The 1,073,688-nt window shown below is 45.7% G+C and overlaps 47 protein-coding genes, 5 long non-coding RNA genes and 4 other non-coding genes across 136 annotated transcripts; 23 read left to right on the top strand and 33 right to left on the bottom strand.

Moving 5' to 3' along the window:
• Positions 1 to 4,716: 4,716 nt before the first annotated feature.
• Positions 4,717 to 23,011, top strand: ADORA2B (adenosine A2b receptor). The gene is made up of 2 exons (XM_065694734.1): positions 4,717 to 5,275; positions 19,379 to 23,011. Exons 1-2 carry the CDS (start codon positions 4,911 to 4,913, stop codon positions 20,070 to 20,072), a joined length of 1,059 nt encoding a protein of 352 aa, XP_065550806.1. The 5' UTR covers positions 4,717 to 4,910; the 3' UTR covers positions 20,073 to 23,011.
• A 541-nt stretch (positions 23,012 to 23,552) lies between these two features.
• On the bottom strand, positions 23,553 to 35,888 carry ZSWIM7 (zinc finger SWIM-type containing 7). Of its 3 annotated transcripts, none has more exons than XM_065694736.1 (6): positions 35,791 to 35,886; positions 35,224 to 35,321; positions 33,427 to 33,448; positions 29,781 to 29,883; positions 24,495 to 24,599; positions 23,553 to 23,854 (listed from the first exon to the last, which is right to left on the bottom strand). In XM_065694736.1, exons 1-6 carry the CDS (start codon positions 35,865 to 35,867, stop codon positions 23,738 to 23,740), a joined length of 522 nt encoding a protein of 173 aa, XP_065550808.1. In that variant the 5' UTR covers positions 35,868 to 35,886; the 3' UTR covers positions 23,553 to 23,737. The 3 variants fall into 3 exon arrangements, with proteins under 3 accessions (XP_065550808.1, XP_065550809.1, XP_065550807.1); XM_065694737.1 differs by lacking the exons at positions 23,553 to 23,854; positions 35,791 to 35,886 and adding exons at positions 23,886 to 24,074; positions 35,467 to 35,589; XM_065694735.1 differs by lacking the exon at positions 23,553 to 23,854 and adding an exon at positions 23,887 to 24,074 and having other exon boundaries at positions 35,791 to 35,888.
• Positions 35,871 to 39,794, top strand: TTC19 (tetratricopeptide repeat domain 19). 2 transcript variants are annotated; one of them, XM_065694731.1, is made up of 10 exons: positions 35,871 to 36,092; positions 36,161 to 36,234; positions 36,337 to 36,447; positions 36,646 to 36,684; positions 37,191 to 37,247; positions 37,518 to 37,579; positions 38,109 to 38,203; positions 38,396 to 38,550; positions 38,848 to 39,010; positions 39,491 to 39,794. In XM_065694731.1, the coding sequence occupies exons 1-10, from the start codon at positions 35,909 to 35,911 to the stop codon at positions 39,622 to 39,624; spliced, it is 1,074 nt and encodes a 357-aa protein (XP_065550803.1). In that variant the 5' UTR covers positions 35,871 to 35,908; the 3' UTR covers positions 39,625 to 39,794. The 2 variants fall into 2 exon arrangements, with proteins under 2 accessions (XP_065550803.1, XP_065550804.1); XM_065694732.1 differs by lacking the exon at positions 36,337 to 36,447.
• A 1,181-nt stretch (positions 39,795 to 40,975) lies between these two features.
• On the bottom strand, positions 40,976 to 108,169 carry NCOR1 (nuclear receptor corepressor 1). Of its 6 annotated transcripts, none has more exons than XM_065694705.1 (47): positions 108,063 to 108,169; positions 93,542 to 93,719; positions 91,687 to 91,826; positions 89,344 to 89,539; positions 87,469 to 87,651; positions 85,597 to 85,710; positions 83,253 to 83,309; positions 82,741 to 82,793; positions 82,217 to 82,283; positions 81,049 to 81,221; positions 78,992 to 79,082; positions 78,275 to 78,453; positions 77,753 to 77,807; positions 76,852 to 76,953; positions 72,063 to 72,193; positions 71,354 to 71,571; positions 69,967 to 70,029; positions 69,166 to 69,305; positions 68,383 to 68,509; positions 67,100 to 67,655; positions 65,676 to 65,805; positions 65,201 to 65,396; positions 62,496 to 62,669; positions 61,435 to 61,595; positions 60,950 to 61,070; positions 60,739 to 60,840; positions 60,140 to 60,237; positions 59,567 to 59,735; positions 58,846 to 58,986; positions 57,473 to 57,556; positions 56,716 to 56,972; positions 56,001 to 56,361; positions 55,272 to 55,496; positions 54,372 to 54,581; positions 53,477 to 53,626; positions 52,781 to 52,954; positions 52,307 to 52,472; positions 51,555 to 52,048; positions 50,972 to 51,100; positions 50,242 to 50,399; positions 49,772 to 49,995; positions 49,193 to 49,330; positions 47,213 to 47,355; positions 45,967 to 46,020; positions 44,653 to 44,874; positions 43,947 to 44,123; positions 40,976 to 43,778 (listed from the first exon to the last, which is right to left on the bottom strand). In XM_065694705.1, the coding sequence occupies exons 2-47, from the start codon at positions 93,647 to 93,649 to the stop codon at positions 43,591 to 43,593; spliced, it is 7,599 nt and encodes a 2,532-aa protein (XP_065550777.1). In that variant the 5' UTR covers positions 93,650 to 93,719; positions 108,063 to 108,169; the 3' UTR covers positions 40,976 to 43,590. The 6 variants fall into 6 exon arrangements, with proteins under 6 accessions (XP_065550777.1, XP_065550781.1, XP_065550783.1 ...); XM_065694709.1 differs by having other exon boundaries at positions 44,653 to 44,841; XM_065694711.1 differs by having other exon boundaries at positions 49,772 to 49,917.
• A 284-nt stretch (positions 108,170 to 108,453) lies between these two features.
• On the top strand, positions 108,454 to 168,203 carry PIGL (phosphatidylinositol glycan anchor biosynthesis class L). Of its 4 annotated transcripts, none has more exons than XR_010615951.1 (9): positions 108,454 to 108,745; positions 113,933 to 114,032; positions 146,365 to 146,455; positions 152,848 to 152,915; positions 161,190 to 161,221; positions 165,296 to 165,429; positions 166,118 to 166,575; positions 166,765 to 166,995; positions 167,965 to 168,203. XR_010615951.1 is itself a non-coding variant. In XM_065694730.1 (7 exons), exons 1-7 carry the CDS (start codon positions 109,966 to 109,968, stop codon positions 166,214 to 166,216), a joined length of 780 nt encoding a protein of 259 aa, XP_065550802.1. In that variant the 5' UTR covers positions 109,929 to 109,965; the 3' UTR covers positions 166,217 to 166,757. The 4 variants fall into 4 exon arrangements, 1 of the variants encoding a protein (XP_065550802.1); XR_010615950.1 differs by lacking the exon at positions 108,454 to 108,745 and adding an exon at positions 109,929 to 110,221 and having other exon boundaries at positions 166,118 to 166,359; XR_010615949.1 differs by lacking the exon at positions 108,454 to 108,745 and adding an exon at positions 109,929 to 110,221.
• On the bottom strand, positions 167,781 to 171,228 carry CENPV (centromere protein V). Its single transcript, XM_065694729.1, is given in 5 exon segments — positions 167,781 to 168,045; positions 168,382 to 168,496; positions 168,882 to 168,951; positions 169,741 to 169,839; positions 170,774 to 171,228. Coding segments are annotated over 5 exon segments (849 nt in total). The 5' UTR covers positions 171,214 to 171,228; the 3' UTR covers positions 167,781 to 167,920.
• Positions 168,881 to 198,142, top strand: TRPV2 (transient receptor potential cation channel subfamily V member 2). Of its 6 annotated transcripts, XM_065694715.1 has the most exons (20): positions 168,881 to 169,080; positions 173,730 to 173,904; positions 175,718 to 175,888; positions 186,288 to 186,549; positions 187,215 to 187,331; positions 188,258 to 188,550; positions 189,182 to 189,315; positions 189,628 to 189,780; positions 190,471 to 190,611; positions 191,090 to 191,388; positions 191,830 to 192,006; positions 192,442 to 192,600; positions 192,721 to 192,816; positions 193,343 to 193,413; positions 194,124 to 194,289; positions 194,999 to 195,065; positions 195,153 to 195,460; positions 195,813 to 195,931; positions 196,702 to 196,796; positions 197,570 to 198,142. In XM_065694715.1, exons 6-20 carry the CDS (start codon positions 188,315 to 188,317, stop codon positions 197,698 to 197,700), a joined length of 2,352 nt encoding a protein of 783 aa, XP_065550787.1. In that variant the 5' UTR covers positions 168,881 to 169,080; positions 173,730 to 173,904; positions 175,718 to 175,888; positions 186,288 to 186,549; positions 187,215 to 187,331; positions 188,258 to 188,314; the 3' UTR covers positions 197,701 to 198,142. The 6 variants fall into 6 exon arrangements, with proteins under 6 accessions (XP_065550787.1, XP_065550789.1, XP_065550788.1 ...); XM_065694716.1 differs by lacking the exons at positions 168,881 to 169,080; positions 173,730 to 173,904; positions 175,718 to 175,888 and adding an exon at positions 184,051 to 184,135 and having other exon boundaries at positions 186,288 to 186,404; XM_065694714.1 differs by lacking the exons at positions 168,881 to 169,080; positions 173,730 to 173,904; positions 175,718 to 175,888 and adding an exon at positions 184,051 to 184,135.
• Positions 177,562 to 179,839, top strand: UBC (ubiquitin C). Of its 2 annotated transcripts, none has more exons than XM_065694728.1 (2): positions 177,562 to 177,580; positions 178,305 to 179,839. In XM_065694728.1, exon 2 carries the CDS (start codon positions 178,311 to 178,313, stop codon positions 179,682 to 179,684), a length of 1,374 nt encoding a protein of 457 aa, XP_065550800.1. In that variant the 5' UTR covers positions 177,562 to 177,580; positions 178,305 to 178,310; the 3' UTR covers positions 179,685 to 179,839. The 2 variants fall into 2 exon arrangements, with proteins under 2 accessions (XP_065550800.1, XP_065550799.1); XM_065694727.1 differs by lacking the exon at positions 177,562 to 177,580 and adding an exon at positions 177,666 to 177,773.
• Positions 198,143 to 201,959: 3,817 nt separating the features above from the next.
• On the top strand, positions 201,960 to 232,318 carry ITGAE (integrin subunit alpha E). 2 transcript variants are annotated; one of them, XM_065694712.1, is made up of 36 exons: positions 201,960 to 202,345; positions 205,218 to 205,332; positions 206,208 to 206,305; positions 206,654 to 206,724; positions 207,263 to 207,380; positions 208,007 to 208,147; positions 208,502 to 208,623; positions 209,282 to 209,433; positions 210,033 to 210,183; positions 210,647 to 210,782; positions 211,369 to 211,482; positions 211,737 to 211,858; positions 212,814 to 212,965; positions 213,359 to 213,512; positions 214,009 to 214,159; positions 214,243 to 214,310; positions 214,758 to 214,893; positions 215,909 to 216,039; positions 216,532 to 216,672; positions 217,615 to 217,836; positions 218,249 to 218,379; positions 219,426 to 219,559; positions 219,674 to 219,822; positions 220,296 to 220,424; positions 221,634 to 221,701; positions 222,373 to 222,508; positions 222,794 to 222,895; positions 223,215 to 223,291; positions 224,113 to 224,190; positions 224,645 to 224,711; positions 224,799 to 224,906; positions 228,411 to 228,479; positions 228,579 to 228,680; positions 229,748 to 229,843; positions 230,457 to 230,567; positions 230,995 to 232,318. In XM_065694712.1, the coding sequence occupies exons 1-36, from the start codon at positions 202,228 to 202,230 to the stop codon at positions 231,049 to 231,051; spliced, it is 4,227 nt and encodes a 1,408-aa protein (XP_065550784.1). In that variant the 5' UTR covers positions 201,960 to 202,227; the 3' UTR covers positions 231,052 to 232,318. The 2 variants fall into 2 exon arrangements, with proteins under 2 accessions (XP_065550784.1, XP_065550785.1); XM_065694713.1 differs by lacking the exons at positions 201,960 to 202,345; positions 205,218 to 205,332 and adding an exon at positions 205,628 to 205,696.
• HASPIN (histone H3 associated protein kinase) lies at positions 224,196 to 228,186 on the bottom strand. Of its 4 annotated transcripts, XM_065694724.1 has the most exons (3): positions 227,920 to 228,161; positions 225,142 to 225,220; positions 224,196 to 224,359 (listed from the first exon to the last, which is right to left on the bottom strand). In XM_065694724.1, the coding sequence occupies exons 1-2, from the start codon at positions 228,143 to 228,145 to the stop codon at positions 225,150 to 225,152; spliced, it is 297 nt and encodes a 98-aa protein (XP_065550796.1). In that variant the 5' UTR covers positions 228,146 to 228,161; the 3' UTR covers positions 224,196 to 224,359; positions 225,142 to 225,149. The 4 variants fall into 4 exon arrangements, with proteins under 4 accessions (XP_065550796.1, XP_065550795.1, XP_065550797.1 ...); XM_065694723.1 differs by having other exon boundaries at positions 224,196 to 225,220; XM_065694725.1 differs by lacking the exon at positions 225,142 to 225,220.
• A 1,857-nt stretch (positions 232,319 to 234,175) lies between the features above and the next one.
• Positions 234,176 to 241,413, bottom strand: LOC136022132 (maestro heat-like repeat-containing protein family member 7). The gene is made up of 16 exons (XM_065695067.1): positions 241,338 to 241,413; positions 241,004 to 241,129; positions 240,641 to 240,720; positions 240,107 to 240,227; positions 239,707 to 239,787; positions 238,856 to 238,960; positions 238,283 to 238,460; positions 237,871 to 237,977; positions 237,306 to 237,455; positions 236,946 to 237,100; positions 236,427 to 236,574; positions 235,881 to 236,018; positions 235,407 to 235,577; positions 234,970 to 235,125; positions 234,602 to 234,703; positions 234,176 to 234,310 (listed from the first exon to the last, which is right to left on the bottom strand). Exons 1-16 carry the CDS (start codon positions 241,398 to 241,400, stop codon positions 234,176 to 234,178), a joined length of 2,016 nt encoding a protein of 671 aa, XP_065551139.1. The 5' UTR covers positions 241,401 to 241,413.
• A 1,693-nt stretch (positions 241,414 to 243,106) lies between these two features.
• LOC136022131 (maestro heat-like repeat-containing protein family member 7) lies at positions 243,107 to 251,313 on the bottom strand. Its single transcript, XM_065695066.1, has 18 exons — positions 251,041 to 251,313; positions 250,707 to 250,832; positions 250,344 to 250,423; positions 249,810 to 249,930; positions 249,410 to 249,490; positions 248,558 to 248,662; positions 247,985 to 248,162; positions 247,573 to 247,679; positions 247,009 to 247,158; positions 246,649 to 246,803; positions 246,130 to 246,277; positions 245,584 to 245,721; positions 245,110 to 245,280; positions 244,673 to 244,828; positions 244,307 to 244,408; positions 243,913 to 244,015; positions 243,521 to 243,580; positions 243,107 to 243,255 (listed from the first exon to the last, which is right to left on the bottom strand). Exons 1-18 carry the CDS (start codon positions 251,101 to 251,103, stop codon positions 243,122 to 243,124), a joined length of 2,178 nt encoding a protein of 725 aa, XP_065551138.1. The 5' UTR covers positions 251,104 to 251,313; the 3' UTR covers positions 243,107 to 243,121.
• Positions 251,314 to 256,229: 4,916 nt separating this feature from the next.
• Positions 256,230 to 257,114, bottom strand: LOC136021949 (uncharacterized). The gene is made up of 3 exons (XR_010615947.1): positions 257,015 to 257,114; positions 256,583 to 256,738; positions 256,230 to 256,317 (listed from the first exon to the last, which is right to left on the bottom strand). It is a non-coding gene; the product is annotated as an uncharacterized LOC136021949 (long non-coding RNA).
• A 1,432-nt stretch (positions 257,115 to 258,546) lies between these two features.
• LOC136022130 (maestro heat-like repeat-containing protein family member 7) lies at positions 258,547 to 263,218 on the bottom strand. The gene is made up of 10 exons (XM_065695064.1): positions 262,946 to 263,218; positions 262,612 to 262,737; positions 262,249 to 262,328; positions 261,715 to 261,835; positions 261,315 to 261,395; positions 260,463 to 260,567; positions 259,890 to 260,067; positions 259,478 to 259,584; positions 258,914 to 259,063; positions 258,547 to 258,708 (listed from the first exon to the last, which is right to left on the bottom strand). Exons 1-10 carry the CDS (start codon positions 263,006 to 263,008, stop codon positions 258,547 to 258,549), a joined length of 1,173 nt encoding a protein of 390 aa, XP_065551136.1. The 5' UTR covers positions 263,009 to 263,218.
• A 4,483-nt stretch (positions 263,219 to 267,701) lies between these two features.
• LOC136022129 (maestro heat-like repeat-containing protein family member 7) lies at positions 267,702 to 275,123 on the bottom strand. Its single transcript, XM_065695063.1, has 17 exons — positions 274,851 to 275,123; positions 274,517 to 274,642; positions 274,154 to 274,233; positions 273,620 to 273,740; positions 273,220 to 273,300; positions 272,368 to 272,472; positions 271,795 to 271,972; positions 271,383 to 271,489; positions 270,819 to 270,968; positions 270,459 to 270,613; positions 269,940 to 270,087; positions 269,394 to 269,531; positions 268,920 to 269,090; positions 268,488 to 268,643; positions 268,121 to 268,222; positions 267,886 to 268,065; positions 267,702 to 267,836 (listed from the first exon to the last, which is right to left on the bottom strand). The coding sequence occupies exons 1-17, from the start codon at positions 274,911 to 274,913 to the stop codon at positions 267,702 to 267,704; spliced, it is 2,196 nt and encodes a 731-aa protein (XP_065551135.1). The 5' UTR covers positions 274,914 to 275,123.
• Positions 275,124 to 279,962: 4,839 nt separating this feature from the next.
• On the bottom strand, positions 279,963 to 287,018 carry LOC136022128 (maestro heat-like repeat-containing protein family member 7). The gene is made up of 15 exons (XM_065695062.1): positions 286,756 to 287,018; positions 286,422 to 286,547; positions 286,059 to 286,138; positions 285,525 to 285,645; positions 285,125 to 285,205; positions 284,273 to 284,377; positions 283,700 to 283,877; positions 283,288 to 283,394; positions 282,724 to 282,873; positions 282,364 to 282,518; positions 281,845 to 281,992; positions 281,299 to 281,436; positions 280,825 to 280,995; positions 280,393 to 280,548; positions 279,963 to 280,127 (listed from the first exon to the last, which is right to left on the bottom strand). The coding sequence occupies exons 1-15, from the start codon at positions 286,816 to 286,818 to the stop codon at positions 279,963 to 279,965; spliced, it is 1,944 nt and encodes a 647-aa protein (XP_065551134.1). The 5' UTR covers positions 286,819 to 287,018.
• Positions 287,019 to 288,045: 1,027 nt separating this feature from the next.
• Positions 288,046 to 316,996, top strand: TRIM37 (tripartite motif containing 37). 12 transcript variants are annotated; one of them, XM_065694377.1, is made up of 25 exons: positions 288,046 to 288,258; positions 289,861 to 289,962; positions 291,234 to 291,274; positions 292,197 to 292,313; positions 293,380 to 293,467; positions 294,292 to 294,414; positions 295,482 to 295,605; positions 297,289 to 297,356; positions 298,990 to 299,114; positions 300,457 to 300,507; positions 300,938 to 301,019; positions 302,512 to 302,588; positions 303,092 to 303,271; positions 303,977 to 304,091; positions 304,323 to 304,535; positions 304,891 to 305,027; positions 305,717 to 305,814; positions 306,835 to 307,035; positions 309,127 to 309,417; positions 311,111 to 311,239; positions 312,181 to 312,367; positions 313,055 to 313,173; positions 314,940 to 315,092; positions 315,833 to 315,959; positions 316,309 to 316,996. In XM_065694377.1, exons 1-25 carry the CDS (start codon positions 288,238 to 288,240, stop codon positions 316,313 to 316,315), a joined length of 2,976 nt encoding a protein of 991 aa, XP_065550449.1. In that variant the 5' UTR covers positions 288,046 to 288,237; the 3' UTR covers positions 316,316 to 316,996. The 12 variants fall into 12 exon arrangements, 10 of the variants coding, with proteins under 10 accessions (XP_065550449.1, XP_065550450.1, XP_065550447.1 ...); XM_065694378.1 differs by having other exon boundaries at positions 309,106 to 309,417; positions 314,979 to 315,092; XM_065694375.1 differs by having other exon boundaries at positions 309,106 to 309,417.
• Positions 316,997 to 317,845: 849 nt separating this feature from the next.
• Positions 317,846 to 384,994, bottom strand: PPM1E (protein phosphatase, Mg2+/Mn2+ dependent 1E). 3 transcript variants are annotated; one of them, XM_065695123.1, is made up of 7 exons: positions 383,984 to 384,994; positions 331,425 to 331,543; positions 326,188 to 326,387; positions 324,269 to 324,457; positions 323,521 to 323,664; positions 323,126 to 323,219; positions 317,846 to 322,855 (listed from the first exon to the last, which is right to left on the bottom strand). In XM_065695123.1, exons 1-7 carry the CDS (start codon positions 384,391 to 384,393, stop codon positions 321,786 to 321,788), a joined length of 2,226 nt encoding a protein of 741 aa, XP_065551195.1. In that variant the 5' UTR covers positions 384,394 to 384,994; the 3' UTR covers positions 317,846 to 321,785. The 3 variants fall into 3 exon arrangements, with proteins under 3 accessions (XP_065551195.1, XP_065551196.1, XP_065551197.1); XM_065695124.1 differs by having other exon boundaries at positions 331,425 to 331,511; positions 383,984 to 384,276; XM_065695125.1 differs by lacking the exon at positions 331,425 to 331,543 and having other exon boundaries at positions 383,984 to 384,276.
• On the top strand, positions 384,654 to 410,977 carry LOC136022163 (uncharacterized). 2 transcript variants are annotated; one of them, XR_010616021.1, is made up of 5 exons: positions 384,654 to 384,926; positions 386,232 to 386,284; positions 393,456 to 394,196; positions 396,701 to 396,827; positions 405,866 to 410,977. It is a non-coding gene; the product is annotated as an uncharacterized LOC136022163 (long non-coding RNA). The 2 variants fall into 2 exon arrangements; XR_010616022.1 differs by lacking the exon at positions 393,456 to 394,196 and having other exon boundaries at positions 384,699 to 384,926.
• Positions 393,819 to 411,766, bottom strand: RAD51C (RAD51 paralog C). Its single transcript, XM_065695131.1, has 9 exons — positions 411,592 to 411,766; positions 410,087 to 410,345; positions 409,701 to 409,867; positions 408,591 to 408,724; positions 405,872 to 406,003; positions 403,544 to 403,610; positions 400,232 to 400,292; positions 397,675 to 397,735; positions 393,819 to 394,113 (listed from the first exon to the last, which is right to left on the bottom strand). The coding sequence occupies exons 1-9, from the start codon at positions 411,707 to 411,709 to the stop codon at positions 394,012 to 394,014; spliced, it is 1,101 nt and encodes a 366-aa protein (XP_065551203.1). The 5' UTR covers positions 411,710 to 411,766; the 3' UTR covers positions 393,819 to 394,011.
• Positions 411,540 to 443,656, top strand: TEX14 (testis expressed 14, intercellular bridge forming factor). Its single transcript, XM_065695122.1, has 31 exons — positions 411,540 to 411,910; positions 412,092 to 412,149; positions 412,553 to 412,706; positions 419,532 to 419,646; positions 419,940 to 420,105; positions 420,816 to 420,952; positions 421,587 to 421,668; positions 422,110 to 422,240; positions 423,074 to 423,187; positions 423,634 to 423,757; positions 424,207 to 424,385; positions 425,552 to 425,703; positions 426,023 to 426,213; positions 426,299 to 426,355; positions 426,417 to 426,567; positions 426,930 to 427,387; positions 428,648 to 428,754; positions 429,899 to 429,978; positions 431,304 to 431,404; positions 431,717 to 431,812; positions 432,440 to 432,533; positions 433,243 to 433,333; positions 434,588 to 434,638; positions 435,716 to 435,843; positions 436,626 to 436,813; positions 438,398 to 438,464; positions 438,924 to 438,995; positions 439,786 to 439,863; positions 441,392 to 441,506; positions 441,700 to 441,795; positions 442,756 to 443,656. Exons 3-31 carry the CDS (start codon positions 412,571 to 412,573, stop codon positions 442,865 to 442,867), a joined length of 3,669 nt encoding a protein of 1,222 aa, XP_065551194.1. The 5' UTR covers positions 411,540 to 411,910; positions 412,092 to 412,149; positions 412,553 to 412,570; the 3' UTR covers positions 442,868 to 443,656.
• Positions 413,555 to 413,766, top strand: LOC136022210 (small nucleolar RNA U3). Its single transcript, XR_010616072.1, has one exon. It is a non-coding gene; the product is annotated as a small nucleolar RNA U3 (small nucleolar RNA).
• On the top strand, positions 414,598 to 414,808 carry LOC136022211 (small nucleolar RNA U3). The gene has a single exon (XR_010616073.1). It is a non-coding gene; the product is annotated as a small nucleolar RNA U3 (small nucleolar RNA).
• LOC136022212 (small nucleolar RNA U3) lies at positions 416,187 to 416,396 on the top strand. Its single transcript, XR_010616074.1, has one exon. It is a non-coding gene; the product is annotated as a small nucleolar RNA U3 (small nucleolar RNA).
• LOC136022213 (small nucleolar RNA U3) lies at positions 418,280 to 418,490 on the top strand. Its single transcript, XR_010616076.1, has one exon. It is a non-coding gene; the product is annotated as a small nucleolar RNA U3 (small nucleolar RNA).
• A 2,904-nt stretch (positions 443,657 to 446,560) lies between the features above and the next one.
• Positions 446,561 to 449,376, bottom strand: LOC136022162 (pinopsin). Its single transcript, XM_065695140.1, has 5 exons — positions 449,031 to 449,376; positions 448,275 to 448,457; positions 447,622 to 447,767; positions 447,164 to 447,403; positions 446,561 to 446,702 (listed from the first exon to the last, which is right to left on the bottom strand). The coding sequence occupies exons 1-5, from the start codon at positions 449,374 to 449,376 to the stop codon at positions 446,562 to 446,564; spliced, it is 1,056 nt and encodes a 351-aa protein (XP_065551212.1). The 3' UTR covers position 446,561.
• Positions 449,377 to 453,561: 4,185 nt separating this feature from the next.
• On the bottom strand, positions 453,562 to 500,384 carry DOC2B (double C2 domain beta). Of its 5 annotated transcripts, none has more exons than XM_065695129.1 (13): positions 498,893 to 499,287; positions 490,406 to 490,501; positions 488,003 to 488,916; positions 486,410 to 486,967; positions 476,300 to 476,379; positions 474,909 to 474,932; positions 470,118 to 470,192; positions 466,996 to 467,105; positions 458,557 to 458,683; positions 458,215 to 458,372; positions 456,126 to 456,207; positions 455,909 to 456,005; positions 453,562 to 454,424 (listed from the first exon to the last, which is right to left on the bottom strand). In XM_065695129.1, the coding sequence occupies exons 4-13, from the start codon at positions 486,738 to 486,740 to the stop codon at positions 454,288 to 454,290; spliced, it is 1,221 nt and encodes a 406-aa protein (XP_065551201.1). In that variant the 5' UTR covers positions 486,741 to 486,967; positions 488,003 to 488,916; positions 490,406 to 490,501; positions 498,893 to 499,287; the 3' UTR covers positions 453,562 to 454,287. The 5 variants fall into 5 exon arrangements, with proteins under 5 accessions (XP_065551201.1, XP_065551200.1, XP_065551199.1 ...); XM_065695128.1 differs by having other exon boundaries at positions 488,694 to 488,916; XM_065695127.1 differs by lacking the exon at positions 498,893 to 499,287 and adding an exon at positions 500,314 to 500,384 and having other exon boundaries at positions 486,410 to 488,916.
• Positions 500,385 to 501,505: 1,121 nt separating this feature from the next.
• On the bottom strand, positions 501,506 to 543,981 carry RPH3AL (rabphilin 3A like (without C2 domains)). 7 transcript variants are annotated; one of them, XM_065695139.1, is made up of 9 exons: positions 543,967 to 543,981; positions 535,587 to 535,697; positions 534,083 to 534,226; positions 532,090 to 532,219; positions 528,152 to 528,238; positions 518,949 to 519,123; positions 512,574 to 512,687; positions 511,947 to 512,123; positions 501,506 to 504,343 (listed from the first exon to the last, which is right to left on the bottom strand). In XM_065695139.1, the coding sequence occupies exons 2-9, from the start codon at positions 535,661 to 535,663 to the stop codon at positions 504,309 to 504,311; spliced, it is 939 nt and encodes a 312-aa protein (XP_065551211.1). In that variant the 5' UTR covers positions 535,664 to 535,697; positions 543,967 to 543,981; the 3' UTR covers positions 501,506 to 504,308. The 7 variants fall into 7 exon arrangements, with proteins under 7 accessions (XP_065551211.1, XP_065551206.1, XP_065551205.1 ...); XM_065695134.1 differs by lacking the exon at positions 543,967 to 543,981 and adding an exon at positions 543,149 to 543,183; XM_065695133.1 differs by lacking the exon at positions 543,967 to 543,981 and adding an exon at positions 543,044 to 543,122.
• A 3,590-nt stretch (positions 543,982 to 547,571) lies between these two features.
• Positions 547,572 to 549,670, top strand: LIAT1 (ligand of ATE1). The gene is made up of 3 exons (XM_065694704.1): positions 547,572 to 547,614; positions 547,825 to 548,019; positions 549,315 to 549,670. Exons 1-3 carry the CDS (start codon positions 547,572 to 547,574, stop codon positions 549,668 to 549,670), a joined length of 594 nt encoding a protein of 197 aa, XP_065550776.1.
• A 1,875-nt stretch (positions 549,671 to 551,545) lies between these two features.
• Positions 551,546 to 557,561, bottom strand: RFLNB (refilin B). The gene is made up of 3 exons (XM_065694907.1): positions 557,284 to 557,561; positions 555,652 to 555,761; positions 551,546 to 554,359 (listed from the first exon to the last, which is right to left on the bottom strand). The coding sequence occupies exons 1-3, from the start codon at positions 557,485 to 557,487 to the stop codon at positions 554,029 to 554,031; spliced, it is 645 nt and encodes a 214-aa protein (XP_065550979.1). The 5' UTR covers positions 557,488 to 557,561; the 3' UTR covers positions 551,546 to 554,028.
• Positions 557,562 to 561,872: 4,311 nt separating this feature from the next.
• VPS53 (VPS53 subunit of GARP complex) lies at positions 561,873 to 629,220 on the bottom strand. 2 transcript variants are annotated; one of them, XM_065694622.1, is made up of 22 exons: positions 629,086 to 629,220; positions 626,302 to 626,382; positions 625,153 to 625,202; positions 624,329 to 624,395; positions 609,677 to 609,763; positions 609,285 to 609,400; positions 608,038 to 608,157; positions 602,346 to 602,424; positions 600,968 to 601,111; positions 599,469 to 599,611; positions 598,547 to 598,688; positions 597,166 to 597,267; positions 593,697 to 593,791; positions 588,364 to 588,606; positions 587,090 to 587,237; positions 586,096 to 586,178; positions 582,493 to 582,571; positions 577,459 to 577,607; positions 572,200 to 572,269; positions 568,300 to 568,437; positions 565,140 to 565,244; positions 561,873 to 564,797 (listed from the first exon to the last, which is right to left on the bottom strand). In XM_065694622.1, the coding sequence occupies exons 1-22, from the start codon at positions 629,197 to 629,199 to the stop codon at positions 564,627 to 564,629; spliced, it is 2,526 nt and encodes an 841-aa protein (XP_065550694.1). In that variant the 5' UTR covers positions 629,200 to 629,220; the 3' UTR covers positions 561,873 to 564,626. The 2 variants fall into 2 exon arrangements, with proteins under 2 accessions (XP_065550694.1, XP_065550695.1); XM_065694623.1 differs by having other exon boundaries at positions 597,166 to 597,264.
• An 81-nt stretch (positions 629,221 to 629,301) lies between these two features.
• TLCD3A (TLC domain containing 3A) lies at positions 629,302 to 635,015 on the top strand. The gene is made up of 5 exons (XM_065694627.1): positions 629,302 to 629,587; positions 630,079 to 630,162; positions 632,196 to 632,409; positions 632,581 to 632,676; positions 633,109 to 635,015. The coding sequence occupies exons 1-5, from the start codon at positions 629,466 to 629,468 to the stop codon at positions 633,376 to 633,378; spliced, it is 786 nt and encodes a 261-aa protein (XP_065550699.1). The 5' UTR covers positions 629,302 to 629,465; the 3' UTR covers positions 633,379 to 635,015.
• Positions 635,016 to 635,429: 414 nt separating this feature from the next.
• GEMIN4 (gem nuclear organelle associated protein 4) lies at positions 635,430 to 639,037 on the bottom strand. The gene is made up of 2 exons (XM_065694621.1): positions 638,896 to 639,037; positions 635,430 to 638,721 (listed from the first exon to the last, which is right to left on the bottom strand). The coding sequence occupies exons 1-2, from the start codon at positions 639,035 to 639,037 to the stop codon at positions 635,519 to 635,521; spliced, it is 3,345 nt and encodes a 1,114-aa protein (XP_065550693.1). The 3' UTR covers positions 635,430 to 635,518.
• A 15-nt stretch (positions 639,038 to 639,052) lies between these two features.
• GLOD4 (glyoxalase domain containing 4) lies at positions 639,053 to 644,474 on the bottom strand. Its single transcript, XM_065694626.1, has 9 exons — positions 644,352 to 644,474; positions 643,939 to 643,988; positions 643,000 to 643,120; positions 642,123 to 642,267; positions 641,786 to 641,922; positions 641,384 to 641,470; positions 641,033 to 641,146; positions 640,859 to 640,945; positions 639,053 to 640,347 (listed from the first exon to the last, which is right to left on the bottom strand). Exons 1-9 carry the CDS (start codon positions 644,439 to 644,441, stop codon positions 640,282 to 640,284), a joined length of 897 nt encoding a protein of 298 aa, XP_065550698.1. The 5' UTR covers positions 644,442 to 644,474; the 3' UTR covers positions 639,053 to 640,281.
• On the top strand, positions 644,467 to 646,482 carry MRM3 (mitochondrial rRNA methyltransferase 3). Its single transcript, XM_065694625.1, has 4 exons — positions 644,467 to 644,764; positions 644,882 to 645,126; positions 645,495 to 645,662; positions 645,858 to 646,482. The coding sequence occupies exons 1-4, from the start codon at positions 644,493 to 644,495 to the stop codon at positions 646,388 to 646,390; spliced, it is 1,218 nt and encodes a 405-aa protein (XP_065550697.1). The 5' UTR covers positions 644,467 to 644,492; the 3' UTR covers positions 646,391 to 646,482.
• A 1,353-nt stretch (positions 646,483 to 647,835) lies between these two features.
• NXN (nucleoredoxin) lies at positions 647,836 to 698,978 on the bottom strand. The gene is made up of 8 exons (XM_065694624.1): positions 698,620 to 698,978; positions 662,868 to 662,985; positions 661,360 to 661,493; positions 660,858 to 660,958; positions 660,222 to 660,328; positions 654,050 to 654,229; positions 651,451 to 651,575; positions 647,836 to 648,999 (listed from the first exon to the last, which is right to left on the bottom strand). The coding sequence occupies exons 1-8, from the start codon at positions 698,935 to 698,937 to the stop codon at positions 648,817 to 648,819; spliced, it is 1,266 nt and encodes a 421-aa protein (XP_065550696.1). The 5' UTR covers positions 698,938 to 698,978; the 3' UTR covers positions 647,836 to 648,816.
• A 585-nt stretch (positions 698,979 to 699,563) lies between these two features.
• On the bottom strand, positions 699,564 to 701,691 carry LOC136022180 (uncharacterized). The gene is made up of 3 exons (XR_010616034.1): positions 701,582 to 701,691; positions 700,758 to 700,900; positions 699,564 to 699,791 (listed from the first exon to the last, which is right to left on the bottom strand). It is a non-coding gene; the product is annotated as an uncharacterized LOC136022180 (long non-coding RNA).
• A 4,105-nt stretch (positions 701,692 to 705,796) lies between these two features.
• Positions 705,797 to 715,049, top strand: SLC47A1 (solute carrier family 47 member 1). Its single transcript, XM_065695168.1, has 17 exons — positions 705,797 to 705,954; positions 707,695 to 707,796; positions 708,249 to 708,317; positions 708,690 to 708,838; positions 708,997 to 709,039; positions 709,683 to 709,727; positions 710,100 to 710,197; positions 710,314 to 710,411; positions 710,654 to 710,767; positions 710,988 to 711,055; positions 711,324 to 711,432; positions 711,828 to 711,903; positions 712,219 to 712,288; positions 712,924 to 713,056; positions 713,437 to 713,531; positions 713,790 to 713,871; positions 714,209 to 715,049. The coding sequence occupies exons 1-17, from the start codon at positions 705,841 to 705,843 to the stop codon at positions 714,442 to 714,444; spliced, it is 1,701 nt and encodes a 566-aa protein (XP_065551240.1). The 5' UTR covers positions 705,797 to 705,840; the 3' UTR covers positions 714,445 to 715,049.
• An 827-nt stretch (positions 715,050 to 715,876) lies between these two features.
• LOC136022177 (multidrug and toxin extrusion protein 1-like) lies at positions 715,877 to 722,284 on the top strand. 2 transcript variants are annotated; one of them, XM_065695166.1, is made up of 18 exons: positions 715,877 to 715,988; positions 716,222 to 716,444; positions 716,538 to 716,639; positions 716,824 to 716,892; positions 717,170 to 717,318; positions 717,435 to 717,477; positions 717,606 to 717,650; positions 718,011 to 718,108; positions 718,285 to 718,382; positions 718,896 to 719,009; positions 719,125 to 719,192; positions 719,449 to 719,557; positions 719,700 to 719,775; positions 719,854 to 719,923; positions 720,235 to 720,367; positions 720,705 to 720,799; positions 721,249 to 721,396; positions 721,732 to 722,284. In XM_065695166.1, the coding sequence occupies exons 2-18, from the start codon at positions 716,274 to 716,276 to the stop codon at positions 721,950 to 721,952; spliced, it is 1,809 nt and encodes a 602-aa protein (XP_065551238.1). In that variant the 5' UTR covers positions 715,877 to 715,988; positions 716,222 to 716,273; the 3' UTR covers positions 721,953 to 722,284. The 2 variants fall into 2 exon arrangements, with proteins under 2 accessions (XP_065551238.1, XP_065551239.1); XM_065695167.1 differs by lacking the exon at positions 715,877 to 715,988 and having other exon boundaries at positions 716,193 to 716,444; positions 721,768 to 722,284.
• Positions 722,285 to 723,892: 1,608 nt separating this feature from the next.
• On the bottom strand, positions 723,893 to 731,915 carry ALDH3A2 (aldehyde dehydrogenase 3 family member A2). Of its 7 annotated transcripts, none has more exons than XM_065695170.1 (12): positions 730,918 to 731,915; positions 730,413 to 730,586; positions 729,804 to 730,035; positions 729,626 to 729,711; positions 728,617 to 728,825; positions 728,323 to 728,440; positions 728,045 to 728,186; positions 727,682 to 727,848; positions 727,081 to 727,180; positions 726,225 to 726,460; positions 725,078 to 725,201; positions 723,893 to 724,761 (listed from the first exon to the last, which is right to left on the bottom strand). In XM_065695170.1, the coding sequence occupies exons 2-11, from the start codon at positions 730,572 to 730,574 to the stop codon at positions 725,124 to 725,126; spliced, it is 1,530 nt and encodes a 509-aa protein (XP_065551242.1). In that variant the 5' UTR covers positions 730,575 to 730,586; positions 730,918 to 731,915; the 3' UTR covers positions 723,893 to 724,761; positions 725,078 to 725,123. The 7 variants fall into 7 exon arrangements, with proteins under 7 accessions (XP_065551242.1, XP_065551243.1, XP_065551241.1 ...); XM_065695171.1 differs by having other exon boundaries at positions 731,211 to 731,915; XM_065695169.1 differs by having other exon boundaries at positions 731,695 to 731,915.
• Positions 731,916 to 733,978: 2,063 nt separating this feature from the next.
• Positions 733,979 to 736,626, bottom strand: LOC136022176 (uncharacterized). Of its 4 annotated transcripts, none has more exons than XR_010616032.1 (4): positions 736,609 to 736,626; positions 735,887 to 736,016; positions 735,324 to 735,495; positions 733,979 to 735,210 (listed from the first exon to the last, which is right to left on the bottom strand). It is a non-coding gene; the product is annotated as an uncharacterized LOC136022176 (long non-coding RNA). The 4 variants fall into 4 exon arrangements; XR_010616033.1 differs by lacking the exon at positions 736,609 to 736,626 and adding an exon at positions 736,562 to 736,579; XR_010616031.1 differs by lacking the exon at positions 736,609 to 736,626 and adding an exon at positions 736,331 to 736,554.
• Positions 736,627 to 741,210: 4,584 nt separating this feature from the next.
• Positions 741,211 to 781,439, bottom strand: ULK2 (unc-51 like autophagy activating kinase 2). Its single transcript, XM_065695164.1, has 28 exons — positions 780,693 to 781,439; positions 779,373 to 779,465; positions 778,092 to 778,133; positions 768,839 to 768,871; positions 768,438 to 768,474; positions 766,765 to 766,938; positions 765,565 to 765,638; positions 764,509 to 764,610; positions 764,089 to 764,147; positions 763,690 to 763,772; positions 760,325 to 760,375; positions 759,839 to 759,927; positions 758,958 to 759,129; positions 758,115 to 758,175; positions 757,780 to 757,872; positions 754,563 to 754,700; positions 753,369 to 753,514; positions 753,047 to 753,127; positions 749,997 to 750,283; positions 749,682 to 749,875; positions 749,066 to 749,175; positions 748,090 to 748,242; positions 747,145 to 747,353; positions 745,675 to 745,853; positions 744,644 to 744,762; positions 744,146 to 744,303; positions 743,161 to 743,296; positions 741,211 to 743,059 (listed from the first exon to the last, which is right to left on the bottom strand). Exons 1-28 carry the CDS (start codon positions 780,783 to 780,785, stop codon positions 742,992 to 742,994), a joined length of 3,234 nt encoding a protein of 1,077 aa, XP_065551236.1. The 5' UTR covers positions 780,786 to 781,439; the 3' UTR covers positions 741,211 to 742,991.
• Positions 781,440 to 786,983: 5,544 nt separating this feature from the next.
• On the bottom strand, positions 786,984 to 794,874 carry NLE1 (notchless homolog 1). Of its 3 annotated transcripts, none has more exons than XR_010615934.1 (14): positions 794,821 to 794,874; positions 794,448 to 794,591; positions 794,147 to 794,364; positions 793,982 to 794,061; positions 793,642 to 793,718; positions 792,265 to 792,362; positions 790,661 to 790,853; positions 790,093 to 790,228; positions 789,696 to 789,742; positions 789,341 to 789,543; positions 788,779 to 788,938; positions 788,623 to 788,693; positions 788,326 to 788,508; positions 786,984 to 788,124 (listed from the first exon to the last, which is right to left on the bottom strand). XR_010615934.1 is itself a non-coding variant. In XM_065694561.1 (13 exons), the coding sequence occupies exons 1-13, from the start codon at positions 794,827 to 794,829 to the stop codon at positions 788,112 to 788,114; spliced, it is 1,449 nt and encodes a 482-aa protein (XP_065550633.1). In that variant the 5' UTR covers positions 794,830 to 794,874; the 3' UTR covers positions 786,984 to 788,111. The 3 variants fall into 3 exon arrangements, 1 of the variants encoding a protein (XP_065550633.1); XR_010615935.1 differs by lacking the exon at positions 794,821 to 794,874 and adding an exon at positions 794,679 to 794,813; XM_065694561.1 differs by lacking the exon at positions 788,326 to 788,508.
• A 780-nt stretch (positions 794,875 to 795,654) lies between these two features.
• On the bottom strand, positions 795,655 to 815,743 carry AKAP10 (A-kinase anchoring protein 10). 3 transcript variants are annotated; one of them, XM_065694642.1, is made up of 15 exons: positions 815,390 to 815,743; positions 811,853 to 811,900; positions 809,397 to 809,579; positions 808,540 to 809,094; positions 807,018 to 807,116; positions 806,490 to 806,574; positions 805,832 to 805,955; positions 804,833 to 804,969; positions 803,622 to 803,766; positions 802,723 to 802,896; positions 800,513 to 800,622; positions 799,622 to 799,704; positions 798,997 to 799,049; positions 798,282 to 798,377; positions 795,655 to 797,018 (listed from the first exon to the last, which is right to left on the bottom strand). In XM_065694642.1, exons 1-15 carry the CDS (start codon positions 815,565 to 815,567, stop codon positions 797,013 to 797,015), a joined length of 2,076 nt encoding a protein of 691 aa, XP_065550714.1. In that variant the 5' UTR covers positions 815,568 to 815,743; the 3' UTR covers positions 795,655 to 797,012. The 3 variants fall into 3 exon arrangements, with proteins under 3 accessions (XP_065550714.1, XP_065550716.1, XP_065550715.1); XM_065694644.1 differs by having other exon boundaries at positions 815,546 to 815,743; XM_065694643.1 differs by lacking the exon at positions 811,853 to 811,900.
• A 3,128-nt stretch (positions 815,744 to 818,871) lies between these two features.
• LOC136021934 (uncharacterized) lies at positions 818,872 to 819,830 on the bottom strand. Of its 2 annotated transcripts, none has more exons than XR_010615943.1 (2): positions 819,817 to 819,830; positions 818,872 to 819,330 (listed from the first exon to the last, which is right to left on the bottom strand). It is a non-coding gene; the product is annotated as an uncharacterized LOC136021934 (long non-coding RNA). The 2 variants fall into 2 exon arrangements; XR_010615944.1 differs by having other exon boundaries at positions 819,562 to 819,824.
• Positions 819,831 to 821,310: 1,480 nt separating this feature from the next.
• LHFPL7 (LHFPL tetraspan subfamily member 7) lies at positions 821,311 to 883,729 on the top strand. The gene is made up of 3 exons (XM_065694640.1): positions 821,311 to 821,600; positions 832,581 to 832,719; positions 880,476 to 883,729. The coding sequence occupies exons 1-3, from the start codon at positions 821,325 to 821,327 to the stop codon at positions 880,700 to 880,702; spliced, it is 642 nt and encodes a 213-aa protein (XP_065550712.1). The 5' UTR covers positions 821,311 to 821,324; the 3' UTR covers positions 880,703 to 883,729.
• Positions 883,730 to 884,460: 731 nt separating this feature from the next.
• SPATA22 (spermatogenesis associated 22) lies at positions 884,461 to 890,931 on the bottom strand. Its single transcript, XM_065694641.1, has 9 exons — positions 890,811 to 890,931; positions 889,586 to 889,678; positions 889,045 to 889,173; positions 888,249 to 888,303; positions 888,020 to 888,115; positions 886,613 to 886,961; positions 886,179 to 886,308; positions 885,253 to 885,350; positions 884,461 to 884,919 (listed from the first exon to the last, which is right to left on the bottom strand). The coding sequence occupies exons 2-9, from the start codon at positions 889,626 to 889,628 to the stop codon at positions 884,728 to 884,730; spliced, it is 1,092 nt and encodes a 363-aa protein (XP_065550713.1). The 5' UTR covers positions 889,629 to 889,678; positions 890,811 to 890,931; the 3' UTR covers positions 884,461 to 884,727.
• A 1,804-nt stretch (positions 890,932 to 892,735) lies between these two features.
• On the top strand, positions 892,736 to 902,157 carry ASPA (aspartoacylase). Of its 4 annotated transcripts, none has more exons than XM_065694636.1 (7): positions 892,736 to 892,827; positions 894,513 to 894,775; positions 896,754 to 896,949; positions 898,094 to 898,187; positions 898,952 to 899,059; positions 899,964 to 900,073; positions 900,601 to 902,157. In XM_065694636.1, the coding sequence occupies exons 1-7, from the start codon at positions 892,765 to 892,767 to the stop codon at positions 900,811 to 900,813; spliced, it is 1,047 nt and encodes a 348-aa protein (XP_065550708.1). In that variant the 5' UTR covers positions 892,736 to 892,764; the 3' UTR covers positions 900,814 to 902,157. The 4 variants fall into 4 exon arrangements, with proteins under 4 accessions (XP_065550708.1, XP_065550709.1, XP_065550710.1 ...); XM_065694637.1 differs by having other exon boundaries at positions 892,773 to 892,827; positions 896,757 to 896,949; XM_065694638.1 differs by lacking the exon at positions 892,736 to 892,827 and adding an exon at positions 893,170 to 893,296.
• A 1,559-nt stretch (positions 902,158 to 903,716) lies between these two features.
• Positions 903,717 to 929,171, bottom strand: TRPV3 (transient receptor potential cation channel subfamily V member 3). Of its 6 annotated transcripts, none has more exons than XM_065694631.1 (19): positions 928,585 to 929,171; positions 924,019 to 924,273; positions 919,908 to 920,062; positions 916,630 to 916,734; positions 914,924 to 915,010; positions 914,028 to 914,185; positions 913,267 to 913,443; positions 912,921 to 913,061; positions 912,199 to 912,479; positions 911,271 to 911,447; positions 910,361 to 910,519; positions 909,776 to 909,877; positions 909,143 to 909,216; positions 908,040 to 908,205; positions 907,397 to 907,463; positions 906,747 to 907,018; positions 905,849 to 905,961; positions 905,166 to 905,236; positions 903,717 to 904,265 (listed from the first exon to the last, which is right to left on the bottom strand). In XM_065694631.1, the coding sequence occupies exons 3-19, from the start codon at positions 920,024 to 920,026 to the stop codon at positions 904,171 to 904,173; spliced, it is 2,364 nt and encodes a 787-aa protein (XP_065550703.1). In that variant the 5' UTR covers positions 920,027 to 920,062; positions 924,019 to 924,273; positions 928,585 to 929,171; the 3' UTR covers positions 903,717 to 904,170. The 6 variants fall into 6 exon arrangements, with proteins under 6 accessions (XP_065550703.1, XP_065550701.1, XP_065550702.1 ...); XM_065694629.1 differs by having other exon boundaries at positions 919,908 to 920,030; XM_065694630.1 differs by lacking the exon at positions 928,585 to 929,171 and adding an exon at positions 925,014 to 925,097 and having other exon boundaries at positions 919,908 to 920,030.
• A 6,981-nt stretch (positions 929,172 to 936,152) lies between these two features.
• On the bottom strand, positions 936,153 to 948,705 carry TRPV1 (transient receptor potential cation channel subfamily V member 1). Of its 6 annotated transcripts, none has more exons than XM_065694652.1 (17): positions 948,454 to 948,705; positions 946,658 to 946,688; positions 945,053 to 945,368; positions 944,359 to 944,525; positions 943,906 to 944,058; positions 943,367 to 943,513; positions 942,611 to 942,909; positions 941,801 to 941,977; positions 941,433 to 941,597; positions 941,057 to 941,152; positions 940,373 to 940,443; positions 939,576 to 939,741; positions 938,772 to 938,838; positions 938,036 to 938,352; positions 937,427 to 937,554; positions 937,060 to 937,175; positions 936,153 to 936,494 (listed from the first exon to the last, which is right to left on the bottom strand). In XM_065694652.1, exons 3-17 carry the CDS (start codon positions 945,352 to 945,354, stop codon positions 936,328 to 936,330), a joined length of 2,538 nt encoding a protein of 845 aa, XP_065550724.1. In that variant the 5' UTR covers positions 945,355 to 945,368; positions 946,658 to 946,688; positions 948,454 to 948,705; the 3' UTR covers positions 936,153 to 936,327. The 6 variants fall into 6 exon arrangements, 5 of the variants coding, with proteins under 5 accessions (XP_065550724.1, XP_065550727.1, XP_065550725.1 ...); XM_065694655.1 differs by having other exon boundaries at positions 943,373 to 943,513; XM_065694653.1 differs by having other exon boundaries at positions 948,632 to 948,702.
• A 1,571-nt stretch (positions 948,706 to 950,276) lies between these two features.
• Positions 950,277 to 959,263, bottom strand: SHPK (sedoheptulokinase). 3 transcript variants are annotated; one of them, XM_065694659.1, is made up of 8 exons: positions 958,516 to 958,768; positions 957,156 to 957,297; positions 954,559 to 954,742; positions 953,180 to 953,332; positions 951,895 to 952,070; positions 951,607 to 951,807; positions 950,567 to 950,694; positions 950,277 to 950,467 (listed from the first exon to the last, which is right to left on the bottom strand). In XM_065694659.1, exons 1-8 carry the CDS (start codon positions 958,696 to 958,698, stop codon positions 950,300 to 950,302), a joined length of 1,335 nt encoding a protein of 444 aa, XP_065550731.1. In that variant the 5' UTR covers positions 958,699 to 958,768; the 3' UTR covers positions 950,277 to 950,299. The 3 variants fall into 3 exon arrangements, with proteins under 3 accessions (XP_065550731.1, XP_065550732.1, XP_065550730.1); XM_065694660.1 differs by lacking the exon at positions 958,516 to 958,768 and adding an exon at positions 959,107 to 959,263 and having other exon boundaries at positions 950,277 to 950,694; XM_065694658.1 differs by having other exon boundaries at positions 950,277 to 950,694.
• CTNS (cystinosin, lysosomal cystine transporter) lies at positions 958,955 to 968,333 on the top strand. Of its 4 annotated transcripts, none has more exons than XM_065694663.1 (11): positions 958,955 to 959,223; positions 959,668 to 959,741; positions 961,116 to 961,194; positions 961,948 to 962,032; positions 962,125 to 962,228; positions 963,213 to 963,344; positions 964,105 to 964,204; positions 964,299 to 964,418; positions 966,592 to 966,762; positions 966,975 to 967,092; positions 967,469 to 968,333. In XM_065694663.1, the coding sequence occupies exons 2-11, from the start codon at positions 959,678 to 959,680 to the stop codon at positions 967,597 to 967,599; spliced, it is 1,104 nt and encodes a 367-aa protein (XP_065550735.1). In that variant the 5' UTR covers positions 958,955 to 959,223; positions 959,668 to 959,677; the 3' UTR covers positions 967,600 to 968,333. The 4 variants fall into 4 exon arrangements, with proteins under 4 accessions (XP_065550735.1, XP_065550738.1, XP_065550737.1 ...); XM_065694666.1 differs by lacking the exon at positions 958,955 to 959,223 and adding an exon at positions 959,330 to 959,349; XM_065694665.1 differs by lacking the exon at positions 958,955 to 959,223 and adding an exon at positions 959,449 to 959,477.
• Positions 968,334 to 968,664: 331 nt separating this feature from the next.
• Positions 968,665 to 972,434, bottom strand: TAX1BP3 (Tax1 binding protein 3). Its single transcript, XM_065694667.1, has 4 exons — positions 972,274 to 972,434; positions 971,190 to 971,309; positions 970,492 to 970,569; positions 968,665 to 970,268 (listed from the first exon to the last, which is right to left on the bottom strand). Exons 1-4 carry the CDS (start codon positions 972,310 to 972,312, stop codon positions 970,131 to 970,133), a joined length of 375 nt encoding a protein of 124 aa, XP_065550739.1. The 5' UTR covers positions 972,313 to 972,434; the 3' UTR covers positions 968,665 to 970,130.
• EMC6 (ER membrane protein complex subunit 6) lies at positions 971,772 to 973,377 on the top strand. The gene is made up of 3 exons (XM_065694668.1): positions 971,772 to 972,512; positions 972,596 to 972,662; positions 972,818 to 973,377. The coding sequence occupies exon 3, from the start codon at positions 972,848 to 972,850 to the stop codon at positions 973,178 to 973,180; it is 333 nt and encodes a 110-aa protein (XP_065550740.1). The 5' UTR covers positions 971,772 to 972,512; positions 972,596 to 972,662; positions 972,818 to 972,847; the 3' UTR covers positions 973,181 to 973,377.
• A 757-nt stretch (positions 973,378 to 974,134) lies between these two features.
• Positions 974,135 to 983,966, bottom strand: P2RX5 (purinergic receptor P2X 5). Of its 2 annotated transcripts, none has more exons than XM_065694661.1 (12): positions 983,773 to 983,966; positions 981,333 to 981,483; positions 980,828 to 980,899; positions 979,752 to 979,827; positions 979,310 to 979,406; positions 978,846 to 978,926; positions 977,906 to 978,044; positions 976,974 to 977,110; positions 976,597 to 976,690; positions 976,024 to 976,089; positions 975,636 to 975,718; positions 974,135 to 975,196 (listed from the first exon to the last, which is right to left on the bottom strand). In XM_065694661.1, exons 1-12 carry the CDS (start codon positions 983,958 to 983,960, stop codon positions 975,121 to 975,123), a joined length of 1,260 nt encoding a protein of 419 aa, XP_065550733.1. In that variant the 5' UTR covers positions 983,961 to 983,966; the 3' UTR covers positions 974,135 to 975,120. The 2 variants fall into 2 exon arrangements, with proteins under 2 accessions (XP_065550733.1, XP_065550734.1); XM_065694662.1 differs by lacking the exon at positions 983,773 to 983,966 and adding an exon at positions 982,035 to 982,108.
• Positions 983,967 to 991,782: 7,816 nt separating this feature from the next.
• TYW1B (tRNA-yW synthesizing protein 1 homolog B) lies at positions 991,783 to 1,066,144 on the top strand. Its single transcript, XM_065694601.1, is given in 15 exon segments — positions 991,783 to 991,827; positions 992,036 to 992,116; positions 992,597 to 992,721; positions 1,003,471 to 1,003,510; positions 1,005,455 to 1,005,510; positions 1,005,512 to 1,005,533; positions 1,025,648 to 1,025,700; positions 1,025,702 to 1,025,826; positions 1,030,102 to 1,030,237; positions 1,044,948 to 1,045,058; positions 1,055,553 to 1,055,655; positions 1,055,658 to 1,055,716; positions 1,056,724 to 1,056,729; positions 1,065,930 to 1,066,113; positions 1,066,116 to 1,066,144. Coding segments are annotated over 13 exon segments (1,041 nt in total). The 5' UTR covers positions 991,783 to 991,827; positions 992,036 to 992,116; positions 992,597 to 992,604.
• The last annotated feature ends 7,544 nt before the right edge of the window (positions 1,066,145 to 1,073,688 follow it).

Here is a 1,073,688-nt window from a genome sequence, read left to right as displayed (position 1 = left end):
CTCACAACCAGGGCTCAGGGCATCATTCACTCCCAGCTTGAGCTGCAGCTTTCATTTGACATGAGGGCTGGAAGAGGTACTTGGCTGTTCATCAGAGAAGGTGGTTAGTAAATAAAATCAAACCCTGAGATCAATTCAAACTGTCTGCAACCTGGTATCCTCATACCCGGCCTCCACCCAGCCAAAATCCTTCCTTTTGGGTTACACCGCTGTTCAGAGTTCATTTTGCTGGGTCTTGTGGTGACTTTTTTGGTTTTAATGGAAGGTGCAAGATGTAACCCACGGTGCACAAAGAATTCACGCACCTGCACAGTTACAAGTTGAATTCTTGCAGGTTATTTAAGCACCAGGTTTAAATTCCAGGGTAATAGACATGTATTACCCGGCAGTGACCCTGGAGACCAGGAAAACCCAGGATTGTTGATCTGCTGTTTACGGTTTACCTTAATTTTCCTGCTCTGTTTTCCAAGGGTTTTTCAGACTGGCTGAAAGCTCCAGTATGGAAATAGTTTCCTCTGGAATTTCACTCTCTGCTTTCCCAGTCTCTTCCAGGTAAACAGCTACAGCGATAGAGCAGCAAACCTCACCTTTGGCCATTCACCTCCATCACTGTTTACTTCAGAGCTCACCCGGAATCTTTGCCCGGCTGATGCTCAGCACAGCAATGCAGCAATAAACATCCAGGCAGAGCTGAGGGCTTGCTTCACCTGCCTGCATACCACCTTAGCCTCAAAAACACGTTCCCTTCACCAAGCTTGCGTAGACTGTGTGCAGTTCAGCCCATCCTTGGCAGTACCACTTTGAAGAGGGCTTTTGTACCTGCTGTTTGGTTTAGAGGTTATATTGGGTCTTGGGAATCCTTTCTCAGAGTCAGATTCAGGGCAAGCTATGTCTTGTCCTGCCAACAACGCAGAAGTGCTAGTGAAGACTTGAGTGCTAATGGGGATTTGGTTCACGCTGCTCTGCAAGGCTCATGGTTCCTATTGAGCAAGTTGTAGCTGAGCTTTGCTGCCCTGGCGGTTGGGTATGGCCATTTTAGAGACATGAGCTGGTTCTTCATGCCGCTCCTCATGTCCACCTTGCAAATCCCCACCATCACCACTGGCACCAGTCATTCCGTAAGCGGACAGCCCTTGCAGAGGAGATAGGCAGTGAAAAGAGGTTTGAAATGCATCTCCTGGGGAGACGTGTGGGGAGGCTTGTACTGAGGTGTACTGCCAAGGTCTGCAGGAAGAGGGAACCTCTGTGGACACAGAAGGGCACGTGCCATGGCTCGGGACTGTGCCTAAACTCCAGATCAGGGCTTGTGCGGAAAGCTGTGGGGACTGCCTCTGTCTCCCCGTATTTCTCAGTCTCTCCTCTCTATGGGAAGGTTTTGGGATGGAGCAGCCTCTTCATGGAATGGATGGCTAGCAGCTGCTTTGCCTGTGAAGCCTCCAGGTGCTGGGCTGATGCCCCCTACCACCCAAGAGCCAGTTCTACTCAATGCCGCAGCTCTCATGGGTGGATGCAGGGTTGCCAAAGTCAGTACAATGGATGAACTTTGTCTGGCATCCACCTTCCTTTCCCTTCCCTGTTTTTGATACCCAGAAGGTGTCTGTGTCCCTTTGAAGCAGACACGCTCCCACTGCAGCCCTTGTTACTCTTCTCTTTAACTCTGTTGCCTCAGGAGTGTCTGAGATGGCAAACCTGGCTGCAGGACCAGCAAGAACATCTCGGCTGTCACTGGCTCTGGAGCTTTACTTTGTGTTCAGGGACCTGCCCCTGCGGGCTGCCTGGGTGTGCCCTGGGTGTGCATGGAGAGATGTGTGCTGGTGGGGCTCTCGCCCGTTCTTTGTGGCTGGGCCAAGAGAACTGGAGGTGTCAAGCCAGAGGTTGCTAGGGAAGTCCTCGGTGAAGCCCGAGGCTGCGCAGAGGCCTCATACAAAAGAGATCACAGAGGGCTGCAGGAAGCGCACGGCCTCCAAAGCGGCAGCTCTGCTCCCTCGGGACGGCAGCGACAGAAGGAACAGCACGTACGAGGTCGGTGGGCTCCTGCCAAGCCCCGGAGCCGCCACACCAGGGTGCTGATCCTGCCTCCCACTGCATCGCCATTCATAACGTGGGATCTGTTTAAATCAGCTTCCCTCTGAACAAAAGAGCCAGATTAGCTCTTACACTTGAAAGAAGCAGGTTGGGGCTGGTGCCGTTTCCTACATGAGCGCTGAGAGGCAAATCCCCAGAGTAAAATAGAATCCAGGAAAATAATAGTAATGGTGATTCATTTGTGTCTCACATCTTCGCATCCAGCGGTGCGCCAGTGACCTGTTGCCATGTTACTATTGCTCTCTGCTCTTGAATGGATTCCACAAGCTTTGGGCTATATTTACCTTCCCACTCGTGTGACTTCCTTGCTCCTTTACAGACTCCGGTGTATGAATATGGACATTATCACCTACGGACTCCCCATCCTTGGAGCCTCAGGAGCTGCAGAGTTTCGCAACGCCAGCTCAGATGATTACTTTACGAGGCCAGCACATTCGGTTGGTATTTAATGGTAGGGTGCACAATGCCATGTATTTTAAAACAAGGCTCGAAGAATGCAGCTGGAGGGCAGTGTCAGTATCTCCAGATGGGAATGGGCTCATCCTCCTCTTGCTGCCAGCAGGATTTAACCACGTTTGGTACAACAGAGCTGAGCACGCTTGTCCTTGGCTCCACTTGCAGCCAAGTTGTATTCAGAAGTTCAGTTGCATCAGTTAGAGCCAGAATAAACCACTGGACCTTGGCAAAGCCTTTGCTGCTTTGGAGAGCCATGAATCAATGTGTAATGCAAAATCCATAACACCCACAGTGCCTCACTACCTGTCTCACAGAGAGACCTTACCCAGAACAACCCATTCATCAGAATGCGAAATACTGGTTCCTCTACGTCTGACTTGATAAACTGCTCTTTCCCTTTGCTCAGGCTGTAAACCCTACTTTCATGATCACAAAAGCAGATCCGTTTCTTATAAAATGCATCCACTATTTGTATGTATCCACTGAAGTTAATTCCCGCTTCACCCGAGTGCTATAAAGCCGCCGAAGGCTTCTGTTGGCACATGTTTTAGAGCTAGGAAAACAATGTGTGTAAAAACCCTGATGTAAATCCATTGCTTTGGGGGAAAAAGTGCTTTTCCATGCTAGTTTACCATCGTTTACATGATTATAACAGGCTCTGCACAAGGGAAGCTACATTCATCCCGAAAGAATAAATAAACCAAACCAGTGTAGGCAAGTTCAGGACTGAGCCAGTGCTGAGGATGATGGAGCAGCCTCATAGGGGGGCTGTGCACCAGCAGCCCCGAGTCCTCCTCAAAACTCTGTGTTTGAATCACAGGAGTTACGTGCCCATCTGTTAGTGCCGTTGTGAGACTCCGACCTTTCTTTGCGCAGGCAAAGTGCTTGGAGGATGGAAGGGTGAAGGTGTTAGGTGGGAGGGCAAGGGGCAGGAGTGTTCCCTGAGTGCAGATCCTTTTGTCTAAAAGGAACAAAGGGAACCTTGCTCTAAATCCCCATGGAATTAAACACACCACAGCCATGGCTTTCCTTCAGCATCCAAGTCAGCCTTCGGCTTCCTGCTCCAAAATGTTCGACTTCAAAAAGAAAAAGTAGCTCCGTTCCATACAAATGAGGAGTTCCCCTTCATATCCCTCTGATCCAAAGCATTGTCAGTGAGAGTGTCCCCAGTTACACCACCTCCATAGGAATCATTTTGATCCATTTTTCCCATGTGGTTTTGCTCTGCTTTAACTTTAGATCCCCAGAAAGCTTTCCCTGCGGCAGGATTTAATTTCCAACTCAGTTTTGTATTATAAGAAGCCATTTCTTTGACTTTATTTGCTACAGGAAGGTTCGTTTTGCTTTAAATGTTTGGAGGTTTTTCTAGTTTCAGTCCTGCGTTTTCAGTACTGCTGGATGCTATAAAACCAGAATCAGGTTCAGTCTCCGATCTGGTTGCGTTTTGATGGTGAACACAATGCAACGCATGAAACCTGGGCTGGAAAGGTAAGTAGTTGTGAAACTATAACTTCACATCCTTTGCTGCTTCTAAGTGCAGACACCCCCTGTCGCTGGTGATTGCGTTAGGTCTTCGTTTCTTCCAAGCTCCTTAAACCCAAGCTCATCGCCTGTAGCCCTGCGAGCAGCAGCGTTTGCTCATCCGCGGTATTTTGCCATTTCCTTGCATCAGGCGCTGTCACGTTGGTGACAGCCCGGCCGCGGGCACGAGGCTCTTTGCGGGATCTCTTTGCATTTCCCTTGCTCCTGGGGGCTTTTCCCCGTGGGGCACCCCCGGCAACTGAGCCCAGCGCCGTGAGCGGGGGGGCTCGGAGGAGCGTTTGGTCCTCGTTCGGCTGAGCCCAGCGCCCCGGGGCTGGATCCCCGGGGGCCGTGCAGGGGCCGGGGCAGTCCCGGGGCCCGCCGGCTCCCGGCCAATCGGCTCAGCGCCGCGCTCTCCCCGCCCCGCTCGCCCCATGTGCAGAAATAGCCCCGCCGCGGCCGGCAGCGGCTTTCCGCGGGGAGCGGGCGGGAGGGCGGCAGCGAAGCATCCCCGGGCGGAGCAGCCGCGTCCGCCCCGTCCCGTCCCGTCCCGTCCGGTGCCGTCCCGCCCCGAGGTGCCGGCGGATGGCCCCGCGGCGGGCGCAGCGGCCGGGCCCGGCGGAGGGCGGGCGGTGACCGGAGCCCCCGGGGGCGCGGATGCCGGCCGGGGGCCGGGCGGTGCGGGCAGCGGGGGGCAGCGGGCCGGGGCTCGCTGCGCCCCTCGGGCCCCCCAGGGCCGGGCGGGAGGCGGCGGTGAGCCCGGACATGGGTGTTTGCCTCCGGGCAGCGCTGCCCCGTGGCCTGTTGGTACCTGCGGCCGGGAGCCCGGTGGAAAGTACCTTTTTCTCATGAGCGGTTCTAGTTCCTCGCCTTGGGCTCTCGCCATGGACACCATGAAAACCACTTACATCGTGCTGGAGCTGATCATCGCTGTGCTCTCCATCGCTGGCAATGTCCTGGTCTGCTGGGCCGTGGCCATCAACAGCACCTTGAAGAATGCCACCAACTATTTCCTGGTGTCTCTGGCGGTGGCTGACATTGCCGTGGGTTTACTAGCCATCCCTTTCGCCATCACCATCAGCATTGGATTCCAGGTGGATTTTCACAGCTGCCTCTTCTTCGCCTGCTTTGTGCTGGTGCTGACCCAAAGCTCCATTTTCAGCTTGCTGGCGGTGGCCATCGACAGGTACCTGGCTATTAAGATCCCGCTGAGGTAAGAGGCTGGAGTGGATGCAGGTAGCCACATTCTCTGACAGCCCAGGCTGTGATCTTCCTCGTCTTAGCGTGCAGGGACTGCTGGTCTCTAGCGTTGCCCTCGGAGGTTTGAGGGTCATGGTGATGATGAAAAGAACAGGGATTTTGCACTTACTTTGCTGCAGGACTGGGATCGGGGTTCCAGTATCCTGCCTCTCACTTCAAAATGCACCTGATAGCTCAGTTTCTGGAGGATGTCTGCCCTGGGGAGGTCACGAGTTGGTGATTCAGGAGTGTGCTTGGAATAGTTGTAGCTAATCTATGCAGGTATTTATACAGCCCCCATTACTGTGGTGTCCGGGCATCTCCCAGGTAACTAAATATAGCAGCACCCACTGTTCCTCCTATTTTCCAGGCTATTAGAGAAGCGGTGATGTAGGCTGTTCTGTAAAAGTTCTTGTCTCTTCCTCAGCTCAGGTCACAATACATTCAGAAAAGCTGAAAGTTATCTTAAATAGATCTTAATATGACTTAGATAGATCTTAATATGACTTTGTATGCAGTTCACATTTTCAGCCAGGACTAGAGTCTAACCAGGCTGTCTTCCAGTTTTTAGGGGGCTAGAATTGGACTGAAAGAACAATTTGTTGCATCTATAAATGCTGATCCATATTTCCATGCTTGCATATGTATCTTTTCCTTCTGAGTGCTTATCACGAGTCTATAGAGCAGTAAATGTCAGAAGGTGTCAGCTCTGTGTATACACTGTGAAAGGGAAAGAGGGAAAGAGAAAGGTTTCACACATCGGACTGTTTTACTGTTTAGACTTCCATCCAAGTGCAGCATCAAAGACATAAGCTGGTTTCCTTGTAATTTATGGGATGTTGCAACATAATGGGGAGAGCTATCAAATATAATTTACAGGCACTTCCCCAGTGAGTTGCTGCAGCAGCTGCCTTAAGCTTAAATACACCAAAACCCCGGCTTTGCATTACAAATGACCCGAGTCCATTAGTCTCAGTCTCCTTCATGTCTCCGTTGTCCCTCCCTGAGAATAAGACACATCATGGATGGAGCGGGAGTCCAGGACTGCTCCAGGCTTGGTGTAGGGACCTCAGCTGAACTGTGTGAGCTGCAGCTTTCCTCCATTCCGCTCGTCTCTGGTATCTCCCTTGCATGAGTGATGACCTAAAATGACTTTTAAAAACCCCTTTCACCCTGTTCTGGCACCTCGTGCCGGAGAACCCCCATCTGCTGGGCAAGTATGAATCAGCCACCAGGCAGATGACAAAGTCTGGCGGTGGAAATGGTGTGCTGCGTGTGTCACTGGAGCAGCGCGCACGGAAATTCCACGGGCTGTAGGGTAAGCAAGAGCAGATCGGCAGCACCCGTTGATGCGGAGGGAGCGGGCTCAGAGCTGCTCACACCCCTGCCAGCTCCTCTGACACGGCCGCTTGCCTTCACAGCCCCCCGCCGGTACCGGAACACACCGCTCCGGGTAACGCTGGGGTGCCTCTTCCATCCCTTCCTTGGGGCTCTCTCGGGATGGGGGCGAGCGGCAGAGCAGCAGCCACGGGAGCAGGTTGGAGTTCTGGGGTTTCAGTTTAACCACGAGCAGGCTGTTCAAGCACGGCTGTAACGCTCATCCTTTGGACCACAAGGGCCTTTTGCAGGGCTTAACTGAGGAAATTGGATCTTGTGAGGGATTCGAAGTGAGAGCAGCAGCCCCGAAACGCTCTGACGGGACCACGCACGCGGCTGTGGAAGGGAAGTGGTTTTGCTGAGTATTTCTTCCACTCTCTTTTCTTCTTCTTATTTCCCCCCTTGGTCCTGGTCTCTGGCAGCTTTGCTCAGCTCTCCAGGAGCTCAGGTCATACACCTGTGTGGGATGGCATCCCAGGGCAGTTTTGCCTTGCTTCAGGGCTGCTTTTTCACCCCCTCTTAGGCCGAACCTTTTATTCCATTTGCACAAACATCTTTATTCCTGTGAGTGTTTTCTACTCCCTTCAGCTTAAATGGAGATCAAGGAGTCCCATCTTAGGCTGGTCTAAATAATGAAGTTTGGATTAAACTTGGTCTTGGCATTGAGGCTCACTTTATTGCTTTCAGAGGTGTCAAAGAAGTAAAACTCCTTTGTAAGGAGGGAGGTTTCTCCCTGCTAGGAGTGCAGGGCGATGGACAGGGCATTGCTTTGGCAGCAAGAGGTTTAGGGACTGGTACTGAAAGGCTGCTTTTATTTGTACAGCCAAGATCAGGCGAGGATAGAGGAGGTTATAGAACTCCACTGGCAAAACACTTCTCTGCTGCACTAGGGTTAGAGCTGTCTCATCAGCATCGTTGCTCCTGAGATGCTCCATGGTGTTGCCAGCAGCAAGCAGGAAGGAACTTGTCCGTCCACCCGCCCTAGGTAGATGCATGTGGTGTTTCTGGAAGGAGTTTGTGCTGCGGGAAGGGAACGGTGTCCATCAGTTTGTAGGAATGGAAACCTTAGGGAAAGTGTTTCTCACTGAAACCCTGGTTCTGGAGACCAGCGCAGGGGCTGGTAACAGGCTGTGGAGTATCCAGTGTCTCAGAAACTGATTTTGCCCCAGTCCTTTTGAGTAATTCCAGAGCAGTTGTGGCAGAGGGGACAAGTGTCCGTGCTGCATCCACCAGCTCCCTGTGGAAACCTCTGCAGGGACTCTGGGAACTGACTGCCGCATTACTTCATACAATTTCAGGGCTATTTAAGCGCACTGAGAGGCTGGGGGGGGGTGCACAGGAGAAGTTTGCGTTACAGCCAGGCTAATAATGGATTTTTCAGTTCTGAGACTGAACCAAGAAATCTCATGGGAAAGAGGGAAATTATTGCAGTCAAACTGCAGGAGGGTTCGCTGAAACAAAGTGATCCCGAGCACCCCAGCAGACTGTTGTTCGAGCTGCTTGACCCTCCCGATGTCTTTGTGCCGCTTGTTGAAGCGGCGGCATCCTCGCTGGGAAGGAATCACAAATTCTGATCCAGACAATTGCGGAACAACAACAGAAAAATAATAAATCTCAGAGCGTTTAAAAATGGTGGCTTTGAGCCCTCCCTCTTCTGGCTAAAAATATTCCCTGGATTTGACCTGGAGCCACGAATTCTTTCTGTCCCTTGAAACTCTGCTTTTGTTTGTTTGCTTTTGACAATTCACTGTGTGCGGAGGAGCCGGCGCTGCCCACTTCGTGCAGCTGCAGCTCCGAGCCCTTCCCTGGCTCCCTTCCTCCGGCACGCTCTAACCCTGCCTTGCTTTCCACGTACCCCTGGCCCCCCCGTGCTTCTGACCAGGCAGTGCTGCTGCCTGCGCGTGCCCATCCTCGTGCTGCCCCAGGTACGTGGCACCGTCCCTGCTGCCCTCTGCCAAACCGACCCCCCAAAACCTCGCTCCTCCATTGCGCCTTCGCCAAGCACCGCGGCAAATCCCGGCAGTTGGGCACCTTTCGGGAGCAGTAAATCCATCCTGCAGAGTGTCTGGCACAAGAGCGGCGTGAGGCTTTCGCTCTCTGGCTTTCTTCAGGGCTGGATCTCACCCACAGTCCCGTAGCTGTGAGCCAAAGAAGATTTGTAGGTGGAATAAAGTCGTTCCCTTTTATTTGCATTAACCAAAATCCTTTGGCATGGCTAATAATTGTAGGTACGGAGAGATGCCTGAAACAAATGCGTCTGGAATTAGGGAGGGAGAAGAGTATCTGTACTTAGAGAGTAAAAGAAGAACGAAATGCCGTGCAACAGCATGCTGTGCGTGCCCTTGTCTGGCTGGTGATGTCCTGCAGGACAGTGAATGTGTTACTGCTGCTGCCCACCTGGCAAACACCCCAGCAGAGACCTCCAGAGGGAAAATTAGCCGCAGGGCCCTGCGATTTGAGCTGATTTGATGCTTGTTCTTCCTCCCTGCATCTAGGATTTAGTTCTCTTCCATCTTCAGTTTCATCCCTAGCAGAGCTGCAGGACTGAAGTTCCCAGGCAGCTTTGCCATGAACTGGAACTGGGCGCCCATGACCATGGCCTCTCCCTTTCTGCACTGAGCCCTTGCTGTCCTCCTGCAGCCAGAGCATCTGTGCTCGGATCACGAGCTGGTGATGGTGCTGCTCTGCTTCTGGTGCTGCCAGCCTCTCATGTGAGCTGCTGCCCCTCTTGTCTTTGACACGATGAAGGTACCAGGCCAGCTGCTTTCTGCTGTCCTCATGGGGACACGTTTCACTTGGGTCGTTGTTGCTCTCATCTGACCTTTTACCTGAGCGGTGGCCTTTCTACACGCGAGCCGGCTGATGCTCACGGCTGCCCGCCCTCGCTGTGCCCCGCTGCTGCAGGGGAAGTGGTTCCCTCTGTGTTCCCCAGCTAAGAATGGTTCCTGGTTCCTTTCAAATCCCATCTTGCTCCTCAGCAAAGCAAACTGGGGGATATTAATGGCATGCGGGAGGGCTGGAGCCACTGAGGGGAAAATCCCCCTCAGAGCCTCGGTCTTCACTTGCCATTTTCCGTGTGGCACCGGCGGCACGCAGCACTGCGCCTGCTCTTCCTTCTGCCCTTGCTTCATTTCCTCTCTGAAGGGAAACCCTTGCTTTGCCCTCCATCTGAACCCGGCCATGCTCTGCTGTTCACGTGTGGCTCACGCGTGCGGTGCCTGCCCCTGACACCCTGAGCAGCACAGGAGCCTGGGTGGATTTGCTGTTTGTCCCAGACCACAAAACACAGCCTTTTAGGAGTGTTCTGCCCCAGCCTTTGGCTACACCAGGCGGTCGCTGCATGGGGGTGCTGGCCTCCTATTACTGTATTTGATCCACAAGATTCCAGGAATCATTGGCGCCAGCTGTGCCCTACAGATGTGTCAGTGCTCTCCCCTCCCCATCTGCTCTCGCGGCTTTGTGAAGTCCAGCAAGCTCATGGAATCCGTCTGTGCCAAAGAGCGGATTATCTCCTAATCCTATGGATGACAGCAGGCCTGGGCATGAGCCACAAATAACCGGTGAGGACATCGGCGGGGTGTGTCCGTGCCCTTGCGCTCAGCCTTTGGTAGGCGTCAGTGCGAGCACCACCAACGGGGTTGCTGAACCTGGTGGGACACAGCAGTCCCTGTGCCAGGAGATTGGTGCCACTGTGGCTGGGGCTCTGCCTGCAACCCCCTTCACGGTGCACTGTGCCGCAGCACCCATCACCCCGGTGTTCACATCCTCCCTCCCAGCCAAACCACAGTGCCAGGTCCCCAGGATCACGGTGCTGTGGGGTGGCTGTTGGCCACATCCTCCCTTCCCAGTAGGTGGTACAAGGGGCTGGATGCTGTATCACTAACTCAGCCTGGATGCGAGGACAGGATGGGCTCCTGGAGCTGCTGGAGCATGCTGGGATAAGGCACATGTGAGCGACTGGCGCCGGGCTTGGTGCTGGCCACAGGACCCAGCAGTCCTTGGGAAGGTGTTTCTGGCTCTGCAGGGGAGGCAGATGAATAGCAGCTTGCTGGGGCTGGCGGATGGAGAGTGGTTTGGGGCCTTTGGGAAGGGCTTTAGCACCCGTTTCATTACGGAAAGAGTGATCCAGCAGAGATCAGCCATCTCCTCACCTGTACCTGTTATCTTAGTGAGCAGGGCACTGGGGGCCTGGGAGCGGGGTGGCCGCGGCACTGCTCTATGTACGGGATCGCCCCCAAGCAGCTCCCTGGAAGCCGCAGTCCCTATCTCACCTCTACCAGCCGCCTCTAACGCGGCCGCCCGGGTGCTGCGCATCTGAGGTCTGCCCGCGCTGGGAGGTTTGGAATGCCAAAAATGCTCATCCCCAGGCCCTGCGAGGCCGGTAACTGTGGGGTTTGGAGCCCTGGAGGGAGGGTGGTGCTGAGAAGGGGCTCGGGAGGGCTCCGGGCTCCTCTCGGCGCTGCGGTCTCGGGCAGGGCGCCCCAGGCTCTAGGGCTCAGAGAGCCCCCGCGGCACAGGAAGCGCCGCTGTCCCGCACCCCTGAGGCGGCCGCGCTGCTATCGGGTCGTTGGAGGGTGGCGGCCGAGCTCATTTCCTTCCCGTGCCCCGGGCTCTGCGCACCCCTGCCTGTGCCCCCGCATCAGGCACCGGCACGGGGGGGGTGCCCGGCGTGGGCACCGAGCCCGCCCCGCGCCCCGTGTCCCGGTTCAGGTCCCGGGCACCTTTCCCCCCGCAGAGCTGCTGGGGCGGACGGAAACCGGGCACCGAACGCAAGCGCCCGCCCGGCTGCGGGCTGCTGTGCGAGAGGAGCGTTCGCAGAACCGCATCGCAGGTGCTGCGGGTGCTGAGCGAGCGCAGAGGCCCCAGCCTCCCGGCAGGAGCTGTGGTTTCGCTTCTTAACCCTCCGCATTGCCCAAACACATGCCATTTGCAGGGCACTTTGGGCCAAAACTGCGCTCGCTTTTGTTGATCCTTTCCGCATCGCCGGTCATGCGAGCCTGATGCTGTTCACCCATTCCCTTGCCCTGTGCTGGCAGTGGCAGGGCTGAGGTTGCAGCCTGTGTGGAGCAGCGTGCAGGGATAAACTGGGGTGAGGCTGCTGCCCTCAATGGGAGCCTTTCCTCTCCCATCTGCTCTGCCTCCACCCCAGGGAAGGAGTTCTCTGGAGGGATAAGCACATGGGTATGGATATCTCGCACTGGAACCTGCAGGCCCTCGATAATCTGAGCTTGCAGGCTGCAGGGCCCAGGGTGCTCAGGGGTAGGGAATGCTCCCCTCCATACACCCATCCCATCCCAAGGGGCATCGCCATGGCTGAGTGCAAAACACGGGTGGGTTTTGTCTATTTGTCCTTGGAAGAGTAATTTGAAGTCTTCATAACTGGGGAGCAGTAAATGTGGGGCTAAGAATGGGTTTGCTTCCAACTGGCAGACACCTCCCATCCTTCCTCTGGGAGCAGCAAATGGCGATGGTCACCTGAGGGCTCATCCCCAGCCAGGACGGATTCATCCTGCGCCCTGTGCTGCTGCTCCCTGTGCCTTCCTCTGCCTCGCATCTCTGGGACTCTGCTCCCAGGTGGAATCACTTCCCAGAGCACACGCAGGCAGTGTGGCAGGCCTGGGACAGCCCCAGCCCTTGACAGCCTCTGGCCACAAACCGGGCTTGTCTTCTGCTTGTATTAGTTCAGGCTCATCAAGCTTTTATTTCGGACTAAGGCTGAAAATGCCAATGTAAACAAAGCAAGCCCTGGAGAAAGAGAAAGCTTCCAGTTTTTGAATCAGAGAATCATGGAATGGTTTGGGTTGGAAGGGACCTTAAAGCTCCTCCAGTTCCAACCCCTGCCACGGGCAGGGACCCCTTCCACTGGAGCAGCTTGCTCCAAGCCCCTGTGTCCAACCTGGCCTTGAGCACTGCCAGGGATGGGGCAGCCACAGCTTCTCCGGGCACCCTGTGCCAGCGCCTCAGCACCTGCATAGAGAAGAGCTTCCTAATGTCTGATCTAAATCTACCCTTTTTCAGCTTAAACCCATTCCCCCTTGTCCCATCAGAGAGTGCTTTTGGTGAACCTCCAATGTGAAAATGAAACGTTGCAGCCTGTGACCTTGCTGGTTTAGTGCCCCCCCCCCCCCCACGGAGAGGCAAGGAGGTGGATGCTCCTCACTCTGCGAGGCTGGGAGCCAAGGCAAGGCTGGGTTCCCTGTGCTCAGCTCTCAGAGCAGCACCCAAACACCGTGCTCCCCTTCACAGACAAGGCTTGAGCAGCAGCCTGCAGCCGGGCTCTGTGCTGCGAGGGCTGGGTCTCCTCATTTACCTGTTCCTACCCAGGGCTGCAGGAACAAGGGGCCGCTTGCCCAGTGGGTACATGCTCAGGGTACCAGGAACTGGGGATGGCTGTCATCCTGTAAGTGCTTGCTTCTTCCCGGTCAGCTTCTCCTGACAGGTTTAGGATGGAATCCAGCATCTTGCGGCATGTTCAGCGCTGTCTCCATCCCTGGTTTCCCATGAATGCACCAGGCGGGCCGCCAGAAGCGGCTGGTGCTGAGCCAAAGAACCCCGTGTGCTCACCTGGGTGCTGGCATGGGTGCAGTAACCCGGCCAGCGGAAGGCCGGGGGTGCGAGCGGGGGATGCTGCTGCTGTCCCCTGTCACAATAGGGACAGATGTGGGAGGAAGTGATTTGTCTGCAACTGGACGTGGACGGGCGCAGATGTCCTGCTTCCTCTGCTCAGCCTGTAACTGCTAATCAGATTTCTCACTCTCGCTGCCAACTCCTTCCTGGTTAAAAAGCTTTTTCTTTCCTTCTTATTTTTTGATTCCCTCTCTAAGGTGCAATTTGTGCTTCATTTCCAATGTCCCGCAGGATGTTTCAGCTGCTGTGTGATCTCCGTTCCAAGGCTCCGCACGGAGCAAACACAGCGGCAGCAGTGTGTAGCATGCTGCTACAGCTCGAAAAAACACCCCAAAAAGAGCAAGATGCGAAGTCCAGCTGCAAGGAGCTGACAAGGACACAATGCTTGGCAGCCAGACTGCTCTCACCCCTTGTGAATAGAGGTGTCTGTGTATTTTCCTTCACACTTAAAATAGAAACATATAAATTATCACTGCTTGTTTGTATCAGAACACCTGCGTGGTCCGAGTTCTGCAGACTCTCCATCTGCTCACCTCCCTGCATCCGGCAGCCTGGGCACTGGCAGGGAAGCAGGGAGAGCAGCAGGAAGCACCAGTCCCCAGGACAAGGACTGGGACTTTCCTGGGTCTTCCCAGTTAAGGCTGCAGAGATACCCCCATTGAAATGCTTGTTGTGAGCCGGGAGGCTCTGCCAGGAGAGAAGATTCTCCTGCTGGAAAAGTTAACGCTGCAGCTTCAGCACTGTGTTACCTGCACAGGAGAAGCATTTAAACACCCAGTGTAAGGCTTTCACAAGCGGCATTTTGGGGACTGTGGGATGGAGCCTGACCGAGGGGCTGGATTTCTCCAAATGCCTTTGTTGCTAGAAGCTGCATCTCAGCCATTCCCAGGGATTTCATGCAGTGAGGATGTGGGACAGCGCTAGTGCCTGGGTGGGTGGACATTCTATTGCATGTCTGAAGAGTCAGGACTCACAGTGTACTTGCCAGATTCCAGCTGCAGGTCTTCAGGCCATGGCAGAGATGATGGAGCTCATTTTTGTGTCTCCAACAGCAGCCCAGCAGCAGAGGAGGTTGAGAAAGACTTTGGGAACAGGGTGGACAAATGTAAGGGGTCACATCCTGCCTGCCTGTCCCCAGGCAGGACAAGGGCTGTATGGTTGGATGGTGCCCAGTGTAGACCCTGCTGATGAGCACGCACGGGGGCAAGTGCTGACGCAGTTCCTCAGCTTGCAGATCCCCTTCCTTTGGTTCAGCAACGTCTCAGATGTTCAGTAAAACAAACTGTTTGCTATTGGCTTTGCTCTGTGCTAACCTCAGGTTTATTTACTCAGTAACCTATCAGTCAGGGTGCAGCCCATCATCATGGTCAGGGCCACCCTCAGACTGCCCAGCACCAGGAGAGCGGGTTTGTGGCACCACAGTGTTTTGATCTGCTCAGCTTTCAGGGCTGCTTGGGGATGGTGTCGGAATCTTCTCCCCCATTCCTGCTCTCAAGGCCAGGTTGGACACAGGGGCTTGGAGCAAGCTGCTCCAGTGGAAGGGGTCCCTGCCTATGGCAAGGGCTGGAACTGGAGGGGCTTTAAGGTCCCTTCAATCCAAACCAGGCTGGGATTCTCTGAGATAAATAAAGGATTCCCTGAGAGAGATAAAGTGGAAATCATGGTCCCCTTCCAGACTGGTTCCTCCAGGCTGTTGCTCTTTTCCACCCCAAGTCTCATCGCCCCATCTGCTGCATTACACCTTGGTGCTGCTGTACGCTCCTTGTTTGGCAGGCGCTCAGCAGCAGCAGTGCCTCTGCCTGGGTGATCTCCACAGGGTTGACGGGGAGGTGCCAGCTACGTGCAGGACATGACTCAGTTCCTGCCACTCAGGAGCCAAATCCCCTCTCGGGGGAGGCTGGGCTGGCTGTGGGCTGGCAGCGCGTCCCGCTCCGCTCCAGCTGTGCCCAGTGGTGCCTGCCTGGGTGTCTGGGCTGGTGCCCAGCTCTAGGAACCAGCAGGAGAAATGCCATGAGACCTGTTGGAAAAGACACCCCTGCCTACAGAAGCACAGTGCCTGGAGAGAGCAGAGCAACTTCCCTCACCCTGCGCCAATGGGCAGCTTGGTCATTTTGGTGGTTGCCATGATGCTCTTCAAGAGAAGCTTTGGAGCTTGCTGTGCCATCACTGAAACAGAGGGGCCGCATGTGACAAGGGTGTCTGCTGGGTGAAGGGCACCATCTCCAGTCCGTGGGCCAGCTCAGGGGACATCAGTGGCCGGGCAGTTGCTCATTCTATGGCCTGGTGACAGAGCAGAGCTGCGTGGTGCTCTGGGTGAAGGCTCTGCAGGCACATCCCAGCAGTGCTTGACCAGAGGGTCAGAGCCATGGGGTGAAAGCAGCTGAGCTTTCTTTAAAGGGTTTGACTTGGAACCCGGGCTGTGTGACTGTGACAGTGGTGGCCAACATAAGGGTATATACGTGAGAGGAAGAGGTCCTGAATCACTCCGCAGTGGCAGCACACTGAGGGCGGCATCGGGGCTTCTGCAGCACGTCCGCTGCAGAGATAATTACCTGCTTGATGATGATGATGCCAGTCAAGAGGCTGCCCGGCAGTGCAAGCGGACCCGATGCATTGCCAGAGTTATTTCACCTCAATAAATCAGTTTTAAATATTCAGCTGTTATTTACATTGAAGCTACATTTCATGCCTCTGGGCAGGAACACAGAGGAGGCTCAGTAGCTGTTATACAGCTGGTGAGTAAATTTACTTTAATAGTTCTCTGCCTAACAATATTAAGCCGAGAAGAGAATGAAGGAGGGGTTTGCTGGAGCAGTCAGAGCTGTGAAAGCCTGGTTCCTCACTGTCTGGTCATGTTTTATAGTGCTGAGGAATAAGGCTGAGGCCCAGCTCAGCTCTCTCACAGCCCCTGCCTGCTTTAGCTGGTGGTGGCTCATGACAGGAGCTGCTCTGTCATGTAGATGCTGCAACCCTTGCTGCTCCCAGCAAGACTCTTCATACCGTGATTTGGTGACAGCACGCATTTTATCTCTAAGCACGCGCTTACCTTCCCTTAACTTACGGGCAGTACTGGCAGGATCCCACCAAGTCAATGTAATGAGGTAATAACAATTACGTTAGAACATCAGGCTGATCCCAGTTTCACCTTGGCCTCTTCTGGCTGGTAGCTCAGCACCCGGGTGTTTGCACAGGCCCTTTCTGTGGCCACAGCAGCGACCATCACCCTTACTCATGATCATGTGTGATGTATCCCTGTGAAAGCAAAGCTAACCTAAGGAGCGCAGTTGTTCTCTGTGAATAACCATCTCCAATGAAGACCATCTCTTCATTGGCAGGCTGTCAGCCCTCCCCGCTGCTCTGGCTCTTGCACAGCACATTCACCATCTCCTCCTCTCAGTGTTTAAACACGATGCTGGCGGCAGCTCTGCTGTGCGCTGGGGAAGAGCGAGCAGCACTAAACACGGCACCATCACAGCCCCTGGAAAACCAAGGGACTTCTGAACTGCTTTAGTAAACCTTCAGGATGGGCCTTATCTTTGCTGAAGAGTTCAGAAGAGCAGATGGATGGAGCCTCATCTGGGGTCGTGTTCTCAGCAAGAGGCAGTGGTGGACGTGCGGAGCTGTGCTGGCTTTCCCTTGCGTTCCTGTGCACAGCCCGATTCAGGGACACAAACTGCTCGACTCCTTCGGTTTCTGTTTCTGAACAATGGTCCCTTTTGCGTTTTCCAGTGTCAGTACAGCAGCTCTGGGGATGTGGCAGGGGAGGATCAACCGAACACGAACAGCACAAGCCAAGGAGCCACGTTTTGCTCTTCCCACGTGCGGAGCTGCAGGGCAGCAGCAGCTCTCGGTGCTCCTGCAGCACTGACTGAGCTTGGCCAGTGCTGGGGCTCAGGATCCAGACTTTGCCAAGAGACGGATTCCTGGGAACGTGCTCCTAATCAAATCTTCATGTTTTCAGGCCCCGCAACCCCAGACCAGCTCTGGGTGTTTAAAACTTACCGCGGGGTTTTGAAAGCAACGGGCTTGGCCTCACTGCTGCCCTTCTGGTAACTTCTCACCTTTTGGAGCAGCGAGACTTAGTGGGAACGAGAGAAAAGTCCAGGAGAAACCCCTCCGCGGCTGCACCTGCCCTTTAGACACCTGGGCCGTCCGGTGTGCTCATGGACCGCGCTCTCAGGTTGGCAGTGCCTGAATGTGGGTGCTGTCCCCGCATCCTCCTGGCCATGCCCAAAGCAAGCCCTGCTCCCAGTGGGCACGCAGGAGGAGCTGAGGGCTCCCCCCAGCCCCTCGGTGCTGACAGACCCCCCCATTCCCCCTCCTGTCTCTGTGGCTCGCAGGAGGAGCAGGACAGGGCCCGCACGGAGGCGGCCGCAGCGTGATTCAGAGGCACAGCTGCGGGTCGGTGGGAATCGAGCCCTCCCCGGCATCGCGGGCCGGAAGAAAATCCGAACAAACGTCCTTAGGAAAGGAGGAGCGGGGAAGCCGAGCCAGAGTAAACAAGCGCTGGGAGCAGGCTGTGGGAAGGAGGGGACATGCATGTCAGCCGGCAGCACTGACGGGCTGGCGGGAGGACAGCAATGGGTTTCTCATGTTGTCTTTCTGGCAGTCGCTGGCTCTCCGTGTCTCTAAGGAGAGATGGTGGCACCTGCGCTGGGTGCACCCAAACCAGCTTGGCTTTCTGGCTCTGTTCGCGTCTCTGAGAACCCGGGATGTGGAGGGCACCTTGGTTTTTCTTGGCCATGAAGGCACCCAGTGCATGGGGTCGGGAAAGGTGTGGGGCAGCACAGGGCTTTGTGCCCTTCGGCGCTGCATCAGCCTGCCCCTGGGCCACAGTGGAGCTTCTGTGTAGCACACGTAAGAGCAGCAGGTGCCCAGGGACTGCATTAGTTTAAATCTGGATCTTTACAAGCAGTTGTGGTGGGTGAGCAGAGCTCAGGCATTAGGTAACCACAGGCAGCTGTGTGGTTTAACCCCACTGAGGGCTTCAGAAGCTGCAGATGCGTGTGTGGCTTCAGGGCCCCTCCATGGTGCATGTCCTACAGAACTGGCACATCACATACATGGGCAGTGCAGGCTGACACCAGAGCTGGGTGAGGCTGCCCACGTCAGTGCTGTTGGAGGGTGCACAAAGCAGGGGTGTCAAACAGGGGAAGAAGCCCATGACCCTGGCTCCCAGCTCCATTGCCTGGATGCGAGACTGAATGGAGACACAAACCCTCACTTGTAATTCTCCTAAGCAATCCATCATCAGCAGTTGCTTTCAGATGTTGGCTCAGAAAAGTCTTTCAGCGTATTTGCTATCCACCCAGAACAAGCTCGCGTGGGCTGCAGTCTGGCATCTGTAAGCCAGGAATTGCACTGTTTGGGAAACCAGCAGAATCCCTGCTTTCCATACACATGTGTACTTCCCACTTGAGTGTATGAGCTAGCATGGGAAAGGACATCGCATTTCAGGACTGCTGCAATCTCCAGTGAAAGCCAGCATTGCTGCAGGCACATGAGCAGCCGAAGTCAAAGCAAGTTGGCTTTGGTATGAAGGCTGTAAGTGTGTGGTGAGGCTGGTTAAGTCTTTAGCTACCTATTACAGGGGAGAATTGAGAGCCAGCATTGTCTCAGCTGTAACAGATCAGCCCAGAAGTTCATGTAGCCCAGGAGCATGCCCCAGCATGCTCATTAGTGACTGCTTAGAGCAAGAGGGTAAGCTGGTGGTTACAGAGTGAGCCTTCCCCCTGTTCTTGCCTTCCTTGCAGTTGGTGGTTTAGGCTCATGGAATGATAAAGCCCTCTTTAAGACTCCAGTTCATATGTCCCATTGAAGGATGTTTGTGGGCAGGGGCGGCGCTCGGTGCCTCTCAGGAACAGTAGGCAAATCACGTCCCCAGATTGCTGTGTTGGTGCAGAGCACAGGTGAGGTTTTCACCCCTCCGGTGGTGGCAGAGGTGAGGTTCCCACATGGGTGTGGGTGGGGATTTTGTGGCTTCAGCCAAAATGGTGATGACTTTCACTGCAGGGAGGTCACGAGCACTCATTTATATAATGGCTCTATCCTGGTTTTGTTCTGGATGCTGTAGGTATAATAGTCTGGTGACTGGCAAGCGGGCAAGAGGCCTCATCGCTGTGCTGTGGCTCCTGTCCTTTGGAATTGGACTGACTCCACTTATGGGCTGGAATAAAGCCATGAGCGGTTGTCCCAACACCACCAACGAGACAGGGGTTGACACCAGGACAGAGCACCATGGCTGCTTCATCTCATGCCTCTTTGAGAATGTGGTAACGATGAGCTACATGGTGTACTTCAACTTCTTCGGCTGCGTGCTGCTTCCCCTGGTTATCATGCTGGGAATCTACATTAAGATATTCATGGTCGCCTGCAAACAGTTGCATCAGATTGAACTGATGGGCAACTCCAGGACCACGCTGCAGAAGGAGGTCCACGCAGCCAAGTCTCTGGCCATCATTGTGGGACTTTTTGCCTTCTGTTGGCTGCCCCTGCATATCTTGAACTGCATCACACTCTTCCACGAGGAGTTCTCCAAATCCAAGCCTGAGTGGGTGATGTACATGGCCATCATCCTCTCCCATGCCAACTCTGTCATCAACCCCATCATCTATGCCTACCGGATCAGGGAATTCCGCTACACCTTCCGCAAGATCATTTCCAAGATCCTCTGTAAGACTGACGACTTCCCCAAGTGCACCACTGACAACAACCAGCACCTGACTGTCACCAACATTAACTGTCCTGTAGCCTCTGTCACCATATGACCCTGCGTGTCCTGCTCCCGGGATCCTGCAGTGTCCCTGACACTACCCTCCCCTGTGCCCCTGTGCCCAGTTGCAGCTTGCTCCCGGAGGAGCGCTCAGAGATGACCACTATGCAGTTATGCAGCTGTATTTCTTGTTGTTGTTATTATTTTTGTAATTAACACAGTGCCTCCTGGAGGGATAACCTGAGCGGGGAGACTGACTGTAAACCCAGGTTGTGTGAGTGCTGGTGACCGTGTTGTGTTTCCATTCCAGGTCAGACACTGACTGTGGAAGACCCACTTGCTGGGGGTGTTTCCCCCGTTGTGCTGCTCGTGTCAAGTCCTATTTTAACTGTTATTATTAATTTTTTTTAATCTTTTGATTCCTTTAGGAGTAATAATTTTGTGTCTCTTTTTTGAGTTGTTCTTTAAGTCCGTACTTGACAGCACTTTGGTAATACCCGAATTATTCCATCAATTGTTTGATGCAGCTAGTATTCTCCAATGGGAAAAAGTCTTACTTAGCCCAGTTGCTGGTGTGAAACTGAATCTGTGTTCCAGGCTCTGAGGGACGTGACCGTGTTGATGGGAAAACAAGCTCAGAACTGGCCAGCTCTTTCTGGCCCCAGCTTGGAAGCCCTACTTACTGAAAGAGAAGAATTTTAGGAAAGAGTAGACTGAAGTTTAAGCTCAGTGGTTTTATTGCCTTTAAATCCCTTTGGCTTACAGGACTGTGCAGCCCAGTGCTTCAGGTTTGCTTTCAAATCTGTTTCCAGCTCGGAAAATGCAGAAGACAGATGTGCCCTAAGGCTCGGCTAGTCTGCTCCATTCACTGAGGTTACTGCAAACCCTGCTTTGGTGACACGATCTTTACAATGAGGTTTTTTGCTCCCAAGTCAAACCTTGACAGCCTGTCAGTGTTTCCAGAAGTGCTGGGTTTAGCTGTGATAGCTGGATGCTGCAGCTCGCCTGATTCCTGAAGCTTGGTCCTGTTGAGGCTCCTCTGTAGCCCAGTAACCCCCAGAAGCTGTGAGTGCTTTGTTTTCTAATGGTGATTCTTATTTTTGTATTCCATTTTTTAATCCTGACCTTCACTGTTAGCAAAAGAGGCTATAGGGGAGCTAATTCATTTGGGAAGCTAGAATGCCTTGCCTTGTGACTTGATTTTCAGCAAGCTCTTGGGGCTGAAGCTCACCTTGCAGCCTCGGCAGTCAGCCAGGAGTCCTGGCCTGACCTAAGTACAAAGCCCACTCAACAGTGTAAATTGGTACTGCAGGTTCCTAACTCTCTGCAACCACAGCTCAGTGATTACTGCACCTGATTTAATATGTAACTGTGACATGTAAAACTAGACAAAGGTAGAACAGCAAGTTCATTTCTGAATGCTCTGCTTCTCCAGACGCACGGTGGCACGTGCTGTAAATGTTTCTGGCATGGCCTTTGTTTCACAAACAGGACTCTGGCCTGAAGGTCCCTGTGTGGTAAAGTGGACATGTCTGTCTCCAGCAGCTTCACCATGCAACCAGTGAGAAGTGCAAGGGTGTGTATGAGATGGGGTTTTCAGTGGTAACTCATGCGGGGAGACAGAGAGAGTGAGCAGGACTTTCAGAGCAGGGAAGGAAGTTTAAACACAGCCAGCTCCTGAAGAACAAGTCCAGTGGGCAGACTGTGATGCCTGGAGCAGTCTGTCCCTGATAAATTGTACTTGAATCATATAGAAATCGGCTTTCTATTTTTTTTTTTTTTAACTGCATTGCACTAAAAGGGGAGTAATAGAAGACCCCAAGAGTTCCATTTCTCTGGTGTATATAATGACAAATGTGGTGTAAAATCAGCTGAAAAGCTGATGTGAAGAGCTCCTGTTCCGGCAGCATGTGCTGTGCCAGCTGGAGTGACCAGGCAGCGCTGCAGGTGTGGCTTGGGCCCACCATGCAGCCAGGGAACAGCTCACTGGTAGTGATGGATTTTCCTGCTGTGTGTGTCACAGCTCAGCTGTAAGAGCCAGCCTCAAACCTGGGTGAATCACCAGTAGGCTCTGAATGGGTTTGTACATGTTTATGCAATGTCCAAATTTAGCTACAGCTCAGTATCTCGGATACTGGCATTTCCAAGAAGAAGCTGAACAGTTAAAGTTACTGTCCCAAGTGTTTCTCCTTTAACAGCCCCATTCATCTTTGCTGCATCTGTCTTGGTCATAGTCCAGCTAACACATGTAGCCACCTCTTGCCATTTGGGCAGGGTTTGACTCTCTCCTCCTTTCAATCCTTCCCTTCTGTATGATCTTTGGCTGGGTTCCGTTAATCATGGCTGGAAACAAGCAGGGTTTCACCTGCAGGTCTGGCAGTGTTGCAAAGCAGTTGCAAGCCACATTTATCCTTACAACAAAGAATGTGATCTCCCTTCCTGCTGGCTGAAAATGAAGCAAGCTCTGGACAGCATGGACAGACTGAAACACACAGCACTGCAACACGGAGAGAGATGTCCCAGAACACTTCTTGTATGTGACAACTTGCACTGCAGCTCAGCAGCCATCACTGCTACCTTTCCTACACCTCCTATGAGCCAGAATTCCTGCAGACACTTGTGATGCAGCCTTTGTATGAACTTGCCCTTGGGTTGTTAGCCGTTAGCAACTATGGCCTGGGTCACCAAGGGCTTTAGGCACATTAAGTGCCTTTGTGGATCTGAGCCAAAGACAGTTCAAGGCAAAATAAAAACAGAACACCTCCCTTTCCCCTCTCCAAAAAAAAAAAAAAAGCTCTGAAGGTATCTATAAAAATGTGAAGTTAAAATGGCAGAGGAATTTCTGTAGCGAGCGCAGCTGTAGCTATTCAGCTTTCATTCCTTACTGCTCTTATGTACATAGGATGATGTGTTTTCCTCGTGTTGCTCAGATTTTGTATTTGCAGTAACTGTTATTTACATACAGAATGCTTAATTTACCACCTACACAACCTGGCTCAGCCTCTGCCCCATCATTTCTTGCTGTGTTGCGTTCACACGTGTCATATGAGGCCACCCAGTACTCCAAGACAGGCTCAATCTTGGAGCACTGGCAGGGATGCACAGAGGTTGAAGGAGCTGCTTCCCAGAGCACTGGCTGCTGTGCAGAACAGGGGAGCAGAAGTCTCCTTTCCCCCGTGTCTGGTGTGGACAGCCTTGCCTTGCCTGCCAGCATGAGGTGCTCGACTTGTCTGAAATGGGTCTACTGAAAAGCACAGCTACCATGGTGATGCTTCCAAAGATCATGTAGTAGAGTAAGCACAACAGAAACACCAGTCTCAAGATGCTGAGGAATCCTTGCCCTAATTCTTGGTACAGGTTTGACAGTGATGAATCAGAAATTGCAGCTACAGAAATTGTAGCTGTAAAAAAACAGGCTGTTTGTATCCCCACATCACAAGCATATAATATTACAGATTAGTTTAATATTACAGATTAGTTCAGCCATCTTCAAATACCCCAAGAATAGCCTAAAGAAATGAAGCTGAAGTCAACATAGGCTTCTTAACATTTATTAATTAATCTATCAATTCTAATGCTAATTAATGTCACACTTGGCTGCAGCACAGGAAGAAACCTACCAGCCATGATGAATATTTGACAGCCTTGTACATACAAAAATAGCCAGCAATACAGCTGGGAGGGTACACAGAAAGCACATCCACACGTGATACAAATCCTTCATCCTTCATCCTCTTCATCAGCCAGTAAGATGTTTATGAGCTGCTCCTCAGACACTGTTAGCTCCTGGCAGGCTCCCATGGCCTGACTGAGGTAGACAGCAAGTATATGTTTGCACTGCAAATAATAGCAAATAATAGCACAGCCAAGTTAACAGCAGGAGCTACGCAGGAATGTCAATGCCCTATCTGGAAGCTACAAAAATCCATCCTGGGCTAATGAAGTGCTTACCCCTCCCAGGAACGTGGTTCTCTCTTGGCACACCAAGCCCTGGCACAGGCTGGTGCTCCAGTTGGCTCTGGTCAGTTCTGCCATCAGGATAACATAATACAGGAATCTGACACACAACAAAGTGTTACTGGCCTCTGATGTTCTCCCCACAATTGCAGATCAATTGGTTACCCTGAGCTCTTCCTCACTGGCACCAGGTGAACATCAGCCACACCCCATGTGGCAATCCCATTAGTAGCAGTAGCCCTCATTCCAAGAGAGCAGGGATTATTCATCTCTGGAAAGTCAGAACAGTAATGCCTAAGTAAGAACAAAAGCCCTCTCTAGCCCTTGTAAAGCTGAGCTCCACCCAAATACCATGACTCCCAGCGGGCGGATGATGCAGTGGGTCAGGCAGAGCCTGCATGGCCAACTCAACACTCATGCATTTACTCCTTGGAAACTTCAGGCTGCTCAGGTTCAATGAGCAGAGCACAGCTTCTCCTCTGCTCCCTGTCCCAGCCCCAAGTTAAGGCAGACAACTTACCAGAAGGCTCTCACTCTTCTGCAATACAGAGAACCCAAAAGCAGGACATGTGCAGAAGTGGCAGGAACTATAGCAGGTGTAGAGTTTGCCTGAGCTCCCAAGAACCTGAAACAAAGGCAGATGGAGGGGGTGAAGTCAGAGGCAGCATTCACTTTCAATTTCCCTAACTCTTAGCCTGTGTCTGGACTGATGTCCCTTTTACAATGACTCACTGCATGCAGCTGGCAAGTGGGTGTCACAACACAAAAGTTGTCACAACACAATCCATCTAATCTTGAAGCTCCTCAGCTTTCTCTCCGCACCTCTCTCCCTACAGGCGAGGAGTGCTCCCGTATCTGCAGCAGACCTCAGCTCCAGTGACTTCCCTGCTGCTAAGAGATCAGGAAAAGGGCAGTGACACCAAGCACGTAGCCCTCTCCCCTGATCTCCCATAGCACAGCGAGCTGCCAGCCCCTCCAGGATAGATGAACATGATGAAAACTCTCGTCATAGAAAACCCGTTTGTGAATCCACCACAGGTCTGGGAGTGGAAGGAGAGCAGCAGTGAGCATTTGCAGTGAAGCCTTTTCTAACCAGCTCCAGTGCCTGATGGCTGCAAAAGCTCTTGCTGTTCTGCTCCCAGAGCAGCTGCAGCTATTGGAATCTAGTTTTGCCTGAATAAACAAAGTTGAGGTCTCCAGAGAAGAAGCGTGTCTGCTCCATCTCTGGTTTGGGAACAGCACTGCCTCCTTTTCCCACATGCTGTTCCTCTGTGAGGCTGGTACTGAGGCATATTCCCTCTGCACCATGGGCACAGGATGTGGGATATCAGGTGTGGGAAGCATTCACTTCCAGCATGGAGAGGCTGACAGGCAAGCTGTGAGCTGCTGGAGCTGACTGCGTGATACAGGAAAACCAGCCCATGGATTATTTCTCTTTTGGTTTCCTCAAGACTGAGAAATAGCTTTTAGAAAGCTACTTTGAGAGCCAACTGCTCTCCCCACTCCTACTGCAACGGAAGGGTCTGCAGGAGCAGAACACACAGACTTTCAAGCAGAAACTTGACTCAATAGCATAGACTTCACTAATGCTCTGAGGCCTAAACTGAGCGCACTCCATGGCTAAGATACAATTACCACAGGGTATTTGCCACGATGTGTCTCTTATCCTCCACAGCAAGTGCTTTGTGTCCGCTCTGTGGCCCTGACAGCTAGCACTAACTCTTCCTGGATATTCCAGAAAATGATGGGGATTTACATGGGTGTAATCACCAGCAGTGCCCTCCTCTGCAGACAAACCCTGGGCTCTGGTGGCACAAGACACTCCTCTCCCACACCAGGCTCTAGATTCTGATTGGGTTTGTGGTGCAAATACACCTACATCCAAAGATAAACACAAAGAAGTGAAAAGACAGGGGAGCTCTGCAGAATGCTGCTCCCCTCCAGGACACCCCTGGCACTCCTAAGTCCCTGCTGAGTAATGTCATCCATCCTGGTCCAGAGCTGCACTTGCAAAGGGTGCCTTCCCCTGTCCCCAGGAGCTCTCTCTGCCCTTGTTGCCTGACAGGTAACGTTTACAAGTTTAAGCTCTCCCACAGCAGCACCTATGCCTCCTAATCCCCCTTACTCCCAGCAGAATCAGGACACAAGACTCACATTCCCATTTCAGAATAAACCATCTTGTTTTCAGTCTGCCCTTTACTCTGCACCCTCCTTATACTCCAGGCTGAGTTTGTTTCACTTGTGATAAGTTTGTTTTTCTCTAGGCCCTTTGATTGTTTTTTCCAAGATGAAGGATTCCGATGGTGCCTTTCCTTCAGAAGTGTTTTGCTTTGAGGAGGTGGGGCAAGACATAGATACTGCCAGATTTGGCCTGAGTTTAGTGTTCCCCCGTCCTGACCTAGATGGCAAGAATGCATCTTCTGTTTAATAAGGCAGACTAAAATCCAAAGACCATGAGAAAAAGGTGCCTCTCTTTCTGCCAGCTGCAGCCAAGCCAGACACAGGGGTGCTCTCTCGGACCTGAGATGCTGTGAGATTTCCTTTCCCTTCCCTCCTTCCAAGCCTGGCACTTGCTGGCTGCACAGTGAGGAAAGATCACCTTGGTGGTGGTGCCCCTGCCAGTGTGTGGGGATGCAAGAGGCCAGCTGTGACAGCAGTTGCTAGGTGGTACACAGAGCTAGGCAGCACTACAGCCTGTGCCAGGACCTGGTGCTGAAATCTTTCACAGTGGGGCAGGCTGCCATACAGCTCTAGGAAATTAATTTAAAAAGACATAAAACAGCAGAACCCAATAAAAGTGCAGGATGTGAGCAGTGCAAGTGACACTTAGCAGGAGGGCTAAAGCACTGCCTCTCCCCCTGCTAATTGGCTTCCTTCTCACAGTATTTCTGCAGCTCAGGCATAGCTAATAGGTGAGCTGCTGCCTGCTCACCACTTGACACTTGACAGCTCCACCATCAGCCACATCCACCATCTCTGCAGCAGGTAAGAATTATTTATCCCTAACCTGGAGTTACAAGGGTTGGCTTTAGTCTGCAGCATGGGCAGGTGTCATACAACCCCTTCTAGGATGATTAACAACTCTGAGCTAACATCAGCACTTGAATACCCCATCAGTATTCATCGGCGCTACTCTATTACGTAGCAAAGGCATTAATGCCCAAGCATTAAATGACAAATCATAGGTTTCATTTGACTGATAGCTCTTTCTTCTCCCATCTCAGCTCCTGAGGGCAAGAGCTGCTTACACTACAGACTGCAGGCCTAGGGCCTGTCTGAGCAGAGCCATCTTCCCATGAAGCAGTATGTAAGATGTACTGGATGATATGGAACACAAACAGCATTTTAACCTGTGAAGTGTCAACACCTCAGGTTTGGCTATGACAACCCAAAGGGGTTTCACAGTAGGACCAGCCTCATGCCACCAACGAGAAGAGTTCTCCAGATCCAGCTGCAAGTGAGAGCACCACCTCACATTCCAGCTGAACCGCACCTGGGCGCAAACAGCAGATTTGCAAACACTTTCTGGGGAATGAGTGAAAGGGATGACTGTGCGTGTGTCCAGGCAGCTATGGCTGCCCCTCTCTCCCTACTGCACTGGGCATGCTTCCCTGCAGAGGGAGAAGTGCACACAGCTGGGATACATGTCTGCACCACACACACACACATAATGAAGAGCCAGGGACACTACCCAGCTACTCTTCAGTGCAGGATCCCACTCATTGTTTCAGTTTCTAGAGCCCCAGATTGTGTTCCTGTCACTGCTCCAGCCTGTGGCCTCAGGGGAGGCTCTGCTCTTTGTTTCTGCAGCTCAGACAGATGTGCTGAGAAAGAATTTCGCAATGGGACCAGCCTGACATCCCCAGAGAAAATATCTCTTCAGATTCCTCTGTTAATGAACTCAGCAGCAGAGCCTTAATCAGAAATCAAGCTCCACTAAAGAGGAATGCTGCTCGGAAGCACCCATGCACCTGCAGGCAGGGACTGCTTCCTGTAGGCTGCCTGTCATCTGGGAGGACACAGGCACAGACCCTGGGTGATGCAGAGGGGCTGCTCACATCATATCCACCAGCTACCAAGTGGGCTCAAGGCTGACCTTGTCCTATATTAACTCCTGGTGATCAGCCCTGACCTACCTGTCCAGGGGTTCCTTCTCTGCTGTAGCACATGTGTGTTCAGCAACAACCCTGCCCTGCCCAGAACAGGGTGTCAGGGCTGCATCCAGAACATCAAACCCCTTTGCATGCTTCTCTGAACTCCTCCATGTTTCATGAGGCTTCTACATCTAGGAGATGTATATTAAGCCTCTTCAGATGCAGACAACTTTGCCATACTGCAAAATGCTGTAAACATGTGAGCACACATTTAGGCTCCCTGGAAAGATCAGAGGCTCTAAGCAGTCCCTGTCGTCCTTCACACAAAAGGGTGCTAAGTGAAGGCTGTGTATTCCAGCCTGCAATGCTCTGCAAAGAGAATGTGACTATTTTCTGCCCATTGGCATATTGAGCTGAGCAACAGTAAAAAAGGAAAGGCCTTTAAGCACTGAATTATGAGGCAGCTGCTATCTCAGGGTCCTGGCAGCAGAGCTTTACCAAACACCCACAGGCAAGCCCTCAACTAAAATCAAAGGCTGTGTTCTTGGGCCCTGTATGTTTATGAATCATGCCTCTCTGGAGGGGCCAACGTCCTCTCCAAAGCCCCAGAAGTGATAAAGGCTCTATGTACAAATCAAGCAATGCAAGCTCTGATCATGTGAAAAATGTTTGTGTCATTACCCAGGCCTGGCTTTACAGCTCTTCTTTTACCCTAGATGACACCAAAGCATCTCAGCACCTCCAGGGAAGGAGGGAAGGCCCTTTGCAGGGAGGATATTTGGAAATATTCCTCTTCACTGCTACAACACTGAACAAAGAGATCACTGGTGTGTGGAAAAAGCACAGCACCAGGTTCAGTAGTGGAGGGGGTTGTGCTGTCTGAGGGGGTTAGTAGTGCTAAATAGTAGGAATTGGGTGCTTCTTCACCAAAATCTTATAAGCAGAGGATCCCACTGCTTTAGCTAGGGCACAGCACACAGTGTCTCTCTGATTCTGACCTGCTGTGGCTGCTCACTGGTGCTGAGGCATAGTAGAGCAAGAAATTGTGCATACAACAGAAAAGTCAGAAAGAAGTATCAATGGCTTCTCTCCTCACCTAATGAGCCTCAGCTCCATCTCCAGTCCTGTGCTGTAAGAAGTTTGATCTTTAGGGCTAAAGTGAGCTCTTCTCCCTAAAATGCCATTTTATGAAGATGTTTCTGTGATTCACAGACTTGGCAACAGTGAATTAGTATGAAACCCACGGATTTGGCCTACACTGCTTCCTCCAAGGCAGCAAGGATCCTGTTGTCAAGCAGAGGTCAAGAATGTTCAGGACACTGTGGATCTGGAGTGCAACAGGGAAAGAAATGCAGTGATGGCAGATAACACTCCATTGCGTAGTTTGTCAAGAGGAAGGACTGCCTTTGCTGGGTGGGATGGAAGTAATAAAGCAAAATTAGCAATTCCTGGAAAACTTCCTCTGACCATGAAACCCACAAACATGTAAAAAATTATCTTTGACTGGCTGGGAGCCACAAAGAAAATGGTAATGTACAAGGCTGTTCTAATTCATGGCTAATGCTTTCCAGTATCACTTCAGGAGTTTGTAAAACACTGATATTCTCTCTGTGTTTATCCAAGTGCTCTTCCACATACTGCAAGTTAGCAAAATATTGGCTCATATGTCAACTGTAAGCCATCAGAAAGTGAGACTGAAGAGGAGCATGTACCTGGTATGCAGTCCTTCCACTGGGGGATGTGACACGGGTGACAGAACGCTGATCCACCAGATCCAAAGCTGGGACAGCACATGGGCCAAATATGAACTTCAGCCTGCAAGAGAAAGTGTTTCTAGTAGGGTCACACCACAAAAGGAGATCACTTGGCTTAGCCTTATCATAGGATACAGCCCTATGGCGTCCAGAAAGCCTGTAGCCAAAGGTTCCCATCGCCCCCAAAACCCCACCAGTTACAGCTCCATTGATTATGCTACCAAGCAATGAAGAGTATTTGTCATTCTCAGCTCTGCTTCGTTTCACTAAATGACCATTAATCCCTGCCCTGTCCCTCCGAGGACACCCCAGGACTCAGTTCTTAAGGACAGCCTCTATCCTGCAGGCTATTCAGACCTGGGTTTTGATATTCTTAAGATAACTTCCAAATTTCCAAGCTGCTCATAAACAGTCCCACATTTCTTTGCAAAATCCCACTCAGATTTAATTACATGACATTTTAAAGATTTTTCTTATACAGGACATTACATCTTGTGTGTTTCTTCTTCAGTACTATGACCCAAACACTATTCTGGCTGTCTGCTGCACAAACAGGACATGAAGTGGTTCCTGTCCTGAACTAAAATGAGACAAAGTGCATCAGAGACACAGAAGTGAGTCTTTAGTCAGTCTCTATGACTGTGACACAGCGTTAGCCATGTAGGCAAGAAGGTATCTTTGAGCAGCATTTCTGGCTTGACAGTCACTTTAGAGATCACTCATTACTGAAAAGGGAGGGTAGGTGAAATAAGAGCCACAGGTTGTCCTTACAGTGATCTGAGCAGCCTTTTTGTTAGTATTCCCATAGTTCTTCCGATGCAAATTCTGTGCAGACAGAGCACTGGAGATTTACCAATTTATCACACAGTGAATCTAGACTCTAAAACTGGAAACTCTGCTTCTGCCCAGCACTCTAAATACACTAGGTCTTCTTTAAGGGAAACTGTACCTCTGGCAACAAAAGCAAGACATGCTGGAAAAGAGAAGATGCAGGAAGGAAATCCTGGGGGATGCATGGTGCTGCGATTAAAGGCAACAGGCAGTGTCACACACCCAGCCCAGTTATCCCTATTGCAGTAAACTGTCACATGAGGACAATGAGCATAAACAGGGGTTTTAGTGGGGGCAGCATCAGGTAAACGAGCACATGGAGCCAGACTCACTAATTCTAAGGGGGCAAAGGGGCTCGTGCTCTGGGACACCTTAATTGTACACACAGGCTGTCCTGGATGAGTTGCCCTGGATGAGATTATTGATCAGTTGGTCTTGAATCCCACCTCCAGCCATGGCCCACACATCGTGCTTCACAGCAAAGACAGAGCAAGTATGATACGTAGCTCCTTGAGCAACAGGAAATGTAGCAGCAGGGCTCCTTCCTCATCCCAGGGAAACTGGTTTAAACCCCAGGGAACGAATGAATCATTTGCAGTGATTGCATCTCCTCTATCACAACAAAGGTCTAAATTATTCTTTCTCTACCCACCAAACTGCATCAATAGAAAGCTAAAGACTGTCAGGGAAATACTTAAGACACTCCACTGCACATGACGCCACTGGATAGTGGTAGTTTTACATCTGTAATCCAGCTTCCAGCAGGGCTCAGAGACAGCAAATTTATTTCAGATAAAACCCAGGGACAGCACATCCCTTATGTCACTACATCCTCCCAAATCCACTTTCCTTTTCCTTTCTTTCCAAGCAGGCACATCACCATGCAGGGATGCACTACTGCACAGGCTTCATGGATCAGAGAGTGCCTGGGGTGCAGAAAAGACAAGGTTGGCCAGGTTTGCTCAGGTATATGTTTGCTTCCTCCAAAACATTGCCTTTACACAACTATCTCCTCAGCCTTGGTGCTGCACATCCTGGCAAGGAGTTCTTTATATCCTGCTGGTGCTGTTGCAATATATAAGCTCTATGTCAAATATGGACATTGGTACTTGTAAGCCTATTGTCCAGACAGCTCATAGACTTAAAAGTTATTCTAGACTTGTATACCCAGATGGTCTGAATGTGTCCCAAAGAGCTCAGGGGCAACTCAGTTAACTTTACAGACCTTTTATCCGCTGAGAAAAATCTGTGTAGTCGAGATTAGTTACAAGGATAAACAAAAAGAAAATCAGCAGTGATGAAAAGATAGCACAAAACATAAGCAAGAGAACAAAAGAAAGCAGAGGAACATTTCCAACTCCAGTGAAGACACAAAGAGCCAAGGCAGAGCCCTGGCGTCTCAGCAGCATGGCTGACCTATGTGTCTGAGTCAATCTCATTGATAACAAGCCAAGCAGACAGACTTATTCCAGGAAGACCAAACTTCAGTTGCACAAACTCAAGGCAATAAGGATTGGCTTCATCTAAGGACTGAGAGGAGGTGGGTGGGGGAACACTCAACGTAAGACATTCCTTAATGATTAGGTTTGGGACTATAAGGGGGCTGAGTTTAATGAGTTTCAGTAACTCTTTCAAATTTTGGGAATTCTTTTTCCATATACATAATTCTGTCAGTCTAACAGGAAATAAATAAGGGAATGCCCAAAGGAAATTCAAAGACTTCAGAGATTTGGAAAACATTCAGAAATTAAATCAGAATTACTTCTGAGCTGCTGGTCATGGGGGATGAAAATCTGACTGCCAAGAGTTACCACCCAACCACTATTAAATTTAACATGGGAATTTCTTTCCTCCTTTTTTCTTTTATGACAGAAAGGAAACAAAAAGTTAAGAGAGTTGTCAAATATAATCCTACCCTTCAAAGGCCATTGTGGTCCTAGAAGTGGAAGCCAACATGCATACCTTTCACAATTGTTATGTTAGGTAACTTTAGACTCAGATATAGTAAGGCCTGAAGGATTCTTGGTGATCTCTTCTGGCTCAATTACAGGCAGGCAGGAACACAAAGTTAAAGATGAATCTGAAAAGCCTTTCTTACTGTGATAGGGCCTTTTCTCTACCTTCAATAGCAACTAGTGATGGTCTATAGAAGTTGTGAACCTTGGTTCTTTTAGGAGACTGCTTGGAAATGACTGAAATACTCCCAAGCTTCTATCAACACCAGGGTGACGAAGCTGACCTGAAACCTCTTCTAAACAGAAGAAAACTCTCAGGGTAATCTTCAGTTAACAATTCCCTTGTGCAGAGAGATGATTATGTTCACTTCTCCCTTTCTATCACACATGCCCATGACTCAGATGGAAGAAGGGATCTCAGGATGTTGCTGTGCTCACAGTGATATGAACACAGTGGAGACGCAGCACTCCAGCAGCATGAATCACTCTGAAACATAGTCCACTCTCACAAGAAAACTCATCCCAGATGTGAGGGTGGACTCAGAGCTCAGGTTAAACATTCCATGTTTCTGCATGTTTAATCCACCCAAATTAGAGCAAGTCATTACAGGAGATTCAGCAATACAGAGAATTTCATGAATCTCTGGAAAAATCCTTGAAATTGTCTCTTTGGACCTTCATTTCCACTACTGCATAGCAACTCTGCATGAGAAACACGTACTGGTCAACACAGGAAAAAAAGTGGTATTATGAGAGCAGATTATCAACTACCTTTTAGCAGGACACTTGGGACAAGAGCTGAAGCAAAGGATACTCACCCCAGCAGCAGGTCATCAGGGACTGCAACAAAAAGAAAACGGAAGTATGATTTAGCTGAACTTCCCCACTGTGAGAGGCATTGATATCACAGGCAGGCTGGGGTCTCCCTAATGTGCCCCCTGAGGCCACACAGGACTGCGGTACTCTAGCCATCCTCTCCAGCCATCGAAAAACAAGGAGCAGCAAAATGATCAGTTATGGTAGTACTAAAGCATGTACCAATTACAGCAAACAGAACCACACGGATTAATTTTCAAAAGAAATGCAGAATCCCAAATCTCCCTACTTTTGTAATATCCTACTTTTAAAAGTATGCAAGAAAAGGCATAGGGCCTCAACATCTTACTCTGCTGCTTTAAGAAGTTGGTTAAAAATACATATATATTAGTTTCCCTGAAACTGTCTTGGCATGAGTTGAGAACTCTGGCATCAAGTCTTTAAAAATGTTGTTCTTTTCTCAGCACAGTCTTGCAGGGCGCCACTAGTTTATAGCTTTTAATACAGCCACAGAAACACAATGTCTTCGCTTATTGGAACTTCTTGTTAAGATGGAAAGTTACACTTAGGAAAATTTGTTTGTTGCAGTTTAGGCACTGCTCACCCAATCCGATCTTTCTGTTATCACTAATAGGACCCAGTGTACTGTGTCTCTGTATTCCAGTGGAAGACTGGGACTTCTGACTTTAAAATCCTTTGTTCCAACAATTCAAGGTATTATCTATGATTTGAGCTTTTGGTTTGACTTTACCAGCTTTATTCTAGTTTAATACTCCAAAATGACCGATCAGTTTGTTTCTGCAGTTATGTCTCAGTGTATGTCTTAGCACTATTTCGCTTTAAGGAGAAGTGTGCCTTAAAATAATGTTGACCTTTTTTTTTTCCCCTCCTAGTTTACAACAGGATTTATAAGGCTCTTCTAAAAATTTACATGCAGATTTTGGATCTACTCTAACCTGACAGGAGCCATACTGCAAGCATGTCAAAAAGGTGTCAATGTGGTCACTCTGCCAGTTTAGACATTAAATCTCTGCTCATTCCCCACTCACATGTAGTGCTCAGACCTCTCTTAACGTTTATTTGCTTGGTTTTAGTGCATTTAAAAACACTCCCTTCCTTAGGAAGAGCCATTCTGCACTACTTATCATGCAAAGACAAAGAGTAATATTCTTTCAGCACAGATTACAGAACTACTTTAGTAATCCGAAGCGCAATGAAGGTAATTGTTCTTATCTACCTGTCAGAATTGGCCCCTATCTAACTGCTGGTTTCTGCTTGCTTCATTCAAGCATTCTTGTTCTCTGTTCTGGCTCACTAACACCACACCCTCTGCCGGTCAGTCATGAAACATCATCGTTTCTATGAAGGTTTCCCTTTCAACTCTCGTTTTGAAATCAGTGAGTCTATAAAAACAGCAGGACACAGGCACAACAAAATGCCTGCCTAGAAATATGTAAAGCATCATCCCTTGAATGCAACCACTTGCACTACAAACTCGAAGCAAGCAGTATCTTGAATGTAGGTACCACATTTAAAAACGTGTTCAAACTGGTCTGATTTCCAAAAGGGCCTGACTTTGAGAAGGGGGCTACTCCTCATTATCTGTGTTTCAAACCTCTTTGTGCTATCTCCACACAGGGACTACTGGAAACACCCAATATAACCTCCAGCTCCTGAAGGTGAAGGCCACCCAGTAGGCTGGAGATGGGAACCAGGGGATGCCAACAACCCTCACCGCTCACTGAAGGTTATGCCTGGCACACCGCCTGCTGGGATGGTTCTGGTTTTTATTTACGTACCGTGTGAGGTCTCCTTAAAAGCCTTTTTGATCTCTTTCAAAAGCTCTTCTGCTACTGCCGGCAGGGTACTGTCCATCTCATCGGCTCTGGCCTCCTGACTGGAGGGAAGGCAGAAGAGAACAGTGGGAATCATTACACTGCAGATACCATACACCAGGACAGGTTAACTGGGCACCACTACCTCCCAACCCTGCAATGAGGCCAAAAGCATCTCCACCACCATTTGAAAAGTGTTTTTCACACCTTCTCAGAACAAAGGGTTTCTCCACAACACAAGGGTGTTTCTCAGACCCCACCACGAGTGAACACACCCCGTGGAAGCGGCCGGGGGGACAGCTGGCAACAGAGACAAGCTCTGGCTCTGGCTCTGGCTCTGGCCCTGGCCCGGGCCGCTGCCCGCTGATCTTTCACGGAAGGGCCGGCAGCCTCCAGGCGCCAGCAGCGGGAGTCCAGCCGGCACCGCCACTCCCCGCCGCGGTCCCCGGGGGCTCCCTCGTTACGGCGGAGCCGCGTCGGAGCTATTTAGAGCGTCCGGTCCTGGGGCAGCGGCCCTGGGGCCAGGCCTACCTGTACCCGCACCGCCATGAAGCCACGTCTCCATAGCGACAGGCGCCCTTTGCCCCACGTGACGCAGAGCCGCACATCACGTGGCTAGTGCGAGCTCTTAAAGGGCCCGCGGGGCACGATGCTGGCGGCGGCGCTGCCGCGGGCCCTGGGTCGCTTGTCCGCCCTCCGCTACCCGGCGGGGCTCCGGCCGCCCCGGGCCGTCTGGCGCGGCGGGGCCCGCGGGGAAGAGGGCAGCGGCAGGACGGGGTTTGCGCGGCGGCGATGGGCCCGGCCGGTCGGAGGTGCCCTGGGCTTCCTGGGAGGTGAGGCTGGCCTCGGGCTGCGGGCCGCGGCGGTGTGTGGCCGGGTGGCGGTCACCTTCGGCCCGCAGCCTTCTCCCTCTTCCCCAGGGACGCTGAGGAGGACGGCGAGGACGCCATTATCCTCCTGCTGAAGAGAGCCAAGGTGAGGCGCCGTCCCCCGCAGGGCCGCGGGCATGGCGGGTGATAGCTCAGCGGGGGGCCCGGCCCGTGAGCTGTCCCCCGGCTTTGCCCTGTGTCTCCTCAGCTCAGCGTCATGAAGGGTGAGCTGGGGGAGGCCGAGAAGCTTCTGCACGAAGCCCTGCGGCTGTCGCACCAGTCGGATAACAGGAAAGCCATTATCTACACCTACAGCATGGTGAGGCTCGGGGAGCTGGCAGGGACCACCCTGTGTAGTGTCTGGTTCACGTTGGAAGATGCTGTGGGGCTCTGAGTTCCCTTCGGGGTGTAGTTCTGGGGCTGCGGTGGAGCTGTAGGTAGAAGGAAAAGCAGTTGTACTTAGTGAGGCAAGGCTCTGCAGTCTTTGTGGAGCTTCAGCACTATCTGTCTCTTCCAGATGGCAAACGTGGCCTTCATGCAGGGACAGCTGGATAATGTGAGTAACTATGATTTTTACCCTCTGAATTTTGAGGCTGACATCATGTGCAGGGGCTGAGTTGTGAGGCAGGGGCCTCCCTGCAAAAAGCAGTGATCTGCCTTGGAACTGCAGTGCTGTAGAGCATGTTCTGCCAAGAAAAATGCTTTTGCAGATAGTTTCTGAGCTCCAGCATGGTGCTGAAGGAAGGGAATACTTCTTACTGTCAAATGCCACAGTGAAGCACTTAGATGACTGTCCCAAGATAAACCTGGGAAAGCTCTGAAGGCACAAAGATGTGCTGTACTCACGGCTGATGTAGCAATCCTAAAGTAGAAACTGAAGGGACCTGCTAGTTGTTAGTATGTTGGTCTCTGGTTAGCTTTTCACTTCTACCTAATTTTGATGTACAATGTAAATGCCACAAACTGTAAGCCAGGTTTTTCCCAGTAGCCTGCCTTTGTAAAGGTTAGAGATCTTTTAAGTGCCATCATTCCCCAATGTTCTCTTCCAAATTCTCATTTCAGGCAGAAAAGCTCTACAAAGCAAGTATGAGCTATTTGCTCTCAGGGGACACGAAAGAGGTATGTTCTTCTGATAAAGGCTTTCAGCTGGAAGTTTTAACAGTGGTGCGTGTCTCTTTGGTCTATTTCTTGTGCTGTAATACCTCCTACTGGAAACTGGCAATACTAGCTATGAGCTTGCTGGCTTCTCAGGAACTTCCTTTAATGGATGGTAGCTCTGGAGAGAACAGGATGGGGATTTTTAAGGTCTAAACTTGTACTCTGACAAAGTAATGTTTCTACTGGGGAGTGCAAAAAGAATAACAGTTGCATTGTGTCCCCTCCTGGCAGGATGACAATGCAATCCTTGAGATGTCCCTCAAGCTGGCCAGTATCTATGCTGCTCAGAAACAGTGAGTTCCTTGCTAAAGGCATCTTTTGCTTTCATCTAAGCTTCAGAGTGACAGTGGTATCAGAGAATAGAGTGCCTGAGGAAGCTTTGATGTGACAAGATGCCATCAGCATAAAGGTTCCCACAGGCATGGTATTTGCCTACTCACAGTCCTGTAGCTATGTAGCTACATGTAGTCATGTAGCAGGGTTTGCTACAGATTGCTGTTAGGACCTGCCCAGCTTAGGGCAGAAGTAGGCAGAGAAACATCACTTAAAAGACTTCTTTCCTGTGAGGTGTGGATTTGAAGCAGTTGGTGGCTGGTAACTTGTAGTTTGGTTTTTCAGTAGTGCATTGGGCACAGGTTGCCTTAGCTGGCCTTGTCTGGGGGGAAGAGGGGCCCTTTCCACCTCTGCACAGAGGGCAAAAAGGGTCCTGTGAAGAGGAAAAGTTGTCTTGCAGGCCCTGTAGAATGAGGGATTGAAGGTGTTCACCTCCGTCCCTTGAGGGATGGAAGGAACTTTGCTTTGCTCAGTTGCTGCACTTTGCAGGCACAAATTAGCCCTGGCTGGCTATGAGTTCTGCATCCTGACCTTAGAGGAGAAGATTGCCAAGCAGAAGGACTTGCCTGAGGATGTCTTACCAGGTAGGACTGCCTTGTCTGCCAAAGGCTTCTCCTTATCTTTTCTCCATTCCCCATGTTTCTTTCCATATTGCCTAAGCACCATCTTCATGTCAATCCATTGTCTTCACACTGCACGAGTTTCCTGCTCTTGTAGGATGGAGACTCATGCTTGATCTTTTAGAAGTGATCACTTCCACTCCTCTCTATTTGCAGCTGAAGAAAAGGCCAATACCCGTCTCTTGCTTGGGATGAGCCTAGACTCCTATGCTCGCTATCTCCTAAACATTAACCAGCTCCCAGCGGCCCAAAAAATGTATGAGAAGGCTCTGCAGATATCAAAAGATGTTCAGGGAGAGACTCATGCACAGGTGACTTGTATAATGGACTATTAGGGAAAGAAACCTAAGCTCGCAGGGAATGAGGCAGCCTTAAAAGCAGATTTGCTGATATCAACCATACATAGCACTAAATTGGGATCTGCTTTCTTGCCAGGAAGAATGAGCATGCAGCATGTTAATATAGAAATACAAGACATTTTCTTACTGAAAGCTTCTCTGGGAAATACTGCTTTTACTAGTGCGATGCAAGTATGACAGTGGTGCTTGTGATGCCCCAGACCTCTACACAGGTCTTGCTCTGAGGTTTCCTTTTCTGTCCTGATGCAGACTGTGGTCCTGATGAGCGACTTGGCGACTGTACTGGATGCCCAGGGTCACCACGATGAGGCATACTCCTATGTGAAGAGGGCAGCAGAGCTGGCAAAGGAAACTCAACACCCTGAGGAGCACATGGTGCTGAACAATCTGGCAGCAATTCTGATGCACAAAAGTAGGTAGATAAATGTCTGGCTTCTGTCACTGTGCTTGTGCTGACTGCGGACACCTGTATTGTAGGATCAAAGTACAGTGTTATTTTTGTGTTGCTATCTGTAGTTCAAGCAGCAGGTCTGCTGACTTTGTGTAGCAACCTGTGTGGTGGTCAAATGGAATTCAGCTGCTGAAGGATCCTGTCCATGATAAATGCAGTACTGGTGCATCTGACTCAAAAGGTTGCCAAGGGATCTTGTTTCCTGTGTCCTGTATGTGCAGTAACTGGTTCCAGAGGAAGAGAAGACATGCTGGAGACTTGCTTCAGCATTAAAATTTCTTAGAAACAGCACTTTGTTCCATCATCATTGCTGCTGTCTTGCTCTCATAATTGGCACCCAGTGCTGGATGTTTTGTGAACCTCCCTAGTTCTTGATGTGTTCCAGTAGTCTTTGCTTGTCCTTTGGGACTTCGAAAATGCCTCTTTTTCCTCCTGATACAGAGGACTTTCTGCAAGCAAAACAAGTGTACAAAGAAGCTCTCAAGCAGGCACAACAGAAGGGAGATGTTGCTTCTGTTCAGCATATCCAGGAAGAACTAGCTGAGCTGGCTAAGAGGAGAAAGGACTCCAAGTAAGCTTGGCCACAGAGTCCAACCATGAGGTGGCCAACAGCAGCAAGGGCTGGTCAGTACAAGCAGCCTTGGTGCAGTGCTCCAGGGGAACAGCAAGGAGTTTAAGGACTACAGAACAAGAAGGGCTGCTATTACCTAACAACTTAGCCTAAAATAAAGTTGTGAAATCCTAACTGTGTAGATTTGTGGTGTAGTCTATGGTTAGTAAGCTGCTATGCTAGTGATTTGACTTGGTCTGGACTGGGAGCAAAGCACAAGTCCAGCCTGGTATTAATACTGGTACTCCAGACTGTTCACAGAGGTATTCAGTTTCAAAACATAGCTGTACTATGTTTCGTAACTAGCTTAAGTCACAAAAAAGAACAGGCATGAATTGTCTCACTCTGCATGCTGGCTACCACAGCAGGGTGTGCTTGTGTCAGTGCTGCAATTCAGTGTTTATGAATTTCAGTAGAGCATTTCCCAGGCTATACCTGTACTATGACAGAGCTGTACCTTCAGGTCCTTTTCAACCAGGTTGCCTGAAGATCAAATGTTTTTCTTCAAAGCATTTAGCATCCAAAGATAGAACATGTGCTCTGTTAGGAGGGGTCAGACTATGTTATCAGGCAGAGCTGTTGTCAGAAATGAATCACTCTGCCACCTTACACCAGTCCAAGAGCACAGTGAGTGCCAAACCTGGCCTCATCTCCTGGATAGGTCAGTGCTAGAATGGTGAGCCTCCTGGTGGAAAAGGTGGTATGTACAAACCATCAGGTCTGTGAACTACACGTGATTCTAAAATGAACAACCCACTCATACAACAGAATGTTTCAGTTCTGTCCTGCAGGGAAGCCTAATGTTAAAGGAGAATTAAACCAGAAGACAGCAAATCTGTATTTAGCTAGGATGGAACAGAACTAACTAATTTTGTTACTAACCAAGCATTAATTTAACTGCTCATTTGTAAGAACTTCAGCTGGTTGGTACAACCCTTAATGTTAATTGCATTATCATTAGTTTACTTACAGTAGCATTAGTGGCTTCAGCTCTGTTTAACTTTGAGCTAAGAGGCAGCACGCAGATTTTCCAGAGCAGATGTTCATTGAAGCTGGAAGAACTTAAGTCACATGTACAGCTTTGTTCTCAGCAAGCTAGGAAGTAAAAATACAGCTGTTACAGGCATGCTTGTACTAACAGAAAGGCTCTGACACAGTAGTACCAAAGTTCTGGGTTCTGTTTTTGAAGTGGCAGACCTTAGCCACTCCAGCAGTATCAATTGGGAACCCTGCAGCACTCCTTAAGGGAAGTGGTTTTTGCCTGTTCTCATAACTTGATGCTGTAAAACAAGAGGGAGACACAGGAAAGGCAAATGGAGAACTGATCCCCTTTATTGATTGGTCTGAATCCAGAAGTCACTGTCTACTGAAGACATTGTGTGGAAAAAAATAAAGTTGTTTTATGATGCATGGGTTTTTCAAGTCTTAAATGATTTCATATCAGAATCACGAAACATACCAAGATGAAGCATTGTGAAAGCGCTGATCAGAAATCAGTTAAAAATTTGTAGTAAACTACACTTTGTAAACATGACTTACAAACACCTTCCTGTTTGAAACAGGGCAGATGTAATTCCATACTTGAAGATTACTGGAATTGTGGTAAACCCTAACTTAGGCTCTGGAGAGGTTTTTACACTGGAGAAGTTAGAACTTGGATAACAAACAAAAAAGCAGCAACATTTTATGTGCAAATGCCACTCAAGCTGTATCTTAGGAGAAAGTGACTATCCTACTTTGGGAATCTTGCTGCTGCAGCAGCAATAACATGAAGCTTTGCAATGAACATGCTGTACTTACAGTTAGCAAAGACATTTGTCTGTACATGCCTCTTTCACATTGTATTTGTTAACACTAGGAAAGTGACAACGAGTGAGTTTTAGAATGAACTCTCCACTCCAAATTTAGATCTACAAAAAGGGCAGAGCAACTTGTGTTCCAGTATCTGTAGCTGTGGGAACAGAAAAGTTAAAATAAGAGCACAGGTCTACAAACAAGATGAAGACCACTATGTTAAGCCAGAAGGATAAAGGATGAGAGGGTGAGAAAAGTCTTTCTTAGAGAAAGACTGGAAGGAGACTCAAGACTGCCAACTGATCTACTCTGATGCAGTGTTTGTAGCAAAATAATTCTGTATTTGCAAAACAACGTCAAGTTTCCAAATGAGTTCCTTTGGATCATTTTCTTTCCCACACTTGATAAAAAGGCTTTCCTCTCAAGTACTCAAAGTGAATTTGTATCGATAAGCAGTTCTGTACTTGCTGTTTGTAACTAGACCTTACAGTCCTTCTGGAAGATGTAGAACTTCCACAGCTGCATTCACCTTCCATACAACATGTCGCAAATACAGGGTTAAATTAAAAATAATCTGACTGGAAAATAACTTCAAGGCAAAGACTCTGTTCATGGATGAGATGCAAAAGCAGTTTGGAATCTGACAGATGGTGCCACCCCCCAGCTCAGTGCTATCTGTAAATCAGTCCTTCTACCCCGGAAGATTCAAATTCACTTCCTGAGGTCAGTGCAGCAAAAAATAAGATGCTTTTGAAGATGGATGTCAGGACACCCTATGGTATCACTAACCAGATGCATGTATACATGAGCTACAAGCATATAGCAGACATTGATAGATGAGTGATTAAGGAGGCTCTCCTAGTACCATATACAATTTAAAAATCACCCTAACAAGTATTGCACACTTTAGGAGTTAAGCTAAGCATCTGTAAGGACTTCAACCAAAAGCTTGCTTACAGGGCTAGGGATGGGGATGTAGACTTTAAAATAATTATTACATAAAGATTTTAAAATCAGCCTGGAGGAAGGTAAAAATCACAGTACCTATTTCAAACCGGTTGTAACAGAAGCCAAGTAGTTGACTCATGTGTTGCTCACTTATTCTATAAAAGCATTTTGTTTTATTTAAACTTGGGATGTAGAGGTTTTTCTTCTTAAAGGATTTATCAACCCACCCAGAGCCTCTGTTCAGATAAGCCATCTGCTGTGGTTAAATATGACAGTAAAATTTAGTTGCCTGTCTTGACTGCATACAATGCAGAAACAGAAAACACTTAAGATAGGCTTTTGGGGCACAGTTAAAATTCCCAGTGTGCAGAAGTGAGGTATGCCTCCAGAAGCTGTTGGTTTTTTTATATCCTTTTAAAAATGAACCATAACATACCCATGCAATAATAGTTCTGCAGTGTTGCTAAATAAAACCAACTGCACCAAAAATTTACAATGTGGCAGAATTTAAAATTCAAAGAAATATATCATCTTATTCCAGCGAACCGGCCTACGGTAATGTACAGAATTCAGTAAGGGGTCAGTCTTAAAAATCAACATTTTCACAAGAGCTTGATCACCACTGAGAAAGTGTGTCTAGGGAAAAGAAAATGATATAAAAGCACAATGCCTGCAAGAAGTGGCCTGGCATTAACTGGGCAATGATGCTAGGCTGGTTGGGAGGCTAGGTTAGGGTTAGGCTAGGCTGGAAGGGAGGCTAGGGTTATGAAGAGTACTCTACACTGGAGAAAATGCTTAAAAAAACAAAAAAAATTACAAAATGACCCCCAAAGTTTAGGCAATGATTTGAACATAAGTACACCAGATACTATAGCAAGGGAAAAAACACTGCAAAAAGTACTCTCTATTTACAGAAGAATGATTTAAAGACATTAAGGTTTTCTTTACAAATAGATGTAGAACAGGAATAGTCCACATTTTTTAAAAACTCTTTACATATTTATCTTTAGTAAGTCAACCTTCTTGTTAACAATCCTCCAACACATGGCCTGTGCAGAAGGCATTTAACGGACTCTCCAAATTCTTCATTGTGTGGCCCTTGCTCTCTTGGAAAGTCTCTATGGGCACAAGTCAAAAATAGATTTCTTGTTTTGACCCGCAAATAAAAAACAAAAAGAATCTGCATAGTTCAGTCATCACTGTCAGACAGAGTCTCGTATTGTGCTGAAAGCAGTGGTGCAGGCTCTCGCTCCCATATCCTGTTCTGTTGGTGAGTGGTTGCTTGGCTCATGGACGGTGGGGCACACGCAATGGATGTTGGCGGTGTACTGCTGAGCATCCTCATTGTCAATGGGTTGTAAGGAAACTGTGTTGAACCTGAATAAAAGAGAGTTTCTCTGAGTCACAACCATGAGCTGTTCCAAGATACCCGTATCTGAAAGACAGTCTGGGTTTGGTTGTGACAAGTTGCAGCAAATCTGTTATTTCTGAAATTCCTTATACTGTAAGCTCCTGACCAATGGAGGAAAGAAACTCATTTCTCACCTGTTGATGAAGGCCTATCTTCCCAGGCCCATACTGGAGTCTGCCTGTGGTAGTCCCCTTCTGAATGTACAGATGAGACAGAAGAAGGTCTTTCGGTTCCCAAATACCCCTGTCCAGGAATTGGAGATTTTGACTTCCTATTATTTGACTTGTTGATGAGCTTCTGCTTGCCCCCTCCTGGAAACAGAAAGGACAGACTTTACAAAGATGTTACACTGGAATTTAGCCTGTGTTTGTTTCTATAAATTATCATGTACCAAAAACCTGGAGTTAACACTGGTGCCTTCTGGAATGCTGATTTACCTCAATTAGTGACCTAGTCTTCTAACACAGTGTTGCTAGAAAATCCCTATTCTTATCACAACAAAGTTATAGTTCCATGTTTAGGAAGGGAGATGTTTTCAGTTCAAGCTCCTGCTGGCACATGTTCCTTATAGGTGAACATCAAACCACAGACATGCTTCAGGTATCTTATACATCCTGTTATGTCTTCTGTGTTTCATCACTGTAGTCATTCTCCAAGAAATACCGTATAATGCTCCTGAACTCTCCAGCACCATTGTGAAAGCCAGGACCACTAAAGGGAATGGAAACACCACCTCCCCTTTCCAGCGGAAAACCCCTGATTCTCAGCGACACCATGTTTATTCAAACTCTTAATTTTTATTTTAAGTCCATGAAATATTTAGGAGTTGCAATAACCCACCTGAATTTGGTGATGGGTTAGCTTCCTCCCTACGCGTCTCATTACTTGCTGTTACTGCAGCACTGGAACTGCCGGGTACTACCGCAATAGATTGTGTCATTACAACTCCATGCTCCTCGCTCTTGTCATCAAAGTTTCCCATCAGTGCTTTCCTAATAATGTCTTCCAGACCCAGATTACTGGCAGGATCTGCAAAGGAATGACCCCTAGAACTGACTGCACCTGGGAGATAAAAGAAAACATACAGGGAAAGGTGGGAGGGGAGGCAAAAAACGTATCTCGGAGAAATTACAATGGGATTTGGGAAAAGGTTTGAGAGAGGCAGAAAGGTGGGGGGAAAAAAGAATTTTTTAAGCGCAAAGCTACATACACCAAAGCAGCTCACAGTGGCTACAAGTTAGGCATGCCAGTGAACACTGAAGAGCTACGTAAGTAGTACCACTGAATGTCAGAATCCTTGCAAGAGGGTAAATCTTACTGTGTGTTTTGTGGGTTGAGGTTTTTTTATATAGCAAAGGAAGCTGGGCATGCTGATTGTGATAGCATATTAAGTAAAATCCGCAGCTATGATTCAGTTGTAAGACAAAAGACCAGAAGAATGCTTCTCTCATTAATAATCCATACTCATTTGGCTTATGAATTTGTGATACGTGGCAGATTTTTATTGCAGAAGCTTCTCTTCCATCTAAATTAATGCAGATCAGTACTTTTCCATTTAGAAGATAGAAGCACTGTACCAGAAGGGGCAGTGACTGGCCAAAATCACATAAAGTCAATCTGTGTTACTACTCAAGATACAGATACAGTAGCTCTTCTCTCCCACCTTTCCATTCAATTCTCTGCTTCACTTTCCTCTTTAACACAGTAAAAGTATAGGTTATATTTAATTTCCTCATGTCATAAAAAGTTGAGGGTGTTGATTATGTATTCATCACAGGAAAAAACAAAAATCAGGAAGTATTTTAAATACCCCAGTTTATAAAGTAAATTGCATTTGATAAAATAAGCTCAACTATACTATATTTAAATTCTATTTAAGTGAGATGCTAACCAACTTCTCTGTGTCAGATTTGCAGAGCATACATAAATAAATCACTCCTGCTTAAGTTCCCATTTAAATATTTTCCGAAGCTTCCTTTGGTCATTTTGCTTTTCCCTGCAATACAGGAAATAAGTTTTCATGTAGGGTATTACCTTTTACATTTTCATCATCTTCCTCATTTACTGGACTCCCCAAAGCATACAGATGAAAGAAGTGACATGGATTTACCTTTTGTGAACCATATGTGGTTTTTTCTTTACTGAAAGACTTACCTGAGGTAGTGACTGCTGGCAAATTAAATATTTCAGTCCCTGGCTGAGCAGTTGCTGCAATTCAAACACAACATTTCATTGAGTTTCTCAGTACTGGCAATCACGATAAGTAATTGTTTCTAGTCCTAATGCACAAGGTGTAACTACTTTTGAACTATCTTCAATGTTCACTTTTCCTTTCTCAGTCTTCTAGGATGAATGTACACCTATGTCTTCTCAGGAAAATGATCTATACCAGGGTAAAAGTATGATCATGGCTGTTACTTCAGGAAGTAACGTGACTGTGAAATTTCACAATCTAAATGCTTTAAAATGCAAAGCTGCATTTGATTCGCTAAACTTGAATTTGAAACATTACCTGTATGATGACCAATTTGCAAATAAAGTTTTTAAACAGTAACACGGAATTCAATATATAAATGAAAAGACTGCTGGCAGCAATGGAAAGTGTGCTTGTGTGCCAAACATGCACATCAAGCTTTCAACAGAGCAAAATCTATTGTGCACACAATGGGGATCAGTACTGCAACCCTTACTGACATAGCTTGTTTCTCAGAATGAGATTCATTTATCGCTCACCGCAAGAGCATTTACTTTGAAATAAACAGTCTCTATTAGGTACTGGGTTCACAAACAGCTTTAATTCTCACTAATGATAATTTTGATACGAAGTGCTGTTAAGGTTTCTAAGAGAAAAAACAAAACTACAGTTCTAGTATCATATTCCACCATGTCAGAATCCATTACTGAAACTATAGTAAAATAGGTCTTTTTAACAGCCATAATCATAAAGACCAAGGAAACACAAAACATTCTGTTTCAAGACACCTTTCCAAAAAGGAAAATATGTAATAGCAAAGGAAGATAATAAAGCAAACTACAGACACAAAGTTAACTAGAATAATGTCAGGTTTTAACAATTCCTTTGTTAATCATGTGTTTTTTTCCAATTTTTTTTGAGAAACCATTTCCATCTCAAATTTAAGTGTTAAAAAGCTTTAATGCGACAAGTCCTACATCCACCAGAATAAAAAAAAAAAAAAAGTGTGTGTGGGAAATCTAACAATATTCCAATTCTTTGGTCATAAATTATTATATATTTGTTCTTTATTCATAGATTTATACTCATCCATGTGTTATTTGAAACATTTAGGTTGGGACATTGTCGTGGGGACAGACATCTATGGATAGCAGTCACATAAAGCTTAAGCTGGAAAAGTTCAGGGAAAAGGCAAGTCCTGCATACCCATGTCAGAGTCACCTCCACCAGATGAGTTCAGCTTTCGAAATATCTCCTGTTTCTTGGATTTTACCATTGGTGAAGTGTTCTCAAGTTTGGTGAAAAACGAAGGCAGGTAGCTTATACTACCTGGAGAGCGAGAGTCAGTCCTGCCAAGACCAACATGAGTCAACGAGAGAGAACGTTTTCCAAGATGTACATTTCAATCTTTCCAAAAGCAGTCAGGCAGAAACCACCAACATTCACATGAACTTTAAGACTCTTTCCTCAGCCTGTTTTCTGGGGACTAGGCAAGTCTAATGACTCTCCAAGAACATCTGCTTTATCCGGGTAATATCATTCTCTGTGCTTGGAGTGGGGTATTCAGATGATGTTCTTAGAAGTTATCTCTGGGGTGCCTACTTCTGCCTTGCAACGTGCACACTGGCTGCAGTTTGCAGTGTGAATCAATAGGTGAAGAAATGTTTAAGCTAGAAGGCCAAATACTCATCCTAGCTGCTCCTATTTACAATCTTCTCACTCTTGTCCCCAGTATGCCACTAAAAAGACATACTGCTTTTAAAGTCTGCTTGTCCACCCTGTCACAGATGGTCCAAGCGAATAAGCTATTTCAGGCATTCTCAGAAAGCAGGTAAAACAACCTTATGGACTGGAATTTGGCTCAAGAGCTGTCAGTTAGCCACTCTTGCTCTATGGCACAAATTCAGACTGGGATCCACGTTCTGTATTTCATACGTCTTACCAATTTTACATTCACAGTGGCTGGCACACTTTCTGCACATAATTTCTGTCACAGTGTAAAAAAACGGCTGAAGTAAATGTCAAACTGACTTTATCTTCAGATCTTAAAATGTGCAAAGTTTAGGCTGTTTATAGAGATGATAAAAGCAGTAGCATTTCAACTACAGAATTTTAAGGGGAAAAAACCCCCCTAAAAATCCAAGCTAAAGCATGAAGAAATTCAGGTGAAAAACCTAAGCTAATACCAGAGTCCTGAACGACTTACACTGTTTTGAAAAGTGGATAAAAATTATCAACTGTATGTTCACTTGTAACACTTGAGTTTGTTTAAGCAGCAGTAATCCAGCAAATCAGCTTTAATTTAAAACCCCCACCCCATAAAAAAATGCAATCTGCCCTGCCACGTTCTTAAAAATCCTTTTGCATCCAGCTAAACCTGCATCCTGGACTGTAACAACCCTGCCAGCAACTGCAGAGTGAAGAGGGTAGGGGTGAAAGAAGAAAAGAATCAATTTCACCAGCATGAGCTTTAAATAAGTATATGGTGAGCCTGCTGGTTGCTACCCCTTCTTCAGCAGGCAGCAGAGCAAATGACAGAAGCGTCCATGCCAATGTGCAAGACACCAGCCCTGATGCAGTCTGCCAGCGATCCCATGTAGTTTTATGCTGCAGATCTGGAGACTGGCAAATAGCCCTGGAAAACAGGGCTGCCTGACACCCCTGGGCAGGGGCCTCCTGACACCCCACCTTCACACCTCCCCAAAATGAAACTCCTTAGCCTTATGCTATTTCATGAGATAAGCTGCCCTAGAGTCATGAGCGTTGGAAGCCTTGGATTCTGCCACACTTCACCAGGACAGTATCCAGGAAGCCAAGCATGCATAAGAAGCCTGAATTATTTAATAAAAGCTGTAGAAATTGGACCTATCCCCAAACCACTTCAGTTTTACAGAACTGACACCCAACAAGGAGTTTTGTTATAGTGCTTTCTACCAGATATGACAGAGCCCACTGCTTGCACCAAGAAACTGGAGACAGAACCGGTATAGACTGTATTTCCCTCAGGCTTCCCAAAGCATCTCCCAAGTAGGAGGTTGTGAATGCTAGGGGTACAAAGGGGTCAACAGTGATAAACTACTCGCCTGTGGCACCAGAGGAAAATCACTTAAACTGCTCTTTAATAAAGATACTGTATGCAGCTCAAAGATCCACAATTATGTTTTTAAAAGTCAGCTCTACACATACCTCTGTTCAGTAGGCTCAGTTCTTTGGGAAAGCAAAAGAACATTTTCCTGTTTCTCATGTACAACTGGGACCTGAGGTGGCGAGATTGGCTCATAGGGCTCTGAAGAGACATGACTCCTCTCTGGAGATTTTCCAGGTCTACATCCATAATTCAGAGACAGGTAAGTACTCTTAATGCATGTAAAGCAGTAGTCAACACATGTAGTTGCATTCCAGTTGTTACATAACTACTTTTGTCTAGTTATGTATGTTACATGCTTTTTAGTATGTCTGGTGATCTCGAAAAGATGACTTAGAACTTTATCAGAGTCATTATGGACAAATCAAAGTAATTAAACATTTTCATCCCCCTAAAGACTGAAAATTAAGCATAGGAAGTGAAGGTAGAACAGTTATAATCTATGTTACGAAGCCAAGCAATTGTCAAAAACAGTGCAAAAAAGATGTTGCTGAAGAAAAGAACAGAAAGATACCTTTATGTCTGATCTACATCAAGGTTACTGTATTTTATAAGTATCAGATTTTATACATATCAGATCTGGGCATTAAATTTGCAGTAAAACTGAATACATGTGTTACCTTCCCCTGGACTTGTCAGACAGATTTTCAGGTGACACTCTAGCTCCTGGCCGCTGATGGTGGACAGACTGCGACTGGGACTCAGGGCTGTAGCGATTCGATGTCTTTGCCCGGGTAGCAACAGGTGTTGGAACAGGGGTGGAATTCTGGAATGTAGTGGTGGGAGGCTGCAAAGAGGCCTGAGAAGCTGCTTGGTTTCTAGCAAAGTCTTGTGTAATAATTTGCTGATAGTGGCCAAGAAAATAGAAGAGAGATCTCGGTCAGACACTGGCCAAGAGACTATGTATTCATGAACTAGATGAATACGAGACCGATTGCAACAAATGAGATGATTTTAAGTTCAGGCACATTGTATAACAGCCTCAAGTAAAACTAATAATTACAGAATTGGTATTACGTTTCAAAACATGTGTTTTCATCATCAAAATATAACTTTTCACATCTGAAAAGATGCATGCAAATAAACCTACACAGATGTGATCAGCAAGGGTGATAAGTCGATGGGTCCTGGGCACATGTGCCATCCCTTCTGCTTGGGAAGAGGGAGGTGGAGGTTGCTGGGGTGAAGGGGGTTCCTGTTGTGTCCTATAGCGGTGAATCGTCCCCTCGTATTGCCTGTTTGGGTCATCTAGTTGAAGAAGAAAAGGCCAGTCTTAACGGATGGTATTCACATCAAACAAGGTTTGAAACTTCTGTGCTTACAAATTTAATAGAGGAAGTGTTTCTGCATTAGGTTTTTGATATCCTATATGATAATCACCTTTTTCCCCTTCATATATAAGCCCTACAATTTAGAGTAGATAAAATAAAGCTTCATTTCACAATGTAGATTAATTGCAGCTCATTTCTCACCTGCAAACTGTTCTGTAATATTTTGAACTTTACTAATAGATAAAAAATTCTAGGCATCAACACCTGTATGCAGGACTTTGAAAGAATGTATTGGAAATAAATTTCTTATTAAATCAGCTACCCTATAATGCAAAGGAGCTCTGTCTGTCTAATGCCAAATGTCAGTTCCAATACATTTGCTCTAGTTTTTCCAGATCACTGCAACAACATACTTCCAACAAAAGTTTCTGAAAAGTTAAGAATGTGCTAAGAAGCCACTTAAAGACTCCCAAGATATTTATGATGCATGGAGCTGGTAAATATAAGGAAGATAATTGTGAGAATATTTACATATGTAGATAAACTTACTTTCTGCCTGGCTTTGTTTAGGTGTCTCTGGTTGATAGGGCTGTAGCTTTTCTTGAGTAGGTACAGGTGAATTTGCAGGGCTAATCACCTCAATGGCATCTCCAGGAGCTTCATACCGGTGGGAGGATACTGAGTATCAAGCAAAGGTTGTGGAATATGGTGTAAATATCACAGAAAATTTCTCTTGCCTCTACACAGCAACACCAGTGCTTCCATTACAATGACACCAGTGAAATGAAAGTCAAAACACTATCTTTTCCTCATGATAACCATGGTGATACAAATGCTTCCACAACAGTGTTTCAATGTAAACCAAATAATTTTAGGTTTCTTGAGTTCTGATAAGGTTAGTCTTATTATCCTGCATTTCCTGTTGTAGCAGGGAATCTGAATAAAGCAAATGATTCTGATTTTGCAAGAATCTTAAGTAGCTATATGCAAAACCTGTATTTGTCTGTGAAGTGTTTCTATTGGGCAGAGGTGAATATTTTATCACTGAACATCAGAATCATTTCACATCTTATTATTTCCCTAAAAGGCTAAGACAGACAGCAAAGAAGTAGATAGTTGCTAAGATACGTACAACTACTGGAAGAATCTGAACTTTGAGAGCCCCTATCTCGTGCATCCTTGTCTGAAGCAATCTGTCGAGTGATGATCACATCTATGAAGTTAGCAGCAGTAATTGTGGTCTTTCCTCGAGTTCTCAGCTCTTCCTCGTACCTGGATTTAGGAGGAGGTCCTTTCTCTTTACCAGCCTCTGAATAGACTACTGAAGACTGTCCCTGGGACTTGCCACCAGAGAAGTTTGCAGATGTATAGGGGCACTGGACAGGCCTCTTTTCTACCTCCAGTGTCTTCTGTTCCATCTGCTGCTGTTCAGTAACCACAGCTGACCGGCGTCCCATATTCTCTTCTATCCTGGTGCCTTCATGCTTGTTCTCTTTTGCTTTGGCAACTTCCATCTGAGGAGCAGAGGCTGCAGCATCTACGAGTGCTGCAAGGGCATCAGCAGCGGTATTGTAACGGGAAGCTGGCAACCCTTGAGTAATAGAGGGAGCTCCAGGGGTGAGCTGCCTGTTGGCAAACATTGAATATTCTCAATTATATCACATGAAAAAGAGAACCAGAGCCATATCACACATACAACAAAGTGAAGCTTTTTCTATCCAAACTGGACTATTGAAAATGCACTGGATCATTTCCAATAAATCCAAGAGCAATCAGATAGTGATACATCCTCATCTTGCTGTATTTTCCTCAGGCTCATTGCACCTTTTAGTAAGCTCAAATGTTAGAACACATATCTCTGGAATAGTAAGTTATAAATCATACATGATACGTAGCTGAGCAGCAGGATCCAAAGGTGTGATTACACTTGTCCCATTGGTTCCTTGAAAAATACTAGGCCTTTGCTGCAGGATGTTTTCCTGGCTTCTAACTGAAGGGGATGGGGACCGAACATATCCATGACTGCCAGGTCTGCCAGGCTGCTCTGCACCTGCAGAACACAGAGCAGAGGGAAACAAACAATATATATTGATAACTATTATAACAATGCAGTACTACATATCAGTGTTGTCTCCTCCACATCCTTTCCCAGTAGTCTCCACCCCTCCAGCTGTGACAGTATGTATCAAAGGTTTAAGTGGCAACGGTATGTTTACAATGCTCTGAATGATATGGAAGTTGTGCTAGCGGTAACTGGGATTCACACCATTTCCCAGGTGCTACATTGCTATGAGAGAACGATCAGAAGCAGTTACAGTCTACAAGACAACTGATTTAAATGTAGGGATTTGCACTCACCTGGCCGAAGATAAAGTTCAGCAGGGACTGAAGAGATTCTCTCCCTCTCCCGTTCTCGTTCTCTTTCCCGCTCCCGCTCACGTTCCCTCTCCCTTTCCCGTTCCTTCTCCCTCTCCCTTTCCCGTTCCCTTTCAGCATTTGCAGCTGCAGAAGCTGCCAGGTGTGTAGGGTGTCCTGGAAGGTCCACAAAATAAAATGAAGTAGCAAAAAGAGATATTCAAGTTAAGCATAACTGGATGTAAACACTTGCCAGTATATTCTGCTATCCACTTACAGCAAAATTTCCCAAATACAGTTTCATTCCACTCAAAACTATCCACTTCTCTAGGAAGACAAAACCTTAACATACAGTTAACAGTGGAAGGCTCAACAGCTTTTTACTAAAGTGGTTTTTATAGAGTTAGAAACTACACAGCTTATAGACCCAAATTCTACTCTTCAACACATACACTATGAAGTCAGTGAAATCATAATCAAATGACTATAAATAAAGACCTGACAGAATGAGGCAAATTCTGCATTTGTCAGTGCTCCTAATGTAACTACAAAGGATATCCTTAAGAAAACCTTTGCTATCCAAGTAAGAAGCACATGCAAAAAGCACCACCTGAGAAAACACTAAGATGTGACACTAATGAAAGCTAAAGAAAGCATGTCAGACAACTAGAGACATCAGCAAATCACAAGAGCCCTTACCTGGTGACAGAGAAGCAGGATTATAAGGCCTAGGAGGGAACGTAAGTTGGGTACCAGGGATATATGTGATCCTCTCCATGGGTGGTGTGCTTGTTCCTCCAGGATGAGGCACTAAGATAGTGGGAGCCATATTGTTCAGGTCAATAATTCCTGTTAGGAGATGACACATGTAAGAATAGTAACTCAAGGACAGACCAATGGCTCACACATTATATATTCTGTTCATTAATAAAGGTCAGCAGTGAATGCTTAGTGGAAAAACATAGAATAAAGCAAATGCAGAGCTACATTCCTGCTGGTTATAGCTTCTTAGATCTGGCAATCAGCCATTTAACTTGTCGAGATTCCCCTTTTCTCTGTTTGAGGAGTTACACTTTCACAAGATGTCTTTTTGTTTTCAAACGCTCCTTCTTGCTGCTGTTACATATCCAGACTGATTTAGGCTTTTCCCAATCCTGCAACACCTCACACATATTTGCTAACTCAACACCTTTAAACAACCACCCTGTTTTTCACAAACCTCATCCTTTTAGCTGTTGCTTTTGTTTTCATTTTGGAGAAGTTCTCATTTTTATATAATTCTCTTTTCTGAAGTTGAGAATGAGTTAAATATGTTTCTGAGTACCAATTTAAACTATCAAAACCAGTTTAATTTCTTGAATACTAGTAAGTCTTACAGCCTTCTCTTTAACAATATTGTTTACATATATAGTTCTCCTTTAGTCCCACAGAAGCCAGTATAGAAGTATGACAACACATTCGCAAACACATCTCTGCCTATGCACTTGTATGCATACACACTTACAAACACATTTTATAGGCAGCAACAAAACAAACCAACCAACCACATATCCAAAACATACTTTAAAGAACATAAGAAAAACCACAGGCATACCTCTTGCTCCCGCATACGGGAGAGCTAAAGTTTGCTCTCTGGGAGATAATCCTCTCGTTACATCGGGACGTAAATTGACTTGCATCTGCTGTGAGGTAATGTAGTCATTTAGGATTGTCTGTCGTGTGTTCTCCATCGCATAAAGCTGATACTGACTTGGGTAGCCTGGGGTGGGCGAGAGCTGCCTTTGGAACAGGTAAGCAGCAGCAGCTGAGGGTGAAGAAGGAAACAAAACCCAGAAGATTTAAGGTCTGGGTGATATCAAATGGAAGTTTCAGATGTTTATGTAACTTTAACAAGAAGCACTGTCAATTCTCTCTAGCCAGTGCCAGATGAATTACAACAGCATTTTAATACTGGTGGTTTACTGAATTTATGCAGTCTTCAAACAGAAAAAGTGAAATAACCCATATTGGAGATACGCATAAGAGACTTGATTAAAAATATAAATCCTGAAGTTCTAAAGATGTAAAGAGCTGAAATACCTAAAGAAGGTTAAAATATCTCACAGAAGTGGACTGAGGGATAGGTTAAAAGGAAGTCTACTGTATTTAGTATCATCAGGGACAACCTGATAATCCCTCAGTGTGAAGGAATCACAGTCCTGAATAAAAAGGTCCTGGTTAATTTTATAGCACCTTCCACATCCTTCTCTGCATAGCTTTCCTGAAAGCTTTAATATATTTCACGAATACTTATCTAAAAATACTGTCTGAACTTTGTAAGCAAACAGAAGCAGCTGGCAGCTTCTAGAAGAAAGTTACAGCCTTATATAATCATATTTTCTGTAAGTTTCCTGGCCAGATAATAACCCACCCCCCCATTTGAAATTAGGTCACAACAGTTTATAATATATAACCTTTTATGAAATTTAAAAAACCCCAATACAAACAGATTTACCAGGATCCAGAGCCCTGTGAAATGGCATAGCGGGATCTAAATGAGGAGGGAGGTGACTCCTATAGACTTCAGGAGTTGCTCCTCTATGATGAGGGTCAAAAGGACTGTGAGTCACTACAGGATCAACCCCGGGGACTGGAGATTTTGCTGGCACGCTCTCCCTCTGTGTCGGAGTAAGTGTGTTTTTCCTTTCGTGATTTGCTGGCTTCCCAGAAGATATTCCACCTAAAACCAATGAAAACTCCAAATCAATAAAATGCATATTTTTTTCAATAGAAAATTCAGCTGTAAGTATACACTGGCTCTCAAGTAACAGTCTAGAGGATCTTGCAATGTGAGACAATACAACACAGAAAATATTTTATATCACAAACTATTTCTGGTGAAAAATCTAAATCCTAAAGCTGATTGCCTACACTTCACCATAATACCTTCCTCATCTAGATACCTCCATAGGAATAGCTTCTGCCCCTAAAATGTTACACGTATAGGTAACTGTTTCGATACAACCCATAATTAAATGCAAATTGAGAAAGAATTGTCTTCCCACATCCATGTTATAATATGGCAGATTTTAGGCTTAGAGCCTTCTAAAATTCCCTCTAGCCACCCTCCAAATTGAGAGAAACCATCAGAATACAAGAAAGTAGAATGGATTACAGAAAGCAGTTTAAAATAAAGTTTAAAATGAAATCATTAAAACTTCTTGTCTGGATAGGAATAACATACCCTCACTAACTCTATTCAGCATAGGTGAACTCCTGGACATTGGACTCTGATAGTTCACAGGTGTCCTCCGAGCATTGGTATCATCATAAATTCCAGGGCTCAGCTGTGATTTGGGAGTTTCATGAAGAGTTGACCTGAGAACAGAGGGACCAGAGCTCACTACTGACGTGTGACGGGAACGTACTGCATCCCCGGTCTTCACATCTTCGTATTTTCCTCGCTCCACCACCTTCACGTTTTCTGGCACCATTTCCAGCTGAGGCATTCCCCGGGGAAGCTTGCTTGGTCCAGTGATTAAAGATTTTACATTATGTTTGATGGCAGACTGGCCAGAGTTGCTTTCATATTTTATGGGTGTGCCCTGAAAAGGAGAAAAAGACCAGGTAAGCTTATTCTGCCAATGTTTCATGCGTGCTAAAATCCTCACATTGCTGACATTGTAGTTCATTGCTTGCATCACATTAACACAGAATATAATTGGATCTTAGTGACTGCTACTTGTCAGTTCTCTCACATTTGCTTGCAAGTGTGTTCCCTACAGTTGAATCATCAGGATTTATCTAATACGCAGAAAATACTTTTAAGCTTTGCAAGTTGGTGGCTTTCTTAAAAAACAAAACACATCTCTCATTTGTGATTATCCAAATACCCTGAACTGATTCACTCCTGGGTCTGTAATCAACTGTGTGAGTGTAGCAGTGCTTTTTGTATTCACCTGAGATATGGAGCCTTCTATGATTGGCCTGGTCGTTTGCACCATTTCAGGAGTCTTGCGACTCTCCTGGCTTAATAAGTCCTGCCTTGGGATTTCATGGATGGAACGACCCATTTCTTTTATAGTAGTGACTCCATCATATGGTTTCCCCTTAGTAATGGCTCCTTCAAATGTCCTTATGGGAGGTGACTCTCTCTTAATCTGTTTAGGGTATTTCAAGCCGTCTTCAAAGCTTTCAGCTGTTGCTCTTGGTGTACCTTTTATAGAAAGAAAGAGTCACATTACTGGCATTAGTAATTACCAAGTCTCTTTTTTCATAAAAAGAGTAAAATAACTACATGTCATAATGGTGGAACTTTGGTTTGCTATAATCTATGATATACTCTCAAGACTAAGAAAATCACCACAGAAGTAATACTGAACAAATATACAATATATTACTGAAAGCATCCCAAGTTGTTTCAGATGCTGAAATAAAGGAAATAGCACACATCTTCACATTTACAAAAAAGCTAATTGCAAAGTATTTGTATTAAAAAAAGTCTGATTTCCAAGAAGAAATAAAATACTACATTTACACACTAGCTTTGTATACAGCATATCAGAAAACTGCTGATTTATGCTCTGAAAAACACGTTTAATAAAATTAGCTCCACCTTTAACACAGCTACCATTTTTAACATCAGTTCTAAGGTTCAGAAATCCAGATTTTTGAGGCTGTAATTAATGCTTGCCTTCTAAATTCACAATACTTTACCTTGCATTATAGAGCCAGACAACACTGTTCTCTCTTTTAGTTCAGCATGTGGGCTACCCCGAGGCAGTGCACGGCATATTAAACCTAAAATTAAAATGAACATAATTTAGAGAATTAAACAAGTGTTCAAAGAAGCCCAACAAAACCCTCCTCCTTCTTACATACATCACAGATAGTATCTGTATCAGGGTAGTGCCCAGAGGTCCTAGCCTCAGCATGCTAGGCATTGTAGCAACATGTCATAAACACCATCCTGCCCCCAAAAAAATAAGTCTTTCAGTTCAGGCATTCATGCCATTACATTCCTGCAAGTTTTAACATACTTAGAAAACACAAGGTGTTTTTTATAATTAAGCTTCACTCTTGCCCCAAATGCAGTCACTGTTTCTCTTACACTTCACTTTACCTAAATAAAGGCGTTCATGATAGGAAGCTGAGCAAAAAGAAAACAAACCAGCTCAAAATATAGCTCAGCTTCTTCCAAATTAATCAAAGTTCATTCTGAATCATCTGTGAAGAGCTGAGTTTACTGTTCTTAGAGTAGGAATCTGAATCAAAACCCCAAAGAACTCATGGTTTTCCACAGTTTGAGGACAGAAAACGTGTCAAAGCGATGAGATACAGCATAAATGTATCAGACCAGCTTCTTATATCCCAAAAAAGCCCAGAGATGAGGCAAATGCATCAGAAACTTAAAGGCAAGACTGAATTTCTAGATCCTAGGAACTTCTTATTCATATTGCTCCTTCTGCTGAAAGTGTACACAAAATAGCCTTTAAGGGCTAGCCAACCACACTTAAGGAGTAAGACTCCATCGTTTAGGTATGCAACATCTTCTTGCACTTGTATTTTTAAAAAGCAATCAGAAAAGTTATGCAATGGCCTGACTTGACCTTTGCAGCCTTAGTTTCATTGCAGTTTATTAAATCAAAATCATAGTAGGGATGCCCTGAAGCAGGATACAGCAGCTGTGCAATCTTCTTCTTGGCATAATACAAGAGGTTTACTGCAGGAATGCAAAAGGTCACGCCAGTGTGTCCTGGAGTTACTGTGCCACAGCTGAGACCAATATTTAACTAATGGGTGTGCCCATGGAGGCCACACTGGTGTTGTTTGAGCTCTACATGACCTGCTGGGACTGTGATTCAGAGTCAGTCACACATGTTAGATCTACTAAGAGGAGTAAGTGCTAGCTGAACTCCAGCTGTATTTCCAGCATGCTTGTAGTGGTTATTACATAGATTCAGTTAGTAGTGTAAAATTTAAATCTCATTTCTCTTTTCATCTGCTCCATAAAATAACTCTAAATACTCTTACAACAATGCAAAATATTTGGATAAAACACAAAACACCTTGGAAGCAGCTGTTTTTACCTTCCAGTGGTGCAGACACTGGAGACTCACGCATTGACATTCCTTGCTTTATATTCCCTTCCATTGTATCATAGCTTCTCTTTAAACCAATTTCATGAGCTGTTCTTGGACTCCTTGTTCCTTCACGAACATTTTTAATAGCTGGTAAAATTTATAAGAGTGTGGTTAGGAAAATGTGGATGATAAGAAAGAGATACACGAGCATAACATTTAATGAGACCACAGGTCATTAATACTTTAATAAGACAACTTCAGTTGAATATTATAACATTAAATCTCAACCTTCAAAAGATCCTTTATAGTTTGTTTAAAAATTATATTTGTTCAAACAGTTACTCTTTTATCAGTATCTTAACTGAAGTTCAAAGTTAAAGGATACATTTATTCTGATTTTAATATAGATAATTTCAAACATGTTTAACCTTTCAAAATAAAAATATTCCATGACAAATTGGAAATAAATGGCAAAGAAATTAAACAGCTTAACTATTATTTTAAATACATAGTAGAAGAGACTCTTCAGAACATCATCACAATTTCTGAATCACTTTAATTCTTAGACTCTCAAAAACACATGCAGGTCAGTATCTCTCCCAGATGGCACCCCAGTGATTAAAGTTTATATCTACCACTTGGAAACAGATATAATTCAGCTACGGATTATAAAAGCAGAACATGCTGCAGTCTTGCCTTTAATCAGGTATAATATACAAATACCCACCATCATAAGATAAAATATGCCCACTTTTGCCTTCATAAATAACATGGCCTTTGGCTGAAGTTTCCTCTCGGCACTTTTCTGGGCTGCTGTCTTCTGTAGCTAGCCGTGTGATGGTTCCCTTCAATAATGCATCAGCTGCTATGCCAGCCTGGGACAGAGCTGGTGTACCCTGCAATTCAATCAATCAATCAAACGTAACTCAGAACATGGGCACTTATTTAAGATAATAGCAGTAAAGGGAAAAAAAAACCCCAACCTAAACCCACAACATTTTTTAGATGTAGAAAGCCACCTACTTTATCAAGCAGTATGGAAGTTGTTAATAAGCCTTCAGCTAGGTTTACCAAAGGCTCTGGTGGCTTTATTTGAAGACTCATATACATGAAGACAAAAGCATGGTAATGATGACTTCAGCAATAGTAGGATTTGACCATCTGATTGTATTAAAATTTCTTTATTCAAGGCAGTTCCTACTTGTGATAATAATTCACTTTTTCAGTCATGCAAATATATCCACAGTGACAGCTTAAATATGCAGGTTTGCCTCAGCCTTCTCAATAAGCAGAAAAATACCTGAGTTATGGAGCCTCTCAAAGAAGGAATGGTCTCAACAGATACTTTACTGGTTGGAGTTCCTCGTGTTATACTTCCCTCCTGTATCGTTGCTGTACCTGATTTGAAATAAGACATCCTGATACATAAGAGAATAACAAAAAAATAGCTACTCTAGTTGAAACAATTAAAAATTCTAGTGAGAACTGTTAGCTTACAAAAAATCAGTTTAACAGCATGCATTTGAGCAGTCATATAATTTCCTCTTTTACAGACCAAAAGCCTTTTGCAGCATTAATCCATGGAATTTAGTTTCTTTTCTTTTGATGTTTTTGGATATTTGACATGTATTGTTCTGCATATGCTCTAGTGAGCAGCCTCATTTTGAAACTGACATGCCTTGAAACAACTGTTTTGAAATGAGACATGCAGACAGGAGGCGCTAGCTACAAATACACATGCATTGGAAATAGGGAGCAGATTCATCATATAATCTTATGGTACTTATATAATCATATAATACTTAAAAATAACACTTCAGCAGTTTGAGCTCTAGAAGTTAATTCTCTCAGTTTTCTCAGGCTCTGACAAAGTTTCTAAATCTGTGTGATTTTCTTTACCTCGAACCACACTTTCATGTTGTGCCCTGACCAAGAGTCCCTCAGGTTGGGAATTCTGGCTTCTGGGAGAGAATTCCTCTTGTTTGATATAGGGCAGGGAAGCTATTCAGAAGAAGAAAAAAGAAGAAAAGTTTTGGGTTGTTTTTTTTCTTCCTTTAATTACAAGTCATTAAATAGTCTACATAAAACTCATCAGTTTTTCTTTTCTTACCAGATTTGGCTGACTCCTGCTGCCTTGGCAGTCCAAGAGATATAGAACCCACTGATGGCTTTGCAGTTTCTTGGGTGTAGGAAGCTTGACTATGGGATGTTAAGTAAGTGCCAGGTGTTCCCTGAAACAACGAATAGATGTTAATTCTTGTCTGTGGAATGAAGATTCACATCTGTGTTTACAGGAGAATGCTAATACTACTATGATCCTATCTTAAAATGCTAAAGTACACCACTGCAAAGTATCAGAGTTAGTCTGGAGATGCAGTTCAACCAAGCTGGAGATCCTCACCCATGTTCCTAAATGTAAATAACTGCAAGATATTCTATTTTCTAAAGCACCTGTAATTCCTGGACTTCTAGAAATGCCATGTATAGGTCTTAAGTGTTGATGCTGTGAACACACAAGCCAGTACAAGATGTTGAAGGCTGGCAAAAGTGCAAATATTGACGTAAGCAGAGGTTTTCAAATAATAGTTCTCTTACTTGTGAGATTGAGCCTCCCATGATGAAAGAAGGCTTTTCTGATGGCACACTTGTTTTGGAGGATGGAATGAGTGGTGGTGGTGGTCTGGTAGGTCTGGTTGTTGGAAGGCGGACTCCTTCGGGTATATTGGTTATTACTTGGTGAGGTGCTGGCTGGAGAACTTGGGGAGAAAACACTGTACGTTAAAAATAACAGTCTGTTTCAGCTCTACTACTTGTTAGAGAGACAAGAGGAACAAAAATAGCAAGTTTATCTGACAATTTCTGATGGGAACAGAACACCCAAAAGCTATCTGGGCTGTATTTACAGCTCTGAAATTCATTATGTCCAAGTGTATGTTAAGCATAGAAACTGAATGGAAAATATCTAACCTGGCATCGAGGTTCAAAAAGAAATGGCAAAAGCTGCACTGTAGAAGTGCAGACTCTGAAAACAAAACTTTTAAGAACAGCAGCCCAGGGCAAATTCAGTTTGTTTGCTGTTTTCCTGTTTTTAAAGAAAGTTCTTATTCTTTGAACGGAATGCAACTGAGTCAAGTATAACCTAAGCTTCCCTGCTTTTGTCTTTTCTTAGCATGACATGACACTCTGAAGGGAAAAGCAATAACCCAAGTTTCACAATTAAGATTTGTCAGTTATTTCACTATTTTATAAACCACTCAGATTATAATATTAAGCAATTACAGTAAGAAACTAATGCTAAGGATAGTGGCAGCTTTCTATTTTCCTTAACTCCTCCCTTCATAAGAAAGGCCACTCATGAATATGACAGTACTTGTATTAAGCTGAAAAACTCTTGATGACTGTGTCCCAATGCTGTTCTAACACTTTCCAGATTACCTATCTGCTTTAAAATGTGTCATGCAGCTAATGCAGCAACAAATAAAAAAAATACAACCTCAAAGAAGCTTGAAATTTAAATGCACAAGGAAAACAATCTATTTTTTTCTTTTGCTAATTTACAAAGCATTTAGATACTAATTTGATACTATATCAAATTTCAGCAGTCCAGCTTCCAAAGGAAGACTACATGTCCCTATGATACCTAACAAAGTACTTACCTGGTGGGACACTATAGCGAGCTGCATTCATATCAGGCTGGGGAGAGGCTTTATTAACATCTCTTGGAGACAGCCTGTACGGTGATGCTGACCTTGTTGCTGTGTTTTGCGCTTGTGCTTCCTGTTCTATTGCTCGCTTGACCTCAGCATAAGGCATATAGGCCACTGGTTTTCCTGTGAAGGTTAAAATTATCAGAAAGAAAAAAAACTCTGGATTAGAAATTGGAGGTGAAAGGTTCAGTTTACAGCACAATTTTAACACAGGGCCTGCTCAAATGTCAGATGTACTCATCAGGTACAAACGTTACAATTAAATGTAGTATTAAGGTGAAGCTTCATTTAATATGCTCCTGCTTCTATACTTCTATATCCAAAGCTTTGAAAACTTTTCTCATACTTTTTGTATGTGAAAAACAGTGTTTGAATACTTTAGGTCCTTCAAGTGAAAGCTCTACCACTGAAAACAATTTCATTTCAAGAAGACTCCTTTCCAAATCCTGTGCACCACCCAGATTTACATACAAATGCAGCCAGACTTACACACCAATCCCACCAGACAAAAGCCCCCCTTCCTTGTTTGCCCAAAGAAGTTACAAATCAAATTTCAAATACTAATATTGCCCATCAGTGGTGCTTAAAGGGAAAAATACATTTTTCTTTAATTTAGACAATTAAAAATCCAGTACCAGAATTTAAGAAATTCCTTTTCTCTGGCAATGGACAACTTAAGTATCAAAAATTATGAGTCAGAACAAGTCTAGTGCAGCTGTAAAGTTGTATCTTTAATCTCCATAAAGAAAGGATCTTTAGTATTTTATCTCATGGTATTGTGTAGGTTGTCAGGCTCTTTAGTTTGACAAGATGCTCCACAACATCACCACTGTTCTGATGTATGCAATACAAGGTTTCTAAACAAGTCTGTGGGCTCTCTGCTGCATGCAGCAGTTGGTGGACAAGGTTCATATGCACAGTGTATCTTAGGAAGTAGCTGTTGTAATCATCTGATGATAATCTCAGTCCCTTTTGGTTTTCACACTAAGATGTCCAGGCTTGTAGAACCCATTTACATTAACCATGTTATCCCTCCCTCTCTGTTTGCCTCAATAACCACCTTGATTTTTGCTGGCAGAGACTTCACCCCAGAACTTTCCCACACTTCATAATTGCATACTGCCAATGCCAAGAGTTATTCAGGTAGTTTTTCAGTTAAACGGTACTTTTAAGCAACCCCAGACCTTCCACCTAAAGAAGCAACTTCCAAACCCCACAATCTTATCCTCCCTCCCCAGCTCTTCCAGCTCCCTTCTTGCTATTTAAACAGGCAAAAAAAAAAAAAAAAAAAAAAAAAAGTTATGTTACTTTCATTTTATTTTAGTAAAAAAAATAAAGGTGAAGCATTTTTATAACATAATTTAAAAGTTATGCATATTAAATCTACTCGAGTTTCAAAGAACGTGATAGTTTCTGTTGCTAATACTGTGGAGACAACAGAACACATGAGCATATAAGAATCTAAAAATGCAGAATTATGCAACGGTGATAATATCTCTAACATTGTAACATTGTAACATTCAGCACATTAATCTTTATATATATATTAATCACATAAATCTAAGTTTATTTCCATGTTACAATGTACATGTTTGTGGACCTATTCTTTTCTAGTAAGCAAAGGTGAGGTAAAAGTTATACATTTCTGAGGTACAGAACTGGGCATCCCATAGGATATGCTTTTCTTGCACACAGGAAAAACAACGTTCTGCTAAGCTGTTTGTAATTTGCAAGCGGCTGATGAAATAGCTTCAGTTCAAAGAATGAAAACATAACCAACATACAGAGAGAAAACCCATAATATGAATGTCTATAAGGAAAGCTAACAAATGCATCCTATGGCTCTTAAGCAGCAATTTGGACAATGTAACATCTACAGTGTCCATATGAATCATGTTTTGGTGACCAGCAACTGTAACAAATACATCCTCATTTAGTCACCCTGACAGATTCTGTGAGCAGTTTTAGCATTGTTCTCTACTGGAGGTCACACTAAGAGCCAAATTCAGGAAACATAGGTTTAGATTACAGAGTTCAGTTCAAACCCTGCTTTCATGTATCCTCTATACATACAAAAGCAGCCAACCATCATATCCCCAAGAGAAAGAACCTTTCACACAGCCCTTCTGAGGGCAGACAGGCTGGAGTATGACAGTTCTTTTATGCCCTACTCCAGGGCTCAATGTCCATGCATGCACTCCAGTGCAGTAAAACATTCCTTTTAATTGTGCTTGTACTCCTTCAGCAATTCTCTCCCATCTCCACCTGAAGTTTCTGAAAGGTGCTCCCCCAGAACATGCACTTATCTGATTCCTCTCACCTGCACACCTAATCTTTCTCCATCTCTCTTGCTGCCAATGGCAGGGGGGTTGGAACTAGATGATCTTACCTTTCCAACCCTAACTATTCTATGATTCTATGTTTGAATTTCACCTGAATAGAGCCATTTTCTTCTGCCTTATCTAAAGGGGCTACACGGTATTTGTAACCACTGTAACTGCAGCAGGTTCTCTGTAGCAGACAGGAACTTTTAATCAAATGCCATCAGAAAGTACTTAATTATTGCTACACTTCCATTCTTAAATGAGGCAGCATTGTAACACAGAGACATAAAATACAGGGCTGTTTCTGTGACAAGATGTGAAAACGCCTACCTTCCCACTCAACATTAGGGCTCTTGGAAGTACCACAAGGGCTTACAGCACTTCGATACTCCATATCCAGCTGCTCCTGCCTCTGGCGTTGCTCCTCCAGCAGCGCTGACTCATGCATTGCTTTAATGTGCCGTTGATACAGCGCGTAACCACTCACTGGTGTTCCAACAGGAACAGTACAGGGACTGCAAGAAACCTACAAGGGCAGGAAGGTATTAACATCATGTACATTAATACAGGTACTTACTAAAGTAATTATCTTGCTCAATGCCTCCACTGCAGCAGCTGCAGTTTATGTATGAGTGTTTCAAGTGATCCACTTGTTGTGTATTTAATTTCTTTTCCCCCTCAAAAGTATGATAACAAAGCAAATTATGTATTTCTTCATTTGTTCACAATTGCTTGCTGCTGTAGTATTTCAAATAGTTTTAGGGACAACAGATACTCCTTCAAATACAACCTAAAAAGCCCATACCATAGGTGGTATGACGGCAGCTCGGTGGTGAAGCTGTTGCAGGTCCATCTGCCCTTGCTTTATCGTGGATGATACCAGTATTGACCCAGTGGGATTTAATAGTGAGGGCTTTGACTCCCTGCTGAAGATACTGGAAAGGGAGACAGAAGGAAGGGGAAAAAAAAAAAAATCACCACAAAGATTAAACATCTTAATAAATTCACAGGCAAAAGTCTGCCTCTCAACTTATTAAAAACCAACACATTTAGTACACTGGACAGATAGCTGAATGATCAGAATCTTGTCTGTTTTGTCCCACAGCACATCTGGTAGAAGAGGCCACAGATGCTGCTGTATTTCTATAATACACAGAAACACCAAAAGAAGTGTTCAAACTTCCATACCAGAAATTCATGTATGCAGTTTCTATATGCAAAGTACTGCAACAATACAACCTTCTTTATAAAGAATGTTTTTGGGGAAAAAAATAGAAGGAAACACTAAATATAGCACACGAAATAAAAAAGGAGTAGTATACAACAGACTACTTTCACATGGAGGACTAATATATTTGTGAAGTGGAAAGCTGATGTCTGAAATGGAAAGAGTGTAAAAACACCATCAACTGCACTTTTCTACAGACCACATGCAAAACAATGATACTGGATACTTTTGACATTTAACTTGGTACTGCATGTATAGTAAGGCCACTGAGAGGGAGGGGGTACTGGGTCTGGTGCTATGCCACGGTTGAACAGGAATTGTACCACAAGAATACTAAAAAGATTTTAAATATTATCAGTGGTCAGCCATACCCAAAAGATAAACTGTTAGAAAGACATGCAGTGTTGTCCATTTACAGCCCTATATATTCATGTGGATTATTCAGAATGTTTAGGGCCAAGTTTCCAGGAACTAGGAAATTTGCATGAAGACACTGGAGAAAGTGGCCATCCATTTCTCAAGACACTTGCCCATGAATTTAGGGACACTGACTGGTAAGAGTGAGAAATACTTCCACTACTCTACCATTCAGAGCCTTCAACAGATTCAGTTCTACTGATTGATATAGCATGGTTCTATGACAATAACTGGGTACAGGACTCCAGAGGTTATACAAGCAAATAAACATGTCAAAAGGTAACTAAAACGTCAATATTTTATGTCCCTAGATTATTATCTTTTTTAAAGCAATTTTCATCACGTACTAGAAAATATATTCAGGCTGTTTTCCCTGTCAAATTCAAGTAGTTTTGGATGCATTCTACTAAACTGAGTTTGTGAGAGCAAGAATCACTTATAACTTCATCTGCAGATTTCTGGTTCTACATTCAAACAGGTTTTTTACTAAAGGGAATGGAGAGCCCACATACTCTCCCACACTCACCAGTCACACTATAAAAATAATAGATGGCAATATTTGAATGCTAAACAATTAAACTCACCCTTGTCTATCAGGTTCTCCATCAACCTCCTCATCAGCACTACAGGTGGCACTTGAATCATTATCTGAATGGGATTCTTGTCTTGCTGTATTAACTTGTTGTGACAGACTATAGTCCATTTCCTCTGGTTCTGACTTTTCCTTGGGTTTCTCCATTTCTCTCTCTTTGGTATCACTCTCTATTTTTACTTGAATATTCTCTGGTAGCCTCATTTCAGTCTCTACAGGTTCTACTTTGGTATGCACTGGAAGAGTAATCACAGGCTTAGCTTCAACCGGATGGCTTCTACTGTCAACTTCCATAGGCTCTTCTGCCTCATTATTTATTTCTTCCTTAACCTGTGGTTCAGGGTTCTGACTTTCAGCTGCTGATACACTTTGGGTTGTTAAAGAGGGTGATGTGCTGGCTGCAGGCTTAATGGTAGATTCTTGTTCTGTTGTCACCTCAGGGGTTACTTTTGAAGCAGCGCTCTCAGATGGAGTTTCTTCACTTGATTTAGCAGGTTCTGCTGGAGTTGGGGATGGAGCACTTTCTGTATCAGAACTATTTTCAGCACCTGGTGAAAACGAAAGTTTTACAAGAGAATCGGTCATACCTATAGACATGCTGACTTGCAATTCTTGCTCTAAGTTAACAGTTCTAATTTACTTCCTTTGTGAATCACCACTGTTTTATTGAAAATTCCTTCTTTGCACTGTAAAGGTGTAAACAGCATTGACACCTGGATACCGGTTGTATAAGGGTATTGATTTTTGTAGTAAAGAACCTTCCTCCTCTCTTCAGACTAGTTCATGAACTCCATTATATTATAGATAGCTTTTAGAAAAATTGAAACATTTATGAAAAACTATGGCAGCACCTAGAACAAAGATGATATATTCAAGTCTTATCTTCTGATATGATTCTTCATTCCTTAGAATCACATTATAGAATCATAGAATGGTTTGGGTTGGAAAGGACGTTTAGATCATCTAGTTCCAACATCAATATTTTAACATTTGTTAAAGAAAATGGATGCAATAAGGATCCATCAATTTTAACCTATCAACTGTAAAACCAGTAATTAATTTCCACTTGTAGAAATAGACAACTTGCTGAATTGCACACATACACACTGCAGCTTAAAACAATGCCAACAACTAAAACCCAAAATACCCGCATTTAGCTGTATGTATTTGAGCATTACATTATGAAGTGGAACATAGCTTTCTGAGCATATAATTGGCACAAAACTTAGGTCCCTTTCTGTGCATGCACAAGTTGCCTTCCGCGAAAAAAGTTACCTTCACTGTCTTCTGGATTCTCTTCTTCATTAGATGCTTCAATATCTTCATCCTCCTGAGCTGACACAGTTGAAGCTACACTCTCACACTGTGATACATCTCGCTCCTCACGGGGCCTTCGTGAAGACTGGTAAAAACACAGCATTTAAGTTTGCAAATATTATTTCCTTTTACATGCATTCTCATTTATCAATCTGAGGTTGAAATGAAAGACAAACTCTGTTTAGCACAGATTCATTCACAAGAGCACACTCTGAATCTCAGGCCAGCTTTTGCTGATGGGTTTGGCGGACAACAGAAGTACTGCAGCCAACACAGACAATGACACTTTCACTTAAGTGAGAGAAGACTAGAATAACACTGATTTTAAAGGATTTCAACACTCAGAATTCCACTTTAAATGCCCCAAAACTTTCAGTTCCTGGGCTTCTGCCAATTCTCTTGCTCCGTTTTGCAAGGTTAGTGATTACTGTGTTTCAAGGTAACTGCTTTACAGTGATGACCTGAATTTCTATAGTTGCTGATGTACTTATGGGGAATGTGGTTTTCAGAGCACTAAAGAATTCTTCAGGCTTGAGTGTTTTGATAGAAAATTTTCTATTGAGCTTTAAAGCAAGAATTGATTAGTGTCACAGGTCAGTGAGCACCAGCCACCTTTTCTGGGAGATGTCACAACACAGATCCAATTGGTGACTGCAAAACAGTCTTAGTGAAGCATGATGAATGACTTCAGAAAGATGCCAAGTTTTCCCTTGCAAAATACTCAGCACCCATCATCCTTACCTTCTGTTTGTGCTGTTGGAGTAGGCTGTCCAGATTGTGTCTCCTTTTATAGTTGAAGTAAAAGTTCTTACACTGAGCTTCACTTTTTGTCCCAACCATTTTGGCAATTGCTGCCCAGTTTCGTCCATGTTCCACTAGACCTGTTCAAACATATAAGAACCAATATTTACTATGATATATAATTCAGCTCTCTAAACCATAAATAAATGTCTATGGGAAGGTAAGATACAGAAGTACTGCTGTCCTTAAGAGAATTCTCACTATGACAATGTACTTGATAACTACTTACGGAGTGAAAAAAAGCGGTGTCAACCTGAATGTCTGCTTATGAAGCCTTCAAACTTAACTCTTTGCTGCTGCTAATATGTAAAACTTCTCCTAAAATACTGACTTTATGCATAAAATTTACGGGTAACAGTATCTGCCAAATGAATAGACAAGTTACAAACTACATTAGCTTTTCTATGAACAGAGTGTCTTATACAAAAGCACATTACTTTAAGGAGCTACATGACACACACACCTTCACAACATGGACATGTGTGAGTCCATGTTGTATTCCATGGAACAAGTACAACATCAAACATTTCTAAGTAAGCCATATGAAAATAGTCAACATATGTCTCAAAAAACTGATTTTGCCTATTAAAGAAGTCTGCTTTTTTTTTAGCAAATCCTGAATTATTCATTCAGGGTAGTGTTGCAAAATATCACAGCACTCATACTCTGTAATTCAGTAAATTATTGTAATTGTGTAAAAACAAGTGCTCAAAAGTAAGTCAAAAGCTTTACGTGGTTTACCTTTCTTAGCAACTTCCATTTCTTCTTCTGTCCAGCGGGATGTCTCCACAGGCTCTGAAGAAGCTGAAAAAGAAACAAAAACACTGGTCAGAGAAAGGACCAGGATTCACTATTATGGCACCAATCGTGCATCCCCCAGCCAACTAATCTATCTACATTAAGACTTGTTCAAGTAATTTAGGAAAGCTGCTTTGGTCAGTGGGAAGCAGTCTATCTCCATTAAACCAAGTTGCAGATATAGCAGGAACCACCTCAATGAAAAATAAAAGAAAACCAAAAAATAGTAAGTAAAACCAAGCAGGAAATGAAGTAGAATTCAACACAAAACAGTTCTCCTTCACATATCTGGATTTGTATCATTCTGTTTAAATTTCTGAATGGCATTAAGCTGCCACAGCCCCCATTTCCTTTTCATAAGTTGTGCCATCATGCACAGCATGCAACATGGATCCTTCCACAACTTTCACCAAAAAATAATAAAAGGTGGGACACTCTAAAGCATCTGATCCACTGAAAACCTATTTTAGATTTTCCAGAGAACACTGCAAAAATGGTTAAAAAAAGAAAAAGCAAAGCCCACTAGTGCCTTAGTCTAGCTGCTGACAAAATCCCACCACATCAACTGAGCAAGAACGTCTATAACAATCTCTGATGTTTACAGTTAAATAAGAACTGATTTGCCCACTTTGTTCTTTAGGATACTCAGCATATCTGAGCAACAAAAGAGCTGAGGAACCAGGAGCAAACTGCCACAGCAGAGCACTGCAAGAAAAAACAACGCAACCAAACCTGCCCTGCCATCCTGGGTAATTATTTACTAGCCACAGGGTACTCTGTTTGCTGGTATTTCTGCACCACCACAAATTATGCTAGTCTTTTTAGAAATGCAGTCAGACGCAGCATAGTCTTTTTTTTTTAACCACGTGCCAAGAAAGTAACATTTTATTTTAAAGAAGCCTCTTGCCATCCAATGCAGAAACAACAACAAAAAACAACTTGCTAGGACCTATTTCAGCTTATGAAACTCCTGAAAGTACTCAAATATCAGGCCTACTTATTTAACAATATCCTCCGTGAGCTACAACGTCTAAGTCAATCTGTGTCAAAGGCTTTTGGATCTCTACAGATCCATCATTAACTCTGCAAAGAGAGAAAAATGCAGCTATCACAGAAAGGTCGAACTGCCTTTTCCAACCCCCACACAATTCTAACAGTCATCTGATTACATATATACTATTCATGAAGTCACACTTGTGAAGTTTAACAGTACCACACAGCCACAGAATACAAGCAACCCTAAGAAAAAAGATGTACAAAAAAGGGCCTTATGTCAGTGAATAGCCTGATGACCAGATGGGTCCCCAAGTGTCCTATAAATGCTACTCACAAGGTTCCGGTGGGGGTGGAAGAGGTGGAGGTGGTTCTTCAGTGGCTGCAGCTGCAGCAGCATTTGCTTGTGCAGCTTCATTTGTCATTGATCTGGTGATTCTGCCCTTACGACGACCTTGGCTATTGGCAGTTTTTCGGCCCCTAGGAGCAGCCTGCTCCCTTTCCTCCGTTTCCTCTGGTGCAGCTTCAGTTTTGTCCTTTTCTTTGGTATTCTCTCTGGGATTAGTTAAAATAGAATTCAGTCACATTCAGATAGCCATCGTGGACAGATATTCCTGAATATCAATGTAAAAAACTCCCATAAAGCCAAACCAAGCCACAAACAAAACTCCAAAAGATGCTTTTAGTGAAACAGAATTCACTTACTGCCCACAGTTTAGAGTTGCTAGAGAATAACACAGATACATAAAATCAACTCCAAAGAAAACATGAACTGTGATGCGAAAAAAAGCCTAAACCAACAAGTTAAGAATATTATTACATATGCAAAAAAATAATTCCATGGCTTTTTCCACCAGTCTGATTAGTTCAGCAAGACAGAGAAACTGAGACACCTAAAAAAATTGTTTAATGCACAAACCGTAATCTAAATAGGAATAGTTTTCAGTCCAGATTTCACTTCAGGCTAAGGCGAATCCTTCTGATCCTTGCAAAATAAAAAAATGCAATCTAGGCTGAATGAATGCATTTTCAGTCCATATACTTACTTAGATTCCTCCTTCTCGTCCTTTTCCTCCTCATCTTTCTTTTCCTCCTCTTTTTTCTCTGCTTTGTCTGCCTTTTCCTCTTCTACCTTCTCTTCTACCTTCTCTTCTTGAGAAGGACGAGCAATTTGCTGCTGAAATGAAATACGATTTACGTACTATAACAACTTGATCACACAAAGATGCAGCAACTCATACAAGCTTCTTTTGAAAGTGAGCAAAGAGGCTACAACGTACACGTACATGTGTCAACTATTACATGTGCTCTTGTATGCCACACTAAAAATGAGAGGTCTGACCAACATCTTGCATACTAATGCTGTTGCTCCTCTCAAATTTTATTTTTAACGTTGTCCATTTTGAAACAGTGAAACATGATAGCTCACAACTTGGAAGCAGATCTCATAGCACAAAAATTACGACCAACTTTAAGTCACCTTCTCAACACTGTCGTTAGTAATTAAGAAATATAAATGTTCAAAAAACTGGGTCAGGATTTTTAGATTTAGGCTTCCAGTGAATTTGCAAACAGAAAATTATAGCCTAGAATTTTTTTTTTTTTTTTTTTTTAAACTGTGGTCTCTATTGAGATTATAGTTTTAGGAGCACATTAAGCACTGGCAAATGACAAAGTAATTGTCCGTTCTTATCCTAAAGAAAACAACACAAAACGCTATTTACACATTCCTTGTTAAGAGACTCTCACTCTTTGTCTTTCAAAGCAGTCTGGATGACTACCGTGTGCAAGGGTATCTTATTTTAGAAAGCACACAAATTTGATTTAAACTTTCCAGAGTGTGCAAACAGGAATTAATAGAAGAAATTTCTCTTACTGAATGTGATCACACAGAATTACCAACACGGTCCCTTACAGCTGCTAAAAAAATAAGTGAATAAATCTAAAAATAAAAAAAAAAAAAAAAAATTGTACAAAAAGTGTGGCATTGTTTTTGCTATTCCCTATCACACATAAAAAAAGCTTTTGCATTCCCTGACTTCACTGTTAGAGGTGGCCTAGCATTAGGCAAGCCAAGTAATGTTTTAAGAAAACATTAGAAAAAAAGACATTGCTCATACAGGGAAAACCAAACAAAAAGTATCAGGAAAGATCTATCAAACGTGGGTACAGAAAAGATTTCAGTAAGTTTTAGTGTTGTTATCCTCCCTAAAATATATTTAGTAGCCTAAATATTGCTTTTTGCCATCCATAATGATGTATCCGTACACGGCCAAAGCATCTCGCTTTCCAACACTGCTGCATTTCTATGTCAATAGCTCCCTTGCAAATCCCTTCCTCTCCAGACTAAAATCCCAAGGAGTAGCTGGCTACCACTAAACTAACCATGTAGTAGCCTATTCCCCAAATTACCAGAACCCTTATATGAAGCAAACAACACATGAATGAATACTGGTGATGGGCCTCAAAAGCCAGCAACCCATCAAGCATCTGATGTTAAATCCATACTGCACATTCATGCTGAACAGTCTCCGTAACAAGGTGATGACTTGAGTGCCACAAAAAAATCCAACCTTTCTGTACGAGGCACCATACAAAAAGATTGAGAAAAGAAACTGAGGCTGCAGGTGAGGTTTTAGCAGGCAGGCCTCCATTTAAGGGCAAGGGGAGTGGGAGGAGGAAGAAACAGCTCTTCCTCCTCTCTGAAAATATCTAAATTTATTTAAAATGAATGATTACAGCTCAAACTCTGACATATTCTTTAAATATGTTTTCATAAGAAGCTACAGAATACAAGAGAAGGTGGGGAGTTGGATATGGCCACACAGGAGTTTACACTAAAGGGGTTTGTATGGGTTAAAAAAACACTGCCTTTAATGAGTCATCCATTCAGAAGAACTGCAATACCCAGATGGTCGCATTCAAATATGGTATGTGCAGAACCAATCTGTTCCTTACCAGGCATTAGACTCCGCAAATCAACTTCAAAAAGCAAGATACATGTAATATTTATATAAAGCTACATTTCAAATAATTTCCCAAAGTACGCTTGGCAATTCATGGAAAAACAACGACACAGAACTATGAAATTGCTGATCTAGGACTCCATTAACTCAGATTTTATAATCCATTGAAAAATTCCTCAAAATAGGCTTTTCTTTTTCAACAGAAGAACCAGCCTTCCTGTAAGCGTAGCAGCAGGTGTCAGTGTTTCACTAACAAAACCGAGGCTGGAAATAGTCACAAAAAGGTCTTGGTTTTGACATTTTAATCATGTGAACTGGAGCAGAAAGCCCAAACACTAACCACTATCGTCTTCCTGCAAATGATTAGCATTTAAGATGCTGCCATTACTTGATTATGCAAGAACAAGATGTCAGAGACATGCTAAGATAATTTATTTCCATCGTGCTAGATTGGCCTCAAAAGCACAGAGTTAAAAAACGCATTTTCAAGAACAAAAGAAAATATTTTAGAAATAAAATCTGTATTTTACATATAATCTATTTAGAAAAGTTGCTGAAAATCCTCTGTTCTTTTTACCTGAGTAATTTAGCATCACGCTTTGCAAATAACAGGGCTCTCTATTTCACAGTGAATTTATTTAACATGCATATCAACAGGTCAAGTGCAGGTTAAACACAAACCTTAAAACAGTGGAAGCCTCAGTCAGCGACGTACCTGCACATTCATCTGTTGATTACAACTTTTACTATCCAGGCCAGGGGACGGGCTTTAACTCAGGGCTCAATTCAAAAGGACAAAACCCACACCAGCACCGACATCACACAGCTCTTTAGCAGAGGCCGCCTGACCCAGCAACGTGTTTATTCCAGGAAATTGTGTCATTCTGCCACTTAAGCTGCCTACAGCAGAGTTGCCCATCTCACATACAACCTTCTAATCTCACCGGAGTCACCAGAGGTAATCCCCACCGAGCCAGGGTTGATTGGCCGGCACAGACATCCAGCGAATTTCTGTCTCGTCACATCACTGGATGTACCAGCTGCTCTGAAGGCACACGGCTCCATCTGCGGCCATGCACTTGTGCTGAGCAGGCAGCCAGAACACAAGAACACAGCCCTGACCCACCACTGCTTCTCTGAGAGAAACTTTACTCAGAGAGAACCTCAGTTCAAGGAGGTATTTAAGGAATTCTCTATTATCAATGCAAAAGCATCGTATGGCCACGCTTTCTTCTGATAATCCATTAAAAACTTGCCCTTCATTTGAAGGGTCATATTTGGTTTATGACACACTTGTTAGCTGTCTCAGTGAGCATTCTGGAACAGTTTAGTATCATTTTATAAAAAGCCCTTCCTAGACATATTTGAGGACACAAAATAGTATCAGAATTTAATAAGCTTTACATCTCTTGACGGGTTGCAATCTAGCATTTAGCTCCTCCAAAGTAAAGGTGTCCACACTGAAACCTGAGTCAAGTTGTACTCGCTACATTCTCTGAAAGATTTCACCATCATTACCATGATTAATATCTTCTCCACTGCAATACTGCACTTGCTTGCCTTCTGATTTGCAAAAATATATGAACTATTAAGAGTTTAAACTGAAGCACCCATTACTGGCATAAGCCCGTCTTGAAGCAGATCATAAATCTTACATGACTTGCCTTTGCTGATCAGCAAGGAAGTTTCAGGTTGCTACTCAGAGATATGAAAAATATCAGCTTCAAAGCTGGGGCACAGGAGGGAGAAGGGGGATGAATTGCATTCTGCAACCATAAGATAAAAGTTCTGGCAAGCAAAGCAGTTCAACACTCCCAAGTTCTTTTTTTACTAGCTGTTACAGATGTTGGTAATTAATCATTAATGAAATTAAGAAATGCAAGTATGATTTTTGGTACTACGCAATTCCTTACTACAGCATTACCAGACATACTAATGACAATACTTCTGAATTTAAACTTCCAGATACGGTAAAATTTGCCATTTAGAAGGCTTAGAGTATTTCCTTGAGTTTGCAAGTACACATCAACATTCTTCAGACCTATGACACTTATCTGCATCCTTAACAGAGCACACATGAAGCCTGTCTAGCAGTTGCCCAAATTTTAGTCATCTCCTGTAATACTTAATGTGGATCAACAACTAGCAATAAGACCTATAACCCTGGTAAAATTCAAAGAGCAAGTAAATGGAGTTGTACAAACAGCAACTTCAGTGTTCCTACTCACACATTAAGTTATTTACATATAAACTAGCATTCACAGAAGCAGTTACAAAGTCAGGCAGAACACCTTTTGTTTCCCTTTATAGTGAGCTAAATTCACAAGTCTATGACCTTGTGTACATGGGTGTAACCAAAATCTTTCTGGTTTATATGAATTATCCAAGAAAAACAAACAACTTATGGATTGAGAAATCCAGTTGGACTTTGAGCCTGACCACCACATAAACATCACTATTAATTTCTGCCTTTTGACAAACATTGAGATTATGAAGCGATTATATTTTGCCCACTGCAAATCATATGCTAAACCTAATTTCTGTTGGTCACAAAGCAGGACTTAATGACGGATTCAATACAATGTCTATGGCAGGGTCCATAAAATGAACTGTCATATTAAAAAGTCACACGAATGTGCATAGGAAGGAGATATTCCACAGAATTACAAACAAGCCAGTCAAGAACACCCCTGAGGTCATGATTACTGACATTTAAAAAAGTGAAAAAAAGCAGTAAATAAAAAATGATTAGTTTTCCTTCACCTCCCACCCCCTGCATCTAATATACTTGCTGTATCGGACAGTAAGGCAGTTGTAAATATGAAACCATAGAATAACAATACCCAAGTGATGAACAAATTTTAGATACCTGGTTTCTTCCTCTGCGTTTACCATAATTTCTTCGCACAAGGGCCTTATAATTTTCATTTTTCTTGGTCAAATAATAATATAATACACAGTCAGGAACATTCTAAAGTGAAAAAGAATTAAAAAACAAGATTAGGTTTTACTCCTATAAGATACTATAGGCTTGGTATTTAATATCTCTCAACACTTAAAACTATTCAGTCCCTAGACTAAAATAAAATTGTATTAGGTTTGTTTACTCAGCAGGGAAATGAATTCACACACAAATATAACAATATAACTATGCATAAAATTATAGTGGTAAACAAGTCTCATGTCTTCATAATATCCCTTGGCTACTTCAGTCTGCATGATTTAATCTATAGTAGACAACTTGCAAGTTTGAAAGCCCCTATTTATCATGACAGCCGTACATATTCAAGATTCTGTGGTAAGTCTTGGCAAATCCCAATTCTCCACTAATTCTTACACCAGTTCCGCAAAATCAGTTCTAAAGACTAAAACTAGTTCTAAAGACTAACTCAGCCAAGCAGTAGGCTCTCACTGACTTGAAAGGTGGTGGCAAGACTTCTAAAGAGTTAGCACAGTAGCTCAGCAGAGCCAATTATGTCCTTATCTAAGCACAGAGATAGTTAAAGAAGTTTACCTGCTTCAAAAAGAAAGTACAATCAAAACTCAATGAAGTGTCATTCTCTTTTATTGTTGTCAACAGTGTCATTTCACTAACTTTTGTTAGACATTTGCATGCACTGATTGTGTTACTGATCAATTATAAAATCCTGTCAAAGCAGTAACATTTTTTGGACTTAATTTTTTTTCCCAGGAAAACGATGCTGGGATAAATGACCTACATTTGCAAAGTAAAGGAGCCCACCCTAGGCTGTACTTAATAAAGGTCTTACCTTTCGTTCCAGGTAGGAAGCAATTAGACCAAAGTTCTTGGGATGTTGAACAAACCTTTTGTAAATCAGAAATTATTGAAGTTTAACAACATAATTCACGATAAAATAAGCAAAGCAGACTTCCAAACAATCTGTTCCATCAGCAAGCCTTTGATTTACACAACTGAAATTAGTCTAAAAAGCCCAGGTTTTGAACTGTGCAAATTTCAAACTAAGTACTTAAAATTAGCTGATATAATGAGATCATATACCTACTCTTTTCACTTTAATCTCATCACAGAACTCGGTTACTTTTGAGAGAATTTCTTATCTAAGGACTAAACGCATGTGATGAGCTTACTCAGGTGAAAAATAAGTGTCAAAGTCTAAAACTTTTACAATGTTTCATGCATCCAACAAAGAATATTATCAAATATTACTGCACAAAAGCTTCAGCATTCCCGATTCAACTGATGTTAACTGTGGTGTTAGGTATTTGTCATTTGCAATGCAATAAAAATAAAAGATAAGAAAGCCCATTACTTTTCCTTAAAAATCTCTTTCTCATGGTCGGTCCAGACATTCATGAATTGTCTGTCTTTATAGACTTTCATGGGATCCTCCATCAGACCATTCATATTAATAAACTTCACTCGTCTTTGTTCTGCATCAAACATCATGGGAGGAATGACAGAAAGCTGGCGCATTTGTTTTTCATTATTCTGCAGGCAAAGAATAAAAGAAAAAGTAAAGAATACAGAAAGTTGCTTCTAATGTTTACAGTTCTTGAATTACACAACTCTTTAAAGCTCCACCACAGTATACATTCACAAGTTAGTCTGAAGCTTCTTCTTGTCCACTTAACCCTTCTAGAAAAGTTGCCACTACCCCAATGAACATTTACACAGTCAGCTACAGGAAACAGTGTTTCAAACAATGAAAAACTAAACTGGTGTGGGGTTTTAGAAAGGAAGAGTTTCCACATTTGTTAGAGCTGTGAAAAACCAGGCTGTAGCAAGCCTGCAATGAACACAAGACACAGAAGAAAAATCTAGGACAGATACAATTAGGAGGTATAATCCACAAAAGTATTCGTGAAACCTGTTTCAAGCCAAACTTCCCATACATTCTCTCAAACCAGCCCCCAAAGTTTTCTCTTATAAAAAAAATAAACCCTCTGAAAGAGACCTTTCACTGCCAATAAAAGGATATAGAGTTATTTGCTGTGCTGCTACAGCAAAGTACAGACAATAGCCTCACCTCCTGCTCAGAGAGTCCATCAATGATTTCAGAAATCTCATGTTCACTTCTAGCAATAGTTGCTGAAAGTCCAGCTCCTCTTTGACCAACTCTAGAATAAGGGGAAAACAGGAGTAGTGAGGATAAAGTGTAGAAGAGCTGTACTTTCAGATTCGGTACACAACAATGACAACCTTCAGAATTCCTTAAAATCCTGTTACCACTCTCCCAGATCAGTTAGGACTGGTCTTTCATAAGCAGTCTCAGGGTACAACCTCTGTTCATGTACTGCAAATTAAAACAACTGCTCAGTTTTACAGACAAATGTGCAAAGCTCGCAAAAAGGGCATGCTCGAATCAACATCCGAGAAGGAGTGTTACCAGTGGTTCCATTGCAAGCATGTGTTCTAGGACACATTAATATGCTTCTGCTGAGTACGAGAAATGCTCAGTGGCACAGAAATTACCATCTTAATCAATACATCTGAGACACTGAATAACAGCTTATTTTTAAAAAGAAAAACCACAAAATTTCACAGATTTAATCAAGTTAATAACAGTGCTGAGTCTCATCACAATAAAAGGAAGTTTTCAACTTTTGAACTAACAGGGAGAGCTGTAATTTGGAAGAATTTTTCAGCCAGTGATCTTTGCACTTAAGAACATCATAATACATTAGGGCACATGGATCAAAAAGCATTTCAGAGATAAATATCACTGAGAGACATTAACACCCTCATTTGCTCAAAGATTTTACTGAAGTAATCAGTTTGCACGAAATCTGTCAAAAAAAAAAACCAACCAAACCAACCCTTTGTATTTCTACATCAACAGTATTAGGAGCACAGCTATAGACAAAGATGCTATGACATTAGAGAACGTAAATACAGTGTAAAGAGATGGCCCCTTCCCAAGCAGTTTGCAGTTACAAAGATGAGATGTGTTTTTAAAGTAAAAGCTTCTCATAGATAGAAGTGCTGTTTCCATTCTAACAGTTTATTTTTTCCTATTTTCTTGATTCCCCAAAGCCAGATCCTGCAGCCTTCACAATAAATTGCAAACCAGCTGCTTTTCCTATGTTTTATGAATTAAGGTGATTTAGACAGATGGGTAGGATTAAATCTTTATAGGGCTTGAACTCTCAAAGGTGTATTAAAATGATTTCAAACATTGGATAAATACATTTTAACACAACTGAATCAAACCTGACCTAATTTTAATGTACTTCCTACAGCACTGTAGATATAGTGAACTCTCAAATGAATTACACTTCATTCCTTTTAAGACTTTTTGTACAATTTCCATTTAAAAAGTGTCTGATAGATTAAAATTAAGTAATAGGGACTTAATACTTCATAGGCAAAACCACATAATTCAAAAAGCAAATGTGTCTTGAATAAAATTACATGGCAAGTAGAACAAAAGATCACTCAAATGTTAATTAAAGAAGTCAAATGATTTTTTGAGTGTGTAGGCTAATGAATATAGGGATCATGAAACATAAGAGTAACGGAGACACCCAGTGACAGAAAAATAGAAAGATAAAATAGGGCGTAGGCCCAAAATGAACAGGTTCACTTTAAACTGGCGCTCCACAAATCTCTCTGTGCACTTCAGAAGCTTAACTCATAGTCTCACTGAACACCACAACCTATAAGCCTTTGCTAATTGCCCCTTTTCCATATTTCTTTGGGAAAATATGGGGTTTGAGCAGATCTAAGAAAACGGGATAGGAAAGCACCAATTTGGACATCACTAAAGCAGCCCAACAGGACACCAAACTGATGAAGCACAAAGCTGACAGGGACAGACAGTAAAGGCTGAGACATAAAACAGTGGATATACAAGAGCAATCATGAAGATCCTGAGGATGTGAAGTGAGCTGAATGCCATGAAACACAGTGAACAAATGAAAGAACATTTTAATTCATATTGTATGATACGCTGATGCTCCTTTTAAAGTTATAAAGCAACGAGTATAAAACAACCATTAAGCTGAAGCAATTTTCTTGTAAGTAATTCTAAAACTGAAGTTCTGAGATGTATTTTGTAGGAATATTTCAAATCCATGGTAATACCTTTGGAATCGTTCTTGCTGTTCTCTTTGCTTCCGAATTTCTGGAAATTGTTTTTCATAGTATTCTCTTGTTTTGCTCTCCTTTGCTTTCCTGCGTGGATTATTTTCTATCCTGTCAACTTTCTTCTCCCATGCCTCCATCAGCTGATCATAGCGTTGACAGATTTTCTGTTCCTGTTAAATTCCAAAAGTAAACCTTGAACTAAACGGAAATGCACTAAGACATCAGTCCACATAACATGGGTAGGCTCCCAGAATGAGCAATCATATTTTTCCTGCTCTAGTGGCTTCCATTTTGAAGATGACACACACCCAGTTTTCAGGAGAGAAGGTGAGGAAGTGGACATAAAAATGCAGATTCTGAATATTACACACTACTTCTTTGCTTAATACATCACAACAGTATTTGGCAACTGCTATTACTGCCTTCCAGAAATCTCACATCTCCTGGTACCAGGCTTTTCATTAGTGGAATTGGTTTGATTTTTATTTATTTGAAATGTTTAATTAACAGAATGGGGTTGGAATGATCACAGTATATCCTCAATCTCAGCCATATGTAGGGAGCTGCTGCTATTTAAAAAAAAACCTAGAACTGTAAGAATTTAAATACTTCATTACATTTTCATGGTGGGATCTTCCACTTCGATACATAGTCTTCTGCTATTCATAATAACAATAATGATCTTTCAGACACCACCCAAAAAAGCCTTTTGACTTTGTATGACACTTGCTACAACAGCATGCAAGCAAAAGCATTAGATCAATTAATACTGGTAGCTAACATATATGAGTTGGATTAAGAATGCTGTCAGACTTCAAAAAATCAGAAATATGCCCTATTTTCTTTCAGATATTATAGCTAGTATACAAAAAAAAAGTTCAGAGAGAGGCCAGGAATGACAGTTAAAGATTTTCATTGGGTCTCTTTCATCTATACTCTTTAAGAAGAAAAGCTTTTTCCTTATTGTAGTTTAGATGGTTTTCAGTCAAATAATCAACAAACCAGTTGTAAACCTGCAGTTTATTTTCCAACAAATCAACAGAATTTTAGCTTAAGATCTTTTTCTGATCGACAGGATTTACGTGATGTTATGGGATGCAAGTCAAGGATCCAGACAGAAAACCAACTACTATGTGCTCTTTTTACAAAAACATGGGAATATTACCCGTTGTTTTCTTGCATGATTTCTTCTTTTAAAGAACAGTATTAGCTTTTTCCTCATCACTTGGTTTCTGGAAAACAAAATTAGAACAAAGTACATAAGAATTAAGCACTTCAAAACTACTCAATAAAGCGCATTAGATGCTAGATGTCAGATCATTGTTATGAAAAGTATTTATTTTGGGGTATAGAAAGCAGAGGGAAAATTCCTGATGAAACAATCATCTCAGTAATACTGTATTTTATCAGATAGAAGATTCTTGAAGATAGGTAGAACACGCAATTGAGACACAAAAGCTTCCAATTTCAAGCTAGGTGCTCTCTTTCACCACAAGAAAAATAGTTTGCTAAAATGAGTAAATTTGGCTTAAGATGATACACTCTGGGGGAGTGTAATTGTAATTCAGCCCTGAAGCTAAGAGGTTTACAGTATATCGCTAAAAAAAGTAAGTACACAGCTACATTTGAAGAAGTGGAGCAAGTGTAAATCTCTTAAAAAGCACAATAACAAGAGATTAAAGCACTTACGTTTTGATGTTTTCATGGTAGACTTTTGTGTCTGATGGTTGGTTGTAAAGTGGCTGCAATTTTGGATTAGAAAAGGTACACTTAGGATGTCTCAATGTATGTAATTCTAAAAGTACATGCAATGTATTTAACAATATTTTAGCATTCTCCTAACAGTGCACTCAATCTGAGATGCAGCAATCTGAAAGGACTAGAAGATATCCAATACAAAGCACAGCTTACTTAAAATTAGATTATAACTAGTTACGTATATAACAGTATTAATTTTTTTTTTCATATTTCAAACTGTTCTCTCAAGTAGATTCGAACCTGTTTTTAAAATGACACTTATGTGGTCAACCAGTTCACTCAAGCCCAAATTCACCAGTGCATTTAAGCACATGGTTCCTATATACATAAACACAGAACTACATCTGTTCATCACAACAGAATTACAGCAGCTGGCAAGACATAAAGGGAGGCGGGAGGGGGAGACGGGATCAAAACCAAAACCAAATCCAAGCACAACTTACCAATTCAACTTTTGGACCAAGACCTTCAAATATCTTGTGAGCTTCTTCTGCTTTTTTCTGCAAGCAAGATTTTTGTATAGTCTAAGTAAATAATCTGAAATCAGTGTCAGAAGTGTATCTGAACTCTTTCACTTACACTAGGTGCTAAACCCTTCTCTGCCCAAACTATATCCTTCTTAATCTACTTCTACAGTGTTGCCACAGCAAATCAAGAAACCTGTACTTGAATTGTGCAGTTACTACTCTGATCTCTGTGTCTGGAAGCTGACAGAGCACAAAGGCAGAAACTGACTACTGCAGTTCATTTAATAAATAATACAGCAAATAATTGTTAAGAGGAAGAGAGGTGTCCAGTAAAACAAAAATCAGCTAACTTTGAAAAATAGAATTAGAAGACTAAAATCCTCCAATTGCCAAGTCTGAGAGTGTGAATCAATGCGTACATACACAAACATGGAGGTACACTAAAGGTCCTCCTTCCACTGGGTGAAGACCTCAAACTAATTCTGACCCTAAAGGAGGCAGCTCTAGATAAGACAGTTGGCTTTCACAAATTCATTTCAAGCCTGTACAGTCTCCCAAAGCCATTTCTCAGCAGAGAAAGCTATCTGAAATAACCCAATCTAGTTCAAATTTGCTTCTTTCCCCCCAGTAGCTGTTACGTGTTAGCCCTAAGGCATTTGCAAAGAAAAATATAGAATGGACTAATCCATAAAGCAGTTATTATTAGAAAGTGTTCTGCTAAGTTCTAACCTTTTTCCATGCAAATTCAATCTTGAGGAAGTATTTGGAACTCACGGCTGCACAAAATAATGACATATCACGAAAATATTATAGTATTACCCTGGTACATTGTTTTTTCTGGTCTCAAAAGATTTAAAATTTAACTCTAGCCCTATTATCTTAGCCAAATTTTAACCAACAGTAGCTGAATATTAAAAGTAATTATCCTGAACTGCATGGCTTGAAGTTGAAAGCTGCCAAAGGACTGTCCTCTTGTACAACTGCAGAAGAAAAGATACCAAACAAGTGCTACAGACACAAATGACTTAATACATCTTTAATAACCCTTTAAGTAAGTCAGTGAGTATTGGCATGTGCTATTAGTATTAAGCCAATCAATACTGCCATTCTACATGACACAATTTCTGACATAAGAACTCAAAACAAGTGCTAAATGAATCAAGCTTGGTAATTCCCCTTGTATATAGAACACTGTATGAACAGCTACACAAACAGAAGCAGCTAATTCATTACTATTTACTGACACACTACTCCATCTCAGGCAACACAGAAATGGGCTTCCTCATCTCCTAGCACATACACAACATAGGGAGTGCAATAGCAAGTTCAAAATTCTCTTGTAGAATCCACCAGTAACCAGTTAGCAGAGAAAGAATAGCACAGCAGCCCACTAAGATGTACATAGTGCTGTACATTGGTTACATCAGTTTTTATAACACAGTAAGAACCTTAATGTTCTGCATTAACTAAATACATCAAACTTCAGAGAGAGCTGGGCAAAGGGGAAAACAGGCTGAATGGAATGTTTGGGACACAGTTCTGCTCTAGAAAATCTAATATTGTGCTGCAGTTTTTTACCACCTCAAATTTGCAAAAATAGTCTATTGTAACAGAAGTTAGCTGTTCCTCTAAACTACAAAATAGTATTGGGAAATTAAACAAACGTATACCATTCTCACAAAAGAGCACGATACGTTCAAAACCAGCAGATATCCAACTCACTAATCTTAAACTACCAGGGGAAAAAAAAAAGCAGCAAGCACTTTGCTGCTGTTTTGATCAACTGATCTCTTGTACTTTTATCACCACTTATGCAACACAAGCTCACAATTCACCTACATACTGCTTTTTCGTATCTGTTCATTTAACCAAAGTGCCAGAAGTCAGAGTTTAAAGAAAGGCATGGAATCTTACAACATATGCAGCTTTTCCCTTTCAGCCAATTTAAATGTTGGGTCTTCAGCCAAGCTTGTCAGTTTTTATGTGAGGAAAAGAGAATTTAAGACTAATTTCTGAAGCATTTTTTCATATCCATCATGCGTCTGTTCATATATACCAATTTGAACACCAGGGTCTAGGGATGAGACCCACAGATGTGTTTCCCTAGACTGCTTGCAAGATAAAAGAAGGATCCTGTAATCATGAACAGTCATGAAAATGTCATTCATTTAAAGAAGTAAATGAGTATTAAAAGAGGGGTGGGCAAATCAATAAAACAGATGAAGCAAAAACTGCCCCACAGAAGCAAATGAAGACATAATGAATTTTAGTAGCAGGGTCAGATTCACAGCTACGCTATTCAACTAAAAAGCGCTCTTACCCGATTCTCGTCGTAAATGATTTGGACAATACTGCGGTGTTTCTGTTCCACTGGAGGAGGGGAGACAGGCCTCTCTGGCTCTGGAGGCTTAGCAGCTTCTTCTTCAAGTTGTTGCTAAGAGACGAAAGAAAGAAAATCAGCCATCCGTACCATGTTACCCTTACCAGTAATTAGTCACCAGAGATAAAATATGCAGCTGATCAACAGTTAGCACCGCCTGTTATTCCTCTTCTTAACTGACAAGGAGTGAATGAAGTGGTTTTAATGCCAACAAGGAAGATAAGACGACTATTTTTTGTACTATTAGTAAACCAAAGTAAGTGTTTGCAGGACTCACCTGCATTGAATAAGACTTGTTTTAGGCTGACATTTAAAGACATTGTCACATTTATCATCACTATTTAAGTTTAAGCAAAAGTATTAACTTTGGGGAACAGTTACACTAAACCTGCCTTCTCACAGAGGAAATCATCCACAGCACTGACTTTCTACATTATAGATATTCCAGTGTCACTATTACTATTGTCTCATTGTTTAAATAGGCACAAAAAGTCCTAACACTCATCATTCCAAACGTACTTCAGAAATAAATCACTCCGCATGTATTGAAGTTCCAAGACTGTTACAATACCAAACAAGCAAAAAAATACCAACAGCAAAAAAATACCCTGTAATCCTTTCCTAGCTGCTACACTGTTGTGATTTGCTTCCACACCAAATAAATCTGGTTCAGAGACATCTTCACTTTTTAATTATAAATCTCCTTCATCCATGCCTGCCACAAAGATACAACAAAGAACTTCTGACACTAGGGATCCATCCTATCACAAGATTTCCAAATCTTAAAGTTTTGCAGGAAAAATCCAGGCTCAATTACAGCAGGCAACAGAAACTCACAGCCACGTACGTTGTGACATCCTTGGGATTTTTCTGCTGAAAGAAATTTTACAGGTCACTAAAACTAAAAGACACTTTACAGGTTTCTAAAATTCAGACAAAATTTAATGCTTCCATACCATAAAACCACACCAGTCCAGAGTTGTCTATTTGTTTTCCTGGACATACAAGTTAACGAATCCTATTGTGCAACTTATTTCCCACCGAGGTCCCACTGAAAGAATAAAAAGGTAAAGCTGGTACTACATCTATGGATCTCTGAAAGCCTTAAAAGGAGACAAGGACTTTGTTTTTCCCAATGAATCACAGATGCCTAAATTGAAGGGTGGATTTAGTTGGCCGCAACAGCTACTGGGAAAGCAACAGCTACTGCCAGAAAACATTTCCTTTGCCTCCAGTGGCTGAAGTGCAGTTCTCTTATGCAAAACATAGCCAGGACCACCTAAAAAACATGGTATTTCCTCCTGTATTTCTCTGCTGTCTCTGTTTACTCGCATCCTACCTACTACACTTTCCCAAGGCTGACCTTAGCTCCAGATGTTAGGATCTCTTGCCCTTGTGAAAGCAGATGATTCAGGGACTTTTGTACAAGCTCTGGTTTTGGAGATGCATGCAAGGGAAGAACCCCTTGCATAGACTGTGAAAGAAGAAAGGTGATAGTCTCCCCTCACTCAGCAGTCATCTTTAAAGCTGAAATTACAGTCACAGTGCCCTTGTTTCACCAGTCATCTAAAGTTCAATATAAATCCATCTACTGTTGGTGCTCCTCTATGGCTTTCTCCTAGTTTCAAAAATATTTAAAACTACATGATGTCCAACCTATTTAAACATTCTAGCAAAATCATATGCATAATCTTCCCTTTTTAGCTTGCTCACTTGGTTCATGGAACAAAAAAAATTCACCACCACCAAAAATGAAGCTTTTCCACACCTTTTTCACTGGCAGATAACAACAGTAGTGTCTGTTATGCTTACTTGCTTTTTCTTCAGTTTAAGGATTTGCTGTTCAACTTTTGCAATTTCACGATCTACACGGTCCATGCTCTGTATCAATTCTTCCTTTGACAGCTTTGAAGGTGAAGCATTTTGGTCCTCCCCACAAGGCTGACCAGAAATTGGAGAAGATGGTCCCTCATGCTTTCCTCCAAAAGCCGGGTCCTTTCATGGCAACAGCATGGTGGGGAAGATTGAAAGAAATCAGTCAAACTGGTAACATGTGAATGAGTGTTCGGTAATTAAACCGGCACGCATGAATTGAAAAGAATTTCCAGTTATCTCTGTTGAGGAGATGAGTTGAAGTTTAATATTTCAGTTTATTAATGCTCTTAAGTATTTTTTGACAGCCCATTTATGATATCGTAATTTCAAAGTCCACCTTCAAAAGTAACAGGACACTTCAGTGTTTACCTTGAAACTGAAATAAGATCAAACCATCTCCCTTATCTTCCTTAAACGTAAACAGCATCTTTTATCTTTAAAGGAAAGGTTACTTGAGAGCCAACCCTCAATACTCTGCACATACACTGATGAGGATATTCTTGTAACCATGACCAGCCTGATAAAGTACATCTGGAGTTAGTTGTGGTTATAAATGTTACTTTCTCTTAAACTTAACACAACTTAAAAATGATGACTTAAGAGAGGACAGGTCACTATTTATTTGGCCTAGATTTTTTTTGTCTTTCGGGGTTTTTTTTGTCTGTTTTCAAACAACATATTTCAACATGCTTCATGTTCTAACACCAGCAGAGTTGTACCTTTTGTTTGTTCATGTCCTCAGACCACCATGCTCCATGACTACCTAGCTGGCAAATGCTAGCTCAACAATACAGCCCTCATCCAAGCCAATCTGACTGAAAGGTGATATGTTTGAATGCCTCTTCCCCTCAAGGTAATACTAGGCTGTATTGCTAAATTGAGACAGTAAATTTCCACATGTAGCACCTGGATAAAAACTTAAGTTACGTATGAACACGTTCATATTGCTTAGTTTCTCCAGCCCCCTTTGATCTTTGCCATGCAACACAGCAAGTTACTAAAAAATCACACGCTATCATAATTTCACTTTACTTCACAGTTTATTCACATGATAAAAGGAATGGCAGAGAGTAAACAGTTGATTACTTGTCTTAAGTCTGGTGCCTATCAGATTTTGAATCCATACAGTGAAATTTTTCTTTACATGATCTGGGTCTAGAGACTTGAGCACTCACCTTCAGAAGTCACACAGCACCTTTTCGGTGTGTGAGGCTACGTGCTTGTGTGTGCGCATGAGAGAAAGTATTAAATATTAGAGAGACTGGTCTGCTCTATACAAATAGCTTTCATCAATATTCAGTATCTACAATAGAAAATATCTACACCAAATTACACTGTCCTACACTTACCCAAAATGAAGCAGTGAGAATTACTGTTCTGTAAATAAGCAGATTCACTTTAAATGCTTAAGGAAAAGGGGGTGGAGGGGTGTACTTTGACCATTCAGTACAAATATTACAGAAAAAAAGCAGATCTGCATTAATCTGCCAGTAGATTTCAACTGTAAAGCAGAAATATTTAAAGCACTATATCTTAATCATTTTGCAAATGAGTTTTTAATAACTTAAGAGCGTAATGGCAACTCGGAACATCAGTCTCTTTACTGTGTTTAAGGCAGACTTATCTCCTTGTTCTTTTTATAAGAGTAACACTGACTCATGATAAGTTTGTGATAATATGTAACATTAAATTTCTGGGATTGAAAAATGAGCCTAAGCAAATCAGAAAAAAATACCTAACAGCAAAGAATTTATTTGCTCACTACAACATAGTGATTTACACCTTCAGCGTTGCAACCAGAAACAGCTTTACCTTCTTAATATCTGCAGATCTCAACCCTTCCTGCAGAGGATGTACTAAAGGCAAGACAGTAGCTGCACTGACACGCTGAAAATGGGAATCAGAAACTTGCTCAAGACGTGGTCGCTTAGATTCCAGCGAATCATGATCTGTCTGAGATGGACCTGGATGAAATTGCTGTTCATATCCAGTTCTCCTTTCCTGAGGCCTAATACACAGAAGAGAGAAACTATTAAAATATATGCTGTCCATACAAGAAAAATATTTGGTGTTTCTCAACCCTTTTCAAGTATACAGGAGATGCAATAGAGTGAAGCCCCTTCTAAATAGTAAGGCAAAAAAATGTTTCTAAGTATGACCTCCTAAAATACAGGTTAAAATGCATTGAAAAAAACAAAGTTTACTTGAATCTTAAAAGACAGTTTAAATGCACACTCAACATTACAAACACCCGAAGAAACGTAACCACTGCGACAATGATACTGTTCAAATCAAAGCTCTGATTCAAACTGTAAACAAAAAAATCCATGAGATAAACATAGTATTATATTCCACTGAACACAGATGGCCACAACAGCTCCATTATTTCCTTTTTGCAGTCAAATAATTTTTAAAATACACAGAATGCTTGAAATGGGCCACGAGTCTATTTGGAACTTGATCTCTACTAAAACACTACTCTATGACAGAAACAGTCATTGATTCAACCCATGAGTCATCTAAAACCTCCTCCTCCTCCAAAAAATGCAGAACACTATCACTAGCTTCTTTACAGAGCAACGCACAGGATGTCCATAAAAGAACCTCATATGCTTCAACATCTTCCTATGAAGTGCCACTGAAGAGATGACAGTAGTTTCCTGTATTTTGCCAGAACTACTGAATAAGCTTTTACAAATTTACAAAAGGGGGGACAGGATTTATTTCTGCTCTAAACTGACATTTTGAGAACTCTACAAGCTATTATGATTCTCAGCACTAAAACAGAGCCTTACTGGCATTTGGTGACACGAGATGAAGGCAATACACAAGCCTGAGGTTTCACTATCACTAAGTTATTTCTGGGAATATTCTAATGAGATTTTAAGCTATAATAATATTTAAATAAAATTAATCACTGGTATTTTTTCAGAACCAGGTTATCTATCTCAGTTATAACCAAAATAAACTGCTAGCAGGAATCCAGCATATAGTTGTCCCTAGCAGATATACTTACTAAGAGTCCAAGGGAAAATAAGAGCTTGTTATAAGCAATAACACTTGCTTACGACTGCACGTCAGCATGCTAATATGCTAAAGAATTGAGGAGCATAAACCATAGTAACCTCTCCCCTTAACAGAAGTATATTCTTGCTAACTTACTACAATCCAATTCATCGTACCCTGATCTATAGTGCATTTTTAATTTCTAAATTTGATTTTCAGAGTATATAAAATATTCTTCAGGTATACAGTCAAACGAATGCTTAATATAGCCTGAAAACTTTCTTGAACCTATCAACCTTCCAGTAATACTAATGTACATTTGAATATTCATCAATGTCCACCATGAAGTAACCCATTTTACAAAGATACTACTAAGCTGAAACTAAGTTACACCATATGATTCAATATATCTGTGCACTCCACTTGTCCTCAGTTCACCTACTGGACCCAGATCAGTTGCAGCTACTTACAGAGACAGGAGTGGTATATGAGACTGACAAAAAGGATATTTAAAACACATGATATGGAGCTGTCAAGTGTCTTGCCAAAAGTAAAATACATTCTGATTTAGTCCTCTGTGTGCCTAGAAGTCCATTTTCTGCCACATTTCAGCGTTTTACAACTCTTACAACTCAAGTACCCAACTAGCTCTATTGTTTCTTACTTGCCCAGCCACACAGATATCATCTGTTGAATAAACAAGCCTAATCTAGAAAATATGACAGGTAGTATTCACTCTAACAACTCTTACACTTGCTGCTTCTACTCAGCAAGATTAAATTATCCAAAGGTACAAACTCAACACAATTCTGGCCTAAACAGCATGAAAAAACTTCTGCTATGCACTTGGATTCTCAGAAGTTTGCTGTTAGGAGAGATCTGGGAAAAGTGAAGCAGACAGTCACTTCCTGTCTATGAAACAAATGCACTAGTTAAGCCAAAGGGACTGAGGAATTACACAACAGCTACAACACTCAAACACAGGAGACCAACACTACTACAACAATGGAGCAGTGTAACGAAATCCAGTACTTAGATAAAAACTATGAAACACAGAATCCTTTCTGTTCAAAAGTTGAAATTAACTTTACAGAAAGCACAGACTCATGGAAGATTCATGTTCACATACTTCAAAACCAGCATCCTCACCTGTCAGAGCCTGGGTGAAATTCGGAAAGCAAGGAAGGCCTGCGCCGAAGTTGCTGCTGCTGTTGCTGCTGCTGCTGCAGGAGCTGAGTTGCCTGACTGACTTCCAGGTGAGACGAGCGATAATCGGGAACTGCAAATTCCTAAATGAAAGACGCTTCTGATGTTAACAAGAACAAAGGTACAGAAAACAGGATCAAAAGAGTTTGGTGTCCTGGAATGATCATTTCCAAAGATACTAAATACAGACTAAGACCGTACCACTAAAACCATAACCCAGATCAAAAAATAAAAGCTTATAAATGGCAGTTCTAAGTTTTAAATGAACTTTAAAGTGACTAAACACTTATAAGAATTTCACCCAACAATTTCTATCAAAACACAAATGAGTCAGCAGTAGAAAAATATCCATTCAAATCAATTTCACGCATCCAACCACAAAGTGGTAAAATGAGAATATATTTCAGCAACCCTGAAGCCATTTCTTCTGTTATCACCTCAAAATATTTTTACATCAGACACTTAATTAGAACTAAGAGTCAGACAAGACACATTTCATTTATAATCAAAGTGAGGTACAAGACAATTTGTTTGTATATATGAGTCTTCAAAAGCAAAAACTTGCTTAAAAAAATTATATGCAGCTGCCATTAACCAAAGAGAAGCTCTACAAGACACACAATAAGTCATTATCCATAAGATTTTGGTTTTATAAATTATCTGAAAATAAATATGGAGCATGCCAAAAAGCTCCAATTCTTGAATATCTTTTTGCAAACATATAAGTAGAACAAAACATCTAAAGTGTCTGTAGCAGGAGAATTAAATTAAAATGAGAGAAACCTGAACTGTTCTAAAGCTAACAGCTAGCTCTCCACTGCCCACCATGCCACAGAGAGCACAGGATGGCAGAATGAATGCTCAGCAGGAATAACTAAGCAGGAGATTCTTAGAAATCATTACTCCAGTTCTGGCTAGCAGAACACAGCTAGCCAGAAGCACTGGTATAGCTGTTTCAGAAAAAAAAAAACAGCGTAACACAAGTTTTTAACTTCAGATTCACATTCTCCACATTGCACACAGGTTTTGTCAAGCACCACATTTAGCTTACAGAGAATCTAGCCAAATACTCCTTACACAGGATGAAAGATGACTATGGGTGCACTTCTTATGCTCCTGGGCCTAATAGGAGATTAATTCGCCATAAAAATTCAGTATCCACAAAAGCCACAAGAGCCCAGACTCTCAAAGGATTTGTTACAGCCAGAATGCTTCAGTCATATTAGATGTACACTAACTGCAGGCAGATTATTCGCACATTCTTGGAAAATCATTGCTATCAATGAATATGGACTCAGCCACAACAACATTGGACAAATTTAGTATGATGACTAACCATTAATAAATTAAAGCAAAACTACAGCAAAAGTTCAGGAACACAATCCCTAGTGAATTTATTCAAACTAGAAGAAACCAATCATAAAACCAGGAAGTTTATATTAATTCCCTGTGATAAAGGTCTAGAATTATAAAACTCGGATTTCCGACAAAAAAAAAAACCAAAACCCCACTATAAAACTAAACAAGTAAAAAAGCAGATACGTATATAATATTAAAGAAGCAAAATGGAGTGCTTTCAGCAAAAAAAAAGAAGGGCAAACAAAACCAAACCACCCCACAACTATCTACCTAAGCAACACCGGCAGCTCTCAGCAGGGCACGTGGTCTGCAACTCCACTGTTTTCAAATGTGAACGACTTTTATTACATTGGTTTGAAAAGAAATAAAATACATCCCATTTGGCATAGCAAGTACCTGAATTATACTCGTTAGATTTGTAAGGCTCATGTCTCCTTACCTGCTGGTGCCGGGTGCTAGGGAAGGTGTACTGGACAGAGTGAGTAGGATAACGACTCTGTTCTGTGCTGAATGCTCCTTGGTTAGGAGGGTAGCCTGAACTTGACATTATCAGAGAAGAAGTCTTCACAAAGCTGTGAGATCAAGACCAGCAAGCAATCATGTTTCTAGGAAACCGCCTAAAGGAAAAAAGATCACTGATAAGCACCCAAGTACCAGATGTACTCACAATACATTACAGCCATAGTCACCTAAGCAAAACAACCATTACCAGTAAAAGCTTTTCCCTGATGTATTTATTTAATAGGTTACTCTAGTCTGAAACATGCTAACAGGTCTTAAATGAGCTCAAAATGAGACATGTCAGCATTGTCTACTTGAAGATTATATTGTTGGAATACATCATTTACCTTACCAGATGAATTAGGAGGATTTTAAAAGAAAAGCAGGCTACTTAAAATAAATGTTACAGAGGATATAACAGTCTGTAGATGGACTCTTTATTTACAGTAAATTTCTTTAGCACAACATGAAGTTTACTTTCATTTCTTCTACAGAGTGTCTGGATTCTATGAACTGTTTCTTACTTTCGGATTCAGGTAATCTTAGGGCTCCTCTGCTCAATACCACCTACAGTTTATTACGCCACAGTGTATTAGTCAGGCCCTTAAATAGTATTACCATCTAAGAGCACCTTTACAGAAGTAGTTTATATAAAAGGCAGTCACAAAGAAAAAAAAACGAACACTTTCAACTGACACTACATTTGTCTCATATAGGATGCCAGAAACTGAATATACTATGAAGCCTAACAACAATCTTAGTTAACATCTGACGGCTGCTTTGCCTCTATTGTATTCTCCAGCTACAGATTAACAGTGAACACTGTGATGCATACTGATCCGGAGAAGAATTTTAAAGACTGAAAACATCCAGACAAGTTCACTAACTTCAATTATCTATCAAACTGTGCATCTTTTCAGATGCGGAAGACCAGAAGACATTGATTAAACACTGTGCCCATCAGGGCTTTTAGTGGGCAAGTTATGGGTCTAACCAAAAGAGTAGGACATATATATATATGCCCTTGATATTTCTAGGACAATAACACAAGATATTTCTCTGATAGCTCAAAAGATGTAACCCTTAGAAGCCTTGTTCTTAAATACAGAATTCTATCAGACCTGTAGCAAATTCTCAACCTCTGTTTCAGAGCCCACCAGACATATCAGACCTTCACATAAAATAACTGTTGACCCTTGCCTAGATCATTTCATTTCAAAGCGGATTCATCTGCAGCCTTTCACAACCACCACATGAATTTATACTTCTGAACTGCGCTTTCCATTAACAATCAATAGACAAAATCAGCTCAGGAAAGGATCAGATACAACAAGCCATGAAAACAGATTTTAAAATTTATCATTCCTGTTCTGGTTCGGATTTTCCCCCGCCACGTCTCCAACAAACAAAGGAAGCTTTACACATTGGGCTATCAGAATGATGAGAAAAATCTAGATATGCATCTTACACCTAATTCTCAGATATGAAAAAAATCAAAGACAAAACCTGCAGTTTCTCTTTCAAACCAGTACTACAAATCACTAGTTGTGTGCTTTATAGTACTATATATCTAGTATAGTATCTGTAGTTTATATTTAAGTGACAAGTTTTAACATAGAATTCTTCACCATTAATATTTATTATGCTTCATCATTCATACTGCATTCATTAAAGTACATCTTTACCAACTATGTGATGGTCTGAGTCATATGGTTTCCATTTAATCAAGAAAGTGTCAGAAAGCAAGCAGTTTTAGACAATATACATTGTAAGAGTTAGCTGCAAGCTATAGTAACTGAACACTATATATTTCCAAAGTCCAATTTAAAGCAAATGAAAACCTTTGATTTTTCTCTCTTAATTTCTATGAAAGTCAATTTAAAACTATGGCATAGAGCTATCTGCCAGCACAATCAAATATTTACTAATGTGATAACTACTCCCATCATAGCCTGGTGGACATCTATTATTAAATGAAAATTCTGCATGCCATAAGGATGCTCAAACAACTGAAGGTTACAAATGTACAAATCTGAGTTTGATGAACTGCTGATGCCCTAACTTGTGCCGCCTCACCAGCTTCATATGCAGTCTTCATAAATATGTGGAAGATGTCAAACTGGATTTTATATATATGCAGCTGCCATATCTATAGTGTATATATGCCACTATATATAGTGTATATAAGGATATGTGTATAAGGATATGTACATCTCCTACACCTTAAAATTTTCAGTGAGGAATAAAGACAGTAATACTGGATGTGAACAGAGCTCCTTTAGTCCAATAAGCTGTGACTGACAGTAGCCAGCAGCAGGCATTTAAGAAGCATGTACTAGTGTCTTCCCAACAAACTCTCCAGCCTTCCAGTGTCAACACAAGAAGCAGTGTGTGGCTCAGGGATTCCTTGAGTCATAGCCTTTCTGTTTAAGATTTATCAGTGGCTTTCTCTTCCATTGGTTTGTCCAGCTGTTTTCTGAACTAGTATGAACTCTCAACATTCACAACTGCTTGTCGCAAGCACTTCTACAGTTTGGCAGCATTTCACATGAGAATCTATCAGCTCTTGTTTGCTCTGGACCTGCTACCTTCCTTTATTGCAACAGACCAAACATCTATTTCATATTCTTATTTTCCCCCACTGCACACGCAATTTCATAGACTTCTATATTTTTCCTTCAGGCTTATCTTTTCCATGCTAGTCTACTTGGTTATTCTTTGTCAAGCACTTCAAAAGCTTCTCTAGTTCTTTGATACCCATTGTGAGGCACAGGGAGCCAAAAACGTATACCAGATTGTGGGAAAGTGTCAAGAAATACTCCTCCTGTTCTTATACTCTTCCCTTACATGCTGGCCACAGTCAGGTAGATCTGAATAATCTGGGGATGCAGAGAGGATCAAATGAACAACCACTTGAAAATCCCACACAAATATAGGGCAACTGCTGCATGATTCAAAGTCCTTGTTAGTTTCTCTCTGTCAGGTTACATCTCCTTATTTTCTCAATATTCAGTCAAACCCACAAGTTGATCATTAACCCACGTGCTGAAAGTTCAATCCACACTCATTCTGGATGATGCTATAAAGACCATTTCTCCATTCACAAGAACATGAGTGTACAGACTGTTAGGTTTGTATTAGGACTGTTAGTCTTGAAATCTCCACCAATATAAGAAACTTTTGCATGCAAAAGAATGAGAAGTCCTGACCATCTCTCCAGATTCCATGGTAGACATGGAAAGATGAGGGGGAGGAGGGGAACCTGGCAACAAGCATGAGCATCCTTCATCTATCCAATGTCAACTCAAACCACCATCTCAACCTACAAGTTTTACACAACACATATGAAAGCTTTCAGTCCAATGGCCTTTCTGCTGAGTAGGTTCTGCAAGTAGGATCATGGTCATAGCACCATAAAAAAAAAACGTGAAAGAGAGAAAAGCCGCCAACAGAAGGCAACAGAAATAGCATTAGAGGTTATAATTGCAGTCAATAGGAAAGGTGGGAAGTGAAGAGAGAAAACAAAAAAGCAAAAATTAAGTTATCAGTGCTGGGGGTGCATTATTCTTCCTCCCTGTGGGAACACACAACAGCAGGAAGAGATAGAGTAACAGTAAAGGAAAATACATGGCTACATCCTGGCAATTACAAGGTAGGTGGGGACGGAAAGCATGGAGATTCTGCGTAGGATCTCATTTCTTTAAAGACAAAATCAGCACTGTAGTACAACAATGTGTAAGACGACATTAAAGTACAAAATATTTTATCCCTCTAAGCCTCCCTCCTTCTGTCATTCCATTTACATGTATCTGCACCTTTTCCTAATTTGACCACTTTACATGACCTGCAGACCCCATCTTATCTCCCAGTCTCCTATAGTATGAGCCTGTTTACACTCTGCCATATTAGAGGAAACGGGGAGTTTTCGCCAATATTTGCCGAAAGTACCACCAATATTCTGCTAATCTCTCCCTGTCTTGCTACCTCAATTCTGTAATTGTGGATCTAAGTACTTGACTTTAACTCTTATTTCTCTCCAGAAAACCTTATGACCTATCAGCTAAAAGCATCTGCCTGTCTCTTCAGCATTCGCTCACATGCATCCAGCAGACACAGATTATTCTTCATCAGCCTATCTCCTGGTCAGTGAGGGCAATGCCAGCTTCCTGCTGTAATGGCTCCAAGCTCCATACGTTCAGATTAAGTTTAAATACAGCAGTCTTTTTGCATAAAATTGTAAGTGTGTGTGTAGACTGTAAACAACCTCATTGGGGCTTTCCTCGCTGCTGTATCCTTCCATTAGTCATGACAAACCTTGTCTTGCTCTACTCAAATCCATCAGAATCCTCCTTTAAAGCTCCTTGCTATTAACACTCTCTGCCTCTCCAATCCTTCCACTGGTTTCCTCTTCTCTGCTGGAACAGAGGCTGCTCATCTTCGTTTTCAGCACCCTTGACAAAAATCATAATACAAGATATCAGCTTCCAACTCTGCTCAGTCAATGTCAGCAAGATTCTATTTTTCAGACAAGTATTTTCAGCCCTTTTCATTTTATTCTGCAAATTTGAGGGGTTTCTCATATAAACATTTACAAGAGCTGTTACAGACTTTGGAATTTTGCCTTAACTGTCTCACAGAGATAAAGTCAGGGCATGAATACCTTCATACAGCTGCCAACCAGGCTGGCAAATTGTCTTGCTGACAATTAGAAGGGGCAGAAAGAAATATTTCTTGGTTTGGACTTCAGAATCCAGTCCATTCTGCTTTAGTGTCCCATTTCAATGACATTCCCACATTCCCAGACTCTGTGGTAAAACATATAAGGGATGGGGAAATGCAGTAGTATCAAATGGATAATATTAATATATATATATATGAGAAGTATATACACACACACATATATATGATCAAAAAGTCAAAACAGAAACTGTTCTGTTTGAAGATACTTAGCTGAGAAAAAGCAGTAACTAGTACCAGTTCCAGGAACCACAAAGAGATACTCAGCCCTGTATTAATTTGAGCTTCTCGGGCAAGGAAATGATTTAACAACGTTTGTATCTAAAGGTATGGTTACATTTTTCTCTTTGGCCAGCGCAAGCTACTTGAAGAGATCCAATTCAGACTTCCCCTTAAAAGCTACTGTTTGCACTTACATTGGTCACATGTGGAGAATTTTGAGTAAATTACAAATAATTCAGAACTGGATATTACATTCGCAGCAGTCATAGTGTCATTTCGGATCTGATTTCTATAATGCAATACTAATTTGAACAGTATCTCTTGATCTCCAGATCTCAAAATGCTTCAGAAAGAAGCAGAAGTTCATACTAACTTCAGTAGACACATGGGAAAACAAGTCACAGAAAGGTTAAGAAATCTGCCAAAGACAACCAGGAAATAGTCAATGACTGAATCAGAAATAAGCGTCAAGTCTTGCAGCACTTTAAGCAGCACAAGCTAAGCACTGCCTGAGAAAAGCAGTTCTCTTGGGAAAATGCAGCAGGTTAAAACCTGCTATTATTTTTAGCAGGCCAGTTCCCCCAAACCCTTCAATGCATGCCCACACACATGTATATGCCAGCAGAAGGGAAGGAGTCAAGAGGCCAGACAGATTGCAGAGCCACCTACTCGCTGCTTGTGGAACCACGGCCCCACTTGCTGGAATACCCAGTCTCCTCCTCTTCCATTCGCCTTTATGGATAAACAGCCAGTCTCGTGTGTAGGCTCATTTTTAATTCACATTTATGAAACAAGCCAGCACTTTTGCATTTGGAGTAATTTTCATGCCATCTTGAAGTACTTTACCAACATTTGCTAATTAAATTTCACATCCTTTTGGGAATTTTCCTCCTCTTGTTTTTGAGCAAACTGAGTGCAATATAAAGAGTGCAAAGAATTAGATTACAGTCATATAAGGCTTAAACCGAGTTGGGGGATTTTGTTTTTATATCAGTAAACTGAGCTGCGACGTAACTAACCTATGGCAGAAGGAGTAAGGCTCTGCCATATGCAGAGGATCCACAATGTATCACAAAACTAATTCAGGGATATTTATTCAAAATTTACTCTGGTGAGAAAACGAAGAGCGAAGAGACTGTTTCAGCAGTGGGTAGAGAGGCTTTATCCAAAGCCTGATAACAACACTTGTGAATAATTCTTTCCATAGAGTGAAACAATCTCATGGAAAAAAAAAATAATCAAACTAAACCAGGCCTTATTTAAGGCCCAACCTATACAACCACAATGACTAGATTTCATGATTTATAGACCTGTATCTGTACCTTCACAATACGACTTTCCAACTCACATAGAGTAAGACAAAACTACAAGTTGAGAATCACGTAACTAGAAACCTTTCAAGTATATTGCTAGATTTGCAAAACAAATCTTTCTTGTAGCGTTCTTATTTTGTCAGATAATCATAAATCTGTTTGAACACTCCAGCAAAAACATCAAATCTGCATCTTGGGGATACGCCATACACAAGAAAAAAAACAAGTACATGTCTGACCCATTCCTAAAAATACCTTAATGGGTCCAACCTCCATATAAAAAGTTATTTACTCAAACTATTGGACACAGTAAAAGGCTATGTATTACCATCTAAAAACTCCAGTGCTCAGAACATTAACAGCACCATTACAAGCTAGGACTGGCCTAACAGTCTGGAAGTCTTAACTAAAAAACCTTAACTAAAACTAAATCCTTCAGGAGCAGTTATTAGTCCTTCAGTCACTGCCTTAATTATCAGCACAGTCATATGACAGTTATTCATAAAAACAATGAAAAAATTTAGTGACAAAGAAAAGTTTAGGTTCAAACTGATCTATGTTAAACCTTCAAGTCTGATTATTCGAAGTTCTGCAAAGTATTGTGGAATGGGATGGTGAGAAAATTAGCTACAGGATCATTATATAGGACAATGGGTTAAAACTTAAACGGGGGAAGTTTAAATTGGATATAAGGAGGAAATTCTTTCCTGTTGGGGTGGTGAAACACTGGAATTGGTTGCCCAGGGAGGTTGTGAGCGCTCCATCCCTGGCGGTGTTCAAGGCCAGGTTGGATGAAGCCTTGTGTGGGATGGTTTAGCGTGAGGTGTCCCTGTCCATGGCAGGGGGGTTGGAACTAGATGATCTTGAGGTCCTTTCCAACCCTAACTATTCTATGATTCTATGACAATCCTAAAAGATAAAGGGTTTTCATTCAAGAAGCTACCAAGAGGCTGATGCTTGAAGAAATTTAAGATAACTTTGTGCTTTAAAAAAAGAATTGAAGGAAGTGTATTGCAGCTACAATATCCCAGCTTACAGGTGTGCTGTATGAAAATCTGCTGGGCATATCCCCCAAAAGATGAAAGATTCTTTGCATGCTACAACCAAAAAATGCTAATAGGTCAACACTGAAATTAAACAGCTTAAGTAACGGCTATTTAAACATGTTCCAGAATACTGTGCTTCCAGTTTTTGCATCAGCCGCATAGCTCAGGACCTCTTCCACACTTTCTTTAATGTTTTTCAACTCAGTTTTATGTTGCAGAATACTCTGAAGCTCGTAGTCAAAGTACACGGGCATATGCTATTAGAATGAACTGAAACAATTAACATATTTTCTCCAAATTGAGAACTGCTGAATTTTCCATTACAACTCCGCATATGCAAATGCCTTTTCTTCTTCTGTGGCAGACATTCAAAATATACCATAAATTCCTGAGAACTTTAATCTCACTTAGTTGCACCCCCTCTACTCACAAGGTTATTGACGTAAAAATTGCTATTTCTATCCCTTCTAGAAATACAGTTAAGAAAATAACCTCTATAAGGCCGTGTTTTACTAGCAACACTAAATAACATCCTCTCCAATAATTATTAACGTCATACGATTTGAGTCAGGAATACAGCAATGTGGGTATATGAAAAAAAGATGCTAAGAAATGCCGAAACATCTGAATTTGACCCTTCTCACACCCTGAAATTTCCACTAACATACAGTATCATCTTATTTCTGAACATCCAAAGCATTAACTCACAATTATGCTATACAGTGTCTGACATATTCTACATGACATGGAAGCATGGTATACTTTAATTCAGGCAATTACAGACGTGACAGAAGTCAAGGAGCATTACAGCCGTCAATTCAAGATGTCACATTTACTCTACACTAGCAAGACTCTTCCACCTGCATCAAGAGAGATGAAGAATTAACATAAGATTTTATACTTCGAATTTTAATAGAAAAAGATTTTCCATTACAGACTACCAGCTCCTTTGAGGACTTAAGTAATAGCTTTTGGAACATTAAATATTAAGTAAGTTTCAGAAGAGTACTTCAAAACGATTTTTATTGCCATTCCAAAAGGTGAATTTTAGTTTCACACTTGCATATGCAATTTACAACCAAACTGCCACCAGATCTCAGGATCACATTGCTGTACTTCATCTTTAAATAACAGTTTCTCTTTCTCTCCTGCTAGGTAACTACAAATACAAATAGAATTTTTTGCTCCACCAAAATGGGGTCGATCAAATTCAGCTGACAAGATACTCCAGGAAATTCTATTTTAATCTCTCCTGCAATTTCTGAGCTTAAAGAAAAGTTGCTAATACCTGATATCAAGACCCAGGCTATACACAACTTTGCTATATTATATGGTGGATTGTAAGAGGGAGAACTAAGACTACATTAGCGTCTTAGGAAGCTTCTAATCAGCTACCCAGTTTCCTCACAAAAAAGAGGGGTGCTGAGCAGCTACATTTCAAGTAAGAGTACCTATTTTCAGCATCTTCTCACCAGCTAACACATTAACACACCAGATAACACAGAATCCCTGAGTAAACCTCCTCTTCTGAGTTATACTGAAGAATAGCACTTAGTGATGTTGAAGGAGCCTACCCAGCTTTCTTCTGCCAAGGAGGGTCACAGAAACACCAAAACTATCCAAAAGAGGTAGGAGGAAGTTCTCCACTCAGAAATGGAAATTAAGGATGTAGACATTTACTTGACTAAAAGTACCAAGGAGCAATGATTTAAACAAGAGAGTGTATAACCTTTGCAAGGTTTTCTGGTTTTAAAAGCCTATCATAGAAAACTAGATAGATTTATGAAGACATTTTTGTTTTCCCTGCAACACCAGATTCTTGTTTCTGGTTGTCCCAGTACAGCATGCAGGTAACATACACCACAAAAAATTTTCATGATCCAAAGACAAGAAACCAAATCTACAGAACTGAATGTCCAACAAAAAGCCCAAACACTGCACAGACAAGGTCTCTCATTCACAAGGGGATACAGCTTTTTTTTCCCTGAGATAACTGCAAGAGTTCCCAAACCCCAGACATCTATCTTACCCCTTTTGAAGGATCCCATCCCTGCCACAGGGGTACTTCAATTGGTTATGAAACATCAACTGAAGCATTCAAATTCCACCCACAAATCTCTAAGGCGAAAGAGAAACCAATCCAAGAACCATTCAATGCACCAGTTTGTAGCATTCAAGAGGTTCAAGAGATGCTATGCAAACTGGTGGTAAGTATTACAACAACCTTCCTCAGCAAGTCATCTTCTCTCATGAGTCAGTGGCCAGCAACTCACAGGTTTACTCAAATTCTCCAATTCCCTCCCATTTCATTTATGATTTAATGAATCAGAAATAACCATGATGATCTCAGACTTCTTATATATCATATACTACATATAAAATATTCTTTCCAAACAACAATTTTTGCTTCTCCCTCATGGACTGAAAGCACAGGCACTTTAGAAACAGCCACTACATGTGAAATTATTCCTCCACTGTTAATCCATCTACAGATAAAACTGCTTTTGACATCATCTAACATGCAAGAAATTATGTGGTCACAGTTTTAAGTTTCCAGCCTCTTCTTGTAGTTCATTCATAATCAAAAGCATATCTGTAGTGGCAGCTTTTTAAAGCACCTTTGGCGTGGAAAAGTTAACATAACTTGACTAATCCATACTGACAAACTGTAATGTATTATAAGAGAACCCACATACAGGGCTTCAGGACAAACTAAGTATCAGCCTCATCTCTCTTCTGAGTTGACTGGGTGCAGATAAAACCAAGTCTAGATTTCAGATCCCTACAGGAAATGCACCAGAGCCTTCTGGAAACAAAGTTTGTTGTTACTACATTTATGAGTATGTTTGAGATGTTCTATTTCACAAGGAATGCAACAAAATACAACTCCAATTGAGACTCAACAGCTTCTAGGTCACAGAAAAAGGCAAAGAATGGAAGAAATCTTAAACTATAAATGGCCTAAGTAAACCTTTGTATATATTAAAAGAAAACCCCAGAACTTCAAGGTTCAAAATAGCCTAAGTCTGATCTTTGAGACCACAGTGAAAAATCAGCACCTACACCAATAATGGCTATAATGGAACAGGTAACTGACTACATTTATGAAGAAAGGTTTTGGGAATAACATTCCAAGAAAGCTAATCCATGAAATTACACTGGTTATATGGGAGAATTCCCATCTTCCAGATACCCCTTCTCTGTCAATACTGCATTTCAGATAGCATACAAGCAGGAACAAGAGTCAAAGAATATGAATCTGAGACAAAACTCTACACTGGATAACCAAGCACATACATCTTTTTTTAATTTAAATTAATTCCTCTTCTTCCTTCCCCCCCCCAAAAAAAAATCAAAACAATCGACTATTAATGAGGTGAACAGCACAGCTGAACTGTAATAATATACCTCTCTAGTTTGCTGAACAGTACTTGAACTTGTAATGAACTTATATAGCTTAACTTTCTAACATTGACAAACAGGAGAGTAATCAGTAGGTTTCCTAATTGATTGTTAGACACCTTTCTTGAAACATGAATGCATTTTAATCCATTTAGGAAAGAATCTGCTTTTCAAAGCAGCCCCAGGTTCTGCTCAGGAACCCTACCAGACCTTTCACATGGAGCATGTGGCCTGTGCCCAGCAGCCAGGGAACGCTACTGTGGCTGTTTTCAACTGTCCACAGGACAAACCTGCCTCTGACTTCATGAAAAGAATTAGCCAAATGCACTTTCCCTGCAGCACAGCACACAGTGCAAGTGGATGTATGGCACAAGAGGAGGTATTACAAGAAACATCATATTAGTTTAAGTGTATTTTATAGCTTACCTCATCCTTTCTCATGTATAGGTGTTCTTTCTCTCGCCATCTTTGTAAATGTATTTTCATTTTCAGTTTTACCCAACTCATCACCCAACATGCACAGACTTTTAAAGTCCTGGTCAACAGTTAGTCCAGGTAATATGTTGCCTTAAAATTTAATTTCTGATTTTTTATTCTTTTTTATCTCTGTACCAATACGGTATCTTAATCTTGCAATATCCTTTGTAATCGTAAGCAGGTAAAGTCACTCACTTCAAAACCACACAGATCAACATCCTCCTTAAGCCTGAATTAAAAAACTGCACATCAAATTGGTCTGGGAGTGGCAACGTTACAAGAGTGGTTTAAATCTGAATCTATTTAAGTACATAGAAATCTCTCTTAGGATACTGGGAAGAAACATAGCTCCAAGGTAAGACTGAGCTTTCTGTATGCACACCAACTCACTAAACTTAAGCTCCAGTAGGCCCAGACTGCAGTTGTCATTTAACAGATGGATAAACACTGAACTAGAATGGAAGAGGAAGGAAACATCACAAAACATCATTAGAATCGTAGAATAGAATCAACTAGGTTAGAAAATCATTGAAAGAGAGAAAAAACAAAATGGAAGATACATTCAGCATGTTCCTTGCTATTTGTATATTTTAGAAGTCACAGAAAGTAAATATTTACAGACAGCAGTCCTACACAGGTCAGAATTTTTATCTGTAACTTTTACAGTAGAGAGACAAGGTAACGCATTCACTTAATAGCTTGTTATCTGAAACACTGATTCAGATTTGACTTGAGAACACACAAATGACTTGAAGAGCTCAAGACTGGCATCCAGGAAACGCTTGTTTGCATTCTAAAACCACTGTCTGGTTATAAGTCTGTTCTCAAGATTGTCCTGTGTTGCAGTGCACCTGCATGAGGCACAGATCCCCTCCAGCTTAAACTGCTAAAATCTTAAATTTGATTTGAGTAGCTTAGCACACTAGAACTCCAAACAGTACTTTTGACCATGCAAGTAAACCTTCATTAAAACCTTTTTTGGCAAGTATAGAAGAGGAATAAAACATTTCACGAAAACTTTGGCTGAGAGCTCCAAGAGTAAAATGCCAATATTAAGAACATAATAAAGAAAAAAATAAAAAGAAAATACTGTTCTGTAATACAGAAGATTCTTTTTTCATTTACTTTTATGCACTTAGCAGTAGTCTAAGCAGAGTCAGCTTCCCCTCCCCATGAGCATCCCTCCTCACTCATGCTATAACTGAGAAATGAAATAACTTACAAGATGCTCTTAGAGAACCACAAGAATTGTGGAAGGGCACTAGAGGGGGGAAATTGAAAGGAAGCTTTAGAGCCTGCTCCTACTTTTATCAGTTTTTGAAAGAGTTTCCTAGGTCCATTTAGAGCACAACGAAACACATGTATGCCCAGGAAAAACAAGTGAAATGAATGGTTGCAGGAAATAAAGTATATTTAAAATAAATCAGCAGCATTGTAGGAAAGTCAATATATTCTGGTTTTGCGCAGGTAATTTTGACCTGGAGAGTTACTTTTAATTGATTGCTACAATAACTAACAAGCTAGAGAGAAGTACCACTTGTGGAAGCAGACACTTGCAATATCTTCTCCACCCCTTAAAAAACACTCCTAGAAAGAAGGTTCCATGCTCTTTCCTATGTTTCAGTAACAAGTTTAGTTATTTTAGTAACCAATATCAAACAGTACATTTCAAATAGGCAAATTATACTGCATATAAAGCACAGCTGAACTTTTTTCCTTAGCAGCCTATACTGTATCACGAAGAAAAGTGATGTCAATAAATATTAACTATGCTTTTGCAAAAAGGGTTCCTGTAGTTGGCTTATTTCCTCTCAGCAGTCTTTGGGATAAGCACGAAGGTCTTTCATGCCCCAACATAAGACACTACGTTTCAGCTAACTAGAAATCCACTTCAGATATAATATACTTCTTTTCCAAATGTCAAGGTTGTTCAGTTAATCAGGAATAACAAAATTCTGCAGAGTATAACTCCAGTGCAAAACTGCAACAGATCTGCACAGTCCTCATGTGCAGTGAGATAACACTATGCATCCACTTATTCAGGCATTTATGCTCTGCCTATGGTCATCTTACAGTAGTAATGGGTTTTTTTGTAATAGCACTGGGGTTTTTCCCCCCTCAAATCATACTGCCTAGGATAAAAATCCCTACCTGGGCTCTAGCAGTTCATAACTACAGTGCTGTACCTAAAAATACTGCATAATAGAAGAATGCTGCCACAAAAGCAAGTCTTCAGAACGAGACATCCCCTCCTCATTGTAATAAGTTGTCTAAGGTCACATCAATATTTACAGTCATAAAAAGGTAATATGCTTGTTAAGACTATATCTGTAAAACAAGAAGAAACAGGTTTTGGATAATAGATTGTTCAGACTACCTACTTATTTACTTGAGCCTGTCTGACACTAACAGCCCGTACATCCATCTAGAATCTTGTCAAACTGCATTGCACTTGATACCCACAGATTTTTAAGTACAGAAAAATCAGTAAGTACAAAGTTCTTTACCATCAAGTCAGAATAATTCTAGAAAAAGCCACTTCCATTGTGCCCTCCAACAGAGATGACAGAAGCTGGGGATGGTTACAGGTCCTATATAGATAATTCAGCATCTGCATCAGCAACAACTCCTCACTACTGACAACCTCAACGTGGGGCTGGATGGAGAAGGCAGCCGCAACGCACCTCCAATACTGCTCGGACAGCAAGACACCTTCAGGAACTAGCGCACCCCTGGCCGAGCATCGAAGTGGCCGATTTTGAAGAAATGGACCTTTTTTATCATTACTATTATTTTATTTTGTTTTAATTTGCACTTCTCCTACCTACAGGACAGGGATGAATGGCCAACACACCGGCGCCCTGGGATTTCTCCAAAAACTTCCCCTCAAGGGCCACCCCTCACGGCTGCCTCAGGTCCCCTCCGGACCTTCTCGCACACAAACAGCGCAAACGGAGAACAAACCCCGGGGACACCGGGCACCCCCGCCCCAGCCCGCACCTGATCCGCCCACCTCCCCCATCCCCGGCGGCTCCCTCACGGAACCCCCTCCCCGACTCCAGCACCCTCCCCCCGGGGACGAGAGCGGTTCTCTCCCCGGTGAGGGAGGAGGAAGGGATGGCCGGGGCCCCCGCCTCTTCCCCCTCCTCCTCCTCCTCCTCCTCCTCCTCCTCCTCCTCCTCACAGCGGAGGCGCTAGGCCCCGCTGCGCCCCCGAGCCTCGCCGCCCTCCCGTGCCGCCCCTCTGGGCCCTCTGCCCTTACCGACGGCGCGGCGCTGGGGCGGCCCGGGCGGCAGGCTCTGGTGGGGCCGGACGGTCGCGGCGTCTCACCTCAACCTCAGCGCCACCGCCACCGCCATCTTGCCTCCCCTCCCCCGGCTCGGTGCGCTCCGCCCCCTCGCGCCAGGTCCTGGCAGCTACTGAACAAACGGCGGCGCCGCGGCTCGGCGATTGCTACCGACCGCAGGAGCTCGTTCCTTCCTCCCGCCATGCCGGTGTACATTGGTGCCCAGGCAGCGCCAGGCCGCGAGAAGCCGCCTGCGGGCCGCCGATAAGAGGGCGGGCTGGTTTGCTCCTTCCAGGACCCGCTGGCCGGTGCGGCGGCGAAGGGTTCCCTCCCCTTCCCCTCAGAGGGGCGGCGGGGGGGGGGGGTGCTGGAGGCGCCGCCATGAGGCGAGCAGGTCTCGCCACCTTGGGGTCGGGGCAGTCGCTAGGCCGCGGCCATGCGAATGAATGGAGCCTCAGGAGCCGGGGCCAGGAACCCGGACGGGACCCCGAGCGAAGCCTCGGGGGGCGTCCGGCCCCGCTGCGCCCTTCCCGCCCCGCGGTATGAAGCACCTCAGCAGGGCTCCCGCGCGTCCCGGCCGCCGAGCCTGTGCCGCTGGCGACCGGTGACTGCAGGTTTAAAATCGCAATTTCACTTTTATTCCTCCCCACGAATGAGGGGTATGTGAACTGTTCTCTGCTTTTTCAGTGCGTTTCAAGTCTGCATGGCGTTTTACGTGCTAATAGGTAATGTCAGGTGTTCTAAAATCACAAATGCATTTCTTACCAGGTTTACTATGGTGAAAAAGAGCATTAGGCAAGATTAAGTTACCTCATGGGTACAGTTTCCATTAAATATGAGAAGTCATAGCCCACATTTGCAGGATGTGTGCCCACACATTTATTCAGATTAATAAAGCAGGGGCTCGTCCTGTGGCAAATGGGATCACTTATGAAACATACGTTGTATTAAGTATGTAGTTACTACAGCAGCTGAGATCCACTCTCATGTAGTGCTACGTTAAGGCGACGTGACACATCTCCAAAGACTTCACGTTAAAGATTTGCAGTCTTTAATCCCAGCACATGCCGATGGCTGCCTCTCTCCACTTGGAAGTTAAAGGTGTCCAACTAAAAGCCTGTGAAGACAAGTCAGGCATTTCTCTTGTGAGCTCTCAGCTGCTCTTCAGATCCTGAACTTCTCTGCATCGTTTTCACCATTTTATTCTATAAACCCACCTAACTGGCATACGCATTGTCTTCCATATTGACCATTTGTCTAGAAAAGCGAAGTTTCCAAGCCACAGTCTATCCGATTGGCATTTTTTCATGTTTATCTAACTATTTCCTGTCTTGTTTTGCTCTGCAACCTTCTCCCATGGTTGACTTCACTTCCAAGATGTATCCAAACATTTTTTTTCACCCTTACAGCCAGGATTAGCACAGCCAGATCTGCCAATAGCAGAACGTGCCTGAAGATAAGCTCCTCTTGCCCTGCTTTTGAGGCTGCGCCTCTTCCACAGCAGCACAGCGCAGGCATCAGAGGTACCGCACGCTGAAAAGCTCAGCTTTTATCACTACTAGCTATTATTTCTGGGCGGCTGGCGCGCTGCAGGGCCCGCGCAGCGGCAGTTCTCCCCACTGGAACGGGCCCTGCCCTAACCGCGTAGCCAGGCCCGACAAGGGCAGCGCAGCTTGAGACCTCCCAGTTGTGCCCCTCCTCCGGGGCAGCCCTGGAACGGTAGAGCAGGGGCACGTTTCCGCGGTAGCGGCCAAGCGGCCCCGCCCCGAGGCGGGGAGAAGAGGCGGAGTGTGTGTGTGGGGGGGGAGGCCCTTTTGTAGGCCGGAACCTTTCAGTCGCATCTTCCGTTTTTCGCCGGAGCAGCGCGGTGCGGGGCGCGATGGCAGCGGGGCCGTGGGGATGGGGGCCCGCGGTGGCGGTGCTGGTGCTGCTCGCGCTGCTGCTCGGTGGCGCCCGCCGCCTGCGGAGCCTTACCGTGGCCGGCGGGGCTTGCGCCGGCCTGAGGGGAAGGGCGGGTGGCGTCCGCGCTCTGCTAGTGACGGCGCACCCTGATGACGAAGCGATGTTCTTCGCCCCTACGGTGCTCGGCTTGGGCAGGGCCGGTGCCCGCGCCGCGGTGCTGTGCTGCTCCGCAGGTGAGGGGGGGAGCGCGCCGGGAACGGCGGGGCACCGGCCAAGGTGGAGGCCGGGCTTCTCGCCATTACGTCATGAGAAGGCTGCCATGATGTCTTCCCAAGCTGGTCTTGGCACTGTGTGTCGCGGCAAGCGGCTGTACCGTGGGGTCACCCAGCGGCTGGATGCAGGCGTGTGATGCCAGTGCTGTGCTGAACCTCACGGTGCTTTAGTCTGTGCTGCCATCACCGCATGGCAGAAGCTGTGGCTGCCCTATCCCTGGCAGTGTTCCAAGGCCAGGTTGGATGGGGCTTGGAGCAACCTTGTCTAGTGGAAGGTGGCCCTGCCCAAGGCAGGGGGTTGGAACTGTAGGAGTTTTAAGGTCTTTTCTAACCCAAACCACTCTGTAATTCTATGATATCCATAGAATCGTGGTGGAGAAGGTGATGTGTCATCCACCTGTGTTTTGATGTCATGGCTCCAGCTTGTGATGTGTTGTTGTAACATCCCACACTTCCTGGAGAGCTGCCACAGATGGGCAGCTTTAGTCAGAATGTGACTTTCAGAAGCGTATCAGTAGTGACATCTTCCTCTACACCTGAGCCTCATGCAGAGGTTTCACAATTCAAGCCTAGGTACTTTCAAACTGTGCAGAAGGGTCAGTATGTTATACAAAGGTGCCGTTCAGCACAGCTTTTTGCATCTCTAATTCCATCATCTTGCAGAGTACTTTGTTGATCCAATTTTAATATCATAATGATACATTTGCTGGAACTCATCTAAAAATTGCTATGTTGTGTAATGCTCTAATAATGGAAAAATAGCCCCAAAGGCAGCCTGAGGTCATGCTGTCCATCAGTCAATCTGATGCAGCACTGATGTCTCTTCAAATGCTGCAGGCAAGCATCTTGTTTGTTCTTCAGAATTTACAGGGAGGTTCCTTAGCCTGTGCGGGCCGAGTAAGTGAGGCATTAGGTTTTCTTCAAATCAGTTTTCCCTGAATCATTGCTGGAATGTAAGCTCATTTGTTTATTTTTCCTGTCCGCCATGAACATGGAAATCAAAGTATCCCTTTGTAGCAGCCTCTTACCTATTTTAAGATTGTTATTTGCCTCTTCTGTCTTATCTCCCCCAGACTAAACAACCCTATTTCTTGCAATCCTTCCTCATATGTATGGTTTTCTAAGCCTCTCATCATTCTCATTGCTGTCCTTTGGACTCGTATGGTTGGTTCACAGCTTTGAAGTGTTGCAATCAAAAACTAGAAGCAGTACTCCTGCTGAGGCCTTTCTGTGGCTGAATAGAATGGGAAGATTCTTATTTGCCCAGGACAGTTTTTCACTGCATGTAGCAGTCTTATGTTCTTCTTGTGACCTACTAAAGCTCCAGATTATTTTTTTTTCTGCAGAACAGATACTTAATCAGTTATTACGTTGTTCAGCTTTTTATGCCTAAGAAACAATCTCATTTTAATTGATCTTTCACACCATAGTGCTGTACCAGAAATGATGAGCCTGCTATGAAAAGTTAAGGTACTGTTTTGATGCTTGTTGAGAGGACTGTCCTGGGCTTACAAATATTTACGCCTTGCTTTGATAGCAACTGACATTTGGGGAAAGGGCCCTCTGAGGTTTTGAAAACTCCAGCTAGTTCCCTGCCAACTTTCCTGTTCTTTGTTTTCAAAGCTTTCTGTCATAACAAACCATCTAGGTGAGAAGATGGGGATTAAACTATTGTTGAAGTCCTGTGGTGTCATGACTTTACTGTACCTCCCATTCAAGATTTAGTGCAGAGCTTTCAGTTGTCTTTGCTGAGGGACAAAGGTCTGTGGATCCCAATTGGCTGTTTCACGGCTATGGAGAGATTACTGAAGTGCAACTCTGCCATTTCAGTGTGGGGCACTAATACACTGCTGCTATTAGAGAACTTTCCAAAGACATGTTGTGCTTCTGTTTATTTTGTTAAATTTTCTTTTACTCCTGATTCAGCACTGTGAAACTTTTAAGTGTGTTTGACGTTGCCTTCTACGTCCTGTCTTGCGTATCTCTGTAACAAAGCTAGCAGCCCATATAAGAGAGTACATTCATTGAGCTCATAGATTTTTCCATGCCTCTAATTAGTCTTTGGGGTGATTCAGATGGTTCATCCTCTCATTGTTGGTGTGATTGATGATAAGTGCATTGATCAAAGACTGCAAATTGTAACACTGAAATAAAATCATTACTTAGAAACCATCATACTTGCAGTTTTCAGATGTCAATCAAAACTACTTAGAAATGAATTAGAGTTGCAGCACCGTAGGAAAAAAACCCCAGTCTTTTACGTGCTGAATAATCTTCAATTGAAATAATTACTCATTCTAAGTGTGCTTTTCTCTCTGTAGTAACTGGCTATTGTCAGTGCTCCATGGATGAGGTCCAGCAGCATCAGCTGGTTTTGCTCTCATTAGCTTCCCATTTTTTCATGTTAGCATTTGTCTATTCCTGATGTCCTGATACATTTCTCAAACTGTGGAACACAGATATGTTTCCTGAGTTCAGTAGAAGTGAGGGATTTTGAGACCAGGGATACTGTTTGGATAAAACATCACCCACACTCAGCTTTTACACTGCATTGCAGTAAAAGATACGTTATCTTAAATCACTACTATCATTGTAAAAAATCAGTCTAAGGTAAGTCCTGCTGTACGCGGTAATCCATCCAGTGAAGGTGGGCACACTTTAATTTGCTGAAGCTGGAATTTGCAATCTAAGCTGCAGGCTGCGGACCTGGTGTGTTCCTCAGCAAACCCACATATTATTATTGCCATAGTCTTCTAAAACCATTCACTCACAGTCTGCAGGAAGAGGTGGTTGTTTTTTTCTAGTTACTCTCCCTCTTTGAACATTAGGCAAAGCTTGCTAGTGATGGATCAGATTGCAACACTGCTTGAGAGAAATGTTGGATTTGGATGACTCACACCCACAACAATAAAAAGTTACAGTGCAATTCGAGACTTGAATCATACATTAATTCTCAGCTGTATTTTGTTCATTGTATTGCAAGTACTGCCCCGCACAGGGCAGCATTCTGGAAGTGGCCATCACAGCTCTGGCATGTACTTTCCATGGCTGATGCCAAGAAAAAATAAGGGACTGTCAGGGCAAGGTGAGAAGAAAATAATTCAGTAAAGAAGGAGACGATTTATAAAGATCATGAATCCCATTTCCCTGCTAGTTGTTGAGCTCGGTCTGTTATAACATTTCCCAAATGCGTTATCCAAATTAGGTTTCCTGTGTTTTAGTTCTCTAAGTTCTTTGTAATCTTAACCATTTTAGTTTCTTCCTGAATTTCCTCTGTGAATGATGCTGAAAAATCTTTGTCTTAAACCAGAGATTGTTATGATGGAATTCCTCCTTTCCTCAAGTGTTTTTCATTCAATCACTGTATTCTATTGGAGTGTCATAATGTTGTATGACAACTACTGCTCATAAGAAGTGGTCCAGACTATTATAAGCTTCAATCACTTAAAGAACACAATATGGGTCAGGCTTCCCATCTGTTATCTCAGCAGTTAGCCTGAGCTAAGCTGGGTGTTGCTCAGGTGAAAGCGGTGGAGTTTGTTCCCTGCAATTTATCTGTTGCTCTTTTATTTCATGTGTGATGCTCACACCTAAAGCTTTGAGAAAGAAAAGAATTCTTTCCAAGCCAACCTAAACTAAGTTTGACAGCGTTGATGTGTTTTCTACTTTCAGGAAATTACTACAATCAAGGAGAGATTCGTAAGAAAGAACTGGAACAGAGTTGTTTGCTTCTGGGGATTCCTCCTTCCAATGTAACAATCATTGATCACAGGTGACACATTTTCATTTACAATGTAATTTCATTGCAGTTTTAAATGGTGTGTGTGTGTGTGTGTGTGAGGCTCACTTTAATGTTGAGTGAGAGACTGAAAAGTCTTGAGGAATCTTAAAAAAGACCATATTAGATGTTTTTGTTAGCTCTTAACATAAATTAATCAATGCAGAAGACAATTCAAGGGTATAATGATGATCATAATCCCTATATTAAACTCTGTTGACACAGCATGGAGAATAAGGATAACCACACTTGTTGGTGTCTGGCACAGTGTATTTGGGCAGCATGATCACATCCTCTAACACTTGTTGCAGTGTGATAGAGACAATTGTAAATTCTCTGCATTGCCTTTGGCAGGTTTGTCTGTAGGTGAGTCTTTGCAGGGTTGGTGTGGAATTCTGTTATATTTATAATCTGGTTTAGTCCTGGCTAAAGACAAAAGTGAATTGCGTTATTAAAGACAGTCCATAATAACATGTTAGCAAGATTCCTTCAATTTAAGCCATGTTAAAGTTCTGTTTTTTCTAAGGTGTGATGTCGTTTTCTTTAGCTGTGTGTATATACAAAAGTAGGTGATAAAGCTGAGACTTCTTTCTTTTGGGATTAGTGCAGGAACTGTCTTCTGGGAAGGTGATTAAATGCTTTGAATCAGTAAAACTTGGAATTAACATTGTAAAGGCCTCTTCAATTGTCCAGTCACTGTTTATGTAGGGTTCATAGGAGCTGAACTAGATACTGATTGCTAGAAAACACAGTACAAGTGATTGTTTCAATTATAAACAGATATTATACAATCCATACAGAATATTTCTATTTGTGAAGAAATAGCTTTAACAGAAACATACTGATTTAAAGCCACACCAACTAGGAAAGTAGAGTTGAAAAAAATCTGGCTCCAGGCAGGCCCTTTTCCCATGAACATATTTTCCCTTGAGCTAAGGCAACAGAAACCACAGTCCAGAATATGAATCTTTTGGAGTTCTTTGCTTTTTTTAGCTTTAGGTTTCTCTCCAAGTTTTCAGCTCACTTACAAAAACAGCATAGGAGTTGTTTTCCTTTGGAATGAAAAGAGATGTTTCCATTCACTTCTCATGAACTGGTTTTGGATAACTTCAAGTTTTGTGGTACAATCATATGACAACGCCCAAAATATTTGGGGGAGGGATAAGGAAAAAAGCCGCTAAGCTTTGCTAAGCATAAAGACTGCTCAATGCAGCATGCAGAAGTGCACTGGCCTTTCATACGCTAACCTTAGTATGTGATGTGAGGTTCCTGAACTGCTCGATCACCCCCTACTACACACTGCTTTTTGCCAGTAATGCTTTGGTTTGCTCTGTAGGAGGGTGAGGCCATTCAGAGAAATTGCTTGGATCATGCCTCTTTGTTACTTTCATTGCTATTATTACACATATTTATACGTGATTTCCCCTAGTGAATACAGTGCCTGAAAAAACAGATCCATCCCATTGCCCAGAGCTCCAGGGCATGGACCAGAATGTACACCACTGTTCAAAGAAACAGGTTTAGATTTGAGGTCTTTGTCTCTGAGGTTAGAGTGCTATGGGATAAACATCGAATCATCTTTGTTGTGCATTCAGGGAGCAAACCGAAGTGAAGTTCTTGCTGAATTTTGCTCAGAGCTTGTTTGCACAGTGAAGTCAAGTGTGTTTACAGTGCATTATTTACTCTGCAGTAACTCTCCAGCTGGATGCTCTTTAGGAAAAACATCTGTGGATCAGGTGTTAGCAAAATGATAAAGGATCAGGAATTATTTTTAGATGACGCTGACTTTTTAGAGTAGCTAATTTTTAAAGTACTGTTTCCAGCAGTTTAGACAAAGCACTGGGATTCAGGGTTCTTGAAACTTGCTCAGAATCCCTGGATTCCTTAAGGTCAGTAGCTTTCCTATGCCTCTGTTGTGACTTCTCTAATTTATAGATTATAACAAAATGTTTGCCAGTATGGCATGATGTGAAACTTGCTAAATTAATAAGTTACCTGCTGCTAGATTTCAATGTAAATTCATGTCTATGTAATACATTTCAGGAGGTTGTTCCTCTTTAGTATCTCATCTTTTGTAGGCACTGTTTAGGGTCAGAGCCCTTTAGCTTTCTTTGTTCCCTTCCTAATTCATCAAAAGATAATTTTCCACCAATGTAAAGAACTAGTATATTGCTTTAGGACTGCTGCTGGCATGCTGCCCATCTAACATTTCTTCTGCAAACACTGGATGCTTTACATTATCCAAGCTGCAGATTTGTATTTTGGTAAGGAAAGCCCAACGGATTGCTAGGTCTGGATCTGCTCCAGCCATTGTAGTGTGGAGCTGAGTCATGCTGCTTCCTCTTTCTTTGTATAATCTACAAGTGAGGGAGTAGAATTTTCAAGATGTAAAAGGGGAAATGCATGTGAAAAGCCTAGTGATTGACTTGCTCTGTAATGTCACTTGACCAGGCAGGTATAAAATCAACATGACATTTTGAATTGCCTGTGAACTTGTAAGGAGAAAACTTCTGTCAGTCAGCCTATGATGAAATCTGTGTTAAAGATCAAATCCTTATTAAGCAGTCCCCTGCCTTAAACAATGACTCTCTCAAGTACAACCAGGATTTTTAGGGCAGGACTAGCTCAGTCCCTTTCAGACAGCTGCTTTGCACTGATTCTTTAGCAGGTGTTTGATGTTGTCACTGTGTTTGTTACCTCAATTAAAGACAACTAAAATCTTCTGCATAAATAGAGTCACAAACTGCACCTATATTTCAGTCCTAGAGACTTGAATCTCCTGCAGGAAACTTCTTCACTGTAGAAGGCTTGTCCAAGAGTGGAAAGGGACATGCATTGCTGTGCAGCACCCAGTTACTGTAGGTGAGGATATGGGCAGGCAGGCAGCATGCTCCAGACTATTTTAGGGTAGAGCACTTGACTGTTCCTACTTGATACCTGTAGGAATACTTCCTACTGTTCACTTGTACTTGCGAATAGTACAGGGCAGGCACCACATCAGCAGAGGTGTCCCCTGAGCTGGCGTGTAATTATCATAGCTCCAACACTTCACTGACTGAACAGCTGCTTGTAAGGGAGACAAAATTTTACAGGCCACTTGTGTTACCATTCCCACATGAAGCTTAATGCTTAGGGGAACCCAGCTCAGAACTAGGACCTGCATTGTTCAAAGTTAATTTCTGTACTGAAACAGTTATTTCCGCTGCTGGGTGAGGGAGGAGTAGCAAGAGAGTGAGGTCGGAAACTCATGTAAGATAAAAGTCACTTCATCGATTTTATAAATGGTAATGTAAACTTTGTGATTCTGATGCATTTTTTATCATCTTATGTACTGCAGCAATGGGCATCCTTGTAGCTGTAAAAATGGGAGATCATTTGGTTTATCCTACTTACAATATCAGCTTAATTTTCACAAAGTCTGGTATAGTTCTACAAATCTTCAGTGAAGGGAAAATGAACATAGCTAAAATACATGCCTCTAATGCAAACACAGACTAACTCAACTGAAAAATCTGCTACAGTGATATGTCTAAAATAATAGATAAATCAGATGCTGGACACTTCTGTGGTGGCAGAAGGGTCTAATGTATAAAGCATTTGGCTGCACTGCAAACAAAAAGGGACATCCATTTTCACCAAAAGTTCTGTTGTTCTTTGGGCGTGTGTTAGACTTTGCTGCCAGACTTAGCTTGATTGCTAAATTGCTCTGGTACTGTATGAGCAAATGATCCACTTAAAAGACATGAGTACTTGCTGAGCAGGGCAGAGCTCCCTCATCTTGAGAAGAGCAAATCTGAGTAACTGATTTGCACTTAAGATGTGCAGCAAAGACAAGATTCAGCTTAGCAAAAAGAGCTTGTAAACAAGTAAAAAGTGAGTCCTGCATTATCATAAAACATGGAGATGTTTTCAGAATATGCAGAAAAGAATACTTCAGTAACAACGTGAAGAGAAAATATGTTCACCAAAGAGCAGCTTTGTATGCTGTTCTTTGAGGTGCACTGCTGCATGTTTTCTTGGTTGTTGCTCTATCTGGTCTTGAGAACATAGTGAGATGAAGGTGTTCTAGTCTCCAAAGGCAGTTATCATGTCACGAGTTATTGCCATGGTTTTGGACTTGTGAATGTACTTTGCTGGAAATTTACTCATAGTTGGAAAAGCTCTTTGTAAGTAACTAATCTGTGAATACCTGCTCCTGAGCTAGAAAGCACTCTCACAGTGTGTGGAAGACCAGGAATTAATATCTAATTGATCTAATATTAAGAGTTAGTTAAGCTCCCATTAACACTGGGCACACGTGCCAATGCTCTGGCTGTCTACTAGTCTGTAAATTACACATAAACAGGAGATGTTTTCTAAGCTGTTTTCACTTTCTGAAGAGAACAAGCAAAAATAAGCCCAAATTATTCTCTTTTTTTAATATCTGGTTTGGGTTCATAGGAAAATAAATGTCAGGCATTTTACTGCAGCTTGTGAAGCTTTTGTGCATGGTTGTACTGGACAGAAAGTAAAACTGATTATTTGCATCTTTAATATGACAGAAAATACTTGGCCCAAGTTTGCACTGCAAAGAAAATAATAGCTGAGATTTGTGTAAACTGGAAGATTTTCCTTTCACAGTACAAAGGCTCAGTGCAAATAATGTTACATCTGCTTCCAAGTTTCCATGGAAATGGCACTCCATTCGCTTTTGTATTATTATTTCATTTAAGTCCGAAAGGGCTCTGATTAGACAATGCACAGGAGAGGAAGGACATCTGCCCATGCAGAATTACAGGCTCTCTGCAGGGTTTTTATGAGGCTGCAGAAAGGCTCAAATACTCTTTTTTTTTTTTTTTTTTTTTTTTTTCCCCCACATAATAGTTCTTTGCTCTGGGTTTGTTTTTTTTCCCATACAAGGTAAATGGGCTTTATTACGCTTCCTCACGTTTAACTCCTAATGAACTTCCTTCCATGAGCATCTCATGTCAGAGAAGTAAGTCTACAAGGTCATGGGAAAAATACATCCTTAAATAAACAGTGTGTGTGTCTGTGATGATCAAAAAGATACAAAAAACCTCAGCCCCTTCAGAGAACAAATGATGTAACTGGAAATTTAAATCTTTTTATTAAAATTTAGAAACATAGAAACATACAGACAGTTGTTGAGTTTATCCCATTGATCCGGTTAGGTTTTACTGTATTTGGGTGGTTTGTTGATGGCTTTATTGATTTAAATGCAGGGTGCTGAGTATGTGAAAGCTCGAGATGCAGCTGTCTAGTGAGAATACTTACTGCAAGTAAGAAAGGCTCAAAACTGAGGGCACCAGAAGAAGTGCAGAGGTAAAATCCTGGTACTGGATTTTTGCCTCAAAATTTGTCTGGTGGCAGAGCTGTCAGTGATCTTGTAGCAGTTGCTGCCTCCCTCATTTTCAGCCCTGTGTTATCTTGCTGATTGGGAATTTAAAAAAATATATCTATTTATGTGTTTCTAATCAGAAAGGTCTTTCTTCTTTCCCTGTTCTCATATTTCATGCTTTGGGATCAATATTTAAAAGTTTTAATTCTACTGAAATAATTTGTGGTTATTAGTTACATTTTGTCCTAAGTTCCGCATGGTATAATGGTTTGACATTTCATTGATAATTCTAAGAGCAGATGTATGTGTTGATTAAAATTGCTGCCATGCTTTATTCTAGAAGATCTGCATGTTTCAGTGAGTGATGCAATTCTCCTCATCTCAGTTAGCTGGAAATGTCTTTATTTTTTGCAGAATTTTCTTTAATTAAGAATGGCATTTGTGGGACCAGAAAATCTTAGATGCAAATTGGTCCCACATTCAGTGTGTATTACAGGGAAATCAGCCTACATCTTTTGAATCAAACATACTTACAATCATCCTGAATACTAACATGCTTTACCATGACAAGGCAGCATGAAGCCTTCATTAGCAGATGGGTATCTGATGTTTAGGTAATCACTGTAGCCAGATTTCACTGCTGTTTAGTATAATTCTTGAAGTTTAAATTCTTTTCTTTCAGAGAAGACAGTAAGGTATTTGGCCACCTATTTTTATTTACATTTCTAAATAAACAGCTAGTTATTCCCAAATGCTTATCACATGGCAGCTCATGCTGGTATTTTAGGACACCAGAACACTTTATACAAAGGATTATATCAAAGTCTGCCTTCTGGCTTCTGCTTTTGTAAGTGTTGCTCTATGCAGTAATTTAAGAAGAAATTCTCCTGGGGATTGAGATGTCTCTTTGCCCTCCAGGAAAGCTGCTTTCTGAAACAGAGGCTTGTATTGCAGTGGGTTAGGTTTAGCTATTTTGTCCTAAGTTAGATATTTTTCTCAACAAGGAAATATGCCCTTTGCTTCCCTCAGGCATCTGTGAACCAAATCCTTTCTTAGCTTTCTAACATAATTAACTTCCTTGCTATACAAAAAGGGAGAAGGATCGTAGGGAAAGGGAGAATAAGCTTTTCAGTGCTAAAGGGGCATGTCCCCCAGGTTACCTCTGCAGAGCAATGGTCCTTTTCCAAACATTCAAGGATCCTCCTTCAGATGTCAACAGAGACCTGTCAAACCATGTCAGTGAAGTCACAGCAAGGTTTGATTAACGGCAAGAATCTGGCCAGAGAAGCCAAGGGCTCTGAGTAAATGCAAGGGAATGGAAAGAGTAGTGGTAAAGGACATAATGTCTTAGTATTTTGATTTGATTTCTACTAAGCATTGGGATTTATACTTTTAATGCTCAATATTATTTTAGCAGAATAAAAACTATAAAATGCTGATCTCAAAACATGAAAGGTGAGAAGAGGGATCCTAGCCATCCCCTGAAGCTAATGCAAGCTTGATTCAACTTAAAAAACGTCATTGCTGGGAAGCTGATAGTAAGAAAAGCAGTAAGACTGTTTCAGGAGTCTGTGAAACTGACTGAAGAAAGCTGAAGAAAGGATAGGGCACTAGACAGAATGGAGAAGTCCTCTAGAAGTCGTATTTTCTTTGTTCTTTCTTAGTCCATATCTTCAAAAATGTCTTTTATTTCATTAATGGGTTGTAAAAGTTCCACCCATATGTTAAAGGCAGGCATCTTCTCTGGAGCAAAGAAAGCTGCATTGACCCATCCTGAATTCATGGATGGTTCACGTCCCAGCTTTGCTGTCTCCTGGTAATACTAACAGATATGCTGACTGGAGCAATTCTCTAGCATGACCACTTGTGTCCATGCAGAAGGAAGTGTCTTTGGGTTTGCTGGTTTCCAGGATAAAATTCAGGGTTTCACATGGAAATATTTTGAATATACTTTCTTCATGATGCTAGTAAGCTATAGAAAGATACAGTCATTAGATTAAAGCTGTTATCAACAGTTATACCTTAAAGTCCCCTTTTAAACATGACAAACTACAGCAACCCTATTTTACTAGTTCCGCAGTAGAAAAATATGGTGTGTTTTGCCAACAGACACCCTGAGGAGCTAAGGGAGAATGACAGGCATTTCCCTTTTGCCCCTGGAAGGTTCTCTGCTTTGATAGCCCAGCAACAACACTGTTAGTCCCTCTTTTTAACCTGCAGCCGCAAGTGCCTTGCTGTTAATTATAGCCAGACAGATCTTTTATAGAGAATATGATCAACTCTTTTCCTTAAAGAGTAACAGTTATGTCAAATAGTCTCAGTAAGCTAATCAAAGAGGAGGAACAAGCAGAAAACAATCTAGCAGGGATGCAGCTTAAGCTTTTGAATCTCTGCATTCCTCCTAGCTTACTCAGGGAAACTATATTCCTGTTTCTACTGAGAACACTCTTAAAAGCATTCTCACAATAATGGATTGGGCGGTAACGCCTTGTTCACAAAAACTGTGTGGTTTCTTTGTATGTTCTCATAATCTTATTTTAATTGTAGCTACAGTACAGAATGTCGAGTGCCTCAGTTAAAGCTGTGAGATTTGAGTCTATGACATGGTTTGGAAACATCATTCAATTGCGTCTTCTGCATGTCAGATAATTACTGTGCTGGAAAAGAGAGAAAAGGGATTTGCAGCCCCTCTTGGTCAAACTCCTCTTTGGGATTCAGCCTAGAGAAGTGCAATTCCTGGTTTTCCTCCAGGTCCGGATGTTGGATGTGCTGGGTAGCTCCCACAGGCAGTGTGTGCCTGCACTCGTTAGCTGGAGGTAATTGCGCTAACTTCCCCCAGGTTGCCTCCATCTCCTGGAGAAAAGAAGTGTCAATATGTCCAGGGGCCTCATGACATTAAAACTAGTTGTTGGTTTATTCCTCTTCCCTTCATCTAACTGCTAGCTCAGTCACTAAAAAATTCATGGAATAATCAATATTTGAGCCTTCGGATCAAGGCCTTTATTAGGGTCATTAGGACAGAATGTTTCCAATTAAAAAGCATAGCTTCAAAGCTGTCAGACCACTTTAAATGCCACAATATGCTGTCGTGCTGAATGCCACCAATATAATCCTAATTTCTTGAGTTTGTTTTCAAAATTCCCACTGAAGTCAGAAGGCATCTCCTATGCTGTCAGCTAGTATGGGACTATAGGAAACAGTGCATACGGACCGTGAGGTTTGGGTGGGAAGCATCCCCTTCTGTGGCAGACTCAAAGGGTTGAGTTGGTGAGCTGCAGAAGTAGGGTGTCCTCAGGGCCTTTGGGACAGGACCATGGGGTGAAGAAAATTCCTGAGAATTTCACCTCCCCTAAAAATGGTTGCAGGTCATTCAGTGGGGACCTTTCTGTCTCTTTGATAGAAGAATACAGTGTCAGGATAGGGAAAAAAAAATCACTTTGTGGACATTACTCTTGAGTAATGAAAGGAGCTTAGTTACTTTCATGTTGAATGAACTATTTAATTTTTTATAGCAATAGCAATGTTGGGTCTTCAGGCACTATAAGGACTCAGAGGACTTTTTGTGAGGATGTAGACTTAAAATCCTGTGGGGTTTTACAACGTATGTTTTGGGCCTACATCAACCCAATTCTTCCACAAAGGCGGTAGAACTGGAGTTGTAGAACCTTGGACGTCTTTTTCTTTCCTCAGAGCCAACTTCTGGTCCCAACAAAACCACTGGGGGTTGGCCATTGAGTTCAACGGGACCAGAAATGGTCATTGAAGCAGTCAACAAGAGAAGACAAAGTCTTGTTTAAAAAATGTTAGTATGGGGGAAAGTTGGAAAAGCAACTGTACAATGGATGTTGTGTAAAATGTGTTTTCTCTTAATGACCTTTCAGTGCAGATTGGCTCTGTTTACATACAAATCAAAAGCTGGTTTGTCTAACTGCCAGCACAGCAAAACTCAGTCTGGGATCTGAACATCCAGCTGTGTCTTTTGCCTCTGACATCCTCCCAGTAATAAAAGTTGTGTGGCTGGGATTTGGCTAGAGTTACAGATGATGTGTGAGCCAGAATTGAATTCAGCTTGCTCTTCCTCTGCAAGACAATAGAAGTTAGAACTTGTTTGTGTCAATAAAATAAGCATATACAACTCATAACCCCCCAGGGACCAGATATGATGAATAAGATGCTCTTTTTCCATCATCACATTTCTGACCTTGACCAATGTTAGTAATAAGTCTGTGAGAACTTGGACTTTTGCTTTCCTCATTTCAAAGCTGGAGTAGAAGCTTTAATGGAGTTTACCTGTGAAGATGCAGCATCCAGAGAACAGACATAGTTATGACAACCTTTGCAGTGCTGTCTAATCCAAGTTCTTTGTTCTTCACTTCCAAACTCCCTGAAGGGTACACTATGTTAAGTGCTGGCTGTGCTCTCTGGGCTTGTGCTCTCGCAACAGCTTTCTGCAGATAGGCATAGTGACAGGGACAGTGACTTCTTCACAGGTGAAATGGTGCTGCGAGCATGCCTGTTAGTTATCACTTTCCTGTTTCAATCTGTTCTCCAGTGGCATGAGTAGATTAGGCTGCTTTGTGTAGCAGAGGTTCTCAGACTTTGCCATACACAGATTTCTGTCTGTCAGCTTGTGAGGAACTGCACTTTATGAGACAGATGCCAATGGAGCATGTGGCAATGGAGAGGTTTCAGGTCCTGGGGTACTGCCTGGATGAAGGCAAAGCTATCTCAATTCATAACGGAGCAATGGTGATGTAACTGTATTTCTTACGGGCTTTTCTTTCCTAAAAGGATGGTGAGAGCTCTGGCTGCAGTACAGAACTCGGCAATTTCACTTGTATGTTGCACTTTGGCCGCCTTATTGTAAGACTGCTTGTAAAGCTATATAGCAGTTAGGAACAGCATTTGTTATCTCCACTCTTTCCATTAATAAACCCCTATTTGACAGATGACTGAAAGCTCTTCCAGTTGACAGTTTCAGTGTGAACCAGCAAAGGTGTTTTCAGCATGGTAGAAGCTGAGGCTCCCCAAATGCTTTTAGCTGACTGCAGTGGGGTGCTGCTTTGCAGCAGCATGCTTCAGGGGCACCTTTTGAAGCATTCTACAGCAAGAGAACTCCCATTTGTATTTCCTTGGCAGAGTCTGTTGTGACATGCCCTGTTATTTTTGCATTCTGTGTCCATTCCGAAATTCCTCCAGGCATCTCTTCAAATGAAACATTGCATCACTGAGGAAGTGAAGCCATTAAAAGTGAATGCTTTTGCCAAACACTTGGAGCAAATACAATCAGCTCTCATCTACCAGAAATGGACTTGCAAGTTGACATTGCAAAATTTGGGAAGAACAATAGTCCTTTTTTGAGCAGTTTGATGCAGCTTTTTAAAAAGCTGAGCTGTGCTGTTATATTTTATATTTTTTTGCCACATCATGAGTGAAGGTTTTATATTTGCATAGAACAAATGTAGAAGAGTTACCAAATAAAGTGGTTAGAGCAGAGCTTCACGCTTCAAAATCCTTTTGAAAAGAAATTTTAAGTTCTCTGCTGAAATGTGCTAAGGTCTCTGACCTTTTCTGTGTTTCACTTTCATGCTGTAATAATCCTGCCTTTTTGAAGAGCTGTGGGATGGACTAATTATTGTTTACATACTATTGTCATGGTGTGAAGTGCTGTGTGAGTGTTAAGGTTGATTATTAGAGTTTTCCTTGCTAATCAAAGGGTTAATTTCTCTCTTCCCCAGAAGGAGGGCTGATTTAGGTTTGGCACAGGAGGAGGGAAGATAGAGGATTTTGTTCTGCAGGAAACTAGGTCAGCAGGTTTTTATTATCGTGCTCGACAGCCCAATGTGGTTTGCATTTAGGAATGAACTCTGTTGACATTGTGTATGGTTGATTTCCTCTTCCCAGAAAGCAGGCCTCAAACATCGCTCCATATATTATGGCTTTCCCAAATTGAATGCGAGAGAATATATAGATGAAGAAGCTCAGGCAGTTGTATGTTCATTAGGTAGGTTTTTAGAGCTGTCTGTCAGGAGTGCCTCAGGAACACAGAATGAAGTCCAAGACATTTTGGAGAGGAGGAACAATAGGGCTAGAATTTTCTCAGTCACTGAAGTGCATCAGAATCATAGAGATCTCCTTTGGTTTTACACCCCATGATTGATGATTGTTCTATAGCCTGTAGCATTGTTTGTTTTGTTTGGATGTGGTCAGATTCTGATCTTGGTCCTGCTAAAGTACATTTGGAGTAATTCCCTTGCTTTCTCTGGAGCTACTACTGTGTGTGGCTGAGATCACAGTGTTATCTCAGTGTTACCTGGGCAGTGAAAATAGGTGTGTGTCTTCTTTACCTCTGCCTGTTGAAGACCAAATTGTGGCAAACATCATACATGTTGGAGAATTCAGGCTGCCTTTCTTTGCAGATTATTTTGACTTTACTGAATAATGAAAATCCAAGTAGTTATGACTTAAGTAGAAAAAAGAAAATCTGCTGTGTTTTGATTGTAGGGATCAGGTAAGGGTGATGGAGCTTAGAAAGACTATTGATAACATCTAGGAAAATTTCTGAGTAGTAGGATTGAAGGCTGAGCATCTATTACCAGCTTTATGCTCTTGTTGTTTTACAGACTTTAATGTGAGTTAATGGCTTTTCAGCATAATCAAGCCATCTAATTCTGTCCTGTTCTAGTCTTTATTCCCTGTTGGCATCAAGAAACCCAGACATTTTTGTAAACCAAGTTTGGCGTTTAAAGCTGAACAAGAAAAATACAGGCAGTACTGAGAAGAACAGACAGCACTGAGTTGCCAGCAGTTCCTGGAAATAATGGAGTTTCACAACCATTCCCTGCAGATTGAACATTTAGGGAGGAAAAATATCCTTGTGGCTTACATGGGCAGCATAATAAAAATGCAAAATCTGTTGAGAAAGTTTATTATGGTAAAAATTCAAATGCCATTCTTGGGTTTAAACTAAAGAGCAGTATATCAAATGCCTCAAGATGATGACAGCATAGAAATAATACAGGTCAGAAAATTGCATCCAGTCTCTCCTGAACTTGCTTTTAGTGTTGTGGGAAGCTGTACGTTTTAGTTGTCCAGGCCTTTGAATCTTTAAACAGCTTCAGCTGCAATAAACGTGCTCATATAATCATCTTCTGAAATATGAACATTTTAAACAGGGATGAAGGAGGTTGGTAATATGCTTGTGCTCTTACACTGTTGGCATCTGTGACTGAGAGCCAAGAATATGACAGCGCATGTCAGAATCAGAGGGCTTGTAGCAGGCAGACACGTACACACAGCAGACATCCAAGCTGAGGCAGCACTTTGAAATTGCCTTCCACATAATGAAGCAGAAGGTTTTGTAGGAGAATCTCCATCACTTCATGCAGCAGTGACAAATTATATCATCCAAATTCGTAGCAACTCAGAAAATGTCACTTGTGTTGCTGGAAGACTTGGGTTGTATTCCTGGCTCCCTAAGCTGCACTAAGTTTAATTAAACTCTTAGTTCAGGAAAAGGGATATGAAAAAGACTCTTTTTTCCTGTAGTGGCTTTCCAGAATGTATATTATATCTCTTGAGGCTATCAGCTATGTGAAGCTTTTGGGATGTGACTCATAGGATAAATAAGTTTGGTCATTCTTGCTGTGAATAAAAAGGGTGAAATTCTACATTTTTTTATAAAGGCTTTTTCTTCCTTAAAAGAGTTCAGAAAACATCATAAATCAGGAGGATATAGGAGCTGTCACTGAAAATACAGTAGCTTCTGGGTTGAAAAAGCAACTAATAGCACTCAGTAGTGACGTGTATGAAAAATGGCTGCTGTCATATACTTCTGCTCTTTCAAGTGAAAGAGCTCAAGAGTTTCTAGACTGAAAATGAGTTTGGTAATGAGGAAGAGCACTGCATATATGTCAGTGAACTAACAGATGCTTGCAGAACCCTGTGCAATAAACAGATCCTGAGTAATGCTGGTGTATGAAATAAGCCATTTGTGCCCATTTGGGAGCTCCACTGTGTAAAGGATGCAGACTACAGATTTAAGTAGGTTATGATGTTCTTGCCTATGTTTGGGGTTAGAGGCCAGTCCAGCTAAATGCAGAGTAGTCACCTTGTGGAACAAACATGAAGGCACTGAACTAAAATTGTCTTTCAGAGAGCAATGGTTTCATATGGATGCATTCCTTTTTTGTTTTTAAATGTAACCTAATCTGTACCAATTAAAGTGGCTATTTAATGGTTAGAATACGATCTCTTAGCTATGAGCACAAACCCTGTTTATCCCTTTTGTGTAATAAAGTTTATTTAGTCTTGCTTTATTTGTAGTTATTATTCCTTCTCAGTGCTTTAACTGGTAATTAACCCTATCCTTTGATAGCTGTTTACAGCTGGGAACAGGCTAACAAGAATGGTGCCCTTCATTCTGCAGTAGGGAGGGAACCATGCCAGGTAGCTATCCTGTATGTTTCCCAAACTCAAGTAGCCATCTCCTGGAACAATCCCTGTTCCAGCAGAGAGGGAACAGCAATCTCTTAAACATGGCTGCTCACTTCCAATCTTTTCTGAGAATGGAAATTGTTTGGTTGATGATATTTTTATTTTATTTTTTTGCTGTATTTCCTCGTTTCATACTGCATCCCAGTCCTTTATGCATGATGCTCCGAGAGGGAGAATAGAGCGGAGTTGAAGGCATGCTGTCCAGAACCCTCATACAGCTTCTGCTTTGTTTAGTGCCCTCTGTATTTACAAGGAGGTGAGGAAGGACTTTTTGTCTCCATCCTGGTATATCCTCATTCCAGGAGAACAGGTGTGCTCCTGCAAGAGCAAACTGCTGCTGGTTGCCACCATGGGATGTCTTATACACTGCATTCAATATTCCCTTCTCCAGTGACTCATTCTGTTGCAGGATCCTTCTGCAGTACCCTTGCTGGGGCTCCACACAGCTTACCGGTGATTTCTGCTCCACAGCAGCTGTAGTACTGGAGTAATCTCCAGCCAGTCTTGGTGGTTGCACTTCCCCAGTGACCTGTATTAACCAGAAATGTCTTGGGAGGTTTCCCAGTTCCACCATTCTGCTTTTGGTGTTTACAGCTACAGTAACTAACTCCTGACATTTATACACAGCTTGTGCTCTGACTGCTGCAGCTTGGTGCCTGTTTGCACATGAGGCCTTCTGATAAGGCAGGCATTTGACCCTTCTATTCTTAACCCATTAACATTTAGAAGAGCTGCTCTCCTCACCTCCAGAGGTTGTGTTCTTCCCGCCAGTATCCCTGTTCCTGCCAGATAAGATTACGCCTGGATTATATATTGATCTAAAAGCAGAGTGCTGAACACAGCCTCCACCAGTTCAAGGGCAAATACTGAATCCCTATGGGTGAGTCCACAGGCTTTGGTTCAGCAGTGGAAAGGTAATGACCAATGGCTCTTTCTGCCCTCTCAGCAGAACCTGAAGGCAAACAAAGGGAGTCAGTTCATACTGTACCAGTAAAATGAGCATCATGGCTGCAGTCAGTAGCAGTCCTGTTTGCTGATTCTGCATCTTTGTGCTGTTTCTTCTTCATCTGCACTTAATCACTTTAACTCCTTCATCTGTTTATTACACTTGCTTGAGGCAGTGCATTCAGAAACCTGAACACACAAGGAAACTTTGTGTATTCAGGTTTGAAAGCAAGAGCCAGGATTCCTTTGTTCTAAGCCAAGCCTAGCTCAGTGAGTACTGTACTGTCACTGGAACAAATCTCTTCACCTGTGCGTATTTATTTCCCAGTTTCTGAAACTAGCAAGCCATTAGCAACCTAGTGAATTATAAATAGCAACAACTATTACAGGAAAGTGACTGTATCATAATGTATTATAGCCATTTATACTCAAATACAGTCATTCATTCTTTGCTAAAAATTAGTCATTGAAGAATTACCAGATACAGTAAGTGACACAAAGAAGCTCTAAGGGAATAACTGCAGGTAGATGGTGGTATGTCAGCTCCCAGTGCTGTAGCTATCACACAGAATGGAATGGGACTATGTGAGCCAGGGAATAACAGGAGTAAGAAGATGGTATTGCCTCTTGTTCCAGTTCAGTATCTTGGTCTAAAATCTAAATTTCTGAAAGGATATGAATGTTTGGAAAATACTTGGGAAACTGTCACCAGAATGACAAAGGATGTGGAAAACAGACCTAATAGTGGATGTGCTGTTTGCGTCATCCATGAGATGACCTAATAGTGATACAGCAAGATCAGCACTGGGAAGAGATTTTTTGGATGAGGTTTGTGGAGGAGTTATGTAGCATGTTGTATGAGAATGATGACCACAGTGGACACTGTTGGCTTTAAAAACCGTTGGCAATGATAATAACTACAGTTAATCATAAGGATTAGTTAGCTGGCAAGCCTGCAAACCCAAAAGCCACTGGAGCAAGATGGATTAAAATGTATTACAATTATTAATATTTTATAAGGTTAAATTGTTTAAAATAAACCATTGTGATTTAATGTGCATTTGTGACCATCTATACAAAGAACTTCAAGTAGTCTAGTGAGATCACTAACATGAAATTCAAGAGGCAAGCAATATACTTTTTCCTGCCAGTATTTAAGAGAAAGTAAAACCACCGAATTGATGGAGGTCTCTGACTATGCATTAGACTTTTTTAGAGTCCACAACTCCATTTTATTTGTCTTTTCTTACCCAATTCAGAAGTAATTCAGAGTTGAGAAGCTCATTCTAAAGTGAGGGAGGAAAGCTTTCCTTCATCTGTGCTCTGTGAATAGAAATATATGTGAAAGTCTCTTCTGATGTTTTAGAAGCCTGAAAAGCACTTGTGATCCAAACCCAACTGCTTTATCTCCTTAACTACAGTTAATGCTGCCTTTATTACTGGGCCTGTTAGTTCTAATGCTAGGTTTCAATAAGCTTTTCCCTATATTTCTTGAAATCCTAATATAACTTACGCAGTTGTTAGAAAATGATTATAAAACACTGCCCTAATGACTTGGAGCTGCAGCTTCCATCTCAACTCAAAATTGCGCAAACTCTGAATAAAAATCGATTTAGTGGGGAAAAACCCATCACTCCATGCTTGATAACACCATAAACTGTAAAAATTAAATCCTATGCTTCACTACAGAGTTGGTTTAGGAATAACTAGATCACTTATTGAAAATGTATGGGTCGTAATCAACTTGTCCTGCACTCCAGGCAGAGGTGGTGGGGGATTTTGCTGTTCATGTACTATTGGATTGGTGCCAGCAGTTGTGCCTTTCTGTGTTAAGTTAAAAGCAGCTCTGCAAGCCAGGGATCACTGCTGGGTTTGGCCCTTACCCCCCTCCCTGTTTGAGTTTGCCCATGCGGCAGTCACTGTCGCAATGTCAGAAACGATCTCTGACCATTTGAGCAGCCTAATTGGAAGAGACAAGGCACAGGAATGGAAGTAATACTGATTTATGTGGCTGATTTTTCTTTTTTTTTTTTTTTTCCCTCTTCAAGTGTTCCATGAAGTAAATTTTTTTCCTGTGACTCAGAGCAAAAGAATATTTCAGATTTTTGTGATAAGATATTAAATGTCTGGACAAGGCTTCAACTGAAAATGGGGATTTGGGCTTATCCACTGTGCTATATATGCTGAGGTGTGAGTGTATGAGCCTCCACTTATGCTTAAACCAAACGTGTAGATGTAGGAAGCAATAAAGAATTTATTATTATATGCAGAAAATTTATTTATGCACAAAAGTCATCATTTTTGGAACTTTGTTTAAAGATGTGTGAGTAGATACCTACTGAGTCAGTCATTTCCTAAGCTACAGATTACTAGGAAATAAATTAACTTTTTTCTTAAAGAGAGATATTAGAGAGGCAAACCTGTGGAGCTTCATGTTTAAACAATGTATCCTGGACTATTTTGGCCTTAAAAGTGATCTGCATTAACAGTAACTTCTTTGGGAATGTTTAACCCTCAGGATTTAAATCCAGGAGATTGTCTTGTTCAGTGGTTGCAAAGGCAGGGAGAAAAGATTGCTCCCGTTTGCTTCTGCTGCAGTGTGTCAGGAGACAAGTCCCTAAGCAGAGCTCCAGTAGGGAACAGGAGGTTTGCCATTGACTGCAGCAATGCCAGGATTTTCTGTCCTCTCCATGTCACATTATCCCCATACAACTGTGTACGTAATGTTCTGTTATGCCCCAGAGGGAGGACAAGGCTGCTGAGTCGCAGGTTTAGAGAAGACTTGGAGGGATACCTGCATTGCTGTGCAGGGATAACTCCCGAGGGTCCCCAGAGCAGGGCTGCTGTGTCAGCACAGCTGTGTTCCCAGATAAACTGCACCTCAGCTGGATGGGTGAGGGGGAGAGCTGCTCTGTGCTGATGCAGCAAGACTGCTTTTCTTGCAAGAGCTAATTATGCCATTAGCATGCAGATCTCTACACCTCTCTTCTTTGTGGGCTTTTTCCATATTTAATGTGGTCTTGTGTGTCTAAAGCAAGACAGGCTCAGAAGAGAAACTTCTGCTAGCAACAGGTGGAAAGAAAAATAAAATACTTCAGAATCAACTTGCAGAGCAGCACCACGGTCAAGGTACTTTCTAACAGCTCAGTAGAAACTCCAATAATAATACCTTATCAACTCTCCTGGCTGCCTGGCCTATTTACAGTCCTTGTCCTTACCCCTAATCCACTTCAGAAGATGTGTTTCCATTTTGATTCAAGGATTGCCCAGCAGGACATTTGTCTTAGCACACTGGGACAGCTGTGTTGACAGTCTCTACTGCCTCAGGGCGTTACAGGCTCTCTGTAATCAGATGAGACCTGTACATGCTTCAGTGCCTTAGCAGTGAACTGAAACAACCTTTGCCTGTTTGAGATGATAAAGGAAGTGACCATGTTTAGAAGTCTGGCAGTCATTTCGTGAGATCATCTAAAGGATATATAAACTGCAAACCCAAGTGAAGGTCCAGGACTCTGTTTTGCTGTAGCAGTTCATCAGGATAGTCTAGTGCTGGAGAAATACATGCAATAAGTACAGATGATCTGAGTTTACTTGTAAAAATACGTTGGGTCATTTTTATAAAATGACTATCCCCTGGATCCCTGTCCAGTGTTACGGTTTTACAGCTCTACATGGCTATTTTCTGGAATGTTTCTCTTTCTTCCTCTGTGCTGTATGGCAGAGGTAAATACGCAACTCTTTCTATTTGGGGAATCCTAGGAGTTTCTGGTAACAACAGTAGATAAAAGTTAGGCAGAAATAGAATTTTTAAACTGCTAGCACACCATTTAAAATGCAGTTTGCATAGCAATAGCAATGCCCAAATCCTTGTTGAATACTAGCCAAGAGTATCCATTGGTGTGTTTTATTCATGCAGTGTGACAGTGCAGTTAAGTCTATATTGATTCTATTTATTTCAATTTAGAAAACATCTCCACTGAGCATTTGGTGTAATTATTATATGGACAAGGAGCAATGTTTAGGACTGACAGCCATGCATGTAAATACAAATCTTCTGCAAAACATGCTGTCATACTGCTGCTCCAGGAACAAGTCAGGCTTAAACAGAAGCAGATTCTGCTGTCAAGGCTCTTGGTGAAAATGCCCTTCCTCCAGCTCTCTTATGATTACATCAGGGCACTGTTTTTCTAGCATCTCAGATGATCTCCACAGCTGCATTTTTGTAACACAGAGAGACAGATAGGCAAGCTTGAAGGTAAACAGGCTTAAACACACTTAATAGGTAAAACATGCACTTTACATTGTACTTTGTAACTAACAGACTGTCAGTAGAGACCCTGGGGTATTGACACAGTGTAAATAGATGTTTGTAACTTCAATGTTTCTTGTGAACCTCAGGCAGTGCCTAGGTAATAAATATATACAGATCGGTGGTACACAGTATGTAGTAAATGGCTGTAGGTTACTTGGTTGTCACAGGTATCTGCACAGGCAGAATTGTTTGAATGCTTTGGCAGGCCAGAGGTTGTGAAGGTGAGACACAAGTTTGAGGAAGTTCTTTCAGTGTGAGAACCTGCATTAATCAGCTTTGCCACTCATTGCAAGTGTTTCCTTCTGTTTATGGGGATTAGGTCACACTGATCTGGTCAACCCAGGTCAACTGGGACAACTCAGTAAACTAGTCACTGCTCTTGAGTATTGCCTGCCACAACCCAGAGTATTGCCAGCTGAATATGGCAGCATGAAATTCCTCACAATTCCCTACTCCAGCTTAATGTGGATGTTGGAAAGATGATGTGGTAGAACAGAACTTCAGTTCCTTGTACAAACAAGATCTTGTTACAGCTGAAGTGTTGTTTGGTGTTCCTCGTCAGCAGCAACAACCAAGACGATGAGATACTCAAAACCGGACTGAATGGGACCATGTGAAGTTTCCAAACAGCGCAGTATGTGCTTGGCCATAATCTCTCTTCACATGCCAGAAAAAGAAAGCACTTGTAAGGGACTATAGGCACTTACTACTTTAATCAGTTTCAAGAAGATGTCAGGGCTATGGGTAGGTAAAAGAAGGATGGCGGGCCTTGTGAAAAAATCATTAGCACACTCCACCTCATAACAGTGTCCCGTTGAAGGGTGTCTCTGCAACAGTCCCATTTCCTTCTTGCTAAGAATTTCCTCATTATATGTGATTAAACTGGAAGGGGGGAGTGAAGGAGAATGATAGCAATCATTAAAAAGGGAAGGGGAAAAAAAAGACTAATCTTATAAATCCCTGTAGTTCATTTCCTCTTAGAAGATCTGTGCTCTGTAATTATATTGCCAAAGAAGCCTTTCTTCTTTTGAGTTCATGTGAAAGCTAAATGGTTTTATTCCCCTTGGCCTTAGTTCAATCAGTACACATGAAATTACAGAGTCTTTCAGTTCCAGTGTAAGCTTGAATTAGAAAATGGTGGGTGCGGTACTTCAGATTAGAGCAAGCTATTAGCAGGAATAAATTCCTTAAAGGGGAAGCTGCTGGGTTAGGATTATGTTTAATGTAACCCCCACCACCAAATAGGAATTTTGTTTGAGAGAACCCACCCCACCAATAAAGAGTATCAGCAATCCAGAATTCTCAACATAAACCAGCTGTGAACAGAACAAAATACTCTTAGGAGGTAAATGATCCTAACAAATGGTTTAAAAAAAAAAAAAGTCCTTATAATGAGGAAAACAGTGTAAAAAATACTCAATATGACAAAGTAGTGGGATGGGATTCACAGAGTTTGCTCATGGAGTTTTACTGTTGCTCTTGATGAAGATACTGAAGCAAATTTTGAGCACTTAGGTAACTTGTTCTGTAAGAAACATACCGGTTTGACGCAACACCCAACTGCTTTTAAAAAGGAGAAACTAGAACTTGATGAAGCAAATAGGAAGTATATGTTGTCACTTGGCACATGTTCACCTTTTTTCCTAATGTACACTAGATTTTGCAAATGTGGGTGGTGTCTTATGACCCATAATCTCAGTTTAATTGCATGAGAGATCAGGAACAAAATTTAAAAATGAATGCTTTGTTGGGCATCATTGAGCATCTTTTGCCTCCTGTAGCTTCTTCAGTCAGTTTTTGTTAAAAGGAAAAAAATATTTTTACTGCAGTACAGAAAACTGCAATACTTTTTTAGAAACTGAAATGGGATTTGGACTGAATATTTTGTTATGTGATCCTTCTGCAGCAAGTGAAGGGTTAAATGAAAACAGTTTGATTACAGTTCCATGCCAAGTCATGCCCCCTCTTCTAACAAGTCACATATTAACTAGCTCAGCGTACCTGCACGCTCCTCAGACAGTTATAGGAATACATTCTCATTTCAGTGCTGCAGTCTATTTCTCTGCAGCTGCTATTTGCATTGAAATAATTCAATTAATTACATAGCCTTCCTTTCATGCGCTTAAGTTCTACATTCTTTATAGTTTTCCTGACTGTAAGCTTAACAAATCTGATCTATGTGCCATTCTCCCTTCTTTGATATTTAACCGAATTTCATTACGGGCATAAGTGTTGAGTCTGTTTTCACCTGCAGGATGAATGTTTTTCTGTAAATCAATTTTTAAATCTTCTGAGCACAGAAAAGTCTGGCAAACAGTGCTTGAAAGAAGCAAAATTTGTGCTTGTGTTGGGGTACAAAATGGCAGGGGGTAGAAGGGGGTTAATTCACAATTTAAGTTCATTAAGGCCATTCCACTTCATGTCATTACATAGCATTAGCAGGATTTAATCCCTTTGTTTTAGAAGGGTCACACCTGTAAGAAATGATGGTCTCTCTTATTTAAACAGTAGTATTGTTATAAATATTCCTGTATTTCTGTTTCATAAGTCAAATACTCAGCATTTCTCTGTGTCTCGTAAGTATCCACATGGTGGGCTGCCAAGGCTGGTTTATCCTTTGCCTTGGAAAAGACATTGTGTAATATTGCAGAATAAAGCATTGGCAGACAGAGCTTTCATGTGTGAAGAAGAGAGGTGAGGTGTTTGCAGAGTTTGTGCAATAGATTGAGGCTTGAATGTGGAGTAATGTGTGGAGAGCTCATACACTAACATCAGAGAATTCAGCTGGTCTTAGCAGTCAGGGGCAAAGAACAGCCTATTGCAGTGGTCCTCTTTCTGCAAAAATGAGACTGAGTCACTGATTTAACTTGAACTTTTTCAGTGTTTAGATTTTTAGCCAGAAAATTTCCTTTCATAGTTTTTTATGAAACGTTTATATTTGGATGTAGGTATAACTGTGGATGAAGCTGTCAAAGGGAGTTCTGGTATCATAGCATACAGACTTTTCAGTGTTGGATCTTCACGGTCCATTATTGCTGCAATGAACCTATCGTCATAGCAAAGGAAAGAAATCCACACAACCTCTTACTGGGAAGAACAAGGTTTTACAGGAGAACAAATATTTTAGGGCAAGACATGAGTTAATGTAGGCTGCTCCTAAGTGACAACTACATAAGGAAACCCAACCAAGAATATTGATAGAAACAGTCACCCATGGCTGTGTCATACCACTGCAGACCAGAGCAGTTAGGTGGTGTAGAGGTCAACACTTTGGCCATCAACAGGCTTTGGGGGGTACTTTGAAGCAGCTGTGACCTTGGGAGTAATGGTTGATAATTTGCAAATGTTAAAGTGTTTCCTGCTCAATCCAGGTGACCAGGAATATATGAAGCTCTGCAGAGCACCATGAGAGGCCTGTTCAGAACTGGATTGCTATTTGCCCCAGGCAATAAAATGTATTCCTGGGGCGAGTGTGGGTGATGCAGGGAGCTCACACGCTCCATTCCAGGCTCTGCCCCTGACTCAGCTTGGTTGCCTTTGGCTCTCTAGGGAGAGTTGCCTGAGCTCTTAATTCTCTCATTATAAATGTGGAGGTTATTACTTGCTTACTTCCCCGTTCCAGCCTCACAGGGGACTTAGTTAATGAACATCTGTTAATGTGTAGAAATAAATGCTGTAAAAGTGCTGAAGCAGTGGTAGTGCTGCTCAAACAGTGATGGCATGGCTGCAGTTTGGTAATCTGCAGCTTTTTCTCACAGGATTGTGCTGCAAGATTAAATAACCATTTTAGCAAGGTCCTGTAGAGCACAGCTCTACACACAAAGTGCTCCCTGTGCCCCTGGTATTTGTAGGGTGCTCCAGAGAAGAGTTGTGCACCGCCACGTAACCCAGGTACATGCAATTCGTAGCACGCAGCTCTTGACGAGGGTGTTGTGTTCCCAGCTCCAGTTCATTATCCTCACTCCTTGAGAAAAAAAAATGATGCTGTTCCCTAATTTCAAGCTTAGTGATTTCCTTACCCTGCCCTCGCCGAATGCCTGAATCCTGCTGTGTTTCCTGCAGTGGTGTGGGGAGGGCAAAGCACCGCTTGCCCTTTCTCCTGGGCCATTACAGACGGCTGCCTGAACGTGAAGCCCTCACTCGCAAGAGTTAATCATTTCCAGCCTTTGGCAATCTTGGCCTGCTCCTAGAAATCCTGCTGGATGCTGGTGGCTGCCAGGAGCCTCCCTCTCTCCCGTCATGTGAGCAGGGTAAACAGGGGCGAGCGGGAGGCTTCACTAGTGGGCCAAAGTTCAGCGGCTGCCTCGCGGCCCCACGGCAGCGGCGGGGTTACTGCCGAGCAGCCCGGCTGTTGCTATAGCAAACCCATTGCATAACGCTCTGCATTAAATCCGAGCGCAGAGGAGAGGAAGGCCAAATGAGAAAGGTCGCTGTGTTTGTCCTCGTTTTGTTCATTGCTGCTGAGTCCCACTTAGCTGCCGCGGGGTTCCCAGTGTAGTTCCTGGCTGTGGAACCCAGTGTGGGTTTTTACCGGCTGCAGAGAGAGGGCAGGGCCTGGCCTAGAGCTTGCTCATGTAATCATGTAATTGGGGCATTCACATGAATGGGGCTGGCAAGACAGTGCCTGCAAGAAGATTATTTGCATTAGTAGAAACTTTGCATGCCAGTAAAATTTGTGGGATCAAGCTTTACAGCTAAGATAGGTGTTTAACTTCTTGATACAAGCTGACTTATAAAAGGAAGTGATTTCCTGGTAGCAATAAAATTTGCACCCAGCTAGAGAGCTCAGGACAGCAGAACCTCAGGATTACAAAGGGTGGGTACACCATGACTTCAAGAAGTGATGCTCCCTGATGCACTGTTCTTTTATTTCAAAGCATTTTACAAAACAAAAGATATGAGTAAGGGAAGAATGAAGTCCTGTGGTCTGCTCCTCAGAGTCCTGGTTTTGCTGGTGATGTGTATTTCGGTTTCAAAACACAAGTTTTGATTGTGGGATTAGTGGGCATTCTGTTCTCACTTTGGGCTACTTAGGCTGTCAGGCCGCAGGTGAATTCCTAGGCACTATGGCAAAACCGGTAATAATGAGGATGTCAGCACTGCTATGAGCTATTCTGGGAGCTGCCCAACCATTTCATATAGGCATAATTATGCTCATTCCTTATGGTACAGATGGTGCTTTTGGAGAGATGTAGTCTGTGTTCTTCCCCTATTATTGTCAGAAATATCAGAGAGACCAGAGACATCCCAAAGTGGTAATTAATGTGCCCAAGGAGCTCATGGTATTAGTAGAGGTGAGTCTACCTTTTTTGGTATCAGGTCAGTTTATCCCTGCTCTGGGAGCTGACATAGACAAGAGCAGGTTGTTCTAGGAATGAGGGGCAAAATTCCTAAAGGCCACCAAGTGCTATAGTCCTGGTGTGGCGTTCAGGCTTTCCACTCAGCATTTCCCTCATACATCCTCTTGGCAATAGGAAAGCGTTGAAGTGAAGGGCTGCTACATATAGACCTTTGCCCAGCAGTTGTGCTCTAAGATCCCAGACAGTTGCATGTTTGAAGATGTTTCTCTTATTAGAGGTCTACAGATGAGATTGCCTGGTGGTGCTGATAGGTCTGTTATTTGTCAGTCATTTGGGACAAATACCGGAAATGCACTTTGTCAACCGACACTCAGAAAAAGGTTGGTGGATTTTTGTTTTTCTGAACTATGTAGGGACTTTAATGGTCTTATTTTCCTGCATACCTCTCCAAGATGGGAGTGGAATTGACTTCATTTCACACTGCACTATTGTCTGCTGCCCAAACCACATTGCAGAGGGCCAGAGGAGGAACTGCTGACTCATAATTCAGCATGGCAGCCCCAAATCTCATGAGACTACCAAGTCTGGCCTCTACTGATGTTTTCAGTAAACTCTGTTAATGGCCCCCAACAGATCACACAGAAGTCCAGCTTCTATAAAATGAAAGAGAGGTGGCTTGCACAGCACTTGGCAAGTCATTCCTGGCAGTCTATACTGCTGGAAACTGCTGGTTGTGCTAGAAACAGGCTACATAGTGGCTGGCTGGAAATGTGTCACTGATGCGGGATCTGTGGGCCCCACTGAATTGATGCGCACTTAGTATATTCAGGTCACATAATGCTGTCAGGGACAAAATGGTTGTAAGTGGCCTTGGCTTGGCATGCAAAATGTACGTGCAAAATGAATGCAACTCAAACATGAATGAAACTTGGGAATAAAAAGTAACACAAAAAAACTGCAAGCAACTTGAGGGTGAAAGGTAAGGGGGGGGAACTACTTTTAAAGAACTCTCATTAAGGACTTGAACTTAATTGGTTTGTCATTGCCCGTCCCACCAGGAATCCAGATATACTCCATGGCCCTGTGTGGTTCTTGCATGCAACCTGTTGCAGACTTCCGCTTAAATTGAAGTCAGGTTGGACTGAATTAACCAGAGGCCCCTCCTTCCTCTGACAATTGCATTCGAAGATGTGTGTGACCGTGAGGTATTTGGTGCTCACTGCCTTGTGTGATCAGTCAGGGATGATGACAACACAGGTTAGGATGTGCTCTTCACACTAGTTCCTGAGCACATTCCAGCAGCACGGCAATAACATGAGTGTCACAAGTGGAGTGTGGCACTTGCACATGATACTCCCAGGTCTCATTTCTCCTCCTGCAGGTTATGTTTGCAGTACAGTATTCACCATATTCAGCATTTTGGAGCTTTATGCAATCTTTTATATATTCTGGGCCCCACCTTCAAGACAGGACTAAGATGTTGAACTTGATTCAATATTTCATGGGAAGACAGTGCAAAGAGTAAAGCAGAGGTTTGTGGGGTTCCCCATACCCAGGATTGCCAAAGCACGTGTTTTAGATTTCAGTCTAGAAATCAGAGAGCATACATAACACTTTTCTTAGAAGGAGCTCGAACTTCTTTACGTAGGTGTGAACGTGTAATTATTCCCCTTTCACAGTTGTGATGAGCAGAAGATAGGAAAGCTGTGACTAAATCAGACATCAGTTCAGAATTAGTTGAGCTAAATCTTGGTCACTGGCTTACACAAAAGCCCTGATGCCCCTCCAAACTAATTTTTTAAAATTTCTTTTTAAAACTAGTTCTAGCCACCATAGGTTTCTATGCATTTCTGTTCTTGAAATGTCCCATCAATTGTTTTTGTTTCAAGACATTGAATATGAACTTGTTCCTACAGCGCTTTGTGCTGTAATTCATCAACAAGGCACTGAGGCGCAGACGTCAAATGAATACCAGATTTCAAATTATGATAAGCAATTGTGTCATCTCGGTGAATAAGCATCAATCTCTGCTGAGAAATCATCAATAATTCATTAAAAATTATAAATGAGTACAGGGACATTTGGATAGGTCTGTGCAAATAATCAGTGCTGTGTTCTGGAATAATTCCTTTGAATTTAAACCCAAAGGATGCTTATTTCTCAAACAGAAACACATGGTCATGCCCAAGTCAAAAGTTTGTTCCCTGGAGATCTAATTACCATTTACATTTGGGGAGTTACGGAGGAACTTGGAATATTCTCTGTCAGAGGTGTGCTGTGTTTTACATAGCTCAGTGGAGAAGCATTCACAGCTTGCCTGGACTTTTGAGCAAGCTGAAGGGAACGCTGTCTTTCCTTGTGCTCTTTCCCTTCACACATGACTTCTGGCTGGTACAGCCACATCAGTGGCAGCAGCACTTGCCTGGCATCTAAACTTACTTAATTTACCTTTGAAATTTGTATAAAATAAGCCAAATAAAAGTTAAGTATAGAGGAAGAGGATTATGTCAATTCTGCTTTTTTTTTCTTTTGTGAAATATTTGAAGTGTATTATATTTTTAATCTTCCAGTTGTTATTTTCACCACTTCCTTTGCCCTCTACCTACACCAAACCCTAAGATTCTTATATCTTAAAATACAAATCCCAGAATAGCTTGTGTTTCTTTACTATGAGGAGAAGGAGGAAGCTGCTACTGTAAAAATTTCAGCTTGAGCTTCTCTTATCGTAGGTGGCTTTTAACTGACAGTTAGCAGCCTGCTTTGGTCCATTTCTCTCCTAAATTGTAGATTGTTACATTCCAATAAGCACACAGCATCTGTTCTGTGTATAACATGATGTTGCAAGATGCTGATCATGTAAGTGGGCTTTTTCCAATCGAATCAGAGATGTAGATGCAGCCTAACAGCAGTATTTCCCTCCTGTCTGTAACTGGCCATCATAGGAAGAGAAATGTATAAATAGTTATTAATGTAAGGATTTAGAGGCTCTGCTTCAAGATCTAGGGCCAGCCTGCCCGGACTTATCTTACTGTAATCTCAGAAATAAAAATTCTCTGCTCTGCTTTAGGGAGCATGAAATAATTTCTGTTTGCACAGTTCTTTGTTACTTTGATGCTGTGATATAAAGGTCACCGGTTGCCTCTGGTCATCACATGGCTTTTTCACTAATTGTGCACTCACGTCATTTTGTTCTGTGGGATCTTTTGCTTTTTGATCCAGTTTCAATTGCCCAGATGTTCATTTCATACAGTTAACTTTATACAAAGGGCATCCTTTGTTCCAAGAAACATATTGTGGTCATTGTTCTCAGCTGGGAACCCAGTGCACAGCACTTCACCTGTTTCCTATGTAACCCACCATCAATCTGTCGACCTTTGCGCTGGTTTAATGTAAAATCATTCATTGGGAGAGGAGGCATAAGGAGGAGAAATTATGCAGAAGTGTTTCCTGGTCCCTAGCATTGGATTGATTAAGGTCATGCTACAAGATAGAAAGGCAGTAAGAACTGGGAAAGCTTTCATCTTGACCCTTTTGGTGTGTAGTGGAATGGAAAATCACATTAGTACCTTCAAAGTTTTGCTCTGGTGTCTCAGGATATATTAATGGAGACCTGAACATCTTCTAGAAGGAACCATATTGCCACTTCACTCACTTGCTACCTATAAAGGTTTCATGGTAAGGCAGAGAAGGGTGCTTGCCAGTCCATGTCAGGGTGACTCTCACACAATGAGAGGCACTGCTTCATAATCACCCAGGGGACTACGGATTGCCCGATTCAACAGGTTTCAGGAGGGACAGATCTCAAGGTTATTCCAGCTGCAAGTGTCCTATATAGAACAGCCCCTTTGCCATTAAGCCATGTGGACATCACATAGAATTTAATTTAACCTTTAGAGCAATCATGAGAGCTTAGTTCATGAGCCGATAAATTCCATGGAAAGCTTTGAAAGAAGATTGTACATATAAATGCATTTGCTGTTGCTGAAAGATCTGGAAAGTAGTGGAAAATTGGGCAGGGATTAAGCAGTATATCATGTAAGAAGGGTGTAACTTGGCAATATATATCTGTGAAGGCTTTTGAATCTCTGTCGTGGCCAAGAGACCTTCCAAATGACAGGAATGCAGCCATCTTGAGCCCAAACTTTCCTAGAAAGATGACCCTACAAAATTACCCAGGCTATTGGCAGAGATAGAGTTACTGGCAACATGCACAGTGTTTTAATAGCCAAGGCTGAGGCAGAAGAGGAGCTATGCTCCACAGCCCGCAGCAGGCAAGAAGAGGAAGCCTGGAGAGGTGCTGGCACGAGGCAGTGATTTTTGACATTTCTTTCATTCAGGCAGCTGTAAGAGTGCTGGGCAAGATCTGCACAAGATTGAAGTTTGGTTTAACGTGCTGATGTGATTTGCTGTGACCCCTTTGTAGCTCTCTGGTACCTGGTCCAGGATATCCAGGACATCCGCCATATTCTTCTTATGCAAACCTGCAAGTATCTGCTCAGCTTGGCAAACAGAACAGCAAGGAGGTGAGAAGGAGGAAACCAGGGCTCCTGTCTGTTTCTCCCTACACACAGTGGATAGATGACTAGAAAGGTACAGGGTTTTATTTTCAGAAAACAATATTTCCCATTACTGATCCTGCCAAAATAAGTGAGCAGAGACAGGCACTATCCCATGCTGCAGCAGTTGCAGCACCACCATTCTCCATTCCTCTCTCTTCACTCTATAAATCCCTTGACATAGCTGTAAATCCCCTGTACAATGTCCAGCATAGCTATCACTGAAAATAGCTGGGTAAACAACACTTCTGGAGCCTTATTTTGTTAAAAATATTGTTTTTTTCTTCTTCAATGCATCTCCCTATGTTTCCATGGTCAACAATGGCTACATCCAAGCAGACACCTGCATTCAGTATCAGTCACATGTAACGCCCGTAAACATCACTTCCACGATGTAATAGTTTGGAAATAAGGCCAAGTGACCAAACCCCTCTGTCCTTCCCAGCAGCACCCTCAGCAGCATGACTTGGGAGGCTTCTGGTGCAGGACTTAGAGCTTGATCCATCCCTGTGACTGACAGCAGCAGCAAGTAGCTCTCTGGGGCAGAGGACAGGGAGGGCAGGTGGGGAACCCTGTCTCCTGGGACAAGCTCCAGTCTGCTCCGGGGAATGTGCTAATTTTCACTCCTTTATAGTCCTTTATCTCAGCCCTTTGACCTTGAGCTCAGAGGCATTATCAGCCTTAGCCAGAAAGGCAGTGTGGAGTTAACCATTGAAGTGCTAATTGTTTCTGATACAAAGTCCTGAAGGTAAAACCACAATGAATGCAAGCAGCAAGCCAGTGGACTTTTCAGGTTTGGTGAGGACTGATTTATTATATTAGGAAACCTATTTTGTACTGAATAGATAGTTTTGTGAGGTACAGCAGTTTTCAAAGTCTGCATGCCCCACAAAGTTCCTGTAGATGTCTCCTGTAAGAATGTTTCATGTGTGCATTGCTGTACATGTATATAAACTTGTTTTTCTTAGTCACCTCTTCATCCTTACCTGGACTCAATTATTGCTACATAGAGCGGAGGCAGAAAGTTACTGGTCTCATGCTTTCTGTGAAATCCCTGCTATTAGGGTAACACTTAATATTTTGACTTTACAAAGCATTAATCTTGATTAATGTATTGCCAGTTCTGCTACTGACTTATCGGGTGACGTTGAGCATGTTGTTTAACCTGTGTGTCATTTTTCATGTTTACAGAATGGGCTAAGAATACTTCAGTGGGCCATTGTGGCTATTAATGAGTTATGAATGTGCTTATGTATACGTGTGTCTCGTTTGACAAGATCAGCTTTTCTGCCTTTGGTGCCTGACAAATACTATGCAAGAAAAAGAATTCCTTTTCCTTACTGGAGTGAGTGATCTCTCCAGGAGCAGCAGTAAGTAGGCAGAAGCAGAATTAGTTTGCAGAGTCAGGTCAGTGTTCATGGAGTTAATTCTCTCGTGCCTTCAGATTGTTTTGTTTCCAGGGATTCTAAACCGTTGCCTCCAGCTGTTCATTTCCATTGACGAGGGTGATCTTTATCTGTCTAAACTAGTTAAATCCTGCTCCACTACCGGGCAGCTTTTTTTGGAGGCAGCCCAATAAAGCGAGTGCAGTGGCTGTGACACCAAAGCCTCCTGGACATCAGAAATTCCAAGCCCTACTTTTTTTTCCCTGACTCTCAGTGTTGGAGTGCCTCCTGCTTAATGGGACTCTTCACTTCCTCCATTTAACCCTTGTCCAAATAGGGGAATGATAATTTGCATTGTAAGTGGCCAGTGAAAAATCCCTTTTAGACTAATTTACTACTTTAATGTTATCAGATTAAGCCTTGATTTAACCTCAAAGGTACCATTTGAACAACTGAAGCACTGTTAGACTTGCACTTAGGCTCTGCTCCGTGTGCATGTTGCTTGGGATGGTTTAGTTGATGCATATTTTTAAAATGTGCTCCATTGAAAGCTTGCTGTGACGTGCTGGGACTTGTAATACCTTCGAGATCAGCAGTGCCTCTTCCTCTTCAAACATGAGATGTGCAAGTTTCTGTCTTAAGCAGATGAGGTCCAGGTTTGTTGTGTTGATGAGACAGCCACCAGATGTACCAAAGAATCTTTCCCTATGATGGAATTCAAACAAAGATGCTGTCTATACAGTAAGGAACTGAAAACAACAACAAAAATTTCTGTTGTTGGTAACACCCCTACAGGGACCATAGCAGAATGTGTGCACTAACGTGGAAGTGCCTTCTCTTGCTGCCAGGGTTTCTCATAGCACGTTATTTTGGCCTGTGCTGAGCAGGAGCACAAACACTACGAATGAAATGCTGATGGTCAGTTTGTACTTTAAACTCTTCCTTCTGCTACTACTGTTAACAGCAGTGGGAAAATCTGTGGCCAGAAGACCTCTCATAAAGACCCAGGCTGAGCTTTAATTTAGAATGTGCCAAGGAGACATTTTCCTATTGCTGCAGATGTTCTCATCCTTGCTGTCTGGGGAGTCAGACCGTGCTCTCTGCAGCAAACAGCTGGATCAGTTCAGGTCCAAACCCCTGTGTCTGTCTGAAAGGCTGTGTAGTCACTAAACCACCTCACAGCAATTATCAGACTATCAGAGGAGGGAAAAGGTCTGAGGAAAAGACCAGTTTAACATGTCATTATAGGTCTTTAGCAGCTGTGTGTTATCCTATTGTTACTAATAACCTTTTTAACTTTGGAAGCAATGTTTTCTTGGCATCATTCAAGCATAATGACTGGGGGGTCAAATTCAGCTGTCAGTTGTGTAAATATGGGATGATTCTCTTGGCTGTTTGGTGTTATTTTGCATTTGGCTCATGGTTCTTGCCCCTAAAAGCCAGGCAGAGTATTCAGTCACAGTATTTCTTTGCATACCCAGTTGGTATGCAAAGCATAAAGTAAACAGATGAACTACTATCAAATCCATGCAATATAATTATGGCTTTATTGTCCTTTGGTTGAGGTGAATGGGTTAGTCCTTTATAAATGAGAACAGGAGTGTGCTTGTTACTTTTTGTATGTAATGCCACCAGTAGATGATGATTGGAAACTCAGGAAAATGTTTTTTAAAAGGGGTTTTAAATAAAGAGAAAGAAACTCGATTTGGGTTAATAGAGAAAAAGAATCATTGAACAGAATAGTTGTTGCTTGGAGTAAAGCTGTCAGAAAGCCCACCTTAATGGTGAGAAAGGGAGACCTTGGCGAATCTATGAGGGAGTTGGAACTGCTGTTTCCCTTCCAGCCCCCCAAGATACAAGCTGTAAGACTCTTAAGTAAGGTTCAGTAGTTTTATATGGTAAATAAATTTATCTTGATTTCATTATCGCTTTTCTAGCATGGTCTTTGCAAAGTTCTCAGCAATGAAATGACTAACTGCACTTCTTATTTTCAGGGATCTTCCGGATAATCCCGCTGTGGAATGGGACACACAGCTCCTTGCTGCCTTGGTGCTAAAGCATATAGAAGCCAGTAACATCAACCTGGTAATGTGAAACTTTCTACAGCATAGGCAATTTCCACATTACTTTTGAGCTAGTGTTCTAGGTTTTTTATTCCCTCTGAAAGCTTTCTTTGAGAGTGTATTTACTCATTTTGAAATGTGTGCTTTATAATTTTTATCCATTTCTGTAGCTAGATCTTATGAAGCCGCTTTTGGGTCGTAGCATCACCAACCTTCACTGAAGTAAAAGCTTCAAACTGGTTAAAAACTCTGTTGAAACTAAGGTTCACTGTAGTGATCTTGAGGTTTGTTAATTGTAGCAGACCCTCTGAATAAGCCCAACTGAATTTCAGGTCTAAAATGATACTTGAAAGCAAGTTTGCATTTTATAGTCTAAGACTTAGTGTGAGTATTCATACAGCTCCTTTGTCTTGACAAGTAAGACATGGTCATTCTGATCCTCTTCCAAACACTTCAAACAATTGCTACAAGTTCAAAACAAATAGAATTGCTCCACTGGACAATTAGGAAGAGGATGATGGTGTAATTCGGGTGGTTCTTTCCTCTCTGGAGATCTTTCATTGCTTCCAAGTGAGAAATGAACAGTGGAGGAATTTTGCTTTACTAACTCCTCAAATGTTTTCTACATTTTAAAGCAACCATTTTGACCTTGTTGCCAGGTTTCGTTGATGAAGAGAGTCCATCTGGGATTTGGGTTTACATTTAGGCTTAGATTTGAAGTACATTGGCAGGCGTGTGTTACAGATTAACAGGGATATAGGGCAGGACTGAAGAATATTAAACTGGGGAAATTTCCTAGCACTGGTATAGTTGTGGGGTTTTTTTCCCCACAGAATAGGAGTAAGGGCCTGGGCATGGAAAAGGTTGTGTTCTGTTCTCTGTTGAACCTTGCTGTGATCAGGCATGTCACTGTCACACACTGATTAGCAGCAAAATCCCCAAACTCTTAAAGCGTTACAGCAATTCACAAAATGAGAAGCCACATCTCCTGTAGCATGAGAAACCCATAAGCAGAAAAGCCCAGCATGCTGCATCCAAGTTTGTATTGATTCTGAAGCTAATTTTCCATTAAATTCATTGTTGTGCACAGACAGATGCAGTTTTCCTGGACTCCTTTTGTGTCTTTTGGTCCCACAAATAGATAGGTTTTCATCTAATCTAAAGCTCCTAACACAAGAGGATTTGTATTGCATGTTTGTGTTCTCATGGGCGCTAGGACCAGTGCACCAGAATCCCAGTAGAAACTCTGAAAACACTAGAATTCCTCTAGATAGTTTGAAAGCATTAGAATGTGGCCTCAGAGACAGAACATGCACAGTCACTGGTGCTGTCTCTGCTGTGCTGCGGGGTCAATGTAGCTGCAGTAACTGCAGTAGGACCCACTGCTTTGTCCTCAGCACTTCTTTGATGAGCACTGTGGACACGTTACTGTAGCAGAACACAGCAGCGGTGCCAGAAGTGCCTGAAGCAGCTTCTGGGGGCTGGTGGTAATGAACTGCTCTGTGGACTTACATTATCTTAAGTGTCCCAAGTACTCACACAGCTCTTGGATGTTTGCTAAAATACCATCCATTTAGGAGCAGACCTAGTTTGCCAACAACAGCAAGGCAAGTGATTACCTTTGTTGAACATTCTGCATTTTAAAATTTCAGAGCTGGCTATCTCTTAGCCACTCTTGGAGCATCTCTGCTGTCCTAAGACAGTGGCCTTGCCTTGAGAAGTAGACTGAGTCTATTTTTCAGTAACGTTGAAACTGATAGAGTTGGTGTAACTTGTTAGAAGAGTCTTGTCAAAACGTAATCTGACAGGGTTTCAAGCACAACAAGCACTAACACAATGGAGCCAATATAATTGGAAGACATGTATTGTTTCAGCTATCCCGATGGGAAAACTTTTCCTGTTTCTCCCTGTAGTCATAGCATAGACAATGGTATATTTTATTTACAGAACGTATGTTTCATCTGGCAGTGGGGAAGCAGGCTGCAATTCCAACATGTCTGAAAGGGAAGATTGCAAGGCAAGGAGTCACACCGTGTTGTGCATAGTTTCGTTCCATTGCATAGTTACTCATTTCCTCAATTGCCCTGGAAGTCCATGAGTAACTCAATCTTTTTGTGAGCTACAGGGACGTATTTCATCCAAGCTCTACATTAAATAGTGGAGACACAGAAATTAACAGTTGGTGTACTCAAAGCCAAAACTAATTTATAGACTTTGGAAATTATTTCCTGCCTTCTGGATTTATAAGCAAGAGCAGTGTTGCTGGGAGAGGCAGCCAGGGCTAGTCTCTCTCCATCCAGATGAGAAAGTATTCTGTGTGTAAGGCTCTAGATTACAAAATCCTGTTCTTCAGGATCTTGTGTTTTGGTGATAGCAGAGCTTGGATTAGGTGCCATTCAGACTGTGTTTGGGGCAGATATACTGCCAAGACCAGAATTCAGCAATACAATGTTTTTACAAGCTGTTTCCACTATGCATTGATGAAAGCATCATCCATGCAAACTGTTTATGGAAGAGTTCCATTGTCTTGGGTCAGATCAAATCAGCCAGACCTATCTGCAAAAGGCATTCAAGTTGGAGCTTACATTTGAGAGGGTGCATTCAACTTTGTTCTGGATCTTGGTCTCTACACCCCTGAAATTCAAGAGCATTTTAATGTGTGCTGTTTGTAGAGGATTTTATATGCTTTTGAAGAATACAAGATATAGAGTGCAGCATGTGGAGTTTGCTAGAGGAGGCAACAGAGCTGGGTCAGGCTTTGGCATCCCTTTTCCTCCCTTGCTTATGTTACAGTCTCCTCAGGTGTGGTTTGGGGTACATGAGCAGGAGGCTCCCAGAAACTAAGAGTTGGTGCATAACTTACACACCTTTAGCTCAAACCTAGTGGACACTGATGTTGATCATGATTGGATTTTTTCCATTTTCGTCCAGTTCTACTTTCTTTTTAATCTTTAGCTTCTCTTATTTAGTAGCAACAAGAGACATCTCCAAACATACAAGAGGCTCAAAGGGCTTTTGCATGTCTCTGGCCTCTGCATGAAGTGATGCTCAGAGGAAGGCATCACTCGATGAAAATGGAGTTGCTTGCTATGGCAGTTTATGGATGGCCCTTCTTAAAAAGGAAGGAGACCTTTCTATCCCCAGCAGTCTACTCACAAGCAGATGTGTGCTCTGAAACACAGGATGATGCCAGGAAGAGCAAGGGAGACCCACAGCTTTGTGTGCTTTTTTTTATTGATGCACATGGTGTGTAGCAGGAGGATGGACTCCAGACCTCTCAGGAGTTTTCTCTTCTGCTAGTAATTGAGTAAGTTCCTCTGTGCTCTCCCCTCTCCGGAAGGGATTTCTGGACCTGTTTGTCTTGGCTGTTGCTCTGGCTTGCACTAGTGAAAGCTCCATTTCCTGAATACCAAGGTCACCCAGAAGAAAACCCAGCAACAATGACAGCAGTGGCTCCCATTTCGAGCAGGTGTGGGGAGGGAACTCCCTCTTGCCCTAAAGATTTCATTGAGTAATAATTTCCACATCAAGTATATTCACTATCCCAGCCTTTTGCTTCCAAAACTGGCTAAGCCTGTTTTTAACCCAGACAGTTTCAAGATGTTCAGGTTTTCTCATCCTGCCCTGACTGCTTGGTTTCATCATCAGCCTGGTTGAGGTGATGGGTTAAAAGCAAGCACACCAGCTAGCTGCACCATGCTCCCGTGTGAAAGTATCTTCTGCATGTGAGAAAGAAATTCAGATCTGTTATCAATGAAATGAACCCCTGAAGCCAGAGGAATACATTTACATGTGATTGCTGACTGCTTCAAATCATGAGCACCATGGTGATGTTGTCGAGTCAGTGTGTAAGACAGCAGACCTAGAAGCTACATACTGGATAGGTGGCACATCACTGCTGTCTCAGACCCAGCCAGTCAGTGTGTTGAGAAGGATCTCTAAAGATGTAGTGTTTCAGAGATGGTATATTTGCAGATAAAGTGAATGCCACCATGGCCACTATTCAGATACCTTGGGAATTGTATTTCCAAATTTGTGTATTTGAAGAGACAGACAATTCAGCTACAAATGTCCTAACAGTATATTAGACGACAACTCCGTGCGATCTCTTTAGCTACTTCAGATGTTAGGTAAGCCCAGCAGCACTAAGAACAGCAGCTCCTATTTCAAAACAGATGTAGAGAAGGAGAACCTCCAGAGGTGTTTCTGACAGATGATTTCCGTGTCAAGAATGTTTCCTAACCCAGCCCCATGCTCCCACAGTCGGCCTGAGCCAGTTTTGTCAAAACAGTGATTAGCTCATTTAGTCTGCTCACTGTAGTCTCTTATCTTGGTCTTCTGGTTTGTTCTGTTGTACCTCCATAGAAGGAAAAATGTGTGTTTTGGCTTGCCTGGGGTTTTGAGCTTGGTTTCCTAAGGAAACAAGAATAATGTAATTGTATTTATGTGTGTGCACATCATGTTTTGAAATACTTTAGAGCCCATTGGCTAATTTTAACTGCATTTGACAGCAGGGTAGTAGTCTTAAAAATCTTCTGTTTGTACAGATTACATGAAAATAAATGACCAGCAGAAGAGAAAAACCCTCTCTCTGTCCCCGTTTAGTAGAAAGGTTTAGTGCAAGTCCAGCCCTTGGCAGACTTTTGCTATTATTCACCTGCCTAGGAATTTATTCTGCCTGCAGTGAGTGGGGTAATATTGTCATCTTAGTGAAGTACCATTTTAGGTAGAAATTACTGCAGAGCATGTTTTTTCTTATCTGTAAAATACAGGGTGCACTGCTCATTCGTTCGCTGAGCTGAGCAGGATTTAATGGTGTCTTTCCCAGATGAGCTACTCCAGAAGCTAATATCCTTGGGGGGAAGTTAGCACCATGCCAGGCCATGGCTGGCATGCTGTCCCAGCAAAGAGCCTCTCAGGTAGTGCAGTTGTATAGCCGAAGCAGCCAAAGCTGAACACATAGTTTTTCCCCTTATAAAATAGGTGTTGACCAGAAAATGCTTCTTTGTACCTGAACAAAACCAAACTGAGTCCCACTGCTTGTTGCCAGCCATGAATAACCCCACTGCTTGGTGGCAGCATTATTATAGCCACTGGACAAAGCGGAGAGTCTAACTGGACTTGTCCTGGGTGGATGGGTTTATGAGCAGGCTGGGCTGGAGTTGGTGGTTTTGGAAGTATTTTGTTATCGCTTTGTGCTTCCTCTCCCTCTTTACACAATATCCTCTGTGTTTGAGAGGGCCTCTCCTGCTGGAGGGTGGAGTAGCACGTTGCAGGACGGGCAGGGCGGCTTTTGATCTTCCCTTGATCTTTAACCCAGTGCTTCAGGCCCTGCATATAAAACAAGATTTTGAGAATGGAGCTGTGGTGAGTAAGCAAGGCAACAGCATTTCCTTCGCTGAAGAGAGAACAAGCTGGCAAGGAAGCAGACATTGAAATGTGGAGAGGTTATGATTTCTTTCTGGAGAAGGGAGCTGTGGAGAGCTCTGCTGCTTGGCCTCTCCCAGAGCAAACACCTAACTGTCCAAGGACTGTCATTTTTGCCTTCTGGAAAGCCTACCAGCATGTATGTGCTGTCTGTTCTGCACTTTATGCTGCCAGTTAGTCTTCTAGGTTGGAAGTGGGAGCCTTTTAGTACTTGACAGTACTGTGCAGAGGGAGCCCTTGGGGTGGATGGTTCACCCCTGACACATCACTGGTAGGTCTGAGGGCAGGGAGCCAAGGGTATTCTGTGCTTTGGAGGGTGACTTGTTAGTGCTGGGTTCACACATTGCTTCTGCATTATGAAGTTCCCATTTCTCCTACCAGAGAAGCAATAAACAATATGATCTTCTCATGCAGTGAAAAGCCCAGCTTAATGGTACAAAAAGCGCAGTCAGCTGAATCTTTAAAAAAGCTAATTCTTGTATCGGAGTATTTTATCACTGTGTTATCCTGTGAGGAAGCCTCGTTGCAATCAGGACAGTAGATTGTGTTGCTCTTATTCAAGCAGTTCATGGTACAACAAACTATAGTTCCACCCTGTAGTGCTTGGGCATTCTAATATGTTCTCATATCCAGGAGAGAATGATTCAGGGAGCAGGACCTCTTGGGTCAGGAACAAGTTAGTAACAGATTGCTTTGAAAGTAACCTTTTGGCCGGGCAATAAGTACCAAGTGTATCCTGCCAGTGGGAACAGGGTATTTGTCATCTTTCTGTTGTTCAAGCTGGTAGACCATGTAGTCATCTAGGTTGAATCTTGTTTGTTTAGTTGTATTTCTGTAGCATGAGTTCACACACAAGGCCTCGTTGTGCAATACAAAAGCAACTCTCTGGATACAGGGGGCTGGGACAGTGCTGTTTGCGATGTCAAAGTTGGTAACTGCACAGTTTCCTTCTTCAAAATGGTTATTGTTCTGTGGTTTTTATTGCAGGTGGTAACCTTTGATGCAGGAGGAGTGAGTGGTCATGCAAACCACATTTCTCTTTACACTGCTTTAAGGTACAGTGTTCTGCACGCTTCACTGAATGCCTCACTATAGTGTTACAAAGTGAACATGGTGTTTGGGTGTAAGCAGAAAGCTAATAGCTACAGCTGAAAGCAGTATGAAGTTCACTGATATAACTGAGTGACAGGCTAGGGGACATGATACTACTTGGAGAAACTCTCACAGCTCTGCAAATGACCTACAGCATCCTTTATTATTCCATCTGCTGGTGTTTTGCCAGTCTCCCTTTCACTGGGCCCTCTTTGCTCTTCCTGTCCTTGATCCCACTAAAATATGCCACAGATCACATTGCACTTCTGGTTTGAGGAGAGTGTGTGAATATCTGATGCCTGAGCTGGTGGTAGTTGGATTTGGGAAAGTTCTACACCATTGTTCAGAGGATGTTGCTGTCCTGTGCAGGTACCTGAATTTACCTCTCTGACCCAAGGATGTTGATTCTTCACTGAAGCTCTCTCTGTTTACCACTCTTCCTAAGTCAGTTTGTTCCTTCACCACTTGTTTGTTACATTCTGAGAACGTCTGTCCCTGTGCTGTGATCTGGAAGGCTGCTAGACAAAAATACCTTGTATTAAGACCACCCAAATTTTGCAGAAAAGACAGCTACTGTGTTTTATTTTAACCCTGTGCTCATTTAGACCTCATTGTGTCATAGAGCGATCTCCTCCAAAGCTGCTGCTGCCTTTCCCAGGCATGAGAAGAACTCTTTGCAAGTATATCTTGTATTTTTAGCACCCATTTGTTTTCTGAATCATCTGTGCAATTCCAATAATTCTCTGGCTCTCCTTGCTAGCAGCATCACAGAGATTTGCCTTTCCTGCTTGCCTAGAGAAAGCTGCAGTTCCACAGAACCCATACTCTGACCTACAGAGCTGCTCTGGGAAGATGCTGAAAGTCTTTGATGCTATCTGATGGTTGGAATTCAGTGTTAGAGGGGATCATGGCTTTTCCCAGCAACTTCTGAAATAGCCTCACAGAAGGCAAAGGGGTGGAGTGGAGTTAAAGCAAACTGTGCTTGTTTGGGCTAAGCAGGGAGATGCTTTCCAGCACAATGTTGAGGAGTGAGGAACAGAGGTTGATGACCGAGGCTCACCCCACTGGCACAGAGGGACCAGAGAGCTTTCAGATGCCTGGACTTCTGCTCAGTCAATTGCTGTATGCCCTGCAAATAGGAATGGAGGGTGGATTGTTGGGTGTCACTCTGAAGCTCTCTAATACAGGGAAAACAAGCTAGCAGCTGAATTATGTATGAGAAAGTTAAGGAAAACTCTCCATTTTGATCACAGCTCTACTGTTTTCTCACTTCGTGGCTGTGCAGAACTCACTTTCCCACCTCATGCTGTAGGTTGCCCGTGTGTGCTGTAGGATGGTAAACCTCTTCTCAGAGTACATTACTAGGAAGTATTCATTACCTGCAAGCCCCTTGAACTCAGACCTTTGCATTAGTCCTTAGCCTACAGCAGAACATTGTCCTGGGTTGATGAAATACATGCTGATAGGGACACCAAAGTATAAGCAGGGTCTCATTAACTAAGGGCTAGTTTGTGTCTTGTTTCTGTCCCAGTTCTGAATCAGCAGAAATAAGCATGGTGGCCCAGTCATCTGCATGTGGCAGGAGTGATGCTGTGGCCACTGGAAGGTTAAATTTATTTTTAGTGGCTTGCTTGCCCTCATCATTTTTCACTTTGTGCTCTGGGGGAAGTAGAGCGTGACTGCATCACTCCTGATTTTCAGTGCCCTGATGAGTTCTCACATATTGGCCAGTACAGGCAGTGCTGGGAGCGTATGCTGAGGCACCCCACATCCCTCCCTGCCAGCAGGGCTTTGCCAAGCAGTGGTTGCTGCCTCTGGGGCCCCACTGCTACATGGCAAGAAAAAGAAAAATGAACTCTTGCCTCCAGGTATTGTGTGCAATCTATTAGTAACCATCTTTAAACAAGATCTGCAGGGTTCTGCCTCCACTGTGGCTGTAAGTGGAAAGAATGAAGCAGAGGGCTGGTGCAATGATCCTCAGCTTTCTGGATGCTCCTAATCGGTGGGAGATAGACTTGTGCCCACCACCTAAGTGACTGCTGTCTGCAAGAGCAGGGGTAGGACAGGCTTTGTGACCCATCCCACAGCTCCTTGCTTCAGCAGGTTCAAATTACTGAACAGCTTCAAGGAACAGAACAGTTCAGCCAATGGTCATAGCTGAGCAGATGCTCAGTATTATCTGCTAAGGGCATAAGTATTCTTTCTAGTGTCTGGAACAGAGGTTATGTTCAAAGGAGCCCAAACCATTCAGAACAAATGTGCCCTTTCCCTTGCAGCAACCTTCTTCCTGACGGCTTGCAGAGAGTCAAGCTGCTGCTGTGTGTCTGGGCTTCAGATCTGGGAGGAACTGTGAAATTCCAGGGTCTGAGGTTGGTTTTTTCTTCTGCAAGGGACAAATAAGAAAAACACAGGATGGGAGAGGAGCACGAATTGCTGTTTGATTTCAGTCTCTGCTGGGAGTGTTTCAGTTCTGGCTTCCAGATGGGGAAAAAACCCCAAAAGCCCAAACCCAAGAAAATCCCGTTGTAGAAAAAGAGAATTGGAAGCAATCCTCTCTAGCTCTGCTTATTTCCTTGTCACCTTGATTTGGCAGCATCATTCTCTCCTATCCTCCAAAAGGCCAAGAGAGGCTGCATCCTTTACATGTGTCTGCAAGTAAGAGCAGGTCTTGAGTGACATCAAGGTCACTCTGCTCCCCTCTCAGCACTTGGCCAGTCACTGGGCACTACAGCAATAAGCATGGTAAACACTACGTGACAGGAATATCTGAGAACCTCTTTCCTGCACTTCAAAATGACAGTGTTTGCAGAGAGATCACATGTAATATCTAGGTGGTTTAGTTTTGAATGAGTCATTGTGCATTTTGATTTTAAACAAGCCCTCTTGCCCAGTAGCCTGGCAAATGAGGGGCTGGTTTTGTTGTTTGCTTGCTTGCCTAGGGTGGAGAGGAATGGTCTTTGTGAGGGGGAGGAAGGATTGTACCACTTTTCTTCAGTGAGTTATCAAATCCATTTCATCCCAGCTAGGACAGAAAAGAATAGTCCTTGTCTGCTTAGGGCAGAGCAAACTGAGTGGAAAATAGGAGCTGCTATATTTAACCACTGTGCATTATGTTGTTATAGCAACTGCATCCATAAAACTTATATCAATGATGCCATATAAAAAAGCTACATCAGAGGCTCATTAGCTGAGCCTGTTCTCCTCAATTCCATTTGGAAAAACACTTCTCAGTCCTGTAGGATGTTTGTTAACATTCACCAACTCAGTGGCAGGTTGTAAATGAGACACTGCAGAGGTAATATTTGGGAGCTTAGTGCTTTATCACCCTTGAGCTGATTATGATGCAGCTGGAGTGCCACCAATGCCTTGTTGCACTTACCTGTCACAGCCTGACTACTGAATACCCCATTTATGAATGCCGTGGGATGTGGCATGGAGCAGAAGGGTTGTACTGAGGCTCCCTGGAAGGTGAGGATTGATTAAATGCTGTTTTCAAAGACACAATGAACAGCGCATTGTCCAGCCCAATCCCACCGACTCTGTGGGTAGAGTTCTCAAAAGCCACCAGCTGCATTACTCCCCAACAAAGCACAGTTCCAAGGCCAGGTCTTTAACGATGTGTTGAGAAGCTGGTTTTGGGGTGATTAGCAGTGAATGGTGTCCCATCTCCCATTTTTATTTGATGTATTTTTATAGTGTGAGGCTAGAATGGGTCTCTGATCTCTCACTCCAGCAGCTGTAGCCCATGCATTTCAAATGAGTGGTATCTCATTTATGTTTTTAAAGCAGGGTACTGGTTTTATTTCCTTTGCCTTTTCCCAGAATTTTTTTCTCCACCTTGGAAAAGGATTTCCCATGTGACTGATGTGTTTGTTCAGGATTGTTTAGCCCCTGCTGAAGTTCTAGGATCCCTGCAAAGTAGAGAGTTGAAGAAATAACAGGGTCCAGTATCTTATGTTTCAGCCTGTTCTGTCACAGTCCAGCTCACTTCTAGTACTTTGTTTTACTGATCTTAAATGTCCCAGGGGAAACTGAGGAGTGGTGGCTGTGATTGCACCCAAATTACCCCCATAAGGCCAAGACAGAACAGTCCTTCTCCATTTACCCTTTGAGATTCTGTCCCTTCCCCTCAGAGAATTGCCCCATGCCTGGCACACATCCAATAGCTGGGTATGTTGTCTTGGATTTTACTGCATTACTTCACCCCTGCTCTCTCCTTTCCTTAACTTGATGAAGTTCATTCAGTATCCTTCCATCATACTGTAGGGAGCTGTTAGGATAAAGTCGAGCACAGGGTGCCATCATTGGAGGGATTCCCCCCAAAGAATTTTTGTTCCCCAAATGAACAGCCTCAAGGGATGTCCTTCCCATCCTCACTAGGCTACTAGTGGAGCAGTGGCACTGAATCTTCTCCCAGGCATTGCAGGGACCAAAGCAGAGAGCCACAGAGCAGCTCTGTCAACTGGAAGATCTCTGAATCACCACCTTCCTTTGTGACTGGCAGAACCATCTTTAGCCACTGCAATACACGTGAGTACAGGGTGCCTGAATACTGTTTTACAAACTGCATGTTGCTGCATAGTGTAGTTCAGGGTGCATGGAAATGGAGCCAGAAAGTCCGGTTAGGGAGGGAAGAGGTGTTCCAGATAGCAAACATTCAACATCTGGCAAGTATATCCTTCTAATGTCTCTGTGATTCCTGGGAGACTGACTGTTCTTCCTCCTTCACATCTGTTTCATCAGATTAATTGGGCAGATTAGAGGTTAGGATCCTAATGGAGCCCCAATGCATCTTTAAGACATCCGTTCTTTGCCATGCTCTTCAGAATTGTATTTCCCTAGTGCTCTGCAGCAGCCAGCTCAGTCAGTTCAGTGAAGGTTTTTGCCTTTGGCCAGGGGATACTATTTGGAGAGTGAAGTCATTGATTTCAGTGAATAATTTCTCATCAAACAGAACATCACCAAAACTATAATCCACCCACCAGGGTGTCAGTCCTGCTCTTTCTCGTTCCCAGAGGAGTTCTGTGGTCCTCAGGACCAAATTTTCAGCTCCATCTTGACTTGTTCTTTCGTACCATTGTGGGATGGTATCAGTGGTGAGTGCCTTTTAGGAACTTGCCCACTCTGCTGACATCTTCCCTTAAGAGTGACTGAGTAAAGACAGGGAATTTGGGAGCTAGCCCACTTCTGCAGTTTGCAGGATGAGGGCTGTTGGGCTGTTCCAGTTTTTCTCCTGAGCAGATGTAGCCGATGGCTGCAGACAGCAAAAGCTTTTAAAGCAGCTGGTCCTTGAGGGAGGAGCGGGTGCTGAGTCCTTGCAGTACAGAAATAGTGGGTGCCTTCAGACATCTCACAGCCTTTAGAAGCTCTTCATTGCAGAGGGTCTCGCTTTCCTTCAAATGTGGATCTGACCCTACCACAGGCATAATAAAGAGTGTGCAGTGAGAGGTACCCTGTAATAGCTGGGCTCTGGCACTTGGTGGGTAGGTGGGAGCAAGCCACTTGGATCACTTCATGTATAAAAAGAATTTATAAAAAGTCTTCCCAGAAAAAAAAAAAAAAAAAAAACAAAACCAAAAGACAACAAAACCGCATGGAAATAGCTCCTGAAAAAGAGCCTGTTTGTGTTTGACTTTGAGATTTGATGCCAAACTCTTTCATTTCACCCAAACCACAGCAAGTCCAATCTATAAAACAACATTCCCAAAATGGCAACAACAGAGAGCTGCAACCTCTCCCCTACTTGGAAGTGTCCAACAGAGATGGCTCCAGCAGGGTGGAGATGGGAGCTGAAGATTGATTTGGGAGAGCATTAGCCAGTTTTATGAACGTGTGCAGGAGGTAGAGTTTTGTGTTTCTTTCGCTCTCTGCAGCCCCAGTTCATTGCCATCCCTTGCCTGAGCAATACAACAAGCAAGGCTGCAATTCATCTGGAGCATTTCAGCTGGGTGGAGCCCATTCCCATAGCTCTGTGCTCAGCCTTGCCGAGTACTGAAGCACTTGGCTCAGGACAAAAAATCATGAGGAAAGAATCAGTTTCCTTGTGTCTGCTCTTCCAGATCAGTGACAGGTCTGCCTGGTAACAGCCTTGAGCACCTTTCAGTAACCAGAGTACAGTTTGTGCCTCCCTGAACCTTTATACAAGCACAAACTCCTGAATTTGGTCCTGCGTCAAACTTCCCTTCCCTGCTGAAGATGCTCTCTGCTCCTGGTGAAACATTTCCATATGGATCTCTCCTTGCTTCTGGTTCTAGTGTCCAGGAGTGGTTATTATTAGCTCACTCGTGGAGCAGCTCTTCACATCCTCTAACTTGCTGTCAGTGCTTTGAAGGTCCCTCTATGGCAGAGCAGCACGCCCAGCATAGACACTAGGGCTTGGATAGTTGGCCAGATTTCACAACCACTCACTGCTTTATCTCTCCAAGCTTGTTTTAAAAACTTCCCACCCTGCTAGCTGTACCAAGTGCTGAATCACTTCTTTGGGTGGCCAGATTGAAGTTGTGGGGGAAGAAACTTCTGGCAGAAGAGCAGAGCAGACATTAATGGAAACACTTAAACTTTCCTCCCCCCTTCCACCACCCCTGAAAACTTGCTGGTAATGTTTACAAGGCAACATTTAACAGTCTTTGACAGAACAGTAGGACTTGAGTAGTGGGGTAGAAGGTGGCCAAGTCAGTATTATAAGGCCATTGTTTAGTAGAAAAGGGTATTGCTTGCAGATCTTTGGCTCTGGAGAAGAGATCATTGGCAGGAGAAGAATCTATTTAAGGCATATGTCTTCTGATGGCTGTTTGAGTTCAGCCATGACCTGCATTTCTGGCTTGACTTTTGCTTTGAATTGCTTTGGGTATTCATTACTCTGTGCTTCCTGTTTTGTCTACACCTGTGTAGCTAATCCTTTTCCTTGAACTTAACCAATAGCCAGAGATAATCCCAGTTTGAAAGTGACGGAGAAACAACAGTTTACATATAATGTATGTTTTATCCCAGTTGATTTACACATGAACTGTCACATTGCCCCTCGTTAAATACACCACTATGAGATGATAACAATCTCTTTAAATATTACACAGGGTTAAATAACTTTTTTTATTTTCTTTCTCCTTTTGGCAAATGTTCCATTGTTTGGATGTTTTTCTCTATGGAAGAGCTGGCCGGGGTGTGGGACAGCTCTGAGTGCCACCTGCTGGACACCGGCTTCCTCCCATCCCCACCATGGGCCAGATCTGGAGGCGATGCAAATGGTGATGTGAGCTTAAGTGTCCGAAGCCATGAACCACAGTCTAGAGCAGGAAAACCATGAGAATTAAAAAGGAATTGAAGCTAATACCTCTAATGCCTTCACCATATCAGGACCATTTCCTTACACTTCTTGATGGAAGTACCATCACTGCTTGCGTCTCCTGCACTGGTCCTCTCATTTTCTTTCCAAGGGATGCATTTTTGCTACAAAGACTTTATAGAATCATAGAATCATAGCGTGGTTTGAGTTGGAAGGCACCCTAAAGCTCGTCCACTTTCATCCCTCTGCCATGGGCAGGGACACCTTCCACTAGACCAGGTTGCTCCAAGCCCCATCCAGCCTGGCCTCGAACACTGCTAGGGATGGGGCAGCCACAGCTTCTCTGGGCACCCTGTGCCAGCGCCTCAGCATCCTCACAGGGAAGAACTTCTGCCGAAGAGCTCATCTCTGTCTCTCCTCTGTCAGTTTAAAACCATTACCCCTTGTTTGCTCACTACATGCCCTTGTAAAAAAGTCCCTCTCCAGGACAAAGTCATGAAAGGATCAAAGTCTTAGTGAGCTAAAGGTCAGAGCAGCTTCTCCAATGTCCCAGTGCCAGCGAGGGTTAGGAAGAAAGAAGCTGGTCCCCAAACAGGAGCTGCAGCTGAGGCAGTGTCCCTGGTCAGCAGACAAGGCTTTGAAGAGCCTTGCCAAGGTGGCAGCCTCTTGCAGTTTCCCTTAGTGCAACATGAGATGTTTGAGAATGAGTTGGATTTATGGAGCTTGTTTGTGCTCTGTCCCAGCAGCCAGGGTAAGGAAAGTAACGGCAGAATTGTGTGAGGAATGAGGCTTACGTTGCCTGACATGTGCATTCAGTGTCAGCTCCTGAACTTTCCAATAGGATTAGCTGTTGTGTGTGTGTTACTAAGAGAAAAGGGTTGGTTTACCATACAGAGTAAACTCGGGATCTGAATGACCTTACTGAGTGTTTATCCCCATGTATCTTCATTCACAGGTACCTGCATTCAGAGCGGAAGTTACCTGAAGGTATGTGACATTGCTTCATGCCTGCAGGCTCTTGGATGTGTAATCCTTTACATGAATGTTCTGTCCAGGCTTTCATCTGCCTAACTCACATCTATTTGCAATGCAAATGAAACCTTCAGCTGAACTCTCCCTTGCCCTTTTATCTGCCTGCAGTTTTTCCCCAGCTCAGGCTTTTCTGCAGTCACTTTTCCATCCTTTGGGGTTGTCCTGTCCCTGCTTCTTGTTGTCTTGCATGCTCATGAGTGCTGTTTCCAGGTCTCTCAGCTCAGTCCCAGAGGTTTTTCATGGGCACTTTTGTGTGTGCGTGTTACAAGGGCCTCAGAAATATCTACCAGCTCAGCCCCAAATGGTTGCATGTACCAAGCTAAGCTACCATCAAAATGTAGTCAGTATGAGAAAGGTACTTGAAGTCTTCATTGGCACAACAAATTGTTGGAGTGGCTTCTCCCATGTGTAAACCAGCAAGTATCTCTGAGAAACTGCGCAAGTAGCAAAAAGAAAGAAGCAAAGTACAGAAGCAGGTTGCTCTTGTCCCCCTTTTCTAGCTGCTGTCTCTGAGCAGATCTGCAGCCCTTATCTCTAGCAAACAGTGCCTGACTCAGGGACAAATCTGTGGAACTAGTTTAAGCACAAAGCTGGCAGCTGTTTGGACAGCATAGGAAGGTGGCTCAACCAGGCCCAGCCAGTCAACCTCCTGCTCCCTCAGCAGTCATCCAGGCTGTGATTCTTTACTGCTAATTCCTGAATCATTATAGGATTTGAATGTGCCACAGCAAATCAGTTTTAATGCCCTGCTAGCAGCAAATTGCACACTCAGGTTTGATGGAGAGAGTGTAAGCCAAGATGGCAGAATGCCCTTAAACTGGGTTCTGACTCCAGCCTCTTCAGTTCTCCCCATCTATGAAAGAGGAGCATTAATGTCAACTTTCTTCCTAGGACCTTTCCTTTATTCAGCTTTGGGATGCAGGAAAGAGCTCTGTGTGTGCTGTGTGCAGTACAGTGAAAGAACAAGGAACTACAATGGTAGATGACACTGCTAGATGTCGGGCCTTGTCTAGACCGAACCACCTTCATATGCTGTTCATGCAGGTTTGTTAGATAAACTGTGGTCCTGAATATGGGCTGTGCCTCAGATTGGTTTATAGACATTTCCCTTTCTCTAGCAGCATCAAGAGACTCCTGAAGCTATGTGAAGGCTTTGCTGCTCTGATTACATCACATCTGACATGACCTACAAACGCCAAAGGAACGGGGAGCTCCCATGCTGCTGCTTACGCTAAGCCTTTCCAAATATAGTTCCAGTCTCATTGAAATTCCCAGTATTTATAATTCGATCTGGCAGGCATGCAGGGCTGTGCATCTGAGGGGTTTAATGAAACAAGAGTGATGCTGGGACTGAGGCTGCCTGGATAGAGCTGAAAGCCGTGTTTGGGCCATGGAGATGTGCTGCTTTCCTGTTAGGAAGAGGGAATTGTTTGTGGGTGAGCTTGCGTAAGCCCACGTGATCAGGGAATCCACAGAAAATCTCCCTGCAAATGCAAAAGCCAGCTAAGCCTTGCACTGCCTCAGTGATATGCAGATGAGCACCCTAAATGTCCTGCTTTGCTTTCTAATACCTTCAGCCATCATAAACACAACAGGCTTTTTGTAATCTGTAATCAAGTTCTCCAGCCCAGGCACAAGCACAGAGGCTTGTTTTAAGACGCTGGACAGCTGCTGGTGTGCATCCACCCCTACTACTGGCCCCATCCAGCTACAGCCAATGCTCTTCCAAAAGAATAGGTGTGTTAACGTCTGTCAGGAGCAGGGCAAGCTTTTAGCACCCACAGATCTGCTACTGATCTTCTCATTCTAGGCATGCTTGCTGCATAAGTGATTTGGAAGTAGAAACCCAGCTGAACAGGCTGCAGGCTCCATGCTCTTCTATTCTGGGCCTAATCCACCAGCTATATTGATCTTGCCCTTTCTGCCAACCTAGAGAGGTTGTATTACACTGTTAATCCCATCCTGCCCAGGTCACAGTCACAACAGGCTCTGAGAAGCTTCACCTGCTGGTGTCACAGGACTAGACTCATCAATGGCAGCACTTCTCTTATACTGCTTGGCAGGGAGCAGCCTGCTTCTCTGAACCCTTTCCCATCTCTCCCTGGACTGTACATTCCTTCCTTGCTTTATTTCATCTCATGTTCCCATATGGAGCAGCCTTTCTGTCAGCATGTGGAGATCCTTGTCATATCACTGACACAGAACACTCTTATAGTGCCCTTCATTTTGTGATGCTGGAATGCTATTGCTTCACCTGAGCTGACCGATGAAGCCCAGGAGGTCAGCCTGAACAATGAAATCACCTGCAGTTGTTTTGAGCCATTATTGCTGAGCCAGGCTCCATTAACAATTGCCTCATGCTTGATCTAGCTGTGTCCTCTCCAGTAAGCACTAAAATGCAAACAGGTGGGTAGTGGGAATGCTGACTGCAAGAGGAAGGGATCCATATCTATTCTGCTCCTGTGCCATAGTGTAGCACCTTGATAATTATTCTCTCTGAAACTACCCACCAACATATTGGGCCTGCTGAGCAGCCCAGGGGATCTCTGCAGAGCAGGGAAGAGTGGTTCCTCTGCTCCTAGCACATCACAAGCTTGCTTCCGAGTTTCCTACTTGGGAATAAGAAACATCTTCAGTGGGAGTAAAAGAACTGTCCGGGCACTTTGTGTGCAACTGCAGCACTTGTCGCTGCAGAGCATCCTCTGCAATAGCAGAAACCTTAGGGCAGCCAAACAGCAACTGCTCATCTGTCACTTGTCAGGGTGGACCATGGGCGAGATGGGGGCTCAAGCTCACAGTCAGGAAGTGGCACAGGCGATGCTAGTAACACAGCTGCCAGCATTCCCGCACGTCTCCCCAGAGACTCCAGGGAGCTCGGCAGAGCCATCACTCCTTCCAGATGGCACCGCACAGCTGCTGCTCTGCGGGGACGGGCACCATGACCTTGCAAGGGTTGGATGGCTGACCTGCAGTAGGACACGATACTGACATGGATAAGACAAGGAGGGTCTTCAACATAGAGGGGTGCCAAAAGTGATCTCAGCCTGATGCCAGCCTAGGCAAGTGAAGCGGCTGTGGGTCCCGGCTGCCCCGCTGCTGGCGGACACCGCCATCTCCTGGCAGCTCCTGGCAGGCCGGGCCTGCAGCAAGTCTCCCCAAGTTTCAGGAGGGCTTTTCCTCCGCTTCCTGGCACAGCGCAGACTCGTGCCAGAGTTTGGCCGGATGGAAGTGTCAGTGATGTTTGCTCCTGCCCCTGTCCTGGAGACTCTTTTCCCTCAGCAGGACACAAGTCCTGCCTACATATTAGGGCCCAGAGGCGTCTGAGTACCACCAGTTTGCTTTGTGCTCAGGACATAACAGCTTTAGCCGTGTTAAGATGTGAGCACAGCAATTAGCTTGTGAGTTCAAAGGGCTCTTTAAAACAGAAAAGGAAATTCCACCCACTAGAATCTTTATATGTTACCTTCATCTGCTTAATCACAAACATTGAACAGTGAGTTCTGGAGCTCTGCTAAAGTGCAACAGCCTAAGTTAATATTTGATACAGCCATTCCTGAATCTTGTGGGTATTTTTTATGTAGCTAAGAACTGGAGTAAAAAGAGGATTTTTTTCCCCTTTTTTTTTTTTTTTTTTTTTTTGTAGTTGAACCAGAAACTGCTGTTTGAGATTTCCATGATATAAGTGCCAGTACTCAGAGTCGGCTCTGCGTTTCCTTTGAGTCTATAACTACATAGGAATAATGGAAATTATAAGCAAAAAAACCCAAAAAAAACCAACCAAAAGCCCCCCCCCCCAAATCAACCAAAAGCCTCTGGTATTCAAAGCTAGTGTTATTTTCTATAGACCACATACACAGCAAGATCCAGTACAAATGGTCGTAGATGTGCATAGATGTTCCCTTTTGCACAGAAAGATCCCCATGGCCAGCACAGTACAGGGCAGGCTGCAGAGACCCGCTGTGCCTGCAGAGATGGGCATCTTCAAAACAACAGTATTGTTGTAAGTATTTATTCTCTTTTTGTGTCTAGGGTGCCGTGTGCTTGTGCTGGAATCAGTCAGTATCTTCCGGAAGTACATCTCCATCCTGGATGTACCCATTTCCTACCTCCTGCCTAGTGATGCACTCTTCATACTCACAGAGGAGGAGACTGAACAAGCCAAGGTGAGATGTGGTACCTGTTTCACACAGGTATTTCACACATTTAGTGCACAGTCCCATATATCGGAATCTGATTAGCTCCCCTTCCATAGCATTAAAGTATTTGCCCAGCAGACAGTCCTGTTAATCCACAAATGACAGAACTTTCCTGCTTTTGAGGCTGCTAGAAGATAGAGTTACATATGGAAACTGCTCTGATAAAGTCAGCGTTATTCCCTTGTGGTTTCTGACATGTGACCTTTCTAAGCTGTGTGCTATAAATAGATTAAGTTTCAGCTGGCAGTGTATGATCGGAAGCAGCATGCAAAGTGTTCTCAGATGCACACCTATCAGGTTTCTGCCTCCCCAGCATGTGAACACCCAGGCGTGAGATCACATAGGGAGGAGGAGTTATATGTGACAAAGGAACTGTCACAGCACGAACCCGCAGCTGATCATGTCCTTTCTAGCAGGACCCCTCTGAACACTAGGCAGCATCACACCAGCAAACATAGGGGTGGACAGGGCTCTCCCCACTCTTTAGCCCCGTAAAGTAGACAGCCTTCTACCTCCCACTGCTTCTTCCCTACTAGTCACTGAACACAGGCTGTCCTATAAGCTGGCAGTGAACCTCAGAGGAGGCCTAGGAAACTGCATTTGTGTTAGGTCTGGAAGGTTCTTGTAATGCTTTCTCAACTATTCTTCCTTCTAGAGAGCAATGAGGTGTCATCGCAGCCAGCTCCTCTGGTTTCGCCACATCTATATGCTCTTCTCACGTTATATGGTGATCAATTCACTGCGTCTTCTGTAACAGGGACAACTTCCGGAGTAAAAGAATGAGTGAAAAAAAGACCGGGCCAGACCCAGGACTGAATCAAGCTCACCTGTGATGTGCTGAAAGAGGATGGGATTCTCTTTGTGTAACATTCATTCAGACTACAAAAAACAGACTGTGTAAACTTCCTTCTAAATATCTTGCTGCTTGATATATTGAGATGAACAGGGTTTAACAGCTACTCACTGTCGAAGCTTAAATAGAGTAAGAAATTCGGACTAACCTAATACAGGAGTATCCTGTAGAGAAGATATGGCACAAACTATTATTCCCCAGGAGGATACAGCTTTAAGGACTGCTTGGCAACAGTTTCTTCGTGCTTTTGTAAAATGCAGGTATAGGAGTAACTTTTCAAAGGCCATGCTATTTCCAGAGATTAAACTAGAACCACCAGACCTGTCATACTCAGACTGAACTTTAAAAAGCCAAAGTTTATGAATAAAACATCAGAAATCACACAAATTTCTCTGGTTGCACTGATCTTTGCTGCTAATGCTGCTTCTTTTGTACACATTGTGTTGCAGGCTCCACCTTTGCAGCGTCCGTTATGCAACATGAGCATTCTTGCTTCAGAACATGGGGCTTACAGTCAACTCACAAGAGTCTCAATGGACCTAAGAATGAGGTGCAAGAGTAACTGTAACTAGGTCTTTTATAGAACAGAGATAAAAATTGCACGAGATGTTTCAAAAGCTGTTCTACTTATGTAAGAGAGAAGTGCAGGAGTTAAGAGAGCCTCTCCCTTTATGTTAAAGGTAAGTGAAGCAGCTTTCTGTGGTTTTGTTTCTTAGTCTGCTAGTGATTTGGATTTACATGGGGTCATAGTGGAGCAAAGTCAGCACTGCTGAACATTTCTGTAGGCCTTTGCACTCATTCATGTGGGCTCACATCTGCAGGAAGCATCTTTTCTGCATCTACGCACCTTGTCATTGCATAGTCAAGATCACAGCCCAAATGGCCAGATCCTGATCTGCTGCTGTGAGCACATCCTCCTCCTGAGATAACAAATTCTGGGTTTCTGGTTGTACTGAAGTACATGGCCATTGTATGACAGTGTTGAACTGTTCCCTGGCATGAGTCAGTGCCTAAGCATATGCCTAGGCAGCCTTAAGACCATGAGTTAGGCAAAACAGTGCTTAATCACATGAATAACTTCAGTGGCCTTTCTCTTGCATACAGCTAGGTTACCTGTGTAAAGCTTTACTGAACCTGAGCCTGTGCTTTACTGAGCTTGAGCCTGCTAAGTTCTTTCAAATCCCTTTTAGATACATGGTCAATTCATTAAAGTCAAGGGAGAAAAGTCAATGTATGTTAGCATTATGTCCTAAGCAAGAGATTATCTTACATAGGATGTTTTCATCAGGCAGACTTGAAACACAGGAAAGATCCATACAAGCAAAGATTAGATGTTTTTTCATTGTCTTTTTGTACTCTGTTTATTATGCTTTAAACTTCAGCACAGCTAAGGACAAAGTACCAAAATAGCAGCCCTGGGGTTTATGGAAAGGAAACAGTTTGAAAATTGAAAGTCACAACTGAATGGGACAGGCAGCATAGAAAGATTTATTTAAGAAACAGAGAACAGATAACAATAATGCAGAGACTGATTTTGCCTCACCCAGGAAAGCCCAGGCTACAGTTCCACAGCAGTGCCCCAACATCAGGTGGTGGAAGAGTGTGTCAGGGTTTTGACATATCTCTGATGGTCTTGTGTTCCTTCACAGCCTTCTCCCATTCCTTGCCATTGATATCCTCTGTGACAATGGTCTGCACGGTGCCCTCATCCAGACAATGGGGAGCTATTCCTGAAGAAAGACAGAGTACATAGAAACCTGCATCCACATCCTGTGTGGGAGATGCCTGCACTGCTCTGGATGGGGCTTCTCAGAGAATGCTAAATGCTCAGTCCAGCTATTGCTGTACATCTGAGGAGCCTAGATGGGAAGAAGCCCACACAGCAATAGGTAAGACTTATGGAGGAGCTACAGGTTCAGACTGCAGTTCCACATGCTTAGTACTTTAAGAACAAACTCTTAAGACACATGCTGCTCACTGCTGTCATGTTAGCATCCAATGGAGTCTTTACCCAAGGTTTGCTTGATGGTTACCTTTGGTTACCACAGCTTTCTCTTTCTACCTACCATAACCATCTGGATTAGAACGAGGAGTATAAAAGCTCTGTACACCACAGGTCTTGCAGAATGTGTGCTGGGCACTATGGGTGTTGAAGGTGTATGTTGTCAAATTGTCAGCACCCTGAGCAAATGAAAAGCAGTGTAAGTGTTCCAGACAAGCAGAGGTATTAATTTCTTTCTATGGGTCTGTAGCTAAGAAATGTAAAATCTAAAATACCAACTTCATGTCTTTACTTGAGATGAGTTCTGTATTCATGCTTCTTTTCTGAACCCCTGTGTATATACACGTGCCCATAACAGTCAAATCTGAGAACTGCAAGAGCTGTGAAGCCAGCTCACTAAGTAAGATGCACACACCCACACCAGGTAGCATAAAATTCAGCTGTTTCCCCCAGTCAGCCACAGACAAACTTAGGATAGAAAACTGGCTGCCGCTTGCATCTTTGATGACACTGGCTTATCCTGCTCATATTCACAGACATGCTCTTACTGCATTCTTACTCTACCTTCAGCAGCTTGAAACGCGACGCTGGGACAATGAAGTGTCTGTTCTGTTTCTTTGTGCAAATGCTGCAACTGTAAAGGAAAAAAGAGACCTTTCTAGAAGCAGTGGACAAGTTGTGGACTGCAGTCAGATCTATCACGGACCTCTGGACAACAGAAATTCCACTGACAGCTAAAATGGCTCCTGGAAGCATCACAGAGGTAAGCAGTAACAGTGGACTTGTGCTATCAGTAGTGTCTGGCTAAGCGCACCCACTTAGACTGACCCTACATGGGTACACCAACAAGGTGTTCCCTTCCACGAAACATCAGATGCCATTTTTGATTCACATACACAATTTCAACAGCCATAACAAGGCTCTAGGCCTTGTCTCTAGACCTGAGAAACCCCTTTAATCTTTCAAAGCAGACTTGGCCAGTTTTGCCACCATGAATTATCTTGCAGACAAGAAAGGGTCAGAAGTTTACCTGTGTGTTAGAAGCAAACTACCTGCAGGCAAAGGGGGATTACTACTGAAATCTAACTGTGCTGTAGTTTGAGGCACATGTGGTCAGAGATGTCATGTTAATGTTAAAACAGGATTGATGTGTTCTGAGCACACTTGCACTCAGAGGAAACATAAAGCAGGTAGCTGAGTCCCTGTATTTGTAGATCTCTCCTGAGCAGTGAGCAGGGCTGTGAGACCAGAACTGCCCAAAGAAGTAGCACCTGATCCCATATTGGATCAGGACATAATTAGGGGTATACCCTATAGGAGCAGCTCAAAGCAGTTATGTCAACACCTTACAGCTAGAAGATGACTGGAAAAGCACATGAGCTTACATTCATCCATGAGAATAGGGAGCACATAAAACACTCACTTGCAGTTGAAAACATGCAGATCTGCTGAAGCCCAGACCTCAAAGCGGACTGCTCCACAATGACAGCCTCCGGTGTGCTTGACCAAACCCCGGTATTCACTGGAGAGGGAAACAACAGAGATGTTTTCTCAATGTAATTTTTGGGGGTTTTGTCCAAGAAAACAGTAAGGTTTATGCTACATGATTCAATTCAGCTTTGAGCAATTGCAGAACACCAGAAAACATATCCACTCTGATGTGTTTTAATAAAATGTGCCAGAGTGACACAGGCAATGACTTTGGTCCTCTGTGGCAATGGCTCTTCTGGTTTAATTAAAATAGTGCAAAGGAAATAAGAGCAGTAGTTCAACGAAAATGCACTCCCCATGCAATACAACACGTGTGCTGTCCTGCCAGAGACCAGGGCAAAATGCTGACCCAAGAGTCCGTGCAAAACTACCACAAGGAACTGAATCTTCCCACAATTATCCCACAAGTGCTCCAGCACTACTAAAATTCCTCCATTTAAAATCTGGGGAAAACAGAGATTCTACATAGTATCTGAAATGCATTTTGTTGGGTACTGTAATTGCAGAAGAACTTCATGGTCAAGGAATTTCCAAGCCTGTGCTTTCCCCTTTCCTCCAACCGCCTCCCTCGCCCCTGGGCAGCCCTGCCAGCCCAGCTCCAGCGCAAAATGAGAGTGAAAAACCTTTTCCTTTCGGATTTTCACTCCCCCGGCCCGTTACTGATTACAGCCCAGAGGCGCTGGGTTGTGCTCTGGAAGGAGCGAGCACAGAAAGGGGTGGGGATGTAGCAGCTGAACCTCAACATCCCGCGCGGTGCCCGCGAGGGCATTTTTGATGGGAGAGCCCAAAACCACAGGGAGCTTTAGCAGAAAACGCCACTTTCTAAGCGGTGCCTGCGCCCCCCCGCTCCTCACGGACAAACCCCTCCCCCCACTCTGCAGCTCTCCAGATGCCGGGTTTGGTGCTGTGCTGCCGGGAGGTCAGTGATGTGGCGGGGCAGTGATCGCCGGCCGGCCGGTACTCACAAGGCATCCAGCAGCAGCCGCGCAGCCTCCTCGCAGCTCAGCCGGTGCCGCTCCTGGAACGCGGCCCAGCGCCCGCGCTGCTCCCCGAGATCGAAGTCTGCGGGCGCGGGGGGCTGCTCCTGCGCCCCCGGACCGGCCGGGGCACTGACCGCCGCCTTCCCGCGGCCGCTGCGGGCCGAGCCCGCGGAGGGGCTGGCGGCGGCGCTGCCCCGCCGGGACCGCCGAGCGCTGACCGCCCTGAGCCGCCCCATGCGCCGCAGAGACGGGACGCGCCGCGCCCGCCAGGGGGCGCCGCAACGCCGCGCAGCGTGACCGGGAGGGGGACCGGGACTTTGACCTGACAAAGGGTACGGTTAGATTAAACATGAAGCGCAAGTTCTTCCCTGTGAGGGTGCTGAGGCGCTGGCACAGGGTGCCCAGAGAAGCTGTGGCTGCCCCATCCCTGGCAGTGCTCAAGGCCAGGTTGGACACAGGGGCTTGGAGCAAGCTGCTCCAGTGGAAGGGGTCCCTGCCCGTGGCAGGGGTTGGAACTGGGTGAGCTTTAATGTCCCTTCCGGCACAAACCACTCTGTGAATTCTGTGACTGGAGGCGCACTGTTGCAGATCCCTTCTACGTTGCCCACCCTTGGCTAGGAATAAGACTGCTGGTGAACAGTACTGTGGTGCATCAGGATGTGCCTTCAAAAGTGTGGTTAGTCCTTCCTAAAATTGGAAATCATTACTGCAGCTTTGCGGAGAAACAGGTTTTAACATGATTCCTACTAGATGACCTTTCACAAATTCTGTCATCAAAGTCTTAAAAAGGAAAACAATCAAGATCATAGAATCATACAAACAAATAAAAACCACCCCACTTTCCCCAAAAAACAGCTTAGGAAAACATGAAAGCTCTCCTCTAGTGGTAAACATCTCAGAAAAGGTTATTCTTGAACATCTAGAAGACAGTGCTGTTTCTCAAGTAAAATTATTCAATGCAGGGGAAAACCACAAAACTTGTAGTGTCCAAGTTACATTTAGTTGGAGAAAAAAACCCCGTCACTCCAAGGATAAGGCTTTGTGCCCAGCACTGGGAATTTCAACAGAACTGAATGTCTTGGTCTTCTCAGGAAGGGGAACAGGGAAAGCTGTCAACATGTGATCTGACAGCTGGTTGTGGGGTGGAAGAGGCACTGACGGGTCATGTCTCAGCCAGGAATACAGCAAAGCAACTGGACAGCAATGAATGAAGCAGCATCAGGTCTGGATAACAGCTTTAAAAACACACGACTGCAGTGTGTAGGCTGCCTCCTGAGATGGCACATACCAGGACTCACGTAACAACCCTGTCACTCAGCACCTCTCTCCTCTGATGACAGGAAAGGTGCTGAGTTACAATTTCCTGTTATTCCTCATATGAACCTATGTTCTGGTTACTCATCCTTATGGAACCATTTTAATACGCTGTATGTGACAAATCCTGGCCCATGCCAGCATGTTTATCTGTAGTTCCTGAGCTGGTCCACTCCCAGACCTTTAGTCACCCTAAAGTTCATGTTAGTCACCTTATATTTTGGGAAGAAAAGTCACTGAGGTGAAACTGGAGACCATGAGCTGAAACTGAGCCTGTGCAGTTTGCATCCTGGAGTCATGTGCTGTCAGTGCAGGGTATGGCAGTTTCAAGTTTGAGCCTACATGGTCAGTCCTTTTCTAAAAACACTAAACTGCACTGAACTGAAAGAACATATTTTAGGAGTTCATTAGCAATCAGCTCACACAAATTACCTCCTCTCTGCAATACAGGAGATGCTGGCACTTGTATGCTTTCAAAAAGCAGTTCCAGTGGCAAAACTGATGTGCAGGCCATGTCATAGCTGCAAATCTATCCCTCTCTGCTCCTCTGGAATTAGTTCAGCATATTTTAAATGTAGAAAGCATTTTGAGAAGTTGAATTCTGTTCCCACTGTAACATTTCATGATCAAGAACTAGGAGACAAATGGAAGAACAAAATGCAGCTTTGTTTCAGAAGGCTGCAGTAAAGAAATTCTTTCTGCTTTTTTATTTGTATATTTTATTACAAGGGACTCTTAGAGTTCAAAACTGGGTCTCACATAAATAACCAGTTCAAGAGCTTTATAGGGGATCTCTGGCTGATGACACATTTCACTGGTATTTGGATTTACAAGCCCTGCATTTCAGTGGTTGCATATGGTATTGTTGGCATACCTGGGGGGCCGGTGTTACCCGATGCCTGAAGAGTCAACAGCTTTCCTGGTACATTATTTCCAAATCTGATGCAATGTTTGCCAAACTTCAGCACAAGTCAGTAGCTTGATGAAGAATGGTTCTAGAGAAGGAAGCATTCAGAAAGATGAGGACAAGTCCAGTAAATCAGCTTGTTGTCTTTAGTTATCTTGATACTAGAGTTCAACAGCTGACGTGGTTTAATGTTAAAGTACAAAGGTGTTTTTCAGTGCCAGCCCAGCCCTGCTTGTATAACAATGACTCAGCTCTGCAGAGCTGGCTTGCAGCCCGCATTGAGATTCTGTCTGCAAGGGCATTTTCATTGCAAAGGCAGCTACATGTTTGTGGGTTAAAGAGAACTGGTTACTGTGGATGCTTTTCATCTGGTAAGCAGGGAACTAGAAATAGTGTATAGCTCACACCACATTTCATAGAACTGAAGTAGTTAAAACTGCGTAGTTTGTGCAGGGGAGAAAAATGTCAGTGCTTGGATTTTAGTCTTCCTGTTGAGGAGGAAGAATTCTGCACGTTCCCCTCCCCATCAAGGGATCTAGGCTGGATCTGAAAACAGAATACAGGTTATCACCTCTAGGCCACTGAATGCAGGCTATTCAGACTGGCCTTGGCAGTATTGGTTTTTGTTCACTGTCATAGAGGTTCTATTGAAACACTGATAATGATTAACAGTGGATTAAGACTTATTATTCTGTCTTTCTGTTGTTTTTTTTTTTCAAGGTGCTGCTTTGCTATCCTGCTGAAAAACCTCACCCTAGAAACCACATGCTCAGTGGGCTCAGATGCAACAGAGGGAACGTGAACAAAGAAAGCTCCTTCACTGCAGTGCAGCTTGGATCAGATCCAAAAGACTCGCAGGCAGGAGGCAGACTGGGAAAAAAAAAGATGCAGACAAGTAATTTTTAGAATAGACCTTATTACTGATTGTTGCTTTCACTGGTGTGACATGCAGACACAAACCTGTGATGGCATCTTCATAAAATGCCCTTCAGAAGTCTCCTCACATCAACAGCATAGACAATTGCTGCATGTTCCTTGGGGTCATTTAGACCTACAGAGAAAGACGTGCCCAAGCCTATTTATTGTGGCAGCACAGATCATAAAGCTGTGTCCTATGTGTCCTACAAAGTCAAAATATCCTTTAAACAAACAGGGTAACAGAGGAGTATTGCTGATTCTTCTCTTTTTACTACAGATCTGGGTATCTGTTTGTTTTTCTTAAGCTTTCATCTCCTGAAGTTGGTAGCTTATTAAAAACTTTGTTTATTTAAGGTATTTTTAGCATAAGGCTTAAAAACCAAACCTCGGGTAGTTGTCTTTTTTTGGTAATCTCATAATATTACACTCAATCTCACAGTACTTTGGCTCGTGACTCACTATTTTGGTAACCCTTGAGCTTGGCAGGACAAGGACAAGCAGTAACATGCCACAGCCCTGTTTGTCTTGTGGCTGGAACTTCAGCAAAGATCAGGCTTTATTGCAGAGATACAGGTTTGGGAAGAAAATATTTATGTCCACAACTGTAAATAGATAAAAATAATTATCTGGTGTCATACACAGTGAGAGACGCCTGAGGTAGGTAATATTATAAGAATATACATTGTGGGTTTTTTTCCCTGTGGCAAGTAGCCCTATTTTTATCTGAACAAAGGAACAGAACTGAGCTGGCTGCACATACTCGCATTGCCTGACCAGCCAGCTGTCCCAACTTAAAGCCTTGAACGAAAGATAAACAGATTGCTTCATTTGACATTGCTCACTTAGAAATGATATGCGGTTGCTAAGACATTAGTGTACATAAAACCCAGACCCAGCTTGTGTTCTAGAATGTTACAGATTTGTTGGAAGCATTTCTCTGACCTCCACATGCTTCTCTTCTGAAAGTAGGTTGCTTTGTACTAGTGCCCAATGACCTACTTTTGAAACCACTTGGAAAGAAATACGTGTTCCCAACTGCAGGCTGCTGGCACCACCTGTGCAGTCAGGCCAGTCACAAGATAATTTCTGTTTTATTGACCTTTGCATTTATTTATATACAGTTCACAGTGCTTGATGATTCTTATTCACCAAGAGCTCCATAGTGGTGTGTACCTTAAATACATAGACTTTGTATTTATGTTGTATAACCACAACATAAACAGATCTCCTGTGCCTGTATCAAATTCAGGTAATAAAAATACTTTCTAAAGAAATTCTGAGGTAAAGCTGAAATTCAGTAAAACAAAGTCACCAGGGCATCACCTCCAGCCTGGGAGATTGTTCTGTACACATAATGTATGAAAATAAGGCAGAATCTGGCTCACAATATAGAAACACTGCATTCTGACTTTATAAAGAAGTAGCTTTCAACTTGGTAATAATTATCTTTGAAGTAGTGTTAAGGAATCTATGCAGATACTAGATGTGAAACATTCAGGGCATGAATTTACTGCACAGAAAATATCAAGGGACAGGAAAAGAGTCATTTAAGAAACTTTCTGTATTCAGCCCACCCCCTACCCAGAAACAAAAGAGGTGGGCTCCATACAGGCATGTAGATGGCTACTGAAGATTAATAATTAGGAGAATTAAACGAATCCAATCAGTAGAGGCTGCAGAATGGTGGCCTGTGTGGAGTACACTGCCTGCAGGCTATGGAGATTAGTTTAATTCTGCTGGGCCCAGGAGCTGCGTGCACAAAGCCTGACTGTGTTTATCTCTTTTGACAGAGGGATAACTGAGGAAAATAATGAGGCTTTTTGCATGGAACTGATGAATTTAAACCATAATTGTCTAAAAGTACGAGCCTGTGTTCCACGTCAGCATGTTGCTGCCTGTGCTTGCTTGGGATAACGTCATTTTCCTGAAGAATGAATTTTTCAGGAGCCATTATTAAGAAGGTATTTAAACAATGATCCATGGCAGGCCCATCTGGTGGGAGTTTATTCTGATCTGTTGATTTGAATACTTACACAGGCCAGAGCTTTTAGCCTGTTAATCTCCAGTTTAACACATACAAGATGTGGCCTTTCACATTTGTAAGTTTCAGTTACTCTGGCCCTCCTCTTAGGACTCCATGATCTTGTTCAGTGTTGGAATGTGGTTCCTGGAGCAATGCATGGGATATACAGGATATGCAGGCCAGCTGTGGAACAAGCCTGTAGTCACCCTGGCACCAGGCAAACAAAACAAATGTACTGGAAACACTGAGCAAAAATGGCAGCATGAAGAAAACAAATGTGCTATTGCCTTCTGTCCTAAATTTATGTCACTGGATAGTATTCCCAAGGTTGGTTATTGCCATGCAGCTGTCTCTAAACTTTGCAGTTACCATTTTCCCCTCTTCCTGTGAATACATTGTGAATAATTATTGTTGGGATGATTTATTCCTTTTTACTGCAAACCAGGAGGTATTAGCAGGCACAAGCCCTGTGAGGAGAAAGGAAAACAAAAGAGGTTTGTTGTTGTTAAAGGTTTTTTAGTGTCTTTTAGGTTTTATTAAGGGGAAAACAAAGTAGCTGTGTACTCAATATTGCCATTCACACAACGTGCTTATGCTTTGTGAGTGGAGGATTTAAGCAAGTTCATCTGGCTTCACTGACAGAGCTAGCAGCAGATAAAACACTGCCACATAAAAGCCTTTTTGGATTTTGTATACTCCAGATATATATGATGTAAAATGGGCTAGGAGCCAGCCTGAAAGGTATAATGAAGCTTAATTAACACAAAGCACATTCCCACATCAGTTCTCAGAAGGAAGTTGTTCCATAACCAGATCAAAGCTTCCTGTTCTGAAGTAAACAGCCGTTTGCATTTCAGATGTCAGCATTTCATCACAGGGGTTGTTTTGCAACCTCACATTAAAGAATTAAGCTGTCAGCTGCCTGAAACTGGTTCAAAGGGCTTCTCAGGAAACCAGCCGCGTGACAAGCGGCACCGAGCGTGACGCACTGGGAGCTACCAACGCTCATGAATGTCTAAGGAACCTTTTTTCCAGCCTTACTAACTCAGTCCTGCTTTTTTTATCTTTTCCTCACATCTACACATGCCAAGACAAGACCTACAGACTGTTCCAGGCTCTGCCATAAATGCTTCAAACCACCACAGGCAGGGAAGGGAGTTGGTCAGAGGTACTGGTATTAATATAGATCAGCAAAAAGCGGGTGCCAAGGGCAGCCCCTCTTTCCTCGGGACACTCTTCCCGCATCCCGAGCCAGGCTGAACACTGCTCCGGGCTGACAGGGGGATCGAACACGTAACCCATCGCACCCCAATCCCCGCTGAACTCTGCCTCCGCAAGGCGACTCCCCCTAGCAACAGCGCTGACCTCACCGCGCACCAATCAGCTCTGGGCAGCACCCGAATCTTCCAGAGCTTTCCTTACCCTCGCCCTTCTTTATCAACCAATCAACACCCGCTCTTCTCACTGCTGCGCCAATCCATGCCGAGCGTGTCCCTCTGTGCACTTCGGCTGCCCCGCAACTGCAGATCCATCCGCGCCCTGAAATATCGGGATTTCTAAGGATCTGAGACCCTACAGTAGAATTCCAGGACCCTTTTTCCCTCTGGACTAGGGAGTGGAGAGGAGAAAGGTGAGTATTTTTCACAACAGTGCTCTTTTACTTGGGACTACTTCGGGAGGCGGATGGACACGTCAGCGGCTGTGGGCGGAGCCTGCACGCACGACACCATATAAGTAGGGGTGGGTCGCGTTATCTGGTAGAGTACAGCTGCGGCGGAGTGGGTGTTTTACGCTGTTGGAGAGTGACGCGCAGGGCCTAAGACGTGAGTGGGACGGGGGGAAAAGGGAAGGCATTTAGTGGGCTGTAGGGGATAAACTGGGGTGGTGGCTTGTCGGGCAGGGGTTTTTGCTGGGCAAGGGGGAGAACGGTGCAGAGTCTCGCTTTACCGTGACACACTGGGGGGGGGGGGGGGTGGTACGGGAAGATGGCGGAGGCTGTGTTTGTCCTGGAAGTGCGTTGCTGAGTCACTGCCGCGGGGGGAGCAGCGCGGGGCTGCGGGCGGAGGTCTTAGAGCGGCTGTGCGGAGCAGTTGGGGGTTTTGAGAGCCGGCTGGTGAGAGGTGATGGAAGGAGTCTGATATAGGAGTGTGGTGGGCTGGCCTTGGGAAGGAGTTTAGGTCGTTAAGAGTGAAGTCGGGGAATGGTTGTAGACAGTACTAACGGGAAAAAAAGGCAATCGGAAACACCCAAAAAGTCTAACTGATTTTCGTACAGTGTGAAACAGAAATAAACACTTTATTTAGAAATAACTGAAGTCTGTATTTTGATTGCTGAAACTTGTGTATGTTTTGCAGTTCAACATGCAGATCTTTGTGAAGACCCTGACTGGCAAGACCATCACCCTTGAGGTTGAGCCTAGTGACACCATTGAAAATGTGAAGGCAAAAATCCAGGACAAAGAAGGCATTCCCCCTGACCAGCAGAGGCTGATCTTTGCTGGCAAGCAGCTGGAAGACGGACGCACCCTGTCTGACTACAATATCCAGAAGGAATCCACCCTCCATCTTGTGCTGCGTCTCCGAGGTGGCATGCAGATCTTTGTCAAGACCCTGACTGGCAAGACCATCACCCTTGAGGTTGAGCCCAGTGACACCATTGAGAATGTGAAGGCCAAGATCCAGGACAAAGAAGGCATTCCTCCTGACCAGCAGAGGCTGATCTTTGCTGGCAAGCAGCTGGAAGATGGTCGCACCCTCTCCGACTACAATATCCAGAAGGAGTCTACCCTCCATCTTGTGCTTCGCTTGAGAGGTGGCATGCAGATCTTCGTGAAGACCTTGACTGGCAAGACCATCACCCTTGAGGTTGAGCCCAGTGACACCATTGAGAATGTGAAGGCCAAGATCCAGGACAAAGAAGGCATTCCTCCTGACCAGCAGAGGCTGATCTTTGCTGGCAAGCAGCTGGAAGATGGTCGCACCCTCTCCGACTACAACATCCAGAAGGAATCCACCCTCCATCTTGTGCTGCGTCTCCGAGGTGGCATGCAGATCTTCGTGAAGACCCTGACTGGCAAGACCATCACCCTTGAGGTTGAGCCCAGTGACACCATTGAGAATGTGAAGGCCAAGATCCAGGACAAAGAAGGCATTCCTCCTGACCAGCAGAGGCTGATCTTTGCTGGCAAGCAGCTGGAAGACGGACGCACCCTGTCTGACTACAACATCCAGAAGGAATCCACCCTCCATCTTGTGCTGCGTCTCCGAGGTGGCATGCAGATCTTTGTGAAGACCCTGACTGGCAAGACCATCACCCTTGAGGTTGAGCCCAGTGACACCATTGAGAATGTGAAGGCCAAGATCCAGGACAAAGAAGGCATTCCTCCTGACCAGCAGAGGCTGATTTTCGCTGGCAAGCAGCTGGAAGATGGACGCACCCTGTCTGACTACAACATCCAGAAAGAATCTACCCTCCATCTTGTGCTACGCTTGAGAGGTGGCATGCAGATCTTCGTGAAGACCTTGACTGGCAAGACCATCACCCTTGAGGTTGAGCCCAGTGACACCATTGAGAATGTGAAGGCCAAGATCCAGGACAAAGAAGGCATTCCTCCTGACCAGCAGAGGCTGATCTTCGCTGGCAAGCAGCTGGAAGATGGTCGCACCCTGTCTGACTACAACATCCAGAAGGAATCCACCCTCCATCTTGTGCTTCGCCTGAGGGGTGGCTGTTAAGTTATTGTGCACCTTGCTTAACAATGGGATTGCCAATAGCACTTGTGTTTGCACTGTAGTTCTGTAATGTCTTAAGTTAAATGCAGGGTTAAAGCAAGCTGAAATACCTGCTGAACAACTGAAATGCTAATAAAGTTTTCTGTTGCACATTACAACTTGTAGTCTGTCTCAGTTCAAGCTAGCAAAACCGGTATATTTAAGTGACATGCTTACCGTGGCTTTCTTCCATGGCAGTTAAAGCCTCTTTGCATGCTTAATGAGGCTGTTGTGGATGAAACATCTGGATTAAAATCTTAATTCAAGCACTAAAACAATGTTGGTGTTTTTTACTATAGTTAATTTCCAGGAAGGACAATCTGGTAAAAGATTTGGAAAGCCGCCCATGAAATACAGGGGTGAGCTTGTCAGTGCAGTGGGGTGGGCTTTGCTGCAACTTGTTAACTTCAGTGTGTTTAAATGGACTTCAGTAGTGGTGAGTGTGAGCAGCTGCACTGCCTGATGGTGCTATGGAGGGACTTGAGCTTCAGTATGCGTATTGGAGAGGTGGGGTGTACTTGAGCAAATGCAAGTAGTTTTGTATTTCATTTAAGTGGGAAAAGCATGTTGCAGTGGCAGCCTCTGGAAGGTGTAAAACTGGTGTGGGATGGGGGTCTGGCTGTTGTGTGTGGAATGTGTGACTTGGGGAAGTGCCATCTGCAGTGAGAGTGGCTGGTGGGGCAGGAGTGGGCAGGTGGGAGGATGTGTTCATGCACTGGGTCTACTGAACTGCCTGAAATTAATGGGAATACATGACTACTGAGCCAGGGTAACGGCTTTCTGGTTTGGGCTAAGTACAAGCTTTCTACATAGCCATTTAATGCCAAAAGCTGGGAAATTCTCACTGAAGCCTGTATTGTCTTTGTTTTAATGGGGTGGGGTTAAATGGTTTGGTTCAACTGGGTAATGGTGGGTCTGATAACCTATGTGCCTGTTCATGTTAGTGTTACCACGTTGTACACGTGGTGGCTGCCTGTCTTCTGTTGAATTTTGACAGCTGCTTACCTTGCAGTGGGAATCCTGGCACCTGTATGCTGTGTGTGCAGTGTTAGTGTGCTGGCACACTTTGCTTTTCACTGATAACCCTGTATTATGCACTATCTTGGTAGTTTTGGGGTTGGAGGGTTTTTTTGTCCATTGGAGGGTTGCTGTGAAAGTTTGTTCCTCCTGAATGTCAGCTCTCAATGTAACATCACAGTGTCTGTGGTAAGTAAGCCACTCATTAGCAGTGTGTTTTTGGCATGGATTCAATCCTGGCTAAGAAGTTGCACTACTCATTTCCAGAAGGCTGCAATAAAACTGCTTGTTTAGTTGTAACTAAAACTCACTGTGTTTTAATGGTTAGATTTTTTTCTCAATAGTGGGGTTTGCTTCCCTGCCTGGTATACTTGGCTGTGCTAGCATAAACCTGAAGTATTTCTGTAAACAATTGCTCTTTCTACCATAAGAGATACCATCCTTAGATTGAGTTTTCCTGTAATTGCTGTTTTGCCTTTCTTATTTCATACTTTTTGCTGTTCAGGTGCATGTCCAGCTCCTGCTTTTTCCAGTCCAGCTGCCTAGGCAGGCTGCCCAGGGAGGCTGTGGAGACTCATTCGGTGGAGATCCTCACAGGTTGGCTGGACGTGGTTCTGGGCAGCTAGCTCTAGGTGGCCCTGGTCAAGTAGGGGAGCTGGCCGAGGTGGCCTCGAGAGGTCCCTGTGAGCCCTGACTGTTCCCCAATTCGCTCTGGGTGTCTGATAGCCCAGGTCTCCACTCAGCAGTGCATGAACTCCTGTCCAGAGGAGATAGAACACTGAATAAATTTACGTATCTTTTTCTGCTACTGTTATGCTCCATGGTACAGCTAGCTGCTTTATCTTCTCTAGCTTACAAGTAACAGATGTCCTTTCTCAAGTTGTAATGATTAAGCTAATCTGTGTGGTAACAGATGCTGACTGGTTGGTTGGGTAACACAGGCTGCAGGTAGGGTTTGCCCTGTTTCAGATACAGGTCTGTAAGTGGCAGGTTGTCAGCATAGGAGCTTTGGCTGGTTGGGTGAAACTGGATGTGCCCATGTGCTTGTTTCCCCAGCTCTGTAGGAAGATTTCCTTAGGTGAAGCTTGTGCAGAAAGTTAATTAACGTTTGGCTTACTAAAAATGCCACATAGTGGCACATCCATAAAGCTAAAGCACAAGGAATGAAATCCCCAGAGCTGTAGCGTTGCAGCACTACTTGGGTGAAGTGTGGAGCTGGCCTCTTCGTGAGGATGTGGGGGCACTTGGTCTTGAACTCTGCTGCTCCTTGAGTTATCCAGGCTTTCGATCCTGTAGCTAGTAACGGAGGGATGGCTGCAAGGGATTTTGTCATTAATGAAGAAAATTCTTTGCAATTTATCTTAAATGATGTGAGCTAGGGAAATTATGTAAATGACAAGGAAACGTAAATATGAATGTGCATAACATGCATTGTTTGCACTGAAGAAGATAGCAGCAAAAGACACAGGAAGAGGTATCAGGCAATGTAAATGCCCGATGTTAAGATACAACTGTGGTGGTACCTCAGTTCAATCTGCTTAGAGCCAACTATTCATAACTAAAGAACTTGATAGGCTTTAGCCAGGATCTGTATGCTATTTAAATAGAATAATCCTAATGCTCCTACACTGACAACAGGTTCTAATAACATCTTCTAATCCTGCTGCAAGGTGAACTTTGTGACTGGCCTTTGGGGTTTTTTTCTGACAGCTTCAGATAATTTCTAGTCTGTTCTCTCTTAAACCAAAAAAAATCCCAAGATTTCAAGGGGTTTGTCTTCTGTGCTTTTAAAAACATACTTCAAAGAAGACAACTAAGATAACCCCGTGACAGCGGTATTTGGATATGTTTAGTGTTTTGCTGTGTTAGCAACTGCCCTGAAAAGTAATCCTGTAGGAAAAGTGAGGATTAAGGCAGATAAACACTGGGAATACTTCAGTATTTTTGCAGTCTTGTCTGCAGTTCCAAAGGCATTGTGTAGCAGCTGTGTCCAAAGATCCTTGGCTGCACAATTTTGTATTTACGGAATGTTGCTGCATCATCCAAACCAGCTTCATTTGGAACTTGAGGTTTTAAATGAGACGAGTTTCTGTTAACTCGTTTGATACAGAAGTGAATGGCTGTAATTCTCACAAGTATGTGACTGCAGCCCTGCTATTTCTGAAGAATTTCGTACTGAGGCTGTTTTCATAAGCAGCAGGACTTCAGGTTTCCTTGCTGGCCACTGGATGTCACTGTTTCTCCACAAAAGGGTTTTGTAATTACCCTTGGGTTTCCTATTCTGCTGCCCTTTGATTGTCAGTGGAGCATTCCTTCAGGCTATAATCCTACAGAAAGGGATACATCAAGTAGAAAGCTATCTCCATGTAAGGAATAACAGAAGTGGATGTTTCCTTCAAAGATCTGAGAAGTATGTATAGATAGGAACCTTTAAATATTATGATGTAAGACTAGCATTTACAGAAATACTGTCATGTAAATGAATTCAGTCCCCGGGGACATCAGACAGGTTCTGACAAAGAATTATATGTAAGAATATTTGGATTTGATTGGGCATTGGCTGGTGTCTCTAGAGATACACGTTTCCATCAGTGTAACTATAACAAAGAGAGCTGCTAAAATTCATGCCTTCAGTATGGGGTTGCATGAAAAAAGACTCTTTATTTTCCCAGGAGTGAAAGTACAGCTTTAAAACAAACTCTTCTTTTTTAATTAACCATGTGGCTTTCATGAGGTTTGAGTGAAGCACTGCCCTACCTGTTGGTTTGGAGAGAATTTGGTCCACCCTTGTGTGCTGATACTACAGCATGCTTACCTTCCTCCTGTAAAGGTATGTTTGAGCTGCTGCTCCTCAGAGTGGCTACAGATGAATGCTGTAACTAAATTACAGGCACATGTAAGTGACTTTGTTCTTCTATTTACAGCATCCAGAAAGGATATTTATCATAAGATGTTTTTTAGTATTTGGTAAAAATGGGCACTTAGGTGAGCAGAGAATACATATTATAGGAAATATGCTTGTTCAGTCTTTTCACAGCACTATCTTCTTCATGCTTCCTTTTGATTTCTGCTTAAGCAGGTTCTGGTCATCAGTTTTCCTGCCATGAATTACTGTGATTCATCATATACCATCTATAATTTTATCATGAATATATTTTATAGTAGTATGAAATGGAATTTATTGATTTGACTTAAACTCTTAACTACTAAGTGAAACTTTTACTTCTCTCTTCCCGTATTTAAGGTTTCCACATGTCTCCTTGTCAGGAGAAACTTAGTGCCATCAGACACATTTGCATCGGTAAAATAAGTACTGAGCAAGTGCAGGATTCCTTCTTGTTCCCCCAAATTAAAGCCTCAAAAGGCAAGAGGACCACATGGTACTTCCCAAACTTCAGGTTGGCAGATAGGTGAAATGAATTTGCTGCTTTTATTCTCCCTGCATGCTGCTTTGGATGGCTTCCCCCTGAGTCCCAACAGCTTTCAGGACTTCAAGTTTTGGTGGCAAGATGCTTGTTAAGCTTCCCAACCAGCTCAGCTGGCTGGTGTGCAGCAGTGTCGTCATCCCATGACAGACCTCGGAATGCTGTCACTGGCAAGTGCATGTTTGGGCAGATCTTGTATTTTTTTCCCTGCATTGCTCTGAAATGGGAGCACAAGTGTTTTACCCTAGCATACTCTGGCGGGAGCATGTGCGCATGTGTGTGCACATACCAGTCTTTCTGTGTTCCCCAGCAGCTCCATGGTTTTGTTTTGCTGTGGTGACCCCTCAGCTGGCAGTGATTCCTTTCCCAGCAATCTGCACATTCTCCATCCTCTGTGTAAGCTATTAAAACCAGATGCGCAGAAAGAACTCTGTTATGATGAACTTTTGTGAGCTGATTTCATTTCTTGGCTAGAACAGTGGGCTGTCTCCCATGAAAGCTGGGGGGAAAGCCCAAGAGGATTTAAACTCTTTAAGTCTGAGCTAAACTCCTGGGTCTGAATCTGTCTGTTGATATCACAGTAAATTAAGTGTAACGCAACTAAACCAAACTGAACTAAATCAATGCAAAGCTGGAATGAGAGACAGAAGAGATGAGATCTGACCTTGCATTTATCTGCCTATATTTGTTCTTTGTGGGTTATTCTGTGGGTCCTAATATGTCATTAAACCTGGAAAGAGTAAGTAGCTTTGCACTGTTCCTGGATCAGCTTAATTTTAAAGCACAGGAATCTCAGAAATAAGCTTGTGATCTCGTGCAAAACCATGAAAGAGGAAAAGGCACCTTGCCATTTAATGGGTGTATTTATAGGAAGGTCTTCTCACAGCCTGTATCTGACTCAAAGTAGAAGCCATCTGGGAATGTTTCTATGGGTAAGGACCACATTCCAGGAAGTGTCACATCATCCTGCAGTCCTGTCAGACAAGGACTGCTTTAGGCTCTCTTTCGGCTCATGGTAGGTTTGGAAGAAGAAAGCAACAGCCAGAGTTCAGTGTGTCATGATGTGACTCCCCTTCTCAATGTTTTTGGACCAATGGTAGTTAAAGTTCTGAGATTTCTTATGGAATCTGCTCCCACTATCAAGCTGTTGATTAGAAGAGCTCTTTACCATTTTGGCAGTTAATAAGGTTCTCTGGATGACCCCTAGATTCCATTAAATGCCTTTGTAAACCGTCAGTCCTCTACAGTGTACAGATGAGAGCCACTCTGCAGCAGCACTGTGCTGGGGAAGGCTGTTGAGACTGTGGGTGCTGAATGTTGTCCTGCACTGATGCTGAGGTCTCAGTTGTGTTAGGAGTGGAAGAGAAAAAACTGAGACACTTGGTGTGGGCTGATGTCCTCTGTTTCCAGGGGTCCTGTGTTGTGAGTGGTAAGTGAAGTGGTACTAGTATGGTCTCAGCGACAGGCAGTTACAGGAGTGACCAGTCAGTGCTCCTAGAAGTAGCTTCACCAAGATGTTCACTCCTTTGGAGTGCTCATTTCCTTTTGCATAAGGAAATAAGCACTAAGGGCAAATTAAGTAACCAGTGGCCTAAGTGTCTGGAAACTGGGTCTGCTTTGTGCAGTTTCCTGTGCCTGTGATGAGTAGCTGACACTGTACTTTGTACGGTAACGTTCTGGCTAGTTTATTGTCTCATACCATTTGCACTGCCTTGTAGCTGGGCTGTGGGAAGTTGTGAGAGGAGAACTGGCTTCCCACAGAGCAGTTGACCTCAGACGTTTCGCTGCTTACTTTCTTGTCCTGGGGCTAACTGAAGGGGCCTTGTGACACCTCACAACGAAACCATGGGCTCTAGCACTGTCAGGATCAAACCAGCTGCCTTCCTTGAGATCTGAGTGGGCTGTTGTTGAAAGCCCTGAAATGTTGCCTCTATACGTGCAGGCATGGGTTAAGCATTATGAATTTGCAATAGCCAGCCAGCTTTCCCATATAAGAGCACTGCACTCATTGGCTCTCTCTTTTACTGAGAAATCTATCTAGTCATTTCCTGTGCAAGCCCTTCGCTTGGCAGAAAGCTATACAGTTGAGTAAATAACAATAATCTGTGGTTATTCCTTCTCACAGGCAGCTTGGACTCTCTCATGGACCACCACCATCTAGAAGTTCAACACTGCACCGTTAACAGGCTGCTATTATGAGTGTGGTCATCTCTGCAGACGAGGAGGACTCTCACCCATGGATGTAAATAACTTGGGGTCTGCTTTCACACTAATTAACACTTGTTGGTATTTGGCTTGCTTTATACCGAGAGATTATTTACCCTCTGAAGAATCCCTTGGGACTCCTTGTCAGATCAGTTCTTGGGTGGAGCTTGCAGCAACTTGGGGTAAGTGCTGTGCTCTTCCTCTTTTGACAGCAGGGCTTTTCTGTGCTGCGCTACTCAAAATGGCTTGCCAGAGTCACGGAAAGAAACAACTCGGCTCTTGAGTAGAGAAGTGAAAGTTGAGCTGGCAAACAGAGAGTGGTCTCTGTTTCCTAGGGACGGACAAAGTGGATATATATATTATAGGGTCCTTTTTTTATAGGACCGTTTGCTCTCTCTTTTAAACCAGACGGTCTGTCTGTACAAGGCTGACAATAAATAACTCTCTCCAGTGCTGTGGAGAGATGGAAACTGCAGCTGAGAAATGATTTTGGGGAAAGGAAGACAGAAAAGCACAAGCAAACTATTATGGAAGTACAAATAGCTCTCTAAAGGATCAACAAATACACCAGTAAGTGTTTTGGGGGAGGAAACAAGTCTGAAAGGGTGCTATAGGGTGTATGCCTGTGTGTGCAGAGGAATGTTTGTCATTAGAACGCAGACTAAACTGAATGGCTGAATTATCATAATGGTTTGTCTTGAAATCAGCCCTTGGATTTCCTGCTGTGAGCTGCATAAAGATGTTTTGTGGCTGTTTGCTGTCTAGAACTATGTTTCTTCATATCCTAATCAAAGGCGTAATGCCTATGCTTTCTTATGTATGTCAATTTGCCTCTTTGATGGTACAGGCTATGGAGTCTGGCTGTAGTCCCAGCAAAGGAGATTTTGCTTCAGGGAAAACCTGTTAACCATTTGGAGGAGTACATGTGAATAAGACGGAATTATTAAAGGAAGCTTTGCTTCAGGTTGGTAATCGTGGATTACCTTGCTGCCTCACAAACTATGTGAAACTAGAGTCATATGCTGACGACAGACAGCTTGCATTGGGTGTGGATCTGAGATGTATCCAGATGTATATGAGGAGATGTCTCAAAAGAGGAAAAAAGGAGTACAGGACATAATAAAGTGGGCTGGCTGGATGCTCTGATGAATACTGATACTCTCTGTGCAGTAGATCCAGATCCAGCTTTATTGTTGGGAAACCTGTGCTCTGTGCAGGCTCTGAGGGCTCTTGAGTGTTCATCTGGCAGCTGGGCTGTGTGTTCGCCTGTGGTGTGGGGGTCAAGTTCAAACCCTGTGCTCACATGGATAGGCAACAGCTCCAAACACTGGGAAGATCCCACTACTTTTGCCCCAGGATGAAACATAAGAATACCTATGAGGAACGTAATTTGCATGTATGTTTTCCATGTAGAAACAGCGTAATGCATACCAACAAAGAACGTGAACAACCTTCCCACTCTCTTGCAAAGGAGGCCTACAGTTAATCTTATCTTTTTGGCCACTTGGTGACTAGCCTCTGTTGGCTGCACTGAGACAAGAACAATGACTGTAGCCTCCTGAAGATCTACTTTCTTTGCCTTTTAAGTAAGGAACCTGTGCTGCTGCCAACAGGTGAGGTCATCTCACAAAGGGGGTTCAGATGTTCTGCAGACCAGTTGCTTGTATTCCGTGAACTGCTTGTGCACTTCTTTTCCAGTGGTACCCTATCTAAGGCCTTGTATTTATTCAAATACTCCCACTGTGCACAGTTTTACTGAGTCTCTCTCTCAAGGGTCCCATAGTCAACTGTAGGAACTCTGGAACTGGAAGCGTGCTTTTCTCTCTGTGCTGCATAGAACACATTCTAGGTTTGTGAACAAATGATGTCAATTCTCCCTCTCCCTTGCAGGTTTAGTCTTCTAGCACAGAAAATCTTTGGTGATCTGAAAGGCCATCTCTCTTAGAAATGGATAACTTCACAAGTGGGCAGCCAGGCCCAGGCCAGAGGAACAGGCTGATGGGATTGCTAGAAACAGATGACAGTACCCCAGAAGATAAACGTGCACCTAGTAAAAAGGAAGAAAGATCAGGACCTGGAAAGAGAGAGCAACGACCCTTGGAGACGCCGTATCAGGAGGAAAGCAGTAACTTTCCTCCTAAAATCAAGGTTAATCTGCGCTATCGGCCAGGACTTGGTAGCAAGTGAGTAACTGTTGGGTATTTGACAAGGGTGCAGTCCTTCCTTATCTATATTGATCCCTGCTGCTGGGGGCCTATAGGCTTCACAAAGTCTAAACTAAAAGTGGCAGTGTAGAAGTATTACAGGCATCTGGTGGGAGGTAATTAAAAGAAGAAATGGGGCATATTAGCCCTTTCCTTCTGCACTCGGGAGGTAGGGTGTATGTTGTATATTTTGTGTAAATCTGAACTAACACTAAATAAGCCAATTTGGGTGTAAGAGCATCTTAGCATGGAGCCCTATACTTGCTACAGAGGGATGTAAACCAGTTCACAGAGTGTTTTGCACCGTGTGATGGGACTGACTCTGGTCCTGCAGCTATCTTGGGCATCTCTGTCTTTATGCTCTGGGTGTATTCCAGGGTTGCACATCAGAGTGGATCTGGGAAAAGCTCCAGCTGATGGAAAGAGCAGCCACTTAAGAGAATTCTGGGAAAGAACTGTCTCTATTTTTCCCTTGACTTAAAAATAAAATACTTGTTTTTTCTGACAAACTTTTCTGCCTCCATCCTTTCTTACACCATCTCTCTAGACCTTACTGCACACTCTTGTCTTCTGCTCTCCAAAACTTCCTAACACTGCATTTCTTCCACAGCCAAAAGGACCCAAATCGCTTTGACAGAGGCAGGCTCTTCAGCGCAGTCTCAGGGGGCAGCCCCGAGGCACTGGATGGTTTGCTTGAGTACTTAAGGAGTACCTCCAAATTTCTCACCGATTCTGAATACACAGGTAGAGTCCAGCGCAGTAATCCATAACTAGGGTTAGCAGAGGCAGCGCTTCTCAATGCAAGGGGGAAGCAGGGGTTCTTTGGTTTCTTCAGCCCTCTGTCCGTGCTTTTACTTTCCTAACGTCCACCTGAGGATAGAGAATGCCATTAACTATATATATCTTAAGGCTTTTGCCTCTACTCCAGACTAAAGATACTAAGAAAGGCCTTTAGAATAATTATTTGGTCCTACAATGAGAGTTAAGTTCTGAATCAAGTAATAGAGATGTGTGCAAAGCACGCGCACAACCCATTCAATTCTCTTTTTCTACTAGATGCAAATACTGGGAAGACCTGCTTAATGAAAGCCCTGTTGAACTTAAAAAATGGAAAGAATGACACAATCCCACGTTTGCTGGAAATAGACCAAAATACACACAATCCCAGGCCACTTGTCAATGTGGCATGCTCTGACTGTTACTACAGAGGTAAGGGTTCTGTTCTGGTGCCATATCAGAGCACCTTTCTCATTACCTGGGTAAGGGGTGCAGATACAAGTTAAAAGAACCGGAGTTTATGCAGCACTGCAGTTCTAGAATTCTGGTGAAATTACACTAACAGCCCACTCACCAATCATTTCTGATTCTGGTACTGCATCTTCTTCAGCTTTGAATTATATACTTCGGTAACTTCTTTCTTGGTCTATAAAATGAATGATTCATGTATAATAACCAGAGAATATAAGAGGATATGCTTGGGAAAGTTTAAAAAGCATGTCTAAAGGGAAAAAAGAAATAGTACATCACTATTAAAGTATGAGTTCTGCTGTTTGGGTTATTCCTATAATAGCAGACATGCAGCGTAGTTATGTACATGTATGATTGTCTTTATCTTTTCATGGCTGATTGCGATTTTAGTGCCAGGCAGGGGCAGTTGTCTGGTCTTGTGCTGAATTTATGACAGTCTTGAGGGTTGTCTTCTGGCTCAGTGTTTGCAATGTTCTTTTCCAATGAATGCTGTTGAAAGTCATCAATTGCCACCCACCCCCTGCCCAGCACTGAGGCTGTAGGTTTGCTGTGCAGAACACAGTGATTGTTGAAATAGCACTTTGCTGAAGATTCTTTTGCCTGTTCCCTCTGACAGTGGCACTGACTGGTGAGTTTTGCCTGTTTCTTTAGGCCAGACAGCACTCCATATTGCCATAGAGAAAAGGAGCCTAGATTTAGTGAAGCTTCTAGTAGAGAATGGAGCTGATGTCCATGCCAGAGCCCACGGTGAATTCTTCAAGAAAAAGAAGGAAGGAGTTTACTTTTATTTTGGTGAGTCAGTGTGGAACATTTTCCTTTGCTTTTTATATTGCCTTACTGTATGCAATGCCACTAATTCTCAGTTGGCTTTGCCCCTCTGTGCGTGGGTTGGCATCTCCACTGTCCTGTAGCCAAGGTCTTGACTTACTTGAATGGCAGGATCCTTTCACAGGCTCAGGTGTCCAATAAGCATTTGGCATCATCTTTGGTTTTATGTGTTTTAATCCCATCTGAAGAGTCTCAGACAGAAACAAGCTCTTGGTTAGTTTAACCAAATTAGGGGTCTGGGAAAGTGCTTTGGCTGCCCCTAGAAATAAGGAGTCTACTGCAAAACCCTTTCTGAATCTAGAGACACTGAAGAAGAGCTTGTTCTGTGTTCCAGTGGTAAATCTATAGGCTATATATATTTTCCTGGAGTTGCTTTTATTTTTCCTTAATTCTTTTTCACCTGTTTCTGCTTCCCATTCAAATATTGTCCTCATCTCTTCAGGTGAACTTCCCCTGTCCTTGGCTGCTTGTACCAACCAGCCTGAGGTTGTGGAATATCTTCTAAACAATCCCCACCAGAAAGCCAGGCTCCAGGAGCAGGACACTCAGGGCAACACAGTCCTCCATGCCCTGGTGATGATTGCAGATGACACTGAGGAGAACACCAAGTTTGTGAGCACAACATACGTTGAGATCTTGAAGGCAGGTGTGAAGATTGACCCAATGTCGAAGCTGGAGGAGATTGTGAATTATGATGGATTAAATCCTCTGCAGCTTGCTGCCAAGACAGGCAAAGTAGAGGTAAAGACAGAGGGAAACCCTGGGTTGGCTGAGAAACAAGAAAAACTGTAGTATACTTCCTCACCTTAGGGTTTGATGTAGGAGCATCTTGCACTCAACCTGTAGTATGCTGATGACAGTAGCAGTGCCACAGGAGACAATAAAGGAGGCTTCCTCCAGGCTACTGCACTTAATGTCCTACAGAGTCTGAGCTGGTTGCTGCTGCTCTCTGTCCCAGCGAAGATAGCTGGTCTGGATTGAAACTGGTTCTACTTCTGGAGGAGCTGATACAAGATGTAGTTAGACAAATGCCTGCTTTTAGCTAGATAATCTGGTGTTTGGGTATATCAAAGCATACGCTGCAGAAAGCCAGGTGTCATGTATTTTGAAGGTGATTTGGGTATTCTTCTGCCATTCTGCACCTTTACTGTATACACATGTATGCATCTGGTTTCTCTATAGATCTTCAAGCACATTATCCAAAGAGAGATCAAAGACCCAGTGTACAGGCACCTGTCACGCAAGTTCACTGAATGGACCTATGGGCCTATCCATGTGTGTCTCTATGACTTGTCCTCTATAGACAGCTTCGAGGAGAACTCTGTGCTAGAGATTCTGGCATACAGCAGTGACACACCGGTGAGTCCTTCAACTCAAAGGCAGCAAAATCTTTTCTGCCTTTCTATAGTGTTGCTGTTGTATTATGCAAATCATTTCAAGTTAATGTGGTGTTTTACATGATCGTTTTTCTGGAAAAGAAATACATGCTGGAAGTATTGGCACATTTTATTATTTATTGTCTGCTTGGTGTACCTCTGATCATCTATAATATGAGAGAAATTCTTGAGCCTTTGATTGTTGTAAGCCTGAATGTGTCCAAATATCTTGATAAAGCCGAGCAAAAGTAACTTCTTACGGGATGGTTGATTTCTTTCATACTGAAAGGCTTGACAGAATAAACCCTTAGCAATTCCCTAGTTGGACCCACTGACCTCTAACCCAGAAAAAGACAATCCTCTGGTGAATTTGCATTCCTGTTGACACATGAGTACATTTTTGTTTATTTTTCCATAGAATCGGTACAAGATGGTGGTTTTGGAGCCCCTGAACAAACTGCTTCAGCAAAAATGGGAAACATTTGCTTCCAAGAGATTCTACTTCAGTTTTGTCTCATACTTGTCATTCATGATCATCTTTACAGCCATTGCATACTATCAACCCCTTCGGGTAAAGGTAGGTCCAGGCTTCTTTTATCTAGAAAGGCCTGACTGGATGAGTTTAAAAGGTGCTAGGTGGTTATCATCACTACCTCTGCCTTCTTCAGTGGGTTTTTGTTTTGTTTTTATCCCGCAGCCTTCCTTTCCAGTGGAATTCACGGCTGGAGGCTTCCTGTGGGTCTCTGGACTCATCATTATCTTGCTAGGAGGCATTTATCTAATCTTTGCTCAGGTATGGGGGTCTTGTGTTTAGTTCCATTGTAAGAAAGTTAAACAAAGAAACTGTCACTGACATGAAGGCAACAGACTCAGTTCTCCTGATATGAGGATGTGTGTGAGTGGATGGCAGGAGGGAATCCTGCTCCAAGACAGTGTCAGTGCAATCTAATAGTGACAGGGGTGGCACAAGCCAGGTTGCTGGGCAAGAGGAAGAATAAGTTCACAATAGCAAATAATTATGAGAGACTTCTGTGATTTATAGTACTAAAATTCATCCTTGGCATTTAGTGCAGTCTATTAATAAAGACATTGGGCTGAGGCATGATTCAGCCCTTGTTTATCCATGCGCTTTATAAAGAAGGCCTTTCTTTCATCTTGAAAGGATGAATAGCTGAAATTTGGGATTTTGAAAATGAAAGCATGAAGAGGAGCTTATGGAACAAACCTTGCCCCTGAGCAGTAGCTTACGCTGGGCAGGAATCACTCTCTAGAATGCCCTGTTTTTTGATGAATGGCTACCATTGATTTTTCTCTGCTAGAGTCTGTACTTGCGGAGGAGACGCCAGTCCCTGAAGACTATGTGTTCTGACAGCTGCATTGAGATCTTGATGTATGTCTCTTGAGGTTTTTTGCACAGTGAAAGCATGGGTGAAATTGGTGCTCTGCTGTGTGCAGCTAAGTTGCCCTAATGTTTCTAGAGAGATGGTGAGCAGGAAAGATTGATTCTCTGCCACTGTCTCCTTGTTCCATCCCTTCCCTGCTTGCTTCTACTTTCAGCATCTTGTCATAACCTTTTGTTGTAATGGACTTTGCTGGGTATGCTCTGTCCTTAGATTTGTAGTGGAACACAGTGAAGGTCAGACCCTCAATTATTCCACAAATAAGAACATACACTTCTTAGACAAAGAGCTTAAGTTCTCTATCATACTGTCACTGTGGCTCAGAGTTGACTGAAAGGAAAATAACTTCTCAGTTTTCTGAGGAGAAATGTGTGTAGATGCATGTGTGTGCATGTATGTGTGCATGTGTTCGTAAGTGTTTAAATTTTTTCCACTTAATATCAGTTATGTGAGTTACATTAAGCAGTTCAGAGTTTCCATACTGCAAGATTAACCAGTTCATAACAAAACTGCAACAGCTTGTGGGTTGGGTTATAACAGGATTTGCTTATATAAACTGTATGTCTGATTAACTGCCACTTTGTATGTTCCATGTAGCCTTGTAAAATGTGTTTGCTTTTCCTTTCAAAACAGAACAGATCTGCAAATGGGCCTTTTTGTTGAAGTAAGTCACTGTGTCACTCATTCTATTTCTCTCCAGCTTCATCCAAGCTTTCTCGTTGCTGCTGTCAGCAGTCCTGTATGGTGCAAGTTCAGAAAACTATGTGGCAGTGATGGTGTTCTCCCTGCTTCTGGGATGGGTGAACATGCTGTATTATACTCGGGGCTTTCAGCGCACTGGCATCTACAGTGTCATGATCCAGAAGGTCAGTACTCAGTAAAAAGCTTTGTATGAAAAGCTTTTAGGTGTGAGGAACTAATAGAAGTCCTGCAATCACTTTTCTCCTCTCAGGACCATGAAAATCATAAATGGGATTGATATACTGACTGTGGAAGTAAAAATATTGCACAAGGAGATTAGATCAATGTCTTCAAGGAAGTACATTTTCAGCAAACTACTGGTTTGCTATCTTTGAATTTAGGAAGTGGCAGCAGCTGACATTTCCCTGTTTGCCATAAGACAGCTCAAAGCTAGCAGTCAAAACTGGTGCAAGTTCCCTGGAATGGGCTGGGCTGAGAAATGTTTCCAGGTCCATAGAGGAGAATGGGACTAGAAAGACAAGACAAAGCAGAGGTGAAATGTGATACCAGGGAAGAATTCTGATCACCACTTGTGTGAAACACAATAGAGATGGAAAAAGATGTGTGTGTTAAAACAATTCAGAAGCAGCCATACTGGGGAACTGACATACTTGTTGTGTTTGTGTGAGCAGGTTCTTAGAAACAACGAATAAGTTCATGTAGTAGTGTCAGATCAAGCTACCAATGATGTTACTTACCTGAAGAAGTAATACGTATTAGTAGTTTCTTAAACATATTGTTACTGGGGTTGGTTTATGATGTGTGAGAGCAGGAGATCATCCATGTGATTCGTATGAGATAAAGAATGGTGCTTCCTCCTGATTTGTGTTTCAGACTATTCTGAGAGATCTGCTGCGTTTCCTCTTGGTTTATATGATCTTCCTCTTTGGCTTTGCTGCAGGTACGGACTTGCTCAGCGTTATGTTGTAGTCTGGGCTGCAATAAATACATTTTTATAAAGAGGTTTCAAATCCTGTTTTTCTCCTAGCTCTGGTTACACTGATGGGGGATGCTCCTTCGGTCTCTCAGAACAAGTCTCTTGCTCATTTGGAGAGCACTGGGAACCATGCTATGTACGGTGGGCTGCTTAGTGTCTCCCTGGAGCTCTTCAAGATCACCATTGGGATGGGAGACCTGGATTTTCAGGAACATGCCAGATTCAGATACTTTGTCATGCTCCTGCTGCTTCTCTTTGTGATCCTCACTTATGTTCTTCTGCTCAACATGCTGATTGCGCTCATGAGTGAGACTGTCACAGATATTTCTAGTTACAGCAAAAGCGTCTGGAAGCTGCAGGTGAGGCACGGTGCTGCTTACCATTATGCCATGGCCTAGACTCCTACTTGAGTCTCTTAACATAAGAGGTGACAGTGCCTGTCTTTGTCCTAAGCCTCAGCTATAAACTAAATCCTATAGTTTTTAGATGTGTTTAAAACTCTTGCTTTTTGGGTGGCTACCAGCCAGTCCAGATCCACATGCATAAAAAACTTGAGAGAGACTGGCACTATTAATCTAAGGACACTTTGGGATTGGGTTCCAGAGTGATTTTCTGAGTCAAACTAGTTGCTGATTGGGAAAGATTAAATCAAAAAGTGGGGTTGGGCTCTGTATGATCTGTTTTCTCTCTGACATGGACCTCTTTTTTCAGAGGGCTATTGCTATTCTAGAGATAGAGAAGGCCTGGCTGTGGCGCCAAGGTGGGAAAAGGAGATCTGGCTGCTTCATGTCAGTGGGCCTCAATAAGAAAGATGAAAGGTGGTGCTTCAGGTAAGACAGATGACCATTGCAGCCTTGTAACGGGTTCTCATGATTCATAAGCCACGAATAACCCTGAACCACCACAGGGAATTTCAGCACTGATTCAACAGAGTGCCTCAACCATATGTTCCTGGGTACACACAAGTTGGTTGATGGAAGTTTGAGAGCGAGTTGAACCACCAACACATGCTGTCACCCAAAGATGTCTTGTTTAACCCACATCAATGCAAACATTTCTGGTGGCGGAGTGTTTGCAATGGTGCTTTATTGCTGTGAATATAGCTGTAGAAGCAGGGTGTGTTAAGATGGATGCAGGCTGGTTGCCCCTTCATTCAGGAACATGCAATTGGAGTGCAACAGGAGAGGGCAGCACTCTTCATCACATAGAGGGGCTAGGAGAGCAGATGAACTTTCTCCACCCGGTGAAAAGAACTGCAGGCAGCGCTTCAGTAGCTCCAGTGTGTTACAGAGCATGTGTAGAAAGTGGAACCTTGGAGCATCCTTTGTATTAAGCATGTTCCCTGTGAGGAACTGGAGTATTTTAAACCAAACAACATAGACCAGCACACAGTGTGCACGGGGAGAACATATTGACCTCATAGACTTAGACTACAGAAGACCTTTACTCAAAGAAAAGCTCTGTAGGGCATTGTTGTTACAGCTAAACCATTAGGATTGTGTTGCCAGGATGAGCTGGGTTCGGATGCTATGGGACAATGAGATCTGGGTTGAAATGCTGTGTTCCATGTATCAGTTTCTGCTGTGTTTTGTCTCTCCAGAGTAGAGGAAATTAAATGGACTGATTGGGCAAAGGATGTGGGAGTTCTTAAGGAAGACCCTGGCAACACCAATGATTCAGAAATAAACCCAGAAGGTAAAATAAATAATGAAGAAAGATCTTCCGTATCTTTTTAGCTTCCTGTGCTGAGCATGGCATGGCATATTATCAAGTCTTTGGTAACAGAAACTTCAGGCAGTCTGGTTTGCTCATGAAATTGCTTCCACACAGCATCCCTCAGTAGCAGCAGCATCACTTGTGAGCTGAGAAAATAAAGAATTAGAGTAGGTATGGACCTAGTCAGAGTTTGGGAACAAATAATGAGGATGAAGGAGATGCTATTCCTACTTACCTCTGATAGAAATGGGCATGAAATGCTGCTGAGAAAAGCTAGGGTTGTTCTTCCCTTTCACTCAGTAGCCTAAATAGATGGTGCTTTTTCTAAGAAAGGTAAAATTTAGGCCCATTCCTATTGCAAATGTTAAAAACCATAGGGCTTTCAGAGCACAAATCAGGGCATTACTACTGACAACTTTGGCAAATTCTGCCTAAGTTAATTATGTTTGCGTCCTTTGTTACACCTGGGAAGCAGCTCTGTGTGGGAAATGAAGAGCTGTTACTCTCTAGAAATTTTCTTCAGCCTGACAGAGAGCTTGGTCAGAAGCTCCACTGGATTGAAATACAGCCTCCTACTCTTCCAGCATAGGTTCTGCCTAGATGCCAGCTTTCTAGGACTGGGGATGTTGCAACACTTAAAATACTATCTGATGTATGCTGGGATTTCCCTAAACCTCACCCTTCTAAAAACTGGATCCCTTTGTCAGCCTCCTGCTGACAAAGGGCTGCTGTTTTTATGTCTCCTGCTGTAGAGACAAGATCGTGGAAACGGGTGCCACAGAAACAACTGAGACCAGCTGGTTCAGAGGAGCAGTCACTCTTGCAGCCCCAGATGTCAGCAACTGAGATGATGCCTCTAGAGGGACAAACCAGGAATCCTTAGGAGGTTTTCTGGATTGCAACCTTGCTTCCACCTTCAAAGGAGCAGTTCTTCCTCTAGCACCTGGAAAAATTGAAGACATTATCAGTATTAAAGTGCATTTAATTGAAGACTGTGGTTCAGCCTGTGGCTTTAAGTATTTTCATGCACTTTAATCATTAATTTCCTCTGAAGATACTATTTTTATTCAATGTTCTTTGCCCAGCACTTTCTTATTACTATGTCTAAAGGTGCAAGAGCAAGATCACAGGGCAGTGGGAGTGGTCTTTGGAAGGCAGTGCTTTCTGAGCTGTATAGAAATAATGCTACTTGCCATAGAGAAACAGAGGATGAAGTGACTGATCTAAGAACGGGTCAGCTGTTATTCTTTTGTCACAAGAGACTGCCCTGAAGTGCTTTGGAATAAAGACTATTGTAGAGTAATAAAAAGTTGCTAAGGATGGGATTAGCTTCTGTGCAGAAAACTGTCGATATGAGACATGAGTGGACAAATACTCTTCAGTCATCAAAAAGCTCTACTGAGTCTTTGTGTCAGTGCCTGCAGTGCTCAGTGTGTAGCCCATATCAGAACTCCCATTTTACAGTATTATAATGAAGTTGTTTGCACGATGTGCACACTTGCTTAAGAGCACAATAGTGACATGGATTTCCTGGGCCTGTAACTTCACATGGGGAATTTCTGAAACATCTGTCTTTCACAGGTTGCTTTGTGTCTGTAGAAAACAGCAGCAGAATCCTGCACATGGTTTCTGAGAGATAGATAGCCCACAATGCGTCATGTGGTTAACGTTTCCTGTCAGTCTTAGTGAGCATCCTGTCTTGCTGTAAATGATTACAAGGACTTCATTGCTTTTTGTAGTGTGCACGCTGCCTGAGGCAGGATGAACAGTGTACTTTGGACTCTGTGAAAGAGGTAAAAATGAGGAGTCTCACTTTCAGCCTTTATTTAAAAATAATAACATGAGTATTTCTGTAAACTGTCAATATAGCAAGTGTACTTCATTGCAAATGTTCATCTTTGGGCATACTTTCAGAGCTTCAGCCTCTCTCAAAAAGGAAGAGATGTGACTATAAGGCCTTATAAAATTCCTAATGCCATGTCACCCAGCACTGTGCTGAACACACTGCCACACGAGTTAGTGACTTTTTCAGGACTTCATGTCAGTTTACACAGCCACATCTGTAAATGTAACAGCTGATGTTGCATTGGATGCACCTTTCATACAGGTAATGGCTTGTGATAACCCTGGAAAAGCTGCAGGCTACAAATGTTGGCAACGCCTTTCCTTCAGTAAGATAAACTACACAACTGTAGATCTCTTGTCTTTCATTTCTACTCTGAGCAAGTGAAGCTAGGAGGTTTCTCTTTTGGAGGCAATCATCTTAATCCTTTTGCTTACTACTTGCATGTGACTGGCAGCAAAAGTATTGCTTTAAAAACGTATTTACTGTCACTTCAAACGGATTCTTCCCCTGTGCTGGGCAATTCCCTTTGCAGATCCACTGCATTGGGTCTCTGAACTGTAACTAACTTTTCTCGCTCCAGCTTCTGCTGTCTTGCTTTGTGAAGCCTTCAGCAGCTTTTTCCATCTATGGCTTTGTCCTAAATGTGCCCAAGATTTGGCAAGGTGCTCATATTGCACAAAAGGATTATCTGGCATATAGTGATCTATTGCTGTGCTTGATGCTTTGCTGTGCAAGGGACACTTTGAGATTCTCAACGAACGCAGAATCAGATCTGCCATCTCTGCCTGGAGTCTTAATAAAGAGAAATCTTGCTTACTAGTAGTGGTTTTGACAGCTATGAGCTATGACAGCTTGCTTTCAAGATAACCCGCCTCTTCAGCCATTTCTTGATACTGCTTCTCCAAATCCTTTTCTTAAGGGATTTAAAATGTTAGTTTATCTTTAGATCTGCATCAAAAATGTCCTTAAACATCTGGTGTATGCTCTGAAACAGGGCCCTAGCATTCCTTGTGCTTCACAGTCACACCACGGACCACCAGTCTCATCCCTCTCAAGCACATGAATGAAGGATGATGGACACCAGATAGGCACATGCAGCAAACAGATAGATCAGGTTGGTCAGAAGATTTAGCAGTGCCCAGGCTGTGGTACAGTTCTTGATGTGCTATGGAAAAAGAGGAGATTTTTGAGGAGTTATAACCTCTCTGCAGTGGGAAGTGAGTTAGCCTTATTGAGATTAATATTAATAACCTCACAGTTTTCTTTAATGCACAAGGCTCCTCTTTGGTTTCACCTTCTGAGCCACTTCCCATTTTGGTCACGTTGAAAACAGGAAGGCAGTCTGGGGTTATTTTGAGGGATATCTGCAGTTCCATGCAAGAGGAAGGACTTACAAGCTGACTCATAGCTTTGAAGACCCAACAGGATTTTGGGATCCACTCTTAATAAGTCGTAATGTTTTGCAAGAAAACATTTCAGTCATTTACACAAGAAATTATCAAAAGGTGAGCTGTTCCCTCCCTTCTATCTCTTGTGACAGGTAAACCCATCTGCATGTGAACCCATCCCTTTGCAAATGGGGAGGCTCTGCAGGGCTGTCTTCTGAGAAAACAAAAACCTTTCACAAGCATCAGTGAAGGAATAGCTGCAGTTTCTTTTCTCTGACTGCTTAGGATGCATGAGCCATGGAGACCCTGAAGTCCCAGCCATGCCATGAAGAAGACACCAGCAGTTCTCATGACTTTTCATGCAGGGCTATGGATGCTCAAACCCTCCCCTAATTAATTTGGTCAAAGTTGCTTGGCTCCTACCAGGGTTGGGAGATGAATCCAGATCTTGTTGCTTCCAAATTCCTCCTCCTCTACTTGAGCACACTTTGTGTGGTCATTGCTCTCTATGGCCTCACTACTAGGCTCCAAATACTTCCCACTGCAGTGATCTGTCTCGCTGCTTCATGTCTGGTTTGTATGGTTCCCAATTCCCTATAAAGCCATTTTCTTCGGGGCTATAGGTGGAAGCAAGACTTTCTTGTTCCTCAAATGCTTTGCACGTTTTATTTTATGGTTGTTTTTCAAAGCATGCTCTGAAGCTGAAGCCAAAGCCGGTATGGGGAGCTATATCTGTGCCTCAGTTGAATCCCTCTCTTTTCATCTCTTCATGACCCCGCTTGCAAATGAGCATACTTTCCGTTGCCTCTGTAGCTAGCAAAAGGAGTCTTTGAAATGTGACAAGCGAAAAGGCTCAGACAAAGAGCAGATGCTTTATGTAAGTCTGCATAAGCTGCAAAGAGCTATTTCTGAAGCGATGCAGCTGGCACATTTCTCAGCTGGAGTGTTCCTGTGGCTAGCTGTCAGCTTTTTTCTTCTTTGCTCTGTTTAAGAACTTAATTTGTTAAATGGCTAATAAGAAAATAAATTAGGGGACAAAAGAAAAAATGAAAAAATAAAGGGCATTTCAAAAGAAAACTGTTCCACTTCACAACCTCACATCTGCTTCAGCAGCGTGAATAAAAGTAGGGCCAGACGGAACTAGGTAAAGCTTCAGGAAAGCAAGTGCAGGTGCTTCACAGCTGGCACCTAACTGTTACCAAAATCTGAGCGCAAAGAGCATTTGCTTTCAGTTCAGATCCCTGAGATGTGGAGTGCTACAGCATTTATGGACTGTGAGGGTGGTTGTCCAATGTTGCTAAACACAGGGAGTCCTTGGAGGAAGAGAGATGGAGGTAGCTAGAAAGTGTCTGTGTGATTTGTTGCACTCTTTTCTGAGAATGCTTGGGAAATTTACAGTTTCTGGGCAAAGAGAACAGTCTCTGAAATGGCTTTCCCCTTCCCCACCCCAAAGGATCTGCCATGCAGTTAGTTGATTCTTCTGATTCCTCAGCATTCACTACTTCAGCTCATTTAGCACGTGTAATAACAACACACTGCATCTGAGTAATACTTGTTACACAGAATTCTGATAGTAGAAACTATGTGGGAGTAATTCTGTGCGAGTCTGGTCCAGCCGAGGGTGAACAGTACAGAGACCCAAGGGCTCAGCAGAAAACAAAGAGTTGTTGGTAGAGGGGAGAAGAGACGTGCAGAATCTCTTGAAGTACCCTGGGCATCCTGCCATAAAATGTCAAAGCCATAAAATGACACCAACAATGTACAAAATAAAAGGGAAACACCAAGTGCTCTGCGTGTGTGTGCGTGGGGGGATCTCTTGCATTAAAAAATTACTATGCAGGGCATCTGAGAGCTGACCTCTCTCTTAAATCCCTGCTGTGAGTTCACATGAGACAATTTGCACATTGCAATGTGATGTGGCACGTCTGTGTAGCAGGCAACAAAGGACAAGGTGGCCAGTACAACATAGACTCTCACAGCTTTTCCTGACAGATCCTATGTATTCTAGAAGTATTGATGGACAGAAATGGAGCCACTGCTAAAAATGACCTTTCAGGAACATAAGGTTACCTTTCAGCAGGTCTTTGCGTCTGAAGTTTTATTACAGTGTCACTGGTGTACGCCTTGAAACCTCAGTTAGGAAATCCACAATAGAGTCACTTTTTCTCAGTGAGACATGCAGATCTGGAGAAGCATCAGAGGAAGAGAGCAGCTTTTGCCTGGTATCTCCACTCCTTCTTTCACCTTAAAGCTGGGAACAATGAGGTTGCTCCTGTATCTACTCTTCCTAATGAGTAAGTCTTATCTCTGTATTTATTTTATATATTAGAAAATGAAAGTCTTAGTCTGGAAGTAATTTCTGGAGACTCAGATTGGTCCCTTAAAGTGAGCCAATGAAATTATTCTTATGTAGAAAGTTCAGGATGTTTGAACTTGCATGGAAGGTCTTTAGTTTGCAATGTGGTTTTCTACAATTCATACTTTTGAGTGGAGAGTTTTATGGGTCATCTTTAGTGGGAGAAAAGTGGCTGGTAGGTTAGAATAGAATGTAGGTGACATTTCTTAATATTCTTTCCTTTGTAGTATAATTTTAGATACACCCTGGATTAAGCAGATTTTGAGTTGTTGATCTCCTTAACAAGATCTCTAGAACATGTAGGGCTTTCTGAAAGAAGATGTAGAGACTTTTGCTTGGGAATAAGTTTATGTAAAGTAAAGCATAGGTATGAATTAGAAGGAACATTTCCTGAGTCAGAGCCTGTATCCACATCATTGTGTCCTGTAGCCTTGTGGGGACACTTCTGCTGTGGATTAGTCTTTAGTTACTTACCCCAGAAAGGGCAGCACCCTTACACTGCTACTGCATTACCTCAAGCAATGGACAACAGCACTGGGGATGCTGCTAGCCGCTCTTCCAGCCACTCCACAAAGAAATACCGGTTTGATTCTATGATAAAATTTCTGTTTGCCTGTCTCCCTTTTCAGAAGACTCAATACCTACGCTATACCTACTCCACCTGTATGGAAAGCGTATTATCCTTTAAGTATTAATTTTGTGCCCTGACCACCTCACAGGCTTCATGACAAGCTTGACACTTCTAGTTCTGGGAAAAAAATTGTTATTAATTTTATTCTTTTAATGAGATGCCCATCACAGTTCTCTGTAGCTTGCTTTGCTGTGATTTTAGATTTAACATCAAGATTTTTGCTCTACTGTTTTCATTATTTGGGCTTGTCTTCTCAATGTTGTATGATGATGTATTATTTCTGCCAATGTCCTTGTTCTCCTGTTTGTTATTATGGGAAGTAACTCCCAGCTTTGTAAACATATAAATCCTTCATGGATATGCCTGCAGAAGTTATTAATGCTTTTTCAAATCTGGATGTTTCTTGATTTGGTTTTTGCAAAATGAAGTTGGGATCATTGCTGGAGGCTTTTGTCCTTGTGAGCTTCTGCAGATCTTTAATATTGCTCTTCTCTAGCAACCTATTTTGGTTTGGTTTTTTTTTTTTTTTTTTTTTTTGCATTTGTGGGTTTTACCAATGAAAGCAGCAGAGCAGAAAAAGGTAGTTGGTGGGTCTCGGTTATGTTCACAGAATGACTCTAATACATTTGTGCTGAGCATCTAAACTCCATAGATAATTTGTCTGCATAGCTGGCTAACTGGCAGCACGCCTTTTTTTTTTTTTTCTAAGTTTAAGTCCAGTGCACTTAATTTCAATGAGTAAAGTGCTAAAACCCTCTTGGTCATCTTTGTTGGAAACCCCAGTGAGCAGGGAGTTGGAGCGAAAAGTTCAGGTAACTCAGCTTTGCAGGATGGCAGCAGCAGAGCTGATGCAGAGTTGAGCAGCCTCTGGTTTCCAGGACAACCACCGCACAATTCCAATACAGGAATATCCCCAACAGTAAGGTCAGCTCCCTGGCCATCGGTTCTTTTTGTTCCCTGCTTGAGAATTGCACCTTATGTCAAAGACAGTTGAACTTTTCAGGCTGCTTGTTAGTTGTACCCAGAATTCTGGTTTTGTTTTAAAGGAGGTTTGCTGGAAGCCTGTGTAAATGTGTGGTATTGTTGGGATGATTCTCTTCCAGTGGAAACACACACTGGAGAATCTCTGGGTTAATTTAGGCTTTCTGACTGGTGAAGTGGGATTTGCAAAACAAGGTGGGAGTCCAGTATGGTCTGCCTGTGCTCTGAAAGGGATGCCTAAAGTGTGGGACATTTCAGGAAGCAGAAGCAAAGACTTTTAGTTCATACTATTTGCATGTTTAATGTCATTGCTCCAATCATGGTACTTCTTCTTTCACCTGTGCTTTCAGAGCCTACTGGGAAATGACGTGGAATGGATTCCGAGTGAAATTAGAATCAGGAAAGACTGTAGATGGACACAAGGACAGAATGTGACCTCTTGTTAGTACATCAGGGATTATACTCAGAATGCTGGACTGCATGTTTAAATGCAGGCTCAACCTACAGCTTCTGGAGTCAGAGTCCAGGCATCCTGAGCAAGGATTTTAGGCTGGAGTAATCTGTAAAATTCAGATTGTGTACTTTAGTTCTGGCTTCAAACAGGAACAAAGCGTGATTGGAGTCACTTGGGCTTGTTCCTGAGATTAGTGTGAAGGTCTCAAAGTTGTCATGTGATTGACAAGAGGTTTGGTGATACAGCATGGATTAGTGCTTGAATTTACAGAACTCCCCATAGTAGCTTGCTTTCCGTGCGTCCTACTTTGTGACATTTTCAGTCTGTCACCCAGGTTCAAGTATATTTCACTCCCCAGCCTGTGTGTTTACTGGTGTTGACACACTTAGAGAAATCAAGGGCAGAGGTGCAAGCAGCAGTGAACAACTGCAAAGCCCTGGGGTTTTGTTTCCTCACAGGAGGAAAACCCAGGTTTGTGAGCTTCAGCTAGTACGAATGTTCTGTGGTGTCGAAGATGGACTTTCATAACGGAACAACAGGACTTGCATTATCTTATTTTTCAGTAGGCTGGGCAAAAACATGCTTCGTTAATCTAAATCAATTAAATTTCCATAGCTTGGCATCTTCCTCTGCCAACTGCCTCTGCTGCCGTGGTGGGCAGGGCTCAGGGAGAGCTGGCTCAGGAGCCTGTTAACGGTGTCTCTGCAGGTCACAGTATGCGCTCATTTATTTCTCTGTTTTCAGTGGTCAAGTCCTTGAGGAGCTTTAATGTTGACACTGGCAAGACATGGATCACACCACACACAGCCTCTTTGTTGTGGCCCTCTGTTCTTCAGCACTGGGATGGAAACACAGCCATGTAAGGAGCAGAATAAAGAAAAGCACACCCACATTCCCCATGTCTTTATGAATGAGTGTGGCCTCAGGTCACGTAGCTTCTCACTTTCTACAGCTGTTAGCACAGGTTGCTCTGTCTGGGACCCAGAATTGTTCCTTAGTTCTCAGGGGCTGATGAGTGGTGTTAAGAGCTTCATTGGTGTGAAGTGTGCGCCTCTCCCCTCACCCACACCCTCACCTGGCTCTGTTCAGAAAGGATGTCTGCTTATTTAACCAAATGGCAGAAACATGCAGCTGGGTTTTTGCAAGACTTCCTGGCGTGTTGCATCATTGCTGGGACTGCAGCAGCCAGAGCACCCACCAGCTATGAAGAGTCATGTTGCAAGGTTGGTCTAAAGACCATAAAGAATTGGAAACTGGTGTATTTTAAACTATTTGGTCTGTAGAGGAAGCGAAATGCATGACTAGGTCAGTGAGCAGAAGCCAACCACAAGTGGTTCCTGTAGAGATAACCTGTATTATGTGGAGGAGATTGCTCAGGCTGTGTAGCAGACAGCGTATTTTAAATTTCAGAGCAAATAAACTTTTCTACCCCCTAGCAGAAATTGGCTGACTTAAAGAGCAGTCCCCATTTCATACAGCAGTGCTGCCATTTCCTACATGGTGGGTGGACTTTCTTTGCTGCACTTCTGGTCTCCGTTTATCTCCAGTATTCTATGGGCAAGTCACTTCCAGACCTCTTCCTTGATCTGAGATAGCTCTCCTGAATTCAGATAATGTTCAGATAATGGGAAGGATGACGATTTGTAGGAGAAAATAAGTGTTTTCATGTTAATGCCTGATTCAGCTCAAATCTGCTGCCTTCCCTCTTTCCCACCTTTTATTCTCATTCCACAGGATTTTGGCTACTTCCTCAGTAGACAAGGGTCTGGGCAGGCTGAGAAAGTGCACCATTTTGCAGGAGGAGATCCAGTGCCAGGAGATACCTCTGCGAGGTACAGTCCTGCTTCCCCTTCCCAATACTTGCTTTGCCATAGGGATGAGGAGGTGCACAGGCTGGGTGCTCCAGAGAGAACTGGGCACACTGCTAAGTCCCATAGGCTACAGCTTAAATCCTCACCTAAATTCTGTTGAAATACAAGGCAACGTTTCTTGTTTCCAGGACATTCATTACTGTCACAGTTGCTGAAAACATTAACCCTGAGTCCTTCTAGGACAGCAGATACAGCTGATTTTAGTAGTTGTAGCCTTTCTCTGTGTTTATTCTATTTGCCCAAGGCTGACAAGTACGGTACCCATTTCAATTCTGTTCTTTATTCATTCACTCATTCATTCAATTTCAGGAAATATTAAAGGCTCCAAAAACATCCAGGATGGTGGCATAGCTATTGACAGGAATTCAGATTGGATCCTGGTAAGGGAATGAAAATATCCTTGGCTGAGAACAGCTGTATTTTTCCAAAATGCTGTGTATTTTTGCTGGGAAATGCAAATGAACAAAATGAGCAGACATTAACATAAGGACAAAGGCTAAAAGCTCTTGGTTGGATGCTGGCTGGTTAGAAAGCCAGATGGTGCATTGCTAGCCAGGATGGAAAACTGAGAAAGGCCCTTCTCATCAGCTGAGGGCTGCAAAGGACCTTATACTTAACCGCAGCCACCCCCACTCATAGGAAAAGGGAGGATTGGTAGAGGAGGCTTAGGAGAGACACCAGTTTGGAGGCTAACACCTCAGCCTGGTTAGCCCTGAGCCCCAGTCTTTGCCTCAGCTCAGGGCTGGAGTCCTGGGTAACCTCATGTGGCAGGGGTCACTTCAGGGAATGTGCTTTTTTACTCCCACTAGGCTTTCAGTGCTGTGCAGGGGATGCTGAATATTTGCCATATGGCATCTTCAGTCATCCTCTGCCTACATCTTTGCTCCTCATTCATTAGCTTTTCCTGTTGCCCCACAGGCTTGCCTGCAGAAGAAGCACCACCGGGCCTTCACTACTACCGAGGACATGAATGGAGTCTGCACTCTGCTCACCACCGACCTGCACAGCACAGCCTTCCTCAACCTCACCAAGATGGGTATAGGAGCAAAGCCAGTGCTGTGCCTTTGTAGGGGGACAGAAATAACAGCCCGAGGCTCTGCTCTAACAGCAGGGGCCTTCTGAGTTCCTAATGTACTGTCCACTGGGAGAGACCTAGAGCTGGATTTTAACATGTATTGTAGTGACTTCAACAGGGTTACAACGTTCAGCCTTGCAGATTAGCACACGCAGCAGGGAGCTGCTGTTGTGGTGTCCATGCATCCAAAAGATCCAGCTCTTAAGCCAGAATTTAGAAAAGCGTTGACATTCTCAGTGGATGGATATGACAGACATCCACTGGGAATGTTAAAAGTGCCTGAGCATTAAAGATGGTTCATTCCAGCTGAACTGGGCATTTAATCAAGGGAGCAGAGAGCTGGTCTGATTGTCCAGCCTTGCTCTGCTTCTTGCTGTCACTGCAAAGAAGCTGAGAAGTTTCAATTAGGCACCTAGATGGTCTCATTCCATATTCAGTTGCCTAACTGCTGTTAATAGTCTGACTCCTAGGTCTTTTGCAAGTCTGGAACCCTGGGTGGAAATAGCTCTTGAGTTTAAGATGTGTTTATTAGAAGAGAATTTTCAAAAGGTAGAGTGTGTTTTTTTCTTGCTTTTTAAATTCTTTAGTTGAGACCAAATTAAAAGGCATTCAAAGTAAAACCAGCAACAAGAAGATTAGTGACGGGAGCAGCTCTGTCAGCACAGACACCACCAGCAGTGCTTGTGGTGAGCTCTTTGGTAGCACACGAAACAACTCTATGTGCAAAGGTAAGTACTGGACAGGTACAAATATCACTTCCTTCTGTATTAGCTGAGTTTGAAGCATCTTGCATGCATCTGGTGGGAGAGAGATGGGGAGGGAAAAGATTGAGGTTTTGAAGGTCATCTGTAATGGTAAATGTCAATCATTGTTACAATCATCATTAACTGAGATTTTGAAAAATAAAACCTGTCACTACAGTGTAGACCGTATCAGTTCGACCTGCTTTTAAAATGGCTGGATGGTGTAGTAGTCAAATTTTTGGTTATTTAATACTATGTGAATGTTCTTGAACCCTTGTTAAATGTTGGGCTGTTCAGATATCCCTTCAAATGTCCTTTTATATTTAACTGCATTGACAGAACTGGGAACAGAGATTGCTGTCATTCTGGCTGGATCAGAGAACACCAAGCCAGACGATTTCCAAAATGCCAAGACCTCTGTCCTCAATCTGATGAAGTCAATGTGGCAGAAATGCTCAAAGGTGTGTGAACCTCCTCAGGGTTTCATAATCTGATAGACAGGATGGATCAGAGCTCTAATGAAGAATGGGAAGTCTCCTAGTTCATGTAATTATTGCTTTTTAAACTTCACATTGATGCTGGTAATAATTCTACATATTCTAATGCAAGAGTTAAATGCTAGTGAGCCAAGGAGGAGGTGTAGCTAAAGAGGGAAGTGGAAGAGCTAGGAGTGGATTTTCACGCCAGAAGCATGCTTAGATATTTTGCCAGGCAAATCTCTCAGGGCACCTTGAACCACGACATGCAAAAATAAGGAGTATGGTGTATAAGCTATTACTTTAAATGATTTAAATAAATCTGGGGACAAAGTGAGGCTGAGCCATGTGCTCACAAAAGGTCTAGCCAGATAGATAAATACAGGAACTTCAGACAGAGAAATCACTGTGTTGAGCCAAAGGAAATAAAGTCAGCTCCTGGAGCTGATCCAAAAGGGATCACCAGAATACAAATGTGTGATGGAGACAGAGGGGTAAAGACAATATACCTATTACTTGCAATATATGCTTTTTTGTGTTTGTGTCGTAGAGTTTGGGACTAAATTTGACATTCTGAGGGTCCTGGGGGTCCTGCCTTAGATCTTGTCTAACCAGATCTGGCACTGCCATCTGCTTTCTCCAGATCAGGTTTGCTGTGGTGCAGGATGGAGCACAGATCCAAACTGAACTGAGCCTGCAAGAGAGCTGTAACAGACTAACTGCTTTCTTCAAAGTCAGGAACATCAAGCAGCAGAACTCACAGACTGACATCGCAGCCACACTGCAGCATGTGTTGTGAGTTCATGTGTCTCAGGAAACTCCAGGAACACTCAAGTGATTCCTTGTTTCATGTACATCAGTGCAGCCTCCCACATCTCTCTACTCTTCTTTATCTCACACTCTCAACACCTTCACTTTTCCAATGCTTCTCTTAGTGACAGGCTCTGCCAGCTGAGGCCTGTAAATGAGTAATTGCCAAGAGGCAAGGTGTGAAATCCTTTCTGGCTGACACAGGGGCTTCAGAATGAAAATTCAGTCACTTGGGTCTTGCTTTAAGCAGGTGCTTTCCCATCTGCACTGATCTGCTGCATCTCTGGGAGTCATGCTTTCCCTCTTGACTCCATTTTCCTCTCAGTAGCATGACTCTAACAATACTGACCTACACTTTAAAAACACCCCATATGCTATTTGTGAAAGTGCTCGTGAAGTCAGAGCTACCTGTTGTGGACAGCCAATGCCCCTGGAAAGCATAAATCCTGGTGCATGTTTTGCCTTGCACATCTCTGCTCTTGTGAGCTGAGAGCTCAGTGAACATCAGCACCCTGCTATCAACATTTCTAGTTCTGCAGACATGGCTTGTCTCACGAAATACATCTTGGCTTCTTTTTCCACAGGGATAAAGTCTTTGAAAGCCATGACTTCAGCCAGACTGTTAACAAGATAATCATTGTCATGGCATCTGGGCAAGTGCTTCTGGAAAACCATAGGTTGAGAAATGTGATGAACTCCTTGGACATGGCTAGGGTCAAACTCTATGCTCCTGGGGTGAGTGGGAAGCACCATCAAAGTAATACTTTTTTTGCATCAAAGCAATATATAAGGGAGTGATGTTTCCATCCATCCCATGTGTCTGCTTTTATGGTTTAGCAGTGGGTAAAAGAAAAAGTAGACATGCGTTAGACTTGTAGGATGTCCAATCTGGCTCCTCCATTTCACTCAGGCCTCCATCTTCTTGATGTCAGAGAGCTTATTTTGAAGGAGTTAAGGAATATATCCTAGAAACAAAAGTGCTTCAGTTGTGTATGTCTTGTGGCTCTAAAGCTTTTATTATTTTTTTTTTCTTTGCAAATAAGGGCTTTCTGTGCAATCTAGGATCAGGGCTGCTTTACCAAGCTTTCAGAAAACTCCCTCCTGTTAAGAGCTTTGAAGTTTTTAATGGCAGTTTGGGAATTTGCTGGGTTTTTGGTCTGTGTATGAAATGTGTTCAATCTCCCTGTCTTCTCCCTAGATTGCAGAGTTCATAAGCAACCAGTGGCTACCAGAAGAGCTGCAGAAAGTTAGAGGTGACAGGTTCATTCTGTCCACACATGAAGATTTTGACAGTTTTCTTTCAGAGCTGGAGAGAGAGACTCTGAGAGATTCAGGTAGAAGAAATCCCACTCCTGACACATCTATGTTCTCTGTAACTTATAGAGTGGATCTGTAATGGGGGGTAGTTTCATTGCTCAAGGAATGTAAATTCATATACAGATCTTACCTGTTCTGGTAATCACTTGCCCAGCAACAGCAAGTTGCAGCAAGTGATTTCTATTACACTACTAACAGTCCTCTTCAGACAGACAGGACAAGAGGATCATATTTGGCATCTGTGACCTGCAGCCATAACATCAGTACAGAGAGAGGTGCTTTACCATACACTCACTGCAGGCTCAGTGTTTCTGTTAAATTACTGCCCTTCTGGGTGTGCTCAGAGTAGTTTATTTCTGTTGAACTGTAGCTGCAGCTTTAAGATGCAGTCCTGATCCCCACAGTCTTCAAAACTCTCAAGTATTTCCATAGTACCTGTAGTCTTGCACCTGAACACAATATTGACTGCAGGGATGAGGAAGAGTTCAGTTGGCAGGCAGCAAGGAGCAGGAACAACGCATAGGCAGTAATGCAAGGGTTTACTTCACCTTTTGCTTTCTCTCCTGCCCTGTCATCTTTGTTCAAACTCATTTCCTGATTCAGCTGAAAACACTCCAGCTGAAGCACCAGAGCACAGAAAACCTAATAACAGTGGTGACAGCAGGCTCCCTTCCTGGATGGAGGAGGATGAAGAGGAGGAGGACGAAGATGGCTTGCGTACGTGGTGAAGTATCTTCTAACAGAATCATGCCAGCGACTGTCACGGGCTGACAAAGTATGGGGAGTTGCTGTACCATGAGCTGCCAGACCTGAGATGTAGGTCATGCTGGAATGACAGCTGAGCAGTCTTGGTGCAGTTCAGTTGCTTGAGTGAGATGACTTGTGTGTTGATCAATAACACTGCATAAAGAACTTGGCTCTGACCAAGACTGCTGATTGCTGCCTTCTCATTCCTTTACTTTCCTGGGCAGCTTCTGGAACTGAGATTGCTTTTGTCATGGATGGATCAGGGAGCATTGAGCCCGAGGATTTTGAAAGAGCAAAAGGATTCATCCATAAGATGATGAAAACACTGTATGAGAAGTGCTTTCAGGTACTCTCCACTCTCTTTCTTTAGCAGGCTAGAGAATGTGCTGTGCTTTAAGCTGCTCTTCACCAGAATTTGAAACTGCACAGGTTTGTTTCTATTAGGATGGAAAAGCACTTCCGTGACTGGCAGGTATTCTCAATATAATTTTGCTTATATCTCAGCAGTACATTCACAGTCTTGATCCCAATATCATTTTGGGATCAAAGTCTAATTTGTGTGCTCAGAAATCCCTAGCTCTGCTACGCTGCCCCTCTTTGCTTTATTGTAAGGTGACAGTCGTAACTCTCCTCTGGTGTCCTGTCTCTATTCCTATATTGTAACATCTGTACCTGCAATCACAGAAGCACCAGTTAAGACTGCTTCTTCAGCCAGGTACCTTACCAGTCTTGTTTAACTCCAGTTACATATTCTGCATGAAGGTACTCTGCTGCTTCCTCTTGTGAGGCTAAGAAGTGTCATCCACACAACAACTTTAGGAAAGCCTCTATCTCTCAAATGGTTCAAATGACAGCATATTCTAGGGTGCAAATACAAAATGAAGAAATGGTCCCATTCTCCAGACTGTCTTTGTTAATCAGAACATCATGGCATAGGAGTACTCCAAGGAAAGGCAATGTGCAGCAGGAAGCAATGAAGGAACAATTCAGTAATATCACAGATAATCTCATCTGCAGCCTGCACATGGGCCAAACAGAGCAGGAAAATGCAAGGACTTAAATCAGTGTTTCCCAAAACAATTTTTCTCTCTGAACTGATAGTGCTTTGGTTTTCCTCAGCTATAACATACTTAACAACAATCTCTGCACTAGACATACTTAAAAGTCACGTTCTCCCGGAAAAAAAAGTCTTCCTTTCTGCGTAGTCTGGCTAATATTTCTGTTGGGATTTCGGGGCTAGTTACTGCAGAGATGAATCAACAGTAGTCACAAGCAGGTGCTTATCTGCTGCTTCCTTCCAGTGCAATTTTGCAGTGGTGCAGTATGGGTTTGAAATCAGAACTGAGTTTGACCTGCGAGAAAACTGGGATCCTCATGCCACCCTCCAGAAAGTACTTGATATTGTGCAGGTGTGCAATGTGACAAAAACAGCATCTGCCATGCAGCATGTCCTGTAAGTAACAAAAGAGCACAAGAAATTAAGGGGATGAATTTCTGGGGCATTTCGTGAGTAAGGGAGAGGGACGTCTATGGACATTCAGGTCCTGAAAGCAGTGGTCCATCCTGGAAGCATTCAGGTCCATCTGGCAGTGGTTGAATGGCAGGCAGTGGTTCCTATGCCATGTTTTAGAGGGTTATAAAAACGAGCTGTTGGTGCCTAATTCTTGGTGTGAGAGAGGCAACCCCTAGCAGTTTTAAGATGTGTGAGTATGAAGATGTGTGAATCCTCTTGCCTCCTTCCTGTGACTGTTAGTTGCAAGTGCATAATTCAACAGGACTCTTCGTTCTATCCCAAGGAGGGAATCTTCAACTTGCATCCCAAGTTCCTTGTTTTGATGTTTTCCAGGGATTCTATCTTCACTGAAAGTCATGGGTCCCACAAGGATGCAGCCAAGGTCATGATTGTGCTTACAGATGGGGAAATACTCCTGGATGAAATGAACTTGACAACTGTGATAAATTCACCCAAAATGGCAGGAATCAAGCGTTATGCCATTGGGGTAAGCTGGGAATGTACTTGGAGCATATTTGCCTTCTATTTCATGGTAGCACCAGGGGGCAGAGAAAAGGAGAAACCACCAAATTAACCTGTGTGTTTGTTTGTCAACAAGGCTTTGTCCTGAAGTCTGGAGTTTAGTTTCAGACCTGCTCTATGTCTCCTCAAATAATATTCCTGCTATCTCTTATCATTCTTTCAGGACAAGAAAATGTTCAATTTTGTGATGTAATTGGTTGATTTCCAAAATTAATTGTTGGATACAGCAAAAGTATATAACTGAATATAGCACCAGCCAGTTACATGAAGATGTTTGTAATGGTTTGGCTCCAGGAGACACTGAGGCTGTCCAGTTCATTGGTTTCTAAAGCAATTGCTTTTCCTGGGTTTACACATAGTGGCTGAAGCTGAGGTTTTTCCACAAACTGTTGAAGGAATTAGGTGGGGGTAAGAAGCCTCTAAAGGCTGCTTCTTTTGTTTGATTTGCATCTCTTCTGCAGGTGGGAGATGCCTTCAAAAAACCAAAGGCCCTAAATGAATTGCGGCTAATTGCTTCTGATCCGGATGACACTCATGTATTTCAGGTGACCAATTACTCAGCATTAGATGGGCTGATTTCAACCCTGCAGCAGAGTATTATTGGTATAGAAGGTAAATAGCAACCTTTCTATTTCACTAGTACCTTTTGAGAAATAAGGAGAAAGTAGCTTACCCCATTTCTGCTGCATCCTCAGGTACACAGGGCGATGCTCTGGAATATGAACTTGCACAAGCTGGTTTCAATGTGCAGATCTCGGATAAGGTAAGTGTTCTGTGTTTAACCCTGCTAAATGGTTGTATGCTGTGCTGCTGTGATACCTGGAAGGTTTCAGGAGGTCTCCCACAAGAAACTATGGTGATACAGAAGTGTGAGACCCATGTAGTCAAATCTTCGCAAGCCACTGCTTGCTTTGAATGTGTCAGATAAGCAAAAATATCACTTTTATATAGTCTGAGTAAGGATGGGATATATCTTTTGACTCCTATTCTAACCACTGCATCCTTTTTATTCCACTGGGCAAAAGAGCTATCTCCAGTTGATAGCTTTGATTTTGCTAGCAGAAATCAAAGCTACCAACTGGATCTCCAATGCGCAAGTCAGGGAGTTTAGGAGCCAGAAAACATTGCTCCATACTAAATTGCTTTGCAGAGTGCTAGAGACAATTGCTCTGTGTTCATCTCTTCTAATTTGCTAATGTTGCTTCTGCAGCAAGTCTTAATCTTTGGTGCAGTGGGGGCCTTTGACTGGTCTGGTGGAATTCTGCTGTATGATCTGGCAACCAAGACTGCTGTTTTCCTGAATGAGTCTAAAGAAGAAGCCCAACAAGCAAAATACAGTTACCTAGGTAATAGGTTTACCGCTCTCTGAGATCAAGTGACAACCTGACTGTGGTTTTGCTTAGTTTATTGGTGTTTAGTGCAGTGTGGCCATAATGACGATATGTACCTGATGAAGGCCACCTCCTGCTGCATCATACTGGATTTCCAGTGTTTTCTCTAGCAGGGAGATCTATTCTGATGAAAACACTCTCTGTCTCCTTGTTTTGGGGAAGATACAACTTGTTTTCTCCTATGAGTTATGACGCCTTGTGGTATGACTCTGTTAACACATGCCATTTGTTTTCACTGTGCAAGAATACTTGCAATGTGGGGCATTTTTAGAGCTAATAAATATGTCACTTAATGCGAGTGCATGGAGAAGACATAACTCATGAATCCGTACTGTTCTTGTCTTGGTGACAAATAAAGCCTTGCCTATTTACCCCAGTGTTTTGTAGCCTCATGATCCCTGTATCTCCTGACTGTAGCCTTGGCCATAAAGTCTTACCAAGTAATATGAGGTACTGTGGACTTATTTGTGTTGGGATAATCCCTCTCCCATTACCTCCTTGTTACAGAAGCCCCATAAAGATCTCTTTTTGCTTTCTAGACAGAGTACAGTATATTCTTCACTTCTGTGAAGGGTGATAAACCTTCCAGCTTGCAGGCGTAATAACTGAAACCAAAAAAGTGTAGATGATGGATAATCATGCAGGAACTGTGACAAATGCTGAGCAAAGTCATCAAGAGTTCAAGCATATTTTTCAGGACAGTAATTTATTCAATTACCTTAAGAGCTGCTAAGGCAGCTTTGCCGGCTTTGCTGTCAGAAAAGTTGCCTGCTATTTCCTAATCAATATTTTTATGAGATGCTCTGTAATCAAAACTACAGGCTCCAACAGTTAGATTATGGTGTAAATTCTTGGATCTCATTGAATACATAGGTCTACGTCTCAGACCAAACTGTGGGTTTTTTCCTTCAGGCGTACAGTATGGTACTGATAAACGTATGCTATTTTTATTCTTGTGTGAATGTACCAGGGTACAGCGTGGCAGTGGTACACACAGAATATGGACCCTTGTACGTGGCTGGAGCTCCACGGCACAGCATGAGCGGGAAGGTGTTGGTGTTTCAGGATGGCCACTTAAAACAAACCCTGCAAGGAGAACAGGTATTGGGCTTCACTCACCAGGGGCAGGTAGGCTGCACACATCTGTCTGCTCAAACAGAGCTCCATTTCCTCCTCCAGACACACTTGGATTTAGCCAGATGTATATTACAGAGTCTTTGTTCATAATGCTTCGGGAACAGCAGAAGATATCATGAAATTTGGAAAAAGACTGGGGAAAAAATTAGCTAAATGGGGTGCGCTATATTTATGTCCTGCCCTCGCGGTTCATGGGGAAAGAGGTCGTCAGCTGTGGTACTCTTTTTTTCCTCTGTCAAATTGTTGAATAATGATTTTGTTACTGCTAATCTGGTTATAGGGTCTGTCCCTGAGGATGGCTGTAATAAAATAAATAATAGGAAACGATCCACATATAAGTAGATATGTGGTGTTTTGTTCTAAAAATTGCCTTACTGCTGCAAAGGACACTAATTCTACAAAGCTATATATAGAGAATTCCAGTGAAAGAGCTGCTTGTCTTTTTCTGGAGCACAGGTTGGATCTTATTTTGGATCAGAGCTCTGCCCAGTTGATGTGAACCATGATGGGGTGACAGATCTTCTCCTTGTTGGAGCTCCATTTTACCACATTAGAGGGGAAGAAGGAAGGGTTTACGTCTATCGCCTGGAGACAGAGGTAAAAACACTGGTAGCGTAAACACTCCATGTTGGGGATTTTCCAACCATGCCTAAGTAGTGACAAATAAAACATTCTTCCTTTGTGCTCTCACTGAATGTGCTCTCCCTGTATGGTAGAGGACTGCAGGCTGAAGCCAGCAAGCCTGTCTTAATCATTAGAATATAAAAGAGAAGTAATAAGAAATAAAATCAATCTGTGCCTAAGGTATACGCTTATGACAGTGTGATGATATTGTGTCTTTAGCCCTTACAAAGGCAATTTGTTGGTGCAGACCTTGCTCTGCCAAGCAGTGTTCCTTGTGATGCTTGCAATAAACATGTTCATGGGTAGCTTCTAAAACTTTGCTTTCTGGGACTTGTGGAAAACAAAATGTTTTGTGAGCCTTACTACAGGATCTGTTACCTAATATACAGGATATAAGTTAACTGTGTCATTTCGAATGAGATGTGAACTTTAACAGTAGACCAGCAGAAAACTTTGGTGCTGTGCTGAAATTGGCTCAGGGCATGTACGGGAAGCAGAAAAGAACAGTCCGGGCATGACAGAATTCAAATAACGTGCACCCTCTTGTGGCTTATTCCTGTAATAGGGCAGAGGAGATGGGATGCTTTCCGTTATGGAACAAGCCCGGGATCAACTCAATCTGCTACTGATTTAAGAAAAGACAGGGCTTCAGTGTGTCTGCTTGAGTAGGGCTGTCCAGAGACACTGCTTCTGTGTGAGAATCTGTATGCTCTCAAGGCAGAAGGATCAATCTTCTGTGCCAAGAATTAGCTGGTATCTTGAACTTAATACATTGTTTAGGACTTCATTGTTCACCTTTAAGAATTATTAATGTGCAGAAAAATATCAGTGTGCAGTAAGATTATTTCTTTTTTATGTAAGAGCTACTGATGCTACATTTGCTATAAATGGATTTCCTTCTTGGACGTTTTTCAGACTGGATCATTCACTTTGAAAGAACACTTAAATGTGCAGGTGACCTCTCCTTTTGCAAGGTTTGGGTTTACTGTGGCCAGCATTGGAGACATCAATGGGGATGGATATGAGGATATTGCAGTTGGAGCGCCCCTTGAAGATCATCTTTCAAACTCTTCCTCTTTTGGCAGCATTTACATCTTTAATGGGGATAAAGACAAGATCAAGAGCTCTTTTTCTCAAGTATGTGTCTTGTTGGGAATTGGCTCCAGTACAGCTTGAGAGGGAGAAGCTTGTGATTTTGTAGCATGAGGCTAGGAAGATGGACTTCCACATGTCATTTGCATTTATGGGTGAGAAATCTGCAGATGTCAGATGGTTTATGTGACTCAATGGGTTTCTGCAGCAGAGCTGCTCCTTAACTGTAATTACTCACCTGTCTGCTCAGGCACAGGAGCTGGGTTCAGGTGCTGGCTATAGAACAGTAGAACCTTTTGCAAGCCTGCCTGTCCTTTACAGGCCACTCAGAGTCAGTATTTTGCATCTCTAGAATGTTACAAAACCCTCCTCACAGCAGCCTCCTGAAAAGAAGTGCTTTTTCTCAAGGACAGGAGAGAGTTCATGACTTATATTCGTTTATGTTTCCCCCTTTTAGAGAGTAAAAGCCTCTGAAATTTCTTCAGGACTCCAGTATTTTGGACAATCCATTGACGGTGGCTTTGATTTCACTAATGATGGTCTCCAAGATATCACAGTAGGATCACTGGAGAATGTGATTGTGCTACGGTAGGTAGTAAGTTCTATTTTTTAGTGTGCTGAGGAAACGCTTCAAAGACAAATTTAGAGTCTGTGTTCCAAGCAGTGTAATGACTATTTTTAACTCAGTGCCAGAGGGACATAAAAAATATTTCCCAGTCCTAGAAATCATATAAAATGTAAAGCCTTTAGCTCAAGTTGCAAAGGCTTTTCCCTTTGTATGTGTAAAGCTTTGAACAAGGATGAGATAGTGAACATGAAATGATTAACACAGATCTAGGTCTAAGGAGACCTTGATGTCTGCAGTTCAGTACTGATAATGTAAGTCATTTAGACAAAAAAGATCATTTCTTTACATTACATACATTATATTGCATTTACATACCTCATTTTCAATCAGACATCTGGTAACTGGTAACAGGTTAAAACCTAAACAGGGGAAGTTTAGATTGGCTATGAGGAAGTTCTTTACTGTAAGGGTGCCGAAGCACTGAAATGGGTTGCCCAGGGAGGCTGTGAATGCTCCATCCCGGGCTGTGTTCAAGGCCAGGTTGGACAAAGCCTTGGGTGGGATGGTTTAGTGTGGTGTCCCTGCCCACGGCAGGGGTTTGGAACTAGATGATCTTAAAGTCCTTTCCAACCCTAACTATTCTATGATTCTGTGATTCTATGAACTGAGTGACCTGTGCAGTTCACAAAGAGTAAGACATGGCAGACAGATTTGATTTTGTTCTTGCATTTTATGTTTGAAAACAAATTATAGATAGAGGATTTGAACCCCTAGATAATGTGTTTACCTAATGGAAACATAAACAGCACGTTTAGTTCTGAAACTAGCCATACTGGTGTATTTTGGCTGCCTGTTCCTTCAGACTCTTGGGATTTTGTGTGTTCTGAACATTCCCAGCAGAAACTGGAGCTTCTGTAAATAAGCAGCCTGGTCCAGGTGAAATACCATGGAAATACTGAGCAGTTCTTACTCGTGCTGCCAGGCTTTCTTCAAACGTTTTTCCTGTAATGTTTTGGTTCAGAGACTTCTATTTGTTTCTGTTCCTTATGTGTTCTTCACTGACCAGCTCGAGACCAGTTGTCCACTTTCTCACCAGCATGAGATTCAACCCTGACAGAATCCTCATTTTCCAAAATAACAGCCTTGTTACAGCAGAACTATGTTTTGATGCAATCTCAGCTCTACCAATGTCTCAACAAGGTAATGAATGGGAATTGTGATCAGATTGAAATCTACAGTCCTACAACTGTCCTCGGAAACTTGGCACCGAGGACAATTTCTGGTACATCTAACAGGATTTTTAAAATCTTGCAGAGTTTTCGCAGTTGTACATTTTCTACACGGTGGACTTAGATGTGAAAATGGCAAAGAGGAGAGTACAGTTTGAAGACCAGAACACCACAACAAGTGGGAAGCTGTTGGTCAGCGAGCACAGGTGCTCTGAACTGCAGCTTTACCCACTGGTAGGTGATGTTGGTCAGACTTCCTACAGAAAGAAGGGTTGAGAGGGTAGGATTTCATAACAGAATCTGCGTGATGATGAGTCTTGAAATGTAAAAATACACAGTGGGTTGGGTTCTCCCAGTGTTAGACTTGCTGAGCACGTTTTACAGCTGATGATGTAGAATTGTAGGAGAGGCATGGAGCTGTGCAGAATTAAAGCAAACGTAAGGAAACTCTTTTCCACAATGCATAACTGAATCACTGAACACATTATCCAGGGGATGTTATGGGAGCCAAATGTCTAAAGTTATGCAAGAAAACATTTGATAGGCTTATGTTCCACTGATACCTATTAAACACAGGGGCCCAAAGAAAGCGTCTGAGCTAGAAGGTCCCTAAATACAACAGAAGCTGAAACAGAGATGACATGTGAACACTTCTGCATTTTAATACCCAGATATTTTTTCAACTTCTTGTTTTTCCTTTCTTGTAGCCATGTGACTTTGACTGTTTTTCCAGTGTGTTTCTGAGAGTTAAACATGAGGTCTTGAACAAAAATGATCCCATGGAGTTTGCTGTCCCTGTGCTGGATAGATACCAGCCATCAGAAATGCATTTTCAGGTAAAAAACCAAAACAGTAGTAAAGAGCTTTCTGTCTTGCTTTACTTTTGACCACTTTTGACTTTCTCTGTATTTTTGACCACTTGTGCCTCTGTATAAAATGAGATTAGATGCTCCTTGTGAAGGCACGTGGTCTGTGTATTTTGTGAAGTATTTCTCAGATACTGAGCTCTCCATTGAAACTTATATTAAGGCTTGTTATTTGAATGGTGTATTTGGTAGCAAGAACTATACGATTGCCTAATGTACAATTTTAAATTCTACTTAATTCTTAATTAACTTTCTAATTTTAAAACACATTCAAATTGTATTTATAATTTTTAGTTTTAGTTGTTTGTTTCAAATCAATATTTAGGAGGCAGCAAACTTCTAATAACCTGAAAGTTAAGTTTGATATTCTGTCTCCTCTCTTGCCCTTTAGTAGCTGCATTCCTACAAGCAGATCTGGCTCTTTTTCACAGTTTCTCTGAAATCCAAATCACAGCTTGTGAACAAATTGTATAAAGCTCTGTAAAGAGGCAGCTTTTTGCTACATAATAAGCATTTTTACCATTACTCAATATTGTATCAGCTGCCCATAAAGCAGAGGACAGAAATGTTAGGAAAACATTTAGCGCTGAGCAATAATGAACACTACTTACTATAGTTACAGTGCTGTTAGGGATTGTGATGCTGATGGTACATTAATTTCCTAATAATTCGTGAGATTCTGGACTGTTAGTCAGCATTGCTTAGTGCTTATGCACACAGCATCCAATTATTAATTCTCATTGAAATTCTTCAGAAACATCAGCCACAGACAGATTTTTCTTGCTGAATAAAACTATTGCTGAAGAAAGTAAACAGAATAGCGCGGCTGTAAAATGGCACAGCATATGAACATATTTATTCAAGGAAAACATATAATCTCTGGAAAATAGATTAATATTATTGCCCTGTAGCAATCCACAGGTGAACAAGTGGCATTTCTTTAACAAGACCTTGACCCCAGTGAAGACTTTTCATGCTATAGCTAATGAACCTTGTCCTGGGAGCTGAATTACAAAACATCATCAGTGATTTAGTGCTGGAGAGTCTTTTTTTTCCAGCTTCTTGATGGAGGTCATCGGAATTTTGGTTGTCAGAGGATGTACGTTTATATGTAGATATTCTGAATCTGCTACCTTAGAAAAATTAGGGCTGTTTAACTTGCTCTGTGTTTGGTTTCAGTTGCCTTACAAGAAGGACTGCAACAAGACCATCTGTGCTGCTCAGTTAACTTTGACAACTCAGATTCAGTGAGTCATAGTTATTGCATTATCCAGATTTTGCATTTATCATTCATACAAAGTGGCATCGTTGTACTTAAGATGTTTTCCTTAAATTCTCAGGCAAGATCTGCTGTCCTACTTTTTACATTGCTTTCCATTCAGTTCATCCTTTCCCTAGCATCACATTCACAGTGTTGTAACTTCACACCTCCATGGGTGTTGCTGGGCTGTTCTAGGAAATTTTAGAGGACAGACCAAGGTTTCAGCAACTCTGGTCATCATAAAATCACAATTCTGATTTTTAATTGTGAACATGTGACACTGTTGTAGGCTGATGCACAGCACAGCACTACAACAGATAGCTCCTCAGCTCACACAGCCTTAGACAAAATGGTAGCTTTACTGCACTGTAAAAATTTACCCTGGAGATTCACTGAAAAGCCAGTCAAGCAGAACAATGTTTGAAATCTGTCTTGATGTAAAACATATTATAAAATGTTACATAAAGTAACTGCCTTCGAAATTAAGAAGGAAGCATTTTCCTACACACCCTGAAGAATATTGAATAATTAATTAGGCTATTGCATTATCCTGGGTGTGAAAGCAACTGGAGGGAGTAATTATCAGAACAGTCAGGCCTCTTATTAATAACAACCCTTAGAAATTACATGTGATCTCATTTTTCTGTCTGCTTCTAGAAAGCAATTAGTGGTGGGCTACACTAAAGAAGTGAGCATGAAGGTTTCACTAATGAACAGTGGAGATGACTCGTACATGACAACTATGGTCTTGAATTATCCCAGAACGCTGCATTTTAAGAAGGTGACATTTGAGGTAAGATTATAGAACAACTCTTCAGCTAGCAGCAGACTGATTAAAGAAAACTCAGCTTAGACTACTATTAATTTACTACCTAAATAAAACTTTATGTGAGTTACAGGGAAGGCAAGGAGCTTTTCAGCTGTTAGGACTGAGTACTGCATTTATCTGATTTAATACTCCCAAGCTTTTATTGGGCTATTTGTACTTAATTCATTTTATGGGAGCAGGCACAGACTGAGTTGAAATTCCCAGTCTGTTTTTATTCAACATTAAAGAGCATTCCTGTTCTGTTGGCAGCCATCCTCTCCTGCTGTTCACTGTGGCCAACCAGTACCATTAACTTCTGCAGTCTTATCCTGTAGCTGCAGAATTGGGTATCCAGTGTTCGAGAAGACAACTGTAAGTAGAGATCATGATTTCATTCTTTCACTTTTTCCGTACCTCTAAATGATACTTTGAGTAGCTGCTCTTGCATTCTCTATCTCTACAAATAGACTAGAGCTGCCGTTCTTTCTAATTCAGCTTATGGCTGGTATGCATTTTCTGAAGGTAAGAGACAGCCTTCATATTCCTACACTTTATTTAATGTCTGATTTCTCCAGAAGGAAACTGTGAGCAGAAAATACATTAGCCCTCATTTTTTAACAGTACCCTGGAGAGTTAAAGAGTATTTACAGGGTAATTGATATTTCATTGTCTTTCTTTTCCTTCAAAATAGGCAGATTTTTCAGTGATTTGGCAACTAGAGGAAAGCATATTCCAAAATAAGTCTTCAATCACCGTGAATATCACAAAGTGAGTGTTGCTATTTCCACCACACAATACATGATGAACTGGAAAGGGTATATCAGAATTCCTACCTAGTGTCCATACTATTTATCAGTCACAAAACTATACTTTTCAACCTATGTGAAAAATTTTTCCTTCCCTTATGAAAATCTTAACTTTGTTCATACTTCATTATTTCAGTGAAAGATGGAGCACCCTTTAAGGTCCTTAAGCGTAGTATGTATTTAAAAGCTTGTGTGCTCTAGCATCCTCCCACCTTAGCAGAAAGAACAGATAATTAAAATACATAATCCAGCTCTGTTCCAAGAAAAGCTTTCACTCCAAATGATGGGGAAGAAAACACAGGTTTAAGGCATTTTTCTTGATTAGGGGCTATCTAATGGGTGGAAGTTACCATTCAGATTCCTTTCTTGTCACCTCCCTACCTTTAAAATATATGGGGACTGACTGGTACGCAGCATTTTTTAAACAGAGAATCTTTAAAAAGGAAACGAGAACTCATCTCTGGCAGCTGTGCTTCCTTGCAAGCACAGTTGAAGCCAAAGGGTTCTATATTAATTTAATGTCCAGTTTTGTGAGGGGTAGAGGCTTTAAATTTTGATTAATAAAAGCACAGATGAGCATTGGTTTGTGGGGAAACGTTTCAAGGCAATGACAGCTTTCAAAATCTGTAGTAATTATAGTGATAAAGGGCTACTCCAACACTCCTGTACCACATCATCACTGTTTCCATCCCTCTTGTACAGCCAATATTAACAATTCTCAAACCATAGAAATTAAGGACCAAGGCAGGCAGATAATGAAGCGGCTTCATCCCTTTTTTTAAGCATAAATGAAAATAGCACCATTCTGACTGAAGAACACATCCTTGATGTCAGATATGCGTTCACTGCAGTCCTTACCAGGTAAGTTAGTTTTAAGAAGATTCAATTATATTTTATTCCTTTAGTCAATTAAAGGCACAAGGATTTAGAGGATGCCTGGTATGTTTCCAATGCAATTTCCATCTTAATAATTTCAAGCACTGCAGGTTGTCAAGTCACTTTCTGTGGTACTAGACAGCAAAAGTAGAGCCTGGAAGACAAAACAATAAAGCTCTGTCATAGGCAGGGGGTGCCTCAGGTGTCCAACTGCTTAGCTTGTAAAAAGTAGACTTCAAGATGAGTTCAGAGATGCATCTGATTGACAGACTGCATATATACACATACATACAGACAAACTGCATAGACAGCATTCCAGTTACAGCAAATCTGATGATGGTAGCTCTTCATTACACTTAGTGCATATGGGTCATTAGGTGTATTAATTTTTAACACTCTAATTCACTTTCCACTCAGCTTGATTTATCATTCTCTTTAGACCAGTTTCTTCAGTGTATGTGAATGTTAGTGAAGGACTACTTGAAAACAAAGAATTCAGATTTAACGTAAGTATAGCTTCAAATTAAGGTCATCTGATCCACCTCCAGTCAGGACTGAAGAACACTTACTACTTTGTGCATTTTCTTCTGTAGATAAATGGAGAAAATCGCTTTAATGCTACCATCAAGTTACAGATTTGGGTTCCCATAAATATACAAGGTCACAACATAATGACAATCAAAAATGCATCAGGAACACAGGTATCTTCTCCTATATTTTTCATAAGCAAATATCTCTTCATTAGTGCTTAAGGGGGGGATACCCTCCGAGTGTTTTTAAAACCTACGCTACCAAACCTTTACATATTTACATTTTGCAACATCATTCCAGGTACAAACTTTGCCAAACTGAACAAAAGTTCAGTGTTAAAACTAAGTCAAAATGTGGGGTTTCCCCTCTCTGTCCCCAACTGGCCTAACACCATTTACCATTTACCTTTGTCCTCACTGCCCAGAACTGGTTTTGGTTTGGTTTTTTGGTGGGTTTTTTTTTTCCTTTTTTTGTTTGTTTTTTCCTTAAAAAAAAGAAAAAAAAAGTAAGGAAGACAAGAGTAAGGCAAGAACTTTAAAAAATCTAAGACTGAAAAGGTAAGAAAAATATCTGTAGAACTAAAACCATGACTTGAGCCACAAGAAACCTGTCTTGCAATCTCAAACATCACCCCTCAAAAAAAGGACATACGGAAATATGTGAGAGCAGAACAATTTTGGGTGGTTTTTTAGACATTTTTTACAGCATATTGTACACATTGGCAACCCATCATAACACTTCCTTGTGCCCACATTTAAAAAGATCATACATAAAAGCACCAGAAGAGAAAGGCAGCATTAGTAACTCAGTTCTTGGAAACACTGTGCTCCCTTGCTCAGTAGAAGAGGCTGCTGTTTTGTAAAACTTCATTGGCAGACTCAAAGTTCAGTACTTCCCTGTGGAAGTTCTTGAGCTGCTGCTTTATTTTCCTCAGGGCAGAAGTTTTTTCCTTTTTCTTGTAGCACACACCTTGCAAAAGTTTATCTGACAAGTAGTGCAGCCAGAGGACATTGCTGTGTGGATGATAGTCAGACCACCTGTTGGAGTTCTCCACTTTCATTTGCCTGTAGATATCAAACTGGTAGTCCCCTGTGCCTTGAAACAGTTCTTCATCAGTGGAAAGGTCGCAAAACACAGTTAACCCATCCTTCTCCAGCCGAGACAAGGTGTAATCAATGATGTTGACATGAATCCCTGCTGTGGGGATTGTGTGTGTTGTCCCATTCAACACATAACTCAGCTCCTTGACATTAGTTTTCTTTACCAGCACGTTCCCCCAGTGCAAGTCCCTGTGCTCGAAGTACAGTTCCTGTTCTGCCACAGCCAGGGAAGCAGTGACCTGGTGCAAAATGCTTTTCGCTGTTGCCACTGAATTTAACCTGTTTCTCATATTCTCCAAGTCACTGCCCCCAAATTCAAACTCCAGTACCATGAATAGCTGCTTGTCCCCATAAAGGTCTGGCCGATCATTTTCTGATCCTATTACTTCATGGTATTTGTCCCAGGCTTCCAGGAGATACTTAGGATAAGCCCCTTGAACACAGTGCACAGAATACAAGCTGATGAACCCAACAGTTCTATTCACAGACTCTTCAGATAGAAGACTGAGTTCTTTTGATATTATTATCTCAGGCAGAATCTCTCCAAAGCTCTTCTGAGATTCTCCATTTACTCTTTCAGTCCCCTCAATGGGAATTATTTTTAAGGCCACAGGTCCTCTCTCGCTGCCAACCTGGAAGACCTCTCCAAACACCCCTTCTCCAATTTTCTTGCAATCTTTCATCTTATCTAGAGGAATGCATTCCTCAAAAGTAATAGGCCCTTCCTGCTGGCATTCCCCAAACACCTTCTCTGCATCTGTAAGCATTAGTTCCAGAACAGAAGAGGAGTTCATAGGAGCCAGCAGGGCCATGGAGGAAGCAGACCAAATACAGCACTGAGCCTTACCAGCAGATAGCATTGCTTGGTGCTCTGAGAGGTAGGATTTCATGGAAGGGGTGCAAAGGATGCTGTTGCAGGAACTGTCATCCATGGTAACTTTCTTCTTCTTATGGAAGGAGAAAGATGCTTGAACCCTACCCCAGGAATAGGAGCTGTTGAGGAGTGAGTAGTCATTGCCACTTACGTCTAAAGACATCTCTAGCACACCCCTTTTCACTCCTTTTTGCCTCATCTGTGGTCTGGAAAGGGAGTTCTTAGGCTGATGCTGTCTCTTGTTTTTGAGCCTTTTTGGACCAAGCCTTATTGGCATCCCCCAGCGGCTGGCACTAAAGCCACTGATGCAAGCTTTCCTACAGGTACTGGCCTCTCCAGAAACAACTCTGGTGGATTTATGTTTATTCTCTAAGGGTCCTTGAAAGCCCAAAGGAGAGGCTGGCTGCTGCCAGGCAAGCTGAGTATCTCCCTTTTTGTTTTGTTTCACGCTTGCCAGCCACACTGACACTTCTTGCGGGTCCAGAACCACCACTGGCATAAGCTGGTACTTCTCAGCTCTGCTACTCTGACAACTCGAGGTTCCTTTTGTTGAAGCTCTACTTAGGATATCAGATGGCTCATTAGAAGTGGCATCGCCATCATACGGGGTAGAGTGTTGTCGGTGGCTGTTAACAGGAGACAGTGCTGCTGTGGCTGTCTGGGAGGACAAGGGAGACTGCTCCCGGCGGGGATCCTGCACCAACAGCCTCAGAGCCCCGGGGGACCCTTGCGCCGCGGGGCCTGGCTCAGGGCTCCCGCCTGTGCCTCTGGAACGGGACCGTCCGGCTGCGTCCCGCCTGCCGCTGTCAACCCCCGGCAACAGCGAGAGCTGCTCCGAGAGCCCACGAGACAGCTCCGGCGCGCCCGGGGGGCTGCCGGCCCAGGCACCGCGCTGCTCCCGCGGCCCGGAGCAGAGCCGGAGGCCGCCGCACAGCCCCGAGCCGCCCTCCGCGGGGCTGCCCAGCCCGGCCGGAGGGGCCCGGCGGCGGCGAGAGCGCAAGCGCGGCTGCGGCCACTGCGGGGTGCTGCACAGCAGGGGGCGCCTTGCCCCGCAGGGCGGCCCCTGGCGGCGGCGGGAGGCGCCGCGCGGGGACGGGGGCGGTGATGGCGGAGAGGAGGCGATGTCCGGCGGCCCCGGCGCCCGGTTCTCCTTGCTCGCGGCCCCGGTGCGGCGGCTCCGCAAGCGCCAAGGGAAGGCGGGGCGCTTACCCAGCGGCTGCGGGGAGCGCTTGTCGGGCGGCGAGAAGTCGGGGTCGTCCGAATGGGTGGAGAGAGCGCTGGAGCTGGCTGAAGCGGCGCTGGAGCCGGCGGAGGTGGAGCTGAAGAACCGCTTGCGGTCCTGAGGCGGCGAAATCCAGCGGTCGGGCAGCGGCACCGGGCGGAGGCGACCGCCGCGGCGCGAGTAGGTGCGGAGCAGGCGGAACTGCACCGGCATAGCGGCGGCCGGGCCCTGCCGGACACACACCGCGGCACCCGCCCGCCTCCGGTTCAAATGAGATATCGCGAGATCTGGGCGGAAGGGGCGAGAGGACGGGGCGACCCCGCCCCGCCTCGGGGGGAGGAGCCCCCGCCAGGCCCCGCCCCGCCTGGGGGGGAGGAGCCCCCGCCAGGCCCCGCCCCCCTCGGGGGAGGAGCCCCCGCCTCGGGGGGAGGAGCCCCCGCCAGGCCCCGCCCCCTCCGCTGTCAGGGTGTTGTTTCAGGAGGCGACGGTGTGCGCGGTCAGCGGGGAGCCGGGACCGCGGGGGGAGAGCGGCGGCGCGGACCCCCAGGTGAGCCCTGCTGGCCCCGACCCCTGCTCTCCAGGCAGAGCCACGCAGCTGCGGGTCCACCGTGGCAGCCGGGGGCTGAGCCGCTCCGTTGTATTGCAGGGCATTCGGGATGTGCAGTATCAGAGCGTGCACTGCTCTCTCCAAAGTGATGGCGACAACATTACCGTGATAGCAGAACTGTCTTTAAGCCGTGCACACCAGGTATATATGCAAAAGATTGCTTTGCTGCCTTTATTCATGGAATCATGGAATGGTTTGGGTTGGAAGGGACATTAAAGTTCCTCCAGTTCCGACCCCTGCCACAGGCAGGGACCCCTTCCACTGGAGCAGCTTGCTCCAAGCGCCTGTGTCCAACCTGGCCTTGAGCACTGCCAGGGATGGGGCAGCCACAGCTTCTCTGGGCACCCTGTGCTAGCGCCTCAGCACCCTCACAGGGAAAAACTTCTTACTAATACCTAATCTAAGTCTTCCCTCTGTCAGTTCAAAGCTATTCTCTCTTGTCCTATCCCTACATGCCCTTGTCAGAAGTCCCTCTTAAGGTTTATTGTCAGCTTCTTTAGGTACTGGGAGGCTGCTCTGAGGTCAGCCCAGACCTTTATTCACAGAATTGTTTAGGTTGGTGTCGTTTATGTTTAAATATGTTTAAGGTCACCAAGTCCACCCATTAACCAAACACTTTACATCTCAACTTATTATTGATGCAGGGCACATGATCGATAGCAAATTTCAAAAATTCAGTTATGACTAAAATGGAATGGCGGTGAGCAGGGAGCATGCTGCAAGCAGAGGTTTATTACTGAACCCTGAATCAAAGAATAACAAGTCTCATCAAATCCTTAGTAATGCCTTTATTGCTAAAATCTGTTACCTCTCAGAGGTCCAGGGAGCGGGTGTCTTTGTACCACAGTGGTGTTGAATTTCCACCTGAGATGCTGTTTTCTGGCCCTGCAGAGCAAGAGGGGGTGTTTTACTCACGGCGGTGTCTCCCAGGAGGCACTCAGAAGAGGAGCCTGATCCCCTTGCTCCCCTTTAGGAACTGCTCCTTGTGAAATGATTCTTGCAGTGCCGCCTGCCAGCTTCCACGGCTCCAGGCAGCTCCTCATAGGCGAGTTACACGCGAGCTCATACACATAAGAAACAGCTTGGTGGCAGCACTGCACAGGGTGGTTCTTACAGTGTCAAGGAGGGTTTACTATTGCAACCCGTTTTTTTTCTGAAAGGACCAAAAAGCAACTGATATTTTGTTGCCTTTATTTCTTTTTCCATAGTTCTTAAAAAGTGGAAGTGCTTTGCTGGTCCCTGGGAAAATCACCTTCAACAAAGAACTGTATCTGGGCCTGGAAGAAGAGAATCATAATGCTGAGGTATCAGAGCATCATGTCGGCAGCTTGGTCTTTGGAGCACGAGCAAGTGTGAAACAAAGATGTTTTTGCTGAATCTAGAGAACCAATCCAGTTCCCAAAGTTAAATTCAGGACCTTTTGAAGCAAACATCTGTTGTGCCACGGAATTCAGTGAAATCAGGTTTTGACTATAGGATAAAAGCTGAGGGAGAATATTTGCTAGTGCGTATCAGAAGTATTTTTAGGGCTCTGTGTCGAACTTTCTGTATCTGACACTAGTGGCTAAAACAAAAGCCTCCTGTCCTCTCAAGGATTCCAACATCAGTATTCTTTCTCTTCCCCTAGTGAAGACATATTCTTCTTTAATCTGAAAGACTGCCACTGGTGGCTACTGTGATTACTGTAAGCTTATAAAGAAGACTCAGTAAATTTAACTCCCTTGGCTAGGCTTGCAATGAAAAAAACTTCTTTCATAGTGTATCACAAACTACATATGTAGATGGAGAGACGCTCCCTCTAGCATAGCTTAAAGATGAAGCACTAGCTCAAGCTATATAGCTTTCTCAGTTAAAAGCTAACCAAGAAAAAATAACTGGGCTTCAGTGAATGCTAAGTTGGTCTTGATTCTGTTCCAGATTACTCTTATCTTCCTGAAAGACGAAGTGTTTGATCCCTTGCCTATTATTATAAGAAGCTGCTTTGGTGGACTTTTCGTGCTGGTGTTCATTATTCTGCTCCTCTGGAAGGTGGGTATCGTTAATGCATACACAACAAACCAGAAAACTTTTTGTTAGATGTTTTAACTTTTTTAAGACCTATGAAAGCGATATTTTCAACTGTGCGCTGAAGGACATCTGCCTCTTAGTGCTGTGAAACCATTTTGAGCTGCTCTGAGCATTGCAGTAAACCCTCTTGAGTCCCGTTTTGAAGTGCTTTGCAGAATATTTGCACCTTACAAAGGGTTTATTATTGGTGTTCTGAAGAGTTATGAACAATGTAGGCTTCAGGCTTGCAGCTCTGCCAGAAGACATACCTGGGTTGCGTCCTGCATTCACTCATTTCACTTACTGCGACCCTTGCAATTTTTGTTTTACATTGTTTTAAGAAAAAGCAGAAATTATTTCATATACAAAGACTTAATAAGATCTTTTATTTTTTTATTTATTTTTCCAGTGTGGCTTTTTCAAAAGAAAGTATAGAGCTATGATGGAGCAAGAGGGTACCTCCTGAAGACTGAGCTGGCCAAAGCAGACAGCTCTGCATGCTTTCCCCAGCTTTTGGAAAAAAAAAAGACTCTTTGGCAAAGTCAAAGTCTGGCTAAGGTGCAAAGCAATCCGTGTTCCTGGTAGAGCTGTGGCACTCCAGACCTTGGGACTCTCCCATATTGCTGTTCTAACCGTGGGGGGCAGCTCTTTTGGGCAATTCAGTTACCAGCTTAATTTGAGCTATTTATTGGAGAGGTATTGATAAACCAGATTCCCCATGAGAAATTTTGCTTTAATGTAGATACACTAGGAAAAAATCATCTTGGAGCTTGTTAGATTTATGTATTGGATTGCAGTCTTAGTTGCTGTGATGCTGAGTGGCTCTTAACTTGATTTTGGTACTGAGTAGCTTCATAAAATTGAAATGGAAATTGATTAGGGGAAGCTTTCCATCCTGCTATTGCTATTGAAAATGGAGACACAAGCATTTTACATATACATCTATATATATATATACACACATTTGTGCATTTTAATACAGTAAATAATAATACAGTATGTCCCTTGATGTCTGGTTCTTGGAATCAGAAGCATGTGTATGTGGCTATTAGGGGTTTTTGTACCTCACGATCTGATTTCTGATTTCCCATTTTCAGTTGCTTTCAAATCTTCATTTGCTCACCAATAAACCCTTGTGTGGTAGACGTCATTGCCAGTTCAGACAGACTCCTCCTAGATCAGATTCCCCCAAATTGACACTATGCCCACTCCCCCCCCACCCCGCTGCGTTCGGCACGGGTGTTTGCTGTTTCCAAATAATGACAAGTACAGACATTTGGTACTATTCCTCTCTCTGTCTTTCCCTGTCCTGAATTGTGTAGTTGTCTTATTTCTGTCATGTTTGGCTAACCATCACCCCCGCAGAGCTAAACCCCACATGCACAGCAGTAGGTTAAACAAAGATTTTTTTTTATTCAGACCTTCAGTAGGCAAAACGGTTCCCATCTGCTTTGGCTTAACCAGGGGTGCCTGATGGAAAAGTAAAGTTGCACGTACCAGGGACTGAGAAGATGGGTGAGAGCTCCTGGGTGGGAGCTCAGACAGGGAATCGCCTGGAGCAGGGAAGCACCTGTGTCAGGACTTTTGTCATAACAGCTCGGTATTGTTAGGGAAGAAATGCGCGTTCCCTGGTCTGAATGGCTTTGCTGTCTCCCCCCTTTGTGTAAATCCTCTTTTTTGCACTGTATTTAACTGCACCGTGTTTGAAAATAAATCCTTGCACTGGAAGCCTGCCCGAGTGTTGCACTTGCTGGCTGGAGGTGGTTTGAGTGTAGAGTCAATGTTGCTGCTCTGCATCACTCAGCCCAGACTTTGGCAGAGCTCTTACAAAGCCATTCTTCTTCGTATGTCCCTCTGTGGAAGGAATTAAGTGCACAGAAAGCAGAATGTGCTGGGCTGGGAGAAGAGAATCCCTTTGAAGAGCTTCAGGCAAGACAGCTTCTCCTCTGCGGTAGTGACTGTGGTGGTGGCGGCGGCATTATAAGGAAGATGCTTTTTTGAAGGTTCCTTTTGTATTCACTTGTTTCTTTGTAAGTGTGAGGGCATGCTGGCTGTTCTTGGGGGAGGGAGAGGTGGTGTTCCGTTTTCCACTGCTCTACACAGGTCTTGCACTGAGTGACGTGTGCTGCGGAGAGCTGACAGTAGAAGGTCTGCAGCATACCAGCAGCTGTGGTCTTGCTGCCCATCCTTCCTCCCCCTGCATCATCCCCTTTTCCCTATTTTCTTCTCTGAACTAAGTTTCCCTCATTACTTGGATCCCTTTTGTTGTCCCTTATGGCTCTCAAGAGGGTTTGCTCCTGCAGCAGGCAATGCCGTTTTCCCTTTTAGATGTTTTTTCTTAAATGCATTACAGTGGTCTGTGACATGTAATTTCTGATGAGTGCCATTTGACCATGTAATTCTTTGCTATTGCTATAGCAGTTGCCAAACACATGTGCAGTAATTGGATGGCACTTAAGAGGTTAGTCAAGACTGCCAAGACTCGCGGTCCTGCGAACCACAGCTGTGGTGCTCTTTTTCCATGGAAGCCTTGCTGTGCCTGCTTCTAAATTTATTTGCAATCTGTATTTTCAGAAAAATCCCCTGTGCAAAAGCCTTGTCAACACCCGTGGCCTTGCTGCATCACCCTGACTTCTGTGCACGCTGGCGGCGGTGCCCCCAGTGACCGTGGCTGGGCAGGTGCCAGGGACTTGGGCACAGCCACTGCCCGGCAGCTCCTGACCGGCCTTTCTGCTCTGCGTGTGAAGGACACCGTGGCCGTGGAATGGTGGTTGGAGTTTTGATCAAAAAGACACATTTCCTTGGGCAGGGCTTCACTGCTGCCTGGCTTTTCAGAGACAGCAGCACAGCGCCCACAGGGTCCATCTCGGTCTTGGCCGTGTCCACGAAATTCTCAGCATGTCCATGGTCTGAACTGCCAGGGAGGAGACCTCGGATTCCTCATCTTTGCTTGAATTGTAGAGGGCTGCGCCAGAAGGAAAGAGCAGAGCTGAAAGCCCCCGATCTGCAGAGACCCGCAGGCATCCCTTCCGGACCATGCCACCCCAACCATCCCTTTCCCTGGCCAGGAGGTGCAGGCGGACAAATGGATCACCTGGAAGCTGCTGCTCAGGATTGCAGCAAATGCCCCCAAGATGTTCCCCGGAGCAGGACAGGGCATGGCAGCACGCTGCCCAGGCTCTGTCCCCTGCCCCCTCAGCCCCGTCACACACAGCACTGCCCCTGCGCACCTTCGTAGATCTCCTGCAGCGTGTCCTTGCTGCTGTTCTCCAGATGCTTCCCAGCCAGCCCTGTGCAGAGAGCTCCGTCAGACCTGCTGCTGCCCAGCACACTCCTGGTATCGTGGCCCCAGCTCTGCCGGTTTGGCTGCACCCCTTCCTCCCCTCAGCAGGGTGACCCCAGCGAAGGACAGGACGCGAGGGGAGGTGGCACTGAGCAAGGTGCCGCCGAGCCCTGCTGTGTGGGCAGGGGTAGGAGGGGGAAGCACAGAGCCCCTGGCTGCACAGGCCCTGTACGGGGCAGCTGGTGCTCTGGCAGCCACAGGGCTGTTCCTCGCTGCCAGTGCAGCAGATGGGACTGGGGCCAGGCTGTCATAAGAGGGACCCCAGGGGCTGCGGCTCACCGATGAACCTCAGGGCTGCCGTTCGCACGGTGACCTGAGCGTGCTGCAGATAAGGCAGGATTTGAAACACGTATTCTTCAGCCCTGCTCCGGTCGTGTTCCAGCTGGAGAGAGAAAAAGGGCACAGGGCTGACACAGACCCTCCCCAGTCACCCGGGCGTAACCCTCCTCCCGGCACCCCACACCCCTGCCTTGCTCCTCAGTCCGTTTGCGTCTCCCAGCCAGGAGCCCTGTGGGGCTGAGGTTCAGAGGCAGCCGAGGGCAGAGTGGATCAGGAGTTCCTGAGAGCCCTCTGTGCCGTTGCCAGGGCCCAGATGGATCCTCTTCAACATCCTGAGGGCGGGGAGGCGAGAGGGGCACCCGTGTCCAGTGTCCAGCCTGGGACTTGTCCTCACCAAGCACTCCACAGTTCTCTCTCTCTCCAATACCCGCATGCGGTGACTGAGCTGTTTCCATTTGAGCACCTTCGCAGCTACACAGAGGGCTTCATAAGACGCCTGCAGAGAGAAACAAGGACTGGGGAGATTGTGGAGAGGGCTTGGGGCCCAAAGCTAGGGCCCCTGCAGGGGTCAGCTGTGAAGCCTCTGGGGACCTGGTATTCATGGGCTGCTGCTGAGCCCTGCTGGACCATGTAGGGCAGGTGTGGGAAATGTCTCTGCCAGCTTCTCCTGCCCTCCCTGATGCCCAGCCTCCCCCCCCCCCCCCGCCCCCGCAGGCTCAGCACGCCCTTCACTGCACCACTGCTCAGGTCTGCAATCTGTACCTTGGCCACGCTCTCGATCTCATCACTCATGTGCAACACGAGTGGGACCAGGCTCTTGCGCACCTTCTTCCGCATCTGCTGCTTGTGCTTCCAATCCGCCATCTGTACTATTTCTTTGAAGAGGCAGATGGAGAGCTCTCGCACCTGCCTGGACACCTGGTAAGGAGGAGGACAGGAGGACTTCAGTAGCAGCAGCTCCCTGAGCAAGGGCGTCAGCGTGGCTGAGAGGATTGGGCTCAGGTCTCCCAGAGCCATCAGCAAGTCGGGGAGAAGCTGGGCTGGGCTGGGCTGCAGAGCCCAGAAGCCATCCCCAGGAGAGCGCATGGGTATGAGGAGGGGCACAGCCCCAGCCAAGTGCTGCTGCCAGGCTCTGCTGACGGGCACTTGTCCTTGCAAAGGGCCTATCAGTGGGGATCAGGCTTCCATAGCAGCCTTACGTCATCAAACAGTGGCAGGAGCTCCTCGGCCAGCTGCAGAGCGGTGGAACTGGCCTTCTTCAAATGACCAACCACATTTCTGAAAATGAGCAGGGCCTTCATCCTGATGGCTGTGTTTGCACTCCACAGGGCCTCCCTCAGTTCTGGCAGCAGGACCAGTATTTTCCTTGCCTGCACGAAGCGCAGAATTCCTTTTACGTGAACTGGCGAAAGACCACCCAGGCCAAGACGCTCCGGCCATTAAGCACCAGCCTCCCGCCTGGCTGCCTGGGAGGTGGCACGGGAATCCCTGCAGCAGCCTCCTGGCTGCCGTGCCCGTTGTGCACTGAGGGGATCGGGGCCTCTGAGGGGACTTGGAGGGCAATTGGAGCCATCAGCCCAGCTCCCGAGTCCCAGCCCTGGTCAAGCCACCGCGTCACCCACTGCCCAGCCCCAGGATGCCAACTCGGCTTCCCTTGACTATGCCCTACTCACTGTGTCAGGTGACTGTGACAACGTGAAGAGGCCTGTGAGCGTCAGCGAGAACGGCCCCGCACGTTGACACCACGGGAAGCTCCCCGTATTGTACACCCCAGCAAACTCTTCTGGTGTCACATCGCTGGAGGCCAGCAGCTGAAACAAAGACGGCAGTGAGACACTGGCCGAGCCTGCAGGGCTCCCCGCTCTGTGCAGCTCCTGGGTCCCACTGGCAGCTCAGGGCAAGGGCCCTGGGGACAGAGAGCCCGTGCTGGGGGACACCCGCCACACACCACACGCTTGTCTGTGCCAGCTCTGCCTGTGCAAGCAGAGCACTGCCTGGGCAGACGGGGACTTTGTGCACCTGCACCCAAGCGGTGTGGCATGGCCCTGTGTGGCTGGCACAGGGGAGCCTGGTGCTGGGCTGGCCCTAACAGGCTGTGTCCCTGTGTCCCAGAGGAGGTGACTGTTTGGGGGCAGATGGCAGGGGAGAGGGCTGTGCCTGTGTTTGTGGAGAGGCAGGCACAGCCCTGAGCATGAGCAAGGCCTGCTCTGGTTACTCACAATCAAGAGCTGTATGCAGGCCTCCACTGTGTGGGATCTGAATGTCGAAGGTGACTGCTGCTGCTGGAGGTTGCTGCTCAGCTCCCTCAAAACCTTCTCCAGGATGAGGGGCTGGGACAGCAGCTCTTCCCACATGGCCAGAGCAACTCTGCAGACACAGAGCACTCTGTCAGCAGGGCTGCCTTGGCCACCACGCGGTGCCCGGGCCAGTCCTGCAGCAGCCAGGCTGTCCTGCAGGCCTGGCCCTTCCTGACCCCCCAGTGGGCGTGCCCGGGTCCCAGCCTGGGCAGGCAGGAGGGGGCTGAAACTGTTGCCCGTGGGACAGGGAGGAACCTCGTGGCGGGGCTCGGGTCTGGCTTGGCCAGCATTGGCTACTGCAGGGCTGGCCGAGCCAGCAGGGCTGGAGAGAGCGATGGGGTACAGGGCCCAGCTCCTCTGGGGTGTCCTGTAGTTTTCTGTGGGCCCCCAGGTCCCACTCCCCACACGGAACAAAGCCACGAGGGCTGTGGGGCTCAGTACCTATCACATGCTGGAGAGATACCCATAAGGCTCAGGATCATCTCCCTGGGGTTCTGCTCCGCCATGCTTAGAAGCAGCAAGTTCAGGCTGCGCCGGGCTGATGCTCCGCTGATGTCTGGCAGGTACTTCCAGATGGAGCTCGAGACCATCGGCACCTGCAGGGCACACGGGTGAGGGTGGTGCTGCCAGAGGACCGCAGCCATTTCCTCAGCTGCCGCTGAAACACCCGGCATTGCCATCCTACTCCACTGGCATGAAATGGCTTCAAGGTGCCTGAGGCACCTGGGTGAGGGGAGGTGGGATGCAGAGAGGAAGAGTGCCTGGAAGGGCTGGAGGACAGGGCAGCCACAGGCTGCTTACCTCTGTCAGCCAGGAGGCAGGTTCTGTCATGGCCACGTTCAGGATGCTGATCAGCTCCTCCTTGTCACATACGCAGGAGTCTGTCATGGCCCCTATGGCCCTGAGGACGATGACTGTCTTATCCTGAGGGTGGAGGTATTCCCCAAATGCCTTCAGGAGGGAGGAAGGCAGGGAAGACAGTGTGTTACGCTGAGTGCCCTGAGAGTGCTGCTCAGCTGAGCAGTGAGAGCAGCTCTGGCGAGAGTACCCGCAGGAAACCTGGCAGCAGGGGCTGCAGTCGCTGCGGGGCAGAGCATGAGAAGAGCGGGCCCCACGGTGAGGGAGGGTTGGGGTCGTGGGCACGGTGTGCTGGCCCTGCAGAGAAGCAGGGCTTCCTGGTGGCCACGAAGGCTGGAGCTGCTGCTGGGACACTGGAGCGCAGCCCTCTGGAGTCCCTGCTCCAGAACAGCGGCAACCCTCTGACCAGGGACAGTGAGACCATGCCGAGCCCGCTGGTTCCGGATCCCATTGCTTGCACCAGTCTTCTGCTGCCCCAGAGCAAAGGCCCAGCAGGGAAGAAGCTCACCTGTGCAATGCTCCTCGTGCTGGACACAGAAAGAAAGGAGGGTTTCCCAGCTTTCCTTTTCCCTCCACCCTGGGGATGCTCTGCGTCATCCTCTGGTGACGTCGTGCCTAAACAGGAGGGGATCATGGAAGAGTCATTAGGACACAGCACCGATTGCCATCAATGACAGCTTTGGCTATGAGGACCGTGGAACTGCTGGGTTCTGAGAGGTCCTGTGAAGAGTGCAAAGTAGAGCAGCAAAGAGCAGTGCTGGGCTTGTGTTGAGCACTCGGCTTCTGCAGCAAAACGATAGCTGGGGTGCTGTGGAAGCAGCTGTGACGGGCAGAGGAGGTGGGGGAAGATGGCAAGCTGTCATGGACTATGAGCAGATGTCTGTGTGTGGAGGAAGGCAGCCCAACAAAGCTTCTCTTACGTTTTTTCTGCTGGATGAATCCAAAGAGGTGCTGAAGAGCATCCCAAGCCTCCTTCTGGATGTTCCAGATCTTGCTAGTGGAGCAAACAATGAGACATCCCAGCAGCTGTCCCAGGAAGCGGTCACCGATAATGCCGTGATGGGAAGAGCTGTCGTCATGTCCAAGCAAGTTCCAGATCTGGGCAAGGGAGGCAGGACAGGTAGAAGGGCTGAGGGGCAGCAGCTGAACAAAAGCCCTGAACCTGAGACTCTGCCCCAGGGAAGGATCCTGGAGGGTCAGAGTTGTGCAGGGCCCTCCCAGAGCAGCGAGCTGGGCAGCAGCGCAGGGAGAGCTGCCAGGCCTGGCCTCCCGCCGTGCTCCTTGGGCAGTGCTGTCCTGCACAGGACTGGGGGCCAAGGTGGCTCCTGGCAGAAAGGGCACTGGGGAGGGAAAGCCATGGGAGAAAGAGAAGCCGAGACCCTTGCCCAGGGCAGAGCCATGCTGAACGCCTCAGGCATCTCGAGCTGCAGGCTGCTGCCCACGGTGGGCAGGGAATGGGAGACAGCCTGGCTGGAGGGTGCAGGCCTCCTTACCTGCACTGAGGAAGAGCTGGCCATCAGATCGGCCAGCTTGCCGATCCTCGCCACAGCCCGTTCACACACAGTTGCATGCTTGATGTCGGTGAAGGGCAGCAGCATCTGGAAGGAGAGAAATTGCTGCTGTGCCCTGGGCGCTGGTGCCTGTGCCAGCAGCGGCAGCAGCACTGCTCAGGTCCCGGCTGGACTCGGGCAGTCCTTGTGGCCCTGAAGGGAGGCAGATGCCACCCCAAGGTAGAGTCTCCTTCTTTCCGTGCCCTCCCCGGAAACACAGGCCTGTGTTCCCTCTCCATGAAGGCGGGGCTTTTGGGCAGCACCCTGCGGGGGGCGGTGATACTGCAACAGGGGAATGGGCGCAGGGCTCCCTGAGAAGTCAGGAGTGCCGAGCTTCAGGGCTGGGCTCCCTGTGCAGGACAGGCAGGTCCCAGTGGGTCTCTGCCCCGGTCAGACCTGGGCAGAAAAGCAGGAGGGACTGCGAGGCATGGGCAGAAGAGCAGCACCCGCTGCCACTGCTGCGGTGCCTGAGGAGAGGGCTCAGCGCCTCCCGCTGCTTTGGTGCGAGGAAAGCTCTGGGGATGGAGCTGGCCCACAAGTGCCACGGGCCAGGCTTTGCCATGGCGCGGGAGGAGGCTGCAGAGGGGAAGCGACGTTGACTGCAGCCAGGGGACACGAGGCTCCTGGAAGAGCACGGTGGGCCATGTCTGGGTGCCCTGAGGGAGCTGAGCACCCTCCCTGCAGCGTGCTGTGTGCATGGCGTGGGAGGACACCGTCCACTCCAGAGCGGACACTGCCATCCCTCCTGGGTGAGGAACAGCCCCTGCGAACCCTGCTCTCTGCCAGTGCCGCACCTGCAAGATTCTCCACACGGCCCTGGAGCCCGGGGAGCTGAGCACAAAGCTCTCCAGCAGGATGTCCATGGCATCCAGGGTCTGCAAGGAGGAAAAAGGTCACGTCAGTCTTTCTGCAGTCCCTCTCTCCCCGGGGATGGATCTAACCCCCCACGCCACGGGGAGGACACCCCTGCCACCTGTGGGTGGCCAAGGGACACCTTGGAGCAGGCAAGCTGCAGGGGGCAGAGGAGCCAGCCCAGAGGCACTGGACATGGCAAGGCCCACGAGAAGGAGATGAAGGGACAAGGGTGGGAAAGTAAAGCCGAGACCCTGTCGTGCCGTGGATCGCTGGCTGTGGTTCAGCACGTGCCAGCCAGGGAGCAGCTCTGAGTGCCCCTGGCAGCCCAACAGCACTTACCTTCGAGTAGAGAAAGCTGTCTTGGCCCTGCTTGGTAGTGATGGGGGGAAGAAAGAAGACCTTCCTAAAGCAAGAGTTTAAAAGGCTTTCCTTCTCGCTCTTCAATAGCATCTCCACGTTGCTAAAAACAGAGAGAGAGACACCTGTCAGACGTGGGCGCTGGGAGCGCTTCCTTCCTGCCTGGAGCAGCTGGACACAGACCCCTGGAGCAGAGATCCCCAAGAGGGACGGAGCCCTGGTGTGCAGGGAGCCCTGCCAGGAGGTGCCTCCTCCGTCCTTGACGTGGCCCAGGCCAAAGGACGGTCCTGGCAGGCACAGCCTCCCGCCTCCCGCTTTCGGGAGCACGCGAGATGTGGTGGGGACCCGCAGGATCCCTCTGCTCTCCCCTGCGCCTCTCCGCAAGGCACGAGCAGTGCAAAGAGCAGGCCCTCTGAGGGCACCACTGGACTCCGCCTGGATGGGAGATGCCCGTGGGCAGGCCCAGGGCTACGGGCTGTGCAGAAGTGTCTGCCAAACCAGGGGCTGGGCACGCACCTCATCTGGGCGAGGGTCAGCATGGCTTGCTGCCGCACCGCTGTGTCCAGGTGCTCCATGGGCTCATCCTCCACCAGCGCCTGCAAAACACAACCGTGATGGGACCTGGCAGCCGCCAGCACCCAGTGCCGGCAGAGCCGGCCCCAGGCAGCAGGGCTGGCAGACACCCTCTGCCCCCAAGCCCAGCACTGGCCCCCAGCGTGGCCCTGCTGCCAGGGCTGCTCAGCGGCACCCGCGTCCCCTCAGCGTCTGCCTGCGCACGCTGGTCCCTGCCCTCCCCCTGCACGGGCCCTGTGTGTCCTCACAGTGTGCTGGCGCCTGGCAGCTTGCCCCCTTCCCCGGGCCAGCCGCGTGTCCCCTCACCTTGATGTTCTCTACCACCTCGTACTGCTCACAGAACTCCTTTAGTTTCTCTAAGAAGCCCTGGTCCCGGGGAGCTCTGCAGAGGCTGGAGACGGCCCGCAGGAATTCCACCTTCTCAGCCTCCTCCTGGGCAGCCGGGGGGCAGAGACACAAAAAGGCAGCGTGAGAAGGGGGGCACGTGGCCAGCGGGACTGGAGCTCTGGGGCTGCGGTGCTGTGCAGGAGGCCTGGGGGAGCAGCTCTGCCCAGCCAGCAGCCCCCAGCCGCCTGGCAGCAGAGCCACTGGCCCCATCAGGAGACTCGGGCACTGCTGCCCTGGAAACGGCTGCGGTCACCTTCGCTGAGCTCTGCAGGAAGGCCTGGATAGACTTCATGTGTCCAGTGTATTCCTCCTCCATCCTTGGCGGACAAAAGGATAGGCGTGAGGAACGGCTAAGGTTGAGAGAAATGTCTCGGCGCTGCGGAGCTGCTCGGGCAGTGGGGAGCAACGTGGGCTGCGCTCAGGCGTCTGCGCCAGCCTCTCGCTCCCGCTCTGTCCCATCACCGTCGCAACGGGCACGTCACAAAGGGCACCGTGGTGGCTCACGGAGAGCACGTCACAAAGGGCACCGTGTTTGGCTGGCCATCAGCCCCACACATCTAATGGGTGTTCATGCACAGAAGATGTTTTTTATTCAGACCTTCAGTAGGCAAAACGGTTCCCATCTGCTTTGGCTTAACCAGGGGTGCCTGATGGAAAAGTAAAGTTGCACGTACCAGGGACTGAGAAGATGGGTGAGAGCTCCTGGGTGGGAGCTCAGACAGGGAATCGCCTGGAGCAGGGAAGCACCTGTGTCAGGACTTTTGTCATAACAGCTCGGTATTATTTGGGAAGAAATGCGCGTTCCCTGGTCTGAATGGCTTTGCTGTCTCCCCCCTTTGTGTAAATCCTCTTTTTTGCACTGTATTTAACTGCACGGTGTTTGAAAATAAATCCTTGCACTGGAAGCCTGCCCGAGTGTTGCACTTGCTGGCTGGAGGTGGTTTGAGGATTTTGCCATACCCTTCCCCAGGCGGCACAGCAACTCTGTGGTGCTCCTCTGCATCACTCAGCCCAGACTTTGGCAGAGCTCTTACAAAGCCATTCTTCTTCGTATGTCCCTCTGTGGAAGGAATTAAGTGCACAGAAAGCAGAATGTGCTGGGCTGGGAGAAGAGAATCCCTTTGAAGAGCTTCAGGCAAGACAGCTTCTCCTCTGCGGTAGTGACTGTGGTGGTGGCGGCGGCATTATAAGGAAGATGCTTTTTTGAAGGTTCCTTTTGTATTCACTTGTTTCTTTGTAAGTGTGAGGGCATGCTGGCTGTTCTTGGGGGAGGGAGAGGTGGTGTTCCGTTTTCCACTGCTCTACACAGGTCTTGCACTGAGTGACGTGTGCTGCGGAGAGCTGACAGTAGAAGGTCTGCAGCATACCAGCAGCTGTGGTCTTGCTGCCCATCCTTCCTCCCCCTGCATCATCCCCTTTTCCCTATTTTCTTCTCTGAACTAAGTTTCCCTCATTACTTGGATCCCTTTTGTTGTCCCTTATGGCTCTCAAGAGGGTTTGCTCCTGCAGCAGGTAATGCCGTTTTCCCTTTTAGATGTTTTTTCTTAAATGCATTACAGTGGTCTGTGACATGTAATTTCTGATGAGTGCCATTTGACCATGTAATTCTTTGCTATTGCTATAGCAGTTGCCAAACACATGTGCAGTAATTGGATGGCACTTAAGAGGTTAGTCAAGACTGCCAAGACTCGCGGTCCTGCGAACCACAGCTGTGGTGCTCTTTTTCCATGGAAGCCTTGCTGTGCCTGCTTCTAAATTTATTTGCAATCTGTATTTTCAGAAAAATCCCCTGTGCAAAAGCCTTGTCAACACCCGTGGCCTTGCTGCATCACCCTGACTTCTGTGCACGCTGGCGGCGGTGCTCCCAGTGACCGTGGCTGGGCAGGTGCCAGGGACTTGGGCACAGCCACTGCCCGGCAGCTCCTGACCGGCCTTTCTGCTCTGCGTGTGAAGGACACCGTGGCCGTGGAATGGTGGTTGGAGTTTTGATCAAAAAGACACATTTCCTTGGGCAGGGCTTCACTGCTGCCTGGCTTTTCAGAGACAGCAGCACAGCGCCCACAGGGTCCATCTCGGTCTTGGCCGTGTCCACGAAATTCTCAGCATGTCCATGGTCTGAACTGCCAGGGAGGAGACCTCGGATTCCTCATCTTTGCTTGAATTGTAGAGGGCTGCGCCAGAAGGAAAGAGCAGAGCTGAAAGCCCCCGATCTGCAGAGACCCGCAGGCATCCCTTCCAGACCATGCCACCCCAACCTTCCCTTTCCCTGGCCAGGAGGTGCAGGCGGACAAATGGATCACCTGGAAGCTGCTGCTCAGGATTGCAGCAAATGCCCCCAAGATGTTCCCCGGAGCAGGACAGGGCATGGCAGCACGCTGCCCAGGCTCTGTCCCCTGCCCCCTCAGCCCCGTCACACACAGCACTGCCCCTGCGCACCTTCGTAGATCTCCTGCAGCGTGTCCTTGCTGCTGTTCTCCAGGTGCTTCCCGGCCAGCCCTGTGCAGAGAGCTCCGTCAGACCTGCTGCTGCCCAGCACACTCCTGGTATCGTGGCCCCAGCTCTGCCGGTTTGGCTGCACCCCTTCCTCCCCTCAGCAGGGTGACCCCAGCGAAGGACAGGACGCGAGGGGAGGTGGCACTGAGCAAGGTGCCGCCGAGCCCTGCTGTGTGGGCAGGGGTAGGAGGGGGAAGCACAGAGCCCCTGGCTGCACAGGCCCTGTACGGGGCAGCTGGTGCTCTGGCAGCCACAGGGCTGTTCCTCGCTGCCAGTGCAGCAGATGGGACTGGGGCCAGGCTGTCATAAGAGGGACCCCAGGGGCTGCGGCTCACCGATGAACCTCAGGGCTGCCGTTCGCACGGTGACCTGAGCGTGCTGCAGATAAGGCAGGATTTGAAACACGTATTCTTCAGCCCTGCTCCGGTCGTGTTCCAGCTGGAGAGAGAAAAAGGGCACAGGGCTGACACAGACCCTCCCCAGTCACCCGGGCGTAACCCTCCTCCCGGCACCCCACACCCCTGCCTTGCTCCTCAGTCCGTTTGCGTCTCCCAGCCAGGAGCCCTGTGGGGCTGAGGTTCAGAGGCAGCCGAGGGCAGAGTGGATCAGGAGTTCCTGAGAGCCCTCTGTGCCGTTGCCAGGGCCCAGATGGATCCTCTTCAACATCCTGAGGGCGGGGAGGCGAGAGGGGCACCCGTGTCCAGTGTCCAGCCTGGGACTTGTCCTCACCAAGCACTCCACAGTTCTCTCTCTCTCCAATACCCGCATGCGGTGACTGAGCTGTTTCCATTTGAGCACCTTCGCAGCTACACAGAGGGCTTCATAAGACGCCTGCAGAGAGAAACAAGGACTGGGGAGATTGTGGAGAGGGCTTGGGGCCCAAAGCTAGGGCCCCTGCAGGGGTCAGCTGTGAAGCCTCTGGGGACCTGGTATTCATGGGCTGCTGCTGAGCCCCGCTGGACCATGTAGGGCAGGGGTGGGAAATGTCTCTGCCAGCTTCTCCTGCCCTCCCTGATGCCCAGCCTCCCCCCCCCCCCGCCCCCGCAGGCTCAGCACGCCCTTCACTGCACCACTGCTCAGGTCTGCAATCTGTACCTTGGCCACGCTCTCGATCTCATCACTCGTGTGCAACACGAGTGGGACCAGGCTCTTGCGCACCTTCTTCCGCATCTGCTGCTTGTGCTTCCAATCCGCCATCTGTACTATTTCTTTGAAGAGGCAGATGGAGAGCTCTCGCACCTGCCTGGACACCTGGTAAGGAGGAGGACAGGAGGACTTCAGTAGCAGCAGCTCCCTGAGCAAGGGCGTCAGCGTGGCTGAGAGGATTGGGCTCAGGTCTCCCAGAGCCATCAGCAAGTCGGGGAGAAGCTGGGCTGGGCTGGGCTGCAGAGCCCAGAAGCCATCCCCAGGACAGCGCATGGGTATGAGGAGGGGCACAGCCCCAGCCAAGTGCTGCTGCCAGGCTCTGCTGACGGGCACTTGTCCTTGCAAAGGGCCTATCAGTGGGGATCAGGCTTCCATAGCAGCCTTACGTCATCAAACAGTGGCAGGAGCTCCTCGGCCAGCTGCAGAGCGGTGGAACTGGCCTTCTTCAAATGACCAACCACATTTCTGAAAATGAGCAGGGCCTTCATCCTGATGGCTGTGTTTGCACTCCACAGGGCCTCCCTCAGTTCTGGCAGCAGGACCAGTATTTTCCTTGCCTGCACGAAGCGCAGAATTCCTTTTACGTGAACTGGCGAAAGACCACCCAGGCCAAGACGCTCTGGCCATTAAGCACCAGCCTCCCGCCTGGCTGCCTGGGAGGTGGCACGGGAATCCCTGCAGCAGCCTCCTGGCTGCCGTGCCCGTTGTGCACTGAGGGGATCGGGGCCTCTGAGGGGACTTGGAGGGCATTTGGAGCCATCAGCCCAGCTCCCGACTCCCAGCCCTGGTCAAGCCACCGCGTCACCCACTGCCCAGCCCCAGGATGCCAACTCGGCTTCCCTTGACTATGCCCTACTCACTGTGTCAGGTGACTGTGACAACGTGAAGAGGCCTGTGAGCGTCAGCGAGAACGGCCCCGCACGTTGACACCACGGGAAGCTCCCCGTATTGTACACCCCAGCAAACTCTTCTGGTGTCACATCGCTGGAGGCCAGCAGCTGAAACAAAGACGGCAGTGAGACACTGGCCGAGCCTGCAGGGCTCCCCGCTCTGTGCAGCTCCTGGGTCCCACTGGCAGCTCAGGGCAAGGGCCCTGGGGACAGAGAGCCCGTGCTGGGGGACACCCGCCACGCACCACACGCTTGTCTGTGCCAGCTCTGCCTGTGCAAGCAGAGCACTGCCTGGGCAGACGGGGACTTTGTGCACCTGCACCCAAGCGGTGTGGCATGGCCCTGTGTGGCTGGCACAGGGGAGCCTGGTGCTGGGCTGGCCCTAACAGGCTGTGTCCCTGTGTCCCAGAGGAGGTGACTGTTTGGGGGCAGATGGCAGGGGAGAGGGCTGTGCCTGTGTTTGTGGAGAGGCAGGCACAGCCCTGAGCATGAGCAAGGCCTGGTCTGGTTACTCACAGTCAAGAGCTGTATGCAGGCCTCCACTGTGTGGGATCTGAATGTCGAAGGTGACTGCTGCTGCTGGAGGTTGCTGCTCAGCTCCCTCAAAACCTTCTCCAGGATGAGGGGCTGGGACAGCAGCTCTTCCCACATGGCCAGAGCAACTCTGCAGACACAGAGCACTCTGTCAGCGGGGCTGCCTTGGCCACCACGCGGTGCCCGGGCCAGTCCTGCAGCAGCCAGGCTGTCCTGCAGGCCTGGCCCTTCCTGACCCCCCAGTGGGCGTGCCCGGGTCCCAGCCTGGGCAGGCAGGAGGGGGCTGAAACTGTTGCCCGTGGGACAGGGAGGAACCTCGTGGCGAGGCTCGGGTCTGGCTTGGCCAGCATTGGCTACTGCAGGGCTGGCCGAGCCAGCAGGGCTGGAGAGAGCGATGGGGTACAGGGCCCAGCTCCTCTGGGGTGTCCTGTAGTTTTCTGTGGGCCCCCAGGTCCCACTCCCCACACGGAACAAAGCCACGAGGGCTGTGGGGCTCAGTACCTATCACATGCTGGAGAGATAGCCATAAGGCTCAGGATCATCTCCCTGGGGTTCTGCTCCACCATGCTTAGAAGCAGCAAGTTCAGGCTGCGCCGGGCTGATGCTCCGCTGATGTCCGGCAGGTACTTCCAGATGGAGCTCGAGACCATCGGCACCTGCAGGGCACACGGGTGAGGGTGGTGCTGCCAGAGGACCGCAGCCATTTCCTCAGCTGCCGCTGAAACACCCGGCATTGCCATCCTACTCCACTGGCATGAAATGGCTTCAAGGTGCCTGAGGCACCTGGGTGAGGGGAGGTGGGATGCAGAGAGGAAGAGTGCCTGGAAGGGCTGGAGGACAGGGCAGCCACAGGCTGCTTACCTCTGTCAGCCAGGAGGCAGGTTCTGTCATGGCCACGTTCAGGATGCTGATCAGCTCCTCCTTGTCACATACGCAGGAGTCTGTCATGGCCCCTATGGCCCTGAGGACGATGACTGTCTTATCCTGAGGGTGGAGGTATTCCCCAAATGCCTGCAGGAGGGAGGAAGGCAGGGAAGACGTGTGTTACGCTGAGTGCCCTGAGAGTGCTGCTCGGCTGAGCAGTGAGAGCAGCTCTGGCGAGAGTACCCGCAGGAAACCTGGCAGCAGGGGCTGCAGTCGCTGCGGGGCAGAGCATGAGAAGAGCGGGCCCCACGGTGAGGGAGGGTTGGGGTCGTGGGCACGGTGTGCTGGCCCTGCAGAGAAGCAGGGCTTCCTGGTGGCCACGAAGGCTGGAGCTGCTGCTGGGACACTGGAGCGCAGCCCTCTGGAGTCCCTGCTCCAGAACAGCAGCAACCCTCTGACCAGGGACAGTGAGACCATGCCGAGCCCGCTGGTTCCGGATCCCATTGCTTGCACCAGTCTTCTGCTGCCCCAGAGCAAAGGCCCAGCAGGGAAGAAGCTCACCTGTGCAATGCTCCTCGTGCTGGACACAGAAAGAAGGGAGGGTTTCCCAGCTTTCCTTTTCCCTCCACCCTGGGGATGCTCTGCGTCATCCTCTGGTGACGTCGTGCCTAAACAGGAGGGGATCATGGAAGAGTCATTAGGACACAGCACCGATTGCCATCAATGACAGCTTTGGCTATGAGGACCGTGGAACTGCTGGGTTCTGAGAGGTCCTGTGAAGAGTGCAAAGTAGAGCAGCAAAGAGCAGTGCTGGGCTTGTGTTGAGCACTCGGCTTCTGCAGCAAAACGATAGCTGGGGTGCTGTGGAAGCAGCTGTGACGGGCAGAGGAGGTGGGGGAAGATGGCAAGCTGTCATGGACTATGAGCAGATGTCTGTGTGTGGAGGAAGGCAGCCCAGCAAAGCTTCTCTTACGTTTTTTCTGCTGGATGAATCCAAAGAGGTGCTGAAGAGCATCCCAAGCCTCCTTCTGGATGTTCCAGATCTTGCTAGTGGAGCAAACAATGAGACATCCCAGCAGCTGTCCCAGGAAGCGGTCACCGATAATGCCGTGATGGGAAGAGCTGTCGTCATGTCCAAGCAAGTTCCAGATCTGGGCAAGGGAGGCAGGACAGGTAGAAGGGCTGAGGGGCAGCAGCTGAACAAAAGCCCTGAACCTGAGACTCTGCCCCAGGGAAGGATGCTGGAGGGTCGGAGTTGTGCAGGGCCCTCCCAGAGCAGCGAGCTGGGCAGCAGCGCAGGGAGAGCTGCCAGGCCTGGCCTCCCGCCGTGCTCCTTGGGCAGTGCTGTCCTGCACAGGACTGGGGGCCAAGGTGGCTCCTGGCAGAAAGGGCACTGGGGAGGGAAAGCCATGGGAGAAAGAGAAGCCGAGACCCTTGCCCAGGGCAGAGCCATGCTGAGTGCCTCAGGCATCTCGAGCTGCAGGCTGCTGCCCACGGTGGGCAGGGAATGGGAGACAGCCTGGCTGGAGGGTGCGGGCCTCCTTACCTGCACTGAGGAAGAGCTGGCCATCAGATCGGCCAGCTTGCCGATCCTCGCCACAGCCCGTTCACACACAGTCGCGTGCTTGATGTCGGTGAAGGGCAGCAGCATCTGGAAGGAGAGAAATTGCTGCTGTGCCCTGGGTGCTGGTGCCTGTGCCAGCAGCGGCAGCAGCACTGCTCAGGTCCCGGCGGGACTCGGGCAGTCCTTGTGGCCCTGAAGGGAGGCAGATGCCACCCCAAGGTAGAGTCTGCTTCTTTCTGTGCCCTCCCCGGGAACACAGGCCTGTGTTCCCTCTCCATGAAGGCTGGGCTTTTGGGCAGCACCCTGCCGGGGAGCGGTGATGCTGCAACAGGGGAATGGGCGCAGGGCTCCCTGAGAAGTCAGGAGTGCCGAGCTTCAGGGCTGGGCTCCCTGTGCAGGACAGGCAGGTCCCAGTGGGTCTCTGCCCCGGTCAGACCTGGGCAGAAAAGCAGGAGGGACTGCGAGGCATGGGCAGAAGAGCAGCACCCGCTGCCACTGCTGCGGTGCCTGAGGAGAGGGCTCAGCGCCTCCCGCTGCTTTGGTGCGAGGAAAGCTCTGGGGATGGAGCTGGCCCACAAGTGCCACGGGCCAGGCTTTGCCATGGCGCGGGAGGAGGCTGCAGAGGGGAAGCGACGTTGACTGCAGCCAGGGGACACGAGGCTCCTGGAAGAGCACGGTGGGCCATGTCTGGGTGCCCTGAGGGAGCTGAGCACCCTCCCTGCAGCGTGCTGTGTGCATGGCGTGGGAGGACACCGTCCACTCCAGAGCGGACACTGCCATCCCTCCAGGGTGAGGAACAGCCCCTGCGAACCCTGCTCTCTGCCAGTGCCGCACCTGCAAGATTCTCCACACGGCCCTGGAGCCCGGGGAGCTGAGCACAAAGCTCTCCAGCAGGATGTCCATGGCATCCAGGGTCTGCAAGGAGGAAAAAGGTCACGTCAGTCTTTCTGCAGTCCCTCTCTCCCCGGGGATGGATCTAACCCCCCACGCCACGGGGAGGACACCCCTGTCACCTGTGGGTGGCCAAGGGACACCTTGGAGCAGGCAAGCTGCAGGGGGCAGAGGAGCCAGCCCAGAGGCACTGGACATGGCAAGGCCCACGAGAAGGAGATGAAGGGACAAGGGTGGGAAAGTAAAGCCGAGACCCTGTCGTGCCGTGGATCGCTGGCTGTGGTTCAGCACGTGCCAGCCAGGGAGCAGCTCTGAGTGCCCCTGGCAGCCCAACAGCACTTACCTTCGAGTAGAGAAAGCTGTCTTGGCCCTGCCTGGTAGTGATGGGGGGAAGAAAGAAGACCTTCCTAAAGCAAGAGTTTAAAAGGCTTTCCTTCTCGCTCCTCAATAGCATCTCCACGTTGCTAAAAAGAGAGAGAGAGGGACCTGTCAGACGTGGGCGCTGGGAGCGCTTCCTTCCTGCCTGGAGCAGCTGGACACAGACCCCTGGAGCAGAGATCCCCAAGAGGGACGGAGCCCTGGTGTGCAGGGAGCCCTGCCAGGAGGTGCCTCCTCCGTCCTTGACGTGGCCCAGGCCAAAGGACGGTCCTGGCAGGCACAGCCTCCCGCCTCCCGCTTTCGGGAGCCCGCGAGATGTGGTGGGGACCCGCAGGATCCCTCTGCTCTCCCCTGCGCCTCTCCGCAAGGCACGAGCAGTGCAAAGAGCAGGCCCTCTGAGGGCACCACTGGACTCCGCCTGGATGGGAGATGCCCGTGGGCAGGCCCAGGGCTACGGGCTGTGCAGAGGTGTCTGCCAAACCAGGGGCTGGGCACGCACCTCATCTGGGCGAGGGTCAGCATGGCTTGCTGCCGCACCGCTGTGTCCAGGTGCTCCATGGGCTCATCTTCCACCAGCGCCTGCAGAACACAACCGCGATGGGACCTGGCGGCCGCCAGCACCCAGTGCCGGCAGAGCCGGCCCCAGGCAGCAGGGCTGGCAGACACCCTCTGCCCCCAAGCCCAGCACTGGCCCCCAGCGTGGCCCTGCTGCCAGGGCTGCTCAGCGGCACCCGCGTCCCCTCAGCGTCTGCCTGCGCACGCTGGTCCCTGCCCTCCCCCTGCATGGGCCCTGTGTGTCCTCACAGTGTGCTGGCGCCTGGCAGCTTGCCCCCTTCCCCGGGCCAGCCGCGTGTCCCCTCACCTTGATGTTCTCTACCACCTCGTACTGCTCACAGAACTCCTTTAGTTTCTCTAAGAAGCCCTGGTCCCGGGGAGCTCTGCAGAGGCTGGAGACGGCCCGCAGGAATTCCACCTTCTCAGCCTCCTCCTGGGCAGCCGGGGGGCAGAGACACAAAAAGGCAGCGTGAGAAGGGGGGCACGTGGCCAGCGGGACTGGAGCTCTGGGGCTGCGGCGCTGTGCAGGAGGCCTGGGGGAGCAGCTCTGCCCAGCCAGCAGCCCCCAGCCGCCTGGCAGCAGAGCCACTGGCCCCATCAGGAGACTCGGGCACTGCTGCCCTGGAAACGGCTGCGGTCACCTTCGCTGGGCTCTGCAGGAAGGCCTGGATAGACTTCATGTGTCCAGTGTATTCCTCCTCCATCCTTGGCGGACAAAAGGATAGGCGTGAGGAACGGCTAAGGTTGAGAGAAATGTCTCGGCGCTGCGGAGCTGCTCGGGCAGTGGGGAGCAACGTGGGCTGCGCTCAGGCGTCTGCGCCAGCCTCTCGCTCCCGCTCTGTCCCGTCACCGTCACAACGGGCACGTCACAAAGGGCACCGTGGTGGCTCACGGAGAGCACGTCACAAAGGGCACCGTGGTGGCTCACGGAGAGCACGTCACAAAGGGCACCGTGTTTGGCTGACCATCAGCCCCACACATCTAATGGGTGTTCATGCACAGAAGATGTTTTTTATTCAGACCTTCAGGAGGCAAAACGGTTCCCGTCTGCTTTGGCTTAACCAGGGGTGCCTGATGGAAAAGTAAAGTTGCACGTACCAGGGACTGAGGAGATGGGTGAGAGCTCCTGGGTGGGAGCTCAGGCAGGGAATCGCCTGGAGCAGGGAAGCACCTGTGTCAGGACTTTTGTCATAACAGCTCGGTATTGTTAGGGAAGAAATGCGCGTTCCCTGGTCTGAATGGCTTTGCTGTCTCCCCCCTTTGTGTAAATCCTCTTTTTTGCACTGTATTTAACTGCACCGTGTTTGAAAATAAATCCTTGCACTGGAAGCCTGCCCGAGTGTTGCACTTGCTGGCTGGAGGTGGTTTGAGTGTAGAGTCAATGTTGCTGCTCTGCATCACTCAGCCCAGACTTTGGCAGAGCTCTTACAAAGCCATTCTTCTTCGTATGTCCCTCTGTGGAAGGAATTAAGTGCACAGAAAGCAGAATGGGAGAATCCCTTCGAAGGGGAAGGTGGTGTTGCTCTTTCACTGCTCTGCACACTGAGTGACACTGTGCCACTGCCAGGGCCCAAATGGACCCTCTTCAACATCCTGAGGGCAGGGAGGCGAGAGGGGCACCCGTGTCCAGCCTGAGACTTGTCCTCATCAAGCACTCCCGGGGCTCAGCGCGCCCTGTGGTGTGCACAACACAGCCGCCACGGGAGCTGGTGGCCACCAGCGCCCAGGGCCAGCACAGCCAGCAGCAGGCGGCTGGGCTCTGCAGAGCTCCTGAAACCATTTCCTCTGGGCACCAAGCCTGAGGAGAATCCGCGGGAGCCTCGGCGCTCTCGGGTTCCGCTCCGAGCGGCTCCCGAGCGTTGCCGAGCCGACGGCCCCACGAGCGCAACAGCAGCACGGACACTCCGCCTCACGCGTGCGCAGTGCGGGGCTTCGCTGGGCGCCGCCCGTGCAGCGGCGGTTGGAGTGGGAGGAGCGGTTGAGCTGCTCGGGGCTGTGGCACGGCCCGGCCGGGGTCCTGCGCGCAGTCCTTGCCCGGCGGCTCTTGCCCCCCGCTTCGCCGTTCCGGTGCGGGCAGTGTGGTGAGGAGCGTGGCCGGGGAGGATCTTCTTCCCCGGCGGGGCCGCGGCCATGGACGAGCAGAGCGTAGAGGTGAGCGGTCTGGCGGCTGTTGCGCTCCCGCCGCCTCAGGGAGGCGGGCAGGGCGGCTTGGGGGTGGCGTGGTGTCCTCGGTGCGCATCCCCGGGCCCGAGGGGACGGGCCGCTGCGGCCGCGGCACCTTCCCTTCCGTGGGGGACGGCGAGCGGCGGGGACAGGCCTGCTCGGTGTGGTCTGTGCCGTGCGGCCTGAGCTGTTTACGGGCCGGGGAAGGGCTGGCGCGTGGTGCCGCGGCCGCGGAGCCCCTGGCTGGTCCCTCGCCCTTGTGTGAGGGGAGAGAGGCCGAGCGGTTGGGAGCTGTGGGCGGTCCCGGAGGTGGAACGCGGATGGCAGCCCTGCCGCGGGCGGGGATGCGCATCGTGCCGAGTCCTGCTCCGGTGTGCCCGGTGGGCCGGTAGGAAGGAAGCGGGGTGTAAAGTAGGTATGCGTTATTCAGCGCTGAGGTGCATGGGGATCGTTCCTCCAAAGTATGCACACCCAGGGTCGTTTTTCCTTTACATTTATTCCCTTAAGGCATACATATGCATTAGGTTACTGATACGCCTACACATATTTAGTATCTGTCCCCGCTTCGTATTATAATGAGCTAGAAGGTCCTTTGCGCCTGCGCAGTGCCCCCTCTGGTCATGGGCAGGGGTCTCAAGATGAAGTAAATGAGTCTTCCTCTTCTTAAACTTTTCACCTTTTAATCTTCGCGCATGGCTTTAGGGCTTAGTCGGTACCTCATCCATAAATCATCAGCTTCTCCCCCTTATCAACAGACCCAGACATCCGCATTTCCTTGTCAATAGTTGCTTATCAGTAGAATCAGGCCTCTGTCTCCTCCCCTTATCAGTAGTCTGTGCCTTGTTCGCTTGGTAAGCATGATAGGTGTTTACAGCAGACAACACTTTTGTTTAAGCAAGGGATTCTTCTAACTCTCTTATGCAAGCCCCTGTATTTTCTTTTGTACATTTCATTAACCCTGTATCAGATGGACAGCTGGCGCTGATGGAAGCTGCTCTGGCATGCGCGACGGCACAGCACTCAGTGGCGCTTGGCTGTGCCCTGGGCAATTTGTACACGTTGCCGTTGTCCGTATTAATAAGAGCCAAACCGGGGCAGGATTTAAGAAGACCGTGTGTGATAACTTCCTGTAAATACATGTACTGCGTTTTAATGGTTTGCAGCCATTAAAGAAGACACGAATGTGTGGGAGATAGATACTGTGGTGTCTGCAAATTCAAGAAATGCTTCTGTGCTCATATGGGTTCGACTCTGGGGGGAAAAAAGTAGCCCATCAGAAGAATCTCAGAGTTCTGTAGTTAAAGCCAGAAGGGGTCTTACTCCTGTACAATACAGAACATGAAACTTCTTATCAGTGCAAAATCTTATCAGTATGGAAAGTAAGGATAGCTTGGTGGCTGGAGGTGGTTTGAGTGTAGAGTCAATGTTGCTGCTCTGCATCACTCAGCCCAGACTTTGGCAGAGCTCTTACAAAGCCATTCTTCTTCGTATGTCCCTCTGTGGAAGGAATTAAGTGCACAGAAAGCAGAATGTGCTGGGCTGGGAGAAGAGAATCCCTTTGAAGAGCTTCAGGCAAGACAGCTTCTCCTCTGCGGTAGTGACTGTGGTGGTGGCGGCGGCATTATAAGGAAGATGCTTTTTTGAAGGTTCCTTTTGTATTCACTTGTTTCTTTGTAAGTGTGAGGGCATGCTGCCTGTTCTTGGGGGAGGGAGAGGTGGTGTTCCGTTTTCCACTGCTCTACACAGGTCTTGCACTGAGTGACGTGTGCTGTGGAGAGCTGACAGTAGAAGGTCTGCAGCATACCAGCAGCTGTGGTCTTGCTGCCCATCCTTCCTCCCCCTGCATCATCCCCTTTTCCCTATTTTCTTCTCTGAACTAAGTTTCCCTCATTACTTGGATCCCTTTTGTTGTCCCTTATGGCTCTCAAGAGGGTTTGCTCCTGCAGCAGGCAATGCCGTTTTCCCTTTTAGATGTTTTTTCTTAAATGCATTACAGTGGTCTGTGACATGTAATTTCTGATGAGTGCCATTTGACCATGTAATTCTTTGCTATTGCTATAGCAGTTGCCAAACACATGTGCAGTAATTGGATGGCACTTAAGAGGTTAGTCAAGACTGCCAAGACTCGCGGTCCTGCGAACCACAGCTGTGGTGCTCTTTTTCCATGGAAGCCTTGCTGTGCCTGCTTCTAAATTTATTTGCAATCTGTATTTTCAGAACAATCTCCTGTGCAAAAGCCTTGTCAACACCCGTGGCCTTGCTGCATCACCCTGACTTCTGTGCACGCTGGCGGCGGTGCTCCCAGTGACCGTGGCTGGGCAGGTGCCAGGGACTTGGGCACAGCCACTGCCCGGCAGCTCCTGACCGGCCTTTCTGCTCTGCGTGTGAAGGACACCGTGGCCGTGGAATGGTGGTTGGAGTTTTGATCAAAAAGACACATTTCCTTGGGCAGGGCTTCACTGCTGCCTGGCTTTTCAGAGACAGCAGCACAGCGCCCACAGGGTCCATCTCGGTCTTGGCCGTGTCCACGAAATTCTCAGCATGTCCATGGTCTGAACTGCCAGGGAGGAGACCTGGGATTCCTCGTCTTTGCTTGAATTGTAGAGGGCTGCGCCGGAAGGAAAGAGCAGAGCTGAAACCCCGCGATCTGCAGAGACCCGCAGGCATCCCTTCCGGACCATGCCAGCCACAACCATCCCTTTCCCTGGCCAGGAGGTGCAGGCGGACAAATGGATCACCTGGAAGCTGCTGCTCAGGATTGCAGCAAATGCCCCCAAGATGTTCCCCGGAGCAGGACAGGGCATGGCAGCACGCTGCCCAGGCTCTGTCCCCTGCCCCCTCAGCCCCGTCACACACAGCACTGCCCCTGCGCACCTTCGTAGATCTCCTGCAGCGTGTCCTTGCTGCTGTTCTCCAGGTGCTTCCCGGCCAGCCCTGTGCAGAGAGCTCCGTCAGACCTGCTGCTGCCCAGCACACTCCTGGTATCGTGGCCCCAGCTCTGCCGGTTTGGCTGCACCCCTTCCTCCCCTCAGCAGGGTGACCCCAGCGAAGGACAGGACGCGAGGGGAGGTGGCACTGAGCAAGGTGCCGCCGAGCCCTGCTGTGTGGGCAGGGGTAGGAGGGGGAAGCACAGAGCCCCTGGCTGCACAGGCCCTGTACGGGGCAGCTGGGGCTCTGGCAGCCACAGGGCTGCTCCTCGCTGCCAGTGCAGCAGATGGGACTGGGGCCAGGCTGTCATAAGAGGGACCCCAGGGGCTGCGGCTCACCGATGAACCTCAGGGCTGCCGTTCGCACGGTGACCTGAGCGTGCTGCAGATAAGGCAGGGTTTGAAACACGTATTCTTCAGCCCTGCTCCGGTCGTGTTCCAGCTGGAGAGAGAAAAAGGGCACAGGGCTGACACAGACCCTCCCCAGTCACCCGGGCGTAACCCTCCTCCCGGCACCCCACACCCCTGCCTTGCTCCTCAGTCCGTTTGCGTCTCCCAGCCAGGAGCCCTGTGGGGCTGAGGTTCAGAGGCAGCCGAGGGCAGAGTGGATCAGGAGTTCCTGAGAGCCCTCTGTGCCGTTGCCAGGGCCCAGATGGATCCTCTTCAACATCCTGAGGGCGGGGAGGCAAGAGGGGCACCCGTGTCCAGCCTGGGACTTGTCCTCACCAAGCACTCCATAGTTCTCTCTCTCTCCAATACCCGCATGCGGTGACTGAGCTGTTTCCATTTGAGCACCTTCGCAGCTACACAGAGGGCTTCATAAGACGCCTGCAGAGAGAAACAAGGACTGGGGTGATTGTGGAGAGGGCTTGGGGCCCAAAGCTAGGGCCCCTGCAGGGGTCAGCTGTGAAGCCTCTGGGGACCTGGTATTCATGGGCTGCTGCTGAGCCCCGCTGGACCATGTAGGGCAGGTGTGGGAAATGTCTCTGCCAGCTTCTCCTGCCCTCCCTGATGCCCAGCCTCCCCCCCCCCCCCGCCCCCGCAGGCTCAGCACGCCCTTCACTGCACCACTGCTCAGGTCTGCAATCTGTACCTTGGCCACGCTCTCGATCTCATCACTCATGTGCAACACGAGTGGGACCAGGCTCTTGCGCACCTTCTTCCGCATCTGCTGCTTGTGCTTCCAATCCGCCATCTGTACTATTTCTTTGAAGAGGCAGATGGAGAGCTCTCGCACCTGCCTGGACACCTGGTAAGGAGGAGGACAGGAGGACTTCAGTAGCAGCAGCTCCCTGAGCAAGGGCGTCAGCGTGGCTGAGAGGACTGGGCCCAGGTCTCCCAGAGCCATCAGCAAGTCGGGGAGAAGCTGGGCTGGGCTGCAGAGCCCAGAAGCCATCCCCAGGAGAGCGCATGGGTATGAGGAGGGGCACAGCGTCAGCCAAGTGCTGCTGCCAGGCTCTGCTGACGGGCACTTGTCCTTGCAAAGGGCCTATCAGTGGGGATCAGGCTTCCATAGCAGCCTTACGTCATCAAACAGTGGCAGGAGCTCCTCGGCCAGCTGCAGAGCGGTGGAACTGGCCTTCTTCAAATGACCAACCACATTTCTGAAAATGAGCAGGGCCTTCATCCTGATGGCTGCGTTTGCACTCCACAGGGCCTCCCTCAGTTCTGGCAGCAGGACCAGTATTTTCCTTGCCTGCACGAAGCGCAGAATTCCTTTTACGTGAACTGGCGAAAGACCACCCAGGCCAAGACGCTCCGGCCATTAAGCACCAGCCTCCCGCCTGGCTGCCTGGGAGGTGGCACGGGAATCCCTGCAGCAGCCTCCTGGCTGCCGTGCCCGTTGTGCACTGAGGGGATCGGGGCCTCTGAGGGGACTTGGAGGGCATTTGGAGCCATCAGCCCAGCTCCCGACTCCCAGCCCTGGTCAAGCCACCGCGTCGCCCACTGCCCAGCCCCAGGATGCCAACTCGGCTTCCCTTGACTATGCCCTACTCACTGTGTCAGGTGACTGTGACAACGTGAAGAGGCCTGTGAGCGTCAGTGAGAACGGCCCCGCACGTTGACACCACGGGAAGCTCCCCGTATTGTACACCCCAGCAAACTCTTCTGGTGTCACATCGCTGGAGGCCAGCAGCTGAAACAAAGACGGCAGTGAGACACTGGCCGAGCCTGCAGGGCTCCCCGCTCTGTGCAGCTCCTGGGTCCCACTGGCAGCTCAGGGCAAGGGCCCTGGGGACAGAGAGCCCGTGCTGGGGGACACCCGCCACACACCACACGCTTGCCTGTGCCAGCTCTGCCTGTGCAAGCAGAGCACTGCCTGGGCAGACGGGGACTTTGTGCACCTGCACCCAAGCGGTGTGGCATGGCCCTGTGTGGCTGGCACAGGGGAGCCTGGTGCTGGGCTGGCCCTAACAGGCTGTGTCCCTGTGTCCCAGAGGAGGTGACTGTTTGGGGGCAGATGGCAGGGGAGAGGGCTGTGCCTGTGTTTGTGGAGAGGCAGGCACAGCCCTGAGCATGAGCAAGGCCTGGTCTGGTTACTCACAGTCAAGAGCTGTATGCAGGCCTCCACTGTGTGGGATCTGAATGTCGAAGGTGACTGCTGCTGCTGGAGGTTGCTGCTCAGCTCCCTCAAAACCTTCTCCAGGATGAGGGGCTGGGACAGCAGCTCTTCCCACATGGCCAGAGCAACTCTGCAGACACAGAGCACTCTGTCAGCGGGGCTGCCTTGGCCACCACGCGGTGCCCGGGCCAGTCCTGCAGCAGCCAGGCTGTCCTGCAGGCCTGGCCCTTCCTGACCCCCCAGTGGGCGTGCCCGGGTCCCAGCCTGGGCAGGCAGGAGGGGGCTGAAACTGTTGCCCGTGGGACAGGGAGGAACCTCGTGGCGAGGCTCGGGTCTGGCTTGGCCAGCATTGGCTACTGCAGGGCTGGCCGAGCCAGCAGGGCTGGAGAGAGCGATGGGGTACAGGGCCCAGCTCCTCTGGGGTGTCCTGTAGTTTTCTGTGGGCCCCCAGGTCCCACTCCCCACACGGAACAAAGCCACGAGGGCTGTGGGGCTCAGTACCTATCACATGCTGGAGAGATAGCCATAAGGCTCAGGATCATCTCCCTGGGGTTCTGCTCCACCATGCTTAGAAGCAGCAAGTTCAGGCTGCGCCGGGCTGATGCTCCGCTGATGTCCGGCAGGTACTTCCAGATGGAGCTCGAGACCATCGGCACCTGCAGGGCACACGGGTGAGGGTGGTGCTGCCAGAGGACCGCAGCCATTTCCTCAGCTGCCGCTGAAACACCCGGCATTGCCATCCTACTCCACTGGCATGAAATGGCTTCAAGGTGCCTGAGGCACCTGGGTGAGGGGAGGTGGGATGCAGAGAGGAAGAGTGCCTGGAAGGGCTGGAGGACAGGGCAGCCACAGGCTGCTTACCTCTGTCAGCCAGGAGGCAGGTTCTGTCATGGCCACGTTCAGGATGCTGATCAGCTCCTCCTTGTCACATACGCAGGAGTCTGTCATGGCCCCTATGGCCCTGAGGACGATGACTGTCTTATCCTGAGGGTGGAGGTATTCCCCAAATGCCTGCAGGAGGGAGGAAGGCAGGGAAGACGTGTGTTACGCTGAGTGCCCTGAGAGTGCTGCTCGGCTGAGCAGTGAGAGCAGCTCTGGCGAGAGTACCCGCAGGAAACCTGGCAGCAGGGGCTGCAGTCGCTGCGGGGCAGAGCATGAGAAGAGCGGGCCCCACGGTGAGGGAGGGTTGGGGTCGTGGGCACGGTGTGCTGGCCCTGCAGAGAAGCAGGGCTTCCTGGTGGCCACGAAGGCTGGAGCTGCTGCTGGGACACTGGAGCGCAGCCCTCTGGAGTCCCTGCTCCAGAACAGCAGCAACCCTCTGACCAGGGACAGTGAGACCATGCCGAGCCCGCTGGTTCCGGATCCCATTGCTTGCACCAGTCTTCTGCTGCCCCAGAGCAAAGGCCCAGCAGGGAAGAAGCTCACCTGTGCAATGCTCCTCGTGCTGGACACAGAAAGAAGGGAGGGTTTCCCAGCTTTCCTTTTCCCTCCACCCTGGGGATGCTCTGCGTCATCCTCTGGTGACGTCGTGCCTAAACAGGAGGGGATCATGGAAGAGTCATTAGGACACAGCACCGATTGCCATCAATGACAGCTTTGGCTATGAGGACCGTGGAACTGCTGGGTTCTGAGAGGTCCTGTGAAGAGTGCAAAGTAGAGCAGCAAAGAGCAGTGCTGGGCTTGTGTTGAGCACTCGGCTTCTGCAGCAAAACGATAGCTGGGGTGCTGTGGAAGCAGCTGTGACGGGCAGAGGAGGTGGGGGAAGATGGCAAGCTGTCATGGACTATGAGCAGATGTCTGTGTGTGGAGGAAGGCAGCCCAGCAAAGCTTCTCTTACGTTTTTTCTGCTGGATGAATCCAAAGAGGTGCTGAAGAGCATCCCAAGCCTCCTTCTGGATGTTCCAGATCTTGCTAGTGGAGCAAACAATGAGACATCCCAGCAGCTGTCCCAGGAAGCGGTCACCGATAATGCCGTGATGGGAAGAGCTGTCGTCATGTCCAAGCAAGTTCCAGATCTGGGCAAGGGAGGCAGGACAGGTAGAAGGGCTGAGGGGCAGCAGCTGAACAAAAGCCCTGAACCTGAGACTCTGCCCCAGGGAAGGATGCTGGAGGGTCGGAGTTGTGCAGGGCCCTCCCAGAGCAGCGAGCTGGGCAGCAGCGCAGGGAGAGCTGCCAGGCCTGGCCTCCCGCCGTGCTCCTTGGGCAGTGCTGTCCTGCACAGGACTGGGGGCCAAGGTGGCTCCTGGCAGAAAGGGCACTGGGGAGGGAAAGCCATGGGAGAAAGAGAAGCCGAGACCCTTGCCCAGGGCAGAGCCATGCTGAGCGCCTCAGGCATCTCGAGCTGCAGGCTGCTGCCCACGGTGGGCAGGGAATGGGAGACAGCCTGGCTGGAGGGTGCGGGCCTCCTTACCTGCACTGAGGAAGAGCTGGCCATCAGATCGGCCAGCTTGCCGATCCTCGCCACAGCCCGTTCACACACAGTCGCGTGCTTGATGTCGGTGAAGGGCAGCAGCATCTGGAAGGAGAGAAATTGCTGCTGTGCCCTGGGTGCTGGTGCCTGTGCCAGCAGCGGCAGCAGCACTGCTCAGGTCCCGGCGGGACTCGGGCAGTCCTTGTGGCCCTGAAGGGAGGCAGATGCCACCCCAAGGTAGAGTCTGCTTCTTTCTGTGCCCTCCCCGGGAACACAGGCCTGTGTTCCCTCTCCATGAAGGCTGGGCTTTTGGGCAGCACCCTGCCGGGGAGCGGTGATGCTGCAACAGGGGAATGGGCGCAGGGCTCCCTGAGAAGTCAGGAGTGCCGAGCTTCAGGGCTGGGCTCCCTGTGCAGGACAGGCAGGTCCCAGTGGGTCTCTGCCCCGGTCAGACCTGGGCAGAAAAGCAGGAGGGACTGCGAGGCATGGGCAGAAGAGCAGCACCCGCTGCCACTGCTGCGGTGCCTGAGGAGAGGGCTCAGCGCCTCCCGCTGCTTTGGTGCGAGGAAAGCTCTGGGGATGGAGCTGGCCCACAAGTGCCACGGGCCAGGCTTTGCCATGGCGCGGGAGGAGGCTGCAGAGGGGAAGCGACGTTGACTGCAGCCAGGGGACACGAGGCTCCTGGAAGAGCACGGTGGGCCATGTCTGGGTGCCCTGAGGGAGCTGAGCACCCTCCCTGCAGCGTGCTGTGTGCATGGCGTGGGAGGACACCGTCCACTCCAGAGCGGACACTGCCATCCCTCCAGGGTGAGGAACAGCCCCTGCGAACCCTGCTCTCTGCCAGTGCCGCACCTGCAAGATTCTCCACACGGCCCTGGAGCCCGGGGAGCTGAGCACAAAGCTCTCCAGCAGGATGTCCATGGCATCCAGGGTCTGCAAGGAGGAAAAAGGTCACGTCAGTCTTTCTGCAGTCCCTCTCTCCCCGGGGATGGATCTAACCCCCCACGCCACGGGGAGGACACCCCTGTCACCTGTGGGTGGCCAAGGGACACCTTGGAGCAGGCAAGCTGCAGGGGGCAGAGGAGCCAGCCCAGAGGCACTGGACATGGCAAGGCCCACGAGAAGGAGATGAAGGGACAAGGGTGGGAAAGTAAAGCCGAGACCCTGTCGTGCCGTGGATCGCTGGCTGTGGTTCAGCACGTGCCAGCCAGGGAGCAGCTCTGAGTGCCCCTGGCAGCCCAACAGCACTTACCTTCGAGTAGAGAAAGCTGTCTTGGCCCTGCCTGGTAGTGATGGGGGGAAGAAAGAAGACCTTCCTAAAGCAAGAGTTTAAAAGGCTTTCCTTCTCGCTCCTCAATAGCATCTCCACGTTGCTAAAAAGAGAGAGAGAGGGACCTGTCAGACGTGGGCGCTGGGAGCGCTTCCTTCCTGCCTGGAGCAGCTGGACACAGACCCCTGGAGCAGAGATCCCCAAGAGGGACGGAGCCCTGGTGTGCAGGGAGCCCTGCCAGGAGGTGCCTCCTCCGTCCTTGACGTGGCCCAGGCCAAAGGACGGTCCTGGCAGGCACAGCCTCCCGCCTCCCGCTTTCGGGAGCCCGCGAGATGTGGTGGGGACCCGCAGGATCCCTCTGCTCTCCCCTGCGCCTCTCCGCAAGGCACGAGCAGTGCAAAGAGCAGGCCCTCTGAGGGCACCACTGGACTCCGCCTGGATGGGAGATGCCCGTGGGCAGGCCCAGGGCTACGGGCTGTGCAGAGGTGTCTGCCAAACCAGGGGCTGGGCACGCACCTCATCTGGGCGAGGGTCAGCATGGCTTGCTGCCGCACCGCTGTGTCCAGGTGCTCCATGGGCTCATCTTCCACCAGCGCCTGCAGAACACAACCGCGATGGGACCTGGCGGCCGCCAGCACCCAGTGCCGGCAGAGCCGGCCCCAGGCAGCAGGGCTGGCAGACACCCTCTGCCCCCAAGCCCAGCACTGGCCCCCAGCGTGGCCCTGCTGCCAGGGCTGCTCAGCGGCACCCGCGTCCCCTCAGCGTCTGCCTGCGCACGCTGGTCCCTGCCCTCCCCCTGCATGGGCCCTGTGTGTCCTCACAGTGTGCTGGCGCCTGGCAGCTTGCCCCCTTCCCCGGGCCAGCCGCGTGTCCCCTCACCTTGATGTTCTCTACCACCTCGTACTGCTCACAGAACTCCTTTAGTTTCTCTAAGAAGCCCTGGTCCCGGGGAGCTCTGCAGAGGCTGGAGACGGCCCGCAGGAATTCCACCTTCTCAGCCTCCTCCTGGGCAGCCGGGGGGCAGAGACACAAAAAGGCAGCGTGAGAAGGGGGGCACGTGGCCAGCGGGACTGGAGCTCTGGGGCTGCGGCGCTGTGCAGGAGGCCTGGGGGAGCAGCTCTGCCCAGCCAGCAGCCCCCAGCCGCGTGACAGCAGAGCCACTGGCCCCATCAGGAGACTCGGGCACTGCTGCCCTGGAAACGGCTGCGGTCACCTTCGCTGGGCTCTGCAGGAAGGCCTGGATAGACTTCATGTGTCCAGTGTATTCCTCCTCCATCCTTGGCGGACAAAAGGATAGGCGTGAGGAACGGCTAAGGTTGAGAGAAATGTCTCGGCGCTGCGGAGCTGCTCGGGCAGTGGGGAGCAACGTGGGCTGCGCTCAGGCGTCTGCGCCAGCCTCTCGCTCCCGCTCTGTCCCGTCACCGTCACAACGGGCACGTCACAAAGGGCACCGTGGTGGCTCACGGAGAGCACGTCACAAAGGGCACCGTGGTGGCTCACGGAGAGCACGTCACAAAGGGCACCGTGTTTGGCTGACCATCAGCCCCACACATCTAATGGGTGTTCATGCACAGAAGATGTTTTTTATTCAGACCTTCAGGAGGCAAAACGGTTCCCGTCTGCTTTGGCTTAACCAGGGGTGCCTGATGGAAAAGTAAAGTTGCACGTACCAGGGACTGAGGAGATGGGTGAGAGCTCCTGGGTGGGAGCTCAGGCAGGGAATCGCCTGGAGCAGGGAAGCACCTGTGTCAGGACTTTTGTCATAACAGCTCGGTATTGTTAGGGAAGAAATGCGCGTTCCCTGGTCTGAATGGCTTTGCTGTCTCCCCCCTTTGTGTAAATCCTCTTTTTTGCACTGTATTTAACTGCACCGTGTTTGAAAATAAATCCTTGCACTGGAAGCCTGCCCGAGTGTTGCACTTGCTGGCTGGAGGTGGTTTGAGTGTAGAGTCAATGTTGCTGCTCTGCATCACTCAGCCCAGACTTTGGCAGAGCTCTTACAAAGCCATTCTTCTTCGTATGTCCCTCTGTGGAAGGAATTAAGTGCACAGAAAGCAGAATGGGAGAATCCCTTCGAAGGGGAAGGTGGTGTTGCTCTTTCACTGCTCTGCACACTGAGTGACACTGTGCCACTGCCAGGGCCCAAATGGACCCTCTTCAACATCCTGAGGGCAGGGAGGCGAGAGGGGCACCCGTGTCCAGCCTGAGACTTGTCCTCATCAAGCACTCCCGGGGCTCAGCGCGCCCTGTGGTGTGCACAACACAGCCGCCACGGGAGCTGGTGGCCACCAGCGCCCAGGGCCAGCACAGCCAGCAGCAGGCGGCTGGGCTCTGCAGAGCTCCTGAAACCATTTCCTCTGGGCACCAAGCCTGAGGAGAATCCGCGGGAGCCTCGGCGCTCTCGGGTTCCGCTCCGAGCGGCTCCCGAGCGTTGCCGAGCCGACGGCCCCACGAGCGCAACAGCAGCACGGACACTCCGCCTCACGCGTGCGCAGTGCGGGGCTTCGCTGGGCGCCGCCCGTGCAGCGGCGGTTGGAGTGGGAGGAGCGGTTGAGCTGCTCGGGGCTGTGGCACGGCCCGGCCGGGGTCCTGCGCGCAGTCCTTGCCCGGCGGCTCTTGCCCCCCGCTTCGCCGTTCCGGTGCGGGCAGTGTGGTGAGGAGCGTGGCCGGGGAGGATCTTCTTCCCCGGCGGGGCCGCGGCCATGGACGAGCAGAGCGTAGAGGTGAGCGGTCTGGCGGCTGTTGCGCTCCCGCCGCCTCAGGGAGGCGGGCAGGGCGGCTTGGGGGTGGCGTGGTGTCCTCGGTGCGCATCCCCGGGCCCGAGGGGACGGGCCGCTGCGGCCGCGGCACCTTCCCTTCCGTGGGGGACGGCGAGCGGCGGGGACAGGCCTGCTCGGTGTGGTCTGTGCCGTGCGGCCTGAGCTGTTTACGGGCCGGGGAAGGGCTGGCGCGTGGTGCCGCGGCCGCGGAGCCCCTGGCTGGTCCCTCGCCCTTGTGTGAGGGGAGAGAGGCCGAGCGGTTGGGAGCTGTGGGCGGTCCCGGAGGTGGAACGCGGATGGCAGCCCTGCCGCGGGCGGGGATGCGCATCGTGCCGAGTCCTGCTCCGGTGTGCCCGGTGGGCCGGTAGGAAGGAAGCGGGGTGTAAAGTAGGTATGCGTTATTCAGCGCTGAGGTGCATGGGGATCGTTCCTCCAAAGTATGCACACCCAGGGTCGTTTTTCCTTTACATTTATTCCCTTAAGGCATACATATGCATTAGGTTACTGATACGCCTACACATATTTAGTATCTGTCCCCGCTTCGTATTATAATGAGCTAGAAGGTCCTTTGCGCCTGCGCAGTGCCCCCTCTGGTCATGGGCAGGGGTCTCAAGATGAAGTAAATGAGTCTTCCTCTTCTTAAACTTTTCACCTTTTAATCTTCGCGCATGGCTTTAGGGCTTAGTCGGTACCTCATCCATAAATCATCAGCTTCTCCCCCTTATCAACAGACCCAGACATCCGCATTTCCTTGTCAATAGTTGCTTATCAGTAGAATCAGGCCTCTGTCTCCTCCCCTTATCAGTAGTCTGTGCCTTGTTCGCTTGGTAAGCATGATAGGTGTTTACAGCAGACAACACTTTTGTTTAAGCAAGGGATTCTTCTAACTCTCTTATGCAAGCCCCTGTATTTTCTTTTGTACATTTCATTAACCCTGTATCAGATGGACAGCTGGCGCTGATGGAAGCTGCTCTGGCATGCGCGACGGCACAGCACTCAGTGGCGCTTGGCTGTGCCCTGGGCAATTTGTACACGTTGCCGTTGTCCGTATTAATAAGAGCCAAACCGGGGCAGGATTTAAGAAGACCGTGTGTGATAACTTCCTGTAAATACATGTACTGCGTTTTAATGGTTTGCAGCCATTAAAGAAGACACGAATGTGTGGGAGATAGATACTGTGGTGTCTGCAAATTCAAGAAATGCTTCTGTGCTCATATGGGTTCGACTCTGGGGGGAAAAAAGTAGCCCATCAGAAGAATCTCAGAGTTCTGTAGTTAAAGCCAGAAGGGGTCTTACTCCTGTACAATACAGAACATGAAACTTCTTATCAGTGCAAAATCTTATCAGTATGGAAAGTAAGGATAGCTTGGTGGCTGGAGGTGGTTTGAGTGTAGAGTCAATGTTGCTGCTCTGCATCACTCAGCCCAGACTTTGGCAGAGCTCTTACAAAGCCATTCTTCTTCGTATGTCCCTCTGTGGAAGGAATTAAGTGCACAGAAAGCAGAATGTGCTGGGCTGGGAGAAGAGAATCCCTTTGAAGAGCTTCAGGCAAGACAGCTTCTCCTCTGCGGTAGTGACTGTGGTGGTGGCGGCGGCATTATAAGGAAGATGCTTTTTTGAAGGTTCCTTTTGTATTCACTTGTTTCTTTGTAAGTGTGAGGGCATGCTGCCTGTTCTTGGGGGAGGGAGAGGTGGTGTTCCGTTTTCCACTGCTCTACACAGGTCTTGCACTGAGTGACGTGTGCTGTGGAGAGCTGACAGTAGAAGGTCTGCAGCATACCAGCAGCTGTGGTCTTGCTGCCCATCCTTCCTCCCCCTGCATCATCCCCTTTTCCCTATTTTCTTCTCTGAACTAAGTTTCCCTCATTACTTGGATCCCTTTTGTTGTCCCTTATGGCTCTCAAGAGGGTTTGCTCCTGCAGCAGGCAATGCCGTTTTCCCTTTTAGATGTTTTTTCTTAAATGCATTACAGTGGTCTGTGACATGTAATTTCTGATGAGTGCCATTTGACCATGTAATTCTTTGCTATTGCTATAGCAGTTGCCAAACACATGTGCAGTAATTGGATGGCACTTAAGAGGTTAGTCAAGACTGCCAAGACTCGCGGTCCTGCGAACCACAGCTGTGGTGCTCTTTTTCCATGGAAGCCTTGCTGTGCCTGCTTCTAAATTTATTTGCAATCTGTATTTTCAGAACAATCTCCTGTGCAAAAGCCTTGTCAACACCCGTGGCCTTGCTGCATCACCCTGACTTCTGTGCACGCTGGCGGCGGTGCTCCCAGTGACCGTGGCTGGGCAGGTGCCAGGGACTTGGGCACAGCCACTGCCCGGCAGCTCCTGACCGGCCTTTCTGCTCTGCGTGTGAAGGACACCGTGGCCGTGGAATGGTGGTTGGAGTTTTGATCAAAAAGACACATTTCCTTGGGCAGGGCTTCACTGCTGCCTGGCTTTTCAGAGACAGCAGCACAGCGCCCACAGGGTCCATCTCGGTCTTGGCCGTGTCCACGAAATTCTCAGCATGTCCATGGTCTGAACTGCCAGGGAGGAGACCTGGGATTCCTCGTCTTTGCTTGAATTGTAGAGGGCTGCGCCGGAAGGAAAGAGCAGAGCTGAAACCCCGCGATCTGCAGAGACCCGCAGGCATCCCTTCCGGACCATGCCAGCCACAACCATCCCTTTCCCTGGCCAGGAGGTGCAGGCGGACAAATGGATCACCTGGAAGCTGCTGCTCAGGATTGCAGCAAATGCCCCCAAGATGTTCCCCGGAGCAGGACAGGGCATGGCAGCACGCTGCCCAGGCTCTGTCCCCTGCCCCCTCAGCCCCGTCACACACAGCACTGCCCCTGCGCACCTTCGTAGATCTCCTGCAGCGTGTCCTTGCTGCTGTTCTCCAGGTGCTTCCCGGCCAGCCCTGTGCAGAGAGCTCCGTCAGACCTGCTGCTGCCCAGCACACTCCTGGTATCGTGGCCCCAGCTCTGCCGGTTTGGCTGCACCCCTTCCTCCCCTCAGCAGGGTGACCCCAGCGAAGGACAGGACGCGAGGGGAGGTGGCACTGAGCAAGGTGCCGCCGAGCCCTGCTGTGTGGGCAGGGGTAGGAGGGGGAAGCACAGAGCCCCTGGCTGCACAGGCCCTGTACGGGGCAGCTGGGGCTCTGGCAGCCACAGGGCTGCTCCTCGCTGCCAGTGCAGCAGATGGGACTGGGGCCAGGCTGTCATAAGAGGGACCCCAGGGGCTGCGGCTCACCGATGAACCTCAGGGCTGCCGTTCGCACGGTGACCTGAGCGTGCTGCAGATAAGGCAGGGTTTGAAACACGTATTCTTCAGCCCTGCTCCGGTCGTGTTCCAGCTGGAGAGAGAAAAAGGGCACAGGGCTGACACAGACCCTCCCCAGTCACCCGGGCGTAACCCTCCTCCCGGCACCCCACACCCCTGCCTTGCTCCTCAGTCCGTTTGCGTCTCCCAGCCAGGAGCCCTGTGGGGCTGAGGTTCAGAGGCAGCCGAGGGCAGAGTGGATCAGGAGTTCCTGAGAGCCCTCTGTGCCGTTGCCAGGGCCCAGATGGATCCTCTTCAACATCCTGAGGGCGGGGAGGCAAGAGGGGCACCCGTGTCCAGCCTGGGACTTGTCCTCACCAAGCACTCCATAGTTCTCTCTCTCTCCAATACCCGCATGCGGTGACTGAGCTGTTTCCATTTGAGCACCTTCGCAGCTACACAGAGGGCTTCATAAGACGCCTGCAGAGAGAAACAAGGACTGGGGTGATTGTGGAGAGGGCTTGGGGCCCAAAGCTAGGGCCCCTGCAGGGGTCAGCTGTGAAGCCTCTGGGGACCTGGTATTCATGGGCTGCTGCTGAGCCCCGCTGGACCATGTAGGGCAGGTGTGGGAAATGTCTCTGCCAGCTTCTCCTGCCCTCCCTGATGCCCAGCCTCCCCCCCCCCCCCGCCCCCGCAGGCTCAGCACGCCCTTCACTGCACCACTGCTCAGGTCTGCAATCTGTACCTTGGCCACGCTCTCGATCTCATCACTCATGTGCAACACGAGTGGGACCAGGCTCTTGCGCACCTTCTTCCGCATCTGCTGCTTGTGCTTCCAATCCGCCATCTGTACTATTTCTTTGAAGAGGCAGATGGAGAGCTCTCGCACCTGCCTGGACACCTGGTAAGGAGGAGGACAGGAGGACTTCAGTAGCAGCAGCTCCCTGAGCAAGGGCGTCAGCGTGGCTGAGAGGACTGGGCCCAGGTCTCCCAGAGCCATCAGCAAGTCGGGGAGAAGCTGGGCTGGGCTGCAGAGCCCAGAAGCCATCCCCAGGAGAGCGCATGGGTATGAGGAGGGGCACAGCGTCAGCCAAGTGCTGCTGCCAGGCTCTGCTGACGGGCACTTGTCCTTGCAAAGGGCCTATCAGTGGGGATCAGGCTTCCATAGCAGCCTTACGTCATCAAACAGTGGCAGGAGCTCCTCGGCCAGCTGCAGAGCGGTGGAACTGGCCTTCTTCAAATGACCAACCACATTTCTGAAAATGAGCAGGGCCTTCATCCTGATGGCTGCGTTTGCACTCCACAGGGCCTCCCTCAGTTCTGGCAGCAGGACCAGTATTTTCCTTGCCTGCACGAAGCGCAGAATTCCTTTTACGTGAACTGGCGAAAGACCACCCAGGCCAAGACGCTCCGGCCATTAAGCACCAGCCTCCCGCCTGGCTGCCTGGGAGGTGGCACGGGAATCCCTGCAGCAGCCTCCTGGCTGCCGTGCCCGTTGTGCACTGAGGGGATCGGGGCCTCTGAGGGGACTTGGAGGGCATTTGGAGCCATCAGCCCAGCTCCCGACTCCCAGCCCTGGTCAAGCCACCGCGTCGCCCACTGCCCAGCCCCAGGATGCCAACTCGGCTTCCCTTGACTATGCCCTACTCACTGTGTCAGGTGACTGTGACAACGTGAAGAGGCCTGTGAGCGTCAGCGAGAACGGCCCCGCACGTTGACACCACGGGAAGCTCCCCGTATTGTACACCCCAGCAAACTCTTCTGGTGTCACATCGCTGGAGGCCAGCAGCTGAAACAAAGACGGCAGTGAGACACTGGCCGAGCCTGCAGGGCTCCCCGCTCTGTGCAGCTCCTGGGTCCCACTGGCAGCTCAGGGCAAGGGCCCTGGGGACAGAGAGCCCGTGCTGGGGGACACCCGCCACACACCACACGCTTGCCTGTGCCAGCTCTGCCTGTGCAAGCAGAGCACTGCCTGGGCAGACGGGGACTTTGTGCACCTGCACCCAAGCGGTGTGGCATGGCCCTGTGTGGCTGGCACAGGGGAGCCTGGTGCTGGGCTGGCCCTAACAGGCTGTGTCCCTGTGTCCCAGAGGAGGTGACTGTTTGGGGGCAGATGGCAGGGGAGAGGGCTGTGCCTGTGTTTGTGGAGAGGCAGGCACAGCCCTGAGCATGAGCAAGGCCTGGTCTGGTTACTCACAGTCAAGAGCTGTATGCAGGCCTCCACTGTGTGGGATCTGAATGTCGAAGGTGACTGCTGCTGCTGGAGGTTGCTGCTCAGCTCCCTCAAAACCTTCTCCAGGATGAGGGGCTGGGACAGCAGCTCTTCCCACATGGCCAGAGCAACTCTGCAGACACAGAGCACTCTGTCAGCGGGGCTGCCTTGGCCACCACGCGGTGCCCGGGCCAGTCCTGCAGCAGCCAGGCTGTCCTGCAGGCCTGGCCCTTCCTGACCCCCCAGTGGGCGTGCCCGGGTCCCAGCCTGGGCAGGCAGGAGGGGGCTGAAACTGTTGCCCGTGGGACAGGGAGGAACCTCGTGGCGAGGCTCGGGTCTGGCTTGGCCAGCATTGGCTACTGCAGGGCTGGCCGAGCCAGCAGGGCTGGAGAGAGCGATGGGGTACAGGGCCCAGCTCCTCTGGGGTGTCCTGTAGTTTTCTGTGGGCCCCCAGGTCCCACTCCCCACACGGAACAAAGCCACGAGGGCTGTGGGGCTCAGTACCTATCACATGCTGGAGAGATACCCATAAGGCTCAGGATCATCTCCCTGGGGTTCTGCTCCACCATGCTTAGAAGCAGCAAGTTCAGGCTGCGCCGGGCTGATGCTCCGCTGATGTCCGGCAGGTACTTCCAGATGGAGCTCGAGACCATCGGCACCTGCAGGGCACACGGGTGAGGGTGGTGCTGCCAGAGGACCGCAGCCATTTCCTCAGCTGCCGCTGAAACACCCGGCATTGCCATCCTACTCCACTGGCATGAAATGGCTTCAAGGTGCCTGAGGCACCTGGGTGAGGGGAGGTGGGATGCAGAGAGGAAGAGTGCCTGGAAGGGCTGGAGGACAGGGCAGCCACAGGCTGCTTACCTCTGTCAGCCAGGAGGCAGGTTCTGTCATGGCCACGTTCAGGATGCTGATCAGCTCCTCCTTGTCACATACGCAGGAGTCTGTCATGGCCCCTATGGCCCTGAGGACGATGACTGTCTTATCCTGAGGGTGGAGGTATTCCCCAAATGCCTGCAGGAGGGAGGAAGGCAGGGAAGACGTGTGTTACGCTGAGTGCCCTGAGAGTGCTGCTCGGCTGAGCAGTGAGAGCAGCTCTGGCGAGAGTACCCGCAGGAAACCTGGCAGCAGGGGCTGCAGTCGCTGCGGGGCAGAGCATGAGAAGAGCGGGCCCCACGGTGAGGGAGGGTTGGGGTCGTGGGCACGGTGTGCTGGCCCTGCAGAGAAGCAGGGCTTCCTGGTGGCCACGAAGGCTGGAGCTGCTGCTGGGACACTGGAGCGCAGCCCTCTGGAGTCCCTGCTCCAGAACAGCAGCAACCCTCTGACCAGGGACAGTGAGACCATGCCGAGCCCGCTGGTTCCGGATCCCATTGCTTGCACCAGTCTTCTGCTGCCCCAGAGCAAAGGCCCAGCAGGGAAGAAGCTCACCTGTGCAATGCTCCTCGTGCTGGACACAGAAAGAAGGGAGGGTTTCCCAGCTTTCCTTTTCCCTCCACCCTGGGGATGCTCTGCGTCATCCTCTGGTGACGTCGTGCCTAAACAGGAGGGGATCATGGAAGAGTCATTAGGACACAGCACCGATTGCCATCAATGACAGCTTTGGCTATGAGGACCGTGGAACTGCTGGGTTCTGAGAGGTCCTGTGAAGAGTGCAAAGTAGAGCAGCAAAGAGCAGTGCTGGGCTTGTGTTGAGCACTCGGCTTCTGCAGCAAAACGATAGCTGGGGTGCTGTGGAAGCAGCTGTGACGGGCAGAGGAGGTGGGGGAAGATGGCAAGCTGTCATGGACTATGAGCAGATGTCTGTGTGTGGAGGAAGGCAGCCCAGCAAAGCTTCTCTTACGTTTTTTCTGCTGGATGAATCCAAAGAGGTGCTGAAGAGCATCCCAAGCCTCCTTCTGGATGTTCCAGATCTTGCTAGTGGAGCAAACAATGAGACATCCCAGCAGCTGTCCCAGGAAGCGGTCACCGATAATGCCGTGATGGGAAGAGCTGTCGTCATGTCCAAGCAAGTTCCAGATCTGGGCAAGGGAGGCAGGACAGGTAGAAGGGCTGAGGGGCAGCAGCTGAACAAAAGCCCTGAACCTGAGACTCTGCCCCAGGGAAGGATCCTGGAGGGTCGGAGTTGTGCAGGGCCCTCCCAGAGCAGCGAGCTGGGCAGCAGCGCAGGGAGAGCTGCCAGGCCTGGCCTCCCGCCGTGCTCCTTGGGCAGTGCTGTCCTGCACAGGACTGGGGGCCAAGGTGGCTCCTGGCAGAAAGGGCACTGGGGAGGGAAAGCCATGGGAGAAAGAGAAGCCGAGACCCTTGCCCAGGGCAGAGCCATGCTGAGCGCCTCAGGCATCTCGAGCTGCAGGCTGCTGCCCACGGTGGGCAGGGAATGGGAGACAGCCTGGCTGGAGGGTGCGGGCCTCCTTACCTGCACTGAGGAAGAGCTGGCCATCAGATCGGCCAGCTTGCCGATCCTCGCCACAGCCCGTTCACACACAGTCGCGTGCTTGATGTCGGTGAAGGGCAGCAGCATCTGGAAGGAGAGAAATTGCTGCTGTGCCCTGGGTGCTGGTGCCTGTGCCAGCAGCGGCAGCAGCACTGCTCAGGTCCCGGCGGGACTCGGGCAGTCCTTGTGGCCCTGAAGGGAGGCAGATGCCACCCCAAGGTAGAGTCTGCTTCTTTCTGTGCCCTCCCCGGGAACACAGGCCTGTGTTCCCTCTCCATGAAGGCGGGGCTTTTGGGCAGCACCCTGCCGGGGAGCGGTGATGCTGCAACAGGGGAATGGGCGCAGGGCTCCCTGAGAAGTCAGGAGTGCCGAGCTTCAGGGCTGGGCTCCCTGTGCAGGACAGGCAGGTCCCAGTGGGTCTCTGCCCCGGTCAGACCTGGGCAGAAAAGCAGGAGGGACTGCGAGGCATGGGCAGAAGAGCAGCACCCGCTGCCACTGCTGCGGTGCCTGAGGAGAGGGCTCAGCGCCTCCCGCTGCTTTGGTGCGAGGAAAGCTCTGGGGATGGAGCTGGCCCACAAGTGCCACGGGCCAGGCTTTGCCATGGCGCGGGAGGAGGCTGCAGAGGGGAAGCGACGTTGACTGCAGCCAGGGGACACGAGGCTCCTGGAAGAGCACGGTGGGCCATGTCTGGGTGCCCTGAGGGAGCTGAGCACCCTCCCTGCAGCGTGCTGTGTGCATGGCGTGGGAGGACACCGTCCACTCCAGAGCGGACACTGCCATCCCTCCAGGGTGAGGAACAGCCCCTGCGAACCCTGCTCTCTGCCAGTGCCGCACCTGCAAGATTCTCCACACGGCCCTGGAGCCCGGGGAGCTGAGCACAAAGCTCTCCAGCAGGATGTCCATGGCATCCAGGGTCTGCAAGGAGGAAAAAGGTCACGTCAGTCTTTCTGCAGTCCCTCTCTCCCCGGGGATGGATCTAACCCCCCACGCCACGGGGAGGACACCCCTGTCACCTGTGGGTGGCCAAGGGACACCTTGGAGCAGGCAAGCTGCAGGGGGCAGAGGAGCCAGCCCAGAGGCACTGGACATGGCAAGGCCCACGAGAAGGAGATGAAGGGACAAGGGTGGGAAAGTAAAGCTGAGACCCTGTCGTGCCGTGGATCGCTGGCTGTGGTTCAGCACGTGCCAGCCAGGGAGCAGCTCTGAGTGCCCCTGGCAGCCCAACAGCACTTACCTTCGAGTAGAGAAAGCTGTCTTGGCCCTGCCTGGTAGTGATGGGGGGAAGAAAGAAGACCTTCCTAAAGCAAGAGTTTAAAAGGCTTTCCTTCTCGCTCCTCAATAGCATCTCCACGTTGCTAAAAAGAGAGAGAGAGGGACCTGTCAGACGTGGGCGCTGGGAGCGCTTCCTTCCTGCCTGGAGCAGCTGGACACAGACCCCTGGAGCAGAGATCCCCAAGAGGGACGGAGCCCTGGTGTGCAGGGAGCCCTGCCAGGAGGTGCCTCCTCCGTCCTTGACGTGGCCCAGGCCAAAGGACGGTCCTGGCAGGCACAGCCTCCCGCCTCCCGCTTTCGGGAGCCCGCGAGATGTGGTGGGGACCCGCAGGATCCCTCTGCTCTCCCCTGCGCCTCTCCGCAAGGCACGAGCAGTGCAAAGAGCAGGCCCTCTGAGGGCACCACTGGACTCCGCCTGGATGGGAGATGCCCGTGGGCAGGCCCAGGGCTACGGGCTGTGCAGAGGTGTCTGCCAAACCAGGGGCTGGGCACGCACCTCATCTGGGCGAGGGTCAGCATGGCTTGCTGCCGCACCGCTGTGTCCAGGTGCTCCATGGGCTCATCTTCCACCAGCGCCTGCAGAACACAACCGCGATGGGACCTGGCGGCCGCCAGCACCCAGTGCCGGCAGAGCCGGCCCCAGGCAGCAGGGCTGGCAGACACCCTCTGCCCCCAAGCCCAGCACTGGCCCCCAGCGTGGCCCTGCTGCCAGGGCTGCTCAGCGGCACCCGCGTCCCCTCAGCGTCTGCCTGCGCACGCTGGTCCCTGCCCTCCCCCTGCATGGGCCCTGTGTGTCCTCACAGTGTGCTGGCGCCTGGCAGCTTGCCCCCTTCCCCGGGCCAGCCGCGTGTCCCCTCACCTTGATGTTCTCTACCACCTCGTACTGCTCACAGAACTCCTTTAGTTTCTCTAAGAAGCCCTGGTCCCGGGGAGCTCTGCAGAGGCTGGAGACGGCCCGCAGGAATTCCACCTTCTCAGCCTCCTCCTGGGCAGCCGGGGGGCAGAGACACAAAAAGGCAGCGTGAGAAGGGGGGCACGTGGCCAGCGGGACTGGAGCTCTGGGGCTGCGGCGCTGTGCAGGAGGCCTGGGGGAGCAGCTCTGCCCAGCCAGCAGCCCCCAGCCGCGTGACAGCAGAGCCACTGGCCCCATCAGGAGACTCGGGCACTGCTGCCCTGGAAACGGCTGCGGTCACCTTCGCTGGGCTCTGCAGGAAGGCCTGGATAGACTTCATGTGTCCAGTGTATTCCTCCTCCATCCTTGGCGGACAAAAGGATAGGCGTGAGGAACGGCTAAGGTTGAGAGAAATGTCTCGGCGCTGCGGAGCTGCTCGGGCAGTGGGGAGCAACGTGGGCTGCGCTCAGGCGTCTGCGCCAGCCTCTCGCTCCCGCTCTGTCCCGTCACCGTCACAACGGGCACGTCACAAAGGGCACCGTGGTGGCTCACGGAGAGCACGTCACAAAGGGCACCGTGGTGGCTCACGGAGAGCACGTCACAAAGGGCACCGTGTTTGGCTGACCATCAGCCCCACACATCTAATGGGTGTTCATGCACAGAAGATGTTTTTTATTCAGACCTTCAGGAGGCAAAACGGTTCCCGTCTGCTTTGGCTTAACCAGGGGTGCCTGATGGAAAAGTAAAGTTGCACGTACCAGGGACTGAGGAGATGGGTGAGAGCTCCTGGGTGGGAGCTCAGGCAGGGAATCGCCTGGAGCAGGGAAGCACCTGTGTCAGGACTTTTGTCATAACAGCTCGGTATTGTTAGGGAAGAAATGCGCGTTCCCTGGTCTGAATGGCTTTGCTGTCTCCCCCCTTTGTGTAAATCCTCTTTTTTGCACTGTATTTAACTGCACCGTGTTTGAAAATAAATCCTTGCACTGGAAGCCTGCCCGAGTGTTGCACTTGCTGGCTGGAGGTGGTTTGAGTGTAGAGTCAATGTTGCTGCTCTGCATCACTCAGCCCAGACTTTGGCAGAGCTCTTACAAAGCCATTCTTCTTCGTATGTCCCTCTGTGGAAGGAATTAAGTGCACAGAAAGCAGAATGGGAGAATCCCTTCGAAGGGGAAGGTGGTGTTGCTCTTTCACTGCTCTGCACACTGAGTGACACTGTGCCACTGCCAGGGCCCAAATGGACCCTCTTCAACATCCTGAGGGCAGGGAGGCGAGAGGGGCACCCGTGTCCAGCCTGAGACTTGTCCTCATCAAGCACTCCCGGGGCTCAGCGCGCCCTGTGGTGTGCACAACACAGCCGCCACGGGAGCTGGTGGCCACCAGCGCCCAGGGCCAGCACAGCCAGCAGCAGGCGGCTGGGCTCTGCAGAGCTCCTGAAACCATTTCCTCTGGGCACCAAGCCTGAGGAGAATCCGCGGGAGCCTCGGCGCTCTCGGGTTCCGCTCCGAGCGGCTCCCGAGCGTTGCCGAGCCGACGGCCCCACGAGCGCAACAGCAGCACGGACACTCCGCCTCACGCGTGCGCAGTGCGGGGCTTCGCTGGGCGCCGCCCGTGCAGCGGCGGTTGGAGTGGGAGGAGCGGTTGAGCTGCTCGGGGCTGTGGCACGGCCCGGCCGGGGTCCTGCGCGCAGTCCTTGCCCGGCGGCTCTTGCCCCCCGCTTCGCCGTTCCGGTGCGGGCAGTGTGGTGAGGAGCGTGGCCGGGGAGGATCTTCTTCCCCGGCGGGGCCGCGGCCATGGACGAGCAGAGCGTAGAGGTGAGCGGTCTGGCGGCTGTTGCGCTCCCGCCGCCTCAGGGAGGCGGGCAGGGCGGCTTGGGGGTGGCGTGGTGTCCTCGGTGCGCATCCCCGGGCCCGAGGGGACGGGCCGCTGCGGCCGCGGCACCTTCCCTTCCGTGGGGGACGGCGAGCGGCGGGGACAGGCCTGCTCGGTGTGGTCTGTGCCGTGCGGCCTGAGCTGTTTACGGGCCGGGGAAGGGCTGGCGCGTGGTGCCGCGGCCGCGGAGCCCCTGGCTGGTCCCTCGCCCTTGTGTGAGGGGAGAGAGGCCGAGCGGTTGGGAGCTGTGGGCGGTCCCGGAGGTGGAACGCGGATGGCAGCCCTGCCGCGGGCGGGGATGCGCATCGTGCCGAGTCCTGCTCCGGTGTGCCCGGTGGGCCGGTAGGAAGGAAGCGGGGTGTAAAGTAGGTATGCGTTATTCAGCGCTGAGGTGCATGGGGATCGTTCCTCCAAAGTATGCACACCCAGGGTCGTTTTTCCTTTACATTTATTCCCTTAAGGCATACATATGCATTAGGTTACTGATACGCCTACACATATTTAGTATCTGTCCCCGCTTCGTATTATAATGAGCTAGAAGGTCCTTTGCGCCTGCGCAGTGCCCCCTCTGGTCATGGGCAGGGGTCTCAAGATGAAGTAAATGAGTCTTCCTCTTCTTAAACTTTTCACCTTTTAATCTTCGCGCATGGCTTTAGGGCTTAGTCGGTACCTCATCCATAAATCATCAGCTTCTCCCCCTTATCAACAGACCCAGACATCCGCATTTCCTTGTCAATAGTTGCTTATCAGTAGAATCAGGCCTCTGTCTCCTCCCCTTATCAGTAGTCTGTGCCTTGTTCGCTTGGTAAGCATGATAGGTGTTTACAGCAGACAACACTTTTGTTTAAGCAAGGGATTCTTCTAACTCTCTTATGCAAGCCCCTGTATTTTCTTTTGTACATTTCATTAACCCTGTATCAGATGGACAGCTGGCGCTGATGGAAGCTGCTCTGGCATGCGCGACGGCACAGCACTCAGTGGCGCTTGGCTGTGCCCTGGGCAATTTGTACACGTTGCCGTTGTCCGTATTAATAAGAGCCAAACCGGGGCAGGATTTAAGAAGACCGTGTGTGATAACTTCCTGTAAATACATGTACTGCGTTTTAATGGTTTGCAGCCATTAAAGAAGACACGAATGTGTGGGAGATAGATACTGTGGTGTCTGCAAATTCAAGAAATGCTTCTGTGCTCATATGGGTTCGACTCTGGGGGGAAAAAAGTAGCCCATCAGAAGAATCTCAGAGTTCTGTAGTTAAAGCCAGAAGGGGTCTTACTCCTGTACAATACAGAACATGAAACTTCTTATCAGTGCAAAATCTTATCAGTATGGAAAGTAAGGATAGCTTGGTGGCTGGAGGTGGTTTGAGTGTAGAGTCAATGTTGCTGCTCTGCATCACTCAGCCCAGACTTTGGCAGAGCTCTTACAAAGCCATTCTTCTTCGTATGTCCCTCTGTGGAAGGAATTAAGTGCACAGAAAGCAGAATGTGCTGGGCTGGGAGAAGAGAATCCCTTTGAAGAGCTTCAGGCAAGACAGCTTCTCCTCTGCGGTAGTGACTGTGGTGGTGGCGGCGGCATTATAAGGAAGATGCTTTTTTGAAGGTTCCTTTTGTATTCACTTGTTTCTTTGTAAGTGTGAGGGCATGCTGCCTGTTCTTGGGGGAGGGAGAGGTGGTGTTCCGTTTTCCACTGCTCTACACAGGTCTTGCACTGAGTGACGTGTGCTGTGGAGAGCTGACAGTAGAAGGTCTGCAGCATACCAGCAGCTGTGGTCTTGCTGCCCATCCTTCCTCCCCCTGCATCATCCCCTTTTCCCTATTTTCTTCTCTGAACTAAGTTTCCCTCATTACTTGGATCCCTTTTGTTGTCCCTTATGGCTCTCAAGAGGGTTTGCTCCTGCAGCAGGCAATGCCGTTTTCCCTTTTAGATGTTTTTTCTTAAATGCATTACAGTGGTCTGTGACATGTAATTTCTGATGAGTGCCATTTGACCATGTAATTCTTTGCTATTGCTATAGCAGTTGCCAAACACATGTGCAGTAATTGGATGGCACTTAAGAGGTTAGTCAAGACTGCCAAGACTCGCGGTCCTGCGAACCACAGCTGTGGTGCTCTTTTTCCATGGAAGCCTTGCTGTGCCTGCTTCTAAATTTATTTGCAATCTGTATTTTCAGAACAATCTCCTGTGCAAAAGCCTTGTCAACACCCGTGGCCTTGCTGCATCACCCTGACTTCTGTGCACGCTGGCGGCGGTGCTCCCAGTGACCGTGGCTGGGCAGGTGCCAGGGACTTGGGCACAGCCACTGCCCGGCAGCTCCTGACCGGCCTTTCTGCTCTGCGTGTGAAGGACACCGTGGCCGTGGAATGGTGGTTGGAGTTTTGATCAAAAAGACACATTTCCTTGGGCAGGGCTTCACTGCTGCCTGGCTTTTCAGAGACAGCAGCACAGCGCCCACAGGGTCCATCTCGGTCTTGGCCGTGTCCACGAAATTCTCAGCATGTCCATGGTCTGAACTGCCAGGGAGGAGACCTGGGATTCCTCGTCTTTGCTTGAATTGTAGAGGGCTGCGCCGGAAGGAAAGAGCAGAGCTGAAACCCCGCGATCTGCAGAGACCCGCAGGCATCCCTTCCGGACCATGCCAGCCACAACCATCCCTTTCCCTGGCCAGGAGGTGCAGGCGGACAAATGGATCACCTGGAAGCTGCTGCTCAGGATTGCAGCAAATGCCCCCAAGATGTTCCCCGGAGCAGGACCGGGCATGGCAGCACGCTGCCCAGGCTCTGTCCCCTGCCCCCTCAGCCCCGTCACACACAGCACTGCCCCTGCGCACCTTCGTAGATCTCCTGCAGCGTGTCCTTGCTGCTGTTCTCCAGGTGCTTCCCGGCCAGCCCTGTGCAGAGAGCTCCGTCAGACCTGCTGCTGCCCAGCACACTCCTGGTATCGTGGCCCCAGCTCTGCCGGTTTGGCTGCACCCCTTCCTCCCCTCAGCAGGGTGACCCCAGCGAAGGACAGGACGCGAGGGGAGGTGGCACTGAGCAAGGTGCCGCCGAGCCCTGCTGTGTGGGCAGGGGTAGGAGGGGGAAGCACAGAGCCCCTGGCTGCACAGGCCCTGTACGGGGCAGCTGGGGCTCTGGCAGCCACAGGGCTGCTCCTCGCTGCCAGTGCAGCAGATGGGACTGGGGCCAGGCTGTCATAAGAGGGACCCCAGGGGCTGCGGCTCACCGATGAACCTCAGGGCTGCCGTTCGCACGGTGACCTGAGCGTGCTGCAGATAAGGCAGGGTTTGAAACACGTATTCTTCAGCCCTGCTCCGGTCGTGTTCCAGCTGGAGAGAGAAAAAGGGCACAGGGCTGACACAGACCCTCCCCAGTCACCCGGGCGTAACCCTCCTCCCGGCACCCCACACCCCTGCCTTGCTCCTCAGTCCGTTTGCGTCTCCCAGCCAGGAGCCCTGTGGGGCTGAGGTTCAGAGGCAGCCGAGGGCAGAGTGGATCAGGAGTTCCTGAGAGCCCTCTGTGCCGTTGCCAGGGCCCAGATGGATCCTCTTCAACATCCTGAGGGCGGGGAGGCAAGAGGGGCACCCGTGTCCAGCCTGGGACTTGTCCTCACCAAGCACTCCACAGTTCTCTCTCTCTCCAATACCCGCATGCGGTGACTGAGCTGTTTCCATTTGAGCACCTTCGCAGCTACACAGAGGGCTTCATAAGACGCCTGCAGAGAGAAACAAGGACTGGGGAGATTGTGGAGAGGGCTTGGGGCCCAAAGCTAGGGCCCCTGCAGGGGTCAGCTGTGAAGCCTCTGGGGACCTGGTATTCATGGGCTGCTGCTGAGCCCCGCTGGACCATGTAGGGCAGGTGTGGGAAATGTCTCTGCCAGCTTCTCCTGCCCTCCCTGATGCCCAGCCTCCCCCCCCCCCCCGCCCCCGCAGGCTCAGCACGCCCTTCACTGCACCACTGCTCAGGTCTGCAATCTGTACCTTGGCCACGCTCTCGATCTCATCACTCATGTGCAACACGAGTGGGACCAGGCTCTTGCGCACCTTCTTCCGCATCTGCTGCTTGTGCTTCCAATCCGCCATCTGTACTATTTCTTTGAAGAGGCAGATGGAGAGCTCTCGCACCTGCCTGGACACCTGGTAAGGAGGAGGACAGGAGGACTTCAGTAGCAGCAGCTCCCTGAGCAAGGGCGTCAGCGTGGCTGAGAGGACTGGGCCCAGGTCTCCCAGAGCCATCAGCAAGTCGGGGAGAAGCTGGGCTGGGCTGCAGAGCCCAGAAGCCATCCCCAGGAGAGCGCATGGGTATGAGGAGGGGCACAGCGTCAGCCAAGTGCTGCTGCCAGGCTCTGCTGACGGGCACTTGTCCTTGCAAAGGGCCTATCAGTGGGGATCAGGCTTCCATAGCAGCCTTACGTCATCAAACAGTGGCAGGAGCTCCTCGGCCAGCTGCAGAGCGGTGGAACTGGCCTTCTTCAAATGACCAACCACATTTCTGAAAATGAGCAGGGCCTTCATCCTGATGGCTGCGTTTGCACTCCACAGGGCCTCCCTCAGTTCTGGCAGCAGGACCAGTATTTTCCTTGCCTGCACGAAGCGCAGAATTCCTTTTACGTGAACTGGCGAAAGACCACCCAGGCCAAGACGCTCCGGCCATTAAGCACCAGCCTCCCGCCTGGCTGCCTGGGAGGTGGCACGGGAATCCCTGCAGCAGCCTCCTGGCTGCCGTGCCCGTTGTGCACTGAGGGGATCGGGGCCTCTGAGGGGACTTGGAGGGCATTTGGAGCCATCAGCCCAGCTCCCGACTCCCAGCCCTGGTCAAGCCACCGCGTCGCCCACTGCCCAGCCCCAGGATGCCAACTCGGCTTCCCTTGACTATGCCCTACTCACTGTGTCAGGTGACTGTGACAACGTGAAGAGGCCTGTGAGCGTCAGCGAGAACGGCCCCGCACGTTGACACCACGGGAAGCTCCCCGTATTGTACACCCCAGCAAACTCTTCTGGTGTCACATCGCTGGAGGCCAGCAGCTGAAACAAAGACGGCAGTGAGACACTGGCCGAGCCTGCAGGGCTCCCCGCTCTGTGCAGCTCCTGGGTCCCACTGGCAGCTCAGGGCAAGGGCCCTGGGGACAGAGAGCCCGTGCTGGGGGACACCCGCCACACACCACACGCTTGTCTGTGCCAGCTCTGCCTGTGCAAGCAGAGCACTGCCTGGGCAGACGGGGACTTTGTGCACCTGCACCCAAGCGGTGTGGCATGGCCCTGTGTGGCTGGCACAGGGGAGCCTGGTGCTGGGCTGGCCCTAACAGGCTGTGTCCCTGTGTCCCAGAGGAGGTGACTGTTTGGGGGCAGATGGCAGGGGAGAGGGCTGTGCCTGTGTTTGTGGAGAGGCAGGCACAGCCCTGAGCATGAGCAAGGCCTGGTCTGGTTACTCACAGTCAAGAGCTGTATGCAGGCCTCCACTGTGTGGGATCTGAATGTCGAAGGTGACTGCTGCTGCTGGAGGTTGCTGCTCAGCTCCCTCAAAACCTTCTCCAGGATGAGGGGCTGGGACAGCAGCTCTTCCCACATGGCCAGAGCAACTCTGCAGACACAGAGCACTCTGTCAGCGGGGCTGCCTTGGCCACCACGCGGTGCCCGGGCCAGTCCTGCAGCAGCCAGGCTGTCCTGCAGGCCTGGCCCTTCCTGACCCCCCAGTGGGCGTGCCCGGGTCCCAGCCTGGGCAGGCAGGAGGGGGCTGAAACTGTTGCCCGTGGGACAGGGAGGAACCTCGTGGCGAGGCTCGGGTCTGGCTTGGCCAGCATTGGCTACTGCAGGGCTGGCCGAGCCAGCAGGGCTGGAGAGAGCGATGGGGTACAGGGCCCAGCTCCTCTGGGGTGTCCTGTAGTTTTCTGTGGGCCCCCAGGTCCCACTCCCCACACGGAACAAAGCCACGAGGGCTGTGGGGCTCAGTACCTATCACATGCTGGAGAGATAGCCATAAGGCTCAGGATCATCTCCCTGGGGTTCTGCTCCACCATGCTTAGAAGCAGCAAGTTCAGGCTGCGCCGGGCTGATGCTCCGCTGATGTCCGGCAGGTACTTCCAGATGGAGCTCGAGACCATCGGCACCTGCAGGGCACACGGGTGAGGGTGGTGCTGCCAGAGGACCGCAGCCATTTCCTCAGCTGCCGCTGAAACACCCGGCATTGCCATCCTACTCCACTGGCATGAAATGGCTTCAAGGTGCCTGAGGCACCTGGGTGAGGGGAGGTGGGATGCAGAGAGGAAGAGTGCCTGGAAGGGCTGGAGGACAGGGCAGCCACAGGCTGCTTACCTCTGTCAGCCAGGAGGCAGGTTCTGTCATGGCCACGTTCAGGATGCTGATCAGCTCCTCCTTGTCACATACGCAGGAGTCTGTCATGGCCCCTATGGCCCTGAGGACGATGACTGTCTTATCCTGAGGGTGGAGGTATTCCCCAAATGCCTGCAGGAGGGAGGAAGGCAGGGAAGACGTGTGTTACGCTGAGTGCCCTGAGAGTGCTGCTCGGCTGAGCAGTGAGAGCAGCTCTGGCGAGAGTACCCGCAGGAAACCTGGCAGCAGGGGCTGCAGTCGCTGCGGGGCAGAGCATGAGAAGAGCGGGCCCCACGGTGAGGGAGGGTTGGGGTCGTGGGCACGGTGTGCTGGCCCTGCAGAGAAGCAGGGCTTCCTGGTGGCCACGAAGGCTGGAGCTGCTGCTGGGACACTGGAGCGCAGCCCTCTGGAGTCCCTGCTCCAGAACAGCAGCAACCCTCTGACCAGGGACAGTGAGACCATGCCGAGCCCGCTGGTTCCGGATCCCATTGCTTGCACCAGTCTTCTGCTGCCCCAGAGCAAAGGCCCAGCAGGGAAGAAGCTCACCTGTGCAATGCTCCTCGTGCTGGACACAGAAAGAAGGGAGGGTTTCCCAGCTTTCCTTTTCCCTCCACCCTGGGGATGCTCTGCGTCATCCTCTGGTGACGTCGTGCCTAAACAGGAGGGGATCATGGAAGAGTCATTAGGACACAGCACCGATTGCCATCAATGACAGCTTTGGCTATGAGGACCGTGGAACTGCTGGGTTCTGAGAGGTCCTGTGAAGAGTGCAAAGTAGAGCAGCAAAGAGCAGTGCTGGGCTTGTGTTGAGCACTCGGCTTCTGCAGCAAAACGATAGCTGGGGTGCTGTGGAAGCAGCTGTGACGGGCAGAGGAGGTGGGGGAAGATGGCAAGCTGTCATGGACTATGAGCAGATGTCTGTGTGTGGAGGAAGGCAGCCCAGCAAAGCTTCTCTTACGTTTTTTCTGCTGGATGAATCCAAAGAGGTGCTGAAGAGCATCCCAAGCCTCCTTCTGGATGTTCCAGATCTTGCTAGTGGAGCAAACAATGAGACATCCCAGCAGCTGTCCCAGGAAGCGGTCACCGATAATGCCGTGATGGGAAGAGCTGTCGTCATGTCCAAGCAAGTTCCAGATCTGGGCAAGGGAGGCAGGACAGGTAGAAGGGCTGAGGGGCAGCAGCTGAACAAAAGCCCTGAACCTGAGACTCTGCCCCAGGGAAGGATGCTGGAGGGTCGGAGTTGTGCAGGGCCCTCCCAGAGCAGCGAGCTGGGCAGCAGCGCAGGGAGAGCTGCCAGGCCTGGCCTCCCGCCGTGCTCCTTGGGCAGTGCTGTCCTGCACAGGACTGGGGGCCAAGGTGGCTCCTGGCAGAAAGGGCACTGGGGAGGGAAAGCCATGGGAGAAAGAGAAGCCGAGACCCTTGCCCAGGGCAGAGCCATGCTGAGCGCCTCAGGCATCTCGAGCTGCAGGCTGCTGCCCACGGTGGGCAGGGAATGGGAGACAGCCTGGCTGGAGGGTGCGGGCCTCCTTACCTGCACTGAGGAAGAGCTGGCCATCAGATCGGCCAGCTTGCCGATCCTCGCCACAGCCCGTTCACACACAGTCGCGTGCTTGATGTCGGTGAAGGGCAGCAGCATCTGGAAGGAGAGAAATTGCTGCTGTGCCCTGGGTGCTGGTGCCTGTGCCAGCAGCGGCAGCAGCACTGCTCAGGTCCCGGCGGGACTCGGGCAGTCCTTGTGGCCCTGAAGGGAGGCAGATGCCACCCCAAGGTAGAGTCTGCTTCTTTCTGTGCCCTCCCCGGGAACACAGGCCTGTGTTCCCTCTCCATGAAGGCTGGGCTTTTGGGCAGCACCCTGCCGGGGAGCGGTGATGCTGCAACAGGGGAATGGGCGCAGGGCTCCCTGAGAAGTCAGGAGTGCCGAGCTTCAGGGCTGGGCTCCCTGTGCAGGACAGGCAGGTCCCAGTGGGTCTCTGCCCCGGTCAGACCTGGGCAGAAAAGCAGGAGGGACTGCGAGGCATGGGCAGAAGAGCAGCACCCGCTGCCACTGCTGCGGTGCCTGAGGAGAGGGCTCAGCGCCTCCCGCTGCTTTGGTGCGAGGAAAGCTCTGGGGATGGAGCTGGCCCACAAGTGCCACGGGCCAGGCTTTGCCATGGCGCGGGAGGAGGCTGCAGAGGGGAAGCGACGTTGACTGCAGCCAGGGGACACGAGGCTCCTGGAAGAGCACGGTGGGCCATGTCTGGGTGCCCTGAGGGAGCTGAGCACCCTCCCTGCAGCGTGCTGTGTGCATGGCGTGGGAGGACACCGTCCACTCCAGAGCAGACACTGCCATCCCTCCAGGGTGAGGAACAGCCCCTGCGAACCCTGCTCTCTGCCAGTGCCGCACCTGCAAGATTCTCCACACGGCCCTGGAGCCCGGGGAGCTGAGCACAAAGCTCTCCAGCAGGATGTCCATGGCATCCAGGGTCTGCAAGGAGGAAAAAGGTCACGTCAGTCTTTCTGCAGTCCCTCTCTCCCCGGGGATGGATCTAACCCCCCACGCCACGGGGAGGACACCCCTGTCACCTGTGGGTGGCCAAGGGACACCTTGGAGCAGGCAAGCTGCAGGGGGCAGAGGAGCCAGCCCAGAGGCACTGGACATGGCAAGGCCCACGAGAAGGAGATGAAGGGACAAGGGTGGGAAAGTAAAGCCGAGACCCTGTCGTGCCGTGGATCGCTGGCTGTGGTTCAGCACGTGCCAGCCAGGGAGCAGCTCTGAGTGCCCCTGGCAGCCCAACAGCACTTACCTTCGAGTAGAGAAAGCTGTCTTGGCCCTGCCTGGTAGTGATGGGGGGAAGAAAGAAGACCTTCCTAAAGCAAGAGTTTAAAAGGCTTTCCTTCTCGCTCCTCAATAGCATCTCCACGTTGCTAAAAAGAGAGAGAGAGGGACCTGTCAGACGTGGGCGCTGGGAGCGCTTCCTTCCTGCCTGGAGCAGCTGGACACAGACCCCTGGAGCAGAGATCCCCAAGAGGGACGGAGCCCTGGTGTGCAGGGAGCCCTGCCAGGAGGTGCCTCCTCCGTCCTTGACGTGGCCCAGGCCAAAGGACGGTCCTGGCAGGCACAGCCTCCCGCCTCCCGCTTTCGGGAGCCCGCGAGATGTGGTGGGGACCCGCAGGATCCCTCTGCTCTCCCCTGCGCCTCTCCGCAAGGCACGAGCAGTGCAAAGAGCAGGCCCTCTGAGGGCACCACTGGACTCCGCCTGGATGGGAGATGCCCGTGGGCAGGCCCAGGGCTACGGGCTGTGCAGAGGTGTCTGCCAAACCAGGGGCTGGGCACGCACCTCATCTGGGCGAGGGTCAGCATGGCTTGCTGCCGCACCGCTGTGTCCAGGTGCTCCATGGGCTCATCTTCCACCAGCGCCTGCAGAACACAACCGCGATGGGACCTGGCGGCCGCCAGCACCCAGTGCCGGCAGAGCCGGCCCCAGGCAGCAGGGCTGGCAGACACCCTCTGCCCCCAAGCCCAGCACTGGCCCCCAGCGTGGCCCTGCTGCCAGGGCTGCTCAGCGGCACCCGCGTCCCCTCAGCGTCTGCCTGCGCACGCTGGTCCCTGCCCTCCCCCTGCACGGGCCCTGTGTGTCCTCACAGTGTGCTGGCGCCTGGCAGCTTGCCCCCTTCCCCGGGCCAGCCGCGTGTCCCCTCACCTTGATGTTCTCTACCACCTCGTACTGCTCACAGAACTCCTTTAGTTTCTCTAAGAAGCCCTGGTCCCGGGGAGCTCTGCAGAGGCTGGAGACGGCCCGCAGGAATTCCACCTTCTCAGCCTCCTCCTGGGCAGCCGGGGGGCAGAGACACAAAAAGGCAGCGTGAGAAGGGGGGCACGTGGCCAGCGGGACTGGAGCTCTGGGGCTGCGGCGCTGTGCAGGAGGCCTGGGGGAGCAGCTCTGCCCAGCCAGCAGCCCCCAGCCGCCTGGCAGCAGAGCCACTGGCCCCATCAGGAGACTCGGGCACTGCTGCCCTGGAAACGGCTGCGGTCACCTTCGCTGGGCTCTGCAGGAAGGCCTGGATAGACTTCATGTGTCCAGTGTATTCCTCCTCCATCCTTGGCGGACAAAAGGATAGGCGTGAGGAACGGCTAAGGTTGAGAGAAATGTCTCGGCGCTGCGGAGCTGCTCGGGCAGTGGGGAGCAACGTGGGCTGCGCTCAGGCGTCTGCGCCAGCCTCTCGCTCCCGCTCTGTCCCATCACCGTCGCAACGGGCACGTCACAAAGGGCACCGTGGTGGCTCACGGAGAGCACGTCACAAAGGGCACCGTGTTTGGCTGACCATCAGCCCCACACATCTAATGGGTGTTCATGCACAGAAGATGTTTTATATTCAGACCTTCAGTAGGCAAAACGGTTCCCATCTGCTTTGGGTTAACCAGGGGTGCCTGACGGAAAAGTAAAATTGCACGTACCAGGGACTGAGAAGATGGGTGAGAGCTCCTGGGTGGGAGCTCAGGCAGGGAATCGCCTGGAGCAGGGAAGAACCTGTGTCAGGACTTTTGTCATAACAGCTCGGTATTGTTTGGGAAGAAATGCGCGTTCCCTGGTCTGAATGGCTTTGCTGTCTCCCCCCTTTGTGTAAATCCTCTTTTTTGCACTGTATTTAACTGCACCGTGTTTGAAAATAAATCCTTGCACTGGAAGCATGCCCGAGTGTTGCACTTGCTGGCTGGAGGTGGTTTGAGGATTTTGCCGTACCCTTCCCCAGGCGGCACAGCAACTCTGTGGTGCTCCTCTGCATCACTCAGCCCAGACTTTGGCAGAGCTCTTACAAAGCCATTCTTCTTCGTATGTCCCTCTGTGGAAGGAATTAAGTGCACAGAAAGCAGAATGGGAGAATCCCTTCGAAGGGGAAGGTGGTGTTGCTCTTTCACTGCTCTGCACACTGAGTGACACTGTGCCACTGCCAGGGCCCAAATGGACCCTCTTCAACATCCTGAGGGCAGGGAGGCGAGAGGGGCACCCGTGTCCAGCCTGAGACTTGTCCTCATCAAGCACTCCCGGGGCTCAGCGCGCCCTGTGGTGTGCACAACACAGCCGCCACGGGAGCTGGTGGCCACCAGCGCCCAGGGCCAGCACAGCCAGCAGCAGGCGGCTGGGCTCTGCAGAGCTCCTGAAACCATTTCCTCTGGGCACCAAGCCTGAGGAGAATCCGCGGGAGCCTCGGCGCTCTCGGGTTCCGCTCCGAGCGGCTCCCGAGCGTTGCCGAGCCGACGGCCCCACGAGCGCAACAGCAGCACGGACACTCCGCCTCACGCGTGCGCAGTGCGGGGCTTCGCTGGGCGCCGCCCGTGCAGCGGCGGTTGGAGTGGGAGGAGCGGTTGAGCTGCTCGGGGCTGTGGCACGGCCCGGCCGGGGTCCTGCGCGCAGTCCTTGCCCGGCGGCTCTTGCCCCCCGCTTCGCCGTTCCGGTGCGGGCAGTGTGGTGAGGAGCGTGGCCGGGGAGGATCTTCTTCCCCGGCGGGGCCGCGGCCATGGACGAGCAGAGCGTAGAGGTGAGCGGTCTGGCGGCTGTTGCGCTCCCGCCGCCTCAGGGAGGCGGGCAGGGCGGCTTGGGGGTGGCGTGGTGTCCTCGGTGCGCATCCCCGGGCCCGAGGGGACGGGCCGCTGCGGCCGCGGCACCTTCCCTTCCGTGGGGGACGGCGAGCGGCGGGGACAGGCCTGCTCGGTGTGGTCTGTGCCGTGCGGCCTGAGCTGTTTACGGGCCGGGGAAGGGCTGGCGCGTGGTGCCGCGGCCGCGGAGCCCCTGGCTGGTCCCTCGCCCTTGTGTGAGGGGAGAGAGGCCGAGCGGTTGGGAGCTGTGGGCGGTCCCGGAGGTGGAACGCGGATGGCAGCCCTGCCGCGGGCGGGGATGCGCATCGTGCCGAGTCCTGCTCCGGTGTGCCCGGTGGGCCGGTGGGAAGGAAGCGGGGTGTAAAGAGGTGGTATTTCGGAGTGCCACGCGGTTGCTTTACAGAGTCCGGGTTAGAAATAAAGGGGTTGGATGGATACCTGGCGCTGATGGAAGCTGCTCTGGCATGCGCGACGGCACAGCACTCAGGGGTGCTTGGCTATGCCCTGGGCAATTTGTACACGTTGCCGTTGTCCGTATTAATAAGAGCCAAACCGGGGCAGGATTTAAGAAGACCGTGTGTGATAACTTCCTGTAAATACATGTACTGCGTTTTAATGGTTTGCAGCCATTAAAGAAGACACGAATGTGTGGGAGATAGATACTGTAGTGTCTGTAAATTCAAGAAATGCTTCTGCGCTCATATGGGTTCGACTCTGGGGGAAAAAAAGTAGCCCATCAGAAGAATCTCAGAATTCTGTAGTTAAAGCCAGAAGGGGTCTTACTCCTGTACAATACAGAACATGAAACTTATCAGTGCAAAATCTTATCAGTATGGAAAGTAAGGATAGCTTGGTATTTCAAAGCACCTTTCTGATTTTGGGAATGGAAAGAGCTGAGGTGGTGTATGCTAGAACAAAATGCTTCACTCTTCAAATGGGGATAGTAACAGATAATTTGTCAAATTATACTTTTTTTGCTGGAGAATTATGAGATGAGGTGTGAGAGAGCGTAGACATTGTGGAGCTAGTGCTAATGGTAGACCTTAAGAAATGTAAGTGTTATAAAAGTAAAACTGAAAGCCCCAAACAGTTCAACCTATCTCATTAGCATTCTGTGTAACAGCTAGATGCACTTACTATGCTTTTGAATTAGTTTAGTGCCGGTACATTGAAACTCATGTGCTTAGAATCTGCAGGTGCAGCAGTTTATTCTGGCATCTGTTCAATCCCATGTGAACACAAACAGGGATGATATCTTGGCTCTAGAAAGGCCCACGTCAAAAAAGATGAGCCAAGCAAAGAAACTGTGCCTTGAAGGACAGTGTTACAAAATGTGTGCTAAGAGCTGGTGTAGTGTAGGAGGAAGTCGGGGGAGGGGGGAGCCACTGTGTTTGACATGGTGTTTTGACTCTAAGATGAGCTATTGGTAGCTGTTTGGAGTGGGACTGCGTGTATGAAACCTGGCACTCTGCCCGGGAAATAAATGCAACTCTGATATGCTTGAAGTATACGGCTTAACAGTAGCGATAATCTACCCTCTGCAGAGCATTGCTGAAGTATTCCGATGTTTTATTTGTATGGAGAAATTGCGTGATGCACGCCTGTGTCCTCATTGCTCCAAGCTGTGCTGTTTCAGTTGTATTCGGGTGAGTTTCCTCATTATAGTTTATTCTTGCAAATGTATGGACTTAAAACTTAATGATCTTATGAACACGTTCTTGATTCTTTCTTATCCGTTTCCCTGGTGCACCAAGGATTCCTTTTTCCTGCCCTGTGCTCTTCAGTTTCCCTTTCAGGATCCTTTACAACTCCTTAGGGAAAATGAGGCAGGCTGTGCATTGCATTCAGCGGTGCTAATTATAGGGACTATCTGGATAATTGCTTTAAAGAAGCAGACATATAATGGTCCCATCTGTGGCATCTTTTGGGAGTCAGTGGTACCTGTTTGGAAGACACAAAATTGGGACAGGAATGAAATGCTGACTTGGCATCTCAGTATGGAGCACTGGAAGATTGTAACACCACCTCTTGTCACCTCGGAGATGTGGTAGAGTACTTACCAAACTAGTATAGTGTGAGCAGATACAGGCTTAATCTTTCTCAAGAGAGCCTGATACAGCAGGCTGAAGCAGCATCCGAATCCCAATTCTTTGATGAAGTCCTGGTTTCCAGTGTATAACACTTTAGTTCCAAGTCTGGAAGCTGTAGGTGCAGTGGGAGAGGGTTCAGCTGAGGTTTTCAGTTCTCTGGTAATATTTCCAGAAACTGGAACAGGCAGTCGTTTGCTTTGAAAGCTCTGACAAGAACTATAGGTGAAGGCTTCATGTTACACATTAAGAATGTTAGCACATTGTTGCTGGGTGGTGAGAGATTATTCATGAGAATCTTTAAATGTAGTAGTGAGCTGACAGATATAAGCCCATTAACTGCTGTGCTTTTACACTTGTAAGTTGTAGTGGGCAGGTGAAGTTCCTTCCTCAGCTACTTCTCTTTGGAGCTTTCTGGAAGAGAAGGATTTGAAGGGTCTTTGTGGATTTGATCCTTGATCCACAGGTATCTAATATGTGTATAGATAGCCCAAGAGGAAGAAATAAGTTACCCTGAAGAGTATAATTTAGACTGAAATTTAGGCTTGTATCTTTTGCTTTCTTTCGTGGAAACACGCTCTTCAGTCTGTGGCTATGGGAGTCTGCCCCACATGTGTGGTTTCTAATGGAATATTTGGTACCTCAGAATCCTCTGTATATTTTTTACTGGGATGCCTTTGACATCTAAAGAAAAGTGGTTGCTTTGTGACTAAGTGTTGGAACAGCTAAATTATAAATCTTAAAATCCGCCCAGTTAGTGCTAGAATGTATTTGCTTGCAGTTCTTTTTTTACAGTCTCTTTAAAAATGTTTTTCCTTTTTCCTTCGTAGCGTTGGCTGACGGAACAAAGAGCTCAGTGCCCTCATTGTAGGTAAGGTATTTTTAGTATCAGAAAGAAATTACCAGGAATTGGGTGTACTGTCCTGTTATGATCAATCTCTTTTTTTTTTTTTTTTTTTTTTTTTTTTCAGTGCAGGTTGCACTAAGTTTTAAGCTTGATTTGTTTTTATTTTTATCTTTTTTTAAGGACTCTCTGCTGTTACCATAAAAATTTACTCTGTTATAATGCTTACTGTAAAATATGTTCTAGTTTTGCGACCAGCTAAGGAAGATCTTTATTCTTCCCCTGTCACACTGCTGTTTTCGGTGCATGCAGTTGGTGTAATAAGAGTAGATGGTGTTCCCCTCAGAACTCTGTATATTCCTGCAAGAGTCGGAGACCAGAAACTTTAGTTTTCAGACTGAAATGTGCGCTTCTTTTTTTCTTTTTTTTTTTTTTAGCTACAGTGTGATGCTTGTTTGGTTTGGGTGTTCTTTAGTGCAAGCCTTGGCCTCAATTAGCACTTCTGGGCACTTAGCGATACTAGCTCTTGATGGACCAAAAATTGGAAGGTAGCATATTCTTTTCCCCTAAGGAAAGGGAGGTCCTTAAACCCAGTTAATCAAGCATTTCTACGGAACTTCTTAAATATTGAGCTTTTCAAGTATTTGATCTATAGCTCTAAAGTGCTAAAGTGAAGAAGCACTGAGAAACAAAATTATTTGCCCAGCATTATCCAGGAGTCTATGAAGAAATCTGGAAATAGTTCTTGGGTTCCCCATGTTGACTTCAAACATTGCTTTGCTTTTTGTTTTTTTTTTCCCTGGAATAACTAGTAGAGCTTCTACTTTTTTGCCCATGAATTTTTCCCACAGTGTAGAGTCAATGAACTGAATTAAGTCAATTATGCTTCTCTTCTATGTCCTGGAGCTGAGTTCTTCCTCTAACTCTAGCCATGCCATGCTTCTTGCAGAGCCCCCCTGCAGCTGCGAGAGCTTGTAAACTGTCGTTGGGCAGAAGAGGTCACACAGCAGCTTGATACACTTCAACTCTGCAATCTCACAAAGCATGAAGAAAATGAGAAAGACAAGTAAATGGAGCTTTCTTCACGTAAAGCATGTTATATAAGCAGGCTTTTATTTCCCTGATTCTAAGGAGCTGAAGAAACCGATAACTTTGACTTAAAAGCTGAACTGTGCTCATTGTTTGACTAAAAGTTGGAGTTAATTTCTGTCATACTTAATGGAACAAGAAAAACTCTTCAGTGTCTTTGCCTAGAAAACTACTATTTCTTGTTCTGCTCAGTATAGTTAAAATGAGAGCTAGAGGAAATGGGAAGGGTGGTAATACTCCTTCAGGCTATTAGCCCTTCTTAGTGACCATACAGCTGAAATAAAAGTTTCCGCTCAATGGCTTGTTCATTTGGCAGTCCCATTAAGACTGTGGGTGCTCATTTGGTATCTCAGCAACTAAAAGCAGAGAAGCTGTTCTGAGAAGGTGTCTTCTAGTCATGGGTGAAAATGTAATTGGTAAATCCAGATTGAGATCAAAGAAAATATACAAAGTCTCAGAGAAAGCACTTCTATTACTACATTTGCCACGTGACTGCTGTTCACTTTCCTTCCTTGTCTTTGGAGCCTCTTGTGTTTTCTGATATATTTTCTTCCAAGGAGCAACTCTCAGAACTTTATCAGCAGGCTTTTCTCCTGGTTTTATCCCATTAGCAGTCCTATTATGTGTTTTAAGATACATTCTGGAGATTTGGAGGAGAAAAGTGTGAGAAGAAGCATTGATAAATGAACAGGGACCAATTATGTGTTCCTGTGCCTACCTCCTCCTCAAGTTTGTGAATCCTAATGGAGGAGGAAGGGAGAGGCCTGTATTTGAGGTCTGTCCTGGTGTGTGTTTGATCTGTTGGTCGATGCCGTTCCTGAAACGTTAAGAAATGCCAAAGATTGATTTGTCCAAGTAGCTTGTGAGCCATTGCTCTGTGGTTACTTTAGGTAGCATATGATCAGGACTTTAATAATGGGATTGATTCACTGATGGTATCTTTACTCTCAGTGTTGGACAGCAAAGCAAGTGAAAATGTTAAATTGAATTTGCAGAAAATTTGTAGCTATTTTCTGTTGATAATATGAGTGTGTTTTTTTAAGGTGTGAAAGTCATCATGAAAAACTTAGTGTTTTCTGCTGGACCTGTAAGAAGTGTATCTGTCATCAGTGTGCGCTTTGGGGAGGAATGGTAAGAAGAGACTTGCTTGTGTGCACATGGTGTGCTGCAGTAAGAGACTGCAAGCATTCTGTCTGCCAGCATTTTGAAGAAATAGAAATGCTGTGAAACTGTTGTAACGGCAATTGAACTGCCACGCAAATATTGTAGTGGTATGTGTATTTATAATTTAATACGAACGTCACGTTTAAAAAGCATGCCTCCTGTTTATAAGTAGAGAAGCAAATTGAATTTTTGCTGAAATGAGGTCAGAATTACCTTCCTTGTTGTAAGCCTCATGATGTCTTGCATGAACTTGAGAGGGTGGTGGGAACTTTATGGGCAAAGGTAGAAGTCTTTCTCAGAAAATGCAGGTAACTCTTAGATTACTTAAATGTTCTAGCCTGTAATCCTGAGGATCTTCAAAGCTCTATTAGCACAGTTCTTTCCTTTCAGTTGCATATTTCCAGGAGAGACTGCTGTCATTGGCTGGAATGTAAGTGGTTTAAAAATGCGCTGCCTTTGTTTGGGAAGGGTGTTTTAGTAATAATAGAAATAAATAACCTTCTGTTGTTATTTGATTAGAGAAATGCACAGTGAATGAAGCAGTCTATCTTTGGGGGCCTGTTGAGACTCTTGACAGGAAGCTTTGATGCTATAAAAGCCAAATTCATGACTTCTTACAAAGGGAAGCGAAGGACAGACTTCCTACATACAGTCTGCTTTGGGACTTTTCCAAAATGAGTGGTACACTAAGAGATTTTCTTCCCTCTCTTTCAGTACTTTAATAGGAGTGGAATGAAGTTAAAATGAGATGCTCTATTATTCTCCATCTGCTCCCCCTCTTTTTCTAACAGCATGGAGGACATACTTTTAAGCCACTGGCAGAAATCTACGAGCAACATGTCACAAAAGTCAATGAAGAAGTGGTAAAGCTTAGGAGAAGACTCATGGAATTGATCAGTTTGGTTCAAGAAGTGGTAAGAAACCGATCCAAGATAACGTTAAGTTTTCCTGTAGTACACCATTGTCAAGGGGTAACTGTAAAGAGAGGCATGGGAATATTACACCATTGTAGAGGCTCGTGGTGTTGTCAGCACCTGTTCAGAAGCTGTTGCTTCCGGTAGAACTCATTTTCCTTTTCTTAGGAGTATATATTTGAGCTTACAAGATGTCTGTAAAGCGGCTTACCAGTTAAAGATTTGGAGTTTGTGTATCTCCTTTTTCTTCCCCATAGCGGTAAATGTGTTAGATATCCAAACATTGACATGTTCAGCTTTGGCAGTTTTTAGTGGAAATCCCGAGAATTAATTTCTTGTATTCTAGGGAGGATTATTTTTGTGTTCTGCTGAATCCTGGTACATTTATCGTGTATTCTTTGCACAAATCAGTTGGTTTGTTGTTTCTTTTAAACAAGTCTCAGTAGAGTTTTTGTGACTGTTACATCACCATGTGGGCTCTTTGTAAGTATTTGTAGAATCATAGAATGGTTAGGGTTGGAAAGGACCTTAAGATTATCTAGTTCCAACCCCAAATGTTTATAGAGGATTGTTGCTTTCACCTCCCAGGGTGAAGGGCATAATTTTTATCACATTATTCTTGTTACCAAGAAGGTAACTTTACTGTTCAAATTACGGAAGAGAAAATGGCAGTTGTATTTATAAATTCATATTTAAATAAAGTCTTTTATAAAGAATTCCTGTATGATGAATCTGTATGCAATGAGAAAATGTTGCTCAGCTTTACTGTTAACCTTTGGTCACCCACCAGAGGGCACGCTTATGTGTTCCATAAAAGTCAAAGGATATTTTCAGGAACAGCCTGTAATACAATTCATCTAAACCCACATTCCTGTTTTCTTATTCTAAATAAGTGAGCTCCAGTAAGACCTGGATTATTTTCTTTTTTTTTCCCTCATAGAGGAATAGAGCTGGAGGGGACTGTAGGATAGGTTAGGAAAGGATGGAGCCAACACGTAAAAGAGTGAAACATGGAGAAGTGTGAAGCTTTTGATTTTGTGCATGTTTTTTCCTGAACTCTGGTTTAGGAGAGGAATGTAGATGCAGTGCGTAGTGCGAAGGATGAACGAGTTCGGGAAATCAGGAATGCAGTGGAGATGATGATTGCCCGATTAGACACTCAGCTGAAGAATAAGCTTATAACGTTGATGGGTAGGTATTTATGCATGGGAACAACATATCAATTATGTGTAAATCTATTAAGAAACTTTCGTGCCCTGGAAGTGTGACTCCTTACACACATTATGGTGTTTAAGCACATTAAGCACTGTTAGAAGATTTCTGCCTGCAGCAAAGCTTTTAATTAATCACATAGTTACAGTGATACAGTTCTAAGTTGTTAGATGTAACCTGGTTAGTTCTGTTGGAAATTCCAGTATAATAACTTGGAGAACATTTCTGTCTAATTGGAAAATATTTAGTTCCTTTCACCTGGAATATTTCTATACCATCATTTTGGTTAGCCAAGATGTCCATCTTTGTGATTTGACATCTTTGTAATATATATGCTCCTTTTAATGAAATTTTAAAAAATGAATAGTCTGTATGAGCTGTCTGGTGAGCCAGCGCTTCAGTCCATACATACAGGCAGCCTTGTCTGCGAATGAGGAGCGTGGCATCTGGAATCAGAGCTGCTTGTTTGGTTCCTGACACTTTTGCTAGCTGGGACTGGTCACTTCAGCTCTACTTTGGTATTGAGGTGAGAAGACGGGTGGTGCACTACTGAAAATGAAGTGTAGCTTTCAGTGAGAAGGACAGAATATTCTGCAGTTGGCTATAACTGTGCATGCTTTGCTCAGCTAATTTTGCATCTGTGCCTTGATTATTCCACCTGTGCTTTCCTTTCCATGGTGCATTGAAATGAGCACATAGTAATGGTGACATCTTTCTTTGGACCCTCTTGAAATGTTACACTTATGACCTTACTTTTGCAAGGTACACAATGAGTAGGTTAAAGTACACAGAGAAAAGATTCTTGACCTTGTATCTATGTATTTATTTTGGAAATAAAAGTAAGGCAGTAAAATAGTTGTGCTGAAAATGTATTTCTGATGCTTGAAATCTTCACACACATTTGAACACGCCTCCCATCTCCCTGCCACCCACCCAAAGAAAACCTGCAATGTTTGTGCTTGGAAAACGTTCTTAGCTTTGATAATGCTTGTGTTTATTCTCTTAGATCATTTTTATTAAAACCAAAACAATATAACAGATAGATGCTAACGATGTTTCAAGTACGTCTTCAAATACATGTCAGTACCTTAAAATGTTTGCTTTGAATTGAATCCAGGATTCATACCTACTTTGTGCCTCTGTTGAATACAGTAATTGGTCACAAGATTTGAGTTAGTGTGTACTGGTTAAAGATCAGTTTTAAAGCTGTAGTAAATATCATCATTATTTGTATGTACAGGTTAACATTTTGTTCATGTAACACCTTTTTTCTAACAGCTGCCATACTCTTCAGGTGTGTAATGTGTGATGGAAGTGAAGTCAAACCTGTCTTTTTTTATTTTATGTCCAAAAAAGCACCCCAGAACAACAGACTTGCCATTTCTGGGACACAGAATGATTCATTACTGACTTAACCTCAAGTGAGTTCTTTACTACAGCTCTAATTAAAAATGTAGGTTTACTTTTAAAATGCTTTCTCAATCAACCTTGGTATATTTAGAAATTCTTTACCTTACTAGGTTTTGGATCAGCTTCCAGGGGAAAAAAAAGAAAAAAAAAGAGGGGAAAAAAAAAAAAAAGAAAAAGCTCAGTTTCTTAAAATCCAGTGAGTTACGGGGTGGTTTTTTTTTTCTTTAAACATGTTGTCTTCTCTTTAAACAGGTCAAAAGACGTCACTTACTCAAGAAACTGAACTTCTGGAATCCCTGCTTCAAGAAGTAGAACATCAGGTGATTATGAAAAGAGCTGAAATGTTGTGTTACACAGATCCCTCCCTCAGTCAGATTCCTCCTCAGTCAGCCTTCCTTATTTAATTTATTTTTAAGCTGTCAATTGATGTATATTTTTGAGGGTATCTTTTCATTTAAGTGGTCTCAGGTTACACAATTTCTTCTTAAAAAAGTTGCTTGAAAAACTAGTACAGGGATTGATAGCAGTATCCTAGAAAACTACACAGATACATGTTTGGTGAATGTAACATTGCAAATCCTTTCTGTTGTAGTTTGAACTTGAGGCATTTAGGTGGTGTAGGTCTGTTAGTCTGTTAGATTCTGTTAGTTCTGCTGCTGTCAAGTGTGTATGAATAGTGGTGGCTATAAATTGAGAATAAACAGAAGTGTTTTGTTTCTCTGCTTTTGAGGAAAACTGAACTGGTTCTAGCTGTTTATTTCTGTCCATCTGTCTTTCCAAGAAGATATTTTACGTATTTATTTATTTAGTTTTATTTATATACATAATATATATATTTGCTGTCTGTTTGTTGAGAGCTCTCTGTGAAGCTGCATATATTGCATCCCGAATGAGGATGTTTTAAATCCTGAACCACAGTGAGTATGCAGCTCTACAGGTCAGCTTCTCTTTTTCAGAAAAAAGCCCCTTTAAAATATTAATAAATCAGTGTTAGTGAAACATAACCTCTCCTCCCTGCAAATAGGAGGAAAAACATACTAACTGAAAACAAAAAAGTGAGAACATGCAAACATGTGGCAACTGTGTAGGTCTCCACTGCTTATTTAAAGTCATCATACGTGTCTTTGTCAAGAGGGCCTTTGAACTTCATGGTCTTTTTTGTGATAGAATTATTTGAAGAGCTCATAGCAACAATGTGACTTTAAAAAATGTACGTATTAGTCTCGCTTCAGCCTGACAAAGCTTGAAATGTAAATCTGATATGTTTTTCCAACATTTAAAGTATAATTAAGAAGCGGAGTATATTTGTCTCTTTCAGTAAAGAGGTTTAGAAAATCCAGTACTAGTTATTCGTGTAACATTAGAACATTAGAAAGGAATAACTAAAACCTAAAAGAACCATTTAATATCACAGGAGCTTTTATCGCTGTGTTGTGATGCATTTGGCAGATTATCCTAGTGTCTAATTAAGCGTCATTTCCAGATTGATCTGCTTTTTATTGCCCAAACACCGTAACAGATGTGACTTGGTATTAATCAGACATCTTCTATATAAATTAGTTCAACCTAAGTGAAGTACATGGTAGTTGCTGTAACTTTCACTGTGGGATTTTGAAGCCTTAAATATTCAGAACTTCCCAACTGGGTTGCATAGGCCTAGGAGTGACACAGAGTTAGAATATCCATTTCAACTTCCTAACAGAAATTTTAGAACACGTGACCATCGGCTGTTGTAGACAAATTCTTCATCTTAGGAGTTGATAGTTTTAAGGTAAATAAACCCCAAACAAATGAAAAACCCTAAAGAACCAGAACCTTCCAAGCTGCATTTTACATTGCATTGTGGGTAATCTTTCTGAAGCTGTAACAGACAGGCAATTTATTTTTTAAAACCAAAAATGGTCAAAATCTATGGTTTCTACTAACGTTTTTCCTTCTTTTTTTTCCCCCTAGTTACGATCGTGCAGTAAGAGTGAGTTGATCTCCAAAAGTTCGGAGATCCTGATGATGTTCCAGCAGGTTCATCGGAAGCCTATGGCTTCATTTGTCACCACTCCTGTCCCCCCAGACTTCACAAGGTCAGCACTGCAAATACTTTGTTTAAACTTGAAAGTCATCTTGCAAAGGTTTCTTTTGCTAGTTAAAAAATGTGTGGAGTAAATTAGAGGAGAATATCTCTACTCACTTTGCTGTACCGCTGTATGGAGGAGGACATGCCTAATCTGGGAGGTAAGTGTATTATGTACCTCAGCCTTTTGTAAAGTTACGACAGGAGAGTGCCACTGTATTTTAAGAGGAGAATTTGAGAGAGTAAATGATAGGCGGCTGGTGAAGAGGTTGCCTGATACCTTCTCAACAATATGAGCTGTGGCATTGGTAATCTGGGGAGTAAGGTGATTTTGTCCATTTCTGTGTTAAACCTAGTATCTCTGACTGAATTTGGGTCCAGGCTTATACACTGAAAATTTTTAACTGCTTAATTACTCCTGTTAGTAACCTGTGCCGCAAGTAGGCTTTTCTGTTCTGGCAGGGCTTATTTTATGTGTGTAGTCCCTGCTGGGGAGTCACAACAGTGGCTTGCAGCAACAGTTTCTTTTCTCTTTTACACTTAGTTTACTGATTTGTCCTTTTTCTGTTATTATTGGATCCCTGAGTATATAATTGCAAGGTTCTCATGAGATGCCTCTGCACAACACCTTAATTCACAATATATAGCCAAAACCACTTCATAGCACAATTCTTCATAAAGAGAGTGCTGCTGGTGCTGGGTTCTCGGGAATTCTGTTGAGAGTTTAGGCTAGCTGGCTGAAAAATGTCTCAAAAGAATTGAAGGTAGGAGAAGTCTTGAAAGAATTCTTCAAATAATTTTGTCTTCTCTAGCAAAAATTGGTTCAGCTTGCTTTTAAAGTCAATCTCAAAACTCTTTTCCTGGCATGTTTTCTGAAAAGAATAATTAAATGACTCTCTAAAGGGAGTTTAAATCTTCCTGCCATTGGAAAATGAACATTTAGGTATCTCTTGCTCGGAAACACAAACCATTTGAGCCTAGTGCTTTCAGCCATGCAGTAGTTTCATCCTTTCTAGAACTATCAAGGAGTTTTACGTTAAAAATTCACCACATTAAAAGATTATTAGCAATCACATATAAAAGGGCAAATCCTCTTAAATACTTTGGTTGCTTTTCCCTTCATTACATTAAATATTTGGTTTATTGTGAGCTATCACATGGAGAGGTAGTGGAGAGAAGGCTTATAAATGGAATTTTCAGAAGTACTGAACTAACCCATTGTATAGTCCTAGTGAATTTCAGTGGCTCTGGTCACCTAATTCATCTTAAATGCTTCTGGAGATTCCAAAAGTTGGGATTTTTAACATTATGTTATTCAACTCTAATATATTTACATCTCTCCTTCCCCTTAGTGAATTGGTTCCAGCCTATGACTCAACTACATTTATCTTGGAAAACTTCAGGTAAGAATGTATTTTGAATTACTGTGAATATTGAGAAGCTTTTTCTGTTTCTTCTGTACATGAGTAGTAGTCTTCAGAACACAGAATTGTCTCTGCAGAAAACAGTCAGATATGAACTAAGCTATAGGAAAGAATTCAATCAAAAATCTCAGTTACCAGGCAAACAATTAACTCTAGCTAAACTGTTAGCTAAGAGGATTTTCCATAGCAAAGGCAATTTTTTCCCTTTTTAAAAAGGATTGGGTTATTATATAAGTAACACATATACTTGTATGGACACTTAACATTCTGCACGGGCCTTGTGCTGCTACATGCTCTGTGCAGCAAGAAGGATGGTTCTAGTGTGTAAAAGTGTGTGAGTGCAGCTTACTGTTTTATGGAGGGTTTTGCTTTGTCCCAATAGCAAATGTTTTTTCTCCTTTCTCAATAGTACATTGCGCCAGCGAGCAGATCCTGTGTACAGTCCACCTCTGCAAGTGTCAGGACTTTGCTGGAGATTAAAAGTTTATCCAGTGAGTTATGCTTTCAACTAGAGTCATTACCCCACCCAAAACACTTCAGCAGCATTTGTGTGCTTCTCTTGTAAAGAAACATCAGTTAGTATCTTTTCATGTTGTGTATAAAAAGCTGTATCAAAAGAATGTAGTAAGGTTGTAGAGTTGATCACAAACCATAGGAGTATTCCTGCTCTGCTTCCAGATATGCAGCCTGAACATTCTATGTGTAGTTAATCTGGTTAATTTAAAAGCAATTAAAAAAGGTCTTACTAATATGCCATAGGAACTGTAATAGATATTTTTACTATTTTTGGCTGTTTTTTGTAGATGTTCCCTGCAGAACTGAAGTATAGAATAACTTAAAATATTTATGTTTATGAATAGTACTTATTTGGGCAGTTGGGAAGAGAACGAAGTATTAGTTGAAGATGAATCTGTTTTACCGTGCATCCAATTCTCAGATGCTGAGAATACATGCTAAAATGTGTGTGTTGTACTAATGTCCTTCCAGTGAGCTGAATAGTCAGATTTCTGAAGCAGTATCTTTGTCAGGGTTGGAATGTTAACCCACAAGGTGGGATCTTTTTGCAGTCCAATAGCCAGGTCAGTGCTTCAAGGAAGCTCTGGCTGCTACTGCAGCTGTGTTTGGAGAAGTATGTGTTTAGTGGTGGAGTGCAGGTTTTGTTTGTTAGTGGTTGACATGGCATCTTCAGAGAACTGGATTCATCTGTTAAGCCCATGTTTGCATAGAATTTGTATTTCTGGGGTGCAGAGGTGGACCCCTGTGTAATCTTTCAGAGTATTGTAAACTCAGGATTGACAACATAAGGTGTGCTGTCAGAAGGCATTAAATTTCTTTTTTAAATGGTAAGTTAAAATGTTTCTTCAACCTAGAGGATTCAAGTTGAGCCATTCTTCATCCTTGATGAAGGTGAGTGTGATGGAGGTTTTGCCATGTTTTTTCTTGTTTTCTACTTGATTCTAATATTGTTTCTCAGTTAACTGACCTAACTTTTTCACATTGCATGTTTTTTGTAAAGAAATGACTCATTTCAAATACCAAGTAGCTTTGAAATGCAGCTGTATGGAAAATATTTCAGAACTAATGTTTAACCTGAGCTGGTTTAATGTGGAGAATTTGAGAAGAACTGGAATATAATAAACTGCTAAGTAGATTTTATGAGCTTTTTTCTGCCTTTTCTATTTGTTACATAAATTGTCTGTTCAGTCTTCCACTTACTTGAAGCCTTAAAGTGTTAATAGAGTAATTAAAGCTCTGTTTTGAGATTTATATCTGAGATGCAAACACCTTGTTGATTCAGGTTCCAGTAAGACTTCCAGGTCACAGAAGATTAAAATCAAAACTGTATCATACAAAGTAAAGTGCTGTTGCAAATTCTCTATTGACTGAAGCTGCTTTCTCAACTTCAAGGGTATGTCAAGGTGTTTTGCTTTTCTGGTTTTTGCTTTCATATTTTAATCAATTTATCTCTCCATTTATTTCAAGGATGGAAATGGTGTGGTACGGGGCTACTACCTGTCTGTGTTCTTGGAGCTGTCCGCTGGATTGCCAGAGACATCCAAGTAAGTAAACCTCTAGTAAGAGCAGCTGGTTTGATTTCTTTTTCTTTTTTTTTTTTTTTTTCTTTTTAACAGGCAAAACATCTGGAGAGGTTTGCAAAGAATGATCTGAAGTTCTGTAGTGTTGCTGGGGACTGATGCAGAGTCCTCTTGAAAAGAACAGCAGGGCTTCTGTTGTCCAGAAGCTTTGAATCGCACCCAAAGATAATAACTGAAAGTTGTTATTCGGTAGCTTTCTCAAGATAAAAAGCTAGCTGTCAAAACAACAGAGAAGAGCATCTGTCCCCTAGTAGTCAACCCTAAAGTTGGTTTACCATTCTCACTGTTACCACTTTTATCCCCTGCTGTACTGTTTATATAAGTGTTCAGTAAAATTGCCAGACCAAACCACTTCTTCAGCTGGGCCTGTGAGTCTCCCAGGAAGCATGGTTCTGTTAAACTTGGTGCATCCAGCAGTTCCAGTGTCTTTATTTTGGTATTAATACCTGTGATTTTCCCCTGTGTAGGTATGAGTACCGTGTAGAAATGGTTCACCAGTCCACCAACGATCCCACCAAAAACATAATTCGAGAGTTTGCCTCTGATTTTGAAGTTGGAGAATGCTGGGGTTACAACAGGTTCTTTCGTTTGGACTTGCTAGCCAATGAAGGCTATTTAAACAGGCAAAATGACACTGTGATCCTAAGGTAAGGAAGGCAACTTAGCGGGGCTCTTTGCTGCTATCATTTCACAAAGTATCACACCTGCAGCTGAAAGGGGAAATAATTAAGTAATTGAATTTAAAATAATTGTGACATGTTTTGCCATAAATGGGTTTGAGTGTCATAAGCTTTAAAGAGAATGTGCTGAAGGGAGTTGTGTAAACTATATCTCTTTCTTTGAGAAGTAGCTATGTTTGGCACTAAGAAGCCTGGGTTAGGGATCTGTAGCTAATTGATTTAAAGGAAAAGGCTGTTTTCTGCCCCTTTTCAGAAACAGTTGTAGTGATCATAGGAGAACTTTGGGAATAAAGGAAGTCTGTAATTTAAGAGAACTAATTCTGTCAATGGGAGTTGCAGTGTTAAGACAAAATACAGAAGCTTTATCCATCTATTTCAAATACTCTCTGTACAGTCCTACTCTTGCTCCTGCTGAATGCTTTGTAGTGTGTTAATGTTGTTAGTGTTGGTTTGTAAAGATAAATACCTCTTGTATAACTGCCCTTCAGAATACTTCCTGTTGCCCTTCAGTGTGCTCAGGATACTGAGTATGGAAGGACATTGTTAAGTTTATTTTATCACTCTATTTCAGGTTGGGTAATATTTTTATGTAGGGATTTTAGAATTTTGGGGGGGGCACAAAAAAACAAAGAAGAAAATCTTAAAAATCCCTTTCCAAATGTTCCTTTGAAGGTTTCAGGTGCGCTCGCCAACCTTCTTCCAAAAGTGCCGAGATCAACACTGGTACATTGCTCAATTAGAAGCTGCTCAGACAAGTTATATCCAACAAATAAATAACCTTAAAGAAGTAAGTGGGATCTATACTACTCTAAAAATCACCTTTTACTTACAAGTAATTACCTGGTTTAGGTTTCAGTGTTCACATTTGACAGTTGTGTTTATTTGGGTTGCTATTGGTAGTTTGATATTGGGTGTTATTAAAATAATATATATGCAAGTCAACAAACGTACTTGATTTGATGCTTCATTGTTGTCTTCTCTGTATATCCCTCTAATGTGTATCCTGCTAATATTTCAGAGGCTTGCAATTGAACTTTCCCGGACCCAGAAATCACGAGGCATTTCACCTCCAGACACTCATCTGAGTCCCCAGAATGATGATGGTCCAGAATCGAGATCAAAGAAATCTGGACAAAGCACTGAAGCACTGCTTGAGAATGTTGCTGCTCCAGGATTAGTGCGCGATAGCAAGGAAGAGGAGGAAGAGAAGATCCAGCATGAAGACTTTAATGTAGGAATTGTCTTTTTCCTGCCTCTTTGTTTATGTGTAGCTTTTTATGATAGGGTAGCAGTAGAGACATAGGTGAGTTTATGAATTGTGAATTAGATTTATTATCCTCTATGTGGAATTAGGAGACAACACGCTCAACAGCTAGCAGCGAGAGATGACACGAGAGAGATTCCAAAGCAGATCTAATTGATCCCACCACAAAAAAGTTTCCAAGTTTAGTTTTGCAGCTGAAAAATCCAGCTTCCCTGGGTTTTACCAGCTTTTACTGTGCTTTGAGACCCTCCTAATTCCTGCATGATGCTCTGGGGAGAGAGTTCGTTTTAGTAGCTTTTGGTTTGTTCTGTTTTTCCTGTAGCATGAGCTCTCTGATGGTGACTTGGATATAGATCTTGCTGGAGAAGATGAGGTAAACCACCTTGATGGCAGCAGCTCTTCAGCTAGTTCAACAGCAACTAGTAACACTGAAGAAAATGATATTGATGAAGAGACTATGTAAGTAACCTAAAGCCTTTCAAATCACCACCTTGTCTGACAGGTTAATCCTAATTCCAGTGGAAACTGATTGATTTGCTGTAGCAAAGGGTGTGGGTAGACTCCATTGTGATGTGAAGGCTGTTTCCTAATCTGCAAACAACACAAGCTGGTAGAGTTAACATTAAACATTGGAATTTTTGGTCAGTTTGTTACCATCTTTCTGATCTCTTAAAATTTTGTTTAGTGTTGTGTTCTGTCTGACAAGTGATAGTCTGTGAAGGTACTTTCCCAAAACACTATTAAGGAATCTGTTTCTTCACTGTAACGAAAGAGAGGTTTGGTATTAGGAAGTGTTGAAGTAGTAGGAGAGTGATAATGAGGACAGTTAAACTAGAGAATTTAAGGTTCTTAGCTGAGATTATGTCAGATCCTAAACTCTTCATTAAAACACACGAATGTGTTGTTAACACATACAAATATAGAAGTTTGCAGGATCATATTTTACAGTTTAGATACGCATGGCACTTTTGGACTCGGATAGCAAGTCAGTCACCCTTTGTTTTTATTTGTTCAGTTTACGTAGCTTGGGATGCAGAAAATACTATTTACTGTGTTTAATGTTTTCAAGGTATGTGCCATAATGTCTAAGAAGAGCTGAAAAAAGAGAATAATTATATTTCTTTTTTTCCACCCAATCATCTCCTAAGGTCTGGAGAAAATGATGTGGAATATAGCAGTAATATGGAGTTGGAAGAAGGCGATCTGATGGAGGATGCAGCGGCCGCTGCTAGTCCTGGAGCATCAGGTATGAAAAACAGCCTTCAGAATTCCCATATATGCAAAATGCTGCTGGATTCCTCTTCTGTTCTTGGAAGTGACGCCAAGCTGCGTGTTCTGCAGGCATTTCTATTTTTGGAAATGCTGCATCATGTGGTTCATACTGATTATTGCAGTGTAGCAGAAATGTTTCATTGGTTCAATAGAGAAAGGGGGAGAAATCTTCTGAATGTGCTTGTTTAAAAAATTATGTGTAAGTTTAGAGGGAGGTTTTTCTGCCTCTTGAAATGCCTTCCATTCTGATCAAAAGTAGCCTGATGAACAGTTTGTACTGATGCCTGTGTGGCCTCTGAATGTGTGACACGTTCACTTGGGTTTTAGTGCACTGTAAAACCTGGAGGATGTGGAGGGAATTAAGTGAAGAATCCTTACAAGTCAAGCAGAAATACATTGTAAATGCAATAATGGAAAGGTGCTCTAAGATTAATTGAAGCCTAGAGATGATTATAGCCCAAATTAGCCATAGGTTGATAAGATTCTGAAAGAAATAAGTGTATATGGAGTGTATTTGTTTATGGCAAAGATATTGGAAGTGGTGTTCACTGGCAGTGATGTTTGTGCTGCTGTGGGAGTGTTTGAAAGACACAGTTCCTTAACTGTCTTGCTTTTAGCTGCTGTTTCAAAGCTACTTGAAAATATCTTGTGAGCTAGAAAGCTGAGGGACACGCCTATTACCTTCTGAAGGGCTGGCTGTTAGAGAAGGAGCACAGTGGCTGTAGAAACAGCGTTCATTTAGGAGGTTTTAGAAAGTAATTTGTAACAGCATTTGTGACAGCTAGCACAGTCTCTTCACTTGAGCTTCTTGCATTCACCTGCTTATGCTATTTTCCAGTCTGAGTGCTGGTACTGTCAGCAGAATAAATGCTCTTTGTATTGATTTGTTTACCAGTCTATTTATTAAGAGTTGCATAAAAGGTATGAAGTGTGCAGGAAATAATGTCACCTGTGTCCTGTGTATACACACTCTTTCTCTATAACTCTTCCTTAGGTACTAGCCACAGCTACATCAGTGCAAGTGGAAGACCTTCAAGGCGGGGAGGAAGTGCCCTAGGCTCAACAGCCAGTAGCAGTTTACTAGATATAGATCCCTTAATTTTAATCCACTTGCTGGATCTAAAAGATAGAAATGGAATGGAAAACCTCTGGGGCCTTCAGCCACGTCCACCTCCCTCTTTTCTGCAGAATAGAGGTAACTGTACATCTGATACACATTCTAATTTAATTCCAACCTGGAAGTGTCTCTGGGAATGCAGTCCCAGAGTTAGAAGCAGTTTGAGGAGGGAGTAAAAAAAGATGACAGGCAACCCTTTTCATGGAAAGCTACACTTTCATATCCTCATCTGGGCTCATGAGAGTGCTGCATCCTGCTGCCTCCTCACATGTTCTTTGCCTTAATGGTTGACCTCAGCTTGAGAACACAGCGTGACTCAACTGGAAACAGAAGTGTGTATCGGGAAGGGCCTTCTCATGTTTCCTTGGGGGATGTGACTGAACCCTTGGCTGTTTTGTGCAGCAACCTTGTAGAGATGCAGTTCATGCAGCTTCTTTGACTGCAAACGTGGGAGATGAATGAAAGGTATTTTCTAGAAGGGGTTAGCGCTGAGAGACAAAACACAAAATGGCTGTCAGCTTCAGAAGTAGTTACACCTCTCGCCTCACACAGTTTGTACACTTGGTAGCTGAGAGTACCAAGAGCACAATTTATACTGATAAGAAGTAAATCCTGGAATTTGCTTTTGTATGAAAAAGACATTTAAACCCAAACTAGGAAAAATGTGTGTGGTAGTGAAGCTGGAAAAGCACATGTGGAAGAAACATGGATCAAAATATTGAGAGCCAAAAACAGTGATGGTATTTAAATAATTGAAGACTTGGAAGAGAGTCTGTGGTACAGTTAAGACCCTTCAACCAAAAAAAGAGATTAACTTCATGTGCAGCAAAAGCAGTTAGCTGTCAATTGCCAGCACCCCTGGCTGTTGCTGAAGGCTGCTTGTTTCTCTTACTAGTGAAGAATTAAAATTAGATCAAACCTCAGTGATACATTTATCATGATTAACACTTACTTGAAGGTAGCTGGCCCACTACCACAACATCTTATTTCAGGTTATTCTGAAACAACCGTTTGGTGACTTAATAGAACAGAAGAGAAATAATAATGGTCCATTTGCTCCAAACTCTTGCTTTGGCTGCAGTGATGACATTGCTGGTACTGAATCTGAAAGCTGGCTGAAATTATTTGTTCCTTTGTGATTAGCTTTTAAAATGTTGCCGTGTAAACAGTCAGATGAGTTTTCAGCTGACTGTAATCCATGCTTCCAAACATGGAAGTCCCTTCTGTGGGTACAAAAAGGGGAGGCAGCACATGAACTGTAAGTCTCAGTTCTGTTCTGGCTGGAAAAAGGCTGAGATAAAAGGACCTTAGGCATGGGCGTTGCATTTGGTGCTGTCCTGCTTGAGCAAGATAAAGGTCTGTTGTGTTAAATGGCTTCCTTGTCATCTTTAGCTACTCACTGCACAGCTGAAATTGTTGGTTTTGCTGAGGTTCCCTTAAGGTTTGACTGTTCCCAGAGCTTATTCAGGTCAGTCAACTAAGAGAAAGCTGCTACATTTGGATTTTGCCAGACTTCACCTCCTAAGGTGAAGGTTTCCAAGAGCCACTTGGCTTTATGGTTTGAACAGCTGAATTTGCAGTGAAACATTTACAGAATTCATAATGGTTCAAATAAACATCAAATGTGATCTAATTCTGCCTGAGCAGCACACAGCCTTACTTGGGTATTAGCTGCTCAACCTGATCTTCTGGTGTTAGGTACTTAAGGGGATTCCTTCCCCAGTTGCATATTTCTGTGAGTTCTCTGTGTTAATGGGGTGTTGTGTTGGTGGTATGAGAATCTTGGACAGGCACTCAGCAAGTGTTACAGAAATGTGTAACAAATTTGACTGCCATCCAGGCTTGTGAACTGAAGCTGGTCTGGCAACATAGAGGAGCAGCTCAGTTGCCATCAAAATTCATGCATTAGTATTGGGAGCCTTGCTTCTTCCAGCGAGCACATTCTGGGGCCTTCTATGACAGGCAGGGAATGGAAACCTGTCCTGGTAGCTGTGCAGTGCATGCAACCTGAATATGGTTAAAGAATGTCTGTCCCTCGTTTTTATATCAGGGCAAAAGGTAGAATTCTTACAGCTGCTAAAAATAGATGCGTGTGTTTATGTGAAAACAGCGTTACTTACCTGTTGTGTTAACTTTCCTTTGGTAAAGCATCATCCTATTCTCTAAAAGATCGAGACCAGCGGAGGCACCAGGCGATGTGGCGCGTGCCCCCTGACTTGAAGATGCTGAAAAGGCTCAAAACGCAGATGGCTGAAGTTCGAAGCAAAATGTCTGATGTGAAAAACCAGCTGTCAGAAGTGAGAAGCAGCAACCCTGGCTCGTGTGATGGGCAGCCCACCTTCTTCTCCATTGAGCAAGGCGCTTTAGCTGCCTGTGGAACAGAAAGCTGCAGCAAGCTGCAAGAAATAGGAATGGAGCTACTGACAAAGTCTTCAGTTACCAGTTGTTACATAAGGAATTGTAAGTGCATTAAACATCACCCTTTCGATGTCGGTTGTATAGGTGTTTTTATATATCCAGGCATTTGAAGTAGACTTCTTATAGTTACTCATGCTCAAGTTCAGCTATAAGAATACAGAAGCCTAAAACCTGCACTGCCTTACTTTCAGTAAATGTTAGTAATGTAATTTTACTAAACATTTTTAGTAAACATTTCAGTAAATGTTACTGAAGCTGGCTTCAGCCTTTCTTGGTAAAGGCACCAAAACTTTCGCTCCACAGCCAGTAACACACCTAATGCAGTAAACTTCTTAGTAAACTTCAGAGTTCTGCATCGAACTGTTCAAGCATTGAATTGATCCTACCTGGAGGTCATTTCCTGTTGGCTGCTGCTCTGTGTCTGGCCATTCTATGAACTTGAGGATGTTTCCTGATGTTTGCCAGTGAGCAAAATTAAAACATTCCAGATTTGTTATACTTTAATAACTTGAAATCTTGCCAAGGCTCCCCTGGGAGAGGCTTTGCCTTTTGACAGGTGACCTCTTTCAGAGAGGGCCCTGTCTGTTCAGGTTCTGTCACTGGGTCGTAGTGGCAGAGCTGGTAAGCCAGTGTGAAATCTTTTGGATGCCAGCATGAAGGCTATGCAAGTACTCTGCTGCTTATGATCCTGAATAAAAGCACTAGTTGTTAATTCTCTCTCAACTTCCCTGTTGCCTGGGAGAGATGATTTTTGCAGCCTTCTGAGTTTTGATTCAAGTTATTACTTGAATCATTTTGGACCCAAGATGAGTAAGAAATACATTATACACATGAGCAGACTAAAGAACTGGTAGAACAGTTCTATTTCTCTCCATCCCTTTTAATACTGACCTGCAAAGCAGCAGCTCCAGCAAATATCTGTTCTGTGTTTCGTCAGTCCCACAGAGCAGAGAATTTCTTCTCTGAAAGAAAAAGTTAAAGTTTGGAGCCCTGAACTCTGCCATCAGTAAGATGTGGAAGGCCCAGCCCACTTCAGTGGAAGTGCTAGCTTTTGTTTGTTGTGTGGTTTTTAATGCCACCTCTTTCTTTAGTGAATGCCTCATTCCTCAAAAGTTACTAAGGCACCGGGTAGGAGGAGAGGATTAGGCTTGTGGTGCTCTGTAAAACAGGAGCAATCTTCTGGTTTTGAAGCCTGGATCCCTCGCCTCTAAGGGGTGACTGCAAAACTTGGATTTGCTGTTCCAGTTAGCGTTGCTCTGTTCCTCTACCTGGAGGAGTTTCTGTGGCAGGATCCACAGTATCACGTGCTCCAAGAATGGTTCATTTGGGAAGTGGTAAACTCTGAGAGTCCCATAACCTGTCTCTCACTCTTGCTTTCAAGGTCCTTTGTTACACTCGACTTTGAATTTAAGAGCTGAAGGGATGGTTTGGGTTCCCCTTAATCCTTTACACTCTCATCGTGATGGCTGAAGGAATCTGGATAGTGGCTTTCTTAAGGGTATCTTGGGGTAAGACAAGTGAACATTACTTAGTATAGTCTTGGCCACATGTGTAGCTAGCCAAGCTTCCCTCTAGCTCACGTCTTTGACAGGAAGGATGAGGAGTGAGTTTTGTGCAGGACTGGGAGTTAATGAGCGTAGAGACTAAAATGAAGCTTAACTTCACTTTAAGCAGAAAGGCAGAGTGCTGCAGCACTCTGACTGAACACTTCTCACATCTTAAAATATTTTTGCAGCTTCAAGTAAGAAAAGTAACTCACCCAAAACTATTCGCTCTGGAGCAGCAGGCAGCCTGTCTTTACGGAGAGCTATGGACTGTGTGGACAGCAGTCTTCGCTTAAAGGGAGACACTCAAACTTCTGAAGGTAAACATCTTTGTGAGATGGGGTGGCATCTCAGCATCTTATGTACAAAAGCTTTTCAAGAAGTCTTACTTGGCAGCTGATGTTTCCCTGAGATTTGGCTGGATCCTTGTTTGAATATAGTTAATGATGTTGTACCTTTGGTAGCTGATCCGTGAAAGAGAACCTCGCAGACGACTTGCAGAACATAAATATGTGTGTTAACAAGTTCTGATCTCTGAAGATGTTTCAGGAACTAACTTTATAGTGAGAATCATAGATCAAAAAGTACTGACCCATGTTTAAACTGTTACTTGCCTTAAAGGGAATTCAAGAAAACCCCACATACATGTGAGAAGGAGTATTGATACTGTGGCCTCTGAGTTTTAAGGTGCCCTTCCTTGAGTGGTAATGAAACATCTAACACAGGACTTGTGTTTTGTCCCTTTTAAGTGTTCTGAGGAGTGGAGTACCAAAGTTGTTTTCTTACAATGCTAAATGGATACAGAAGGCCTTGGTGGGAAACTGGAAAATGCCAGAGAGTCATTTAGATGGTGTAACTATAACCTCTGCACACAGCTTCACCCTTGTCCAAGGCTTGAAAGGCTGTGGCCAGGCAACTTCACATTGATAGCTGGGGAAAAGGACAGTGAGGAGGGGTGTCTGTTACTGGAAGATAAGTAGAACATAAGTTTTAACTACACAGTGTGGGAGAAGATTTGTCTATAGTCTCCCATCAGAAATGGCAGTTGAAACAAAAGCTCTGTGTGATGAGAGAGTGGATATACCAGATGGTTTGTGTTGCCCGTACGTTCACTTGAAACTGTAAGGTTTTAAGCATGAGGGTGGGGCAGGTGTGCTTGTGCATACATATGTTTGGAACCAAGCTGGTGCTGTGAAACAGCTGGGTGTTCAGCTTCTTGAAATAAGGCTTGACATGCACAGAGTTCTCCCCCTTTTCTCAGGTGGCGTAGGGAGCTCCAAGTTGAGTGGTCGGCACCATTCTGTCAGGGCCCTGCCTAACAGCAGTGTCCCTGAGTCACTGCCAAAGACAGAGGAGAGGCCTTGTGATGGTTCAGATTCTGATATGGGAGTTTCTGGCTTAAATGGCTTAGCTGCTGTAGAGAAGACGAGGAAAGTTGGTGCTCTAGGGTAAGCATTTATTCTCTTTTCTTCTTGTTATCTCCTCACCCACCTTTCCTTGATCTAGGAAGAAAGACACCAGTCAACTAAACCCAGGTGCTTGTAGCATGGAAGAGAAATTCCTTTGAAGTTTATTTGGTTGTTGCTGTTCCCTCTGGATATCAATTTTTAGTTTAATAACTAGGTTACAAGTCATCTTTTCCATTTTGGGTTTTTTTTTGTTGTTTTTTTTATACTTCGATCAGCTGTGGATGCAGTCTGACACTTGGATTGGGAAGGCAGACCCATCCGTATTCCCACTATTCCTTGCAAAATATCCTCTAACTGAAATTTACAACTAAATGGTTTCCTCGGTTAAGACGGTATTTTTCACTTTGACTCTAGTTTTTCAGCAATTTCATAACAACTCCCTGTTGGCTGACAAAGCAAAGTGCCATGGGAGTACTCAGGGCTTTGGTTTTTGTGTTTTTTTGGTTTTTTTTTAAATACCTGGAATCACCATTTTTGGAAAATATTTGTAAACTTTTCCAGGTTTCTTTTGTGAAGATGTTAAATATTTCTGCGTCAATCCAAGCTGGAAGTTTAAGTGGGTATGCAAGAGACTTAAACAATGAGTAAAACTAGAAGTGGGACTAGAAGGATTAAAGCTGAATCTCTAACATGAGTTTTTCTACTTCTCCTCAATTCTCTCTTAAGGTCAACTTCTAAAGGGTGTCGTACAGAAGGAGCCCAGGCAGGTGGTCTGGAGAGCAGCTCTGACACGGGTGACCTACAGGCTGTCCTTTCTGAGGGGGCTTCTGCAGGGCCAGAAGAAGGTAAATTGAATGTTGTAGAGGGCAAATGTAGTTTGACCACGCACCAGTCTGGGATGACCCATTTTTGTAATAGAAATAGTTGGAAAGGGAAAGGAAAAGAGGAGGAAAAAAGCCCTCCATCAAACCCAAAATGTGTTTTCATGGTGGTTGACCTTCGCTGTAACAATTGGCAGCTGTAGTGTGAATCTGAATGAGGAGTGAATGTCTCTGTGTCACCTCTGTCTGGGGAGAAATGGCAATGGGACAGTGCAGCAGGCAAAGACCCGGTGCCATTACCTGGGGCCATCTATTTCTCTGGACTCTTACTTGCTTTTCATACCTCTTAATAGGGCTCCAGGTCTTTGCTTTGGTGTTCAGTTGCATGGCCTTGAAAATAATTTCTTATCTAATTAAAATAGCAGTCAGTGACCTTGGCTTTTAAGCCTGCTGCCGTCAGGGACAACGCGTTGGTAACTACCTCCACGTCCGCACTAGAGTCTCTCCAACACTTCATTCGTGTCGGGTGCTGTGGTACGTAAGCCAGTTTCCTTAGAGACTTGGAGGAAACTTTTCCCCCTCCCTTCCTGCATCCTTTCCATGCTGGAAAAAAATATTATTGCATTTTTTTTTCTTTTTTGAAAGTCCACACAGAAGAGTTTTTCTTATCTTGCTAAAACTCTGCTGCCTTCCACCCCTGCACTAATTTGAATTTCAATGACTGAATTGTAGCGCAAAGCCTATATTAAGGTGCCAGCATCCATCTCTAGCTGCAGTGTGCAATATTGTGTAGGAGTTGGCATTTACAGAAGGTCTCTCAGTGACAAAACTGAATTTCTGCTCTTAGTCACTGCAGTGTGATCGTGATGTGCTCCCGCAGCTCTGCTATTATAGCAGAGAACCTAATAGGAAAATGTTTTAAGAACTGAAATACTTCATTGTTAAAAACCCCAGGAAATAAACTTTACTTTTTTTTTTTCCTTTCCTTTCAGAGGAGAAACTACGGTACAGCTGGTACCTCAACTCACTTTACTTGCTTTTTCTTAGCAATGAGTATCAGCTCTTAAGAAGTGAAAGAGCAGAGCAAACCCCTTCCGTCTCCCACAAAACTGTGCAAAAAGGAGCATGTTCACCTCCGCCGGTGCCTGCTCAATGTTTGGCAAAACAAAAGAAGCCACCTTGTTTATTAACTATTGTGGTTCTTTTTGTAGGAAAAACAGGGGGTTTTGTGCCTGAGACGTGAACAGAGTATTGCTGCTTGGAAGGTGTGGTGGGTGGGTACATCTGTTCCATGGGTCATGCTACCTCTGAACTGTTAAAAACGGGCTCTAGTGGAAGGTGTCCCTGCCCATGGCAGGGGTTGGAACTGGATGAGCTTAAAGGTCCCTTCCAACCCAAACCAGTCTGGGATTCTGGGGGGAAAAAAAGCTCCTTTTATTTTCTGTCCTCATTGCAGAGGTGAGCAGAGCAGCTGGGAGGGGAGCACAGCTCAGGCAGGAAGGGGCTGCTGGCAACCAAGCCTGCCTCAGCTGGTGACATGCTGTAACTCCTCCTCTTGTGCCAAACAGCAGAATGAGGGCATTCCCAAAGGTGGTACCCGCTGTTCTGTTCAGTCCCTTAGTGTTTTGGTAAATGCATCTGGCTCTGAATGTGCTCCTTCTCTTGTTCTCCTGCCAGCTCTTGGGATTTGATATTGGTTGCTCTCACATGTGAAGACATTGAGTGCTTCAGTCACGTAGGTCTTGCTGCCATCATTTTTGGCTTGTGGGTCTTTTTGGTTTTTTTCACAGCTGGGGTATGTCAGAAGCATGTCCTTCATCTCCTACCAGGAATGAGCAGTGACAGCGACATTGAATGTGACACAGAAAACGAAGAGCAGGAAGATGGTGCCTCTGCCTCAGCGGGGTTTAACCAGGCCTTCTCGGTCCAGTCCTCCAGCGAAGGTAGGTGTGACCGGGGGGCCCACCTCCTGCTCCTGCCATGCTGGATGCTGCCAGAGCAGAGATTGCTGAGGGTGCTGTTAGGGTATCAATACTCGAGCAAGTGCCAGTGAGATCTGGAACTCCTCTCTTGGGATCCTAATAGATCAGAGGGGAACTCTTTCTAGCTCTGAGAAGTCAGTTTAGGCAAGTCATCCCAGGGAGGTGCTGGGAACCCAGAGCTCCTGTTCTCCTGGCTTGGAACTCCCTGCACACTAGGACTGGTGCTGTATGCCAGCTCCTTTTCGGGAGGTAACTGCTGCCTTACACGTGGATTTGCATCATCCTTGGCAGGAATGTGCTTTGAGCACTTCAGTGTAGTTTCCAAAACTCATCTCATGCTTCTTTGAAAAGCTTTAACCTTCTGATCAAATTAAAAGCTGTGAGGTGACAGCTGATGCTGGATGAGGTTGGCTTCTGGTTGAATAAGCATCCCACGCTGCAGTAGCAGCATGGCCAAACAACTTGCCTCTGAAACCGGAGTTCGCTGCTTTGCTGGGTGTCTGCAGCAGGCACTAAAACCCCAGCTCATGGGAAGAACCGCAACATTGTTCGTATCTGTGCTTGACTTGGAGATACCTTAAATGTAAGCCCCTGTGGCAGTTTTAACTCGGTGTCAAGCGCGTTGTGTGCCAGTATACTGGGGATGAAGTACCACACAGCGGACTCTGCCAGTAGCAGAACATTCATTTGCTCTGTTCCAGTTGCTCTTCTGGTAATGGATGCTGGGTCTTCTTTGGTTTCAGCCTCGGAGCGGTGCGCAGCATTCCCGGAGGGTGACCAAGCCTGTCCTGATGATCTCAGCTTTGCGACTGGAGAAGACAGCACCAGGTAAGGGCAGCTGCTCAGCCTGCAACGCGGTGGTAGCCCTGGGGATGCTCCTTCCCTGTACCACATCTCGGGTTTGCAGCAATGAGGGGCAGGTTCACCTCACTGGTGATGGACGGGCAGGTGCTGGGGCTCCTTCCTGTCTTCCCCAGGGCCATGTTGCTTTTCAAGGCAGTCTGTAGCCACTGTGCAGTGCCACGGGAGGGCTGGCTGGGTTTGCACTGCAGTCTACTGTCAGTAGAAGACTGACTGGATTTAAGTACCTGGCATGAAGTTTTGATTCATAAGACTGCTTGAAGCCCTAAAACTGTCCTTACATGTCGGTTTCACTGACAGCTGATTTTCTTTGGAGCAGGTAGAGAACACATTCAGGGCCTGAAGACCTGTGGCTCATGTCCTTGGGAAGAGGGGCGTTTATTCGCTGGAGCTTAGCCCAAGGCTGTTACTCGTGGCTGTGAGCATACTACGTTCTGTCCAGCACCCTCATGTGGTTCTTCTACAGTCGTCTTAAGCCAGTTACTGCGGTGAAGTGACCTTTGGAGGTCTTACACTAATGTCTGCATTCCTGCTGGCTCTGTCAGCTCACATGCTCTTAAAAAGTGCCCCAGAGGTGCCGAAGCCCCATTTCAGGCTGCTGCTGTCCTGTTGCATTGCTGGGCCAACCGTGAGTATGTGACTGTCCTCGGTTAAAACGGTGTGAGCGGGTTGTGCAAGGCTGCTGAAGCTGGCAGATGGGATGGATGGAGTTGGGGTGAAGCAGCTGCTGTTTTCCTCAGTCATGACGTGGACCAACTGAACCCACCACCCCCCTCTGCCACTGCGTGTTGCGTTCTGAGCTGCTAAACTACGTGTGACGCTATGGTGAAAGCCGAATGCCTGGTCAGTGACAAAGCACGAGTAACTGTCACCGTTCTTGTCTGTGTGTCCCCTGGCTGTACCAGTGTTCCTGTCTTGAATGTTCCACAGTGTAAGTGCGTGCTGTACAACTCCTAGTTCAAAACTGTTTGCACTTTGTTAATAAAATGAATGTTGAAATCTGATGTGATGTTTGAGGTGTTAGTGTGTAAGTAAGTACTGCGGTCGAGCACGTCAGTGAGTATAGTGCTGCTGCCTTGACCTTCTCCAAGGAGAACACTTGCCTGTCATGTGCTGGTCACCCTTTTCCTGAATTGCTCAATGAAAAGTGCTTAAATCCACCTGAGATTTGTAAGGCTGTTACGTTCTAGAACCTCCTATACTCAAATAGGAACTACAGAGGAGCCATGGCTTTCACACAAATGTGGTTTTGTGTTTCCTAGCTAGAGGGAGGCGCAGCCCTGAGCCACCTCAGGCACCCCTTGCTCTGGTGGCCAAATGCTGAGGGTGGCCTGTGACAGGCTGTGCCCTGTGGTAGTGCATTGGGAGTGTTTGGTGTTGTACAGGGCTGTGTTGTTGATTACACACAGCTCAATTAGCAGTAATCGTCGTGCTCTGCTTTGTCACCACCCACAGGTGCTTTGCTTTAATGAGAGGCCCATGGTGAAGGAAGTGGTTTGATGGGGCATGTGCCCCACTCTGGTGTTGGGGTCCAGGGAAGGAGCTGGAACTGCCCCACTTCGCTTACGTTATGGAAAATAACCTTACACAGCACTGGCTTTTTAACAAGGGGGTGGGGGGAAGAGGTTTGGAGGGCTTAGTTATCTGATCTGCTTCCCTTCAGAACAGCTCACAGCTGGGCTCTGACAGGCCCTGTCTCATAACACCATGGGTACCATGGTACCAGCTGACACAACCACTGTTGTCCAGTTCTGGTACATGCCACACAGAGGTAAGCTGCTTTCACCAAAGATGTTTAAGTCGGAGGGTGGTCGCTGTCTCTGTTAGCTCTTAAATAAACAGACTATCTGAAGTGTGGTTTAAATTACTGTTTTATTAAGATATTGGTAAAACTTGAACAGTTTTTCCTGTATAAACAGCTTCATAAATAAAATATGGATGACTAATACATGGTTGAAACTAATAGGTGGACTGTAGAACAAGACTACGGAGGGAAGTCCCAACACTGGGAAATGGTTTACTTTAGTTTATTCACTGCATCAAGAACACGTTATTGTCATGAACACGGTAACACAAGGAGGTCAACACAAGCTCCCGTGTCACAACCGCCGGCAGGAGCGCTTGGTATATGGTGTGAGCTTGGTCCCGCACCCTGTTCCTGTCCCAGGTGAGGAAACCACAGTGCACATGCGATACAGGAGTTGTATTAGACCCCAAGGGTTGTACTAGACCCTAAGGGAGAGGATTTTAGCTTTACTGCTGGCAAGTACAGTGCGAGTGCCTGATGGGCGAGGGCAAGGAAAGGACGGGAACGTTTTAAGTCAAAGATTGTGTTAATGCTTCGTTATTGCACATGATAGAAGGGTAGAAAGGTTTGTTCCTGTTGCAAAGAGGATATGAATTAAAGAAAGATTGCCCTAAATCATAGGCATGATCAAAGCTGGAGTATCCCCTTCAATGGCTTTGTTTATGTGACTAGTGCCCAGTGCGTAAATTGTGCTAAAACAGTCCCTAATTTAGACCAATCTTTCTCGTTTGCTTTTTCCTGCAGAACACTGCCACAGTGGGGAGGATTTCATGAGGAAGCTGGCTCTGAACTACAGCAGCCGTGTTTATGAACACGGAGCCCATTACACCTCATCTGCCCATAGGACGTGTTTCTCACCGCTGTACCACTATAAATGTGGCGTCGGGTAAAGTCTGCTTTGACGTTGTCCTTGGGTGCTGCAATGCAATCTCAATCCACTACTGAATGGTTTTAACTGGCAAGGACAATCGATGGCACTTCCAGGTAAAGAAAAGTTCTATACATGTGTTTCCACCCACCATCAGTGCAAACTGTGGTGGGTTACGGGCGCCCGTGTCCCTGCAGTACAGACACCCCAGAGCTGCACCTTCCAGAAGCGTGCACAGGGAACAACCAGAGAGGGGACCGTGCGTATCCCACCAGGACTCACAGTGAGGAGCTTATGAGCAAGTTTTGAGCTGCTTCAGACAAACAGCCTGGAGCCTCCTTCTCAAAACCACCACAAGTTCACAAAAACCAACATAAAAAATGATGTTTTCACTCCCTACCTCCTAGTTCTGCACACAGGGTTAACACGTAAACTGAAACTGATGCGGGTTGTCTTAACGTGGAACAGGGATACTTCAGCTCTTTATTGGAAAGATTCGTTATACAAATTTCACCACCACTACAATACACAATAAAAATACAAAACACAGGTCACAGACTGAATCTCAGTAGCAACAGTTAATAAATACAATTAGATGCTTTTATATTAGCCTAGTATCTTTACATTGTCACCAGATAGACAATCAAAGTACGAGATACAGAACACTTAGATACCGTTAGAGAGGGATTATTGCTTACGTTAGCAAGCAGCAAGTAAGGGCACAGGAGTCTGAACTGAAGAGAACTACTTCCTATCACCAGTGGCATTAAGAGAAAACACTGCATTTCACAAAGCACTGCTTTTTGTCTAGTGGGTAGAATCAAGAGCAGCATATATCAGACCAATAACCACTACTTGTAATAGTATAGAACTTTATAGGACTTACCTTACAAATGGTTCCTATCTACTCTATAAATATGCATTTAGTGAAGAAATGAACACTTGCTACCTATACAATGTTTTAACCTGACCACACTGGAACTATGATGGCAGAATTTTTTTCTCCTAGCAAGGTAAATGGTATGAGTGGCAGAATTATCACTTACGAATCCACACCTAAAAAGCTAAATCCTTCCCCAAAACAGCACACATGCAATCGAGCACTCGTCAACCGCTCCTGCAGACTGGGAAGAAGTTTTATCATCTATCACAGCTCTTCATTCTCATTTACTCACACGCAGAATTGCACTTACACCACCTTCCTCTCTGAAACACGACAGTAAGATGGACTTTCAATGCGTCATTATTACTGTGAAGAATTTAAAACAAAGGCACCGCAGAGATGCCCCAGAGTTGCATATTTTATCATCTCATGATTTCTCAAATTTCCTCAGTAAATCCGAATCGGAACATGCGCTGCAGCTAAAGAGAACAGCGACAGCAGCTAAGGCTTAGTAAGATGACGGGTAAGAGCCAATGATCCTCTAAGATTGAAAACAAAAAGCCTGAAAAAGATCAAAGGAATCTAAAGCCACACTCCAACTCCTGGTTATTCACAAAGCCTTTCACTGTTCCTCAGATTGCTTTTAAAATAGTGCGTCAAAGGCAGAAGCAGCAGAAAGTGGCAGAACTCAAACCTTGCCATCTTGTCGTGTTGAATAATCTGACTACTTAATGCTAAAATACTCTGCAAATTCTAGCTAAATACTGTTATTAAATTGTTACTGCTAAAATGATAGGAGTTGTACAATAAGTGCCTATGAAGACTGACTTTATTCATACCCTTCCAAATGTTTTACTGTAACGAAGAACAGCAACAGGAGCTGATGAGAATCGTCTGCTTACATCCCAGTTAACCGCTCCCCCATGGGTTCAGCATCACCTCAACAGTAGGGATAAGCTGGCAGGTACCATGCATTTTCCAGTGTGGTAAGCAACACTGCTCACTTCCCTTTCTGAACCCAGGTTTCACCAAAGCAGAGCTCTGGCTGGGCACTGAGTTTTACTCACTCCACAAAATAGCAAGTGCAACCCCTGCTCTTCTGTACCCACGGCATTTCCACACGTCTGGGATTGCTCTGGCAGACTGGCATCCATGCCTACACACACCAGAGAACACCACACTGCAGCAGCGATGCTGCTCGGAGACAGAACACTACCATCTTTCCTGCTGCAACTTCATATTAAATTACGCCTTTGCCACCTAGGAACCACACAGCTCATCAGATTGCTCGTTAACTCGCGCAAGCAGTTCTCTGGTTTGACTGGTTGAGTGGCAGTAGTATTGTACTGAGCATCTCCACAGATCGGTTTCTTTTAAGACCTGAGATGAAGTTACGGTGGAAAGAGGTTGGCTCAAAGAAATAAGCACAATCAATGTTCAATGAAAACCAGTTGAGAACAGTTTCCTAAACTGACAAACAAGAAAAATGCCACTAAAAGCACCGGAAAGATACGAACCTCTAGCCATAGGAAAGAATTGTTTTTAAGAATTACAAACCCAGTTTTCTTCATATTCCACTCTTTATGTCACATGAACAAAAATAGGTAAATTGTGAGTCTCTACCTCAACTGGAGTCTGAGAACAGAGCAGCAGGAGCTCAGTTTGTCCATTCCTAAGTTACCTGGTAAAACCCTGTATGGCTTTTAGTCATCTACCTGCAAAAGTGGATAGAACTTTCTGATTCATCTTAATGCTTGCCTGAAATAAATAGAAAGCAGAACACAAAAAACCCCACACACCTGGACTTCTACGGAAACTTCCCCCCCACTCCAAAAATAATTTGGCAGTTCTAAACCAGAATCTTGCTTTACATATTGCTCCACGGATGTATCGCAGGCAGGTTCAACCTCTCGCATTTGTAAGGACTGTTCGTTCCCTAACAGTGTCTATGAGGTGAACCAGCTGTTTGGCTTCCACCGGTGAATGTGGTCAGATACTCACGTGTGCGGGTGGTTGGTGGCTGCGGCACTGCTCAGGGTGGCACCACCAGCAAACTTTATTGAGATTGAAACAACTACATTTGTTAATTCCTAGATGTATTTACACATAGTTTGAGCTTTGCAGGGGATGGGAGTACAGTTCGGAAATGCCCACCTTTTTTCGCTTTCTGATGATGCCAGTTTTATTTGGGAATGTCTACTTTGGGAGTCTGATGGGGGAACACGAGGGGGATGGTTACATTTTACAGCATTGATGAAGGTATGACTCTGGTATACAATGACTTTGTCTTCGCATCAAAACCACGCTTTCAGTGTACGCTCTGTGACCAGCCAGCCTCCAGCACGGGGAGTGTCTGCCCCACACCCTTGCGCTCCTGCGGCCCCAGACAGGTAGGGACAGACTTGCTCCATCTGCGTGGGGAGGCTCATGAGCCAAGAGCAGCGTGTGAAACTTTGGTTTGAGCCTGGCTCCTCGTTGCCTCTTCCAGCTGCAGAGCCGGAAGCGAAAGAGCGCGGCTCGTTTTCCCAAGGATTTGAATAGTTCATCTTCCAGCCCAAGGAAAATGGGGGATATACCCTTCGCCCTGTAGATGCTCTGCCCTGTAGCACCCAAACTAAGAGGAGCGTTGTACTCCCTGGGATTGCTCTGTCCACACATTGATGATGTGGTGCACTCTGGTGATTCATTCTTCACTCTTAAGCCATCGATCAAATTTGCACTCTTTGGTATGCCAGGACTAAACACTTGAATTGGTGGCAGACATTTGGCACTCTGAGGTGTACTAGTTTCTGTTTTTGTCAGGTCTAAATAGCTTTGATCGTCAAACAGGTTGATGCTTGACCCTATGCTTAAGCTAGTTCTGTCGGTGAAAGAATCCACCCGTCCCTCATACCCTAGATCTGCAGGTGCCGAGCACTGGTGCTGGGGCCACGGCCGTTTGCAGTCTCCATGGTTTTCTTTATCTTCCCCGTTGTCTTCCTGCCCACCTTGAAAAGAGTTCTCTGTCCAGTCTGACTCCTCGCTAACATTGACTGCTGCGTTCATGTCCCTGAGAAATACCACAATGACAGTAATGTTGTCGCTGGAACCGGCATCTCGAGCAGATGCCACTAATTTATGTGCTACCATGCTGCTGTCGCCATTATTCTCCTTTAGATGGTCAGCCACCACTTTGACTGCCTCATCGGGATTGACTGTGTCATAGAAACCGTCACAGGCTAAAATGAGGTAGTCTTCAGAGCCATCTAGTACAGTGGAGGCAGAGTCTGCATCCCCACAGATGTATGGCTTGTGCTCAGCATCCCCTGTGGAAAAACACACAGATACGTAAGACCGTGGGTTTGCAGCCACTGCATCTGGAAGCCCTTTTATTAACACAGCATGGAGCCAATCACTCTTAACCCAAGTTAAAGCAATTATTTGGAAATTATTCCCTCAAACTGTAGAGGAAGAAAATAGAGGTTATTGCTCACAGGTCTATCTTCAGCTATATTTCCAATTTGATCACTAGAAAATTAAAGTTTTTAATTAAAAAGAAAAGCAAGTCTCAAAAAGGAATTAAAGCCCACTCTTACCAATAGCTCTGGAGACTGACAGGCTCCCATTCACCCTCCAGGCTCCAAACCAGACCACACAGCCACCAAGTGCCTCAATGCGCTTCTTCTCATCCTAAACAGCAAGGCAAGGCAAGAGAGTGTTGTGGACAGAGCCCTTAGTGCTGCCATCACGCTCTGCACACTACAATAAATATTTGGGTGTTTTCACAAACACAGCACAAATGAGAAGAAAGGAGATGCACACACATCCATACCGACTTCTAAACACACCAGGATCACTGGAATATACCCTCCTGCTCCAGGGGACACTGACAAGGCAACACTCAGTGTCGCAGTGCCCCCCATAAAGCTGATACCTGTCAGCTTCAGTGGTAGACACTGCCTGGGGTGCATTTCAAACAGGCTATTCTCACCTCCCGATCTGGTTTGTGGGGTTTCATCAGTTCCACAGCTTGGCCTCTCCTTACGAGCATAACTTGGGAGTCCCCGAGCCAAGCCACATGCAGCATATTTCCTCGGATGAAAGTCACCACCCCAGTGGTTCCACAACGCAGACTCTGGAGAGGGTGAAAAGAAATAGCCCCAGTTTTAAATAAGCAAATAAAGAACCATTTCAAAGCATTTCCTTGCTTAACGACTGAACACGTTGATATTCCAATACACAGCCTGTTCCCAACAGAGGAACAGGCCTTGATTTTTGCCTTGTGCCTCTACTTGCATGGGAATTGCTTTCTGGAAGCTGGGCTCTGCTGTTGACTTCCTGTGCCACTTTCCTACCTGTTGACATGAACATACACCTGCACTTAACTCAGCCCTTGCATGAGTTTAGGAGGCCTAGAAGTCAGTTATCCATTTATGCTGGAGCTAACCAAAATGTATGTTGTAGAGATGAGGAGGAAAAAAACACCCCAAGGACTAAAGCTAGTTAGCATTTGAACATATGAATGCTCAGCAGCACCCTTCTCAATGAACTGGCTGTTGGGAGAAGTGGAGGCTGACATCTTTATGGAACATGAAGAAGCCCACCAGTGGGCACTGGCACTATGGAGTGTGCATGGACAGCTCTGTGCTAAGCGCTGGGCTATGCTCAGCACAGCACTTGGAGCCCACTGCTTACAAGGACGAAATCTATTAATTAATACACTCAGGTAACTCAGTCACCTCTCTGGCTGCCTTCTGGACAAAGCGCTCATCGGTCACCCGAAAAGCTCGGCACAGTGCTTCTGCTGGGTCATGCTGAAACATCTCCTGATGGACCATGTTCACATGGAGATGGATGGAGGCATAGATGGCAGCATCCACTCCCCCGTGACCATCAAACACTGCAAAATAAGCTTGCTCCTCTTGATCCTGTCAATGGAAACACATTGAGAAAACAACTCAGGAAAAAGCAATGCAAACAGTTAATTGGATTGTCTTTAATCTTTTGAACTTGAGATCTGTGGCATCCTTATTTAACTGCACTTAGAGACAAGTGTTTCCACTGGAAAATCAAACTACTCGGACCATCTTCACTTGTATCAATGGGAAATTTCCACCTTATAGGTGATGAATTCTATCTGCAAACTGCAAGAGATGCCCTGCAGGAACCAGCTGTGTAGCACTCTCAGTGCTCCTTATGTCCCATTTGTTACAATTCACTCACTCAACTCAAATAGAAAGTGCCGTTCTCATCAACTTGTGCAGGAGGCTTTGTGACTGCAAAAATCACAGGGAGAGAAGAACATCCACTGCAGTTTGCATGAAGCCTAGGTGAGGACTGGAAACCACCTGGGATAAAATGCCAGTACAGGTAAAATGTGAAGCCAGCCAGCCTCTGCTTTCATTCTTTTTTTAAAATCTCATCCACGTCACTGTAGATGCCTGGGTTTTTCTTTTAAACCCTCCGTGTCCTCTCTCATCAGGTAATTGTGATTACATTCACAAATGGAACACAGCAAAATCACTCATCTTCAAGTCAGTTTTCTCAGCTTCCCCTTATCTGTTCAGAGAAACAATGCTGTACCAAGAGACAGCAACTCCTGTGCCTATTCATACACAGAACACACCAACCCACTCTCAGTGCCAATTCAACCTTGACAGCCATCTCGATGACTAGAATATTTGTATGTTGTAATTTTTAAGTAATATGCTCCAACATAAATTGCAATAAGAAAGCTGACAATTGACAGGCAAAGGAAACATCTGCCGCTGTTTGCATTAATATCGCCTAAGACAAGAATGTGGATGGGGCAGAAGAGGCAGGAGGTAATAAAGAACCAGTTATGCAGCAAGCTGATCCTAAAGGTAAAATTATTGCCATTATCTGCCATCCTTTAGTGTCCAGTTTTATATCTGAAGGAAGAGTGGGCATGAGTGTTTGCCTGATGGTCACATAAAGAAATCAATGGAGGGAAGTCTGGCCCTAGTTCCAGCAAACTGCTCATGTTGCTAAATTCTTGTGTGAATTGCACCCCGTTTTCCTCTAAATTTTGTGCTTTTGTGCTATTTATTTTTTTTTCCTACTTTCTTTCCTTATTCTTGCTCTTAGCTTTTTCCTCCCAAAAGAAAGCAGTACAGATTCCACCCCTGTAGCCAACTGTCTTCAGCGATGAACTGTAAGGTGAACCACTTCCTTGTTTCCATCAGCAGTCCTCTTCTATACCTGGGCATCTTCAGCCACAGAGAGGGTCCTACCTTAATTTATCACTTGGTACTACAATGCATCAGGTGCCACTCACAAAAGCAGGGCTACTTTCTGCACAGTGGCAGGTCAGTCCTTCAGCCACTGCATGAGTGGATCATCAGGATGGCCCAGATAGATACAAACTTTGTTCAGTTAGATAACATTTCACCAGAAGTCTTTGAAAAGTGCTCTTTTATTCTATATACCTTATGTAGATACTGCACATCATATTGCCATTATGGTTACGGATATCAACTGAACTAACTTAAGACCAGGTTTGTCACCTGGCTGTCAACCCTCCTCAGGTCCATCCCAGGTATGGATTTCATTTTCACAGTATATGACGGCCTAGTTTCCCCAAGAAGGCAGACTTCATTTAGCACATGCAGTTGTCTTCTACACGATCTCTTCTTACCTCGAGGTTGAAGAGCATGTTGAAGTCTGGGATGCAGACGTGCTTGTCTTCCATCTTCCTGCGCATATTCTTGATGGCATGGATAGATGTCTCATAGTAGCGGTGGGGCTTTGGCTGGAGTGGGAAGTCTTTCACCCAGTTGCTGCAGATCTCATGCAGCTTGCTGAAAACTAAGCGGGCCAACTTCACTGTCTCGATCTCTAGGGAAGACAAAAACCACAAATGAGAGGCCAAGAGTGTTATTAAGAGATATTTCTTTTCTTGCATACATTACAAAGATGAAACAAAACCGGTTTAGCTAACCATTTGAAATGGATGTCAGCAGGGAAATTCTGGACTCTGGTGCATAAAAAAGGAAGCCAAACTCACCATAATCAGCATTCATTAGTAAGCAACTCACTGTTTGTCTTTTTAACTTAAACATTCCCCTGTGCCTTTGGGGAACTCATTTGCGGCATCAGAAAAAATGAAAAGGAAGAACATTTCCCTCAGCATTCGATCCCCTGTGTCGCTCTGCACAGGGTGGTGCAACTGTGCCACAGCAGCTCTGAGAGGGACTCTGTCATGGCAAACAGCATCACATACGAAAACCACATCCATTACAATGATGTACTGGGTTTAGACCAAACTCTATTCCAAACAACACCTCACTGCAGTGCTGAGGCAATAGAGGGGTAAGTAACCTACAGAAATTAACAGCGTTACTTTAAGACGTTTTGGTGGTTCACACGTTCAGTAGCACACACATTCCGGTACCTTCTTTAGTTTAATAACATTATTTCCAGATTCCTGACTGGCCTTTGTGTCAAAGAAATCTGCATGAGCAAACGGGAAAACCAGAAAAGTCTTAAATTTGAGGAAATGCTGAACTGTCACTCCTGAGAAATAGTAATTTTAAAGTATGTGAAAACTTGGGCACTTGACAATTGTTCTGAAATTCAGGGGAGGAAAACAGGAAGTAAGCATCAAAGCTGAACACATCAACATCTCTGCTCATGAGCATTCACCAAAGCCAGCAATCTTCAAAACTAAACACCTGTAATCCATGAGTGTCAATCATTCCTGGAGAAGGAAGAGCTTAAAAAACAGGAGTAGAGGGGAGACTTAAAACATCTCTCAGTTCACAGAAATTCCCTTAAGAACCTAAAAGCACCATTTATGCATTTCTGCACTAGGTCTACACAAGATGTGGGCTATAATGATCAGGTGCCCAAGATCCTTAGGAGCAAGATATATTCCCAGCTCTGCTGATTATGAGTTTGTTAAAGCTTGATTTGCAGAACAGCCCTTAAGCTGGAAATAAACTATATACAGAATCAAAAGAAGGAGTCAGATTCTTGACTACACAGCTTTAAAAACAAGTGGTGGAAATGAAATGACAAGGTCATCCCACCACTGTCATATTAACGGGTACCAGTTCCCCCACAACACCTATACTGACCTCACCAGTGCCACCAGAAATCTCTCTGCTGTGTAATACATTTAAAGAGGAAACACCTACAGCCTGACATGTCCAAATTTTACTTTCCAGAAGTAAACCCCACAGACTTGCTCTTCCATTTCTTTCTACTGGGCATATATGAAGGGAAACGGTGACATTTCAATGTCACACGGCTGTTACACTTCAGAGTGTCACTGTGAGGAAGGAAGGAAGCAAACCCATTGGCTGTGCTGAGATACTAAACACCCTTCCCCAGCAGGGAGTGTGCGTAGTGTCAGCATCATCAATCATTGCTCTTCAGGTTAAAACAGGAGAAAGGGTCACAACAGCTAAACCACCCCCTCACAGCTGTAAATTACTCATCAATTGTTAATGTCGCGGTGCTGAGCCACAGCTGACTCAGCTGTCACTGTGCTTGTGTCATGGAGAATTTCATTTCCCTCCTGCTGCTCCAAAATCCCCAGCGTTGGAAGTAGCACTTAATTGTACCACAGCTAGTGGGAAATCCAGCTCAGGCATTACTGTTCCCAAAGACGGTTGACCTTTATGGCAAAATCAGGGGAGAAAGAATACCAGTAATCAGAGTCTGCTTTTTAGTACCTACATTTTAAGACTTGACGATGCAGGTAGCGTGACAAAAGGTTTAGCACTCAGGTTTATAGACACCTCATCAAGCCAATGACCAAGGTTTTGCTTAATCTAGGAGCTCCATTTTCTGACTAGTCAATGACCTCCTCAGCTATAGTAATCACATCTCCTAGATCCTGGAAAGACTGGGTAATGGGACTCTGTGAAGTCTGATGGATATTTTAGATACCTTCACTGCATAACGTGGTCCTACTATCCAGGCTCCTTTGGTGGTTCCTTAACAAGGCCAAACCATTACATAAATATCCTCCTCCTCAAAAAAGAAAACTTAAAGGTTCTTACGCTGACCTTAAAAAGAGAAAAGGAAAACAAATGCCTTTAGTCCTCATGGAAGCTCTCTTGCTCCTCTCCAGCCCAACTGCAGAAAAAGAATCTCCCATGGCCTATGACTTTTAGGTTTTGTTCTTGATATCCAAACACACATGGTCACCCCAAATATAAGAGGCCTATATTCTACATTTGTGGACTCAAAACAGATTTCCTTCTTTTAAGATCAGCATTCTTCTTTCAGGAAGCTTCTAATTCCCTTTCCACCAGTGCACCAGTAACTGCTTTTATCACTCCTAAGTATGCAATACGATTTGTCGCACTGCAATCCCCAGAGTGAAATGTGTCACTAAGGAAATTTGGAATGACTTCCTTTTTCTTCTAGCAAATCCAAACTTGAGGCAAATCAGGTAAATGTTTCCTTGTATTACACAGAGTAAAATCCTTGCTGGGTTCATAAGAAAAACATAAATCAAAACCAGGTAGCAAAATTCAGCCTGGTTTCACGTTCTGCAGCAGTCCAAGCGTTATTAGGATAAGCAGTGAACTCTGTTCACTGAGGTACATAGTGAAGCACCTTCATTGTGACAATTCACCTCAACGTACTGCATCTGGAGTGCACTTTTAGCGCCTGCCTGCCTGTACACATACCAATGTACGTTTGCATCCGTGTATTATAAATTTAGACGTATTTGAATGGCAATCCCTGTAGGTGTGACGGGTTTGTCGTGGGTTGGTTTTGGGGGTTTTTTCCTTCTTTTTTCTTTTTCTTTTGTTGAACTCCTTAGATATTCTGTGTGGAGGCTTAGTCAACATTTCCTTGGAGACTGTCAAATATTTATGCAAGTCTCAGAGATCTCAATTTGAATTAATGAAGGCTGCTCAGCCAGAACAATGACAAATCTATTCCATTTACCTGCTCAGCAGGAGGAGGCAGCAATACCTACAAAAAGAGAACCCACGGCATGTTTTTCTGTTCTCAGGTTTCCAAAGGCCTCTGAGAAACACAGAAGAATCTTCCTTTTTGTAGAGCAAGATTTATATATCCTACCTATTCCCAGAACCATTTACTAATTTTTTTTAGTCAAAAAAGGAAGGAATGAACAAATGGTTTGGTGACGGCATATTCCAGATAAAAATTACAGAATGCCTCTCAATACATCTGAGTAACATTGTTCTTCATTGTATTGAGCACCTCAGAAAGTTTTGCAAGGTTATTCAGACCAACAGAATCCTTAAATGCTTTAGGGTGCATGACTGTGAGCTGGATGCTGCAACGGAGAAGAAATGGAGAAAAGGAAATTTTCCTTTTAAGCATGAAGTATCTTTATACTATCCTTTGCTGAAACTATATAAAAAAATAAAAGCCATAGTAAAAACCATGCTGACTGAAATAATTCAGAATTAAATTCTCTCTTCCCTCATACATGTGACTTTGCTCTAAGGATGAAAGAGGACAACTGGCACTTGCCAGGAGGACCACATAATCTAAAGTGCTTATAAAGAAATTCAGGGCCACCAGAGATAAAGGCGTACTTAAAAGACAGGAATGATTTCCACTTGGTCTTAAGGAACAAAAATTTGATAAAAGAATCAAGTACAGTTACAGAAAGACATTTAAAAACAGAGAATTCAAGAGTAAAAGTTGAAACTAGATAATGCTCAAAGATGAGAAAACTCTGACTAAGAAATTAGCCATTAGCTTTATCATTAATGGAGAATCCACCACCACTCATCTTTTTATGGGATTAATCAATATGAGATATTCCTTTACGAGAAATCTAGTCCAACTGCATTTAGCTAGCTGGTAGAAGGAACTAATTTGAGGAAAATGCAGTACCATTCCAGTGGTCAGACCAGACAGATCACTGAATCATAGAATAGTTAGGGTTGGAAAGGAGCTCAAGAGCATCCAGTTCCAACCCCCCTGCCATGGGCAGGACACCTCACACTAAACCATCCCACACAAGGCTTCATCCAGCCTGGCCTTGAACACTGCCAGGGATGGAGCACTCACAACCTCCCTGGGCAACCCATTCCAGTGCCTCACCACCCTAACAGGAAAGAATTTCCTCCTTAGATCCAATCTAAACTTCCCCTGTTTAAGTTTTAACCCATTACCCCTTGTCCTGTCACTACAGTCCCTGATGAAGAGTCCCTCCCCAGCATCCCTATAGGCCTCCTTCAGGTACTGGAAGGCTGCTATGAGGTCTCCACGCAGCCTTCTCTTCTCCAGGCTGAACAGCCCCAGCTTCCTCAGCCTATCTTCATGCGGGAGGTGCTCCAGTCCCCTGATCAACCTCGTGGCCTCCTCTGGACTTGTTCCAGCAGTTCCATGTCCTTTTTATGCTGAGGACACCAGAACTGCACACAATGCTCCAGGTGAGGTCTCACAAGAGCAGAGCAGAGGGGCAGGATCACCTCCTTCGCCCTGCTGGTCACGCTCCTTTTGATGCAGCCCAGGATACGGTTGGCTTTCTGGGCTGCGAGCGCACACTGCAGCCAGCTCATGTTCATTTTCTCATCGACCAGCACCCCCAAGTCCTTCTCTGCAGGGCTGCTCTGAATCTCTTCTTTGCCCAATCTGTAGCTGTGCCTGGGATTGCTCTGACCCAGGTGTAGGACCTTGCACTTGTCGTGGTTGAACTTCATAAGGTTGGCATCAGCCCACCTCACAAACGTGTCAAGGTCCCTCTGGATGGCATCCCTTCCCTTCAGCGTATCAACCGGACCACACAGCTTGGTGTCATCGGCAAAATTGCTGTGGGTAATGCCGACTTTAAGAAGCTATCAATTACCATCTGCAGTGTTCCAGTATACAGTGTAAATGAAAGATCCACACCATGTAAAACTGTACATTATCATGTGCAGATGTACTTACGTATGATTCCATCTGCGTTGTCCACATGCTTTGGTAAATAGTGTGCCGAAAGATCACTCTGAAGGACTTCATCTGAAGTTGCTCTAGCTAAAGCAGCAGCCAAAAATGAAGGGCAATTACTGGAAAAGAAAGAAAGAAAAAAAAGAAAGAAAAAAAAAAAGAAACAAACACAAAAAGAAACCCACAAAAAGATATTTTCATCTGATTAAGCAAGGTAGCTTGCAGTTGGAAATGCATAACAATACTTCTAGTAACTCTGTTTCACTCCTGTGTTCTCTGGTTTTTAAATTTAAACATTCCATTTTGTAACCTCTATTTAAATGCTTTTTAAATCTAGACTCTATCCCCCTGCAGAGTCTGTCACACAACCCTTACTCAGTGTACGTTTCCTACATACGCATTATGCTTATCTTAAGCTCATTCTGTCCAGTTTCTCCTAAGAATTAGAGTCACGATTCCAACGGGTAGGAGAAGTATAGAATAGTTAGGGTTGGAAAGGACCTTAAGATCATCTACTTCCAGCCCCTCTGCCATGAGCAGGGATGCCTCCCACTAGACCATGTTGCCCAAGCCTCTGTCCAACCTGGCCTTGAACACCACCAGAGATGAAGCATTTACCACTTCTTTGGGCAACCTGTTCCAGTGCCTCACCACCCTTACAGTAAAGGAACTTCTTCTTTATATCTAACCTGAACTCCCCTTGTTTCAGTTTAAACCCATTCCCCCTTGTCCTATCACTACAGTCCCTGATAAAAAGTCCCTCTCTGGCAATCTCGTAGGCCTCCTTCAGATAAAGTATCCAAAACCTCGCCAAGGGACACTGAAAGTTAAGGCAAATCCACAGAAGGTTAGAAGTTGATGTGCATAAGGTTAAAAAGTTCCCTCATAAATGATCTCTATCAACAGTAAAATGGCTTAACTCACTGTAGCTTAATTAAGCCTGGTATCTCCCAGGGTTAATTAATCTATAGCAAACCAAGTCACTTTAATGTACACTTTCTCATTCAAGATGGGTTTAATACCTCTTAATTTATGTATGACTTTTTATTTCCCATTGGCCTGCCTTAACTGCCCTAGGTGTTCCCTACTGACACAGCCTGAAACTTCTAGTTTCCATCATTAAAATCAGGGTTAACAATGTCCTCCGTAAGACACGTCTGCTATTGCAGGACCACATCAGAAACCATCCATCAACAACAGAATTCTGCATCAGCTAGTTCAGTGAATATGCAGTAAGCACATATACTTCCTTAGCCTATTTCTTCTGCTTATGCCCAGTAAGTCTGTTCACATGATTTTAGCACGGTTGGAGAGGGGGTGTTAGCATAGAAGAATCAGCCCAACCAGATCCAGAGCATAAAAACTTCTACACACGTAACCGGACTCATAAGCCTTCACGCTGGAGCCTGAGAAGCCCATGGCGACCGTCACTTGCATTCACATAAAGTTCACTGCCCAGGAAAGCCAACTGCCACCCTAAACTGGCCCATATACCATAGCTTCAGCAGGGAGATCCGAGTTCCAGGAAAAAGTCAAGATTTGCCAGACTTGTGTTTTTCGAAAAGCCATTTAACTGTAAAGTTTTGCAGATACTTGATACCAAATGCTGCTACAATCAGTAACATTATGCAACAGATCTATGAAATGCACGCAAAGTCCTCCAACCCTCATTATTTACTATTCAACATCATGAACCATTTAAATATAAGATTAGCAATAAATAGCTTTGCCCAAGTGATATATTGCCAGGAGAGAAGCTCCGACCCTTGAAGTTACTCAGAAAGCCACTCATACCACGGTCCTGCACCATCAGTAAGAGTATTTCCTAGAATTAGCAGGAGAGTATTCTGCTCACGCAGCACCTCCAAGCCTCAGCAACGTGCGCACTAATGAAGCATGACTGCTGGAGGAAATCAGCTGTCTTAGGACTGGCTCTTCCCGGCACAACACAGGAACTCTGATCCTATTTACATACAGCAATGCCCAGTGGTAAGAGTAATCAGCAAGAGGAAAACACACCGGGACCTCCTTTACTTCTAGTGTGTGTAGAAGCCGGTTTTCTATCTTGTCTTGTCTGCCTTTATTTAGCTCACAAAGAGCAGGCTTTTCATTTCTATTATTAGCTCCAATACACCAGAGCAGTGATACTGGTTACTGTTCACGTTATGTGCAATTTCCACATTACCAGAAAAGCCAGAGATTGCAATGGCTGGGACAGAATAATTCTATCAGCAATTACCAACACTGGGAGGACAAGGCTCTGAAAAAAACACAGAGAAAGATGAAGATTCAGCCTCAGTAATGCACAGAAGAACCCAGACAGAGCATTTACAACCACAAGCCGGGCAGAGGTTGCCCCAGGTGCCAAGGCAGCAGGCAATGCTAGCATCTGCAGGAATCCGAGCTCATTCCCCAGCCCAAGGCTTGCCCTCACCAGCTCAGTGCTGAAAATTTTTAGGAAAACCTAACCTGGTTTGGGTCACTTCTAAACAACCCCTCAGGAACATCCACTGATGCACAAAGAGGGAACCTGGTTAACAGCTGAGGCAACAACAGTGGCTAAAATAGAGACTCAGGACCTAAAACAACACCTCCTGACATGAGGAACCTCTGCTCTGCCTGGGGTTGGAAGGTGGGAATGACACATCTATGGTGACCCAGAGTAATAGAAATTAGTATCTGGAATTTTAGGTACTATTTTAACTATAGTGAGAGATTACAAAATTGAAAGGTGCATTTACAGCCTATGTAGCTGGTCAGAGTATTGCCCCAATCAGCTCCAAATGCTACTTCCATGTCCCTACAGCCAATGGTAGCAGTTTAGCACAGGAGCTCTTCAGGTAACCAAAGAGTCCATTTCCATTACAATACTAAACCTACACAAAAAGCTGCTAAAGATGTTACTAGATAAATTAAAGGATTTTAAGTACATCCTTCCTGATTCTCTGGCAGCGTGGGTGTATTTAGAACACCCACAGTTGCATTGCAGCAAACCTGGAATAACTCTACTAAGGTAATAAATCAAGCCCAAAAGTGGGAACATTTCCATCAATTAAGTTTGAGGAAAAACAGTCTGAAGTAGGCTTAACTCAGCCCACATATTTTTCTGTTATCAGCTTAATGCACAACTCTGCTCCTTCCTGAGAGCATTAAAGTGGTGAAGACTTTCCAAACATTTTCTCTGAGCTATCCTCTAAATCTAATGTAAGGTCTTCTACTAAAAAAAGAGATGGCAAGTTTACAATTCTTATTGCATGCAAATTCACCACTGGGGTTTGAGTGACATCAATTTTGATGGAAAATGTAGAGAAAAATAAATCAGCTGAAGGCTTTCCTTCTTTGTCTGGCCACTCTTTGTCCTAATAATAACAGCTGCCTGCCAAAGAATTAATTGCCCTTGACATTTGCCCATCACAAAGCTTCTTATGTAGCTGTTATAGAACTATGCCATGTAAGCAGGGAAGTGACCAGATGCAGACAGATAACTTCCTCTTCCTGATTAGTGCAACTCAAAATTTACTTCTCTTACTTGGCTCCTGAAAGGACTGTAGTTGAATTACTTCTCCCCTTCAAGGAATAGCAGACTGCACCGGAGGTTTTTAACTTCTTTTAAAACAGATTAGATGTAGAAGTCAAACCATTACCTGGACACTTCATTACAGTTACACCAAGACAAATGAAGAATCGGGTCTAGGATCTTTGTTCTTATCACAAAAGTGAACATCCAGGTGAGCACATACATCATCCCACAAAACAGCAAGGACCCACACTTGAATGATCAGACTTTGCCATTCTTATAGTCCCCATGTCTTTTACACAAAACAAGTAGCAGCAGACAGGATTCATGCGGACATCAGAGGTGCACAGCATCCCGCTGCTGGCATAACTAAGGATTATCTGCTGGCTGAAAATAAAACTCTTCTGCCACATTCTAGACGCTCAAAATTTGTTAGTCATTAAGTTATGACGAATTGAAACTGGGAGAGCACGATCTTGTTTAGCGGAGAGCTAGAAATGCCTTCATCTATTCATAGCCATGCCGCTAATTCAGCAGCCCACTTTGGACGAGTCACTTCATCGCTCAGGCCATCAATTCCTCATCTACAAACAAGGGATGATAACGTCACTTCATCAGTGAGAGGAAAAGGAAGCAGGCCACAGAAGGCTTAATTCAATGTTTGTAAAAAAGTCTTCAAGATTTCTAGATGAGGGCACAACTGAAGGGAAAAATATCAATACGATAGTGGAAGATATCTTCAATCTACACAAGATGTATGGAGCTTTCACACTTTCATTCGGTATTCTCTGTTCTCGTACGCCACCAGAAGTGCTAAGTGGAATACCCAGGCAAACAACAACTCTAGACAGGCACGTATAGTCTGATGCAGGCAGTGGACTCAACGGTCATGAACAACTGCATGACAGGAACACATTTTTAGAAAAGTTGATGCATCTCAAAAAAAGGAAAACCATGAAAGACAAACATCAAGTTCTTAAAACTCAGTAATGCTGGTGTTCCTGGAGCATTAGCACTATTGATGGGAGAATGATGCTACAGGCACATTGCTGCCCCGGACCAAAATACACAATCAAGTGCCACCACTGCTTGAAAATACTTAACACTGCAATGGTCTGATGGAAAACTGGTAAGGCTTCACTAACCCAAACAAAGAAAGGAAAATGGACCAAAAAGTACTGGTGCCTTTCAAAGCCCAAAGAGGTCAGTAAATCACAAAACATACAGTGTTCCTATTATGTCAGGAATCCCCTGACACTACAGAACAGCAACTGTTCTAGTTAGAATGAAACATGATTTAAATAGAAATGCTGTTCAATCTGCTGAAACACAAAACAAATCCACAGGCAAACAGTACAAAGCATCGTATATGGTTTCACACAGCAATCCAGTATTCCAAGACCAAGAACACGACCTGAAAAGAAGCAAGTACAGCACATTCCCTTAAGGCCTATAATTTACTGTGTTAGTGAAAGACTTTGTAGGGATGACAAGCTAACTGCACCCTTTCCAAAAAGACATTATACTTGGGATGCAGTTTGGTAAATGCTCCTGTGTTAATGTGGCCTGTTGCAAGTTCCTGTTAGAAAGCAAGTTTTGCAAGATTCAATTTAAGAAAAACCCCATTTGTCCCCAGCTTGTATTTACAAAACACCCTAAAATCTCATGAGAATTCTTCCAGATGGAGCTTCTGATACAGCCTGGAAGCTCTTTGAAGAAGCCTTTTAAGTCTTTATTATTGAATGTTCTCATGCTGTGAACTGCAGCAGTACTGAGCAGAGAAATTCTTTGGGAAGATCCTTCAGCTGTTTCCCCAGCCCTCCCTTCAGCCGCCTCCTGCTCCAGTGGCTGTCCAGAAAGCCAGGGGATCGGCTGAGGAGCTTCCGCTTATCTCCTAACTCTGTAAGAGAGACAAAACCCAGAGAGAAATATTCTGTTAAGCAGTCTTTAAACCCCAAAATGATTATGGATGAATCTTCTAGTTATGCCAAGTGAATGCTATTTCCAGCTCCTGTCTCTGAAGGTTCTCCTCACTCAGAAAGCATTGCTTCCCCTGTGAGCTCACCACTCTGTCTGACCTGAGCTGTTCTGCAGCTTTGCACAGCTGGTGAAAGTTCTGATGCTTATTTAAAGTCTGGTCACGGTGGACAAATGGAGTACGGGTTTTTTTCCTAACACATGGTGAAACCCTGCGCTAGATTTTAGCTGCTGCAGTGAGTTACTAAAAAAAACCCCAGTGCACACACACACACAAAAGAACAAACAAACAGAATAAAAACAATGCACCTTATAGAAGATTGCATAACCAAAACTCCTTGAGAAGTCATTTGAGCTGGCAGTGTTGAGACAGAAAAGATGCTTGCTAAATCTGTTTGAAGGAGCTGAAGATGTGCTACACAAGGAAGCTGCTATCTATAGGCTTCACAGAGACAGCTGCCTGGTCACATTCAAAATTATTCTGTCCTTGTGGTGACAGTTGTAAGCAACAGAAATATAATACACAACCGTTACAAAAATACACTCTTTCTGATGTGTTTACCATGCCCTTATTCGATACAGACACCGCAATGGTACCTCTTTTCTACCAAATACTTAACCTTTTCATTGTGCTCACTGCCATATTCTAGGGGGTACGATCAAGTTTATACAGGTATTTTGCTGCAGCTAAGTCCATCTTAACTAGACATTAAATAAATAAATAAATAAAAACAGAGGGGCACTGCTCATCAGATAACATGCTAACAACTCCACAGATGCATGTACTGAATGAGAATAAAATAACTTTTGTAGAAACAATAATTTCCTTCCATAAATTCTTATTAGGCTTGAAGTTTTTGCTGATGGTGAATAATACAAGTTCTCAACTTAGCTGCAGTCACTGAAAGTCTACGTCATAAACCAAAATAAAACCTTATATGAAGCTCATACTTGACAGCTATGACAAAGGTAAAATACTTCATAGTCTCAATTTTAAATTAATCACCTTAATAAAAAAAAACTAAGAAGAACACAAAAAGAACAACAGTTTGAAAATGCCTTCACAAATAACCTGTTAGCTATTAATTGTAAACCGCTGCAAGTCAAGGACATCGGGTCTTTGCTTACAAATTAAAATCTAACTTGAAATTAAAAAATATTCAAATTCTTTCCTCATTTTTAATGAGATGGCAAGAGTCAACAGAATGCTCTCTTCAGTAAAGGATATGTGAAATAGGTATGAATGGAAACCTCCAGGAAATCACGTTTGGTGATCAGATGGGAAACATTTGCAAAACCACAGAACTCAATTATGAGTGTGCTGGCACTGATCCCATAAACGCGCTTGGGTGCTGCACTCATCTGTCAGGGGGTTTTGATAGGATATTACACACAGGGAACTGAAGGAAGTGCTGCACTGCCTGGCATATCAAACTAGCTAAAAAAATTAGGGCAGAGAGCAAAATTAAAATACTGGCATGATGATGAAAAATATAAAGACAAAGGAATTGCTCATGCAAAAGCATGATTGCAAGAGTGTGGTTCATATATTCTCTGACTATCTGGGAGACCTGGCTGCAAAGGGATATCCTACCTCATTTCTCCAGTCAGAGCACTGCAGGCGAGTGCAGCTCAAATTCCCAGCCTGTGAGGTAGCTGGCACTAGTTTTGGCAGCGGGTACCAAACCTAACATCAGGTGCCCTACCAGCTACATTCACACACACACTCCATCTCTCTCGCACCAATGTATTTCAGAACACGTCTAACACAGACTTTCCAGCACACTACTGCAAGCATCTTTCTCACCAGAAGCTAAATAAAGGCCAAGTAAGAGACACTACACCATGAGCGGCAGGAAGAGCAAGCCCAGGCTGCCTGCAGATGTGCATGCTCTGTCCCTCAACTCCCCTCCCCAGCAAGGCCAGTTTTCCCGGAGCCCACCATGTCACTGTCTGTTCTACAGGACAAACTACTCACACAAGGGTATAGGATGAGGTTCAACAAAGCAAAGTGCCGGGTCCTGCATTTGGGCCACAACAACCCCGTGCAATGCTATGGGCTTTGGGAAGAGTGGCTGGAAAACTGCTCTGCAGAAAAGGTCCTGGAGGTGCTGACTGACGGAGCTAAACATGAGCCTGCAGTGTGCCCAGGCAGCCAAGAGGGCCAAAAGCATCCTGGCTTGCACCAGAAATAGCGTAGCCAGCAGGGCCAGGGAAGTGATCATCCCTGCCCCGTACTCGGCACTGGTGATACACGCCTGGAATCCTGTGTTCAGTTCTGGGCCTCTCACTGCAACAGACACACTGAGTAGCTGCAGCGGGTCCAGAGAGGGGCAACAAAGCTGGTGAAGGGTCTGGAGCACAACTGTGATGAGGAATGGCTGAGGGACTTGAGGGGCTTAGTCTGGAGAAGAGAAGGCTCAGGGGGCACTTTATTGCTCTCTACAACTACCTGATAGGAGCATGAAGTGAGGTGGGGGTCAGTTTCTTCTCCCAAATATATACCATCTTGGAAGCTTAATTCTACAATTTCTCTAACTCATTGTCACAACATGGCAGTTCTGAGGTCACTTATATTTCAATCTCTGTCAAGCTGATACTACCTGCATTAAAGGCTGCTTTTAGAATGACAGAAGTCATCTAGTGTAACAGTAGCAATTCTTAAAAACCCAAGATGAATCTTCCAGGAGCTGAAAGCCAAATTACTGCAAGAATTCCAACTGAATTCCCAGAAGTGACTGTTTGATAGCTTTTTTCATTACATCAGAGAACTGAAGCTATAAGTTTGCTATTGAAAATCATATTCCAGGACTAGAGTCCTCAAAGCCATATCATACACATCTTTTATTAAAAGAAAGGTAAACCTAGACTTTGAAGGAATGAAAAGAGAAATCATTTTATTACAGGAATAGACCTGAATCCATGAAGCTCAGTTACAATACTGAGAGGTCAAGGATGTAGCTTGTCGTGGTTTAAACCCAGCCACACAGCTCGTCCACTCACTCCCCCCACCTTTCTTTCCTTACCCCTGCCTCCCCCCCCCCGGAGGGATGGGGAGGAGAATCGAGAGAATGTAACTCCCATGTTGAGTTAAGAACAGCCCAGTAACTAAGGTACAACACAAATCACTACTGCTACCACCAATGATAATAATGATAAGAGAAAATAACAAGGGAAGAGAATATGATACCACCGCCGAACGAGTTTGACCCCCACAAAGAGAGACCGTGCCCTTCCGGGTAACTCCCAGTCACCTCCCTGGGCATGACGTGCTGTGGTATGGAATACCTCTTTCGCTAGCTTGGGTCAGGTGTCCTGTCTCTGCTTCCTCCTGGCCTCCCCTCGTCCCTGGCAGAGCATGAGACTCACAGAGTCCTTAGTCAGAGTAAACATTACTTAGCAACAACTAAAAACATTGGTGTTATCAGCTCTGTTCCCAGGCTGAAAGTCAAAACACAGCGCTGCACCAGCTACTAAGAAGGAGAAAAACTGACTGCTACTGCTAAACCCAGATAGCTATACAGCAGTCTCCCCCTATCTAAATCAGAACCTTTTCTGAGCAGCATGATTCTGAGGGATTGGATAGCCTGTTTTATACCATTTTATTTACTGCTATAAAATGTATTTCACAAAAGTATAAAAATATTATAGTTTTCTCAAAATACCAGCACGCCACTTGATGGGCATGTGTTACCAAGCTTAGACCTTTAGAATTCAGCTATGTAAATGCAAAACCACTTAAAAAATCATCTGTATTTACTCTACCATTAATTAATAAAGATTATATATTGGAATTACATGTGACTTTCAGGAATTTATACTGAGATAAAAGATCCTTCTGGGGCTTGTTATTGTTTGACATGGATTAGTTTGCACATTTACAGAGTGCATTCTCTGTTCCAACTGAAATGCTTAGCATCTGAGTGACACACATACCTTGTAACCAGAGTCTTTAACTGCCATTCCAAAAATCAGTCACTGCCTACTTAGCACCTCCAAGTCTGGAACAGTAAGGAAAGATGTACCCTTACCTGAAGAAGCACATTTCTTAACTGGAAGACCTATGGCAACAACAGATATCTCACAATGAGTTTCTCTGCTAGAGTGAGGCCTTTTTAAAAGCTCTACAGGACATTAAAAATGTCATTGATTTTTCTCTTGTTGGCTCTCAGTCAATTTGAAAGTCAGCATAATTCAATATCTTTCTACTATCCCCATTAACAAAGAAAGGAATCCATCCTTCAATCTATGCTGCCTTATTGGAAAAGGTAATTTAATTTTATACCTGAAATTGTGCCAACATCAGCATAAAACCGTACACAGTATACCTAAGATTTAATTTATAAATTCTGTATTTTGTCAAGCCAGAATGAGATGCTGTCTGAAATCAGTAAGTGTGTCCAAATTTGTGCTGAAAATACCTGAAATAGAATATATGTATTTTATGTTCTAGTTGGAGTTGTTGATTATTCCTCTCTTTACTATAAAATACTAATGACACATCATCCAGAAAAGCTCATGTTGCAGAAAACTTTCTAATTAAAACTATACAATTTACTTACTACTGAGACATCTCCTAGTTTTTATCTCTGTTAAAAACAACCTTCCATTGATACTTTCCTTAACCTGAAGAGATAAAACTGTACAAATTCAATGTGTCCAGAAGAAAGAACACCCCATGCAGAGCATCTATGTTATTTCAGACCAGATTAACATGCCAAAGTCCTCTGATAACTAGTCAAAAAGAAAAATGGTATGTGCAGTTATAGTTAATGACTTAATTTCAAACAAATGACACCAAATGCAGCACAGCAGTGCACACCACTCTCTTCATTTGTATTCATCTCTACTGCAGACCATCAAGGCAAAAAAAATGCAAAATGACTTCTTTAAAAAAGGCTGAAGACAATGAACTTACAGTGCCCATTCAAATGAACAGCTTTCAGTACCACCACATAGAACTGGCCCCCAAATAATTGTGCTTGCATTACAATATTTGTCGCCTTCTAAACAAGAGAAAAACAAAAGCTGCAGGCCAGGATTTTTGAATGACATTTGATCACTTAACTTCTTCAACCCATTGAACAAATATCAAATGTAAGGCAAAACACACCCCAGAAGATTGATGACCACTGAATCAGCAAAGAATGTTCTCTCCCTCCCTTCTCACCCTGGCGAAATGCAGTTCATCATTCAAATGGTTTAGGTGTTTATGCCAGATGTAAGATAAAATAATTAGTCATCTGAGTCCTGGATGTCAACTTTTTTGTGCTAAAAAATTTATTCCAAATGCACCATTTATGATCAGTTGACTTGCGAAAGCATTCTGGTGTTATACAGTAATACATCTTATGCTATATAGCCAAATATCTGCCACTCTGTAGTAACATATTCTGTTTCTGCTGCAGCAATACCCTGCCTGATCTTAGCCCTTCCAGTGACTTAATTTTTTGCCTGCAAAATAGGGATAATGATATTGACCTCTGAAAAGCAATTTCAACTCTAATGATGAACAGCACCAAGAAGGGCCAGATATTATTAACCACCCTTAAACCAGGAATGGAACAAGAGAACAGCAATTTACTTGCATTCATCACCAGAAAACACTGCTGCTTTTCCATCTACTTTCTCCTGAGCACGACATGCAAGAGAAATCAAACTAAAAGCAAACATTAATAGACTATACAGTATCTTTAAAAATAATTTTATAGATAAACGGTTAAGTACAAGTATATTCAAACATCATATAGTGGGGAAAATTAAAGATTTTATTAGAATCTCAATTTCAACATTAATGCACACAGAACAAGATACCAGAGGGATAAATGAGGCTTTAGGATCAGGGTGCATGCTCTTTTAAAGGAATAAACCTTTATGTACTCCAGAAAGATCCCATTCTAGCTCCCACTGTCATTCACCCTTTACAGAATTGCAAAGAATATTGGCAGGCTTAGGTTTTAGGTTTTTTTCTTTAAAGGATAATCAAAATGTTTTAGCTATTCTGTTTCGTATTAAAGTCCCTAATGCATTCTGTTCTACTGAGCCACATTGCTATTTCAGTCATTCTTAATAAATAACAGTTGCCAGTAGTAGTTAAGCCAACAGATCTGAATTATTTATAGTGTTGAGGAACAGAACAGCAGATAAAATGCATTAGGGCTTCAGTTGTTCTTGCCTGAACAACACAATGGCAGCCTTCAGATGTTTTTTCCACAGGCTGTAAAATACTCTGCTTCCAATCCTGGTTTAAAAGATTTCCTAAAGAGGCAAGAGGCAAACCTACTGCTATTCATCTTCATTAATCCCATTCACAAAGAGCAGGTAGGAGGAGAGAGTTTTCCGAATACAGCACATTATTGAAAGAAAAAAAAGGGGGAAAAAAAGAAAAGAAAAAAAAAAGGCACAGACTGTGATTTGATTGAACGAGTCACATTCAAACTGCTATTCAGTATTATTAACCAGAACTTATCTATTGAGATGTTATTTAGCATGGCTTTATACCTGCCAATTAATTAGCTAAAAGCACCTCACAGTGTTAAACCCAGTGTTTCCTTTGCCTATAATCCCTCCTCCCTTCAGCTAAAAAAATGCACAGGTATTATCCTCATTTTACCATGGGAAATCCAACTTCACATTCATGGGTGGAACATGGAAATCCTAAGTCCTGTCTCTCCTCTATTCCTCTTTTTAAGAGGCCACATCAGAAGACACTAAACACACAAAAAACAACAGGGACAGAAATTATCTTGACAATACTTGATAAATTATGTTAAAGGCAGTAGCTGACTTTATGTTTTTTGTGGCTTAAAAGATGCATTCAAATACCTGTCCTGATTGACCGATGGGATAACATGACTATCTGCTGAGCTGTGTTTGGGCAGAAATTTGAGGGGAAGCTTTTGCTTTCCCACCTTGTACTGACTTCACAGAGGATCACACCAGTGTGAAATTCCCTAATCTTCTAAGGAGAACCATGCCCACAAATGACAAGGAGAGATTTACACTCAAATGCTGGAGAGATAAGAACTGGGGGAGTAGTTGTAGCAACATAAGCTTAAGGCAAATGAGTTTTCCTTTTTTAGTTCACCTTCCTCTTTCTATATGGATGTGTTTACAGCAGGAAATGCTGCAAATTGTAGCATCTCTAAAGAGTACCGGGAAGAGAAAATGAAAACCTGGAGAGGTAAGAAAAACAAACCTCCTCCTACAAAATGTTAAAGAAACAGGTTGAGGCAACCACTTTCAGGCCATGTCATATTATTAAGGCACCTGAAACTGGCTTCATCACATGTTAAATTGCAGGAATGAGCCACAGCATCCAAACCATCAAGCAGGCTCAAGTGACATGGGCCTCTGTCCTTCCTCACTCCCCCTTCCTTGGTTTAGCTTCCCCATTCTCCCAGTTCCGAGGCTTATTTAAAATCTGCGCTCTGATTTTACTGAGACAGTTGTATTCAAGATGCCATACGTCATGGGGGTGACCATGCTCAAGATATGAAGAATATGGCTTTTGCTTTGGGTAAAGCAGGTCCTCAGCCTGCGAAACATACAGCTTGCCTGCAGTATGCGTCTATATATAGCTCTTTTTGCGCACAAAGGCTATATGAATTGATTCTGAACAAGCTGAGGATTTCAAACAAGTCTGCAGTGCTGTAGCCTCTCTTCCACCCTGAAAGGGACAGTGAATTATTTAAAACTTGTAAAACATGTCCTAGAATTATTTCCAGCAGCATTCTAAAAGAGAAATCATAATAAAATCTGTGTACTTATTCCAATCACCGTTGTTAAGGTCAAACAAGAAAATAAGAACTGTCACCTTTTATAGCAATAACATTACAAAGTAAATCTTGAGAAATTATAGACATTGTTTTTCTGCCATGGGCTTCTCAATACAACACAAACGCTACCTGCCAGTTTACCAGAATTTAGGGCTTTGTTTATGCAAAAGGATCAGTCTTTACTTAAAATGTTATTTCTCCCATTTTATTCTGTATGAACAATGTTGGATTAACACATTCAATTCACCTACCTCAGAGGCAATAACACTGCTCTCAATCTCTTGCAGCTCATGTAAGAATAACCCAACAGTTCTTCTTTCCCTCCACACCCCACCCCCCAGATGACTGCCATCTTTTCCTGTAAGTTTATTATTAAATCTGTGATCTCTTCAGAAGACATGAGCCCTAAATATAAGAAGGAATCTGTTAGGTAATACCTCGAGAAAGGAGGTAGCACACAGTAGCCTGTAGACAGCACGAGCCGGATTAAAATAAAAAGTAGAAAGAGGGTGAAAATCTGCATTATTAATGTGCCTGGACCTAGGTCCATCCTGTGTATAGTTAAATATGCAGAATCATGTAATATATGTGTAAATCTTAGATTTTTATTGCTGTGGAAGATAAATGCGAACAAGTTATCTGGAAGTTATTTTGGGATCTAGCAAAAACTTACGGAGATCAAAAGAAGTCTTGCTCAAACACAACAGAACTTGTTTAAAGCTCCATGAACCAGGATTGTAAATAATACACTAGTGAGAACTCACTCACCCTCAGTGATGAGTAGGCTTAAACCTTCTTCAAATGGAACAGTGTCACAGTTATAACCAGCAGTTAAGAGAGTTACTTAGGAGTCACATTATAAATTACAATGGTAATACGTATTCAGGGAACAATATGAAGAGAGAGAGAATATGAAATCGAAACATTAATAAAAATAAGGAACCTTTGGAAGCAAATATTTATCTTCTATACGTACAGTGGTTTATACATTCCCAAATGATTTTGAATCTAGAAATAAATTATTATTTCTACCAGCACTGATATATGAGCTACCTTGGTTGAAAAACAGCAAATTACTAACCATGGATAGAAACATTACACAACTGTTTTCAACAAACAGCAAAAAATGGACCATGCTAGAAAGAACAGCGGGAATACAGGAATTGAAGTTATCCAAGCTAAAATTTAACCAGAATAATGTTGAGATCATCTTGATTTTCTATACCTAGGATGGGATTTTCAATAAAAATGAGATTGGTTAGAAACATTCGGGTTCAAACTTAAACAGGGGAGATGTAGGTTAGATATTAAGAAGAAATTCTTCCCTGTGAGGGTGCTGAGGTGCGGGCACAGGGTGCCCAGAGAAGCTGTGGCTGCCCCATCTCTGGCAGTGTTCAAGGCCAGGCTGGACAAGGCCCTGAACAACCTGGTCTAGAGGAAGGTGTCCCTGCCTGTGGCAGGTGGATTGGAACTAGATGATCTTAAGGTCCTCTTCAAACCAAAAACTTTCTATGAACATGTCTGCCTTGATACCTCATCCCCCAGTCTACATCATCCTTCTCTCACCATTCTTTAACATCATCCTGAGACACTGACTTGAAGAAGAATATTCAACATCTGTAGCTGAAATACATATCTATATATATAAATATATAGAGATACACACACGTATGTATGCTTAAATATGAAAAGTCCCCACAGACTTCTTGGGAAAAGGAAGAGGGGAGAGGCAGAAGATCAAAGGTCACACAAAAACACGTAGCTAACCCAGAAAACACACCATTAAAACACTGTGCCAAGTAGTATTTTGAAAATAAAAAGTTCTATCAATTCTGCCCCAGAAACACAAAACCAGCACCAACTCTACCAATGAGAATGGCCTTGAAAAACTAAAGAAACAAAGAGGGCTCCGAATGGCACAGTTGTGGACTAAGGGTACCAGTAAACTAGAATAGCAATTGTGTAATCACAAAAGAACGAATTCAGAAGGAGGCAATCAAGTAAAGATTAAATTAGTTGGAACAGAAAATTCTGTCAAAGAGTTTAGCCAGACCGTGAGAAGAGCCACGAGAGCAGGAGAAATTTTAACTGTCAAAGCACCAAATGTAAAAAAAAAATAAAAATCAATAAATCTGTATACTAAATCCACACTGAAAAATAGCAATGAATTATCTTTGTTGGATTTAGCTGTAAAAGACTGCTAATAGCATGCAGTTGGATCTATCAGTACAGTCAGGCAGCACAAAGACTGCCTCAAGGGCAGAGGGTTTTCTACTAAAAATACAGGTAGTGCACCTGCATGAGCGAGCTTTTTAATGATGCATGGAGTCAAAAGACACAACTGTGATTGGTTAGATTGAAAATAATATACCGAGGCAAAAAAAGATTAGGAACACCAGCTGAGCTCAGAGATAACACAGGAAAAGTTACTGTTAAAGCAAGATTTAAGTTATAATAACACAGTGGTAGTAAATTGGAAGATATAACGTGATAGGAGACTGAACACTGCTCCCAGTTCTGCATCTGACAAATGACACTTCTGCCAGCAAATCATTTAATCTCTACACATCCATCCATCTAGGTGTCAAATAGGTTTATTGCCTTAAAACTTTAGAAGAGTACTGTGAAATTTAATTTATCAATACCTGAAAAATATGTTTTAATCCTTGGACAGAAAGTGCTGGGAAAGGACACCATGTTACAAAATTAAGACTACCTAATAAAGTATCATAGTATTTACTTCAGTGAACTCATCTGTCTCTCTCCCGTTTTGGTTCCTGGGTTCCACAGAGCGCCATGACTTTATCATTTCTTTGTCTTGGGATAATAGAATGAGAGCTGTGGTAATGAACCAGGAACATTAGTGCCACAGGTGGGACAGACAATTAGCAGTTGCTCCTATAATTTACACAGGATAGAGGAAGAAGCCTGCTTCATCCATGTAGTCACAAATATTATTCTGAATCTTATTCTAAAAAGTACTGTAAAAAGCAGATGAAAAACTACAGGAGGTATGAAAGAGTAATCTAGATCCAAAGCTTTCCTGAAGTTACTAAGAAGGAAAAGTTGGGGGCATGATGTGGCATGAGCTGAAGATGCTAAAAACCTCAAGAAATGCAAATTTAAGCACCTTGCATAATTAAACTCAACTATTCCCTTTAGTAGGAGTAAAAAGATGCCATCCAAAAACCTTTGCAAGTTTAAAGCATTGTAGATTTTTACATGTGCAGAAAAAAAGGCTTGCTGCGTCCACACTATCTTTGTAATTGTTAGAAGTGCATTCACTGGTTTTTTCTTTCTATTTCAAAACTAAAAACCTAATTCAAATTAGATTAATAAGCTGTAGCAAAATCAAATACAGAGGAGTACAAAGGCAGCAACATGAACTCAGGGATCAGAGAAATTAAATACGTATATGTTACAGCTTTGTTAGAAAACAATAATGGGCTAGCGACAAAAACCTCACTTTTATCAAAACTGCGTTTTTCAGTATTCAACCTGCTCTTTTTGATCAGAGCTGGTTATATAATCATCAACCCTGCCACATTTACGCTGAGATCATGCATTTGATTTACAGATTTTTATTAGTACCAAAGACAGCAAAAAAATCAACTCATTCTCAAATAAAGTGTAGCCCGGTTGGAGCCTTAGCACGGGCACACTCTCATATGGGCTAGAGGGCAGCAAAAGAAAATGCTTATGACAATAAAATGGAGACATTAGCTCAAGTAACCACAAAACAAAAAAGGGGAAAACAACGCACACAAGAACGAAAATCCACCTTGCTCTGACGTTCAAAGTCAACACAGTCTATGCTCTCTTACCCGTAAGGACAGCCCATGACAGGAGGTCTGAAAAAATCCATAATGAAAAGTGCCCAGGTCCCCTGTTTATAGCTATATATTAAGTCTTGATATTTAGCATAGCTTGTCAAGAGTAATGCAGTATTGCACAATTCTTCATGAGGCTCTTCTGCCTTCTAGCTATGAGTCACCATTATATTAGGAAAAAGTGAGCTTAATTTAGACAACACAGAAGGGTAAATTACGTATTTTTTTAAGGTCTTTGATCCAGAGGGCTATGTTATTTATTTATTTATTTATTTAATGTCTTCTCTTTCCCCTCTCCCACTTTTTTTTTTAAATAAAACTATGAAAATGTCATTAATTTTCAGTAGGCAGCATCACAGGAAACAATCATAGTCCTGGACATGAGGGAAAGGGGTTTCTACATCTGATGGAAGACTTTATATCTCTGCTACACTCCCTCTGCTGCAGGAATGTCATGAAGGAACAAAGGAGTGTTCCTTCAGTGTTCTTCCTCCTGAAAAATGGATTACCTCAATCTACCTACCAAAAAGGAAAAAGGAAAAAATATTAGTATTTATAGCCATTTCTTAAGTACAGATCTAGTCCTGTTAGAATGAAAATGTCTGTTTTGATAGCGAATGTTATTAAGGCTGGAAAAGGAGGAGTATATGTGCCCTATTTAGTACATGTGTTGAGTTTAATGTGATCCCAACTGAAAACAGTAGCTAATCTTACTGATTTTAACACCTCAGTGATCAAAGCTTTTCTCTGAGGTTTAGCAGCAGTTATGAAAGGTTTGCAAGGAAGAGAACAATAACGTACAATAAGACTTGTCTGAGTAACTCTTCAGGTTTAGATATCTGCAAAGCCTTACCAAAAAGAGAGAAAGAAAAAAAATAATAGAATGATTGAGATTAATTTGCATACTTGCTATAACAATAATTAAAGACATCTTTCTAATAATGTGACTGTCTCAGGCGTTTCATTCATAAGGGAGGCTGACATGCTGATATATTTCACTTCCAAGGTAGAAAGTATTTCTCTTTCACTCCAGCTACTGCCTGGAATTTATTAAAGGAAAATAGCAAGAAAGACTGATTGGAGAAAGAAACAGTGAGTAACATTAAGTCAGGACTGCAAATCCTTCTGTGTCCTATATCCACTACAGCCTTTGATATGGGACCAAGACGGCAGAAATAATCAGCCATTTGCTCCTCCCTATCCTCCCTATCCATCATCTTTTCAATTTCCCACATCCCACTCCCTAGCCCAGGCATGCCCAGTGCAAACCCACACCTCCAGTCACACCTCTGCTTTGTGGAGCCCAAGTCTGACAAGCTGATGATTAACAGAGAAAACCTCCCAACATTCTTTGGACATCCTTCCAGGACAAACCATTTCCTCCACAAAAGATTTCTATGATGTGAAGGTGCATAAAAAGACGAGAAATATGAAATGGCCAGGAAATAGGGGAAATAAGGGGTGGGGGGGGGGAAGGCCTGGCTGTACTACAGGATGTTCCAATAATCAGTCTCTCTATTTCTGTCAGAGTTCCACTGTTGGAAATAAAATGCCTGTTGAAGTGTCATATTTTAAAGAATCTAAAGCAGAAACCAATTAAAAAAAAAAAAGGAAAAAAAAAAGGCAAGCAGATTTCTCACTACATGTATTTAATATTATGCTGTTTCCTGATGAAAGCCTTTAGTAAGTGGGAGTACTCAGGGAGACACTTTGATTTACATAAATTTGAGACAGAAAAATGCTGTTAGATCAAGTCCATTGCATTGCATGGTTGGGATTGAGTCTTCCAGTGGAAGTTACATCCGCCTCCATACAGACTCAGTGCTCTGTTTCAGGCAAAATTCATAACGTAACTTCAAAACAAGCTCTTAAAGCCAGCCTACTGCCCTCTCCTTTATGCCATTAGCACAATATTTCAAGGTTGTTCATGCATAATATGTAAACTCTAGGCTATGATTTTATCTTGTTTTTAAACTAATAAAACATACATAAGTCCATTCTATCATTGTTACATAAATTTTAAACATAAACCATGTCTGAGAACCTGATTTTTTTACCCCTCTTTTAAAAGGAACAGTACACATATCACAGCAACACTCAGCAGTGAATATAATTCATTACAAAACTACACATATAGTGCAATTTATTTAAAAGTTGTTCTGGACTCAACTTGATACAATGCATCATCATACAGTGGAATAGGTAATGAGGACTTTCCCATTATGGACAATAAATTCAAATATTAGAAACCTCATCTGCTACAGACCTAAGTGAGGCCTAAGCCACTCACCATAAGATATCAGGATTCTCAACTTGGCAAATGCAGAAGAGACTTAAAAAAATCATCCATTTGCTTTTTTGGCACAAAATCGCTCAATGCTCCATAAGCAATTTCTGTGCTTAAGAGATCCAAGATAGAAATAGCAAGAGGCTTGCCTACCATGCTTGTTGAAAAGACTTTTAGAAAAGGACAGATAGAAACTGGCAGAATGAAATTCAAACATGCGCCACAATTTTTATATCAAGACAACTCCTTCACAAGGAGTATTCCTTCAGCCATTCGTTTATTTTTACTGGTTACAAGTTCACTTCCCTTGGGGGAGGGGGAATAAAAGCTATTCAGGTTTTAAGAGAAATATGTAAGATCAAATTATGAGAAATTTGAAGACTATAATAAAAAACAACAGATGGCTAAAGAGTGAATGCATGCCCCAGTTCACTTCTGGGCCCTTGGTACCATTCCCAAGCCAGTGACATCAGCAGAGCCCTCCAGTGAATTACAGCCCTGTGAACACTCAAGGGTCATGTATCACCCTACATGTGCTGGAGATGAGATTTATTGCACAGGCAGTGGTTACTCACCAAAAGACCGCTGAAGCTGAAGCCATTCTGTACATTCATACATCCTATAACACCCACTAGATTCAAGGCTGATGCCTGTCTTCTGATTATTTTTCTTTTCCTCCACCCATATAATAGCCAAACTAGTTCAACTGCAATAAAGACCTTAGTTTTAAAAATGCAAACGTCAGAGAGAAGCAGTCAGAGAGCAATGAGAATGAGCAAAAGTTTAGAAGATGTTACCCATGAATAAACGCCACATAAGGAAACACGGTAATTCACATATGAAACAATGAGGCAGATGAAGACATCATACTGTTTTCTGTGTTAATAAGGGAGGGACAAACATTACTGAAAAAAATAACAGGAGAGATTCAGATTAGGCAGCAAGAAAAACTTTCCACCTGTAACTAAAACTACCAAGAGCTGGAAGAGCCTGCATAAGGAGGCTCCTGCATAAGGAAGATGCAGGATCACCACTGCCAGCAATCTAGAGACGAGGTCAGAAAGTACCTCTCAGGATAGGGTTTAGATTTAGCTAGCTCTACCTTGAGGTAGAAAGATGGACTAAATGACCTCCTGAGCTGCTTTTCAGCCCTATTTTCTATGGTTTTTCTAGTCTATTAAAACCATGTGAAATTTCCCTTAGCTCTTTCCCTTAAAAGGAAGGAGGGTAATTCAAGAGGCACAGTATCTCCAGAGCACAGCCCTTATTAATTAACCTCATAACGTAACCTGCAGTAACATTGTGCAATGCTTCGTACCCCCTCCAGTGCCTGGCCTACATAAGAGTGTCTTCTGGCTACGGAATATAGAGCTTGATCACAAAGATACTGGTGTGTCCTAACTCTCCGTGAAATCAACGGGAATTGAGGTAACTAATTAAGAATTGTAATCAGGCCCTCAGTCCAAAGCAATAGAAAGGCATGCTTTTAGAATCAGATTAGTTACTTAATCATTCAAAACAGGCACCAAACAATGTACTGACTGTATAAAAGAAGCATCTTTCTCTCAGGTCCAGCGTATGCTCTGTCTCCCACTTCCATTTAACACCTAAAGCAGGAGAAGTCAACTCTCTAAGTAAAATCTACCAGACATTTACACTGGTGATAACATTTTATGCTTGTTCCTCAGTGTTGCTCATTTATGGCTGTAAAAAGATGCAAGACTGAAGAACTAACCCTTTTACATCTGTTTGTAAAAAATTATTCTGTAATGATTCCAGTTCTTTTAAGCCTTCTCTGCCGTATTAAAAATAGTAATAATAAGATCTTTTTTCCTAGGGAAGTATCTCCATGCAGACAGACCTCTGGGTACACTATACTGCAGCCTCTTGCTGGAGCAGTACTCTATGCTTATTCACTGCTCTCATCCCAGCTGGCAATAATCAGAACTGAGAGACTTAATTACTGTACCTTTCAATAGGCTTTAATTTTATTTTTGTTCTTTCCACTGCAAATGCCCATGAATCAGAGGGTCACTTTAAGCACAGAATTCAATTTAATTACACTCACAGGCATTTGTATCATTAAACAGGTCAACTTATTAAAAAAAAAAAAAAAAAAGAAAGATCTTGATTATGAATAATGGAAAGCTTGGCAGGCAATCCAGAAGAGTTTCACTCTCTCGCATCCATTTGTTTAGATTTGTTTACTGAGCACTGGGCAAGGTCCCATTGAATGAACATGACAGTATTAACTGAAACTGCATCTAACATTAAGTTATAAGTGGATCGTAATGCTGACTTATTGACTGTTTTCATGGGAATATTTACCAGTATTTTTAAACTGGACTACTATCTGCTAATACAAGCAGGGAATGAGAAAGCCAACACAAAAGGTCATTGAGTGAAATATGACTGAACTGAATCTGGCAAAATTTTCCTCAACTTACAGATTTATTCCCTACAATAATTCCATTCTTCAGATAGGACAGCATTCTTTTTCAGATAAGAGACTGTTTTAATTACATGCTAGAGAGGGTGTCTCTGATGGACTACCCTCATGTGAACTAGATCTAAAACCAAAAATCTATGCTGTTCATGAAAGACCTCATATGCAAGGTAGAAAAGGTCTCCTGGAAAGTTATTTTTATGCTTAACTACCACAACTTGGTACTTAGTTTGAGGTTTTTTAAGGCAATCCTTTTGCACATTTTTGCTCTATTCTGTATGCAACTCTGTGTAACATGATTTCTGTATGCTATTTATAAGGCTAAGTAGTTAAATAATTACACATACTGTGCCTTTTATATATACCCTACCTTTACACTAATTTTCATTAACTTTTTGATTTCTAATAATTCAACAGATGTAGAACTTATTTATTTAACTGTATTGTCAATACTAATTTGAAAACTAGCTGTAATTTTTAGTAACTTTATGTATAAAACCTCCATTAACTCACTTATTTAAAGCTGAAGTCTTAAAAAGGTAATTACACAAGGGCGGAATACAAGAAGTTAACTGATTTCAATTACAAAAACTCGTGTTTACTTTCACCTTTATTCCACAATGACACAGGAAGGAAATCAAACTGCACTGATAAAAAGCTATTACAAAGAGTTACCTTAAAGAAGCCTAATTGCCAAAACCAGTTCTTCTCTGTATTTGAAGACTATATGGAACACTTGTCTAAATCATCCAGAATTACTTTACGATACTGATAATAGATAACCACAAACACACAGGTACCTAAAATGGAAAAACTAGAAGCAATTTCTGTTCCTGTAAAAAGCTGCCTTTTCCTGATTCATTAAGGTAGACAGATACGATAAGAACAGTAGCTCTCAGAATCCAGAAGGACAATGTGACATTACCATGACCCTGAATTCTCATGTTTCATTTTCAATTTCCTTTTCTACATGAAAAAGTAAACATCACACAATTACAGCATTACAAAACTGTCAGAACTACAGACACTTCTCCAAACACAGGACCATGTGGATTTGGTCTGACATAAACCATTGCTTATCATTTAAGTCGTAGCCAATTTCAGAGGTTCAAAGGTATTTGGATTTTAGTAGAGAGAACTGATGAAACATACTTTTTCCGTAAGTACATAAGTTTATTCAAACAAGGATACATCCAATCACACAGATGTCCCTTGCAAATCAGTTGTTTATGTTACTTCCTTTGCAACCACTATCTCATGTCTCCTCTGATGTCTCCTCTTGTAGCTGTATAACATCCCTCTTCAGCTGATAGAGTTGATATCCTGTTCAGACTGGAAAGAGCAGTTTTTATCTTTAGGATATGCCACTATCTTTACACAATGCCTTCTAAGTTCTGCATCTGCCCCACGCAACTCTTCTGTTCACGTGCTGTTCCTTCTGCAGCTCCACCTATTAGTTTGCCAAGTGACAGCGACTAGAATCCTAATAGTGTCTTCTTTGTCACTCAGCACTTCCGAGGACAGTATTCCTGTCACCTCCATGCAAGTGAGTGAGCACACAAAATAAACCTGCTTGGAGGTAGAATACGAAGGCTGAATAGCGTAAAGGAGCAGCAAAAGTAAAGCACAAAGAAAGGATGGCAGTAAAAGCAATGTGGTGGCAACTGGAGTTGAAGGACTTATTTAACACACAGCCCTCAATGGCAATGCTTTTACTCTAGTCCCCCAGTACAGAAATATACCGATATGTATTAGAAGTCACAGTATCTGGACTGTCACTTACTGTATTGCAGTGGCATTTCAAGTGATGGCTACTGCACACAGCAGAAAAAGCTCCCTGACCCAAAGAACATACAATATAAAAGCTATAAAGCAGTAGTAGATGTAAGCTGTAAGTTGGAATTAATATATTGTGTAACTTCTATTAAATGTCAGTGCTTCTTAAAAAAGCAAGTTATTTGGGATGCTTTTGAAAATGGAAATGTTGAAGAAATAGACAATAGCTAATCCTAAAGTTCTACTGAATTTCTGTTGCTATAACAACCTGTGAAAACCTTTCTTCTGTTGAGGACATCTGTAGCTATTTTTACATGCAACAGCTGGATTTGTCTGTCTGAAATTCATTCCCAAGTGTTTTTTTATTTGATGTCTTTGAATAAGTTTTTAACATAGTGACAAATGTCAAGAGACCAGCAGGCTCAACAGCTGAATAATCTCTGGTATAAAACACACATTACATGCCAAAACTATAAAATAAGCAACAATTTGATTAAAAGTAGTGAGAGTCTCACATTCCCCCCACGCACACACACCTCCTCCTCCCAGATTTGGCACTGCAACAACAAGGGCACAACAAGCCATTATAAATGAGATCTTTGATCTCTGGAGATACCAACTTCATACTCTGTCTAAAATTTACCAATACAGGAGAGCACCATGAAGCTGACTTGCAATCTCCTGTAGAACAAAGCACATCAGGCTGCTGGAAACAACCAGCATTCAGCTGTGATGACCAGACACATGTAAAGACAGAACAGCCAACCATTCACGGCTTTCTCTACAAAAGTTCCTCATACAGTAAAACAAGCAAATAAACCCAATGATGAATGTGCAGATTTCTCTAAACAACATAAACAGCTGAGCTATCAAAGAACCTTGCAGAATTAGGCCATGGGTAATTCTGCCCCCAAATCATAGATATCTGTAAGACTGTATATAGAAATTGAGAGCTTAGGCAACTAGGCAACGCAAAAATTGACACCTAGAGAAGACAGGTTTTTTTTCAAAACTCCCCTTTATACTATGCAGCAAAGTATTTATTATTATTGCACTGTAATCTAGAATATAATTTCATTCTAATGAATTACTGAACTGAATTAATAAATCCCTGTGAGGATTAGGGTAGAATGAACTATATCCTAATGTTTATTATAAACCACTTTTCCCATACCTGGCACAGCTTTGCAGGGCCTGATGAAACCCATATTCCTCCCTGCCTCACGCAGAGGCAAGTTCCAGTAGCGCAAAGTCTTTCAGAGTACATAAGGAGTCACAAAAGGCTATATATCAGGATTCCTGATATATTCTCTCCTCCTGTTTCCAAAAAGACTTGTTATTTATGAACTGAAGTAGCAAACAAAAAATAGCAAACAGACTCCACTGGGGCGCTGGAAATACGCAATGCATACATTACACAAAGGCAGTAACTGCATTTATGTCTGGTGCATACGGATTAGAACTTTTGCTTAATTTTTCACACAAAACACATAAGAGGAAGGCATGACATTTTGTGAACAGGGTCCTGTATCTTTTTTCTTCCAGTTCTGATTTTAGCTGTAAATACATAATTACTGTAAATGCATCCAACGCCTACATCATTTCTAAAGCAGCACAGAATTGTTCCATTTGCATCTGCTGATCAATAATTACTAATTTCATGCAGAGACAGGTAAATTGCCACTGCTTTAGCCCAGGACATTTCATGTTCACACAGACGCCTACAGTCTAAGGAAACAGTTAGCAACACAAAAGGCAAAACCAGTCTTACTTTTTTCTTAAAAATTTGCTTCCAGCTGATTTCCCAACACATTAAAATGTACTGCTACATACTGAAAAAGCTTATTGAATATGACTTGGATGTCAGTAAGATTTACAGCCCAGCGGTAGACAATAGTTTTGTTCACTTTCTAAACTGAACCTATTAGAGAGCTTCCCAAAGAGAGAAGTATTCAATCACCTGGTAAGTATCAAAGAACATGCTTGGTTTTACTGTTCCTCCCTTGGACAGGAATTCCATATTCTGAAGCCTGCCTTTTTGTGCAGACCTGCTGGAGTCTGTATTTAAGTTGTATGCTGAAGAACTAGACACAATATTGAGCTAAAGAGTGATTTCTATGCTGCTTGATACAGTGCATGAAGCAGCACAGAAAGTATAGACCAAGTGACCCAAGGCAGTATTTTCTCCACACTTCTCTAAAGGAACAAAGCAGACAGAAAAAGACTAAGAGCAGAGATCTGAAACAACTGAAATCCAGCATCTTGAGACGGCACTGAGATGTCTGCCAGGGTGCCCTGGTAGCTAAATAACTCTCTCTGAACTCTGCAAGACTGATGAATATACCTGGATGCCTTGCTGTTATTTGTAAGGAAGTAAAGAAAAATAACAGAGAATAAAACTGTCTTAGAATGCAGCCAGGACAAAGCAGAACACTTCAGCTCCAGGATTCATGATCCACGTGAAGGCTACTCTGAAGGGTCAGTCATAAAACTGGAGACTGCAGTGTACCATGCTGATCTTCAAGATACGATGCCAACATACACAGCAAAGTACACAGAACTCAGAAGCGTGACATAATGGGCAACCTACTTGCACAGGATGGAAAGCAACATATTTGTTAGGCTATGGCAAAAAAAACCAAGTAGTTCAGGCAACTTAAAGAATCTGAGAATGACCTTGTGTTAATCAGGTTAGCATGCCCAAGGGAGTGGGAGGGAAATCTCCTTACTTAATAAGATCAGTCTTGATTTTAGAGATAATAGGGACATAATTACAAGTTGGTGAGGATGATGTGACCTCCAACCCATCTTTTTAAATCCTCATCTGGAGATACTTAATGAAGCTAGTGAAAGTGGAAAATAAATGGAGTAAGGAATAATGATCAGCGAGTCCAGTGCCAAAGTCCAGTGGAGAAGTCTTCTAACAGCTATGCCAAATTTTGTGGAACTGGAAGAAAGGAAACATTCTAGCACCACTTGGAATAAGATCTGCATCCAGTAAAACTTTTCAATTCACTCTGCTAAACCAAGAGACTTTAACACACTTGCAGTTTAAGAGTCTGGTTTACAGCTCTGACACACAAGATGAGAATGAAGCAGCTACAAAACGAACTGGGCTTTCTTTGTACTAACCTCCATACGCAGCATACCTCATCTTCAAAAGTAACGTTCCACAATGACTAGGCCTTTTCTATCTACCATTTCTATTTACTGTGAATATTACAACTATTATTTTTTTTTTTAAGTAAACTCTCAGCAATTGATCTTTAGAAACACAACAGAACTTGGATTTTGCACAAAGGAATACCTACATCTGTAAATCTGCAGGTGCTACCATCTGGTAATGTATTAGAATGTGCACCCACAAAAATCTGTTGGTACAAAACTCTTCCAGCTATTATGAATACCTTTGGTTTGACACTGGTAATTTTATGAGGAATGTTTAAAAAAATAAAAAGCAAGAGCTTTGCACAAACAGCAGGAAAAATACATCCATAGCAACAAAGTCTTCCCAATTGACTTTCCAATGTTTACACTTACTAACTGTTGTTTCATTTTTTCTTACTAAAGATATGGCACAAAACAGACACTTTGGGATAGAAGATAAACATTAATGCTGATTTGAACACTATCAAAAAAATAACTCAGAATTATATGCTGACAACTATTCAGTTTTTCTAATGATTGGTATAAAAAGTGAAGAAATTGCAAAGAGAGTATTGCTGTCAACAGCGACTGACCTTGAATGAGGCCTCTGCATGATAAGAAAACAGTCTTGAATTTTCAGCAGGTACATGCTCATTTAAAGACTAGCAGCATTCAAAATACACGAGTGACACTGATTCCTTATGTGCTGAAATTCTAAAATGTTACCTTTAATAAACAGGAACAGCTCTTTGTGATTAAAATAACACTAAAACTTTACTAAAACCCCTTAATACTATTTTTCCCAGATGAATCATATAATATCACACCCAAAAGAATTATAACCTAGTGACTTCAACATGGTATAACTCTCTGTTCACAATCACTATATGATTCTCAATCTGAAATCAAAACTTGCTACATAAAGTTAATGATACTTAACAAATCTAAGGCTTAAATAAATTTAAAGCAGAAATAGCAATAGAGGATACCTTGAGGGAAAAATCTAAAAAAAAAAATAAATTAAAAAAATCAATGAAAAGCCATGAAATTTCTCTGTGCTCTAGTCTTCATGTCACAAATAATCTCTCTAGAGATACACACACGCATACAAAATTAAATTAGTGCTTTCAAACTGACAAGTGTGGTTAAAAATAATAAAATTAAGCCCGTTTAGTCAGAAAGCACTGCCAAAAGGTGCATCCGCTGAAGCCTGCCACTGATACCAAGGCCTGGCCAATCTGGCTGGTAAGAATATGATTTAACAAGCAGAGAGTGTTCTTAAGCCTACCTTGTCATTCCCAAGCCATCACCTCCTGTCAAAGCTCAGAGAAGTGCTGGCAAGCTCTTCTCAGTGCTCCTTGGCTGGAGACTGAGTTGCTATGATATATTTCTGCAGAATAATAAGGAAAAAAACCCTGTGGAAAATGTGAAGATTGCAGGCATGCTTCCTGGAAAAAATGTATTTGAATTCAGCAAGTCAGAGGCAATCTTGACCTATGAGTACATTACTAAGAGAAAACTGTTCTTCCCACTCTCCGTTCCAATTTGTACTCATTTCAGTATCAATCCAAAAAAAGAGAGAAAAGGGGGAAACATACCAAGTATTTTGATGAAAAAATATTAAGGCACTATAGAAAGAGTTTTTCTGTTGTCATGGAAACACAGAAAGCACAGGCTAGGAAAAAGCAAAGCAAATAAAGCAGCAATTTGAACTGCAAATATAAACATGTTCCGGCTTCCCGGAAAAAGAACTTCCAAAGGATTTTGATGCTGCTGTGGATCTAAGCAACTAAAAACTACAAATTCTTCCCTCACCGAGACACAGAGAAACATTTTAAATCCACTGTAACGAAATTATAAATAGGATAAGGAATAAAAAAAGCAGGTGGAGTTATCAAACTGGTATTTTCACACCCCTAAGAACTAGTTTGCTGAAAAGGCAGTAACTTCAAACGCATACTGCTTCAAGTAATCAACAGAGTGGTGAAAAAAAGACATGATCCTGCATTTACCTTGAGGAAAATAGGGTTTTTTCCTTCCCCATACATTTGTATTTTGTACATGTTGAGCAGGTAGCCAAAGAAATAATTCCATTCTCTGACCATAAATTACTTATTACAAACTGGTTGTTTTATCTACAGCTTACTCTGAACATGCAGAACAGAATGTAAAAAATTATTGTTATCTGTTAGTCTACAATCTTTTGCACATTAAAAAGCCAATTTAAAATATTCTGACATAGTCCTATGATACATCAAGAAATACGGTAAATAACTGTACACATATATATAACTGATAGATCTGATTAGCAAAATTTGGCTTTAAAATACTCATTGCGTTTAGGTGATGCTTAGTGAAATGGTGTAAATCAGTCGTGTAAATGCTGTAATGTTCTTATGTACCTGGATAATCTACATTGGTCAGGTATCATGGAATAGCTTAGTGAAAACGGGGTATGGAATCATGACAGATCCTTCACTGAAAGGCATGGAAAATTGGCACTTTCTCTACAGTAGAACATGTACCTTTGGATCTAACACCCTTTCACCATGTCAGAGTGAATAAAACAGATTCTTTATTTTTTACTTGTAGCTTATGTAAATTAACAAAAGACTATGATAGAGGGTTTGTCATCACTTCTACATATTCAAGAGGGAGGTTGTGAGTGAATCCCCAGTGGTTTTTTGGTCGAATATCCTGACTGCACCTATTGAACAATTACTGTTTCTGATGGAATAACAGGCAGGAAATCAACTGCACATCCAATAAGCACTTTTGCAAATAAGCTTTGAAAACAGTTTCTCTTCCTCACCAAAACAAAACACCAAAAAAAACACCCAAGGGCAACAGACCACAGAGTTCACATTATGGACTCAATAACTTCTAAATTCATTCTGGAAAGAAAACCATTTTTAGTGTAACCATACATCATTCACCCAGCTCAGCAGCTTTTTACTCCCTGCAGGGCAAAGTCTCTTCATCCTTGCTTCTGTCATTTTAAACTACAGAAAAGAACAAATTACACACCTAAGACCACTGCTGGTTTTTCATTCTTTCAGAGACCAAATTTTTAAGTGTTTTTGTGACTGAGAACTCTGAATTCAGACATGAGCTATGCTGACACCAATGGCATCTGTTAAGAAAAAACACTTAACTAGTCACATATATAACATGCACAAACAAAATCAAGAAATATTCAGATAGATGTTACCATTGTGATTACAGAAAGTGACTGAAACACACTAAATTCCTACAATTAACTTCGGCTTGCTGATTCCATGCACTTGCACACACCTTTAGCTCCAAATACCTGCCAAACTCACTAACGCTCTTCAGAGAGAAGTAAAACTTAGAAACACTGATTTTATCACGATCTAATAGGACTTTTCTGTCTTTTTTTTTTTTTTTTGGGGGGGGGGAGGGAGAAAGTGTAATTTTTCAAAATGAAGCATTTTACCTCATTTTGTGAGGTTACCCACAGAAGCCATCCTGTGCTTTTCCGATATTCCTTAGCAACATACCCACACAAAACCAAGTCTCTATGTATTTACGAACATGAAAGTGACACAGTAAAATATCTCTATCTGACCCACTGTATTTCAAGAAATAAAGATCCTAACCTGCAGTGGAAGACCCTGTGGAACGCCCTGGTGAGCTTTACTGCCTGCCTGGGAGCTTTACTGCCTGCCTGGGAGCTTTACTGCCACCTCTTAGCCTGAAGAAGGATAATTGCAACAAAGAACCTGGGGGGAAATGGTCACAGAACAGGTATTCTCCTTCAGGCCAAGTGTGAGCAGGACTCAAGAAGCACAAGGATGACATCCCTACTGACAGCCTGCCTATACTGCACTTTGATCTTTGGTGCACAGAATCAGTTACAATCTCTGCCATAAAAGACAGAATACACTGATTTATTCCTAATTAAGGCTGAAGCACAGAAACAACATTTGATTGTTGTTTACCTTTTGACATCTGTTGGCCTCTTTCAAATACAGTCATTTGAAAAAAGGGAAGAAACCTCACTAATTGCTCTTAGAGCCGTCAGAAGAGTTCAGGCTTTCTGTTTCTGGGCTTTCATAGGGAAGAGCTATCTTTCAGATGTAGTGTGTGTTGCTATGGTAATTACTATTTTACTGAATGATATACATTCAGAACTGATTTCATATTGTCAGCCAGTAATTAAACAGATTAGACTGTGTATACTCACAATTCTGAAATATCTCCAATTGGTTTTAAATTTTGGGGCATGTGAAAAGCACTGGTCTGACAGTCCTGGAAAATAAAACACTAATTCAAAGGGCAGCTCCAGCTGCACAAGTTTCCTCTTACCTCCCCAGTGGTCTATTCACAGGCCAGTGTATCTTAGGAGCAGAGACACTGAAAGACATTTTGGTGCCTGAACTCAGGTACAATCTCTCCACCTCCTCACAGCTACGGCCATCTCCTGATCATTCTTGTGCTGCGGACTTGAAATCTCTCTTTCCAGATGGCTGTAGCAGCAGCTACAGTAACTATCATAAATCAAACCTATTGGATATCTTCCATTACTACAGCAGTGGTCTGAAGGAAGTTTTCAGGTGCTAACCACTGAGAAAGCCTACTAAGTGAAGATAAATTATTTTCCTCATCCTGCAGTTCCTTCTGCCACCATGCAACCTCTGAGGGCAGAACACCACTCTGAAAGCAGGCAGGCATCCTTGCAGCATGAGCTGCAACCCTAAATCCTAATTTTGCTTCCAGAACACCTTATGATAGAACCAAAGCATAAAGTACTCACTCTTATGCACAATTCTATCATCCGTTCCTTTTATCCCAGATCCAAACATGTACCTTTGACAGCAGCACTTTCCAGATTAATCTAGCTCTCTCAAGTATCTAACCGAAGTTACAGAAACACAAAAACAGTTGAGAAAGAAACCAGGAAGCAACATGCTTTCATTTTCCTGAGATATTCTAAGCATATCAGAGTAATTAGACACAATACTCTCAGTACAAAAATGTTGCTAAAAATTTGTGTAACCAAGACCATGAAACCCTTTGGAAGTGTATTTGCTATGCCTTAGCTTAGCAAAGGGAGAAACAATAGCAGCAAAGACAGGGAATCGAGAAAGCCCAGGCTTGTGCCTACCTTTATTACAGGCTTTCTTTGGTAAACCAGTCAACTGCAGAATCCCATTTTTCCCCATGCTAAGAAATAACCCAAGACAAAATTTAATACATGTGAGTAGGAACAGTAAGGGAGATAAATGATGAGCTTGAAAATTCATGGATGAAAAGCACTAGAAAAATGCACAGATCTTCCAGGAAGGAAAGTAGCTGTGCAGCTTCTGAAAAAAGGACAATCATCTCTAAGAGTTCTATAGGCCCATGGCTGGATACATGCAATTACCCAGACAAAAACAGGCTAAATCTTTAAGCTCCAGGGGAGGACACCTGACAGATGTGGAAGAGTAAGGGAAATTATACGATGTTATTTAATTATCTATATATTTTCTTCTATCAAGTAAATTATTTTCGTATTACAGTTTATGGGAACAAGCCAGTGAAAAGATCAGGAATGAGTCAGCATTAGAAGGCTGATGGAAACGTTAATCTTGAAGAAAGAGCTAAAGGACGAGAGGAAAACAGTATTATTCAAGATCAGAGGAAATATAATGGGCACAGAGGGTCTGAAAGGTGACAAGACTGATTGCTGCAAAAGGGAACATCAGACTGTGAGAAGCTGGTAGGGCACGGGTCATAAACAAAGCGGAAATAAACTGACTAAAATAAGATGGAGCCTTGAAATTAAAGTTAAAAATAATTTTATTTCCAAAAGGAGATTGTAATTTACCCAAAGGAGGTCATGTCATGGCAACATGACGGGAGCACTTGTATAGCTTTTGCTGTTTATCTTGGTGATAAGGAATCAACATAATCTAGTCATTTCAGTAGAGGCATTTCAGACAGTTGACAAAGGATCTGGCATTCCTTCAAGGAAGTCTTGACTTATCTTTGTGTCCCAGTTCTCAACCCTGTGAATAATGGGGGCTTTTTATGTCATTGGCATATGAGTAAAACACCTCATTTGTTCACAATAATACTCACCACCTAAAATCACTAAAGCAAGAAAGACTGTTTTACGTCTTTTGGATCAAGCTGTCATGTTGCAAAATATACTTTGCCGGGTATCCCTAACATATGGACAGAATAATTTGGTTTGTTTTCTTGTATACAGTCTTCTCTCAAGGAAAATTTACTATGTGAGAGCCTTGAAGGAAAAAAAGGATGCAAAATGAACCAATATTCAGTTCCAAGGGAATTTATAATAAAAATTTAATTTTAATAGACATTAAAATGTCTGCTGGGCTTAATATTCAGGCTAATTATGACTAAACCAAAATGGTGATTCTCTTTCCTAGGTGTTTTAGGAGAACTGGCTTTGTCTGGAGAGAACAGGGAAATACAAACAAGGTTGTTCACATCCAGACCTGCAACTGCCAAAAAGAGCTTGAAAAAGGAACCTTAACTGTAATTTCTGCATCTGAAAATAGATTAGTTATCTAACGGCAGGATTCCACAATATGAGTTTCGTAAAGCTCATAATCCTCTGCTTTCTAAAAGGGCCATAACATTAAAATTCAGTGGTGGAGGAATAGATCAGTCTTTAAGACAACACTAGCAGCTGAAGTATAAGTGAAATGGCAGTCAGTCATAACCATGTCCCTACCCTTTCTCCTTAAAACAGTTCTAACAATATCCCTCAGCCTTTGCCTAGTTAACTTGCTGTTAGCATGTGTGAGGCTGAACTAAAACTTATTTTAGGAGCCAACTGGAAAGGAGATTCTGCCTTTTTAAAATGGAATTGTTTTCTATGGTTTAAGACTGTTTCCATGGAGAGACCACAGCATATGGACATCTTTAGGCCAAGTGCTTTGCTGCAGGCTTATTGGAATGAAAGCACCACAGCAGGAAGGATAATTGAGGCCAGTTTTTTCAACTTTGTGGGCATTCTCCTAATATCTGATATAGGAGCATTTTCATTATTTTGATCTGTTAAGCATTTAAAAGTTAAACAGTGTTATATACACCAGTCCTGAAATTACATATCTTAATATAATATTTACTCTGGATAAAGTTAGTTGCAACAACGTCATGCTGTTGGTGATGGTGGCAAAGCAGCAGGCAAAATTATACTGTAGATGAATGTAAAGTGATGCATCCATCCTAAATTCACATAGAAAACAGTAGGCTCTGAACTGACTATTGCCACTTGGGAGAAACAGCTTTTAAGTTAAAATAAATAGGTCTATTAAAAAGCCAGCTTACTTTCCACTAAAGGAAAATAAAGCAAACAGAATAGTAGTAATTATTAGAAACAGGAACCTTGTATACTACTTTATAAACCCCAGGTGTGCATGCAACTTGAATACTATCTCTGATTTGGATCTCAGTCGAGGTTTCTTTCCTTACACCTTCTCCCTCCCAGTTCATAAATACACAAACAAGAAAAAGTACAGAAAAGGGCAACAAAAATGTCAAAGGAATGAAACAGCTCCTCTTTGAGGAGCCATTAAGAGCTTATATTGTCTAAACAAGTCACTTGAACACACTTGTGAAAGAACAGCAATCTAGTGGATATGCTGTATGCTCTTGCACACCTTCACAAGGCAAATCTAAAATTCAACTGTTCCTCCAAAAGATTTTACTAGGGAACATCCCCCTACATATTTTTAATGCAATATTGTTCTATATATATAGATATTTGGCCGATTTCTAAATTACTTCGCAGTTCTCCCAACAGGTCATGTTATGTTTTTAAGATCACATTCTTGAGACTCCACAACACACAGCTGATGTATATTGAGTAACACCTCTGAGGTTGCCAAAATTATGCCTATTTTTTACTTAGGAAAATAAAGAAACAAGTAGTAAGTGGCTGAAAAAATGCTAATAGGAATTTTGCAGAAACAAAGTTTAGTATCCAAGAGCTAACGCTTAATCTTGAACTACTGACAGACATTTATGTAAGTCCTGAGAACATTTTCAGAGCTTAACAGATCATAAAAATACCATTAGCACTCCTTGCTTAGTGGTTTCAAAATAAGACCAAAAAGAATCCTGTAGTAATTTACATACACTCCTTTCCACCTGCTATGAAAAAAAAAAATCTGTGTTTTATCTTGCCTTTGGAGGCAAGATAACAAGTGAAAGGGTAACAGACTTTGCAAAAGGTTTTCCAAACCATACTCCTGTACTCTTAAAACATGAGCCCTGAGATGCAGTTTTTCTCCTGTGTGCTCATCCCTTCATGTGAGTTGCTGGTTTAATCTGTGTTTCACCTAATGCAATAATTCATATTGTGTGGGCTGTGGCTGGAGTCAACACAGAGCAGCACTGCAGGGTACCAGGGCCTCCATTCCTGTGCTGTCAGCTCAAAGCTCAGTTCAATGTGTTCTGGCTGCAGCTCACATAAACCTAAGCCATGACACTGAGTCAGATGCTGTAGGCCTTTTACAGTCAGGGTAATGCCACAGACTGCAGCCCATTGATGGTGGCACGGCCAAACTAGTGCAGTCATTGCACTAATAACTTAGCACAGTTACAGAGTAAACGTCACAGTTTCAAAGTCGTATCTCATCCCAGGAAAGCTAAGTTCAAAAATGGATCAACTTAACTACCTCACAAATCCAGTTTAAGTGCCTCCACCTTCTGTTTTAATTTATTGCACTGAATTTTTCATACTATGTCTGGGTTAGAAGGACATCTGCACACTTTTCCCAAGGCAGAATGGTAATTTAAAACCTGAATGGAGCAAGAAGGACAGCAAGAATATTTTCTCTGGCAAGTCAGGATGTTGCCACTTGCACTGGTTTTGCCCCTGGCTCTTGTTCATGATAAATGTGTCAGGTTCTCACAACAGAGTTCCAAATCAGACAAGCTGATACTCAGAGAATAGCTGAGTCTGAGAACATTTACTATAGCTAAAGAAATTCCAAGGCATTTAATACTAGAACCTTTAATACCTTTGACATCAGAACCCTGTATACACAAGAGAAACACTTTATGCTGACATTTTCCACAGCAATGCTCATTTCCATTTATATTTTCTTTCTATTCTTATGCATAAAGAACAATGACCTTAAAAGTAACATTTCAATTTACAGGAAACTTTAACCAGTGTGATCATCATACCCAGAGGAATATGATGTTAAAATACTATTCACTTGAACTTTGCAAAACACAGTAAGATATCAACATGACTAACAAACCTTCCACTGATTTAATACATACGCACTGCAGTGAGGTGTTTTTGCAAGCAAAGGTTAATTTGCTTCTCCCTGCACAAATAATAATGATAATTAGTAGAGAATCCATATTCACTCATTCAACCCAAATCTCCTGGAGGTGAACAACAGAATACAGAAGCAAAACGACCAGATTCTGACCGGGCTCTTTGACCTGCATTTCTCAGACAAATGAGGAGTATCTAGTTAAGATGCAAATGAGATGCCCAGGTGAAAGGAATTCCAGCTATCAACTGCCTTTGTAATCCCTGTATCATGACAAACATTTTCGAACACTGGCAGACATTTTCTAACCACTAACTGCAGACTTGCACTCTATGAGTAGACCAAGATCACTGTTTTATTATCAATATATAGTGTTATATATACAGGTAACCCTTTTTCTTTATAACAAGAGCCAGTTCTGTGGCAAACAAGGGTAAATGATGAGCCACAAGAGCACTCTCAGCCAAGATTCTGTAAACAGAGTATGTCAGCAGAAAAGAAATGGAAATGTTAATTTATTTTACTTCTTGAAATTCTAGATCCAATTCCACCATTTTATTGCATCTCTGGGGATAAACTCAAAAACCAGACAGGCTTGCTTTGTCATGGTTCTTCTCTGGGGAATTTTGAAGAAGAATCTATTTGCAACATTGCAGCTTGAAAAAATCTGTATCAACAGTGATTCGCTCAGCTAGTTCCTGACTCCATGACAAGTGAATCAAGAAGACACTGCATCTTTTATCCAACTGTACAATACCCCCAATGAATTTTACACATTCAGAGATATATTTATAATGCCTCATTAGCTTGGCATGATGAATAAACTCCATCAATCAACATTTATTTTACTACATTTAACTGCTATTACTGCAGGAGTTGAAAAAGAAATGGAGAAAAATGGAGGCTTGTATGAGTTGTTTGCCCAAGAGCTTTGTTAAGGGTGAAGAAAAAAAAACGCCAAGAGTTTTTACTGTCTGTTTTGAGCAGGAGACAAGAATTATTCACCTCCTTTAAATGTTTTTGTTAACAAACATATCTTACAGACAGGTACAGATACAAGGTGCTGCAGTCTTCACAGCAAGAATGTCAACAGTTAATGGCAGCTGCATCAAGACAACTGAAAGTGATGAGAATCTACTCATTTGACAAGGAACTGAGATTACATGAATTGGTTACATTGGTCTGGTTCTTCATACATGACTGTCCCTGCCACATAAATCAGCGGCAGAGCTGCCAACAACATGCAATTTTAGGTAAGTAATGACTGAGAAAGGGGGAGCAGGAACAACCACCAGAAACTGAAAGAATCCTTAAGCTAATGCCTTGTACTCCAGTTGACAGAAATTGTTTTGAGATTTAACACAGCACTTCAGATTTAAGAGAGAAACAACAGTCTCTATTAGCCACAAATTAAAATATATTTCTTTACAGAGCCTGTATATGCATGTGGCTTTATGTGTATGCTTTTAAAGATAAAATAGAGCAGACAGATGTTGATTTATGGAGTTAAAATTAAAACAGGCTACTCGGCAATTATACAATTCAGCACTGGGCTGTTCTGTCCTGTTTGGTGTTATTTTTTTTCGTTGCTGAATGCTGTAACATTGTCTTGTTTCCAATGCATTTTAATACCACGTTTGTAATGCCACAAAGCTACAAACTGGGGAGAAGAGTATATATCTTAAGACTTCTATCATATAAAAAAGAAACAAAAACCCCAAAATGCTAGTTTTGTCTGTGCTATCTATCTGTAGATAGGTAGCTGTCATCCTCGAAGTCTTTATCTGTCTACCGATCTCCAATACAACACTGAAATAGCTCATGTTTCCAAATGAAAAAAAAAAAAAAAAAATCTGGGCTTATGTTATGCCATATTAAAAGCTCAGCATCATTCCATTAGCTAGCTACATTTGCTTTGTTTGATATTACAATCACAGATCTTCCTCTTTCTGACAATAGATAATCCAAGATATTTGGCACTCTATCAACAATTCCAGATTTGGAAGGATTATAGATGTGCTGACAGTTAAACGGAGTTAGAGTTCTCTGCTGAAGACAGATAAGTAGCATGTACTCTTTGATAAGTCCTATCAGAGCCACACTCTGACAGGAATTTCTTTACAATGCTAGTAAATCTTATGCAATGAACCTCATTATGCACACTGCCATTTGCCCCACTATAGGCTGAACTCCCTTGCCACCAATAAATATATTCCATTTCTCTCCCCAATTGCATACATACTGCTTTAAATTCCAGATTTAAAATAACTGATCAAGCTTGATAGGGATGGGAGGGGGAGATGACGGAATGCTTTTGTAATAGCATACAGAGATCGAGCCAGAATGCTTAATCTGGTTAGCTCTAAGACGAAAATCTGCCTGGTGGCTTTGTGACAACGGAATGCGGCTATGTAACACAACACAAACACCTTATTTTAAATGTTTACAAATAGTAATTTCCATCATTTGCACAGTTACGCTGTTGAAAGCACTTTCTGTAGAAACATTACAGTTGGGGGGGAATTAAATCTTAGATCTTTAGTTGCAATGATTCTTCTGCCTGCCAGATTTTTACAATATAATTACCCACATAGGCACACACATGCAGAGCACGAGGATACACGCCAGTACCATTCAATAAAAGCAAATTTAAGTTGACTCAGCTATTTTTCTTGCATAGGAACATAATGATGCTAGGTTCTATAGAATTTGGTCATACTTTTATTCGCTTAACTAGATGTTACATCCTGACGAAATCCATTCTGAAATCTGTTCTTATCTTCAATATAACCTGGGAAAATAACAGAGTTCTAGCAGCAAAAGCATTCCTGTACGTGTAATGAAAATCTTGGATCAAACATCTCAACAGATTCATTAAAATAAGTGTATTATAATTTCCTAGATTATTACCTGCCAGAGCTCAGTGGGTGGTCTCTGAAGACCTACGCCATCAGGAATCCCAGGTTCTTAGAATCCTGTCATATCTGCCTGCATCCACCCCCTCAATGTTTCCAGTTTCCCTTCTTCTGCTTCAGAAAGTAATTCCCTTTGTAGCTGTCACATGAAGACATTGGGATACAGTCCTCCTGCTGCACTTTAGGATTCTAACTGAACCTGGTTGTCAAGTTCACTAACAGAAAGTGATTACAACCTACTGCAGTGCCTAGAGATTAACTTGCCTTGAGCTAATGAAAGTCAATTTCTAATTTCATCTCAGAATTGTGATCGATATGACTTAAATTAAACTTATTCACACAAACAGAGATAACTGATTGGAAGAATTCAGATTCAATGTGGCTATTTAGGATTTTATGCTATCCAGATTTGTTTCTTGAGGTTTAGATATTTTTCAGAAAGAGGGAGACAACAGCTCAGTGTTATCACTGGAGCAAATCTGGCAAAGTTTGAGAGCACAGTAAAAACGAAATGGACTTAAGAGTCATATGTAGTCAAATCAAGCTTTAACTACCTATTATCATTGTATAGCTATGTTTTATATAAACAGGCATTCAATAAGGTGCCTCACATACTTTATTGAGAGAAGTCTGTTCCCTACAGGTGTTAAGGCCTATGTCCCGAGACATCACCTCCGGCTCTTATTCCCTCTCTAATACTCCAGTGATAGAAATCAACTCAGAGATTGTAAAGATTATTTATGTTCATATGGCATTCTCTGATCTAGAGGAAATTTTTATCCTTTGTCAGAATTTTCCATTCAAAACAAAGCAAATCATCACAAGATATCAATTAACTGATTCCACATTTTTTAGTATGCTTACAAGCATGTTATTTTGAACTAAGGAAACTAATTTGATCTTACTGGTAAACATGGGCAAGCTTGTTTGATTTCCTAGCTATAGGTAAAAGCTGTTGTAGACAGGATCTGGGCTGGGTATTTACATGCTGCTTTTTTATTGAATACCATGGCTTGGGCAATAATTTGCAGAGATAAAGTAATCTGAAAGATATTTTCAAGCATGATATCAAGGGTAACGCTTCCTAAAGTGCATTGTTTATGTTGCCATTTTGCAGAAACTTCCCGTTTTGTTGTTCCCACCAGTATTACAATAAGGGTAGCAACCTCACTGTAAAATGTATTTATCAAGTCACTTAACCTTGCACAGAGACTAGCAGCTTTTATTTTCTACTCATACTAACAGTAGTAGTCTCTACTGTTTTCATGGATAGTACCGCAATGGTTTTATAACTATGCACAGAAAGCAACAGCAAAAATTACAGTGAAATTAATCAACTGTGTATGTAGCTACCAGTGCTGGTTTAAAAATATATTGCCTTACCATGTGTGTATTTTTGTTTTACTCAGATTACAAATTAATAATTAACCTTTACAAACAAATACAGAGTAGCATCATCCTCATACAATTAAGTGTATTCACACAACAGACGTATAAACTATGTTTAGATTCAGGAAGTGGAAAAAAACAGATGAATCTGCAGAGCAAAAGAGTACTTGGAAAATGCCTTCTTATGCAGGATATCCAAACATATGGGCTGAAACACGCGATTTGTGGAGTTACAAATAATACAGCTGCAAATTCCTTATTTTGATGTCAAGTCAACATACCACTCCACACTGAAATTCTAATAGCAAGCAGAGTACCAGATCTCTTACAATCAAGACAGAACAAATTTAAAAATTACCAATTCATCTTACATTTCAGGAAGAATAAATCTATTAATTACCAGTGCCATCTAAAATGATGCATTTTGGGGGCTGGAATTAGTAGATTAGTTGCTGTCTTTGACCTTTGAAACTAAGTACATTGTTCTCCTCACAATCTCTAACAAGCAGGAACTAAAGTTCATTAGCACCAGTTTTTTGGGTAGCTTGCTACATCAATATACTTCTGGATTTTATGAGACTTCTAAACTAAGATAAATTCATATTTTCCATTTATAAAACAGTAAAATATCACAAGGAGAAACTGACAGAGAATGACAGATGTATCTTTTCAAAGGGCTCCTAGAAGTATAATAGCATCTATAGCTGGTTTGAACACAGAAACATCAGCTGAACAAAATTTGGAGCATCTATCTACTTTGCCAGGCTTTCTTTGCCATGGAAGAAACACTGATAAAAGAGGATGGTGAAACCTACGAAAGATTACAATTCTGTAAATCCATAGTAGTAACATTAAAGCTGTTGCACTATAGCAACATTTGACAATTAGATTATTAAGTGAACATAGGTACCATTTTCACCAAGGAATCCAAATAGCACATACAGTTCTTCACCTTGGAGAAGGAAAAGGGAGATCAGTCCTTTAGCTTTCATCGATTTCAGCTGTTCAGACTTTAAATGGAACTGATTAGGTTATAAAGTTCAATGAACATTTCACTCAGATGTTTAAATACAGCCCATTAGGTATGAAGTTAGCAGGTAACTGACTCGAGGAGTAAGCATGCTAACATGCACGCTCATAGAAATTCCTTTTAACAGTGCTTCAGCTGAGCTCATGTTTCACACAGTCTAATCACTCTCACAGTACTTTTTTTAATTATTATTTTCATTTAACACTCTGTTTAGTACATTTTCTCATTCTGTCCCTTTATTCTTAAAGTGTTAATTGGTGACTTCTATATATGTTGGAAAAAAAAACACTTAGATTTCCTCTCTTACAGATTCTATCATCTATCTCCCTGAAGAATTGGTTTTCAGGGTTCAAGTGATGAGGAGTACATTACTTAGACTTGGAGGAATTTCTGAAGCTTCAAAGTACCCATCAATGTCAAATGCAAATATTTAAAGGTAAGAATTTGGAAATCACAGTTGAAAAAAAACCACAAAAAACTCTCTCAAGAGCAGTCTAGAAAACCCATTTGTTTACCCACAAAAAAATCTGAAAGGCAAATGATTACTTATAGTGGTGAAATTTCAATAGTCTTTTTTATGGCTTTTTAAAGACATTTCATCTTTTGAAAGATATCACAGGTTTTCATTACATTATGTTTATTTGAAAAAGGTCCACATTTCACCTGACAGGGTAATAGCTCAGAAGCATCCCAGAGGGTGTAACAGCACAGGCTCAATCACTGACTGCAGAGAATCACACCCAACCTTTTCTTACAGATAAAAACCCAACAAAGAAAAAACCCCAACAACCATCCAGTGGATGAAATTGTGGCTCAAGGGAACTACTGGGAATTATGGTTTTGAAGGACAGTTTCATCCCTTGATGCCAACTTGTGCTAGTTGATGGCAAGTTTTATAGTACTTTGTGGTTTACTTCAGAGGGTAGGGAGAAACAGCTAAAAAGAACAAGGATCTTCTTAAGTGGAGAGGAATTTTTCTTCATGTTTACTTTTAATCAACACTGACATGCTCTTTGGTTTCTTTCCTATAAATTTCTTCCAACCTCCTGCTCCTGCCTATGTATTTATCCCTCCTTATTCATAGGAAAGTAAAACATCTTCCTGAAAAAGAGGGATAGAGTAACAAATTAATGCAGTTCTGAAACATAAGGGGTTATGAAACTACAGGATGTGTTAGTTTACTCTTGGAATTAAAAGCAGGAATTCTATGAGGGTTGTATCCTGCACCTTTTTATCTAGCCCAAACTTCCTTGGAAGCTCCTGAAATGCACAAAATGTGAATTAACTTCCATACTCATTGTCTAGAGCTTGGCATTTGCCTGAAACTTTCCACGTTTATAGTTGCTACCAGTATTACTACAAGGGCAGCTATTTTAGAATTCTCACTGTAATAATTTTTATCATGTCACTTAACCTTGCTCTAAGTGAGACTAGCAGCTCCTGTTCCCTACTGCTCCAGTGGGTAACATTGTTTTGTCACCCAAAATGAACAACTAAGAAAAGTAAATACAAGTTCCTGTAGAATATATTTCAAGAGTCTAGACAGACACTTCAGCTAGATACAATTCTGCGGCACTGCTTCTAGTGAAATAGTTCCCTGACTTTCTCTGTTCAATTATCTTGACTGTCTTCACAAGATCAATTTTGCAGCAATCTTTTTTTTCTAGCAAACTCTCTGAATCCTTATTCTCCTGTAAGCACTAACCCAACTCTCTGATGCCCACCGATGCAAAACCCCACAAGATCCCATTACAGAACACACCACAAGGCTACCAGAATAATTTTTTTGCAGTAGTGAGCATATTGGAAAATAAGGAAAACATTCTGCTGGCACATAGTATTTAAAATACTGTACGCTCTTAGGCTACCATTTGCTTGTTAATGTAAACAAACCTTATTTTTTTCCCAGCCTACAGAAATTTGGGGTTTACTCCCACATAGAAACAGGCCCTACAAAAAAAAAAAAAAAACAACAAAAAAACCCCAAGTGTTTTCCTGATTTAACAGCTCTGAATGTTTTCTTTTCTATCTGGTAGATGGCCACAGGCAAAATAGGTGCTGTCCCTTTTTCAACACTAAAAGGAGACAGTTGAATTGTTTTCTCAGTCTTTTCAAAAACCCTTTGAGTGAATCTTGAAAGCAGCTCCCTGAAAAGCATCTCTAACCGGTAACAAGATATTAACGCCAAATCTACATGAAAGCAAAAGCATGAGAAAGTACCAGAGCTTTCTCTAACTTAAAAGTAACAATATAGCCCCTAATATCTTGCAATGATGTCAAAGTAAGTGTAAAAACAGTACATAAGCAGCTTTCAGTTTAGGAAGTTTGACACAATAAAACAGGGTTTATAAAAAAACTTTGATGAGTTTCTCTATTTTGCAGACTCATTTCACAGACAATGATTCTCTAAGAAATGAATGGAAGGAACATGGGTGGGTCATTTAGGTTGTGACATTATTTAATTCTTTCTTCCTCTTTCTGTTTTATTATTTCATGCTACTTGACTAGCTGCTTTTCATACCTTTACAAATACAAAGCAGACCTCCTCAAAGTGCTTTCAACATCTCAAGAGATGTTTTTTGTTATCACTGTTTCAGGTGGCAATTTTCTCAGAACCAAAACCAAAAAATAACCCCCTTTTAAATCTATTTCATATAGAATTACATGACTAGAAACAGAACACCTCTTTTTTAAGGTGTTTTTAAGAACACCTTATTAAAAAAAAAAAAAAATCAAGATATTGAGTGCATTGCTTTCTGACTTCCTCCGGTTTTAAATATGACCCTATAGTATGTCATAAACAGCATCAGCACTTGCAAAGCCAAAGTGAATGTGAATTGCACCAACTAAGTTTTGTGAGGTGCTAAACCCAAACTATCTAAGAAGCAGAACTAAGAACAACCCAATGCATCAATGCTCTGTAAGCAGAAAGCGTATCTGTTCCCCAAACAATAGTGTTCCTCCTAATCTCCAGACATATTTCGCTTCTGACTTCTCATTACCTAACACTTAGGTTTTTACACAGCTTTTCAAAAGAAACAGGTAAGACAGCGGAGAGCATAGACTCTTTAAAGATAGGGAGCCTTATATATACAGATTTGCCTCAAACACAACAACTAGGTGACTTAAACAGAATGACACTACTTATAAGAAAAGGTGTTAAAAAGCTTTATTTTAAAATATATATCACGCTGTATATGTAAGTATGTACCATTAGTTTACATTAGCTTACTTGGTGGGAATTTTTGATAGTTTTCCACTGTCCTTAACCAGACTCCTATGTTCCATTAGGAACTGAATGTTTCCCTTAATTTTCAGGTGATCTTTTATAAACTAATAAACCAAATATCTTATTAAAAAAATAATTGTATTACGAGCTTTATCAATACTATCATATAAATAGCATTGATAAATGCTATTAAAAAGTAATCCAGCCATGTCGAATTGAGAAAAAGCTGTTTACATGCGGCTGTACACTGCATGCAAAGCTGGTATACACAGAACAACAAATGTAGTTGCATTTTCTCTTTTGAGAAACAGAAAAAAATCCCACGTAACTATTTGTTAAATTCTCAACCAGACCATGGGGATTTCAGCCTTCTGTAACTTCAAGGTAGGACTGGAAGTAAAAGAATCATTCTAGAAGCTCATTAATACAACATGCAGAGTACAGTGTTCGTAACACTAATGAGGAATAATTTACCACATTCATTTCAGATTTTTGAACCTCAGTAGGAAGGTCATAGCCTGAGGTGAAAGGAACAGCCCTAGAGACAGTGCCAAGAAGTTAAAATGCCAAGGCCTATTTTTATACACTGCTTCTATTTTCAGTTACATCATGATGGAAGTACAGAGCCCATGGAAAAAAAAAAAAATCTTGTTCTCAAGTGAGAGAAAGTACTCAAATTCTTTCTCGGAAATGAAAAGCAAAAGAAACCAACCTTGAAAAAAACTTTAGGTACAACTTAACAGACTTCACTGGATCATAAAAGGGCAGCAAAAATAGTTTCAAAATCACATCCTCTGAGAAAATTAACTTGAAAGAGCTACCCACAATTTACCCAATTAATCCAATATTCCTTTTATTGTAATTACAGATACAATAAAGTACAAATGTTCCCCAGTTCAGACTTGTCAGCATCCAAGCACATTTCCCCATTATCAAAGTGTACCAGTCAACTTTTTAATCCTGCGCTACCAGCAAAAAATATCAAAACTTTTCAACTGCTTGTAGACTGAGATCAGGACCAGTGAGCAGTACTGCAGCTTAAAATGCTGGTTCAGTTACTTGATCATTGTTGCCTTTAGCTGTTTTCCATCCACTATAAACACAAACTGAGGGAATCCTGCAATCAAGTTAACTCGTTTAACTGCTGTATTAATTATTGAAGTACCCAAGGGCAGCTCTTTCCCATGCAGTTCTGATTTATGACTCTGATTATTGCCTTTTTATAAAATGTCTTATTAAAGGCAGTAACGTTTATTCCTGAAGTACAAAGGCACAGCAGAAATGTTTCTGTAACCCAGGTCCACAATCTGCATCCACAATACATTTTATCTAATCACTAATATGTTATAACAAGAGAAATCTAGAATATTTTTTTAGTGCTTGATTTCAGCTACACCAAAGATAAGAACCTACACTCTAATATGTAGCTATGACCATTTCCAGTTCAGTAACACCTGAGGTTCCTAACACCTCATGGACACATTTTGTCCAGGAAACATTTATTTTAATAACCATTTACATTACGTAATCATGACTGCATTGCATAAGACCGTCTTGCAGCATGGTTCAAAGAACATCTCATGTTCTAAAGCACTAACTCCATTTCATCTCATTTATCACACACCTTTCCTAGTCAGCGAGAATACGTTCTAGAAGAAAACAAAATGGAAAGCTGTATGCGCCAAACAATGTGAAGAAAGAAAATGGTGTAGAACAGACAGAAATTATTTCAGAGTGACATCAAATATAGGAATAAACAGAACTCTCATTATCTGTGTACTACATGTCCTGTTGCTTTTGCTTTTAATGTGATCTTGGAAGCAATTTAGCAAGACAACAAAAAATGCATGAGAGTACACACCAGTGACAAAGCAGTCAAGGCACTGAAACTTCTACTAACACATTGTAAAGCAAACTAAAAGTTTGACCTTAGCATCCATAAAAATGCATTTTTTTAAATATTTTGTGAGAAGAGTAGATACCTTCTGTGACAGAGCAGACTATCTTTTCTTCAAATTACAGGTGGAGAAATACTCTACCATTGTTGAAGGCAATTGCAATGAGGAATTTTAAGGATAAAAATATTCTAGGCAAAGTGTTTTGTGCAAAAAAAGAAGAATCACTACACAAACTCTCTCAAGGAATGGAGGCTAACATGCTCATCACATCCAAAATAGAAAGTCAAAAATAGTTCTACAAGATGGCAAGTAAGATTTCAGCTAATCAAACGGGTTTTAGTATCTTATAAGATACCACAAGTGAAATTTAGTATCCAGATTCACATAGACATCCCTTCGTGGTAACTCAATCTAGTTTCAACAGTGGTTATATAAGGTCCAAAAAAAGAATGTGTTAGCACAGATCTAATTCTTCAATCAATTTGCATGCAAAAGCCAACAGCTTCACTAGGAGTAGTAGAATCTCTCCAAGTTGCTCTTGGGTCAAAAAAATCTCAGTGCAAAAAGCTCCTAACAAAATTAATTCCCTTTAATTTGTTGTACTACTAGCAACATTCATTGGAATAAGAGCACTAGAATGAATATATTTCCATAATCTGTTCACTAAGAATGAGTTTTTAATGCTATATAAAGCAACTTCCCAGCCTAGTCACCACTGCACTTGAAAAATTCAGCATCCTTCTAATCATAAATTAGTAAGTTTTGAAATGTCACCATATATGTTAACCATTACAAAAAGCAAATCTGCAATTTAAATAGCTCGTTTTAGCTGATACTCTTTTTTTAACAGGAGTATCAAAATATTTGATTTGATTCAGTGTTCTTAAAAGCGTGGGAGCATGAACTGAATATGCCTTAAAAGCAACGTAAAGAATCTCTCACTGTGTAGACCATTAGTTGTGTTTTGAAAATGGTTATCATTAAATACCACCTATTTGTAGATTATAATGATCTCCACTCTAATGTGCACAAATGTGCTCATCTCTGTGCTCTGACACCACCATCATCCAACACATACGTTGAATTTCATAGCATGTTCTTTTAAAGAGTAATAAGGCATTACTAACAATCACAGAGATCACAGAATCATAGATTAGTTAGCATTGGAAAGGACCTTAAGATCATCTAGTTCCAGCCACCTTTCCATGGGCAGGGACACCTCGCACTAAACCATGTCACCCAATACTGAAGTTCTCTCAACTTTCTGCATATGCTTCTGTCAGATGATTTAGAAGTTCTTTACAGAGAAGCACTATGATTTCTAGACCCCTGGGTCTGAGGACACCGACATTAGCAGCTGTAACCCCCAGGCTCTACACCTTAGCAGCAGAGCCTGATGCTCACTAATGAGTCGCCACAACTCCAGGCCACTGTTGCTGGCTCAATAACTACCCTCAGGAAGAGGTTCCTAATTTTGGACGGGGCTCCAGTGAGATGTTACAGCTACAACCTGCCCCACTTCCCTTCCCCCTCCTCAGCCATAAAGCTCATGCTGTTTCCCTGGCCCAAGCCAAGGTGTAGAACTAAATCATCAGCAGAGCTGGGGGTGGAAATGTTAATGGTCTTTGTCAAACCTCCTCATTAACCATTAGAAATTCCCAAAACAGGTGCAGCCAATAGCTACTCCAATAGCTCATTTCTTGTGAGCACAGGCCATCATCATCATTTCCATTGTAAAACCTCAAAAAAGATGATGAAACAAGTACCATCTTAAAAACGATGGTATTTCTTTTTTGTTGGTCCTTGTGATTAATATTAGACGTGGCAAGTAGTTAATTATATTTCCTAAAAGGGCTTTGAGATTGCAATCAACAGAATAGGTGATAAAAGACACATTATAAAAAAGTAAAACATCACAGCCTATTTAATATGATGTTGAGAAAGCTAATCTAGCATAATACAGGATTTTCAATTTACAGTGACAACAATGCCAGCTTTCATACAATAGGGGTTAAGAAAGCAAGTTAAAAACTTGCACATCTGCTTTGTAAAGGGAGGATACAGTCTCTTCACTCATCAGTGATGGGGACAGCAGGAGGAACATTCTTTTCAAGTTAAGAGCTTACTTTGTAAAAAAAGATTTCTGCTCACGTAAAAAGACCACTAAAAGTTCTTCCTCTTTGGCTTAAAACTGCAAGTTGAGGGGCTAAAATTCCATTCTTTTTTACTGCCCACATTTTACACAATTTCAGTGTTAAAAGGTTTATTACATTGCTTTATTTTTCATAGAAACACTGGGGGAATACATAAACCTAAACAAAAATATTTCCTCTCTTTAAAACAAAGAAACAATTACAAAAAACTTACTTCAAATATTGCATTTTAAATCTGAAACTTGGGATCTATGATATTCAGTAAATGCTGCAGAGTATTCTGTGAAGTAATGTGGAAGTGCAGTGCTTCAAAGTTTTTCCTTTCATGTTCCAAGTCAAAGCAAGATTTCTGCTGTCCCCAAAATAATAATGTTGTCATCAGCACCTCAGTTAAGCACTTGAGATGACGTAACATTAAATCTTATTTTTATTTTACTTACCATATTTTGCAAATCTCAACACTGGAGCAACAGGCCCACTTTCTAAGCTTGCTAAAGATGTTTCTAAATGAATACTTGAAAGCAAAATATTGTACCAAATATTGTACCACCAAAATCACTGAAAGTAAACCTAAGCCTGCTAATGATACCAACTATATATATATATTCCCATCAAACCCTCGGAAATAAAAAGGAGAGAAAAAGAAAAGCAAGAACAATATACAACTGAATTTCTCAGATTACTTCATTTCTACAGGGAAGAGAAATTTGTGCACTAAGGGTGCACTATTTAACTAAGTCTGGCCCTCTCCTCTCTTAGCAACGACATATTTGTGGATTAGTTTTTCAGATGTCTTGTCAAGAACCAGCTTTTTAAACACATTTGATTTAATAAAAGTATCAGTAGGAAGAGGAGAAGAACAGAGCATGATATATAACTTCACCACATCAAGGTTGTAACTTCTTCCTTCAAACTAAGTCAGAAATGAGGTCTAATCTGAATCAATGGAAACAAGTAATGGGGTCTCATATTTAACAGATTTAGTCTTTAGTATTTATTATTTCTACATAGAAACTAGTTAAATTACATAGCTTTCTCATGAACAACATATTACAGAAGATAACCACAAAATGAACTTTCAAGCTCTCAGCCAATGTTCCAGGGCAATTCATCAAGTGTTATTCTTTTAATTATTTCTTTCCTCTAACCTACATCCCATTGATGAGTTTCAGTCTGTTGAGGATCACCAAGAAAATACACATTACACATTTTGTGGCATTTAGACAGATATAAAGATTACATTAATCTAATTTTCCAAGCATATGCTGTCTCTAGAAAGAAACCAGGAACTCTCGAAGGGGAACATGAGTCTTTCAGAAAACAGCAGGAAAAATCTTGTAAATAGCAGTTCTTTGACACTGACCTACACAGTGGCAGAAAACTATTGTGTTCTTTCATGATTGGCAATATGTTCTCATTTCTGAGATGGTCTTACCTCCCTCAAACAGAATGAAAGCTGGCTGCTTAAAATAGCTGAAAACAGCTGTTGGATTTTTCACAGTAATGGGTTTTATCCTCATGCTACATATAATGCAAACCAGTCATTTGACTAATATATAGTTACAGTTACAGAAAACATGCCTTTACAATATAGTCTTTCTTGCTAATGACATACCAATAAAATATCCCCCTTCACAGGAGCTTTCATGTGTTTTGTTTGGGGTTTTTTTAACTCTATCATAACCATCTGGCTCTAGAGTAGCTTCACTCATATGCATGAAGTTTCCCATCTCCAGAATCATCTGACCAGTGAAGCCCTTAGCTGTAAAGAGGGAAGACATTCCACTTTTGCTTGGTTTATAATCCTGTGACAGTTTAAAGTTTCTCTGGTGACCAGAGAACGTGCTAAAAATACAATACTTTATCTGAAGACCAATTTTGTGTACTTGCACTTACCTCAGATCCCACCATCACTCAAGAAAAGCTATTTCAGTTTAGCTCTCTGTATTAAATGTTACCTGATTTGGCTTATAATACTTTAAAAATATTTTACATTTTGCAATTAGGTAGATGTAAATCAATGTCTATCAATCTTCAGTCAAAAGATTAAATTACTGCTTAAAAATGTATTTTCAATATAAATTCTTACAACAGGATCCCTTCCTCCCTTAATTTTGAGGTAGATATTGCTTTTTGCTTCATAATGCATGTGCCTATAGAAGGAAGTCTGCATTGATTTCACCATAAAGTCAAAGAGATGCTTAATTCAGAAGCCATCAAAAAAATCCATACAAAGGCTGAAAAACAAACAAATAAAACCCCAAACCCCACAATTTATCAAGAGCTACCTCTATATAAAGAACCCTCTCAAAATGTCTTGGGATTTTGTTGGGGGTTCTTTAGTGCTTAATAATTTCATCCATTAATATGGACCTCAGAAACTGTGTAATACAAAGTGCCTGTCCTAGGATATGGGGCCACAGAGAGAGAGAAGGGGACAGGGGAGACATACAAGTTCAAAATAATTTCACTTTTAATAATATTTTAAAGTAATCTGCTCTGTGTCTGAAACTTTGCACTCATCTGACTTTTGATTTCACAAGTCTGTGAAAATAAAAAACACCAACCACCAAACACGTTCTAAATGTGCAGAAGGGACTTGCCTCTCTCCTCTCTACCACATCCTGTGAAATGTGCTGCTGCTGTTTTCCAGAGACTTTCCAAAGGTAGCAGGGTGAGCATGTGTGAATAGGAGAGCTTTGTCCTCTGCAGCTATCATTGTGCTGTCCCTATCGTCCACAAACGCAGAGGGATGATGAGAATTGAATAGAAGCAGACCATGCAGTTGTAAAACCCGGTTCTTTATTTATTTATTTTTGCGACTGAGTAACACCTCTCATTACAATTATCAGCTCAATGGCAGAGAGCTCCCCGGTGTGCTGTGCATATTTTCACAGGTTCATCTGTCTCCTCCTGTGGCATCAGTTCAAAAAGGTTCCTAAAGAAACGCCACTAACAACCATTTCTATTTCAAGCCTTCAAAGCCAAAGCTGAGCACAATACAAGGCACTGGTAACTGATATCTAGGTTTGAGTCCACAGACTTTTCACACAGGGAATAGATCCCATCTGTTTCTTCTTTTTATACACCAGCCTTTAGAAAGCACAGATCTGGAAACTGCCTCCATACAGAACAGAATATAGCTGGCTTTCCCCATCTGACAGTAGAAAAAGCCCTATGATTATGGATAGCTTCCTCTTAAGGCTTTTTCCTAAGGTTTTCCATTCCTTTTTTTCTCCCTAGCCTGTAAAATACACGGTGTGGTTTTCTCCATGTGGTTTTTCTTTCTTTTTAGGGGGAAAATGGGACTGCCTGCCTCTCCTTCCTTGCCTCTTGTTCTCTCCCCTTCCTTCCTTCTTGGCAGAGGTTTCCCCATTTACAAACCCTCACGCAGGGAACATTTCAATTTCAAGCCTCAGTACAATCAACCACAGGCAAACCCCCCTCCTGCTTTGGCACCAGAGCGTGAGACATTCCCCCCACCGCCCTCCCTCCCCAGGCAAGCTGCTCCCCATATGGATGCTCGGGGCTCTCCCTCGTCTATTCCCTTCGCTTCTTCCCTCCCTGTCCTGGTGAGAGGGAAGGACGGGGACAGACAGCAAAGGCGTCTTTTGGGCAGGGAGAAACAGGACAGAGCAGGACGCTCTGATCCCGAGCAGCTCAACTCTGAAGTCCTCAACTCCCTGCCTCAGGCTTCGTCCCTCCCCGAGCACCTTGCCCTCACAGGACAGTCTCCCTCAGCCCCACACCCTCCCCTCACCCCCCACAGGGGTTAGAGATCCCCTCAGCCCCACACCCAGCCCCCGCCTCCCCCCACACGGGGGTGTCCCCCAGCCCCATGCCTGGGGGTCCCCTCAACCCCACTCCCCCCTCATCCCCTCCGCGCAGCGGGAGGCTCCCCAGCCCGGTACTCACTACTTGTAGAGCTGCTGCAGGCAGAGGTCCAGGCACTCTCCCTCCACCTCCTCCTCCGTGATGTACTCCGACAGCGGCCGGGGCAGCGAGGGCAGCGGCGGGGGAGGCGGCGGCGGGGCGGGCGGCTGAGGGTCGCCGGCCTCGCTCTGGCCGCCCTCGTTGTCTTGGCCGCCCTCACCTTCCTCCGTCTCGGCGGCCGTCCCTGCTTCTCCCTCTGCCCCCGGCTCCTCGGCAGCGGCGGCAGCGGCGTCGGCAGCGGAGGGGGGAGCTGGCGCCGGCTCCGGTTCTGGCTCCGGCTCTGGCTCTGGCTCTACCCCGAAGGGCCCGCGGAACTCGCCCAAGAACAGCTCGAGGAAGCGGCGGTAGCTCTTCTCCTCCGCGCTGCCGCTGCCCGGGCCGCCCGCGGCCATTGCTTCGCATTCCCGGCCGCCCGCCGGCGGATCAGCACTGCGCCCGCAGAGAGCTCCCTGCCCGCCGCCAGCCGGCTCCCGCCTGCCCGCCTGCGCGCGCGCACCCGAGCGAACCCGCGAGGACGCGCACGCCGCGGGACGCGAAGGTGGGGGGGGGGGGGGAGGGAGGGGGCGCGCGCAGTTGGGAGGCGCGGCCGGCGCTGAGGGGGCTGAGGGGTCCGGGCTGCGGCCGGACGGGAGTCTGGGCAGCCGAGGGACAGGACGGGACAGGATGGGACAGGACGGCAGCACAGCGGGAGGAGAAGGGGTGGGAGGCGGCTGAGGGGGGAGGCAGGCGCTCTGACAGCCGCGCCGATGTGATGAGTCATGCGAAGGCAGCCAGACGCGTAGGTTCCTCACAGGAACCCGAAGGAAACCTGAGAGCACATTCCCTGTTACCTAATCTCTGCCTCAGGATTTCCCTGCGCTCATCGTTTCCGGCGCCGGTGTCGCCTTCGCGGCCTCCCGCTCGCTGCTCGGGACGGGGCCGGACGGTAAGCGGGGCTGGGGGCGGCCCGACCCGGCCTGGCCTCTCCTCGCTGCCGGGCGGAGTGAAGAGCGGTTGGGAAAACCGACGGGGTTAGCGTGAGGGAAAGCGACAATTAAACATAGGGAATGTCAGCGGAAATGTGCTCTGCGGGAGAGCTGTGGTTGGTGAAGGGTGGGAAGGGAGCTGCGGATCGCATTTTCCAACTTCCAGCACTTAGCAGTAAACCTGACACGTCCTGGGTGCTGAGGCGCTGGCACAGGGTGCCCAGAGAAGCTGTGGCTGCCCCATCCCTGGCAGTGTTAAAGGCCAGGTTGGACACAGGGGCTTGGAGCAACCTGGTCTAATGGAAGGTGTCCCTGCTCATGGCAGGGGTTGGAGCTGGATGAGCTTTAAGGTCCCTTCCAACCCAAACCACTCTGTGATTCTCTGAGATCACCATATGAGTAGTTACATGGTTTCAGAAATGATACACATGATTTTACCTATTCAATGTTCTGGTGAAGGGGATAAGTAGCTGGAGTGTTTTCATAAGTAGCTGGAGATACTACACCAAATGAAACTTAAAAAAAGTTACAGCCAGTCAGTGGGGGACAAACTGTAGTTGATATTCTACTGCTGTTTAATAAATGTCTTTCATTTGTGAAAGGCCTTTTGCCTTGTTTTATTCATTGCTGCTGAAAAGCTATTTTCAGAGCTACCAGGTCCATAAATACCAACAACCAACAGGTATAATTGCCACACGTTTAAAATGGCTTGTACACATGGGAGGCAGTGATATCCTTAATGTCAGCTACACCTTGAAAAATGGCCAAATCGCAGGCAAAAATATTCTCGAGTTTTAACGGATTGTAACCAGGACAGTAGGTTGCTGAAACGTGGTGTTCTCTGCATTATAGTAATTAGCTCTGCATGTCAGGTGCTGCTGTAAATCTATCTTCCGTTTGGTGAATTGTTATTTCGGAGCCAAACTAATTTTAGAATATTTCCGGCAGCAGCATTGACTGATCACATTGCAATCTTGTGAATATGTAAAAGCCCTGAGAGTTAAAAATGTGATTGTCACAGTTAGCCTTAGACTTTCACAGCCAAAACCTATTAGAGCCACGGAAAATTGTGTAGCTTGTCCTGAAAGAATCCAAGTAATTTCTTTCAGTAATATATACAATTTATATTTTTTCAATGTAACATTCATTTCTTCAGGAATGCCAGGTGAGTTTGAGGGGTAGAAAACACTGCAGTTCCTTTTGAAGGTATCACCCACTGTTGCAGCTGATGATGTCATTGCTGGGTTTTGTTTTCATTTTTTTAGGTTTGTGTGTGCATCATCAGTGAGTCACAAGCCTCAAGAGAATGCGTATCAGTGCAAGTATCAAAAAAGCAGCTTTAAGTTAATGATAAGTAGTTTTTCACTAGTAATTCAGAGGCAGTTGGAGTTTCTAAGAAACTATAATCCAGATAGTGTAATATAATCTCAATTCTAAAAATCTCTATTATAAAAATATCTTAGGGAAGTAACAGCTAATTCAACAAGATGTATGATCACGTTAGTGTTGTGTGGCAAACAGCGATTAAGGCTGTCCAAGAAAAGATTCAAAAGCTTTTTGATAGTCTTTTTCTTAAATTGTTGTTAATCATGTTTTATTTTTTTTAGTTGTTTCAAACAGCACATAAGAGCATCTGACATACGTACTCTGTTTCATGTTGAAATGTTAAAGTTACCAGATGTCCTTGATTCATCTTGGCAGTCCCCATGTGCTTTTCATCATTTGTCTAATTGCAAAGGACACTAATTAAAATGAAATAGAGTAGAACTTTATACTCTGGATACTTTGTCAAGTTTTGGCACTGTGGTCAAGTTAGTATTGTTTTGCCTCAATATTAAATAAAGAGCTTATGGCTGTAAGCCATGCTGACATTTGTTTCTGGGAGGGAAAGGTGAAAAACTGTTCTTATTAACCTGCAGTGTGGAACATACGGTGGCTGTGGGTGGTATGGCTAAGTTAGGCAGCCAGGAACCTGCTATCGCTTCACGAAGTGGAGACAGTGGGGTGGGCAATTACCACAGGAGGTAACCCCGCTGTTAGTTACTGCTGTCCAGAAAAGGAAGCTCTAAATACAACGTACTATCAAGTAAATCACTAATCTATGACAGGTGTGTTTGGTGCTATTGTGAAATGTTTTTAGTATTTAATAACTCTGGAAGTTAAATTCAGAATGCCTCAGTGCACTCCGAATTGCTGGGTAGCATTATGAATGGTTTCTGTGAGATGAAGTTAGGTGCATGGAATAAACTCACAATTCATGAAATTTTGACTCTGAAAATTACTGGTTTGCAGTGTATTGTCAAATGGAGGACCTGAGTTGAGAAGGAAACACGTGTCTCCGTCATGTTGCATTTTATTTTTTAAAGAAGGTTTTACAGTGCTGTTTCAAACAAAACCTGTTTTATCTTAGCCTTAAAATGGTGCCTTCCTCTTTTTCATTTTGCTGGTGAGAAATAAGCAGGGTTTGAGCAGGCCTTGGGGAGGTGACCTGAATTGTATGGAGTGCAAAAAGAAGTTCTTTTTAATTTTTTGTAACCTTTGGAAGTGGTTCCTGTACACTGACAAGTAGAAAACGTGTAGGGGCTTTAAGAATGATTTGACAATACTTAAAATACCTATGATATACACTCCAACACCAGACAAAAAAAAATGTAATGGGAAAACCCATTGGCAAATAAATTGCCTTTCAAAAGTGATCTCTTTAAAAAAAGTAGGGCTTTTGCAATAAACCAGAAGTAGTTTTAGAATCTATATTGTTTTCCTGGCCATATGAAACCACCAGATAAGCAAGTATTTCCAAGCCTTTGGCTGTTCTCATTTTGAGGGCACATCTACTGTTGAATGTAGAGTTGTAAATGAGATAATACACAAAATTATGCTTGCAGGATATTCTTGAAAGAGAACACCGTTCATTATACATATGCATATGATTGATATTGGTCACCTCGTGAATGTGACTGTATAGGCCTGTTTTTTTTATGTCTCCTCAGATTCAATGAGACAATTACTGGTCAATTCACTAAAATAATTTCAATTGGTTAAGAGTAAACACAGCAAGAATTTGAAAGGAATGCAGTGAGAAGGCTCCTGTTGACAAGCTGCATCAAGTTCCAGTTAATTTTCTTAGGGGCAGTCTTTGTTCACCTGCAGTTTTAAAAAGCACAGTAACTTCTGTTAGGACAGTTTTACTGGCTCCTTTACCATAAGTACTGTATTAGGATGTTCTTAAATACCAAAGTCCTTCTCTCTGTTTTTTTTCCTTTCACTCTTTGTTTGTTTTGGATTTTTTAAAGTTTTTAAGGTGAGGTCAGCTTTTCCAGTTTAATAATCAAAGATTCTAATGAAATATCCGAAATCTATTGCAGAACACAGGATTTCAGTCCTGTATGCCACTTCCCAGCTGTCATGGAAATTTCCAATCCCATTCCAAAGGAAAATTCCATTTTCAGCCTTCCATTCAGACCTCTGTTTAGGAAAGGTGGTTCTTTGAATAGCAATAGCGAGAGACAGGATATTAGTCCATGTCTGTTTAGTTAGATTTGGAAATCTGTTCAAGAAAAGCATGTGTAAGAAAGAACTAATGAAAAGCTGAGCCCTTCAAAAGGACAAAACAGATCTGGAACACTGTCAAAGCAGATACAGCACAACATGCCTTGTTTCTTATTAAGAAAAACAAAGTTTGTTGCATGATAAACCTTTGATTGACTGACCGAAGTGGGCTTGTAGATTAGTGCCCATGGGACTGCTGCAGCAAAACACAGCTGACCACATAACACTTGGTAATGTGGTCTGGATGTTGTCAAATCGTGAGATCATCCTGCAGGCAGGAGCACACCAGAGTCCAGTATCTTCTCATTAAGGCTGATCCACTTCAGCAATCAGTCACTCTTCATCAGCATAATTTCCTTTTACTGCTAAACAGAGATGAGGGGCACAGACCTCCTGGATATCAGCAAACAACAGAGTGTGCTGGCAGTGCTACTGTGCCAGGGCCTTCCTCTCTACTTTCCACTTTTGCAACATATTTCATCTGAGGCTGAAGTCCCACAGTACCATACTGTCTGAATGTAACTCTACTGGAGTTGCTGAGCCTGCAGATCACTTCTGCTCACAGGAGGCAGTATAAAGGGATGTACTGCTTCAGTCCCATTTATATTCTGTTCTAGGGGTGTAACAGTGAGTGCATATTCTGTGCTTTTGGGGTGGAAGGTGGTGATCATCCTACAATGAGAGCAAAATTTAAGGCAGGTGCCTAATGGGATTGAAAATATATTGGTTCTTCCATGGACTTACTTTGAATGACTTGTTCATCATTTCACTGTAGATTAGATCCCTGATTCTGTGATATTCTACTTCAGTCACAAGACCTTGAATTTTACAGGCACATACTTAGAAATGTCTTTGAAATTATTTCTTTTAAAATCAGTCACAAGAGTGCCAGAAAGCAACCACTGCTGTGTCTATTATTGTTATAATGTATGTGCTGTAAGAGAACAGATAAAATTGAATGGTAGGATTTATAGACTTTATGTATGCAGTGGGTGGGCAGTCTCAAATTCTATGATTTAGCTGCAGAAATTTTTGCTAATTGTAAAAAAAAAAAAAGACTTGAGACACATAGACACATTGGTGTGATGTAGTCCTTAGCATTTACAGTCAAATGTGTAGTAAGTTTATACAGCAAAAAAAGGTGTCACAAATTATGTTACAGTCTCATATTGACATGCTAGACTTCAGAGGCATAACTTTCATGCTGAGGAGACTTGTTCTTGAGTCCAAAACATTTTATTTTATCAACATCTATAATACAAAAAGAGTCACTAATGTAGTTGTAACTGTGTTGCTAAAATTGTAGTGGTTCACACTAAATAAATTAGAGTATTAGAAGTACACGTGTCATAAATTTCAAACTCCAAAATAATGCAGTGTGAGATACCAAATTGAGCAAGTATTCAAACAGCATGTTTGAGAAAAGCATCCAGATGCAATTAGAACCATTTATTGAGGTCTGTAAAGGTTCCTTTTTGCTTTCCCATATACATCACTAGGTGTTTTGTGTTTTAAATATTCCCGCTTCTTATTGTTTGAAACTGAAATGTGTTTTATAATTTTTTTTAGTATTGTGATGCTTCTCTGGCTTTATTTAAATCAATGACAAGTAATTCTTGTAATGAACAATATTAGCTATAATTCTTGAATCAACTAGTAAAATACATACTTTTCTATGAATCCTTTCAGCATATAATCCAACATTTTTACTGGTTGTGCAGTGATTGAACTATTGCTTTTAATACCATTTATTATTTCTACAGGTATAGTTAAAACTGCATAAAGCTTAGACTTCAATAAATAGTGCATATTGCATGAATATTTTTTGCTTGTAGGAAGCAAGACAGTATCTTACAATCTAACAGTGGGTGCATTTATGGGTGAAATTCAGTACTGGGAAGGAGGCCAGTTCCCAGTGATTTCATTCTTCAGTATAGAACATTAATGCAGGATCTTGCAGTAGCCAAGGGAAGAAGCCAACTCTCCTGACCCTAATCATCCAAAATGACACTATGGCTGGAAGCCACAAGACATTGAGAACACAGCCTGGGGAGCCAGGGAGAGGGGAAGCCAAGGAGCAGGTAGCAGCTGGCACTGGTTCCTCGAGTCGAGAGGAAGACTGGTGCGGAGGAGGCCTGGGCAGGCTGCTTGGCGCCCCTAAGGCACTGCCAGCTCCAGCAGCCGGTGCCACATTTCCCTGCAGCCAGACTCCTGTGTGTATACTCTTAGCCAGTGCCCTTGCGTGTCAGCTGGTTTGGGGATTGCAGGTTAACTTCCCTGGTTCTCATCCCATAAAAAGAAGTATTATTTCCGCTATGTATTCTGTTGTAATATTTATGTTACTGCAGTGTAAGTGCTTTATTTATTCCATTTCCCTCAAAGTACTCTGTCTTAGGACAAGAAGGCATCAAACCGTATTTCAAAACTTCATCAAATGTATTTCATATAGAATTAGCATGTGTTAAAACAGTATAATACAGCGTAATGTGCCTTTCTAAATAATTATGATCCCCAGGATGGTAAAGACAAATCTGAGAAGCTGGAACACGACTTCTCTTTCCAACGTATTTATCTTTTGTTCAGAAAAAGGATGGAGTTAAAAAGGCAGGCAGTAAGGATTTCACCTTTGTTGTTAATCCATGAAATAGCTTAATGATTCTAAGTTTAGTGCCCCCAAATAACTAAATTCAATAGAAAAATAAATGTTATGTTTTAAATGTACTTTTCTCAGCACTGTATTCAACATCCAGGTTAGCAGCTGAATTGCCTTCCACATTAGCCAGCAAGTTTGTAATTGACTTCACTACAAGACTGTGATTGCAGAACTTGACCTTGGCTATATCTTCTTACCTTATATTAAGCTATTTCTTCTCCATGTTTTCTTAAATTTATTCTAGTTGGAAGCTATTTGGTTTCTCAGTGTTTCATAATGGAAAAGGGACAGAACACATAAAACCAGGAACAAATAAATTGTTATTTTCCCTGTCCAAACTGAAGAGTTTCAAAGCATGGTTCTGGGTTTGAGAAGCAGTATACTGTGACCGCAGTGTTTTCCTGTTGGCGAGCCCTGTGGTAGATACGGTGTTCTAGTTGTGGTGACAAAGTAGGATCTTACACCACAAGTAAATGTCATCCCTACAAAATGGAATAATTCTAAACTCAGCATGATAGTTAAAGCTTTTGGCTTTCAGAAAACTGGGTCTTAAGCAGCAAATCAAACAACCTGTTTTATTTTTGACTCAGTTCTGTGACATTATCTAGTCAGAATCTTACTTTCTGTGCAGTCATAGAATTCTCTCGTTCTACTCACTGTTGTGCACTGGTGCTGTGAAATGTAAGAGAGTTCCAGGCACACGTAAGAAAATATCAACTTGCCATGGAAGATTTATTGTTGAGGCAACGGTCAGATTCTTTCTTTATACTCATTTCTAAGCCTGGAACAGTTTCCTTGTCTCCAGCAGATGAGAGCAAAATCTGGCTCATTTAATCTAATTTTGTCTCAGCCAACAGATCTTTCTCTCTAGTTCTGGTCTGCAGAGCTGATTTTTATTATAACTTCAATATAAAATAAATAAATAAATCTCAGCATAGAGAGCCTCCCGTGTCTCCTCTGGATGTTTTGTAACTCCCACTGTTCACCAGTAACTATACAATTTTTTTAGTTTGATAACGATGCCTGGAATGCTGGAAGATGTAACATTCACTCAGCCAAAACGATTTATCTTGGTATAACAGGATCAGCATCTCAGCTGGGGCTTCTGGATGCTACTCTACTACAAACAAAATAAGAGAACAACAGTCAGCTGAAATTAATAGTGTATTGGAGGCATGCCCTTACTCTCCTCACACATGGAAGAACGTGTTGAGGATATTTAATCAGAGCACAGTGAATGGAGAGAAATGGATTTTTCCATAAATATCAAACACGGTGGAGAGCAGCTATCACTAGTAACCAGCAGTGCTTCTTAAAATCCTGCTACAACATTCTTAATGGATGGTTGTCCTTGTGGCTACGGAGGCATGTGTACTGTGCTAGCTCCCCCTTCTTGCACTGCAATACGTAGGAAGCTATTATTCCCAAATGGAGCGTTTGCTGACATCACATGCGGTAGGATCCTTTTGTTTGCCTGTGTCTCCTGCATTGAAATGTTTGTCTGAGTCACAAATCCCACTGCCTTTCTTCCTATGTGTCATGCTTGCTTGAGAGCTTCTCCTGACTCACAGGTTTGAAATTTTGACACAGCCTGGGTTGCTGCATGGCAGCTGAATACTTTTCCTTTTAATACTTTATTATGTAATTTATATCTAAACACTATAATGATCCAAAAATCACTGCCACTTTTTTTTTTTTTTTTTGCAGCTTTTTGAATAGACAGGTTTCGTGACTCAGATTCAGCACTGAATTTTGTTTCAAAGCAAAGGCAGCTTAGTGTTTATAAATTAAAGATAGTGACTCCCACAACTTGAATTCTCAATTTAGCTTGCTGGCTGAGTTTCCTCAGCTATAACATTATCGAGCACTGTGCCAGAAAGGGGTCATATGTGTGCATGTGTACAGACAAACACCTCTCATAATTGAAGTAATTACTGTTTCGCACTGCAGTACCTTTCTTTCCCTCCAATAATCTGATCGATTTGTTCTCTCTTACTAGAAAGGCCAAAACTGTGCTGTATTTTCAGTGTACATTCATTCCTTTATTTGGTTTAGATTTGGGAGCTGCTAATCTGTTGCTGGTGTCTAAGCAGCCTGGTTTTCCTCTTTATTAAAGCCATGAACAAAACAGATCCTGATTACAGCAGCTCACTGTGAATGCTTTGGTAAAGAATAAACATGGAAGTTAAGGGCTATGCAGCAGTTTGGTTTGAGCCTGATGGTAAAATATTCTTACTATGATAGAAGCAGAAAATTACCATGCTGGATTAAATCTTTTGTCCTTCAGATCTAGGTTTTCATCTCTATTGTTGCCACTAAAAGATAAACGAGAAGTTCAAAACAGTGCTTTGATTGTCCTTGATCAAGGACTTTGCAGCAGGTAAGGGCTAATGCCCCCATCTGGCACAGCTTTCAAGCATGTATTTATCTTAAAGCATCCATCAGCAGCTCCACTGCCTTTTGCCCTGGTCTGAGGCATGTGAACATGAAACCTTGTTAAAATTCAGATGCACATAAAACCAGATGAGTGGTCAAGACCTATGTCATTAAATGTACTCTACTAGATGCTCACATTTCATTGCTTTTTTAACCCAGAGTAAAAAAACTTATATTCTCCATCTCTCCCCCCCCAAAAAAAAGCTGAAGCCTCTTGTTATAGAAAACAGAATTTTTATTATAAAATGATGCCATACACAAAGGAATTTCCTGCCACACAAATGTTAAAATAACATCCAGAGCAGGAATTTAAGTTAGAGTCTCTCAGGCTACCTTTGGTTGCACGTTGACTATGCAACTGTTCTCCTGTAGCACACATTTTTTAACATTCAACTTTTGAATCTCAATTACTTTTCCTCTTCTCTCCGTGGCCGTTTGCGAGGGTTCATTTCAGCACCTTCTGCATTTTGAGTGACAGCTGGAGGCTGCACGTCTCGGAAGCCATGAGACTGTGAGATATAAGCAAAATCATGTGATAACACTTCTATGGATATAAACCATGAGTAACCAGTTCCCAGAAGATCAGAATAAGGTATGATGTTGTCTTTTATTCTAGATGAGTGGCCACAGACCGTTTTTAGACCAGGCTAAGCTCAGAACAGCAAGTCTTTTAACACATGTGCCAACTAATAACTGAGTCTCGTAATTTTATCATTTTCACCAACCAGGCTATTATTTTCATTTTATCACTGATATCCCCTATGGCTGTGAAGCACTGTTTCTTTGTAAATTAAGTTGCCTATTTAAATAAATTAAAAGCCAAATCCTTCAGCCCTTATTCAAGCTTCCACAGAAGCAAGGAGATGACTGGATTAATTGCCTCAGTCATTTTCAGAAACAGAACTGTGAATTTCTAAAACCTAGGATATTTTTCTTTCGTGTATCTACTTAATGAACTGAAAACATCAATGAGACATTGTAAGAGAACAGCATATTTGAAACAGGCTCTAGACTGCAAAGACTGTCCCAGCATAGTAATTTATGGGACACAGTGGGATGAGAACCTTCAACTGCCAAAACTAAATGTGGAAGTGAAAATGAGATGCTGCTACTCAGGAAAGAGCTTAAAGTGATCTATTTGGCTTAGTACCATTTGTATTTTGTGTTACTGTACCTCACAATTTAATGATTTTTAAAGATTTTAAAATATCTGGAAAAGCAGTTAGTTAATCATGTCACCAATGCAGATGGAAATACTGGGATGGGATGTGAAGCCTGCAACTGTCCATCTTCCCATCTCCCAGCAAATGCTGTGCAGGGAGCACTGCTGACAGCACAATGATGACTCTCAATGCAGTGCAGACTTAAGAGAGGAAAAGGGGTTAATCTGAAAAAGAAATTGCTTTGGGGATCCTAAATAGGTAGAGACAATGTGGGGATGATAGAATTTCATCTAAAGCTGACATTTTGTGTTGGTGCAGCGTGAGAAAGCAGGTAGAGTTACTATCAGATATATGACTTTCTCAAAACACCAGTGTGTCCCACACTGAGATCAATCCAAAACAACACAAGAACCCAATCAAAATGTTTTGCTTAAGTGTCCTACCTCTGTATTTCTATTTCCAAATGCCTCACCTCACGCAGCCTGCTAATTTTTCAAAGGAACAAACAGCAAGAGGTGCCACAAGGGCAGTATTTGTGCAGTCCCTCTGCTATTATAAGCAACTCAAGTGTTATTCTGAATAGCGTAATGGGGAATCTTCAAGTTTAGTGTTTCACTGCTGCTTGCATCTAATCTCTGCCATTTCCCTTAGGCACAAAGGTGGATCTGTAGCCAAGAATCCACTTAATCCAGCATGATAGACTCACAGCAAAAGCATTCCAATGCTTATAAAGGCCATAACATGATACAGTAGACTGCTTAGCATGGATGTTTTGCTTTTAGTTAAAGGCATACACCTTCTGGACAGAGTGCCTCAAAATTACAAGGTTTTTGTGTATATTTTGAAGTGGTTTATCTGTGTATTTGTTAGTGAGTTTTAGATACCAACCACGTGGGTAATGGAACCAAGGACCTACAAAGCTCAGTCTACGGTCATTTTGATTTTTTCTTTAATATTTTCTGGCAGCTACAGACTGCATCAAAGTTGACAAAAGCAGATGGCTTTATTACTTGAGTGGTGTTCTCATTGCTAGTCTGGCAGACCCTCCACAGTTCAGGGAAATACTGGTTATTCCTGCCCAGAATATAGGTCCTAGGGCTCTTATCTTTTATAGTGAAATAATCTGGTCACAGTACCTGGGAAATTCAGGTGGATCAGATGATATAATTACTCCCTTGTGCATAAATCAATTTACATTTCTATAGTCTGCATTTAAGAATTAATCCTTAACAGCCTGTGAAAGAAAATACTTCATCTGATACATGTTCCACAGCTTCCACACTTGCTCAGAGTGAACAGCCGGTTTGTCAATGGTACCACAGTATCTAATTTGTCTAAGTCTAAACATCTTTGAGGAAATAGGCTTGAGGAATTTATTATTTTTTTAATTATCTTTTTTGGTATGCTGGTTAAACATAGATGTGCTAGATCAGATTTGGAAACATGGAACACGTATTTACATTCTTCAGTTTAGCTGCGGAGATGGGAATGAGAAATGCTAACAGCAGACTGTTACCATCAGGCCTGAATTTGAGGAGGAAAAAAAAACTGGGATAATACATTTTTTACTTCCAGAAACCGTCTGCTGAAGCAGCTCAACAGGATTAAGGGAAAAACACAGGGATAACCTTAAATTTTAACTAATCTTTGATTAGGATACACTCTCAACTGTATTTCAAAATTGTGTGCATTCACACTGAAGAAGAGAGCATAGCTCTTTTATAATGCATATAAAACTGAAAGGAAAAGGCTATTAAACTGTCTAAGATAAAATCCATCTGTTCATCAGCTGGAGAGAAAGGGCTGAGCTCACATCGCATGATCCAAACAACTTTGGGATGTGGTCCCACTTATCCTTCCAGTCCTTACAGAACATTTATTTTATTTTTTTTTTTACATATACATATATATTTGCAATATTTCTTCTGTCTAGGTGAATACATTCAGGACTGAAAAAGGAAATACCTATTCAATAGTTTGAAGATCTCATCTTATGGCAGCATTAAAATCTGCAGGAAGTGCTATGGCAACGTGTTTCCATGAGGACACATGGCAAATAGGTATGGCATGTACCAATGTATCTGACATTTTGAGATATAAGAGTCGAGTGGTGGGGCTGGATTTTTTTTTTTAACCTAAATACAGCTTAGACTGTGTGCATTCTCATTAATACGTATCTGAGCACTCCACAAAAGAAAATAATCACAGGATTTAACTAGGGGTGAATAAGAACTCCAGCCATAAGCAGGAAACTCCTCATATGACAGTGGCAGAATAGAAAAATCTGTATATATTGGCTGGTAATAGGGTTACCAGTAGGATGGAGCTATGAAAGAGAAATACAATGTAGGTTATATTAGGCAATGCACTTAAAGCAGAGATGTGGAAATATGTATGGCACAAAGTACTGGTGAAACCTCTGCAATACCATGTGTGATTCAGGTCACCTTTGTCTTAGAAAGAGAAACTCACCGGGAAGATGCAGAGAAGAGCCACTAAGGAATCAATAGTGTACTACGTGACAAGGGAGAACACAGCTTGGCTTGTCCAAGTCTCCCAAAATGAATGCTCAGCAAGTGTGTGGTTGTTCTCTGTAACTGCACTTAGGCCAAAAGTCTTGGGCAGGTAAAATAAGCAGTATTACCAGAAGAACAAATGGCGACAGGCTGCCTATAAATCTGATCTGGAAATCAAACTGTTTTAATTCTAAGAGAACTAACATGCTGGTTCATTTTTCTGAAGAGAAAAGGTGCAAAATATTAATAAACCTGGAGCCATCCCAGTATTACCAGTTACTTTCATAAGGCAACTGAAAAGCAACACTAAGAAAACATCATTCACAGATTTGTCTATGTGTCTGAAAATTCCTTTACAGCTAGCAATTTCCAGCCCAAAAGAAATACTAACTGTGATGTGATACGGTATAGTTGACTCCTTCTGACTCGGTGATTTGTACAATGTTGCCAGCCTGGTTAAACAAAAAACACCAGATAATTATGATTAGTAAATACAATAATAAAAATTCCAAGTAGCCAAATGACTAGACTCAAGTTTCCCCCACAAACACGAGGTACATGACCAGTGGAATTCATATATATATATATTTTCATATAGGTCATTTAAAGTGTGGATGCCAAATTCCCATCCTTACATGACCTGTCAGCTCAAATACAATGCAGACCTACTAAAACAAGTGACTAATCACCCTTGTTTCATCATGGGATTTCATCACAGTTTTTGAAAAATACTCATTATGAAGTAATTCCAAACACTGCTTTCTTAAAATGCAAACAAACAAATAAACAAGGTTTTGAGTACAATTTTTTCCTATTCTGTTAAGCAATCATTCGTTCACTGACATCTTGACATTGGGAGATCCCTCAAGAATTCATATGCTAGGGAGTTTTTTTTCTAGATTTCCCAGGCCTGTCAGTATAACCTAGTCGATGGAGAAGGAGCATAAGATGCTCTGTTTCTAAGCCTGATCTTGCCACTGACATACAGCACAACCTTGAGAAAATAGTCTCCTTGTATTTCTCCTCTTTGATTTTGTGCATTTAGACTCTAAGCAGTGCATCTTGATTTGTGGTAGCACCTAGCCCAATAGATGCCTGCTTTTAAGACCGCACAGCAGCTCAAAAATAAGGGATTTTTCAACCAGTCCCAGGGCTGATGCTAGTCTAAACCATGCCCACCTCCCCAAAACTCACACTTAGGTGAAGCCAGTATGGAAAGTGTTCTGCTCTCTGTATCAAGACACCCTGCCAAAGATCCCGTTAATTATTTTCAGGGGTTTTTTTACCTCCCTGAGGTGCCATTCTATTAGAGAGCACGTAATTACAGCCTGAGGAACACTGCCGCTTCGTATTAGCTACACAGGGAATTCCTCAGAACATTTAAGGGGTGGGTTATACTCTACAAAATAGCCTAAATCTGAAGCTGCAGAAGCCACACTTTCACAAGTGCTCAGCTGGAGCTCTGCTGCATGCGTCTGACTCAACAGGATCTTACCTCACAGCAATGAGACCCCTTATAATTAAGCTCTGCCATTTTCAGTAGTAGAAAGAAAGAGACAGCTATCATATTAGGCCAAAGCACAATTAATAAAGAAGAAGGTGGCAAATGGATACTCAAATATCTTTGTGCCTCAATACCTTAATATAAAAATAACAAGAAGCCCATGATGTATACCATCAGGTATAGGTAGCTTGTGTGAAAAATGCAACAGAATGTACTATTGCTGCTTTTTACAGTTAGGCAGTTTTCACTGGAATTGCTGTGCTTCTGTAGGCCCTGCTCCATATTAGCTATACGTTTAGAACAGTAAATAACACGTTTGTCTATCTTTGGTTCACTTCCTGAAACACGTTATCTACAACCTTCCTAGCTGCTGGAGAAGAAAAAAACTCCTTAGTTTTGATACATAAAATTAACTTTTGTTCACTCTGCAATCATTGTGTTGATTCAACTTCTGTCTTATAAAGGCTGTTAACTGATCAGTGATGTTAATTTAATTCCAACATAAACAGCCTGCTGTAATCATTCTGCATTTCCTTCAAACTTAGACTTTAAAAAACCGAAACTGCACAAGAAAGTGTCACTGCCTGTCTCTTTCAGGTTTAACAAGCCAAACTATGCACAACAACATTCCAGCAGCATTTTTGCTCACTGTTTGCAGAAGATTAGGGAATTGAAGCAAGACTTCATAATCCCAAGCTGCTGCACTGTGATACTACACACAAGACAAATTTAAGTGACCAGGAAAGAGAAGTAAGCTTGCAATATACTGAAGAGGGAAAAAAAGAACCAGGAAACAGAACTTCATATGGTTTTTAGAAGGGTCATCCTCATTCCTTTGGGCTGCTAAAATCATCCTCCATAACTCAGCTCTGAACTGGGAGTAAATGAAGCTCTTTTACTTCCTGCAGGTCATTGTAACTTGGAACCGTCCTGCTACATTCAAAAGCAGAAAGTTTCAGAGGCTGCCACTAAGGCTCAGGGCTCAGCAAGCCTTCTCTGTCCTGAGAATTGCTACCCAGGTGGAAAGCTGCCTTTGGCATCTTTGGCTTTGTGCTGACTGGGACCTAAAAGGCTGAAGCAAAGACATTCTACTCCCTGCTTACAAAATACAGAGAGTAAAAATTTCTACTTAGGCACCAGATCCTCAATTGTGTCTGAGCAGCTGCCATTAGAATGTTGTAGTTTGATGAGACATAGCATCTTGTCAGAAAGAAAGTACAGCACTGCAGCAAGCTGACCATGGTGAGAAGGAGGAGCGTGACAGTTCAGCCCACGCTGTCTTAAGCTGAACTAGAAAGCTCTTCTTGAGCTGCAGTAGCATGGGACATGGCAGAGCAGAGCCAGAAGTCAAGTTCAAATCCCTGCTTGGCCATTCAGAGAAGGATTCTCAAATATCACATTTGTCAGTGGTGTTATGCACTTCACTGCTTACGTTTTCACCTACCTCTGACTGTTGTCCCAGTGAAAGATTAAACGGACAGTAGCAGCATGTCCCCAGCTTTCTCCTGAGTGACACAAAATACAGGCCATTTTATTTATGCTCCTATAACAGCACCATCATCAGTAAATTAGACCAGTCTTCAAAAAAACCTCCATGATTAAACATATATACACCTTTCTTGCAGTAATAAATCACATATTTTGTATCAATGTGCAAGGATTTCACAACTAGTTTACCAAGTACACTGAGACAAGGAATAACCTCTATACTCACAGTGTGTTTTATAGAAAGCTTGGTGCAGTACTTCCATATTTGTAGAAAGATTTTCTATATAACTAATAAAGGACAGGTACTAGACAAGTCTTGAAAACAGACATAGCATTAAGAAAAGATTTTTCTAATTACTACTGAAAGAGCCTAGTTGAGTATGTCTAAATCCTCCTTCAAAATTCTGATACTCTGCCTCTCAGGAATAATTATGAGCAAACATCACTCCCTTTGGGATACAAGCTTTGGGAGAAAAGTCAATGATTATTAAAGTATTAAGGGCCCCTGAAGCAGTCTTCTGCTTCTGACAGCAAAATGCAAAAGAAACACAACCAAATGCAAGACAGAGGGCATGGTGGAAAGCAAGAAGGAAGTCTGGATTGTTATCCTATTTCAGGGGAAATAGTCCTGTTGTTTCGGTTCACACCTGAACCGAATTTATAGTCAATTTATAGACAGTTTTACTGGGTGTTTTCCTCTGTTTATCCCTGGATATAGTCAGTAGTCCAAAGATGGGACTGTATTTCAAACCAGTCATTTTGTTTCAGTGATGCAAGCCTCTCCTCTTCACCTCCATACAGCCCCATTAACTTCTGAATCACTTGTTGGTCATCATGTCACCAACCCCACATGCCCCATGTGCTCTGGTGTTCATTACAGCACAAAGAAGACAAAAAATACGATTCAGCTGTAATGAAGATCTAGACCCTGTAGGTATCTTGCTAGACCTTGCTCCACTGCATGTAAGTTGAGATTAAAGATTCTAGTCATCAGATATGGTTCTGAGTCAGAGATCAAAACACATTTTACAATGGGTACAGATTCCACACTAGAATGTTTCCAACTGTACTGACTGTGAAAGAAAAATGCTACGGTAAAATGGGGTATTTCTGAGTTAAACTGGCTGCAGATTTATATTTGACCTCCTTTCTAAATATATCCAGTAGAAATGTCTAGGAACACCCAGCTTAGCTATTACTAGTGGGAAAGAAAGCTGTCCTCTTCCCAGAGCTCTTGACTTAATACCTTGCAGCAACTGTGCCTTTTTTTCCCCATAATTAAGAAGTTCCCTTCTGCCAAGAAGCTGAATAAGAGTTTAGAGATTAATGCTCTTGTGAAATCTTAGGAAAGGCTGTTTAGCATAGGGGGAATATCTCTTAACCTAAATATTTTAACAACTGGTGCAAAGTTTCGCTTTTGCAGAGTACACACAACTCAACAATACTGTATGTTTACTACACACCCATTCTGGTGAGAATCACAATCAGTTTATGTCGGTGTGAGCTTATGTCAAATTAAATGTTTGTAAAAGAAAATATGCACAAGACAATACATGGTATCTTTGAATTATAACCTACTCTGAATGTCTTCACATTCTTTACTATCCTTATGACTCCATAAACACAATACCTCTCAAACAACACTGGCTACTGAAATAAAAAGACAGAAACTTTGAGTTTGTAGCCAGAAAGGCTGCCAAAAATAATACATCAGAGAGCAAGAGGCAAAAATGACAAGAAGGGTCAGACACTAGAAGCTGGGTCTGTATCTGCATGCACAGCTCAAAATTCCACATTCTTCACATTCTTGATGGAGACAGTCTGTATTTGTTCATTTTATCTTACATCTCTGCCAAATGGTTCAATGCCTGTACAGACACTGAGAATATCTTTGCCTTTGTATGTGTCCCCTTCTCCCTCCGCTCCGGAACAAGGGAACCATTACTTAGTCCACAGAAACTGAAGCTGTGGACAGAGGATTTGTTGCCCTTTAAGTGTACCATAAAATAATACAAAGTTATGACCTGAAAGAAGATTTAAACACTGAGCTTTTTCTTAATGTGTCAAAATCTCTACTTGAGAAGAGCTGTTCTATTTTCCCCTGTGACTGCAGCAAAAGAATCTGTATGAGGTACTCTGCTCATTACAGGACAAAATTGAACAGCCTGTAAAAAACACTTAAACTCACTCTAGACAGGCTGTAGTTGAGAATCCCACACATAACTTCTCTCTATGCCGTAACTGCATGGAGCAATGGGTAGGGAGCTCCAGCTATGCAGCAAATATGAAATGACTTTGCAAATAATTAATGGAACATGCTCAAGTGTAATGGCAAAATAAACAACTTAAACTGTTTTGGAAAAGCAGTGGATGATTCTCAGGGAATTGAAGAAATTGCAGCATAGTTTGAAGTGTGCAACTATTAAGTTGTGTTATTCTATTAGTGCTTTAATCTGTTCATCACCACATTACTGCTAGAGGTTTATTGCTCCCAGGTCCGTCCCTGCATTTTCTGTAAGATATTCACTAGCCAATTTCAGTCTAAATTACTTAATTTATCAGAGGTTTACTTATTATTTAAATGGCTCAAATTTAACTGGGCCACTTTTGGCAGAAATGGCTTAGGAGATAATCAATGAACAGCTCAGCCAGTATATAGGATGCAGCAGTGACCTCAAGCAGGGGTAGTGGCCTCCTTAGTTGACACAGCCACAGCTAGGATAAAGGTAACAGCCTAGATCCTCAGGGGAAGGCAGCAATACATTAGCTGCCCTTCTAAAAACCTACTTACTCAGAGCTCTTAGTACCTAGTGCTTCCCCGTAAAGGGTGATGCAGTCATCTTAAAGGAATGCTGACAGATTTAATAGCAAGTTTAGTATTAACATTCTTGTTTTTTAAAAAGGAAAAAAATATCCAACACCACTCTCAACCTGTGAGTTTCTGCAACCTGAAAATGTCATTACTTTTAAAAACGTTTGTAATCCCTGTTAAAAAATCTAACCAGGATTCTAATCTGCACACCATGTTTGAGTTTAGAATAAAGTTTGATAGCTGCTGATTATACTCACAAAGCTGTCATAGGTAAGCACTACTGCAGAGTTCCAAAATACTAGCCTGAGACCCATTTGGAACAACTTTCACCATGGATTCTGCTACACTGCAGAAATTCAGCAAGCAATTTCATTTTCTTTGCACATGATGCCAGAAGAAACAAAGTCATGTATTTGAAGATTAACTCAGTTTTCAACTCAGAAGCTAAACGCCTACCTAAAGCAGGTACCAATGTGGACTGGCTCTGTCCAATCCTTGTTGTCATTTGGTTTGTCAGAACTACCTAAAAGAGGAAACAGAAGCACACAAACAAGAAAATCTCCAGAAAATAAGCATACTGGTGGGAGGGAAGAGAGGCATTTTTCAAAAAGCTTTTAACAATAAAGTAGTTACTCAGGTGAAGATCCATGTTAGCAAGAAGAAACTGTAAAGGTGCCTCACCTTCTCAATAGGCAAAACAAAATAACAGAACCCTGAAAAATGTATTTTCCATTTGCATGGAAGGTAGATTTCTTTCATTCAAGACTTTAAAGAAAATTTCTCCCTCCCCAAGGGATGCAAACTGTATTTTCCACTGTATTTGTACTAAATAACTGTTTGGATCTGTATTCAGGTGCACATGACTTGCACCAGCCCTCTGTAGAGAGACAGCTTTCAGTCATTGGCATTAATGAATTTGGTGCTGCTGCTCAAAACATGCATAAGCCTAGTGATTAACAGAATTTCTGTGCCTTGTCTTCTAAAAATGCGCAAGTGGGTACAATACAAAGCAGAATGAAAAGTGAACAGACAGAGCGGGGGAGTGTTTTCGCAGCACAAATCAGTTGTAGGAGGTTCACAGACAGTCTAGGTTAGATCCCTGGTAGAAGTGGGGGTGGGTGAGACAGAAGAGAGCCAGGAATATTAATTGCAAAGTTCATTAAAAATGAAAAATAAAAAATTGTACCTATCTTAAACCTATGGGGTTTTCATTGTTTGACATGCTTGTACAATTCTTGCTTGAACAGTTAAAGTGTGCTAGAGGAAGCAACTCCACTGAGCACAGAGGGCACACACCAAAACATTTACATAGCTGACATCCTCAAGGCATGTACTGTGTATTTTAGAAAAGCAACTCATCAGATATGGATGGTAACAACCCCAAACAGGCTCCCTGTTTTACTGGAGCTGGAGAAGGCCTGCTCTGGACATCGCAGCACAACCCACTGAGTTCAGCTTTAGAAACTAAACGAAGTTCCTACCATATTAGAGCATTCAGTCTGCCCAGCTTTGCTGCCCAAGGAGCAATTTCTGGCACGCAGCTGAATTTAGACTGCTTGCAAGCTATATGGAACTAACTCAAAAACTAACAGGAGGGCCACTCAGAGCTAAATCATTTTGGAAGCTCTGTGTTTATTGCTTCTGTAGCAAGTGTTTATTCAGCAAGTGTTTGTACTAAACTGCTCACTTGTTCAATAGAAAGAAATGACATATGTGCCCGTTGACCAAAGAAAAACAGACTGTACAATGACAACTGCTCTTGTTCAAGGTCACCAGGTACCAAATTTATGAGTGAAAGCACTCAGTAAACTGGAGGCTGTGCAAAATCAAGCAGTCATAAAACATTCACTTCCTTTGGTACCCACACCAGCAAGAAGCTTCATATTTCATTTCAGGATGACAGAGAGGGTATGCTTTCAGCAGCAAGCCCAATCGTTTCACCAGGACAGAATGTAGAGCTGTGTTCCTTCCCTTCCTGCAGCTATCAGAGGAAGCACAAGGGGAGGCTTATTTTTAGCAGTGAGGAACAAAACCCATTTGCGCCAGAGTTGTGGGTGACAAGGTTGCAAGTCACCTGGAAAGAATTGCAGGCACAAGTACCATTTTGAGATGGCTTAAGCTCCAGTTCCTGAACAATGCTTTTCTGTACTGTAAGGGACTTGCCAAAACAACTTCTGGAACAGATGTAGCTTCTGAGTGCCATCTGCTGGCTATGGGGCTGCAGATTTGCTGGCCTCCATCTTTGCGTAAATGACGTAGAAACAATGCCCAGGGAGGAAGCTGTGAGTTTCCATGGATGCCAGAAGAGCAAACCAAACCAGCAGATAAAGTGCTTTTCCTCCCTAAGAACAGTTCCTACACTAAGACTGTAGTTTATTTTTAAACAAAGAGTAGACAGCATTTGGAACTGCCAAATATTCTGATGTATTTTATGTGTGTGCTCTGTAGGTAAAAAGTCACCAGTCATTCCTTGTCCTACCAAATCATTAAAAGATTATGTGAAACAGCATGGTAGATTGATATGCTACCATTTAATTAAGATCCACAGGATGCTTTTAATGCAGATTTTACTTATTCTGGCAAGTCTAGGAATTTTCCACCCAAATAGTTTTGCCTGTGGCCCCCCCCCCCCAATATTTACTAGCCAAACTGGCAAACACAGATGTAGAGGGCATTCTTGCAGTTTTGTTTTGCTATTTCCAGCAAATCGCATTTGCTTCATTCTTTGAAATGCATTTATTCTAAAGTAGCATCTTTTCTGATCTAAACCTGCCCTAGACTTACCGCTGACTTATGATCATTTGCTATGATGATCAGCTGCTGCGCCAGACCATTCAGAAGCCTTGTCCGAAGCGAGAGGTCTTCAAAATCATGGCGAAAAGGAAATGCAATTCCATCAATTACCACCAGTCGGACCTAAATGTGGAAGAAAAGGAGAACTTCCATTATTATCCTACAAGCAAATGACAAAAAGCAGCAAGACATCTTTTTAAGTGCACTGGAATGTTTTGTATAAGGTGATGACAATCTTATTTCATACTCAGATGTGCATAACAGCATAACACCTATTGTCTCTAGATATATATTGGGAACAATCAGCACTCCATAAGAGTGCAGGCTAAAGAGCTCCAAGCTTTGAACACACTAGGACACTTGCTAAGTGCAGTACTGCTTTATTCAGAGATATTAGCTCAGACCGTAGCTGCACTAGCTTAAACAAAATGCTGCACTAAGATCTCCCATTAGTTAAGGCAGCACAGAGCTCTTTCCAGTTCCAGAGCTCGCTCACTTAGAGCTGACTTCTGTGGAGCACCCCGTATAGAATACAAAATAATAAACCTGGACCTAAAGCCTTGCAGGAGAGGAGCTGGAGAAAAATAAATTGTTAAACAGCAGGGTTGTACTCTGATCAGCTCTCCATGAACACTAATTTATTCCACCTGTTCCCTCAAAAAATAAATCCTAACAAGATTAGAACACATGCTGTCTGTAGTCACTGTTAAGATAGATCACTGATACAGAATCAGATGAGTTATCTTAGAAACATGGAGTTGAACTGATGCATGAAGACATTCCAGACACTGTGCAATAGACCTGAGTATCTATCTTGCCTGAAGATGTTTGCTTTGCTGAATTATTTCTTTTGTAGCAATCATTAGCTGAAGCTTGAACACAATGCTGCTGCTGCCCCATCACCCTCAAGACACTATATAAACATTAGTCAGGGACTTTGATTTATTCTAACTTCATTTGCTGTGGCTGTTCTGATGACCCAAGTTTGTCTGAAATACAGAAGGGAAATGGATTGTTTTACAGCATCTGCATGTTCAGATGTCACTCAAATCCTGGGTATCTACAAGTCCTTGCATTAATGCACAAGATAACAAATTGGAAACAACACAAGAAAATGGGTTGTCTCTATTATAGATTTAACTCATTACTGGGAAGTTGCTTTGGACTGGAACATGCAAGCCTGCAGCAAACATCACTCTGTGAAATGGCCCTGAACCTCCAAATGAAAAAAAAATGACTTGTGCTAGAATGGAACATATACATACATATAACTTGCCTATCAGATTAATACATCCGGGTAGGATGCAATTTAGTTTATTTTCTTGCAGTGGTACTTCCTATAAAATAGCAAACAAGTAGACTTAAAGTATTCTAACATAGGCTTTATAGAGAAAGCTTGGCACCAAATGCCTTCGCCATGCCAGTGTGTCTCTACTAGACCTTAAAGAACTAGATTTTATTATGACAGGAATATTTTCTAACATAGCCTTTTTCATATTATTGGCTTCTCTCATATTCTTAACAAGATCTCAAACTAATTCCTGTTTCCAAATGACATTCTACAACTAGGTCTCTCTAAAAAATACCTAAAATCTGTAGGTTTCTCTGGTCCCAGTCTCAGCTCCAGGTCTGCACACTGGGATCGGACTAATTTTCATGAGAGCTGGACTGCAATGAGCAATCTGTCAAGTCACTTATAGCCTATCCAAGGAATCATCAGAAGGTCTTATGGTTCTCCTGCAACCTTCAGTAGTATTTCAGGCTCCAGGCCAAGCACAGATAATCAGCACAGATGGTACCAGAGAATTGCAGCCCAATGCAACTGTGCTAATGAAGCCATGTACTTTCCACAAGAGCAAACATAACAGGGCACCGTTAGTACCTGGCAGAGAAAGGGAAATACCAGACTACACTAAGCAAAAGAAAGACTCCCATCTGTGCTTTCAAGAACCTAACAGCTTCCAAAAACTGAAATTACATACAGAAGACAATCTAACTAAACAACACTGATCTGTGCTCCATTAGAATGGGGTACACTTCATCCTTCCCAACTCCTGTTAGTGATCTGCTGTGTAGAACCTAGAAATCTGGAAGAGAGGTGCTGAAAATCTGCCCTACAATAGCATTTCACTAAAACACTAGGAACTAGGAAACTTTTAGGCTGTAGTCCACCCAGGAGTCAAGCTGCAGGCTCTGGCCGCTTGTAGCAACAAAAGTGTGGGAAAGAAGAGTCACTGTGTGTATGTCAGGATGGTACCGAATGCCTCTGGTCCTCAGTGATCTTCTACGACAAAAGTGAGTGGCACTAAGCCTTTCTGGTCCACCTGTATCATGGTCATCACACATACACCTGGCTCAGAGACTCTTCTGTAAAGCAGTTCTATAATGATTCAGAACTCAGTGCTCATAGAAACAAAACAACATGTGGCAACATAGGTCCAGTATCCTCACTTCAAAGTGGAGATTCAGAAAGATGGAAGCAGTGGTAGCAAAAGCAAATTGCTTTCAGAATTAATTGGGATGGGAATGACAAAGCAAACAAGCAGCCAAGCTTACATTTGTACTCCACCATCAGCCAATACATTACTGCCAAGCTGACAAGGTACCAAGGCGTTACTCATGTTACTCTTACTATAACAGCTGAGCAACCTTGAAAATCCTTAGTGTGAAGATGAGTGGTATCTTCCCCTAAGTCTGTGATAATGCTTACCTTTGAGTGCTCCGAAAGAAAGTCTGGGAGGAGGTAGACCTGTGCAAGAAGCTCTATGTAGTCACGGCAACGGAAGTAATATATGTGAGAAAGGATACTTTCAACAGAGAAAGTCTCCAAAGCTTTTAGATGATCTGAGAACAGATAAACAGATGAGTAAATGAGTCAGAAGTCTGTAATAGCATATTGCTACTTTCATCATTCTACCAAATGATGCCCTCCACATATAGCAACAGCAGAACCCCCGGAAACAGAAACAGTCAAGGTACAGAGTGTGGGAAACATACCTTCCATCTGGCTTGAAAGTCAAGAAGGTGATAGCAGATGCTGTCTCAGCATTCACACACAGATACACCGGAGCCTCCAAGGGAGTGCTCCAAAAATGAAAAATCTACTTCTGAAAAAAGAACTTTTCCAGTAAATCATTTTCAAGCCAGATCACCATCAGAGGACAACACTGACTATTAATCATCTGTTGTTTCGTGTACAGGTAGTAGCTCATTTAATATGGTGTCCATTCACCTCAGTTCAAACAGAAGTTTGCTGCATGAAATACTCTTTAAGGGTAACATAAAAGTTGTGTCAGTATCCCCAACACACTGATGAGTTCTAGAATTCTAGCACTACTCTTCATCGAATGCAACTTGGCTATATTGACCTCATGAAGGAGGTGAACTCCAGCTACAGTTTTACAGTATGGGGCTTCAGCAGCAACACTGCCTCTATTGTTCCTCTTCCCTTTCCCCAGCTGCTCTTCGTGTCCCATATTATCCCTCAGTTCTGCTGACAGAATTGTGTTTTGCTGTGAATTCATTCATTAAAGTGCTAAAAAAAAAAAAAAAAAAAAAAAAAAGAGGAGCAAAACCCCCTCCAAACCGTCACATAGAAGAAGAATTATTCTTAAAGTGGATCAGCTCAGTCTGCAGCATGGGCTCCACATGCTGACGCTGTTCAGGGTATGATGCTTTATTTCAGGTAGAAATTAAAGTCTGGCAGCAAGAACTTCTGGAGCCAGCACTGCTTCTGAAATGGTAGAACTGCAGCCCAGGAGACACCCATCTCACTCCAGTCGCAGTCTACGAGGCAGAAAGAAATGACTTAGCAACGTACCTTCTTCTTGATGAGCTTCGGCAATAAGGTGGCAATGCTGCACGCAGGCAGCTGCGATGTCCACTACTCTGTCTACTATAAAACTTCCTTCAGTATCAATGAACACGGCTTCTCCAGCTACACCTCCAAAGCATTCTGGGATCTGTACATCTACCGCCAACTGCATGCTGCCAGGGAAAACAGAAAAACCAGATAAATATCCACATAACAAAGCTCTCCCAACTCCTAAAGTGACATTTCTGTTGAGGAATACATGGAGCAGGAAGCACCACAGCCATTATCATGATTTTATTTATGATGCTGTAGAAGAATCAGAGATTGACAACAAGAAAAATACTCTCTCCTCATAATTAAAGAAACCCAAAAGTAAACTAAAAGTGAAATACCATAGCTGTGTTTTCCCAACACCAGGCGCTCCACAGATCTCGGTGATTTTGGTTAGCTGCACACCACCTCCTAGAATATTGTCTAATGCTGAACAAAAGGTGATGATGAAGCCCTGGGTCTGCTCCTCTTCCAGAAGTTCCAGGGCTGTGCACTTTCTGGAGGCACCTGATCTTGCAGCGGTCCTTGCTGCATCCCCATGACATTCCTGCCTCACAACCTGTAACACTTCCAGGGCCTCTTCCTTGGAGATTCCAATTTCTAGAAAAGTCAAAAGCATGAAACGCTACCTTATTTTTATAAATAGTGATTTATTGAAAGTACAAAGAGATAGTTCAACTTGTTTGACAGAAACTGAACGTTCTGCAGTGTAACACAAAATATTAATCCTTTCAGTACAACGACGCACAGAGCTTGCCAACATCTCTGGAACTAATTACATGATTTTCAGAAGAGCTCAGCAATGATGCCCTGTGTTCAGAATTCAGGTGCCAGTAAGCTGTCTGCAAACAGAAAAAATAATCAAAACTGCTGTTCACAGACATGAATGAGATCTGACAGAGCAATTCACCTATTCTGCATGGAATGTCCCATCATATTCATTTAATTTCAAACAAATAAGGTCCTGGAAAAGAAGTCAGGCTGTAGACTGGTAAGCGACAAGGACAGCTACTGATCGTGCTCTGAATTCTTGGGGTACTGCGGGGCTGAATACCTAATGCATCACTTCTAGATTTGAAACACCCAGTAACAAAGATGAGATACCAGCAGACACCTCTGCATGTCTGCCTTTACACACATGTATCTGTCAGGCTCTAGCTACTTCACTTTGATCTTCAAGGCAAAACTATAACTACATCTTATTATAGATAATAAAAGTATCATTAAATGTTTCTTAGAAATCTTCTTGGAAAAGGTGACTGCAGGGAAGTTTACTTTAAAGAACATACAGATGGGGAAAGAAGAGTAATGAGAATCCTTTGTTTTTTCCCTTTTCTGCATCCCATTGACACCCACCACTCGGTGCAGGAAGAATCTTTTATCATCGGTTTTTGCCTGTTTCTCTGCTCAGGCAAACCTGAAACCCAGGAAAGGTTTAACTCTGGCCATTCGTCCAGGCTCACTGAGGGCTCAGGCTTCTCAGGGGAGCTTTCCAGAGCCGAGCCACGGCCCTTCCATATGGATCAAGCACCTCACCCGCCTGAGCTGCTCGGTGTACACTAACCACATAGGATCACGGAATGGTTTCAGTTGGAAGGGACCTTAAAGCTCATCCAGTCCCAACCCCTGCCACGGGCAGGGACCCCTTCCACTGGAGCAGCTTGCTCCAAGCCCCTGTGTCCAACCTGGCCTTGAGCACTGCCAGGGATGCGGTACACTCCGGTAAGGTTGAATCAGCCGACACCCCACCCGCGCCAGTCAGCCACAGCGGAAAGGGAAGGGCTGCGGGGGACCTCACAGAGGAAGGGCGGGAGGCGGCGGGGGAGCCGGTCCCGCCCGCCGGTACCTTTGCTCAGCCCGCAGGGGCCGGTCTCCAGCAGCTCCTGCACCGTCTGGAAGCCGGCGCTGAGGAGCCGAGCGCGCACCGCGGGGGCCAGCGGAAGGCTCCCGACATCCCGCTGCATGGCGCGGCCCCGCTAGGCCGCCACAGCCCCCGCCCACCGTCCAGGAAGGCCCCGCCCACCGTCCAGACAGGCCCCGCCCACCGTCCAGGCAGGTCCCGCCCACCACCGGCGGCGGGAAGGGAGGTGGAGGCTGCGGTGGCCGCTGCGCATGTGCGGTGCGTGAGGCTGTGAGCGCGTGCCGGGGCCGTCGGGGAGGTATCGGTGAGGCGATGAGGCGGGCTGGGGTCGGGCCGTTAGAAGGGGCTGAAGCAGCCAAAAGGGTGCCGGGTGCGAGCCGACCAGGGAACGGTGCTGGCTTTGTCCTGTCAGAGGGTGACACACCTGACAGGCTTCAGCGGTGTTCGCCACGCCCTGGTTGTCACCTCTCCCTTTTCTTCCTTAGGGCCGTGTTTCCCCATGGCCAGGCTGGTCCCACAGGCAGCCCTTCATCAGCATCACTGGTAAGCCTTACTGCGGAGGGTAAGGGAGGGGAGGTGCTTTCACCTTTCATCTTGGGATTTGGCTGTAGGAAACAGCCGGAACTGTCTTTGTCAGCTCCTAGAATCATAGAATCAATTGGGTTGGAAAAGACCTTGCAGATCAGGAAGTCCAACCGTTACCCCAGGGCTGCCAAGTCCACCACTAAAACATGTCAATAAGGGCCTCGTCCAAATGGCTTCCAGGGGAGGTGGAACAGGGAACATACGCACTTCCAGAACGGTTATTCCACCACTGCCCTAGCAATCCTGTTCCAATGTCTGACCACCCTCTCAGAGAAGACCTGAAAGGTTTTGGGGAAAAAAATAAATATATTTTTGAGCTATGGCACCTTGCAGCTTCATTAATTTTCATACTTTTTCCTAGTTCTGTTGAGGAAGGAAGATGGCTCACACTGTCCATCTGCCCATGCCCTGCCCTACCCAGCTTGGCAGCATCACTGGTGACTCCCTGGAAGCTCAGCTGCACGAGAGTGTCAGGCAAGGAAACTCTGTGAGAGTAAAGAAGCTGCTGAAACAAGGTAAAAGCGAAGTTTAGACAAGCACTGGCAGAAGAGTTTTATTTTGTGCTGTATGCATAGATTTGGGGTGAAAAACAGCACGCTGTACAGTTCAGTTTTCTGGATGGAATCTATTTACCTAATGATACATAGTTGGCCTTTTGGGGAAATTGGCACTAATTACTGAATTTAAAATGTAAATGTATTTAAAATATATTTAAATATTTAAAACATGTATTTTTTAGAACATGTAAATAAGTATGAAAATAACTTGACAAGAAAATTAAGCATTTAGTTGTAAGGTGCTCATAAGGAAATTGACTCCGTATTCTAAAACTAGAACTGTAAGAGTTAACTTTAGGAATAGTCTCTTTAAATAGAATTTTAACTTTAATTCTGATAGAAAAATGCTTCGGATGTGGCTTAGACGTTGGGATTTTTGACACATGGGTTTTTAACTACCTGGAAGTCGGGACTCGTGTAAACGCGGCAGTTCTGTCCGCTTTTCAGTCCCCTGCGGCCGCAGCACCAGCTGCGAGCAAACCCCATCCCGCAGAGGCCGCTGCACACGGCTCCTTCCGCGCTGCGCGGCTGCGCACCTGAAGGCTGCGCCTGCGTGACTGACAGCGCGCGTCTGATTGGTCGTCTCAGGCAGACGATGCAAATGAGGAACCGGGGCACGGTTTCCTCCACGCGCGGCAGCGCCGAGGGTCCCGTTGCGGGCCCGGGGGGCTCGCGGGACGCGGTTCCGGGTGGCGGGGCTCGGCGGGCCGGTGCCGGTGCCGCGGGCGGGCGGTGTCGGTGCCGGTGTCCGTGTGCTGGAGGGCGGTGCTGGGCGGTGGGGCTGCGCGCGCGGCGGCGGTGCGGTTAAGACTATACTTTCAGGGATCATTTCTGCAGTTGGTCACTAGAGGAGAGTGATCGCACCTGAACGGCGTCACAAACCACGAGGAGGAGCGAGGTGCTGTCTCCTGAGCGCGAGGCGGGCGGGCGGCGCTGCTTGAGCAGGGGCCTCCCGCCATCGATGACCGTTCCCGGCCCCTTTGTGGGGCCGGGAGGGAGAGAGCACGGGCTGAGTGGTTTGTGCCCCTTTTTAATGCGGTTCTAAAAGCAGGGGGTGATGACGAAGCGGGCGTGCTTCCTGCCAGGGCTGTGCCATGAGAGCTAACGCGTTCGCAGCTCTGCTGGTCTTCTGTGCACACGCTCCAGCACCTCGCTGTCTTTCGTGCAGTGAGGGCCCAAACCTGAACACGGTGTTCCGAGTGGCAGCCTCACTAGTGCTGAGCAGAGGTGGATGATCTCTCCCAAATCCTGCTGTCCACACTGTTCCTGATACAATCCAGGATGCTCTTGACCTGCTTGGCCACGTGCGCACGCTGCTGTTCCTGTTCAGCTGCCTGTCAGCCAACACCCCCAGGCCCTTTTATGCCAGACATTTTACCAGCCGCTCCTCCCCAAGCCTGCAGTGGTGCATGATGCTGGTGTGACCCATATGTTCATCACAGGGTGACGAGACTAGGGGGAAACCGGGATCATCTGTCATGGTGTGGAAGCCGCGTGTGAGAGGAGCACAAGCTCCGGGCGGTACTGTCGCTAGCGGAAGCCGCTGTACCCGGCTCCCCCTGAGCTGCGCAGCCAGGGGCGGGGCCGCAGCTGCACCTGGCTGAGAGCGCGCGTCTGATTGGTCGTCTCAGGCAGACGATGCAAATGAGGAACCGGGGCGCGGTTTCCTCCACGCGCGGCAGCGCCGAGGGTCCCGTTGCGGGCCCGGGGGGCTCGCGGGGCGCGGTTCCGGGTGGCGGGGCTCGGCGGGGCGGTGCCGGTGCCGCGGGCGGGCGGTGTCGGTGCCGGTGTCCGTGTGCTAGAGGGCGGTGCTGGGCGGTGGGGCTGCGCGCGCGGCGGCGGTGCGGTTAAGACTATACTTTCAGGGATCATTTCTGTAGTTGGTCACTAGAGGAGAGTGATCGCACCTGAACGGCGTCACAAACCACGAGGAGGAGCGAGGTGCTGTCTCCTGAGCGCGAGGCGGGCGGGCGGCGCTGCTTGTGCAGGGGCCTCCCGCCATCGATGACCGTTCCCGGCCCCTTGCGGTGCCGGGAGGGAGAGAGCACGGGCTGAGTGGTTTGTGGCCTGTTTTTTATCGCAGTTCCTAAAAGCAGCTGGGTAAGGAGTGCGGCTGGGAGTTACCGTGCGCGGGGATGAGTGCCCTCCGACGAGCGTACAGACTTCCTGCTGCTGCGGCAAAGTCCGCTGCCTGAACCCTAGGGGTGCTGCGAAGGTGGCCTAGTTCTGTTGAGAGGAGCGCTGGGGCAGCGTGACTCTTCTCCGTTCCCGTCACTTGGCTGTTCCGGAAGGCTGGGTGGTTGTCGTGGTTTAAACCCAACCACAAACCTCGTTCACTCACTCCCCCCCCCTTCTTGCCCTCCCCCTGCTCCTGGAGGGACGGAGAGGAGAATCGAAAAGAATGCAACTGCCACGGGTTGAGATAAGAACAGTTTAGTAACTAAGGTATAACACAAATCACTACTGCTACCACCAATGATAGTAATGATAAAGGAAATAACAAGGGGAGAGAATACAACACCTCAACACCAGCCAACTGATAACTCGCCCCACTCCCCCCAACCAAGCACCAACCGATACCTTGCCCAACCCTGCAGTCCCAGCCCTTCCGGGTCACTTGCGTTACCTCCTGGGCATGCCGTGCTGTGGTATGGAATACCTCTTTGGCTAGTTTGGGTCAGGTGTCCTGTCTCTGCTTCCTCCCAGCCTCCCCTCCTCCCTGGCAGAGCATGAGGCTCACAAAGTCCTTGGCCAGACCAAACGTTTGAGCAGCAACTGAAAACATCGGCGTTATCAGCACTGTTCCCAGGCCAAAAAATCAAAACATAGCACTGCACTAGCTACTAAGAAGGAGAAAACTGACTGCTACTGCTGACCCAGGACAGTGGTTTTGAGCCGTAGATGTCGTTCCTTGGCATGAGAGAGGTATCATGCACGCTCTTGCACAGGAGCAGCGCGGGGCCCGCCCCATCCCCGCTCGGATGTGTGTGCTTGCTGTTGACGTGGCATCACTCGTATCTCCGCGCCGCGGACCTCGCCCGCTGACTGCGGGAACGGCGGGCAGAGAACGGCTTGTGCGGTTCCTTTAAGGGGGGCACCCCGTGCGGCGGCCGAAGCGCCGTCCGAACCCGCTGGAGGCCGGCACCGAGCCTTGGGGCGGAGCCCTGAGACCGCCGGGGGAGGGGTGTGGCTGAGTGCGCGCGTCTGATTGGTCGTCTGAGGCAGACGATGCAAATGAGGAACCGGGGCACGATTCCTCCACGCGCGGCAGCGCCGAGGGTCCCGTTGCGGGCCCGGGGGGCTCGCGGGGCGCGGTTCCGGGTGGCGGGGCTCGGCGGGGCGGTGCCGGTGCCGCGGGCGGGCGGTGTCGGTGCCGGTGTCCGTGTGCTGGAGGGCGGTGCTGGGCGGTGGGGCTGCGCGCGCGGCGGCGGTGCGGTTAAGACTATACTTTCAGGGATCATTTCTGCAGTTGGTCACTAGAGGAGAGTGATCGCACCTGAACGGCGTCACAAACCACGAGGAGGAGCGAGGTGCTGTCTCCTGAGCGCGAGGCGGGCGGGCGGCGCTGCGTGAGCAGGGGCCTCCCGCCATCGATGACCGTTCCCGGCCTTTGTGGGGCCGGGAGGGAGAGAGCACGGGCTGAGTGGTTTGTGCCCCTTTTTAATGCGGTTCTAAAAGCAGGGGGTGATGACGAAGCGGGCGTGCTTCCTGCCAGGGCTGTGCCATGATCCAGCGCGTTCCCCGAGGTTCTTGGCTGCCTTCTATGTCCCCAGCTCCTCCTTGGGTATTCTACAGCGGTGGCCTTGGGGACCTTCCAAAGGCAGTGCCCTGGAGGGGGGGAAGTGGGCAGGCGGGTTTAGGCTTCCAATCTGGTGTGATAGTTCAGTGAAAAGAAACACTTCGAAAGTTTTTTAGCGATAGTGTGTGTGAGTCAGGCGATGGTGTTCTTGAGCCGCCTGTTGGTGTAGGGCAGGGTGAGCTGGTGGTTAGTGTTGAGCGTTTGTCAGAGAGTGGCGAGAGGCTGGGCGCAAACTGTTCGGGATTCATCTTTCCTGGTGTTATAAAAATTCCGTCTTGGCCATGGTCTGATTTAATTATTTTATTACAGTTCATTGATACAGAGAGGCAATAAGCAAGCAGCGCTGGGTGCGTAGGGGAGTCTCTGCTCCACCAAGATGCACACCGGGGTCTTTGGGGTCCAGTCTCTTACACTTCTTGGTCTTGGGTCTCAGCCAGTCCCTTCTTCATCTGTACCCAGATGCTGACACAGCCCCTTTTCATTGTTTTCTTGTTGCCGAGGTCTGCTTTCTGGTGAAGGAACTTCTTGGAAGAGGTACTGAACCCCTTGGTAATTTATTAATAAAGAATCGTTTATCACAAGCTTAATCACTGCCCTAGTTCTATCCTTATATGGTTATTTAGTCAAAGCATAGGTTTCACAAACCCCTTCCTTAAAGCACTGAAGCAGTGAAACAAAACCTTATTAACAGTCAAAAATGATTAAAGACTATTCTATTCCTTTGTTTCTTCTTCTCTCCCTTCATTATATTGACAGCAACATTTATTATAATCAAAGTCGGTTTTATACATCCCATACATGGTACACTGGTCACAGGTGCATTGGTAACAACGATTCCCAAGTTCCTGACACGAATCATTCTCGTATTCTTTACACAGGGAGCTTCTGTCACTCAGGCCAGACCTGGAGCATTTGATCAGAGTCTGATGGGGGTTTGGGAGAAATTGCTTGATTTTGTGCCCGTTATACAATGCAGTGCCATGGAAGGTGGGGCACGTCATGTTGGACCCTGGGGCACCGAGTGTCTGCTGGGGTCTGGGGTTGAGCACTGCCTGGTGATACACCTTTAGCTCCTGTGTGGGAGTCCTTGTGCTCGGGTAGATCTGGGGGATGTCAAGAATCGTGTTTATTAAGGCTGTGTTCTGTGGAGTTGTTGTAGTTGGTACATGAGAGCATGCCTGAAGGTGCTGGGCCACGGTAGACGCCGGAAGCCAGCACAATGCCTTCAGAGAGCCATGCAAGAGACGTGCGGTGCTTCCTGGTCTTAGTGCCTGGGCCTCTGCTCCTACGGCGGTACTGGGCAGTGGACCACGGACCGAAGCGGTGTCGTCTCTTGGATGGTGTAATGAAAACGGCAGCCGCTCGGGCGGACGTAGCCCCAGCGCAGAGCCCGGCCTCCGCGGCCCTACCCCTCTGTGCGTGCGGGGAACGGAGCGCCTGTCGCGGGGGGCTGCCAGGGGCATGTCACGTGTGCGGGAGCGGAGGCGGAGCGGCGCGTCTGATTGGTCGTCTCAGGCAGACGATGCAAATGAGGAACCGGGGCACGGTTTCCTCCACGCGCGGCAGCGCCGAGGGTCCCGTTGCGGGCCCGGGGGCTCGCGGGACGCGGTTCCGGGTGGCGGGGCTCGGCGGGGCGGTGCCGGTGCCGCGGGCGGGCGGTGTCGGTGCCGGTGTCCGTGTGCTAGAGGGCGGTGCTGGGCGGTGGGGCTGCGCGCGCGGCGGCGGTGCGGTTAAGACTATACTTTCAGGGATCATTTCTGCAGTTGGTCACTAGAGGAGAGTGATCGCACCTGAACGGCGTCACAAACCACGAGGAGGAGCGAGGTGCTGTCTCCTGAGCGCGAGGCGGGCGGGCGGCGCTGCTTGAGCAGGGGCCTCCCGCCATCGATGACCGTTCCCGGCCCCTTGCGGTGCCGGGAGGGAGAGAGCACGGGCTGAGTGGTTTGTGCCCCTTTTTAATGCGGTTCTAAAAGCAGGGGATGATGGCGGGGCTTGGAGTGAGCTCGCTGTGGGGTTGTGGTTTGCGATCCGCATCCATCTGGTTACTTGTGTTCTGTTTTAGTGGTGGAGCTTGGTAATCTGAAGAAAGTTGGTCAAAGTAACAAAATATTCATCCAACTCTCAGATACTGCCTTGGAAGGATTGCACAGAATCATAGAATGGTTCGGGTTGGAAAGGACCTCAAGATCATCCAGTTCCAACCCCCCTGCCATGGGCAGGACACCTCACACTAAACCATCCCACCCAAGGCTTCATCCAGCCTGGCCTTGAACACCGCCAGGGATGGAGCACTCACAACCTCCCTGGGCAACCCATTCCAGTGCCTCACCACCCTAACAGGAAAGAATTTCCTCCTTATATCCAATCTAAACTTCCCCTGTTTAAGTTTTAACCCATTACCCCTTGTCCTGTCACTACAGTCCCTGATGAAGAGTCCCTCCCCAGCATCCCTATAGGCCCCCTTCAGGTACTGGAAGGCTGCTCTTAGGTCTCCACGCAGCCTTCTCTTCTCCAGGCTGAACAGCCCCAACTTCCTCAGCCTGTCTTCATACGGGAGGTGCTCCAGTCCCCTGATCATCCTCATGGCCCTCCTCTGGACTTGTTCCAGCAGTTCCACGTCCTTTTATTAATACAGTCCTTCAGTGTTGTCTTTGCTCATCCCAGTTAATGCAGTGTTTCTGCTATTTATACATTCAGTGTTTGAAAGCATTGGAGGAGCAGTGCTTGATATGTATAGAACGTTGCAGGGAACCATCTAGTCCAAACTCCCTGCAATGAGCAGGGATATCTTCACTTAGATCAGGTTGCTCAGAGCCACGTCCAGCCTGGCATTGAATGTGCCATTAATGTTTTCACATTTTCAGTATTTCAGATGGAATATGGCCATTAGTGTCAGTGTTAATGAAACATTTCCAGTTATTTGGGTTGGGGGGGGACGGGGACGGACACAAGCACTTACCTCCTAATCTTTTGTTTCCTTGTAGGTGTTTTTGTTGATGCTGTAAATTCCATGGGCCAGACTTCTCTCTTCACTGCTGCATTGCTAGGTCTTGGTAAAATAGTGGATATACTGCTGGATTATGGCTCTGATGCTAATCAGTTAAGTATATTTTTTTTCTTGAATTTAAATTAATCTTTAATCTTTTAGTGGTTTTAGTAATGTAGTAACCAATATTTACTGTATATAAATGAAGAATTGCTTAAGATGCATGTTGCTGTTTTAGCCAAAGATCCTCAGAGGTATGTAGGTGCATAATTTCGCTCATTTCATCGTGTATCTTATTGTTTGGGAGTACAGAAACATTCCAGGCATGCAGCTGTTTTCCCAAGAAGCACAACTGGCTGAGTGTAGGAGGGGTAGCTTGAAACATTTCTACTTTAATGTTCCCCAGTCGCTGTTACGATGGAAGCACCCCAGTCCATGCAGCTGCATTCTCAGGAAATCAGTGGATTCTTAGCAGGTTATTGGATGAAGGAGGTGATCTGAGAGCGCATGATAAGAATGGGAAAAGACCTCAGTGCTGGGCTATATCAGCTGATAAAGAAACCAGTGCTCAGGTACGTGTGTGTAATATGTTTTGAGTATATGCTAGATATGTGCTCACATCTTTATCTTAAAGTGAAGAAACTCCAGCATTTTATGAAGCAATTCTTTACCTTTACATGTTAGATAATTAAATATTTAAAATTACTTTTCCACATCAGTAATGTTATTTTGATGTCCTTGTGATTCTACTAATCAGATTTAACTAAGGTTTTGCTCAGGTGCAGGGGCATGTCTGCCCGTAACTTGTTAGAACCTTTATGTCTAAGTGTGCAGTGAGGAGAATGACAGGCTCTTATATTGTACCCCTGCTATATGTAGTTTGTTGGCATGTATGTGCAGTTCAGGGGTAAACCTGAAATAATTTTCAAGTGTATCTGAGTTTGTGCATGAGCAGTGTCAGCAAATGTGTCAGTTTTGCAAAGTGTGATATTGAATTAAAACTCACAAGACTCCTCTTAAAAGGAAACCTGATATTACAGATTTCAGTAGGTGGATGTCTTGAAAGTTAATCGTTTAGTGCTGAAGTATTCTTTCTCTTACATTGTCATGTGATCGATTTTCTTCAAGTTTTTCTGTCTGTCCATTTCTTGAAAGGCCTATTTACAATACTGCCACTAACCAGTAAATTTTTCAGCAGTCACAATCTATTATTTTGAAATGGTTTACCTTGCAGTTCTGAAGTAATTTCATGTCGTCGTTTTTCTCTCCCTCTCCTCTCTAGATGCTGAAATTTATACAGCGTTGCACATTGCACATGCAGGCTGCTGTTCAAAATTCTCCCCCTGATCTACTCAGGAAGGTTGGCTCCTCAAAAGCCCTGGCCTACAGTCCATCTCGGTTAGGTAGCCTTGTGCAAGGGTAAGAACATATTCTTGAGTACTGAGGGACTGAGCTACAAGGACTCTTACTTCCATATTCTGTGATGTTAAAATGAACATGTTCATGTTTCTTTTTGACCATATCCAGTTTAAAACCATTGTGTATAAGGAATGATGGTCCTTTTTATTTCTATTGTGAGAGTTCCAAATAGAAACTTGGTAGTTGTAAATATCTGTACGTTAAGGGATACTCTTGAAGTCAGCAATATTGGATTTTAGTAGTATTAAAATGGAGATAACATGAAGTAGTTTGCGTCTTGACCTTTTTAGGTCTTTTGGGTGTGCGCTTCCAACCTTTTCAAGAGCTTTTATGTCATATATGTTATAGGAAAAATACATGTTTGTGAACAAAAAGCCATCCAAGATTCCTATGTGTGTCTTACGGTCTGTCTTGCTTTAAAAAAATACATAGCAGTGTACCTAAAATGTTTTAATGTTTTGCACAATAATTTAGAGTTTCAGCATCTGCATCACACTTTCTGTGTGGACCACTCAAATGAACCATTTGAAATACATGGCTGTTGCAGAATTTCTGCTTTTTTTCTCTTGTATTTTACTCAAAGCCTTGGCATATCAGTTATTCTTTTTGTTTGTTTTTTTTTTTTGATACTTAGAAGTGTTGTCAGCCCTCTGGGCAGATTTCTAAAAGGTGGAGCTAATGCAGCCAAGAACATTTACAGCTTTGGATTTGGGAAGGTAAGATGCTCTGGATAATGGTTTTCTAATGATATTAATGCAGTTTTTCACAGTCACATATTCTTCACAGTAATTACCCCGCCCATGTTATTTTAAATTTTTAGTGAGTTCTTATTTTTACTGAAATGGTGGGGAAAACCTGTGGAGAGTGCAAATATTGAGTCTGTTAGTCATTAGTATCAGAGGAAGCTGTTTCAGAACAGGCAAAAAAACCTCTCCTGTTTAAATGTCACCTGTGGGAGTTCTTAACAATTGTTTCTGCTTTCCTTATTTCAGCTTCGTTAGAAAGTTAGGCTTTTGATATAGATACTTCAACGTTCCATTTTGATGCTTTGGCTGATGCTCCCATTGCACTGGTTACACTTAGGTTTTTAGTGAGCTTGTGGCACATGTGATGGATCTTGGGAAGTTCTTTTTAGTTATGGTCTGGTGGTGTTTCAGTTTTATCTTGCAGGCAATGGGCATCTTGAGTACTTGGCATCTCTCCTTATTATTGGGGAAAAAGACCTGGTTCAGGGAGATGATGAACCAGCATTTTCTTACCATGTTGGTCCATACATGGTCATGACAAAGTAAGTGGAATCAAAAGAGATTTTAGCCCTTCTTAGTGTGTATCTGTATCTATGAAGCAGCAAGTTGTATCACATGCTTTGTTTGGAGAGTTTTCCCGGTCTGTTCTGTATTCATCTACTGCTTTCTGTTTGCAGCTTGGTTTTTTGCAGTGCACAGATTGGTATTTTCTTTAGACTCCCTCAACATCTGTAGGTTGCTCTGGTCCTTTCCAGCCATATTAACCCAATTATCATTACTCACTGATAGCAGTGTTTCAGTACTGATTCCTTTTGTGGTGGGAAATGGGTTGCTGGGGTTGCACAGGTTGTTTTGTTCAGTGTTGAGTCCTTGTAATTGTTGGATCAAACCTTGGACCTCTGCATATGCATGTCTGCAGCATTCTTACTCAAACCTGTGGTGAAATGAGAGTTGAAAGTTCGGACTGAATCTTCTTGTTTTTTAATCTTTTGTATTGTGTAGCAAATAGTTGTGCCTCAGAGACATCCAGAGAACTGATAAATCGGTGATTTAATCTTCCCAAAGCTCTGGCTTGTATCACAGTAGTCTGATGGCCTTTAGAGGGGGGAGTTTTAAAGTGACCTTGTTCTTTACCTTGAGTCATGGAAGGGTAGCGTCTTTGGACAGCAGACCTGGCCCGTTACATCCAGTCCTTAACTGGATGAGAATTTATTGTCAGTTTAAAAAAGTATATGCCATAGCTGGGGTTGTCAGAGTAATGTTACTAACAAAAGGAGGCAGAACCAGAGCATTTCAGAAATATTTGTAAGTAACCCTGTAACTGGGAAAAAATACTGCAGAAAGCGTCTCATAGAAATTCCTTTTCTTCTTGTAGCTTAATGTGGGGAGGCAGCAGAGTTACAGTGAAGGAACTTGGCTTACAGCCCCATCAGAGCTGCAGTAAACTGCGCTTTGCCGATCTTCTTGTTGCAGAGCAGGAACACAGTAGGTAAGAGAGAATGTGCAGTAGCCACAAGTGCTCCTGGGGTTTGGGTGTCTCCAGCGATGTGAGGAAATGTGATTAACCTCAGGAGGACTGTGGTTGTCCTTGCTCTCCAAATGAGAAATACAGGTCTCTTTCTTCTCCTGCCTATTTCCATTCCATTTGCTCCCCAGTGGATAATACAGAGGATGATGATACTCTCTTCTCATATGTCTGGATGAATGCTTTATTGCACTTTGCTTGGATGGCTTGTTTATAGATTCTTCTAATTGTGACAATAAGCATTGTTTCCTAAATGCCTCCTAATCTATGGTTCTTTTAAAACTTGTTGTATTTCAATGAAAAGTTAGAAGCATTCATGTTGTATTGATTAAAAACATCTAGAAAGCCAGGACTTTTTCCCTTTTAATCTCAGATTTGCCTTACTTTTTTTTCCCCCTCTCTCTTTGCAGTAAACTCAGACATCCTCATTTGCTACAGTTGATGGCTGTGTGTCTGTCTAGTGACTTGGAGAAAACCCGTTTGGTATATGAAAGAGTTAACTTTGGTTCTCTGTACAGTATCCTTCATGAAAGGGTAATTGGAATACTTATTTTTTAAACAGTAGTTAATTGAGAGGAAGAAGTTTAGTAACTACATCTGCCAACTTTATTCAAAGAAGAAGACAAAATTACCAGTCTGTGTATCCAGGTTTCTGCTTCTTTGCGCAGTACCAGGTACTCTGTAACCTGGTAAAATTTATAATTGGCAAATAGTTCACTTAGTGTTTAGGTGCGGTTGCACTGATATTCTTGTTTGGTGTCAGTCTTAACATGGCTGAGCTTTTAATTTTCTGCATGTCACTGTAGACTGAAAATGTGGCAAAACCATCTTTTGCCCTTGAATATTTGTGTGTAATACATTGCGAAATAACCTGTGTGTAAAAGCAAAGGTTTGAACTCAGTTGTGCTTTTTTCTTTTTTTCTAATCAACCGGTTTGTGTTTTATTTTTAATATTAATTTGGTACTTTGTGGTTTTATTCCAGCGTACAGAATTCCCAGTACTGCACATGGAGATAATTTTGCATGTGCTGCTTCAAATTATCGATGCTTTGCGTTTTCTACACTCTCGTGGATTTATCCACCGTTCAGTTACGTCATACGCTATTCAGATTGTTTCTTCTGGTGAGGCAAAGCTGTGCAACTTGGAATACATGATAGAGAGGTAAAGAGCATCCTCACTGTTTCTGTGAAAGGAACAAACATGAGTAAATTTAGTATGAAATTCTGCTGAAGTGCCCCTCTTGATGACTAGGGAGTCCTGCCTCTGGGTCAGGCAACGGAGTTACTGGAGTAAATTATTACTGGTCAGGTACATTACCTTTGCCACAGGCAGTACAGCAAGCTTCAGGGGGACTTAGTTTCTGTGTTGTATCTGAAAATAGAAACTAGTAAGAGAAGCAGCTCTTTACTGCAGTATAAAAATACCGTCATAGAGAAATAGAATCTAATCTTACAGACCAGAGATGTAATTCCATTTTGAGTTATTAATTCTGCTTCTGGGCTGAAAATAATTTAAGCATGCTTTTGTTATCCTCAACTTGTGTTTTTGGAGTCTTACCTAAATGGTTGAAAATTCCACACCTCATGGAACTGGTAGTAATTAAATGCCACTGGTGACAAACAAAGTTTCTTTTATGAAGGACACTAGTTCATCTTGGAAGATTATTACTTATATACATTTTTTTTTACTTCTTTCTTGTAGTGCAGTCTGATTAGAAAGGAAGTAAGTGGCTGGTTAGACTGTAAAGAAAGAGTAAAATTGATAATAAACAAAAATTTGCTGATGGTAATGCCATGAAAGGAGCAAAGATACTTCCTAACCTCCTTGTGAACTCAGTTTATTAATAAATCTTGTCCATTTCTTGTCTATTTCAGATACAGCTTACTGTGAAATAAATAACAAAACCCTTATAGTTAAATATGAGGAGGAAGTTACCTTCTAGACATTGCAAAATAAACATTGACAGGCCAGGTGATACCTCCTTATGTTTTGTCCACAGTGGGACAACAGTGGCCAGAGATCAGGGGTTGCTTGTAAAATTCCTATTGGGAAATTTTCGGCTTCCTCTGATGTCTTTTTGAGTGTAAGTTTTTTAAAGCAGGTGTTACTTTCACCAGAAAATCTGCTGCAATGTGCCAGAATACATTTTATTGATGTGAAAATACTACATGTTTTATTTGAGGATACATTCTGGACCTTTTAGGTATTTAAACTAAAAGCAGATACAACAAACTCAGGTGTTTGAATTCCAGAATCCAGAATTCCAATATACCTTCTAGTTGATTGTGTTGTACATCCCAATTTACAACTTTTTTCCCTTTATACAGCAAAGATGGTGGAGAACACAGTGATCTGACACGTATTCCTGTCCCAGTGCAGCTGTATAAGTGGTGCTCTCCTGAAGTAATCCTTGAAAAAGTTGTCACAGTCAAATCGGATATTTATAGCTTCTGTGCAGTAGTGCAGGAGGCCTTGACAGGTATATCTGCAGGTTTAGACTTTTGTCACTTGGGTAACCCACCAAATGTTTTCAGTGCAGACTGTCTGTCCCTAATGTCTGTTTAATTCCTCTGTGTGACCGGATGAAACCTTGCTATGATGTCTTGTACAGAGTTAACTGGAAAAGGAACCCTCCAGGCAAAACCCCAAATGTTAGTGAGACAGTAGTTGTAAATTAGGGAATGTGCAGATAATAATGATTCTGTATCTGATTCTTTTTACCTTTTTTTCTTTTTTCTTTGTTTTCATGAACACTGATATACAGCTTTTGACATGAAGTCTGTATTTATGTCTTGCAGAGATGCCCCCCTGGAAGGGTTGTGAAGACTCAGTTATTAAACAGCTCATAATTTCAGGACAGCAGTTAGAAGCAGATGTTAGACTTCCTGTGCCTTATTATGGTATCGTAAAGTCAGGGCTGGAACCTAAACAGAAGAACCGCTCCATGAATCTTCAGGATATTCAGTATATACTGAAAAATGACTTAAAGGTGACTTTCAGGATTCTAGCCTTTCATGTATTTAAAACAGCAGTTTTGTATCGATTCAGATTCAAGTTGTTCTGCTTAAATCTAGGTGGGAGACAATCCAAACAATCCTTTACTGATTGTGGAGGCAGACCACCTTCAAAGAGTAGGTAGAGACATTGAACTGTCGAATGTAGTTCTCTTTTATTCTGTTTTTTGTATTACAGGATTTACTTAAATCTCAAACTGGTCATGCTGATGAAATGCCAAAAGCACAGAGACCCGCTGGTTTTGCAGATGTGAACGTCTGCTTGGTATCAGCTGTAAGAAGCCAGAAGAAAACACAGGAATTTTGGGGAAAAGAGATAACCAAGGCTGGTGAGTTTCTTTTAGAAGACGTTGTGTGTCCTTCGCGTAGCATGTTCCTTGGTCCATAAAGGTCTTATATAAATAATTAAAATTGGAGCACTTACAGATTTTATGATACAGTTTGGAAATAGAAATCAGTTAGCTTTGTGTTCTGGCTGCCAGCCTTATTGTTAATGTAAACTCAAGACTACATCTGGTTAATGTTTGAAGTTTAGGCATGTTTTCTGCAGAGGTGTTAAATGCTGTTCATGTAATCTACAAAAGACATGAATTCCTGATTGTACAAAAACAGTGTGTTTGGACATCTGGAGAAATGGCTTAACATCTAAAATCTCTCTCCATTTTTTTTTAAATATATTTTTTTTTTCCAGACAGCTCTCCTTTCCCAATATACTCTGTTTTTCCTGAGGAGAAAAGTGCTTTAGTGCCCCAAGAGGCATCAACCAGTCTACAGACAGTTACACAGGATGAAAATCAGGATGTGGCTTCTGAAGCTGAGATGACCCCGAGTCTCAGTGATGTGGATGACAGCCTCTGTAGCTTCGAAATCAATGAAATCTTTGCCAGTTTCCCAGAACTTCACGAAGACTTCCTGGAAGAAGGAGCTGGATTAAGTCAAACTCTAAAGGGCAAAAAACGGCAGCAAAAGGAAGAAAATAAGGCTACCTTCAAAGAAGAAGATAAGGCTAGCTTCAAAGATGTGTCTGCATCCCCTGGAGTGAACTGTGAGGAAAAGCCAGTTTATGAGGAAGACAGCTTTTCAGAATCAGATACAGAGTACTCTACAGAAGCCCAGCAGAGCATGAGTGAGGCCTCTGAACTGGCACAGGTGAGAGATGCTGGGAGACTGGTGAGTAATCTGTCCAGAACTGAGCAGCACATCAGCAAATGTGTCCTTAGTGTAAAGATATCTCAAAGCATGGTGCAGCAAATATCAGATTTCCTGTGCAGGCTAGAGGAGAAACTGGACAAATCAGAGGGCACTAAAAACCAAAACAAGATGCTCCAGGAAGTCAGAATGAATCAGCTTTGTAATCAAAACTTTCAAGGACACTGTAGCAGATCTGATGATACTTCCCAAAATACTGATGACCCTTTTTCCGGAGTTAATACTTTTTCATGGAAGGCTGTAGGTCCACCATCAAGAAACTATGTTCCACCAGTAGTAACATGCCAGGCACAAGGAGCGTTAGGTGGAGGTGGTTTCCAAGCTGTTTCAAAGACAGCAAAAACAATGGAGGCAATTCAAAATGAGAAGTGGAAGTGCTTTCATGAGATGAGTAACAGTAAAAATGAAAACAACCATCATGATACCACCTTTACTGTGATGAAAATACAGGATGATCAAGTGAGCCTGGGCCACAAGGTAAAGGGTTGAGTAGGGTGATTGTCTTCATCAGTCCTTTATTCCTTAGCAGATAAAGAGACATAGTTACGGATGGTGTCAAAGAGGAGGGATGAATCTGTTGTTTACAGTATTGCACCTGCCATATGCATTGTAGGATTGAAAATTGTTAGGTCAGCAGGGCAATAGTATTATTTCTTCTTTCTCCCCACCCCTTATTCCCAGCAAAATACTAATCCAGTGGCTCAGAAGGGGATAGAATCCTGTTCTAAAATAGAGATGGGACTGTTGGGGAAAAGGGCAAGCAGAGATTTTTGTTTGTATACTTAATTATGGATATAATTTATTTACATTTATCTCCATACTTATTATGGAGATCATAAGGTGTCATTAATAAGGGCTTCTAGATCATTTTCATTGTTAAATATAAGTAGCTGCTGTGCTTAGCCCAAAGAGAAAGAGAAAAATGAGTATACTTACCTGCTGTGGGAATAATCTTGAGTCATTTAGGTCCACTCATTCCCCGTGATAGCCTGCCGGTGTACATATGAAACCTGCTACAAATCCAGAATGGAGTTTTTTCTAGGCTGAGGCCCGGAGTTATCCTTTCTCATGAGCAGCGCTACTAACCTAGGGAATAAAATTTGCACAGTCCAATTCTTAGTATATCTCATAGACAGCTCAACTAGTAATTACCAGAATGCCTGGCATGTGCTGAATCAGGGCTTGTTGGACCCATTTCAGAATTTATTCCCACATTTGTCTGTAAGAAGCAAAACAAAGTCCAATTTGCAGTGTCAGAGAGGAGGCGGTTCACATTCTGCGGCAAGTGGAAGTGAAGAAGAGAGGTGGTGAGTTTTGATCATATTCACAGAAAAAATAATTTAGCAGATTTATCTTATTACAGTCGCTGTCCAAAGTAGGCACATCCAGGATCAAGGATGTCATTGAATGTGTTTTCAGTAAGGCAAATCCATCTGTCCAATTAGGACCCTACTGTGAGTCACTGTCAGCTGCAGAGCTGACAGGGTGACTGCTGCAGTATCAGTCCGAGTGGTGTTCAGATTCCAAATGCCTCTCTGATGGAGGTCAGTGGTCCAAAACTGCAACAGTGCCTAAGGAGAGCAATCTAGTAAGTTACTAGTAAGGGTGGTTCTCCTTGCTCTGCACAGCCTCACTCAATGCTCAGTAGAAATACTTTGGTTTTCATAGCTATAGGACTAGGACCTATGTTAGGGGCTGTAGGAGTAAACCAGTCTTCTTAAACCCAGTGACAACAGTGTGCATTACTTCTTTCTGTTTGCTGTGCTTTTTAATGTTGCCTCTGTGTATTCCTACATGTGAGTGGAAAGTACATGTGAAAAGTACCTGGCAAAACTTGTGCAAATTAATATATCTTATCAGTTGGAAAGCTGGGGACAGGCATGTCCTTCGATGTTTGGGTCAAATCAGTCAGGAAAACTGTTGCAATTTTGAAGTTGATTCATGACCCTGTTGGATCAGTAAGACCAACTGAAGGATATACTTGATTAGAACATAAATACTCCAGATATGTGGTTAGCTGAAGTGAAGGAACTCTAGGTTGGGATCAGGTTACTGGTAAGGTTGTTGATAAACAAGTCTGAAGTTCTTAGTATCATCAGTTGTCCCCTGATCACCATACTGACCTGAAAAAAGCACATCTACGTGGCATTTGCTGTCTGTTAATGCTTATACAGATGTAACATCCAGAGGCCATTGACAGCTTTTGAAATCTAGATTTTAATGTACAGGTTGTCTTCTTAACCTATAGTAGATCTAAATAACTGGATGTGCTTTCTAAGCTGCTGATGGCTCAATATGCTCGTTCTAGTGGGTTCTTAGAACACGTGTACTCTCAGCCTTTTAATTAACATTAAACCAACTTCTAGTGTTCTGCTGACTGGGGAATAATTAACGCAGCACACTTGTGCATTAACAGAGTTTGATGCATTTCATAATGATTTATTATTATAGGTGCTATCCAAAATCAAGGTCTGAAATTTACAGTACAGAAATAAGTGAGGAGAGAAGGATGATGCAATCAGAATGGAGGAGTAAGTAAATCAGCATTAGCTTGGCATTAATGTTAGCAAGTCTTACTGCAGTGCATTAAAACTTAACACATTTTGTTACTTAAGAAAGGTCTGTCTGCCTTAATTGCTAAAGCTCTACGAGGCTGTGCTTGGATGAAAACTAAATGAGTAGGATACTGTGTCTTGCGCATTAAGGGCATAAAATAATCACAACCACATTAAGATTGTTTGATTATAATGCACAAGGAATTTCTACCACTGTTTTGGAAGATACAAGGGAGGGACAGTGAATTTAGACAGTGTAGTATAGCCGTGACCAGTGGATGGCGGTACAGGCATGAATAATAGAGAATGGAGACTACCAAAAATTGTTCACGACCATAACAGTGTATGCAGGTTTTAAGCTTGCTTTCAACCGGAAAGAATTTTTTAGCTCTCTCCCTCATGAAGGAGTTTATAGGGTATAACTTCAGCATTTCCGAGTCTGCAGACACGATGAAACACAGGGAATGCTTTGAGGGTCCGGATTCTGTTTTGCAAACTGGTAATTTTGTTGTTGTTCTCTAGCTGAAGTAAAGCAATTGGCCAGAAAAGCAGCCTCAGGAAGGTTAGAATTTTGCTGTCCATATCCAGCCAATGAATGGACATCTGAAAGTGAAGCAGAGAGTACAAATGAAGCCTTTCAACACGTCACTGTTAGAGTCAAAGAAAGTCAAGACCAACAAAGATATAGGTGGCAGTCAGGTGATAATGTTGAGCCTCAGGATGTGGGCAGAGAGAATAGATCTGAATCGGAGGAGAGTGATCTGGAGTCTGCATTCAGGAGTTCTGGAGGTAGTGTTGAAAAATGAAAAATAATTTCTCCTGTTTGTCTCACTTCATCTCCCAGCAGATTTCAGTTTCTGTTATTTTGTTACACTAATTGTCAATTTTGTCTTCCAGAGTCTTGCCCCAAAACCAGGTCGGTAAGTCAGTCATTGGTGAACATAAATAATGGGATAAGATGTTAATAGGTGGAGGTAGTGTCCAGTGAGCTGGGAGACCCAAAGCTTTCAAATCAATGAGTATGCTCTCACACTTTATCTCCTTAAGTTAAATTAGAGAGATGCTTTTTTCTGTGGCAGCATAATGGATAAGTACTTTTGTAATAGTTGCAGATACAGGAACAAGGAAAGCTTCTGATGCCAAGATTAACAATGTAAGCATTTACATGTCATTATTTCACCATGTTCCTGGCAGACAATGTAGTTTTACTGTCTGCTCTCATTAGTATTCCATCAGTGGTTCAGATCACTCACTTCATGTTATTTTTTGCCTAATAATTTTGTTCCATTCTGCCATCCTAGGGAGAAGTTCCCAGTCGCCATCACAAGATGAAAGAGCCGAGTCTGGAATAGCCATTCTTAAGAATTCAGTCCTTCCTCAACAAGTCGAGAATGTCTCTAGAGTATGTACAGCAATGCAGATAGTTATCTGTAAAACAGTTTAGCCTGGTGTCTCTGTGTTGCACACTGAACTGCCATGAGCTGATCTTTTCAGTTAAAATCTGACCTACAATCTTCCCTCCTCCCCTCTCTTTTTGTTTGGTTCTATAAACCATCAAGGTGGTGTAAGGAGCAGGAGGTAGGTTGAGACTCAGAGTGATCAAATGAAATACAATTTCGATTTGATGCAGTATTGTTTATTATTACTGACTAAAATGTATGGTTTCTTTAGCAGAGAGTGGAGAAAGCATCTCAAATGATGATGTCTTTCACAGGGGCATTCAAGAGAATTACCTAGTTCCTTTAATTCATGTTCTGATGTGTCTGAAGAATTCTTCACTCCTGATTATTTCCTTCCTTCTACTGCTCAGGTAAGTTCAGAGCTAGAGATAAAAATAACAGAAAAGACAGGAATGAAGTCCATGGCAAGAACTTTGGACATAGGTTACACATCATGTGGTTTCATTATGCTCCCTTTTGATTTGAAGAAAAGCTGTAGAAAATGGGAGAAAGATAGTTTCTATTCTTTTCTTTTGACATTATATCTATAAATAAGTATTTATTTAAAAGTAAGAAAATTCTGGCCCTGTTCCTTCAACACCCTCCAAAAAAACCCCCCAAACCAACCCCAAACCAAACAAGTAAAACCCCACAAACACTCAGACTCCCAAAACACCAGGGACGTGTTTTCTTAATTTGTTTACAAGGCAATTACATGACCTGTGACTGAGAAAAGTTTTAGGCAGTTCACAGTCTCTGTTTCACAGATCTAACAAGTACAGTACTCAGTAGTCTTCAAACAGTGTTAATTCATTTCTTGAAGATTCCAAACCATTGTATGGTCTGTTCAATCCAATCCATGCTGTTTGCTGATAAGCTCCTGAGAAGTTTCTCTTTCCAATTCTGATTTTTGTGAACATCATCCTGTGAGAGTTGTCCTACCCTTTACAGCTTGCCTGTGAGAATTGAGTTTGCTTCCTTTCCCCCCCCCACTTCAGACCTCAGATGCTGAGGGCAAATTAGAAGATTCTTGTGGCAGACTTTTGCAGAAAGAGTTACCTGAAGATGCAGGATCAGGAATTCAGGATTCAGGTAAATGTGCACTTTGTTTTGAAGGCACTTTTGAGTCAGGGAGATGGAGTCTTGTTGCACTTAGATTGTGGGGATTTTTGGCAGCAGCACTCCTGTCAGAAGGCCAGAGCTTGATTCTTCAGGGTTGCTTGGTTTCTTATTCCTCATGATTTTAGTGAGAGTTCAGGATGCTCAAAATTTTGGAAGATGAGGTTTGGGCATTGCAGTCACTGAAATATTGTCAAGTGTGAAGATCATGTACTTGCTGTGTTTCAGTTAAAAAAAACAGAACTTGTTCGCAACCCTTTTATTTTTACTCCAGGGCTATGTTGAATCTTTTTATGCAACTTGCTATGGTGCTGGAAACTGAACTAGAGTTGTATCTGCACATTAATATGCTTATTGCTAGAAGGAGCTTGAGCTTAACTGTAAGAGCTAACATTGTGTGTGCAGGATAATGGAAGGATGATCATTGTTTCAGTAGTCTGTTGCCTCTCTTAGCTCAAATTTGTAAGTGTTGTTATATTCCCCAATGCTTCAGTGGTTGTCTGGCAGCTGTGGTATGTTTATGAAAATGTGTCTTTAAAACACATTTGTCTCTTGAAAACAACAAAGGTCATAAGAACTAAAAAAAAATTTAATAAAGTTGCAATTTCCTGCTCAATGAGTTACTGCTTTCTTTTGTACTTGCAAAACCCAATAACAGGGAACATTTGTCATTTGTATTCAGGAGGAAAAACACTACTCTGCAGCACAGCGGCGCAGAACTTTGGCAGTAGCATGCTAGGAGTGAATCAACTTAGTCATATGCCTGTAGCCAGGTAGATAAATGCACTTTCATTGTTACTCCAAGCATGAATTAGGTTATAAAGTGTGCTATCTTTATTAATTCTGTATGTATATATAATATTCAAATAAGATGCCAGTGGTGCTTTTTAATTATTATCTACATATCATAGTTCCTTGCCAAGAAAATACTTAAAGGCCTTTCACAGATCTCATGGGGCTTTGACTTTTACAGTAATACTCGGTTGTGGCTTGCTTAATGAGGAAGCTAAAATAGGAAAAAGAAGTCATGTATATATTGCAATTCCTTTCACACTGATAAGCTACGGTCTTAAACAGAGCAGAGATAATTCAAATTAAGGTTTCAGTCATCTGTTTTAATTTTGTTGTGCTTTCGTTTTGGAGCTCAAGTGGCATGAAGATCATGCCTTTCCCTCTACTGTGGGAACAATCCAACGCAAGTATGCTTGCTGTATCTTGCCTGCAGATAACATTAGGCCATGCTCAGAGACTTGCAGTCTCATCTGTCAAACATGAGGTGTTCATATCCAGTATCTTTGTGCATTTTGTGTTCTATTAATATGCAGAGATGTTGGCCAGAATCACCACCTCATACTGCAAGGAGTAATTTTGTTTAAAGCAGAAAAGTTCTTGCCCTAACGGTCTTTCAGCAGTGGCTTTTGGGCTTCTTCAAAACCCCTAGCCTCACTGTAGCTGAGTTTGTGTTCCTCCAGAGTTAGCTGCTGCTCGCTCATTCCATGTGTGGGAGTGAGAGCAGCTTTTACTGCCTTGTTAGTGTTGTGCTCTCTCTCCTCTACTGAAGGAACTGAGTTACCCATGTCAGACATAGGCAGCAAGTGTGTAAATACTTGGCCTTAAGGTAATGGTTTTGTTTGCTCCCTTCACTTAGGAGTTGAGCATTTGCCAGCAGGACAGAGGATGGTTGCTTTCTGGCCATCTGACTAATCCCCTTTGAATGCCTCTGACCTTGAAAGGACTTGTTACAGAGAGAATAGTTTGCAATGCAGACCAATCAAAGGATGATGAAACAATGTAGTGATGTATAGTCATAGATTTTTATTTCACTTCCTTTTGATACTGCATATGTCAATTAAAAGTTTTCTGCTTAATATGCTTAAAATGACATTTTTCTTATAGCGCTCTCCACCTGCTAAGGTTTTAAGCAAAATATTTTTATGAGCTGCAGTCTACCTCAGAAGGCAGTCCTCTCAACTTTTCGAGGGAGAGAACTAAATGCACTAAATATGGCCTTTCTTCCCTTATTCCAGTGTTGAAGCAGCACAAGAAATAACACAGGAAGAATGCCAAGAAAAAGATGTGTAAGAGCCACAGACCATTTTCTATGAAAACTTAAGCAAGTTGGTCATTATCACTGTAGAAGTTTTGTGTTGGTGCAAACAGGAAGATGAAACAGACTAAAGCAGAGAGAAAGTGCACTGAAGTACTCAAAGAATATATTCATGTGATGAGAGATTGGTATAAAAGAGCTACCACATCCAGTTGCCCTTAGTTTGAATTATTTTCATATTCATAAGTGATTAACTTAGTGTTAATCTGGGTGTGCTTCTTTACATTGGTGTTAGGATTCCTTGTTTCTTCTGTCTGTATGACAAGTAGTAAAATTACTAAAAAGAGCAAATTTTTAGTCTGTAGCTAAATAAATTTTATTACTGGAAAGTCATGATTGAGATTTTCAGGAAAAAATTGTACAATATGCTTGTGACTTAAATAGTAAAGTTGGTTTTTTTTTACAGATAATGGGGATTTGCATAGAAATTACTGATTTGGTGAGAGTAGACATTTGTTCATTTTATGGTTTTCTGAGGACAAATGTAATCCAGCGTATGTCTGCAGAAGATGTTAGTTTCCTTAATATAATGGGGTCCTGCAGCCACTGAAGAATTGTTGTAACTTGGGTGGACATCACTGTGCATGTCTTTAGCAGTTTCAATTTGTCTGATTAATTCCTCTGAAGGCTCCTAAGACCTATGTTTAGTCTTAATGGATTGTTATTTTTTGTTAAACACTGAGGTCTTCCCTTGGCTTTGGATAAGAGTTTTCAGCCTAGCAGCTCACATTTGGAATTCTTGCCCATTCTAGAGGCAGTTTCCTGAGCTCACTTCTGTAGGAAAACTATTAAAATTAAGAAATCCTATGAAGGAAGGGAAAGCAAATAAGATAACCTTTTCTGTCTCTGCAAGATTATTGAAGATGGTGATCTATAGCCTTACGGGAATTCTATGGGAAGTTTTGAAAAGTAATGTCTCTCTTTCTTATGGCAAACTAGATAATGCTGAGCAAAAATAAGATTTAAAGAACCTGAAAATAGCAGAATTAGTGGTTCATAAGTGTAAAAGTAGCTATTCTAACTGTCAGAACATCTTTCAATACTTCAGATCAGTGACAGATGTTCACAATTTGTCGAATATCCCCTATGTGCAAGATTGCTGCTACAGGGATGTGGACTGTAAAACTCCCAGAGTGAGTCATGCACCAAGGAGGTTCAGCACACCACTCAGCTCAGGTAACTACGGGGGAAAGAAAGAAGGATCAGTGAATTACTTAACCTTTCTATGCTAGGAGTCAGACCTTTCTGCCAAGACTTGCTAATGTAAAAATCCTTGATGTGAGTCGTGGAAACTCCTACCAATGCAGAAATGTCAGGCTTGGAATAAATAACACAAGTAATGCTGTACTTGTGGCTTGAAATCTCATTGTTTTGGTCTGGATAGCTACAGCTTTGTAGTTGGAGCCTGTTCGGTCAAAATAAATCAAAAACACCAAAGGGGAATTTATGGGGACATAGCTAAAAAAGCCGCTATCTGAAAGGCCTCTGGAATTATTACTTGGTAGTTAATGGTAGCCTTCATAAATCAAAAATTGTTCATCTAGAAATTGATTTGAAGTGATACCTGTAAATTTTAGCATTCTAAAGACAGACAATGTAATAAGCACTTAGTACATTTTGAGTGTTGATAAAGTGATCTCAATGTTCGTTGAACTTGTGTTTACAAGCAATGAATCATCATTTGCTTTGTATTTTCGTTAATTTGGTGTAATACAGTAGTAGAAATCTCTCAGTTGGCAGAGTTTTGCATAAATATTCTGAGGTGGAACTCCTAGGTAATCCGTTTGGACTTCTGTTTAGGGATTATTTATGGGCAATAATTACCTGGAGTTTCCTGTGCAGGTGCCTGTTCAAGTACAAGAAGCCTTTTTCTGGTTCTGTTGAAATGTGATGAAGATACAAAAAAACAAAACCAAAAAGAACTTTCCAGCTCTGCTCTCTTCTTATTTTAATTCTAGAAGAAAAAAATCCAATAGCCTTTGAAAAATACAAATGCTGCCATGAGGTAGCTTCAGATTCTTCCTTTTGCGGTTCTGAAGAGATGTCTGCAGCATCCAGGATATTCACTACAGCCCATAAAGAGGGAAAGAGGGCTGAAATTCCTTCAGTTGCTTCAGGAGTTTGCTCATCTACACTGGATCAACCTGTAAGTCTAGAAAAGTTGCCTTATGCCGGCCATTTAAAAGTATTTTTAGAAACTATTTTTCCATAAAACAAATGCAAGGTAAGAAGCACGGGAGTATTTCTAGGTCTTTGTGGGTGTTTTGGAATCCTGTCTGTAGACATAATGACAAAAGTTCTGATTGATTTCAAAGCAGTCAGTGTGTGCCACTGATTACACAGAGTTGGCTTCCCCTTGCACCTAATTGTATGTAAATGTTAACCACCTTCAAAGTGGCTTTGCTTTCCCTCCACCCCTTCACTGCCTGTAAAGAATTTCCCAGCTTTAGATGTGGTAATCTCAGGACACTGAAGTGGTAGGTATCTGCAAAGTGGTTGGGTAGAAAAGGTATGTTTTTGCTGGGGGGGAGACAGTGTTTCATCAGTTGGTCTTCTGGTGACACAACCGCAGGCTGCTTATCTAAACCACTCTGAATGCACAAGTGTTTTGTGAACTACAGGCTTTTGAATATGTGGAAGTGGGGTATAAACTTGAATGGAAATAAATGCAGTGCATGTGTCCTTAAGTATGTAAGTTTTTCACATTCTTAAAATTTTTGGGGGAGTATATAAATGATTGAGTCTTTGAGGAAGAAAAGTGAGATGGAGGACTCAATCTAGTATTTTGGAAGCAAGTAAATGTTCAGAAAGCCCTTGTATTAGGGGATTAGGTTTGTCCTCATTCTGTACAGATGTGGCATAATGTTATCAATTTTTCTGTATCAAAAAATCCTCTTTCTTCAGAGTTGACAATTTCCAAGGTCACTTTAGTGATTTCCAGTAATCTTTTTGGAACTGAAGGTGTCCTGGAGCCACAGCATTATCTTAACTGTCTTTTCAGACAGTTATATATAAAATAGTTTCCTTTTCGCTTTTCTTACTATTATCCATTGATGGAGTCATCATTTAAAGGTTAAATTGGAGTTTGTTCAACCAGAACAGTAGCAGTTGCATTCACTGTCATCGGGTTAGGTCTGTGTCTTTCTGTGTTTGTAGCAAACACTTGGAATCCATTAAGCCCATTAACAGTGCAGTGCTGCTCTGACAGGCTCTGCAGAGATACTTGACTCTGTCGCTTTCTTGTTTAAAATCTTATTGTAGGATTAAGTATATGAAGTACCTCTTTGCATTTTGAGGACAGTGAGGACTTGCCTGTTATTACAAAGTTGTGATTTTTGTGGGCCCTTCTGGTGGATAGGAGTGCCTGGCTTTAATTGTTAAAGATTCAAAGCAGAGAATGAGAACTTGAGAGATGTTGGAACTGCTCTTTCAGAGATTTCCCATCTAATTGTCCATACAGAGTATTGAAACAGATAAAGATTATATAGCCGACAGTACCTTGTGGCTGGCTAAAAGATGAGTGCACAGCAGCCTAAGCAAGATTTTTGACATATCTGTCTTACCTGGATGTTACCTCTGTTTTCATATTCTGAACTGATTGAAGAGCTTATTTTAAAATGTAATGGTCAGCTAAGGTTTCAATTCAGGCTTCACCTCATTTGGGGTTTAGTATTTTGAAGGGGGGGATTGAAGATCAGCAGTTCTTCCATTTACCTTGTGTTTCATTCAGTATGATCTTCCACAGGATGGGTTGACAGTTGTTCCCTCATCCTTGAGAGGAACCGGAAAGGCATCTGGTAAGTGTCTTAACTGGGCCCAGATGGAAAGATCAATAAACAGAGAAACAGATTTGAAAAGAAATCGCGCAGTTTTACTCCCTCTTCTTTTTTTCTATCTCTGGCATCAATTTTTATAGGGATGAATAGCTTTGCACACAACTGTGTATTGCTAGTGGTAATTAGGCTGTGGATATTGTATTTGCACCTGCAGACTAAGAACTCTGGCCTCCAATCAACCTACATTTAAAGTGTAAATATTACTGGCCTAAAACTTGCAATACAGGATTGAGAACTGAATGTGCAAGTCTAGCTCTAAAGGATTTTTTCATTACTAGATTATTTAAGGATAAAAAGTGAATGAGCCAGACTCATGCAGGTTGATAAATATGTCAGCAAGATGCTGTCATACTGTAAGCCTGTATCACAGTTATTAAGGATTAATCACTGCTAATTAACTAGACTTTTTTTCTATCTCAGCGTTCTCACAGGCATCTAACCACTTCACTGATGAGCTGCCTCCACCAGCCCAAGAGCTGCTGGATGAAATTGGTAAGAGGTACTTCACGCAAAATGGTATGAGGCTTGCCAGCTGTGCCCAATCAGGATTTCTCCCAAATCATTCACTACTAAAATACACAAGAGGTTCCAAATTAGTTGCAGTCAGGTCAATGATTAGGAGATTAGGCATCAACAACGTAAGTAACTGGCAGTTCTCTAAATTAATCCCTGAACTGTCTTCATTTCACCTAATGGTTACTTGCTGATGAAGACAGCAGCCAGTCTGTTGAGTCAAGATGTAATTTAACACTGGAACTGAATTTTGTGTAGACCTTTTCAAAGGTGTCCTGGAGCACTGCATGTTCTCCATTAAAATGAATACAAGCCAGGCAGCTGCATCCCTCGGGTAGTTTTGCAGAGTTTAGTCTCAGTGATTTACGTTTCTTCTTGTAACCACATACATCTTCAGACAGAACACAGTGTGAAAACACCGTGTTGTTTTTCCTGGTGTGTGTTCCCGAAGAATTTGCTTTGGTTATTCAGTTACAAACCAGACATTGGGATAATTAAATGTATATAGCTCGTATGCTCTTTGAGAAATATAGTACCTACATTCTAATCTTTTTAGTTCCTTATTCACCAAAACAAGGACACGTGAAGACTGGCGTCAAGCGAATAAATGATAGTCAGAGACAATTTTTAGGATAAGTACATGAGCTAACTGTAGATTATGTAAAGATTTTCATCTGGGTTTGGATGGATAAAGTAATATGGTACTTTGGATTGTATAATGTCAATTTAGAAAAAGTAGATCAATAAGGAAATGTGCTGGTTTTAACAGAATATTTAAAGCTGCAAGATTCCGTTGCTCAAGACTTTGAAGAGAATGGGTTGTATGATTGTGGAGTGCAAATAAATGGTTAGTTGATAATAGTCCTGAAGTAGAGATTGCAAATGGAAAATCACTTTTGCATTGCTGCAGAAGTGCTCTGAATACTTGTCCCTGTATGTTTAACTATATGATAAATTCCAATTATTAGCGCTTTTTTGTGTGTGTGTGTATTTATAGTTCAGCAGAAATTTAAGAGGATTCTCCCTTTCTTAGTAAGGTTATATGCAGTGGTTTTGCAAATAGTAACTCCTCCACCAGTGTTTGCTGTCTTTCTCTGTATATTCTCTCTCTAAAGTCTAAAGGGTTCTGGTGTGGAAGGCTTGCTAGTTTGAACTATTGGAATTAATCTTCTACTTTTATTATGGCACTGTTACGTATGCTGTGTTCAAACAGAAGTGATGAAACCCACGGAAGTATAGATGGTGGGCAGCTGATGTAAAAGAGACCTGAGGTTTCCATTGTGGAAGGGTGGTTCAGTTGAGGAAGTGGCCAGTGCACACTTGTGGTTCTTATTCACCATAATGAAATAATGCCTCTGATCTCATAGTGTAAGAAAATAGCATCCACTGGGGTAATCGGTATTATATTTCCTGTTCTTTTACAAAGATACCAAAGATAGCAGTCATGAATCTTCGTGCTTCTGAACTGCAAATAGTAATAAGTGAGAATAATTTTCAGATGTACAGCAAGTAATGTCAGAGGAGCAGAAAACCTAAATCTTCATAGGCTCTGCATTTCTTTCCAATGAGTCACAAAGGGAAGAGCAGTTAAAAAAAAAATAAAAAGATAAGAAAGACAAAAAAGGAAAAAAAAAGGAGGCAGAACATGAGTTAGTCTGTAAAAAAGCTAAATAGCATAGTCACTTGAGAAGGATACTGGCACTTGTTTGTGTTATCCTATAGCTTTGTTAGATCTTTTCCCAAAGGATAGAAGCTACTGAGTTTATTCATAGGAGTATCTTGTTTTTAGGTGGCAAGGAATGCAGCAGTCTGTATTGCTTGCCATTCTATCACTGTGGTTTTGTTGTATTTGCATAAAGTGCAGCTATTTCAGACTCCATTTTTGTGACAGCCTACTGCTTCCTGCTTATCATAGCTTAGCAGAAGGTGGCTGAATATATTCACATGCTGTAGGGAACAGAACTTACTGAGATAATTCTTGGGGGATATCATTGGATTTTGCTAAGCAGGGTAACAAAGCTAACATCCACAGGTTTTCTTTTGATTTTTCTCCCATATCTGGGATTGTAAAGGGAAAGATTAAAGATTAATTTCTACATGTATTTTTCATTTTAGTATGAAGCAAGATGTTCAGTCCTGTGAATCTAAAAATGTGTTGCAGTAAAATATTTATCTAGGTCTTGCTACTGGCCACCTTTGACTGCAGATAATGTGAATTTGCTTAACTGGTAGAAAATCAGATGGCTGAGGAAAGAGTAGTTGGGAAGCAGACAACTGGAAGCTTCCCAAGTATAGTAAATGAAAACACATTTTAATTTCTTTATTATCTTCCTTCATACCTTTGATATTAAAATATTTCTGTTTATGTGTAATAGTTCCCAATCAAATTCAAATGGAAGACAGAGAGTCAAAAAAAGAATCTGAGAGAAATGAGGGAGATCATAGTTTGTGGACTAACGAGTCATTTAATCTATCGGAGGAAACAGAAAGGTATGGAGAAAAGGATAAAGCATGTTTGGCTTTGAGTCACAAAGATTTAGAATAATGGCTTCATATATTTTAACAAGATTTATTGCTTAGAGGAAGCTAACTTTTTTAAGAACCATTTTAATCGTGACTGTTTTCTTTTAAAATGTGTAGCATTAAACTTGCCAGCATCCATTTACAGTATTTTACTCAACAGGGCTCACTCTACTCTTGATGCTATTTTAGAAAGGATGATCCATGCAGTTCCTGGGGATGAGGAGGTCCAAGAACAACCTGAGGGACATGCTCTTTGGTTTGATTCTTTCTTTTGTTCATAGGTTTATTTTGTTTATGTTCTGTGTACAGACCTATGCAGGACTTGCTCATCAGAAAATGGGCTGTCACTCTTTAGAGAGTAGTGTGTCAGGGCACTTGCCTGGAGACAACAATCTGAACTCTTCCACACTAAATTAAGAGGGAAATGAATGTTTTGTTAACATGATTTCCTGTAGGTGGAAAGCAAATACTTCAGTAGGCTTGGAAGGCAGTGCATAGTCTTCACAGAAATCAGAGATAATCTGCCAAACTTGTAGATTTTTTTGAGATGGAGAAGAATGTAAGTGAACAGAACCATGAAAGCTCTTTAGAAAATACTTTAAGGAAGAGTTTGAGAACATGGTTATACTGGCATGGCAATATAGGAGGAAATGAAGAAAATGGCAGAAGTCACATATACATCACTTTGAGGAAAAGATTCATAGTCTAAATAACTTTTAGCACCAAAGATCAGAGCCTAGAAACTGAACGCCAGTGAATAGTCATAAATCATGCCCAACATATATTACTAAGGAACACAAGGTATTCTTGTGTTTGCATCAGGAATTGTTGTTACTGAACACAGAAGGCAAACGTCATGATAACCGGGAGGATCTTTCCAACAGAGCTGGCTGATCCCTGCAGTGTATATACTGCCATATTCATAAATAGCTCGATCCAAAGCCCATTCCCACTTGTAGTTAGACTGCATTTACTTAATGCTGTTACATTCAGAATCATTAGAGTCTGCATATGTAAAGCTACAGCACATCTGTAGTCTCGGAGAGGAAAGGCAGATTTTTCGGGGTTGGAGGGGGCAGATGTCCAGTATAGGTCAAGGTAAAAATAAAAAGGCATCTGATATCTCCAGAGGTTTTTGGTTTAGTGCTCTGTATTCATCCTGTCTAAAAGCAGATACAAAAAATTGGGATCATACCCAAAATTTTTGTCATTCAAGGGCTGCAAGCCTGCAAGATCCAGAAGATGTTGGAAGAAAGGAGGGAGCTGGGGCCACAGGCAGAGCACCAGGAAGCTGTGCAGGGAGTTCAGAAGGTCCTCTTCATCTGTAAAAGCTACTGGATGCTGTGCTGGGCAGTATCACATTTATTATATCGTTAGCACTCAGTTTGTGGAGCTTGCACAGGCTAGGTTTTGCTTTTCTTGATTTCTGGGTACTGTTTCTACCCTGTGGTTTTAAAGGAGAGGAAGCTGCTCTAGACTTAAGTTCTCCAGAGGAAATTTTCCAGTTTTGAGGGGCAGTTGAGACTGACAGCATTGTGGACCGTTCATCGGCGTTGCAGAGTGTCTCTCTGTTACTTGCGCAGTATTAGCATAATGACTCTATTTTCTGTCAGCCTTCGGGTGTGTGTTTTCCCCTGTTCATTAAATTTAACAAGGTGGTTTCTTGTTTTTTCTTAGTGCTTTTTTGATCGAGTGTTGAACTGATTTGACTGATTAAGGGGATTAATTGCTGTGTTAAAAAAGCTAATGAGAAAAAGGTGGAGTATGAGAAGATCTGGTTAGTATTACTAAATACTTGTTGTTTAATTAAACCACACTCTTTGTAAAGGCCTTATCCAAAAAAACCACCAAAGTCCCCGGATATAATTGAGGTTTGGATCTGGATTTTAATGGGTACGGCAACTTTATAGTTAATTTTTCTTACGGTAAATGCTGTTGAGGTGCAAGAGGTGTGATGACTGTCTCTGTCCCTGTCTACCTGACCGTGGGATCACAGCTGCCTTTAGCTGGGTGTACAGCATCTTGCCTTTTCATTCCTGTTTGTGTAGGGAAATGCTGCCTACCTGTAAGTGTTGCTCAGTGTTGTTAAACCAAATTAATAAAAGTTCCTAAGGTTATTGTGCTGCCATGTGGTTCTTTTTCTGTTTTGGGGGCATTGGTTTTGAGTGTTTTTTGGGGAGGTTGGGGTTGGTTTTTTTCACTGGTTGTTAACTATGTTTCCCATTACCAGACCGTATGTTAAACTAGATACTGATAGAGCTACTCCAGGGAAGATGCTGCAGACTGGCAGACCTGGGGGAGCTTTCTTCAGAAGAAATCAAGAAAAAACACATGTTCCATCTATTTAGTGGCGTTGTGGTAGCGATAGAGCTAGAGCAGAAACAGCAGCAAAAGGAGGCTGCAGTTTGAGTTCTGCCCCTCAAGTTTACAGCAGTGCCAGTGCATGGGAAATGGGATTCATTTTTGAGGCCTTACATCATTCTGTCCAGGCCAAAGTTTAATGTTTTCTAACCCGGGCTCCTGTCAACTGCATGTACCTGGTTTTCTCTCTGAGTTCTGTATCCTTGCTGCAGGCAGAAGAACTTCATTTTCTTGATATAAGCTGCTGAAAGAAGATCCTACTTCACATCAGCCTGGGGCTGTGCAGAGCATTGTATTGTAAGGAGCAGAGTCATGACAAATGCGTGCAAAGGTGAAATCACTAATTTATTGTATTATTCTGTCCTTAGTGGCTTGTGATCCATAACTGACAAGCAGGCATCCCTCTCACTTTGGGCATTCCCTCTCACTTTGGGCGGTGTTCTGTTATCTTTCCTAAACTTGCTCAATGAAATGAAAAGAAATTAAAACTTGAAGGGCTACAGTAGTGTGGCAGTGGAGCAAGCACACATGCATTTCTATATACATGTAACTGTATTACTTTCTGGTTTTCAACATGTAAAAATCTCCTTACCTTCTAGCATTTATTTGTCTGTTTTATCTGTCAGCCCAAATGGTGAGCTGATGGTGAACTATTTCCCTATCTTTTTTTAATCTTAATGTGGAGAATTTTATTTCTGTTGGCAGAGAGCCTTTCAACTAGTCCCATAGCGTGTCTGCTTTCCGTATCGAGACCAGAATGCAGCAGCTAGCGACTACATTTTTTCAGCTGCTTGTACTTTCCCAGATTTAACATGAATATAAATCATCCTAATAACATAAAGCATGGGCACAAAAGCTGTAATTAACAGGAACAATTAAAGAAGGACCAGCAAAAGACAGCAGAGGATATCAGAGGGGGCCCCTCTAATGCTGCTTTGGGGCTTCACAGAGAATGAAAGCCAATTAATTAAAAACAGTGAAGCTGAGCTGGTCTAATTCCTCTCTGAGCTGCTTGGTGTGTAGGAAAGAAGCAGAAGAAGGTGGGGAGGATAGACTTATGTCCAGTCCCCCTGCACCCAGGATGGAGGCACTTGCAGAAGCCTTGAAATAAGTTTGAGGAAGACAAGAAGAAAAATGTCCATTCTCTAAGCAGCTGTGTTGCAGCCTCCTGGTACCTGCTATTGTACTGGTCTCCATTTGGGGAGTTTTGTTTTGTTCTTGTTTTGGAGCAGAAAACCTCAGAGAAAAAACAAATTGGTCTCCCAGATCTCATGGTTATCTGTGCTAGTCCAAATTGCTGCTCTGACTGCTCATTAACAGCTTGCAGACTGCATGCTAGTGAGGCGAAGAACAACTTCCAGCGTTGCTTCCCTCTACCTCCTTCATGGGTTTGCTGCAACAGCAAGATGGTGGGAGGAGGAGTGGGGTGAAGTGTGTTTTGGGATCATGTGCAATAGAAACAAAGCTGCAGAGGGGAGGGTGAACCTTTAAATCATCTTGTGACTGGATCAGTCTCATTTTGAAAGCAGAATCAGAATTTGAAAGACAATTTACTATGAAGGCAGACAAGCTGCTGATGGAGTTTTTAAAGGTAGAGTGATTTGATAAAACAGAGTCTTGGGGAATTGCTGTCTGTGGTATTGTCTAGACCTTGAGCTTAGAAGCCTTGCCCATAGGCTCCTAAATCACATGAATTGCCTCGCAGTCCAGAAGTGTAACTGCAGCTGCTGTGGATAAACATTGTGTGCTGAGGTTCAAGAGCAGGCGTGGAGCCCCATGGAGGGTTTTTGTCTTTTATTTGTTTCCCACAGGCTGTGGCATATTTTACTTTCTGGTAATGTCCTGGCGTTCTGGCAGCAGTGGGTCTGCTGTGCCTTGTCCTTAGAGCCTGTTTCAGTTTGTGCTTTCACCCTTGCTGGAAAATCAGTGGATTTAAGACCTTATTGCCTTAAATATGTTAAAAAAACCCCAAAACAACAAACCCCATCTCTTGTGTTTTTGAGCTGTTTTTCCTTGCCATCAGTTACCACAGCGTATGTGGCACTTGCCACAGGAGACAAAGTGCCAGCTGTAGTAGCAAGAAGCTGTTCCCTGTTGCACCCTCTATCAGCCAACAAAACCTGTGACCTTGTCCGTATGTATTAATGTTTATTGACACAGTCTGCACATAAGCTACCTGCTGGGTTTGTGCTAACTTCACAGCACAACCTCAGACTTCACTGAGATCGGGCAATGCAAACAGGGCTCAGTCTGGGGACGGTGCATGTGACCACTTTGGAGGTGGTATCACAGTTGGACCCTGTTCAACCCCCTGCCGGGGCTGAACAGCAACTTGGGATGTTTTGCATGGAGTTAAAATTCCTGTCCTTTGTTTTGTTCTTGAAAGACTCCTGATGCCCCAGGTGAGGGGCTGCAGGGGTTTCCCTGGGAGAGCAAAGGAAGTTTGCAGTTTAAGCCATGATGGGGTGGCTCCTGTCCTACAAGAGGACAACATCGTGCCTGTCAGGGCAGCACCATGAGGGTTGCGGGGACCTTTTTAACCTCCAAGTGCCACCCATCTCCTGGCCATGGGGAGCAGCGACATCACAGGGCCCTTCTGTGCCCATGCTGGCCGAGGCTGAGCCCAGAGCTGACGGTGGTGCAGGCAGGGTCTGGCAGCAGTTAGACGGGGGGGGACGGTGTCACCTTATTCCGCAGCCCGCCTGCAGCAGCGCCTGCATGGGGGCCGGGGGCAGCCGGAGTTCTTCCAGTGCCCCCAGGGTGGGCTCCACAGCAGAGTGTTCTCAGCAGGCAGCTCTGAAACTGGGCAGGGAGGGGACAGGTTATGTGTCGTGGGCAGAAAGCTGGTGTCCGCCTTGAGACCTGGAGGCAGAGGCTGAGGGGTGGACACTTTGGTGTAGTTTGGGTGAGATCTGTATCAATTCCCAGCCCAACTCTTTGCAGGCCCTGGCAGTTTATTGACAATAAAAGTTTCTTTCTGTTTGCTTTGTGTGTTCAATGAGCAGTTTGTGACTAAAATGAAGTTGTCCGACCCCATAAAATCATGGAAGCAGAAAATGAGCTCTCATTTGGGCTCAGAGGCTGCTCCTTCCTTTTGCATTTTATTCCCCCAGACCTTGGAGCTTATACAGCAACTCCCAGAGCCTGCATCTACACTTCCAGGTAAGATAGATGGTTCCTCCGTATTTTACGAGGCCATTAAGTTGTTCTGCAGAAGCCTCAGGGAAGCCGTGGTTTCGTTAGTGAATGATTTTCTCTCTCACCTGTTTGTTCATGAAGACGTAAATGATTGGGTTGTAAACGGTGGCTGTCTTGGAGAAGTAGGAGGGCAAGGATGCGAGAGTTGGCTGGATAGCGATGTCTTTGTTGGTGGCCACCACCAGGGCAAACGTGGTGTAAGGCAGCCAGCAGATGAGGAAGGCCATCACCATCACGATCACCATGCGCGTCACCTCCCTCTCTGCCTGCTGCGTTGTGTCTGATTCCTGCTGCTGCGCCGCAGCCTGTGCGGGGTTTGGAAGAGAGATGCCCGTTAACAACTTCCAACAGCATTTCCATCCCTCAGGTACTCTGACGTCAGCACCAGGAGATGGCAGCTCCGTTGACTGTCACAAAAACATGACGTGAGGTTCATCATCCCACGGCTACATGGGATGATGTAGCCTTTCCATCAGTTTAGTGACCAGAAAACCATTAACTTGCCTGTACTGATCATACTTACTGCCCGCAGGGTCATCACCAGGTTGGCATAGGAGAAAAGGATCAGGCTGAGGGGCATCACAAAGCAGGTGACAAACAAGGCCAAGATGTAGCTGTTGTTGTTGCTGCCGCCGGTGTACCAGTTGGGCCCACAAGAGGTTCTCAGACCTGGACCAAGTAAGTTTTGAAACAAGCCTAAACTGGTCGTGGGCTTGGACAGAGTTTCAGTAACAGCCTCCAAAATAGCAAACACCAGCACTGCCCCCTTGTACTGATGTTACTCAAGCACCTCTCGCTTTTCCGTCCCCAGTGACCAGCCACCACGTTTGCTGGCTGGCTGCTTGCTGTTTAAGAGGAGGGTGACGTGTTGTGATGTGCAGTGTTAGCTGAGCCTCTCTGCAAGCAGACTTGGGCTGGCTGAGTGCTGGGTGCTGCTCGGTGCGCTCCAGCAGCCAGAGCGGCTCGTGCCTCCAATGGCCCTCAGACATGGAAGAACAATTCAGTGTGTCAAGCAGTGGGTAACTGCTGAAGAGCAACCTCCGAGAGAGGATTACTGACTGCACAAGCAGGGGTGTTAGATTCTAAATACCAGCACGGACGCTCTCCAACTACTCCGTTCTTGACAACTCTATGCAAGAGGACAACACCTTGGGGTCTGACGCACATCTCCCCTACCTTCGGGCACGTAGCTGCTCCAGCCCATGAGCGGTGGGGTCGTCCAGAGCAGTGACCAGCTCCACGTGAAGGCGCAGCCACTGATGGCATGCCGGTGCTGGAACCGGAAGTCTCCCAGGGGTCTGCAGACCACAATGTACCGCTCGAAGGCCAGGATGGCCAAGGACCACAGCCCCACGATACCTGGGACAGAAGGAGGGTTTGTGGCTTGGGAACAGGCTCTCCTACCGCTGTGCTGGGATGTGGCAGGCAATGGTTAAGGGCTGTTGAAGTCATAACAAGAAGTCAGATGGGTTTTGCTATGACAGGGATAGCTGGGAGGCTATTTCACCCTTAAACATGAAGTTGGCAATTGGGTGTTTGTGGTGCCTTGTGGTTACAACCAGATTCTCCACTGGAATGTCCCTGACAAAGGTTTTGTGCAGTTTCACGTTTCTGGCGCGCACAAAACCGCCCGTGTGCTGACACAGCACCCAGCACCCTTGAGACACGTCCCACACGAGGACTCCTGGTGTGCCCAAGGGACATTTCCCTCCCTATGAAGACCAAGACAGACCGAGCGGTGCCTGGCACAGCCAATCTCTGTGACCCTTCGCTGCGCTGAGGAATGGCTGAAAGACACAAGTTTTACGTTATGTATGGAAGTGTTGGCTTCAGGAGACGCAGGAAGCTGATGAAACATTCCCCAAAGCTTCCTTACTGAACACAATAGCCCCAACCAAAGACCAAGACGGGTCTCGAGGTTTGTGCCCTTACCTGTCAGGGAGACCATGAAGCCCTCCAGCTCGCACAGCCGTTTGCCGAACACAAAGAAGCCATTGATGTTGTTGGAGAAGCTGACGGAGCTGCCGCAGAGCGTCACCAGCAGGTCGGCCACGGCCAGGTTCACAAGGATGTAGTTCAGGGGCGACCGGAGCTTCTTGTACCTGATGGAAACCACGATGACCAAGCTGTTCACAACCGAGGCGGAGACCACAACGAAGCCCATCAGCACGGCCACTGACAGGTACGTGCTCCGTGGGGCCTGGTAGGGCCATTGGGGGCCATCAAAAGGCCCCGGGGTCCCGTTATTTGGGGGCTCCTGCGAGCTGTTGGAGTACATCGGTCTTCTGGAGCAGTAGCACCGGTCCCCGTTATGCAGGTGACCCTCCCCAAAAGCAAAGCCTCTTTATAAAGCAGGAGGGGCTGACGCACCCCAGAGGAGCTTTGCATTAAAATACCTTAAGCTTTTATTTAATCTGAAGGGTTTGGCCTCCCACCCCCCCTTTTATAATCAGCTCTTTATTCTGGAGGGGATAAAAGGTGACTTAAAAATCTGATGACTGAGTGGTGCATCATTTAATTGAGTGAATAGATTGGTTTTCCTTCTGCTTCCCAGCTGCCTTCCCCATGAAGATGACCCCTGCCCAGCCCTGTATGGCCTCAGCAAGGTGCAGGGTGTTGGGATGCAGGCAGCAGCTCGCCTTTTGCTTGGGAAAAAGAGCAAGGGAAAATCCCAGTCAAGCACATTGGCTCCTGAGGGAAGCCACCCGGCTACTGCCAACAGCCACGTGCTGGCCCTGGTCTGATTCAGCTGCTTCAGTTATAAATATACGTGATAAACAGACATTACGTATAGTAATATAGCAAAAACCACATTTTAATACTAAATATAGAACCTATATATTACGTATTTATAGTATTACCTAGAAGAATTAGTGTGTGTGGATGCATATGCATTCATACATGAATGTACGTGGATAGAACATGCAAGGAAGATCATGAGCAAGCATGCTGCCTGTAACTGTGTCATACATACATAATACAAACTACATATATAATATGTAGAATAAACAGCCTATTAAATAACAATCTGTTATGCATATAAATATGCATATCTATATGTATATCAGATACACATATAGACTTATAGACATATATGTATATCAGATATACATATACACGTGTTTATATGTACTATATACATACAAACATACAGAGTATATATATACTATATATTTTATAACATGTCATAAAGAGTGCATATACATATGTATGTTTTCATAGGTATGTACACCTTTAAATATAGCTACCTATATCTGTATCTACATATAATACTTACATTCACATATATATTTTTATATAGAATGTTAGATAAATACATCATATATTTTATATAGTCGATGTAGCATATAAACAGATACATATATACATATATAGCTGTCTATGTAAATATTTGTATTTTTATACACATGCATAATATAATATATAACAATGCATGTCCATACATACATGGATACATATATAGCTTGTATACATATACATGTATGTAGAGTTCTATATACGCATAAAGTATACACAGTATATACACATACACTATATGATATAGTGTATATTTATAATATAAATAATTTCTATATTATAGTTATACATTTTAAACACACACATAAATTATATATTTGTATGCATATAATAATTATACAGCATTCACATTCTATAGAAAATATACTATAGAAAGTGAATTTATATACTTATATATAGAGAGAGTTATATAGCTAGCTATGTATAGCTGTATATTGACAGACACCCATCCCACTCCCCCCCTCCCCAGCTGCACATCTCTGGGTGGCCGCAGCCCCATGCAAGGCTCTGGTACCCTGAGCTGATTAAATGGGGCTGATGGATTAACACTGTGTGTGGGGCTGGGATCTGCCTGGGCTGCACGCAGGGGCCAATACAGATCATGCGGCACCGACCCAGTGCCCAGCTTGAGATGGGACCCTTGGTCCTTGGTTGCTGTCACTGCCCTGACACCACACGTGCATGCGCCCAGGGATGCTCGGCCTGGCTCTGGATCCTGTCCCACTGCTGCTCCTGCAGAGACAAGTGTGTAATTAATGAACTCATTCATGTGAGCTGCGGTCAGTTCTGGGCTCCTCCAAGACAAGGAGCGACTGGCAGGGTGCAGTGAAGGCCACTGGGATGATCAGGGGTCTGGAGCATCTCTCTTACAAGGAGAGGATGCAGCAGATGGGCTTTAGTCTATGGAAGAGCAGACAGAGAGGGTATCTCATTAATGCAGATCAATATCTCAAAGGCAGGTGGCAGGGGGACGGGGCCAGACTCTTTTCAAGGGTGCCCAGCAACCAGATGAGGTGCAATGGCCATAAACTAAAGCACATGCATAGGGATACAAGTATATATAGTATGTGCATATAGATATATATATTTGTATTGCGTTAGGGAGTGGATATATATGTGAAGAGTGAGCGTGTGTGTGATTTCATTTCAATGCAACAGTCTTGGCCAAGGAGCGGCGATGATGAAGGTGGATGTGAAGAGCTAACTCCATCAGGGCATCCCAAGGGAAATAACAGCCTCCAAGGAGGGGATTGCCTTAAGCACTGATAAGCAGCCTGGCCTGAGTATTAACCTCTGCAAATATACATTAAATCAACCCAAAACTACAGTGGGGGAAAGAGGCATTAAAGGAGGCAGCTGGAGCACCCGGCTCCCTCCCAGCACAGGGAGGTGTCTCTGCACTTTCACCCTGGGGAGCACAGCCTCAGTGTCCGAGATGGCAAAAATCCATGTGGAGGCTGCCCCAGCCCAGCCACAGGCACCACATGGGGCATCTCCAATGCCCTTCTGCTGATGCTGCTGAGCAGTGCCCTGGGTGCTGTGAAGTTAATGGGAACTTCAGAAAGACCTGGGATTTTGGGGGTTTTATTAATCCCGTCTTGACCGATCTCCCTCACCCTCCACTGCCGGCCCTTATGGTCCCTGTGCAAGCTCACAGCACCAAAGCAGAGCAGGGTCCTGGTGGAAGTGGGGGACACAGGACCCACACTCTTACAGTGTTTTCTGTGGCTTGTTTTTCAGCAGCAAGAGGTTGCAAAGTGGAGGATAAAGCCCAGCAACACCCGATGCTCTGGTTTAAAACTACCTCCTGCTCCCCTGAGTCCTTGCTGGGCCCCAGATCCTCTTCATCTCGTGTCTCTGGGTCACTCAGTGCTCCATCTGCGATGCACCAAGCTCACACACCATGATACCAACGTGGGGAGATTCAAAAGCTGCACCACCAGCACCGACCTTTTTTATTTGCCCTTTTTATTTTGGGTTCTCATTATAAATATTAACAAATCTGACAAAAAGTACACAGATAGATAATACTGAAATACAAAAGTCTTTTAGGATGCAGGTAAGGACAGTTTCTGCAGCCTTCACATGGTAGCAAAACATCGGTATCAAACATTTCACAAGGCCTGGCATGACAACCACCACTGCATGCAGCTGGGACGGACGGACGGATGTCCGCTTAGAAAAGACTGGGATACAAAGTGAAGGGACCCACACACACATCCTGTCCTACTCCACTTTCATAGCAAGATGTGCTGAAACAAATGATGGATTGAAAGTAACTTTGCCAGAAAAGGGAGGCACAGCCGACATGGTGCTCCTGTGGCTCTCCTGGAAGCTCAAACCCAAGGCAGGTTTTAAGGTGCTGGACCAGTGACAGACTGAGAGGATTATTGGGAACATCCTAGTTGACAGGCTGCCGGCATTCAAACAAAATCCATGCATATCTGGAGAGTGCATTACAAATATTAAGGTATTAAAAAAACCCCTATGAACGTTGGTTCCCCACATATCAAACCAGGTGTAACACGATCGCCACTTTGGAAAGTAGACCTAGGTTTCCAGAGATCCAATTGCTCTCCAAAAAAAGAAGTTGGCAACACACACACACACAGAGCTACAGGGCTCGGAGGCTGTAGGTAATTGAGACTGATGGGCAAACAGCAGCTCTTCCTAAGAAATCATGGTTTAAAGGCTCCATAACTTGCTGGCAAGGTGCAGCATTTCACTGACAGTTTTAGCTCATCCCACCCTGTGCCAGCTCTTGTGCAAATGCGACAAAGCGGTGTTTGCACAAGAGCCAGAGCCTGATGGGATGAGGATGTAGGGACCGGCCAGCGTGGGTCATGGAGGATGAGAGCTGGGATATATTATGATAATATTATTATACTATTACTGTGCTGTACACAGAAATTTGGTCTGGAAGCTGTTTGAGGCAGAAAATAGACCAACGAATGGCTGTGCTGGAGCTGAGCATCTCCACAAACACGAACACTGCTGGGCCCCGTGGCTCAGCTCACAGCAGCAGCTCACAGTGCAAAGTGCCTGGGTTGGATTTTAGGTAATGGCATGAATTGGAAAAGGTAGAATAAGGGAAAAGTGATAGAAAAATTTAGCCTGAAAGCCGGCTTTGCTGGAAGAACAGCCGTGCTGGAGCCTAGCATTCATTAGGAGAGCGGCTGCTTCCCCTCTTCTGCGTGATCCTGGGACTGTGAGAGGGAAGCCACAGTCTGCACAGCGCTGCCAGCTTGATGGCTACCTTCACATGGGTTACTGGAGAGGACGAGCACAACATTCCTGGAAGGAAAGCAAACAGTCTTCTAGGTTACTGGAGGACACAGTCAAACGGAGGAGCTTTAAATGCATAAAAGACTGTTCAGGCCCAAATCACAGAGACTGACAAACCACCAGAAATATGGCACAATTGCCTTGAGAAAACAGTACCAGGTTTTAGTGACACCTTTTGCTCATATTAGATACATGAATGGAAATGACGCATTCATTCCTGCCACTGAATTACAAGGCAGTGAGAAGGTAATTCCGTAGAGCAGAGTTAGGAGAGGAGTCACAACTGCAGTGCATGCAGGCGTGTGGTGTCCATGTGCATGTGTGTGTGTGTGTGTGTGTGCATGCGTGTGCATGCTCATGAGTGTGTGTCAGGGTGCAAAGAGGCATTTTGGAAAAGCCTTAGGGGACAGGACCTGCTGAGCAGAGCAAACCACCGCTGCCCTGCTCCCTGGGAAGGGATTCCCTGCAGCCAGGCCGTGGCGTGGGGTGTTCCGCTCTCCCGGCTGCCCCGGTACCACGATCCCCCGTATCCAAAGCCATAAAGGAGTGAAGTCCAAAGGCTGTGGCCAGCAGAGCTGTGCTGGCCCTGGAAGCAGCCCCCTGGTGCTCAGTCGCTGAGGACGGCCCCCGGCAGCTCGTTGGTTAGCGTGTGCCAGCGCTCGATTTTCTTGTCCTTGTTTTTCAGGCAGTCGAACCAGTGCTTCAGCCGCTCACCCTTGGCGTTAATGCCCAGCACGACTCCACCTTGAGAGACAGACACAGAGAGAGGGAGAGGTGGAGGTGAACATCAGCCCTGTGAGGGATGCTGAGGGATGCAGGATGGAGCCAGGTCACGCAGCTGCTCTCACAGCATCCGATGCCACAACCTGATGTGACACACGGGCAATCACAGCCTGGCTCCCCCAGCGCCTCATGGCTGAGGTCTGGGACCTGCCTGTGCTTGTGCCATGCATTCATTGCAATTCCAGCGGCTGTCAGAGACATTGGGCACTTGTTAGCAATAAATCACAGTGACCAGTAACAAAATCACAAGAAGCCTCGACGTCCAATAGAGATAAATGAAACCTCTCCTTAAACCTGTTTTTACTCAGAAGATCTGAAAACAGAAGGGAGAGGGGGATGCCATTCAGGTGCTGCCATTCAGCGAGACCTGGACAGGCTGGAGAGTTGGGCGGGGAGAAACTTGATGAAATTTAACAAGGGCAAGTGTAGAGTCTTGCATCTGGGGAAGAACAACCCCATGTACCAGTACAGGTTGGGGGGTGACCTGCTGGAAAGTAGCGAAGGGGAAAGGGACCTGGGGGTCCTGGTAGATAGGAGGATGACCATGAGCCAGCAATGTGCTCTTGTGGCCAAGAAGGCAAATGGCATCTTAGGGTGCATTAGAAAGGGAGTGGTTAGTAGGTCAAGAGAGGTTCTCCTCCCCCTCTACTCAGCCTTGGTGAGGCCGCATCTGGAATATTGCGTCCAGTTCTGGGCCCCTCTGTTCAAGAAGGACAGGGAATTGCTTGAAGGAGTCCAGCGCAGAGCCACAAAGATGATTAAGGGAGTGGAACATCTCCCTTATGAGGAGAGGCTGAGGGAGCTGGGTCTCTTTAGCTTGCAAAAGAGGAGACTGAGGGGTGACCTCATCAATGTTTACAAATATGTGAAGGGTAGGTGTCAGGATGATGGAGCTAGGCTTTTTTCAGTGATATCCAGTGATAGGACAAGGGGCAATGGGTGTAAACTGGAACATAGGAAGTTCCACGTTAACATCAGGAAGAACTTCTTTACTGTAAGAGTGACAGAGCACTGGAACAGGTTGCCCAGGGGGGTTGTGGAGTCTCCTACACTGGAGATATTCAAGGCCCGCCTGGACAAGTTCCTGTGTGATGTACTGTAGGTTACCCTGCTCTTGCAGGGGGGTTGGACTAGATGATCTTTTTAGGTCCCTTCCAACCCTTGGGATTCTGTGATTCTGTGATTCTGTGATGCGTCTCCCTGATCGGGTGCTGCTTGTGCAGGGGGTGTCTGAAGCAATGAGCAGTGGGGCTGGCTGTGGGAGAGGAGGCTCAGGTGCAGGAGTGGGATAAAAGCAGAACAGAAACCCACCAAGAATGAATGTGGGATGGAGAATAAGCCAGGAGGCTGGAGAGTGCAGGAGAGCAGCAGATGAAACAAGAGCCACAGAAGGTGAAGATAGAAAGAAAAAGGGGCTAAGGGGGCCGCTGGAGTGCCCCACTCACCTATGAAATCATTTGATTTCCCGATATCGTAGTCCCACACTGTGACTTCCAAGGTTTTTTTTGCCAGGTCCCCATGCTTTATCTCATAGCAAAACTCCTGTTGGGGAGCAGAGACAGAGTCAGAATGAACCAGGGGGCTGGGTTGCGTTTTTTTTAACCCCTTTTAAGTCTGAGGACTGAGAAAGCCCCTGGCTTTCACCAACCATCAAAACCCCACCTCATTGAACTCGGGGTTCAGCGTCTTCTTCTTCACCGCTGTCTTATGCTTTGATTTCTTGTCCTCATCTGGTTTCAAGTAACTGCAACGAAACCAATGCACTGTCACACACAGCTCCCGTGCCTGCTCCTAGCAAGGAAGGGCTGTGGGGCCCTCCCCTGCAGCCCAGGCATGCACGGGGGCACCTCTGGTTGCAGACAAGCTCCTGAGCAGAGGCTGGGTGAGATGGGGAACTGAGCTCCCCAAACCCGCAGCTCCCTCCTCCCCTACCTGCCAGGATGCTGGAGATGGCTGGAAGGAAGCAGCATTTCCCCACGTTAGCACAAGACCATCAGAGCTGCCATCAGAGAGCACCGATTATCCCATCTCCAGTCCCTAGGGGACACTGGCACTGCACACATGCTCCCAGCTCCCAAAATCGAACACTTCCAGCCCAGATTAGTCCAGATTTGGGACTGTGTGACCAGTGTGCTCACCCAGAGCCTTGCCAGGAGACAGAGGCCACAGGCAGGTGTGTAGGAGGGAGCAGGAGCAAGTGCAGTGGCTGCAGCTTTGGGCACCGTTGTTACCTGCAGATACTTAGCCGCACAGCAGCAGGGTCAGAAAGCAAAGGAGATTAAAGCATCATCCAGCAGACAGGGCACCTGAAATCTGTGCCATCACTCTTTTGTGCTGGTGCTGCTCCTTTAAACATCAGTTCTACTTCCTCATTACACTTTCCAGATCTTGCTCATAATTAAAAGATTAGGGCTTGTATCAAGAAGCATCACTTGTCTGTATCTGCTCTGATTGAAGCCCTGCAGATACAATCTACTGCAGACAGCACGAGGGGCACCTACAGAACAACTGTACAACAACCGTAATTCTGTTAGTTCAGGGACTGAGCCTCCGGTGAGCATTTAAAAGAGCAAGAGTGGATTTTTAGGCAAACACCTCCACTTTAAAGAACAGTTCAATAGGAAGGCGAAAGTGTGCTGCTGATAAACTTCCTCACAGGCCTCCCGGGTGCAGTTTATCCCAGGAGCGCTGCCTAAACAAATGTCATCTCTGAAAGTGCCAAAGTTTGGGTCAGCACGGGGGGAGCACGTGGGATGAGATGGGGCACAGGGGATGAGCACAGGGGCACGGGATGGGCACGGGATGGGCCCAGGGGTGTTGCCGGCCCTTCCTCACCATGGCCCCCTGCTGTGCTGAGAGTGAGTTTGAAAAATGCTGCGCCGAAAAACCCCCGGAGCTGTGTGGATGCAGGGCTCTGAGTCAGCAAACCACCACCTTCCTCAGCATCCCCTAATAGCCCCAGCATGACACCACCTTCCCTGAATCACTTGGGTGAGGCTGAGTTGCAGCAGCCCATTACAGTCATTTAAATGTCTTTTTTTTTGTTTAATAACGCTGGTATTTTTCCAGTCATTCACATGGGAAAGCATCGGTGAGACCTGTAAATGTGCCCTCAGCTCTGCTAACCAGACCCTGGAGCCACCTGAGCCATGGGCTGCACCTAAAGTGCTGCCTGAACTAATCACACACACACACACACGATGTAATTAGGGCCTTTCCATGGATGATGCGGGCTTCCAAGAGCGAAAAAGCTGTGGATAACCCTGGGGAGGAAAACAAAGGTGCTCATAGCTGCTGGTGAGGTCCAGGACCATTGGGCACAAGCACTGTCCTGCTCAGGGAGAGTCCAACCCCATGCTGACAGATGAGACCCATCACTGGCTGGGCTGGGGCCATGCAATCAACAAAACCCAGCCATACCTGTCTGCTTTGGGCTACCCATTCTGCCCCTGCCACAGACCCTCTCCCAAGTGCCATGGGCAGTGCTGAGCCTGCCATGGGGCACCACAGCCACCATCAGCTGGCAGGGACAATGCACAGCCACACAGCACTGGGCAGCTCCTGCACACATGAAGCTTTGAAGCACTGTAAAATAACCACTGGGCAGTAACACGCTCCAGGTGAATGCAAGCTGCTGTGTGATGCCCTCATTTGCATCTCCTAATGAGCTCAATTAGTTTCCACTCAGGGATAGACAAGAGGGGGACAGCACAGCCCCACCAGGACTGGCATGACACGGAGCAGCACTCACATCTTGACGTAGGGGTCGGAGTAGCCATTGGCGTCCATGGCAGCGAGGTGGGCGCAGCGGATGATGCCCACCAGCAGCCCCTGCTTCTGTGAGCTGTACTTGAGGGAGATGAGGATCCGTCCGCGCTCCTCCAGCGACTTGTCCTCTGTTTTATCTATCTGGGGGAGGGAATGCACGCAGTCTGGGGGCTGCTCCAGGACAGCACGGCCACACACCCGCCTCCCCAACAAGAGGGATGCTCTGCCCACCCCTAATCACGTTTGAGGAGTCAAACTAAGCCACACTCCCACATGCCACAGGGCCCACGCTGGGGAATGCTGGTCTGATCCCCCCCACACTCACCGGCAGCTGCTTCTCCAGGCAGATGCTGAAGTTTTTGGTCTGGTTGGGCTTTAGTTTCTTCAGCGGGATCCGCGTCTCTCCAATGAACTCGTTGTGGCGGAACTTGTCCTCATCACAGACCGAGATTCTGCAACAAGCATGGGGTGAGCAGCGCTGCTGGGGAGAGGGGAGGCGATGGCATGGGGCAAGGGGCTGCCCTGGCGTGTCCCCCAGTGAGGACTTCAAGGCCACTGTTCCCCAGGCCAGTGACTGCACTTCCTTCGTAGTCAGCTGGAGGACATAAATCTGCTGCTACAGCCTCGCCAGAGCAGCTCATGGTGTTTAAATGTGACACCCAATGTCTTGGCCTGCTTCACCTCCACAGCAGGAACCTGAGGCTGACGGGATGGATTATGGGCCAGGCCTAGGGGAGCAGGGGGATGAGACAGAGGCTGCATTACACCATGTCGCACAGCTCCTTCACACAGCCACCTGCACACCCCAGCCGGGTCCCAGAGCCATCCCCCGTGCTCAGACCCCATCCTGGCCAGGGCTCCTGCACCCCTCGCGATGGCTGTCACCCTGCAGGCATTGGGCTCCTCCAGAGAGATGCTCACAAACCCTGAACATCACAGCCTGCAGTGCTGCAGTTGCTAAGGCTAACACACCCCAGCCCAGGCACTGTCGGAAAAGCAACCCAGTGCCTCAAGCATCCTCCTGGCTCTTCCATTATCAAAGTCATCAGTGACTAAAGCAAAACTCATCTGAGCTGCTACCAGCCTGGCTGCATCCTGCCTGGCTGTGGAGGCTCTTCCTAAACCCACTCTTGAACTACAGGGCTGGGAGAAGCGTGATTCCCAGCAGGGCTCCCTCTCTCCCGAACTGAGGAGTTCCCCAGTATGTCTCAGGGAACACGTTCCCTGGTGCTGGGGATCTGGCTGCCCAGGCTGGGGCACAGAGGCGGTCTTCTAGCTCCTCTTCCACCATGCAGACATGGGATCTGCAGACTCAGCTTGCAGAAGGCATCACACCTCGGCTAAGCACAGCTCTCCCAGCCCCGCCGGGGTCCCGCACCCTGTGACGACAGCCACATCCAAGGCAGTGAAGATGCTGAGTGAAGGCTGTTTTCCATGCAAAAGCTATAAATGCCTCTCCCTGAGCTGGCAGCTAATGAGTCATTTCTCTGCTGCTTCCCAGCCCATTCGCAGCATCAGGAGAGACAACAGAAGAGCAAAGTTAGTGCTTGCAGGAAGCCTCTGCTCACAGCTCCTAAAATCCCAGAGAGGGTTCAGGAGGGTGGTGGCTGCCTTGTGAGGGACCGGCCATCCCCCAGCAGTGCTGCTGGAGCTGGAGACAGGGAAAGCCATCCCATCCCCACCAAAGGAAACATCCTGCATCCCTACAAGAACCATGTAGGGACCATCAGGACTCTACTCCCATAAAGGAAAGGCGTTTCCCTTCCCTTTCCTTCTTTCCCCCCTTTTAAACAAATCTTCCTACAGTCTCTTCTCATCCTTTGGCTGCCGGATTTTTTCTTTCTTTTACCCACTCCTGTTGGTGCCCGCTTCTCACGGGCAGCACTTCTGCTGCAGGGACCATGCTCCACCTTGCTGGGTTCCAACAGACAGGACCTACTTGGGAAGGGCTGAAAGTAATTAAAGATAGATAGTGACCTGCTATTCTGCCTCAGAGTAACTGGTTGCATCCCACGCTTCGGGCCTGTGCAGTGCCTGGATAGTTTACCCATGGATGGTTTATCTGTGGGCGACCACTCTCCTGGTCACAAGTGAATAACGAGGTGGCAAGGGAGGCACGGGAATGGCTCAGTCACACGGCACAAGGACCATCAGAGCCACGGAGTGGCACAGGAAGGGGGGTTGGGAAAAAATAATCCAATTGGGAAGACGGGGAATGTTGCTCTGCAGAAAACCATAGCTGGATGCAGCGTTACTATAGATACCTGCAAAAGAATCCTCACCCCACCGCAACAGTAAAACCTTTGAAGAGAATCTCCAAAGCAGGCACAATATTTCCCATTTCCCTTCCTCCTCCCGCCTCTCTTGTAACGAACAAAACCAAAAAAGGAGCAGCAGGAGCTCCAGACAAGCAGCAGCATCTGCCAGGCCCATCTGGCCAAGGCTCTGGGGAGGAGAAGCAAGCGTGCAGCGATCGAAGCAGAGGAGAGGAGCGTGGTCCTCACCAGGAGCTGGCAGTCAGGGGTCTGTTTGCACACCCAGCCGTTGCGGAGCGGTGTGGTCTCCTGCATGCTCGGGGAAGGCAGGATTTGGTGCCTGTTTCACCTGGTAAGAACATGAGCAACGAGATCTTCTCCTGACAACGTCTAGATATGCCCAAAAGCACAAGATACCGAATGCAATGTTCTACTTGATGTGACGCTCCAGAACCACCCAGGATGGGTGGAAGGCCAGGAAGGAAATGACTGGAAAACTTCAGCAGTGGTGACAGGGAAAGCATCTCCCCACTGGGAGAAGCTGGAGAGCCCCACCGAGCCCTATTTCACTGCCCATGGGGACATGGGAAGCCACTTGCTCCCACCTTACCAAGCAGCCCTGAGAACACCAGCTCCTGTACAGCATGCTACAGCTCATGCAAGCCCCTGCATGCCCTCCCCAGGGATGGTTCCTGTGCCCCTGCACCACAGAGCCCTCCTTCAGCAGCAGCAGGCACAAGAACACCCCACAGCTGCCCAAGCTGCATCCCACTGAAGGCAACACACACCGCTGGGGTGATGGCCATCCCCTTTGTCCCTACTGATGTCCCCAGCTAGTTAAGGTGTTTGCACAGAACTGAGTCCCTTGGGAGGCACAACTGCAAGACCTGGGAACTGCTGCTGTCTTCGAGCAGCTGGTGACACTGCCAGGTCTCTCCCAGTGCCATTTTCTTCCTGGCATCTCTGGCCACCTCTCAGGTGGGTCCCCTCTTTGTGTGGTGACCAGAGGGGATTCAGACACAGTTTCATGTCAGCCCTCCCAGTCCCTCTGGCTGTGGTTCATCTTCTCCAGGTGGTACTTTTAAGGCAGGTAGACTGGTGGTGCAGCAGTCACGGAAGTGAGGGCAGAGAGCTGAGTCAGATGAGCAGGCAGCTCCTGCCCCAGCCCTCCCTCTGCAACTACACCAGCTTCAATTTTATTACAAGACACTGATGTGCTGGAATTTTATGCCTTGGATTAGAAAGTCAGCTCCGTAACAAGCAGCAAGAGGTGCCTCTGGCAGCCACACTCACCTGCCATCCTGACCCCTTTAACTCAAACATCACCCCTCCCTCATCTCTTTTTATTAATCCCCATCCCTTGAGCTCAGCTTCTGATTTGACAACTTCCACTGAGGGGTCCTCACCTTTAAGCTTAAGGCCTGTAAAAACCACCCTGGAAGAAGCCTAAGCAGCAAGTGAACAATCACTGCTCACTAAACTTATTCTCCCTCCTACTCACCCTGGGCGCCTGGGTTACAGCCCTGACTCATGCACAGCTCAAGCAACCCCGCTCCATTGACTCACGACTTGTCCTCGCACACACGTTCCTCTGGCCTCATTCCCATTATGGAACAAGGAAAACAGGGGTCAATGAGGACCCTTCTCTACAACGCACATGCATGTAATAGGCATCAGAGCGTGAAGACAAATCTCCTGTAGCTAAGATCCTGTATAGTCCCTATAGCAACTTGGAAGGCTCTTGATGGAGGGGCAGATGTGCAGGTGATGCCTCCTTGGCTTAAGGACAGACAGTGCCTGGCAAGAGAAGAGAAAAAGGCAGGGTCCTGGGACCATCCCGCTTTCCTAAAACCAAAAGGAGTATTCGGTGCTGGGCTCCATCACAAAATGCCTCAAAGTCTGAGCATAGAAACCACAGTAAAAGTTAGATGAAATCAGGAGTGTGCCTGCAGTTCTGGAGCAAAGCTCATTCAGCACTTCTGGAGTAAAGCAATTTGGGACCCCAAATCTCTAAGTGTCTGCAGTATGCCTATTAGACCTGATCAAATACTATTTCCTGAATAATATATTTAATGAGTCATGATGTTTGTCAAACACATGATTAAACAAATAATTCCTGGCATTCGTGAGCTAGCTGAGTATGATATGAATAATGCATCACTTTGCCAATATATCTGGATATGAATAATTGTATCCAATATCTGTCCAGCTCTGATATTTATTATGAATACAATCTATTTATTGCACATTACATGTATTATTTAAATGTAGGTGAGCGTATTCTGCCTATTCCAATTCCCCCTGTAGCAGTTCTGTGCCTCCCCCTGTCATGCACCCTGGCTTCCCACCACCAGAGACTGCAGAGGCACGGCTGCAGATGGGGAGAAACGGTGCCTGCAAACAGGGACTGGAAGCGGGGACTGCAGGGTGGGATTTCCTCCTGGAGCAAGGCAGGAACCTGCCTCAGCCCTGGCCATCCCAGCCCTCTGAGTCCCGCATCTTTCGAGCGGCTCTGGATTTGCCTTCTCTCGGGATGGTGGGTGGATTCGTTGCTATTAAGCCTTGGGCTAGACTCAAGGATATTTAATTCAGTGAATGGATGAGACCTTTCAAGATCCTCCCACCTGCTGTGTTTCATGAAATCTGAAGTATCTGGTGTTTTTTGAGGGGGTTGATTCATTAACAAAATCCTGCTTGACAGCGCAATTAGCTGGGCAGCCTTCACCTCTCCTTCTCCCTTGCGGGTGGCTCTGCTTGGGAGGTGAACCCCAGTGGTCCCAGGGCTTGGGTCTGTCACAGCAAAGTCAACCAGCTTGAATGAGGCCGCATGCGGATGAGGGGCAACCTGCCAGGGCATGGCATGGGGCTGGGGGTGTTGCACAAGAGGGATCCATTACTCTGCTCTCCAGGAGGCAGGAGATGCCCCTACTCTGGCCCCTGCAATGAGGTGAATGCCACTCATCCCCCCAGGAGGGCTGCAGGCACCAGCAGAGTGCCCTGTGCCAGCACCGCCCCACCAACCCGTGCTGGGCACAGCTCACCAAGTGCCCAGGTGGGCAGGGAAGGTTTTTGGGTGCTTTTCCAGCTTTGCTGCTGCACCACGCGCTCTGCAGGGAGGCAAAGGCTGGCGGCAGCTTTGATCTCCACTGTTATTTTCACATTAAAGAGACTTTGCAAATCGCGTTCCCTGCCCCTCCATGAATCTCAGCACCGAGGAGGCACCCAGGGAACAATCACCTCCCAGACCGAGGAGAGCATCACTCATGCTCTTTCAACTGCCCACAGCTGCCTTCCAGGAGCCTTGCCTGATTAGCACAAGGAAAGCCAGCATCCCTGCAGCTTTGAAGTCATCTTTTCCTGGGAGAGGAGATACTTTGCCAAGATGATGGGCAGGCAAAGTGAAGCACTGAAGGCAGGACAATACACAGCATGGGAGATGCTTCCTACAGGAAGTGGCACCTCAAGGGTGAAGGGCCATTGCCACTGGTGTTATGGAGAGGCTAATAGAAGAGAAACAGCTCAACCCACAAATAAAAGAGTCCTTGCTGAGCCCCAGTCACCAGAAACCCCAGCCCATCCTCAGGTAAAGCAGAGCTCCCTCCCCTGAGGAGGTGCAACATCTCCCATCCTTCTGTCCTTCTACTCGATTCAATACCTGGTGTTTGAGAAGTAGAAAATCCAAGCAAGGAATTAAAATTAAAAAAAAATGGATTTTTCTACCTTGGGTCTGGTTTGCAAGAAATCTGATCTCATCTAAACCTGCCTCAGGATAAGTAAAATCTCCTTTGCCAATATCTTCAACTGCAAAGATGGAGAAAAGAGGGGGTTGGGGAATTGTTCCTAAGGAAAATGAAGAGCAGTTGAATTTTAGGCTCCGGCTCCCCCATGCAAGATAAGAAATGGAGCCACAGTGCTCAGAAGCTTTGTTTTAGAACAGGAATGTCCTGGGCCATAGACAAGAGCTCGAAATCCCACCTGAAATTCCGCCAAACCCACTGGGCAGAGCAGCTGAGCACATGTCCATTGCCCGAGGGCAGGCTGGGAGGAAGTACCAAATGCATGGAAGGACACAGGGCCACACCACAGCAGGAGAGGAGATGGTCCACAGGACAGGGGACAGCCCTGCAGCAGAGATGCTGCCTGGGAAACCTTCTCTACCCAAAAGTTTGCTTCTTCTCTGGAATCTTTACCAGCAAACCCAAAGCCAGAAGCTCCAGCCCTACGGCAAGCTCCACTTCACAAACCTGTCTACTTCTCTGCTCACACAACCTCCCCAGGGAGAGAGCAGAGCCCCTCTAAGCCTCTTCCAGCCCCATCTTGAGCCTCATTACTGCTGGGGTGGTGGGGCTTGGGGCTCCCACACTTCTGGCAGGGACTGAGCTGTGCTAAATCTCATAGGACAGAGCCCACTCCATCCGGATGCAGTGCCAGACCCCGGCACTACGCTTGGAGGCAAGGTGGGTATCCGCGTGGTCCCCGTGGCCATGTCATCATGGGGTTCACCACCTCCATGGGGACACGCTTCAGCAAACCCCACTGACTAGCTGCAAATGCCAGTGAGTCAGAATCGTGCTTGGATATTCCTCTCCATATGGAGTGTATTTTGATCCTTAATTATCACCTAATTCACTGGGGTTAGCTGCTGGCAAGGAAACCTCAGCTGCAAAGTGCAGAGCACTGGAGAGCCTGGGAACCCCCTGCAAAGAGGCAGCTCCAATGGGTGTGAAGGCACGAGATGGACGGATGGCTCTGATGGCACAAACTGATGCCAAACCGCGGATCTGTGACAAATCTGCCCACGGATGGGGAGGCTACCCCTGTATGAGAAGATGAGGCTTCACAGGGAGTTTTGCTCCTTGCAGAGTGCCCAGCTGGGAACTCACACAGGACAACTGCATGGCAGGCAGGCTCCAAGCTTCTCTGCCTCCCTGGAAAGGTGCCCTTTGAAGCCACTTTGGGTAATGAGCCATTAATTGACCTCAACAGCAATCTCCTGAGCTCCCCATGGAGCTCCCAGGACAGAAACGCTGTCTCCATTCAGCCAAGTCCCCCCGAGGGAGCCCATGGCCACACTTGGCTCCCCAAAAAGCACCTGCAGCACCCAGGCTGGCGGGCAGGAGCAGAAATGTGCTGAAGAGGGGTGTCTGTGGGGAGAAGGGCAAATCCAGCACGTTTCTGCATGTCCCCCTGCTACTGAGCATCCCACACCTCCCTGCTGCCTCCCCAGAGCAGGTGAGTGCAGCTCTTCCCCACGGAGAAGCAGCAACCAGTGCCAGCAACCAGGTGGGGGTCAAATCCTTCTCCTCCCTGGTGCCTTTCAGCAAACAACTCAGCCGAACACCTCTCTACAGACTGATTTCCACGCTTGAAAAGGCTGAAAACTTCAAAGCCTGGAGTGAAAAAATGGGGGGGGGAAATATAGCCAATAATAACAATAAAGCGGAGGCTTTCCAGCCCAAGAAGCCTGCAGCACTTTGAGCATGACTAATATTTTCCACGTGAAATAATAATCTGTGGCACTAGATTTCTCATCCCTTTGCACACTGCAGACAACAGGTAGGATCTGCCCAAATTCACCTCGGAGCAGGACCTTTTATAAAGCAGCTTTGTGCACTTGTCTTGGAGAAAATAATAAACTCCCAGGGTACCTGCAGATAAGGAGGGTCAGATGCCAGCCATGGAGCTGACAAAAGCCCCAAGTCCTCAGAGCAGGATGTTAAGATCCTCCTTTGTTCAACAGCAGATCTTACAGCAAATCCTCCTGCATAATGGTCCTAGATCAGAGCAGTGCTGGAGCAGCCCTGGGCAGGATCCGTCCACAGGCTCCAGGTCATTCCCTGCCCTCACCCACGTGGGACAGTGGCCAAGACATGAAAACCTTTCCATTCACAGGGCTCTGACCCTGCAAAGCAGCACTTCCAAACTCACACAGCCCCTGGGAGATGCTTCCAGGAGATGCCGAACGCACAGAGACTGATCCAAACTAAGAGAATGGAATAAATACATACAAACGCTCCTCTTTTAGTCTGGCAATAACTCACAGATGCCTCCAGCTTTCTTCCAAAAAGCTCGGCCTTCAAAGGGCCCAGAACTTTCCTGGGGAGATTTTCTCAGCAAGATATCACTGCAAAGCCTTAACACATGCCCATAAGAGCTGGGTATGAAGAGGTTAAATCCAAATAACACCACCTCTACAGGCAGAAGCCCAGTGAGTTATGCAGGACCATGCTCCTCACTAAGCCATTCCAGCCCAGGCTCACAGTAAATCAAATGCTGGTCACCATGGTGGTGATGGGGTGTGCGGGGCATGACCACAATCTATAGGCTCTGGTGGGTAGATAACTCTGCTATGAGGAGCTGCCAGGATAATTCTGTGGGGATGGGGAATGGGGGTCCCCACGATCTCCCCCAGGAAACTGTCACTGGGATAGGGAGGTGACCCTGAGGGAAGGGACATGTGTCCCCACTAGTGCTGGGCTCAGCACCCCGCTCATCCCACAGGGCCCTACCGCAGGGTCTTGCGGATCATGTCCTCGTCGGTGATGCCGTAGTAGGTGAGGGTCTCGTTCCAGGTGGGGTTCAGAGTGTTCCGCAGCGTTTTGGTTCTCAGCTTATTCGCCTGGAAAACAAAGGAGATGGAGGTCAGCAGGACCCAGCCCCAGGCAGTCGTTTGGGCATTGATGGGCTGTGAAGGGGGAGGAGATAAAGGGGCAATTGATGCTATCACCCTTCTGCTCCAGTGCTGTAACTCAGCCAGCCCTCAACGGGATGGCCCAAATCCACCCCGACCGCAGCAATAACCAGAGACAAGGCAACGTGCTCATTTGCAAAGCAATCCAACCCCGCATCCCGCACCCTGGGAACAGGCAGCAGAACAGGAACCTTGGCAGAGAGCAGAGAGAATGGGGATTTCATTTATGCAGCAGGAGAGAGCAACAGAGAGAAAAAAAGGTCTTTTCAGGTTCATTAAAAAATACCAATTTGCTGTTCTGGCTGTTTATTTGCATTCCTGCTCCCAGCACAGCTCTCATTCCTGCCTGACTCAAAATAACTTCCCTTATACACATTTTTTATCACTGGCAACTCTTTCCAGAGCCACAGCTCTGCAGAGGTGAGGGACAGCGGGGCTGTCACAGCCACTTGTGTCCCCGGCATGGATGGGGCATCCTGGCACACACACCCCCCAGGTCAAGGGACATTCATGTTCTCACTCCCTGAGCCACTTGCTTCTGTTGGGGACAGAAGCAAAGTCCTGCAGGTCTCAGGTGAGGCTTCTCCATCGGCACCCCAGCCTGGGACAGCCTGGCAGAGCAGCAATTTTCCTTCTAATTGGATGTAAAGTCAGAAAGTTCAATCCCTGCCTCAGCCACTGCTGGGCACAAGGAGCTCTCAGGAAACCAACACTTCAGACCTGTCTTGTGTGGCTTTATGAAAAGCTGCTATATTCCCCACCTTTGGGTCACCAGCTCTGAGTCAATCTGAGTGGGATGTGAAGCATGGGGTGAAGAGCTTGTGCTTACAGCTAAGTGAGGAGTCACCTTGTTACCATGTCCTTTCCCCACCAAAAGCACCCCAAACACACAACCTCTTCCAGATTGACCAGACACGGCCACTGGCTGAGGAGCTGCCAGTGCAGCGGAGCCATCAAGGGACCACAGCACAGTGTCTCACTCCGAAATTCACCATGCAAAGCAGCTGCTGGGTCTGATATCTCAGAGACAGCGAAAACCTCTGTATTTTGTGCTGTGCTTCGTTTAGGTCTGCAAAGTTATTTCTGTCTTTTAAAGAAACCTGTGCCCTGTGCAGCACTGCTGAAGCTGGGCGAGGAGCTGTGAAACACTGAGCACTAGGCTGGGAGGAGGATACCCCTCGAGCAAGGCGCGATGCTCCAGGAGTCGCCTGGGATGCAGGGCCAGGAGGGACTCAGCAGCAGCATCTAAAGCCCTGCAACACCAATTGCTTTTCACATCACTCAGGCAGGAGTTTGCAGCATGGAAAGAGAAGCTGCTGGGCACCAGCCTCACTGAGACGATCCCTGTGTGCCCAGAGGCATGTCCAGCAGTGACAGCAGAGCGATGCAGACCAAAGGAGACTGCAGACAGGTGCTCTCATTTATGACCTGCTGTTACTATTGATTTAATACCTCATTTGCCTTAAATCTTCCCCAGCTTTGTAAAGTTGCTCCAAAAAAGCCACTCTGTCATACCAGCTTTCATCCCATACATATTTTATCTCCTTCCTCAGTGACATTGTGGCCACCACACCAGGCTCCAGCCCAAGCAGCAAGACATGTATCAGAGAGAAGTGAAGAGCCTGCTGACGGGTGACAAGGACAGCAGAGGAAGCACCCTGATGGCACACACTGCCTGCTCAGACCCACTGGGGCCTGATCCTGGGGCTCTGTGGCTCAGGAAGGAAAGTGGGTATAGCTAAGGGGGTAAACATGATGGGTATCACCCAGCAGCCACTGCTGCTCTGAGCAATGAATGCAAACTAAATCAAAGCAAGTGAGCTCTGGGAGAGCCCTTTTCTCCCACCTGGAATGATTCACTCAGCAACCAGCTCACTTGGAGACCTCTGCATGAGGCGATCAAATCCAGCCCTGCTTCCCACATCTCTGGTTTCAGCTCGGCCACAGGTGCCCAAGAGCCCCAGTCTGGGATGGAAACACTCAATGGACTTGGAGGCTGTCCTGCTCCTGCTGGAATGACTGTACAGAAACATTCAGGCCAGGACACGATTACCCCCAGATGTGCTCACCTCTCCCAGAGCAGATTTGGGCAGTGCTGTTTGGAAACAAGGCGCAGAGACAGAGGGATGTGTGGGCAAGGAGAGATCCCCATGGCTGCTTGTAGAGTCTGTAGCTCTTGCACTACCCTCAGCACGCAGCTTTCCTCCCGCCTCCCTCATCTCCATCACCTCCAGCAGAAATGCTAATCAATGCATTTGCAAAACATGGAAATGACAGATAATATCGCTGACAAAAGTGCTTCTGGCTCTCCTATTTCCAGCAGAACTTGAAATGTGGTTAAAAACTCCCGCTTACCGCCCTGAACATTATGAATTAATTCAACTGAACCGTAACAAGTAAATATACCTCCCCCCCAAAAGGTCTTCCCTTTAGTGTAATAAGAGTGCAATTAATATTCATATCACATACATTTAGCATTTAAATTCAACATCCCATCAGTTACACCAAGCTCTCACATATACATTAGTATCTTTAATTACTCTTCTCTCCAGCAAGTGCTGAACCTAAGTAGATGGAAATATTTCCCTTATGATTTAAACTCTGGTTTATTATGATCTGAGGGGGCTTAGATGCAAAAGAAAAAGGGGGGGGGGAAGAAAAGAGGTGTTTGGTTATAGCTCCAGATCATTTCACTTGGTGCTTCTCAGAGGCTTCTAGAGCACAGTGTTCACACCCCCTGCTCCCAAGGACAAGGAGTTAGGGCTGGATTTAGCCCCAGTTCTTATCTCCTGCTGCTGCTCCCTCCTGGTTGCCTGAGTGAGAGCTGGGTAGGACACTGAGGTCAGCCAGTGAAGAGCTTCTCCCTGGGGAACTTCCCTGGTCTGACTCCAAAGAGAAAGGTGCAGCCCCAGGAAGAGAAGAAGTGAAAAGGCATCTCACCTTACTGGCTCCAGGGAGCAAGTGCAATTTGACGTATGGATCCGCCAAACCGTTATGGTCCATCGGCTTCAGGCCCTGGAGAGGAAACAGGAAAACGCAGGAGTTAGGATGCTGGGCAGGTAGTGTGGCTTTGCTGACCCCATTTACTGATGCCCATTTCCGTGGCATGTTGTTGATCCACAGAGTAATTGCAGAGCTTCCCCAGGAGTGGGGAAGGAGGAGGATATGGTTTGTGCAGCAAAAGCTGAGCACACTCAGCATTCCAATGCTGTCTGCGGTTTGTGCCGAGCTGTGGGAAGACTTCTCATCTGCACTTGGCATTGGTCGCAAAGCACCGCTCCTCTCTTCCAGCAACTGACTCCGACATCCTGATCACAATTAATTTGGGGGTTAAGTAAATCAGCGCAGTGATTCTCAAGGTTCAAAATTACAGGCTTTCGTCATTTAATAATTGCTTCTGAGCAAACATACACCTCTGCTGTTGTGGTGTTACTTCTAAGCGCTCCCAGAGGGTGTGATAGCACCTACCTACTCTTCCTTATTAAGGCACAGCTGAAGGAAGAACAGCTTTCAGGCCAGTGGGAGGTTGTCGCCAGTCGACTGCCATGGCATTGGCAGGAAAATCTGGGAGTGCTGGAGCACAAACACAAGGAAACACTCACTCTGACCATCCCTGATGCATTTTCTGCAAGACCGTTATAGCTTTTAAAGGATGATGTGGATCACGCTTGTTACAGAGATGCTCTGGAGTTGATCCTGCTTCAGGCAGAGGGAGCAGACAAATTTCCCCTTCTAAACAACAAGCAGGCTGAAAACTATCCAAGAGTGATGCAGAAACCCAGCCCAAAGCCATAACTGCACAGGCTGCATGGAAACAAACTCCACAGGTTAGGGAAGAAAAAGGGGCATGAAAAATGGAGCCTAATTTTTACCAGTTTTAAGTGGAAATGATAATGGCTACATCATGAAAGTCCTTGGATTATTTCCAGCTTGGCTACAGGATCCTTGTAGGAGTTATTTCTAGGCTGTCTGAAGGAAATCTTCTGCCTGGAGCAGAGGAGGGTTTCTCTGCAGAGATACCCATCCAACCCCAGCTCCAACCTGGGCATGGAAACCAGGCTGGGTGATACTAAAGACCCGTCACACACTTGGTGTGATGAGCAGAGTATTCAGTGCATGGGATTAATGAGTGTGTGCAGCTGCCAGTGATCCACCTGGCAGGAAAGCATTTGTATGGGCTGCTGGTGGAAAGGCTGCGTGCAATGAAATTGTAATCATCAAGGCCTGGCTTTAGGCAAATTAAAGAGGGAAATGTTGGAGAAATCACTTCCATACTTCACACGTGTGAAATAAAACACCCCACTTAACCCACAACACCAAGGCAGCCCCTCAGGATGCCCCATTCCACCCCTCCCTGGTTTGCACAACACAGCTGAGCATCTGAGCTGCTCCTGACCTTGGTGAGGGCTCTGCTTCAGACAAACACACTGCCCTGGAGCAAGGGAGACCAAATGGTGCTGCCCAGCAAAGAGGATTTTGCTTCTAAAGCAGAGCCAAAAGGATAAAAATATCAGTAGCGAATGGAGGCTAAAAGGCTCTGCTTTAATTACAGTGCCTCTCAGGTGATGTCCCTGGTCAAGCAGAAGAGGAAGGCAGCAGATATGGAGGATGAGAGGAAGGTGGTGGTGCCTGCTGCAGATCCATGGGTAGACACTGGTCCCCAGGTTCCAGAGGGGATCTCTCTGGCCAGGCAAGCGCTCTCCCCAGCCTGAGGTGCCTCCCCTGCCTGGTGCTGTGCCATAAGTGAAACAGAAGCAAGCAAGAAAATTCCAATAAAAATGGATGGAGAAGGACAGGCAGTTCTGTACTTCACCCATCAATTCAGTTCAATTAAATTACCTTCTGAGGAGGCTATTAAAGGTTTTTTTAATAGATGTGCTATGGAAGATGGAGTGACAGAAGCCCGGAAAATGCATCTTAATGTCACATCTACCTCCCCCCCATGTCACTCGATATGAGTTTGGCAGAGCTGAATTTAACATGAGAGCAGCCCCAAACGCTCTGCCCCACAAAGCTGCTTCTGTGGCAGCCCACCCCTCCCAGGCACCCACAGATGGACCAGCACCACTGCTTCCCCTGCATGGAGCACCCTCCAGCCCAAAGCTGCTCCAAGAGGCAGAGGAGGACCAAAGGGCTCATACATGAGGCAGAATCTCCCACTGGCTCAGCCAGTGCAGGCCCAGCTCCAACCAGTCTTCCTGCCACGACCAATTTATGGTGCTTTACACCATGGCACGGGTGATGGAGCTCAGACCAAGTTTCATTTTTACCCTTTCCTCTCCCCAATCCTAAAACCCCTGCTGCAAACCTATGGAGCCCAAGAGCCCTGCTGCATCCCAGCTGCTGCCAGCTGCTCTCCGTGCCAGTGACATTTAGCTAATCAATAGGATTTAATTACAAGTCAGGCTAATCGGGCTGCCGATTAACACCACACCAGAGGCATACAGATATCACAGGAGACAGATTCATTCCATCATTCACCCCACAATGAGCTGCCTGCAGGGTGAGCAGGCTCCCTGCTGCCCAAAAAACAGCCAGGATACCTCTTCCCAGGAAAAGACATCCCACCCTGAAATGGGGCAAAGTCTCCGCTTCCACCCTGACAGCCCAGAGGAAACACACAGCTTTGAGACAGGAATTTCCCCGGAGTGATAAATATTTATGAGTAAATCCGTAAGTGCAAGCCTCCAGCACTCGGTTTCAGTTGGAAGAGACGAGCATCCAAATGCTCAGCAGGATGGAAACTCCCGGGTGTTTTCTAGCTGCAGCTGCAGCCAGCAGTGCAGGGAGAGCAGCCCAGGTACATGTTCACAGGGGCAGCATCTGCCCTGCGTGGCCTGCCTGGGGCCAGGGAGCTGCCTGCACCGCTGCCTGCACAGACACCTGAGACTTGCCCAGGGCATCCTGCTCCCAAAAGCCGAAGACCAACAGAGGTACAGGATAGCACAGCCCCACAGTGTCTGCACTGCCTAAGACCTCTACAGCTCCCCCACTATAGCAGGTTATTATCTGCCTCCATGCAACATATTAGGCTTTGCAAGGCTGAGCAGAAAATGAGACCCTCATCAAAGCCAGGGCAGTGATAAGTTAACGGCATCATTTTCTATCGGATTTTACAGGAGGGCATGATGCCCATTGTAGTACCCACACATGACAGTACAGATCAACAGAGCACAGGGTGCTCCTGCACGGCAACAAGGGGAGAGCCCTCCTGCCAGCCTGCCACACGGTTGCTCCTGCAACCACAATCAGGCTCCCACACTGCCCTGATTTATTCTCCCATCGATCTGAGCCGCAACGTGCCTTAATTCAGCCGTGCCTGAAGCGTGAAAGGCAGGGTACAGGCAGGGCTGCTGCCAAGACCCAAAGACATTAGTGCAAGGTGGCTGTTGGCAGCCTGCCTGCTCCCGCTTGCACGGGTCCTGAGCTTTCTGCTGACCAGGGAGAGGCAGCAGGAACGCTGGGAACAGCACCACAGCCCTGCCCCAGCCTGGGAAGTGATGGAGGTTCTTGGTCTTTACCTCTCCAGTGCTGTGGTACCCCAAGACAGCATCTGCTTTGTCCCCACAGTGCAGTACCAGCGAGCCCTGATGCTGCTGCAGTGGCCCAGAGATCATACCACTGCAGCAGAGTAACAACCTGGTGCCATTGCAGGCAGCATAGGGAGAGGTGCAGCATCTGCCCCACCTGCTGAGACCATACCTCGATTGTACCTGCTGAAGGCAATGCCAAAGCATAGGACTGTCCCAAGAGGTTAAGGCTGGAGATGGATGCTGCTTGAGCATTCCTCACCCTGCAAAGGCAGGATTCACCTTGCAATCCCGCACTCAATCAGTTCATCTCCAGGAGGAAACAAGATCCTCACTTTCCAGGCTAGAGTCTGCAGAGATGCCAGGCACTGCTTTACAAAATCACCTTCCAGACTGGAAGTTCAAAGTGCCTAATGGCAGGTCACCTCTATGTGCTATTAGGGAAACTGAGGCACCAAACACCTTAATCATGGTGTAACCACATAGCCCGGGATAGCCCCAAGGCTGCCAGCTTCCACACCCGTACTTCCTGCAGTGAAGCAATTCTTCAATTTCTTATTCCAGTTCCATCCAAGCCTGAGGGTCTGGGAACAAGAAATAGCTCAGATGTCCCCAAGCACTGGGCACCAGGGCAAAACCCTGGTCAGGGTGAGTGGCCATCCCGACCTCCTGCACAATACACTACAGCAGCTGATGGCTGCAGCGCAGAGAACTGGTGGTGGAGCACAACAGGTTAGATTTAACCTGCCACTGGTGCCTCCAAGAGCCTGCTAACCCCTTCCCACTCCTCAGGAGCTAATAACGGGACTCAGGAGGCGCATCAACATATACGAAGTGCTGGAGGTGAAAAAAATAAGAAGTAAAATGATCTGAAGGGAGGAAAAGGGTTGTCTTGGGGGGGTTATCAAAGGGAGAAAGAAAAACATTTCTCCCATGGCTGAAGTAGTCCAGGTTTTAATGGCTGCTGGCAGTGACTGAACCTTCAGGAGCTGCTGGAGTTGGGACACATCCTGAGGGCCTGAGACATGCACACAAAACCCCAGCCAGACCAGCCCCAGCCCAGGTCCAAGGGCTATGCACATCCCGGCACTGTGCTGTGGCTTGCGCACATGGCCCCTGGCATCCCTGGTCACCACGTCACCTTCTCTACACCACTACTTCTAACAGCTACACCGACGGCAGCCGGGGTCCTGGCCCTTACCTTTCTGTAGTCAAGTTTTGGCAGCTTTCCCCAGGCGAGAGATGAAATGAGAGCGAGCAGATGGCAATGTAAATAAAAGAGAAAAATGGGAGAATGAGAGCAGAATGGAAATGAACAGGACTCGAACGCTTGAATGTCAGGGCAGCGAGGGGGGGTCTCCCCACCCTATGAGTAGGGGCGATGCTGGTGCATGTGGTGCTCCCAGCCCCGTGGGATGGGGTCAGCAATTGCTATTCTGCTCCGTCAGCCCTGCCTTTGCTCTCACTGATGTTAGATCTATCACTTGCCGCTCGCAGGTCTCCTTCCTCTCCATCTTCCACCCACTGCAAACCCAATTAGAAATCTCCTCCTTGGCACTGCTCCTGAGTGCGCCAAGGGAAGCCGTACCCAGCGGCTGCCGGTGAATTCATAAGCGACAGGCAGGGGAGGAAGCAAAACTGCCTCTGCCCTGCACAGGGAACTGTGGGTGCTGTGCTTAACCCCCAGCCCGCAGCAGCTGCAGGCCTGCCTGGGCGGATGCTTCCAACCTCATCCCCAAAGCCAAGCTTTTGTGCTTGAGGTCTTATTCCGGATGGGAAGAACCATGAGGCTGGAATGTGCATCCTCAGCACCCAGCTTAGCACTCAGCACAGTGGGCTCTGGTGTGAGGGCTGCAAATAAGCCAGTTGCAGCTGGAAGGGAGAGGAGCATCCTATGAAGGCAAACAACACGGTCTCAGCCTCCAGGGGCTCAGCTTACAGCCTGATACCCTGCAGTTTCTTCTGTCTCCTGTAAAAACCCTCTACCCTATCCCAAGATGTACAGGGACTTGGGTCTCCTTCCACCAACCCATCACTGTTGGGGTCCAGCCGTGCTGACCTGGAGCCCTTGCTGCTCTGGTCTTGTCTGGAAAAGCAGAGGGGAACCAAGCAGCACGCAGAAGCACCTTTCATGGGCCCAAAGGGACCTCAGTTATCTGTTTCTGCTCCAAAATGTGCAAAAGAAACCCTAATTGCTTCAGTCACACTGACAGCAAAGGCGCTGAGGCAGAGCACTTTGTGGCAATGATTAGCAGCATTTAAAAGAGCCATTTATAAACTGACAGCCAGTCACAGCATCAAGTAAATAACAACATCGGGTTGGGTGCTTTTCTAAAGGCATCAATAGCTGCAACCATCTCACCACGGGGATGAACATCCGTCTCCATCCTGATGGAAACACTCTGAAAGGCAGGGATGGAGGGGAAGGAGAAGGCAGAAGCACTGGGCGTTGGAATGAAAATGGAGTTGGCAAAGGGACAGTTGTAGTGGGGGACATCAACAGTCCCTGGTGGCCTCATAACACTGGACAAAGGTGGCCGGCTCTGGGCATACTTGGTCCTTGCTGTTCACGCACCCAGTGCTGAGACATACCTTGGCTTTATTGATCGTGCAGTGGAGAGCGTTGTTTTCCTGATCATACAGCAAGCTGAAATCCAGCGTCCCCAGAGTGGCTGCAAAGGATAAAAGATGTTATTAACCTGCAGCCCAGCAAACACTGGCTTTTCTCCCTCTAAGCACAAAAGGAATGGACGAAGACGCTAGAGAAATGGCTGTAGACATTATAAAACATAAAACATCCTCCTGTAAGCCTGTTATGAAACACGGCTTCATGCTGGGAGGTTGGTGGGGCTGGAACAGCCCTGGAGAGGAGCAAGAGGGATGAATAACTGCGGCTCGCCCCGGCACTGTAGTCAGTGCAGAGGCTTTGCCTCCATGGGCTTTCACACAGGTCACCCCCATCTATCAGCAGGCCCACTGCAGCCAGCAGCTTCCACCCCCCAGGAACTGAAGGGTTTTGTCTGGGAGGATCCAGGCACAGCTGGGACACAGCCCAGACCCACTGTCAGCACATCTCCCCGCTCCAGCGCTGCAGGCATTCCAGAATGCATATTTGTATACTGAGACCTTCAAGCAAATGAGCCACCAATGGGATCCCTTCCCAGCTCCAATTTGGATGCAATCTGTAAATTAAACCCAGTGAGAATGAAAATACTTTTACGGTTAAAATAAAAAACACCTGCAGCTTTTAATCAGAGCAGCATTCACTTATGGCACACACAACCCTGGAATAGCAGTGATGGGGAAGCTTCTGGGATGGACCACAGGGAAGGGGCAGCAGATCAGAACAAACCAGAAGAGCTTCAGCAGCAAAAGTGTATTTGATTTGAGAAGGTCTTTCCCTTTGGATGATCTGAGCAAGTCAAGCTAATCCAGAGCAGAGAAAAAGCTTTAAAAAGATGCTTTCCAAAACCGGGATTTAGCCTTCTCCATGGCTTCTGCACCTGATTTGCCCACCAAAGCTCAGACAAGAAGCAGCATCTCCCAGTGCAGCTTCACCAGCCACCAGCCTTGAACTTCCACAGCAGCTCAGGACCTGACAACCCACATTTTTCCATGCCCACCTTTCCAAAAGGGGTCTGCTGGAGTGTTGCCCTGCCACCACGCAGCATCCCACCACTGTTTCCAAGGTAACTGCACCTTCTTCGTGCAGCACACACAGGTTCAGAGCAGGGGGAAAAGAATCCAAAATAAAAACCAGAACAATTTTGTTTAATATCAAAGCAGGGTTTGCTGCCTGGAAGGCAAATTTGACAAACTTTACAGCAGGAAATAATAAGCGTCAATAGTCTCTGCAACCAGGCACCCTGGGAGGTGGCAGATATTCAGGGGACTGAAACCTTCCTGCTGCAATTTCACAGCAATCTTCCGGCCCAAACCCAAGCAAGCTACAGGTTTGCCTGCTAGCAAACAAAAATCAGTGCTCTGGAGCAAACACCTTGCCTTCAAAGCAAAGCAAATATTCAGAGCTATTTCAGAGCCAGAATAATGTACCCCCCCTTGTCCTGGACTAATTTCATGGCACATTAGCTATTGGTTTAGGTAAGTTATAAACCAGTAGGGTTTACCTGCTGGGGCTCAGGGAAGATGAAGTGATATGGGATGAGGCAACACCTTGTGCGTCACCTCTGGGTTTGGCCAAATGGGCATTTCCAAACGTCCAAAGTTGCTCTGCATCATGCAGGGAGGAGGAAAGCACAGCAGTGCCCAGTGTGATGGTGGCTAGATGCCTCTGCCTGGCAATGAGGAGCTCACAGCCACATACAGCAGCATCACAGCACCAACCTGGGGTGCTAGCACAGCCCACTGTGCTGGGGTGGGTGTAGTGGGAAGCTCCACAGCACACGGGTGACAAGCAAGTCAGCAAAAATCCACAAATCTGTGTTTTCACTGGAGAGCGGAAGATGAAGCCTCCAGTTTCAGAGCCTCATCATTTCCACCTGCCCTTTAATCAGCCGCTTCCTGCCCGCTCCATTGCTTGGCCCTCCCAAGTTCAAGCTGTTATTTTATTTTTATCACAGAAGGAGGCCCGTGGCTTATCCTGCTGGATTGGGCAACTTATAAAACAAATTAAAAGCTTGGAGTGAAAATAGCCTTCAGCCAGGAAATAATGACAAAGCCTCCTGTCCCCTCAGTGCCACAACCTGTGCCCAGGGCGAGGGCAGCAGGGAGCCCTGTGCCAGCAAGACAGGCAACACCTAAAAGCACAAGCAATGTGTTTTGCAGATGGGAACTCAGGTCCTGCTGCCCAGCACTGGCAGTCCATGAGCACACCTTGAACAGCTCCCTTTCATTTTGGAGCTGCCAGCAGATAGGAGGGCATGGACAGGGGTGCATGCCTTCCCCAAGCCCTGCTGTATTCTGTTCCCAGTTCTCCTCTGGCCCTGGAAGGGTTTTCCTCTATACAGGGGTATTTTTTCATTGACGGTGAGTCTCGATTCCCAAGGAAGGACCTGCCTTCGGCAGAGGGATGTTAAAACATCAGCAGCACATGTTGTGCTAATTGCTTAAAAGTGCAGCCGTATGGAGATGACAAAAGGGATCAGGCTAACTTGGGGGTTGGCAGCTAAGGTGCTACTACAGAGCCAAGGGCGAGCACTGCTGCCAGAGCCAGGACCCAGCAGGGTGGCGGATGCTGAGGACACATCTGCAGGAGCAGGGCACAGCCCTGCAGTCTCTGTTAACTCCTAGGGATGCGCTGCTGAGTGATGGATCCAGCCCAGCAAAGGCAGAGACGTTGCTGGCACTCAAGCTGCCTGCGTCCCCAGCCAGCCGCTCCCAGGCCCCAGCGCTGCTCTGGAGCCTGAGGAGATGGCAGGAGATCTCCAGCTGAATCCAGGGGTGGGAGCCCTGCATCCCACAGCAGCTCTGTGTGAACCCCTGATGAGACCACAGCCAGCCCTGTGCTCCCAGAGCAGGGAACACTCCAAGTGAGCGGTCAGGCAAGCCGACACCAAACACCAGCATGGGTCTCACCACCCTCACTCCTCCTGCAGACCTGCTGTCTCCAGACACCAGGACTGGGACCAAAGCCGGCTCCAAGCAGAGCCCTTTGCAAAGTGGCCGAATCACCCTTCTTTGATTGATTTCCCCTTCCCACCCATCCTCACAGCTGAGATGCATCTTGATTGTGTTTTTAATTAAGGGAGTAAGTGCCTAAAAAAGCAAAGGGCAGCAATTAGACTCCAAGCACTGTTACTAGACATATTTAACTTGACTGGGCTATTCTGAACACTGCCCTCTAATTGCATAGGCTGCAAATAAAAAAGTATAAATAAATGTTTTTGTCAGGCATTACAAAGGCAGCTTTACGCTCTCCAGACAGCAGGCAGGATGTATCATTATTATTACAATTATTCTGCTCCAATGATAAAATAACCATTAGGAGAGCTGAACTCATTAGCACGTTCTGACCTTCTTTCTTCTCCGTGAATTGGGAGAGATTGATGGGAAGGTGCCGGCCAGGGTCTGGCATTTAACACAGGTTCTAAAAAGGAAAATAAATCTGACTTGCACAGGAATGCGGCCTCTTCTCCCACTGACCTTTGGGCATTCTGATTAATTCAGTGGGCCACAAAATTATCAGACGGCAGCATAATGGAGAGATGCATCTCTGGGCTTAGCCATGGGATACAGCGAGCGCCTGGAGCCCACGGGCAGCACCGCGTCCCGGCACAGTGCCGCTGCGCCCGTGGTGGCGGAGTCGGCAGAAATTGTCTATTGCTGACATTTCCCATGAGGGCCCAAAGTGACGGGGAGGCTGAAGTAGCTTCTATTTATACCTGAGGGATGAAAGGCAAAGCACAGCGATAACTCTTCTCTGCTTCCTTATCCAACCCCTGTCTTTCGGGCTATGTATACTCGCCTGGGCTGCACAGCACAGCAGATCTACCCCTTGGTGACCTGGGACACCCGGAGGAGAAGAGTTTCTCTGCCCAAGAGATGCCCAAGATGTAGAAGAGGCATTGATGCAAGCAGAACAGACCAACAAGTTTCAGCAAAGCCCACAGAGGAAGGAAGTAAATGGGCTCCTTACCTTCCAAAGTCAAGGAAGCTTTCACAGCACTACTGCCATTAGAAAGCCCAGCAAGGCTCTACACTAGAAGAAATTGAGGTTTGCACAAAAAAAACCCACTATAGAACTAATTAAAAGGAAGTCCAAGGGCCTTAAGTCCTCTTGCTTATCAGCATTGCCGCTCCCAAGATAACCTGCTCATGGATTTTGTGCCAGGGAGATCAGAGTGGAGCAGTAAAAAGACTGCTGGGGATTGTCTGGATTAGCTCTTCCTTACAGAAAGCACAGGTTCAGTAACCTTCAGACTGGGTATTTTTTAATGCACTATAAAAGATAGGTCCCTATTCTTCCATTGCTTTAATTTTCCTCTGCAATGGAGATAATTTTACAGGTCCTGAAAGGCAGCAAGTAATTCTGTGCACTTACAGCCCCATGTAAAACGCTGGTAAATGACTCCTCAGGAGGAACAGAAATTATTTCTTGCCATTTCCAAGCAGGGCTGCAGAAGATCACTTTGGCAGGCAGCTGTGTGTGCTCCTGCCTCCCTGGATGTGCACCAGTGCCTCAGCCAGGTTCAGTGGCACACATGGGGCAGCTAGAGGACCAACTCTCTGGGCCAATGCAGGGACCAGATCCAGCACACAGGCAGGAATCCCTCCTTCCTCAGGAGTTCCACAGATGTGGTTGAATTCAACAGGACCAGGAGTGAGGAACAAACACAACTTTTCTTTCTTGTAACTGCTCCCTGCCTCATCATGGGTTTTTTACTTAAAATACATGGCAATTAATATTGCCTCATTTTGGAGACACAGCGCCAGCCCCTGGCAAGCTTCGGAGCATGGACCTGCTTCTTTGTGATGCTGGTTGATGGATGCTCATCAGCTCTTCTGTCTTCTCCAGGAGGAGTGTTCAGAGGAACACTTATCTGTTCAGAACAGTTCAGAGACGTAATTATGTTTTACAGCACTAAATGGTCCCTGATGTCAGCAGCAATTAGACTTTCGGCAATTTCAATTTAGAGATGGCCTTCAAATTCCTCCTTCTCTCTTCCTTTAATGAAAGACAGCGTTGCAATTAACAACCCCCCAAAATTGCCTTCAGTGTTAAATACAAAGATAAAAGATCTGGGAACCCCCTGGGCTCAAGCGCACTGGAGCAAGGGGTGTCAGTGAAGGGATGAGGGTGGCAGAATCACCCTGGGACAGAAAGCTTCCCTCCTGAACACTGGGACCAGGAGAAGGGAAAGGGCTGGGCAGGCTGCTGGGAAGGGAGGAAGTCAGGGAGAAGGGAGGCCCCTCATTAACCAGCAGCTGCACGGCTCCTTCATTAACAGAGATGCTGGAGGCCACAGCCCATATGCTCCCTCATCTCTGCTAGAGAAGGGATGCCCAGACAGACCCTGCCTATCCTCATGTGCTGGCCTTGCTGGGTGCCTGCATTTATCTCTAGCACTTTGAGGTGTCTCTGCCCATGGACACCCCGTGGGAATGAGCATCTCCAGGGGCTGAAGGGTCTCTGGAGGACCAAGAGCACCCGATGTGCAACCTTTACCTAGACCACTGATGGGGCAGCCAGCAGGAAAAGGTGAGACCTCACCCCACGCCAGCACCTTCTTGATACCGAGGTATCCTCCTGAAAACCAGACAGGAGCTAATCCAAAGCCACCTCGGGTAATTAACACCCTGTGTCATCCTTGGAAGGGCTATAACCTCCCTGATACCCTTCACTCTCGGGTCTGACACTGCCCAGTACCTACACACGTTTCTTTGGCGTCAGCAGCTCAGGTTGCGATAGGGTTGGCAAACCCATGCTCCAGGCTCTGCCGAAATCAGCAGTGATTTGTTTTGTTTCCTGTGTAAAAAAAAAAAAAAAAAGACTTCTTTTGGCCTTATCTGGATTGAAAAGACGATTCAAAGGTTATAAATAGCAGTGGCAGCATATGCTAAAGAGCTGTGCTTCAGAAGTAAATATCCTCATCATTTCAATGCACATTTCCCCTCGTCATCTCGTCTTGCCTCCTCCTGTCTGACCAAAAGCATTGCCAGGTGACTTGCAAACCCTGCACCCCTTAAGACTTTCATTCTTCTTTATGTCTTTAAACAGCCAGTAATTAATATCTGCATGACAGCTTTGCCTGCCTAATTATCTTCTTTGCTCAGAATGAGAGTCTTCCTAAATAACTTCTGTGTCGTTGCTTGCAGCAGGCGTCACGAGCAGCCGTGCACCAGGACAGGCCTCCCAGCTGTAGTTTGGAGAAGTTGTTTTTATGCTGCTACAGCTCAGGAGATCACAAGCCTGCTCCTCCCATGAATAAAGCTGGACATACTATAGAACTGGCTGGGTTTGTACACGTATGAATAGCCTCGGAGCACTGGCAGAAACAGTATGGAGTAACTCTTCCATAAACACCAGTTCCCACTGCATCCCCACGCTCTCAGGCTGCCTCCCCATCTGAAAAACCAGAGCCAAGCATATACAGAGGCGGGAGGAAATTGCCCAGCACTGTCCACGGCCTTGCTCCAAAGCCAAACAGCAGCTCAGGGAAACGAAGCGTTTCTTCAAGGGCAAGAAACTTGCCTGTACATTACTGAAGGGTGGCAGCTGCCTCCAGTGCTGTCCTCTGGCAAAGAGAAGCCACAGCAGTGCTCCCTCAGAGTGTCCATGTTTCTACCTCTGTGCTGCTTATGCAGAGATTTCTGAGACCCTTAAAAATCCATCAGGTACAAATTCACCTTGGTGCTGTGGAGAGGAAAGCACAGGCACTGGAAGGGCAGTGATTTGATTGGAATCAGGGGAGATGGGAGGCAAGACCCAGCTCCTCGCAGGTGGCACATTGCCACCTAGCTGGCATTTGCTTATTTTCCTTGCGAACCAAGTTCCCCCGGCAGCGTGCCGCCTGGCGGGGTGGGAAGCATCCCTGGTGGCTGCGGACCCCAGGGGACACAGCACTGCTGCTGTCAGCAGGCACCAGCAGGAACCAGAGATGAGGCGACAGCCGAGTGTCCCAAGATAGGAGGAGCGAATCCCCTTCTTTCCCAGCCCCAAATCCCTGTGGGTCCTCTGCTCACAGCAGATGCTAGCACTGGTCCAACAGCACAAAACCACCCTTCAGCAGGGTTTGCACCACACGCGTTTCCCCACCTCTCCTGCCTTTTTCTATCTCCTCAGCAGTTCCATTAGGGACAAACCCGCTGCGGGAAGAGACCTGCTCTGTACAGCTTGGGCTCCAGTCCTGGAGCATCCCTGCAGACAGAGGATAGAGAAGGCATAGAGCAGTGATGAGTTCGTCTTCCAAGAGCCTTGGGATGGCAAAGTGTGCCAACCATGACCCTGCAAATCCTCACAGCAGCGCTGCTGGCAGGTCTGATGGGAAGGGCTGGCTCCACGCAATTCCCAGTACTCCCAGAGCCAGCCCCGACATCTCTGCTCATTATCTGCTCTGTTAGCTCCCTGGCCCTGCCTGCTCCCTGCCACTCGCTGCATTCAACAGGCTGGTTATGGCTGCCCCACCGGGACCGTGCTTGTTTTCCTTGGCACTTCTACAGCTTCCCTGAGCGCTGAGCTCCCCGGCTCCACAGGACTGCAGTTGTGGTACCCTGAAACACTGGCCTCAGCCCCATGAGTCTCAGAGGCATCAACATGAGCCTCTGCAAAAGTGTCCCAGTGACTGGTGCCTAAATGCCCTGCACAGCTCCCTGCAGCTCCCATTCAGCCCCTGCCCGATGCCACCCTGCAGTGCTGCAGTGACTGAGCAACACAGTCCCATCACCCATCAGGCGGTGCTGCTGGAAACCCAGAAACATCAAACTGGAATGAGCATAGGGGAAACCTGGGCAAATGCTACATTTCTCCAGGCAGGGGCAGCTCTAGTCCTTCCTCCCAGGCAGCCAGCACCATCACAATGGTGTTGGAGGAGAGAAACCTACGGGCAGGTAGCACAAACGGGAAGGAGCCATCCTCTACTCTTTCCAATGGATCCTGACACAGGAAAATCCCTCTCCCTGCACCTCCGTGGGTCTGTGCTGGGACCGTCTCTGGGGTAAGATGAGACCCTGCCCAGCAAGACCTTGACTTGTGGGTACTGCACCCAGGCTCCAACATCACCATCCCTGTGTGTCACCTGAGAGAACTGTCACAACGTAAATCCCAACCTGTCTGCTGTACAGGCGGAGACAGGTTCCCCAGGGGGAGTTTAGTGCAGGTGACTAATACAGCAGCCCTGAATCACTCACCACGGGATGTGGGGGAGCTAAAAGCCACTCCATAGCGTAGCTGATGGCTCAAGCCAGGCCGCTCAAATCCCCTTCCAGCTCCTTGCCTGGGAAATGGGGCCAGCGAGCCCTCGCCTGGCTTTGCCACTTGGCCGCTGAACATGGAGGAGTGACAGTCTCATCCTGCCCGTTTATGCCAGCCAGGGCCCTGAGAGCAGCTGAGGCCATCCCATGCTGTCCGCAGAGCTGTGACACCAGCAGTCCCACCTCTCCGCTCTGGCCCTGCTGTGCTTTCACCCGCTGAAAACCCACCACATCTGGCAAAGCAGCCTCAGCAGTTTGCCTGACACCTGTTACGCTGTAAGAAACACTCTTCCTAATAGCAGCTGGGGCGAGACAAACACCCGCCGGCCCCGGCACTGAGCCAAGCTGCTTCCAGCAGCGCTACCAGGGCTAAATCCAGAATGCAGTGCCCTAGGCGATTTCCACACAAGTCGCTCAGTGAAAGCACTGCACCCCATGGCCCCAAGTGCTTCAGCTCCCACACACACCTCTGCCCATGAAGCCCAGTTGCTCTCATTGCTATTGCTGGAGTGAGCAAAGACGATCTAATAATGAGAGCAGAAAATAACCCAAATCTGGTTAAAGTCACTGTTAACTGCCTGGCTGGGACAAACCTGGCTTAGCAGAGATGTTCTCCCTGGGAGCGCAACAGCTCCCAGCTTCTGCATAGAGAGCATGACCCTGGGATGGGGAGAGAGGGAGCATTGGTCTGGCTTGTACCCAGAGCCCCAGCCTCTCGCAGAGGTGGTGGTGAGCAGGCAGAGGGGAGCACAGGGGTGGCCGTGCCACCCTGCAGCAAGCACAGCTCTCCGGGAGCTCTCTCACACTCCAGGCTCTGGCATAGATGGCAGCAGCCCAGGCCAGCCCGGCAGCGAGGGAGTGATGCCGAGGCCGGGAAAAGCCCGGCGCTGGGCTGTAAACAGCTCAGTGTTGTGGGAGCTCAGCCTCCCCTTCCCTCAGGAGGAGCACACAGCACTGTTCAGCAGCACTGACTCCCTTCCTTGGCATCCCACAGCTTCAAACTTCATGCTCAGTCCCTCGCAGGATCTCGCCCCTAAAGGCTGGGCTGAACGGGGACCTTGGGTTTTAACCCACCTCAAGGAAAGCAATGCTATCCCAAGCCACTGTGGCTGGCAGAGTCTGACACAGCTGCTTTGCAGCCTGCAAGCTCCTACAAGCTGAGTGGGAAGGATGTTTTGGGTGGGGAGGGGTTAAACCTCACTGCAAACACCTGCATCTACCACAACCAAAGCCTTCTGTTCAAAAGACACCCCCCGACCTGGTCTCACACAGGGCTCTGTCTGCAGCTGGAAGGTGAGGAATGACACACGGGAGTTTGCTGAGGGAGAGGGCAGAGACTTCCTAGGCAGATATCATTCCCAATGAATCTGGAGCGGGGTGATGCTGGAGTGTACCACCAGCTAATCAGCAGCATGGCTGGAGCAGGCTGCACCACCAAGACAGATTAACCAAAGGGTCTGAACCCAGCTGGCAGTCTTCAGAGGCAAGGAGCCGAGGAGGGATGAGGTAGAGAAGTGCATCAACCACAACGGCAAAGCACAGCAACTGGTGGCTCTTGGGAGACTTCCCTAGTTTGGGTTCAGCGGCCAGCCTGGCTGCAGCAGGGACACTCCCAGGGCCTCCCTCCACCCAGGGCAGCACCGAAGCAGTGCGATGACAGCCTCCCTGGCTAGAGCAGATCTTGTCACTGCTGCAATGTAATCCCAGGGACAGACAGTGTGACCAGCAGCCGGGCAGGGCGCAAGGCTCAGGCAGTAAGATGGGGGACCAGTCCCTAAGACCCACCCTTCCCCTCAGCACCCAGCAAACTCCTGTGGAAACTTAGAAACTCACTGCAGTCGTCGGACTCGTAGCCCTCGGGGTCCACCACCTCCTCAGGTGCCTGGCACTTGGCTGGCTGCTCGGTGGGTGTTGTGCCATATGCCCCGAAAAGCTGGTCCACGTCCTCATCCTCTTCACGGGGCGCCTCGGCAGGGCTGACAGAGGGCTGGCTGACAGCAGAGCGCAGGGTGCTGCTGCGGCCAACACCAGCGGGGAGCCCGCGTGGGAAGCGGGGGAAGTAGTCGGATATCTGCTTGATGGGTTTGATGGGGCCGGGGCAGACGTCAATAGCCATGTGCTCCTGGATACTTATGGTCATTTTCTCTCCTTTTCGGAGTGTCATGCATGCGGCTGTCGCTGCCAAGCCTCGCCGGAGAAGCCCGGACCGTGCGTGAAGGAGCCGTGAAGTTTGTGCTGAAGGAAGCAGAGGCAGGTGAAGGGGGAGGCTCCGGCGGGCACCTTACGTGGTTCTCGCGCCCTGAGGCTCAGACGCCGCACGCATGCTGCTGCTGCTGCTGCTGCTGCCGCCAGCTCCGGCTCTCACACAGCCCCTGATCCTGCCAGCGCTGCCTGTGAATAAATGAGCGAGACGGAGAGACGGATAAGAGGCAGGGGGTGGGCTCTCGGGTGATGTCACCAGCTAGCAACAAAGCGGTACCCAGCAGCGGAGGAATGAGGGCTGTGGCCGGCCCGCACGGCAGCCAGCGAGGGCGGCCAGCCTCCTGCCTCTTCCCCAGCAAAGCCCCGCTGTGCCCGAGGGGAGCAACGCAGAAGCAGGGTCGAAGCACACCTCCCCACACCCCTTCACCCTGCCTCAGCAGGGTGAGTCCCCACCAGACCTCTCTGGGGAAGGGAAGGTCACCACGCAGGGTCAGGAGCCGTTGTCTTGTTGCGTTGCATTCTCTGGAGCTGGAAGCAGGGCTGTCCCAGCCCCTGGAGATTGTGGCAGCCCCGGTGGCATCCCAGCTCGCAGCATGGACGAACCAGAGAGATGCTCTGTGCATACTGAGCAGGGGCGCGGGTGGCACGCTGCCCGCTCCCGGCTCCAGCCACACTGCTGCTCAGAGGGGTCGCCCTGATTTGGTGCCCTGTTGCTGCAGCCGGCTTCAGTCCACACAGCAGTGCCCCCTCCAGCGCTCAGCACCAGCTAGGCAGGCTGGGTGAGCCACCCACAGCCTTTGGGGCTGGGAACGCACAAGGGACTGAAGCAACACACGGCACTTGCTCGCAGCACAGCCGGCACAGCCTCTCCCACCCAGCTTGTGGCTGTCAGCATAGAGCAATGCAGCAGGTAGATCACCACACAGGAGCAAGTGATGGGTAGGGCCAGGGCTCACAGCCAGTGTGGCCATGCTCAGCACTTCTCTGGCAACCTTTCCCGGCAGGGACAGGGCCCCATCACCAGCCAGGAAGGGCACAGGCTCCCTGCAGCCTGCCACAGGCTCAGGGAGTTGGTCACAAACTGGTGTTTTTACCTAATCTGCTCCTGGATTCACATCAATAAATCTCTGGTTCCACAAGCTACTGCAGGTGGACTTTTAAGCAAGGAGTGCCAGAAGAAAAATGCTGTGAGAACATGGAGCAGAATGCTGCATGGAAACTCACCTTGCCCAGGAAAACGTATCTGAAGTATTTTGTAGGGACAGGTCCCCCACTACAGACTTTCTGCTGACTCAGGTGTGGTGGGTCTGGCATGAAGCTGGGACACCCACCACTATGTAACGCTGATGACAGCCTGTACCACCAGGTACCCTGACAACACAACAGATCCCATATATCAGCGCGCACAGAACTGCAGTCTCCTGCAGGCAGGCATGCAGATGTCTATTAAAAATAAAGCTCCGTTCTTTGGAGAATTTCCCCCCAAACCCAGCAAAATCACACCCAACCTTTTTGTCAAATTAAGAACTCAGTTTTCACTCAGATTTTGGTAAATGTTAATGAACATCCCTGACTCATAACATACTGACACTAGGCAAACCACCCTAATTTACTTCTCGCCAGGAAGCAAACATTTCCCTCCTGAAGCATCCAAACTTGTCATCGCTCTGTACCTAGACATGATGCACACAGATGCTCTAATGATCTGCGTGAACTGGTGACCTCTCAGCTGCTCCTTCCTCTCTCTGCCATATATTCACCTCCTGGCAGCTCCCACCTCTTGTGCAGAGGTGATGTGTGCTGCCCTGCCAGGAGACAAACTGCTCTCCTGCAGCAAGGTCCAAAAGCAAATCCAGTTTAACCCCCTTCCCACATCCAAGGACTCTGAGTATATTAATTCAGACGGAAATGCCACCTGCTTCGCATTCACGTGGCCGAGGCTGAAAATCCTGCGGGTGGCAAGACGATGGGTGGGAACAACACGGGAGGCACAAAATGCTGCCTCCAGGTTTGGAGCAGCCTGAATGTGCTCATCCACACAGGCTCCATCTTCGGGTGCAGCATCCAGGATGCAGTGTGGACGCAGACAGAACGAACAAAAATTGGGCCCGATGCCCAGAAAATAGCAGCAATTCCCTCTAAGAAAGGGCAAACAAATAAATAAATAAGATTAAGTTATATATGACAGCCTAATATTATTATCATCATTACAAAAGCATCATTATTTTAAATGTTTCCCCATAGAACATGAGACCCAAATAGACAAGGATAGTTACACAGGTCAGGAAGTCAAGGTTTTGGGGGCTAAGGTGAGCCCCCTGAGCTCTGCCTGCTCCTGTGTCATGCAGCACCCCAAAAGCTGCCCTGCAGTGCTGACAGTCCATAGCCAAGGCCCAGAAGCAACGATGGGAGATGCTCACCTCACCCAGGGATGCAGAGAACAACCAGAGACACAAGGGGCAAGGTGCAAATGAAGACCAGATTAAGGGAAAAGCAAAGACAGAGCTGAAGCAGGCAAACCTTCCTGCTGCCATGGCAGGACTGGCCCCCAAAGGAGACTGCGTCCCCAGACTTTATAGACTGAAAGAAACAAAACCAAGACTTGCTGCTAATAGTCCAGATGGGACTTTCTAGTCTCTGACTGATCACAAGCCTACTGAAAGCAGCTGGAGCTCTCCCTTAGCTTTTAATGAGTCCCAAAGCAGGTTGCTTTTTGATAAACCACACTTTTTCTACCTTCTCATACTGCCTGAATATATCCTCCTAGGCTGCACAGCCTAATATTTACTGAGGGCTCCCCAAATATGGCACACCCAGGCACCTAGGACTGGCATGACACATGACAACACGGAAGGTAAAAGGGACAAAAATAGAGAGTTGGGCTGGGAGACAAAAGTAGGGCTTGGAGATACAAAGCCAGTTTCCAGGTAAAGCTTTTAATTCCCACCGTCTGTCTAATGCCCTGGAATGTGACTTGATTTGATCCCTCGTTCTGCTGGGGTGATTCAGAGCTACTGTCATTGCCTACACACATGACCTTCATTTTCCTAGAAGGGGGAAAGACAGCATCCTTGCAGCCCCACAAGAGCAGGGGGAGACAGTTTATGTGTTACATTGCTGACTCCAGCACTGGAAGCAACAGCCCAGGCTGGCAGGGAGCCAAGCCTCTCTGCAGAGGGATACCCCATCCTTGCATGAAGGGGGGACATCCTTTAGAGAAGGCAACAGTGCCCATCACAGAGTCAACATCACAGCAGGAATACGGTGATGGAGAAAAACACATTGTCCCTGTCAACTGCCATGTTTCCTCCCAGTGGTGTGTGCAAGCTGGGACAAGATCCTAAGCTCAGCACCCATGACAATGCACTTCAGTGGCTTGTTCTGAGGTGCAACAAAGAGATATGGCTGTTCACATCAGATGAGGACATGGGCTGATGTGCCAAAAGCATCCCATAAAGACAGCTGGAACTCGTGATGCAGGAAAAATCGCTTCAACTCCAGCCCAGGCTCAGAAAAGCATCCTGTCCCAGGACAGCCTAATCCAGGTTTAATTTCCATGTTGTTCTGAACCAGGGAACAAGCAGAGGCTTAAGCACATCCCAAGCAAACCCTGTGCCACTCACTCACCCCATGCCCAGGGCAGAGCCATGCAGCAGCCCAGCTTCTGTGACCAAGGAGGCGTCCTGCTGGTGCTACGCAGACGGGCAAACAGAAGGAGGATTCCTACAGCAAACAAAACAGTAGCACATAGATTAAACATGCACCCAAAAATACAGGCTGTCCTCAGGACACACTTCAACCACATTTGTTTCAAACACTAAGCATCAAATTCTGCTGTCGGTTACTCCAGGTTTAAATCAACAAGAACAGGGGCTGATTCGAGTTTAATCAATTCCTTTCAAATGAAAAGCACAGCAGCAGGACTGCACATCCCATCACTTCCCAGAGTCAATGACTGACCCACTGCTTCTTTATTTAAACTTCCTCAGCTCAAACCCAAACAATATCACAGAAACCTTTTGCTCTGCTGCTGGAAAAGACGTCAGCCTGAAGAGTGTATAGATGATGCCAAATTAAAGCCTTGTTACGAACCCGGGGGGACTCACACTGCAGGTTGGGAACAGGGAGGTTTGACAGTCACGCAGGGAGGTGACACAAAGCAGCACAAGCCTGCACAGCCCTAGCTTGCTTTTTCCCAACCATTTTAAGTCTGTGTTAAACCACAAGTACCCACAGCCTCAGGCATGAGAGGGTCCCAGCAGATAACACCAGCTCAATCTGGTCCCAGGGGCAGGAACAGGGAATATCAACACTGCCAGCCCAGCTCTGCCAACGCTGCTGGAAGAGACCCCTCCTTCCCTCTGGGGTGACTCAGGAACTCCACTGTCTTCCGTCCACCCGGCTTGTTGTATGAAACATACTTATTTCTTCTTTGAATAAGCTTAGCTCCAGTGTGGCTGTGCTCGCGGGAAGGGGGTTAATTGGAAAGCAACATGTGCTTTGCTCCTTGGCTCACTCAAGGCCCTGCCTTCTGGCTGATGCACAGCTATTGCCAGTGAGGTTGCTTCCCCTGAAAGATCTCTGCCCTCAATTGCTGGGGAGGCTTGGCTGAGCCCACCGAGTGCATTGTGAACCCTACCTGGTTAAACACCCTTTTCATTTGCTAAATAAAGCAATAATAATAATGATAACTAGTAAACTTGGCTAAATAATCCTAAGAAGCTTACTCCAGGCTGTACCGATTAAGGTTCCCCAGCAGTGCCCATGTCCCAGTGCACCCTGGTCCCCACTGCTCCTCTGCATGAATAATTCCCGAGGTTATCTGTGCTACAACAGGCCTTGCTAACAAGCATCATTCAACAAGATTTAACCAGCAATTATTAGCTGGGAACAAAATCACTGTGGTAAAATACAGCCCACACTCTATTATAAAGCAGACACAACCAAACCCTATCAGAAAGCCAGGCAAAGGGCAAATGCCAGCAAGAAAGAGCCCTCTCCCCTCAAAATACTGCTGAAGGTTCCCAGAGACCTTATGAAACACCCAGATAGTAGCAAGGGTGGATGGCGTCTTCCTCACTAGCACTTTGCTACCCAGAAATGGACCTGCAAGGGAGCTTCCAAGAGGACAGGAGGAGGCAGGGAGGCATATGCTCTCTGGTGGATCTTCAGTGCCATTCAGAATGGGCCCAGAATAGCTAAACTTTCAGAAGGGGCTGATGTTTAATGTGCAGCATATGTTGCCATTTCGATGTGAATCCCAAAATAGTTGGTGTTTTGTTTTGTAATGCACTGGTTTTTGGAGTCCTGGGAAATATGTTCGGGGAGGAAAAATGTTGTGCACCTGCATCCTGATGTACCATTTCCAACACACTATCAACCACAGTAGATAACAAGCTGCTGTAACTATTAGGAATGAGCTTTTCTTGACTTTTTGCTCTCATTTCCCTCATGGTCCTTGGGTTCCCTCTAGCTCCAGAGCCTTAGCAGGGTTTTGCCATCACAAGGCCAGGCAAAGCCACCTTTTTGCATCATGTTGGCTCTTTTTGTTATGTGCCTGTAAGCTAAACATAAATTCAAGGGAGGGGAGAGTTCTGCGTAGCATCAACTCTTATTAGGCTAATTTTATCTGCTCTCAGTGCCTTTCTGAGCTGGAGTCAATGTCCTCTGAGATTATCCAGCTGACGTGTCTTAGTAGTTTTACCCTGCTTTTACCTCTTCCCGATTGTCTCCCAGCAGCAGGAGGATGACAGCATCACTTCTCCAGACTTCCCAGGCAGCTGGGGCAAAGCCTGATGTTTACTCTGCAGTAGTATCTTACCCTACAGTGGCTGGGACAAGCAGTGAGTGATGTCTTGGGGAGCTGCACTGCTGCCTCCTGTACACTCAGCTCTTCAGACTCCACAGATGTCCAGAAACAGAGTTAACATCAGGATTTAGGGCCCAGCCCTGTTGCTATGGAAATTGCTAGACTTTCTGCTCACATTTTTATGGGAAGAGGCATTTCAAAAGTCACCACTAGCTTCCAGAGTTAACACACGTGAAGCCAAGTGAGGGCAGAAAGCAGCCAAGCTTTGTGGAGGTAAGGGGAAAATTGCTCCCACCCCATGCTCCAAGGACGTGGAGCTGGATGCAAGCAGAGGGAAAAGGCCACTGATAACCGGCAGCATCAAGACGATGAACAGTGTGCTCTGGGGATTCATGAAATAGCATCTTGGTTTTGCAGAATTAAAGAGCAATTTGGCTGCATTAAGAGAGCATTATAGCTGTTCCTCTCCCACATACGCATCAGGCTAACGACATCCTGTCAAAAGCAATCTAACCAAAGCCCCCGTTCAGTGCTGATACTTAGTGCAGTAAATGTACCTGTCACAGCCCTGCAATGGCTGGTGGAGCTCTGTCCTGACTGCTGCTCCTCCAAGCTGCTGGGAGTTGTCCTATCCATCCCTAGACCATTGCCCCAGTGAGCTGCAATGGAATCAGCTGCCAGGTCATTTTCCTGGCCCCATCCACAAATCCCAGTATCATGCTAACATTGCAAAAAGCAAGACAAATGAAAGAGCAAAATGAAAAGCCCTGGAGTCATGCAAAGGGGAAGGCCAAATCCGTATCTACTACGGGGTCAGGCTGCTGGAGGGGGCAAACAGCCTCAGCTTACCTGAACTGGGCAGGGCTGTTCAATTTCGCACTTCAAGCCTGGGCTGAGCCCTTCCCAGGGGCAGGCAGCTCGCAGCAATGCATGGCTGCCAGCCGGCACGAAGCTGCAGGAGCAGCCGGTGACGAGGAAGCCCCGCAGTGCCCCGGCAAGCGGCTACACCGGCACCTGCAGGTTAGCAGCAAAGAAATCGAGGCCACAGCCGAGACAAGCAGACTCCTGCCCAGAGAGCAGCTTTCCCGTTGGCGCTGAGGAAGGCAAGCCAACCTGCAGGATCCTTTCGCATCGACAGGCTATTTAGCTGTCTGACCTTATGTCACCCGACCCAAGGCAACGCAGGACAAATTTCCATTCCACTGTGGGGAAGCCTGAGCATTTTCCAGCTCCGAGTGAACCAGGGAAAACAGAGCTGCAGAGCAAGGGACAGACACCAGCCAAAAAGAAAAAAGGAGATGGAGGGAGAGGTGGACAGGTACAGGAGCATGGTTCACCATACAAACACTAAAACTATACCCATCTAAGGTGGGGGGGGCACCTCCCAGGTCATTAAGCAGCCAGAGGAGTCACTAGATGGCCCTGCTAGTCTTGTTCATCTGATCACAGCAATGGATATTAAGAAATGCTAGTTTAGCTACTCTGCAGGCTTTTGTGGACTCTGAGATCTGCTCTGAGTCTCCTCCTGGGAGGAAGGGCTTCCCAAGGAGAGCACAGCAGCCAGGTGGTACCTTGGGCAGGCATGTGGAAGGGACACCCCAGGACACATAGCACCTCTGGGCCTCACCAGAGAGATGGTCCTTCCCACTCCCACCCTGACCTGGGTGTCCCCTGCCCTCCCTAAAACCTGCTCCACTTGCCAGGGACACTACAAGTCTGTGCCTCAGCGTAATCATATTGACAGTGATGGGTGTAAGAGCCAGGGAACCATATTAATGAACATCATGTTGCTGGATAATCATGACATTAGCATTATTGGATTAGGACATTTGCATAAATTGGGCACGAGCTGCTACCTGCATCAAGACATATGTTTACATGAATTTACATCCATTTGCATCCCAATGAAGCTTGTCCAACTGCATCCTCAGCAGCTTTCTGGGTGACCAGTCATGGCCATTGGCAGCTGAACTCCAGGAACCATCTCCTGCTGTCAGGCACAATGCCAGGCCACCCAGATACCAAAAACCCAGCAATTTTTCCTTCTCAGTGTCTTACACAGGTTACACCTCAGCTGGGACAGGCATGCCCCTTGCACAGGTAAGGCACCCCCAGCCTCAGCATTGGGGTCACTCAGGCTAGAACTGCCCTCTTCCCACTCCACATGGACTCTGTTGGCTCCCAAGAGCCCAGCTCCTGGGTCCCAGGGTAATGGGCAGTTAAATCCATCCTACTCACAGCTGTGAAAAGAGCTCAATAAAACACTCCCAGCAGGCTGCAAAGCTCAGGATTTAAGAGGCCAATAAAGGGAACCCAAAATGAACTCTTTTTCTCTTCCTTTTCTTTTTAAAAATCGCATGATCTCTGATTCAATTACTTGATTTTACAGGAAAGAGGAGACAGATTCAATTACTTCATTCCTGATTTCTTAACATAGAAATATGGACTCTGCATCCACAGACCACAGAAAGACAAAAATCCCTTCGAAGCCGCATTGCAACAACTTGGAGGCATCATCTGATTTATATGGCTGTAAGAAATAAGCAGTTTCCCCTCCTGGCCTCTTCAGCAAAACCTGCTCCAGCACTAAAGTAGTGCAGTAGTATCTGAGCACAGAGTCCTGCAACCCACCCACAAAATTACAGGGCGAGAGGCAGGCAGTGGAGCAGCTCACTGACTATCTGCCCCTAAATGCCTTTCTAATGTAGAGCTGCATGAGGAATTACCCAGTCCCTTCTCAAACCTGGTAATTATGAGTTGGGATGGATCAGAAGGTGCATGCTCACTCCCTGGGCATCTCCAGCCCCAGAAACTGCTGCTGTGCTCCTTCCAAACGCTGACATGAAAACAGGCCAGCCCGTCAGTATCCAAACCATTTCCATCAAGACTCAGTAACCACAAGCCTCACCACCACCGAAAGCCTTGTGAATTACAGTAACTTATCTCCCAGCAATGGCCTGCATGATGCAAAGAGCTAAACCCTGAAGTGCCCTTGGGATTAAACATGCCTGAACTAATCAACAGCAATGAGAGCAACAAGTCCTGCTGGGAGCTCGGTGGGAAGTTTGCTGGGATGTGGTGAGCTGGAGCAGCCCTCTCTCTCCTGTTACCTGGTGCCATGCAAATAAAAGCACTGCTCAGACAAAAATCATCTGGTATTTTTGGGGTCCTGTTCACTCAAACCAACCCATATCCTCTCGGTTTCATGCCACTTCCTGCAGCTGAAGAAACTGGAAAGAAAAGAAGCACCATTAAGAAGCTGCTCACTTGGAGGAACCTAGCCTGCAGGGACCCTGCTCTCAGCCTCACCATGCCCAGCAAAGCCTTGTCCCATCTCACAGTTGGATCAGCCGTGTGCTCACATGGCTGCTGGGCATCTCCCAGTGAAGAGGGACCAGCCCTGTCACTGCAGCACAGCAGGAGAGGGAAATGGCATGTCCTGTCACTACCCAGCTCCCATCCACCACCTCTGCTACTGGCTTCATAACAGCTTCAAAGCCTTTACCATTGCTCTGCTTTAATGACTCAAGTTATTAAATGGGGACATTTTAACCTGTAAAAACCATGACAAGACCCTTGGCTGGAAGGCAGCTGAGAAGTTCCCAGTGGATTTGGAAAACTCTTACCCTTTATTCTCAATAGAATGCACTGTCTTTCACCCAAAAGTAGTGGTCAGTTCCCATATTTGGAACCTTTTGGGCTCATAAAGCACATGAGAATTAGAAACCAATCTGGCAGAGGGGTCAGAGGGACTCCATCTCAGTGGGATGGATAGCACCAGAATCCCTGGCTAAAAAAAATCCTGCTTGGCAGAACACGTTTGCTCATGATTGTGTCATTAAGTGCTAATGCCAACTGTTAATGCTTAATGACTTCATGTCACAAGCAATGAAGGTGGGTTCCCAACATGGCAATAGGAGAAGGGAATGTACTGGTGCATTGTTTCCAGGATACGGGCTCAGGCAGGGGCAGAGCACTCACATTATTTATTACCATGTAGATGGGCCGCTGAATGGTGGCTGCTCCAGTGTTTGATCAGCCCAGGGCTGTCAGCGTGGCTCACAGCTGGAGACACCAGATAACAGGAGAAAATTAAACCCCTTTTCCCCCCTCTCCTGGCCTCTCTAGCGGGCCTTTCTCCGAAAAGAGACAGGAGAAAGAAAAAAAGCCCAATAAACTAGGTCCACTGCTGTACAACCCACAGCCCTGCAGCTTCAGTGGGGATGTTGGACCTCCAGCAAGGATTGTCAGGCACAGCCTGGACAATGTGGAGATGAAAGTTCAGGGATGCAGTCCCTGGCATAGGAAGGCAAAGAGCCCATGGAGCAAGGCAGTGGTGATTTCCAGCTAGGGAGAAGCAAGCACAGCCCGGCTCAGCTCCACCCTTTGCCCTGATATTCCCAGCCAAGCCCCAGGCAGAGCTGAAGCAAAGCAGAACCAGGAAGGCAGAGCCAGTGTCCACAGTGGAGAGCTGTGCTCTCCTGGCTGCAGCCCGAAGGAGCAGAACCAGCCCTGTGCACAGTTCTGGCTGTCCTTGCATGGTGGTTTGCAGACCTTGACAAAGGAGGGGCTCAGCTCCCACGGGCATCCCTGCTCCCCCTGCAGCAGGGTGTCTGTGCTTCCATGAGTAGCTCCCCCATTGAACAAACCCTTTTGTCTGCCTTTCCGACACGCTGGTGTCTCACCCACCTCTTAAAAACATCTGTGGGACTGAGCCCATGCTGCAAAAATATGATTCCTGTATACTCCCCTCTCCACAGAGGCAATGAAATGGGCTGCATCTGCTTTCTTCCCTTCTTTTCCAGTCCTTTCACCTTCCTTTCCCTATCTTTGAGGAACAGATGCACCCATTCATAGCCATGCAAAAGAAAGTGCGTATTTGCCTTTCCAACTGCAGTGCAGCTGGTAAAGCACAGGAGGGAAAATTATGTTTTGTATGAATACACAAATTATCTGCACTGATCTTATTACACTTGAATAGCAAACTGACAGAAAAAAGAAAACATGAAAGAGAAAGGCATTGTTTGGGCTGTGCCAATGTAGCTTCATTATTGTTTATCCCCTCCAACCATTCCATCATCCTAATCCCACTGTCTCCCACAGTGACAGGTCAGTAACGGTGATCTCCTAAATAGCATGATATTGAGGCTCCCAGAATGAATACAGCAGGATGCAAACCTGGCGAGGCAATGCCTGGGAGATGGCAGCACCTCTGGATGCTTGCCCTGCAATTCCCAAGGCAGGTCCAGACCAAGCATCTAATTACTCATAAACATTATCATATTGGTGTCAAAGGATTCATGTTACAGTGGTACCAATTAGAAGAGTGCTGGAATACACTCGGGTGATACAGAAACAAAAGCTCAGTAACCCCCTAACCCAAATCCTTGCAGATATTCATCACATGAATAAATCCCTAAAGCCCACAGCAGAGCTGTACAAGAGGGTGCATGCAGGGCAGAAGGCTCCCCCATGCCTTGATGATCGTCTTTTACGTAGGGCCGACATATGTGGCTCTGTGCAGGCTCAACACCTCTCACTGGGGGTCCTAGCTCACTGGGCAGCACTAGAAGCAGAGCAGAGAAGCACGAGCAGCTCAGTGCAACCCCACATGGGGCATCCTTCACGTTCAACCCTTGGAGAGGGGCTGGGTTTGTATCCCGGCCACTTGTGAGTCCTCTGCAGGGAACAGAACTTGTTGTCCCTCCCCAGCCTTCCTCCAACACAGCAGGGAGAAAAAGCCCTTCTTTCAAAATTTCCACATGGCAAGCAATGTCCAAGAGGACAGGAACCAAAAATCATGATTAAACACATGAACTCCACCACACAATAGCTTTGCAATCCCTTAGCCCTTAGATGCGAAGATGTCCATGACTACCGAGGGCTCAGGCAGGACAGTGTGGGCGCCTCCTCCCCAGTGCAGAGGCATCTGATCAGCCTAGGTGACAACAGCTAATTCCTCATGCTACACACAACACAGCGACTCCAGCAAGTACAGAAAAACAATCACAAGGTGGAAATTCAAACAGAACACGAGTCACCTGCTATCAAAACAGGGGAAAACTGGCAAGTTTCCTACTTAGCACTTACTACATCAAGGCTGTTCAATGATGCTAATTAAACAGGTACCTCCCAGACATAGCCAGAAAGATTTACATCCCTAATTTGCATTTCTCGGTTTATCTTTCTGTCCTCCAAGGCACCATTTTAATGGTCACGGTGTGGCTGCTTGGAGGAGTTTAATTTTGCATGAGTATCTTTTGAAGATGAAGGTCTGTCCCATCAGTGTCTTGACAATTGCTCACCCAGGGTCCAGATCTTGCCCTCTGCTCTCCTGCAGCAGGGCTCAGCTGTTCTCCGAGATTTTCTTCATCTCTTGAGCTTGGCTTCACTAGTAGACATATAAATAATGCTGGGCACAGCCACTCACAGTGATCCAGCTGCTGTCCTTGTTCAGGGGCTGGGTATGTATCAGTCTGCGGACTCTTGGGGGTGAATGAACCTCAGAAACACCCAGCACAGAGCCAGCACCAGCAGCTGATCTGGGGGACATGGTGCAAGGGCTGTTACTACAAAGCAAAGCAACATTGGAAATCAAGGACTAGTCTCAGAGCTGTGAACTCTCCCTGCAGCTCCAAAATCCAGCCCCAAAACCCAAGCCCAGAATGTGGCTTCTCCAGGGCAGCTCCTGCCTAAGGGGTTACTCCAGCGGGATGGTGCAGAGCAGCAGGAGGGAGGTATATAATTGCGAATAATTAAGTGGCCACACCACTGTGATAATTAGCGTGAAAGCAGAAGTCTTTCACACTCAGGAGGGGGAAGGTGTCTCTGCCAACACCCCTTGCCCAGATGGCCCTGATAAGGCCCTGATTACCTGCAAGTCTCCAGCCCCAGATAATAACTGCTTACAGTGATTAGGCTGGTAACAGACTTGATGAGAAAAGGGAGGTGGTGACACCTGTTTGCTGCATTTGGTCAACTACAGAGTCCGTGGGGTGCATCTAGGAGAAAACAGCTTATAGCTGGTGGCCAAGAGAGGGCTCAGAGCACAACAGTTGCTGTTAAACTGATGCAGCCCACAACAAAAATACTTTAAAACCACAATCCATCCTTCCTGGCAAAATACAGACGCATCATGTAGAGGCACTCATTCCAGAGAGGGAAAACAAGAGCAACAATCCCTCCAAGATTTTGCGAACAGCTTCCAGTGTCAGAGAGAAATCAGTGGAAAGAAAAGGAAACACAATGGATGCCTTCAAACAAACCCACAGAACCTCTGCAAAGCATGGAGGTGAGTGTGTATAGCACTCCTCCTTGAGGGGATCTGAATTCATCCCTCAAATGTGCAGCTCCCAGGCACTGATCAGAGTAGCACCCTTGGGTGCTCATGGACATCTTAAGGGCTGCTTGGCAGCAGGACACAGGCTACAGCAGTCCATTACACCAGCCATGGGGCTGGCTCCTTTCACGTTTTGCTATGAAGGTAACAAGAGGAAATATTTGTGCAGGGAGAAAGGTGCAAGGCAGGAGTGTACAAGTACGGCAGGCAGCACGCATTGTGTTCCTGTCTGCGCTGCTATGGAGCTAGACAGAAAAATCCTCATCTTGTGCCTCTCCAGCATCGCAGATATTTCTGGCACTACCTGAATACACTGCTAATAAGAGGCAATGGTCAGGAGGGAATCTGAATGAGCAGCTCAAGATAAAATTTTTCCAAGTTGCTTACCTGTCACCTGCCATCCTGCGCCTGCTGAAAGTATTATTCGATTGTAGCATCAGCCCTTCAAGAACATTTCTCTGAACTCTTTGTCAATCACACCTACCAGCAGAAACAAAGCGTTATGATCGGAAAAGCAGTCTCCATCATGTAGAAGAACAAAGCGATGGGAGTGGTGGCAGGAAGAAATGGGAGAGGTGGGCTGGTGAGACATTGCTGCTACCAGCCCTCTCCCCTGGAAGGAAACATCTGGGAGGGGTAGGGAGGAGAGAAGAGCAACTGCTGCTAAGTTTTATTTTACAGGTGAACTTCAGCCATCTGCAGAGGTTATCTGCCATTTTGGGTCACTGTCCAAACACTCCAGATGATAGTCCAGGGCCTTTGTTGACCGATTCAGTAATGGCCAGAAACACATAGTCTAAACACCAGCTGGTAGCTCATTTGCTTCAGCTATGTTGAACTATTATGCACAGCTCCCGCAGAGAAGGCAACACCTTTCCCCTGCAAAAAGCAAACATGGCAACTTGGCAATTCATGGCCAGTGTTTTTTGACTCAGAGAGATCCCACAGTTGACTTTCCCATGTGCTGGCTGTTGTCATGGCAAGTGGAGGAGGGAAGGAACAATGTAAGAGATGGTTAGTCCTTGACACACTCCATCCTTGGACTAATGGCAGCTCCCCAGCAAAACAATCCCAACAGCAATTATCAAGGCTCTTTAAAATCAGAAAAGCAAAAACAGATTAAAAAGCCATTTGAAACCTTGAAGCTGAATGCCAAGTGGAAGAGAACGCTGAGCAGCCAGGGCTGCACACTCTCGGTGAACTATGCTGAGACGCTTTGCTGTAGACAAAGCTAAACGGACCCCAATTGTCAAACCTGAGCAAGGCTGTGGGGACAGCACTTGACAGAGTGGCAATCAGTGCTGCTTTATCCTAAGTGGTTACAGTGTGGAAAACCTTCCACAGAGGGGCTGAGGAGCACTCCTGTGCTCCCCTGCCATTGCCACCACAAGGTACTAAAGAAAGGCAAGACAAAAGACGACTTTCAAGTGCAGAATTCAATTATGCTTCAGCCACGTGAATCACCATTCCACTGGCTGGATCATTTTCTCTCCTTGCTGGAGCCAGCCCCACGATTTGGAGAGTATCTGCAACCTGGGAATGGAAAAAAACTTTTTACTGTTTCAAGAATGGCAAGCAGTTGTTACTGAGCCAAAGCTTTATTGTTTCCAGTAGTAACACACTACATAAAAGTTGTAAGGGATGGAGACAAGAACAACAAAGTAATAAAAGAAACACAAATGACAAGAGCAGACTAAGCACTATTCACTGAGCCCTTCTTGTCCATCTTGAGCCAACATAAAAGGCTGACAAATGGTAGGGGTTGAGGACAATATTCCAATGAAAGCTACAAAACACAACCAAGAGAGATGCGACAAAGGGAAAAGTGGTCTTTAACAGAAAATATGAGCTACTTCTGTCCTTTCATCACATTCGCATGTGGCTAGATCACATTCTCCTGAGCTATATCCTTCCCCCAATCCACAAGAAGTTTTTCCACAGATGACTGAACAGTTCTGGTTTGAACTCGTGGGACTACTTCATGGAGGTAAAATACAGAGGTAAGAAGTTTCCAGTCTCACTGGTATAACAGCAGTCCCAGATTTATCCCTGACACTGTTTATAGAAAACCTAGTCTCAGTTAAAACCCAAACCCATACCTCAAAGCAGCACAGTAAGCCAGCAAGGATTACCAGGTTCCTGTGCAGAGCTGGCAACTCACAGTGTGGTAAAGTCTGTGGGAAGTAAGAGTGGGAGTGAAAACACAGCAGACCTGCCTGCACTGTCCAGGAATGAAGGATAAGAGTCTGAAATTGCATGCTCCAGTTTAAAAACTCGTTCCAACTCCAGTGTAGCTTTTTATGAGAAAGTAACAGGTTTAAAGAAAACTGAATCAATTTTTAAGTGTCTTTTTCCTTCTCCTTCATCTATAGAATTAACTTAGGCTGTCAGGCCAGACTGTCTGAAGCACTGCAGTAATGACAGTGTGAGCAAGACAGCCTCAGTAGGACTGTCAAAAGCTCCAAGGCAAAACAGGACTTATTTTGGTGGCAAAACACTTCTGAAATTGAAGACCCTACAGCTCACAGAAGGAACAGCCCAGCTTCAGCTCAGAAATCACACCAGCATTTCAGCAAAAGCTGACTTTTGGATTTACTTTTTCTGAAATAATAATAATTTTGGCATTACCCCTTTCAGAGATGCCACTGGTTGAGTCTCAATGGCCAGGTTTAAACACAGACCACAACATAAAGCATCCCTCAGTGGAGTACAACCTCATCCCTTGCTCTCTTCAACATTAATGTGGTTTCTCTTTATGTCATCTCAAAGAGCCCACATCATCCAAAGTTTTGTTTTCATTTTTCAAAGGGTAGAAACACATCACAGAGGAAGAGCTGGAAGGAATTTCCCAGCAACCTGCCATAGCATGGTAACGGGAAAAGCAGTAAGGGAATGCTCCTCTGTTGGACCATGGTCATTTAGAAGGGAAGTCAAGGATTGATTTCCGATCTCCTGTTAGAGTGTTCCAACACCCAATCTCATTTATCTTCATACTGCAGCCATTTGTAAGAGCATATACCACAAAGCACCCAGCAGCAAAGGAGAACAAAACAAAGGAGTAATAACCAAGGGAAAAGGCTGACATTAACAGGCACAAATTGCCTTTAAATCCATGATTTCAGAAGGAACTTTTTGAAATCCTTTGTTTATTCTGCTAAAGACAGGTCAGATCGAAAGCATTTAATAAAATCCACAGACTCCCACTTGCTTAATGTGGGTTTTGTTCAGGCCTTCAAAGATCTAATTGCTCAAGAGATGTCAGGTAATTTAATTTTTCTCATCTGTCAGGCCTTAGAGGGATATTGTCCATCCTGGAGAATAAGCAGGACCAGGGCACACAGCTTTCTAAAGCCTAACTCATCATGATACCATCACAGTCAGCCAGATGCTCAAGACTTGCAGGAAAAAGGCAAAACAAAGGCTTCTGCTAATGCAAGAGGTGAAAAGGTATGCATGTGGAAGGAGAATCTGTACTACTTAACAAGATAAAGTAATTTGAAAGCTTTTATCCTATTTGGACACACAAAGGCAGCCAGTGGGCCATGGGGCAGTGGGCATCCTCACACCAGGAGATACAGCACACACACAATGCCCATGATCTCACTGACAAAGCACCACCACAGGACACACAAGCCAGTGCACAGCCAGGAGGACCAAAAAATTCACAGTAAACTTCTTTGAGCGTTTCTTTACTACCTGAAGTGCCCCCCTGAGCTGACAGCCCTATCACAGAGACCTCAGTGGAAGCGAACAGGAGCACGACTTCGCCAGCTGATTCAGGATGCCCCCACCAAACTCAAGAAACACAAGGGTTAACACCCTGGTCCCGTGGAGTCAAGTGTGAATCAAAGCCCTAGTCTCACCCTTTCAGCTCACAGAGGAAAATTCACCCCTGGGCTGAGAAGCAGTAGAAGGGCTGCAGTTTCCTCACACCTCCTTTCAGGGATATAGGGGTGAATTTCCCTTTCTTCTGAAGATTGCAAAGCCAGATTGCAAACCAGGAAACGAACCCAGAGCTGGGCTTGACAAGCCAGGAACAGCAGAGGCAGCACATGTTTCTTCAGCTCCTGTGAACACACTTTGTGCATCCTTTCCAAGAAACATGGGTCTGGACCCCATGGCAGCACTGCACAGCACAGTACCCTTTTCTGAGCAGCACCCCAAAGTGCAAGTCAGTCAGCAGAAGGGGAAATCAGACCAAACCATAAACCAAGTCAGTGAGGCAGGGAGGACAGGCAAGTGCTTCCCTAGGTGCCATCGTGTTACTAATGCCATGAGCATCATGAAGTCACCAGCAGCAGCAGTTGTCTGGAGCGAGGTCTACAGGAATGGGCAAGGGGCAAGCGTTGGATCCAGGCAAAGCAGCTCCATCTTCACCTCCATCAGCGTCGAGTTCTAGTGTGGATGCACCGTTTGCCTTCAAAATACATAAAGACAGAAGTTTTGTTTGGAAAGCAGTGAAGGGGAGAGAACTTGACAAAGTTATTATTTTACGTTTCTTTTACATGCTCAGTGCCATTTTAAGGGCTTCCTAAAAATAATAATGAAAAGAACGTCTATGCATCATTACGCCACACTCTGTCAGCAGTCAGGGCCCATTAAACTTTATTAAAGAAAGAAAAGACAGGGGAAAGAAATGGGGAAAGAAGGAGAAAGAAGAAATTGTACTGTCAGAATTGGTCCTCTGGTTTATGCCTGTCTCAATGGGCCAAGTCAGACAGAAAGCCAAGCCTCAGCTCTCAGCGGTTTCCAAACCAGGCGAACAACATCTATGTGCCACAGAGCAGGTCCTCCACAGGATCTTCCTGCCCTCCATGTGCCTGGCCATAGACAGGAGCCATGGCAGAATGCAGTCCCTGCCATGGCTGGGGATGGGTGCAGGATAGCAATGCGCTGCTGCAGAAGGTACTCTGGCTCACGTCAACTAAACAAACCTGAGCTAATCACTGCAGCAGCCTCTGGTGAAACTCAGGTTATGCTGGGACATGCTGTTTCCAGTGCATGGGATGAAATGCGGGGCTGGCAATGTGCTCTAAGACAGCAGTGGGTCAGTGCTAACTTCTCTCCACCTTCTTTGAACTGAAGGAGACACAAATTATGTTCACTCCCAGAAAAGAGACGGGATTTTTCCAGTCACTGCATTCATGTGAAGTGTTTAAGGCACAGGGAGTCCTGCAGATTCCTCCCACTGGCTACTGGCTGATGTCCCAGTTGAAAGATAACCTCCTGAGCCATAAAATCTCTCAAAGTGTTTACAAAGACTCCAAAATCCAGATTTTTAACTTCCATATGATTCTATAATACTGACTTCCCATGCTCTTTCCTTTATGCGTTGTTTTGACAGATGACATCAACTATTGCCCTCAGTGCTTTGTGCAAAATGCTGAATAGAAAGCTGGAAAGCATGAGGAGCAGAAGTATTGCAAACAGCAGAGAATAAGTCTAAGGACATGGGGGTAGGAGGCCAGACAGGCTGGTTGATCAAAGACCAAAGCACAAATCTCTGCAATGTGAAAGAAGGCACAAAAATAGGATTTTCATCTTCAGCAGCAGACTTGTTTCCAGATATATTGAGTGAAAGTGGCAAGAGAATGAGTCTTTGTCATTCCTCTATTTTCAAGGGAAAAGTCTTCCATTTAAAACTCCATAAAGAATTACAGAAATAGTGAAAGTAATTTATTTTTAGGTACTCGAGCCTTTATTCCCTTTAAATTCAAGGCTGACTTAAAAAAGCTGAAAATGTTTTGGCTCCACCACTTTTCGAGGACAAAAATATTTTGATTCCTTAGAACATGTAAGGGGCATATGCTTCTTTTGAGGTTAATATTTACAAATGCATTTTGTCTAGAGTGCAAACCTTAAATCATTTCCTAATGCTGTCACTACCCAAAATCATGCTTTACTTATAAATACAGGAGGACCATTTGGTCCTGCAGTACCAATACGAGGAGGCAGAGACAGCTCAAAGCTTCTGATGCATGAAGGCACAATTCAATTTTTTAACTTTGTGGAAGAGGGACAACTCATCCTCCTTGGCAGTAGGAAAACTCAGTCCTGTGGCAGTGGCATCAAGCTTTGAGCAAAGGGAGAGGACAAACAGCAGTGCCCAAAGATTGATGAGGCAGCCAGTGCAGGAGGCAGAGGCTTGAAGGGAGAGGGTGGCTGTGGGTGAAGGTCTTCCCTCCACATCTGACCCCCCCTTCCTTCCTAACCTGTTCCCTCAGTGCAGGCAGAGGCTGAAGGCAGATGGAAAAAGAGGAGGAGTTGTGAGCACAGCTCCCTTGTGTGGTTACCCACCTATTCCACTGTGGGGCAAAGCCAGCTCTACACTGTTCGGCTGTAGCTCACATGGAGGAGGGATCAAGCAGTCTGAAAACATTTAAGCAACTTTCTCACCGAGTGCAGGAAAACAAAAGTCAACTCCCCAAAGACTGCCTTGAGGAAAGTCATTAAAGAAATGACTATCCCATTTGGAGCCTAATTACTGTTAGGACAACTTTTTTTTCCTAAGCGGAATGGAGTAGTTAGACCCACTGAAGCAAAATGTTACCTCCTCATCATTCCTGAGGGAGCAAACAGACATTTGTGAAACAGAATGGAAGGAAAAAAAGAAGTTCATGTCTTAACTTCAAAGATGTCCTGAGAATATCCTGCCACAAAAATAATGCAGAATGGCTCTGCCTGTCATGTATTAACAGCTTGCATATTTATGAGCAAAAGTTGATGCCTACTCTAGCCGGGTATGCACTGAGCCACAGAGAGAGTGGCACCACCTCATTTCTAAATTTAGTCAATTTGTGAAAGATGGGGCATAAATCTCCCCAAATTAAGAGAGATTGAAGCAGTATTTCCTGCCCATCTCTGCCAGCTTCAGGCCCTTTTCTCATCTCTGCTCAGCCTCTCCCAGCATGACAGCTACAAAGCAAGCAGCCAAAGGGAGGCATCCAGAAGCTGCAGCTTTAGCACCCTGGGAGAAGAGGCCAGGTTGGACCTGATGACCACTTCTGGAGGTCCTTCCAGCTGGTCTCATGCTGTGACTGCAAGCCAAGATGTTTCTTATACCCCACCAGGTACTGCCATCATCCTCTCAGCTCCCAGACGCAACACCACCACTGTTTAACATGGCTTGGTTTAACTGCCAGCTGCTGTATTAAAGTATTAATGACTTAGACAACACACTGGCAAACAAGCAGAGATGCGGCGACTGTGATTTGTGTTCAGAGTATGCTTCTCATTAATTAGCATATCCTGTGGCTGTTCTCAAACCTCCTCTTCGAGGCACAAATCAGAGCCTTCTCTAGCCCCACAGCCCATACCAAGCTCATTCACCATTCCCTACCAGCAAGCTGTTCAGGTGACCCACAGAATAGCAAACAGGATTGGATTGACCTGCTCCTGAAGCAAGAGAAGACACCCAGGACCCCATTAACTGGGCCCACTGAAGTAGAACTTGCTACTGATCTGAGAAGAGGTGCCTTTTTCTGTTCAGTTTATGCCCTGCAGCAGCCAGGTCCAAACTCAAAGAGGTTACTGCCAGTAAAAGCTCTCCATGGGCAAATGAAAACCACTATAAGATATTGACAATTTCTTTAATTGTTTAACATTCCTTTTCTTTATTAAAAATACCATAATTAGCAATAGTGAGGATCTTGCTCTTTTTTTAACTGAGGCATCTCTTTACACATCAGCTGTACAGCCAGAACAAGGTGAGTCACCTCCCTAGCTGAGGGTAAGGGGGAAAAGGAAGATTGTGCTTCTTTCCTGCGTACAAATTTAATTCTCTTTACAATAAAACATTCTCCAGGAAAACCAGCACATGATCTTCCTTTTAACAGCTACCATGTCAGAGCGGGCACCTCCAAGAACTGGAACTTCAGAGAAGAAACACCAGACCCTCAGAAAACAATGCTTTTGAAAGGGTTTGAAGGCAGGTAGTAGGAAAAAGGAAAACAATTGGCAGCCTCTCAGCTCACCACTGTCTTCTGAAACTTTGGCTCATGGGCTGAGGTTGCCTAAATCCCAATGCAGCTCTGACAATGAGTCATTTTATGACAAACCCCAGGCTTCATTATCTGCCTCACCAAACTCCAGCCAGCGTAACACACTGGAAATCTACAAACTCTTCTTAATAGCTCCTTGTTTCCCCTTGGCCGCACGACCATGCTGTTGTCTTGGCCTTCAGGCTTAAAGAGCTAAGGACTACGACAGCAGCTGCACCTGCACTACCACTCTCTAATTCCCTGTTCTAGCTGTGGGCTAGGATTTAAGGATGCTAAAGTGTTCTGCAAAGTCACACTTGAGAGCAGAATTAGAGCATAGGTGAGAATAAGAAGTGAAAAGAAAGTCACCGGTAGAACACCACAGGAGGTGCTAATATGAGGCAAAAATTGCTCCAAGCACAGTGTTACAAAGTTACAGGGCTTTTCAGAAAAGTGATAACAATAACCTCCTTTTAACATCCCTATTCTGCAGGTAAGGATCAGCACTTTAAGTAAGAAAGGATCTTTGCCCCTTGCTCTGCTTTCTGGTCAGAGCAGAGCACAGGGATTGTCCCACAGGCAGGGAGATGCGCAGTAAAGATGCCAGTCGTGACATACAGCACACATCACCTCCCCAGCTCTTTAAAGAGATGAACAGCAAAAGGAGCCTCCGCTTTTTAGCGACCAGTGGCATTGTCCTGGGTTCAGCAGTAGCAGTCATTTTTCTCCCCCTTGGTGGCTGGTGCAACACCGTGTTTTTGATTTTTGGCCTGTGAACAGTGCTGATAACACTGGTGTTTTTAGTTGCTGCTCAAATGTTTGGTCTCGCCAAGGACCTTCTGAGCCTCATGCTCTGCCAGGGAGGAGGGAAAGCCGGGAGGAAGCAGAGACAGGACATCTGACCCAAACTAGCCAAAGAGGTATTCCATACCACAGCACGTCATGCCCAGGAGGTAACGGAGAGTTACCCGGAAGGGCTGGGACTGCAGGGTTGGACGAGGTATTGGTGGGTGCTCAGTCAGGTGGGGTTGGGTGAGTTATTGGTTGGCTGGTGTTGAGGTGTCGTATTCTCTCCCCTTGTTATTTCCTTTATCATTACTATCATTGGTGGTAGCAGTGGTGATTTGTGTGATACCTTAGTTACTAAACTGTTCTTATCTCAACCCGTGGGAGTTGCATTCTTTTCGATTCTCCTCTCCATCCATCCAGGAGCAGGGGGAGGGAAAGAAGGGGGGGGGGGATTGAGTGAACGAGCTGTGTGACTTTGTTTAAACCATGACAGGCATCCAGAGGAACCCATCATGAAAAGCCTTTCACAGACAGACAAAGCTCTATTCTAAAGATGGTGAGAGGAACTGCCACCAGTCCTGTGGCTCCCAGCATTTCCACATCTCAGACCTCCAGCATCCCAAAGCACATGAACCCCTCTGCAAAGCAGGACACTTCCTAGGGTACTACAGCACTGGTTTTGCTCTTCTCTTTATTTTCTGCTCTTGCCAGGCCCCTGGCAAAGCATGGGGGCATTCAGTACTGCAGCCTCCTGGAAGTTTGATCTGCTCAAAGCACCTGATACAGAGTTCCACAGCACATGAGGCCACACAACTCATTACTAGATTCAATACGTAATGGATCATGATTGTCAATAGTTTGCTGCATAGATCACATTGTGGCAGCACCCCTCCAGCTGGGCACATTAAGTGCTCTCAGAGTAAATGAACACTGACCGTGCTTGCCCCTGCTGCTCACTCACTGCAAGGAGGCAATGCCACATCCCAAACACATCAGAAGGAAAACAAACTCACTTTCCCTCTCTCCTTCCCATCTTGAAGTGCTGAAGATGACCCACACTGTGGGACAGAGCATGCAGCCATGGCAAATATAACACAGGCACAGGTTCCAGCTTCAACTCCTTGCAGAGACCTTTGGTAGAGTCTCTATGACTGCCCTCACCAGCACCCATGTTGCTGTACACAGGACAGGCTCAAAGACAAGCCAGCCACCCTGCAGCCCATCCTGCCACCTCCTGTGGTCACAGAGCCACAGTCGCAGTGCCACCTAACTCTCTGCAAGCCCAAGGCAGCTCCCTGGCCCAGAAGGATGTTCGTCTGGTGGCTGGTTCCTGATGTGACATGACAGAGAACCCTGCCTATTGCCACCCTCCATCAGCTCCCAAGCCTGTACCTGTGGACTGCAACCATCACCAGCTCCATTCCCTCCCCAGCACATGTCAGCAGTACTCACTGCAATCTCCCTGCCTCCCCCTCCCCTGGCTCTAGGGCCATGGAGACCTCCTACCAAGGCTACCCTGCCGAGTCCCTGCTGCAAGCACCATCTCTGAACAAAGTAGCCTCTTCTGCAGGAAGACTGGGAAATAAATGACTCCAGACATAATGAAGACCTTTACAGATACTCTCTAGTCAGCCAACCTCGCTTAACCTTTTCCTTAGCAAGATCCTCTCTTACATCTCAGGGACTATTATAACTGGGCTCATGAGATTGCTACGGTTTTCGTTTTTTAAATTTATGTCCATGCTGCCCGTCATTTTTAGCTCTCCCCTGCCTAGCAAGGAGAGATCCCACTGGAAAGCACTGACCCCTTCTGCCAAATTTTGCATACAAGGTTTTTAGCAGCAAAAAGGCATTTTTTTGCCTCTAGATATATTGTTTGCACTGTCATGGTCAGGCAGCAGTTAGCTCCAACAGCTGGCAGGAAAGCTCCGAAGTACTAAGTGCTGTACACACACATGGTTCAGAGGCATGCATCCATCCAGACTTCAGCATGGCCATGAAGCACCAGCGTAGAAAGCACCCAAGGGGTCATAGAATCCTACAATGGTTTGGGTTGGAAGGGACCTTAAAGCTCATACAATTACAACCCCCTGCCATGGGCAGGGACACCTTCCACTAGACCACGTTGCTTCAAACCCCATCCAGCCCAGCCTTGAACACTGTCAGGGATGGGGCAGCCACAGCTTCTCTGGTCACACCTGCTATCCACCACCACTCACTTCAATCCTGCAGGACAACCTGCAGCTCTGCTCAGCAGCCACCAGAGCCAATACACAACAGCAATCGGACGTCATTAATGCCACAGCCAACAGGGACTTAAAGTAAACCACCCCATCCAGGACAGCACTATAATCCAGTGAGATGACAGAGCAGAAGTATCACTCATCTGATTTGCTTTGCGAAACCAAGAATTAAAGAAGACTGCAAATGCCTGAAACTTCGGGGAGGGAGGGAAGAACAGAGAAACAATTTTATACTGGCTATTTCTAGCAGGAAGCGTGGGGAGGGGGGACGATGACTCCATGTTACACTTGAGGATAAACCTGCTCTCTCTAATCCAATTTACGCCTCAACATGCACAGCACAGAACAGGCTCAGGAACAAAAGGAGCGGCAGCTCACAGGGCAGCAGAAACGCTCTGGAGAGAGCGGCACTAAACGATAACTTAAGGGGTTATTGACTAGATTAGTGGGAGCTGCAGAGAGAACACATTTGCATCTCTTTCAGCTGCTTCAGATCAGATGTGATAGCAGCTTCTGCTCTCACAGTCACTTAATTGTTCCAAGGTTGTTGAGGGGGGGAAAAGTGTCTTTTTCTTGCACTGCAGAGTTCCAAGAAGAGCCATTCTTGGCTTTAAGAGCCATCTATCATTAGGAAAATTTTTATCCAGTCTCATAAAGCTGTTGGACTTCTGCTTTCCTTCAGTAAATGCTCAATCAGTTCTGCTGCCTCTGCAGGGCAGACAGAAGCTCGGGGCCTTGGCTGGGACAAAGACTCAGTCTACCACTGCTCTTGGAGGTGGATGTAGGCAGCTCCCACCTCAGACAATTACTCATGTTGCAGAATAATTCTGCACTCAGGGGAGAGGGAAGGAGTGAGCTGTAATGTTGTGACAGCATCTGCCATGAGAAAAACAGCAGGGAAAGGTGATCCTGGGCTGCAGCTTTGCCAGGTGTGCAGCTGAGAAAGCTGTGCTTCAAAGGAAGTAAGCCCCCAAAGCATGGATATGCCCAGAGAGGAGGTTCAGCTTACCAGGGACTCTGCTGCCGGCATCGCTGTCTCGCCCATCGGCTGGCTGGTCACTGTGGCAGCTCTCCGTGGCACTGGGGTCAGCCCCCTGCTCGCTGCCCAGGCTGCTGCGGCTCCCCGACATACTTGGGGAGTGGGTGCTCCCCAGCACCCTGCACTGGCTGGGCTCCCTGATGGGTGCTGTGGGAACACAACAGAGAGATGCTGCTGGGGGACAGAGAAGTGGGTGCTCCCAAGAGCCTCCCCATTCCCAGCCAGACACCCTCAAGAAGAGGATCAATACCCACTTCATGTGCTCTACTCCTAAAACAGCAGTGGTGATCCCAGCGCTATAAAGTCATGAGTGAGGAGCTGGCTGGAGATGTGCTGCCAGTTAACCTGCAGTAGCTTCCAACTGCAAGGGCAGACCATGAAAGGCTGCAGGCAGTGGAGCAACCCACTAGCTGTTTGACCTATTAATGCTATTCCATTGAGAAAGGATCAGATCCTCATCTGGCACAGCTACAGCCAGCGGGCTGCACCAGCACAGGGCACACAAGTGGCTGAGCCAAACCCCACATTGCCTAGAACCAAATATTTAAGCACTTTACATTTCCCACCCTACAGTCACAAGGAAGACCAACTCCTCACCTAGTCCTGCTTGCTGCTTTCCGCCTTGTGAGCCTTTTGACCCTGCAGGTGAGGGCTTATCATCCAGGCTGGAGGAACTGAATTCTGAGTCGCTCTCACTGTCACTAGAAACCACTGCAGAGAAGATCAGGGGGAGGAGAGGAGAGAGACAGTTATTCACAATGTTCATAACACATAGCAAAGAGGGTGCCAGATGGATCCAAATAAAACATGAACTAATGCTGACTTGCTGATCACATTTTCCCTCTCCAAAAGGAGCCCTACCTGCAGTTCCCCCACAGCTGTTCACTCTTCCTCTCAAACACAATGTGCTTTTACTTTTTACAGCTGATTTATTACTCTACTGCACACATTCCAGTGGTGCAGCACCTGAAGCAGATGCACACACCACCAGTGCTGCTTTGCTAAACCTGATTAGGGCCATGGGGATCACACTGCTTCTGTGCTGTGCTTCACTGCCCAAAGCTCCCTGCTGCAAAGCCAAGAGCCCTGCAGTGTGGCTGGTCTGGGAACTGGGCTCTGCTCCCACTGATCCCCACGCCAGCATGCCAGCAAGCACTCCTCCTCCTGATGTTTGCCATCTGCTACAACATGCTAAGGGCTGGCTACAAGGCTGGTTTCTGCTCAGCTGCAGGTGGAGGGGTCCTGGCTGCACTGTAAGAGCATCCATGATTGAGTTATGTGGAGAGAGGGGTTATCTTCCTCCAAGTTGCATTTCAAGTGTTGCAGGGCCTTTGTGGACGCTCCAGAATCTATGAGGAAAACACCAGATAAAACTGAGCACATCAAATAAAATACCCGGCAGTGATTACACAAAGAACCGATGTTATTAGCACATCATCCATTCAGCACCCATCCCTGTCAGCACACTGCCCAGAGCTGTATTACTCTTATACTCTCAAGGCTTGAAAGGCAAGAGGCCTTCCCCTTCCTCAAGCAGACAGTTCCCCCCTTTTAAGGCCACATTTTTATTTCTCCTGGCCATAATCCTGATGCTTTCCACACTCCACAGTTTCCACAGGAGCTCAGCGAGCCTCATTTTGCCAAACAAAACTTCCCAAATTGGCAAGTTATTTCTACTTTCCATGAAATTATGCAAGCACCTCTCCAGCATATACCTGTGCAACAGATAACTGCCAGCTGCTCTGGGTAAAATGAGAAAGGTGTTTTTCCAGCTCTTGGGTTTTTATAACGGCCTGATCTCAGAACAGAAATGATGGGGCTGAGGAGGAAGGTAAGGGGAAAACAACTGTCCTTTGTTTGAGGGATTGCACCTACAGCATTTCTCTGTCCGACCAAGGCAGATACCAGCTCTTCTGGCAGCTCAGAAGCCATTTCAAACAATGGGTCACAATTCCTGCCAGAAAGTACAATGTTGGCTCATGTGGGATACAGAGTAGGCAACACTGCAATCTACAGCCTCTACTATAGAAAAAGGAAGCCCCAACTATTTCTTAATATCCATCAGTATGTACATATATGCTCACGTTCACATGAGAAATGAGTTCCCTGTTTTGGTACTGAACAAACCACTTTGCCTCCATGCCATGTAACTAACCTGACAGTGCTGCTGGGTGCAGGAGAGATGTGGGTGAAGTGGTACAGCAAGACAAGCACAGGGTAGCAAAGAGAGCTGTCAGTTCATCTCTGTACCAGCCCTAAAATTCACTACATGCAGTTCACAGCACTACAAACCCTTTAACTCTGCCCAAGGCAAGAGGATGGGTATCCCTCCCCTTGCACAGGCAAACACAAGCTGTCAAACATTTCTGGCAGAGACTTCTGCAGATGCTCCTGTATTCAGGCAGCGATCTGTACTACACAAAATATTTTATTAAAAAAAATAAACATTAATAGCTAAAATAGCACTTTGCTGGAGTTAACATCTCTGAGGATATTAAAGCTGGCTCCCGGAGTTATTGCAAAGCGTTACTGAAGTTGCTGTTGCAGGCAGCTCCCCACGCACACCGTACTGCTGGGAAGCTGCCTCACTGCCTGCACAACCTTCCCAGGGAACCAGAACTTCCTTCTGCACCCACAGCATTCCCCTCCTGGCACCATCAGGAATGGGACCTTTTACCTGCAGGGAAAGGGGCTGTGGAGCTGAGCCAGGCACAGAGCAAAGCCCTGGTACAAGCTGGGGGTGTCTTCACTTCTTGCTAAGCATCCTCAAAGCAAAGGTTTGGCTTTGGGCTTTGCCATCTTAAAGACAGGTTCACCAATTCCCTAAAGCTCCCCGGGAGAGGTGGGGAATTATATATAAATACTATAAATAAAAAAGATACATAACACAAACCAGACAAACCAGTATGTATATTTTTGCTATAAAACCCAAATCTCAGCTGTGAGGATCATTCTGACCGTTTCATTGCCCAATTCCCTCAGAAAATGTGCTCCTGTTGTGCTTGGTCATGATCCTTTCCTGGCCTTCTGGATTCATCAAATCCATCCCTTTAGAACAGCTTCTTCCTCCATGAATCCTTTAAAAATTCTGGAAATCAGGATTTATTTGGAGAAGGCCCCAGTGAATCAGTGGAGGTGACTTTAGCTGCCTTCCTTTCTGCCATTCAGCAGCTCAGAGAGGACCAGCACAAGAGGAAGAAAACATTAATGACACAAAGGCACTTGCACCACAGGAGCAGCCCTGTCTGCTCTCATTTTCTCTATTTCCAATAAGAGTGTATTTTACCCACTGTACCAATAATTCCCTTTAAGGTAATTTTTCTCCCAAAGATCCCAGACCTTCTGCTGGCACTTTCCAGAGCCCAGAAGTCATAAATCTGGTGTTCCAGCAGTTGCTGATATATCAATAAGAGTCATTGGACAGCTGTACTTTGAGAGAACGTAACAGATTTATCCCTCAATATCCAGCTGACTGAAAAAAAGCTCATAAAAAATATGCAGAGATAAAATTTGCAAGAAAAGCAGTATTCCCACAGGGAATGGGTCACTCATCGAGAGCCTGAATCCCTCTGGCAGCAGCCAGATGGCTGGGAGATGAAGAGTTTTGTTACAAACCAAGTGTCTCTTTCAGCGCAGCTTCTACACTAGATCATGACCAGCATGGACAGTTGCATGGCCATCTCCAAGCAGGTGGAGGGGACTGAACTCAACTGCTCTCCCTTTTAGAAGCAGCACACTTGCAGCTTTGGCATTGCCCAAAGCTGTAGAGAAGTTGGATGATCACCTCGACGACCTGCAAAGCACTTGATGTACCCCAGCACTCTCCTCTCTGCTTCATCACTCAGGATTTAGCCTCCAGCACACAGAAACCACATGAACCTACAACATCCCCCTGCCCAGCCGCTTCTCCTCTGCCTCTGATAGTGACAGCACTGAGCCCAGCATATTGCATTGCTTGGCAACAGGACTAGAGCACATTGCAACAGGAGAAACCACCAGAGACCAAGCAGAGCAGCAGGCAGCCCTCATGCCAAACAGTGCAAGAGCTCAGGAATCACACTTCTCTTTTTTCCACCCAGATGCTTTACATTTTTTTCTGCAGAACTCAGAGTTCGGAAGAAGGGAAGCCCTGCTGCTTATTGCTTCCCACCCCCTGACGGCCTCATCCTCCCTGACCCAGTGCAGAAACCCACCCACATTCCACCACATGGAGCAGAGCTGTTCCCCAGCACAAGAAATATTACTGCTATTCTCCCCATGACAATACATTTGTGCCTTAACTAATAGCAGGGTTCCCATGGCAACTGCTTGTTTATTACTGAAAAACTAAAGGCAACGGCAAATCCCAGTATCAGTGAGTGCCAGAGGAATAATGGGTGTGTAAAAATAAAACTTCTTCCTGGTGGGTTTGCCTTTTATTCCAAGAGGCACATTCCTGCAGTCCCTCAGTCCCGCTGCCTTCCCACCCTCCTGTAGCAGGAGTAGCTGGTACCCAGAGCATGGCACTGAGCCCTTCCTTTTAAGGGGGAAAAAGGGACACTTAAGGTTTGTCCCATCCCTGCTGAAAGGCAGCTCTTGCCATGGAGGATGTCAAAAGGACACCCTTCTCTAGCAGGCATTCCAGAGGCTGTGCCAGGGCATGGATGTGCCTGTGCTGGTCCTACCTGACTTGAATCCCTTAATAGCTAAGAGATGGCTCCTTCAGCACCTCAGGAAGCGAGTGGTGGAGTTAGACACGGCTGGCAAAGATAACAGAAACCCTACTGAGAGCTGCCTGTCAGAGGCAGGCGTGTGAGATGCCAGAGCTCGCTCCTGAGAACATCCTGCCAAACAAGCAACAGGGCTTCACTCCGTGCAGAAAGGACATGTTCAGATGAGGGTGTACAAGGTGGGAGCTGACAGATGTTATCAGCCAAGCAGAGGTAAGGCAGGCTGTCTTGTCAGCCACCTCCTCTTAAAGCTCAGCCCAGGCCCAGTTGCAGATTCACGCTGGCAATATCACAGCTATATCATCTCCACGAGGAAAGGCATCTGCCCTGCACACTGCAGAGGTTTTGGGTGACAAACAACAAAGTCCCAGCACTGGCAGGTGAAACACGCTTAAACGGAGAGGTGAGCTGTACAAACTCCCAGCTTCAGAGATGAATTACAGCCCGCTATGCCCACTTAAAGCTGTCCAGAGGACAGGTGGCCTAACAGAGAAGGGCAACAAGGAAAGAAATGACCAGAAAATAAAACCATAAATTAGTACTATCCAACCCATAAAACAGCAGCCAGCCAAATATCACAGCACGAGGAGAAAGGCAGCTCACCACCCACACCCAAGCTTACCTAAGGCCACTTTGCTGTCCTCCACCTGCTCCTTTTCTGCTCCTGCCAATATTTAGGGGGAGGCCTTCTCCCAAAACAAAGCTCAGCTAAAAAACTGAACTAAAAAGCAGGCCAGGTCTGGGCTCAACATCTTGGACTTGTAGTGTTTGGTGTATCATGTGAACAGAAAACACCTCATTAATCAGCTCATTTGCTAAGACAACTCTCTTTTTCCAAATGTCTCCTAGAGGGAAGCACAACCGTCTATTGTTGATGTAATTTGTCTTTAATTACAAAAGTTACAGTGAGGCTGGGAGTGCTTTCCTCATAGGGGCCTAAAGAGGAAGTTTGTAAACCCTTCTCCTGAGTCCCCTTTATTAACAGGTTATTTTCTCCCTACTGCACTCCCAGTAATGTTGATGTAGAAGAACGTATGCTGCTGGCATTGAGGGGATCTAATATCAAAAGACAGAAGAGGAAAGAGGCCAGACAATTGTGCTAATCCATACCAAAATGAAATGAAGAGAAATCAAAGCAGACTGGCAGTAGCTTTAATTCTGCAGTATCCATCGCTGTTGTGCTAATGACCCTGAGTACTCAGCTTCTCAATGCCAAGCTGCTGCTCCCCACAGTTGGCTCTAGGCACGGTGATGGAGTGGGCATACAAGCAATGACAGGGTGGACAGGTGGAAGGAAAGGGGAAAAGAGACATAAGAGGCTGTGCTGTGAATGGGATTTGATGCAGCAGCGATCCAAGATGCCACATGTGACACTGCAGTCTGCTTCAATCAAGGTCTACCTCAAAGAACAGGGATGTGAGTGCTGAAGCTAATAAATGTTCAGGCTTGTCAGTGCTATGGCCCCAGCCCTGTGCAGGGCTGTTGATTAACAGCTTCTCTGAGACACATTTAAAGAACAAGTCACCCTTGAGCTCTCTGTGCTGCAAACCTCTGCAGGCCTGGAGAAGGAGCTTCACCCTTTGCCAGTCTCACCTGTTCAAGAGGAGTCAGCCACAAAAGGACACAGACAGCATTAGCTCGCTCCTACCCACTGGTGTGGAACAGTATCTCTGCCCACTTGGTCCAGGACTCAGGAAGACCCCAGGGAGATGCCAGCGGTGTAATTTCTTAATTACAAAGCTCAAAGTGACCTGAGGTTTCTGCCCAGTGGTGCTCTTTAGAGCAGCAGAAACAAGGAGCAAGCAGCCCCAAGAACAGAGGGAATGAGACCAGCCTTTTGTCAGACTTGGCTGCACAACGATGTCCAGCAGTGGCACCATGCTATCTATTTTGGCAGGAGCAGCTCTTTGGGCTGCAACTGCAGACAGGTACCTGCTTCACAGCTCGTCTGTCCCTTGGCAGTCCCAGCAAAACAGTGGGGGCTGCAAAGAACAGAGGAATGCAAGGGTAAACTGAAGGAAAGAGGGTCCAGGAGGACTGGGGCTAGTCTGGGCCACCAATGCGCACTTACAGTAACAGTGAAACCTGAAAAATACACCACAGCATAAAAACCCCAAAACCACTCACATAAGGAACACACCACCTCTTGTGGGCTATCCCTCACCTCCAGCATGGCCTTCCCTATTAGCTGAATCCTGCTAGCCACAGTAGAAGCGAGGTCTTTCTTCCCACCTGCTTCCTGGGCACGGAGCAGACAACCAACCTTTTCCCCTGGCCCAGGTGAAGGATCGGCTGGTCCCAATGCTCTCTGCCTCCGGCATGGCTGGCTCGCTTTGCCAAGGCTGCGAGTGCTGCTCACTGGATTTGCTGCTGCTCTTCAAAGGCGTGATGTACTTGGGCAGCCCTTTGTAGAACCACGCACCAGACCTCTTCCAAACCTGGTAGAGAAAGAGACGCAACACCTTAAGCCTGGGTTTTTACGGCAAGAGAGCACAGCCTTCCCACCAAGTTCAGCCCAGCCAATCCCACTGAGCTAGCTTGACCTCAAGGTGACCACGCAAACCATGGAGCTTCTTACATACTCTGGGTCAAGACTACCTCTTTCTCTGATGCCCTGCTTGAGTCAAACACATGTTCCCACACTTACTACAAGGCCATCAGGATGAAGTTCCCTGGCTTGCACTAAGAACCAGGCAGTTCAGATTCTGCAGCTGTTGCTTTCCCACTGGGAATGCACAAAAAGAAAAGCTTCCTGGAGAAAGCAGGCATGTGCCATGGGTGCCAATAGCTCCAAGCACATGGTCTGCTTAAAGAAAAACAAGTCTTGCACTGGCTGGAAGGGCAGTAAGTCCTCACAAGTCGCTCCTCCTGGGCCAGCTCCCTCTTTACTTTCAAGAGAGTCAAAGACCACCAGCAGCTGAGGGACACAAGCGGCAATGCCAGAACAGCAGAAATGCTGCCTTATGCATCCTGGATGGCACAACCTTGGTGCTCATTTCACAGAGAAATTCAAGCCAAGCCAGATCATTTAATGGGTGGGCTTGAAAACCCCAGAAGAAGAAAAACACCACCTAAACCTGTAGCAGAAAACAGACTGAGAGCGCTAAACTGTAATATCTCCTGTAAGAATGCCCTCTACTCTCCAATTTAGTTTTAATGCTGCTTATGATGAAGGAGCTCTATTAAGTATATTTAATATAAAGCCTGCTGTGAGCCAGAGAAAAGGAAAAGGATGGCAGCTTAGACAAGGAGAAATGGCCCTAAGACCCAATTCTTTCGTGCCTTCCAGCAGTCTAATAATGAGCTAATGAGACAACCAGGGCAAAAGTTAATGTAGTAAAAATATAATTAGCTATTTCATACAGGGGGATAGAAACCTTGCACTTCTGTTCAGAGTGAAGGAGATCAGCAGTGTTTCTGTCCCAAGTTTTCAAAGCGTCTTGCATATGGTATCACCATGATGCACTGGGTACAAATGCAGATGTCCTTAATTACAGCAATATGTTTGCAATTTGCATTTAGGGCTTAATCAAAGCAGAGGGCAGTGATAACACCTGGCACTCATGAGAAGTTCTTCTCATGCAGGCACAAAAAGCAGGACACCACCATTGCCATTTCACTGATGGGAGGAGATTGCTCAGCAGGTTGTCCAGTTCCTAGTCCAGAGCCATCACCAGAGAGCTAAATTAATCCCTGTGTTTGGGGTCTTGAAAGCCAAGTGAAAGCAATCTGAATGCAGGAGGGAAACCTGGTAGCATGCATTTTAAAAGAGCACCCAGCAGAAGCAGTACAGGGTCACTGTGACCCAGCACACACATCAGTTACTGTAAAAGAGAGATGCTCGTGTACACCACAGCAGAATGTAAAAACAAGGAGATGATCCTGCAACCACACTAACATTTTCCTGCTGGGTAACAGCCCAGAAGGATGGCAAGTCTGCCATTCAAGCAAAAAGCTGGGAAGCCAATTCCCCAAAGGGGAGAAAACTGCAAGTTCTTCTACAGAAAGGGCCTTGGCAGGCAGGCCACTTTACCAGCTCCTTCGCCACATGCAAGGAGCCAAAACAGTGACCCAGCCAGTGAAGGCACAAGCTGACACAGCTCTTCCTGTCCCCTCTGCTAGCACATAGGGACTGCACAGCATTTGGTACAGCTTGTACAACAGCACATGTCAGCGCAGCACAGGGACACTGGAGGATCGTGTTCTGCTACCCCAACAAAACCAAAAGTCAGGAAACAGAACATGGTTTTTAAATCTGGGACAGACACCTCTACGTGGAGCTCAGTGTACTGTAAATTGGGTAACCGTACACAGGAACCATAGGCTGGGTAAGCCCTGGTCTCCCTTGTTTCAGGTAGGCAAGAAGGCTTGGGAGCAGCTGCACTCAAAGGGTTTGCCCCCCAGTGAGTGCCACAGCTTGAGGAGGGCAGGTTATTTGTTCCCTGCCACACACTGGGTAGCTGGGATGCACGTAGCTTCCCTGCACAAATTGCCAGGGAGGAAGCAAGCCTTACAGCCATTCTCTAAACAGACCTTGCAACATCTGTAATTTAATTTGAAGCACTGAAGAGACCTATTATCTTCAGGCGAGCTACAATTTAGGCACACCATAAACCCAATCAGACACAGCAAGGATTGCTGTAAGAAAAGGCTGGTCACCCCCAGGTTCCTCACTACCCCAAACCAAGTCCAGTTATAGAAACAGAATACACCCAGCTCTGAATTAGTAATACTAGTATAAAATTGAGCCTACAATACATATTCACTTTAAATTGGTGCCTCTGACAGTTTGGTCTCATTACAGCAGTACTGAAATTGTTTTGAGATCAGCTCTAAAATCGCTGCAGCAAGATGCTCTCCCCTGTTTTAATTTAGCACCTCTGCTCCCCTCAGGTTAGCAGCATGCCCCATCCAAAACGACAGCAGCTCACGTTCTGTTCTGCACATGGGCACACAGGTTAGTTTTAGCATCCATGCATCAAAACAGATCAATGCTGCTGACTGCTATTGATGGTAGTTTCATTGATTGCAAGAGTGGCCCGACAGCAAAGTTCTTGCTTGATTTTAAATTAATAAATCCATAACAGCTCTTCAAGAATAAACCTCATGTTTATTAGTAGAAGTTTGCTCTTTCCAAGGAGGAAAGAGTTTTGCTCCCACCTGTCCCATTGGCACACAAGGTGAAATCCAGCCCCTACAGCAGCCTGAGTTTGGGTAGAGCTGGAATTTCATCAGCAAGAGAGACAAATAGCTTCTTCCAGCCTCCTGCAGCAACCGAAATTTAAATAACATTGATCACTCACCCCTTGCTCTCAGTGCTTGAAGGAAGGAAGATGCATATCTGCACGATCCCAGATCAGGACTTAGTGGCCCAGTGTGTGGCTTAGGACAAAGCAGCCCCACCACAGCTCACTGGCTCAGCTGTCCCCAAGCCCACTGTGCTCAAACTGCCCAGCCAAAGACAACCAAAATCCACTCCTGTCTTTCTGCTTCCCCTGACACCTAACCTACCCTAAACTAAAGTGAGGGAGGACATGGACGAGGAGCTACTTTAGCAATAGTAGCTTTATTTTATTATTTTAAACCAATTTAACAGCCATGGCCATGACAAGTCCAGAGAGCTCACTGCCTTTTATAGCCCTGATAACATTCCTATTAAAAGCTGCATCAAGCCATCATTCTAGCTATAGAATGAGACGGTGAGAAGCAGATGTGTACTTTTACCTAGCACACTCAAGTGCAGCCTGCAAATGGGACGTAACAGAGAATCACTGGGCCATGGTGAAACACATGTTACTGCTCAGACTTCTCCCTCCCCCTTCTCCTTCTCTGAACATAACAGTGCTAAAACACAAAACTTCTGAACAGAAAACATTAGGGCTTACTGATGAAGGGACAGGATCACAGCTGAAGGAATCATAACTAATGCTCGCAGCCCCACTGAGTTCTCTTCACCAAGCCACAAGCCCCCTAAACAGAGATGCTTAGAAAGGATCCTTGCTGCAAAGCCACATTTTGCTCTACCACCTACTGCTTGCCAAGCAGTAGCTGTTCTCATTCTGCAGCCCTGTTCCTTCACAGCAGTCTAGGCTGGTCTGCGTGAGGGGAAAACAGCTACCTTTAGCTTCCCATGCGGACACCAGCACTATTGGCTCAATCTCCCAGCAGCGGCAAGGCGAGGGAGCAGGTTCCCATGGGCTACAATGCTTACTGAAGAGAAAGGCACCTGCAAATGCAACCGCCCTGGCAGGACTTCGTTGGCATTGCCCTCACGCAGCACATGCCCACACACTCACTTTGTCCCAGCTCTCCACCATGGCTCTGGCATGCTGCAAACCACTGGCAGGGAGAAAGAGCAAACGCTCTTCAGCTTCGTTATTTGCATTCATCTGCTTTTCCATAACACAGAGATTTCCAATTACATTATTTACAGCAATCTGTTGTCAACTCCCACATTCAGCACTTGAGGATGAAGAAAATTAAAAGGCAGTGAAATTGCTATTCGGAGCTTTGTTTCCGGAATAGCAAAATCTATCACACCCCTGACCCCAACGTTTCTCATGCTGCAATGGCTGCCAGCCTTCCATGATTTATCATTCCCCTCTCAATCAGGCCTCTTTTTTTCCTGTGGCTCTATTCTAGAGGACACTATTTTGAGTCTAACCACTTTCTACCACCCCCAAAATAATATGGCAGGCTATTGATGAGTTCTTTGAATTGCAAACAGGTGCACATCACTTCGATTCAATCCAGAGTCACCCAAAATAAACACTCCCCTTCCATCAGGATGGTATTTTGCCAAGAAATCATCATACCAGGCTGGAATAACCCCAGACTATGCTGGTTGGTAATGTTCAAAACTGTATGAGTGCATATGTGAAAAGGGAAGCCCTGGGGGCAAGAGGGGAAGGAGGCAACTCCCTTGCTCCAGTGCAGTAATCTTCTTCCTCTGCATGGTTTATTGTGATAAACCAAAAAATCCAGCCAGCCATGAAAATGCCATTTAGAGGAAGAGAAGAAATTAAAGGGAAAGTGAAGCGAAGGGGACAAATTAAAACTTTAACAGGTCCCTGATAACTGACACTCCCTTTCATATTTGATGGGGTTAAAAAAAATAACTATCTCCCCCCACCCTACTAAAGCTGTTTTCATTATCGCTACAATTTTGATGTGTCAATTCAAATGCAAATGTGCACAAATGCTTCCAAGAGTATTTTAATTATGATGATAGCATCGCTAATTATGGATGTAAAATATATATATATACATATATAAAGTGGTAACTCAGGAAGGTGCTTTGCAGAACCTGGTGGTATCAGTCAAAACAAGGCTGTGCAGAGTTAAACAGCTAAGGAGGGATTTGACAAGCACAGCAGGACCCATATCCCCTTCAGGCCAGGTGACAGGCAGACTTCAGCCACATGCAACTAATTCAGCATGGGCATTGCTGCCCAAGCTGTTACCAAACTCACGTGCTCTGCCCGAGGGCTGGCAGTGGGGAATCATTCCAGCTGTATATATGCCTACCACAGCTCCTCCCAGGCAAGTTTTGCTCCTCTGACAGCTGCTGCAATAAGCCCGTTCTGCTGGAGGACTTGCTCCCCTTCTGCCCTGCATTCTCATTCCATGGGTGCATCACTGATTCACTGCCAACCTAGTGAACAGCCTTACTGCGAACCTGTGGCCAGTGTTTACTGCAGCCTTGGAACAGGCTTTCTAATCATGCCATGGGACTTCATATGCATGTGGAGACAGGACTGCCCCAGGGAGGATCAGTCCTCCACATTCACTCTCCAGAAAGTCAATGCAAGATGCAAAGCCAAGAAAGGCAATGCGACACGTGGAGGAGGGAAGAAGGGAGATTCTTGCCCTCGAAAGTGAATGTCATCTTGATTGAATTTGCTTCTACCCTTGCTGGCAGGAACAATAAGCCAGAATCTGCATCTGCTTTAATTGCACTGCCCTCAGAAGTGGAATTAAATTGCAAAGGCAAATGTCGACAGAATCCTGGAAGAACAAAAAGGTTTTTTTCAACAGATACCTCTACAAACAGCTGGGACAAGCGATATGTCCAAAAAGCCAGTTTTGGCCTAAAGCAGGTGAGGTCTATCTTATTTCAGGAAGAGAGGCACTCACAATGCAGGGGTGTCTGCTGGTCTTTGGGGATGTTCCCTTTGTCAGTAAGAACATCCAGGCTCTTTCAGGTCCCAGCCATGTCAGAACACAGTACTTTCATCCCCAGCACCTTCCTGGCACCTTGGAGACCCTTACCCTGATCGTACACATCACACTTCAGCAGCTCAAGTGCTGCCCAACACACTGTTTTGCTTGTGGATGATTGGGATACAAGCAGCAGACAGAATCCATCAATTGCCTCCACTCTCCAGAAATAAGACAGTGTCAGAGCAACTTGTTCCTCATTGCTATGCAGCACAGCCTTTCCCAGTAGAGGTTTTCAAGGAAGCAGAAAGCAGCAAAGAACACTTCTGAATGGCCGAGGCTGGGATTCCCAAAGGGATCCATGGGCACCAAGCATTCAACTCCAACTAAAAACTGATGTAAACAATAGCTTGTTACTTTGGTCTTCATTTTGACCCAGGCAGACAGATGATTAAAGTGTTACTGAAGCCAGCAGATTCTGTCCACACAGCAAAAGGGGGAGAGAACTACCACATATCACTAAACTTACTGCTAAACTAGCTTAAATCAAATCTACAGGGATAAATAACAACAAGGAAGATGGAGGGATGAGATTTAGCATGTATGAACACCACCACACACCACAGCTGTTAACTACCATATGTGTCCAACCCCACCATGCTTGCTTGAGATCCTGGTGGGCCACAAGACTCACGTGCTCACTCAGTGCATGGCAGAGACTAAAGGGAACAATTACAGTCCTAGGCTCTTGTCCCAGCCAGATGACACTTATTAACTCTAGCCAACGTCATTTAGTCCACCCAGGTTTCCAAATGACCTCTTTCTCATTTCACTGCCTGACAGTCTCTTGCTAACAGAATCAAGAGCTTCATAAATATCATGCTCAAATAGCTTGAGCAGTGGTTCAGAAAATTAGACAGCGATCAAAGCGCTGATGTGGGTGGAATTACCCAGCTTGGAAACACCACATCTCATCACACCTGCTGGGGGAGGCACTCCAAATCAGCATCAAACACTCACCCACCTGAGCTGGCCCACTTCAGGGGCCTGACAAGTGGGGAGGTGTTGCCAGAGCTCTGTGGCCTGGGACAAGCCTAGTTTAATCATGTATTTTGCTGGCATGGACTAAAGGACAACCTTGCTCAGACAAGCTGTGCATTGAGAAGGGGAGAGAAGAAGGGTGATTTTGACTTGTTACTGCATCACACAACACAAAGTGCTTCAGTGTGCTCCTGAAGCTCCCTGCCTGGATGCCAGGAAATAAGACAGGTCCAACTCCTACTCACCATGCAAGGGATTCAAAGGTTAGACAGAAATGAGAGCATCTGATCCCAAAAACCAGACAACCATCTGCACTCATTGATAGCAAATATAACCTTCAACAAAGAGCATGGCCAAATGGGGTTGGTCCATAGCAGATGGCAATACAAGACAGATCCAAATCACAAGAACAGACAGCAATAAGGAACTCGTTGTGAGCACAAGCTCTGAAAAGAAACCTGTTAATTTAATGCATGCCCTGTAATACCATGACACCAGAACTAGTATCAGGGACTGCACCAGTCATCAGTCTGAGGCCCAAGAGCCTCATCTCTTCCTCACATACTTAGGGAAGACTTGATCAAACCACTTGCCAGGCATTTATTCTGATATTGCCTCAACTTCCTTGCCCCGGATGACATCCCTCAAGGCTTCCTCTAATTCCCAATGCTTCCCTGCCCTCTCCCAGATTAAAAGCAGAGCATATGGGAAGACAGAGGGGATGTATGACTTGATGCCTGTCTGCATGTCCACAGTGTTACCCTTCCAAACTTCCCATTATCAGGTCACCAGAATCACTGCAAGCAAGAAAACAGACAGACATGAACTGACCTTAAATAGAATCAAAAGATAAAGATGAAGCTTAGGGTTGGGAAGTAAGATGAGGCTATTTTTTAGTTAGTCTAAGAAGGAAAGTTCCATCCATTTTCATTAGGAAAGCACTTTGGCTTTATCTCTGGTTTCAGAGAAAGCGTGAGCTCTGAAGGTTACCCTACCCTCACACACTGGCCAATCTAACACTTATTGGACAGGTTAATATTCTTCTCTGTCCAGTGACCATGGCTCCTCATCATTTTTATAAGAAACACAAAAAAACCCCAAACAATTATACAGCGTGAGATGAGGAAAAAAGAATTACAGAAAGAACAGAATAACATAAATAAAGACAATTTCAGTCCCATACCCATCTCTCTGCAGAACACAGAAAATATCTTGACTTGCCTCACTCTCCATTTCGGGACCTACATCTGGAATTCAAAACATCTGGAATTCAAAACATCTGGAAGATTCAGTGTATCCAGTTATTAGCAATGTCCAAGGAGCTGGAATGCTCTCTGCCTGCCCTACCCGCACTGCTGCTCAAAAGCTGAGGACTGGCAGCACCCATGTACCCCTCGTCTTAGCTGAACATGAACTTTGCAAGTGCTCCCGCACAAACAGTCCCCTCTGATGTAAAACCTGAGCAAAGCCAAGTTTCCACAACTACCAGCAAAAAAATTTAGCAAAACACCTGCACAAATGCTCTCACTACACTTCAAAAACGGATGTAGCAGAGTATCCAGGTTTCACGGTTGGTTGCAGTGGTCAGAAATAGCTGCACTAGATTGATGTTCAAGGACCACAACCAAAAGTCCAAAAGAAATTGATGGGAACAAGTGAAAATCCTTCTGTAATCACAAAACAAATTCACCGACTTCACTGTAGAGCAGCAAGCCCTGATGTTGGTGGATGCTGGCTGGCAGACAAAAATTGAGGCAGGCCATTACTTTTTGCTGTGTAAAGTCAAGGATGAAGGATATAAAAATTTAGAGACCTGCATTAGAAGTCTCACACACTGTCAAGTTATGGGATTTTGGAGGCAGGGAGGAAACAGACTTATAAACTGCAATGCTGGTTATTTTTAGAGGGACAAATATTGCAGTTATCCTCTAGATCTCTCCAGCTGTATTGAAGAACCAGTGTTAGCAAAGTTTATTTGCCACAAAGCTGGGAGGGAAAGAGCATGGTAGAAGGTAACAGTCTCTTTATGACAAAAAAATCCCACAATGCTGTACAGGCTGCAGGAGATTTTGTGGGACTTTTTCCTTCTACTCCCTCATAAATCAAAGTTTTCACCATTGTGTTTGTTCATTGAGCCTCCCAAAACCAGTCCCAAGCTCCTCTCCAAGCACCTAGGCACAGGGAAGAGCCCATGCATGCTCAGCACAGACTTGAGGCAGGTAGGTGCATGCTCCTCAGCCCCATCTCTCCACAGTTGTATTTTACCTCTCTTTGTTCACTACAGATCTTGCACAACCAAAGAGGACGTTTCTGGGCTCCACAGGTTTCTATTCCACACTTGGTGCAAACTTTCTGAAACAAGAGAGGAAAAAATAAGGTGGCGTTAGCAGCTCCCCACAGCCATATAGCCCTTGGGAGAGAGAAGGTCAGGAAGCACCTTTCCCAACAGTTTTGATTTGTTTTCCTTAAAAACTTAATCATGGCACAATTTTATTTAACCTGGAGAACCACCGATCACAGGAAGTTGCTCCAGGTCTATATGGACATGAGACAAAGGCCAATCTACAGTATAGTCCTTGACTCCGTGGCAAGAAGAGAACTGGAAAGGGCAAATCAAAGCCCATGACCAACAGGCATATTTCCAGAGTTTTTTTAATCTTAAACCCCAATCACTGTGCCATGGAAAGCAGCTATAACTAAGTACAAAAAAAGTTTGTGCTAGACTGGAAATCCTCTCCTCCCTTCCCTCACATACATAGTCTCAAACCCCATGGTTTCTCCTCCATTTCAGCATTCAGTTGACAACTATTGATTTGTGGCAGGGCCATGCCTACATGAACACTGTCTGAGCAGAATGCTTGATAATACCACACGGCCTCTGCTGCTGCACAAGGGAACTTTCATGTCTCCGCTGGCATTACAAGCCATTTACAACCTGAATCACCTAATATTATATAATGAAGCTGATGTGTATCAGGCTTGGCTTACAGCTTGAATGAGAAATTGGATGAATTCTTTGATCCTCACAGAGCAAAAGCCACTCAGAAGAGGGCCCTGGAAAGCAAAACCTTGCTTAGAGACATTCAAATTTAATCTCCCCAGCTAAGGTTTTACATATGCCTGCCACCAGGCTGCTCCTCCTCTGAGACAGGAGGCCTGTGTTCAAGGATGAGTCTCAGTGGCTCACTTAGCCCTCATTGCCCATGCCTGGAGGAGGAATGATGGTACCTGAAGCAATGATTCATTGCATGAATAAATGCACCCAACTGTTTTGGTCAGCATAGTCCAGAGGCATGTCTGTCATGCTGCACAGAAAATGGAAGGCAGCACTAGCAGCCCCACAAAGGTTGGTGCTCTTCTCCATCTCTCTGTTCCAGTCCTCATCCTTGCAGAGAAATAAGAAGCAACCTATTGTGTCTGATGCATCAATACTCAACACTTAGGTGCTACCCAAACCAAGGGGGATTGCAGATGCAATTAGCAGACACCACCTGAACTACCCCAAATTCTCCCTCCCTCAAACCAAAACCTGAGGGAGCAACCCAGTCTTAAATACCCTCAAAGATCCCAATCCCCTCGTGTATAGCACATTCAAACGCTCCCTCTAGTGGAAGTTTCCAAGCGATTTTATTCCTAGCCATAAATTTTGACAGTTCTGATATAAACTGGGTTTATATTGAGCATCATTCACAGTACCTCAGAAGACGACATAAAAATCAAGGACATTAAATGCAGCCCCATTCTTATTTAAATACAAGATAAGGCACTTTCTTCTCCTACTTGTACTTCACCTTTTATACATGACACTGATACCCCCTGCACAATAAATGACCCATTATGCTTTCTCTAACTACTGTTATTGTTAACACATCTGGATACGAATACATATTTGTCTTGCCTTTATGCATTTATATCTAGGATAATAAAAGCTAACATTAAATACATGCTTTGTAAAACAGAATGTGGCACTTCGAAAATCCAGCAGGCTGCAAGAAATACAGAACGTCTATTTAGCAGAACGGACTTGCTGAAGCTAAGTTCTTTTCTATGTTTCAGATGCATCATTACAACAATTCCTGTTATTGAATTATGTGAGCTGCAATGAGATGGTAACAGAGCAACGCCAGCAAGAAGAACAGGAACTTTAAAAATCTATAATTCCCTGACAAGTCATTTCTTATTGCATACAGCACTGCATGAGTGATGGATATCCCTGGATGAGATGGGACGAGCTTAAAGTAACAGTCTACTGTGTGTGCTCTGCTGAAGGGTTGACTGCTCCCCCAGTTCACTCCTTAGCATTATAAAACAGTAACGGGAGAAGCCCAGGACACCCAGTCAGCATTGCCCTGAGCTTGCACGCAGCTGGAAAGTGCAAACAAGCAGACAGCAGCTGCAAAATGCACACTGGAAAAGTAGGCTCTCACCTTAAAACAACCTGGGTATGAATGCTCCTGAACAGACTCTAGACAAAAAGGGAATAACCATAAAAACTAAAACCTAAAATCCAAGCCCTTCTCTGGGGTTTTCCAGTCACAGCTGGGGCTCCTGCAGCTAGGGGGTTCCTACCTGCTACTGCAAATGGACAGGACAGGGAAATGGCTGAATCAGTTTTTGCCTCCTCATTAGTGTACAGGGTTCACAGGAAGATTAGAAAGCACTGTGGCAATGTGACCTAGCTGGCCTTGAACAAGGTAAAAACAGAATCACCAAGGGATGGAGGCAAGAATACAGCACATCCTGTTATTCCATGTGGTTGAAACGCAGGAAACAGCCAGCCGTCTCCTGTCTGCTATCCAGCCCTTTATTCTCCACAAGCACACATGCACAGAGCCCACACTCCCCATGCGCCTCACTGAGAGAGCTGCCTGAATCTTCAGCTCAAACCAGACCTTTAACTTCCCAGTACCTTACTGCTTCCCCAACACTTACTAAAATACTGGCTTAGGACCCAGAAGTTCAAAGATTTGTGTTTACTTGCCCAGTCACTGCCTTACAAGAAATCTCCAGTATAACCCCTGCCTCAGTCAAGCTACTTCTGCAAACTGAATCCAGTGGAGAAACTCACTCGACAGCAAAGGCAGCACAGCTCACAGCAGCTCCTGCCCAGCAAGCATATATGGAAGGCTGCTGGGACCTCTGTTTTGACTCCAAGGGGCACCCACCTTCTTTCTCTTACAAGAGCTCTGAGCCCAGCAGTGCTGGCAGCCAACCACGGACCAGTTCAGGCCCAGCCTGGCAGCCTGTTCTGCATGAGAACTGCATTGCACAAATGCTGTCAATGCTAGCACAAAAAGTTCTCCATCATGGCCTGAGTGGCGGCTTAACCACAGAGGTGCCAACATGCACCATTCCATGGTAAGGAGCAGGTTTTACCCAGTGCTGTCCTGGGAGATCCACAGGACACCTCCTCAGTGACAGGGTGGGTGACACTAGCAAGTGTCTCCTTGGCTCTCGTACGCACCAGGGACAGAGTCAGCACAGGCTGCTCCCTTCCATTCTACCACCAGCAAGTCAGAAACACTCCTGCACCCAGCAGGTACCCTCACCTCTCCCCATGCAACATGCTGAGGCAAAGTCACTTACAGAGTGCTCTCCCCAGGGAAAGATGGGCTTCAAGTGCAGGAAAAACAGCCTCCCAGCAGAGGGAGGATAAGGTGGTTGCCTTGGAGATCATCATTTCCACAGCAATACAGATTAACCCCTTGGCTGCAGAGTCTAGACAAGCAACAGTTATCCCTCAGGGTGCTGGCAGAACAGCAATCTGCCTGAAAACTGATATTGCCTTTCAAACGGCTCCCATACAGTCCTGCCAACAACATACTCAAACACAAGCAGCCATCAGTGCACACAGTTGGAAACTTTACACTGGTTTGGAACTTGAAGATGGACTTGACTCCTCCAGAGAGAGGCACTACTGGAAAGCCTAAGGGCAGACCTTGCAGTAAGTAACAGTAAAGCACAAAGATTCTTTTATCAGTTGCTTGTCTTACATTTCTGCCCCTTCTCCCACTCTGCAAACCCGGAGTGGGAGATGCAGAGGGTGCTGGTGCACAAACTGCAGTTTAGGCACTTTAGGATCCTAAGGAATAAGGGGTGCAAGAGAAAATCTGATGCTTTGACAGATTCCAAGTGGCCTGGTGGACTTTCTAGACAGGTCTGCCACCAGGAATATGCAGGAACCTGTGTGTAACTAAACCCACCTTTTTGCAATCCTGACAAAAGACCGACGTGCTACCCAGCAGCCCAAGCAGTTCACTGCAAAGCAGGCACTGCGAGAGGCCATTCCCCATCGCGTTCTTCCTCATGTTCTCCAGCCGCTCCACCAGGCGCCTGTGGGGAAGAGGCAGAGCAGAGGTCAAAGCACTCACCTTGGAAATGGAAGCACATGGTACTGAGGCATGCCAAAAACCGGCAGACAGGTGCTCCATACTCAGCCTACCTTTGCTTCTGTGCAGTTTTGGGGCCCCTTGCTGGAAGCCATATGTACTTTCACTTCAGCCCCTACACTCAAGTGTTTCCTATCAGCTGGCTCTTGGTCATCAGGGGATAAAAACCTGTTTAAGTCCATCTATTGATGTTCACCAAGCCCTGAATAATAAAAACTTTGACTACTGAGAGGTCTGACTCAGATAGTGGGGGCAGGGCAGACAGCTCACAAGAAGGGTTTGATCCTACACCCTTCAGGAGCCCACTGTCACTGGGGCCACAGTCTCAGCACAATGATGTGCTCAGATCAGGGCAACTCAGACAACACTGGGAAAAGGCAGAGGAGTTAGACCTGCCAAGCTCTGCTCCATGTTTACATATATTCCCTGAAAGCCACACTGCAGGCACATGACTTGCCCACATTCACTACAAGCAGGAAGGCCAGACTTGAAGCCATCAAACCAAAATGAGCCTGGCTGTAGTACAGGAATGCCAGAAACTGCTCCCTGCTGTGACTGACAGCCTGCTTGGAAGACAGGAAGCACATATGTATGCACGATGTCCATAGCAGCAGGACTACAAAATTGAAGGAAGGCGGGATAAGCAATTAGAATGCAGGATGTGGAGAGCATGCAGAGCAGGGCTGCTGTCATGAGATCACTGCCTGGCAATTCTCAGGCATTTATCAGAGACAGTGACCAGCCACAGCCACACATGTGCCTGTGGCTCAGGGAGGAAACTCAATCCTGCTGTCCATGCAACCTCATCCTCATTAGCACTAATGTCCCATCAACTAAGGCCTGTACTGAGAGGAAGGCAAGGTCTATTTAAAAGAGGTACTGCCTATGGTGATGAGGTCAGACAGCACAGCCAGGCTGAGCCATCGTTAGTAGATTTATAATCCTTGACTTCAGCACAAGAAAATTCCCAGGACTTAACAAAGGCATTTTAGAGAGTGCTTCAGCATGGGCACAGCTAGGCTATCACCTTCTGCAATTACACCAACCACCACACAGAACGATCAGCCCCTCGGGGTTGCTGGCTGCTTCTAGGGCTGCTGGGTCTCCATTATATCACACAAACATCAGTGTCAGGTCTTGTTAGCACTAACAGGCACTGCGCAGGGACAGAGCAAAGCACGGAGGCAGGGAGCTGAGCCTGCTGGACATGGGCTGGGAGCTTCCTGTCTCACAAATAAGACCTCCAGCAGGACTGAAAGCAAATGGAAATCTGCAGCAGCAAAAGGACGCCCATAAATTAGATAATTCAAGCTAGCAAACCCCTTCCAGAGGGCTCAGCCAACTAGAACAAACGCATTCACTGCTCCAGGCAAAATCCCAGGGGGCTGCTGCAGACAAGGGAAAACCTCACTGTGCCGCCAGGAGCAGTTCCTGAGCCATAGAGTCCACTAGCAGTGGGTGCAGCTGCATAAATCAACATCTTCCTCAGCCTCTTCCACTGGGCAGCCACTGGGGCAGCTGCCTTAGCAGAGGCTGCATTTACCAGGCACTGTGTCAGTGGTTGCAACTACAGCAAGCCCCAAGGCTCAAAGAAGGCACAAGAAAGGCTTGAGACAGAGGCAGAAAGAAAACACCACACCCTTCCCAATGTTCATCCTCTCCAAACAAGCAACACGGGAGGATAAAATAACTGACTTAAGGGATGCTCTGACTGATGGAGGCTGAGCTCAGGCAGCCAGGAGAGCCACTCCTCTGTCTAAGCCGACCTTTCCTTCTGAGGGAAGGGGACAAAAGAACGTGACTGTACCCGATGCGCTGCTGCTCAATGATGTCCAATTTCTCTGCCTTGCGGATGACTTCCAGAATGACCTCAAGTTCCTGTGGGCTCAGAGCCTGCATCTTCCTCTGCTTCTCAGTCTGGAACGTGTGCACTGACCAGCCTGTCTGGAGCCTGGGGATGGTGGCAGTGGGGAGAGCAGAAGGAAGAATTAAGCTGTGAAAGAAAAGCACAAAACCCCTGCCATGTCCCACAAGCCCAAGCCTGCCAGGCACACAGAGCCCACATCAGCCTTCCATCAGAGAAGTCTGTTCCCTAGTTAATGTCCAAAGCAGGAGTCTCTTCTCACTGACCAGATCACCACATCACTCCTCCCGCAACACTATGTGCTGCGCTGTCTCTCCCTGTCCTCTCATTTTCCTCTCTGCTCCAGTTCGTATTTTACCACTCCATGTCCTCACTCCTATTTTGCTCTGTCCATAAAGAAAAACTAGTGTGCTTAAGGATGGCCATCCTGGGGGGATCCTTGCAAAGATGGGTACTGATGCCAGACACTACAACTGCCAAAGGCAGACTCTGGAACACAGGGATTACCTGCACCCCCCTCTCTCCAGATGGCATGTTTCTAAGGTCCTCAGTTTGAACACACAAATCATCAGCCACACATGGAAATACAAATTTGGCAACCTCCTCCCTTGGCCTAACCCAGGCCCCCATAGGGACTTCAGCATCCACTTCCCTCCGTGCCCCACATACAATGGCTGACATTGCTCCTCAGCTCACCTGGGGACAGGCAGGAGCTTTCACAGCAAAATTAATTACCATTCAGTAGGGGTTTAGAGGTCACTGGCTAAAGTCACAGCTGCTGCAGAATGCAGGACACTATCAGACACAGCTGTCTTAATGAGGCTCTCAGGTGAAGCAGCAGTGGTGTGCACTGTTCGCAGTCCCCCCCAGACACAGTGTGACCTCCTATTTTCTAACACTACAGCAGGCTGACCCCAGAGGTTCAGACAACAGCAGAGGTGGCAGTGGCATGACACTGCCTGCCAGAGAAGAAAAGCATACAGGAAACAAATGCAATTGTAGTGCTTGACTCATCTCCATCCCTTTTGTCTTTAGGTTATGCAGTAATTTAACTTCAGGGGAAATGAGATCAAATGACAAGTTCCTAATACAAAAGAGTGCTGGCAGCTGGAGGATGCTATCAATTATATTGTAGGGTGCTACAGAGATATATGCCTGCCTCTAAGCCCTTCCTTTCACCCAGGGGAGGGCTGGTGGGATGGAACACACCACATAGCAGCTAAACTGCAAATTCCAGTGTAGGTTGGCAACTTTGAGCAGCAGCCAAGCACTGAGCCCCAGGGTAGCAGGCTCCTCTCCCACCCAAGCAGCATACTTCTAGGCTACAGAGGGGTTTGCATGACAAGCAAACTCCTGTGAATGAGGCCAGAGCTCCGCACAGATACCAGGAAACCACTCAGGCCAGAGCCAAGGCTAGGAGGAGAGAAGGAGGATGGTGAGGACTCACTTGGCACGCAGTGCGAGCTGCCGGTCGTTTGGGCACACCCACTGGCCCGTCCCGCTGCCAAAGATCATGTCAGCCATGGCACCAGGCTGGTACGAGAGGCAGGGATCACACCTGTAAGAAGAAAACACCAGCACTGAATACAGCTGCCACTCCACCCTGGAGAAATCTCAGGGCAGTGCTTGACACAGCCGCTCTGTTGGCATTACACATGGTGGAAGTAGACAGACTCTCACCTACTGACAGTGACAAAAACATACCATCATCCTCATAAAATACAAGCCAATAGATACCTTCAAATACCTTGAAGACAAGACTGGAAGTTTATATTTTATAGTACTCTAAAATATAGAAAGCCAGAGACTCGTTGTCAGTTCAGATTTTTCATTTCAAACTAGAGAAAAGTGTTGTTTTTAAGAACAATCTCTGTTCCATCACCTCTGGAGCCCCAGCGCTGCAGTACTGACAGTGAAAGCCACTCTAAAGGACACAAAGAAGCTACAAGTTGCTTTTTTGTTTACCTCTTAATAGGGTAACAAACAAAAACCCACTTGACAATCAGCATGAATAGGTGGCAAGACATTTCATTCACTAAAACTGCTTCCATAATAACCTGATATTTATAACTACAGTCTACACTAGCAGCTTGTTTGCATTCTCTGATGTTTAAGACAGCACCTCTAGCAGCAGACCCTCCTACTGAGGCTCCTGTGACTGGCACAATCACACCAGTGAGTCCTTGTTCAATGACAGTACCATTGTGAACTGATGAGTAAAGGCAGCGAAAACCAATTTCCACACACTCATAGGAGAAACACATCCCCAAGAGACTTTGCAACTCAGCAATTCTGCGTCCTACCAACAGCAAAGATGAACGGAAAGCACCAAGGGACAGATACAGCCAAAATGTTACAGTGGAGGCAAAATTAGTCTTGATGTACAGAGCTTTTCTCCAGCTGGATTTGCTTTCCAGCAGACCAAGTGTCTCACAAGCCCTAGTGCATAAATTTCCAGGTATTAATACTTACCTTCCCTAGAACAGACACTTGCTAGCTTTGAACCATACCTGCTGGGCAGAGATAACGTGTTTAATTCTGTTTGACAAACACAAATCAGATACAATAGCAGGCAAGGTATATCACCTGCCAACTGTGCAGTAGTCCCCAAGAAAACACATGTTCCAGTCTCAATCCACAGCACTCTTACCACAGCAGTGCCTGTGGCTCAGTGTGCTGTACCTACACTTGCTATCTATGGCTGACACACAGAGGTTTCTGCTTCTGTGCCAGGCAGGAGGCATCACAGGCTGCACAGCCTTGGCCCTCTGACACAGGCAGCTTCTGCAAATTCATCTCCCTCCCTGCGCTGAGCTCACATGTGCCACACACTAGCACAAGAACGCTAACTTGTGCTAGAGAACTGACAACTCTCTGCTGCCAAACCCCATGTCAGCCCTGAGAGCCAAAACTGTCACAAACAATGAACCAGTTCCCTCCTCTCAGACCATCCAATTTCTGGAGAAAGTCTGAAAACTCAGAGATTACAACAGGCAGGAGAAAAGAGGAGGAATTCCACAGGAAGCACAGATTTCTTTCAGTGCAAGGGGACAGATGTATAGAAAGGGTGAAGGCTCTAACAATTCAGCATAATGCTCAGCAGGCACAGTCCAACTGCACACCAAAGTGAAGTATGGAGGAGATGAGAGGGTGCAGGAAAGATCTGGCAGAGAAAGAGGGTTGAGACAGCAAGGACAAACAGAAGCATCACACAGGATTTTGTAAACTTTTCTTTCCTACATTAGTTTTGAAATGGACCAGCCCTAGAATGAATCCTTGAAGGCTGGCATCTTGGCTTACCAACAAATGCCACACATGCTGTGGCACTCCCATTTTATCCCAGAACACCTCCTGCTCTTTGCATCTTCTTCATGATCTCAAGCAAGGAGAGAAGGCAGCAGTCCCCACACACATCCCATAACAGCTCACACACAGGGGAGCAATCAAGCATTAAGAGTAATAGAATCTGGATGCTCCCACCCCCAGGCCAGTGTTAAAAGCAGAAAGAAGCTACAATTTCACAGAGAATGGCAGACCTGCCATTTTCCAGAGATTTTCCAAGCCTGTGGTGCATTGTTACAGAATTATACACACATGTAGCCTCACAAATGCATATATTAAATTACTCTTCAGATATACCATGTACCCTTCCCTCCCACTCACACACACCTGAAGCACTCAGCGTCCACTAGCAAGGCTAAATGCACTCAACCACACTGATGTGAGCAGTACTGGCAGCTGTGGGATGTTTAAGAAAACATAAAAGCTAGAGCTGGAGATGAGCCTGATACCATGGTTAGGGCAGAGGAGTTTGCTTTGCCAGCAGCTGTGTTTTCAGGGTGGAAAGCTGTGCTTAATACATCTGCCCCTTTCTCAGCAGAGCTTTATCTGCTCTAACAGAGCTGAAGGCAAGGCAGAATAGAGCACATCAGCTGAGCATTTTACTCAGGAGAGACCTAAACACATTCTTCAGCCTCATACCACAGTGCGCTTTTCTCAGCATGACTGAACAAAAACAAGCAATGTCATGCTCTTTTGCCTCCTGTTACTCAGCATAAGCTTTCTGTTCTCCATTCCCTGAGCAGCATCTGCAAAGAAAGAAGGAAAACAAAAGACAGCCTAGAGACCCATCATATGCCAAAACAGTCTTCAGACTGATTATTCCATAAAATATTTACAGGAGCATTTTCTTTTGGCAGCTTTGGGTATCTGCTGCTCCCTCTGAGGTAAACTGGCATTGAAGGTGGCTTCACGCCTTTATATGAAAAAAGCCTGGTGTGGTTCGATACAACTACCTCAGAGAAGGAAAGAACGACGTGGACTGCAGGCCACAGTCTTCTGGTGTGGAAACAGAAGCACTAGTAAGACTGAATGGAAAGGATTATCTTGCATGGCCACAGGAATGATGCCAGAGAAATGGTACCAGTATCTGGAAGGCATGAAACATCCTCCCTTTTATCTCTGTACAGGACAAGAAGTACAGTGGAATCAGCCTAATCAGAAACACTAAGATAGCAGAACCTCCCCAACCTGGGGAGTCATTTCTATGGGCTGTGGTGAAACACCCTTCTCTTGCAGTCAGCCTCTACTGCGTTCTCTCAAAAAGACTCCAGCTAACACGTAGCTCACTGAGCCATCCCTGTCCTCTGCTCCTCTCAACAATCTAAAAAGGGCAGAAGCAGCCAGTCTCTAGCAGTGAGAGAACAAGAGAAATCCACAGCTCTTGGCCCAGCTGCAAATACACTGCATACAGAATAAAGGGGCTGCACAAGTACTCAGTGTTACAGAAAGCAAACTTCCCACTCCAAGATTCTGCTTTTTACTTGAATTAAGAATTAAAAGGGAGTTCTTTTCACTACTCTGTGACCTGCTTGAAAAACACTCCACCTGTTTATTCCTTTCCTATGATGGAGGAAATCATGTGAAACAAAACCTCATTAAATCTGAGTTCACCTGGCTGCCCTTGGCACAGATGCTAAGGGGAGTGCAGCAAGGAAGGAGGGCTACCTTGCAGCAAGCAAACCCTTTGCACAGGGCTAGGAGCATTTTGGAGGATGCAGAACTGAGCACACCTCTGCCTTAAGCTCTGATGACTGCTTCTGCTGTTTTCCGTGATGAGACTTGGATTTTGCAGCCAGAGAGCAAGGCACCCGAGTACATGACTCAGGCAAGGGAGAAGTTTTTCAGTGGGGTCTGAGTGAAGGGGAAAGCTGCAGGGTCACGCTGCTGATTTGGCCCCACATCCCTGCAGAGTGACTGTAAGCCAACTGAGCAAGATCTTTTCCACAGGACAGTCCCTGCTTGGCCTGAAGGATGAAGGTGGCTGCATCCAGCTGTGGGGCAGCATGTCCTCCAGGCTCTTCTGTGAAAGAAAGCCGGTTTTCTCAGCAGAATAGCAACATAAACATCACACATCTTTAATAACAGAGCACAGTCACAGTAGGTCATGCCAAAAGTCCTGTGTGCATGGTACCTGCTATCTGACCAGCTCCAAGAACAGACACTTAAGTAAGACTTAGAACAGAGCACAACACAGCAATACTTTTCCAGAAGACCCCCCCAGACTCCAAAGATTCCTGGATCATGCATTCCCTAAGCCAGGCTGCAACTGTATTTAACAGCCTTAACAGTTTTCTGTCCCAAATTTATCAGCTTGCTTTTTCAGCTTATGTACACACTTGTAGCACCGTCTTGCTACACCGAATCACTTCCCCGCTCCTCCGCCCCAAACACATTTTGGCTTTATCTTGACTACCTCAAAGTTAAACCTGAAGGGTCTTGTTGACATTGAGGCAACCCGTGTAGAAAACACCTCCTCCCAGCAGCGAATGCACAGCCTGCACGAGCCCTCCTGCCGCTGGGCTGATTACAGGTGCTCACGAAGCATTAAATCCTCGGAGCCCTGCAAATACAAAAATGTCCTACACAGGCCCATAAGGAGGTCTCCAGTCATTCATTCGCCCGGTTATTTTGGCCAAGCAGCCCGTGTCTATATTCATTTGGGTTTATAGGAAATTAATTAGGCAATTTTTTGTTTAATACTTCATTTAAAAAATAAAAATTAAACAGTTGGCCAGAGACAAGTTCCCAATTCCCAACCCGAGCTGTGCCAGTGTAATTAACTTGCCTGCTTCCAGGGCGTCAGCTCCCCCAGGACTCCCAGCTTGCACCAGGTACCGCGCTGGCCTGTTTCTCCTTTTAGCTGCTGCTCCCTCACAGAGGCAGTGTAATTACTCTCTGCTCCAGACCCCATTATCCCCAGGAAACCTTAGCAACTAAGTGAGTGTTTGCTCTTGTTGCTATGACAGAGGATAAATGAGTAGCAGAGATAGATAAGGTTAGCCCGGCCTCTGCCTCCCACCCACCGATGGCCAGTCCCTTTTCCTCACAGACACTTAGTTGCGCAGCAGGGAGACAAGCGCGACAGGCAGGGAAAGGCTATTTAGTCCAGACGCAAGTCCTCCCCTCATGTTTTAAAGATCCTAGTGCCACAGTTGTATTTCAAAACACACCACTGTTTTGAAGTGACAGAATAACCCTTGGGGCTGTAGGACAGCAGCAGAAGACACACACTTGACTTTCAAGATACAGCCACGTCTCAGAGCCAGAGGAGGGGAGTAACTGTGCCTCTACAAGCGCTGGCCTGAATCAGGGCTTTATTAGAGTATTTCTCACACACAAACTACTTTGAACTGCCCCTCCACACCTAGATCTATGATAGTCAGTGTCTCCAGTGGCAAAAGAGCCTGCTATAAGCATAAACATTTTATAGGAGTGAAGCAGGCAGGAAGCACAAGCACAGTGGAGCCAAGTGATCCTCATCACCTTCCTGCTCTCAGGCAGGAAGGGAGCTGGGCCAGGGCACAGGGGCACAGCTGGGAAATGGCTTGTTGCTACTGCTTACTGTGGCAAATCCCCACAAGAGCTCAAGCCCTTAGCACATGGAAAGCCAAGCAACACAAGGAATCCAATATGATCACGCTTGACTTGCAGCTCTGCAGCTTGGGCCAACAGAGACAAGGAAAACGCAATGTGCAAGTAAACATCATGAAGCCTTGGCAAACTTTGGGGCAACAACTTAAGAACCCAATCAACCAGACCGCCAGTCTATCTCACCATGAAAGCTCAAGCTAAGTGACAGTGCAGCAAAATGGGAAAAACCTCATTCAGAGCCATGTATTGGGATCTGATTGGCACAGCCCAAATTAAACACAAACTAACTGCAGCACATAGAACGTGAGAGGTGTTGTTATCATGTAAGGCCAAGTTGGAAAAGGAGCAGATGAGGATGAGGTTTGGGAGGAACACAAAGAAGGCTCCTGTGCGCCTGAGCTGCTTCCCAATCCTAGCAGCAGCAGCAAGAAGCCTAACTGCTTTTAAGATGGAGCTCATTAAAGAGCTTATAAAATACAATGCCCTGGAGGTCCATGCCAGTCCCGTGAGTGGGAAGATAAAATCAGCTCTACAGGAAAACCAACATACGGCATCAACAAGCCTGTATTAATGAAAGGCACCTATTAGCATGGCTACTTGATATATGGCAATCTATAAAGAACAGGTTTCTGCCCAGGCAAAGCAGTATTCCTGCTCCCCAGCACCCTACGATGCTGGGGAGGAAAGCCAGCACTGTTCCACCTGTCAAGGTGTATCTTTATTTACTAGACCTTGGCCCTATTTCCTCCTGATCCCCAGCCAGGCAGGTGCGTTGTGCAAAGTGAATAATTCATGAAGACAGCACACTCTTTCTGACTCACATTCTGGGGCAGGTTGATCTGCCAGAGGCCTACGAGAAGCAAATTAGCATCTAAATGGCCAATTAGAGAGACTCACTTCACTATTCTGATATGCTAAAAAGCTCTGGAGGCTTCCTGCAGCTGGAGGTTGGCAGGGTGGAATCAGCACCTCCCAGCCTCCCAAGAAGCAGTGAGTTTCTTAGAAAGAGCTGGACATTGCAGGGAAGCACTGGCCAGTGTTTGTCAATGAATCCCTTGCAGGGAACCTCATGCCACCTTATCTCATGGGTAACCTCAAGGGAACCAGGAAAAGCAAAGCCGGTGGAGAAACTCTACTGAGCAGCCTGACCCCCAATCCTGCCAAAATCTTACTGTTCAGCATGGCTCTGAGCAACGGGCCTGCCATCACCTCTGGAGAATGAAATACCCTTTCTCAGCATACTTAAGCTATAGTACTGGGTTTAAACATCCTAGGAAGCCTCTGAGCAACACATAAGCACAGCCAGTTCTAACTCTTAAGACCCTTATCACCCTGAACATTGTTGGTATGAGCAGAAAACAAGCCGTGGACTTTGACCAGACCCTGGTGAGTACCTGACCCGAGCTACAGGACACTAAGAACCCTGAGGATGAGCACAGCACGTCATTCTTTTGCAGATACAACAGCACCCATCTCCCGATGTCAGGGTGCCAAAAGGAACAAGGACAACCATCCTCTGCCAGGTGCACGTGCCTGCTCCAGCCACACAACAAGCACAAACCCAGCAGTATTCAAAACCCTGCCAGGTTGGTAATATTTTCCAAGGAGCACGTTGCTCTCAGCCTCCCATTTCTGGCTTGTTTCCCCACACACCTCGGTCACTTACCTTCAGAAGGCTGAATTCCACCTCGACTCAGCCTGTGCAGTTCACCCTGCTGCGTTTCTGGGCTGCTTTCAGCAGCGTTTTGGACAAGCCTCTCCCACCTGTGGAGCTCCGGGTCTGGGTGCCCCAGTGCTCCGCAATAGCTGCTCCCCCAGCCCCAGCATGCCGCTTTCCCCGCCGCTCTCCGGACAAGCAGGACGTACCAACACCCGAAACTCGGCTCCAAACTCCGCACGAGGCGCCCGGGCGCCTTCCCGGTACAGACCTGCACCGTCCCCGCCCGGTGCGGAGTCCTCCCGCGTACCCACCTGTCCTCCGGCCCAGCTGCCCCGGCAAAACGAGCAGGCGGCTCCGCCAAGGGCCACGCTGCGCCCCGGAGCCGCCCCCCTGCACAACGCGGAAACGGAGCTCACCGGGACCGCCGCCTCCTCCGCCGCCTCCAGCCCCGGCGGCGCCGCCCGCGCCCCACCGGCGCCCCCCGCGGGCACAGGCTCCCCCTGGCGGCGCCGCGTCGCACCCGCCCCGGTAGAACCGGCGGCAGCCAAGGCCCGGCCCGGAGCAGAGCTGGGCAGGGGTGCGCTGGGCCGAGCCCGGAATAAAGCACCCTGGAGAAACCCCAAACTGCAAACAAGGAAAGATAACCCCCGAACCTCAAAAGAACCCTCAAACCAAACCCATCAGAACACAACAAACCCCCAAACGAAACCAAACCTTCAAAACTAACTAAACCTTAAACCAAAACAAACACCCAAACCTCAAAACAAGCCAGCTCAAAACTCAAACCCAACCAAAGCAACCCACCAAAAGCACCACCACAAAACCCCGAAGTAAAAAAACCCCACACCTAAATAACCTCAGGAAACAAACAAATCCCAGCAAAAGCCTACCCCATCCCAGAAATGAATTTTGCAGGGAAAGCTCAAAGCAAGAGCACCCCATGGCAGTGCAAGGTGAGCTGCTGGGACTGGGACAGGCATGGGGAGCTCATAGCTTTTAAAAATTAAGGGCCTAAAACCTCAGAGGGAGCCTAAAAGCAGACACCAGCTACAGAAGGTTGGCCGGGCTCAGCAGGAAAACTTGGCCCTGCGTTTTGCACAGTTAAAGCTGTTCATCCCAGGAATGCCATGGATGGGCCCCCTCGTCCACAGAAGCTTAGTTTGGAGGAAGGGCTATGAAGCTGGCATAGAGTGGACCCAACGTGAACCCAACACAAGAAGATAAACACAACGACCTGCCCCAGCCAGCCTGCTGCCCCTGCAGAGAGGGACCTTGGGGCTGGTGGGGCTTTTCTCCTGCAGCCAACAATTGCTTATAGGCCCCACCTTCAGGCTTCTCTGCAATCAAACGTGTCTGACTTGGTGTTCTGGAGATCTGTACAAACACTAATCACTGTCCCACAGCATTGGGAGGGTGGGGAGCCAGGGAGAAAAGCACTTGGTGAAGTGACAACCTGTGATCATATGGTGAGTCAACTGAAAACCACAGGAAAACAGTTATTCCTTTGCACTAGCCTGCGAACACAGAAATTACAGCTCATGACTGTTTAAATGTCCAGTGGATGCAGTGGGTAAATTTGCCATGTGGGAGGATGAAAGGGAGAGAAAAGGAGAGAAGGGAAAGAGAAAGGACCCTCAGTCTGTGCTTTTATTGCCTTTTCAGAGCCTGCTCTTGAGAAACCTGGTGCCCTGCAAGCCCTGCTGCTTCCACACACCCACAAGACCTCAGGGTAAGATTAGGGACCTTTTAACTAAGTCAAGTTCAATTCTGTGTATATGTTTTGTTATTCAGTTTCGGCAAGTGTTGAAAAATACATCAGAGGAAGCAGTGTTTGCATTAATACAGAGCCTGCATTTCCGTGGGAGAAAGCACTTCAAGATGACATTTCACACCAGGGTAGTCCTCCACAGAGTCAATAGTATAAATGAATTAAACACACAATTCAGCCAGCTTCAGGATAAAGATAAATTACCTTATTCCACCAGCTGTATTGGCAGGAGCAATAGGCACAGGAAATGACACACGTCTCAGAGCCTGTATCCATTCTGCTGTTGAATTTGCGCATTGGGATCCCCGCAAAACCACAGATGCTTCAGAGTCCGACTGCAAGACTGGGCCTTGATAGCTGGAAGTCACAGAGAATAAATATGGCATTACGTTAAAAAATTTAAAAGGCTAAGTATGAGTTTTAGCTTGATAGCATGAAGTCAATTTTTAATATACTCGTTTCTCAGAGCGCAGGCACTTCCAGTTCCTCGCAAAGAACCCTTCAAAATCTCTCTGTTATCAATGATGGGTCCCACTGAATTATTCACCAGATCACAGCTGCCAGGGATTTTAAATATGCACATGACAAGGATTGTAAGGGATAGCAACCTTCTCCTGCAGGCCTATCAGCGATGCTGACAGTTGCACCACAGATGCCCCAAGCTGCTCCAGTCTGCTTTAAGCACAGCACATAAATGCATGCCGGGGAGCAGCCTTCCTGCATCACCCTCAAACCAGCACGTGTCTCAAGAAATAAAGACCATTTAAATGATGTTGAACTCCTGGGTATGAAGGTATCCTCCAGAAGAACTACAGGTGCTTAAAAGCAGCCCTATTGTACAGCAAAACAATCCTAACTGTAACCATCCTGGGGTGCTGCATTAAATGATTCCTGGTTTGAACACTGGACTGGTGAGCAGGAGCCCGCGTTCCTAATCTCAGCCCTGTCCTGCCAGGCAGTCAGTGCTGAGATGCTGCACTGCTGGTCTACGCAGATAATAATCAGAGTGTTAATTTCAATTACGAGCAGTTTTAAACGCAGTGAACAACCAAAGGCCAAACTGGCTGGCTGCTTATCCCTGAAAGACCATGTCCTAGGGCACAGGGTGGCAATGAGGGAGGAGCTGGCTCAGCCAGAGGTGTTTGGCACTCCTTTCCCATCACCCTGACCACTCCAGCTCGGTCTAACCCCTTCACAATTCATAGCAAGAGGGACAGGACTTTTCCCCAAGCTGTTCATGTGATTGCAGTCTGCTACTATTTGGTCCTCAGTGATTCAGTTTGCTTTTGCCCCTCTAATTATCATTCCTCAATAAAAAAGTCAGTAAGTCAGTCCCTAATCTGAGGAAAAAATAAATCATCTTGCCTATACAGGACACTTGCTTGAGAATATATAAGGCAAAGGGAATGTTTAAATAATACTACTGCTTCATAGCAAATTAAGCTGCTCTTTTACTTGTTTTAAAGGCAAACTCCCCATTTGGATCCACCGCTCCATTTGCTTGTGTGAGCGGGCTCAGGTCTAATTCTCTGGGCTTGCAAATTGTATTTGTATATGCCGAATCCATGCTGTGTTTATTTTCAAACGATACGTCCCTCCAAGACATGGTGAAACCTTCAGAGGACTGTGGAAAATTTGTTCTTAGTATTTTTACCGTGAATTGCAGGTAGATCATCCGCTGAGACTGTGCTGCGCACAGCAGAGCTGGAGACTGGCAGTATAAACAGAAAAGGGGGCAAAGAGGAGAGTGACAGAAGCAGTAAGAGGGTAAGGGATTCGCCTGGGGACAGCAGCCCTCCAGAATAAAATCGTCTGCTGTCAAGGAGCACCTCACCACCCAGCATCCTCCTGGCACCAGGCGAACGTTGCTCCTACTCATCCTGGTACTCCAGGGGGGTCCTCTCAGAAGGTGATTTTCTTTGTGTGTAGATCAGGCCAGCCGCTACCACTGGGCTGTGGTTTTGGCTGGCAAGTCAGCTTTTATCCCAACAAAACTAATGACAACCGCCACAAGCTACAGGTAATCCCCTTCCTTCAGCTTTTCGCAAACAACAAGCATTGCCCTCACTCTTCAGCCTGGATGAATTATTTACATCCCATCACTGCTGTTGCTGTTTCCCTTGCCTTTTTGCCCTGTGTCACCATCCCTTTCATCCTCACGCAGGCTTTGGAGACCTGCTGGCTGCTGCACAGTGTTAGTAATAACCATCGCTGCGAAACCCCTGCTGCTGCCACTCTGAAATCAGATCATTAGCGGCAGTCGGAGAAGGGCTGCCTGCAGCGCAGGGATCCGCTGTGGGAGCAGCCTCCCGGGAGCCCGATTTCATCCCAACCTGAATGCAACCACGAGCGTCTGCCAAATTTCACGTCCGAATAGATCAGAAGGAGAGAAGGGAAGAGGCGGGCAGGGAGGGGGAGAAAGCAACCAAAGCGAGATTAAACATGGTGTTATTTCCAGGGAGAGGATGACAAATAAGAGGTGCATTGCTTCAGCAACTGCTGCTGGAGTCCCCACAAAGGCTTCTCATCCAGGCTCCCCTCTGAGGCAGACACGCTCGTCTCCCTGGCTGGTGGGGCTGCTGCAACACCCCCAGCACCGCAGAGCAGCAAGGGCAGGGGGTCTGAGGACCGCGCTGTCCCCAGAGCACCCAGAACTGTTGCCAGCCCAGAAGCTGTTCCACGCGTGCCTTTGGGCTCGGATGTGGGGAAAGGCAGAGGGGAGTTCCCCTCAGCACCTTCATTCGCAGGGCTGAGGTACTAGGAAGGGATGGGAAGGATCCCAATAACTGGTCTCCTTGCAATAGATCCAGGGTTGTGCTACCTCAGAGAAGCCAATGCTTTCTGTTGCGGCCATATTACCTCAGGAAAGCCCCAGTGCCTACCCATGCAGAGGGGCACAGGAGAGGCAACCTGTGCTGCACGGGGCTGCGCGCACAGAGCAATGGCGCTGGGCCCCTGGCCAAGCGGGCAGGCTCAGGCTTGCCGCTGCACCATGGCTGCCCCGGAGACCTCGCTGGAGGGCGGGCACTGAGGGGAGCGGTGGGGAAAGGGCAGAGGAAGGCAGAAGTGAGATGGAGGGGAAGGTGCTGAGGGGAGGAGAGCTGAAGGGAGAAGGTGAGGTGGAAGGGAAGGTGCTGAGGGGAGATGGGGCAGGAAGGCACCGAGGGGAAGAGCTGAGGGGAGATGGGGCGGGAAGGCAGAGAAGCAAGAGAAGATGGAAGGGCAAAACCTGAGGGGAGATGGGGCGGGAAGGGAAGATGGAGTAGGGACAAGGATGGAGGCTGGGCCAGGGCTGCTGACCTTCCTTCCCTTGCTCCCTGCCAGGCTCGAGGGCAGCTCAAGGGAGCCATGCCAGGCCAGCCACAGGGCAGGAGGGCAGCACAGGAAGGCGGCGGGGAGCGAGGGGCTGCCCATGTCCCCCTCCACCGCAGACCCCAGGCACGAAGCCACCACAGAGGAAGAAGCAGCAGCGGCTGCCATGCAGGAGTGCCGCCACCAGCACCACCCCGGTGCGGGCAGGTGAGCTGGGCTGCCTGCCGCGTGCCCCCCCAAACACCCCCTGCAGCACCTGGGTGGGAAGGGGTCACTGGGCGAAGCCATGTGTGCACGAGGCTGGTACGTGATGGCTGCTCAACAGCGCATGTTCGTGCCATTGATGCTGCACAGACACGAAGGGACGCACAGCCCGAGCGCGGGTACCGGCAGGGAAGCAGCTCAGATCCCCCTGTGTGTGTTGGCCGGAGGCTATGGTGCTTGGCTCTCCCTCCATCCTGCAGGACAGCTGCCATGGAGAGAAAAAAGAGCTTTCCTAGGGAACCATCTATCACAGAATCACAGAATCCCAAGGGTTGGAAGGGACCTCAAAAGATCATCTAGTCCAACCCCCCCGCAAGAGCAGGGTAACCTACAGTACATCACACAGGAACTTGTCCAGGCGGGCCTTGAATATCTCCAGTGTAGGAGACTCCACAACCCCCCTGGGCAACCTGTTCCAGTGCTCTGTCACTCTTACAGTAAAGAAGTTCTTCCTGAACTATGGCACTTAAAAACCCTTCACTGAACTGCAGCCTGTTTATACATATAGTTTCATGTATAGCTACCCATCTAGCCAAAAAAGGAAAAGGTTGAGTGTATGTAACTACATAGCATAAGCAGTAGGAGGCATAAGAAATCTGTCAAGAAGTAGGAAATTTTCATAAACTGCCTAAGGTTTGGGGTGCTGTAAATATTTGGTGGTTTTCTTTTGGTGAGCTACATACAGTATAGGTTAAATATTCGCTGCTCCATCGGCCTGAGTCATGGCACTGATTTAACCTCCCATCAGTGGGGTTGAGTTGCAGCTATAGCTACAGAAATGGGAGTTTAATGTAAGAAAATCTTCCATGTAAAGGAATAAGATCTTAGTACAAAATGTGCCCTATACAAAAATTAATAAAATCACATTGCTCGCTGTATTAATGGATAACAGCTTTAAAAAGTCCCCGACAAAGAATCAATTTCCTGCCTAAATCGAGTTAGGCAAGCACAGTGAAGTTGACTCCAGTGTAGAAGTGCTATTAATGCATTAACAGCCTCAATAAACACATCTTATAGGCGTAAGGATCATTGTGTTAACCAATCAGATAAATATATATTTCCCACTTAAAAATAAATGGGCCATTAGGGCATTAATATTTTCTTATCGATTTGGTTTCTTATTAATGGGCAATAAAAGCACAGCAAGCAGTTCTCTCATCATCTTCTGTATGAAATAGCCAGGAAAGCCTCAGAGGCAATGCATACATTTTTGCTAACAGCATTTATCTTTTTAACAGCTAAACACCACCACACAACCAGAAAGCAACAGGCCTGCTCCTCTCAATTGCCTGAAATCCCAGGTCCTGGGAGGAACCCTGACCCAGCCCAAAATAATGCAGAAGAGAATCGAAAGGATGCAGAAATGAACAAGGTTGTAGTATCAACTGCCTCCACTTTGGACTCTGCTCAAACAGATCAAGGTCTTTCTGCTCAGCTTAACGAAAGCCTTCGATGGGATGGGATTCTTGAAGATCCTGTAGCCGAAGAAGAAAGGCTGTGCATCTACAAGATGAACAGGAGGAAACGGTACGAACTGTATCTCCAGCAACACTTCCCCACCAAGCCCTGCCCAACTGCCAGGCATTCCCCATGACTGCATTGCATTGTGCTGTGCACCAGCAGCCATCACACCGTATGTAAAGAAGATTGCTGCAGTTGTTTTCCAGAGGAGCGAGCATGAACTGGTTCCTGAACGAGCTGCAGCCAGCAGTGTCACCCAAAAATCTCTCAGCACATTCTGCAGCTTAGCACGGATTACCCACTTATATCTGTGGAGAAAAGGTCATTTGTATTTTTAAAACAAACCTTTTAGTTAAATTTGGATACAACTCAGACGGCTTCAGCTATTGAAAGTGCTCCTTTCCATACTGCCAATTTGCGGTGCAGTATCCCTAGTTGTTCCTATTTGACTATTTCAAAACAATACTCACTGTATCACACCTGAGCTTTTTAGGCGTTGATGTTGTCAATTGCTGGTCCTGAAACCAGCAAGGACAGCATTTGTGGCAGATAAGCAGCTAACTGACCAGATACCTTGTTTAGAGGCTAAAATAGAATCAACTAGGTTGGAAAAGGCCTTTAAGATCATTAAGTCCAACCATTTTGATTGCAAATGACTGCAAACAGACTTACCTAGTACTTAAAATTGAGCCAGCTGCAAAATTGGGATTGGAATCCAACCTTCACCTCCAGGCTTATGATCTAATTGTATATACAGTATTTTATTTTGTTATAAAAACTCATTGTATCAGCTCCTCAGATTTGATATCCTGGAGAAGCACAACATATGTACAAGGAAAACTGAACACATATCTGAAAACGGGGCTGTCCTTGTCATTATATGTGCTAACAAGAAGCCTATTTGGCCAATCTGAAGTAAAAATCATGTCAAGCAGTAGGCTGCCTTCAACCTCTCATAGTAAAGGAACATTGTTCATAGAGTGCTACTACAATATTAAACAGCCCAGACCATGCTGAAGGAAGTATTTGGAAGTAAGATGGCACATCACAAAGGAAACAGGTTTTCCTGCAGCCCTCCTGAAAGATACTGTTCTGATTTTTAAAAGTTTTTCTTAATGGCTCTTCAAATGGACTGTCCTTTATAGAGCAATTAATGTTTAGATACATCTTTTTCTCCTGTTTAATACTTTAAACACTGCATGACACTCAAATGCTTGCGGAGACTTATGCAGGAGCAGCGGCACGCTTTAGAATAGCTTCAGAGCTCCCTAGATTCCAGTAATGTCATTACATGCAAACCTAGAGCTTTTTGCAAGCAGATAACCAGATGAACAATAAAAAGTAAGCAAAAAAATCCAATTAAGAATTAATTAACTGATGTTCAATTCTACTCTGCCAGAGATACAAACAAAACCAGCACGCCTGCAAATTCGGAAAGGATTAAAGAACAGATTAAGCATCCAGACAAACACTACAGCACTTCCCTCAAAACAGTAGTTTGTAACTATTTTGTTTTTATGAAGTTTAATGAAGAACACATTCCAGCCTTATTTTATGCTGTATTTACTAATCTAGTAAATTATGTAACATTGAGCATCTACATTTTTAACCATAATTAGAAAGAAACTCCTGTCTGGTTGAATACCTGTTGTACTGGAAAAGGGCAAGTGCTTCACTTGTAAAACATGCTGAAATCCACAAGAAACTCTTTAAAATTAAAACTATACCAAATGAACAAGTCAAATACACACTGGAGAGGATTTTCAGCTGTCTTCAAGCCACTTTTTTAACGTCTTAAAGTGATATACCCACAACATTAGGTGTTGTTTTGATTCTTTTTAAATACAGTTTTATATAGGAAACGCCTTCCTAGAATATCTGAACAACAGTAACACATAAGGGAAACAAAACGGGAGCTGGGATGGGCAGGATATAGTATATGTTTATTTCTAAGTAAATACTATAATAAATACTGAAGCTGTGAAAGAAAAATAAAGAGACTTCCCTATATGATGGTTTTCAGATCATTTATTAACAATAAAGTAAAAGACAAATTGAAAATTAGAAGGAAGGGGTGGGAAACGTCACAGACATCAGAACACTTGCACGGAGCTAATCAGAGCTTTGCAAATGCTGGGACATAAATAATTTAAAAGGTATCTCTACCAATTCAAATGTTTTTAAGAGGCACATAATTAAGTTTGTTTGCTGTATAAAAATCAGGTGCTTTATCCTAAAACTGTATGTAAGGGTCAGTTCATTTCTAACTAGAGACAATAAATGATTACAACTTAAAATAATCCTCTCTTCGATCTCTTGCAAATGAATTCATTGGAAGAGCGTTGTCGGAGCAATCCAGGATCCGTGTTCTTCCAGCATCCTGTGTCCAACAGTGGCCAGCACCAGATGTTTCAGGAGCAAGGTACATGGAAATGCCAAGCGAGCAATGCTGCAATAGCTTTCCCAAAGGAGTTCTGTCCCTTTGCAACCCCACACACATAGGACTTGAGTTGTGCCTTCTGCTACACAGCAAGTACATCCTGGGGCAATGTTTAGGGGAGAACTGCAACACGGGTATTTAAGACGCATTTCCTAAACACTGGAGTCCGAAACCAAGATGTTTAGTGAGAAGACAGTGCTGCTCTTACCCACTCTGGAGCAAGGCCTACCTGTCTTTCATGACCTTTGTCACCCTGGGATTGTTCTAGGATCTGGTTTTCTGAGGCACGTTCCAAAGATTAAGGACATTCTGTTCCGAGCTAATAAATAAGTAAAGAAGCAAATCACAACAACAAAAGAACCAAATCACACAAACCTGCCTTCCTGTTGCATTTTAGTCTCCCAAATCATTTCAGCTCCCACTCAAGTGCACTTCCACACCATTCATCACACTTGCACAAACACATGTTAACTACAGCTCAAGAACAGGCTCCCGAGTTTCGAACTCCCCACTGACGAAAGTCACCCTTGGGGCTATGCATTAGCAAAGTCCTCTTTAAAAGCAGGTCCAGGGCTGATATTATACCACAAGGTTACCCACACCTCAGAGGAGCTTTGGAATACATGGAAAAGCCTTGTCTAGCCAGATCAAGTCTACCATCTGTTTCTGAGTGGCTACACCACACCAGCCACCAACATAGCCAACACTAGCCCATGCTCTCAAAAGCAGATGCTCTCCACACTACACTGCTCCCTGTCAATATAGGAATAACAAACTGGGTAAAGTAAGAAATCTCTCCACCTTATTTTCATTAAAGCACATGATAAACGCACATAACATCCAGATGGACTTTCACTGTATCTGAAGTTACCACCTTTGGTCCCCAACCTCATCATGCACTTGGGACTGGAGGGGCTATTCAGCAGCCTACAGACAGGCAGACGCTGCCCCATCCCAGTGACATCCTGAACACCAAAGTCCAGAGAGGACATGGACCTTTGCAATGAAAAGCTCAGTGGGGAAGCAGAGCTACAGCTGTGGATTTTAGTATGCAATAAAAATCTGCCTGTCCTTGGCTACCTTCTAATTCTTCACAACCCTCACCATGACAGCGTCTCACACGGATCCCAGCATCTCCTCCATTCTACGTCCCTGTATACACCGTGCATTTTCCAGCTCCTAGTTACAAGTCCCTTAGCACAGACAGTACAATGTTGGTAAAAACTAGGCGCCAGTAGTTTTCCACCAGCACATCGTCAAGACACAACTTTCCAACAATACGGGGATAATCTTTGGCCTGATATTCTTCGTTACAACTCCTACTACATGCACAGAAATGCCAGCATGTTACACAGACTACAGCGCTGTAGAAGTTGCTGTAAGAACAGAAGATACACCATTCCCCTACAGAACTTGAATTACCTGATCCTTTCCCTGCTGCCTGGAGCTGCAAAAGCAGTTTATCTCCTGCTCTACTCAGAACTCCTTTTCTTTCCATCTCACATCTTCAAAACGGACATGACTGCCATAGGATAACATTTTAAACTGCAGAATTCTAGATTTTTCTGTGTTAGTTTTTTCCAGCAATTTCCAGGAGGTGCTTCAAGAGAAAACAGTCTCGTGATCTGAACTGAAATGAATGACAGCTCTGGCTATCTGTAACCAAATAACCTGGTAGATTCCCTACAAGAGAGCAAATCGCCCTTATTTTTGCACATCACCACAAAGCATCAAATGGATTTCCACCTGCCAGGTACAATTCCACATTCTTTCTTACCTGTCAATAATATTTTCTCCGGGAAAACACTTCCCATTATTTTCATCTGATTACTGCACTGTGGGGAAGGGGAGGGAACTCATGACTTTAAAGGTGAACAAACAAGTTCCTTACTAAGTTATGTTCCCACAGAAAACCGCGTTCAGGCCATTCTGATGCTTAAAGCAGGAATTAAGAGCTGAGAAAGAGGGTCTGTACCCGCTTTAGCTAGTGGAGTTAGCACAGTACATTAGATGGGACCGAGATGGATCAGATCAAGAGGGACAGCTGTCAGTCAGCAACCATCCAGGACGCAGTCGTTCCCAAGGTATTCTGAAGTTTCCAGCTCTATGCTGGAGAGGAACCGCCGCGTGGTCTTACGACAGTTGTAATCCAGCGTGGTGGTGTACACAGTCTTGGCGTGCTTCGGGTAGATGATGGTGGTGCTGGTGAAACGTTGGGGCTTGTTGCGCGGCTCAAAGTGGACCTCGACTTTGTAATTGCGCCATGTGCAGTTTGGGACACAGATGACTGTCTGACTGCAAGAGGAAACGCTTAAGCCCACTGGCATATAGATGTCATCGATGAAGTGCTTCTCCGAGTCATATTTAACCGAGGATGTGTACCTGAAATACAACAGAGAGACGTGTGTGAGCTCTGCTCCAGAGCAGGAGGCTGCTTTGCAAAGCTGAGCTGTCAGGTGGGGTGGCTCCTCAGCCTTACACCTACCACCTCAACACAGGAACAGCCACATCACATTGTTCTGCTGCTGTCTCACTCATTTATAGGAAGAAAAAGCTTTTCATTAGCAGCATACCCGGCATTGTCCCCATTTTGTCCAGCTGCCGGCACTACCAAATACCATATCAATCCTTGCGTCTGCTGTTTTAAGCCTCAGCTCTATGAGCCTAAGAACCTCATTCAAACTCCAATGACTAAACCCAGAGGCCTACATCCACATTTAGGCTTTGCACATGAGCATCCTCACTCCTCAGAGTGCCAAGTCCATGGCAGCACATGTTATCTTCCCAGTTACCCTCTGGCAAGAGCAACACAGGGGTTCTCTGGGATTGCTCACAGCATGGGGCACTCTCTGAAGGCAAACTTCTAGAGATTCAGCTGGAAGGAAAACACCACAATTTACACACCAAATTCCACTGACAAGAAAATCCTCTGTGCTGGATTGCAGAAGAAAGTTTTCATCTCTTTCACACTGCGACAACTCTGTGTTAGCTTTTCCACAGTGTTGGCTGCCTTGAATTCCAGCCTCAGCACAGGCTCCTTTTACCCACACCAGAGCATCCTCTCCTCCTACCCTCCGCTGCATTAGGCTTCCATTTGGTTGTACCTGTCTACCTCTGCTTGCACAGGGATCAACTGGGAGCCTTCATTTCTCGTTACTGCAAATCACCACATTCAAAGGAATAATTCACATGCTGTGATGCAGCACATTTAAAAAAACAGCAATTTTATGTACTCTCTGAAAACCAACTTTTCTCTTAGTTCATAAACCAGCCACAGTTGATAAGGTAGAAAGTGCTTATTATAAAACTATGAGGTTACGAGAGCAAAATTCCTTTCCCCTAATAAAACATTCCTAGAAAGAAGGCTGCTTTGAAGATCTTCCATCATGATTACCTTCTGGTTAATTGGTTGAAAGACAACACTTTGGAGCAGTGCAATGAAGGAAAAGCTGGAGAGTAAAATAGAGGAAAGTCTTCCTGGTGAAAAAAAAACCCCTATGGGATTAAAAGAGGCTGAACACTCCTTCAGCCTGGACAAATGTCCAGGAACGTACAGCTGCATGGAACAATAGCTCTGCAAATAAATTAACTTGACTCACAGGCACTGATAAGGCCTAACTACTCCTTTACACGCTAACTCCTTCAAAACTAGATGGCTGTAACACAGCATTTACCTTATTTCCTTTGGTGGTAAAGGGTCAAACTCAACTCCTTCGCCAAATGATAAAGGACACAATCTTGGAGGGCAGCTGGAGAGAACAGGGCTGGGGGAGAACACAGAGTTCTGAAAAGAAATGCAGAAATAATCCCTTTTATGTTACAATTCAGTATATTCTCAATAAAATGTATTTATTTAGCCCTTGGTACAGAGCTGTCAAGGTTCACATTTACGTGCAAGAGGACCTGCTAGTCGAGACATGCCTATAGGTCTCACTTGGTCTACAGCATCAACGATGTGGCAAGGTGTATTTTTTGAAGTCCTAACTCCAGGAGCTTACTTCGGAGGAACCATTCTGGGGAATAAGGGAGGAATACAGCCCCTCAGTGCAGCATAGCTTCATTCAGCATGAACTGTAGCCCACTTGCTGGATGAGCTCACCTTCAATTTATAGCTAACATTATACGAGCGTACGAGCGCACCCTCCTTGCTGGAGTCATCAGATACACCCATGGGCAGATCACAGAAGGAAATTATTGCAAGGCATCTTGCTGGGAGCAACTCCTTGTTTCATAGCTACTCCATGGCTACTATTTGAAGGCATTAAATCCAACCTAGCTCACATGGAACCCCATGGAAAGGATTAACTCATTCCCACCGTGCGGCAATGCACAGAGCATCCCTGTGCTCCTCTCCTGGAAGGGCAGCACCTCAAGCTGACACTGGCCCAGCACTGCCCCATAGCCAGAAGGAAACGAAAGCGGCCCTGAAGGGGCTTTTTGAAACCACCTCTGGTTTCCTACACAGGGCCTGGGAACTATGGCAATCTCTCCTGCTCTATACATGGCTCTCCTATGGCCTTTTCCAATTCTATGGTGGCACTCCTGCAGAAAAGGGATGTCTCCTCTGACCTGCAGTTTCCAAAGTACTCGTATGAACCGCTCAGCATCAACACCCAGAAATGGTTTTGTGAAAAACTAGCACATCTCTATCTGATACCATCAGCTGAAGCCAAAAGTTAACAGAAACTTCCTACTCAGGGTCACTCTTTGGAATAATGAGAGTTCTTTTTCCTGTGGGATCTTTCAAAGATGTGCTGCGATGCTGTCCCACCCCCTACCTGTGTCAGGAGAGCTGGGGCTTCCCTTCGATTAGCAAGAACTGACCCCAAAGCCGGTGCTTTTTAAAAGCACCACCGGTTCCCCTAACACAGCCCCAGCCCTTGTTGCGGACACCACGGTTCCCGGCGGGATGCCTCCCGGGGTGCGTGCGTTAAGGGATACGGCAGCAGCGGAGTCACCGGTAGAAGGGAGGGAAACGTGGGGCAATTTTTCCAAGCTGTCCCCCGCCCCGGAGCCCCGGCGCCGGTTTTCCACCCTCCTTTCCTCAAAGGATGCTGCGGGGCCTGGAGCGCTGGGGGCGGAGAGGCCGCCCCCGGGAGATACCTCTCGGCAGGGTCCGAAGGGCAGCGGCGGCAGCCCCGGGGTGCAGGGCCCAGCACCTGCCGCAGCGGCACCGAGCGCCCGGGGCTGCGGGTCCCGCTCCGCGCTGCAGCCCCGGCGGAGGGTCCCGCCGGCCCCGCGGGGCGCAGAGGCGGGCGTCCGGCGCCGCGGGACAGGGTGCAGGGGCGGCCGGTGCCGGTACTCACCGCGGCGGCGGGCGCGGGCGGGTCGGGCTCCGGCAGCCCGTTGGTCGCGGCGCGGTCGGGGCTGCCCGAGGAGAGGAGCCAGGGCGGCGGAGCGGGCCCGGGGCTGGGGGGCAGCCCGGAGTCGGGGCTGTCGAGCCCCGCGTCGCCCCGCTTCCTCATGTCCGGGAGGTCGGGCACCTCCCGCAGGCTGAGCCGACCCACCATGACCGAGCCGCCTGCCCCCGCCGCGCCGCTCCGCTGCGACTGCTGCGCCCGGGCGGCGGCGGGACGGGCGGGGCCAGAGCCCGGGGGTGGGGCCTGGCCAGGGGGCGGCGCCTGCCCAGCGCCCCATCCCGCATCCTGCATCCCGCATCCCGCATCCCGCATCCCGCCGTGTCCCTGCTCTCTGCCGGTGTTCCCATTCTCACCCGGTGCTCCCGTCCCTGTGCTCCCATCTCCGTATCCCAAGACAGCATCCCCGGCAGGGCACTGCGCACTCACTCCCATCCCCAGACACATGGAAGTGGCCAAATCAGCTCCCGACAGGCTGCCCTATAGAGTCCAACCTAGTGACCTGATGCACCGCCCATTCCTATGCCAGCATGGATTTTGGGGAGCACAGAAAGAGCCAGCCCCAACTGCTTCTCCTGCTAGGTTGTCCCCACCTCCAACATGAAGATTTCCCCAACAACAAGGGGTCCCCCGTGGGTTTTGGCAGCCAGGTTAACCCCCCCAGGCCCCCTGGACTGAGTGTCACAACTGCCTGGGATGGAGGGTGCAGAAAAGCAACCCGGAATTGTTAGCAGTGTCCATGCGCTGCAGCCACATTTATTAAGTGAAGTGGTTTTGCTGAGACCAGGCCACTGTCTGCCTGGGCACTTCCGCTGGGTGCAGACAGGCCATAGTGGTTAATGCCACCACTGACAGGTACAGCAGTGAATAACACCCTTCAAAACTCAGGTTTCCTCCCCATGTTGCTCCTTCTCACCACCCCATACCAAGGATTCAGATTCAGGCAGCAGTGCTGCCACCCTTAATTGTCTTTTTCAGGCAAAACTGCTGAAGCCGAAACAAGAAAACAGAGGAAAAAGGGTTTTTCTAGCACCAGAGGAGAGCGAGGGAACCTTTTTTGGAAAACCCTAATGAAATAATTGCGCCATGTCATCAGATTCGGTGGGGGAATACTCTTGTGGAGAGAAAGCGCCTGCCTGCAGCCAGCCAAAGTCAACACTCCCCTGTGCAGTAACAAGCAGTCTGGCCCGACGGGCCCAGCACAAGTGAACCCAAACCCCTGAAAAGAATTCCTTCCCTGCCCCAAAATTAAAAGCAGAGCAGAGTTTTCAGCCGTAGGCGTCTGTGGTTTGCAGCTATGCAGTGCTGGGAACTCCGGAGACTTCCTCAAGGAATTTACATTCCTTTGAAGAAATACTATGAGGCTGTTTGTCTTTGCTGAAAAATGCAGATGGAAAGAAAAAGAACATTAAAAGGTTTTGACTGAAATCTTTGGGGTCTGAGCAAATGTGCTGGGCAGGTGTTTTCTTCCTTTTGATTTAAATGCATCCCCAAAAAAGAGAGATTCTGGTCTCTGGGAGCAATGGGAAAGCTGCTTGCTGCTCGCTCCAAAATCTCCCATAAAAGCCCTTTATGAAATGAGATGCCTCAGAAGGTGCTGGAGCAGTTTCCAGATGAACACCATCATTATTTCAGAGCTGCTGTGCAGCTCCTGGGCTCAAAATCACGCTGCCAACAACCGAGTCGGTGCAATTTAGGAATGGGGGGAACTTGTGGCACCTCCCAGCAGCCACCTCTGTGGGCTGTGGGTGTCCCCATGGCTGCTCCCACAGGGATTAGTGTCTGGGTGTGAGGGATGCAGTGCTGGGGAGCTGCAGCCGGCTGTGCTGGGGATGAGCAGGGCTGCACTGGCTTCTGGAGGTCTTGCTGCTCTCTATTTACTAGCCAAAACCCTCCCACTCTGGCCTGGCTTGACACAAAGGACAATGCTTTGTGCCCTTCCAAGCTCTCATTTCTGGCCTTGGCAGGTGAAGTGGAGGTGTTAGAGCATGCAAGGGGGCTCAGACCCGAGGATCTCCCACCCCACTGCCATCTAGAGCTGTAAATTTGCCTGCTAGGACAAAAAGGAAATGTTCAACCATAACTTTAACTACTCAATAACTAAAATGCTGTCGATATCCACTGCATACAGGAGCCCTGATTCTAAAGCACATGTACTCTGCCCTCTCAGAAAGCCCGTGTCTTCTTGAGCCTCTCAAACCGTACCGATCTGTCCAATCCCAGATGGCATTGGAAATCTTTTCCCCCGCCTGTACATCACAGCCTGTTTGTCCACGTTATTTACTTTGTAACTGCCCGTGCACAGCCGGGACAGACCAGATTCCAGTATCTTATCAAGATCCTCCTTCCATAAAGGACTTTCCACCAGGCTGGGTGCACTTGGTTTAATCAGCAATGGAACAATAGGCACATTGATGTGGTGCAGGGGGCTGTCACTGCGGGTGGGGGGAAGCAAATCAGAAGGATCCTGTGTTATTTGATAACGATGGAAAACTATTTCCAAACGATGGGAAATGCCAGGCTGCTCCCTGTGGCGCAGACCAAGAATCCTCCAGGCACTGGAGTCACAGCAACGCTTCCAAGCGATGGGATTGATGGGAGCCCTGGGAGCAGCTCTGCTGCAGGGATGAATGCTGACGGCACATGGCTGAAGTGGCTCTTTTGATCGGATTTTACAGCCCTGTTGCCACCACCCTGCGAACCACTAAGCCACGAGCCAGGATTTTCCCAGGGATCCAGGAAGCTCCGTGTGCTGCAAGTACCAAAGGCTGATATTTTCTCTCCCTGCAGGATTCAGAGCCTGATGGCAGCCCCATGGGCTCTCCATGTCCTGCTGGGAATGGGAAGGCACCACAACTCCCCAGGGGCCTGATCACAGGCAGGCTGGGTTGAGAGCAGCCCCAAGGAGAAGACTTGGAGGTGTCAGTTGACAAGAAGCTCCCCATGGCCCAGCAGTGTGCGCTTGAGAGCAGAATCGCCCCGTGTGCTGGGCTGCATCCCCAGAGTGTGAGCAGCAGTCGAGGAAGGGGATTCTCCCCCTCTGCTGTGCTCTGGGGAGACCCCTCCTGCAGCCCTGATCCAGCTCTGGGGAAGCAACACAAGAGGGACATGGAGTTGTTGGAGCGAGTCCAGAGGAGCCCATGGAGATGCTGCGAGGGCTGGAGCAGCTCTGCTCTGGAGCCAGGCTGAGAGAGCTGGGCTGGGGCAGCCTGGAGAAGAGAAGGCTCCTGAAGGGGAGACCTGAGAGCAGCTCCAGTGCCTAAAGGGGCTGCAGGAAACCTGGAGAGGGGCTTGGGACAAGGGATGTAGGGACAGAACAAGGGGAATGGCTTTAACCTGCCAGAGGGGAGACTGAGATGAGCTCTTAGGCAGAAGCTGTTCCCTGTGAGGGTGCTGAGGCGCTGGCACAGGGTGCCCAGAGAAGCTGTGGCTGCCCCATCCCTGGCAGTGTTCAAGGCCAGGTTGGACACAGGGGCTTAGAGCAAGCTGCTCCAGTGGAAGGTGTCCCTGCCCATGGCAGGGGTTGGAGCTAGATGAGCTTTAAGGTCCCTTCCAATCTGAACTATTCTGATTCCATGAAACTGTGGTACTTTGGCCCTGGTGATCCTGTAGCCCAGGTAAGGGCCCAGGGAGCCCACCCAGGTCCCACTCCCAGCAGGGACCCACTGGCACTGGTCCCAGGTCTCCAACACCCTCAGACATCTTTGTGCTCACAAAAGCAAGGCTAGAAAAGTACTGGAGCCCAGCTGGACTGCGGCTTGGGACTGGTGGAGCTGCTCTGGCTAAGAAAAGGGAATGAGCACACACTTTAACCTAGGAATTTTGGGTGGCAGTAGCACTATTTGGTGTAAGCAGCCCCAGCAGAGCAGGCACACAGAGGAACATGTTCTACCACAGCCTCTTCTGACACAGCCCAAAGACAAACGCTCCAGCTCATTTTCCTGAGCACAGCAGAGCCGCGGCTTGATGCTGGTGAACAGCATCCGTGTCTGTCGCCCGCCCATCTGCCGCCAGGGAAAGGCTTGTGGAGACTTGGACATAGGCATTGGGATGCTCAGAGTCACGCTGTAAATCTGGTGAAAGAAATAAACACCCGTGTCGCCCGGCACAGGCTGCCCAAGGGCGGAGGGGGCAGGAGCAGCAGGAGGAAAGCAAATGAGTCATTAATTCTCCAAGCAAAAGAAACTCTTCCAGCGTCATGCATCGTGTGGAAAAAAGGCACTACCTCTTCATGTCAAAGGAAAAATGCAGCTCTCACAGAAATCCCTCCAGCAGTTAAAAGTCATCAGAAACGATCTGGTTATTTAGGGGCACAAAGGCAGCCGTGCTGAGCCGGCCACACAGTGCAGGGAGCTGCTGTGAATGCAGATGCTGCTGGTGGAGAGTCGCCTGCTGGAGCAGCATAAGGTGGAAAAGCCAGAAGAGAGACTGCAGGACAGAGCAGAGCAGAGAGGCAGCAGAGAGCCCCGGGGCTGGCGTGGTTTGGGTGAGATCCCTCCCAGCCACTGGGGCTTTGTACAGAAAACACTGAACATCAGTAAGCATTGAATTCATTTTAGTGTCACACTCCGACACACAGCCAGAATTACACCTCAGCCAAAACCCATAAAAAGTGGCATTTTATACAGGGAAAAAAAAAATCATAATCCTTTATTCTCCAGAGATGTAAACCCCAAACAGCTAACATATGCATACAGACGTGCCAAACCCGGTAAATACCCAAGAGCTGGGGGACAAAACCCTTACACTGACAGAAAAATGCAGATTTGCTGTCTAAAAGTAGAAATCCAGCTACCCAGACCTGCAGCACTCTTGAAAGGCTGAAACTAAAATTCCATTTTTCCTTTTATTTCCTCTTGTCTACAGAATGAAATGTGGAGAATGAACGAGGGAAGCCTTTGGGGAAAGACACGCGACGATTAACTGGAACATCATCCTCAGCTATTCATAATTGAGTTAAGAGTCATCCACAGACAGCAAAGAAAAATGAATCTAGAATGGATTATTTATCCCCCCAAAGGAATAATGAATCTCTGCAAATCCATGTTCCCTCCTCCCTGGCTACTGCACTTGATAACGTGTGAACCATCCTGCACATGCACCTTGAATTAATCTGTCCTTAGGGAATGGCTGTTCACAATCCCAGCGTGCTTCCAAACACCTTCTTTTGGCACCCAACATGTAATCAGGAAAAGAAATAAATGAAGCAACAGCAAACTTGGGAAGACTGGGGAATTTGGAGTGACAAGAAACTGCCTTCCCTCCCCACTAATACTGTTACTGCTGCTCTGCAATGGATGTCACCACTATGGTGCTCTGCAGCTGAGCACCCTGCAGGGCCCAAGCCTGAGGACTCCTGAAAACACATTGTAAAGGGTTGGTGTTCGCATACCTGTTGGTGCACACCTTGCTGCAGCAGCTGGTCAGTCTGAGCAGCATTAGGAAACCTGACAGTGAGGATTTCATCCCTGCGGATTTATTCTTCCTGCTCCAATCCTGTGCTCAACTCCTGCCTGTTCAAACGCAGGCTCACCTGCCAATTGGGCAAAGGGAGGATGGAATTTTACCAAAAAGGCAACAAATTTGCCCTCCCACAGCCATGGGACTAACGACAGGATAAGGGAGCAGCCTGCACCCAAGAGGGGACAATGCTGAAGCATGAAGCAGATACAGCCTGAGCCCAGGTTTTGCCTCACTTTCGATTTCCCCTTTTCCTTCCCTGATCCCAGTGAAGACCCGGATTTTGGGTGTACAGAGCTCATTTTTCTTGAGCATGTCTTACCCCCGCCTCCTCCCAGCTGTGCAGCAGCAAGTACTCAATCCCTAGTGAGCACAGCCCCTAATAAGTAGTCCTAAGGCCCAAACTCAACCTGGTGAGGAGTGTGACCCACCCAAGAAGGCATCTGACATCATGATTGCTCCTCACCTGCCAAACTGGTACAGGACTTCTTTCTCCTGTACATGCAAGTGAGGCTTAGAATAAAGCAGGCACGACTGGTCAATCTGCCCCTAAACCCATACGGGATTCATCTGTTCATGGCTGGGCCTTCAAAGTCCCCCCAAAACGGTACAGAGAGTTTAGGAATCCAGCATTGCTAATCATGAGGTGATGTTTCCCTCCACTGAGACTCCTTAGGACACCATGGGCAGGGTGCAGACGTACACCAAACCCAGCCCTGCTCCACACCAGCTTTGTGGCTGGGTGCCAGGTTACCCAAAATTGTTTCACCTCTGGCTCTTCTCCTCTCTGCACTGGTGCAAGCTGAAGCTCAAAGGAGGAAAGGAAGACCCTCAAAGTCTGAAGCTGGTGCAAGCATCCTGTCCTTGGAAGAGGCTCCCTGTTAAAGCCATTTCCAGCATCTCTCCTTGCAGGGCAGCAAAGGTGCCAAAGGGACACACCCCTGCTGGCATAAGCGCAAGGAGCTGGTGCTGTCTGACACTTGCTCCATGAACAGCCCTTTGTGGAGAGAGGGCGAGATGCTGTATGGGAACTCCCATCAGGGACAGCAGTGAGTCCAACACACACGAGAAACAACAAGCAGCTGGAGATGGGCTCTGCAGATGTCTGGTTTGGCCTTTAAGCTGTAACAGCAACTGAGGCTGCTGCTTGTTGGCAGGAGGTTTGCCAAGGTGCAGAAGGCATTAATTCAACCCTTTTCTTCTGTTCAGAAAGGATCTGCTTTGCTATTTTACTGGTGGCTTACACATGCCTGTCCTGGGAAACCTTAGGGTTTCTCTCCTGGACATCTCATTAATCCAGTGGAGCTGCAGAAGCCTGGATCCCAGATGTTAAAGGGGTTGGGGATTTGGTGGTAGTGATGGTTTGGGGTTAGTTCTCCCCCTGCAATAAATAATGAAACAGGAACAGCTCTGCAACAGGGAGTGAGCAGTAACACCGAACTCTCAGGCAAAACCCTCAGTGCTGCAGCAGGAGCTCAGCCAGGCTGAAGGCTGGGACACCACGTGTATCACACCTGGATAGTCTCTGAATCCTTCTAAACTGTTTTTGCAGCTGCTGACCTCCATGCTGACTCTATTTTCCCCACCACACAGACCCACCAATGTCCTGGGTTTCACTCCCGCTAAGCTGTCTCAGGGCAAACACCTTGGTCAGATTTTCTCTTGGTCTGAATGGAGATGCAGCACCACCGTTTATGGTGGTTAAGAGATCACAGGACATGAGGAAGACAGGACAGGAATTTTTCAGCAGCACACTGTCAATCATACATGTGAGGAGCTTTGCTCCCAGTCACTGCAGCCAGTCCTGAGCAACAGAGTTTCCTTCTGCTCACTTAGAGTCTTTTCTTGATTAGTTTCTCCAGTTTCCGTATCCGAGAGGATTCCTGCTCAGGCGTGGGAGCGCTCAGCGAGAGGGAGCTGGTGTTCTCCACGCCGGAGGGGGGAGCCGGGAGGCGCTGGCGGAAGAGGTCCAGCATGCTGCTCTGCTCGCTCCTCTTCAGGCCCTGCAGGAGCAAACAACAGTGAAGCATCACGGTCAGACTTCATTGATCTGGGAGCGGGTGTGCATGAGAACAGCTGCAGGAGTCAAACTGCTACCTTTTGTTCACCCACCACAAGCTGGATGTACACCTCTGGATGATCCTGAGGCAACTGAGCTCAGCCCCAGGAGCCAGAGCAGGTATGAGTGACCTGCAAAGCTATTCAGTAGCAACTCCACAGGACACACCTGCCTCGGAATGCTTTTCCCACTCCCAAACCCCTCTATATTTCTACTGAAAAATGTCACCAACAATCTCAGTGCAGTGCTGGTGGACAAGCAGGAACTCTGTGGGACAGGTTCTAACCTTCATGTCTAGTATCTTCTGGAAAGTGTCAGTGCTGCAGTCTGCAAGGAGCTTGATGTAATTGTCAACAAACACAACTGGGGGTTCGTGTGGAGCCATAACCACCTGCCAAGACAAGAAGAAAGAGATCAGACAAATTCTGTGAGTTAAAGCCAGCGCTTGGTCAATCCAGGCACACGAGAGACAGCAGGACTGGCTTCTCTAAAATAAAATGCTTAAGGAACAAAGAGGCTGATGTGCTGCTAGTAACTGAGAGGTAAAGGTGAGTGAAGAGAAGTAAAGTAAAGAGCAGGAAGATGGATGGGGTCTCTTTCCGCACAGCAGTGGTGCCTGGACCCAGGCAGCTGCAGATCTCATTTCAAAGAGGAGCAGAACTTTCTCTCTACGCCTGTGGGCTGGCAGGCCCTGGTGTATTGTCAAAGCTCAAGATTTCATCTTGTTGCATGGGGAAGACTAGCTGGGGAGATGCTTGGGGGAGAAGGGCAGTGCTGGTGGTGGTGACAGAAAGTCCCCCTCAGGTCAGGCAGCCTGGATGCAGCCCATACCCTCACTTTCTGTGTCCCTCTGCTCCCTGCTGCCTGGAGGCAGAGATAGCACAAGGGAATCTGACAACACTCTGCAGTCCTTCCCTCTGCCCCAGGACAGCACGGTCAGAACAATCTGCTGTGCAGTTCTCCTGCTTCCAACATAGAATCTGATGAGTGAGTGGTGCCGCATGCAGCCACTCGGTCCTTTGGGTACGCTCCTCTGGAGAGGCTGGGGTGCAGTGTCTGATCCCCTGCTGACGTCTGCCCCAGAGCTCACCCCCTCTTAACGCCAGCAACAGTCAAGTCAGGAAAATAAATTAAAACAGCCTTGAAGCTGGAAAGATGATTACTCATTGTTATATTTTCCTTACATAAGCAACAAGCTCCGCAGAGAACACACCTTTTGATAATGCTGGGCAGCAAAACCATCTTTCTGGGGAAGTGTGTGTGTGTGCGAATGTGTGCGCATGCAGGGCAGAAACAGCACAGGACCAGACTCTTCCCTGCCTCTGAAAACATTTCCATATGTTTCCACTGACCCAGCTCACCCCACACTGTATTCTGTCACAGAGACATTTCTTTCTCTCCCTGCACTTCAGACCAATGAAACATCATAGCCATGTATACACTTATAAATCCTTAATTTACAGCCCTTGTAAAAATCTTCTGCCAAGATGAAAAGCTGGAACTTCAGACAGCAGAGCCAGAGGAGAAAGGAAACAGCTCCACGGGACGTGCATACCCTGATGCCCTCCTTCCCGCTTTCATCTGTGCTTTGCTAAATGAATTTGTTTGTGCCATCTTCGGGCTCATGGATACTCCTACTGAATTACAGCTGCACCAGTATAAGCCTGGGCATGCTGCTGTGTGGTGGTACTGCTGTATGCAACAGAGGTATCATTTCTGAGCCATCTTGGAACTAGGTAGTACAGCCCTGAAAACGCCACGGAGGCGTGTAGTGGCCTGGGCTTCTGACAGGGTGAAATAGCTCTTAGGGAAAAGGCTCTGAATTTGGAAACAGCAGAGTTTGCGCACTGATAAAAAGAGACAATCACAAGACAAACAGAATGGCCAGAGATGACCAGTCAGCTCTGGGCCCCTGCAAGGAAACCTTCCTATAGAAATGCCACGTCCTGTTCAAGGCCAGGTTGGACACAGTGCTTGGAGCAACCTGCTCCGGTGGAAGGTGTCCCTGCCCGTTGCAGGGGGTTGGAACTGGATGAGCTTTTAGGTCTCTCCCAACCCAAACCATTCTGTGATTCTGATTCAACCCAATCACGCACTGATCACACAGGGCCTGATTTTGTCCAACCGCTCTGTGGAGCACTGAGCACTCAAAGTGTTTTTGTTGTTTCATCACTCGTTACATTGACAGGGAGCTCTCACCCAGGGCCATCAGAAGTGTGTTCTGCAGCAGGGCAAGCATGAGGTATCTGACAATGCAAACTGCTACTGCCCAGCCTGCAGACCAGCAGCACCCTGTATTCCATGTCCTAAGCACTTCTATATTGCTTTCACCTCAATCCCAATGAAGCCAATGTGACACTAAGGTAGGCAAATTAATTCCATTACCTTTCTGATTCAAACATAAGCTCCAAGGAAAAACCCATTTCTGTATGCAACAGGCTCCAGTCTTTGCTGCTCCTCCATTAGCAGTACCAGGGTATTTTTCTTCAGGCCATTTATAAGAAAATGTAGACTTGCTCTAATGTATCTACCAACACCTCAATCGCCTTACTCCAGAAGCATGGAACTGCAGAACTAATTTCTGAATTCAGAACGCAAACTCAGCCAGAACATTACCTTGGGGCCCAGGAGCAAAGCCACACTGAGCAGGAACCATGGAGAGCCTGGGCTCTGCACCCCCTCCTTGCCTTGGCTGTGGTTTACGAGACTCTGCTGGCAGCTGCCTGTCCTGCCTGACCCCAGGTCCAACTAATTCACTCAGAGGAACATCTTCCCTTCAGCATTGCTGGTGAACAGGGGGCAATCCCATCATCCAGGTGGGTACACAGCACAGCTCCTATGGCTTCTCCTGGGAGCAACCCAAACTTCTTACTCCAACAACAAGGGGGAAGGGGAGGTTGCTTTGCTTGTTACTTTTTATGAAGACAACACACTGCTTTTGGGTCATTTTCCAGGCACCAGGTCTGGAAAATGAAAAAGGACTCTGGTGAATACAGTAACCCAGACATGTTTGCACTGGCTGTTACACTAGACAGTAAACAGGTGACTCAAGCACGGCTTGGCTCCCCTGCGTGAAGGAGTCTGCACAAAGGCCTGGAGTAACCTGAACTGGAAGGTTTGCCCTGCAACAGACACTTATGGATGCTAGCTCTGATTTTCACAAGCTCCTGAGGGGATCTGGTGCCCCAGCTCTCCTAGTAAGCAGCACTTGAGCCCTCGGTTACCTTGAAAAATGAAAACTCAAATGAGATGTTAAGAGACTGGGGGCAAACCCAAGGCAAATAAGCCAGTTCTGTCGAACAGCTGGCAGCGCACCCGGACAAGCTCACATACGTTCATGTGCAATTGCAGATTGCTGTGTTCAAAGGAAGGGCCCCCTGGAATTTGCTCGCTCCAAATCCCAGTCCAGCAGTCTGGCTGGCAGGTTATCAAAAGTCTTGCGTTACCTTCAGGATCATTTCAGCCCGAGTCATGCCTTTCACCACTATCTTCGTGTAGCTGGCAGGAGCCTTCCTCACCACTTGGGACCCAATGGAGGGCAGATCCAGGAGAACCATCTTCAGAGAGTGAGTGTCCAGCAGCAGCTGCAATAGTTAATCACACCCTGTTATTACCAGGCTCCGTACCTCCTATAATCCAACATCTTTAAAAGTTTAACACTTCCCACACTGCGAAAAATCCCAGTAATTGGACTGCAGGAAGAGGAGGGGCTGACCGATGTAATGTTACTTCAAGGAGACACGGTCACCCATGGCTACATATCAGCACCGTTCACTGACTTGAACAGAGCACTGCTCTGCTGACTTCAAATGACTTATGTGCCAGATGCTGAGCTGCCGTAAGGCAGAGATTTCCATCCAGTCCTCTTCCCCTTGACAGTGTAAAGTGAAGCAATCTCAATTACCTGTAGCCATATCATTATTTAGATATTGAGGTCAAATTAATTAACACCATGCTTTCTCCTGCCCCCAACCAGCCACTGTGTCAGGTTTACTGCTTTACTCAACCACTTGATATTAAGATTTTTCTTTAAAAAGAAAGCTGCAACACAATACAGCTCCATGGAGAACTGCTCAATACCCTGTGTACACTGAAACTCACAGCCTGCATGCTGCTTTTCACTGTACAAGTGGCTAAATAAGCAGCAAGGAGCAGCCATGAAATTTAGCCCAGACAAGCACTGATGACAAAATGCTGTGGGTTAGGGTTTCTTGTAACAAAATTACCCCAAATACCACACTCTTCTGATTGCACAAGGTATGTTTGAAGAATTAAGACCAGTGAAGGACAGAACCTGAAATTAAACTAGAGGCAGAGGAGCACAACTGATTTACGCAGCAATGAGTGAGAGCTCTGTGGCTGTCAGCACACCCAGTGCATTCCCTGCAAAGGGGCTCTCAAGACCACATGGAAACTTGTTCTTCTCGAGCAACACACAACATTATGGGCCCTTCAGAACCCCTCAGCAATCACCTTGGACAATCCGAACATTTATGGTACAGCTTTCAGCACACGTGGGAATTCAGTGCAAATACAAAGGACTGAGCTGAGGAGGAGGGATGCTGGATCACACCACTTCAAATCTGGTCCCTGTTATCTGCAGCAGCGTACCATTGCTGTGTGCTGCCTGTTTCATGGTTTGCATGAGATGAATCAATGCCATCAATCTCATCCTGGTAAGCCAGGAAACCACAGCACAAATGAGCAGCTCTACACACCCCGGAGCTGCTGGAGCCTCAGGCTGTCATAGCTGGATTCCGGTATGTCTATGAGAGACCCCATACATGGAAGATTTTTCCACAGTTGGAGAATTCACATCTTTCCCACGTAAACTCTCTCAAGTCTAACAGGAGTTTTGTGAACTCCGGCTTTCCCACAGATGCAGCACTTGCAGGCTTTGCCCACTCACCCTATTTTCCCCCATTACCCGTCCCAGGTCCCTGGCATTACTGTCTCACTGCCAAAGCTTGCTGAGACAGAGGATTGTCAAGTCAGAGATACAAACACAAAGTGAAACCCTACAGGTCCTGTTCCCTGCACTGAACACTTCCATAAATAATGCCCTAGTGCCTAGATTTCTAACATAATTATTAGGAAACAGCACTGTGTTTAGGACGGGAGAGGCCTGGAAAGCATATTCCACAGCAACATTTGCACCAGAGAAAAACTGGTGTGGAAAGATGCTGGTGGGTGACCAGAGGTGTGTTCAAAAGATGCTAAAGCAACAGAGGACCTATATGCTGCAGAGCCAGAGGAGATCAGCTTCTGAAGACCTCTGTACATCTAACCCCAGGAAGGTATGTCCCACTTATAAATGACATATTCACTGTGAATCAGGCTAACAATAACCTTCCCAGTCTGCTTTAAAGAAGCAAATTGGGCCTGTTATTCCAATCCAGTAATGCTAAAACCTTTTAACATTAAACACAAACCCACTGCTGGCAACTGCTTAATCAGTTCAGATGGTTATTAAGAAAAAGACTTTGTTTAATCACTCTTGGGTTTGCTCACTGCACAAGATGAACAGGAACTCAGCTTCACTCATTTGCTTCCCATTAAAAAAGAGGAGGGTTTTGATGTAAAGCTCCTGTTTCATTTTGCAGACACACACTGCTCAGAACCCATCTTTGATGCCTAAAACCCAAGCAGCTTTTAAGGCCCTGATTTGAAGTTCATAGCAGTGCCATTAGGGACAATTCTGTTTTTGTTTAATCAGCCCACAAAGAAGCAGTTGCTTGTGCAGCGGACAGCTGAGAACCTGCCTCCTTCAAACCTCATCCTCACAGAGCAGCAGGGTCCCAGCCCACAGGCAGGGGTGAGAGATGAAGAGTCTCGAGGCAATAAATACCTTGCACTGCCCATGTGCAATTCAGGGACAGGGACTCCTGTGAAAGGGCAGCATTTCAACAGAAATGCACATGTCAATGCAAGTGGCATTAATTCAATGTGCTTCCTTCCCTGAGATTGTGTCTCACCATCTTGCAGTACCTACAGCTCTCAGTATAACAGGGAGGCAGGTTCATGGGGAAAAAGATGGGAAGTCCTGAGTCCCAGATGCTGGGTGGTCACTTCCCTGGGTCTCAGTCACTGAGTGGTAGAGGTAGGGACAGCTCTTCCCCATCATGCTGCAGTGTTCAACGTGTATTTGCAACGCCAGAGGAAGCAAGGCCTGGAAGGCATTTCTGCAGGAAAGAAACTGTCCTGTCTTCACACACTGCAGCATCTCTTGCCCAAGAAACAGGGCCTCCATTTAGCCTTTTTTTTTTCTGATAAAATAGAGAAAACTCTGCAGTGTACCTCCATAGCCCCATCCTTCCTGCACAGCTCTGAGGGGAGGAAGACAGCAACCATCCATATGCAAACTAGAGGAGGCAAAATCTAATTGTACTCACTGAAACTCAGCCAGGACACAGACTCTGGCAAAACTACATCAGGCTGCAGAGGAGCCCATGAGGACATCACCCTCCAGAGGAGTCTCCCAGAGCTTCACTTCCTCAGAGAGGAAGGAGCCAGCACATGGGACCAGCGCACACAGTCCCTGAGAGGCTGCAGCATTGCTCTGCTGGTGTCTTGCTGCTTGAACTCCTGAGCTGAGAAACTGCCTGGACACCTGGGGTTTTGGTTTGGGGTTGTTGCTGGTTTTTTTTAGTAAAGTTTCCCTGTTGTCTCACTTCCCCTCCAAATGACGCTTCCTCCAGCAATTCCTTTTAAGGAGCAGACATATGTGTGAATAAAGGATTAAAGCCATTACTGCACAGGCCTTCTTCACTGCCCACCCTCCACCCTGGCACTTCTTGAAGGAAAGAGGATCCATATCTCAACTAGCAACTATGAGCTGACCATGCCCCAGCTCTTCTGAGCAGAGAAGCAATAGGCTTAAATTTAACCAAGGGAGAAGGCACAGAAGCAGTAGAGGGAGATTTGAGAAAGGATGTGTCAGAAAATAGTCTTCCTGAGGACATGGGAGGTTTTGGCAATAGTTTCTGCCACAAGCAACATTCTTTTCCTTTGTGTGAGCACACTGAAGACAATCTCATTGTGACACCTTAGACCAGTGTGTAAGAGGTTTGTTGTTCCTGGGCTATCATTAATTTGACTGGCAAAGTAAGAGCTCCTCTGCTTGGGAAGATGCCTAAGGCCCCTCTCCCAGGACAGGTTCAGCTGTGGCAGGATCCCTATAAACCTGCTTCCACTCTGCCCTGTACCAGTGTATCCCTATTGCCTCAGCTGCACCAGAGTTCAGGACACATAACTTAGCTCTCTGCCCCTTTCGACCAAAAGCTGCCGTGACTTCTTGAACCCAGAAGTCATAAAACATGACAGACAATGCAACTACTTTTTCTTACCTGTTCTGCGCCCACCATGCTGATAGGTTTGCACTTGAAGATATGGTTAATGAACTTGGGAATGAAGGAGCTGCAGAGATGAAATACAAAATGACACAATTACATGTGAGTATTTGGAGTTATACACTCTTCTGCAGTAAGAAAACATGCAAAAAAAAAATCAGGATGGCTTTCCATAAAAACACTGTAAGTGCCTGGTTCTCAAGATGATTCCAGACACATTAAGTATACTAAATAAAACCCCAACAAACCCTAGGTACAATTCTTTTGCTTTAATCCATACTGATCTCAAACTTAATTGAGAAGTTGAACACATACTCTATGTAAATAAATTGCTATAAACTACATAAAGTACTACACTACAAGGTCAAGAACAAGCAAACTATTGTACATAATAAACACAGCAACACGCCAGGATTAGCACAGCTATTCACAGAGGAGAAGAATCCAGAACCTACGATTTACTGCATACAAGTAATTCCATAACATGCATATTACACCCTGAACTTGAGGTCCAGCCAAGGCTGGAGGTCTGCTGGGCCCTGGACACTCACACAGAAAGGCACTCATCCAGAAACCTTCTGGCCAACACAATCAAGACAAGAAAAAGTTTTGTGAAAATACTATTACCCTGTTTTACTAACGTGGACTTCAGACTCAGAAGAACAACTAAGGCACATATACTCAAGTGGGGAGAATTTGGCAAGGGTGGAAGCCCAATATTTGCCAACACACTCCAAAGCACCAGCTCCGGTTTTAGCTTTCTGCTTCCTGGTTTTAGGCTTTGTGGTAATTTCATTCCTCAGTGGAGAAGCAGATGCTCCCTTCTAGCAGAAGCGCTGGCTGAGCACCTACAAGACAAGCTCCTGCCCAACCTACTCTTCTGAGGTGCAGCACCAGGAAAACTCAGGAGCTGAACGTGAGGAGAAGGGCCAGCATGAACAACACAACCTCTGTCAGGACCACACCGCTCATACCCTTGGTCTTCCTTTTGCTGCCTTGTTTTTCAATGTACTCTGCTTCTTTCACATGGCCTTCTCTGGCTGAATGCCTACCAGGCTCATGTTTCCAGGACCTTGCCATGACCTGATGGCAGGTCTTAGATTTTAATGACACTGTGCTAAGTTCATGTAAGTCAGTCTGGTTTTTTTTCCTTTTTGAATGAGGAGCCATTTATGATGATGATGATCTAAATTCAGTGGGGTTTCCCCCTTAATCTGTCAAGCTATTTGTTGCCTTCTCACAAAGCAAAGAGCATGGACAGCATCTTGTTTGTCCTGCCACCTGTTTTCCAAGCCAGGACATTTATTTTTTGCCCTTTCTCATGGAAGAATGACAAAAGCGTAACTCAGGCAGAGAGCATGCCAAGCTGCTGAGAAAATCCAAAGAAATGGTCCAAGGAAGAGTCCAAGCAAAGGCTCCTTCCTTTCCCCTTCTCTCAGACACAGCCACAACCTCTTTCAGTGAATCATCCTTTCCTGGAGAGGCATCAGGGAGAACAATTTCAAACTACTATTGAGAACCAGCTACTGGGCTGCCCCAAACAGCTTTGAATTTGACCACCAGAGAAACAACCTTGCAACAAAACACAAATAAGAGGAGGGAAACAAGCCCTATCTCCTCTTGCACAAAAGCATGACAGCAGAGATGCAATATATCTGGTTTAAAATCCTTTTTTCAGGTGCACAGCTAATTCCCGGAGGGCAATTACAGTGCTAAGCACAGCTGGAGCTTAGGTGATCCTATAAAATGATCAATGGGTAGCAGCTCTGGGTGCAGTACCTTGCTAGAAGCTGAAGAGAGCAAGAAATTAACTCCATCTTTGATCTTGCAGCTAGGTCCAACTGTCCTTCCCTCTGTAAGGGCAGACACGGAGCTAATGCTCATGTTCTATATGAGCGAGCCTCTCTTTTTACCGGGTGGCAGACCAGCAGCCAAAGGACCCCCTCCCCTCTCTTTTCTTAATCTTCTACGTAACCACATGGTCTCCCATAGACAGCTCTCTGTCTTGCATGAAACAATTCCCAGGCCCCTTAGGATGGCCACCCACAATCAGTGCAGAAGGGTAAAGTGACCTCCCATCCCCACATGCCTGCTATTTCACGCTGCCTTATTGGAAACAGCTTCTCAACTCCAGCAGGACAGACAAGACAAACCGTAAGAACCAAAGGCTGCTCTCGTATTTTGGGAGGGCTTTTTGGACAAGCAGAGACCATCAAGAGCAGTTGCACTTAACTGAAAAATTCACTTGAGTCTCTTGCCTAGGCTGGACGCAGTGCTTGGCTCTCTCAGCGTACAGCAGGCAATCCTGATGCAAATAATACGTGCGAATTCAATGTTAATGCTCTGCACGAGGCTTTGTACTCTAAATGCCTTCACTCCCTGCACATCCACAGAGCTAGACTGGATGCCAGAATTCATTTACAGTTTCAGCTATAAAACCAAATCCAGCAAACCCTCCATAGAAGCAGACGAGTCCCCAGCATAATAATAAAGCAGTGCAAGACAGATTAGGAACCTAAAGCAGAGAAACCACAGCATCTGAGAGGCTCCCATCCAACGGGAGTGGCTCTGCCAAAGCCTGTGCTTTCCTAATCCCCTGCACTGCTGATGCATCAAACACAACGCCTTGTTAAGCAAGGCAGACAGAGATGCAACCACGGTCTTGTCTGTCTGAAAGAAGATGAGCTACTGCAGGGCATCATTCAAAGCATCCTGGTGTCACTGAGTCACTGCAGCTGAGAAGGGTTTTGCTTTATACCCTGCTCCAAGGCAGTGACCAGCACTTGCAGCTTGGCCAGGCTTAGCTCAGCTCACTGTTTCCAAACCTCCAGGAGCCTCCTTGTCACGATCTTCTTCCACCCAACTCCTCTCACTGAAAGCACGATGCAAAGGCCAGAACTGGAAGGGTGCCTGCTGCAGTTACCCACCACGCTTGCCTGTTTGTAATGGATGAGCTGCTATTCTGGGGGGGAGAATAACGAGGGGGAGAGCTTTGTTTTTCCTGTCTCTCGGTTCTAATCTCTTCCTCATTGAGGTCAGGTCACAGACTTCCCAAACACATCCCTGCACAGCAGCCACGGCTTCACCACTGTGGTTTTTGATTTCAAAGGATAAGGACTGAGGTGCAGTGAGAACAGAGCCCCTCACCCTGCCTGCAAGTGCCTCCTGAAAAGCTGGCTGCTTCTCACTATTTCATGGGAGTGAGGGTTGCATATTGGTCAAAACAAAACAAAAATGACAAATTAGGTTAGAGGACTGATGCCATTTTTTATGGCCATTTTTCTTCTTGCAGACTTGGCTCAGATCCCTCACTTTTAAATTTAGTGACTTTAGATGCCTTCTCCCCTGTGGTCCTGTAACTCAACACTAGCGCTTTATACAATCCATTAGAGCTCAGAAGTGGCTGGCAGTTCAAAAAGATACAGACATTAACATATGGAGAAGTACAATGCCTGTTAAAAGGATTTTCAGTGTTGTGGAGCACACAAAAGGCCAGGTATTTATATTGGGCAGGCAAGCATACTCCATAAGAATTCAGAGCTTCAAAAATACAAATGTTTGCATGCATTAAAATGTCATCAGCATTTTAAGTACATCAATACACCCTTACCACTGCACTAGTTCTCTTTAAATCCAAGTTGTACAGAAGAACTCTAAATAGGATCTGGCAAAAACAATTCTTAGGAACCAAATTTTCACTTCTCCACCTGATTCACAGCACAGTGAACTCAGGACTGTGTCTTTATTTTAAAGTGCTGCAGATCAGAGCTGTAGTTGTCTTAAAAAAGGTTTTGAAGTGCAGCGGTAGTTTTGCAGGTTTCTGTGCTCAACTATGGAACAAGCTATGATGAAGACACTTGGCTTAGATGTTCATTTTATCCTGAGTTTACTTGATATGTGCTTAGCAATAAAGTTAAAAGGGAGGCAACTAAGCTGAGGTATTAAGAGTGTGCCCTGAACAGCTGAGTAAATGGGGTTTTTTATTTATCACCCTGTTAGTGATACAAAATTCAAGTGAAACCACATAGAAGGCTTAAGTGCAATAAATTTTCACTGAGACAGCATTTCAAACAGTGATTATGGGCAACGTCATAATATGATTTATCAGTAACTGCTCCTTAATGCAAGCTAATGAGTACCCTGAGATAGAAAAGGGGAATGAAACTCTTAGGTCAGACTCACTGCTGTGAGAGCTAACAGTTCTCAGACAGCCTGCTGCATCCTTCTCTGCTGAAGCAGGAGCTGAAGCTCCAGTCTCAAACCCACACAGTAACTGCCAGGCCATAGTTTATTTCAGGATGATTAGCTTATTGCAGATGAATGAAATGTTAAGGTATTTTAGAGTGACACATGATATGCATGGCACAGCTCACAAGTCCACCAGCAGAGTCACATGCAACACCAAAAGCAGCAGCTACAACTGGCAGAGTCCTCCCGAGGTTTTTTCTTGGGGCATTGGCATGCAAAGCCCTGCTGGCCACAGGCAAGCAGGGAAGAGTTCCAAGTATCTTCCCAAAGGACTGAATTCTTGTTTCAGACACACAGCTTCAAAGTTTGGGTGTCCAAGAGATGCTGGAGAGCGCAACCCTAAACCCAGAGGCAAGGGGCATTTCTGTCTCATCTTCCAGTTCTTTCACAATGCTCAACATTAAGTGATTTGACAGGAAAACACTTAGAATATTCTCCAAAATCTGAACTTTTGTATAGAAAAGCAGCTTTTGGACTGTTAAGGAAGAATATACTCATCACACATGCCCTCCTTACAGTGAAATAGGTATTTTAGAAGTTATATTGAATTAAATGATGCACCAGATTTCTTAGTACCTGGAAACACCACAGCCTCTTATCGCTGGTAGGAAAGTAGGTTCCCAGAGTAGGAGTCACGTCTAATTCAGACATTCAGAGCCTTTTAAAGATGTCCAACACAAAACCTTCTGCACTTGGCAAAGAGTAGGCAGTGATCATCACAATATTTTATGGGATGGTTTAGCTATGTAGGGAAGAACCAATCAACAGAAATATCTGAGAGAATCTGCCTCAGCAGGAAACTTGAGACAAGAAACTGAAGTATCTTTTAACCTTGCCAGCAGCTGCTGGTGTTTGCTGCCCTAACCCACCTCCCTCTGTGCCCTCTTTGGATGTTCACCCAGACACTAACAGCCATGATGCTGCACTCTAGAAAGCAAACAGATGATCACATACACGCTAGTCAGAATCAGAGACCTCGATAAACTCTGTGCCATGTTGGTAACTTACTTTGCAAATTTTATGCAGAACTGAGTGAAATACTTTCTCGTGGAGGCCAGATTGTCACGGATGATGGGGACGTTCTGTTTGATGTGGAGAATCACCGAGGTGACATAAGGACTCTGGTCACCGACGTGTTCCACGTTCTGCCACTGCATCTGCACAAAGGGGAAATAACAACCAAAGAGACTGTTTAACTCATTAAGATTCAAGCAATAGGTAAGGGAAACTGTACAAACTTCCTGTCCAAAGATCTCTAAGGAATCATTAAGACACTGCCACTGCAATTCACCACCAAGGTCAAGTTCTTCATCACTACACAACAAGACAGAAAGAAAACCCAGAACAGCCCTATTTGCACCAGAGAAGAGAGAGGTTGTGACCAGTAACCTATACAAATGGGGACCACCAGGATTAAAAAAGGTTTTGGAGCATGCCAGACTGCCTTAATATTTAACAGTTTCCAGTTTGCCAGGATGAAGTGCCCACATAAATCCTGATTACAGGCATTTGAGAAAATATCTGCAAGCTTGCAAAGTCTGGATTCCTGTATGGCAGCCAAGACTTTAATACTGGTGAGACTGACGACAGATAAATGGAAGAGGTAGAAATACTCTTTAAAATCCAGCATAGCTCACACTGAAAACACTTCTTGTGTACAAGCTAGGATGCTTCAGCTTATCCCAAATTCACATCAAAAAAATATAAACCAAGAAGAGTTACTCAACCTCCCATTTTGTTTTCATTTACACTCAGCAGAAATGCAACAGAATAGCCCCTGTGAGCCAGATGTGTGACTCCCTTGACTTTCTCTGAGCCTTATTTGCAGTGAGTACACAGTGAGTACACAATGTAAGTTGTGGGGAAAATAAAGAAGAGATAATTGGGTAGATTGGCCAAGTACCCATGTATATAGCAACGCTTCACCAAGGAACTCCAGCATTCAGAAAAGCACTCATAGCTCTGCTGCTGTTCAGAGACCACACACTCTGCAATGTGCTCCAACTAACTGGAGATGCTGTTCCTCATGCTGGAGATGAAACAGGAGGCAAACAGGTAAGAAACCAGGGTAGGAAACATGTGGAAGATGAGCTTTTCCTTTTGAGGGGTATTTGCCCTCAAACTTGTTTTCTCAAGTTCTGGATTTTGCGTGCACAAGTTTTTTAATCCTGGTTTTAATTTAATTATGGCGACTTTGTCCCCTGCAACCCAGCCAGTTCAATTCCAACCAAACAACTTAATAGGCAAGAGAAGCCAAATTCTTTGCAAAACCACAATGTCTGGGAGAGTCTACACATGTCCTACCAAAGCTGTCTTTATTGAAACCAAGCAAACAAAGCCCCAGCCTGCTCATTTCACATTACCCAGGAAGCAAGCAGGGATCCCTCTCTCATCACCTGCTCTATGGGGTTTTCATTCCATCTTTCATTTGAAGATTGCTCAGGGGACAACTGCTTTTCTACTCCTCATGGTACAAGCCATATCCAAAGAAAACACTTTGTGCCTAGTTCCCTGATGGACTTGCACGTTCCCAGCGCTGGCTCTTCTTGACAGACAATGATCCTCAACCAACAGACCATCCCCCTATAGTGGGAACGGCCAGAAAGTGGGAAGGGACTGCTGAGTTGAATTATTGCAACAATAGAACAGTAGCTTTTTCATTTTGTTGGTCTTCATTCCAAAAGCAATACTTTACAACCAAACCTTTAAAGCACGAATAGTAAAAATAGCCCTTTTTGTGTGTGCATGGGAGTGTGTTTCACCCAAAGAACAGACCAGTAGCTGCAATGAAAGAAATAGTACACATACTGAAAAGTCATCAGAAGAAATATGAGCCCAACTCTTCTGGTAAAGCTTTGTTCCTGTCATTTTAAATTTATGCCTCTTTTTCCCTCGTCCTATGTTTTTCTTGGGATATCCACATAGTTTACATACACAAGCTGAAAATGAGTCCAAAGAACTGAAACAGCGAGGCCTCGCACTCGCCGGCCAAAGGGAGAATCCCAGCACACAGGGTCTCTGACAGCAGCCAAAAGGCACCTGCACACTGCAAGCACATGGGGCAATGCAGCTGCCTGCAAGGGGTTCGAAGCTCTGCTGCTACCTTCAGAGCTGGTTTTCACTACAAAAAGCCAGGACTGTCACGATTTTAGGATGCTTTCTTAAAAAGGGAGGACAAAAGGCAAAACTGGAGTGGTTTGGCACGTAAGAAGAGCTGCACTACCTTCTGGGCAAGGCAGGGCCTCAAGGGCACCCCTGGGTCTGCCCAGCTGCGGGGGGGGTCCATGTCTCCATATGTCCCTGTGTCCCCAGAAAGCTAGGAATGGAGTGACAGCACCAAACCACGAGCCACCAGGTACTTCCTCCATGTTCAGCACTGACCTGAGTCTCCAGCAAAGAGGTTGCTTCATGAAAGATGGATCAGTCTCCAAGTCTCCCCATGCTCAGCAGCATCCCACTGCCAGTTACAGGCTCCAGACTGGGCATGGGGAGCACACGTAACCACCAGGCCAGCACCTTCACCCTTGACCACACATGGCTCATGCAGGAAGAGGTGGGAGGGGAGAGAAAAGCCAGTGGGTGCTGCAGGCAGCAGATACTGCTGCCTTTGAAACTGCCTCCATTGTTTTCCAACACGAGTTCTGGTTTGCACTGTTACACACTGCACCTTGCCTGAGTGCTAAAGCGCACCCATGGTGACTTTTAATTAGCAGTTGGCAGCTCTGATTGCTCTGCTCTTGGGGTTTTCCTTGTATGTAATGCAGAGATTATTAAAGCTCCGTGTTTAAGCGCTTGCTGGTGTCCACTCAGTTGTAAAGGAAGTAGGAAATTCTGGCTGTGCCAAAAGGTTTTAGCAAAATATAAAACCCCAGCAAGCAATCGACATGAGTCACTAAAATGTCCCCCAGCCCCACTTACCGGCAGTTTTACATATAAATCGATGCTTAATTCAGCAAGTGAATCAAGGCTTAGCCAGTGCAATCCATAAACTTAATTGGGGCAAAAATATCCCACGCAGATTAGCAGTTCTCTTCTCCCAACAATTAAAAATAAAGCACACCAGACAATGTAAGCGCCTGCTATAGATCAGTACAACACATCCTCAGTACTTTGTTATCCAGAATATGCCAATGGGGTTTTAGGGAAAATTCCTCTCCCACCCCAGCTCCCCATCCTACAGCCGTGTTTAATCACTCTACACCTGCTCTAAAGTTTGAGTAAAGATTAACACCTACACATTTTGTAACATGGGGCCTCCTCATCATTTACTTCCAGAACACACAAGGTAAAGAATCAGGTAAACCAAGTACCATTCCCAGCTGAAAGCAATAGTCACAATGCCATTTTCTGTGTTAAATCTCTCTAAGTGGCTTGCAGCCAGAGTCAGTTTAGAGGTTTAAGTATTTCTTAATTTACCTCTATAGTTACTGAACATTTTTGCAAGGAAAAAGGAAAGCCAGACGCCAACAAAGGATTGGAAATGTTCAATCTTGGAGGACATCAGAGTAAAGTAAATGAAAAGAAGCTAAACAAAGGAAGAGCCCTAATGGAGTATAGGTCTTTAGACGGACATGCCTTCCCAGTACAGGAAAATTGGAATGGATCAGCCACACAGCCTTTACTCCTTTAATACAGACTGAAATTTTACACTTCCAAATACTAACTCTGCATTTAAATAATCAATCATACGCATTTCTTATTCAACTGTCAGAGTAAAAATCCAGCCCTGAAGGAAAGGAAGGAGGAGGGTGAAGGAAAAAACTCTTACAGCAAACCCAGGTCTAGTAAAAATCACATAAACATGACTCTGTCTGATGCAAATAGTGGAATGTGTGCACAAGTGACAAGTATTTATTTAGCTAATTTCATAACACTTAACTTGTTTATACATCATCAGTCCCATCACATGTGCTGCATTTTACCAGTGTTCCAAAGACAAAAATAAATGGCTGACCAGCTGCTGCTTTCTCAAGGTTGTGGTTTGGGTATAACAGTCAGAGCTAAGTGATTCAAATACTACTACACTCTGTAGGTTCAGGAGATCTAAGGAACTGACACAGCACACACACAACACCTGAAGTGCTGAGCCCTTCCTAACAGTGTTATTTTACAGCGGGGGAAAAAAAAATCCTCTTTTCACTTGGAACACATACAAGCTCTATTACCAGCTGCATTCCACTTCAAATATTAGCTGGGGGTGGCGGGGCTAGTTACAGCTGGAATACATCATAAAGCAGAAAGCTATTAAAATTCATGGCAGTGAGACAGTGTGTTGATCCTACAAAAATGGAGCTCTATGTTTAATATTTCTAATTAAAAAAATAAAAAAATAGTTCAATCCACTTTTGTTGTCTTCACCTCTGTCTAAAGCAGTCTGGGTTTTCACAATACTTTGGCAAGAAAACACAGCTCTGCGTTTCAAACGTATAAAAGCCAGCAGTGTAACTGCAACAAAATCCTTAAGCACTAATCATATGGGCCTCCCTAGGAATGGCTCCATATGTCCTTGAGAGGATCACAGAAGCAATAGGGCTCAATCTCAGTTCCTTATTACCCTTTGAGTACCTCCATTTAACAGCCACAAACAACCAGGCTAGTAAAACTTGTCAAAGAACACAGAGAGAACAGCAAACAAGAAGCTGTAGTTGAAATTTCATGCTAACAAAAGTTTTCCCAATTTTAAAGGATCTCACTGGCATTAGGAGTGAAAAATAAAGCCTTATGTACTTACAGAAAGTATTTGCAGGTTTTATTGTGTTGCAAAAGACTGAAAGCTCTAATCTGAACAATAAGAGGGTTTGGAGTGAAGGATATATTTATAAATAGAGCAATTGCTGCTCTAAGAAGCAAGAAGAAATCAATGTATGGCAACTTAAAGGGATATATTTGTAAATAAAGCAATTACCGCTCTAAGAAGCAAGAAGATATCAATATACAGCAGTGCAAAAGGGTATGTCAATTGTGAAATAAAGCCATCAAAGCAACCAAGAACTTCACGTGGATCTTAAGGGTACCTCTTCCCAAAACAAATCCACACCCTACCTTGCTCATAGCAGTCAGGGCAGGGTCACAGGCTGCATCCAGGTCCTGCACTAACAACTGTATGCTGTTGGAGATCACGCTGCAAAAAAGAGTCAAGAGTTTTAGAACAGTACTGAGTGACACAGTGCCAGAACTGGCTTTATTTGACTGTGAAAGGCAGAAAATCATCTACTGGCTGACAGCTGCATTATGCTGTGAATATACATGGCTAAAACTTGTACTGAAAAGGAGCTGGGAATTTCTACATGCTGTTCATCAGGGAGCTACACAACGGGCTATAGTGTAGAGAGAACATTTTAACAGCAGACCTTTCTCTGTTTTGACACATGAAAGGAGCTGGAGATCAAAGGTGTCACATTGGGTAACCCCGAACTTCACACAGGAAGAAGAAGAACCCCCAAGAATACAAGCCCAGGCTTGGATTTGCCTTCAAATTTAATGCATAAAACTAGAATTTTATCATCACTCCACTCACAGCCAATATTCTACTACTCACAGAAACTTGCAAAGAGGATTTCAAAAAGTACATTTGCATGAGTTCTGAACGTGTCTCCCATTTGAGCAGATCAAGGCAGATGTCTTATTTACACTATGTCTAGGATTGCCGCCATCCATTGTTTGAGTTTCTCAAAGACATATACCAGACTAAAGAACACATTAGTCAAACACATTTCCCTCCCTCTTTTTTCTTAACAGCACAATATTGCTTAGAGACTTATTTGATGCCACCATATTATGATGGGCATAAAGGTGCAACTGATCCTAAAAAACCAACCAAGAAACATTGTCTGCAACAGCTCAGACCACCCTGGAGGGTACATAACCAAGTACTCACATTACAACTTCTGCTAGAAGTAATAAGTGACAGTGTTTCACTGAGTAAGTACAGTTTTTAAAGAAGTGTAAACTTTAAATCTGCCACAGATGCCTGTTTACAACTTTGGGATTATGTATGTAAAAACTGGATTTTACTTTTGCTCTTTCTCATGATGGCAGCATAGATGGGAATTGCAGAGCTGTAAGAAATCTGACCAATGCCTCTTCCAAACAGTTTTCCTCCCCCTCATCTTTCTTTTTGATGTTCTGGGTACTACTGTGGAGTTCACCCTTGAAAATAGTTCTAAATATCCACCTCCTCATTGAGATATGGTATCACCCACTCTTAATTCTGCTGCTGGGAGCTGGGTCGTGTTCTTCCCTGCAACCCACAGAGGTCTTCTGCTCCCTTTCCTAAAGCTCTAGTACACAAAGTCTGGAACAGGCTGGCAAGTAAAGGAGTGTTCCTTCAGAGCAATTAATCTGTTTGTAAAGACAAACTCATCCAAAATTAGTTGGAAAAGTTTGTCTGGGAGATGAAGTGAATTCTGGCTTCAAGATATACGATCTAAAACTTGCACTGGGATAAAAAAAAGCCTGTGACCATTTCTGCTGGTGCTTCTGCTTCTGCTGGGCACTACAGGATTACTTCCTTGGGGGATTCCACCAGCTGGACTGAAATAATGTCTCTTGGGCACAGCTGACTCCTGCAGGGTACCTGCTGTCAGTGACTTGAAGGAAAGAGCTGTGATTCAGCACCAAAATGCAACACAATCAGTGGAAGGAAAGCGACCTCATCACTAGTGTCCACACATCAGGAGTCTGTTCCAAGTGCAAGCTCTCACCTAAAACCCACAAAATTGCAATCAGGGGGAAAAACCTATTTGTCTACTCTTCAAAATAAATACTGGCTGTAGAGGGTGAACGGTGCAGCAAGAAAGTGGTGTTGCTAACATAAAGCATCACGACATGGTTCTGCCAGAAGCCACTTCACATCTTTGCCCTGGGCAGCACATAACAGTACTTCAGGAGCAGCTAATGAATCCTCAGACAATCCCTGACAGATGCACAGATGGGGAAGCTGAGGCCATAAACGAGCAGTATAGTAAGCTCTTAGTACAGTATGTTCAACACTTCAGACCTTTCAAGGGGTCTCTGCACACTACCCGTGATCTCACAACAGATCAGTAGGGCAGAGGGGTAGGAATCACAGATTTCTGGATCTAAATGACAATAATTTTCTTACTTTTGAACTTCAAGAAGAGCTCATTTTTCCAACATAGCTACAGAAAATTTTTAGCCACCCCAGGGGTAGCCCCCTCATCTCACGTCAATCGCTTTATACACATCTGGGGTGGCTCTGCACTCTCCTTTCTGCAAAGGTAGAACACTTTCCAGGGTGTGTAAGCAGCAATGTTTTATCACTCTATGACAGTGCCTAACAAGACATCAAATCCCAAAAGAAACAACTTGTTCAATGTTGAATGAGCAAATGCCAGAAAGGTTTATAGCTATGACTTACACTGACAGAAGACTGGACAAAGCACTATATTGGAACAGACTGAAAGTCAATTAGAAAGCCTCTGTTACAAGATGCATCAGGGCTGTCAGCTGAACTTTAAAGCTGTCCAAAACAGCGAACGTGAGCTATACGTTTAAACAATTTCCAAAACACATCATACTGGCTGCCTACAACCAACCGCCTCATGAGGCAGCCGCAGTGGAAACAGCAGCAACCCAAGGCAGCTGGCTCTTGATGGACAGGTCATGGGAAAATACAAAACTCACCCTTGACTTGTCCATGTTAAGAAAACCCCATCATATGGCGTATTTTATTTCTACTTCCCAGCTACCTTGCTCGCTTTGGCTTAGTGGACACAGCAACCCCAGATTTTGATCAGCGATTTACTCTTAAAAAGGTCTGAGAAATACCTAAAGGGAAGGGAGTCTCTGCAGCCTGGAATGGAGCCTGAGACCATGTGAAAAACCTGGACGGAGGTTCAGTGGGATCCTGCCCACTGGAGCAAGAGAGGAGGAATCACAGGAAGGAAGCCTTCTGAAAAAAAAAATCTTAGTGCTGTGTGGGCTGAATCTCAGTTTTAGGGAGGAGGAGAGCTGCTGATAGGGATTATTTTCCCAGCTTTACCAAGGTTTTCTTTTGTCTGATGTGAGGCAAAACAATTTTTTTTGCCTCAATTTCCTTCTCTCAAAAAACATTCAATCTGTTTGTCAGTGGTGGAGAGGATGGCAGAAGGGAATATTTTTAGCATCGTTACGTGAAAAGTTATTTTAATGAATGATAATCTTCTCTCAATTATAATCCCCAAATATAAGATTGGATCAGTCTTTTATGTCATCTGAAATGGGGTCTGATCATACTGACAAGCCTGCTGATTAACAGGGGGAAGTTAAAGCAGGAAGGAATGTACTGAAATAGCTTCCTTTCTTGAAATGTAGCAGTCACCTCCCAGAGCTGCCAAGATGCAAATGATGTTTCAGATGAAAACTCACTATTTCCTTTCCCCTTTCCAGTGCTTTTGTTCCTTTGGCTAGGACGATGGGGAACAACTACTCCTAAAGTCTTTACTACTGCTGCTCTTGGACTAGCCAAAGGATGACCATTCCTTCACCAGGGAAATGCCTATGCCTAGGCTACGTATCTGGGTCAGTCCTACTGATAACTGGGTCCTACAACACTGGAATCTTGGGCTTGTATTACTCTAGCACCATCCGGTTGACAAACTAGGATTTTGATGTATTGTGGAAGGATGCATCTGCTGAACATACATGCTGAAAGTATCCATCTCTCCCGTCAGGTTGATTCTCTCCACTAGACTTGCATCCACTTTTTCTTTGAGTTTCTCTTCCAACTGTTAGGAAACAAAACAAGCAACAGAAAGATCAGATTTCTTATTTGAAATGACCATTCTTGAAAACTTATATCCTGGAAAAATCAGCTTTTAAAACTTACTGTGTGCCCAGACTATAACCAAAACTCAGCCAGTGAACACTAGAAATCTCTCCTTGTTGGACACCCTAAACCTGCCAGGATGACCTATGGTGGCACCATGTCCTCAAAGAGGTAAACCTCCAAGGTCATTTATGTAACTCTAGTATGGCACACTAATGTAATAGCTTAACACTGTGGCACCTGTCCTGCTAATAAAGATGTTTTTCAGCACCCTGCCTGTGCCTGAACTGCAAAGGAGGAGGATTGCCAGTTCTAGTGGTGGAGAGGCCTTGATACAGCCAAACATCGCAGCTCATCTACTAACCTATGGCACTTCGAAAGCACCTGAATGTAACAAGCACTGGGGCTGCAAAGCATATCAGTTTACCCTGCCCCAATATTTCATGCAAGCATTTTCCCAAACCTATTTTAAATTACTGTTTTTCTTGTTTTTACAAAAGGGAGATCATGAACCACAAGCAGTATTTGTTTTACATTTGGTCTCCAATGCAAAACAAATTATGCAAACAGTATAAAAGGACTAAATCCGAAACTGATGCTGCAAAAAAGTATCACAAGTAAATGACTTTTCTCAGGCAGAAACAGCAAAAATCAATACTTTTCTTTCCTTGAAATACAGATTTAATAATGTAGGGCTCAATAACCAACAGGATGCATGTGGATCAGACAGTACTCTGGTTATTTTAGTACTTCTGGCTCTTCAGGTCTCCACAGCAGCTTAATCCTGAAGTGGGAGCAGCACAGCATCTCCTGACAGAAGAGGGGCTGCTGCTGGGTGCCATTCCAGAGGTGCTGTAGAGGAAAGCTCACCTGCTGAGTGGTCGCCAAGCAGTACTCTGCAGTACTTAGGATGCTGCAAATGAGGCACAGTTCTTCTAAAGTAAATTTTGCCACTTCAGAGCCTTCCTTTTCTTTCAGCAAACTAGTGATGGTGAGCCCACCACTGCTGCTAGTTGTCCTGGATAAAAAATAAGACAAAACCTGTAAAGCTTTCAGGTGTACAGACAAGCACATTGCAAAGTTATTACTAAATTTTAGTGCCATAAAAAGCCCTTGTAACCACAAAGTCCAATGCAACACAGGTCAGCGTCATCCTGCATCAAACCCAAACCTGCTATTTTGATTAAGGAATATCTTTTAGAAAGACAAACAGAATTTCGTATCAAAGCTTCAGACAAAGGGCATCTCATTCATTCACAACATGGGAGATTAGAATGCAAGTGGAATAGAGCCCTCCCCAGCTAGCTTCACCTTCACTGCCAGTTACTCAAAATCTAATTAAAGATTACAGAAAAATCTCAGTAACTATCAGGCAGCTTGTCATATTTATCTCCTCAGTACTAAACAGATGTCAGCATGTATCTGAGAATGTGGTAACCTGTTTTAAAGACTGATGATATCAACACAGTAAATTATAGGAAACGTGGCTTCTTTCCACTGTCTCCTAGTGATTAACAGCCGTGTATCAGCAAAGAAAGACTCAGAACAGTTTAGAGTCAGGAAATTCCCTACCTCCCAACTCTTCAGAATCTAAATCCATTAAAAAAAATAAAATAGGACAGTGATATTTATCTTGGACAGCAAAAATGGAGCACACAAAAAAACGCGCATAAAGAATGCAACTGAGGTCTGATGGAGAATGCACATTAAATTTATCTTTCCACTTGTCTGCATGTAACCCTCTCCCCTTCCATCTGCAAAAGTTTTTACTGGTTTCAGAAACTGATTCTGTTGCTCTCAGATTCAAAAGACAAACAAACTGAAGATGGGAAATAGCATACAAAATTATCTGTCGTAAAGACTGGCAGTATCTCAAGGAGCTTCTTTAGCCTGTATATTTACCCATATTGGTGTAAATTCCTAACAATTTCCTGTACTTTCACTGGATTTACATCTAGATATTTTATTCATACATGTATAAAATGTTACAGAGCAGAGGGAGTTACACGTAAGCATCACACAAATAAACCACCTCCATTAGAAATTATAATATACATAATGCTGAGCTAAGGCAGTGAAGAATCACAGTATGAACTGGTTACCCAAGTGGCAGGGTTAAGCGCAATTCTGAAAGCAAAACTCACTTAGGCAGGTTTCCAGACAGAATTTTCCAGGCATATTCTCGAAGGTACTTCTGGAATATGGTGGTCAGGGCTATCATGGGCTCGCCTGTGCTGAGCTGGGAGCACTGCACCATGCACTTCTTGTAGTACACAAACAGGTCAGCACAGCTGGGCAGGACGGCTCCTCCTTCATCCACGTTGGGCTTGGGGGGACCTTGAGCCTTGAAGTCAGCCACAAACCTGTCAATCAGTTCACCGAGATTTCTGATGTGGGGGAGCAAAAGAAAGATATTTTAGTATGATGGGAGAGGAAACAAAGGGAAGATAGAGAATAATGCTTAAAACCAGATGCCCTGTCTTGTGACACCAGCAAACACATTGAGATTCTAGCAGTACGGGGTATCCCAGCCCTTTCTTATCTCCATTCTCTCAGCACAAAGCTCATCCAATAATGCGGACTGGACCGATGCGTAATGACCTTTTGTACTCAAGAGTTATAGTGGCAGCTTCAATCTGTTCTCCAGCCACATATAAAAGCTCACAAGTCTGCCAGGACTGGGTTCAGCACATCTGATGCAAGTGCATAAAGCGTATGCTCAAGTTTCATTCCTGGCACCAGCAAAAGTAACAGTCGGGCTTCCCATATCAGCGGCCTCCGGAGCAGACCTCAGGGAATTTGGCTTTTAAAGGGATGTGCTCAAAATGGTGTGCCATTCGCCATTTCTTGGTCCCATTTGGATACCACCTGGTTTTGCACAAGTCCACACATCCTTTAAAGAAGTTTTATTTAGCATGAGCACAAAGTGCACTTCCTACTTAGAACTCTTTAAAAGCACAAAAAGCCCTCCTATTGTCTCCAGTGATTCATTATAACCTGGTCCTTACTCAAATTTTTTGGTCTTTAGGCAACAATAAACTTCACTCCATCGTTTCATCATGACAAAAAGGCTTTTTAGCATGGCAGAGGGCCAGAACCATCAATACAGACCCAAAGAAGCCTTCTGATCTTGGGGAATTCCTCTAGTCCTACTCCTCCAGAGACAGCACATCCGTGTCAGGAACCAAGACCAGCTCTCCTGACACCAGAACTCAACTAAGTGGAGTAACCTTTGCCAGATGAACTGAATTACAGCAATAAACCTCCTCCCCCAGACACACAAATACACACAACCTCTGACAAGGAAGTTTGGCTTTTGAGGAATATACAGATATTTCAGATGAGAATGGCACTCTGCTGACCAAAAGGAACTGTGAGGTTCCTGTATTTTATATCTCATTTCCATTATCATCTTGGCTTCATTTCCACCGCTCTCCCCTTCCACTGCACAACCTTCACCCCTCTCACTGCTGAGAGTGTAACTAATGGCTGATCCAGGGTACATAAGCAGAAAGCCAAATCCTTAAAAGGAGACTAAGACAAAATTCATTACTTTATAGTTAATATATTATCATTATTTTTCAGGAATTTACTCAATTGATAGACTTGCAATGCTGTCCAAAGAAGTGAAAACTCTTCTTTAAAAGCCTGTCAAAGAGTTTCAACTGGAAGTGTTCTCCTAGTCTTAAGCCAGCTCATAGGCCACCCAGCACAACACTAGAGTTCATGCAAAGAGACTGGGTTAGGGTCTCCTGGGATGGGTAAAGCACTACCACCAGCACCAGCAGTACAGCAGCTGAGACTCTTCAGCACATTCTCACTTACCTCTGCCAATGAAAGGGGAAAAAACCCACCAACAATGAAAACTTTTCCCCAGTTTCTGTCCCTTCTTTTTTTTTTTTGTCTTATAAATGAGAAATCCTACTCTGATTCCAGCTGACCAAAGAACCCACAACACTGCACCAGTACAAAAAGTGACCTGTCACTTCCCTGATAAACCCAGATTGCTGTATCAAAGCAAATGAGCTCCTACCACAGGTGATCCACCATGTGCTTGCAATAACAGGGCTTTAAATCATGAAGCAAGACTCTTTGGCTTAAGCCAGCCTCACAGGCTATTGCAAAGACAAGTAGCCCCTTTATTCAGGCTTATTGCTTGTTGCTTTAAGTACTTTACATACCTCTGATTCTACAGATACACACAGTTCCTCGGCTTTGTTACAAGTACCATAAAAACATCAGGCTGCTCAACTGATGTGATAAATCTCTACACTGGCACCAGCAATTGAACACTGAACCAAAGCATTGATTGCATTTGACCACAGTGAAGCAAAATAGACCTCCCCCTGTAGCTGTAGGAGAGCCAAACAGATGGCTGCTGCAGGAGGGCTCACACATGCTGCAAGCTGTAGCATTCCTTCAGGTTCCCAAGTAAAGCGGACGTGGCTTGCTCCTTGTCAAAAGTCCCACTAAACCAAGCAGCTGCATTTCCACCTCTGCATCTGCACTTTGCTCCATCTGGGCAACAAAGTGGAGCTTTCTTAGCATTTACCAGCCACTTTTTTTTTTTTCCTTCATTCTCCCAGTCTCAAGACACAGTCAGGAATGTCAATGGCTTTTGTTTTTTCATGCTTACTCCACATGTTCTCCTTTTCTCTGAGGCAAGTGAAATGTATCTACATTCTCTTGGTCCCCCAAGGTCTTGTCAACTGGGATGTAGGAGCAAATGCAGCTGTCATAGAATCACAGAATGGTCTGGGTTGGAAGGGACCTTAAGATCACCTAGTTCAAAACCCCCTGCCACGAGCAGGGACACCTTCAACTAGACCAGGCTGGTCAAAGCCCTGTCCAACATGGCCCTGAACACTGTCAGGGATGGAGCTGGGAGAATAGCACTGGAGCTTCATGCTTGTTCTGATTCTAACCTGGACAAACTGCCTGTCACAGGCAGGCTGTGAGGACGTGCTCTTATTTCACATGGGCAAAAACATCAGGCTATTGTGCACTAAGGGAACTAATACAATAATGCACACTTCAGTTGATGTCAATCAAACTTTCACATTAGTCTCAGTTGGTCCAACACAATATAAAGGCTAGCAACCTTTGTGTGGTACAACGTGAGCAGAAAGAATGTCAGGAAAAGCCACTGGGAGATGAAACATGAAGAAGGCAGGAGAGCTACAGAAAATGAACATTTTACCTACAGACTCTCAAAAAAGCCCCAAGAAAATCCTCTGGTAGTGCAAATGTGGTATTTCCTACCAGTAGGATATTTATTGGGACCAAGAACTTGCCAAATCTAACCAAGAGAAAATATGAAATGAAATCCAGTAAAGGAAATTTTATTCTGGTTCTTAAATCCATTAATTTCTATATGGCTCCTACTTTTGTCTTTCACTCAACCTATTCAGTGTTTTTCTGTATATCTGGAAATCACAAGAGGAACTACGCAACCCAGCAGCACGAGAGAAGAACATGGTGCTTAGTCAGTTGGTCTGTTCAGTGATATGAACAGCTGGTATCTGCCTAGCACTGGGGAAGGGCAATGGCATTGAGACATCTGGACCACTTGTAGGATAATTTCCATGGACTTGGCATTTTGGAAGCCCCTTTCCTCATGAAGTCACAAACACGCACCAAAGAGAGAAAGTGCCAGTTTTCCAAACAATCGAAATGCACACGTGCATATCAGCACACTTAACCATGGCTCTGCATACTCTCAGCACTGCAGACCTGACAGAGCTCTTCCTTCACTGCAGCAGAATAGCTCAGCTCACACGTGTGTGCTCGTGTTGCTCCTACAGACCACAAACTAGAGCTATAGATACATATCCCAAAGGGGCAGAAATGAAATCTGCTTTGCTGCCAAGAAATCTGATATTTACATCGCAGCTGAGGGTGGAGAGCAGCATCTTTAAAGTCTTTCTTTCAGGTGTCTCCTCTTAAATTGCTACAGATTTGGCACTGTGTTTCTTTAAATGGGTATGGAAGCAATTTTTCAGGAGAAAAGGTCCAGGCTGAATTCTGCCACAGACTTAAGGCAATAATGAACACAACTGTCACACTATTCTTGCTATTCAGAGCCCAAACATACAATTAATTATCTAAGAAATCCTCACTTTCAGACATCAGCAACAGATTCCTCAAAAGTTCAATCTAAGGGGGAAGACGAGAGAAAATCATAAAGGAGAGCAATTTCTGGCAGACAGGGGCAGCATGGGGAATACTATGGCAGTATTTCTTTGAACTCCTCACAGCCTGTGGCTATAAAGCTAATATAAACCATCTCACGATTGTAAAAGAAAAGGGAAAAAAAGGCAACTGAAAGGGCTAGGAGCACAGTGGGGTCGAATTACCAAAAAGGGGATTAAAATGGCCCCTAGTGAGAAAGGAAGAAATATTCAAACAAGTTAATGCTCAGTTGGCAGAGGGCGGGGGGGGGAAATATCTGTTTCCCTTTGTTACACTGCAGAGCAGAAACTAAACCCAGCATGACAGACCATTGTGCAAGGTTTATTTACTTGTTTAATTTAAAGCATAAAAGGTTGATGGGACATGGGAAAGCTTTTTCAAGTGGCTACCTTGGAGTTTGGGCAAAATCAGGGCACTACAAGCCTCAAGTTATATGCCCTCTCTCATGTGTAAGTCCTTCGAAGCTAAAAGGGTATAGACAGATGAGTTACATGAAGCAGGCACCTCTTTCTCCTTTCCAGCCACTAACCTGCACTAAAAGACTGTTTTGAACATTTTTCAACTACCTCCTCTCCCATTTGGCACTGCACTTGTTACAGAGATGTTATATAAACCCTGGTGTGAACCAAGGTGCACAAGAAAGTGTGGTGAGAACTCCAAAAACTTTTCAGAGCTCTAAGCTGAAAGTCTTCTTTCATTCAAGTTATTTTGCTGCAAGTCAAAGAGGAAGATGAAGAAGGGTTCCAGGGATTAAAGCCCTTGACAAAAGTCCCAATCTGTGAGCAATGATAATGTTATCTTACAGCCAGCTCATCTACAGCAGCTTTCATCTGAGGATCTCAAATAACTTATTTGTACAAAGCAAATCTTGAAAGTCCTCTGCCAGGAAGCCACATGTGTATTTTACAGAAAAAGCAAACCTACTATTTGTGGAAGACGTGAGACGAAAGAAAGGCGTATGTCTGCAGTGGGAATTGCAGAGGCAACAGAAGCAATTTCACAAACACTAAGCTTCTTCCGCAGAAAGGCAATGGGCATCGCTCCTGCAGGCCTTTGCAATTCCAAATGAAACCAACATCCACAGCCCTCTGAACACTCATTTTTGCCCAAGAAAAGGTAACACTCATTCTAACTTTCTTAAACTACGAATACTGCTCCTGAAGAAATCAGGAAGCAGACTTTCAAGAAATGAGTTTTCTGAAGCTTGAGTATGGAATCAAGCACAATCCAACTGCAATGCACTCTCAAACTCAAACAAAACCAAAAGTCCATGCTGGTTACTCACTTGTCCTGAGACTCAATATACACGTAAAGGTGAGGCTCAAAGCACTTGGAAACAATGCCATGGAAAGGGTTGTCAGGGACCTTTGGCTTCTTTGGCTGTAAGAAAACATTTAGAGTGTTGGCTTCAAATGTGCCCTGTAAGACCCAGAAGAAACAGCAATGCAACAGCACAGAAGGATCTAAGTCTTTACAAATATTACAACACAGAAATTTGCTGTCAAATAATCAAAGGCACGCAACTGACAGTATATACAGGGTCCACAGGTCTAAGTCTTCCCTTCCTCTTGCAGAGCTGCTAGTATTCCAAGGAATTATCTTTTCACAAAATATTCTCATCCTTAAAGAAAAGGCTGCTCCATGCTAACAGGTTTCAGTAGAAGAATCTTAATGCAGTCTGTAAATAAAACCTTGCTGAACCCTTTGAATAGTACTAAGATTCCACTAGTCATCTCTGAAATGAAATGCAGCACTAATTTAGAAGAAACATTGAAAAATCCCTACATTTTAGAACATTAAAAGAGAGTAACTCAAAGTTACAGACTTCATCTGGATGTTTTTATTTAGATAAACAGCCCATGTAATTACTAGAGGAGCTGGAATTATATAGAGAACATTACGGAATGCTTTCACTGTGAAGCACATTTCTGGGGATGCAAAGACTTGTATTTTAAAGTCAATTTAGAGCTTTAAGCACATACGATTTGGGAGTCATACAGTTTACTCTCATTTTAGCTTAGTACTGCACTGCTCGCAGTAGCCAAGCTCATCTCATTGAAGCCACTGGGTCTACTCATATGCTTACGTCTCAGCATGTTCAAGTACCAGGCTGGGCAGAGCCTTTAAGTTCATTTTCGCCCTACAGCTACATTTTTATTATTGTTTTTTATTGATAGACAATCTTTCCTGTTTCTCCCCAGCAAGCTGACATGTTTTACCTGCCTGCAAAGAGGGCTGCAGTGACTCTGGAATGGAATTCTTGCCTCTCTCCACAAAATGCCAGGATCAGCTCCCAGCCAACGAAGATACGAATTTTTCTAATTGATTCTTTTTTCTTTTAAGCATAAGAAAAGCAAAACAAGAGACCCTCAAGGACATACTTTCCTAAATGCCAGAGGAGGTGGCACTAAGTCTTTTGCAGAATGACTAGGTAAGCATTGCTCAGAAATAACAATCATGTCAAAGGCACAATGAATACTAACATATGGCTGCAAACCTGAAGTGAGCAAACCAGACCACCTCTGTAAGGCTGGCTTCATTAACCTTCTCACTAAGAGCACGACTGGAGAATATAAGTTTTTACAGCTTTGGGAGAGAGCCACTACCTAGCATTCTGCATCCCAATCCCTCTGCCAGGGCCTGCCTATTTCTGCCGGACGCACACGCTCAGCGGAGCAGGAGGGAAACAATAGGCGGCAATTACAGCAACCTTCCAGTGGCCAAGCCTCCAGGATGGCAGCGCCAACACAAGGTTGCAGACCGACAATGTTTATGATTTACCAGGCTGGAAGAGCCAACTCCTATTGCAGGACTGGTTTTCTGTGTGTGTGTGCATGTGTGTCTTTGCACCATGCTGCTCCCAGCACGTCTGGTGGAGAGAATACTAAATCTTTTAACAGTAGCAGTGAAGCTGTGTTTCGGAGAGTGCAATCCTGTCCAAAAGCTGCAGATGTTTAAGCTATTTCCTCCTTGAGTTTGATGGAAATAATAAAAGGTTACTGTTGTCACAGTAAGGAGGTCTGCAGCTGGCCCAGTTTCCTTTCATTACTATCCAAAGTAAACAGATTAAATTGAACTGCTAAGATTACTAAAAGAGGCTCTTTTTTAACATGGATTCCCCCACAAAAAATATTCTTGTGCTCCCCCTTACACTCCCAAGTGTCTTAAATTCTCAGGACTAGTGTCTTGGAAGAGCTCTATCACTCAAGTTCTTCACCTTCAGCTCTTCCTGTCCATTCTCTTCTTCAGCTAGTTACAGCAGGAGACCTCCAACATAAACTCACCAGCACTAACCACCAGATGTTAGTGCTTTTGAAACTGAAATGGGAGCCCTATGGGGTTCCCATCTGGCAGAGCCCAAGACTGTGTTGTGAGGGTTAACACCGGGTGTACCCAGAAAGAGAGGGCAACCTCACTACAAATGGCATTCCAAGGGATAGCTCCATGGATGGCTTTGTGCCAGCCTGCCCACGTACAGGAAGCAGAGCAGTTCCTTTCTCAGAAATGCTTCTGGCCAAGGCAGTGCATTCCAGTGTTCAACACAACCAGCCCTAAGCAGCCTAATTAGTGTAATTATCTCTTCATGTGTCTTCTAGCACCACTGACTTCTCCAAGGATGTAATCACAGAGCCATCATCAGATGCCATCAGACATCAAGGACAACCTTCTCCCAGCCATTACAGACAGTGGAAAGCATGCTCTTCACAAAGAACTCATCACACACCTGTTTCCCTGAGTTCCCAATCTCTGTCTTCCACATCACTGATAACTGCCCAAGTTGTATTTTAATGGAAAGAGCAAAACTTTTCTTCATCATTGTATTTCAGGACTTGGGCTGGGGTGGAAAGCAGAGGGCTGCCCTGCTCATGTGAAAATCTGAAGGGGATGCAGTGGACCAAACTGTGCTGGTGGAGACCTACCACCCCCAGATCTCCCCAGTGGCATGGATTGGAGTAGGTCTCAGGGCCCAGACATCCATCAGGATACCACCTGCAAATGGCCCATTTACAGGGCTGTAAACTCACCAAACAAGGAGAGGGTACCTGCCTTGAACAACTTACAACTGAACACTGAAAAAATGTCCATCTGGAGAGTAAAATGTATGGGGCTTACAGGCTTTGATATTGGTGCCAATTAAAACAATGGCGCTTACTATTCGCTCCTTTAATGTTTGCAGAGGGCTTTGGAAACCCAGTGCTTTTACAAGTGGTTAGGTGTTGCCTGCTTTGCAGAGGTAATAGATGAAAAGCACTGTAGAGATAAAAATCCCAGAAGTAATATATCTAGAGTGAAAATCTAAAACTGACACTTGAAAGTTCAATGAGTTGCCTGGTGACTCCAGGCTCAGTTTGCCTGGCTGACAAGGAAAACTATGAATTGCAACTGTTCATAGTGGGAGCTTCTTCTGGGATCAGACAACCCAACTCTGTTAGTTCATTTTTCTTTGATGGAAATCCTTAGTTACATTTGAGCCACTGCTGTATGGCCTAGAACAGAATCTAACTCACTCTCATGTGGCAGATTGCCTCCGCACTATTAACTGAAATAAAGATTGCTTTGGTTTCAGTGAAGTGAGCCAAAGCAAACCATGGGTGTACTGGGAGTCTATGCTGCCCAAAGGATCAAAACTACACTAAATTAATTGCTGTGAAAACAAACCCTTCAAATCTATGTGATGGGAAAAGCTTAGGCATCACTAGAGATTTTAACACAGAGACTGCCCCACTGACAACTGGAGAACTTCAAAGACTTACTTTGTCCATATCACTCTTCTCAATCATAATCTCATCTGTCTCTGTCCCAGTTTCATCCTCCAGAAACGGGTTGGTGGAGGGAGGTGGCACTTCTGGCTTCTTCTGTTAAAAAAGAGGAAGCTCCTTAGAGAACAGTCTGTTTTGCTTTACTTCAAAGCACTGTAGAAGAGTTTGTCTTTTCCAAACACAGAGGTGACTGCAGAGTGCCAGGCAGTGCCTCTTCATCAAGGTTACAGCACACTCCCTCCTACTTCAGAGCATGAGTCTGGCTCCTCTCCACTGCTCCACCAGCACACTCATCTTGAGCACTGCAAGAACCCTGCACTTCTTGCACCCATGCTCACCCACTGTCAGTGTGTCAGAGCCTCCAGGCACATCAGAAAGGGGGACAAAAAATTTTCTGTTATTGCAAACTACACACTCTCCTCCTGTTTTTCTCAGTTGTAACAGCCTCTGTGCCTACCCTCTCCAAAGGGACAATAACCCAGCGACGCCAATTAAATCACAGCTGCAGATTCCCTATGAAATTTGTCAGAAAAATAAAGCCATATTCTTGAAAGATCTAAATTCAGCCAGGAGGAAAACCTTACAGGACTTCCCTTTTTAATTAGTGGCACCTACTGATCCACAGCAAATTACAAGTGGGTCCAGCAGGGTTGCCTCATAGGCTGAATTATCACATCCAAGTAGGCTTCAAGACACCAGCTGGTCAGAGAAGCCAACCTCAAACCAACAGCTTCTGAGTCACACGTGGACTCTGTGCTCCCAGGGCACTTGGCTGGCAGAGCTCTTGGCTGAGATTTCAGGCAGAAAAAGAACAGAGATGGCCCCAGAGATATTCACTGAGCTGTTTCTCTTGGCTCTGACTTTACAATCTACCAAATGAGACACTGAAAACTAGAAACCACTAATGCCCCTGCAAGTAAGACTAACCCAACAGACAATGTGGGATTGAAAGTTGGTACCATGTGGTGAGTGTGTGGTAGCTAGAAATGAAGACAAGAGGGAACTTTTAGTTATGATGTGTCATCACCATGCAGAGAACAAACATTATAACACAGTCACCATGCCATAATTACTTTGTGGTTCTCCCTGGCAATGTGGCTTCAGTTGCAAACAGCACAGGGCTCAGGAGAACCAAAAAAGTACACAAACAGTGTCCTTTCTCCTTCTTGTGAGCTGTCTGCCACAGTCATTATCAAGAAACACTTTCCCAACTACAAGCCATTGAGCACATCATACTAAACACCCTTAACAAGTGCAAAAGGAGGCTGCAGGTGACACCTTTTGCAGTCTCCCATTTCCATAGCTATGTGTGAGAGGGATTTTTTTCTCCCAAAGACATTGCTGAGTAAAGGGCTGCTCTTAGAAATCCCCTTACCGCTGTTCCATCAGCCAGAGTGCAACCTGAGAAGCGTTTAGCCAGAAGTCCTTCAAAGTTGGTTGTCCTCTGAATTGCAAACAAAAGCAACTTCACCTCTATCTCCTTTGCTCTCGTGCGCATTATCTTAGCAAGCTCTGTCCTGAAAGAGAGAAGGAAGACCGGGGGAATAGAAAAAACAAATGTGGTTTTCTATAAAGAGAAGATCTGAAATCAAACACTGTAATTCAGTCTATTCCCTAGACAGACTTTCATCACAGAAAAAGTCAAGCTAATTCCTAAGATGCTCTCTAACATTAAACTGCTTTACAGATCACATTTCAAACATAACCACAGTTGTTTAGAGCTTTGTGGGTAACAGAACCCCATCTCCTAACAGCCAGCACCCTGCTGCAGCCAGGAAAGCCTGCAGGATCAAACCTTGGGAATTGTAGTGTCTCTGACTGGGGTCCCAGAACAAAGGCAATGGTCTTCCTGAGACTCCATCTGGCACTTTCCGCTGGTCCCCTCTTTCTGGCTGGCGAAAAGCATGGTCTGAAGCAGTCAGCTTCACTTGGTCTCTAATGGACAAGTTCCTGTGTGATGTACTGTAGGTTACCCTGCTCTTGCAGGGGGGTTGGACTAGATGATCTTTTGAGGTCCCTTCCAACCCTTGGGATTCTGTGATTCTGTGATTTTTACGTCTGTTACATTGAAAATTGATTCCCACAGTATCTCACTCACAGTACATGCAGTTTTAGCGATGCTTCTCAGGGTTTCCACTTTTCACTTGCTCTTAATCATAAAGAATTCTACATAGATATTTGAAGACTGCCTTTAGAGTCCTATGGATAAATGCTCAATTTGGCAAAAGACAAGCCAACCTGTTGTTTTAAGGAAGGTGACACTGCTGGGAGGCATCACAGGGCATCTCCCCACTCACCTAGTGACGTGGCAGAACTCCACAGCGATGCGCTCCGTCATGCACCACTCCGGGGGAAACATCCGCCCGTACTTCTCCTCATAGTCCACCAGCTGACGCTTTATCCAAGCATAGCGCCTGTCAATCTTATCCAACCAGGCCACCTGAGTAAGATGGACAACATCATCTTTAAACAGCAACAGCCTGACTACTTAACTGTGCTGCTGTATTTTCACAGAGCAGTTTGTGTTACTGATCCAAGCTAACTTGACCACTATTAATAATTCTTTGAATCCTTCAAGATGCATCAGGGGAAGTTTAGACTGGATGTTAGGAGAAAAATTTCTTCCCTAAAAGAGTTGTCAATCACTGCAACAGGCTGCCCAGGGAAGTGGTGGAGTCGCCATCCCTAGAAGTATTTAAAAGGTGTGTAGATGCAGCACTTAGGGACCTGGTTTAGTGGTGAACTTGGCAGTGCTGGGTTAACAGTTGGACTTGATGATTTTAAGGGTCTTTTCCAACCTAAATTATTCTATGATTCAAAGTGCTTAAACACACTCCAGACTGCAAAATCTATCTTCTGAGAATTGAGAGCAAGTTCTGTTGAAAATGAGGATAACAGCAAACCTAAATCACGTAGGTACTATTGAAAACTCAATCCATAAATAATTCATTTGATCCCACCCCCTTTGCTTCACAGAAAGAGAGGTTAAAGTCAACAGTGGGATGAGAACACAGGAATTCCTGGATGCTTCCATTCAGCTGGACCATGGATAAAGAGACTTCTACAAGAATTCCTCTCACAAGAGCAGGATGGGATTTTTTTCCCCCTCAGCATTAGTGCTTTCTGGTCAGAAAGTTGCAACAGTAATAAAAACAAACTCTGATGGAAAAATGCTATTTAAAATGAAGCATTTTACCTTTTTTTTCCCCCTCTTTGTCACAAACTGTTGAAATTTTGAAATTGTTAAACCACATTTTGATTCACGGTTGGTTTTGTGGTTGGTCCATTGGTAGTTTTTCAAATTCAAGATGATTATAGTAAATTTTTCAAAGCTGTTAGCAGCAGAACAGGAAGCCTAAAAATTGGCTGCAAAGATTAATCCAATCTGGAAATTCCTTCCCCCCTTTTTAGGCATTTTGGTTGTTTGGGGGTTTTTTGCTTGTTTGGGGGGAAGTCTTGTTGGTTTCCAAAGTTTTTAGGTCTGCAATTTTCAAAGTTTGATTTTTCAACCCTTTAAAGGGCTGAAAGTTTATAAACTTGAATTTTTTTATTACTATATGAGGGGGAAACATCCCCAGTGCGGGTACATGAAAGTGACAGCTAAGGTGGGAAGAAGTCATCCTGTGAGAGATGACATTGACTCCCAACTCATCAGCCAGTTCATCCCACACCCACACATCTCTGCTCCTGAGCCCTCACGTTAGAAACATTCCACCACAGGAACCTGTGGAAACGTGACTTCCGTGAATGCCAGCAAAATGTGAAATCCAAATGGAGCTTGCTAAGCTTTCCTTACATCTTGGTTTTCCTGGAAAAGGACCAGATACTCTGAGAGGTGTTGTTTAATAAATTTCTTGATGATTTCCTGTTTGATTCTGGGATCCAGGACGTTGGCGACTAGACACGCATCACGTAGGACATTGCTGGGTCCGCCAGGCCTCTATCAAAATAAACAGGAACAAATGTTTTAAGGTTAAATAGCTGAATGGGTGACTGTAAACTGTACTGCAGGTTACCCTGTAGTATTCAGCTCATCTTGTTTTTATCCTCTCCCATTATTCTCTTCTTAATGCTTCTGCTGTTACTCTTTATTATCACATAGGCATCTTTCTTCTGTTGGGATGAAAACTGAGGTGCTTCCATGTCACTGGCCATATAGTTGCTCTACAGCTCAGCAGCCAGGAAGCTCCTCACCACAGAAAAGCTGCCAGCTCCATCTACAGAAATAACTGTTGTCCCATCACTTCTGCAAAGCCTTTCATCAGCCTAGATACTCTGAGGAACAGCTAAGAGATGTGGCTGACAAGTGGGAAAAGCAAACCCCTTTTCTGCAAACCTGAAAGCCAAATTAATGTGGGAAAAAAAGCAGTCTACAGATGATCAATTTGCAACATAAAGTAGCATCTGCTGGTCTGTATTGGCACAAACCAGGATGCTAGTGGAGAAGACAAAAATTAGAAACTTCTTTCAAAACAAGCTCTTTTGATGCTGCTTCATGTGGACACAGATTTGCCCTTCATTAAGAATCTGTTCCAAATAGTTTCTGCATTTCTGTACTTGTTAGTTTTATAAAGGAACCAGCAGACCTGGTACTTTGGAAGACAGAACTAGTATTTTCCTTGAAGTAAATTTCAATTCACACCTACCCCACATATTGTTTGCAAACATTTGGATGCATAAATTTGGGAAAGCACATTTGGTGCCTCAGCCTTAGCCCAGATTTGTATCTGTGCTGACTAAACCAAAGACAAACTTGGTGGCAGCATGTCAACAAACAGCCTGTGCTTGGCTTTCTCTGAACACAACACAAACCTTTGTGTGTCAAACAAATAACCAGTAAGCTGGGTGAGGTGCTGAGGGAACCGCACTCTGGTCTGGAGGGCCAGACATGGTTTGCTTGGGGCTTTCCTTGACTGGCTTGCAGACCTCGCTGCAATAGATGTGCCAGAGCGTGACAGAGGAAGGGTGTCATTTCTCTCCCATACTAGACATAAGAAGTGAGAAATATACCTGGCACCCTACAGCCTGGGAGATTTGTTTGCTTTCTAAAACAACTCCTGAAAGAAAGAGATATCCAGTCTAGATGTAAAATGAGATTTAAATCAGTGCCAATTACATTGAATAGTTTTCAACAACATATTCAATGGGAGGAAGAGGGGAAATGAGACCTTTACCTTTGTACCTTGAGAAGGAAAGGCTTCCTCAAAGTCAGCCAGGATCTGTTGTCCCAACTCATTCTGTGCTGCTTTCACCCTGATGAGAACAGAGAAAGCACAGGCTTTGTTGGTGGTACAACTTCCTTGTTTCACTGCCTGCAAACATTACTACAAAGTGGTCTGAAACACTAACAGATACACAAAGGTTTTTAAGGGACAAAAAAAAAATAAAAAGCATGCTAAAGACAAAACATCCTTCATCCATCCAAGAAGGCCTGTATGGCAAAACTGGGAGAGCATTTGGTCCATGAATGACACCAGGATGACAACTCCAGCTCTACAGCATTGATCTCTGAGCTGTAGCAGAACGTATCCTAGATAGGCCGTAATTTAGTATTTCAATAAGGGCCTGTTAATCAGCTGAGAAATCAGGAGGGTTCCTTTAATGTCAGCGTGACCAACCCATCTTTACATTTGTGTATGGTGATCACATTTCAAGAAAAGCGTGTTTCTAACATATAAAAAGCTTCACAATATCTCAAGCTTCATCATTAACCCTTCACAGTTCCAGGTACATTGACCTACTTTCCAATGCATCCGTGTGAATACCGTTGGCTGCACTTTTATCCTATAAATCCTCCATATCTCAAGAAACATAAAAAAACAAAGGTATGAAACGAGTGAAAAAGTTTTGAACAAACCACAACCTTGCTCTTTATCTGGCTGAGAGGAAAAAGCTTCCCATTTCCAGAAATAAAAGTCAATACAGCTTAATTGATACTTCTAGGGAAATGGAAATGCCTACACATACTGGAAAAAGCCAAAACAAACAGTTCGGCACTTATGTCCCTCTGCAGCCCTTCAATTCTTCCATCGCTTTTTATTATACTGGAAACACTTTAAGGTCTAAATTGATCACTCAAAGCAGTGGATTTTTCCACTGAGACCGAGATGTGACAATGAGTGGCTACATTTACTTTTGTCAAAACGTTTGCTCAGACTGTAGGGAGAAGACATGGATTCTTTTTATTATGATTCCTCAGCCTTATCAAAGACTGAACTGCTTCTTTAATCTTCCCACTTGAGGTCCTTTAGTAGTGAAACTCTACAAGATGACCTGACAAGGCTGGAGAACAGGCTGGATTCTTTAATGGTGCCAAATGCAGAAAATTCTAGTCCTTTAAATGAAATATAACTTCAAATCTGTGATTTAACTTTATGTATGACCTGCCTTATCCAGGATTTATTTATGGGGATTTTGCTGGAAAAGCTTCCTGCCTGCAATGTCAAATGTAATTTTTATTTAAGCTCTCTGCTTCACAGGAATGTTTAGAAACCCTTCTACTCTCCAAGGTATAGATCCCTAGTTAACACCTTCCCACCTGTGAAACAAAAGGGATTCACTAATATGTTGAAATAGGAGTGGGAAATTTAAGCAATAACGAGGAACCCAGCCCAACAGCCACAACTACGGGTATAATCCTGCCTACACTGTACAAGCAAGCACTAGTAATTCATGTAAGAAAGCATCACAGAACCAAACCCTTTGATCTTTAAGAAAAAGGAGGGAAAAAAGAAGAAAAAAAGATGCTAAACATAGACTGAAAATGTCTATCTTTGAAATAATCAGGAAGTCTTCAGCATTATGAGGTGCAGAAATAAAACAAGTTATTAGCTGTTGTACTTCTTTCCTTATGACCAGCTACAGCAACCTTCCTATTTGACAACAGCTGCAGGGAGCACAGAGGAGGGACTGAGAAGAGCAGCAGCCAGATTCCTGAAGACTCAACAAATTTAAAAGAAGCCCTGTCAAACAGTCAAAAGCTCTGTCCGTGGGCTTTGTTGTTTTAGGCTCCGATTCAGGAAAGTACTTAAGGGTAGTCTTAACAGGGATTCTCATATCCTTAAAATAAGAAACTTGCAGGAATGCCTTGAACTGGGATGCTGAAGATACATACTTCTGTCTGGCTTAAAAATGTCTCAAAGAGGGAAAATGAGTTTTAGCTTTTTTTTTTCCTTCATATTTTGTAAAATGGGGATAGAATAGACACTGAAGTTGCCAAAGGTTTAGGTATGTGTGAGCAATGACAGGGACGCTCACTGCCCTCCCGGTAACTATCCCTCTTCACACACACACACACACAGAGGCACACATGATTATTTTTTCCCCATGAGCAGGCACCCAGAAACATGAAAACCTTTATGCCATTTCTCTCCAGAGCGATTGCTTTAGGTAGAGAACACAGGAAGGCACTTGCTTCAGCCACTATGGATTATTACTTCCCATGTAAAGCTGTAATGCTTCTGATAACTCAGAATAATCTTCATGCAATGGAAACTGCAGCGATAAAAGCCTCTACCCCATGACCGGCTTCACATGCATTCACTGCTGAAGGGCCATTTCTGCACGAGTGTAGAAAAGTGTGTGTGCTTAACCACTTGCAGGAAGGGAACTGCCTACTAAAGCAACCCCAGCAGCTCTCGGTTGATAACAGATTTAGGATCTCTTCCTAGAATATTTTTCCTGACTAGATTCCCCCTGGCAGCATGCAGGGGTATGGCAGCAACAATCCTGGCTCGCCGCAGCAGGGAATTGCCTTTTCCTGGGGTTGCTTGCATGTGCCAAAACCTCTGGTTACTCGAGTGTTAGTGATTTCTGTTTCTCTGACTTTTGTTTTATTATTAGTGGCTTTTGTTCCCCCATTTCCCCGCCTTTAAAAAAACATAAACACAAGAAAACCCACTGTTATGTTTCAAATGACATTAAATTACTAGAAGCCACAATTCCTTTAGCCAAAGCTACCAGGTAATCTTAAACTAATCTTAAACTAGGCCTGGCAGCTTGGTGAGATAAAAAGAGGCTGAGCTAGCCTGTTTTCTGTGACAAACTTATAATCATCTTTCTCCTAAATACTTTCCAGGCTTTTTTCCACTATCTGCTAGGCTTTCTCGACCACTTTCATGGGTGGGTTTGTAACTCCTAATTATACACTCCCTCCAGAGACAGAAAACAGAAGAGGATTGACAGAAAACAAAATATTTCTATTTACTACAACAAACAACTTCCAATGTACCCTATAAGAAGTTGGTTTAAGAACACGATTAGGAAAATATTTACATTTGGCTGTGAATTGTGCCACTTTTAAATCAACAGGATCACCGCAAGCAGCCAACTCCTTGTTGGCTCTGAGACTTCAGTCCAGGTTTCCAATTAATACTTAAAGAGGTTTGGTTATTTTCAAAGGGACAGAACAGGTGAAAAACAACATTAAAAATACATCATTAGTTTTCACAGCACCAAGAAGCAGGAACCTCAATTGAATACCCTATGACAAAGGGCACATCCAACACCCCAGAGCAGGCACTTCTCCTTCCCATGGTTTCCCATTCATATTTGGCTTCACTGCATTCATGACAAGAAAGAGAGGCTCTTTTATTAAAGAAAGCAACAGACTCTGCTCATTTCACAGTGTATATAATAGACTTATTGTATATAATAGACTTTGGTTACTGTCACAGGTCTGTGCCAGCATCTACTAACGCATTTCTTGCCTTCACAAACATCTCAGAGGCTTCATTTGTACCATTAAACCAAATTCATGAGATATCAAACCCCAGCAATTTCACAGTCTAAAAATAGCCCTGCAAGAAGCCAGGCAAACTTCCTTTGATGTTTCATGAATCACGAATGTATTTCCCAAGCAAAGAGAGTGAAAACTCAGCTCCAAATTGGGCCCTAATACATACACGTGTAGTCAAACTCCAAAGCAGATATTACTGTGCCATAGACCTCCCTGTAGTAATTTGCTGCCTGGATGTCAAAGCAGTAAAGAGAACCCAGCAACACCGTGGGTGCAGCTCCTCTTTCACCCCACAAGCAGCCGCTTCTATCGCTACCAGATGGTGCAACTCTCCCTGTGTAAACACTGGAAGGAAAACCCTGCCGAGGCAATTCTAAAAATAGGAGGAACAGACTTTCTTGAGCTTTTCAGATCCTTATCTTGAAGGGAGAATAAAACAAAAGAAGTTTCTCCCAATGTCCTTGCCAGGCTCTCTGGCGTGACTCGAAACCACTGTGCCTTTTAGCAGCAGCCTGAATTGTTTGCTCTAATTATCGGCAGCTACAAAAGTATTAAATAATCATCCATCAGAAAACCAGCCAAAATTCTGGACCGGGGCTTAAATTATATTTGGTCTTAAAATGGCCAATGACAGCAGGTTTCTCCCAAGGGTATTACCACTCGAAGAAAATGAAGCAAGTTATCTTTCTGAGCATGAGGCTGGAATAGACAACAGCTTAAATTCAGGAAAGCCCTGACATATGTTTATATTTCCTTGATGTTCATGTTAATTTAAGCAAATGCTTATGGCCAAATGCTTTGTTAAAACAAGGCCCCATCTCTCTCTCTCTAGACTTAGGGTGAATTTTTCTGTTGCTCCATCTCATGGATTCCATCTGGGGTTTCTGGAAGAGGTATCTATACCATAAAGAAAGGCCAACAGATGAAAATATTACAAACAAATCATTCAACCACTGTTTCCATCACTGAACAGCACAGGCAGCCAGCTGCTGTCTTAGCAAGAGGAGTTACCAAAAACATTAATTATTGTGCCTGGAAGGCTCCTTCAAGTACCTCTGTAATGAGCAAAGTCACCTCAGGCCTCAAGAGGATGGTGGTGATACATTTGCAATTCCCACATGATCTCAGGTATGGCCGTATCATTAAGAAGGTTCATCCCTAATGTTAAAAGGCTATTTTCACCTCTGAGCTATGCTCAGCACTACTACAGGCTGTTAAGCAAACGCTGTGTGTGTGATGTAAGAGAAGTAAAACCTGCTGTAAAGCAGGAAGAGTAGGTTTTGGCCAGGGACAGCAATGGCCCCTAGAACAGAGAGGGCCTCATTCCCTTGACACCCATCTGTCACCTCCCAGTGAAGCCAAGGCCCTCAGAGATCGGGCTACTGCTGAGAACTGTGGGCATTTGCTGCTGGAGCTCCATCAAAACTCACCAAATTTAAGTGTGTAACTGCACATTAGAAAATCAAGACTACATAAACTCAGCAGTCAAGGTGTACTGCATGCAATTTTGGGAGGATTTGCTATAAGCTTCAAATCTCAACAGAACTGGGCAACCGGAGCAGGTTTTGGCAGAAGAAACTCAAGGTGCTCAGAGTAACTGAGTTTTGACAATGCACAAAAAGAAATCCTGCCTGTGTAAAGCCTTGGGCAAAGGTGCATCTTAACGGCAATTTGACAGCAGTAAGGCACATGCCTGGGCAGAAAGGGGTCCTACGCACCATGATGTTAATGTATACATTTCTGCTTCATGCCAGGCTGCTGAATTCTATCACTGAGGTCAGGAAAGCAGAAGAAAGCATCACCTCAGGGTTCAAACACCTGCACATGAAGATCACATTTGCACTCCCATGGATTACTCTAGTACGTTAAAAGCCAGTCAATGAGAAACGCAGAATTGTCATTAATTATATCTGTACTAATTACTGTTATTTAACAGAATAGTATTAACAGAATAGGCTGCTCAAGAGTTGAGCAAATTGTGTCCAATTTTAACCTATTTACTTTGGCTTGAAAGAAGCTCTAAGGACCATGTCCAGACTTTACATCCCTGACACATTGATTCTGCCTAATGCATTTTCTAACCTCCCTTCCCAGCAGGCATGCAAGTGCTCAGGGTCTGACCATTTTACCTTTCAGAAAGCTGTCGAATCTGAGGAATCCCCATGTATTTGTTGAAATGCTCTAACACATTCACAACACCCTGGAGAAGGTTGGCCACTTCCCCATATTGTCTCCTCCTGGTCATAGCCCTGTAGAGGAAATTAAAGATTTACAAAGGCAGATTTGATGAAAATCCTGGGTGGTAATTCCATAGGTTACCTCATCCCCACTGGGTCATGCCAGTGCCTATTGACATTTCTCCTTCTAAAATACACAACTCTTTATTAACATTCCAATGCAGCATTAAAATTTCACTTAACTGATACTAAAATAAACCTATCCAGCACACATCCAACAGTGCCTCAAAAACATAAATGTCAAAAGCAAGGCTTGGCAAAGAACATGTAAACTCCTGAATGCATCCGCTTCCCAGTATGGGTCCGGAGGCAGTAAATGTTATTTCACTGTAATGACCCGAGTTAAGCCATTCGTCACCAGACAGAAAGTGTGAGCTAAAGCTTCACAGGGAGGAGGATCATTCTGCTGAAAAGCTGTTAGCCTTGACTTTTCTGTTAATCACTTTCACAGGGAAGTGACAGAAAAGAAATAACATTTATTTATTTTTATTTCATCCTTTAAGATGATTCCACTGGAGCCAGTAGCCTAAGTAAAACTGTATTCTGAACACTTAAGAACCCAGGGTTCATCCAAGACCAGGCTGTGCCTGGGTCTCCCAACTTCAGAGATGCAACATGTAAAAGACTGAATGTCCCCAGCCTGTGTGCTCAAGCACATTAAAAAAAACCCACAGAGGACTATTAGAAACATCTAACCCCCTTCGTACAGAGTACAAGCTGTAAGGCTTCTTTAAACTCATTCTCAGGACTAGAGTAGACCTTCCTGAAAAAGAACTCATTCCAGTGTAAGACATAAAACTGATAAAAATGCCCCCAGCTCCCTGAACAGCATATCCCTGATGAGGATATTTAACTGCACAGACTTACTCTTTAATGAAGCCAGACTCATTCCTTATCACCCAGGATCAACACAGCAATTCAAGCAATCGATGCTGCAAACCATTAAATACAGCAACACAGCTTGCAGGTCACTCAGAGTAACACAGAAAGGATCCGCCAGCAAAAATCAAGACTGCAACCTATTAAGCAAACTTCCCTCCAGAAAAACAAGCAGCTGCTACAGACCTATTTAGAGCACTGCAGCAAACTTAAGAACTCAGCAGTGGCATCAATGTACCACTGAAAATTCACATACTTACTCCAGTGAATCCACACCCCCCGCCAGCATGTGCAGGTGGTTGAGGGTGGTGATGGAGGTGGTCAGATGACGCTTGGCATGATCTAACTGCTTGATGTCCCGTGTGATTTCCTTAACCTAGAGCACAAAAAAAACGAGTCTGGTGAAGTATCAAGCCACAGTAACAAAATTTTAAGGATATAAGAAGAACCCTCTCCTCTTTTCCGGACAGACACATTAGCTCTACAACCATGCTAACACACAAACAACGCTAGAGGTTCAACACATGCTTGACAGCAAATTATCACCCAGTCAGAAGGGCCAGAGACAAAAATGTTCTCTCCTTAAGGAGAACTGGAAGCAAAAGTCAGTGCCCCGCTCCCTTTCAAAGGTTAGAAAGAAACTACTGCTCACCATTTGTTCAGATTTTTCAGCTTTGTCTTTAATATCCTTAATTTTCCCAAAGAGCTGCTGAATGGCTTTCTGGGCTTCTTCCAGGGCCTGGAAAAGAAACAAGGTTAGAGTGGAAAGAAAACTACATTCAGTTTTCACCTTCTAAGAAATACACAATTGCTCCCTACAGCCCCTGGGCTGGAGCAGTGGAGGGAAGCTGTTTTCTCACAAAGAAAACATTGTCAGCACATCAAAAATCAATGTACCATGTTGGGATACTTAACCTGAGTGGAGACCGGGGCTTCAGTATCCATTTTATAATAATGCTCTGGCAAAATCTAAACGAGAAATTCTAGGAAATCACCTCTGTAATAAAAACTGTGAATAAGTTTAAGGTTACTGCAATAAATTTCGACACACAAAGTGTGGTAAAATGTAGAATGTACTCAATCAGTATGTATTTACAGCAGGAAAATGAAACCTCCACATTCACCATTAGCTCTAAATAAAAAATACACGTTACACACAGAACAGTGAGGGCTTGCCTAAACCCCTCACTGAATCAGCAGGATATTATCCTGTTAGAAAACAACGTATTTTGCTGATTCCTTTGGGGTGGACAGCTCAAGCCTCCCACCCACGTGCAGGAGGAACAGCTCTTTCTAGGCACAGAAGAGTGGGCACAGGATTAGTGGGTAAAGAGGGTTGAGCATGGGAAATGGGCCTGGCCTTAGGGTTTTGTGCTGTTTTACTGCCAGCTTCTTGGGGCACGTGGTCCCCCTTATACAACCATGGTGCATCCTGACCTCACACAACCATTGTGAACTACACGTGGATTCAGTGCGTGAAGCCACATGTCCACAATCACATGTCCAAAATCTGAAGCAATTCAACACATTTTGCCTTCCCGGTCTGATAACATTTCCAGCTCCAACTCCACTTTGTTTCCCGCTGTTCAGTGGGTTTCTATCCCTCTGTTTTTATATCCAGTCCCATGACCAAGGTTACAGCACAAGCTACAAGCTCCTTCAGCAAATAAATTTAACACATCTTCATTTGGAAATGTATGAGCAAACTATCTGCCAGGAGCTTTTGCTGGAACATAGCTGCATTATAATAAAAGTATAAAAGTTGGAAACGTTTTACAATTCATTTTCCAGAAGGGGGGGGGGGGGGGGGGGGAAGTCTCCTCCAAAATATATTCTGAATCATGTGAAAGTTAACACTTTATCTATCAGTGTCACACAGCTATCACATAGCATGTTCACTAAGGGAAGTGAACACACAAGTGTGCTGCAGGGACAACTAAATCAGAAATGGACACCACCACCTACCTTCCCATTTGGCTCCAACCTAGCCACCTTTTAGGATAAAGTTTTCTCTTCCATTTAAAGGCATGTGGATTAAGTGCACACCAAAGAACTAAAGAATGCTCCTTTCAACATATTTAACTATAGTCTCTGTACTCAGTCCCAGACCACAGCTGCAGCACATTACTCAAGTGAGCTATTAAGCAAGCAGCAACTATCCTGCATATTCTGATATGTGGACAGGCCTATGTGTGTATGTATATATATATATATATATATATATAAAAGTCAACCTGAAATTCCTCACAGAAGCCAAGTGCTACTTCCCTTTGCTTCAGCACTGACGTTAAATTTTAATTTCTCTGCATGATCCCAGAGAAGGCAGAGCTGCTGAACTCTCCAGAAGAAGAGACGAGGATTTATCCTGCCAATTAAAAGATTCTTCAAAACCAGATGCTATCCTCCTTCATATCCAAAGCCAAGGCAATCTCACAGAACTTACACAAACCTTACATTTTCTCAAACCAACTTGCAGGGACTGGTATTTGCTAGGATCACACACATGAAGATCCACTGGGAGCAAGGTATGGAGGATCATCTATAAGGAGACTGTGGAAGTCCTACACTCATGCAGCACAGCAGAGCCATGTAGATACGCAGCAGGACCACCCCATATTCCCAATTAGCAATACGCTTAAGACACATCTCTGATCCCATTCCCCTCTCCTAGGGATGATTTTTCAGATGCAAGTTCAGACAACAGCCATAGCAGCTCTCCTTAGCATGACTGCCAAGGCAAACTAAAGACCTTCAGCCATCCACCACAATCCTTTCCTTGGGGTGGCATCTTTAACCTGCTCTCCAAGAAGAGAGTACTTGAGAGTTGCTACTTTAAGCATCAGTACACAGCTCAAAGCCATTTGCTCTTGACAGCCTTCAGCAACCAAGTTCAGAGTAAATGATACCATGAGTAAGAAATTCCACCTGAGGTCTTACAGGTTTTACATTGGAATCCCTATTCACAAAGGGATAATGGTCTTATGCTTTCCTCATGAGACAGAATATCATCTACTTGAATACAGGGATCTTTTCCAATATTACTGCCCATAATTTATCCTCAGACAGTTGTGGCTTTAACCCCCTTATAGACTCTGGAAAAATACAAGCAAGACAACATGCTCTGCCCCCATCTGATAAATTAAAGAACTGCGGTTTCCTACTGCTGTGAAAAAGAGCATGGGTGGGATGTAGGAACCCAACAGCCCCTGCCATTCTGTTCAAGTTCTTTATCACATCTTTTGCAGAGGGGCAGACATTTCCATAACTGTTCAAGAAAAAACACCACACACAGAAGTCCTCAGCAAACTTCGCAGACTTCAGTGAATCAGAACTGCTCATAAACACTCGTTTCCTTTCTAAAACTCGCTTCCAAGTATTTACTTTGCCATTAAGACATAAATCTTTAGCTGCTCTCCTAAAATAGATCTGCATATTCCTTATTTGGGTCAGAACAACACTAAATTCATCAACATGCTTGGTTTTCTATATCATTTACATTTACAGATGAAAATATTTCTTCAAACAAGATTTGCTGAAAGTAACACTGCATGAAAATCTATTATTTTAAGTCCAGAGGGAACTGTCAGACAGAGATGATGGGAAGTTCAGAACCAAATTAAAAGTGTTACTTCTTGCACAAAGCCTCCAATTAAACTTTCTTATGGTTCTTTTTAAAGAAACCAATGAAACCTTTTTGGCTGCAACATTCCCACTGTAACACCTGATAGTAAAATATTGCGTGTAGAGGAAGGAAATACAGAAAACTAGTCAATGATGGAGAAAAACCTTCACCTTCCTGGTCACTGTAAAGACAGAGTAAAGGAAAGAGCAAAACCAATGAAAAACAAACTTCAAGTTTAAGAAAACACCTCACAGTTGATAAATGGCTTTCATTATTAAGGGATAAGAAGCTGGGACATGAAAATAGGTTTAACTGTTCAAGGTGTAATATAGAAGTTTATTGATATATCTAACAATTAAAGGCAAAAGAAGAGAAGGGAAACCACAACCATTCAGCATTTTCTTACTGCTTTTGTAATTGTTTTATTAATAGCAGTTTTATTTTGGACAGAAATTCTAAACCCAAAACAGTATCCAGAGAACAGGAACTGTTCTTACTCCAGCGTAACTGGTTTACATGCAGTAGTCTTGCATCTGTGAGATTACTTGAGGCAGGGTTCACCTTGTATGACTAATTTATTGGTTTCCTCATGAGCACAACTGGGAAACATGTAAATGTACACATCTCCAAACTTGCAAACGTGAAGCTATTGTGTTTCCTTCTCTACACTAGCAGTTCATTTCAGGGGCAGAGTACCACAAATAAAGAAGGAGACCGAATAGATAATCTGTTGTGGTTATATGAAACAAGGATGTTGAAATTAAGGTTGCGATGTACTGGAAAAACACCATATGACTCTAATCAACAACTGAGCCTGCAAGCTACAATTAACCCACCAGCATTATTTATTAAACTTTATGCAACCTCTGAGGTCCCTGAAGGCCAGGCACCAGCTGAGAAACACGGCATGGGTAGGGCTTGACTGCTGGAGAGAGGCAGAGCCATCGGTCAGTGGTGTCTGAGGCTCTTTCCATCATGTTTGTCCCCAGGGTACCTCAGCTACTCTGACAACTGTAAATTTAGCAAAGAGGGCAGGACCAGCAACAGAGCAAGAGACTCTAGACAGAGCACTCCAGACAAGACAGGCTTCAGCTATGTATCACTTTCCTCCTTTTCTGGTGTAGTGTGTCTCATCATCTGCCCCGGGAGGCTTCAGGAGCTGTGGGTTCATGAGCACATCCTGGCTGCAGGAGGGAAGCAGCAATGGTGGGGTGTCACAGTGGGGTGTCTCTGTGGGGCAATGCACAGCTCCATGTGTAGCACCTGAGAAGGTACAGCCCCAGCAGCTGCAGAGCAGTGACCCAAAGCACCATCCTTGGCAGGGAACGCACAGGGGAATCTTCCAGTTTAAAACCATGGTTGTAGAATCATAGAATCATGTATTTTTAACCATCCCCATTTCTCAGCCAATCTGTATTTTTGCAATGGAAGTTCCCTTGCTCCTGTGTTAACAGCAGAGATGAAATACAGAAGACTGAGAAATCGCATACAAGAGTTGGAAGACCCAACTCCAGAGCACACAGCCAGACCCCAGGTAAGCTGGGCAGACACTGAGCTACACAGTTTTTCATCAAACTCTCCAAAGCTGGAGGGAAAAACACAGCACATGAATCAGTTATAGCTCTCCAACCTTCTTCACCTTGAGATGCAATGGGAAAAAAGAGTGCAAACACACCAGTATAAAACAACAGGGAGCAGAGTTGAACCATGAATCACTACGAAAAAGGCTGACTCAAAAACAGCTTTACTTGGCATTATCCCAAACAACTTCTAAGGTCAGTCTGCACATCATCACTTGTGTCACCTTTTCATATGAGATCTTCTAAGCAGCAAAACGAGGAAAGAAAATAACCCGAAGTGAGACAAGAGGACATCTAATTCTATTTTGAAGCAATGCATCATTCAGAAGGTTATGTTCCAGTGACTTACAGTACCAGACTGGCATTAACACACATAAAAGCAGCATTAGCAATAATATTCAAGGAAAAAACCCCACAACCCAGTTTAGTGAATTCAAGTCAGTATCTCTAAAAACCCACAGCTGCTGCAGATGCACAAAGCACCCTCCTTCCCTGCACGGCCCAGGCATGGAGCTGTCACATCGCTCCCATCAAGCTACAGTGAGTAGAGAGTGTGTTGATTTCTAAATACCTCTTCATTCACCCTATCAGGAACCTTATGAAGGCGACTATTGAAACACTACAAAATACACAAACAAGAACTGAGAGGCCAGTGTGTGACTACAAAATGTTGCTGAAGTGGGGGAAAAGCAAATTTTCAGAGGAAGTTCGCTTTCTTGGGAAAGCCTGAGCTTGGGGACTAACTGAATTAACACCGTTCCCCTCAGTAATTGTTAAAATACCTCGATGGTTTCCATATGCTCACTGGTGTTGTGCTAGAAATGTGCTAGCTTTGATCCTAGCCAATATGTATTTCAATTGGATGTTATTACTCACATCAGAAAGCTGCCCTCTACTAAGTATTTTATAGACACTTGACAGATCTGCCAAATTCGCAGCATCCAAATGTATTTTTAATGTTACAAATTGGGCTGTGGTTAGGATGCTGGGAATTTCATGTTCCTGGATGGGTCCCCACTCTTGAATACAGAGCGTTAATGCTTCTTTCATTTGCTGCCACACTTGCAACCCAAATCAATGAAAATCTAGACCATGACTAAAAATACGTTCCCATCCCCAATGCTCCAAGGAGTCTCAGCTGCAGAGATTTCAAAGAAACCCCTGCACACAGTGACCAGCCTAACAATTTCTGCCACTAAAACCTCACATAAATGAGCCCCTCCAGATTGAGAAAGGGTGGAAATGTGCTTTGATTCTCAGTCTGATTTCATTTTGCAGAAAACTCTGAAGTTTTACAGCTAGGGATAACCCACGCAGCCAAAGCTGCTTGTCTGTCAGAGCCATGCCAGCTAATTTCCCTGAACAGACAAACCTGAAGGGCTCATCACCCTTGGTTTTGATTTTAGCAGATTTCTACCTTAGGAGTTGATCAAATACTACATAACTACTACAACTGTCATTGAAAAAGACAGTTTTGTGTCATCAGCTCAACCCTAACCGCTAAGGCTGCACAAGACACTTTAAATCAACAAAGCAGGTTATGTCCAACACTTCACCAAGCTTGAAATTGCTTCTACTCCCCCTTCACTTAACTCCTCCAAATAGAGCTTAGAAATCAAACCCCATGTTCTGAGCAGCTGCACAAACACCAATGGACACAGTGTGAAGCAAGAGGTGATTTCCAGGTTGTGTTGGTCGAAACCTGTCAGCTTAACTCCCATACTGTACCAGTCCAACACTGAGCTGTCAGTTTTAATTGCATTGCCCAGCCCTGCACACTGACGCCTGCACCATGAAGAAAGGTGGTGATGTGCTGTAAGTAACAATAGTTTTAGTGGTCTTGCTCTAGTGAGTAGCTTTACAGTCACGCAGCTAATGTGCACCAGAATGGCGTGGCCATTTAAACGTTCATGGTGTGAGTTACACAACCCTCTAGCAAAGCCTTTAGCTTTATCACAGACCTCACAGTGGGTTACCACAGCTCCATCACACAGATGTAGGTTGGCAGGGGAAGGGCAACAGCCTTCCCCCACACCCAGCTCGATGCATTAAACACCATTATCACACAGGAAAAACTCCTCTGGGCAGACTCTTACTATTTCCTTTATCACCCCTCATTATTTCAGAATAGCAAAGCTCAAAGCTGTGAGTCTCTGCCCTTCACATCATTTCTGTTCACACCCTGACTGCACCTCCCTGTGCCCATGACCCATGTTGTCTTCTATGGCCTCTCCTCCTGCTGAGGCAGTGGCACACACGTGCTTCTCTGACCACCAGCAAGTTGCCTGGTTTTGTTTGATCCGGGGTGCTGCACACTGAATTTGTCTGTAAATGACTGAGGGATTCCAGTTAATTTGCCTGCAGGCAGCACTGCGGTCATGTTTGCTGTATCAGAGACATGCCTGACTTCCATGGGAGGCAAGTTTAGCACCCACTCGAGTTGAATCAGACTTTGCAAGATTGATGTTTGGATTGAGAGCTAAGAGGCAAAATACAGGTGGGGGGAACAGACAACCATGCCATGAACCCTACAAGTAGGGATTTCTAAGTGGAAATGCTGACAGTCCACCTGCCATAAGCATTAAAGCAACACAGCTGGAATAAACATCACCACACAGCAGATACGAGACAACAACAAAAAGGAGAAAGGAAGTTAAAAAACCAAGATCCACAGTAAACCAAAATCTCCTGCCTGTTGTCAAGATTTCTATTTTCAGGCTGGGCTTCTTGCTTTTCTGGCATCAAAATCAAACAGCACTGGCTGTGGAACAGCCCTGTCTTACTTTGCAGCTTCACTGCCTTCAGTGCATCAGCAAGCGTGCCTCTTGCCAGCACAAAACATGACCTGGTTTCCAGCCTCAGGCTGCAGGACAGTGACAGGGTGCACCAACCACCTTTCCATACAGAAGCACAAGGCAAGGTCAAGCTCAGACCTGCTTCTGCCTTGAACCAGGCTTTGCAGCAGATGGCAAAAGTTATGCCTGATCTCTTCATACAGCTGCAGATGCCAGTTTGCGTGGCCAGTAGCCAGGATGATAATAAAAAAGCACTATTTCTTCTTGGCATGCCATTTACCTGAAACCCTTTTCAATAAACATGTTCTAGGCTAGAAAAAGCTCCCTGCGTCTCCTGATGGGAAGGACATTGCCCAACTGTCATAATTCATTAGGGAGATGACTGAAACTCACTTTTGATTTATTTTGGCAGCTCAACTTCTACTTATCATTCATTAGTTACAAAAAATATTATGGGGCTTTAATCACCCAACTGGAGCCTTACAGAATCTGCAGCATAACTTTTTTTTTTCTTTAAATATATAAAATTACGCAGCTTAAGACAATATTTGACCCTCAGCCATTCACCATCTTAAAACAAATTGAAAACTAACACTAGTCAGCTCATGTTTCAGAATAATGAGCCATTCATCAGAAAACCCCTGCAACTAAAACTTAGCAATGCAAGAGAGAATGAATATAATTGAAAGATGGTGCCTACATCATGGATTGTGACACAAGAAAGCCCACAAATATTTTATATACTTAGGCTTAACCAGTTATTAAGAGCTTACAGTGATTTACCTCGTGCTTTTAAGGCTTGGGCAAAGGCAGCCAGTGCTGTCCCCATATCAACATCTACCCTGTGAGCCGAACCTGGACACTGCAGCCAAGAAAGCAGCATGCGATATGATGTCTGGAAGCAAGCATGCACTTAAATAAATAATGAAAATGAAATTAAAGTGCCTGCAGTAGGAGACCTGAAATCCCTGACTACCTTTGTTTAGTGTGAAATGTAACATGCAGCTGAAAAGCCACCTCCACGCAAACAGGTGGAGGTAAGAAGAGAAGCTGAAGCAACAGTGCTGCAAATGAAGCATGCTTATGCAAAGAGTGCACAGAATCACCTCCCTGCCTTCCAGGCTGACACTGCTGCAACCCAGCACTCACAGCACTGGGGACAGGACAAGCTGCTGGCTCCAGTGACACCATCCTCTACCTGTCCTGAAGCTCAGGACACCACTGGCTACACAGGCACTTGAGTAGTGAGAATGATCCCTTCAGCATGGGAGTACCATACCCCTATGGCTGCCTGTCACATGTAGCACCTGCATCCCTCTCTTCCGCTCACTGTCCATCTTCATCTTGTTCTTCTTCCCTATATTGATTCTGCAAAGTGTTTCCTGATCTCTAGTTAAAGGGAAAAAAAAAAACCCAACAAAAATGTATTTCACATACTTCCATCTATGAATAACCTGTCAAACCCAATAACCTGTGGGCATTTTTCTATGCCAGACACATCCTCCTCCTTCCAAAGGCTTAACCACTGCCAGACAGGGCAGCACACACAGGGCAGGGCAGGCAGTCTGAGCCTCCCCACAGCTGCAGAGCTGAGATGTTTATTTTCACATGCCACCAGAAAGGACAGCATTGGTTTCCAAAGGATGGGATGGCTAACTGAACTGTCTGCTGCTGTGCTGGGCTCAGGCTGGACAGCAAGAATATATCTGTATTCTTAACTACAGCAGCTGCCATCTCTCTGCTTGTACTGCTGTATTTATGAAATAAAACTACTACTGTTCTCATGGAGCAAAGCAAAGAAGGAGGAGCCAACCAAAGCAATCCGAGTTACCAACCAGCATCCTAAGCCATGAGAAACATGCAAGGCTCTTCCCAGCCCAGAACAAATCCATTTTCTCTTCCAGTTAACGCTTAACTTTGTTCTAGCACTAATTGAGCCAGACCCACATACAACGGGAGATACTAAGCAATAAACCAAGCTTTTCTTTAAAACACAGCCTTTACTCATTTAATTTCTGACATTTACTTTACGTGTTTATCACTTTATTTATTATTACTTCACTTTTACATTTATTACCTTTTTAATTACTTTATTATTTCCTACAGGGCAGGAATGGAGAAATGGAGCAGAGAGAATGTATTTTTTTTTTTAGACTCAAACTATAAAGCCACAAATCCATTAAGGATCCTGGGATTCCTCTGGAATTCTCGATTCCTTCTGAAATGGATTTCATACGAAGCTGCTTCACCTTTACTGACCCGGGCACCCCCATCCTGGTTGCATTAATACCGTCAAGGGTTAAACTCGACTGCAAAGGCAGAGGCTACTTTATTACAAGGACAAATGATTCTGTGATCAGTGAAGCAGCTTCAGCCAACCAACCAGTAAAGACATGTCAGCAACTGTCAAAAAAATTACAGCCAGTTGATGCAGAAGCTTTAGCAACAAACGCAACTGAGGAGTGACAAATAAAACCGTGCGGAATGTGTTAAACGCTCAGTGGAAAAAAATCTATGGGAACTGTTTATACTACACCCCAGGGCAGAGAGGAAATCATGCCACAAGTGGACTGCAGCCTGCAGCAAGGTCAGCCCAGACTCCAGTTCAGCAGCAGCTCTGAGAAAAACCCTACAGAAGGGAAAAATCAGATAGCACTGGCTCCCCAGAAACTGCAGGCGCAGCCTGAACTGCATATTGTTACCACTGAAGCTCAGCAGCTCCTGCATTCCCAGCCTCTCCCAAAGCATCCGAAATAGCCCAAGTCTGGGAGTCCCAAGGAAAATTTTGTTACGCCCTGCTGAGGAATGTTCCACCCACGACTGTTGTTTCCTCCCATAAAAGGCTCATTAGTGAGACAATTTCTGAGGTTCATGGTATTGTCTACAAATTCCACTGAAATACTGCACCAGGAAGGGGAAGCCAAACGAGCCAGACTATTTTAAGGCTTCTGCAGTTGGAGGAAATTCTAGGGCAAAATTTCAAAAAGGCAGATACTTTGAACTGGGAAACATTAGGCTTTGTGGAGAAGGTGCATTCCTGCCTTTAGAGCTGCTTAAATAACCCTTTTGGGGCCACATCTATTTGAACGACTTTATTTTTAGATTTAGAATCTGCTTTTTCAGACACCTAGATACTATTTTATACGAACATGTGTATGTGATCAAGACTATTTGGGAAACAGTTTAAAAGTTAAGGACTGACTGCAAAAGAAACCCTACTTTTCCATCCTTCTCACACCTACAATTTACCTCGAAGACCTGCTCAATCATCTCAACACCCAGGTGGAGCACAGAAGTGTTATCCCCAATGCTGCCACACTTCTAGCCAGATGGGACAGGAGACTTGGATCACAGCAAATACAGTAGCTGGATCTGCAATTAGGATTTTGAACCTGCTATCCTTAAGGAGCACAGAGAGCACATTTCCATAGTTGCATACTACATATTCCCACAGGGTCCAGCTGGGATTCAGATTGCTCTAACTGGGAGAATAACATGCATCACTATTCAGACATCTCCATTGGCAGCACTCCCTCACCATCACTTATCAGCAAAACGTTATCCTGGTCTCAAAACCAAGACTGGGCTCCCCTCTCCTGGACAGCCACGATGGTGCAGCTCCTGACAAGGCTCACTAAAGCACCGCTCTTCTGTACAAGAGGGAAAGCTGCTTGACTGGGCTCACTTAGGAAATGAGCCCTTCCCCAAAGACAAAGCAAGTGTCAAAGACTAAGTACCATTGGCTTGTCTTCTTTGTCTTTGAACCTGCCTGGTTCCAACCTCTTGGTTAAGGCTGACAGGAGACAGGAAAGTCAAAGCTAGCTTCTGGGCATACAGTGACCCCTTTGCCTGCAAGGGCAGCAGAGATGGCAGCCCCCTATGTGTGCAGCTCTGCCTCCCCACTCAAACCTGAGGCAGGCAGGGAACAGCTAACACAGACAACAGAGCTCCAGGACTCAGCAGGGAACCCCCTCCTGGCTTGCTTTGACTTCAACAAGAACTTTTTTTCTTCTACCACTGCATCTGCAGTTTATGTTTCCTTTGGAAGGAAGTCAGAGATTGAAAGGATGTTTATTCAAACTGTTATTTACTCGCCAGACAAGAACAGCTCCTCCAGCTCAGATACCACGCAGTCAGGCAATTCTGGCAAACACTGATCAGTCTGTATCATGAATTGTCAGGAAAGAATATGACTGAAGGAAAGAGGCTTTTGCAAAACACCTTCCAGGCCCAATCTTGCAATAAATGCACAAGATTCTGAGCCCTCACCGAAATTCAAGCAGCTACAACATCAGAGTTCCTATGTATTTTGTTCACAGCACACACTTTCAGGGACACGATGGATTGCATCGTTCCTCTTGAGTTTCAGTGTGTCAGTTGGTCAAAAGAAAGGAAGGGCTTTTTCAAAAGCAGCTCCGCTGCAAGTATTGTGCACTGCAGGCTATAGACACCTCTTACAGTAGGAAAGTGTTATGAACAGGAAAAGGTATCTGAAGCTTAACCCTTTTGCTGTGGCTAGGGTTAAGCTTTGTTTCAAACCTATTGCAAAAGCTGGTTGCTAGCTGTTTCTTTATTAATCGGTGGTTTGCATGTTTTGCAGATGGGGTTATTAATCAAGGGTGGTTTGCAGTTGTGGTTACTATGATAAAATGCAATAATCATCTCCATCCTGGGCTTCACAGGGGAGGGGTTCACAGGATGACAGTATCTATCCACATACATGCGTCAATCAAATTGTGCAGGGTAATACTAGTCTCGAGGATACAAATTTCATATAAATTTAATAAGATCAGAGAAGCAAGAACCTAATTTTATTGTGGGACCAAACTACAAACTACTACCATAAAAGGTAAATAAGGAAAAAAAAGCCCCTTTCAGTAGCACTGACTCCCTTCCTAGCAGAGCATTGACTTGTCTTAGAGGCATGTTGCTTTCAGTTGTTTCAAATCGGTTTCTTACTGTACACTGGAAAATTAAAGCCTTCCTCTGCAAGTGGGAGAAGCCAGGCCTATTTCTCTATACAAAAATTAACATTTCTAAGTGTCCTTGATTCCACTGAGAATATGCTGGTGAAACAAAGGCACTCTTCAGCACAAGAACAGGCAGCTGAAGTGGAGAAGCGAGGGTTTTTCACCCCCACAATCAGGTTATCAGCAGGGTAGTCATGTGAAAAAGGCTGCTTACTCCCCCAGCTAGCACATAGGATACACTAACTCAGTAGTGCAGGGAGTGAGAGGAACAGCAAATGTTTGTTCTAGGTTTCCTCTGTCTGATTCTGGGGAGGCAAATACAAAACTCCATCTCAAACTGAAATGCAATTCAAGCATTACCCAGCACTGTAAGATGACCTCCTCTGCTGCGAGTTCCTCCCACCAGATAACATGCAACGCTTGCTGATGCTCCTTTACTACTTTAAATTTCAAGGTCTAGCCACTGTAACAGTCTGGTTCCAGCAACTGACATATGGAATGCACATACAAGCGTGAGATTGTGGACTTGGATTAGAAACGCAGAAATGCTCTCACCATTTCAGATTGAAACAATTTTTCTTACCAGAGAACTAACACTTTCAATATTTGAACAGTTTTAGTATTAGGATCTCTTAAAGTAAGAAAGAACTGTTATGCTCCTGGGAGACTGCCTGGTCTTAGCACATGCAACTGCAAGCTCTGGCACCTGTCTTAAAGTCTGCTTCTACCTTGCAAAGCAGCAAAGTGAAGGAAAAAGAGAAAATTCACAGTTAAATACAGGACTATTCGTGATTAACTGCAGCTCCAGGCCACTTGTAAGATGCCCTGCACAGACATGCCATATACACACACGTTTGAAAGTTTTCACTTGGACGGGAGTTTAATTGGTTCCTTTACAATAAACTAAATGAAAGGCTGCACAGACAGATCTGCCTCCCTAGTACTTCAGAGCATGATAGTGACCCAAGTCTGTCTGTACATGCTTTGGAGATCTTCAAAGGGATTAAAGAGTGAGAAAGCACAGACATAAGACAAAGTTCTAAACAAAGGTGGATGAATCTACATAGCACAGAGGCACTTTTGTTATCCTGCAAGCATAGCTGACCGTGGAACTGCTTTTGTTCATCTCTCACCATGATCATCCTTTGGACCTGCAAGTCGTGAGGTACTTGGGGCAATTCTTGCCCACAGCTCTTCTTAATCCTGCTTTTTTGTTGTCTTCTCCGAATCTGTCACCTTGAACGGCCCAAAAGGCTACAACAGCACCAGCTTTCAATCATATCCAAACTTGCACCGCTCCTCAATTTCTGTAATTGCCTCCCCACTTGATTTCTTGTCTACTTCCTGCACAGTGACTGCAGGCAGCATCACTCCTAGGTATGCCACATCCCAAGCACATCACCAGTTTAACAGTAGTACTCAGGAAACCTTGCAACCATCAAACCAGTTTTGCCAGGAGAGCTACGCATCTTGAATTTTTTTTTTTCCAAAAGCAGTAAGAAAGCATAGAAAAGTTAAATAATTCATAATAATTCATAATTTACTCAAGGTCACAGACTCTAGCAGAGGTAGGATAGGAATATACACCAACTGTTACTGCTGCAAGAAATGGAAAATACAGCCAGCCATGATGGTAAGGGCCTGACTACCCCATGCCAGTAAACTAATCTTAAATCTGGTATTAGAAAGGTGATTCAGTGTTGACACTGAAGAAAGCATCATGATGACGACTCAAGGCATTAATGTTCCTGGTCTAAACCAGAACAGACAACAGGAAAAACAGCCACACTGGATGATAACTCAGGATCAGATAACATGTGGTCCAGGCTCAGCATTAACAAACACTGCAGTCATGGGGGTGCTATTCAGTACTTTATTCCAAGCAAACACATCTGTCAAGCAGAAGACAGTGAAAAGCTGAACAGGACATGCGAGATGAACTGGCAGACAGTAATCAGGCTTAGTCACTACCAACTCAGGATACTTCAGCAAACAGCCTAGTTAAAAAGCTAAATAGCCTTTTATTGATCCTTACTCAGTAGCTAAATGTACTTGTACCTACTCAATCCTGCTCATTTTATCTTTAGCTTCAGAGTGCCATAACTGCAAGCCTCCTGCTTTTGCTTTTTTAAATCAATTTCTCATTCACTTCTCTTTGGAGGGTGATCAAAAAGCAGGTTAGAACAGTTGTTCTGTGAGCAGCTTGCAAAGTCAGTGGAAGAGACAGCAAAAACGCCTCCCTAACAACGAGAGCGGGTTTCTGCCTGCCAGTGCCATTCCTCAATTCAGCATCACAAGATGAGAATCCTTGGCATACCAGAGATGAGATGCACGTACCTGCCTGCCATCCTGTCCAACGTTGGTCTGTCCTCTCACTACAGTTCGAATGTTGTCATCCAACCTCCTGGAAAAAAAGAATCTATCATGTCCAACTCATTCTCTGTGTGCCTGACCCTGACAATTGTGGGAACCTTAAGAGCTACAGAACTGATTTAACATAAAAAAGCTGATGCTACCAACGCTAAACTCACTTCCCCTCCCCACCCCCATAGGACATCACTATCTTACAGAATTTAAAACTCCTGTTACGAAAATAAGAATCCATTTCCTAATTTAATCAGGGCTTCTTGCATTTCTCTTCCTTTAAGCAATACTGTCAGTCCTCTCTTGTCAGTTTTCATTTCAGCTTTCCCCATATTACAGTGCTGTCTCAATCATTTCAAGTTGGCAATGCCAAACTGCACAGAGAATTTAAGTATTTCCTGCATACTTGCATTTATTTTGTACTTACAGGACAAGTAATACATAATGAAAGTTTTTACAATTGCTAGTTTGATCTCACTAACAAATTCTGGGTAGTTTGTTCCGTCAGCCTTTAAGCTGTACTAAAATTTGGTACTTGTTGATTCTTAATTCATTGTTTTTCAAAGCTCTACTTTGCAACCCATCCGCTAAAATAACCTGAAGGGTATTACACAATAGAGGCAAAATATAAAATACTATAATAAGTAATTGTCTGTCCCACTATTATACTTTGAGGCTGATCCTATTTGTGTCTCTCCAGCAAATTAATTCCTCCCAGCTCCAGTGCAAGGGTTGTGCTAATGAAGCCTCAGTGACAACTCAGCACCTGAGATGCAATGAAATGGAGAAACATTTACCTTATTTTCAACCTGATTTTGTTCACAACTTCATCAATGTTTGCCAAAGACTACAACAAGAAAAAAAAAAAAGAGAGAGAAGTGAAATGGGGAACCTTTTACTGTGATACAAATCAGCTGTGACACCTCATGCTTTGAGTGGCACTTTACAAAGAGAAGAGCAATTACTTTGTTTTACAGATGGAGGCACTGAGACATATAGCAATTTAGCTGCAACCCTCAGGTCACATCAAGAAAAGCAGCAAAAGCCAGGGCAGGCCAAGGTGCAGCTCTCCAGGTCCCAAAGGCTTCCTGCTTCCCACCCAGCCCTGAGCAAGCAGGGTGCCCTGAGCCCTGCCTTGTCAGCAACTTCTCCCGAAGCACTGTGGTGACAGTGACCTCCAGTGGGCAACGGGGACAGAGCCTGCACCTTCCCTGGGCAGAGACCCTGCTGCAGAGCCCAGCACATAGGCTGGAGGAGGCCTGGCTTCTGCTGGAGCTGTAACAGGGGCATTGCAGGGAAAACAGCTCTTCACCACTACTAGCAAAAGGAAAAAGGCAAGCAAGTACCACCAGCAAACTAAATACAAACAGCTGAAAGCCAAAACAGTCGGTGCTGCAGAGGATCTTAAACATGATAAATATTGTGGCTGCCTCACAACTCAATCTTCAGCAGCAGAATCACTTCCTTTTGCAACAGGTTAGTCCAAAACTGCCCCTGAGGCTGATATGGGCAAGACAAAGTATGGATATGAGCCCATGGCAATCTCATTCCTTAAATCTCAAAAGAAACAATAGCTCTCAAACATGGGTGACACTCCAGTGATACTTCAAAGCAACACCTGCCTGATTTGGCTGAAACCCCTGAGGATTCACCACTGATTAAGATACAGCAAGTCATGACATTTACTGTAAGAGAAAACTATACAGAAAACGAATTTATTTCTACAGATCAGGAGTTTCAATGCAGCAAGCACTTTGGGTGGAAAGGGACTACATAATGACAGTGAACATCATGAGATGTGAATCTAAGAAGTGATTATTGTTACAGTCTTATTACCTGTGCTACTGTCTAAAATAAAAGGCTTGGGTACAGGTTTCAACATGCCTTCAGTCACTTACTATCAGGTTACCCCTCACAGAGAGGGTTGTGCTGTGAGCACTACTTACTTGCTCTGTGGGAAAGAGAGTATTAATATACTCCACTGCATTGAAATCTGCTCTGTCCAGTGGATCTTGACTGGGAAATACCTGAAGAGAGGGAAGAAAACAAATACAATCAATACACCACTGTTAATTTCTCTAACTTTATACAGTATCTACTACTTTTAGTTCCTTCAGCACCCACTTCTGATTGTTTCACTGCATTGTTCTAACAAATGTGCACAGAGAGTGGTCAGGCCTCTGCCCAGGAGTAAAGCAGCCACATTCCTGTGGATATCAGCCTGGGTAAACGCCAATAACATACATGCATGCTTCGACATACAGCCCCAGGTGTATCAAGCAATCATTTACACGGAATTCCTGACATAGACAAACCATCAATTATCCATTCCAAACCATTCTGATGTGTCTGGAAATGACCCCCTGTGCTGTGGCGTTGCCCTGATCTTTCCAAGGCCCTGTGGTGAGAGAAGAGGATTTGCTGTTCACAGCCACGTAAAAGGGATCACGATAAACTGAGAAATGATTGTACAAGTTCTCTGGAGACTTGGATTTGCCACTTCCACATGAAAAAGAGGGACAGAAACAGAATCTGCTGAATGATTATTCCTACCCACAGGAAAGGGGAAAGTGCAGCTGCAGTGCAACAGATCTCATCTCTCCTCAGAAGTAGCTCAAACGATACAAAGGCAGCTGTCAAGCTTTGTTTTTCATCCCCACAGACTAAATGATGCTTTCCTTTCTCTGCTAACATACTCCTTCCATATTCACATTCACACAGCCATCAGCTCCGCACTCCGTGTTCAAAACCCTTGCCTAGCAAATGCACAGCTCACCTCTACACATCACCCTGGTCACCAAAAGCCTTCACAGAAACCTACATGACCTGAGCACACACGGCATTTATGCTGTTTTACACACTTTGCAGCTTAAAAGCAGTGGTTTTGTGAGACCATTTCCATGAGCTAGACCTCTTCAGCAGCTTTCCCAAAGCTACTCCTGTGGCCAAGGAGAAGCAGGCAGCATGAGGTGGTGCCTGAGTGAGGAACATGCTCTGACACTAGGCCATCCTCACAGCACAGCTGCAGCATCACAACCAGCCTGTCCTGCTCTGGGCTCACAGTTCCTGCAGATTCAGTTAATCCCAAATCTCCACAAGCAGCTGAAGCAAGGGGTGGGATGGAAGATAAAGTCTGGTCAGGAGCTTTACTCCAACTGCAGATACAGATCAGTTCTGCAGGCAGCAGTACCAGCTGAAGAGGTTGCTACTCCTTTGGTTTTGTCACAGCCCATTAACCAGAAATGACCACCCCACATTTGGTGGAGCACCATGTGTGCTCCCTGCCACACTTCAGGCAGGAGTCAGCTAAGCCAGTTCTCATTTCACCAGAGCCTAGTGGGTTCTGCCCAAAGCTGATTAAGAAACACAAAGGAACAAGAAGATTATTGGGTTAGGAAGTGCCAGTGAGGAAGTGATGGAAGGCAGGAGGCAGCAGCATCCTCAACACCTCCCCTAGCTCAGGATGTATCTGCCAACAGCCCCTACCGCCTGTTAAAATAATTCAGCCCGTGAGCTGGTGGATTCTCCACTGCTTGAAAACTCAAGTCAAGACTGTCTCCAAAAGATACAGTTTACACTGAAAAGGTATTTTGTGCTTGATTAAAATGTCATTAGGTAACCTTCCTTGGTTGCCTAATGTCAGAAATCACAGGAGACTTTCAAACACTCTATCGAGCACAGAGGGCTCTTCTGGACAAGTTCCAGATCTACTTTAGAAGCTGGCATTTAACTTAGCAATTCTTAAAGTTTCAGCAAAAATTACTCAATGCCAATGATAAACTCACTGATTTTCCCCACACAAACATAAGAGTATGTGGGGTCTCTCTGGAGCAACAATACTCCGAAGATGGCACGGCACCCAAATTAAAACTGTGCTGCCCTCCTCACCTGCTAGCGCTGGGCTCACTCCAGATGCCATGGTCTGCCCCAGTTCTTTGAGAAGAGCCATCAAAAGCGATCCACCAGCCTCAATATCAAAGAAACTGTGAAAACTCAAGTGATGTTTCGAGACACAGCTGCTGCTGCCCACAGACTTCTATTACATGGAAGAGCTCTTCAGGTGGAAGGGTTGGCTGAAGACAAGTCACGCTCAGTCAGAGACTGCGACAGATACATGACTTTACCTGAGGCTCTTGTGGACTTTAAGCGTCACAAAGCGTCTCAGGGAACACTGGACGACTTGGGCTGGAACATACCAATCACAAAAGCCAAACCAAGCCATTTAGATTATCCTGACTTCACAGAATCATAGGATGGTCTGGGATAAAAAGGACCTTACGATCATGCAGTTTCAAACCCCTGCCACAGGCAGGGACCCCTTCCACTGGAGCAGCTTGCTCCAAGCCCCTGTGTCCAACCTGGCCTTGAACACTGCCAGGGATGGGGCAGCCACAGCTTCTCTGGGCACCCTATGCCAGCGCCTCAGCACCCTCACAGCCGAGTCGCAAAACACTGAGCTCCATTAAGACACTTTACACACCCAGTACGCGGCAGGCAGGACAGGCACGGCCGGCCCAGAGCGGCCAACACCGCGGTGCGGAAGCAGTCAGATGAGCTCTGCCGCAGGCCGCTGCGCTGACAACCCCTCAGCACCACCGCGGCCGCTGGCCCCGAGTGGGCCCCGGACACCGGCAGAGCGCGCCGGGGCCCTCACAGGGCGGACACCGGGCCGCGCCCACACCCGGTGCCTCACCGGAGGAGCCGAGCCCTGCCCGCCCGCCCCGGCGCACCTGCTCGATGGCGGCCTGCACGGCAGGGGCCAGCTCCAGCGCCGCCTCCAGCCCGGCCGCCAGCTCCGGCTCGTCCTCCTCCATGGCGGCCGCCGCTTCCGGGCCGCGCGGCATGGCGGGAGCCGGAGGACACGCCCCCTTTACCACAGCACCCGGGGGGGGCGTGGCTTGCGAGGGGCGGGGACCCGGTGTGGGCGTGGTTTCCATGGGGCGGGGCGGGGCCTCCAGCCCGGCGGAGCGGGGCGCGTCCCGGCGGGGGCGGCAGCGGTGGGGCCGGTCCCTCCCGAGCGGAGCCGAGCGGAGCCGAGCGGGACCCTCCCGCCGCCCGTCCCGCTGTTGACAAGCGGCGGGGGGGCAGCGCGGCGGCCGCGGTCATCCCCATGTGGCGGACACTGGCCCTCGCCTCCGCCTTCTTCCCGGGGCTCTTCGTCCTCTGCATCCGGTTGCTGCGCTGGGCCGGCCCGGGATGGAGCCTCAAGGACCGCATCCTCCTCAGCGGCAGGTACGGGCGGGATCGGCGGGAGGAGGCGCGGATCGCGGCGGGCTGCTCCCGTTACACATCACGGCCGACAGGGACCGGGATCGGGACCCGAGCGATCCGGGCGGGCCAAGAGCACCGAGCCCTGGCTCTGGGAGCTGTCCCCGGAGATGCCCCGACCCCCGGTAGCGCCGAGGCCGGACACTGCGAGGGGAGCGGGGACCCCGCGGGCTCCCGTTGGCGGTGCGGGGATGCTCGGGTGCAGCTCTCCCTCTGCACCCGCTGGGGCTCGGGGGTGGCAGGGACGAGCCCCGGACACCCCCTCCCCGCCGTGCCGCGGTGTCGGGGCCTGGCACAGCCGCGTCCCTCGCCGCTGGGCGCGGGGCAGAGCCGTGACAAGGCACCGAGTAGGCGTCGAGGGCCAGGAGCAAACCCGGTGCAAGCGGGGCCACCGCGGCTCCTCGGCCCTGCCGGGGGACGTTCGGGGTGACCTGTGTCTGCTCTCTGGGTTTCAGGTTGGTGTCGACGGTCCAAGCCACCATGGCCACAGTGTCAGGGATCACGGTCGTCCGTAACTGCAAGGATGTGGTGTATGACAGGTAACCCTTGCTGTCCCGCGAGGAACACACAGAGGATGTGCCTGGCCAGCTTGCGGCTGGAGTGTTTTATGCCAAGCGCTTGCATGCGCAAAGGGAAGAGGGAAACTAGTTTCATGTTCCTATTTCCTCTGCTTGGGGTGAAGGGTTGGGCAATGCGCTGGCCATACACCCCCCAAAAGGCACATGCTTGTGCCCTGAGGCTGCTGTGCCAGCATGGAGGTTCTGCTCTTCAAGATGGGCTGTAACATAGGCTCATATATGAGCCAAAAATAAAGACATCATCGCTTCTGAAGGGGTTGGGAGTCTCCTTGCTGGAAGGGGAAAGGGCTAACGAGTGAAACAGACCTAGTGAGAAGTGACTTGAGAGGTTCATCGCCTTCTCCGTGCCAGATGGATTCTGAAGGAGTCCAGAAATGAGAAAGTCAGTACAGAGTCAGCTCTGAAGAAAAAGCACATTGCCTTGTCCTCAGTGCTCGGAGATAATCTGCCCCAGAAGTGGCTCTCAGCAGGAGCGACAGTGCAATCTGGGTCAGAAGACTTAAAAACAGAGCAATTATCAGGATAGCAGAGAAAATTGTAGGAGGGCAGAATATAATTACATTAAGGTGGCATTTGACCATCACACCCTGGGTTTCAGGGTGATTCTCAGGGAAGGCTGCCGTCTTGATCATCACAGACTTGCCCTTAATACACAGACGTGAAATGTCCTCCCTTGCTCTAGAGAGTGAGATCTACCCCAATTGCTCAGTCCTGTTAACCCGGGGCAGTCTAATGAGTTACCATTGGGCTCTGAAATAAAATCTCTGCCGTACAGATAAGGCAGATGATGAATCCCAGACCCACACAGTCACAGGCACTGCCGGCAGCCCTCCTCCTCCTCCTCCCCGGAACCCAGTGTTCTCAAGGCCAGCGGCTCCATGCAACTCTGTGGTCAGAGACCTAGATTTTCTTTGGATCTGAAGGAAATACAGCCCAGCTCTCAGCAGGGAAGGCCTCAGCGAATGACAGTGAACCAGAGAGCCGGGAAGCATCACAAAGGTTGCAGTAAAATTTGCCAATTTATTTACACAGGCAGGCAATCATTATATTGCTGGCACAATAATTGCCCTCCAAAGCCCTGGGCAAGTTTTGCAAACACAATAGTCACTTCCCCTCCCTGCTTTACATCACTTAAATCTTTCTATCTGGAACGGGAACGCATGTGCCAGTTTTTCTCTGGAGATGCCAGGCAAGCAGAAGCAGATTTGTTTGAGCCCCGAGCTACGTTTCTTCAAGCAGCAGCGTAGGATGGTTTGGTTTTGTATTGGTTTATCAATGTGATTTCACACAGGACAGTTTAAGGAGCCTGGTGTCCTGCAGAGCAGGGCTTGCTGCTGCCTGGATTGTGCAACCGGGATTCCAACATGTGTTGGGAACAGGCAGCTGCCTGCAATTATTTCCCAACAGACAAAACGCCTCGGAGGGGTTTATTGCCTATATTGGATATTTTGCAGCTCATTCTCCAAGGTCCAGGCCAGGCATCTCTAATTTAACTCTGAGGTCTGCGGGTGCTTTCCGAGCACTCCCTGGGTCAGGCAGCCGGCCGAAGTGGTGTGGCAGGCAGGCAGGACCCAGACTTGGAGTTCTTCCCCCTACCAAGCACCACCTTTGGTGTCCCGGGGCTGAGGGAAGAAGATGACCTGCCGCGAGGTGTCAGATTCGTGCTGGATCCCCAGCAGTGCAGCGCCCTGCACAGCAAACACGGGCTGTTGGGCTAATCAAGATCCTCCCGTTCGCACTGTGTTTGTGCTGGGCTGGGCTGAGCTCGGTGCCTGGCACCGGGAGGTGTCCTCCACTCGTACCAGGTACCTTTTCTCTGGGGCAGTCTGCACCTGCTGAGCCAAATCCAGTTAAAATTCACCCCCTTTCAGCTTACTTCAGCTTCAAAATCTGACGCTTCCATTTCAGACCTAAAGCCTCCCTTCCACCTTCTAGAGCATCGCGAGGTGCTCAGGGCCCTTGTGATGCCTGTGTGTGTGCTGCTCCTCCCCTAGGCACTGGCTGGCCGTGGAGTACATCTGGGTCCTTGTTCCCTACATGACCTATGACATTTATGTCATGTACCTGTGCCACTGGCACAAGAGCCTGGACAGGGGAATCGTGGAGAAGAAGCACTCGCTGGCCAGCGTGTGGAGCTTCCTGCTGCAGGAGCGGCTGATGGTGACCCACCACCTCTTCATCCTCATCGTGCTCACCCCCATCACACAGGTAAGGGCTGGGCATGGCTGCACTGAAACCCAGCCTGCGAGGAGCCCCATGTGGCTGCAAGGGCTTGTGATCAAGGCTGTGACTGTCAAAGCATCTCTGATGGTCAGAAGCCCATGAGAGATGGTCGGTGTTAGCTCCCAGCCCTGTACTCACTGCTGGCTTTATTTGCAGCACTTCAGGGGAGAGCTGGGGGACTTCTTCGTGGGCTGCATCTTCATAGCAGAGCTGAGCACACCTTTTGTATCGCTGGGCAAAATCCTCATGCAGGTAGGTGAGGAGGGATTTGGCACAGCAGTTCATCCCCTTTCCCTGCCCCAGGCCGCCCTGTGAGCAGCTGAGCTGGGGGTTTCGCAGGAGGCAGCCCCACAGCCGTAAGCCCAAGCTCTCCCCAGTGCTGCCTTCCATCAGATTCCCGTCCGATGTTCCCTTCTCCCAGTAAGCAGCACGCCCAGTAGCATCCCCGAACTGGGGCTGTGCCGTGTCCTGGTGCTGCCCCCTCCTGTCTGTGCCCTGTAACTCCTCCTGCGCCCTGTTCCCTTTTACCATTCTCCGTTCCTATCCACCCCATTTCCCTGCTCCCTCCAAGACGCTTCCCCTCCTGGGTGCTCGTTTCCATGCGCCCAGCACAGCCCATGCCCAAGGAGCAATGGGGTGCTGCCTGCCCAACACTCACCCCACATTCACCTCTTCCTTCCCCAGCTCAAAATGCAGGACACGCTCCTGCACAAGGTGAACGGGATCCTCATCCTGGTGACCTTCTTCCTCTGCCGCATTCTCCTCTTCCCCTTCATGTACGCGGCCTATGCCCGGCAGGTGGGAATCCCTGTTTACATGGTGCCTTTCCGCATCCCCCTGCACTGCAACATCGCCAACGCCTCCCTCATCGCCCCCCAGCTCTACTGGTTCAGGCTCATCTGCCGCAAGGCTGCCCGCCTCTACGGCAGCTCGCCCGCCGACAGGAGCAGATAACAGACAGGGGCTGGAAAAGGGTCGGCTCCCCCCGGCTCTTCCACCCTCACTGTGGGGACCAGCGCGGGGAGCAGTGATCCCGCTGGGCTGTGCTAGCTGCAGCAGCCTCACACCATCCTGTGCCAGGCAGCGCCAGTCTGGGAAGGCTTTCCTCCCACACTGCTCCAGTGCCTTGTGTCCTCCCAGCCGTGGAGCCGGGGTAGGAGCCAGCCTGTAAGCACGACATTCCCTCTGGGATTCAACGCTGTGGCTCTGAACGGTCACACGAGAGGGGTTTGTTACAACCCCCCCGCCGCGTCCTTCAGGGCTGACACCAGACACCGCTGCAGCGCGCTGCGAGGGAGCCCGCAGCGCTGAAGGCAGCAGTGGAGCTGTTGCTGGAGCACGCCCAGCCTCACGCAGCAGCACTGGGGACACGGGAGCCATGTACCGGACCTGCTGCAGCCCCAGCTCGCTGCTCCAGCTCTGGGTCGACCTCCAGCTGAGAGCAGAGCCAGGCCGGGGGCTGCAGTGGTTCTGCAGAGCCTGTTCCTGACCACTTCACTACAGCCGTGTTCAGTCTCTTACCTCCCTGTGCACCTCCTGCTGCTGCTGGACTCAAACCCCACTTAACCCAAAGGTGCTTTTTCACTGTAACTGATGTCCGTGGCCGGTGGTCCCGGGGTTGGAGGTTCCGGTGCTCCCAGCAGGGCTGGAGGAGAGAGAAGCTTGTGCCAGGACAGAGGAATGGTTACGCTGTCTCCCAGCAACGCTGGCAGGGCAGAGCACCCACGGCTGAACAGCAGGATGAGGACAAGCGACTGCTAGGCCCCTGTCTCACCAACACACGGGGCACTATGCAGAGCTCTTCATCAGCAAGGGGTGCAACTTCCATCCTCTTCCCCACCTGCAGCTGTTTTTCTGTCCCACATCCCCCCCAGTGGGTATTTAAAATCCTCTGCCCTGCTCTCCCACCAGCACCCCACGTCCATCCCTCCTGCCCCATCCCACTCTCAGTGCAGGAGGAACCAGCACTCCCAGAGCAGGGCACTGAGCTGCACCCAGCCCATTTCCACCTTCAGTCTGAGCAGAATGGATACAGGCTTCCCAGCACCAAGGGGTTCACAAAGCCTTGCAGGTGGGTGTCAGTAACAGCTCAGCTCCTTCCCTGCAGCCAGCACAAGCCAGGGCAGCCACCTCCTTCCTGCAGCCCTCTCAGCTTGCCTGGGGGTCCCCTGCTCCAGGGCAGGTACTGCACCAGCATGGCCTTGGCAGCCCCCAGTGCCCAGAGACCTGTAACCACTCTGTGCCTTTCACTCTGCCTAAAACAGCAGCAGAGCTCTGGGAGATCTGGTTCTCTTGGGTCTGATCCTGTCCCTGCCACGGCTGCATTCTGGAAAGAGTAAAATAAAGGGCCTCTTCCAACATGCGGTCAGTTATTGCACAAACACTACGGTTACATTAACGACCGAGGCCAGCTGATGTTATAAACCGCTTGCAATCTCTTACAGATATTTTTATCTCGCTGTTTTAACTGCAAATAACGCGCCTTATGTAAGGACAGAAATAAAAAGCCCAATGAGGCATCTCTGTTTGCACTAACACTGCCCTATTCACTGTCAGGAGACCAATAAAGATTTCCTTTCTGAGTCACACCACTGGATGTCTCTCCCATGTGCTGTTCATTTCTGGGTGGGGGGTGTTAACACACGGGGTTACTGCTGCACCCCCACCTCAGCACACGTGTTTCCAAAGGTTCTTGCCCATCCTGAGCTCACCTGACTCACATCCCAGTGTCCAGCAGCACGCGTTGAGCCCAGCAATCCACCCAGGACACAGGAGGGCTAGCGGCAGGGGAGCCCAAGGGAAATGATTTCGCTGACGCCAGAGACTGATGGGATCTTTATAAAGCCAGGCTGCCAGCAGGCAAAGCTGGAGCCACGGGCAGAGCAGCCTGGCTCAGGAACAACTGTGTCCACAGCTATTCCCACTGGAAAATTAGGGAGTGGTTGTTCTGGTCTATCTTTACACAGCCCCTTCAATAGGCTGGAAGAATACACAGGAGGGGGAAATAAGCTCCAAACAGAAAAGTAGAAAGGGTTTATTACAGATCTTACAGCTTCCCATGTAAGAGGTCCCCTCTGTCGCTCTCTCCAGCCCCTCAAACCGGCTCCCCACCTGAGTGTGCTCCCAGCTTGCTAAGCTTCTGCAGCAGGGTGCCACGCAGCTCCTGGTCACTGACATTGTCCGTGATGGACTGCAGGAAGTGCCTCTCGTTGGCTCTGTGCAGCGTGTTGCTGGGGGACGTACCAGCACTGCTGAACACCTCATACTGCGAGAGGATCTCCAACGCCACCACCACCAGCGGCTCGCTGCATCCCTGCTCTGGCAGCATGGCAGCGACGTGCAGCAGGTGGCAGAACATCTGGATGCATATGAAGGACACCTCCTGCGTGGAGGTCTTGTCCTCAGGGTGCGAGGGGGACCCCGCGATGCTCTTGACAGAGCCCAGCAGGTCTGTCAAGCTGCTGCAGTAGAGCTGGACCACATGGAACCAAGCCTCTGCTGGCAGCCAGGTGGAGCAGCTGGAGCTGCACAGGAGCTGGAAACCCCGCAGGAAGAGCATGGAGAACTGGAGGTAGCAGGCAAATGGCCGGAGGTTGAGCAGGGGCATGTACTGCACGTACTCGAGCGTGTACGGCACGTGCAGGATTTGCCTCTGCAGCAGGTTTTCAACCACATGTGCAAGCCTCTTCCATTCACTGTGGCTGCACCAAGGGAGGACCTGTATGAGGGCCACCACGAACCCTTTGCTGAAGAGATTCACTTCTTCGGGTTTGTCCACATTGACTGTGAGGAGCGTCAGCATCGTCTCCCTGAGCGCCGTGGACACGCAGCAGCATTCCATCCATGCCAGGAGCCCACTGCCTGGTCCATAGGCTGGCAAAGGCTGGGATGTCCACTCATCCTCAGGAAGCGTGCAGATCTCAAACAGTGTTGCCGGGACCTCGTTCTTGAAGTGGTCTCCATAAAGCTTCTTCAGCCGCAGACCAATGGTCCAGTCCAGCAACGCCACCCTCCTGTGAAGCCAAGCGAGCGACTGGACCCACAGCTCAGGGGAAGGGGCAGTTTCTGGTCTTACCACCTCACAGAGCTGGTAGAGGATGTTCAGTATCAGGTCTTTGGTCTCCAGAGAAGGAAAGAGCCGGTCCCTAGGCTGATGCCAGTACTTTGTGTAACCATCTAGAAGCTTGCAGAGGCTGAGGAGAAGTGGGAATGGGTGACAAGACTTGATCCAGTGTTCTTCTGAACTGGACTGTATCCCCAAAACCTTACTGAGGATCTGCAGGCTCAGCTCAATGTGAACAGAGTCCGACTTCAAACAGGGAAAGACAAAGGTTTTGGTCACCTCTGCCGGTGACACAAGTGGGGTGGCTGAGTTTGGCTGCATAAGAAAGGCCAGGAACTCAAGGAACTGCTCCTCTTCCCTTGCAGTGGAAAGCCTCCCCCATACTGCCTCCTCCAGACATCTCAGCACCAGGCTGCGTGGCCTGCTGGGATCACCATGGGTCTCCAGGAAGCTCAGTACTGGGAAGGAGCAGAGGATTTGCGCAAGGAACTGGTGTGCTCCCAGATTGACTACAGCAAGGTTACAAACCTGCTTCACCGTGGCCTCAGGGTACATCAGAGTGAGCCTGGCCACAGAAGCCACAGCCCTGGTCAGGCCTTCATCAGACACGCTCTTTGTGATTTGGTTGAAAGTCACATTCAGATCCTCCTGGAACCCCTCCATGACAACCTGCAAGTTCAGGGACAGACCCCGTCCACCCCAGGACACCAGGATGCCCGAGATCACTTGGTTTTTGTCAGTTAATGACAGCTCATTGTAACACTCCACAATGGCTTTGGTCGCTTGCCTCTGCAGCTCTCGGGCCTCCTTGTCTTGGTGGAGCACGGCAAAGCTCACCAGCATCTCCAACAATTTCAAAACTAGCTCTGGTTTCTGGAAGAGAGCTTTGTTTTTCACAAGGCAGTCAAGCCAGTCCCTTGAAAAGGCCCAGGTCTTCTCAGATGCAAAAACGGAGCACATCTCCACATGCCGGTCCAGCTTTTGCTCAATGATTGTCATGGCAACTGAAGACACAAGGCTGGTGTCCAAATCCTTGCTCTTCAGGCTGGCACTGATCTCCTTGAGCAAGTCCTTAGAGATCTGTGTCAGCTCTAGCACCACACATGTCTCATCCTCACCCAGGTCTTTAGCTACTGAGAAGCAAGCCAGGTTCCTCCCAAGGGTGGTAAGTGTATCCAGGAGCCGGTAACTCTCATAGCAGAGCTTCTCCTCAGGGCTGCTCAGGGTTCCCTGCAGCTCCTCCCGCCAGGCATGCAACAAGCTAGAGAGAAAGTCCAAGCCAACAAAGAGCTCCTCACGGGAGAGCTTGGCCATGGACAAGAGACTCATGCTCCTCTCTGCTTCCCTCACCTTCTCAACCAGCCCTCTGTGGTGGTACGTGCTTTCAGTGTCACCAGTCCAGAGGCTGACCATAGTGCTGATCTTCTCCAGGTACTCTGCCACAGGGAGGGGGCTGCTCTCTGGCTCCAGCTCAGTGAACACGGACAGCAGCTCTGCCAGGTTGGCCAAAGCATAGCACTTCATGCGGGGCAGGGCAATGCACCCGTAGATTCGCTTTAAGCCCTCTATCAGGACCATGAGAAGGCTGGTGGCAGCAGGGGGATCGCTCAGAGGATCAGGGTCACCTTTGAATCTCTTTGGGGGCTGGAGGCCATCATCCAGGGAGGACTCACGCTCATGCTCACGTATGAGAGCGCTGAACGCAGAGACTGTTGCGTCTTCCTCTCCCTCCTTGTGCTTCATCACCTCCCACCACACATCCAAGAAAAGCCTGATGTCTGATGGGGATGTCTCACTGGCGATGTACTCCACCAAGTGCTCCAGCTGGCCCCGGCACACATCCTGGGGCAGCGCCAGCAGCAGGCGCACAAAGAGCCGCGGCTCGCTGAGAGCTTTGACCAGCTCGAAGAGGACGGTGTGGTTAACGTCGGGGATCATCCTGCCCATGGAGAAGAAGCCATCCTCCTTCCAGCCCTGGTCCAGCGAAGCGGCCGGGGGAGCCGGCAGCAGGACTTTAGCCCAGACGATGGCCACAGCCTCCTCCTTCCACAGGCTGTGCCGCAGCGCCGAGGAGCCGAGGGCCCCGATCTCCCCGAGGGCGTCGGTGATGGGGGGTCCCACGCGTGGCCAGTCGGCTTTGCGCAGCTCCCGCAGCGACCGCGGCTGGGTCAGCCGTGCGGCCAGCAGGAACCCGCCCTGCAGGATGGCCGTCTCCTCGCACACGCCCCACGGCCCTGTGCGGGACACACCGTTACCGCGGACCGGCCCCGATCCCGGCCCCGGCCCCGGCCCCGATCCCGATCCCGGCCCCGATCCCGATCCCGATCCCGATCCCGACCCCAACCCCGGCCCCGGCCGCTCCCCACCGCGTCCCCACTCTGCCCCGCTCCCCCTGGCCCCGCACTCACCGGCCTCCATGGCTGCGGTGCGCCCAGCTTCCGGCGGCGCGATCTGACGTCGGAGTGGATAGCCGCTCCCCGCCCGCAGCGCCCCCTGGCGGCCCGGCGGTGGCGCCGCATCCTTCCCGTTATTCATTTGGGTGCGCGGCATTAAAAGGAAGCCCGATGAAGAGGAAGAGGAAGGCCCGGTACACAGAAGCAGGCACGCACACCGGCCTCCCGGACCACTTTTATTAGTTCAAGGGTGACACTGGAAAGCAGCGCTAGTTCCGGGGTGCAGCCGCACACGACACTGACTCCATCAATACGTGATTCAAAATCATCATTGAACCTGAACTGAAAAGCTCAAATGATAAAACTCACAGTGATTTTTCCTGCTTAAACTCAGAACACCCACTGCAGGCACTGACACGCCTCGGTGGCTGCCAGCACTGCTGGTTTTCCTGCTTTTTCTCTGCTAAACACACAAGGTTTTCACGGAGAAAGATGACAAACCAGACAGCACACCTGATGCAGACAGTACCATAATTACCCCCTGCATTCCAAGCCCTTATTCCACTCGCAAAAGCAGAGTGACTTCATTCTAATGGAATAAACCCAAAACTGTTATTTCCAAAGGCAATTTCTCATCAAAAGCCAATTGCAAACCCACAATGTGCTTAATTCAAGTCACCTCATGGTGCCTCTGCAGACAGCACTGTGCTGCCTCACACCCCAGAGCACAGCCCCAGCTCCTGCCCAGCACATGGAAGGCTCCTTGGTAAGGGGTGGAAACCACCACATCAATAACGTGACCCCTGACTATTTCACCTCGAAAGCTGGGGAAACGTCTTGGAATGAAAACAAAGTTTGCTCCAGACTATAATGTTCATGTGACTTAGTGGGTTATTTTGCTGTTCACAGCAAACAGGCCCAGGCTGTGACAGCTGAACTGCTCCAGTTCCCCGTACCCAGCCCTTCCATCAGCCCCATACTTCACTACCAAAGCAGGGTAACTGCAACACCCACAGCCTCCTGAAAAATCCCTTCTCTAACCAGCAAATCCAGGACAACTAAAGCCAGTTAGTTAAGAGAATTTGGTCATCAGTCAAGGACTCTCTTTTTCAAGTATAATAACACAGAAGTGTGAGGTTTTCCCATCAATGGAGGACCAGTTTTGGAAGCCATGGGCTAAACCTTCTACCTGCTCTGCAGCCTGACCATTCTGAAGGATAAACATGCTTGAAAGGAGAGAGCAGCAGGAAAAGACAAAAGCTTAAATCAAACAAATCAACCAGTGTGGGACACAAAGGCACCCCCTTACTGGAAGGGATAATGCAACATGGTACATGGGATTGGCATATTTCTCTTTGATGAAAACCACAGCAGGAAGGAGCCGTCCAGCCTCTCCTCCAGCTAAGCAGCAGCCTTCTTCATATTGTGCGCAGCAAACCACTTGTCACTGTTGTCTGACGCCATGGCCTGTGTGAAGGAAAGTGTTTACATGTTCAGAACCAGGGCTGAGCTGCTGCTCACACTCATCAGCCTGCCCCACACCCCAGAATGACCACAAGGACACTTTCTGATCAGGAGGAAAGCTGCTAGCATGGAAAACAGACACTGAAAATCAACCACATGAGCTGGTAAAATGAGCAAGCCAGGGCAGTTTAAACACAGCCTTCCCACAGAGCTCACACTCCATACCAGAGCCCCTCTGCTGCAGGGGCACATGGAGGTGCACTGGCATTACAGCAGCTCATCATCCCCTGCAGTAACTTACATGAAAGTGTTGGTGACACAACACCACCCGGCTGCCCCAAGAGGGAGGCTGGAAAACTCCATCCAGGAGTTTTGAAAGTGAAGTTTCAAAACTGATTTGTTTTCCTTAGCAAGATTATGATTTACTTCTCAGAAAAACTCCACATGGAATGAAAATTAGATTCTACAGGTCAATGATCAGGAGGAAAATGGATGTGCAGACAGCATTACTTACATCATCCAACAGTTTGGCACCGTTAGGGTCCACCTTGGACAGATCTCTAAACGCTTCATCTCCCACAAAGCAGATCTCGTGGCCATCCTAAACCAAATGCAAGAGCAGGTAAGTTAGACAAATGACAGGAAGAAATTCTAATCTAATTCAACTGCTACTTCCAATACTACTCACAGGATCGGCCAAAATAACCACTTGCACTGTGGCTTTGCCAGGTGTGTCCAAGCTGACCAGAGGTGTTAGAATTTTCTGATTCTCCTTTTTCATCAACGCTTCGATCTTTGGCAACTTGAACAGAAAACAGACAAAAGTCAGCCCTAGTCAGGTGAAGATCAGATGTACTCAGACTGTTCCCATTTACAGCTCCCCATTACCCATAGCTCTGCTGCATTCCCACTGTGAAGAACATAAATATCTGCCCAGTATTATTTTATTCACAGCTGAGGTATTTGCCAACACTAGAAATTAACTTCCCACCATCCAGCTCTGGGCAATGCAAGGTGGGGAGAGAAATGTGGTTGTTACCTCTTCCTTTGCACAGGAGAAGGCGATGCGCCCAAATGCTGTCCCGTGATCCACCACTCCTCCAACAGCCTTCAGCTCCAGCTTACACTGACAGAGGCAAAAAGCAAACCTGACTTGCAAGGGCACTGCTCTCCACGCTACATTCACTCCAGCTTTTCAGTCATGTGGGTGGTTTCAAAATCACCCATAGACATATTTCTCAACAAGACGGAACTACTTAAAAAATGCCATTGACTGTACATAAGCTTTAATTAAAGTACACAGAATTAAGTGCACAGTTGCTTTAATTAAAACCTTTTTTTGCCTTTAAGACTTTGTTCTCACAAAATAAGAGGTTGAGAGGTTTGTATGATGAGATGTAACTCTTAGAGATCAGAAGTGGAAAGCTTTCCAAGGACTAACCTGGTTATCTGCATAGCCCAGCAAAGCCCTTTGCTTTTCTTCATCGTTCTCATAGATCTTCATCTCAAGCAAATTAGACCAGTAATTAACAGACTTCTGGAGATTGGAGACACCCAAGGTCACCTTCATCACAGGATCTTGAAGAATGAAATCATTTGAAATTGGTTACAAGTATATTGTGTTTTAAATGCACAGTTTTACAGTCTTCAGAAGTAAGGTAGAGAGAACAAAAGCATGTCTGCTTTGTAAAACACTGTCAACACAAATGCACAGCCCAGTTTAATAGCCCACTCATAAATCTCTCGAACACAAGAAAGAACAAGTGTCTATGTTTCACCTTTCTTGAGCTGTTCCTTATCTTCCAAGTAGAACTTGTATCCCCCTGGGGCTTCAGTTTCAAAAAGACCAGTGGTGACTTCTCTGATGGGCCACCCCATCTTCTTAGCATTGCTTACAGCCTGGCTGGACGCAAGCGTTATGCCCTAGTGAGAACAGAACACAAAGTTCACAGAGCGGATGCTGACCAAATCCTGTCTTTTAACAATCAGCCTCTACAAATGACTAGAAACAAACTGGAAAATACACTTTTTATAACAGATGGACCATACAATCTCCTGAGAGCCAAATATCTTGCTCCTAGAAAATACACTTAACCTTGTTCTACATCCCATTATATTTGGAATGCATTCATTTGCCCTTCTTTCCCATCAAAGGGAAATGAAAAGCAAAAGGAATTTAAAACTCTGACTCAACACATTGTACAGAAGCAGAAAATCGGGATCCTAACTGTTCTGCTAGGTTAGGCAGACATCCATGGCTCCAAGTGGCCATTCCCTGGCACCCCACAGGCTGGAGGAAGAATATTAATTAACTATGGGGAAACAACGAGCGAACACATTTCATGTATTCATACATGAAACATGAGATCTTCGTTGGCTCAACAAGTAAATAATGAAGAAATAACTAATAACAAATAAAAGAGTGCTTTCCTACAGCAAGATCCTTCTTAGCTAACCATTCCACGTTGGCAGCAAATACCAGCTGTCCTACACACACAGCAGCTAAGAGCGGGGGCTTAAGGAAGCATTTCCTGGATCCTAAGGGAGAACAAAGCTGCTCTAGTTTCTGGTATAACCTATATGTCAAACAGACTCCTAACTGTAAAAGTAAACTCTTATAAGAAGAAAGGTCTTGCTGCTAAGTGCGGTACTCACCAGAAAGTCGTTGCCCAGGCGGTATTCTCCAATTCCATAATTGTAAGTCAATTCTGCAACAAAGTGGCTGTCTTCTGGCCCATAGCCCACCATTGTTTTGCTCCATTTTCCATCATAAGGGCTGGAACATCCATATTGAATTGTCATGAGTGTTGGAAATAAACCTCAAGAACTGAAGTACTGGTGTTTCAAGGAAGAACTGCATTTCTAGAGTAATCAAATGGTACAGGTAACGCAGTAGCCTCCCACCAAGTAGGATCTGATACCTGTGAAGAGTTCTGCTCCCAGCTCAGTACACAGCAGACAGGCACTTCCCAGTCAACACCTTTGACCTCTGCCTGTAGTTCATGACTGTACAAGAAAAGCAATTCTACCTCCTTTCAAGTGGCTCACGTTTTAAGAGCACAAGCTGCTCATTAACTGGAGTTATATCAGCACTGCCTCATTAACAAAAGTAAGAGGTTAGGCACCAGGCTGTAACATTTCTTTCATCATTCTATGATTCTATGGGGAGTAAAATCATAGAACCACAGAATTGTTTGGGTTGGAAGGGACCTTAAAGCTCATCCAGTTCCAGCCCCCTGCCACAGGCAGGGACACCTTCCACTGGAGCAGCTTGCTCCAAGCCCCTGTGTCCAACCTGGCCTTGAGCACTGCCAGGGATGGGGCAGCCACAGCTTCTCTGGGCACCCTGTGCCAGCGCCTCAGCACCCTCACAGGGAAGAGCTTCTGTCTTATATCTAACCTGACCTTCCTTTGTTTGAACCCATCACCCCTTGTCCTATTGCTACAGTCCCTGATGGTCCCTCTCCAGCGTCCTTGTACTTAACAAACCCCACAACAACAGCCCAACAAAGCCCCTGTGTAACAGGCGAAGCAACGATACACAGCAGGTCTTTATGGGCAGCAACGGGCCGGGAAGGGGCTGCGGGCACTCACCCGTTGCAGCTGGCTTTGCAGCCCTCCTCGAACTCCTCATGCCTCAGCACCTGCCGGATTAGGCGAGGAAAGGCTCAGCGGGGGCGCGCCGCTTCCCTCCCTCCCCCTTTCACCTCACGGTTGTCAGCGGGCAGAGCTGGCGGCCCCGGGACACAGAGGGCGAGGGCCGGAGGAGCCGGGGGCCGCACTCCCGGGGCTGAGCGGGTGCGAAGGGCGGGTACGACCCGCTGAACGCTCCGCCCTCCCCTCAGGGCCCGGGGCGGCTCCGGTGGGTGACACCGACCCCCCCCTTCCTGAGGGCCGCTGCTGCGGGTGACACCGACCGGACCCCCCCCCTCCCTGAGGGCCGCTGCTGCGGGTGACACCGACCGGACTCCCCCCCCGTCCCGGTTCCCCGCCGCGGTCGCGCTCACGCTCATGCCCAGCAGCTCCCGGTAGAACCGCGCGCTCCGGGGCCGGTCGCCCACTTTGAACACGAAGTGCAGCGCCCGCCGGCACCCCATGGCGGTGACGTCACTCCGCGGGCGCCCGTCGCGCAGCGGTGACGGCGCAAGATGGCGGCGCTGGGGAGGCTGGCGCCAGGCCTGTGCCGGTCGCTGCTGAGGCCCGGCGGGCCCCGGGAGGCGGCTGCAGTGGGGCGGCGCGGGGTGCGGGCGCTGCGCAGGAGCCCCGTGCGGGTGCTGCCGCCGCGGAGGGAGCGGGGCGCGGCGGAGGAGAAGCAGCCGAGCCCCAAGAAGCCTCCGCCGCCGCCTCCAGCGGTGGAGCTGAGCTCGGCCGGGCCGGGGCTGTGGTACGAGAAGGCGGCGCCCGGTGACAGGAGACTGGGGTGAGGCGCGGCCCGCGGGCGGCAGCGGGGTGGGCTCGGGGCTGCCGGTACCGGGGGCTTCGGAGCGAAGCCCCCTAAGGCGTCAGCAGCCCTTTTCCGTGGGTAACTTCTCCGCAGGAAAGTGGTGACTATCACCAAGTCGAAGAAGTTCCGGGACCACCACGGGAAGGTTCTGCTGGAGGGTCACAGGCTGATCAAGGACGCCCTGGAGGCAGGAGCTGTGCCGCGTACCCTCTTCTTCAGCACCATGAGGCACCTGAAGGAGCTGCCCGAGGCCAAGCTGAAGCAAGCCAGCTTAGTTAAGGTGAAGTTTGAAGACATTAAGAGCTGGTCTGACCTTGTAACTCCTCAGGGGCTGATAGGTAAGTTGCTTTGGAAATGGTCACAACACTGCTCAAAGGGAAACGTATTTAAGTGGATAATGACTCTGCCGTCACAGCCTTCCCCTGGGTGTGCTGGCAGTCTGGCCAGAGGGATGCGATTTGGGAGAATTCCCGTTCCTAGGATGCACTGAAGGCGCTACCACTCGGTTTTAATGGCATGTCGCTTTAGCTCTGCTAGGAAATAGTTCTCCTTCCAAAGTGTCAGACTTCCCAAACTTCTTTTGAGCCATGCTTTTCCTCCTGCTTCCTCCAGCACATCCTTAGTGGGATTTGGGGCAACTAAACCAGAGACAGCCCTCTCCTTGGGAAGGGTTAGCCAGAAGCCTGTCACCACTTTGTCTCCTCAGGGATCTTTTCCAAGCCTGACCATACCAAGATGTCCTACCCCGCTGCTCAGCTGACCAGCTCCTTGCCACTGCTCCTCATCTGCGACAATATCCGAGATCCAGGAAACCTGGGGACTATTCTGAGATCTGCAGCAGGAGCAGGCTGTGAGAAGGTGCTGCTCACCGAAGGTAAGAGCCTTTCCCTGGGGGGAAAAAAAGTGCAGTTTGAGAAATTTTGGGGGTATGGCAGGGAATTAGAGATGCTTGAAGATGTTGTTCCCAAGAGTTTGTAAGCAGTGCCTGGCACAGAGAGGATTTGCTGTGGGAAGCTGAATCTGATCTTTGTGGGATTCAGTGTCACCATTTTCCCTGCTTCCATCTCAGGCTGTGTGGATCCCTGGGAGCCAAAGGTGCTCCGGGCAGGCATGGGGGCTCACTTCCGACTGCCCATCATCGCCAACCTGGACTGGGAATCTGTTCCCAGCAACCTTCCTGCTGGCATCCAGGTCTGCGTGGCCGACAACAAAGACCCGAGAGGAGCTGATGGGGCTGGCTCTGCTCCTGGCAGCCTGAAGGCTCCTGTGAAATCCAAACCCAAAGCTGCTCCTGAGCATGAGGATGAAGAGGGAGAGGAGGGTGTCCGCATCCCAGAGCTGCCTGCACAGTATTACTATGAGAACTGGACACAGACTCCAGTGGCAGTGGTGATCGGTGGAGAGACCCACGGTGTGAGTCCCGACGCACTTCACCTCGCAGCCAGCACGGGCGGGAAGAGACTGGTTATTCCTGTGGTGCCAGGCGTGGACAGCTTGAACTCTGCTATTGCTGCTGCCATTGTGCTGTTTGAGGGGAAGAGACAGCTGCTGCAGAGGCACAAGCAGGAAGATGAAAGGCAGAAGTTCCCTGTAGTGGGCTGAACTGAGGTTTGGGTGCTGAAGAAGCTTCTCTTCCCTTTGGTGCGCTGTAGAGTTAATAAAAGAGCAGCTCGGGCTGTTTGTTTTGCAGTAAACGAGTGTTGAACAGCTCTGGCAGTGTTGGAGCTGCGCCTGGCTGAGTGTCAGGCTTCCGGGCGAGCCTTCGGGCGCTGCGGCCGCACGGGGATGCTAGTGAGAAAGGAAAGGCCGGCAGGAACTCTCGCCTGCCGCAGCCAGCTCCTGGCTTCTCGCATCCAGCAGATCTGAAGAGGCCTCAGGTCCCCTCACCGCAGGGTCAGGGCACAGCTGCCACAGTGGCATTTGTGCTGGCCCGGTCAGGCTGCTGGTGATAGCCCGTGTCCTTCCTGTGCTGTGTGGCCTGGCTGTTGGGTTTGGGGTCAGAAAGGCCAAATCACAGCCACCTGAATGGCTCCTGCCGGTGCTCAGCCAAACCCTGAGCTCTAACAAGTGATAAGAGCAGCACACCAGCCCTGCCAAGGGTGACTGCTGTATGCCAGGCTGGCTGCAGGGTGGGGTCTGTGCTCTAGGAGCTGGGCCTCAGCATGGATGAATAAGGAATGAGGGAGGGGAAAGGTGGAAAAGGAGCTGCAGGCACTGCTACTCAGTTGCTGTCCCTCAGGTAAGAAGCACTGGTTACAGGGAAAGGAGACCCCAAAGCCTGACTGTGCCTCCCCAGGGCCAACAACTCTGCTTACAACAACCAACCTCCATGGATCTGGGATGTGCCGTGCAACCCCAGTCATGCTGGAAGCTCCTGTGTTGTACCATACTCTGTGCATTGCTGGCAAGCTCCATGTTGACAGACAGCTACTGTGACAGCACTGACTTCTATCTGGCTTGCTGTGCAGTTAAACATGCCAGCTGCTCAACCAGCTGCTTAGCACCAGCCCCTCAAAAATCTCCAGTAAAGGGAATAGGAGTTAATTTAGGGGTAATTTAGGGTAAGTTGTGGCAGCCAAGTATTGCAGCCCAATGCCCAGGAAGGTGCAGCAAGCTGCAGTTTCCTAATGCAGCCTGACCAGCTCCTGCCCCAGCCACACACAGCCCCCTCCAGTTCCTTCTGCCCTGTCTGGCTCAGGAACCAGTGGGCCAGGCAGCATGGCTGCTTCTCCAAGCACTCACCAGTCAATCGCTGCCAAATGCAGGAACCTCTGCAACGTGCAAAACGCAGGGAGGATTTACATGGTTCCTGCCTCGCTGAGCTGGCGGCTTTCCTCAGCTCCTGCCCAGGTGGGTTGCTGTAGCAGCAATAAAAGGGGAGAGGCTGTGATCCTGCCCCCGCTGACTGACGAGCTGGAAGGGAAAAGCAGTGACTTGCACAACACCCGCTGTTCACCACACACCTCCGGGATGCTGCAGGAACCATCACAGCCACCACCGCGTCCCTCTCCCTGACAGCAGGACATGGCAATCGGCACCTCTGGGGACAAGGTTGTTGTAACAGTTTTATTACAAAGTTCCAATCACCATGTACAGTTTTTACAATGTCACTTTGGGGGGCTCGGCTGTGCTGCTTGGGTTAAGGGAGGGATTTTTTTTGTTGTTGGGTTTTTTTTGGTTACTTTTTAAACAACAGCACCATTAACATTGAGTTTCGGACACACCTACGAAAAACAGCTCAATCAACTAACATAGAGAGGAGAAGACAATTCATACAAGAGAAAGGGGCGACAAGGGGATGGGGAAAGCACAAGGGAGAGACTAGAGAAGGGAGGGCAGCCCGGTGGTGGTCCTCCTCCTGGCTCAGAAAGGGAGGGATGGAATATCACCCATTGCAGGCGGGTGGACCCTGACACACACAGCCAGTGCCACCTAAGGCTGTCGGTGCTTGGGGTGGGAGGTGAGAAATCCACCAGGAAAGGTCTCATCCCCCAGGAGGAAGAGCTCGGCTGTGCCGTGGTCTTTCAGAGGTTGTCAGCAGTTAAGACTTTGTCTTCGCCTCGTCAGGGCACTTGCATGGGAAAGGACGGGTCAGGGGCAAAGGGGACAGTTTCCTTATTGCTTCCTTGAAGTCACTGGGTCAGCAGGGGTGATAGGAAAGGAAAGAAGGGGGAGAAGGACAAGAAAAGAGCCCCAAGAACCCCATCCACTGCCTGATGCATATGTTGGGAAGAACACCATGCAAAAAGATTTGCCTGCTAGCTAGTGCCATGTATAAAATAACAATAACAGTTCTGGCCTGGTTATTAGAGAATATATCACCATGAAGCACAAGCAAGTCTCCAAACGCCAACAACTCCCTGCTGAAAGTGCATCTCAAGGAGTTTGCTTAGGAGAAGGATTCACTGCGTAAAACAAGGCACCACAAGAAGGTTGGATACTGGGTCAGGCGTGAGGACACGCTGGAGAATCCACAAGTGGCGGAAGAGACCGAGTTTTAAATAACGTCTTTTGGCACAGAAGCCCCCTTAGATGGGTTCAGGTTTTAGCTTGTCTGCTAGAAAGTCGCTGACGAAGGCTTCCACGATTTCAGGTGTGATCTCCTCCACATCCATCACATACTTGGCTCGGGCTGACATGTCCAGGATGGTGAGCAGGGGTGCAGCTTCGGGCAGGTTGGTGTAATCCCGCAGGGAGTCTGTCATATCATCCTGGAGGCCAAAACAAGAGGGAGAGAGAAGTGATCAGCAGAGGCAGAACACCAGGAGCAGTTTACTGCTCCCACACCATGGTCCAGCCCACAGGTATCTTCCCAAGGGACTGGGCCTCGCACCAACACTGCAGTACCATGAGCACAGCACCACCTTGCTGCCTGCAGACTGCATCAAACCCAGACTGGGCTGATTTATCCCACACTGGGATGGGACCAGGCATTCCTCCAACCCTTACTGTGCAGGGTGCAGCTCCCAGCACCCACAGACTGACCCACTGCCCAAGGCTACTCTGGAGCTTCTGGGGCAGGAGCGATTTCAGCATCCGCAGCTCAGGAGCTGGGGACAAGTGCTCAGTGTAGGGACTGGCCAGCCCCTGCTAGCACAGCCACAACCCTGCTGCTCACAAGGGGCAGATGCCGAAGGGACCTGTGTGCACGGAGCAAACCAGAACATGTGAATGGGACAGGCCTGTGCTTTGAGCCAACACTGAGACCCCAACAGCAGGTCCAAGTGTCTGAGGGCGCACACTAAAGCCACAGAGCTCCCCAACAGCACACTGAGCCCCCCTTAGCCAGGCACAGCACCTCTAGGTGAAGGTAAGAATTTGTCTCTGCCAAGGCTGTGCAATGCAAAAGCTGGCACTGGGGCAATTCATCTCCTGCTCCCAGCCAAGCCCATGATGCACAACATCCGAAACAAGGCATTCCCTTTTCCAAGGGCAATAATGGGAATGAATCAATCCGGTGAGCGGCTGGGGGCTCTGCGGCACACGGCAGCCGCCACGGTAACTCCTGTCGCGCCTCCCCTTCCATTGCAGAGGTTTCTGGCGCAGTCGGACCACGTGGCAGGGAAGGGCGAGCAGGGCTGGGACCACTGCCTAGGGACTGGGGTGCTCGGCCACCCCCCCACCCTTCCCGCCTCCCAGCCAAGGTGTCAGGATGCCTTTTTCTTTATCTAAATCACTGCTAAGGGACCAAAACCCATTTTTAATCAATGCAAAACCAGCCCAGACAGCACTGGGAGAGGAATGGGAGGCGCCTACTCCATCCATGGCCAGGCTGCTTTTGTGCATGGGGGCCGGCAGAGACCTGGGGCCAGTGCTCCCAGCTATTGAGGTGACGGATGAATGGGACGTGCCGGACGCTCCCCATTCTTCGGCCTGGCTGCCACAGGGACGTCGGGAGCTGGATGAATAGCAGCAATGTTTCAGCTACAGCCAGTGAGCAGGAGGAAAATGCTTTGCAGGCTCTGGGGGAGGGGGGGCAGCTCCTAGACCCTCCCAAAATAGCCTTTCCAACAAGGGGCTTATTCAGGGCTGTGGGGCTGAGCTGGGATGCTCGGAGACCCGTTACGGTGGTGGGAGAGGGAATGCCTGCTCAGAAGGGGCTGATGGGACTGTGGCAGGCGGTGGCGGGGGCTCCCTGGCAGGGGGGACGCAGGGTGCAGTGATGGGGACCCTTTTGTGCGCAGGGCGGCTCCGGGTGGCCCTGCTTGCAGCACACTGCGGCTGTGACGTGAGTGTGGAGGGACGGATGGAGCAGGCGCATGGCTCTGCAGTGGTTGCCACCTGCCCAGGCCCTGAGCAGCGCCTCAGGAGGAAAACTGCAGGCCTGGGGAGGGGCTGAAAGCTCTTCTGACCCTTACACCAAACCCTCCTTATTTGCAAGACCAGCAAAAGTGCCTGTGCAGGGCAAAGGGAGACATAAAGCCCTCCTTTCCTATTTTCTATTTTCTGTGGCATCTCCTTGCCTGGGAGCACTGCAGCCTCACATGACCCAAACACCATCCCAGCCACCAACAGCACGGCCAGCTCAGGAAACAGCCTGGAGCTGAGATGCTTGTGGTGCGATGAGCACAGCCCTGTGCTGCCCTCCTGCTCCCTGCACGGCTCCTGCCCGGCATCATTCACACAGCATAGAAACAGGCCCAGCCTGTGGGACTGGGGCTGCCTCCCGCAGGCACCCCTTATGCAAGAGGCTGGGGCACCAGTCCCTGCCCTCTTCCCACGGTGGGAATGCAGGCAGCAGCACCTGGGCAAGGAGGGTAGCACAGGCTGGGCCCAGCTGAAACCCAAACCCTGGCTGCTCTCCACCTGCCCAGCTCACTTCCCTGCTCACACAGCCTCAGGGTTCGAGGGCAGCGCAGCTCCCTCTGTCATCCTCAGCTCTGCTCTGCCCACCCCCAGCAGCTCCCTTGCCTGCCGTCAGGCTTTTCCACCTCTGAGCAAACGCTGGGCTGGGACCCCTTTGCCAGAAGTAACATTCAGCAACAAGAGCAAGGGACGGAGCCAGGACTTAGGTCTGGTTTTGCCCCACATACCCTGACTAGCTGCAGTAGCTCCATGCCTCAGTTTACCCACCTGATCAATGGCAACTGCAGTACCCAACCCAGCTCAGTCCTTGTATGAAGACACAGCAGTTTACAGCCTTGTGCTCTCCTCTTGCTTACCTCGCCTGCCACAAAGAAGAGCAATGGTGCCTCCTCCTCTTTGGCTTTGTACTTGGCAATGATTTTCTCAGCTATGGGTTGAATCAGTTGTTTTGCTGCATCCGACTCTCCATCATCCTCTGAATCTGCAGGACACAAAGGTGGGGAGACAAACAAAAGAGGCAAGGCAAAAAAGAGATTAGGATCAAACGCATGCAAACGGGCCGGGTGCTGGCAGCTCTATCCCACAGCACCACCGCACAGGAAACCGGAGCCCGGATGCACAGCACAAACTTCAAAGCCACACAGCTCTGTAGCAATTAGGGAGCAGCTGAAATGTGCTTTTCATGTGAGACAGGGAGACATGTAACAGGGAAAAGAGCAGCTCCTGCTGCCCAAATACTTCCCTGCTCACTCCCTGGTGCTGTTGCTGAAGTGCAGGGACAAACAGGCACAAAAGAAGCCGCTTTGCAGTTTGAGAAGTCAGCATGTTTTGAAGACCAAATGAAGGCGCTGATCTGAGGCTGCCTGCCACCCCTGCCCGCCACCCACCATCCCTCCGCCTTGGGACCACTGCTCAGCAGCTTTTCTGCTTGAGTCTCTGCCGCAGCAGCACTGTGAAGGCGGCTTTGATTTGACAGAGGTAGAGTAGAAAGAGATGGCAACATCAATCAAACGCCAGCCACCACTGAAGTTCAAATACTGAGCTGGAAAGAGGAGAGACTGCGTCCTTGAGCAGCATCGAGATGAAACGATTTCAATTTGGGGACAAGTTTTAGCATTTAAAAAACAAGGAAGATGGCAGAAGAGTGGCCTCTGGTCTCCTCGTGCATGCAGCTCATGCAGCTCTTGTGGTCCGAGATGTAACCACCCGACACAACCGGTCAGCCCCCCAGCTGAGACAGGCAATGCCTGTGCTCAAAGCATTCTCTGGCCTTGCTCCACACACCCCTGTCCTCTCTGGCTTCTCCAAGCAAAGTAGAAGATGCCAGGGACACTGCACACTGGATTTCAGGGTCTGTCCTGCGTTCATGACAGTGATGAATACATATGGTTATGGGAAGCCTGCAGGGATTGATTTTTCTATGAACAACTGCTGCTGGCGACACTCCAGGCAGCCCTGCAGACTCTGGCTAACCTAGCCCTAACCTCTCTGGGGAAGGATGTACATCAGTCAGGATTTATTCACGACTGGCACTTGCTCAGCCTGCCTTCTCCTGCTCCAGTGCAGCACCAGCTTCACCTCTGCCCCAGCACATTGCCAAGCAGGCTTCACCAAGGCCATACTGAGCAAGAGCCATAGCCACTGACTGGATCGTGCTCTTCCAATGAGCAGTTTGCAGCAAGGTGATAGAAAAACTTTGCTCAGAGCAAGACAAAAATAACTCATTCTAGAGGCCTGCAGCGCCGGCCCCAATCAGTCACACTTGGCGTGGCCAACCGGTCCTTCCCGCGTGAGGAGAGGATTTTTGGCTCTGTGCTCACATCCTTTGCTGGGCTGTGCTGAATAAATAATCAGGGTCAAAAGGAAATCTGAAAAGGAAGAAGGGAAAGAGCAAGAGCTGTGTTATCAGCACTGCAGAGAAGGGTGTGCTGCTCACAAAGGGCATGTGAGGAAGCAGGACATGAGCCCTGCCCTGGGCCAGGGCCCTGTACAACACCAGCAGGCTCAGGGCAAGGGGGGCTTCTTCAGCAACCCCCACTGCAGCTCCACGGAGCGCTCCTGGCATAGCCACACTCCCCCAACAGCCCAGGACCCCTCGGCTTGCTCCCCGCGATGCTGTGCACACCCCTCTGCCATTCCCCGGGGCTCAGCCTGCAGCACAGCTCATCCTGGCCACAGCCTGATTTAACCGTCTGCTGCTGGCAGGGAAGCAATGAGGAACGAGCCAGCTGTGCTTGGGATGAGCTCTAGGCCTCTCTCCAGCTGCAGGGGAGCTTCATGTGTGGGGTAGCAGTGGAAGAGGGACAGGAACTTGGGGGAAAAGCCTGCCCTGTCTACAGCCAGCACCCCCCCAGGGGTAATAACCAAGGACCAGCAGAGTATGAAAGAGGCTCCTCTGGCTTTCACAGCCCCACTCAGCCTGAGCTATTCAAGGCCTGAGCTGTGGCTTCCAGCACAGAGCTGTAACCTCTCCCAGAGATGCTTCCTCTGCCTCCTCTGGAAAATGACACGTGCCTGAAGCCCCTGCTCCGGAAAGGCTCTTCCCATCTCCATCACCAGTGGCTGTGACAGCGTATTTCTTGTACTCTTGTACACCTACTCAGCGTTCCTCTCCACAGCCACCATCTTTGATATGGCCACTCCACTGCAAATCACTGCTCCTCAGTGAGCCCTGTGAGCTGCAGCAGCCCGTTTCTATGGTATGGGCAAGGTTCCAGGTCTGTCAGCCCCCTTGAATGGAACTCTGTGGGGACTGCTCTCTCCCCATGGCCTCTCTGGACACGTGAGCACACAGCACTGCTCTTGGTGATGGAAACGGGCTGATAGCCCTTCCTAAGGGTACTGTCACCACCAGAGGCAGGTTCTCAGCCCCATGGCCAGCTCTAGCTGAGCTGGCAGGTAGCCCAGTCCCATTCCTAAGCACAGGCTCTGCTTTCAAAGCAGAATGCTCCATACCTACAAAAAGAACGAGGCAGGGGCCCTCATTCAGCTGCACGGCGTTGGTGTCCGTCAGCTCCAGCACGGGTTTGGGGTGCCAGGGGAACTCGTGGCACTCGATGTCGTTCAGCACCTCCACCCGCCCCTGCCGCGTGATCACATCCCCCTTGGAGTCCAGGACGATGAGAGTCGGGATGCCTGTGGAGGAAGGAAAACAAGGTGAGATCAGCCAAAATGTGAACTGGCCAGTGACAGGGTGTGGGGAGAAAGGCCTTTTCCTATTGCCTCTGGCTCTGGCAGGAGCCCAGCAAGCAATGCTGCCTCTCTGCAGCTCAAGCAGAGCAGGAATCAGGGTCCCTGGATCCTGTTTCTGTCCTAGCAGAGCACTGTAATTCAGCAGCCAGAGCAGAAAGCTGAGACAGGCTCTGGCATTGCCTGCCTTTCCCTGCCCAAGTGTAGGCAGGGGTCACTGCCATGTGGTGCTGCCTGATGCAAACCCACCATACCATGCAGGGACCCTCCTCGGAAGCTCCCTCATGCCAAGTGCTAGACAAACGTGCCTCCTGTGCACAAGACAGAGCATCAGTGCCCCACAGACAGTGCCACTCCAGCACTGAGAAGTGGCTGCTGCTGGAAGAGCCTGGCCCCTGGCTCACAGGAACACACGCTAACCTTCTTGCAGGGTGTTCCACGGCAATGGCAGCCAGGAAGCAGGGTGTGTTCCTACCCAGAAGGAAGGCCATGTATTTTAGCAGCCACAAACTCCTCCATGAAACCCACACCTCTGCAGCGCGCAGAGCTGATCATCCAGCTGTTTCCAGAGCACAAGGATGCATCTCACAAGTCACGAACTATGGTGATTTAGTGCTCAGAGGCACGGATCACCCCTGGGAATGCCCAATACCCACATCTCTGCAAGTGGAGATGGAGCAGGATCATACACATTAATACCAGCAGACTTTGCCACATGGCTCACTGGGGACATCCAATGAGGTTCTGACCCTTGGGAAACAGCAGCATTTTGGCCCAAGCTATGGGTCTGGAAAGACCCACTATGAAGGAGAAGCCGTTATGAGGGAGGCAAACACACTTGCAGCAGAGGTTTAGCACTTGTCACCTATCAAATGTGGCTGGGCTGGCAATGGGGAAGGGCGGATACCAACTGGCGACTGTCCCATCTGAAAAGGCTTTCCAGGCACAGCTCATATTAGTGACTTCATCTGGAAAGCACATCATTCCTCTGTCATCAAGGAGACAAAGAAACATCCCACAAGGAAGGAAAAGGGGAGAAACTTTGGGATCAGGCCCCAGGAGACAAGGTGACCAGTGTGAGTGCCAGGCGTTGCTGTCTGCTTCTCACCTGCTTGCTACCCAGCATCTCCTCCTTTACCCAGCAACATACCCCAAGCCACAACCAGCAAACTGAGGCAACTCAAACCCTCCTGCCCTCACCCATAGGTTCACTTTAGAGCTTGCTCATCAGAAATACCCTGCAGAGCCATTCTCTGTGCAGGGGGAATCCAGCATGCTTGCCTCTACCAGACTCCTGGCACTGTGCTCCCATGTTTGTACAACAGTGGGTTACTCACAAGCCCTCTGAATTCTAGGCATTTCTCTAGGAAATACATGGCCATCTGTCTGTCCCACGCCTGCCTTGCAGGTCCAGGCAGCCACATTCCCCTCATTCCAGCTGCTCACATTCCTGCCGACACTGCGTGCTGGGGCTGCGAGCACCAGGCTGGTGCTGCAGCAGGGCAAGAACGCACCCAAAGGCTGGGCTTGCAAGTCCTAAGGGTATGCCAAGAAAACCATTTTGTGTCACAGAAAGGCTTATTCACTACCTGCTGGTATCAACATAGCTCTAGGGCAGGGATGGGTTAAACAGACTAGAAGGAATTGGGAAATCTCTCGCTGGCCCTACTCTTCAAGGCACAAAGAACTACTGAAGCCAGGAGAAGCAGCCAGTGATCAGCATCACACATGATTTGGATCTATATCCTAATTAAGGTTTCCAGCCCTGCCCCAAATACCTGCTTCTCCATCTCCAGACCTGCATTATACATGAGGGACAGGCTAGGAACATCGGTTCATCTCAGTATCCTGTCTAACCTGAACAATGCAGCGTACCAAAGCACAGATTTGAAATGAGCTTTGCTGATCTGGGAAACTCAAGGGCTCAGTTAGACACAGACTGCTGCAAGTGTGATTCCACCACTATCAGGGATTTCATTTACTATTCAAAACATTCCAACCTTACCAGATTGTGTGTGCAGAAACATGCACACCAAAGCACCCAGCCACTAAAACCTCCAACCGCAAATACAAAACTGACTCAGAAAACAAAGACTCTTTAAGATAATTCATCCTGGGTTTAGTATGCTCAGGAAATGTAAGTAACACATCAGAAAACTTGGGGCTGGGTTTTCAGCCTGTTAAGAGGTGAATGACATGTGCCAGGTCAATCCCTGCACCTTTTACCCTGCATCAGAGGTTTCTCACCAGCCACAAAGCTCTGGTTTCCTTTCTGGACTTGGCTGGCAAAGGCTGAGGCTGCCACAACCCATCTGCTCCTAGTTCCAAGGATCACCGCTGTGCCTCCTTCCTGCACATCCCTGGCTGAGACCCAGAGGTTAGAGGACAGAGCATTACCTGGCTCACAGCGGCATCCCATAGGATCATCCTTGTCTTCTGAAGCAAACCTTGTTACTGCTCCCCTAGCAAACACATGCTCTTTGGATGGGACACAGACCAGCCGGACCAGGGAAACTGTCCTTAACTTTATTCACACCTGCTAACCCCATTATTTCCCCCCCATCCCTTCTCATCCGAGCCACTATTTGTTATTTTAGTGCCTTTGGGGGCTTTGCTAATTGCCATGAGTCATAACACGAGAATTTACTTATCAAGAAGAATCACAGATAAGACACTCTGCAATGAATATTGTATTAGCTGGGATGGAAATTAGCATAGACGGGCTCAGTCTGATTTTATGCACTAGAAAATGGATTCAGCTCCCATGGGGCTAGCATTTTATGAAAACACAGGGGCCAAATGATTTGTTACTGAACCTGGCAATACATTTACATATTTATATATTAAACCCCATATCCGACATGGAAATCTCATCTGCATCAAGTCTGCTGGGGGAGTAATCAACACTGATGTAAAGCGAACCCTCAGAATACCCAGCTGCAGGATGGGTTTATTGCTCTTTCTTCACCTTTTCAGAAGAAAGCTCCACAAATCTGGTAGGAGAATCCTCTTGTAACAGTGACAACCAGGCTGCTCCCACCAGGCGGGCTGTGAGAGTGACCCTTGGGTGTCTGGGTTAAAGCACAGAGAAGAGGGGGAAACAACAGAATTTTGGAAGTTCCCCCAAGGGACTGCAAATCCCAAAGAGATGCAACAGAGTCCACAAGGAATATTCATGAATGGTCTCCTAAGATCACAGAATCTCAACCTGGTTTGGGTTGGAAGGGACCTTAAAGCTCAGCCAGTTCCAACCCCTGCCACAGGCAGGGACACCTTCCACTGGAGCAGCTTGCTCCAAGCCCCTGTGTCCAACCTGGCCTTGAGCACTGCCAGGGATGGGGCAGCCACAGCTTCTCTGGGCACCCTGTGCCAGCGCCTCAGCACCCTCACAGGGAACAGCTTCTGCCTAAGAGCTCATCTCAGTCTCCCCTCTGGCAGGTTAAAGCCATTCCCCTTGGCCTCTCCCTACAGGCCCTTGTTAAAACAAAAAAGTCCCTTTCCAGATTTCCTGTAGGCCCCAAGATAGGAATCAACCCTTGTTGTTGTGTATCCAAGCGTAAAATTTATGACTGCTCCCCATCTCACTGGAAGCAGACCTAACATCAGGGATTTCACCTAAGGCAGGATCATGCAGACCAGGAGCTGCCTGCACAACAGAGAATTATTTCTAAGCAGCCACGCCACAAGACACAGCTCTTTCTCAAGACAGTGCTGCACCTAGGAGCAATTTAATATAGGTGGGTACAGTACAGCCCACTGCCTGCACATGGGTTATGAATGGAGGCATTCAAGTAAACCCAAATAAAGGCCAATAACTCAACTTACATTTCATACCGAGTTTTTGAATGCTGTGGGGGCCAGCACAGGACTAAAACAACAAGAGATCTGACTCTCTTGCTGCTTTCCACCACTCAGCAACTTAAAGCAGTCAGGGAAGACAAGCGCTTCTGTTGTTTCAGCCTTCCAAATAACGTCAGAGAAACCACCCTATGTGCACCACCAGGATGGTAACCTGGATACTGAATGGGCTACACGCTCTCTCTGGTGCACAGGTACAGCACCAGAAAGGGGCTTCAACAATGCTTGGCAGCATCAGAGCCCTGCATCTGGGAAAAGGCAGATGAGATTATATGGATCTGATCTGACATTTAGGTGGATGATGAGCTGAGCCCAAGACATCCAGCCCTGTATGCAGAAACAGCTGGTGCAGCAGCCTGCTGCCAAAGCCTGACTGCTAACAGGCGAGCAACCCAAAGTCAGCACAGAGGATCCTGAGCTGCTGCCTGTGCAGGGGTCAGTGACAACTGGAGCCCGAAGGAGCAGCACAAGGGTTCACCCCCAGCCCTCTCTCTCATCTGTTGGTGCCCGGGCACCCTCCCCACATCACTCTGCTTCGCCTTGGACCATGATGGGGAAACAGAACCCAGCCCAGCCTTGCAAAGCCTGTGCAGCACCCAAGTACGAAGGGAGGTGGTGTGATAGCAATGTCTCCTGCACTGGTGCAAATTAGCCTGCCTCCACTTTTCAACATGACTTTGTGGGATCACAGTTCATCCTTGTGGAGAGATTACCACCCTACAGGAAAACCATCACAGACACGCAGAAAGTTTGCACTCAAACATGCCCAAATCCCAGGGTCAGAGTCTGTGGGAGAGCAGCTGAAACACGGGGGTAACATGGGAGCTATGTTGGCAGAGGAAGGGGTCAGAGTGCAGGGGAACAGCAAATATTTACATTTTCAGGTCAGCACAGAGTGAAGAAAGACGTTTAAGGAGCCAGCGGCTGGAGTTAGAGGGAAAGCTGTTGTCACTGTTTCCCTGGCTACAGCATGCCTGGTGCTCAACTATAGATGTCTGGACACCTTATTTACACGAAGTCCCAGTGAAACTGGCAGCAGTCCTGCAGCACTCAGCCGAAACCAGTTTGTGAGCAGGCCGGGAAAAGACGGATAAACTTGGAAAGCTCCTGCCTCATGGGAAGGTAATTAAGCAGCAAACGGATGGCTATTTAAAGCAGGCAAATGGTTATTCTTGGTTTAAGGTCAGGGAACAGAGATGAGCGAAAGCACCTGAGCTCATGCCAGAAAAGGTGTCTGGAAAGGACCCCAAGGAGGGATTATTTCTCCTGTCACTCTCCCCAGGCCCCCAGCCACCTATGGCAACACTCCTTCTTCCCTGCAGACCACACTAACACTCTGCCAGCCTGAACCCACCTGACCAATATTGCACAGAAACAGATGAGAAACAGGCACATTGCAGCAGGACCCTTTAACTGTACGTACAGACATAAGACCTCCTTGTGAGCTAGTCACCTTGCATGTTTCTGTGCTGCAGTTTGTCTCCTGCAGAAACAAGGTGCCAGCCCCCAGGAGGGCTGCTGTGCGCTTTTATCATCTTCACTACTCTTTGAAGCCACCCAGACAGACAAGAGTCTCTCCCCTGCCTCTACAAGCAGCCGGGGCTGCTGGAATTCTGGCACTGGCACGTACAGTAAAACCAAGGCCATGGTTTACATCAAAGACGCACTCTTCTGTAATTCATGTCACTAACATAAACCAGATGCCACCTTCCACAGCCTCTGCCGAGAACGATGGCCTGCCTTTGCATTACACAAAAGAGCAAGAAAATGAAATTTAAACCTTCAAGAAAGAGCAAAATAAATAAATCAGTAATTAGGCAAAAAACATCTAAGCCAAAAACAGCTTCCAAGTTTCCAGGAAGAATTAGGTTGTTTATGGAAGTCCTTTTTTCAACTAACAGCCTGCCTGGCAGGTGGTAGGAATGTGAGTTTGTGGAGAGCAGAAACATGAAGCGACTCTGCCTGGGGCACTGTGCTTTTGCTTTGCTGGGTTTTATTTTAGTTAAACAAGAGGAGGCATTACAAATATTCAACAGAAGGAGCAGAAAGGAGAGCTGTGTATCTGTGCAGCCCTTCCTACCTTGTATGCCATACAGTCGATTCAGGCGTGACCGTCTGGCTTCATCAGCGTATGGCACAGCTACCCAGGGCATCTCGCTGAAATACTGCTTGAAGGAGTCCTCTGACCTGTGCAAGGGAACAGTGCATGGGACCCAAGTGCCCCTCTGCCTGCCAGGCTCTCACTTCTCATTAAAAACCTGGCCTGCAAAGCCCTTTATCCCTTCCACCAAAGCCCACCGGTAAGGGCTGCTGGCAGACATAACCTGGAAGAGCCAGACCAAATTTGAAGCTGCCAGTTCCTCAGGAAGGAGGCCAGGGTGCATTTTTGCCTGATAAAACACTTCAAACTGTCCAAGGCATCTGAATGTCAACCTGTGGTGACAGCAGCAGCTCGAGCATCTTTCAGACCTCAGGCCCATGAACCACAGAGCTGCTCCACAGAGCCGGCTCTCACCCCACCCCTGCCCTTGATAAACCCTTCTTTGCATTTTGTCACTGGGCAGAGGACAAAGGACTCAGGCAGCCTTTCTGATACCAGAGCCAATCTGCTCTACACCAAATCAAATCTCCTCCTCAAATCGAACCAGCAATGCTCACAGCTTCCCAGCTTGGGGGCAGCCAGCTCTGCTTGCACAGGGTGTTAGCACCTCCTTACCTGTCTGCACTAACAAAGAGTATCTCAAACTTCTGGCCTGCCTCCTTGATTTTCCTGTAGGATTCCACCAGGACCCTTGTGAGGCTTCGGCACGGTGGGCACTGCAAAACACAACACATGCATGAAGACACCATCTGCTCCACAGGGCCAGACCCACATCCAGCAGCTCCAATGACCCAGTGACCATGCAAAGACAGATGGGACCTCATCTTTGCTGGAGTGCTGGACAGCAGCCCTGAATGTGGCTGAGGTTTATGGCCTCTAAGTTGCCAACAAAACCTCTTCCATTTTTAAAGTCTGACCACTCTTCCCCTTCTGAAGGGCCAGCTGAGGGTGAGAGGCCACTGCAATGCTGCAGCTTCTGCCAGAATGACCAGAGCATCTTAACTGCTTCAACACCCACCAGCCCAATGTCTTTACTTTCCCACACAGCTCTGCAGGGGCTATCCCCTGAGCACCCCTTAGCTCACTCCAACTGCTCTGCAAAGCACCTGCTACTCACCCAGTGTGCAGAGAAATAGACCCCAACATAAGAGCCCTCCAGGGCACTGCTGTCTAGCGTCTGGCCATTGTACCTTAGCAGAGGCCCAGCAACAACTTCACTGAAGGGTTTTGGCCCCCAGGGGAACTCCAGACCTGGGGAGGGGTTGGGATGGGGATGGAAAGAAAATGTGAAACAGCAACATGTACATGCAGCTTTTACAGTTTCAGAAAGTTCCACTGCAAGAAAAACATCCCAACTTCTGCAAAGACACAGGGGATCCTATCTGAGGAATCCCACTGGCGTTTATCCTCATCAAAGGGGGATGAAGAGCATCTCATCTGTCAGGCACTACCACTCCCCTGCCCCAAGCCACCTCCTTCTCACAGGGTGGCTGCACCTGAGCCCAAGTCGCAGCACCTTTGGCTTGATGAAGCCTGCACCGGTTTTGTGCCTGATGAGGCATCTTTTCCTTATCAACAGCATTTATTTTAATCACAGCAGGCAGGCAAGGTGGTGCGTGCTCAGGAATGCAGTCAGACTGTTTACCTTATACTGATACTAACCATGTATTTTTATATACATACTTATACTTATTTATAAACCTTTATGTACGCGTAAAAGATAGTTTATAGATATATTTTTATACATACATATATACACACATATAAACTCAACTTACACTAACCCTCTGCACCCCAAAGCAAGCATGTGTGTGTACACACAAACACATGCTTCAAATCATCTGCTGCCAGCTCCCAGAGCAATCAATCTATGCATTCAGCCAGAGAGGAGGAAGCATCACAGATGGCTCAGGCCACATCATGTACTTGCTGTACAGTTCCTGCCACCTGAATTAAAGACTTGGTCACCACGCTTAGTATCTACCACGTGAAGGAACATCAAGCCATTAATATGTGTGCATGGACAGACTACAGCAGCTGAATGATGGGTATGCAGGGTCCATGAATAAGGGCACGTATTTTGCTCTTTTTGGGTTTTGCAAATTGGAAGAAGATGGATTTAACATCAATTCCCAGCACACTAAACCTCAGAAATGGAGAACAGTAGCATTTTTCTGCTGCATTTGTAAATAATGGGAAATTCGTTATCCTAACTGAGTGTGATGTCAGTCATAAAGTCCCACTCACTATTCTGGAAGGATTCTGCTCCCAAGATATGGAATGTCTGGGCTCTGAATCTGTCTATCCATGTCCCTACATCAGGGAAATATCCATACTTAATGTTTCACTTAGTCTAAGTTTTTTTCATTACCACTCCAGACAAAAATCCCGGAGGGGAAATCCTTGCTCTTTTCAACAAGCAAAACCAAAACACAAGATCTGGCAGGAATGATGCAGAAAATCTTATGCTGACAATAATACAGTGCCTCAATTAAGTTAAGTATGACAATAGTTGTTTGTTTCCCTTCCCCCCTCCTCCGCCTCCAAGGCAAGTCAGAAGGAACTGAAATGAAGAGGCAGCTGTGTACCCATGCTTCTGTGGCACACAGGAGGTCCAAGTCTTACCTTCTGGGTCATCTCGGATGACCAGGAGGCCGTTCCTGCAAACCACCTTCCCGGTGGAGGCATCGATAAATATTAGGGAAGGAATGTTGGAGACTCTGTACTTGTTCCACAGCTTCAGCTGTAAAAGAGATTGGCAGGGGAGAGAAGAAAGGTAAACTTGGCAGCTCGAAGAGAATTTTGGAGTCTTAACATCTTTCAGACTAGAGGTCAGAGCTAAGCAATGAAACAGAGCTGGTGCTTTGGCAATGAGTGTGAAGGCATCTTTCAGAGCTGCAGGACCAGCGTGGACCTTCATCGCCCACCGAGACCCTCACCATCAATACCATCCCCTCAGTACCATGGGTGAGACCACTGCTTGTCTCACATCTCCTGCAGTGCCTGCAAGTGCAGGTAACGCTTCAACTCCTGCCACATTTGCCTCTTTGCAAGTGAAACAGGGATAATATTTACCATACTTTAAGGTCTTTCTTTAGAAGACACTGTAAGCACAAATACAATGCCACTCCTTTGAAGCAATTTGTAATGCTTCCCTGGCTGTTTCCTCCCCTCACATTTCAATGTTCATTAAATAAACCAGCAACCCCTGCCAAGACAGAGCCACACTGAAAACAAGGCCAACACACGGGGGTATGGTTCTTCTGCAACTGGGGTTTCCCAGGTTTGTTCCCAGGAGCTGATCGATGGGTTTAACATCAGTCTTGGGCCATGTAGCCCAGCTCATCCACCCTGCACTGCCCTTGCTGTAGGCAGAAGCCATACAGATGTGACTGCCACGTTTTGGGCATCCTGGTCTAGATGTTGCCTTCTGCTGGTCATCACATTTTGCAGCAAGCTCAGCTCCATGCAACACCAGCAACTGCGTGCTCTGTCACAAGCTCCTGGGTTGGCATTTCTCAGCACATGCTTCTGGCACAGGGTAATTTGGAGCTTAACCCATGCACAGAAGCTCACTGGGATGGAGAGGAACAAGACGACGGCAGCTGCTGGCACAGCCCGGCCTGCAGGTGTGGGCTGGCTGCAGCCAGAGGAGCCGGTCTCCCCACCATGCACAGAGGAGCTGCTGCAATCACCACATTGACTTACATTTCTCCAAGCATTTCAACCTAAACAGCCCAGCGATGAATTATCGAACCCTTAAACAAAAGCCAAACCATAGCCGAGAGCCAGAGGGGAAGGAAATGAATCACCAAGCTCTGCTCTGAAAAGCCCCTCGGGCTCCGGGTGTTTACAGCTCGCTCAGGTTTGAAGAACAAAACCCAGCCATAGGAGAAGGGCAGGAGGAGACCACCGAGAATCCCACCCAGCACCAGCATGGGTTCAAGCACAAGAGCTGGAGAAACCCACACACAACATGCTGTTGCTTCTATCAGTATCTCACACAGAAACTGGACTCAAAGTGTTTTTTCAGATGAAGAGGCCACAGCTCTGCAGACCACCATCCCTGATTTCCAAGTAGAGGCAATCCCATTTCCTGAATGGGAATGATCTGGGAACCAGGCAGAGGCAGGAATGGAATGCAATGTGCAGGTCTCACCAGAGAGCTAGCTGAGGGAGAAAGACACATTCACGTTCAGATTTTAATGCCACTCTATTATTAGGTATTTTTTCCAACACCTTTTCATAGAAGATAGATCTGGATGAGTGGCCTAGGTCAGCCTGCTTGCACAGGGTGTCAGCAAACACTCTGGGGTCTGAAGGAAAGCGCTACCACTGATCTAGCACTTTATTAACCTTCATCTCCTAGGACCTAGAGAGAGGCAAGGTTGTGTGTCCTGGCCACCAGCCTTCAATTTCCAATAGATGGATTTTTTGAGACAAGCCAACTCATTCACAATGCTAATTCACAAACCAAATGGCCTTGGGCATGAGAAGAAAAAATCAGAATTCATACTAAATGCAAACCAGCCCCCTCACAATGAGCACGTTCAAACCACAGAAGGTAAAATTCGTTTCTGTGAAGTTTAAAGGGTGGGGAAAAGCTCTTTATAAGGATCACAGGCATTTAAGAGGGTGTTGCAAACAATGAGGAAATTACAACTAGCAATTGGATCGTTCTCTTTAAATAGTTGCTTACATTACACTTCACTCTGCCAAGTTCTTTGTATACAGAAGCAGCTCCCTCGGGGCACCACGGCTGGTCCTGGCAGTTTTGCTTGGCTGGGGAAGCTGCAGGGTCTGCACTTCCGAGCCAAGAGGCTGCATCCACTCGCTGTGCTCAGAGGGATGCGCTGGGACACCCCAGGTAAGGGGTTAAGACCAAACCAAACCCATTGTCACTGGAAGCACTGGAGCAAGCAGTGCATGGCTGGCTCCAGGCAGTCTACAGTGTCCAGAACACATGGCAGCTCTTGCCATCAACTTGCCCTGGGTCTGCTCAGGACCTATAAGCATCAGGCCCATTGCGCCCAAACCAGAGACGGATCTTGGCTGCCCAGACATCCACTGTATGGGTAATCTGCAATCCAGATACTCCGTCCCCATGAAATGGAGGGCTGCCACTTCTAACTCATCATTGAGGGTCTGCAAGAGAACGCCTCCAGCAAGCATGAAGTTAGGCATGTATTGAAAGGCTGAAAAGCATCAAAAAAGGTCAACGTAACTGCTGCTGCTGCTGGGGGAGCACATCCATCACCAGGGGATGACTGAGAGTCATCCTCTGAGACTGGAACACAATGAGCATCGTATCATGCCCAGTCACACCTTGAAAAGAGAAAAAGCAATCAGAACTGCGAGGTTTTACCTTTCATCTATGCAAAAGCTGCAGCCACCACACACCACAACCCACCATCCCAGGGTATGCCGAATGTTTAAGAGCTCCATACTCGCTGAGCAACGCTTACTATTTACTATGCATTTGCTGCCTGGGTTATCACTGAAACCCACCATATGACACCAACAAGCAAACACGACAACGTCACGTAAGATGACTGGAACTGAGCTGTCATTTTAAGCCAGGGTATTAAAGGCTTGAACTGGAAATTAGTGGTCTCAATGCAGTAACCATGTTAATTTTGCTGTCTGTATCGGAAAGCACACGAATGTGCTGTTTCAAGTGGCTTCAGTTTGGTTTGATGATTCTCCTGTGTGCTAAGAAAGCTGAGGGGAATGAGAAACGCATGTGCTGCAGGACAAGTGCCAGGATCTACCACCATTCCCACTGCCCTGGCCCTCTTCAGCCAGACCTGGCTTTCCAAAGCCTGTCAGATGCTTCTGAGGGAAGCCTGATGGCTCCATTTGCTGCAGGTCTGACCTGAACAAGCAGAACCATGATAGGAAATGGGCTGGTTCATTTTAGCTGGGCTTTTTGAAAAAGATAGCTCACTACTGGATTCCCGCACCATGCCACTAATTTGCAGCTGAACTGCAGCTTCCAGCAAAGACATACGACCACCAAAAGCCTCTGGACCCAGGATGACATAACCTGTCCTGTGGCAAACTATTGCACCAGCTGGTTTTTCTCAGAGTAAATTGCCAAGGGTTTGTACACATGCAGGTTCTGGAAAGGAGGCAAGCTACTCCTGGAATCACAGGATGGGTTAGGTTGGAAACTCATCCAGTTCCAACCCCCTGCCACGGGCAGGGACACCTTCCATTAGACCAGGTTGCTCCAAGCCCTGTCCAACCTGGCCTTAAACACTGTCAGGGATGGGGCAGCCACAGCTTCTCTGGGCACCCCGTGCCAGCGCCTCAGCACCCTCATAGCAAAGAATTTCTTCCTCATGTCCAGTTACTCCTCAGTCCTGCTCAGCATACATCTGCTGGTTCTGGTCCACAGAGAAAGTAAAGCCCAGGAGGAAAAAAGCAACCCTTGTACAAGTACCTGCAGAGCCACTCACCTTGCAAAGGATCCTGTGTCTGGCTGGGTGTGGGATGCGGAAAGCAAATTACAACTTGGTCTGAAACCACGGATGACAGGATGACAGTCAGGCAGCAGGGCAGAGTGCTGCCTCAGCAACTTTTAGAAGCTGTTTTTCCTGCCGTGAAGAGGATGACATAGAAATAACATACTCCACACTCTAAGGATTTGATCATCCATTTAAGGAGGGGATCTCTGCTCTGCTTCCCAACAGCTGTTGCAAATCCATGGGATCAAGCCAAAGCTAACACAGATGTGGAAATAATCTACGGACTATTCAGCCCAAAAGCAGCTGATCCTCTTGGAGCACCCCTCGCTCCTGGTTCAGGCTGCATGCCTGCTAACTACTAATACACACCTCAGGATGCCCGCTGGAGAAGAAGCAAGGAAATACAGCCCCTTGCAAGATGCCATACAGGCTGATCAGCTTCACAGAAAGCTCCCTGGCTCCTGTGCAGGTGGTTAAGTACAGCAGTCCAGTGGAAAAAACAGTCACCAGATTCCTCCAGTAATCTTACCCCTACACAAAGCATCACCACGCCGTCCTGGAGGACCTGGAAACCGCTGTGCAGCAGCCCTCGGCATCAGTCGCAGAGCTGCTCTCTGCGCTGGTGACTGGGAAATGCCTGGCTGAGATGGATGCTGGAGAGAAGTCTGCAGACAGCCACAGGAATTTTTCCAGATAAAGGTGTCAGACAAGAGGTCTCCCCAGCAGCCCACGGCTCTTTCTGTGCAGGGCTGGCACCCAGCTGGGGCAGATGAAATCCCCTCCTTGCTCTGCATGTACTGGAAGGGAAGGGATCCCCTACTTCCAACAGCTGCTGGGCACTATTTTTGGTTCTGCTGACTGATTTATCAGCCCTGGTCACATTTACCTACTAACATAAACCCTGAGATGAAGCACTTAACACTGGCAAAGATAAAGCACAACTGCTTGCAGTGAAATGAGCCCTGGCCAGGGAGAAGTGGTCCTCCAGCCTTGTCAAGGGCTGCGTTTCACTGCTGCTGTGTGAGCCTGGACCATAAAAGCTCTCATGCCTCCATCTTCCACAGGATATAGAGCTGCCTCTGCCTGGGCAACACAGAGGGCAAACACTGCCCATCTTGCAGCCCGTACTTCCACTCTGACCAGCAACAGCCAGACAAAGCTGGTTTAAAAACTCAGAAGCAGATCCCTCAGCAATAATTACCATGTTCCCACTGAAGAGAGCTGCTGCTTTCTGCTAAATGAAATGCAAAGCCTCTTTTCTTCTAGAAAACCATCCCTGGACACAACACCCCCAGGGTCTGGACAATTCCTCCAGTGAGGCATTGGAAAGACCTCATTTTCCAACAGCCCCATGAGTGCCTATGCAAGAGCGCAGCAGGGTTTCCATTACAGACACAAGCTCAGCTCTTGCCAGTCTCTCATTCCAGAGCCATAGGCTGAAACATGAAGTCTGCCTGAGGAACACATGGGCAGTGCTCAGATGGAAAACCACCCCTGACCCAGGGCCATAGGGAAAAGCAGAGCCCACCGCCCAGCTCTGCCTCACAGAGTGGCTCCGGGCTGGTGAGACATCCATGGTTATCCCCACTGCTCTGCTCCCACAGTCCAGCACTGCAGGGAACCTCTCTGTCCTCACTCACTCACAATATTAAACTGCAGCTTTTACATCGTGCCTTAAAGGGTTTACAAGCACCAGGGGCCACACAGGCTCTGCAGACAACAGGCACAAAACTGCAGCCCAGGCTGCTCCCTCGCCCTGTCGATTTAAATCCAGTTCACGCCTGTCCCTACGATTCAAGCTCAGCTTGGGCAAAGGCTCCTCTTCCAGCCCTCCCTTACTGCTCCTTTCCCTTCGTGCACAAGGGAACCCCCTCAGCAGAAGGGGAAAGCGCTGTGGAAATGACACACAGCCAAATAGTGGGGGGAGGCACAGAGGGCAGATGGTGCACGCCAAGGCCTGACCTTGTGACACGGAGGAGACCGAGTGAGGCTTGGGATAAATTAATGTCTATCATGCTGCTGTTTCCCTCTGAAAGCAAATCAAAATCTAATTACAAAACACACTGGTGAGAGAGATGTCTGCTCCGAGAACATTAATGAGCTGAGGTGGGAGGATTTGGAAATGCAATAAATAAGACTGATGGGAACAGCTGAGACTGACGGCACAGGCCACTGCATTACCATTTCCTTCTGCTCCCATGCTGTCTGTGATGGGAGAAAGTCCAGTTAAACCCAACCCTAGGACCAGTTTTCCCCCAGCACTTAGCCTGGCAGCACCAGTTGTGGATGCTCCCCCAGAATAAAACAAATCAAGCCACAGGTCCTGCCTGTCACCTCCATCCTCTCCTTGGTGCAGCTCCATGGTGGGAGACCAGCACAGCCCAGTCCAGCTTGATGCTGCCTGCACTGCCCCACAGCTGGAGGGAGGGAGAGCAGGGGAGACCCTGGCAGGAGCCAGATTGCAACCCTCAGCTTTTGTTCTTCCCAACCATGAAACACAACGGCAAAAGCTTTGGAGCTGAAGCGGAAGGAAATCCTCTCTGTGGGGTTCTCTGGCAAGGCGGCCACTGGCGGAGGGCTGCTCTTTGTTCCCCTGAGGAGCCCCACAGCCAAAGCCACAGGGTGAGGGACCCAGGCCAGCCCTCCTGTCCCCATCACTTCTGCCCACTTTCCTCCTCTTACCGCCCTGGTCCCCAGCACTGGCACCACTGATCTTTGCAATTTCCCAGGCTAAGCCCTCCACTGACTGCGAGCTGAGCATTTCATCTAAGGGCAAAGCATCATATGCCTGGCTCAGAGCACCGGCTGCCTCGTCTCCCCCTGATGCACATGCAGGCTGACAGGCTGGATCCTCCGCAGCCCACATCTGATAGGAAAACATTTAATTTGAGCAGAACTGAAGAACGGTTAACATGATCTATGGCGAGCAAAGCCCCGGGGCCCAGAGCAGACACAGGAGGTGGCCTGGTTATTTTACACACACATGTTTCCAAGAGGCACTGGGCTGGCAGCTTGGTTTGATCTCGGGATCAGGGCAAAGTAGCATTTGTCTAAACATACAGATAACAACCCAGGCAGCGAATCATGCAGGGAGGATGCTACAAGGCAGGCTGATCTATCAACACTACAAGGATGTCTTTCATAAACCTCCTTTTTTCAAGGTGTTCCTCAAAATGTACTGAACAGTCCAGAAACAACGCAGAATTTAGGGGTCCATCACTGCAACAAGGACTAAGAAATACACTTCCATTCATTTCCGAATATTCCACAAATAATTTCTTCTCCCTGTGGTTCTGCTTTGAGCCAAGCACTCCCCCTTTGCTTTAGGAGAATGGGGGCCCAGGGCTTGCACTAAGATGGGTGCAGAGCCCAGGGAGTCTGCCAGCACCTCCAACCCACCTTCTGTTACCTGTGTTCACTGGTGGTTTTTCATGCTTTCCTGCGCAGTAAGAGAGTAAGACAAACACAGAAAGAGCAGTGAGGACGGAGGGAGTTAAAGTGTTTGTGGGAAAAATGGAAGACATATGTAGAAGTGTATCATACATACACAGCCCCTATAAATTATGCCCCCAGATGACTAGCACTGAGTAAGAAATAGCTATGTAAACACAAAGGTAATGAGAAAAAATAATAATTTGCCTCTCTCTATGGGGAAGGGATATTTTTCCATCTGTTTATAGGAAAGGCAAGGGGTGGGGCGGCAGTCTGGGACGTTGAATCGAAGTTCAGGGTCTCTCTTGGTCCCAGGTCTCATCTGTCACTGGAAGCAGGACGACTGCCAGAACACACGCACATCACAGCCTGGGTTTCCTACCCACTGCCTTTGCTTTTGCTGCTACCGTTCACCTGAAGGCAGCTGCATTCAAGCCCATTCAAGCCTCGAGGTCAACCGCCTGGCAATCCTGGATCATTAAGAAACAAACACTTCTGAAAAGCCCTGATTTTAGATAGAGTTCCCACCAAACACAAAAGCCTTTGAAATCTGCAGGGAAACATGGATTATTTTTCTTGTTTAATGCATACAATGAGGTATTAGTGTGGTTTCTGTTTTGTTTTCAGCGGTTAATCCAAAGGGAATCTCACACGATCAGACCAACAAAATGCTGGAAAACAATAGAGTATTTGTTAGCACTGTAACACACCCAGGGGACTGAGGGCTTCAGGATGCCTCAAGAGCAGTGACCTCTCTGGCACATCCCCAGACCACGAACCTGGGAGACCCTTGTGAAGCTACCAAGACATGTGCTTGTGCCCACTGCTGCTGACGCACCCACTGGATGGGAAACCTTATTATGCAGTGTCTGAAATGCAACAGCTCATCCATAGCATCACTGCAGACACATCATTACAACAACCTCCCCTCAACACAGCACTTCCATCACTGCAAATACTCAGACTGTTTAAAAGCAACTACCTTCCTCCCGTCGATCTCAGGAGAGGGTGCACTGGTTGCCCTGGCCCTCCCTACAGCCGCATCCAGCTCAGCGTCTCGGAGCTGACAGTATTGAATCTCAGTCTGGCAGCACTCCTGGTCTGCAACCCAAGGAGGATTTTCACGCAAAGGTTACACAGCTGCAGAGCTAAAAAGGCCATAACCACAGCCCCAGCGCCTGCTCGCAGCCCACACTGCCAGGCAGCTCTGGGCTTTCCATGTAACATAGGCAACAGGCTCTGCTTGCAGCTCGGAAGGGCAGCACAGCTCAAGGGATTCACTCTGTAACCGCACTCGGGTCAGAATACACTGGGAACTAACCAGATCCAGGTGCTCTCAAGCTCCAGCTGGGAAGAGCAATCCCTGCCAGTGACAGCACTCAGCTCCTCCTCGGCTCCTGGGGTGCAATGGGGCTCCACAGCCTGCGCTGACCCACCACAGCCTCAGTGCTCACAGGGACTTATCTAGGAGTCATAAAGTCCATCCTGTGTAAACATCCCACCACTGAAACTATTCTGGGCTAAACCACCAACTAATGATGATGTGCTTTCAGGGCCTCCGTGTCCTCTTCACACACCTCACTATCAAGCTGAGACCTGGAGATGCAGCAGCCTGAGCCAGCAACACTGGGTGCCCTGCAAGGAAGACCATCAACCTGACTTATGACACAGGAAAGACGGATGTAACGGGTCAGGCTCCTGGAAAACATTCTCCTGCTGAGCAATTTATCCTCTTCCTCCTGCTCCCCAAACCGGCAGAGCCCCTTGGCCCAAAGGCTGCAAGGGCTGGGAACATAAACCCGCCTGACACAGAGCCACCAACCCCTAAACATGAAAACACCTCTGTGAGTGCAATTCATCAGAGTAGGGAGGGGAGGGATAACCAGGGCTGAGTAAGCCTGGTCAGGCAGCAGGGCCGAGAGGATGTAGGGTTTACAGCACACACATGGTGAGCCAGGTGCAGGGCAGGCCAGGGAACCCAATCCATCCCATGAAACCCAGCACCGAGACACAAGCGGCCCTTGGCTCAAGAGCCACTGACAGGGCAGGAATGAGACACCAGGCTGGGGTCCCTCTTCTCTATTTTAAGGCTTGAGCGGTGTGTCTTGTGACTGCAGAACCAATTAAAAAGACCAACAGGGACAGTGATAAATCAGTAGCAAGGTCAAAAGCTCCAGCTCCATGCTGACTTGACTGACGGAAGTCACCAAATACATAGTTTCTCAAAGAGGTGACAGCCCGTGAGTCAGCACACGGATGAAATACGGCACTGGGAAGAGAGGACCGACGCCTGGTGTGAGCGAGGCTCAGGCATGGCATCCCTCCTGCAGCCGCAGCGAAACGAGAGGCTGCTGCCAGGAACTGATGACAACACGAATCCCATGGGAGTGTTCAAAATGTCAGATAAGATGCAGCGTATTAATTCGCTCTGCTGACAGCCAGCCCCAGCTGGAGGGGGAGGCTCAGGGATCGCAGGCTTCACTGAGCCAAGGATGCCCAGAGCCCACTCTGCTGCCAAGGCTTCAAGTCAATGGCAAGGCCAGGAGGTAACACAGAGGGCTGATCTGGGGTGATTTTTGGCTGATTCTTTTTGGTGTTTTTTGGCTGACTCTTTACGGTGGGAATAAAGGAGATTCTGTGCAAAAGGAAGAGCCGACCATGCGTTCTATAAAACACTGAAGACTGCTGTGTACTGGCAGGGACCTTCCTCAGATGTGGCTGTATTTCAGCTGTTACTATATTCAGAGTTTGTAAAAATGCTCTGGGATGATAAAAAGCTCTACAGAAGCAGATATTAAAACTGTTTCCAGGAAATTGATCCATGGAGATGGAGAAAGTCTGGTGTCCTTACAAGAGCTTCAACTAAAGAAAGACCAAAGTTAAGAAGGAAGTTCTGCTTCCTTGTCCTTTTAGTGCTAAAAAGGAGCTGCATCAGGGGTTTATTTGATTCTGCAATATACAAACCGACCATCAGTTGTTTCCTCAGAAGCCTGAGCTGAAACTAGCAGAAAATCCCCCTCAAGTCATCTGGAGTTGAAGGCTTTCTGCCTTTGTTGAGATCTGGATTTGTTTGTGTTCTTGTTTTATCCTGTTATCATCTGCAGTTACTGACAGTGCAGAAGTAGATCCCAGGCTACCAAAACGCACACTGCAGGAACAGAGATTTTATCCAGGAAAAGAGCACAAAGCACCGTGAGAACACCGTGTGCCTTCCCATCCCCACTCCAGCCGCAGTGCTAGGAAGCACAGCGCTGGGAGGTGGACAAGCCACGGGAAACACAAGTAAATCATCTGCTTGTGTCCAAGTGGCTTTTTCCAAGGATCTGCCATAAAGTTAAAGGCTCAGTCACCCGTTCCCCACCCGGGGTCAGAGCTGATTAAATGCAGCCACCGAGTCAAACTCCAACACACTCATTTGGCAGCCCTGTGGTTCAGGCTGCGAGCTCCAAGCTTCCCCCCCTCCCCTCCTTCTTGTTCAATTATCTTGCTTCATCTTTATTCCGTTTCCAGGAACACTTAGCAACAGGCTCTTGCAATCAGCCACCGGCAGGCAGGGATCTGAGGAGGAGACTGCAGTTCTGATGACCTTTTACTATAGTCATGCAAATTTTAAAGAAACTATGTGAACAATTTGCCTTTCAAGTATCCTCCGGTTACTTTCTCCAGGAGTTAATTCTCCTTCTCCCCATCAGCCATCAGAAACACCAGATTTCATGATTTTACACTAATGAGAACAAAACCTGCAGCTTAATTCCAGTCTGCTTTCTGGAGGTTTTTTCTCTGTATCTCATGCAGTGTGCAAACCCCAAAAAGGGCAAAAATTGACCTGCGACATCTACCTCAGCCAAGACCACAGGTCTGCTAGGACACTGCATGCTCACCCTGCCAAAAGCCAAATGTGGGCTTTGAGGAGTGCTCCGGCAACGAACCAAGCTCTTCTTGAGATAGACAAGATGTAGCTGCTTCTGTTGGTAAGTAGCTTTTATGGATCCTCATCAGAAACTTTCATTCCGGGACAGCCGAAGGGTATGCCAGGAGCCAAACATAGCCACAGCATCCCAAGGAAAACACAGCAGCTGTGATCATGGTAACTAAAGCTTATCAACCTGGGCAGCAATAAGAGAGCTGGTGCAGTGGTTAAAGACTCTCATTCCTATGGGACTCACTGCGGTGATAAAGGGAGAGGTCCTGCCAAATCCCAGGGTCTTTGGCAAGCAACTCAGTCTCTCCCAGGGCCTCTCCACCTCCAAAACACCAAACCAGCCAGGATGAGGTGGGCAGCATTGACACCCCTATAGATGGAAACACGTAAATAACAAGCCTGGGTTTGGCAAACCACAGCAGCAAACTCACAGTGACCATTTTCACATTCACCTCGATGGGTGCTGGCAGCTGAGAAGGCAGCAGCCTTGCGAGTTCATCAAATCCCCGAATCTTTCCAGTACTTTCCCTATCGCTCAGTAACTCTTCCACATACACAAACTAGTTCGGAGACACCCAGAAAACGTACACCAGGACAGCCTGTGCAGCTGGCAGAGCACAGGGGCGTTACTGCATTTAAGTTCTTTCTTCTCAAAATGAATGCTTACTGTTTTGAATAGAAAAACCCTGTATTTCTTGCAGATAGCAGAAGCGGGAGGGAGGGAATGGGTGAATACCAAGGTACCAAGGCAGCTCCCTTTTGCTTTCCGAGCGGCGTTCATAAATAGGGAAATGATTTGTAGTGCCTTATCCTAGGGAAAAAAAAGAAAATCAAGGCTCACGGATCCTCAATACTTCGAATGATCTTAAAAGTACAATCTATTTCTTTTTGTCTTTACAAAATGAAAAGTCTGAATAAGCATGTCATTGATCCGACTGCTGGGAACAGCATCTGGAACATCCGTCTCGCACAGAGACTGCAGAAGCTGCAGGAGAGCTCAAAGCAGCCAAGGCTGCCCTTGAACCAGATGCTGCTCGCTCTTGCAGAAACGCCTGTGGATCTGTGTGAAAATGATTAAGCAGAATTACTCCCTCTTTTTTCAACTTTGTAACTCAAAACTGGTTTCTCTCAGAGGGCAGATGCTCAATACATACCTCACAGCACATTGAAGGGCAGGAAAGGCAGGAAGGCAACCACCCAGCCATGCACCACAGAGCCATTGCCCACCCCCCTCCCCAACCTGCATGCGCCCACCATCTCCTTCCCCATCTGAAACTTCTGGCTCAGGGTTAAGAGCCAAGAGAGTATAAAAGGCCTTTTCAAGCTTTGTGACAGTATGAAGGATGCCATCCAGGGGCTATTTCAGCAGCAGCAACAAATAACAGTGATGTGTTTCTGTAGGGAATTCTCTTGGTGCTTCAGAGCTCAGCTCCATCTACTGCAGCTCCCCAGGGACCCCCATTCATTGGATACAAAGCTGAGCATTTCTCATACGCTCCATTCCCATCAGAGCTTGAATGTTCAAAGCAGAACACGAGGGATCAGCCATCCCTGCCTGCACCAGGATCCAGCCAGCATCTTCAAATGCTCATTAGCAAAATGACAACATTTAGAGAGCACTGTGCAAGGTGCCAGGAGCCTCTCAGTCATCCATGAGAGGCAGGCAGGAGAGGGAGGACTTCCTAAGGCAGGGGTGATTCAGGGTCAGAAGCTGCTGTGGGGCAGAGCAGAGCCAGCCCCACTCCTCCTCTGGCCCAGCACAGCAGCTTCACACCTGCCATAGAAAATGAAGTCCTAATTACACTGTACATGGGTGCCAAAAGGCAATAGCTTCTGCCCTACCTCAAAAAGGGCTTTTTTCTTATGAACAGGGCAAAATATTGGGGATTCAACACAACCATTTCCCCTATTAAAGGGTCTTGTATTTTCAACCCCACAGGCACTTCTGGTGATGAACCAACCCCACTTAATTCACTAAATACCTAAAGCATGGTCATGCTGCAATACACACATGCACCCCACAAGTGCAGTTCCTTTACTCCCACAGACACCAGTCTAAAAATCCCACTTTCCAGCAGTACACCCCTCCTGTGCCCTTCCATAATGGGATTAATATTGTCCAAAGTTTCCTGGAAGCTTCTCCCTGCAGATTTGAATCTGGGATGCAGATGAGGTAACTCCTGTTCAGTGAAAACTTGCACAACGAATGACAAATGAAGACCCTGAAATCGCAAAGGCTAAACCCAAACACCATGCTGCCTCTTACCAAAGCCTCCTTCGCCCTTTCTTTACTCTTAAACTCTCCTGGATGACACTTGGATCTAAAACTCCTGGGTTTCGGATCTGTGCCAGCTTCAGCAAACACTCAGTAGCAGCAGAGGGATGTGACCTGAGGGGTACCAAACCCTGTGCATTTAACGCCATACCTGATGCAAACCCCTGCCCTCAGAGGTGAAGAGCAAGCGACCGATGAGAAGCCTCATCCTCAGGGCCTACCTCATTGCGCTCTAGTTCAAAGAGCTCAAAAAACTCAAGGCAATCAGTCACCAGCTCAGATATTTAAGGAGGAGTTTGGTGAAGGGCGCATAGGAAGCAGGAAGCACGAAGCCAACTTCATCCAAGATTCAAGAGAGAGGGGACACGTGGGCTCCTATGTAACAGCTTCTTCCAGGCAGCCCACTGCATCATCTATCTGTATCTTTGACCACCAAGAGATGAAAACAATTAATTTATACTCATTCCCTGCTCTTCCTGAGAAGTTACAAGAAATAAAAGTAAAGCAAAGATCAACGTTATACCCCTTCTCAGACGATCTCCACCTGACCTGGACTTTCTCAGCGTCCCATTTATCTAGCAGAGTGTTTTGGCTAAAGCTTTGCATAGGAAAGCCATGTGAGCAGGCTAGTTAATAAACCTGGTACTTTCATGTTTGTACGGCCAGCTAAGCAGCACACTACAAAGCCTTTTATTCCAAGTCTCTGCTGACAAGCTAGCATAGTTAAATTACAGAAAACACGCAGGAATTAGGATGCACAGTGAAAAAAACCCAACAAAAATCCAAACCTCAATTCCCTAGGTAGGAAATAAGGGCTCAGAAACACAGTCTGTACAAAGTCTGTACAAAAGAAGAAAAGTCTGTACAAAAATCATCCAAAGATTAGGGGGCAATTTGTATTAAAAGGGGAGAGCAAAACCATCTGAAGATGCAGAGACTCCCTGCTCATCATTTCCAAGAATTAACCAGGTCCAGAGGTGGAGACAGAGATCCCCCAAAGGTATCTCTTCTCCCAAATACCTGTATTTCCAGAAAAAGTAATCTGAAACAAGCACCTATGTGCTGGTGACCAGTGCAAGTAGCTACAAGCATGAGAAGAGATGCTCTTCCCAGTCACAGAGGTACAACACAGGCACCAAGCAACGATTTGACGTCAATGGGGCACATCAAAGAACACCCCGAGTTCCCAGGTCGTGGCAGAGTTCACACGCTGCGTTGTGTTGGTTTACATACTGTGTGTGCAAGAGCCAGGAAAAATCCGTCTTCTTTGTCATAACAAAGCTTAAGGTAAACAAAAAGGCAAGGCCACACGTATTACCCAATCAAACAGGCATGTAAAGGAGAAAGAATGCACTGACCATACGCTCGCTCCCGATTTTTGCTGTTCCTCAGCGAGCACACAGGCTGTGTTAAGCCCTGCACAAAGGAGATGCAGGAAGCTCCCCCTGCTCCAAGGACAAACCTTCTGCTTCTGAATAAAAAACAAGAACTTTGTAAGAGAAATCAGTGTTTCACAGTCTTTGCATTGTTCTCCCCTACCATGCAGCAGGCAAGGAGCATACCTTGTCCTCCCTGTAGACACACACACCCCAGGGGCTAGGCAGCTGGAATAAACACGCAAAGCCAGGAAATTCCCAGGAAATGCCTGTAGAAACCAAACCGGAGTCAGCCGATTTTTAAAGAAGTCGAAAAAAGAAGGGAAAAGCCCTTCTTGGGTAAGCTCTTGCTGCTCAGTTTGCTGAAGGGCATCTGGACAACCTGAGCCAGCAGCTCCACCGAACACTTCCAAGCTCCGTCTGGCACGCTGGCACCCAGCCGGTGCCTCTACTCTTGTGCCAACAGGGACATCCAGATACATGGGACCTGAGTTTGTGAAGACACGAAGCAGGAGGGAAAGACTGAGCAACTTCTACAGAAAGATGCTTCTACAAATAGCACAAAATAATTAATACTTTCCAAGTCTGCACCTGCACGAGTCCCACATTTTGATCTGAATCCTAGGAAATCAACAGGTGGCAAAAATCATTAAAGCTTCAACAGCACTATCTCAGGTCTGCAAGCCGAAGTATCTTGCCACATCCCCTTTTTCCCCCTCTACAGGTCTAAAGGAGGGCCACAGGGAAGATTTAGCATGTGATGCATTGGGTTGTGGTTACCTTTGACTCAATTCACAAGAATATTACAACGTATTCCCCAAGGGAGTCCATAAATAGCAAAGGATTCTGCTTTAATCCCCTATCTATTCTTATCTCAATAATATGGCACTTGGAAAAGTGCTGCCAAAACACAGATTTATGGCAAAGCTGAGTTTGCATGGCCAACATATGCTCTAAAAGCTCTGTATTCTGAAGAATAAATAAAAGTCTCTTCTAGGATATAGATGGGTTTTCAGTTACTGAAGCTTCATGCAGATACAAACCTATTGTCAGGATTACTGGCTCCCTCTCCTACCCCAGGTGAAAGCCATGTTTATACTGACCTTCCTCAACACTAAAATCAACTGCTTTCCTTGGGCATTCCTGCGGGTACCACCACCAGAGTCCTCTGCTTGCTTCTCATTTCTTTACTAATACATTATATTATCTATCAGCTATTACCTTTCAGACCAGCTTCACACTTCTTTGCTGACAGTGACCACCATCAAAGGGAAATGAACTATAAAAACTTGCTGACCAAAAGGAAAAGGACTATTAAAAGTAGAGCTGATGAGTGCTACACTCATCACTGCCACACTTGGAGACAGGAGAGACCTGCATGCTCTTAAAAGCTCCTGGGAGAATCATGTATTAAAAAAAGCCCCACAAATCCAAACAGCAGCAGCTCTGCAGACAGCTTAGTGCTGCTGAAACTTACTCTTTGTAATGGAAACGCTGAGAAGCACCTTAACAACAGAGTCACTGTAACAGGCAGTGAGGGGCTGTCCACAGCCTCCTGCCCACCCCAGCAAAGCTGGTTTTCCTAGGAAAACAGCTGTCCTGGATCACAGCCACTCCTGGGCAAGACAGGGCAGTTTGGAGAGGCTGTGCTCAGTGTTTCATAGAAGGGAGGATGCCAGCATCCGTGAGGCATGCCTCAGAGGCACAGCAGTGCACAGAGATGCTCCTCTTCCTCCCTGCAACCTGCACCGGCAGGTCAGAGAGGGAGAACAGCAGCAGGGGAAGCACAGTGAGGTTGTATTACAAAAGAAATCCTGGAAGGAAATAAGGGGAAGGTTGGGATCAAAAGGATGGTGCTACATCCTGAAAAATTATCTTCTGCTTTGCGAGCCATATCACAAAACCAGGAACAAAAGTGAAAAGGGAAGCAGAACAGGCAGAAAATTCAGCACAAGCATGTGCTAAGTGCAGGCAAATACATTTTGCCCAGCTGAAAAGTCAAGGCATCCATCCCTAGAGGCACCAGGCAGGGCTGTTTCCTACTCACATTCCCCAGGTGTACTTTTAAATTACTCACTGATGGGGCTGTCACATACATCCCTTGGGAGCAAAGGCACATATCCTGCCTGCTGCAGTAGAGCAGAGCAGCTCAGCACAGCAGCAGGGCCAGGGAGGTGCACACCAGGTTACAAAAAGAAATACAAAGTCATTTCCTACAAAGGAGAAATGCTGTATCCTTGCTGACATCGCTATTGTTGGATACACACCCTTTGGATACTGGCTACTTGCAGGCAAAACACAAAGCTAAAGATGCTTGTTTAAAACCCACAGCAGACACTATGATTCTATTGAAAAAATAATACAACTGGCATTAATTCTAAAAACTTCCCACCGCTGGGACTGGGATTCCAAACCAGCACTGGGCAGTGAGGCCAAAACACACTCAGAGCAGACGCCTGCAAAAGATTCCAAGGGAAATTAGTTATGTGGGTTTTATAATAAAAATAAAATAAAATCCAAAGTTTATAAAGGAAAAAAAAGAGGCAGATTCCCTAGGAGGGAGTGCTGTGTTTCTTGAGGTGGCAGGGAAGGGGCTGCCTTGCCCCAACTCAAGCCAGAGCCACACCAGCTCCCGGGCCGGGCACCAGCTCTCCTGTGACAGTGCAAAGGGAAGTCTCCATCCATCCTCTGCCAAACCACCAGCTTCAGAGAGCTATGGGCAGGATGGGACGAGCTCCTGGGCTTCCACCACTGCTTCTTCCATCGCCACTCTCTCCAGACAAGGACACAGTGGGCTAATGCTGGATTAACAGAAAGCCCCGCCTTCCCTTCTTCTTGTGCGCTAAAGTCAGCCTTATACATCAACTTTTTTCCCTAAGTAATTTTTTTGTAGCTGACTCACATGGAACTTCTGCCAGGAATTTCTGTAATTAGTGAATTAGAGCAAGGTTTTGCCTGTGCATGCCTGACAACATCTGCTGACTGAAGCGAGCCCTGTTCAGAACCTTGCACAGCCCTGGAGGAGCATGGCTGAGCACAGCCCTTCCAACAACACAGCCGATCGGGCTCTTCTTGCCAGGCTGATATGAAACATGTTGCTCCTCCTGCAGAGATCTTTGCAGCTCCTAATCCATGTTTTAAGAGGAAGAAGATAAGCCAGAACAAAGTCCAAAGGGTTCTGGAGAAGGAAGAGGGATGCTAGCTGCCTCTCGATTTCGCAAACCTCTTGCTGAAGCATCCCTGTGACAGCATCTGCAGCTATGCGCCTCTCCATCGAGCTGCATAGCTGAAAAGCCATTGTGCGTCACATCTTCCTTAGAGACAGACAACGGTATAGAGTTCCACAAAACCACAGGAAAAATAACTTCCTCAACCTCTTTATTTGATGGACACAGGAGCTATTTTGCAAGTGAGGCTCCAACACACAAGTGGTCCAACCTAAAGATCTAACACAACCCACATTAAGATAAGCCAAAAACAGACATCGGGCATTAGCAGCCTAAACTACACACAAGGTCCTTCCTGAATGAAATAAAAACTAATTACCACCTTCAGGATAGAGCCATTCAACCTTCTCCTCATCAGGTTTGCTACAGAGCGATGCCTGTACCCTCTGCACACAACCCCTTACCCAGTCCTGTAATTTATACCATATTATATCTGAAGAGCTGCATTATGAGAATATTGCAGTTGCCAAGCCCTGAAAAGCTGGGATGTGCTGGAAATAAGTTTTCTCTGTAGCTTTAATCTGGTCCACTTGCATAGGGTCTTTACAGCATGGCCACATACCACGTGTGCATATAGCCCTGACGCAGTTAGTACTGAGAATAGAAGATGCTCAACAAGCGAGGAATTACTCAGTTTTGGTTTTCAACTGGCTGTTCATGCACAGAACTCTGCTTTGTTCACACTTCTCATGTGCTACTCTAAAGCAAAACTGAAGGCATCTTGCCACTGCAGACTGGGATACTTCTCAAACAATAGTGAATTTGTTTTCATAAAATCCTAGAGAACCCCATTCACAGCACCTCCAGTTTATAGCTGAAGAAAACAGGTACAGAGAAGCTCTGGGCATCCAGTTCCAGAATGAGCCTACAACTCCAGTTTTAAAAAATAAACAGCACTGAGCACTGTTTTACATGTTTGACATGCAGCTTCCCATGAGACAATCTGCAGCAGGAGCACTCGGCACTTCTGCAACTCAACCCTCAGCCTGGGGACCCAGGAAATCAAGTCACTCACTGTTGCATGAAAAGCAATTTAGCCGGCGCCATACATGAGCCTTGCGGCAGATGCAGAGCAGGAATCCTGTCTCCTTAACCATCACTTTACCCCTGCTATTTTTCCATGACTTGCCTCACTCCCTTCCCTCCAAACCCTGCATCATGCAGGGCAGGGGTCCTATGGTCTTACACAACCTCTGAGGACAGAAGTGCCATGGAAAAAACCATATGTGATCCCGTAATTAGAAACTGCATCGTAACGCATACAGGGGGCTGAATTAAGGTTGCAGAGGAATACTGTAAATCAGATGCACATTTCTTGCTCCATTTTACTGCCTTTTTTCTTCTTTCTTGCCCTCCCCCTTATCGGGCTTTGGCTGCACTTCAGATTAAGCTCCTAATAAGGGCTAGAGCTGGACGAGATTTTTCAGCCCATCAGATTGCAGCCTCCTAAGCCATTGAACTGAGATTCAAGCTGAACTTGAATTTTCAATAGTTTGGCCTAAAGGCAAGGGTGTTAACAACAGACCTGCCAACACCTTCTCTATGAGAAATGTCTGAAAACATGTCTGCACATCAAATGCTGCTCAGGCTCTGGTAGACAAAAGCCAGAAAGCTAACATCTCAAATCCACCGCTAACTTGCTCGGCCGGTTCTCCTGTCGGTGAAGCTCATACATTCTCTCTGAAAATGCAGCAAACCTCAATATTCTCTCTAGGAAAATGGGGTTTCCCCCAACAACCCAAAAACCTGCAGTAGTTTCATTATGACAAGGATAAGGAGAGATCAGGTAAATCAGGTGGATGTGTAGGAAGCAGACACACATCAGTTCACCAAACATGGTTTACTTCGATGATACATACCATGAAGATTAATGATTAATGAAACCACAGTGAAATGCATGGAGGTGCAACCAGAAAACAGTCTGTGCTGTAGCCAGCTCCTCTTACAAGCAGAAGAAACTATGCTTGGGCTTGCTTTTCCTTCCTTTTATTTTCATTTCTAACAAACTATTTTTATTAATCTACACAGTAGGATTCTACAAGTTAGCCTGAACCCCAAAGAAAGGAAGATACGATAAAACTGGAACACGTCCCCTGTGCCACAGGAAGCAGTCTGTGCCAAAGCAGAGGGCATGGCTGCAGGAAGCAGGAGGATGGGTTTCCTCTCCTGTCTCCCCTCCTTATGAACTGCATCCTGCCTCACGGTACCTGGCAGAGCACAACAGCCACCAAAGGCAGGACCTGCTGTGGGCTCCAGCCTGGGCAGACCCCAAACCACCCCAGTTTTGAAGCTATCCTTGCTCCAATATAATATTTTATTTTTTTAGCTAAAAACTCTTGACTTCAGCAGTCTTTACTAAGGCAAATCCTGCCTAAATGTACAAACCTAAAGCACATCAGGCAGCTGAGCCTCGCATCTTCAGATCGCTGCATTGGTGGAGGAGGGCTTTAACCGAGACCTCTGCCAGTACCCTAAACAGACTTTGATTTGGGTGTTTTTAAATGTTGAAGTCTATTTTCTCGAGGACACGAACGCTTCAGCTTCCCTGCCACCAACACCTTTTCTATGTGATATTTCTAGCATGGCGGGGCTGAAGAGAGCCATGGCCATCTCCTGTTGCCAGGGCTGGGTGCAGCCAGGCAGCGCTGGGAAGGTGTTCTTCTCCCTTTGATGACAAACAGTAGAGAAAAGGAAGACGGTTTCTTGAAGTGCATCCAAGGGAAAGTAACCCTGCTAGAGTGCCTGGCAGGGCATCAACAGCAATGGCAATTTCAGCTTTCAAAGAACAGAAATAAGACTGGAGAAGGGGGTGGGGATATCCTGCAGGAGGCAAGGTGCCACTAATCCCATGGATTGTTTTACAAACTCCAGCTACTCTCCAGTGAAATTATATCCTCTGCAGAAAAATCATCTGGCTCCAACCCCTTTTGCTAAGTGGAGCGTAAACAGAATGGAGCAGAGCTCATACCTGAGCAGCCATCAGGCTTGGACAAGCTGCGACAGGGAGGAGAGCAGAGGGACGGCAGCCAGACCACTGGGAATTTGCTCTTCTCGGACGGCTGCTGCGGAATCTTTGAACACCACCAAGCAAACAAGGCTCTTCCAACACAACAGGCAAGTGCTGGCTGAGCTGGCACAGTGCCTCTGCTCACTGTGAGGAGAAGGAGAGCACAGGGAGGAGAAGAGAGCAGCAATCACTGCAAAAAGGCCTGGGCTTGATTAAACTTATTTTCTTTAGTAACATTTAGTTACGCAAGGAGGGAAAAACCCCGCAGTGCTCTTCAGTGGCTCTTAACGGGGAGCTGGAGTGAGATTGTTCATTCATCCCATTAGCTGAACAACAGGCACTGCTCACATTGATATCCATTTCTCTGTTGGTAGGTGTAGAAACAAGAAACACTGAAATCCTTGACTAAATGCCAATTCCCAACTTTGAAATCAGGTATCTGGCAGCAATGGGTCATTGTGGTGTACTCTCCATGGGAAGTACACACTGGTTCATATAGCTTGAAGCTCTGGATGAAGCAAATGCTTTTAGTGATGGTGCAGAAAACCAAAACAGAACTGCAAGAAAAGGGACTGCCCACGCTCACGTGAGGCAGGGGGTTTCCTCTTTAGCCCAGTGTCCAATTTGCTCAGCTACAGAGTAAGTTTCATTTTATTTTACAAGGCTCACAAGGCAATAAGCCCACTGCGCCAACACCCCACACATCACCAGTGGGCTCTGCCTGGTCTTCAACTACTGCTGGGCTGATTATAATCCTTTAACAAGAGGAGGAAAACAGCAGGCACAGCACCATCCTGTGCACAAGCTGCTCAGAGCCAGGCACTGCCTCACCAGCTGCAGAACTGCAGAGCAAACATCCACATGGATGATGATTCACATACACACACCTTCAGTGCCGGCATGCGCAGACACAACCCTCCTGCACAAGGCTGGTTTATCCTCAGGGCCAGCAAATGCCATGAGAGAAGCTCACACAGAACAGCAAAGGCAAGACACAATCTCTAACTGTGCTAATTGCTGGAGTAATTAGAAAATTAAAGTCCAAACTAAATACCACAAGGCTGAGCATCAGCAAAGAACCACTTTCCCTCCCAGGAGCCGCCTCTCACAAATGACTTCCCTACCAAAAACCACCCGTGCTGAGCCACCTCCATGGGCCTGGACAGCCCTTTCAGCAGACGACAAGGAAAATGTCAGGAATTTTTCTTTTCAATAGATTTGACCTTATTTTCTCTTCAGAGTGGCAAGATGAAAAGCCATTTCTATTGAGCAATTGAGTTTTCCCCACAGCAGACACGAGCTGGCACGTTCTGAGCAGTCTGGTATTTCAATCCCAATTAAGTAAAACAGTAATTGCAGCACCTAAGGGTTTCTCAGCTCCCTAAGAGGAAACACTTTATACATACAGATTTTCCTAGCTTTACCACTGCATACTTAAGATGTGGATTGAGGGATGAATCACAACTTCAAATTCTTCACTAATAAGCCTGGCAATCAACACTGCCACTTTCTGGCAACGAAACCCTAAAAATCCCTGATCTCCACCCGTGGTGTCATCTATGAACAGCGATGTGATTTATGTCCCATGGAGCACTCCTGTCCTGCGACTCTTTCACTGCGGGAGCAGCTGGGTAACAGGATTTGTTCTGGATAATCCCCTCTCCGGCTCTCAGGACCAGAGAAGAGGAAGCAGCCAGACATGCACTCAGCCAGGGATGGCAGCCACCCCCTGTATACAACTTACTCTCATGCAGCCACATGCCAGATGTAAATCGTATCGCCAGCTTCTAGCCTTGGGAAGAAAAGGCAGCATCATGAACACAGAAAGGAGGTGCATGAGCTCTGTGGACTGGCATCAGGGTGATGTGCATCCCCATAACCAGGCAGGCAGACACCCAGCCCCGAGCTCTCAGCATGTTTTAACACTGGGTAAGATGGCCACACAAAGCACACCACATCATGTGGAACACAGCTGTGGAGGACTCCACTTGCCCTCCCCTTCCAGATCCCAAATTTCTGTGCCCACAAGGTGGGAGGCATCTCCGCAAGCCTGGCTTGTCACTGCATGCCAAGCACCAACCCTCTTCCTATGGAACGAGGGGGACGCTTCCTTAGATAATCAGCTGTAGGGTATAGACTGTCTCTCTCTAACGTGGTTGTCTGAACATGGCCCAGCACAACAGACCTAGAGCCACTGGTAGGGCTGTAAGCTCTGCCTGGGGGTATTATTTTAATAATTAGAGGGATGGCCACAGACAGAGCTAGAATTTGGTGGCCTCTTAACCTAGAGAGTTATCAGGTTTTATGCAGACGACTCCACTTTTTCAGCTGTGAAGACTTCAACAAATCCTCAGTCAAACAAAGAGACAAACATCAAATACAAGACACTGGATGCAGCCCAACAGAGAACCGCTGCTTGGCCAGACCGAGCCAAAAAGCAGCATAAACTGTGCAGGGCTCATAGGGTGGTGCATTTTTAAAATGGAGTAAAATCTGGAGCCTTCTTGTAATTCAGAAATGGGCTGTCTGCAGTAAAGTGACTTTCCAGGTGAGACACTGCTCCCTGCTCCAGCCTGATCCTCACACCTCTCCATCCATCCATCCATCCACCCATCCATCCATCCATCCCCATGCTCCTCCCACACTCACCACCCCTCTGTGAGATGCTTCTTCCCAACCTACCGCGTCACCATCTTTCCATCTCTAGACCCACCAGTCCTACACAGCCAGTGAGGACATGCCCACAGGGAAAGGCAGGGACAGTCACCTACCCTTCTGCTTCACAACATGGCAATTAACTGGCTTGAAAACTGCCTCTCTAGGCAAAAAACCATCCTGGGAGCAGCCAGAGTGACAGACATCTACTCTGTGCACCACCTAAGAGATAAGCACCTTTTGCTAAGTATGGCCCTGGATGTTCCTGTCATGCACAATAATTGAACCATCTGTCGGGAGACACAGTGAATTAATGCAGACGGAGGTGGATAAAGGAATGAAATTGTTCCACTCCAATCCCCACAGCTAAACAAAACCTAAACCAGGTCAAACCTAGTGAGGAAAAGAGTAGAAGATTGAGAAAGATTCAAGAAATCTCATTTAACAATTGACTTTCCCAGCATTTGCCATAACAGCAGAAAACCAAAGACACAGAGCACCCAAGCACGCAGTGAGCCAGGATCAGGCTCCCAAGAGGACAGAAAGGCATGAGGGCATCACTGTGCTGGCAGGCAGGAGCATGCACAGGACAACCACCAAGGAAGCACTGCAAAAGATGTGGCCTGCGGGTCTTCGAAGACAAGGGGGAAGCAAAATTGCTGGGATAGCAGCTATAGCTTTTTCCGTTCCTTTAAAAAAGAAAGAAGTCAAAGCTGTGCCATACGCTAGCACTTAAGTATTCTCTGCCCTCAAGTTTCCCACCATCTGTACGACACTCAGAAACAACCCTACTCATTTAATTTATTGCTGTGTGCCTCCGCCAAAATCAAAGACCTAAATATCAGTAATCTTGGTGGGAGGCATCCAGCTGCTACAACCCATTACAGGAATAGAACACACAGTATTTGTGCAGGCTTGCATTTAGAAAGCTGGGCAGCAAATCTTCCTAGGAGAAACTTCCCATGCTTTCAGGCTCGCGGATCAAGCTGCAGGCATTAAGACCTTTCCCCTTCTATGTCTGTGAAATCCAAGGCTTAGGACACAAAAATGGGTCTTTTCTAACCCTGGAACAAACCGATTTTGAAAGCACGCGACACTATGGCGGCAGCAGCGGGGGGCAGCGGCTGGCAGGGAAGCAGAGCACAAGCTCACGAGCTGTGTGGGGCTGGTGAGACTGGGCTGCTCCTGGGGAAATGGGGCACTGGGACCTGGGAATCATGGTGGCAGCGGCTGCTCTGGTCACTCATACCCCAGCCCGCTCTCCTCCCAGGCTCCCTGCCCATCTGATGAAGACAGCAGGACTTCGCTAATGCATGCAGCTATTTGCAAAGCTCCTGAGCACAAAGATTACAGGGAAGAGCTCATTACAAGTAGCCTGTAATGTAACAGCAATGAGACCTCTGACAACCACAAGCCTGAATTAAAAAGGGAGCACCCTAAAAAATAAGCTTGTAGAGTCATCAGCCTCTCAGAAGGAAACAAGCAGAGCTCCCTGCCCTCTTAAAGCACCAGATATCAGTTGATAAAAGAAGTGCATTCCTGCAAGCTAAACACCCAGGCAGTACTTGCAAGGCAGGACTTGTAGCCTGATTTGCTTTGAGAGTGACAGAACAGCAGTCAGAAAAACCTGGGGTGCGGGCAGGACATTTCTAATCCCCAGTGACCTGTCTAATGCTGAAATCCCATCAGAAACAAGTATGTGCGCAAGGAGCATAGTGCTGCTGTCACCCAGACCACAGGCTGGATTTGGAGGGGTAAGCAGAGGGATTGGGGGCACCATGGGCCCCAACAGCTCTTGGACTCAGTTGCTTCTCAGAGGCTGGAACAGTCACACAAAGGAGGTTTCATCTGCCCCACAGCTCCGACAGCAAACCTGGCCATTGTCTCCTTCCCACACAGCTTGGTTCATTTAAAACCTGTTTTACCCTTGCTGTCTTTCTCTCAGCTCCCTTTGAGTTGTCTTATTCCTGCACACAAGAGAGCAGCAGCCAAGCCAAGAGAGGACGAACTGGGACTCATGGTGTGGCCGCAACCCTCAGCAAGGGGCAAATGGATGCTGAACTGCAAACACATCAGCACAGCCCACAACCAAAACTCTCTATGCACACCTCCAACTCAGCATGCAACCTTTTAACTAGCAATGAACAGGAGGGGATGGAGCTGAGATCCCTGGCAACACTAACAAAAAAAATCACTGTTTCTCCTTTTGGGGTAGAGGCAGAATAATCCTTTTGAACTAACAAAGTGGGGGAGAACTGACATCTGTTCAGATTCAACTGCTTGGGTCTCACTGCTGCAGCTCCAACTCATTCCCAGCAGGCAGGAAAGGTCTCTAGCTTTTATTCAAAGGCATTGTCTTTACACAAGGCCTTTCAAGCAGAGGATTGCAAAGAACCTTACAGACATTTAATTGAAACTTATGACCTGCCCCAGTGAGGGAGGGATTATAAACAGGCCCCAGCTCAAAAGGCAGCTCACCAGCACAAGCATCTCTTTCTCCTGTATGACCAAGGCACTGGGCTCAGTTGCAGGAGCAAAGCAGTCCCAGCCTCACCTAGCCACTAAATAAGCCCTAAACAGCATGGAGCCTTTGAAGAGCTGTCAGAGCAGAGATCTGAGGCGTACTCCAACAGGATAGGGAGGCAGGAACCCATCTCCACTGACCAAGCCACAGCAAGGAGACAGGTCCAGCTTGTGCATGAGACACAAACCCACAGTTTGTTACCCCTCTGCAGTTTAAATACTATACATTTCCAAAGGACAGCATTACCAGGGACCAATTCCTCCCTCCCTAAGAGCCCTGGGCCAAAAAAATGGAAGCCTACTTTTTATTTCCTCCCACTTACCTATGGGGTGAGACTTTTGCCGGTTGAATTAAATCTATTTAAACAAAAGTAAGTTCAGACATCTGCCTTTGCATAGTGTCAGCTGCGAGAAATGAGCTAACATCCAGATGCAGTGGCATGTCAGGATTAGCCCAGGCTGGGGCAGGAATGCTTCCATGTATGGAAAAATATTGGAGCAGTGAAACCATAAGCTTGGAGCAGAGCAAAGTGAGAGGCCCTGTCAATGAAGTCGCAGGCTCAGGTTTAGAGGATTTAGCAGCTCAGATCCGCCATAAGATCCTCAGCACGTCTTACAATAAATTTCACACTAGTTCCAAAAGGACTCCCACGGCAATGCTGCGAGTTGTGAGGGTGAGATCCTACACCCGTATGTTTGCTCTGGAAGCAGGGCTCAGATCGCTGGGTACCATTAACGCTCCCCCACACTGGGCACAGGCTTGGGCGTTGATGGAGAGAGAGGTTCTGGTGAGTCCAAGGCTGCTGATCACATTTGCCTACCCCTCAGTGTCTGCCTTCTGCACAGCAGGATTAGTGGAAGCCAACTCGGAGCTGGCATGTGGGACGAAGAGGTGGCAGTTCAAAAGGAAACACTGAGCTGGGAGCTGGTGTGTGCTTCTGCCAGCATCACGGCATGGGCAGCAATGCGGGGGCACGGGGCAAGAGCCTACGCGGCATTCTCAACCAGCCTGGCACAAGTCAAGAGGGCTCATTTGTCAGCATCCTGAGTTAACGCTAATGAAGTAATGGCTATGACTTCATCTCTCCGGTGGGAATCTCTTGGGAACAAGGGAGAAGTAGAATTGCTCTCTCCGGCTCACTCACACAGTTGCAATTCATTTCAGTTGCTTTCTACTCTCTTCTGCAAACATTACCTAATTCTCACCCAGATTCTTAAATCCTTGCACTGAAACATAAAACAGTGCTCCCTTCTCAGCTGTCAAAGCCCAGCTTCGCAGAGATGCCTCCTGGCAAGAGCTGAACCCTGGCACTGGCTGCCATTCCCTTCCAGGGGGGAGCCTCAACGAGCATCCACTCTCATCTGAGGATGCCACCAGCTGTTTTTTATGCCTCAGACATGCAATAAAAATCTGGTAAGTCTTGGCAAATTCATTTTAAATAGGGACCTTTGCACCTTTTCTCTGTTAAAGCATTTTAAAACCAGGCTGGATTTAGCCACAGCTGCAAAGACAGGCAGAATGTCACCGGAGGACCCTGGAGTTTCTCCCCCTGGCTGGCCAGGACAGCTCCAACTGCTGCAGACCTTCACAGGCGCAAAACACACGCAACAGCCCAGAGAGCTGTCAAGCCTTGCCCCAAGCAGCACCAGGTTAGCCTCACTACCTTCCTCATTACAAGCCTTCTAGGTTTGCTCTGCTCTGGGTTTGCTTCCCTGCAACCCCGCTGAAGATGTTCTCCCTTTTCTCACCATTCCTGGTCTCCACAGTTGCAATGGCACCTGTGATTTTAAGTGTATCCTTTATGAACCAAATTCTCCCTGGTATTTAGGCTCTGCGCACCTCCTGCTTGGGCAGGGAGCCAGCACCCCTGCACTCCTCCATGCCTCAGCATGGGCTCCCACTGCTTTGTTCTGAAGCCAGAGGGGCTTGCTGAGCTCCAAGCAGAGCCTTGATCAGACTGTAAATGTCCTGACACAACTGAAGCAGTCAGTCACTCACTAAATAAAGACCACAAATTCTTTACATATTAATTGTTGGTTGCAATTGTTCACGGTGTTGAAAGACAGACATGAGAGTATGCAGAAACCATTCCTGCATCCTTTTAGTTCCACCCTTCCATTAACTGAGCACTCTAAGCCAAATCATAAGATACTACATTTTTTTTTTGGAAAACTGAGACGATGAAAATGTGATCAGCTATCATACAGGATGCTCATGCCGTCATCTGGAACACTTGTGTAATTCGCTATCCCACAAGAGAATTTAATACGTATATTTGCTTATTCATCAACCCATCCTGATCCCAGTTCCTCCACAGGCCATGTCTGTACCTTATGATCTAGAGATTTAACTCTAATTGTGTTTTTCACTCACAGAGAAGCAGCAGTACCAGCCAGCATGGAGGAAGCTGCCCTGCAGAGGTAGCTTAAGACAGTGTGGGAGAAAAACCCTCTCCCCAACTGAACCCCAGATGGGAATGGAGTGGAATTAAAGCGCACAAAGCCCAAGTCATAATGATGCCCGTGCTGGCATTACTCCCCCCTTCCCTAATTGTTATTATCTGGAGATGGCACGAACACAAAGTGATCTGTCTAGAAAAATGTTTCAAATCTATCGTGCATTACGCTGTGATGTGCCATGGAACAAGTTTAGAGAATGCATGCAGCTATAAAGTCCTGACTACTCAGTATTCAACCCAGCCTGAAAGCTCAGGAGTCAGGTTGTTATCTGCTGAAAGCGGAGGGCCCTGAAATGATCCGTGAATAGTTCAAAGCTGCAGTTAATTCAACATCTCTACTTTCAAAAGCATAAGAATCACAGATTCCTGGGGTGTGTAAGCTTTTTAAAAATGACAAACTACTAACTGTCAAATCAAAGCAGCAAACAGAAATCCACATGGCTGATAAGACAAATAGTTGCATTTTAAAGAGTAATTAAATATCACTTCGGAATATTTTGCTTGGAACTTGTTTGCCTGATAAAAACTGGGAGGGGAAGGAGGAGGAAGCAATCCACACGCACCAACAAGCTGCTCACCGAGCAAATGCTCAGGCAAACGCTGCTCAAACTTGTTTTCCTGAACTCAAGAGCTCAGCCCAGTGTGGCACAGCCTCCCATACGCCCTCAATTTCCCTGTATCCCTACACTTCACATCAAAACCCCAGCAATAAGGAGCAGACAATTGCTACGTTGAATCTGGACTGCTGGGGAGGAGGGTGCATGGGGCTGGGGCGAGAATCCCCCTGCTCTAATCACCAAGAAGTGCAATATCTTCTGACTTGACTTAGATTAAAACCATACCCCAACTTCCATGCTGGGAGCACTGCTGAAAAAAACAGGAATGCAAACAGAGAGCTCTACCCAGATGCAATTCAGAAGTGAAACCCTACCCCAGCCGCATGAGCTAACCCTGCCATACGCTGCTTTGAAACATTAAAAGTATGTCCATGAGAAAGGATCAAAAAACTCCAGCTTCAAAACGCCCTGCACTTTCTCAAATCCCAGACCTGCCAACAATGAACTCACCACGGATTTCACACAAACTTTCTCAGTACTAAGCAATAACTATAAGCACTGGTACGCAGGTTCATTTTGAGCATTGAACAAGCAGACAGCCTACTGCATTTCAAACTAAAATGTTATCAAACCGCTTGAAGAAGCCACCATCCAAAGGCAATGCAAACCTGATGTCAGTTTGTGCGGCAGGACTTGCAGAGCCCACTCCAAGACCCAACTGTGCATGACCAGCCAAAGCTCCCACTGCTTCTCCCCACTGCGGAGTCAGGAGGATTTGATAAGGGAAAAGTATCCAAAGACTTTCAGAGCAGGCCCTCAAACATGGGCAATTCCCAACTGAAGGATGCAATAAGTAACACAGCAGATAACACATCAGCAAGACATTTAAAATACTAATTCTCCCCTAGGGACACTGCTTGGGCAGGTTTGGATATACAGGGAAATCCAACCTCCAAAGGTGCCAGAGATGCTTTTGCAACTATTGCAGGCCTAGGACATAGCCCCCAGGCTTGCTGTCTACTGATAGCAGTGTATGCTTACAAGGATTAGGGTCTTGGCACAGATGATTGCTAACTGTATGGAGGATCACTGCAAAGCTGTATAAAACATACTTAGAAATAACTGGGAAAAGTGGCATCAACAGCAAGAATTAGACAATGTTTTGGCTTTGCTGTCATCCGCACAATGTGAAAATACTGAATAGCTTATTCCTCAGTCATAGTTCACTGTTGTACTTCTCCAAAATGACACAGAAATGCACTCCATTGTTTTGCACTTTCTTTTGTAAAGCTGTTACGTGTTCAGCTCCTAAAAGAATGCATTTTGGGAGAGGAGCTGCGCACTGATTACTTTGAGAAGTAAAGTTGCTTGCTTAGTTCTGCAACCTGAGAGTAACAAATGAAATTGTCAAGCATGCATTTTTAAAATGAACGTTTTCATTTCAACATCTGGATTAAGATGCCACAATGAAAAACAGCATACAGGCTTCTCTCTGCTCCCTTCATACATCTCCCACTCTTATGTTTCAGAACCAGCGAGTTTCAAAGCAAACAAAGAATCAGTTGGTGCTGCTAATGCCTCGCTTCTTACTCAATAGCCTTATGTCATGAAAAGACCATATTTTTCAAATCTACATCTCCATGAGCCAAAGATTTCACATACATTCCCACCCCAGAAATACAAAGTCGGGAATACAGCTGAAAGTGATTACCTAGATATTTTTATATGATGCAACTCAAAAGCTGCTTCAAGTGATTTACAAAATTTTCTGTTAAGACAAATCCCACATCTGTGCTGACCACTTGCCTCCCAGATCTCAGCAGATGGCGACTGCAAATGGGAAAGTTACGAGTCCCTGAAAATTAGGGTGTATCTGAAACCGCAATCAAGGGTTTGAGGTTTCCTCCCCCACAAAAAAAATACGTGTAGTCTCATTTAATGACATTTCTACCTCCTCCCCACATTTCTTGCACAAACTCTACCTACAAAACTAGTACCTGGTGTCTTGTTAGGAGAGGCTCCCACAGTAGACAATGTTTTTAAGCAGATGGAAAGAAAATGCTCTTTTCTTGGGAAGGTGAAGGGAAACATAGAACATTATTAAAAAAAAAAAAAACAACCAAAAAATAAGGGTATTTGTTGTAAAAGACTTCACAGAGATATCTGCAAACACAAGAGGCTTGTTACATTTTACCCATCAATCTTAAGACCACTGTCTTAATGTGGTGCTGAGGAAGATGTACTCCCAGCACAGAAGAGGTGTTCTTCCAACTCAGATCACCTACCATTGTAGTCAAGCCACTAAAACAAAACTCAAAACTACCAACTTGCTCCCTTCCCCCTCCTTACAGTGAGACAGAACAGAGATCTTCACACACAGAGAAAGATCACAGGCCTCTGCCACACAATCAGCAAAAGACACATTGCATGTGAACATGGGAGAAAAATACATAGAGCAGGGTATACAAATCCAACCTTTAAGACAAAAGAGGACCACTAAGTCCCAACCAAAGTGTGTTTGCCTGTGTGAGCAAAGAGATCCTCAAACTGTTTTCAGATCCTTGCCTGAGTAATCACAGAAACCTAATGTTTTCCATTTATTTAAAACCAGAGCAGAAGCATTTCAGCTCCAGCAGGAACGGGTTTGCCTTCCCAAGAAGAATCTGGGCTACGCACAAGCAGATGCATAAACGCAAGGGAAAACAAACACAAGAGGCAAAGCACAGACCCTACACCACTGCGGCGCTGCGTGGACACACCAAGTAAGTGTAATTGGAAAACTCAAGATTAAGAAGAATGAGGAAGACAACTGGGCCAAGTAAGGAACAAGTAAAATCAAAGGCAAATAAACAACAGCAAAAGATAAACTGCTCCTCTCCCAGTGCAGACCCACTTAGAGCCTCTCCTCCAGCATCCTAACCCTCCCTTCTCCCACTGCTACATGAACCCATAAGAGAGGAACCACTTGATGGAGAACTGACGAGTAGGCCAATTTATGCTATTTTTTAGCAGAAATGACCAAGAAGTCCCACAACAGCACAGCAGGACAACACGCTCCTGCTCACCTCCAAAAGCCTGCATGGTGTAAGCACGCAGACAGTACCAAAATTCATCCCGAGTGTAGACTGCACCAAGAATGGTCTAGAGCTCACCAGAAGTCTAGGATCCTTCCTACAGAGAGGAGGGTCCTGCCCTGTCGTGGCGCCGGCGGACATCGCGGCATGTAGACAGATGGGGGCTGTTTACATTACCGAGGTTCTCAGTAGTAATCAGGAATTAAAGCTATTATTAAATCAAGTCTCCAGAACTTGAGCAGATGTTCGTGCAGATAACAACAGGGTAATGTTAAACCAAAACCCCAAATGAAACAAAGACACAGAGCAACCTCTCTCCCTCACGTTCTGCTCAGCAATGCCAAGCATTATTGGAAAACAGATCAATTATCAACAGTTACGTACAGCTACCCAAATCCAGGGCTGAACAGCTTAATCGAGGGCTGTTTATCACAAGGTAAAGGCCTCCAATCTCATTTGGCACATTATGAGTTTGTCCTTGAAAAATAACCACAGTAATATGGCTGGCTGTGGCTCAGACGGAGGCATAATGCCATCATCCTCATTAATCAAAGGCTTTCCCCACGTCCAGATGTTTGCTGACTTGTACTGCTTTCTTTTATTACTGGTTTGGAGACAGAAATTGCTATATGGTAAAGTTACTCAAATTCAACTGGTCGCTGCAAGATGCACAGACTGTTATGTCCTCAGTAACTGCACCCCAGCATTATTGAGTTACTGAAGCATTCAATGAAGAGTGGCTGTTTTCTTTGACAACTCATACTCATCTCACCATAACCATGAGAGCAAGAGGCAATTTTACTTTTAGGAGTGTGGGAATTTTACTGCAAGCCTGGAAAGGAGGCTGGTTTTTAAGACCTACATTTGATGCTCAGGGTTTGGAAGAAAAAAATGTTAAAAAAACCAAAGTACACCTGGGAAAGACAATGTGCACAGTGATACGTGTTTTAGCAGGAAAACAGGACTGTAACAGCCATATTATTCAGTAATTTTGAGCAATAAAAGTGATCTACAGCCAATATGCGATAAGAAGCCATCTCCCCAAAGCTTTCACATCCTCAGTAGATTAGGTAACCAACCCACAATGGGAAGCACTGGCTGGAAGGGACCTCTGGAACTCTTTGAGCCCTGCCAGGCACAGCTTTGCCCAGCCAAGCCCCCAAAACCTCCAAGGATGCTAGCTCTGCAACCTCCAGGGGCTGAGAGCTAAGGGACAGAGTTCAGCTCCCTGGCTGCTGCTCCCGTCTCTACCCTGTATCTCTAAGACCCCTTTCTTCCCATCAATCTGTATAATCCTCTGGGGGTTGCCTCCCATCAGATTTAGGAGCAGCCTTTAGTGCAAAAGAACCATAACTCAAAAGGACTGCCTACATTTTTCTAACGCTTTTGTTTTAAAGCAAATTAAGCCCAGGAGGTACAGAACATACGCTGGACATTCCCAGCCTCTGCTGGCATGTTTCTGAAAAACAAAAAGTTTGTGCTTTTATGGAGAGTCAGGTCATTAACCCAACTATTTAAAAACCAGCCTATTATACAAGGGAACTTCTAAGTGCCTGAACTACAAGTTATAAATCTCCTGTTTAGAAATCTGATATCCTGACATAATTGCCCTTATAACTTACAAATAGGTTCTCTGTTATCCACAGATTAAGCTTCCTCCAAAGCCATATCACATCTGCTTAGTTTTGAAAATATACAGCACGAGCTTCAATTACTTTACACTGCGCACAAAAATAATCCTGAAATTAACTCAGAGCTTCTTGGAATAAGAGTTTAAGACCCCATAACCTTTTTATTTCATGTTTTCTTGCAATCTAATAGATGGAAGTACTGGCTGGCATGTAAAATGAATGCTGCCACCCACTTCTATGATTTCCCAACCATTCAACTACATTGCAGTGGAATTTTTAAAGCAAATATGTCAAGCAAAAGCCCCACCACCTAAATAATCCAAAATGTTCGTAGGGAAATGGCCAGCTACTAATTGGAACCACAGTCTTTTCAAGTCCCTGCAGGAAGAGGGTTTGTGTTTAAAGAAACTGGAATTAAACTGTAATTTCTCTGAAGGACGAAGCTTCTCTTGCAACTCCCCTTTTTAATGAAGCTGATCTCAGGCTCCAACCTGTGACCACTCATGCAAGCTCTCCGTTAGAAGTATCTGCGCTTAAGTGACAGAGGGCCTTCAGCAGCATCCTTCAGGTACACAGCATTAAACACACAAGAGCTTTTGCAGGGGCTAAGGGACCAAAACCCTGCAGCAAATGAAAGAAAAGCCATATGGGTTTCAACCCACATACACCTCTTCCCAGCAGAAAGGACATCACCGGCGCAGCCCTAAGACTGTCAGCTTTTCCTTAAATGACTCCGAAGTGCCGGCAGAGGAGGGTTCAGAGCCACGATCAGGAAGAAATTGTCCCTTTCTTGCCGACACAGCCTCGCAGATCCCATACACAGGGTACGCCCGAGGGGGCTCAGCCACCCCCTGGCCCCGACTTCATCCCAATCCCTGCTGAAGCAGAGTTTACCAAGCACTGAGCCAATGCCCGTCCACTTCGCTCAGACCAGCAGCCAGAAAGACGCTTAGAAACGGCACTGTGGGGCACCATCTTTTTAATTCGTACTCGATAGCTGATAGAGATTAGGTTTGTAAAGAGGGGCTTGTGCTTGGTTCTTTTAAACTACCAACGTTTCGAGGTTGTTGCGATCGGGAAGCCCAGCCTTTGCCTTCCTGCCCCTCACAGCCTTCCCTGCCTGGGTCTTACAGAGCGCTTTTTGTCTGTTATCTGCTTTTCAGATTCAACTCTCCAGATGAGGAGCTGTAACTTGTGGATTGCGTGCTAAACGAGACAAAACAGCAAACGACATCCCACAAACTCACCCGGCAGCTCCGCGACGAGCCGGGCTCCAACTCGCTCCTCAACCACCAAACGTCCTCCCGCAGCTGGCCATGGCCCCCTCCTGTGCCCAGACCCCCGCAGGAGCCCACGGGCACCCTGTCCACGCCAAGGCCCGTTTTCCTCAGCCCTGGTGCCACGCTCCAGCCCCGAGGAGCGGCTCCTCGCACCCCTCACCCGCCGTCCCCGCTCCCCTGAGGGGACCCCTCGATGCCGACGGGCACCCCCAGGCCGGGGTCCTCCCCTCGCTCCTCGCACGGAGCCGCCGGCATCTCCCCGCCCGCTGCGGCGCTGCAGGCCCCGGCAACCGGAGCAGCCGGGCGAGGCGGCGTCGCCCCAGCGGGACGGCGGCCGCTCCCCCCCCCCCCCCCCACCGCCCGCTCCGGGTCCCCCCGGGAACTTTCTGGAAGGCGCCCACCGCCACGCGGCCCCGGCCGAGCCCCGCCGGACCCAGACAAAGCCCGGGGCGCGCCGTGTCCCCCCCCGGCCCGGCCCGGCGGTCTCACCTTGCGGTGCTTGTCGGCGAAGGGCAGCGCCAGCCAGGGCATGGCCCGCACGGCCTCCTGCCACTGCTGCTGCTCCTGCTCGGCCGACACGAAGACGATCTCGAGGCGCTGCCCGCCGGCCGCCGCCGCCTCCCCCCTGAAGCGCCCGTAGAAGGCGGCCAGGCTGGCGCCGAGCTGCGCGCAGGGGCCGCCGAGGCTGCAGCCGAAGTAAAGCCCCACCAGCGAGACCCCGCGGGCTGCCAGCGCCGACACGGCCACCTCCTCCCCGTCCGCGGCCACCAGCACCTCTCCCAGCACCTCCGACAGGGCGCCCGCCATCCCGCCCCGCTGCGCTGCGCTCCCCGCTCCGCTCCGCCCGCCCGCCCGCCGCTGCCCGCGCCGGCACAGACCAACGCAGCCGCGACAGGGGGCGCTACCGCTCCGCCCGGCCCCGCGCCCGCCTCCGCCTCGGGCAGCGCCGCCCTGCGCCCCGCACGGCCCGGCCCGGTTCCCCCCGGCTCCCCAGACGCGGGATGGGCCAGCCCGGCCCTCAGCGCCCAGGCCGTGGGTCAAGCCCCCGGGGGCCTCACGCAGGTTTGAGCCCATGCAAGGCCCGGCGGAGGGATGGCAGGAGGGATGGCGGGGGATATGGCCGGTGCCCACCCGGGCAGGGAAGGCCTTGCCTCAGCGCGCCGTCCCGCTGCCATGGCTGAGGGTCAGTAGCTCGCCTTGCCCCGCGCAAACAAAGGAGCGGCTGAGGGTGTTTGGAGAAGAAAAGGCTCAGGGGGGACCTTACTGCTCCCTACAAGTACCTGAAAGGGGGTTGTAGTGAGGTGGGGGTCAGTCTCCCAAGTAACGAGCGATAGGACAAGAGGTGACTGCCTCAAGCTGTGCCAAGGGAGGTTTAGATTGGGTATTGGGAACAGTTTCTTCCCGGAAAGGGTGCTCAGGGATTGAACAGGCTGCCCAGGGCGGTGGGGGAATCACCAGCCCTGGAAGCGTTCACAAACAGTGCAGACGAGGCCCTCAGTGACATGGTTTAGTGGTGGCCTTGGCAGTTCTGGGGGTCAGCAAGGGTAGAGCAAAGCCTGCAGAACTAGAGCGTTTTCCTTCTTTGTTTTCAAGCTCCATTGTAAATGTAATGTTTGCCCTTATCAATGGCAGGCAGGAAAATCCCGAAAGCCAATCCAGAACTGTAAACACGAGGAAATTTGGCTGCATTGAATTACACCGTCTGGCTGGCTGGAATACAGCAAGGAAATAAAGCTTAGATGGTGACATGCAAACCAGGCTTTAAAATGTGTTTGCTCTTGGCAATCAAAGTTTGTAATCTGCAAGCCTGCAGAATTCGCTGTGGCTCAGCCACCTCACACTGATGTCTGCGTGTCCATGCTGCAGATCCTGACCTGCCTGTCCTCACCAGAAAACACCTCAGCATGCAAACACGTATTCTCCACTCTAACACACCAAGAAACATGTAAGTGTGAAAACAGAGTATGGGTTTGGGGCTCAAGTTTGGGAGGTTTTGGTTTGGAGCATCCATATGTGTTCTCCAGAGATGCACAGCTCCATGGGCACTGCAGAAACACAGGGGGAGCAAAGGGTGTGCATGGGTTGGGCACCTCCTCTAGGTACTTCTTGCAAGAGCCTCAAAGCAGCACTCTGAGATCTGCTGCTGTAAAAAACACCTTTATTTTTACAACACCTCCTTATTTGGCTTTTTGTTGTTGCTGCTTTCAGTTGTACTTAAAATCGTTGTCTAGCATCCAGAGCCATTAGGGGACGCTTTATAAATACAATTAATTATCATTACTATTATTACTACAGCTTTACAATCTCTCTTTTCTTTTGCCAAGACCTGCTCCCTAGAGGAGGTTCAAAGCAAGAGGAGTTTTGTCTTGTTTTTATTTGTCCTGCCTTATCTGCCTTAATTAAGTATTTGGGCTCTTCAGGGCAGGGTTTTAAGTCTGCAGCCCTGAACTCAATCAACCCATATGGCAATATAAATACTCTCTTGTAAAAACAGTATTCATGTCTGCAGTGAATTTGGCTGGCCCTGTTTTTAGCAAAGAAAGCAGAACTAAGATGCTCGGAAGTACACAACAAGTTAAAAGCATTTCTTCAAGAACAATAAAATAGACCGAGGGATCTCTTCTTACCAAACAACATCATGGTGAGTGGGGTGACCAGGCTGAGGTTAAACCACGCAAACACTTGCAGGGCTCTCATTGATGGGGGATGTTTGGCTGTGCGCAGTAGAATCGTGGATTCGGGATGCCCATTTGAGAGCCAGCTTGGGACACTGGAATTAGAGAACCAGGACAACACCACAGGGTTTTTAATAAGCAGTTTCTTGTCTCTACAAGGCAGCACCAATCTGCATTTCCCTAACTCCAATGCATCCCAAGTCATCTTTTTCACACCGCATCCCCTTTGACGAGTATATATTGTGTTTTTCACTATCTAGTAAATATTTTGACCGAGAATTTGCCAAATATTTGGATTTTCCTGGATGTGCGTTCCCCCCTCCCAGTGTTCCTCAGGCTCTGGCCGACGCGGAACACAACAAATTCACCTCCGCGCACGGCTGGAAGGGGACCCGGGCCCGCTCCCGTTGCACCCTCCCGCCGGCGAGGCTCCACCGGGACCCGCGGAGCTCCAGCGCCCTCTGCCGAGGCGGCCGCGCACAGCGAGTCCGGAGCCCGGTACCGCAGCCCAAGGGGCGGCAGCAGAAATGGCCCATGGAGCTGGGGTCGTGCGTGCTGCTTCACCGGGGAAGCCTCTGCCCAAAGCCGATAGTACCGAGCTGCGGGTATGGGCGCTCATCAGCTTGAGGACTGCTGGCGGGGTCTCCTCAGAGCGCAGTAGAGGGGGAGAATCCCCTCCATTACTTGCTGTGCACGCTCTGGGGGGGTTCTGGTCTCAAGTGCACACTGCCGGGCCATGGGGAACTTCTTATCAACCAGCACCTTCAAGTCCTTACCTTCAGGTTCGCTCTTGGTCCAGCTTTGCCTGTATTTGTGCTTGGTATTGCCCCAGCCCAGGTGCAGGACCTTTCACTTGTATGCTCAGGGTGGTTTTTAAACAGCAGCAGCTGAGTTACCCTGAAGCTACAGCACAAAGGAAGCCATCAAAGAAATCTCTTATTTCCCAACAGAAGAGAGAAGCAGGCTGATTAGACTCAATTTTTGGGAAGGCAGCTTTCCAGGACATAGAAGGAGCCCCAGGTTAGTTTCCAGCTCACACAGTGCTGCAATGGCGCAGGCAGGCAGCAGCACACAGCGGCGGATGGGCAGCAGTGCAGAGAGACACGGAGGCCCTGCCAGGCTTGCTGGTGCCACTGAGACACTAGATTTCTCATTGCCTCTTTTTTTAAGCAGGCAACTGCCTTTTGGACAAAACCCGTCCATTATAAACATTAGTTTCATGCTTCCCTATAAACCTTTCCTACAGAGGCATGTCTGGACTAGCAAGCTGAGACAAATAATGGTGGGAACAGTCCTGTTCATGTCAGAGTCCATGCCAAAAAACAGAGGTTATGGGCAATAAGAACACCCAGGATGATTAGAGACTGCTGAGAACTGCCTGTTCCTGAGCTCAGGCTTTCTGGCAGCTGTGCAATTGCAGGTCCTGTAACGGCTCCAGTGCAGCAGCTGCATCACCAACCATCACCATTGTAAAACATTATTAGTCATTATGGTTTTTTACATTACTGAACATTAATTATACCTTGGAGACACAGGGAACAGTGGAACACCAATTCTCTTGGGTCTGAGGAAGCCATGTCACTCAGCAGGATGGACTTGAGAACACTTCCATGGGATTAAACAGAAAAACCACCTCTGTTACCCATTAGAGAGGTTACCCTGCAGTAAGGGTCACTACAGTGTAAGATCATTGGCATGTTTTGCTAATGCAATTACTACTCCAGAATACAGTCACTTTCTTCATCGTCAGATCATCACACAAGGGGAGCTATCGGAAGATGGCTGTTCAGGTTTGTTCTTGGTGTTGACAAACCGCAAATCCCTGTGCTGCATCCACTCTGATCATCTGATCCTGTGGTATGGCACTTAAATAAAACCCAATTTACTTGCAAAAGGCTCTTTATTTTCTAATATAGCTGTATTCTGAACTCCACATTGTACAGAGGGGAGTGGATTTTCCATGGTATCTGGACATCAGCCAGCAGTAAGGTCTCTTAAAAGAAAGGGACACTCTTCAAACAGCTGAGCGGTTGACATAAATCCATTGTGTTCTGACAGTTTTCTTATTTGGTGGCTCTTAATCGCAATGGTTCCAGACACGGTACATTTGTGGGGTTTATTTTAGTAGCAGGATGTTGGCTGCATTTCAGAATATGGACATCCATATCTAGAGAAAGCCCTGGGTACTCATCCTGCTGGCAACCTGCAGAAAAAGGGCCTAATTCTGCTCTGCAGATGATGCAAGCCAACTGCAGTCTTCTCCCCTCAGCTGCTTCCTTCTGGATTCACATCGGCATCACCGGAGCTGCTGAAACCAGCTCCAACAGGGCTGCCATCTGCCTGCTCTAGAGGGTTTGTAGCTGGTCACACATTAACTCCTTTAAACAAGTCTGTGTTAAGGTGTCAGCCTTCCAAAACACTGCCCCAAATTCACTCAAGGTCTAAAATGGCCCAGTTCAACGATCTTACACTCTGAAGGAATTTGACCCTTCAAATTCTTCTAACTGGTGTCGCAATACTGTCAATATCCGGATTGCTGAGGGCAGCTCCGTGTGAAGCCTGTGGTACATTTGACCCTTCCCATCCCTCTGGGAGTGCCAGCAGATGAGCCCCATCGCATCTCACTGGGCAGCTGGCAGGACCTTTATCCCTGTCACAGGAGCAAAGGTGTCACAGCATCCAGCACCAGTGCAGAGCTCAGCCTGCAAGTCTGCACCGACCTACATCCCCCTCAACAGTCACAGGCTGATCTGAGAGTGGGGAGGCAGAAGCAGAGGCAGGGCTGATGCACCAGTGACAGAGGAGACCACAGGGCACATCAGACCAGGTCCTGTTCTGCTGCTTCCCAGCAAGACTGGGATCCATATGTCACCACAGAAACACAACACACCTCTTCTGAAAGCAAGTAGAGTTGATTTCAAACACCAGCAGCAAAACACAAGAGGGGTTTCAATCACAACTCTTCCATGTGTATTCTGTTGTCCAGTACCTGGCTCCTGGGAGGTAACATTTCTCCCCTGCGCCTGAAGCGATAGGGCTTATTATTTTCAAAGTCCTTTTCCCCAGGTTTCTGCCTGCTTCTCTGCCTCCTCTTTGCCAGACCCACGTATTGATCTTACCAAGGTCACAAGTAAACTCCAAAGGGACTCACACTTGTGCTGTGTGAGAGGGCCATGAATGGCACAGTCTCAGCCTTATCATTTCCCTCCTGCCTCCACATGAGATAATGGCACTGCAGGAACCCTCTGGCCTTCACTGGCCACAGTCACACAACAGTGAGGACACACATTGTTCTCTGCTAACTACTTCTAGTTCTTCATAGCTGCCACTGCAGTACCATCCTGCAGGCAGCACGTACACCCAGCTGCCTGCTGCTCTGCCCAGGGGAGGTAAAACATCCTCCCCAGCTCACCAAGCCCTGCACAAAGCCATGCCATTTAAAGCAAACACCAGTGACCCTTGCTGCTTTCACCCAGCATGAGACTGGAGTGACACCTTCCCTTGCATTTCTCCAGTCTATTTTCTGCCTTCAGAAGATGGAGCAGTGATGTGCACACTGTATGCCCTAAGTGTTCACCTGAGCTCAATCTATGCCCACTGCCAAGCACAGCAGGGTGGCCTGAGCCCCCCAGGGTGGGTCATGGTGATGTGAACACCACCAAAGGAAGAAGGAACTGTTTCAAAATTAAAACATGTTCACACTGAACGTTACATTGTTCTTTCCTCATTTGTGAGAAGGTTTCAGTGGTCTGTGAATAAAACCCTCTGGCTATGCTGAAACATGCATTTCTTGAAGAAACAGCTTCAGGTAAGCTTTGCAAGTTGCTCTTTCCCCCTTAACTACCACCAAAATCAGGGAGAGCTCAAGCCCAGGCTGCCACAGCGGCAGGCACTCTTTTGTCCTGAGATACCCTAGTTTCATTATGGCACATGAAACCAGAGTGGCTGTGACTCACCACCACTACTACACAGTACTTCACAACGTCACATTGTACCCCAGGGAGCAAGAGAGTAAGTGGAATATTAACAATACTTTACATTTCTGGGTGGTGACTGCACAGCTATAAGGCACCAGGGGAGCATTTATACAGCTGAACCAAACCCTGCTTTCCATTGCAACTTTCCACGCATTAGAAATAGATTTGGTTACAGCTTCTTGGTTACAAGCAGCTGCACTTAGGTGGAATTTCAGTCCTGTTACAACCACATTCCATCCAAACCAAACCTTCCTGCCAGATGCCGGACAAATACAAACACCCCAGCTGAGAGTTGGGGTCCAGCAGCCCCCCCTTCAAATCCTCCCACCCTGCCAGCAGCACCTCGGCACTGTGGGGGGAATCCCTGGTTCCGGGGGCATCCCCAGCTCATGAGGTGCTGGTGGGTGGATGGAAGAGAGAAGGCTTCCCAGAGCAAGCTGCCCCTCACCATTATTGAAATGCTGATGGCAGAGGGGGCATCCCCTGAGTGTTGGAGGATGTGCCTTTGACAGGCTCCTGTGTTAGGGGACTCAGCCCACAGCCAGCATATGGCAGGTCCTAAGCCATCACCCCACAAGGAGGTCCACAGCCTCTAACCACCACCTGGGGTGGGGGTCTCTGGCGAGCCCCTGGTCCCTAATCAACCTCCGGGGGTCCCCATCCCATAACCAATGAGTAGAAGGGATTTAGATACCAGCTACCAAACAGAGGGGTCCCCTCTTTGCCAAAACCAACCCCCAGTTTCCTCAACAACACACGCTGGGGGGTCCCCTTCCCCCCCCAACCGCACGGCGGGCCCTGGCTCTGGCCAACACGTGTGGGGATCCCCAGCTCCTGCCTGCCCGCGGGGTGTCCCCGACCCGCAGCCCGAGCACAGAGCAGGGGACCCCACCGCTTGCTTTAGGGCTGGGCAAGCCCTAACCCCGCGCACGGCGAGGACTGGGCCGCTCCCGAGCCGGCCCGCACCGCCCACAGCGGCGGCCCCGCGGGCGGGGAGGCGGCCCCAGCCGGGCGCATAAGGCGGGCGGCGGCACGGCCGTAGCGGCGTGGCTGGGGCCATGGCGGCGGCGGCGGCGGCGGCAGCAGCGCGGTGCCTGCGGGGCGCCCGGCGCCTCCTGCCCGCGGGCGTGCGGACGGAGAGCTGCGAGCTGGCCCGGCTGGCGGGGCCCGTGGTGAGAGCCGGGGCGGCGGCACGGGGGGCGCGGACGGGCCCGGAGCGGAGCCAGCTCGGGGGGGGGGGGGGGGGGGGGGGAGCGGCCGCGGTGCTGCGGCGAGGGGCCGGGGATCGCAGCGGGGCTCAGGCACCCGCAGCCCGGCGCCGTGCCCCGGCCAGCCCGGGCTGAGCTGGGGACCTCGAGGCCCGGCGGGGAGAGCCCTGCATCACTTCCCTTCAGCCCCCGGCCCGGCTCCGCGGCCCGGTGCCCGCTGCTGAAGGGGGTGCGAATGCCACCATTTATTCCTTAACTGCCATCTGAGTGCTGCCGCTTCGCCACAGGAGTGCCTGGTGCTGTCCAGCGCGGTCCGCGCGGCTATGAAAGAGCAGTGGACTTGGGGAAGGGGACCCTGTGAAGCCAGGGTGCAGCCCCGGCACTGCCATGTGCCCCGTGGGTGACAGCAGGTGGCTTTGCTTGATGCCAGCTCCTTGGCCGGCCCTTCAGCAGACTCTGGGTGCAGAGGTACCCAATGGTCCTGAAGTCCACCCTGGAGTGCTGCTTGTCTGGAGGGAGATGCGTCCTTCGACAGTCAGGGATGGACAGTGCAGCACTGAGCACGTTTTGGGGAGCGTGCACCACAGCCCCAGTCTGAATTCATTGCACATGAAGCTGCGTGCTTTGAGTCTTCTGCTCTACCTTGTAAATAAGTACCAACTGTGAACTTCCCGGAGATGTCCTCCCTGACATCACAGCACTGACTTGCTGTGATCAGGCAGCAGAGGAAGTACAGATGGGTTTCCGTTTCTGTGGCTGAACGTACCAGCACTAGCTCAGTTCTCTCAACCATTCCCCCTGTGGCACAGCCCGCTTCTTTGTGTGCACGGATAACCTCAAAACCAAACCTACAGCTGCCATTAGTGAATGATAATTTCACATCAATCCCTGCACTGGAACAACCAGGGAGGTACAGACCCCTCCTGCGGGCATTACTCACAGCAGCAGGTCAGACATGCCTGGGCCTGGCAGGAGGGCAGGAGAAGGTTTTGTTCTGTTCTCCCTCTGAGCCCATAGGAGCTGGTTCTCCAGCAGTGCTGGACTCTCGGCTTGTCAGCTGCTGGGTGGGAAGGAGCATGAGCAGACCGTGGGGATGGTCCCCAGCCTTGCCCACCCCTCAGTGGGTATAAATATCTCTAATTCCTACCATCTGGTTCTGGCTGTGCCATGAATCTTTGCCTTGGATGCTTGTAAGGAGGCCATCCTCTTGCTCGGGGGAAATGAGGTCTGGAGTGCAATCCCTGCTACAGCATTGTTAGGCCTTGCTGTAGCCCCTGGTGAGGAAGAAGCTGGACTTGGCGTCCCTCCAGGGGGAGAGGACATTGCAGTCTGGGAGGAGAGCTTTCCACAGTTGTACAGCAGTGTGGAAAAGCATTGGGAGTTTTTATGTTCCCTCTCTATGCATCCCTCATCCTGGAAAAGAGGATTTCTAGTGAAGCTGTTAAGCCACACATAAGCAAGGTCATCGGGCAGATTGGCTGTGTAGCACCAACATACCACAGAGGTCTGCTTTGAAAGACAAAGTCACTGACAGTTCTAGAGTCGACTCCTCTACCTGAGCAGTGCTGGTGAGCAGGGACAGGAGGGCAGAGCCTACAAGCAGTAGGAAACCTGCCTGTTCATGGTTGACTCCTGGGGCAGGGGTGGTGCTCCTCAAGTGCTAATGGGTCCTCATCTCACCATCTCCTTCTCTTCCCATCCTAGTTTGTCGCCCAGTTGCTGGGGTTCCTGATCAGCGTGGTCAGCTCCATCTTCTGTGGCCACCTGGGGAAAGCAGAGCTGGATGCCGTGACGCTGGCCGTGTCAGTACGTATTACTCTGATTTCAAACATGATTTATGTGTCACTGTAAAAAAAGAGGAAAAAAACCCAAACCAAAACCTCTAGGAACGTGTGAGGACCCTGTGCAAGCATTCCATCCACCAAGCTGTTCTTCCTTTTGCCCTGAGCAGGGGCAGGAAATGGGAATGGAGCAGTGGGCACCTGTGCCTGTCCAAGGGGGCAGGGGGCTGGATCTTGTGCCCAGCTGTCTGGACCCACTAGACCTGGGTGTGCACATGTGGCTAGGAGCAGCACTGTTTGTGGCCCTTTAGATGTTCATCCCTTGCTAGAGGATTCTTTTCCACACTAAAAGGGAGAAGAGACTATTTGGGTAACAAGATCGTGTTATTCTGAGAAATAGAAAACTTCCCAAAAACTTGTAGCAGAACTGTGACCTGCACCCTCCCTTGCATCCCAAGTCCTTTATCTCTCCTCCAGGTTATCAACGTGACAGGCATTTCCATCGGTTCTGGTTTAGCCTCAGCATGTGACACACTGATGTCCCAGGTCAGTGGCAGCTCCCCCTTTCTTTTCTGCCTGGTGGTGTTTGATTGGTGGTGTCTCACCTCCTGTGCAGTGTGATCTGGGCACAAAGGGTGGGAGGATGGCAGCTTCCAGACAGCAGGGGCTACAGATATACTGGCTGGAGCCTGCTCCCTTCCTACAGCTCCCCCAGGGAGCTCTGGGTCATGCCTGTGTAGCAAAGGGATGGTGCAATCCACCTGAGAGCCAGTTACACCCAACCAGCATTAGTGGCATTAGCCACTGCAGGGCATGGGAAATGCATTTAATCAGCCCATTGCTGCCCTGGGTCCTGAGCATTTGCCCAGGCCCTTTGGCTCCCTGTAACACTCACCTTGGTCCTCTCTCCTGACTCAGACGTATGGTGGCAAGAACCTGAAGCAGGTGGGCACCATCCTGCAGCGAGGGATCCTCATCCTACTGCTGTGCTGCTTCCCTTGCTGGGCACTCTTCATCAACACTGAGCAGATCCTCCTGCTCCTTCGACAGGACCCTGAGGTCTCCAGGTCAGCAGTCAGATAAAGCCCTTCTGGATGAGGCATTTGGCTGTGGGTGGGTTGCCATGTGGTGTTGGAATCAAGGCTCTGTGGAGCTTGAGTGCGAGCTGCTTGGCTTGATTCTTGCTTTGCTCTATTATTAACCGAGGAAACAACTGTCTTTCCAGGTTAACTCAGGTCTACGTGATGATCTTTATTCCAGCGCTTCCTGTGAGTTGCTGCTAAAGCTGTTAGAAGCTCTGCATCCCTCAGTAACATTAGGGGAAGGGTGGAAGGGTCTTTGCTGCTTGGATCACAGAGCAGCATAGTGAGGGTTTTGCAACGTGCTCCTTGATCTTGGGCTTTAACAGATGTGCGTTGGCCAGCAGCTGCTGGACCAGCAAACATGCAGTCTTTCATCTTGCTGTGCAAAGGTTTTTACTGCAGGCCACACCTCTGCACAACACGTAACCAGTGATGGACATTGGAACCAAGGGCTCCAGGGCCCGCTCTTAGCTCTGAGATAAAGCCTGCAGCTTGCTGTTCACACACACTCGTAGCTGCTGGGCCCTTGGCTCAGAGTAGTACCCCTGGGGAATAAGGGCTTGTGGGTTAATCCTTTCCTCCAAGGCTTCCAGGCACTTCAGGCTGATGAGGAAGCACAGGAGATTTCCCATTTAGAGACTGTTCTCTCTTCCCAGTGGGAATGGGAGGTGCCTTTTGCTACTCTTGGCTTTGGGCGGCAGACCAGAGCGCAGGAGCAAGGTGTTGGGCAGCATGGCGAGCTGAGGGAAGGACCCATCTGAGTGTTAAATGGTAGCTGGCAGTTGAATCAGTGTGGTGGTGCTGATGAAATGGGTCTTGACTCTTGCAGGCGGCGTTTCTGTACCAGCTGCAGACAAGATATTTACTAAGTCAGGTATGGTATAGCTAGCCAGGCTCTGGAACGTGCATAAAACTTGGCATCTAAATTCATCTGGGGAGAGCTGGGCTGAGGAATGTGTGATGCACAGTCCCCAGCCAGCCCTGCAGGGCAGGAAGAGCTCATGGAAATCACCCTTGGTTTGCTCCATTTCCCCATTGCTACCTCCCAGCTCTGCATTTTGATTGCACCAGTTCTTGAGCCCTGCAGCTCCCTTCTGCATGCCTAACACAATCCAGCTTTACCTGAAACAGGAGCTGCCTTTTAGGCTTTCTCCTTGGGCACGGCTGTAGGTCTCCCCCGTGTTTGCTGGATGGGGCTTGGGCAGTGTTGGCGCAGTAAACTCCAAAGTTCCTTCTTGGCTTCCAGGCCATCATTTTGCCTCAGGTGCTGACAGGGATTGCAGCCAACCTCCTCAATGTGGCCATGAACGCCTTCTTCCTCTATGCACTGAAGCTGGGCTTGGTGTAAGTGTGAGCAGAGGTGGTGACAGCCTCTCCCTGTGTGCCGGGGTTTGCCAGGGGCTGGGGTGTCCTGAGTGCCTGGTTCTAGCACCCTCTGACCTGCCTGTCTCTCTCCCCAGGGGCTCTGCCTGGGCCAACACTGTTTCTCAGTACACCCAGGCCATTCTCCTCTTCCTTTACGTGTGGTGGAAGAAGATTCATGTGGAGACCTGGGGAGGTACTGTTCATAGCTTGATCCTTCAAAATACCAGTATCTGGCCCTGAGGATTTGGCACTGTCACCAGCAACTGACAAAGGGATTACCATCCCCTCAAGGCAGGGAGATGCTGCAGCCAAGTCCTCAGGGCCTTTATTGTAGCTCCAAGTACATTCTTGTTGGTCATCCTGTCTCAGGAACAGAACATAGTACAGCAGCAAAAGGAGAACATGCATTCATTTTGCTTCACCTCCTCACTGCAGGTTGGTCCAAGGACTGTCTCCTGGACTGGGGTTCCTTTACCTGGCTGGCGGTGCCCAGCATGCTCATGATGTGTATCGAATGGTGGACCTTTGAGATTGGAAGCTTCTTGGCAGGTGAGTACAAATCCTCTTTTTTCCTCTAGCTCAACAGGTCATCTTCCAGCCATGGAAGTGCTCTGGTGGCTGCCTCTTGAGTGTGTCCTGCAGGCAGCCTCCTTGCATGCAGGGTTGGTTCTGCAGGATGTTAGATGGGAACCCTGTCGTCCCTGCCTTCTTGTCAGCAACGGAGGAGTTGAATCCTCACCCAGTGAAGGAAATGCTGAATCTTTTCCAGGTCTGCTCAGTGTGGTGGAGCTGGGTGCACAGTCTGTCATCTATGAGCTCTCCTCTGCAGCGTACATGGTAAGGGCTGGGTGTGTAAAAGATCAGCCTGGAAGGAAGCCCCCAAACGGTGGTCCTTAAGATCGAGGCTGGGAGGGAAGCAGGAGTTGGTATGAGGCAGGTGATGACTCTCAGGCCTGCAGAACAATTGTACATCCCCAGGTGTGCTGCAGATGGAAAATCCCTTTGCTGCAGCAATGCCCATTTGCCCCAGATTCCCTACTGGGGAAGAGGAAAATTGCAGCAGGTTCTGTTGCCACTCACCTCTTCCTTGTCTCCTGCTTCTCAGGTGCCTCTGGGGTTCAGCGTGGCTGCGAGCGTCAGAGTCGGCAATGCCTTGGGATCAGGGGATGTGGTGCAAGCCAAGACCTCCTGCATCACTGCCCTGCTATGCACAGGTCAGCCTGGGTCCTGCAGAGTGGAATAAAGTGCAGTTATTAGCAGATGGTTCAGTTCCCCTCTCACAGGGCTGGGGACTCCCCATAGGAACCCAGACCTACTTGTCTGGACACTCTGTTTTGGGAAGGTGAGACCCTGGCTTCTCTTTTTCTCTTAGGAACTTGGTACAAAGGCTTTGATAGTTAAAAATGCAATTTAGCTTTGTGTCCTCCACCTCCAGAAAGTAGAGGGAGTATCTGGTGAGAAAGTGAGGAAAACAGACTTCTCCTCTACTGTGGTGTCACTTGGAGGTCAGCCAAGCCCAGTCCCCATCACATGAAGCCCTAAGGTCTGGGTCAGGAGCAGGACCTGCTGTCCTTGAGGCAAGCAATTTGACTATTTCTTTCTCTTTCAGAAGTTTTTGCTGTGGTGGTTGCAACATTACTGGGAACCCTGAAGGATGTGGTGGGATACATCTTCACCAATGACAAGTAGGTTAACGGCTTTCTTTTGGGTATTACTACCTTCTTGGAGGGTGTGATTTACATCGAGGAGCTGCTCAGAAGCTGCTGACACGTAGAGCTCATAAACCCCCATCTGGCAAACATGTTCCTCCCCACTGGGCAGCACAGATGTTTCTGGCACTGGGACACTGCCATGGGGGTACCCAAGCTGCACCCATCCACTCAAGTCTCATGGGCTGGGATCAGGCTCTGCGGCTGGCTGAGGGAAATGTGCCACAACCAGAGTCCCTTGGGACCAGGCTGTGCTGTTTTCCCTGACCAGTACGTACATCTTCTCAACAGGGAGATCGTTATCTTGGTGTCCAAAGTGATGATCATCTTTGCTCCGTTCCACTTGTTTGATGCAGCAGCAGTGAGTATTCCAGCACGCGGAGCGATTCCTCTCTGTAGGTTGGGGTACAATGGAGAGTGCAAAGCTGCCTCTAGCTCACTTTTGATCTGTTAAAATGAGACAGAGAAGCAAGCTGATAACTGTCAAAGCAGCTGTTTATGTTACCTGTAGCACCTCGGTGTCCCCTGTGCTTGTGGTTGACCTTTGGCTTTGCTGCAGGCAACCCAGTTCTTTCTCCCTCTTTTCCCCTGGCAAGGCTTTAGCTTTTTACTATCTTGTCAGAGCAACACGAGTGAGAAGCTGGATCTTGAGAGATGCCAGGTACTCCCAACGTAAGGGCAGTGCTCACACAACTTGTTAGATAGTAATTTCATCCTGTTACCTCCTGTTATGTCCCTGGGAGGGGACCGAGGCAGCATGGAAAGCACTGTGGGGTCTGCTGGCATGCCTCAGTGTCTGCAGGCAGCTCCACATCCCGCGCCTGGAACAAGAGGAGCCCTGCGCCATGTGCCCTGTGATGTGGCTTCGTTCCCTCTTGGCTTTGCAGGACAGTGCTGTGGGTTCCCCTGTGCAGAGGGCTGTGCCATACCCCCGTGATGGTACCTTCCACGGCACATGCTGTCCAGTGTATTGATTCCTCTGCCTGCTTTCCTTAGGCGACGTGTGGCGGCGTGCTGCGGGGCACAGGGAAGCAGAAGCTGGGTGCTATTGCCAACGCTGTCGGCTATTACACCATGGGTCTGCCCATCGGCATCTCCCTGATGTTTGCAGCTAAGATGGGGGTGTTAGGTATGTGCGTCCTCCCTCCATTTGGCACGGGATGAGCTGCCAGCACTGCTTCTGCTGGGCCAAATCATGTGCCTTGAGCTCTGCCTTTGTGCTTGGGTCTTTCTCTAGGGGCTGGGGTGCACACCGAAGTGTTTACCTGAGACAGCTTCTGAGTAGCCTCCATCACATCAGGGCTGAGACAGCCCAGTAAATCCAGGCTTGCTCTCAGCATAGGAGCACCCTGTTTCCCCTCACCGCCCCTCAGGGCATCTCTCCCATCCAGACAGGGTTAGACACTGGGCAATAATCTGATGCCACTGAAGCCCTCGGGCATTTTGGCAATGGCTGTCGAAAGCAGGCATTCCTCAGGCCTTTCCTGAAGTAACTTTCCATTGCTGCAGGTCTGTGGGTGGGAATGATCATCTGCATCTCTTTGCAAGCCCTTTCCTTCTCCACTTTTGTCATGCGCATGGACTGGAAGAAAGCTGCAGAAGAGGTGAGACCTGTGCTTCTCTCTAGTAACTCTTGGAAGGTGTTAGGGGAGTTCCTGTCCCAGTACAATGCCCCAGCCCTCTGGGAGGAGGCAAAAGTGAAACGGGATCTGGCCCTCTCCTGTAGTGGAGGAGCAATTTGGTGCTGATCGTGCTTGCTTTGGGGGAGTGGAAGGAAGAGGTTTGCTTGGCTGGGCAGGAGATCCTTGCTCTGGCAGGAGATTCTCACACTGAGAAGTGCAAAGATCTTTGTGTGCTTTCAGGCTCGAGTCCGAGCTGGGCTGAAAAAACAGCTGGAAGATGTGAACTCCAATGGCACAGCTGCTAACAAAACATCTGCTGTGGGTATGTGACCGGGCCTGACTACAGGCAGGGAGCCCGAATTCTCCACCCAGCCCTTCCTTTCCTTCACAGTGTGTCTGTCCTGCAAGCCCAGATGCCTGGTGCTTGTCCCAGGCCAGTGGCACTTCCCCTGTGCTTTGTAATGGGGTACAAAACACCCTGGTACCACCCTGGCTGCTCCGGGGAAGAGCCTGGACTGCCAGCCACATTGCTGTGGCATGTCCCAGTGTCCATGAGCCTTGGGAAAGGGGACTGTCCCTAGTGCTTGTGCAGCATCAGACTGGGATGTCCTCACTTTGCAGCTCAGCTTCCCTACAACACTCACCTTTCTGTTACACAGACCACATCTCCATTGACACGGATGCCGTGGACACTGTGGTCCTACCTGAGAGCATCATCGAAGGCGAGAGCCAACCTGACCACCAGCTCACCACGCAGGAGGAGCCTGCTGCTGTCCCTGCTCCTCCCAGGGTGGTGTGGAGGACTCTGATCATGCGCCGCGTGCTGGCTGCTGCCACTGCTGTTGCTGTCCTGCTGGTGGGCATCCTGGTCCGGCTCCTGACCAGCAATGGATAGAACCAGGGACACTGGGGAGCTGTGCACAGAGCAGGAGGGCATGTGGTGATGTCCCAGGAGAATGGTGCACGGGGAGGTATTCCTTGTAAAGAGTCACTTTGCTCAGTTTCTGGTTAACTCACAATGTTTTATCCCATGTGCAAAGTTCTTAAAGGGGGTGAGGATGCAGCATCTGGGAAGAAGGTGCTTGAGAGCTGGTTCCTCTCCTGCACTGCATTGGGATGTCACTTGTGATAGGCAGGAATGTATCCTGAGGCTGGCTGGGGAAGGAGACAGGGACCTTGTGCTGCTATCCTGTTTTCTGCTCCCTGCGGCCGTTTGTCCATGTCACTTGCTAGTGGCAGAGGCTCTTGCTGCCTGGAGCAGGTTTCCTCATGCACCGGTTTGTGCCCGTATCTCGGCGTGTCAGAGCCCACTTGTTGAAGCAGCGCAGGGAAAGGCCCATACTGTTGGAACATGGTTCGCTGCTCTGACTGCTGCTGGGGCGTTGGGTGCTGGCTGCTGGCCCTGCTCTCCCTGCTGTATGGCAGGCACAGGGCCTAAAGCAACTCCTCTTTGCACTTTTGTAAGGTGGGCTTTTGATACAATAAAGTTTTCTGAGTAAACGCTGGGCTGTTACTGTGGTGTGAGCATGACCCTGGGCATTGGCGTGACTGAGCTGTTAGAGGAACGCCTGGTCGGTGCAGCTTGCACAATGGGCTTGCACAGGACACAGCCTCAGCCTCCTGGCCCTGCAGTTTGAGGCTGGCTCTGGGTACAAAAACAGGGTTTGTGCACCTTCAATTCTCCTGTGAGCTGAGTGGGAGAGGGTGGTGTGGTGCACAACCCTACAGAACCATCAAGGAACTGCTGTATGTCTCAATGCAACCACTGCAGCACTGTCTACGCATCTTCTGCCCTTACCAATGAGCCCCTTGGGATGTGTCCCAGTGTCTCACCTGCGGTTGTGGGGCATATGCTCAGCCACTGGAGGTAAATCCCATATGTAGCTGGTGCACAGCACCTTCCTTCCACCCCACAATGCTCCTGGCACATGGTGCTGGGTGCCTGGAATGAAAAGATATAATAAATGATAATAAACACATAATAAAGGCTGGCATAAAGGAGCTTGAAACAGGCATCAACCCTGAGCTGCCCACATTGGTGGAGGATGCGGCAGGCTCTGCCCTGCTCAGAATCCCAGTGGTTTTCGAATGGGAGCCTGGGGAGAGGGGGAAGCTGCCTCGCTCTTCCCTAGCGCACTGGAGCCCAGCTCAGCGGGGTCTGCCCCGCAGCAGCGGCTCCCCTCCGCCTCCCCTGTCCCGGGACAAGGCAGGACACTATATTTGGCTGCGGAATGGTGCCAGGGACACTCGATGCTGCTGTGCGAGGCCGAGAGCCGGAGCCAAGAGGGCGGCTTGTCTTGGCCCCCGCCGTGCTGCGGTGAGAGGCGCCGAGCGCACAGCGGCACCGCCACCGCCGGCACCAGCTCACGGGAGCGCAGGCACGGACCCACGGATCCCCCAGCGCCCCAGCCAGAGGAGCCGCAGCGGAGCAGGAGGGAGGTAGGAGGGCTCCTGGGGGCGATCTGGGACGGCTCAGCCCCTGCGCTGGCCCAGGGCAGGCAGCAAGTGCCTTGTCCCGGGTGCAGGCTCCTCTGCGCTGCCCGCAGCAGTGCACGGGACCTCCACCAGCCCCCCGGCTCCGTGCCCTGCCCTGCCCCACCGCCGGCACTGCACGCGGTCAGCCCACCCGGCCCCGGCTGAAGTTCACCTCCGTGGTTACACATTGCTCGCAGCGCCGGGGTGAGGAAGGAGAGGCTCGTTCCACTGCCCTGGCAGAGCGGCGGCATGAAGCGGGTGAACCTCCCCGAGGAGAACGGCTTTGGTGAGGCCATGGCCACCGGGCAGCGCGATCCCACACCGGGCAGCTGCGGGAAGAAACGGCACCGGTTTCGGCTCCTGCTTCCAGATAACTTCTGGCAGGACACAAAGAAGCTGCTGGTGCTGGCGGGGCCGCTGGTAAGGACCCCGGGAGGAGAAGGCTCCCCCCAGCACAGCCGCCCCTGCTCACCTCCATCTCTGACCTTCGCCTCTCCTCTTCCCCGCACTCAGATCCTGATCCAGCTGCTGATCTTCCTCATACACCTCGTCAGCTCCGTATTCTGTGGCCACCTGGGCAAGGTCGAGCTGGCCGCTGTCACGCTGGCCATCGCTGTAAGCATCTGCCCCCGCACCGGGCACCAGCTCCCACCCGCTGGCACTGGGACGGGATACGGGAACGGAGGCAGACAAGGACAGAGGAGATTTCAGACTCCTTCTTTTCCTTTTAGCCCCTCTTCCTACCTCAAAGTCTCAAATGCTCACACTGGCTCTTTGTTTTCTTAACTCCTGTTTCCAGGTTATAAATGTTACTGCCATCTCTGTAGGTTACGGTTTGTCTTCGGCATGTGACACCCTGATATCACAGGTGGGTAAGAGAAGCTGGCACTTGTCCTGGAGACACCGGGTTGTCCTGCATCGGCTGATGCTGCTCAGACGCTGCACAGAGCCCCAGTTGTACGTGTGGGATGGGGAAGCCTGTTCCCAAGTGGCAATCCCATAACAAGGAGCTCTGTGCTTACCTTGACACACCAAATACTTCTTGGGCAGTCTGTGGTGGTCAGGGTTCAACGATGGTCCCTGTCCACCCCGCACCGGTGTGCTGTGGCTGCGGCAGAGCTCACTGCCACCCTCTCTCCCTGCAGACCTATGGCAGCAAGAACCTGCTGCGCGTGGGGGTGATCCTGCAGCGCGCCACCCTCATCCTGCTGCTCTGCTGCTTCCCCTGCTGTGCCATCCTCATCAACATCGAACAGCTCCTGCTCCTCATCCGCCAGGACCCCGAGGTCTCCAGGTCCGGTGGTCCCGTGCCCCCAGCACCACGGCCTCACCCCTCCCCAGCACAGCGGGGCTGCAGGAGGGTGGCTACGGTCATCGCCCCACGCTAACCAAGCCTCTGGCATCCCCCAGGTTAACCCAGCGCTATGTGATGGCGTTTGTCCCTGCTCTCCCGGTGAGTCCCTGCGGGCACCCTGCATGCTGGTCACGCATGGGGACTGGGCAGCCTGCTTCTATTTTCCACTGCGGCACAGAGCCCCTGCTCAGTGCTGGCCTCGTCTCATCCAACAACCTCCTTTTCAGGCGGTGTTTCTGTACAACCTGGAAACAAGATACCTGCAGAACCAGGTCGGTCCCGCAGCACCCGGGGCTCCCTTCAACCGTGCACCCGGGGTTGTTGTGCTTACCATTCCCAGGTGTGGGGCAGTGTTTGTCCCCACCACTGCCCAGGTTCCCCTGAGCAGCTCTGACGCTGGGGATCACCCCATCCCACAGCCAGTTGTACCTACCTGCCTGATGGACCTCCCTTTGTACTTCCCCATGTCAGGGATTTACCTCCAGCACAGTTGTTTTCCAAGCAGGCAACATCATCACAAGGCTATTTTTTGGCTGGGAAAGCTGCTGAGTGTGGGGCTGGTGGAGACCTTTGCTCCTCTCTCCTGAAGCTTTTGTGAAGGCACCAGAGCCCCCATTTCCTCCTCTTTGCAGATGATCATGTGGCCGCTGGTGCTGAGCGGGGTCATTGGCAACATCATCAACGTGATTGCAAACTGCATCTTCCTCTACGTGTTCCGCTTGGGCATCACGTGAGTAGCGCCTGCATCCCAAAGAGGGGCCAACGCACCCCTGGCAATGCCTATGGGACTTCTCAGGGACATCAGCACCAACATCCAGCACTCACGGGGCAGGCTCTGCTCTGGCACCCGGAGGCCGGGGAGGCATGAGCAGGGTGACAACAAAACCCTTCTCGTTTCCTCTGCAGGGGCTCAGCCTGGGCCAACACCGTGGCTCAATATTCACAAGCCATTTTCTTGTTCCTGTATATTATAGGCAGGAAACTCCATGTGAAGACCTGGGGAGGTAAGAGCAGCTCCCCCAGCTCCTGCTTTACACAGGGGTCATCAATGTTCTATCAATCCCTTCTCTGCAGTGAATTCTGCTAGTGCTGACAGTGAAATATTAACCCCAGCCCGGTGCACCCCGGTAACACGGTGCTGCTCCGGCGGCAGCACATCACGTGTGAGCGCTGGCAGGGCCGCGCTGGGCAGGGAGCATTCGTTCTGGGGAAGTGAAACTTTCTGCTGAGGCTTTATAGGGTTCGGACTGGATGAGCACAGACGTAAGCACGAGGTCGTCCTTGGACACCGCTCGAGGAGGAATGAGCTGAGAGTTGCACCACTCCATGGCCCACAGGATGGCATCAGCAGAGCACATTTGTGCGTGCTGTATTGCTGGAGGTCCTATGGAGCTCAGGAGCATTGCCCTGGTGGCTCTGCAAGCAGGAATGGCACCTACAGCTGCCTCGGGTGCTCTCAAGGGTGCAGCCTGTGGCCATTCTGATCATCCATCCAGGGATGTTTCTCCTCGCTGCAGGCTGGTCCAGCGAGTGCCTGCTGGAGTGGGACAGCTTCATCTCCCTGGCCATCCCCAGCATGCTCATGATGTGCATCGAGTGGTGGACCTACGAAATCGGGAGCTTCTTGATAGGTGAGCGGAGAGGGGGAGCTGCGTGGAGGCTGACAGGCTGTGACGGTGTCTGCAGCAGAGCTGCGGCTCTTCCCTGGGCACCCACATCCAGCGCTGCCCCTCTCCTCTCCCCCAGGCCTGCTGAGTGTCATAGAGCTCTCTGCCCAGTCCATCATCTACGAGGTGTCCGTTGTCGCTTTCATGGTAAGGGCTGGGGGTTGTTATTCCAGACCAGACTCCATAGGCACCGTCCTGGGCAGAACACCCAGCAAAAACCAGCTCCAGCAAATCCCAATCTTCTCCCTCTCTGTTTAAGCCTCTCCCCGTCCTCCTTATCCCTCTTATGGAGATGTTTTAAGCCCTGAACTCTGTTCCCCTCTCTGCCGGGCGGTCATTCCGCTGTCACTGTGGTGCCCTCATTACCTGGATGCACACATGAGCCTCAGCCCTGTGCTTTCAGATCCCCCTGGGGCTCGCCACGGCCGCCAGTGTGCAGGTGGGGAACGCGCTGGGTGCCGGCGACGTTGACACGGCCAAGAGATCCTCCTCCACCAGCCTGGTCTGCACAGGTCAGGCCATCAGCGGGCTCAGAAGCCTTTGCAGGGCTCCTTCCAGGCACAGCAGGAGCATTTGCAGTCCCCTGTGTCCTCTTCTCCCCCTCCTCTCTCCCTTTGGCTGCCCCTGAGCTCAGCACTTTGCTCTGTTTTTCAGGGGTGCTTTGCATAGCTGTGGGGGCCATTTTAGCCACCACGAAGGATGTGCTGGGATACATCTTCACCCGGGACAAGTAAGTGCCTCTGACTCCTATCCTTAGTGCATGGAGGTCAATTCCCCAAACCCATCGTTGTCTCTTCCCTGTCCCCAGGGAGATTGTTGACTTGGTGGCCTGGGTCATGCCTGTCTACGTTGTCTTCCACTTGTTTGAAGCCATGTGTGTAAGTCCCTGCTATTTTCAGTAGGGAGTCTCGGTGCTGAGCAGCAGCATCACAGGTTGGTTGGTCGAGGGTCCCTCAGGCTGTGGGTAACACCAGCACAAGCACCAGGACCCTGCATTGCTCCTGGGCTTGGTCACCCCTTAGAAAACACTGAGGGCATAAAAAGATGATGATCACAGGACCAAGCAGGGACATGGAAGTCATGGGGCAGAGGCAGGGAGCTGGTTCACCCCAGGCAGCGGCAGAGCCCCAGACTGGGCCAAGGCGGCTCTCCCAGCTCTGGCCCCAGCCCCTGTCCCTGTCCCTGGCAGGGTGCCTGCAGCGGGGTGCTCAGAGGCATAGGCAAGCAGAAATTCGGTGCCATCCTCAACGCCGTGGGCTACTATGGTGTGGGGCTGCCCCTGGGAGCCGTGCTGCTCTTCGTGGCCAGGATCGGTGTCATAGGTACCAACCCCCAGGCATGCAGCTCTGCATGGCCCCAAATCCCATCAGCAGCTCCCTCCAGCTCCAGCGATGGATCACCATGACCCTCTTCTGCCTTGCTGGGGACTGGCCACAATGGGGTGGACTGGGATGGCCCCTGCAACTACTGAGAGCTTTAAATTGTACTGGGAAAAAGCAGCCAGGTCTGCTGGGCAGCCCCACAGCAGCGCCCATGGGCACCCCATCCCTGTGTCCCCACTGACCTCAGTGACATCCATTCGTGACTCACTGTCCTGAGATGAGCCCTTGTTGTGTTGCTCCGGCTGCGGACCTGGCTGACCCTGGCTCACCCTCACAGGCCTGTGGCTCAGCATGCTCGTCTGCGTCTCCATCCTCTGTACCTGCTTCATCACCTACATCTCCCGCATGGACTGGAGGAAGGCAGCAGAGGAGGTAACCTGTGCACCCACAGCATCGTGCCCTGCCTGCGGGGAAGTCCTTAGTGGTGGGGCTGGGATTGCAGTGGGATGAGACAGCATCATGGGTTTGATCCTGTGGGATAGGGCTGCCCAGGGCTGTCAACCAGTGTCTCCAGCAAAACCCAGTGGTCTGTGACCACTGTATTCAGCTCTCTCCTACACTCAACAGCCTCCTTCTCTCTGCACCTTGTGCCACCTTTGGCTGGGGACACGAAGCACAAAGCAGACAGGGTCACCCAAGCTACCTCAACCCTGCAGCCCCCAGCATCACCTTGTGCCCCAGCCAGCACCTCTCATTTCGGGCATCTTTCAGCTACACAGTGCCATTTCCAGCCAGATTAACCCCGTGAGAGGTGACATGCTGGCTTTGCTCAGTGGGCATTTCTGCACCACTGGCTAAACCCGGAGTGTTCCCCCCACCAGGCTCAGCACCGTGCAGGAGTGATCCAGTCACCGATGGAGGAGCCGAACCCAGGCCCTGAACCCTCCTGCAAGGAAATTCCCTTTGGTGCAGGGCTGGCCTCAGTGTCCCACACTTACCCCCCTGCCACAGCGGTGCAGGGGTGTGTAGGTATGGCCAGGAGCTGGGCACAGTGGGATGGGGGAGCTGGGCACTGGGTGCAGTGGTGGCTTTGGGTCCAGGAAGGGTCCTCAAGTATTCGCGTAAGCCAGGGATGAGCCCTTCGTTACTGGATAAACAGTGCTTACAAGGCTGGGCTTGGGAGGGTGACAGAGTTGGGTGTGGGGACAACCTGGAGCTGGGGACAATGCGCACAGGTCTTACCTTGTGGACTGAAGCTCCGTCTAAAGCTGGCGATCTCCATGCTCTGTGCTGCTCGTAACGTGCTTCAGGACCTCAGACAAAACCCACGCAGGAAACCCCTCAATGCCCCGTTCTCCTTGCAGCGGGAGTGGATGCACAGAACGGTGTCATACTCACAGGCATCACCAGGGCGGAGGGACCAACGTACCAGCTGGAGCCCCAGCAGTCCAACCCTGCCACATCCCCTCCGGCCACCGCCACCATCACCAAGGCGCTGATCATCCGGCGTGGGCTGGCAGTGGCGGCAGCCATCGCAGTGCTTGCACTCGGAATTGTCATAAAGCTGACAACCAGCAAACACTGACTCGCACCAGGGACTCTGGGGACTTTGGAGAGGTGAAAGCCTCTCCTGAGGGATGGACTTACACAGCTCAGACTGGCCAGCAAGAGAATCCAGCGCACGCCTGTCCCATGGGAGCCAAAGGGGCCCTGTCAGCATTCGGCAGCATCTGCTCAGCCATCGCTCAAGGAACAGGCCCTGCAGCTGCTCCGGCCCCCAAAGCACTGCTCCCAGCTGCCCGATGCATACTGAAGTGTGCGGGTAACCCGCTCCAGCTCCAGCCATCACCTGCCAAGCAGAGCCCAGCTCCCACTGCTGCTCCGTGACATGCCAAATAAAGAACAAACCCAGCTGCAGCGGGCTGGCTCCTTTGGGTGCAGGCTGAGGGCAGGACTTGGGCTGGAGCACGGAAGCATTTGATGCTGGTGGCTGCAGCCCCTGGGGGAGCCTGGGGGATATGGGTCTTGTCCTGCTATAGACGGCCTTCACTATAGACCAACAGTTTTATTCAGCAAGGCTCAAGATGAGCTTTCGGTTACAAGTTTGGAGGTAAAAGGCTATCAGCACACCTGACTAGGGGATACCCTTAACCCTACCAGCCACCCTGCTCACAGGGATGCTCCTGAGGAGCCAGAACATGGACGGGACCATGGGCTCAGTGGGAAGCTGGCTGGAAGCAGAGCCTGGGGCCAGGCTGCATCCATCTACCCCGTCACTGCAAGGCCTTTTTGTGGCTTCACAGCAACATGACAAAAGCATAGAATCCCAGACTGGTTTGGGTTGGAATGGACCTTAAAGCTCATCCAGTTCCAACCCCCTGCCATGGCCAGGGACACCTTCCACTAGAGCAGCTTGCTCCAAGCCCCATCCAACCTGGCCTTGAGCACTGCCAGGGATGGGGCAGCCACAGCTTTTCTGGGCACCCTGTGCCAGTGCCTCAGCACCCTCACAGGGAAGAACTTGTGCCTTATATCTAACCTGAACTTCCCCTGTTTCAGTTTGAACCCATCACCTCTTATCACTACAGTGCCTGATGAAGAGTCCCACCCTGGCATCCTTGTAGGCCCCCTTCAGACACTGGAAGCTGCTCTGAGGTCTTCACGCAGCTTCTCTTCTCCAGGCTGAACAGCCCCCGTGTTCTCAGCCTCTCTTTGTATGGGAGGGGCTCCAGCACTCTAAATATTACAGGAAATTCATCCTGCTTCCCAGGAGCCGTCTTTTGGTTTTCAGTCACAATGAGTTGTGCCTGCAGGCCCTGCCTAACCAAACCAGACACCCAGGCTCCATTGCAACCATTGACGTCTGCCCTTCCCTCCCCACATCCACAGCTGCATGACACAGCCCAATCCTGGCTGAGAAAGCGGGTGACTCATGAAAAAATGAAGGCAGAAAGAAAGTTCCCTTTAGAGACGCTTCCCTCTCCACCAGGAGACATCTTCAGTGAGTCCAAGCAGGCATGAGCCCTTCCCCTGCCACAGCTCAGAGCAAGCTCTCCTCCCATTAGGAGGCAGCTGGCTTGGGCCCAGGACCCTCACTGGATACAAGATGCCCTTTATCCAGAGATATCTTCGTGCTGTGAACACACAACCCCTGGATTGCTGCATCCAGCCAGGGCAGTGCCTCAGTCTCCTGTGCAGGACTGTAAGATGGCTTTGCCATGATGTGAGGCCAGGGGAGTGCTTCCCACAGGCCACAGAACCCACACGGCAGAAACTATTGAGGTTCAGATGAGGACAGCCCAGGCCTTGATCTGAACAACTCCAGGCTGGCACTGCCTGCAGGGGGAGGGAATCCAGATGGACTGGACTGGTCCTTCCCCACAGGCAGGGGAGTAATTGCATTGGGTACCTGTGCTCCTGCAGAGGCACATCATGTGTGTGATGTCCAGCCAAGCTGTGTCCAGAGCTGGGAGCAGCTGAGCATAGGCAGGATTCCCCAGGAGACCGCAGGGACTTACCACGCTGTATTGTTTAAAGTGTTTATTTAGTACTTGCAAAATAGATAATTAAAAAGCCTTAGCGCATGGACTGCCATTAGGCATGAAGAAATCCAACCTATTGCACTGCAATTTTCTACTCTATATATTGCATTTAATAATAAGCTTTAAATTTACCTTAGTTAAACCGGGCACTTTGCAATTCCCACTTCTCTAAACTACTCTAAGGCCTCAAAGTTCTTTTGCAGGAACATAAGATACTCTTTATTAGTGGAATACAGGCAGTGCAAGCATCATCTTTGTAATACCTGCTGTGGAGGATTCTGGTTTGCAGAGATCATGAATATTTCACTTCAGTTGAACAGTGAGGCGAAACTCACGTTTATTCATAATCATTGGTCAAATGCAACAGCTAGCACAGCCTGTCCCGGGCTCATCACCAAGCTGGTGGTTGTTCAGAACATAACAGAAGACAGACGATCCCAAAAACCCACAGGGAAAATACCATCAACCCCCCTCACAGCCGAAACTCAAGCTCCTGTTTGTCACAGAGGCAACGTAAGCAGTTTGGTGTAAGACACATTGTGCATATTCTTGGAAGTGCCATTCTGCATGGCAGGGGTGGAAGTAGGGAATGGTATTTCCTGCTCTGTGGTCCTCCTTTTGAGAGCCTGTACCCACTGGTCCATCTGCTGCAGCATGGCTTTTTAGTAAACAGGAGTCCAAGCCTTCTCTTGGTTAGTGCCTTGCTAAGGCCACTCTGTGTGCTCCACAGCTCACTGAAATAACCCAGCAGAAAAGAAAAGGACTTCTCAGATTAAGGAAACAGACACAAAGTGAGCACTCAAGAGTATGACTTGGACGTGGTGCCTTCTCCTCTCCTCAGTAGTAAACCATCTGTGAAAGCAAAACACAAGACCAACGTCCTGTGAAAGACTGGCTCGAACAAAGCCAATTCCCTTTCCAGAACAGCCTGAAGCAGAGACCCTTCACCCAGGGTGACATCCACAGGGTCCAGCTAGCCTGTCTCCTGCCCCTCAGCATGCATGGACTGGTTATCTTGGGTGCTGTACGAGCTCTGAGCACTGCCAGGGGGAAGCATCGCTCTCTGGCTCCACGGAGAATGTCCTCCAAGCCCCACATTCACTATTCTAACAGAGCTTTGCCCGAACTCAAACCAGGTCTACACACAGGAGAAGAAAAAGGCTCCTACCTCACTGTGACAGCCACAGCAGTGCTCTGAAACCTGCTCCTCTTTATCACACACTGAGCCAGCCCAGCCTCTGAACAGCCAGCACAATCAAGAGGGCTTTTCTCTTCAGCACAGACTGGTGATTCTGAGAAAACCCAAATGATTTGGAGATGCTGTGAGTTTCCCTCCTTCTCTGAGACGCCATTCACCTAGACAGGGCCTGCCTCCCTAGCTGGTGCTTCAAAGTCCAAGGCAGTTGTTGGCTCTTACACCTCCTCCTCAACTCAAATATGTACGCAGGTTATTTCCCCTGGCTTGCTGGGCTCCTGCATATCTCCTTGCAGCAGTAACATGCAAAATAGATGGAACGGCAGAGTCCTGATCCACCCTGCCACCTCCTGTGCTGCAGTAGCTGCTCCCTTAAGCTTAGTAAACCCTCAGGATGCACAGCTGAGCCTTGCAAGGAGCTGCCAGCACAAGCACACATAGTGCCTGGTCTGCCAGCCACAGAGAACAGAGACAGGGATCAGACTTGGGTTTAGCTCTTACTGCTCCACCTCAGGTGGCACCGTGAGTCCTCCAGCCAGCACCAGCAGGCTTCTGGCCCCTGCAGGAAGGTGAGGACATCCTACCCTTCTGCACTATCCAGCTGGACACAGGGCAGGAAATGAAAATAGCTGAGCTAAGCTCAGATGGGGGCTGCAACCGGCTGAGGAACAGGGGCCTGGTGTGAAGCTCAGCTTCAGGACACAGGCAGCCTGTCCCACGGCAACATGGCAAAAAGAATAGCAGCAGTCTGGGCTAGGCTGTGGAGCAGCTCACAGTGCTGCTGAAGGAAGCCCTGGAACTGAAACCACTCCTAATCTGTCCGAAGCAGACCAACCCCTGCCTCTAGAGAGAGCTTCTCATATCTATGACCTACCAAAGCAGCTACAAACAGTCAGGCAGCCTAGAAGAGCTCTCTGAGGACATTTCTATTCTAGATACCACTTGCAAGAGTGAGAAGCAGATTTTGATTGTTTCAGGTGGGTCAGATATTGAAAGTCTCAGGACAGGAAAAAACCAGGCCAGGCTCTAAGAAAGGGCTGCAGTTGCAAAGACTGAAAAGTCCAGAAGATCAGATGAATTGCACATGCACTCACATAAATGGCAAGGACGCAAAGCTCACCTTTAGCACCAGCGCTGCCACAATCCCCAGCAGGACCAAGACACCCAGTCTTATTCGGCCTCGGTTAAACTGCTTCAAGAGGAAGAACTTGGCCCAGTTCACCTTCTTGTGGCTGCCAGGTGGGTACCGGAGTTTGTTTGTACTCTCCATCTTCAGGTCCTTGATCAAGCAGGAGCGGTGGTGGGAGAAGGTCTCAAAGCTGTGCTTGCCGTGGTAGGCGCCCATCCCGCTGTTACCTGAGGGACACAACCCAGGCAGTCATACCATAGGCTTGACCAGTCAGAGCTTTGGCCACGTGAGGCCATCAGCAGAGAAAGAAGCAGCCCAGGAAGATTTAAGTTGCTTGCCAGCTGCACTGCATGTTACCTGTCCTACATCTGCCTTGCTGCAGTTTAAAAGCACAGCTTCTCCCCTATGCTCTTGCAGAGAGGCCAACTCATCCTTCCTCTCTGCAGCATTTCTCAGTCTCCAAGATGTCCATCCATACTCCATCCCCTTTCTTCCCCATCTTGTTTTAACTACACACTCTCCAGTACTTTGTTGTGGTCCTGTGTGCCCTGTTTGCTGAGCATCCAGCTCTTCCCTGAATCTAGCTCCCTTACAAAGCACCTTGCTAAGGCTCTGAGATCTGACTAGTGCTGTGGGAGAAAGGTGTTCTGAAGAGCTTAGCAGGGTACCCCTCTGTTTTTCAGCATCAGGACAGCATGTGCTCTTCACAGCAGAACACTGCTGAGTCACTCTCAGCTTGTGAGCACTGTAACACTCAAACTTCCTCCTGCAAAGCTCCTGTGGGCTGTTCTGTAACCTCTTCCAAACATTCCCAAGCTAAAGGCCTACCCTTCCTCCAGTAACTTACCAACTCCACCAAAGGGTAAGGTTGAGAGTAGGTAATGCATGATGACATCGTTTCCAGTAACACCCCCACTGGAGGTTTCCGAGATGACTCTTTTGATTAACTGGCAAAAGCAAATAAGAAACAACCAAAACATTGCAAAGGCTCAGGAGAGACAAGACCATGTAACTGAGCAGGACTGGGAAGGGAGTTACATGCCAATAGGCCACAGCACCTTCTCCTCTCCTCAGTAGTTTTCTTGGCTGACAACTCAAACAAGCCCCCCCCATGCAATGTTAACTCAAGTGGGAAAGCTCAAGAGCAGGGCTAGGAAAGATGGAAACCTGGGAGCTTGCCTCTCAAGCAATATATTAAGAGTCCATGGCACCAAAGAGGAAATCCAGCATTTTGTCCTTCTGTTTCACAAAGCCATGCAAATGCAAAGCACTTCAGCAAGAGACTGGGAGCCTCTGGCAGCTCTGGGGACACTGTGGTCCCCCATGAGCCAAAACACTGCAATTCATGTGTCAACACAGGCCCTGCACAGAACCATGCCTGCAACTGGCCATGTCCAGGATCAAACTCTGCAGAGATACCTCTGCAGGGGAGCACTGCCCAAACCCACCTTCTTGCTGTTGGAGAAGACATACAGGGCAAGGGGCTTCTCCCGACGGTTGATGAACTCAATGGCTTCATCTACATCATTCACAGTCACAATGGGGAGGACCGGTCCAAAGATTTCCTCTTCCATCACCTTTGACTCCGGAGAAACATCAGTCAGGATAGTTGGTGCTGGAGTAAACACAACAGCAAAAGACGGCATGAGCAGGATAGAAAACATGGTCCATCACAGGACCTCATCCTGCGCAATGCCTCTTTTCAACATACCCCAGCAAGCCACAGACACATGCAGTCCCCAAAAGGCACCCACTGCCAGAGCAGAAGGACCCACCCTTCACCTTCCCACCCCAACAGCTGCCAGAAGCACCTATGAAGCAGGAGGCCTCATCAACCTCTCCCCCATGAGCGATCTTCTGCCCTTCCATCAGGCCCAGGATCCTCCTGAAGTGGCGCTTGTTGATGACCCTTTCATAATCCGGAGATGACTTCACGTCTTCCCCATAGAATTCCTGCCAAAAGGCACAGCAGAACCAAAGTTCTCCACAGACCCTTACAACAGCCACAGCTCTAGGGCTGCAGCTCCAGAAACTCAGACTTGGGCTGTAACAGGGATAACTCCAACAGCATGAGGAACTCCACACTCACCTGCAGAGCTGCCTTGATGTTCTCCACCACGCTGCTCTGGATGGATGGGTTGCAGAGGATGTAGTCTGGGGCGATGCAGGTTTGCCCACAGTTCAAGTACTTCCCCCATGTTATTCGCCTATGGGGAAAAGAGAGATGGTTTCTCCATGGTCAATCCCTTGCAGACCCCACAGCCCAGCTGATCATGCCTCAGTGACACCCCTGGTCTGAGGACAACAGCCCAGAGTTGTCCACCTGCCCCACGGGGTCCCTGCCTCACTGCTGAGACCCTGCCAAGGGCTTCAACAGCCTGACCTGCAGGCAACAGCCAGGTCACAGTCTGTGTCAATGTAGCAGGGGCTCTTCCCACCCAGCTCCAGGGTGACGGGTGTCAGGTACTTGGCGGCTGCTGCCATCACAATTTTGCCCACAGTGGAGTTGCCAGTGTAGAGGATGTGATCGAATCTCTGGGTCAGCAGCTCTGTTGTCTCAGACACTCCCCCAGTGACCACAGGGTACAGCTCCTGTGGGGTGAACAAGAGCCTTACGTAAAGGACGTATATCAAGGCAGCAGGTCTACGTGGGCAGACTCACTTGTAAGCTACATTAGAAGCGGGAGAAAAGACAGTGGTAACAGAGACAAGCTCTTCTTCCTCCCCTCAGGTGAAATTCACTTGCTGGTTTGTGCACATGAACCACAAGAAATGGAGATTAGAGACTGACTCAGCCCTGGCCTCAGAGCTGCTCCCACACATTAAACCTTGGGCATGTATGTCCGCCAGGCTGTCCTGAGATGACTCCTTCCTCAGCTCTAGCTCCCTGCCTAGTGAAAACATTAATTCCCTGACAACTCCACAGTGGGGCCATGCTGTCAGATCAACAGCATATCTCGGTGACACAACACGATGAATGTCAGAACCGCCAGACACAGTGTGGGTCAGGCCAGGAAAACTCAGGACTTCTGCCACTGAGCAAAAAGTGCCCGATTTTCAGGAAGAGCCAGGCACAGCTGGCATCAAAGACAATCTTGTGCGTCCCCAGCCCAGCGTCCAAATGAGCAATCACTGCAGTATGAAGGAAACAAACAGCTCTTTACATGGTTGTGAATATCAAGAAGGCTGCTGTGCTGCAGCAGCATTATGCAATGTTAGGTTATTCAAAGGCAGGTAGAACACATCAACATGCATCTGTACACTAAGAGTCATTCGCCCCTTCCTTTATCTCCTGCTAAAGTAACTGATATGACTCTAACCTGCAGGAACCCTTTGAAGGCATAACAGGCATTTCCTCAAGACAATCACATACTGCACTGGGTCACACTCACCTGGTCAAGGTACTGGGGGAGAAGATCAGCCAGCAACTGAGACGTGTTCTCGCTGATCTCCGACGGCTTCACCACCACGGCATTACCTACAAGACAAATGCAGCCCAGCCACTGAGCGCTCATAGTGCAGTATCCACCCATGGCCCCACAAAGGACAGGGGCCGTGGCAGGTCCCCACCTGCTGCGATGGCCCCGATTAAAGGCTGGATAATCAGAGCAAAGGGGTAGTTCCAGGCCCCGATGATCAGCACCACCCCCAGTGGCTCGGGGAAGATGTAGGCTTCATCCCGCATCGTCAGCAGGTTCTTCTTCACAGGCTGAGGGGCTGCCCAGGACTTCAGCTTGTCTGTGACCAGGGCCAGCTCTCCCAGCAGGCTCAGGATCTCATGGCAGTACGCATTGGGCTCACTCTGCAAAGACAGGGAGCTTGGGGAGGGGATGGCAAAGGCACCCACCCCAGCAGCCCAGGGAAGCAAGGCAAATTCTGCTGCTTCAAAAGTGTCTGACGCAGGTAGTGCTGCCCCAAAGGATCCCTGACAGAGGACAGTGTGGGTGCATGGGGCTCAGCGTGCGGCAAAAGCCAGGACCTGCCTCTGCAATACTGCCTTAGACTAGCTCCTTAGAAATGGTGGCAGCAAGCCTTGGCAGGACACGGTGAGAGCCAGGACCATGGGAGACATGAGCCAAAGACATCTGGCACGGCAAAGGCAGCCCTTGGCCTCCCCGCTTTCCCTTCCAGGCTGGCCACTCTCCGTGTACGGCAGATAGGAGAACCCCCGACCCAGACCTTGTGCAGATCTGCCCTGATGGCTGCCAGGATGTCCTTCTCTTTCTCCTGCACCATCCGCTTCAGGGCCTTCAGCTGCTGCATCCTGAACTCCAGCTCGCGGCTCCGGCCAGAGTTGAAGGCAGCTCTCGCCCGCCCAACGACCTGCTGCATCCTCTCCATGGCTGCTCAGCGCTGCAAGGAGAGAGCAACAACACCCAGCGCACTTCAGGGCTTCCTCCTGCAAGTGGGAATGGATTTTCCCCTCCAGCTCTGGTCATGGAGTCCCAGAATCATTAGGGTTGGAAGGGGCCTCTGGAGATCATCCCTTGCCCAGACAGGGCCACCTAGAGCAGGTTACACAGGAACGTGTCCAGGTGGGTCTGGGATGTCTCCAGAGAGGGAGACTCCGCAACCCCCTGGGCAGGCTGTCCCAGAGCTCGGCCACCCTCCGTGGCAAGAAGTTCTTCCTCATGCTGAGGTAAAACTTCTTGTTTTCTCCCCCATCTGCCCACTGCAACCCCACCTCCCAGCCGCAGGGCTGGTGTCTGCCCTCATTCAGACCTAGTTCCGCCGTTTCCTCCTCAATGACGCGCCGCACGTCGTGATTCTGAGCACCAGCAGCGAGTAAGCGGCAGTGCGCAGCAGGGGCGCCGGGCGGGGCCGAGGGCCGGCAGCCTTCCCCGCACACCGGCCCCGAGCGCAAGGACCCCGAGCCGGCCCCTCCGCGGAGCCCCGGCCCCAACCGGGCTGAGGTGAACCCGGGCACCGCCGGCCTGCCCCCGCCGAGCCCGCCGCCGCCGCCGCCCCCGGTCTCACCCCCGTGTGCCGCCGGCTGCGCCGCGCCCTCCACCCCTCCCGGCGGCGCAATGGGAGAGCCAGCGAGGGGCATCGCCCCCCCCGCGCCGGGCGCAGAATGGAAGCGGCCGCGGCGCCGCAGCAGCGGTGCATCCGTTCCGACCCCGCCGGTACCGGACTCTCCCTCTGCTAACCCGCCCCCGGTGCGGCCCGGACCCCCGGCTCTGCTCCGCCGGTAGGGCCTCGGCCCCGTTTTGTGGCCGCAGGAGAGACGAGCGGCCCCGTGGCGGCGGCTGGAAAGGGCTTCGCTACCGGGCAAGTGGGTTGCAGCCGTGTCGGTGCCTGCGGGGGAAGCGACAGGAACCAGAGCAGCGTCCATTAGCGGCAGGCAGGAGCTTAGCGAACACAAGAGAGGCGGCTGTTTGGCAAGAGCGCAAGTTAAAGGGAAAACCAGCAAAAGACCGGAGCAGGGTGAAGAGCGCGAGCTGGGCAGGACTGCCGGTACCTCGATCCCCCCGGTACCTCGATGATACCGCCGCTCAGGGCTGCTCCTTCCCTCCCGGCGCATCCGCTGCAGTGACCGCTTGGTAGGAGCTCCGCCGGGCTGGGGGCGGGACTGGGCATAACCCACGGTTGTGAAAGGCCGACAGACCTGGGGTAGAGGAGCGCGTTGGGCGGTATCGGGGAGACAAAGTCCGTCATGAGGGTGTGATAGAAGGAAAGCAAGTGCCTGGAAAACACAGGGTTAAAATACTTTTAGCTTAATTTAGGTCTAAGAGAACAATGTTTGTGGTGCAAGTCTGTGGTGTGGTAACAGAATTCAGTAGCCCTGCTAACAGGAGTGAATTATTTCTTAACCATCCTTCTACTTAGCAGTTGGTTTGGAGACAGTGCCTCCCGAACAAATGCTAGCTTTGGATACTCTTTGTCTGCTCGTCCTGTGTTGCTTGCAGTGAATTTTGTACGAAGGTCATACTGTTTTAAACTGCGTCAGCTATCAGAAAGGGATAGATACGGTTGGTTTCAGCTAGTTTTGTGCTTACTGAGGCATCCAACTGTGCCAAAGGTGAAAAGTGCACTGTGAGGAAGACTGCTTACTTCATCTTGAAGACCCCTGCCCATGACCACCGCAGGGCAGTGCACAAGCGCCAGAAGGAGGAGACTAATGATGATGAATTCCTAGATTTAATTGTAATATCCCCCCCCCCCCCCCCCCCCCCCCCCCCCCCGCTTTCTCAGGAACCTAATGAATATGCATGTGTATGTGTAACAAATATCTGCTTGCTTAACCCTTCGGTGTGCAAGTTAGGAGGAGTGATCCCCCTCGCACCTGGCGCTGTAATAAACATACCTGCTTTATAACTCCCCTTGAGTTGTAGAGTCTGATTCCCTGCAGAGCAAGCACTGCACCCAGCACCTCTGCTTTTGCACAGCATTTCTGAGCCCACGTGCTGGTGAAGGGATCCCGGCATCCTGCCAGCAACTGGTGGGAAACAAGAGACCAAAACTAAGGAAAACCAACCAGCACATGAAAATGCAGGTGGTGGCCTGTAGGAGGGAAAGCAATCGACAGGAATAGCCTGGCCAGTACAGTTGAATTGACCTTGATCCAGCACTCGCATGGCAAACAAGCCAAGAAAAGGCAGGGAAATGAGGAGACAAGGCTGGGCTCATTCCAGTTAAAAACAGCCATGTTACAGCTTGCTCTGGGAAATCACAGAATCATCAGGGTTGGAAGGGATGGCTGGAGATCACCCAATCCAACCCCTGCCAAGGCAGAGCCACCCAGAGCAGATTGCACAGGAGTGGTTCCAGGTGGATTTTGAATGTCTCCGACCAGGGAATCCCACAACCCCCTTGGCAGCCTGCTCCAGTGCTCTGGCACCCTCAATGGAAAGCAGTTCTCCCTCATGTTGAGGTGAAACTTCTTGTGTTTTATATTATTGCCATTGTTCCTCAGCCCATCGTTGGGCACCACTGAAAGGAATCTGGCACCATCCCCCTGGAACCCAGACCTGCATTGATGAGATCCCCTCTCAGTTTGCTCTTCTATAGACTTACCAGGCCCAGGCTCCTGCAGTCTCTCCTGATGAGATGCTCCAGCCCCCTGATCATCCTTGTGGCCTTCAGTGGATCCTCTCCAGTAGTTCCTTGACTTACTGAGGAGCCCAGAATGGGACACAGGACTCCAGTATGGCCTCATCAGGGTCAAGTAGAAGGGGAGGAATCACCTTCCTTGACTTGCTACCAAGCTCCTGCTACACCTGTCCCTCCTGGGTCAAGGGCTGGCTCCTAGTCAACTTACCATCCACCAGTACTCCCAGGTTCTCCCCAGCTGAACTACTGTCTGAACTACTTGAGGTTCTTCCTCCCCAGGTGCAGGACCCTATATTTGTTGCCCTTATTGACCCTCATCAGGTTTCTCTCTGCTCAATTCTCCAGCCTATCAAGGTCGTGCTGAATGACAGCTCAACTTCAGGTGTATCAACCACTGCCCCAGCTTTGTATCAGCAGACTTGCTTCCCAATATATCACTACCACGTATCCCCACCCGTGCTGCTTTCCCACAAAGCACTGTTGTCACATCCCATTGTTCCCCCCCAAGGATGTCTCCATCTGCACTGCTCCCTGGCATAGCAGGCTCAGGGTGGGTGCTGCAGGGTGCTGGGGCAGCATCTGACATGTGCCACCCATGTCCTCACACCACTGGAAGGTGTCAAGGTCTGACTGGAGAAAAACCCAGTGTCAGAAATACTTTGTGATCCCCAGAATAAAATTGTGAGGTCAAGTACCATAATCCATCAGTTTATTACAAAAAAAGATTATTATTATAGAAAAGACAGCAATGGGACAGACTGGAAGAAAGGATAGAAATTAAGCAAGAATTAAGGGTGCAGAGAAGGACAGTCACCCCTGTCCCAGGTCATCATCTTCGGTGCTGGGTGTCCTCCAGAGTCAGTAGTTGTCATCAGAGGTGCGTGGCCACATAGTGATTAGCTTTTCCTCCTTTTAATTATGCGTGGGGAGAAAAGCTCTGTTCTTAATGTCAAGTACTGCACATTCCCGGTGGATCACGTGCATCCACTTTTGCTGGTCTTGCAGCCAGCTCTTCAACTGCAATCAGCAATCATGGAGATAAGGGACAGTGATTCTACACACTAATCCTTGAGGTAACTGTGGAGTCTGGACTGTGGAGTCTTATTGCAGCTCCTCACATTCATCTCTCAGACAGGGGACGTCAGCTTCTCATACCAATCTTTGAGACAATGGGCAGCCCCTCACCCAGCTGAATGGAGCTGTGGGATGGGATGTGCCTGCTGCAGGCAGTGTCATCGGGCCGCTTGCTGTGGACCCTGCAGAAGACCCTCAATGCTGGGCAGGGGGAAAGACAAGCGAGAGCACATCACGCAGACAGTGATCACCCAGCATGTGGTGAACATCAAGAAGAGTCAAACTGTGCTGACCACTGTGGACACACCAGGCTTTGGTGGTGCCATCAACACCGACTGGTGTGTGCTGTGGGGCTCTCCCCGGGGATGGGCAGCACCACCACAGGTGCCAGCAGCTCCGAGAGTGGGATACCCATAGGTTGTCAGTCTGCGGCGCTTGAACCATGGCAAGTGTTGAGCTGGGGATCTCACAGGGGACTCAAGCAGTCACCTCCCTGTCCCCACAGCTCAGCTCCCCAAGCCAGTGGCTGACTACATAGACCAGCAGTTCAAGCAGTATTTCTGTGATGAAAGTAGCCTCAACAGGACAACCATGTCCACTGCTGCCTCTATTTCATCTCACCTTTTGGCCACGGGTACAAGCAACTCCTGCCTGCACAGCCAAAATGAGGGGTGCTGGGGAAGGGGCCTGAGGGAACGGTGCTCGCTGCACTCACCCCACAGGGCTTCGTTCCCTGGGTGTGGGGTTCATGAGAGCCCTGCACCAGTGGGTGAACTCTAGTGGGCAAGGCAGCCTCATGTGAGCATGTTCCATTTGCATGGTCTCCTTTAACTCTGATAGCTTCCTGTGCCTGTAAAAACATTCAGAAGAAAGAGCATTTACACACCTGCTTAAAACACACCACAGCAGAGACACTTGAAGACCACACCTCTGAGCAGAAGCTGATTTTGCCAGAAAACGAACCTGCTGTTTCGTGCTCTTGCGTGGTTTGACAGTAGTGAACATCCTGCATGGCTCACTCTATAAGGATCACTGTGTACGGCCTCTTTGTTTCAGGATTCACACATTTGTCTCCACATCTGCTCCAGCTGTGTCATTCTTTGTCAGATACCTATGGCTCTCTTGTTGATGAAATCTGAACAGGAAAAATAACAAAGCCAGTTAAAAAACATCACAGGGTTAAGAGCAAACCCTCACACAACGCAGTTAAATTTAACGATTGTTTGTATTATCTTGTTAGATGGGAAGTGCAGAGAAAGAACCACCATATTAATAGTGCCCACCACTGTAACAGACAACACTGGGAAAACCTCACACAAAACACCCACCCACAGAAACACTAAGCTACCAAAACAGAAGTGTACATTGACTTGAGTTCTCATCACCCACTACAAGGCCACGGATCGGGTCTCACCAATGAGGAATGACTAAGAAATTAAACCTGCTAACACACAGTGGGGCTGTCCAAAGAAAGCAACTGTCCCCTTCCTCTCTGAGCTTTTAAAAGCCAAGGGCATGGCACCTACTGCCTTATAGACTTCTCTTTGGTCGCATGTCCCAGATGCTCGAACGAGCTCTTCCTTCTTCCCCACCTGGCCTTCGGGAACGTTCAAAACCGCGGTGCGTGCCTGCAGGACCCAGTCGAGGACTTGCTGCCTGGAGATGAGGGTTAGAAACCGTGGGAGGCCACCAACGTGCGAGCGAGCGCATGGCGTTGTCAGCGGGAATGAGCGAGTCCCACCGCCGAACCGGGGGCGCGTCCGTGCCCCGCGAGTCACCGCGGCCAGGGCAGGGGCACGGCGAGCCCCGGGGCGCTGCCCCTCTCCGGCTCCCACAGCGAGCCGCCGCCGCCGCCGCCGTCACAGCCGGGACCCCGCACCGGGACCCCCCCCGGGTCTCCCCCCCTTCCCCACCAACGGCCCGCGCGCGGTGCCGGCCGTCACTCCCGCTCCGCTGCGGCCCCCCCGGACCTCGGTGCGGTAGCGGCGATCGCGCAGCGCCCGCACCACGGCCCCGTCGGGGAACCGGACGCGGTGCGCCCGGGCGCGCACGGACATGGCAGCGGCGGCGGCCGCCCCGCACGGTACCGCCCCCTGTCGGTCGCCGCTCACTCACGCCCGCGGGCAGGCCCGCGCGCTGCCCGTCCCCGACCGGAGCGGGGCTCCCGGCGCTGCCGGCGCCCTCCCCGGAGCTGCGCGCACCTGGGACCGTGCGGCCCGGCCCAGCTGCCCGTGGCCAGCCTCATCACCTTCCTCCTCCTCATCAGGTGGCCTGTAGTGAACCCCCACAGCAGTGTCCCCCGGGTGAGCCTGGCCCTTGATTCTCACCGTGAACTCCGAACCGGGTGAAGCTCGATGCCTTCCACTTGCTCTCACGTGAAAAGCACCTCCACCACCCTGCCTCTCTGACCTGCCCTTTCTGAAGGGCACGCAGCGCCCCGTGACAACATCCCAGTCGTGGGACCAGGCTGTTACACACTGCTGCACCTGGCGTGCTCTTACACCGACTGTTTACTGCTATTGAGACATCCCACCGTGTCTCAATCGTTGCAATGAGATCATGGCCCTGCAACCATGCATAGATTTCCAGTTCATCTTGTTTATTCCCCATACTCCAGTGTTTGGATCCAGGCACTTCAGAGAGGTAATTTCACAGCCAGGTTCCCCAGAAGGAGTGCGAGAATATTCACCATGAACACAAACAGCCTCAATCTTGTTAGGCCCTTGGATCCTCATCTTGAGAGGCACTCAAGGAACATGGGTCCCTGCACTGGCTGGTATGATCTACCCCCCCAGTCCTTCAGTTTAAAGCCCATCTCACTGAAGATTCTCTTTCCCCTTCTAGACAGATGGATCCCATCCCTCCCTAATAGCCTACAGTCACTGAAGCATGACCCATTGTCACGAATGCAAGCATACGCTTTGGAATTTGGGAATTACTCCCAGGTTGTTACACACTCCTGGTTCTGACATGCTCTTACACAGACTGTTTACTGCTAATGCTGCTCAGCTGAAACCATGCCCAACTAAATCCCCGCCTGCAACACACAGGGCCATGTGCTGATGCCCAAGAGATGGAGCAAGCATGGAGTACATGCTCTCCCCTGAAAGTTTCATGACATCTCCCCAGCTCTCCAAGGCAAGGGGGTGCCTGTTAGCTCAGCAGTCTACACCTGAGCCACAACTCTCCCCAAATACAAAGCTTGGCTTTTGTAAAGTCATTTGGCTTTGCTAACAACTTGTGGGCTGCAGCTTAACCAGCATGTGAACATTTCACAAGCTATTGCACAAATCTCAGCAGTAAACAGCCTGCTGTGGAAAAGAATGACAAGAGCAACTGCCAATACTGGCATGCAGGAGGCAGCGTGTGAGAGAAAAACAGGCTGGGCTTGACAGGGCCCTTGAACTTGGTTATTTGGAAAGGAGCTGGGTTTAGCATTCAAGGATACAGGGGTAGGAGAACTGGGAACATTCCTCACATGGGCACTACCCAATGCAAACATACTCGCCTTAATTCTGTTAGCATCCTTGCAGGCATAGCTCTGTCCAGGCACCAGGCACCATGCTGTCTGGAGGTCCAAGGAAAATTAGATAAGGAATTAATGCTACTGAAATCAGAGTAAAAAGATCTCTGAGCATGGAGTATTCCACTGCCCCTGGGGAAATAATGCAATGCATCCTCTGCACGCAGCATGCACAGCAGGGGATGTCTGCTGGAGCAGGGAGATGGTGATTTACCTTTGTTTTCTGGAGTAGCCATTCTTCAGAGCCTGGAAAATTCTCATCCTTCAGCATGAGGGTCATCATGCCACAGCAGCAATTCTTGTGCTTGGTGTCACGTCCCAGCTCATCCCAGTGGCCAGCAGGCTGGTACAGTGCCTTGCTTTCACAGAAACCTGGCAGCAGCATGCTCCATCCTGGTACATGATCCCTCTTGGTCCTTGTCAGGGACACCTTTTAGCAAATTATGGACAGAAAGCAAGGCTGTGAGGGTGTTATAAGCATCACAAAATATCAGTTGAGTCTCCTTGCAGCAACTGGGCAAGACACGTGGATTTCAGGGAGTCATGGGATCTTGAGTGAAATGGAAGAATACCCCAGACAGCACCCAGTGAAACGCATGGTCTGCAGCGTGCTCCCCACGCCTGGGAGCTGACAGTGTCTTCTATTTTTATTTAGTCACTAGGAAACAAAGGGAACTATTTATGGGGAAATTGAACTCCAGAGGAATCAGGAGGTAAGCAGCACTGGGGGTGCTCTAGTGGGCTACACTTGTAGCAGGAGGGATATTTCAGTGAGGAGCTTGAGACTCCCCTCTCCACTCCATTCCTCACAGCCCCTTGCTTTCACCCCTCTCATGGAGTCAGGGATAGCAAGGCAATGCAGTGTGACAGGCTCTAGGCCTGGGGAGCATCCCTTTGTACTATTCCTTGCCCTGCTCTCAAAAGCATCATGGAGAGCCTGGGGAAGAACTCTGATTTAGGAGATAAACAGTGCAGTTTCAAGAGTCCACCAAATAACACAACTAATCAATAAAGGGCTTTAGCTCACACACCACGCTTATAGAACTTCAAGCTGTAAGCCAGGCTTAATTTCTTCTTAAACATCTACCTAGTCTCAAGTTCCAAGTATTTTCCAAAGTTACACAATCTGGCCAGTGGCACAAGACAGGCAGAAACAGAAGTCCAAACAACACTCAATCATGAAAGCAGGTACAGACGACTAACAACAGGGAGAGGTTTTAAGGAACCTACATGAATAAATGCAGCTTAGTTCATTTATGGCATCACTTGTTTTGAAAGCTGTGGCTGATCTCACATTTGCGAGAACAAGATACTGTGTCGTACAGACCCATGGTCTGTGGGCTGCATTGTAGACATAGCTGGGGCCATGGAAAATGTGAAAGCCACACAAAGAAACAATGGAAATGATTGGCACAAAGACTGCAACAAGACTCAGCAGCACCACTGGCACTTGGTTTGCTTTCAGCCAAAGAGGAGGGGGGAGCCTGTTGCATACAAAAGCCTATTGAAAAGGTGTTTGTCCGAAGAAGCAGTGCCAAGAGTTGGTTAGACTGGGCTCCAGCTGACTTACAAACCTCAAGAAAGGGGTTACGGAGAGATACTTCTCTGATCTACAGAACGAAGGAGCTACGTGGGAGCTTTTTAACAAGTCATAGCCAGGGTTATGGCTCAGGTTGGACAGGGAAGTTCAGGATAAAAGGAGATTTGCTTGAAGACTTAAAGGCACCCTGGACAGTTGGAAAAAAAGATAGTAGGAAGCAGAGTTCAGAGCAGACAAAGGAGTCAAAGGATCCATATTTAATAAAACAGAATAGGAGAGGAAGCAGGAGACCAAAAGGAGGTGGGTCACAAGCCAGGTCACAAGCCAGCCTACCTGAATTTCAAAACCTCAACATGCTGTGAAAGCAGCAGTATCCCGCTTTACTTGCTATAGAGGAAAAAAAGGAAGCTTCCCTCTTCGGTACAGCTGGGCTGTGCGTGGCACAGTGCTGTGATACCAGTGGATCACAACAGCTACTGCCTCTGAACCCAGAGGTGACAATGGCAATACTTGGATATGGCTGTAGCAAGAACTATGCAGAACTTAGTGAATCCCAAGAACTCACACCTCTGAACTGAAAAATGCTTTTCAATACTTTGCAGTATCTTAGTTGCATGTTAAATTACCTGGATTCCACCCACTGTATCAGAGGACGGGCTCAGGGAGAGTTCAACTTCTTGCTTATAAAAAGCAGCAAATGTCAGAATCAAAACACGGTTTAGATTCTTCAGTGTATATTATACACTGTGGAGAGAGTGGAAGAAGTACAGAACATGGTGCTCTCGAGTAGGTGCTAGAGAGCTGAACTAGAAAAGCACATCCAGTATCTCAAGTTCTATCAAAGGCTGAGAGAAAAGTGTGTGGTACAAACAAGCACCTGCTGCTCAGCACAGAGAGCTGAAGACAGAGGACAGCTTCAGGATCTTTGTAGACTGAGTTTATGCAGAAAGACAGGCCACAAACACTGGTCCCCTCATCCTGAAAACAGCGAACAAGAATAGGCCTTTTCTTCCTCTCCTGTTTGTGCAGCTGTAGTCTTGCTGGCAAGAGTGGAAGGAGAATGAGCTTGAATCCTGAGGAAAAAAAGAAAAGCAATGAAAAACAGTGAGCTCCTGGGAAAAGCCACTTATCTCCTAGACTTGTGCATCAAGGCTTTTGCTTTGTTTTTAGATCTGCGTTCAGATGTATCATTAGCATTCCCTGCTCACTTCTTCCTCATCCTCTTCATGTGCCAGTCAAAAAGCGTAGGGGTTTCTTAAAATAATTAACTGGGAGAAGAATTTGATGGTACAATTAAGGAACACAACAGCCACACATAGCACACCTTGGCTGGGGAGAGGATATTGGTTGCAAGGGGGACAAAGCCTGTTTTTTGTAAAGCTTAGATAGAAATTGTAACTTACTGCCAGTTTTTGTCAATTCGCTCTGTATACGCTGTTTCGGCAGCCCAGACAGCTCTTCTTTGCTAGAGGCAACAAATAAGCACCTTGTTGAAAGAACATACAGCTGTTACCCAGGAACCTACTTAGCATATTTGTTTTCAAATCCAAGTTTAAAAGACTAATTAAATAAAGCAGGGTAAATTGTTTTGCTGAAGCCATGGAAAACAAACTCAGGGACACTTTGTGCCACAGCTATCCAGAGATAACAAACTGGAGCAAGTTGCCCCATCCTGCCCTGGTGGCACATCCAAGCGCTGAGGGGAACATTTAGCAACTGGTTTAACCAGCCAAGTACAGGCTGTTTTAACACCACTGGCTTTTGGTTACACAGACACAGAAAGTCAGTTTTACCATAGAAACACTTCTAGTGTCAGTATTTATTTTTACCTTAATATACATTTATACAGGCCATAATAAAAAGGCTATTTATTACGCAACAGTTCAGTGAGTTATTACCTAGTTTCAAGAATAATGCATGCAATTACAAAGGAGAGGTAGAAACACCGTATTAAAGACCTAAAAATACAAACATTATATAAACAAACACTTTCAAATTAACTGTTGGATTTTCATACAGATAAATAAGGTAAAAAGTACATTACTTTGTCAAAGTAAAGGAAACACATGGTTATCCAAACACTGAAACAGTATTTTGATGTGTAAGCCCTGTACAACTTTGTCAAATAATTCAGATCACTGTGTTTAAGAGGATTAAAATGATTCTTGTCCTGGAGAATGGTTTATTCAAGTATTCAAGCAGTTGAGTAACAAAAAAAAAAAAGTCCCCAAGATAAAGTATAGGAACCATTTCCAGAGAAGCTGATCTGCCTAAATACTTTGCAAATCACTGTCCTGATGATCTCACGGGATGCTTGAAATGGTAATGCCTATAAGGCTAAATGAAGCTTCCCACCTCTCCCCCAAAATGCACACATAATAATCCTGATTTTTCACACACACTGTATGTAGATATTCTACATCAAGTTATCAGCATCTCAAACTCCAACATCATTTTCTGGTTTTGCATGGTTCCTTGCAGAACCTTTCAGTTTACAGTATTTCTTGTAATACTGCTCAAGAAACAAACTACAGAGAACTGTCATTACATCCCTAGAGACTGCAGGCATTAATGCACGTATTGCATGCACAATAAAAGATGCAACCAAATCTATATAAAAAGCAAACAACCAGCAACTCAACATTGCTATTACTGAGAAAAGTCCAGACCAGTAGTTACTCAAGTATTAGACAAATAGGTATAAAATGGAAAGGTTCACATGAATACAAGTTTTTACAGTTTGTTTGAAAGTCTTCTAGAAGCTACATTTGAAATTCTGAAAAGAATTTTATGTACACTGAAATGAAATTCAGCCAAGTCCATTGTGCCTTCTTTCTCTAATTTTTTTAACATAGTTCTTCAAAAATGAATATACAGTTGCTTTAGTAAATTAGTGCAAACCAAAGTATTTTGGAAGAAGATCATCAAATTGTATCCACATCAGCCAAAAACCCACTGGGGATGTTACACAGATGGAGCACAATTTCTTCCATGACCGTCTTTCCCCTGTGTAAAGGAGCACCTCGTCATCCCTTCATATAACAAGCTGAGCCACGTTTACAACATGTGAGCTGCAATACAAGCCAGCTTAGCCCCTTCAGTCAGGATGTGCATATGGTTAGGGTTTCCCAAATCCACTCTGCCACATTTTACTGACAACTTAAAAATATTTTTCACAAACATTTGAGGGTATCTTCCAAGGGAAATGTCTTTTTGTACCTGATGCAGAAGGATCCACTCACTATAAACCTCATGAGGAACAAAAAACCAAAACCCCTGATCATTCAAGTCCAAAGCACACATACAAGGATCAGTTTGAAATGTGAAGAGAGACTCTTAAATTCTGTTGCTAGGAAGAAAAAGGAGCTGCTGGATCAGTAAGGCAAGTGTACTTTTGGAATTTCTCCTCTTTGAATAATGCTGCTGTTTCTTTGGTAGTCACCACAGAAATGAAAGAATCATCTTCCACACGGGGCAGAACAAGAACAACAATTAAGCTGTAGTGAAAAAAGTGCAGTATCACTGATGTGGTCCCGTATGTTCACACCATCTGGTCCTTGGGATATTTCTACTGCTCATATACAGCCACTGTACTACAGCAAAGTGCAGAAAGCCTTCGCTCAATGCTAGATTTATCTGCAGAGAGAGGTGACAAATATGTCATGACTCCAGTGTTATTTTACAATGCATTAATTCTATGCAGTTGTCAATATTTTCATTATTCAATCTAAACTTACACTTGTGTACGTTTTCTATATCTGCAGGGTCTTGTAGTATTTTAGTCAGTCCTTCCAGCAGCAAGGCTGCCTTGTGGTATCGATATGTAATATCTTCAGTTTGCTGAAACATCTCATCCAGAGCTGCTGATTGAACCTGCAATCATTCAGAAGATTCAGTTACATAAACTGTGTCAGGCAAATAATGAAATGAAAGATTCAAATGGAATGATTTTTGAACCTTAATTTAGCTGATCTGTTTTTTTTATAACTGTGAGATAACAAAACACAGTCAGAGAATACAGCACCTGTGCTGTATTAACTAAGGGTATTCTGCACATATAAACTGTAACAGCACTTTCTGATCTTTTTGGTTTACATGTGTTACAACACCACATGAATAAATATGCTTGTTCTTACACCTGCATTCTCTCGTAAAGAATACAAATTGTGCATGACCGCACCATTATAAGGGTTAACCACAGTATTTGCCACTGTCTTGTGTGTGACACCTGTGTTAAAAACACTTCCCTCTCATTAAAAAAGCAGTCAAGTTCCTTGTGTGGTTACTGCCTCTGCTCCACAACAGATAAAAAGTTTATCAATTACACAAAAAAGCTTCCACATTTTTTCTGTTTTTGCTTTGTATGGACAGGCTGATGTTCTTCAGATTAACCTGGTAGATCGATGAAGCTACTTCTGTTGCTTCTGTGCTTTACTAAGCCTTACTGGAAGAGACTGCAGCACACAGAGCTGTGTGGCTTAGGAGTTCTTTTCCTAGTGGTTTTGCACCAAATGTGCTGATGTAGTGGAAATGTCCCTGAGGGGCAGTATCTGCCAGGAACTTTATAGCCACAGTTAAGGCAGGGCAGGAAAGAGAGTGAAAAACTAACAGAGATTACCATGAACAGAATGCTGGAAACATACATTCTATTTTCTGGTGATGCAAAGAGAAGGAAGCAATTAATCTCAATGCCCTATCATTTAGGTAAAAGGAGTAACTTACCATTTCTACAGCACAGCTGTAGATGAGTTTCTCTGCAGTTACACTGTTGATTTCATCAATGAACCTCTGCTTGTCCGAAAAGAAACGATTCAACTTTTCAGTCAGTTTCTTGCACATGCCAATACAGAACTTGTATCTCTCATTGAGGCTTTTCACAACTGGAGGAAAGGTAAGAAGAAATTAAAACAAAATAAAACAACATAGCCTAAGTTCAGCTCTTCCCAGCACTAGCAAAGTCAATCTGTTTAAACTTGAGCTTTTAATGTTTATTTACTCTGCCACTTCTACAAATTAGGTATATATCAAATAATTTCCATTTTAAGTTAGTAACTAGTTCTTAATAGTTTCTAGCTGTACCTTTGTTTATTATCAGAACTGTGCAATCATACATTATCTCTTGTACTGAAGAAAACAAACATGTTGTAATTTAAGCTTTCTGAGTGACCTATTAGCAAAGAAAATTCACAAGCAAAGCAAACTAGATTATGTTGCATCTACCTTGCTTAACAGCAGTGGATGGGTTCAGCTTCCCCGATTTGACCTGTGCTTTGGCAAGATGCAGAGAAGATGCGAGCAGCTGGGCAGCTTTCATGTACAACACCAGCTGCTCTACTTGTCTAGGGAGGGGGGAAAAAATAAGTAATTATGTACCAACACACCTTTTTAGAACACATTCAAGCCATGGGCAGACATCACTTTAAATCACAGCCCTACACAGGACCCAGCAGCAGCAGAAGAGGAAGACAGATGTTTAAAATGCAACTCCACCCCTCCCTTCCCTTCACAAACATGCTGTCACGGGTTGAAGAGTACATCTGCTCATCTAGTAGCTGCAGCAGCAAATACAAACTGCTTAAATGTAGGCATTTTAAAAAAGAACACTTATTTGTGAGGACTAAATGCCTGAGGTCAACGTCTTACCACAAGTGACTGGGTGTACTTTTCTTGCAGTGTCATTTCCTATGCCCCTGGAATTCTCAGTTGTGAAAAGCAAACACTTTGCAGGGATTTTTTTGTCGGATTTTTTTTTTCCCCAGAAAGCAAGCAGGAAGTGGAACTGCCCTTTCCCACCACTCCAAAATTCTCAAATTTCTCTTTGATTTTGTATTAGGGCTGATCAGTTCCACTGGAAAAAAAGGTCAAAGTTGGACACTCCTTCCTCTTTCCCAACCTGCACCACAGTGCTACTGCTTCAGGCCGGTCAACAGATAGGGGTTCAGGTCTGACAGAAGCTGGTACACAGATTCCCAAGGTTAGAAATGCAGGGCTGTACCTCAAGCCTGAACTTTTCACCATTTCCCCAACTTATGTGACATGCTAGAAAACACTGTTCTTTTTTATTTGTCTGCTAGCAAATGGCTCTCTATCCTTTGCTCTTTCTCATTTGTCTTCATTGCTAAACACTTATTCCTATAGAAGATTCTAGACAGCAAAACAACCACTGTCAACAAAATGGGCATAGTTTGCATACATTTTGGATGTATTCAGTATTCGCTAGTTCTCTTAATATGATTTGACCGCATACTTACCCCCATTCTTTGCTTAGCTGGCTGATCTGATCAACAACTATGCTCTCTTGGATTTGGTACAGCGATACTGCAGAAGTACACAGGTCTGGGTTTCCTCCTCGTACTGCTGTCAGATCCAGAACACATTCTGTAAATGTCAGCATCATGTTTAGATGACGTAATGTATCTGTATGTTCTCTCTGTCAGAGGGAAAGATGACAACAATTTAATCATTAAGCCATAAGACACACAAGTACACTTAAAACTCTTGCTAATCATTTGAGGGTTTCTTGGTATGTCAGTTCTATGCATAAATCACAGTGCAGTAGAGCCAGAAGTAGAACTATGGAATCAAATGGGTCCGAATCAACAGATATTAACTTGTTCTTTGTCAATAATTTCAAGATACTGTAGCTTGTACTTAAGAGTCTTTCAAAAAACCCAAAGAAATTGGGACATGGAGTTCTATGTTTGTTGAAACCCAAGCAACTGAAGGAATCACAAGTGGGACATAATACTTGTTATTATATTATCAGCAACCTAAAAGTATGCTTGGCACTTGTATGAGAAGCCAGAAGGAACATTTGGCTTCTATTAAAGACTTGATACCTACAAAAGAACTGATCTAAAGCTTCATACTTATCTGCTTCACTTTTAATTTACAGTTAGATCTAGAATTACACTGTGTTAAAAGGTGGCTGTTTAAACCCAAAGTTTACACTTTCAACTAAACAGCTTCAATTGGAGCTAATACCAAACTGCTTCTTGGTGAATAAAATAGATAAACACATGCATAGCCTCTCCTCAAAAAACCCCAAAGTTAGCCTTCAAAACTAATGAAACATGTCTTAGCAATGTTTATAATATTTTAGTAATACAGATCTTAATTCATTTTAACTCTATCTGTGGGAAGAATACAGTGTACTGTCAAGCAGTCAATAGATTCAGTAAGGACCCAAACACTTTCCAGCAAGATGTGAATGAGAAAACAGAACAGCAATCTGTCTTGAGAAATTTACAGCCTAAGGATAGCAGTCTGGTGAAAGACCACCCTGATTTGTGTTTTTAAAGTGTCACTCCTCCACACATTAAAAAAACCCATATAGGACACTCTTCCCACAAGGAGGATTTAACGTCATCCACCGACTGTGAAGCAGCAGCTAAAAGCAATGCCCAGAGGGATATTGCTACTGTCAGCACCCACGTCCAGAGACTTGGCATTAAAACAGAGGCCTCTTTGGAAGGCTCTGGTGAACAAAAGCAACCATTTTCCTTTGGTTACCTATTCAAATACATAATATGCCAGGAATAATGACTAAAGAGAAATTGGTCACGATTGATACAGGAATATTTTCAAGATCTTATAAAGGAACATCTGAAACAGTGAAGAGGAAGCTACAAAGTGCACTGAACGGTCCTGTTTTTACCATGTCTCTGTTTTAGCAGCATTACACATTATAAAACATTAATTTTTTATTTTTTTTTCTATACCTCCATTAAAGTTTCCTCAGGCAATTCAGGAGCTTCAAAAGTGATAAAGCCCTCTAAGCTGGGAGGCGAAGTACCATAAGGCATGTACTTCAGACTTGGAGCTGCCTCGGCTCCCGGAGGAGAAGAACCCATATAAATACCAGGAGGAGAGCCCATATATACACGGCCACTAGTAGAGCAGAGAGACCCTCCAGAACTGTTTGATCCAACTACAAGAAAAACAACACACATTCAGTCTAATAGGTTGTTCCATCTCGCAGCACTGGGGCTGCAGTTGATTGCAAATTACAGATCAATAGCCAACACAGATTTACTCTTGGGAAGCTCTCCTGATCATTCCTTACATTGGTCTGTGGAGAATGCAAAGGCTACACCACAGTGAACAGTGACAATTCATAACACAGATTCTGGGAATGGCTGACAAGGATTCCAAGGCAGAGTCCAACAGTACAGACTAAAGGTTGTGCTATAGTTCACAAAAGCACACTGCTGCACACTCCTGATCATCCTGAGCAGATGACAGCCTTTACCTTGAGATCTTTGATATCTGGCAACATAGCTGACACATGCCCAAATGTGGTCAGCTCACACTGCTTGCATGCTGTTTCTCGTACAATGCACAGCAGCAGGCAAAAAAAACAGAATCAGAAATCCAACTTTTCCTTTCAACCTCTGTCACTGAGATCTATTACACTTCCTGTGGTAAAGCTGTATACACAGGTTACACACTGCTGTGTTGTAAATCTATGCCTCTCACCACCTCTTTAGGAGAAAAAAAGGTCAGAATTCATCTGACATTCATCTCTACTTTACAGACTACTTTTACACTATGGCCCAGAGGATTTGCACCTGCTGTGCAAGGCAGTAATCAGGTTACTGGCCCAAGAACTGGGCAAGCCCAAATGTTGTGTTTGAGAACAGTCCAGACTAATAAGGAAGTTTTACCTGAGGTGGTTCTTGTTCTGAGGACCATATGGGTGCAGGTAGGAGGCGTAGCGCTGCTTGGAGGGGACCCAACAGTAAACATGACAGCCCGAGAACTTGCCCCGCTTCCCATGGAAGGAGGTGCCATTGCAATTCCATAGGCCCCTGCTGGAGCTGGAAAAGAGAATTTCAGCAAATTAGTCCCTATTAGATATAATCAAGTAATTACATACAGCAAATTGGAGCACTGCAGCACTACATGCTTGGATGTAGATCCAAGATTTGGACTAGACAGAAGTTCTGACAGCAAATAAAACAAGCTGAGTGGACAGCCTTGATGATACACAATAAGAGACAAGATGCAGCCTACACATATCTTTTAATGTCTCTCCGCTCTAATCTCACCTAGAAAAGAGCAACAGCGGCTCTCTGAGAGCCTGAGGACTCCACCAGTCCTGCAGCAAAAGATACAACAGAAAAATTTCAAACACAGACCATGACAGGTCTGCAGGCTGAAGATCAGCCCTGTCTGCAGAACTCCTTCCATCTGTTCAAAAGCAAGGTGAGAACTTCTGGTGGCCACTTGTGGCAAGGGATAAGCTGGGGGAGGGAGGAGAAAAAAAGAAGAAGTGACCCAGAATTACATAAACTGTCTTTCATATGAAAACAGGGTGTAATTAGGAAATGAAACGGCCACAAAATGTATTAAAAATAAAACCAAACAAAAAAGATCCCAAACCCTTCTAGCCATAGAGGCAGTTAAGATATTTCTGTTTAGCACAGAAATAGCTATTTTCCTGTCTCTGTTATTTTTAAAGCTATGTTAAAGAAATGGAACATATCCCCTCTTAAAGATTAGAAAAAAAACCCCTGCTGTACTGAGGCTAAAAATTGTCAGAGCCAATTATTGAAGCTGGAAGCAGAACTGCATCTAGTTGGCACTCCATAAAAAACCTAGCACATAAAGCAAGCTTGGATGTATCCATCTGTTTCTTACCTGTATCCATTGGTCGCTCAGTATTGAGGCTGTCTGTGCTGCCTTGATATAACTGGCCACCAAGGGTAGTCTTTACCTGTTGATCTGAGAGCTTCCCAGTACTAACAGACCTAGACAGAAAAATGTTATGAATTCACAATGGAAGTTCTTCAGCGAGATCCTCCTATCTAACCTGCAACTAAGGATGACTTTCAGATTCTTTGTATTATAGGGAATACTTCAAAGTACAGAAAGGCTTGAAAACTTGCTGTTCATCATGGACCTACTGAAGCAGAACTAACTATAAAAACCAAGATACCCTTCTCTTAAAAAAATATACTGCAAATTTTATCATAAATTTTCAAGCAAAAACTGCACAGACTTCAAAGAGGCAATGAAATTCCATATTCAGAGAATCAAAATGAAAGAGAACTAGACAGCAGCACAAAACGCTTCAGGAAGTCCATGCTATATTTATACACAGTACAAAATGTTTCTGTTGTATACATCAAACCTCAGCATCTCCTCGCGGCTCACTTTTTGCATGCTCTTCCCCTCCAAGTTGCTGTGTGCAACATACATTCTTCTGCCAAGTTACCTACCCAGCTTTATGTATTATAAAAACTGCAATACCTACCTGCCAAAGGTAGTTTTACTGGGCTGTTCTCCTGCCTGCTTTTCACCTCCTTGGGTTGAGTGGAAGTGTGTGAAATCCCTTGGGTCAGTGATGTCTTTAGGCTGCAGTGGGGGATCTACCAAGCCCTGGCGATTAGCCAGGGCCAGCAAGTTTGAGGAGGCTTGAGTTTTAGGTATTTTGAAAGGAGCCGTTGCCTTTAAGAATCAAGACCAAAAAAACACACAAAAACTAAAGTTAGAACCCCCACAGTATTACTGGGAATGATTTCAGGCAGTGTGTTACCACATTTTACTGACAGTGGCAAACTTAACAAACCTTAGTAGGAGAGCCAATGATTGTTGGTAATGGAGTTTTGAACAGCCAGTCTGAACTCCTAGGTGACGATCCCATATGTTTGGTAGGCGATGTTCCCAAGCTACCTGGCCTACTTGGCTGTGGAGAGTGACTGTATCCATACCCAGCATAGGATGGGCATACTGGGTCTGAATGCTGCTTTCTGAGCTTCTGCTTGTTCTGGTAAATATCTGTGAGAGTAGGTGCACTCTGCAACCTTGCTCCCATCAGAAGTGACTGCGGAGACTGAGATGGTGGTATTGGAGAACCTGTGGGGATGAAAAATAATGAAGTAATATTCCTCTTGCAGTGCTTGGAAAATATGTCAACAAAGCCCAAAATGCCAGAGATCAACATTAAACTGCCAGATGATGGGACTGCAAATATTGTGAGTTGCGTTTGATCATTAACTCCCTAGATGGCAAGGAGAACAGATTTAGCCTGTCAGCTATTTGGATGTTTAAGCTGCCAAATCGGCAAGATTTCAAGGTGACAGCTGTACTGGCAACTGCAGTACCTCTGGCAACCTCTATCAAGACAAATAAAGTGGTCAGATTCAGCAGGAATGGCATAACCAATACTGAAACTTCAAGTGCAGCCATCAAGGCTCTAGGTTGAATAGAGGTTCTCAAGTACTGGGATTGTAATTGTACAAACAAGTGAGTGAATGCAACATTACACGTTAGTGACTTGTTTTGCACATAGTGACTTCATTTGCAGACACAAAAGGCAGCTCACCTCATGGTTCCTGCAAGAAAACTAAGTACTAAAAATAACCATGTTACTCAAATAGAACAGTTTGGGATCATTACTTTGGGCAGTCATCTACTTGTTACTCTGTCAGACTGAATCTTTTTCAAAAGCTTATTATGTACAAAGCAAGTCCACGATTTAGTATGACTGGAAAGTTTCTCCTAAAAAAATGGAAGAGCTATAAGCAGTCACCTAAATAGAGGGCTTTGGGGAAATCTCTCTTATGAACATCTCACCCACCCAAATGTGCCCTTCCCCTCTTTCAAAATAAGGAACCTGAAATGTGATCATGTTCCTTGTGGTATTTTTATGTCTCTGATGAGAAACTCCGCAATAGGACATCAGACTTCAGCTTTATGGCCACAGTGTTCCAGATAAAATGCCCATCTTAGTAACCTCAACAAACTGACACTGAAGTGACAATTTCATGTTAAAAACATAATAATGTCATGTTAAAAAAAGAAGGCAAAACTGAAAATGAACCGTATTAACTATGTAAGATGTTTAAGAGCTGGCCAAGACAATCTTCTGAAATAGGCTCCGTTTCATAAATGTATGCTCAGAAAAGATAAACAAAAATCACAAGCTTCTTGCAGTTTGCTCAGTTAAGTGCCCAGCTGTTGAGTCATTTTTCAACCTTCTTAAGTCTCCGCTTTTGGCTAGTTACATTTTGAATAAGAGCACTTTATTTCATTTCACTCCATTAAACAGTATGTTTTAGAATAGTCTTTCTGCTCACTGCTCCAGCAAAGATCAAGTCTATTTCTCATTAACTTCCCAGCCAAGAATTTGCTTGTTTGAAATCCCTCTGCTTGTCTGTCTCATAGCATTGGAAGTCCTCACCTGTCACTTTAGAAACCAGTTTTAAATCTCACTGCTTACTGTTCTAGTGTCATTGCCACCATGCTTCTGAATTAGTCCATTGCCGTCACTGGCAGCAGAAGTAGCTCAATTAGTTTAGAAGCTACATTATGACAGACATCTTCACTCCTTAGAAAATCTCAGCACAGATGACCTCCCGTCACCCAGAAGCAAAAGGCAGCTTCTCACAGCCATTTAAACACTGCAATTTGTGGTATTTTACAAATAGAAATACCACTGCATTCATCTGAAATTAAGATATGAAGTCAAGTAGGAAAAGAATGAAGGAAATACATGAATAAAAGAAACATTAAAAAAAACCCCACCACCTTACAGCCATAAAACCAGCGCTCTGGTATGCCACAAGTCAGTTCGATACTGGCAAAAGGCACTAAACCAAAAGCCCTACAAAATTCTACCCAAAGAAAAGATGCAACAAACATACACACCGCTTTGTATCCTCTTCAGATCACCCCCTCTTCTTTTTAAGAGAAGAGACTATATAAAATTTGTGGCTTCACTTATTCCTTGCCTTTTGTTGAGATTGCCAATGGCACAGCAATTAGGAAGGCAATTTTTGAGACATGTTACAGAATGTCTCCTATGGATGAAACCACTCTCAGATATGAAATATGGCTACTCCAAGAAATGAAGGCTCATCCCCAGATGATTTTGGGAAGTGTTTAAAATAGGCGAAAACCCCATAGTATAGTTTCAACACCACCTCTTAGAAAGTCAAATTAAAGAGCATAACTAGTATTTTAGAAGAAGAAAATGCACCCAAAATGTATGCATAGCAGAATGTGTTGCTGAATTGCATATTCTTATGCTCAGTCCTTCTGGCATTACAGTGCAATTCCATCTTTAACAGTCTCAAAACAAGTCCTATTTCTCCCAGATCTTTTTTTTTTTTTCCCCTTCTTCTGCTGGCATGCCATAATTTATGACTTGCAAGGCTTACTGAATGCTTAGCAACACTAACATCAGATCCCAGTCAATTTCCAAGGGAATGACGAAAATGTGTTGCATGTTGTACACTGGCAGTTCTCCCTCCTTTTTCTGGGGGCTGGCATAACAAATCTGGTCTATCAAAACCAGATTCTGAGAAGTATGTTACTCCCATTCATTATAATCCATCCATTTCCACCCTTGTTTCAAGACGGGCATTACCAGAGTTGCTTTTTTATCTCACGAAAAAGAAATTTTAGTTATTCCTTTACTGTGTAGGGAATTAGTTATGGGGAAAGGTTGTCTTGATTCTGCCAAAACTGGGCTAAGTGTCTACAGAAAGTCAGTGCACTGCTTACCCAGTGTCTCCTATCAACCCATACTAATGTATTGTTGGCTCTCCTCTCCCTTCACAAAAAGCTTTAGAAGCTCTATCAAAACAGTAGCAGTTACGCTGTCCAGTCACTCACCTGAGAAGTTTCTACTCCTTGATTCATGTCCTTGAAGCTGTCCGCAACAACAGTGTCCAAGCTGCTCAGGTATGGTTCCAACTATGCAAACAAAATAAAAATATGAATTTACGCTTTATACCTCACCTACAGATGAAGGTAAAGCGAAATAAAATTGAGTTAGTTCACTTCTGTGAGTCATTTAACAGAAATTACTTCTGCAAATGTGACCTGGTTGGGTGGATTTTGGTTTAAGATAATTTCAAGCAAGAATTAGTGTTCTGAATTACTGTTCCAGATAAACCTTTACTTTACCTTCTCTGCTAAGAATTTATGGGCTCACCTAGTGGTGAAGGAGAATAGGGTCTAGAAGATCCTGTGGACAACCTCCGCCCAACACCCTGTGCAGTGTCAGCTGGCACTGGAGAACAGGAGCCCATCTTCACGAAACCCATCGGGCTGGTATTTGAGCGTCTCACAACTCCAGCTCTAACAAGGTGAAAAGACTGGTTACACACACTACAGTAACTGTGGTTCCTTCAGATAAGCTTCAGAATCCCCTAAGAAGTACATCAGATAAAGAAAACACTGACATTTAAAGAGAAAGCTATGACGTTAAAGCTTATTAAGCTACTAACTTGAGCTAAGCTTCCCATACTGAAAACAAACAAGATTTAATTCCCTTTGTTCAACACTGACTTTTTAAACTTTCAATGCTGTAACAGTCTGTTAACTGGAGAAAATTATACCAGATATCCCTTTGTACACGGATTCCTAATTTTCAAGTCATCAAATTTGGGTTTTATAATCAAGTGAAATGTATTGCTGCAAATGCTCATTTTTATGCCAACAAAGATTATGACAGTTTTCATAGTGACATGACAGTGATTATGACAGTTTTTCATAGGTCCACAGGTCAGGTTAACTAAAAACAGATGATTTAAGAGAATGGAACTTTCTGAAGTGTGGCAACTACTATAAAATCAGAGATCCTTAAAAAAACATGCAAGGAACTACAAGTTTGTTTTTGTAAAGTTCTCCAGAGTTCCAAGCAGTCTGTTTGACTTTTACCATCCAGATTCTGTAGACCACAAGGCAAAGAGTAAGTCTGGCACACTAGAGCTTTGAAATAGACAAGCTGGTTAACTAGCATCCCAAAAAATGCCTAGATATTCTACAGAACAATGCATTCACCTCATCATTACACATGTGAAAACAAAATGTTAATTATTACTGACATTCTAGTTTACAATGTAATGCCACGTAATACACAAAGAGGAATAAAAAGCAAGACTTCATCTTTTTACCTTCTTGGGTTGAGTGAAAAAAACAAGCTCCTTTTGTTCTTATGAAAAATTTCAAGTGCCCATCCAATAATCTTGAGACTGTGAAGGACTGTTATTTGTTATTGTTAAAGTGCCTTTAGTGTGTTTTTGTGCAGAACAAAAAATGACATCAGCAAGAAAGCATGGACCTCTGACAAAGTACAAACACAAACTAGAACCAAGAAAAAGGAGTTTAAATCCCCCAGACTCACCTTGGTGATCCGTGGGGGTTTGACACGGGGCTGGCAGTGGAGGAGAGGTTCTGTTCTATGCGCTGGTAATTCCGCAGCTGAGTGGGAACCGGGATCGGTGCTGTCTCGCTGCGGGGGGATACCGAAGGCTGACAGTGCCTGAAGATGGAAGGTGTGGAGACAGGAGGTGAATAAAGATGGACAGGTCCCTCTCAGAAATGTAACACTGATGAAGTTTCAAGAAAATCTAGGAAACAGGCAAATAAGCTGGTTCTGCACTCCCTGTATGCAGTATGATCTCAGCTTGTCCTAATCTAGCTCTAATACTTCAGAAAAGATGAGGAACTGTTCATTACTACCTGCCTTTCTTATACTGGCCAGCATCAGATCAAGCTGAGAGTGCAGAAGTAGCTGAAGCACTTCGTCACTCATCCCAGAGATCCCTCTGACTTCCTGCCAGTCTGCTTGTTCTGTTTACCAAGCTTCAAAATAGCGTTCTAGGAAAACCCGCCACACTAAGAACAGGAAGTTCAGCAGCAGGGCTGGAATGTGTACAAAAGCCACTAAAGCCCAGAGATATCCCAAGAGACAACATGAACTTGCGAAAGGAAAACATGTTATGTAACCAACCCCTGACAAAATGACCAAAACCACACACCTGAACATTAAACCACAGACTCAAACTGCAGACTAGCACTTCTCAAGTTCAACTCAAGTGTCAGTGACCTGCCTTACTCAGCATACTATCTGATAAGGGAATCAAACCACTGCAGTGTAATCAGTTACCAATACTTTTAAAGGAAGACAGAATTCAATGGAAAGAATTTCAAATGAACAGGCTTTTTGGAAGATAATCAGTCTAATATCTGGTCCTTTACTGACCACCTCTTCAGAGAAAGATTAGAAATTCTTAGTGGAAATGTAAAAAAAGTTCTACCAGGCTGCATGGCATTGAACAGGAATCTGCGTTTCTGACTCTGTCTTATTCTCTTTGCTGCCTCTGAGAATGAAATGTTGCTTGCTAATACACATAGAACTGTCTTAACAAAAAAAACCCCAAACTTTTGTCCTTTTATTCCCACCCAGTTTCTAGGCACTACAGAGTAATTTGGAAGCTATCCATGAGCACACAATCAGTGGAAGGCCTAAAAGCTTCCACACAAGAGGAAGGTTTCACAAGTGGAAACCACACAGAGGCAGCCTGCTATGACTAACACAACACCGTGAGGTAGCACATGGAGGCTCCCTAGGCCTGACCTCTGGAAAAAGGGAAGCAAATGTTCTTTAAACTGTGGCAGTGACACTGAGGAGGATATGAAGACACTCCAACTTTTAAAATACTCAGCCTGGAAAACGCATTACCCTGCTCTCACACAGCCCTGTAGGTATATCCAAGCAAGCTCTGTGAGCTAACTGCAGGCAGCAATGCTGTGTCAGTATGGTGGAGAAGCATGGTGCAGTATTTGGCCTTACCTCAGGGCTCCCCAGCTCAGCCCCGAGGCTAAACTCTGGTTCAGCATCCTCAGTCTGGTGTGGTTTGCTACTAGTTAGAGAAAACACAACACAGATGTGTGCAGTGCTGCATGCAAATCTTGTTTCTCTGAGATCCAGAGAATAAAATTAGCCATTAACCACCTCTACCTATTCTGCCCATTCTGGCTGGAGCCTGAGAAGCATTACAGCTTCTTCTACTTGACTTAAAGCATCCTAACTATGGGTGCAATTTGCTCCCATAGTCTGAGGAGCCAATCGCTGTTTCACAGGGCACAACCTTTTGTAAAAGACAAAACAAAAACCTACACCCCTTTCCTTAACACCCCCCCCCAGCCCCCCCATCAACCATCAAACAATAACCAAACCACACAAGAACATTTCTCAGGAAATAAAAAACCAATAGCAGTGCCTTGCAGACTATCAGACATGCTGCTTCCTTCACACCATGCTCCAAACAGCCAGTTAGTTACTGAAATTACTCAATAATTAAATCAAACTACTACAGTACAGGCACTGAAAGCGTGACCAGTAGGCACCTGTTTCTCATCGCACGACTGTTCAGCTCTTAACTTAGTAACGTAGAGACAACGTGACTGATATGTTTTCATAAAACCTGTAACTCTAAGAACTGTGACACCTGACACAATTTAAAACAGGAAATGACAATGTGTTTCTAATATGTTGTACACAGCCAAACCAGAGCAAATGGATCTTTACAGACAAACCACCCCCATTATCTGCCCTTAAACATAAAACGTAAGACTAAAAGCTGTATTGATAGCCCATGTCAGCAGATTTCACAAACTGTGCAAAGATCAGCACAAAGTAGCAAACTTTCCTTGTGACAAGCATTTCTAAACAAATAATGCTGACTCGCGGCCCTGTAGTATTAGCATAAGCCAAAAATACACCTAACATAATAGCTTTATTCCCTATTTAGCCACTCATCCTCTTTCTATTTGTACTGAAAACATTATGAAATTCACTACTTGGTCAAATGACAAATCTAATCCTTCTGTTTAGATATTACATGAGTAGTTAAACAGCATGATTGAGCTTCACATTTTTCATTGTAACACAGGAAAGATTTCAGGCACCACTGATGAATATCAGTTCTATTTCAGACTAGCAGAACTGCAGTCTACAACCATGTGGATGAAAGAGGACTTACTAACAGTCCTGCTGATGGAAAAGCTGTAATACATGTTTAGCTGTTTCATGTGGCTTCTTTAGTATCTTGCAAGACACAAACACAATATTTACAGTACTTTCTGGCACAGAAGCCACACCCAATTACCAGACACAAGACAAGCCAGCCATGAGACACAAATCCATGGCAATATGGGTTTAGCAAGTTCCTCTCCTCTCACAACTACTTCTTTAAAATGTACACTGCGTTCAACATCTTGACCCACTAAATGGACTGTGCTGTGCTTCATAACACCAAAACGGGCAAGTCTGTTATGTCTCTGAAGTCTCTGCTTTCAACCAGTTCAAAATTTAACAGAAAAAAGAATGCTCTCTTTCCTGAAGGAAGTCTTTTGGCATGCATCAGAATCACAAGTTAGCTATGCAACTGTCAGCTGTTAGAATGCATTTAAGTTCAAAGAGCCTGGAAAAGAACAGGTCTAGCTACTATTTCAGTTCAGTTTTGAGTAGCCACCTGCAATTAAAAAACACACCCATATAGTAGAAAAGGACCTCTTTTCAAAAGAGAGGAAATCCTTAAGCCTACATCACACACCTGTTAGCTGTACCAGAAGCAGTACTTCGAGAAGAGGCTGAGGATGGTTTCTGTACAGTTCCTGAGCTTCCAGAAATAGTTAATGGTGACTGCCTATGAAGACAAAAGCCACTGTCAATAGACAGGTCTTCACATCAGAGAAACTACTTTGCAGCAAAGCTTTCTGAATTCAAGGTGTTTACATATTCACATTAACTTGGCATATTAATCTTCAAGATAAAGTCCACACAACTATGCAAAACCCATCACTGCCAAAACCCCAGCAACCCCTTCTACAGCTGCAGTATCAATTTTAGAACATGAGACTTCTTTTGGATAAAGCTCAGCACACCTACCCTCCACACATCAAGAACTCGCTCGAAGCCCGCCTGCCAGCTGCTCCCAATGGCATATCATCTACAGTGAGCAGAAGAACACATTGAAAACCCACGTCATGAAGTAGAATCTTAAATAAAATTAAATCTCCAATATTCCTGTTGTAGGAATAACCGCTTCTGGCAAACTTCTGTCAACACAGAGAAGTTTTCATAAACTGCGACCACCAACAAAAAAGTGTAACTGGGGAAGATAGAAGATTCAAAGATCAAGGCACTAATTTAGTAAAATATTTACCACAAGTTAGTGGTATTATACAGAAATCAGCTGAGAGGCTTCTTAGTGACACTTCAGGTTTGGACAACATTGTAAAATGGCAATGTGCTACATCCAAGTCTTTCTACTGTATAACCCCAGTCCAACATCTCACCTTTCATGGTAAACATTTTTTTATGGTTTTACCTGCATTTGTTTATTATCTACAACTCTACAGCATGGACTATAAGTGTTCAGTTTAGCCTGGAGGTAACAGAGTGCCTGCCTCCACTAAGAGGATCCTTGGGCTTCTTATAAGCAGCTGTTTACAAATGACTCTTGTTCTGCTGCCAGACCCCAATATTTTCCATGACTTTCAATTCCCTTGGCATCTTTGCCATATCTGGCTACTCAGCTGAAGGTGAAAATGTCCCAGATGGACATAGAGGTGTACCAAACAGTTGCCCTTCAAACATTAATCAAACTAGAAATTAGTTCCAATGTGACTGACACACATTTAGAGAAGAGAAAGACAAAACAATAACAGAACATAAAGGTATGTTACAAGTGGGAATTGTTTTAATACATAAAATAAGGAAGGTACTTACATGAGTGGTCTGAAGAGATATTGTGTGGGACAAGAACAAAGTCATCTGTGTCACAAGATGAGTTCTTACTACTGGTACTGGCAGAGTCTTTAGAGACCTGGAGATAGTTCGGAGGACCCAATGGAGGTGAAGACAAATTTTCTTCTTGAATATGCTGCATGTCTGGCAGAGACTGGAGGGGGGTGGTGGAAAAAAGAAAGTTAAAAAATACACTGTAAATCCAGTGATTCAGAATTTAGAATTGCTCTTTGGAATATGAAGCTTCTAAAGTAAGAGTCATCACTAGCTTTGACAAAAAAAAAAACCCACACAAAAACCCCAAACAACGTAAGAAAAAAAGGCCCAAGATTTACATATTTAGAAACAGAAACTGTGTTTGAATTTGAAAATTTCAAATACTAGATACCCCTGTAGTGTCCATTCAGACAGCTCTATATTAAATAGGTTGTGAATTTAAACAATTCAAGTTTATTCCATTATTCCTGATGATACAGATGCACCTCTTCCAAATACCACATAAGGTTGAAGTTACTAGTTTGTAACAGTATAAGGTGCCTTAGCCAAAAAGGCCAACCCAAAGATTACCTGTAACATTAATTATGTCGCAAATCACATTAGCAAATCTAAAGATCCGCTACTCTAGCACTTCATGTGTGTATGTTTTTTTCTTTAACAAAAAAGAACAACCACAAAACCCACAAAATACAACACAGAACAAAAAAGAACAAAAATGTTAATGGAATTCTAGCAGAAGAGGGGTATTACTTGCTCTGTGCTTTTGAACATGCTCTTACAGAATTGAAAGATAACATTCAGTAGCTCTGGGCTAAACATTACAGAAAATACATTCTATAGATTGTTCTGTAAAGCAGAGAACTTACTGGAGGAGAAGCAAAACGGCATGAAGGAGAGCTACCACAGGAACTGCCCGAGACTGAGCCTGCGTATGTGGGCACAGGTACAGGACAAGCTAGAAGAGGAAACCCCAGAGGAAAAAAAATAGGGGACTGAGATTTTGAAAAGCTGAATTTCAAACAAAGTCATTTCCTCAGTTTTTCGTTCATACACCCTTATACAGCTTACAAGCACAGCACTTAAACATACAAGGGTATTTTTTAAATATCCTTAAAGACACCAAGGGTATTTAAAGTTCAGTTGAAATGTCAAAGGAACTAGTAAATAAGTGTCACATTTCAGTCTAGCATAATACAAAAAAGGATTCAACACTCAGGGTTTCAATAGAGCACAACAACAGTCAGAGTCAGGAAAATGTCTCATAAACACTTAGCATGATATTTGGCACATCTTTCTCCCTTCCAGCCCCCATCATTCATCATTTGCACAAGTGGAAAACCAAAACTACTTACATTTTTTGACTGTTGAAATCTGATCCAGGAAAGGGTGGTTGAAAAATGCTTCTGTAGAACAAGAAACAACCACCATTGTGAGTGAATGTACAAATGACACGGAATTTACAGACTACACTGCAGATGGTGATAAATGGTTGCCTTCCCAGAATCAATATTTCAGAGCCAGAGGGTGAAGAGCTTATAAAAGATTAAAGCCTTTTATGTTATATGTTGCTATAGTATTTGGAAAGGAAACAAGTATCAATTGAATAACTTCAAACAATGTCCAGCAAAGCAAATCAGACTGAATTACTGGAGAATATCTTATGACTGCACTTAAGGATACACAAGAAGCCTTCCTATACTCCTCATGAAATTGTTTCCCATGTTCAAATATGGTACTCATTCAGATTTAATTTGCTGTTCAAAATAGGCATCTCTTACATTAAACACAAAGTATTTTCACTTCTGCCTCTCCCAAGGGCTGATGTTTATTTCTGAACCCATTAATACTGCTCCATAGGTGGCTGAATATCACAACAGAGCAGCAGTCACTCTCCTTCCCACTCCCCACAGCAGAACACAACCTGTGCAGCTGGTTCAGAGCACAAAGCAGAATTAAACAATTCTCTACATTCTCTACTATTACACAATTTCTCTAATAATTTCCTCAGTTAACTTCTTACTGTTACAATAGAAACATTTTGCTTTTGTTGTAAATGAATATGCTGAGGTGCATTTAATTGACTTGGAATAACCAGCTGAGTAGCAGTTTACAAGGGAAGTTTTATTCTACAAGAAGCAACCTTCAGCTAGTTAGGGGAAATTGAGGGTTGGTGGAAGCCAGCTGCTGAGCTTCATGAACTTTAATGAACTTCAATGTTCTAACAGTTGAGGAAAAACAATGCTGTTCATCAGACCTAAGCAAATAACAAAGGCAAAAAAGAAAGAATCTGAGGCCTGCAGTATCTCCTCTCCCTTCAACACACTTTCTTCCACGACCCGATAAGAGAGGCAGGCTCAGCTGTAATGCAAGAACAATGTAATGATTAACTTTAACACCAGGATCAGGTGTTCTTGAGCTTTTGTACAACACCTGCTGTTCTACTTTATATTGCTGGAAGATCAACAAGATTTCCAATGCTATTTTTACTTTAACAACAGGCAACTGGGCTCAGTTACACACTCTCCCTTTCACTCCCTTTGCTAAGCACATTCCAGAGCAGCCCCTTTGAGGCCCTTTAAGTGGCTCAGCCAAGGAAAACATGACTTTCATCACTAGCTTTCTGCTTTCTCTTTTTCTTTCTAAGCACAAATGCATTCTCCCACTACCACAAATGATACAGTGAATTCTCCATGTTTGAAGAAACTGTAGGGACTAGCACACCCAGAGTGCAAAGTGGATTCAATTACTCAAACTCCATGTTTGTGACATATTCATTCTTCTAGACATGTAGATTTATGTATCAACCCCTGAATACTGTCATCATTTGGGACATTTTACTAAATTATCATGGTTTTTTTCTGGATCTGAATTCTATTAAAGTTTTTACATACAGCAGCTGAGTTATGTCAGTCACATCTACACACAAAACCCCATGCCTGGCTCTCTAAAGAGCAACACCTTAATTATGCCAGTATTGATGTTTTAAAATCCAAATTACTAAAAAGAAAATACTTGATATTTCTTGGAGCAAAACATTGCAGAAGTTGAAAAGTAAAGTAGCTAGGAAAATCTTCAAAGCTTCAAGTAAAGAACTAAAATGCCTTTTGAATCCTCCTCTTTCCACAGCCTACCAAACATAGTTGTCTTATCACAAATACACAAGGACCACATGTGATGAGTGAATTGATTTGTGTATTTCAGTACTGCGTCAAAACCAGGCTCGCATGCACAACTGAAGAGCAATGGTGAAGTTTCGTAAGCTGAAATAAAAACTGAGCATGTCTTACTTTGGGTTGCAACTCACCCTAGGATCTCAGCATCACAAGAACTAATAGCTTATGATGAGGAAAGAACTACACCTTATCTACAAAGAAGATGAAGAGACTTCGAGGTTTAGGCTGTTTCTTGCCATTCCATAGATTAAACTTGATGGATCACCTATCTTGTTGCTATAAATGAAGCTCAGTAATAAAACACATTGCTATTGATATATAATAATGAAAAAGATCCTTGCGTTTAGGCAAGTTCTCTTTAACTAACTAAAATTTTAAGATTAACATTTCCTTGCAGCTATGGTAAAACTGCAGTAACAAAGTGCTGTAACATTTAAACAATCACCATGAGTAATGTGACATACAAGATGCAGCTAACTAACAGAAGATTTAACTTTTCAGTAGTCTTTAACAAATCCTGCCCGAGTTTGCATTAAAAAGAAAGAAAAAAGCCTTACTACTTTTTCAGTAGCAGGTAACCAAAACCCCAGCATTAAAAAGACTTTTTGAGACTGAAGTGAGCAACAACCCAGCCAGCACAAAGCACACACAAATGTAAACTCTACTCCTGACTAATGTTGAAGAGGCAACAGTTGTAGCCAGTTTGAATGATTCAGCAGTACTGACTCAAGGCCTTGAAATCTTAAGTTAGCACAATGTTCTGCAACTACAGATCTCCAGATAGCAAGACAAACACAGAAGTAAACTGGAGCCAAACCAGTTCACTTGTTAAGAGGGTATCCCTCTAGTTTGTACTAGGTTTAACTTCCCAACTGATGCAAAATGCAGTCCTAAATAGACACTGCTGTAATGTCGAACAGTATGCAAACTTCAGTCACTTTTAGGACCTTACAAAATACAAAGATACAACTGCTGTTACTCCTGCTTTTGGGCTTAAAATATTACAAACAGCGAAAAATACTTCACTATAATAAGGAAGTCTTCACAGTTGGCAATACCCAAGCGCAATACTGGGAGCTCACATTTGCATACATAAACAATTTTGATGTAACATCACATCTCTCATTGCCAGTACTTTGTTACATTTCTGCAACCAACACCACATGGAGATCAGAGGTATCTGCTCCTGATCTGAAGCCGAACCACCAGTGAAAGTAACACAAATAAAAGACTAACAGGAAATTTAAGGTCTATCTGTTAAGACTGAGGGGGAGGAGGCCACAACCGAAAGAATTAAATGAATTTACAACATTCAACTAATTTACAACAAAAAGTCATTATTTACATGCCTTACTTAATACTAACTGACAGTATTTACCTAATGATTTATTTTGGCTACTCTGCCTTCTTTATGACTACTGAGAAGAAAAATATACTTCACTTTCTATGTAATTGGCTGTGGACAAAAGGTCAAGACTGTTACTCTGGTCACATGAATACAACTAACAAGGAAAGTCAAGAGAGCAAAAGGAAAAATTACATACCAAAGTCCATTCTATCTTTTTGGTTTCTCTGAAGCAAACCCAACAGCAGGTCAGCCAGATAAGCTGATGTTTCCCTAGGAATACTGCACACAAGAGGAAGTAAAACATGCATTAAATTTAATGTATGCATTAAATAATGCATAGCACATTAAATTTCAGAAAGTCAGCATTCTGCCATGTCCCTGCATATTCACTATACATGCTCTACAGCCTTAGCGCATAACCCTTGCAACTCAGCAAGGTACAATGAAGGCAAGATGCAACATGAATCACTGGTATCATACTACATCCTCGCAAAGAGAGCAACATCAAACATTTTTATGAATCCAAAGCATTCCCAAAGATGGGAAAGTGTTGAGTCAACAAGCTCAAGTGACAGAAAAGGCCATGGTGACATACCTAGGAATCAAATTTCTGTTCTTTTCATAAAACATTCTCAGATCTTGAGGACTATTGGCCTGTCAAATAAAAATGTACATTATTAAACCTCAGTTTCATGTACAAAATAGCTTTTGTACCTATGCACACATACGCAAAAAGGAGGCTTTTGCATATAAAAGGAGGCATCAAAGAAGAAAACCCCAAGCACAGCAGTAACTTCAGTACTGTGTATCCTCATATATTTCCTCTAGACTGAACACATGGACCTCACAGACTAAATATGAGCACCTTCTCCCTTGGTATTATCCTCAAATAATCTGGACTTTGAACCACTGACACTACAGCCAGGTATCAGTATTTACTTCTGTTTGCATGTCTGGAAGGAAAAGCCCCAGGAGTTTCCATGAGACTAATGAGGGAAAGGAAATGAAGTGTTACCTGAAAAGGTGGCTTTCCAACAAGACACTGATAAATCACAGTTCCTATGCTCCACAGATCTGCTTTAGCATCATAGTGTTGAGACATAATCACTTCAGGGGCCTGGAAAGAACAGCAAAGTCTCAGAGGGGAAAAACAGAATGGCAAAGCCACAGCAATACAAATTCTACACTTCTTCTATCAGAGCAGTATTAACAGAGACCACTTTATTGGAAGACAAAATTAACATCTTAATCTGCATCACATGACTTGAAAGGTAACAGCTCTATCTGAAAGCTATGTTTCAAAAACACAGAAAGCTAGAAATGTTCTGAAGAAAACATCTAACAAATAGCACGTATGGAATATGAGGTCAAATGTTATTTACTTGGTTCACGCAGTGCTCCTCAGGGATAAATAACAAAGCATTTCATAAGGATTATTATTACCACCATTGTACACATACAAAAATGAGCCAAGGGAAAGTCAAAATATCTTCCTATGATCACAGAGTACAGTAGCGGTACTGCCAAAGTCAGACGGTTCAGTGTTCAAAACTGACAACCACACTACTTAGTAAAAATTGATAGCCATTAACTCCAAATTTTTAGAAAAACCCCAGACAAACAGAACAAACCCCAAATGTGAGAGAATACATTAAATAACCAGAATGAAACATCAAGTAGCTTTTTAACTTCTAGTCTGTATTTGATCACTTTTGATTTTCTTAGAAACTGGAAAGGAGATCATGCCTCATTTTCAGGGGCAAAAAGTATGTTAAGTGGGAATGAAACCACTTCAAAGGAAAAAAAAAAATGCTAGGATGTATTGCCTTTTAGTTCTCCAAGATATTTCCTCCCTGCATTGCTAAGGGATGTTCAATGACTCTAACAATTGCCATCTCCACATCACAGGAAAACAGGCGCTAGTAAAACTATGGAAAGGTGAACTGCATGCTGACCCCAATACTTCTGAAGCAGTATTAGGTATTTGCCAATCTGCAAGCAGTAGATTATTTTGTTCTAGTAGCAGAATGTTTGAGATAAGCAACATAATCTGAAATATACTGTCACCTACCATATACATAGGGGAACCACACAGAGTTGCAGCCATCATGTTGCTATGCAGATAACGAGCAAAACCAAAGTCAGCTACATAAAGAAACACATTTGTCAATGAAAAGAAAGAATTTTCAGATTTTTAGAGTCTAAAAATTGTCTTGTCTTACTGAAACCTGATACAATTACCAGCTAGACAGAAAAAAACACATGTATAATATATAGCTAACTACATAGAATAGTAAAATCTATGTTCCACTGAAAGAATAATGTATTATCTTCCAAAGAGAAAGCCAAGAAACAGCAGTGGCATAGTTTGCACAAACTGCTGCTCCACCATTTCCCAGCTGCAGAGAACACTGTCTGGCGTCAGCAAGAAAGGATTAAAGTCAGTGGCTAAATATAAATGGTTCATTAAGAGTGATGAATATATAATCTGCTTCAGTGACATCACATCAGGTAGAAATTTAAGAAGGCAAGTTTCCAACGCCTGAATTTTCCACGTAGGCAAAAGCATCTGAAACTATCAAGTAAAGACAGCAAGAGAAGAAATAAGTTTTTTCTCCTCTGTGCTGCTCAGAAGATGGATTGAGTTGGAACAGATCTCAGATTTCGGCTGAGCAAAAGCACAGAAAGTAAACTTGTTTAAAACAAGGTATTTTTAAATAGGCATTTTAACAGACAATGAGAGGTTAAAATGCCTTAAGCATCCTCTGAAGAGGAGTTTGGTAGTATCCTGAACAACTGACATCTCCCCCCAGTTATGATGCCAAACCTCTTTTGTCAAAAATAGGCCATAACCTGCATTTCTAAACTTCTCAAATAACCCTTAAGAGGGTCTACCACAAAAACACCCCCAGCTGAAACTGAGACTGGATTCCTGTATGCACACACACTGAAATGGACTAAAGGCTACTCAAAGTTTCGAAGGTTACAGATTTATATCTAATTAAAATAGCTTAATACTAGAAACATCAGCTAAATAGGTTTCTTTTTCCTGCAGATTTACTCAAAAAGGTCTTTATGACTCCATCTTTCTTATACTGAGAATCTGTATTACAGCATAAAGCTCACCATTCTACACTTACTGCCTGATTTGCATAAATTTAATACACTCCATATCCAGTACATCCTCTGTGCTTTCAGTACAAAGACACTTCAGAGCAGGAAAACAATCCAAGTGATAATTTACCATTACATCAGAGAAAAGAATATTTACCTATTTTAATGCGTATCCCACTGACACTTGACTTCCTACGACTGGCGTAAGACAACAAAATATTCTGTGGTTTAAGATCCCTGTGAATGATTCCTTTACTGTGCAGAATGCGCATTGCTGCTGCAATCTGCTGGAGGAACACACGGATGGTGTCTTCACTAAGAGTTCCTTTAGCTGGAAATAACATACACATTAACAGATAAGAAAATAAATATCATTATCTTTGGGCAAAAAGCAATAAACTTCACAGTGATTGACTGTGAGAACAATGAAGACAATCAACCTATAGCGAATTACATTCAGAACATTCCAGTCTTCAGTGTTTTCCTATACAGGTATATACTCCCAACAACATACCCATCCCCATAGTTTTACACTAGTTACAGTATTCAATGATCTGGGTTTATAATAGTTTACTCAACATTGTAGCATAATAATTAAAAAGCCTCTCAATCACCATTAAATCCTAAACTTACCAAAAAGGCAAAGGAGCCAAGAAAATAAAAGAACTTCACAGTTTAGAACATTAAATATACCTACAGTCTTGTTACAACCTGAAGCCACAAAATCTGTTCTTTAAAAAATTATTATGGGGATCCAAATGACCACTCTGCTAAAAAAAAAAAATTCACCCATGATAAAATTTATTTGGAAGGGAAAAAATAAGATGCACTTTTGAAAGTCTCCTCAGAAGGTATTACCTCACTCTGCAGTATGAAAAAGTACTGAACACAGGAGCTGAATTATACTGTACTAGTCTTTCAAAGGATTTTAAGAGAAGTGAATTAGGCTTTTAATATGCACAGTTACCATAACAATAGCTGTTCACAGAAAGATTCCTTCAACATACTGAGATACAATGGCAAGTAGAAGAATATTTTCATCAAGAAAAATAGGAAGGTTACTATCTCTGCTTAAAATTTTGTTTGGAATAAGAATTGATTTGTCATGATTCTGTAACTTGTGTCTTCCCTTTGGGCAGAGCCAAACTGAAGGGCAAAATCGCTTCTAAACCAGAAGCGCCTCTTTGTAGAAAGTGTTATTTTATAAGTAATTCAGTATTTTTAAGTGCAGATCTTGGAAAATAAAGCAGGTGGAATCAAAACCCTGGGAGCAGCCCCCAAAACACAACTTTAGTAATAGAAAACCACATATTTTTCAGCATGCTATTTATGGTTAGGTACATCTTCTCCCTCATTTACAAATAAGGAAATACTACATTCAACTGTTTCAAAAGCAGTGGCAAAAAGCAGTTTCTGCCTGTGCATTATTTTATTCACCTTCATTGCTACATTGTGGGTTTGAATTTCAATTATGAGTGGCATTTAAACACACTATTTTTAAACAAATGCAAAAACCTTATGGCTCCCTGCAGCTTCAAAATTTAGTTTTCAAGTTACCAGGGTGGCACACAAACACAAACAGCACTCTGCTGCTGACCTCAACTGAGACTGAATAAAACACTCAACAGATTCTTGGTGAATTTATAAAGAGGGGACTTGAGAAATCACACCAGGGTGAACATGCATTGTGGAATTATAGACATTTCATGAACAGACGAATATTTAAAAGACAAGCAAAAATACTTAGAGAAACATCATTGGATTACAGGAATATACAATACAAGCATGTAATGCAATAGCTTCTGAAAGGGAAATATAATGATCAATTACCTTGTAAGTAATCTGCCAAATCCCCACCATTGCAGTACTGTTAAAAAGAAAGATTTTTACTCAAAACACAAATACTGAAACTTTCTTTGTATTTTTTACTTTGTAATCTTTTAATGAAAATGGGAAGATCTCTTCCAGCTGCTTGTCTTAAAATTGTTTTGTTGATTATCTGTAATTAATAATTTGAGATGTAATACTTAATACTTCTAATATCAGAAAATTAAATGGAATACTTTATGGAACAAATGCTGCTAATTTGGCAGTGCATAGGAAGTAAATAATCTAGTTTTCAGAACTGCTTGCTTTAACAAGTCATGGTTCTTTTGCAGCTATGCAAAGACATTTTGTCTAAAAAACACCTTTATATTCAGCCAGAAAGAAACATGTACGTTAACATATACCTCCATTACCAAGAAGACAGAATTGGGCATTTCCTGAAAGAGAAGAAGAACAAATTCCATTTAAGAATATGACAAGACAAAGCCTTCAGCACCTGCATTAACCAAGCGTAACATGAAATTTTTTTCAATCAACTGAGACACCTCATGTTAAAGTCACTGTTTTAGAGCGTAGCAGATACATACATTCCCTACTATTAAATACTTTGCCTTTTCAAACCATTAGCATTTGTAAAAAGAAACTAGCAGCCAACAAATATCCTGAAGACTAAAGCTATCATTTGAAAGAGCATCATACAGTAAGTAACATCACTTTCTGCTGTATATCACTCCCCCAGCTTTCAACTGCCAGTAATATTTAGTCACAAATGCCGGACAGAGTTACAAACCATAAGCAAGACCATGTGGCTACGATAACCAGCTTTCTAAGGAGGAGATCCAAAGTTACATTCCTTGCTTCTGGGTAAAACAAGCTTTGGTTCTGCCATCTGACAGGCCAAAGGCCAGTCAGAAATCACAGAGCAGTTAACCGTCTGGAATAAACCCAAATACTGTTTTGTAGTATAATTACTTCAGGAGTCATGCATACTTCTGCAAAGTATCTCCCTCAGCAAGCCACTGGCAGAAGCGCGTCCCTGCCACGGACCTAAATGCCTTATGGCAAAGGTGCGATTTGTTATGGCAGCCCTATTGAGATTTTCCAAAGCACTGACCTCCTTTGACCTAACCTGTTCGCAACCTGAATTCCCTCTCTTGTAACTGGGTAGAAGTTACTGAAAGACAGATTAGCCAACTTCTACTGTAAATTATCTACACATGCCACAAAAATGCAGTAAAAATATCTGTGCTTAAACCTGACCCTAACAAGAACATTCACCTTTTTTACAAATACTTTTTTTGTGTGAGGGAAGAAAGAGCCTACCTGTCTACGCCAATAACCAACATCATTTTCCACAAAGCCTCCTGCATGTAAGTTTTATTGCGCCTACAGCTGGCAACAAAAAGTTGAGAACACTCAGAGATCTTTTATAAACTAAAAGCATTTTTTCCCTATGAGCTGATTGAGTAAGACAGAAAGAAAACAAAGAGAAGCAGAAGGAAACATAAGGACATACACTAAACAGAATGATGGTTTTAGTTGCATGGTATGTTACCTCCCTTTCAGTTTAAAAATAAACAAAGGATTGACAGTTTGTGGGAAAATATGTTTTTAAGACAGTTGAAGTAAAATACCAAGATGGCAAAACACGCAAGGCCAGGCATATACCCCAGCTCAAAGTGGAAATGTAGTCAGTCTGACTGTATTCTGCTAACTAGGGACAAAAAGAAAGTCAAAAGGGGCACTGCATGGCAAAACAAAAGCTGCGAACTTAAGTCACCTTTCTCAGTGCTTGTGTTAAAGCTTCAGTACATGTTCGCTTTGGCTGACCTGGCAAGAACTAGCACAAGAGCACCATTTTCAAGGGCTCACTAGCAGATCAGACTAGGAAGCTTGAAAAGAAAAATAAGGAAAAAATGGGCCCATAGGCCCAGGTGAAGGAAATCAAAGACCTCAACTATCACACACAGCACATGGATGGCACAATCCATTAAAGCAGATTTCTACCAAACCATCACAGATACAGATATCGCTACAGATAACTGTACCAAATTCAGTTCAGGATGAACTGGCTATTTTAAGGTTAATTCAAGACTGTATTAGGCTGCTTCGCTTTCGGGAAGCATTTAGTTCAGCCACTCTTGTCTGTGTTACAGAAATGCATTTGAGGTTCTTTCCAGCTCAGAATATCAAGGACATTACAGATCTGTTTACATCTGGAAATTAGCCTCAAAGAAAGCAAGTTTCTAGGAACATTAGTCAAATCTGTCGGGAATGAAAGGCAAACTCCAACCAACATAGAATATTAAAGCAGCAGTAGATCACATTCCAGAAGTCCCAATTGTTCAATGTTTCTGTAACAGCTGTGACCAACGCAACCCATAATTTGCAGTCCTATAAAAGCCTCAAAACCTGAAGTGTATACATTAAAGCAAAAAAAAAGGATAATTACTTGTTCTGTAAATTACTGAAAATATGTAATGATAAATGTTTCTTTCTACGTAGTTCCTATGCAACATCTCACAAGACAGAAACTCACTCTTTCAGGAACCCCAAGGATGACAAACAGCAACTCTGAGATCCCCATTTATCAAACTAAAAATTCTGCCAACTGCAGAGCATGTCACTTAAAGGATAACTGTGATATGCAAAAGAATAATGCAGCTAAGAAGCATGGAAACTGCCCGTTTTCCAGTGACAAGAAAGAACACCAGCTAATGGATTTCCACCCGAACATAGCAATCCCATGAATCAGAAATAGATGTTCCACAGCGTCAGTGCCTCCACTACACAACAGTCTCTGTACAAAACCAGCAGCTTATGGCAGTATGTAATGCTCAGCTCACAACAGACATTTATTCATCTCAAAACTAAGAGAATGTGTTTTCTGGATTCCCCTGGAAAGTCCTTTCAAATCAAACAGCTCTCTTCAGAAACACAGAGTTGATGATTTGTCCTGCTGTACTAACCCTCACCTGCTTAAAGAAAGCCACTAGATTTCCTGCCAGTAGAACGATCCACCTTATTTTGACCGATATTCTTGATTTAAAATAATCAAACAAGTCACTTGGTTAAAGTCATACTAACAATTAAAGTGTTTCCTTTTGTAGCTTGGATAAGTCTTTTTTACTAAATCAGATGAGTTTCGAGGTTTGACAAAGAGACTGTCCCAGACCAGTCAAAAGTCCTTCATCATTGTATCGCTAAAGTAATACTCGGCACACTACTGGTAAGAAGCTCCCCAGTCACATCTCATCTCAACTTTAACACATAACCAAACACTTTTCAATATCCCACCAATGCAAATGTTAGTTCACAACAGCTGAAGTGTTCATCCCCCAGATTTTGCATTACAGTTCTTGGCCAGCCTGACTGTGAATGTGATCTCCATTTTGGGAATACACTCAGAAGACACAAGTTAATTCTCTAGACATACGTTTCCCTCCTAAATTATTCTGCTGAAAAATAAGGCTATCCCTATTATCATTCCCTAGACTTGTGACTGCTGTTGACTTGCTTAGCAGAGTGCTCAAAAAAGAAAAGATTAGTAAACCAGCATGTTTCAGACCTATTGTGCAGGAATAAAGCTGACCTAGCAAGCTGTTCTAAACTGCTTCTTGAAACAAGCTTTTGAATATTTACATCGATACACAGATCATAAAATTACTGCAGCTGGAGTTATTCTCGCCTACACTTCTACCTGGAAAAACAATGAAGCAAAACAAATGTATGCTGTGTTGCAAAAATTACAGAACAGCTTTGCCCAGCATGCCTTGCTTTGTTGCTTGAAATTTTCTTGACAAAACCCATTTTTGCTCCTTATTCTGAATCTAGGTTTAACTTCTAAGTTGAAGTAAAAGATGAGAAAGGTTAATAGGAAACTATTTTACAATTCTGAAAGCTTATAGATAAACCTAATAGAAAGGGATTAAGAGGCAACATATTTGCCAAAATTTGCTCTGTTTTAATCCCAGTGGTCTCAGAGGATGTGAAGTTCCAATCCAAAGCACAGGCTCAGTGCAGCAGTTCCATTTTAAAGCCATTAATTGAAAAAGAAGTCAAAACATCCATGGTTACTTCTGACAGCTGTTGCTAGAACTCTGGTGTACTGGCAGAAACATACTCTAGATTTCTTTTGGGTTAGAAAGTCCTCTTTTAGAACGTCTGAAAGTCTGCAGGGAGCTCTTGGTGAGCTGCCAAAGCTGAAACTGTGGCAGATAAACAGTTAATATGCTTCTGTTCGAGGCCTGTAGATTCTGATTAGCTGGAGTTTATGAGAGTTAACCTGACAGCTTGTGCACTGCTATTACCGACTGATTTTCTGATATGTTAATTTCGGCTTTATTTGTTTTGGGTTTTGATTTTTTTTTTTTTAGTTTTTGGTTGTGGGTTTTGTTTGTTTGCTGTTGTTTCAGGTTTTTTTACAATTAAATTAATTTGGCAGAAGTTCTAATGATTTAGTGAAACAATGACTGGCCCAGATCTTTTTAGGGCTGTTTCTTACTGTATTACAGATACTCGGTTTACTTTCTGTGTGCACCACAGCAGCAGCTTCTACCATGTTCAGCTCCCATCATGCAAAGAACTGAACATTTTCTTAGTTGTGACTAAATGTAAAGTCTTAGACTAAATGTCACTTGACATGTGCCTGTAGGATTCAAACAGTGTGCATGCTGCCAATTATTTACATAAAAGAGCAATCAGCCATGGAGAAATGTACCACAATAGCCAATCATTCATTTTCTGTTATGTGAAACACTGTACTTAACTAACACATATGGGAGGTAGTGAAGGAGACTGGCCTGCTGCACAACACAAAAGAAAGGCAAAACTGTTCACAGCACACTAAACACTTACCACACTCACATACTAGAAGATCATCTGAAACAGTTTTGAAATACAAATTACAGCATCTAGGCACAGCGGGTAAGCTAAGGACTATGTAGTAATTCCAACTCTTTGGTTCTGGTGGCCAAACCAAATTCCAACTGGTTGTCCCTAACCTTGAACGCCTACACTAGTGTCATTCCTTGCAGCCCAGTATTGTGGCAACCAACCTTCCAGCTAGCATCAGCTGCCAGGTAGTATTTCAAAATCTTTACAGTTTCTACAGGGCAGGATTTTTCTTTTTGCCTGAAAACTTGTCTGAACAGCATGTTTTCACATGACTATTTCCACACACAGTGAGGATGGATACTGGCAAACACAGCGGACTTACGGAGCTGAGGGAAAAAAAAATATACTAAGCCTCTTTCAAAAGACAACAGTTCAGAAACAGCTATGATGAAAGTATGGAGGCAATCAAAGCTGTGAGATACCAAAAACAAGAGCACACACCAGAACACTTGAAGCAAATGCCTCAAGAAACATGCAATACTAGCAGACCAACTGGAGTCCTTGGGTAAACCAAACAGCAAGATTTAATTCCCACTGGTAAAACAACAGGTATAGATAGTATGGTTCATTCCACAGCATCCCAAGAACTCAGAGGCACCTGTGTAAGTAAAGGCTGAGATGCAGGTACCAGAAGGACCATTGGATTTGCTCTCACGGCTTTCACTGCTGTCAAAGACAGCAGAAGCAACTGCAGTTATTTTGTCTGCTATGTAGCAACAAGCTAAGGCAAGAAAATTTCTGTTCAGACACTGTTTCTCCATTAACACACTAGAAATTAGGTATCCCCAAACTACTGTTCAAATAGCAAACTTCAGACTCCATACAGTGAAGATATTAACTCATTCTAAAAGGCTATCTCCAAGATACATTACAGCTTTCATTCTGACTGCTGACATTCAAAAGAGGTTTTGAATTAAATTATTTGCTAAAACAGGCACTGTCTGGCACTGTGTGAGAGATCAGTTCCACCCAGCACACACTCGGGATCATGAACTGCACAAAACTGTAAATTCGTGTCCTAAATATAGCACATTCCAAATAACTCACTGATACCTTCATACTTCAGTATAATACTTTATTCAAGGACCTCTATGTACTTATGCTGGTGAGTTAGAGGTTATTTTAGGTTCCTTTTGCTTTTGAGAAACAGTGGGCTCCATTTCCTCAATTAACAGGACCCAAGATCAATCTTCTTTTGCAGGACGAATGACATCCTACAGCACCACCATGGGAAAAGAGCTGTATTCTTATGCCATTTGAGAGATATAAGATTCCTTTTTTTTTTTTTTTTTATTGAAATAAAAGACTACCAAAGTCTTGCTCAAGAAGATAAATAAAAATAGGTCTCAACAGGTTACGTCTTGCTATCCACTGATTACAGTCTGGGGTGTTTCAGGCATTTCACTTTGTGAAAAAATTAATCTTGCATTTAGAGGTGAGCTGCTTATATTTATTTTTCAGAGCCCTACTACTCAGAGCCCTACCCTGTGCCTCTCACAGATGAACAGTTCATACTTAAGTTTATCTGCACAAATGTCTTCAGGCTTAGAACCAAGTCTCCACACCCAGGTGTGCAGATCCCCAGCATTCTGAGATGGCACAAGCAACAATGGCATGCACTGCTCCTCTGCTTACATCAAATGCTGAACTGCAGATCAAACCTGCCAGTGTTGCATGTAAACACCTCACAGAAATCAAGGGCAATTATTGTGCTGGCACCGGAACAAAAGATTTTGATGCTAACCAATGCACACACCAATTCATTGGGGTGTGTCTCTGGATGAATGGCATTTCTAGTAATTTATCTCAGAGCACCCTGTACATACCAAGTAACCTATCAAAACGGTGTTCACAGGAGCTGAAGCAACAGCAACATATAGAAGCTTTTAAAATATTCATATACTCGCCGCAGAATGGTTCACAAATTCTCTTTAGATCTAATTAAAACCTAATGGCGTATGTCTCTTTATTACACTGATTAATGTTCATATAAACAAACAGATGAAAGAGAAGGAAGCTACCTCCTGTGAAAACAATTCCAAATTAAGTCTTTTGCAATATGTAAAATAACAACTACCTTTTCATTCTCAAAAGATATATTCCAAATTGCTACGCAGGGATACAGTTTTAATCTCAAAAGTATTGCCATTAAGTACAAATAATTTCATTTACTATTATGAGATGTAAAAATATTTCTTCTTCATTGCAACTAATTTACACATTTTTATTTAGTTTTGCCACTTACATTTCACACCATCTTTTCTATCTGGAAACTTGGTGCAACAACCAGTTCTTGGATTATTCAGCTAAATGGTTTGCCAAACAGTACGTCCGAAACATGAGCTTTTTCTTATTTCAAACTGTCTAAGGTTAAGAAAAATTTCAGACCAACAGAACTATAAAAATAAAACAAGACTCCCGGTCACACTGAGATCTTTCTACTGTGACAGACTCCACTGGCTCCAGCACTGAGGCAAAAAAAAAAAGCTTCTGCAACTTAAAAATTGCTTGAAATCCTAGAGTCTTATCTGCTGTACTATATCACCATGTCCACAGTATTATGGCAAACACAAAGGGCAGTACATGCTAGAGCATGAAATGCTGAAGAAAATTAGTAGGTGTAACAGCCGAGTAGACATGTAAATGGCTTGCATAGTGTTCATTCTTGCTGGGTTATAAATTAATGTAATCATACAAGTTAATGATGGATAATATTTCACAACACAGCCCTGTGCAGGAAGGGAAAAGCTTATTTGTACAAGTGTCACATTCTTTAGATCGTATTTTGTAAGGCAATTTCTTCTATAGATGTAGCATCATACTGCCAGGCTTTATGTTTTCCATTACCATGTTTGAAATATGCCCAAGGTATGAGACACAGGTTTTTCCTTCTCTTCAACTGCTGATTTTATTTAAATGCAAGAGTCAGTGACAAGCAGCAACATTCCTTTCTCAAATGAAGAGCACAGGACTGATCATTCAAGAAGTCCCGTCACTCTACAGCCACCCTCTCCTGTGGCTAAGAAGCACAGAAGTTGTGTTTATAAATAACGTTTTGGTAAAGAAACCACAGACAAGTGTACAGCTCTGCCCTCTCTTCCCTTGTGGATGCTCTATGCATAGATCAAAAGAAGGAAGAGCCTTTCCAAGGCTTAGAAGACATACAATGTTTAATCACCAAAATACATACCTAGTCAACTACCCTCAGTGCAAAGCTTAGACAGTAATGCTCAAATATAAATAACTGTAAATGATAAAACTGAAATTCAGCTGCTTACTCACACACCAACTCCCTCAGTCAACAATGCAAGCTTCTTTTAAGATGTCTGGATATACTAAATTTAGGATGCTGAGAGATTATTTCCAATTAGCAATAGTCAGGAAAACCTGTGCTTTCCCTCTGAGAGCAGCTCATATCATTTGAAGTCCTCAGCTCTGAAGTGAAGATCCAGGAGAGAGAAAAGTCTACACATCCAGATGGGAAGTTCTGATGCACAGCTCATGTTGCTACATGAACACCAGTTTCGTACCAAAGTCAAAAGAATTTAGTACATGTCCTGTAGCACTATACACAGCAAAACCTGAGCCTGCCATGCATGTGTCATGTGAACACAGATTTCTATAGCTAGAGATACATATCTACAAGTAAGCTGAAAACCTTTAAGGGTGCAAATGTGTGAAGACAGAAAATACTGAAGAATGCAAAAACATCTACTTTCCATTCCTGTAACTGTGCACTGCCTGGATGGTTCTTAATTATTATTTTTTTTCATAAATGTAACTATGCATTTAAGATTAGAATTGAGCCCAGGAGATAAAATACATAGTTCTTATTCAAGCAGAACAAATGGCTGTATAACCTACATCACATTTAGCTTTATTCAACACTTGCAGGCCTTAGGATAAGATCTACTTCCTACCAAGTAGAATACAGCACCCTGGATAGGCCAGAAAACCAACTCCTTCACCTTACCAGTTAGGATCCTGGGCATAAAGAGAGGAAGACCATTTGAAGCCATTTAATTTTTATTTCTCCTACTTGAAAATATCCAAATGTCTGCTTCGTTTTTATACTTTATCCTGGCCTCTTGAACACAGGCAGCAACAATATATACAGGTGTGATTGTGCTCTTCTACTTCCTTCAGTTCTTCCTCACTGTTATACAGAGCCACACAATACATTTCCTTGTTACAGAGACCTCAAGGATGCTAATCCTTTTCTATACAGTATTTTAAGTTATGTTGTCTTCTTAATGTCACTTGCTTCACCCATTCAGATCAGCTCCTACTAGTACATTTTCCTTCAGGTTTATTCAGTCATTATCCACAAACACCCACTTTCCAATTAAATTACAGGGCCAAGGAAACAAGGCTAATTCAGGAAAATAGTTAATGCCACTGACCGAGCTCCCAGCCCAGCCAGCTGATTCTTTTCCTCTGGAGACAGGACCAAACTACACAAACAGCCTCTGCAGATCTTCTCAGGCTGCCACTTGTCCCTACTGCCTGGCAGTAAACTGTATTCCTCATGGCTTTCTATCTCAACAGTGCATCCTGCTTATTAGAAAGAAGCAACACAAAGTAAGTGCATAGTGTGTTAAAGATGAGACAACTCCCCCACCACTGCTAGGGAACTAAATATGAGACTGATCATAGCAACAAAATATGTGGCCATTCAAAATTTTCTACTCAGTAAGCATACATATGCATTGTATTTGCATAAATAAATTTCAATGAAAAGGCATCAAAATATATTTTTACCTGGACATCATAAAGAGCTACAATGTTTTCATGCTGAAGTTCCTGTAAAACAAAATATCTGCATTATGAAAATGGCCTGTTGTCATTATTATTATTCCTTTAAATTTATTATGCTAGGTGATAATTAAAGAGAACCAAATTTTACACAGGAAGGCAGCATCTGGTTTAGACCACGTGATGGAATTTGGAGAAAATCCCAGCTGTTTAGACAATATTTACAGAATAGGAAATTAGGCAATATCTTCAGAGGTCATAAAAACATCTGGTTGCAGAACTTATTTTCTACATTTTGTTACAGGAAGTACTGATCCTTCATTGAACACTGAAAACTCACTAAATTTAGTCTCACACATTTCCCACTTAGCAGAGTTACCAACTCTGGTTCAAATCAACTGCACCATTTTGCAATGAAAAGGAAATCAAACCAAGTAACAGCAAATAAAATTCACAGGTCAGCTCAAACTAACTATAACTGCTCAAAATAATACATGTTTTCACTAAATACTTGCAGCACACTAATATATCAAACACTACAATTTCTGATGTGTAACAAATATACTAAAATATAACATATATATATTAAGTGTATAAAATAGTGATGTATCTCAAGAAGCTTGAAAACATGGAAAGAAAGCAGCACTAATTATTATTGCAAAGCTATCTAAAATGAGATGCGGTGAAGTTCAGAAAGTGGAGAATGACAAGAGACCATCCGAGGAGGCATTCGCATAAAACAGCACTGAATAACTGACGCTCCATTTTAAACTTCATTAGAGCCACACTACACATTTTAATCAATTAACACACCTCAGAAGTGGGAAGACTGCTTCAGGAATCAAATTCAGCATGGTGATTTAGCTTTCAAGGCATCTTTGAGCAAAGAAGGTAAGGAAAGATCAAAGACTGAAGTTTTACCCTCAGCTATGACTTTTATTGTATGCACTGCCTGGGAAAGGTGCCACATCAGCCATCCTGAAGGGCCAAATTTTCTACATGTGCAATAAGCAAAGCACAGAGACTAGTTCCATAATTTTCTACTTTTAACTACAAAATCATGCCCATAACCCATTCTGAGACCATTTCCAGAATGAAAATGTATCTTTTTTCCTTTTTATTTTTTTTATCTTGGTCTTTTTAGTTCTAAATTTCTCCTGGAACTAACAAAAGAAACAAACAGCAGAACAGCAATTATTATGATACCACCCATGACCTGAAATGAACTAGGGCAAAAGTCTCCTTTTCAAGTAAAGAAGCTTTAAAAATCACTGCAAATTAACATACCTTTAAGATTTTTATTTCTTTTCCAAGTAGGATTTGTGACTTTGACAGGTTCTTTTTGTTAATACTCTTTATGGCTACTTCCCAATCAGTTTTCTGGAAGCAAACAAGCAAAAAAGTATTGTCAGTTTTCTATTGGTTTTGACTTTAACCACTAACAACTACCTAGTAAAGAACTGGAGAAAAAGTTGTGAGATCACCCCTACTCTACCCACCAGTGACTGCATCACATGACACCACGAAGAACTATTTCATTCCACAACAGCTTAGACAGCTATCAAAATCCAGCTGCAGCTACACTGCACGTTCATGGGTTCCAAAGCATTTAAAAAACAAAAGTAGCAGGTAATCATATCCCATTTATTTTTCTTTTGTATTGGTGCTATGTGTCTGCTTTTTAGTCCTCTCTCAATGATCCAGTTACTTTCACTCTCCTATAAGGACTTCCCATTTTCATCCTTAAGCTCTACAGCTGAAAATTGCACAAGAAAACATCTCTGGTTTTTTAAGTAAACTTCTGTATTGTCTATTTATATATTATCGAAAAATAAATTGACTGTTTGTAAGGTGGGAGCATCTCCAGTGGCCTTTAAAAGTTTTTGTTTTCCTTTCTCCCCTTTCTTTTAATTCAAAAATCACTGCCCTGTGCCTCTCCAAGTTGCGAGTGCTGCCCCAGTGCTCCAAGATGATAAATCTGAAGAGTTGTTTTCTGGAAAGCAGAGCACTTTAGGCACCAACACCAGAATAAACTCTCACAGCAGCAAGAAACCATAACGCAACTATGAATATCCAGGGTGATTAGCAAGTCACGCCAGGAAACCAGACACCTCTGAATTTAAGAGATCTTCTGCCAATCCCAAAGGAGACAATTTTCCATTAGATCCCTCGTTAACCAGCGAGATAAACATGAACCTTCAGACAAACAAAGGGCTCAGCCTCCCATACAGCTGCAACTCTCCACTCGCCGTTATGTCAGGGAGCTACCAAACAGCAGAGAGGAGAGGTGGGAATGCAGATAGGTTGTTACGGGAGAAAAAGGAGGTTTATGGAGGCCGGGAGCCGGCATCTCAGCTCTAGGGCTGCAGCAGCGGCAGGCCCAGCCCCGAACCCCGGTACCCAGCCCACCCCGGCCCGTTCCTTCTTATTTCTCCCCAAACACACAAATCACGACACAACTCCCTCAGAGGACACACACCCTCCCAGCCATCGCTACCCACCGGGAGGGGCTCCTGATGGCTGCAGCCCAGCAGAGAGACCCCAATCTCAGCCCGGGTTGTGTAACCGGCCCCGCTCCGGCTGCGAGCAAAGCCCATTGCTATTTACCTTGCGGTGGCGACCTTTGAAGACCACAGCAAAGGCTCCGTGTCCTATCAGGTCCTTCTTGCTGTACTCAAAGTCTCCCACCACCTCCATCATCCCTCAGCGGGGCATGAAGCCCCCGGGAAGGAAGAAGGGAGGGAGAGAAAACAAAGGGGGTCTTCCTCCAGCCAAGGCAGCTACAGCCGCCTCACAGCAACCGGCGGCGGGGTAGGAGTCTGCCCCTCTCCTGGCTGCCCCCGGCGGCGGGAGCAGCTCCTCTCATACCGCGGGGGCAGCCGCAGACCCCCAGCCCGGCGGGGCTGCTGCAGGGCGTCTCCGAGGCGAGGGGCTCCGTCTGGCATGAGGAGGGCAAGGCGGGGAAGGAGCGGAGCTGGGCGGGGGGAAGTCTCTCAGGGGCCGGGGAAGAGGGGACAGTGCGGCATCGGCGCCGGGACGAGGGGCCTTCTCAGCGGGGAAGGGGGCTCCGCGCCCTGCCGCTGCCCGCCCCCATGGCCCCGCCACAGCGGGGGCTGCCGGCGCCGCGGCCCCCCTCAGGGACCGAGCCCCAGAGCATCCAGCAGGGCGGTGGGGAGGCGCGGCCCGCGGCTCCGGGGGTGGCTGTCGCTGTCACCGCCGCACCGCCCGCGGAAGGGGAGAACGCTACGAAGATGCACGCGGGGGTCTCTCAGGCCGTCACCGCCTCCTCGGGGCTCCTGCCGCTCCGCCAGCACCTCTCGGTACCCCCGACCCAGGCCAGTCCCAGCTCCGACTGCCCAGACCTCCGCGCCACCTCACGCCTTTTATAGGTTGCATCGCGCAGGCCCCAGCGCTCGGCTGCTTCCGCCGGCGGCTAAAGAGTGCCTCACCCTGTTTAACCCGCCGGGAGCGCGCCGCGGGGTCCCTCCGCCGCCCTCGCCGCCGTGCCGGGACTCGTCCTTGTCGTCTCCTCAGGGAGGACACAGCAAGCCAGGCCCTGGGGACCTGCCCCCCTCCTCACCACAGAGCTGGGGTAGAAGCCAACCGTGCACTGAGCCCCTCATGCCTCGCCATGGCTTCCAAGGCTTGCTGTGTTTCGCTTCATCTGCTTTCTCGGCCACCTCAAGCCCACCTGCCAGTGAGGACAACGCTGAGGGGCCACCAGGAGAAGAGGGAGGGCCAGAGGTGGCCGTGAGCCAGCTGCCCTCAGCACAGAGCATGGCAGGGGTCAATCACAGAATCACAATCAACTGGGTTGGAAAAGACCTGTAAGATCAAGTCCAACCATTCCCCAGAAGTGCCAAGGCCACCACTAACATGTGACTAAGGGACTCATCTACATGGTCTTTGGATGCTTCCAGGGACAATGACTCCGGCACTGCCCTGGGCAGCCTGTTCCAATGCCTGAGCACCCTTTTGGTGAAGAAAATGTTCCTGAAGGCAGGTACTGATCATCCCACCCTCCCAGGGTGGTATGGCCAGCCCAGTACCCCCAGGCTCACAGCCACTCACCAAGACTACATCAAACCTAATACAAGGAACTTGAATGGAGAAGCAGTGGAGGAATGAGCATGCAAAATGCTGTCAGCCAGACACTTGAAGTTGCTTGCTCTCTTTATAAGGAGAACAACGCCTGTAATTTACAGCCTCTGCGCCTCAGCACTTTCAGATCAGCCTGTGGCTGTTTACAGCAACACGTACAAGCATTAAAAAAAACAGTCACCACACACCAGTCACATGGAGCCTTTGACCTTCACCTCCAGGTCTACATAATTGCACTCCACTCCTTTGCTTTCCATTCCTCACTGCTCTTTCCTCTCTGCCCACATTCTCCATCAGGCCACCTCCACATCCCAGTTTCACCTGTAAAGCTCCTTCAGGCCTCCCCAATACCCCCATCTGCCTCAGATTCCTTCAGCATCAGCAATTAACCCACCACTGAACTTGCAGTTGACACAAGCTGTACATTGGGATCCTCAGGGTAGAGCTCTGACCCCACTTAGGAGGGCTGCACCACCTCTTGTGTGATACAGACTCTGCTTCCAGCACTGGTGGATCAAAACAGACTGAACAGAGTTGGTGCTCTTCCTACTCTTCATTTTCAGTCACCAAGCACTACTGGAGCTGTGTACCACATCAAAACCTCCATGGCAAAGAATCTCCAAGCACAACACACTTGGATTAAAAAAATATCCAGCAAGAGATTCTTAAGGGAATACTGACAATGAGGGCATTTTAAGCTCTAGACATTATATAAAGACATAAGAAGAATCCCAAGACATCTGTTTTGTTCCAAAGAGAACCAAATGGCTTTTAAACTCCTTAAAACATGATCCCCTACTTTGTTTTCAGAAGTTCTGAGCTCCTATCCCAAATCCATGCATGCCACTACCCTAGCAAACAAAACTGAGAAAGTGAAGCTGACCAAGTAATTTCGGGGTCTCAGAACACCCCCATGGAAAGGAATAAATGAGATGCAAAAATATGCCAATTTCCAATAAATGAAGGTGTTGGTAGTAACACAGCCACTTTCTAGTGTGCATTCACAGTGCCCCATTAAACCCAGGAAAAGCCCACAAGTCTCAATGTGTTAGCTATTCTGATTCAGAAAATAATCTCCCATAGAACTGGCTGTTTATTGCCATCCACTGATTCTCATATTCACTATTAATCCTCTCGCCAGCAAAACGTATCCTCACCTCAAAGTCAATGTCATAAGCTACATTTTAGGGAAGCTAAAAAATAATAAATAATTAAAATAATCCATAGGGATGCCTTTTGGACAGAGAAAAACACTACAGGAATTTCTAAGCCACCCATTCTGCATTACACTTCAAAACTGAGACCCATTTCTCTCTGGTAGCATGTCTGATGTCCTTTTGTCCTCATAATGGGGCTGAAGCCCTCAAGCAGGTTTGTTTCAGCACAGCAAGGACAAAACAGCCAAGAGCAGCAGGGAGGTTTGACCAGAATAACTAAACATGCTGCCTCGCACTGGGATTTGAATGGGATCTGAAGAACTGATGTCTGAAAAACATAAGGACAGTGGGATTTGCATGCAGGTCACTCATTTGAGCTGGGTCCTTGATTAGCATCTGGGGGAGCTTCTACATGTCAATATTTCCAGCACCTGTGGACTACAATAAACCTATTTACAAACCGCATTTCCACTTGCTTTTGCTGCTGAAAGAGGTCAGAACAGACTGAATTACTTGAGATACTGGGAGAGCGATGCAGGATAACCCCATGGGGCTTGTGCTGCTCCTCCCTTGCCCAAGGAATACACACAGATATTCACCATTTAGTGCTGGCAGCCCTGCAGCACTAGGAGGGATGCACTGCTCTGCTCTGACAAGCAAGGCAGCAGGACAATAAAACACCCAGTGTGCTCAGATCGCATGGCCAGGCAGCGGGCGCCAGTACCATGTCTCACTGACCACAGTGATCCTTCAGAAGCAGAGAGTACTGTGTCCCGAGTTCATTTTCAGCATCACACTGTGAAGGGCCTGCAGCCTACTGACAGAGACCACCAGTGCTCAGCAAGGACCACCAATTTACAAGGTCAAAGTGAAGAAAACACAGCATGACAGCACTCGAGATGGATTTGTGGCTCCCTCCCAGCTGCACTACACTGGTTCAGACAAATTAGACCCTCAGATGTGAGCAAGGACTAATGGTCACAAGAGCAACAAATCTAGGAAGGATTTGGGATCTTCCAGGTTGTCTGAGTACACAGAAGTATGCTTTCATGTGCTAGCAGCTGTCCAGAACACAGACATCACTCTGGGTTTCTATAACACATTTCATCCTCAAAAACACTACTGGGCTTCCCAGCAAGCCACATCACTGAAATACAGCCCTTTCTGAGGTGGAAACATCACCTTAATGGTACGTGGATTGTCCCAAAGAAAAGCAGAAAGACAGCTGCTGTTCTTAATGTTCATGCGTAACAATGAATGAAGAGTATTTTTTTCCTGTTCATTGAAAGAATTTTCTTGTATCTTCCCCCAGGCAACGCACATGGAAGTTAAATTTCTGATCTGGGAAAATAATCAGAGATCAGCTGGGTCAAGCAGAACATGAACATGTGCCTCCAAGGACCCAAGGAGCACAATGTGTACTCCATTTGGCCAGCCCTTCAGCACAGATAACCAGAACACACAGCCCCAAGAACAGTTTTTGTGAGGATGTTAAGGCCTCACTTATCTAAATCAACCCCCAAAGGCAAGACTCTGGCACTGTCCTGCTCATCTCAGTGCTATCCCAAACAATCTCCCTCACTCTAGGTGTTCTTATCATTTTCTTCTCTCCTTCCTTTTCTCCCTCCAGTATAACCCAGGAATTTATTAGACAGGTAAACCTTCCTCTGAGGACTGGCATGCTTCCCAGTCCTTATCATCACCACCTTTCCATTTGTAACAAAATTAATGGTGGCATCAGCTGAGCTATCACAGCTTTAAAGAACAAAGTGTCAGAGGGCTTGTGGGACTAATAGTTTCTGGATATGCTTAAAATTATTGCTACATTACTAGTGCAAAATAACACCCTTGTGGTAGGCATACCTGTGTGGTAGGCTTAACAAGTAACTTGGGAGAAACTGGGCTGATACACAGCAGCAGATACTGAGACTCCCATCACACAGCACTGGAGAAGTTGAAGCGTTTCAGCAGACTTTTTGTAAGGTTAATGATGCAGTTCCCAGAAAATGCAATCAGAAAGCTCTGGCCTACCTTTTAGATTTGCCCTCTGAACAATGTCTTCCCCCATTAGTGACACCATAAACCCAAATCTGCATCTGCAATTCTCGAAGTTAGCTAATTAAAGCTCACATCACCATTGCCAGCAGAGTGAGGGAGGTCACGCGCCTGCTTCACACTCTGCCAAAAAAGGAGCCACCTCTGAAGTGAAGGGCAGCAGCTCTTCCCCAGCGCATGAGAGCTGGCAGGAGACTGCAGAGAGAGGCCCGGGAAATGCTGCATTCAAACAAAACAGGGAGGACTGTTACGGGATTGCTTAGGAATACAGCTGGAATGGGGCCAGCACTTAGTATGCATGAAGGCTGGTGCTGTATGAATGATAAAAATAGCAGCAGCTGCTTAAGACAGGAAAATTAGATTTGGTCTACGTGCAACGCCATCACATAGCCTGGTTCAAAATCTACGCGCTACCAGGTCAAAGAAAGATTAAGGGCAAGACAGTGTATTTTGGTGTAAACTTTCTTGCAAGGCCCTCTCTTTCTTCAAGAGGTCTTGCTTTGCCTTGGAAAACCTTTCTGCTCTTGGAAAACCTTCCATTAGGAAGGTGGGTTTTAGTCAGGCTGTGTCAAAGAAGCTGTCTGAAGGGATGGCAAGAGCTGTCTGAGGTTTGCAGCATGGCCAGAGGGCACTGAGATTGCTTTGGTTTGAAAATCAGTGGATGAGGAAGTACTCTTTAGGCACATGTACACACACAGCCAAGCCAGTTGGCCTCCCAGACAGGATCACTTCCCCTAACTCAAATACATCCCTACTTCTAATGCAAAACAGACTATGGATTCACAGGGCACAGTGACCATGTGCTGCACTTTGAGAGAGGAAGCAGAGATCGATGCTTCTTCCCTCTGAGCGAGTCACGTCTTAGCAGCAGCTGCCAAAGCTGCCACTTTCAGCAAGTCAAACCTGGGGACACAGAGCAGAACTCCAAGGGTGGATCATTTCCTTTAGTACAAGGAACCCCAAAACAGTGCAAAACAAGCAGCTCCTCGGCTGCCACCAGAGATCTGTCAGCCGCATGTGTGCTCCTCCTTCCCAAGGGCACGGCAGTCAGGGGAAGGCAGAATTATCACCTACAGTTTTAAACCACCCTATCCTGCAACATTTATCTTAGTGAATTAAGAAGGGTTTTGTTTATGCAGATAGATGCAACATGGCCTTCGCTGTCAGCAAGAATCAGCTGGAGGAAGCACATTAATGAAAGAGCAGGTACAGGATATTGAGTTCTTCCCAAATGATCCCATGAAGATAGAGCCTGCTGACTTGGCTGGCAGAAAGAGATACCAACAACTTGTGTGCTCAGTCATATTAAAGATTTAACCCTTTGTTCCAGTCTTTTGCTCAACTGAACAACTGCAGACAAGCAAATGGCCCTTAATGCACCATCCTCTCTTAATTCTCCAAAGCAATTCTGCCACCAGGAATAAAGTCCTAAAATGCATCTTCTGCAGGTGGGAAGCATGAAAGCCATAGTCCTGTTCCTAACTGTAGTAACCATTGAGCAGCAACTGCAGTATGAGGGCTATGGAGAACGTTTTAACCTTCATGACAGCTTGCTGCAACTAATCTGACAATGTAATTTCCACTCTTCAATAACCACATCTGGATTTTTACTGTTTTGCAAGTAATAACACTGAAAATAAACACTAAATCAGGTCTATTCACCTCATGATTGCTGGAAGCCTGAACTGACTTACAAAAAGGCTCAAAAGCAAGCTTACAAATATGTATCTGACAGTATGAATCCCTCTCACCCACTGGGCAAGTAAATGCGCTCGAGAAACTCCAGAAGGAGCCAACTCTGTGCAATGGAGGTTTTGCCATTTACTGTGACAGTCCCAGCCCTGCCGTCAGCACGTATCCAGGGCAAGGGACAAACACCACCCAAAATGCCTGCTCCGTTCTTCCCCTTCCCCACCCTTTCCTCCTTTCCCCTCGAGTCAGCAGTGGATGGGAAACAGGCACTCTCTTCCCTACCTAGAGGCACAACTGCCTCATTTTCCCATTTCCAAGAGTCACTGAATCCTGGTAACTCAGCACAGCTCCATCAATCATTTGAAGTTCATGCCTGCTGCACCCTGAACACAAGTGAATGAGCTCTCTCCTGTGGATGCAGAGGACTGCTAACAGATAATGCTCATCACAGCCCACACGGAAATGGGCTGTGGAAAGGCAAAACTTCACTGGAATAACGGGAAGCCTTAAGATGTTATCCTCAGCAGATCTTTGTCCCAGGCATGCAGCTGAGCACAGTTCTGCAATGTAATGATGTGCTGAATTTTCCCCTTCCTCTTTCCCTCTCTGAAGGTCACACAAGGACAACCCTGTCTGTTGCATTAAAAGCTTTTCCTCTGCAGGATTCTTCACACAGCAAGAAGGGGCAGGAGCCATCCCCAGCCTTTGTTTGCCCCTTTCAAGGCAGCAGGCTACTGAAAACATGAAATTTCAATAAAAAGCCAGTTGAGATGGGAGCAGATGAGATATCCCTCCTGTAATGCTCAGAGGAAACCATCCTGCAAAACACAGCTCTTAATAAGAACTAGAATTAAAATTTCCTTAAATAAATATAAGAAAAGAGTCCATGAGGGAGAGCAGTCAACAGGAACAGGATGTCGTGCTCATGTCAGCCTCCATCATCCATCACCTTGCAGATCTCCCAGCCTGTGCCGAGGGCAGCCCAGCTTAGGACGGGACCAGCAGCTTCGTGTCACTGCTCCTAGCGACGCCATCTGCAAACAGAAAGAGCTGATGCATCCTTGTGGTCCAGCACCAGCACTGCCATGTGGCCTAGCAAGTACTGGGACCCTTCATCTTCACAGCAAGGGCCTGGGTTTCTTTATCAGCCATGGTCAAATGGCAACCAGCTTACAGGAATTTGTCCGTCTACATAACTGCGAGACAGGAGGAAAGTGAGAAAGGAAGGGACTGACCAACTGGTACAACTGTTCCTTCCCCTCTCTCCAGGAGCCAAAACAGACATCAGAGTCAAGTTTCACCACTGACTGCTCAGTTGGAGGGACTCTGCTTTCTAGTCATCTCCCAGGGGACAGCAGCAGTTCTGCCCTCAGGGAGGTCAGGTCCACAGGCTGGAATTTGGCCCAGTGCTGTGCTCTCTGCAAGGAGAGATCATCCCTTAACCAAGCAGGTCTCTGCAAGGAGACTGCAGCTCTGAAGGACACATGGGAGTAGCTGCAATATCTTCTATGAACAGACAACAGGTTACTTACATCCTCAAACACTTATCCTTCCCTCCACTTGCTACCCTCTGTCCATCCGGGCTCCAATCCGTTGCATAAACCTAGTATTAGAGAAGGACAGAGTTACCTCTGCTGGGAGGAAGGCTCATTCCTGCCCCTCTCAAACACCTCAGCCTCACACCTCACCTCATCTGCATGGCCAGGAAGATCAATGGCCAGTTTCTTCATCTTGGCATCCCAGACCTTGAGCGTGCTGTCACTGCTCCCACTCACCAGTAAGCGGCTGTCGGCTGACCAGGCGATCTGATACACGGCTGAGACGTGCCCTCGCAGCGACGTCAGGTACCTGGTGTGGAGGAGGCAGGAGGAGGCTGTCAGAGGAGCAGGCAGTTGGGTTTGTTCCAAACCAGCCCTTGCCCAGCCTTCATGTTTCCCATCCCTGAGAGAGCTCATCATTACTCTAGCTGAAGGTAAAAAGCTGGACTATTTTGGATGCTATGAGGAGCATCCAAACACCAACAGCACCACTTGTAACAACAAGAATTTGCATTGTCCAGAACAAGCTGTTTTCTGGCACAGGAACTGTGTAAACTGGGTCAGTCTGCAGTGTGCAACACACGTCTTCAGGAGATCAGCCGAGTGGAACATCCCATCCCACCGCAGCTGTGCCTGCTCTGAAGATCTGACCTGTGTGTTACACACAGACCCCACACGAGCACCGCCTCTGTAACAGAACAAACCAACTCACTTTCCTGTCCTGCCATCCCAGAGCTTTATGGACTTGTCAAAGGAAGCACTAGCTATTATCCGGGTGTCTGGTGAGAAGAGCACTTGGTTAATGAGAGCCTGGTGGCCTGTCATTCTCTCTAGTGGCTTCTTGTCTTCTGCTGGTCTCCAAAGAAACAGCGTGAAATCATCTGACCCTGAGACGAGCCTTTCTGGTTCCTGGCCCTGAGAAAGGGATGAAAGAGCCCAAGTCTTGTACAAGCCAGGTATGGAGAGCCTGAAGCACATCAGTGTTGGGGTCAACAGCCAACTGTGCATGTTTACTGCTTCCACCAGTAATAGTGTTAGAAATTACAGTAGGGACAAAAGGGACTTACCCTGACTTGGTCATACCTCTGCCGTGCCTTATCCTTCAGTTCCGCCACTGAAATAGGTAGAGGAGGGAAAAGAGAGATTTGCAACCCTTAGGTGAAAAGAAACTTTCCAACCCTATGACGCCAATTCCAATCCTAGCTCTGTGGGCCAAGCACAATGTGACTGGTCACCCACATTCTCTTTGCCAAGCCTGACATTGGGAGCATAAGCCCTTGAAAACAGAGTGGCCTTCCATCCCCCAGACTGCTCGACCCTGTGCATGAGCCAGGAATACCACGGCTGCCACCAGCACAGGTCCTATTCCCAGCTCTCAAGATTGCTTTGTCTTGTGGCAGCACTGAGAAGAGACATCAGGTCCTCACTGCCTCCCCCAGCCCACAAGGCAGGAGCCACACTTACAGGAGCCACGTACATCCTGTGGGTTGATGGTGGCCTCAGCAGGTTCAAAGGCCCCGGTGCGCAGAACATAGTCGGTGCTAAGGGCCATGGTGTTCACCCAGTGAGCGTGGCCCTGCAAGGTGCGGCACAAGACCCCCTGGAAACAAAACCACGGCTCAGAGACGGATGGGCAGAACAGAGACAGACTGGGAAGCACCCACTGGGCTGTGACGACCAACCCTAAACTTTCCAAACCCTCTTGGCCAAGCTGCACGCAGTACTGTAGCCAGGCTTAGCAGGGAAGAAGTAACACTATTGAGCTTCACGAACGAGTTTCCTGCAGGGCCTTGCATGGTACCCACCAGCACAGGTCACTGCAAGGATGTTTCCGGCTTTTAGCCCCACTGTATGCTTTTAGGGATGAAAACATTGCACGACAGCTACCCAAATGGTTTCAAGCAACAGGTTGTGACAGGTCAAGAGAATACAGCACCCACTCTACACCTCCATTTTTGGGGTACAAGTTGTGCCAGGAAGAGCAAAGCTACAACACAGTGTGTCCAGCCCCAGGGCTGTCCACCTCACTTACATCCTGGCTCCTCCAGACTTTGATGGTCCTGTCCTGGGAGGAGGAGTAGATCAAGCCATCACCCCCCCATTTCACACATGTCACTGACTGCGTGTGGCTCGTGAGGATCTTGTCACATCTGCCCATCAGTGTGTCCCAGATGCGGATGCTGCCATCCTTGGAGGCACTTGCCAGGTAGCGGCACTCTGGGTTTCTGGAAAGAAAGAAGATCAAATCCATTTGTGCACTGCACACAGCTCCTCCACCATAAGCCCCAGAGGATTCAACAGTCCAGAAGTCAATAAAAGACAACTTTCTCTTTTGGCTTAAGACCAGAGAGAGGCTGGGCAGGGGCAGACTGCTGACCTAGAGAACAAGATCTCACAAGGCAGGGGAGAGGCAGAAAAAATGCTTCCCTCCAAACTGACTGGGCTGCACACTGGAGGCATCAATCCAGGGTAAACCTGGCACCCGAGCCCTTGGCAACGACCTTGTTTCCAGGGCTTTAACCCACTGGCTAATGAGGAGACCACAAACTGGCACCTTCCTGGGCACTGGCTGGGGAGAGCCAGGGGCAGGGGGATCGGTGCAGATGGGTAGCAACAGCAACACACTGAATGCTCTCCTGCCTATGCCATGCTTTGCTTCCAGCAGCCTGAGGACACAGAATGACGCTGTGCTGGCAGCGCTGAAAGCAGCAAAGTCCATCCACGTGGCTCAGGGGAGCAAATTTAACACACCTGGAAGCAGCTGGCCACAACCCAGCAAGGACAGGGGTGGGAGCCGCAGCCCTCTGTCCTTTGCATAACATCTTTATCACTCAGCACAGTTTTAACATCAAAGAAAGAGGTCCCTGGCATGAGCAGCAGTGAGGAAGAGCACGGCCCCTCCTGCTGCACAGCAACTGATCAGGGAGCACAGCTGGCTGCAGAATGAGACATGGAGCCCTGGCAGGGTCATCTCCCTTCTCTCCATTTTCTCATCTTCCTTTATAATCAGTTTTTGCTAATTCAATTAATTGTTTGCAAATAGCTGGAGTTTCCTACTGGCAAATTCAATTTGCAGGGCTCTGCTCTGAAGGCGCTCTTTGTCTTTATTTATTTGTTTCTATCGTGTCTTGGATAATGGGATACAACTAACCCCTCCACCCATTTCTCCTAGACAAAGCCTTAGCTGATCGAAGAGATAAGGGGCTTGCACAGTTCATCAGCCCTCATGATAAATAAACAGGATAACAGAGGCGACCAGGATGCAGAGCAGAAAGATAGTGCTCTGCGGAGCCCGAGCTCGGGCACCACACAGGCAGCTTTCCTGCTCTCAGCTCAGCAGGTCGAACGTTCACCCAGCAGCATACAAGCACTGTTTTCCATAGGCAGGTGTATCTATACAAGGGAAAAGAGGCACAGCCTGACAATGACTTCCCAGCAACCTCATGGGACTGTGAGCAGCAGCTGTGACTCCTGGATCCGACAGACACATTTTTGCTGGCCCACCTGGGGGCTGTTCTCCTACACCCAGCCCTTCTCCTGGAACAGGAGAAAGGCAAACAGGAGCAGCGCCTTTCAGGCCAGGCTGCTCTTTTCCATACGAGTAAAAGGAAAGGGCTGGGCTGGCCCTTCACTTACATGTGGAGCGGTTCCCAGCACAGACACGTGATCCATTTGGAGTGGCCAGAAAGCACCCGGCCAATCTGACTGCCAGTGGCTGGGTCCCAGAGAAATATCTGTCCAAGAGAGGAGGCAAGAGGGTCGCGTCAGGCCACTTACATCATGTGAATCCCAGAGACGCTTAGGCTCCGTTTAGAAAGCAGAGGTGTCCTTGGTGTCGCATTCACACTGGCAGAAGCAGGGAGCAGAGAAGGAGGGGGGCAGGAGGGCTGGATGCCTTTCAGATCCCTGCAGCAATCAGCTGACATCAAAAGAATGAGACCTGATCACCCTCCTCGCTGCTGCTACAAAAATATCTGCCTCAACTCAAAACTGACACAGGTCCCCAGAAAGCCACTCTGAGCCTTTGATACCCTGTGCCAGCCAGTTAGTGAACACTTGCAGAGCACGATGAAAGCCAGAGCGGGCTAAATGCTACTTCTGATCGGATCCTGTGGGTGGGAAACATGCTGGTTTTCTCTTTCTTTCCTCTCTCTACATAAATGTTCACCCAAAGAGCCAAGGCATTAGTCATCTCCTACTTAAAAACCGGGGAGAAACAGAGGACAAGCAGAACCCTGGGTTAGATTAAAGCCAGAACAGCACCAAATCATGGCAGAGCCATCCTTGCCTGGCCTGTTCCCTGAGGCTGGTATCACAGCACCCAACAGACCACAGGACAGCAGCAGCTCCATGGCTGCTCTTGTTGCTGCTCTCAGCCCATTCGAAGGTCAGAGCAAGCAACTGCCCTTCTGCAGCTCAGTGACTTACTGACTTACTTCTGAGTGCTCCCACTTCCCCAGGCAGTTCTGTTTGCACCTTAAAGACAAACATTTTGCCCCACAGGGCTGGGTCCCTTCCCATTCCTGTAAACGGGAATTTGGCTGTCTCTGAGTGAGAGCACTGTGAAACCGGCTGCTGCTGCATGTCTGGGTCACGCAAGCAGCAGCCCTGGCTTGGCCAGGCAATGATCCTTCTCGCTCCAGACACCTGCCTTGTGATGGAGCCGTCTGCCAAGGACCACGTCCAAAGCCTGGACTCTTTCCTGTGCAGAGGGAAAACCATCTGCCCCAAGACAGCAGGGCTCGGCAGCAAGAGGCCTGCAAAGGCAACAAAGACCGAGCTCTGCCTGGTTCAGTTAAGAGACGCTACTTGTGACTACTGCAACAGAGCCACATGCAAAGCGTCTCTGGAGAACAGGAATCCCACTCGGAACACCTGGGTACACCCCTTACACCCAAGAAAATTGCGTCTACACCCCTCATCCCCACAGCCCCTTTACAAGGGGTCAGTTCAGTTCAGAACAGGGCAACAGGGCTGCAGAGGGTCTCAGTACTCCCCTAGCCCCACACATACCTGGCTGTTCTTGCAGCCTGAGGCCAGCTTCTTGCCGTCAGGTGACCAAGCGATGCTGAGCACCCAGTGCCGGTGACCTGGCAGAGAGAGCATGCGAGGGTGTGGGCAGAGAGCTGTGACTGTCTGGGATGTCCCACCACACACCCACTCCAGCGCACGACTGGAGCTGAGGGAACCCTCCACGTTCCTCCTGGCCAAACCTTCATCCACCACTTAGTTAATCAAAAAGAGGAGCCGTGGTCCCAGCCTGTATGACTCAAGCAACACCAGGTTCTGCTCTGTTTGTTCCCCCAGGGCAGGCAGGGGTAAGGAGCTTCCCCCAGGGACATCCAGCACCCACCTTTGGCTGTGAACTGCGGTGTCTCTGTGCTGAGGTCCCAGAATCGGACAGTGGTGTCTCCAGAGCCACTCGCCAGGTACCTGGGAGAAGAGGAAGATCCCGGCTCAGTGCGGTGTCCCAAGAAAAGATGACAGCGGCTCTTGCCTTACCCTCAGCCCCTCGTACTTTCCAGTGGGGCTGAAGGCTACGGAGATGACAGCCTCGGTGTGTCCCTCCAAGGAGCTGGTGCAGCGGGTCACTGCCCGCACCCTGAACACTGCCTGCGGCTGGTAGATGATGTCCAGGACCTTCTCTGTCTCCACACTCTGCCCCACCAAGGTCTTCTCCAGCGACGCGATGATCTCGGCATCGTGGACAAAGAAGGCCAGAGGTACCGGTTCATCCTGGGGGGAAAGGGCAGGAGGGGTAGCGAGGGGAGGCCCAGGTGGGCTCGGGGGTACCGGGGGGGGCTAAGGGAGGGTCTCACCTTCTGCAGGAGCGCGTTACAGACCAGCTGCAGCTTGTCCGGGGTGATGGTGACCGGGACATCGAAGGGGGAGCCCAGGGCCTCTCCTGCCTCATCCCGGAACTGGATCAGGAGCCGCTGCACGTCCTCGTCCGGCGACATGCTCTGCGGGACAGCGGGATCAGCACCGGGAATGCCCCAGGGAGGGGGGGCAGCCCCACAGCACCCACCCGGCAGCCCCACAGCACCCACCCGGCAGCGATGCCCGGAGAGGGGCGGGGAGGAGCCCCTGTAGAGGAGCCCGGGGGAGAAACACCGTGCACCGAGCAGGGCGCACGGAGGAACCCCGGCGGTGGGCAGGCCCCGCTCCAACCCCGGCCCCCTCCCCGCTCACCGCGGCCATGTGCGTGCGCGGCCCACGTGGGCCGGAAGCGGCTCCTTCGGAGCCGGAGCCTGACCCCCTGAGCGCGGCGCTGCTGCCCCCTGGTGGCCGGCGGTAAGGACAGCGCCGGACCACGGGTTCGAGGCCACCGCGGGCGCAGCGGGGACGGGACGGGGGCGGATGAACGAGGCCGCTCCGGCCATTCGCACACCGGCTCTTTTTGTTGCATTTCTAAAATAAAAAGCATTAAATTCAGCAAAAAATACCCCAACTACCCCATTCCGGTCACGAACTAACGCCGCGCTAGAGCCTGCCGAGGCACAGTGTGTGTAACCCTGAGGGGAGCAGGAGAGGAGCCTGCCCCTGAACGTGGTTCATTCACCACGGTACTGGCCTGTTGGGCTGCACACGCGGGAGGGAAGATCCTGCACTCGGAGACATACACCTGCAATATAGCAAGAAATTCCCCATCACCCGTCTCATCCAGCACAAACCAGTAACTACCAGAGCAAGCGCCAAGGCAGAAAACCAAGGGCCACTCACAGGAGCCACAAGGGTTTAGGTTTCCCCCATAGAAGAGAATTTGAGTGCATGTGTATAGTTCAATACCATGCTAGACGACCATACCAACTGATGCATCCTGTGACTAAAACACCTTCTTATTTAGCATTTAGATAGAAATTATTCTTATTTCACCACCTGCCATAATCTTATGCCATTAAATATTAATAAATCTGTGCAAATGCACCAAGACCAGGCTGCTGAGGTGGTTACCTGGTTTTTAAACCCCTAAGGCTCACAGTAAAAAAGTGTAAAGTCAAATCCCATCAAAACAGAAAACTGACACAAATTTTAATATTTATATATTTTAAATCAAAACACAATTAAATAGAGTATGTTTTAAGTACATGAATACTTAGGCATGAGAGAAATAAGAAGTGGTACATAGTACCAAATACCTATACACAGCCTTTTTTTGTTTTGCTTTTTTATAGACAATACAGTGTGGCTCTAGACAATCAAATATTGCAACAGAGTAACACTTGCTCATCAATCAAGATATTCTGAGTATTGGAGATGATTCGCGCTCTTTGCAAAGTAATTTTTTTTTGCACAAATTTAAGGAAAAAAGCAATCATAAAGAGTAAAACCCAAAACAGAAGTGTTGTATGCTAAAAATGCAGTAGTAACGTAACAGTGAGACACCGAGTATTTCTGATACCCTGCCAAAATCAAGTAATTGGAAAAAATAATGAAGGTGCTGTGTAACACAGTGGCTTCTTTACTTAAACTAAAGGTTTTGCAAGACAGGAAGAAGGGCAGGTCTTTAAAAATTGTATTTCTTTGTAAACCAAACATCTGGAATTAGATACGGTGTTGGTGGAGGACAGGCTATGGAGAATGGCAGCAATGGAGAGGAAAGGAAACGGAGCAGTCTACAGGGCACAACCCTGCCTTCAGAGCCATGGCTCAGCAGCAGAAGCTACACAAGTGCAAGATGAGCTTTTGTGTCTGCTCCGTGTCAGAAGCAGGGGACTTGTGTATGCAGATGTAAGAGCTCGACAAGGAAGAGTTACACTGTTCAGGCTTTGCTCCTGATCCTTCTACACTGCCTTCAAAGTTAATGTAGTTATGAAGTAAAACACATTTATCTTACAGTTGAATACGCATCTATTTCAAGTAAGGAAAAATAAAACTTAGAACTTTTTAGGTCATTCACTGCCAATGAATTCACTGTTTCAGCTTCACTTCTCCAGGGGCCAACGTCAGGGATGCTCCCCTGGCCTTTCCGATTATGTTTAAAAATTACAAGTAGTAGAACTAGAAACTACGGCAAAACCTTCCCCTCTGTTGTGGCTTGTGTCCCATTCCAGATAATTTGCTTAAAGTCTTCTTGAGACAGGGTCAAATATTCGTGGAATTGATCAAAGTTTCTCAGTGCCACGTTCATAAACTGCATCTTCATCTCTAAAACCCGTCATTATTGTGAATGCCACATACAACAGGAAAAAGTGTTTCTTCGCGCTCTACAGTGGAGGTACAGGATTGCTTCTTTTTAATTCTTCCTTCTAGATGAGGGAGATTTCGGCGGTTGGAGTAACAGTGCTTTGTTTTTATTGGCTGTGTTAAAGAATCCACCAAAAGGGAAAGTTCACTCATTCTCGAAGTGGAAAAACAGATTTCCTGTTCTGGCGTTTCTAAAATCATAGCTGGAAAAGGAAACACAAGGTTAGAGTTCATTTTACCCTGAAATATACAAGGCAGTCGCTACATAGAAAGACATTTTGTGTTTAAAAATGAAGCCACATATGCTTGTGAGTCTGGGAGATGAAAAAACCCAACCAGTCCCACAGCTCACTCCACCTTCTGATTACAGCAACCATGCTTAGTTAATTGAATCCAGAGCATCTGCAGTCACTTGGTATTTCTAAACTCTGTGCTGAGTGACCCTTCCATCTGGCCAGACTCGAACTACATCATTTGCAGCCCCACTACTAAGTGAAATCATTATATAAAAGTCATTTAAATGTAACTGCTCTATTAAAAAGTCACACAGTGTAAGTATGGATCTATCCATTCGGATAACCGGGGTCTGGTACACGTTTACTTGCAGTAATTAAAAATAGAACAAGTTAACTTTTAACAAGTCAGCTGCCTGAAAGCCAGGATTCCTGGATGTTAACCTGGTAAACTCCTGCCATTCCATTGCATCAGAACTGTGGGGTTTTTTAAACAGAGAACACATGGAATTGTACAAAGTCACTGAACACCAATGCACAACATGAAATCACCAGCCTATGGACAGGGCTGCCATGTACCTTTTAAGGTGTAGACACAGTAAAACGGTGCACCCAACAAAGCAACTTTCCAGCTGTTGAGTTTTACTGACACTTTAGGCAAATATAGAATCATAGAATCATAGAATAGTTAGGGTTGGAAAGGACCTCAAGATCATCAAGTTCCAACCCCCCTGCCATAGGCAGGGACACCTCACACTAAACCATCCCACCCAAGGCTTCGTCCAACCTGGCCTTGAACACCGCTAGGGATGGAGCACTCACAACCTCCCTGGGCAACCCATTCCAGTGCCTCACCACCCTAACAGGAAAGAATTTCCTCCTTATATACTAATATTCATCAACATGAAAAAGCAAGCGTGAACTCAAATAAGGAATTACAGTATTGACCCTGCACCATGAATCACCCTTTTAGCTACTAAGGCAGTCTGTAAAGACGCAAGATGAAGACAGTCAATTTTAATGCTTGCACATGAGAACCACTAGATGCGTCTTAAGAAATTTCTACATCATATGTAGGCTGAAACACTCCCAACCTTAATTTTTTCATATCATGCCCTGCCAGTTTGAACATTTCCCAGCGTGGGTTTCAGATGCTCTCGGAAGGCAAGAGCTCTCCTCCTCCCACAGTCTGGCTTAAGGCAGATACAGGCAGCAGCCTCTCCACCCCCTTACCTTCGTAACCTTCTCCGAAGGCTGTTCACATTGTGCCTGCTGCATAACATCATTGACTATCATCTTCGCTATCCTCCAAGCCATCTCTTCTTGAGCCTGCCACAGAAAAAACACCCAAAAGACAGATAGCTTCAAGTTCTTGGCATAAAAATACAGCCCTCAGTATAACTCGCAGGCTCAACTCCAGAGATGTGGTCAACCTTCACAACTCCGTGACCTGTAGCAAACGTATTCTCCCTTGATGGAAATGTCCCTGCTTTCCAAGTATGCCATTAACTTCAATTACTGTATTTATGTCCTCATGCAATTTCCAAGAGACTTAGTGAAGTTTTTATATTTATCTGTTCGGGACTTGCCCAAGTCCTTTCAAGGAGGGAAAATGCAGCCTGTAATCTACGTACAGTGTACAGAACAAAGGCCAACAGCACCTCCACTCCCAAATGTGTATATGTAACACCACCACAACAAGAAACCCCTTGACTGCAAGCAAACAGTTAACCATTATACTAAAATAAACCAGCAATCACTGGCAAAAATCAAAGCAGTCTCACATATGCACACAAATAAATTATATTTAGCACATAGTGTCTGACACTTCTTGTTGGTGCATCAGAAAGACACTCACAGAAACAGCCAGGATTTAGAACTTCAATACTTTATTTCCCTAATCTACACTGTGAAGGAAGTCACCAGGACAACATAAAAGAGGATGTACCTCATCTGTGTTTCCTTGAACCCATTTCTTCATCGCTTGTGAAAACATGGACCCTAGTTGAGATAAAAAACAGCAAGCAAGGTACATTAGCAAAGTCTGTGGCATAGCTCTATAAAAGCTAATTCCTTTAATTCTTCTAAAGAGTTTGCACTGCTGGCATTAGAGAACATGGAAGAGTTGCATGGAAGACAAGGGATTACATGGAGCCATGGTTCATGAGACACTGAGCCTGAACCATTCCTCTTTACCAGAGCTGGCAAGCAGATCCCAAACTGGGTGGGAAGCATGCGGAGAGCTGAAGTTCTTTTTCATCTCAAGACCCAATCTTTGAAGGCTTGATCATCCCCCCAGCTGCTCACAGCTTTCATCCCTGCCAGGTTCCATCAACAGTTCCAACTCCCACAGGCTGCTCAGACTCCCAGGAGTCCAGCTGGACCAGAAAAGCAGAATTTGGGTAGGAAACTGGGCCAGAGATGGGTTTTGCCTCAGTACAGGACAGTCCCCATCTCTATTTGGCTTAAAAGAGATATGGAAAGAGTCAAGAGTCTTGCTTATCTTGACTGCAGTAAGGAAGAGAACAGTTCTTCAGATGTTTACAGACATGGACATGAAGAAGAAAGCAAACCTTTAGATTTTTTGACATCAGGCTCTGGTTCAGATTCTCTGATAAACTGTCCCAGGTCACTGACTCGTCCAAACGTCATCTTCCTGAAGGGAGGACGAGTAAAAGCATTATGGAAAGCCAGCAGTCAAGAAAACAAAAAAGCTACCACGATAAAGACTCCAGTGTCAGAAGACCAGTTACCACCTCTGCCACCTGAAATGAATATATTGGGAAAATTTCCAGCTCTTCTCATGTATCTGAATTCAAAGTGTATCTTAACATTTCTTGTAGACAGTAGAAGCAGGCAAATGTTTCAATGACTCAACCATGAGATATCAACAGGCAGTGCTAGGAAGTGCTCTACACTATCACAAAAACATGTCATTAGGGAGAAACCAGTTTACCATACCCAAAAGGACAGAAGACTGTGCAACAGAAGAGGTAGCTATAGAAACAAAGAATTTCTGTATGTGATACACAGAGCAGAAGAGCTTTGCAACAAAAAGTAACTTAAGAAACAGAAGAATAGCTGTGCAAACCTGCTAAGGAAATGAAGCCCTTCTGTGCCACTGGGGTAGGAAGAAATCAAAGCTACACATTACAATATCAAAGCAGCCTGAGCTTATTCTTTTCTTTTCCTTCCCCAGATTGGAACTACTGAGCTTGGAATCAAAGAGCAGTAATAGCCAGTAGAAAGAGAAAATACAATTGGAAATATTTTCTGGCTGCCATTCTGGGCACAGAAACATTCACCATGACACTGGCGTTAAATCACATAAACGTACTCTCAAATATTAAGACATGTATTAAGATGGCACCATCTTGCATTTACACACGCATGCAGGAGGACACAGCAAAAATGAAACGGAGATGAAACGTAACCAGGAGCAAGATACACAGAATGAAGCTTACCCTGCATATGTTCGCTGATACAAAGATTCAGGATCCAGACTTGCAGCATCTACAATTATTGCTTCATCAAAATTTTTCAGGATTTTAACATTAGCCTTTTTGACATTGGACTACAAATAAAAAAAATCAAGTATTAGTGCCTAATGCAGACAACTAATAGCTTCTTAACAAAACTGCATTTTTAGTGCTTTTATACTTAAGATAAACCTCCATAAATCCCTAAGCAAGCACAAAAGAATTAGCATTTACACAATGATGAATTCCTAATGCAGCATGACACTTTTAAACAGAGGATGATAAAGGTAAAAGAATAGAGGCGAAGACATAACGTAGAGGTCAGCATACATGTGTGAGGACTGCTCTAAGCACTATCAACTCAACAGATCTGTGTGCACATGCACACATTATTTGTTTGTGAGTACACAGGACTGAACTACCTCAAAGGCTGCAGCAGCTTCACTCATCCCTCTCATGCACTTGGCTAAGCAACTCCCAAACACACTACACTTCCCCCATACACAGAGAACAAACATTTGTCTTTTGGCCCAGCATATTTATACAGGATTACGAAAAAAGCCAAGGAAACATTAGAGCAACAGTAGGGAGAGCCTGAATGTGCAGTAATCTACTAGCACCCTCACACAGAACAGAAATGTTTATGGCAGCTGCGCTGCAAACTCCTTCCCCGCTGCTCTGTCAGTGCTGTTCTTTATGCAAAAATATGCAGAGACCCAGAGATTCTCCTGTTCAGATAAGTAGGAATGTGCACCACAAAATGCAGCACTTCATTTCCTGAACTGTCCAAGCAAGCCAGTTACCAGCAGTTTCTCTCCTGTAGACTATCAAGCAGCAGGATATTTCGAGAACACGGATTTTACTCCCTGCTTTGCAACTAAGGGGGAATATTCTGTCCATGCAAATCAGGAGGTTTAAAAATGTTAAAAGCAGGTAGTACAGCTTCAGAGTTGCTTGATACATGGAGCATCAATAACGTTGGTCTAGATACTGGATTTAAAACCCATGGTAGCACTGCAGCATTCAATAAAAGCAATTCAGCAGAAGCAGTTCTTGCTTAGCTTTTCTGCTCTCAGCTGGGCTTGCACTTTGCAAGCTGACCTGGTTACAGATAAGCTAGAATCTGTTTATCCTCTCCTCTTTCACATCTGAATTAAACAAAGCTAAAAGTTTTGGAACAGCCAACTCCTGGTTAAAAACACATCTCTGGTGCTACTGGGATGGCTTCAGAGTGGAACAAGCTCCACTGCCTGTTTCTGAGGCTAAGCCCACACACGAACACAGCTCTCAAAGCAGCACCAAAGGCAACAAAAAGATGCTGGCACACAACCAGGGCACTGTGCAATGTATATGGTGGACATTTCTCAATGACTCTGGGAGGATAACAGAGCCAAAGGAGCCCAGTCACATTCTTGTTTCCACACAGTACGGCAAAGAAGCAGCAGCCACCAGAAAGCTCCGATCATGCTTAACAAATGCCTTACCCAACAAAAGACTTTTATGCCCAGCTTTACATTAAGCTATATACCTGAATTTCGTTTGCATGTATCACCCTCAGCTCAGAGCAACTTGGTGGTAACACAATGAAGTGTCAGTGTCAGCTCTCTTTTGGAAAGGTCAGGGGTCTGACCATTCTATCAGACCAGCTTGAGGGTAACAACAGGGAAAAGTCCACTGAGGCAAACTAGCGAGCACCACTGGTCAGGTATTAACTGTCACTGCTCTATGTTTGAGTAGATAAATGCCTTAAACCTTAGAACTGAGCACACACAGCTTGCACATTTTTGTTTAAATTCTACAGCATATTCACTAGTGTCAATGCCTTAAGTTATGACTACGGTAATGATCAAAATATGGTGCTTCTAATAAAAAGTGTTCTTAAATGTTATGGCACTATGGAACAGTCTTCAGTGAATGTTAACAGCTTAATAAAAAGATACATTTGATGCAAAGAACTAAAAGCAGCGCAAGGCTCTGGGTGCATAAATAGGATAGATCATCTACCACACCCATACTGTCTGAACTTGGCGGCACAGAGACTAAACACATCCTAATATAACACAGACTGTAATTTTCAAGTGGAATGGGAAGCTTCAAATTACAAGGTGTTTCTTTACAGTGTATGAACTTTGATATCGATACAGAAAAGTGACTACAGCGTTTCCCATAACAAAAACAAACCAAGAATCTCGTACCTGGGAGGCAGAGCCATCCGGGCCCCCTATGGAATCGCTATCAGGAGAGCTACTGGGGCCATGAATACTCAGTGCAATATTCCCTCCTGGAAAGTCATCTCCTCGTACTGAATGGATGAGATCATTCAAGTATTTGTAGTAAAGGTTGCTGGACAAGAAACCAGGTAAAAAAACCTGAGAGACAGAAGGAGGAGTCCTCTTTAATCAAGGCTGGTCTGCACAATTACAGCAGATAGTTTGCACAACAGAAGGGACACACAAACATGTAGCTGGTACACAAGTAGAAGTGCCTACACATGGAATTATTCCAGATCAGCAAGAGCATTGCTTTGAATCTGAATCCTACTGCAAGATGAACAAAACCAACTACGTATCAACCAAATCATCCAGTAACTGGAATTGAAGTTTGGATTTTCCGATTTCTTCTAGGAAAGCCTGACAGTTGTTGACAGGGTTACAGGTATTTTGCTATGCTGATCAAAATTCACCTGCAGCTCTAGAATCAAATCATTAATCTCTAGTGTCCAGGTATACCAGAATTCACTATTAGCCACACCACTGGTATTAGACTTGCAACCAACTGCTACCAGCAGGAAGGACAGTTTTCTAAAGATATAGAAGCTCTTGACAGCAGTTCACATGGGAGGAAATTCTGTTATTTCCATTGAAAAGCAGTAATCACCCAAGAGAAACACTTCACAGAGAATGAACAGAAGCCAGTGTGTGGTATCTTTTCAAATCAGTCTAGCAAGTTTTCCTAAAGCTGCTCGATTATCCAGGTAAACAGGAAGTCAGGAAAAGAACAGGACAAATCAGAGATGCTGAAGGGGACACCTGACTCACTACAGAATTTCCACATCATCTGCGCTGTCAACACCGTTCTGAAGAAGGTATCTCACCGTCTCCATGGTAGTCCACGCCTGCCGTAAGGGAGTCGTGAAACAGTTCGGGAGAGGACCACCTTCCCTGCAGATGTTGGATTCGATCTCTAACCTCACCGAGTCATCAAACCCCAGAGGATGTGTGGCTTGAAGGGAGAAGTACCTGCAGCACCAGACGGGGGGAAAAACAACACAAAAGGAGTCGCAAAACTTTGCAGGTGGTCAGCACCCACCCGTTCCACCCAAGACCATCCCTCATGCTGCAGCCACTAGATGGAGCTGGCCTCAAGAAAGTACATAGAGCTGATGCTGCTAACTACAGGGAAGGAGAATCCACAGGAACATTTTTGATAAAGCCTTGTCCTGAAGATACAGATAAAAGAAACAGAGCATCAAGTGACTCTTGAAGAGAAGAATCTTACACACAGAGCTTTGTAGCAGAGAAGCAAGAAACACCCAGAACTCTGAAGCAGCATTTGCTCTACTAATCACAACACTGAAACCAAGTTTATGGATGGAGTAGAGGGATGACTCATGAAATCAGACTGAACGGTTTGCTTCCTCTACAATTATTATTTCCTAGCAGGGTAATAACCTAAGCAGTTTGTGAAATGAGTCTCACACTTAACCTTAAGAACAAACTTTTTCTGGAAGCAGTTTTGCTGTCTGTCTTCCAGTTGCATCACTACTAAAGTGCAGCACAAACCAAAAAAGAAAAGAGGAAGAGATACACCACTGAAAGTCTGATATTAAAAGGGATCTGGTCTCTTCCTTAACAAAAGGAAGGTATTTCAAAATATCAAGAACAAGCAGTACCTGGCTTTTACTATGGGTGATAACAGTTCCTAGTTTAAATGGGTAACAGTATCTGGACCTGTTTTTCTACACTGATGCATCTGTTAGGTTTAAATCCTTCACATTTTCAAATGGCAACCAATTGGCTTTGATATTTTCACAACCACACATAAATCCAAGCGAACAAGTCCTGAAAATTCTGAGTTGTGTTTAAGAATGGAATCCTTGTAAGGACTCTTCCTGTACACAGAAAAGTTTTAAGAGCTCTTGTGCGCGTACCCAAAGGTCACCTTATTAAAATGTATTTCAGCATCGCAGCACAAGACTGCACAGCGATGGTCTGAAAATGGAAAGTTCCTTTTGTACAGTGCAACACAAAACCCCAAGCACAAAATTAAGAGCTTCCGAAACAAGTAACTGTTGAACTCCCTCACTTGTCATATAAAATCATGGCATCATTCTGTGCTTCTTGCCCATCATACTGGCCTTTTTTGGCAGCAAGTTGAGACTGGAAGTTATCTGCTGCCAACCAGAACTGCAGTACATTAACTGCATCTTCCTTCTCCATGTACTGGAAGAGAAATTAGAAAAGAAAGGAGAAATTAAGTAAGTTCTACCAAGAAACTTCAAATAAGCACAGACAAACCTGTTCCTTCCCATTTAAAATGAGAAACATAGTCCAAACACTAATGATGCAAAATTGTCACCAGGGCATATAACCATTCTGAACTCTCAGATACAGCGGTGCAGACAGATTTAGTTTGTTCAAAAAGAAAACAACTTGGGACCTTTCTGTTCTGTACTGATTTTCATATGCAGTTTCCAACGATCCTTTATTTGCAACATACTAAGGACAGAGGGAAGCCTATCTTCATGCTATGCTCAGCTTAAACTGAACTCAGCACATTGCCTCAGCTCTCCAGCTTGCTGCTTCAAACTGCACTTGCTTGTCAGACTACCAGGACAAGTATTTTACAACTAACAGACGATTCCCTAAAGATAAAGGGCCCCACAACTGTAAAATCATACTTTTAACCTACCACATGCCAGCCTGGTATCCTCTCTACATAAAGCTAGTGAATTATTTATCTGGAAGAATGCTTAAGGCTTTCGAAGTCGCTATTTCATTTGGCAAGATAAAGACAAACAATGTCAAGGCTTCTACAAAGCAGAGACCCTTAGAAGTACTCACTAACTGGAGAGACTATGCACAACTACTTATTCTGCAATCCAGCGTACAGGTTTGAACATTTGAGAGAGTTCTACATGTGGAGAGGAAACCATTTAATACATTTTCTCCCTAACAAAGATACATCTCATCGTTTTTATTATATTTCCGGTGTCTTTATTAGAGCCATCAGAGAATGAATAAAGGTTTTTTTTCCATCTGATAGGAAAGAATGAAAAAGGCAAACTCAAAACCTAGCACTCACCTCAGAGAAATAGAAGAGAGCTGATTCACAGAAAAGTATGTCAGCCAGATAAACAGTCCCACTAGTCAGCACCTCAATCTGGTATTTACAGAAATGATGACTTCGCAAAAACTCACTAAAGTGCCTGCACACAGACAACAACAATCAGTTATTAAGGGTCAGCAGCATTCAAGGCTCCTCATGAACCTATTAGTTCTTGCCCCAGAAATCTTATACTTTCAGCAGGATAAAAGCAGAACAAAGAAGGAATGGTGCAGGTTTACGAATGACACTAGGACGATATAATGGAACGGGCTGCCCAGGGAAGTTGTGAAGGCTCCATCCCTGGCGGCATTCAAGGCCAGGTTGGACAGAGCCTTGGGTGGCATGGTTTAGTGTGAGGTGTCCCTGCCCATGGCAGGGGGGTTGGAACTGGATGATGTTAAGGTCCTTTCCAACCCTAACTATTCTATGATTCTATGAAGAATGCAATAGCTTGCACATACAGCTTCAGAAAGTGATGACAATGGATTTGGAAGCAGAAATCTGAGCAGTTTCAAATGCAGAAGACTGCACAAAAATGTGATTTTATGGTAATGCCTTCATAAATGTTTTTAATGGAACCACCTTTTCTGTAAGGACAACAGCGACGGGAAGCCAAACCATTCAAACCACTTACTCTTGTTCCATTGCGTTAAACACTATTGACTGTGCTGTAACAAAGCAGTTAGGATCCACTTGTCCATCTTCCCCACAAATCTTTGCTGCAAAGAAAGACCAGGTTAAAATTAACACCCATCTGGTTGATGGAGCTGGAAAACACAAGTGGTGACCAGTTAATGAAAAATTGCAGCTCAAATCCACTTGAATCAGCTGGTTCTGACTGTGCAAAGAGCTTTTGAGGTACTGCAGGTAGCTGAATCATAATATTACAGCTGAAATACTTATTTGACACTCAAATCGAGATCCCCTCCACAATTATCAGGAACTCTTTCACTAATTTAAGCAAAGATTCTGAAAGCTCTTCTGGGGATATCGCACAGCACTACTGAAAGGTCAGATCCACTGATACTAGTCATGTGAGCCACCTTTTACAACTGACTTTAACAGTCACAAAAATAAGAAATATGAGTGCGTGTAGTATTAAAGATACATTTTTACAGGGAAGGAGGAAGCTCAGAAATGAGTAGGCAGCATACATTCTTACCAACTATGTCATTTCTCATTGCTTCTGTTATAGGTATTGGTTTAGCAGCATCTGGAGAAATGTATTTGGTAAAAGTACTAACTGCATCCCGCTCTATACCTACAAGGAAGAAATACAGAATCAAACCTGGAATTCCTTGGCACAGGGCTAAAACAAGGAGCGAATAACAAGCCTCTGCTCTTGAGAAAAGCAAGTATCTAATCATCAGTGGCAAGTTCCCTTCCCGTAAAGCTCTCAGTCCACTACTCAATACTTAGCTACTGACAAGCTACAGTGGCTGTGTTTTTTCCAGCCAGGCCACAGTAAGCCCAGCATGGACTGACTGGTGAGATGGAATCAAGCAACGCAGCTCCGAATTCCCTGCCACCAGACAAGAGAGCACCCTCTTCCTCAGCTGCACACCTTAGTCACAGAAGTAACACCTTTCTGGCAAGAAGTGCAGTGAAGTTCCCAATTTCTAGTTCTCATTATAGAGAATATAATGACTGCATTAGGAAGGAATTAAAAGGAAAAAAATCATCTTCAAATGGATGCCTCAGAACAAGATACACGCTTTACATGTTATCTTGTGAAAGTTGGGACACTGCTCTGAAAGAAAGAAAAAGTCACACTTTGACTGTGCATGTTCCTCAAAAAGCACCCATTACTTCCACATTCTTTTTAGACACCAGAAAGCAGAGGTGCTTTTCACGACTGAAGCATCACTGCATTTGTTGAAGCTGCTTTGGGGCTGAGGTTAGGTGTTGTGGCGGTCCATGGTAAATCTATGAGAACGGCAAACAGCAAGAGAAAGGGACGCAACACAAGGAAACGTGGGCCAACAAAAGCAACAAATATGAGAAAAGGAGTGTTTTCTTTTTGTCTGGAGACTTGCACAAATGAGGGAAGACTGAGTGGATGCGAAGGAGAGAACCAGGTACTGTGCTGCGGCTTACTACTAAAAGCAAATATTTTAATTTCACCCTTATTTCCAGTAGCCTCTGAAGACACGGAATCCAAACGAGAACAAATCAGTTACAAGCGGAAGAACTCCATCAAATAAATCCAAGAACAAAACCAGTATGTTCCACAGAACAATCTCAACAAGCCTCTTGTGATTGTGACTTACGTCATCTTACGTGATACAAGATATTTACCTTCCATGGAAAGCTAATTATCGATTCCCAGCCCCATCATCCAAATTTTCTGCAATTCTTTTATGTTGGGATGAGTGAGGGAAGAACAGGATATTGCAATGTTCATTTCTTAAGATTACACATGTAGGAACAGAAGTAACCTAAGCTTGTTAGAATACATAACGATTCTGAAGCCTCTTCAGCAGTATATTTATTTTTGAATGACCAAACAATACACAGCTCAAACTGACCATCACCGATACAGGAAATTAGTTACTCATACACAAGACGATTTTCTTCCCTGCAACATCACATCATACTTACTAAGAACACAGCCCATCATACAAAGCAAGCAGCAGCTCCCTATCTCCCACCTGTTTTAAAGAAATGCGACACATGGCACTTACTTTTCATGAGTTTTCCTGACAAGTCTTTTAGTGCAGAGGAGGGGCTGTTTCTATTTGATACTGTAAGCTTGGAAGATTCTTGCTGATCAGCTGGAACAGAACAAGTCCCCGTCTCAGATTTTCTTAGACAAAGAACACTGCCATTATCACTATCCTGACCCAAGAGCACATGGTTCTGGCTGTTGCTAGTTCTGTAGTTCTTGGTCGAAGTCACTGGCTTGGTCCTGAGCAGATGGACTGCGCTGGAATCCTCCAGTCTCTCCTCAAGCAATCCAGTTGGAGAAGACAATGCAATTTCCTGCTGTTTGGAGGGTGACACTGGCTCTGCCAACGAGCTCTGCTTAACTGTGTTCAGGCTATGTGCTCTTATACGGGACCATGTTGTGGAGTGGAAGCTTTCAGCCTCTAACCAAAACTTAACCAAGTGTTCCATTCTACGCAGTTCCATAAACTGGATAAAATAAGGGAGGGCTACATTGTCCTGCAGAACTTGTTCAAGGGTCTTTGAAAGGCTTGATTTGGTCTCTTGAGCCTGATAATTCAGACACGATCTGCCTAAAGAAAAATACAAAGGGAATGACTCCGTATTGTACTACAGATGTGGGCATTCAACACAAAAATGCCCTACAGTGCAAGTGATGAAGAGATAATTCCGACATAATGGTAGTAAACAAAGTAAAGAAACCTCTTAACAAACAAATGCACTGTCCACATTCAAAATTCTTCCAGGGTAACAGCAGTCAATTGTTGAATTACCTAATCTACTTGCCTGAAAACCAAAGGATGGTGAGCACAGCAGTAACCCACAGAGCATAAAAAGAAACACTGCCATTATTATAGAGCTGATGAAGCCTTACCTAAGTCTCCAAAATGAGCAGCTTCCATGTGACTTGGCTGCTTCTTCAGGGCAGCTGTCCGACTGCTAGAGAAAGAGTCCATGTTGGCAGAGATGGCATTAATGGCCACATGGCTTGGTCCTGCAGCCTCCAGCAAGGCATGATTTCTAGTGCTTCGTTGAGGGGAATGTACTGGTACTGGAGCTGGAATGAAGACAGGAATTACTAAAAGACAAGGCTTTCAAGATCTCTTCTAAGCAGTTTCCAACACTAAGCACCCCAAGGTATGCCAGAGAGTTTGCAAGAGTCAATCTTATTAAAAACCTCATTCTACCACTGTGTGTCATTTTGATCAAAGTGCGATAAGAATAAAGACCACAGAAACAAACAGGTTAAATTATAGCAAGAATAAACTCCCAGTAGAACAGTGGTACCCACTCCCCTGTATTTTTCTTACTCAGTACCTAATCAAAAGATGCCAAGTCTAAGTTTACACATGAAATACTACTCCTGAGTCTTCCGGCTTCCTTGGTAACTGCTATCGCAACAGCTTAATACTTTGTCAACAATTTAGTATGATTACAACATTCTTGCAACCCATTTCCATATCTTTTTGAAGGCTAAAACACGTTACAAAATGCTGCAAGTTTTAATAAAACTGTTTTCCAAAAATGTTTGAAATGTTTGTCTCTTTGATTTTGAGAGAAGAAAAGCAATAAGGAAATACCTGATGAAACCCAGATTATAAACCTTAACCTCCTCTAAGCTGTTTTAGAACACAGCTATTTGAGCCCAGAGAACAAAGAACTTCCTCACGCAAAACCCTGCCAGTGAAAAAGCATCAAGTAATTGTTAATTGATGACAAAGCTGAAGAACACAAACCACATTCACAGCAGTTTCAAAAGCTCTCAGGAAACTGCATTGGATTGAGATGTCATACAAGGACATCTTACATCTCTGACTCAAAAATAAAGCAAGCCAGATGACACGTTATCTCAGCACACTAATTCCTAGCGATGTGTTTCTTCAAGGTGCCAAGCAAGTTGGTGACTTTCATACTGCATAGCTTTATTTTTATTCACAATTTTATGACACATGATGACAGAAGTTGATGGTTTCACATTTACATGTCACGGCAACAGACCTCAGGAGCAATGGTAAGGGAGAGTTAAACTGTTTAAGTTATAGCAAAGTATTTCTCCAGCTGCAGTGTGTGGTACCAGGTCACTGCTTCCCGTCTCTTACAAAGCCTCTGGTATTTAGTACCAGCAGTAACGGAGAAGACTGCATTTTTCTGAGGCCAATGGATGGCAGCCAGTTGCTTGGCTGCCGACAGTAACTGGGGAAAGCTTGGAGGCAGCTCCTCGTGTAGAACCAGAGCCGCACTCGTAAGAGCTTAGGCTTTTATGAATTAGATTAAAATATAATTCTATGTTATGAACATTTAAGAAAAACTTGTTCCACTTCATCTAAGGATCAAACACCTTTTCCAAACCCTCCAGACAGCACTACATCACTCAGCTAATGTCATACATACTGTGGAGGTGCTGCCTGACAAACTGGAAAGATGCTCTCTGTTTGCAGCAGTGTAATACCGTAAACTTTCACATTTATTGTTATTTACAAGTTCACCATATTATAGCCTTTTCCTGGGAAACCCTATCACTAGTGACCAGAAACTGCAGTTGCACTTAAATCATGGGGTGTGCAACTTGGATGCAACTTATTGTTTCCTATAATTGATCTGGAAGACAGACCACCAAGGTGTAGAAAAGCCTTTAACTTTCTCTTGATATCCAGAAACCACACTAACAAACACAGAAGCAGGATTTTGTCTGAGGATATAGAAGTAACAAATGAGATTCACACAAATTACCTCATCTCCTTTCAGTATCACAACAAAACCTGACAGGATAAATAATCTTGTTTTCCCCACAGTTTACAAAATTCCTTCCCATCAAGATGGTTTTTTTCTCTCCTAGCAGATTTAGCAGCAAGATTTTTGTATCACGTGGAGCAGCATTACAACACCATGATTCAGAACTTCAGCCTCACAAGCTACACCAGTTACACTTAAAACAGACACCGGCAGCCTGCTTTGCAAATCAGACACAGTTAAGCTGCATTTTCACAACTGCAAAGTACACCACGTGTGAGCAAGAAACTTCAGAAGCGATTTTTTGTAGCTAAGGAATAACCACTGCTTGCCAGGTGACTGAACTGCTTGATGACTTTGAATTAACGCTCATGTGACATAGCTTAATAACCATCTGTACTTACAGATTCAGCGAGATGATTAGGACACATCAGTTACTATAAATACTCAGAAACAGAATTCAGGTTTGGGTTGGATTTGGTTTTAATGCATAGGTCACATCTGTGCTCAGTCATAAGGAAATGATCCCACTGGTTAAAGAGAAAATGGCAGACGACATTTGATATCTGAATTTAGAGACAAAATAAGTATCAATCTTACTTTTAATTGCTTTCACATCTGTGGTCTTTTCTTGTTCTTTGCCTTTGACTGTAAAATACAAAGGAAAATGTTAATGCTATTTTGGGTGACTAATGGTATTTACCAGAGAATGGACACAAAATTCCCAACTTCAGCAAGTATCAGAGGCAGACAGAACCATCATTTAGTTAGAACTGATCTCTCTTTCAAACCTGCACATCTAGTGACTGACAGAGGCTCTCAACGCTCCTGTGCTGGTTTATTTTCAAACAAAAAGCCTTATTCATTAATTAAGTTTAATGAACTGTAGTATGTTACAATTAACACTGAGAAAGGTGCTTACTGGCCATATGATTAAAGCATGGTAACATGCAAGGTCACTTTAATAAACAGCATTAACTGGAAAGAATGGGATAGATGTGCTTTACACACTGCTCATAGTTCTCTCTCAAATACTACTGCTTAAGTATCATCAAACCTAAGGCAAGCAGCTGATGGGAAGATAAGAGTTTTAAAAAGTCGTGACGGAAAAGCATTTTGTTAATAATTATTATTATGTTTTTAAAGGAAGCTCCTACAGGAAACAGATGAGGAGATCTGAAACTGCAGGCGTATAAAACCAGGAGGGCATGAGAAACAAATCAAGTAGTGATATTGAAGAACATGATCTACTTGGGAAACATCCTCTGACTGCTCCAGGCTGGGATTGTAACTACAAACAGGTCATCTTTGAACAGCAATTGTGGAGTCCTTCCCAAGGTAACCACAAATCCTAACCCAGCACAATCACACGTTTACATCACAGAACACGTGCAGATCACAAAAAACCAAAACCCAAACAACTCTGCCTCTTCCGACCCAGGTATTGTAACTATTTTAAAGGGAAGCTCCAATCTGGTTACGTAAATGTCCTGCCTGGAGGTGGCTGCAGCGCTGCCGTACTGCGAGGAGCAGAAACGTTGCAGCTCTGTGAATTGGCAACTCAGCATTTAAGACGCAAGCTTGCAGCCAGCACATTTTCTGACAGAGCGGTTTAAGCACCCCTTTAAAGAGCTGGATCCTTTCAAATCTGAACTCTTGCAGCCAGAAGCAGCTGTGAGCAGTGAGAATAACCAGCTTTACATAACTGGGAGGTGTGATATGCAGGAGAAAAACGACTGAGAAAATCTGCATGTCTGAAGAAACACTGAGGGACAAACGGGAACGAAGCAACCTCTCTACAGGACTACAAACCTTCATCCTTCCAAAATGACTCCGATAGTTGATTCATCAAACCGATGCTATTGGCAATGAATCCCAAGTTTCAAAGAAGTCCTCCATAAGCCTATTTTCAGCTTAAATACATCTGTTCCTTCTCACCAACTACTCAGTTTCTCTCTAATTACCTACTTATTTCTGGTAACACAAACTCCCCGTTCTTGTTCTTAGCCTCTTCATACACAGGCTTCTTTTGTGCCCACCAGCTTCAAGCAGAACAAAATGAAGTAGTTAACAGCGGAGGACAAACGATACACAACAAGACCAAGCTTTTGAGGGTGAAGTTTCACTAAAGGACTTTACTTTCACTTTCCTCAAGAAAACGATGTCACTTGGTGTCTGCATGAAACCAGGGAGAACTGCAGTACCTGATGACTGGGGACTAAGAAGTTGTGAGAATTTCCAGTAGCAAACCCCTCTCACAAAGCAGTAATGCACCAAACCGATGCAAACTGGCCAGGTGATGCTGGAGGATTTTAATTCATACCTTTAAATACACAAGGAGGAACAAACCTAAGCAGTCCTCACACATATGTGCGCAAAAACCAATACAAAACTTCCCAGGTTGGCACGCTGGTTGGACTGTGCGTGCTGTTGTCAAGATATCCCTACTGAAGGGGCCTGTCGTCAGGCTGTTTCATTGATAACAATTTCATAACCCGCCCTCAAGCGCCAGGCTGCTGGTTCAACTGTTATAGTTTAATTTCTCAACCTATTATCCACCCCCAGCCTTCTAGACTTTCATTTAAGGCCCATGCCAAAAATTAAAACCATTTCCCTATTACTTTTTTCTACAAGTCAGTAATTTTATGGTTTCATCTTTAAAAGCTCTTCAATTTTTACCCAATGTGATATCCTCTTAAACAACAGCAGCTCAACCCGAGAACACTGACACTGTTGTATGGTTTTGGACCGCATGTGTCTAGTCTACAGAGCTTTATCATAAGCCTTAATCTGTTGCTTTTCTCTCAGCTGCAATTTAGGATCTTCTCTAAAATGGAGATTGTACAAAGCAGTATTATTCTATGTACAAGCCAGATGAAAGCTTACTTCTCTCCTTAATAGCACCTCCCTTGGGCACTTAGTTCTGCCTGTGCTTCTCTGACCCAAGATCCTTTAATCAAAGGAACACAAACAGATACTCAATGAGACATTTCATTTTTGCCAAAGCGTACACTGTTGTTCCTGTGATCACACATTAGGATGAACATCACTTCTACAACTCCCTTCACCAACAAAGCAGCAGAAGCTATTTCTGGAGAGTTTGTAAGCACGATGAAAGTTTTATTCTGCAGCTCATCATTAGTACGTAAAGGCCCCCAAAAGGATGATGGCACTTGCAAAGCCTTCAGTGGACTTCCAGAGCTTCTAATATGAAAGGAACTTTAATTTCTTCCAGGAATACTGCACTAACCTCCACCAAGAATGAAACTTTCAATGCTGCTACTCTGGCTGAGCAAGCTCCCAACAGCACGTGTCAGTCAAGACCAAGAACACTGACACAGATAATGTGCTCCTTCCTCCTCTCTTGCAGTCTCAAAATGTACATTTTGGGCTTTAGCAACTGCAAAATGCTTTAGGACAGCGTTGTCTCAGCCACTGCTTCGAGAGCAGCAATTGTATTGCTGGATCTACAGCATCACGAGGTGACAGAACCACTTTCCCAAGTGGCCCTTCCTAAAAGGTGCCCCTTTCAACAAAAACCACTCAAACCATGCGTCGTGCATCCTGAAAGCATCCTACACCTCATTTCATCACCAGCTGCAGCACAAGCGCCTTTGACACATTTTGCTCCCAAAGTACATTTCAACTACATCCATTCGTGCTACAGGAACAGCATAAATACCTCAGGAGTCCCAAATCCCTGTGCTCCATCACATCAACAAACGTGTTATAAAACAAATGCTCAACGACTCCTTTGGCTTTATGAAGACCTGGGTGCGATGAGGTCCCTTTTTCGACCCCGGGTTTTAGCTAGCGCTTTAACAGGCCACTGCGTGCTCACACAACCCTGCACAGCAGCATTGTGAAAAAGCGCTCTGCAGGCACCCAGGGAGGCTCCGAATCCGCACGAAGCGAACACACCAGCCCCCTCCCGCACCATCCGCCGCTCCGGGACCGCTGAGCTCCATAGCCCGCAGCACCAGGGCGCACAGCCCCGTCCGGCGCCGCCCCGGGGGGCCCGGCGCTGCAGCCCTGCGCTCGCCGCCGCCCGCAGCCGGGGCTGCCCGAGGTCCCCCCCCCCCCTCCCCGGCCTCTTCCCCAAACCCCGAGGAGAGGGGCCCCGCCGCCGGCACTGACCGTCGTTTGCGGGGAGGCCGCTCCTCAGGGGCCGAGCTTCCTCTCGGGGCCCGGTCACCGCCGCCGGAGGGGCAGGGCCGGGGCCCTGCAGCCGTGCGGGGGACGAGGCCGGCAGCCGCCCCTCAGCCGCAGGCCGCCCGGCCGGCGCGCCCCTACCTTTCCGCCTGAAGAAGGACATGGTGCCGCGGAGGGGGCGAGGCGGCCGCTGGGGAGGGGGGGGCGAGGGCAGCGAGCCGGGCTCCCTATGAATGAGGCTCCTTCCTCCGCCCGCCGCCGCCTCTCCCTCCGCCTCTTCCTCCCGCGGAGGCGCCAGCGCCCGCCATGTTGTCAACAACCGCCCCGCTCCCTCTTCCGGCCAGCCGGCGGCCCGCCGAGCATGACGGGATGCGGCCCCCGCCTCGCTCAACATGGGCGCCCCGGCGCCGGGGCTGCCATTGCGGGTGAGGGCAGGGGGCCCGCGGGGGCCCGCAGTGAGGGGGGGAGAGGCCATCTTTGATCAGGGCAAGGCGCGGGCAGCCCGCTCGGGTGAGGGCGGGAGGCCCTGAGGTGTGCTGGGGGCGCTGGGGCGCTGAGGCAGGCGGCGGCGGGCGGGGAGCAGTTGGCAGCAGCATGGCAGGGCCGAGCTGCAGTGCGAGCCCAAAATGTCCCCTTTGGCCAGAGGGGCTGCAGCAGAGGAGGATGTGTCCTGAAACGCGTCCTGCCGGCCCTCACCCCTGCCTGCCCGTGTGTGGACACCGCAGCCCCAGGGGAGGGTGCGCCGAGGCGGAAGCCTCCGCACGCACGCGGGGTGCGCGGCCGCGCTGCTCGGCGCGTTCCTGAGGTGCCGGGAGTGCGGCCGGGCTGCACGTCCCGCCGCCAGCGGCCCGGTGTGCGTGCCCTGTGACCGGAAAACCCTGCGCGGGGCGCGTCGGGACGCGGGGACCCTGCACGGGGGCTGTGAAGCGGTGGGTGATCAATCAGTTCCGGCTGGGCCCGAATGCTGCCACAGAAGTCCCCTTCATCGCCCCCCCGGGGCAAATCTCTTCTGTCAGCTACCGAGGACGTTGCTTGCATCGGTCCCTGAAGGGCAGTACGCGGTACAAGTGCTTTATAACCACTGGTATTCCAAACCCTGGTTTATGATGAGGAAACTGAGGCACAAGTACGGGAAGCAGCTCTCCCAAAATCACCCGGCCCCACCTGCTCCGTGCAGCAAGCCATACAGCCTTGTGTCTTTGAAATCGCCATAGGCGCCGGAGAGACCGTGGAGAGCAATGAGCTCCAGCAATGGTGAGCACGGGAGAAGCACAAACTGTGTCTGCTTCCCTGTGTCTGCTTCCCTGTGGGCTTTGGCGCTCTGTATCAGACAGGAATCAGCTCTCCAAACACAGCCCTCAGCCTAACTCCTCTTCAACCTCTTTTATGCCACGACATTCCTGGGCTTGATCCCAGAACCTTGTCCTGTGGGGCCCAATGAGCAAAACACCACGAGGGTCCCAAAACAAACCCTGCGAGTGGTGCAGGGACCGCAGGAGGCAGCTGCAGTTCTTCCTCTTACATCCCTGTGTCGGGATGGATCGATGCAGTGTCATCCCTCTGTGATGTAACCGTCCTGATGGTGCTTGAGCCACGGAAAGTGATGTGATTGAGAATCATTATGTAGATTCCTGCAACATCTTTCATCCAAGTGTGCCAAAGCTCTTTACACTCAGTAATTAAGATTCATAAACTGTAAATGGCATAAAAGGTATATGGGGATCTTCTCAGGGCTGAGATGAAGCCAGCTCTTGGGTAGGATGCTGCAGCTGATCGACTCCCTATAGCAACTGCGGTTTCTCTTTCGGTATTACTTTTGTTAACTATGCTCTTTGATACATTTTGGTACCTGTGCCCAGAGGCTGGTTGGAGGATAACGAACTATTATATATGGGGTTTGCATAATGAATGGAATTATTTACTTGGCACAGAACCTAAGAGGCTGGTAATGGACTAAAATATTCAAAAGATGAGTAAATTTGAAAGAATGGGGTGACTCAGGGAACACTAAATTAACATTTTATGTCAAAAGATTGCACCCAGTCCTCTATAAACACTCATAATAACAGGCTGTATAAAGAGAGTCCTGAGAGAACCAGCCTGATTCTCCAGTGCACTGCGTGCAGTTTTCTCTTCATTTCCAGGTAGCTGTGGGTGATTGAAGGGTCTGTTTCACAGATGAAGCTTTAGGTTTCAATTTATATGTTGGGGTTGAAGCAGGATGCAGTGTCTGACCGAGTCCTGATCTGCCAGGCTGTCTTGGATGCAGTTTGTGGTGAAATTCCCATGGGAATCTGTATTCTGGACCTTCTTTCTGACCTTACATATTGATCTTTTTTCTACTGCCAAGCCCTTATACCCAGCTGACGGTGCTCCTCTGGCTGAGCAGTGGCAGAAGCAGGCATGATTCCTAACAGGTTTATTTAGCTATGCATATCTCTTTCAAGCTTGAGCGGACCCTTCCATGCTGGAAAACAAAGTCTTCTGAGGCTGCAAAGTGATATTCCTACTATCAGTAAGGGGAGGCTGTCAGAAACGTGGCCCGCTGGTAACGTGGCTTTGGGGCGGGTATATGGTAGGCATGCCCTGCCGCACTTGAGGAGGAGCAGCTTCTGTGTTGTAATTAATTTTCAAACAGCAGCTCCTTTTCCAAAAAACTCACCCAACCTGTCAAGGTCCTTGGGATAATTCCATTATCTTTGCATCAGATTCTAGATAACTGATGAAACCTCCAGCTAGAAGTGTGTTTGGCATGAGGTACGTTTCCTCCCCTTTTTGGGAACGTGCAGAAGGGTTGACGCTCCAATCCACAGTTAAGTCACTGAGCCTTGGACCCCGGAGATCCGAATTGGAAGTATGCGTAACATCAGCTTCTGGAGGTTTTAACAGAACGAGACAGTTTAATTATCTGAGCAATCACTTGAAATATGACTTCAGGACATAGGTTGGCCAACATCAGAGAAGCTGGGGAACACCTCCCTAAATTAAAATACTCCAAGGATTAAACAGAAGCCTCACTGCCTGGTTTTCTCTCTCCATAGCTAGGAAAATAAACAAACTTTAATATTTCAAAAGCTCTAAGTGGGATGCTCTTGTTTGGACAGAATTAATACAGCAGAACAAGACTGTGCTGATAGCTTGGTGTCTTTGATAATGAATCACAGAGAACTGCTCTGCTCAGTTGTAGCATTCGAAACAACATAAAGGTAACAAATCATGTTACAGGCCATTGCCACTGCTCACACCTTTGGGATGGTCTATTCATTTATTTACATGTATTTGCATGATGTTGGGTTTGTATCTCATTTATAGACTTCTTGCTACTTTGGGAATACAAATAATAGTAACTGTATGACTAGGGGCATTAACAGCCTCAATCTTACTCTGGAATCAATACTAATGTCCACAGTATATAAGGGGTCAAAGATGCCTTTGTACAGAAATTTAATACAATCTTAAAAATCATATATTCTAAACATTGCCATTAGCTTTATTAAAAATTACATAATGTAATTTCAAACACATAATTAGACACTATAGACAGACTTGCAAAATAAGCAATACAAACAGTGATCACTAAGAATCCAAGAATTAGTGGTGGGGGAGAGTGGGAAAGGTGCAGCACATACATATAATGGTGCACAAGAGGATGCTGGGGAAGCTGTAAAATTGAGAAGGCACAACTGATGCCATTACAGGAGGGGTGCTCCCAGACTGCAATCACAGCAGCTGCAATTACTGACTTGTATTTTTATCCTTTTATTTTTTTAATGGGAAAACAAGTGGCTGCATGCACATAGAAAATTCATTACAAGTTTGGATGTGGCTGACCTCAGTCCATTAGCTGTAATGGGAACGGGAGAGTTGGTGCTGGCTTCTCAAATGTGCTGGGGAATCCAAAGAAGGGAATTATCCCACGTCCCAGCCTGGAAGAAAATGAACTGATTTTGTTAAAACACTGTAATCCCTCCTTGTCTCCTTCCACTGAGCCCATGCCCATAGAGGAAGGTTTGTTCCTCTGTGCCTGGTGATAGAGCACAAGTAAGGGGTGAAGGATTTCTGTCTGACTTGCAGTGTCAACATCTAAACCTTGAAGTTTAATACAAGAGAAAATGGGGGGGGGGGGGGGGGGAGAGAGAGAAACCAAAAAGCCTCACCTCATTCTCAACAAAGGTGTTGGTGACTGCTGCTGAGGATCTGTTGGGCAGTGAGCTCCAGTGAAGGGAGCAAACCCCAGTGTCTGTAGCTGCTGCCCACCCCTGCCCTGCTGCAGGCTGCTCCTTACAGGAAGGAAGCCTTTTCTGCAGGGCTTTCGTGCCACTCTGGAATTACTCTGATCTACTGAAAACACCCCGGGATGCTCCTGCCTCCAGTCTGTCCAGCTGGGGCTGCCAGTGCTGTGTGGGACTCACCTCGGATAACCTTCGCGTTCTCCCCAGGTTCTTGGCCGCTGCTGGTGTCATAAATACTTGAATGAAACCAAGTCACAAAATAAATTAGCTTAATCCCGTTTTCCGTAGGTTTCCATGGATGCTCCCCCCTTTTGTTTTTTCCAAATGCCCCGGGGCATGTGAGAAGTGGCGCAGCGCAGGAGAGCAGTCGGGGGCTCTGCGAACCAGGAGAAACCGGGGACGAAGCTGCGTGTGGTTTTGCCCCTGCAAAACTTGCCTGGAAGTTAGAGCACAGCAGGCGCGCACATTTCTAAACGCAAGGAAAAGACAGACTCACACACAGAAGCTCCAGTTAAGCCCCAGCCATTAACGGCAGCATTTTAACCCCGACGTTTTGTCCGCGAATTCAGATGTAAGCGGCGGTTATTGCCATCGCAGCCGCTACCCGCCCGCAGTCTGGGCGCGCACCAGGAGGGGGTGCCAGCCCCCCAGCTCTGCCGTGTTCCCCGGAAAGCCCGGCTCCGAGCCAGCCTTCCCCGAGGGCTGCAATTAAAACACCCCCCCCCACACACACACACCCCAGATCCGAAGGGAAAACTCTGTTGTTTTTGACCAAAAGCTGCCGAAATGCCCTTAACTGTTCCGGCGGTATCGGCAGTAAGTGCCTGCAACCATCCTGAGGACAGCAGGGCAGGATAAATCTATTTTTTGCTATCTTTAGAAAAGGATCCGGCTTTGGTGGAGAGGGGTCTTGGGGGGACAGCGGAGCTTCTGGAGGTGGAGAAATCCCCGTAAGATGTGATAGGCAGAAGCATGAGATACCGAGTGATGCTGCGAAGCGACCGGGAGGTTTAGCGGCAATAAAACCTGGCAGACACGTGAAGTTTCAGGATGACTGTTGTAAAAATGCAGCTGCGCTGGGAGGCGCAGCTTTGGTACCTAAAGTAAGTCCAAACCTCCGGGCAGCCGTTCCGCCTCGCTCTCCGCTCTGCCTTTAACGCTTGAAAACCTGCGGGATTAAAGGACGGAATTAATAGTGCTCAAGCAGGCAGACCCCGAGTGAGAAACCCCGCAGCGAGGGGCCGGGGTCAGGGCGCATCTCCTCGGGCCGTGAGCGCCTTCCCGACCGGGCCCCGGTGACAGCCGAGACATTGCCACAATCCCGAATCCCGCACGCGTGCCCCTGCCCGGGGGCCGCAGCACCGCATCCGCGAGCGGCGGGGTGGGGGTTACCAGCATTAGCGATGCCGGCGGAGTAAAATCGCTGTAAAGAGGGGGCCGTGCCGCAGCTGGGGTGACAGCGGGAGAGCGCCCAGGTCGTGTGCGCAGGGGAGGGTGTCCCCGGCCCCCCCCCCGCCCCGTCCCCGCCCGCCGCGGGTGTCGCAACCGCGCCCGGCCTCAGCCGCGCCCCGCGGGGAGGGGAACGGGGGCGGCGCGCAGGGGGCGCGGGCAGCTCCGCCGGCCCCGCGCCCGGCCCCGCCGGCCGCCCCGCGCCGCGGCGGCTGCGCGGCCGCGCTGCGGCGGCGCCGATGCTGTCGGTGCCGGTGGCGGGCGCGGCGCGGGGCGCGGGCTCCCTGCCCCGCCGGCGCACCATGTGCAGCGGCGTCGGCTGCTTCTGGGCGCTGCTCTCCGCCGGCCTCCTGGCTGCCTGCGCCGCCGCCTTCCTCTCCCCGGCCTGGCTCCTGCCGCCCGGCCGCGCCGCCGCCGGCTTTGGCTTGCTCTGGCGCTGCACCGGGCCGCCCCGCAGCTGTCACGGCTCCGCCGGTCCCGGCGGCTTCGGAGACATCCCCTCCGGCTCCTGGCAGGTGAGCGCCCCCGCGCCGCGGCGGCCCCTCCCCGGCGCCCTCTCGACATCTCCCACCCTCCCTCGCATTGCCGCTCGCCTCCTCACCTCCCCGGCATCCCCCCTGCCTGCCTCGGGCTCCCTGCCGTCACTCCATAAGCTCCCGGTAGTCCTCCGACCTGCTCTGGGCTCTCTGGCACCCCGTCTCTCTGTCATCCTTCCCGCGTCTCCCCTGACCTGCCCCAGGCTCTCCAGGATCTCTCCGTCCTCCTCACCTCCTTAAGTCTCTGTGTCATCACCTCAGCATCCCCTGTTCTGTGGTAGGCTCCCCAGCATCCCCTCATTCTGTCCCTCAGACCTGCCCCAGACATCCCTGACCATCCTGAGCATCCTCTGCATCCCCCGTGCTGCCCCTGAGCATCCCTTTCATCCCTCATTCTGCCTCCAAGCATCCCTTTCATCCCCTGCATCCCCTCCAGATCCCCTGAGCATCCGCACAGCACGCCTTGGTTGTCCTGTGATCGCTGTGAGGCCACATCCCTCTTCAGGGTGCTTGGCCATGCTTGGGGTGCTGCATGGAAACCTCCTGGGCACATGTGCATTGATGTGGTGACCACTGCAGCCCAAGTGTGGCTGCGGTCCACCTCCAGCCATGACCCCGCAGGTCTGACCCGGCCATGCTGCCCGGCTGGGACCTCAGATCCCTATGATCTGAGTGGGTGTCCAGGAGGGAGTCGGGAAGAAAGCAGGAGAGGTTGATGTTCCCAGGTGTGGCAGTGAGCATCATTCGGTGCCTGGGTTGGTTAAGCAGGAAGGAGTGGGGATGTGGCTGAAACTGCTGCCCCTGGGACATGTGGATCCAGAAACGGAGCCTGGACTTGGGGCATTCTGGCTGTTGCCCTGCCGGGGTGGTGCCCTTGAGAGGTTTTGGGAGGGGAGGAGGCCAAGGCCTCCCTTGCTTTGTGGAGCCTGGGGTTGCTGTGGTGTCCTGAGGTGACAAAGAGCTGCCTGTCCCCGCTGGGTGTGCACAGGGACCACATGAAGTCCAGCCCGGCATCGCGCAGCACACGTGCCCCTGCCTTTCCTCCTCCCGTCTCCTTTCTTTTTATTCTTAGCTTCTTACCCTGAGGTTGTGAATGTGATTTCACTGTCACTGCTCAAAAGACATGAGCTTTGACTTGATCTGGGTCGCTACGTTGCAGAAACCCCCAAACGAGGGCTAAGTCCCTGAGAGCTCGTGGCTGTGCCTGGCACAATGGTGTCAGGAGTTGAATTTCTCTGCCTGCCATGGAGCTGCGCTGTTATCTCTCCCAGGACTCAGGACACCACGTCTGCATGTGATTACTTACATCCCGTCATGGTCCTTAAAATTGTCATTAAAGACAAATATTGTGAATTGCAAAGAAAAGAACTGGCTGCACACAATCCTTCCTGTTTATATAAAAACGTGCACAAGTGCTGTCGTTTCCGTAAGCTGGCCTTTGTTCAGATGTTTTTGCAAATGTAATGCAGCTAAACACTTCCAAGTAATAACAAACTTTAAAGATAAGAATGAAGCTCAGCAGTGACTCATTTGAACAAGCTTCAGCTACACACAGCCTCAGCCAGCTAACAGCCTCTGAAAACACTTCAGATCCAGAGCACAGTGTAAAGCAGAGCCTCTGAGCTCCCGAGCTTGGGCTGTTGTAGGGATGAATATTATGGTGCCAACTGGAGTTTACAGGGGATTTTGGTGACACATCCTCATCACCTTTATTAATGCCACCCAAATAATTAATGAACAACAAACAGCGCAGTCTCCTTCAGGGAAAAGCACTCCCTGACCAGCTTTCTGCCGTGATGAGGATGAGAAGACCTGTTGTGATGGTTATTTGATGGGGTGAAATATAATAAAACAGCCCTGACAGCTTTGCTAAGGCAGGCAGCAGCTTTTGCTTTCCCGCATGAGCAGCCCTCGGAACCTGCATGCCTCAGTGCTCTGGGCAGGCAGAGCTGAGTGGTGTGAGCCCTGTCCACAAGCTCAAGCAAGAGATTCTCCTTTTTGGAGAGATGGGGAAATTGTGGCTCTTTTTTCTCTGCTTACAGAACTTGTGACATTTCCAGTCTTTCAAGCAGTCTTGGGGGTAGCTCTTTCTTTAAGTGAAAGCCGTGAGCCTAATGTGGACAGGAATCTAGGAGCTTTTGGAAACAGCCACCAGCTTTTTGCTAGAGAAGCGGAGGCTAGTGAGAAGGGAATGAAGCTGTGGTTGGAGGGGGGCAAAGGAAGCAAAAGCTGACATGAGCTCAGGAGCTCTTCAGGCTTGAAACTGGTGGCACATCTGGGGGGATGCTGACAGCATACCTGGAGAGGATGCTGAGAGCACATCTGGGGAGGATGCTGACAGCATACCTGGAGAGGATGCTGAGAGCACATCTGGGGAGGATGCTGACAGCATACCTGGAGAGGATGCTGAGAGCACATCTGGGGAGGATGCTAACAGCATACCTGGGGAAGATGTCCACCTGCAGCACACAGGGAGGGGGTGGGAGCAGCCAGCAAACAGGGTGTCGATTCCCAGGGAACCGTGTTCTTTTTGTTTCCTGCAAACGTGCCTGTTTACCGTGTTTTCAGTGTTTCCCTGTTCAAATGCGCTGAAGGGGTGGGGGAGCATTCAGTCCTGCAAATGATCATTAATGCCAATTGTGTGTTTGCACTTGGGGGATTATGTTAATCATGCTACAAATGATGCTCTGAGTCATGTCTAGAGGTTAATTAACATGCCTTTCTTCTCTTAAGAGGGCCTTCATGTCTGCTTAGTTGCTGGCTTTTTTTCTGCTTCCTTTCATAATTACTTTGCAGCTCTCTAATATCATGGGTACCTTTAATTTAACCCTGCCACTGCTTAGGTTGCTGAGGCTTTGCACCGTGCTCAGCATCGTGATGGTTATTTGATGGAGTGGAATACAATAAAATATCCCTGACATCTGGAGATGTTGTAGCCAGACTGAGACCTTGCAAGAGCGGAGGAAAACTGGAGAGGGTCTGGCTGGAGCCAGGTGAGGAGAGAGGATGGTGGTGGTGATATTGCCCAGAGGCCAGAGCCCATTTATTAACGAAGCTCTTACACTGACAATTCATGGGAAAGGAGGATCCATTGTGGGAGGACTTGGAGCTGAAAGGGCTGGAGAGGGGCATTCTGAGGGGTGCAGGCGCTGTACAGAGAAGAAATGGCTCCTGGGAGGCCAACTGATAGAGCTGGGTGAAGCAGGTGAGCTTTTGAACTCTGAGATGCTTCACTGCATCTTGCTACTTCTCTATTTTTGGTGCTAGATCACTGTGTGAGTGCAAAATAGTGCTTTATCCTGCGCTAATTTATTTTTGCTTTCAGTGGGAGCATTTGGCTCATGGGTTCCTGTCTCAGTGCTGCACTTCGGAAGCTAGTGCTGCTTCATTTCAAATTTCTATTTTTATTTTTCCAGATAGTCTCCAATTATTTTCAGGCTTTGCCAAGCATATAATCTAAAATAACAAAGAAGCTGATCCGCCCATGATGTTCAGGATAAAACCACATGGACCGTTTGCCTATGAAGCCAGCGATGCTCTGCTGGAGCAGAGCACAAAATAATCCATTCAGGACATGGGGGAAGGCTTTGCATGGCTCCAGGAGTTCCCTGAGTAGGTCTTTCCTGGGTTTTTGTCCATAGCGGGACTTGAGAAGATTGAGCAAAGCTTAATGACAGTAAACCTGCTTACCCTGCTGAAAGGTTTCATAAACCTCCATTGATGGCTTCTCACCGTGTCAGTTCAGTGCTGGGTTCCTGACATAATCTGAGGTTTGCCCAGTGGGGACAGGTTTGCGGAGCTATGCAGCAGCCTTGTTCCCAGTGAAAAGCACACGGGATGCTCCTGGAGATGGGAAGATACTTGGAAAATCCATAATTTCTAGCATAGGCTCTGGCACAAGGGAGAGCTGAGTAGTTTGTGAGTGCAGTGTCACTTAAGCAGGGAGCCATGTGTGAGACTGGCTCTTGGGCAGTTTGCTCTATCTCTGGGGGCTGTGCATCAGGCCAGCATGTTAATTTGGGATTATCAGGAAATCAACTTTTAGCTCCTCATCCTAAGAACTTCCCAAGAGAGCAGATCCTTCACAGCTTACTCTGTATACCAGACAGTTTGATTTTTAATTGCACTTATACAGCCTTGGCAAGAGGTGTAAGTGCTCAGCAATTCCTTGAAATCACCATCTTTAGGCATATTACCTTGCAGTAGACTAGCTCCCTTCACTAGCCACCCAGAGGTTTTTGACCTACATTAACAGAACAGAAAATACCTGGTGTTGGGGAAACCTCTTAATTCCTGGTCTCTGTCCCATGCTTCAGTGCCCACACAGCAAACTATGACCAGGACTCACTGACCACTGAACTGTTCACCATTAAGCTGGGCTGAAATGGGTGCTGATGCAGGACCAGCTTATGGGCGGGCCACGGAAGATCAAGTTGATTGAAAATACAGACTGCTCTCAGCATTATTTCTATAAACTCTCTTCTCAAGGGGAGATGGAAGCTGCTTTGCTTAAACAAAGGTGTGGAGAGGAGGATATTGGCCACAGTGTTGCTGCTTGAGCGGCAGGGCCAGGGGCTGGGCAGCAGCCAGGGCTTGGCTGTGTCTGCTCATGACAGTGATGACCAGTTCATGCTGGGTCACCTGCCCACAAATCTGCTTAACAAACAGTGAGTCCTGAACCCTCCATCCTGGGAAAGGCCTTGCCCCTTGTGGGGCTCAGAGTCTGGCACATGGTGGCAAGGACATGGCAGGGATATTTTGATGGTGGAACATTTCCTCCATCCTCTTGAGACTGCAAATCCCACTTCCTTTGGGCTCCTCTCCACTGGCTTTGTAAGGAAAAGCCAGATGGGAGAATTTTGTGACCTGTGGGGTGATCCCCAGCAAAAGACAATGAGCCCAGCTTTGCTGCCAGTGCTGGGAAAGGGCTTATCCCAAGGAAGGATAATAGTAGAGTGCGGGTAAGAAGGTCTGATCTGGTACCCAGCAACAGCAACAGCACACTGCTTGCTGCCTAATTAAAATTTCATTAAGTTGGTTTGAATCCCTTGATGGAGGTCACAGGCACACCATTGATGTGCTAATGTCTTACTTTTTCCCTTTCTTTTCCTCTTTCACCACTATCCATCATCCTCTTAGATAAAGCAGTACCATTAGGAGCTGCTTTCCAGTGTCCCCAGATGCAGCAGCACTGGAAGAAAGACAGCCATAATTAATCAGACATATTATCTGTTTCTCATATTCTTCCTAATTAAAAAAGACCCCATTTTTTTTTTCCCCTTGAATCATTTTGGGCATTAACCCCTCTGGTGTTTGTGTTGAATGCCCTGGTTGGCTTGGAAGTGGGCAAGTTACCTGGAAGGTCAGGACTGGCTGAGCTGTGACCAGTGGGGGGGGTTGCTGGATTTTGTGTGCGAGCAGCTAAATCTGGGCTGGGGAGAGGTACCTCCCTGTGTGTGCTGTGGTGCTGGCAGGTACCCATCAACCAAATCCTTCATTTGAAGGGGAAGAAATGAAGACTGGAGCCACCTCCCCAGCAGCATCATGCCTGCGGCTCCACATTACTGCTGGGCTGGTTTGGGGAGGTTGGATGCATTCCCACTGGATGACTCTGAGCATTTCCCAGTGCTGTTGGGCAGGGGACAGCATGTGCTTGGGAGCAGGATGGAGAAGGAAGATCAAATAGGAAGGAGAAAGCTCTCAGATGGCACTGAAAGGAAGGTAATTGCTGAGGAGGAGAAGATGAGGACGTGTTGGATCCTCTTCCTGGCCATTGCTTTAATGCCGACCAGATGGCGGATGTTTGTTTCTGTGACTTGTGTGGGGGAAATATGAACAAGCTGCGAGGCTCGATTCACCCACCCCTGTGCACACAGCATCTCCTGCAGAGGCAGGAGATGCCTTGCTTGTGTCCAGGTGGATATTCCTGGGTTTTACTCACCTTTGTCCAAGGACAAGGCACTACTGTTCTGGGTGCAGGGCAGTCTCATCCAGCGTCAAACTTACCAGAAGGCATGGGAGGAGCGAAGGACCTCACAGCCACGTGGTGCTGGTACCAGCAACTTGCAGGGGAGCTCAGAGACCTTGCTGGGTGCTGACGTGGATGGAAGGCAGCTTTGCTGCTCCAGTGCTGCTGCTGCCCTGCAGATAGATACCAGTCTGAGTATTTGCACTGATCCTTTTCAGCTCTCTTTATTTGCCCTCCAACAGGCAGTGGTGACAGTTTCTCCTTTACCAGCAGCCATGCAGCGGAGCCAGACTCAGCTGCCAACATCTGCATCTGCTTCCCAGCATCAACCCCTGGTGTGGCCTCCTGGGTCCTTGCCAGCATAGCTGCAAACCCCAAAGGCCAGGTTCCCACTCAGCACCGAAATCTAGCACCAATTTCTTTTCTATCAATGTTAAACCCCCTGTTTTCCATTCCGTTTCTGCCTTTCCAGGTACAGCACCATCCAGTTTAACCCCAAAAGATATTCCCTAATGAATATTTAGTCACACAGAGCTCTGATGAGAAGGGACTGCATGTAAAAAACAAAAAAAGTAGAAAATAGTTTGATTACTTTTGCGCCCTCTTCTCTTAGAGTTGATTTTACAGCCAGTTTTTTCCCCTGTTTAGTCAGGGTTTCTCAGACCTTTTCTGCCTCAACAGATAGCCCAGAAAGCCAAATACGCTCTGACTTTCACTATTTTTTATTTTTACTTAGCCCATGGCTTTATTTCCTAATGATTTAGGGTATTTACTTTCTGCTCCCATTTGCAAAGATGCTTAAGCACTTGAGCGGGGCTGAAATACACAAGCAGTCTGTAACCTTGCCCTCAGCCTACTGTTCTGTGTACCATGGTGCCCATCCAGGATGGCAGTGATGGCAGGAGCTTTGCCAACTTGGTTTATCTCTGCCAAGCCAAACACCAGGTACCTTTTCTCAGCTCTAACTCACTGGACCAGGCAGTTTTTTCTCCCTTTGCCCTTTTCACTTTAAATTGCAAAGACCATGGCTGCTGGCTTCAAAGGATGGGTTAACTTTTAAAAACTTCTCATTAGGGATATTAAGTTATTCTTCCCAGGATGATCATTGTGTGACATTTTAATTTGGAGGGTTTTTTTTTGGTGGATGAAACAGCATCCTCAGCAGATTTATTGCTTACAGAATGGCGTAGTCATGGCATGTGTCAGACCTGTAAAATATTAAAATAACAGGGGATTGTTGTTAATCAGTATTTATCACACCACATAAAGGCACATTTACAGTCCCACCAGGGGACTATTAATTTGTTTGGGGATAAACAATTAATCTCCCTGGGAGTGGGAGCAGAAAATCTGACAGGGTTTTATGTCTCTTCCCAGTGTGGCAGAGGCAGGATAGCTCACAGGCCAGGGCTGCTGGGCTCCCCAGGGATCTCCCCTCGTGCAGACAGTGCTCTGCAATGCCTGGGGAGAGGCAGCCCACCAAGCAGTGAGTCCTGCTTCTCCCTGGCTGGTTTTCCACTGGAAACTGTGCTCTCTGTTGTGATGAATGGGCTTTTTCCTTCCCCAGCCTGAGCTGGGCCCTCACAGATGGCCTTGATGCATCCCGTTTGTTTCCCTCCCTGTCTATTTTTGGGTTTCAGCCTTTGAATCCTGTTTCCTGCATCCTTTCTGCTCAAGATGCAACAGGCACAAACAGGGAGGAGAGAGGGAGGTGCTGCACAGTTGGAAGGAGAGGGTTTTAGCTGCTACTGTTGGGTACCTTTGCTCCATGGACTTCTTCAAACTTAAGCCTTACTATTTTTCTTCAGAAGCAGCTGTTTGATCTGCAGGTATGTCTCCAGTACAGGGCAGGAGCACTTGGGACAATTCCCAGGCAAGGAATTTGAACCTGGAAGGGTTACAACAAAACCAAAAATTTCTGGTTTACAAGAGCATATCCAATGTTTTGGCAGGTAATGCCAATGCATTAGGGGAAGAAGTCCACACCTTCTGTTTCAGCAGCTCTAGCTATGGTGAACCAGCATAATGTAGGAACCAGACTAAGACCACCAGCTTACAGAGGGTCTCTTACAATCTGTCCTGAAGTGCCCTGTGCCTTTCCCTATTGCCACCTATTCTGGGGCAGCTGCACCACTGCCATCCGTTGTGTCCCACAGCAAAACTGCTCAGCTGCATTACCCCTTCTGCCCCCAAAGCTGCTTGGTGGCTGTTCTGTGGCTCAGCTTTCCTGGCCCACGTGGCAGAAAACAAACCTCACAGTTTACCTACACCTCTTGCCCACATGAATTTTAACGCATTTATTCAAAATGAGAACTTAGTTCCCTTTGCCATGGCCTGGTTGGATTTTGTCTTCTTTTGGCCAGTACTGTGCACATCGGGGTGCTGTTGGTCCCAGGACCCTGCAGTCTTGCTGCTGCTTCTAGGAACACTGATGGCAGAACCTGAACCAGACCCAGCTCATCTTTCAGTGGCACACACACCTGCACACATCCTGTTTGCACTTTTTCTTGGCACTGTGTCCTCAAAAACATCTTTGCACCTTTCTGCGGGGGTTAGTAGCTCATAGGTTGTTTCCAACAGGAGCTGTGAGTTTTTAGGGGATTTGCACTACTATAATTAAGAAGAACATGGATCAATAAAAATAATGTGCTTCACACAAGAGAGGAACAAGCCTGCTTCGCAAGACCCCTTTCTCCTGAAAAATTCATCGCACTAAATAATTAATGGGCCTCGTGAAGGAGGATGGTTTAGCAGGTTGCTGGGTGGAATTCAGATACTGGTCAGGGTAATCCTTTTATGAGTCCGTGTTTCCTTGCTGCTGCCCTGGGAGCAGTGAGGATCGGCTGCTCTCTCCATGGTACCTCAAGCTAGGAGGGTACCTATGTAATAGGGTCACCCATCCCACCCCAATCCCTGTGGGTCCCTCCTGGAATATGGATGGGGAAAGGGGCTGGTCCCTGCTGGGGTGTCCCAACCTGTTCTGCCCTGGAGCAGCACTTGTCTCTTCAGGTCTCAGTGGCTTGGAAGGCCCCGGGAGGAGCAGACAGACCTGCTGCCACAGCGTCTCCTTTTCTCCCAGTAGCTGTTTGTACTGTTGTGCCTTTTACATTACATGTCAGGAATTAATTTATTGCTGGGACAGCATTTTCGTTGCTTGTGCAGTGTATAAATAGGCTATAAATAAGACGCTGATTTCTAATCACTGTACAGCACTGGTGGAAGCACTCACACTGGGGTGTCAGGGCAGTGCCTGTGCTTCCCTCGCCTGTTACTTGCCAGCACTAGTGTGTCCCTATTTGGAGCAGCAGCAGCTCCCAGGCAGGACCCTGCAGCCAGTGGTTCTGCCACAGAACCAGCCAGCACAGCTGTTAAAACCACCTCAGCAGTAAATTAAGCAGGAAGATTTAGGGCAGTGCTAAACCTCTGGAGCAGCACTGCTAGTGCTGGAGGGATTTTTTAGCTGGTTGGATTCCATCACAGGGTAAACCCAATTCCTCTGCCCCCTGAGCCTGCCTGTGTTTCCTCAGCATAACTTCCATTTAGCAGATTATTTACGTCTTTGGTGGTGGTGGTGGGGACACAAATGGAAACACGTATTGGGTTTGTTCCTATAGTAAACCAAAACCTCAAATATAGGGGAAAACTAAAAAGGAAAATAGTGCATTTCTACCCAGAATGTCTCGGCAGAGCCAGAGGGCTGGACAAGGGCAGGAGGAGGAGGGACCTAAAATCCTTAGGGCAGCTCCTGCACAGGTTATGAAAATGAGGCTCATTAGAAAGATGGGGATGAGACCTGTCTTAACAGCTGTGCTACCCTAGAGAGCCATGAGGTGGATGTTACTGCAGAGTGACTCACCAAAGCCAGAAGTGTTTCATGGAATTTGCTATGAAATGACAGGTCTTGATGTGGCTGCCACAACGCTGGGACTGAGGTGCCCTCGTGCTGTTTGAACGCTGCCACGAGCTGGGTATGGGAGGAAGAGGCATATGTCCCCTCACTGCCCTGGCCCACACTGTGCCCTGGCTGGGCTGGCATGTGCCACTGCTGGTGTAGGGACCATTCTGCTGCCGGTGCCATCCCATTAGAAGTGTAACCTGCAAGGGGAACAGAAACAGCGACAATGCATCAATCAGGTGCCCATACCAAAAGATGAGCCTTTTTGCTATAAATTAGTGCTTTTCCCAGTTTTAGGGGCTGATGCAGTTTGCATCTTAAAGCCAGAATATTAAATAGCAAAATTGCTTCTACCCCGGCCAGGTGATGGCAGGGAGACAGGCTGCAGGTTATGCTGGCCTCCCTTTTTACTGCCCCTCCATTCTGCCCCCAGGGGAAAACTTGCCAGGTACTCCTATAGCCTCCAGTGCCTCAAAGCTTCATCACACAGAGTGAGCTGGGTTTGAATAACAGTCCCGAATGACCCAGTTTTGTTGTCAAAGAAGCTAAATCAAAGCCATGGCTGCTGCAGTGAAGGGCTGGTGGGGCTGCTGAAGGTGGGTGAGCTGGGCTATGGGGTGGAAGCAGCCTGCTGTGTCAGCAGAGTCTGGCTGCAATGAAACCTTTGCAGCAGCAGGTTCCCCCACTGTGGAGCATCACTGGCAAAGTATCCTCTAATTGCCAGGCTTGCAGGAGCAGGCGCTGTCACAAGATGAGTTTCAGCTCTCAATGGAGGCACTGACATGCGTTGCAGGCACCTAATGGCACTTGTATTAGTGACGTAGCCTTTCATGCATGTAATACATTTGCTATTATCGCCAAAGCCCAAAGAGTAATAACCCCTGGGACCAGGTGAACTATGGGCTCAAGACTTAATAGTGAATTTAAGCAACAGAAGAAGGTGTAAGCATTAAGAAGGTGTAAGCAACAGGAGAAAGTGGGAGAAGCTGCCCATGATGAGGCTCCACTTCTCACTTGAAGAGGGGAATTCGTGGGGTGGTGTCGCTGGGCTGGTGGTGGGGGATCACCTTGCTGACAGCCCTCCGTATCCTTTCAGACAAGTGCCGTGCTGTGTGCAGGTGGCTGTGCCCTGCTGGCCCTCAGCTCGCTGCTGGCCATCGTTGCTGTCCTGCTGCCTGGCGGAGCCTGTGAGAGGAGAGTCTGCACCCTGGCTGGCTACATGCAGACAGCAGCAGGCAAGTGATGGGGACTTTGCTCTTTGGGGTGGAAAAGTGGGGTTTCCTCAGGATGCTGCCTGGCCATTCACAGCATCCTGTATCTCAGCAGCAAGCAGAGCTTGCAAACTAACCAACAGTGGCAGAAAAGTGGCAGTTGCCACCTGCATGCATCCTTATAGAATCTCCTGAAAATGACTTTTTTGATGCTGCATTGGCTAACACAGATGGGAGAAGGCAGGCAGCTGGGGCAGGTCCATCCTTGTGCTGTGGAAGGACAAATCCCAAATGAGACTTGTCTCCCCACCCAGCCACATCTCTGGGAGCTGAAAGTGTTGGACCAAACCACCCCAACTGGACATAAGCCATGACAGGAGATTAAACTGCCCATCATGTCTGTGCCTGATAATAAACTCCTTTCCTTGGAGAAATCCTCGGGGCCAGCCAGGCTTCCTTATCTGCTCAGCAGCATTCAAGCTGCTTTTGAGGGCAATCCTGTTACACATTTTCCTTACCGGGGCTCATCCAGCAGGAGCTGATTTGGGAACAGATGGAGAGGCCTGGCTTGTTAGCCATGGCTGCTCCAGTTCAGCCAGGCTGTGGGTCCATAGAGGCAGCTGCTCCTGCCTGTACCCCATTACTACTGACCTGCGCATCATTCGGAGGCCACAATTTGGAGATTCCCATCACCCCTCTGTGCTGGCTGATGGCTGCAAGACAGAGGAGCCCCATGCCAGGAGGGCTCAGCCCTAGACTGGGGATGGTGTGAGTCACTGAGATGTGGCTCAGGGTGGCCTCCTGTGCGGGGGATAAGTGGGGCAGAAAGGGGTCTGCATTACCTTTGCCTGGGGGGTGGCACATCCCTGCTGTGTCTGGCTCTGCAACAAGAGACAAGCAAGGGATTAGGAAGAGTCCCTGGAAAGGAAACTGACTGTGGCAGATAAATACAGATGAGGCTCTCTGAGGGGTTTGGGTAATATTGAACAGGCTGTAAATAAACTGTAGGCTCTGAGCGTTACTGACAAATTAAAATTTACTGGGTATGTTCAAGCAAGCTAATGGGTGGCTTCAAACCCTGGCAGTGCCTCGCTAAGCATTTTGTATTGTGCTTTTTAATTTTGGTTCACTGTGGATTAATTCCTATTCAGAGCCAGGCAGCCCTGAGTCAACAGAATTAAATGGCTTAATGTCTTCGGATTCAGAAATGCTGCCCACCCACCTCCCCCTATTTCTCTCCCTGTTCCTCTCATCTTCATTTAAAATCAGCTGCAGCCAGGTGACAGGGAGATAAACTCCTCCCCCAAAATCACACTATCTAATAGAAAAAAAGCAGTGATTTTAGGGTAGATGAATTTATATGGGAAAGAAGGAAATCAGAGCAAGCCCATGAGGTTTGGTAAAGCACCTTTCTGATGGAGGGGGTAGCTCTGCCAGGGGAACCCCTACAAAACCACCACAAGATGCCAGTGGAGCAGTAGCAGGAGGCTGTGTTTCTCCTGTGTGTTTCCCTGACGCACAGCTCGTCCCACAGGCACCTTCCCTCTGCTTGCCCTGGTATTTCCCCCCTGAAATCCAGATTCTGCTCCCATTTTCCCATCCCATAAAAAAAACCTCAAGATGCTTTGCAGAGAACCATAGGCATGAACAAAGAAGCTTAACACTATAAAACATAGACTCTAATTTCCTAATAAAAGAGCCAGGTGCATGAAACATGCCATAAAGTGCATGAGCAGAGGCACTGGGAGAGCCGGAATCAGTCCCTGTAGTCTCTGTGCTGTATCAGACAGATGCCCTGAGCCACACTCACATAAATCCAGGTGCAGAGGCCAAGCTGAACCAAACAAGCATCCATCCTGAGAGCAGCCCCGCAGCAAGAGCCCAAATTATGCCTTTAACACTTTACTGCTGTGTTTTGAGATCCAAGTTGCTCCTTTTCTAGCCCCAGAAGGAAGGAAGATAAAAACCTTACGCAGATAGAGAAGAGCATTAATTGCAGACACAGACATGCCATCAGGGTTCAGAGCTGGGCTAATTGCCACCATATGCTGAACATATGATTCCTGATGCCTGGCATCCACCCCTTAGAAAAAAAAAAAACCCCACCATAGCCACATAAATGACAAGAGGATGATCCCAAACAAAGGGTAACTGAACAGCAGAGCAATACAGAGAGGGGGAGAGGAGAAAAGACAAAACATTTGCTCAGCTCTCACACCCTAAAGGCAAAGTCAAAGCTGCCTGAGAGAATAGAGCTCACTCCCCAAGTGTGATGCCAGCTCACTAAAATGAAATTTCTACTATGATACCTCCTCCCAAACCTGCTCAGCAGCACCGCTGAAGAGGCTCAGGAAGCCAAGCTGGCCCCATTTATGTGTGGGTTGGGGGCGGTTGGCCCCAACCTCCAGCTGTGGCCCATTGCTGCTGATGGAGATGGGCCCTGGGGCTAATGCCAGGGACAGGGAGTGCAAAGGGGGCTAGAGCCGATATCTTGCTACAGTTAGTTTTCAGCAAAAGCCTGTTTGCTGGCATTTTAAAATTAGGAGTTTTAGCCAGGGAGAAATGTTTCCTGCTGTAAGGAAAAGGCAGGGGATGTTCTCCAGGGCTGGCTGTGCTTGTACAACCTCTCTGGTGGCTTCTGCGTGCTGTGCCAGGGGCCTGCAGTTTACAGCTGGACATTACAGTTTCTTTCTGCAAAGCTCTCAGGCCAGTTTTCAAGCAACTGCCAGTGGCAAAGCTGCTGGAAGGAACACGGGGCCATCACAGTGTCCCAGGCACTGGCTTCACCCAAGGGAAACTGCTGGTGATGCCCCGGGTTGCCCCAAGGCTCCACTCTGACCTATTGCAGGCCACACAGGCCCCAGTAGTGTCACTGCATTAGGAGTGTCCTGAAGGCTGTGGGGTGCTGAGACCCCAAGCAGCCTCTGTTCCCTGGCTCAGGAGCATCTGCACTCCCATAGGAATGGCCTTTCCAGGGGAGTGAGGCTTGCCACTGGTGGAAACTGAGATTGCAACGGAGGATGAGTAAACCTCATCAAACAGCAAATCTGGGCAGCTTTCTCCTTTTGGGGCTTGTGGGACTAAGGGAAGGATTACGGGTCTGCTGTTGGATTAAGCTACTGGCACTAAAGAGGACTGCATCTGCTGCTTAGAAAAAGTACCAAGTCTTCCCAGGCAGGCAGCAGGGACTAGCAGCCTCCGTCCACAGCTCCTTTAGCTACCCTAAGGCCCCAATAAAAACCAGGATTGTGTTGCTTCTCAGAAGCTTTTCATCATGAGCTTTTCAGGCAAAGGGCTCTTGCTTTACTGGTGAGTGGTGGCTGATCCATCAGTAGTTAGTAATGGGATGCACCCCCAGCTGCCCCACAGCTGCTGATCCTTTCCCTGGGCTCTGAGACATGCCTGTGAAGTGGCCTGACAGGAGGAGGCTGCAGAGCTTTGAGTCTTGTTGAGGGCACAGGCACAGTCAAGCACAAGGGAAGCCTTAGGGGAGAGTTTTACATTTGCCCCATGCTGCTCTCTGTCTAATCCTACCACCATCAATTCACTGTTCAAGACAAACCCAGTGCTGAGGGCAAATGACCCTAACCTGCCCATGCCTTTCTCAGGCTCTTTTGGTTTCAAAGAGTAATTTCCCAGCATTGCTACGACAGAATTAGAACAGTCATGAGACTCCAGCAAGACAGGCAGAAACTCCCAGTTATGCAATTCTCTTACTTAGCTGCACTTTAATCCCAAATGTCATGGTAGTCCCAAAAGCTTCTTCCTGCAAAATGTGATTGCATTCTGCAGCCAAGATCCCTCTTGCTGGCAGAAGCATGGTGGCATTACAGAGATAGTCTTGGCTTTTGGTTAGTTAAGCAGCAAAGCAAAATGCAGGAGACGTCGTGCTTGCTGAAGTAGCTGGCGATTATAGATCATCAGGTAAGAACACGTCAAGAGAACTGTCAGTTTTCAGATCAGTGTGAATCTTTTAAACACACTCTGTTCCAAGGACTGAAAAGCAACCTAGATTAAAATGAAATGTGCCATTCCCAACGGAGTGCTGCAGGATGGGTGGGAGGTTTGCCCCAGCCTTGGGATGCAGTCATGTGCTGCAGTTAGCATGGACATGGCAAGTCCCTGGCCAGGAGGCTGTCTCAGTGCCTGTGTCACAGTGCTACTTAGGAAGGCAACTTGTGGTCACTGTCCCCACTGTGCCTCCTGTCCCACCCTGCATCTCAGCCTACCTTTGGGATCAGTGGTGCCCTGTTTTTTCCAGCTTGTGCACACTCTGAATGGCAAACAGCACCGTCATCCACGTCCATATTGATTCCTCAGACTAGTATCGACCAGCCTGGTGACATATAGGTAATGTGTAATTAGTAACTTAGATAAAAACAGCACCAAGAGGGTGTACAACCAAGCTGCCTGGGTCCTCCGACCTTTGGTAGCATCTCCATGGTTGCAGCAAATAGTGGGGTCATAGCCTGGTAATTGCTGACCTGCTATTAAAAACACTGTGGGAGTCTTCTCTTTCCTGCTGCTGTCACTACCATAAGAGGCAGTTTTGGAGTGTGCCTGATGGGATCTCTGATGACCAGGTATCAGTAGTCATGATTGAAATAATGGCACCAGCAGCTGTTGGGGGTGCTGGAGAGCAATGTCTGAGGACATTGCAGGGGCCACTGGACAGTGGGGACATGCCCATTGCTCCCGGGGTGCAGGCAGTGTCACAGCATGGCCCCTGCAGCACCTCTTTGAGGAGACATAAATGAAGCAGACACCTGCCCAACGCAGGGGACAGTTTGGGGTTGTGTCACCAATGCTGCAACAAACACTAGGAATGTTCAGAAATGGCTGAGGAGAAGGGGGAGCCAATCCCAGATTGTGCAGCTTTTCCCACCTGCTCCAACACAGCCTGGGCAGGGGCCGACCCATAACCGGTTTCCTGATGGGCGTTCTCATGGCTGCGGTGGGAGCCCCATCCTGTTGACAACAAGGATTGTTTGTCACAAGACAGCCCTGGGAACCTGAAGAGGAACTTGGCAGCGGAGGCAGGGGGAAGCAGCGCCCTGTTGTCCAGCCATTGATTTGATTTAAAATCACCCAAAGCTTCCCCCATCCATGTTTTAAAAATAGCATCTTGGCTTTTATCACAGAGCCCACATGGTCTCTCTTCTTGTGGCAGTAACGTCTTGAAAAACATGCTGAGTCCTGATGCTGGGTATGTTCAATCACCAGAGGAGCATTAAAAATTGTTGCCATAAAGCTGTTTCCAGCCATCCAAGAAAGGTTGCCCAAAACTGCAAGATTTGTCTAAGCAAGAGAAGTGCCCAAAATAAAGCAAAGTCCAGTCCTGATGTGAAGTGCTCGAGCATGAAAGTAAAAACTAGCAGCATAAAACCTGACCTTGGGGATGGGTCCAGCTCCTGAGTCACAAGGACAGCACTTCTGTTTTCTCATTGCCTTCCTTTTCTGTAAAGAGCAACACTCCCATCACAGCTGTAATTGCATGATCCTCATCACTGCTCGGGTCCTCATAGCCATTTTCACCCTCTCCCCTCCGCATTTCACATCTCATCCTTGCAATAGAGACAGTGGTCAACACCGTTGGAAGCCCTGGTTCCTCCCCTGGTGCAATAATTTTTCCCCCTGCTTTCTTTAATTACATTTGTAAAGTTGAAAAACTGCCTTTGGCACATTATTATTCAGTCAGTGAACTCTCACTAATTCCTGACACAACTAATACATGTCTGATGCTAGGAGCCTGCTGACAGGCCTCTGCTGCAGCCCAGCCCGAGAGGTGCTTTGCTCCAGTGCCAATATTGCTTATGCCTGACTGATGTGTGCTCTCAAGTTTTTCACTCACACTGATGCAGATCCTCTTTTGCAGCATTTTTTGCCAGTTTGCTCCAGAACTCAGCTCAGTAAAAGCCATAACCATCCTGGGCATTAGGCTAATGTGTTCTGGAGCAGGGACTGCTCTGAACACTCTGGAGATGCTGGGCACCAGCACCAAAGCCCCGATGATGGTATTCCACCAGTTTCTGCAAGAGAATTTGATGAACTCCCATGTTAAAACAGACAATTGACTTTTTTTTCCATCTACCTTCCAAGTGGGAGGTGTCACCTGGAAGGATGTTGCAGGGGAACAAAATGAACTTGCCAGATCTGCAGATCGACAGGCATGAAAGTGGAACCACAAACATCAACTCAACTTCGGCCTTTCACTGGAGGAAATTTCTATTCCTGCTGAAAAAGTAATTTCTCCATGCTCTTTGGTGCATACATTCATGTGATAGATCATTTTGGTTTGAGAACCATTTCATTTTACTTTGAAAACCTAAAATCTTAAGTGGAGAGACAGACCATTAAACTTAGCAGTAAAAGGGAGAAGGGCTGGCAGCTTTCCTAACAGCCAGGTTAAGGGTACATTAGCCTTCCCAGGGTTTAAGCTCATTTCATATGAGGTGCAGAGCTGCTAAAGGGGAAGGGGCCAGATCCTGGCTGCGCTGTACAGCAGCTGAGCCCCACTTCACCCTCCGTGAGAGAAGTTATGAATTCATTTCCACCTGACAATTGGACAGTTTTCTTTCTTCTGCTTAGTTCTCAAACTCTGCTTTGCTTTTCTTCAGGTACCGTTCTGCCAGTTGGCACAAACCCTCTGACTTGGTGCCTTTGCCCTCCCTTCAGGTGGGGAACACAGCAGGAGCAGTGTGTCTGGGCTAATGCTGGAGGCAGTGTATTTCTCTCTAAATGAGTAGCCTCATTGAGAGAATAAACCAGCCATGTCCTTTCACTGGTTTCTTGGAAAAGGGCAATACATTTCCAGTGACATCAGTGACAGAAGCAATATCCTTTCATTGCTGCCATTGAAAAAGAGCAGTTTTATACTGCGAGAAAGGACTAGTTCTGTTGTACGAGACGTATTTCCTATTGCCTTAAATCTGGGGAAATCCTTGTCATATTAATATGTGGCTGAATTGCTTCTCTTTCAACAGTTCTCCTGGGGATTTGAGTTTAGGCCAGTTACTGCACTTGGATGCAGTAACAGTCCATAAAAAGTATATTTTGTAAATAATAACAGTGCTTTGTAATAAGTGGGAACAACAAATAACAAGTGCCACTGAGGCTCCAAAGCCTCTGAGGAAATACAAGCCAGCCCCAAGGACCCCAGCGCTGTGCCAGAGCCATATCTTTCAGATGGGAAAATCTATACTTCAGTTCTAGAGGGAATTTCCTTCCCTTTGTGTTACTTTCCATTCAGTTTACAGGCAGTTAGTTGTTCCTTCTACAATGCAGGGCATTTACTCTCATTCTATCATTTCCAAGGTAGCGGCATGGAGCTCAGGGGTGTTATCAGAAGGTTCTTCCAGCCATACCTTTCCTAGCAAGCTCCCTCACATCACATGAGCTTTTGGGGAGAGATGTCTTTATGGTTCATCTTTTGTGGAGCTTAACTGTGCTTGTTGGTTGTTGCAGGAGAGAACCACTGCATGAGAGGGTCCTTCTTCCCATTTAAGCTCAGGCTGCTGGTAGCACAGAAAGGACATAATAAACCAGCTCCTGCAAAGCTTCAGAGCATCTATCAGTTAACAGCTGTCATTAGTGGCTCCCCAGCCTGCTTATTGCATGCCCACAGTGCTGGGAAGAAACATGTCTCCTTACCTCCTTACTATGTGATTGTGAGCTTCAGGAGGTATTTCCCTTCAGAAACAGTTTGGCTTTTCCCTTTTTTCTCCTGGCTTGGCTCATGTTTGTATCTGCTGTTGCTGGGAAGACGGAGACAGACCCTTGCAAACCCCTTCCAGGGCCACCTGAATATCCTCCTGTGCTGTGGGGAACGGAACTCCTAGCTGAATTTCATGCATCCTGAAGCAATTACATAAATGTCGCATGGTCTTTATTGACTCATCCATCTGGACTGTGTGGTGTAACGCAGAGAAAAAAATCCCCATTCTCTCCAGTGCTAACAGGGAGCTCAGGACTCTCAGAGGCAGTTTGTAGTTCAGTCTGCTCAAGAGAAGCATGCATTTCAGGGATTTTTGGTCAACCCCAGTGTCCAGCCCTCTTTGTGTCTGTCAATTTCGGAAGGTTTTGGCCTGTTACGATGTGTTAATCCAATATTAGCCATATGGAAAATAGACTCTGGCTTTTGTGTCAGATATAAATGTTTGCTGGGCTGGTTGGATCCTGACTAATGTAACAGTCAACTGAACGTGGGGATGGACAAGGACCTTTCACGACACAGCAATGAGGGCAGCACACACAGCTGTCTGGCAGCACCAGCATGCTGCCCTGAAACCTGTAAATTGATGCCAGATTTAGGATGAAGCAGTGAGCCCCTATATGCTTCACAATCTGTCCTCCTGAGATTAGATGAAGCTCACACTATCTGTAGATTCACCTGGAAAGTCATTCTGGGGCCTTGCTGTTGCTGTACAGAGGAGATGTGTTGGCCTAGCCTTGGTGAGCAAGGTGATAAATCCATGCTGCAGCTGCTCACTGTCCTTTGTGTTGCAAATCGCCCAGGCAGTTAAAAATGGCTGTGCTCGTGCATCAGCCAGTCCTGCTTTAAGAGAAGGCACAGAGATAGGAGCTGTGAAGGTCAGACAAAATGGGCCTTTCCAACACCACAGCCCCAGCTGGCCAGCAGGGTCCCAGATACATGGGTCAGACCCCTCACTGGGATGTGGGGCATTTCAGTCCTGCTTTGCTTGCTCTAGATGAGCATTTGGCTTCAGTATCCTGAATAACTGGAAGGAGGTGCTGGGTAAATTGGGGAACCAGCCCTGAGAGCGGATGTGTGAGCAGTGGCTCTGGGCCAGATCCCACTTCCTTCTTGCAGTTTGATAATGCAGGTAGTCTGGCAGAGGTCTCTGTCCTTGTGTGGGCATGTAGCACAGCTCCCAGGCGAGCGCTGGCTTGGAAATGCTTTTCTCTGCCTTCCCATCTTAATCTATGCTGAGTCGTACTTCTTTGCTGGGAAGGAACAGATCCGCTAGGAGGAAAAATTTATCCCGCACTGAGTGTAAACACAGATGGAAACATGGTGAAGCCCTTTTCAAAGTCACAGGAATAAATCTGTCTAAAAGACTGAACATCTGGGGCAGTGAGGGAGCAGGTGAAGAACTAACCCAGGAAAGGACTGTGGTGCTAAGGGGTGGCTGTCTGGGGAGAGGGTACAAACTGTGGGATAGTGGAAGTGTCTAACATGGGGAAATTGCCCCAGAGAGCAACAGAAGGTTCCAGAAAGATTACCATTTGGGATCTTTTCAAAAGACTCCTTCAGTTTTTTGAGTCCTGTGAGTTGCATCCCAGGCACTTCTGATGGACCAAGTTGGTTGGCTTTTCCCCTGAACTAATCTCATCTGACCTATCTAAGGCAGCATGAGGGGGATGCAACCCCCTGTGTCCTCCAGCTGCTAGGATAAACAGGATTTTGCTCCCTGATTGGGCAGCAACTGCTATGCTGCAGAAGTGGCTCTGTCCATTGCCCTGGAAGAGCAGACCTGACATAATCACACTGCTGGGAATGAGCTTCATGCTGATGGTCAGTTCTTCTGGTCCAAGTGGCACATTTTCTATGCTTCACAATAAGAGCACTCCTGGACAAAGGCCTTGGTCCTGAAAGGCTTTATTCACTTGCCTAACCAAAAAACTAAAAACATGGATAAGCTTTGGATGTCTGAGGAAATGTTAAATAGTGTTCTTCTCCCACCCATAACCTTGGCAGAGCATGGCTCTGGCTGCTAAAGCCTATAAAATGAACAGCCCCTGTTGCTCCTGGTAGGGATATAAAAATATAATTACTTGACGAGTGACTTACGATTCAGTGAAACAAGGATCTTCTCCTTTTTGATTGAATTATGCAGCAGTATTCCTAGAAGACTGGAAGCAGATGGTGAGCTCTGGCCAGGCATTTAACAGCCTGAGTTACTGTGTGGAAGGGATGGAGCTGAGCAAGGCTGCAACATGTCACTCCTGCCTTTCTGCTTGCCTTGGATCACCATTGTGGTGTATTCCCTGGGAAAGGAGAGCCTGTAGGTTAGGGTGGGATGGGCTGTTGCAATGGATGGAGGTGTGGAGCATGTCCAGCAGCAGAGGGCTGCTTTTGCAGCTGCAGCAGCATGCAGCCCAGGTGGCAGCAAAAAAAGGCAAAAATGTTGTTTCTGCAAAGCCAGTGCTGCTTTGGTCCCAGGTATGCACATTGTGACAGCAATCCGAGTGCATGTTGTTACAGGACCATGTGGACCTGGGAGGTGGCAACTGGCCTCCTGTCATGCAGGCAAGCTCCCATCCCTTTGGGCCCAGGAGGAGCACAGACAAATGCAGACAGTTCCCTGGGCTGGGGTGGAACAAACGCTGCTGTGTAATTTGTGCTTCGCTGCTTCTTCTGTCCCCATATATCTTGAGCACATCAATAAAATCAAACAGACTATTAGTAGCATGTCGTATTATCAGCTGTGGATGTGTGTGCTGTGCATGAGGCAGCCATGCAGCCTGCATTTTATGAAGTGAGCTGTTCGTACTACTGCTGGAGTTGCGGCAATTATCACACCCCTCACAGCTGAGCAATATTCTGGCTTTTATGAGCTACCCTAAATCAAAGGCCCTTTCTTTTTAAAGAGAAATTAACAATTCTATCCCTTTCTATTTTTTTTTACTGTCATCACAGCCAGCAGATTATGAGGTGAGACACAAATCTTGTTGCTGAGTTGTGCCTACTGCATTGTCTTTTTGCATATTTTTATCAAATAAGCAAATGTTCTTTTGGAGCTCTGAAGTCCTTATGAGGGAGACTCATTTTCTGCTACCACGGTCTCTTTGTGCCGAGTGGGTGATGTATGAAAAGGAATTGCAAATAGCTGTTTATAGCAAGCAAAGTCACGGAACAGCCCACTTCAATTTCTGCTATCTGTTGGAGACTGTTGTCAGTGATGGTCAAAATTAATTAAGCAGGAAGGAAGAGAGCAGGGAGGCAGTACGCATCCAGTTCTGACACTGAAATATTAATGGTGAGCTAATCAAGAAAGAGTATCTATGAATATCTAATCAGCTTACAGTTTGCATTTTTACTGAGGCAGTGAACTTCTGGGCCACAACCCTTTCCAGGAGGTGTCAGGAGAGGAGGTGGCTGCCTGATCACTCTATCTGGGAATAAACAAAGAGCTTGTGCCTACATCAGGAGCTGAGGCGCATTTGTATTTTGCACCTCACAGTCCTGCTGCCCCTGGATGCTGCTGTATCCTCCCTGCTGTCACCTACAGCAGCCAGGTCAGAGGGTCCAGCCCACAGCATCTCCCATGCTGTGCTCCTTCCACCTCAATGCTAGAGGGCACTCGGAGGGTTCAGCTCCTCCAGGACTGAGCTGCAACATCTGTCCACATCCAGGTCTTGGCAAAAGCTCAAAACAGCAGGGGTTTAAACACAGGACCTCTCGCTTTCACTGCGTGCCTGGTGTAGGGCACACTGCAGGAGGCAGTGGGCTGTGTTCCTGTCTCTCCTAGCAGTGTGTGACTGGTGTTTCCACCTCAAGTTTCCAAGCTGTTTTGGGCGAAACGGGATGGTTGTGTCACAGCGTCAGGGTACACTGCAGACCCCAAGTGCCCAGTGCGTGCTCTGGGCACAGTGATTGCAGAGGGGACTCAGCTGCTTTCACTGACACACCACACAAGCATAAGAAAATGGGAGGAAACAATCCGGTGGCAAAGGTGGGCTGATTCTAATCAAAGTCACAAAAGTAAATATCACCTTTGGGTGCCAGGAGTCAAGCGACATTTCTCTCTCTAACATCAGCGTAATGAGGGCTGTGGCTTTGGAGATTTGTATTGCTTTGTTTCTGCAAACAGTTCCCTCCTCTAACCTCTTGGAAATTGGATTTTGTGGGGCTGAGCAGTTTGTGTGCAGCAGATAGCAGCAGGACTGATAAGCAGAAACCTGTTTACACACTCATTCATACCTAATGCTACAACTGGGCAAGGGACTGCCTGGATTATCTTTTATAATTTTCTTTTTTTCCACACTATCAAATGTAATTCTTTTGGCTGGGTATCTTATTGTTGCTTAACAGGGAGAAATCTGAGCTGGGCAGTTTTAATAGGCAACAAATGTGGAAATAATGTGAAGCAAAAGGATAAGGTAATAAGTAAATCTTAAATAATAAGGAGGAATCGAGTGGTGATCAGTAGGGGATAGCGTACTTACACTTTCTTGCAAGAGGTGGTATTTCACATATTGCTAAGTTAGCAGGAACTGGTCACAACCCCAAACGCGGAGAGTCCTGGCATGTCACTCTGACAGCAACAGGGAGCTTCTGGGAAAGGAAAATGGAAAGCAGATAGTATCAGTTAAGAATAGCAGGGAGGTACCAGGGATGTCCAGAAAGGTGGTTGCATCTGTGCCCTGTGGTCTGTAGCAGTGAGAAACCTTGCTCCAGGTGCATGGGCACCATGATGCCCAGCTGCAGTTCCTTTGGACTGATGGTGGAGTGAGTAGCAGAGGTTTCTCAAGGAGGAGTACTCTGAAATGTGCTTTTCTGTTGCTCCAGCACAACCCAAATCTGTCAGCCTTTAGGGCTTGCTGTGAAGGTCATCTGTGAGCAAGGCTAATTATTTCAAGCAAAGCAGCAGGCTAATGCCACTAACCTGCTCCCAGGAACTAAGCTCTGCCCTGTGCCTTGGCTGTGTAGCTGCACATGAGCTGCAGGGAATTACAGATGCAGGGGGGTGTATGTTAAGCTCACAGATATAAACATAACCCACTGGCATGTACCATGAGCACAAAGAGGGAAACACATTTTTCAAAGCTGATTCATGCAGTTGTCATGAAGATGCTGTTCAAGCCAGAAGGTGGTTATCTCTTCTTTCCGCCGTTTAATTTTCTTTAATCGGCTCATGACATTTATTGAAAGAAGTGTTTTACGCACATCAAAGCCAAAGATTTCAAAACATCACATGAAAAATAATTTAAGGTCACCCCAAGGGAGGATATGGTAGCAAACATGAGATGGAAGATTCTAGTTTCTATAAGGAAGGTCTGTGCAGAATGAGAGGTCACGCTAATCTGTGGCCCAGTGGTGCTTCATTTGGACCTCTGGCAGTAGTTGCAAATGGTGGGCTTCGTACGTTGTGAAACCTTCATCAATCTAAGCAAGGCTGTCCTTCATATGAACAGGTTCAAAATGAAAGATACCTGATAACATCTTTTCAGGAGCCTCTTCATGTGGGCTAAGAGTTTCCTACAGCTCTTCCCAACGTTGGCCCAACTTGCTTTGCCTGAGGCAGTGCTCACAGGGATGTGTGCAGAGCTGAGCCATCCTTTGCCTTCACTCTCCATAAGAGTGTTGCTGCTTCTAACATGATTTAATGAGCCAAAGCACTTGACAAATTGAACGAGTTGCTGAAAGTGAATCCAATGCAGGGGCCAATCCTGCAAGATGCCTCTGGATGTGTTGAGCATCCCAAATGCCAAAACTGAAGAAAGGGAAATGTATAAGATCCTCAGTACACGTCTGCATTTAACTCATTTTACATGGGCAGAGGTAAGAAGCTGACACAGGTTAATTTATAGCTCAGTTCTATGCTGATTGCAAAGTACACATTTCCAGCCAGCAATCGTTGGTAAATCACTTTCCCACCGGTTCTCTTGGCATATAAAAGAAATTTCTCCCTTTCCAACATTTAAAAAAATCCTACTTCATTATACACTCCACGACTTTATAGCATTTTGAATATTTAAAAGAGGGTTAGAATCTACAACCTCAACCTTTAACAAACGTACAGTAACGCGGTAACAAATTTGCCTCGAACAGCTGCTATGTTGGTACCAACTGGCACGAAAAGGAGGGGAGTAATTGGCTTGTTTTCAGATAATTACCATAATTGTAGTGACACCATTTGGATCCCATCGAGCTGCGCTCCTGCTGCATGTTGGATAATTTAATAATTGGCAGAATTTAGACTGACAGTAAAGGTAAAGTCAGCGTATGGTGGAGAAATGAGCAGGCACCTCCCTGTGATGCTGGTACAGGCCCTGCTGCTCTTGCTGTGGAGTTTAGCAAAATCTTCAGATTTTGCTGCTTTTCTTAAGCCCTGTGACTAGTTCACACCTTTGCTCCTTTTCTGATGCTTGATCTGATGAGACCACATTTTGCACATTTTTTATTTCAGATAGATCACTTCGGTCCTAACCAAATTACTTTCTTTGTGCACTGAGTATTTTTAGCTGCCCTAGTTCTGCTGGGGGCTTGTCAGAGCTCTGCACTGAAAGTGGATTAAACCAGTCAGGTGCTTACAGACAGCAGCCAAATGCCTTTCCTGGAGGTTGAACCTAGATCCTCTGGAGCAGGGCTCATTCCCCTGACCGAACCCTCCCAGCTGCAGGGGCAGTGGGAAGCAGAACGTGTTGAGTTCAGCATGATGCACTGGAGGGAACTTGTCCCCTTTGTGTCTTGTGCTTGCTGCTTGTGGCCAGTGTGAAGGGGTCTTATCATCTCCTGTGTTTCCAGTCCTGACAGCTGCCCAGCCAGAGAGGCTGCAAGGTAAGGTTAGAAGGTGTCTGAAGCTGCTGGGGAGAGACAAAGTTTTATCAGATCAGCTGGGCATTTTTGCCAAGGAGTTGCAAACTGGAGCAGAGCACTGAGCCGGTGCCTCACGGGGTTGGTATGAGTACCAAGAACCTTCCTGCAGTGCTCAGCTGTGGCCTTGTCCTGCCTCCATTTCTGCTTTGCAGTGCAGAGGTGAAGACACCTGACAGCAGTACTGGCAGTTCCCAAAGAGAGGGGTCCCAATGGGAGAGGTGACTGCTGATGTAGATCTGTGATGAGCTGTAGGTCTGTGATGCAGCCAATGCTCATCACGTACCAGGGAGGGTTTTGGCACAGAGTGCTCCTCTTTAATAAACCTGTCTGCCAAGATGACGTTGACAGCTCCATCCCAGCCTTGGGTACCTGGGCAACACTGGTACAGGAGGGAAGGGAAGTGACTAAAAAGCAAATCCTCAGGCTCTGGGGGTTTGATCTTTAGTGTAGCGTGGGAAGGAGTGAGAGCATGTGCCAGACCAAGTTTGCAATGCTAGGGCTACATGCCTGGGAGCGGATGGCTGATCCCAACACATCCCATCTCCCTGCCCCTTGCACAGAAACTGCAGGGTAGCCGTTTCCTTGCAGCATTCCCTCCCCCTCTGTGATTTATTGCTGCCAGGAGGCTGTGCATGTGGAGGTGGCATAAATCTCACCCAAAAGAGAGAGAAGGAGGAAATTTGCATTAGCTCCCTCACTGGCATACTGAATGCAGCTTTGCAGTTCACTGCTGAAACCCTGAGCAGGTCCCAGGTGGAAGGCTGAGGCACTTCCCTCAGTATAAAACAGGGCCAGTGACAGGGGCTTTCATCCCTGCCAGAGGAGGCTCCCACAGCCAGCCAGGAACAGCTCCCCCAGTTATCCCTAGATTATCTTCAGTCCACTGCTATTTATAATGCATGGTATCAGCCTGTATAATTCTGTAGTGTTTAAAGGCTTCAAACATTCACTGTGCCCCCCTCTACTGATCTGCCAACAACCACAAACCTTTTTAATAGCTTTTTCTCATTCGGACCTTACAATCCTCCTAGTCATCTCTGCCAGGTCTCACCCACCTCCCTCCTCTCCCAGAGCTGACAGTCATTGTGCTAGAGTTAAAATCCTGCAAGCTGCTACTGGAAAGGAGACTACAGAAAGCAATTAGGGAGATTATAGTCAAGACCATGGTCATGCTGCTGCTATGGGTCTGGATGTCCTGTCACAAGCAGCCAGCCTGGACTAAGAGGCTTTCAAGTAACATAGCATGAGCAAAGAGGAAAGCCTAGCAATTGTTGTCTCTGAGATTACATTTTGATGGGAAGCCTGTCAGTGTTTTCATATGTTGACAGTAAACTGGATACAAGGCAAACCAAGAAAAGCAAGAGAGCAAGGAGAAAATAGGGTAGACGTATTAATCAGGGGCAAAAGTTGGAGGTAGTCTGCAAACCTCTGCTTCTGCTTGGGCTAATGGCTGTAAATAGCATACTGAATCCATGGAGGAAGTAAAGAATTAATTACAATTCTGAGACCCAATCCCACTTCCAGCCACAGGCAGTATTTATTAAGATCTCACTGAGGCGGGAAAGATTGAACAAGGGACTCAGGGGACTAAGAAGGGGAAAAGAATTAATCAGTTTATCTCAGGAGGCTGGAGAAGTCAGATTGAATAAAAACTGGAAGCGAAATGAATGGGGGAACAATGTGGTTGGAAGCCTTGACCTGTTTGAAGGAGAAACTCTGGAGTCACAGCTGGGAGCAGTCCCATTGGCTCTAGTCCCCCAGTATAGAAGCTGGGGAGCTTTAGGAAAAAGGCTGAAAGTTTGCCTTTACTTCTTTATTAGGTTTAGAAATGTTACATTTAGACCTCTTGCTTCTTTTGCCTTTGTCATGCAAGGCAAACCCAGCTCTTCCACCTCTGATCCTTGCTCCCATGCATCACAAAAGTGCCCAGGAACCTCATGCCCAGTATCACTGAGACCTGAGAGCCATTCCTTAGCCTGCAAAATTCCCTGGTAGCCAAAGGAGGGACAGGAAGGGAAGCTGAACCCTACTGAATGAATAGATGTCCAAACCCCACATGTCCCATAACCAACACCCTAAAAGGAAGATTTCTGTCCCTGCCTGTTGTCAGCCCAGTGTTTTCCATCACAATAACATTCAATTATTTCTCCTCTAAAGTGTACAACATTTTCTTCCCTCCTTTGTGCTGTTGCTTTTCTGCCTGTCCCTCTGAGAAAGGTCACTGGGCTTCCACATTCCTGCTGTGTAATGAGCTGTGACAAAAGCTCCCAATGCTGACCAGCACTGGGGTCAAAGAGTTTTAGTGGGAATTGAATAACAACATCATGGGGGGGGGAGCCTGTCCCGAGCTTGTGAATGGGTGTCCCATTGCCAAGCTCCTTCCCCTCCACACAGCTCAGTGGCAGAAACTTCATGGAAGCCACATTAAAGACTTTTGTCTTATTCTCCCCCCTTGGAAGTCCCAAGCCTGATATACAGCCATAAATAAAAGCTTCTCATCTAATCAAAGTAAACAGTGAATGGGGGAACATGCTTTCTCCTCCTTAGTAAGTTTTCATCTCCAGGAATCAGGAAAGCGTTCCTGTTTTTCTGGCATATCCAGAAATGGGCTCTTGCAAGAAAGCTCTAATGGACTGCAAAGTGCACGTTGATTCAGAAGAGAGACCTCCAAAGCCCTTCTTACTGTTGGCTGCTACAGGAACACTTCCAAAGAAAACTGCTATTTAGAAAGTTCCTGACTTTATCAGATCAGCCTCTTTCGCAGAAGTACAGCTCTGTGCCTGGTTTTTGTTTTTATCAAGCTTCCAGGTTACTGGAAATTACTGGTTACAGTAAAGCACGGAAAACAGCAAAGCAGGTTGCAAGGAAAAGACGCTGTATTAACCGCTGTGTTGTGTAATAACCCTTAGGATGACAGAAGGCTTCGTAGCAGGATGGGTTTTTTTCCCCTGTGTTACGCCAAAGAACAGTCAAACAAAAAAAGGTACATTCTGCTGATTCTCTAGCAGTATTTCCTAGCAAAACCACTAAATACTGTTTGGTATGTTAGCTGGAGTTTAATATGCACAAATGATGGGAGGGAGGGACATGCACTATGTTACAGTTAATGTTTTTTGAAACCTGGCATTTAAAAGTTGTATGTGCATGTAATATACCTCTACCATCCTAACTCTTTGATGCCCAACAGTGACAAAACCTGGTCCTTCTGACACTGAGCACTAGCACCCTCCTGGCTGCATGGTGTCAGCCACTTCCCCTCAAGGCACAGCTGACTTCACATTTAAGGTGAACAAACCACCAAGCTACAGCTGCAGGGAAGACTTAAAACCAAATCCAGAAAAAACAGTATGTTCTTCAACACATGCATTGTTTTTCAGACCAAAACCAGAACTCAATGTGAAACTGGCAGAGAGATAAATTCTTCAGAAAGCTGACGAAAAGGATACTTGCTTGGGGGTACAGATAAGACAGGAAATGATTTCTACTTTCTTTACTACTAGATTGGAGGTACCCAGTTGCACCCATCGGCTTCTTTTGTAGTTGGTGCTACACAGTGATACCTCACATGTAGACCGAGGTTACTGTTACCTAACCAATACAAAATCTTCTGTCACTTTCCAGTCAGGCTTCTCAAATGTGGTGGTGAAAGACTCGATGCATCTCACTTTAATGCCCGTTGGGTTTATTGATGGGTCCCAAAATTAGATCAGCACACCCTGGCAGGCTCAGCAGCTTAGCAAGACTTGTTACTTTAATGAAACACTAATTGCTGCTTCTGTAATCTAAAGAAGTGTCTTTGGTCCTGCCGCAGCTTCATTTAGGCAGTGTTAATTGCCAAAGCTAATTATGCTGCTGTTGCTCCTAGATACTGGTTCAGGTTAGGTCTATAAACAATAAAACCAGTAGCCAGTCTTCTGTAGCTGACGTGACCTGTGCAAGGCTGTAGCTCTGTATGGCTCTGGCTGAGGGCATCTCTCTGCTCTCAGTACTTTCTGTGCACGACAAGGCACAGGCCAGGTGCTTTGCAGGGAAAAGGAGTTACATCCTGAGCTGATCCTGTCCGCTCTGCACAGGACAGGACCAGGGAGGTGACTATTTCTAGACAAGAGATCTTGCAACAAATCTTCTGCTAAAATAGGATTCCAGTTTTGAGAGGCAAAACACTGAAGAAAGCTTGCTGTTCCTCAGTTCCCCAGGTGCAGGTTTTATTTACCTCTTTAAGCAGCTACCCTAAAAAGGCCTGACATTTCTTCTGTGTTGCAATTAATGGAAAGTAAGAAGCAAATAGAAGATTTGGGGTTCCACTTCTCCAAGGCAAAAACCCCTCCAAATGACTTTTTGGTTGTACATCCCATGTCTGTTTCAGTGATGAAATTCCCAACTGAAAAGGTGCATTACACCAATTAAAGCACCAGAACTTTCTAAGATCTTTCTGACAAAAGAGTGTACTGGTAAGATAAAATATTTGCTGCTTAGAACAGTCTCATATAATTGCTCCAAAGGGATTACTCTTTGCCAGGCCCCTTGGAAACCTCTGCTTTGGGACTGGAGGCAGAAGCAGCCTGGAGTTGGCAGCTGTGCTACTGTTGCTAAAACCATTGTGAATCTTCACCAGGATGCCGGTGGCTCAGAGCTGACAGCCAAACCAGAGCAGCCAGGGAGAGCCACGAGGAAGGAAATTTCTCTTGAGCTTGGCCATGCTGCCTCACTGCTCTCCTCCTCAGTGCTGGAGAGGAGCAAAACAAAGAGGGCAATGCTATGGGTTATTATTCTGGAGACGACTTTACAGAATCCTGCCTAGGAAACATGCAGTAAAATAGATTTTATCTTAGATCCAATTAACAGCTGAGTTACGGGACTCAAGTGAAATAAAGGGCGGCGAAGCTCCAAGACTCTATTTACATGATTTATTAGAACACGGCTGTCTGCAGAGTGGGCGGCAGCCGTTATGTTTAATTTATGAGGATACAAGGGGGAAAGGGCTCAGCTACCAAGCTGCTGGGGGGTTCCTACCCCAGTAGTGAACAACTTCTCATACAATAAAGGCACTAAGGGCCCCCCTTTCATTAGCACTGCTAGCTGTTACAGGACTCATTGGCATGTCAGCCATGGCTCACCAACTGGGCTCGACAGAGCTGCTGGTGGAAAAGCACCATTCATTTCCTCTAACTGGTTTCAAGGTTATGCAGAGGGAAAAGCCAAAGCTTAGAGATCCAGAAATAAAAAGTAAAATCCTTGGAACTACCAGCAAGGAGCAATGCATGCAGTGGGAGTTTTTGCAGCAAGCATGAAGAAGGTAAAACATGGGTCCTCTCATCTCTGTTTCTGAAACTTCCCATTTTAAGCATCTTCCAGGCCAGAAAAGGATATTTGAGCTGACAGCCTTGGAAGAGCTCCACCATTTGATGTTTGTGTGTTTGTAGAAGAAGCACAGAAGGATTTTCAGTGACAGATGAAATCTGCAGTCCTTCTAACACAACCAGTTAAAGTGATTTTGCCTCTTGGAAAGCCAAACTATAAGGTTTCTATCAAAGAGATGTTTGATACCAGGTAACTAAGTATTGTGAGAAAAATAAGAGTGTCCATAGTTTTCTCACATTGCAATCAGTATTTGTATAAAGTAGCTGCTTTCCCTGGCTTGCATAGCAATGCACAGGAGTCACACCAGCTGCTGTTTAATTGTAGTTCTTTTTCTCCTGCATTTTTTCAGAAGCAGCTGATGTGCAGTGGTAGGAAAATACAACCACAAATAATGTGACTGTCTCTAACTGGAGCCTCTCAAGAAAAGCAGCTTTATTTGTTTGTTGGGGTTTTTTTAATATTTCAATGGTGCTCTGAATACCTGTTCAGAAGGGAGGCTCTGAAGCCCCGTCGTATCACTATCACAAAACTGGGTGCTCCAGAGGGAAGGAGCCTGATTAGGTTTATTATTTATTGCTAGAGCAGCCTCAGATTTGGCAAATCCCTTCCCAGCATGACTGTGTTCAGTTCCAGCATGTGCTGTTTGGACCCGTAATTTGAACTTAAAAGCTAAAAGTACTTTTTTTTCTAATGGGTAGATGTGAGCTTTCTTCCAAATCTCTACAGGAGGTAGAAGGCTCTCCAGGGGTGTGTGTGCCTTTTTTCTGTTAAGTGTTTCTCTAATGGGTTCGGGGAGCAGCACTATCAGAAATCAACCTTACAGTTGCAATTTAAAGCTTTGGTTCCCAACCACCTTCTCAGCTTCTTTGTTCACTTTATTCACTCAGTCTGATCTCTTATAAGAAAATCAGAGACCTCTCTCATGTTTCCAAAAGCTGACTTAAGTAGCATTTTTTAATGCTCATAAATAAAGTTAAAACATAATTTGCAGAGTAAGAGCCATCCATTAGAAGTCAGGTTGCTACGTTTAGTCTTCTGCTGTCAGAGAGAGAGCCAAGAATGCTGACAGACTGCTTGGAAGGTGAATTCCAAATGGAACCAAGTTTTAACAAAGTCATATGTGCATCTTGCTACCTAAAATGCAGCTACACAAGTATCTCCCAGCTTTGGTATTCCAGAGTGACTGCTAACACAGCTCCCAGAGGCATCTGAAACACGATGCAGTAAGACAGATGAGCCGTATGGGGAGTTCTAGGCAATCGTTGCCAAAGATGTTGTGATCTCTCATGTCCCAGTTTAGGGAGCACAAGAGAAATAGCAGAAAACATGGTTTTAAATAAAGGGCAAGAAAAATGTTATATAAATGCATCAGCAGTGAAGTCTCTGCAGCAGAAAACAGCTGGGTTGTTTTTCCAGCTGTATTTCACCCAGTTCTTAGGTTTAAGACAATAAATCCTAGTTTATAATGTACACGCTTATTTTAATAAGGGATCTGTCTTCCTCAGTAGTGCTCTGGCATAGACTGTACTTATAACTCCATCGTGCTGAAGTGGCAGCAGCTTATTTTTTGCTTTTGAAAAGATAGCAGCACGCAGTGTAATCCCTAGAACAGAGCAGAGATGGGTATGGTCTGCTCTTGCAGGAGTGCCAATGCTTGAGTTTCACTAGGAATCACTAGGAATTCAGCCTCTCAGGAATATATGGTTGTACTAAGAACTAATACTAAGTCTCCTGACTCACAGACAACGTTAACCCAATCAACCATCCCTCCTTATTAGAAAAGGTTATTGTGCTCATTTCCCTTATCCAGATTTGCAATGCCAAGGGAGATGATGCTTGCAAAATTTAGCTAAAAGCTTTCAACTGCATTCCCATGAGCACCAGTGCAATGGCTGTTGCACACAGGTGCCAAAAAAAGCATTATTTGAAATAGAGCAGACTTTCAGGGTGCAGGACAAAGTGATTTGTTTCAAATCCTTCCCCAGCAACCATCCCCTTGCTAGCCCTTCCACTAGAGTTCATGTAGGTTTGGTTGGAGCCACATGGGATGGTAGTCTCCAAGCATGACTCCCTGGGGTGCAGAGTAGAAGCACTGTTGCTGCTCGGCAAGGAGCTCCCCTTCCGTCCTACCTGACCAAGGCTGCCAGCAGAGAAGCATTATGGGCAAATGGTTCCTCTGCCTCCTTTTCAAGAGCTTGAATTGGACCCAGAGCCCATTTTAGCCTATTACTTTAGAATGAAGTCAGCAGAAAACCCAAACCAAATTCTAGAAAAATCAGTGCAACAATTCAGAGTTTCAGTTTTATCAAGTTATTCAAAGTTTGGCAGCCAAGCAGTAACTGTGAACAAATGGCCATTAGCACTGTTTATTTACTGTCACCAAGCATCCAGTATTGCAAGGTATACAGCAGAGGGGATGAACAGGCAGGCCCTTGCTTCCAGAAACATACAGCTTAGATTCAGTCATAGCCAAACAAGGGAGTTTTTCTACATCCCTCTTCCCATCCCCATCAAAATCACCATAAGCTCTTAGTTTCAGGATAGTGCAGTTACTGCCAGTAATTAAAACCACAAGTAGAGCTACATCCAGTGTATTTGCTAGGCACTGAAGTGCTATGCACAAGAGAACCCAGAACCTATCCCAGACCCTCCTCACAGTTTAAGCTAAGCTCTGCAAAGCAGTACTTCTGACCTTCACCTCTGCCCACTCCTCCTGTATTTGTATTGCAGCAGGTGTAGCTAGTACATACATGGGGCAGTTACTGTGGCTCAGACAACAAGCAGCATCATAAGCTAGGATGGTCTGATGACTTGAGATCACCACTTCACATTTAAATGGTCAGGTACAGCTTTGACAACCAGCAATTTCTTGGCTCAGCTTCTCTCCCCTTCCCTGCTCAGCCCCTAGGCACTGACAGCTTGCTCCCAGGGTGCTCCACACCCTGCAGTAAACCACCTTGCAAAGCTCATGGCTCTTACTCACCACCAAGCTCTCCCCTCCACCCCTGCTCACAAACTCCTCTTTAAAAACTGTGTCAGCTGCGAGGATGCAGATGGTCGCATTTGCATCAAACAACTTTTAAATTATCATTCAAATTAAATTAAATTGAAAATGCAATGAGCTGTTCCTGTAGATCTGGGCGCACAAAGATGAGTTAATGAAGGTCACATTTGTAACCAGTGAAAAACATTTAAACTGTATCATGCCTAGCACGGTATGCCATTAGAATAACATGCCTTCTAAATCAGAATAAATTACTCTTGAAGGTCTTGTGCAGGATTGCTTCCTGCTCCCAGGAAAAGCTGGTCTTTGGGACCTTTGTAGTTCAAACAGGGTGGAGTTGTGCTGGGTCCAGCAGAGCACCAGCAAAACCTGTTGGCCATGTGCAGTGTCAGGCCTCAGGCAGCAGTTTGGGCTGTACAAGTCTTGTCTGTTCTCCTTGCCTGAATGCAAACCCAGATGACCCTGGAAAGCCCTAAGTAACTCAGCTGAGAGGCACTTCTACAAACAAGGAAGCTATAGCTTTGCAAACGTGCAGTCTGCGTGCCTCTGGTTGTAACTGCCTGGTTTACACGCACAGAACTGTGTGCCTTTGCCTTGCACTGGGTTTGAATCATCTTCGAAAAACTGCCCTGTGATGGCTTTTGAGACATCCGTCATCCTCATGGCTCTGCGTTGTCACAACAGTGACATCCAAATTAACCATACCTATTTCCATGTGCTGAGATGAAAAATGTAACCAGTTTGACTTGCAAGTGGCAGAGAACAGGCTGCCTCCTTGTGAGGCTTCCCACGGGCCAGCTGCTGTTCTGACACCAGGCTGGGCTCCAGTAGAATATTGTCTGAATGCAGGAAGTGAGCAGTCGACCGAGTGACCTGAGTCCAGGCAACCATTGAGCAATAACCTGAGCAAGCCAATGTGGAGCAGAAATTTGTAGTTACTGTTCATTCTCTCTCCTTTGCATGATGCCACACCTTATCTACAACTGCTGCAGGCCACATCGCATGCTTCATCCTGAGAAATTAACTATCATTTAGTATAGGGAAATAAACAGCAAAAATACATGCCAAATACTCCTTAGCAACCAAACTCTTGTTTTCACAAGTTTTCTGTTCCTCACTCAGGTGTGAAGTCAGATGCTGAGAGATCAGAGAAACCTGTGAAATGGAGAGTAATAGTTGGCAAGATTTTTGGCATCTGGAGGTAGTTTTTACATGCGAAGGCTTAAGAGCTGTTGCTTTGCGACAATAGTAACCTGCTCTCACAGAAAAGAGCTAACACCTGCCATCAAATGGGGACTAAGATTGCTTTAATTAGCCATGAAGGTTTCAGTTGCTTGAAAGTGACTGAGTACATTCAAAATCTTAGAAAGCAAATGTTCTCAAATCCACCCATCCATGTTTCTGACATATTCTAACAAAGGCAGTCAAGTCACAGCTGAATGCCGTTGATAATTCTTTGCTGCAAGAATCACCAGGTTCAGTTACTGAGCTGAGGACAGAAGGTTAACCCCACCTGTGAAATGTGCTGCTGGAAGCAGCAATGTGCTTTTGGTTACTCTAAAAAGAGCGCTCCTCAGAATTTTTCCTAAATGCCCCTGACAGTTGTAAATCTGAGCAAAGCCCTTTTGATCTCAGTGGATGATGGTCTAATTTGTATCAGCACAACTGAGAACAAAGTCTGGACCTGAGTGTTCTACTCAAAGCAAGCTTTTGTGTGATGGAATTTGAGAAATTGCAACAACTGGAATTAAACTGTTTTACATAATCCATTCATAAGATACAGCTCATAAATAATAGTAGGAAAACAAAATGTCAAGCCAAACTGATTAAAAAAACAAGCTTGCAAGTTGCCTTACAAATGAGAGGCACAATAGTAGCTCAGCAGTGAATGGCAATTTACACTCTGGTTTGTAAAACTATTTATTTATCAATAGCTGAAGTTAGAAGATTACGCAAAAATAACAAAGTCAAGGATATGTAACTAGACGGAATCTATTACCACTGCTGCCTAGCTGTATTCAACAAAAGCATTTTGGACTTTGTCTTCTTTTTGATAACTGCACAACTCCCCATCTATAACCATAGCCTCTGTCTGGGCATGGGAGCAGACTTCAAGCCCCAGTTTCTGCACCTCCTCGTCACCAGCTCTGGGGAGTTTAGTTAAATGGATCAAGGAGATCATGAACTTCACGGGGTTTACTGGTGCCTTTTGCTACTATTGAGTGCTGTGGTGTGAGACAGCTCACTACCTCCTGGAAACTCAATCACTTTTCAGAAGAGATGAAGACTTTCAGTCTTGCCATGAGTTCTCTTCCACAGCATTGAAGTGTTACAAATTGGAGCCTTTGCACTCCAACTTCACGTCCTCCTAGGAATCTCTATGGGAAGGAAAACTGTCCTCTTTAGATGTTCTATTAGAAACTGCTGATGCAGAACCCATCAAATCCATTAGAAGTCCATAAAGTCTGTAAGGCTGCTGTTTGTTTTCCTGTGTTGTCTGAAGAATTTGGAAAGCCACAAGGTGTATGTTGCCTGTGGCAGATTATACTTTGCTGGCTGGTTGGGTCTTCTGGCTGCAGTATCCTATATGCAATATGGATATGCAGTTTTGAAATATGAGAGGGAACAAGGCACTTTTAATATGCCTGGATGGCTAGGCCAGTGCCTTTGAATTATGTTACACAGAAATGACAGCCGTGCAAGACAGACAATAAATGAAGTCCAAGAGGTTTGGTTCAAAATACACCATGACATTTTGCATCAGAACAATCCTGAGGCTGAGACGTTTGCCCTTTGGTCAGTTGTGAACTGCACATTCTTCCCTAATAACTACATCAACAGGTGACACTTAAATTATAATTAGATATACATTAAAATTAGTTGAATATTAGAGTATGACAATTACTACCTTGTATATTGGCTTGAATGAAAATTCATGTAGGATTAAAGTCCCAGAGCATTTTACAAACTTGTATTTACACATTAGTTTTAACATACATGTAAAGTATAATTTCAGGGAGCACCATGAAATAGCTATTTCTAAGATAAAGCAAGGCACAATGATTCTGTGCAACTCAGAATGATCAGGGGCTTTAGGCAGAGCAGACTGGCTAGGACACAGGATTAATCTTTATAAACCAGTGTCAAATCAAGTGGAGAGTCAAAGCCGAGGTTATCCCAACAACAAACATACAGTGATGATATTCTGATGAAACCTCATGACATGACACTCCGCTGTGATTTGGTGATGTTGTATAAACATGCAGCATCTTGGCCTCTTGCTGATAGCAGGCAGGTACACCTGGTACAGCACACAGGTCAGGTACTGTGTGAGACGCTTGTCTGGCTTTCTACAGCCTCCTGGGAAATTTGTCTGGGTTTGGTTAACTTGACTTTTAAATGCAGTCATCCTACGGAAGGAAACTTCCCTGAATGACAAGTCTGATGTAGTTAAACAAAACCATTTTTGAAATGCAGAACTCCAAACATGATTAAAATGCAGGCTTTCCAGTGTATATTTCATGAAGGCTAACCATGAGTGATCCTTTTAAAATACTTCTTTTGATGGCTGCCTGTCTATTTGGGTTCAGTGAATGCAGGTTTGGTGAAAGAGGGTGTCAAACAGGTCAAGAGGCGAGACGGACAGTGTGCCCTGGAAATTCAAGCCTTTATTATCTGGTCTCCCTGGGATTTCCTTTCCTACATGGAAAAATGTGTGGTAATGCCATAGCAACAACAAAGGAACAAACATAGCAGGACATGTCTCTGCTGTTTAAGGCTTAGTGGGCTGGATTTTGTAAATGACTGCATTTCCAGAACAGTTATTTTGCTTAGAGTAGTATAAACAATGAGAAGCTGAACTAAAGCACAAGAACTAAGGACGACCAGCTTTCCCTCTTCTCTTTGAGGATTTGTCTGTAAGGCAAAAGGAGCCTTATAAACATTAAGGATGAGTTGAAAAATCCTCATTTTAATTTTAAACTGATTCCTCTCCCTTCTCACACCCAGCTTACAAAAGAAGCATCTTTAAGCCCTACAATAAACCCCTCACCCTGTGTGGGTAAGCTCAGCTGTCTGCAACTCCCTGTATTCTCCACCAGCCAGTTCCCACAGACAAAATCTACTGCCTGCTTGTTAGGCAAAAGGGCTTGTTAGGCTCCAGGATTCAGGGGCTAAATGGCCCTTGGGGAACTGGGATGTCCATGGTGAGTCAGAAAACTAGAAGTGACTCCCTTGAGTGTAGCACTTTCAGTCTGGGCAGCTCCCCAAGGCGAAGGTGCTGCTTTTGGATGGCACGGGCCAGCTATCATGCAGTATGTATGCCAGCAGGACATACACAAAGGCATAAGCTGCTTTTTTTCCTATGGATTCAATAAGGTATTTCACAGGAACACATGACTCATGAACAGTGCTTTTAAAGCCTTTCACAAATGGTAGATGAACATGATTTATCAAAATCAGGCTATAATCATGCTGCTGATCTGTCAGTCAGCAGCCCTAGAGGAAAGTTTTTGCAGCCCTCCTATAACCTTTAAGATTCTTGACATGAAATGCAAGGCTTCCTGAGCTGCTTCATGACCTTATTTGTAACCTTCCTTTCACAAGCCATTATTCTTCACAGAGTGAGCCCAGATAGCAGAGCCCATCAGCACCTGTCACGGAAGAGGTCTCGGCTTAAAACTCACAGTCTAGCTGTCATATTTCAAACCAGTTCTTTATCAGAGGAGACCAAAGTCATGCCAAGAAAAGGTGTAAGAGGGGTGTGTGTAAGAATGAAAACTGTCTCCAGTTTTCAGGAAAAATGGCTAACTATAGCTGTGTTTCATAGTTACTCAGTTCTCGCAGCAGTAAATGTCAGGAGGCTGGATTCCAGTGCCTTCATTTGCAAACCAATTCTACATATCCATCATGGGCTCTGCAAAGCAGTACTTCTGACCTTCGCCTCTGCCCACTCCTCCTGCTCTGTTCAGGATCCTCAATTAGTCATTGGGTATAATGTTGTGATAACTGCTTTGTAGTTTAACTGTTCTGCTCGAATCAGCTCTCAAGGGAGGCTGCCAAGCATCAGAAATTCCCTGCCCTTGTGCAGATGGGACAAGTGCCCTGTGTCTTTCCTAGACCAAACCATTCAATCATCTTCTTTGAAGCCTACACCTCAGTTTATTCAGGCTCTCATCACAGAAGAATTAATTTATAGCTTACCTAGTATTACACTGCCTCTGATTTCAGTGTAAGTTTCTTTGAAAAGTGTAGCCAAAGTTGGGCAGTCTCCAGAGCTCATCAAAAAAGCCAGTGGCAAGAGGTCCTAACATGTCTTGATAATCAATCTGAGCATATAACTGACAAACTCATAGGTAAGATTTCATTTAAAGGCTTCTTCATAAAAAAAATAAGAACCACAGTAATTATGTGAATTCTTTAATTGTTCAATGCATGTTGAAATCATTTTGCTAGGCATAAAAAGAAGTATCATGAGATTAACACTTAAACAGACTGAAAACATCTGGGTTTAGAAAATGGATTGGTTAGGCAGGCAGCTTTTCCAGGGCTTTGCAGGGTTATTTCCCCCCTCGGATTAATCTACTCGACTACAGAATAAGTATTTTTCTAACCTGCCAGCAGTGACAATATTAATGGTTTCTAATACTTTAGTCAGCAGAACAATAAGGTGAATGCATGCTTGGGATTGGGGAAAGGGGGAGTCTTTATGATCCGCTAGCATCCTTTAAAATTCTCCTTCTTTCACTTGCAACAAAACAGGCACTTTTTGGCAAGGAAAACACATGACACACAAAGAAAAAGGAAAAATCAGCCTGCCACCTTTAAATGCAGAGCTGTACTCAGATTTATGGGGTTGTGGCTAAGGAAGAGAATAACATATCTTTTTATGGGTGATTGGGAAAAAGTAAATGTATTTCATCTACTACTATGTACTATTATACAATGGTTAGTGATCTCGAAGAGATAAAAGATGGACCTTTGTTTCATTAAAGTGCCATTAACAAATGGGGTGGGTGGGAGGAGCCATCAACTTGATAGAGGATCACAGGTGAATAATAGTAAATGTACAATGGCAATGATCAGTGCCAACGTGACAGCTCAGATCTGACCTGCAATATTTGGCAGCAAACCTCATTTCTATGCACCCAGCTTCATGCCTTCTATCTTTATTACCCAGTGCATTTTCTTTTCTGAGAGCAATCTGATTGCTACTAATCTTCTAGCCTGTAACCTAATGCTCTCTCTTTAAATGAAGTCCCTATATTGTTGATAAAGAGTCATTGTGTTTGCTTATCTCCCTCCTCTCCAGAAGTGATAGCAGGAAATCTGACTTCTCAATTAACCTGTGCTGAATTAGAATCTTTATGATCAAATTGGTCCATGTGATTTTCTTTCTCCTTTGTTTTTTTTTTTTTTTTTTAATCTGGTCAGCTTGAAGCTGAGTGGGAATTAGGATTTGTGAATCTCACCAGAGCTTCTTTCTGTGTCAGGCTGCTGTGGTGTACACAAATGAGAAGCCATTTTCTCGTCATTCTTACAAATTGCTTCTTTTTCTGAGATTTTTCCAAGGAGAAATGAACATGGTAGTGTGTTGCAGGGAAAGCAACAGAAATGCCATCATTTAAACTATGGAAAAATAATGGACATTTCACAGATGTAGCAAATAGCAGCGTGTATGGCATAGATCTGTCTGTAAGACACAAGCCAGGTCCTTCACAAATTAATTATTATTTAAAACATAATTTTCTGGGGTGCAGTGTTATACATTGGCACATGAGAATGAGGACATTCAAACCCCAGTATATTTGTGTCTTTTCCAAAATGTTCTTCTCAGATTAATCTGTGGCTCACAAGTGCCACATCCCATATGGGAATCTCATCAAGGATAGGGGAAAAAGTGTGTAAAATGTAAAGAGAGGCAAGAATTTGCAACCAAGCCAGGCTGGGCTGGGAGCACATCCAGCCCATTGGCCTTGACACAGCACACATGGCATGGACTTTCCTTTGCTCTGCTCCATGCGGGCTTTCTGGTGCAGGGACATCCTTGTGCTCCCATGGCTGCTTTGTAAAACCTGGTGTGAGACACTGTCTTCCCTGCACGTCTTTGCGTTAAAGTAGGGATTAACCTGGAGGCATAAGGCTTTCTCTAATTCCTTGGCATTTTACATAGATAAAGCAAGAAGTTTAATTATAGAATGTTTGATTAGAGACTGTATCTAGGATCATCAAAATGTCTTCTACATTAAAATCACATAAATTTCATTAAAATATGGATATTTAAGAAAAAAGATTTAGAAGCTAAATGGAAGCCCTGTCATTACTGCTTCATTTCATTGTTGCTCCAATTCATTTGAGTTTTGATGGGAAGGGCACTGGCAGCAGATCTTACTCTAATTAATACATTTCCATTTAAGATTTCACCTGTAATTATCCACTGTAGAAACATGAGGACCTGCCCAGGTTTAAATCAGCATGTCACAGATAGCTCCATAATTCACTAGATAGGTACTTCAAATATTTTTCTTGTTCAAACAGGGATGCATAGCTATAGTGCATGGAGGGCTCATCTAGGCTGTGTTTATCTGGCAAAAGAAAGCCTCCACTGACACATAAAGAGGTTGGTACAAATAATTTTCCATGTCTCTACTACAGATTAAGCATGGACTAAAACTAAAGCCATAAAAAATTAACACAATACAAGTTTAGTCTGTATTATTTTACCAAAAAAAAAAAAATAGGATGTCATTGAAATGTGATGAAAAGGCTGGAAGCAGTTTGACGTGCTAGTAGAAGTCAGAGATAATTGTGGGTAAGTTGTTGGATAGCAGCAGGTATAAAACTGAGAGCAGAAGGAAAACATGAAACTCAGTAAGAAAGAAAACTTGAGAGTGGGATGGTGTAGGTGAAAGATTTATAGTCAGGGCTACGTAGAGCTTTGAAGAAGACTAGACATCCATACAAGTTTTTGACATTCTCTGTGAAAACCGACACACTGCCTGGAAAAAATAACTCCTGCTTTCTCAATATTATAGGTGAATAATAGCATTGCTCTGTAATGTTGGATTTTAGGTAGTTTTGCTGGTAGGAGAAAATTCTTATTAATCTTTACACTTCACACATAGGTCTCTCCATTAGGAATTAGTACTAGAGTATACACTTGACTGATTCCTACATGAAAGATATGGTGTAGAAATCCAGCTCAGAAGTGCATAGTTTTCATAAAAATACTCATTTGCTTAAGATTTCAGCAAATTTCAACTATTTATTTCTCTTCCATTCAATATTTATGTTTTCCTTGATAGATCCAGCTTAAATTCACATTATTTTGGGACCATCTTGTAGTGTTTGCACAGTATTTCATAGCACCTCCCAGTAAAAAGACATTAAGGTAATCTATGATACTATAAATAAGAGGCTTTTTTAAGAAGGTCCTTGAGTCATTTTGCTGTAATGACAGCAGGCCTCATTAAACAGCTGCATACACGCCACACACTGGGGATGTTTGCAGTGCTGGCGTGCCTGCATTTTATAACAGCCCCAAACGTGACCCCTGGGAACACAGTGGTAACAGAGACAAGGGACATAAATTGGATTACAAAAGGCACAGGAGTGTCAAAGTTGGCCTTCTCCTGTGATGGAGCTGTAGCCTGAGCAATGGCTGTGGGGCTGCCTCCCTTCACTCTGTTTAACGCTTTGTTACGTGGTTCAGGCTGACCCACTGTGCTCAGCAGGGTGACATTGTCCTGTGCATGACAGCCACATGCACAGCTCATCTTTTCCTAAAGGAAATCCTATATCTGTTTTGTCCAGAGTCTCCCAAGTGGTGTTAGTGTGTCAGCTTCTTCCATACGGATTCCTTTAGCTCTGTGACTCAGTTATGCTGCTTATGGCTCCTTCAATTAAGCTGCTGAAAGTTCAACTCATCATTGTACAGAGGCAAAACAGTCAAGTCAGTACACCCAGGCACACAGGGGTTTAACCAGGACTTCGTAATTTGCCACTGGACAATCTGCACTATGAATGTGTCTGCAAGTCATTTCACAAGGTCTGAAGGGTTACATCCTCCATGGGTCACTGAACACAGGTGAACATTCTATAAAATATTGTTCCTTCAGCCCTTCACTATATACAGAATACCAGGCTTCTAGACTACTGAATTAAAGCTGTAAATTTGAACTGTCAAAGCCCAAAGATGTTGGACTAGGCAGCAGGTACCTTTATGACATTTTCTTATTACAAGCACTGAGATGCAATTGCTTATGGAGGCCATTAAATCAAATCGTGGACAAAAGCTGCTACAGAAACACCCCAGGTTCCTGCCTTACTGCAGGCACTGGCAAAACACTTGTAATTAACCTGCATGGCCAGGGAGTTGGAATGTTGAGAGGCATTTCTTTTGGATGGATTTTGCATCCCAAATTTAACTGTGCACTTGTGACTCAGACCAGTCAAAATTATCTTCATGAACTTAAGCTTTTGGAGCAACTATTCCATCAGGCTTGCAGGACAGCATCTGCTGCGCAGCATGGTTGGGCGTGTGGTGCTCCAGTGAGTGATGCTGTATCCTGCCAGAATGTCTCAGACACAGAGGAGCAACCACCCGAGGTGGTTGCTGTCCATGTCAGAAGCATAGAAGAAAAAATGATTTGACAAAATTAATGATGCTAGAAGACTACTGCTGTTCTGGATTGGCTATACAGTTATTGGTTTGTATCTTACATAACCCACAGCAGTTCAGCAGACAGCTGAACTGCATTGTTGACAGAAGCTTAACTTTGTGTTTGGTTAAAGTTTTGGTGTGGACACATTACTTGGGACAGTAGAGGTGGACACTATGCTGTCAGCCTCATTCAGCCAGGCCACGACTTCCTGATCAGAGGAGTTTACCCGGACTTTGGTAATTGCTCCGCTTACTGCTTCTTGTAGTCAATCAAATTAAATTCTGTTGGTGGATCCACTAATTACATGTTCTTGGTTTTACGTGGGGCTAATAGACCACCTAAGGCTTTGTGTAGATCAGTTGTTAATGTTTTCTCCTGGCATTTTGCCTGTATCATGGTGGCAGGTGCAAAATGTTCCTTGCAAAAGCATATGGCCAATTGCTGAAACACAGTGAATGCTTATGGGTTTTTGAAGGACAGGGTTAAAGGAGTATGTTCTTTATGATGTATGTGAGCACAGTGTTAATTTTATAGTTCTTCCATAGCCTGAAATGCCTTAAAATTGCTGCTGAGAAAGCAGATACCTCAGAGGAAATAAATTCTTGCAAGGGACATGGAGCAAAACAGTAATTTCAGAAGGTACTTAAGCCAAATGGGAATGGTGATGTTGGGCAAACAGCCTAAAAAGGAGCATGCATCATTGTCTTGCACTGAAATGCAAACTTGTGGAGCAAAGTTTTTAGGCCAGCTACATAAAAATGAAGGATTCTGTAGGAAATGATAAACTGGTGTTGTGAATATTAATCTGCTAGTCATACTGCAGGAGAATTGTGGTTCTTTGTAGATATCTGGGTACAAAACCTGGCCTAATGAGGTCAGTGGCACCATTTCTGTTGACTCAGTATGGGTTTCATTCTAATTCTTTATCTGGTTTTATTTCCTGTAAATAATCCCAACTACAGTTGAAAAACATTTTTAGGTGAGGGTTTATTCCTGAGTGCGTAACTATCATGTATTACTAAATCAGTAGCCAAACTAAGTAACTACTGTTTTCTGATTATGTTTCAGCCTTCCCATTTATTTCTGGTTTTCCTCTTTCTCATGCTATGTTGAAAACAAGTTAAAAATCCAAATTTTCTGGCAATTTTGGGATGTCCATAGGAGGGTAACACATGCTCTTTTCTCCACCAAGCAGTGGTGGAGTCAAAAGCGCAGCATTAGTACAGCTTTGGTTTCCTTCACTTTCTGCTGATCCCATGAAATTGAAAAAGCAAGTGGAAAAAAATCAAAAGATCTCATCACATTTTCTCCAGTTTAAAGTACTAACTATCATGTTATGCAAAAGCCTGAGGTAAGCCTCAAAGTTGGATCTCTTACACAGCAATTTCCTTGAAGAGCTGTCAGATCACATTTTTGTATGGGTTTCTTCTACATACAAGTATTTTATTGCATCTATTTATCCGAGTGACTTGGAATTCATTTATCTGACAAAGATATTTCCATGGCTGAGCTTCCAAATATACAAAGTATGACACATCTGCTTTTAGTTTGTCCTTTCTGTGGCTGATTTGAAAATGAACACTAGAGAAATACAAGTACAGCACAGAGGTTGCACATTGTTACTACCAAACACCAGGTTGAAAACTTCTAGTTGGCAACAACTGTGCCAAACCACAGAATTAATATGACTATGATAGAGTGAGGGAAGGGCTGCAGTCAGTAGCTGTGGAGTGTTTGTCAGGTGCTAAAAACCCAGGCAGGGATTTAGATCAGCTGATGAAAAATCCTTTAAATCTTCTAACTTGTTCTCAAGTCCCTCACACACAGCATCATATACTGCAGCTGAGACCTTATGTCCTCCCCTGAACAGTGTATCTAAGCAAGCAGCAGAGATATCTTAGTTTGGAAACTGACTCTTACGCATTTATAGTCTCTAAAATGAAAGTGGGGCCTCTTTATGTCTTTGTCAGACAAAACTTTAAAGGAATTAGGACAGAAAACAAGTGAAGTGCTGTTATGTCCTGGTGCTGTGCTGAAACATGCTCTTTTCTTAGGGGGAATATCAGTTAAATGAATGGAAACTTTGGGCCCCTGATGGCTGCTGCATGCACTCAGGGTTCAGCATTTGCTGCCTAAATGCACATCACTTCTGCCAGAACAAATGAGTATTTCCCTGATTAATCAGTAGCCCTCAGGGAACTGCTCTTTCTGCACATATATTATGATCATTAAGAAGCTTTGCTATCCTGTGCTTGTTGCAGGATATGGAAAACACAAAGTAAATTGTGCAAAATATACTGTTTATTAGACACATTTCTCTGTATCTCTTTCAGTAATGGTGTAATTTGGTATCCTGAGATGACAAATGTTGTATTTAAGTTCATTTTTCTGCACTGCCCCATGAATATTATTAACTTAAACATTTAAATGCAGGAAGATGGAAATACTGTGGGTTTATTTTTGGCATGCCTGAAGAAAGCCTCTCATCATGGACTAACCCACCCTGGTTGTCCTGCCTGGGGCACTTCTCACTGCTGTGTTGTCGGGCTGGCAGTCTCAGTGCCTGTGCCTGCAGCAAAAGGGGGTCCCAGCACTCAGCAGGGTGGTGAGGAGCTGGGCAGGCACAGCTGAGCAGGGATGCCTGAGGCTGGGCTCTGCTTACCCGCTGGAGTCAGAGAAACCCAGCTGTGTGGCTGGCAACCCTCTCAACAGCACCATTGCACCACCACTGACACACACTGGTCCACTGGGGCACCATAACCTGCAAACCAGCACAGATATACTGGGCTGGGCTCTGTCTGCTCTCCTGACTCAGCCAATCCTACCCACACCTGACACCTCACACAGTAGAGTTGTGCTGGGCAGAATCCTTGGCAGGACCACCACATCTTGGACACAGCACTGGCACAGGGGCAGGGCATAGGATAGAGTCCTTTACTATATTTGAAAGCACAGCTTTCACTTTGGGAGCAAATTACTGGTTAAATCACATTTGACAGACTCCAGAGTAATTGCTGTGTGAGCAGTGCTAGAGTTTAGGAGGCAGGCGTGACTGCGTGTTCACCTCACAATTAGGTGGCTCATCCCATCCAAGCAAGCAGCTCACCATTATATGGCATTGGACACTTAATTAAACAGCAAATTAAAATGAATAGTTCCCCCTTCCACTAGCATAAGCACCTAATTCTGGTACTGCATAAGGCTTGTCCTACTGCAAGATATATTATTTGATTTTGGGCAACAAGGTTTATCTCCTTCCTGCCAAGCATTTGACCACTTCTGAAGAGGAGCCATCACACCATAAAGGGCACAGACTGAGTCTCTTGTTCTTTCCTCTCCATTTTCATTTTCTGTGGAAAGGACACTCAGACCTGCAGGGTGGATCAGGACAACCCATGTGGAGGCTGTCTTCTGTGTCCTGGGCTAAGATGGAGAGAGAGTTGGCACAGGGCTGGCTAGTGGCAGAGCCTTTCTTCTGTCTAAAACACACAAACATCACCATGTCCTGCTGCCAAAATATCACTCACTGATGCAGAGCTGAGACGTGGCTGCACAGGAAAGCAGCCATTAAATGCAGTAATCACAGGGCTGGAGCAGCTGTGCTGCCCTGAGCTCTGCAGGGCACTTGGAGCCTGAATGAAAAGAAATGGGAAACTGCAGCTCCATTATTTATTTCAAAGCAGATTGCACAGGAGTTAGTCCTCTGCTAGAAGGAATAGCCCTGGTCCTTCTGAGCTGACCTGAAACCTGCACTTATCTGTAACTGTCTTTTGGTTTAGGAAACTCAACAGAACCAAACTCACTGACTGGGAGAAACTTCCACAAATTTCAGCTTGTGGAAGTCTTTCCACTAATGCTTTTCTCACATGAAAGAGAATGTGGCTGCCTGATCTGTTCCCCTGCTGGGCCTATATTGATTTAATTTTTAAAGATTAAAATATGTGATGCAGTGCTCTTGAAAAATTAGAAGAACAAATCAGCCTGGAGCTCAATGTCATATGTAATGTTTTAAATGTTAGCTAAAGACTATGTGAAAGAAAAGAGAAATCTGCATTTTTTTAGTACAAGATCTGAGCTTAGGAACTGGCTTCACTTCTCTGACCCACTGCAGTGGAGGGCACTGCTTTTCTGGCACTCTCGCATGTTAACAAGGTCATCTGCACTCCCAGAAGAAACTCAGAATTTGTAACTGGAGTTTCAGCAGATAAAAAAGAGAAGAAAGAGAGACTGATTTGCAAGTTTTTTACATAAAAGAGAAATTCAGAGACATTTCCAGTGCGCATGGCCCTCACTGGGGTTGGGGTCTAAGAAAGATCAGGGTTTATAGATCAGTGTTTATTTTATTTATGCATTTCAGCTCCCCTTAAAAAGAAGAGAAAAGCTAGCAAATAAATAAAGTTCAGTGTCAAAAAATCCATAGCTGCACTATTCTCTGTATTAATAAAACAAGGGGAATAATACAGATGTCCTTGGGAGTAACTGTTTCTTAGAGAGATAAGATGGTGATTAATGGGAAATTTGTTCTTGCCAGAGGTGGCTATCAGGTGTAAGCAAATAAATGGTATGGTTCCATTCTTGCAGTCTACCTACTGTAAATATTATTACTTTGGTAATAGGAAGCTCTAATACTGAAGGCCATTCAAAGGTCAAGATTCTGAAAACACCCTTGCCCTAAGGTTATTCTGTTGATGATGTCATTTACTATGATGCCACAGCAAAAGCAAATGGTATAGCAACCAATTCAATTTAGCTATAAAATAATTTCCAGAATATAATGTTATTTTCTGATGGTGTCACTGCACCTTGTCAACATTAGCCAAAGATCTTAACCTCAAGAAATGGAACAGCCTTTATGAAGCTCAGTTTTAAACCTGATAAAGTGCTGGAACAAAAAAATATGGGTTATGTCCCTTCTGATGCATTTTAAGACATCTTCCTGCAGGCAGCAGTATATGTCCTGCAGCAGCTCGCCTCCTTCCTAAGCACTCTGTGGGAAGCAGAACGTTGCCAGGAGGCACCAACCTCCTGCAGTTTCTAGCACTTGCTGAAAGTTACTTATAAAAGAGACAGCAGATTTCCAATGCTGCCTTAACTGGAGATAGAAAGACACCCTCCCTCACCCACCCTCATACCCCCACAACATTCAACTGTCCCCATAGTTTTATTTATGGGTTTTGTATTTCATGGTCCAAATATATTAACTAAGTTATTCTGTCAAGAAATATAAATGCTGATAATTTGTTAGCTGCATCACTTGAATAATTGCATCAAAATGTAATAAAGTTATTGAAGGGATTTATTAACCTGATGAAGTAAGTCATTAAATCCTTCAAATGCATTAATGAAGGAGGAAGTGTGGGCCTTTTGGTCTAATTGGAGATGGGAAATTCTGCAGCTGGGCCAACCTGACAAAAATGATCAGATATCCAAAATAACTTAGCTAGTAATCTGGAGCATTTCTATCACTACTCTGGATTTCTGCATTATTTTTCTGACCTAAGTAGCTCTGCCTCAGAACACAGTTACTTCTTTTGTTTTACTATGGCCTGAAGTTACATCTGTAAGTCTACAAGTTGGGAGCTGAAGCACACATCAGTCAGTGATGAGTTTCTTGCCTCATGAAGTGGAGAAGGGACATGAGCTGAAAGCTGCCTTTTGAAGTGAACTAGAGTGGCACACTTGCGTTTGACAGGGCCGTTGCAAGCAGTGACTTGTTCAGGTACCTATAAAGAGTGTCTGCAGTGCGGGGTGAAGAGCACACCAGGGCCTTCCTACTGGCACACTGACAGTCTGCTCAGCAATGAGATGCCAGGTGAGTTTTGGCTCTTTTCTTTCATCAGCCTTGGATTAAATCAGCCTCTTGCGTGAGATGTAGCTGGTGGTTCTTGTAAGTAGACCTGTCTGCTGCTAATTGAGTGTGTGGCTTAACCACGCAACCTGCCTGGTACTGTTTTGACCGTGTGCCTTAACAGGACACGTTGCTGTGTAAGACTTGGCTAATGAATGCAGAGGTCAAGCATGGCTGAAGTCAAAATGTTAGCCTGGGTGCACTAATTCATTTGCACAGACAGCAATCAGTACAAGCAACCTCTGCTCAGGAGAAAAATAAAGCTGAATAGTAAAAAGAGGATGCAGTGACTGAGGGAGGTCAGAGTGCAGCACGCCAGCAGGCTTCTCTGAGGATCAGCCCTGGGATCACCTGCTGCATTTCCAAGCAGTTTGCTATCCATTTCCTATCTGCAGAGCATCTGTTTTAAGCCAGAGCTGATCCCTTTTATAAGGCTTTTAAAGATTAGGAAAACCACTGCATGAGTACAAGCTGCACTTTTCCAGTTTGCAGCATTAAAAAGCTTCCAAGTACTCAGATAGCATTACTATTGGAGATGCTATGGGGTCTACCATATGGTTACAGCTGTGTGGCACCTGGGCTGTAAAAAGGGGAGCTGGGGAACAGACAATTATTTCTAACATTACTTGTGGTGTGGCTGATTTATGGTGGGCTGGAATCAGCAGCGTGAAATGAGGGTAGTTACAGAACTGTTTTTTATGATCAGGTGGCAGTATGTGGGCTTCTGCTGACTGATGACATTCACAGGACTAGGACATCTGAGAAATAAAAAACTCTGGTTTCAACCCCCTGTCAAGGAGTTTTTATTAGGAGGTCTGAAAACATGCAATTTGTGTCTTCCTGGTAGTTCCTGTGCCCTGGGAAAACTGAAGCTGGTCTTTGTAGCTTAAATCAATTAGAAGAAGGATGTAAGATGCCTTTTTTGTTTTAGGCACATATTTTTCATGGTTGCATTCCAGATAAAATGCTGTTCTGTCAGGGATTCTAATCAACTTTCAAGCATTTATGTAAAATACATGTCTCCGAAAGAGGTAATGAATGTGATATCCCTGAGGCTTGAAGACTGCTGGGATGTGAAGTGCAACTGTAATGAAGTGAGATGTGGGCATTATTCTCAGGCATGAGGCTTCCCGCCACCACTGACTTGGCTGCCACATTGTGTGTCTCTCTGAGATGTGGGAGACAAGGTATAGAATGTGCAAAGTCGAAATAAATTCACTCTACAATGCTTTACAATAAGGTCACCTCTGATGTAAGGCTAGTATTTAATGGCCACCAGCTTCATTATAAATCTGTTTTCATGAGCATCTGCTCTGCTGAAATTGTGAGTCTTGGGAGAGGTGGAAAGATTGATTTAAAAGAGACCTGTGAGGTTAGCATGTGGGAAAGAGAAGGGAGCAAATGTGTCATGTCGAACCATGACATTTCAGGTGATCTACACATCACTGCCCGGCTTTTGGACCTCAGCCCCTGCTCTAAGTAGCTATTTAAGAACTTGGAATTGACAGCCGGAGCAGGAGCCAAGACCTGCTGCAGGCTGGGCAGCATCTTCCCTTCCCAGGTGAGCTGGCTCCAAAGGAGACACAATATGCTGCAAGGAAACCTGTCTGTTCCCTTGTTACTTCCAGCTGCACATGGACCCAGGCAGATGCTGTTCCTTGCTAGGGAATGCATCAGATGGCGATTTGGAGCTACACTTGTTCTTAGCTAGAACATTACAAGAAGTATTAATTTAAATTTTCAGTCATGAATTTCATTCCCTGCTAATGCTGAGAACATACTGGTTTTGGCATGGATAGGTTAACTAAGAAGAGAAAGCATTTGCCACCTTTACTTCTATCTGTAGAAATGAAATGGAGCAGTTAACCAACATGCATTGCCTAGAAAATATGCTCCCTACTATGTTCACGTAAAATAGAACATCTGAAATAGTCACTTTTTATTAGTGCTTCTTAACTGTTGAATAAAATGGAACATTGAGATAAGGGAACACAGGCACGTTCCAGGCATAATACATTCTGAACATGCGGCTCTCATCTAAAGAATCCAACACTTAAATATGTCAATATCATATTATTAGTCTGTTACTGTGTTTGCTGTTCTGAAAGCAATGAAGTGAACATGACTTAGAATTTCAAAAAACTTAAATAGAAAATCTATATAATTATTGAAGCAATACAAACCAGGAAAATCGTAATGGCTTCCAAACTAGAGTGCATCTGACAGTCCCCATTTCTTAGCTCTCTGAGTCTTGTACAGTTTCGTGTAAGTAAGTCTGCTATTTTGAGAAACATTAGCTCTTGTCTCTCCCTTTTACAGTCTGCTAAATAGGCTGTATATCTTCTAACCTTGCAGAAGACAAAATGCACTCCTTCACCACAGCCTACACAGTGCTAGATCATTTCAACCTTTTTGAGTAAATGACACACAACTCTATAACTGCGTGATTAGGACCATAGATTACCAGATTACAGCTATAAATCTTCACCATAGCTACCCCTCACTTGGCAGAAATAGTGAAGTTTCATCATTTATTCTCATGTAGAAAACATGCTGTGAAGTGCAACCTCAAAGGTCACTGGGATGGCATTTCCTTTTGTGGTCCTTACTAAACTCACAGCTAATGTAGCAATTACACAGCCCAATTACCTCCATGTTGGCTTCAGAGAATTTCTTGTCCAAAGTCTGGACAATTGGATTCCACTCCCTTCAGTTAATAAGTGAGGTAGAGTAAGCTATTCATACAATTGTCAGACATTTCTGAAACAGGCTATTTGAGCAATAAGGGCCCATATGAATGAGGAAGTTGTGCCAACAGAACTTGAATGGGGTATTTAAGTAGCACTAAAAGGATGCGTGCAAAAAAGGTGCATGGGCACTCTTATTTCAGTACTAGTTTTATCTAAATTAACCTGTTCCCATTCCACCTAAATCCTACTTAAATGGAAAACGTTGTCCAGCTTTTTATATGCATGAGATTTGCATGTATATACATCTATAAAAATACAAATTACTATTTCCGATGCATTTCCTCAGCTTGTGAGCTATAGTCACATACTCAGCATTTATTTAAAGATAGACTTTGGAGACATTGTACAAACTAATACATTTCCTTTGTTACCTAACAAAGGGGGGTTTGACAAGCTGCATAGCTTTCATTATAACCACATTTATATTATAGCTGCTAACTTGTGAGTTGCACCACTTAGGAAAGCTAGAAAAGGAACTGGTATAATCTACTTATTTGGCAACAGTCCAGCACTGATACATGCTCTTCAAATCACAACATGTTAGACTGAAATGAAGCCAAATTTTTAGAAAGGAGAAAAGCTAAACTGTAATATGTTAGAAGGGGCTGTATCGCTATTACAAGTTCCAGCTCTTTGTTCAGTTAAAAAAAAGAAGATAGATACATTTTGATACTAAGCATATGGGTGTTATTATCCCTTTTCCCTGCTCTCCATTTTGCTTTCCTTGGAGGAAATTAACTGGTAGAGCTGCTTTCAAGAGGTTGAACTATAGGTACCTGACATGTACCTGCCAGGAGCTGAGCAGAGTAAAATGGCATTTAACAGTGGTCCCTGTCTGCCTGCCCCTGGAAAGGTTTGCTTCCAAACCAGGAGGATTTTGTCTGGTTTGTTTTGTCTTTGCAGCTCACTTTCCTGTTTATTTCATTTATACCCCATTGGCATTTAAAATGATGCCTGCTGGCTTTAGATGTATTTCAGCTCTCACCAAAAATACTCTAGGTCATTTCTCCTTTTCTAAAGTAGACAAAAGGAAATCACTAATTTATGGGTAGCCCTGCATTCCATCTTGTTTCTGTTTGTACACTCATGTGCAGCTATTACCAACAGTAATGGTGAGCTTGGATCTTATTTAGCATTGTCTTTAGGTTCCCAAATGTTTGAAGAGACATACAGGTATCTCTTTTTTGTACAAGAGACTCGCACCACCTATGTCCAAAATATCCTAAATGTAGGAACCTTTCAGGCATGCTACAAATATTTGCAAGAGAAGAATGCTGGAATGTACTAAGTGTAGGCTAGCCAGTGCAGTAGGACAAGAGACGGTGGTTTTGAAGACACGTGGCTGTGTTACTGGTGGGAAGGTTTTCTCACTGCTGCTCAGACATTAGCCATATTTCTGGCTTTGTGTTGGAGTATCTGTGGCTTTGGACCAGCATCTGCTTTCTTATTTTTAAACTGTATAAGTAAAATCACATAAACAGAAGGAAAAGCTTAAGAGGAGCTAATAAAATTATTAGATTAATACAATGTATAAACCTGAGAGGAAGTGTGTTATTCAGAGTCAACTGCATAAGCAGAGCTGCCAGCTTTAGGGGGGGAGGTAGTGAATTATACGTGAGAAGAAACTTCTTGATGAGATGAGTGAGAATTACTTTAGTAGTTTAAGCCCTGTCAATGAAAATGTTCCAAGAAAAGACTGTAATAATCTGTAAGAGGTTTGGAATAATACTCTTGCTTGCCTACAGTTCACCCCTCATTCTAATGATTGTCTGATATGTCCCACAATCCTGCAACTAATCCATCACTGTCACAAGTACCAGGAATATAATATACTCCTAAAATAAGCAAATTAAACTTCTAAGACAAACTAATCTTCTTACAGCAGGTAATTTCAGGATGATAATTCATGCACACAGCATATTTTATTACTGGTGATCAGTATTACTACTATGCATCATCCAAACATATTAACAAATACAGTAAAATAAACCAGCTTTTTTTCTTGTCTCTAATACCTGGGGTTCGTCTCTGGATTTCCATCCATTTCAGTATTAATATGGAATGATAAACGTAAACTTAGCCAAGTTTTCACATTCCTGCCTCACAAGACAGAAAACTATTCAATTATTGTGTTTCATACATTGAAACCTCCACCAGTGTCACCAGAAGAAGTGGGAATGGAAATGGCCATTTTTTGTGCATGGTATTGAAGAGAATTGTACATTGGTGCCCTCTACACACACTCTGCAGAACTGCATTACTTTGGATTGGTTTGAAATAACCTTGAAAACAGTATGTGATAGATTTAAATAATTAAGCAGTATTTCAGGAGCTAGATGAATGAACCATTGCAATAACAGAGTTATATTTTATTAGATTTTAAAATAGCAGAAGATGCTATTTTCCCTGAGTTTGATTCAGTTTCCCTGCTATTGATTCAGTATTGCCACCAATGATTTACAACTTTTTCTCCAAAACTCCCTGTTTTGTCCAAAAAGAAGTGTCCTCCTTTCTAATAATATCTTATTCCTGTTAATTATAGTTACTTTATTTAGAAAATGATGAATTCAGGAATCTACTTAAAAAAATAAGTAAACTGTATTTTTTTTAAGCCATGGGCATATACAGGGAGCAGAAGCACGGTGCAGAGGTCCTGTTTTGACTAGGAAACCTTTCAGAGCAGAAACTACCATCTGGTTGTAAGACACCAGTGAAGTAAATAGGATGAGGGTGAGACTGTAAGTGTTTGGGAGGGCAGATTATTAGTAGAAATAAAAAGTGACTTACAGTTGAGCCAATGCACGTGGACTGGGCTTCAAACTGCCTTGAAGTCAGCAGTAGCTGTGAGTTAGTGGTGAGAACACAGGTGACGAGGACCTAGCAATAACAAACACCATGTGTCAGATAATTAAACAACAAAAAAACCTTGTTTTTAACAAGACCCAAGAGCTGATGGGAATCCACTGATCGGTCAAGCCATGTTATAAAAAGCACTCCAGCTATCAATTTTAGTCGCAAGTCTCCTCTATCCTCTATATGTTTCATATTGTATAACAGCCCCAAATCTGCTGCCTGAGCCTTCTCATCATCTTGGATGACAGCAGGCTTGCACTACACACAATGGTAAGATGCTCTCAGTACTGTATCCTGACACTTTTAAAAGTGATGTTTGTTGTTGGAAAATCATGCAGAGGAGTAAGTGTTATATGAGGAGCCTAAATGGAGCCCCACTGTTTCTTTGTGTGCTTTCCCAGCTAACAGCACTGCTGACAGACAGCACTATTAAGCAGTCATTAGCACCATGGCTGAAAGCTTGGCTTCTGCTGATAATAACAGGCAATTCAATATTTTGAGCCTGTGTAAGAAAGAGGGCACCTAAATGAGAATAATGAGGTCATTCTGTGACATGCCTGAGGATAGGAAACCATGGGTAACTTTTTAGCCTGTTTGAGATGTGAATACATTATATTCAACTATGACAGATTATTACTAGCCTTCAAAAGCAAAGCATCTTCCATTAAGTCCCACCATACAACACAGCAGATACAATAATCAAAACACCAATGCCCCCATAAAACACAACCTTCAAAATAATTCTGTGTAAGACAATCAAAAAGAAAACATATGTATGGACAGATAATGTGAAGTAGAGCAAGGGCTTGAGATAGTGTCAGGAAAACAGCAAAATGTAATAGCAAAGTTTAAAAGGGTTCTATCATAAAAAGATTGTTTCCAATTCTGCACAATGTTTTCTTTGAGTGAATGAGATGCATGGACTATTTTGGCTTTGAAAAGGTGAACGAACTGAAACTTTAATTCCAGAGCTGCAGCTTGCTTGGAGCAATTCTGTTTCTCTTAAAACAGGCTCGCTTTCTGTTGCACACAGGCCCACCATTTCACAGCAGGTTTTGCACCACGGGGCTATTTCAAGATTCTTTATGTGATCGAGCAGTCTGGGTTTGAGTGGGGCTATGCTGTAGCTATTAGGCAGGACATTGTTCTGCTTCCTACCTGTATTAGCCTACGACCCGCCCAGGTCTATGGATTAATACGGTTCAGTTTATTGGTCAGATTTGCTGTTTAACACTCTCAAAGTTTACAACAGCAGTAGGAAAAGTCTTTCTTTTTTTCTGGTTGTTCTCCAAGGTTGCTTCCTATGTTTCTGATTACAGAAGGGGTGCTCTGGGAATGTTCCTGGGCATGCGAGAGTGTTACACAACTTTCAGGATGTGCTACTGAACAAAAGAAGCATGCTGGCCCTTAGCTTTCTTTTTCTGAGAAACTAAGTAACCTTTGCTAGATGAGGTGTTTGTGTGTCTAGTTTAGCTTCAACTTCGTTGTATTTTCATTTTGTGTTTAGTGGTGTCATATGTGTGTAGGTATGGGAGATCTGTGAAATACCACTTCTTCGTATTTAGCTTCAGTTTCTGTATGTTTGTTTAACTTTAGCTCTTAAACGCAGAAGCACAGCTGCTAGGAACTCAGTGCTCAGCTTTGGGAGCTTGCTCCTGCCCTGGACACCCGTAGCAGGTGCAGCTGGTTGAATACTAAGGGGTGTTGCCTGCACTGGGGAGGATCTTTCCTTTCACTGGCTTCTGCAGTGTCACCTTCACACACCATGAGCTTGGGGAGAGGATATAGGCACAGGATCCTTTCCTCGGGAACCCCTGAAAACTTACTTGTAGAGGCTTCAAGGAAAGGAGAGTGGTTGTGAGAGCAAGGGCAGGTAAAAACACTTTGCTCTCAGAGACCTCTGCTTCTGGCAGGTGGTTTCTCTTTGTGCCCATATGTGAGTTACCCTAGAGGGAAACCAACTGGCAAGTTTGCTTCTGTTCCAGTTTCTCTCCTTTTAATTTCCATTTTCTTGGTATTCTTGATTTTTCACAAAGGATTAACTTGGCAGTTCCATTTAGACTAGAAGAAAAGCTTTAATTCAAATTATTGAGGGACTTTACAGGCTGTGTTAAACTTTTTTACTTCATCTAGCCCTCAAGCTTATTAAAGATTTTTTGATTAAAGATTAATGAGTGATTGCTCTTTTTAGTGGATACCTTTAAGATTAAGCCTCTTCAGTATTGTAACTGGGAGTAAGATGCCCATGTCCTACCTGAGGTGATTACACATAGTGTTTGTTTTATAATCCTGGTGCTTCATTAGATGTTTGCTGGTTACGAATTATCTATCAGCTCAAACATAACTTAATTCTGATTACCTCTAATCTTGAATCACTAACAGTTCACCCTGAATTTGAACAAAAGACTATCCCAGAAGAACAGGAAGGTAGAAAAAGGGACTGTGTCATGGTATCTTTTTGGTACATAAAATAAGGCCTTTTAAAATACACCACAGATTTTTAAATGTTGCTAGGTCATTAGCAGAAAGGATAAAATGAAAAAAATGGGCAGAAACAGGCCCCAACAGCTGCACCTGGAAGATTTTGACTCATCTTTATCATAGTCATGATTTATACCTTGGGCAGGCTTGTTTTCAAAGCTGGAAAAGTGGTTCTGCTGTTCATTAAATTAATTGCATAAGCCATGATATTTAAATATAACGTGTATTCATTAAAGACTGTAAAATCTGTGACGTTCTATTAATACAGCTAATACAGACTGTCATTGCAGGAGGCAGGTCTGGCTTTCCAACATCAAGCGGCGGCTTAAGCTTTACTTGTATTTCAAACATATTTCTTCATTATGCACTGGATTAATCTGCTTCTGCATTTGGGTAGGAGGAGTAAGAGATGACTTGCTGGGAGAGATTTCCCAGTACTTTAACTCTGTTCCTTTATGTACTGAACCTTTAGATTTCTACAGCATGTCCTGTCATATTCATTGTGTGTTTCTAGAGCCCAAGCAGTCAAAATTAGGTCACACAGGAACATTACATCTTAATATTTTAGGTCTCAATCTTAGTTAATTTTTTTTTCTAATCCTTACATTTACAGGGAGAGTTAAAGCTGTACAGAAAGACTCCAATGCTAAATAAACGCGAACTAAAAAGAATTCAGATTGTACTGTTGTCCATCTCACAATTTTTGGGTCAAATACAGGTATTTTAAACGATTTGAGTTTTTGTCATCATGAGATCAGTGAGAAAGTGCAATTACCAGAATCTAATATGCAGAATCTTAAACTCCTTCTAAACTCCTTTTAAACTCTTTCATTGAATGATTTTATTTGGCAGAACAAAGTAATTGTTTGTCTCAAGTACAAAAACGCTATTGAGAAGAAAATCAAGCTGGTCTGGAATCTGCAAAATTAAGCATTATTCTCATCTGGATTCCATTATATCTGAATCATCTTAATTTTTAAATGGCTACGTAATTTGGATCACAACGATTCTGAAGTTCTGTAATGGGCAAGAATTCTCATGAAAATATCCCCATGCCAACTCACTACCATGTTATGACACTGCTGTCCATGAGAGGTAATTATGACAAGGAAGATAATCTACCAATCATGAGGGTTGCTTTGTTAAGCTATGACTTTTTCCACTGATTTTAATAGAACAGATTTGTCTTTCTAGAAGAATATTTTTGCAAAGGAATTAGGTGTCCAATAATAACTGGTGTGTTCTTTTTCTCCTCTAGTGTTCATAATGGCTTCTGGGCTTTTGGTTTACCCTTTTGGTTTCAACTCTGCTACTGTGAAGAGATTCTGTGAGAATTCAGACATCTACTATGCAGGAGACTGCCAGATTGGATGGGGGTATATGCTGGCAATTGTTGGGGTCATGTTGTCTGTCTTTTTACCATTCTTTGCAAAATATGCACCAAAAGAGCACATATCTCCAACTCCAATACCTACTATTTTATAGTATTTTATTACTGTTTAAGAACAGAACATTCCTGTCTACAGGCAATGGGCAGAAATTCTTAATAGCACTTCCATTTAGCTGTATTGCTAAAGAGAAAAAAAGGAGATGGGGAAGAGAAGGTCAGAATCACAAAGACCAAAAGTGCATTGATAGTCTTCCGTAAGTATGAGCAGCGAACACTCTGGAATTGAAGATTAATCAGCAGCCTTTATACTGCTCTAAACATATAGTGGCATAATGCCTTAGACAAAAACAATCTGTTTATCCTCAAAACATCTGTCTACCTCCCAGTTTCTTTTGTGTCTCAAACTTGTAAGTCTTTTAAAAGTTTCAGTTCACTTTTTATATATTATTGTCAAAAGTTTTATGAACCCAGTAATTTTAAAGTCAGTAATGATCTTATGTTACAATTATTTTGACTAGTGAAAAAGCACCTCCTAGTAGCCATGGGTCTAAAATTAAGCTGAATATCTAAAAGGAATTGTATACAAGAAAAAGGTTTCTTTTTAATCTATGTATATTACTAGAACCTGCATATTGCAAGTTGTCAGCACACTTTTTAATACTTATCTAATATTCAAGACTTAGTCATCTTCATGAAGACTTGCATAAAATTTAATTACATTTTTTCAGAGATAAAGAGAGAGATATCTGACTACTTCCAAAGGCTTCATGATGGTTTAGTAGTTTAACAATAGGGGGAAAAAAACTTGTTTTCTGCATTTCTTAAATTATCATTTAGGTGAACTTTACAAAATTATTTGAACTATTATAACTGGAGATTTGGGGTTTTGTTGTATGTTTCTTAAGGCTGAAAAGAAAAATCTGTTTATGAAAATGCCCGATGGCCCTTATATGTAATGAAATACAAGCCAGAATGAACTAGATTCTAATATTTCCGTTTCTGTTAAGAGCCCATTATTGTAAAAAATAACCCCAAAAGTGAAATGCTACTGAACACGATTAATAAGAATCTCATGCTGTGTCAGAACCTGTAAATGGCCATATTTCATGAGTTTGTATGTGAATTTTGTGAAGTCTGATTTTCACAATAGCACTGAATTCATTACTATCAAGCACTGAAATAAGTGCACTTGATTGCCTTAAGCAAAAAAAACATTGGGTTCTAATCTCACCCCACTGTTAGGTTTTTCATTTAAATTAAAATCGAATTCTATGTTCATCTTTATTTTCTATTATTTATTAATAAAAAAAGAAATAATCACATAGATTATATTTAATTCAGAGCTGTACTTCTTAGTTTTGTATTTTGGCACAAACCAAGTGATCAAATTTATTATTCTTCACTTAGCTGAGTCCAACTGATTCCTGAATTTATTTTTTTTCTGAATGAAAAGGGTACATGAAGGGACAGACAGAGACACATTGAGGATGTATTAGAAAACTCGAACAGAACAATCACTGTGTTTTAATAAATGTCACAGACTTCTGCAGCCTTGTTTACATTCCTCACCCTTCTAAGCTTCAACAGAACATTGCATTGTTTTCCAAAGCAATTGTCTGTTGTTACATTTTTATGCACTCTAAAAGCAAATCCTGTATGTAAAAGTAACAAGTTCCAATATTAATCTTTGAAAGTGAGATTTCAATGTGGAATTAAGTACACTGACAGAGAGAGCACAAGCTGTGTGGGTTTGCTTACAGTGACTAAGGAATTAGATCTTCCACATAGTTAACAAAATAGGTTGAAGGAATGCCACTAAAGTAAGAAAAAATTTCAGTCACTTCTGTATAGTAGTGTACTTTTCAGTAATGGCTTTTCAGTAATGTTTTTTTTTTTTTTAAAGAATGGCTGAAATTGATAATGTTCATAAAAGAGTCAGAAAAGTGAGGAATAACGAACAACACGTAAAGAGAAAATAATCATCGTGAAGTAGATGGAGATGCAGGCTTTTCTTTCCTAACCAACCTGTGCCTTTACTGTAGAACCATTATACAAGACAGGATCAATATGGTTAAAAAAAACCCAACAATCAACCAACAACTGGAAAATGTTGAGTGATGTGTATAAACTGTATTATGTAGGGGGTTTCTGTTTTGTGTAATGTTTACGACTGTTCACTTACTGTTTCATTAGAAAAAGTGATTTGTTAGTGTAAAGTAGAAAATTTTTCTGCAAAGATCTAAACATGGAAAGTAAAATTATTTTAGATTTTTATTAACAGCCATAACATACCTAACAGACATAGATGACCTATTCCTGTCATATCTTTCACATGTGCAGAAGTGGAACCATCAATCAGACAACTGAAATCAGTAGGACTGCACCACTGATGCCACGCACAGATGCTTGCAGGACTACTCCCATAGCTGCAGCTTCCTTTGTAGTTTTAAATAACTGTTACAGCAGAGTCTTACAATTTACAACACTGCTGTACCAAATCCTTTACTTCTTAAAACTCAACTTCTTCTGTTGTGAACATCGTTCAGCTTTACATCCTGTAATATTCTGCATCTTTTATGAGTTAAGCTAATGCTTCCATTTGGAACTTTCTTTAATATTTTATAATATATAAAGGAAATCAAATATATGTATATGACCTCTACAACTGGATAGACAAAACTCCCCTTGAAACACCCACACTCAGAACCAGCTTAGCACAGAAGAGATGATAATACAAGTGATTCTTAAGCAGTTAGTAAAGCACATACTTTAAATCCTCAACTGGAACCTTGAGGGGGGTATTGCTAATCACACATATGCTAACACTGACAGATCACTTTTTTGAATAAAGACTGTCTGCGTGTTAAACTGTGTAAAAGCGTTTTTCTGTTAGAAGTCAAATGGTTTACTGGACCAGGTTCAAGTTTTATTCTAAGTACATAATTTTTTAAGTGTAACTAAAGGCTGTATTTTCCATTAATGTGTTTCTGCGTTGACTAGCTGGCTCCTTTTTAGAATATTAACTGTTTTCTGTATTTGACTTGTTGGATACAATATTTCAATTATTTTAAATGTGAAATTTCCAACTGCCAACACTGTATAATAAAATAAATTTAAAAAGATATCACACTGTTCAGTGTTTTCTTGACAACTCTTTTGTTTTACAATTCCTGATAGATCTGGTACAAAGCTTTTGAAGTAAGGGAACTAGCCAAGGGAAAAGGAAAAAGAAACAGCAGGAATAATGTATGAAAGTCAATGTTTGATGGCAAAGAAACATAAACATGCATATGGACTATCCTTCATGAAAGATGTTGCTATGGCAAAAGCAAGGAAGTTCTGTGTTCAAATAATTGTTTCTCCCCAACTTCCTGAGAGTCCTTGGGCAATCTTCCTACAGCTTCAGGGTCTGCTGCTGTTTTATACAGGTGTTATACTGATTATTTATTTAAGAAAACCCATGAATCAGATAACATATCAACAAGAACCATATGAATACCTAATATATACAGCTGCATCCTGTGAAGTCTTTCTGTATTATCTATTTATTTCTAGAAAAGCTTTTACACATGTTCTTGTAAGCCAACAAAGGAAAGGGAATCTGTTAGCTGGAACTGAAGTGGAATAAAGACTACCTTCTTACTTCCTACCAAAAAGCAGCTTTAATGCAACATGCAGAGTCAAAGAGAACTTTGCAAAGAATATCGTCAACATCTTGAAATAGATATTGAAGGAATTTCTAAATATTGAAGAAAATGAAAAGCAATGGCAATCTGAATTAGGGTTGATGATCTTTTTCGAAGCCACTTGCACTACAACAAAGCTTAAACATTTTAATTCAAAATTTCTCCAGTAAAATCTAATCTACTAGCTAACAAACCCCTGTTATTACATATTTAACTGGGAAAGATAAGCTATAAAAATGTAGTAGTGAAAACAAAACACTGTTACTAACCTTTTTGTTTGTAACTGTTACTAACATTTGGTTGATAACACAATATAGTGCTATTTAGAATTACTGAATCAGATTTTCAGTATTAGGGTTGGCAAATGCTTTAGGATATCCAGCCTTTACTGGTAATCATTAGTGAAAACTGGTTCTGGACAACCCTCCCAACTTCTAAATTTCATTCGCTGTTTTGACGTACATTGTCATCTCAACGTCTGCAATTTTAACAAATTCCTGGAAAGTGTTTTGTTCTTGAATAGTTGCTGGTCTTACAGAGACACACTTTAAAATGTTCTTTTTTGCGTCATAGTTCCCCATGCACCTGTGCACGTGGCCTCTAATTAGTCTCGGAAGCTCCCGGTCCTTCATCGAAAGCATAAGAAACAAATTTTAAAAATTATATCACCTAACAGAAAAGCTTTCAAAATGTCTGAAGCCTACATCACAGATGGAATTCAAATCAGTTTTTTGTTATCAACTGAAGCTGAACTGAAAGTCCCACATTTTTTGCTGCAACAGAGGTCTGAGGATGCCTGAATACTAGATTATTGCTCTAAATCAGACTGGGACAAGACGGTATAAGCATCCAGCTTCCCTTTTACATAGTAATTTTCTGTTTTATCAGAACAACCTATTATTAGCCTCATAAATTAGAGGTAGTAGTGTCTGTGTTACATACAGACACAGAATACTTACAATTTCATAAAATACACAAGGCAGACTCTCCTTCCCATCCCTCAAAAGGAAATTCTTAGCCCCATATGTTCCAGGTGTGACTGCAGAATCCAGGGTGCCTGCAGTATGCATCAAAAGATAAATCACGATGCAAACATCACAGCGGTACTAAGTATAATACACAAAGATACTATGACAGCATCTACACACCAAAGCACTAAGAGACAGAAAGTCAGAATCAGCTTTTTGGGAGAACTTGTGCTGACAGCTGTGGAAGTTCCAATATTATTATGTGCTTTACACAGTCTTTCGGCAGTACAGTTGCATGTATCTCTCTAAACTGTGCGACTAAATGTGGTTTTCAGAACTGTCACTGTAAACAGGTTATTCCCTCCTTAGGCAGAGCACAACAAAATTCTCTAAGTTTTTCATATGCAAATCAACTTTAAATATTTGCAACCTGGTCAAAATAACAGTTTTTTGGGATGCCATTACATTGTATATTCTTACCTTGATTTAGTAATTCCAGTCTTTCGTCATGTTCATTTCTCAGGTAACATCAATTAAAACCAAAATGAAACACACTGAAAGCCATCTGTGTTTAAAAGTGCTCCAGACAAGATCAATTGTATTAAAAATTACTGTAAAACGGTACCTCTCTACAGAAGGTTCCTATTAAATAGGAAAAATTATGGTAACACATTCTAAAAACAAGGAAAGAAAATGAACAGGACAGAAAGAGCTTAAATGTTGGGGAATGACCATTTTGTACCTATTTTAGCCACCTTTGATAGCTGAATGGATGTCCCAGCAGGACAATCAGAATGCTCAGGCCAGTATTTCGTGCATTTGAGTATTTCGCCTATTGTTTCTACAGTTGCTTAAATTTTCTCGTGGCTATTGTCAGTACCATTATTATCAGTTATAGCACAATCTTCCATGCTTACCTAAAACTTCAAATAGCAGTGCTGTTTTATAAGCATATTGACTCCAGTGCCTCATACTTTCAATGACTGCAGATATGATACGCAAAGAATTCTTTTTTTCTTTAATTTTTAATTGAGATGACAAAAATTCCTTTCAGAGGAAGATGACTCAGGTCAGAGATAAACACACAATTTTAAAAGACACATAGACATTTAGATATTATGTTAAAAATCCAGTATTTACATTAAAATTAGTCTACAAACAACTCCTTGTCAATTTATATGATCCCACTGAGGACTGTAGGCTACTATAGTATGAAAATCTCAGTTCTAAGTTTTCAGAAATGTAAGGGTTTTCTAAGCCAGCTAGGGCTGATGAAAGCCTCATCTTCCCTCAATTTCCTTTTTTTTACTGTTTCTTTCATTTTATTTTCCTATTAACTCCATAAGTTTACCTGACATTTGTCTTCTGGAACACAGTCAAATTTGTTTTCATTTATTTTATTTTGCTGGATATTGTAGGTGAATTTATATGCCAGACTATGGTCCTGCAGACTTCTTGAAACAGTGTTAGGTTTCATTGGCCATTGAGCTTTAGATGTTGATGTTTGGCCTGTTTCTGTTGTTTTCAGAAGTTGGGATGAATTACGGTTATTAGGGGGTTTTTGCTGCTGAATAGTTTTCATGCTATTTGAAAGGTTCTCAAACTTTTGAATAATTCCACTCTCAGGTCTTGAATCTTTCATGTTACTTAAAGGAGCATTTCTATTCCAGACTTTAGCACTGGGACTCTTCTCTTCTGCCCTGCAGCACAACATAATGTAGTTCAGTATCACAATATCTATTCTGAATACTCAGATATGTAATTAAAGTCTGATAAAACAACCTACATATTGTTGGTTTAGCTTTAGAAACATCTGTTAAATATTCAGACTCAAAGCACTAGAGGATACACTAAAATTTACTCATATACAGGGCAGCGATCACACCTGTGCTTAAATCCAGCTGAATTCAATAGGCCTGAAAAGCTTGCTCAGTTATTGTCCCACCTCTATAAAGGATCTTTCTAACCTAATACTGACTATTTTTCCGTAACTCTCAAAATAAGAAAGCTTTCTCTTGAGAGTGGTATTTCCAAATTTTTCTGTAACCATCACTGAAGAAACCATTTTAAAACAAACTCTAGTCCTGACCTTATTATTTCTAACACACTTTTTTATAAAGGCATTCTGAAGTTTCTTCCACCTCCATTCCATTTTGCCTTTAAAAGCATTTGTTTGAAACATTCATTTTCTTTTTGCCATTGAAAAGGAATAGGAGGAAACAAAGAGAAAAAGGACAATTATAACATCGCTGGAAGTTTTCCGGCCAACAATAATCATCTGAATCTGCAAGCTTTTCCTAGGTTTGTAAAAGCACAGTGTTCAAAATCATACCCAATTTTGATTAAATGTTTTGATATAAAATTGCCCTAATGTACACTGATAGAAACTTACTTGAATCTATTGGTAAAATTGGAAAGTGGGCAAAACTTTAAGGAAAGGGGAGTCTCAAAAAAAACCCAAAAAACATCTAAGACCAGCAAAATTCAATCAACTTTTATGGTAAGACTGAATTTTAGGCCTGACAACAAGGCTAGATATTGGGTCGAATTAACAGACCTCATTAGGTACACTGGAAAGATACTGGATTGCTGTGGGTTTTCACTTGTAAGCACAATGTAATTATTTAGGACTATAGTGATGATCTGAGCATTGAAAGGGTCTCTGAATGCTACAATAATGTGGAAAAATCTAAGATATATTTTCACATGAGAAAATTTTTGTTAAGGAAGGAGAATAAAAATTCAAGATGCCACCAACCTGCAGGCATACAAGTTTTTTCCAGCATTTGCTAAATAAGACTTTGATGCATTTGGTGGTTTCATAAGGGAAGGAGCCATCGCATGTTCTGTTTGGCTTTCAAAGATAAATTTAAAGTATCAGTGACACAGTAGCAGCTTTATTGTAAGAGACACATGGATGATAGTTTTTGAAACAATTAGTACCCAAATACAAATTAACATACAACAAATATCATACTTTTACATACCCATTGTTTGCTGCTTTCTGTAATTCAGCCACCTCTGGGTTTGCAGATCCCCAGCCTAATTATGAAAAGGCAAAGGACTGAATATGGGTACAAACTGAAAAGACTGGAAAAGTAACATATCTACTTAGGGCTCTTACTCTTCATCTGCTTAATGTTCCACAAATTGTCTCACAAAGGAAGGGGAAGCGGAAAAAAAGGGTGAGGGAATGTGATCCTTTGATATCTGTAATTATAAGGCAACTTCTAACACGTAGGTTGCTTCTCCAGACAATGGTTAAGTTACAGACTTTAGACTTATTAGCACAGACTCCTACTTTATTATAAATAAACTTGTTTATTTTCTTATATACAAAACATAATTAAAGTACTAAAGGAAGAATTCTGCATCATTCTTCCCAAGCACAATTTGAAGAACCAGTTCTCATCTATATTACAAGAAAGACATCTTATAAATGTTTCTTCTTGTAACACAGGACTTGAATGTTGATTGAAATCAACTGAAAACAAAAGGTCAGAGTTTCAAGAGACTCTATTTAAATGCCAGTGCTACTTCATTCTCTAGCAGACAAAGAGTCAAACTCCCTCTAGGCACAAAGTATAAAAAGCTCAATTGTATAGAGGAGAAAGAAATTTCCTGGAGGACATTTTTTACATAATGAACTTTTCAGAGAAAACATAATGGATGCATATAGTTCTTGACAAAGACAATGTCTAATTTAATAAAATACAATCATAAAGTTAAGCTCTACTTGGATGTAGAGCCAATTAGAAAAGAAAAAGAAGATATCTTATTTACCAAATGATGTGGGAGAAAAGTCATAAGTACAAGTTTCAGAACTGGTTCCTGGCTCATTTTTAAGTGGATTTGAAGTCAGGGGCTGCCTATTTCGTTTTTTCTGATTGAACAGAGGTACAGGCAGATAACCTAAAATTAAAATTCAAATAATAATATACCAATAGCAAAAGGAGACACAATCTACATTTAAAAATATGTAAATAAAATTACTTATTTTAAATCCCCCATAGGAATTTATTTCATTAACACATAACAGACCAGCCACTGTCTCACAGAATTTATATTCCCAACCTTCTGTCCTGCAAATAATCCCATGAACAGAACATTTCCCTCTGACCAGTGCTCTGACCCCATTCAACATCTTGCCCTATGCTGCAATAAAACAGATAAACCATGCAAGTCCACTTGGGCAGTGGGGCTCTAGGGCTGAATACTGTATAGTCTTGATGAATATTGCATGTGTGCATAACACGCATGTATATATGTTTATATATAAGCCTAATGAGGCATGAATGGTAAAGCACAAAAGAATGCTTGGTACCTGCTGTGCTGCGCGTTGGAGCATCAGCTAGACTCCTTTTCATTTCTTTTCTCTGTCTTAACAGGCAACAGTGTATTGATTACTCCAAATTTGCTGTATGGAAGTTAGAGAAGCAAAGTAAACTAATTCATGTTGTAATATCCAGATTTTACATGGTTTGATGTCAGTTTAACAGTCTGTACACCCAGTTGTACTGGATTTAGAAGATCCAGGGGTACACAAATAACATGCAATATGCTCTTCACAGATTAAAGGCCCAAATAATTATGTTTCTGAAGTCAAAGTTGCATTCTGTCCTTTAAATGCTGTAAAAATACTGAATTCACTTCTGAATTTAGATGTACATATACATTCAAGTACAAGGAATGCTTTTTAACTCCTGAAAAGAGAACACTAATAGAAAATCCATACTTCTGCCTCGCTGCAAAGTGTGACAGCAAGGTATACGGCTTTGGTATACGGAATAAAAGCTGATTTAACTATTCTGCAAAAAATTAGTGTCGCACTTCAATAAACTTCTTTTCTGTACTTTATGGTACAGACCTAAAACCCTGAGCCAATTTTGTTACACATAAAATACTTCACAAGTCAAAAAACATGATTATCAGCCAAATATTATGAACATAGCATACCAGAGGCAGTTTGAAGTATTTGTTTTCTGATTAATCTATTTCTATAGTAAATGTCTTACTGTGTACATCAAGGACACTACACAGGCTGTTGGGTTGCTTTAGTTGCTATTCTATCAAAGTTAAGTTACTGGCTTATATTGCCTCTAGCATCGTATGAATAACACCTCATACTTCTGTGTATAAGTAAGACATCATCTCTACATTTATTCTGATCTGGCAGTTAATCATATGCAGCTGTTAAAGATGTTGGTAAGAATGAAGCACAATTATCTGCTACAGCTAGACTAATGGGGCAATTTACACTTCTTTTCCTGTTAGGGTTTGGAAATGCACCGTATTCGTAATTGACTTGCGTCAATTACATGTGTGACAACATCAGAGCGGCTTCTAGTGAGCTGTTTGCTTTATACTGCTAGCACTGTGCAGCCTAATGGCCACCAGCAAGTAAAACAAAGCCCCATAAACCCGACCTTTCAGCTCACGAAGCCCGACCTGGTTTTGCACAGGGTTTTGGACTGCATCACTTTGCTTTCTGTCCTCTCTTCAAGAGAAGCAGCCAAAACCCAAGAGCTAGAACTATAGAAAACGGTTACCTCAGGACGGAGAGCAGGAAACACCAGGCTGAGCGCCCGCAGCAGCACCGGCCCCGGGGTCAAGGAGCCTGAACCCCCGCTGCAGCCCGAAGGATGCGCCTGAGGTGAAGCCCGCCAAAAATAACGGACGGGACAACCGCGTCCTCGCGCCTGAGAGAGAAAAGGGGGGGAAGGCGCTGACAGACCGCGCTCCGCTGTGCTGGTGATGGTGATAGTGATAGTGATAGTGATTAGTGATAGTGATAGTGATAGTGATTAGTGATTAGTGATAGTGATTAGTGATAGTGATAGTGATAGTGATTAGTGATTAGTGATAGTGATAGTGATTAGTGATAGTGATAGTGATTAGTGATTAGTGATAGTGATTAGTGATAGTGATAGTGATTAGTGATAGTGATAGTGATTAGTGATTAGTGATAGTGATTAGTGATAGTGATAGTGATTAGTGATAGTGATTAGTGATAGTGATAGTGATTAGTGATTAGTGATAGTGATTAGTGATTAGTGATAGTGATTAGTGATAGTGATTAGTGATAGTGATAGTGATTAGTGATTAGTGATAGTGATTAGTGATAGTGATAGTGATTAGTGATTAGTGATAGTGATTAGTGATAGTGATAGTGATTAGTGATAGTGATTAGTGATAGTGATAGTGATTAGTGATAGTGATAGTGATTAGTGATTAGTGATAGTGATTAGTGATAGTGATAGTGATTAGTGGTAGTGATAGTGATAGTGATTAGTGATAGTGATTAGTGATAGTGATAGTGATAGTGATTAGTGGTAGTGATAGTGATAGTGATTAGTGATAGTGATAGTGATTAGTGATAGTGAGTGATTAGTGATAGTGATTAGTGATAGTGATAGTGATTAGTGATAGTGATAGTGATTAGTGATAGTGATTAGTGATAGTGATAGTGATTAGTGATAGTGATAGTGATTAGTGATAGTGATAGTGATAGTGATAGTGATTAGTGATAGTGATTAGTGATAGTGATAGTGATTAGTGATAGTGATTAGTGATAGTGATAGTGATTAGTGATAGTGATAGTGATAGTGATAGTGATAGTGATAGTGATAGTGATTAGTGATTAGTGATAGTGATAGTGATAGTGATAGTGATAGTGATAGTGATTAGTGATAGTGATACCGGCCGCTGGAGGCCGCCGGTGACGGTCTGCCCGCCCGGCCCCGAGCAGGGTAGAGGGCGGCAGGGGGAGCAGCAGGAACGGTCAAACGGGCCCTCTGCGGGGTTCAATGATCTCCGTGCCCCCGGAACGGGCCCAGGTGGTGCCAGGTTCAGCACGTGTTGATCCCGGGGTGGGAGCTGAATACCCACAGCTGTGTGAACGCGAACAAGGAGATGAATGAAGCTCCCTGCATTGCTGGCTGTTCTGGGTTTTCCTCATGGCGGGTTGTCAGCCGTTACTGTTTCAAAGGTTACTGTCTTCAGCAGTAAGTTCTGACGGGCTCCTGTGTAAAATCTCAGAGCTCAGCAGGGTTAGAGCCCACCATTTTTATTTCAGTCCGAGGCAGCTTTGGAGAGCCACGTTACCCCTCCTAAACACGCCTTTGCCAAGTGACTTTGATTGCCAGACTTCATATATGTGTTATTACTGCGTTTGTTTCTCAGCTCGTGGTACACATTCTAAGCTCTCAGATGCACTACCAGATACTTGGATCTAGTACAGAAAACCAGCCTGAATTCTTAACAAATTAAATATGATCTTACATAATCTGTCAAAGTGCATTGGCAAAGCACAGGAATAAGGGATTGGTCCCAGTGGTTAATTCAGAACAATGAAACTTTTCAAGTGTCTTCATTTATGCCACAGATTTGTGGGTGCTTGTAATGTCCTGGGAGACCAGGAGTTAAAAGCTGTTTAGAAGTTAATGTGCTCTAAGGGTATAAAAGAAGCTTCCATGGCTTTAGTTCCTAAACTCATGTTTGGAAATGCACTGTATCTGTCCTAGGAAAGCTCTTCTTAGGAGACAAACTTCTTGCATGTTCAATGAGGTAAGTGCACAGCAATCTCTGCATTTCACTCAGCGTTTTGCAAGGAATTATAACCGCTACAGTACCACCAGCAGTAAAAGCTACTCGTACCAGCACTGTGTGTCTGTGTCTTGCCGTTTGCTCTTCAGACCGCTGTGGTGTTTAAACTCTGCAAACCGAGATTCAGAGCGTGAGTCATTTTTTCAGGCAGCGTGTAAATAGCCATTTTGGCACCACCGCTAAAGAGACCGAGGTCAAAGGGCAGAACAGACTGCCCAGTGCTGTAAAATACAACTTTAGTGCTTTGTTTAATAGATTACTTACTAAAATTAAGTACCTGACAGCTTCTAAGTACAGGAATAACACAGTTGAGTGTCTAAGTAAACAGTCTCTCTGTATGAACTCGCTGTAAGGTGCAGCAAATCTGTGTGCATAGGCTGAAACAGAGCAATTTCTGTAGGAAATAATATACCTGGCAGAACTTGTCTAGGTAAGTCCTGTGTTTAGCTTTCTGTTTGTAGACCTACCATATATCAGCCTGCATTAGAAAGCCTCTCCCAGGCACTAGCCAAATACTCTCTCGGTCGCTGGAGTATAATCTTAATAAAAAGGAATTGTTCAATAAACTTTTTTCCTTTCCTTGCAAAGTGGCATTTTTTATATTTATATCATGTGCCAGCTGCTAGTTGCAAATACTTCTGTCACAGGAGCAAAATGCTTATTTTCTGTTATTAAGCCCTTTTATTCGAATGTTTTGATCCTCACAATGGAAGTTACGGCTGCTCTTTGGCTTGAGTTTCAGAAACCTGTCTGAATGCTTTTGGAAGTGGAAGAAGTCCAGTTGTTGACTCAGGGCTTTTTTTGGGGGGTGACATGACTATTGTCCCATTGTGGTCTGTATCTGTTTCCTTTTCCATAAGAGTTTGCAGAAGTTAGAAGGGTCATCACTGGCAGAGTTCTTTCAATGTGTTAGAGGTCTGTGTTAGCAGATCGCGAGATAGAACTAGAGCCAGGAATATTAGGGCAGTCAGTTGTGGATAAATTGCACTTTAATTTCAGCTAGTGTTCCCTCTAATCGCTGTTCTTCAGATATTATAGAACAAAAAAGGTTATACAAGCAACAACATGCTTTGAGGAACTCAGCTGTTCTTGTTTTTTTTAGATGAAAGTACTTGATGTTTCAGCATTAAGTGCTGATCTAGAGCCAAGATATGATTCTCATTTTACTGGTTTTGCTCTTTAAATAATTCTGCCCTCGCATGCTGTAATGTTTATGTAACTTCAAACATCCATGAGTATACTTGTTACACCTAGTTTGCAATGCAAAAATGTCAGAGATATTTAAGTGCATTATTAAAGTTTACATTAAAAAGGTCTTTTCATACTGTCATTCATACAAGATTTACCTATATGTCATATATTAATAGAGATTGCCAGGAGAAGTTAACTTTTGAACTGTGTAACAGTACCATTAACTAAATATGGTAAATGAAGGGGAGGGCTCCTGGAGAGGGAGGAGTGCTGGGTTAGCAACTCCCCGCCTCACAACGGGAGTCAAAAACTCTTAGAGAAATGTTAATTCACTTTCATTCACATCTGACCTAAACAGGCTTAAAGAATTCACTATTAAAAAAAAGGTGTGGGTTTGGGTTGGGTTTTTTTCTTCTGAGACAAAAGTTTTACTTTATTTTCTGTTTTGCTTTCAGCACTTCTTAGAGCTGCTGAAAAGCATGACTTCCTCTTCTGTTGTTTGTAAACCTCCGGTAAGACGGGTTGCTATCTTCGGGGGAACTCATGGCAATGAGTTATCAGGGGTGTTTTTGGTCAAGCACTGGCAAGAGAATGGAGCTGAGATTCAAAGAACAGGAATGGAAGTGAAACCATTTCTTACCAACCCAAGAGCTGTGAAGAAGTGTACTAGATACATTGACTGTGATCTGAACCGTGTTTTTGACTCTGATAATCTTGGGTAAGAATAGTTGTCCTTTCTGTTGTTTTACTTTTCTGTTCTTTAAAGCTGTAAGGAGCTTCCTTTCCAGATTAAAATGTTAGCACAAGTTCCACTACTATTTTAACTGTGCAGTCACATAACTGAAATTACTGACCTTTAACCCAAAAAGAACAAATTGCGTGAGCGTTAACAGATTCATTTTAAACCTCTTGCTAGTAGGATGAGTCTAAACCCACATATAGTCTCAAATACAGCATTTTAAATTAGTGTTGGATTAGTTGTATTTGTGTAAACTTAAGTATTGCTGTTCTGAGTTGCAAAGTAATTATTTCTCATGTCTTCTTGTGCAATTCAGCTTTGGAGCTCATTTTCCTGCAAGTATAATTGTATTCAGAAAACAGATAAAAGCAGTTTAGACGTCTGAGTATCTGAAAAAATGGCATACAAATTGGGGAAGTGTATTTACTTTCAGTTATATACAGTGAAAGATAAAAACTTGAAATCAACTAAGTTAGAAATGATATATTCTATGTCAAAATGATAGCCAAAAAGTCTCAATAATTTAACTGACTCATTTTAGAGGAAATTAAATCTATAATTATGTAAGATAGTAATTGATTTTACATTTATAATGGGATTTTATGTTTCTCAGCTTTTGAAACATCTATTTCATAGGTGTACTTTGCTGTATAAAAATCCTTATGCTTGGTACAGTTACATGCTAAACAGGTAATCACATTTCAGAAAGGTCTTAATGGTAAAGCTGAATATTACTGAAAGAAACGTGTATCACTTACATTGTAAGCACGGTTATTCTTACTCTGCATTCCTTTTCATCTTAGAGTTTTGTTGTTACTATATAGAAGATAAACAGACTTTTTAACATGTAAGAGTTGAGGTCATTCTTTTAATTGCTTACTTAGGACAAACATATTTATATAAAAAATGAGCTTGTTTGTTTTCAGCTGCTTTGAACATAGAACACTTGAAAAAACAGCAGATTAAGGCATCTGCAGGTTGTCCTCATTAAATCATATGAAGTTGCCCAGTCCTATTACAACACTATTAACTGTTTGGAATACCTTCACCTGATCCCTTTAAGTGTAGACTCTTCAAGATTGCAAACGATTTTACAAAATAAGAAAAAAGAGAGCGAAATCCTGATATTACTGGTAGCAATGGTGGAAAGTCCTATTGAGTTTGATAAGAAGTATTAATTTAACAGTCTTCTATAAAGAAACCTTGAATTTCAAAGACAGAACTAAAGAATATAAAGGTAGATTATGTGATACACAGAATCATAAAAATACAAAAAGGAGCTTGAGTGGCTTATGTAAAAAATTTGTGTCATACATCAGTTTCCTCTAGAGCCCTTATACAGACAAGAAGCAGATCCCAGAGCTTTCCTTAGGCAAAGACCATGTTTTTAAAGTGTAGTGCAGACATAATCAGCTGAGATTACATGTATTAAAACTACAGGAATAGATTTGAAGTAGCAAAATCTTCTATGACCTTTGAGGGTCAGGATGGCTCAAACCAGTACACTGTAAAAGTCTGATCAGAATATGAGAAGACAAGAAATGAAATTACAAAAGACTTTGTGAGTGATGTCCAGGTAAAAGGGCAGGGACTGATACCAGAATACCATCTGCAGTAGGAGCTGAATCCAGTCATGGAAGTGATTTAAGTTGTTGATTAGTTTCGAGTTACTTTGATGCATAGGGGGGAAATTTTTTAATGTAAGTAAGTGAGAAGAATATAGGCTCCAGCTAAAATCAGATAAATCTTACTATCCTTCTACACAGGGTACAGAATAGTAAGACCCATTTAACAATCATGCTTGCTTTTTTCAAGCACGAAGTTTTAACAGTTTGCTAACAAAATAGGTGATTTCAACTCCAGTCAGTTAATGGAATTAAAAAAAAGGGTATACATATGTTGTTGACTGTAAAGCCATGGAATGAGTTTACTAATTTCTTTGTACTGATATTAACAGCAGGCCAGTGGTGGAAGATATTCCATATGAAGTGAGAAGGGCTCAGGAAATCAATCATATATTTGGTCCCAAAGGTAGTGATGATGCGTATGACCTTATTTTTGACCTTCACAACACCACTTCTAACATGGGTGGTACCCTTATTCTTGAAAACTCCAGGGATGACTTTACAATTCAAATGTTGCATTATATCAAGGTAAAATTAATTTAAATGAACTATAAAAATAGATTATTAGTTGTAATGTTGTATTACTATATATTATTTTGTAGTTTCTTTAAATATACTACTTTTTATTCTGCAAAACTTTAAAATATTTAATCACTCATAGGCTGATCTTTTAATCAGAGATAATTAATATTTTGATTATAATGTCAGGTAATAAATATTTGAACTCAATCTTCATGTATTAAAATGAGTGATAGTAAGACTGATAGGAAAAGAGGTAACACATATGAAAATGAATGTAATTTAATCTGCTTTCACACTGATCCGTCAGGAACTTGGATAAATTTTGGTCACACATGCTAAATAGCTAAATATTAATTTTATGAAATAAAGACAGGAAAAAAATTATGGAAGTAGGTAATGACAAACGTTCCTTTCATCAGTGGTTATAGTAATAGCAATATGTCTTTAGAAGCTGTTTGATTCTGTGGTTCCTGAAGCTGATAAGTATTGATAGAGGGAGGTTTGCGAAGTGCTGCCATAAGTGTAATCTGATTGACCTCAACAGTGACTTATGAGATCAAGGTTAGGCTTTTTTTTCTTCTCCTTAGAAACAAGTTATTTTCACATTTGATTTTTTTCTTATTATACGTATCCCATTTAAATGTTTATAAAATATTTGAAGATATGGAAAGCTTATGACTAAAATTATATGAAGAGCAATGGTAGGCAGTGATCAGGAAACAGGCCTGAAATAAGTTTCTATATCAAAAAAAAAGGTTGCAATAAGGCTTAACTCACAATCCACATCCCTGTAAGAGAATCTAGGTCTAACAAAAAGATACTTGAAATCTGTTTTGCAGTATTCTGATTCTAAGTTCTGGAACACTGATGGGTAGTTTCCTTCCTGTTAGCAATTTAAGACTAGAACTGTATTCAGTTATATTAGGAGACAGCAAAGTTCAGTGAGGCATGGCTGGCAGGAGTTAATGGAAAGGAGAGAAACAAATACAGCTTTGTACGTTTTCTAAAGATGTCCTACTTCTTTGAGGGCCATGAAATAAAGGCAACATATTGAAGACATTGTGTAAATCACTTCTGCATCAGTAATCTTTTGTGGCACAACATTTTAAAATATTTGCATAACAAAGACATTTTTAAACAATTTCCACAGAACGCTTTGGCTCCAGAACCCTGTCCTGTTTTGCTGATCGAACATCCTAGCTTGAAATACGCAACAACTCGATCTGTAGCAAAACATCCTGTTGGTAAATATGAAAAATAAAGACTATTTTAACCCACCATAAAGTATTTTAAAATATGTCTGCTTTCAGATATGTTAATTTCACTACACAGAGCGCTCTGATCCCCAGTAGGTGTTTGACAATATATTTACTGAGTTAAATTCTCCGATTATCCCTTCTCTTGAAGAGTTCTGATTTATACTTGGCTTACAAAATACAGAAGCCAGATGGAAATGCTTAAACTCAGTTAACTCACAGTTTGCCGAAAATACTTATGATATATGAGGATAAGGAAGAAGCTTCAGAAAAGAAATGTTTACATCCTCTAAATAAGCCTTGGCTGAAACTCTGGTTGTTAGTTGAGAAGGGGAATAGACAAGATATGATAAAGGAAGGGGGAAATGATGTTCTGCATGGAAATGGTTAACGTTTTCATTTATGGAATCATGACCATAGAAAGAAAATCATTAGCTTGCTTTTCATGCTAAACAATGAGTTCTCTAAAATACAGCATGGAAAGCTAGGATTAGGAAAAGCATAAGAGAAACAAATACACGTAGTGACCCTTTCTCTGACCCTAGTACGACACTCCAAAATGTACATATGGTTCTTTCAACTGATCTTGTCCGTGAGCCAAATTTTCTGCTTGCCTTAAAAATCTTGTAACTGTACTTTACAATTCCTCTTAAACATAAGCCATAGACCCAATCAGACATCTGTTTATGCTGTGTAATCTAAGCATGTGATGTATTATGGCTATATTGATAATCTCCTTCATCTGCAAACAGGCGTGGAGGTGGGTCCCCAGCCACAAGGTGTTGTTAGAGCTGACATTTTGGACAAAATGAGGAAGATTGTAAAACATGGCCTTGATTTTGTGCAACTTTTTAATGAAGGTAGAGTAAGTAACAAGAAAATACAGCCTCTATTGTATCAGTGCACTATTGCAAGATAGTGCTTTTTAAAAAATAGGGTAGGCTACAATATTTTAAACGGGGAAAAAGGGGGAAAGGATTGTTCTCAAGACCATCTGTGTGGCCTCAGAAAGTCAGAATTCCTGTATAGCTCCTCTGGGTAGCTTTAAGGCTATTTCCTTTTTCTAAAGATTCAGTAAGTTTACTTGATCTTAAAACCTTACAGATGCTTTGAGAATCTGAAATACCAGCTATTTGTACAGTATGGTCATGGAGAACATACATAGAGAAATTAATACTAAGAAAGAGGGGGTTAATTTATACACCTTCTGTGCAATGTTATCTGAAATTAAAGTCACTAAATTCTGTAAGATTTTGTTTTACCTGTGTGCCACCTAAAATACTGACAAAAATAGGTGTTTAAAATTCTTTTAAGAGTCCATTTTGTCAGTGGGCTTTTTTTGGAAGTAGAAAGAAATGAATATAATTGTGTGTGTTAGAATCTCCATTACTGTGCTGGAATGGTAAAGATAAATACCACTGATACCATCCTGTGTTGTACAGCCCTACCAAATACAGGCCTTTCATTGATTCATCGATAAATATACCTTTTTAAGGATGAAGTGAAAAGTCACATTTCAGTAGCAAATTTAGACCTGGCTTCATATGCTACAATACATGACTGGACCATCTTTCTGCAACTTGACTTTGAGGGGACAAAAAGTCTGGAGCTGGACATTTTTATGATAAGAGCTAATTGCTGGTGTAAACTCTGACAAGATACAACCTAATGATTTGAGCCATTCTAAAGAGAATAAATAATGCTTTGTTCTTTTTAACAGGCAGCTGTTCATTTTTGACATTAAATTACATTTATTCTTTCTAGGAAAGGAATTTCCACCATGTACAATTGAGGTTTTTAAAATAATGGAGAAAGTAGATTATCCCAGGAATAAGAATGATGAAGTTATTGCTATTATTCACCCTAAACTTCAGGTAAATTCTAAAATAGTTTCTGTTTGTGATGTTTTATAAGTATTCCTGTGTTTCTTCTGCTACACTGTAGTATATTTTCATAGTAAATATTTAAAGAGACAATATTAACAATGGGTTTATTGAAAAAACCTGAGACCTTCCCTGTAGTAAGTTCTATCACTAAGGTCATACCCTGGGAATCACCGAGACTAAAGTCACTTTTGAATCTAAAACTGAAAAGAAAAAGGCAGGAGGATAGCTTAAATTCTGAATTATAAATCAATTTTTTAATTCTAAAATGAGAGTCTGTTTGATGTCAACTGTGAGCATCTGCAGTTTCCTTTTAATTCACCTTTACCACTGAATTCTATACAAACCTGAAAAAGGGAGAGACACCTGAAATTACATATTGAAGATTAAGAGGAATTCTTTTAAATGCTTTTGCCATAAACTGCAGAAAATATAATTAATGAGCATAAACTCAGAAATCACATGAAATACATGAAAATTTGAAGGTAAATATATCCTATTTATTTTCTTTCCCTAAGGATCAAGACTGGCAGCCACTGAACAACGGTGATCCTCTATTTTTGACTCTTGATGGAGAAGTAATTGCATATAAAGAGAACTGTACGGTCTATCCAACATTTATTAATGAAGCTGCTTATTACGAAAAGAAACAAGCTTTTGTAAAAACAGTAAAAATTAAACTCACTGCAAAACACATCAGATCCTCAGCCTTAGACCACAGCACTTCTTAAAAGCTCATCACGGATTTTCCGTGCAAAAAGTGGATTTCCTCTCTGAAATCCAGTGTCAATCAGTAGTCGTTGGTGGAATAACAAATGTAGAATCTAATTTTTAATCATAATTTAATTAACATTGCTGAGCACTTTTAAGATGAAACATACTGTCATAACGTTCATTATGACTACTGGTCACTTGTTCTAATAGATCACTATAGATGCAAAGAATAAATATTTTTATGATGTTTATTAGTTCACACACTACCATATACTGGTTAGTGGCTATAAAACGTACATCCAGCATCATATAGAAAGATGCTGATCCACAGAACTGTGTTATATATAAAAAAAATAACAGCATTTCTGCATTATAACCTGAAACCTCCAATAACCCAACTTTTTATTCCTTAGATAAACATGCAAAATATGAGAAAGGAAAAGCCAGGGAGAGAGAAAAAGAGTGAGGGGATGTATATCAAAATTCTTTTCTATTATCTTCATGTGGGACTAACCCATGACATACTGAAGTTGAAGCCTTAGGGTTTGGGGTTTTTTTTATACTTACAAAGATAAAAATAAGCTAAAAACATATGATTTCTGAAAAGCATACATTTAGATGACATTTAAAGCTTTTTAATTTTTAAGTATTATAAGATTAATTCAGGCTGTTTCTGATTAAAGACAAAAAGGTTTTCATTTAGGAGGTGTCCACCAGCTGCAAACATACTGGAACAATATTTAAATTCAGGAAAAAGATGTGCTTATCCCATGAAACTTTTAAAGAAAATTTCTATTGCAATGGAGAAAAGATATGTTACAGATCTGTAACTTTCCAGCTCAATGCACCTACTGCTGATAACATTTGCCAAATCAGATTTTAATCAAATGTTGTAACCCCCAAAGTTTTCAGTGAAGGTGGCAATATTAGGTGATTACTCAGGTTTTAATGAAGAGCAATGCACGCATCATACCTGAGTGTTTCAGAATGGAAATTGGGAAGAATTCCGTATGGGGAGACTTCTCAGAGTTTTGAGACTGATTTGATCTAGAGTTGTAGAGAGAAAGCCTGTCATAGTAGCCCAAAAAGAGAGGAAATTGGGGATTTAATTACTTTCCTAAAGTTGTTTTTAACATAACTGAGGCTAGAGAAAACATCAAGAACTTTGCATAATGATACAGTAATTGACTATTTACTGAAAGATTCATTGTCTAGATGACCCCCAAATTGTATCTTCCTTACTACTAAATTTTAAGTATTTTTTCCTCGCTTTGTGTAGGTCCTATGGCAATAAAACAGAAACATGGGACAATGGTTTTTGAATTACAAGTTTAATTTAAATAAACATTGTATAAAAAGTACAGATTTATCTGCTTCAGTCATTATTCACAGGGTTCTTGATAACAGCCTGGAGATAGACTGTGTGTGTGACATGGCAGGGCTCTGTGGCCACAAAAAGGGGTTTTCCTCAGCAAAGAACTTTCAGAAATAACCCCCCACCTTCTTCCTCAGTTTTATTATAAAGTTTTGTACTTGGTCATTGGCACAGCACAGTGACTTTTTTTGTGTCTTTCCTGTTTTATGGCTACACCTTTGGTGTGACTTCAGCACAGTGCAGAGATACATCAACTTGTTTCCAGTGACAAGTCTACTGGTAGCAATGGGGAGCACAGCACAGGCTAGTTTATTCTGGTTCCTGAGTATATGTGAAGAGGTATTTTTTTTTTGGTACAAAAACTGGCACTCAAAAGAATCTGAATGGAACTGCACAGTCATAAGGGAATTAATACTCTTTGTTGGCAGTTCCAATGCAGAATTAACCAGCAAAAATGAAAGATTCCAAGACCACAGGAATTTTTCTTCTCATACTCACATACCCTACTGAGAAGGCCAGACAATGCTCAGATATTATATTGGTCTCTTGATGTGCTTCCTCTCAAATTCCTATGCCCTGTAAAAATGTAACTGAATTGAAGATTCAACCTGGTTTCATCTATCCAGGCCATACGTGGTAGGAAACACAGGATGTGGCATCTTTAGACGACCAGTTGTGTAGCGAGACCCACGTTCACCATCCCTGCAAACAGCTTTGCACTATCCTTTCCACTGAAGAGTTCCCTCATGTTCTCTTCTGTGTTAAGAAAGTCTTTTGGGTCATTTTGCACACAGGCTTAGCTGTAAGAATCCAATGCAATTCTTATTATCATCCGAACATCAACAGAATTCACCTGAGTCTTACCTAAACAGCACCTTTAAAACAGGCACCAAAAGAGTAGATATGATGAAAGCCCATGACACTGAAGACACAATATATTAATTGAAATTTAAAAGTACATTGAACATTTTTTTTATATATACATACATAAATTAGAAAAGTAAAAACTAAACTAGGTCATGACAGATAATGAAATAAAAACTCTTACAGAAATGCATTAGAGTCCTCTGAATAAAAAAATAACCAAACCCCAAAACTTTAGAAGTCTGCAATTGCATTTAACTTATTTTGCTCATTTTGGGAAGAAATACTAACTTCTGTACTGAGCCATTTCAGGAAAATAAGAAATTAATTTGCTTTTAAGCAAGAAGAACTTCCAATATGATAACTTATTTTATGCAGCAACATGCAACACCATGGAAAAGCCAAGTAGGAAAACTAAAGAGCTTGTGACTGAACGAACTCAAATATTCACCATCATGAATTCCATTTCTGCCCCATTATTTTATGGGAAGGCATATATACATGGTCATAAAAAGCAGTGAACACCACATTATAACCCTAGGAATGACACACAGGAAAACAGATCAGGCAAAGCTAATGAGACCTGAAGAGGCCTTTCTCCAGCTTGTGGGATCAAGCCTCCAATAACACTGACAGTCAATACAAAAGCTTCAAATGTCTCCAGAACATCATTATTCCAAAATAACATACTTCATTTAGTAGAGTTCAGAATTGAAATGCCTTTCTTTGCTCCACAACAAGAACTTAGATTTTTTTTAGTGTACAAGATGTTTCTCATGAGCTAGAGATTCCAAAATATAGCGGACTGGGATCACGATGATCTTAATTTTCCACAAAAGGCAGAAATATCTCACATTTGACCTTTTTTATCCAAGTAAACGTCTTGAGCCAAGTTTGAGTAGTGTCACGCAAACTTGGACAGCAGTGTTTCCAAGCGGCTCAAAACTGAACCAGTGAAATACTGTATTTGAGTTTAGCTTAGCTGCCCTGATTAAATGCATTAGGGTCATCAGACCATGTCTCTAAAAGTCCGTGTTCCAGCTGGTTACAGCTGTCCAAAATATCAACAAAGCTTTCAGCATCCACTGCTGATGCTTTTAACCTCCCAAATGACCACATATCAAACACAGCACAACTAAACAGACGTTTCAGGCAAATCATCCATTTCTTCAAATGTATTCAGGGTGGTTTTGCTATTAGTTCTTGAATTATCTTGACTTTTGCTTGGATCTGCAAAAAAATGCATTGTAAACAAACCAGGATATGGTAGAAACTGTATCTGCAAGATCAAAGTTTTGCACATCTATTATTTTTGTTAAAAACCATGCATTTATTTAAACAGCAAGTCATCAGTTTACTACCATATCTTCTACAGAAGACTTTCTGTCTGCCCTTTTCGTTACTACTGAGCTCATGCTACTAAGCAATATAAATGCTAATTGACTCAAGAGCCTTCAGAACGAGTCTCCCAGATCCTGATGCCTGCTGCCAGAAGGACATCCGACACCTCGAAGTTAGGTCATTTCTCTATTACACTTCCAACACTGTCAGCAGATGGGTATCTTGATTTCCTGGTCAACACTCACTATTTGTCATTCAATATGTATCGCAAAACATAAACATGAATGCTCTAGGGTTGAACCAGCAGACTATAGGATTGTTGAGTAGAAATCCTGCCAAATTTTGCAGTGCTATGTGTAACTGTTTAAAGGACTAGATATACTTTATGACAACCTTTTGAAAATAGTATTTCCTCTCTCTCAAAAAGTTCTCTGAGCTTATCCCATTCAAATGCCATAACAATGTGAAATTTAGATCAAGCACAACTGTTTGGAGAAAAAGAAAGAAAGGGCGAAACCACCATGTTTTGGCACCAACATGTAAATAAGGAGTTTGTAAATAACCCTTTCTTCAAATATTTACCAATAACTTAACACTCATGTTAGCTGTGAGTTTTCCTAGCAATAAAGTGTGTTTGAATATCTAGATTCTGAGAGCTTCTATTTTTAAAGGTATAAAACTATACCAAAGCACTTCTAAGGAAAAGAAAACAAAAACCAAGAAACAAAAAACCAACCAAAAACCAAACACACAATTTCACAAATATGGTGGTATAAAATTCTGCAATACCTGTTGGCCCTGGATCTTCATTAATAAATGAAACATGTGTTTTCCACTCGGTCCATTTCACTTCATTTATCCTGTTTATATTGTATATAAGTTGTGTTATTAGCATGCATTATCACCCAGCTACATAGATGCACTTCCCCTTTATTTCTTTATTCCTTCTTGGGATTTCTGTTCTTGACCATCAGCACTAGCTTTGCCAGTACTAAAGGGCTGAATGACTTTTGCAGTGCTATGTACTATGTAAAGATGAGAATACTACTACGACTGCTTTGTAATTTCACACATTATAAGCACAGTCTGGAAACTCACCTTAAATATTTAAGTATTTTTCATAAACCAGCATAGTAATACATTCTTTAATATGGTAATCATCAGTTAGCAATCAATTTAAATATAGTCACTTTGAAGTGAACATTCAAAGGAGATGACAGCGACATTTACTGCAAGCAGACTTGATACTTGTACATTAAAAAGATACATAAAAAACCCCCACAACCCAGAACACTTTCCCTTTGTTAAAACAATCAGTCACAAATGAAAAAAGGAACAACAAATTGGCTTTTTATACACCTGGGGTAATTGGTAGAGATGTAGAAGTATTTTAAAGAGGCTTTTGAGAAGAAATAACCTTGAAGAAACATACAGAACAGAATTGATAGCACAGTATTCTAGCTTTGCTTTACCTTAAACACACCCTGGTGTCATTTTCAGCCACTTTACACCGTTCTCCCAGTTGGAATTTTTTCCTCAAACGTTTTGGTAAGAATTTTTCAAATTCCAAAATAGTTCTGGCTCTCTATTAACAATAAATATTAATGAGTATGGTTAACCATATTCAGAACTGACTGATTTCATAGCATAGACGGTTTTCAGACTCCATGTTTCATTATACCATTTCATTCCGCCATCCAACACCGACTCCAACACCAAATAGTATGGAATGCCACTTACTGTTTGCAATGTGCAAACAGGCAATCCATAGTTAGGTCCACTGCAGAAGGCATACTCAGAGAAAATTCAAGAAATCTCACTCTAAACTTGGTGTTTAGGGTTTAATGCCAACACACGTTCATGCAACACCCTGCCACAGGAATATATACAACCTGTAGTGGATGCCACCCACCACAAAGCAACTCCAGTCCTCATTATGACTGTTATTGATGACAGCCGGGGACTCAGATATGTCTAACCTTGATAAGAGACCAGACTGAGATAAGGTATGAGGAACTGGAATGAACTCATGCATTGCTCAGACTCAAGGGCCGCAAGAGCAGAGCATGCTGTGTTACAGATCTCTGGGCAGATAATGGAACACACCTTCCTAGTGACGTATCAAGGGGAATGAAAGTCATAAAGGTATGTGAGTGCATGAGGTTGAAAATCTGAGCCATAAGGTTATCTTTAAGATAGTTGTTAATTCTGAAGTTATTATGATACCCTGATTATTTCCATTATTTGTACACATATGCAGATGGGATTATCAGTGTTAATACTTCACCCATTCTGAGAGTTACGATAGGTATAGCTCAAAGGATTTTATCCCATAAATCCATACTTTCCTAAGCAAACTAATTCACAAACCTGAAGTTTCCAGATGTGCTCACTCTCTTTAGAAATATCTTCCACTGTTTCTCCCATTAACGCAATCAGCATGTTCAAGAGAAGAACAAAAGTCAACACAACATAAGTTATAAGGAGCAGAAGAAATAGTACAGGATACTTTGAATTTTGCTGGATCTCCAGATCACCCAGTCCTAGGGTGAGCTTAAAAAGATCCATCAGAACGGGTCCCAGACTGCTGTTGGAATGGCATTCATTGCCATCTTGGCAAGTTTCAATCAATGCAGCAAGAGCTGAGAAGAAAGCAGGAAAAGATTTTAATCACAATAATGTTTTATGTATACACGGCATTTTATCCTAAAGAATTCAAAATGTACTGCGTAATAAAGAGCTAGAGCTGCCCAGCAACATACACAGCAGCAGCAGGAAGATGGATTACCAGGAAGCAGGAAGAGCCCACATCCAAATGAAATTGCAGGCAATTGAGAAAGAGCCAAATTACTTATCTGTCCAGATAGTTTCTAGATAGTTTAAATCTCTAAAGTTGGCTTTTTAATATCCAGAAGAAATCCCAACATGAGCTCTCATCATGACAATAGGGTTCTTATTCATAATAATGCTAAAATTTTTACTCACACAGAGCATCAGTGCTTTTCTCCAGTAATATTTACCTACGCCAAATCCCAGCAAAAACACGATATAGACAACTAAAAATTTTATCACATCATGCAGGATGACCTAAAAATTAAATTAAATATTGATCAGAAATGAAAACTGAGTACTAGTTTTATGCTTATTAATTCTGCAGGGATACAGGTGTCCTACACAATAAGGCATCAGATTGCTTTCAACTAAGCAAAGCAGTTGTGGCCTCAGTGAGAAACCCAGAAAAGACTTAGGTCTGGTTCTTTTCGTCTCATGACTGAGCCAGGTGTGTTGTCCATGGGTGACTGACTGTACAATGTTGACATTATAGCATATGATGCTATTAAATAGAACTACATATATATTGTTGGAACTAGATGATCTTGAGGTCCTTTCCAACCCTAACTATTCTATGATTCTATGATTCTACATTAGCTGAAAAAACCCACAAGTTACATATGTATTTAATGTAAGAAAATATTAAGATATAAACCAGTTTCTGCCATTGAAGTTATAGAGGGTATTCTGCTGAAATAATGTGTATAAACTGAAAATAAGACATTTCAATATGAACTAAAAAATACAACTAAATTGCCAAATAGGTTCCATTGGGATTGTATCATACCAAGTAAGGATCATAACAAGATAGGTAGAAGAAAATAAACTTGCCTTTTGAATCATAACACTGTAAATACCCATGGACTGGAAACCTCTGGTGAAATAGAGCATATTAGCCCATCCCAGGGCCATTGCCAAAACAAGACACACGAGGTGTTCTTTGTAGGAAAACAAGTACAAAAAGACAGAGAAGATCACAAGCAAAGCTTGTATAAAACTGTTAAAAAACAAACACATGTATGTAAAAGTGAAATTACTAGCACAAAACCAACAACATAATGGAAAAATATGAAAACAAGACTTCTCTCCTTATGCTTAATTTCTAATTTCATCCTGCATTCCATTCTCCCCTATCAACATTACCATTATATTTAACAACACAGTAAGGTGAGTACAGGTAGTATATTAACAGGATTCCATTTATTAAAGTTTACTTTTAAGTGAACTATTCTCCCAAAAATAGCTGGTCAGTGCAGATTTTGCTGACAAGGACATTAAGAACTCTTAATAGTATTTTTGAAGCCATTTAATTCAAGCTTTAGATTAACAAAGTGTTAGAATCATTACAGATTTTCTGTGAACAAGGAAGACACTTGTAGGTGTGCTGTGCCGTGACAGGATGTAGCCCAGACTTTCAGCAGCACAAGACTGGTATTAGTGTAGTTGGAGGAAGAGGAAGAAAGGTAGAGTTAAGCCACCTTTTTTTATTGATCCTACAAACCCATGCTAGAAATGAGATGGAATCATCTGTGCTTTATCTAGGCCCAGGTGATGGGATACTCCCATCAGTCAGATGAACCAGATTTATGCTATTTTCTCTTCCTGAAGGAGTCAAAAGGAGTGTGAAATGATATTTGGTTTATTAACCAGGTTTCTTAAACACATTTCTGTATATACAGCTGTAAAGAGATACAGGAGAAGCTAAAAATACTATTCTTTGGGAAAAAAACCAGTCTGTACACATCAGCTCCCCATACTGTTACTGAGACATGCAACCATTAGTGTGTACTTCAGAAAAGCTGCTGGTAAGATTGCATATATCTCTCTAAAACCTGATAATCTAGAGAAAAAGTGAGCATCTGCTACTTTCTCTGCAACCAAGAGATAGATAAGCATTTTATAGATAGTATAAAATATATGCATGACAGACTTACAACGCAAAGTGGAACCACGCATCAGAGAGAATTGACTGTAGGTCTGAAGGCCTAAGCAGAAAGATGGCTACACTCTATGTAGACAGATATATAAAATACAGAAGCAGCAGTAAGAGAAAGCAGGCCTCAAAATTGAGTTTTCAAAATAGTTTAAGTTAGTGTTCTAAAAAAATTAGTCTACTGATAAAGACATTAAATCTTCCCAAATTAAAAATCTTTTTATGAGTCTGTATCTTCAAAGTTTACATTTCTGTTATCTCTGGCAAAATTATCTAGTAGTTACTGGGTTTAATTACTTACAGTATATGTCCAAAATTGTGTTCTGGGTTTTTTTTCCCCATTACAAGTTCTAATTCACCAGTGTCCTTAAAGCCAGTAATTTGACGACATCAATGCTATACAAATATCAGATCTCTGTTTTGAGAGTTTGAAAGGAAAAACCCCTCATATTTGTTTCACAGGGCAACACAGTTATTCAAATATATAACCAGGGTCATTCTGTGTAAGCAGTGTATTGTGCCAGAGACTTAAATGACATACAAGGATATTCCAAGCGTATCGCCAATATCATCAGAAGCATAGCATATTCATAAACCTAGGGAAGTCCTTTACCTATTTTGCTATGAGTCTTACCTCTTTTATGGCTAAAAATATTGCTCCTAACATAACCATCACCTGTCCCGATAACTGCAGCCATCCCACACCGCGTGTTAAAGCTAGTGGATAAGGTGCAGCCTGCAAGAGAAATCCAAAATGAATGACTGAGTTCTGAACCTGAAAGGTAAAAGGCAAAGTAACAGGAAACCTCACGTATGTAGCTGTCTGGATACACAATTATCTTCCCTTTCAATGAGAATGTTCTCCATAGTGGATTTACAGAATCAGTCCCCTAACACGTGTTATCTGAAATAGCAGAAGTTTCTGTCTTAAAAGAAAAAAAAAAATACCCTTTCCACACTTTTAGAAACTTAGCTACCTGTCTATGTATTATGTATCTGTATTTCGGGTCACTTTCACAACATGAAAATGCAATTGTCTCCTCTGTTCTGATCTTCTTCCTCCCCGATATGATAGAACCTGATCTCACTGCAGCCAGATATTTTCTATCTGCTTTCGTGTGTTTATTTAGCATTTTAAATATAATCCAGGAAATACTACTGTATTTTAAAATCAGTAAAATTTGGTGAGATTAAATAGCTGTTCATACTAGCTACTCACTTCATTTTCATTAGGCCTGTGGTAGGAAACCAATGTTAAAGTTACATTGTATAGGAAATAAAACCAGCATGACATAAAGAACATGTGCCGTGCAAACTTCTTCCATTTCATTCGCAGGAGTGAATTCAGGGGCTCCAAAGTCAGCATTTCATGACGGTTCTGTAGAGGAAAAAAACCAACCAACCAGTTAATTTAAACTTGCTGCTGTAAGGAAACCGAGATAATTTCAGTCATGTATTTTGTGTATTTCAGTCCGTATCTGTCCTTGCAGATCTAGAAACACATCTATGTGCAAAGATATATGTCAGACTCTATCCTGACAAGATACAGTGGGGCAACTTCAGCTCATGCTGGGATACCCTGCCCTACTCTGGAAAATGATTGACCTAAAACTGTAACGTGAACTTCTTGTCTTGCTTCCTATGGAAGTTTTAGGGCAGTATTTGAACTTAGTAATTGTAAAATTCTGGCTTTGAAAAACTAACATTCCTATATGCCTGAAATACATACCTGCTGGGTAAAGTTTATAACTTTAGACAGAGTGTTCTCGTAAAGTATTTGCTTGCCCTGTTCTCATGCAGTATCTTAGGCAGCTGCTAGCAGCCACGCCATGACAAGAAGACACTACCTTTGGTCTGACCAGCTGGACCATATTTGTGTTCCTATGCAAGGCAAATTAATACTTCTAATGTAGAAACTCCCCAAACACCTAGCCCATGTGTTTCAAGAGCTGAAAGCATATTTGCTTACAGCTGACAATCTACAGTGGTGTGAAATTCATCTTTCTCCCAATATAAAAACTGAGAACCAATAGTTACTGTTTAAGTAATTCAGTCAAATGTACAGGCTAAGACATCTGAAATGAGTATACACTGTTAGAAAATAGACAGTTTAGAAATAGGTAACTTACACCAATATTTGTATTATAGACTATAATTTCCAATACTGAATTGTCTGCAGTGGTATCTAGTTCTGTCAGATCATAAAGAGAAGATTGAACAGGACCATAAGCCCAGTCTGTGAATTTTCTTGACAGGCTCCTGTTAGGCTTATCTCTTATCTCTCTGCTCAGGATGTATTTCAGAATCTAAAACATTAACAGAATCATTTGTAAGCAGATGTGTTCTTCACAAGAAAGGAGAAAGCACACACACATACTTGCCAAAATCCCCACCTTTCAACAAGCACATTTTCTAAAGCAGTGCAATTCAATGTATTTCTAATTCTGTTATTCAGCAAGTGGTGTTACAGATGACAGACCTCTAGGAAATTAATACAGTATTTTTAATGCCTCCAGATTTTCTGTCAGAAAATCATTTTCGCATTTTCCTAAAGGGTGAAAGCACAGTTTTCCATGTGTTCACAATTTATATCTTCCTTTAACTTAATTACTTTCTAAATCATCCCACTGTCAATTCATTACCACAATACAGTTAATCTATGAGAGCCTCATTCTACAGCAGCCTAACAGCAGTTCTAGTGAGTTTTCTGAAATGATTCAAAATTATTCAACCACTATATAAGTGTAGTGCTGTAAAATAAGTCCAGAATTTGAGTTTCTGGACAATAGGAGGATTTTCAAGACTCTCTTTATACAGCACATGCATTTTGTACAGAGAGGGGTTGTTAGAGGGAAACCTTGGAGGGTAGAAGCAACATTGCAATAGAAGGATTTACTTGTATTTTGAACAAAATTAGCTCTCCAAATACTACAGATACATCATACAGCATAACCAGCATGGAAAACTACATGTAAGAGCACTAGTGTCTGAGTATAGCTGGCCTTGACTCTTTTCTCATACTTTATTTCTCTTAGATGGAACTGAGATAATACCCACCTCTAATTTCCCGGTTTTTGCAGCTAATTGTAGTGGCGTCAAACCCTCTTTATTCCTTGTAGTTTCCAAATTTCTGGCTTTACTTTTCAACAAAATCATATCATACATTCTGATTACAAAGTCATTCTGGGTTTTAAAGTCCTCTGCCACAGTAACTAATGCATGGAGGATATTGTTTCCTCTGGAATCCTGAGAAGTAATATTAGTCCTTGTATTCTCCATTAGCAGTTGAATTATGTCTGGTTGATTGGTACATGCAGCTAATGCCAATGCAGTTTCACCTACAAAATTATAAAATGCAAGTTGTGTTCATATTTTATTTCAGGCATTCAAATCATATTATAAAAGAGTGACAATGTTAAGCATCTTAATATATGCAAGTACATTTACATATTGATTGTATTGAATTTAGCTCTTGTTTTAGAAAAGCTTAAATTGCATGGAACATTATTTGGATATAATCTTCAGAATCAAAGGTGTTACGTTTTATTTGCCATTCAGCAGCTGCAATTTTTTGGTAAGTGTTTTACAAATATTCCCAAGTGTTCATAACACACCACACTCCAGCAAGTTTACAAAAGGTGCTACGTCACTTTTATACCTTGGGATGCAAGGTCTAGATTTAGCTACAGTAATGATTCACACTTGGCTGTGTTTCACACTGTCTTAATTGTTTGGGTATTCTTTCCTAACTTTTCCAGAGGTATCTCTTTTCTACTTACCAAAATAAAAGCCTTCATGTTTATGTTTGGGATTAAAGAAAATACCCTGGGCGTGAGCATTGACATCAGCTCCTTTTTCTATTAGGCTCCGAGTTATTTCATACTGTCTTCTTTCAATGGCAATATTTAGGGCTGTCTGGCCTGAAACAACAAACACAGGTATTTAGCATTGAATCTCTTAAGCACATTATCAAACATTAATGATGTTTCACAATGGGTATCACGAGTGATAATGAATAAAAGTTGTTTTAGGAATTTAAACCATCATTAGAACACTTGAAGAAAACATTACTTTATGGATGGTATATTTAACCATATACCTGAAACTGGTACCAGATGGCAATACCTTTATATGCCTCTTCTGTGTATGCTGCATTGATAAATCTCTCCAAAATACCGTTTTCTTCTGCAAAGGATAGTAGCATATTCACTATCTCATTTGTGTTTTGGTTGATGTTCAGCAGAGCTTTCATCAGACAAGTTTTGCCAGTATCTGAAGCTGTGAATTTTTTCATCAGATAATCTACAAGAGTGAATTTTGAGATTATTTAAAGTGGATGGAAAATAATTCTAATCTTACGTTTATTAGGGGTGAGACCTGAGAGATATGTATGAACATAAATTATTTGCCAAACAATTACTCCATCCTACTCACTTTGTATTCAAGCTATGTATACTTGGTGAGATGATGCAGTCTAAGATGTGATACTAATTAATAAGGTAGCCAATGCACTTGGATTTTCTTTCAGACATCCCACTGCTATGCTAACTCCAGACAGACCCAGAACTCTTACATTCTTTGCCCATTTGGCCATGCTGACACATTGCAAGCCCTGTCTATACTGCAGATTGGACAGAGACACCGGCTTTGAGTCTCATGCTGCAAAAGACTAGCTGTGATATGGCTGTGGGCATACAGTGCAGATAGATCGTCCATTTATCGTAAGGAGGAGATAAATACTCTCCAGTGTTGCCTCAGAGGCAGCAAATGGGTGGCTGATTGAATATCTTAAGCTTTCATTCTGGAATAGGAAATGTGAGGTATGTTTTAGACTCCACACATTCCAGAAAAGCTAACAACCTTCTCCAGATAACTCCACAGCTCACCTGGCACAGCCATGTTCATACAGGCGTTTGATCGTTCCTTCAGCTCGGTGAGCAGACATTGCAATTCTTCAATATTCCCCTCAGATACAGCCCGAAATATGTATTTTTTCAGCTTCTTCCGGGCACTGGTCTGCTCAGGTCCTTGTGATATGTTAGCACTGAATCGTAAGAAATAATAACGGAATTGATGATTCAATTTACTGTGTTATATTCTCATTTCTACATAAGAAGAAAAAGAAATACAATTACTTGCCCCAGACTACATATACTTGCCCTGCTTACATATATATCATTGCATGGATCTCGCAGGTTGCTGCAGATTGCTTATTTGCAGATAAGTGGCTATTAAGAGGAGGTTTATAAAGATACACATTTGCCAAGTACTTTGTTTTGCATCTTTTCCCAGTTTATGCATTCTTCTAACACAAAGGCTAAGAAATACTCTGCTTCTCTGATCCATCCGCTCCACTGACTCACTGGCTGATGCTGCACTCCAGCTGCACCCATCCCACTCACAGCAGAAGATAGTTTTTAACTTCACATCTTCTTAAACAACTTTTCTCATCATACATCATTCTGGAATAAGAGTGATTTAGTATTTTTCCCCCAATCAGAAATACTCCCAGCTCATGCCTAACTGTATTTGGTGTTTAGGTCCTTTGTTGTCATCTAGAAAGCAGACATTATGTATGAAGAATCCTCATACTATATATGAGATTTGAGAAAAGCTGAAGTTAGAGTTCTTCATTTCAAATTTTAATTATTCAAGAATCAGAAATGCCTGCACACATATGACCTTACTTATAAAGCATGACAAGCAAAATAGGTAATATCTGCTTTATCATAGGCTTAATCCTCTGAAAATGTACTAAGAAATACTTCATGTCTCTACTCACCAGCAGCTGTCTACATTAGGGCTATATTCAGTTGCATCATCCTGAAGAGACTGTGGAGAGTCCATATCTTCCCCATTTCCAGATGCACTATAGAAATCAGAAAAACAAGTGCCAAGAAAGGAAGGTACTGGAAGACCTGTTTTTTTGGCAAATTGCATGAAGAATCAGTCAATACTAGAAAGTAGAATCTACAGTAAACATGAAATCAGTCTAATTTGTGCTTCATAATTTCATCTCCCCTGTGAATTTTAAAGTGAGTGGTAAAAATTAAGAGGCCCACAGGATTTTATTATATTTTATGAAAGCAGCCTGGTTTGTGGGGTTTTTTTTTGGTGTTTTTGGTGTTTTTTGTTTTTGTCTTGGTTTTGGTTTGTTTTGGTTTTTTTAATTATCATTGCTTTTTATGCATCATCCTGAATGCTTGAAGCTTTCTTTCCTTTTCACATGCTTAATTTGTCACCTGCCACAAACCAAGTGTTAAATCAGTAACAGTGCATGGGTTCTGAGCACACAATGAAAGTGACTTACCTAAAGATTTACTATGCAGTACACTGTAGGCAACTCAAGAGCATTTTGCAGCTGACATGAATGGAAGCTTCAGCTAAAAGAAATTGAGGACTGGGCCCTAAATACATATTCAGTTAATAAATTTACCAGATTTCAGTGGTATTTGTATTTTGTAATTGCTGTACATGATTTCCAGGCATCCCTAAAAGCAGATCTGACTTAAAAATTAATTTATTATAATTTTCCTTACTTGCATTTTTGTATTCTATAAGGTTTAGATTTGATGGACTACCTCAGGTTAATAACTTAGGGATCCTGAACTACTAGCTATTGACAAGAGAGATGTATGTATATTAACACAAGGACTCAGCATTGCTCTGCAGATACTCCCTTCCCTTTGAAATAATGCTGGTAGCTCAGAGTCCATTCTTATTCAGTTTATCACTTCTCTGCAGAAAACCATGAAGAATCTGGTGACAAAGTGTATGTGTGCTTTGTGCAGGTCTGTGTGTCTGAATAAGAGGAAGAAATCTGGGTACCTCTCCTTTGAAATCAAAATAAGTCTGTCAGCTAATTCCAAAATGCTGACCAGACATCTGTCAGACACACAAACATTTGGCCATTCTGGGCTTATGCTATATTTGATGCATATTTCCCTTATTCATAATTATTGGTTGTTAGTACCCCACACATTTTAAAAAATAAAGTGTATTCTTCCCAGACATCATTTTTCTCCATTCAGCATGAATGACTGCCTTTAAATATCTCAAAATCAGCATTTTCATGTGATTTGATTATCAATGAGCAATAGGGAGAGGATGGTAACACAAAGCTGGGAATAGGGTTTGCTAAACTAAGCTGTGGTCTTCATGCAGTAGAAAATACATGAATGGGTGCATGGAGTTCAACCTTACATATCATAAATAAGGTTAAGATATAAAAAAAGACCAACAATTTTAAATTTATTCAAATCTGAGGCCTGATATATTCAGTGTAAATGACAGCAGCAGATAAACTCAAAGATAAATCGCCTAGTAACAACTGACCTCCAATGGAGTTTTATCTTTGAAGTGACCAAAAGCTAAAAAAAAGCCATGTGAAATTTTAGCTCTGAAGTCTAAGGAGAAATAAAGAATAGCTGCTGAAAAGAAAGTAGATATAACTGCAGTACGACTACTGCATATGCATCTATAACTTACCATGGACGAATATTTGAATCCATTGGTTTTGAAAACACAGGGGGAGATGTATTATTTGGAGTCGCATTGCTTTCAAAACCATCAATCTCCAGAAAAAAGTGTGAACTGTAGAACAGAGTGCATTTAAGAAAATATTAGTAAAGAAAGCAAGCTCAGTTTGTACTTTCTGACATTACACTTAACAAGACACTGGAACAGAGGCTTACCTATTTTCCCTCGGGGGAATCCCAACCTCCCACACTATGCCCAGCACTTTCATGTTGGCAGATGGGCAAAAGATCTCAAGATATTTTTAGAACACATGGCATCAGGTCCTGACATGCCTAAGCAGTTACCCCAGCAGCCTTAGAACAGCTTTGCATCCAACTTCTGTGAAAACCAGGTATTTCTTAAACAGCCATACAGACACACACACAGATGTTTTTTAATCTACTGCATTCTAGCTCCTGTTTCTCCAGCCATCAAGATGGAGCATTTCAAACCCATCAGCAGTGATAATCATGAAATCAGAAAGTTTGAAAGGTCACATGTTAAACGACATCAGGCATTTCCACCATCCAGGACTGAATGTGTAATCCTGCCACTCAGTGCATGACATTTAACTATTTATAGGAAAAATAAATTAAATTTTAAACAACAGAGAAAACAGAGCACAAGAAAAATAGGAAGATTTCACCCTTTAAAAGCCTAAAGAGTTGAGAGGCAAAATCAATGGCTTGGTATTACCAGATCTCATTAAAACATGGCTAAATTCACCAAAACCGGGAGTTTCAATGGTGAATGCAGCAACTCCCACATGGCCTATTGTTCAGAAGTGTCTTACTAAAATGTTCCAGTAGTCCCCCGGAAAATGTTTCCAGTTCACCTACTATTTATGGTTCAGTCCATAGGGGATTTCTTTTTGTTTTTACCTGCATCTTTCCCAAAGAATCCCACTGAATTCAAGTGCACGTACTGATGCTAAAATGTAATATATTATCAGGACACTACTGAACAACCTGTTGAGGCCATACTATTTCAAGTAGATACAGTGGCCCTAGTTCATCGCATTTTTCAATGATTTGGTATCCAAGTGTCAATTCACTGTGTGTAGCTGCTTAAACTTAATGACTTTTTAACATTTGAGATATGCCTGTGAACGTATTCTTAGCAGGAAGCGAGTAAAATGCCACTTCTGGTTAGCAAGACTGTGTCCCTGAAATTACCTAGGCAAGGGGTGCTCTTCAGAGCACAGGATAAACCTAGACAGAAGCAGGACCATTGCCGTTTTTTGTGCCAAACCACTGTTGTTTCACTGGGGTCTGGATTTGGCAGAGATACTTAAGGAGGAGTGAAAAAAAAAGGTTTCATCCTGCTTTTTTGTATTCCCTCACCATGAAGCGCAAGAGCTGTCCTAATAGGCAAACATCTGTTGGGAGGCTGCGTAAAGCCAAAAGTGCCAAGCTCTAGGCTTTGCTGGACCATCTCACCTGCCCTTGGCTCAGCACCAGGAGGGGACGGTGTGCCATGAGCTGATGTCTGAGAGCAGCTCCTGCTCTCCCAACAGTGTGTTTTGCTGAAGATTTTGGCATCCAAAAGATGTACAGCAGCTGTGATGTGGGCCCGGTATTGGAGGCTGTCATACCTACCCTATCCTGGCACGTGGGTTATCTGGGGATACCATGGGGGAAAAAAAACCAGCAAAGCCACCGTGCAAGGCAGGTAGACAATTGCTAACAAATACCAAAGTGCTTACGTGGCCGTGGTGCACACTCTCGGGAACACTGCCCACAGTCAGGCTCTGACAACATTGGTAGCACTCCTCCCAGGCTGCCTGTTGGTTTTCCTGTACTTCATTTTATACTGTTAGTCCACCCAAATACCTTCAAGAAGGGGAAGTTACTGTCTTCTGAGAAAGTGCATATTGGCAATACATTATTTCAGGTGAGAAATGCCACCCTTGGAAGTGCAGTAGCTGCCTAGTGGCACAGTAGAAGGAAGCACTTTGAGGCAACAGAAGTACAGCAGCAGAGAAACATATAATTAGTAGAACACGTTAAACCTCTGCATTAAAATTCACGTGATCGTCATTCCTTATACAACAGGAATGTTGTGGGACACACCCTGAGCTCTTAGATGAGAGATGGGAAAACCCCCCAAGGTTACTGTTACTGATGCCGCAAAACTGAATGCAAGATCCGAGCTTCACTAATTGAGGGGTAGTGTTTGCCAGTGCTTGTTAGAACTCCACAATCTTCCATGGAATGCCCCTTTTTGAAGTACTGGGTGTACTGTGAGCTGCTCAGACACCTCAACTCCCTTTAATACAACCAAAGAGCTTCTCTGTTTGAATTTAGTGACAGAAAGACAAATTAGGCCACCCAGACAGGGGGTCTCATATAATTAATGACACCATTTCTGTGGAAAGTGATTCCTCTGGTTATTAAGAATTATGAATGTCAGAACAGCCACAATTGCCTAGGCCTTTAGAGTTTCAAAAAGTGCCACAATAGCTAGTTATTAGCCACAGAGTGAAAAGCTTATGAATGAAAATTCATCCTCACTCTACAGTAACCTAGTTGACTTCAATTCCACAGTATCAGGGATGAATTATTGCTTATATTTCCCCATTCATATTAAATACAAACTCTTAATCCTTTTATTAATTCTCTAGCATAAATTATGAATAAAAGTGAATATTTTATAAAGTAAAAAGAAGAAATCTTGTTAATCAGAATAATGAAAATAGTGAATCCAGGTTTTTGTCTGTGACAGGATTTTTCAAGCCTCCTGCTCTCCCAACTCTCATTTTTAAATTCAGCTCTACCGCTCCATAACCTGCCACATTTCCATGTGAGGCTAGGTTTGAAATGCTCCCCTTTTTTCAGGCCAGCACCTCTTATATAAAACCTGCCATTTGATCACTCTACTCTCTCCTATTGAAACAGTTACCATAATTAGACCAGATTCTCGTAAGCTTATACAGATATATAGAGTGGATGCCAAAAGCTCAGCTGATATATTAACCTGAAAGGCTGGTGCATGAGCCTGATGTCCCTAGGAGAGGGGTTAAATATTTGTCCTATTAGGGTAAAAAAACATCCTATGTCTGCCTCACCAGGATACTTTTCCACTTCTGAACAACATAAGCATACGCATTTTTCTAGGCACCTTGGATTCATCTGGTGTCTCATTCATACATACAGCATGAATAAAGATGTTAGTGGTACTTCAGTGCAAGTATCTACTAAAGTAGATAAACCAGCGAGTTTTAATGGTTTAGACTGAGTTAGTCTTACCTTTTCTTTGTGGGAGTGCTTTCAGTTGGCTTTTTCTCTTGCTGGTTTGAAGGGGGAATACCAGATGGATTTGTTTTCTTGCCCATTAGTGGAATAATTTCGGTGTTATCTTTAATCATGTTTCTGCAGTAGACAGATTCACAGTTACTCAAGTCCTGTTCAGTTAAAGAAAGCACCAAAAGAAAGCTCAAATTGCCTATTTACAGTCTCTTCACATGTAAGCACACAAATCTTGGTTTCCACACCCCTCTCAACCTCCCCAAGTTTTTCATTTTTCAGTTATTAAGCACATACACACCATTTTGTATCAAGGCCAGAGGGTTATACTCATCACTTCACTCAACTACAAGAGAAGTGCCATTAAAAGTGATACCATAAATCCAGGAAAACCATAAACTCAGCCACATGCCTAAATTAAACTGAAGGGAGTCTGTCAATCACAACGACAGTATATGTTATTTGGAGAAACACAAAGAGCACAATGACTTTCATAAGCAGCACTAAAGCTGGTGTACATTTACAGTTAATCTCAGGAGTCTGCTCTTATCCAAGAAAACTTCAGAGAAGTGGTAAATTCTACGAAGATCAGTGCAACAGGTACAATGCATGAAGGAAAGTTCCAGATGTGAAGGGTAGTGAACACAGAAAAAGCCCTGAAGCTATTCGCTGCATTAGAACAGCAGAAGCAACAGTCTCTGAATACGATGCCAAGGCTGAGCTACACAATCACACGGATAACATCAAGGACTTGTGTCCTGCTGACATTTCTCTGCATTTCTTCAGGGAAAAAGGAAAGAAAAAATCATGACTGCTGAATGGGAACGCTCACCACACATGACACAAAAGGATCTTAATGCATATTATCTGCTTATAAACACCTACCACATGAATTCTGTAAGTAATAGTGAATAACTATCTTCCTGTTTCTCAATCTAATACTCAAAGTCATCATTTTAAATCACCGAGGATCATTTGAAAGTGAGATGGTGAATTCAGGATACTTCGAGGTTGAATATAAGAACAGTAAGTTTTACAAGGTCACAGACCCATGCCCAAGGAAATCACGAGAGTGCTCTCCATACCCAAAGATAAATGACAAAAATCACTTGTCTGCAAGTGTGAACAAAATGAACTGCATATTTTCCTTCTCCTACTTTCACTTTCCCTAATGTGACAAATGTACAGACAAACTTTTCACTCCTGTGAGTCTCAACGTGCCTTGGCACTAGAATTTCTTCATTATGGGAATATCAAGATAGAGAAAGCAGATTGTGAAGCATATTTGAAAGACATGGTACCTGGTGTGAGACGAGAGACACACATATCAAATACACTGATACTTGAGTGAAAATCTATTAATGCATACACAGCAAATGCTTAAGTATGGAAAGTTTTTGATCCCAGGTACAGAAAACAGAATTCACAGGGCCCAAACATGTAGATGCCGCTCTAATTTCTTGTCACTAAACAGAATCAAAATCTGAAATACTGGGAAGTACTCATTACCTTGGAAAGGTTGGCTTAAACAGGCATGAAAAGGAATTTTTATTGTGTTTTCTACCATTGGTAGGTATGTTCACATTAGTGCAACACAGAAATTTGCCTGGTTTGGATGCATTTCCTATGAATTCATATCACAACTCTAACAGGAATATTTTATAAAAAGCAAATATGATTTACTTGGTATACTTGCATCCAAAACACACCATAGCTTTCTCTGCAGTAAATACACAAAAGAACTAACCTTGGATGTTATATATTTGAGGTAGGAAAGAGTGGTTTATCTATGCCTTTGAAAATGCAATTCATGTAGTCTTCAGATGCATGTTGTATCAGTGAATATGCTGATAAACATTTAATCTTAACCCAGCTCAAACAAATGACTGTTGTCTTGCTTAGTTTATAAATAATTCTGCTGTTCACTTCTTACCCAAGTACTTTAAGAATACACAGCAGTTTATGAGCAAAGACATTTCCCATCCAGAGGAAGAGACAAATGTCTCTTGACATCTGCTTGATATAAATCAAATATAAGTGGACTAGAATAAGATGGAGCTGGGCATTAAGTAGCTTTGCAAAATAACTTAAAGGAAGAGGATAGTCAAAAATAGATTAGTAGGTCAAAAAACGCATTAGCAAAAGCAGTTGCCGAGTTGAGAAGAGCACAGCAGGGAGGTGTGTGAAGTTGGATGGGTCAAAGAGTGGTAGGAAGAGCTGGCAAAATTAAGACCAAGGTTAAAATCTCTGAAGCACACAATGGGAAAAGCCTCTCATTTGTGAGCAATGCTGGAGCTTCTCAGATATAGCAACACATTTCTGTGTGGGCCATCTGCAGCCAGTTGTCAACACAGAGATTTTAGCAGTGGCTTCGGAGCAGGCTACATCATTTAGAAGAGGTGAAAATAGTCAAAGACAGTATTGAAGTTGTATTGGATGATGAAGGACTACTAAATTATCATTGAGAGAAGGAAACAATTTGGGAAGGAAAAAGAGGGAAGATTCACTTCTGTTTATATGGACTGCAGCTTTCAAATGCACATAGAGTTGGCTATGTGATCTCAGCTACAAAGACTATTTTAAATGAGATCTTGGAGGCTGCACAAGTAAATAACTGCAGGCACAACAGTTGAAGTTCCTTGCTACAGTGCTGAGGTAGCGTCTGTTTCTCACTTTTAATCATGATTAATTGTATGCTTAGATGAAAACTTAGCAAAGGCTTTCATCACGATCTTCCAGTGCACTATCATTTTCTGTAATCTATGACATATAGAGCAAAATAGTGCAACAGTCTGAAGAATGTAAAATCATAAGTAGTGTAGCTTGTGTAACTTGATATGGAGTGTCTTCTATTGTCGTAACTATTTTCTACTCCCATTATTAGTTAATTGTTACTTACAGGTCACCAGAGAGGTGGCTTATTTGAAGTGGGCAGTGATACAAAAGCACCACCTCGATTTACAGTATTAAAAATTACTTGGAAGGGGATTCTGAAGACGTTGAAGACGTAGTATCTCAACTCCAGTGTGCTGGAAAGACAGCGTTTAACTGCAATGGTGAACTGACTCAGCAGCTCCTACACGAATGGCACTTTACACACTATCACAGACTCAACTCCTGCTTAGCTGAGAACAAAAAAAAAAATAAATCACACATACCTATAGCTTTATAGCTCAATACCAGTGTAAGCAAAGAGGCTAATGACAGAATCCTACAAGTCAAAAGAAAGACTCAGCTGTGGTATCCTAGGACAAAGGTCTTTTCAGAAGGGGCAGTGGAATGGAAGTGACTACCAAGAGCTGTTTCATTCATGGGGTCCTTCAAACATCCATAGCACAGACCACGATGCTTTCCAGCACCTATGACCTAATTCTTACGAGCTCATAAAAAAGAAACCCCCTCCCCCTAGGGGAAAGTTGATAAAACTTCATTTTTACTTTTGCACACTATTTATGGTATATGAATCCTGTCAGCAGAAATTTACACCTGATAGAGTTTAATGCCTTAAGTCTGTAAGATTTTTAAACATTTGAGGGGCATTAGTAGACATCAGGTGATACCAAAAAGTCATTTTCTTCTTGGTGAGAAATTTGTTCTTTCCTATGAAGGCTTTTCCTAACAGAAATTTTAGAAGACTCTGAAAAGCAATGTTTTTCCTTGAGGAAAATACCTTAAAGATGATTTATCTGCTTATCTCAGGATTAAATCAAAAGAAGCAATTTTACTGAGTTGAAGTAAAAACTACAGTACTAAACTAGGTATTTTACTTTCAAAAGCAACCACATTAACAAGCTTTCAGTGGAAGAGGAATGTATCATTTAAGTTTAGCTTGTATGATAGTATATTTTGTATCCTCTTGGCACAGAAATTAGGAAGTGTAACAGTGCAACAGGGCAACAAATAGGAATGAAAATAGGCCTGTCTGTCTTTCCTTACTTCTGAATGGCCAAGGAGTCAGCATGGCATGGCTCAGGAAAAAGATTTATAAACTAGAAAAACAGAAAAGCATTCTCCATTTAAAAGATGGGTTTAGACTTTGTCTCTTGAAGATTTCACTCTCTACAAAAGCATCACACCTACACCGGACACCCACAGAAGCTCCCAGAGAACTTACCCTGCTTACGAAACTGGCATTTCAGTGTAGACAAAGCGCCTCAGAGTTGTAGAGATGAAGTTCAAAGCAGGGGCCTGCTGACACAGCAACAACATCCAAACCAGCTCGTTTGCCGAATGGTAGAACTATATTCCAGCTCAAAACTATCCTAAAAACGCAAAACCACCCTTCTTCAGTCATCCGGGTTGCTCAGGTGTTGGAAAGCACAGGTAAGTTCAGTGCCGGCAGACTGCCGCCTTACAGGGTTTGCTACGTCTGAAATTAGGGAACAGAGAGAAACTTGCTAGACAACAAACTGTACTTCATAGCTGCCAAAGTGGGATGACACACACACACGCAATAATTATACACTGAAATGTTACTAAAGCTGAGTCGCTCATGGATGACTTAATAGCAGCAGTAGAATATCTGAAACCATCACTGCTCTGCAGTTTACATACTGTTTTCAAAAGAAAATGGTTATGCACATGCATTTGGGTTGTAAATTACATCCCTTTATGTCATGCTTAGTTTATTATATAGCATGGAACTATTCAGAAAGCAAAGGAAAAATGAGAAAATGATCATACTACGTGCTCCAGAAGGCAAAACTGTTTGCTATTACTCTGAAAAAGTAGAAGTGGCCTCAGAAAACCTTACACTTGCACAGTGATAATGTCAGTGGAAATGTGGTGGGCGTGTTTAGATCTTTCCCTATATATAATAGTTGCTGATGAATGCATACCCTCAGGGTTAGTGAGAATACAAACATGCCTGTTTCCATAAATGTAAGTACTGGTGTTACTTCTTGCTGTGCCAGCTACAGGGAATGGCTTTTTTTCAGCTTTGCTAGTTTTAAGCTGTTGAGCAATGTTTAATGCAGACTTCTCTTTTGGGAGATGCCAGTTAAGTGACCATCAGTACTTCTGCTCTTTTTATGGTCTTTCCATTATCACCAGAAATAGGATGTTTAACACTTGTATGCCTTTGCGGTGAGGCCTAGAAGATGTACTTACAGCTGCTAGCCTTTACTTGATTAACAGAAAGGAACTCAATGGGAACTACACAGGCCAGCAAATGTAGGAAGCTTCCTCCAGCTGTAGATAAGGGAAGAAAGAGTCAAAATTGGGGTTTTATTTGGTAAGAGGTATATAAAAAAAATATGGAAATGAAAACATAAAATAACCTAAGATACTAAGACCTAGAACCAGACATTTTAATCTGAAGAATATGGCTTTAAAACGTATCTACAGACTGCAGGTAAGCTCCTCCAGTTCATCAAGTAGATAACTTTGAAAACAGGACTGCTGGGTATTACATTGGTTTCAAATCTGCTGTGTGAAATACCAGGAGCAGACACTGTTTCTGGTAATGAATCAGCTTCCCACAAGCAGTGTGGTGAAACAGGCCATGCGTAGGCCAGTTTGATTTGGCATTGGGGATAGGGATACCTTTGGTTAGATTGCGTTGAGCACGCATCCAGCTCTGCCTGACGCAAATTTCTGATGTTATATGACAAACCCTCTGCCAGGAAGGTTATTCACATCTTGTCAAATGACTGTGCCTATGCTAATCTGCTATAAGCTAGAGTTAGCTGCTTTGATGGAATAAGGACTGAACACTGCCATTTAATCTTGCCTGGGAGAACATCAGCTTAGCTCTCAACTCAAAGTGTGAGAGACTGTTTATTTGAAGTTGCTCTGAGGATGGAAATGTGAAAATAGGCAAAGTTAGATTAAATCTGGGTGAAGGTGCATTTGAGGACTCTTCCTTTAACTCTCATATCAACCACAGTAAGGGACCATTTAAATTCTTTTGCTAAAGAGAGAAAATGAGTTTGGCAGCAAGCAGCACTTTGAACTCAGAAAGCAGCTATATCTGAAAGCACCCAGATCTGTGTGGTTTAGCAGAATATAAGACCTAGCAGTGTAGTCTATTTATAATGTAATGGCAGTTATCCAAAAAGAAAAACTGGGACAAGCTACAGCAAGAGAGTCAAAGCCCCGTTTCAAACCTGCCTATGAAAAAGGTGTAGAAGATTGTATAAGCAATAGCAGTTCACATGCACAGGAATTAAACTTCATCCTGCCTGTTCCATATTAACAACTTCTTGTTCCATTATGAGGACAGCCTTGACTCAAACCCAACATACTTGACTAAACCCAAGTGTGGTCTTGTCTGTGCAATTGTCTGAGTTAGGAAACTTGAGCCCAGACTGTTTCTAGCCTATCTTCCTGAAAGCAGATAAGAACTTCATGTGCTACACATAGGTGTTGTGAGCTTGAACTGAGCTATTTTTTAAGGGCACACTTAAGAGTCAGGAAGTGAGAGGCAGAACTACAGTAAGTGACATCTGTGCAAACATTTTCTTACAGTTTTAATCATTAACCTGCTTAACCTTTATGTTCCCAGACCTGCCCACACTGAGATATCTGACAAGGCTAGCATTTTTCAGAAGCCATGGCAGGTTTTGCAATAGGCTCCATCACAGCCACGCAAACTATTTTATAGAGTTTTATGACAGTTAACAGCAGCTTCAGTTACTAACAGAGATGCCACAAAGATCACGAACATTAGTAACAAGGCATGCATCTCCTGTGAAAAATTACCTGAAAACACTAGCTTTGGATAGTATGCAGAGCACAAATAAGCAGCAGAAGCCCTGGTTGGTATTCATATTTTTTGTTTTCTAGCAAGTGCTAGACTCACTAGAAACTAAAATGAACAAGATGAAGGAAACCCCAGATGGGAGGGATTGAGCATTTGGAGACCTGCCATCTGACATCAGCGAGACAGAGCTGCATTTCTGTTCCACTGGTACGTGACACGATCCCAGTCAAACTTGCATTAGAAGTTAGTCAGGTTTTATATTTAATTCTGTGATTTTTCACTAAGGGGAAAGGCCATTGTTTAAAGAGCATTTTTAACAGGTAACAGCCAGGATAATGGTAAATTACTTATTGTCAGCATTCCACTCCCTAAGCTCCTTAAAAACAATCCATAGCTTAAGTATTAAAACACTCTGCATGCCAACTACCAGTAGCAGCCCGGTTCCCCTGAGCATAGTGTTTAATTGATGCACAAGTCTTTCATGATTTTTCACTGAGGATAAAGTGCATTTAAATTCTCTTTGTTTCTGTGGAAAAGGATTCAGAGTTGTTGCTCTGTTGTGGGAAGAATCAACAAGATACCCCATAGAGACTAAGAGTTTAAAAGAACATACCTGCATTTGCTGCTAGTATAGTTTATGTTGAAAAACCACATGACGACATACTTCTGTAAGGTATGATAAAATGGATAAGATACTATAATTTCCCCCCAGTTTTTCCAGCTAACTTTTAGCCAGATAGAGAGAAGTAAGTACGAGAGAATAGGCAAGTCACAACAGTATGGTCACAGTGCTACCCCAATGAGCGCTCAGAAATGGTGCTTTGCTGTCAATCTTATGTTTTAAGAGCGTAATTGCTGCAGCCATTCCACAGGTAGCAAGGCAAAACTCTCCTGATCTTACTGGCTTGCTTGCTACTGCTGAACTCTGAATTTGCAGTCCCCAGCACTGAGAGGTTTCATATTACTGATTTCTCTTCAGTCAGTTATGACAAGCAGTCAGTTGCAAGCAATCTCTTATGTTCCCAGAAAATACTGTATCAGAAAAAAAGCCATGTCATTCCATCTTAAATCAACAGAAGGACCTTGATCTTTAGCACTTGCCTCCACAGGGCATTTTACAGAAACTTTATAAGGAGAAACTAATGCAACAACTATTGCTTAATGGATCAGTGTTACTGCTTCTCATTCTTCCCTATAAAAAAAGCCTGTAAGCACATAGAATTCTATCTGAATTCAGAGATGCACATGGCTTTTTAAAGGCTGCTTTTCTGTTTTCACAATGTTTCAATACAAGTACCACCCTAGCTGAAAAAAACACCTTCCTTTAATGTGCATGTCAGCATGTCCCTACCTTAGAGATATGTCCAGCCAGCTCTGTAGATGAATTAATCTGTTTTTATTAATTATACTTGACTTTTCACCAAATGGTTCCTTGTTTTATAGATTATGTTAAAATAACATTTTCTATTTCTCACTATTTGTTTAGCTATTTTTACTTGGAGGGGCAAGAAATAAGGGACTTTGAAGATCAGCAAGAATCTGTATGAGTTTGTTTTTACCATGCTCATACTTTTGGACACACACTGTGCTATACCCCAAGTGATTAGGAAACATTTCCAGATTCAAAGACTGCAGCTTGTAGTATTCAACCAGCATACACCTGGCCACTCTTCAAGTACATAGCTTTGGCAGCATTACCTCTGATACAATGCTCTCCTCATTCCTCCACTCAAACTTGTTCTGGGATCATATCTGTGTGCTGCTACACACACATATGAAGAGCTTTTCACACTGCTCCAGACAACTGAATAGCACTTGCAAACGTTTCAGTATTATGCTCATGAACTGTGAGATAAGAGATTGTTTTGTGCAGCTGAGCAACAGAGAAATGAATTAGCCTGTAAGTGTTTGACTATCACTTAACAAGAGACAGCTCTGTGGAAATTCATTCCAGGAAAACACTGGGATATCACTTACCAGTTGGTACGGTGCAGACTGCAGGGACAAGTCAGCCTCTTTAGCAACATTGTTATGCACATCTGCATTACACATGACTGGAGATTTTACTCCCCAGATTTTCCTGGCATAAAAGAACTGTCCCATTCACAAAAGGATAAAGAGTTACTGGAGTCTCCATCACAAACATATCCCTGCAACTATGTCACTATGCAGCTTGTTCTTTTGCTCAAGCAAAAAACACCAAAGGAACAGCATTATTGTTGGGACAGCCAAAATTCCCCAACAGCCAGAGACCCTAATTATTTCCTGCTCCTCCAAACCATGTTTTCCAGACCCAACTCAAGCAGCTTTCTCTAGCTGCAGTGCTGATCCCTGAGATTCCTGCCTATCGCAGTGAGTAACACTGCTCATGACACTCCCTAATTCATCTCTGCTGTGTCTTCCTTTCTATAGCTAAGCTTGGGAACATAAAAACACTGCATTCCACATTTGAGAAACACCCAGCATAGCAGCATCCTGCTGAATCACAGTCAGAGCTCACTGAGACTACTCCAATATACACACTAAGAGAACAAAAGAACAGAGACAAGCTGATCCTATGCCTCACACCCCCTTCCCAAAGAAACAAAGCTGCTTTCCTTCCTCCCTTATTATACTCTTTCTACACCTGATAGTGTGCTCACTTCCACCTAAGTCTAACTCTTGCACCTGTGGCCACTTCCCTATGCAGGGGTGGGCTCAGTCATGGGTAAGTTGAAATAAATGCAGTAAAAATCTACTTTACGTAAGTGGCATCAATATTTGACTTAAGGTCATAGTTATCCCTTTTGTTGGCAAAGTTACAGAGGGCTAAATAAGCACAAGATAAAAATAAGCAATGCAAGAATGACTCTTTCACTTCCCTGTGTCTTCTGCATCTGTGCTACAGTCAGTATCCTCTGCCACTCCTAAGGCAAAAAGTAACAGTGCAAAGCTACAAAGACCTTCTTCAGTCATGGTTTGTAAATGTGGAGTGTTGGGCGCTTCTTGTCCCTGTCGGGTGTGCATGTGCTGTCTGCTGCTGCTGCAGGTCACAGGCTATGCATGGTCAGTGGAGGAGGCTCACATGGGTCTGCAACCTTTTGAGGCTTCTATTTGAGGAAAAAATAAAACCAGTTTTGAGCCCATGAGATAGGCACTTTTTAATTCCATTGGAGGGTGCCATGTCTGCTGGCTGAAACAACATGTAACACTTCATAGAAGTCCTCCAAAGCACAAACTTTGCTTGGCTGTTCTGAGCCTCATGGTCTCCCAACTAGGTCAGGGTTGTTCTCCAACGATTTCAGCGTGAGTTTGTACCCTCAGTAAACCTTCAGTTGTGGTGCATACTTTCTGGTAATGCTTAGCAGCACAAGGGAATTAAGCAATATGAAAATGCCTCGAGGAATACACTGTGAAGAAAGCATGCCCCACCTATATGCTACATTTTTTTGCTCAAGTCTGTTGACTCAAGTACTCTTTGGAGGGTGATCACCAAAACTGGGGAGGAACATTAACATTGTCATAATTTCAGGTGGAACTAATAGTTCAGTCATTTGATTTTAAGAACATCAAACCTTCCTGTTTAAAATAAATACATTTTTATCTTTTTGTTCCATCTAAATCTGGGGAATACTTCTTTCACCTTCCCCCTCCAAAGATCTGGTTAGACCTGTAGAAAATATGAGGGGAACAAAAATTCACCCACTATCAGGTCTTACACTGAGAGCTAAACTTTGCATCAACTATATAAGACACTAACTAAAAATAAAGTCCCTGCAAGCCCCTTCCATTTTCCATCAAGGTCTTCCTGGGAAGTAAGGGAAGCAAAACTGCAGGTGAACATCTACCAGTTGAAATGAGCCCTCAGATACTTTAGTTCCCCAAAATAAGAGACCTAAAATCTGCTGCAGTCAGGATGGCACTAGAAGTATTTTCTTCTGTGGGCTGAAGTTTGCAATTTGCAGCGTTTCCGAAGGGAGTTCTTTAGGCAGACACACACTGTATGTGCCCCATAGAAAGATCATCTTTTCAGGATACATTTTTCCTGTCTCAATTTCAACCCATTATTCTAATTAAAACCCTTTTTATTGTGCAAATCATCACCTCTCTTTGTCAATGCTCCAATTTTCTGTTATTCAGTGCTTAGCCAAGATACAGCTAACAATTTTTCCTCAAAAACAAGTCTCTTGAGAAACCTCTACCTATTTCCAGCCCTCAACTCCACGCTTCTGTATCTGTCTGGTAATGAGGGACATTGTCTTCCTTGTGTCTTCCTCTGTGCCAATTAAACACTCTTGGCTTCTCCCCTCTGACTAACAGGAACTGAGGACATGATCCCTTTTCTTCAGGTGGTTCATTATCCACATTCTCCTTTGGAATAAGAGAAACTGTCTGGGCTAAACCTACAATCCCAGCTTGGAAACAAATTACTTTTAGTGACATAGCTTAAAACTGCTCTTACTGGCTGAGTGAGTAGGAGCCTTCCTTTCAGTTCCTGTAATTGGGAGCTGCTCCTCCTGGCTGTGGAGTAGCCAGCTGACACGGCAATTCCAGGTGACAGGAGTTTTCATGCCAACATTCTGGTGACTAAAATGTTGATTTTAAAGGCTGATTATGACAGTGACCAAGAAGTACTGTGCTGGATGGCGATGAGTCTGAACCTCAGTGATTCCGTAAATATTCACGTCTCCTCATGTCCACCCATGGCCTGCCTATTGAAACAGGAAGTGTTACTAATAGTGATGTCACTCTGCCACAGTATCACAAACACACCAGAAAGAGAGGAAGTCCAGTGAGGTCATTTGGTTGCTCTTCCTTCCCAGAGAAACAGGATACTCTCCACCATGTATTTTGAATTGCTTCGTACAGTTTAACATCTGATGTAGGGGAAACTTGGTCCAGGATTTCTCTGTGGAAACTATGCCAGAGTCAGAAGGAATCCCAGTCTGCATGGTGTGGGTGATGGAAAGTGCTTCAGAGCCCTATAACCACATCAAGACGATCCAGTATGTCTATGCCGCATCTGGCAGCATCAAAGAAGACCTCTTCCTCCTAGGCCCCAGTAAATAAATGTCTGCTGCCTGATGGAGCAAAAAGATTTATAAGAAATATTCTTCACCACTATATAAGGTTCCTATTGATGGGGGTCTGAAAACTTCAAGCATCATAAACTGAATCCACTGGGCTTTATCCCTTCAGGCTATGGAGTTGGGAGGATCCCCTGTGTTTTGTAGCACAGCAGCACTTGCTGGGCACATACTGTGTGGATTTTTGAATATTGAGGACTCCAACAAAGATGCATGACTGAGTAGTATGCTAGCATGATATAGATGCCACAGAAGGGTGACAGGATTAGCTGGTATTTGACAAAGATAAATACGATTCTGCATAATGAATTTGATTAGAGGCAGCAAAGCAAGATCATAGGGAGAGGGGCTTTCCTGGGGCAAGTCAGTTATGGGGTACCTCACAGGGACTATGCAGCATCCCTACACATGGCATGGGGGCCCTCTTGTGGGCCTTGGTGTCTTCATGGACCCTATTAAAAACTACCAGTGTGCTGCCTGAGAGGGGATTAATGTTAATGTTTAATTAGAACAAGGGCTATCCAGCCTCCAGTGCCCGCAGCGGCAGAGGGCACAAACAACAGGCTGTGGGGCTCCAAGTTTTATTGCGTAGAATGTGTATTTTTCTCAACTAATTCAGAAATTACTGGAGCTTGCAAGACACAACAGTTCAGTCTGCATGGCTGACTAGATAAGCTGCACCTCAGGTACGGCAACACTGTAAAATGCTGAGATCATATTTCGCTTTTCCATGTGTTCATCAGTCTATTTTCAACTCACAGTGAAGTGTAGCCCAACTCACCTTTGTCCAGCTCACGTCTTCTTGCTGTCTCCCATCCCACACACGTTTGCAATCATTGCTAATTACAGTCATCACCCCCAGACAGGAGGTGAGCACATCAACAGCTTTCATTTCTTGTGCTTTTGTCCCACCGTGGTTATTGGGAGCTGGTGGATATACACACTGTCAAACCTGATCATCTCATATTAAGCACTTAGTGTAGACACAAATTAATATGTCTAATAATTGTCAGAGGACAAATTCTTACCACCTACAAGCCTTATGTAAACCACTGCTGTTTCTAACCATGTTCAGTGTGAAAGAACTATGCAAACTTCAAACTAAATATCCCCAAGCACTCAAGATATGGAATCTGCAAGATCGTGCAAAATCTGTCTGCCAAGGTGAGCAGAACCTCAACAAAACAACCCAAGTAAAGATAATCTATTGCAAAGCCATGCTCTTCCTCAGCCAGTGAGGTGGCTAGGAGTAGGAATAGGAAGGTGCTGGTCCTAGAAAAGCTATTCTTAAAGCACAAATGCTTCCTGACACACCACCTCTGTTTCCTGGGGCTTAATTGCAGCCATCCACCGTGAGAGTGAGTCTTTGCACTCTCCTTCACTTCAGAATAAGTACATCCCCCGCAGGCATCGCACCCAGTCTGCTTGAACAGAGACACACTTCCATTTCCAAAGGCAATTTTATGCACCCAGGTGGAAGGAAGATGAAGGATGAAGTAAACTGTGGCCAACAGAGCCCTGATCTGCTGAGTCTGAATAAATGTGTTCAACACCAGTTTGGAGTCACTGGCAAGCTTCACCTCCCCATCTGTAGGAAATAATTTCTGCCCATTGCAATAATTAAGTGATGATAGAGCTGGAAATTCAGAGGTTAGTAATAACCCACTCTAGGAAAGTGGGATAATTTTGTTTGCTTCCCAGAAAAAGACTTAAGGACTTAAAAAATGCAACCAAAAGCCCCACCAGTGCTGCCCTATCCCACAGCTACAGGGCATTTACATTTTTAACCACAGCACTGTACTGACGTATGTTTTCACTCTGAATTCCAGCATCTCTGGTTTGTATTAACAAGTTCCTTTCAGTCTTTATAAATCTGCTGGAGCAGAAAGGGACAAGAAGGCAGAGGTCGAAGTTCTGTTCAGGTTACTCAGGGCAGCTGATCTATCCTTCTGGATAGGCACTTGATGTAAATCAAGGTGGAATTCAAGCAATGGATTAAGTATCTACCCAAGCTAATAATTATGGGAAATGGATCCCTCCCAGGGAATACAGAAATTTTATGAATGCTTTCCAGCTATATCATGATCCTGGTGTGCTTTCAAGCATAGATTTGCCCTGGTTCACAAAGGCATGAAGATAATCAACTATGTTTTTCTGGTCAGCCCCTTTCTACATGTATTCTTAATAGCTTTAATAGTAAGTTATTTCACTGTCTCAGCCTGTCTTGTCTACTCAGCTGTACTATTTTACACGTAGGCTGTCTCTTGTCACATTCAGCATGGAGCATAATGAAGCCCTGAGTGGAAACTAAAGAGACTCCTACCAGGTGTTTAGAGATACACCTTTGCAATGGTATGCCATTGAACACACCTACTTTAAACATCTTTTGTGGTTTTCTTGTCCAAGAAACAAAAGCTGTTGGGTTTAAATGCAGACTTTTTATTTTTTTTTTTCCTAAAGCAATTCTTTCAAATCTTTTAGGAAGTTTCTCTTGTGGTATTCTACAAACTCTATGAAAATAAACTTACATTTGTTCTAAATGATGTTAACAAAAGAAACAAGCCCTCTAGGTGGTGCTACTATTTCGAATAAAGCAGCTGGATGCTTGAAGGTTTCTACATCGCTGTGGTACACTGTGAGAAAGAACACTGAAAAATCCTGGCCCCAGTAAAAGAACTGATGTCAAATAACCCAAAACTTCATCTAACAAGTGTTAGCAGTGAAGGGCAGTCTGGATGTAAATATAGTAATTGCTTCTCTTTAAGAATGTGTTTCAGTATCTTACTAAATGCAGAAACATTACAGGATGTATTGATGAAAATTATCTTTCAATGGTTGACTCAGCTTTCTATGTCTTTAGTTTCCAGTTTTCCCAATAATTTGCAACTGACTCCTCCAGCGTACATACAATTCTTCAGCTTCACTGACTCATATGAATATTCCCTGACTGCAGTCGTTGCATGTGGCACAGGCCAAGCATGACAGCTTTCCCTGGCGAAAGCTGCATGCTCTGGCTTAATTTCACAGGAGTACTTTAGCACAATTGTACTTCAAATACAGCCACTGAAACAGCGCACATACTTGACCTGGAACATAGTTAAAAACCTTGTTGGCTTAAGGATATTTGTATATGCATGCTTTACTTGGGCATTAAAGGCTGTTAAGTGCTTTAGTTATACATAACAAGGAAAGAAGGTAAAACAATTCACCTTTTCTTGCTCAACGCAGCTGCACAGGTCTAGTACTGAAATATTGGGCCAGCTGCCTATAGGACAGATTTTCTGATCCTTAGTTCCTTTCTGGCCAGCCACTTTCCCAGAGCATGCCAAAGTTTCTCCTATTCTTTCCTCTCTTTCCAGGGCTCCTATCTGTACTTTTTGAACATCTGCCTATTTTCTCTCTGATATTGTTCCTGATTATCTTTCTAATCCAGCCACATGGATTTGCAGCACCAGATTTCTTTCCCCGTGCGGCTGCTGTCAAAGTAAAGAACAAAAACTTTCTGATTTCAAGATTATTATTGTTATACATTATTATACATCTGACCTTTGAAACGTATATTCGCTATAAGCACTATCTCTTACTTTGTGCAAAGTTCATCTGTTATCTAAATAAATGTCAAATTTGGGATCTTGTTAAGCCTTCAGCCTCACTAACAGTAACTGTGAATTCTGGAGTTTACTCAGACAGTGTAAGAGAAACATTTATTTCATTGATTTCCACTAGTCAACCTTTAAAATTTCATGGAGTATATTTGCTCTTGTGTATGAGAAAAGAGTAACAACATCTCTAGATTATACATTGTTTTGTTTTCTTTCACTGTGTCCCCATTTATTTATCTGCTTTCCAGGAAACATTCCTCATAGGAAAGTATCTCTGGGCTCTTGGTGATTTTTACTGCTCTTTTACACCTCCTTCTCCAATTTTGTAACAGTTTGGTTTTTGAGGCTGCAAAGCCACCAAACTGGGGCTATAACTGCTCACAAAAATACTTTCTAAGACAAGAAAGAGAATCAAAAAGCAGACAGAAAGTATGAAATCCACTCTGTTCAGTATCAAGTGATAACCATTTTTCTCTAGGTGATCTTGTTATTTTCAGGTTATCAACAGAATATGCACAGCCCCTGACCACTTGCACCATCCTGCAAAACTTTGTCAAGTTCCTGTTAGCTAACAATCAATGCAAATGTCAGCTCAGATCTCAGAAATGCACGAAGGCACTTGCAAAGAGTAAAAGAAATGGATGAAGACTGGCAAAATCTGCACTAAAAAAGTGCACTTACAGACAGCTCTGAAATGTGGGGAAATCTCAATTTATTTATTTATAAAACAAAACAAAAACCCCCAAACAACTATGGAAACTGTTTCCAATACTTCACAGAGAGCCTAGATGCAAATATCTAGCCAAGTAAATACAGACCAAGCAGTACAGACAGTTTCTTGCTGATTTATATTAAAAATAACCATGAAGGCATGAGCTTAAAGAACAAGCAGTTTATTTAGCATACTTCATGAATCCTTGCACACTGTAATTTCCCCATTCCTCTATCTTTTTCCAGAAATCCCTGTTCTTATGAACGAAGTGCTTTAGTTGTCCTGCTTGTGAGAACCAACACAGGCAACTACAATTAACCTTCTTAAAAATAAAATAAGATTAGACTGACTTTGGAAGTGACTCCTTCAACGTCTCAGAATATTCTGGCTCATAATAAGGTTCCAAAATAGGTTTTAATTTGACTTCTTCTGGTAGTTTTTGTGTCTCTTCTCTCCTGCTTCCATCTCTTAAAAGCGGAACCAATGTTTTCCAGTTTTTCCCTGAAACTAAAAAGGAAAGGAATGGTTAATTTTTCACCCTCCACAGAAACAGAAGAAATTATGCAAGTGGTTTAAATAGGAAGCTAATGAAATAAGAATAAAGAAGCAGGAAGAAATGGTTTTGTGGTTTTCTTCCCCATACTGTTCCATGAGCTTTCCATATTTCATCTGGTAAACACCAGCAGAGACTGATTGCATAGTTAAATTATTCTCTGCTGGATGCTGAGCTCCCAAACTACAGGGTTTGGGGTCTCTGAAGTACCTTCCTGGCTATCTGGCTGCTATTCTACACTGTTCCATCTCCTCTGGATTTACACACATTATCTACCTCATAAAAATCTACAATGGGAATGATGAATCCACGGGGTTTCTATTCCAGTGAGTGAAACTGCTATGTGAATAATGAGCCCACTTAATCCTTTACATTTTGTGATGACTAAAAATGCCATTAACTTGGCTACTGCCATTATCATTAAGTGCATAAAACTGAGTGCCCTCTAACAATTAATTGATACTGCTTCTATTACCAGTGTCAAACCCACACTAGGATTTAGGTTCCTGAAACCCTCACCTCTGCCAGGCTTAATAGAGTAACTGGGATTTCGTTTGAGGTCCCCAGAGCATCCAGGGTCTTCATTGATTATGCCCAAATTAGTATTCCATGTGGACCAGTTCACTTCATCAACCCTAGGGAGAGAACACAAAACCAGTATCTATTCTAAGGGTCACCAGACCACTCCAGAATGAGTTTAGATCACAAACTGCCACCGCTCAAGCCTCAGATCTGACCCAGAAAACAGATTAAACTGATTACTGTAGACAGTATAAGTACACTACTTCTCGGAGTGCTCCACAGGAAAAGTTCTGCTTCCCATCACCAAACACCTTATTGCTATTTGTCTACAAAAGATTGTTCATCTGACATACAAACAGGTTACCTAAAGCACCATCTGTAATCATCTTGGCCATCAGGTGTGACCCCGACCAAGACTTGCTTCCCAGACCGGAACGAGCGCCTCACACAGTTCAAGTAGCTGTTCTCAATATCCAAGATTGTGATAGCCCTCTACAGGTAAAAGAAAACAGAACACTGAAAGGCTGCAGTTTCAAGGTCCCTCTGTTAATATGTCATTAAAAATGATGAATTATTGCCCTGTGATTAAATTCCCTTTCTTACCTCAAACAAAAACTGATATGCCTTTGAGGTTCTGGTAAAGACTGTTTTTCTCCTTGCGTAATCCCTGTCTCCATAGTCTGATAAGGATTTTCCATCATCAAAAGCCCAAATAATTTTGTCTAATAACAAAAGTACTTATTTTCTTAAATTATGAACATCTCTGGAACACTGGGAACATCTGCTCAGGCAAAGCATCAAATATGCATAGAAAAGGAACCAATATAGTTTTTTTAGGAGCTGTTCAGGGGAATCGGAAAGCAGCAGTGACCTGATATTTAAATACCTGTCAGTTCCTAAAGATTCTTTCTAAAATTTCTTATGGTTCCCCATACCCTCTTTCTTGGATAACAGCCTCACAGAACCAATGTACCTGGAGTTTCCAGATGCTCTTGCTCTCCTGCGCAATTTTGCTCACAGTTTCCCCCATCAGTGCAATAAGCATGTTGAGCAGGAGGATGTATGTAAGGATGACATAAAGAACCAAAAGGATGACAAACACTGACTTGAACCTGTAGTTCTCTGTGAACTCCAGGTCCCCCATCCCAATAGTGAACTTGAAGAGCTCCAAGCAGGTATAATACAGACTGTTGTATGATGTGCGGCCTCGTTTCACGTGGCAGCATCGGGAATATTCAGAGCTATTTGTATCCTGCCCCTCATTGTCATCTTCAATTAAAGTCACCACAGCTGTTGCAAAAGAGGAATCACATATGCAAGATGAAAATACAATTTGGAATCATAATTCCATTGCAAGCAATGAAAGTGAGGATAAACATAAGACATTTTATCTTCATGGTTACTGTCCCCAGAGAAACCGCTCTATAAAATATTTGCCAGAACTGACACCCTCTCAGAAGATGCTGTCTCGGTTTTAGCTATATAGAACAGGATGACTGTTTTTCTGTCAGGTTTGCAAAGCAGTTGGAGACCCAGGGATGAAAAGCTGACTGAAACTACTACAGATAATTGTTATTCTGAAGAGATATTTTTTTTGTAATTAGGTTAATTTGTTAGTTTTAGTCGGAAACAAAGTCAAAGCCACTTGAAACATAAGACCTTCTGAGATTCTTTAAGGTAAGAAAAAGTAACTCCAAGTATGACCTTACCTGTAGAAAATCCCAAGAGGAATACTAGATAGACAAACATGAAGCGACATAAATCTCTAAGGATCATCTGTAAGATGGAAAAAGAGTATTTTTTATACTATTAGAACTTGAATATAAACTACAAAAAAGCCTAGTAGAAAATACTGCTTCAGCTCAAGAAGGCACATTTACTGTGAGTGGTTGTTCGTGCACTGAACAGCTGTTTATCCTGCTGAGATAACAGAACTTTAATACAGAAAACATTTTTCTCCGTTACTTATGCAACAGTTTACACATGCAAGACATATGCATGCCAATTAATTTCATCTTTGTGAGGATAAACCACATTAAGACAATTTCATCTTTCTTCCCCTCTTGGGCTAGCTGTCTACATCATACATAGAGATTTATTAGCCAACTACTGCCTCTTAGACAATTGCCCTGTTTGGTAACATTTAAACTATACCTAAAGAAATTTCCAGCTGATAGAAGGCTGTGCCATTTCCCACCACACCGGTCTGCACTGTTCTCAGTCTACTTTAATCCATCCCTATCCAACTGTAGTTATTTTGAAGCACAGGGGTTAATAATAATACCACAACTACTATAAAATACATGGATGAGGAACAGGACATTTTTCTACATAACTTAAAATCGGACCATTGAATTCAGAAAATAATGACCAAGTGCAGTAGAGTGGTGTGAGATTTCCCACTGACATCATCGATGTAGATATGGCAACTTCTCTCCTGGAAACAGGGCTGTTGGCAGCAGTGTCCTAATCTGAGCACTCTGCTGGTCTCATCACTCACTCACTGAACTAACCTTGGCAATCATGACAGAGTAAATACCCATCTGTTGGAAGCCACGGGTGTAGTATAGCATGTTTGCCCAGCCTAGTGCCAAGGAGAAGACCATGGAAGCCACATACAGTTCCTGGCCACAGAAGTACAGCACCACAGAGCTCAGGAGGAGCAAGGAGTGAACAAAGCTGAAAGAAAAGCATGGTCTGAATGCATGAGGTAATACATCAGAACGAGGGATTCTCCAAAACACAAAGGTACCTTGGAAGACATTTCCTCTCCCTTCATTCTTTCCCTTCTTAAACTCTAAAATTCCTCTTGCAATCTACCCAGTTTGCCCACAAGCAAATTCCTGTAGTCTCATCCCTGCTCTTCCTTGTTACTGGAGGAAGGAAAAGCCCCTGAAAACACCAGTTTCTTCAGCACTCCCACTCCTTCCACAGACCCATGAAATTGCCCTGTTTAATTGCACTCCACCTAGGAGGAGAAACAGCCCAAATTATTGAGAGGCAAAGCTCCCTTGAGGAATAGGAGGATTTCTGCACATCCAATGCATACAACTTAATTGCAAGCCCAACTTGGAGATCTGTTCCTAACTCTGCTGCATGATACAGTTACTGAACTTTAGACACTTCATTTGCTTTACCTCCCAATCAGGTACTGATCCAGACCTGCTTGTTCCACGTGCTATGTTATCCACTGTCAATTATTTTGTAAGGACCCAGGAAATTACAGCAAAGCATCTACCAACTACAAATGGCTTCAGCCAAAGCTACAGATCTCACACACTGAAATGCAATCAAAGATATTGGAGCTTACAAAAGAACCTCACTGTAGCTGTCAACTATCAGTGTCCTGAATGATGGGCGCCTCTGCACGAAATACTGTATCTGGAAAGAAAAAGAAAAGGGGGAATGAAGACCAGGTTTGCATCCATGGAGGGATTAAGTATCCCATGTGAATGTATCAACTAAGCACCAATACCTATACCGGGAAGCTGGTACCTATTAAGCATCTCCCAAAATAGCTGAAAACCAACACAGGCACAAGATCTAGGGAGGACTCTTACAGTGGTACTTGGTTTCTTTTTCATCTGGCACCTCTTTTGAAGACAACAACCTACTCAGTCACTGGTTTGAGGACTGTGTTTTACTGCACACTCCCCATTGGCTGCCAAGAGAAAGCAGGGGGACTTTAAGTTATGACAGGTGATCTTTAATAGAGGCCTGGCTATTTGCACCATCCCATTTTTAAGCCTTGACTACACTAATTATCGAGATGCTCACTGGCTTCTAAAGATAGTATTTTTTATACAATAGATGGAACTGTACCTTAGCTCATTAGTAACTGAAGAACTCCTAATCAGGACAAGAAAAAAAGATTTGTAGCTCTCAGCTACAACAAGGATCATTGTAGCAGCCAATGCTAATGAATAGGAAAGGCATGTCTGATTCTCTCCTACACCAACCCAAACAGCAGAAGGAAAAGTTGCAAATATCTTACCCCTCTGAGAAAAAAATAGAGACCTCCCAATACACTCAGGATCTCTCCAGTCACTCGAAAATATTCCCCAGTGCTGTGACCAAACGTGAAGGGAGGCTGTATAAGACAGAAAGATAGATATGTTCAGCAGAACTGGAGACAGGAAAAACCTGGCCTTGCCAGCAGCTGAAAGCAACTGTATTTCTGAGGGAACACATTAATTTTCTGAATGGGTTGCAGCAAGGGGGCAAGACTGGGAGCCAGCAGGGTCAAAACCTCCCCCCTATTCTCAGGAAAGAGGAAAATCCTGAAGTTAAGAGCATACATTCAAATGGGAGGCAGATCTGGGATATCACGCACTGGGTGGTTCCCCTAATATATGCCAAGAGTAAATTACCTTCTCTTTCTTCTCTACAGGTCTGTAGTAGGCTGCTGCAGTGAGGATGATAATGTGCAGGGTATAGACAAAGAAGTTGAAGTAAAATAAGTGTTTGACAAACCGGTCCCACTTGTCTTGTAGCAGCCTGTTAAGGGGTTCCACCAGCAGCATCTCATGACGGTTCTGAGTGGAAGGAAAAAGAGAAGAATCTTGACAGGACCAGTATATAGTAGGCTCTGGAAACAGCAATGATATTCATCTTCAGCAAATGTTCCCTCTAGTACTCTTAAACTCAGGAGGGGAGATTGCTGTTTTACAGAACTAAGGCAAAAGAGCTGGTGCTCTTCCCCAACAGTGAATAAAATGCCAAGGAGGTGCATACTCACTGGGGTTTCACTGCTGTAGGCAATAATCTCAAGCACTGAATTTTTTTCACATGTGTCTATACAGGACAGGTCATAAAGGGATGAGTGGACAGGTCCATAAGCCCATTCAGTGAACTTCCTAGACAAATGTCTGCACTCAGGATCTTTGATCTCTCGTCTGAGGATGTAAGCGAAAATCTAATTGCAAAAGAACAATACAATCAACATTTCAGTGCTAATGGACTTCTAGTTCCTTGGTATCTCCACAAGACAGGATGGCTAATTTCTCCCTAGATTAACTGAAGTCAAATGACTGGAACACTCCAGAGATCAAAGTCTGAAGTAAACACTATTAATTTTCTGACTGGATGCTGGGAGACGAGCAATACAAATACCACTTACAACTTGCCATGACTGGTGTCAAAACTGCAAGAGAAAAGCAGAGAAGTATGTTACACATCTCTGAGCATGCAGCTGTTTGGAATGGGGACTGCCAAAAGATGAGTTATATCAGCCAGTCAGAAGTACAGGGCCTTTAGTGGTTCAGATGACAGCAGAGACCCACTTTCTGTTTCCACTTGGGCTGCCTGCATACCAGTGGTGTATGAGTAATGCAAGCTGGGCACAGACACACACACTTTGTAGCCTTTAAGTTTGGTGGTTGAAAACTATACAGTTTTGCATGTTAAACTGCAGCACTGGTTCCTCTTAACTAAAAGGCCCTAACAATAAGCAGTGATAAAATCTGTCCTACATAACTATTTTGCGTGTACTCTGTATAACTTGGTACAGTAATGAGACAGTTAATGAGACAGACATTTGCTCACCTACCCCTATCTTCCCTGTTTTGGCTGCCAGAGTTAAAGGAGTAAGCCCTTTCTTGTTGGTGAGTTCTTCTAGCTTCAGGATTGGATTAATTTTGGCACCAAGGATCAATATGTTATTGTACATCTTGGTAACAAACTTGGTATTATCCTTAGTATTATCTGCAATCTCCACCAGTGTGTGAAGGACCATGTTGCCCATGGAGTCCTCAGCAGCGATGTTGGCGGCCTGATAGGGGTTCTCAAGGAGGAATTTCACAATGCAAAGCTGGTTGGTGCAGGCAGCCAGGGATAGAGGCAGCTCCCCTATGGGCAAGCAATGGGAATGAGTTATCAGAAAGCCCATTATTACACATACATAAACAGAAAGATCATGTTGTTTTCGTCTTTCACTGTGAGGTCAATTTCTCTGTATAACAACGATCACCAAGTTTTGTGACAGTTGTTAGAATCACATCTGCACTGGTTTAACTGCATCACAGAAACATGGCTCCTTAAAAAAGCACTGGAAGGACAGCTGACAGAAGGTTACAATCTTTCAAATGATACAGTGCTCAGACACCAAGCTCACACTGAACACCACCAACTACCAACTGTGCTTTCTTATAAACTCAGCCTCTGGGAGGTAATATTTGGACTAAATGGTTAAGTAGCCCATCTGGTACTTCTGAGTCTTCAGTCCCACATAAACAGGATTATTTAACAGCTTGCATCTGGGATTATTGATTGAGTTATCCTAGCATTAAGCCCATACTGTGCCCACCCCTACCAAAATAAAAGCCAGGTTTCCCTTTGATTTTCCTGAAGAACTCCCCACAGGCTCTTGCATGAACATCTGCTCCATTCTGGACCAAGAGCTTCACCAGGTACATGTTCCTTCTCTCAATGGCGATGTGAAGTGCAGTCTGGCCTACAGAGACATTCATCAGACAAAATCTTCAACATTTAATACAGATAGAGAGCTTTCACGCACGACAATTTGTTCAGCTCCATGTAAGATGGTGGAACTGAGAGCTTTGCAGAATAAAAAGCTCTGTAATTGAACAAAAAATGATGGCACAGAGACCAAATGCAAGTCCCCTGAGCTTGCTATTAAATCACTTTATATAAAAATGGCAGAATATTGCACCTTACAAAACACTGCCCTAGAATGAATGCACTGATTGTTAATCACACACTGGAACTTTGGCTGCTGCATCCTCAGGCATAAGGCCTCATGCAGAAGGCTGTTTGAAAGCCCTGCCTAACCCTATCTTCAGACTTAACACCAAGAGTATTCACTGTAGCAGTCGTTTCTCTTACCCTTGTAGTAATTGTCCGTATACTCTGCGTTAACGAACTCTTTCAGAGTTCCAGTTTTCTTTGCAATATCCAGCAGCAAGGGAATAGTGTCATTTTTCCCATCATGTAGATTCAGCATGGCTTTCAGTAAGCAGGTTTTCCCAGTTTCTGGCTCTATAGCACAAAAAAATTGAAGCTATATAGAAGTGGTTGCAAGCCTCCTATCTACTCCTGGGCATGCAGGAATTAATGAGCTTCTTTGCAAGAGCTCATACAGGGTTTGACAGAAAATTGCAACTTTTCTGAATTCTCCTGTAACCTTACAATCAATGTATTGCCCAGTCAATAAGGAAGCACTGGCTATTAGAGGACCTCCTGCAGACACTGAACACAATTACGGTTTTGAATTTTAATCTCAGGAGCACTGCTAGAAGGAAGAGAGGGCAACTTAAGGTATGTGAAATTAAAGGGTACCTTTGAACTCATCATCTGTGAGATGCTTCAAGGTTCTATTAAGGTAGAGTAGCAGATCATCCAGGTCCCTTGTGTTGCCTTGGGCTACAGCATCAAAGATCCTTCTGCGGTCATAAAATTTAAAAGCCTTTTCTGAGCAGCCTGTGATGGAATCTGTAGATAGGAGCCTAACAAGGGAGAATTTCAGTTACTTGAAGTCAGATATTTAGAATACTTTTTATAAACTACCAGAATACTATTTTTCATTTGCTTGTGTGAAATAATAAGCACTAGAGATGGATCTGCAAAGTCTGTGAGGTCAACAAAGTCTGCAAGCAACTGTCCTGATAAATTTACGTTATCTGTTGCTGAAAGTTGAGAACAAGGCTTAACAGAGGTATTGAAGTACAACAGCCTAACTGCAGGCTGGGAGCCAGGCAAGCCCACATTATCATTCTGAACGATGTCCGTTCACTAAATAGAATAAAAGTCTACCGCTAAATTTGGGCAAAATATCCATGGAATACATTTTCAGAGATGTCAAGAGACAACAGCTATTGTCACTTTCAGATGCAACATTCCTTATTTTGGCATAGAAAAGACTGAAACTGAAAAAAATGGGCACACTCATGGAGAGAACAAATGCTGCTCTAAGAAACACAGTCTGCAGCTGTCAAACCATTCATTACAACCACATCTTGCAAGGCAAACTTACTTGTGAAGTTTCCCCCTTTCCAAATTGGCATGAAATTTGATGACAGAAGGTGCCAACAGGTGATCCATCTGGTACAAGGAGTCCATGGGAGCCATGTCCTTATCACTATCCCCCATCACAAACCTCCCACGTCTTGCAAAGATGTTGCTTTTGGGTGGCTGGACCTTGGTGCTGAGTGTACTCTGGAGGCTGTCAAGTGTTTCCAGTGTGGAGTCCTCCCCATCTGTGTGTTCATCTGTCGCTTCAGATTCCTCCATGTCAGAACTGCCAAATTTCTTCATCTTCCCAAGAATAGAAGACATGATGAGCAAGCAGCCTGTGGGGAATGACACAAACACCTCAAGTCAGCACTTCACAGGGCTATGAGTCCCCCTTTTGCCTAGAAGTACTCTCCAGAAACAGCAGGGAATGGACTGGTTACTCTCATCTTAGAAGTGAGACAGATAGACACATTCACTAGAGAAGTGAAACAGTTTAGTAGATCATTATCTCTATGCTGTTTGTTACTGTCCCCACTGCCCTTACCTATTTCAGAATGGAGAAAGCAAGTCAGAGTGCCCTCAATCTTGCCAGCAACCCCACTGCAGACCTGACTACTTCTGTTTAAAATTAGTGCCTCATTCCCCACCCCCCAGTCATTGTTAAAGCCAGAACAATCTTTATTTTTCTTCTCTACTTTCTGTTTTGTGCCACAATATGTTCTCAGGGTTTTATCAGGCACGTGAAAAATGCCAGGTGTGCCATAACAGCAGCTCAGGGATGCTGAGCACTGAGGGCTTCCTGCATGTTGGAAAATTATCACTTAATGGCTTCACCAGAATTACAGCAGTGCCCAATGAAAATTGGAACGTGTGATTCTTGAGAGATGAGTGTCACCTCAAACATGAGATAGAAAGGGAAAGGTTACCACAGATAAGAGGTGACTGCAAAACCACACGTCTGATCTTGTCTGATTTACAACCACAAAGAATTAGACACAAGTTAACAAATATACTATACTGAAAGTAAAGCAGGCTTTTCCTGCTTTCTTACCGAACTGTTTTAATCAGACAGATGTTGGTCTTTATGCCACTGAAGGCAAAATATTCTGGAACTCCAACAGTGGAGACAGGAATGCATAACATCTGAACTGCTTTTAGAGCTCTGATCAGCCTTAAAAACATACTCTGAACTCCCAGGTTGCTTGGAAATCTTACAGCTTTGAGCACAGGAATGTTACAAAACCTTTAAGAAGCCTTCAATTATAAACCAAATTATAGTAGTCACTAATTTTATCTGTATATTCAGTGTGAAAACAACATCATAAACATGCATCAAGGTTGTTTCTTGTCACAAAAATATTCTGAGGGTTTGTCTGCAAACCTACACTATACATTAAAGCTGAATTTTCACTTCCGTAAGACTAATTAATATTTACATTAAGGGTCACTTACATTTTTCTGTGCAAGCAGGATAGGAAAGAAACCTTTGTCAGGCATTTGCGTTTTCTATAATTTTGTACAATACACATGTAAAGAAAACATGAATTTGCAAACTTGCACATTTAGGGTTACTGGAAGCACCACAGTGTAGTACAGACAAAATACTAATGTCTTCTGTGCTCACCTTTCAAGTTCTTTGTGTCCTCAGAATCACTCTGAAAGAATAAACATAGTATCTTATTAGCTTAATTGTTCTATAAATAAGAAATCACATAGAAAAATATTTCTATTTGGAATATGATACTAAAAATAGAGAAGAACAATTACTGCAGTGAAAAAGCTATAGTTTTATAAAAAATACACTGGAAATACAGCCATGTACAGTTTTAATTATTTGTCTTATTTAAATTACTATGGATTGAGCCAAAACTATCAGTGAGATGGCTATGGAAAATGGAATCCCTTGTCTTCCACTGAATAGGTGCAGTATTAAAATCCACAGAAGAGATCCAATCCTGTCCCCCTGGCAATTTGCTCAAACCTAGGTTAGTCACGATGCGTGCTTTCATTTCTCAACCCTGTTGTTAGTATCTTTGGTAACAGAGACAGAGCTGCATTTCCTCAGGAGTATCAATTTGCAAGGGAAATAAACTTCACAATTCTGTGGAAGGAATCTTAAAAAACCAAAATTATAATAATTATATAGCCTAAAAAATTCATAACCTACCTGAACTCTTTGATTCCTGGGAGCACTGAAGTTCAATACAATAAATGAGACAAGGAAATATTTATGACAGTGTCTAACCACACCAGAACTTACAATAAATAATAATGAGACTTTACAAACAGCTAACGCTGTGCTATTCAAATATACACACAGAGCTTACAAATACTGCACAAAATCCTGTCTTCTGAAAAAATAGTCCAGTCAATAGTCTGTATATGCACCCTCTGATCTACAGAAATTTGGTGCCGGATATTCCTCTTCCAAGGTGCCTGGACTGAAAAGCCCTCAGAGTTTGCTTCTCCATTTGTCTGCAAAAGTGTTCTATGTGTCTGATGATTTTTAGAATCAAGGGAAGTTCACCAGAACAGAGAATAGAGTCATAAGATCATTAAGAACAATTCTGGAACCAGAAGCATCAGCAGCTTTTATTCCCAAGAGTTTAGCAAAGCTCTTTACAAGAATTGCAGTAAGTTGCTGTTGTTTTTCCCTCCCCTTTAATTGCATTTAGTAATGGATATTCTCCAGATTTCCTCTTCATAAATACACTCAAGCTTGCAAAAAAATCCCAAACCACCAGACAGCAATTGTCTCTGTGGGTCACAGTTTCAATTCAATTTACCAAACAGTGTAACACATGCCACAGCTCTTATCTGAGATCAGTCATCTTTCTGGACACCTTTCTTGGGTGTAAAGCCCCACCAAGTATTTTAAAGATATGCTGATTCTGGACAGAGCTGAGGAAGACAGAAAGTCCTAAAGCCATTCTATCATTCCACATTCCTAATACGTTTTAATTACTATTTATATGTATGTAGCAGCTTCTAAACATTAATGTCATTAGGAAAAAAAGAATCCATATCTAATCCAGGATGGATCTAACACCCTGAAAAATGAAAAGCTGTGTCATACATTGTTAAATATATGGTTTGTGTAAGAACCTTCTGCCAAAATCTAGTTTAGAGAAATAGCTTTTTCTCTAGGCTGAGGCTGTAGCTGTTAGACTAGAAGCAACCTCCAAAACTTCCAGCTCCTGACATTTCAGGTTTGAATATGAAATTATTCAATGAAATGATGTAGTTTATGTTTTGAAAAAAGGTAACTATCTTTCTATCTTGCCATCTATCTATCTATACATAAAAGAATAACGTATTTGCCTATTTAATAGCAAACTAATTATACTACTTAAAACACCCTAAGGCATTGTACTCTGAAGAAATAAAATGCCTATTTATTAATGCATAAGTACAGATTACCAATAAGGAAGGTTGTTAGCTGGTGCTCCTGGAGCTTTGCTGAGAAGAGCTAACTCCGCCATTCCAAAGCAGAGACTCAGTAAGAAAGTTAGAAGGATCAGTGGAGGATGTCCCTTATTCAGTCTCTAGGTTCCTCTTGGTCCCTTTTGTTAAATGCTTCTTTTCTCTCTTCCCATACCAGGCATTAGCTCCTCTCAGTCTTCCCGTGCTCTAATGCACACAGTTCAGGAGCTTTCTGCTATGTTTTGATGCCTCCTTGACCTGTATTTCTTGTGAAGATCTTATCTGCTTCTTAGCAGCAGCACTCCATTGCTTTTTGCAACAGTTGTTGGGACATACCATATTCCATCTCAGCAGGGACCTGGTTTAAAGATATAAACTTATAAGATGTGGATGCTTATCAAAATAGGCCAGTTAGAAACAAGAAGGAACTTTCTTTCGTGGGTCTGCATCCAACCTGCTGCACAGGCTTCGTGCAATTTCTGTGCTTGAGAGTGATTTTACCAACTAAGAGCCCTCTCTATCACTGTAAAAGGAAAAACGCCAGTGTATGTGCTGAAGTTCTTAAAGACCTATCTGAATCCAGCCTGCAGGCCTGCAGAGATGGTCTTGCCTTCACTAATAGAACCTAAATCCAGACCACAACTTTACCAGCTTCTGGAAACAAAAGTTAACAGCATGCTCGAATAGTATTATCAGCTCTTTCCAGTTATTCAAGAAAATTGAAAGCACATCTGCTGATACAAAAATACTTTATAACAACATAAAAATGAAAACAACATATAAGTAATTCAGACTTTCTATAAAACCATTAATCTAGCCTACACTTCCTCTGTAATTCCAATATATGTTGATAGTTCCCTAAACACAGCATGAAATAGATGCATGGAGAGAGGGTGGAGGGAGATGGAAATTAATCCATCTCTACAATTTAGATTTCAGAACAGCATTCTCACTACAAAAGTGATTCACTCCTGATGTTGCTGATGTGTAAGACAGGAATACATGTCCATATTTCAGTCAAACTGCATGCTTCTATGTAATGAAAGTGTATCTAGGTAACACAAAACTGTATTACTTGCTTCACAATCTCATTTGAGCAACAAGGTGTACACCCATCTTGGTTTAGACAGAAAAAGTATACCTGTTTTCATTTTAAAATAAAGCATGGGGGGAGAAAAAAATTTTACGAGCATAACACAAGAGATACAAACTTGGACATTTAAAGTGAATTCAGATGAGCAATACTTGACATTAAAAAGATATTACAGTCCAGCCTGGAAGCTGCTGTATTAAAGCTCATTGTTCTGATCATTGTATTCCATCTTTTACAGAGACAACATGAGAAAACGGCATTTGTTCATGCAACAGCCACCAAACTCCTCAAACAAGGCTGACATCTAGCGTGCTGCCTATATCTCTGTGTATTGTGAGACAGCTTAAGAACAAGAAATCTCTAATGAAAACACCAGACTACGTTACAGACTTAGTCTGTAACTACACATCTTAGTTACAGACTTAGTCTGTAGCTACTCATCTCTCTTAGTCTTTCTAAACCTAATTCCTACCAGGAAAATGAGCCTCACATTAAGATATCATTTTATGCAGAAAGCTAATAGATCTTTCCTAGTCACTCAGTCAAATTCAATGTGGTAATTACTTCTTATTTCACAAATGGGAATGACAGAGCAATAAAATATGTACATCCAGAAGCAGACATTAAATGCAGGTTGGGGTTTTTTTCCACTGTAATGACACTGCATGTTAAAAAAAGAAGTGAAAGGAAACACTGCACAACTGGAAAAAAACAAAGAAGCTGCATCTCAGGCCATCCCAAACAATGACTTTATTTTCTGTGGAACATCACCATGGCAGCCCCCATGGCAGCATCAACATCCTTCCCGTAAACCACAGGGAACGGAAAAACCCTTTCCACTTCTTGCCTCAGGACCTCATTCCTGGCAAGGGCACTGCCGCTCCCCAGAATCCTCCTCACTCCAGTCTGCATCAGGCACTGAACAGGTAACATGGAACAGAGGTTTTCAACGATGCCACGGCACAGAGCTCTGGTTACATGACCCAGAGAGAGGTCAGAGACAGCAATATTGCTCACTGATGCCAACTGCTCAGGAACGTGCCTCTCTCCAAATATGGTTGGGTGGATTGAGAGTTTGCTTTTGGTTTGGGCCAAGGCTGCTTTGATTATCTTTGTATAGATGTCAGACTCCTGGACCCGAAGTCCTGCAGATGGGAAATATCACGTTACTCATCTGAAGAGATCCAGTGTATCTTACATGTGGAGACTTAAAGTGGACAATTCACCCTTCAGCAAAATACTGTCTGCTTCTGTGCCCCAGAAGTCATTGTTTTTCCAGGTTTATGAACCACAGTTCTCCCATCCAATTTTATCTAGAACCTGCACTACTTAAAAGCCTTTTTGGGTTACAGAAACTGCCGTTCCTGACAACACAGCTATTTGTCTTTGCCTATACTGTCCTAAGTTACACAAAACAACACCTTTAAACACATTAACAGCAGATTTCAGCTTCAGTGGCTGAACTGCACGTGAATGCAAAGTTCACTTCAAGTACTCACTGCAAGAATAATTTCACAGATTATTCTGTATTGTAAAACCCAAGAAATTGTTAAAAAACCCTGTGAAGACCACGTTTAAAGCATTGGAAGATATTACATGACTTTAAGTCTTAAAATCCATTAGAGTGCTGCAAAATATGAAGCAAAAGGCAACTGATCTAATCAAAGGACTCTTCTGGACTGCACTCATACATAATTAGAAGGCTGTCCTCAAATTCACTGGCTTTTACTTTTGAAAATCAACTTGCAAAAAATAATCCTCTTGTGTTCTTAAAACAAAAGAAAACCCCAAACCTAGAGGCAACGTGAATGTGGAGTCCAAGCATGACTGTCCCAGCATGTTCATAAGCTGCAGCAGGAAATTCCAGAGAACTGGGAAGCATGACCCAAGACTTACATCCTCATTCCCTATGTGGCATGAAAAAACAGCTCAAGGCCTGTTCCTTTACATTAGCTTCTTTTTACCCTACTGATTAATCCAATTTTTAAGCTACCCCTGAAATATAACCTTGAAAATACAGCTATCCTTTATTTTACACTATCCTTGAAATAGCTTACCTAGCTCTTCCGTCCACTGTGCCACCATGTCCACAAACGTTGCTAGCACGTTGCCCCCATTAAGTGATGCTGCCACAGCCAAGTAGTCACCATTGAAGTAGGGAAAATAAGTAACAGCTGAGGAAGGATCTGGCATGTCTGGAGGCTGGAAACCCGGAGGCATTGAGATACTCAGCTGAGCAGAGGTGCTGATATTAAGAACTAAAACATAAAAGCAAAAAATGTTTTACTAGGCTACCCTGAAGGAGGACAATGAGAAATCCAAGCAAAATACCAAAATGCTCATACCTGCGTCAGTCTTCTCAGTCAGACAGGAATACACAGAGCACTGGAAATCCCCCAGAGCAATTCCTACTTTTGCTCCTTTGGGTATTCCATGCCATGCACTGACTGTCCTGCCTGCAATACTGCCAGGGTCTCTCACCTCCGGAAGCAAGTGAATGGGAAAGCCAGATTCTTTTAATCTGCAATCAGAACAATATTATTGCAGGAAAGCAGTACGGGAATGTGTAGCATGAATACAAAGGCCTCTTTGAGGTCACAGATGAGCCCAGACATGCATTTGTGCCTGCTGGATTTATGGATGCTTTCACCTATTTGGAAAGTTTTGTCTTGGACAGGGGCAGCATTCCAGTTCAATGAGCTGGGTAAACCAGAATCCTCTAGGAGAATAAATAGCTTTCCTTTATATGCATCTTGATTACCTGAGATTTCTAGAGCAGTACATGTTCAGCAAGTTTATCCTAGTGGTGTCATATGGACAAGCAATTCCAGGGCAAAGGGACAATCACAAAACCAGAAAAAAAATGCAACTTCACAGAAACTGTCATGCAGTTAGTGGTTCAAAACCAAACCACAAACAGTTAAGTCCAACAAACTCCTTACATAAGATACTCTACATTGCTACAGCAATGACACCAAATTAATAACAGTTCAGTAGGCCAAAAGCAAGTTTCTGTCACTCTTTCATACCTTTATGAGCAGATCTTTTCACCTTGGAGTCCTGGCCTAACCTAAGCTCTGAATTATATAAGGCCTTAGCACTCAACCCTGAAAGAGCAAATCATTAAAATAAGTAAGTAAATTCTTGAAAGATCAAATCCTTAAAATAAATAAGTAAATAAATAAACTGATTCCCTATAAAACTTTCTGAAGATCGGTAACTCTTAGGTACTTATCACAAGTAAGTCTTACTAGTTATGAAGGAACTCAGCTGAATGAACTACAGAACTGTCTTTTACCATCACAACATCTTGGCTGCACCATGCACTTGTCCACCCCATCCCATCACAGAAAGGAAGAGAGCAGTTTGGTATATGAGGCCTCACTGATGAGTCCCTCAACTCTGCCCTCTTAGGTATTTCGAAAATACCGTGCCAGATTTTATATAATTTAAACATATGCACCTTACAGAACAAACTCGCAACAGTTCTTCAGTACAGGCCACACAATTGATTAGAAGTAACTTTCAATCACTTTTTATCTGTAGCACTCTCATACTTAGGGCCCAGAGATATTCACATTGCCCATCACAAGCAATATACAAATCCCACTCAATATCCTTAGCACTTACATGTCAGTATTCCAGCTTTTATTTCTGGAATTAAAATATCCCCAGCTGGCAGCATTCTGGACAGACATGAGTGGCTTCCTCAGGTCACACAACATAGCAACCACGTAGTCATGGATAGTGCCAGCTGCATCATAAGACTTCAGAAAACCTGGACTTTTAAACAAAACACATTAAAACCAATAAGGGGCACTTTAAGGCAGAGGGAGCAAGATTACTTCCATTCCTACAAGGAGGTTCAGATGTGTAGGCTCATCTAAAAATGAAACAGCCATCTCAGTGATAAGCCTGGACTTTGTTGTTTTGGTTTGGTTTTGTAAGTGGAATTTGCTTTCCAAGCTGTTACTGCAGAGGCAATAATTACCTACTGTTGGAAGATGGAGAGACAAAGGCTTTAAGGAACGAGTTGTCCAGGTTCAAAAGCACACCATTGCAACAGTTACCAGGAAGGCAGTAATTGTTTGCACAAAAAAAATGATCCTGGAGGTCATTTGTTGATCTGTTTGTTGATCCTGGAGCATTCGAGAAAAATATGTAAATTCCTGCAGTTGTTCTAGGATCCACAAATTGTATGAATGGAAATGTACCAGTAGTGAAATAAAACAGGAACAAAGCAAAGCAGCTGAACTCAAACAGCTCTAAAGCAAGATCATGTCATGCTCCATGTATTTCCTGGACACACACTGGAAGAAACCAAGATTTAGTAAGTTTTTGCCCATTTATTGAACCTGAACTCATTGCAGAGGAAGACTTTGGCTCTTTGAAAAACATAGCATACTGCAGACGTAACTGAAAAACAAATCTTGCTGATGCCAAGTCGTAAGTGAAAAATTATATCCTCTGCAAACACACCACAGCAAAGCAGACCATTTTTAACACCTCATAAGGATCTCGGTGCCTAAGGAAGGAACTGAAATTAATTTAAAGAATATTTGTTTTAGCATCTGGCAGCAAGCAGACAAAGCAACTCAATTACTGTTTTAGGCATGCTTGTAGTTTTCACAGTCTGCACAAGGCAAAATAATAATGTTCAAACTGCATCAGCAGAGCTCCTCTGAGTGGTGGGACAGACTAGAATGATTCTACAGTTCTTTAAGGCTTTTGTTACTATATGGTCAAAAGCTTTTCTTTTTATTACAGAGATCTGCAATATTTTTATGAGGTCAGAGAATCTTGTGCTTTGTTGCATACAGTTTATATTGAATACTGCCATTTAAAATATTCTTTGATTACTTATTTAATACTATGATTAAAGGGAAACACAGCCACTCAGCCTATAGTGGCACTAACATGCTACAGGAATACTAATTGTCACATGAATTCAAGATGAGAAACTGCCAGTCAACCACCTAATAAGGAAACGCTTTTGAGAAACCATGTACCTCTTCTTTAAATACCAGAAGACTGTGGCACATCCAAATCCTGTAGCCAAGCTGATATGAGACTGTGGCAGAGGAAGAGAAGAGAGGAAGGTAGGACTGCAGCGGGTGTCTTGCCAAGTAACCAGATGACTGACTTCCTCTGGCTCAAAGGTAGGGCCTGGGCCACTCTCTGTCCACTTGCAACCTGAAACACACAGTATCTGAGAAGTCCAGCAACCCCCTGCAGCATAGTCCACCTGGCCCTCCTCATTTCTGGCCACTTTCAATGATTTGTCAAATACATTGGAAAAAGAGCAGAAACAGAGCCTGTAGCGACTGTAATAAAATTAATTAGTCATGGTTTTCAGCCCTAGATAACATCATAATGGCAGTCATCCTCTGCTAAAACAGAGATTGGTATCCAAGGCCTTCATTCTCTACAAGCACTCCTAGTGCCTACAGGAACAAGCAATTTTCACCCTTAGATATCAATGATGCAACTTAAATATCAGGTTACTGACAAAACAAACAACCCCTCAGTTCTGGTATGAGACGTAATGAGCTGATATGACAGCTCTCATATACAAACCTTAACTGGGAGCTGCCACATCATGACCTAAAGAATGATTTATTAGTAACCAACTGCCTACGATGGATAGCGTGTAGTTTCATCACCTTTTGAGACAAAGGAAGAAAAAACCTGGATCTATATGTGTTAAGCAATGGACTGTGAAGTACTAAAGAGTATCCCTTCCTCCTGCTATGCAACAAAACTTGACCAAAGGTAGAATAGGGTTTAATTTGGATTTTGGTTTTACCAGTCCAGAATGTCCTTTGAACAGAGACCACCACACCTTTGATGAAACTTTCACATTCTTCCACATAAAGGCCTCAGCTAAATTACGGTGACTTCTCAGAGCTGCTCAGAGCCTTCTCAGCAATGTCTGCTACTGCTCCAGTCCAGCGTGCTACTTCCTGCCCCAACATGCTCACCACAAAAAGTCCTGCAAAGGCAGTACACTTACCTGCCAGAGCAGCAGGGTAAGCAGAGGCTAAGCTCAAGCACTGGCATATGATGTTTGCTCACACACTCCACAGCACAGCTTTGGCCTCTGACAATTACTGCTCTCCCAGGTTATGTCTGGTCACAGTGTGGGGATGGGGGATAGCACAGGCTATGAGCTGTCTCCATAACTGAGGCAGCCTGCTGGTTTTGACAGGGGGTGGGAGCAGGGTTTCAAGCTGTGCTGTGCCATTTATCCTACAGGTTAGAAAAGAGACCCAGCTATCTGACTAGCACAAATATGGCTAAAAGAGTCTTTCTTAGGCTGGATACAGCTATACTCACACAGTAAAAAGCAGCTATGAAAGCTGGAAACTACCAGGTGAAAGAGGCAAAACAAACACATTCTTTTTCTTGTTCCCTGAATTCCCCGTTCTATCAAATCTGTTTGAACTGAATTTCCAGTTTGTTTGCTTTTCTAGTTTTAAATGGATGCTAAGAAAAATTATTAACCATAAATCTAACCCTAAAGGATGCTATTAAAAATGTAATTTGTGTCCCAAAGTGCATGGATCCACTTAGTCTACTCAAAACAAATGAGAGCAAACACCCTCTTTCACTTGACAGAAATGAAAGAAAAGTGGACTGTGGCTTTAGGAAATAAAATATTAACCAATATGACATAAGAATCTATGTCTGCCATGAACCCATGAGGTTTTCATATGCAGCCCTTGGGACAGCTGGAAAGCCAGCAACAGCTCCTTTGGTCCATCAGACTTTGTATTTCTTTCTTTCTTTCCTTACAGCCAGTAATGAATAGCACAGAGTCTCTTAAAGCAATTAAGATCCTGACAACTTTTGACAGGCAGTGACTAGCACTTTTGGGAAATCTATTCCGTGGTTTACAATATATTTTTGCTTAATCTGCCTAACTTCTGTAATTATGAGGCTTGCATAATTGCCAGATGTGCACACCAAAAGGTAACAAGAAAGAAGACATGGAACCACATTCTGAAAGCCTTAGACTTCAGTTCTGAAACAAGCAAACAAAAAAGGACTGAAAACACCATTTACTGAACTGCAGTTTTCTCCTGCTTTACTTTCAAACAGCATTTCAAAATAGCTGTTGGATAGCTACTGTTATGCACACTGGAACGTAAAAATCAAACACATTTTTCAAAGCATATACAAAACTACGACTCCTGCAGAATCATTAGAAGGTATTGAGGTACTGGACAACAGCTAGTTAAGTGTTTTATGAGGTAAGATCCACCTCAGGTCACTCATATGATGCACAAGGTCTTTCAACTGGCAGCATATAGCGTATGATGGACATATTGGACAAGCCACATGTATGTTATTCCTCTTTCATATTAATAATTGTGCTGACTCTGCAGTGATCTCCTTAGGATAAATGCTTTAACAAATCTGTGTGAACAATATCCTTAACTGAAATTCCAATAATTTAAAAACATTTCCACAGATCTTCTGTTAATTCTGTTTTACGGAAAATCAAAGTGAACACACAGCAGTTTCTTACAGACAGTTTCAGAGTTAAAATCATATTTTCTGTATCATAATACTCCAAACAGGAATGGCAGAGAATTAATGTTACCTTTATCTCTTTTCCAAAATACAATCCCATGCATTTGTCCTGTAATACCAATGTGACTGACTCTTTGAAGCTGCTGCTGAGGTAGAGCAGCAAGGCATTCATTGAGTGCTCTTATTATTCTCCAGACATCCTGCTCCATTCCCTGCAATCATAAAACATTATTCTGAGCATAAAACCATTAGGATTCACTCAGTGTATTTATTAAACAAGACTACTCAAGTCAGAAGTGAGCAACAGAATTCATTTAGCTTAATAACATGTATTAGAATGACATTCACTACTAAATTGAAAAAAATAAAAAAAGCAAAAAACCCACAAAACCACAGAAACTAAAACCCAATACCAGCAAGCCGAGAATGAGATAACAGCCTCTTAAACTGAAGGCCAGATAATCTCCTAAGTTACCATACTCAACTATACATTTTTAAAAAAACATTGACTACATGCTTTCATTAGATTATCTTATATATTGCTCTTCTTTTTCCCCACAAAGAGGGTTACTGTTGTAACTGACTGGCATGCAGTTTCCCTTATAAGCTCCTCTGTATCTACTCCCTGTTGATTTTGATGATGCTGATACTTCATTTCTGGATATTCTATTCCCAGAACTCCCCATCAAACTGATCTACCCGGCAAACTGACCAAACCACACCACAAGAGAAGCTGCATTCCAGCTTTCTCACTGAATTTCAAGGATTCCAATTACTTTGTGACAGACCAGTGTGAAGATTACAAGCAAAAGTATTCAAATACGGTCTACATACAGATGTGAACAATTATGCATACACATAATTTTAGCTACATAAACATGACTGTACAGAGGGGGTTGGCCTCTTTGGTATCTTTGCTCAGAAGTTTGCACCTGGGCTCACTTCATTACTAGGGCAGAGGAACATTGGTATGTATTTTTTATGATTTTGATTCATCCTTTCTTAGACTGACCAACACAATAGATGTAAAGGTCTTTAGGAGTACATGCTCGTGGTTCTTTCCACAGGGAATTTCCAGTTATGATTCCATCTCATATTAAAGTGCAAAACACCCTTCTAGTTGGCAGGCGCTTGCTGTTTTTTGACAAGCAGTGTCAAAGACAAGGTGATGGCTCACGGGAGAATAGTTTGATTGTTTTATGCAACTTTTCAGAACCTGAGTCTTTCTTAAATTAAGCAGCACTACTTGACTTTCTTCAACACTGAGAGCATTTTAATTCTATTTACAGACACCCAGAAACATGCGGCAACCATCTGTCAATCTAGGCATGAGAACAACCCAGGAAAACCATTGAAGTCTACGCAACGTAGTAAAACAACCCAGCCACTACAAGGCAAGGCCAGTACCCTGAAAACTGTCCGCCCCTTACCTGCGGTCCAGCTTCCAGGCTACTGGTGTATGCCTGCGTCTCCCTGGAGCAGCTCTCTGCCACCACTTGCTCTTGCTCTGCCCCTATCAACAGGGCTGCTTTAACCGATGTCGTGCCCAAGTCTATGCCCAGCACACAAGCAGGCACAGGCCTGCCTGCTGCCTCGCCAGCCGCCAGGGCCATGGGGAGAGGAGATTGCTTTCACCTTCCCCACCAAGCGCAGGTCTCTGTACAGTTGGCTGGACCAGCCCTCACCAGGGCTCCTTGCTGCCTCTGAGGGGGAACTTGCCCCAAGAGCAGCGATGGCGCAAGCTGTGTGGGTTCCCACCTCACAGTCGCAGGACAGGGCTGAACTCTGCCCTCTGAAGATGGACTTTACCCTCTGACTGAAGATGTCTCCCCTCAGCTGCGCCTGACCGCTACCCCTCCATCTTGAACATGACAAACTACCCCTTCCCCGACCTCCCCGGTGACCTGCGCAGCTTTAAGCTGAACTTTAACAACAACCACAGCGACAAACCCGCCTCCCTCCGCCCGCGGCTCTCCCTCCTCCCAGCCCCGCCAACACCAGCCCGATGCGCTCTGCCGCACCCAATATGGCGCCCGAGGGCGGCCGCACCGGCGCTGGGCGGGGAGGTGACGGGCGGCAGCCTCACGTGAGGAGCTGAAAAGGGAAGAGCCGGGACGGGGCCGCGGCAGTGGAAGGAGGTAGGCACTTGCCCCCCCGCGCTGCCTCCTCCTCAGTGCTAGCGTTAGGACGCTCTAGGAGAAGCGTGGGATGCCCCCTCTGCGCTATGTCTCCTGAGGGGAGGGCGGTGGGGACTACAAGTCCCAGTGAGCACCGCGTTGCCGGGGGTGGGGAGGGGTTGGGGGGGAGATGCAGTGGCTGCTGAGATTTGTAGTCCCGAGGGGAAGGGGAGGGTCTTTCAGGGGGCGGGTGCGGGAGCAGGACCAGCTCTGAGGTACCGATGGCGCCGGGGGAGTCTGGGCACGCAGAGGGACTGAATTGGTGCTGTCTGGTGGGTGCTGAGAGTGCCTTAGCTGGGCTGTGGTGGGCGCCATTTGAAGGGTGCTGCCAGCTGAGGGAATGGGCAGGTGTCCCCTCAAAAGGTGCGAGTCCTAAGCGAAGCTTTCTCCCTGCTTTTTCTGCAGGTTTTCCACCATGAGGATGCAATACCTGCTCCCCGCTCTGCTGCACCTCTCACTCGTGGTGCTGGGGCCTAGTGGTGAGTGTCTGGGTGTCCCAGGTTGGGCCATGGGGCTCCCTCAGGCGGGGGCCAGTTCCAGAGCTGTAAGTGGTGGAAGAGGGCTGCTCTGCAGTGTCCCTGTTACACCTCTCTGGGGAGACCTGTACCCTCTTCTTCCACGATACCATTGACTTAGTGTGCTCCTGCACAGACAGCGCTATGCTAGGGCACTATTGTGATGGAGCACTCACCTCTGCAGAAACAGATTAAATACTGTCTGTGGTGCAGTCAGCGATGAACTGGGGGACTCTCCTGCCTTTAAATAATGTCTTAAGAACACTATGTAATATAGAATCTGTCCTGGGTTTACCAGTAGCCGTTTTTTTCCTTCTCGGTAGCTGGTGCAAGCTCTGTGTTTTGACATAGAATAGTTAGGGTTGGAAAGGACTTTAACATCATCAAGTTCCAAGCCCCCTGCCATGGGCAGGGACACCTCACACTAAACCATATCACCAAAGGTGCTGTCCAACCTGGCCTTGAACACTGCCAGGGATGGAGCATTCACAACTTCCCTGGGCAACCCATTCCAGTGCCTCACCACCGTCACAGTAAAGAACTTCTTCCTTATATCCAATCTAAACTTCCTCTGTTTATATATATTTATATATGGCAATAAGAAAAAAATTAACTGTTTTTTTTCTCCATTTCTAATCTTAAATACCTCTTTGTTCTTCCTCTTGTCTCTTGTGTCCTTTAAACATACAGTGAATAAAATAGATTCCAAATGTCAAAATCATTGACATGTCACCACCTTATGGTTTTGTTATCAGTTTTATTGGCTCTTGGAATCTCAGCCTCTCTTGAAGTATTATGTGGTACAACGCAGCTGAATTGTTGCAAGTGTGCCACTTAAGGGTAATATTTCAGAGCACTATAGTAAAGTGCTTGTGATTCCTGAAGTGTGAAGATAAATATACATTTGCTGGAACATCTGGGCACCTGAATTGCATTGTGACCAAAGAAGCTATTTTAAAATAGATTTGGGGCATTTATGACTCCTCAGTTACTAGGGTCACATCAAGAAACAATTAGCATGGATTTGAAGTATCTATAGCCTTCTCTTGGCATGAACTTTTGTTGCACTTCAAATATTTAAATTGCTTCCTTGTAATGTGTTCAAGTGATAGTTACTTCACTTTTTAAGTTTTTTAGTCTCCTTGAAATAAGCTCCACTCCCTTTGCTGTATGCCATATGTACTCACTGTATTAATCTGACACCACAGGTACCAATGGACAAAATATCTATATCACAAAAGAAAGTAGGGGGTTCTTCTGAAGGAGCTATTAATTATTCGCAGGAATTGAGATGTGCAGGGTTGTTTTGTTTCGACTCTTTTTTTTTTTCTGTCTCAGATGGAGTCGTTGTGTTGTCTGTCCCTGAAGTGGTTTCATTAGAAAGTGGAAGTTCAACAAATGTCACGGTCTCTCTGAGGTAAAACAATGATCGCATCTTTACTTTCTTTTTGGAATGGAGGATGAGCAAGCAGGTAGGACTTGGCTATATACTTAAGACTTCCCTGCAGACTCAGTTAATTGTTCATACTGAGTAAATCTTATTGGTGTGACTGCCCATTTCTAGAGTATTACATTGCTTAGTACAGTATGGATCAGGATAGTGCAGCATTCTCATAAACAGCTTTGATTGGCCTCTGATAATACCCCATGCCGTTTGTATGGGAAGTTGAGCTGGAAAATATGTTTTATACTCTCTGCCCTATATTAGCTTACTGAACTGTCTTCTGTAAGTGAACTTAGAGTTCCTTCATTTCTAAAAATTGATGCTTAAGAGAAACTTGTATTTCCTAGAAGGATCGCCAAGAAGGTTTTACCAAGCAAACAGAACTCAGTTTCTAGCAAAGAAATACAGCTAGTCTCAGAGTGGGGGCTGATGCACCTTACTCTCATTGTTTAGTAAAAAATGCATTGTTTACCCATGTTTTTGCTGGGTCAGCCTCTTCCCAGGAAAGGATTGTTAAAAATATGCACCCCCTTACCTTTGGATCTCAAAGTTTGCGTAAAGAGAACAGTCACATGAAAATCTAAGAGCTGTGATAAAGAGGTTCTGTGATGTATGACGTTCATTGTTTGCAAGAGGTGTAAGGATTTAGCAGATACTCTCCCAGAGCCTTAAAGCAATCTTTGTGAACTCAAGCACCAGTCTGACTTGTTTTTTCTGCCTTCACAGGGCTCCATTAAATGAGACACTTGTGATAACTTTTAACATTACGCACTCATCAAAGCACGGCACCATTGTTGAACTGCCTGATGAAGTAAGTGAGAGAACAGATTTCTGACCTTATGCAAAAGCCTTCCACTAGTTTGGTGTAACTCTTCTTTTTCTTCCCTCTGCTTTATGTTGCAGGTACAATTGCCTGCAGGTCACACTAAAGCAGAATTCCAAGTGAAAGCAGATGATGTTGGACAAGTAACAGTTTATCTTTATACAATTAATTCCAACTTAACTGGGTGAGAAACTGTTTTTTAGTTCTACTTGCTATCTTACAGCTTCCTACACTCTGGGGTAACTACTTCCTCCTTATAGTTAAATAGCTGATGGAACGTGGGTGGTAGGTAGCTGAGATGTGACCCTCCAGCAATCCCAAAGCTATTGAGCTAAATACAGGGTATGGAAGCAGAGTGATAGTCTTGGTATTTTAGATTTCATTACTAAATTACTCTTGAGTTCTTGTGGTTCCTTAGTCTGGTTTTAATAACCCCTCCTAAAAGTATCAAAACTACTTGTCAGCTTGTCTGATCCGGGAAGCATTTGATTGTAAATGTCCAGTGGGATATTATTTTTAGTGTGCTAAACTTGTTCTGGAGTGCTAACAGCCTGATGCAGCTGTGTGTCTGTGTCACTACCGTGAGATACAGGCATCTTGCTTTCTAATTAGTTTCTCTTTTCACAGATGCCAGTCCTCCCTAATAGAAAAACAATCTAGAAAGATGGAGAAAGTTGGATTGTATTTGTTGCCCAAATGCTACTGAGTAATAGGATGCTCCTGTTTTACTTCCTTGTTTTGCTTCTGCTTTTAAGGCTCAAAGCAAATGCAGAGGTAAGCATGTGAAGTGCTCAACAGGACAGGCATGATCATGAGGCTTTGCTGGCAGTCTGTGAAAAGTGAAACTCTGCTCTTGCGTAACAGATGTTGTGCTATGAAAGTGGAAGCCATAAGCACAAGATGACCATTTTTAAGATTTCTGTGGTAACGGAGTGGAAAAGAAAGAGACAAAAAGGAAAGGGTAGGTTGAGGGTAGGAGTGAGAGATGTCCCAAACACAAGTGCACTAAAGAAAAAGGGAGCATCTTAACTGAAATTAGGTCCGAATCTCTTGCCTTGCCTCAACACCTGCTCTCTGCTTTCTGAAAGCAGAACACTACAAAATCTCCTGAAAACGTGTGAATTATTAAAAGTGCAAATTAACTCATTCTCTTTGCATTACCCATCAGACCTAGGATTCAATTTCAAGTGATTCATAGCATCATAGTGAGATACGCTGATGAGGTGATTGGCTGGATCTATTTCCTCGCTTGGTCTATCTCCTTTTATCCTCAACTCTTTGAGAACTGGCGCCGAAAAAGGTAAAGAGACTTCAGATGTGTTTGCAGGTCACTTAAGCACTTACTTCTTCAAATCATGTTCCTAGCTTCAGTTATATCCATCTTGATTATTGTGAATTATGCATGAAAAGACGGGGGTGGGGGGAGGAAGTGAGGCAAATACAGGGCTTGAATAAATGCAGCCCTAATGAGCTTTTGTGCATGCAGGTCAGAGGAAAGTGCGTGCATCCTGCAGACATCTAATCCTCAGGTTTGGCATCCAGTACTGATTTGTGATAGAGGAGGCTTGCCCATTCGCTTTGGTGTCTCTCTGTAAATCATCTGGCTGAGCCAGTTGTGATGACCATTTTCAAAAATTACTTACCTTGTGAGCAGTTTGTACTGTACTCATTAGGCCAGTTCCCTTTAAATTAAGTGGCTCTAAGTAGAAACATTATTATATATGAAATATATATGAAAACTAAAGCATTTCTTCTGGCAAAGGTGCGCTACTACTTCCGTGGATTCAGGCTGGAATGAATTCATCGGGCTACATGAGCTCATGACAGCATGAAGTTAAACAGCAAGGACACAGCTGTGACAAAGCTGTCACGAGTACAAGTGCCTGGCATATGAGGAATATTTCACCTTGCTTCCTGATAGAGTCACAGCATCATCTTACAATGCCTTTCACTTACATAAAAAATTGCTTATAAATCAGTACATTGTAGGGTCAAGTTGTTGCTGGAACTGCCTGTAATGATCATGCATATTTCTCATACATTTTTCCTCCCTTTTCTAGCGTTGTTGGACTAAGCTTTGACTTTCTAGCATTAAACCTTACTGGCTTTATAGCATACAGTGTATTTAATGTTGGACTCTTCTGGATACCCTTAATTAAGGTAAGCATAATTGTCTCTTAATACTTTCCAGGTGGTGGGTATCTGTAGAAGGGAATTAAGGCATTTAGTTGCTTTTGGTTTCCCTTACATTTAGGAGGAATTCTTAGTCAGTTATCCCAGTGGGGTGAACCCTGTGGCTATCAATGATGTTTTCTTCAGTCTCCACGCAGTAGTCCTAACTCTCCTCACCGTTGTGCAGTGCTGCATCTACGAGGTAAGTGCCAACACTGGGCTCTGCCAGAGCTCCCTCTGCCGGGCACCTCGCCAGTTACCGTCTACTCCTTCTGGGCTCCAAAGTCCTATTCGTTGCACTTTCTCTGGCCTTTCAAGAAGTCAGGCTTCGCAATCCATCTGGCTTTATCTTTCCTGAGCTAGGAGCAATTTCAGGAAGCTTAGCTACTTCAGCCTCGGGATGTTGTGAGCTCCAGCTCCTTAGGTACTCAAAATAACTGAGGCAAACAGCCAAGTTCATAAAGTTCTCTAGCAGATCTCTAGCCAGCACATAGATTACAGTTCTACACAGAACAAATGCTGGTATGTGCTTTTGTTTCCTCACTACATGGACCATTCTTCAAGGTAGGTCCTTAGGGATTCCCTGCAATTCATCGAGCTTTTTTTTTCCTTTTTTCTTTTTTTTTTTTTTTCCCAACTTCCTTTCTCCTAAAACAGTTGCAAAGACCCTTTTATAATTCCAACTGTTTTCAGGTGAGACTGCTTATTGTAGTCAGGTGGTTCTTTAATTCCCATTGATTGTTATACTTGGGTGGTTCTTTATTTAATTCCTGTAGTACAAGCCTTTGATGTGAACAGCTAATTTTCTCTAGATGATAAGTTTCGGATCGAGAACTGGTTGAAAGGAAGAAGGCAGAGAGTTGTGGTCAATGGCGCAGAATCTAGCTGGAGGTCTGTGACTAGTGGAGTTCCTCAGGGGTCGGTGCTGGGACCGGTGCTGTTTAATATTTTCATCAATGACCTGGATGAGGGAACTGAGTGCACCCTCAGCAAGTTTGCTGATGACACAAAACTGGGAGGAGTGGCTGACACACCAGAGGACTGTGCTGCCATTCAGCGAGACCTGGACAGGCTGGAGAGTTGGGCGGGGAGAAACTTGATGAAATTTAACAAGGGCAAGTGTAGAGTCTTGCATCTGGGGAAGAACAACCCCATGTACCAGTACAGGTTGGGGGTTGACCTGCTGGAAAGTAGTGAAGGGGAAAGGGACCTGGGGGTCCTGGTGGATAGGAGGATGACCATGAGCCAGCAATGTGCTCTTGTGGCCAAGAAGGCAAATGGCATCTTAGGGTGCATTAGAAAGGGAGTGGTTAGTAGGTCAAGAGAGGTTCTCCTCCCCCTCTACTCAGCCTTGGTGAGGCCGCATCTGGAATATTGCGTCCAGTTCTGGGCCCCTCTGTTCAAGAAGGACAGGGAATTGCTTGAAGGAGTCCAGCGCAGAGCCACAAAGATGATTAAGGGAGTGGAACATCTCCCTTATGAGGAGAGGCTGAGGGAGCTGGGTCTCTTTAGCTTGCAAAAGAGGAGACTGAGGGGTGACCTCATCAATGTTTACAAATATGTGAAGGGTAGGTGTCAGGATGATGGAGCTAGGCTTTTTTCAGTGATATCCAGTGATAGGACAAGGGGCAATGGGTGTAAACTGGAACATAGGAAGTTCCACGTTAACATCAGGAAGAACTTCTTTACTGTAAGAGTGACAGAGCACTGGAACAGGTTGCCCAGGGGGTTGTGGAGTCTCCTACACTGGAGATATTCAAGGCCCGCCTGGACAAGTTCCTGTGTGATGTACTGTAGGTTACCCTGCTCTTGCGGGGGGGTTGGACTAGATGATCTTTTTAGGTCCCTTCCAACCCTTGGGATTCTGTGATTCTGTGATTCTCTCTTGGTACTTCCTTTGGTAATGCTAAACCTAAAACTCTAACAGCCCATGTGTCACTAGGTGCAATAGTCTTTTGTAGTCAAGAGTTAGAAGGCAATCATGAATCTTTTAGCATAATGGCATTAGCAGCCTTTTTCATATGTAGGAACTCTTGATAGCATCACACTGAACGCAGGAAACTCTTACAGATGTGGCACTGATAATAGGCATCATAAATACTCAAGAATACTGCCACATATTGTTTTTCACTTCATGTCCACTTCATGGACAGCTGTGTTCCAAATGATTGATGTTGAATATTGCTCATCAGCTCTTGCAAACCTACAGCTTGTTGCTGTAGCACTCACTAAAAATTCCCTTCTGGTGTAATCATAACTCATACAAGAATAGCTTTGGACTATAACTTTGCATAGTCATGTGTATATTCTGTATCTTACAGTGTGTCTGGGAATGTATGGTTAGGTTGCTCTAAGTGTATCTGCATTTGTTTCAGAGAGCAGCTCAGAAAGTATCCAAAGTTGTTGTTGGACTACTGGCACTCGCATGGATCTTCACATTTACAACACTGTTTCTTGCTGCAGCTGAGGAAATGACATGGCTACAGTTCTTATTCTGTTTCTCTTACATTAAGTTAGCAGTCACACTGATAAAATATTTTCCACAGGTAAATCTGAACTTTTCTGCTTTTATGCTACATTTCTCTCACCCTAAGCTTGTCATGTGTGTTCTTGAAAGTCTGACTAGACTAAACCAGCAATGATTATTTATTAAGTCTTCTAGTGACAAAGCCAGAGTAGTTATACAGAAGGCTTCTTAAATGCTAGTCTCAGAAATCTTGTACGTGACGTGCTGACCATGTTTGTGTTGTGCTCTCAGGCATACATGAATTACTGTCGGAAAAGTACAGAGGGATGGAGTATTGGAAATGTATTGCTTGACTTTGCTGGTGGAAGCTTCAGCCTTCTCCAAATGTTTTTGCAGTCATACAACAACGGTAAGGTTAGAACTGAAGTGGCGGGGCCTTTCTTAACAAGTTGGGAGAAGCCTGCTACAAAGCAGGTATAAACCAGTAGGTCATTTTGTGAGAATCATGTTTGTGCTATAGTATGGATAGATGTTCTTATATAAGAATAAAGAATCTCTTCCTGTTCCTTCAAAACAGAAAATGAAAGAGGTAATTTGTAGAAACCATAGGAACAGTTATTAATTAGCTTTGCATAAGATGTGCACTACAGTTAGTTTTAAGGTGTGTCTAAGCAGTGCAGGTAATAAACATGAACTTCTCTAATATGCATGACATAACCTTGTAGTCTTAAGACAACACTACACTTGAGGAATTAGTTTTAACTTTCTAATTTGGTGTTTGACAGATCAGTGGAAGTTAATATTTGGAGATCCAACCAAGTTTGGCCTGGGTGTCTTCTCCATCATCTTTGATATTGTTTTTATGGCCCAACACTACTGCCTTTATAGGAGACAAGGGTATGAACGCTGTGAATAACATCACTTCTGAAGACAAAAGCTTTAAGCTGAACTTGCCTCTGCCCTGGCTGAAGGCTTTCAAGATGCCTACTGACAGTTCTTACGTGTTTATACTTTGATCCTCTCCGGTGTGGAATACAAACTGTTGCCTTGCAAAATGCCAGATGCCTTAAAGGACAGCAAGCAATCTTGATACTGCTTGCAAATGGAAGACTCATGCCTGTTGAAGCTGCAAAGGCAGCTTAATGTGAGCTGTCCAAGCAACACACGGCTCTTTTCCCATTAGCAACAAGGAAAAGAAAGACCAGAGTGATGTCTGATTGGAAGTAATGCACAAAGAGCCACAATCTAGCTCCCACACATCTGAGATAATGTTTAAGCAACCACTTAGTATCTTAAGGTAATGACTGAAGACTGGGGACATAAGTGCTGCTGCTGCCTTCTCCTCATGGACAGATCACCACCACTCAGGTTGGCTGTTAACAGCTGTAGTGGTACATAAAAGAGGTTGGTAATTCAGGTTCTAGTATTTGCTCTTTTATTTAAAATACTGAGAAGCAGAAACTCTGTTCTTATTTCACTGAAAGCTCTCTCAGAAGTGCTAAACAACTCGTGTACTTCATTTTCCTGAGTTCTCCTGCTATACCTTGAATCCTAAATGGTTAAAGAGTTTGCTAAGTCTTTAATAAGTGGATCATGTTAACAGCCCCATAATAAAATACAAGTTTTTGTTCCTGGGCAACTTTCCAATTACATGTGTTGCGATCAAGGTCTTAAGTTATGTTTAAGCATTACCCCCTTTAAAAGAACTAAAAGGGAATCCATGCATTTGTACTTTCAACAGTATTTAACAGCTCAAAAGCTAATGTGTCTTATGAGATGTCAACCTAAGGAAGACTAGGACACTTCTCTCCCTGGCTGGAGTCCCAGTGAGGTATGACAGATCACTTACACTGCAAACATCCACCAGCGAAATCAGACATTATTAGCTTCAGAGTGCACTGTGCTGATGTAGTCCACAATCCAAGGTCTCAGCTGGGGGCATTCAGGAAGTGTGGCATTCTTAAATGTAAGAACAAACAGCTCAGGAAATCCAGCTTTGTTTTATTGTGTGTAAAATCAAGTGAAATAGCAGTACAAATAGCAGTGTATCTTTATAGTAAAAAAAATAGCTTCCAACTCGAAAGCCTTAAAATTTACCATTGAATTCTTAACTTACAAAATTCAAAAGCAGTATTGTAGTAATTCCATAGATATAAAAATTGGAAATAGGCATCTGCTGGTGTGTACAGAATAGTCTGAGATGCATTAATCACAACATATGCATGTGGCACAGCAGTAATAAGTTAGTCTGCCACCTCCTCATGTTCTATTTACAACAGTTTACCTGAAGACTGCTTAAGGAAAGTATTTTATGTATAAATCAACTGAAGGGGATTAAGAACTCCAGCTTTTTGGTAACTGTAAAGCTAGCTGGTTAACAAACCACCAGGATGCTAGGAAATTATCTCAGTGTTGCAGCAAGAGCCTTAAATCCTGTGGCGTGTTGATTTAAACTGAGTATCTTACCAGCAGTTTAAATTTGGTCAGGAGGCACTTCTGCATGTTATTGGCATATTAATCTCTTCCATTCAATAAATCAGTGATTTAAGAAAAGTCTTCTAGAAGACAGACCAAAATTCACCCCTCCCATTTCAAGTCTGATAAAAGCGGAATGAAGAACTAAGGACTCTTAACACAACAAGCAGCTCTTCTGGTAAGTTCAGCAACAGTTTCTTCTTTCCTGCTCCATATTCCTTTCATTTAAACTTGATTCATTTCATGTTACAAATTACTTGGGAACAAGGAGAATTAAGGTTTTATGCTGACAGTGAAGTTGAACTGTAGTGTCTATGACCTTGTAGTGTACTTCACAGGCATTAATCTAACATTCCTGTGTAACTTAGCTGTTTCTTATCTGAAGAGGCTGCTGTGTGCAGGGAATCTACAGTAAACCATAATGCCCCAAACCCTTTGGCATGCTTTGCCTAAGCTAGCACACAGAGTGGGATTAGTACAGTGCTCCTCCCCACAGCAGTGAGCAACTCTTAATTCTGGCATTTTAGTTTGATAGCGCAGAGGGGACAGGACAGCTCACTTCCAAAAACTTAAGCACAGCAAACCTTCTTATCTTCCATAGCAGAAGCCACATTTCCTCTTAAAATAGGAACCTTTTGTGCTACAACAGAATCCTTTCAGAGTTAAGGCTTTTCTTGTTGCTTCCTTAGATAAGTAGGGTTTGTCCCTGTCCTCCTAAAAGCCACAACTGCAATAAAGTCTTACCATGTACCTGCAGGGAAGACTTTTAGAGAAGCACTCTGCTGAGGGGACCAGAATTCTACTACTGCCAGTTACATCAGAAGAAGGAAAAATAAAAATAATAATCATGTTTACCACAGTTAGGAACATGCTCCCCTTCCAGCCAACCCGTTCCAGCCTAGGATTTGCTTCCTTGCTTGACATCAGTCTATATATCTCCCTCCCCAACCCTTCCCCAAACTCAGTGACTGATTAGGACATCAAGGATTGTTGCACAGCCTTCTGCAGAGATTGCCTGGTCACCAGCAGTCGTACCACTTCTTCATTCCTTTTCGTCAGCCTCTTCCTTGCTTGGTCATGGGTCACCATTGTCATATCCCAGCCATTCACCTGGGAAAAACACCTAAAATGAGGCAGGTGTGTGGACTCACAGGTGTCCTATAACTGTTCAACAGAACTATGTAGTAGATACACTTGTGCCATTCATCAGCTTATTTATAAGCCCCACAAAATGTCCTGGAAAGCACCCAGAAGACAGCATTTCCCCCAGCAGGCACTTCCCTGCTGTGCACACCTAATGCTGCATTCATACTTATCTCATGATGGCGTTTACCTGCATGATCTTATCTCCAATCTGAAGTCCCGCAACTTCTGCTGGGCCTCCTTCTGTTACCCTTGTTACATAGATACCCTAGGAAAAAATAATGAAGTATTCACTTACTAAATAAAGGACTATTAAATACTTAAGAGCCATTCAAAACCTGGAGAGGGGCTTTGGACAAGGGCCTGTAGGGACAGGACAAGGGGAATGGCTTTAACCTGCCAGAGGGGAGACTGAGATGAGCTCTTAGACAGAAGCTCTTCCCTGTGAGGGTGCTGAGGCGCTGGCACAGGGTGCCCAGAGAAGCTGTGGCTGCCCCATCCCTGGCAGTGTTCAAGGCCGGGTTGGACACAGGGGCTTGGAGCAAGCTGCTCCAGTGGAAGGGGTCCCTGCCTGTGGCAGGGGTTTGGAACTGAATGAGCTTTAAGGTCCCTTCCAACCCAAACCACTCTGGGATTCTATGACTCTACAAAACCACTTTGTTGTATATTACAGGATCTAGTTAAAAGTGGGTTTGTTCAACGCTGGAAAACAGAAGAGGTGGAGAGCTAACCAAATCTAGTCTGCAAATGATAACATAGCAACAGAGTAACTCTAACAGCCAGCTATGTGAGAGGACAGAATACAGACGCCAGTTGAATTAGCTGGCTGAGTTGGACAACTCAGCCTTTTGCAGAGATAGTGGCTACGTAAAGTAAAGAGCCTCTGACCTTGTCGGTCTTGTCTTCAGAGAAAGGATTCTGAGTAGGATCCTGATCAATGCCACCTCCAATGCTGAACCCCAAAATCAAATTGTCACCTTGACGAAGCTTATGTATTTCAATTCTTTGCTGTAAAGAGAAAAATAGTGGAGTGTTGTGATGAAGAAGAAATCTTGCCGACAGCAGCTGGCTACGAGCTGTTCTCAGCCCTGCCACAGAACAGCAGGACAGGAAACCACTTGCAAACTCAGCCCAGTGGTGCTCCTGACACCATACAGCCAAGCTCCTCAACTACTCCGAGCTCAAGATACAAGGGAAAACACTAGAAACAGAACAGGTCTCTTGAACCATGACTCATGCCTTGCCAACCAGCAGTCACTCACAGCAAGACTCATCTTGCTCTTTGCCCACGTCCCCATGTTCCTGCCCTATCAGTGAAACAACAACCTATTATTAGGATGGTTCTTTTTCAGGCTAACTTATCGACACACTTGTAACCCAGAGGCAGGTGTTCCTTGCTGTGTCTGATGATTGCAGGCATCTGACAAACTTCATGCATTACCCAAGTACCATATAAACAGGCATCCGGGCTCGCTGCAGGAGGTGAACCAGGCGACCTTCAGAGAGGTCCCTTCCTCCCCCAGCCACCCTGGGATTGTTCTCCAGCAGCTCTGCCAGGCACCGAGCTGCCCAGGGCGCTGCGCTCAGGCCCTCCGCCACACCGGGGCGGCCTCCCCGCCTCAGCCCAGCGGGGAGCGGTGCCGCGCACACAGCTGCGGAGCCCCTTACTTACAGCTCCCCTTCTGCCCCCGCCAAGACAAAGCGGGTGCTTATCCCTCCGCACACCGCGGAACGCACCTCTCGGCTGCTTCCTCCCTCTTCCACCAAGGACCCCCGGGACCAGCGGCGGCCGCAGCCCGTCCCCGGTCCCCCACCCAAGAGCGGAGGGGCCTACGTGCGGCTCAAGTGCCCGGCCCGCTGCAACTCGGAGCGGGACGAGCCCTCCACAGGCACCATCAGCCTGCACGGCGGGGAACGCGACCGGGACCGGCAGCGCTGCAGCCCGCGCCCTCCGCCCACGGCCCCCTCTCACCACCACGGCGGTGACCGGCTGCCCCGGCACGTACGACATGGCCCCGCCGCCGCCGCCCGAACAAAAGCGCCTCGCCCGGCCCCGGACCCCGCCCCCGCCGCCGCCAGCCAATCGGGTGCCGCCTCGCCCTCAGCGCCCGGCAGGGAGGAGGCGGAAGTGAGGCCGCTTTCCCGTCGTCCCCCGCGCCAAGATGCCTGACAGGAGCTTCCGGCGGGGCGGCGCGAGGCTCCGGTGTGGCGGTAGGTTGGGCCCGCTGAGGGTGAGGCGGGCGAGGCGGCCGCGGCCCCCGCGGTGACGGGCGGTGCGCGGTGTCCTTCCGCAGGGTACGAGGCGTGACGGCAGGGCCCGGCCGGGGGTCCCGCGGAGCACTGCGCCGCTGTGGATGAGAGGTACTGGCTGGGGGGAGGCGGGCGGGCCCCGCGGGGCCGGGGACCGGTCTTCCGCGTCGGCGGCGGCCGTTGGGCTTCCACCGCACTGCGGAGCCGAGCGGGGCTGCTCGCTGCCGCCCGGCCCCTACAGCGCGTGTCTCCTGCTCCCCCCCCAGCGCCGCTGGGCGAGAGGAGCTCCGGGAGCCATGGCCGCGGTGGTGGCCAAGCGCGAGGGGCCGCAGTTCATCAGCGAGGCGGCGGTGCGGGGGAACGCCGCCATCCTGGACTATTGCAGGACGTCTGTGTCGGCGCTGTCGGGCGCCACGGCGGGGATCCTCGGCCTGACCGGCCTGCACGGCTTCATCTTCTACTTCCTGGCTTCCGTCCTCCTCTCCGTGCTCTTGGTGTTAAAAGCCGGACGGCGATGGAACAAGTACTTTAAATCCCGAAGGCCACTTTTCACGGGGGGGCTTATAGGAGGGCTCTTCACATACGTCCTGTTCTGGACTTTCCTGTACGGCATGGTTCACGTCTACTAAACTGACTAGGAGCCACGTTAGCTGCAGTGGTTTTTACTCGAGCAGGAGGACTGTTGCCAGAACTCACCTACACAACTAGGCCAGCTTACCTTTGAAACTGTTGTCCATCACTTGCATTGTTAATACTGTCAGTAAATTATGTCCAAGTACAAATGAAACGGTAGCACTGTTCTGATTAAACTGAATGTGAACCACTACTTGGATGCCTCCCATGAATGTTTGTTTGGTGGTTCTGTCCCTAATTGCAGGCACAGCCCTGGGTTTTGGGTAATGTAGTTCTCTGGTTTGGATAAGACACACCAGTAACACTCCCCTCTAGATTTGCTGCCTGCCTCTACACATAAAAAAATTAAAGCCACATGTAACAGCACTTTTAAAAGTAATCCACTGACAGATATTGCACAGTAACTTGTAATTAAGTGTATGTAAAAGCTTGGTACAGGAGTGTATTTGAGCTGCCAGTGTCAATGTTATCTTCCCCAATTGCTACATGTCCACACTGTCAATAAATGACATTGGTTTGGATGCTCTTCATTGGTACGCACAAAAGTCACTAAAGGCTCTCATGAGCCTTTGCTCCTTTTTAGCGCTGTTGTATTCAGTGAAACAACCAAGTAAGTGCGGCATCTTGCTACCTGCCACCTCAGTCTGTGCTGAACACATGCTCGCATTGAGCTGTGCTTTGTTCTGGTGCCTTACATCTAGCACAAACAGAAAGGAAAAGTCTGTGACCCACCACACAGATAATATCTTTACTGCAAACCTTCTTGTGCAAACTTAATGTTTAATTGCCTTGGTTACACAAGTATGTATCACAAAGAGAAGGTGGTGTGTCCCACCTACAAGCCACACTGTACAGAAGAGTCTTGCAGAGCATTGCCCTAAAGTGGTATATTTTACTGCTGTGCATTAAATACGGGGTGGGGGGAGTATCAAAGAAACAAATGCCTGAGAAGGAATCTGGTTATGTTTTATTAATAGCAGTGATTGTGGGAATTGTTTTAAACAAATGGTAGAAAGAAAGGAAATATTCTAGGGAATATGGGGGGGGCTGAAGACTTAAATTCAGGAAATGGCTTTGGTCACCTAATGAGGACATTTTGTCCCATTGGAACATTGGTGTCAGTAGAGCACAGTCAGCTTTACATGTTTTGATGAACTACTCAGTCTCCCTGCTTTCCCCTCGTTATCAGTCACTGCCTGCTGTTACCTGCTCTGTGCTCTAAATGCCAGCTCTCAGGTGACAGTGGAGGCAGGTGGAACCCTGCCATGGCTGAACTGACCCTCCTCCTGCTGTTCCTGAGCCCAGCACAGCTCCTTGCTGCAGCTGTTGAAAGGCTTTTCCTGGTGAAGCACCATTTCTAGCCCTGATGGTTACCCACACCCTGCAATAAAGGTGATTGCCCTGCCATGGCCCTTGTAGAATAACATACTCTTGGGCTTCAAGCACTGCTGGAATTCTGCGTTTCGCTGCACTTCCCGACAGGATGAGTCCTGCTGCTTCACGTCTCCTGTGTGTAACACCAGTGGGAGTTGGGAGGCAGGGGATGGGTTGTATCTCAGCTTCAGCCCTCAGAGAGCCAGTGGTGTTTCACATCCCAGCACATGGAAGCAAAGCACAGCCTCGGGATAGCACTGACTGTTGTAGGTACAGATATATCTACCAGTAGATATGAAAACGTTCACTTGGTGCCTTCTTTTTCCTTTTATAAAATCCTTTTATAAATCCATAGAAACGGCACACTGGTGCAAGCTCAGGATACCAGAGAACATCTCAGGGAAAGAAGGGCAGTCTTTAAAGGACTTTTTTTCCTCTGGGAATCCCGGTAATAACACAGTAGACCTGATGTGGGGCATCTCCACCTCCCAGTGCTGGTGTGATTCAACACCTGCAGGGTTTTCCTGGCACACGACCCCAGCCAGCAGACCCATCGCTGTGCCTAGAGCCCACCGACCTGGTCAGGGCTCTGATTCCCATTCAGTGTAGGACTAGATAAGGATTTCCTGGAAGTGGACCTGAGGAAACAAGCAAAGGGAACAGCCAAGGCAAGCAGGCTGGCTTTGTTTCAGGAAGCAACATGGGTAAGAGGTTCCCAGCCAGGCCTGTTATACCTCACCACACAGGCCATCATCTACCATACACCTAAAGCCCCATTCTTTAGTTTCATGAGGCTTTAGAGCTCTTGGAGCTGCTCCAATTCCATCCTTGGTCATTGCAGACAGTGCAAGGCCATTAAGTCCAACCATGACACAGCAGCTTCCTTTGCTCCCCAGCTAATGGCAGCAGTGAATTACAGAGGGAGAGAGTCACTTGTCTAAACTCATTTAGAGGACTATAATTTCCTGCAATTAGCCTGTGTTTGCCATCAATGTTTACTGTGTTCCAGTATCTCCTATTTCTAGTAGTCATAACAATAAAGCCATTACATTTATATACAAAGCCAAGCCCACTTACTTCACTTCCTCGTACTTTTTGCCTCGATAGAAGTTACTCTTTTTAATCAGATACAGCAGCACCAGGTCACAAAAGAAAGCTCCCTGCAGAGAGAAAGAATTTGTGGTTTAGAGTAGAAGAGGAAATGTTCTGGTCTAATGAGCATTAAGGCATAACTGATAGGAGCTTTATTTTCTTTCATAGGCTGTGCAATCCTCAGGGTAGTTAGACCACACATTACATTAACAAATGCTGTTAAGACAGGACGCAGACACACACGTGGCTGAGCAGTCAGAGCAGCAAAAACTACCAGAGAAGATCTAAAGCAACTGTCCTATTTTATCCTCATAACAGTTAAATGAGGGATCTGGGTCCCGATGTGTTACTTTAAGGAAATACATTCACTTACCGCTCCCATGAGAGCAAGCCCCGAACCGATATTGATAATAGTGGGAATGATGTTAAATTTCCCTGCCTAAAAGAGAAAAGGTCATGAAACACTCAGTGAAAGAACAACCCAAGAGACAGACTGAAGGGGGTGGTGTTACACAGGGAAAGCTACAGGTGCCCGTGGGTATTTTGTTAGCAATAAACACGCACAACCCTGGATTTGCAGTGAGCAATCTTGGACGCTAAAGGTCTGTGTGTGTCTCAGATCCAGCTGCCCATGGCTGTATTTCTGAGCTTGCCTCATCCCTGGATTAAGCTGCTTTTTCCTGCAGTATATGCACATGGGGAGCAAGTCTCTGGGACACATTTACTTCTGTGGGACTTTACATGAGCCTGAATTAAGGTAGAAGAGGTGCGGACTCATCCACCTTCTCCTTTCTTATGCAGGGTTAGCTCCACATAGATGCATGGCAAGAGCCCTTTCCTATGACAAGCCAAAAGCTGTTCTCATCCCAGAGCTGCCTTCCCACTGAGAAATGTCCCTCACCCTTTTTCTTGCCAGGCTCTGAAATATCCCGGCCTGGGACCTCACCTTGCCATTCACCATCACATCAAAGCGGATTCCATATGCTTTAATGAGCGTTCGGTAGTCAACCCCCTCAGCATCCCGATAATATTTGGCAAACCTGGAATACAACAATGCTGATTTTAACTTCATCATCTGTTCCACACAGAAGAAAACCAACCCATCTGAATTCACCCCTCTCTTCAAACAGGTCTATTTCCCTATCAAAAACAGTTTAGCTTGCCGTGAGCCTAACTCCCTCCCTCCCCTCCTCTGCAAAGCAGTGTGCTTGGCTGGAGCAGCGCCTGGCACAGTCTAGTCCTGCCTCACTGCCAGCCTCCAGCACCCGCACCTCAAACCAGCTCAGCCCAGCCGTGGTCCTCCATCATATCCTCTGTACTCACCTGAAGTTGTACCCAGAAGAGATGGGCTTTTCTACAAACTTGTTATCCAGACGGCTAAAAGAATAGTGAGGATTACATTCAGAAGGGGCTTTATCAAGATCACAGTTCCATTCAATCTGAATTCCTATCACACCACCCTTAACAAAAGAGAGAGACAGTGTGAGTTTAAGTTTAGTTCAATTAATATGTCTTTAAATTTGTCAGCTCCTTGGGCAAGATTTCCCCTGGGACACGAACAGTTGCACTTCTGGTCACGGACATGCGTACACACACGTCTGGATGGGCTGGGTTCATACTTATGATGTTAATCACATTACTGCATGCACAACCCTAGTGTTGCAATCCTGGGAAGAGGTTTCTCCTCCCAGGACACTGATTTCATTAATTTAAGCAGCTGTAACATAGCTCTTTTATGCAGGGGTGACATTCACAAGTGCAGCAGCCAGCACAAAGCCTGCACTCTTCCCACCCTCTGCTTCCTGGGATGCCTCAGACTGGCTACATCTTTCCCCCTGTTCTTCTCACATCAGGTCGCAGCCTGTTTGGTGCTGCAGCCCCGGCACTCCATGCAGAAACATGTCCCTTTCCCTCAGGGGAAGCTTCCCGGAGTGTTCTCTGAGCAGAGGAGCCCCATTGGCCTTCCAGAGTTCTGGGTTTAAACTGATGGTGTAGTAGTGTTGAAATTGATAGAGCAGTGGTTTGGGCAGCCCCAGCTAACAAATAACTGACCCTACCATCTCCTCTGCACTACCCACATCACCCTGGCTCCCATTCCCTGGGGACAGGATAAATGTGAACAGCTTGACTTTAAGCATCCACTGCACCTTGTACAGGAGGCAGTTTCCTGGGCAGTCAGCAGTGACTCTCCTCACGGCCACCCAGAGAGCAGTACGGCCAGCCAGGAAGACACATGGGCCGAAGGGCAATCCTACCTCTGAGGCCATTTCCTGGAAGTCGCTCCCAGCCCACTGAACGATGTTCCCCAGGAGGAAGATGGGGCAGTAGGGATGCTCCGTGCTGTAGCGGCAGCTCTTCAGGTAGGACTCATTGTTGGTTGCCAACACATTCATCCTACATGTAGGGAAGAGGGAAATCCACCTCGTCTCCCTCTTTGCTTGTCTGCACATCCTACACCACCACAGCTGCAGAGATGGGAGACTTCTCTAGCAGCCTCATGCACAGCAGAAATGGCACCTTGCCACCAGCCTGGTCACCCCTTGGCCCTCTCCATTGCTACCCCGGGAAAGCAGTCTGCCCACAGAAATGATCTCCAGGCCAGACAGGGACTAGTCCAGCTGAGTGTGGGCTCAACAAAGGACTCCCATGGGGCAGGCTGCCAGAGTGCTCTAGCGGCACTTGGTTTTCTCAAATGAAGATGCTAGAAATGTCCAGCTGAGCCTGGGAGAACAGCAGGAACACACCTTTCTACACTTCTTTATTTTGTCCATATTGTAGCAGCAAATACAAACAAATTTTTTTAAGTTTGCTTTTTCGCAACATTGTCCAAGCATTTTCATTTTTGTGGAAAAGGAGGAATATCTGGAAACAGAAGCAGCTCAGGAACTTGGCTATGCCCTCACTGGTGGACAGGTCCCCCTGCTTCAGGGGCTCTGGCACATCCTATGCTGTAGGATCCATCACAGACCTCATCTGGTGAGGGATTCATTATCCCAATTGCAATCTGAGAAGCTTCAACCCCTCATCATCTCCTTGTTCCCAAACAGCCTGAAGCCAAAGGCCTTCCCCTGCACCTCAGAGGAGGGGATAAGTGCCTCCCTATCCCAACCCTCGGGCAGCAGGACAATGGAGCAAACCGAGGTTATTCATTCAGTGATGGAGATGACAGAGGCATCTCCAAGCACCTGCACTTACTTGGAGAACTTAAACTTGGGGAAGCGAACTGAGTTTTTGATGTAAACAGTGAAGTTTTCTGCACTGGCGAGAAGCGGTTTCCTGGAAGAGAAGGGGTTGTTATCTGTCTGAAGTTTGTATGCTGCCCACATCCTAACTTCAACTGCAGTTTTAGCCACAGCCAGGTTTCACCCCGTGGCTCTAGGCCAACCACAGCACCTTCCTGCACTGTCAGCAAAGAGTTGGTGAGGAGTGTGCAGGGTGAGGGGATGCCCTGGGAGATGGAAACTGCTCTGGGACCACCAGTGAGATCAACAGGGGTGAACAGGGGGCCAGTCCTGACAGGAGGCCATGCAGAGCTCGCTCCTGTACTGGAACAGCCAACATCCAAGCAAGCATCCAAGCAGAGGGAACCCAGATATCACCCTACATGACACACAAGCCGAGCAGCTCAAGCTTGGAAACAGCAGAGGATGGCCACATACTTGGGCTTGGATCTTTTCTCCACTGGGCACCAGGCCAATATCTCACAAGTTCCTCTGATGCTGTCCCTGTCTTTCAAACAACGGCCAGTCTTAACCCCTGCAGCACAGACAGAAAAGGTCACACAGAGCAGCCACCTCCTCTCCTTACCTACAGGGCACATGAAAATCAGATGGTTTTCACTGCCACTATGAGCCCTCTTCCCTGTTGTGAAAGGGGCTTTCAGCTGGAACAACCACTCCCTTGTTGCTTCTCTGAGCAGCCCGGGGTGCTCTGGCCCAGCCATCACAAGCTGTGAGCAAGGCAGCAATCTTAGTAAAAGACAGTAAAGAAGAGAAAGTCCTTGCTGCTGTCTGTAGTCAGAGATCTCTGGGGTTGTAACTGGGCTGATGCCTCTGAAGGAGCATGACTCTACAGACAGTACAGGAGGGACCCTTCCCTTACCATTGCCAGCCACCACTGCCTCCCCTGCCATGCAGTCCCCGTCCTTGTAGCACAGGGCATCGGGAATTCTGTCACTCTGCAAGGAGGAAGAGAAGAAATGTGAGACTTGTGCCAGAACATGGTACTCAGACGCTTAAGAAAGTGCTGCTGAAGTGGGGTGAGTTCTCCATAGGGTGGTGAACATGAAAAACATGCAGCTGAAGCGGTAACCGTAAGTTGTGCAAATAGCTCAGCAGCATCACACTGCCCTCACACCGTGGTTCAGCTGTGACATCCTTTTTTCGGGCTCTGCTCACTGTGCAGAGGGACAGGCTGGGGAAAAACCAGGCAGGATGTCACAGTACTTCACCTCAAGAGATAACACTATCTTTTGATTTTAAGCTTTGACTCTAGAGCGAAAATTACCCTCCTCTTGGCTGCATGCTGGGTTAATGCAGCCACTGGAGGACAGCTGTCTCCTGAACAGACCAACCGTGCTCAGCCTTGGCCACAGTAACATGTCTTGAGACACGGAAAATTAATCTCTGCTACAACATTCCCTGGATGGCCAGTGTCCTCCTCCCACAGCCCATTCGGAACCACATCTCACAGAGGACATTTCAGTATGATGCAGAAAGACCTCATGCCTCTGGCCCATAAGGCACACATTCTGGAAGGTAATGAGCAACCTCCCATATCCTGAAGATAACAAGAGCCTGAACGTTCAGCCCTTCCCAGAATGGAGCTCTTCGAAAGTCTCCTCTATCCATAACTACACGGAGTCACCTCAATGTTATTTTTCACATGGCCTTTTCTGACCCTGAGCCATGACTGCTCTGGTCTCATTTCTGGCTGGGCAGATGTCCAACACCTTCAACTAAAGTCAGCAAGGCTCTACATGATTAGTGGCTCTGGAAATTAAGAACCTCCCATTTTTGCAGTAGCCAGGCTGATTTTCCCAACTGAGATGTTATACTACAGAGAAAAACCATTGGCCTTCCATCTTTCCTGTGGTCGTTGCTCCATGGGTGTTCTCTGCCAGTTCTTACCCCCAGTTTTGTAGGGGTCTGAGGGCCAAGGGGCTCAGTTCTTCCTACCTCAGGACACGTGGCTTGCCTCTGGTTTGGGGTCACAATCAGATTCGTCATGACAAAGAAGACATTTTCACCCTAGAATAAGGCAGGAAGAGTTAGAAAACCTGTTTAACTCTTAAAGTACCTGTCATAAGGATGATGCAGTTCTCTGCAGAACAAAAATACCTCCCTCACTCCTGATGCTTTTCAGGCTGAGATACAACAGTGCCTTTGGATATTTGTTTGGATGAGGTTGGTGTGTCTCTATGGCTTAAGGGGTTCTGCTTCGGAGGCTGTGTTAATCTGGGGAGCAGGCCTGCTGAGCCTTGCCTCGTTGGCTCCTTGGTGAGAACTTGTCCTCCTTTTCCATAAGGACACAGTGCCTGACTGGGGATCAAAGGCTGCATTGCAGTGAGGAGCTGTGGTGTTTGCTCTCAGCCAAGGCCAGGCTGGCCTTTCCACCAACAACCATACCTGAATACATCTTTCTACTGAAGGGCAGAGACAATAGTGGTGGGGTGATGCCAACCTGTGGAGGGATGACATAGTCTGCCACATCCCACAGCCTCTCCCCTAGCTCCGAGGTGTTGGTGAAGGCAACCCCCTTCAGCTTGGTGATGACAGAGCTCTGGAGGGACGTGTCTGTGTCCTGGTATCCCTTCTTGACAATGAACACCCACCTGTAAAGAACAGAGCAGGCAGCAGCATTCGCAAGTGGGGTCAGGGAACAAGTTAGCCAGAGGAGATTGATGCCAATGTCAAAGGTCAAATCAAAGCATACCAATGACACCAAACCCTTTGCAACTACTACTACGAATTTAGAATAAACTCTAACACAAACTGTGCTTGTCTACAGCACTGGAGGAATAGTTAATCCCAAGATCCCACATGCAGGGAAAGGTGTAATAAGTGGTCACGGGGTAAAAAACACAAAGCCTCCCACCTCCCTGTCCTGTGCTACCTCAATGGAAAGGGGAAGGGCAGGGCTCCATCTTCCTCAAGGTGAAAAATACCAGCAGCTTCTGCAAGATGAAGTGAGGAGTGTGGCTGGTTTCACAGATATGTGACTCTCCCATTTTAGCAGCCTGCCACGAGGCTGCCAGAACAGCACCAGACCATGGCTGGGGAGAGGTGTCTCCTGCAGGTGAGCCGAACATTGCTAACAAGAACCCATAGGGAATATTCTCAGCTGGATACAGGATCTTCCATAAAACAATGCGATGGTATTGACCTGGCTGTACCCTGGACTCTGTGCTGGGCTTCAGGCTTGTCACTAGCACACTGGAAGAGCTGCTGTCTTGCTAAGCAGTCCAGGGAAAAGCTTTGCTTACTTCTTCCCGGTGGAAGCAGCAAGAGTTCCCTGTCACCGGGTGAAGACCCCTCTGGCTCAAATGAGATGCTTCCTGCTTCCCTACAACACTGCCAAAGCCACCTGCCAAGACAAAAAAATCACCCTGACCCTTGAAGAAGCTAAGGGTGCCAGGGCAGGTTTGTGAGAAGGACGCAGGCTGCATTTGCTGGCACAGGTCCCCTTTGCAGTGCACTGACCTGGAGCACACTGCTGCATGCAGGAAGGGAAAGCAGCCATCTCAGGCTAAGCAGCACTGACGCACGCTGCCCTTCACCTGCTACTTGTGACAAACCTCGACATTACCATTCCCCACCTCTGTGACATGTCCTACTTTCCTGTTTTCCTGAGAACACTGTTTTTTCTCTTCCAGGAGGGCTCAGAAGTGGACCCTTACATTTTCTGCAGTGAATCAGGGAAGAAATGGCAGCTGCATGTCAGAAATAATCCAGAAGAATTTGGTGATCACAGCCCTGAGCCAGTTCCTGTACAGGCCCTGGCACCTGATTGAGCAGTCAGATGTCAGACTAACCCTCACCACTGCTGTAGCAAGCTGTAACCACCAGCCATGGAGTCACTGCAGGCAACAGTGCCAAAGGTTTGCAGAAGGCACCAGATACCTAGGGAAAGAAATAGCCAGTCTCTGGTCGTGCTATATCCCGCTTGGTCAGAGGATGTGTTCTCAGTAATGTTATCTACAGGATTCCTCCTTTAGCAGCTAATACATGCCAGACTGCTGAGGCTTCTTTCTGCCCTGCTAACTAAAGCAGGCTCCGGAACTATACACCTTTCTATAAATAAACTCAGCATGTAGAAATGACTCTGCTATATTTAATCAGTGAACACATGAGGCGTGAGAAAGGTGAAGGTACTCAGTGAAGGTAAAGACTTAGGAATCACATTTTGAAGATCCTCATAAACTTGGGAAACAATGGCACAGGCATCACATGGGTTGGATAATTCCAGGTCTGAGCCTGCAAGCTGCTAAGAGTATTGCTATGATCCTTACACGTCAGTGTGACCAGCCTCTTACAGAACTGGGCCTTTTCTGAGACGTGCTCTAACTATCTCCATGTCACTCGCCTTGCTCTGAAATACAAGGCAAGGGAGCCCACATTCACACTGCCGCAGCCTCCACCATCCCAGCTGCTGCAGCCCACTCCAGCAAAGAAATCTGCTGCTTTGTGCTCAGTTCCCTCCCATTTAGACTCGAGCATGTCATGTAGTTATGCACACAATCCAGGTTTGTCCCAGGGCTCAGAAACTGCGGCAGAAATGCCATTGTTTCTCATGAGGCAGGTATTAGAGTTTGGCACCATTCACACCAAACACAGAAGGTATAAATAATGCAGTACAAAGCCATAAAGCCATTTGATCTATTTTTAACCTGACATTAATCTGGAAGGTAAAGCTGAATCTAGCCATCCTAGCAGGTTAAAATATCAGATATAATCTATTACACATTACAAAACACAGCTGTATAACAAGCACGACTATCTGCATCAAAACCATAAAGCACAGCAAGCTGTCACTGTGTGCAGCATTTCCTACATTCATTTTCCTCACAGCACAGTAAGCAAAGGCAACTGCAGCAGTATGTGAAATGCAGAGGGATTCTTACCCCACCAGGTAAGCCAGGATGGAGAGCTGCACCACTCGGTAGAGAATCCCCACCTTCTTGCTCTTCGCAATGACGTATTTCTCTGTTTTATAATCAAAAAGGGACAGAAATAAACCCTTCCAAGCCACCTGCCCCATGCTCCCGGCTCGCACAGTGGCTGGAACAGGCAGCAGCGTTGCAGCTCGCATTATCCACACGTGCTCTGCATGGAAACCTGACACACCAACCCCTTCAGAGCTATCTCCTCCCTCACAGCAGCTGCTCTCTGCTCAGACACCAGCAGCTGCACGAACACAAGAGCCTTCCTCAGCTGCTTTTCAGCTCATTCAGCCTCCAGGGAAGCCCCTGCCTCAGTTTTGCTTCCAAGCTTCATTCTCTCCCCCACAGTCATAAGATGGTTATAATGAAACATGTCATAGCATTAAGCCATGTTGCAGCATGCGAGTCTTTTGCTGTTGGATATTAAAGCCTTTCTTTAACCTTTACGTGATGGCAAAGCACTTAGTTACATGTTTAATTTCTTAAGTGTTTGCATGAGCAATGAGAACTTGGGTCCTTACCAGGGATCCAAAATACTTGCCTGACTACTACATCTTCCCACCAAACCTCCAGCTTAAGAAACTAATAAATAATTTCTGCATGTGGTTAAAGGATCAGTCACCATCATATCTCACTAAAACACATCTCACACAGCACATCTCACTAAAACAATGAGAGCTGAGCTAGGAAAACAGAGATGCAGAACATGCTGCCTGATGAAAAACCAAAGGGAAAGGAACAGGTTAGCCCTCACTGAGATGAGTCTATATTTAATTTATTGTTTAATAGCCAGTGGTGCAAGAGATGACTCCCAGCCTAACAGAGACTCTTGCATTGTGCAACGACATGAAATGACCATTACTTAAACTGAGAGGGGTGGACACTGTCTCCTGGCTAAGAAGAGAACAGAGCAAGCTACAAGATGGGAAATGTGGTAAGCCAGGATCTCCAGCAGCCTGGCCAAAAGAGCTGGCCTACCTCACTGAGAGGAGATCCGTCAGCAAGCAGCGACACAAACCGGACTGTGCCCTTTTCAGGGAGTTCTTGGATGGGGCTGCTCACATGCTGACTCTATTAGGGCATAAAGGGTTGTACCTGGTGTAAAGTGCAGGGTTTACTGCCTTCATGCATTAGCAGCCAATTAGCTCCCATCTGAGCCCCCAATTAGCTCCTACCTGAGAACCCAATTAGCTCCTGGGGCTTTGCAAGGACTGGGAATGCTCTTGAGATTCCATGGTGTGCATCTGCCATGCAGGCTGGAACACAGGACAGGAGAGCAGGTTGCACTATGGGGGCAGTGCAGCAAGGTAACCTGCTCCAGCACACACATACCTCTGCCCTATGCACCTCCTCCCAGGGAGAAGCATTCTCAAGATCTTGGGTTTTAGGAAAACTTCTATCCTTTGCCCTCTTTAAATCCTGTATCACATTTAAACAGGTGAATCAGATTTTTAATGAAATGTGACAAGGCTGCTCCAAACCACAAAAGAATCATAGTGTAATAACGAACGAAACACTATCCAAAAAATACCTAATTTTATCCCTCACCCCACAGCCATCCCTAGAGTTGCCTTCTGCAAACGGCAAACCTTTCTCCAGCATCTGCAAAACGAGAACAGAAATCTGCCTGTGGCCTCCTTTTAACCCGAGGCTGCTGCACTCCTCGACACCACGGTGGGAGGGTGCTGCTGCACGTCTCTTTCATGAGGGGCTCCTGGGGTGCTAAGGGAGGAGCCCCCCATGCAGCCCCATCCGTCCCAACTCCGGGCCCTCTGGCTCAGGGCTAGCCCCAGTCCTGCTCCCAGACTTTGTAGTCACACTTCAGCCTCACCTCTCCCACTGCCCGGGAACTCTCCTTTCCCTATGTGCACATCCCACTTGGGCAGTCCTTCTTTACCTCACAAAACATTTTGACTACTCCCCAAGCCTCTCCTGGAGCCCACTTTCTCATTCAATCATCTGTTATGGTCTCCCTCTTCCTCAAATAGTATTTGGCCAGTGTACCCACTCTTCCTTACCAGATGCCTTACAGACCAGACTGTCACTAGTTCCAGTCTTAAAGATCCTCTGCATGAAAGCTGGAAGCAGAAATAAAAAGAAAGTCTTAAAACATATAATAACCTAAAGAGACAAACCCTCCAAGAAAACACACTCCAGGGAGGAAGGAGACCATGGTCATCCATGAAGCCAGAAACAAGGAAGAAAGGTAGGCTTAGCCTATCTTCCCTCACTGTTGCCTGGACCCCAGAGCTAAGAGGTTAGCACTGGGACTGGGCAGAGAGGGACTGACCCAGCTCCAGGAACCAGAGCTGGATGGAGACAGGGGCATCCTAAAGGAGCCACTACCTGATCATCTGCCCATGCTGCTCCTAGATGAGAAACTTTGCAAGCACATGCTGCTGGGTGACAGCCAAGCACCATTTCTGAACATAGGCCCGGTCCCACAAGAACACCATCTCCTTGCCCTGGCCATGCTGGAGCTGCTCCAGGGACAGGACTAAACTGTGAATACATCCCACATCCCAGAACTGCCTCCACCATTGCTCCTGCTACACTAAGGATGCCCAAGTTCATGGACAAATGAAGTATCAGTGGCAACAAGTCAGCCCTGGGTGACGCCTAGAGACACTCCCCAGCTTTGTCCCCATCTTCCTCATCTCTCTGGGTGACTCCCCAGGCTAAAATCAGACCAAGGAACTTGCTATCAGTTAAACAGTGTGTTACCTCCTGGCCTGGTTTCGCTTAGTGGTGCAGGCACAGGTCTGCTGTGAGTTTTTGTCATTATTTTCCAGGTCAATTAATGTGAGAAACGATTTACAAAGGATTTATACAGGTTACAAAAAATGTTCCTGAGAGTGAGAAGTGTTGCTGCTACAGGTGTGACGTGAAGATGACAACCAGGTTTGATCACTTACAAAATAAAGGGTGTAAAACTGATACTTCCCTTGGGTTTTTTAGAGCCATCTAAAGCAGTTTTAGAAGTGCAGTTGCAAGAGCTAGTATGGAATTAAAAGCTTCAGTTTGTATCAAGTGTATCTCAGAATATTCTGAATCAAGCTCAGCACGGGCTAGGTTTGTGCTGACAACACAATTGCTGACATGCTCTTACAAATATTGTTCTTCTCACCTTCTGGTTTCACAACCTCTTCTTTTTTTTGTTGCCTGGAAGTCAAAGTTACTGCTGAGTTTCTCCAATATCTGGGTTGCTCAAACATGAGCAGTTTCATTCTCCTCTCCCCCAACCCAAGATGTGAAAGTGCTTGAGTGAGAGGACCAGAGAGGAAAGAAAAATACTGCACATTTAATGAACCTAATCCATCCTGCCCTGTTCTGAAACAGCTGGCACTGAATCAGGTAACAGAAGCTAAATTAATGCACATAAAACATTGCCCAGAGACTGAATGCAGTGATAGCTGGAACAGCAGCGTTGCACAGTGCTGTATTGCAATGTTTTCACCTTCTAAAGTCAGCCAACAAAAGCATCACTGGGGAATAAGAGGAGAATGTTAAATGGAAGCCTGAAAGAAGAACGGTTTTAATACAATTTGTATTTGCTGATCCTGGCTTGATGGGCTACTATTGTAAGCGCGGAGGAGACACATTCACCCCCTTCATTTCCTTCCTCATGTAAACAGCTAGAAATTCTATGCTAAAGCCTCCACCCCTTCCTCCCTGGAGTTCCCAACTGGTAACTCTTTCCAGTCATAGAAAATAGCATACATAGGAAAAATAATAGCATAATAATGTAATAATATTAGAATATAATAATAGCATAGGAAATAGTAGCATACATGCTCCTCAGACTTGGTGCCCAGAGGAAATGGTTTCAGGAGCTCTGCAGAGCCCAGCCGCCTGGTGCTGGCTGTGCTGGCCCTGGGTGCTGGTGGCCACCAGGTCCCGTGGCGGCTGTGTTGTGCACACCACAGGGCGCGCTGAGCCCGCACGGGTGGCCTGGGCATCAGGGAGGGCAGGAGAAGCTGGCAGAGACATTTCCCACCCCTGCCCTACATGGTCCAGCAGGGCTCAGCAGCAGCCCATGGCCACCAAGGCCTGAACAGCAGAGTCCCCAGGGGCTTCCCAGCCGTCCCTGCAGGCGCTGGGGGCCCTGGCTTTGGGCCCCAAGCCCTGTCCGCAATCTCCCCAATCGTTGTCCTCCTCCGCAGGCCTCTTGCGAAGCCCTCTGTGTAGCTGCGAAGGTGCTCAAGTGGAAATGGCTCAGTCCTCATGTGCAGGCACGCGAGATATGGAGAGCTGTGGAGTGCTTGGTGAGGATAAATCCCAGGCTGGACATGGGGTGCCCCCTGCGCAGTGGTTCCTCGCCTGCCCTGCTCCAGCCCAGAGCCTGTAGCCTGGTGCTGCATCCTCCTTCGCTGCCCTCAGGCAGAGCTCCCAAAGGCTCTGGTCCAGGGCCCTCTCACCTCCCCACCCTCAGGATGTTGCAGGAGACCCATCTGGGCCCTTGCACTGGTGGCACAGAGGGCTCCCAGGACCTCCAGACCCGGCTTTGCATGTAGCTGTCTGAACCTCAGCCCCACAGGGCTCCTGGCTGGGAGATGCAACTGTCCTGAGGATCAAGGGGGGTGTGTGGGGTGCTGGGAAGCGGGACTGTCCCGGGGGACTGGGGAGGGTCTGTGTCAGCCCTGTGCCCTTTTTCTCTCTCCAGCTGGAGCACGACCGGAGCAGGGCTGAAGAATACGTGTTTCAAACCCTGCCTTATCTGCAGCACGCTCAGGTCACCGTGCGAACGGCAGCCCTGAGGTTCATCGGTGAGCCGCAGCCCCTGGGGTCCCTCTTATGACAGCCTGGCCCCAGTCCCATCTGCTGCACTGGCAGCGAGGAACAGCCCTGTGGCTGCCAGAGCCCCAGCTGCCCCGTACAGGGCCTGTGCAGCCAGGGGCTCTGTGCTTCCCCCTCCTACCCCTGCCCACACAGCAGGGCTCGGCGGCACCTTGCTCAGTGCCACCTCCCCTCGCGTCCTGTCCTTCGCTGGGGTCACCCTGCTGAGGGGAGGAAGGGGTGCAGCCAAACCGGCAGAGCTGGGGCCACGATACCAGGAGTGTGCTGGGCAGCAGCAGGTCTGACGGAGCTCTCTGCACAGGGCTGGCCGGGAAGCACCTGGAGAACAGCAGCAAGGACACGCTGCAGGAGATCTACGAAGGTGCGCAGGGGCAGTGCTGTGTGTGACGGGGCTGAGGGGGCAGGGGACAGAGCCTGGGCAGCGTGCTGCCATGCCCTGTCCTGCTCCGGGGAACATCTTGGGGGCATTTGCTGCAATCCTGAGCAGCAGCTTCCACGTGATCCATTTGTCCGCCTGCACCTCCTGGCCAGGGAAAGGGTTGGTTGGGGTGGCATGGTCCGGAAGGGATGCCTGTGGGTCTCTGCAGATCGCGGGGTTTCAGCTCTGCTCTCTTTCCTTCTGTTGCAGCCCTCCATCCTTTGAAAGGAGAAGAAGAATCCCAGGTCTCATCCCTGGCTTATCAGACAATATACATCCTGCCCCATATACGGATGCAGACAAGGTGGACCCTGTGGGCGTTGTGCTGCTGACTCTGAAAAGCCAGGCAGCAGTTAAGCCCTGCTTAAGAAAATGTGTCTTTTTGATTAAAGCTCCAACCACAATTCCAAGGCCATGGTGTCCTTCATAAGAAGCGTAGAAGGCTGGGCAGGAGCCGCTGGGCAGCGGTTGCGTCCTGGCCCCCGCACCCACCCGGCCGTGGTTGCAAACTGGGGAGTGCTTGGTGAGGAGAATCCCCAGGCTGGACACGGGGTGCCCCCTGTGCAGCAGTGCATTGCCTGCCCTGCTGCAGCCACGAGCACTGCTCACATCCCTCCTTTGGCTCTCACAGCTGCTTCCCACAGCATCCCAGGCACTGTTCTGCTGCAGAAGCCGAATGCTCACCACAAGCCCGGCATGTCCAAGTTCTGCTGCCGTGCCATGCCCGCACCACGGCCCCATCAGGGAAGCGAACCCGGTGCGTAGAATTGAAGATGGATACATTGGCGACCGTGGCTGCCACTCAGACGGGCGAGCAGAAGTGCTCGGGACAGCCCAGCACTGCCTCTCCATTGCCCGAGGCCGTCCAGTGCTGTCTTGTCTTTGACAGAGGCCGCATTGCCTTGCCTTGCCTTGCCTTGCCTTGCCTTGCCTTCCCTTCCCTTCTCTTGCCCTGCCTTGCCTTGCTCTGCCTTGCCCTGCCCTGCCCTGCCATGCCCTGCCCTTCCTTGCCTTCTCTTGCCTTGCCTTCTCTTGCCTTCTCAGTGGCCGCCCCTGAGTGTTCCCTACCTCTCTGTAGCCCGGCAATGTCCACCCGGAGGCAGATTGAGCATGGCAGCTGGGGTCGGCTGGAAGCGGTGCTCTTCAGGCTGAGAAGGGGTCTCTCCGTCGGTGTGGGTCGCGGTAGTGGTTGTTGTGGCGTGGCCAGAGCGGAGGAAGGAGGGTGCCCATGCGAGGGCCGGGAGCTGCCCGTGAGGCAGCGGGGCCGTGTGCGTGTGGGGACGGCTGAGCTGGGGTTGGCCGCGTACGAGCTCGGAGGTGCGTTGAAGGTAACTGCTGTGGGGAGCGTAATGGCCAGGTGCTGGGTAATACCCGTTTTGGTGCAAAGGGACGGGAGGTTTGTGTGAGGCACTGCCGTGACTTCACGGGTTGGGTGAGCTCAGAGTTGGAATGAACGGTGTGTGAGAGTGGCACGTGTAGGGCAGGCATGGGGAGGTGGGGGTGTTCCATGGGGAATTGCAGGGGTTGCAGGGGGGGTGGAGCGGGGTGCCTGGGGTGCCCCAGGTTCCTGGAGCGTCTCTTGTGGGATTTACTGGAGCTGCCGCAGAGGGTCTTTGGGATGTTCAGTGTTGCTGGTGAAGGGCTTCCCTTCAAGGCTGTGACCTGAATCGAGGTTTTGGTCTGGCCTTGAAACTGGGTCAAAGCTCTTGTGTACAAGGAATGGTCTTGCTCGGCAGCAAGCACTTGGAAGTGATTTCCCCTTTGACATGGAGCTTTGTAGCTCCGCAGATCTGTGCGTGTTGGGCCTGTGCAAAACTAAGGCCATTACGATACCCTGGATGTTTCACAGGGTATCGACCCTTGCACAGCTCAAGTGTTTTCTGCCTTTGCTTGTAACAGAACCGGTGCTCTCTAAGGAAAACCAGAGTTTCCACAGGACGCTCTGGTTTAACTGTTAGCTTGGACGCACAGATGGAGGTTGGCTGGTGCACCTCTGAGGAGGTGCAGGCTCCTTGTAGTGTCGTGTGTTTAGCCAAAGGCTGTTTTCTGCAAAGCCTGTGGGGTAGCTCATGGCCTGAGCCTTCAGGTATGGGAGGGCTGGGTTTGTTGTGTTCAGTCTTAATGTGTACTGTTGGAATCTGCTCTTGCTAAATCTGTGATCTATTCCAGATTTCAATGACTCAGTGGATACCTGGATCTTCTTCTATACTTGCTTGGTGTCCTTATGGCTGCGCAGGTTTTACATCTATTCTGCAGTTGCTTTTGGGATCAGCATTTGAATTGTCATTCAGTTCTCCACCTCCAAACCTCAAAAGAAGGCAACTGGGCATGTAAGTGCTTTGTCTGAGAAGAGCCCAAAAATCTGTGTGTGGAAGTGAATAGCTGCTGGGGAAAGGCACCCACTAGTGCAGTGAAATGTGCTACTTCACTGCAGGCCCACCTGGGTTGTTGCACATGCCGTCTATAGTTCAGCATTTATGATGGGTCTGGGTTGTCTTATGTTTGTGGGTAACTGAATGCCCTCATCGCTCTGATGTTGTTCAGCTGAGTTCTGCTCTACTTCCCATTTGTTACCGAGGGAATGTGTCAGCCTGGGTTCCTCTGCCACTTTAGGCAAATCACTCTGCTTCTGCACAGTGTTTTCACATTTCCTGTGATGTTAATGACAAGATTGGGGTGGTTTTAGGACAGGAGTGGGATTAGGCCACTCAGGAATTTAAATCCTCCTTGTGCAAGTGAGTGAAGTTCTGCTGCATGAGTTGGGAAGTTCTTGGCTTCAGCTGGAGCCTGTTATCTCTGTGGTGTGTGAGCTGAGCACGTTGTAGTGTGGCCCAATTCAGAGAAAACTACTTGTGTGTTTTTCTAGAGGTGGCAGACACTCAGGTGCTTTGTTCCATTTGCATAGTGCTGAGCCTGGTCACAGGACTGGAATTTTCAATGCTTTTGGGCAAAATTGTGGTACCATTGCTTTGAAAAGGGATGGAATGTGACACAGTGCTTGTTTCACAGGGTGAAAAACCCACCGGGAATCCTGCTTCTTCTGAAGGGATAGAAGACAACCAGTCGATGGACACCATGCAGGCAAAGGAGGTCTGTGTTGCTGGGGTAAAGATTTTCTGTGGGTCTCAGACTATCTGCTTCGTGAAGAGTTTGACTTGGAAAGCAGATTTCTCACTCCCTGTTCATTCAGACACCAAGGGGTACTTGAAGTTATTGAAGGGGTTTAGGTTTCCAGATGATCAGAGTGTGCAGTGGATGTCTGAGTCTTCTGTGTTGCCTCTTATGGGATCAGGTGGGCACATGAGGGAAATGGAGCAATCTGGAGGCAAGAAAGCTGGGCTGAGCTTCAGGCAGCCTGTGCTACTGAACTCTTAAAAATACACACTGAAGGAAGCCCCAGGTTTAAATGCATCTGGAACACACTATACAGGTTATTGGTAGACTGTTCCTTGTTTTTTGGTACTCTTTGCTGAGTGTGAGAGCTAATTTCAGTGGTTAGCATAGATGAAGGTCTAATGTTTAACATTCAGACGCATGTCTCACTTTCAATTTTTCTCTGATCTCTTACAGAGGCAGAAATGCTGTTTAAAACCAGTAGTGAGGAGGAGGTTGATGCTGAGGAAGATGGAGGGACAAATTCTGTCGTTGACATTGAAGATCTTGGCAATATCATGAGCTACATGAAGAAAGCAAAGGTATCACTGTTACAGTGAGTGTGGAACTGTCAGGTCTTTGTCACTGATCAGTTGAATTGATTAAAATACACTTGCTGGATTTGAATTGGTAGGGTCTAGTTAGAGGGAGAGTAAAATGGGAGCTATTGGAAAACCTGTCCCCAAAGAAGAATATACTTGGAGGTGTGTTGGCTATAGTTACCAGCTAACTGGGACTTGTTCACTGAGCAAATGCTGCAGTGGTAACCTGTTACTGTCAGTCAGAGGGAAAATTACTTCCACTGTTCAGATCTGAATATCCATCTCTGTTGCTGTGATTCACAGTCCAGTATCTAGACGCAAATGCTGTTACTGGATCTGCCCATGGGGACTTGATCTGACCTGTGCTGAGCCTGGCAAAGAATCCATAATCCTTCTTCATTTCAGGCTGTTGCTGTCTCCCTTCCTGTGTGGTTTGGTTCGTGTTTCTTTTTCTATGTTCAGTCTGCAAACAGGATACATCGGACTCATTTGCCTGGTTAGTACACAGGAAGGAGTGAGGATACACATAGGAGCCTTAGTGTGCTCCCCATACTTTTTGCTGGCTGAGCAGTTGGCCGTTGACATGGGAAGGGGCTGCCCCAGTGTGGAGCTGGGATGCCCATGTTGCCATCTACTGACTGTTTCCCCCTCAGCAATCTTTCTGTGGTGGGGTCTTTCCTCGTGAGCCCTTGAGCTGCTCTCCACCCCCTTCTCAACAAACCTACCTCTGTCTGTAACTGCACCTTCCTTGTCTTGCATGCCTCTACACTGTGGACTTCTTGTAGCTTTTTCCTGAAGCTCCAAGCCTTGGATCACAGGAGGCTGCGTGCTCAGGAGGGGAGTCTGGGATCTCTGTTCCTCACCTTAGGGAGGGGAAAGGAGCTAAAATCCTCCCCACTGCTCGTAACAAGCTCTGTGAGGAGAGTAACTGCAGTGACATGGGGCAAGGCAGGCTGCTGTGTGAGAGCTCCTGCCGCTGAGCTTGTACGGACCTGGTGCAGATGAACCTCTTGGAGGGAGAAGGTACCAATCTCTCCCTGTGTAGCTGTGCTGTGGTGCCCTGTCTTCCCCCGCCTGCGGGTACTCACCACTAGAGGTCACCAACGAAAAAGGATCAGCATTTTCGGTACCTCCATGCCCTGGAGCTGGAGGAGGCCAGGGGAGGACGGTGATGCTGCCCGGCAGCTCTATGAAAATCAGACATTGAGATTTCACTGACTGACAAAATCTGGCATCACCATGATGGAAGAGCAGTGTCAACCAGAGCCACACATCACAGGCCAGTTTAGGAATAAAAATCAAGGACAGCAATAACATCCTTCCTGCTCTTAGCTTACTCTGGTAGTGAGCCCAGCTGAAGCCAGTGTGGTATGGATTATATACACAGGTAGTGTAAATTCATTCCTCTCTGTGACTTGGGCTTATGCATTCTTTACTGTAAGGGTGGTGAGGCACTGGAATGGGCTGCCCAAGGAAGTTGTGAATGCTCCATCCGTTGCGGTGTTCAAGGCCAGGTTGGACAGAGCCTTGGGTGACATAGTTTAGTGTGAGGTGTACCTGATCATGGCAGGGGGGTTGGAAGTGGGTGATCTTAAGGTCCTTTCCAACCCTAACTATTCTATGATTCAACTGACTACTTTGTCCTTGGTTTGCTCACTGAGCAGTGAGATGCCTGTATGTTATGTGTATAAATTACTACAGAAATGCATGTTTCTCTGTGTACATCAGGTTCCTGTGGCTCTGCCCTAAGCAGCTTCTCTAATCTGAGAGACAGCTTCTGCCAAGCACAGACACTCGTCTGCAGCGGTGAGCTGCGGCGCCTGATCTGATGGCAAATGGCTGTTCTGCCGTGACGGCTGGATGATGCTCTCTTGCATCTGCAAATGGTGAAATCCTAAGAGTACAGGTGTTGTGTGGGACTGGAATTACACTCCTCTTGTGCGTGGAAGTGTCCTGGCCCTTTTGGATATGAGCTGTGGTCAGCTGATGAGACAAGAGGCCATAAAGCCATGGATCAGACTTTCTGTGTTGCTGATGCCACTGAGCTGCGCTGCTCTAGTCATGTTCAAGTTTTTGGGTTAATTTTGAAATTTTAAATGATGTCCTTCTCATTCCTGGCCCCTCTATTCCTGTTCTGCATGGCTGATCAGCCTAGCTGAAATCTACACTTCATGCTTCTGTAAGCAGAGCAGGTAGAGGTGAAAGGGCCCCCAGGGGTGACTTCATGTAAATACTCAGCTCTCCTGAGTGGGGTGATGGCAGGAGATAGCTCTGTACATACTTCCTGAGGAGCCTGAGCTGATCGCTGTCCTTCATAAGCTGGAGGAGGAATGACTTTGTCTTGGTGGTGAATCTCCCGGGGAATGTGTGCGTTGACCTGCAGCAGGTTTATGCAAACACTTGAATTGTAAAATGGTCCCATAGGTGCGGCTGTTTACTGTAACGAAAATAAATGCTGCAGAGTTGATATGAAAGAGCGGGATGATCTGCATTTATGAAGGTAATTTGTCATGATCAGCCTCCCTTGCTCGCAGGCAGGAAGATTCAGTTGTTTAAATCTCGGTTTAAGTCTCATCCTCACTTTAGTGGCAGTGAGTTTGTGCAACGAGAAGTTTTCTTTTCCACATGAGCTGCCTTGTCCCTTGAGCCATTTTTTCCTCTTGCAGAATGCTGAATTGTGTGAAATGAATGACACTTTTGTTTTACACCAATGTCATCTGTTGTCTTGCAGTAAACCCTCCCATCACAGGCAATGCTTTGGGTTTTTGTAGCTGAACTACCCTCATACAAGCTAGTAAGTTTGAAGAGAAGTTGGGTACTTCAGGATTGTATCACAGGTACTTCATACACAGTTATGTGGGTTTGAAATGTGCTCACATTTCAGCACAGATTTTGTGGATGTTAGTGATGTGTATTAACTCTTCTGTGTATAGGAGATGGAATAGAAGGTTCTGCCTGTGCAACATGGTTAATTTGAAATGATTTAGGGCAATTTTGATGACCTTTGATCTCTTCTGCAGGCAGGTAGTGCCTCTAGTGAGAATCACTCTTGGATAAGACAGATGTATCATAGAATCATAGAATAGTTAGGGTTGGAAAGGACCTTAAGATCATCTAGTTCCAACCCCCCTGCCATGGGCAGGGACACCTCCCACTAAACCATGTCACTCAAGGCTCTGTCCAGCCTGGCCTTGAGCACCGCCAGAGATGGAGCATTGTCCTGGGTTTACCAGGAGCCGTTTTGCTCCTTCTTGGTAACTGGTGCAAGCTCTGTGTTTTGACTTCCAGCCTGGGCAGAGAGCTGATAACACCGATTGTTTTTGATTGTTGTTAAGTAATGTTTATTCTGGCCAAGGACTTTGTGAGTCTCACGCTCTGCCGGGGATGAGGGGAGGCCAGGGGGAAGCAGAGACAGGACACCTGACCCAAGCTAGCCAAAGAGGTATTCCATACCACAGCACGTCATGCCCAGGGAGGTAACTGGGAGTTACCCGGAAGGGCACAGGCTCTCTCTTTGGGGGGGTCGAACTTGTTCGGCGGTGGTATTGTATTCTCTTGTTATTTTCTCTTATCAATATTATCACTGGTGGCAGCAGCAGTGATTTCCGTTATACCTTAGTTACTGGGCTATTCTTATCTCAACCCATGGGAGTTACATTCTCTTGATTCTCCTCCCCATCCCTCCGGGAGTGGGGAGGGTCGGGGGGGGAGTGAGTGGACAAGCCGTATGGATTGGTTTAAACCACGACAAGCATTCACATGTACAGTCACAGGTGGTCAGAATTCCTTGTAGTCCTGCCTTTTATTGGCTGGCAGAGTGAAACTGTGGAATTTATCTAATAAATGTTTGCTTTCATCTCTGCAGGTGATCTTAATTTAATTTTGCATCCATCTTCTGTTGCTTGACTTGATAGAAGTTAAGGCTGAGTTCTGTTCTACTGCTTTTTTACATATGATTCATTGCTCTTTACAAAGTATTGTCAAAGGGCTTGAGACAGATGCTTGGGTTCTTGCAGTTTTTTGAGTCAGGCAGATGGACTCATGGGTTGAAGGTGAATGCCATAACCTCTCCTCCTGGCAGAGTTGTAGCTATTCTATGCTTTCCCTAGGGAAAGAGATGGATTTTCAATGAGCTTCTGAGGGTGAAGATATGCAATTCAAGGTAATGGTGCCTCTTGCACTCTGAGTCTGAACACAAAAATTGGCACAAGGTTGAGTGGCAACAGGAAATTGTTCAAATATATAAAATGATGGCTGATACAAAAGTAAATCCCACACTTGGTTTACCAAATCATGTACTATGTAGTGGTGACTACTTCAGAGCTGCTAAAACCAGCCCTTTGTTTGCTGAGTAATTAAACTTTTGGAACTTGCTGCAGGGGTTATAGCTGCAGATGATGCTGATCAGGGTCCTGAGCTGGACCCAGACCTCGATGTTAGCATGGATGATGCCTGTGGTTTCATGAGGGGCATTGCTGGGCATGAAAGTTCACCAGTGGGTAATAGGACCATGGCCTGAAGGAGGCCTGGGAAGGTCGGAAGCTGCTTCTGTTGGGTGCCTGGTGATCCAAAGCTGTGGTGCCAGGCAGAGATGGATGAAGCACAAGTAGGTGGGTGAAGGTCTGGTCTTTTTCTGTATTTACTATCCTTCTAGCTGCTTGTTTCTATGCTGAACCTGTTCTCCAAATGACTTTTATGCACCAGCAGAAGGCAGTGGTGGTTCTTTGTGAATTTAGTAAGTGGACTTCTACAGTTGTGGCACACCTTCCTTGTCTTCCAAAGCTACTCCCCTGAAATGTATTCATCAGATAAAATGTGAAATCTAATGGGTGTGTTTGCGGCCTGCAGGACTACTATTAATCATAGGGACACTGTTTCTTAATGTAGATTATCTCCCACAGCTGGGAGACTGTGATAAACTGGAAAGAGCTCAATCTAGACTTGTTCCCAGGGAATGAAATGGCTTTATTAACCTTCATATTTATAAACTGCAGGCACGAGTAATAGTGCTAATAATACCCTAATTTTCTGTTGATGGGCTGGGAAGCAATCAAATGGGCATATTTTATTGACACAGTTTTGAGATTAATGTTCTTGTTTACCCAAACAAAAAGTTTAATGATGCTGACAGTCACATTTGCAATGTAAATACACAGGAGGGGCTGTGTGAGAGAGCAAGAATGAGATGGGGTTTACAGGAAACAGTATATGGTCAAGAAGTTTCTTTCCTTCTACGTCTATTTGCCATGGGGGAACTTTTCCTGATCCCTTTTGGCACTCTCACATAAAAAGCCATTCTATGGAAGCTGTTCACCATCACTGGGACTGTCCATCTCCCCCTTTGTGAGCATATGATGCCTATGAAAGACCAAACTTTGCTGACACTGGGTGAAGAAATTTCTGGTGAAGTTCTATTTGAAATGGGGCTTGAAAAAGTTCCTATTTGAAAGTGAATGTTAAGGTATAAGGTGGTTAAGGTATAAGGTTTACAGAAAAATGGTTGTTTGCAACTTTGAGTTGCAGGCAGAAACTTAAGAGTCTGCAAGAATTGTTAGCTGTATTTTAAGCTACCTGCATGAGGCTGGGGTACTTAACTGTCAGATTTAAAATCAGCTAAAAATGATGTACATGTTTAGAGCTCTCCAAAAATTTCCTGTAACTTTTAATGGGTGAAATATTCCCATAGGAACAATGTGCTCTTCTCTGAGCAGCTCATTTGGCTGGGCTTTAACCTTTGCTGCTCTGGCTCAGAGTTCAGTGTGAGCTTACATTTTATAACAAGCTTTGATAAATATCCTTTAACTGCTTAGGGACTATTCCTAGCGTTAAAATCCAGATTTGTCACAGGGACACTTCAACTTTTCCTTTGAATCTTTCTTCTCTAAACCTTGGCTATTGAAAAGGATTATAAATAACATTACAAGAGCTCTTCTGGCTTGCCTTTTCTACACAGGACTTGCGAGTCCCTGATAAATAAGGGGAAAAAAGAAGAAATACGTTAAAGGTAACCTCAGGCTGTACATTGTCTTTGACATGTGGTATGATATTGGCTACCCTGAAAGCATGCAGAAGAGCCCAGGTGTGAAGCGCCAGGCTTTGCTGGCAAAGCAGTTGGTGTGGTTGTGTGCATGGAACTGAGCTGTGTCCCCCTTCAGAGGGTGAAGGGCTGAGTTATTCCCGACTTTCTGGCCTGTGATTTTGGAAAGCGGGACTTTGGGTCGCTGGTTAAATCACATTTGCTTGGATTTTAGTTGTGATTAATGTAGCACAGAAGAAAGGAATAAAAATGTGACTATATGGCCTAGTTTTCAAATATAAGCGAGTCACTTTTGGGTGGATACAGGCACATTTATAGTTTTGTTTCTTTTGCTTCCTTTGGGAATCAGTCTTTATGGTTTGTCCAAGGAAGTTTCCCAAATCAAACGCTGGCGGAACTGTGCAGCAAATGGAGTTGTGGCTTAATGACCCCTTGTAAAGCTTTGCCTCCAGCAGAGCAGAGATACTGTAGCTCAGGGAAGCAACCTTCAACCCCGCTGGAGCCATGCAGATGGATTTTTAGAGCTGTGACCTGGGATTTGTTTTATCTGCAAGGATTCTGTCTGAGGTTGAACCTACAAGAAAATGGATGTTGGTGGGATCAATTTATCCTTCTGTATTTCGCAGATGTGCAGTGCCCTCGCAGACTGATGTGGTTGGAGAGCAGCTGAAGTCTTCCCTCATTATGCGTCTGCATGAATTTGGGTTTTCAGATGCTGTTGTATATGTCCAAAACCCTCAGCACTGACTTTTCAAACAGAAGAAAATGCAAGATTCCCCATGTGGAGGCTGAGCTGCAGGTCTGCTTGAATAGCATCCTTGCTTTGGCTGGTAGCTAGTACTGGCTGGCTCAGCATAATGTAAGGGACCTTCTATTACTCTATAGCATGGGGAGGTAGGTGGGGATGAAGACTTCCTTCCAGCTGGTTATTGAAAAGTCACAAAGGTGTCTATTCCAGGAGGAAAAGTCTCACTCCCAAGAACTTCTCAGGGGCTTTTCCCATTTCAGGACAGTTCTTGAAAATGCATGCCGTGATTTTTGCTCTTGATCAAGATACATTCTCTGTCAGTCCTGGCAGGGTAATGGATTGCCAAAACCCCCATCTCTCAGCTGTCATGCTTTCAAACCTTGGCATCTTTTTGCTTCAGGCTTTTGAGCGTACCTGAAGCGGGTATGGAGCCTGTGGTTATGTTGACTCTGGTAGCTACTTTTAATAAGGTTTTCTTGCTGTTGGGGTGTTTACTGGTTCACAGATCACTCAGTCCAAGGTTCCAGTATTCATCTTTGTGCTCACTTGCTCAAAGCCATTCTCCCTGTGACTGACAGCAATGAGAGCATCCTGTGCTGTATAAGACTGGCAAGGCCTTTCATCTGTGAGCTGAGAAAACTGTAGTGCTGTCACCATCTGTTCAGCTGGGTTGTGACAAGCCAGAGCTTTGTACCTGGAGCAGGAAGATGCCAATGTGCACTAGCAAGGTTCTGCTCCTCTTTTGTTGTGTTCAAGAGTATCTGTGTGGGAGTCTGCTCCTTGTCCTGGTCTTTTCCTGTGTGTTTTAGTCCTGCAGAAGGTTGTTTTGCAAGGAGCCAAGCGCTGTTGCTGTGGGCAGCCTGATGTCTAATTGAGGGGATTTAAGACACAGACTCCGATTGCAAGTCAAAGACCTTTTTACTTCAGATTACAAAGATTATCTACATTTTAGATTATGTCCACACGCTCAGAGCTACAATGTGATTGGTTAGTTGCTGCTGTCCACACTGCAATACAAGCTTTTAATCGGTTAGTCTGCCTTTTCTACATCTTCCTTTTGACCTTCTCCTCACTTCTCAGTTCCTTCTTCTACTTCCCATTTTTGTCCTCTTTGTTCTGCTTTGCTCCACTTTTCTTGCTCGAGGTTAGTTCCCCAAAGATCTAAGATTACAGTCTTGCTCAAAGTTAGTTCCCAAAGAATTAAAGTCACTCAGCATACTCTGACCAAGCTCAAACTCCTTTTCTCCTACCTCTAATCCACTTCCACAAAACCCCCAGGTGGTTCTTGCCTGCGGTGCCACTGATGGATGAGCCTGAGCAAGTTGTCAGCTCTTCTATCTGTCCTCTTGCAACTGCAGTATTGCTTCCAGAGCTCTGTGGGTGTGAACTTCAACTCTTCCTTCGTGTAATCCATGAACTTTAATACTCCATTTAACAGCTCCACTGGGAATGTTGTACTAATGTTCCTTGCTGCCAGACAGGCTTTTTCTTTGACAGCCTTGCCAGTGTTTTCCCTCAGCGCTGGTTCTGTTAGTCCTGGCTCCAGCTCTTGATTATTGTTTTCTTAGAGTTTGTGCCTTTCGCTTGTTAAGAAGCCCTGGAGCCTTTTGATGGATGAGACTATAAATCATGAGAAGGCCAGGGGTTCCCTCTTGTTTGGCCTCTGGGAGGTTAAGTAGGAAAGATGGTATGGCAGAAATGGGTTATTCTGGGTGTCATTTTCCTTCTGTGAGTAGAAACTTCTTGGAAGCATGATTTTTCAGCCAAGGCACATCAATATATTGAGCCATGTGGCTAAAAATGATAAACTAATTTAACTTAGGGAATACTACTTTGCATGCTGTTTAGGTCTTCTATTCTTTTGTACCCCTGCAATATTGTTTGAAGACCTGGATGTAATAAAATGGGTACATTGACTTCATGGAGAGACTACATCAAAGAGGAGAAGTGGCAGTTGTATGTTCTGTGAGTCATGTTTGGATGTGGCAGTGGATGAGTTTGGTAGGCATATTTGTAGGAAATCTTTTGAAACACTTGAGCTGTGATTTGTCAAAGGGGCAGCAACACCTCTGCCTTGGCATAGAATCATAGAGTGGTTTAGGTTGGATGGGACGGTAAAGCTTTTCCAGTTCCAGCCCCCTGCCACAGGCAGGGACACCTTCCACTAGAGCAGGTTGCTCCAAGCCCCTGTGTCCAACCTGGCCTTGGACACTGTCAGGGATGGGGCAACCACAGCTTCTCTGGGCACCCTGTGCCAGCGCCTCAGCACCCTCACAGGGAAGAGCTTCTGCCTAAGAGCTCATCTTAGTCTCTCCTCTGTCAGGTTAAAGCCATTCCCCTTGGCCTGTCCCTGGCGGCCCTTGTCCAAAGCCCCCCTCCAAGTTTCTTGTAGCCCTTGAGAGGCACTGGGAGCTGCTTTAAGGTCTCCCTGGAGCCTTCTCTTCTCCAGGCTGAACAAGCCCAGAGACCCTTGCTTGTGACTGTGCCCTGTGTCAAATATCCTCTGCTCTTGACCCATCGAAAATGGGCTTCTGTCTTCCCATACACTATGTGCTGCCTTGCCTGTATAGCAGCGAAAGGGTAGAGGTAGGGTTTTTGCCTTCACCTGTAGAGGAGGTGATCATAAGTCCTTATATCTGAAGTTCAGTTGCTTTTATTCAGGTCTGCTTCTATGGCAGTAGCAAAACCCCTTCCTGCAGCAGGAGCTGTGCTGAGCCTGAAGGTACTAGGGAGTTGGAGCCTATCCTCATGTTTTCTCAGCTGTCAACATGTTTTCTCATCCTTTGTCATCACAGACCAGAGGATGACTCCTCAGTTTTTTTGGTGGTGAAGTATTTCCAGGGCCAGAAAAGCTGGCTCTTGTCACTGCTTGCTTCATTTGTTATGGAAAGCCTGTAATTTGTCTTGGATTTTCTGCAGGGCTTTCTGCTAAATCAGAACTTGAGAAGTTTGCGCTGTGCAAAGTTAACTTTGCTCTCAGCACTCAAACCCTAAATAATAGATATGAAATGTTTATTAAGCAAATAAGTAAAACTCACAGGGCTGCGAATCCCATTTCCCACAAGAAATACCTGAAGTCAGTCACTTGCCAAACTGAACAAGTGGGGTATTGCAGCTAAGGGAAAAACAAATCATTTTCCTTACAGGCTTTCACATCAGGATGGTGAGTATGTGGGAGGGAATTATCATCTCTGTGAGGAAAAATGATTATCGAAATGTGGTTTTGCCCTGCCAGCCAGACAGTTTTGCTTGTAGTTCTTAAGTTCAGGTGCTTTCCTCAGGCATTGCAGAACAGGCAAACGTGTTAAATTCAGACAGACTTTTCCTGTATCTGAAGGCTGTGTTGGGCAGGATGTTTCACTTGTACTTAAGTCAATCGCTGCATTTCTAATATTATGATGGCAGGGGGTTGGAACCAGATGCTCTTTAAGGTCCTTTTCAACAAAAAATGTTCTATGATATGATTCTATGTTTTCCATAATGCAGCTTTTATTCTTCTGGGAGACTTAACCTGGCATGAGATTGTAGAGCAGACAGGCCAGCATGTGTCCACTTTGAAATCCTGCATAGCATTTTGCTCCGAGTAGCTCAAAAATCTGTGTGTAGATGGTACCTTTCCTTTTCAGCTGAATGACTGGGCCTAGTTCTGGCTTAAATGGCAGCTGGTTGGAGGAGAAGCTCTTTGTTTAATACTTATTAGTTAAAAGATGAAGATTTTTATCTCCTTCATTCCTTCCTATGTGTGGGGCAGTGCAAACCTCGTGGAGTTCAACAAGGCCAAGGGCAACGTCCTGCTTCTAGGTTTGGGCAATCCCAAGCATGAGCACAGGCTGGGTACAGAATGGATTGAGAACAGCCCTAAGCAGAAGGGCTTGAAGGTGTTGGTTGACAAGAAGCTCCCCATGACCCGGCAGCATGCACCTGAGCCCAGAACCCCCCCGTGTGCTGGGCTGCACCCCCAGAGCGTGAGCAGCAGTCGAGGGAGGGGATTCTCCCCCTCTTCTGCGCTCCGGGGAGACCCTTCTGCAGTCCTGATCCAGCTCTGAGGCAACAACACAAGAGGGACGTGGAGCTGCTGGGGTGAGTCCAGAGGCCATGGAGACGTTCTGGGGGTTGGAGAACCTAGTGGGAGGTGTCCCTGCCTGTGGCAGGGGTTGGAGCTAGGTGAGCTTTGAGGTCCCTTCAACCCAAACCAGTCTGGGATTCTAGGATTAATATTTTACTGTTGAAGCATCTTGCTGACAAATCAAGTCTCAAGAAATGAGCTTTTAAACCCAGTAAATGACAGGTACTTCGTAGCGCCGCCTTTCAGGGAAGTTCTGCTGTGTTATAGAAAGCAATGAAATCCCACCCAAAAGTTCAGCAGAGTGAAAGGGAAGTAGAAGATGGAAACAGCTTGGACCACGTTGTGTTACTGTTCATTAGAAAACACCTTCCTGATCAGCCTCCTGAAACTGTGAACAGTTTTACTCAAGATGAATAAGAAAGGTAATAACCTCTGTCCCTAAATGGTCCTATTTCCTATGGCTCCTATTTCCTTTTCAGGTGCTTATTAGGGACTGTGCTGTCCTTGAGGCTCTGAGTCTGTGGGGTTGGGGTTTTTTTGATTGCTTGGGTGGGTGAGTGTTTTTTCTTTTTCTTTTTTCTTCTGGGGCACCTTAATTTTGTGAAATTTTGCTCAGATTCAAGAAATCTGTAGTTTCCTTTGTGATGCCAGCAGGTGGTGGGTAGGCTCAAACTGGAAGTGTTTGTATGAACTTCTTGATGTCTTTGGCATGAAGAAAGCTTGGATGGGAGTTAACCTCAATTTTGTGAAAACAAAATGTCCTCAGTTGGTTTTTGGTTGCTGTTTATCCATAACTCCTTTAATATTTCAAAACCAGCCATAAAGGGCTGATGGATTACAACCTGTATGAAATATCAAAGTAATTATTTACACTTTCATGCTTCTTTGTGCAGATGTAAAACAATAAATACCCATAAAGTCTCAGAAGCGACACTTAAACAGCGAGTGATTCACAACTTGCTATGTGCTGGGGTTTGCTTCTCCTATCTGGAACTCTGCTAATATGTGATCCTGCATGTGGTTTGAAGCAAGCTCCAAGGGCTCTACTGTGTCCATAAAGTGGCATCTGCTGGAGGCCAGACTTAGGTGGGATGCTGGGGAACAATGTTTTCCTGCAGGGCTTTTGATGGTGGCTGTGGTTGCACATGGCTGCAGGCTGAGGTGACTTGTGGAGGGCACAACTCTGTAAACTCCTGGGCTAAGTCATGGTAGTGGTGTGGTTTTCTTGCTGACCTGTCCCCGATAATTGGAACAATAGATGCTTGTCACTGCAGGCAATGGTTTGTTCCCTCTGGTTTGTGCTTGGTGGAGATACGAGGTTACGTGCAGTCATGAAACACTTGGGCTTAAACCCTGGGGGTCCCACTCACTCTCGGATGAGGTGCAAACAGCTTGTTTCCTAAAATGTCCTAGAGAATGTTATTGAATCAGGCTGGTCTGGGTTGGAAGGGAATATAAAGCTCATCTAGTTCTCCCCTATCTACCTTCCACTAGCCCAGGTTGCTCAAAGCTGTTGCTGTGTTAGAACAAATCCACTTGGGTATTGGTGTGGTGATGACTTTTATCTATCTATCTATCTATCTATCTATCTATCTATCTATCTATCTATCTATCTATCTATCTATCTATTTTAAATATATTTCCTGTCTTAAATCACTGAGGGGTCAGAATCTGATGGGAAGAGGGATAAAAGGCAGGTTACAGGAATGCAGGAATTAATGTGTGGATACTGTGTGTCAGTTTTAAGCTTAGCAAGTGTGTGTCTGAACTGTGCCACAGTGTTTAAAATGTGATGCTTGGACCTAAATGATTGTAATTCCTTGTCTTTAAACAGAAAGAATGTAGCTCAAGGAGGGAGATACAGGAATGAGCTTGCCTCCAGAAAATGCTGGGAGGAAGGAGGAGGGTGGTGAGTGAGTGCTGATAACCCCAGCTCTCGAAAGGAGCACTCACAAAACAAGGTGAGGTTCTACAAAGAGCAGATGGTGGCCCAGGCTTTGAAGTCTTAGAGATAGACTTTTAACAGACTAAGTGACAGATGGTGTTCTCTGTTAGAGGTACTGCTCTGGGTGCTCAGTCATGGCAGGCTCTGACCAGAAGCAGGACGGGGCTTACGCAGGGGCCGTTTGTACCTGATTGTTGCAGGGTAGGAATCTGAAGCTGAATAACACATCTGAGCATGGTGCACTCTGAGTGTGGCGAGTGTATCAGAGCTCAGAGGGTTTAATGTGCTGCTAAGGCAGCTTGGGAGAGAAGACAATAGTCCCGCATGTCTTTTGCTCCGAGAGCATGTGTTCCTTAAAGACCACTTAAAGATCAGCTTTCCCCTGCTTTTATTTCCATTTCAAACTCTGATTTTGTTACTGAAAATTAAGTTCCAGAAAAGAGAGTAGTTCAATGGAACTTCACCAATTCACTGATTGGATCAGTGGCCTTCCAATGAGCTCTGGAAAACCTAATGCCCTTTTTAAAACAAAGGAAGACAAGCTTAAGAAGAGCTGGACTGAGGGTCCTGCAGTTCAGAAGCTTCAGTTCTGAGTGGCAGAGTCAGGAGAAGGGTGATGGGAGCTTCTGTTCAGCTGGAGACTGGAGGCAGTTTAGTCTTTATTTCTTTCATTTCTTAGGATGAGAGTGTGTGCAGTGTTTCTTGCTTACTAAACAGATAGTATCTCTCCTGATGCTGCTGAGGACACACTTGTGATTATTGCAGTGGAGGCACCTTGCTTCAGAGCTCTGATGTTCTAACTGCCTTCTGTGTGAGTCCAGCAGCTGTGGGATCCCAATACCTTTGTTCCACAGGATCAGCCCGAGCTTTTGTAGGTGACTGGTGGTACTCATGGTCATTGTTGTCTTTTTTTTTCCATTAACACAGCTATTCACATACATTTTCCATATAGCACAGCTATAAAATAAAGAGCCATTCTTTAGATTTGTAGTCTGAAGGAACAAAGTGAAGGCTGGGCAAGGAGTGGCAGTGACTCTTCCTCCTCTTTGTGTCCATAGCGGTGCTGCTGGGACCAATGGAGAGGTTGTAGGAGGCTGGTTCAATACATCTTTTCAGTTTCAATTCTGAAGGCTGCAGTGTGGCAGTTAGACTGCAGTGTGCTGCAGAGCCGCCGCAGCGCTGTTACAGCCTTAGGTTTCTTATTTATTTGCTTATTTAGTTACTAGTGTCTGTGTTTGATCCAGAAGTCTCATTGTTCTGTCTGCCTGCAGGCAGGACTGGTGGTTCTGGCAGCCCTGGAGTGTGCTGCTGGAGACAGGGCTGTCTACAGCTGGGCAGTGGGGAGGGAAGTGTTTTTGTCTGCGGCAAGTCCCCTGCTTTAGACGTTGGAGAGGCGACTGACTCCATGGAAGGGTGCACCAAGTCCCCCAGGCATCTCATGTTGCTTTAGTACACAGGAACTTGAGATGGGCTATTCTGCATTGCACGGTCTGTGCTGGCTCTGCCTTGTGCTGCGGTAGTCCCTGGAGTGTTTCACACTGACCCAGTCTGTACTCGTTTGGTATTGGGCAGTGAATGAAACTGTGCTTTTCTGATGGTCTGTAGAAGTGGCCATTTGGAGAATGAAAACAGTGTTGGGGGGAAGGTCATCTTCCTCCCATAATTCCTTTGACACAAGGGAAAGCTCCACAGAGAACTTGTGATGTTCCAGAGGCCAGGAATTCGTTATCTCCAAATCACAGAATCACAGAGTATTTTGGGTTGGAAGGGCCCTTGAAGCTCAACCAGGTCTAACCCCCTGCCATAGGCAGGGACACCTTCCACTAGAAGAATCTAGACTAGAATCCTTCCAGCCAAGTTCCCAAATTAACTGTGAGGGGGAAGAGGAGTGTCATATGTTTCCTTGCAAGTAACACAAGGCAGGCTTATGTGGCTACAAAAATAAAACAACTCCCTCCTTCCCTCAGCACCTTTCCCCCCAGAATAATAAGTACAACATAGACAAAACTGGTTGCTTTAGGTGTAGGTTCACTGTCTTTTCAAGATTATCCCTGAGGGCATAATTAGCCCAAGAGAAGGAAAAACTAGTCCTAGTGATTCAGGAGAAAGCTGTTCTTGGAAGTTGTAGTTGCATACCAGGAGTTTGCCTTTGAACAGCGTCTCTTCAGACTGTTGCAATGCTCACTATTTTGGTTCACCTTCAGACAAATTTACTTTCCTGTTGGTTAACTGAATATTGCTTAAACAGTGGTTTTATTTTAGCCCTGGCACTGAATTTCAGCTAAATATAGCCTTACCTATTGGGTTGTGCGGGTGTTAGTTGCCTGGCTGCAAATACCTTTATAAACGTTGCTCTGTAATAAGTGGCTTTTTAAAGTCATGGCCAATCTTATGTTGGGAGAAAATGCTGATTCCCTTTTCATCCGTGTTCAGTCTTGTATAAAATACAAACACAGCACAAACTATTTAGTGACTCCAAGTAACAAGTATAGCAAGAGGGAGAGGCTGACAGAAGTTATTTGGCTGTGTGTTATATTTGCAGTGGTACCATTTTGCAGTGTGAATGCTTTAGTAATCTCATCTGTTTAAGTAGATGTCCAGAAATAAACTGAAAATAGAAGCAAACTTTTCCTATTAGTGTTTTCTGTGGTGATTAGACACAGCTGAACACATTTGCATTGGCTTTCCACAGTTGCTTGTATGTTCTTGAAACAACCCCTACTAGGCTGGAAGGTTTTTTTTCGCTTGGCCTGTTTAGGGCAGGATTGTGTATGTGGTGCAGTTTAACTTTCCAGAGCTCAGTCTCCCCTCTGGCAGGTTAAAATCATTCCCCCTTGTTCAGTCCCTACCTCCCTTGTCCCAAGCCCCTCTCCAGGTTTCCTGCAGCCCCTTTAGGCACTGGAGCTGCTCTCAGGTCCCCCCTTCAGGAGCCTTCTCTTCTCCAGGCTGCCCCAGCCCAGCTCTCTCAGCCTGGCTCCAGAGCAGAGCTGCTCCAGCCCTCGCAGCATCTCCGTGGCCTCCTCTGGACTCACTCCAACAGCTCCACATCCTTCTTGTGACTGTAAAAAGTCGCAGTGTGAATCCATGGTGGTTCCTTCAGTGTCCCCTGTATCAGCTGTCCTTATTTTATGAGACCAAAATACTAACTCTTGTAATTCTTGCTGCCCTGAAGTCAGTACAGCAGCAGCACAATGACTGTGCTCTGTTGGAGAGGTTGACCCCCATTAGTCTTTACCACTCTTTGATGTGCCAAATGTTTTCTTGATAGTGATGGCCAGACTGAAGCCAAATGAGTGGTGCTGGACACAAAAGCAAAGGCTGGCAGCTGGGGGGAAGCTGGGAGGAAGCTGTTTCCTGCAGCTGACTTTTTGAAGTGTTTGGTGGTTAAGCATGATGTCACCCAGTGACAGGCAGTTCCATCATCCCTATTAGGGCAGTTGTATTTAGCGGTGCTTCAAGTCGACTGTGTGCTTCTTATGGATGTGCAGGAATAAACCAGACAGAAACCAAACTCAAAGCCCCAGCAAGTCAGTTGCTTGCTTAGAAGATTCCAATGACCTGGATTTCTTAAGCTGCTCGTACCATGTATTTCTGACAGGCTTTTTGCTTTGTTCTTTTCTCCTGTAGCACTACTAAATGAAACTGTGTTTTTCTTGTGGGCAGTGCAAAGGGAAAGGATTGAAGATACCCAAAGATGGACCCCACTGATATTGTATCAGTCTGTGGTGTCTCTGCTACCACAGGTACAGTTTTCCTGTTGTCCAGTTGGATTGTTCTGTCTTTCCTGGTTAAGTGAGTCTACAGTTTAGCACCAGCGTGTCCAGGATACTTCTATTTTACTTGTATCTGAAGGCAGGTGATATTAGGAGGCAGCTTGTATCTCAAATAGCTTGGGCTACCTCAACAACAATTATTTTCATGCTTTGCCTTCATGGATGATATACAGGTATACTCAGATCTCTGTTTTTCAGTGTATATGGGCAATCAAGAGGCTTACTTCAGAAAAATATTGAAGACTGGGCTTTTCATGTGCTTACCAACCTTGTTTGTGATTAGGTTTTTAGAAGCACTTGTTGGCTTCTGCTGTCCATTCCCTGTTTGAGGTTCCACTGCCTGCAGCTCTGAGCAGTTCTGACCACCTAAGCTTGGCTCACCGTGCTGAGCTTTGTGAGCGTGCAGACCTTGGAAGTGAGATCCATTGTGCAAAGACCTTGCACAGAGTTGCAGCAGGAGGGGTTTTTGGTCTTTGGGATCCTATGTCCTTTTTGTAGAGCTATGAAACTCCAGGTGGCACTAGCAGCTCACAGCTGGGTCAGGGATTAGTAACACTGGTGCAGTCCCTGAAATGTGCCACAACATTCAAATGTTAGCCATGGGAAGCCTGAAAATCAGTTTGCCAAATAACGAATGATTCTTAGAAAGCAGAATAAATGCAGTGACTGAAACCAGGCAAAATGAAGCTTACTGAACTTTCTTGCACTTCCTTAGAAAATACCTGTGTAAATAAACGGTGAATACAGACTTCTACGAGAAGAATCCAGGAGGCAGAAGATGCTGAAGTCCCACAGTGTGGAAGCTGCCAGGAGTTGCTGCTGACTCAATGCAATACTAATTCACTGGTGCAGATGTAGCAGCTTATCAGGGGCAGAGTAGCTGATGAAAGCTTGACATTGCAGGCCTGATTCTTCTCTTATGTACTTACTGGAGCTGGTAGAATTACCCCACGTATAATAAAGGAAAATAAGCTTAAATAAAAGAAACAGCCTTACAGTGCCTAAAGGGGCTGGCAAGAAACCTGGAGAGGGACTTCAGACAAGGGATGTAGGGACAGGCCAAGGGGAATGGCTTTAACCTGCCAGAGGGGAGACTGAGATGAGCTCTTAGGCAGAAGCTCTTCCCTGTGAGGGTGCTGAGGTGCTGGCACAGGGTGCCCAGAGAAGCTGTGGCTGCCCCATCCCTGGCAGTGCTCAAGGCCAGGTTGGACAGGGCTTAGAGCAACCTGGTCCAAATGTTTATCAGCTTAGTGTTACTGCTTGATAACACTCTCTTCACCCAGAAGCTTGTCTAAAAGCTCAATTCGTGTCTTATTATAGTAAATAAAGTGACATTTCATTTCGGTGACATTTGGCAGGCTTCTAGCTCATTCAGAATTTATCATCTAGAGCGGGATCAACTAATATGCAGACTTCAGATTAGACTTTAGTTGGGAGTTGAGCTGATTACTATGAGCCTGCTTATAATTTAAGGAGTCCTTTGAATATTAGGCTGTAGAAATAATAAGTAGATTGTGTTTGTTCAGCCCTAATAGCTGAAGGCGCACCAGGACTGTGAGCAGAGTCCCATTGAGACAACAGTCCGTATTGTTTGGAAGGTGTTGTATCCAAATATTCACTTAGAGTGACTGCTCATGAGTAATATACCTTCAGAGCAGAGAAGTGAACATGTTCATGGGGAGTCCTGGCAGGTGCAGACTTCTGGGCTGTTGGTAAGGTTTGATTTTTCCCTTGTTTCCCTTGGCAGAGCCCCAGTGAAGTTGTGGCAAAGCTGGTGGAAGAGATGAGTTGGACTTAGCTTTCACAAGGGTTGTTCAGCAGAAGCTACTGTGGGGAAACAGAACTGAGAAGCCCCTCAGACTGATTCTTGAGCACATCCTTATGTGTTTGGTTTAGAACTTAGCACTGCTTGGTCTTGCTTAAGCCTTTGTACTTTTAGCCCAAACTACCTTGGCTGCCTGTGTTACCAACCAGCAGTAAAGCAGCTGCTTGAAGAAACAGGCTCTGCAGAGCTGGAGGGACTCTGCTCACTTAGAGCAGATGCATAACAGATGTTCTGATGATTTAGTTTATCTAACTTCCGAGTCTGAAAAAGCATGGGGTGGCCAGTGCTCACTTTGGTGGCTTAGCATGGTCACCACCTTTTCTCTCAGTTACCTGTGTGGTGAAGACCTGAATTCAACAGCTTCGTGCGGTGGTTTTGAGAAGTTCTGCAAGTATGTGCCATTTCTTCCTGCAGCCGTAGCTGTGACTCCTGGCAGCAGCAAACAAGATGAGTAAACCCCTTCTCATCACTGAAGCTGGCTGAAGTTTTGATGTTGAATGTGTACAATTCTCTTGGCCTTCAAAGGAAGCTGTGGGCGTTCCACATGGTGGAAGTTGATATAAGTAACTTAAAAGAAAGTGCTGCGGCTTCAGGCTCCGGAGCTTGGCACCTTGCTCAGTTTAGTTGCTTTCTCTCTTCCGTCAAACAACTCGGTAGCAGATCTGGGTGAGCATGTCCTATTTCCAATTTAATGTTAATCTAAACCCCATTTTAAACCAGCTATCTTACTTCTACTGACAAGTGATTTGTGAGAGAGTGATCTTACATGAACACTGTTGCTGGATTCTGAAAAGTGGAATAAATAAGGCTGGGGCTGTGCTGGTTGCATCAGCAAGGAGCCTGCCTTGTTCAGCTGTAGCAGAGGGAGCAGGAGTGCAGCACCCTTTTCACATGTGGCAAAGGTTTCATGTCAAGAAATCCTGTGAGAACACAAATTTTAGCAGCACATGGAGGTCTCAATTGAGATTAGACCTTGCTGGAGAAGCCTGTTTGCAAAGACATGCTGAAGGGGTAAGTAGGACAGACTCGGGTGGGAGAGATGATGTGATGCAGCCAAATGCAGTTGTGCATTGGGGTATCCCTCTGACAAGTTGGTCAGAAGTTGCCACAAGGTCTTCTGGGTCTCACCCGGTTGTAGATAAAGGCGTGCCAAAAAGCATGTGGCTTTGGAGACTGTCACTTTCATGTTAGAATTGCTGATGTCTTCAGGAGAGGGTTGGATGATTGGCCATGTGAAATACCAAGGATTTTTTGGCTTGCAGCACTTGCTTTCTTCCTTGCAGTATAGGGGGTTATTCATTTAAGGAGGAAGAGGTTGAAATGTTGTCCATTCCCACAGAGCTGAATGGGGAGAGGGAGCTTAGGACATAGGAGCAGCCTGACATTGATGTCCCCAAATCCCTGCTTAATGTGGCAATTGGCCCCTTTGTCATCTAACACGGGGTCCCCACTGCTTGCTCCTGCAGCCACCTCCCCTGTGCTGTGCATACAGTCTCCTGGAGAGTCACCTCAGGGGACTGAGCTGGCTAAAACAGCCCTTGTCCTAACCCCCAGCAAGGATAGAACCGGTGTGAGGAGACAGGAGTGTCCTCAGCCATGTGTGTCTTCACACAGTTTAATTCTTACCTGGTGCAGCTCTCACTGTAGTTCCTGACTCAGTGTCCTCAGAGCTGTGGGGGACTTTGAGGCACAGTTGCACTCCCCTGTGGCCTCACCATGCAAGAGAGACATGGTGGCATATGAGCAGGATCACTGTGCTACTTGCTGGAGGAGGTGAAGGCCAGTTCTTCCTCTGAGCAGAAGGCTTTTTTCCCCTGTTAAGTTCATGCTGGTTGGCAGGAAGGAGACTTGACACATAAAACCCGATTTTTCTCTTCGAAGTGTTAATATAAACATCAGCTTAAAGCAGTCAGTTGAGATGTCCTGGGCTGGGGACAGCCAGGCCATCAATATATGGGTGCTGCTGCGTGAATGACACAGGCTTCTCAAATCCCTCTTATTTTTATGCTGATTTTTGAAGTGACTTTTAATCCTTCAGACATATTGGTCCCTAAGCACTTTTTTCAAAGAGGAAAATAACCCGACTCAAGCAGTTTGGGTAATAATAGTACTTAGTGCTTAACGAACGCTGTGGAATTAATCTTCCTGGACCAATAAATTGGAATGAAATTGTGTTGATGTTGGCTGGGGAGCGGGGAAGTGATGTGAAATCAGCTTTCCTCTGGGCATAACGCAGCGGCTCCCTCTCTGCAGCTCCACCGTGGCCAGCGAAGGTGGAATTGGTGAACCTGTGAAATTTGGGTTCAAGCTGAGCCCTGCATTGTGGTCCTTTGCCTCTGCCCTCACTGCTGAATCAGATGCTGTCCTCCAGGCTGGTCAGTCCTACCAAGAAGCAGTGGAATTAGGTCTCTGTGGTTCTGGGGAAGAGTCTGTTCTGGGATGATGGCTTAGGGATGGGGGGATGCTTCTGGTTCCCTGTCCTGCTCCCTCCCACATGCTGTACACCTGGGATCAGTGGGGTGTTCCATGTCACTGGGCTAGACCTGTTAGTCTGCCTTCCTGTCACACTGAGAAGGCTTCTGGCCACCCCCTGTTGATTCAAACAAGACACAGCAATATAAATATCCCAGGAGAAGAAACTGTTTCAAGTTGTCCAAAGTCCTTTGTGCAGCCATGGCCTTTGCTCCCATGTCCTCGCAGCATGAAATGTGGGTGGGCACTGAGTAGCATCACCTTGGGCCAATGGGGAAGAGCAGCATTGAGACTGTGATGCTGAATAATTTGGTGTACCGATTGGTACGTTTTGTGCTTGAATTATTGCAGGTTCAAATCAATAGTTTGATTATTTTTCTGTTTGTTTCCAGGTTACAAACTAATTGGGAGCCATCTGGGGGTGAAGCTCTGCCAATGGACAAAGGTAAATGCTCTCTTTCCTTATTTTCTAAATGGAAAGAAAAAAAGTAGACACTCAAGTAGTACAATTTCCAAATAAAATACTGTTTAAAAATACGGTATTATTTGAATAAAACCAAATTTCATCTTCCAAGCTGTAGTTTTACATTTCAAGCTACTAAAATCCCACTGCGAAAAGTGAGCATGTGACCGTGGCCAAGAGCTGGGAACATCATTTTCTGTTGTTTTTTCCTGTTATTCTGCTGTCTGCTAAAATAACTCCTGCTTCCTGAGATACACAGCAGGAGCAGAACCGCCACAGAGAAAAGTGGGAAGGTTTCATCACCACTGTGAGGTCCCTGAAACAGAGATACTACAGTCTGCTGTTCCACTGGAACAGACACACAAGGGCACTTGAGCCTGTTGTTCTAGGACTGTGACCACAGGCGAGTGGGAACTGGATGGAGCAGTCCTGAGGAGAAGGACTTGGGGGTGTTGCATGACAAAAAGCTCCCAATGACACAGCTTCAGTCTGCTCTTGAGCCCAGAACCCCATTATGTGCTGGGCTGCACCCCCAGAGTGTGAGCAGCAGATCAAGGGTGATCTTAGGCAGAAGCTCTTCCCTGTGAGGGTGCTGAGGCGCTGGCACAGGGTGCCCAGAGAAGCTGCGGCTGCCCCATCCCTGGCAGTGTTCAAGGCCAGTATTGGACTGGCCTTGGAGCAAGCTGCTCCAGTGGCAGGTGTCCCTGCCCGTGGCAGGGGGTTGGAATGGGATAAGCTTTAAGGTCCCTTCCAACCCAAACTAGTCCATAATTCCATGATGTTACATTCCTGGGGAGTAATGTTGATATAACATATTAAGGGCTTCAGCATTTAGGGGACAATAAACTATGACAATCGGCACCTCATTAAGATGCCAGCACATCCCTAATTCTCCTGCAGGGATGAGTTCCTTGTCTCTTGGCTTGCTTTGCTGTATGTATTATTTTTGAAAAGAGCTCTTTGAATGGCAATCCTCAAAGTGAGTGGCCGCAGTGAGGGTTTCCTCTTGAAATGCTTGGTATCAAGGAACTGGTTCATCAGAAGACTTGTTCTTGTGAGCAATTTGAGGAGCCCACTGCTGCATTGTCATGAGTATTTGTGAGACATCCTGAGCCAGGTGATGCTTCTGTTGTTTACTCTTACAAATGTTTCTGTCTTCTGTCATTTTTAGCATCAGAGAAGGCCATGAAATGTTTAAAGAAAAACTTGTCAAACTTCATCAATGCTGTGACCAAGACAGAAAACCAGAGAACCCATGTTTACTGTAGAACAGGAATTCAGTGCAGCACTCTAATGCCATTTCATAAAACAAATAGTAGCTCTGTGTGCTTAGGTAGGACCCTACTATTTTTAGCTAAAGCAGGAATTGAATGTAAAACGCTCTAATAAATTGAGCTGAAATTGGTTACGGGCAGTGGCTTTGACTCAGATCCACACCAATATGTGAGTATATTTGGCAAGATTGTTTGAGGTTTATATCGGCAGAAAGCAGGAGCAGGGCTGAAAGTATTAGTTTTAAGTTTCATATGATGTCTCAGATTAAAATGATTCTGTCATATTCTGAGAAACAGTAGAAAAGCTGCAAATTTTAGGAAGAGTGTCTTAGGAAACTCTAAATATCATAGAATCACAGATGGGTTTGGGTTTGAAGGGTCCTTAAAGCTCATCCAGTTCCAACCTCCTGCCATGGGCAGAGACCCCTTCCACTAGAGCAGCTTGCTCTAAGCCCCATCCAACCTGGCCTTGAGCACTGCCAGGGATGGGGCAGCCACAGCTTCTCTGGGCACCCTGTGCCAGCGCCTCAGCACCCTCACAGGGAACAACTTCTGCCTAAGAGCTCATCTCAGTCTCTCCTCTGTCAGGTTAAAGCCATTCCCCTTGTCCTGTCCCTACACCCCTTGTCCAAAGCCCCTCTCCAGGTTCCCTGCAGCCCCTTTAGGCACTGGAGCTGCTCTCAGGTCTCCCCTTCAGGAGCCTTCTCTTCTCCAGGCTGCCCCAGCCCAGCTCTCTCAGCCTGGCTCCAGAGCAGAGCTGCTCCAGCCCTCCCAGCATCTCCATGGCCTCCTCTGGACTCACTCCAATGGCTCCATGTCCCTCTCGTGTTGTTGCCCTTGAGCTGGACACAGGACTGTGTGTGTGGGGGTTCTCCCCAGAGCACAGCAGAGGGGAAAAATCAGTGTATAGTGAGACTGTTTATATGTGCCCTTTCAGAAGAAAGATCCAAATTTACAACTGTTTCAGATAGAAACTTCAACAGAATCAATAACTTCTCTCTTGCAACAGCACAGCATAGCAATGTGCTTTACCAAAGCTTTTAACTGAATGAGGCAACAAAAGGAAGCAGGTGAAGCACTTCAGCTGCCTGAAATACTACTGTGAAAGCTCACTAAAGAGTACAAGGATCAATTCCCAGGCTGCCCTCCTGAAAACTCCATTCTTTTCATTTGTCTGCTGGAGCATTGCTTCTAGCAATAAATTAAGTAAATACCCTGACCTTATAAACCCTCATTCACACCAGAGAGTGGCTCCAGCAGGATGCTGCATTCCCCTTCCCAGCAGAACCACAGCAGCCTTCCCGTCGGGCATTAACTCCTATTTAGCATGCAAGTTGCTCAAAGAAGAGACTGTCTTTCATTATCTCGGTTAAATAATAATAAACGAGAGCAAATCTTTACTGCTCTCCAGAGAAAAATTGAAATATGACAATGGTACCTTTTAATCTACCTTCCTCCACCTGAGGAGTCCTGGTGATCCCAAAGAAAGTCTCCACTGAGCAGTAGGGAAAGAATATGCAGGTAATCCCTGACATATGCACAGCCTTGATATACAGTTGGAAAATTAAACAAGTTCTTGGTATTTGTTTGTCTCTCTTTGCTGTTAGTCAATGCTCCGAGGAAGCTGCTACAAGCACAAGTTTGGTAGAATTGAGAACCACTGCTGCATGGAGGCCATCCCCAGCCTGATCTGTGCCAACAAATTCATCTTTTGCTGGAGGTAAAACCTTGATGCAGTTTTACTCTGGGGCAGGGGATCTATTCCACTCTGTCCCTGTCCTGTTCCTCAAGCCTAGGGCAGTGTTACTTGTGGGTCCCTTTCATTTGGAAACTGGTAGAGGATGGGTTTGGAAAGGAGCAGGCTGCTCCCCCTTCCTGCCTGAACTCCTCCGCTTCCAAGAGCTGCTGGAGCCCATGGGTCTGCGATGGTCGGATGTGAACTGGGTGGGTGGGTTCCACATCTCAGAGGGTGAGGAGGTGCCACCTTCGCTAGGGCTGTGTTCCCTGTCAGACTAGCTGGGGAACAGTGGAAGGAGGAATTGGTAAGCAGGAGACAGATACTTCTCCATGTGCTGCGCTGCAATTCCCACCTGGCAGAGGTTTGGTTCCCTCTGGATATCACTGCCTGAGACTCTCCATAGCTCCTGGTGCTCTAGAGAACATGGGCTGTGCAAAGTCACCAAGGTGCAAAGCGAAGTGAGTATCTTTGGCTTGAAATTGGACCATTCTTCTTACTTCAAGTACCTTCACCCCTACCAATCCAGTTGCAGTCTCAGTGAGTGAAAAGTGATGACTTGGTAACTGTTGCCTTGCGAAAACAGTAGCTAATAAATGACTTTCCATTCTAGTCAGTAAAGTGACCCCTGTTCTCAGAGGAATGACTTTGTTCCCTAAAGGCAGTGAGCTCTGCCTGGATGGAAGCAGTGAGCAGCTCCAGCAGTGCTTACTCACTGAGCTGTCAAGGGAGGGTTTTGCCAGGCTGGGGGAGTGCAGGATGGGGTTGGTGAGAGACACTCAGCAGAAATAAAAGCAGTGACGTGAAAGTGCGCTGAGTGGGAGGACATGGAGGTTATTCTTTGAGCTTTTTTGTCTTCTACTTTGTCAGCTAATTCATACGATGGGGCTTGTGCTTCCTCTGGGAGCTTGTTGTCAGTAGCACCCATTCCCTCCTGAAGCCTGTGTATCCAACATCCCAATATTTCCATGCAAAACCAGCCAAATTCCTCTTGAATCCCATTTTTTCTATTTCATAGTCTTTGAGTTTTAATAATGGAACTATTTCATGAGGATATTGAGCTGGCAGCATTACTGCAGAAGGACTGCTAGAATTTTGAGGCACTTTGAAGCTGTGTCCCATGTTAGTGTTAAGTGTGTGCATTAGACACTGGTCATCCTGTGAAGCTTGCATTCTGAAATGTTAATTGGGGCTCTTGATGGGCTTTCAGCATATCCTGGCTTGAAAGAACACAGCAGAAGGCATGTTTAATGTGCAAGTTTTGCAGCTTTCCTTCAGAGCAATTTAATGGTTGGGAAGGAAAATGCACTGCTTGTGTCTTTTGTCTTTTTCTTCCTTTTTTCCTATGCATCAGTTAGCAGTGCTGCATCTAATTCTGCAGTGGTGACTGGACTGGTAGGGAGAGGATTGTCAGGTATATTGTCCCTCTGTCCCTACACAGCAGGTACATCATAAACAGCAAATAGAAAGCAATTGCATTGTCAGAGTGAAGAATTTTGCTCCTGATATTGCACTGCAGACCATTTAACAATGTTCCCCTTCAAAATGACCCACTCCGTATTTCTTAGCAGCAGCAGCAGCCTGTGTCTGGTGTATGGGGCTGAACCAGGGAAGTCAAACAAGTGTCAATTGAACAGTGCAGTAACTGGGATAAATCGCCACGTGTGATACATTCCGTGTACTTCTACCTCATCATCCCGTAACTGTCATTCGTCACTTTTAAGAGGAAACCTGGAAACAGTAGCCCTAATGATAATGAAAGCTGGAATGCTTATTTTATTAACGGTAACAACCTGAATGCAAGAAACAGCTTTCCAGGAGACTGGGCTGAAAAATGTTCTCATTTATTTACCTTCTTCAAGTGAAATGGGTTGCAGGTGTTTCTCTTTCATATGGACTGCAGCTGGCTGGCTGCTCTTCTCAAGACTTCTATTCAGTTGGAGGACTTAAGGCTCAGCTTGAGACACATCCCAAGCATAACTTTATTTACACCTGAGGCTTGACATAAGTCGTAAAATTTGATGGTTTGGGTTGAAAAGGACCTTAAAGCTCCAACCCCCTGCCATGATCAGGAACACCTTCCACTAGAGCAGGTTGCTCCAAGCCCCAACCAACCTGGCCATGAGCACTGCCAGGGATGGGGCAGCCACAGCTTCTCTGGGCACCCTGTGCCAGCGCCTCAGCACCCTCGCAGGGAAGAGCTTCTGCCTAAGAGCTCATCTCAGTCTCCCCTCTGTCAGGTTAAAGCCATTCCCCCTTGTCCTGTCCCTACATCCCTTGTCCCAAGCCCCTCTCCAGCTTTCCTGTAGCCCCTTTAGGCACTGGAGCTGCTCTAAGGTCTCCCCTCCAGGAGCCTTCTCTTCTCCAGGCTGCCCCAGCCCAGCTCTCTCAGCCTGGCTCCAGAGCAGAGCTGCTCCAGCCCTCGCAGCATCTCCACGGCCTCCTCTGGACCCACTCCAACAGCTCCATTTCTTTCTTGTGTTGCTTCTCCCAGAGCTGGATGCAGAACTGCAGTGGGGGGATCTCCCCAGAGCCTTTCCCCTTCGGAGAGCTGGTGGACAATTTGGAGAGGCAGGTTTATAATGTGTGGCTCCTTTGGAGGACAAGAGAAGCAGATCATCCATTTGGATGGCATTTCCTCCTCAAGGCAGTGATGGTGTTGTGTTGAAATCCTGAGGTGGCTGCATCGAGAGCATGGGGGGGAGGAAACCCTTCATCTTAAGTACTGTAACATCCCTAAGTCACATTTCTCCTTACAGATACAGCCTGCCACCATTCGTAACTGCTCTCAGCTGGTCTCTTTGTGTTTGTAGTGTCTCTTGAGCTTAATTGTCTAAATGGAAATGTGCAAGTGACCCAACCTAATCAATTAGAGCAAGTGTGGGGACTGGGGCTTCTGACACCCATTTGCTGCACTGGCGCCAGGCAAACCTGATATGATTATGTTTTCTAGCTGAGCATCTAATGCCCGATCAATTATTGTGGAGAGATGGAAGAGCTAAATATGATTTAAATTAATAGGGTTTATTACCTTTGCATCTGAGGAGGAGGCAGACCAGACAGAGTGAAATATCCTGTTACAGAAATTGGTTCGTATTCTTCTGTAACATTATGAGGTTTATAACTGTACTTGACGGCTTCAGCTTGTACAGTAGACAGCAGCAGAAGCTCTCTTCAGATGATCTCAGTAAGTGTGTGGCTCACAGTCAGCCCTGCAGAATGCAGATACTGAAAATGAATAATCTCTTGTAGGAGAGGTACCTAATAAGGTCATTAAAAATTAAGAGGAAACTGAATTAAACAAAAGCTTTTTCTCATCAAGTCACTTGATTCCAGAGGAGTTCTTCAGGGAGATGTGGAATGTTATGATATCAAAGGAGCTGACATGCAGGTTTGTAAAACTTGGAACCTGAGCCTTATAGCTCAGCCTCCTTCCATCTGCAGCCACCATCCTTGTCCTGCTGGGTTAATATTCACTTCTCCCAGTGTTTCAGTTTGTGAGTTTTTTTTCTGTTTTAATGTATTGTGCCCCGAAGTTCGTTGTTTTCTTAAGATCTGATTTAATTCTTTTCTGGTTTCTGACCTGTGGGACTGTCTTCCAGGAACTCTTGAAACAACCCTAGACATGGGGTGGGGGGCAGGATGACATAGAATATATCTAGTTCATGTCCCAGCAGTGGTGGTAAGGAAAAGTCTTGGTGTCTTTGAGTGCTGCTCTGCCACCTCTATAATGATACGAGGCATTTCGAAGAGAATAAGGTAACATGGTCCATCAGGTGAGATGGGAGCAGACCCTGGTGGCTGAGTGCATGTATCGCAGCTTGCAGGAGCGTTGGCACTTTGAGGCGCTGGCAGTGCTGGTGGTGCTCAGTGTTTGTGCAAGATGGGGTCACAGCAGTTGCTTGGTACTGTGCGAAAGAGTGAGCTGCTCTGGGTGGTTTTCAGTATGATGTGATCTGGATGACAGCTCCACATCCCTCTTGTGTTGTTGCCTCAGAGGTGAACACAGCACTGCAGGGGATGATGCTCTCTTCTGTGACCAATGCTAAGTACTATGAAGTCTTACAAGCAATTTTGAGGGAAGGTATTGCATGGGTATAAAGTGCCATCTACTCCAGTGATCAACTGATTGATGTTGACCCCTGGTTGGGAACATGAAGGGTGAAAGTTCTGGTGGCAGTGATTATGAAAGGACAGAGGCCACAGTTCCCAGGGAGGAATGGCAGGGAAAGAGCAGAATAAAACCAAAACAGTTTGAGAGGCAGACTTCAGTGAACCCTGAGAACGGGCAGGAGCCGTCCTGGAGGAGAACAGTTTAAGAGCAAACAGTTCAGCTGGCAGGATTTTAAACCCTATTTAGGCAGAAGCACAAATTGCAGCAATAAAAAGCAAAGATATAAAGAATAACAAGAAACCAATCTGCTCTTCTGCAACCTTGAGATCCTCCAGCCGAAAATGAAATGAAGAGCACAAGAGCATAGGGTCATAATCAGAAAGGTGAAGGCAAACACACATCTGTGGCAGTGTTCAAGGCCAGGCTGGACAGGGCTTGGAGCAACCTGCTCTAGTGGAAGGTGTCCCTGCCCGTGGCAGGGGGTTGGAACTGAATGAGCTTTAAGGTACCTTCCAATCCAAACCATTCTATGAGCCTATAATTTTAAGAGGGTATAAAGCGGAAGCTGGTTTATGGGAGGTGGATGCACTGCCCTACTAAAGCACGCACCTTCACAGAGGTCTGAATGACTGCCAAGGGCATTCTGGTAGTTATGGCAAATAATACTGGTAGATCCAAGGTCTGGTGACAATGCCAACAAAGCAGATGCTGTCTTGCATCCAGGGGAGAGCAGGAGCCAGCTGGGAGCTTCCTGGCATGTTTCATGTAGTTTTGCATCATTCCATGGTGGTGAGGTGCTGTGCAGTCGTGGTTTGTCTCTGCAGTATCACATCAAGCCTGTTTCACACCTGGGATCTTTAATAAAACAAAGGTGTTCTGGTGTATGTGGGTTGAATTTTTATGCTTACTTGTTTTATCTGGGGAGGGAAGGAATACTGTGTGCAGTTGTCTGCTCAAGGAGGGTCACAGAGCCCGCACCAGAAAGGGAAGGTGACAGTGGAATTCTTGTTGTACCAGGGATTGCGAAACAATCTCATCAGGCACAAGGCAGCACTTCCCCCCTGCTCCCCTTTAGAAGGAAAACTGCTTTTTGTCAAATAAGCAGCTTTGTAGGCTTGATGTGGTATTTTTATTGAACAGTTAGAATGTGTTAAAAATTCAAGGACTGTTGGACACTGGTGGCTGTCCAGTGCGTATCAAAAGCCTATTGATTTTCTGCCAACCTTACCCTGTTAAATATACAAGGTACAAGTTCTGTGGTTAAATATGTAAGAGTTTTATAAATGCCTTTTGTAGCTGGTATTCAGGAAAATTTCCATGTTGGGAGACAAAAAAAAGGGGGGGGGTCATTTACAAAGCAAAGCTGTTTTAGCTCAAATGATCTTTGAAATGGTAAATTGGTTTGAGTGCATCATTTGAATCCTTGCTCTTGAGGTAGGGGAAGAAATGTTTGGGCCAAAGGGCTGTTTTTATTGATGCTGGGTCTAGAATTTGTGTGTTTTAGCAGTGTGGAGCTGCTGGTCTGTCTCACTTGGAGGAGTCTTGATTGTTCAAGGATTGTTCAGCCTGGAGAATAGAAGGCTTCTGGGAGACCTTAAAGCAGCTTCCAGTACCTAAAGGGGCTAAAAGAATTATTCTATGATTGGTTCCATGCACCGCAGTAAAAATGAGATCTTCTTTGAAGGAACAGAAGAATTCCTGGGGACTGTCTTATCATATAGGGTAGCCTAGAGGATAGCCCTCTGGCCTGTAAGAATTCCTGTGCATGCTTTTAGAGGTGTCATCTTTTACTGTTGCCAAGGTTTGTACTGTTTTTGAAGGTATCGGTTATTGTCACATCATTCTCTTAGGGTAATGGATGGGGAGCCATCTTGCTGATAGGGAGCTAAGGTGGGACAGTGGGAAGTAGTTTATTTGATGGATAAATTTTCTAGGTAGAGGATGGTAAATCTCTGCGCCCTTGTGAAGGGCACACGCAGAATGGAAATATAATTCAAAGTTATGAGATGGGCAGTGTCTGATAATACAGCCCTGGTTGCACTTGGGGAAAGTGAAAACCCAAATAAAAATGTATGACCTGAACTAGGAAATTCTAAGGCTGCCTGTGTGTCTTGCTGTAAGAGTAGATAAAACCAGTTCCTTGTCTCCCCAGTCACCCAGGCACTTGTACCTGACTGGTACCTGAAGTCACCAACCAGTCTCCCTAGGCAGATGTGCCAGATGATGCTTTTTTTTATCCCCAAATTAAACCACACCAGTAGGAGAGCATCTGGAATCAGCTCTTCAAAGGAGCTGCGCTGATCAAAGGAGGCTTGGCTGCATGCTCTGAGATCTGAGCTTGGCACCAGCTGAAAACTGTACACCATGGCCTCTTGCAGAGGCTTCTCCTGATGGTTCCAAGCTCCTCCACTGTGTTGGACCTGTTGCATGCCCTCCAAAATCTTCCCAGGCTCTGACTTTGATGAAGTGCATTGACTGAGGACAGGAGGAGGCTCATCTGAGGAGCAGAGGCTGAGAACTGTGTGTGCTCTCAACCAAGAGTGCAGCCAAAAGTACAAGAGAGTTCACACACTCCCTGAAATACCCACTAATCCTGTTTAGTTTATTCCTGTCCATCTTCTGATTTGTGTAGTCAAACAATTCCTACAAAACCTCTCTGCAGTGTGTGTCCCATATGTTACATTCGCTTTAAACTGCTTTGAGAAAGTGACTCTCAAACTTTTTGTGCTGCTGGAATTACTGTCTGCTTCTAAAGCTGGCACATGGCATTTGTCGTTGTCCAGTCACAAGATGCTGAGTGAGAGAAATTAATTAAATCCAAAACCAATTTACAGTAGCTTTAGGAAAAGGAAAGTTATCCTTTAATCTCAGTGCGTGGTTGAGATGCTGCTTTCTTTTCAAATGGAGTTCTCATTTAGTACTGTCAAGTTTCTGTGGCATTAACCATTAGTCCTGTCACTTTTTCAGGGCTGAGCCTGGCTGCTTTAGCATGCACTGAGTTCTGCTCTGATCACAAACCAGCTTTTCTACGTGAGGCTGAAGCAATATCCACCAACACCTCTTTTTATCTTGGCTTTGCAGCATAGCATATAATTTTCTGTACTGCCTGAGCTCCAGCTTCTTGGCAACACGAGGTGAGCTGAGGATCTGGTTTCAAACTCAAGGCTTTGGTTTCTTTAAAACAGACCAATCCCCAGTCTAAACCCTTGGATATTGTCTGAGTACATCAAGGCATGTCAAGGAAATGTGAAGTGACATATTTGGAGCAAAAGCTTGTTTGTGGTCAGCTGATTTCATATCTGAGCACCTGGTTGGATATAGGATCACAAAATATTTTGGGGTAGAAGGGACCTTCGAAACTCATCTTGTCCAACCCCCCTGCAATGATCAGGGACATCTTCAACTAGAACAGGCTGCCCAGAACCACATCCAGGAATGATGCATCCGTCACCTCTCTGGGCAATCTGTGCCAGTGTTTTACCACCCTCATTGTACAAAATTTGTTACTCATACCCAGCCTGAATCTCCCTCTCGGAGTTTAAAACCATCACCCTTCATCTTGTTGCAACAGGACCTGCTAAAAAGTCTCTCCCTCTTTCTCATAGGCCCTTTTTAAGAACTGAAAGGCCCCAGTAAGGTCTCTCCAGAGTCTTCTCTTCTCCAGGCTGAGCAAGCCCACCTCTCCCAGCTGGTCTCCAGAGCAGAGCTGCACCAGCCCTCTGATTGTTTTTGTGGCTCTCTTCTGGATCCTCTTCAACAGGTCCATGTCTTTTCTGTACTGAGGGCTCCAGGAGCAGTATTTGCCTCTCCTGTGCCACATGGGTACAACACATACAGAGAGCATTTTCACATGGATACTGCAGTTGAGCTCCTGGTGATTTCCTCTTTGTTCTTGGAACATCTGTCGCTGTTCAGGATGGTGTCATGTGCTGGGTTTTCTTTTCGAGCGCATCCTCTGTGGAGTTGCATTTCACGTGGTTGCCAGTATGGATTCGGACCTGGTTGTTGGTGCTTTATGTGGGGAGTGTGCCCAGCTTCTTGGGGAGCTGCTCCCTGTGGGGCTGCAGGACCGTGAGAGTCAGCAACAGACACACATACCCTGGTTTTCTTCTTCAAGGTAACTACATCAAGTGGCATTAAACTGGCTCCTGTGTTTCTGTCTCAGCATTCAGGCAGCTTTGCTGACGTCTTAGCAATGGAAAGCTTGACTCAAACATTACTAGAAGATTACTTGCAGTTGTTAGCAGGGCACACCAAGTCCCAGGCTCCAAGTATCTTTGTGTATTGCTGTGCTGTGGGTTACTGCAGAGCTCGCTTGGTGGACACTGGCTGTGCTCTGGTGTCCCCTTGCCTTCAGGAGCACTCCAGCTGGTTTTGCTCAGTCTTCCTTGTGCCAGGGTTTATGTTCGATACAGATGTATGGTTTGGGTGGGGGTGTTAGTTGATTTAAGCATGTTTTTCCCTCTGTTTGAAGGTGTCTCAGGAGTACCAGCAGCTCACTTTGAGGAAGCAGTGACCGCAAAGCACATGTGCACTGTCACCGGTGGGAGAGCCCATCGTGTACCCGGAGATCAATCGGTTTGTGAGGCTTCTGCACAAGCACAGCATCCCTGCTTTCCTGGTTACAAATGCCCAGTTCCCAGATGAGATTAGGTAAGAGCTGGACAAAATACCTCCCTACTAAAACATTTGAGTGCAGACCTGTGTTTTAATTCCATTTTATTGCTCATCAGTCAGCTCTGCACTGACAATAAAGAAGCCCACTCGGCATCTATTTGATTTTAACCTTCATCTCCCTGTGCCCTTTCTCATCTCTTTCTACCAGTTTGATTTTTCCTTTCTATATCTCTTAAAGTGTGTTTACTTCTAAAAAGGAAGAGGATGTAATATAGTACCTCCCAGAGGTGCAACGGAAGAAGAGCAAGTGAGCTCTGCGTTGTGCCTGGGGACATGGGTGATAACTAGTGCAAGTGTTTCTGACAGCCAGAGCAGGTGACTGAGCTTGTAAGTTGCCTTTTTTGTTTCTGAGTTTCTCTTGCAGTCTGATCTTTGCTCTAACTCCATAAGGCCAGGTTGGATGGGGCTTGGAGCAAGCTGCTCTAGTGGAAGGTGTCCCTGCCTATGGCAGGGGCCCGGAACTGGATGAGCTTTAAGGTTTCTTCCAACCCAAACCATTCTATGATTCTAAGACCAGCTCTAAGAGTTCAAACCAAAAATTTATCTCCAGTATCTCCAGCAGAACCTGGAGTACAGGATGAGAAAAGGTGAAAAGCACGTACTCCTCTGCTAAAGTGAGATGAGTAGTTTCTAATCTCCCTCTTGGGTGGATTTGAGCTAAAAAAGCTCAAAACATTTTAATGATCTCTGATGAAAGAGTTTTTACAAATGCAAAGAATCCCTGTGGCAGATGTTCTTTTTCATCCAGGCTGCTTTTAACAAAGGCATAGAATCCCAGACTGGTTTGTGTTGGAAGCGACCTTAAAGCTCATCCAGTTCCAACCCCCTGCCACGGGCAGGGACACCTTCCACTAGAGCAGCTTGCTCCAAGCCCCTGTGTCCAGCCTGGCCTTGAACACTGCCAGGGATGGGGCAGCCATAGCTTCCCTGGGCACCCTGTACCAGCATCTCCAAACAACCTGAAGCAATCTGAAAATCTGAAGCAATGCAGCAAGGAAAAACAGCACATGGTGCAAGGGGGTTGGGAACCCATCACAATACTGTTTAGATGCTGCTGCTGCTTAAGTCCAGCCCTGGAGTTAGTAAGCACGCTTGTGGAGCTGAGCACAGGGAGGTTTAGGATACTTAGGTTGTCTTGTCCACTCCGTGCCTCTCTGTACTAGCACTCTGTGGTGGTACTTCCTTTTCACTTCCTTCTCGTGGTCTGAATTTGGCACTGAGCGGGGAGGGCAGTGCAATTTTTGAGCAAGTAATTATACACTACAAAGGCATTCTAAATGATTGAGTAATTGTGTAATCAAGTTACTTTGTCATGTATTATGTGCCTGAGAGACAGAAATTGCTCTGTCCTAAAAATAGCATTTTAAAAAGAGAGCACGTGCTATATTTTGAAGCTGCATTTCTTAGGATCTGCTGAGTGTTTTTAAAAAGAAACAAAAAAGAAAGTGGTAAAATGCTAGTCTTGCTGTCTTAAAAATTGCAACTGAGCTTTGGCTCATCAAAGCAAGTGATTTGCTTAATATGGTAACTGAAGCCTGCACCATGCTTACTTTTCCACTGTCAGCAGAGGGGAGCTGCAGTGTAAGAGCTGGTCCTAAAATTGGCAGCAGGTCCCCTGACATCCAGCGCTGTAACAGGGAGTGGGGCCTGGGGTTTGTGCTCATGTTGGGAACGGTGCCCGTGGGCTCTGCAGCCCTCTGGCTGGGTGTGCAGCAGGTGCTGCCTGTGCCTTCCTCTCTCCTCCTCTTGTATTTGCACTTCAAGGACTTTTGGACTATCAGGACTTTGTATTTCAAGGCCAAGTTGGACGGGGCTTGGAGCAAGCTGCTCTAGTGGAAGGTGTCCCTGCCCATGGCAGGGGGCTGGAACTGGAGGAGCTTCAAGGGCCCTTCTAACACAAACCAGTCTGCGATTCTGTGATTCTATGATTGCAGCTTCATCTGCCTGCAGGCACAAAAATGCTATTACAAAGTGAAGGAGGTTTTATAGCACATGAGCTCGCATTGAGCAGTTACCTGGCTCTGGTCCTCTTCCTCCTCTTGTTTTTGTTTAGTGGCTGTGAAGAAGAACCCTTGTGTATGGGTTTGCGTTTATGAGCATCAATAATTATCATAGAACATTCACTAGACTAGGTCTTGAAGCCCTATTGCTCATAAACAAATGCTCATTTTTATTCTATTGGTCTTTCTGTTCTTTATCTCATTGACCAGGCCATCTCCTGTCTGGCTGGGGAAACCCCCTCATGGCTGGTGGGCTGAGAACAATTTATTGCTCTTCAGCTGTGTTGTCCTACTCAGTCAGAAATCACTGCTGAAGTTCAGATGTGGTAAATGCAGTGAATTTGATCTCAGCTGGACTGGAAATTACAACCAATAAAGTAGGAGGAACATTGGAAAATCCATCCTGGTACTATGCAACAATATTTTCTGTTGAACAGTTTGGACTGTAGCTGTGTTCCAGGAACATCAGTTTGTGCCTCTTCTCCCTGTTCCCCTTTGGCGTAGCATGCACGAGGTCAAACTGGCTCCAGTTCCAGCCATGGCAGAGCCCTGTGGACCGCTCCATTTCAGAGTAATGTGGCGTAGAAATCCCTCCCTGGGATCTCTTCCAATTCCTTAATTTTCTCCAGTACAACAGTGAGTCTGGCTCTTGCCTGTCCTGAGGATTGAGATCCTCAGAGAAGAGGTGGCTTTTCCCAGCTCTTGTTTTGAAAATACTCACTCCATCTTCTGTGGGGCCCCTTTTGATTGGGCACATGCAGCATTAAGTAAAGAAAGGAGTGTTTTAGCCATGATCTTTGAAACTGAGTACTTCAATCCACTCACTCCTAGAACACTTGATCATTTTGGAGGTTGCGGCTTTGGGCTGCCAGGCCAGACAAGCTTCTTTGCAAAACAAGTTGACTTTTTTATTTCTTTTTTTGTTAAAACCTGAAATGTTGTATTTATTCTGGGCTATTTCAGTCTTCAAAATACCTACAGAGAGAATACGTTCAGGTACATCGTCTGATTGTCAGTGTTAAGTGGATTTTCCTGGATAGCAAGCACTCTGCTTGGTCTCATTCTGGACATTTCTTGTCCCTTTGTCACCTGTGGAGGGCAGGGGGTGGTGTATTTTCAGGTGGCACTGTTTGGTGGCTGAATAATAGTTTCTAATTTATCTCCATCTTCTCTAAAGAGCCAAATCAGTTTGGGACCGTGGCCTGCTCATTAACAGACTTCCCAAATAATGCTTGCAAAATGTCCTAAAGCTGTGGAGGAATACACAGTACAGTTAAGATGCTGTCATTCCATGGGGTGGAAGATGCCATGAGGGGTGGATGTGTGATACACTCGCTGGCTTGATCAGTCTTGTCTGTGACAAGGGCCCTTGTTTTAGGTTGTTCCTCTTAATGTCCTTCATTATCCCTTTGCTAATGGGCTGCAGTGGTGCTGCTTCTGCTTTATATCCTTGGAGTTTACAGAAGGGATTAGACTCAACCCAGGCTCTTCACACTCCAGAGGAGGTTTAATCTTTTTAGAAGTTCCTGCTGTTGGGCTCACAGATGCTGTGCTCACTGGCATTGTGTGACCAGAAAGACGATACTGAAGGATTTATACGAAATAAGAGCCTTAGAAGTGGAAGGAGAACATGTTGGGGGATTGTGCTCGGTTTTATTTTCTGAACAGCTTTGATTTCCCTTCCAAAAATCATTTGACTGATGCCAGCTGCAGGCCAAGTGTGAGTTCCGTGTGTCCAGTAGAAAGTGACTGAATTATGGCTGCATTTCTTTAGAACAGGATTATTTCTCCATCAGCCAGAGCAAATAGAGCTTGGGGAAGGGGCTTTATGGTAACTATAGGGAGAAGCAGAGCCTTTCAGTGCCTCATGCTAACCCCTGGCAACCTGCTTTAGGAAACCTTTCTGCATGTGTTACAGCTACATTGGAGTGAGATATGTTCTAGTTCAGTAAGGAACAGATAATTGAAACATCAGCCAAGGCCTCTGTATGTGATGTTCTTAGCTTTGTGGTGTATTTCTTGGAAGGAAGTCATAATGTCTTGCTATTAAGATGATGGTCACTTGGTGGAGATGAACCACTGGACTTGGATAGTTTTCCTTGTAAACACTGGATAGTTCCTGTTGCTACTGGAGCAGCAGAGCAGCTTGTTTGAAAATCCTGTATTTTATGTGTGCTCTGGTAGGGAAACACAAATTCAGCTAGCAGTGATGGCTGAAAACAACAATTGCCTTCTCCTTTTTATTTCCGAGGAACCTTGAGCCAGTAACGCAGCTGTATGTCAGCGTGGATGCCAGCACCAAAGAGAGCCTGAAGAGAATTGATCGGCCCCTCTTCAAGGATTTCTGGCAGAGGTTTCTGGACAGTTTAAAGGCCTTGTCTGAAAAGGTACCCAGTAAAGAGTGTGCTTTGAAATATTCTTCTGGACCTTATCCACTCAGTACAAAAAGAGACTAGAGAGGCTTAAGCTGGACTGTGGAGTTTTTTCTGGGTGTATTTGGAGCATATTTACAGGTTTTTTACATCAAAGTGTATGAAGTCCAGCACATTTGATCAGTTTTCCATATGGGGAGAAATGTAATGTCAAAAGGAGAGAAGAATGTGTGTCAAATGGGACAGTAAACTCTGCTGTGAATTAAAGACGCTATGAGAAATTGAGAGATTATAAAACAATAGATAATTTCCTGATGGAGCATTTACACCGCAAGCAGGATGCTGAAGGAAAACCAGAAATCTAGGGAAGCTTAGGAAGAGTCATAAATCCCTGTGTGGCTCTTAGCACTGGCTCTCAAAGGATGCAGTAGATAAAGGACTTGACAATGTGTGTGCTGGAGTTCAATAGCTCCAATTGCCCTCCTGCTACATAGAAATCTGCTTATTTCTGGAAGATTTACCCAAAATAGTAGATCTGAGTGTAACAGCAAGGGTGACCCTTTGCACTGTCAGTGGTTTGTAGTAGTTGGTGTCTGTTGGAGACAGCTGAGCAGTGACCTGAAGGCCGATGGGATCATGGCTGCTGCTGTCAGCTCAGAGCATAGTCTTCCATTTAACAAGCTTTGTAGTAATTAATAAAGCAGTCATGGCCCCAGCACCACATTAACTGGTAAGAACAGGGCTTCATGAGGATGTCTTCCCTGTCTTACATACTGATAGGCAAGATGGAAGTACTTTTGTTTACTGATGTGGCAGAAGTTGACGTGACACCTGCTGAGATGAACAGACAAGAGAGACTGCTCCATTTGAATGATGAGATTTTCTGCCTTCTGAGATGACAGTGGTGGACCATTTTCTGCCAAATCCACGTTAGTAGGCCTGGGATGCTCAGTGGAATTGTGTGATGCATTCTCCTGCAAATGCTGTGAGTAGCTTTATCAAGCTGCCTGCGTGCAAGTGCTGGCTGATCTTGTCAAGCAACACTTCAGGACAAACTCTGAGCTTAATGAAATCAGGTACAAATTTACTAAGTTCTCTGTGTGAGTAGAGGATGCTGTGGAAAGACAGGGAGCTAAATATTGAAGGCAAAAATGTTGAAAAAGTCTTTTGGAAACTTGCTTTTGCCCACCATTTCTTTTCTTCTGTCCCTCTTGACCCTGGATAGATATGGTTCATTCACTGCTGTGTGTTGTCAGAAATTCCCTTGCAAAGAATTGAAGGTGAAAGTATTGGCAAGTTGGTCCATACAGCTAAAAATACTCTGGCCAAGGTGAAGAGGAGAGGAAAGAGAAACTCAACTAGAAGGTGACTTTTCTTCTCAAAGCAACTGCACTTTGAAGGGTCCTTGAAACACTAATAGCACAAAAGCCCATTAATAGTTGCTCCAGTTGGTTTGCTTTGCTCAGCTGCACATTGCATCATCACACAAGGGGGACAGAAAGAAGCTGCTCTGTGTTAGGTTTTTCTCTTAATGTTATGTGTGATTCTGGTACCCAGAAATTATCTTGAACTGCTTCCTGGCAGAAGCATCTTTCTGTTTTCCTCCTGAGCACGTTGCTTGGTGTTCACATGAGATGTTAAGCACTGCTCACTAGGACTGTGATAAGTGAAAGGTGGTGAAAGCTGGTGCTTCTTGAGAAATGTAGCTCCTGTGTCAAAATAGGTGGGGAAGTGCTGATGCATTGTGTTGGGAAAGTGATGCTAATGTGTCTGGAAACAAAATACAAGTCCCATATTTTCACACTGCCTGACAAACCATCCAGACATATTCAGTTCTCCTGAGACCAAGACAAGCTGGCACTGCAGCTGATATGAGTCACTGCTTATAAGCATCATGGAGAGGTTTGGTCTTTGCATTTAACAAATAAAAATGGACAAAGAGAGTTTTCAAAAGCACAGGTTGTACCTTGCTGGGCTTGCCTTTGTGGTGGTTGGCAAGTGCTGTGCCTGCACAGCTACCCCGCTTGCTTGTGTGCCTCCTGCGGTTCCACGCTTGGTGCTGCAGGGATGGGTGGTTAAAGACAGTTTCTGCTGCAAAATGTTGGTAATAGAAACAGACAAGTGGGAGAAAGGAAGAGGAGAGGACATGCTTCAACGTGAGAAAAGAATAAGGATGTTCTTCTTGGACTTCTTCCTGCCACCCAGAAGCAGGTTGATTCTTGTTAGGAATAGAAAGGGAAGGACCTGGGCAAAGAGATAGGGTTCAAATCTCTTGCCTTAGTGAAGTAGTTAAACTAATAATGGATTTCAGGGTTTTAACTGAAGTTCTGCACAAAGTTCTTGAGCTTTTAGTAAAAGATTGAATTTAATAGTGAATTTTTCCTGGTATGATTTGACAGCATCATGCGGCATGTTGGTGATGAGTTGCTGCAGCATTTCCAAAGGAAGTTCAGGAATAAAAGTTAGGATGTTTTGGTGATATTTCTTTCTGCAGCAAATAGCAAGAAACCTCCTCTTTGTCCACTACTGTTTGGAGCAAGTTTTATCCTTTCTAGAGTGATTCTCTTTGAGATGATTTTTGTGTTAGATTTTCTATGCTGAGAAATGTTTTTTTGAGAGAGGAGGTTTTGTTAAGCAGCAGGTAGACTCCCAGAAGGCTTCACTTTTTTCTTGTCAGGTGTCTTCTGCCCTCCAAATTAAATTGAGAGCAAAAAAGAGAGACATTAACATGTGCAATTCAGAACGTGCCCTTTCCAAACGTCATCGCATTTGAGAAGTCTTGTCTCATCCTCTGACAGCCTTGAGCTCATAAGAATAATTGAGAGGTGACTTGACTCAAGCGCCTGGAGGAAGCACAGAGAATGGGAGTCCTTGTTCTCCTCATAAGGATGAGAACTGTTCCAGTGGCATTTCTTCCAGCCATTGCTGCTTCATAACGCTATATCCAAATGAGAAATGAAATACAAATTAATAATGAGGGTCCAGAAGCTCAGGAGGGAAGAGTTAGTCTTAACATCCCTGGGAGTTTTATGCTTTTCAAAAGTACCATTAACCAAAAGTGGTGGCTGAGCAAGGAAACAAGGAACTGGTGTTCCATGAGCAGTCACTCACAAGCAGTCAGACTTGTGATCTGTTTGTGTTCTGACTTTGTGCTGTTTCCCTCAGAGTTGCTAGATCAGATTCTCTATGTTGACAAACTTTGAAAACTATTGTTCTTGTTGACCATAAATCACCAAGTGTTTTCCCAGGCGACAGGGATGTTGACTGAGACAAATGGGAATCTCCCACTGAGCTGCTGATGAATGAAGCAGGGATGCAGTGACCCAGCATGGTGAATGTGCTTACAGATTTCTGCCCAAGCACTCTGAAAATAGCTGGAGAAAAATGGTGATGGACATACCAGCAGAATCTTGACATGCTTGAGAAGTGAGCTGGTAGAAACTGGGTGGACAAGGGCCGGTAGAGACAGGAAAAGGGGAATGGCTTTAACCTTACAGAGGGGAGATTGAAGTGAGCTCTTAGGCAGAAGCTCTTCCCTGTGAGGGTGCTGAGGTGCTGGCACAGGGTGCCCAGAGAAGCTGTGGCTGCCCCATCCCTGGCAGTGTTCAAGGCCAGGTTGGATACAGGCTTGGAGCAAGCTGCTCCAGTGGAAGGTGTCCCTGCCCGTGGCAGGGGTTGGGCCTGGATGAGCTTTCAGGTCCCTTCCAACACAAACCAGGCTGGGATTCTATATTACACTGAGCTCCTCAAAGAGCTGGCCAGAAGAGGGAATTCTTAGCTCTGCTGTCCTGGGTTATCACATATTTGTCTGTGCATGATTTGGTACATCTGGTCCTTGCTGGAAGGTGCCGAAGATGGTTTGTCCAGAGAAAGGCATGAAATAAACCCATCTCCAGCTACCATCTTCCAGTTCTGCATTAGCTTGCTGCATACAGGTTGTTTCTCTTCCACTGCTGGCTGATGAAGACACCAGTTGCATATCTAAACACTCTCAGACTTGCATCTGGTGCTGTTTACTTCAGTTATCTCTGGTTTTTTTTTGTTCTCCAACGTGATCCTTTCCTCAAAGTTACCCTGGGCTTCTGTGTGATTACAAACAGTGTGGATATGTGGAATTACATCTTAAGCACGTTTTAGTGCTTATAATATGATCTATGACAGTAACAATTGCTTTATGGAAAGAGAACATTTGATTTGCATGGAGATTTTTTATGTTTTTACTGGGAGGGGGAGCTGGTTTGTTGAGCCTGGTCTGATGCTTCTGAGCGAAGTGACTCTGTAAGGAGAATTTAAATGTAAAATTTGCAACAGATGTTAGAATCAGTAATCAATTTTGCCACTAGAAATATGGGAGAATTTGACTCTTCTGCACAGCAACTGCTCTCCACCAGCTGTGTGCTTGTTTTAATGGTTTTGCTAATGAGACTTATGGTGTAAGGCTTTTGAAATGCAGTATGATGAGTGTTACAAAGGTATGGTGGTTAATATTAAGTTATTGTTTCTGAAATATATCATCTTCTTTCAGTTTAGCTTACAGCAAGCAGCAATCCAAATGAGGCTTCAGCGAGATACTTGGCTGCAGAGGGAGTGAAATCTTATTTCTTCTGTCTGTTCCAGTACCTCTTGAGTTTGCTTGCAGGCAAGAAAAGGAGAAAAATGTTCACAATCAAACTGATCTGTTATTCTAAGCTTCTGATTGTTCCTGTGTGTCTTATAAAGAGAGGAATGCGAAACTGGGCTGGGGAAAGCAAGGTGTCTCTTGTCACTGGTGAGCCCTAGGCAGAGGTGAGAGTAAAATCCATGTTGCCTTAGTCCTTGTGCAATGCTTTGTCTGTTATCATAGAATCTCAGACTAGTTTGGGTTGGAAGGGACCTTAATGCTCATCCAGTTCCACCCCCCTACCATCGGCAGGGACACTTTCCATTAGACCAGGTTGCTGTAAGCCGCGTCCAACCTAGTCTGGAACACAGCTGAGTCCTGCATTTTCGCCTTGGATGAAACTGCTGTTAGATTTGCCAATGTAAGAAATACAGAAATAACACATGGATTCAGTCTCTTCTGAAGCTGCTGAATTGCTGGAGTATCTTTTGTATGAATTTGTGGAGTTTATTGTCTCATACATACTTGAATGCAGAAACCTGTGAATTAGTGACAGTACCAAAGATTGAAGCAAACTGGCAAATCAAAGGTGAATTTTCATTATTGTTTTTTTACATGATCAAGGCCTTTGTGGTGGGTTCTGCAGCCTCTGTCCAATTTGTTCAGCCATTTCTAAGTGCAGTAGTCATGTGCAATTCCTGTGCTGACTAATTTGGGCATCTCCCTTTCTTGTTATTCCTGAAGAGCTCTTGGCCGCTCATCTGTTTAGATGGTGGAGGAACTGAAACTAGATGCATTTTAAATTATCTCCTCTAACTCCTTAGTTTGAAAACCTGAGGAGCATAGGGAGTATAGGTGGTGGTGAGCCCTGGAACTGGAGGGTAGATGACCCATAGTGCTGATGCAACTGTTTAGACTGCCAAAATGCGCATCTGCTTCATTGCATCTATTTCATTCTGGCTTTGTGTCGAAACTTGCTTAACCATCTGGAGGAGCCGTATCTCCCTGTAGGACTCTTCTGAAGAGTCCAACTTTCTGTGAAAGTGGGAGGATCTGACTGCTTTTCATAGAGATTAGGGCTCTAAAAGGATGCTTTAATTTGAGACATCAGAGATTTAGGTAATGTCAAGCATAATCGCCCAAGGCAGACTTCTCAAGTGGGGAGTACAAGTTGAATCAAGAGACACTCAAGGCTTTTTAAAACTCTTTGTTGTGATTTTCTTTTTGTAAGAAGCAATGTAATTTTTGAATCCATATGTCAAGCTTAGGGAGACCTTTGAAATAATCAAGGTTATTCCTTGGATACAGATTGGACTCAGACACTTTTACAGAAGGTGAAGACTGTGCAGCATTGCGACCTTCTTCATCAGGCCTTTGCTAGGCAGCATCCTGCCAATGCCTTTGGCTGTGCTGGCAGTTGACTGAATAGAAGGTTGACATTTTTGTTGCATTGAGCAAATCCTTCTGATTCTGCTCTAAATTCTCCATTTTCATGCATTGCTTCTGTTGTAGTTGTCTATGGGGAACAGACTTATGAATCTGATGGAGAAATACCACACTTTGAGTGAGGTGGGACGCTGCCACGATGGCAAGAGAGAGCTCTAATGTTGTGTGTGATGCTTCTAGAGTGTCCCGTCAGCTGGCTTCCAGAGATGCCCAGTTACTTCATGTTCATGTTAGGTGTTAGGCTGAAGTTCTTGCCTGAGAGAATGGTGAGGCCCTAGCACAGGTTGGAGCTTGGCTACTAAATAGGATGGGCAGGTAAAATGTTAAATTTTATTTACCCTTCCAGAATGTTTACTGCTTTAGAGCCTGACTCCAGAGTTAGAGCTTTACAAGAGCAGTAAGCTTGCAAGAATTGCTTAATCAATAAGAAAGAAATTTATTTCAGACTCCTTGTTTATGTTGTTCCTTGTTAAATGAAATGGGCAGGATTTTCAGCAAATCCTCGTGGGGGTTTTCAGTTCTATTCTTAGATGATTTGGACAAAACCCAGAAGAAAAATACTATAAATCCTTTGCTTCAGAGCCTGTAAGAGTGATTTTTAAGGAGGTAATTATGTTTTTATGGCAGATTAATCCCTGCTTTCATCATTGAACTCTTGAAGTTGCGTATGCTGGTTTGCTGTTTCCCAAGATAAGGAGCGTCACTTTATTCTTTTAAATCCAATAGCCCCTTCCCTGGTGTGGGTTGAGCTGTGTGCCATATTGTGCCATGCTGTTGGTCACACATCCATCGTTCCTGCATCGCTGGGTGCTGCTGTCTGTGATTTACACCAATGCAGGTGCTGACATCTTGTCAAACCTTTTTACCTTACAGGCTTGATGCCTCTTGGTTTTTCATCATCTTACAAGTGCTCACTCAAACCATCGTTATTGCAGGGTTATTTAAAATGCAGTTTAGTCTTCCCATTGCTGAGCAAAAAGCACTGATTTTGAGGAATGTTCTTTTAGAGCCCTGCAAGATTTCATGTTGTTTTCCTGGCTGAGATTTCCAACTACAGAGGTCTGTAAGGAAGCATCCAAGTCTTTGGCTGTGTGTATGAATAACTGCTGGGATGGCTTAAAAATACCGAATGCCTGGCAACTGACATGGGGGAGACTGGGATCCTGCACTGGATCCAAAGGGACTTGGGTGAGTGGTGAGTTCATTCTTTAGCCAGAAGCGTTTGGCTGAAGCCGGCCTCTGTCTTTAAACATGCTCTTATCCCTCATCTTTCCTTTGCACATCTGAATGCCATTCAAGTTTCTTCTGTAAGTTCCCAACTCTGTGTGTCAAGAATTGGGCCATGGAGATGCTGCAGGGCTGGAGCAGCTCTGCTCTGGGGACAGGCTAAGAGAGCTGGGCTTATTCAGCGTGGAGAAGAGAAGGCTCCTTAAGGGAAGACTTTAGAGCAGCTCCACTGCCTACAGGGGCTACAGGAAACCTGTAAGCCTTCACCAAGGCTCCAAGTTTGTGCCCAGGACCCACTGACTTTGAAAGGACTTACACCAGCAGCTTGACAGGGGATGCTCTTGTGAAGGCTCCCACACAGAGGCAGGATCAGGACCTTTGCTGCATGGGCATCTCCAATTAAGCACGGCAACAGTCACACGGGTTGGAGCAGCAGCTGCCACAGCAGCAGGGACCTGCCACACAGGCACCGAGTGACAAGCACTTTGTCCAGCTCCAGCTGCTGCTCTTCATCACAAAGTGAGGAGGAGCACAGGAGCTCAGCCAGCAGCTGACCTACTCAGCCACCCTGGCTCCATCCCATATGCAAGACATTCCCTCTGCCAAAGAGGTGCAAAAGTAACAAGGCAGGAGAATAACTGCCTTGCTCTCATCTGCCCATAAAACTGATTGCTTTCTAAGCTGAGCAGGCACCTCTGCTTTCATCTAGGCCAGTATTTTGTGTGTTATGTCACAGGATGGGGTAGACATACTTGTGTCTGATCATGTCTCTGACAGAGAAGAGGCATTCAGAGCCAGTCTTGCGATGGGGAAGAGCTGAAACCACCCTCTGGGACTTCCCATACACTTCTTTCATTTCACATTCCCTAAAACATCCTAGCTACAGCTCCCCACTGGTGTGTCCCTTTAGCTCCGTCGACTATATCTCAGGCTTGACTGCTTGACCAACAATGAGGGTACCTGGTGTGGTGATCCTGGAGAGGCATCATTTCAAACATGTCACTTTATAGTGCAGTTGTAACCCTGGCAGTGGAAGTAAGTCAAGAGAAGGACAAGATTAAGAACAAGCTACAGACAGGGAGGGGAGCCCAGGAGAAGGAGGAATGTTTGCCTCAAATCTTGGAATCACCGAATGTTTGGGTTGGAAGGAACATTAAAGCTCATCTAGCTCCAACCCCTGCCACGGGCAGGGACACCTTCCACTAGAGCAGCTTGCTCCAGGCCCCTGTGTCCAACCTGGCCTTGAACACTGCCAGGGATGGGGCAGCCACAGCTTCTCTGGGCACCCTGTGCCAGTGTCCCACCACCCTCACAGGAAAGAACTTCTGGAGCTGGTGCAGGGTCCAAAAAGAGGGTGGTGGTGATGATGAGGTTGGGTTTCTCCCCCCTCCTAGAGGTGGCATATGGACAACTGTTGCACTGTCAGATCCTGGGCGAAGAGGAAAGGTTTAGTGCTGCTCTGCGGTAGATGCCGGGTTGAGCTCTCTCACTTTCCTAGGAGTAAACTCAAAGTTCTAGGCTTTGCCCTGGTTTTACAGCAGAGTAGCTAATGTGTTAATTATTCTATGGTAATACATACCTTTTTTAGCAACGAAGACAAAGCCTCAACTGGTGTATTAATAGCAAATGCTTGAACAATGTATGTTTTTAGTAGCTACCTACGCAGCATAACCTATTCAGGTTTTTTCTTTAATGCCTGTTAGCCTGAGAAAAGGAAACTGAAAACTTTTGTGCTCTCTGCTGAGTTAATCTTTAAAAGGAAAAAAACCTCCTCTGCTGTGCAGCTCTGCTCAGCAGAATGCTCTCAGGTGTTTGCAATGTGACTTCTAGGAGGACGTCATCCCTCCAGTGCCTGTATTCAGGGCTGGCTGTGTAGTGATAGATGAGCCCGAATGAAATGACAAGCCCTTTATTTAAGGGGAGGGTCCTGGTTGCCAGAGGAATAGATTAATCTGCCATCCAAGGGCACTGAGTCTTTCCCTGGCGATGTCCTCTGGGAGTGTGATGGGTGCCACAGCTCATCTGCAGAGCTTTTGGGAGCCTGAAGGTTCCACAGGGCTGGATTTAGGAGAGGCAGAAGGGATCTCCAGTCCTCTTACAGAGACCCTGTCTCCAGGCTGAACTGGAAGCTTTGGAAAACTGTGAAATTTGGGGGGCGCTGGCATTTGAGGTTTCTTTTTGCTGCGTTTTGGATCTTTTATCCTTTTGTGGGATTTTATGCATAAAGATGTGTCTTATTGAATATGGTGAAAAGCTGCTTGGCTGCAGGGCTGGTTTTTTTTCTGATCACATCCCTGTGACAAGTAATTTCCAAGTGTGAAAATTGCTTTGATATCTTTATTCAGGACTCGCTCACTTAGGAAGGAGTTGCATAACCTGAACAAGGGAACTGAACTGAGTCTGTACAGCGGATGGCTTCTGTCTTCACAGGGGCTCTCGCTAGGAAAGGGCAGCTGCCTCCTGCCACTGTGTGAGAACAAGGAGCCTGCCCAGAGCCCCAGCACCATGCCGGGCTGCAGGGTGGTGCATGTGTTTCATTTCTTACCCTGTTCTGTGTCATGATGAAAGCAGGTTCTTGCTTCCTGGGAAGCTAGAGAATGCGTCCTGAAGTCAATTTACAAGTCAAGCTTTTCCTTGAAGGAAGTAAGAAATACTAATGGAACTAAGAACTGGGCTTTGAAGCGGCTTCCTGCTCATCATCTAGTACCTGCAAAGGATCTGTGAAGATGTGTGAAAGAAAGAGTTTTTTTGTTTAGAGTCTGCACCACAATTTCTTCTCTCCCAAGGGTGCTTTTTCCATGTAAGCAGTGCAGTGTTTCCATTGGCAATATTGGTTTTGTTACTTGACATTCATTAGCTGCCAAAATAGGGATTTATGTCAAGAACTCTGTAAATGAAATATTATTTTCTAACAATAGAGATATTTTATCTATATTGAAGGGAGGTAGATGAGTGTTCAGAATTACAGAGTCATGGAATGGCTTAGACTGGACGGGACCTTGAAGTTCATCCAGTTCCAAGCCCCTGCCATGGGTAGGAATACCTTCCCTGGGACAGAGCTTGGAGCAGCCCAGTCTAGTGGTTGCTGAGATTCAACTTCAGATGTTTTATGAAGAATAATTATATTTGATCTACAAAAATATGAATTATGATGTGGAGGGAATTTAAGAGAAATAGTAATAAAAAAAGAGGCAGCCCCAATCCCTCTTGGTTATTGAAGCGAGAGGGAGCACTTTGTCAAACTGACATGTACATCCTTTATTAACATCTTCTGGGCCAGCGGGTGCTGGAAGAGCAGTGTCACCTCCTTGGCTCTGTCCAAGGTGTGCTCCCTGGGTTGGCTTTCAGCTGTGGCCATTGGCAAAATGTGAGTGAGACACCAGGATCTCAGATCCAGTTAATCAAATGTTCGTGGTTTTAATTGTAAGTGCCCTTCCCTAACCCTGTTATTTTTTCTTACTTTCTCTTGTGCCCTGTTCTGGCATTCCAGGGCTGCTGGGATTTCAGAGGAGCTTGGAAAGATGTTAGCAAGAGTTGCTAAAGGAAAAATTGCTTTTCCCCAGGTTGGTTCTTCATTTCTTTTCCTCAAATGTTTGGGGAACAGAAGGCTGAGCTGGATCTTGTTGAGTTGCATTTTTGGGACCCCATTAAAAAAAGGTGACCGTTGCTACACAGGTTTCAGAATGTAAGGAAAGAGAAAGCGCAATATCTCTGTTTCTTGAGCATGCTGCCAAGACTGATGTGGTTTATGTTGTCCTCCAAAGGGTACGATTTGAAAGACTTTGGGGAGCAAGTCATAGTGTGGTATGTACCAAAGTGGTTCTTAGGCATTTTCCTTTTTTTTTTAAGGCATTTCTTGCACAATATTCTGTATTAAGTTGCCTTTAATGGACCAACTGCCACATATGATCCCAAAGAAACCCCGCACAGTGTTTTAGAGCAGTCTGCGGGGAGATAACCTGAGCAAAGGATCAGGGCAGCAAGGGCTATTTGTGTAAGATTGCTCAGTTTCTACCCATATGCTCAGCGTCCTGTGCAGGCAGAAGCACCTCATTAGCGGCTTTTTATAGCCAAGATTGTGGGTTGAGGCTTGGAGAAGTTTGTCAGAACTGGGCAGGAGCACAGAAACATGTTGTCCCGTTGCTCCTGAGCACTGTGCATTGGCTCGAAGGAGAATCTCCCACCGTGAAGGACTCAAAGTACCTGCTGCTAATTGTCTTTATGGAGCAGTACAGACCCTTCCTGTGCTATTTTGGCAGCTCCTAAGGATGAGCATTGTGCTTCTGACATATGTTGTGACCTCTGCTTGTTGCCATATAAGCATTGTGCCATGTAACTGCTCTGATGGCCTCCATGGTTTTCATAGGATTACTTTAAAAGTTATTCTGACTTCCCAGCCTTGCAAAGATTATTTGCTTCAGCACATTCAACTGTTCCCTCTGCAACCAGTTCTTCACTGAGCTCTGAATTGCTGGTTATTTAATCTCCATCAGCTATAACCTGATAGGAGGTAGGGCTCCCACTCCAGTGACCACAGCACACAGCCCCTTTCCTGGCAGGGTGATCTGCTGCAGGAAAAGCTTCTTGGTGTAAAATAGACGTGGTTTCACACTCTCAACTTTCACCCATTCAAAGGCTCCTTATCACATTAATTTTTCTTTTCCTGCTAACGTTATTCTGATGGCTGTGTGAAGGGAAATAATGGTTGCTTTCTGTGGAATAGCAGGGTGTAAAGCACTGCAGCCTGGTTTTCTATCCTGATGCTTTAGATCATTAAAATCTAAGGGCTTAAGCTCTTAATTCTTGTTCTTCAGTGCTTACAAGAGGATCTCCTGGGGCCCTATTGTACAACCAAATACAAATAATACATGAATAAAACAGGATCGTGTATTTGTACTGCCAGCAGACTGTAAGGATTATTTATATCTAACACTTTGTGGTATTAGGCCCTTACTCCTTTTGATATGTCCCTTCTACCAGCTATTCTCTCTTCCCAGACAACACTTGAGAGATGTTGCCCTCTGGAAAGATGTTTCTTCAGTCACAATATTAATTTCTGGTTTTGCTAGCTATTTTCTTCTGTATCCCTTTGGCAGTGTTTTACTTTCTCTACCCACTTCTTTCATCACCAGTCATGATTAGTTAATACAGCTTTTGTGCTAGTTCAGTTATTGAAGTGATGGATAATACACACAGGCCGCTGTTATTGCTTGCCAGTGCTGCCCTTTTGGGGAAAAAGCCTTTTTAATGCACTTGTAGCAGTTTTAGTTTTATGAAGTACTTGAACTTTAGTCTTCTAAAATCATCTAGAATGTATATTGGAGGGTGTTAAAAATGAGATTTAAATGGGAGAAAAAACCAGCTCCTTTCATATAAGCCTTCATTGAATCACTTGCTGAAGCACTGTGCTTAATTTATGTTAGAAAATGTTGTGATAAAAGTAAACTGAAACTGTTTTGTCCTCTCCACAGAACTGTTCCTGCAGTACCACGTTCACTTGACGCTGGCACCATTCCTCCTGGGTTCAGGCTGTTAGCCTGAGCTTTGAACCAGTTTTTGGCAGCACTTATGTTTTGTCCCTCTGCAGAATGTGTGTAACATCATAGAATCCCAGCCTGGTTTGTGTTGGAAGGGACTTTAAAGCTCATCCAGTTCCAACCCCGTGCCATGGGCAGGACACCTTCCACTGGAGCAGGTTGCTCCAAGCGCCTGTGTCCAACCTGGCCTTGAGCACTGCCAGGGATGGGGCAGCCACAGCTTCTCTGGGCACCCTGTGCCAGCGCCTCAGCACCCTCACAGGGAAGAGCTTCTGCGTAAGAGCTTACCTCAATCTCCCTTCTGGCAAGTTAAAGCCATTCCCCTTGTCCTGGCCCTAGATCCCTTGTCCAAAGGTTAGAACTGGGTGATCTTCAGGTCCTTTTCAACCCTCGCTATTCTATGATTCTATCCCAGGGGGAAATGATCTGAGGTTTCATGTTGGAGAGTTCAGTTGCAGCTCTCCTTAGTAGCTTCTGCTTCTGGGTTGAAAAATGTAATAAACCAAGCAGTGTGTGTTCTTCCCATGGCACTGTAAGTTCAGGTAACCTTATGCCACAGGCATGCCATGGGTAACAGGGGAGGGAGAATCTCTTGGCTCAACCTGAGTCTATACCTGGACTTCCTGGAGCAGGAGAGATTGATTCCAGCCCCGAGATTCAGCCTGGCCCCAGCCTGTGGAGTCTTAGGTTGCCATGGATTTGTTGCAGGGCTCTTTTGCTCTGGATGTCTGGTGCCTTTGTCACGTTTTACAGTGTGTCAAGGAAGGAAAATGGGTTAATTAAAAAAAACAATTTGCTGGAAGATTGCTCTGTAAAAAAATCCCAGAGATAAGTGAAATAAAACTTTAGTGGAAGATGAAGGGAAAGAGAGAGAAAAAATGGAAACAGGCAGATGAAGCAACAAGATGATTTGTTCCATGGCCCAGTGCTTGTAGCAGTAGTAGAAGACTTTTTGTCACCAGTCACTTCTTTGGTGAGCAGCTCCTAGAGGGGAAAATCAGAGTAAGTCCAAGGAAAGAAGTGCTCAGAGGGCTCTCTGCCACTGCACACAGAAATACATCTCCAAGAAGCACTGGTGGGATGAGGAGCTGTGACATGCAGCAGTGGGATGGTCCAGGCAGAAATCCAGGTGCCCTGTGCGGAGGGTATCAAGGGTGGATGCTGGTCTTGTAGTCATTAGTGCTGCAGCTACTGTGTGTGTTCCTAATGGTTTGCTCCAGACTTTTTGTAAGTCATAAGCAGGGTGTTTTCCGTGCTTCCTGGTCATGGCATTGTCCCTTTGTGCTTCCAATAAGATGTTCCAGTGCCTAATGGAGCCAACAGGAAGCCTGGAGAGGGAATTTGGGCAACAGCCTGTAGGGACAGGACAAAGGGGAATGGCTTTAACCTGCTAGAGGGGAGATTGAGATGAGCTCTTGGGCAGGGGGTTGGAACTGGATGAGCTTTAAGGTCTCTTCCAACCCAAACCTCTCTGATCATGGGAGAGCCTTTTCTTGGCGATGTTGTGCCTGGTATGCTCGGAGAGTTGGTAGGCAGGGGCACACAATGGTCTGTCCCCTGTTCATCCTGTCCGAAATTCACCAGTGCCAGATGATCCGGATGGAGGAAATAAAATATCTGTACAGCAACTAATGGTGAGATTTTATGTTTGGGGCAGCAGACCAAAGAGAGAAACTTCCTTGTTGTTTTCCCCTGAAGTTAGAGCTGCTGTTGTATTAAACAAGTGCTGGGGTATATAGAAGATAAGTCTTTGTATGGAAAAAGGCAGCTCAGCTTGCAAATGCTGAGTAGCTGCTTTCTTGGAAGAACAGGGGAGGTGGCTCCTGGTTTGGGTTTGCTTTGGTTTGCGCCTGGGTTCTTGGAATAAATTAATGATTTTTTTTGTGTTGTTAATGTAATTTTGCCTATATTTGAGCAAGCGCACACTGTTTACATACTGACACTGCTGAAAGCTTGGAATGTGGATGCACTCAAAGCCTATGCTGACCTGATATCCCTTGGTAAACCAGGCTTCATCAAGGTCAAGGTAAGCTGCGTGGAGCCATTTTATGTTTTTTCCATCAGCATTTTACTCTCTTTCCTCTTTCCTCCCCTTTTCTTCCTCCCAGTCTTAAACTGATACGAGCAAAAGCAACTCTTCCAAATATTTCAGCGGTACATAAAGAACTTACCTTAGATGCAAGGAACTTACCTCTTGCTTTTAATTTTAGGCAGCCAGATATGCTATCTTATGTGTGCATTTGGATAGTCTTCAGTGTTAACACAGACAAGCTTTGTATCAGCCAGCATTAACTTCTGCCCAACAGAATCAGACCCTCTGGTCTTTTCTGTATTTCTCATGAAAGCAGAGACTGATAAGTAGATATTCCTTCTTGATGTCAACCAACCTTTTAAACAAAATATTCTGGGACAAGCTGGGAGTTTGTGGTCTTGTTCTTCCCATCCTGCTCTCAAATTCTGCTGCAGGAAAAGGTGATAAATGCTTTGCTGATGTGATACTCGTCTGGCTGTGCAAAACAGGGGGAATACTGCCTCTGGGACTGGAAGAGCTACTGCCAAGAGCATTGTGAGATGCAGCAGGGCAGGAAGGGTTTTATCTTGGAGTTAATCTATTCAGTACCTAGAGAAGGTAAAAAAGGCACATTACAAAGTGTTCTGTAAAGAATCACTATCAGTGCTTTCACCCAGCAACTCCCCAGCAGACCAGCACATTTACCTGGGGGAATGTCTTTTTGTAACTCTGTTATTCCTGGGCTTCCCTTTCTCTTTTCTTTCTCTCTTTCCTGGTTTTGGTTTTTTCTTTCCCAACCTTTATTTACTGCTGCTGTGAAGAAAAACCTGGAGTTTGATGTAATTTCCTCATGAAACAAACCCCAAAGGTTTTGATACTGTCAGTATCAAGAGGTCTCTCTCTCTGAATGTGCTACTGAAGTTGATAGCTTAACACTAAATAAGATTTTGAGTATGGTTTAGGGAAAAAGCCTGTTTTACAATGTGTAACAGACTACTTTATATTCCTTAGGTAAAATCTAGTATAAGATGCTTCCAGCATGCTGGGAGAGCAGAGAGGAGCATGCAAGCCAGCATGGAGGAGGAGCTGTCAGTGTATGTGCCGCTTAGTCTGCTCTGTCATGGGTAGTGACTTTAATTAGTAAAATGAATCAGGTGTAAGTTACTGTTTCTGGGCACAGATTTATGATTCTATGAGTTCTATGATACCCCTGAGCGCTCTCCAGGGTGAACATCTGGCTCCTCCAAAGCAGGGACTGCTGTTCCCTTTGCCTAGGGAAGGATTCAGCCTCATCCTTGTGGTTTCCCAGTAGCGTGGAGCTCAGCTCTCCCAGACCCTCTTCCCTGATAAAATCATGCCTTGGACTGCCAGGGAAATAGGTGAGAAAACAAGGCGGTGGCAGATATACTCCTGTTCATAGATGCACAGACTGGTTTGGGTTGGAAGGGACCTTGAAGCTCATCCAGTTCCAACCCCCTGCCACAGGCTGGCGCACCTTCCGCTAGAGCAGGTTGCTCCAAGCACCGTCCAGCCTGGCCTTGAACACTGCCATGGATGGGGCAGCCATGTCTGGGCATCTTGCATCTGGGACAAGCTACTGCCCACGCTGCTTCAACCAAAAACGTCATCTTTGCACTCCAGGTGCTTCAAAGTGCTTGTTGGATCTCAACCATTGAGGACTTTTCTCTGAGGAAAGAACATGTATACACTTTGCTCTCTTTGCAAAAGTATGAGCTGAGGCAGAGAGGGGCTGTGTGATGTTCCTGTAGCACATCTGGAGCATTCGGCAGCACTCTGCCAACACTAGCTGCTAAGGGGGTTCAGAGAGGCTGCAAGGACACTAAAGGCAGAGGGGTGCAGGGGGAAAGCACACCCTCTCTGGCCAGGTGCTGTTGAGTCTGTTGGGACTCAACTTCAGTCTCATGGACTGAAACAAGGGTGAGTTTGCTATGTCTGGTTTTCGTTTGTTTGTGGTTTAAAGTGTGTGCTGCTCAATGTTACTGACTTAAACGCAGGATGCCCCGCTCTAATTGTCATAATTCCAGGAATACAATACATTTCAGAATTTACAGCAGATAAATGAATTTCTGCAAGTGCTGGAGGATGGAGTGTCCCCCAGGCACAAGGAGATCCTTGTCAGAGAGTGGTGGCCTTCAAGCTAAGGCACAGAACATCTTGTGCCTCAGTTTCTTTCTCTTTTCAGGATTAAGTGTTGTGCCTGTACTGTGGCCCTGAATGTATCTGTAGTTGGCATAGTCTTTCGTCTTTCCAGTCCCAGGAGCAGTACTTGGGGAAACTCAGGTTGGAGCCTTCTTAAAGGATGCACCATACAGCAAGTCTGACAGCAGCACAGCCCTGCAAACCCAAAGTAAGCAGCTCAATACAGGAAAGCTCACTGATTCCTTCCCAGCTTCAGCAGCAGAAAAGAGTTGTCGGGAGCTCCACCTCATGCACCAGCAGGCTCTAAGGTAGTTTCCGTTTTATTCTGTTTAATTGAGCTTTTTTAATAGAGCTGTGCTGTCCTGTTATCTTAATTTTGAAGAGAGGAAAGCAGGGTTCATCTGTGTGAAGGATGAAGCACACTGTTGAGAGCAGCATTGCTGGGAGCATCCGTTCGCAGCAGCAGCTCAACTTTTATTGCTGCCTGAAACAAATGGTGCAACTCTGTTGTGGTATTTGGGGTCTAAACGGCATTTCCATCCTTCTAAACAGTCATAAAACTTTGTGATGGCTTCTCTTGAGCAGTGTCTCTTGCTTGGCATTCGACAGTTTAAATAGACCTGAACTTGGGGGTACTTGGTGCCCTGTGTCCAGCTCTGGGGCTACCAACACAAGAGGGATGTGGAACAGTTGGAGTGAGTCCAGAGGCCATGGAGATGCTGCGAGGGCTGGAGCAGCTCTGCTCTGGAGACTGGCTGAGAGTTGGAACTGGATGAGCTTTAGGATCCATTCCAACATAAACCACACTGTGATTCTGCGATTGGATGAAAGTTCTTGCTCACAGATTTTATGGGAGATATTTGTTTAACAGTTGCCTTTCTTCCTTGCCTCTTTGGAGCAAGCGTAATGTTCCAAAAGGTGGGCACTTGGTGCTCTGCAGAAAGGAAGTAGCTCACACTAAATATAGCATTAGCCCAGTCAGTGGCCTTATTTGTTTCACATAGTTTCATCTGCCAGTTCCTGTGGAACAGCAGTGCTCCTGAAGCGTGGACGATTTGTCTCAGTAGGGGGGCCCAATGTCTTTCTCCTCTTGCTGCACTGTCTGTGAGTTTGAAATGTGAGGAGATTACGTGGTGTGGAACCAATTTCTCCCTTTTCTAGGCCAGAAGGAGTAAGCAACACATCCTGGAGTGGCTGATGAGCAAGGAGTTGTGTTGCTGTGGGGTAGTAAGAGTGTCCAGCCAAGGAAAAGCTGATAGAGGGGATGTCTTCTTGAGGATGGCTTCCTTCTTTGGTCTGAAATGTGGACTGATTGCTAGTGGTGTAGCCCCCGAGCTGCTGGAGATGTTCGTGTTGCTGCTGTGCCTGCTCTCAGACCCTCACCCGGTGGTTTAACCTGATGAAATGAGCAGCTTATTCTCCTTTGCACTTTGCAGACAGCTTGTTTTCATCTGGTCATCTTTTATCCTGACTTGCAAAGCTCTTGTCCAGTGTCTTACCTGTGAGATCAGCTTTCTCTTGGGCAGGCTCACTGGTGGGGATTTATGCTGCAGTGGGTTTGGATGCATCTGTGGATCAAACTGCTCTGTTGATCAAACTGAGGTCAGGAGTGCTTCAAGGTTGTCAGCTGGGGTCTCTGTCCTTGTGAAGTTTGGCTGCTCTGGAATAAAAGATGAGCAGATCTTCTCAGCAAAGGAGAACAGCAGAAAAGGGGCTGTGTTTTATTCCCCAGAAGCCTGGGAGGTTGTGACTGTGCAAGACAAAGCGTGCATAGGCAAGGTGACCACTTAGAATCCTCAGCATTCAACATGGTGCTTGGTACAGTAGGACATCAAATCAGGAGTTAAATTCTGACCCAAAGGTGGATAGGTGGAGTTGAGGTTGTTCAAATCCAGTTTATTGCTGTCAGTATTCCCTTTCTGCACTGCGTATTGATCGCATCTGGACAGAGACTCCTGCCAGCATTGAACTGGCCTTTTGTCCAGCCCCAACAGTTGTGTTCACACAGAGTTTGGAACCTGGGAATTTTCCCCGAAGACTTGGTATTTTTGATTAAAAGCAATTTCTGGTATCCTTCTGAGAACGAAGCGTATTGAAAAATCATTTTTCTGCATAGACAGGGCTTAGCTTTTACTTTTTCTTTTTCAAACCCCACAGTGATAGGTTAAAAAGGCAAAGAGCAGGTCCGGCTCAAAGCAAATAAACACAAAAATACTACAAGATACAGGAAAGCATCTGCCAGAAAGCGAGTCTCATCTCAGCAGGATTTCCTGGTTAAATACTTGAGATAAATGACATTCATTTAAAATGAATGTAGCTAATCCAGTGCTGCTCCAGAGAGGCTCGTGGGGTGGAGTGGAGAGAGATTTAGATCCTTGCAGGGCTCAATACTTGTTCTCATTTACATGAGTATCTTACAGTGTTGAAACTCTGTGGGACCCTATTCTCTTATTTAAACCAATAGAAATTAGGCTTGATTACCCCTGTGTAAAACCCAAATAAAGGAAGAATCAGTCATACGGTTACTAAATATGCATCAATTTTTATTTATTGCCTTAATCTGTTTTATTGCCCTAATTTCACTGTCACAGTTGTACAAAGTTGATTGTTATATTTAAGATCTAGAACCTAGAATGGCTTGGGTTGGAAGGGACCTTAAAGCTCATTCAGTCCCAAGCCCCTGCCACAGATTGGATTCTATGTCTGTGATTTGGTGATCCTCTCCGCGCTATCAGTAGCTCTAAGTTTGGGTGTATGGGAGCATGCATGTCCAGCGCTTGGCCTCACAGACCTGGTTTTGCATTTCAGAGCTGCTTCTGCAGCCGTGAGGGAGGTCTGACTGCTACGGCCAGAGCTGCAAGCAGAACAAGGTCCTCAGGGAAGTGGTCTGTTTCCTGACATGACACTTCATCTTGCAGCGCTCAGTAGCACTGTGGCTTCCTGCCCAAGCAGAGCCTTGCTGTTTCCTCCATCTGTTTTAATTTAAGGAGGGAGGGGAAGAAAAGCCAGCCTGGTTTGTCCTTTGTTCAAGGGCTGTTCATAGCACGGTGCTGTCGTGGACAGGACTTGGGCAGAGCAGAGATGAGCATTGTGGCACTGCACAGCCTTTGTGAAAGGAGTTTGCAGCCACTTGAGAGCACTTGTCCCTGATGATTTTTCTGCAGGTTCAGCAGAGCACTTTCGCACCAAGCTTGTGTCTGGGGTTGGTTTGGTGGTTGCTGGAGCTAAGGATGATGTTCTGGGACTGCAGCTCCTGCTCTTGGCATCTGAGGCTTTGCTATGGAATAAAAATGACCAAGTGAATGTGTTGATGGAAGGACCAAAGGGAGATATCTGTCTGAGTCTGCTCAGTCTTGTCATGTTAAACAGTAAAGATTACTCAAGTGCTTAAAGTAATGAGGGGAACGAGCTCTGCTGTAATGAGTTTTTAATTGCATGCAGCAAAAGACGATTGCCCCCACCTGTCAAAGCTATTCAGAGTTCTGCTGCTGTTCCAGCCTGCATTTACGTGAAGAGAAGGTGAAGTTAAACAAAAACCTCCTGTCTTGGTGCCTGCTATAAAATAAATCCAGACAACGTCCAATTTCCATGCCTGGAAGAGCCCCCACACTGACCACTTAAGGTCCTCTCAATTGTGAGCCATGGGGTGGAGGACAAGACACAAAGTGCAGATGGTCCAAGGTGGCTGGGCAGGCAGTGGCAGGGCTGACCAGCTTGACATCAGTGAGTCAGGGCAATTCCAAGCACAAACACGGGCTGGGGGAGACTGGAGGGAGCAGCCCTGAAGAGAAGGACTTGAGGCAACAAGAAGCTCCCCATGACCTGGATTCAGAGTGCACTTGAGCCCAGAACCCCCTCTATGTGCTGGGCTGCAGCCCCAGAGCTTGAGCAGCAGCTTATGGAGGGGATTCTCCCCCTCTGCTGCGCTCTGGGGAGACCCCCCCTGCAGTCCTGATCCAGCTCTGGGGCAGCAGCACAAGAGGGATGTGGAGATGCTGGAGTGAGACCAGAGGAGGTCAAGGAGTTGCTGCGAGGGCTGGAGCAGCTCTGCTCTGGAGCCAGGCTGAGAGAGCTGGGCTGGGGCAGCCTGGAGAAGAGAAGGCTCCTGAAGGGGAGACCTGAGAGCAGCTCCAGTGCCTAAAGGGGCTGCAAGAAACCTGGAGAGGGGCTTGGGACAAGGGATGTAGGGACATGACAAGGGGAATGGCTTTAACCTGCCAGAGGGGAGACTGAGATGAGCTCTTAGGCAGAAGCTGTTCCCTGTGAGGGTGCTGAGGCGCTGGCACAGGGTGCCCAGAGAAGCTGTGGCTGCCCCATCCCTGGCAGTGCTCAAGGCCAGGTTGGACACAGGGGCTTGGAGCAACCTGCTCCAGTGGAAGGTGTCCCTGCCCGTGGCAGGGGGCTGGAACTGGAAGAGCTTTAAGGTCCCTTCAACCCAAACCAGTCTGGGATTCTATGATTGCACTGTGAGTACAGGGTAAGGTTCAGTAGCAAGTTTCATTGCAAATGCAGATAGATGATTAAATTTTGAATTTTCAAGAGCCACAGATTTTCATTGGAAAGTCAGTATTTAGTCTGAGCCTGTCATTTGACACGAATACATTTCTGGAATTGTGGAGGAATTTTTGCAGTCCAGCACAGTGCTTGGGTGCAGAGGTAATCCTGATGAAAACCCAAGTTAAAATGGATCATTCTGATTTATTTTCTGTGTTGCAATAAAAGTCAGTATCCAAAAGTAAGTGAGAAGCACAGAGCATGGAAATTGTATTAGGCTTTTGGAGGCTTTTAGATATGACCAAGGGAAGCTGTAGAAAATAAAGAGCCTCTGGAGACTGATTGGGTGGGATGTCCCAGTGTTTCTGTGCTGTGATAACAAAGTTCTGTTCATGGCTCCAAGTGTTTGCTTACAAGAGAAGGACTAGCACTATGTCCTGTGCATTGACCTGGGGAAACTGAGGCAAGGTAGGAAAGGGCTGAGGCAAAGCAGGTCGCTGGTGGAAAATCCACCTCCTGCCTCCCAATCTCAGTCTTTCTACTCCTCCCACCTCCCTCAGTGTGACTGCTCTTTACCAGGGCATAGGAGGAAGGGGGTGAGTGGCTTCGCAGTGTCACTTTCTCTCTCAACACCTATATGGCTCACTTTGAAGAGCTGGAATTAAAGGCTGCATCCAGTATTTCAGAGTGGAGCTTTTATGGAAGGAGTTTCTTTGACTTCTAGGAAGTCACTGAGGATTTATAGTCATTCACGTGGTGCGTCTGGAGAGCTGGTGTTAAATATTGGGGTTGGGCTGCATCACTAACCATTTCCATTCTTGCTTCTCAGATTTAACTGACACAAATAAACCCATGTCCTTCATTAAATCAACTCGAAAGTGATTATTAAAAGCAACCAAGAAGCCCGAATCCAGTCCAGCGAGGAGCAGGCATGCATGAGAGCTTGTGTATATAATTTGGACAATGCTGATGCTCGGATCATGAGCGTTTTTGTTGCAGAGAGCGCAGTCTATCAACATGTCATTTGAGGCTTTTTCTATTTGTCTTGGGCCAGGGCTGCCCTGGTTTTTAAACAGAGGCTCTGTCACTCAGCAGCTTGGCCGATGTTTTGTTCTTCTGTTATTTCACATGAGCCTCAATTAAACAAATGTCTAATTTATGGGCTAGGAATTAAGGAAATTCTCTTGTTTGGTAATGAAGTTGGGAAGCCTGGAGTTACAGTGTTGAGAAACAAAGCACTGTCATATTTAGCTCCCCAGTGATCATTCCTTCACCATGGATTAAGATGATTGCTGGCTGTCAAGATCTCCAGCAAGGAGCCAGATCGTGGTGGAATAAATGTGCTCCTCTCTGCAGTGATAATCATCTTGGCACAAGGCGTTGCTTGACTACAGTTGTGCACTGTCGGCTCTGACACAGCATCATGGAAATCCAGAGCCCACCCAGTGCAGTTGCTCTGGATTCACACTGGTGTAACCCAGAGTGGCCTAGCTGCTTTACAAAAGGCTTCTACATTTCAAGGCCAAAAGCTCTGTGGCATGATGAGGCTTCTAAAAGCACCCTTATTAAGCACTAATAAAGAGAGCATCCTTGGTGTTGCTGCTGCAGGGAAGTTGGGGGAAGAGCTTAGGATGTACAGTGGAATGGTTTCCTTTTTTTAATACTTGATGTCTTAATAACTGTCTTGGTGCATTACTGACAAATACAACATGACCGCCCTAATCAACTGCTCCTGTTTTAAGTGGTATCAGCAGTGTTAATTAACTCAAGTTTTCAGAAGTTGGGGCAGTTGAAAGCTGATGTGCTTTCATTTGGCGGGCTGCTAAGCTGGTTTTCATTGATTTGTGCTCGTGAATTAATCAGCCATCTGAGCACTCAGTTGTTCCATTTGCCTCTGCGCTTTCTTTGCTTGTAAATGATATCTTTGAAGTTTACCAAAAGAATGAGTCACGTTGTAGCTTGCTAAGAATTTTCCCCCTCTGTAGTCATCCATTTTTCATGCTGCTGAAATCATAATCTATATAATGAACGCAGAGAAAACACTGCTGTATGGAGCCATGTCTCTGCAGCTGAACTTCGGAGGTCCATATCCTATTCTTTGCATGGCTGGCTGCTCTAATAAAACAATTTAAAATCTCTTTCAGACTTTTAGAGCCAGGCTAAAACATTAACGTCCATCCCTGTTTAGCACTCCGTGACTTGTCTGAGGTTGCGCACAGTCAACCTGTTTCGATGCTGGATCTGAGTTACAGTGTGTGGCTCCAATACTGTTTGCTTGGGCAGTTTAATAGAGGAAATGCCTCATAAATTTACCAGCAAGAAAGTAATTGCTTCCAAAACATGCACAGTTGTTAATTAGCTTGAGTCTGTTTCTTTTGTAGCCCTGTTTGTGCACTGTTGACCTTGCTCTAATTTTAAGTGTTTGCAAAGGATCTGTCTCTTTATTGCTGGACATGACATGTGCAACTTCAGTGCAGGTGAATTAGATTTTGGGAGTGCATCATTAGCTGGGACCAGGTCCCATAAACATTGCCTGGATGAAAATGCCTTTTAAAAGAAGTAGAAGTGCTCTACACTGAGGAAGACCGTAATCATAGATAATCACTCATATAACAAACCCTGTTGATGTTTCCGGTGGACGTTTGCGATTCCTTCAGCTCTCAGTGTTTCACAGGCTCTTTGTGGGGTGGTGGGATTATAGAAATTCCTCAGTTATTCTGGTGGCCTTTGACCAAAACAATCCAATCTGCTTTTTAATGTCATCAAGTCAATTCTACTCAACAGTAAACAACAAGAGTTTCTCTAGAGCACTATCCTCAGCCTGGATTTCCACCCTCCCTCTGTGTGTGCAGGAGGTGCAGGCAGAGATGGACTTTTTTCCAAGCAGTTCTCAGTATTTATTGAATTAATTTAAGCAAAAGATAGTAAGACTGAGGTGCGCTGGAGGGAGTTTTTCCAAGTGCCTTTTTGGGTGTTTGCTCATGTACTCACCCCTGAAAAATAATCTGTGTGTTTACTGTGTTTGCACTGTCTTTACTGTGCCAGTGTTATTTTTGTATCTAGCTCATGGCCCTCAATAGCCAAGGGGGGATTTCAGGCAGTTTGGACAAGTGTCCTCAGTCTCTATTTATTTATTCATTTATGTGTTTTAACAAGGGTCTGGAGTGCTGAACTCCAGGCCGTTGCTGTAGCTGTCAGCATCATAGGTGAGGTCTGGGGTAGGGAGCAGAGAGGAGCACACTCAGTATCCTCCTTAAAATGCTGCCACCCCCCAGCAGGCCCTTGATGAGCAGACCCCAGCACAAACAAAGCTGCTGATGCCAAACCAGGGAATTACAGACTAATCTTGGAAACTTTACCCCATCCCTGGCAGTGCTCGGGGATCCAACCTGGCCTTGAACACTGCCAGAAATGGGGCAGCCACAACTTCTCTGGGCAACCTGTGTCAGTGCCTCAGCGCTCTCATAGTGAAGAAGCGCCACAGTGATTTGTTGCACTGATTGTTCATGAGACTTTTTTCCAGGCATCTCACATTTTAAAGCCAAGTGACCTTCTCGAAGGTCCTTTGGTAGCTCTAGACCTTGAGCATTCGAATGCATTCAAAGCTACTTTTGCAGGATAAAGACTCTGACTAGTGTTTTACTGCTGGGGAAGACCGGGCACAGTTTGGTGATGTGTTACTGAAGAGAAACCAATTTTTGATGCCATCTCCAAATTTGTACCTTTCCATAAGATACAGAGTGAAGGGGAGACAAACCAGCTTGTTCTCAGGGTTTGCTGAGGCTGATGTGTCTGCACTGCCCTGAGCTTGTGAAGGGTCAAGCTGACGATGATGGTTTCCGTGTTTCTTCTCAGGGTGTGACTTACTGCGGTAAAAGCTCAGCCAGCAATCTCACCATGGCCAATGTCCCCTGGCATGAGGAGGTGGTGCACTTTGTCCAGGAGCTCACTGACCTTATCCCTATGAAATTGCCTGTGAGCATGAGCACTCGAACTGTCTCCTTATCGGTCACAAAGAGGTGAGGCTGTGCCAGGGTGTGATACCAGGCACTGTGCATCTCCTTGGAAATGCTGCACAATTGCCTTGTTCCAATGCATGTATCTCTAGAGTTAGCTGGGTACTTTTTCGGGGTGGGGGTGAAACGTAGTATATATATTTCAGAGAAAGCTAAAGATGTAGCTGGTCATAAGAACTCAGTGCTACCACAGCAATGCAGGTTTGCAGGAAGGCAGATCTAGTTCAAAAGGAAAGCATCCTCTATAACATCCACATGTCAGTGTCTTTTGTCCAAATTATTTCTCGAAAGGAAGTTCTGTTTCAAGCTTGGGTTCCTTCCTAAATGTCATCAACACAACTTGAAATACAAGTGAAATGGCAAAAAAAAAAACCCAACTTAATCGTAAAGGATGCGGGATATGAAAAAATATCAAGTACAATTTTGCTCTCAGAGCTTCAGAAAAGCTCAATAAAAAGATAATAAAAATGTGAGATAAAGAGCCAGCTTGGCAACTGGTGGAGCAGCTACTTCCTATGCTAATTGTGATGATTTGGCTCCTTGCATATTCCTCACTCGTGTTTGCTGAAGTCATGAGCGCTGTCACATCCCTCACTGATCTGCTGTCTGCAATGTAAGAAAGACTTAGAACTACTGGAGCAAGTCTAGAGGTGGCCATGAGGATGGTAAGAGGGCTGCAGCAGCTCTGCTCTGGAGACAGGCTGAGAGAGCTGGGCTTCTTCAGCCTGGAGAAGAGAACTGTGTGGAGACATCAGAGTAGCCTTCCCGTAACTGAAAGGGGGCCTATAAGGATGCTGGAAAGGGACTCTTCCCGAGGGACCGTAGTGATAGGATAAGTGGTGATGGGTTCAAACTTAAACAGAGAAAATTCAAGTTAGATATAAGGAATAAGTTCTTCCCTGTGAGGGTGCTGAGGGCGCTGGCACAGGGTGCCCAGAGAAGCTGTGGCTGCCCCATCCCTGGCACTGTTCAAGGCCAGGTTGGACGGGGCTTGAAGCAAGCTGCTCTAGTGGAAGGTGTCCCTGCCTGTGGCAGGGGTTGGAACTGGATGAGCTTTAAGGTCCCTTCCAACCCAAACCATTCCATGATTCTACAAACTGGGGGCTGTCTCTAGTGAGTGGTGTTCTGTGGCTTCCCATGCAAGGCATTTCCCAGTGTGCACTGGGAATAACCCCTTAAAATCATCTCTTACAAAATATCCAAAACATTTTAAATCCACATTTGGAAATCATCAGAATCTCTTTGCCGGAAACATCTGCACGGTTACAAAGCTGTTGCCATTTGCAGTTTTATGGGAACAGCTGTAAAGGAGCCAAGAAAACAGGGATACCTGGATACCTGGCCCTGGTTTTGTTTTAACTCACCTCAAAGTTGCTCTATTTGCAGCCTTAGTCTTGGTTGTTGCCACAGGCAACTGTGCCTTGAATGCAAAATACTCTTCCTGGTTGAAGGTGAAGGAAACGCATTGTCACCAAACTTACTGAGGCATCATTTAAGTAACCCCATTAGTAACAAGAATAGATTGATACCGGCCCAGGAGGAATTCAACAGCTGCTTTGCTTTCCAAAGCCATTAGGAGAGGGCGTCTTTTGGAAACAATCTATACTCAGTACTAAAATAACTAATAAAAAGAAATTTATTTCTGTTACGGTTAATTTTGAATTTCAGGCTCCAGTGGAGAATAAAATTTGTCAGTGTATATTATTTGCAGAAAATGTGTGCTCTGGGAGCAATCAAACCATCGTGAGGAATTGCAAAATCAAAGGTGTCTTTAAAAAATTAAGGAGTTGCAGGAAGACGGCCATAAAAATCATTAGGAAATGTGATTTATTTCACTGTGTTCTTCGAGGTCTAAGTTTTGAGACTTTCAAACAATGCTCATATGAATAATTTCAAACCCCAGCATTGAAATGCCAGCCTGTAGGAAAGAGTCTGGAAAGGCCAGGAAAATAATGCCTCTTGCTTGCACCCTCTGCTCCTCAGTGTATGAAGAATCATTGACTGGCACCTGCTTACCTGATGAATAATAGTTTAAATCTGAAGCTCTGGAGTCTCTTAAGGCCAGGGATTTATGTAGAAAAAGGGCTTTTAGGTAGAGGAAACTGCAGTTTTTAGGTCTGCTGTTACTTTCTCTTCTCAGGAAATTAAGAAGCAAATTAGAGATAGGAGCTGTTGTGGTTTGGGGTATTTCAGTATCTTAAAAACGTATCATTATACTTCCAGGTCTCTTCCCACACACACCTCCCTTTTGTTTATGCCTCCCTGCTGACCAGAAGTGGGTTCTTGGTGTCTGAGTGTCCTACTGCAGTTAGAGGTGAGGTACCTGTGAAGGTCTTCAGGACTCGGTGAGTCTCAGGAAGTGAGATGAGTCCCACCTAACCTTGGAAAGCCTTGGATCCAGCACTCCTGCACTATCCCAGGAGAGCATGAAAACTCTCGTACATTGAAGCCTTGCAGCAATACATTTGTTTTCCAGTTACCCTTCACAAACTTTAGAGCAGCTTCCAGTGCCTAAAAGGGCTACAAGAAAGCTGCAGAGAGGCTTTGGACAAGGGCCTGTAGGGACAGGCCAAGGGGAATGGCTTTAATCTGCCAGAGGGGAGATTGAGATGAGCTGTTAGGCAACGGGTTGGAACTGGATGGGCTTTAAGGTCCGTTCCAACTCCAACCACTCTGATTCTGTTATTTCCACTTTTGGGGGGGGGCAACTGGATGCCAGCCTCTGTAAGCCTGAAGGACAAATGATGTCAGCCACTTGTGAGTTCAGCCCTCCCTTGGCTTGGTCTGGGCTCCTGTGAGTGGGAAAGACACAGAATGTCTTTTCTGCCTCCTCCTCCCAGTTTTCACTTCCCCCTGCATGCTGGTTTCCAATCTCCTTGAGGTGTGCCTGGTGCGTTTTGGCTCCGTCTTGGTTATCTTTCTTTAGCAATAGTGCTGAATTCTTGAGAAATCGTATTTGCTTTGTAGGAAATCCTATAAACACAGTGGTACGACAAAACCTAATTTATTACAGTGCTTTTGAACTAATTGGCTGAGATATTGACACAGCAGCAACTTTATGATTTAACAGTTAACTCAAGTAACCTTCTCCCTAGAGACACCTTTGGTGGCTGCTTTTCCTGGGCTCTAACAATAGGTGTATCTTCAAGACAGCCATAACAAGTGCCTGACAAGGGGGAATGTGCTGCAGCTGCCTTGCAGCAAAGGTTTGTTTTGAATGAGGGTTTGCATCTTGGTAATTTCCAGAATAAGCCCCCCCCCCCGGCTCTGCTTTGTTGATTTTGCTTTATGTGTGTGTTTACCACCCGCTCCCTTGTGTCGAAGCAGTTGCCTGCCAATTATCTCCTATTATGTTCACTTAAATATCTACCTCACTTTGCAAGCGGGTTGGTTTCCTGCCACATTCTCCCTGTTTCTTTCCAGCTGCGAGTTTCTATTAGAATCTGAGAATTACAGAGTGGTTTGGGTTGGAAGGGACCTAAAAGCTCTTCCAGTTACAAGCCCTTGTTCTGCCCCTACAGGCCCTTGTCCAAAGCCCCTCTCCAGGTTTCCTGTAGCCCCTTTAGGCACTGGAGCTGCTCTAAGGTCTCCCCTTAAGGAGCCTTCTCTTCTTCAGGCTGACCCAGCCCAGCTCTCTCAGCCTGGCTCCAGAGCAGAGCTGCTCCAGCTCTCGCAGCATCTTCATGGCCTCCTCTGGTCTTGCTCCAACAGCTCCACGTCCCTCTTGTATTGGGGGCCCCAGAGCTGAATTTGTATCCTGCAGAGTGCAATTTGTACCATACCATGTGCTGCTGCTGAGGCTGGTCCTTAGCGAGTCTGTTCGTACAAGAGAGCATCCTTGCCTCCTCCCTGTGCTGCTGGTATTGATGCTGTGTCAATTATCCATGCACAGCACAAACAATAGTCTTGAAATCCTGTTGCTTTTTGCTCTCTTTGCAGGTCTCGGTTGAAATGCATGACTGGTGAGCTCAGAAAACTGGTGGCCATCGTCCTTTTTTTCCCTTAATAAAGGGATACCTGTGATTGCCAGTAGTAGACCCAAATCTGTACCCTGGATCCAGATGTTCCCTTTTGGAGCAGATACAATCCCTTTTCTTACCAGAAGGGTCATTTCCCAGGTAAATGCGGTCTGGGATAACATGGCAGGGTGAGCCTAGCATCCACAAAACCACCCAAGGCAGATGCTTTCAGGAAGGTCTCCATAATCGTTTCATTTCCTATAACCCAAATGCAATGCTGTGGTACACAGGGTACCTCCAAGGCAGGTGCCATGGGTAGTTTGAACTAAAATGAGCTAGGTGGAGTTCGTAGCCTGGTCAGAGGTGCTCATCACGCTCCATCAACCAGGAAGTCTTCCCAGCAAAGGGGGAATCGGCCTTTTCCTTCCCACTGATTTTCCAGCCTCACTCGTATCTGTACCGTACGGGCTCGGATGGAACATGATGGCTTCGTGTGCATCCTGGCTGCACTTACAGAAGGCTTGAGAGGTTGGGTGAAAGGCATTGAAGTTGTTCCATGCTGAGCATTTCATCTATATTTAGGGAGGAAAAGGAAACACTTAACTGCCAGCTGCAGATCGACTGACAAGGGTTATATTAGAGGAAAATAGTCCATCACATTTTATTTCCTTCCTGCCTTACAAGTCATTTGGAAAGTGCAAGCTGTCCTTGTGATCCGGCATCCCAGATCCTGGATTTGGATCAGGTTCTCTGCCTGTTCACCCCTCAGTTACCCTGCACCTATGACAGTATCACAGTGTAAGGGGAAAAACAAACTTGGGCTACTACTTTGTGGCAGAAGATCACTGAATAGGTGCAAGATCCCCATGTCTGCAGGAGGCAGAGGGGATGGGGCTGCTCCCCAGCTCAAGGACAAGGTGTCTCGGTAGCCAAAGAACAGCCTTGGTGCAAGCATGGGTATGATGTGTTAAGTTTCCTGAAGGTTTTCTTTCTTTCTGTTGTCTCTTTCCAAAAAGAAGGGTGGCTCTGCTGTGTTTGATCTCTTAGTTATTAAAAGAAGATCACCATTGTGCTAAAGTAATCCGGTTTTCATCCATCGGAATTAAAACTGTCTGGATGTAGCCCTGGTTTAATTGGCAAAGGAGATGTTCTCCTCTGCAGCGGGTAGGGATTTAAAAGAAAGGAATCTGCAATAATGAATCATTTCTTTAGAATAACTCACATGAGATTAGATTTAATAAATAGAAGGTAATGAGCTCCAGAGGAACAGCCCCACAGGTGAAGGGCTATGCAGCTCTGGTGAGGGTCAGATCAGCCTTGGTTTGGTGTCTCCTTTCTGTTTCTCTTGGAAAACACAATGGCAAATCCCATTTCCAGGTATTCTAGTCGCCAGCTTTGGATGGAAGTTCATCTCCTTTAACCCGTCTAATTGCTAACAAGCACTTAAGTCACTGAGTGTATGACTACAAGGCTACTTTTTGTTTCCATCTAAAACTGGTGGAAACTGTTGGTACATGGTGGAAGCTGTTGGTGCATTCGTACTGTTCAGGGACAGTGTTTGCAGAGACAGGGAGGGATTCCAAGCTTGGATATATCCCATGGCTCAGTGTAACTGTGCAGGTTTTCATTTAGCCCTGAGGACATGGGATGTAGCGAGACTCTTGCCTCATGCCCCTGGTGTCCTGTTAGGTTGGTTATATCTTCTATTGCACGTATTTGTAACTTAGTTACCAGCTTAATCTTGATTTCTTCCTCCTGAAGCCTAAGGTTATAAATGATAATTAAAAAGAAAAGCTTTTTAGCTTTTTAACAAGCATTATGACCCTATTAAGATTAATTTATCTACAATATTTTGTATTCTTTTCCTGAGCGACTCCAGTTCAAGTCACTTCCACTGCTGCACAAAGGGAGCCTTAAATAATTGCGAGGCTTGATTTGGTGAAAAACTGTGTGTAATAATTCAATGAATTATTGGTTTGACTTCATACTGGTAGGTGGCAAAATCAGTCAGAGCAGTTGTATAATGTCAGTGCTTTGCACTCCCATTATATATGATCTGTTTAATAATACCCCATGTGAAAACGTAAAAGCTGTTTTGTTTATTGCTATAATGGGCTGTCTTCAGATTTAAATTAGGGAGCTTAGGACTGAAGCCATCAAGATCATTTTTCCAGCTGTCTTTTTGATATTGTGCCCAGAGAAGTGGCTGACAGTGGAGACCAGCAATAGAAAACCAGTAGCTGACAGCTGATGCGTTGCACATCTGGAGAGGTAACCAATGCCCAAGTGACACCTCTGACATAGCATTATGCTCTGCTCTGACATGTCCTGTTTCAGGTACCTGAGGTCTCAAACGCTTCTAAGCCAAGTGACCTTGGAGCACCCCTGCTATTAGGAAAGGCTGAGACAGCTGCCCTGTCCAGACAGGTCATGAGACTTTGTCTGCCCATTACAGGAAATCCAGATGTGTTTGTTACCCCACGAAAAGGTGTGGATGTGGCTCACAGAGCCACGTCTCTGCCAGCTTGGTGCTGTATTGGTCTGTAACGGTCCTTTACAACCCCTATGCTGCAGCAGACTGGGTCTGTACGAGGAAACAAAAGAGATTGATAGTAATCTCTTAAAATTATTATTAAATAATTTATTATAATTTATTATTAGTTTTTATCTACATTATATATAATTCCTATTACTATATCTTACAATGGGATACTTACATTTTATTTGCATTATTCTTTATTGTATTATTAAATTATTCATGTTACCATAAATTATATTAAAGTAATTAATTGTAGAAGGGTGCTAACTCCTGCCCTGCTGTGTGGCCAGTTGTGACTGCAGTGTAAAAAGTAGCCAAGCTGGATTATTTTTTGTATTCATACATTCACATATGTCAGTGCACATTGATGTGTTTTGATGCTTCTGAATTGTTCCAGCTGTTGCCTGGGGTTCCAAGGAGAGGACCATTTCTACATTCAAAGTATCATCATAGACTGGTTTGGGTTGGAAGGGACCTTAAAGCTCATACAGTTCCAAACCCTGCCATGGGCAGGGACGCCTTCCACTAAACATGGAATTAAAAGTAACTGACCTGTGCACAAAGCCAGTCTCCAGCTCCCAGGACAATGCTTTTCCTTAACAGCAAAAGAATACATTTAAGCTCAATAAAGGAAGTATTTCAAGGGAAGTCACTGAAAGATAGGCTGATGCTATCCTGACTGCTCCTCCAAAGACAAGTTTTCTTCTCAGATGAGGATTTAAACGGAGTGTAGTAGTTTTGGGTTTGTTTTAAAGCACGCTGCGTGTTTAAATGCTCATGTGGCTCAGGGACTGTGACCTTTGCAGGCTCTGAATGCATCACTTCCCTTTAAAAGGATTTGTGCACAAAATTATTTTAGGTTTGGGTTTTTTTCCCCACATATGCTGGAATCAGGCAGGATTTGTATTGTTGTGCCCCACTGTCACGTCTGTAGGGAGTGATTGGTGGTGGGACCATGGGGACTGGCGCTTGGGCACCAGAATGAAGGGACTCTGGGAGCACAAGCTCCAATGGGAAGGTGTGTGCTGGCTCCCACATCATCTCACTGCTCCAGCAAAGCTTGTGGAGGGCGAGATTGTCTTTCCAGACAGCAAAGCCGGGCTTCAGAGCCAGCTGAAGGAGCTTTTTTCTGGTTCTATTTATGATGCTAGCTTAAAAAAAACCCAGAAGGTTTCAGCCATTTGTCTTCTGTCAATGTATTTATCACCTTAAAAGACTTAACCAGGTAGTGAAAAATTCAATAAAACCCCTGACTGCATTAGTTTGAAATAACACCGATGTTTAGCACTGGCTTGCCTGTTATATGGATGAAACCGTTTCGGGTCTTAAATCTTTTGTTATCTGTGGAATAATCACAACACTGTTAAAATGCAATCTGTAAATGTTGTGGGCAATTGAGGCTGTTCTCCCCCACCCCATGGTTGTCTGGTTTTTTTATTCCTCAGCAGAAGTAATTGCTTTCCATGACACACTTAAAGGATTGCTCCCATTTCTTCGTGTTTTATAGCTGTGCTATTCCAGCACTACAAATATTTAATATTATTTAATCTGCTTTTGTAATGAACCCCAGACAGCTTTTGCTGGGTTGCTGTGGTGGGAACGGTGTCATCGCCTTCATCTGCAGGCAGCATCTCCCAGCCTTGACAGCTGTGTTCAGGAGCTGCACGTTCAGATGGAGTTAAAATGACAGAGCTTAAACCCTCCCTTTGGTGCCCTAGCCAGGGTGGCTTTTTTGGTCCTTCTGTGCTAGGTTTCTCTTGGTTGGCCTCAGGGCTACCTAGCGACCCATCTGACGTGGTAGGAGCACTCCATACCCATTGTGGCAATAAGCTCAACAGCTTGTGCGCCAAGCAACTCTCCCATGTGCCATGTGTGTTAAAGGCTTTGCTGGATCCTGTGGCTTGGGTGTGTGTGGGGTGCCCTTAATTTGTGTGAGAATTTGTTGGGTGTTAATGAATCAGGTTTGGGGGGAGCAGGGACTCTTACACATGGTGTGAACTTGTCACCTGGCACCTCCTCACACTCTGGGAGGGAAGTTCAGGTCTCCTGAGCCTGGATCCTGTTTGGGACCTTCTGCTTTACGGGTGATGTGTTGCCTTTTCTGCTGTTGCTTTACTTGTGGCTGCACACACAGGGAAGGACACTGTAAGAGTGACAGAGCACTGGAACAGGTTGCCCAGGGGGGTTGTGGAGTCTCCTACACTGGAGATATTCAAGGCCCGCCTGGACAAGTTCCTGTGTGATGTACTGTAGGTTACCCTGCTCTTGCAGGGGGGTTGGACTAGATGATCTTTTTAGGTCCCTTCCAACCCTTGGGATTCTGTGATTCTGTGGATTCTGTGACACGTCTCCTCGGTGACCCATAGCCTCCACCTTCACATGTGAAGGATGACTGTTGGGCGGATTTATTTCCAGTGAGACTTGCTCCTGCTGTTCTGACCCTGTGCTTTCACATCTTGTGGAGCACAGCGCCTGCTGGAATGACACAGGCAACGATAGATCAACATTAGCGATGTTTGATTGCAAAATTCTGCATGTGTCAGCAGTTCTTCCAACCAAAAAAGCTTTTAGCTCTTGGGCAGGAAGTCAGGTGCCATTTTAAATGCAGAGCCATCAGGATTTTGAAACATAAACCCAAACAGGGAGTCAGTCTCTTTTCCCTCTTTTTAACTTTTCTTTTTCAGGATGAAATACATAAGAAGCTCTTAGCTAGGATAAATCCTAATTGAGGATTCAGTCAAGGCTGTTGCTAAATGAGCAGAGCAGGACTGCTACACAAATGCAGCTTCAACTCATCAAAATAAGCAATTCTTAGATTCTCACATGGAAAGAGGATTCACATCATTAAACCTCTATATCATCTCCCCATTCCCAAAAAACAGCCCTTTTGCCCCTTTCAAGAATCAACCAAATCCTTCCCAATCCCCACAGCACACAGCTCTGGTGTTGCTCCTGTATTATTTTTCCCTGGAGTTAGGGAATCCCAGACTGGTTTGGGTTGGAAGGGACCTCAAAGCTCATCCAGTTCCAACCCCTGCCACGGTCAGGGACAGCTTCCACTAGAGCAGCTTGCACCAAGCCCTGTCCAATGTGGCCTTGAACACTGACGGGGATGGGGCCAGGAGCAGGCTTCAGTTGACCTTGGAAGGGTCACTTTGTTAAGGAGTACCTGGACATCATCTCAAGTTTACACACTTTCTTCAGGGCTCTTCTGCAAACCAGGGTCTTTCAGGTATAAGGGACACCTGGCAAATGCAGACAGACTTGGGAAGGCTTTGGGATGCTCTGTGGAAGTGTTCCTCCTCCACAGCGGGGCTGTAATGGTGGTAGGTAGTCGTGGGACTTTGAAGGATCCAGTAAAGCACCCAACAGTCAATTGTCCATGGAGATTATCTGCTGGTAGACAGCACTAAATGAGAAAGCTATAACAGCCACCCTGTATCTGTGTGTGTTTTCAAACCCTGTGGAAGAATGTGGCTGAGAAGCAGTAAGTTCTGGGTGTTTGTCCACCTGCACTTACGGTTTTTTTCCTATCAAAGCAGTTACCATGCACTAGCTTCCGGATGGCTTTACCTTGGACATTGTGGTCGCTAGAAAATTAAAACTTACTACATGTGGGAAACCAGTTTAACATGCACCCAGCTTGTCTTAGCACACATGTGGTGCCTGGTGTTTCTCATTGCTCCCTGGCTCAGCAACATGCTGCTTTTCCTTCCAGGTCAACGGCAAGTGGAGCACCTGGATCAACTCTGACCGCTTCCAGGAGCTGATGTGAGCGCAGGAGAGGAGCTGCGGCTCCCAGAGCTTCACAGTGGCCAATGACACAGCCAGGATTCCTCGCTGGGCACTCTTTGGGTCCAGAGAGAGGGGATTTGATCCCTTGGATGTGAGATACCAGGGAAGATCAAAGCAAGGGACATCTCTGGGTGCTGAGGCTAGGTTCACTGAACTCTGGGCTGGCTGGCTGCTGAGGTTTGGTCTCCATTTCTAGGCTAACACTGATTCTGAATCTATTTACCACACTTCTCTGATGTTTGATATGGAGAAGGAGGGTAAAGCCTTTATTTGACCCTTTTCCCCTGTTTTTAGGGCTCCTTGGATGAAAATACTTATATTGCTTTCTATCTCAAGATGCCTCACAAATGGTGTATGCTGGCAGTTTATCCTAACTGGCAGCGCAATGAGGGAGGCAGTGGCTGTGGTCTCCACAGCGGAGAGCACTTGGAGCTGGATGAGGAGGAGGAACATTCATTTGATTTCTGTGCCCTGATGCAAGGAGAGACCAGCATGTGCTGGTACCATCTCGGCAGCAAAACATTCCACATCCATAAGGATAAGTGCCAAGGGGACTTCAGCACCACAACTTGGTTGGATCTGTGTGGGTAAGACTGCAGATGGATCTGGATCTAAAAGCCTGAGCCCTGCTGGAAATATCATTGTGCTGACAGTAACAGATTTATGTATTTTAAAAGCTGGTGCCAATTCCTATGAAGACCCCCATCCCATCCACTTGGGAATGCTGTAACAGCACCCCTATTAATGTCTTCTGCAATTTCTGGTATCTCTCCAAATATCTTCCAGGTTCATGGGCTTGGCAATCAATATTTTCCAAGTAGTTTTATCCCACTCCCCAGCAGCCCTAAGCAGTGAATATAACTCTTCAAATCCCTGTTAGGCTCCGGCTGTGTGTGTTCAGTGTCCTGCTGATGGTGAGTGCTGTGGGGAGCCAGCAGGCTTGGCCATCAGTGGGTGGCTTCCTTCGCTCCACCCAGGTAGGTGGACAGCATTGCTGCTGTTTTGGGTAATCTGATGTAAATAAACTGAATCCAGCTGCAGAAACAGACCCAGAGGTTGGGGGAAGAAACCGTGGTCATGCTCAAGTATTTTTGTTTTCCTGTTGGGCTCCAGGAGCAGAGATCAGAGGTGTTCCCAGTGCTCCCACCTTAAAGACGAGGTCCATAAGCCTGCAATTCCCAGTGGCACTGTAGGTGGTGAGTGTTCCTGAGATTGTGATTCTTTCTTTTTTTAAACACCTAATTTCTTACTGGGTAAAAATTGTTTCTAAAGAAGAAAGAAAATAAAATCGTTTTCCTTTGAGCACTTTTGGTGTGTCACTGCTGTACGAGTCTGTGTAAGAGAGGATGCTAAAGGGATTTTAAGATCAAAAGCACAGATGTTGCTGAGTATCTACTTTTTTTCTTAATAGCATGTGAGGTGGAAGGGGAGGGCATCTGTGTGTCCATGGGTGATGGAGAGGTCTTGGCTGGTGTCCAAGCAGGACACAGCTGGAGGCTGAGCTTGGCGTGCTACATGTCCCATCTGGGCTAATGAAACCCTATGCCCAGTACTCTGTGTGCCGTGGCCCAGCTCATGTGGCTGGGATGAGCCAGGCCATGGTCATGGTGAGATCTGATCTTCTGGGCTGCTAATGCTGCTTCCTAGCTAAGACTCTCTATGTGCTTGGTCCTTCACAGCCCCATTCATGAGTGCTGGTGAGCACTCAGCTCGACTGGGACAGCTCGTGTTTGTTACATGAGAAGGGTCTACAGGTATTTCACTGCCTCTTCATCACCAGTCTCCTGTGGGTTGCGTTAACTGAGGTCAATGGCAGCTTTGGCAAGACTTGAGCTTTCTGTGGGAGTCTTGAGCTGAGCTCCTGGGCCAGCATGTTTGATATCCACAATAACCTACTTTCCTCCCCTTAATGGATGCCAGCTCTCTGTATCTCTTCTTCCTTTCTGGGCCAGACACCTCCATCCTGCATCCACCTCCCTGATGGATGAAGCAGCTCTAAATCACCTGTGTTGACCGCAGTCCCTTGCTTGTCCACGATGAGCTCTGGTAGCAGCCAGTGCTGTATTGGGAGAGGTGGCCCCAGTGCTGCCAGAGCCCTGGGGCTGCTGTTCCTCTATGGCAGCTGTGAAATGCAGTATGTGAAATGCTCCATGGAGCCCTGACAGTGCCTTCCCTTAGAAATCCTACAGCAGCCCTAAAGAAAACTGTCTGTGTGTTTTTTCTGAGCTGTGGCATTGGCACTATTCCTCCTCCCAAGCCCCCCTTAGGGGACACAGATTGCTGCTGTCCCTGTTACACAGTGCTTCTCCATGGGCCATTTGGTTCAGTCAAAATAACACATAGGTACAGTAAGAGGCCTTTGCCTGATCCTCCCTGTGTCCTCACATTGCCTCCATCCTTCATCCTGGTCCTCACTGTGTCCTCACATAACCTCCATCCTTCTCCTGTGTCCTCCCTGTGCTCACTCCGTCCTTCTTCCTGATCCTCCCTGTGTCCTCACACTCCCTCCATCATAGAATCACAGAGTGGTTTGGAAGGGACCTTAAGGCTCATCCAGTTCCAACCCCCTGCCATGGGCAGGGACACCTTCCACTGGAGCAGGGTGCTCCAAGCCCCTGTGTCCAACCTGGCCTTGAGCACTGCCAGGGATGGGGCAGCCACGGCTTCTCTGGGCACCCTGTGCCAGCGCCTCAGCACCCTCACAGGGAAGAGCTTCTGCCTAAGAGCTCATCTTCAACCACGCTCTGGCAGCTTGAAGCCATGGTCCAAGCTGCAGCCCTCCTTGACGTGCTGCAGCTCAGTCCAGCCTTGCTGCCATTGCGCCCTGACTCAGAGTGACTCATCTGGGACGGGTGCTGTGTTTTGTTTTTGGGTGAGGATAAATATATTTGTTTCTCAAGATCTTCAGCTGGAAAACATCCCACAAACAGAGAATTGTCATCCATCAGCTTCGTCTTCATCTGGCTCCGCTCCTAAATCATTTATGAAGTCAGAGCCGCTGTTGTGCCTCGAGGGGATAGGAAGGAGATAGCTGAATTAATCGAGGGAAGGGCGTCTTGTTCATTTTGTCAGCTGAGAACTGAGCCAGGAGTTGGCAAAGGCTGCGGCCCCGCGGGAGGGGACCCGGCCCAGCAGTGAGAACATGAGCTGCTCTTGCAGCTCGCTGTGATGAAGGGAGGCAATTAATCCAAGGTAAAGATTTCAGAAGAAGCCTTGGGTTTCTGGAGCTGAGCGTTTCCGGAGGTGGGAGCTCATCAGTTCCTTCCCTTCCTCCTCTTTGTCTGTCTCCTCCCTTTGCCAGCCAAGCGTCACTGACTGGCTGGAGGTGCCAGGAGCTCCTAGGTCTTATTTCCAGCATTGATGGGACATTGATGGACCAGGCTGGACGGGGCTTGGAGCAACCTGCTCTAGTGGAAGGTGTCCCTGCCCGTGGCAGGGCATTGGAACCGGATGTCCTGTAAGGTCCCTTCCAACCCAAACCGGTCTGTGAGTCTATGGAATGTCAGGCTTTTATCGGGTATGCTCAAAACCTTCCTGGTACAGCTGCCCAGCAAGCAGAAGATGGTAAACTGGTGCTCTTTCCCCCTTCTCCCACTGGTGCTCTTTCCCCCATCTCCCACCCTGCCACCGCTTCTGTGCCCCATGACCCCCTCTTTGCTGTGTGGGAGCAGCTTGAAGGTTTACAGAAATATGTTCATTTGGGGTTTATTTTCAATAAAAGGCAAGATCTCTAGGAATCCAGCCCAGAAACCCAGAAGCAGACCCACCAGCACTGTATTTCATTGAGACACACATGCTTTGCGCACACGAAGGTGCCCCCGGTAATTACATGTTTATTCCATCCCCTCGAATCATGCTTGTGAACAGACCACCCTGTGAATGATACAATATATTGTCCAAGTGTTACGGAAATCTGCTCTGCAGATCGTTGCAGAAGGAAAACCTGCGGTGAGCTCTGCAGGCAGGAGCTGAGGCTGTGGGGCGCTGGGTAGAGGCATTAGCACATTAGCACAAATACAATCCTGTTCTTTGGCTGCAGGCTGAGGGCATTACAAGGAAAAGCTGCTCTGAGCCCTGCTCACCTTATGGGGTAGCACCCAAATACCAGATCAAAGGTTTTTGCTTTCTTTAAACAAATAAGCTTCAAACACCACAGAGTAACAGCAGTGAGAAAGCAAGGCCACAGGAATTGAAGTTATTATCCAGTTTTTCTGCCTCAAACCTCACTTGGAGGAATGGGGGATGGAGCTGGTGATCTCCAGTCCCGGTGAGGTCTCCAAGCCCGGGCACGCTTGTGACTGGTGACATGCAGCTCCTTCTTTACACTTTTTTTTTCCCTTCTTTATGTTTTCCTACATATTTTGGGGAACTCACAGCAAGGATGGTGTGTGCCTGGCTGGAAGCCTCGTGCTTGGTGCTCCCACAAGGCTTGCTGGGTATGGCAGACCTGTGCTTAGCTCAGATGGAGTTTGGGCTCCTGTAGAAGTCGGCAATATCAAATCTATAGGGAGGAGATGCGATTATCTGTGGTGTTAAGCTGTTTGCTGCTTCCCCAGCAGTCCACCGTGGTTCCTTGAGAGCTCTTCTGGAGTGCAACATCGAGCATCCACCTGCACCTTCATACACCACAGTTAAGGCGGACACGGCCACAGCAAAACCCATTTGGTCCCTGCAGTTAGTTCCATAAGCCCCCCACTTTATGCAATTTGTGCTCTTCCAGGGCAGTATTCCAAGGTGTTTCCCACAGCCACAAGGCCTGTACCATGCTGTGGAAGCAGCAATGTGGCTGGCAAAGGCCTCTGGAGGAGGAAAACCAGCAGCAGGTCATTTTCTACAGGTGGATCTAGTTTGCTGTAAGGACGGTGGGAGGGAGGGACTGTGGCAGGGCAGCTGGGAAGGTTATAAAATGCACTGGGGCTGCCTAAAAGGAAGGAGCTTGGTTTTGAGTTTCAGATGTGGATCTGTGAGCATGGGGGAGTTGATGCTGGAGGATGTTTCTGCTTGTGGGTGGTGCTCAAGGTGAGTTTTGCTGTGTGGTGGGACCAGGGATGGGGATATGCTGCCAATTGGACAAACTGTGCTGGTGGGGTTAGTGGTGACCATGGTTTGAGGTTCCTTGGCCATATTCCTTGGGCACTCATGAGCGGAGGGCTGCTGGCAGCTCTGCCCTGCCAGACCAGGCTCTGCGATGGCAGATGAGGAGGGTGCACTCCTCATCTCATGGTCTAAACCCCTCAGAGTGGCGGTAGAGGTGGCAAGTGAGTCCTCGTATGTGATGGGTGGGAAGCCTGCTGGGAGATGGCCATGAAATGGAGCAGCAATTGCTCCTGTGCTTCTCTGCGTTAATTAAATTAACTAGCAAAACTAAAAAAGGACAACTGGGATCCTTTTGAGATCTGCTCTGGCCGTTTGGGGGTGAAAAGCCATCTCCATCAGGATCCCTGGCATGGACAAGGAAGAACTAAGAGCTCATCTCAGTCTCCCCTCTGGCAGGTTAAAGCTGTTCTCTCTTGTCTTGTCCCTACAGGCCCTTGTCCAAAGCCCCTCCCCAGGATACTGGTAACCCCTTTAGCTAATGGAAGACTGAACAATTTGTAGAATCATAGAACGGTTTGGGTTGGAAAGGGCCTTAAAGCTCATCTCCTTCCAACTCACTTGCAGGTGAGTGTTTATTTCCTGACTTTATTCTGGCCAGCCTGTCTCAGGTACGTATTTTCTGCTAGCATTCTAATAACAAGTGCATCCAACTGATGATTGCTTGTAATTGTAACGCTGTGAAGCTTCTGTAAAAGCCCAGCTGAGCTCTGTGCAGCCAGCTGTGTCTTTCTGAAGCGGTCTTGGGTATTTTTACCAGGTTTTCAAGTTATTTTTATAGTCGGTCCCTTCAGAGCAGGGAGGGGTTGGTGCATTTTTTGTCCATGTTGGCAGCTTTTCCCCGGTGCCTGATCCAGCACTGTGACGTGCTGAGTTGCCTTCAGAAGAGGCTTTGTCAGCACATACCAAGGTGACCATAGTGGAGAGCAAGAAGCTGTGGCGCAGGGTTTCTTATGGCAGCTGTAGGGGGTTAATTTTGGTATCACTTTTGTTGCCAGGGGATGGGAAGTGTTTGCTTCCTAGGCCCCAGATAGACCAATACCAGTGCCTTACCCCAGCTGCCCGGGCTCACCCCTGCAGCAGATATTTCTTAGGCTTGTTTCTCCTCCCTGTTTTCTCTTTCTTCCTCCCAAGATTAACCAGAGATCACAGGAAACATCCAGACCCTTTTGAAAATCCTTGTAAAGCTCTGATCCCTTCAAAGGCCCTGTTTGATGTCTGCTGTGAAGGATGCTGTGCACCTTTTCCTTAAGGGGCTCGTTGAGGTCATGGATGGGATGTTGGTGTTTGCAGCTCTGCAGCTGTCTCTGTCTGCGGAAGGGTCCTGGGTTACTTGGAACTAATCCATCACAAGACCATTAGCAAAAACCTGGCACCGAATAAAACCATTTCGCAGAGGTTTGTTTTTCTCGCTATCTCAACTCTGAGTCTGAGATCCTAAATTTTAACCAATGAACGGAGGATCAGTTCTGTAGGAACGCTGGCAGCAGTCAACGGCTCCACATATGAAAAAGATTTCAAGCTCACATGACATCTTCCTTTGCGTATATGTGCTGAAATCACATCAAACATAAGCAGTGCTGAGAAAACTCAAAGATTCATAGAAAAATCAGGAGAGCTCGAGACAGATTCAAGTATTCAATGATCTTTTATTTTAATAGTATTTAATATTTTCTAGACTGTTTCCAGATTTGCTCCATTGTTGCTTTGATGACATAATGTGGGGTTTTTTGCATTTTTCCTATCTTCCATCTAAAGTCTTCAAAGTGCTTTTTGCTTCCCCATGTGGCTGTGCTGGGTGGGCTTTGTGGTCCTTGTTCTCCATGTTTCTCTGTGCCTGGAGGCCCTGGTGATCAAAGCCTCCTTGCTCCCACCAGAGCCAGCCAGGCTTTGGGGGTGGTTTAGCTCCTTATCACATTGGACCTTAATAGGACTCATCCTGAGTCCTTCCTGCATCCTCCTGCAGTGAAAGCAAAACGTGCTCTGCTGCTTGTACCACATACCCACCAGAAGATGACCATTTTGTTTTTCCCCGCGTCTCCAATGTCTCTTCCTGGGGTTTTGTTTGGGTTTTTTGGGGGATTATCTGTATTTTCTCAAAGGTCTTTAAATTATTATCAAAAATCAATCTTTCCCCAAGGCTTTCTATATTTAATCAGCAAATATCATCCAATTGCACGGGGATCAAGTAATTATGTCTCTCTCAGCAAACCTACTTCTCTTTCTTTCCCCAAGGGGAGGAGAGGGCTTCCCTCAGGATTATGTGATTAAACAGGTTTAAAAGAGAGATCTTGCTTTGTTACTTAAAGAGCTTAATTTGAAATCCTCTCAGAAGTGAGCCACACTTTACAAGAGCTGAGTAAGGGAACTGTGAGCTGATCACCCACCTTGGGTCCCGCTCAGCCGGGCACCCCATGTCTGCATGGGGAAGTGAGTTCCAGGATGGTATCACCCCCCATCCAGGGTCTCAGAGCAATCCTGGTGTCTTTCATTGTGGCTGGTCACCCCTACTTTTCTCCTGAGATGTGCTTCGAAATGGCTGGATGGGTCCCCTCTACTTCAATGGGATGTCAAGCATTAAGTGGAGC

The sequence above is a fragment of the Lathamus discolor genome, chromosome 14 (assembly GCF_037157495.1).
Source record: "Lathamus discolor isolate bLatDis1 chromosome 14, bLatDis1.hap1, whole genome shotgun sequence".
Lineage (NCBI taxonomy): Eukaryota > Metazoa > Chordata > Aves > Psittaciformes > Psittacidae > Lathamus > Lathamus discolor.
Note: the sequence above shows the minus strand (reverse complement) of the source record. Positions and strands in the feature narration are given on the sequence as shown.

What these genes read in the sequence shown, in the direction of transcription:
- ADORA2B (XM_065694734.1), top strand. Translation starts at nt 4,911, where the DNA reads ATGAGCGGTTCTAGTTCCTCGCCTTGGGCTCTCGCCATGGACACCATG. An exon ending in GCTATTAAGATCCCGCTGAG is followed by an intron (nt 5,276 to 19,378) that starts GTAAGAGGCTGG and finishes TGGATGCTGTAG; the next exon opens with GTATAATAGTCTGGTGACTG.
- ZSWIM7 (XM_065694735.1), bottom strand. Translation starts at nt 35,867, where the DNA reads ATGTGCGGCTCTGCGTCACGTGGGGCAAAGGGCGCCTGTCGCTATGGA. An exon ending in TCATGGCGGTGCGGGTACAG is followed by an intron (nt 35,322 to 35,790) that starts GTAGGCCTGGCC and finishes CCTTCCCTCCAG; the next exon opens with TCAGGAGGCCAGAGCCGATG. An exon ending in GTGGAAGGACTGCATACCAG is followed by an intron (nt 24,600 to 29,780) that starts GTACATGCTCCT and finishes CCTTTGTTTCAG; the next exon opens with GTTCTTGGGAGCTCAGGCAA.
- TTC19 (XM_065694731.1), top strand. Translation starts at nt 35,909, where the DNA reads ATGCTGGCGGCGGCGCTGCCGCGGGCCCTGGGTCGCTTGTCCGCCCTC. An exon ending in TTATCTACACCTACAGCATG is followed by an intron (nt 36,448 to 36,645) that starts GTGAGGCTCGGG and finishes TGTCTCTTCCAG; the next exon opens with ATGGCAAACGTGGCCTTCAT. An exon ending in TGCAGGGACAGCTGGATAAT is followed by an intron (nt 36,685 to 37,190) that starts GTGAGTAACTAT and finishes TTCTCATTTCAG; the next exon opens with GCAGAAAAGCTCTACAAAGC.
- NCOR1 (XM_065694705.1), bottom strand. Translation starts at nt 93,649, where the DNA reads ATGTCAAGTTCAGGCTACCCTCCTAACCAAGGAGCATTCAGCACAGAA. An exon ending in CAGCAAGAACGATTCCAAAG is followed by an intron (nt 79,083 to 81,048) that starts GTATTACCATGG and finishes CCCTTATTCTAG; the next exon opens with AGTTGGTCAAAGAGGAGCTG. An exon ending in CCCTAATGTTGAGTGGGAAG is followed by an intron (nt 62,670 to 65,200) that starts GTAGGCGTTTTC and finishes TAACCTTCACAG; the next exon opens with GAAAACCAGTGGCCTATATG.
- PIGL (XM_065694730.1), top strand. Translation starts at nt 109,966, where the DNA reads ATGGCAGCGGGGCCGTGGGGATGGGGGCCCGCGGTGGCGGTGCTGGTG. An exon ending in GGTGCTGTGCTGCTCCGCAG is followed by an intron (nt 110,222 to 113,932) that starts GTGAGGGGGGGA and finishes TTCTACTTTCAG; the next exon opens with GAAATTACTACAATCAAGGA. An exon ending in AGAGCGGAAGTTACCTGAAG is followed by an intron (nt 161,222 to 165,295) that starts GTATGTGACATT and finishes TTTTGTGTCTAG; the next exon opens with GGTGCCGTGTGCTTGTGCTG.
- UBC (XM_065694728.1), top strand. Translation starts at nt 178,311, where the DNA reads ATGCAGATCTTTGTGAAGACCCTGACTGGCAAGACCATCACCCTTGAG.
- TRPV2 (XM_065694715.1), top strand. Translation starts at nt 188,315, where the DNA reads ATGGATAACTTCACAAGTGGGCAGCCAGGCCCAGGCCAGAGGAACAGG. An exon ending in CGGCCAGGACTTGGTAGCAA is followed by an intron (nt 188,551 to 189,181) that starts GTGAGTAACTGT and finishes TTTCTTCCACAG; the next exon opens with CCAAAAGGACCCAAATCGCT. An exon ending in ATCAACCCCTTCGGGTAAAG is followed by an intron (nt 192,601 to 192,720) that starts GTAGGTCCAGGC and finishes TTTATCCCGCAG; the next exon opens with CCTTCCTTTCCAGTGGAATT.
- ITGAE (XM_065694712.1), top strand. Translation starts at nt 202,228, where the DNA reads ATGCAGATCTGGAGAAGCATCAGAGGAAGAGAGCAGCTTTTGCCTGGT. An exon ending in AAGAGAATCATAATGCTGAG is followed by an intron (nt 229,844 to 230,456) that starts GTATCAGAGCAT and finishes ATTCTGTTCCAG; the next exon opens with ATTACTCTTATCTTCCTGAA. An exon ending in TTATTCTGCTCCTCTGGAAG is followed by an intron (nt 230,568 to 230,994) that starts GTGGGTATCGTT and finishes TTATTTTTCCAG; the next exon opens with TGTGGCTTTTTCAAAAGAAA.
- HASPIN (XM_065694722.1), bottom strand. Translation starts at nt 228,145, where the DNA reads ATGCCGGTGCAGTTCCGCCTGCTCCGCACCTACTCGCGCCGCGGCGGT.
- LOC136022132 (XM_065695067.1), bottom strand. Translation starts at nt 241,400, where the DNA reads ATGGAGGAGGAATACACTGGACACATGAAGTCTATCCAGGCCTTCCTG. An exon ending in CCAGCTCTTCCTCAGTGCAG is followed by an intron (nt 238,461 to 238,855) that starts GTAAGGAGGCCT and finishes TCCCTTGCCCAG; the next exon opens with ATCTGGAACTTGCTTGGACA. An exon ending in CTGCCTCCTGGCTGACAGAG is followed by an intron (nt 237,101 to 237,305) that starts GTAAGCAGCCTG and finishes TGTGCCCTGCAG; the next exon opens with GTGCCGATGGTCTCGAGCTC.
- LOC136022131 (XM_065695066.1), bottom strand. Translation starts at nt 251,103, where the DNA reads ATGGAGGAGGAATACACTGGACACATGAAGTCTATCCAGGCCTTCCTG. An exon ending in CCAGCTCTTCCTCAGTGCAG is followed by an intron (nt 248,163 to 248,557) that starts GTAAGGAGGCCC and finishes TCCCTTGCCCAG; the next exon opens with ATCTGGAACTTGCTTGGACA. An exon ending in AGATCGAGAGCGTGGCCAAG is followed by an intron (nt 244,409 to 244,672) that starts GTACAGATTGCA and finishes TTCTCTCTGCAG; the next exon opens with GCGTCTTATGAAGCCCTCTG.
- LOC136022130 (XM_065695064.1), bottom strand. Translation starts at nt 263,008, where the DNA reads ATGGAGGAGGAATACACTGGACACATGAAGTCTATCCAGGCCTTCCTG. An exon ending in AGGTGGTAGAGAACATCAAG is followed by an intron (nt 262,329 to 262,611) that starts GTGAGGGGACAC and finishes TGTGTTCTGCAG; the next exon opens with GCGCTGGTGGAAGATGAGCC. An exon ending in CTGACCCTCGCCCAGATGAG is followed by an intron (nt 261,836 to 262,248) that starts GTGCGTGCCCAG and finishes CTCTCTTTTTAG; the next exon opens with CAACGTGGAGATGCTATTGA.
- LOC136022129 (XM_065695063.1), bottom strand. Translation starts at nt 274,913, where the DNA reads ATGGAGGAGGAATACACTGGACACATGAAGTCTATCCAGGCCTTCCTG. An exon ending in TGTCACAGTCACCTGACACA is followed by an intron (nt 269,091 to 269,393) that starts GTGAGTAGGGCA and finishes CGCTTCGTGCAG; the next exon opens with GCAAGGAAAATACTGGTCCT. An exon ending in AGATCGAGAGCGTGGCCAAG is followed by an intron (nt 268,223 to 268,487) that starts GTACAGATTGCA and finishes TTCTCTCTGCAG; the next exon opens with GCGTCTTATGAAGCCCTCTG.
- LOC136022128 (XM_065695062.1), bottom strand. Translation starts at nt 286,818, where the DNA reads ATGGAGGAGGAATACACTGGACACATGAAGTCTATCCAGGCCTTCCTG. An exon ending in CTGCCTCCTGGCTGACAGAG is followed by an intron (nt 282,519 to 282,723) that starts GTAAGCAGCCTG and finishes TGTGCCCTGCAG; the next exon opens with GTGCCGATGGTCTCGAGCTC. An exon ending in AGATCGAGAGCGTGGCCAAG is followed by an intron (nt 280,128 to 280,392) that starts GTACAGATTGCA and finishes TTCTCTCTGCAG; the next exon opens with GCGTCTTATGAAGCCCTCTG.
- TRIM37 (XM_065694375.1), top strand. Translation starts at nt 288,238, where the DNA reads ATGGACGAGCAGAGCGTAGAG. An exon ending in TAAGCTTATAACGTTGATGG is followed by an intron (nt 295,606 to 297,288) that starts GTAGGTATTTAT and finishes CTCTTTAAACAG; the next exon opens with GTCAAAAGACGTCACTTACT. An exon ending in GGAGATTAAAAGTTTATCCA is followed by an intron (nt 301,020 to 302,511) that starts GTGAGTTATGCT and finishes ATTTATTTCAAG; the next exon opens with GATGGAAATGGTGTGGTACG.
- PPM1E (XM_065695123.1), bottom strand. Translation starts at nt 384,393, where the DNA reads ATGGCCGCGGGCGGCCCGGGCAGCGGCAGCGCGGAGGAGAAGAGCTAC. An exon ending in TCCAGAAGGCAGCCAGAGAG is followed by an intron (nt 323,665 to 324,268) that starts GTGACTGAGTTA and finishes CACCCTCTCCAG; the next exon opens with AGTCTGCGTTGTGGAACCAC. An exon ending in CCCACAAACCAGATCGGGAG is followed by an intron (nt 323,220 to 323,520) that starts GTGAGAATAGCC and finishes CTTGCTGTTTAG; the next exon opens with GATGAGAAGAAGCGCATTGA.
- RAD51C (XM_065695131.1), bottom strand. Translation starts at nt 411,709, where the DNA reads ATGCAGCGGGATGTCGGGAGCCTTCCGCTGGCCCCCGCGGTGCGCGCT. An exon ending in CCCCTGCGGGCTGAGCAAAG is followed by an intron (nt 410,346 to 411,591) that starts GTACCGGCGGGC and finishes TGACTTTTCTAG; the next exon opens with AAATTGGAATCTCCAAGGAA. An exon ending in CTATACCGTATCACATCACA is followed by an intron (nt 394,114 to 397,674) that starts GTTAGTATTTCT and finishes TATATCTCACAG; the next exon opens with TCTCATGGCTTCCGAGACGT.
- TEX14 (XM_065695122.1), top strand. Translation starts at nt 412,571, where the DNA reads ATGGCTCACACTGTCCATCTGCCCATGCCCTGCCCTACCCAGCTTGGC. An exon ending in AAAGAAGCTGCTGAAACAAG is followed by an intron (nt 412,707 to 419,531) that starts GTAAAAGCGAAG and finishes GTTTCCTTGTAG; the next exon opens with GTGTTTTTGTTGATGCTGTA. An exon ending in GAATGCCAAGAAAAAGATGT is followed by an intron (nt 434,639 to 435,715) that starts GTAAGAGCCACA and finishes TCAATACTTCAG; the next exon opens with ATCAGTGACAGATGTTCACA.
- LOC136022162 (XM_065695140.1), bottom strand. Translation starts at nt 449,376, where the DNA reads ATGTACTCCAACAGCTCGCAGGAGCCCCCAAATAACGGGACCCCGGGG. An exon ending in TGGTGATGACCCTGCGGGCA is followed by an intron (nt 447,404 to 447,621) that starts GTAAGTATGATC and finishes AACCCCGCACAG; the next exon opens with GCTGCGGCGCAGCAGCAGGA. An exon ending in ACGTCTTCATGAACAAACAG is followed by an intron (nt 446,703 to 447,163) that starts GTGAGAGAGAAA and finishes CTCCCTGCCCAG; the next exon opens with TTTCAGAGCTGCCTGCTGAG.
- DOC2B (XM_065695127.1), bottom strand. Translation starts at nt 486,740, where the DNA reads ATGACACTCCGAAAAGGAGAGAAAATGACCATAAGTATCCAGGAGCAC. An exon ending in TCCGACCCCTACGTCAAGAT is followed by an intron (nt 456,208 to 458,214) that starts GTGAGTGCTGCT and finishes GTTTCGTTGCAG; the next exon opens with TTACTTGAAACCAGATGAGG. An exon ending in GAAATCAAATGATTTCATAG is followed by an intron (nt 454,425 to 455,908) that starts GTGAGTGGGGCA and finishes CTGTCTCTCAAG; the next exon opens with GTGGAGTCGTGCTGGGCATT.
- RPH3AL (XM_065695132.1), bottom strand. An exon ending in ATTGAGCAGCAGCGCATCGG is followed by an intron (nt 532,220 to 534,082) that starts GTACAGTCACGT and finishes TCTTCCCCACAG; the next exon opens with GCGCCTGGTGGAGCGGCTGG. An exon ending in TTTGTCAGGATTGCAAAAAG is followed by an intron (nt 528,239 to 532,089) that starts GTGGGTTTAGTT and finishes CTCTTGTTTCAG; the next exon opens with AAAGTTTGCACCAAGTGTGG.
- LIAT1 (XM_065694704.1), top strand. Translation starts at nt 547,572, where the DNA reads ATGGAGGGGAAGGTGCTGAGGGGAGGAGAGCTGAAGGGAGAAG. An exon ending in AGGAGAGCTGAAGGGAGAAG is followed by an intron (nt 547,615 to 547,824) that starts GTGAGGTGGAAG and finishes GCTCCCTGCCAG; the next exon opens with GCTCGAGGGCAGCTCAAGGG. An exon ending in CACCACCCCGGTGCGGGCAG is followed by an intron (nt 548,020 to 549,314) that starts GTGAGCTGGGCT and finishes TCTTTTTAACAG; the next exon opens with CTAAACACCACCACACAACC.
- RFLNB (XM_065694907.1), bottom strand. Translation starts at nt 557,487, where the DNA reads ATGGTGGGTCGGCTCAGCCTGCGGGAGGTGCCCGACCTCCCGGACATG. An exon ending in CGCCCGCGCCCGCCGCCGCG is followed by an intron (nt 555,762 to 557,283) that starts GTGAGTACCGGC and finishes ATTTCTTTTCAG; the next exon opens with AACTCTGTGTTCTCCCCCAG. An exon ending in TTACCACCAAAGGAAATAAG is followed by an intron (nt 554,360 to 555,651) that starts GTAAATGCTGTG and finishes GTTGTATTTCAG; the next exon opens with GTACACATCCTCGGTTAAAT.
- VPS53 (XM_065694622.1), bottom strand. Translation starts at nt 629,199, where the DNA reads ATGCCGCGCGGCCCGGAAGCGGCGGCCGCCATGGAGGAGGACGAGCCG. An exon ending in TTCCTTCTCAAGGTACAAAG is followed by an intron (nt 601,112 to 602,345) that starts GTAAAGGTCTCA and finishes TTATTTTGATAG; the next exon opens with AGGCCTGGCGGACCCAGCAA. An exon ending in TTTTCCAGGAAAACCAAGAT is followed by an intron (nt 599,612 to 600,967) that starts GTAAGGAAAGCT and finishes CATCTTACTCAG; the next exon opens with GTGGCCTGGTTGGATAAGAT.
- TLCD3A (XM_065694627.1), top strand. Translation starts at nt 629,466, where the DNA reads ATGTGGCGGACACTGGCCCTCGCCTCCGCCTTCTTCCCGGGGCTCTTC. An exon ending in AAGGATGTGGTGTATGACAG is followed by an intron (nt 630,163 to 632,195) that starts GTAACCCTTGCT and finishes CTCCTCCCCTAG; the next exon opens with GCACTGGCTGGCCGTGGAGT. An exon ending in TGGGCAAAATCCTCATGCAG is followed by an intron (nt 632,677 to 633,108) that starts GTAGGTGAGGAG and finishes TTCCTTCCCCAG; the next exon opens with CTCAAAATGCAGGACACGCT.
- GEMIN4 (XM_065694621.1), bottom strand. Translation starts at nt 639,037, where the DNA reads ATGCCGCGCACCCAAATGAATAACGGGAAGGATGCGGCGCCACCGCCG. An exon ending in CACCGCAGCCATGGAGGCCG is followed by an intron (nt 638,722 to 638,895) that starts GTGAGTGCGGGG and finishes TGTCCCGCACAG; the next exon opens with GGCCGTGGGGCGTGTGCGAG.
- GLOD4 (XM_065694626.1), bottom strand. Translation starts at nt 644,441, where the DNA reads ATGGGGTGCCGGCGGGCGCTGCACTTCGTGTTCAAAGTGGGCGACCGG. An exon ending in TGCAAAGCCAGCTGCAACGG is followed by an intron (nt 643,121 to 643,938) that starts GTGAGTGCCCGC and finishes TGGATGTTCCAG; the next exon opens with CCCTTATGATGGAAAATGGA. An exon ending in TCTCCTGTGCAAAGGAAGAG is followed by an intron (nt 641,147 to 641,383) that starts GTAACAACCACA and finishes TTTCTGTTCAAG; the next exon opens with TTGCCAAAGATCGAAGCGTT.
- MRM3 (XM_065694625.1), top strand. Translation starts at nt 644,493, where the DNA reads ATGGCGGCGCTGGGGAGGCTGGCGCCAGGCCTGTGCCGGTCGCTGCTG. An exon ending in CCCGGTGACAGGAGACTGGG is followed by an intron (nt 644,765 to 644,881) that starts GTGAGGCGCGGC and finishes ACTTCTCCGCAG; the next exon opens with GAAAGTGGTGACTATCACCA. An exon ending in AACTCCTCAGGGGCTGATAG is followed by an intron (nt 645,127 to 645,494) that starts GTAAGTTGCTTT and finishes TTGTCTCCTCAG; the next exon opens with GGATCTTTTCCAAGCCTGAC.
- NXN (XM_065694624.1), bottom strand. Translation starts at nt 698,937, where the DNA reads ATGGCGGGCGCCCTGTCGGAGGTGCTGGGAGAGGTGCTGGTGGCCGCG. An exon ending in TCGACTGTATGGCATACAAG is followed by an intron (nt 654,230 to 660,221) that starts GTAGGAAGGGCT and finishes CTTCCTCCACAG; the next exon opens with GCATCCCGACTCTCATCGTC. An exon ending in CTGCCTCGTTCTTTTTGTAG is followed by an intron (nt 651,576 to 654,049) that starts GTATGGAGCATT and finishes TGTGTCCTGCAG; the next exon opens with ATTCAGAGGATGATGGAGAG.
- SLC47A1 (XM_065695168.1), top strand. Translation starts at nt 705,841, where the DNA reads ATGGCGGCGGCGGCGGCGGCGGCAGCAGCGCGGTGCCTGCGGGGCGCC. An exon ending in CAGGACCCTGAGGTCTCCAG is followed by an intron (nt 708,839 to 708,996) that starts GTCAGCAGTCAG and finishes CTGTCTTTCCAG; the next exon opens with GTTAACTCAGGTCTACGTGA. An exon ending in TCTTTATTCCAGCGCTTCCT is followed by an intron (nt 709,040 to 709,682) that starts GTGAGTTGCTGC and finishes TGACTCTTGCAG; the next exon opens with GCGGCGTTTCTGTACCAGCT.
- LOC136022177 (XM_065695166.1), top strand. Translation starts at nt 716,274, where the DNA reads ATGAAGCGGGTGAACCTCCCCGAGGAGAACGGCTTTGGTGAGGCCATG. An exon ending in CTGTCACGCTGGCCATCGCT is followed by an intron (nt 716,640 to 716,823) that starts GTAAGCATCTGC and finishes TCCTGTTTCCAG; the next exon opens with GTTATAAATGTTACTGCCAT. An exon ending in CAGGACCCCGAGGTCTCCAG is followed by an intron (nt 717,319 to 717,434) that starts GTCCGGTGGTCC and finishes GGCATCCCCCAG; the next exon opens with GTTAACCCAGCGCTATGTGA.
- ALDH3A2 (XM_065695170.1), bottom strand. Translation starts at nt 730,574, where the DNA reads ATGGAGAGGATGCAGCAGGTCGTTGGGCGGGCGAGAGCTGCCTTCAAC. An exon ending in TCAGGGCAGATCTGCACAAG is followed by an intron (nt 730,036 to 730,412) that starts GTCTGGGTCGGG and finishes CTGTCTTTGCAG; the next exon opens with AGTGAGCCCAATGCGTACTG. An exon ending in TGAGGCCTCCTGCTTCATAG is followed by an intron (nt 727,849 to 728,044) that starts GTGCTTCTGGCA and finishes TGTTTACTCCAG; the next exon opens with CACCAACTATCCTGACTGAT.
- ULK2 (XM_065695164.1), bottom strand. Translation starts at nt 780,785, where the DNA reads ATGATGGAGGTGGTGGGAGACTTTGAGTACAGCAAGAAGGACCTGATA. An exon ending in AGTAAAACTACCTTTGGCAG is followed by an intron (nt 749,176 to 749,681) that starts GTAGGTATTGCA and finishes TTTTCTGTCTAG; the next exon opens with GTCTGTTAGTACTGGGAAGC. An exon ending in CAGAACAAGAACCACCTCAG is followed by an intron (nt 747,354 to 748,089) that starts GTAAAACTTCCT and finishes TTTTTCTTGTAG; the next exon opens with TTGGATCAAACAGTTCTGGA.
- NLE1 (XM_065694561.1), bottom strand. An exon ending in ACCGCAGTTCACAGCCAAAG is followed by an intron (nt 793,719 to 793,981) that starts GTGGGTGCTGGA and finishes TCTCTCTGCCAG; the next exon opens with GTCACCGGCACTGGGTGCTC. An exon ending in ACAGGATGTACGTGGCTCCT is followed by an intron (nt 789,743 to 790,092) that starts GTAAGTGTGGCT and finishes TACCTATTTCAG; the next exon opens with TGGCGGAACTGAAGGATAAG.
- AKAP10 (XM_065694642.1), bottom strand. Translation starts at nt 815,567, where the DNA reads ATGTCCTTCTTCAGGCGGAAAGGTAGGGGCGCGCCGGCCGGGCGGCCT. An exon ending in TGCTCATTTTGGAGACTTAG is followed by an intron (nt 809,095 to 809,396) that starts GTAAGGCTTCAT and finishes ATTTTTCTTTAG; the next exon opens with GCAGATCGTGTCTGAATTAT. An exon ending in GCCATGATTTTATATGACAA is followed by an intron (nt 803,767 to 804,832) that starts GTGAGGGAGTTC and finishes CTGGTGCTGCAG; the next exon opens with GTACTTCTCCCTTCAAGCCA.
- LHFPL7 (XM_065694640.1), top strand. Translation starts at nt 821,325, where the DNA reads ATGCTGTCGGTGCCGGTGGCGGGCGCGGCGCGGGGCGCGGGCTCCCTG. An exon ending in TCCCCTCCGGCTCCTGGCAG is followed by an intron (nt 821,601 to 832,580) that starts GTGAGCGCCCCC and finishes GTATCCTTTCAG; the next exon opens with ACAAGTGCCGTGCTGTGTGC. An exon ending in CTACATGCAGACAGCAGCAG is followed by an intron (nt 832,720 to 880,475) that starts GCAAGTGATGGG and finishes TTTCTCCTCTAG; the next exon opens with TGTTCATAATGGCTTCTGGG.
- SPATA22 (XM_065694641.1), bottom strand. Translation starts at nt 889,628, where the DNA reads ATGAAAAGGAGTCTAGCTGATGCTCCAACGCGCAGCACAGCAG. An exon ending in TCCAACGCGCAGCACAGCAG is followed by an intron (nt 889,174 to 889,585) that starts GTACCAAGCATT and finishes TTTTAATTTTAG; the next exon opens with GTTATCTGCCTGTACCTCTG. An exon ending in CTTGTGTATTTTATGAAATT is followed by an intron (nt 884,920 to 885,252) that starts GTAAGTATTCTG and finishes CTTTCGATGAAG; the next exon opens with GACCGGGAGCTTCCGAGACT.
- ASPA (XM_065694636.1), top strand. Translation starts at nt 892,765, where the DNA reads ATGCACTGTATCTGTCCTAGGAAAGCTCTTCTTAGGAGACAAACTTCT. An exon ending in TTTGACTCTGATAATCTTGG is followed by an intron (nt 894,776 to 896,753) that starts GTAAGAATAGTT and finishes TGATATTAACAG; the next exon opens with CAGGCCAGTGGTGGAAGATA. An exon ending in TTATTCACCCTAAACTTCAG is followed by an intron (nt 900,074 to 900,600) that starts GTAAATTCTAAA and finishes TCTTTCCCTAAG; the next exon opens with GATCAAGACTGGCAGCCACT.
- TRPV3 (XM_065694631.1), bottom strand. Translation starts at nt 920,026, where the DNA reads ATGATTAAAGATAACACCGAAATTATTCCACTAATGGGCAAGAAAACA. An exon ending in CCTAATGTAGACAGCTGCTG is followed by an intron (nt 914,186 to 914,923) that starts GTGAGTAGAGAC and finishes CTTACGATTCAG; the next exon opens with TGCTAACATATCACAAGGAC. An exon ending in TCTATAATACAAATATTGGT is followed by an intron (nt 910,520 to 911,270) that starts GTAAGTTACCTA and finishes TTTCCTCTACAG; the next exon opens with AACCGTCATGAAATGCTGAC.
- TRPV1 (XM_065694652.1), bottom strand. Translation starts at nt 945,354, where the DNA reads ATGTCTTCTATTCTTGGGAAGATGAAGAAATTTGGCAGTTCTGACATG. An exon ending in CACAGATGATGAGTTCAAAG is followed by an intron (nt 944,059 to 944,358) that starts GTACCCTTTAAT and finishes TTTGTGCTATAG; the next exon opens with AGCCAGAAACTGGGAAAACC. An exon ending in ACTCTGTCATGATTGCCAAG is followed by an intron (nt 938,839 to 939,575) that starts GTTAGTTCAGTG and finishes TCCATCTTACAG; the next exon opens with ATGATCCTTAGAGATTTATG.
- SHPK (XM_065694658.1), bottom strand. Translation starts at nt 958,698, where the DNA reads ATGGCCCTGGCGGCTGGCGAGGCAGCAGGCAGGCCTGTGCCTGCTTGT. An exon ending in GCCTGGAAGCTGGACCGCAG is followed by an intron (nt 957,298 to 958,515) that starts GTAAGGGGCGGA and finishes TTATGATTGCAG; the next exon opens with GGAATGGAGCAGGATGTCTG. An exon ending in ATTTTGGAAAAGAGATAAAG is followed by an intron (nt 954,743 to 957,155) that starts GTAACATTAATT and finishes TGTGTGTTTCAG; the next exon opens with GTTGCAAGTGGACAGAGAGT.
- CTNS (XM_065694663.1), top strand. Translation starts at nt 959,678, where the DNA reads ATGAGGATGCAATACCTGCTCCCCGCTCTGCTGCACCTCTCACTCGTG. An exon ending in TTGTTGAACTGCCTGATGAA is followed by an intron (nt 962,033 to 962,124) that starts GTAAGTGAGAGA and finishes TTTATGTTGCAG; the next exon opens with GTACAATTGCCTGCAGGTCA. An exon ending in TCTGGATACCCTTAATTAAG is followed by an intron (nt 964,205 to 964,298) that starts GTAAGCATAATT and finishes CCTTACATTTAG; the next exon opens with GAGGAATTCTTAGTCAGTTA.
- TAX1BP3 (XM_065694667.1), bottom strand. Translation starts at nt 972,312, where the DNA reads ATGTCGTACGTGCCGGGGCAGCCGGTCACCGCCGTGGTG. An exon ending in AGCCGGTCACCGCCGTGGTG is followed by an intron (nt 971,310 to 972,273) that starts GTGAGAGGGGGC and finishes TTCTCTTTACAG; the next exon opens with CAAAGAATTGAAATACATAA. An exon ending in CTGAAGACAAGACCGACAAG is followed by an intron (nt 970,570 to 971,189) that starts GTCAGAGGCTCT and finishes ATTTTTTCCTAG; the next exon opens with GGTATCTATGTAACAAGGGT.
- EMC6 (XM_065694668.1), top strand. Translation starts at nt 972,848, where the DNA reads ATGGCCGCGGTGGTGGCCAAGCGCGAGGGGCCGCAGTTCATCAGCGAG.
- P2RX5 (XM_065694661.1), bottom strand. Translation starts at nt 983,960, where the DNA reads ATGCGAGCTGCAACGCTGCTGCCTGTTCCAGCCACTGTGCGAGCCGGG. An exon ending in GAGAAAAGATCCAAGCCCAA is followed by an intron (nt 978,927 to 979,309) that starts GTATGTGGCCAT and finishes CTTCTCTTCCAG; the next exon opens with GAAACCGCTTCTCGCCAGTG. An exon ending in AAAAAGTACGAGGAAGTGAA is followed by an intron (nt 975,197 to 975,635) that starts GTAAGTGGGCTT and finishes TTGTTTCCTCAG; the next exon opens with GTCCACTTCCAGGAAATCCT.